The 1,089,451-nt window shown below is 41.8% G+C and overlaps 2 protein-coding genes across 4 annotated transcripts; both read left to right on the top strand.

The window, feature by feature from the left end:
- Positions 1-48,444: 48,444 nt before the first annotated feature.
- Positions 48,445-133,760, top strand: AACS (acetoacetyl-CoA synthetase). The gene is made up of 18 exons (XM_044004179.1): positions 48,445-48,882; positions 57,691-57,794; positions 58,572-58,692; positions 64,254-64,367; positions 71,522-71,619; positions 81,227-81,341; positions 85,842-85,923; positions 90,547-90,694; positions 94,384-94,464; positions 97,194-97,318; positions 106,203-106,267; positions 106,408-106,530; positions 113,268-113,381; positions 116,967-117,092; positions 123,337-123,406; positions 126,135-126,193; positions 127,607-127,809; positions 132,312-133,760. The coding sequence occupies exons 1-18, from the start codon at positions 48,750-48,752 to the stop codon at positions 132,447-132,449; spliced, it is 2,019 nt and encodes a 672-aa protein (XP_043860114.1). The 5' UTR covers positions 48,445-48,749; the 3' UTR covers positions 132,450-133,760.
- Positions 133,761-229,700: 95,940 nt separating this feature from the next.
- TMEM132B (transmembrane protein 132B) lies at positions 229,701-921,027 on the top strand. 3 transcript variants are annotated; one of them, XM_043976443.1, is made up of 9 exons: positions 229,701-229,996; positions 428,864-429,758; positions 509,457-509,603; positions 678,526-678,712; positions 784,295-784,438; positions 888,347-888,552; positions 908,079-908,352; positions 912,190-912,381; positions 914,729-921,027. In XM_043976443.1, the coding sequence occupies exons 1-9, from the start codon at positions 229,921-229,923 to the stop codon at positions 915,884-915,886; spliced, it is 3,279 nt and encodes a 1,092-aa protein (XP_043832378.1). In that variant the 5' UTR covers positions 229,701-229,920; the 3' UTR covers positions 915,887-921,027. The 3 variants fall into 3 exon arrangements, with proteins under 3 accessions (XP_043832378.1, XP_043832380.1, XP_043832379.1); XM_043976444.1 differs by lacking the exon at positions 229,701-229,996 and adding an exon at positions 428,723-428,759; XM_043976445.1 differs by lacking the exon at positions 912,190-912,381 and having other exon boundaries at positions 229,709-229,996.
- Positions 921,028-1,089,451: the final 168,424 nt, after the last annotated feature.

The following is a 1,089,451-nucleotide window of genomic DNA, read 5'->3' on the forward strand; positions in this document are numbered from 1 at the left end:
CCAACTCCCATCTGATTTCTACCCAAGCTGTCCACTCCCTGGCATTTCCATCCCCATTCCCTGATGCTTCAGCCACGTGCTCCATTCTTGTACATTGTTGGCATGGGGCTCACATGGTACAATCCATCTCTTGGGTATGAAAGGAAAACTCCTTTTTAGTAACAAAGAAAGGGGATGTTTTTGCTTCATAAGGAATACATGAACACAACCCAGGAGTCTTGCATACTTCATTCAAGTGGAAGGGATGGTTTGGCAATAATGATATTTAAAGCCCCCAAGCATCAGTTTTGACAGCCTTGAGTGAGGCTTCATCATGTCTTAGATGATTTCTTTTACTGGATGAGAAGAAAGAAGAGTGAAACGGGGTGAGTGGACATTTCCATCGATGTATTCTATCACTCCTATAGCTGTTTTTTTCCTTTTTTTTTTTTCCAATTCAGAATGAGTGCTTTATTTTTTAAATTCCCACAAAATAAACTCAAACTATCATTTACATCAGTTGAAATGGCAAAAAAATTGGAAATCAATCTGCTATAACTTGTAAACACTTTATGAGCACAAAATAAGGATTAAAAGAAATGAAATACCTCTTAAATTGAGGATAATCTGACTGTCGTATTACCCACCTGCAGGTGTATTTAAAGTAGTGCAAGATTTAACGAATTTAGGACAACACTCAAATCAGCCCTAACCCAGTTTTCAATTACTTGCTCCAGTTCATATATAAGAAAGCTGTTGTGTTTTTTTTCATAACTAGGGACAGGACATGAAAACCGAAAGATGAGGACAAGGGATTAGTCTCCAAGTGACTTGGAGAATCTGCCTTTCTTGCCTTAACTAGTTTGCTAATCAATCTCAAATTTCTGTGCTTCACTCTGCTTTCTTCTTTTAAGCACCTGAAAACACTGAAGTTGTATTGAATTGTATTGAACTGTTACTATGGCTTATAGTAGACTTTTGTAGACATTGTTATGGTTTATTCCATTTTCATCAGGGCCTACTCTTTCTTTTTTTTTTTTTTTTAGTGAGGCAATTGGGGTTAAGTGACTTGCCCAGGGTCACACAGCTAGTAAGTGTTAAGTGTCTGAGGCCGGATTTGAACTCAGGTACTCCTGACTCCAGGGCCGGTGCTTATCTACTGCACCACCTAGCTGCCCCTCTTTCTTTTTTTAAGAGCAATAAGGGTTAAGTGACTTGTCCAGGGTCACACAGCTAGTAAGTGTCCAGTGTCTGAAGCCAGATTTGAACTCAGGTCTTCCTAAATCCAGGGCTGTTGCTTTATCCACTGTGCCACCTAGCTGCCCCCCAGGGCCTATTTTTTTGGGGGGGGGCAGGGCAGTGAGGGTTAAGGGACTTGCCCAGGGTCACACAGCTAGTAAGTGTCAAGTGTCTGAGGCTGGATTTGAACTCAGGTCCTCCTAAATCCAGGGCTGGTGCTCTATCCACTGTGCCACCTAGCTGCCCCTCCCAGGGCCTAATCTTAAGCTTATCACCTCCCCACAAATTCTGATGCTTAAGATTTTTCTTCAAAAGTCAAGTTTGGAGGGCTTTTTTTTTTTCTTATAGTAGAAACGTATGCTAGGGTTGGGACATTTCAAGAACCACTGACAAAATCTCTAATGACTATAATAAATAAGCAGGTGGTAGCTATGCATGTACCTTTGGTTCAGTTTTGTTCTAGGCTGGCAGTGGAAACCCCTTTTTATTTTATTTATTTTATTTTTGTTTGTTTTTTGTTTTGGGTGGGGCAGTGAGGGTTAAGTGACTTGCCCAGGGTCACACAGCTAGTAAGTGTCAAGTGTCTGAGGTCGGATTTGAACTCAGGTCCTCCTGAATCCATGGCTGGTGCTGTATCCACTGCGCCACCTAGCTGCCCGAAACCCCTTTTTAAACTATTCTGTGGCAAAGCACTGCTCAAGCTCTCTGGGAAATAAATATTGAGACAAAAACCTGATCCCTGTCCTCAGGGAGCTTATGGTCTAGCAAAAGAACAGGACACCAAGACAGATGGGTATAAGGCAATTGTGGTAAAAAGTTTTAACAGTCGGTTAGATAATGGAGAGACGCCAGTTTTTGGGTTTTTTTAGGACCACCCTTTTGGGGAGGAGACCAACAGCATTGCCTGCTGAGCACTCGACTTCTGACTTCCGGGGTGCGAGCTTAAAAGGCAAGGAGAGAACGGAAGTGAGAGCTTTTTCCTGCTCCGCCGGTCTCCTGGCTGCGCTGCACAGACAGACGCGGACTGGAGTTTGACTCGGCCGGGCTCTCGGTTAACAGCACGCGCTTGACTCGGTCTCTCTCCCCAAAAGTGGCCTTGGGTTTTGGTGAGTTTTATACAGAATATAGACTAAGCCTAGACTTAAGACCATTTGTATTGTATTTCTACTTTCCTATCCTTCTAATCAACATCACCTTGTGAGTACCATATAATAAAGGCTCTATCTAGAAAACCAGAAGCTTCTTCCATTTACTAGTCTGGGAGATAAATTAAGGGAAAGGTTAAGTAGGGGAGATTTATGATCTAATATCCAATTTTAATCTCACACAATATTACACAAAATATTAGAAAACTATAAGACAAATGAGACTTGAAGGGGGCAAAGGTCATTACTGACTGGAATGATGTTTGTCCTTTGGTCTTTTTGTTTGTTTTTTGTTTTTGTTTTGCCGGGCAACGGGGGTTAAGTGACTTGCCCAGGGTCACACAGCTAGTAAATGTCTGAGGCTGGATTTGAACTCAGATACTCCAGAATCCAGGGCCAGTGCTTTATCCACTGAGCCACCTAGCTGCCCCCCTGTCCTTTGGTCTTAAAGACCACCATATCATCACATCACTTGCACTGAATTAGATTTAAGGGAGGGAAAGCTGTACAAGGTCACCAGCCTTACTCTCCTCCAGGGCCATCTGGGTCTAGTAGCAAGATATACATCAGGATGACTGGAGATGGCCCCAGATATTTGAGGCAATTGGAGTTAAGTGATTTGCCCCGGGTCACACAGCTTGTAAGTGTCTGAGGTGAGATTTGAACTCTCATGACTGAAATGATAAAGATAGACTGGAAACCAAGCACCAAAGTTAATTTTAAAACTGTAAGGATGGGGGCAGCTAGATGGCGCAGTGGTTAAAGCACTGACCCTGGATTCAGGAGGACCTGAGTTCAAATCCGGCCTCAGACACTTAACACTTACTAGCTGTGTGACCCTGGGCAAGTCACTTAACCCCAATTGCCCTGCAAAAAAAAAAAAAGAAAGAAAAAAAAATGTGGATTTTTATTTTACATATATCCAAATAGCTAACATCATCGTTTTCAAACTGCCGTAACTTTTTAGTCTTAGGTCTCTGCCCCCACCGCCTTCTCACCTCTCTAAAATTGTCATCTCCTTTGTTCTGGGAGTTTGAAGTTAGACTTCTTCTCCCATCCATACCTCTATGGCTGTCTGAGTAAACCTCCCTGGGAATTGAAGTTACACGTCTCCCATCCATACCTCTATGGCTGTCTTGATTAAGGAACATGCCATAAACCTGTACCTCCCCAGAAGTCAAAATCTAGGCTTCTTCTCCCAGTCATACCTCTGTGTGCCAAATAATAAAAACTTTTATTTAAATTTTGATTGTATTGTGTGGGTGAGTAATTCTTTGAAAGAGGAATGTTTTCAAGAACCCATCTAGCTGTAACAAAAAATGAAGGGGGAAAGGTGTTAAAACTAGAGGACGTAGACCTGAAAAGAATATTGGCTTCAGAATTGGAGGACCTGGATTAAAATCCTTCCTTGGAAGGCAGCTAGGTGGCGCAGTGGATAGAGCACCGGCCCTGGATTAAGGAGGACCTGAGTTCAAATGTGACCTCAGACGCTTGACACTTACTAGCTGTGGTGACCCTGGGCAAGTCACTTAACCCCAATTGCTTCACCAAAGAACCCCAAACCAAACCAAAACAAAAAAATCCTTTCTTGGACACTATCTGTGTGACACTGGGGCATGTAACTTGACCTCGCTCCTCACATAGAACAAGGAGGTTGGACTAGATGGCCTTTGACCTCCCTTCTGCCTCTAGATCTGACCCTCTAACCTTAAAAGATGAAAGTTGTTGAAATGGTGGCTCGGAGGTGGTGTTGGAGACTGTGGGGTCTATGGATGATCAGTTCTGTTGATCCTGAATCAGAGACATGGAGGAGTAGCTACAAATGAAGAGGGACATGTTCTGGGGGAGAGTCAGTTCTCCATTAAAATAAGGAGGTGAAAGGAAGGTTAATTTTAAAAGTGTGAGAATTTTGAGGGATTTGTTTAACAAATTTAACAAAATGGTTTGCTAGAATTCTATGGAAGAGATATAGAGATATAGACCTGTCAAAAGTTCTATCAAATGGATTTGGAGTTGGTTGAGAGAATTGAACTCAAGAAATTATCATGGCTTCCTTGTCAACTCTGAAGGTTTTTGGCTGATTGCCTGAGGGATTGGGGTTTCCTTTGGATATCATCATATCCTTTGCCAAAGGTAAAAAAAAATTACGACCACACCACCCCAATCCCTCAGGTAAGCTAGGTGGTACAGTGGGTAGAGTGCTGGGCCTGGAATCAGGAAGACCTCAGTTCAAATCTGGCCTCAGACATGTTGGTTTCCTCATCTGTCAAATGAGCTGGAAAAGAAAATAGTAAACCACTCCAGTATATTTGCCCAGAAAACCCCAACAGACCAAGAAGAGTCTGATTACAACAAATAATCAGGTTTGCAGATGACACAAAGCTTAATACACCGGACGGCAGAATTGGTATCTAAAAATCTTGGCAATCTAGAAAACAAGGCTAGATCAAAATGAAATAAGATAATGTTTAATAGAGATAAATGTAAAATCTTACATTTGGTTTACAAGTACAAGATGGGAGGGGCAGCTAGGTGGCGCAGTGGATAGAGCACCAGCCCTGGATTCAGGAGGACCTGAATTCAAATCAGACCTCAGACACTTGACACTTACTAGCTGTGTGACCTGGGGCAAGTCACTTAACCCTCATTGACCTGCCAAAAACAAAACAAAAACAAAACAACAAAAAAACCCAAGTATAAGATGGGAGAGGCATGATTATAGCAGTTTGAACAAAATCTGAGGGTTTGAGACCATCGATCAATCAATAAACATTTATTAAACACCTACTACATGCTTCTAAAATGCTAGGCATACAAAAAGAAGCAAATGATGATCTATGCCCTCAAGGAGTTTATAATCTAATGGGGGGGCAGCTAGGTGGCGCAGTGGATAGAGCACTGGCCCTGGAGTCAGGAGGACCTGAGTTCAAATCCGGCCTCAGACGCTTGACACTTACTAGCTGTGGTGACCCTGGGCAAGTCACTTAACCCCAATTGCCTCACTTAAAAAAAAAAAATCTAATGGGGGGGGTGGACAATATGCAAACAAATAGACCCAAAGCAAGCTAAGGATAAATAGGAATAATAAATAAGTTAATAGAGCGAAGATCCTGGAATTAAGAGAGGTTAAGGAAGACTTTGTATAGGAATTGTAGCTGGGCCTTAAGGGAAACCTAGGAGGTCAGTAGTTGGAGCAGAGGAGGGACAGCCTTCCAGGAATGGGGCAGACATGCCCAGAGCTGAGAGATGGAGATTCTTGTCATGGAACAGCCAGGAGGCTGGTGTTACTGGGCTTAACAGTACATGTTGGGGGCAGCTAGGTGGCGCAGTGGATAAAGCACTGGCCTTGGATTCAGGAGGACCTGAGTTCAAATCCAGCCTCAGACACTTGACACTTACTAACTGTGTGACCCTGGGCAATTCACTTAACCCTCACTGCCCTGCAAAAAAACAAAACAAAACAAAACAAAAACAGTACATGTTGGGGAAGAAGATGTAAGACTGGAAAGGTAAGAGGGGTCTGGGTTATGAAGGGCTTTCAATGCCAAACAGGATTTTGGTTTTGCTTTGGGGAACAATAGGAAGCCACTGGAATTTATTGAGTAGAAGGGGTAACATGGTTAGGCCTGAGCTTTAGAAAAATCACTTTAGTGGCTGAATAAAAGATGAATTACTATTGCAGTAATCTAGGGGTGAGGTGATGAGGGTCTGCTTCAGGGTAGGGCCAGTGTCAGAGGAAAGAAGGATGATACAAAGGTGAAGTGAACAGGTCTTGGCAACAGCTTAGAGAATGAGGATAACTCCTAGGTTGGCAAGCTGAGGTATCAGGAACCTCCTGTTGTCTTTGACAATAATAAGGAAGGGGGTGAAGGGTCAGGAGGCTTTGGGGAAAAATACTGAGTTCTGTTTTGGACATACTGAGTTTAAGATGTCTATTGCACATTGAGTTCAAGATGTCTGAAAGGCAGGAAAAGGTAGGTTTCAGAATCATCAGCATAGAGATTAAATCAATGGAAGCCAGTGAGATCAAGTGATAGTACAGAAGAAAAGAGGCCCAGGCTAACCTTTGGAGGGCACAATCTGGACCGGCATATAGCAAAGAAGACAGAGGAGTAGGAGGAGAAACAGGAGAGAGGGGTACCCAGAAAATGCAGAGAGGAGAGAGTATCATGGAAGAATGAGTGATCAGCAGTGTCCAAGGCTGCAGAGAGATCAAAGAGAATGAGGCTTGAGAAATGGCCACTGGATTTGGCAACTATGACCATTGGTAACTTTGGAGAGAGCAGTTTTGGTAGCATGATAAAAGTCAGAAGCCAGATTGTAAGAGGTTAGGAAGAGAGTGAGCCGAGAGAAAGTGGAGGCACCTACCATAGATGGTCTTCTCGAGGAGTTTAGCTACAAAGGGCATAAGAGAGTAGAACAGGGCACCTAGGTGGTGCAGCCGGATAGAGCACCAGCTCTGGATTCAGGAGGACCTGAGTTCAAATTTGGCCTCAGACACTTAACACTTACTAGCTGTGTGACCTTGGGCAAGTCACTTAACCCCAATTGCCTCACCAAAAAAAAAAAAGAAAAAAAAAGAGTAGAACAATAACAGGGATGGTAAGATGAAGTGAGGGTTGTTTTTTTTTTCAGGATTAGGGAGATGGGGGCATGTTTGAGGGCAGTAGGAAATGAGCCAGGAGATAAGGAGAGATTAAAAATAAGTGATACAGTGGGGATGAGAGAGGGGGCAATCTCCTGAAAGAGACAAGATGGAATGGGATCTCTTGACCAAGTAGAGGGGTTATCCTTGGTAAGGAATAAGGCCACTCTTCATGTGAAGCCAGGGGTCAAGGAGGAGAGGGGGGCTGAGCCTTCAATGATAGGAAATGAGGAAGAGGGAAGAAGAGGGCATTCACGGTAAATGGTGTCCATTTTTTTCTATAATATATCAGGCAAGGTTCTCAGATGAGAGAGTGTGGAGAGGGGGAGCCACGGGAGGTTTGTGGCTGGCAAACTCCATAAGTGGGATGCGGAAGATAAAAAGGCAGTGGAATACTGGGCTAAATTGAAAGGGCACAGCTTTCAGGAATGAGGTGGTTGTCTACTGTACATAGGTCAGATGACATCTGGGGTATCTAATCTAGGTGAATTCTTGTCCTTGGGAATATAGCCCATGTCCTTGCACCCCTCTACTAGAGTTTAGGGTAACCCAGTTTATTAAGGAGAAGGGTGACTCAGACTCCAGGGACAGAGCTGGGTCTCAGTTCCAGCTTCTATCTCAGATGGAAGCTGGCAGAAAAATAAAGGCAGGAATCCCAGACAAAAGGCAAACTTACGGTTTCACTCTGAGCCAGCAGATCATTCCAACTGGCTGATAATAGCTGAGACAAGTAGCAGTATATTATTGCTTAGGCTCAAAGGTAAGTCAGGAACTTGCAGAGCTCAGACCGGGGGAACTAGGAAAAAATAGAAGAAAATTTAAGGTTATCTCAGAGCAAAAACAACTGACCCAGAAAACAGATTGAGGAGAAAAAAGTTAATCATTGGACTGTCTGAATGCCATGACCAAACAAAAGCCCATACATCATATTTCTTTTTTTTAATAGTATTTTATTTTTTTCCAATTACATGTAAAGATAGTTTTCAACATTTATTTTTGTAAGATTTTTTGAGTTCCATATGCCCAAAGGGCTATAAAACTGTGTATACCCTTTGACCCAGCAATACCATTACCAGGTCTGTATCCTAAAGAGATCATAAAAAAGGGGAAAGGACCCAAATGTACAAAAATATTTCTAGCAGCTCTTTTTGTGGTGGCAAAGAATTGGAAATTGAGGGGACGCCCATCAATTGGGGAATGGCTGAACAAGTTGTGGTATATGAAGTGATGGGAGACTATTGTGCTATATAAAATGACGAGCAGGAGGATTTCAGAAAAACTTGGAAGGACTTACATGAACTGATGCTGAGTGAGATGAGCAGAACCAGGAGATCATTGCACACACCAACAGCAACAATGTAATGATGACCAACTGTGAAAGACAGCTCTTCTCAGCAAACAATGATCCAAGGCAATTCCAAAAGACTCACTTGGGGCAGAGACCTAAGCTGGTGAACCATGAATTGCCCAGTGTGGGAGGAGGCTAAGATGCTTTGAAATCTAGCCCTAAGGAAAACCGCCATCAGAGAGGAGAGAGTCAGAAAGTGAATACAGGGAAAAATAAGAGGACAAAACAGACTGAAATGAGTAAAGACTTCAGGAAGGAGAAAACTCAAAGACCTTGAACATAAATAGATAAATCAACAAAGAAGACATTGACAGCAGAAGGAAATGTGTCCTCTAGATCTAGTCAGCAAATTGAGGGTTCTATGAATAAGTACCGCAAAACAAAGGAAAATGATCCAGTACTTGAGACAGAGGACCTTCTGGAATTTGAGGAGAGCACGAAACCACATAGTTTAAAAGAAAATGGCTTGCATGACCAAAGAATGGGCAGAATAGAAAGGCTTGAATCTGTGATGGCCAGTCTCACCAAATAAATAAAAGAGAATAATTGATTGAGAATGCAAATATATAGATGTGAAGGACAATCTAGAAGAAGAGAAATAAAGAACAATTAATGTGAAAAGAAAATATGCTCACTCTGCAAGCAAAACATACTTATCTCAAAGCTAGGATGTGTAGAGACAGTGTAAGAATCATGTGTCTCCCAAAAGAATATGACGAGACAAAAAACTGGAGCACTATAATGCAGGAAATAATACAAGAGAACTTCCCAGAGCTTTGGAACACAGAAGATGAAATACCAGTTGAAATAATTCGTAGCTTATCTTCATAAATTAAAAAAAAAACCCTAAACATTACAAACTCCAAGACACATAGTGGTTAAATTTAACAATTCAATTCAAAAACAAGTTCTGCAAGCAATCAGGAGAAAGACCTTCAAACACAAAGAAAAGGAAATTCAATTAACACAAGATTATTCTGTATCCACCAGAAAATGTAGGAAGGAATGTGTCCTGAACAGCAATGGAACTCAGAATGCAACCCAGGGTGATGTACACTGCAAATCTTAGCTTAAATATAAATTTTTTAAAAGATGGATATGAAATAATAAAAAGACATTTGAAACCGTTTTTGTTTGTTTGTTTGTTTGTTTGGTTGGTTGGGCAATGAGGGTTAAGTGACGTGCCCAGGGTCACACAGCTGATAAGTGCCAAGTGTCTGAGGTCGGATTTGAACTCAGGTCCTCCTGAATCCAGGGCCAGTGCTTTATGCACTCTGCCACCTGGCTGCCCCCTTGAAACCTTCTTAGAAAGAAAATCAGACCTGAATAGATGAACTGCTTCTCAAGTACCTCCAGAGAATAGAAATGCAAGAGGGGTGAACAAATTTATCAGCCAAGGACAGTAAAGGCAACAGCAATTGAGAGATGGCAGAGAGAGCAGCAAGAGACTTCTTTCTAAATGTACACAAGGAGATAAGAATGAAGGTGGGGGGCAGCTAGGTGGCAGTGGCAGTGGTTAAAGCCATTGCCCTGCAAAAAAAAAAAATGAAGGTGGAAGTCAGGTGTAGGTAACAGTGAAGAGGCCTGGGGCATTATGGACAGAACTTGGTGATAGCCTGTCTAGAGGTGAGTCAATGTTTTGTTTGGTTGGTTTTTTTGTGGGACATAACAAAATGGGAGGGGGGATAGAGGGGAGCATGTGATGTACTCAGGTCAAATTGAGGGCTGGCAATAAGGGGAAAGTGATCCCTAGAGTCTCTCAGGAAGAGAAGAACCTACTGGGGAGTGGGTGAAGAGGAAAGTGGAAGGATTGAAAATGAAGGAGAGGGGGCAGCTAGATGGCACAGTGGATAAAGCACCGGCTCTGGATTCAGGAGTACCTGAGTTCAAATCCGGCCTCAGACACTTAACACGTACTAGCTGTGTGACCCTGGGCAAGTCACTTAACCCCAATTGCCTCACCAAAAAAAAAGAAAAAAAAGAAAAAAAAAAAGAAAATGAAGGAGAAAGGAGGGAAACCTTGGTTTTGTAATGGGGGGGTTTCCATTACCAATGCTCTTATTCATGAGGAGAGATGGTCTGTGAAGGGAGTGAGATGAGTGAAAAGGCCAAGACAGAGTTTCCGGGTAATTCATAATCAATTTATTAATTAGGCTAACCGATAATAAATCAATGGCCAGTGGTTTCTCTTGCTAACTAAAGGCAAAACAATAGAGATCCAAAGCAGGTACCCTGACGCGTGAAAACCAACCCTAACTGGTGAACGATTAACGGGGGTAGACATATTAATGAGGAGGTGGGCTAAGAGTCTTCAGCTCTTCCTGCTGAGATCGTTGGTTACTCAGTTGTCTCCAGCAATCTGGACAAAGGAATCCATGTCCATCCAGACCATTCCGGTTGGTTTTCTCCTTAATAAACTGGGTTACCCTAAACACTAGTAGAGGGGTGCAAGGACATGGGCTTAATTCCCAAGGGCAAGAATACACCTGGATTAGATTTTTTTTACACTCTAAACCAAAGCTTATTAAACGGGGGGTCATGGGGGCAGCTAGGTGGTACAGTGGATAGAGCACTGGCCCTGGAGTCTGGAGGATCTGAGTTCAAATCTGGCCTCAGACACTTGACACTTACTAGCTGTGTGACCCTGGGCAAGTCACTTAACCCCAATTGCCTCACTTAAAAAAAAGCAAAAAACAAAAAACTGGGTCACAACCATAACTGAATGTAGGGGTCTAGAAAAATTTGGCAGTAAATGTTTGATTTCTATACTTATTTTATATACCTATATACCCCAGGTTGTTTAAAAGTTTCTCAGGTGAAAAGGGGAAAACGTTTAAGAAACCCTGCTCTAAACAGAAGTAAGGTCTTCTAGTCTAGTTGGGTGGGGTCCTGCCCAACATCCCTGAGATCACAGAGCACGTTCTCAGAGAATTTGCGCAATCTCATTGATCAGTAATGTCCTTTGGAGACTGGTCGACAAGGGCTGGTCTCTGAATGAGGAAATAAGGGGGCAGCTAGGTGGCACAGTGGATAAAGCACTGGCCCTGGATTCAGGAGGACCTGAGTTCAAATCCAGCCTCACACACTTGACACTAGCTGTGTGGCCTTGGGCAAGTCGATTAACCCCCATTGCCCTGCAAAACAAACCAATAAATGGAAAAAAAAAAAAGAATGAGGAAATAAAAAGGAAAAACCTTTATCCTAATATAATAATTGGTTATTCATATAATAGAAAAATAATTCCGTCTTTCAGGAGATTGGAGACCTTCTGCTAGGTGTGGCCTGAAAGATTTGGTGTCTAAAGAGCACTCCTACCTGGGCTAGGGGGAGTTGGAATTCTTGGGGGCAATTGACACATAGGGGAGAGGGAGGGCATGGGCCAAGGAAGGATATTTTGGAGCGAGTGGGGAAAAGAAGGTAACCAAGGGGAGGGTATAGATGGGTAGTGGGCTGCATAGTTAGGTACATAGTGGGTGGGGGTTGTCCTACCAAGGTATGGTGTCCTCTCTGCCACCTGTAGGAATTGGCATTGTTCTGGAAGTGAAGCCCAATGGAAGAGGGGAACATGAGAGGCAAGCTCTGCTCAGAGGGGAGAGCCCAGGAGATACCTTGGAAGTTTTGATTCCATGAGGAATACAGAGAATGGAGAGGGACTAAAATCATCATACAGGTGTTGAATGAGACAATGAGAATCTAGAGTAAAGAGAAAGAGAGCAGGGATAACAAAGAGAATGAGAGAAATTCTGTCTGGAAAGGAATGCCAAAAAAAAGAATATATATATATATATATATATATATATATATATATATATATATATATATATATATATATATATATACATATTTTTTTTTTTTTGGTGAGGCAATTGGGGTTAAGTGACTTGCCCAGGGTCACACAGCTAGTATCAAGGGTGTGAGGCTGGATTTGACATCAGGTTCTCCTGAATCCAGGGCTGGTGCTCTATTCACTGTGCCACCTAGCTGCCCGAAAAAAGAAATTTTAAAGACAGAAATAAGACTAATTGGAAGGGAGGAGAAGAATGGGGGCATCTAGTCAATAAACATTTAAGCACCTACCATGTTCCAGGCCCTGTGCTAAGAGCTGGGGATGCAAATATGAAAGGAGAAAGATAGTGACTGCCTTCAAGGTGCTTATAATCTAATGGGGGAAGACAACCCAGGAAAAGAAGCTGGAAGGAGTGGGTGCAAAGTGCAGCCAGATGGATGAGGAGATGTCTGAGCTGGTCCCTCTCCTAAAAGGAGGTTTGGAGTTCATGGCCTCTCTCTCCAATCAGAGAGGCAGAGGGTAGAGATGAGGTGGAGAACTGAGGCAGATGAGAGGGGGGAAAAAAGAAGGGAAGAATTAAATAACCAGATAAAAGCAGGAAAGAAAAGGGATCTAACAAGCAAACCCCCCAAAGAGAAAGGGAAAATAAACAAGAAGTGGGGATCAGGATAAGGGAAAAAAGAATCAGTGGGAATAGAGCCACTTTTTTTTTTTAGCATTATCTTTGTTGTATTTTTATTAATTTTGTTAAAGACTTCCAAATTACATTTTCTTTCTTTTTTTTTTTTTTTTTCAGGGCAATGGGGGTAAAGTGACTTGCCCAGGGTCACACAGCTAGTAAGTGTCAAGTGTCTGAGATCAGATTTGAACTCAGGTACTCCTGAATCCAGGGCCGGTGCTTTATCCACTGCGCCACCTAGCTGCCCCCAAATTACATTTTAATCTGGTTCGGGTCACACTCAGGAGTTTTTTGGGCTGGAGTTTGATACCTTTCTCTTAAGGTGAGTTGGGGTGTGTAGAGGGAGACAGAGACTTTTCATTTTGCTTTTTATTCTTTTACATTCATGAACCACGATTTGTTTAATCATTTCCCCAAATTATGGGCACCTACTTTTGTTTCCAGTTTGTTGCTATCACAAAAAAAAGTGCTATGAATATGTATATGGAACCTTGAAAAAGAGTGCTTGCTCTCTACTAATACCTTCATTATTATTTTTTTTTTTTTTTTAGTAAGGCAGTTGGGGTTAAGTGACTTGCCCAGGGTCACACAGCCAGTAAGTGTTAAGTGTCGGAGGAGGCCGGATTTGAACTCAAGTACTCCTGAATCCAGGGCTGGTGCTTTATCCACTGCGCCACCTAGCTGCCCCTAATACCTTCATTAAAGATAACCTTGATTTATGTATAGATGATTCTCATAAAAATTTTGTATACATGAGAGTGGGCAGATTGATCAGTATTTGATGTATCTTTAGTTGCATTTTTCTGATTGCATTACTGATATTAGTAAGGTCTGAGGTTTTTTTGTTTTTGCAGACTTTTTCTATCTTCCAGTTCTTTAAATACCTTATATATCAATCTTTTATAACCCTCACAATTATCTTAAGCTCTAGTATGGATCATATGCACTTGGCCCAATCTGGCTGCTCTTCCCATCTTTGGAAAGTTTTCTTTCCTCCATTTCTATCTTCCTAGCACAGAGCTGTAATGCTTGAGATAGAACCACTTTTAAAAAGATTAAGTTAAAATAACTGAAGACAGTACTGTGTTTACAGCAGCAGAAGAAAAAATCATAACTTGAAAAAACAATATGAGAAACAAATGGAAAATAATTTTTTAAATATTTGGGATTTTTTTTCTATTTATTGACATGTGGATTTTAAACAATGCTGTTGTTTGTTGAGGGTTTATTTTGTAGTCTACAACTTTGCTGAAACTATATTTATATACTTTTTATATTTTATGTTATGTACTTTTTCCTCGTTTTTCCCTAGTTCCTCTTTATTGTTTTTGTGGGGCAATAAGGGTTAAGTGACTTGCCCAGGGTCACACAGCTAGTAAGTGTCAAGTGTCTGAGGTCACATTTGAACTCAGGTCCTCCTGAATCCAAGGCTGGTGCTTTAGCCACTGTGCCACCTAGCTGCTCCCCTCCAGTGCCTCTTTATTACAGACTTCCTTCCTTCCTTCTTTTCCTTTCTTTCTTCCTTTCCTTTTCTTCTTTCTTTTTTCTTTTCCTTCCTTCCTTCCTCCCTACCTCTCTTTCTTTCTTTCCTTCCTTCCTTCCTTCCTTCCTTCTTTCCTTCCTCTCACTCTTCTTTCCTCCCTACTCTCTTTCCTTCAACATTCTCTTCACAATCCCCTTCCTGCTTAGGGTTTGTTTATGTATGACTAAAACTTCCCAGAATCTACCCTCCCTCTTGTCCCTTACTTTCTTCTGTTCTAGTTTCTTCCTGTCTCCTTGTCATAGATCTATTTCTGCAACAAGCTCAGAGTGTTTGTAGTTGTGTGTGCACGTGTGTTCAGTCCTCATTTGACCAGTTCAAATGAAGTATTCAAGTGATGCTTCTCCTCCCACCCTTTCCACATTTGTATAGATTTCTGCTTGTATACCCCAGTTATGTGAGATAATATGTTTTTCCATCCTTTCTTTTCCTTTTTCTCAGGCATATCCTTCACCTCTCCTTTCTTTTTTCAACATCATTAAAGCAAAACAAGGGGCAGCTACGTGGCGCAGTGGATAGAGCACCGGCCCTGGAGTCAGGAGGACCTGAGTTCAAATCTGCCCTCAGACACTTAACACTTACTAGCTGTGTGACCCTGGGCAAGTCACTTAACCCCAATTGTCTCACCAAAAAAATAAATAAATAAATAAAAGCAAAAAAACCCTCTCCTGGGCCCTTGGTCTCCTCTGATTCCTTCTACAATTCTTGACATTAAGGTTCTGAAAGGAACATTGGTTGGCACCTTCCTTGCAGCTCCAAAATGTAAACAGTTCACTTGGTCGCTTTTTCTCTTTCGTTTGATTTCTCTGTATTTTAAAGTTCCTTTTCAGCTCTTGGTCTTTTCATTAGGAATGCTTAGAAATCTTCTGTTTCATTGAAGATTCATTTGTTCTCCTTATAGGATTTATCTCAGTTTTTCTGTGTAAAAGTTATCCTTGGTTATAGACCTATATCTAGTTTTTTTAGAATATCTCATTTCATAATGTCCACTCCTTTAAAGTGCTAGATGCTAAATCTTCTGTTATGCTAATCGTGGTTCCTTCATATTTTTTTTTTCTGGCTGATTGTATTATTTTGACTTGATCTGGAAGTTCGGAATTTTCTCAATGATGTTCCTGGGTGTTTTCTTTTGAGGATTTCTTTCAGGAGATAATTGGTGTATTCTTTTTTATTGTCACTTTCCCCTCAAGGTTTTAGTATTTCTAGGAAGTTTTCTTTCATGATTTAAAAAAATATTACATACAGGTTCTTTTTTGGTCATGGATTTCAGAGAGCATAATGATTCTTTTTGTTTTTTTTTTTTTTTGCAGGGCAATGGGGGTTAAGTGACTTGCCCAGGGTCACACAGCTAGTAAGCGTCAAGTGTCTGAGGCTGGATTTGAACTCAGGTACTCCTGAATCCAGGGCCTGTGCTTTATCCACTGCGCCACCTAGCCGCCCCCTGAGCATAATGATTCTTAAATTATCTCTGTTTCCCAGGTGAATTGTTTTTGACATTAGGCACCTTACATTTTCTTCTTTTTTTTTCACCCAATCTTTTGACTTTGTTTTAATATTTATTGTGTCCTGGAATCATTAACTTCTATTTGGGTCATTTCCATTTTGGGGGAGTCTGTTACTTGGGTAAGATTATTTATTTGTTTGTTTGTTTGTTTATTTGTAAATTTTTTTTTAGTGAGGCAATTGGGGTTAAGTGACTTGCCCAAGGTCACACAGCTAGTAAGTGGTAAGTGTCTGATGCCGGATTTGAACTCAGGTACTCCTGACTCCAGGGCCAGTGCTCTATCCACTGTGCCATCTAGCTGCCCCTCATTAATTTATTTTTGCAGGGGACTGAGGGTTAAGTGACTTGCCCAGGGTCACACAGCTAGTGTCAAGTGTCTGAGGTTGGTTTTAAATTCAGGTCCTCCTGAATCCAGGGCCAGTACTTCATCCACTGTACCACCTAGCTGTCCCCTTGGGTAAGATTTTGAACCTTGTGTTAAGCTGTTAATTGTCTTTTAAATTCTCTCTTCTATATCTCATTTATTCTTTCCCTTTTCTCTCTCATTTCATGTATAGTGTAATCTTCAAATTAATTTTAAAACTTTTTAAAAATTAAATTTTATTTTATTTTCAGATCTACACTTAATCTTTCTTACACATGCCACCATTAGTTGAGAAAGCAAAAACAAACAAAACACCAGATATAAACATGTATAAACAAGCAAAATAAATTGCTGCATTGGTTATGTTCCCCCAAAATGTCTCAGTTTGTACCCTGATTTCATCATCTCTCTGTAGGGAGGAGGATAACATGTTTTATCTTGAAACCTTTGGAATTGCAGTTGGTTATCGTGCTTGATTAGAGTTCCTAAGTCTTTCAACATTGTTTGCCTTTACAATATTGCTATTATTACATAGATTCTTCTCTGGGTTCTGCTCATTTCACTTTTTCTCAGTTCATATAAGTCTTTCCCAGAGGTGAAATTCATTTTCAAGGAATTTCTTGTTTAACAAGATAAATTTTTGTCCCTACCTTCATAATGGCTCCAGATGCAAAAGTGCTCACCCACCCCCATTCCCCAAGCAGAGTGCCAAAGCAGTTCTTTCTTGCAAAAGAGCTTGTGACTGGCATAGTCCCAGCCCCTCAGGGGGCATGTATACAAAGGCTAGTAAGTCCAGAGGTTGGGCCACCTCTTCTCCCTCCACCAAGCCTCTTGCTGAATGGCATTGCTAGAATTGTTTCCTCCATCCCTCCCATTCATTCCTTATGAGATAAATGATTATTTCTCTCATATTAATAACCAATTATTAATTGAGATTAAGATTTTCCCTTTTCTATTTCCTCATTCAGAAATAAACCCCTGTAGGTTATACAGACAGTCCTTTTGAAAGACACTGTTGATAGATAAGATTGTCCAAATCCTCTGGTCAGTGCTTCTCACCCCACCTGACTAAAAAACCTTACAAAGAGAATCTAGTCTAGGTGGAATTCTTAACCCACCATCCTTTGGTGTTCACTGACTGTGTTGAGAAATATCCTTTTGTATAGATTGCCCAAGGTGGGAGTAGTGGGCTTGAAATGAGTCTCTCTTTGTGAATGAGTGACATGATCAGTCACATATCCAGCTCCTCATTAGAATGAACCCACCTCTCATTATTTTTTTCTACCTCTCACAATATTCATTCTCATTCATTCATTGTTTTTTTGTTTTTGTTTTTGTTTTTTTTTAGTGAGGCAATTGGGGTTAAGTGACTTGCCCAGGGTCACACAGCTAGTAAGTGTTAAGTGTCTGAGTTCAAATTGGAACTCAGGTCCTCCTGACTCCAGGGCCGGTGCTCTATCCACTGCGCCACCTAGCTGCCCCTCTCTCATTCATTGTTAACCAATCAGAGTTGACTGCCACCTGTTGGGAACACCTACTTCTCCAAGGGTATATAAGCATCAAGAAGCTGCCATGAGGGGTCTTTGGTTTATGAGAGAAAGCCAAATGACCATCCTTTTATTAATTATTCACTAGCCATACTTAATCAAAATGATTGCTAATTACTCAGAAATTATGTCTCGCAAACTTTTCATTCATTACACTTGCATCCTTACACCTTATTATGTAATTTAGAAAGTATCCTTATTTCACTGGTCTTGACTCTACTATGGATGACAGGGACTTCTATTGGTTGAATTCTGGCTCTTTGTCTAAAATTCTATATAAATTTGAGCCTCAAGGGCCTCCTGACCTTTTTCCCCCCCAGGGCAATGAGGATTAAGTGATTTGCCCAGGGTCACACAGCTAGTAAGTGTCAAGTGTCTGAGGCCGCATTTCAACTCAGATACTCCTGAATCCGTGCTTTACCACTGCACCCTCTAGCTGCCCCCCTGGACCTTTTAATGGAGTGGGAAAACCATTGTTCATGGTTCCTTCTCAGAAAGACACTCTGCTTACTGTGGGCTTCCATTGCACTAAGGTCAAAGGCAGCCAGACATTGTCTCTGTTCCCTTCCTCCTTTTGTGAGGGATAATAAAGTTTTGTTAAATGCTATCCTGTGGTGCTGCTCCTCTTTATCTGAACTCTCCCTAATTAGAGTTCTGACCAATTCAGGGAAGAAAAGAGTAATACAGAGTTGTTGGAGTCTTCTGTATGTACACTTGGAATGGAGAGCTGGGTCCCTCCACTCCAAGTCATCATGACTTTTCAGAAGCACTACATGTCCATGCTCCCAGGATTGGGTTCCTCATTGGCCAGGTCCTTTTAGGCCAGGAATATAATTCAAATCTTCCAGGTGTACCCCTGAAAACAATCATAACAATACAAAATAAATCTTGTCCTCAAATGTTGCTAAACTATTTTAGAAATGACCCTGTGATTCTGATGAAAGAATCATGAGATTTAGAGCCATAGGGGACCTTAAGAGTTTATCTCCTTGGTCTTTTCTTAGGATTGTAGTTTTAGAGCAAGAAGAGACTTACTCAGAGGTTACTGAGAACAACTCTCTGCTGGAAAGCCACCCATGTCCCACCCTCTAACTATTGTTCTCCAAAGCTCTGTCCTGAACCCTCTTCCCTTTATACTTCCTCTCTTGGTGACTTTATCAGCTGCCATGAGTTCATTATGCAAATAGTTCCCAGATTTATATATCAAACCCACAAGAGAACATACAGGGACAAACTCTAATGTCTCAAAAGAAATGTTGTATTATGTCTCATTTTTGAAGTAATAATAATAAGTAGCATTTATATAGCACTTTAAGGTTTGCAGAATGTCTTATAAATAATATCTCATTTGATCCTCACAGCAACCATAAGAAGTAGGTGCTATTATCCAGAGTTCATAGATGAGGAAACTGAGGTAGAGGTCAATTGACTTGTCCAAAGTCATTCAGCTAGTAAGTTTCTGGGGTCAGATTTTACTTTGGGTCTTCCTGAGTTCTAGCACTTCCTTCCAGTTTCAGCACTCCATCTCTTTTGCCACCCAGGATTAACTATATTCAGGGTTAGTGAATCAATTGATTTTTTTTTTTTTTAGTGAGGTAATTGGGGTTAAGTGACTTGTCCAGGGTCACACAGCTAGTAAGTGATAAGGTCTGAGGCCGGATTTGAACTCAGGTAGTCCTGAATCCAGGGCCGGTGCTCTATCTACTGTGCCACCTAGCTGCCCCGAATCAATTGATTTTTGTTAACTGTATCTTTTTGTTACAAGGAAGGATTTCTTTTCCAGTGTATGTGTGTGTTTAAATCCAGAAATTACTGTGTTGTTTAAAAAAAAAAAAGCATCAAGGCAGCTAGATGGTACAGTAGATAAAACACCGGCCCTGAATTCAGGAGGACCTGAGTGCAAATCCAGCCTCAGACACTTGACACTTACTAGCTGTGTGACCCTGGGCAAGTCACTTAACCCTCATTGCCCTGCAAAAACAAACAAACAAAAACATCAATAGAACTTTTTTTTTTTAGTGAGGCAATTGGATCCAACCCTCCTATATACTAGGTGTTTAACGGTAGACTTCAACAAGCTTCTTCTACCCTGTTGGTTTGTTTTTGGTGAGGCACTTGGGGTTGACTTTCCCAGGGTCACACAGCTAGTAAGTGTTAAGTGTCTCAGGCCGGATTTGAACTCAGGTACTCCTGACTCCAGGGCCGGTGCTCTATCCACTGTGCTAGCTAGCTGCCTTTTTTTTTTTTAGTGCAACTTATTTTTTTAAGGAAAATAAAAAGGTAGGGATAGCTAGGTGACACAGTGGACAGAGTACCAGCCCTAGAGTTCAAATCCAGTCTCAGACACTTACCCTGGGCAAATCACTTAACTTTGATTATCTCTACCCTTTCCTCCCCATAAAAATTTTTTTTTAAAAAGAAATTCTGTTGGTTTTTCGTTTCTTTAGTTTGATGAATAAAATATTCTTCATGGTGAGTATTCAATAAATGTTAACCTTTGTGGGCCACAAAACTATCCAGTCTTCAAGAAAAACCACTGAGGCAGAGCTCTGAGCCAATAACTACTTGTTAAAAGGACATCACTCTAATGAATGGGACCTCAGATCTTCCTCACTATCTGAGATGCCCCCTTCCTCCAGGGCCTTAGTTTTATAGTTCTGAATACCCAGATGATACAGGAGAGCCAAAGTAAAAGACAGAGTCTCATTGGTTGATAGATCTATGTTTGACCGTCCAGAAGAAACTTCAGTTCATGCTTATGGTCAATGACCACTATAGGATGTCCTAATATGGACAAAGCTAATGGTCCTTTACCAGCCCCATCTTGGGCAATTGAGTCATAGGCAGCTCCAGCAATGTTAAGACAGGGTTACTCACTGGTCAAGTACTGTTGACCAAGTGCCAGTAGGTCCGTTTCCCTAGCAAAGGGACAGTAAGGGTGGAGGGATGATTAAAAATGGCTGGGGGACTTTCCATATAATCAAGTCATCTCCATTATGCTGGGTTTGGTCACTTACTCATTAGGAAAAAAGGGTGGAGGTCCTCTACTCATCACCTTATGGTTAAACAAGTGAGCACCATAACAAGCAAAGGAATTTATAATCTATATGTAAAATACATGTTAATATATGTAATTCCTATACTAATAATTGATGGACAGGCATAATTCTAATAGGGACCATTGCCGGTCATCTTAACTTATATCTTGCCACTGAACCCTGATCACTCTGGAGGAGAGAATGAGGCTGATGACTTTGCAGAGCCTTGCTTCACTTAAAGCCAATTCATGCAAGTCATGACATCATCCTTGTGATGTCATTGGTTCTCTTTCAGAATTGTGAGATTTAAAATTGGATATTAGATCATAAATCTCCCCTCTTTAACCTTTCCCTTAATTTATCTCCCAGACTAGTAAATGGAAGAAGCTTCTGGTTTTCTAGTTAGAGCTTTTATTGTATGGTAGTCACAAGGTGATGTTGATTAGAAGGATAGGAAAGTAGAAATACAATACAAATCGTCTTAAGTCTAAGCTTAGTCTATATTCCGTATAAAACTCACTAAAAGCCGAAGGCCACCTTTGGGGAGAGAGAGAGACCGTGTCAAGTGCGTGCTGCTGCTAACCGAGAGCCGGGCCCAGTCTAACTCTCATCAGCATCAGCCTGTGCAGCGCAGTCAGGAGACCAGCAGAGCAGGAAAAAGTCCCCACTTCCGTTCTCTCCTTGCCTTTTAAGCTCACACCCTGGAAGTCGAGTGCGTAGCAGGCAGTCTGACGTGCGCAGCAGGCGGACTGGCGTGTGTAGCTCATGCCGTTGGTCTCCTCCCCGAAAGGGTGGTCCTTAAAAAAAACTGGCGTCTTTCAGTTATCCTAACCGACTGTTAAAAAACTTTCATATTTTTTTACCACAGAATGAAGGACAAAAAACAATCTGTGAGTAGTAATAGCTGTCCTCGGGGACCTAACCGGCCAGCTCAAGTTGGAGAATACTGCTATTTCTCCTCCTCTTTCTCATGTTGTCTTTCTGTCCATGTGGGGAGACATACCTTTATATGTGAGTGCTCTGTCCAAAGCAATATAATTTTTGATCACTTATACTTTAAAAGGTATCTTGGGGTTTAGGGACTAGATTTTTTTTTTTTTTGGCAAGGCAATGAGGGTTAAGTGACTTGCCCAGGGTCACACAGCTAATAAGTGTCAAGTGTCTGAGGTCGGATTTGAACTCAGGTCCTCCTGAATCCAGGGCCAGTGCTTTAGCCACTGCGCCACCTAGCTGCCCCTCTTGTTTGTTTCAAAATGCAAATTTATTAGTTCAAACTTTCCCTCAATACTTCAAGCTTCCCTTTTGCACATACTGTTTGATGTTTTTGAACCAGGATGCTTAGATATGTTTGAGATGTTGAATGAGTGTTTTGTTTTACGTAGAAAAGTTCACAAATAGCGAACTACAGCCTTATAAAACACATATGGAGGGGCAGCTAGGATAAAACACCAGCCCTGGAGTCAGGAGGACCTGAGTTCAAATCCAGCCTCAGATACTTAACATTTACTAGCTGTGTGACCCTGGGCAAGTCACTTAACCCCAATTGCCTCACTAAAAAAAAATAAAACACATATGGAGAACTGATGCAACTAGTAGATGTTTGAGGTGTGTGCATGTGTGTATTTTGTGTATTCCTATGAGGCTCAGTTCAACTGGGTGAAATTTCTGCTTTTACCCAGTGTTTCTAATGCATACACAAAATTATGCATACACTAATGCAAAATTCATCTTGTGTTCAAATTGTTTCCTAATATATGAATGGCATTGGAACAAATTTGCATTTTCAAAACAAGTGTTATAGCAGTGTAAGGAAGTTTAAGTAAGTGTAAGGAAGGTTGATCAATTTCATGAGTTTCTTAGTCAACTCGATGAGATCACAGGATTGTAGACCTTGGTCTGAAAAGTACCCTCCACTCCCTCTGGGAGCAGGCATGTGCCCAGCACTTTACTAAGAGCACAGGGACCAATGGTATCATTTGTCCCTGGCAACTGAGACTGTCTTAGAATGACTGGCAACTGAGTCAAGACTAGATTTCTGTCAGAGCCTTACTTCCCCCACTGTCTATATAAAACAATCTAATTTTCCTTTTTCTTCTGCCTCCTCTGACTTCTAGACCGGAGTAAAGCAAAGATCCAGAAACAGGTGATGATGATTTGTATCATCTCAAAATGTAACCCAAGTCCAATGCTAGGAATAATGTTAACAAGATTAGTTTCTCTGTCTGACTGTTCCCACCCAGACTATTTTTGGAGAATCTTTTATACATACATACATACACATGTGAGGGCCAAAATTTGATATACTGAGCATTATTTGGGTGACTCGCTTTAATATTGGCATCCTGGAAATAAGGGGGACCTTTAAGGTTTAACCCTCCCCTCTGAACTGCTACTAGGTCTAAACGCCAAAGAGATTTTGAGAAGAAAAAAATAGATGAAAAAAGAATTCATATGTACAAAAATAATCATAGAAGCTCTTTTTGTGGTGGCTAAGAACTGGAAACTGAACAGATGTCCCTCAACTGGGGAATAGTGAAACAAGTTATGGTACATGAATGTGATGAATCACGATTGTGCTATAAGAAATGATGAAGAGGATGGTTTCAGAGAAACCTGAGAAGACTTCCATGAACTGATACAGAGTGAAAAGTATTCAGAGCAGAACACTTGATACAATAGCAAAAATATTGTAAAGATCAGGAACTTTGAAAGACAGGAATTCTGATAGACAATGACTAACCATAATTTCAAAGGATTCATGATGAAACAAGCTAATGGGGTGAGAATACAGAATAAAGTACATTTTCTTCCCTTTTTTTTTTCAACGTGGCTATGGGGGGTTTTGTTTTGTATGACTGTACATATATTTTTTTAAATTTAATGTTTTGTTGCCCCTCCAATTATATGTAAAAACACTTTTAAACTTTTTTTTCAAATTCTCTCCCTCTTCTCTATTGAGAAGACAAGCAACTTCACATAGGTTATATATGTGTAGTCATGGAAGACATATTTCCATGGATTGTTCATATTTGTAATGGGTTTTAGATTTTTTTTTTTTTTACCTTTTCAATGGTTGGGGAAGGGGAAATATTTGGAACTGTAATTTTTTTAATTGAGGAAATTCTTTTGTACCTGGGTGCCCAAAGTCTCATATTCAGGAACTTCCAAAATTAGAGTTATTCACAAACCGACTCTGCAAATTGATGCTGCCCAAGAAATCTTTTCTCTTTGGCTAGGAGTCTAGATTTGGGGATCACTCTGCTTAGATAATCAAGGTCTGCCTCTTTACCCAGGATATTGTAGTTTAACAATAGTCTTCCTTGGAGGGGCAGCTAGGTGGCACAGTGGATAAATCACTGGCCCTGGATTCAGGAGCACACCTGAGTTCAAATCCAGCCTCAGACACTTGACATTTACTAGCTGTGTGACTCTGGGCAAGTCACTTAACCTTCATTGCCTCACCAAAAAAAAAAAAAAAAAAGAATAGTCCTTGAGGACAGCTAGGTGGTGAAGTGAATAAAGCACTGGCCCTGGATTCAGGAGGACCTGAGTTCAAAGCCAGCCTCAGACACTTGACACCTGCTAGCTGTGTGACCCTGGGCAAGTCACTTAACCCCAATTGCCTCACCAAAAACCAAAAACAAGCAAAGAAAGATAATAAAATCACCACTGGGCCTTGGAACCTTGCTTCCATACAACTTTGATTTACATGTGACCGTGATTTTCCAAAATAACTGAAACTTACAAACAAACAAAAAAATCACCAACACGAACAAATTCATATAAACAGACAAGACACTAGGAGCTTTGAATTTCCTAGTTACTACATGTGCTCTCAAAGTTGGAGTCCACTTTCCCCTGGACTCTGATCATAGGAGTGTGTCAGATTTTTTAGGAGGATATTTTATACCAATGGTTGTTACTGGATCTCCTTGGGAACCATTTCCCTTTCTTATAAGCTAGTTTTAGCTGCCTGACTAAATTTATTCTCAATTGATAATCTTGGGAGAAAGCACATTGGTAGGGGCTCATGCCCAACCCTTCAGGAGTATCCCAGAACTCTGAGAGGGAGATATAGCTAACCAAGCTTTGGGGAACTGATTCATCCATGGGAGTAGGAATTGGGATAAGGGTCCTCAAAGTTGACATGGACTCCCTATATTAAAATGAACACGGTAGGGCTAACATTATGTGCCTTGTCAGTGTCCCTATCTGAGGTTCCTTATATTTTTTTCTGTGTATTTTTTGGGGGGGTGGGGCAATGAAGGTTAAGTGACTTGCCCAGGGTCACACAGCTTGTAAGTGTCAAGTGTCTGAGGACGGATTTGAACTCAGGTCCTCCTGACTCCAGGGCCAGTGCTCAGTGCAGTTAGGTGGCTCAGTGGATAAAGTACTGGCCTTGGATTCAGGAGGACCTGAGTTCAAATGCAGCCTCAGACACTTGACACTTACTAGCTGTGTGACCCTGGGCAAATCACTTAATCCTCATTGCCCAGCCAAAAAAAATTTTTTTAGTTGGCTCTCTTTTTCTTCCTTCTGTTTGCATTACTATCACTAACCTCCTCACTCTCCTGCCCCAATAAAAGCCCTTGCTTGGAACGAATCATACTCAAACCGAATAAAATTGTTGTTGTATTGTGGACATGAAGAAAATTCACATCTCTTTCTCTACCTTGAGGTGGAATGCATGCTCTATCATCATTTGCCTGGAGTCATGATTAGTCATTGAATTGATCAGAGGGCTTAAGTTTTTCAAAGTTGTTCTTTAGTCACGATCACTGTAAAAATAGATCTGCTGCTTCTCCTCACTGCTCTCTGCATTAATTTATAAAAGTCTTACCAAGTTTCTCTAAATCCATTCCCTTTGGTCATTTCATATAGCTCAACGATGTTCCATTACGTTAATATACCCTAATTTATGGTACTAATTGAGAGGTACCCCTTTGTTTATAGTTCTTTGCTACAAAAAGAGCTGCTTTAAATATTATTCTACTTTTTCCTCTGTCTTTGATCTCTTTATGTCTTCCTTTATTCTGTAAATAGTGTTGCCTCAAACAAACAGACCTGGGGAAAGACCTTAATTTAGAAAGGTTGAGGTCACCCACTGCATCGGGGCCATCTCTAGTCCTCCTGATCTATATCTTGCCATTGGACCCAGATGATCCTGGAGGAGAGAGTGAAGCTGATAACTTTTTTTTTTTTTTGGGTGAGGCAATTGGGGTTAAGTGACTTGCCCAGGGTCACACAGCTAGTGAGTGTTAAGTGTCTGAGGCCAGATTTGAACTCAGGTACTCCTGACTCCAGGGCCAATGCTTTATCCACTGAGCCACCTAGCTGCCCCTTGAAGCTGACAACTTTGCTCAGCTCTGCCTCACTTAAGTCCAATTCATTTGAAAGTCAAGATATCACCCTGTGATGCCATCAGTCCTCTTCAAGAATGAAGAATGACAACAAACATCTACCTACCATAATTTACAGTGACTTATTTTTTAAAAGGCATATGCATATAGGCTTACAGAATACTGTGCTATCATAACTTTTCCCCTCTGTAATATATTACAGAAAATGTTTAAATAATTAGGACAAAAAGAAAAAGGTTCTTTTAAAAAGGGCAATGGGTTACCATAGGGTAATAATAAATCTTCTACCCCAGAACTCTTAAATATAAGAATAGATTCATTAATTAGTTTAAAAAATATTTGGGCAGCTAGGTGGCGCAGTGGATAAAGCACTGGCCCTGGATTCAGGAGGACCTGAGTTCAAATTTGACTTCAAACTCTTCACACTTACTAGCTGTGTGACCCTGGGCAAATTACTTAACCCTCATTACCCCGCAAAAACAAAACAAAAATATTTAAGCACAGTCTTCAGAGGAACTAAAATTCTCCTTTTTTTCTTTGTTGTTCAACCTTAGTATCCCTTATGTTAATGCCCTAATTAAAAATGCTGGAGAAAAGTAATGTTTTTGCAATAGACAATCTACCATCACCCTCCTCCCATTTTTCCCAAGTCCCACTAGCATTAGCAGACTACATACCAGAAAGTAACTGACTCCATCTTCCCTCACTGTTTGAGGGGCAACTGAGGAAACGCAGCTTCCACAAGGGAACGAAGCCTTGGAGCTCATAAAAAAGCTACACCTAAGAAGGAACTTCATGAGAACTCCATGAAGGGAGAAAAGGACTTCTGCTCATCAGAAGCTATGTTACCATTCCAAAGAACTCATGATGGAAAATGTTCTCCACATCCAGAAAAAAAAAGAGCTGTGGATTCTGAATGCAGATTGAACCATACGGTTTCTATTTTGTTCTTGTCTTTTTCTTTTTTAGGTTTTTCCCTTTTGTTCTGATTCTTCTTTCACAACATGACAAATGGAAAAATATGTTTAATGTTTTTGTACATATATAACCTATATCACATTGCTTTCTGTCTTGGGGAGGGAGGAAGGAAGGGAGGGAGGGAGAAAAATTTGGAACTAGAAATCTTATAAAAAACAAATGTTGAAAACTCTCTACATGTAACTGAAAAATAAAATATTTTTATGATTAAAAAAAAAGAAGCTATGTTACCCCTTTTGCTATACAGGTTTTTACATGTACCCCATTACCATTTTACTTTTTAGTGTGAACTCACTCTCCCCAGGGTCCTTGTGTTTCTCCCATTTGGGGGAGATTGTTTCTGTCTTTGCTGTATATGTTTAGTAAATACCCATTTTAAAAGCCAGTTAAGTGTGGCTGATAGTAATTGAAGAAGCACACCAGGGGGGGCTCATGAGCAACAGTTCTAAAAACCTCAGCAATTTTTTTCAGGTTATTTGCTAGAAAGACCAGGGACAGTAGAAATCAGGGGCCACTAGGGATATGGCTGTGAAATTTGAGTGCCATTTTGGAAAGTACCACTGAAGGGGGTGCAAGACTTAGGCTAAAGTCCCTCCTCAGCTCAATCTTAGAATTCTTAGCTAATTCAAGGGAACCATCTCCTCTGTGAAACCTTCCTCCATCCCTCAACCTGGCCAAAATCGAAATCATCAGTAAAATAAGGAGATTGACTCCTGAGGTCCCTTCCAGATCTAAATTTATGATATTGTGACAACTCTGTACCTCAGTTTCCTCTCTAAAGTGAGTGGTTGGACTTTATAGCCTCTAAGATTCCTTCCAGCTTTAAATCTCTGATTCTCTCAGTTTACTCTTATTTATAGTGAGGGATTGAACTATAAGGCGTTGGTCCTCTTACAGCTCTAAATTAAATGATGTTGAGACCTCCCTGGGTCTAGGTTTCTTTTATAAAATGAAGGGGTTAAACCACATGGCTTCTAGGTACCTTCCAGTTTCAAATTTATGTCCCTAGGATTCCCCAACTCCCCTCCCTCCAAATAACTCCTCCAGTGTAAGCTTCTTCTTCTTCTTCTTTTTTTGGTGAAGCAATTGGGGTTAAGTGACTTGCCCAGGGTCACACAGCTAGTGAGTGTTAAGTGTCTGAGGCCAGATTTGAACTCAGGTCCTCCTGAATTCAGGGCCGGTGGTCTATCCACTGCGCCACCTAGCTGCCCCAAGTGTAAGCTTCTTAAGGGAAGGGATTGCTTCTTGATTGTATTTGTTATCCCAAAATGCTTAGCACGTGCTGTTTCATGTGTTTGCTTGATTTGGCTGGTTGGATAATGGCCCCTTGGAAGCTCTAAGGTCACAAATGTAAAAGGGGAAGGGGTGACTATTCAATCCAATCCAGTGTCTTTTAAAGGTCTCACAGGTCCCAGGCACCTATCTGGCTACAAAGAATAGACAAAAAGACCAATGATTCCTGTTCTCAAGAAGACTTCTTAAATGTGAAGTGAACACAGATAAATCATTGTAAGGTAGGAAAAGAACATTCATGCATTAGGTTATTCATTTATTAGGTGTCACAATGGTTAGAGCACTGGCCCTGAAGTCGGGAGGACCAGAGTTCAAATTTCACCTCAGACATTAGCTGTGTGACCATGGGCAAGTCACGTGACACCAATTGACTTAAACATCCCAGTCATCCAGGTATATATCTTGCCACTGGACCCAGATGGCTCTGGAGGAGAAAGTGAGGTTGGTGACCTTGCACAACCCTGCCTCACTTAAATCCGATTCACTGCAAGTCATGACATCACCTCCCGATGAACGAAGACAAGAATGAAGGACAAACAAGGACAAAAAACAAAAAGTGCTTCCTATGTACATGACACTTTATTAAGCACTGGGATTGGAAAGAAAAATTGAAACAGTCTCTCTGCTCCAAAGAGCAACATATTGACAGAAATTTTTTTTTAAAGTCCAAAGTTAGTAGAAAGTAATTTTTGATGATGGGGTGTGGGCACTAACAATTGGGAGGATCAAAGAACACCTGATGTGGGATCTTTGAAGGGAAGGGTTCCGAGAAGAGAGGGGACGGTCCAGGGATGGGGGGTGGCCCTCTGTGAAAGGCATAGAGATGGAAACATCAAGTACGGGGAACAAGTCTTCGGCTGGGTCATGGAGTGAGTGAGGCAGAGGAATGTTTAACCACCCGGCAAGTTAGGCTGGTGCCAAATTATGAAATGCTTCACTGTCAAACCCATGAGTTTATGTTTGATCTTAGAGGTCGTAGGAAGGCGTTTTAGTTTGTCGAGCACAGAATCGGAACAGTTAGACCTCTGATTTAGGAATATAATTTCGGCATCTGTGTGGAAGATAGATTGGAGAGAGGAGACCATTAGGAGGCTGTTGACATAGTATAAATAGGTGAGAGGGATTGAGGGCCAGAACTACGGTGGGGCTCTTGTGAATAGAGAGGTAGATCAGCTGTCTACAGGAGATGCCATCTACAAGACTTCGCAACTGATTAAGTATGGGAGATGGCCAGGAGGTGAGGGGTGGTGGGGGAAGGGAGAGTGAAGAGTTGAGGGAGACTCTGAAGTGGGTGCCTGGAAAGCAGGTGGTTCCTTCTGGAGAAAAACGACAAATGTCCATTTTGGCCATTTTGAGGGAATTATGGAAGACTTCACATAAAAGTGGCACCTTTTGGGAAGCTAAGGATTCTTCCCCCCCCCTTTTTTTTTGCGGGGCTATGGGAGGGGTTAAGTGACTTGCCCAGGGTCACACAGTTAGTAAGTGTCAAGTGTCTGAGGCCGGATTTGAACTCAGGTCCTCCTGAATTTAGGGCCGGTGCTTTATGCACAGCGCCACCTCGCTGCCCCCGAAGCTAAGGATTCTAAGACTGAGCTGAGAAGGGGAGGAGGGGGAGGGCGGAGGGCGGTGTACTGGTGTACTGGTGTACTTTTTCTTCCAGGATCACTTTTCTGATTTGGAGGGGGAGGTGTCTCACTATCCTTCTTTCCCCCTGTGTTTCCACAACTACTTTCAGGCCTGCTTATATAACATATATATAAGTTAATACTACAATTATATAGGGTTTTACAAATATCATCTCTTATTTTTTTTTAATCCTCCCAACAACCCAGTGAGGTAAGTGCTATTATTACCCCCGTTTTACTGATGAGGAAACTGAGGCACTTTACATATATTATCTCATTCGATCCTCCAACGAGCCCTGGGAGGTAGGCGCTGTTATTACACCGTGTTACAGATGAAGAAATTGAGGCAAGTGACTTGCCATGAGTCATACTGGCAAAAAGAATCTGAATCTGAACTCGGGTCTTCGTGGCTCCAGACACAGCGCTCTACCCGCTTAGCCAGTGAATAGCACCATGGAAAGTAAGCTCCTTGAGGGCAGGGACTGTCTTTTGCCTCTTTATGTAACCCCAACACTTAGCGCAGTGCCTGGCGCATAGTTGGAACTTAATAAATGTTATTAAATTGAATAGAGCAGTTATTAAGCGCCTACTATGTACCAGGGTCTGCGTTAATACTTCGGGCCCGCCTGCAGCCCCCCAAATCTCTGGGACAGCCGCCCCTAACTTTCCGCCCGCCAGCGGGAGAAGGAAGATGGGTCAGATACCCGGGTCTGGGCGTGCTCGGTGCAGAATAAGCTTTGGCGGCTGGGTTGTCAAGGCAACGCACCTCGGCTGATTCCGCCCCGCCTCCCCTCCTAGTTCTGCTTCCATTGGGCACTCCTCCCTCGAGCTCCCCTTCAGGATTGGCTGAGAGGCTCGGCCCTCTCACCCTCGCCTCCCTGCCCCCAGCGTGGCGGGATCTGGGCTGATATGAGGCCAGGCACCCAGCAGCCAATGGGAGCTTGGGATGGGGGGTGGAGGAGGCAGGCGCGGATCCCTCCGCCGTCAATGGGCATTCTCGGCAGCCCTCGGGAACTTGACAGAAGTAGCGCGTTTGGGGAGGAGACTCCGGTTGGCTCTGGGCTGCGTATGCCTCCTCCCCTCCCCTCCTCCGCCCCTTGACTCCAGGACACTGCAAGAATTTGCAAAGCAGGAATTGAAAAAATAAAACAAACCACCCGGGGCAAGGTCGCGGGGAGAATCGCCCCATCCCTAACTTCCCTTCCATCCCATTTCCCCTGTGCATGTGTCGGATTTTGCATCTTTGATTTTCAAATTAAAATCTCCCTTTCTAGACTGTAAACACTCATTAAATGCTTGCTGTATACCGAGCACATTGCAGGGAGAAAGCTAAGTAGAGAGACTCCTGGACCTCAAGAACACCTGAATTCAAATATGACCTCAGATACTTAACTAGCTGTACGACCCTGGGCAAGTCACTCCCCAGCCTCAGTTTCCCCACTAATAAAATGCGATAGTATCATCTACCTCCACAGAGCTGGTGCGAGGTTGAAATGAAACTTGGAATAGTGGAATTGGGGGGGGGGCACCCAAGAGTATAGTTACCAATGTGCGTTTTTGAGGTCAGGGTCGTATAATAGCCGGAAGGAGTCAAAAGGGAAGCAGGTAGCCTCGCAAACCTTAAAGCCCTGTATTATTAAATCTGCATTCAATTAATCAACAAGCATTTATTAACGGTCTATTTCTATGTGCCAGGTGTCCTCTGCTTGGTGCTGGGGTCACAGAGACAACAAATAAAATGATCCTTGCTCTTAGAAGGCTTAAAACCTTAAGGCAGAGACAACTTGTACATATGAAGTTATGTACAAAACATAGCTCTTAGATGATAGTTAAGATCTACATAGCCCTTGAACATTTGCAAATGCATTCAGTGGATTATTTTATTAGAGGCTCACAGGAGCCTGCTGTGAGAGTGGTACTGTTCTCCCGATTTCACTAAGGAGGAAATTTAGATGTTAAGATACTTATGTGAAAGTTTAAAGTAAACTTTGAATATGAGGAGTGACGGCAAGGAAGAATTATTATTGACCGGCTAGGGGTGGGGAAGGCGTAATTAAGCGATATAAAAATATTCAGGGATTCGTTTGAAAGTTATTGCAGCCAATTATACTTGTTAAAACGAAGTTTATCAGTTTATCACATGCTCAGAGCACAATCCCTTGGTCAATAAAGACCAACGGTCCCCAAAAGAATTTTCAACAACCATATAACCCAAGGCAGGACAAAGGGGAGGTAAAAGATCATATCGGGTAAATTTGTATATTGATCAATAAACATCAGGAAATCTGTTCTGAAACAGGAAGTGCTCATCACGAATAAATACAGCGGAACCGGATTTTTTTTTAAATCACTAACCAGTTAATCATATGGGTTAAATTTTTGGAGATCTCACTTAAATTCTCAAAATGAAAAAAAAAAAAGAAGAACAAAACCAGATTCGTTACATGACAGTGCAGTTTTATACTGCTAAAGCTTAAACTTTTTTTTGGTGGGCTTCTCAAGGCTAAAAATAAAGGGCATCCCAAAAGTCTTAGTGTACTTGCACTATGAAATGAAGGGGTTTTAAATATATATGCAATTTTTAATTTATGTAATAAAAACATTTCCATAACAAAATATAATAAAACAGATGATTACACATAGTATGACCCTGGGCAAGTCACTTAACCCCAATTGCCTTAAACATCTGGAGCCATCTCTAGTTGTCCTGATATATATCTTGCCATTGGACCCAGATGGCTCTGCAGGAGAGAGTTAGGCTGGTGACCTTGCACATACCTCCCGAAATTAAATCCAATTCAGTTCAATCATGACCTCATGTCATGGTCCTCTTAGAACCTTAGTCCTTTTCCAACGAAAGACAAACAACAACACATGAAACTGCAATTTTATTATGTACAACTTGCTGTTCCTTTTAAATATATAATAGTTAGCATGTAAATTTGTTTTTTTCTTCCCTTCCCCTTCCCCACCTAGAGATAGCTACCATTAGACACAAATGTGTGTGTGTGTGTGTATAAAATCATTCTATACATGTATTTATTGAAATGAAGTTTAAGCACCAGATCCTGGACATAATTCAAAGCTCTCCACAACCTGACTCCTGTCTGTGAGCCCAATCTAATCACTTTTAATCCCATAGAAAGCCTAATTCTGCTACCTTGCTCCTGGTTCTGCTCCCTGGGATCAAGCCAACTGAGGCCAATCCCCCTTCCTATATATCTGAACACAGCTCCTGGGGGATCCCTAAATATTCTCTCCTCCAGATTATCAAGTCCCTCTTTCTTTCTTCCTTCCTTCCTTTCTTCCTTTCTTTCTTTCTTCCTTCCTTTCTTCCTTTCTTCCTTTCTCTCTCTTTCTTTTTTCTTCCTTCCTTTTTATCTATTTATCCATCTATCTACCTACCTACCTACCTTCCTTTCTTTCTATATCTATATCTATCTATCTATCTATCTTCTAATATCTATCATTCCACCCATTTCTGTCTGTCTGTCTTTCCCCTTTGCTCCATATCACACTCCCCAGAGACCATAAGTATATTTGTGCATGTCACCTGCCCCCCTTGGACTAGAAGCTCCCTGAAGTCAAGGACTTCCATTTTTCAGCTTTGAATTGCCAGGATCCTGCTCATGGTAGGCACAATGTTTGTTGAATGGACTTGAACCTAGGTTTGTATAGCACTCACAAGTTGTGTGGAGGAGGGGAGGGAGTGGCTGGAACACAGACTTAGTTTCTATCACCAATTGCAAATGTTGAGTCTTTTCCATTGTTGTGGGAGGTAGTTCGGGCTCCTATCCCAGCTTGCCACTAAATCACTGCAAGACATTTAGCTAGTTCCTTCCCTTCTCTGGGGCTCATTTTCTACATCTATAAATTGAAGGTGGCTAGAATAGATGCTCTCTAAATTCTCTGAGGCAGCTGGTGTCACAGTAGATAGAACACTGGACCTGGAGTCAGAAAGACTTGAGTTCAAATTTGGTCTTAGACATTTAGTAGCTGTGTGACCCTGGGCAAGTCACTTAACCTCTGTTTGCCTCAGTTTTTTCAATAGTAAAATGGAGAAAATAATAGCACCTACCTCTCAGGGCTTTTGTGAGTATCAAAAGAGATGATATGTGTAAAAACAGCTTAGCACAAATAGTAGGTGCTTAATAAATGTTTATTGATTGATTGAATAGGATCAAGTGATTGATTAGAACTTCTTCCTCACTTTGGTTTCTTGGAATTCCTAGTTTCCTGCAAGACTCAGCTCTAATTCCACCCCTTACATGGAACCTTTCTTTTTTTCTTTTTTGCTGGGCAATGAAGGTTAAGTGACCTGCCCAGGGTCACACAGCTAGTTAAGTGTCAAGTGTCTGAGGTCAAATTTGAACTCAGGTCCTCCTGAATCCAAGGCTGGTGCTTTATCCACTGCACCATTTAGCTGCCCCATGCACATTTTTCTTAGATCAGATCTCTGGATGAGAGAACTTCCTCATTCACACACACCTACAGCTTTAGAAGAGAGTTTCCTGGAGCATTGAGAGGTTGAAGGACCGTAACCAGAATAGGGAAGAGGGAAAGTTTGAACTCAGGTCCTCCAGACTCTAAGGCTGCCTCTCTGTCCTCTACCCTAGACTATCTCTCACCAGGCACATGGATTGTGTGTGTGTGTGTGTGTGTGTATTCAGTTGTTTGAGTCACATTTGACTCTTAGTGACCCCATTTGGGCTTTTCTTGGCAAAGATACTGGAGTGCTTTGCCATTTCCTTTTCTGCAGGCACATGGATCAGGGAAAGCTTAATGCTTGTTTGTTGAATGAATAACATTCATGTAGTAAGTTTGCAAAATGCTTTCATCCAAGGACCCGTCTAGCTTATAACTGAAAAGTTGGCTTCCGGATGAGGAATTTTTTTTGGTCACAACAACTCATAAAGAGTATCCTAAATCCAGGGGTTGTTGCTACCTTTATCAGGAATGAGAGAACATACATGGAAGTCCCGGCTCTTTACAGAGTATCCCCTGATTAAATTTCAACATTACAGAGGGAACCTTGAGATATGGCACTAATAGGTTCATATTATAGAGGTGAATATGAAGGTTACAGGAGGAAAGAAAGTGTATGGTTACAGGGGGTGGGGAAGGTCAAGGCTGCATAGAATCTGACCTGGCAGCAGAGACTGGAATGACTTTCTCTGAATACATTTTGAGAGAAGGATCGTGCCTTCTCTGTAGCTAATAATAGCAGCTTTCATTTATATCTCAAGATGCATTAGCTTCATAATCTCATTTGATCACTTATAATAGTTAACAACAGGTGTGCACAGTACCCCGGGGAATTTAATTTTTGTTTGTTTTTTTTTAATGGCAAACACTTATGGAATGTTCAATCATTAAGGACATTTTTATTCATCAAATAAGCTGAGGGATTTAAAATTTAACTAAAGTTAATTTAAAAAAATAAGTTGGCAGTTAAACTTTCAAAAAAAATAAACTTTGTAGATGGGTTCCTTTTAGTTAGCCCCTTCCCTGTCCCCTAAAATACAGAAGAACCTTATCTTCTTGCCTAAAAATACATCTTTCTGACTAGACCTTGCTCCTCTTTCCCTGAATCTGGTTATGAAAGTCCAGTGGTTGAATTTCAGAATGAGTGACCATTGGCATAATATTTAAAAATTAAAAATTTAAACTTTTTTTTTGCCTTCTTTCCTTGTCCTGCCCAGATCCCTAGAGCCATGAACTAGTTGTTGGACCATGGAAATCGAAGTGTCCAGAGGGGACGAAAAGGAGAGTTTTAAAAGTCCACCAGTTGTTTTTTCCCCCTAATCCTGCTGCAGCTCAGTGGAGGGAGGTCTTGGACTATGAAAGAGGAGGGCAGACAGCCAGCCTTCCCCAGATGGGAAATGGAACCCGCCAAGCAGAAATCCCTTGAGAGCAGGAGAGGCAGTGCTGGCAAGGGAATCTGGAAGAGGGTCCTAGAGGGACCCTATGTTGTGGATCGACTGACTCGCTATACATGCCTCCTTCTTTCTCTTTCAACAGAGAGGGCTCCTTGGGGCATCAGCACATGCTTTCACACTCAACACACCTGTATACATGCCTAGGTATTTGTCTCTCTTGGGTGCGAGACCCTGTGCTGGGCATCCAGAATACAGAGACAAAAGCAGAGCCGCTCCATGCTTTGCATGGGAGATAGATCAATGTACACAATTAAATTAATACGGGGCGGGGCAGCGGCGCAGTGGATAAAGCCCCGGCCCTGGATTCAGGAGTACCTGAGTTCAAATCCGGCCTCAGACACTTGACACTTACTAGCTGTGTGACCCCGAGCAAGTCACTTAACCACCATTGTCCCGCAAAAACAAACAAACAAACAAAAGAAGTTAATATGGGGAAGGGCAAAGGAGACCTCAAAGAGTTCTGGGAATCTTCTTTCACCCCTGTTACAAGGAACCACAGTGCTTCATCATGTAAGGAAAGGGGTAGTTTCCAGGTCTGATTTTCTTTTGCCTTGAATCTACCAGGTGGCAGACTACTTCTGGACTCCCCAGGAAAAAGGTGGAGCGGGTATGGGTGACCCTTCCCTCCCCACTGCTTGAACATATAGCATGGAATCAACTGACCAAGGTTACATGTGGGCTGTTGGCTGCCTTTTCTATTTCCTTCTCTGAGTAGGTAATCATACATTATCCTCAGGGAAGGGTGGATGGAGACAAGAGGTCTGGAGGCACTGGTTTGCACTTGGTTGGAGTTGGCTGGGAAGGATCAAGGAACCACTGAGGGCTGGGGTCATTTCTGCATCAGAGAGGATGGTCACTGACCAAGCCTGGCCCTTTTACCAGAAGATATGTACTGGGAGTTGGTTAGACAGTTCTGAGGGTAGGTGAAATATAAAATATCTAATGATCTGTCCTGCAAGCTGCTTTATGTTCTCTTGAGGGTTAAGTATTAGTAGATTGTATCTGTAGCTATAACTTACCAAATCCTATCTAGGTTGATCTGTTAATGTTATATTTAGCATTTCCTTTTTTTTTTCCCTGAAGGAATCAATTATCTGATTCATATCGTGTTGTTTTTTTCTCTTTTGTTTTGAGTGCATTTCCTTCCCTTTTTTAGGAAAAACCCTTGACACAAGCCATAGCCCAAGCTAAAAATAAAACTTTCCCTGGGTTGCTGCCAAAGAGTGGGAGAACAGGTAGCCTCGCTTTCCTTCAGTAGAGGCGGAGCACCCCAGGACTGAATGCAGACACACCTGGGTAGAGAATGAGAAATGGCCCAGTAGCCCAGACCCTGTGGGCCCAGCAGGGGTTGCTCACTGTTAGGTGATTGGTATGGGACACATCTTGTCTAAAGTTGAGGAGGCAGTAGACAGAACATCAGAAGAATAGTAATCGGGGCAGCTAGGTGGTGCAGTGGGTAGAGCACTGGCCCTGGATTTAGGAGGACGGGAGTTCAAATCCAACCTCAGACACTTAACACTAGCTGTGTGACCCTTGGCAAGTCACTTAACTTAAGAAGAAGAAAGAAGGAAGAAGAAGGAGAAGGAAGAAGGGAGGAGGAAGAAGGGGGAGGAGGGAGGAGGGAGGAGGAGGAGGAGGAGGAGAAGAAGAAGGAGGAGAAGAAGGAGAAGAAGGAGAAGAAGAAGGAGAAGAAGAAGAAAAAGAAGAAGAGTAATCCAGAGAACAGCAGCTAGGTGGCTCAGTGGATAGAGCCCTGGACCTGGAGTCAGTAAGACCTGAGTTCAGGTATAAATCCCACCTGGTCATAGTGTATTATCCTGGTGATAAATTACTATAATCTCCTGCTAATGTTTTATTTTAAAAATTTGCCTCGATATTCATTAGGGAAATTGGTTTATAATTTATTTTCTCTGTTGTGGCTCTGCCTGGTTTAGGTATCGACACCATATTTGTGTCATAAAAGGAATTTGTTAGAACTCCTTCACCTATTTTTCTAAATAATTTATATCATATTGGAATTAATTGTTCTTTAAATGTTTGGTAGAATTCACTTGTGAACCTATCTGGCCCTGGAGATTTTTTTCTTGTGGAATTCATTGATAGTTTGTTCCATTTCTTTTTCTAAAATGGGGCTATTCAGGTCTTTTATTTCCTTTTCTATTAATCTGGGCAATTTATATTTTTGCAAATATTCATCTATTTCATTTAGGTTGTCAAATTTATTGGCATACAGTTGGGCAAAATAGCTCCTAATTAGTAGTAGGCCTCCGTCAGTTGTGGACGACCATGGATCAGCGCCTTGAAGAACCACAGGCCACAGTGTGGCTGTGCTGGAGTGTCTTCTCCAGGGCGCTGGCCTGGGCGGATCAATATGGAAAACAAGCTGTTGCCCATGCAGCAGGTTTTCCCTCTTCCAGACATTGGTGGATCTAAAGGAAAGGCAGAGCCAGTACAGTCTGGCACCAGTGCCACCGCAGGAGTTGCCAGAGGGATGTGATGTCCAACATCCAACTGCCTAAGGGACTCTGACTCCTGATTTTTTCTCGAGGTTAACTCCCAAAGCCTTTACCATATATGGGTATAGCTGTGTAAGAATATTTTGATGACTAGCCTAATTTGGGGGGCTAATCTGACTGGGGTGACTAATCTGGGGCCTTTAGATTGTTTGGCTATCTGACTGCTATTAATTTAATATGGGGGGCAGCTAGGTGGTACAGTGGATAAAGCACCCGCCCTGGAATCAGGAGGACCCGAGTTCAAATCTGGCCTCAGACACTTGACACTTACTAGCTGTGTGACCCTGGGCAAGTCACTTAACCCCCATTGCCCCCCCCCCCCACACACAAAAAATTTAATATGGGCCGTTTATAAAGTTCCACCACACTGCTCCACTCTCAAATTGATAAGCAAAAGATTAAGAAGCCTCTTAACTAAATAATCCAAGCAGAGTTTATTTATAAGATACTATTTAAAATTAAGAATACAGGGAAATAAAACGTACAACCTGATTGCGTTGCAGGCACTTCTCTTTCCACTGCATCTCTTTGGAACTTCTTGAGTACTATAAGGAACTTAGCCGCCACTTGCCTTAGGGCACTCAGGTCCTTTATTCTAACTCTGAGCCCCTTTCACTTTGTAAATCCCCCCTACTTCTAACTTTCCTCTCCTTACTGCCACCGCTGAATCCCTGTGTTTCTCTCTCACGGACCTTCTGTCTGTCTGCTCGGCAGTCTGCCCTTCAGCCTCTCTTTTCCCTTCTTCTAGTCCTTCTCGTCTTTTCCTGCGTCCTTGTAGTTCCCTGTCTGTCTTCTCCAACTTTTGCCGTCTCCTCAGCAGCCTCTTGACCTCTTCTTGTCTGTCTGAACCCCGGAAGTCTAACCCTCAGGTCTATATATACCTTTCTTTTCTCCACTCAAATCTCGGGGCTTTTTGCACTCACACAGACCAAGCTAATCCACCAGCCAGGGCTGTGGCTGGTCGGGGGTGGGGTGTACGCTCTAGCCTCATGTGCCTCAGCACAGGCTACCCCAGATCTTTCAGATAGCTCCGCTCAGGTTGGAGGGCGCTGGGGGCTTTTTTTCCCCCCGTCTGTCTGACCTGGCTTCTTGTACAGCCCATGGGGCTTTTTGGCTCAGCTGAAGCAGAGGGGGAGGGGCACCAGCACCTCCCACACAGAAGAGACCCTGAGGGCCTAAGGCTTTCTAATCTCAGCCCAAAGGTAGGGTCCCCAAATCAAAATAAATTTGCACAGCTGCAAGGCAGTGGAGGTTTAAAATCAGGGTTCCTTCCCTTAGGCGGGTTGCCTGCCAAGGCTAAGGAGCCCCACCTGCCCAAAATGACTGGTTTTAAGGTGCCAGTGACTGGCCTTCGCCCCTTCTTCTGTTAGTGGAAACAGTTCTGCCACGAGAAGGCCAGGAGTTGGGCTTCGGTTGTCAGAGGCTATTATTGCTTTAATTTCCACTTCATGGTGGTGAATTTACCCCTTTAATTTTTATATTGATAATTTGGTTTTCTTCTTTCTTTCTTTCTTTCTTTTTAAGTGAGGCAGTTGGGGTTAAGTGACTTGCCCAGGGTCACACAGCTAGTAAGTGTTAAGTGTCTGAGGCCAGATTTGAACTCAGGTACTCCTGACTCCAGGGCCTGTGCTCTATCCACTGCACCACCTAGCTGCCCCTTTCTTTCTTTTTTAAAAATCAAATTAGGGGGTGGCTAGGTGGCGCAGTGAATAAAGCACCGGCCCTGGATTCAGGAGTACCTGAGTTCAAATCCGGCCTCAGACACTTGACACTTACTAGCTGTGTGACCCTGGGCAAGTCACTTAACCCCCATTGCCCCGCAAAAAAAAAAAAATCAAATTAACCAAAGGTTGATTTATTTTATTAATTTATTCATAAAACCAGCTCTTAGTTTTACTTATTACTTCTATAGTTTTCTTGCTTTCAATTTTATTCATCTTTCTTTTGATTTTCAGAATTTCTAATTTAGTATTTAATTGGGGATTTTAAATTTAATCTTTTTTTAGCTTTTTTAGTTGCATGCTCAATTCATTGATCTCCTCTTTCTCTACTTTATTTATGTAAACATTTAGAGATATAAAATTTACCCCAAGAACTGCTTTGGCTACATCCCATAAGTTTTGGTATGTTGTCTCATTACTGCCATTCCCTTGGATGAAGTTATCAATTGTTTCTATGATTTGTTGTTATACCCACTCATTCTTTAGGATGAAATTATTTAGTTTCCAATTTTCACTCTATCTTTTCATGGCTCATTACATATAATTTTGATTGCATCATGGTCTGAAAAGGATATATTTACTATTTCTGCCTTTCTACATTTGACTGAGGATTTTGTGCCCTAATACATGGTCAATTTTTGTGTACATGCCATATACTGCTGAGAAAAATGTATATTCCTTTCTATCCCCATTCAATTTTCTCTAGAGGTCTATCATATATAACTTTTCTTTTTTTTTTTTCTTTTTCTTTTTTTTTTTTTTTAGTGAGGCAATTGGGGTTAAGTGACTTGCCCAGGGTCACACAGCTAGTAAGTGTTAAGTGTCTGAGGCCAGATTTGAACTCAGGTACTCCTGACTCCAAGGCTGATGCTCTATCCACTGCGCCACCTAGCTGCCCCATATCTAACTTTTCTAAAATTCTATTGACCTCTTTAACTTCTTTCTTATTTATTTTGTGGTTAGATTTATCTGGTTCTGAGAGGGGAAGGTTAAGATCCCCTCCTAGTATGGTTTTGCTGGAAGACCTGAGTCCAAATCCAGCCTCAGATACTCACTAGCTCTGTGACTCCAGACAAGTCACTTGACCTCTGTTTGCCTCATCTACTGGAGAAAGAAATGACAAACCACTCCAGTATCTTTACCAAGAAAATTCCATGGATAGTATGGTCCATGGCGTCATGAAGAGTCAGCCATGACTGACTGACAAAAACAATCCAGAGTATGTGAAGGAGAGTTATGGGTACTAAGGATGGAAAGGTTGGCCAGATACAGATCATGTAGGGCCTTAAATAAAAATCAGGCCAAGGAGTTTGATCATGGGATTTACCATAACGAGACCTTTGCTTTAGGAAGATGATCTATTTTGGTAGCTGTGTGAAGGATGGTTTGGAGAAGGGAACTGGAAGCAGGGGAGCTGGGTCTTCCAGGGCAGCTAGATGGGGCAGTAGATAAAGCACCAGCCCTGGATTCAGGAGGACCTGAGTTAAAATCCAACCTCAGACACTTGACACTTACTATCTGTGTGACCCTGGGCAAGTCACTTAACCCTCATTGCCCCGAAAAGAAAAAAAAAAGAGTCTTCTGCTGTTTGCTCTGTCCCTGGCCTCTTTCCTCTCACCTACAACAGGGAGTACCTAATATGCATTACCAGTTGTGCTAAGTGCTTCATAGATATGATCTCATTTGATCCTCCCAACAACAAAGGGAGGCAAGTGTTATTATTATCTCCATTTTACAGTTGAGGAAACTGAGGCAGACATAAGTTAAGTGACTTGCCCAGAGTCATACAGTTAGGAAGTGTCTGAGACTGGATTTGAACTCAGTTCTTCCTGACTCCAGGTCCAGAGCTCTATCCACTGCACCACTTAATAGAACTATTCAATAGCAGTGACAATACACCAAGGGTTCTTAACCCCAGGTCCATGAATTTGTCTTAAGGTTGTTTTTTTTAATAATTATTTCAATATTTTAGACCCTGATCTCCAGAGGCTATGCCCAGTCTCAACTCCCCCACGTCCCCAAGTTAATCCACTCAGCTTTGGGAGTCCACCCTGGGGCTGAACTCTCCTGATGGGTGGGCAAGTGAGTTAATGAAAGAAAATTCAACTCAACCCACAGCATCTAGACAACTTCAGACAGTGCTCTTCACATCCTGTCAGATGGCTTGACAATAATATTAAACATATTTCTGCATTAGTCATGTTATAAGAGAAGAATCAGAACAAAAAGGAAAAACCTCAAAAAAGAAAAACAACAGCACCCAAACCAAAAGAAATAGTATGGTTCAATCTGCATCTATATTCCACAGTTCTTTTTTTTTTCTTCTAAATTTGGAGAGCTTTTTCCATCATGAGTCCTTTGGAACTTTCTTGTACCATTGTACTGGTGAGAAGAATCTAGTCTATCAGTTGATGAACACATAATGTTGATGATACTATGTATAATGTTCTTCTGGCTCTACTCATCTCACTCATCATCAGTTCATGCAAGTCCTTCCAGGTTTCTCTGAACTCCTGCTCATTGTTTCTTACAGCATAATAGAATTCCATTACATTCATATACCACAACTTGTTCAGCCATTCCCCAATTCATTGGTAGCCCCTCAATTTCCAATTCCTTGCTACCACAAAAAGAGCAGCTATAAATATTTTCCCCTTTTTTATGATCTCTTTGGGAAAAAGACCTAAAAGTGGTATTGCTGGGTCAAAGGCTATGCACAGCTTTATAGCTCCTTGGTTATAATTCCAAATTGCTCTCCAGAATGGTTGGATCAGTTCACAGCTCCACCAACAATGCATTAGTACAGAACTAACAATTTTAAACACTGCTAGGACCAAGGGACTGGGATATTGCACCCTTTCCATGGAAAGACCCCTCTTCTCTGGGCTCATGCACATGGTTACTGAGTTTAGTTGTAGGGAACTTGACCTTCAAAGAGAGGGATCAGGCTCTTTTGTTTCACTATCTCTTTGACCCTTTAGACCCCTCACTCAGAAACTGGCGAAATTATTTAAAGCTTAGTTTGGGTGCACATCCAGTGCCTCCCCAAAAGGAAGAGTGAAAGGGATTCAGTGTACAATATGAATAGGGTAGAGGACAGCTATTTTTTTTCCTCCTCACAAAAGAAATGCTAACACAAAGACTCACGAACATCCATTGTCAGAGACTCAAAATAAGATTGAGTAACTTATAACCATTGTTATATTCTCCCAGGAGGTTGATACTGAAAACATTAAGATGTAATGCAGATTGCAGTACTGTTAAATAAGGCATTTTACATTTTCCTGTCCAAACAATTCTGTTTAAGTCCTTGTCTTCCCGAAAAGTCAGGACACAGGCTGAGATCTTCCCTCTCTGAGTGGTTAACCTCTCTGGTACAGAAACCCCATCTTTTTTTTGGGGGGGGGGTGAGGCAATTGGGGTTAAGTGACTTGCCCAAGGTCACACAGCTAGTAAGTGTGTAAAGTGTCAGAGGTTGGATTTGAACTCAGGTCCTCCTGAATCCAGGGCCAGTGCTCTATCCACTGTGCCACCTAGCTGCCCCCAGAAACCCCATCTTGGACCAAAGAACACTGAACTGAAATCCACAATGTTTCCTCCAAGGTTGAATAAGTCCATCTTGGGATTGCCATTCAGTCACCTATGTTCGTGGAAAGAAAGGAGAGGACAAGGCAGCCAGGGGCCTAGGGCTCAGGCTCAGGCTTAGGCTTGCCTCTACCCACACATAAGCTTCAGCAGCTGTGTGCTCAAAGTTCACCATTTCTCCAGTGGGTGGAGGAGAGAGAAGCACTCTTTCCCTCTGTCCTTTGTGGAAAGTATAGAGAGAAAGAGATACTCCCCACGTGGGAGATGATAAGAAACCGCGTGAGCCAGAACCAGTCTCTCCTTTCAAAAATGACCGGCCTCTGCCCCTCCCATCACCGGGTTAATGGGACTGCCTTTTTTCCGTAAAGTGCTGAAGACCTTCATAGTCTAGTCAGCAGTGTGGTCAGCCAGAAGCAGACAGGGCGATTCTGCACGTGGCCCCCGGGGTGAAGTCCCAATTACACAAAGATAATGTCGACCAAAACAACTAGATGTGGCTCCTCTGTTCAGCTATCCTATTTACATAGGGCTTTAACGTTTTCAAGACTTGCCTACCTTGTGATAGCGAGTTGTTTAAAAGATAGGGTGTGAGGGGGCAGCTAGGTGGTGCCCTGGATTCAGGAGGACCTGAGTTCAAATTCGGCCTCAGACACTCAACACTTAACTAGCTGTGTGACCCTGGGCAAGTCACTTAACCCCAATTGCCTCAAAAATAAAATAAAATAAAAAAACAAAAACAAAAACAAAAACAAAAGATAGGGTGTGAGCCTGGGGGCAAATGTAAAGATGGAGGGAAAGGCTAAGACGGGCCAGATGGGATCTCAGCGAGCCATTGAAAGCTGTCAGGCTTCGTGCTTTGCCTATCTCACACTTGTAACAAAGAATGACCACAGAATATGAACTATGAGGAGCAGTAGGTCCCCTCCCCCCATAACGGTTGTATGGGGGGTAGCTTTTATCTGTAATATAAAATACTAGTTATAAAGGAAGGTGCCAAGTGAGGGGACTGAGGGACACCGTCACTCTGCAGATATCTTCACCTACCTGTGAGTTGTTGCTGAAAGGGGAGGGGGAGTGTACATATAGGAGGAGGGAGGAGAAACAGAAGATCCTATGGTGATATCAAGTTAGGAAGCCTATATTAAGCACTTACTGGGTACTGGGCATACAAACAAAGGTTAAAGACAGTCCCTGCTCTCAAGGAGCTCACAGTCTAATGGAGGGACAAAACATGCAAATAACTAACTAATCAGCAGAGGAAAGGTACCTACCATTTAGTTGTTGTTGAGTCATTTCAGTCGTGTCTGACTCTCTGTGACCCTATCTGGGCTTTTCTTGGCAAAGATACTGGAGTGGTTTGCCATTTCCTTCTATAGCCGATGAGGAAACTGAGGCAAACAGGGTGAAGTGACTTGCCCAGGGTCACACAGCTTGGAAGTGTCTGAGGCCACATTTGAATTCAGAAGATGAGCCTTCCCGATTCCAAGCCCACTGCTCTACCCACGGCACCACCTAGCTGCCCCTACTAGCATTTAGGGGGATTGGGAAAGGCTTCTGGCAGAAGGGAGGGACTTTAGCTGAGACTTGAAGGAAGCCAAGAATGCCAGGAGATGGAGATGACGGAAGAGAGGAGTGTGTGTGTGTGTGTGTGTGTGTGTGTGTGTGTGTGTGTGTGTTTAGGAAGATCACTTTGGTGGATCCACCTAGTGATGTAGGAAGCAAAAAGGGGTTAACAGAAAAACCTAAGACCCAAGCTCTAATTAGATATGAGCTCTAAAAGGGATTCAGACCCCAGTTAATTGATGGACTTGAGTGGGAAGAGTCTTGAGGTAGGGAAACCAAGCAGCAGGCTAATGCAATAATCCAGCTATGGGGCAATAAATCGGCACTCTCTTCTATTGCTCTCCCTCTCCTCAGACTGCTGGAATCCCTTCTATATGCACAAGTCGCTTAACATGTATTACAACTATACCTGTCAAAGGCTTATTCCTTTTCTTTTCTTTTCTTTTTTTTTTTTTTGGTGAGGCAATTGGGGTTAAGTGACTTGCCTAGGGTCACACAGCTAGTACGTGTCAAATGTCTGAGGTGGGATTTGAACTCAGGTCCTCCTGACTCCAGTGCTAGTGCCACCTAGTTGCCCCGGCTTATTCCTTTTCTACCTTTTCCCTTCCAACCATTCCAAGTCCCACCCACTTACTTCCAGTCCAGCTTTGATCTGGGGAGTTAGGGACTTGGTTTTATCCCTAGGAGAGTGTTCAGAACACCTTAACAATGCGGAATTGAATAGTTGAATAGGAGGATAAGAGCTGAGGTTCTGTAGTGGGAAGGAACGAGATTTTGAGAGATCAAAGAGATTTAGAATGGGAAGAAACCCTCCGGGTTTTAACAGTTAAGGAAAATGAGCTTGGGAGAGGGTGTGCCCTGCCTAGGGTCACACAGGTAGTAAAAGCACTTTCCTCCAGTTTTCAAACACTTTCCTTACAACCCAATGAGGTAGGCACTCTGGGCTCGTGGGCTTGTTTCTTCTTCTGTAAAATGGGAACATAACCCCACATGTAAAGTAATGATTCACAACAATTCAAAGCTCCTTGACAGGGCAGGGCGGTAGTGATTTTATAAATTCTAGGGATAGGGCCCAGATCTGGGATTTCTACCAATACACCATTTCTGCACCTCAATAGATTTAAGACTGTAGGCCAGAGCACTGAGAGATTTTGTGAACAATGCTGCTAATAGCTAGCATTTCTTGTTGTTCACTAGTGTCTGACTCTTTCGTGACCCCATTTGGGGTTTTCTTGGCAAAGACGCTGGAATGGTTTGCCATTTGCTTCTCTGGCTCGTTTTCCAGATGAGGAAACTGAGGCAAACAGGCTAAGTTTGCCCAGGGTTGGGGGCAGCTAGGTGGTGTAGTGGATAAAGCACCGGCCCTGGATTCAGGACGACCTGAGTTCAAATCCGGTCTCAGATACTTGACACTAGCTGTGTGACCCTGGGCAAATCACTTAACCCTCATTGCCACGCAAAAAAACCCAAACCCAAACCAAGTTTTCCCAGGGTCACTCAGCTAATAAGTGTCTAAGGTTGGATTTGAAATCAGGGCTTCCTGATTCCAGGCCCAGCACTCTGTCCACTGTATTAGCTGTTTCTAGTTAACAGCTTTATGGCACTTTAAGGTTTGTAAAGAGCTTTACACATATTTTCTCATTTTATCATCACAACAACGATGGGAGGTAAATGGTGCTGTTATTATTCTTGCTAATAACAATAACTAGCATTCCCACAATACTTTAAGGTTTGCAGAGTGCTTTACACATTATTTTCTTGTTTCCTCTTTTAAAAAATAGTATTTTTTTCCAACTGCATGTAAAAACAATTTTTAACATTGATTTAAAACAATTTTTGAGTTCCACATTTTCTCCTTCCCCATTCCCTCCTTGAAATGGTAAGCAATTCGATATAGGTTTTATACACACATATGCAATCATGTAAAACCTATTTCCATATTAGTCATGTTGTGAAAGAAGAAAACCAAAAGAAAAAAATGAAAAGAACAATAAAGTGAACATAATATGCTTTGATCTACATTCAGAGTTCTTTCTCTGGATGTGGATAGCATTTTCCATCATGAGTCCTTAGCAATTGTCTTGGATCACTGCATCGCTGAAAAGAACAGTCATTCACAGTTGATCGTTGCACAATGTTGTTGCTACTGTGTACAATGTTCTCTCAATTCTGCACATTTCACTTTGCAACAGTTCATATAAGTCTTTCCAGGTTTTTCTGAAATCCTCCTGCTCATCATTTCTTATAGCATCACAATCATATGCCATAACTTATTCAGTCATTCCCCAGTTGATGGGCATACCCTCGATTTCCAATTTTTTTCCACCCAAAAGAGGTGCTATAAACATTTTTGCACATGTGGGTCCTTTTCCCTTGTTAATTCTTTGGGATACAGACTTAATAGTGGAATTGCTGGATCAAAGGGTATTCATAGTCTGGTTGCTCTTTGGGTCTAGTTACACATCTTACATATATTTTTCTCATTTTTTTCATCACAACAACCCTTGGATGTTATTTTTGAAATATTATCTCATTTGATCATCACAACACCCTTGGGAGGGAGGCACTATTATTATCCTCACTTTACAGATTAAGAAACAGACGGATGGAGGTTGTGATTTGGCTAAGGTTACATATTAGTATATTTCGGGGGGTATGCTTGCATAGATAGAATTTGTAGAGCGCTTTGTAAACCTTAAAGCACCATATAAACACTAGTTGTTGTTATTAATAAAGGAAGGAGCTCTAGATATGAGAATTAGTATTATTTCCTTCTGGGAAGCTAGGACACAGTAGGCCGAGGAAGGCTGCCAGGCCCCGGCAGGTTACAGGTGGACGTAAGTTCCTCGTCCGCCACCGGCGGGACCATTCATTAGGCTTCAGGGAGGGGTGGGGCACGACGTGTGGGGGCACTCTTTTTCCAGACGTGTGGCGGAAGGTTACGTTGCTCTTAAATTCTCTCAGAGAGTATAAAAGGGAGGGGCCCGGCATCCCCAGGGGGCGGAGCCAGTGGGCACAGCGTGCGGGGCGGGGCGGGGCGCAGCGGCAGCTTTGAGTGGGGCGGCGGAAGGACCCGGCTCATTCTGCTCTGGGACGTTCACCGGGGTCGTGCCGCTCTCGCAGCCGCCGCGGCAGCCTCCGAGAGATCCGGGAGAAGCCGGCGCGGGCTCCCGCCAGAGGCGCGCGCACGCATTTGCGCACGCGCGCACGTGGCGCACCCGACTTGGTGTGAAGGGGGCGTGCGTGAGGGAGCGAAGGCGCGCGACCTCGTGCGCGACCCCGGCCTCGGCCGCCCTCCTCCCGGCCCTCGCCGCCCCGGCCTCCGGGCCCGGCTTCGGCCCCAGAGCCGCAGCCATGTCGAAGGAGGCGCGGGCCGGGCACGAGGAGATCATGGAGGCGCAGGTGATGTGGGAGCCCGACGGCAAGAGGAACGCGCAGATGGACCGCTTCCGGGCGGCCGTGCGCTGCGGCCGCGGGCCCGCGCTGGGTGAGGGGCCGGGCCGGGGCGGGGCACCCACTCCGGGCCTCAGTTTACCCTGGTGTCAGCGAGGGGGAAAGGGGTGTAGATGGAGAATCTTCCCCCTCCGTGCCTCAGTTTACCCCGCTGTCAGTTGAGGGAGGGGCTGGGGAGGAGGAGGTGTGTGTGTGTGTGTGTGTGTGTGTGTGTGTGTGTGTGTGTGTGTGTGTGAGAGTGTGAGAAAATACTTCCTGGCCCAGTTGACCCTCTTGTCAGGGGGCGGGGGCGTGGGGGAGGAACCAGAGAAAGGGGGGATTGAAGAACACTGGCTCCATGCATCAGTTTCTCCTCCTCGAGTCTGCTCGAGGTGCCCGAGGCAGGGACGCTGGGGCACGAAGGCTTATGCCCCTTTGGCTCAGTGCCTCAGTTTCTCCCTCTGTTGGCCCATCTTGAATTGCAGTCGTGGAGGGAGGGAGCCTACCTGTGAACAAAGTGGCCTTGGGCTACTGTGTTTGTCTTCCTGTCACCTGCACGAAGTGACCGGGACAGAGTGCCTTCCTTTCCGCCCCCCCCCCCCCCCAGTATTTGGTCCTGGAAGCTTGTCCATACCTCAGTTTCCCTCCTTTGTCAGCACTGTCAGTGATGGAGACTGGTGGACTGGGAGTTTGTGTGGACTAGAGCTCCTCTCCTGTGGTTGGTGATGAATAAGTGAAGGGGGAGAGAGCATTCCTGGGGATGGAGCAGGAGGGGTGTGGCAGGTGTATGGGTGGAGAAGAGCCCCGACCTTCGTTCTCTCTTTCCCTCTCCCCTAACCCTTAGAGAGCAGAGGCCCCAGATTGAGGGAGGAGGAACTGAAAAGGGCCTGTTTCCCCCTCTTTAGAAAGGTGTAGCCTCCTCCAGGTCCTGCTCCCCACACCCCCTCAACTCGGTTTGTGAAGGCATTCCTTGGCAGGGAAGAGTGAGGGCTGATTGTATCTGTGTGATAGTGACTAGGCAACATCTCTGGGCTTTAGTCTTGTTCCGGCCATTAGAGGGACCATTTTCTGGGCGTGGGGGAATCTGTGTGACCCTTGCCTCCAGAGGGACTGGAGCCTAGGACTGGGTGACTGGACCTGAGAAAAAGGAGGGAGGGGGGCAGCTAGGTGTCGCAGTGGATAGAGCACCGGCCCTGGAGTCAGGAGGACCTGAGTTCAGATCCGGCCTCAGACACTTAACACTTACTAGCTGTGTGACCCTGGGCAAGTCACTTAACCCCGATTGCCTCACTAAAGAAAAAAAAAAGAAAAAGGAGGGAGGGAAGAAGGGGGGGGGAGAGGTGTCTCTGTATATGTGGGAGAAGCAATCAGCCTCAGTTTTCCTTCTCTGTCAGATGAAGTGGTAGGGCCCCAGGACCTCTTACATTCCTCTGACTTCTTATCCAGCCTTGGCTGTCACTTTGGACCTGGAATCCTTTAGAGTGATTGAATTTCAGAGCTTGAAATGACCTTAAGAATTAGAAACTATTCTAGTCCAGCTTCTTGTTTTATTCAGTTCTTTTCCCATTTTATTACATGTGGAATCCAGAGACATCATAGGATTTCTAGTTGAGAGAGAACCCCATCATTTTTTAGAGGAAGCCACTGTCCCTGAGAGGGGAAGAGAACTCCTCCAGAATCACCCAGAACCAGGATTCAAACATGGGTACCCAGACTCCAAATTCAGGGCTTTTCCATCATACCCTGTTGCCTCACACACGCCATTGACATAGTCATTCATGTTCCTGTTGGATTTGCCCATCGATTTCTGAGTGTGATTCAAGTTTCCCAAGTCCAAGAGAAGGGCTGGGGTACTTAGACAAAGTACTTTCCCAACCACCCTTTGTTTTTTGGTTTTTTTTTTTTAGTGAGGCAATTGGGGTTAAGTGACTTGCCCCGGGTCACACAGCTAGTAAGTGATAAGGTCTGAGGCCGGATTTGAACCCAGGTACTCCTGACTCCAGGGCCGGTGCTCTATCCACTGCGCCACCTAGCTGCCCCCCCAACCACCCTTTGGGATTGGGATAAGCTAAGCTCTGCTGCTGGTTTCTAGTTGGAACTTGTGACCTAGAATCCCAGACTTGGAAGGGATCTTTAAGGGCATCTTAGAGCATAGGGCTTAGTAGAGCAGAAATTTTCTCTACAACTAAGAGACCAAACTGGAATTGAGCCAATGTAAAGCCATCGAAACTACCAAGGACTGCCAGAACCAGATCAAAATGTTATTGGGAAATATCCATTAGCAAAACTGCAATACAAGGCAGATACCTAATTAACTTATGTTTTTCTGAGTTTCTTTAGGGCCTTGCCAGGATGACACTATTATTACCCATTATTTCCCACAAGGAGTCATCCCTCAAGCCTTTGCTTGAAGAGTTCCTGCAATCGAAACTCAGAACTTTAGAACCTGGAGTGGTGGTGTCAGACTTAGATAGGAAAGGGGGGGGACACTAATTTGTATGTACATAAGGATGCCTGTGGGCTGCTTATTGATTTAGGGGTTTTTTTTGGGTGTGGCAATTGGGGTTAAATGACTTGCCCAGGGTCACACAGCTAGTAAGTGTTAAGTGTCTGAGGCTGAATTTGAACTCAGGTCCTCCTGAATCCAGGGCCGGTGCTCTATCCACTGTGCCATCTAGCTGCCCCTGATTTAATTTTAACATGTAATATTAGCTATGTTTTATAATAATAATTATTATTATTTTTGTGTGTGGGGTGATTAGGGTTAAGTGACTTGCCCAGGGTCACACAGCCAGTGTCAAGTGTCTAAGTTCACATTTGAATTCAGGTCTTCCTGAATCCAGGACCAGTGCTTTATCCACTGTGCCACGTAGCTGCCCCCTGTTTATTTTGTTAAGAATTTCCCAGTTACAGTTTTTTTTTTTTGCGGGACAGTGGAGGTTAAGTGACTTGCCCAGGGTCACACAGCTAGTAAGTGTGTCAAGTGTCTGAGGCTGGATTTGAACTCAGGTCCTCCTGAATCCAGGGCCGGTGCTCTATCTACTGCGCCACCTAGCTGCCCCCCCCCAGTTACATTTTAATCTAGTTCTGGCCACACTCAGGAGTGGGGGCCAGGCTGCCTGTGTCCCTGGTGTTTGATACTTCTGATGCAGACCATTCTGGTTTCTGTATGATCCTCATTTTGAACAAGGACCCATCCTGTGTGTGGCCGGCTTTTCTGGCTGAAATGGCAAAGGAAATGATGCTTGGCTAAAACATCTCCTCACTGTTCATGCTAGAGGCCTTTTTTTTTTTAGGGACCCTCCTCCCCTTTTACTTCTCCTGCCTTCCTTTCCTGGTCAAGGGGGCAGGGAAGCCTTGCCCAAACCTATTTTGCTCTCAGCAGGGATCTTTGCCCTAAGCCATGGCGGCGGTGGCAGCTTCTTCTTCTTCAAAGGGCAGTGAGGGTTAAGTGACTTGTCACACAGCTAGTGTGAAGTGTCTGAGGTAAAATTTGAACTCAGGTCCTCCTGAATCCAGGGCTGGTGCTTTATCCACTGCGCCACCTAGCTGCCCTCTAAACCAGGGCTTCTTACGAAAATTTTATGTGACCTCAGCTAAATAGGTATATGAAATAGGTATACGTAACCTTTTTACCATTGCCAATTTTTTTGTGACCCCCCCCCCCCATGTTCAGTTACTGGACCTCACATGGGGTCCTGACCCACAGTTTAAGAAGCTTTGCCCTAAACCTTTTTCTCTAATTAGTACAGGAAGTTAGGGCTCAATGTGTTACCCCATCCAGGAGGCAATTTGCATTTTTTTAGTCCCAACTAATTATGTTGGTGGGAGGTTTGGGGGGGGGTGGTGGACCAGAGTGGGTCTTGCAACTCTAATGAAATTTGTTCTGTAACTTGAATTCAATACAGCAAGCATTTATTATTCACCAACTGCCAGTCAATCAAAAAGCATTTATTAAGTCCCAACTGTGTGCCAGGCCCTGTGCTATGAAGTCAAAAAGGAAAAAAAATCCCGACTTTCAAGGAGTTTGCATTCTGCTAAGAATGGATGCCGGTGGTCCCAGCCCTCCCTTCCTGGAGAGAGCTTTGGGCAAGACCTGGCTGTTTTTGCCTCTGGATGGGATACCTTAGTAAGATTTCCAAGAGCCATGGATTCTACCTTCTGTTGCTGATGCTTGTTTCAGTGACCTGCAGGAGAGGACTTGTCACATCCCATGCAGTCAGACAGCTTTTTCTTACATTTACCTAATCTAAGTCAGGTTTGCCGTCAGCGCATCATCTCAATATTTTTCCTCCCCAAAAACGTTTCAGCTCCCGATGGTGAGGATTCTTCCAAGGGGCTGTAGGGAAATCACTGTATAAACCTAGTACTCTGTATGTAATTGGGGAGGGTCATGCAATAAGACTAGCCTCAGGTTACTCTTTTCTTTGGAGATATGAGGCAGTCAGCAAATGTACATTGAACCCCTGCTGTGCAGGAGGCATTGTCAGGGAGGAAGCTGAAGTCTGTATTAGACAAAGCCATAGGGGCATCTTTAACTCAAGCAGACCATGTTCTGCCAGGCCAGATGGGAGCATACCTGCATGGGTATAGAGGGAAGGGTGTGATGGAGGCAAAGAAGAGATTCAGAGAAAAGAGGAATATTTAACGAGGTAGAGGAAATCAGGAGAGTCTTCGCAGGGCACTGGAGCCGACTTTTGAAGGAAGACAGGAATTTTAAAAGGTGGAGATGGATAGGACATACATTCTTGGCTCCGAGGGAGACCCCGGGGGGAATGCTTGGAGGTGGGAAACACCATGTCAGATTTTGGGAATGGCTAGTAGGATAGTTTGGCCGGAATCAAGTGTGTGAAGGGGAGTGATAAGAAGGCTAAATGGGTGGGTTAGAAGCAGATTTTGGAGGGCCGTACATAGACTTTGTAGATACAAACACATACATAAATAGAAGCATTCAGTAGTAAGTGCTACATGTTAAATGAGCAGTGTAGACAAGACAGATGATCAGAAGGAGAGAAGCTTGCATGCTGATGGGCGCTTTCATGGAATAGGACTGGAGGTGGACCTTAAGAGGTTTGGAGAGAGGATTTCACCAAGCTGCAGAGGAAGAGGAAGGCGTTCCCCAGCCGGGGTGTGCAGTGCATTGTCCAGAGGCTGCCCGGTGCCCCTTGGAGTTGAATAAGAATCCCTTCTACAACCTGCTTGCCAGCCTTTGATTGAAAACCTTTGGTGAATGAGGAGATGCTGTAATAGCTAGTATTTGCATAGTACTTTAGATTTGCAAAGCATTTTACAGACATGATCTCATATTACCCTCCCAACAGCCCTGTGAGACAGGCACTTTTATCACCTGCATTTTACAGGTGGGGAAACTGAGGCAGGCAGTGGTTCAGGAGGTTGTGCAAGGTCACATAGCTAGGAAATGTTTGAGGCTGCATTTGAATTCGGATCTTCCTGACTCCAAGTCCAGGACTCCATCTGTTGTGCTACCTTCATACTATCTTCTGCTTATAGAAAGCTCTAATTGTCAGAAAGTTTTGCCTCACATCAAGTTTAAATCTATCTCTCGGTGACTTCTACCCATTGTACCTAGTTTTACCCCTGGACCCAAGCTGAACTATTGCTATATGAGAGTTTTTTAAGTACTTGACATGAAGAGCTGTTATGTTCCCCTTAAAGTCTTTTCTTGGGTTAAATACTTTAAGTTCCTTCAACCAGTCCTCATATGACAAAATCGGAATATCCTTTAAAATCATAATTCCATTCTTTTGGACGCCCACCTGCATATCCATGGACTTGGGTAGCTTACTTATCGAAGATAGACTTTTGTTCAAGTTACAGAAGGTAGGCTCAGATCTTCTGAATCATTCCATAAAAGTAGAGCCTACAGTAACCCACTTTCCAAGGAACCGCTCTTCCCCAACCCTCCAAGAATCAATTGCAATCCCTAAACCTTGACCTGGGCACCAGCTCCAGGTTTCCCACTCCTCCCAATTTCTAGTTCTGCTTGACCCACTTAAGAACCCTATAAAAACTCCTGGGGCTGTATGGAGTTTAATTTATCTCATCAGGAATCCCGGCTACCTAATCTGTTTCCATTCTCTCTGACTGCCCCTTCTTATTGTGAGTATTTCCTCTCAACAACACTGGCTTGGTCCACTTTGTCTCTGCTGACTCCCTTCTTGTGCTGTGTTCTATGTTGGGCTGCCCTTGCACCTACTGCATCTTGGAATCTCTCGCCACATTCCAATTACATTAATGCCACAGGTCCTTCTCAAAATGGGCATCCAGAACTTAACACGGTCCTCTACTTGTTGGACCTAGTCATGGGATTTAGAGCTCGATGGAACCTTTGAGACCAGTTGAACCCACCCCTTCATTTTATAGATGAAGAAACAGAGGCCCAGAGAGGTGTGCCAGGAAGGAAGTAGCTAAGCTGGGATTCAAACCCAGGCCCTCAGTTTCCAATTTCTTTCTTTTTCTACTTCATTTGTATTGAACTTGTAGTCCAGTCTAAAACTTCTAGATGTTTTTAGGTTTAGTGGTGTCTAGCTATGTATCTCTTGTCTTTTACTTGTAGAGCTGTTTTTTAAAATTTCAAGTGTGAAATTTTACATGTATCACAATATTCTAGCCTGTTGAAATTTTTTTGAATCCTGGCTTTTAGATGCCCTACACGTGTTAGCCAAAAAAAGTAGGTATCCAAGTCATTGATAGACATTTAAATTTGTTTCTTCTTTCAAGCATCATCTTTCACACCCACTTCCCCCATTTAATAATAAAAATGATAAATAAATCCATCATAACAAATATGCGGTCAGTGAAATGAATTCCTCCATTGGCCATGTCCAAAGATGTATGTTTCATTGTGCATTTTAAGGCCATCACTTTTCTGGCAGGAGACGAGTTGTCTTTTCAGGCCTCTGAATTTGTGGTTTATTGTTACATCCATCAGTGTTCTAAAGTCTTTCAAAGTTGTTTTTCTCTTTAATATTCTTCTTGTACAAAGTATTCTCCTAGTTCTACTCACTTTCCTCTGCATCAGTTCATAATGGGTTTTACAGTTTTTGCTGAAACCATTATTGTGTCATTATTTCTTAGGACACAGTGATATTCTATTTCATTCATTTACTACAGTTCGTTTAGCTGTTCCCCATTAGGAGGGCACTCCCTTAGTTTCTAGTTTTTGGTTACTATGGAAAGAGCTGTTATACATTTTTCTTTTGTATATATGACCTTTTCTTCCTTTGATCTCTTTGGGGGATGTCTAGTAGTGGTACAGCTGTGTCAAAAGGTATGCAGAGTTTAGTAACTTTTGGAGTCTGGTTCCAAATTACTTTCCAGATTAGCTGGACTGATTCCAGCTGAACAAAAACAATGCAAGACCGAACTTGTTTTCCTCTAGCCCCTCCAACAATTGTCATTTTTCTCTTTTGCCATCTTTGCCAATCTTAGGAGTGTGAATTAGAGCCTCAGATTTGCTTTAGTTTACATTTTTGTAATTATGAATGGTTTGGAGTATTTTCATTTGGGTGTTGATAGCCTGTCAAGATCTTTTAAAATCCTGACCTCCAGAGCATTAGCTATCACTCCCAGTTTGGTGTCAAAGGCAGATTTAATAAGCAAGTCATTGGAGGGGTTGGTATCTAACTGGTGAAGAGATTACCTCCACCTATGAAATTGATGTAGTGAAGTCATATTTGCCTCCAAACCATGTGCTGCTTTATTGTTTCCTGCTTGTTCGGTTTTTTCTTCCCTGTTGGATTATAAGCAATCCAGAGCAGGATATACACATTCCTTTGTATTGCTCACAGGAACTCTCCAGCAGGAGGCTGAGCACACAGTATGGATTAAATAAGTACTTGATCGAAGGGACAGATGGGGTTGGCCTAAGTAGTTGCCCTTTCCCTTTTTTCCTTTCCTATGATTAATTGGGGATAAGAACTAGATCCCTTAGAGCACATTCCAATTTGGAACTCCTCTTGCCCTAGTTGGACCAAAGATACTGCAGACCTTTAAAGTACTTTATCTTGTCCTGATGTGTTTAAGGTCTTTCTTCATTCTCTAAGTACGGGTTGATCCAGTTCTGTCAGACCTCTTGGCCTTGAGTACCTTGGGAGCACATGAGCTTGTTCTTCACAGGGAAGGAGGGGGGATGAGTATGAGTAGTTGTATATACTTTACAGTTTTGAAAACTCTTTCATTTTATTTTTATGACAATTCTGGAAAGTGAAGCAGTTAATTAATTTTTGTAGATGGGGAAACGGAAGCCCAAGGAGTTTAAGGGCCTAAACATGTATTATAATTGTCAGAGCTGGACCTCACTCCAAAGTCTTGAGAATCTTAAGTTTGCTTTTCCCTATACCATGAACTTGGTACAGTGACTTGGTATATAGTGTAGCATTACCAGTGGCTTTCCTAGAAATGACATCAAAGCCAATGAAAGGCTTTTTCTTCCACTGCTATTGCCTTGCATGTAGTAGACCCTGAAGTGTTTGAATGGAACTGGTGTTCCGTTTATTTTCTGTTATATTTTATATTTTAACATTCCCTTCATCTTAGTCTAAATTCCACCAGCTTCTTTCTCCTTACACAGAATACTGTTATCCAAGTGCTAATTGTTGACCTATGAAATAATAGACTACTCTTGTAGTCACTTTTAGGTGACTATGAATAGTGACTTTCCATTATGGGTACCTTGATTTGGATTTTCTTTGTTCCTAAATATCTTTTTTATTGAATTAGTCCTCTTGAAAAGTGTAATTGCATGAACCACCTCCCAATAAAAATTAAGCACACTGTTGCACTGATGAGTTATTCTTACAAAATCTTACCTGTGTAGTGATTCCAATTTCTTTACTTTTAGCCAATTATGATGAATTGTATCAGTGGTCAGTGGAGTCATACTCAGATTTCTGGGCAGAATTCTGGAAATTCAGTGGAATTGTCTTCTCTCGTATGTATGATGAGGTGAGTTTTTTACCCTTCATGTAGATAACTTTACAAAGCTCTTTACACTGCAGAACATCAAGGATCTTTAGGAAAGGAGGCTTATTATTCACTGTTTATTCTGCCTGTCGTTGTGTGATATTGTAAATGGAGAGCTGGCTTTGGAGTCCAGTTTAAGTCTTCTTCTGACACATAATCACCGTATTATGGTAGCCAAGTCACTTAGTCTCCCAGGCAACTGTGTAAGACTCCTAAGGTGAAAAAAAGTTGCTGATCTCTACTGGTGGAGGGAATTCCCACACTGACAGTTTCAACCACCAGTAAAATCACAGGTTCAACCCCTGCCCAAATTTCCCCATCTGTTTTTTGTGGTAGAGATACAGTTAACAGTGGGCAAAACACTGAGAAAATTATGTCCTTGTATATTTTGGTAAAAACCCCCATGAAATCTGTGAGTTACTGAAGAAGCAACACTGAATAGAATTTCAGTGGAAATTGTACTGAGCTGTGCCATGGACATTGTAAACCATAGCTTTTAAGCTGGTTTTCCTAGGTTACCTTTGGTGTTTTCACTTGGGAAGTTGGCTTGTTTTCTCCAAAAGAAATGGAGAAAATCCATAATGCACGGCATTAGTATCTACTTTTAATTTCAAGGCTTTTTTGAAAGCTTTAACAAATTAAAAACCCTTTTAAAGAGTACTTTGGACCAGTGAGTTGGTGAGTTTTCTAGTTGGATAGCCTAGAAACCAACTGTCATGATTTTCTGGCCTCTTCATTTTTCACTATCATTTTCTCCAGGTTGTTGATACATCTAAGGGAATTGCTGATGTGCCCGAGTGGTTCAAAGGCAGTCGTCTGAATTATGCTGAAAACCTCCTGAAGCACAAGGAAAATGACAAGATCGCTCTGTATGCTGCACGTGAGTCTTCGTTCCTCATTTCAAGTTTGATTCTATGCATGTTGCAAGGGCCCACACTGCCATTTCAGTACCACAAACATTTATGAAGCATATGCTGCGTGCCGAGCACTAGAGGAGACCCTCAGGTGGTCCACATCTGGCTTTTAGCAAAAAGAAGACAGTATTTTAATTGAAAATTAATTCAATTTTATTTTTATTTTCACTTCCAAATTTTTTCCCTCCTTCTGTCTCCTCCCCTCCCTATTAAGAAGGCAAGAATTACAGTGCCCATTATACAAATGAAGTCATATCAAATATATTTCCACATTATTCATTTGCTGGAAAAAAAGGAAAAAGTTAAGAAAATATGCTTCAATTTATGCTTTGAAGTCCATCCACTCTTTCTCTGGAGGTGGATAGCTTTCATCATGAGAACTTTGGAATTGTTTTGGAGTTACTAAATCTTTCACAGTTAATTATTGTTACAATGTTGCTGTTATTGGGAAGATTATTCTCCTAGTTCTGCTCACTTCACTTTGCTTTAATTCATATGACTCTTCCCAGGTTTTTCTGAAACCATCCCTTTCATCATGTCTCAATAGTATTCCATCACATTCATATAACACAGTTCTTCATCCATCCCCCCAGTTGATGGGCATCCCCTCACTTTCCAATTCTTTGCCATCACGAAAAGAGCTGCTATAAATGTTTTTGGATATATGGGGCCTTTTCTTTTTTCTTTGATCTCTTTGGTGTATAGACCTAGCAGTGGCATTGCTGGGTCAAAGGGTATGAACAGGGGCAGCTAAGTGGCACAGTAGATAGAGCACTGGCCCTGGATTCAGGAGTACTTGAGTTCAAATTCGACCTCAGACACTTAACACTTACTAGCTGTGTGACCGTGGGCAAGTCACTTAACCCCAATTGCCTCCCTAAAAAAACCCCAAAAAACCAAAGGGTATGAACAACTTTAGAGCCCTGTGGGAATAGTTCCAAATTGTTACCCAGAATGGTTAGATCAGTTCACAACTCCTCCAACAAAAGCACAAATGTATCTATTTTCCCACATCCCCTCACTTGTAATTTTCTTTTTATGTTTTGTTAGCCAGTGAGATACATGTACCGTGTTAACTCAGAGTTGTTTTAATTGGCATTTTTCTTATCATTAGTGATTCAGAGCATTTTTTTGTCAAATGACTATAGATAGCTTTGATTTCTTCCTCTGAAAACTGCCTGTTCATATCCCTTCACCATTTATCAGTTGGGGAGAAGATTATGGGATTTGGATCCTCATTATCTTATATTTCACTTGGTAAAAGTATGTTCTCATGATCTCTGAGACACCAGTGGGGAGGTCAGCCCCCCTTTATAGATGAAGAGATAGCCACACATATCCCCTTGGTTGTGGAGGCAGAGCTAGAACTCATCAGCCATAACTTGGCTCAGGGATTTTCCCATCAGGTGATTTTTTTTTTCTCTTTTAGAAAATAGAATGTGCAGTTATGTGCCAGTTTATTTTAATAGTTATATTCCTGACAAATGGAGTAAATAAAATAATTTTCAAATATATTTTAAATGCACAAATAATTTTTAAATGCAATGTCATGTAAAAATATTGTGGTTACTCTTTTTGTGAAGGGACTAATGATTTCCTAGTTACTTATTTCCTTATTGTAAGGTTGGACTTTTACATACATTGAAATTTTATCTCTTGTCAGGGAATGTGTGTTATACTGGCGGGCTCCCTTCTCTGAATTAAACAGAAAATTTTTTTTTGGCTGGGCAATGAGGGTTAAGGGACTTGGCCAGGGTCACACAGCTATTAAGTGTCAAGTGTCTGAGGCCAGATTTGAACTGAAGTCCTCCTGAATCTAAGTGCTTTATCCACTGTACCACCTAGCTGCCCCAAGGGCTGCCTTCTCTGGAGAGCAGAAATTGGTGGTAGTTCAGTGGGTTTAATTCAGATAGATGGCACTTCCCAGGCTGGATTTAATCACACTTTTAATCTTCCATTTCTGGAGCAGTATGAATGGCAGCCCAAGGCCCCTACAGTGGTGACACAAGGGAGGAGCAATCCAGGAACTCTAGCCTGCTTCCCTGGGACTAAACTGGCCTCCCATAGGCTGATTTGATCAAGGATGAACTAGCTACTTTTCCATTATTTTTCTCCTTTTACAAAATGTGACGCCCACTCTAGCTGCTTTGGTGGCTCCAGGGCAGTCTTTTTTGCCCAATTCAAGGTACTTCTTAAGCTCTTTTCCCCTTGCCAGCTGGCACTGCCCGTTCTCTCTACTCTGAAAGCTGCACCAGAGGAAAGCTTACTCTGGCCTAAAGCAGTCCAGTCCACTTATGATGGCCCTGATGAGCTGCTCTCCAGCCTAAGTCTGCCAGTCTCTCTCCCTTCCCACTTTTGCTGCTACCTCTTCCTTCTGGATCAGGCAAGGCAAGTTTAATCCTTTGGACACAGTGTCCCTGTGAGTGAGTGAATAAAAAGAGAGGCTAAGAGGGCTGCAGCAGCCTCTGGGCACTGGGAGATTTACTGGAGACTGGGAGAACAAGAAGGTACCTTTCATCTCTCATAGCCCTGAAGGACTCCCATTTCAGGTATCTCTCCCCACCCCCTCTAGATCTTTGACGTGATTCCATTGTCCATCACAAAGTGCTCTTGAACCAGTGATACCAGGTTGCCAGCAGACCAAGCGTCATCCTGCCTGGGGACTGACTTTGGGCATTAGTAAAGTTCTCTTTAGAGTTGGGGATATGGTGTTCATACACCCTGGGCTTGTTGAATTTGTCTTTTGTTGGAAACACTGAACCCTATATGAATGCTCACGCACCGGACTTTGGCCATTTTAACTATGTTTTCTTTGGGTACAACTCTTGTCTGAGTTGCTTACTAATCGCCATTGCTCTGTTGTAGCCTTTGTGAGGTTCTATTCTGAGCTCTTATGGCTGTTTTAGAACTAATCCTTCCCATGTGTAAACATGGGTAATCTTGGGGAAGGACTGTGAGCCTCTGATACCTCCCAGTAAATTGAAATTACATGAACTGTTCATTACCTTTGCACTCCAGTGAGTGGTACAAAAATAATATGCAATGATACCCTTTGACCTGGTAATACCACTACTAGGTCTGTATCCCAAAGAAATCATAAAAAGGGGGAAAGGACCCAAATGTACAAAAATATTTCTAGCAGCTCTTTTTGTGGTGGCAAAGAATTGGAAATTGAGGGGAAGCCCATCAATTGGGGAATGGCTGAACAAGTTGTGGTATATGAATGTAATGGAATACTATTGTGTTATAAGAAATACTGAGCTGGCAGATTTCATAAAAACCTAAAAAGACTGGGGCAGTTAGGTGGCTCAGTGGATAGAGCACCAGCCCTGGATTCAGGAGGACCTGAGTTCAAATCCGGCCTCAGACACTTAACACTTACTAGCTGTGTGACCCTGGGCAAGTCACTTAACCCCAATTGCCTCACCAAAAAAACCAAACCAAACCAAACCAAACAAAAAACCCCAAACCTAAAAAGACTTAAGTGGACTGATGCTCAGTGAAGTAAGCCAGCCACACCAGCTGAACATTATACACAGTAATGGCAAAATTGTGTGATGATCAGCTATGATAGACTTGCTCTTCTCAGCAATACAATGATCCAAGACAATCCCAAAGGACTCATGATGGAAAATGCTCTCTATATCCAGAAAAAAGAAATGTGGAATCTGAATGCAGATTGAACCATATATTTTCACTTTTTTGTTGTTGTTTTTTCTTTTTTGAGCTTTTTCCCTTTTGTTCTGATTCTTCTTTCACAACACGACTAATATAGAAATCTGTTTAATGTGATTGTGTATATATGTGTATATGTATACACACACAAATATACATATAACCTATATCAGATTGCTTGCTGTCTTGGGAAGGGGGGAGGAATGGGAGAGAGGGAGAAAAATTTGGAACTCAAAATCTTAGTTCTTCATTTTTTGTTCTTTTTTTTAAAATTTAGAATTTTATTTTCCCAAATTACATTTAAAAACAAATTTTAACATCGATTTTTTTAAAACTTTGTGTTTCAAATTCTCTTCCTCTCTCCTTGACCACCTCCCTTTAGGAACTCAAGCAATTCAATATAGAGCTCAAAATCTTACAAAAAAGAATGTTGAAAATTATCTTTGCATGTAACTGGAAAAAAATACTATTAAGATTGAAAAAAATATGCCTCGTGATATCTTGGAGCTGTAGGATTCTAAGCCACTGACCATTTTTTACTCAATAGAAGGTGATCTATCTTGGTAATATGGAAGGAAATGTGGGGCCCAAATTTAATATATGGAGCATTAATTGGGTGACTCTCCGAAATATTGGGGTCCCAGAAATAATGAGGGACCTCTAGGTTCAAAGTTCCCTCCCCTCTGAACTGCCCTTTTAGATATTTCTCCCAGGCCAATAAGAAAGAAGCCTTATAACTTCTTTTCCACAAAAGGATCAGATTTTATTACTTGGGAATTAATTAAACAACCAGGGTGAAATTAATAAAAAATCAAAGATAAGGAAATAGGGAAAAAGAAATACAGATAAATTCTCCGAACTCTAACCTAAGTCTATACAATCCCCAGATTGTTTCCAATTAAGCCAATTCAAAGGAATGCAGGGTTTTTGTGTTCACTCACCACACCTGGGACATCTGCTAGTTTCTCACATCACAGGGAATAACGGAGCGTGCGTTCTGGAAGTGACTCTAGCCTCCCCTCAACTAGTGTTCAATCTCCCTACCCCAAAAGGGGAGATCATTCAAAAATTGCCTATGGAGAGTTGTCCTTCTGACCTCAGTAGCATATGTAACTTCAGGGTGGGCCAAGTGTGGCCCCTCCCAAATGAATCAGCTAAAACTCCAATAATTTTTACCACCGAAAGAAAGAAGGAGGGAAGGAAGAAGGAAGCAAGAATAAGTACCTGCCAAGTGCTAAGTGCATGCATTACTGAGAAGTGACTAACAGAAGATTTTCCTGATAAAGGAGGGGAAGACTTGTGTCCCTTAATTTAGGCAACTATACTCATTTACTTTAATCTCAGTGTACATCAGAGATAAATTAAAGGATAATTATTCGTTTAAAAAGAATGTTTGATTTGTTCTTGCTAAAGCATTTATTGCTGATTTAGATAGTGAGCTTCCCAAGTGTGCTTAAACCTTTTGATAGATAAACGTTTTCTTGTGGCTTACCTGAAACAGTTCTTATTTAAGATAAGGTTGTTTATTTTTTAATTTAAAAATTTTTTTTTTAGGGAGGCAATTGGGGTTGTGACTTGCCCAGGGTCACACAAGCTAGTAAGTGTTAAGTGTCTGAGGCCGGATTTGAACTCAGGTACTCCTGAATCCAGGGCCGGTGCTCTATCCATTGTGCCACCTGGCTGCCCCACAGAAGAACACTGGTGGCTGGAATCATATTATCATAACCTGTGCGAAGCAAGGACAGAATGTGCTGCTGCTTCTTCTACAGTTTGGGTGTCTATTCCATAGCTCTTTGGCAGATTTAAGCTTCTCTCTGGTCATCCATGAATAATTAACCTCTTCTCTTTTCAGGGGAAGGCAAAGAGGAAATTGTGAAGGTGACTTTTGGAGAGTTAAGACAGCGCGTAGCTTTGTACGCTGCAGCTATGAGGAAAATTGGAGTGAAAACAGGAGACAGGGTGGTTGGTGAGTATTCCATGTGCTTGAGGTCCAGGTGGGCATGTCCTGAGGATGAAGTGCGCTGGGCCTAGGGCAGGCACTTAGTAAACTGGCTTTCCGTCTTGGGCAGAAATGTACCTTTGTTTTGGAGAGAAGAGCAAAGCAGCCTTGGTTGATCAGCCTGTAGCTCACTGAATATTTGGCTTGTGTGGGACCTTGAAGATCATCTGGCACAGGAATTTGTGGTCCAGGTCAGGGAAGAAACTGCTTGAGTTTATGCAGTTAATCAGTGACAGCCCTGCTTCTTGGACCTATGTCTTCTGACCTTCAGTCCAATGCTTTTCTGTTGCACCACATTGCCTTTGCAGATGACAAAAGCCGATTTAGTTGAGGATGTTCCTGCTCATTAGACTCTGAGTTCTCTTCTTTGTCCTTTCAAAAGATGAGGGGACTAGTCCTGGCTTACCTACTAACTACCTACCCTACATTGTCCAAGTCTTTCCCCCACTTAGGTGCTTGGTTTCCTCACCTGTAAAAGGCAGGAATTAGATTATTTTTCTAATGACTGGGATTAGCCTCTAACAAGCCTATGGACATCGATCTAACAGTGTTAGGAAGAACTTTTGGGTTTGTGGCTCTTTGGAGCTTTTTTGAAGGCAGGAGCAATTAATTTTTCTCTATACTTGGTGCATACTAAGGCATCTTTTAGATCAGTGTCATGTGTATTGTAATAGTTAACAAATATTACTGAAGGATGATACCATTTAAGTTAGTCTGTATCCATGGATGTTAGTGGCTTGCTTTCTCCCTCCCACACAATCCTTCCTCTATCTTCTTTCTCTGTACCCTCCCACTGGTTGGCCCATATACCTCTGTGTATGCCTATCTTCCCTTTGCCTCTTAGAATCCCTCTCTTCCTTTAAGAGGCAGCACAAGCATTGTCTTCTGGGTGATGCTGTAACTTACTGTGCCCTCCATCCCAGGCTACCTTGTTTTTTTTTTTTTTTTTAAGTGAGGCAATTGGGGTTAAAGTGACTTGCCCAGGGTCACACAGCTAGTAAGTGTCAAATGTCTGAGGCCAGATTTGAACTCAGGTACTCCTGACTCCAGGGCCGGTGCTCTATCCACTTCGCCACCTAGCCGCCCCAGGCTACCTTGTTTTTAACTACCATTCTTCATGTAGCTGCAAAGGTAAATCTGATCATACGTACTTCCCTACTTAGTAAGTTATTACTTAACTCTTGCCATTAGAATCAGATAAATATCTTTCTGCCTTTTAAAACCCTTTCTAACCAGGCTCAGTTTACCTTTGGAGGCTCATTATACATCTCTGCTTGCTCTCTTCAGTTGTACCAACTCTCCTTCTTGCTGTTCTTTACCCAAGACACTCTGTTTCCTGTCTCTGTGTCTTTATACCGGCTGTCCCTCATTCCTGGAATGGGCTTATTCCTCCCTTCTGCTTCTTAGTTTCCCTGATTTCACTCAAGGTTTAACTCAAGGCCCACCTTTCCTGGTCTCTCCAACTGTTAGTGCCTTCCTTTCTGACATTGCCTTGTGTGTATCTCATATGTGTCTAGTTATTTTCTTGTCTCCCCAAAATTCTTTGGGGGCAGAGACTGTTTTTACGTTTCTTTGTTTCCTCAGTACCTGACATATAGTAAGTGCTTTATAAATGCTTGTTGCCTGCCTGACCGCCAGGACACTGATTTGAGGCTTAGAAAGTAGAAAAGCCAGCTGTGAAGAAGCTGTGTGAAGAGGCCAGAGGGAGAGTGCACTGATGGGAAAATCTCAGCTGCTTTTATGGGAACTTGCTGATTGGAAGAGAGGCTGTTGCTTTGCTGATTGTCTCAAGAAAAGGCTGGACAAGTTGTTTAGATGTTCTTTGGAAGAGAGTTGAATTCTTTTGCTGTTTGACTTCTATTGGCCTTCAGTGCCCGCTGCAACTTGAGAGAGAAGAAACCTCAGAGTTACCCAGTTGTTCTCTTCTCTCTCTAGTTTGGAAGGGAGATCCAGAGGGGAAAAGGCAAGATTTTGCTGTGAGAAGAGACTTGACTGGCTGAGAGCTGGTTAGACTAGGCAGAAACCTGTTTATTGAAGAGCTGGTTGGGCTTGTCTTCTTGATTGCTTCCCTAGTTTTACAGTTCTAGGCATTGTTCAGTCGTTTCAGGCGTGCCCAGCTACCCTTGGTGGCCCCATTTGGGATTTTTCCAGAAGAGCTACTAGAGCAGTTTGCCATCTCCTTCTCCAGCTCGTTTTACATGTGAGGAAATGGAGGCAAACAGGGTGAAGTGATTTTCCCAGGGTCACACAGCTAGTAAGTGTCTGAGGCTGGATTTGAACTCAGGTCTTCCCTGATTCCAGGCCCAGTCCTCTATTCACTGTGGCACCTAGTTTCTCTGGCATAAGGGAAATATATTCCCTTTTATATAAGCATAACAGTTCTTCAGCACCCTGTTAAGGGTAATTGTGAGTTAAAAGAACGTGTCACTTCTTTATCTGCTTGAGAGCAGAAGAGAAGTGGCTTTGCCCAGTTGGAGAGAAATTAGGAGCTGACAGGAAACGGCTAGTGGAGTGGCTTCATGTGATTTGGATTGTTCTTGAAGGGACTAAAGAAGGGAGAGCTTAAAGTCCAGTTGTGAGGTTCTCTAAGAAGTATGTTTCCCCATCCTGTGCCTCCCTTCTACATGTCTGTAATTGTGTGCCCACCCTTCCTCATGGACACTATGTGCATTGGTAGAAGAGTGTGACTCAGGTTTATGGTGAACTCTGTTGTACTGATTATTCATTTGCCTTATATTGAGTGACAATTTTGTAATGATTATTTTTCCTTTTGCCTTAAGTATATGTTTTATGTTTGAGTTAATGGTGTTGGGGGCAGCTAGGTGGTGCAGTGGATAAAGCACTGGCCTTGGATTCAGGAGGACCTGAGTTCAAATCCAGCCTCAGACACTTGACACTTAGTAGCTGTGTGACCCTGGGCAAGTCACTTAACCCTCATTGCCCCTCCAAAAAAAAAAAAAAGAGTTAATGGTGTCATTGGTGATCAAATTTGTGTAGATGGGAAACACACCAATGAGGATTTGGGAGCTACATGCTAAGTAGTAGGAGCGTATTCTCTCTCCATGACAGGGTTATTCCTAGAATCCTGAGAGAGTTTAAGCTGTAGTAAGTAATGTGGCATACCCTTCTTGGGAACCCCAGACCTACTGCTATGAGGGCAATTTGGGGAGAGCAAACCAGGCTAAAGAGAGTGAGAGTAGATTCAGTGCCATGCCCACGTACTATAATGTGTTAGCTCATTTGGAATTGGTTGGGGGTACTATTTACATTGCTAGGGGCCCATGGGTATCCACCTGTCACAGGGATCACTAAAGCAAAAACATTTTTTGGGAATTTTTTTGAACAGGTCATTTTTTTGGGTGTGTTTTCCATTACAAATCAGACTGTTTTCTGTGAGACAGTTTTGATTATTTGGATATTAAATATCAATCTTTATTGATTTCTCATACCTATATTAAGTATGGAAGTTAATGTGAGCAATCCAGATATAACATGTTTAGAGCACTGATACTTTAGCAATCCAGATAGAGCTACATAGAAGACTCTTAGCTAAGGGAGTAGCACCTGCCCTAATTGCTAAAGAAAGATATTGAAACTATTTTACAAGAGTATATTGAAAATGCAAGGAGATGCAAAATACCCAGACTCATAAGAAAGAATATCCTTTTGTTTTCTGTAAATTACTTGAAGATGTAGGCCCTTCTGAAATTCCTAGTGGGGCTCCCGAGACTGACTGGAATCTGATCTTAATTAATGAGATAAATTATTATTAAATATTAATTAATTACATTAAGCTTATTAAATAATGTATTATATTACATATTATCTGGTGATAAATCATTATAATTAACTTGGAAGAAAAAGCCATTTGAAGTACAGGATACAGTTAAAGATATTAATAGGTTTCCCTACACCATAGAATATAATATTCTATAACAGTGGAACCATAGGTCCGAGCTAGGATTTTTTTAATGGAAGGAGCCATGTCCCCCTGAGCAGTGCCACGGGACATTTGGATCACTAGCATTGTCAGTTATAAGAATGGTGACAAGTAGATATCCATGGTTTCCACAGTTAATTGCCTTTTTTCAAGTTTCATTTTATGCTTAGTTTTTAGAAGGCAGCATTTCTAATGGAATTATTAAATAGGCCCTTCTTGGTTTTCACCTCCAGTTTTAGCCTAAATCTGTGCCCTTCTAGAATCTGAGTTAGAACTGTCTTAAGGGATGATCTCGTACAACTCTTACCTGAAGAACAATCCCTTTTATAGCATTCCTGACAAGTGGGCATTTAGTCTCTGCTTGATGACCTTTAGTGGTGTGGAACTTGTTATTTCCTCAGGCGGCCTGTTCCACTTTTGGACAGTTCTAATTCTAAGGGAATTGCGCCTTGTAGCTTTCCATCCTGTGGTCTTGGATCTACTGTCTGGGCCCAAGTTTGTACAAATCTAATTTTTCTTCTACAAGACCACAACCTGTCTTGTTCTGTTGGAATCTTCTTTTTTGGCTAAACATCCTTACTTCCTTGTGCTGCATGTACTCTAGTTCCATTCTTCCTCTGCATATGCCCAAGGGCCAGTGAAGATAAATAAAGAATATCTGAAATTATAATTTATAAAGGTTCAGTTTAGGAAAAACCCCTCATCATCGCATTCACTTTCAGGAGCATGTTTTTGGTAAGTGGAAATGTCTTGTTTTCATGGACAGGTTTTCAAGATTTTGTACCTCCATCTTCTCAGATGCATTTATTATTTGTAAATAGGTACAGCCTTTACCTTGAAGGAGCTTCTCTTCAATTAGATATAAAGAAGGATACACATAAAAAACTCAGTAAATACAAAAATGCTTGCTTGTTTTCCTACTGTCTGTCTTTGGGAAATCCAGGTTTCTTTTTGCTTGACTTTCATCCTTACAATACTAGAGAAGAACAAGGAACCATTTTGGAGACTTGGAGGAAAGTCAGTAATCCTGGGACTTTTCCCTTTGGGCCTTTAAATATTGAATTTTTTTGTGGGTATCTAAAGAAATCATTTTAGGTAAAATTTGTGTTAGGAAAGATGGAAGGAGAAGGTATATCTGTGAGAGGCAAGAAGTTCCAAATTTAACAGGTAGCACAGAAGCAAGCATATAGTAGGTATAATAAGAAACATGTCTTGTTTTGTTGATTATTGGTTTCTGGAAGGAAATAGAGAATTGGGCTATTTCTCAGAGCAGGTCAGGTTTTTTTTCAGGCCCCCAAACCCTGCTTTTCTTAGGGCCATTCTAGTTAGTATCTTTTGTGTTTAAGACCCTGGTTTTCATAGAGCATTGTTATGCTAGAAGCAACTTCAAGGTGAGTGTGTTTGCAGTGGCTGTATTTAATTTGTTTCAGGGACTGAAAAGCATCCTATGAAGTAAAGTTAGTAGTATGGTGGGAAGGCAGGAGGACTGAGCTAGGTGGTCAGGAGACCTTGGTTTTAAAGTCACCTTTGCCACCGACTGACTCACTGTGTGCAAGTCACATCACTTCTCTAGGACTCACTTTACTTTTCCTTAAAGCTAGGAATTTGACTGACATCTTTATCAACTCTGGGGTTCTGTGGGTCTGAACTTTCCCAGTCCTTAAAATAATGAAGAAAAAAGGAATAAGAAAGAAAAATTCCTTCTTAACCGTTCATAGGGTCTGTATTACTTCTTTCTACCTTGCTCATGGAGAATTCTGGCATTTAAGTTAAGCATACCGTAGTTTTACTATTTGTTTTCTTTGGCTTCATTATAAATATGATCTTTCAGAACTGTGTGTTTTGGGTGAGGGGGAAGGTTTACAGGAAATGAATGATTCCTTGTGTTGGGAAATTTGCTTCATTTTACTCCCTTGCCAGAACAGGGAACCAGATGATTTAACAAAAAAAGTCAAAGGAAGGTATTTATTCTGTTTATCATTGAAATAGTATGAAATAGTTTGGGAAAACTTATTCCAGGTAGTGTTATTTAGGTCAATCATATAATCTACTTCATAAGGAAGGACAGACTCCTGCCATTTTTTAGTCACCAAGAAGCCAGGTAGGTCTTAGAAGACCTTCCCTGGACTGAATATTGAACAAGTATCTTGAGTAGCTGCTTCCTACTTGTGAGCTAAGTGAACTTTCACATTGGAAAAATGTAAACTTGTGGGTGGGTCCTAATTCACTTTCAACCAGTGGATTCTTTTTGGGGGTAAATAGGAGGAGTGTTAGTACACTGGTTTTCTTTGAAGTATACAATAAAATATGACAGTAAAAAATATAGGTGACTCCATTGATTAGGAAGTAGTTTAACAAATTGTGGCATATGAATGTAGTAGAATAATCCTATACCACAAGAAATAACAATTATGAAGAATTCAGAACAGCACGGGGAAGGTCTATAGAAATTGATGTAAAGTGAAATAAGCAGAACTAGGAAAATTATATCTCACTGTAAATGGAAGTATAATAAGAGAAAACTGAATACTTTATATTGACCAAGCTTAGTCTCAGGAAAGAAGGGAGAAAATGCACCTCTTTCCTCCCATTGTGTGTGTGTGTGTGTGTGTAGGGGATTGTGGGTAAGGACTATGGCACATAGACACAATTGATTTGTTGGTTTGGTTCTTCATCTTTATTATAAAGGATAGTTTTCTGGCCAGGGAAGGGGACAGATAGTATATATTTAGAAATGAACGTGATATAAAAACAAAAGGCATCAGTAACTTAAAAACAGGTGATTCAACTGGCATTGAAAAACAGGCCAAGGGGGCAGCTATGTGGCACAGTGGATAGAGCACTGGCCCTGGATATAGGAGGACTTGAGTTCAAATCCAGCCTCATTCACTTGACACTTAACTAGCTGTGTGACCTTGGGCAAGTCACTTAACCTCAATTGCCCCCCCCCCCCCAAAAGAAAGAAAGAAAGAAAAACAGGCCAAGTTTATCTCCAAGTAACACCTTTGTTTTATTGATTTGTATTCACTCCAGTTCTGACTGTGGAAATAGCATCTGAAATGATTCCTTAACTCTTTTTGGCCATAGCTCTCCATTTGTGGCTCCTTAGCAGACCTGTTTGCCAATGCAGCAGAGATGACTTTTGTGTAGTCTGTAGTCATGTGTCCTGTCTTTGTTTCAGGTTATTTACCAAACAGTGTTTATGCGGTGGAAGCAATGCTGGCTGCAGTGAGCATCGGGGCCATTTGGAGTTCTACATCCCCGGACTTTGGAGTGAATGTAAGCACCTTTCTCAGCTCTTTATTCTGGCAAGGAAGACGCCTGCTCAGTTCAAACCTATGTCTGTACTGACACCTTGTGGCCACTGAAGGGCAAGCAATTTAAAGTCATATAATTTATCTTCAGTTGATGGTTTATTCAGTTCCTCACAGGGAAGGAATCTAAAAATGATGTTGTGGGCAGGGGCAGGAACACGGACACTTGGTACTCACTTGTGGGTGTAATGGCTGAGCTATGGCTGAGCTATGGCTGGCTTGGCAGTAGGAGGACCACAGTAGATTCTTACCTTTCTTATTACTGGTTTTAGAATAGCTAGAGAGAACAAGCTAGAAGGATTTTTATTCTCAATTTTCCTCTTTTAAAAAAACATTATTTATTTTAAACATTCTTTTCTTTCTAAATTGTTGTGAGTTCCAAATTCTCTCCTGCCCTCTCCCTCTCCCTACCCACTGAGAAGGCAAACAATAGGATATCAAGTATATATATGAAATCATGCAGAATATATTATTAAAACAAGAAAAATAAAGTGGGGGAAATTATATTTCACTTTTACTTAGAGTTAATTAGTTCTCCCTCTGGAGCTAGATAGCATTTTTTTTCTTCATGAGCCCTATGGAATTTTCTATGATCACAGTAGCCAAGTCTAATGATGACAGGTGGTCATCATTACAATATTGCTATTCTTGTGCACAATGATCTCCCAGTTCTTCTCACTTCACTTTGCATCTGTTCATATAGGTCTTCTCAGGTTTTTCTGAACCCATCCCCCTCATCATTTCTTATAGCATGATAGTAGTCCATCATAATCATTACCATAGCTTGTTCAGCCATTCCCCAATTAAAGGGTATCCCCGTAGTTTCCAATTTCTTGTCACTACAAAAAGAGATGTTATAAATATTTTTATCCATATAAGTCCTTTTTTTTTCTTTGATCTTTGGAAGACAGAACTAGTAGTGGTATTGCTGCATCAAAGGGTATGCACAGTTTGATGGCCTTTTGACCACAGTTCCAAATTGCTTTCTGGAATGGGTGGTTCAGTTTACCATTCAATATCCCCTCTAACATTTATAATTTTCCTTTTCTGATTAGCCAATCTGATAGCTATGAAGTGATACCTTAGAATTGTTTTAATGTGCATTTCTCTAAGCATTAGTGCTTTAGAGCATTTTTTGATTTGACTATTGACAGCTTTGATTTCTTCCTCTGAAAATGTCTATATACTTTGACCATTTATCAGTTAATGAGTGGAATCATGTTATTTTTTTCTGCTCCCCCTTAATTTAGCCACTCTGAATATCAAAATTATATACATACTGGTTCTTTAAAAATGTTTTTACGGACCAGATTTAAAAATGAGTGGACCGGGCAGCTAAGTGGCGCAGTGGATAAAGCACTGGCCTTGGATTCAGGAGGACCTGAGTTCAAATCCAGCCTCAGACACTTGACACTTAACTAGCTGTGTGACCCTGGGCAAGTCACTTAACCCTCACTGCCCTACCAAAACAAAAAAAAAATGAGTGGACCTATCAAGGTTCCTTCCTGGCTTTCCTACACTATCTTCATCAGGAGCTTTACGGATAGGACTGATGTTAGATGAGGAAAGTGAAGCAAACAGCACTAGGTGACTTACCCAGGGTCACACAGCTAGTAAACATCTGAGGTCACATTTTAACTCAGGAGATGAGTCTTTCTAACTCTAGGTCTGGCACTCTATTTAGTGTGGCACCACTTAGATGCCCCACCCCTCAGTGACTTTGATATTTTTACATAGTTTATTTCTTCTATATAATGTAACATCCTCGAGCGGACCTTTCATATTTGTCTTCTTTTCCCCTGTGCCTAGCACAGTAGTCAGTTAATAAATAAATACTCACTCTTTGGTTGATTGATTGACAGGACAGTTGAAACTTGAGTTACTTTGAATTGTTCTGGTACCATCAATAGTTTTTCACCCAAGGGGGCAGCTAGGTGGTGCAGTGGATAAAGCATCGGCCCTGGATTCAGGAGGACCTGAATTCAAATCCGGCCTCAGACACTTGACACTTACTAGTTGTGTGACCCTGGGCAAGTCACTTAACCCTCATTGCCCCCCCCTCCCCCAATGTGATGTGTAGGTTCTTTGAGTCATGGCATTCAGATAGTTCAATGATTCTTAATTTTTTTCTCTTCAAATCTTTTTTCCAGGTCAGTTCTTTTTAATATATATGAGATATCTTACATTTAATTTTTTTTTTTTTTGGTGAGGCAATGGGGATTAAGTGACTTGCCCAGGGTCACACAGCTAGTAAGTGTTAAGTGTCCGAGGCCAGATTTGAACTCAGGTACTCCTGAATCCAGGGCCGGTGCTTTATCTGCTGCGCCACCTAGCTGCCCCTTACATTTAATTTTAAAAAATGTTTTGACTTTAACATTTCTAGTTGTCCTTTGGAGTCATTGCCTTCAAATTGGTTTATTCTAATTTTCTCGAAGTTTCTTGCTTGGGCAAGGTTTTGTGCCTCTTGTGCCAAGCTGTGAACCTTTCCAGTTCTTTCTTTCATAACTCATTTCTTTCACTTTTTTCTTCTAGTGCTCTAATTTCATTCATAAAAATATCATTAAACTTTTTTTTTTAAACTCTGGGTTCATATCTTCCAGGAATGCTACCCGAATTTGTGCCCAAGCCATGTTTCTCTTTGAGGTACTGTTTTTAATTTCCTTTTTGCAGTTGAGAAAACAGGCAGATAGAGGTTAAGTGACTTGTCCATGTCCACAACTAGCAAGTGTCTGAGGTTGGATTTGAACTCAGGCAGCTAGGTAGCACAGTGGAAGAGTGCTGGGCCTATAATCAGGGAGACCTGATTTCAAATCCAGCCTTAGACACTATCTGTGTGACCCATTTGCCTGTTTCCTCATCTGTAACATGAGCCGGAGAAGGAAATGGCAAACCATTCTAAGCAAAGTGGGGTCACAAAGAGTTGGACATGACTGAAACGACTGAAGAATGAACTTCCTGACTCCAGTGCTCCATCAGCTGCGCCACCTCGCTGCCTCTAACACCTTGAGGTAGTAGAGCATTGTGCTCTTCCAGGATCCTCAGGTCAGCTCAGGCTGGGACCTACCAGCTTGCATTGCTCCCTTGGCAAAGTCTGATTGCTGCCCCTTGGTGTAAGACTTGAGAGTCCCCACCACTGCCAGCCAGCTAGGGAGCCGGGCTGGATCTGAGGGACAGAACTACAGGCTCCCTTTGATCTGCGATTGCTGCCTTCCTCAGGCTTCAGACTGGGCTAGAAGCTGGAACCGAGATTCGGCTTCTTTTAGCCTAGAACCTACGGTAGCTCCTTACCTTGGAATGTCATCCCTCGGCCCAGATTCCCTTCTCTAGTCTGCCTGAATCTGTGACCTGGACTTGGGTAGTGGGTGATAGAGCTGCCGGTTGGCTCCTGTCTTTGGCGCAGAGCCCTAATAGGGGTCTGAGGCTGTTCCAGTATGGTACTGGAACCTCTACTTGCCCTGGTGCACCTCTTTCCCCTGTGCACTGGAGTGCTCCATAGGCCAAGCCCCATCCCCAATGTCTGCAGACCTTCCTGCTATCTGCCAATGCCTACCTGGATAGGAAAACTCACTCCCTGCGACTTTTTCTCTATCACCATTCAGTCTGATACATTTTCTAGATCTGTCTAGAGGGAGGGGCTTTGTGTGTGTGTGTGTGTGTGTGAGTGTGTGTGTGAGTGCTTAGCTCTACTGCTTCCTGTGACACCAGCATCTTGGCTTTGTCCTGGATTTATCTTTAATTTGAACAAGAGCTTTGCAGAGCATTGGGTTGCATCTCTTATTTTACTAAGTGACAATGTATGACCTTTTTCCTCCTCTACTAATTTCCATCCTGTGTGAACTTGGATGGCTCCCTTTACTCGTTTAGTAAAGTCATGAGTGACATTGACCCCTGGAATTCATAGGATTCCGTTTAGTTATGAAGGGAGTGAGTGTCTGCTGGGTCTGGAGACGGTGAGCAGGTGCAAATCATGTCTTTTTTATGGCCAGTCCTCACTTCTCCCCTCTTTGTCCCTTTCACCCAAGGTTCTCAGATCTGCCTGGGCCTGACCGTAGCTGCTCTTTTTTCAAGGTTTTCAGGGTGCGCCATATTCTCAGCCTTCCCGAGTGTGCGCTAGGTGGCAGCACTGCTTTACTGTATACAGAGCCCTAGTTTGGGGTAAGGACAGTCTGCCTGCCTGATGAAGACATTGTACAGCTTGCAGTGGCCAATTTGTCACTTCAGAATTTTCTCATTAGTCAGAAAATGACAGTGATGAGCACCTTCTTCCCAAGGTGATTTGCTCTTTCGTCTGGAGAAAGAGCTTTCATTTTGCTCGTATGAACCTGTGTCTGTCCTTGCTTAGAAGCCATTACTTTTACTGTCCAGCTCTATTAAGTTTTTATTTTTACATCTTTCTCAGTCAGATTTTACCATAGATGGCTCTTTCTTCTTGATCTTCATAGAGTCAAAGCCTAGGCAGCTGGGAATTCAAAACAGATTTCAACATTATCACAGTTTCTCTAAGATGCCTGTTCTTAACTCACGAGTTTGCTGAATTATTCCAAGAAATTAGGAGGAGAGGTCATTCATTTGGTCCCACAGAAAAGTATCTGTAGGTAGGGACAGGGTACATTAAGGGCCCTCTCCATGTTTGGGTACCCAGGTCTGTAGAGTGAGTATTCCTGTTTCCCTCTATTTCTTCTGTAGGGAGCCCAGAATTTCTCTGGAGCTGGTAGGGGTATCATTCCAAGGGTCCCTCCCAGCCCTCCAGTGACCCCAGTGAAAAAATGGCTGCTTCCTCGCCTGTGTCCAGGTGAGAGCAAGACACACCAATGGGGTCTCTTGTGGGAGGGGTGAAGCATTGGCAGCTCTTCCTTCCCAGACAGGCCTGATGTACTTTGGGATGTGAGGGGTGTGGAGTGGGGAATGGAGAAGCCATAGTACAGCTTTTCTTACTTCCTCAGTTGTTTGAGCTGCTTGGTGCAAATGACTGGGCATTTCTTTGATGGTGATGTCTCCGGGCATGTCTTGTTTTCCCCCAGGAGAAGATTTGGAGCTTCTAGAATCAGGGACTGTTTTCATTTTGTCTTTGAATAGGAGCACCTGGCACAGTGGCCGCCATGTAGGAGGCACTTAATTAAATGCCGATAGAATTGTGTGAGAAGTCATGTGTCTGACGATCATTGGGTAAATAACAAGGCTGAAAGAAATAACAGGAGTGCTTTAAGTTGTTGTTAAAACACTTGGATCCGCCTTCCCTGGTTATAGTCCAAAGTGGAGTAGAACCAAGAGGAAGGACATAGAAGGTGGCAAGATGGGGTGCGGATCCTTGGATGGATTGTCGGCAAGGAAAAGGGAGGCCTTTCAGGACACCCCCTGTCAGGCCAGCCCCCATTGGTGCAAAATCTGAGAACCACAAGTGAAAGGGATGGAGATGAGAAGAGAAGTGGAAGCATGGGAGAGAAGAGGGATGAGTGGAGGACAGCACCTGCAAAGAGGGGGGAAGGCGGGGTTGGAAGATGGGAGGAGCTGTTTGGGGGGGATTCCCTCTTGGCTCTTTTCCTGGCTGCTTCTGCTTGGAAACTTCTTATCCTGTTCCAGTTATTTGATGGCAAACTTCTGAGTGTTAGGTAACTGAGGAAAAAATACCCATTCCTATGTCTGTCCTCATCAAAAAGCATTTAAAAATAAATGGTAGTGTGAGTTCTGCTCAACTCCTGCTGCCAGACCTCCCTGTGCTGTGGAGGGCCCCTGGTTTTTAGAGGCTTGGTTTGTGGAAAGTAAGCTCTGGTAGGTCCTGGACAGGCTTCAGGTAGGGACGTGCATGTGCTGGACTGTGCCCATCATATGAGGCCCTACCTTCCTGGGTTTGCAGAGTCTCACCTCCAGGTGGGCAGTAAGTTGATACATTTTTTGGCCACAGCAACTCTAGAAAACCATTGTCAAGCTCTGTATAGTGGGGTGACAGGCTTCATTGGAGCTGCATTCCTTACATTGACAGGATCATGGATGGCATGTGCTATCATGCGAGGTGTGCACATAGGCCAGTAAGATTGAATGGATGCCTGCACCCCTCAGCTTAGCACTGTTCGGATTTAAACCAAACCAGTGTTACTGGGAACCCTGCTATACTTCTTAGGAGCTAGGGATGGTCGAACCAGGAGCAGAGCTCAGTTCATTTCAAGAAACATCAAGATATTAGGTCTCCTAAGATTCTTAAGGCACTCAGGTCTGAGGAATATTGGATGAAATGTGTATCATGAGAGAAGCAGCAATTTGAATACAATTCTAGCCATTAAAGATAAATCTAGTTGAGATTTCTACTTGTTCTAGTCCAAAAGGTTGTATCTGCTGATGTTTTAATAGTCTGCCTTCTCATGCTTTTAGCAATTTAGGAAAATCTGCTCCTCGTGTGGAACACAGCAGAACTCAATAAAGATGCACTCGCTGTAGTAAGGGCATCATAGACAAGGAAGAACAGGGAAAATACCTGATTTTTCAGTGAATTATGGGAGTGAGCTTTTTGACTCACTGGCATATTACAGTGCTGAATGTTTAAATAATTGAACTGAGGTGATAAAACTTCCTTTTTCCAGGATACTTTTAATACATTTTTTGTTTCTTGCTGTTGAATGCCTTGTTTGAATAGGAGTTGAATGCATTTTGAAGAAATTTATTAAAACACAGAAAGATTTGCTTTTGAAATAGACCGTCTCTGGAAACCATATTTCATCCTGTGGTAGCACATGGCAAATGAACACTAGAATTTGATGTAAGAAGACCCTTTACTTAGTAGCATACTGATTCAACTCTGGCAAATAAAGGATTCCATCTTCATGTAAAATGAGCTCAGGGAGCAGCCAAACACAGATGGCCTGTCTGTCTTTTACTAGGTGTCCCCTGCATAAGAAGATTATGGGGGACACCACCAAATGGGAGGTAAAGCCCCTGCCCTACAGGGCTTATCATGTATAGTGGAGGAGATCCGACTGCTATGGGAAAGCCTACTCATTCTTCCTGGCCCAGCTCCAGGAGGGCTGCCTTGGAGTTACGAAGCATTGACTGATTTCTTATCTTAGTTTTATTGGAAAGAATGTCCTTCAATTCACTTTAATTTGCAAACGTGCCATGTGCGGGGCATCTAAAGACGAACATGATACAGTCCCTGCTATCCACTCAGGTCATCAGGCCTTTAGGAAGTGCCTGCTATGTGCCAGACATTGCTAAGTGCTGGGGATACAGAGAGAGTTGACAACAACAACAGAAACCAGTTGCTGCTTCTTTGGGAGATCCCAGTCTAATGAAGAGCTAAGGAGCTGCTTCTTTTCCTTCAGCCTCATATTTGTGTAGTTCTCCTCTACAGTGCCTTTTGTGGTGTGAAAGTGATTCTGGGGGGCAGCTACGTGGCGCAGTGGATAGAGCACTGGCCCTGGATTCAGGAGGACCTGAGTTCAAATACAGCCTCAGACACTTGACACTCACTAGTTGTATGACCCTGGGCAAGTCACTTAACCCTCATTGCCCTGGGGAAAAAAAAAAAAGAAAGTGACTCTGGGTTCTTGAAGGCCAGGCCATTGGAGTGTAGGCTCTGGCAGATCCAGCCAAGCTGCAAAGACTTCATGCAGAGGCCCAGTAATGGACTGTGCCTCTCCCTGGGAGCCACCTTCCTCACCCTAGGAAGAGCCATGATTCAGGGGTTGAGGGATTTCTGTGGTGGCATCATTGTGTGTGCATATGTAAATGTTCATGTGACCATATGAAATCTTAGACTCTGAATGCTCCAGCTAAACTTATATGGACAGACCATCCGAGCGTTGGTTTAAAAGGAACAGAAGCAGGGAGGGAGAAGGGGAAATTGAATTGGTGATGTAGGCACCGGAGAAATAAATAGCAGGAATGAAAGGATCTCTACTCTCAAGGGGTCTGTATTCTAACAGGGGAATGACATACTCACATATATATACATGCACACAGACAGACATACACATATACACATGTATCTTTATAATATATAATAAAAGAATAAATACAAATAAATGAGGTAGGGAAATACAAGGTAGGAAGGAGGGTGGGCACTAACAGTTGAGGGATCAGTAAAGGTTTTATATAGATAGTGGTGATTGAGCTATGTGAAGAAATCAATAGGTATCAAGTGCCTCCTATGTGCCGGGCATTGTGCTGGGCTCTGGAGGTGTAAGTACAAAGAATGAAACAATCCCTACTGACGAAGCTTACATTCTAATGGGAGAACAAGAAGTACATATACAAATAGTTACAGTCTAAGCATGTAATGAATCAATGCAAATGCCAAATCTTCATGCTGTTTTATGCTTTTGTAGTGCAGCTGGGTGGCTCAGTGGATATGGGGCCTGGAGTCAGGAAGACTGTCTTCCCGAGTTCAAATCTAGCTTCAGACACTTAATAGCTGGGTGATCCAGGGCAAATTATTGAACCCTATTTGCCTCAGTTTTCTCATTTGTAAAATGAGCTGGAGAAGGAAATGGCAAACGACACTAGTATCTTTGCCAAGAAAACCCTAAATGGGGTCACAAAGAATTGGACAAGACTAAAATGACTGAACAACATGCATTTCCTTGTCTGTTTCTTTTTATTTTAGAGACAATGTTTTTGTCGTGCAAAAGTTTTATCATATTAAAAGCATCAGTTTTGTCTTGAATAATTTTCTTCTATTTAATAATATTTTTTCTCCTCTCTCCAATTGAAGTAGAGCATTCATTTTTCTTCCATTTAAATTTTTTTTCTATAACTCTTCCATTAGGACATTATTGTCATACGTGGTATGAGAGTTAGACATTGAACCCTGCTTTTGGTTGTGATGGTCATTCATTCCCTGGTTTCCCAGAAATTTACTGAATAATGTCTCCAGTCCTCAATGTTTTTATAATTTTGAGTTTTTTATACATAGATATTTTATGTTATCTAGGTTTTGTTTTTCACTATATTGTTCCATTGATCTATTTTAAAAAGTGTTTTCTGCCTTTTTTCCTCTCCTCTGTTTCTCCTTTTTATTTATTATTATTACTATTATCATTATTAATTATTGCCAGTCTGTGATTTCATTAGTGCAGGGAACTTCTGGGTGGGAAGACTTTTAACCCTATGCAGATCTGTAACTTTCTGATTTCAGAGAGTTCCCTGGGGCACTGAGAGGTTCGATGAGGCTTGCCCTGCCCTGTGGGTGGCCCAGGCAGGATTTGAATCCAGGGCTTCCTGATTCTGAGGCCAGTACTCTGTGTGCTATGCCAGTCTATCTCACGATCAATTTTGATAATTACTGGTTTATGTTACTCTTTAGCATTTACTTATTAACTTAGTGGCTTATGTGTTTTTCGTCTTCATATCTAAATAGTGCTTTGATTCTTTTTATAAGATCCTAGAATTTTTTTTTGTTTTGGTAAAGCCTTGTTCATACCTTTTAATCATCCTATCCTAGTTCTCTTTGTGTTCTATGGATATACAGGAATGCTGATTGTAACAGACCTAATTCTCCTCCTCCTCCAATCCTAAAATTAATGACTAGGGATTTTTCCCTTTTAAATGATTAATGGTGTCTTTCTTCTTTTCCATCTCAGGGTGTACTGGACAGGTTTTCTCAAATTCAGCCGAAACTCATCTTCTCTGTAGAAGCTGTTGTATATAATGGCAAAGAACACAATCACATGGAAAAGTTGTACCGGGTTGTTAAAGGTATCTGTTTTTCTTGGTTGTGAACTACTAGAGTGAAGTATTCCAGCACCTGTTTGAATGGGATTAGGGGAGTAATTGGGTTTTTCTCTTCTCAAAAGTCATGGAAGAGATGGGGTGGTGTATGATTGAGGCTCTAAATTATGTTGTTTTAAAAAATGGCAGTATGATGTATTATCTCCTGTCACGGAAATCACAGAATTTCAAGGGTGAAGGTACCTCTGTGGTTATCTTGTCCAATTTAGACTCCCAGAAGAATCTTATCTAAAACACATCTGACAAGGGGTCATTCAGCTTTTTCTTGGAGCCCTCTCATGAGAGGGAGCCTGCTACCTCCTGGGGTAGCTTTTAGATGGTTCTGATTGTCAGGAAATTTTTCCTTACCTCAAGTGAAATTTGTGTCTTTGTAGCTTCTCCCCACTGCTCCTCATTTTTCCCATTGGGATCCAACGAGTTTAATCCATCTTTGAAATGATAGCCATTGAATATTTGAGGATTGCTGCCATGACCCTACTCAGTCTTTTGTTCTCCGGACTAAACGTCTGTCCTCATATGTCGTGAGCTTGAGGCCCTTTACCATCCTGATCACCCTCTTCTGGATGCTAATACTAATTAATAATGATAATAATAATAAGGATACTAATGTTCCTTCCTAAAATATGGAGGCCATAACTATATAAAATGCTGCAAATGTCCCTGAAAAAGGCAAAGCACAACAGGACTTTCCTGCAAGTTTGCCTCTTAATAAAACTCAAGAGGTTGTGTAGTGGATAGAGCGAGCACTGGACTGGATAGATAGAGCCAGGAAGACCTGCCTCAGACATTTACTAAGTCATTTAACCACTTTCTTTCTCAGTTTTCCCCATTGCAAAATGGAGATAATAATAACATCTACCTTCTAGGGTTTTGAGGCTCAAATGAAATAACACATGAAGTGTTTCGCAAACCTTAAAGCTCTTATATAAATGCTAGCTGCTGCTGCTGCTGCTGCTGCTGCTGCTGCTGCTACTATCATTATTATTATGGTCTTTTGGGCTGCCCTGTTACACAAATCCATTCATTGGAAGCTTGTAGTCCCCCCAAAACTTCAGATCTTTTCCAGACTAACTTGTCTAACCTACTTTCTTCACCTGATTTTTAAAAAATCATTTAATACAAAAATCCAACCAAAATCTCCTCAAAAAAATATAATACAACATCCCCAAGAAACTTCACTGAAGAAGGTAATTTTCTTCTGTTTTCTGTTTCTTTGACAGAAGGGCTGGGATACCTAGATAGGAATAACTCAGGTTCCTTATGATCACTCCAACAACCTGAATGTCCATTGTTAGAGGCCTTAGTGGCTAACAGAAATACTGTATCATCACACCTGATACTTAAGTCACTTTTTTGAACCCAAGTATGAGATCTGAGGTTTATCCCTGTTACAAGCTTTCTGATTGGCTCCATCACAGCCTTCTAGCCTGGAATTAACTGACATGGCCATCCCTCTCTTATATCTCTTTAAGCTTAAGGTCAGCTGTATATTTGGCAAGGATGCCATCAACACCTTTATCCAGGTTGTTTATACAAATGTTAAACAGCCCATGACCAAGCAAGATCCATGGAACACTTGGAAATTGCCTTCCAAGCTGACCCAGAACCATTCATGATGACTTGTTGGGTCTGCCATCCAGCTGGTTGTGATTCTATCTTTTCTTGTCTAGCCCATGTCTCTCTGGCTTTACAACAGAATAGCAGGACAGACTGTCAAGTGCTTTGCTGAAACCTAGGTAAACTAAAGAGACAACATTCATCTGATTAAGAGGATTAGTAACCTCATCAGAAAGGAGATAGGAGAGTGGCATGAGCCATTCTCATGAAGCCAGCCTGGCACTTGGTGAGGACTTATTTTTGTAGCCACTTACTAACCATCACTTATAATACTTACTAGAATTTTTCAGGAATTGAAGTCTAGCCCATAGTTTGTAGCTTCCATCTTTACCTTTTAGCTGGCTAGTGAATGTGTACAACTTGGTTTCTTTCCATTCCTATGGTATCTCTTATTCTCCCTGATTTGTCATATGTCACTGTCAGTGGGTCAGCTGTCATACCTGCCAGTACTGTCATTATTTGAGGATATGATTAATCTGGGCTTAAATTCATCAGCGGTAGCTAGGTAAGCCTCATTTAGTTCCTTTACTGATCTTGGTTATCAGCTCTCTTATTAGCCATTTGTATTCTCTCCTATCTCTCCTGGTAGAGGAAAAACCAGACGATGATTTAGCAGCTCTGCTTTCTTTCTTTAGTCATTGTCCCATTCATCTCAAGCAGTTCTCCTTATCCCTTTTTTGATCTGCCTCCTTTATCCAGTATAGCTTTGTTTATTTTTAACATTTTTATATTTTATTTTTTCTAATTACATGTAATAACAATTTTTCACATTCATTTGAGTTCAAGGTTCTCTCCCTTCCTTCCCCCTGTCCTTGAGAAGGCAAGCAATTTGATATAGATTATACATGTGTAGTCATGGAAAACATTTACATATTAGCCATGTTGCAAAAGAAAACAAAGACCAAAAAAAAAAAAAACCACCAAGAAAAATAAATAAAGTTCACTCTGTATTCAGACTCCATCAGTTCTTTCTGGAGGCGGATAGATAGGATTTTCCACCGGAGTCCTTCGCAATTGTCTTGGTTCATACTGCTGAGAAGAGCTAAGGCATTCACAGCTGATCATCCTGCAATATCCAACACAGATTAAAAAACCCTTTTTTTGTCCTTTTCTTTTCTCACCAATGTTAGCTTTTGCTCCTCGTCAGTGTCCTTACAGGACTCTGCCATGCTTTTGTATTTGTCTTCTGATACCTGCTCTGGAGTCCATCTTCTTTTTAAAATCTAGTTGGTGGGTGACTTTCCTATTGCTTCAGGCAACTGCCCTTTTCCTTTTACATCAAGGTTCTTTCTCTCTGAGTCTTCACAATTTCTTTTGGCTCTTTCACTCTTGACTGACTTCTACCATGTGATTTTAGTTGCTAGAATTCTGTCAGTCTTTTCTCAGAACCCTTGAAGCTTCTCTCAAAATCTAGGGTAGATGTTACACTCTGCTTGACTTATTTGTTTTGCTGGCACAAATTTTAAGAGAAAATGGGCTTTCTTCCCCTGGAACTTAAAGGTTCCAACCATGACCACCAGAACTAATTCTTCCATTAGGTGAGAGTCGGATCCTGAATGTTATTTTCTCTTCTTGGTTCCTCTTTTATAAGGAGGGGATTACCCTTAAGACAAATTAATCAATTATTAGATGGTCTGCTTTTGGGAGAAATAGAGCCTTAAGAGATGCCCACTTTTAAGTTTAAATTTTAAAATTCAAATTCTCATCCACTGCTCAGTCCTATCTGGATGCCAGGCCTGGGATCTGTGTCTAGAACTGGTCTGTTTCCTCCTCAAGTCCAGGTGGTCAGTCTATACTACATATCCCAATGATCAGTCCCCTCTTCTTTGTCTATCCCTTAATCTTCACCCTACTGCTCTTCCCTAGACTCCCCTCGGGGCTTTCTGGACCTCTTCACATGATTGGATCTCCTTCATCTGCAGCCCTGCCTCAGCCTCCCTTTTGCCCTCCCTTGCCTCCTTGCACAGAGTTACCATTCACACCATGGGTATCGTACCTTATCTTGGTAGACTTGGGAGGTCAGATTTGCCTCTGGTGTTTGGGCCCAGCTTCACCATTTGGTGCTGTTTTCTGTACTTGGGTGTGGAGGTTTGTGGGTGCGGAGACCTTTCTTAGACTTGTCTCTTGTTGTCTTCTGGACGTTTCGCCTATAGTTCTTTAGTACTCTGTGGTGTTGAGCTTGGCAGGTCCCCAAGCACCTTCTTCTTTTCATTCTAAAGTCCTTTGGAAGTTCTTTGGCATTGTCCTGGTCCCATGTACTACGTTTCCGGGCAGGGTCCTCTCATTCCTGTGTTTTAGGCCATGGACCAGAAATCCAGATCCTATCCTTAGGCATCTTCTTAGCCAGCTCTTCATGGACCAAATCTGTTTTTTGCTTTTGCATCCCTTCCCTTGCATAGACAACAATGAGGGAATTGTGTACCCCTAATGGCATCAGGGTTTTGCCCCAGATTTTGTAATTCCTGCTGTTTGGTGAGAGAGCCTTTTCAGCATCATTTCATAACAGGACCCCTCAATCCAACATCTTTTTCCTTATCTCAGTAACCACTCACCTGTCAAATCTCCTTTTCCATCCCAATTACTGTTTCTCTGGTTTCTCTTCCTCCTTAGGGCCTTCTCTAGCTTTCTCTTCCTTTAGGTTAAGGAGTCCTCCATCTTGTCATCTTGTTCTCCCCACTTTCTCCTCATCAAATTCAAACTCGGGCTTTCTTTACAATTTCAAAGCTCTCCAAATCGTCTTCACAATTTCCTCTTTCACATTTAACAAAGTCCTTCTTCTCTAGCCCTTTTCACTTTTGAAACCAGAAACAGCAAAATATCATATTATTGTGTTTTTCCCACCTTTCTCAGGGCTTCCTGACTTGAAAAAAGTGGTGGTGATACCATATGTGGGCTCCAGTGAGAAGATTGACATTTCGAAGATTCCTCATAGGTATGCTGACCTAATGCTTTGATCTGCCCCAGTACAGTGGGATCGCCTTTTGCTCCCATCAGAAAAATAGTTCTCCATGAGAACAGAAGCTGATAGAGCTATGGAAGTCAGGTGTGGAAGAGACCTCGAGACTGGGCTTCCTAGCTAGGGTCCTTGTGTAGACCGATTTCAGCACACCCATGACCTTGGATGGGGATGCAGTTACACTTTTATTTTTACTAGTTTCTAACTGAAATTTAGGGGTTCCTTCAGTTATGAATTAAGTTCTAGATAGAAACTATTCTGAGAAGGATTTCATAGATTTCAGCAGGTTGCTAAGGGGGGTCTGTGATAAAAAAAAAAATCAAGTCATCACACATTTATTTAGAGCTAACTTTGTGCTAGACACTGCCAAGTCCTAGGGATACAAATACAAGCAAAAAGGAAGATGGTTCCTGCCCTCAAGGGCTTACATTCTAATGGGGGAAGGAGCAGAAAGGCAGGGGACCCGTGGCAGTGGAGGGGAGAGCATGTGTAGCATGTGGGAGAATAGGCACAGAGCAGTCTGGAGAGGAGGGGAAGTGGCTGGCTTGGGCCTTTCCTTCAAAGGGAAGGGGAAGGGGCCCCAAGGCTGCTGGGGAATGGATGCACACGAAGCCCCTAGAAGCAGGAGCGGGGCCCAGAGCACAGCAGAGACCATCTCTCCAGGCCCTTCTGAGCTGAGGTCCAGGGAAGGGAGGGGCCTAGCCCTCTTACATGGCTGGCGAGTGACAGAGCTGGGGCCCAGGTGTGCTGACCTCAAATCCAGTACTCCTCCCTCGTGCTCTGCAGCCTGTCTAGAACAATTATGGAATTGTCCCAGGGAGGAGGTAATGAGGCCTCTAGGAGTAATGCTGCAAGGGGAGTGATGTGGCCCTGGAAGGCTTCATGGAGGGAGAGGACCAGGACTGGGCGTCCTCTGAGCCCTGGCAAGGGTTTGTATAGAGTAGATGGAGCATATCTTGCAGCAGAAGTGAGGAGAGTGGGCGTGCCAAGGGACCAGTGCATTGGTTGGTCCACCTGCAGGTACTGAATGATTCCTCTAGTGGTGGTTGTAGTGAGGGTCAGCAGAGCCAGAGCCTGGTACTGGGCCATGCTAAGGAGCAGAAACATGAACCTCATCCATGGTGGAGAGCTGGAGCCAGAGGCAGGTGAACTCCCCAGAGAATGTGAGTTGTTAGCCTGATGCTTTCCTGTCCCTGAAGGTTCTCCCTTCTTTTTGGTTGGCAGATTGAAGCACTGGCAGTGTTGGTGTGAGAGATGTGATGGGGCGTGAGGATCTTGGGGTTCTAATCTTGGCTCTGCCACAAACTCCTTGTAACTGGCACGTTATTTTGTCTCTTTGGGTCTCAGCTTACTCATCTGTGAATTGGGCATGAGGGACAGGAAGTTAGGAAGTTAGAAATCATCTCCTCTCTGGTTCTTTGATAAGTGAAGAGTTTTCTGGCTCTGACATCCTATGGGATTTCCTGTTGGAATTGATGGTGTGATTGTGCCTTGTGGAAGCCATAGTATACAGCTTCTGAAGTGTCTGACCTAGAATTGGGCATCTCTTACATTCAGAATGTGTTTATCAGTAATGGAGAACGTTGGATAGGCTGCATTATCCCCTTCATTTAGCTTTGTACAATACAAGACGCTTCCCTCATTAAATCCTGCAGTGCACTTGCCAGGACTATTCATCTTTGAATTTCTGGATGCCCCAGATAAACTCAAAACATACCCATACACAGATATACCCACTGGGCTGGGCCAAAAAAAAAATCCTCTGATCTTTCCACTTGTAGTAAAGCAACACAAGTGGTAGCACTTTGGTTTGCTTTATCGCTCATTGGAAAGAAGAGGCTTTCTTTTTGTCAGGGATCCTGTGGGATTAAGCGTTTTATAGAAATGGAATTTCTACAGGAGTGGAGGTACAAGCATGCCTTTTGTTGGCCGTAAAGTCAGCCATGAATAACGTTATTGACACTTGTAAGTATCGTGTGGTGTTTATTTACTACAGAGATACCTTCTTTTCCACGCACTTTGTAAACCTTCAGCACTCCCCAGGGTCAGGCTCGCATATCCTTCCTTACAGATGCCCTCCAGACTGCCCCGAGCCCAGTGCCTGGCCCAGAGGAAGTGCTGGAGAAAGGCTTTGCTTTTATCCCAGCAGTGTCATCTTTAGTAAGTGTCTTTGGGCTGAACTGCTTTCCTTTTTTCTTTCAAGTGGCAGGTAGAAAATGGTCCTTGCCAGACAGAACGAGTTGGACTTTGTGTGAGCAGAGGGTGAAAGATGGCAAGCCAGCCTTTGGGATGGGCCATTTGGGGGTTTTGGAGGCTCTCGGCTCTCTTACCTCATAGTCATCTGCTCTGGAGGAATTCACTTCACCACTCTGGGCCTCAGCTGACCGACCTGTAAAATGAGGGAAGTGATTGGGCGATTGATCTTTACACTATTTTCCAGTTTGATTCCCTAGCCTAGGTTTCCATTAATACCGAGGTAGAAAGAAGTCACCTCCATGGACCTTGCCTTTTTCTGTGGCCCCATGACGTGTGGTCTGTCCTAACTGAGGGAGAAGGCCTGCAAGATGGACCCCTGCAAGCCTCCATGAGGTGTGGCCTGCTGGCCTTTCATTCTTGGGGAGTAGCCGGCAGCACTTGCTTCTTCCTGGGTGTAAGGCACATAGCAGCAAAAAGTATGCGTGGCCCCAGTGGAAGGCATTGAGTGGTTTTGAACTTGCCGACAGGTGGCATATTCTTTGTACTATAGGAAAGGCAAATCAATGTGAATCTCTCTTCATGGCACAGCCACTCAGAGGCAGTATGGCCTAGTGGATAGAGCTGCCCTCTGAGCTACAGAAACTGGGGTTCAAATCCCACCTCTGACGGGGTGACTCTGGGTAAGTCCCTGAACTTAGTGTTCTAGAGAACTCTCTTAAACTCTCTTAACCATGGACCTTATAGGCTGCCTTTGCCTGATCTTTTGGGGAAGGAGTTTGCAAACAATAACAATAATAAAATAATAACTGTATAATGCTCACTTAGCATCAAGCCTTCTACTAAACTTTTTACAATTATTATATCATTTGATTCAGGGGGAGCTAGGTAGCACAGTGGATAGAGTACTGGCCCTGAAGTTGGGAGAACCTGAGTGCAAATCTCACCTCAAATACTTACTAGCTGTGTGACCCTGGACAAGTCACTTATCCCCAATTGCCTTAAACATCTGGAGCCATCTCCAGTCATCCTGATATATATCTTGCTATTGGAGGAGAGAGTGAAGTTGGTGACCTTGCACAGCCCTCCCTTGCTTAAATCCAATTCAGTGCAAGTCATGACATCATCCTGATGTCATGATCCTCTTTGGGAATGAAGGACAAACAACGATTATTTGATATTCACAACAACCCTGGGAGTAGGTGCTATTATTATTTCCATTTTTTAGATGAGGAAATTGAGGTAAACAGAGGATAAGTGATTTGCTCAGGGTCACACAGCTAGTAAGTTTCTGAGGGTTGTATTTAAACTCAGGTCTACCTTATTCCAGGCCTTTCATTCTATCTACTGCACCACCTAGCTGCCAAATCAGATAATTAGTGAAAACAGGGAAAATTAGTCTTAAAAGGGAAAGTTAGCAAGCTTATTTGAAGAGCCCATTTAACAGCGATGGCATGAATGTAATAATGACAGATGATTTTTATTTTCTGAGTTTATGAAAGCATTTGTAAAATTCTTTTAACATCTCCCAAGGTCCAACTTCAGGGCTTTGCTTATAGTACTCAAGGGGAACTCTGGGAAAGCCCTCCCCTGCATTGGAAGATCTTCAGGGTCAAGCCCAGCAGCATCCCACTTAGCCTGGCTCAGGGCAAGAAGGCTCTTATCCAGGGAAGTGGCTGGTAGGCGATGGAGTTTTGGGGCTATAGCAAGTCTTGAAAACCTTAGGCAGAAAAAGATTGTAGGAAATTACCTGCAGTGCTGAAATAGCATAAACTTTGTTAAAGACTCTTGGCCCTGTATGTTAGCCCTGTGACTAGAAAGCAGTTACAACCCCATTCCTTTTGAACAGCTCCAAAATGAAAAGCTCTTACTAATTTAAATGAACTTTTTTTGGCGGGGCAGTGAGGGTTAAGTGACTTGCCCAGGGTCACACAGCTAGTAAGTGTCAAGTGTCTGAGGCTGGATCTGAACTCAGGTCCTCCTGAATCCAGGGCTGTTGCTTTATCCACTGTGCCACCCAGCTGCCCCCCTAAATGAACTTTTCTTTCTTTTTTTTTTTTTTTTTTGGTGAGGCAATTGGGGTTAAGTGACTTGTCCAGGGTCACACAGCTAGTAAGTGTTAAGTGTCTGAGGCCAGCTTTGAACTCTGGTACTTTTGAATCCAGGGCTAGTGCTCTATCTACTGCACCACCTAGCTGCCCCAATGAACTTTTCTTAATCAGGATGAAATTAGTGATGTTGAACTATGTATTTTCTCAACAGTATCCAGCCCTGTTTTGTTCCTCTGGAAAGATAGGATTCCATTGTAAATGGGGCCTACTTCTCAGACAGCCCCCAGGGTTACCGGCGTGTTTCAGAAAGCTCTGGATGATCTTTAACAACTTTGTTTCCTGCCTCTGCCTACAGCATATTTCTAGATGACTTCCTTGGAGCTGGGAAAGGAGACCAGGCACCCCAGCTGGAGTTTGAGCAGCTGCCTTTCAGCCACCCCCTCTTTATTATGTTTTCCTCTGGCACCACGGGTGCTCCGAAGTGCATGGTGCATTCTGCTGGGGTAGGTCATCCTTCCATGGCCTGGACTGGGTATTGGCTACAGCTTGTGTTCCTGAAAAGCCTTACTTTATAATGAAGAGATGGAAGATTGCAGTTGGAGGGGTGCTTCTAACAGCTTGGCAGTTTCCAGCATTAAAACTGTCATGAGTATTGGGCATTGTTGGCATTGGGAAAAATAATGCTGCAGTGGAAATCCAAGTGGTTTTTTAAAAATGCAAATTACTCTGCTACCAAAACCATTGGGGTGTATAGCCCATACAGTATTTAGACTTTGAATGAACTCCTCCTTTTTCCTGCATGTATATGTGACCCTGACAAATGACTTCAGGGGCCCAGAAATAATTTTTACCCTGGTGTAAAGCACACCGCTCCTTATTGTTTCCCCTTGAAGCATTGCTTTCCTAAAGAAGTGGGGAAAAAAACCATTTTCTAATCTTCATCACTATCATAATAGAGCTGGTATTGACTTGGTGCCTTCCAGGGTACAAGTGCTTTGCAGACAGAAGCTCTTTTGGACCTCGAGGTAGAGATTATGATCCTTATTTTACACACAAGGAACCCGAGTCACAGGTTCAGTAGCTTGCCAGTGGTTACACGGCTAATAGATATCAGAGGTAGGAGTCCAGTTGAAATCATCTGGATTCCAAGGTTTTCCTTACTCTTTTTTTTTTTTTTTTTTAGTAAGGCAATTGGGGTTAAGTGACTTGCCCAGGGTCACACAGCTAGTAAGTGTCAAGTGTCCGAGGCCGGATTTGAACTCAGGCACTCCTGAATCCAGGGTCGGTGCTCTATCCACTGTGCCATCTAGCTGCCCCTCTTACTCTTACTACTGTACTGTGTTGCCTATGCATTCCCCCAAATTTAGAAGACAGATAAGAAAATGAGGTAAATTTGGGAACACATGGAAATAAATACATTATCATGCTTCAGCACTGCTTGTGGTTCTAGAATCACTTTGTGATATATAAATATAAAACTATATTATATATAATTTAGCTTGATCATAAAATTACTAGACCTAGCATATTTTGAGCAAAAATATCAGGAGGTTTTAAAAAAAATTATAAATGTTCAAATTTCTAGGAAATGAGCCACCAGCTGACACATTCTAAAATGTAACCATTTAAACTAGATGGAAAAACAGCAGCAGAAGTAGACCCTGTTGGCCAAACAGCTTAAAATTCCCCTGGTTTATAGGGTGTTGTGTAGTTACTGAATCTTCTTTCACCTTCCTTTGCCTTTGAAAGATCTTAGCAATCTGCTTTGCCTGTCGTGTTTGAGACTTAATCTGATTCTCTGCCAGAGGCCTACAAAAACCAAGGTTCTTGTACCTCTTCACTGCAAGAAAGGCATTTAAATATAGACAGAAATATCTTAAAGCCTTTTATTTGAAATACTAAGTTTAAAACAGAGAATTGTCTATAGGAGAAACAAAGTCCTCTTATTTCAGCCTTTTTTCTCTGCTAGATGTATTCACCATTTTGTGGTAATGGAAAGAGACTGTGAGTTTACATGTGTGCCCCCCTTTAAGCAAAACTGACATAAGAAAAGCCGCAATTACAGAGAAGAGAAACAAAGGGTGATTGCTTATTTATCAAAATGATGGACCACTGAAATAATGCTTTAAAATCACATTTGTTTTACAAAAGGTAAAGGGCTTTAAAAGTTTGTGTGCACTGTGTTAACACCAGTTTTCTGTAATTTCTCCTTTCCCTCCAATTATCATCTGCCCTTTGTGGGGGTGCCTCTTATCCTTGGGCTTTGCTGTCTCTTTTAAATCTTCTTCCTTGAACCGAAGCTGTTCAGATCCAGGGAAGAGGGGAAGGGGTTGAGAGGGAGGGGAGAAATAAACTGTTTTTTTCTGTTCTACCGTGTTTTAGTGGAAACTGGTTCCACAGACCAGCTTTTTATCGACTTCAAAAATATTACTTGAATGTTAGTTTTTAATATCATGTTAAACAGAGAGAAGGGGCATGGTTACAGTCAGTAGGTAGACTTTTTTTTGCACATTTAATAATTTATTTTCCTCTTAGTAACTAGTTGATGGTTGGTTTTGTTTTTGTTTTGCTTTGTTTATTCTGTTGTCCCTACCTTCCCCTTCCCCTTCTTTGCTGTGAGGTTCCTTGAGACCTGTTGGTAAACCCTGAAGCATTGACTTCAGTAATGACGGGGACTGACAATCTCCTTCCTGACCTCTATCTGCTTCTTCTAGGAAAGGCAGTGTGGGGCAGTGGGAGGAGCATGGCTCATGAAGTTCAGTAGCTCCTCAGTGACTGGGAGCCTTGATTTCCGCATTGGGAAAGGTAGTAGCTGCCTCATGGGCTGTTATTGCAAGGATCGAAGGAGGCCATGCCAGCACAACCTAAATGCCAGCACTCCTTTTCCTTCTTGTTAGCTTGTCAGACACGTGGTCACCATCCACAAGTCTCTCCTCGGTGTCTGTACCTTGGTCCCCAGGGGATGAAGGGTTTTAGGACAAGGTCCTTTTGCTCCCTGGAGGTGCCGGAGATGGACTTGGCCCCAAAGTCTAGGGAGCTCTCAAGAGGCCTTGGTGACCCTTCCTTCCTTTCACAGTGCAGCTCTCTGCTTTTATGTCATTCTGCCTTTATCAGAACCAAGTGCTGATTACCCAGTTTTATAAAAACCCTGAGCCAGGCAGCTAGGTGGCGCAGTGGATAAAGCACCGGCCCTGGATTCAGGAGTACCTGAGTTCAAATCCGGCCTCAGACACTTGACACTTACTAGCTGTGTGACTCTGGGCAAGTCACTTAACCCCCATTGCCCCGCAAAAAAACAAAACAAAACAAAACAAAACAAAACAAAACAAAACAAAACCCTGAGCCAGATAATGGATGTTATTGGTAGAAGAGCAGGTCTCTTTGGCCCTTCAGAGTCCATTCTGTTTGTCTGAATCACTAAGCATTTATTAAGTGCCTGCTGCATGCCAGGCACTGTGCCAGGTTTTGGGGATACAAATCCAAAGAGTGAAATGATCCCTACTTACAAATAGTTATAGTCTATAAGAAACATGATACATCTGTCCTCCTCCCCCCGCCCCCCCCAAATCATGACATTTCATAGAAATGAGAGTTAGGATTCAGTAGAAGAGTGATTTGGCCTCAAATCATTCATTTTATGTTAGGCCCTTGGCTAAGAGTCTTAGTCTGCTAAGTATACAGATGATAGTAGGTAGCAGTGTTCTGCTACTCGTCACATTGGTGGCATTAACATATCCACGCTAGCCCCTCTGAGTTGGAAAGGGGATCCTGATTTGCACAGGGTTTCATTCGGCATTTGTTTCCAAAAGCATATGCTGTTTACACTGGGGGCTCCATCTTTATTGTAGAGTCTTATCTATCATTTTTATTTTCAGCCTGAAGTTGGCAGGTTCCACACAAGGCCCATTAGTCCATCCAGCACCAGAAAACATGGAGAGTTTTAAAGCCCCTTGGCATTTTCATGTCTAATTCATTAGCATTTCCCAGGTATCAGTGGCAGCAGGAAGACATGATGAAATTACTCATCACTTCACAAGGGCTCAGAAATCAAGTTTCTTGGAGTGGGAAAAAATGTATTTTTTTTTTCCTTGAGCAATGTGCCTGAGTTACCTAAATACATTTTGTACTAAGATGTCTTATCTTAAAAAGAAAACAGCTCTGCTGAATGTGTTTTTATTCCCCGTTTCTGTAGGGCACCCTAATCCAGCATCTCAAGGAACACATACTTCATGGAGACACAACCAGCAGTGACATTGTTATGTACTATACCACGGTACGTATTTGGGTTTTTATTCCAGATGCCTAGAAAGGATTGTATGCATTTAAATAAAATTCTTCTCTCCTCCTCCCCCCCCCATCTCTGACTTGGAAACACTTTCAGCAGTTTAGCATGTTGTTTTTGCTTGTCTTCTCTCTCTCCTCTACAATCATATACATTAATAGAATCCCTAGGTAGTATACAAAAAAATCAGATCCTTTTGGATCATTAGTCTATGAGGAAGATTCTTCTTCTGAATCCCAGCACATGCTTATTTGTCTTTATTGCTAGTGTGTCTTCTCCTGCAGTTGACCAAATCCCACCCTGTTCTTGCTATCCCCTGTGATGTCAGTATGTACAAACCTTGCTCCATGTGATGTGGCAATGTGTGGAAGGATAGTTTGCCTGGATCATAGGATAGAAATGCTTCCCTGGGAACATGTAGTGAAGGTTCCCAGTCTGGGAAGATCAGGACTCACAGGGGATTTGAGTGAGATTTAGTTCATGGACATGGATCTATAGAGCAGATAGGTTTGTTCACCCAATTCCAGACATTAGAATTCCCCCTGGCTTGCTCTTGTAGAAGCCTAAAAGAGGTAAGTTTAAGGGCAAATGAAAGAGAATACGACTTTATGTGCAGGGTAGTAATCATAAGGAACTTTTTCCCTGAAGGGTAATACAAGATGAAGAGTTCAGAAATGTAGAGGTTTAAAATGTTCTAGCAGAATATAAGGCTTTTGAGGGAAAACTGTTTCAATTTTGTGTTCTCAGAGGCTACCCTAGGACCATAACACAGAGACTCTTAATACTTTATTTAATTGAATTAGAAGAGATTCTAGAAAGCATTTTGTTTAGTCCCCTTCTTTAGAAATGGGAAAACTGAGTCCCAGGGATGTACTTAAAGTCAAGAAGCCAGTTAGTGGTAAAGGCAGAACTAGGATGTGTCTTGACTGTTAGTCCAGTACCTTTCTATTATACCATATTACCTCTGGGAGGAAAAAAAGATGAATTACTAGGTAACAAAATCCTAATGATTTATTTGAAATCCCATAGGTTTAGGGCATACCCTAACCTCAGTCTGGCATTGCTTCTGTTAGAGGACAGAATCTTGGGAGGAAGGATCTGTGTGGTTTACCTGGGTGTGGATCAGGGTGGCGAGAGGGACAGTTCTCTCCTAGACTAGGGCTGGGTTATGTGGTGGAAGGAAGGTAGAAGAGAGGAGAGAGCAGCGTGTACTCACTTGGGGAGCATGTGTTGCTCAAAGCTGTTGGGCAAAGGAATATCCATCCCTTTGAGGAGAGCTGGCATCTGGCATCTGCCCCTGGAACCAGGATTATAGTCAGCACTGGATGCCATTATCCATTCAGATTTCTTATTTGATATTCTTTCCTGAAGAGTTTTAAGGCTGAGTTTGATAAATCAACATTTTATGGACTCAGGGTTTTGAATTTTAAAAAGCCCCCATCCACTAAAGGGAGGAGACAGCTCATCTGTCCCATTTGGAGCCTGATGGCTTAAAACAATAGGGCCTTCCATCAGCTGATAGAAATGCTTGTGGATCTGGGACATTTGTTCAGAAGGCAAATTTAAATTGAGGATAGGCTGCCTCTTTTGGTTTGGAATGCTCTTATTTTTATGCAGACTATTTCCATCATAACCTATTTAGCAAATGAGATAATGGACTCCAAAGTGCCTTAAACTATAAAGGTCTATACACTTGTAAGGGATGATGATTGTCTACAGCATCACGGTGTTATCCTTTATTAAGTGGCTTCATCTGTATGTGCCGGGTACCAGTGGTATCAGGCTAGTGGTGACACCTCTTCCTGGTCCTTTTGCAGTCTTATTGGCTGCAAATAGAGGGGGAATGGTGCTATTTAGGACTTCCCTTTGTTGTAGTGCTATCAAGCTGGAGGGAGGGCTTATTTTTAAATTTTTTTTTAACAAAATAAGTTTCATGGTCTTTTAAAAAATTAGCAACATTTAAGTCTAAACCCAATTTCCTATTGCTCTTTCTGTAATATCGAATGAGAATGTTTAAATTGGCATTCTTTGGAAAACTGGGTTATGTCCCTGTCTGCCGATGCCAGAGATGGAGGGATTAAGGAGCTCTGCATTGTCGAATGCTCTAGTGATTTGTGGTTTTATGATTTTTGTGGTGCTCACCCATGTAGTGAATTCTCTGGGCAGCCAGATTGGGTGACATATAGCTTAAATTTCTTCAAACCTTCTTTTCCTTTGCCCTTTCAGGTCTGATTACATCATGGAGAGAGGTGTTAGAAGGAACCGATCTTCCTTATTAAAACTTTGTCATTTTGTCCTTCATTGAGGATTTGTGCCACAGAGAGAGTACAATGTTTTATTTCCTTGTTTGGAGAATTCCTAGAACTAAATGATGGGGAGGCTGGGGCCCTGCTTCTTGAAGTTCTGCTAAGTGAACTGTGGTGCTTGGAGTTGGTCTTCCAGTTGGCCTCTCTTATGTATGGAGAATAACCATATTCTCGATCTCTTCTCTTTCTTGACTCTTGCCCTGTTGCCTTTTAAAATTCCTTTGAGTTAGCCATGCTATTGTTCATGTGCCCTACACATCCTTTCATGCTGCACTGAATGTGTAAAATGTTGAATTGTGGGAGGCAATAGGCCTTTTTGACCCATCATAGATGGCTGCCATCCAAGTAAATAAGATGCTGAGTGAAAGGAGACGTTTCTCTTGGTGTAAACATTGGTCCTTTTGTCTCTTCCAGATTGGCTGGATGATGTGGAATTGGCTGGTGTCTGTGCTTGCAACAGGAGCTTCCGTGGTCTTGTATGATGGTTCTCCCTTGGTCCCAACGGCTAATGTGCTCTGGGATTTGGTGGACAGACTAGGGTAGGTAAATAAGATGTTAACCATCTGTTGGTCATCTGTGAAGAAAGGGATGTGGAAAGTAGTGACAACTGTTCTCAGTATGTGCCTGAAGGCAGCTAAATTCAGAGTTTCACTGGGAAGGGCATTTGGAACAAAACTGGAAATACTCTCATTCTGCCCTTTGACAAAATTGGAGTGGATTCTCCTTGGAATATTGTATGCAGGTCTGGTCCGAGGGAGGAGAATGTAAATGATCAAGGAAATGGAAGATTGTAGGGGCTGGCAGCAAGCAAAATGACTAGCCAAGCCCTCATTGGTCTGGGAAGATGAAGACTCAGAGGGAGAAACAGGACTTGAATCCAGACTTACTCATCAAACCATTGATATTAATGGATTTTAGAGGATCCTCCTTAGAGCTAGCTCAGCAGTAGCAAACTGGGGACAAAAGGCAATAGGAATACTCTTTTATACAGGAGGACAAACCAAGTAAAAGAACCAAAAGAAAGTTTCCAGTGGGTTGAGTGAATCCTCTGTGTAGATTTTAGGGAAAGAAATTGACAAAATTGTAGCCAGCGAGAGGGTGTGGAAGGGGTTTGGGACATCAGTAAAGGGGGACCCATGGCAGTAATATGAGATGTAGATTGACTGACACCTAAGTTAATGGGCGATAGGGTTGTAATGCATGATTAAAGTAGGGTAGTTAGGACTCTTTGGGCCAAATTGGGAGGTTAATCAGTCAACAGTCATTTATTAAGTACCTCGACACCAAGGCTAGGTTATTAAGAACAATCCTGCTTCCTCATAAATGACCGGTTGGCTCTCATCAGACTCAGAATCTTGGGTCGGTTGAATCATTGACTCTGATTCAGTTTGAGAGTTCTTAACTTCTTTTGTTAAAGAAACACTATTCTTTGAGCCAGCCCTAGAAATTGTTTGTGTTTTTCTGTAGTACTGTTGCAGGTATCCATCTGGTAATATCACATTAGTAGGTCCAATCTTCCTTCCCAGATTCAAAGGCAAAATGTTAGGATTTTAGGGAATGGACACAAGCCAGTATAAACTGAGATGCTGGCCGTTTCTTTGGTGCATGTGGATTATAGCAAGCAAGGAGGGGAAAATTGAAGTAGTCCTATATTTGCCTTCCTATTCTCTGTCAGAGAGTCATTGTTAGAACATAACTTCTTTGCTAGATAAAGTACTCAGAACTCTTTAGGATTTTATTTTGCTTGATACATTTCAGCAATGACGCTTCTTTTCTCTGTGGCCAAGGATGGTTTTTCAGTTTGTAAAGAGGTTAGGTACCTTCATGAAATGGGGAGTAAACCCCAGCCTGAAATGTAATAACTATTGATTTTTTTTGTTTGTTTTGTTTTTTGCGGGGCAATTTGGGTTAAGGACTTGCCCAGGGTCACACAGCTAGTAAGTGTTAAGTGTCCGAGGCCGGATTTGAACTCAGGTACTCCTGACTCCAGGGCCGGTGCTCTATCCACTGTGCCATCTAGCTGCCCAACTATTGAATTTTGAACTGTTCATGGTGGGAAATAGAAGATAAAAATGAATGTTTTTAAACTTTTGTCCATTTATCATTTGTTTTATTCCCCCCCATTTATCATTTAAATACAATTTTGCCTTGTTGATATGATATTTAAATCCTGACATTTGGCTCATTCTATTAGGATATTTCCTAATGAGGTTGTTTCCAGAGAAAGGTTAATAAAATCCCATGGAACTTAGATCGAAGGAAGATCTTTATTCTTTATACATATATAGCCTTTGAAACCAGGCTGCAGATAGAGAAATTATGTTGGTGTGTTTAGAGCAAAATGTTTCTCCTCAGGATATTTTAGTAACAAAGCTGAGGACAAGATCCCAAGGGAAGCTCATCTTTGCATTTGAGTATTTAAATGGTTATGTTTACGTGTGCCACAAATGGTAAGTTTGTGCATGACTACATGGTGAAGGTGAGGGACTAATTGGGAAGGAAGCAAAATGCACTCGGCTGACCATTCCATTAGTAGCTGAAGGCAGAGTTTGAAGGTGGGGGGCGGGGGGGGGGAGGAGAAGGACAGGTTCTCCATTTTAGCTTTGTCTCCCTTTTTCTAAGAGAAGCACTGACACTAAATTAAATGCAGTCGTTAAAACTGTTGTTTCCTCCTAAGATTAATGACAGAGTTCTTGAAATTTCTATGATATTTTAACTAATGTAGAGAAATTTAGGCATTAAACTTCACTGATCATTGATCACATCAAGAGAGGGCAGGTATTTTGAAGGAATGAAGAGGGTTTTTGGTTTTTGTTTTGGGTGAGGCAGTTGGGGTTAAAGTGACTTGCCCAGGGTCACACAGCTAGTAAGTGTCAAGTGTCTCAGGCTGGATTTGAACTCAGGTCCTCCTGAGTCCAGGGCTTGTGCTCTATCCACTGGGCCACCTAGCTGCCCCAAGAGTTTTTTTTTTACAGGAAAAAAAGCCATTGTTTTCTTTGTTGGGAAAATATCTAGAACACATTGTCTAAGGGGAATGGGGGTGATTTGGATGAATGGTTTGTGTTGGGTACAAAACTCTGGGCCCTGCTGGGTTTGGCTAGGAAATGGGTTGGCACTGGGTTGTGTGTGACTGGGCATTATCATAATGCTGTAGTAAGAGATGGCAAGATCCTGTAGGTTGAATCAGCTATTCTCTTAGTGAAAGTTAGTCGTTTGGGGAGTTACTCAGGGATCATTTAGTAAATGATTACTTCAGTAATTTACTAGAGTGTGATTAGTGCATTGAAGCAGTGATTTGTTGAGGACTCCCCTTGTGGTCTGAAAGAATTCATATATTTTCCAAGAGAGGCTGAACCATCTGTCGTGGGAAGGGCTTCTGAAGACATTTTCAGTTGTGACACTGGTTGGGTGATTGATTTAGTGTCACCTTTCCAGCCCCTGTTAAAAGTGCCGTGTAATATACATAAACACCATTCCATTCCATGCCAGTTTCCTCACTTGGCCTCTTCCTAATTTGGCAGAAGGGGGAAAAGCCATTCAGTGGCTGGTCTCCTGCCTTCTAGGGAGTGGGGAAGAAACTCCACTTCACTGGGCCCAGGTAGATACATTCCATCAGGCTTCTTCCTCCTGTAAGCTGGTCTGGCCTGGTCTAGTCTGCTCATAGGGAAGGAAGCTCCCTTTACAGGACTTCTCAGCTGCTTGTTGTTGTTGTTTGTCCTTCATTCTCAAAGAGGACCATGACATCAGGGTGATGTCATGACTTGAAGTGAATTGGATTTAAATGAGGCAGAGCTGTGCAAAGTCATCAGCCTCACTTTTTCCTCCAGAGTCACCTGGGTCCAGTGGCAAGATATACATCAGGACGACTGGAGATGACCCCAGATGTTTAAGGCAATTGTGACTAAGTGATTTGTCCTGAGTCACACAGCTAGTAAATATCTGATGTGAGATTTGAACTCAGATCTTCCCAACTTCGGGGCTAGTACTCTATCCACTGTGCCACCTAGCTGTCCCCGAGCTGCTTAAAGCCTTGAGAGAATGCCCCCTCCTCCACCCCGAGGCCAAACTCCCAGAGACTCAAATGAGATAATGGATGTAAAGCACTTTACAGACCTTAAATCTTACAACACATATCCATTATTATTATTGTTGTTGTTGTTGTTAGCCTTCAGTTACCAGGCCTCCAGTTTGATGATGACTTCCTTCCCTGGATCTTTGGCTACATTTATGCTCAGGCAGTGTAGATAGAAGAATATGGGAGAGTGCTGGTAAATGTTTAACAACCAGGCTTTCTGAAAAAAAAAATGTTTGCAACATGCATTTAAGTTTTATCTGCATTATTAACTTACAGACATCCTTAGGTCTAGATAATAAAATAAATAGATTGCTCTGAATTATAGCAATTTCTGTAGTGTATTGCTTATAGTAAAAATTTAATAATCTCTTAGCAAACCTGTTAGAGCTGATTCTACCACACCCTTGTGATAACCTACCTGAACTCATTCTTCAGTAATTAACAAACTTCTGTCTGGTTACATCCTTCTCATCTGAATGATTCTGAAGCCTTGACTGTTATTATTCAAACATGTTCTCTTGCCTGCTCCTTTATTTCTACCCCCTTAACACCACTCCCCCATTCTCCACCAAGGGTCCTACTCTAAATCCCTTCCACTGTGCTCTCTGAAACACATGCTCTATAGGTAACAAACTTGCTTTCGTCTTGAATCTTCTCTTTTCCCATTCCTTCCATATTCTGACTCTCACTGAAATTCGACTCTCTTCTGAGTTTCTCTGGCCTCCCTTTCTAGCACTAGCGGCACTTCCACACATTCCCCACCCCTTCCCACCCTCTCCACCTGCAATAGTTATAGCAAGGGTGGGAGTTAGAATACTGATCTCCATTGCTACTTCCAGATGCGCTTTCTACCATCATCATCCCTCAGTAACCTCCCCATATCTAGCACCCAATCAAAATTCTAATAGTTGTCTCCTGACCCTCAATATTCTTCTGGACATTCTTTCCTCAGTTTGGTGCCTGGCTTACAGTTTCTCTGTCCTCAACTCTTTTTTTTTTTAAAATTTATTTTATTTTATTTTTTTGTCCTCAACTCTTGCCCTCATACTAGGGGACTTCATCGTACACATGTATGTTTCCTCAAAAACCTTCACCTTCCTGTTCCTCAGCTTACTCATTTCCTATGGTCATGTCCTCCACTGCCTCTCAGCTACACCAGAGAAATGGTCATATTCTTGGTCTTGCCATCACCCACAGATGTACCACTTCATGAATACATGAACTCTGAAATTTCCTTATTTGATCACAATCTGTTGTCATTACCCTTCTCTCTCTATTTTGCAGCTCCAAGCCCCTGTTCTTTGTCCTCAGTGTGACCTTCAATCTCTCTGTTCCTCAGTTCTTTCCCAGGCCATCACCCCTTCCCTGGCTACACTCTCATCCCTTTCTCATCTTGATTCCTTAGTGAACCAGTTCAACTCTACACTAGTCTTCAATCCATTGTCCCCTTCTCCTAATGAAGATCTAGTCCTGCCAAGTTTCAGCTTTGGATCACTCCCACCATCTGCTACTTTTGTTCCTACTTGTGCTTCTGAGTCTCAATTTTACTCAACTAAATTGAGTCTGTGGAAAATGTTAATGGAAGTCAGAAGACATGCAATATTCCCAAATGTCTACTTCGCATGGGTGGGACTTAGAAGTCTACTGGGATTTGGCTTTAATTCTAAAGGCAACTTCAAAACTTTACAGTAAATAAAGGCTTAAAACATTTCCTGCCCTCAGTTTCTATGGACAAATGGATTTTTCCTTAAAATGATAAGAAGCATGTATATGAAACCATCAGCAAGTATTATTTGTAATGGGGATAAGTTAGAAGTGTTCTCAGATCAAGAGAAAAACAAGGATGCCCATTATTACCAGTATTATTCAATATTCTATTAGAAATGCGAGCAGTAGCAATAAGAGAAGAAAAAAGAAATGAAAGGAATCAGAATGGAGTCAATAAAACCATCTTTTTTTGCAGATGATATGATGATATATTTATAAAATCCTAGAGATTCAACTAAAAAGCTAGTTGAAATATTTAATAATTTTAGCAAAGTAGCAGGATATAAAATAAACCAACATAAATCATCAGTATTTCTATATATCAAAAACAAAACCCTGCAAGAAGAGATAGTAAGAGATACCCCATTTAAAATAGCCATAGAAGGGGGGCAGCTAGGTGGCGCAGTGGATAGAGCACTGGCCCTGGAGTCAGGAGGACCTGAGTTCAAATCCGGCCTCAGACACTTAACACTTACTAGCTGTGTGACCCTGGGCAAGTCACCTAACCCCAATTGCCTCACTAAAAAAAAAAAAAATAGCCATAGAAGGCATAAAATACCTGGGAGTATACCTGCCAAGAGAAAGCCAGGAACTACATGGACATAATTATACAACATTTTTTAATACAAATAAAGTCATATTTAAATAATTGGAGAAATAGCAGTTATTCATGAGTGGGCACAGCCAATATATTAAAAATGACTAATCTACTTATTGAATGCTATACCAATTAAGTTACCAAAAATTATTTTATTGGCCTAAATATAAAGGGAGCTATCGTAAGTAAATTAGAAGAACATGGGACATATTACCTATCAGACTTACAGATGGGAGAAGAATTTATGAATCAACAGGAGCTAGAGAGCATTGTGATGATTTCGGTTACATAAATTAAAAAGGCTTTGTAGAAATAAAACCAATGTAGCCAAGATTAGGGGAAAGCAGAACATTGGGAAAATTTTTTATAGACACTTTCTAAGATAAAGGTCTCATATCTCCAATATATAGGGAACTTTGCCAAATTTATAAGACTATGAGTCATTCCCCAGTTAATAAATGGTCAAAGGATATGAACAGGCAATTTTCAGAAAAAGAAATCAAAGCATATAGTCATGAAAAAATGTCCTAAATCTTTAATTAGAGAAATATAAATTAAAACATTGTTGAGATATTATTTCAAACCTATCAGATTATTTAAAATTATAGAAGGGGAAAATGACAAATGTTGGAGGGGATGTGAAAGAAATTGGGACACATTTCACTATTGGTGGAACTGAACTGATCCAACCATTGTGGAGAACAATCTGGAATTGTGCCCAAAGAATTATAAAACTGTATATGTGTATACCCTTTACCCCAAGCAATACAGTTATTAGGTCTGTTTCTCAAGGTGATCAGGGAAAAAGGAAAAGAATCTATATATTCTAAACTATAGCAGCTCTATTTGTGGTAGCAAAGAACTGGAAATTGAGGGAATGCCCATCAATTGGGGAATGGCTAAACAAGTTGTGGTGTATGATTATGATGGAATACTACTGTGCTGTAAAAAGTGATGAGCAGGTTGGTCTTAGAAAAACATGGAAAGACTTAAATGAAATAATGAAGAGTGAAATGAACAGAACCAAGAGAATGTTGTATACACTAACAGCAATAATGTTTGAAGATTAACTGTGAACGACTAAGTTATTCTGAGGATTATAAATACTCAAATCAACTACAAAGGACCTATGAAAGAAGATATCTGTGTCAAATGGTGGCCTTCTCTAGTGTGGGGTGGGATGGGAGGGAGGGAGACAGATTAGAACTTAAAATGTAACCCAACCCGTAGGGGCAGCTAGGTGGTGCAGTGGTTAGAGCACTGGCCCTGGATTCAGGAGTACCTGAGTTCAAATCCGGCCTCAGACACTTGATACTTACTAGCTGTGTGACCCTGGGCAAGTCACTTAACCCTCATTGCCCTGCAAAAAAAAAAAAAGTAACGCAACCCAAATAAATAAAAGATTGACAACTTGCATCCTTGGAGACTTGCCTAGCATACCAAAAAGGTAATTGATTTGCTCAAGGTTACACTGTCATCTATATCATAAGTAGTACTAGAACCTCAGGTCTTCCTGACTCCAAGGCTGGATACTTTCAATAAAATGAAGTCAAATAAAAAAAAAACAAAAAAAATTATGCAGGCATTTGAAAATAGTATTTTATTTTACTTTTTTCAATTACATGTAAAGATAGCTTTCTCCTTCCCTCCCTTCCCTCCCCACTCCTGAAACCAGCAAGCATTCTGATATAGATTATACAGTATAATAATGTTAAACATATTTCCTCATTAGTGTAGACAGATTTCTGTTACTTGCTTTGCAGAGTGCTGTGGGAAAGAGTAGTAATTGTAACTGAAAGGAAGGGTGGATTTGAGAGTCCTGAGGACAGCAAGAAAAACCCGACACTCAGCTTAGAGCATCAGTCACAAGGAGGCTGGAATACGGGCCAGCAGAGCCCTTCTGGCCCAGCAGCATTTGTTCCTGGTTGGGTTTCATTTGTTCCACTATTTCCCAACATTGGTGTGGATAATGGAGAGTGGACTGTATGAGTCCTTTCACACACATTCAGGTTATTGTTTATGTAATATGAGAAAAGGGGATGTCCATGTCCATATTTCTTTGGGTTATTCCTTTGGTGTGGGTAAAGTATTAGACAGAGGTGAATGGGTACTTAAACTGACTTCTCTTCTTTGATAGAGTAATGTTAAAATACTCTTTCAGCATAATCCATGTTTATCAGTAGCATTAGGTATTAATCACTGAGTGCAAATATTTTTAGAAGGTTAGGAACTAGGGACAGCTAGGTGGTGCAGTGGATAAAGCACCAGCCCTGGATTTAGGAGGACCTGAGTTCAAATCTGGCCTCAGACACTTGACACTTATTAGCTGTGTGGCCCTGGGCAAGTCACTTAACCCTCATTGCCCCACTAAATAAATGAATAAATGGAGTTAGGAACTCCAGCCATTTGAAGAAAAAAAACATGGCAAGAGCACAAATTTGTGTATAAGATTTTTTTGGGGGGGGAGAAATTGCTGGATTTTATCAGTTTTAATTAGTGACTATAGCTATGTAATTATAGGCAAGTAGACTTCTTTTCCTTTCCCCTACTGGTACTCAGGAATTTGGAAGTGTAGACTTATGATCCTCATCAGTTTATCACAAGAGGGAATGTTTAGTGTTTGTGGGCATTTCATTTTATAGTTCTTTCTTTTAAAACCAAATATTTAGTATTGCATAAAGTTGTGTATACTTATAACCTGTTGAAGTATAGATTATGGATTTGGATAAAACTAATTGCTATAGACTGAAAATAGCACAGATCCTTACTTAGAAATGGCAACATGTTTCCAAGGAGGAGGAAAGAATTTATAAGTTAATGTTAATGATTAATACAACTCAGGAAAGTGACACATTTTGAGTTAGGAAAGTTCAGTGGAAAGTTCTACCAACATTAAAAGTTTTAATATTTGAAATGTGCAAACTCGGTGAAAACTTTTCCCCCTTTGTTTTCTTTCCACTTCCACGCCTCTCCCTGCTGCTAGGATCACAATTCTTGGAACTGGGGCCAAGTGGCTTTCAGTACTTGAAGAGAGAAACTTGAAACCAGGTAAGTGGACATTCTCAAGCTTTTGTGACACACATTTCTGCCAGAGAAATGGACTACATTTAATTTTGTATTCCCTCTATGCAAATGATACTTTAAAAAATTGGTTTTAACTGTCATCTTTTAATTGTCCTTCATTTTAGTGGAAACCCACAATCTTCAGACTCTTCATACTATCCTGTCTACAGGGTCTCCTTTAAAAGCCCAGAGCTATGAGTATGTTTACAAATATATAAAGAAAAGCGTCCTCCTCGGATCTATCTCAGGTAATACTCAGGGTGCTGGGGGAGGGCTATATAGAGAAGAGGTGGAGGCTATGAATGGATCAAGGGAATACTTGGATTCCAGGTTGACATAGTCTTTGTTCATCTCTCAAATACTTTTAAACCCAAGTCAAAGATCAATGATTGATTCAGAGTTGATGATATCTCTGTTGTTAACTCTAGACTATTTCTCCTAGTCATCTGTGTGTCTGTGGTTGACCTACATTCTCACATTAGCCTTTGTAGTAGTACTTTTCATTTGTAAACATTTGTTGGTATCTTTGGTTTGGACATGGTAGTTACAGCCCAACAACTCACCAAACAAACCTCTTTACAAAGTACATTCACTGAGAAAAGAGTTAAAAACAGAAAGGCGGAATATGACCATTAACTTTGGAAATTTGCTGCTAATAGTGAATGTTTTATTTAACCCAAATGCTGTTTTCTTTCCATGTTTACTTTCCTTACATTATTATAGTCACTATATTTTTATATTCCTTTGGGTTTTCTTCACTTTGTATCACTTCCTATGTTTCTCTGAATTCTTCATACATGTCTTTCTTTATGGTATATTAAGGACATATGGTGCTGATAAACTTTCATTTGACAGTTGGTACTCTAAATGTGAGCTCCTTATCCAGTGACCACTGAGTGGATATAGTGACAGAGGAGCTGAATCATGTCAATCGACATTCTTTCTATAAGAGAAATCAAAAGATAGAAGGAAATTGCAGCCAAATGGAAGGATGACTCACAGCTACTTCTTGGACAGGCAAAGAAAGGAAGTGGTAGAGGGGGCTTTATTAAATGCCCAGAGGCAACAATAAATATTATTTTGTGACATCTGGTTACCATGTATTACAGAGCTCTAATGATAAATATTTACAAAGAGATATCCATGATAATAATTGCAGCTTGTTGACCAGTGTCCAGTGCTGAAGATGAAGTGATAGAGTTCTGTAAAGAACTTGATTATGAATGTTAACTGAGGAAAATATAAAATATTATTAAAAAGGAACTTGATTAAGACCCTCCAAATCAAATCAGCATATGCTCTGATACTTGGTGATTTCAGTACAAAGGTAGAAAAAGGTGAGGATGGGGAAAAATACATGAATAAGCTTGGTTCAGGAAGAAGGAATGAATGAAAGAAGCTGAACACATTTAATACTCAGAGGCCTCATGTGTCTGCATCATGAACATTTTCTTAAAAAAAAAAAAGAATTGGTAGGTGTTTGCCAGGGTGAACACCAAAAATAATGGCTAAAATGGATTCTGTTTCAACAGAAGACATGTTATTGGTGGGAGAGTTACCCCTGAATCAGCTCTCTCTGTCCAGTCAGAGCACTGACTCATAAGAGTTCAGGTCATCTTTATTTATTTATTTATTTATTTATTTATTTTTAAAAAGGTCAAGAAGAAAGAATAATAGCAAGAAGATACATGATTGAGAGGATTTAACCCTGAAGTATTTAAACAAGTAATTGAAAATTTACAAAACGAAAAATGGACAACATAATTGACATCAACACTGACTATAATAATTTCTTCCAGAAGTTTAGCCAAGGGCCTTAATCAGCAAACAACTGACTTATTTGCCAAATAGAGAGACAGTGCCAGTCAGGAAACATTTTTAAGCATTTCCTGTGTTTGCAGGTATATGCTGATAAGCATTGGGGATATAAAGAAAGACAGATGTGGTCCTTGCACTTAGGGAACTTCTGTCAGAATGGGAGCAACAACATGTAATTACATAGGGACATATAAGGTTAAGTGATTGGAAGATAAACTCAGAGTGGAAGGCACTCTGCACCAGCTTAGAGTATAAACTTGTTTGTAAAATCTTTTTTTATCATAAAATATTTTATTTTCCAGTTACATGTAAAGATAGTTTTCAACATTTGTTTTCATAAGATTTTTAGTTCCAAATTTTTCTCCCTCCTTCTCTTCCCTCCTCCCTCCCCAAGACAGAAAACAATCTGATATAGGTTATATATGTACAATCACATTAAACATTTCTGCATTAGTCATATTGTGAAAGAAGAATCAGAACACAAGGGAGAAACCTCAAAAAAGAAAAAAAAAACAGCCAAAAAGTAGAAATAGTATGGTTCAATCTGCATTTAGAATCCACAGTTCTTTTTTTCTGGATGTGGAGAGCATTTTCCATCATGTGTCCTTTGGAATTGTCTTGAATCATTGCACAAGTTGATCATTACACAATGTCGCTGTTACTGTGTACAGTGGTCTTCTGGTTCTGCTCACTTCACTCAGCATTGGTCCACTTAAGTCTTTCCAGGTTTTTCTGAAATCTGCCTGCTCATCATTTCTTATAGCACAATAGTATTCCATTACATTCATATACCACAACTTGTTCAGCCATTCCCCAATTGATGGGCATCCCCCATGATTTCCAGTTCTTTGCCACCACAAAGAGAGCTGCTATAAATATTTTTGTACATGTGGGTCCTTTTCCCTTTTCTTGTAAAATCTTAAGAAGAAGGATGATGAGCAGTTATAAACAGTGTCATATCTTGAAGCAGACAGAAGCATGGAGGATAAAATCAGTTAAAAGAAATCTTGGCTAGACACCCAACTAGGAAAAGTTATCCTTAGTGTTCAAGGATGAAAGTGGAAGGAGAACTACAGAAAGAAGAGAAATGCAAGGGATGTGCTACATCCCTTTGAACAAACCACTTTCCAAGATGTCCTTAAAGGCAATGTAGCAATGGCATTAACAAGGATAAATATGGGAAAAGTCACTAGACCGGGCTGAGTAAATGTAGAGGAGATCTGGGCTGGAGGCAGCACAGCTGTGAATATGGTAAGGGTATCTAAAGGAGGGGCAGATGTGAAGAGAATTTCAGACTTAATTAATAGAGAAAGAAGGGGATCATGAGGACATCAATAATTACAGAACTAGAACACCCATTCTCCCATTCGTTACCAAATTTTTATGAGTGTTTTCTGTGCATGAATTGAGGGCATTCTTGGTGAGGGTATTAGGAGGGAACAAGCCGACTTTCAGAAACAATATTCAGCAATGGACTACACTTACAGCATTTCACAACTAAAAATTTTAGATAGCTTATGATCTCTTTATATATTTATTACAAAAAAGCATTAGATTTAGTAGAACTCAACAGTCTTTTGTAGCCAAGTGCCTCTTATTCTTGCATAGAAATCGTTCAAGATCTCTTGGAAGGTATAACAGCAGAAATAACTGTTCACTGACATTCTGGTAATAATGAGGAATAAAACAGGGAGATGTATGCTCACTAATGGTATTTGTCACGTTGTGATCAAGAGCCAGAGCAGAGTCCAGGTGGAAGAGGGATTCCCTGTGGATGGTGAGATCCTCTGGTTTTGCAGAGACTTTCTGTTGATTTCATCAATAGACATAGCAGAACCTCCTGGAGGAAATCTGATTAGCACTCACTCAGGGTATTTCATATTGCTTATAAACACAGGGAAGAGAAAGTAATGGAAGGTCCATTGCCCAGGGTTCAGTCTGCTTTTCAATGGCCTTGTCCAAGAGTCTGAAAACCTTAGAAAGACAGTCTGGATGGACAATGTTTGGGGCTTGGAGTTGAACAGGAAGAGGAGAGTAGGCTGACTTGTTAGAATGAAACTCCTTGAGAATAGGGATAATGTCATTCTTTGTATTAGTATCCCTACTTTTTAGCGCAGTGCTTGGCACACAGTAGGAACATAATCAATGTTTGTTGCTTGATTTGCATTTAGAAAGACACAAGGCTCTTTTACAAAGGCCCATCTTTCCCATACTAACATTTTACTGGTGTTGAGTGATATGTGTAATACCATGGCTTCCAGGAACTAAAAATGAGGATCATGCAGACAGGAGGCAAGAGGTGCCTGGTGAGCATGAGAAGGCTGCATCAGGTCACCAGTGAGGAGCACCAAAGAACAGAAGGAAAGGAAATTACCGAGGAATGAGAGGAGAGGAAGAGAAAGCAGGCTGAGTAATTGTGTGGCAGGGAAAGAAATGGCAAAAGTGAGGGATGACAGGTGATGAGGAGGAAGAGAGGAAGGCGGCTGCATATTGGGTGGATGCCCTTTGGTGAACTTTTGGGAGGAGGTGGACAAGAATGGGAAGAATGTGGAGAGGTTGCTGTCTGCATGGCTGGAGGAAACACCCAAATCCTTGACATCGTGGACTGGTTTGACTAGTGAGTATGATGTAGTAATGATTCCATCACATTTGGATATTTTAGTTTGTAGAGCCATTTTCCCAGTTGTTGGTTGCATACTTTGTCTCTAGCCTTTTCTTATTGGAGATGGTGTTGCCATGAATGTTTTTGTTCATCTATATTTTTTTCTTGATTTCAGTAATCTCCTTCAGATATAGTCCCAGCAGTGGGATCTCTGGATCCAAGAGTATTAAAAAGTTAGTCATGTCTCTTATGTAACCCTAAATTATTTTCTAGAATAATTAAACAGCTTCATGGTTCCACCAGGAGTAAATTGACCTGCCTTTCTTCCCACAGTACACCCAACAAGGAGTTTTCCCATCAATTAGTGAACCCATATTAAGCTCCTAAATGCCAAGTGCTATGCTGGGTTCTTGGGACACAAAGACAAAATAGCACCTGCCTTCAAGGAGCAGATTTAGGGAAGACAACATTTACTCACACAGAATGTCCCAAAAATATTCATGCAGTTTTAAGAGTTAGCTTTTGGCTCCCTGATTCCCAAGCAGATACAGAATCTGTACACTATAGAGGCACCAGCTACTTGGAGTAACAAGAAAGGAGTTAGCATTTAGACTGAGCTTTGAAAGAAAGTTGGGATTTTAAGTCTGACATGAGCAAGGGAGCACATTCCTGGCCCAGGGGACAGTGTGGGCAGAAGTATGGAGGGGGCTGGGGGTAGATGTGTGTGAAGAACAGCAAGAAGCTCTGTTTGGCTGGACTCTAGCATGTCTAAAGGTGTGTGCTGTGTATCTCGCAGGGATGGGGAGGTGGCCAGGGGAGCCCAAGGACTGACACACGAGCTTGTTTGTGACTCTTGACCCGGGGAGTGACATGGTCAGAGCTGTATTCGAGGAAAGTGACTTTGGTAGTTGTGTGGAGGATGGATTGATGAAGGCAAAGAGGAGGCAGGGAGGTCAGTTGAGGCTACTGCAGGAGTCTAGGCAGGGGCTTGGGAGGTCTCACTTCACTAAGGAGGTGTCCTTGGTTTGCCTGTGGTTGAGTGAAGATGTATTTTACGTGAGTCTTGGCTGACTCAGCCAGGACCAAGACAAAGGCACCCTGGGCACCAGACTGAGAAGAAATAATAAGTAGATTTGTTTTCTGTCCTTGGCTTTACCACTCACCAGCTGGGTGATTTCTGGGAGAAGTCACTTGGCCAAACTCTCTGGAGCTCAGTTTCCTTTTCTGTAGAATGAATGTGGAGAGTTGATCTCTAAAGTCTCTTGCAGCTATAGCATTCTGAATCTGTGCTTTTTTTTTTTTAATCTGTGAAGTACAACTTTCATTGCAATTATGGCTTTTTCTTTATTTTGCAACAAAAATACCTAATGCACTTTAGCCTTAGGATAGACTGACATTTTAAAAACTCACCAATAAAAGATACTTTAATGAAATTAGCATTTCTCTTAGTAGCTGGGGGGAAATGGAATGATTCTCACCTAGTGTAATATCAGGGCAAGATAATTTCTTTCAGATATGCTTTGGAGTTAAAGGAAATGGGATTTTCACAGACTTGTTTAAATGAAATTTTTTGGCCTTCAAAAGAGAGGTGTAGTATTCATTTGGAAAAGATTTCAAGGAAAGCCTCATTTTCTTTACTTTCCTCTTCTCCCCATAGCTCTACGGCAGTGAATTATTTTAAGAATTTCATCTTTGTCCAAAGTGCAGGCAACACACCTTTAGTATTGAGCCACCTTTAGTGGCTCGGCCAGTCAGATCATCCAAAGCTCCATCCGTAATGTACTTAGGGACTTCTCTGAGATCCCACTTTCCTTTGGATCCCATGCCTGCCTCTGGTTGTTGAGATACTGGTATTCCTATTATTGGTCACTCATGCAGTGAAGGGAGGTCCAGCTGCAGGGAGGCCCTGACACGAATGCCCTCTGGGCAGAGATCACTTCCTTTTTTCCCTTTGGGTAGCTGATAGAGGGAGACCCTCAGAAATTCAAAGCATTGTATGGTCTACTGAGGTAACACACACACACACACACACACACACACACACACACACACACACACACACACACACACACACACACACACCCCTCTCTCTTCTCTCTCCGTGTGTTCTTCTCCCCCCACCCCAAACATTTGATTCTTCGGTTTTAGGGAGGGGCCTTGGATGGTGATTACCTGGAAGTCCCAACCAGTTGGAATCTACTCACCAAGCCTGAGGCAGAGAAGGGGACTTGAATTCATGTCCTCTGGCTCCTGTGAGGCAGGGTGAATAGTGGATGGTGGATAGTAGGTGGACTCCCAAGCGGGAAGACCTGGACTCAAATCTTGGCTCCCTCCCTCCGCCAGTCTCATCTCCAGACTCTCCATTTCCTCTCTTTCAAGCACCCCTAACATTTTTGAAAAGGAAATGCAATGCCACATTGATTCTCAGTATTTAGGCCTATATCGAAAGAAAGACTATTCAGTGTTGTTCTTTGGGGCCTTGGCCTCTGTGTGCTGCTTACAATGAAATCCACAGCTTTCCTCGGTTTTTTGAATTGTGAATCTTTCCTCTCTTTTGCATTGTAGGTGGCACTGACATCATTTCCTGTTTTATGGGTCAAAATGTTTCAATTCCAGTTTACAAAGGAGAAATTCAGGCCAGGAATCTGGGCATGGCAGTGGAAGCATGGAGCGAGGAAGGTAATTTGTTTGCATTATATCTTTCTTTCAATAAAACCCCATACTTTTTTTTTTTTTTTGGGTGAGGCAATTGGGGTTACGTGACTTGCCCAGGGTCACACAGCTAGTAAGTGTCAAGGGTCTGAGGCTGGATTTGAACTCAGGTCTTCCTGACTCCAGGGTTGGTGCTCTATCCAATGTGCCACCTAGCTGCCCCTAACTCATTTTACAGATGAAGCAAACAGGGTTAAGTGATTTGCCAATGGTCACACAGCTAGGAAGTGTCTGAGGCCACATTTGAACTCAGGTCCTCCTGAATCCAGGGCCGGTGCTCTATCCACTGCGCCACCTAGCTGCCCCTAAAATCCCATACTTTTGGAGCTAGAAGGCACCTTAGAAATCATCTGCTCCAACTCTTCCTTGATGAAGAATCCTCCCTGCCTCTTATCTAACAAGTAATCTTTCAGATTTTGCTTTGAGACCTCACCCTTTGGGGAAGAATAATCAACTAATTGTTAGGAAGCTTTTCATTACAACCAGTCTGCACTCAATCAAACCTTCCTACCTTTTAGCCAGTGTTCTTAGTTCTGCCCCAGGGGGCCAAGTAGAACAGATTTAATCCCCCTTTCATGTGACAGCCCATCAAATTTGGGGAAGGGGAAAGGGAATAAGCATTTATTACAGCATGGTGGTAAGTGCTCTTACAAATAGCTCATTTGATATGTGGCATTTAAAATTATATAGGGTTGCCCTATATCTGTCCCAAGTTTTAGGGAAAATTAGCTGGGGTTCTAATATATTGCCACTTAGAAATTAGAGGCGATGCACCAATTTGGGGGCATTAAGCATTTATTAAAGCATATTAAATACTAGTAAAGATAGAGCACATGACTTAGAAAGTTAAGAAGGAGAGCTTGTGGGGAGTGAATGTGGGCTGCATCTGCTCCCTCCAAATTCCAAAACCAGGAGAGAGAGGCGGCCCTTCTACACTGTTCAAAGCTAATTGGCTAGCATCATTCAAATCTGTTGGTTTGCTGGATTTGAGGGTGGTTCATGCAGTATGTGCTGATGTCAGTATGGAGAGGGGAAAAGCTTTCAGGTAGGCGTGTTTTTTTTTAACGGGGCAATGGGGTTAAGTGACTTGCCCAGGGTCACACAGCTAGCAAGTGTCAAGTGTCCAAGGCCGGATTTGAACTCAGGAACTCCTGAATCCAGGGCCGGTACTTTATCCACTGCGCCACCTAGCCGCCCCTAGGTGTGGTTTTGAATGAGGTTAACTTCCTGTAGGTAGTCAGCAAGGTCATTCTATATTTCCCTTGAAATTATCCTGATTCTGGCCTGGACTTAAGAAAGGTCAGCCAGGCTCTCTGGGTCATCATTTTCTCACAGATACTTGCAAACCTGGAAGATATGTGCTATTATGATCCTCATGAGGAACTGAGACAAACAAGCTTAACTGACTTACCAAGGGTCAAATGGCTAATAAGTGTCTGAGGCTGGATTTGAATTCTGGTCTTCCTGACTCCAGGCTCATCTACCTAGCTTCCTAGCCACCTGATCACCTTCAGGTCTTCCTTCAATTTTTAAAAATTGATATCTTTATGTTTTTTTACACCAACAATCATTTCCCAATGTATATTTGTGCTCCTAGAGCCACCCTTTGTAATAAAAGGAAAATAGTTAAGAAACTGACCAGTATAGCAACCAAGTTGGCCTATCTCTGTCACATTGAGCATCAAGATCGGTTATTGTATTTAATCTGAATTTTATTTATGTTATTGTAGTCATCATGCATCATGTAATCTTAGTTCTATAGTCTTGGCTCAGAATGTTTCTCTGAATTCTTTATATTCATCCCTTTCTTTGGGTATGATATTATTCCATTATTTTCATGTACCATGGTTTATTCAGCCATTTCCCAGTGGATAGAGAATTATTTGGTTTCTTTTTTTTTTAACTATCCTAAGATGAGATGTGTGAATGTTATTATTTATATAGAACATTTCTTTTTCTTTTTGCTTTCTTGGAATATATACCCAGTGACATAAGTTGGTCAAAGAGTTTCAGTAGTTGAGAAATTTTTTGAGCATAATTCAATTGTTTTCCAGAATAGTTGGCTGAGTACAGTGGGGCTTTCACTTTGCTCACCTGGGATCAGATGCCTTGGTTCACTTTTAAATGAGTGGGTCAGAAGAGTTGTCTAGACGTGCTCCGTAGTCTTTGGTCATGTGCCTCTGTTCTTCTCTGTAAAATGAAGATCACAAAACCTAAAACCTTTTGAAATTGAGTCGATCTCTCTTCCAGCTTGCAGAGCATTTCTTTCTTCTTGACATCCCTTCCCCAGCATAGTTTAACACATACTCTGCTTTTTGGAACCCTTTTGGGTTCTTCTTTTTTGAGTCCTTGTTCAGTGACTGATTGCAAGGTAAGTATGGTAGGACCAGCACTCAAACTTGCAATCTGTTTATTTACGACCGTCTGACAGGCTAGATGTTTAATGGTCTGCCTTTAGCTATTAGAACTGCCCTGTAGCCAGTCATCAAGCATTAAGTGTTTACTGTGTGCCAGGCATTATGAAAAGTACTGGAGATTCAAAGAAAGGTGAAAATATTTGTTCCTGTACTCAGGGAGCTTACACTCTGATGGGGAAACTACACAGAAATAACCAGATACATACGAGATACATATAAAGTAGATGGGAAGATAACTTGAAGGGGAAGACAGCAGCACCTGAAAGGCACCCACTCATCCATGATTTTCCAACAGTATTCCTGGTGTGTCTTGATTAGAGCAGAGCAGAGTGTGGAGACATTATTGCTTCTCTTCTTTTGGATACTCGTCTTTTAAGTTCAGCCCGGGTTGGGATGATCTTTTGTGGTTGATATATCCTACTGAGTTTTTAGTCAATCCAGAATCCCAGACCTTTCTCACTGGAATTTTGTTTAGCCAGGCTTTCCTTCCTGCTGTAGTTGCGAAGCTGATTTTTGGAATGGTGCTCTAGGCAGCCTGGGATAGTAGAGAAAACATTGGATATCCTGAACTGTGACCTCTCTGACTTTCTCTCTTCTGGGTCCTAATGTAAAATGAGAGTTGGACTAATTGACCGCAAAGGACCTTTCCAACTCTGTTGGAACAAGTCTGTGGTCTGAGTAATTCAGGTATAGAACTTTATGTTTATTCCTGTTAATTTCATCTTAGGCATTTTGGCTCATTGTTTTAGCCTGTCAAGCTCTTTCAGGATCCAGACTGTTATCCAAGGTGCTGGTTATCCATCTAGGCTTCATGTCATTTGCAGATTGGATAATCATGCCATCTCTGAAAGAGCTTGAAGTTAAATGTTAGGTGGTGGTGTTATTCCCCTTAATGCCCGGTCAGGACTCAATAAATGTGTGGTAACAGTCTCATTACTGTGCCCAGAGGTCAAGAGCATGCTGATCTCAAAAATCTGATGGGAGGAATAAAACTGTTCCCTCTTAGTAGATTGGCTTTGAGGTGTTTGATTTGTTAAGTAAATAGAAATAAAAAAGAACTTTGAAAAAATCTAAATTTTTGTGGGTTTTTATATTTAAATGTAATTCTTTTTCTTTCTTCATCCTTCAAATCTAGGAAAAGCAGTGTGGGGCGAGAGTGGTGAACTGGTATGCACCAAACCAGTACCGTGTCAACCTACGTACTTCTGGAATGATAAGAATGGTATCAAATATAGGAAGGCTTATTTCTCTAAGTTCCCAGGTAGGTCTGAATGACCAGACACAGGGCTAAGCTCCTGACTTGGTTGACCCTTCTGTGAGCCCTGATTACATTTTCCTGTCATTATTCTCTTCCCCAGTAGCCTAGTATTGCCTATGTGAACAGATGGACTTCTCATTCTGCCAGTGGGGTGGTGATGAATTTTTTGATAAATATCTTGCTATCTTATGCTTAAAACCTTGGGAGTAATCTGGGCTTAGTTTAATATCACCCCCTACTCTCCCAGAACCTATTCTTTCTTAGAACCACTGTGGTTGAACAGGTATGGCCTCGGCAGATGGCCAACATGGGCATCTTGGGGACAGCTTGCTCAGTCGTGGTGTGCACTTATCTTGGGAGAAATGAAATACGGGAAAGGTTATTTGGTTCTTATTTTTTAGATTTATCCACTTAACCATTATCTAGCCATTACAGAGATGGAAGCAAGGAGCCTGCTGTGGTGGGGGAGGGGGAAACTGGTGATTTATAGTCAGCACATACTCAGAGACATCCCCACCTTAATTTTTGAGGAGTGCCTTTGACAGAAGTGGAGGGGCCTCTTATTTAAAGCTCACCTTCCTAAATCTTCCTTATTTTATTTTATAACCAATGTCAAGTTACCACCGCTATTTAACTCGCGGTGAGGCAGCCGTCTGCTCTGGAGCTGTTTATACTGAGTGCTTATTCCCCAGAAAGATAACTTGGAGTCCTTGGAGCCACATTTTGAGAACTGAAAAGTTTCAAGTGACTTTGGGTGGTCAACTTTGGCTTTATTTCCCCTCGCCCTCCCAACCCTCCTCTGGGCTACATAGGATAATGTGAAAAATATCATTTGTAGAAGCCTTCGTGCCTAGCAGAGTCCCTTCGTATTTGCTCCAAAGTAACTGCTAAATAAATAATTGAATGAACTGAATAACAAATGACATCTAGTTTCTCTTTACTGAAGGAAAAGATTTTGCTTGAATTACTTTGACAGCTGATAACAGTGGCTATAGACCTTTATCTTTGCTTTTGATGTACAGACTTCATTGATCTGAAATGATTTGGAGTAATACTCATCTAAATTAGTGATGATTCTGAACTTTAGAATACTTTTAAAGAAAGGCAGTTTTCTTTCTTTCAGGTACATGCTGCTAACAAAGAATTTCCGAGGGAAGATCTGGCAGGGCCTGCATTAAGTGAATGCATGAGTTTCATATAATTAGCAGCAACCCCTTTATAACTACAGCTAGGTGGCCAGGTGGCCCAGTGGATGAAGTGCTAGGTTTAGAATCAGGAAGACTTGGGTTCAAATCCAGCCTCAGACACTTCCTAGCTGTGTGACACTGGGACAGTCACTTCACCCTGTTTGCCTCAGTGTCCTCATCTGTAAAATGAGCTGGAGACAGAAATGGCCAACCCTTCTGATATGACTGAAAAATGACTGAATGACAAAACTTACATAAAAGCAGGCCCTGTGTTTCAGAGCACTTAAAGACAGGTTTTTTTGAAAGTAAACATCTTTCTCTCTCCCTCACCCACTTCCATCTTATTTATATCACTCATTTTCCCAGAAAACCTTTTTAAGAAATGTTTGTTGTTCAGTTGGGTCTGACTCTTTTTGACCAAATTTGGGTTTTTCTGGGCAAAAACTTTGGAGTGGTTTTCCATTTCCTTCTCCAGCTCATTTTATTATTTTTTTTTTTGGGGGGGAGGCAATGAGGGTTAAGTGACTTGCCCAGGGTCACACAGCTAGTCAGTGTCAAGTGTTTGAGGCCAGATTTGAACTCAGGTCCTCCTGAATCCAGGGCCGGTGCTTTATCCATTGTACCACCTAGCTGCCCCCTCCAGCTCATTTTAAAGATGAGGACATGAGGCAAACAATGCAAAGCCTAGTAAGTGTCTGAGGCTGGATTTGAATCCAGGTCTCCCTGACACCAGGCCTGGGAACTTTATCCAGTGCACTGCCTTGCTGCCCCTTTTTAAATGATATAAAAACAAACCCCAGCACAGGTTGAATTTTTACAGGCTCAGAATGAGTAGATTCCAACAGTTGAACCACACTGGTTTTAGTCTGTGTCAGAAAAACTATGTCTCATTTAGACACTTTGAAATGAAGACCCCTCAGTATTGTCTATCACTGAGTGAAGGGAGCCATGGATGTCATAGAGTGGGAGCCACATGGCAGATTGCATTGAACTTGACTGGCACCAGAGGATGATCAACTGTCTGTAGGCCCCTGCCAGGTTTCAGCACAAGCTTTTGGCCGCACTGGCAAAGTCATGAGAGCAGATTGAACAGGAGAGCTTTGCATATACTGGTACCTGAGGTGGGAAAAATGGCCCTGGGGCTGGCCGCTCTGCTGTGTGTGACACATCTAAAAAGATGAAGACTTGAGCTAGACGGAGTTTGAGAAGGAGGTGGATAGAGCAGCCATGGGATAGCTATCTGTCTAGACGTACCTGGACTTGTTCCAAGTCCTAGAAGCAGTCAGCATGCCTCTCTGGCCTCTCGCTCGCCACGGCCTATGATGACAGATTAAAGACAAAGGGCCAGACTTGACAGAATGGAGAGTAACTTAGGGAAATCATTCTCCTCAAAGATTACAGTGATTGGAAATAGAAATAGGCTATAAAGGAGGAGTTCAACACTTTGGATTCTTCTGGATTGAGATTTCTGTTATAGATGATAGCTCTGCAAATTAGGAAGCCAGGAAAATTTACAAGCTTGACATCAAGGAGAACAGGATAGCCAGGCCTTCTATCCATTGTCCCTTGTTGCCCCTGCCAGAGACAGAGCCCTGGTTTAAAGGGTGATTGAAGATAAGGCAAACTGAGGCACAAAGCACATTCAGTTTTTGGTAAGGCTAGCAGCTACCAATAAAAGAGGTCCTTTCAGCTCCTCCACCAGCCAGAAGACCACAAGGTGAGACTTCCTAGCCTTCACATGGTTTGGGGAAGTACAAGAGAACAGTTGGAAAACAGTACGATTGGATGGAAATCCGGGATGCAGGGCTAGCACCAAGCTCCTTCCATCTTGTTGCTCTTGTGGTGTCCCACCCTGACAGCGATAACACACCAGACTTTCTCAAAGGACAACTAGTGTGGCAGAGAGAACAGACCAGAATCCCTGGCATCCACCGGCACCCTTCAAGGATAACGGATTTTTTTCTAACTATACAAGGGCAGCTAGGGGTAACAGAGATAGCCATTTTCTTTCAGTAAAGTAAAACTTAACTTTTAAACTTAACTCGGAGCTGAAAACTGAACTTATGGATTCATGAACTTCTTTATTGTTGTTAAGTCATTCACTGGTATCCGACCTTTTGTGTCCCCTTTTGGGGTTTTCTCAGCAAAGATGCTGGAGTGAGTTGCCATTTCCTTCTCCTCATTTTACAGATGAGGAAAATGAGGCAGAGTTAAATGATTTGCCCAGGGTCACACAGCTAGTAAGTGTCTGAGACTGCATTGGAACTCGGGTCTTCCTGACTCCAGGGCCAGAGCTCTGTCCAGTCACAATCTAGTTGAACTTAATTTAGAGACAAAGAAATATGGCACAGGAAGATATAGAATGGAATTAATTACAGAACAGAATCAAATCTAAAATGCTAAATTAGTATTTGATTTTCTCACCCCTATTTGACTATTTAGTTTCATTGTTTTTATGTTACATTCCCAGTAGATCATCAGCTCTTAGAGGGTCAGGACTCTTTTACATTTGTCTTTGTACCCTCTTTGCCTATCTCATAGGAGGCAATAATGCTTGTTACATTGAATTAGATTACGTTCTTGTATAATTATGTGGAGTTGCCAAAAACCTTGAAGTTGTCTTGCAGTTGCTGGCCTGGGTTCTAGAGACCCTGGAGCTCTGTTTTCTTGGAGCCTCTTTCTTTTTGATCACTTATTCTAGGAAAGTTACTGTGGCCTTCCTCCCAAAGATTCAGGGCCCTCTGTAATTAAAAGGGACCAATTAGGTGGGTTAGGCTTTGGTCATCCTTTTTTCCATGTGCATGAGTTCTGCCACTTAAATAAGAGAAGAGAGAAGGACAGTGCAAGTACAGCACATACACGTAGGCTGATAGAGGAGGAGTCCTGCCTTCACTTGCAAGGCTTTTTCTTTCCTTTGTTGATAATATGTCCCAGAGATGAAGCCAGAAGCAGCTCCACTCCAATAGCCCCTTGTCAAACATCAGTTTGATTTTGTAGGTGATACAAACTTCTTAGGGGAATATTTTCACAAGTGACAAGTTCTTTAGGCAGACTTTTTTTTTTTTTAGTGAGGCAATTGGGGTTAAGCGACTTGCCCAGGGTCACACAGCTAGTAAGTGTTAAGTGTCTGAGGCTGGATTTGAACTCAGGTACTCCTGAATCCAGGGCCGGTGCTCTATCCACTGCACCACCTAGCTGCCCCTAGGCAGACTTTTATCTATTTTTCTTTTACCTTTTTAATGCTTCAGTAATTAGAGGTATTGATATCTTTTAAATGGCAAAGAAAATAGACATCCCCCCCAATAAAAAAAAAACAAAACAGTTTTGAAAACTGACTACACACGACCTAGAATAGCTATGTGTAATGTTAGCCCAATTCTTAAATGAAAATGGATTCTTTAAAGCACTCAGGCCTGCCATAGCTCTCAGTCTCTCAGGGCCTTCTTTTAGAAGCTGCTAGCTTTTTCTTGATTTTACTGATTTGCTTCCGGCTCAGACTTGGCATATAATTTGTCAGCCTGGGAATGGATTTGGTTTTTAGCTTGTGCATGTGTGTAAATCTTTTAGTTAAGAGCCATATGAGAATGAGATGGTTTCATTTCTTTCACTTGGGAGAGAGGAAAAAAGCAAATTGCAGATGGCTCTGGGCATCATATGCGGCTTCCACTTTGAATAAGCACACATAGATGGGATAGCATGGGATAGTGGGTAGGGCCCTGGACTTTGTAGTGAGGAAGATGTCAATTCCAATCTTACCTTAAGACAGTAACTGTAGGGCCCAGGCAAGTTCCCTCTGCCTCAGTTCCTCAGTTCCCTCGTTTGCAAAATGGAAACAATAGTAGTACCTCTCTCACCTCTCAGGGTGGTTGTAGGAATCAAATGAGACCAAGGACGGACGGCACTTTGCAAATATTGAAGCTCTCTGCTTTTGTCATCATCATTATCATCATTGGGAGTGACTTTTCTGCTGTCCCTAAATCTTGACTTCCTGGTTCTCTAGGAGCTCATTTAACATTCAGATTTAGTAATACTTTCTTCAGAGGATGAAAACACAGAACTCTTTGGAGTAGAGAAGGGAGATGGCTTGTAGCCCGCACTCTACCTAAGATCGTACAGGGTGGAGCAGGAAGAATGGGACCATACAGACTCTCCAGTCCAGGCCTCTCATTTTTTTTTTTTAACAGTTGAGGAAACCAGCTCTAGGGAAGTTAAGGGACTTGCCCAGGGTCATACATGGAGTGAGTGGTGGAAGTGGGATTTTTGAATGTGGATTTCAAATTCCGTTTTCTTCCCATTGTATCCTGCTGCCCCTTAGAGTAATTCTGAAATGGCGCAGTTATTAGGTTTGTTTGATTTTCTGAGGCCACAGTGACTCCCTGAGACTTTTTGTATTTTGACTTTCTCACAGTAGTGCTGTAGCAACATTCATGGGAAACATGAGCAAAATAGGAACCGTTTTTGGATTGTTTGTATTCCACTCTGGTTTCTATTAGTGTGGAGAATTAAACATTCACCATATAGCCCAAGGCTCTGAGGAGGGATCAACTGTTCTCTCATGGTAGTTTCCTGTCAGGGACCGGACTTTCTTTAGGCTTTTTTTGGTGGGCTGAGGGAAGCACCTACCATCCAGCACTTGGGAGGAGGAGGAGTGGAGTGAGAGGTGTGGTTACAAGCAGGAACTTTATTTTCCTCCCCAAGTTTTGACAGTAGAGAGGTTCCCTCCTCGGTGGGCTAGAACACCAGGCTAGTGAGGGCATCTTCACGGGCCCTTGTCTAGACTCCTTGGTTTTTTCTCTTTACAATGGCCTAGCACCCATCTCAGCCTAACCCAGCCAGGCATCCTGGTCAGCAGGGTAACCATGGGGGAGATTTTAACAGGTTTACTGGGAAAACATCTCAGCACACATTCTTGGGAGAGTGGTCAGCCAGGAGCATCTTGTATAGAAATAGTGGTGTGTTATCACTGAAGTGCCGGCCTCAGAAGTCTACACAGGCTATTGTGTTTGCAGAACTTCTGCACCAGAGAACTGACCTTTTTTCTGCCTTTTGTCTGTGTGAAGGTGTTTGGGCACACGGTGACTACTGTAAAATAAATCCCAAGACTGGAGGCATCATCATGCTTGGTCGGAGGTAAGGTGCCATTATCTTGCTTTATAGCCACATTCAGGTGATATCCAGGCCAACCACTTCATTTTTATAGGGGGCAGGGCAGAGGAAAGCAAGTATGAGCAAGGGGTGATGAGTGGGCAGGGGGGCCAAGAAGGATGGGTCGTCAGACTAGCTCCTAAATCCTTTCTCAGTATCATCCTTAATGCCAGTGTTAGGGGGGAGGTCTGGGTATTCCATGGGACTCCTTCAACTCTTAGTTCCCCAGTCTGACACAGGAGACTGTTATTTCGAACAGAGCACAATGTGGTGGCTACAGCCTTCGGACTCCTACCTCTGACACTCAGTAGCTATGTGACTGTGAGCAAGTCTCTTAGCTTTTCTGAGCCTGCTAATGAGGGGATGAAAACACTTTGGGGCCTTAAAGGTGTGTCCCAAAACACTTGGTGCAGTTCAAAGTTTTAATAACTTCAGAATTATAAATGCTACAGACTTAGGAAAAGAACATTATAGAGATTAGTTATTGACATTTCTTACATTTTGATGTTTGTTATGAAAATTCATAACATTATGAAAAATTACACATTGCTCAAATCTATTTCTGAATAAATTTGCAAAAGCTTTCCTCAGCTCTTACTCAGTCCCTGAAAGGATTACATTTGTCATCCTGGCATAAAGATTATCTAGAGGATGATCTAGAGGATGGTGCATGCATGATAGTGGTGACATGACCCCACCAAAAAAAGTCTAATGGACATAGATCAGTTAACCAAGGTCGACCTCCAGACTGACGAGGTGTCATCCAGAACCTGTCTTGTTAAAATTAAAACAAAAACTTGGTTATTAAAAATTCACAAAACTAAATAAGCATTTAAAAATTAAATAATTAGGCTTTAAAAGTTGTTTTTAGCATTTAGACTTCCAAAGTTATTAAAGGTTACACCTGCACTAAGACTTTTGGGACATCTTATATGAATGTCAGTTCTTATTCATTCCCTGAACCATCTGGGCCTGGCCTGATGCCAGCCTTACCTTCCACTGCACCCCTCTCTAGTTCCCTTTGTTGACTCCTGGAAAGGCCTTATGCATTCCCGTTCACCTTTCTGGGCATTATTCTGTCTGCCTGGTTGCTCTTCAGGTATCCCCTTACCTGGGTTTTACCTAACTCAAGTTCTGTCCCTTCCAGGAAGCTGCTGGTCTTCAGTGAATGCTCCCTCCCCTAAACTTCTTTCTGCCATTGATCTGACCCTTAGCATAGACTCCTTAGTACTGATCTTGATTTTTTTTTGGTATTCATATTTTCTCCTTTACTCTCAAAGGCAGGAGTTGTATCTTACTCATCTTTTAGTCAGGAAGACCCAAGTTCAAATTTGGCACCAGACAGTCACTAACTGTGACCCTGGGCAAGTTTCCCAGTTTCTTAATCTCTGTCTCAATTTAATGAGTCTAATAATAGCACCTACTCCCAGGATTCTTGTGAGGATTAAATGAGCTAATATGTAAAGTACTTTGTAAACCTTAAAGTACTATATAAATGCTAGTTATTATTGTTATTACTATTACTGTTGTTCTAGTTCAGACCCTCATCACTTTTTATTTAGACCACTGCAGAAGCCTATTACGTATTAATTGGTTTCTTTACTTCCATCCCCCCCCCCTCCAATCTGTCTTTCAAATGGCTGCCCAGAAATTCTACCTAAAGCACATGTCTCATCGTGTCATTCCCTTTGTTAGAAAGCTTAGGGCTCCTTATTACTTAGAAAATAAAATAGAAACTTTTCTGTTGAGCATTTAAGGCCTTTCACAGTCTGGCTCCACCTCACTTTGCCTGATTTTTTTTCACCTAACTCCCCGTTTCCTGCTCTGTGTTCTAGCCAAACTGGTCTCCCTTGTGCTCCTCATCTCCTTCCTCTGTCTGCCTAGTAGGACTTCTCTGCCTGCAATGCAGTCCTTTTCCACCTCCTCCTTTAGAGGCTCTGGCTTCTGTCAGGCCTCAAACCAGTGCTACCTCCTACAAGGGACTGCCCTGTCCTCCTTCCTTCCCTCCTCAGTGGTGAAGTTGTCCTGAAGTTACTTTGTCTATCATTTTTATCTGTGTCTGTGTTGTATCCTCCCAGCAGAATGTAATAAGCTCCTTGAGGGCAGAGGCTGTTTTAGTAATAATTGGTGGTTGAATTGAGTTTTGAGTTCTTCCAGCTTGGCACACATGTATGTACTTGGGAGTGTTTGCTCAGGACACAGGGGGGTGTGTGAAGGACAGGTCAGTCTAGATGACTCCAAGGCAGCCTCTTGTTCCTTATGGGGAAGGGAGCTATTGGAGTGAGAACTCCTCACTAGATAGAATAAGAGTGTAATGGCCCAGTTATCTATTATGTTTTCAGAGTGCTTCACATACTTTGTTATTTGATCTTCACAACAACCCTGGGTGGTGTAGATATTACTAACTCCATTTCAGAGATGAAATAACTGAGGCCCACTTGCTAGGGCCACATGGCCAATCAGTGTTGGAGGAAGAATTCAAATCTACTTCTCTCCCTACTCTCCATTGGAGACACTGGATAATTTTTCACGAAGGTGGAAAGTTATTAACTAAGATCTCATTTGAAAGTCTTGATATTTGATTTTCAGTGTGTCTTTTAGCTATGTATTGGGTTATAAATGTAACAGTGGGTGATGCTTATGAGAAACGTCTCATTGCCTGCCACCTCTCTGATGAGCAGCTCTGGATTAATGTCTTTGTATTTATTTTCAGTGATGGGACGCTCAACCCTAATGGAGTCCGCTTTGGCAGCTCTGAAATTTATAATATTGGTATGGCTTCTTTTTCACTTACTACTTGGCCTCCACTAGCAAAGAGAAATATTGCGGGGACATTTGAGGTGCAGAACTAGGAATTTCCAAGTTCCAGGTTTTTATTTCTAAGCAGGCCACTTAATCATTTGCCTCTGTGTTGGAGACTTCTTCCCATTTCTAAGTGCTTTCAGGAATTATCTAGTCTTAGCCTCATAATATGTTAAAACGATAATCAGTGTTATCTGCAAGTGAAGGAGGACTGATCTCCCCTGAGTGCAAGGGCGTGGCCAGTTACACACCAGTTATTGTTAGAACATAAACTGGAGCCCAGATGTCCTGATGCTGATTTTTGTACTAGACTTAAACAGTTAAGGCTTAGGTAGACACATAGTTTCATGAAGCTGGAGTGGCCGTTAGAGATGATTGGGTTTAAACTCCTCATTTTACAAATGAAACTGAGGTCCCTAATAAGTGGCACAGCTGGAACAAGAGCTCAGGTTTTAGGCCTCCCAGGATCTCTTGCCTCCTGCTTCTTTAAAGAAAATTTGTTAAAAGGCAAGCTTTGCTGAAAATATAAATCAGTGGATGCTTATGCTTGAACTTCAGCCAGTGCCTTAGACATTTGTACACCCAACTGTTTGTACTTAAGTGTTTGACCATAACAAATACCGTTCAGTTAACAGTTTTGATTTTTTTAAGCTCCCGTTGTGTAAGAGGCTTTTTTGGGTCTCTGCCCCATCTTATTCAGGTGCTCTTCCCTCTCAGCTAAGTTCCTTTGGAGCAGCCAACAGGTGGAAAAATAGCTGCAGCCTAAATGTGGTTAACAGTGATAGCCATGTGAAGTTTCCTCTTAACAACAAAGCATCATAATGCTGTTGAAGAAAGGCCTAAGTTGTTATGCACTATTAACGAGTGCATCTTAGTTATACAAAGCATATTTTCAGTCTTCTTTTAAAAATCTCAAAGAATTGCTCCCATTCCTCTCCCCAAAGTCTCAGTGATCTGTAGGGGGCAGCATTAAGGAGTATTGTGGGTAGATAGGAGAATTTCAGGTCTATTACAGTTGTGATGGACTAAATAGGTTGCTGTTTATACCATAAAGGCCAAAGTATTAGCAAACATGGTTTCTGATACACCCTGTAGAGACTTAGGGGACTCTTTGCAGAAGAGCTCCTTTTTGTACCATTTACCTGGCTCCTTCTGGGACTCCAGATCCACAGAGAGAAGCAATATAGGAGGTCCTGAAGGCTTCCCATTGGGATTGTTGAGCATGTGTGTGTGTGTGTGTATATATATATATATATATATATATATATATAGGTAGAAAAAGAAGTGGGAGAAGAAGGGCGGGTAAATTGGGGAGACTTAGATTGGAGTAAAACCCAGACTGGAGAGTTGACAAGAGGTGGGGGTTGTTTTTTTATTCCACAGTGGAAGCCTTTGAGGAAGTCATGGACAGCCTGTGTATCCCCCAGTACAATAAAGATGGGGAAGAGAGAGTTATCCTGTTCCTGAAGATGGCTCCTGAGCATTCCTTCAGTCAGGACTTGGTGAAGAGGATGAAGGATGCCATCCGCCTTGGCTTGTCAGCCAGGCACGTCCCCAGCCTCATCCTGGAGACCAAGGACGTCCCGGTACGTTGAGGACCCTCTCCCAGGTGGCTTTCTTTTCTGTCGTTTTTGGAATAACCGTTAGGCAGTTATCATCTGCCTTGGAGCAGACGTGCAGGGAGACTCTGCAGCCAAGGGCTGTGCCCACAGTTTCTGCATGGTTTCTCAGCATTGTCTAGTGCCTTGTCTTCTTTTGCTTTCCTGCCTTCTACTTTCCCGAGATTGCATTGAAAACAGTCTTTGGTAAGCATATATGCCCATTGGATGTGAATAGAGCCCAATAGAAATCCTTGGTTTTTGTGCCTTCTTGGAAGTATTCCCCAGACGATGAATTGTGACTTTTTAGAGCTACTGAGGTGCTGTCTCTCCTCTTTAGGTTTCATATTAAACTATGAGGAAGAAGGAAAGTATAGATTGAGGTATCTTAGAAGCTTAGCTGGAGAAGGCTGGCCTCCCCTTTTTGGTTTCCATCTGCTGAGATTTTCATTTGAGGCAAGAGTAGGAATTCACCCAGATTGGAGAGCAGCTTTAGCTCTCATTTGCTTACAAAACGAGAGCCTTCTGTAAACCTAAAATACAAACTGCTGAGCATGTGTGTGCATACACGCCTGTGTGTACAAACAGTATTATGTATTTTAAGCTTACAAAATCTATGGCTCCCAGGGAAAGACCACAAGAAAACACCACCTGGTTAACATATTTTTTGAAATGGAATTGATCCACTATGAGAAAAGCAAAATAAAATGCTGCCCAGAAGTTGGTGTGAATGTGTAAGACACAATCTTAAACATCATTTAGGCATGGAAATGCATTATTAGGAAATATTGACCAATATAGGTCCATTCAAATGTTCAGATCATTAGAACTAGTTTCTTTGTCTGACAACCTTGAGTTTCTTTCTTTTGCTTAAAAAGGGAACAGACTATCTTGAACTGTTAGGATTTCTTCTTAATCATGTGTCAGGAAATCTGATAATTGCTATGGATTAGGAATGGGAATATGGAGAATGGATGAGGACAGTTCATCTGAAAATGCAGAAATGTACAAACTGGAGGTATATCAAATGAGTGTCTGCTGCTGTGTGTAAAACTGTGATGAGAGAGGCAGGCCCGGGCCCTTGGCCTGTCTTTGGGTGAATTCACTGGGTGACCTTGAGCAAGTCATTCTCCCTGTATGGGGCTTACCTGTTGTTTTGACCTCACTTTAGTTCTCAGACGTGTCCTTTCATTTCTCTCATCCAGTGGGTATTCCTTCTAACAGAGATTAAAAAAGAAGAAAAAGCCACTTTAGCGGAACAACTCACATATCAAGTGTGTCTGACATTTACCTTTCATACCCTCAGTTTCCCACCTCTCTGAGGAAGGGAGGAAAGTAGGGGAATCATCTGAACTCTTCTCCTGGACTGACCTTGTTCATTGTAATGATACAACACTCAGTTTCCATATTGCTTTTTCTTTTGACCTTGCTGGAGTTTTAGATACTGTTTCCCTACTTTTGCCTACTTTACTTTCCATCAGTTCTGTGTTTCTTTGAATTCTTCTTAGGTGTGTCACTTATCAAAGTGCAGTAATGATCCACTGCTCTGTCAGCAATGATTTCTCAGGTCCTGTGGTTACATAAAGAAAAACCGAACCACCCCTGCCCTAAAGGAGCTTATACTCTGCGGGGGAAAGCAGCATATAAAGATATAAATATGTGCAAAGCAAATACACTTCAGCTGCAGGGACACTTGTTTGTATCTAGTTTTGTTTTGTTTTGTTGCTATAATCGAGCTCTTTCTTTTTCTCTCTTTGATTTCCTTGGAGTTCTTGCCTGGTGGTGGAATCTCTGTCAAGGGGTATGGACATTTTAGTCATCTTTTTTTCCAGATTATTTTTCTAGGATGGCTGGACCAATTCACAGTTTCCTTAACAGTGTGATAGTATGCCTGTCTTCTTGAAGTGGGACTGAGTCTATCAAGTGAGGGGCTGGACTTAGATGATTTTTAAGGTCCCCTCCAACACTCTTGTTGTCTTCCTGAGACCTTTTGGATGGTTCCTTCTCATTTCCGCCTCTTTGCTCTTCCTAGAATCGCTCCTCTCCTGTTCATTTCTCCAAATATCTGTCCCTCTGGCCTGGCTCAAGATCTGTCTCTTCCATGAAGCCTTCTCCAGTGACTTCAGCACACACTTCACTTGTTCTGATCGAAATCCTGAAGTTGTGATTTTTTTTTTTTACCATTAGGCCTACATTGACTTTTTTGTTTGTTTGTTTGTTTGTTTTTTTAGTGAGGCAATTGGGGTTAAGTGACTTGCCCAGGGTCACACACCTAGTAAGTGTTAAGTGTCTGAGGTCATATTTGAACTCAGGTCCTCCTGAATCCAGGGCCGGTGCTCTATCCACTGCGCCACCTAGCTGCCCCCCTACATTGCCTTTATAAAAAATCTCTCCTTCTTCCCAACCACACATGATACTTTGTAACAGAGTGCTGAGCTCATAGTAGAAGCACACTAACTAGCTATAAAATTAGACTGAATTCATTCAGAGCTGGAGAAAACAATCTTGGCAAGAGGCCCCAAAGAACAAAATGATTTACTTTTGCCCCTTCCCATGGAGCCCATTGGGCTGGTGAGAACCTGAATTTACTATTTCAGTTTCTACATGCCCTCCCATCATATGCAGATACTTGAGTTAAGACATTTGGCAACTTTCCTGATCACTAACATATCCAAGAGCCAAGAGAGGCTGAGGCTTGGGGTTTTTCCACTAAAGGCAACAGCAGCACACTTTATCCTTAAATGATAGTCCATTTTCCTGACTGATGAGAGAGACATATTTTTGGTCCCTTGGGCCCTTTTGTCTAGAACTTATACAGCACAGGAGACATTTGACTTTTTTTTTGGTGAGGCAGTTGGGGTTTAAGTGACTTGCCCAGGGTCACACAGCTAGTAAGTGTCAAGTGTCTGAGGCCGGATTTGAACTCCAGGGCAGGTGCTCTGTCCTCTGCGCCACCTACCTGCCCTTTAAATCCAATTTTTGTTTCGTTTTGGTTTTTTGCTTGTTTTTTTGTTTTTGTTTTGTTTTGTTGTTTTTTGTGAGGGGCAATGGGGGTTAAATGACTTGCCCAGGGTCACACAGCTAGTTAAGTGTCAAGTGTCTGAGGCTGGATTTTGAACTCAGGGCCAGTACTTTATCCACTGCACCACCCGGCTGCCCCCCCTTAAATCCAATTTTGATGGAGAGTGTGGAGGGGGAAACAACACATTTCTAGAGAGAGAAATACAGAAAGAAATTTCCAACTAGAATTGTTAGCAGTCAGACCTGATGGCAAAAGAGAAAGTATTGAAGAATTACCTGGAAATTCATTGATCATGTTTCATTCCTTTGGTGACCCCATGGCCTCTTAGCAGCCTTATTTCTTGGAAGTTCTTTGACATCTCCGCTTTTAAGCCTTCCCTGACCGTACTCTTTGAAATGTTTCTTCCAGGAAGGCTTTCCTTGATTTTATAGGAATTGAGCATCTCACTTTGACAAAACATACTTAGTTTACCTTCTAGTCTCTGAGTCTGAACCCTGAGGAGTGGCCAAGAAGCAAGAATGAACTCTTGTACTGTCTGTGTTTGATTGTAAACTTTCTGAAGCCAAGGCCTCTGCCATGGTTTAGTTCTTCCCCATGTGTTACTGATGCTGAACAGAAGCCCTGTGCAGTGATGAAGACTGGATTCACTTGTAATATTGGAGTAATAGGCTTGGTCAAACTGACTTTGATGTTCTACAGTTTGGTGCTTTCATTTCTGTGAGGAGAAGAGAGCTGGCATGTCAAATAAGGCGCTCCCTTTTCTCCTCCACCTTTCGAATTTCTTCTCTTACTTCAGGGTTCAACTCAAGTGTCACCTCCATGTAGTTGTCCACAGTCCCCCTGATTTCAGTATTAGAAAGATACTTCTAGAGCCATTTATGCCATCTATCCTTTCCCTTCTTCCTGCTCTCTCTTAAGAGTGTTATGTTTAGGGGACAGCTAGGTGGAGCAGTGGATAAAGCACCAGCCCTAGATTCAGGAGGACCTGAGTTCAAATGCAGCCTCAGACACTTGACACTTAACTAGTTGTGTGACCCTGGGCAAGTCACTTAACCCTCATTGCCCCACCAAAAAAAAAAAGTGTTATGTTTATCTCTCTGTCCTATCATCCAGTAGAGAAAGTATGGAGACTCTGAAAATAGAATTGTGTCTCCAGTGTCTAAAACACAGTGCCTGGTACATGGCAGGTGTCTTACTAGTGCTCATGACATTGAGTGGTGCTTAAGTTCTGGACCAGGAGAGTGAGCTTTGGCAGGAGCAGGCATTCTTCCCAATGAAAGGAAAGCAGTTATGTTCGCCTGGTGCCCTGGAGGGCTCGAGGCCTTAGACGGAGGCATGTGGCACGTGGTCAGATACAGAAATCCTTGTCTGAGCAGGGCAAGTGATTGTCTTCAACAGGATGTGCATGTGGTGGGGAGGATTTTGATTGAGAATGTCTTGACACTTTCCCTTCTCTCTTCTCTTGCAGTATACAATTAATGGGAAGAAAGTGGAAGTTGCGGTGAAACACATCATTGCTGGGAAGTCGGTGGAGCAGCGTGGCTCATTCTCCAACCCCGAGTCCTTGGACTTGTACCAGAATATTCCCGAGCTTCAGAATTTCTAAATGTGATTCAGTTGTACATATCCCTGACACCCATTTGTACATAGAACTCTCCTATCTTCAAAAATTATTTAAATACTGAGAATTCTTTCAAAAAAAGAAACTTACACAAAGTGCTTTATAAAACTAGTGGGAGGAAATGATTCCCTCTTTAGCAGTTAAATCGACCTTGCATCCTGCATCTTTGACAGCCTGGAGAATAATCCTGATTTTTAGAGGGAAAGGTAGCTTTGGGGGTGGGGTTATTTATCTGTCTGTATATCTAGTTAAAGAGAGACTTTGTGTGTAGGGCTACACACGCAAACACACAGACACACATAAACTGTATATAGGAGTGCATGTGTATATGTTGTGGCCATGGATGTCCAAGAGGAAGGTGAAGGCCTGGCTAATGTTCTAGGTAAGCCGAAACCCTCTCAAATAGTTCCTTGTCCTGAGGGGTGAATGACCTTGTTCATTCCTCCAGGGGAAGCGGAGCCTCAGGACTTAAAAATGTAGTTTATGTTTTACTCTGGACCTTGGACAGCTCCTTGGGAGGTGCCAGTCTCTCACTGAGCACCAGCAGTTCCTTAGGTCTAGGTGTAGCTCTAGTCCCAGGGCTGTTCACAGCTGATTGCTACAAACTCTCCAACTGAGTGACTGTTAGACTGTGTTATATGTGCCTATGCTAGGATAGAACAGCTCATTGAACCAGATTTGTGAGAAGACTGCACTTTCATATTGACAAATGGATTTGACTATTTCATAGGACTTACCTTTTGAATTGATTTTAATTTTTAGTAGTTAAATTTTTTTTTTGATGTAATTGTGAAGTGTTGGGTTTGTGTGTTTTGGTGATAGACATTTGTACCATTGGGTGATGTTTCCTTTTCTGGAAGTACAAATGGGGACATTTCCCTGTGTAATGTGTTTAGCCTTGGCGTCCTTCTAGCACTGGGGCTGGCCCTGGGTTCTCAGCAAGATGGAGATGCCCAGTAGTGTGGCTGAGCCTGTTGTGCCCTCAGGAAAATACTCCTTCAGTTTCTGATATTATTGTACTTTCTGGATATGTTGATTTCTTTAGTTTCATCTTGAATTTTTGTTATTAGAGCTTCCCATGTTACAACGACATATTGTTGTGGTGAACTCTTTATTTTATCCTAGTATGAATTTTACAAACTCTGGTATTCTTTTTTTGTATTTTTTCAACAAAGCACAATGTTCCAAATGAGTTAATCTTTTAAGTTTTTTTTTCCTTCCAGGTTATACTACAAAGGGGAAAAGTGCTGTTGGGAATATGGTGCAACAAATAAATGGATATATCTATACATTATACATATGTATAAATGTCTGTCATTTTTTAAAAGGATGAATGTGCTAATTTCCACAGACATATTGCCATATTGTCATATTGATACATTTTTATACTGACACCTGCGTCTCCTCACCAGCAAGTTGTGCATTTGTAATCATTTTTCCAATAAGAGTGATTAGTGTTTTGAGCCATTGGGGGGTCTCAGCCAGAATTCTCGTGTCTACCTTCAGATTTACATGGGACATGGGAGTCAGAGTTTGGTCTGTGTTAGGGAACACAGTTTTTCTCTGTGTCACACTCATGATCCAGTAGGCATAGTCTTCTGACCTTTGAGGAAGTCAGGAGCTCTGTAGGTTTATAGCTGTGGTTTTCTAACCAGGCCATTGCAGGAATGGGGAGGACGTCGATTTGTGTGAGTTGTGTTTGAAGTCTTGGTTGTAGGTATCCTTGCAGGTGAGTATTAGGCTCTGATTAACAATCAACACAATGTCACTTTTCATATTCGCACATAGTGTCATGGGTTTAAAACTTGGAAACAGGGGGCAGCTAGATGGCGCAGTGGTTAAAGCACCAGCCCTGAATTCAGGAGTACCTGGGTTCAAATCCGGCCTCAGACACTTGACACTTAACTAGCTGTGTGACCCTGGGCAAGTCACTTAACCCCCATTGCCTACAAAAACCCAAAAAACCCAAAAAACTTGGAAATACTTTAGAGTCCAGCTCCCTCATTGTACAGTTTGGAAAAAACGAGGCGCTGAGGTGAGCTGATTTGCCCATGGTCCCCTAGGTTATGAGTTGCAGAGCCACGAATGGAAGCCCACCCCTCTGTCTCCAAATCCAGTGTCCTTTCCACCTTAGCAGGACACCTTCCAAGGAGCTCTGGGGGAATTAATGTAGGAGAAATACAAGACTCAGTCGCTGTGCTCCAAGACTTCACTTACAGTCTGCTCAGGGAGAACATATACACAGAACAATTTGACAAATAACACAAGGCACTATGTAATTAAATGCCAAGGGGAAAGAGACGGGAGATAGGTATGGTGTAAGTTTTGAGCATGGAGGCTTGCATGTGGACCGTTGAAGTCAGGGAAAGCTTTCATGGAGTAGTGCATACATGGATTTGGAGCCAGGCCTTGAAGGATAGACTGCATTTGGCGAGGTGGAGAGGTGGGGAGAAGACATTCCAGAGGGGGAACAATATGACCAAAGATTTAGAGTTGGAAGTATAACCCTTGTGTTAGAATATCCCTCTTTATACAGAGGGCCTATGTGCACTTGAGGAGGTCTCTGATTTCTCCGGTTTATTATTCCCCCTGGATAATCTGGGAATGCTAGTCTGCCGCTTTCCCTCCTCTAAGAGCAAACACTAGCTCCCCTTACCAAGCACCAGGATCACCAGAATCAAAAGATGCCTAGTTTTGTGTTGAAAAAGTAATGGAATCAGGACTTGCATCTGAGCCCATGAGAGAATGGGGGTAGCCACTGGTTAGCATCCTTCCCCTGTATTATTTTGGTTATGCCTCCAGTGGGGACAGGGAGAGAGGTTGTGGAAGTTTGCTCCCTGGGAATTAATGTTTCAATTATGAAACTTCTGTGTGTAGCATTGCTTGGTTCTGACCACCTCCCCTTCTCCCCTGTCTACAAAATCTGCCATTATAGGCAGTGTTTCACCCCCTTGTGTCTTCCACCTCTACAAGGAATTACACTTTTTACTCTTTTTAAAAAAAATAAATTTTTAAGGGACAGCCAGGTAGTGCAGTGGATAGAATACTAGTCCTGGAATCAGGAGGACCTGAGTTCAAATCCGGACTGAGACACTTGACGCTCACTAGCTGTGTGACCCTGTGCAAATCACTTAACCCCAGTTGCCTCACCAAAATAAATAAACAAATAAATACATTTTTGTTGATGTCTTTTTTTCTGACATCACCAAGATACCCCCCCTTCCAGAGAGCCATCCTATATAATGAGTCAGTCAACAAGTATTCATTAAGTGCCTTCAATGTGCCAATTCCAGTCTCCTTTACTGGATCATCATCTATGTCCCAATTCCTTGGCATGGCTGTAATCTGTAATCTACTGCTTTGTCTTGGGCCCTCTTCTCTCACTATTCTCTCTCTTGATGATCTGATCCGCTTTTGTGGGTTTGACTATTAACTCTGTAAATCCATATGTACGGCCCTAGTCTCTCCTGAACACTTGTCCTGCATCACCAACTGCCTATCGGACATCTCCAGTAGGGCATCCTATCGTCATTTCAAATACAAGACCAAAACAGGACTCATTATCCTTTCCTCCAGACCCTTTCACCTCTTGAGGTACTTCATCATTTTTCTGCTCACTTAGATCTGTAACTTAGGACTCAGCCGTAACTCTTCACTGATTCTACAGTCTCAGTATTTCTCACGTGTATCTCCTTTTCATTCATGTGGCCACCATCCTTGTTCAGCACCTCATCATCTCTTAGCTAGGCCAATAGCACTAGACTCCCAACTTGTCTTCCTGCTTTCATTTTCTCTCTCCAATCCATTTCCCACATAACTGCCACACTGATATTCTTAGAGTGCAAGCTTGACCGTGCCACTCCACTGGTTTGTTTTTGGCAGGGCAATGAGGGTTAAGTGACTTGCCCACGGTCACACAGTGTCAAGTATGAAGCCGAATTTGAACTCAGGTCCTCCCGAATCCAGGGCCGGTGCTTTATCCACTGCAGTGCCACCTAGCTGCCCCTCCACTCCACTGGTTAAGAAGCTCTAGTGATTCCTTCTTGCCTCTAGGCTAAAATATAAACGTTTGTTTGGCTTTTAACACTCTTCATAATCCAGTTTTATTTCACATCACTCCCCCTCACACTTTCATATTCCAGCTATACTGGCTTAATGGCTAGCAGTTCCCCATATGTGACAGTCCATTTTCCATTTCCTTGCTTTTGGACAGGCGGGTCTCCCTAAATCTAGAATGCCCTCCCTCCTCACCTTCATGCTCAAGCTTCTACCAAAGCTCAGGTTAAGTGACCTCTCCTTCCAGAAGCCAATCCTTATTGTCCGTTATACCCTTCTCTCCTGATCTAACTCTGTGTGTGTGTATATATAAATTTTTTTTATTACTTTTTTTTTTGGTGAGGTAATTGGGGTTAAGTGACTTGCCCAGGGTCACACAGTAAGTGTCAAGTGTCTGAGGCTGGATTTGAACTCAGGTCCTCCTGACTCCAGAGCCAGTGCCCTATCCACTGTGCCACCTAGCCTCCCCCCTGTATATATTTTTAATTTACTTCTCTCTGTATACATTATTTTCCCTGGTAGGGTATAAGCCTCTCGAGTCCAGGGAATGTTACATTTTTTTTCTCTTTTAAACAGTCCCTAACACAATGCTTAGCACATAGTAGGTGCTTAATAAATGCTTATTGAAAGCTGAATGAATGTCTCATTTCTTCTGACATGTGCCTCTTGTATGTTTGAGGAAAATGGAGGCAAACAGAGGTCCAGGGTTGCATAGCTAATAAGTTCCTAAAGTTGCGATTTAAACTCCAGTCCTGGCACTGTATCCACTGCACCACCAGCCGTCTCTGCCATATGACTTACGAATCATTGGCAAGGAAATAGAAATGAATCTTAAACAGGTTGACAGACAAGAGGTAATGTGTAGTGGAGAATCTGCTAAACTTGGGAGCTGAGGCCCAGGTTCAAGTTTTAGTTCCAGGATTTACTAGCCATGTGAATTTGAACAAATCATCTGTTCTCTATCATGCTCAGAGTCTCATCTGTCAAAAGGAGGCAATTTATATCCCATGAGCTACCTCAGAAAGTGATTGTGAAGAGAACACTGTAAACTTTAAAGTGCAAAACTTTAAAATGTAAATTATTGTTCTTAATTTCACTGATGGGTCTGTCATTCATATATCTGTCAACCCTTTTAAGATTTCATTTCTATTTCCTTGCCAGTGATTTTTTAGTGAAATGGTGGAGGAGGTTGGTGGTACAGTGAATATAGAAATTTTAATGCAGCTTTGGAGGCACTTACTAGCTCTGTGACCCTGGGAAAATTACTTAACCTCTGTTTTCCTCAGTTTTCCATAACTAAAATGGGGATAATAGTACTCATGCTGTGGGGTTGTGAGGATCAAATGAGAATTTTTTTTAAAGTGAGGCAATTGGGGTTAAGTGACTTGCCCAGGGTCACACAGCTAGTAAGTGTCAAGTGTTCTGATGCCTGATTTGAACTCAGGTCCTCCTGAATCCAGGGCCAGTGCTCTATCCACTGCGCCACCTACCTGCCCCGGGATAATATTTGTAAAAAGTTCTCAGCATAATACCTGGAATGTAGTGGTTGTCATATAAATGCTTCTTTCCTTCTACTCCCTTTCCTTCCCCATGGACCTTTCTGATAAGCTGTTATGACTTCATTAATTCGATGACTTAGGTTTGAAAGCTGGGGAGATGATTAATGTACCCTGTTTGTTCCTCATATTTTAGTAAGAAATGTTTTCTAAATGGATGCATAATACTTGTTTCACCAGGTTCTTGCATGGAGACTATGGATATTGTTACTTTCTCTTTAAGAACCAAATGGAATATTGTGGAAAAGGCAATTTGGCTGACAGTTTGGAGAGTTGTAATTATCACTCTGTGAGGTGTTTTGTCCTGTGGGGTCTGGGGAGTGTGTACAAACTTAATTTTGATCTCTGAGAGAAACTATGGAGAAGAGAGAGAAATAGTGAGGAGAAGCATCTTTTTTAAAACTGGCAGCTGTTATTTTATGAATAAACAGAATTATATGAGGAATAAGTCTGGAGAGATTATTAAAAGTAAGGGCTTGAGAGAACTAAAGATACTTTTTTTTAAACATAGTTGGAGAGAAGCTGGAGAAAAAGAAGGAAGATGCAGAGGCCTTTCTTTTCTTTCTTTCTTTTTTTTTTTTTGGTGAGGCAGTTGGGGTTAAGTGACTTGCCCAGGGTCACACAGCTAGTAAGTGTCAAGTGTCTGAGGCTGGATTTGAACTCAGGTCCTCCTGAATCCAGGGTCGGTGCTCTATCTACTGTGCCACCTACCTGCCCCAACTTTCTTTCTTCAGGTAGTTGTTTTAACTTTTATCTTGCCAAGAGATGAAGAGAATCCTTCTTGAGACATATTATGTGTTACTTTGGATAAGCTGAGTTGTGTGGGGTTGTGTCCTCAGAAATGAAGAGAACTTATCTGCTGTCAAACTGAGGTTTTGAGAAAATTCTGGTTGAAATAATTTTTACAACTAAATATTGTAAATAATTACATGTCTGTTATATTATTAATTTAATTATTAATTCATTATATATGTGGTAACTTTTTTTGGTTGTTTTTTTTTTTTTGGTGAGGCAATTGGGGTTAAGTGACTTGCCCAGGGTCACATAGCTAGTAAGTGTCAAGGGTCTGAGGCCGGATTTGAACTCAGGTACTCCTAAATCCAGGGCCGGTGCTCTATCCACTGCACCACCTAGCTGCTCCTATGCGGTAACTTTTGTATTTGCTTAATCAGAAGAGATTAAGGGAGTTGATATGTAGAGAGCTGTACTATTGAGAAAGAGGAATTGGTGGGGGCTCTGAGCTTAATCAATGAAAGATATTATATACAATTTTATTAATTAATAAGAAATTATCCAAATATAATTCTGGATATGGGAACCAGACAAATATTCTGCTGTGGGGTGACCTACAAGTGAGCATAATTAACTCAGATCTTGTGTTGCCTCATATTACACATCTTTTGCCCTTCTTAACCTTGATAGAAGTGGTTATATGTTACATATACCAGCATTCCAGAGAAATCACAAGAAACTCATGAACAAAATTCATGTATCCTTGCAAAATATATTGAAGGACATAAGTTACAGCCAATTGGGTCTGAGATGAAGAATCAAGAGCAAGATACTTTTCTCCTCGGCTCTCCTAGAGGGAGAATGAGTCTTTATCTTGGCTTGTAGATCAAGTTTCATGCCAACTCTCAGTACCATGTAAGCACTAGCTCAGTGTAGGAGATATAGCCGCACAAAAGGAGGAAGACCCTCCATAGAATCATAGATCTATCTAGAGCTGGAAGGGATTTCAGAGGCCATCGATCTCGACCCCTCATCTTGTAGTTGAGGAATTGGAGGTCCAGAAAGGATGTCTTATAAGGTCATACAGGCGGCAAGCATCGTGTGTGTGTATACGTGTTGTGAGAGTGTGTGTATGAGTGTATATGTGTGTGTGTGTCTCCCTCTCTTGGGGGTGGGTGGTGTGTTGTTGATGTGCCATAAGTTTCCCCAATTCTTGGTCTTGCTTCGATATAGGTCCTCCACAGCACAATCAATATTCATTTTTTATGAGCAGTATGGATTCATGAAAGCTTCCTTACATTGGGAATTAATTCTTGTGAAGTGTCCCTGGCACACTTAGTGTATACATACTTATTAATAAGCGAAGCTGGAATATTTCATTAATGGAAGACAGATGGTTTGGAACAACAGACAGTTGAAGACACACAGAGCAGAGACTTTCCTTGACGTGATTTGGCCCAAGCATAGTAAGAAGTCACTTAGTAAGAGAGATAGAAAATATAGTCACTTCTGGGCATTTTTAGTGTTTGATATGGCCATAAGGTATACCAGCTGGGCTGCTTTTAGTCTGTCCCTAAACCCTTTCCTCCTCTAATTTCCCAGTGTACCCAGTTAGCAAACATCCATGTTCTGAGACTCAGGACTTATTTTCTCAACCCACACATGCATAAGCAGGTTAGGTTCCCTGAGCAAAACTTGTTCCGTCTGAGATTCTAGGGGTATCTCCAGGTGGGAGTGGGGTTCTTGTAATGCTCTCAGCTCGAGGCCCCATTCCAATGTGTTTTCCCCATAGAAACTGCCACTGATAGCATATCCTATATCATTGGTTGACTCAGTAATTAGTACTCCAGTATCACTTTGATCTGAGTTCGAATACAGCCTCAGACACTAGCTGTGTGACCCTGGACAAGTCACTTAACTCCAATGGCCTTAAACATCCGGGGCCATCTCTAATCATCCTGTTGTATATCTTGCCACTGGACCCAGATGGCTCTGGAGGAGAGAGTGAAGTTGGTGACCTTGCACAGCCCTCCCTCACTTCAGTCCAATTCAGTGCAAGTCATGACATCACCCTGATGTCATGGTCCTCTTAGAGAAAGAAAGACCCCCCACCAACACCCTCTCCTATTCTCCAACGTTTATCATAGCTCATCTTACTGCATGTCATTTTTACATCACAACCAGAGGTCTGTCTGAGTCATTCTGAGTCGACTTGTCATTTGGAGACATTTTGGGGTTTATTTGAATGAAAGAAAATGTCTTACTGGGGCCGTGCTTAGGAGAGTGGACAGGAAACAGAACCTCACACTTGAAAGTGGCCTCAGAGGCCATTTAACAGACCTGTGCAGGCCTCCTAAAACATCCTAGACCCAGGTCATACTATCTTTATCTGAAAGACCTCTAAGTGATAGGGAAATGATGAGGTCCTGAGGCAACCCATTCTACTCCAAGATGGTGTTTATTGTTAAGTGGTTTTTGCCTCCATCTATCCAAGTTCCATCTGTCACTCATAGTTCCATCCTCTGGGGCCAAGAAGAATCAGTTTAATCCCCATTCCTCATGACAACTCTTCATATATTTGAAAACAGCTTTTCAGTCTTCTCTTAAGTAATTTCTTCTTCAGGCTAGGCATCCTTAATGGATTCTTTCAACCAATAAGTGGTTATTAAGTACTTCCTATGTGCCAAGCATTGTGCCAAACCCTGGGGATGCAAAGAAACTATGGTTTCAAGTCTTCTTATTTTCCTGGTAGCCTTCCTTTGAATATTGTCCAACTTGTCAGTGTCTTCCTAAAACGATGATGATGATGGAAATAGCACTCTGAATCTGCAAAGCGTTTTACAGATATTATTTCATTTGATTCTCACAACAACCCTGGGAGGTAGGTGGCATTGTTATCCCCATTTTACAAATAAGAAAACAGGCTGAGAAGTGAAATGACTTGCCCAGGGCCATACAGCTAGCAAATGCCTGGGGCAGGATTCAAACCCTGATCTTCCTAACTTCATATCCAGCACTCTATCCGCTACTGTATCACCAATTGCCCTCTAAAATGAGGTGCCCAGAACTGAACACAATGCTCTAGATGTGACCCGATGAGGGTAGTGTTCAATAAGATGATCACCTTTTGTGTTGAGACAGCTAGGTGGTGCAGTGGATAGAGCACTGGCCCTGGAGTCAGGAGAACCTGAGTTCAAATCTCTCCCCAGACACTAGCTGTGTGACCCTGGACAAGTCACTTAATCCCAGTTGCCTAAAACATCTGGGGCCATCTCTACTTGTTCAGATATATATATCTTGCCACTGGACCCAGATGTCTTTGGAGGAGAGAGTGAGGTTGATGACCTTGCACAGCCCTGCCTCACTTAAATCCAATTGGATGCAAGTAATGGTCCTCTTTGAGAACAAAGGACAAACAAGAACAACAATGCCTCTTGTGTGGTGGACACAAAATTTCTTTCTTAATGCAGTCTAACATCAAATTAGCTTTTTCATTGGCTATGTTGCACTATTTACTCATATTGAGTTTGTGAAAAAAAAATACCCAGGTGCTTTTTTCCCAATTCAATAAGCACATGTTAAATGCTTATTGTGTGTCAGTCACTATCTTGGGTATTTGGGACAACAGAAAGCCCAAAACAAAATAATCCTTGGCCTCAGGGAGTTTATATTCCGCTGGATCAAATAAACAGAAAGAGAAATATAAGATACATACAAAATAAAAACAAAATGATTTGGAGGACTAAGGGAGAGCCCTAACAATTAGGAGAATCAGGAAAAGGCCGGAGGTGGCATTTGAAGAGACCAAGTTGAAGATGTACATTTCAGACATCGGTGTCTGTGCAAAAGATGAGATGTCACGTAAGAGGAACATCAAATAGGCTGATTTTGGCTGGAACACAGAATATACGCATGAGAGAGTAGTGTGAATTTGGTCTAGAAAGGGATTGGAGTGGACTGTGAGGGGCTTTCAAAGGCATAGGAAGCTGCTGAAGCTTTCTGAGTAGGGAAGCAATGGCAGACCCACCCTCTAGCAATATTTGACATCTGTGTGTGAAGGATGGGATAGGAAAGGGCAAGACCAAAGGCACAGATTCCAGGTAACCCAGCAATCAGTGAGTGGTTAATAAGCACTATGTTTCTAGCTGCTCAGATGAAGATGAAATCATTGTTCTACTTCAACCCGGAAGAAGTTGACAAGATATGGGAGTGGTCACTGCAGGGGTGGGGAGGGTGTCGTAAGGAAGATGGACTGACTGGCACACTGATAGATTGGTGGAGCTGTGAATTGGTTCAACCATTCTGAAGGAAAGCAACTGGGAATTAGGTTAAGAAGGGGAAACTGCCTCTTCTCTGCCTCAGAGATTTTACTGGTAGGCATATATCCTAAGGAGGTCAAAGAAAGAAGGAAAGACCCTGGAAACACCAACATATTTATAGCAGCCCTTTTTGTATTAGCAAATAATTGGAAACAAAGCAGATGCCCATTTATTGGGGAATGGACAATCAAGTTATGGCGCACAAACCTAATGGAATAATACTGTAATATAAGAAACAATGGAGCAGCTAGGTGGCTAGGTAGATGGAGCCCTGGGCCTGGACTCAGGAAGACCTGAGTTCAAATTTGGCCTCAGACGCATACTGTGTAACCCTGAGCAAGTCACTTAACCTCTGTTTGCCTTAATCCACTGGAGAAGGAAATGGCAAACCATTCCAATATATTTGCCAGTGGGGGCAGCTAGATGGCGCAGTGGATAGACCACCAGCCCCAGAGTCAGGAGGACCTGAGTTCAAATCTGGCCTCAGACACTTGACACTTACTAGCTGTGTGACCCTGGGCAAGTTGCTTAACCCTCATTTCCCCTCCCCACCCAGATCCCCCCCCCCCCGTATATTTGCCAAGAAAATCCCAGTGACACTATGGTCCATGGAATCATGAAGAGTTGGACATGACTGAACAACCTAAGAAACAATGAATATGAGGGATGCAGAGAAGCTTGGGAGGACTTATATGTGTTGATGCAAAATGAAGCCACCAGAACCAGGGAAACAACATGCATAATGACTACAACAAAGTAAATGGCAACAACAACAACCACAATCAAAAAATGGAAATGGGATGCTGTAACACTCTGAAGGAAGAGATATGAGAAGGCATCTCCTTCCTTTCTTTACAGAGGTGGAGCATTATGGGTGTGGAATATTGTACATCATGTCACACTTTTTCAATGTGTTAGTTTTGCTAAACTGGTTTTTTTTTCTTTCTCTAATTCTTTGTAGAAAGGATAGCTCTCTGTTAGGGGATAGGAGAAAGGCTATATTGTGAAAAATGAGACTGATAAAAATTTATAGAAAATAACCAAAACTGTACCTGATCATAATGAGCGTACTTGCATTCTCTTTGGTAGACAACATGAAAAAATATGCAAAAGAAACAGCAGATAATTATTGAGAAGAAGCACTAGCGGGTGGGGAGAGGGGAACTGGGAAAGACCTCATGTGACATCTGAGCTGCACTTTGAAATAGACTAGGGATTCTAAGAGACAGAAATGAGGAGAGAAGGCATTCTAGGCATGAGGGACAGCCTGGGCAAAGGCATGGAGATAGGATACCAGGGAAGAAACACTCTGGCTTTCCATCTGTTATCCCTTGTCCTTGCCATGTGACAAGCCCATATCCCTGTCCTTTCTTATGATTCATAGATGATATATTTTGTTTCTTTTATTCTTCAAAGCTCTGAATTGGCCAGATGCTGAAGCCCCCCCCCCCATGTCTCTCTTTCTCTGTCTCTCACACACACACATACCATGGAACTTTCTATTTCCCTCTGTGTGATAGTCATTTCTAATTCTTGGGAGACTAGTGTATTTACATACAGATTTTGTTGCAATGCAGCAGCCCTGATATTAAAACGGTGCTCCTTTGCTTTCATGTGAAACTTGGAGATATTAAAAGAACTTTGGAATTTTCCAAAGGCAATTCTCTTCCTTCTCCTCTTGTTCAATTATGGGTCCAACTTGTATAGGTTGATCTGTGCTTTTGGAAAATCACTTTGACAGTTTTGTGGAGTATGGATAGGAGTAGAAGAGAGTCTTGAGGAAGGATAAGTAGATCAGAGAATATTATATTAGTCCAGGAGAGAAGAGATGATGTGTGAAGAGTGGAAGGCATGGATTTGAGAGATGTAGTGGAGATCAAATTGACAAGATGTGGCAGCCAGCGGATATAGGGATGATAGAGACAGAGGAGTAGTGTAGGTGATAATTTTGAGGTGTCTAAGATGCTGGGCTAGAAGGTTGGTGTTGCATACCAAAGGGCTTGTGAGTGAATCTATGGTCACACACTTCTCTGTCCAAATCTCCTGGATGAAGGTTCTGGTTTGATTCTCCTTGTATGAGTGATTGAGCTACCTGGCAGGTTTGTAGGTTGTCCACTTTCTGATTGCTCGCCCAAACCCAGGGCTAACCCAGAATCAGAATGCCTATGCTCATTGACGGTATGAGGGTCAGACTTGGTTCCATTAGCAGAGCCTCATTCTGGATGATCAAGCAAATAGGTGCTGAGTGTGCGAGAAAGTTGCATTCTGGGGTTCTACGATTAGGACTCTGAAAGCCTCAATAGCCATTTTGATGGACGGTGGCTTTTTTCTAAGTCATTACTACCTTTCACTCTAAGGAAAGAATTTCTAATAGCATCTTGCTTTTTGCTCACAAAACCTTCAAAACTGTCATAAGCTAATGGGCAAGAGGCTTGTTAGAAGGATATTTAAAATCCATTACTAGCTAAACGTTGCCTCTTTTGTCATGGTTTATCATGTCGGAGCTCCTGGCCACTGCTATAGTAAATGGATTATCTCATATTTTCATTAGCGTTTCTGAGAGACGGCTTCCAAGGGTGAGAAACAGTTGTTAGTCAATTCATTATCCTTGATAGCAATTTTCAAACTTGTTCATCTCATAACTCCCTCATTCTCTTCCACTCCCTCCCAGATAAAACCACCCACAAACATCCTCAAAGATGAGTTGGGTCTATAACATGGAGAAGAGATTGTGATGGTTTCTGACATGTTTATTGGGAATTTCATTAAAGAGTGGAGTGGGAAGGGGAGCCTACCAGTCCCCGGATGTTGCTCTGCATTTTGTACTCCCAAGAGAGATGAGGGCATAGTTCTGCTATCTCTCTTAGAGCAGCGTGATGCTGTTGGCACATGCCTGGGCTGAGCTGGGCAGGTTCAGCCATGTAGATTGAGGGCTAAGAAGGGACCTCAGAAGCCATCTGGTCTAACCCCCTCATTTTACAGATGAGGAAACTGAGGTGTGGAGAGGTTAACTGACTTTTCCCAGAGCCATATGTATAGTTCAAGGCAGAGGTGCCATTCAATTCCAAGTCTTCCCACTCTGATCCAATATTCTCTTTCCTCTGTGTCTTACTGTCTTCTCATTTCGTTTCTCACAGCATCTCACATCTACAAGGGACCTCTGAGGCCAGGTAGTCCAACCTGCATTTTAATGAGAATCGATTTCCTTGCAACAAACACAAGTGGCTATCTACCCTCTGCTTAAAGACTTCCAAGGTGGAGAGGGGGACCCCACTACCATCAGAGGCAGCCAATCCATACTACTTTCTATAGAGCTAATTAGGAGATTTTTCCTTATGACAAGCCTAACGTTTGCTTTGCAAATTCGATCCACTATCCCTAGTTCTGCCACTTAATATTTCTTCATCAAGCTAAATTTCCCCTGTTCCTTGAAATGGTCTTCACATGGTATCAACATGAAACCCTTTACCATCCCAGTTGAACAATCAGTGAATAAGCATTTATTAGGTGCCTACTATGGGGCAGCCTAGGTGGCACCATTGTGCATAGAGTGCCAGGCTTGGAGTTAGGAAAACTCACCTTCATGAGTTCAAATCTGGCCTCAGACACTTACAGGTTGTGTGACCGCGGACAAGTCACTTAACCCTATTTGCCTCAGTTTCCTCCTCTGTAAAATGAGAGAAGAAAATGATGAACCACTCCATTATCTGCCAAGAAAACCCCTAAATGGGGTCACAAAGAGTCAGACATACCTGAAAACAACTGAACAAGAAGAACACGTGCCAAGTACTGTGTTAAACACCAGGGATACAAAAAAAAGGGGCAAAAGACAATTCTTGCCCTCGAGGAGCGCACAATCTAATAGGGGAGACAAAATGCAAACAACAGTATACAAAAAACTATATATAGGATAAATAGTAAAGAATCAACACAGGGAAGGAACTCGAATTAAGAGGGATCAGGAAGAGCAGCTAGGTAGCACAGTGTATAAAGCACTGTACCTGGATTCAGGAGGACCTGAGTTCAAATCCAGCCTTAGACACTTGACACTTACTAGCTGTGTGACCCTGGGCAAGTCACTTAACCCCCGTTGACCCTCAAAAAAAAAAAGAGGGCTTGGAAAAGGGTTGCCGCAGAAGGTAGGGTTTTAGCTGGGACTTGAAGAAAGCAGGGAAGCCAAGTAGGAGGAGATGGGGAAGAGACCTCTGGACATTTTCCAAATTTTCAACGTCCTTCCTCAAATATGACACCCGAAAGCTTTTCAGAACATTAGGAATAGACCAGGCTCTAATTAGTCTCCTTTCAAGAGGGAGCTAATTATAGCCTGACCTGGGGTTAGAGGAATTGTTGGCTTTCCCCACAAAACCAAACTCTTCTCTAAGAGTGATGTCTCCAGTCAGCCCCCCCCACCCCGTTCCTGCCTCCCGCCAAGTGTGACAGGATTTTTTTTCATGTTCTGATTGGTTTTATATAATTTTGCCTTAGAATATAGTCTTATAGGCTGTCAAATTGAGAAAGGGCCTTGAAGATCATTTAGTGATGTCATTTCATGAGAGAGAGGAGTGATTAGAGGCTCCAAGTGGCTTACCCAAAGTTATGTAAACCTGTGAGTGGCAGAATCAAGATGTGAGCCTATGAATTCTGGCTCCCAGGTGGGCGCTCCATTCTCTGTCCTCCACAGCTTCACACCGTGCTGGGAGAGAGCTGGATCTTGGCTTGGCTCCCTCTCCCTTCTCCACCCTATTTCAGCCCATCCTCTATGAAGAGGAGAAGTAAGCTACCTTTCCCAGCAAACCTTGGGTGCTTTGGTACCCACCCAGCCTTTGGAGTCCAGAATGTTTGAACCAACAGTGGAGTTCTTACTCACTTAACTTTATATGTCTGGGGCCCAGTCTTGGTATGGATGGTTCTGGACTGGATGTGGGAGATGGATGGGAAAAAGGAAAAACAAGTATATTTTTCTTGTATCAGGTCAAAACCAAATTGGCTGGGACTCTTTTAACCCCCTTCAGTCAGTGGGATGTAAGGGATGATATGTTTTGGATGGGATGAAAACTTTGCTGTTCTCTCCTGCTGCCTCTTTTTCCTGGATGTGGATCATTCATTTGGCAAACATTTGTAAAATACCTATGATGTGCAAGAAAAAAATGAAATTATTCCTATTCTTAAGGAGTTTATATTCTTTCGGGATGTGGGTAGAGCTGAGACAGGTACACAGATGGGGGGGGGAAATGGCTTAACAAATTAAACTAGAACATAATGGAATCCTACTATGCTATAAGAAATGATGAATGTGATGAATTCAGAGAAGCATAGGAAGATCAACATGAACTGATTCAGAGTAAAGTAAACAGAGCCAAGAAAACAACACACACTGAGACGACTATCATTCAATCTGTAAACATTTGTTAAGTGCCAACTGTGTGCCAGGCACTATGCTAAGTAAGTGCTAGGGATACAAAAAGAGGCAAGACAATCTCTGCCCTCAAGGAGCTTATAGTCTAATGCAGGAGACAACATACAAACAAAAAGTAAGTTATATACAGAACAAAAGTAAGTAAATATATACAAAGAATGTTATATACAGAATAAAAGGGAAATCACTAAAAGAAGGAAGTTACTGGAATTGAGAAAGGCTGTGTGACAATTAAAAATATAAGAGGTAGTTTCTGGATAATTTAATCATTTTATTAATAAGGCCAGTGGGTTATCAGTAAAATGAGGTCTATGGATATCTCTCTCAGACCAAAGACCCTCTAATGGCAGAGGGATCACAGATTATATGCCCTATGAAGAAGAGGTGTTCCCGAAGGATGCCTAAATCACCTCTGATTAGTCAATGTAATTTGGAGGACAGGTATATTAAAATGAAGGACTGGTCGCAGACCACCCCCCAACCTACGGTTAACTAGTAATATTCACTCTAGTTCAAATTTTTATTGCCCTAACAAGAGTTTTTATTTTACCAAGATTCCTAAAAGTTTATAGCCAGGACCAGTACCTAGGAGAGATGACTTTATTTTATCAAGAAGGACCTTGGAACAGGGGGATGTCAGGATAATATCTCCAAAATATTAATCACAAAAATCATTTCTCACAGTTGGGAGATGCTTCCTGTAGAAAGTGGGATTTTAGTTGGGACTTAAAGGAAGCCAGGGAGGTGAGTAGTTGGAGATGAAGAGGGAGAGTATCCCAGGCATGGGGCACAGTGGAGAGATGGAGTGCCTTGTTCTTGGAATAGTCAGGAGGTCAGTGACACTGGATGGAGGGAACTAGGGTGTAAGAAGACTGGAAAGGTAGGAGGCAGCTAGGTTATGAAGGGCTTTGAATGTCAAATGGAACATTTTGTATTTGCTCCTAGAGGCAATAGGGAACTACTGGAGTTTATTGAGTAGGGGTTTGTGTGTGTGTGTGTGTGAGAGAGAGAGAGAGAGAGAGAGAGAGAGAGAGAGAGAGAGAGAGAGAGAGAGAGAGAGAGAGAGAGATGGATGTTCAGAACTGTGTTTTAGGAAAATCACCTTAGTGGTCGAATTGAGGATGGGTTGAAGGGGGGAGAACTTGAGGCAGGCAGACCCACCTGCAGCTATTGCAATAATCAAGGCCTGAGGTGATAGGGAACTGCAGCAGAGTGGTGGCAGTGTCAGAGGAGAGAAGGGGGGCATATTTGGGAGATGTGGCAAAGATGAAATTGACAGACATTGGCAATAGCTTGGATATGGTGGGGTGAGAACATGAGGAATCCGGGATGACTCCTAGGGTGAGAGTCTGGGGGGACTATGGTATTGCCTCCCCAGTAATAGGGAAGGGAAGAAAGGGGAAGTTATGGGGAACAGTAGTGAATTCTGTTTTAGACATAGTGGGTTTAGGATGTCTACGGGACATCCATTTGAGATGTCTGAAAGGCATCTGGAAGGGTGAGGCAGGAGGTCAGCTGAGAGTTTGAGATTCATCAGCACAGACACACCCTGTTTTATTGCGCTTACTTTATTGCACTGCATTCATATTGTGGTTTTCTTTTTTACAGATTGAAGGCATCCAACAAGTCTATCAGCATCATTTTCCCAACAGCCTGTGAGACGATGAGACTCCGTCTCATTTTGGTAATTCTTACAATATCAAACTTTTCCCATTTCTGTTAGATCCATTGTGGTGATGTGTGATCAGTGATCTTTGATATTATTATTCTAATTGTTTTGGGGTCCCACAAACCCAGCCATGTAAGAACCTAATTGATAAATTTGTGTGTTCTGACTGTTCTATGAGATTCAAAATTGGATATACAAGCATTAAACTCCCCCTTTTAACTTTTCCCATCTATATCTCTATATCTCTCTCTATATCTCCCAGACCACTAAGAAAAAGAAGCCTCTGAGCTTTTAATCTGTGAGGGATTAGTTTTTATTGCTTAGGGATTAATTAGACAACAAAAGGTGATACCAATTAGGGAAATAGGGAAGTGGAAATACAAATGAATAATCTTAGATCTAAGCTTAATCTATCTTCCTTTATAAAACTCACCGAATCCCAAACTGCCTGCCAGGCCGAGAACCAGCACACTCAAAGCCGAACACCAACCAGGTGTTTCCTCTCACAGGCATGCTGCCACAGCTAAGTTTAAAAGCCAGAGAGAGAGAACTTCCATTCCTCCCTCACTTTTAAGCTGGCGTGCTGGAAGATCATAAGATTGTCTGGTCTCCTCCCCAAAAGGGAGATCCTTCAAAAGCCACTTCAGTAGCATGCGCAATCTCTCAAATGATTCAGCTAAAACTTCCGATATATATCTTTACCACAAATAATTTTTTACCACAGTTCTCTTTTCCATCCCTCTCCTTGGGCCTCCCCATTCCCTGAGACACAACAATATTGAAATGAGGACAATTAATAACCTTACAATGGCCTCTAAGCGCTCAAGTGAAAGGAAGAGTCAATCTATGTGGCAACTTTCACTGTTGTCTTGTTTTTAAAAATTGCCGCAGCCTCCCCGCTGATCAGTCAGCAGTCATCAACATCCAGGCAAGACCCCACCAGCAAGAAAGCTTAGACTAAATGAAGACTGAGATGATGGTTAGCATTTTTTAGCAAGAAAGTTTTTTTTTTTTAATTAAAGTATATACATTGATTTTTTTAGACATAATACTATTTTTTTTTGGTGCGGCAATTGGGATTAAGTGACTTGCCCAGGGTCACACAGCTAGTAAGTGTTAAGTGTCTGAGGCTGGATTTGAACTCATGTCCTCCTGAATTCAGGGCCTCTGCTGTGCCATCTAGCTGCCCTGACATAATACTATTAATGTAATAAATGCATATAAAATATAAGTCTTAGACTACATATTAGTGTAAATATAATTTTTATGTGCACCGAGAAACCCAAAAAATTGTGCAACGCACTTCACTGTGATATTTGCTTTATTGCCATGGTCTGAAACCAAACCTGCAATATACTATAGAGGGAGAAAAGGGTCCAGGACAGAACACTGAGGAGTACCGATGGTTGGAGGGTGTGATTTGGAAGAGGATCTAGCAAAGGAAACTGAGAAGGAGTAGTCGGAGAGGTAGGAGGAGAACAAGAGTATGTATGTATGTATGTATGTATGTATGTGAGAGAGACAGAGAGAGAGGGGGATAGACAGAAGGAGGGAGGGAGAGAGAGGGAGAGAGGGAGGGAGGGAGAGGGTGAGAGAGAGAGAGAGACAGAAAGAGATAAGAGAGACAGAGAGAGATAAGAGAGACAGAGAGACAGAGAGGTAGACAGACAGACAGACAGACAGACAGACACACACACACACACACACACACACACAGAAACAGAGAGAGACCTGAAAACCTAGAGAAAAAAAAAATATCCAGGAGGAGAGAGTCCTTACCAGTGTCAAAGGCTTCAGGGAGGTCAAGGAGAGTGAGAATTGAGAAAAGGCTATTGGATTAGGCCACTAAGAGATATTGGATAGACATCAGGGGAGAGAGCAGATTGGTTGGAATGATGAAGTCAGAAGCCAGATTATAAGAGGTTAAGAAAAGAGTGAGTGGAGAGAGAAAGGCTTGGCTTGTAGACAGTCTTTTCCAGGAGTTTAGCTACAAAGAGCAGAAGAGATATAAGATGATGCTTAGCTGGGGTGGAAGGATCAAGTGGGGGTTGTTTTTGTTTTTGTTTTTAGCGTAGGAGAGACCTGGGCATGTTTGTAGGCAGTAGGAAAGGAGCCAGTAGACTGGGAGAGCTTGAAAATAACTGAAAGAGGGGGAATGACAGAGAGGGCAATCTGATGGAGGAAATGGGATGGAATGGAATCTCTTGAACAAGTAGAGTACAGTGATGTAAATGGAAAGAAAAACCACACATGCACAAAATCAAAAAAGTGCATCTTGCAAAATAATTAAGAACACACATGGCTCCAAAGGAGAGATATGTGAAGACACTCCCACCCCATTCCTTGGCAGAACTGGGAGGTCCACAAATGTTGCACATTGCAAATATTTTCAGACTTTTTAGATGTATAAATTTTTCTTCTTTTTTTTGTTTCTTTAAGAAAATACAATTTGTTATATGGCACGGTTCTCTGAGAGGCAGAGGGGAAGGGATAATGGGGGATACTATGGGGACATTAAAAAACAAAAGAGACCAACAATAATTTTTAATTTTAATTAATTTATTTTTTCAGGTCAATAAGGGTTAAGTGACTTGCCCAGGGTCACAAGCTAGTAAGTGTCAAGCGTCTGAGGTCGGATTTGAACTCAGGTGCTCCTAAATCCAGGGCCGTTGCTTTATCTACTGCACCACCTTAGCTGTTCCCAACAACTTCTTTTCTAAAAGAATATTAAAATCACCAGGCCTTGCTGTTTTAGAGAATGTATATAATGTTTGGTAACTCCAAATTCAATGAGGATTTTTTTTAAAAGAGCAGATATACAGATTAATAAATACAAGGTTTGTGTAAATATGAATAAAAACTTGTGGGGGACAGATATACAGGGAAAGACTTTCAGGTGCCAATGATCTCTGTGCTGAGACTGGAAGGGAGATAAGAATTCTGAGAGGTAGAAGTGATGATAGCATCATCCCCATCATTGGCGGTAACGGCAGCAACAGCATTTCTTTTTTTTTTTTTTCCATAGAAATATTTTATTATTTTCCAGTTACATATAGAGATAGTTTTCAACATTTGTTTTTATAAGATTTCTTGTTTCAAATTTTTCTCCCTCCCTCCCCGCCAGCAATAGTATTTCTAAATTGCTTTAAAGTTTGCAAAGCCTCTTAGGGATGGGCCAGGCTGACTGAGTGATACCGGAGAGGGGGCTTGAGGCAAAAGTGTAGAATTTTATATTCTACCACAAACAAAGAAGTCTCCCAGATGGTGGTCTATGTTCTATGGGCTTTCACAAGTCTGTAAAACTCTTATTTGGCCAATTCTTTTGTAGTTCTTTCCCTCTTTGACAAATTGTGCACAGAGCTAGAGTGGAGATGGGGGGTCATCTAATCCAGCACCTTCACTTCACGGAAGAGGAAACTGAGGCCTAGAGAAATTAAGTGACTTGCCCCAGATTGCATAATAATAAATGCAGACTTTTTTTGGCAGGGCAATTGGTGTTAAGTAATCTGGGGGGGGCAGCTAGGTGGCACAGTGGATAAAACACCGGCTCTGGATTCAGGAGGACCTGAGTTCAAATCCAGCCTCAGACACTTAACACTTACTAGCTGTGTGACCCTGGGCAAGTCACGAAACCCTCACTGCCCTGCAAAACCAAAACCAAACCAAAAAGTAATCTGGCTGTGTTTAGCACAAAGCCTCACACATTCTTCTTTGTGATCCTATTTGGGGTTTTCCTGGTAGAGATACTGAAGTGGTTTGCCATCTCCTTCTCCAGCTCATTTTATTGATGAGGAAACTGGGGCAAACAGGGTCACCCAGCTAGTAAGTATCTGAGGCTAGATTCGAACTCAGGTCTTTCTGACTAGTCCCAGTGCTCTATTCAACCTGTCCTGCCTAGCACATAGTAGACGCCAAATAAATATTGATTGATTTTCTCCCTGTTTAGTCAATAGTGGACCCACTGAGCCTCATGGATGGAGAAGGGCTGATCAATGCTTGGTGTTCTTTCCAGCTGGTCAGTGAGTATATGTGTTTGGTGATTACTTGGCACCACTTTGTACGTGATTTCCATTTGCTGACAAGAGTAGCATTTTTCTCTATTGTTAACATGCTGGGAAGCTTCCTGAAGGCAGGGATTATCCATTCATCTCCAGCACGGGGCACAAGGAGCTTGCTAAATGCTTGTTGACTGACAAATTAACTTGCCCATAGTGGATGGGGGCTTAATATATGTTTGTCATTTGAATTGAAAGGTGCCTTCTGGCTACTTCTCAGATATGAGTGTTAAATCTCTTACCCTTTACTGATAAGATCAATCAATCAATCAATCAGCATATATTAAACACTAAGGGCTAAATTCTACAGATATCAAGAAAAAGTCAAAGCAGTTTTTGCCCTCAAGGTGCCAGTTTCCTAAACTATAAAATAAGTGGAAGAAGGGGTTGGATTAAATGATTGGCAGGATTTTCTCCTGCTTGAACTATTATGATTCTATGAGAATGATGTGCTCTTGCACTCAAGTGTATATGTGCATACTTGTGCGTGTGTGTGTTTCTATGTCATGTCAAGACTCTCAGTCTGGTATGAGTATGTCAGGGAAAGTCATTATGATGGTGTAAACCAGAGTCTGATGTTACTGGGGATGAATGAAAAGGGTTTGCTGACTGTCAGTGTACTAATTCCCCGTGGGCTGGTGGGATTTTGCAGGGTTTTTATTTATATATTTGTTCATTTCTTTTAATTTCACACATAAGCAAGTAAAAGTTTTGCATGCAGGGCTATAAGAAGGAAGTCTCCCTCGAAGTGTGGGTATGAGCCTGTCTGCAGATTACTGGGGAAATACAAATTAATCTACTTTTTCCCTCCAAACCCAGGGCCCAGTGGGTGAGGAGTCATCTCAATAAAAATCTCCCTAGGACGTAGTGCCCTGTGGGATACAAACCAGCCCCTCTATAGAGACCCTGTTGGAGGGGAAGAAGGGGAGGTTATTTTCTTGGGGGGAGGGTTGGGTCTGTGGATGTGTGGGGGGGCCAGCTCTGTTATTTTATTGCAGCTCTGCAGTGACAAATCGATTTTAAAAAACTGTGCCCTGGCGAGATATATCGATCGCCATGCACAGTTTCAAAAACGATATTGACTCAGCTGCAATCTCTCGCATACACTAAACTTATAATTAGATTTGGAAGAAGAGTCAATTCATATGTCAAAATTTAAAAAAGATGGCATTTCGTGAACGGGATTTTTCATTATTCTGGCTTGATTGAAATGGTGAGGTTTTAAGAAAATGCTATTTATACTCCTCTCTCTCCTAAAGCCCCCCAGTCTTCATGTGGAGGTGACCCTGGGTTTCCTAAGTCTATACCAACAGAGTGCAAACTCTAGCAGGTCCTTCCAGTCAGATTCAATTCAATTCAACTCAACTCAATAGGCATTAATTAAGTACCTACTATGTGCTAGGCACTATGGTAAATACTGGTGATACAAAGATAAAAAAAAATAAACCCTGCCCTCAAGGAGTTTATATTTTTCTGGGTGGGTACAACACTTTAGATGGATAAGTAAATATGAGATGGATTCGAGTAAGTCCTTTTTGGCAAAAGAACCTAAGAACTTGGAGGGGCAATCAGGAGATGGCACCTGAACATAACCTTGAAGGACTCCTAGGATTTGAAGAGGTAATGGCGGTGAGGAGGGAGAACAGCCTAGGCACAGGGAGACTCCCTATTACAGGTATAGTCATGGGCTGCTGTGGGTCTTTTTTTCCTGAGGTCTAACAGCCTGGGCAGTAATATTTCTGACCACAACTATTCATGAAGTTACCTACTAAAGTGGCCAGTCCTTTTGACTTTTGTCTTGCCACTGTACTTCGATGACTTCAGGAGATGGTGAGGTTGATGACTTTGCACAGCCCTGCCTTTCTCAAATCCAATTCACTCAAAAGTCAAGACATCACGGGGCAACTAGGTGGTGCAGTGGATAGAGCACCGGCCCTGGAGTCAGGAGTACCTGAGTTCAAATCTGGCCTCAGACACTTAACACTTACTAGCTGTGTGACCCTGGGCAAGTCACTTAACCCCAATTGCCTCACTTAAAAAAAAAAGTCAAGACATCACCCTCATGATTCCATTGGTCCTCTTTGAGAACGAAGGATGAACAACAATACCTACTAAGCTGCAAAAGGCTTGCTATCAGCCTTATTAGAGGGAGTGGTCATATCAATGAACTCATAGTTTAGAAATATTAACAAAGTTATATTCCCTAAGTCAAAAAAGCTTTTCCCATTGAGAATATGTCTCCTGACTTTTATGTATCAGTACACCATTATTTCTAGGGAAGTGGAACTTTCTACACAATTAGCAAGCATTTATTAGGTGCCTACTCTGTGTCAAGCTGCTGTGTCAGGCTGATTTATGTGAATACAAAACAAAAAATGAAATGGTCTCCACTCTCAAAGAGTTTACCAGTTCTTTTGAATTAGGATGAATTGTATGTTTTTCTGATTTGGAAAGTCTTCTCCATTAGAGAAACCTTAAGTTCTTAACAATATATAGGTGTTACGTAATTATTTTTATGCATCAACTTGGTGAGAACACTTTCTAAACCATAGGAGACTCCACTGTAGTAATTCTCCTAAGCTTGGGGTGCCTGTATAATCAACCCTGCTAATTGGCATTATGGATAACACTATCTTATGGATAACTAGTTGGTGGAGTATCTGGAAAAGGTTTAAGTCTGAGGGATGGTATTTAATTTCTTTCTGCCTTCCTTCCTTTCTTTCTGCCTTTCTTTCTTTCTTTCTCTTTCTTTCTTTCTTTTTCTTCCTTCCTTCCTTCCTTCCTTCCTTCCTTCCTTCCTTCCTTCCTTCCTTCCTTCCTTCCTTCCTTCCTTCCTTCCTTCCTTCCTTCCTTCCTTCCTTCCTTCCTTCCTTCCTTTCTTTCTTTCTTTCTTTCTTTCTTTCTTTCTTTCTTTCTTTCTTTTGCGGGGCAATTGGGGTTAAGTGACTTGCCCAGGGTCACACAGCTAGTAAGTGTCAAATGTCTGAGGCTGGATTTGAACTCAGGTCCTCCTGACTCCAGGGTCAGTGCTCTATCCACTGTGCCATCTAGCTGCCCCAGATGGTATTTAATTTGAGAAAGCCTTCTGGATATCCCATAGTAGGCTCCATTTCAGGTGTACCATCCTTCTTATGAGTTCAGCAGATAGACTGTGGGAAGAGGATGGGTATCTTATCAATTCAACAAATATTCATTCATTCATTTATTTATTTTTTTGGTGGGGCAATGGGGGTTAAGTGACTTGCCCAGGGTCACACAGCCAGTAAGTGTGAAATGTCTGAGGTCAGATTCGAACTCAGGTACTCCTGAATCCAGGGCCGGTGCTTTATCCACTGCGCCACTTAGCTGCCCCTCAACGAATATTTATTAATCATGAATAATCAGAGAGATGCATCACACTAAGCAGAATGTAAAGATGACCAAAGGTAAAAATGATGAATGTTGGAGGCTCTTTAGAAGATGAACACATGATGGGTCCCCTGCCTTTCTAATTCATCCTTCTTTACCCAGCTGCCAAATTGACACTCCTCCAACTTATTCCCATATTGTCCTATTACCAGATTACTGCCCTGCTCCAGTAGCTCCTCTCTCTTGCTTCTTGGATCAAGTACAATAGCTTCTGCTTGGCTTGTAAAGCCACTCACAATGTGGCTTCTCTTTACCTTACCAGGCTTATTGGACATCACTGTCCTTCATTCTCCCATCCAGCCAAAATGGCTTGCTTGCTCTTCCCTGAACACCCTGTTCTAGCTCCCATTCCCATGCCTGTGCATAGGCTTTCTTTCCCTATGCCTGAAATAAATGTTCCCTTTCATTTCTCCCTTATAGGATCCCTAGCTTCCCTTGGAGCTCAGGTCATTTCCTTTTTTTTTTGGTGGGGCAATGAGGGTTAAGTGACTTGCCCAGGGTCACACAGCTAGTAAGTATCAAGTGTCTGAGGTCATATTTGAACTCAGGTCCTCCTGAATCCAGGGTTGGTGCTTTATCCACTGTGCCACCTAGATGCCCCGCTCAGGTCACTTCTTAAGGGAAGTCTGCTCTGGTCTCTCTAGTTAACTAGGGCCCTGCCTCTCCCAAAATGACTTTATGCGTATAGAAGCTTTGTATTCAATTTTCTTGGTTTATGTGGGCCCCTGCATTGCCTTCCCCATTCTCTTACCCAGCAATAAATTAGCTTTGTGAAGGCAGGGACTGTTCTGTCATACTGTATTCCCAGGGCCTAACACAGTGCCTGCCTTATTGGACATCCTTAATAAATTCGTATTAACTTGAATAGGAAAGAACATCAATAAAACAGAAAAAGCCAACTTCTCTTTATAGCATTTATTGCACATCTTCTACATACCCGGGGAAATCATTTAACCTCACAATGGCCCGGATCACTCTCCAAGACTACACATTGCAGAACGTTTGCTGTTCTGTATTGGGCGTTTCTTTCCTAGGAGCTGGGCAACACAAAATATACCAGGCACTGTAGTGGGTGTCGGGATAGATACAAAGAATAGAGCAAATACCATATTGGGGCAGCTGGGTGGTGTGATGGATAGGATGTCAGGCCTGGAGTCAGGAAGATTCATCTTTATGAGTTCAAATCTGGCCTCAGATACTTACTAGCTGTGTGACCTTGGACAAGTCACTTAACCCTGTTTGCCTCAGTTTCCTCATCTGTAAAATGAGCTGGAGAAGAAAATGATAAACTACTCCAGTATCTTTGTCAAGAAAACCCCAAATGGGGTCACGTGGATTTAGATACAACTGAAAATGACTGAACAAGCACATCTATATTTATGTCTCTATTATCTACATCAATATCTGTTTCTCTGTGTCTATAGCATCTCTATATCTCTGCACACACACATATATGTATATACACACATACACACAAAGTAAATTCAAAGTAATTTGGGAGTTGGGGGAGTATACTTGCAACTAGGAGGATTAGACTCCCATCTGCTTTTTATAAACTATTCTGTCAAGATATTATGTTTGTTCATTTCTCAGCTTCAGCTCCTCAGTATTGACCTTTTAGGTCAATAGTGATCTTGGCTCTAATGTATACTTATTGGATTGAATGGAATGAAAGAGAAAGTATTTCTTCCCAGTAGAATATAAATTACCTGAGGGCAGGGAATTTCTTTTTTTGTTTAGGTGTCTTCCTATCCTTTATGCCAAGTACTTGTTGAATTGAATGGTATTGAATTTAGTCAACTCTGATTAACTTTCAAATGTCGAGGGCCAGATAATTCCACAAATATTTATTGATCTCTACTGTTTTCCCAGCTCTTGGCTAGACTCATGGGTTCAGAGGATTTGAAGCCAGAAAGGATTATTGAAATAATCAAGTTCAGTCCCCTCATTTTACAGAGAAAGTTGATTTGGAAGGAGAAGGATGGAATTTGAGATGAAAATTCCACTCCTAACACTGGTTGTGTGGCCCTGGACTAATCTCTGAGCCTCAGTTTCTTCATCTATAAAGTGGGGATAATAACATCTATAGTATCTGTCTCACAGGTTGTGAGGCTCACAGGAGGTCATTGGCGTAAAGTACTTTGCAGACTTTAAAGGGATATATCGACATTTTTCATTATAACCACCATTGACAGCAGCAGTCAAGGTACTAAGTAGCAGAGTCAGGATTTGGAACCTGGTCCCTTGACCCCAAATCCTGTGTCTTTTCCACTCTACCATACACAGAGAGAAACACAGGGGTGCAGGGCTAGCCAGCCATACACATGCAAGGCCATTAGCAAGTAGCCACACAAGCCTATATACAGGGTACTGGTAGACCATGTGGTACTGAGCCTACCGCAAGTCCTTGCAAATAGTAAGCATTCAATACATGGGGAATGAATTAAGTGTCATAGGAGACCAAAAAAGGGCTAGGGGAAGTGGGATTTGAGATAAGGACCCTTGAGGGTAGGTTTTGTTGTTGTTCAGTTGTGTCTGACTCTTCATGACCCCACTTGGGGTTTTCTTGGCAGAGACACTGGAGTGGTTTATCATTTCCTTCTCTAGTTCATTTTACAGATGAGGGAACTGAGGCAAAAAGGTTCAAGTGACTTGCCCAGGGTCACACAGCCAGTAAGTGTCTGAGGTCACATTTGAACTGCCTCCAGTACTCTATGTGCTATGATGACACCCAGCTGCCCTGAAGGTAGGTTAGAATTCTTATTATTGTGAGATTTAAAATTGGATATTAGATCATAAATCTCCCCTACTTAACCCTTCCCTTAATTCATCTCCCAGACTAGTAAATGGAAGAAGCTTCTGGTTTTCTAGATAGAGCCTTTATTGTATATAAGGTGTTGTTGATTAGAAGGATAGGAAAACAGAAATACAGTACAAATCGTCTTAAATCTAGGCTGTCTATATTCCTTATAAAAACTCACCAAACCGATTTAGGCCACCTTTGGAGTGAGTCAGACCGTCTGTGCCGCGCCGCCCGGAGTCCCGCCAAGCCGGCAAAAAAAGGCTACTCCCGTTCTCTCCACCCCGGAAGTCAAAAAAAACCCGGCAGGCAGTCTGACATGCGCAGCAGGCGCACTGTACCTGGCAGGCAGTCTGACATGCGCAGCAGGCAGACTGTTCATCTCCTCCCCAAAAGGGTGGTCCTTGAAAAACTGGCGTCTTTCACTTATCCTAACCGACTGTTAAAAACTTTCATATTTTACCACATTTCCCCCCTTTGCTTCCTCAAGAAACGGAATGTTTCCTTGATGGAACAGTAAAAAGAATATAATAACTTTTGCTGACTAATAATATGCGAACAACAATACAGAAAAGGAAGAGAGGAAAGTTTTGTCCAGAGGGGCGATTTTTTTTTTTTTCCTCATGAACCGACGCTTTGACATTAGTCTTGCAAAGGGAGAGCCTCTGCAGAGAGTACATGTTACAGATAGTATATAACAGAAAGGAGATAGTAAAAGCTAATAAAGCAAAACAGTTCATATAAAGTCTCTGAGTTCTCTTGTCTTCTTGAAGTGGTAAGATGTCATCAGGAGGAAACTGGATTCTGGTCTGGAAAACTGGATTCTGGACTCTGGTCTGGAAAGCTGGATTATCTTCTTTAACTGTTTGAATTGCTGTATTTTTAAAACCTTAGCATAGCATTGTCAATGATCAAATTAATAAATTCCATTACATTCCCTCCTTTATATGGTTAGACTTGTAATAGAGGGTTGAGGTAGTTATGCAATGTGTAACACTTTTTACCACCATGTGTCTGGATCAAAGCCAAATTTAGTATGTGTTCATGACACCTGAAAATGTTATGGAAAGGTTATCATACCATATCTCATGGTTCTGAGACAGCCAGTGATTGTGCTAGGCCACAGGTGAATTCAACTGAGTGAGATAAAAAGATAAATAAGTTCAGTTAAATTAGGTTAAATTAGGAGGGAGAGAGGATGAATACTGGACTGTGCCTAGTAATTGTGCTCTACATAGTCACCATCATAAGCAAACCATGGACTTACGTATACCTGTCTCTCCTTTTGTTGCACATATATTCTCTCCAGGGCCTGCGTCAGAGTTCACAGCAAGTTAATCTCTGAAATGATAAGTTTCCATATTTCTGAAATCTCATTAATTTCACCAAAGACAATATGATGGTAAAAATGTGTGCTATGCTGCATAACTGAGAATATATTAGTGATATATACAATAATTCCAAACCATACCCAGAGTATAATGACATATAAATAATAAACGAATGTAAATAGCTGATTATATTAGACATTGTTACATAATCTTCTTTTAGACATTATTACATAATCTTCTTTTAGCAAGTAGACCACATCATCTTATACATGAATTCTCTGGTATAACAGTAGCAGATACTTAAAGTGGTGATTAATTCATCAAAAAGAAATAAGACTTCAATTAGCAAGATTCAATATTCAATGTTTTCAGTGAGGTATCAGGCAATTTCTGGTACTTTTTAGTTAAACAGAACAACATACAAGAGAAAGGAGAAAAATAAATAAATAAAACAAAACTCATTAGAACTCATGGTTCTCTCAAAAAGAAAGAGTAAATAAAAAAAAAGAAGAATTCTGGTAGCTTCTGAGGCCCGATAGCCTCACCCACAGCATATACTTAAAATGTCTTTGAATAATCACTTAGTTTACAAAATTTAGTTTTAAAGAAAAGCAAAAGAAACAAAAGTAAAAAAAAAAACCAAAGCAAAACCAAAAATAAAAAATAAAAAGCAAAAGATTCGCTAAGCACCCTTTTGTGCTCTTAAAGAACTTAAAGGTGCAGTCAATTCCAGGTCTTTTCAGTGCCTTTCAAAAGTCAAAACAAAAACAAAAAAACCCAAAAATTAATAAAAAAAAAAAATAGTTGAGGTAGGCCAGAAAACTAGGCCATGTACTTCAGTGCTTTTGCCTGTAGAAGGAAATGCTTGTTAAATTATAAGGTATTTAAGCTGCTAGAGTTTGGGGTATGCCACATTGTTTTAACTGGTTCCCCAATTCTCTGCATGCCAAAGTGGCAGGGGTTTCTGAATTGTCATTGATCTTTCTAATGCTGTCATAATGTTCTTTATGGTAGAAAATGTGGAGTTCTGTAGCATCAGTTTTGTCTGTGCCACTGATTTTCAATAAAGGCTGATTTAATTGATGAACCACAACATTCAGCTGATGCTGCTTAGCAAATGCTACAATTGTATCATTTCCTCCCCACTTTCCAAATTTCTTTAATTCATCAACATATTCTTCAAAAGGGGAGTCATTTACTATAAAAGACTCAAACTCTTGTCTATGGTTAATCATATAAGAGGCAGCTTCTTGTCTGTGTCTGAGATGATTTCTACAGTGACCTTCTAGCTGGTCTGCTAAAGCCCTAAAAAGGCAATTTCCGTCTCCTGATACTTTACGAAGACTGAGTCCCAAAGCATTTAACTGATCAGTGGGATTCTTAAATGGGAACTTCCTGTTTCCTCTGAACTTTCTTTGCTCTTTAACAGTTGCTATCGTTAGGGTTTTTACCTCTTTAGCGTCTACCTCAGGTCTATCTGAAATCTCTTCACCTATGAATGGTGCAGGCTTTATATGAGAGCAATGAATCCATGAGTCTTTTTCACCAATTTTAATGGCGGTAGGAGTTGTCAATAATACCTGAAAAGGTCCTTCCCAGGCAGGTTGAGTTCCACTGGTTCTCTGAAAATTCTTTACATATATTTTATCTCCTGGGTTGAAGTTATGCAATGAAAAGTCTAATGGTCCTGCCTGGACCACAGCTCCTGCCTCATGGAGTTCACGTAGCCTGGTCTGTAATTCCTGTATATAGGAAGCAACAGAAGTATCACCTCCCACCAGTGATGTATAAACTGGGGAAAAAGTTTTAGCTTGGATAGGAGGGTGACCAAAAAGCATTTCATAAGGAGATATATGAAGTTCTCCTCTTGGTCTACTTCGTAGATAGAATAATGCCAATGGTAGAACATCAGGCCATTTCAAATGGGTTTCAGTACATAATTTGCCAATCATACTCTTAAGCTCTTTATTCATACGTTCGACTTGGCCTGAACTTTGTGGATGGTAGGGCGTGTGGAATTTTGGAGTCACTCCCAAGAAAGAGTAGATTTGGGATAAAATCGAATCAGTGAAATGTGTGCCTTTGTCAGAATCGATGCGGGCTGGTGGGCCAAAACGAGGTACTATCTCTTTAAGAAGAATTTTGGCAACAAAGGCAGCTGTGGCTCGGGGGCTGGGAAAGGCCTCCACCCACCGAGTGAGCTGATCAACTATAACAAGGCAAAATTTATAATGTCCTGCTTTTGGCATAGTAATATAATCAATTTGTAAGTGCTCAAAAGGTGTATATGCTAGAGGACGCCCTCCATAAGCTTTGACCTTAAAAGCATACTGATTATAAGACTGACATGTGGAGCAGCCCGAGCAGATTCGAGATGCTGTATTAGTCACACCTGGTGCTATCCAGGTTCTCTTAATAGAGTCTACAATGCCTTGTGTACCAAAATGGCCTTTTCTGTGAACAGAGAGGCATACCTGGTGGTAGAATTTCCGGGGAAGAAATGGCTTACCTTCCGGAGACACCCAGATGCCATTGATCTGTTTCGCCTTAAATTTCTTTTTCCACTTTTCTACTTCAGAATCGTCATAGGTTAGGTTGGAAGGAATATCCTCAGAAGGTGAAAGGTTAAATACATGTTCAGGAGCTTCTAATGCAGCAAGCTTGGCTGCAGAATCGGCTCGTGCATTTCCCTTTGAAACAGGATCACTATTCCCTGTGTGGGCAGGGCAATGTACAACGGCTAGGGAAGAAGGCAGTTTTAGGGCATCTAAGAGGTCCTTGATAAGGTCCCCATTGGCAATAGCCTTGCCCGAGGATGTTAGAAAGCCTCGTTGACGCCAAATCATACCAATAAAGTGGCATATGCCAAAGCCATATTTCGAGTCAGTAAAAATGGTGGCACTCTTATCTTTAGCTATATTACAGGCCTGTGTAAGAGCCACAAGTTCAGCAGCCTGTGCACTAAAATGGCAAGGCAGAGAAGCTGCCCAGAGGGTGTCATAATCAGAAACTACAGCAGCTCCAGTAAAACGGGTTCCCTCTCTCATAAATGAGGAACCATCTGTATAGAGGACAAGATCAGGATTTTCTAAAGGTGTATCAAAAAGATCATCACGGGGTTTTTCAGCCATATCAACTAAAGAAGCACAGTCATGCAACGGTTCCCCCGAGAATGGTAAGTTAGGGAGTAGTGTTGCTGGATTAAGAACTGTGCAGCGTTTTAAAGTGATATTCTCATTACCTAACAGGGTTATTTCATACTTAGCCAGCCTTTGATCTGAAAAGGCTTGTGTCCTGTGACGTAGTAAGAGAGCCTCCACTTCGTGAGGGCATTGCACAGTTAGAGGGTTACCTAGGACCAAATCAGAGGCTTTTTCTACCAAAAGCGCTGTGGCCGCCACTGCTCTAAGGCAAGGTGGCGCTCCAGCCGCTACAGGGTCCAGCTGAATTGAATAGTAGGCTATAGGACGTTGGTTAGGCCCCAGTGACTGAGTCAGGACTCCAGAAGCCACCCCCCTTTGTTCATGCACAAAGAGAGTGAAAGGCTTACTATAATCTGGCAGTCCTAGGGCAGGTGCTGATAACAAGGCCCGTTTTAATTCTTTTATGGCTGAGAGATGCTGGGGATCCAACTGTAAACTGTCTGGAACAGAACTTTTTGTAAGAGCTATGAGGGGTTTAGTAATTTCACCAAAAGAGGGTATCCATTGTCTACAGTACCCAGCTGCTCCCAGAATGGCTCTCAACTGCCTCTTAGTAGTGGGGGCAGAGAGTTGTTGAATGGCCTGGACTCTCTTAGAAGAGACAGAGCGAGTTCCAGCAGCCAAAATAAATCCTAAATATTCTACCTGGGGCAAACACCATTGTACCTTTGTCTTGGAAACCTTGTGTCCTCTCTTGTGCAGCTCCAGCAGTAAGTGACGGCTATCTTCCTGACAAATTTCAGCATTAGGAGAGGCCAAAAGTAAGTCATCTACATATTGTACTAGTGTGGAGCCCTTAAAGGTAATAGAGGCCAGATCCTGCTGTAAAATTTGGGAAAATAATGTGGGACTGTCTACAAATCCCTGTGGGAGTCTAGTCCAGGTCCACTGTCTATTTTTCCAGGTAAAAGCAAATAAATATTGGAAGTCCTCATGTACTGGTATGGAGAAAAAGGCAGAGCAAAGGTCTACCACTGTGAAACATGTAGATTCATAGGGAATTGAGGAAATTATCATAGCCGGATTTGCGACTATAGAATGTCTAGGAATAACATAATTATTAATCGCTCTAAGATCTTGCACAAAGCGATAAACAGGTTTACCATCTGGCCCAGGCTTGGGTTTTTTAACTGGCAAAATGGGAGTATTGCATGGAGAGTGATGACATGGAATAATAATACCCTGGCTTTTCAAAGCCTCAATTATAGGGGTGATCCCTTCTATTGCTTCCCTAGACAATGGATACTGTGGAATGGAGGGGGGTGGTCCCCCCTTAACTTTAAAGGTAACAGGCATGGCAGACTTAAGGAGCCCCACCTCATTAGGGGATGAGGCCCATAAAGACTCAGGAATGTCAGAGGGGATTTTGGATACCTCCCCTGCTGTTCCTTGAGCTTCTGTAAGTAAAATTGGTAATAAATGAACAGTATCCTCTGGCAATTGTAAGGAGACAGCCCCATCTGGAGCACAAGATATGGTTGCTCTAAGCTTGCAAAGGAGATCACGACCTAATAAATTTACAGGGGCATCAGGCATGAGTAAAAATGAATGTTCCACTGTTAAGGGCCCCATAGATACCATGCGAGGATTCAATTTTGCCACTCTCTGGCTCTTTCCTGAGACTCCCACTACATTCAAAAATCCTACAGGTCTACACCCAGCATCTGGTTTGCTTACTAATACTGATTTAGAGGCTCCTGTGTCTAGCAGACAATCATAATAAGTCTCCCCCACTTTTAAGGTGACATGTGGTTCATTACTCTGGGGAGGTGAATGGACTGGCACAAGTGCATTCAAAAAATCTGGATCTGGGAATATATGGCTTTCATTATCTATGTTCCATTCCTCCCCAAGACACCATCATTCCTGTGTCCTCTTCTGAGGGGGGTCTTGGTTACCATTATTCTGGTACTGCCTTTCTGTATTCCTCCAAAAAGATCTATTTCTATTTTGATTTCGCCTGTAATTAGAATTAGAATTTCTTCTCCAAGTCCTACATTCTCTCAATTCATGCCCCTCCTTACGACAGTAACAACACACCTTAGTGTCCTTGTTCCGGTGTCCACATGGCTGACTAGGAATCGCTGGTGCCAGAATGCTCTGTTTAGGGTGATCTGGATCTTCCTCACGTGAGTCAAAGACATAATTTGCAAGTTCCTTAATTCTATCTACTGAGAGATTTCTCCAGTCTGGACATTGTTTCAGAAAGTATCTGCGTATTTCTGGCAGTGAATTATAAACAAATGTGTTGAGAATGATACAGGAATCTCTTAAATCTACTGGATCCAATCTGGTGTACTGTCTAGCGGCCTCACAAAGTCTATCATAAAATCTGTTTGGTCTTTCATTAGCCTCCTGAGGTAGGCTTAAAAATTTCTGCCAGTTTTCCGGTTTTCTAGAGCAAGATTCCATTCCCTTCAGAAGTGTTTCTCTAGCATCTTTTAATCTTTGGAAATCCCTATCATCATTATAATTCCACTCTGGATCCTTTAGAGGCCATTCCACATCGGCCTTACCTTTCGCAACAAGGGCATTTCCTGCTGAGATAATATCTGTAATCTCAGTTGGGGACAGTAAAGTTTCCAAAAGGCAAGTAACATCAGCCCAACTGGGTTGATATGCATTAAATATAGTCCTTAACTGTGAAATTACAGTGTTTGGATTTTTCTCAAAACTAGGGATGATTGATTTCCATGCGCTCAAGTCACTTGGTCTAAAGGGGCTATATTTTCTGACTTGAATTGGCACTCCCTTCTTACTATGTTCTATAGCTTCCTGCAGAGGGAGTAGTTTCTGCTGATCTGATTCTGAACTTGGATCATCTCTAGTAGAAACAGCCATTTTGAGGTCTCTCTCCATATGTGAGAGTTTCCCCCACATCATAACAATGATAATAACAAAAACAATGATAATAACAAAAACAAAAAAAAAACAACAAAAAAAAATAAAATCCTTAGTCGTATGAACTATGGATGTGGTATTAAAAGGTATTTCAATTGCAGGCATAAAATTTCTACTTATATTAAACGTATTTTCCCAAAGATTCTCACGTATACTATTATACAAAAAACTTTTTGCTGCCTGAATGAGGAAAAAACCAATAATGTTATGAAGGACCATTGAATAAACTATTCCTCTAAGTCGGGATGTTATGCTGTCCCAATACATTCCGATGAGAAAAATCAAAGGGATGGTAGAATATTCGAGCATCTTGCCCTTTAAACTGGGCTGGCTTTTCTGTTTAAAGCAAGACTTTTAGAGGCTTAAAGTCTTTAAGGGAGATTAGACAAAGGGAAAGTCCGCGGGGGGGGGGGGGGTATTTGGAAAAACCACCGAATTAGCCGGCTTATGGCCAAACTAGGGAGGGTGGGAGGGTCCTTAAGGTCCCTTCGGGGTCGCCAAACTGTGAGATTTAAAATTGGATATTAGATCATAAATCTCCCCTACTTAACCCTTCCCTTAATTCATCTCCCAGACTAGTAAATGGAAGAAGCTTCTGGTTTTCTAGATAGAGCCTTTATTGTATATAAGGTGTTGTTGATTAGAAGGATAGGAAAACAGAAATACAGTACAAATCGTCTTAAATCTAGGCTGTCTATATTCCTTATAAAAACTCACCAAACCGATTTAGGCCACCTTTGGAGTGAGTCAGACCGTCTGTGCCGCGCCGCCCGGAGTCCCACCAAGCCGGCAAAAAAAGGCTACTCCCGTTCTCTCCACCCCGGAAGTCAAAAAAACCCGGCAGGCAGTCTGACATGCGCAGCAGGCGCACTGTACCTGGCAGGCAGTCTGACATGCGCAGCAGGCAGACTGTTCATCTCCTCCCCAAAAGGGTGGTCCTTGAAAAACTGGCGTCTTTCACTTATCCTAACCGACTGTTAAAAACTTTCATATTTTACCACATTATAGAATATGGAGATGCTAGAGCAAAGGCCTGGAGGTGGGAGGTTGGCTTGTAGGGGATGCAATGAGAAGATTAACTTTGCTGGAAGAAGACATTGCTTTCTTAAAAATTTATTTTTATTTTTATTTTTTATTTTTTGTGAGGCAATTGGGGTTAAGTGACTTGCCCAGGATCACACAGCTAATAAATGTTAAGTGTCTGAGGCCGGATTTGAACTCAGGTCCTCCTGACTCCAGGGCCAGTGCTCTATCCACTGCACTACCTAGCTGCCCTGAAGCCATTGCTTTTTGAGGAAAGTGGGAGATAAGCTGAGGCTGGAAGAAGAGGGAAGGAGAAGGGATTTGAATGTGAGTTGACTATTACTTTTTTTTGGGGGGGGGTGGAGTTATAAGGGTTAAATGACTTGCCCAGGGTCACACAGCTAGTGTCGGGTGTCTGAGGCCAGATTTGAACTCAGGTCCTCCTGAATCCAGAGCTGGTGCTTTATCCACTGCAGCGCCACCTAGCTGCCCCCGTGACTATTACTTTTTCTTGAGGGCAGGGACTATTTTTGTATTTCTATCTCTGCCTGATGATAGGTGGGCAAGTTATTTAACTTTTCAATGAACTCACTTGCAGAATAAGGATAATAACCTCCATAGAAATACTTCCCTCACCCATTTTCTGTGAGGCTCAAATGAGATCATGTATATAAAGTGCTCTATGAACCTTATAGGTCCACAGAAATGCTGACTTTTTACTCTGGCCCGGCAGCTTGGTGGAGCAAATAGAATGAAGGACTCGGAGTCAGGGAGACCTGAATTCAGAATCCTGCCTCGGACACTTTCTAGCTGTGTCACCCCGAGCAAGTCTTTTAAGTTTCCCAAGCCTCAGTTTTTCCCATCTGTAGAGTGGGAATAATAACCGCAGCTACCTCCCAGGATTTTTGTTAAGCTCAAATGAGGTTATCTAAGTAAAGTGGTTCACAAACTTTAAAGTGTCATATAAATGTCCGCTATTATTATGGTGTATGATTAACCTTCGGGATGGAGCTGGGAAGGAGAAATCCTTTGAGATGAGTCAAGCTGAAACTCAGTCATGACTTAAAAAATTTTCTATTGATCTTTTTGTTTTTGCACTGCTTCTTGCAGAGAGCCAGTCCTTGCCACAAAAAAGTGGGTGAAGGGGCAGCTAGGTGGCGCAGTGGATAGAGCACTGACCCTGGACTCAGGAGTACCTGAGTTCAAATCTGGCCTCAGACACTTAACACTTACTAGCTGTGTGACCCTGGGCAAGTCACTTAACCCCAATTGCCTCACTAAAAAAAAAAAAAGTGGGTGAAGAAAAAAATTCTTTTTTTTTGCGGGGCAATGAGGTGTGAGAAAACAATGGGTTTTGGAGGGGTCCAGAGGGGGCCCCCCCCCACTCGAGGGAGGCCTCACTTTTTGGGGGGGGGTGAGGCAATTGGGGTTAAGTGACTTTCCCAGGGTCACACAGCTAGTAAGCCTTAATTGTCTGAGGTCGTATTTGAACTCAGGTCCTCCTGAATCCAGGGCCGGTGCTCTATCCACTGTGCCACCTAGCTGCCCCAGGCCTGACTTTTTTAAAGGCCAGCCCAGAGTCAGGAGAATTGCAAAGGAAATGTAGATTGACCTTCCTGACTACCTAAAGGAAGTTAACTCACCTAGGTGACCAACCTCGTCATGCCAATCAATGGACTTGAATGCTACTGGCCAATTAGTTTGGATCAATGTGCAGTGACCCACCTCTACCTGGGAGTGGATAAGAACCCTTGGAGAGGGGGGTCTTACTCTCTTGGCACTCTCTTCTCTCTCCCTCACTGCCCTCTGGCTCTTTCTCTCTCTATCCTAGGACTGTAGAGTTTCTAAACTTTTGGAGCCATGTGCTCTCTCTTTACTAACATTTAATATGCTTTAATAAATGTTTAATGCAAAGACTGGTGCTATAGCCTCTAATTTATAAGTATCAATATATTCAAAACCCCACATAAATTCCCTAAAACCTAGAACAGAGACAGGCGCCCCCATAAATTTTCAAATGACACAGAGAGTTTAAGTGACTTGCCCAGGATCACACAGCTAGTGAGTGCCAAGTGTCTGAGGCCAGATTTGAACTCAGGTCCTCTTGAATTCAGGGCCAGTGCTTTATCCATTGTGCCACCCAGCTGCTCCCATGAAGAAAAAATTCAACAGAGCCACCAACCATACCCACAAAATCTGACATTATAATTCAGTGTTCCACACCTGGAGTCCCTCTGCCTTTGCTAAGAAGCAGTGGGAGATGCCTTCTTTTGTATTTGTTTTGGGAGCCAAGCTTGGTTATTATAATTCTGCTACATTCATCTTCAGTCCTTCTTCTCTTGTTCCTTCCATCTGTCTTGTTGCAGTTATTGCATCTGTTGTTTTTCTGGTTCTGTATTTATCCCATCTATCATGCTTTTTTTTTTTTATACCACAGTAATATTCCATCACGTTCATGTACCACAATTTGTTTAGCCTTTCTCAGTGAATGGGTATGTACTTTGTTTCCAGTTCTTTGCTGCTTCAAAAAGTGGTGCAAATATTTCAGGATATATATGGCTTTTCTTTTTGTCATTGACCTCTTTTGGGTATATGCCTAGCAGAGGAACCTCTGGATCAAAGGGTAAGGATATTTTAGTCATTATTTTTTAATAATTCCACATTATTTTCCAGAATGACTGGACTAACTTACAACTCCACTGACAATGCATCAGTGTGCCTGTCTTCCTCTTTCACATTCCCTTTCACATTGGCTATTTCCATCATTGGTCATCTTTGTCAACTTGATGGGAGCGGGGTGAAACCTCAGAGTTGTTTTGATTTGTATTTCTGTTCTTATTATTGTTTTGAAGCATTCTTTCTTATGGTTAAGAGTTTGCAATTCTTCTTTTGAGAACTGTTCTTTGACCATGTAGGGTAATATTCACCCTATGCCCTCAGAATCCACCAAGCCTTGCCCTCTCTGAACCCTTACACCTGAAATATTTTCCCTATCAAGGTTTTCAAGAATCCAATTATAAATCTCATTCTGATTATTCATTAGTTTTATTTTGTTCAATTAGCTTAACAAATGGAGCCCAAAGATGGTAATTAACTGGCAATGTGTAATTGTAAGGGGCCTGCTTAAATTGGGCCACAGAACACGTTTGCTGAGAGCACTGGGCCAATCATAGAGTGATTAGGTAAATGTGGAGAGCCTCCTGGAACTCCCTCATACACCCAGAGAGAACACAATAGGCTGGGGCCTTACAAGTGGATTTTAATGCCTTAACCTGCTTGTTCAATCCAATTTCTTTCCTTTTTTTTTTTTTTTTGGGCGGGGCAATGAAGGTTAAGTGACTTTCCCAGGGTTACACGGCTAGTAAGTGTCAAGTATCTGAGGTCAGATTTGAACTCAGGTTCTCCTGAATTCAGGACCCATGCTTCATCCACTGCATCACCTAGCTGCCCCAGTTTAATCCAATTGCAACAAGTATTTTTTTTTTAATGTATGAGGTATTTTATTTTTTCCGTTACATGTAAAGATAGTTCTCAACTTTTGTTTATACATGCTTTACAATTTCAGATTTTTCTCCCTCCCTCCCCTCCCTCCCCCCTCCCCTAGACAGCAGGTAATCTGATATAGGTTATATCTATATATCTCTATACATATACATATAGATAGATAGATATACACACATATATAAATATACACATAATAACATTAATCCTATTTCTGCATTAATCCTGTTACAAGAGAAAGAATCAGAGCACTGATGCAAAACCTCAAAATAGAAAAAAAAAAAAACAACAGCACCCAAAACAAAAGAAATAATATGGTTCAATCAGCATCTATACTCCACAGTTCTTTCTTTCTTTTTTTTTTTTTCTTGGATTTGGAGATCCTTTTCTATCATGAGTTCCCTGGAACTCTTCTGTACCATTGCATTGGTGAGAAGAATATAGTCCATCCCAGTAGGTCAACACTCAATGTTGATGATACTGTGTACAATGTTCTTCTGGTTCTGCTCATCTCACTCATCATCAGCTCACGTAAGACCTTCCAGGCAACAAGTATTTTTAAAATTCAAGGAATTGGAGCTACACAGACCAAAATAAAAACACTTTTTGTCCTCAAGAAACTTAGTTCTGCTTGGAGGCAGGAGTACAACAACATGTACATAGATAAGTAAATGGAAAAAATAAATATATACACATAGTGGGAAGCCATTCTCACCCCACCCCTAGCATGCTCAATTGGCTATCTTGGTTCTAGGAGACCCCATGGGAACCATGTGTGACTCATCTCTCATGGGCTCACAATGTATATGCAAATGGTCCCCCAAAGGGCTGGAAAAGCTGATGTGTCGGTGGATCTTTGAAAGGAATAGAGCTTTTAGCTGGGCCCTCTGTGCCAGTCAGGCGACTCCATTAAAGGGTCGACTTCAGTACCATGATATTTCTGCCTCCACTCTCCACACGGAGCATGGTGTGGCCTGCCTGGGGTCCCTGGCTGTCCTTCCCCCTTCTGTGTTTGTTCTTTCATGATCTTAGGTGAGCGAGGACCCTGAGAGGTTTTTACCCACAGGACCCATTAGAGATTCCACTGGCCGTGGATTCGTAGTGGCAGAGAAGGTGGTCCCCGGAATGGTAGATGCAGGATTTTGGCAAGGAAAGCTAGTAAGCTTGAGCTTGGCTCTTTGACCGAACAGAGCTAAACCAAGGTGAAATGGCAACTGGCTAATTAGCAGCCTTTCAAACGGTTTTAGGGTCTGATGAGGCTTAAATATTAGCTTCCCAACTGATTGTAACTGTAGTTACAAGTCATGAGTCTTATTTAAATGGTTCTGTTAATGCACCCTGTGATTCTTTCTAAGTTTAGCATTTCCCTCAGGATAGGAATAAACTTCTTCTTCCATACCCAATTCACATTTGTACACACTGGGTATCTTTTTACTTCCTCCCTTATGGGGAACTTGTGGACTCATGAGCTATAAGTTTTACTGTAATTAGCACCATTTTCCTATTGTCAGGGTGGTGTGTACATATGTGTGTGTGTGCATGCACAAGTGTGTGTGCTTTCTCCTCTCCATCTCTAGGTCTTTAATTTTTTTCCAGTGAATAATATATAATATATAAATATATGCAATATATCTACATATCTATATTTATCCATTTATTCATGCATTTATTTATTTACTCATTTATTCATTCATTCATTTATCTATCTATCTATTAATTAATTAATTGATTCATTCATTCATCCATTTATTTATTTATTCATCCATTTATTTGTCTATCTATATATTTATCCATTAATTTATTCATTCATTTGTTCATTCATTCATCTATTGATTTTTTTATTCATTCATTCATGCATTCATTTATTTATCCATCTATCTATCTGTCTATCTATCTATTTATTTATTTGCAGGGCAATGAGGGTTAAGTGACTTGCCGAGGGTCACACAGCTAGTAAGTGTCAAGTGTCTGAGGTCGGATTTGAATTCAGGTTCTCTTGAATCCAGGGCTGGTGCTTTATCCACTGCACCACCAAGCTGCCCCTCCAGTGAATAAATATTAAGGGAAAAAACCTATCCCTTTAGCTTTTTCCCATTGAACAAACAAACAAAAAGCAAAACTCGAAAAATAAGTCCTTCAATTCATGACCATATAGTTCTACAAAACAAATTCCCAAATTAGACACATCTGAAAATGAATATCTTTCTGCATTTTCAGTTTATCAGGAGGTGAACCTAATGGGAGGTGAGTGGTGAGTATTTTTCATTTTCCTTTGTCTCTACTTAAGGTTTATCATCTCTACAATTGAGCTCTAAAGTGTTTTAAAGTTGTTTCTCTCTATAAGATGTTTATTGTTCAGTCATTTCTGACTCTTTGTGACCCCATTTGGAGTTTTCTTGGTAAAGATACTGGAGTGGTTTGCCATTTCCTTCTCTAGCTCATTTTATAAGATGAGGAAACTGATACAAACAGGGTTAAGTGACTTGCCCAGGGTCACACAGACCGTAAGTGTCTCAGCTCAGATTTGAACTCAGGTCCTCCTGCCTCCAGGCCCAGGGCTCTGTGCACTATGGCATCGCCTAGCACCCCATTGATTTCCACTCTTACAAATGCAACAACAGAGAATCATTTGTTTTGTGACTTCTGATGATCAGTACCAAATGACATAAAATGGAGAGATGTTTGTCCCTGAGGATGCCCATCCAAGGCAAAGTTCAAGGGCGAGGGAGAAATTTCCTGTAGTGGTCGAGGTCTTTCAAATGTTCTTGTTTGCTAGGGACATTGGTGTGGACTGCATCTAACCCCAGCATACTACATGCCACCTTACTGAGTCATAGTCACTCCAAATTAATTTTGGTCTAAACACCCTCACAGAAAAACCCTTGGAGACAAAGAATATGCAGCAGCCTGACTACCAGTGCTCTTTCTTTCTTTTTTTTTCTTTAGGGCACTTGAGGTTAAGTGACTTGCCCAGGGTCACACAGCCAGTAAGTGTTAAGTGTCTGAGGCCAGATTTGAACTCAGGTACTCCTGAATCCAGGGCTGGTGCTCTATCCACTGTGCCACCTAGCTGCCCCTACCAGTGCTCTTTCTTAATGATTTGGTATATCTAGCATTTTATTATGGGATTCCCAAAGGTTAACATTCTGGCTTTCTCCATTATGGTTGGCCTATTGGTTTGGTCTGTCAGAGGATCTCCCTTGGAGAGACAGTAACCATGGACAATGAACCAGGCTCAGAACTGAATAGGAAGAGAACCAGAGGGAGAAACTCTTTTATTTGGTATTTAAGGCCCTTTAGTGGGGGGCTCAGGTCTTTCCAACCTGATTCTACTTCACTCCCCTCATCAACCCTTTGGTCTAGCCAACCTCTCCTTCTTACATGCACACACACACACACACACACACACACACACACACACATACACACACACACACCCCAACCATGTCTCTCTGTGTGCCCTTGCACAGGATGCACCCCACTCCTAGAAGGCCTTCCCTCTTCCCTCTTCCCTCTTCCCTCTTGGCATCTCTATCAAACCTTAGCTTAAGCATCACCTTTACAGGAGTTCTTTCCCTATCTTCCTTAGCTGCTTGTGCCTCCACCTCCTCCAGAATTACCTTGTAACTTATTCTATATTCACTTTGTAAATTCTTATTTTGTATTTACTAATGTGTGTACATAGTTTCTCTTTCTATAAATATAATAAATATTATATAGAGAGTATATAATAGATTCTCTCTAGAGGTAAATTATATTTTATAATTATATATTATTGATATATATAATATATATAATTATATATTATTGATAGATATTGTATACTTTGATAGATATTGTATACTTTTCTAGAGAAAATTCATATATATAATATATTATAGTATAGAATTATATAACAATATATGATATCATAGTTATATATTACATACCACAATATATATCCTCTCTAGATATAAACTATGCATTATATATCTATATATTAGAACAGATATTATGTATAGAACATATATTTTTTCTAGATATAAATGACATATTGTATATCTATATGTTATAAGAGATATTATATATCTAATATATATATATATATTTTTTCTCTAGATATAAAGTATATCTATCCCCATCCCTATAGAATGGGAAGGGGATGGGAATAAACATTTATATCCTACCTATTATGTGCCAGGCACTGTATTAAGCATTTTACAAATATTATCTCATTTGATCCTCATAACAGTCCTGGAAGTCCTGGTGCTCTCATTCCCATTTTATAGTTGAAGAAACTGAGATAAAAAGAGGTTAAGTGAGAATGTATGTTCCTTGAAGGCAGAGACTGTTTCATTTTTCCCCCTTATATCCCAGGCACCTTGCATACTCCCTAGCATATAGCAGGAGCTTAATAAATGCTTATTTTTTATTGGAGAAGCATATGTGGCCCTTTCAGAGATCCCAAGCTATTACCAGAAATAATAATCCAATCAATGTGTTTCCAGTGATGCTGTATCATTCTAGGAATCTTAGAATATCACTGTCCCTGAAGAATTGAAGGTGATCAGGACGATCGTGGAGAGATATACAGTGGGTGTAAATAGAATTCATGTAATACTAATAATACTTTGTGTACCAAGAGTGGAGTAAAAGATGCAATCCTGGTGACCTAGGAGCAGAATAGGAGGTGGGCTGATCATCTAGCAAAAAGAAGGCCCACCAGGTGGACAGCCCAGGGACAAAGTGGTACCCAAGCTTCTGGCACATTGGATATCTGTGGAGGTTAACCTATGGAAGGAGGCCATGGACAAGGGTCACATAAGCCAACAAGTATGGATGTGTGGCAGGTTGGATCATCAGAGGGATCAGAGATTCCTTGAAGCGGGGATGTTTATTCTCCTTGCCTCACAGGATTATGGTGGAGAAAGTGTTTTGGAACCCATAGAGCACTCAAGAAATGTGAGTTATTGTTATTGAAACAGGAGAGGGTGGAGAATGATAGCAGCCGACATTGATATGAGTCTTAAGACTTATGAAGCACTCTGCTTGCATTATCTTATTTGGGGCTTGCTAGCTTGCAAAACTATCTCTCTCTCGGTGCGTGGGGCCTCCTTACTGGGGATATCCGTCCTCCCCTGTGACCTTCTCACCCTGGACCATTCATCCACCATGAGGCTCACCTTCTCTCATTGGTGGATTCCTCTTGGGACCACCATTTTAGGGGAGGGCCCACATTGGCCTCAGCACAGTGTCCAGCACATAGTCAGTACTTAATAAATGTGTGTTGCCTGAGTCTTATAACAATCTTGTGAGCTAGTCGCTGAGAATATTACTCTGCCTATCTTACAAAAGAGGAAACTGAGGTCCAGAGAGGGAAAATTGAATATAACTCTTTGTTAAAACATCAGAAATGGGCACACATACCAGTCATGGGTTTTGGTCCATGGATTATACCTGGAGGGGAAACCAGCGAGGATCCCATTTTACCTTCTGTCTATCAGCCTTGCCTGACACTCCCACCATTTTGAGAAGAAAACAGAAACATTTTGCTGACATTCCATCCTCTCCTGCCATCATCCCCCTCCATTTCCTTTTTTGTTTTGTTTTCTTTGTTTTTGGTGAGGCAACTGGGGTTACGTGACTTGCCCAGGGTCACACAGCTAGTAAGTGTTAAGTGTCTGAGGCTGGATTTGAACTCAGGTCCTCCTGATTCGAGGGCTGGTGCTCTATCCACTGCGCCACCTAGCTGCCCCCCACCCCCGTCCATTTCCAATGGCAACTCTGAGTGCTAGTGAGACATTTTCAGGCAGCCTAGAAAAAAGCACTGGCTTTGGATTCAGAAGAGCTGGTTTTGAATCCCGACTGTGTGACATTGGTTGAGTCAGTTCTCTTCTCCTAGCCCTCAGTTTCCTTATTTGCTTTTTGCAGACACAGGGGCCAGACCAGATGAACTCTAAGATACCTTCCTGTCCTACATCCTTTAATACTTTAAGTAAAAGAGTTAGCATCAAGAAACATTTATTAAGCACCTACTATGTGCAGAACCATGTGCCATGCATGGTCTACAGCCCTTAGAGGATGATTACTAAAAGTAGGAAAAAGAGGTGCAGCTAGGTGGCACAGTGGATAGAGCACCAGCTCTGGAATCAGGAGGACCTGAATTCAAATCCAGCCTCAGACAGTTGACAATTACTAGCTGTGTGACCCTGGGCAAGTCACTTAACCCCAATTGCCTCACCAGTTTGAATGGAGTCTCTTGATTTGAGTGGCCCCCAACCCATGACTATGGATGGTGAGATGCTCAAAAAACAAATGCCCTGCCCCATTTAACCGTAGAGGGCAGAAGGAGGAACAATGTGCATGGAAGCTGTAATGAAGCAGTTTAGACTTGATGTCAGGAAAAACTCTCATGATTAAAGCTGGTTCCCAGTGGAATGAGCTGTCTCAGGGGGCAGGGGGTTTCTCCTCCATAGGGGTCTTCAGGCAGAAGCTGGCTGCCCACTTTTGGAGGGTGGTATATGGGAGATTCATCTTCAGGTACAGGATGGACCAGCCGGCCTCCAAAGTACCTTAGGATTCTGAAATTCTGTGGGTCTGTGATTTTGGGATGAAAAGACAGTCAGTAGTATATTTGAGGATACCACCCTGATTGGTGAAGAGAACCTATGAATAAAGAGGGAGAAATGCTTCTCCACTTTCTGGTCCATTTCCAATATCAGTTACTTTTTTTTTGCTTTTGGCTCCAACGAGATAAAGTCTGTCACTAGCAATTTTCTGGCATCTCTTGGCAACTGAGAGGCATCCCTGATAGTTTCCTATTCCCAGGTCCATTGGATGGATTGGACACCACTCGGGCCAATTTGCTTTTCTATGTTACTGACTCTACCTAATCAATTTCTCCTGCAAAATTGTCTGTCCCCTGGACCTGGCCAAGGCCATTGGTGTGCTACTCTAATATACTGCTCCTGCAGTCCTCTCCAGAACTGCCTGACTGGCCAAAATCCAGGGAGGAGCTTCTTTTCCAAACCTGCGTGCTGGAATGTTCAGCCTCTCCGAGGGTTCTGGGCAGGTAGCTACACAATAAAACAGTGATCACTAAAAGCCAACATGGGTTCCTTAGGGGCATGTCATGGCAGCCTAAACTCATTTTCTTTTTTGATAAAGGAGCTGGATGTTGTTAGTCAGCCGGTCAACAGGCATTTATTAATCACCTACTATGTGCCAGTCACTGTGCTAAGCACTTTACAAACAGTATTTCATTTGATCCTCACAATTACCCTGAGAATTAGGTGCTATTATGATCTTTGTTTTAGGGTTGAGGAAACTGAGGCAGACAACAGCAAGTGACTTGATCTGGATCACACAGCTAGTAAGTGTCTGAGGCCCCAATTGAGCTCATGCCTTCCTGACTCCAGAGCCAGAACTCTGTGCACTATGTCTCTCTTAGCTGCCTCTGAATCAGAAAGAATTTGTCTATCTATTTATTTATTTAAAAAAATTCCCAGAAAGAATTTAGAGAAGCGTGGGAAGACTTGAATTCAGAGCAAGGAAAGAAGAGCCCAAAAGAGCAATAATTCACAATGACCATAACAAAGTAAATGATGTCAAATGTGTAGAAACAATGCTGCCTTAGTCAAATGCAATAGTTGATGTTAGCACCATTTTTTATACATTTGTAAAATGAGAAGAGGGTGGTCTCAGTGAGCTCTGAGGTTCTTTTCATGAACCTATCATTGAATGATCCATACTGCTGAAGTTTCTATGAATAACTGATCAACTTTTTTCCCTTGGGGAATATATTTTATAAAGAGTTTTGTTGAGAAGTATCTCTTGTGTCAAAACAAAATTCACCAATGAATTTATTTTAAAAACGATCTTAGCAGGTGGGCTGAAGTGAGCAAGATGAAATTTAATAGAGGAGCACTCCAAGTTATACGTTTGGGCTTAACCAATCAACTATGTTAAGTATAGGATGGGAAAATCAGTTTGTTTGAAAACAACCTGGGGTTTATAGTGGACCACAAGCTCAGTATGCATTAACAAAAAAGTTAATCTGACCTTAGGTTGAATGAAAAAGGGGAATAATATCCAGAATGAAGGATCTGATAAACTGACTGTGCTTTACCTTTGAACTATTTTGGAGAATTATATGCAGTTTCAGAGATTCCTTATTGAGAAATAAGAATACTAGCTAGCACCTACACACACACCTATACATACATAAATATGTTACATATAACACTTGAAGGCTCACAAAACATTTTACATTTTATCTCATTTGATCCTCATGACAACCCTGTGACGTCGATTATTATTATCTCCATTTTATAGATGAGGAAACTGAGGCTGAGTATAAGTGAATTGCCCAGGGTCACGCAGATGGGTGACTGGGATGGTAAAAGGACTATAGGTCATGTTCCTTGGAATTGATTGAAGGAACTGGGGGTGGATGAGTCTGGAGGAAAGAAGACTTGGAAGGGGGACATGTTTGCTGTCTCCATGTATTTGGGAGGCTCTTATGTGTAAGAGGCATTGACTTCTTTTGTTTGCCCCTAGTGGGAGGAAATTCTCACGGGAGAGGAAACATTCACTGTCCTGGGGTCCCCTTTCATTGCAGCTGGTCCCAAGCATGGCAGGACAGGCCCCAGGCCCAAGGCCCAAGGAGAGACATTTCATTGCTCTTTCTTTGGGATCCAGGCGACAGCCCCAACTGTGAAATACGACCACCATTTATCTGGCCTTTTGTCAGGTTGCAGAAACACGCAGAAGAGGAGATTGTTTGGTTGCTCTTAAATCAAAGACATGTAATCGTACCTGTTCCAAGGTATTAAGAATTTCTCTCTGGGGATTTTTGATAATGTAGTTGGGAGAAATTTCAGAGGCCTCTGCACACTTGCTTCCACCCAGACCAAATATTTTACTCTGAGTTTCGGTCCCATTAAAAAGTAAATGTTTTGGGGCAGCAAGTTAGTGCAATGGATTGAGTATAGGCCCTGGAGTCAGGTAGGACCTGAGTTCAAGTCCAGCCTCAGATACTTACTAGCTGTGTGACCCTGGGCAAGTCACAATTGCCCCCCAAAGGAAAAAAATGTTTTATTATTAACTTAATGTAGTACATCCATTCAATCAACCAAATTTATTAAGTTACTATGTACATTCAGATCCCTGTGAAGACCTTATGGGAAGAGATGGATGGGGATGGAGGGGAGGGGGCACAGGATGGGTTAGCACCGATGGTTTGGGAATCTGCTTCATGGGAGGGAAATCTGAAACCATGAGATCATAGATCCACTGGAATATTAGGAGAACACCAACACAAAATGTATTCTTTCTTTTCTTTTTTCTTTTTCCTTTTGCAGGGCAATGAGGGTTAAGTGACTTGCCCAGGGTCACACAGCTAGTAAGTGTCAAGTGTCTGAGGCTGAATTTGAACTCAGTTCCTCCTGAATCCAGGGCTAGTGCTTTATCCACTGTGCCACCTAGCTGCCCCTAACACAAAATGTATTATAATAGTTCTTCAGCCCCTCCCTCGAAGGGCATATTAGGCCAATCCAGGTCTACTATCCACCCTCACTCCTTTTTCCTCTTAGGAGATTGCTGTTTGTGGGTACTCCATTCTCCATTTTTTCTGGCTCTGCTTTTCTCACTTCATAAAAAAATCTGTCCAGATTTCTTTGTATTCCTCACACTTGTCAATCTTGATGGCTTTATAGCATTCCATTCCATTAATGTGCCACAACTTAACTGTCCCCTTCTTGTTGAAAAAACAAGATGCTTCTGTTTTTGTTTTTGCAACTATACACAGAGACATGCACACATAGAATGCTGCTCTCCTCTCCTTCTCCCCTCCCTCCACCCCTCCCTCTCTCCCTTCTTCCTCTCCCTCCCTTCTTCCTCTCTCTTCCTCCTTTCTCTCTCATTTACTTTTTCTTCTCCCTCCTTTCTCTTTTCCCTCCTCTCCCTCCCTCCTCTCTCTCATCTCTCTTTTTTCTTCCTTTCTCTTCCTCTCTCCTCTCTTTCTTCCCTTTCTTCCTCCTTCCCACTTCTCTCTTCCCCCCTCCTCTCTTTCTTCCTTTTTCTTTCTTTTCTTCTCTCTCCTTTCTTTTGTTGTGGGGCAATGAGGGGTAAGTGACTTGCCCAGGGTCACACAGCTAATGTGTCAAGTGTCTGAGGTTGGATTTGAACTCAGGTTCTCCTGAATCCAGGGCCAGTACTTTATCCACTGTGACACCTAGCTGCCCCCTCTCCTTTCTTTTCCTTCCCCCTTCCTCCTTTCTTTGTCTCCCTCCTTTCTTTCATTCTTTCTCTCCTTGCCTCTTTTCTATCTCTTTCCCTCTCTTCCTCCCTTCCCTCCTTCTCCTCTCTCCATGTCCTTCTCTCTGTAGTTGTGTCTCTCTGTCTCTGTCTGTTTCTCTCCTACTGTCTCCCCGTCTCCATTTTTAAAGCTCAGCACTATGGAAAGGTAAATAAATAGATTTTTAATTTACATTTTGGGTGCAAATGATTTTGGAGTGCAATTTTTTTGAGCAAATGAGTTTGGCTCCTGTGTACTAATGTTGCCCCTGGATAAGAAGGTGACTCAGGCAATGGGTTTGCATCAAGCCAACAGTGTGAACAGTTGCACTGAGAAAGCCCAGTGCTATAGAAAGTGAGCAGGGCTTGCATTCAGTAGATCTTGCGTGGCTCCAACACTAGCTGTGTCCCCACTCTGAACCTCGGTTTTCTCATCTGGAAAATGGAAATGACATAATAGCAAAGTTCACATTATGTCTATGACAAAGCTGCGGTGAGGCTCCAATGACAAGGGTCTATAATAATTATCTTCTGAACAAATCTGTGATTTCATCCATGGAGAGAATATCCAGTGAGGAATTTCCTCTGCTAGTGTAGATTGTAGAGACTGTTATAGAAAGTCTTAGACAGTTGCCTGGGGGATATTTGGAGGCTAATGACTTGTCCAGGGTGACACAGGCACTATGTGGGGGAGGGGAGACTTGAACCCTGGCCAGTTCTACCCATGACATCCCATTGTCTCTCATATCATCATCATCATAATAACAACAACAACAACATTGACAATAAACAATAAACAATAACAAAAAGAGACATTTATATGGTTGTTGGAAATGACTTGGGATCAGAGACTAGATTAGGAAAGAACTTTAAGCCTCACAGAGTTAGGGCTAGAAGGGACCTTAGCAATTTAGTTCAACCCTCTCATGTTAAACATGCGGAGGGTGAGGGTGAGAGATACAAAATGTCTTGTCCAAGGTTGCACAGCTAGTGAGCCAGAGCCGGGAGCCTCTCCCAGGGCGTCTGGCTCTGGATGCAGAGCCCTTCCCTGGTCACACTGTGCTGTGACCGCTAGGCTGAGCCCGAATTCTGGGGTGGGCAGAAGCGGAGTCCACGGTGGTCCACAGGGAGGGCCACGACTTTGTCAGGAGCAGACGCAGCCCATCCATCAGAGTCCGGGCGGATCACGAGCAGACACTTTCCAGCTATTTCTCAGCCAGTCTCTAGTTACGGCTCTCCTAACAGGCACCATCTGGTCCCCGTGCTGGGAGAGAGAACCCATTCCAGATGGCATTAAGGATTATCGTTGATAGCTTGGTGTGCTAATGACTCAGAGCTAATTCTTAATAATGATGAAGTTTGATGGGAAGAACATCTGGATCAGATCAAGGTGTCTCGTTAAAATTTCACTACCTGTACTGAGGACCAGGTCCTAGGCTGACACCAGGACAGCTGTGACTCTATAAGGACTGATCAACCTCCTCTAGTCCCAGCTCCTTCTTTTACATCTTTCCCTCCCAGGATATTGGAGCTTGGGAATCTGGACCTAACAGTGACTTTCTGGGGACTGTTGGTCTGAGCATATCTCTTGCAGACTCTCTCAAAGGTGGGGGAAGCCACTAACTTTGTATGTGCAAACTGCTTATGCCTGGGCCAAATCACAGAGAAGTTGGCCTTCACCTTCTAGACTTGACCCAAATGGCAAGAGAAGTCACCATGGTCCCATCAACTTAGATCTATGAGTTCAGTCATTTGCAACTATGTTTCTGTCTGAGATTCTCCTTCTTCTTATTGTTTTCCCTAAAGTATTCCTGAAGATTGGATTAGCCAATGATCTCTCCACAGATAAGTCCCATCTACCTTGAAAATTCTGGGAATCGGGGCAGCTAGGTGGCACAGTGGATAGAGCACTGGCCCTGGAGTCAGGAGGACCTGAGTTCAAATCTGCCTCAGACACTTAACAATTACTAGCTGTGTGACCCTGAGCAAATCACTTAACCCCAATTGCCTCACCAAAAACAAACAAACAAACAAACAAACAAACAAAAACCAAAACAAAACAAAGAAAAGAAAATTCCAGGAATCTAAGTATTCATTAAGGAAAGAAGGAAACAAGCATTTATTAAGCACCTAATGTGTACCAGGCACTTTACAAATACTATCTCATTTGATCTAATGCTGGGTATTGTAGAAGGATATAGACATGCCCCTGCCCTCAGGGAGCTTAAAGTATAGCTAGCCACACTAAATCTCTCTCCCCTCTTTCCAACTGAACAAATTAACAAACCCCCATCCCCCATAAAATAAAGCCCCCGATACATAGATTTACAATCTGGCAAGACAAATTCCCACATTGGATGTGTGTATGCTTCCTTCTGTGAGTGGCACAGCTCATTCTTTCCAACTCATGACTTATCACTGTATTGATCAGGGTTCTAAAGTCTTTCAAAGTCATTTTCCTCTTTAATATTGTTAACGTGGTGTAAATTGTTCTCCTAGTATTGCTCACTTTGTTTTGCATCAGTTCATGGAGGTCTTCTCTGAAACTGTCATTTTTGTCATTTTTTTTTTTTTTTTGGTGAGGCAATTGGGGTTAAGTGACTTGCCCAGGGTCACACAGCTAGTAAGTGTTAAGTGTCTGATGCCGGATTTGAACTCAGGTCCTCCTGAATCCAGGGCCGGTGCTCTATCCACTGCGCCACCTAGTGGCCCATTTTTGTCATTTCTTAAAGCACAATGATATTCTGCTATATTCATATCCCATTATTTGTTTAGCCACTCTCCAATAGGAGGATAGACTTTGGTTTCTGATTTTTGGTTACCAAGAGAGCTGCTATTAATAATTTTTGTACCAGTAGGTGCTTTTTATCTTCCTTTGATATCTTTAGGGGCATAGACCTAGTTGTGATTGTTGTTTGTACTTCGTTTTCAAAGAGAACCAATGGCATCACAGGGTGATGTCTTGGCTCCTGCATGAATTGGATTTAGGTGAGGCAGAGCTGAGCAAAGTCATCAGCCTCCCTCTCCCAAACTCATCAAAGTTCAAGGGCAAGACAAAAATCAAGATGGCTAGTGATATCCAGGGATGCAGTAGATGACCTTGGTGTCTATCATGTTTGACCAAGTCCTAAGTGCTCTGCAGAACCTGCTTTACCCACCTTCATGGCCATTGGAACAAATTGTTCACTTCCATCCATTCTGCTGAGGGAAGTCTTCCCGTGCATCTACCTCACCAATGGGTTTGAGGCCTATTGGTTACTCTCAACCTGGAAATGTCTGCAGAGACAGTTTGCTGAGGTGTGGCTGCTGTGCGTGCTACAGCTTCTTGGAGCTACAGGTGAGAGTTGTGTGAATCAGGGGGACACCTTGAAGTGGACTAGCAATTCCATTTATCTTGGGAAACTTTCCTTGACTGAATGAAAAGGAGGGTGATGTCAGCAGCATTCAGTGCTGGGGTCAATGGATTGTGAAAGAAAGAAAGACAATTTCTTGGGAGGTTGATTGTTGACCCCCCACCCCCCCTTTTTTTTTTTGGTGAGGCAATGAGGCTTAAGTGACTTGCCCAGGGTCACACAGCTAGTAAGTGTCAAATGTCTTGGACTGGATTTGAACTCAGGTGCTCCTGAATGCAGCACCGGTGCTTCATCCACTGCGCCACCTAGCTGCCCCGATTGTTGACTCTTGGGTCACTAAACTTGACTTAGATTTTTCTTTTGGCCTTAATTCAGTTCAGCAAATATTAAACACCTACAGAGCACAAGGCCCTGTGCTAGGTACTGCCCATAAAATAGGTAGGAGGTTCAGGATGAAATTAAATTAAACTAACTATTAAGCATCCTCTAGAGAGATACGGGGCAGCTAGGTGGCAAAGTAGATAGAGCCCTGACCCTAAAGTTGGGACTTCAAATCTCACCTCTCAAACTTACTAGCTGTGTGACCCTGGCCAAGTCACTTAACCCCAATTGCCTTCAACATCTGATCATCCTGATCTATATCTCGCCACTGGACCCAGATGACTCTGGGGGAGAAAGTGAGGCTAGTGACTTTGCATAGCCCTTCCTCACTTAAATCCAATTTACTGCAAGTCATGACAAAACCCCAGATGTCATGGTCCTCTTTGAGAACAAAGGACAAACAACAACAACAACAAAATGCCAGGAATACATGACAAAAAGTAGACTCAGTCCTGTCCTTAAGAGCCTATATTCTATTGGAAATGATGCCACTTATGGTATATCGGCAAGCCATCAGAGACGCTAAATCATGGTACTGTTTCCTGACCTTTCATTCTCTCTCTCTCTTTTTTTTTTTTGCAGGGCAATGAGGGTTAAGTGATTTGCCCAGGGTCACACAGCTAGTTAAGTGTCAAGTGTCTGAGGCTGGATTTGAACTCAGGTACTCCTGAATCCAAGGCCAGTGCTTTATCCACTGCGCCACCTAGCTGCCCCCCTGGTCTTTCATTCTATCTGAAGGAAAGAGGCAGCCTGAAATAGAAGGAATGATGAATTTAGAGTTCCTACACTTGGGCTCCCAAAGAATGTAAACTCCCTGAAGACAGGGACAATTTCATTTCTGTCTTTGTATCTCTGGGGTCTAGCACAGTGATTGGCTGATAGCAGGGGCTTAATAAGTACTTGTTGATTGACTGGGTTGTTCCTCCGGTAGACGATTAGCTCCTTAAAATCAGAAACTATCTTTGTATGCCTAGGACTGGCTTAGCACAGTACCTGGTGGTTGTTCAGTCGTTTCAGTCATGGCCGACTCTCCGTGACCCCATTTGGGGCTCCCTTGGCAGAGATGCTGGACTGATTTTCCATTTCCCTCTCCGGCTCATTTTATAGATGAGGAAACTGAGGCAAACAGGGTTAAGTGACTTGCCCAGGGTCACACGGCTAAGAGGTAGCTGAGTCTAGATTTGATCTCATGAAGAGGAGTCTTCCTGATTCTAAGTCCCGTGCTCTGTCCACTGTACCACCTAGCTACTGTCTGGCACAGAGTAGGTGCCTAATAAATGCTTGAATTGAACTAGGTTTCAGAAAACCTAAGTTTGAGTCACCTCTTACCCTGCTAAGTTATTAGCCTTAGCTGGTGTATATGCAAAGAGATGGATTGACACATAAGAGACTGACCTCGAGACTCAGTCCTCACAGTCAATTACCTTTAGATATCTCCATGTCCAATCCTTGATCTGCTGGACCAATCGAGGTACCTAGGTAAGACTTCACAGGGATGAGGGAAAAAATACGGGGGCTGTGTTCTCCACAACCTTCATCAGAGGAGAGGACACAAAAGCAGAAGAGATCTGAGCTATCTCCAGGCTACCAACGCCGTTCCCACCTTGGTCCTTATGTCAGGCAATCAGGTCAGAATCTCCCGTTTTAGGCTTGTGATTAAAACATCTACACCTGCCCTATTGATGGATCCCAAGAGTTTAAATATGGTAGTGGATTGCAGCAAGTCAAGAGTCTGGCAAGGACCAGAGATTTGGAGGACAACCAGTCTGACTCATTTTACAAATGAGGAAACTGAGGCACAGAGAGGTTGAATAATTTGCCCATAGTGATCCAGCTAGGATGCATCAGAGGTGAGAGATGATCAACAGCCTCTCTTGACTCCACCATTCTGTCTACTGCCTTTAACTGTCTCTCTCCTCTATTTTTATTCAGAGTCATACATTCCATCTTCATTTTTACAACTAATCATTGCCCCTTAAATTATTTAATTCAATGTTTACAAAATTTATATTAGAAAATGAGCTCTCTGGAATTATGCAAATAATCTTGTCTTTGTTTCCTACAATATAACTATTTATACTAAGGATTCCTTTTCTATTCATTGTTTTTCTTGGGCATGATGTTAGTGGCAGATGAGTAACCAGAGAAATCCTTATATTCACTTATTTATTAGGTAGCTCAGGCAGTGGATAGAGTTCTAGACCTGAGTTCAAACCCGGACTCAGACACATAATAGCTTTGTGACTTTGGGCAAGTAACTTACCCTCTCTTTGCCTCAGTTTCCTCAACTGCAAAATGGGATAATGCCAGCCCCTGTCTCTCAGGGTTGTTGTAAAGATCAAATGATGTGGGGCAGCTAGGTAGCGCAGTGGATAGAGCACTGGCCCTGGATTCAGGAATACCTGAGTTCAAATCCGACCTCCGACACTTGACACTTACTAGCTGTGTGACCCTGGGCAAGTCACTTAACCCCAATTGCCTCACTTAAAAAAAAAAAAAAAGATCAAATGATGTGATGCTCATAGAGCTACATATTACCACTCATAGAGCTATATATTACTACTCTTCATTGAAGGCTGACTGCTTGGTTGGGTGTGAAGGGTATTCCTGGCTCACAGATGGAATGCACCACCTTTTAGACTCACTAGGACATCTTTGAGCTCCTTTGAATTAAGCTCCCCAATCCTGCTGCCCACTAAACAAATTAGGCATGTTTTCATGCAGATAGCAAGTGTGGCTTTACTGTCCCCAAATGTCACATTTTCCAGCAAATATCTCATGTTTGCCAATTCCCAGACATTGGCATCCAAGCATTTGGAGACTGGTGTCATCATGCTAATTCTGCCTTCTGGGCTTCTGTCACATTCCCATTTCTCTTGGCCTCTGCTTTAAGCCTGGGGTGGAGAGGGGAGGAGAGCTCTCAGCTCTGGATCCCTGCCTTCCTGACTCCCAGGATCCTAACAAGGGATTTGCCATGCTTATCCTGCATTAGATCCACTGTCCAGTCACAAGAAGTTGTCAGACTTCGCTTTAACAAACCAAGTAAATTTAACAAATGTCCCAAGTAAATTTAATTCAACAAACATTAAGTTTTTATTATGTGCCAGGCACTGGGAAGACAAAGACAAAATAGCGCCTACCCTCAAGGAGTTTACATTCTGTTACTAATATTGTTGTTTCTTTTCTTTCTTTCTTTCTTTCTTCCTTTCTTCCTTCCTTCCTTCCTTCCTTCCTTCCTTCCTTCCTTCCTTCCTTCCTTCCTTCCTTCCTTCCTTCCTTCCTTCCTTCCTTCCTTTCTTTCTTTCTTTCTTCCTTTCTTTCTTTCTTTCTTTCTTTCTTGGGCAGGGCAATGAGGGTTAAGTGACTTGCCCAGGGTCACACAGCTAGTAAATATTAAGTGTCTGAGGCCGGATTTGAACTCAGGTCCTCCTGAATCCAGGGCCGGTGCTCTATCTACTGTGCCACCTAGCTGCCCACCCCCACCCCCACCATATTTTCTAGACAAAGATACTGGAGTGGTTCACCATTTTTCTCCCAGTAGATTAAGGTAAACAGAGGTTAAGTGACTTGCCCAGGGCCACACAGCTAGTAAATGTCTGAGGCCAAATTAGAATTCAGGTCTTTCTGATTCCAGGCTCATTAAATAGAATTCTACCTCTTCTATTACCAATTCTAATAGGTTTGTAAAGTACTTTATAAATGTTACCTTATTTTAGCTTCATTATTACTGTTATTTATTTATTTGCAGGGCAATGAGGGTTAAGTGACTTGCCCAGGGTCACACAGCTAGTAAGTGTCAAGTGTCTGAGGCTAGATTTGAACTGAGGTCCTCCTGAATCCAGGGCTGGTGCTTTATCCATTTATGCCACCTAGCTGCCCCTGGGCAGCTCCTCTCCTCTCCTCTCCTCTCCTCTCCTCTCCTCTCCTCTCCTCTCCTCTCCTCTCCTCTCCTCTCCTCTCCTCTCCTCTCCTCTCCTCTCCTCTCCTCTCCTCTCCTCTCCTCTCCTCTCCTCTCCTCTCCTCTCCTCTCCTCTCCTCTCCTCTCCTCTCCTCTCCTCTCCTCTCCTCTCCTCTCCTCTCCTCTCCTCTTTCCTCTCCTCTCCTCTCCTCTCCTCTCCTCTCCTCTCCTCTCCTCTCCTCTCCTCTCCTCTCCTCTCCTCTCCTCTCCTCTCCTCTCCTCTCCTCTCCTCTCCTCTCCTCTCCTCTCCTCTCCTCTCCTCTCCTCTCCTCTTTCCTCTCCTCTCCTCTCCTCTCCTCTCCTCTCCTCTCCTCTCCTCTCCTCTCCTCTCCTCTCCTCTCCTCTCCTCTCCTCTCCTCTCCTCTCCTCTCCTCTCCTCTCCTCTCCTCTCCTCTCCTCTCCTCTCCTCTCCTCTCCTCTCCTCTCCTCTCCTCTCCTCTTTCCTCTCCTCTCCTCTCCTCTCCTCTCCTCTCCTCTCCTCTCCTCTCCTCTCCTCTCCTCTCCTCTCCTCTCCTCTCCTCTCCTCTCCTCTCCTCTCCTCTCCTCTCCTCTCCTCTCCTCTCCTCTCCTCTCCTCTCCTCTTTCCTCTCCTCTCCTCTCCTCTCCTCTCCTCTCCTCTCCTCTCCTCTCCTCTCCTCTCCTCTCCTCTCCTCTCCTCTCCTCTCCTCTCCTCTCCTCTCCTCTCCTCTCCTCTCCTCTCCTCTCCTCTCCTCTCCTCTCCTCTCCCTACACTCTTTATTCCAGTCAACATGGCAGTTGGAGTAGCTCGATGTTGCCATAGTGCATGGAGCCCTGGGCCTGGAGTCAGGAAGATCCACAATTTGGCCTCAGACACTAGCTGTGTGACCCTGGGCAAATCACTTCACCCTCTTTGCCTCAATTTCCTCATCTGTAAAATGAGCTGGAGGAGGAAATGGCAAAACACTCTAGCATCTCTGTCCCAGAAAACCCCAAATGGGGTCACAGAGAGTCGGATACAACTGAACCGACTGAGCGACAACAAATACATGACTGTCCGTCTCTTGCCTCCCACAACAGCAATGGCTTATCTGGGTGTATGTTGCCCCCTTCCCTTCCTTTGTGGAATGTAAGCTTTCTGAGGCCTGCCACTGCTTTGTGTCTGTGTCTGTATCCCCAGAACCTAGCCCAGTTCCGGGCCCACGAGTGCTTAATGAATGCAGGTTGATGGTGAATTGTTTTTTTCTGTTTCTGCTTGGATCCTTCGATAGACTATAACCCCCTGATTTGGTTTTTGTCTCTATATTCACAAGCCCCTTGCTCAGGGTCTCAAAGAATAAGCATTTGTTGAATGAGAATGAATTGGGCTCAGCCAGAACAGAAGAAATGGAAACCAAGGGTTAGGCTGGGGAAGGGCCTGGGCAGCTACAGCCTCTTGGCAACTTAACAAAATACCAGGCACCTGCCATGTGCTAGAGACAGGAAAGGCAAATATGGAGCAGTCCCTGCCCCCGAGCAGCATATATTCTCCTGGAGTAAGGCAACAGGAATCCATCACAGGCCTGGAGAAGCACACTCAGCCCATACGTGATGAATAGGGATAACAACAATGAGAATAAAAATAATAATGACCATAGCACTAGCTAATATTTATGCAGTGTTGTAAGGTTTGCAAAAGTGCTTTACAAGTATTATCTCATTGGATCCTCACAACGACAACCCAGGGAGGTAGGGACTATTTTTTATGCCCATATTTCAGATGAAGAAACTGAGTCAGAGAGAGGTAAAGTGACTCATCCAGGGCCACCCAGCTGAGGCTGAGTTTGCACTCAGGTCTTCCTGACTTCAGTGATCTGTCTGCTGCACCCCCTGGCTGAAGTAAATACAACATCATAAGGAATTTTAAGAGGTAGAGAGTGCTAAAAATTATGGTCATGCTCAAAGGCCTCTCGGGGAGGAAGTGGCACCTCCTAAGGTGTGCTTTGGAGGAAGATGGGAATCCAAGGTGGCAGAGGTAAGGAGGGAGGGTGTTCTAGATAAGGTGGGATCGATTGTGCAAAAGCAGCAAATGAAATGTGTGCTGGGAATCACCGTCAGGCCGATCTGACTAGAGTGAAGACTATGTACAGTAGGGAGGAGTGTAATGGGAAGTATGATGGGGAAGGTAGGTGAGAACACTATCACAGGCTTTATATCTCAGGTTGAAGGGTTTATAGTTTATCTAGGGGTAATAGGGAGCCACTGGAGATTCTTGAGGGGAATGATATGGTTAGTTCTGTTTTTTAAGACTACCAGCATAGTAGTTGTCTGGAGGATGGACTGGCGTGGAGAGACTGGAGGCTGGGACACCATCTTGAAGCCTCTTAGGGCAGTCCAGGCAAGAATTGAGGGCTAGAAGTAGAATGGAGGTAGTGTGATTGGAGAGAGCAGGGGTGTGTATGGCGGTGATGCTGAGGAGGGAGGATGGATGGGTGAGATTAGGTAACTGATTGGAAAAGGAGATCCTGCTCAGATGGGAAGGAAGGAAAGTGCGAATCACCCTTGAAATTGGTAACTACCATGATGATCGATTGCCCTGAGGAGACAGAGAGGAAGCAGGGCAGGCTCCACAAACCCATGTTCCTCCCATCCCTGGTCTGCTTTTCGCTTCAGGGCATAATGCCTTGCACACTGAGGCTCTCAATAAATGTTGGTGGTGGGAATAATAAGTGTGGGTACCCAGACTTTTTCCTGCTAATCCATTTGTCCTGGAAACACCCTGGCGTCTGAAATGTTTCCACTTCTCTGGGAGGTTTGCATTAAGCAAGACTCCTATAGAGGGTAATGCCCCTCCCAAAGGAACGAGACTCTAATGATGGATTTTCCATTTTCTATGCAGAAGATATAGATACGTTGAGACTGGGGAGTCCTTCCTGGGGTCTCTGGGTCACACTACACAGGCAGCCCTCTGTTCTTATTGGATAGAATGGGCTCTGGGAGTCATCACATCTTGCTTGGGATGGGGGCCCGGGGTAAATTCTTCAAGGGCTGATTCTGGAAGAGAAAAGGTCAGTTGATAGGTTAGTTGAGTGGGAGGAGAGAGAAGTCATGATCTCGTTGGGTGGTCGGTGGAAAAAGGCTGAGGTCCTGGGTGTTCTGCCCCTTGCCTGGTGTTCTGAGGGCTGGGGGGAGGACTTGATCCCAAGAAGGCAGGCAGAACAGAGTCAGCCTTTCAGATCCCACAGGACACACGACTGAGAACAAAAGTCCGGGGTTGCAGCTGTGGTCTGGAGAGATGCAATAGTAACTTTGCCTTCCTTTGGGGTCCCCAAGAACTGAGGGGAAAAAGTCCAAACTCTCAGTCCCCTTGATGAAGTAAATACAAAGGGATAAAAAGGACATTTAGGAGGGAGAAAGTACCCTGGAAGGTATATTCTCTTGATCTGGGCTTATATTTCAAGCTGGTCATGCCATACAGGCTTTGGGATATTTAGGAGAGGTAGGTAGGAACCAGCTGTCTCAAGGGGTCATGTGGAAAGAGACGTAACTCAAGTGACTTGTCTAGGATCACACGAATATCAATCAACCAACATTTATTAAGCACCTACTATGTGCCAGACACTGTGCTAAGCACTAGGGATACTGAAAGAGGCAAAAGACAGTCCCTGCCCTCAAGGAGCTTACGATCTAATGGGGAGACAATATGCAAACAAATATGTACAAACTAAGTTATATACAAGATAAATAGGAAATAATTAACAGAGGGAAGGTGCTGGAACCAGAACTAGAAAGAACCAGGAATTAGAATTAGGAAGCATCTGGAGTAGGATTTGGACTCTGGTCTTGTTGTCTAGGGTTCAAGTCCTGTCTTTGAAATTTACTCAAATCCAGCCTTTGACACTTACTAGCCGTGTGACGCTGGGCAAGTCACTTAGTTTTTATGAGTCTTAATTTTCTCATCTGTAAAATGGAGATAATAATATAGCAGGGATGATAAATGAAGTATCTGTAAAGTACTTCATATCTAAAAGTGTTATATAAATGATATTATTATTATTAATTGCTTTGGAAAAATCATTTAGCCTCCCTTGGCCTCAGTTTCCTACTCTGTAAAATGAGGGAGTTGCACTAGGTCACTTCTGAGGTTCCTTCTAGTCCAGAGCCATGATTTTCTTTTGGTGGGGCAATGAGGGTTAAGTGACTTACCCAGGGTCACAGAGCTAGAAAGTGTCAAGTGTCTGAGGCTAGATTTGAACTCAGGTCCTCCTAAATCCAGGGCTAGTGCTTCATCCACTGTACTACCTAGCTGCCCTCCAGAGCCATGATCTTATAAGGCCGCCATCCTTATCATGTTTGCTGTGATGCCTCCCTTCGCTGGCTGCCCCCCATGCCTGGAGTGCTCTCTCTCTCCTCCTCAGTCAACTGTCAGCCTTGGCTTCCTTCAAGCCTCAGTTGGGATCCCTCTTCTGCAAGAGGCTTTCCTCAGTTCCCTGCCACCATTATCTTCCCTTTGAGCTTCTAGCAGCTGTTTATACTGTTCACATCTTGCACTCATGCAGTTGTTTGCTTGTTGTCTCTTGCATTAGATTGTAAGCTCTCTGAGGGCAGGGACTGTTTCTGCTTAGAACTTGGCACAGTGCCCGGCATATAGCAAGTGCTTGTTGTTAAGCTGTGTTATACTAAGCAACAGATAACAGTGGGCAAACCCTACTTCCTAAAGGAACTCTCCCTTATCTGACACAGGTGGAAGATGGTGCACTTCAGTATAGCACCCAAGAGCTATAGATGTTAGCACACGCCTGACACATATAAGTTCCTCCCTCTTTCTTTCCTTCCTTTCCTTCTTTCTCTCTTTCCCTCCCTCCCTCCCTCCGTCCCTTTCTTCCTTCTTTTCTTCTTTCCTTTCTTCATTCCTTTGTTCCTTCCTTCTTTTGTTCCTTTGTTCCTTCAGCAGGCTACCAATTTTTACAAAGCGTGAACACTCCAACATACATTTAACAACCAGGCCTAAATCCCACCAGGCACTTCTTCCTTTGGTGATATCCAAGTCCTAACTGGAGTTTCCCCACTTTTCTGGTATTTAGAGTATTGTATGCCCTCCAGTTATTTCTGGGATTCTCTTAGTAGAACACCTTACATAGGGTCCCCATTGGACACTAAAGTGAAATGGAATCAGGCAACTGTAATAGATTCAGAAGATACTTTAAGACACTGAAATCAATAAGTCAGTCACAAATGCTTATTAAGTTCCTTCTATGTGCCAAATACTAAGTGCTGAGAATAAAAAAAAAGCAAACAGTGCCTGCCTTTAAGGTGTTTACATTCTTAGGTGGAAGTCAGCATGAGTATATATATGTCTAGACAACACATACAAAACAGATAATGAGGTAACATTGGAAGGAAGGGCAGTGGCACCAGGAAGACCAAGAAGCCCAGGGTCACACAGTTACTATGTATCAGAGTCTGGATTTGAACTCACAACTTCCTGACTCTAGGCCCTAGAAACTTATATTCTTTTTTCTTTTGTGGGGCAATGAAGGTTAAGTGACTTGCCCAGGGTCACACAGCTAGTAAGTGTCAAGTGTCTGAGGCTGGATTTGAACTCAGGTCCTCCTGAATCCAGGGCAGGTGCTTTATCCACTGCACCACCTAGATGCCCCCACAACTTATATTCTAATGGGAGAAGACAACATATAAAAGGAGCTGAAAAGTGGTGGTGGTAAGAAGGTCCTTATGTGACGGCATGGTGATGGAGTCCTGGAGAGTTAGATGTACACCTAGTGAGGGTGGGAATTGGTGAGAGGATGAAGTAAGGTTGACTTGGATCTGTCCCTAAAATGGAGGCTCCAGGAAAGAACTCACTAAGGGGACAAGGGGTCCAACCTGGAAAAGGTCCCAGGAGTTAAGGGATATTCCAGGTAGGATGGATGGGGTCAGGTTGTGAAGAGCTTTAGATGCCAGCTAGGGGATTTTGTATTTGGCCCTTGAAGTAATAGGGAGCCACTGAAGTTTATTGAGTAGGGAAGTCACATGGCCAGACATACATTTTAGAAAAATCATTCTGGCAGCTGGGAGGAGCATAGAGAGGAGTGAGTGGAATAGAGTGCCAGGACTGGAGTCAGGAAGACTAGAGTTCAAATCCAGCCTCAGATACTTACTAGATGTATGACCCTGGGCAAATCACCTAACCCTGTTTGCTTCAGTTTCCTCACTTGTAAAATGAGCTGGAGAAGGAAATGGCCAATCACTCCAGTACCTTTACCAAGAAAACCTGAAATGGGGGTCACAAAGAGTCAGCCACTACTGAAAAATAACTGAACAACAATATTTTATAGATCTGGAGTTGTATAAATTACTGGATTGATTCAACTTAACAAGTGTTTATTGAGAGCCTACTGTGTGCTAGTCACTGGTCCAATCTATACCTGAAGACCAATCCTGAGCATCCCCAACAAGTGATCTTTGGGCTTCTGCTTGAACACCTTCAATGACAGGGAGTTCATTAGCTGTTGCAACAGCTCAGGACCCCTTGGTGGTTGGTCTCTTTTGGGACAGCTCTAATAGCCACCGAGTTCTTGTTGCTTTCTAGACAAAATCTGCCTTTCTGCACTTTCCACTCACTGGTCTAGTTCTGCCTTCTGGGGCCAAGGAGAACATTTTTCAAACCCCTTCCCCTTCCCAATGACAGAGCGCCCTTGACGACAGGTTTTAAGGTGTCCCTGAATCATCTTCTCTCTAGGATACACATCCCCTGCTCTTTTAGCCGATGGTCAGAGGTCACGAACTTTCACTGGTCACCTTCCTCTTGACTCTCTGAAGCTTGTGAACATCCTTTCTGATGCCCAGAATGGAGGATGATATTCTAGATCTGGCCTGGCTGGGATAGGCCGGTCATTCCCCCTTTCCTTTGTTTTAAGATGGAAGCTGGGAGCCGCCTGGGCATGGGGTTAAACTCAGTCCTATTGTGCAAACTGCAGGGAAAAAAAAAGATTCCACCCTGATTCAGTTTCCCAAAATAAAAACATCTAGTAAATAGTAAGCATTTAATAAATGCTTGTTTCCTTCCTTATCAATCAATAAGCATTTATTAAGCACCTAGGATATGCCAGTCACCGTGGATAAAAGCACAAAGAAGGAAACAATCTGTGTGACCCTGGGTGAGTCGTCTCCAGGCCTCAGTTTCCCCATCTGTAAAATAAGGGTTTAATAACTCCGATGCTATTTAGAGCCAAGTCCTTGCCCCTGCTTTGAGTGGGACGGGGCTCTCTATAGCTATTTCTGTTCCCATAGGAATCTAGGGTAGCGTGGCCCTGAGTGTTGACCTGGTGACCTCTGCCCTTGCTCTGGACCATTCCTGGAAGAATTCCATCTGGGCCCAGGAGGCTTGAGATAGTGGAGATTCCACAGGTCCAAGTGCCTGCTGCCTTCCAGGGCTCTCCTCTTCCATCCATGGCTCTGGCTGGGAGCTCTCCCCCTTGACCTCAAGCTCTTCTCAAGAGCCCCCTGCCCTCTCTCTTCCTGGGAAGGACCCGAGGCCAGGCACAGAACCCTTTGCCTCTTGGCAAAGTTCTGTTCGTTGCCTGCCAGGAAAAAGCTATTCTTTAGCCAAGGGCCGCCCCCTCAGTCCCCTCTTGCCCCCATTGTGGGAAACAAACACAGGCCAATTGTCTCTTTTGTCCCATTCTCAATGTGCCCCATGAAGGAGGGGAGGAGGAAAGGAGAGGAGAGGGGTGCAAATAAGATAGATTTTCCTTTTGAATTCCCTCTTGCAGGCTGTTGTATTATGTAACCAAGACTTTCACTCAGGGAGGAACTGTGGGTACAACTCTAAGCAGTTATATTTAGTCACTTATATATTATGGTATCTCCTTTTAGCTGCTAATTCTACCCCCCGCCCCTGCAGGCAGCTTTGGTGCTGAGATGGGGAGCCTGCCCCTACAGGGCTGTGATGGGGGGGCAGCTGGAGTCCCAGAGCCACCCCCTTTTCTCAACACCTCCTCCCTTCTATCCAAAGGAGGCCTCTGAGGAAAACCAAGTCTACACAGAGCTAGCTCTACATCGTGAATCTTAGCAATGTTTTTACATGGTTCCAGCCCAGTCAAATTGATCTGACAATGCCTCAGGGACAGAGGCCTGCTGAAGCCACCTGTATGACCGTGTGACTCACCAACACACCCCATGTGATAATAATCAGTGACATTTACACGGTACTTTAAGAGCCTCATAACGACACTGGGAGGTACGGGGGGGGGGGGACTGTTATCACCCCCATTTGGCAGATGAGCAAACTGAGGCACAGGGAAATGAAATGACTTGAAGGTTGTGTTCAGTTCTGGAGACCACAGTTTAGGAAGGAAGTTGACGGCCTTGAGAGTGTCCAGCAGAGGAAAACCAGAGGAGCAGAAGGCCTCGACTTCCTGCCATGTGAAGATCAAGGGGTGGGGGTGGGGTGGGGTTAAGGACTGATTGCCTATATCATGGTGACTAAGTCTCTGACAAACCCTCACTGGGCACCTGTTATGGGCAGGGCTTTGAGGATACAAAGACAGACATGAGGGGGGGGCGGCTAGATGGCGCAGTGGATAGAGCACCGGTCCTGGAGTCAGGAGTACCTGAGTTCGAATCCGGTGTAACGATTGGAATGACACCACCTGCTGGATACTTACTGTAGAAGAGTTCTGCCCATGAAGCGAAGGTCTTTGAGGGCAAGACCAGGAGTCTTTTCTTTGGCGGGAGGAAGTGACGCGGACTAGTGGGAGGAGGAAGGAAGAGACTGGTGCTGACTCTGGGGCTCTTTCCTGAGGACGCTGGCGGAGAAGGGAGCTAGAAATGTGCTCTCCCTTTAATAGATAGGAATCTAGGCCTTTCTCTCTCTCTTTACCAAATTCTTATTCTCCTTAATAAATGCTTAAAAGTCTAACTCTTGCTAAAGCTTGTAATTGATTGGCGACCACTCATTAGATATTTTAGACAGTTTAGCTAGAATTTTAACCCTTAACACCGGCCTCAGACACTTAACACTTACTGGCTGTGTGACCCTGGGCAAGTCACTTAACCCCCATTGCCCCGCAAAAAAAAAAAAAAAAGACAGACATGGAAGCTGTCCTTGCCCTCAGTGGGCTTACATTATTCTGTAACGTAATAAAAGATAGAAAGATTGGGATAGAAACTGGACAGGTGATTTCATTAGCATAGGGAACTCCCAAATGAGGGGTCTCCCTCTACCAAGGCAGGAGTTTCTTTATAATTATTATTATTATTATTTTGGTGAGGCAATTGGGGTTAAGTAACTTGCCCAGGGTCATACAGCTAGTAAGTGTTAAGTGTCTGAGGCTGGATTTGAACTCAGTCCTCCTGACTCCAGGGCCAGTGCTCTATCCGTTGTGCCACCTAGCTGCCTCCTATAATTTGTTTATTTATTTATTTATTTTTTAGTGAGGCAATTGGGGTTAAGTGACTCGCCCAGGGTCACACAGCTAGTAAGTGTTAAGTGTCTGAGGCCGGATTTGAACTCATGTACTCCTGACTCCAGGGCCGGTACTTTATCCACTGCACCACCTAGCCGCCCCGCCGCCTATAATTTGTAATCTTAGAAGGTAACCTGGGATACTGAGTTTATACACACACATATGGAGGCAATCAGGGTTAAGTGACTTGCCCAGGGTCACACAGCTAGGAAGTATCTGAGGCTGGATTTGAACTTAGGTCCTCCTGTGACCTCCCACAGGGCCAGTGCTCTATCCACTGCACCTTCTAGCTGCCCCTTAAATCTCTTTCTCAGGGTCACACATGTTTTAGAGCTAAGACTTGGACCTGGCCAGTTCTCTACCTGCAGCACCACATTGTGTCTCTAGACAGAAGTTCAGTCATTTCAGTCATGCCTGATGCTTCATGACCCCATGTGGGGTCTTCTCGGCAGAGATGCTGGAGTGGTTTGCCATTTCCTCGTCCAGCTCATTTTTTTTTTTTTTTTAGGCAATGGGGGTTAAGTGACTTGCCCAGGGTCACACAGCTAGTGTGTCAAGTGTCTGAGGTCGGATTTGAACTCAGGTACTCCTGAATCCAGAGCCGGTGCTTTAACCACTGCGCCATCTAGCTGCACCCAGCTCATTTTTAAGATGACAAAACTGAGGCAAACCAGAGTTAAGTGACTTGCCCAGGGACATCCACTAAGAAGTGTCTGAGACTGGATTTGAACCCAGGTCTTTTTTAACTCTAGGCCCATAAATACTAAACAATTTCCTTAACAGTTGGGGGAGGGTCTCCTCCTATAGGAAATAGTACTCCAGCTAGGCTCCGAAGGAAACTGTTCTAAGAGGGAAGGGTAAGTAAAAAAATGCACTCCAGGCAGGAGAGACAGCCTAGGCAAAGACCTGAAGGGATGATGATAGAAGGTGTAATAATAGAGTTTGGGCAATGCCTAGTTTGTCTAGAAATGATAACTATCCCCCCAAGTCCTTCTCTGATGCCTGGTCACAGCGTGAAAATGACCTTGGCTTATCTAAGGTTATTCCTGCAGAGTGATCCTACCAAGTTAGAAAGATTGTGAGTGGCCTTGGCAATGGACCATGTTTGGTCATCTGAGGACCTGTGTGGTTTAGTTCTGAGATGCTCGTTGCCTGATTGGCTACGGGGTGGTGGTGAATTTTTCAGCTGCAGGAATTCTTGAGGACTGTGTTGTAACGATTGGAATGATGCCACCTGCTGGAAAGCTATGGTAGGAAAGCTCTGCCATGAGGAGAAGGCGTCTGAGGGCAAGCCATGTGATCAGGTCCTTGGTGTCAGGAAGTGACGTTTGCTCGTGGGTATTGTCAATCAAAGCTATCAGCCAATTAGGTTGGATCTGTTTGTGTGGGGACAGGACATTTCCAGTTTTCACAGGAGGCTTGTGGGATTGAGGAAGGTGTGGTTTGTGCTCTTTTGTGAGGACTTGTGGAGAGTGGAGCTAAAATGTGCTCTCCCTTTGATAGATAGATGAATCTAGGCCTTTTTCTCTCTCTTCACCAAATTCTTATTCTCCTTAATAAATGCTTAAAAGTCTAACTCTTGCCAAAACTTATAATTTATTGGCAACCACTCATTAGATATTTTAGACAGACTAGCTAGAATTTTAGCCCCTTACAGTGTTAAATTATAAAGGGCAAATACATACTGATGAAATCACAAATTGAGATATACTAAAAATAATGTCTATGTTATCTATATATTCAATATTTAACAGATATCTGTATTAAATTTGGTGGTATAGTGGGTAGAACATCAGGCCTAGAGTCAGGAAGACCTGAGTTCAAATCTTGCCTCAGACACATACTAGCTATGTGTTCCTAGAAAAATCACTTATCCCTGTTTGTCTCAGTTTCTTCATCTGTAAAATGAGATAGAGAAGGAAATGGCAAACCATTCCAGTATCTTTCCCAAGAAAACCTCAAATGGGATCACAAGGAGTCAGGCATGACTGAACAACAACAACAAAATATTAAATTTAATATCTACATATTAAATATTTAATCTTAGATGCTTGGGCTACAGAGAGGTTAAATCTCTTACTCAGGGTCACACAGCCTGTATGTTTCAGAGGCAGCACTTGACCCTGGGTCTTCTTAGCTTCAAGGACAGCTCTTTACCTACTGAACCACATTGCCTCTAGAGACAGAGAAATAAATACAAAATAAAACAAAGTTTTAGGTTTGCTAAAAAAAAAAACCACAACAAAAAAGGGCTAAAAACGGAACTAAGATTTTTGGGACACCCCATATATACAATAGGGAATTTTTCTATAGGGCTTCAAGGTTTATGATGCATTTTCCTCATAGCAGACTTATAACAGCTTTCAGGCTAATCGAAATTTCTAAGTCAAGAGGAGGCTTGTCAAAATCTGCCCCAGACCATGCCAACCTCCTGTTGGGCTGAGACAGGGAAAGCAAGCTATGAACATAAAAAGCTGAAATGATGGGAAATCAATTGACTTGAAGAATGGTCAAACTCCCTTTGCTCTCTCCCTCTCTGTATCCTGTATTTTTTTTTCAAATTATTTTCCAAGATGTAAATTAATATATTTTTTTCTAAGAATGAAAATCCATTTTCTCTCCTTCCTACCTCCCCCTCTATGGAAAAAAAAAAGAAAGATAAGCAAAACCCTTACAGCCAATAAGCACAGGCAAGGAAGAGAAATTCTAGCATTGGCCATATCCACAAATGTGTGCCTTAGTCTGTAGCCTGAGTCCATCACCTCTGGGGCAGGAGGTAAGTTACATGTTTCATCTTCTGTCCTCTAGAGTTGTAACTGATTGGTGTGTGGGTCAGAGTTTTTAAGTCTTTCCATGTTGGTGCAATGTTACAAGTCTTTATAATGTCGTTGTTACTGTGTACATTGTTCTCCAGGTTCTGTTCACTTTACTCTACATCAGTTCATATAAGTCTTCCCAGGTTTCTCTGAAATCATCCCTTTAGTCAGCTAGATGGCACAGTGGATAGTTTGGAGTCAGGAAGACCTGAGTTCAAATTCAACCTTAGACACTTAATAGTTGTGCCACCTAACTTCTGTTCGCCTCAATCTCCTCATCTGTAAGATGGAGACAATAATAGCACTTCCTTCTCAAGTTTATTGTGAGGATCAAGTGAGATAATATTTGAGTTACTTATAATAATATTTGTAATACTACAGATATTTGTAATATTTGTAAAACCTAGCACAGTGCCTGGCACATAGTAAGCACTATATAAATGTTAGCTATTATTATTAGTCATTTCTGCATTCTGGCTTCTTCACTGAAGAGTGACTTCCCAGTCTCAAATTGCTTCTCTGGCAACAAAGCTTCACATTCATTGCCAACCCTTTGGATTGTGAGGTACAGCACACAACACGGTTACTATTCCATGCTGGTTTTTCTCCCTGCTTTTCCCCCCTCCCATCTCACAACCTGCCTCCTCAGCTTGGGTTGTGTGTGACTCTCTTCCTCACTGTCCCTGCCTCCCCTCCCCCCTCCTTCTTCCCACCTTTGCCTAAACACTGGCACAGAATGTAAGTCTGGCCCCCCATGATGGGTGACATGTGAGGTAGGTTGGTACTCCAAATAGTCTTATTCCCACCTTTACTCTTGAGGGAACCAGAGCCTAGAGAGGCAAATAGCTTTATTTAATAATCACCCACCAGAGATCTCTTGATTGACAAGGAGATTTGGCAAATGAGAATGTGTTTGCTGTCCCAGAAGCGAGCTTGCATTTCCCAAGTCATGCCTTTCATGCTATGGAGTCAGGCTTCCTTTTTAGATTTCATAGGATCACAGATTTGGAATTGGAAGGCACCCCAGAGCCCTTCTAACCTAACACTTTCATTTTATAGAGGAGAGAACTGTACTTTAGGGAAGTTAATTGATTTATCCAAAGTCACACAACAAGTAAGTCATAGCCAGAATTTGAATACAGATCCTGTGATTCAGAATTCTTGTGCTCTTTTCGCCATACCACAGCGGCCTCTTTTTTAATGTCTTAAACACTGAGAATTTGGTGGAAGGCATCAATTAAATAAGTAGTCCTGGAAATATGTGAGATAGTGGGTAAGTACTCTAGACATAGAGGATCTGAGTTCAAATCTTATTTCAGATACTAGTTGTGTAGCCCTCACTTAGCCTCTCCATTTCTTTACCCGTAAAATGGGGATAATAATAGTACTTATCTCCCAGGGCTCTAGGATCATGTCTGAATGTCAAATTTTTATTCAGCTCTTTTTTTAAAATCAGGTATGCTTGAAAATCCCTATTTCATTAAATATCCATTTTACCCCACCCCAGGATTATATTAAGTTTTACTGGATGGGTTATTCTTGGTTGAGCAGCTACTTGGCACAGTGGAAAGGGTACGGGGTCTGGAGTCAGGAAGACTTATCTTCCTGAGTTCAAATCCATCCTCAGATACTTACTAGCTGGGTGACCCTGGGCAAGTCACTTTACTCTGTTTCCCTCAGTTTCTTCATCAGTTAAATGAGCTGGAGAAGGAAATGGCAAGCCACTGCAGTATTTGCCAAGAAAACCCTAAATGGGGCCATGAAGAATTTGGACATGACTGAAAAATGACTGAACAACAATTCTAGCTCTTTTGTCTTCTAGAATATCATATTCTAAGCACTCTACTTCTTTATTGTGGTAGGATCTTGTGTGATCCTAACTGTGCTTTGAATGGTCCCTTTCTGACTGTTTTCAATATTTTCTCCTTGATCTGATAGCTCTGGATTTTGGCTATACTATTCCTGGGAGTTTTCATTTTTGGGATTTCTTTCATAGGGTGACTGGTGAATTCTTTCAATTTCTATCCTGTCCTCTGGTTCTAAGAGAATCAGGGCAGGTTTCTTTTATAATTTCTTGAAATATCATGTCTAGATTATTTTTCTTATCATGTAGTCCAATAGTTCTTAAATTATCTCTTCTCAATCGATTTTCTAGGTTCTGTTGTTTTTTCCTATGAGATATTCCATATTTTCTTCTATTTTTTCAGTCTTTTGACTTTGTTTTTTGTTTATTTCTTGAAGTCTCAGGGGGTAATAAGCTTCCCACTTGACCAAGTTGAATTTCTAAGGAGTTGTTTTCTTCAGTGAGGTTTTATACTTCTTTCATAATTTTTTGATCAATTCTGATTTCTATTTTCTTCAGTATATATTTTTGTGCCTCTCTTGCCATTTAGTTAATTCTAATTTTTAAAGAATTATTTTCTTTTGTATTTTTGTGACTTTTATAGTTCTCTTGTATCATTAATTTCTTTTCCCAATTTTCCTCTACCACTCTTTTTAAATTAAATTTTTTTTTTTTTAGTGAGGCAATTGGGGTTAAGTGACTTGTCCAGGGTCACACAGCTAGTAAGCGCTAAGTGTCTGAGGCTGGATTTGAACCCAGGTACTCCTGACTCCAGGGCCGGTGCTCTATCCACTGTGCCACCTAGCTGCCCCAAGCACTCTTTTTTGATTTTTAAATAAATTTATTGCTTCTTTAGCTTTCTTTAGCTCTTCTAGCTAGTTTGGCTTGTGCCCAATCTGCATTTTTTCTTTCCTTCCTTCCTTCCTTCCTTCCTTCCTTCCTTCCTTCCTTCCTTCCTTCCTTCCTTCCTTCCTTCCTTCCTTCCTTTCTTTCTTTCTTTCTTTCTTTCTTTCTTTCTTTCTTTCTTTCTTTCTTTCTTTCTTTCTTTCTTTCTTAGGCAATGAGGGTTAAGTGACTTGCCCAGGGTCACACAGCTAGTAAGTGTCAAATGTCTGGGGTCAGATTTGAACTCAGGTCCTCTTGAATCCAAGGCCGGTGCTTTATCCACTTCGCCACCTAGCTGCCTCAATCTGCATTTTTTTTCTTGAGAATTTACTTGTAGATATTTTCAAGTCATTATCTTCTTCTAAGTTTATGTCTTGAGTTTTCCTGTCACCATAGAAGCTTTTTATGGTCATGATTTTTGTTGTTTGTTCATTTTTCCAGTCTTTTGCTTGACTTTGGACTTAATATCAGGGTTGGAATATGCTCACTTCAAGCGGGAGATGATTGGTCTGAGCTTCAGTCTTTTGTATTCTCTTGCTGCTTTCATAGTTCAGTGGGGGCCTGTAAGTTTTCAAAGTGACCAGGTGATCCAGGGAGGGGTCTGGTCACTGCCCTCCTGGTATGTGATTTGTTCTTTACACAGATGGGGCCACTGCTCCCTCTTCACCATGACCACTCCTCTCTGCCCTGGAAGTGGGTAATGAGGGACAGGGTCGCCAGATGACACCTAATCCCGCACTCAGGGCTGGTATAGGGGTCCTCCTGGGTCTCTATGACCCTTAACTCTCCCCAGGTGCTGGGCTGCTGCTGCTACAGGCCAGTACTGCAGCCACTGCTTATGCTGCTTCTGCCCAGCTGTGCTCCTAGCCAGTTTCTACCCCAGTCACTGCAGACTTCTCTTTCTTTATTCCTAAGCTGCTCTGGGTTGGAAAAATGACTCACTGTGACCTTTTCTTGACTTTTCTGGCCAAAATTCAGTTTGGTGCATTTTGGGAGTAGTTTTAAAGGGGTTGTATTGGGAGCGCTCTACAGAAATGATGACTTCACTTTGCCACCAAGGCTCTTCCTCTCTGTTGTTAGGCTCAAATGACTTAATTACAGTGCTTTGCAAACTTCAATGTTCTATATAAATAACAGAAGCTATTTAATGAACTTGCAGTTAGTTCATTCCTTCTCTGGCCATTCTTTAGTTTGTTTTAAATTTCAATCATTATGTTTGCCACTCACATGGCCTGTTCCTGGATTTCTATGATTAAAGGCATCTTGTTGTCACCTCCATTATGGGGTTTTCATGGATTCCTCCAGTGCCCTCAAGGAGCTGACATGGGGGAGGTAACATGTACCTTTAAAACAATGTATAGAATGTTGGACTTGGAATCAGGAGTTCAAATCCTGCCCCAGATAGTTACTAGCTGTGTGACCCTGGATAAGTCACTTCACTTCCAGCTGCCTCAGTTTGATCATCTATAAAATAAAAATAATAATAAGACCACCTCCCTGTTGTTGTAAGGATCAAATGAGACAACATCTATAAAGTACATTGTATCCCTGACACCTAGAAAAGTGCTTGGCACACAGTAGGCACTTAATGAATGCTTATTGAAGTGAATTGAATTGAAGCAGGCTTCAGGGAATCACAAACAATAACTTTCTCCTGAGAAGCATTTAAAGACCTCACTGAGAATACATGTGACAAGGAAAGGAAGTGACAGTCATGGAGGGGCAGAATGAGGGGCAACATGGATAGTCCCAATATTGCACAGATAGCCAGGAAATATTCAAAGAAGCAGAGGAAGGAGGAAATTTAGTGCACTGGTTGGAACTTCTATGTGGTATTCACATAGTCCAATAAATGTAGTTGGGATTCATAAAGCACTTTAATGTCAGCAAAGCACTTTACCTTATTGTTTTTTGGTTGTTTAGTCATGTCTGATTCTTTGTGATCCCATAGCCCATAACACACCAAGCCCTTCTATCCTCCATTATCTCTTTTTTTTTTTAATTTTTTTTTTTTTTTTTTAGTGAGGCAATTGGGGTTAAGTGACTTGCCCAGGGTCACACAGCTAGTAAGTGTTAAGTGTCTGAGGCCGGATTTGAACTCAGGTACTCCTGACTCCACGGCCGGTGCTCTATCCACTGCGCCACCTAGCTGCCCCATCCATTATCTCTTAAAATCTGTCCAGGTTCATGTTCATTGCTTCCATGACACTATCTATCCATCTCATCCTCTGCCATCCCCTTTTCCTTTTTTGCCTTCAATCTTCCCCAACATCAGGGGCTTTTCCAGTGAGTCTCATCTCATTATGTGGCCAAAGTATGCAAGCTTCATCTTCAGTATTTGACCTTCCAGTGAAGAGCCTGAATTAATTTCTTTAAGCAGTGACTGATTTGATCTCTTTGCTGTCCAAGGGACTCTCAAAAGTCTTCTCTAGGACCACAATTCAAAAGTGTTGATTCTGTGGCACTCAGGTTTTTTCTTATAGTCCAACTGTCACAGCCACATATTGCTACTGGAAAAACTAGTTTTGACTATGTGGGTCTTTGTTGGCAAGGTAAAGCCTCTGCTTTTTAGTATCCTGTTCAGATTTGCCTTGGCTTTCCTTCCAAGGAGCAAGCTTCTTTTAATTTCATGGCTGCTGTTGTCATCTGCAGTGATATTTGAGCCCAAGAATATAAAACCTGACACTGCTTCCATTTCTTCTCTATCTATTTGCCAGAAAGTGATGGGACCAGTAGCCAAGGTCTCAGTTTTTTTTTGGTGTTAAGCTTCAAGTCGGCATTTATACTTGCCTCTTTCACCCTTATCAAGAGGCTTCTTATTTCCACTTTACTTTCTGCCATCAGAGTGGTACCATCTTCATATCTTAGATTGTTGATATTTCTCCAGGCAACCTTAATTCTAGTTTTTGATTCTCCAGTCTGGCATTTCACATGGCGTACTCTGCATATAAGTTAAATAGATAAGGTGACAATATACAAACTTGTCGTACTCCATTTCCAATCCCTTTTTTTTTCATTGCAACAAACATTTATTTTCTTTTTTTCCAGTTATATGTAAGGGTAGTTTTCAACATTCATTTTCATAAGATTTAGAGTTCCAAATATTTCTGCCTCCCTCCCTTTCCTATCCCCTCCACAAGACAGCAACCATTCTGATATAGGTTATATATGTACAATCCACAAGTGCTCTTTTTATCAGTTCTTTCTATGGGGGTGGATAGTATGCTTCATCCTTAGTCTCTTGGGATTGTCTTGGATCATTGTATTGCTGAGAGTAGTTAAGTCATTCACAATTGCTCATCGAACAATACTGCTGTCACTATGCACAATGTCCTCCCAGCTCTGCTCATTTCACTATATATCAGTTCATATGAGTCTTTCCAGGTTTTTCTGGGATCATCCTGTTTGTCATTCAGTTCAGGTCTTTTCATCATGAATACCTGAAAGTCCTCTTTTTCATTGAAGTCCCATTTTTTCCTCTGAAAGATTACAATCAGTTTTGCTGGATATGTGATTCTTGGTTGTAATCCCAATTCCTTTGCCCTCTGGAATATCATATTCCATGCTCTCTCGTCCTTTAATATGGAAACTGCTAGATCTTGTGCTATCCTGACTGGGGCTCCACAGTACTTGAATTCTTTCATTTTGGCAGCTTGTGATATTTTCTCCTTGACCTGGGAGCTCTGGAATTTGGTTATAATATTCCTGGGAGTTTTCCTTTTGGGATCTCTTTCAGGAGGTGATCAGTGGATTCTTTCAAGTTCTATTTTACCTTCTGTTTCTAGAATATCAGGGCAATTTTCCTGGATGATTTCTTGGAAGATTATGTCTAAACTCTTTCCTTGATCATGGTTTTCAGGTAGAACAATAATTTTCAGATTATCTCTCCTGGATCTATTTTCCAGGTCAGCAGTTTTTCCAAGAAGATATTTCACATTGCCCTCTATTTTTTTTTTATTCATTTGAATTTGCTTTATTGTGTCTTGGTTTCTCATAAAGTCGCTAGCTTCCATTTGTTCAATCCTAATTCTTAGGCAATTATTTTCATTAGAGAGTTTCCCATTTGGCTTTTCAAGCTGTTGACTTTTTTCTCATGTTTTTCCTGCATCACCCTCATTTCTCTTTCCAGTTTTCCTCTACCTTTATAACTTTATTTTAAAAATCCTTTTTGAGCACCTCTATGGCCTGAGACCAATTAATATTTTTCTTGGAAGCTTTAGATATGGGTGCCCTGACGTTGACATCTCCCTCTGAGGGTGCACCTCGATCTTCCTTGTCACTAAAGAAACTTTCTATGGTCCTCACCCTTCTCTGTCTGCTCATCTTGCCTTTCTTTTACTTGACTTTTAGCTCCTTAAAGTGGGGCACTGTTTCCAGGCTGCACTATCCAAAGCTTCAGGAAGTCCCACGTGGTATGATTTAAGGAGGAGTAGGTTCTTCACTAACATGGGCTGTTCCCTGGTTTATAGATGACCCCAGACCAACCTAATCAACCAGCTTTGTGTGCTGTGGGTGTCAGCTCCAACGAGTCCATGTCCCTCCCCCGACCTGGGCCACTGATACTCAAGCCTATATCCTGGTTCCCAGCAGGAGTGAAAAACCCAAGTTCTGCCTCAGCACCAGCAGAGACCCCTGTAATCTCCCCCCTGCCAAGGGCTCAACCCTCTCACTAGACTGTGAGCTTAGTTCTAGAAGACACTGGCACTGCAGCTGATTCAGCAGGCTCGTGGTGGAGGACTTGAGGAAGAACCAGACCAAGTTGGAACTCTAAGCTAGATAGTCATTTTCTTAACTTTCTGAACTCCATGTGCTCTCCTTTTACTAATACCTAGTATGCTTTAATAAATGCTTAATGCCCAAAGACTGGTGCTAAAGTTTCTAATTCAAGGCAACCACACATTTAGATTTTAAACATCACACAGCGAACTTTGCAATTTGGTCTCTAGTTCTTCTGCCTCTTTGAAAACCAATGTGCTCTTCTGGTAATTCTCCATTCACATATTACTGAAGCCCAGCTTGCAGAATCTTGATCATAACCTTGCTGGTGTGTGAAATGAGCACAACTGTTCAGTAATTTGAATACTCCTTGGCATTGTTGAGTTTTCCGGTTTTGCTGGCATATTGAATGTGGCACTTTAACAGCATCGTCTTTTAGGATTTTAAATAGCTCAGCAGGAATTCCATCACCTTCACTAGCCTTGTTGTTAGCAATGCATCCTAAGACCCACTTGACTTATTCTCCAGGGTCTAGTTCTAGATCAGTAATCATACCATGGTGGTTATTGGTGATGTTAAGATCTTTCTCATATAGTTCTTTTGTGTAGTCTTGCCACCTCTTCTTATTTCTTCTATTTCTGTTGTCCCTACCATTTTTGGGTTAAATCTTTATCACTTTACCTACAGTATCTCATATGTTCCTCACAACAACCTGGTGATGAAGATGCTACTATTATCACCCCCATTTTATAGATGAGGAAACTGAGGTTGAAAAAAGTTAAGGGATTAGAATATTACAATTAGCAGGTGTCTGAGGAAGGATTTGAACTCCACTCAGGCTTCCCTGGTTCCTAATTCAATACTCTATCCACTAAGCCACCCAACTGCCTTCAGATGGAAAGAATGCCAATGGAATCTCATCTGTGACTAACTACCTGTGTGATCTTGGAGTCACTTATGGAGTCATGACTTCCTCATCTTTTAACAGACCAGAAGATCTTTAAGGTCCCTTCCCAGCTATTCACAAGCTCATGCTGAAGGACATGGATGAGAAGGACATAGAGTGAAGAGGCATGCAGGGTTTGCTGTCTCCATCAGAGAAGGGGGTACCCATATCAGGGAGATAACTCCACCAAAGAATAAGGCCAGAGTATAGACTTTTACTTAAACATACCATTCATGTTGGGAGTAGACATACAAACAGAAATACAGTTCATGGATTCGATTATTTTTCTTTCCCACTGACACATTAGGAAGATCTTGAGTAGGACCAAAAAAATCAAAGCTGGCCTTATCTCTTTGCTCCCTACTGTGGTTCCAGATGAGAAGATGATCCTGGCTCATCATTGGCTCACATGAGTCATTTGACAAGGCAGCAGATTCTAAGTGTTAGCCTCCTACAAGGGGAATAGCTGCTGCCTAGCAAGGTGGATGAATGAATCATTGGGTCTTATTTATCTACTCCCATTTGCATAATTCACTGCTATTATGCTATATGTGGTGGGGACATAATTATTTATGTAGCTCTAAGGAGCTATAGGGCTTTGCAAACATTGAATAACTAATTAGCATCAATCCTGGTGAGGTACCCAATGCTATCTCATTTGCCCGCAGGAAGCTCCTTCGGCCCAAGACCAAAAAATAAATATACTTTATGAGAGAAATTCACAAGGGTTGAAAATGTGTGTGGGGAGATCGGAGAGGGGAAAAAACAGGGAAGAAAGGAAGAAGCCCAAGTGTACTACCCTCGCTGTGATACATTCAATTCAACATGCATTTATTAAATGCCTGTTTTGTGTTAAGCACGGACTGACTTTAAGACTCTGATCAATCATAAATCTCTTTAACTCTTGGTCCCCAGGCAACTCTTTAGGGCTAGAAGTTGCAGAAAAGGACCCGACCTGCATTGGTGGAGGAGATTTCCTCACCAGAGAGTTTCAAGTCCCTATCCTGATGCACCAGCAGAGTTTGTGGTGCAGCAGACAGAGAAGCAGCCTGGAAATGAGGAAGATCTGGGTTCAAATCTTTTCTCTGGCACAGAGTGGCTATGTGACTCTGGCCAAGTGACCTCACCTCTCAGTGCCCCAAGCAATGAATGAATGTATGTTTAGATGCTCTGTCTGTCTGTCCTCTATTTCCCTGCCCCCCTCTCTGTGTCTCTGTGTCTCTGTCTCTTTGTCTCTCTCATTAGAAGTTCACAAAAGGGGCTGACCAGCCTTTGTAGAGGAAGAATTCCCTATAATATCAGTGAAATCACACAGATCCAGTTTTTATCCCTATGTGCCATGCATTATATTAGGTGTTGGGGATACACAGACAAACCCCAACCTTCTTGTCTTCAAGGGACTTCCATTCTGTGAGGGAGGACAGAGGGGCAGGGAAGGTAAGGAGAGACAGAGGGCATCATATACAAAGATAAGTATAGTACCAGGAAAATTGAGGAGAGTGCCTACAAGGGAGAGAGAGACAGAGAGAGAGAGAGAGAGAGAGAGAGAGAGAGAGAGAGAGAGACAGAGAGACAGAGACACAGAGACACAGAGACACAGAGAGACACAGAGAGAAAGAGACACAGAGAGACAGAGACAGAGAGAGACACACACAGAGAGAGAGAGACAGACAGACAGAGACAGAGAGAAGAGACAGAGAGACAGACAGAGACAGACAGAATCAAGTCAGGCTTCTGAGAGGCAGAGATGAGAAAGGACACCATTCCGGACAAAGGGAATAGCTTAGTGTTAAACAGAGGGAGTTTGGGGACAGTTAGCAGTCCAGATTGGCTAGAATGCTGAGTGTAGGAAGGAGAGTAATGTCAAATAAGGAGGTTCTTTTGTTTTCAGGAGGCAGCCTGGGATAAGTGACTTGCCCAAGGTCATACAGCTAGTAAATGTCTGAGGGCATATTTGAACTCAGGTCCTTCTGATTCCAGGGCAGAGTGCTCAATCCACTGCACACTAGGAGGTTCTTTTATAGGGCCTAAGGAGTTTGCCTTTTTACCCTCTAGGCAATGGGCAGCCCAGGCAAGTTCCCTGTCTGGGGCTCAGTTTCTCAGTCTGTAAAATAAATGAGTTGGACTGGATGAGTAGGACCAAGAGAACACTGTACATAGTAACAACAATATTGTAATAATGATCACCCATGACTCAGCTACTCTAATCAATACAGTGATCTGGGACAATTCCAAAGCACTCAAGATTAAAGTGCAATCCATTCCCAGAGAGAGAACTAAAGGACTCTGAGTGAAGAATGAAGCAGGCTTTTCACTTTTTTTTCTTGCTTCCCCCCACCCCCCAACATGGCTAACATGGGGGGAAAAAGAAGTAATAGGAAAAAAATAAATGTAATGCTCTTTTGACACCAGCCTGTGTGCATGTGTCTCATATCACACAGATGTTCAAGATCAAAGATGTTGAATCTTGCAGCGCAGTTTTAATCAAAAAGATTAAAATGTAATTGAGAAATGTTTAGCAAAGCAAGTAAAATACAATGGAACATAGATAATGTTAGTATGTGGTTTTTGAAGTCAACAAACTATCCACAGGGATCCTTATGTATGACTTTGTTGCCCCTCTTTCTATTCAAGTTTAATGGAATCATGAAGAATCACTCAACATTGCCCCATGGCCAGGGTGGGAATTGATTTTGCTTGACTGTTTCAAGGGTTTCGTTTTAATTTTCTTTTATTTCTCAATGTGGGGGTGGTGGGAGGGAGTAGATGCATGCAACTGAAAAAAAATAGAAAAAAATGAGTCAGTCAACAAGTGTTTTAAGTGCTTAGGATGTGTCAGGCACTGTGCTAAGGGTTGGAGAAACAAACAGAAATGAAGATAGTCCCTGCCCTCAGGGATTTTCATTCCAAAGGCAGACAACATAGAAAAGGCACCTGAAAAGAAGGTTACCTGTGTGGGCTGGTAGAGAAAGCTTGCAGAATCAGGAGTGGTTTCTGGAGAGAAATGGGCAGGCCTGGGTGTTTCCCTTACAGTGGAACATCTGGGAGGAACCAGTCAAACAGAGGGAGGAGTGGGAATGGGAGTGGGGGGGGGCGCTGTTTCTAATGTGAGAAGTCCGGGGTGAAATGAACTTCCAGGGTGAAGGGGCTTGGGTGACATGAGATTGAAAGCCCAGGAGTGAAGACAAAAAATAAAGCAAAAAAGAAAAGGAAATGAAAGAGAAGGCAAAGGACAAGAAATCCCCAAACGGAATCCCAACCAATGTAGCTCATTCAAATGAAAACAACATTGTCCCAAGGGGAGTGGGTGCGGTGACTAGTGTTGGCTTAGAGTTAAAACAACCCCGGTTCAAATCTTTCATCTTTTATCCTGGCCAACCACTCTGTGTCTCATCTTCCTCATTTGGCAAATGGGATGAATAATAATAATAATAGCTAATATTTATAGAGCGATTACTATGTGTCAGGCACTGTGCTAAGTGCTTTACAATCATTATCTCATTTCATCCTTAACAACAGCCCTGGGAGGCAGGTGCTGTTATTATCCTCATGGTTGTTATTGCTGTTCAGTGGTTTTCAGTTGTGCCTGCCTCTTCGTGACTCCATCTAGAGTTTTCTTAGCAAAGATACTGGAGTGGTTTGTCATTTCCTTCTGCTGCTCATTTTACAGATGAGGAAACTGAGGCAAACAGGATGAAGTGACTTGCCCAAGGTCACACAGCTGAGGCCAGATTTGAACTCAGGTCCAGAGCTCTATTCACTGTACCCCCAGGGCTGTGAGGATCAAATGAGATATAAACTATGGCAAGTATTTTGCAAACAAAGGGCTACATAAATACTAGATATTATTTTTGTTCCAGGGCAATGGGGGTTAAGTGACTTGCCCAGGGTCACACAACTAGTAAGTTGTCAAGTGTCTGAGGCCAGATTTGAACTCAGGTCCTCCTGAATCCAGGGCTGATGTTTTATCCACCTAGCTGCTCCCTAAACATGGGCCTTTGAACCAAATTCTCTACCTCTTTACCACCTGGGCAGAGTAGGAGGTCAGAGTCTGAGGCAGGACATACCCTTGGTGAAACTGCAGTGTAAACCAAGTTTTCTGGTGCGCTCTCTCTTCGCTTTCTCAGTCCCTCTCTCAGGTTATGATTTCCCTTTGTTACTGCTCATAAATCAAAACCTGTGCAACTTCACTCCAGATATCCCCTTTCCTTGCGGAACTGATATTCGGAACCTTACCTTTCCTTATGGAATGTGAAGCTTTGACCCTGGTAAAAGGGATTTCCAGAGGCAGTGTAGCCTAAAAGACGGCGCTGGGGTCAGGAAGACCGAGGAGCCAGTCTGGCCTCTGACAGTTCCCACTGTGTGACCTGGGCAACTCACATACTTTCTTGGGGCGACCCTCTAAACCTTCTTAGATTGGACTCTGTAAGCTTGTTTACAAAACATTTTGAGGGCTGTATTTCAATATAACCAGTTTTCTTTGTGATGCTATGTCTTTTATGAATTTAAAAACATGTTTCTGAGAGGGGGTCCGTAGGTGTCCTCAGACTGCTGGAGGGATCAGGGACACAAATGAGCAGACTGTATGTTAACAGACAAGTTTCTGGTCTACTTCTATGAGAGCATGGTCTCTATTGGCAAAGTGGAAACCCCTCCCCCGGCCCCCTTCAAAAAAAGGGAGACTTGTCAGGTACCAAGAGGTTGTGGGGGTACTTTGAAGTGGGGGTTGGGAGGAAGGCCCCCATTTGTATAATTTTCTCTGCATTGTCCTTGGTGAGTTGGTATCATTCAGCAAAGGGATGGGTAGGGAAATGGCATCGTCTAGTATTTGGCACTCTTCACAATCTGGTTTGCAGCCTTATCTCTGTTTACTTCTTCATCCAGCCTATGGTCCAGCAAGAATGGATTGCCCCTAAATGTATCTTCCCACCTCTATGCCATGCCTGGAATGCACTCCCTCCCCCTCTGTTGAATTACACTCATCTTTTAAGGTCCAACTTGAAGGCCGCCTCTTCCCAGCAGCTTTTCCTGATTTCTCTGCTTGTAATTCCTCTCCTTCAGACACCCATCAGTTGTGGAATGGCTGAATGGTATATGAATGTGAGGAATAGCCATAGGAAATGATAAAGGGGATGGTTTCAGAGAAAACTGGGAAGACTTATATGAACTGATGCAAAGTGAAGTGAGCAGAATCAGGAGACTAATTTATATAGTAACAGGAATATTATGACCTAGTAACTCTGATGAACACAACTACCCACTACAACACTAAAGGACTCATGTTGAAACAGGTTATCCACCTCCACATAGAGAACTGATGGGCAGCTAGGTGGTGGACCTGAGTTCAAATCTTACCTCAGACACTTACTAGCTGCATGATCCTGGGCAAGTCACTTAACCCTAATTGCCTTAAAACGTCCAGGGGCCATCTCCAGTCATCCTCATATATATCTTGCCACTGGACTCAGGTGTCTCTGGAAGAGAGAGTGAGGTTGATGATCTTGCACAGCCCTCCCTCACTTAAAATCAAATTCAGAGCAAGTCATGACATCACCCTGATGTCATGGTCCTCTTCCAATGAAGGACAAACAACAACAGAACTGATGGATTCAGAACATAGTTTGAAGCACATGTATTTTTTCTTTTTTAGACATTGCTAACATGGGAATTTATTTTGTATGATTTAATATATTTTATTGGGTTTTGTTTTTCATGTCTTCTCAATGTGCGGGGGATAGGGTAGAGAGAGGAAGAGAATTCCAAGTTGAAAATAAAATAGAATTGGGGGCAGCTAGGTGGCGCAGTGGATAAAGCACTGGCCCTGGATTCAGGAGGACCTGAGTTCAAATCTGGCCTCTGACACTTAACACGTACTAGCTGTGTGACCCTGGGCAACTCACTTAATCCCCATTGCCCTGCAAAGAAAAGAAAAGAAAAGAAAATAGAATTAAAAACACAAACACCTCCCCTTTGACCCCAAAACACTTTATTCTGTCTCTTTCCGGTCCGTCAATAAACATTTACTAAGTACCTACTGTGTGCAAAGCACTATGTTAAGTACCTACTATGAGCCACACACTGTATTAAGCTAATGTACAATATTAGGCCTCAGATCTATGTTTAAATAAACAAATAAATCTTATTAATATAATTGCATTATTAGGTATTAGTCATGTTTTTCTTCTCCAAATAGACTGAGAACGCCAGTTGTATAAACTCTGTATCTATCTCAGCAATAAGCACAGCTTTAAGTGTACAAACAGTAGGTGATTAATAAATGTTTATTAAATAAATAAATGGTTATAGTTGGTGAATGGGGAGGAAATAGAGCTATCCAAAGTGGAGTGGAAGGCTTTAGGAGATGCTTACTGAGCTTTCCCTCAATAGTGGCCTTCAAGGGGGTTTTGAGGGAGATGGGGTAAGGAGCCCTGCATAATATGGCTGCTTGTCCTGTCTCTACTACTACCTGGCTAGGTGGCCTTGGTCACTCCACCCTTCTGGTTTCCTCCGCTATTGTATGGCAGAATCTCCGCGGTCTCTTTTGGCTTTGAACATCCCGGGGGGTCTTGGAAACAGCCCCCCCCCCCAATTTATTTTCCTGTGCTAGGATCTTAGGGATGGAAAACAAGAGGACTCCCTCCCATGCTCTTCCTCCCAGTCCCTTCAGCAGTGATGGGGCCAGGGCTGGGGTGGGAACCCTCTGGCATCCTCCCTGCCTGCAGTAACAGCCAAGGCCGCTAGAGGGGAGGCTTACTCTTCGCTTGGAAAGCAGCATCCTGGCATGTTGTCCAGGCCTTAGAGGGGACCGAGGGGGATTAGCTCAGACCAGAGGCAGAGGCTCAGGGCTGGTGCCAGCTAATGGCAGAGGGGCTCCTGGGTCTTCCCTACTCAGACGGGGCACAGAGCTGCAAGGGGTTCGACCAAATGACCTTGAGCCAGCCTCCCTGCCCTCCTACAACCACAGACTGTCACAGCTTTTGAGATCATCCAGGCCAGCCATTTCATTTTACAGAGGGGGAAACTGAGGCTCAGAGAGGGGAGGGATTTGTTTGTGCAGTTCCTGTCTCTTGGGGAGTTGGTGATTCTGTAGCCAGCCATGATGAAGGTCTAGAGAGGTCGTGTGTGTTTGTGTGTGTGTGTGTGTGTGTGTGTGTGTATGTGTGTGTGTGAGGCTGGTGGGTCAGTGGAGAATTTTTGGAGAAGAAGATGCCCCCTGACCCTCCCTAGTGCTGAATTTGGGCTCTTGGACCACTAATAATGTTAACCACAGCCATTTACATAGTGCTACAGGATTAACAAAGTGCTTTCCCAACAACCAGCCCATGATATAGGGCAATAAAGGTTCTTATCCCCATTTTAAAGATGAGAAGACTTGAGGACCAGGCAGATGAAGTGATTTGCACATGGTTACTCAGCTCATAGGCACCAGAGGTTGGATTTAAAGCCAGGTCTGGCACACCAGCCCCATAGAGCTGCCCTCTGGGTTCATACCCTGGGGCTGGTGGCTCTTCTTTGAGAAATGGGTCAGGAAGTACCGACAAGTTGGCGTCAAGATTTATGAAAGTCCAGAACTAGAAGTCTAATCCACACATTTTATAGATGGACAAACATATTTACTAAGAAGGCCAGTGTCTTCCTTGGGTTAGAAGTGGGAGCATGATAAGAACCCCTGGGTGCAGTGTTTTCTGGGTGACTTATCGTTTCTGTTGGTTCACTCTTTGCTGTGGTCAAGCTGGCCCTGCTAGCTGAGATTTCATCTCCTGCCCATGTGTCTCTATACAGATGGTTCCCCATGTCCAGAGTGGGTTCCCTACTCTTCCTGGCTTCCTGGGATCCCAGATCAGCCTAGGTACCACATCCTACATGAGGCCTTTTCTGATTCCCTCCCTTTCCCTCCTTCCCTTAGTGCTGTCTCCAAATAATGTGCCTGTTTATAGATTTTATTTACTTATCTGTGTCTATGTTGCATAAAAAAGCTAGGTGGAACAATGGATAGAGTGGAGTCAGAAGACCTCGGCTGAAATCTGGCCTCAGATACCTTCTAGCTGGGTGACCCTGGGCAAGACACCCCCATTTGCTTCAGTTTCTCCTTCTGTAAATGAGCTGGAGAAGGAAATGGCAAAACCACTCCACAGTGTCTTTTCTAAAAAACCCCAAATGGGGTCACAAAGAATCAGATGCGACTGAAAAACAACTGAACAACAGCAAACCATCTATGTTGTCTCCCTCAAGTATAATGTAAGCTCTTTGATGGCAGGGGCTGGTTTGTTTTTGTATGCCCAGAGCCCAGTGTAGGCCCTGGTCTGTATGAGCTACTTCATAAATACTTGTTGCATTGATTTGAAGAGCCAAGAAGTATATTTTTGAAGGCCTTTGAACAAGAGACATGAAGAGGCAGGGATGCAGTTAGAAATGGTGTTCTAGGGGCAGCTAGGTGGTACAGTGGATAAAGTACTGACCTTGGATTTTGGAGGACCTGAGTTCAAATTCAGCCTCAGACACTTGACACTTAACTAGCTGTGTGACCCTGGGAAAGTGACTTAACCCTCATTGCCCTGCAAAAAAAAGAAAGAAAAGAAAAGAAAAAAGAAAAAAAAAAGGTGTTCTAACCCCACCAAGTCCAGTAGACCACAGACAGATATTCTTGTTACCCAGTCCTTCCCCTAGCTCCAAGGTGAATTACCTGCTCCTGTTCCACCTGGGCCCCATCTATCCAAAGTCCCTGAATTGGGGCTAAAGGTTGTAGGGTGGTGGAGGAGGAGGGGGGCAGGGAACAGTGTACCCACCTGTACAGACACTCTTCTCCAGGACATCTGGGGTGGAAGGTATTGCAATAGAGTACACATTTATCAGGCACTTACTGTGTACAGAGAGCACTGGGGGAAATATGAATTTGAGAGAAAGTCTAGAAAAAGGATAAATAGTCTAGAAGGGGATAAACAGTTAAAAGAGGGTATAAATTATCTAGAAAGTGGGTAAATAGTCTAGAAGGGGGATGAGTAGCCTAGAAAGGGAATAACTAGTCTATAAGGGGAATGGGTAGTCTAGAAAAGGGATGGGTGATCTAAAAGGATCATAAATCTTCTAGAAGGTAGATAAGCTGCCCAGAAGGGGTATAAGCAGTCTAGAAGGAAGATGAGCAGTTTAGAAGGGGATAAGTAGTTTAGAAGGGGAATAGTCTAGAAGAGGGGAAACCGACTAAAAGTGCATAAATTATCTATAAGGGGTATGAGCAATCTAGAAGGGGGATGAGCAGTCTAGAAAGGGGTAAGTAGTCTAGAGTGGGGATAGATAATCTAGAAGGGAGATAAATAGTCTTGTGGGCCAGAAATAAATGTTTGTTGAGCAAATTGATGAGTAAGTCAATAAACATTTGTCAAACACCAAGAACTGTGCTATGTGCTGAATAAGATACCAAGAACTAAAACAGACTTATAGAAAAATCTAGATGTAGAACCATGACTTGACCAAGGTCATATAGCTAGTTAGGGACAAGGGTAGGATTTGAATACAAATCTTCCTGACTCCAAGCCCAATATTCTATCTGCTATGTGCCACGGATTCTCTGATGAATAAAATACAAAAGAAGCATAGATTTAGAACTGGAAGGGACTGTAAAGGTAAGTTAGTCTAATTGTCCCTTTTTACAGGGGAGGAAACTGAGGCTGAGAGAGGTAAAATGACTTGCTCAGGTAATGCAGGTAGAGAGTGCTAGAGTAAGGATTGGAACCAAGGTTTTCAGACTCCAAATGAGGAAAGCAAGGGAAGGCAATAAGTATTTGTAAAGCACCTACTATGTGCCAGGAACTGTGCTGAGTGCTTTACAATTATTACCTCATTTGGGCTGCACAACAACTCTGGGGAGTAGATGCTATTCTGATTCCCATTTCATAGATGAGGAAACCAAGGCAGATAGGCTAAGTGACTTGCCCAGGGTCACACAGCTAGTATGATTCTATGGCTGTATTTGAACTCAGGTCTTACTGACTGCAGGCCCGGTGTTCTGTACACTAGGGTGCCCCCTAGCGGCCTCAGCAATAATACTTTTTTCTGTTTTAAAAGCATGAATTCTTTCACATACCAAATGCATCAGAGGATGCAAAGTACTCTGAAGTTTAAGTGGAAAGCTTCTTACTCACCCCAGGGAGCAGAGATGGCTCCCTGGAGTAGGTGGGCTTTGAAAAATGGGTAGAATGGGAGAGGCTGACAGGGAGTTTATAAAGGCCTAGGAACAATAGGAGCAGCCCTCAGAGGGAGTAGAGCCCAGGTGTGTTCTTGGAGATGGAAAGAGGCAGAGAAATGCCCAGTTTGGCCGGAGCATGGAGGATGTGGAGAGAAGGCCGGAAAGCCCAGATAAGGGTTTGGATGAAGCCAGGAGCCTCACTCCTTGGGGTCCCTTCCTCCTCTCCTGTGTCCCTACCCCACTCCGGGTGCCCGTGGCCACCTGTAGAGATGATGACCTCCATTTATAGTAGGTGCTACCATACCAGAGGTATCTAAGTGGCAGAAGGAGCTACAGATCCAGGGTTGGGAGGCTTGGTCTCATCAAGAAAAGGGAAAGAGCAGGGACAGCTAGGTGGTGCAGTGGATAAAGCATTGGTCCTGGATTCAGGAGGACCCGAGTTCAAATCCAGTCTCAGACACTTTACACTTACTAGCTGTGTGACCCTGGGCAAGTCACTTAACTCTCATTGCCCCGCAAAAAAGACAAAAAGGAAAGAGTCAGAGTCAGGAAGACTTGGGTTAAAATCTCAGAATTTCTGATATTTATTAGCTGCATGACCCTAAGCAAGTCACTTAACCTCTGTTTGCCTCATCTGGGAAATGGGGATAATAATGCTTTTTGCAATTACCTCTCAGGGCAGCTAGGTGGTGCAGTGGATGGAGTGTAGGGCCTGGAGTCAGGAAGACCTGAGTTAAAAAATGGCCTCACTTCCTAGCTGTGTGACCCTGGGCAAGTCACTTCACCCTTTTTGCCTCAGTTTCCTCATCTGTAAAATGAGCTGGAGAAGGAAATGGCAAAACCACTCCAGTATCTTTGCCAAGAAAACCCCAAATGGGGTCTGAAGAACAACAGTTACCTCTGCTGTGAGGATCAAGTCAGAGAAAGTGTGTAAAGCACTTTGTAAACCTTAGCTCGTTATGCAAATGCTACTAATTCTTATCCCCTTTTCTATTTTTCATTGCTTTACAATCACCTTCCCTGTGAAGGTGGATGGCCCCTTTGTACAAAGGGAGGAAACTGAGTCAAGAACTTTGTGTGCTGGCCCTCTTGGCCCCGAGTCTTGGGTGTGAGTGGGTGAGTCAAAGAAGGCATGGAGGCAAAGAGCAAGAAAAAAAAATGAATAGAGGCCGCTGTGGTGGAGAGGATAAAGGGCTTGCTTTGGAATCAGGAAGACTTGAATGAAAAGTCTCCCTGTGGCATGTTCTGCTTTGGAGATCCTATCGGAGAAGCCCCAGGCTACTAACTCTCAAAGATGGAGAATGGCAGAGTGGCTGTCAGCATTGGCAGAGGGCATTCCCTCGCTGGGAGTTCTCTGTGAAAACAAAATCACAGATCTGTGCTCCCCCCTCCCCCTCCCTGCAACCTCCCCCAAGCTAACATCTGCACAGTGCTTTAGGGTTTGCAAAGAAGGCTTTTAGTTTTGGGTCCCAGAGCATTTCAAGCTTTCTGCGGTCTAGCCCATCTCTGTATCCCGGTCAAAACCAGCACTTTTGATTCTAGGGGTGAGAAGGACCAAGTGCACTTATTGTTGTTTTGTCCGTTGCCAAAGAGGACTGTGACATCCGGGTGATGCCATGACTTGTATTGACTTGGATTTAAGTGAGGGAGGGCTGTGCAAGGTCACCAACCTCACTCTCTCCTCCAGAGCTATCTGGGTCCAGGGGCAAGATCAATCAAATGGAGTATGCAGGAGTGATATTGGGGCATCACTTTGTGGCGAAAGATGGTACTTGGGGCATTTAACTAGAGGAATAGGGAATTTGGAAGTGATTTGGGAAAGAAGATATATCTTAGTACCCTGCAAAGCATCTAGCACAGGGCCTTGCAATATTAAGTTCATTCATTCATTCTTTTCTCTTTTCTTTTTTTTTTTTTGGGCAGGACAATGAGGGTTAAGTGACTTGCCCAGGGTCACACAGCTAGTAAATGTCACCTGTCTGAGGCTAGATTTGAATTCAGGTCCTCCTGAATCCAGGGCCAGTGCTTTATCCACTTTGCCACCTAGCTGCCCCTCATTCATTTATTCTTGCATGTGTGCAGGCATCCATCTCTCCATCCTTCCCCTACTCAATAAACTCCAGTGGATTCTTAGTGCCTTCAGAGGCAAATACAAGATGCTCTGGTTGGCATTCAAAACCCTTCACAAACTGACCCCCCCCACACACCTTTACCTTTCCAGTTTTCTTACACTTTATTCCCCAATGTATACTTTTTGATTCAGTGACACTGGCCTCCTGGCTGGTCCACCAATCAGACACTCCATCTCTCAGCTCCAGGGATTCTCCCTAGCTGTCTCTCATGTCTGGAAACACTCTCTGTCTTCAGTTTCACCTACTGACTTCCCTGGGTTCCTTTAAATCCCAAACTGAAATCCCACCTTCTACAGGAAATCTTTCCCAACTGCTCTTCATTCTAGTGTCTTCTCTCTTTTGCATATTTCCTCTTTGTCCTGTATATAGCTTGCTTTGTATTTGTCTGCATGTTGTCTCCGCCATTAGATTGTAAGCTCCTTGAAGGCAGGGATTGTCTTTTGCCTCTTCTTGTATCCTTGGCACTTAGCACAGTGCCTAGTGCAAAATAGGTACTTAATAAATGTTTATTACTCCATTGATCCATCCACTCAATAAACATTTACTGAGAATCTATGGGGCAGAACACTGTGCTAGGTATGAGTCTAGGTAGGAAGGAAGATACCTGGACCCTGCCTTCAAAGAGTATTATAGTCGGGAATCACCGAACAAAGGTCCCAGGGTGGGGAGACATTGGGCATTTAGGGGAGATGGTGAGTTGGCTTGTTTGCCTGGAGGGCAGGAAAAGGGAAGGGAATGAACAGAGTGAGATAAAGCTGGTTGGGGTCCGATTGTGGGGGACTTTGACTAAGCATTTGTTTTCAGGGGAGTGAACTGAATAGAGGTTTAGGTTTGGGAGCAAGAGGGCTGATGTGTGTGCTGGAGATAGAGATTAGAGAAGACAGAGATGTCCTACCCACACCCACAATCCTCTCCCGTCCTCATCTGAGGCTTCCTAGTGGTATGAAAAGACAGCTATTTCTTCTATATTTTGAATTTGTTTACCTGTGTATGTATGTTCCCTCTGCCCCCCAGAAGAATATAAGCTCTGTGAGGGCAGGGGCTAGTTCATTTTTTGAATATCCAGGGCCTAGTCCAGTAACTAGCACCTTCATTTTTTTTTTTTAGTGAGGCAATTGGGGTTAAGTGACTTGCCCAGGGTCACACAGCTACTAAGTATCAAGTGTCTGAAGCCAGATTTGAACTCAGGTCCTCCTGACTCCAGGGCTGGTGCTCTATCCACTGTGCCACCTAGCTGCTCCCTAGCACCTTCATTTTTGTTGTTGATGTTTGGTCACATCAGTCCTGTCTGACTCTTCATGACCCCATTTGAAGTTTTCTTGGCAAAGATATTGGGGTGGTTTACCATGTCCTTTTCCAGCTCATTTTACAGATGAGGAAACTGAGGAAAATGGGGCTAAGTGACTTGCCTTTATAGTAGACCCTTTAAAATGCTTGCTAAATGGAATTGGATAAACTTGAGCTAAAAGGGACCCTAGAGGTAATTGAGTCCAATTTCTTTTTTACAGATGAGCAAGCTGAGACTTTGAGGCTGGCTGACTTGCCAAGGTCGTATAGGTAGTAAGGAGCAGAAATGAGACAAGAGTCTAGGTCTGCTTGCCTCCAATCCAGGGCTCTCTCCAGAAAGATGCTGTGGGTCAGCTGTGGGCAAGCCTAGCTAAGTTCCAGGGAGACTCATGAACATGGGACGAATTTTTTGGTAGTAAATAATGAAAAGTATTTACTGAGGCGTGAATGGATGGCCGTCTGCTGATAGAACTGGGGAGCTTTGGAGGTACTATAGTGAGAAAATGGACTTTGATTTTATTGAGAGCTTTCTGCATTTGCTAAAGAGGTCCTTCCTTCCTTCCTTCCTTCCTTCCTTCCTTCCTTCCTTCCTTCCTTCCTTCCTTCCTTCCTTCCTTCCTTCCTTCCTCCCTCCCTCCCTCCCTCCCTCCCTCCTTCCCTTCCCTTCCCTTCCCTTCCCTTCCCTTCCCTTCCCTTCCCTTCCCTTCCCTTCCCTTCCCTTCCCTTCCCTTCCCTTCCCTTCCCTTCCCTTCCCTTCCCTTCCCTTCCCTTCCCTTCCCTTCCCTTCCCTTCCCTTCCCTTCCCTTCCCTTCCCTTCCCTTCCCTTCCCTTCCCTTCCCTTCCCTTCCCTTCCCTTCCCTTCCCTTCCCTTCCCTTCCCTTCCCTTCCCTTCCCTTCCCTTCCCTTCCCTTCCCTTCCCTTCCCTTCCCTTCCCTTCCCTTCCCTTCCCTTCCTTCCCTTCCCTTCCCTTCCCTTCCCTTCCCTTCCCTTCCCTTCCCTTCCCTTCCCTTCCCTTCCCTTCCCTTCCCTTCCCTTCCCTTCCCTTTCTTTTCCTTGTCTGTATAGAAGAGAAGATGCTGGACTTGGGAGTCAAGAAGACCTGAATTCACCAGCTTTGCAACTCTGGGCAAATAATTTCACCTTTCTCACTCTTGTTTTCCTCAGTTTAAAAATGGGGATAACAGCACCCGCTTAACATGTTAATTGTGAGGAACTAATGAGATAACATATGTAAAGGGCTTTGTAAACTTTAAAAAGCAACACAAATGCCAGCTCTTATTGTTATTTTCATCCATTCATCTATTGGACCAGCATTTGTGCAGCCAGTGCCATGGGCCAGGCACTGTGTTAAGTTGGGGGAATACAAAGGCAGGAGTGGTAGGGCTGGTGCCCTTTGGTCTCTTGGGGGGAATTTAAGCCTTTAGGATCCCCTTCCAGAGCTCTCTCCTCACTACCTCTTACGACTGTCCTCACTGGTACATTGCCACATGCTGAGCCTGCTCTGATGCCATTCCTTGATCCATAACCTCCTACTGATCCTTGCTCCAGCAGTAGAAGGAAACTTAACCCTGCCTGCAGACTGACCCATCCTTAATGTGAGAGCCAGTGATGGACTTGGAGTCAGGAAGAGCCGAGTTCAGACTCTGCTTCAGGCACTTATTAGCTGTGTGAGCCTGGGAAAATCACCTAACTGCTTGTAAAAATGACAGGGTTGGACTTCGTGGTCTCTAAAGTCCTCCCCAGCTATAAATCTGTGATTCTATGAATTCCTCCCCCATACTAAACCCTCATCGAAATCCAACCCCTTAATTCTGGTGATGGGAATAGGATTACAGATTCAGAACTGGAAGGGACTTTAGATATCATTAAGTCCGGCCCCATAACTTTTTTTGCGGGGGGGGGGGGGCGGGGCAATGAGGGTTAAGTGACTTGCCCAAGGTCACACAGCTAGTGTCAAGTGTCTGAGACTGGATTTGAACTCAGGTCTTCCTCAATCCAGGGCCGGTGTTTTATTCACTGCGCCACCTAGCTGCCTCCCGGCTCCATAGCTTTTGAGACGAAGAGACTGAAGTTCAAAGTTTGCCCACGGTCATATCACACAGCGATGTCTGTGGTGGGATTAGAACTCAGATCTGGTGGAAGCCAAGTGCGTTTGGAATCCCACCCCAACTTCATACTAATTCTTCCTTCTTAAGCCAATGACTGATTGCCCTCTGAGCTCAGGTGATCCAATCTCCTGCCTCTCTGGGGGTGGGGCCAGGGAGAGGGGGTGTGTGTGTGCAGTGAGAGGTAGCCCATCTCTATCAATGGAGAAACTCCAAAGCCCCAGCTCCCACCCCCTCTAGCTCCACCCCTCCCCCCTCCCCATCACCCCCATCCCTTCCAGCTTTCCAAGCCCATTTGTGACATGAAAGCTGTCGCAGTTGTTGGCAAGAACGGGCCAATTTTCATCAGAGACAAAAAAAGGTGTTTTGCATCAGGCTGGGCTGGGTTGAGAGGAGAACCTCATTAGCAGTGAGCTGCAGCCTGGACAATCCCCGAATTTCTCCTAATTAAGGGCCTCTGTACAAAGCTACCTGTGGCTCAGGCACTGCTCTCCTTGGTTTTTATGATTATTATGTACATGGGGGGAAAAAGGATTTGGGAACTGCCTCTTTTTATGTGTCTGTTCCAGCTAATGAGCTTCTGTCTGGACTAATGAACCAGGTGCGTGGGTCCCCCTTCTGGTTTGCTCTCAGCCTCAGCCCCCAGGTGGGAGGAGGTGAGGGAATGTTCTTCCGGAGAGAACTTAGCTGGTGGAGGGAGGGAGATCTGGTAACAATGCATGCTTTTTGTTCTCTGAGCTTCATGGTTTCAAAGGAGGGCTGTCTGGGCCTGTCACAACAGACTTGCGGGGGGTGGGGGTGTGTGTGTGGGGTGTGTGTGTGTCAAGGATTATCACACCTGTTACAGATGAGAAAACTGAGGCACAGTTAAGTGATTTAGGATGTCAGCGCTGGAAAGGTTGAGATCACCTTAGTTCAGCATAGACCCAGCTAGAGCTAGAAGAGACCTCAGACACCATCTAGCTCAAGAAGACTCATCTTCCTGAGTTCAAACCTGGCCTCAGACACTAGCTATGTGTCCTTAGAAAAGTTTCTTAACCCTGTTTGCCTCCGTTCCTTCATCTGTAAAATGAGCTGGAGAAGGAAATGGTAAACCACTCCAGTATCTTTACCAAGAAAACCCCAAATAGGGTCATGAAGAGTTAGACAGGACTGAAACAACTCAGTGCTCTCATTTTCTAGCCGTGGAATTGAGGTTCAGAGACATAGATATTGTGTTTGAAGCAGGATTCACACTCCAGTCTTCCCGACCTCCAAGTCTAGCACGTTGTACCATACTGCCTCTCTTATTGTGCAAATAGGGAAACTGAGGTGCAGGGAAAGGAAGGGATAGGACCCTGGGCTCAAAGGGATGTTAGAAGAAAAGGAAGGTTATAACTAGAAGGAAGCGTAGAACTCATCTAGCTCCCATTTCTCGTTTTACAAGGGGGCAGAATGGAATTGCAGAGCAGGGAAATGATTTGACTTCTAGGTAGTTTCAGATCTGGGATTTGGGATTAAACAGAGGTTTTTTGACTGGTAGTCCAGGCCTTTGCCTACGTCATCCCAGCCTGCCCTACCTAGAATCGGCGGGGAGTCAAGAATCTATCCCAGGGCTATCCATGTAGGTTACTCAGCCTCAGCCTGTTTTTGGATTGATCGACTCCATCCCCTTTGCACGAGACTTGGATTGGCTGCTCTGAGTCTAACGATGCTTTTACGGTGGGGAAGGGAAGGGAAAAAACAGGAATATTGGTAGAAATTGGCTAAACCGGTCTAAAGTTGATTCTTTAAAGGGCGGGGGAAGACAAGCTCGGGGCATGTTCTTGTAGCTTGGGGCTGATGGCTTCTACCAATAAAAAACGACTAGTCTTGGCAAGAATGGGTTTTCAAAGCAGAGGAGAGGTCTGTATGGTAGATAATCTGACCCGTCTGAGCCAGCCTTCCTTCTCTATTTCCCAGCCTGGTCAAGGGCAGCCTCCCAAACACCAAGTTGAACGGGCATTTGGATACCTTTAAGAGCCCCCTGCCCATGGGCAGACCCCAGGAGACGTGCCCTCATTCTCTATTCTGGGAGCGCTGTTTAGGTGAGGGGGCCGCGGGACGGCAGAGTGTGCCTTTGCTATGTCTTGCTCCAAGTCCAAGTGGAGAGGGTCTTCAGCCATAAACTGCGAGGCCTTCTGGGTCGCTGTACCCCGGATCCCTAGATTTAGAGAAGGGACAGTGGAGATGGGAGGGGGGAGTGGAGCTGCTCTTGGTACTGTTCTGGGGCGTAAGGGGCTGGCTTTTCACATTTCCCAGCTGCCCCTCAGGGACTTTCAGCCTCGGCTCCGGCTCCGGCTCCGGCTGGGGGCAAGCTAGGAAGTGAGAGAGGGACGCCGGGGCGGCCCTCGGGATGGCTCCTGGAGCTCCGCCCCCCGCGGAGCCGGGCTAGGCTGGGCTGGGCTCGGTCCGGCCCCTCCTCTCTTCGCCGCTGCCCCTCCCCTCTCCCCCTCCCCCTCCCTCCTTTTCCCTCCCTTCCCCCCTCCCCCGGCCGCTCGGGGTGGCTGGCTGGCTGGCTGGCTGCTCTGGCCGCCAGAGCGGCGGCGGCGGTGGCTGTGGTTGTGGCTGCGCGGAGCTCGGCGCAATCGGGCCGGGATGGGACGGCGTGGGACGGGCGCAGGGACGCCGGCGGGCGGGCTCCTCTCGGGCTCTGGCCGCGGCGCACCAACTCCGAAGTGCCGGGGAGGAGTCGGGGGCGCGGGGCACTGAGCGCTGAGCTCCGAGCCGGAGCCGGAGCCGGAGCCCGAACCCGGGCTGCCGCTGCCGCCGCCGCCACCCTCGCCACCCTCGCCACCCTCGCCACCCTCGCCACCCTCGCCACCCTTGCCACCCTCGCCCCCCTCGCTGCTGCTGCTGCGTCTGGGGAGGAGCCGCCGCCGCCGCCGAGGGAGCGCGCAGCCATGCCCGCTGGGGCTCGCTAAGCGCCTGGGGACTGTCACCGTGCCTGGGCGAGCCGCCGCGGGCACCGGCGAGGGGCGCGCGGCGGGGGCGCCAGGCCCCCCGCCTCTTCCTCAGCCCGTGCTTCTTTCCCCACCTCGCACCCCCAGTGATGCTCGATGAGATGAACATCCTCTGTTCCGAGGCTGCCCGTGCCCCAGTCGTCACCGCGTCGGCCTGGGGTCCAGCTGGGCACTGACCTATCGCCCCGGCCGCCCCCAGGCAGCCCCGCGCTCCGAGGACCATGCCTCCCCCGGCCCTGCCGGCGCTCCCGAACCTGCTCCGGCTCCTGCTGGCGCTCGCCGCGCTCTGGTGCCCAGGTAAAGGTGGTCCTTGGCTGGGCGCTTGTGGGTAGGAGAGGGGGTGATAGAGTTGGCTGTGTGCGTGTGGGTATGTGTGTACAGGCGCGCGCGCGCGCGTGTATGTATGTGCGGGGAGTGTCTGCCCCGCGCCCCGCGTGGCGCACAAAGTTCCATCCCGTGGAGAAGCTGGAGCCCCCCGTGTCTCCCCCTTATTCACACTCCACCCCCGCTCCGTTCCTGAGAGACTCGGCATTCAGGTCCCGCTGCGTTGTCCCCTCCCTCCCCCAGGCGAATGTTCTTTCTCACCCGAGGGGAGTTGGCCCCCCTCATTTTGGGGAGAAAACAAATTCGGCCCTTCTCCCCCAACAGCTGCGAACCTCCTTTACTTGGTGCGGCGGAGGGGGAGTAAGACAGAGCAGCTTCAGTCACCCTGTGCTTGGAGTGCAGAGGGTGGGGATGAACTTCTGTCATCATCCCCACAGACCAACCGGCCTCCACTCCCGTGGTCTGCCCCAGTCTCCTCCAATGCCATTAATGCGAAAAGGGGGTGAGGAAGGGGGAGGTCTTGGAGACCCTTCCCCCTCTTTCTCCTTTTCTGGTTTCTCTCGACTCCCTCCGGCTTTGGACGCCCTCTCTCTCCCCCAACAAGGGTTTCTGGCCAAGCAGGTCATACATAGGATCCCTCAGAGAAAGCCATCAGCCCAGGAGGCAACAGGAGAAGCCCAGGGCAGGGATGGCTGGATGAATAGATGGCTCGATGTTTCGAGCAGTGGGTGGCAGCAGCGTCTCTCCTTATCTCCCTGTGTTGGCCCTGCCACTAGGCTCACTCCCCTTGAGGACTTTCCCTAGAGGTTTGGGCTGGGGGTGATAAGAGAGAAACAAGGGATGAGGGCCTTGAGGCGAAGGGCATAGAGGCTTCCGGTTCGTTCCTGCCCTGACCTCACCTTCTCCCCACCTGTGTGTCTGCTTGGATCTCCACACCCCCACAGCTCAGAGGGGCTTCCAATTGAACTGTGTGCAAACCAATCTCTAAATGTTTTTCTTTCCCCGGTTTTATAATTCTCAAACCTGACCCCCTTCTGTTCCCCCCTCCCCATTTATATTCGGAAGGTAGCTTCTGACCTACATTTCTACTGGCTGGAATAGAGGTGATTTTAGTCTGTAAATGCAAACCCCATCCCCAGAAAGAGACTGCAGCCCACAGGGAAGATAGAAGGCAAAGATGATTCTGTCTCTGCTTTTAATGACGATAATAGTCCTAATGGGAAAATTCCCTTAGTCACTTAGAGAGCTGGCTTTGCTGGGGGCCAGAACCAATCTGAACACTTGCCAGTTCAGGGTGAAGACAGATTAGACCATTTTTCCCCTCTGTCTCTGCATTGGGGACTGATTTTCCCCCCTCCTCTTTAGACAGTACCCACCTTTGGGGAGTTATTTAGCAGGTTAGATTTGGAGACAGCTTATCCCAAAATGCCATCATCTTTCCTCCCCCCCCCCTTCCTCCTACACCCTCCCCCACCCTCCTACTTTCATAAGAAAGAGAATCTCAAGGCACAGATGGCTTGGGGAGGTTTCTTTTCGGGGATCCATGTGAATTTTCAGAGTCTGATTCTTCCCCTCTCTCCAGGGACACCTTGTCATCATCTGGGAGATGAGGATAGGGAAATGAACTCTTAGAAATCCTCACCCCATTTCTAGATGAGGGTGGAAAATCCCCCAAACGTGTAGTAAGCAAATAGGAAAAAAAAATAGACCCAACTTTTCTGCTGAATTTGGTGTGATTGCTTGGGAGGCCGGAACAAAAATCTTTATTTTGATGCGATGTGATATATCTGCAAGGAAAAAGTAAATCTTTTTTTCCCTTCCCTCCGGTGCTGCCCTTAAGTGATGGAGATTTTTTTCCCTCCTCCAACTAGGAGAGAATCTTCCCTCGCAGATGTTTATCAGCATTCATCTTTATCTCAGACTAGCTCACTGAGGTTCCACAGCTTAACAGGGATGATTCTCCCATCTGCTTTGCTAATAAGCAATAGAGAGATCTTTTTGGCTTTGGGCAAATCTTTCTTTATCTCTCCCCCCCCCATCCCCTTCCCCCATGCCTACCTCTCCATAGGGTGCAGGGAGGAGGTGGATGCTGGTGTTAAGGCTGCTGCTTCCTTTTTACCTGAAGTGAAGGACCTGTCCCTGAAACAGTGTAGTTTACAGTACAGTTGCTCTGACTCAAGCATCTTGATTTTCCTCTGTCTTTTCCATCGGGTTCAGATATTCCTGAGGCTTATGGGTGGAAGAGAGGAAGTCTTAGTGCCAAGAACTTCCTGAGAGAATAGGTTGCTTTTCCCTCTCCTCCTTCCCCAAGGGAAGAAGAGACTGTTCTTAGTGATCCTGGGCTAAAGTTTTAGTGATGGGCTTTTGGGGGGTGGGGTGGGACTGGGGAGGGTGCTTGTTGATCTGGCCACTTTCCCCAGAAGGCTCCCTCCCCCTCTCCCCCAAGCTGAGCCTCTCAGCGTCATGCCTGCCTTCTGTGGTGGAGCCCCAGACAGCCAACCTCGGTGCTCTTCTGTGCCTTGGCACTGCCTGCTAGCCTTGCACCAATCTCTACCAGGGACCTGATCAGCACACAGTTTGGTACCTCCTATATTTAGCTCAGCTGAGGAAATGCTTTTTACAGTTACTCTGTCGCTAGAGATGGGGAAACCAAGCAGGGCTCTGCGGGGCTGTGGGCAACACACGAGGGGCTTCCACGAAAAGCTTTCGCTTTTCAGTTTCAAGTTATCTCGTTTAGCTCCGCGGCTTTCTGGGCATCCTGGAAGCTGCAGCGCAGTGTCTGAGGGTGGCATTTGCCTTCAGCGGGGCCTCGCTCAGCTCAGCCCGTGGCAGGGGAATGCCTCCCGTTCCCGGCACATTGCACTCGTTGTCTCCGCTTTGTAATCTCTCCTGCGTGGGTAGCTGCCGTGGCAAGAGCAGGGTGGGTGTGTGCTGCCTTCAGCCCTGGGAGTGTCTCAGGCAGATGGAGCCTCACTCCCCCCCCCCCACTCCCCCGAACAGCCAGTGCAAAGCCGGTTGGGGTCTGCAACTTGAACGCGGCCAGCCACTTCTGTGCCTACCACCGGGGGTGCGGAGGCCCGCCTGCCAAGGACCTTGCTGGTGCAAACGGACCCAGCCTGGGCCCCCTTCTTTGGCCTATTATGCGGAGTCTCTATTAGATCCAGAGTGGGTGGCGCCCGATTGACAGAGGGGCTGTGTGTCCTTCGCTCCTGCCTGGAGCTCTAGGAAAGAGGCACTTCGAGGGAGAGGGGAAGACTTCCCTCGGCCTAGCCTGGTGAGCTGTCTTTTCTACAGCTGATGCAGTTGTTCTCCTCCCCTCCTTAATGTGCCAGGGGGTGGGTTAGAGTGGGGACGAAGGAGTCCTCGGTCTCATTTTCATCTGAGAGCTGAGCAGGCAGCCTGGATGGATGGCGTTGATTGGAAGTGGGAGGGACTCGAATTGGGGGGCCCTATACACTCCTGTGATTTAGTGTCTGGACCGGGAGGTTCCCAGGGTAAATCACTTCCCTTCCCATCAATAAGCTTGGGGACCCCAGCGAGCCAAGCTCTTTATGTGCTGAGATGCTTTGAGGGTAACAGTGGAGGTGCAGGATGTCATGATTGAAGGGGAATGAAAACCACTCCTCCTTGGCAGGGTGGTCAGGAAGGTGGTCCCTGTGCCAGTGAGGGCCTCCCATGTCCAAGCCCAGAATCACTGGATTGGAAAGGACCCCCAGTGGTCAGTTCAACTGGCACCTTAATAAGAATCAGAGAATCCGAGGTCAGCTGGTAGGGACTGGTTAGTCCAAACAACAACAACAACAACAACAATAAAATAAAAATAATAAAATAATTTTTGTGGGGCAATGAGTGTTAAGTGATTTGCCCAGGGTCATATAGCTTGTAAGTCAAGTGTCTGAAGCTGAATTTGAACTCAGGTCCTCTTGAATAAAGGGCCTGTGCTTTATCCACTGCGCCACCTAGCTGCCCTCCTAAGAATTCTTTTTTACAGGTCAGGAAATCGAATCCCAGGGCAAGTCATTTAGCTCTGTTGGCCTCAGTTTCCTCATCTGTAAAATGAGCTGGAGAAGGAAATGGCAAACCAGACCAGGATCTTTATTTACCAAGAAACCTCAAACTGGGTCATGTAGATTTGGACACATCTGAAAGGACTGAACAACAGCAACCTCTGATGCCAGCGCTTTTTCTATTGATAAATGGTAGAGTGATCATCAGACTATCTGCTCCCTGAAGCCAGGGCCTGTGTTTTCTTTAAATATCCCCAGAATTAAGTGCAGTGCTACGTACACAGCAAGCACTTACTATATGTCTGTTGTTATTGACTCAAGCAACCAGGGCCTTGGGGAATGGTTGGGGGTGGGAGGTGGGGTCGGGGGAAGGTTTAGAGCTGAATTTTTTTTTCTGAGATCACTTAGTGACTCTAATTTTACAGAGGAAACTGAAATTTAGCCCAAGGCCACAAATTTACTAAGTCTCAAGGTAGGATTTGAACCCAGGCTCTTCAGACAGTAGCACCCATGCCCTATCTGCTATACAATGACGAGGAAACTGAGGCATACAGGCTAATTGAATTGCCTATTTTCACTACGGCTAGTAAATATCTGAGGTCAGATTTGAATTCAGGTCTTTATGACTCCAGGGCCAGCACCCTATCCTTCCTTCCTTCCTTCCTTCCTTCCTTCCTTCCTTCCTTCCTTCCTTCCTTCCTTCCTTCCTTCCTTCCTTCCTTCCTTCCTTCCTTCCTTCCTTCCTTCCTTCCTTCCTTCCTTCTTTTTTTTTTCAGGGCAATGAGGACTAAGTGACTTGCCCAGGGTCACACAGCTAGTAAGTGTCAAGTGTCTGAGGCTGGATTTGAACTCAGGTCCTTCTGACTCCAGGGCTGGTGCTCTATCCACTGCGCCACCTAGCTGCCACCTAGCTGCCCCCTAACTCTTGGATTATTGCAATAGCCTGCTGGTTGGTATGCCTGCCTCATGCATGTCCTTCCCTGCTTCAAACCACCTTCTTCCATTCAACTACCAAAGAGATTCCCCAATACACTAACCATGTCTCCCTCCTACTCAGTAAACTCCAGTGGGATCACGCTCACCTCCAGCCTCAAATATAAAGCCCTCTGTTTGATGCTAAAACTCTTCCCAACCTGGCTCCTTCCCACGTCTCTAGTCTCTTTCTACTTCTCTGCCCACCCTCTCTCATCCAGCCACTCTGGCTAACTTGCTATTTCTTGAACATGACGCTATCTCCTTTGAGCTGGCTGTCTCCCATTCTGGAAGGCTCTCTCTCCTTACATCTGCTTCTTTATTTCCATGTTTTAAGTCATGGCTCTGACACATCCAGGCTGTGTGTGCACAGGACTCTCTAAAGAGTATAATGTATAGAGAAGCAGTCAGTCTGCAATGGTAGAGGACGTTTTCATGTGGAAATTCCCTACTCTGGTGAGTTCATAGGCTTGAACTTCCTCCCTCCCTGCCTATTCCTGATGTATAAGACACAGCTGGGCACTGGGGAAACAGGGGCGAAAAACACCGCAATCTTTCCCATTGGCTTACGATGAATGAATCAAAAAACATTTATTAAGCATTCATAAAGAGTAGCTAGATGGTGCAGGTGATAGAATGCTGACCCTGTAGTCAGGAGGACCTGAGTTCAAATGCGGCCTTAGACACTTATTAGCTTTGTGACTGTGGGCAAGTCTCTTCACCCTGTTTGTCTCAGTTTCCTCATCTGTAAAATGAACTGGAAAAGGAAATGGGAAACCACTCCAGTATCTTTGCAAAGAAAACCCCAAATGGGTCACGAAGAATCAGACAGCACTAATTGACCCCCCCCTCGCTCACCCCCCCATCCTCTCCTCCCCCACAAAAAAACCTACTCCTCCCCATTCCTTTGTATTTACTTAGATGTATACACACAATTGCTATCTTTCCAGGAAAGTGTAAGCTCCTGGAAGCCAGGAACTGATGTTTCTTTGGGGGTTTTATGTCCCCAGTTTATAAGTACCTTATAGGTGCTTAAGAAATGGTGGTGGTTGTATTGCTGGAGATAGGCGGACCAGTTGGGAAGCTATCACAAATAGTCCAGGTGAGCATGATGAGGGTCTAGATTAGGGATCAGAGCATCAGGGATCTTGACAGGGAAGAGACCTAGTTAACACTGGGTTCAAATCCTAGCTGGGTAATTATGGAAAGGACCTCTTTGAGGCTAGGGAAACTAGCTAAGACTTCTCCCTTCACCTCATAGGCTTAGAGCTGTAAGGGGGCACTTAAGCAAGTCCTCAGAAATTGTCTAGTCTAAAGATTCTTTTTTTTTTTTTTAGTGAGGCAATTGGGGTTAAGTAACTTGCCCAGGGTCACACAGCTAGTAAGTATTAAGTGTCTGAGGCTGGATTTGAACTCAGGTCCTCCTGACTCCAGGGCCGGTGCTCTATCCACTGCGCCACCTAGCTGCCCCTAGTCTAAAGATTCTTAACCTGGCATACATGTAAAAAATGATATTTTATAGTTTGATTAGTTTTCCTTTGCAATCCTTTTTTTTGTATGTAGTTTCTTTTATGTATTAAAAAACATGATTCTGGGGCAGCTAGGTGGCGCAGTGGATAGAGCACTGGCCCTGGAGTCAGGAGGACCTGAGTTCAAATCCGACCTCAGACACTTAATACTTACTAGCTGTGTGACCCTGGGCAAGTCACTTAACCCCAATTGCCTCACTAAAAAAACAAAAACAAAAACAAAAACAAAAACAAAAAAAAAACATGATTCTGAGAGGGGGTCCACAGGCTTCATCGAACTGATTGCTCAAGGGATCCATGGTACAACTAAGGTTAAGGACCCTTCCTCTAGTCCATTTCTCTCATTTGAACTGTTGAGGAAACCGAGACCCATAAAGGTTAAGTCACTCGCTCAAGATCACACAGGTAGAAAGTGGTGGAGCTGAAATTTGAACTCAGATCCTGAAACTTTAAGCTCGGTGCTTCTTCCATATCATCATGATGGTGGGTAAGTAGGCAGTGGTTGTGTATGTTAAGGAGGGGACATATGGGAGAGAGGTTTCAGGGGGTACAGTAGAAATAGCAGGCCTTGGAAACAGATTGGATGTGGGGAAAGGCGGGTGAGGATGACTGTCGGAGGTTTCAAGCCTAGGTGATTAGATGTCACCAGCAGAAATGAGGATGTTGAGACCCAAGGGTCTTGGCAGCTTTTTTTTTTTTTTTTTTTTGGTGAGGCAATTGGGGTTAAGTGACTTGCCCAGGGTCACACAGCTAGTAAGTGTCAAGTGTCTGAGGCTAGATTTGAACTCAGGTGCTCCTGAATCCAGGGCCGGTGCTCTATCCACTGTGCCACCTAGCTGCCCCAGCCTTGGTAGCTTTTTGCAGATGAAGAGGCTTCCGCCATGTGGGCTGGTTCTTTTGGTAGAGAGCATCATTTTGGGGTTGGGAGTAGACTGACTGCCTCCCCCAGGGATTGAGCCTCTGCCCTTATCACCAGGATGTTCCAGGCTTGTGAACTGATTGGCTCAGAGCCTGAGACCCTGGCCAGCCTAGGGGAGAAGACCATCCCTGACCCAGTGATGGAATAGCCTGCTGAGTGAGTGCTTTTGTTTCTAGACCTTCTCATAGGGCCAGTGGGAACCGCTGACTTTTTTCCCCCCAATTGTTAAATTTGCTTCTACAAACCACAGGATCAGAGGTTTCAAGCTGCAAGGGGCCTCAGAGGCCACTAAATCCAATTTCCTCATTTTACAGATAAGGAACCTAAGTCCAGAGAGAAGACATGCACCTAAAGTCCCATAGGTAGTAAGCATCTGAGGTAAGATTTGAACTCTGGTCTTCTCCTGCCAAATTCATTGCTCCGGCCACATGCTGCTTGCAAAAAGATGGGGCAGGATCCAGACCTATTTCATAGTCAGGGTAGGCAGGGGAAGTTTGAATTCTGTTCACTTCTGTAGATTGACTCAAGCATTCTTAGTCAATAATCTCAGACTTCCAAAATAGGAGAGAGAGAGAGAAGAATTTTTGTCAGGTGATTTGGAGAGGCTAGAGAAAAGCAAGGCCTGATGGATAGTGGTGAATGTGGAATCAAGAAGACTTGGGTTCAAATCCTGAACCAGACACTTATTAGCCATGTAATTCTGGGCAAATAATTTAATTTTCCTCACTTTCCTTATCTGTAGAATGGAGATAATAATGGTGTCGATCTAGGGTTGTTGCAGGGATGAAATGAGGTAACGTATATTGGGCTTTGTGAACCTTAAAGTTAGATTATGTATGTATTCAGCATCATTTTTTTTTTTTTAGTGAGGCAATTGGGGTTAAGTGACTTGCCCAGGGTCACACAGCTAGTAAGTGTTAAGTGTCTGAGGCCAGATTTGAATTCAGGTACTCCTGACTCCAGGGCTGGTGCTCTATCCACTGAGCCACCTAGCTGCCCCTCAGCATCATTATTGAGGCAGCAAGGTGGGGCAATGGATAGAATGTTGGACGTGGAAGAAAACAGTAGGAATGTGTGGGGGGGTGTCCTGAGTTCAAATCCAGCATCAGATATTTATTAGCTGTGTGATTCCAGATAAATCATTTAACCTAGGGCTCAGTTTCTGTATCTGCAAAATGGAGATAATAGCACTTGACTCCCAGCATCTTTGGCAGAAACAAAAGAGTCAATATGTTTGAATGCTTACTATTATTATCACCATTACTATCATTGACAATAAAGGACTTTTCGAATCATAAAGTGCTATGAGAATGTGAGTCATTATGAAGCAGATAAAAGGGTGTAGTGGATAGAGTGCTGGGCCTGGAGGCAGGAAGGCCTGAGTTCAAATCCAGGCTCAGACACTTAATAACTGTGTGACCCTGGGCAAGTCATTTACCTTCTGTTTGCCTCACTTTCCTCCTCCGTAAAATGGGGATAAGAGGAGAACCTACTGCTCAGGGTTGTTGGGAAGATCAAGTGAGATAATAATTGCAAAGTGGTTAGCACAGTGCCTGGTACAAAAATGTTATCTAATATTATTGTGGTTGTTGTTATGAGCGAGGCAATTTGTTAGGCATTGAGGATACAGAGACCAAAAAGGGGTAGTGTGGTATAGTGAGAAGAGTGCTCTCTGTGGAGTCAGAGGACCTGAGATCAGAGCCAGTCTTTGGTACTTAGGATCTGTGTGATCTTTGGTAATTTGCTTCCCTTCTCTCGGCCTCATGTTCCTCAACGTAAAATGAAGAAGTGGAACTACATGAACTCTAAGATCTCTTCTAGGTCACTGTCGATGGGGCTAGGATCCTGTCCTTAAGGAGCCCACATTTTACTGAGATGAATATGTCTCTTCCCTTTCACCCCTTTCAGGGAAGGAAGATATAAACATTTATATGGCACCTACTGTGTGCCAGGCATTGTGCTAAGTGCTTTACAAATATGATTTCATCTGATCCTCACAACAACCCTGCAAGCTAGGGGCTATTATTTCTCCCATTTTACAGTTGAAGAAACTGAGGCAAACAGAGGTTAAGTCTCTTGTCCAAGATCACACAACCAGTAAATGTGTAAGGTTGGATTTGAATTCAGGTCTTCCTGACTATCTTACTACCTTGCACCATCTACCTGTCTGTTAGGAGAGCTAAAACCTCTAGAGAGGTGATTGAGTAGTGAAAAGATTGTTCGTGTGTGTGTGTGTGTGTGTGTGTGTGTGTGTGTGTGTGCGTGCGCTCGAGCTCACCTACCATGTAACGATTGGAATGACACCACCTGCTGGAGACTTACTGTAGAAGAGTTCCGCCCATGAAGCGAAGGTCTTTGAGGGCAAGACCAGGAGTCTTTTCTTTGGCGTCAGGAAGTGACGTGGGCTAGTGGGAGGAAGAAGGGGGGAGCCTGGCGCTCAGTCTGACTCTCTTTCCTCTGGACTCTGGTGGAGAGCGGAGCTAGAAATGTGCTCTCCCTTTAATAGATAGGAATCTAGGCCTTTCTTTACCAAATTCTTATTCTCCTTAATAAATGCTTAAAAGTCTAACTCTTGCTAAAGCTTATAATTTATTGGCGAACACTCATTCGATATTTTAGACAGTTTAGCTAGAATTTTAGCCCTTAACAACCACCACCACCACCACCACTTTTACAACTACTACTGGTACAACTACAACTACCAATACTACTAATAGTATTACAACTACCACTACTACTACCACCACCACTTAGTACCACTACCACAACAACTGCTACTACCATCACTACCACTCCTAGTATTACAACTACTACTACTACTACCACTGCTATTTATTACTACTACCACAACTACTACCACCACCATCACTATTACAACAATTACTACCACTACTACTGCTACTACCGCTACCACCACTGCTATTACCACCGCTATTACTAGTACAACTATATGAACTACTACTACTACCATTACTACAACAATAACTACTAGTGCCACCACCACCACTACTAACATTATTACTACTACAGCTACTGCTACTACTGCTACCACCCATAATTCTTGCTAACAATGGTGGGGATAATACTTGCCAAACCTACCTCCTTGGGTTGTGCTTCAGGAAAGCACTTTAAAGTGCTATGGAAATTTACTCATTTGTCTGTAGTATTGTTATGTGTGTGTGTGTGTGTATGTTATAGAGTTTTGATACAAAGTAGTATGTGAGGAGACTAAAAGAGAGGAGAGGATTATTGATAGGATAGAGACAGTTCGAAGGAACCTGAGAAGTGAACTACTTTACCAGTTGCATGTTAGGGGGGAGGAAGATGAGGTTTAAGTTAAGTGACTTGACCAAGGTTATTTGGGTAGTAGTTGGCAGAATCAGGATTTGAACTCAGGTCCTCTGTCTCCAAACACAACCATTCCAGGCCTTAGTGTTTTTAGAGCCTTCTGAGTAGAGTCCAGGTAATCCATTTAGCTTTGGAACTCTGCCCTAGGGCTGAGCTGCCCTGACTGTCTAATGAGGGAGTGACAACTTACTTGGACCATCTTATCTAGCCCATCCAGAGGATGCCTTACCTTCCATTCAGTTATCCATCAGGGATGCAGAGATCCTGCCATCAGTCCACCCACCTCCTTCCCTCTCCTTGCATTGGACATAGTAATGAGAGCCACATCATCATTGCTTTTGGAGAAGGTTGGACAATGAACTGCTCCGTGGCTCCACTCACCCTCCATTCCTGGACAAAAACTGCCTTCCCTGGATACCTCTCTCCGATGTGTTGTTTCCTCCATTAGAGTGTAAACTCCTTGAGGGCAGGGACTATATCTCCAGGACTTATTACATGTTTTTTTTTTTTTCCTTTACACAAAGATTTTCAAAATTGTGAACTTGATCATTAAACCCATGAATATTTCAGTAGAGTCACAATAAGCAGAAAGACTTGGAGAAGGAGCGGTGAGTGTCCATTAGGGATTGTTTCATATAGATCTATTTTAACATATTTGTATATTTAACCCATGTATATGTTTTTTAAAAAAGGGACAGCTAGGTGGCGCCACAGTGCATAGAGCGCCAGGCCTGGAGTCAGGAAGCCTCATCTTTGTGAATTCAAATCTGGCCTCAGACACTTACTAGCTGTGTGACTACAGGCAAGTCACTTTACCCTATTTGCCTCAGTTTCCTCATCTGTAAAATGGGCTGGAGAAGGAAATGGCCAAACTACTCCAGTATCTTTGCCTAGGAAACTCAAATGGGGTTTGGAAGAGTCAGACACGATGAAACAACTGAAAAACAACAAATATGTTCAATATATACAACATGTAATTTAACAAGGTTATAAATTGCTGTACATTATTTGTGTCCCCTTCCATATTTCTCTTTGTTCTATGCATTTTTTTTTTTGAGGAGCGGGACAATGAGGGTTAAGTGACTTGCCCACAGTCATACAACTAGTAAGTGTCAAGCGTCTGAGGCTGGATTTGAACTCAGGTCCTCCTGAATCCAGGGTGTGTGCTTTATCCACTGTGCCACCTCGCTGCCTCCTGTTCTATGCATTAAAAAAACATTTTTATGTCCTTTTTCTATTCTATCATTTATTACTTCTCTGTCCCCACCTACAAAATAGAATCAATGCTTTTTTATATCCATCCATCCATCCATCCATCCATCCATCCATCCATCCATCCATCCATCCATCCATCCATCCATCCATCCCTTCATTCCTTCATTCCTTCATTCTGATGCTGAGCCTATAGTTAGGACGACCTGAGTTGACATACAGTCTCATAAATTTACTGGTTGTGAAATCTTGGACCAGTCACTTAACCTCCATCTTCCTCAGTTTCCTCAACTATAAAATGGGGATAATAATAGGCCCTACCTCGAAGGGTTAAGGATTGAATGAGATTCTATTTGTTAGCACAAAGTAAGAGATATATAAATGTTCTTTTACAATGCAAATTTATTAAAGATGAATTTATTATCACCGTCATCATCATGGAAAGCCGGGATTGGGGTAGGGGTTTGTCCTCTGGGTTGGCCAGATGAGGGAGGTCTGGACCATCCCCTCCTCCCTTTCTCTTTCCTTTCCTTTTCTCTTTTTATTATTTGGAAGCAGTGTGTTGCACGCGTCCCCTGGAGAGCCAGCGGGGCCGGCTGCGGGTGAGGTGCAGACTGAGACATCATCCTTCTGTCAGTCATGAGTTCCTCTGGGCCCCGGGGTGGCCGTGTCTCAGAGCCCTGGGGGGGGGGAGCGGTTTGGCAGCCCTGGGCCGCAGCTGCCAAGCTCTGCAATGTTGCGTTCTGGCACAGGGAGTGTTGTTGTTTCCTCATCTGCCACCTTGGCCGGCTTTTTGGCCGTCTCTGGCGGCTGCTGCTGCTGTCTCGAAGGCTGGGTCGGGGCTCAGCAGGATGGAAGGTTCGATTTTTTCTTGCTCTGCCTCGTTTCATTTCCTAAGCAAATAATCTGCTCTACTTGAGATATTTTTTGGTGGGGGGCTGGGGGGAGGGGGAAGAAGAGTTCGAGCAGCCCCTCCCATAGTCCTGACTGTGTTAGCTTAAACGACTCTGGCCCTCAGCTGTACCAGCCCTCCTGGGGGGGGGCACCTGAGAGAGGTGAGGGGCATTCTGGGGTGGTTGGTACTTGCTTGGGAGCATCTTCCCCACTAAACCCTGACCCCTCCTGCCTTCCCTATTACTGGGAGCATCACCAATCCCCCCCCCACTCCCCAGGCTCACAACCCAGGAGTCATCCTGCACTCCCCCCCTCACCCCCCGCCCACCCCCATCCAAACTATTGCAGAAATCTGCTGATTCTACCTTTACAACATCTCCTGAATATGTCTCCTTCTCTGACACTGCCATCCTCCTGGTGCAGACCCTCATCACCTCTCGCCTGAACCATTACAATACAATACAATACAAAATAGCTGCTGCGGGGGTCTGCCCTTCTCCAATCCATCCTTCATTCAACGGTCAACGTTCTGTTCCTTAATTTGAGGTCCAGCCATGAAACTCCCCTACTCAAAAAACTTCAGTGGCTCCCTATTACCCCCCACAATCAAATCCAAAATCCTCTGCTTGGCTTTCAAAGCCCTTCATGACCTTCGACCTCCTACCTTTATGGTCTTCTCATACCTTTCCTTCCCCCCACCCCCCATCACATACTCTTCCATCCAGTGACACTGGTCTCCTGGCTGTTCCACAAATAAGACTCTTTCCCAGAATTCCCTCTGCATATCCCCCCATCCCTGGAATGTTCTCTCTCTGCTCCAACTACTGACTTCCCTGGCTTTCTTTCAGTCCCAACTAAAATCCCACCTTCTATAGGAAGGCTTCCCTAACTCCCCTCCATTCTAGGGCCTTCCCTCTGTTAATCATTTCCTATTTATCCTGCACACAGCTTGCTTTGTATATATTTGTTTGCATGTTTCCCCATTTAGATTGTGAGTTGCTTGAAGATGGGCTTTCTCTTGCTTCTTTTTGTATTCCCAGTGACTGGTCCAGTGCCTGGCACATAGTAGGTGTTTAATAAATATGGAGTGACTGACTGAGGTCATAGAAGCCTAGGATCAGAAATGGAGAGCAGGGAGGGACCTTAGGTAGGGCAGGACCCCCGACCTCATCAGTCTAGGACCTCAGAGGCCATCGAGAGGTCATCCTCCTTGTATAGAGGAGTTATCTGAAGGTCACCAAGGTAAAGTGATCGCTCCAAGGTCACATAGAAGCAGGATTTGAATCTAGGGATTCAATGTTCTTTCCACTGGACTGTGGTCCACTGGCCCCTCTAGATCTTTTCTTTTTTTCTGACCACAAAAGTAGAGATAAAGAAAACAGTGGATCCAGAATGACAAGGGGGTCTGTGACCCGTGACCAAGGCCACTGGGCCCTGCATTAAAAGATAGAATGTCCTTTGTTAGAACGGAGTCAGATGGTGTCAGCTCCATTATCAGAGCTCTGAGCTCTGGGTTGGCTGGGAGAACTGGGACAGCCCTGCACAGGGTGATGTCCCCTGCATGTTTCTGTCAGGTGTAGCCCAGGGTCACAACTCCTGCATCCTCTGTGCTCAGCACAGTCAGGTTACCTACTCCCTTGCCTCCTCCTCTCTCCCTCCTCCCCCTTCCTCCCCCTCCTCCTCCTCCTCCCCTCCCTCTCTTCCTCCTCCCCCTCCTTTTCCCCTTCCTCCCTCTCCTCCTCTTCCTCTTCCTCTCCTTTCCTTCTCTCCCCTTCCTCCCCCTCCTCCTACCTCTCCTCCTCCTTGTCTTGTATCTTTGTTGACAGGGAGGAAGTCAATCAGATGGTGCTAAGACCTTCGAGTACTAATTGCATCAAACTCATCCCCCATTTATTAAAAGCCTGCCTTGCAGGGATGTGCTGGTAAATGTTTAATGTCCGGCTCTCCGAAAAGCAGGACACACCGTTTCATCAGCGTCGTTCACATTTTCTCCATCACTTTCTTAAGTCTGGACAACCAACAAAACAGCAAAGGGGGCCCTGCTTTGTAGCATTTGCCAGTTTCTGAGGGATAATTGATAATGTAACAGTTGGCTGGAGCTGGTGCTGTCGTACCCCTGCCGCCATGTTTGGGGCACCATGTTAGCTACTGGGCTTATATGGACAAAATGAAAGAAAACTGTCTTTGTCCCTACCAGGGGAATATAACATGCAAACACATAAATAAAAATAAGATGATTAGAGGAAGAAAAGACTGTTAAGAGCTATTAGGGAGAGGGGTATGGAAATCAGGAAATGCTTCCTGTAGGCAGTGGTCCCTAAGCTGGGCCTTGAAAGACACTAAGAATATTTTAAGAGGCAGAGATGAGAAAGGGGAGAATATTCCAATTATGGAAGAAAGCCTGTGAAGAGGCATGGAGAGAGGAGTTGGAATCCCATATACTAAGCATACCAAATGGGTACTTTGGCTGAGCTGTGAGGGTGAGTAATGGGAACTAAATCTGGAAAGGTGGGCTGGAGCTAGGTTATAAAGGATTTTCTAATACATCTGTGTTTATATCAAGTATGTATCAAGTTTCAAACCTTGATGTCACCAGTACAAGATGGGGGAGGTGTTTTTTGTTGTTGAGTGCCTTTAGTCATGCCCAACTCTTTGTGACCCCATTTGGGGTTTTCTTGGCAAAGATATTGGAGTGGTTAGCCATTTCCTTCTCCATCTCATTTTACAGATGTTAAGTGACTTGCCCAGGGTCACACAGCCAAGAAAGTATCTGAGGTCAGATTTGAACCCATGAAGATGAGTCTTCCTGATTCAAAGCCCAGTGCACCACCTAGTTGTGTGATTAGAGAGCATTAAAAAGATCTTGGGGTTTTAGCGGATCTCAAGCTCAGTATGAATTAATAATATTATATGGCAGTTAAAAAAGCTAATTCAACCATGGCTAGCATGGAGAGATATGGATACTAGGAATAACTTCTTGATCTCAAGAGCTGTCCCAAAGTGGAATGGGTTGTCTCAAGAGAGGTAGTGAGTCTCCCTTCCTTGGAGGTCTTCAGTGGGAGGCTGGACAGCCACTTATTGAGTGGGTTATAGTGGGAATTCCTTTTAATATCCCTCATGAAGTCTTTTTCCTGTTTATCTTTTTATGCTTCTCCGGGGTGTTGTATTTGAAAGTCAAATTTTCTATTCAGTTCAGGTCTTTTCATAACAAATGCCTGAAAGTCTTCTTTCTCCTTGAAGTTCCATGTTTGCCTCTGAAAGAGGATGCTTAGTTTTGCTGGGTACATGATTTTTGGCTGTAGTCCCAGTTCCTTTGCCCTCTGGAATATCATATTCCATGCCCTCCGGTCCTTTAATGTAGAAGCTGCTAGATCTTGCTTTATCCTTATTGGAGCTCCACAGTATTTAAATTCCTTTTTTCTAGCTGCTTGCAATATTTTCTCCTTGACCTGGGAGTTCTGGAATTTGGCTATAATATTCCTGGAGGTTTTCCTTTTGGGGTCTCTTTCAGGAGGTGATCGGTGGATTTTTTCAATTTCTATTTTAGCTTCTGCTTCAAGAATATCAGGGCAATTTTCCCCTCACAATCTCTTGGAGGATGGTGTCTAAACTCTTGTTTTGGTCATGGTTTTCAGGTAGTTCAATGATTTTCAAATTCTCTCTCCTAGATTTATTTTCTAGGTCAGCTGTTTTTCCAAGGAGATATTTCACATTGCCTTCTATTTTTTCATTCAATTGGATTTGCTTTACTGTGTCTTGGTTTCTCATAAGCTCACTAGCTTCCATTTGTTCAATCCTAATTCTTAGGCAATTATTTTCAGCAGACAGTTTTTTAATCTCCTTTTCCATTTGGCTTTTCAAACTGTTGACTTTTTTCTCATGACTCTCCTGCATTGCTCTCATTTCTCTTTCCATTCCTTCCTCTCTTTCTCTACATCTTTGTTCTATCTCTCCTACTTTCTCTTCAAAGTCCCTTTTGAGAGCTTCCATGGCCTGAGACCAGTTCATATTTTTCTTGGAAGCTTTGGATGTTGGAGCTTTGACCCTATTATTATCTTCTTCTTCTGAGGATGTATTGTGGTCTACCTTTCCCCCAAAGAAGTTTTCGATGGTCTTCTGCTTTCTCTGCCTACTCATCCTGGCTTACTGTTTCTTGGCTTTTTACTCCTTAAAGTGTAGCGCTGCTTCTAGGACACACTGTTCGTGCTACAGTGTGACCCAGGGGGTGATTGGGCTTCTTCTCAGCCTGCCTGGCTTGTGAGTAATCACAGCCGCTTTCTCTTTGACCCGGAAACACAAGTCTGATTGAGCTCTGATTCTCTATGGTCGGAAGCTTGGCGTGCTTTTACCCCTCCCCCACTGGGCCACCACCACTCGATTCAGCCCACTGGTTCAGACCCAGGGCGCTTTGCCCCAGCTCCAGCAGATACTGCCTCCACTTCTCCCTGGCCCACCGCCGAACCCCCTCACCAGTCTGTGATCGGAGCCTCAGAAGCTGCTGGTGCTGAAGACTCTGACGTGTTGGAAGCACTGTCCCTGGCTGGGTCCGGACGGCGCGCTGAGCTGTTCAGCCTGATCAATAGGTGATCAGAATCGCCCTCTTTTGCGGAGAAACAGTCTCACTCTGTTCTTATGTGCATTAGGCTGTTCTGGGTTTTGATTTTTACCGCATTATTTGGGCGTGAATGGACGGGTTTATCTGGAGCTTGTGGGAGTCACAGCCTCTCCTCCGCCATCTTGGCTCCGCCCGGGAATTCCTTTTGAGGGTAGGCTGAACTAGGTGGCCATGGAGGTCCCTACCATCTCTTATTCTGTGACTCTGTGATTATCCCACCACACCCTGCCCTGTTGAAGTCATAATGTGTTCAGTCCTGGATACATTTTAGCAATATGCTGAGCTAGAAATAAGCCTAGAGGATGGCAAATAACACAGTGAAACATCTCCTTTTGCAGCAGTTGAAGGACCTGGGGAATCTTTATCCTGGAGAAGAAAAGACTCAGAGAGGAAACAATAATGGTTTTCATGAATTCGAAGGGCCCGCGTTGGGCAGAAGGATCAGGCTTGTTCTGTTTGTAGTAGATAGAACTAGAAACAATGAAAAAGAGGAGACACCAGGCTTTAAGTACAGAAATATTTTCCAGGAATTAGAGCTAGCACCAGTGGGATGGTGGGGAGCTCTCCTCTGTTGCCATCTTCAAGCAGAATCTAGAGGACCATTTGTCATCTGTCAGACCCACTGTGGAATGAACTCATTTGGGGGTCGCATGTTGGATTGCATGACTGTGGACAGATTCCTTCCAGGGCTGAGAGTCTGCAGTTCTAGGTCTATATTGTACTCTAGAGGCAATAAGGAACTACTAACCCTTTAAATTAGGAAGGTGGTGTGGTAGGAAGGTTGATATTCTAGGATTTCAGGAGTTCCTACTCATTGAGAGTAGGGACTGGGCTTAGCACATAGTAGGTGCTTATTAAATGCTTGTTGATAGATAGATGCTTTAGTATTTACTTTCTTTTTAATTTTTTTTTTTAATTTTTAGTGAGGCAATTGGGGTTAAGTGACTTGCCCAGGGTCACACAGCTAGTAAGTGTTAAATGTCTGAGGCCGGATTTGAACTCAGGTACTCCTGACTCCAGGGCTGGTGCTCTATCCACTGCGCCACCTAGCTGTCCCCAGTATTTACTTTTGATACTAGGACTTTATTATCTTGCGGGAGACCCTTGATGCCTATAAGGAAACATCTGTATGAGTTATGGAATGTTAGTTAGAAAGGGACATCCTCTCTAGATGCAACCAGGCCAATTAGGGGTAGTCCCTGCTCCTTCTACCTACCCCACTCAGGCCCAGGAAAGGATAAGTAATGAGCTAGGAGGTGGTGCAGTGGAACACCAGGTTTAGAGGTTGGAAGGCATGAATTTAATCTGGCTTCATACACTCACTAGTTGTGAGATCCTGAGCAAGTCACTTAACCTCTATCTGCCTCAGTTTCCTCAATTGTAAAATGGGGATCTTAACAGCCCTCATCTGACGTGGCTCTTGTGAGAAGTAAAGGAGATTGTATGTATAAGGTACCTAGCACAGTGCCTGTCACTGCCTCTCCCTCTCTCCCCCAGGCACATGACCTTTGTTTTCTGAACTAGCTCCTTGCTAGATATTGCTTTGAAATGCTTTCATTATGAGTTTCATTTAGTGTGACAATCATGACTTATTCCATGTGTTTAGAGTCAGACTTTTTCAAGCCCTCTCATACATGTCAGTCTCCTTTAGGAGCATAAAACATTGGGGTGATAGTTACTGTTTGTCCTTCATTCTCAAAGAGGACTGTGACATCAGGGTGATGTCATGACTTGCAGTGAATTGGATTTAAGTGAGGGAGAACCATGTGGGTCCAGTGGCAAGATGTACGGTGCTTAAGGCAATTGGGGTTAAGTGACTTGCCCAGGGTCACACAGCTAGTAAGTGTCTGAGGTGAGATTTGAACTCAGGTCCTCTTGACTTCAGAGCCAATGTTCTAACTAAAGCGCCACCAACTGCCCCAGGGGTGATAGAATGTGGGTCTGGAATGTCCCTTCGAGATAATCCCTTTCATTTTCAGAGGAAGAAACCAAGGCCCAGAGAATGCCTAGATCACACAGACTAGAGAGTAACACAGTCAGGATTTGAACCCATGTTCTCTTTTCTGTCTCCAAGCCCTGTGATGTTTCTGTTATGGTCACTGACTTTTTAGAATGAGAAGAAATTGTTAAAAACATGTTTTTATGAATATCTTTTGATTTTACCATTGCCTCCATTTCCCACGATATCCTTTCCTTCTGAAATATCGTTATGATGAAGAATATAAAAGAGGGAATCAACACATTGAAAAAAAAAAGTACGACATTATATTCCATGTTCCAGAGCCATTGTCTCCCATCTCTGCAAAGAAATGAGGCAGGCACTCCCCCCCCCTTTTTTTTTTTGGTGAGGCAATTGGGGTTAAGTGACTTGCCTAGGGTCACACAGCTAGTAAGTATTAAGTGTCTGAGGCTGGATTTGAACTCAGGTTCTCCTGACTCCAGGGCCAGTGCTCTCTCCACTAAGCCACCTAGCTGCCCCTGAGGCAGGCACTTTTTGCCAAGCTTGGCCATTATAATTTCACAGCATATATTTTTGCCTTTTTTGTTGTTGTCAAACTTCTCATTTTCATTGTTGCAGTTATTGAGCATATTGTTTTCCTTCCCTTTGTATCAGTTCATGTAAGCCTTCTTATTCTTCTCCTTAGAAGGAGTCTTACAGACCATTTTACTTTAAAGGTGAGAAAGCCAAGGCTCAGAGGAGGAAGGGACTTTATTCAGGATCACATAGGAGGAACTGGGGACCAGATTCCAAGCCTTGTGACCCATGGTCTAATTTCTACTCTGTCACACTGCATTTAATTCTCACAGGGCTATTTTGAAGTACATGCATTCTATTTTCCATAAAGGCATTTTATTTTTTTCCAGTTACATGCAGAGATAGTTTGCAACATTTGTTTTTATAAGATTTCTAGTTTCAATTTTTTCTCCCTTCCCTTCCCCCTCCCCAAGACAGCAAGCAATCTGATATGGGTTATATATGTACAATCACATTAAACATATTTCTGCATTAGTCATGCTGTGCAAGAAGAATCAGAGCAAAAAGGAAAAACTTAAAAAAAGAAAAACAAAAAAAAATAGAAATAGTAAGGTTCAATCTGCATTTAGATTCCATAATTCTTTTTTTTTTTTCTTCTGGATTTGGAGAGCATTTTCCATCATGAGTCCTTTGGAATTATCTTGGACCATTGTATTGCTGAGAAGAGTCAAGTCTATCACAGTTGATCAATGCACAAGGTTGTTGATACTGTGTACAATGTTCTCCTGGCTCTGCTCATCTCACTCAGCATCAGTTCATGTAAGTCTTTCCAGGTTTCTCTGAAATCTGCCTGCTCATCATTTCTTACAGCACGATAGTATTCCATTACATTCATATACCACAACTTGTTCAGGCATTCCCCAATTGATGGGCATCCCCTCAATTTCCAGTTCCTTGCCACCACAAACAGAGCAGCTATAAATATTTTTGTACATGTGGGTCCTTTTCCCTTTTTAATGATCTCTTTGGGGAAAAAGAGCTAATAGTGGCATTGCTGGGTCAAAGGGTATGCACAGCTTTATAGCCCTTTGGGCATGCTTTCAAATTGCTCTCTAGAATGGTTGGATCAGCTCACAGCTCCACCAACAATGCATTAGTGATCCAATTTTCCCACAGCTTCTCCAACATTTATTATTTTCCTTTTTTTGTAACATTAGCCAATCTTATAGATGTGAGGTGGTACCTCAGAGTTGTTTTAATTTGCATTTCTCTAATCAATAGTGATTTAGAGCATTTTTTCATATGACAATAGATAGCTTTGATTTCTTCACCAGAAAACTGCCTATTCATATCCTTTGAACATTTCTCAATTGGGGAATGACTTGGATTCTTATAAATGTGATTTAGTTCCCTATATATTTTAGAAATGAGATGATGAGTGAGATGAGCAGAACCAGAAAAACATTATACACAGTATTATCAACATTATGTGTTGATCAACCATGATAGACTAGATTCTTCTCACTAATACAATGGTACAAGAAAGTTCCAGGGGACTCATGATGGAAAAGGCTCTCCAAATCCAGAAAAAAAAGAACTGTGGAATATGGATGCTGATTGAACCATACTATTTCTTTTGGTTTTGGTGCTGTTGTTTTTCTATTCTGAGGTTTTTCCTTATTGCTCTGATTCTTCTCTTATAGCATGACTGATGCAGAAATATATTTAATGTTGTTATGTATATGTGTATATATGTATATATATGTGTATATATATACACATATACATATACATACATACACACACTCACACACACACACATATATATATATATATATAAAACCTACATCGGATTGCCTGCTGTCTAGGGGAAGGGAGGAGGGGAGGGAGGGAGAAAAATTGGAAATTGGAAATCTTATGTAAACAAATGCTGAAAACTATCTCTACATGTAACTGGAAAATAATAAAATACTTTTATTTAAAAAAAAGAAAATAAACGAAAAAAAGAAATGAGGCCTTTGTCAGAAATACTGGCCATAAAAATAGTTTCCCAGCTTTCTGCCTCCCTTCTAATTTTGTATGCATTGCTTCTGTTTGTACAAAACCTTTTTAATTTAATGTAATCAAAATCACTTTGCATTTCATAATGAAGTACATGCATTCTTATCTACATTTTGCAGATGGGGAAACTGAGGCACAGAGTATTTAAGTAACTTGCTCACTGTTACTCAGCTTGTGGGAGAGCCTCATAGGTAGAGCTGGAACTCAGACCCAGATGTTTTGACTCATTTGCTTTCTTGTTGTGACCATACCGTTTCTATAACATCTTTATCCCAAATGTTTATATGGACCATTTGTAACTGACCTTTGGTGGAGCCTCCTGAGCTCATATTGGTCTGATCAGTTACAGTCAGACACACTGTACCTTGACCTTGGCATCCTGATGTCCTTTTGTTCCTCTTCAAGTACAAAGGACAATGAATGAATGAATGAATGAGCTGTTTTCTATGATGTAGTACTCTGCCGTTTGTTTGACTGTAACGTCCCCAGCCTGGGGAGGTGTTTCGTGGGAAATGTGCTCTGGGGATTGAAGAGGCTCAGATTTATAGGAGATGGGAGTTTTTCTTTATTTATTAGCTCTGATCTCGCTCTCCTGACACTTCACGCGACATGAATGTTGAGTGTTGAAAGAGCAGTGGGGGGAAAGTGGTCCCCATTCTTCTCAGGGTTTTAATTTCGGAGTCTGCTCTTCACCAAATTGCTTGGCAAAAACCTGCTTTCCAGAGCTTCGTTCTCTGACATCTGACTCCTTAGCTGATCAATACTGTCTCTTTAGGCCTCGACTCCAAAATAGTTACATAAAAAATCAATAGAGTCCAATTCGATTTGGTGTATTTTATTACAGAGGATGATATGGGCCCCAGGAGTGGGGCAGTCATTCAAAACCCTGTTGTTCTGGCGAGTTAACCTGGATTAACCCTCTCAAGGCCTCTTGACACTTGGGACTATGTACGCTGGAGGCATGGGCCAAAGAAGGGCTTGTCAGTGGTAAATTATGATCTATTATTATTCGTGTTCAGGGAAATGTAGGACCAATGAAGAAGATGGAGTAGCTAAGTGGTGAGGGGAAGAGATAACTTGTAGGTAGACTTTTGCTCCCCTGGGATCCTACTGATGTCAAGAGAAAGCAAGGATGACTCTTCAGCTCATTGGTTGGATCTTCAGTGGAAGGACAGGGACAGGATGCTCAGCCATGGATGGGTCATCAAATGCATCATTGGAGGGAATCTCTATATCATGAAATCAAAGACTCAGAATATTTAAGTAGTTGCTATTTCTGTTTAGAGTTAGCATGGCATAGTGGGTAGAGTCTTGGTCTGGGAGTCAGGAAGAAGGGGGTTTATATAATTTCAGAGCTGGGAGGGACCTCCATGGCCTGTACATGAAAGGAGAACCCACCATGCTATAGCCCAACAAGTGCTTGTCCGGTCTATGCTTGGAGACCTCTAGGGAGAAGGAGCCCATGACTTCCCAAGACAGCCCATTCCTCTTATTGACAGTTCTCAATGTAGGGTTGCCTATAACTTCTCTCCATTCCTACTAGTTCTGCCCCTGAGTTAAAACAGAAGTCAAGTCAAAAAGCATTTATTGGAGCAGCTGGGTGGCACAGTGGAGAGAGCATTGGCCCTGGATTCAGGAGGACCTGAGTTCAAATCCAGCCTCAGACATTTGACACTTACTAGCTATGTGACCCTGGGCAAGTCACTTAACCCCAATTGCCTCCCCTCCCCCCCCAAAAGCATTTATTAAGCACTGGCTATGCCCCAGGCACTGGGCCAAGTGCTGGGGATGTAAAGAAAGGCAAAAACCAGTCCCTGCTTTCAAGGTGCCCACATTTGAATAGGAGAGACAACATGCAAAGAACTGTGGATAAACAAGATATAGACAGGATAGACTGGGTGGGAGGAGTTGTCTTGGAGAGAAATGCATTCAGGGCAAGTCTAAATTCTCTTACACATGACAGTCCTTTGGATATTTGAAGATAGCTCTTATGTCTTCCCCAAGTCTTGGGCTCAAGGTCCCTCATCCTCCTAACTGCTCTCCTTTGGGTGGCCTTTCTTTCACCAATGTGCTTCCCAAACTAGGCTACTCAGAATCCAACAAAGTACTTCAGGTGTGATCTGTCGAGGGCAGAATACAGAGGGATTACCACCACCTTATTCTTGGAAGTTATACTGCTGTCCTTTACTATTTGTATGACCCTGGCCCAGTCACTTAACCTTTATGTATTTCAAAAAGTGACATAGGATTTATTTATGAAGGCATAGATTATGATCAATCAGTCAATCAACATGCGTTTATTAAGTGCTACTAAGTGCTAGGTCCTGGGTCTACAAAAGCAGAAACAAGACAGTCCCTGCCCTTAAGGTGCTTACATTCTGTGGAAGGAAATAATGTATATACATAAAGTCATATGGAACAAAGAAAAAGTAATTTTTGGGGAAACACTAGCAGCTGCTGTGGATATCTGGAAGTACCTCATGCAGGAGGTGGTATTTTATTTTACTTACTTACTTAATTTTTTTTTTTTGTGAGGCAATTGGGGTTAAGTGACTTGCCCAGGGTCACACAGCTAGTAAGTGTTAAGTGTCTGAGGTCTGATCTGAACTCAGGTCCTCCTGAGTCCAGGGCCAGTGCTCTATCCACTGCACTACCTACCTGCCCCAGGAGGTGGTATTTTAGCTGAGTCTTGAAATTTCCAAGAAGAGAAGGTGAGGAGGGAGTAGATCCTGGGCATAGGACACAGCTTATGCAAAGGCATGGAAGCGGGAGATGGAGTGTCTTGGGTAAAAAGAAGCATGAAGGCCAGTTGACTGTGATCTGTAATTGGGGGAAGGGGGATAATTCCAACACAGAGATCTCTCCACCTCAACAAAGTCATTGATCTTTTGAGTACCCATGTATTTTTTTTTCTGTTTTTTTTTTTTTTGTTTTTTTACAAGGCAATTGGGGTTAAGTGACTTGCCAAGGGTCACACAGCTAGTAAGTGTTAAGTGTCTGAGGCCGGATTTGAACTCAGGTGCTCCTGAATCCAGGGCTGGTGCTCTATCCACTGGGCCACCTAGCTGCCCTGAGTACTCATGTATTATATGTGTTTGGAATCTTTTCTACCGACTCAACCAATTCCATAGAGTAGAGAGACACTTAAAAAAGGGTTGGCAGTAGTAGGCAGCATGGCCCTGCATGGGCATCTGGGCAAGCCTGCTCTTTGTTTTTATTTGCAGACTGCTAATGTGACACAGAATGTATCCTGGCCACTTCGGCTCATTTTGTAGCTCCCGTATTATCTCCACTCATACTGGGTGACTGGGGATCACAGAATCCCACAATCTCAGAAGATTCTCAAAATGGTAGCAGAAGCCAATGGAAAGAAGCAGGGTGGGTGTCACTGGGCTATAGCAAGTTACTCCTAATGAGTGATACAACATTGTGAATGAGTATAGTCAGAAAAGGAGATGGGCTGCTCATTTACCCAGAGTGAGGGATGACAGATGGAAGGGCCAAAGGGTCACTTGTATCTATAAGACATTTTTTAAAAAATCTAATTTTTGTTGACATTTTTTACTCCCGACTTGGCCACAGACTGAATTCCTGACCCTAGCCAGAGACTAGCCCTTGAAGTCAGGCTGAGTCCTGACCTGGTGACAGTTCTACCCAGACTGGCCCCTAACTCAGACCCATATGGAGGCCTGGTCCTGCTCATAGGCCGATTTCTAACTCTGGTGATGGGCGGAACCTTAATGTAGCTATGTGGTAATCCTTAAACCTACTTAAAATTTTTTTTTTCATTTTTTTTTTCTGGAGGGCAATGAAGGTTAAGTGACTTGCTCAGGGTCACACAGATAGTAACTGTCAAGTGTCTGAGGCTGGATTTGAACTCAGGTCCTCCTGAATCCAAGGCCAGTGCTTTATCCACTGCGCCACCTAGCTGCCTGTAAAAATTTGATATTATATTTGTCTATACATACACATACACACAGAGAGACATATATATATATACACATATTTATGCTTATATAAATATATATGTATGTATTCACATATCTTTGCCATCCTCCTGGGAAGCATCCTCTTTGGAGATACCGTCTGGCAACTATTCCTACAGGGACCGTATCCACAGCTGCTGAAGACCCAGAAAGGAAAACTCTTGTCACCAAAGTCCTTGGTGCTGTTAAATGATTTTGATATCAGAAACTGAAGTCGTTTTATCGGTGGGAATTGCAATAAAGAAGAGGAATTACCATCTGCCTTGTCATTGAACCCTAAGGACCTCTGGATCTTTCCATCTGAGTTACCGCTGAAACCTTCCCTAATGTGTCATCTCCCCGATTAGAATGTGAGAGCTTATTGGTATTCCCAGTGCTTTGCACATAGAAAGTGTTAATGCCTAAATTATGACACTCAGAACCCAATGAAGTACACCCCGTGTGATCTGGTCAGGGCAGAATACAGAGGGATTGTTGTTGCTCAGTCGTTTCAGTCACGTCTAAAAGTCTTTGAGCTTTTCTTGGCAAAGATACTGGAGGGGTTTGCCATTTTCTTCTCCAACTCATTTTACAGATGAGGAAACTGAGGTAAATAGGGTGAAGTGACTTGCCTTGCCCAGCCAGAGTCACAGACTTATTAAGTGTCTGAGTCTGGATTTGAACTCAGGTCTTCCTGACTCCAGGCCCAGTGCTCTATCTGCTATGCTACCTAGCAGCCCCAGAGAGATTATTACGATCTTATCCTTGGAAGTTCTTTCCCTTACTAGTTGTAGGACCTGGCTGAGTGACTTAACCTTTTTTATGTTTCAAGCAGCTCCTTAGAACGTATTTATTAAGTCTCAGACAGATTGTGATCAATCAGTTAGCCAGAATTTATTAAAATAGTGCCTAGCATGTGCCAAGCACATAAATCATCTTTTATTCATTTGTTCACTCATATCTTTGTTTTTGTATCACTTTAATTTCTGGCTAAATCCCCTGCTGCCTTCCACTTTATCTACCCAGAAAGCCATCCCTCGTAACAAAGAAGAAAAACTCCACTCCAGCAAAACTAACCTATATACCAGTTGAGCCTGACCTTATCAGTGTTCTGCATCCAGAGTGCCCCCTCACCAAGTACAAAGAAGGGTTGGAGATATGTTTTCTCATCTTTTCTCCAGGGCTAAGTTTGGTTAGTATAACTACATTTTTCAGATTCATTTTGTTGTCTTTTCAGTTTAAATCATTGTACTCTGTGAGTATAATGTTTTCCTGGTTCTGCTGACCTCACTCTGCATCAGTTTGTATGTCTTTCCACACTTCTCTGACTTCTTTGTTGTCATTATTTCTTATGGTACAGGAACATCCCAGTAAATTCATGAACTACATCTCATTTAGGCATTCCTCCATCAATGGGTACATAATTTTGTTTCCTGCTGTTTACAACCATTAAGAGGTACTGCTCCAAATATTTTTGGAGTATCATATCCCCTCAAGAGGGGCAGCTAGGTGGTGTAGTGGATAAAGCACTGGCCCTGGATTCGGGAGGACCTGAGTTCAAATCTGACCTGAGACACTTGACACTTACTGGCTGTGTGACCCTGAGCAAGTCACTTAACCCTCATTGCCCCCTCACCCCCCAAAAAAAGACCTAAAGAAAGGGCTTGAATGTATCAGGTGTGTGGAGGCAGCTAGGTGGATAGACTCCTGGATATGGAGTCATAAGGTCTGATTTCAGCTCTTGCCTCAAATATGTATTCATTGGATGAGTCTCGGCAAGTTATTGAATTCCTCTGAGCTTAGTTTCCTCATCTGTAAAATGGGGGTGGGTGTTAGACTCAGTGACCCCTAAGGTCACTTTCAGCTCTACATCTATGATCCTATGATTTATGTTGAGAAGGAATTGGATAATAATAATAATAATAATAGAAGGCTCTATACTATGTGTTTTACAATTATTATCTCATTTGATCCTCACAAAAATCCTGGGAGGAAGGTACTATTATTAATCCCATTTTACAGTTGAAGAGATTGAGGCAAAACAGAGATTAAGCAATTAAGTGACTGGCCCAGGATCACACTACTACTAAGTGTCTGAGGCTGGATTTGCATGTGCCAATATATGCAGAAGCTGTATTATTATGGTTATCCCCTTCTCTCTTTTCCAGGTATTTTGCAATCACTTGCCACCACCATCCTTGTAAAACAGGTCTGGGAGAAGGGGAGGTGGCTCTTTTCTTTGTTCAAGGGTCTGTCTTGGGCGAATCTTGGGGGTGAATGGGTGTAATAAAGAGGCTTTAGAGGCTGAGAAAGAAGTCCAGATATCCTCCTCCTTTTCCTCCTGATTCCTCCTCTTCTTCTTTTTCTCCTCCTCCTCCTTTTCTTCCTCCTCTTCTTCACCTCCTCCTCCTCTTCCTCTCCTTCTTCTCCTCCTTTCTCCTCCTCCTTCTTTCATTATCATAATCATCAGAGAGACAGCCATAGTGGGTGGATAGAGAGCCAGCCTCAGAGTAAGGAAGACCTGGGTTCAAATCTCACCTCTGTCATTTACTGGCTATGTGACTCTGTGTAATAAGTCTCTTCACCTGTCAGAGCCTAAGGCTTCCTTCTAAGTCTGTCTGTGGCAGAGCAGAGACTGACATGCTTTCATGGAATCGTAAGGAGTTCTTTACCAGGGGCTCCTTATGCTGATGAAATCATAGGATCTCACAGGGTTCAACTCAAAAACAGAAAAAAGGCGTAGATCTGTTACATTCTGAACCAAGGAGGCAATTCTCTATATGGATGAGATAATGAGTCCATTAAAGTATGAAGCCCTTGAGCCCAAACTGAAGACCTTTGTGACACAGGCAATGTTCTAATAACTGCTGTCCTTGAAAGCTAAGAGATTCATAATGGAGAGGTACATTTGGAAAGCAAAGAGGTATCTAAGGAGATGTCAGTAAGATTTGTATTTGTATTCATTGTTCATTTGTTTCTGACTCTTTGTGACTCCATTTGGGATTTTCTTGGCAAAGATACTGGAGTTATTTACCATTTCCTTCTCCAGCTCATTTTACAGATGAAGAAACTGAGGCAAACAGGGTAAAGTGACTTATCCAGGGTCAAAAAGCTAGTAAGTACATGAGGGTGAATTTGAACTCACAAAGAAGTCTTCCTGACTCCAGGCCTGGTACTTGATCCACTACATCACCTAGCTGCCTTGGAGTTCTCCACTGACTTAAAGTATAGAAATTATGGGCAGAATATCCCTTAAAATGTTGTTTAAACATAGTGACTGGGACAGCTAGGTGGCACAGTGGATAAAGCACCAGCCCTGGATTCAGGAGGACCTGAGTTCAAATGTGGCCTGAGACACTTGACACTTACTAGCTGTGTGACCCTAAGCAAGTCACTTAACCCTCATTGCCCCGCAAAAAACAAGCAAAAAACCAAACCAAACAACAACACCAACAAAAAAACCCAACAACATAGCGACCTGGAGTCTTGGGAATTCATCTCCCTGAGTCTTTATTTCCTCCTCTGTAAAAGAAAGGGATTGGACCAAAGGGTCCCTTAGCTTTGTGAGCCTATGACCTTCTCTAGCCTCATTTTCCTTATTGGCTTCTCAGGTCCCTTCCAGTGCTAAATCTTTTCCTTTTCTTTTTCTTTCCTTTTCTTTTCTTTTTGCAGGGCAGTGAGGGTTAAGTGACTTGCCCAGGGTCACACAGCTAGTAAGTGTTAAGTGTCTGAGGCTGGATTTGAACTCAGGTCCTCCTGAATCCAGGACTGGTGCTTTATCCACTGTGCCACCTAGCTGCCCTCTGGGATGGGATTTCTAACTAGACAATGGCTCTGGAAGGGTGACCCATGTGTCTTCCAGCCCCCAGCTCTATGAATCCCAATTTCAGCAGATGTCTTTGCCTCCCACTTTCCTGAGGAAAAGCCAGGCCATCTGTTACAAGCTCCCTTATCTTTCATCTTCGCACCTCCAGACTCCTCTCTCTTTTCACCCATTCTCCCTTCCTTTGCTCCAGTCTCTGAGGAAGAGAGAGATAGACCTTCTTGCCAAGGCCACGCCTTCCACTGGGCCCTTGATCCCATCCCTTCCTGCCAGTTCACCTCATTCCTTCAACCTTCAATTATTTTTCTTTCTCTGGGCCTCAGCTTCCTCTTCTGTAAAAGGGACAGATGGACGAGATGACTTCTGAGGCCCTTCCCGGTTCTAGATCCATGAGCCTATGGTCTTCCCTTTCACAGCCAAATTCCCAGAACAATCTGCCTATATTCACCTCCATTTGCTCACCTCTCGCTTGTTGCTCATTTTCTCGCATTCTTGCTTCTGACCTTTCCCCCTGGACAGAGAGGGCTTCCTCCAAGGGCTCTCTACCAAAGATCTGAAACATTTCTTTTTGCTGCTATCTCTTGTTTTAATATCACCTCTATTTCTCACTATGCCTCCTCCCACAGATCACCAGCCCTCATAATAAAGAATAATAAAAGAGTGAGAAAGGTTAAATTTTTTTCTTTTACAAAACTTGCCAACATAGAAGCAGCAGTGTCGTGAAAAGAAAGCTGGATCTGTATTCACATGACCTGGGTTTGCCATTCTTCCCTTGTGTGTCCCCTTGGGCAAGTTACTTAATTTCACCGTGCCTCAGTTTCCTCATGTGTAAAATGAGGGCATTGGATTAGATGATCTCTAAGGTCTCTTCCCATGTAAAAAATCCCATGTAAAAAAAAAATCTGACAGGTGGTGCAGTGGATAAAGCACCAGCCCTGGATTCAGGAGGACCTGAATTCAAATCTGACCTCAGACACTTGACACTTACTAGCTGTGTGACCCTGGGCAAGTCACTTAACCCTCATTGCCCTGAAAAAAAAAAAGAAATCTGACATGTAGTATTCCCACTCGTGGACCTTCATTACTGCAAAGAAACAGGGCATTTTTTCATCTCCTATCTCTTCTTTGGGGCCAAATTTGGTCCTTGTATTCATGATTTTTTTTTTTTGTGGGGCAATGGGGGTTAATTGACTTGCCCAGGGTCACACAGCTAGTAAGTGTCAAGTGTCTGAGGCCAGATTTGAACTCAGGAACTCCTGAATCCAGGGCCGGTGCTTTATCCACTGCGTCATCTAGCTGCCCCTACCCCCATGATTTCTTAATGGCTATATCCTTTGGCCTTTTCCTCAGACTTCCTTGCACAGTTTAATGCAATTAAGTACCTCCTCTTCCTGGATAATTGCTTCTTCCTTAACTTGTGTGATGCTTTTGTTTCTTGGTGATCTTTTTACCGGTTGGTTGGATCTTTCCTGATTTATTCTGATAGATCTTCTTGTCCCTAAAGCATGGTTGTTCTCTGGGCTCTTGTGATTGGTTTTCTTCTCTTTACTCATTTCTCTGCTGGTTTCCTCTGCCCCTGTGGCACATGGGTAAATCCCAAATCTGTACACATTTAACTCTGATCTTCCCTCAAACTAGACTTTTGCGAGGTGTTAACTTTGCAAATATTTTGCCAAACTTTTGAAAATATCTTCCGTTTTTATTTCTTGTATTGTCAACCACCCGCTGGACATCTGTTCCCAGATGTCCCAGGCACTTTAGACTCAACACCTCCCAAATAGAACTGATGATCTCCCTCTCCCCCCACTCCTAACTTCAGTATTTTGAAGGAGGGTATCACCATCTGTCCTGGTCATGGACACACATCTGGTGCAATGGACCACTCAGAGCCAGGGAATTGGGATCTGACACTTTTGTTAATAAAAGCATTCAATAACCTCTAGGTGAAACCAGTACAAAGTAATTGAAGAAGTCTTTGACGGAAGTTCCCTGGGGTTGCAGGAGCTCCTCACCTGAGTCCTAGAGCTGACATTGTGTACCCCTGCCCAAAGGGCCCAGATCAGTCAACCTGGGGACAAAGTTAACTCAAAGTGACTCAGGTCTGTTCCATGGTATCTTGGCTCATTGTACCCCTGGTTGGTGGTGTGGGAGTGGGGAGGCCACCTTACACCTCCCTGATTCCACTAGAGCCCTGGCTCACAATATCATCAATGCCTAGAGGTAGGTAAGTAGCCCAGTGGGTAGAGCTTGAGGCTGGAGTCAGGAAGACCTGAGATCTAATCTGTCCTCAGACACTTACTAGCTATGTGACCTTGGGGTAAGACATGTCAACTTATGTTTTCTTCAGTTTCTTCAACTGTAAAATTGGGATAATAATAATAGCACCTACTTCCCATGATTTTTGGTCATAAAGTACTTCACGCAGTGCTTGGCACATAGTAGGCACATCATAAATGCTTATTACACTCCTCCCATCATCCCACTTTCCCAAGTCCATCACATTGGAGTCAACTTCCATTTTTTTGTCCTCTCTCCCCAATTGTAATCAGTTGACAAGTCTTGTTGACTTTTTCTCTACGACATTGCTTGCATTTGTTCTTTTCTCTCTACTCCAACACCTACCATCTTCCTTCAGTCCTGAATCACTTGGACTATTGCACTGGCCTCCTGTTTAGTCTTGTTGCTTCACTTCACACCCCTCTCAAAATCCACCCTTCCTGAGGCTACAGAAATAATCTTTCCATGGCAAAGGACTTAATATGTTAATCCTATGCTCAAATTTTTTCAGTGGGAATGGGATAAAATTGAAACTCCTCAGTTCTGAAGATCTCAAACTCAATGTTACATTCATTCAACAAACACTTATTAAATGCCTTTGGAATATAAACCTAATCTGGAAATGGAGAGAACACTAGCCATTCATTCATTCATTCATTCAATCAACAAACATTTGTTAAATGCATTTAGAGTATTAATTGGAGATGAAGAAAACACTGACCATTCATTCATTCAATCAAGAAGCATTTATTAAATACCTTTGGAATATCACCTTAATTTGGAGATGGGGAAAACATTGACAAGTAGGAGGACCAGAAAAGGCTTTCCATTGGGAAAGTCATGGGAGCTGAGTCTTAAAGGAAGTAGGAGATTCTTTTTCTTTTCTTTTTTTTTTTTTGTGGGGCAATGAGGGTTAAGTGACTTGTCCAGAGTCACACAGCTAGTAAGTGTCAAGTGTCTGAGGCCAGATTTGAGAAAGGAGTAGATTCTAAGAGGTAGAAGTGAGGAAGGAGTGCCTTTCAGACCTGGAGGGTATGGGAGTGGACAACCAGTACAAAGATATGGAGGCTGGAGATGGTGCACCAAGTTTGAAGAACAATAAGTCTAGGGTATAAAGGGGAATAACATACAATGAGCCATGAAAGTTAGACAGACTGTGAAGGGTTTTAAATGTTAAACTGTGCCAAAATTAGTATTTTGGCAGGGGAGTCATATGGTCGGACTCGTGCCTTAACAAGATTTGGGAAGTTCTGTGGAGGAGGGATTGGAGAGGGAGAGAAACAGGAAGCTGGCAGTCCAATTAAGTTGTTGCAATAGTCCAGGCAAGAGGTAAGGAGGGCCTAAACTGAGGGTGGTAACCATGTGAGTGGAGGAAAGGGAAAGGAAGCCTTTGCTTAAAGATGATTACTGAAAGGACCCACTGCTTCCCTGGCAGCCTTGAACACTGAGTTCAAGTCCCACCTTTGCTTTCCCTAGCTTCATGCACCTTCCCTAGCTTGGACACCTCTTGACTTCTCCTCTGGCCCTCAGATATCTTACCTATAAAAAGAACAGGTCAGACCAGATCAAGTGTTCTTAACCTTTGCTGTGATCATGGACAGTACCTGACACATTTTTCAAAAAAATCTGTTGGGGGCAGTTAGGTGGCGCAGTGGATAAAGCACTGGCCCTGGATTCAGGAGTACCTGAGTTCAAATCGGTCCTCAGACACTGGACACTTACTAGCTGTATAACCCTGGGCAAGTCACTTAACCCTAATTGCTACCCCCCAATCTGTCCTTAAATACTTACTATCTGTGTGACCCTGGGTAAGTCACTTTACTTTGTTTGCCTCAGTTTTCTCATCAATAAAATGAGCTGGAGAGGGAAATGGCAAACCACTTGAGTATCCCTGTCAAGAAAACCCCAAATGGGGTCATGAAGCGTCAAAAACAACTGAATGAAATACTTATTGACTAACTCAAACTTATGGGCCCCTTCCTAGAATTTATTTGTTGCCTACATCCACAATGGAAGGAAATGCTAAACTTCAGTCAGAGGTGACAGAAAATCAAGGTGTATGTATTTTTTCCTCATTCAATTTCCCAGACTTCCTAAAAGCTATCCATAGGCCCTGCTTAAGAACTCCCAGATTCCCTGGTTTCTTAGGTTCTTAAAGGTCTCGCATGAGTTGCTTCTGTGAAATCAGAAGAGAAATGATGATTCCCATAACACCTTGTCTGAACAATCCTCCAGACTTGCTTTCCCACAAATGCCCTTCCAAGGCTGTGCTGCTGCAGGTATAAATAGAATCTTCTCCCATTTGTCTAATGTTAGCATTTCAGGGGTAATTTCTGACAGCTTTTGGATGGTGGCAGGAGTCTGGGACTCGAAGGGAGCAGTACCTGGTGGTGGAGAGAGTTCCTGAGACCTGAGAGATGACCCAAATTCGAATCCTGCCTCAGACGCTTGCTCAACTAACTGTATGACCCAGGCTAAACTGACCTCTCTGAACCTCAGTTTCTTCTTCTGTAAAATGAGGAAATTGAACTCAATGACCTTCAGGCTCTAAATCTGATCCTATTAATCCCTTCTCTGTTGCTTTGTCGTGGGCCGGGCATGGCTCTTCTCTCCAGTGAGGGAAGATTTAAACCAGTGCCTGGGAATAATTACCCCCTCTGGTAGTGAGCAGACTTCAGAGACAGATGCATTCCAACATTTCACTGGATTTTCTGTCCCTCGATCCCCATTCTCTGCAGTTGGCAGAGAACAGTAGCTTGGAATCGATATTTTTCCTTTAGAGCTCAGTTTAAATGTCACTTCTTACATGAGGCCTTTCGGGATCCCCTTAATTGCTAATGCCTCCCCGCCCCCAAATGATCTCACATTAATTTTTCATATCTTTTGTCTCTTTTTTGTATAATATACGTAAGCTTTGTCTCCCCAGAATGTAAGCTCCTTGAGGGGCAGGAGCTAATTTTATCCTCTTTGTTTTCCCCAGCATTTAGCCCAGTGTCTGGCATACAGTAGGTGCTTCATAAATGTGTGCATGAGTTGAGACCTTGAGATAGTAATGTTTTTTCCTTCTTGAAATTACTTTGTATTAGGGAAGGGGAATAAGGGGGATGAGCATTTGTGAAATGCTTGCAATGTGCCAGACATTGTGCTAAGCACTTTGTAGATATAATCTCTTCTGATCTTCACAATAATCCTGGGAGGTAGGTGCTATTATCATCATCATCATCCCCATTTTACAGGTGAGGAAACTGAGGCAGGTAGAAGGGAAGTGACTTATCCAGGGTCACACAACTTGTAAGTTTCTGAGTCTGGATTGGGGCAAAGGTTCAGCTTTAGTGCTCTGTGCACTATGGTGCCCCTTAGTGCCCCACTGCTTTATTTATTTATTTGTTTGTTCACTTATTCATTCATTCATTTATTTGTTTGTTTGTTTTTATTTATGCAGGGCAATGAGGGTTAAGTGACTTGCCCAGGGTCACACAGCTAGTAAGTGTCAAGTGTTTGAGGCCGAATTTGAACTCAGGTCCTCTTGAATCCAGGACCGGTGCTCTATCCACTTCACCACCTAGCTGCCCCCTCCCCATTGCTTTATGCCAGTGTTACTTTCTATTTACTTATTTCAGTGTTGCCTTCTCCCACAAGAAAATGTAAACTCTACGAGGGCGGGATTTTTGTATCCACAGTGACTAGCACAGGACCTGGTGCTGGTAGATCCTGAAGAAATACTTGTTGGTTGTTTTCCCCTAGCTATTAACATTCTCTCCTTGAAATTACACAGTGTATAATTTGTCTTTATTTATTTTTATACCAATGTATTGTCTCCCATCCAATAAAAACTCCTTGATGGAGGGACCTTGTTTCCCAGAATCCTGCAGGAGACCCGGCACAGGGCCTGGGCACTTAGTAAATGATTGTCGATTGATTGGTTGGTTGGTAGATATGGGCAGTTTTTATAGGAGGCAACTTAGTGTATTGGAAGGAGAGACTTCCTATCTTGCCTCTGCTACTTATTAGCTGAGTGACTATAGCAGAGCCATCCTCTCTGAGCCTCCCTTTTCTTATCTGAAAAATGGAGATAAATCCTTTATTGTTGTGAGATAACGTGTGTGAAGTACTTTGCACACTTTAACCCCCTCCAGAAGTATCAACTTTTATCATTCATTTTATTATTCATTACTATGTGCCAGGCACTTTGCTAAGGGCTCCGGGGTGAACCAAGGGCATTGGGTGAGGCAATGTAAAGTTGAAGACAGTCCCGCCCTTCAAGAAGTTTATGTTCTAATTCAGGGGACATGACACATTGAGGGGAGTGGGATTAGGGGAGTTCCAGTGATTCCATACCTGTATAGCTTGGACATGCTGCCTCTCTCTCTCCCAAAGCCAAAGCAGCTAAATTTGCCACCTAATTCCTAATGTAGTTTGGGTGTCTCTTTTCTCAGCCATCAGTTTGAGTCTTCATGGATTCTGTGCCCCCATTGTTGGGGCCAATGACTAGTACCCCAATTCTGTTCAACCATCTGACATTGGGTAGCCCATGTGACCAAGGGATATTTACTTTGAGGATATGACAAAAACAAATTACAAACACTTCCTTCAGTGCCTCAGGGCCATACTCTTCCCTATATCACTTTGATCTCTGGGGCAGAGTAGGTTCAAATTGACTCATTTCCTACATACTATTGGTCCCTTAGTGCTCATGACCAAAGTTGGCATCGCTGTTGGATTAGTCCTTGCCTTAGCTACCCCAGACCTGGGGTCCCAAAGGTCATTGTCAAAGGTTACTCTTTGCTCTCTGGGGCATCAATGTTGTGTTGGCTTCTGGAATTCTGGGAAACTGAGAGAGGCTCCATATCCTTTATATCTCAAGGGCATCAGTGATGTGCTGGCTACAGACCTGAACTCTGGAATGCCATGATGCCAAGGTTCCCTCTCTGCCTTTCAAACTGAGCAAAGTTGTAGACTCTGCTCCCTTCACTGGTTGCTGAGAAGAAGTCACCAAGCTCCACTAAGGGCACTGAGTCAGAGATCTTGGATGATGCTGATTGACCTTTTTAAACACCTCTCTAGCCAAAGAGTCTTCTCTTCACCCTGTGTATGCTCCATGCATGTTCCACATATCTACATGTCATCATAACTCTCCCAGAAGCAGGTAGAAGGCTGTCCCGTGTCTCCACATGGGGAGATACCATTGCATGTGTGAGACCCTAGCTTCTTCTTTTTTAAATCATAAAAGTATTTGATTATTTTCCAGTTACATGTAGAGATAGTTTTCAACATTTGTTTTCATAAGATTTTGAGTTCCAAATTTTTCTCCTTCCCTCCCTTCCCTCTCCCCTCCCTGAGACAGAAAGCAATCTGATATAGGTTATACAATCACATTAAACATATTTCTGCATTAGTCATGTTGTGTAAGAAGAATCAGAACCAAAGGGAAAAACCTCAAAAAAAGAAAAAAAACCACAGAAAAAAGTAGAAACAGTATGGTTCAATCTGTATTCAGAATCCCCAGTTCTTTTTTTGTAGATGTGGAGAACATTTTCCATCATGAGTCCTTTGGAATTGTCTTGGATCATTGTATTGCTGACAAGAGCTAAGTCTATCACAGTTGATCATGGGGCAGTGTTGCTGTTACTGTGTACAATGTTCTCCCGGTTCTGCTCACTTCACTCAGCATCAATCCACTTAAGTCTTTCCAGGTTTTTCTGAAATCTGCCTGCCCATCATTTCTTATAGCACAATAGTATTCCATTGCCTTCATATACCACAACTTGTTCAATCATTCCCCAATTGATGGGTATTCCCTCGATTTCCAATTCTTTGTCACCAGAAAGAGAGCTGCTAGAAATATTTTTCTACATGTGAGTCCCTTTCCTTTTTTAATGATCTCTTTGGGATACAGACCTAGTATTGGTGAGACCCTAGCTTCTTAAACTTTGGCTTCTGACCCCAGATGGGGTTGGGTAACTGAATGTGGGGGTTGCGAAAAATTTGGCAACAGTAAAAGGTTATGTATACCTATGTTATATACCTATATACCTGGGGTTGTGTAAAAATTTCTCGGGCAAAAAGGGGTCATGAATGGAAAAAGTTTAAGAAGCCCTATGCTGGACCATCTTTACAACTATGAGGGGTAGTTATCTAGTTACCATACCTTTGGAAGCATCAAAATAACAAATCCCAAAGGAAAAGGGAAAACCACAAGGCTTTCAAATCAAGGATTAGGCTGGCTACAACAGGTCACTATTGATGATTTCTTCAAGAGATCATTCATGGGGGCAGCTAGGTGGCACAGTGGATAAAGCACTGGCCCTGGATTCAGGAGGACCTGAGTTCAAATCCAGTCTCAGACACTTGACCCTTACTAGCTGTGTGACCTTGGGCAAGTCACTTAACCCTCATTGCCCTGCAAAAAAAAAAAATAAAAAAAGAGATCATTTATGACACATTGATATTAATGGTCAGTAACTTTTCAGTCCCAGCTCTGTTTCTCCATCCCCTGGAATTTCCAATATTTATTGCTCTGTACACAGATTTACGGATATTAGGGCAATGGATATTGCAAGGCATTCCATCCTTTTGTAAGCCACAGAATGGCAGATGTGTGATGGAAGCAACGTGGCTCCAGAGACCTGACTTTTATTTCCTGACCATACAGTAATTAGTGGTGTGAACTTCACTTTAGTGAACCTCAGATTCTTCTGTAGAACTAGAGGGTTGGACGACATGATCTCTGAGGTCTCAGTCAGCTCTGATTTCAGGTGCTTCAGTGATATGAAAGATGGCCCTGGAATTTATCTGGAGAGTAAGTTAGGACCTCACAGGACCTGGAATTGCAGGTGATCCAAAAAGTGATGGAAACAAGTGTGGTGAGCAGCATTACAAAGGATGACACAAGTGAAAAGTCATCAAATATATCAAAGGGCTGGAATGGAATGGGAGGGAGATGATCAGGAAGAGAGAGTAAGAGAAGGACTTATGAATGGTTGTGTCCTGTCCTGCAAGTCATAAAGTATTACAGGAATGGGGTGAAGCCAGAGAGGAGAAGAATATGGAGAGGGAAGGGGGAAAGGAAGGAAAGAGAGGAATGGGGGAGGGAGAAGAGTGAGGAGAGGGGGAGAGGAAGTGAGAAAGAGGGAGAGGAAATGAGAAAGAAGGTGAGGAAGAAGGCGAGGGAGATGGAGAAAGTGATGGAGGAGAGGAGGGAGAGAAAGGGTGAGAGAGGAAAATATGAAGAGAGAGGATAGAAAGGATGGAATAGGGGGAGGGATTAGAGGGGGAGAGGGAGAAGAAGTGAGAAAGAGGGTGAGGAAGAAGGCAAGGGAGATGTAGGAGAGGATGAGAGACGAAGAGAGAGTCAGATGGAGAAAGTGAGGATGGAGAGAAGGAGGGAGAGAAAGGGTGAGAGAGGAGAATATGGAGAGAGGATAGAAAGAGAGAACTAGAAGGAGGGAGGAGAGAGAGGAGAGGGAGAGGAAGGAGAAAAACAGTGAGGGAGAAGGAGAGAGTAACAGAGGTCTTAGAGTGGGGACTTTTAACATGGGTTCTGTGAACTTTTTTTTTTAATTGATAACTTATTTTAACAGAATTGATTTCCTTTGGAATCCTATATATTTCATGCATTTAAAATGTTATTTTGAGAAGGGGTCAAAATAGGCTTCAGTAGCCTGCCAAAGGTGTGTACAACTCACAAAAAACCCATAACTGATTATAATATAACATATAAATAATAACATTACACAGAATATATTACACAACAATATAATATTATATAGAATATATTGTATAACAATAAAATATTATATAGAATATATGACATGATATATAATGTTATTAAAATAATATTTAACATTATTATATAACAACAAATAATTATATATTATACTTATAATTCATGAGTTGAATGAAGAACCCCTACCTTAGAGAGTTGCCCACAGCAATGAGAGGTTAAGTATTTTGACCATACTCACAGGACCAGTACCTCAAAGGCAGGACTTGAACTCAGGTCCTCCTGACTCCAAGGCTGACTTTCTATCTACCAAACTGTGCTTTGTATATTATCATAAATATAATAGCTGGCATTTCTATGGCACTTTAAGATTTGCAAAGCCCTTTACATACTTTACCTCCTATGAGCTTCACAACCACCTGGTGAAGTAGTTAAAATTATTGCTATTTTACAGACATGGAAACTAAGGCTTCAAGCGTTTACATAAAGCAGTAGGTGACATAGTAGATGGAGTACTGGCCTTGAATTGGGTATAACCTGATTAAAATTTCTGCCCCTGATACTTTAGCTGTGTGGTCCGGAGAAAGTAACTTAATCTCTGGGCCTCAGTATTATATTATATAATAATATGATATTATTATATAATATATTTGATATAATATGATATGATTGTAGAATATATTCTGTATAATAGTATTATTTTATATGTTATATTATAATCAGTTATGGTTTTTTGTGAGTTGTACACCCCTTTGGCAGGCTACTGAAGCCTATTTTGACCCCTTCTCAAAATAACATTTTAAATGCATGAAATACATAGGATTCCAAATTGGGATAATAACAGCCCCTACCTCTTGGGGTTGTTGGTAGGACCAAGTGAGTTAGTATAGGTAGGGTTTTTTTGTCAAATTTAAGACACTATATACATGTTGGCTATTAATAAGTATAATATATTATGCATTATTGATATATCAATATAATATAAAATAATTATTACATATGTGTTATTATGGGCTAGGTGGCACAATGGATAGAGTGCTGGGCTTGGAGTCAGGGAGACTTATCTTCTTGAGTTCAAGTCCAACCTCAGACACTTGCTAGTGTCTATGTGACCCTGGGAAAGTCACTTAATTCTTTTTGCCTCAGTTTCCCATCTGTAGGATGAAAGGGAGAAGGAAATGGCAAACCACTCCAGAAAACTCCAAATGGGGTCAGAAAGAGTGGGACGTGACTGAAAAAAAGTGACTGAACAACAACTGAATGTGCTATTATATACTATTAATTATTGTTATTCCCCAGGGGCTAGAGCTAGGATCTGTACTTAGGTTTTCTTAACTCCAAGGCTAGCTTTATTTATTTTTTTTAATTATGAAAGTATTTTATTATTTTCCAGTTACATGTAGAGATAGGTTTTTTTTGGTTTTGTTTTGTTTGCTTGTTTGTTTGTTTTGGTGAGGCAATTGGGGTTAAGTGACTTGCCCAGGGTCACACAGCTAGTAAGTGTCAAGGGTCTGAGGCTGGATTTGAACTCAGGTCCTCCTGAATCCAGGGCCAGTGCTCTATCCACTGCGCCACCCTTAGAGATAGTTTTTAACATTTGTTTTTATAAGATTACTAGTTTCAAATTTTTTCCCTCCCTCTCCTCCCTCCCCCCTCCCCAAGACAGCAAGTAATCTGATATAGGTTATATATGTACAATCACATTAAACATATTTCTGCATTAGTCAGAAGAATCAGAGCAAAAAGAAATAACTGCATAGAAGAAAACCAGCACCCAAAACAAAAGAAATAGTATGGTTCAATCTGCATCTATAGCAAGGCTAGCTTTCTATATACTATGTCATGGTGCCTAGCTAAAGCCTCTCATCATTCCCAGGAGGGTTGGCCACTGGGTAGATGTAGCCCTCAGGGGCTCTGGTCTGTTACTTGTCTCTCCTTCCTGGGAAAGACAGAGACAGCTGGGTTCCATTGCCTCTGTTTGCAGTCAAATCTCAGTGGAGATCATCCCAGGATGCTGCTGCCACCAGTCCCTTCCCTGATATCTTTTATAGGCTTTCAGTGCCTGAACCATTCCCAGAGGCCACTTGAAAATTTGACCCAGGGAATTGACAAAGATACTTTTCATTGTTCTGTTTGAAGAATTGAGAGATTATATGGATGAAATAATATTTAATAATAATAGCCGGAGCAGCTAGGTGGCTCAGAGGATAAATCACTGGCCCTGGATTCAGGAGGATGTGAGTTCAAATCTGGCCTCAGACAGTTGACACTTACTAGCTGTGTGACCCTGGGCAAGTCACTTAACCCTCGTTCCCCTGGCTCCCCAAATAAATAATATCTGACCTTTCTATAACACTCTTCTGCTTACAAAGACAATGCTTTGCATTCATCAGATCTCACTTAATTCTCACAACAACCCTATCATTATTCCCATTTTACAGATGAGGGAACTGAGGCTGAGAGTGCTGAAGTGACTTGCCTGTAGTCACATGGCTAGTTAAGTGCCTACCCAGGTTTTTTCTGATTCCAGATATAGCCCTCCTTTCTTCCCCACCAGGCAATAATGAGAAAAGAGAGTTTCCATCTTGTTTTCTGTCCTGTTTTGTTGTGCCTGATGTGGGAATAGACTTCTTGTTGTTTGTTATTCAATCATTCAGTTGTATCTGACTCTTTGTGACCCCATGAATCATAGCAGGCCAACACTGTCCATGGGCTTTTGTTGACAAAGCTATTGGAATGGTTTGCCATTGTTTGAAGGCAAACAGAGGTGAAATGACTTGCCTCGGGTCATACCGCTAGCAAGTGTCTAAGGCTGGATTTGAACTCAGGCCCTCCTGATTCCTGGCCCAACATTCCAAACACTGAGCCATCTAGCTGGCTGGGAATAGACTAGCAGAATGCTTTCTCCTGGGGACTATCCAGGTTTGCAGCCACCCTCAGAAACATCACATGTGCTTTAGACAGCTGGTGCTGGGGTGTCATAGTGGCACTGGACCAGGGGGACTTTCAGGCAGCTGATGTGTGCGTCATTGGGGTGAAGCCCTGGAATCATAGGTTCGTAGTTCAGAACCCATAGATCTGATGGCAGAACCCCAACGGATCCCCAGCTCTCCTTAGTCTGGCCTTCTCTGGTATTCTTTCTAATACAATTATTTCCTTATTATGCCAGAGATATATTGGACAACCTTGCTAGACTTCACAGCCAGGAGAAAGTTAATGTGAGTCTAAAGTCATTCTTGGCCCTTTTATTAGTGGAAGGAGTTCTGGAATTTGGAGTCAGAGGACCTGGGTTCGAATGTCTCCTCTGTTACCGTGTGACCTCGGGCAGGGAGCTTCTCTACCCTAGGCCTCATTCCTTCCTCCGTGAAATGAGATAGTTGGGTCAGATAATCTCTAGGGCCTCTCTTTCTAAATGCCATGATCCAGTTCTTCTCAGTTCTATCTCCTGGTATAATTCAGAGTGATTCTTCAGAGATGTGTGACATCTGTGTGGCTAATATTTGGGAATCTGACACACACAAACTGTGTGACCCTGGGCAAGTCACTTAACCTTGTTTGCCTCAGTTTCCCCATCTGTCAAGTGAGCTGGAGAAGGAAATGGCAAACCCCTGAAGTGTCTCTGCCAAGAAAACCCCAAATGGGGTCATGCAGAAACAGTCACAAATGAAACGAATGAACAACAACAAATTCTATCTGATACAGGGTCTCTTAATCCAGGTTGGGCCTGGATAGGGTTCAGAAGGCAGAAACCTTCTACATGAAGTCTTTAAGGGGCTACTGCCCTCCCTCCCCAAATTACTGTGTATTCATTTTTTGGGGGTGAGGCAATTGGGGTTAAGTGACTTGCCCAGGGTCACACAGCTAGTAAGTGTCAAGTGTCTCAGCCTGGATTTGAACTCAGGTCCTCCTGACTCCAGGGGCCGTGCTCTATCCACTGCGCCACCTATCTGCCCCTGTGTATTCATTTTTCATACGTTGTGCGCGTATTAATCAATATGTGTCTCAGTGTTCTTATCTGTAAAAAGGGAATAATGATAGCACCTACTTCATAGTGTTATTGTTAGGATCCAATGAATCAATATATATATAAAGGGATATATACACCTTGAAGTTCTATATAAATGCTAGCTATTATTATTATAATTATAATGTATATTCGGCTTGTCTCCTACCCTTCTTGAGGGGAGGGCATGTTTCATTTCTAGCTTTGTATTCCCAGCACTTAGGACAGTACCTAACACTTAGCAGGCACTTAATAAAAGTCTATTGATTGGCTTACTGATAGCTCATACCCAAGACAATATATTAAAAATGTCAGTACTGTGAATCTCCAAGGATCTGTTGAATCCTTGATGGTTGAGGCTGTTTCATTTTTTGCCTTTATATCCTTATCAACTAGAATAGTAGTTTACATAGTAGGCACTTACCAAATGCTTGTTGATTGACTGACTGTTAGCTCATGCACATGGCTAGGCCAATCCAATACATTTAAAAGTATCAGTACTGCAGTATTCTTTGGGACTTCTTGAGTGAAGGAACTGTTTGTCTATCTTTTAAAAAAAATTCTTATTTTCCAGTACTGTGCTTGGCATATAGTAGGTGGTTAATCAATGCTTATTGGACTGGATTAAATTGATTTAAGTCTCTTATTTAATACAGACAGACTCTCTTATTCTTCTACTAATACAGAGCTTTGACCTCTCTATGACCAACCTATAAATGAGCTTCTTGTAGCTTAGCTTAGCTTTGCAGTATGGTTAGAGTGCTGGACTCAGAATCACAAAGACCTGGGTTCAAATCCTACTTCACATTCTTACTAGCTGGGTGACTCTGGGTAAGTTACTTTTCTTTTCTGAGCCTCAGTTTTCTCATCTACAAAAAAATCAATAAACTGTACATACCTTTTGACCCAGCAATACCACTACTAGGCCTACAACCCTAAGGCGATCAAAGAGCAAAAGTATGCATTTTATAAATAAAACATTTATGCATCTTTTTTTGTGATGGTAAAGAATTGGAAACTAAGGGAATTTCCATCAATTGGGGAATGGTTGAATTGTGGTCCATAAATGTATTAGAACACTTTTGTGCTGTGAGAAATGACAAAAAGGCCTGGGGAGACTTATATGAACTGATGCAGAGTGGAGTGAGCAGAACCAGAACAGCTCCCACAATAAAAACAACATTGTAAAGAGAAACAACTTTGAAAGGCTTAAGCACTCTGATCAATGTATTAACCAACTATGATTTCAAGGGGCTGATGATGAAACAGGCTGCCCACCTCCTGAAAGAGAGGGGGTGGACTCAAGATGCAGGAGGAGATAGACATTTTTGGACACGGTCAACAAGGGAATTTATTCTATGCATATTTGTTCCAAGGGATTTGTTTTTCTTTTTTTTTTTTAATGGGTGGGGGTTGGAGGAGAGAAAATAAATGCTTGTTAATTGAAAATATTAACAAAAGCGAAAGAGTTGGAGTCCAAGGTCCCTTTGATCTTCTGGTCCTTGGACAACAGACTTATAGTCCATTACTAGGTCCCCATTTAGGGCAGCTAGGTGGTGCCACAGTGTACAGAGCACCAGGCCTGAGGTCAGAAAGACTCATCTTTCTGGTTCAAATCTGGTTTCAGACACTTAACAGCTGTGTGACCCTGGGCAAGTCATTTCACCCCGTTTGCCCCAGGTTCCTCATCTGTGAAATGAGCTGGAGAAGGAAAGGGCAAACCACTCCAGTATCTTTGCCAAGAAAACCCCAGGGGTAGCTAGGTGGCACAGTGGATAAAGCACTGGCCTTGGATTCAGGAGGACCTGAGTTCAAATCCAGCCTCAGACACTTGACCCTTAACTAGCTGTGTGACCCTGGGCAAGTCACTTAACCCTCATTGCCCTGCAAAAACAAAACAAAAAACCCAAACAAAAAAACCAAAACCAAAAGAAAGAAAACCCCCAAAGGGGTCACAAAGAGTCAGAAACAATTTAACAACAACAACAACAGGCCCCCACCTGAAGCTTTTCTAGCTTGATGTAGGACCTTGGGCAAATCTCAAGTTTTTCTTGTTAAATAGAGGAGTTGATTTAGATACCTTCTAGGTCCCTCCCAGCTTAATGTCTATGAGCATGGCCTTGGGGAACTCAGGGTTACCTCTGCACCATGAGGAGGCAGTGCTGGAAGACCGTAGTGGATGTCAATCGATACCCCAGGTTAATTTTGTGAATGTGGAATACAAGCAGGCCTGGCTCACTTTTGTCTTTGTAATCCCCAGAGGAGTGGCCTGGGGACACTTAGAGATAAAGTGAATAGCCCTTGGTCACTGGGCTATTTGGGGCCAGAGGCAGAATTTGAACTCAAGACTCAGGCCTCATTTGGAGGCAGAGGACCTGGGTTGAAATCCTAGCCCTGACATTTACTGCTCGTGTGATCTTGGAAAGTCAACTACATAACCCTTACTTGGCACAATTTTCAAATGAGGGGTTTCAACTAGATGACTTCAGTGGTCCTTTCCAGCTCCAGGCCTACGATACTGTGATTCAGTGACAATGAATTAGAAGAAAATTTCCATTGGAAAACAGACACTTATTCCTAAGGGGTTTCAGAGCCACTTGCTGGCTTGTATATGGGGGTCAGGACTTGATCCTCTGGTTCTGTAAATGGGTGGGTGGGGGAAATAGGGAGCCCCCCTCCACACTCAGCCTGTGTGGAGCTCCATGCCTTCTTTTTTTCCCCTTCTTTTTTTGGTTGGGCAATGAGGGTTAAGTGACTTGCCCAAGGTCACACAGCTAGTAAATGTCAAGTGTCTGAGGCTGGATTTGAACTCAGGTCCTCCTGACTCCAGGGCCGGTGCTCTATCGGCTATGCCACCTAGCTGCCCTGCTTGATGCCTTCTTGAAGGTTCTCTCCTCTGTGTGGCTTGGCAAAAACTGAGAGCACATTATCTGTAAGTGTTTAAATTAGAGTCCCATCTTTTAGCGTCAGTAAAATTAATACTCTGAGGTTTCCTTCTCCTGAACTCACAGCCCTGCCTGATGCATTTATTCATTCACGCTACTTCATTTAAAAGGGATCTGTGGAAAGCCATCGGCATTAGTGGGTTTTGGACATACGGCTCATCTCCATAAACACGAGTAATATAAATGAGAATGTTAATTTTACTTGAGTTTGGGCACGTAGATTCTGTGCTTAGCATATATTTAAAAGTTTAAAAAAATCGACCATCAAGTTTAGCAACTCTCTTCTGTCTGTGGGGCTTAGAGGGATCACCTTCACTTTCTTGTTGACCCCATGTCGACCCACTTGTGGGACAGAGCTGCCCCGTCAGGGATTCCTGATGACAGCCCTCCCTTCCCTGGCTATCTGCCTCCTCCTTGCTCACCTGACCTGTGACTCATTCCCAGCTCCCAGCTCTTGGCTCTTGGTCTTGGATGGTGAATCCCCACAGCTCCATCTGGGATGCACTCCACTTGGGAAGCTCCTCTGTAGCTAGGACAGATCATCCCTTTTCTCCACCAGGCCCTGGACCAGGGTGTGGACAGCTGCAACTACCGCTGGTAGACAACCGAGAAATATGTATTCTGTGCTCTCTGGTGAGGATTCCCCCAAGAACCTCTCCAGGTGTAGCAAAATGGTTAAGAGGTGTGTGGGCGTCTGATTTGCATGTCATTTGAATATCCCTACATAGCCTGAGCTGTCTATTCCTTGGTAATTTTCCAGTTTAATTATATACCCCCCCCCCCACTTTCAAGCTTATAATTTCTTAAATATTTGATTTCCTTTTGTGATTTGCCCATGAATGATAGTGGGACACATGCCCAAAGGAACCGAGAGCAGGGCAAGTCCTGTTGTGGGTGAGCAGCAGTGGCCTGAACTTCCACCCCTTCCCTGGGCTCATTACTTCAGGACCAGTGAGCGTCTGGGAAGCTCATTCCACCTGCTTTGTCCTACCTCATTTCCTGTTGGCACTCAACTCACTTAGCAGCAGCTATTTGGAGTAAAAATAATAATAGTTGACGTTCATAAAGGGATTTAAAGTTAGCAAAGCAGTTTATGTCTAAGGTTTCACAACGATATTTTGAGGTAGGTGCTATTTTTAATTCCCATGTTATAGGTGAGCAGAGAGGCCAAGATGGGTGAAATTATTTGCCCAAGGTCATGTAAGTAGTAAATGTCTGTGGTAGGATTTGAACTCAGGTCTTCCTGATTCTAACGCAGGCACTGTAGTGACCGGGTAAGAGTATTGGCCCACTAGGATGTAAGTTCTTTGAGGGAAAGATTCTTTTCTCTATTTCTATCTCTAGGCTCAGCAGAGTATTAGGCACATTGAGGTACTCAATATGTATATTTTGAAATGAATTGGCCCAGAATATGTGTGATCATGGACAAGTCATGTAACCTCTGAGCCTCAGTTTCTTTTTCAATAGAATGGGCTTCTTCTAGAACGCTGGCTTTACCTCCTTCATAGGGCAATTGCAAAGAAAATGCTTTATAAACTCTATCTCAAGGTTCTTACCCCTTTATTGTGTCCTGGTCCCCTCTGGCAATCTAGTGAAGCCCAAGGACCCCTTCTCAGAATCTTGTTTTTAAATCCATTAAATCCATAGATTTACATCAAGTCAGCAAACATATATTAAGGATCTACATTGTGCTGGGCATTGAGCTAAATGTTGGGGGATACAAAGAGAGGCAAAAGATAGTCCGTGACCTCAAGAAGCTCACAGTCTAATGGAGAAGACAACGTGCAAACATCTATATAGAAACAAGAAATATAGGCTATCTTGGGAGTAATCTCAGGTGGAAGGTGTTAACTTTAAAAGTGTTCTTAATAAAAATATTTTTTAAAAGTTCATGGACCTTGGGGCAGCTAGGTGGTGCAGTGGATAGGGCACCAGTCCTGGAGTCAGGAGTACCTGAGTTCAAATCCAGCCTCAGACACTTAACACTTACTAGCTGTGTGACCCTAGGCAAGTCACTTAACCCCCATTGCCCCGCAAAAAAATAAAATTAAAAAAAAAAGTTCATGGACCTCAGGTCAAGAATACCCTGCTAGAGCGGCGTGAGCTTATGTGAGGAGGGACCTCAGAAGCAGTCTAGTCCAATTTCTTCATTTTACAGATCAGGAAACTGAGGCCCAAGAAGGTGACTTGCCTAAAGCTACACAGAGAGGTAGTATCAGAAGTGAGATTTGAACTCAGGTCCTCTGAACCCAGTGTTTTTTCCACTGAATCATTTACCAACCGAATATTAAAATATTTGACACCTATTGTATGCATAAGCACTATGTGTATATGTGTATGTATATATATGTATATATGTATGCCAGAAGAAGAATATTATATATCCCTTACACCAGGTATGTACATGGTTGGTGAGACTTGGGAGATTCTTGAGAAAAACTTATGGAGGAATGGAAGGTCAACCACACTTAGCGAATTAGAGAATGGTAATGTCAAAACTAGGGCAGCTAGTTGACATCATAGTGCATAGAGCACTGGTCCTGGAATCAGGAAAACATTTTCCTGAGTTAAAGTTGTTCTCAGATACTTACGAGCTGTGTGACCCTGGGTAAGTCACTTAAATTCTGTTTGCCTCAGTTTTCTTATCTGTAAAAATGAACTGGAGAAGGAAATGATAAATCATTCCAGTATCTTTGCTAAATAAATTCCAAATGGGGTCACAAAGAGTCAGACTTGACTGAAAAATGACTGAATAACAATGTCAAAACTGCTTTTATGGCCAGTGGGTCCTCATCTAAAGTTTTAGGTTCTGGAAAGACTTATGTGGACTGAGTGAAGTGAGCAGAACCAGGAAAACACCGTACACGGTAACAGCAATGTTGTGTGATGATCAGCTATGATAGACTTAGCTCTTCTCAGCAATGCAATAATCCAAGACAATTCCAAAGGACTCAAAAATAATCTCCACATCCAGAAAAAGAATTGTGGAATCTGAATGCAGATTGAATCATACTATTTTCACTTTTGTTTGTTTTTTCTTTCCTAAAGTTTTTCCCTTTTGTTCTGATTCTTCTTTCACAACATGACAAATGTGGAAATATGTTTAATGTGATTGTGCATGTATATCCTTTATGGGACTCAAAATCTTATAAAGATGAATGTTGAAAATTATCTTTACATATAACTGGAAAAAATAAAGTTCTTAAGTTCTTTCTCCTGGTGTGCAGGTACCTGGGGTCCTTGAAGGTGATGCTGGCCAAGTGCCAAACTCAGCCTTCCGGTAAGGGATCTGGGCTGGGAGTAAATTTTCTTTCTCTTCTTCAAGGATCAACCTGGTTTTCTTTGGAGAGGGGGATCATCAGGCTGCTTCTAGGATAGATTCTTCTCTGCAAGACAACTATCAAAATTGTAAAGAAATTACCATCTAGGGGCAGCTAGGTGGCTCAATGTTTTTAACTTTTTTTTTTTTTTAAGTGAGGCAATTGGGGCTAAGTGACTTGCCCAGGGTCACACAGCTAGTAAGTGTTAAGTGTCTGAGGCCGGATTTGAACTCAGGTCCTCCTGACTCCAGGGCCGGTGCTCTATCCACTGCGCCACCTAGCTGCCCCATAGGTGGCGCAATTAATAAAGTACTGGCCCTGGAATCAGGAGGACCTGAGTTCAAATCTGGCCTCAGACACTTAACACTAGCTGTGTGACCCTGGGCAAGTCACTTAACCCTCATTGCCCTGCAAAAACCAAAACCAAAACCCAAACCCAAACTAAGAAATTACTATCTATAATTGGTAGACTATAATCTTCCAGAGGGCTGACTTTGTTGTTGGTTTGCTTAGCATTTAAGTGCTGGGGATACAAAAAAGAGGTAAAAGACAGTCCCTGGCTCCAAGGAGCTCACAGGACTTAGTGAAAATTTTTAGTTTTTAGTAGAATTATTAGTGGAAATTCTTCACTCCTTCTTGGGACCTCAGTCCTCCTTCTAGCTGATCTTCTGTAAAATGAAGGGGTTGGGCTGGTAGACCACAAAATCAAGGTTTCCATGTGCTCCCCTTTGTGGCTTCCTAGGAGAGCATCCCGCTAGAGCCTGAAGTGGATTAATTGTAGTAGAGGCGAAATTCTCAGGCCGGCAGGGTTGGGCTGCCTTGGCACTGCTGTGCCTTGTTTGAGGCTTGCAAAGGATGGCATGGGTCAGTGATTTACATTAGGCAAATTCTGCTTGAAAAATTGATTTGATTTGGAAAGGGAGATCCAAGGAGAATTTCTTGGTTCCTCCTTAGAGGTGACTCCCATCTCTGCAGCTGGTAGGATGAGGTTATGAGTCCTGGTGGTTTTAAAAGGAAAAAAAAAAAGCCCCGCCCCCTCCCCACCTCCCCCCAACAGCCTGAAGGCCAGAGGGAAGCAAGGAGATCACATCTCTTGAAATAGATGAATATTGAACGTCTGCTGAGTTGCTCTTTGTGTAAGTGGGGGGAAGGGTTCTTGAAGGAGGCCAGCCCAGTCCAGCCACTCCCAAGGAGACCACCGGGCTGGCTGTGGGCATGACAAAGCAGCCTCCTTTGAGCCTTGTATTTAGACTCTGAAGAAAGGCACAGAAAAGGCCTGGGCTCTGTGGGACAGCTCTCTACCACGTGGAGAGCTAGGGTGTGTGTGTGTGTGTGTGTGTGTGTGGCTGCTGCTGGCCCCCCAGCCTGTTTTCCCCATCAGCATCCTCTGAGCTTGGTGCCTGGGAGGCGTTGTGGTGGTGGGGGCACTTTGCATTTTCCTTGTCTGCTCTTCCTTCTCCAGTCCCCTCCCTTGCTGTTGGTTTTGGTCATGCTTGGGAAAGCCCAGACACTAATCCTTGTTTCTGAAGTGGGGTTGGGGCCCTGTTTGCCAGGAAGCTTATCTGAGAGACCTTAGTCCTCTCCTCCTGCCTGGAATTCGCCTTTCCCAAGCAGCCCTCCTTTCTGCCACTCCCCCCATCCTTGTCTCAAATGGAAAGAAAGTGCCCCTCTGTCTTGCGGTCCAGCAAAACAAATGGCCGAGGGGACCAGCTCTGTCTTCCTGTTTCTTCTTTTGAAGCTTTCCCAGCCTTGGAAAATGCTTTGACTCTGTCCCTCAGAATCCGGCAAATGAGGCGGGCCTAGTGTGGGCAACCAGTCCAGGCCTGGGAATGAATGAAATGAAGAAATGAATGAAAATTCGTTTCTTAAGTTATGTGCTGGGCAAAGTGCTGAGTACTGGGACACAGGGAAAGACAAAAAGACACTCCCTGATCTCAAGATGCTCATCGTTTAATGGGGAGATGATATTCAAACAACTGTGTACAAACCAGGCAATCTCAGAGAGGGGTGCGCTACTTTCCAGTGAGGGGGAATTCATCATCTTCTGAGACAATCCATTCCACTTTGGGACTGCCCTAATGATTAGGAATAATAATCTAGTAATTTTAATTAATGATAAATGTTAAGAAATAATTATTTATATTTTAATTATATATTTATTGTCATAATTATTAGAATTTATTACTATTATTTTGTTATTGGGGAGTTTTTAAGGAAGTTTTTCTTTTTTACCTCAAACCTAAGTTTTCTTCTTTTAAATTTCTATTTGCTGCCTCACCTTTAATGCCAACACTGAGTCAACAAGCATTTAATAATCACTTAAGTCCTGAGGATACAAGAAGGGAACAAAAAACCCCAACTCCCTCCCTGCCTAAAGGAGCTCTGCTTCCTTCCTTCCTTCCTTCCTTCCTTCCTTCCTTCCTTCCTTCCTTCCTTCCTTCCTTCCTTCCTTCCTTCCTTCCTTCCTTCCTTCCTTCCTTCCTTCCTTCCTTCCCTCCCTCCCTCCCTCCCTCCCTCCCTCCCTCTCTCCCTCCTTCTTTTCTTCTTCTTCTTCTTTTTTTTTTTGCAGGGCAATGAGGGTTAAGTGACTTGCCCAGGGTCACATAGCTAGTAAGTGTGAAGTGTCTGAGGCCAGATTTGAACTCAGGTCCTCCTGAATCCAGAGCCTGTGCTTTGTCCACTGTACCACCTAGCTGCCCCTGGAGCTCACTTTCTAATGGGGAGACATGTAAATCATTTATATATTTATATCATATAGACATACAGGATATAGAGAGTGTAGATGGAAGTTAAGCTTAGAGGGGACACTAGCAGGTGTGTGTGTGGGGAGCTGAGAAGAGCCTCTTGTATTGTAGAAGGTAGGATTTGAGCTGAACCTTGAAGGAAGTCAGAGGGAGCCAAGGAGCGGAGGGCAGGGAGCGGAGCCTTGCAGTCAGGACAAAGGCACAGACATGGGAGATGGTGTCATGTTCAAGGCACTGATTATTGGACAATGAGAGCTGATCCTTCCTTTTGCTTCCCACCCATATGGATGCTCTTTCCCTGGTGGGTTTTTTTTTGTATTGTGCTTACTTGTGGGCAGCTAGGTGGCACCATATTGCACAGAGCACCCAGGCCTGGAGTCAGGAAGACTCATTTTCCTGAATTCAAATCTCACCTCAGATACTTTTAGGCTGTGTGACCCTGGGCAAGTCACTTAACCCTGTTTGTCTCAGTTTCCTCATATATAAAATGAGCTGGAGAAGGAAATGGTGAACCACTCTATTATCTTTGCCAAGAAAACCTCAAATGGAGTCACAAAGAATCAGACACAACTGAAAAATGACTGAACACACTTATTTGTACTTTGAAAATCTTGAAGTGGTATAAAAATAATATTATTCTCATATATAAGATCATAAATTAAGAGCTAAAGGGACCTGAATGATCATTTAGTCCATTCCCTTATTTATTGGGCAGGTAGCTGGCACAATGAGTAGACTACCAGGCCTGGAGTTCAAATCCAGCTTCAAACACTTATTAGCTGTGTGACCCTGGGTAAATCACTTAACCCTGTTTGCCTCAGTTTCCTCATCTGTAACATGTGCTGAAGAAGGAAATAGCAAACCACTCCAGTATCTTTGCCAAGAAAAACCCCAAACTGGGTCACAAAGAGTTGGATCTATGACTGATATAACACCACCACAAACACTACCACCAAACAACAACCACCACCACCACCACCAACAAATTTTATTGAGGAAGAAACTGAGACCCAGAGAGATAAAGTGACTTGGGATCATCGATTTAGAATTAGAATGGGATCTCAAAGCCCCTCTAGTCCAAGTCTGTCATTTTACAGATAAGGAAACTGACAAGGAGCTTCAATGACTCGTCCAAAGTCACATAGGTACTAAATAAACAGGACTGTGATTTGAACTCAGGCCTTTGACTCAAAATCTACTTTATATCTTTCTAGGCTTTTAATATCCTACCACTCTCTGGTCTAACCCTATTGGCCTACTTGCTCTTCCTCATCCATGGGCCCCCATCTCCTGTCTTCATGTCTTTGTACTGGTTGTACCTGGATGCTCTCCCTCCATACCTCCACCTCTTAGATTCCCTGGATTCCTTTTCTTAATTCCTGCTTTAGATTCCCTGGTAGTTAAAATCCCACCTTTTGCAGAAAACTTTTCTTAGGTTTCCCCCACAAATCTCCCCACCAAAGCTAACCTTCTATCTTCTCTGAATGTATCTCATATGTACTGATTTGTATATGTGCTGTCCCCACCATTAGAATGTAAGCTCTTAGAGCAGCTAGGGGATAGAGGATAGTGGATAGAGCACCGGCCCTTGGAGTCAGGAGGACCTGAGTTCAAATGTGACCTCAGACACTTAATGCTTTCTAGCTGTGTGGCCCTGGGCAAGTCACTTAAGCCCAATTGCCTCACCCCCCCCCCCAAAAAAAGAAAGCTCTCTGAGGGGAGGAACACATTCAATTGTGTTGTTTTTCTTTTTGTCTTTGTATCTTCAGTACCTAGCTCAGTGACAAAAGCACAGTTTATCATTGTCCTTTGTGTTTTTGACTGATGGATATATTCGGAAGTAAAGATTCCTCTCATATAGTACCATCTTTTAGACCTGTAACCTGGAGGGCGTATACTATGTATAATAAGTTTCTTTCCTTCCACCCAAACTTGGGTTTGGAAGCCACTGGAAAGTTCAGTAGTGATCTATGATCTTCTCCTATTTCCTCCCATGGGTACTGAACTGCTGAGGGCAAGATTCTGAGTTATATCTTGGGGCTTTTAGACATGCACAAACACACACAAAGTATATTATAGTTACAACTATAATATTTTCTGTTAATATATTATATTTATAATATAACATGTATTTAAATAGATATGTATATATACACACATACTTTGGTTTTTTTTTTTTTTTTGGTGAGGCAATTGGGGTTAAGTGACTTGCTCAGGGTCACACAGCTAGTAAGTGTTAAGTGTCTGAGGCCTGATTTGAACTCAGGTACTCCTGACTCCAGGGCTGGTGCTCTATCCACTGCGCCACCTAGCTGCCCCTACACACATACTTTGAATTAAAAAAAAACCATTTAATTTGACCTCATTGGATTGTAAGCTCCTTGAGATCAGGGACTGTCTTTTGCCTCTTTTTGTATCCCCAGTGCTTAGCTAATAGTAGGCACTTAACAAATGTTCACTGATTGAAAAAAAATCATGCTTCTGGCTACAGTTCACATGACAGAGCTTGTGCCTGGGAGTGATTTTTTTTTTAAAGAACTCATCTTTGTTTCTTAAATGCATTTGCCAGGTCTTTGAGTTATCTGAGTTGCGATTTTTTTAACAGCACTTTCTTTTTTGTCCTTGAAGAACTCAGAGGCAATTTCTTTTTCTTTCATGTCTTGAAAAACAACAATGAAAGGAAAAATCTGTCCTTTGGGGAGAGGAAAGGGACAATAGGGAAGGGAGGGGGGACCCAGCCTATTAGGGAAGAGATGCCTGGGTCCTAGAGGACTGAGGGAGAATAGGAGCTGCCCCTTGGGTTGCTTTGCTTTGGGATGGGACTGGCTGGTCCAGAGTAGACAGGAACACAGGATTCTTTGAAGTCTTGCAAAGAGGCTTCAGATTCTGCATTTAGAGCAGCATTCATCGAAGTATGAGACCTCTTCATATTTTTTAGAGAGGAGAGACAATTTTCCCCAGACTCACACAGGTTACAGGCATCAGAGGTGGGATTTCCCAGACAAACGTTTTCAGAATCATAGCTCTTGAGATGGAAAGAGCCTCAGAAGCCATCCAGTCCCATCCCCATTGGATGAAACTGGATCCCATTGAGGTTGTGACTTGCGCAAGGTCACACAGATAGTACGTGGCAAAGGACGGGGTTCTGCATATAGACCTGTGTCTGCTGATAGAGAATTCACCAACACCTGAGGCAGCCCCTTCTGCTTTGGGCCAGATCTGAGGCAGCCCTTTCTCATTTTGGTCAGCTCTAGTGGTTGGACAGTTTTCCCCAGCTGAAATCTCCTTGCTTGTAACTTCCTCATTATTCCTGGTTGTGCCCTCAGGAGGCCAAGCAGAACAAGTCGTTTCCTTCTCAGAAGAGATGATAATCCCTCAGATATTTGAAGAGGCTGCTCATGCTTCTCCCAAAGTCTTCTTAAGACCCAACATGCCCATTTCTTTGAGCTGAGTGGGCACGGTTTCAGGTCCCCCTCTTCTGGATCAGCTCCAGCTTCTAAATGTACTTTCTGAAATGGGGCGTCCCCAAATGGACACAATACTCCACTTGTAGTCAAACCAGGACAGAGGACCCCAGAACTATCACCTCTTGTATTCTGTACATGATGTTTTTCTTAATGGAGTCTAAGAACAAATTGCTTTTTTGGCTGCTGAATCACACTTTAACTCATACTGAGCTTTCAGTCCGATAAAAATGGAAGGTATTTTTTTTTTTATTGTGAACTACTTCCAAGCTTCATCTCCCCGAACCCGTAATTGAACGTTTTGAAAAAAATTCACGAGGGCGTCTTTACACTTGTCTCTCTTAAATTTCATTTTGTTAGTATCTAGTTTTGCTTTCCAGCCTTTTGAGATGTTTCAGGATCCTGATTTGGACATCTCTTCCCTGTATCCTGTCACCTGTAAATGTGATAAGCCTTTATCCCAGGAATTGCTAAAAAAAAAGTTGACTAGAACAGGAAGAAGGGGTAGATCCCTGGGATATTTCCCTCCAAGTTGGTATTGATTCAAATCAACACTCTTTGCAAATTCATTTGCGATGCAAAAAAAGAGCATTTATTAAGTGCTGACTGAATGACAAACATTGTGCTAAGCTCTGGGGCTACAGATAACAACCGTAACAATTCTGACTCTCAGGGAACTCACATTTTATTTGCGAGAGACCTGTATGTTGGGCTCAGCTGCAAGGGAGAGGGAAGGGTCTTGGTGGTCCAGGGGCTATAGTTACAGTGTGGATGGCAAGGCACAGGGATGCCTTTGTTTGGGGTCTGATCAGCCAACCAGCTCTAGACTAACCTGCCTATAGTCAACAGTCAAGGAGCATTTATTTATTTGGGGCAGCTAGGTGGCACAGCGGATAGAGTGAAGGCCCTGGAGTCAGGAAGACTCATCTTCCTGAGTTCAAATCTGGCCTCAGACACTTACTAGGCATGTGACAAACTCTATTTGCCTCACTTTCCTTATCTGTCAAATGAGCTGGAGAAGGAAATGACAAACCACGGTAGTATCTCTGCCAAGAAAACACCAAAAGGTGTCATGAAGAGTCAGACACAACTGAAAATAACTAGAACAACAACAGCCAACCAGATTCAGACCAACCTGTCTATAGTCACCAGTCAACAAGCTTTAAGTGCCTACTGTGTGCCACCAGGTACTATGCTATTATGAGCTCCTTGAGGACAGGGTCTGTCTTTTGCCTCTTTCTGTATCTCTAGAACTTAGCACAGTGCCTGGAACATAGTAGGTATTCAATAAATGTTTAATGGATTGATTGATTGCTAAGCATGGGGATACAAAGAAAGGTAAAAGACAGTCCCCCCCTCTCAGAGAGCTTACTGTTTCCTGTGTAAATGACTGTAAACACTAGGAAATCCCATGTCATCCTCTAGTCTAAATGTTTCCATTGTTTCCACAAAGACAGCAGGAGAGCCTTTGTCAAATGCTTTGCTGAAATCCAGATATCCTGTGTCTAAAGGAACCTGTTCAAAAAAGAAAATGAAGTCAGCCTGGCATGACTTGTCCTTGGTGCTTAGTGATTATTTTCTCCCATGCCAAGTTCTCAGAAAACAGCCGTTTTTAATAACCCACCCTAGAATCTGATCAGGAGGGGTCAAGTTCACCAGACTATTTTTGTAGCATCTGCTTTCTTCCACTTTTTGAAAAGCAGAGCAGTTACCCATGTCCAGTAATGTGGTACTTCTTCTCTCTTCAAATCTCATCAATAATGGCTCAGGAATTAGATTAGCCATTTATTTCAGCATTATAGGATAGACTTCATCCTAACCCACTTGGATTTTCTTCACTTCAGCCAGGGGACTCAACTTCTTATTTATCTTGGGTTTCAACTCCCATTGCTGTTCAGTTCTTTTCAGTCCAAAGAGCATCCTTTGTGAAAGAGAAAAAAACCACACAGAAGCAAAGTATTTGGTGAGTAGAATCATGGGATTTAGAGTTGAATGGGATCTTTGTGATCATTTAGTCCAACCCCTTCATTTTACAGATGGAGAAACTGAGATCCAGAGATGGGAAGTTACTTGGCTAAGGTCAAGTAGAAATAATAGGATTTGAAACTACATTTTCTTTTTTTCTTTCTAAAGCTCTAAATCTATTGACCTATGACACCAATCACATCAACAGTAGGTATAGCATTCCACATCCAGAGTCCCCCACCTCTTCAAGGAATAATCCTGGGTAGCATATTGACTTAGAAAACCACAAATTAACATTATGTAATATTGCATTTTAATTTACTTTTAAAAAACATTTCCCAATTACATTTTAATCTGCTTTGGGCTAGTTTCGACTTTCCTCTAGACTCAAGCTTGACTTTTATGATTATATAGTGTTCAATTTTGATTTTTTTAGATCAATTTTTTCCTAAGAACTGTCTATATATATTCCAAGAGTCCCATGTCAGAGATGTCCAGGAGGTCATTGGATTTGGCGATGAGGAAGCCATAGGAAATATAGAAAATCATATATTGGGGGTAGGAGCCCTACTATACGGGCTATCAGGGAAATGGTGGCACTGATCTCTCTTTTTGTTTTTTTGGTGAGGCAATTGGGATTAAGTGACTTGCCCAGGGTCACACAGCTAGCAACTAATAAGTGTCTGAGGCTGGATTTGAACTCAGATCCTCCTGAATCCAGGGCCAGTGCTCTATCCACTGAGCTACCTAGCTGCCCTGGCACTGATCTCTTTTTTAAAGAAGTTTAGCACTGATGAAAAATAATAGAATTTGATTCTGAGAAAGGGACCTGAGAGGCCATCTGGTCCAAACAAATGATGAAAGGAATCTCCAGTATAACAAGAAAAACAGCCGGACTTCTTAACCTTTTGATGTCATGGACCCCTTTGGCCATCTGGTGATGCCTATGGACTCTTTTGGAGAAACATGGATGGATTCAAGTGCATAAAATGAAATACACAACCCCCCCAAACAACAAAAAAATGAAATACACAACCACCCTCCCCCAAACAAAAAAAAATGAAATACACAAAATGACAAAGGAAATGAAATTGAAATAAAGTTATCAAGTCATTAAAAAACCTCCAAATTTATGAATGCTAGGTTAAACCTCCTTCATCTAAACATCTAGCTAGGTAGCTGAGCTGGCGTCCTGACTTCTAGCCCAGCATTCTTTCCATGTAGCTATCATAGTGCTGGTCTCGTTAACTGATCCTCTGCCCTGTTACACCTACGACCTCTGCTTGTGGTTTCTTGGGATGGCAGAATGGCAAAAGCTTTACTTTTAGGAATAACAATAATAATGTAACAGACCTTGGATGTATCTCTAAAAAAGGAGGTAGGCATGGAGAAGGAAGGGTAAGCTACTGAGCTAGAGCCGCCAGAGGCAGATGCAAGGGAAGAAGAACAATATCATACAGTGGAAAGAAAACTGGATTTAGAGGCAGAAGGACCTGGGTTCAAGCCATTTTTTTCCATCCGTGTGATCTTGGTTAAGTCACTTCTCTTCAGACTTTAGTTTCCTCATCTGTTAAGATAAGGGAGTTGAGACTAAATGACTGATGAGGTCCTTTTTAGACACGGTTCTGAGATCTCTGTGTGACTTAGAAGTCACCTCTGATCATGCGGACTGGGCTGGATTTTGAATCTTCTTCCTTGTTAGCATTAGTTTAGGATCTTGGGGGTAGACAGAGTGAACTGAAAAAAAGTTATCAAGTCATTAAATCCACCCCCCCCAAATTTATGGATGCTAGGTTAAACCTCCTTGATCCAGACAAATGTGCCTATTTTATAGGTCAGTCAGTCAACCAATAGGCATTTATTGAGTACCTACTATGTACCAGACATTGTGTTAGGTGTTGGTGGGGCCGATGCAGAGCAGGGCAAGCGCTACACTTGGCTCTGATTTTGTTTGGGGACCCTTGGCCACTAAGCTGTATCTGATGTTTTTTTCTTCCTACTTGGGAACTCCTAATTGGAATGTAACTTGCTGCCTCTGATTAGATTAAGCAGCTAAATTCATCGAGAATATTGTTTTCATCTGCATCGGGTAATTAGTAACATGCGATGCTTGCATTAGCTCAATTAAAAGTTATAGTGATTAACTTAAATGGCAAAGCCAAACTATAAATCACTTGGTGGAAAAGACTTGGAATTCTGTCACCTGCAGGTCTAGAGGCCAGCCACAGAGAAGCAGGCCTTTGTTCAAACCTGGTGAGGCTCATCCCAGAACAGATCAGCCCCAGCCTACTCAGGGAGCTTCTGACCTACTTTGTTTCACTGTGGAATGCTGATGTTCGAGGCCTCCTCTCTTGTTTCCTGGTATAGAAATGATATCTAAAAGCTCTTCCAGGATGGTATTCGGAGTTGGGAAAGGAGGAGTGCTCACCTCAACATTTTCTCGGGAGTCAAAGACCGAAACTGATTCGGGGGAAAATGGAGTGTTGATCCGTGACCAGGGAAGGACCCGCTTTTGCTCTTACCGGCAGTCCTGGCTTCTGGAGGCCTCAGAAAGAAGTTTAAAGCCCTTGTGGGTTAAAAGAGAATACAAAATCTTTCAGTGGAGAAATGCTGGTGATGGGTAGGAGGAGGTGTTTCATTCTCGCAGTGGATGGGTTTTTAAATTAAAGATCTCAATATCCAGAGGTGTCCTGGGGTGTTAGTCTATTCCCTTCAGTTTTTTTAGGGGATGCTGGTGGAATGTGGTGATAAGTCAGGCCTTTCTTACTGTGGCCAAAAGGTATTTATAGAAAGAGGGGGAAATGGGTATAGAGAATTTGGGCAAAAATAGGTTTGTGACTATAACCTTTTTTGTTAATTTATTCTTTTATTGGGCCTGTGATTTCATCAATGGAGGAAGCTACCTCTATCAAATGTAACTTAATAGTCTCAGAGATGCCTAGAACATTGGTGTCAAACTCAAATAGAAAGAGATCCCTGGACAGCAGCATATTGACTTAGAAAATCACAAATTAACATTATCTATGCTGCATTGCATTTTATTAATCCATTTATTCATTTAGGAAAATTTCTGAATTACATTTTTTTTTTGGTTTTTTGGTTTTTTTTGCAGGGTAATGAGGGTTAAGTGACTTGCCCAGGGTCAAGTGTCTGAGGCTGGATTTGAACTCAGGTCCTCCTGAATCCAAGGCCAGTGCTTTATCCACTGCACCACCTAGCTGCTCCCTGAATTACATTTTAATCTGGTTTGGGCTAGTCTTAAATTTGACACCTCTGGTCCAGAACATGAGAGAGGTTAAGTGACTAATTACTCAAGGTCACACAGTCAGTATAGGTTGAAGTTGAGACTTGAGCTGGCTCTGAGGCTGGCTCTCTATCTACTGTGCCAAATTGCCCATCTATAGGAAGGTAGGTAGCATAGTGGAGAGAGTTCTGGACATTGACTCTGAAGACTTGAGTTCAAATTCAGACACTAATTAGCTATGTGACCCTGGGTAAATCACTTAACTATCTGCTTTAGTTCTCTTATCTGCAAAATGGAGATAATAGTGCTGTAAGGATAAAATGGGATCATATTTTTAAAGTGCTTCGCAAGCCTTAAAACACTAGGTAGATGCCAGTTTTTATGATTATAATTATACCATGTATAAATATATATTCAAATATTGAGACACTGTGCAGTGGCAAAGGCACTGGATTTAGGGAACTTGGGTTCAGATTCTGACTCTACAACTTAGTAGCCATGTGGACATAGATAAGACACTGTCTTCCTCTGGCCCTATTTCTTGAATTTTTTTGAATTTTTTTTTTTGGTGGGGCAATGAGGGTTAAGTAGCTTGCCCAGGGTCACACAGCTAGTGTCTGAGGCTGGATTTGAACTCAAGTCCTCTTGAATCCAGAGCCAGTGCTTTATCCACTGCACCACCTAGCTGCCCCATGGCCCTATTTCTTTACCTGCAAAATGAGAAACTTGGACTAAATGATACTGCTGCTACTAGTAACTGTATCTTACCTTGATAAGTTATATGTGTTTCATTTCTGGCTTTGTGCCTGTACAATGCTTCTGATAAGTGGTCATCTGGACATTGTTTGAAGACATCCAGCAAGGGAGAATCTGTTTTTTCTCAGGGCATTTCATTCAATGGTTGGACAACTGTCATTCTTAGGGAGATTTTTTTTTTGTACCTTAAGGCTTTATAAACCTTAAAGTGCTCCTATTACTGCTATATCAAACCTCAATCTGCCTTTCTTTGTAACTTCTACTTATTCCTTCAAGTTCTGTTCATTGAGGCCAAACAGAACAAGACTAGTCCCTCTACAACTTAATGGCCCTTTAAATGCTCAACAACTATTACATCTGTTCTAAGTTTTCTCTTCTGTGGCCTAAAGACCTCTAGTACCTTCAGCCAGTCCTAAATAGATCCATAGATGGACAAATAGATAGATAAAATAGATAGATGGACAAATAGATTGTTAGTCATTTTTCAGACAGATTCAAGTGCATAAAATGAAATACACCCCCCAAACAAAAAAAAATGAAATACACAAAATGACAAAGGAAACTAAATTGAAATAAAGTTATCAAGTCATTAAAAACCCTCCAAATTTATGAATGCTAGGTTAAACCTCTTTGATCTAAACATCTAGCTAGGTAGCTGAGCAGGTGTCCTGACTTCTAGCCCAGCATTCTTCCCATGTAGCTATCATAGTGCTGGTCTGGTTGTGTCCAACTTTTCATGATCCCATTTGGGGTTTTCTCCAGCTCATATGACAAATGAGGAAACTGAGGCAAACAGGATTAAGTGACTTGACTAGGGTCACACAGCTAGTAAGTGGCTGAGGCCAGATTTGAACTCAGGAAGATAAGTCTTCCTGATCCTCAACCCAGTGCTCTACCCACTGTGCCACCTAACTGCCCCAAATAAATAAAGTAGATAGATTGATAAGAAAAAATTAAGGAAAAGGAAAGGAAAAATTAAAGAAAAATAAAGAAAATATAGAAAAAAAGAAAAAGACGGAAAAAAGACATTTTAATCAGTGTCTCAAAAATATTAGTCCTTTATTTAATGTGTTATTTATTAATTTGCTATGTGCCAGGCATTGTGCTAAAGCATTAGCTTAAGAATTTCCACCATCCTGGCTGCCCTCCTAGATGATCTCCAATTCTTCGATGTCCTTCCTAACATGTGGCCCCAGAAGTGAACACTACCTTCCAGGTATAGTCTAACTGGGACTGAGTACAGCAGACCTATTACCTTCCTAGTTGTGACCAGACGCTCCCAGGACTGTTGTGGGCAAACACCCAGGAGACATTGTATATGAATGGGTTTGCTGTCCAAACATGGGGATGGTGATAATGTTGATCAGACCAAGTGAGGGTTGGAGACTGGCTCATGGATCCAAGCACAGTCCTGACATCCCCGAGGCAAGGAGCCAGAAACCCAGGTGTGATCTTGAATCTTCTTTGATCTGGCTATGTGATTAGACGTATGTGACTTGGGGACTTTGGATTAATAGGTTCAATAATCATGTGTAATGGTATTAAGTTGCCTCATAGGGTGCCCCACTAATCAGAATCCCGGGAAACACTTTGCCAAATAAAAAGTCAGGACTGGGGAAGCAAGCTTATTAAAAGTCCATTAGGATGTCTGTGACTCACCAACTTCTCATGGGTTGCTGGTATTCTGAGCTTTTTATTTTGAGACCCAGCTCCCTCCTTGGCTGTTTTTGTGGAAAGGGATTGACAGCCTCGGAGAAAGCTTAGCTGGAAAATGTTACAGTGCTGGAGAACTTCTGAAGAAGGAGTGATGTTGGGAACCTCCACTGGGTAGAGAGTCTTGAAAAGGCTCCTGGGAGCTTATTTTGGCCCAGACAACAGTAATGGTAATAAGAACTAATATTTTATAATACTTTAAAGTTTGCAAAGTCCTTTATATAAATTATCTCATTTGTTCCTCATAACAACCCTCTGAGATAGATGTTATTACTATCTGTTTTATTTTTTAATTTTAAAAAATTTTTGCAGGGCAATGAGGGTTAAGTGACTTGCCCAGGGTCACACAGCTAGTAAGTGTCAAGTGTCTGAGGTCGGATTTGAACTCAGGTCCTCCTGAATCCAGGGCTGGTGCCTTTTCCACTGCGCCATCTAGCTGCCCCCACTATCTCTGTTTTATAGACAAGAAAACAGACTGATGACTTGAATAACTTTCTCAGGGTCAACCAGCTAATAAGTGTTTGAAGCAAGATTGAGACTTGGAACTCCCTGATTTGGGGTCTAACATGCCACGCACTCTGCCACCTACACATTATTTCACACCCTGGTGTTGGATGGGGCCATTAGTACAAGTGCTGGTACTCTTAGCCAGACTTTGAAAGAGGGTAGCTCTTTAGCCTGCCAATCCTTAGAAATGCCCTCGGGGCAGCTAGGTGGTGCAGTGGATAGAGCACTGGCCCTGGATTCAAGAGGACCTGAGTTCAAATCCGGCCTCAGACACTTAACACTTACTAGTTGTGTGACCCTGGGCAAGTCACTTAACCCCCAATTGCCTCACTAAAAAAAAACAAAAAACCAAACAAACAAAACCAACCAAACAAACAAACAAAAAAAGAAATGCCCTCTTTTCCTTGCTCTTCCAAATTTGTAGGGGCTGCTTCCGTAGTAGCCATGCACTAGCCATGGTCCTGGGGTCACCCCTTGCCAAAATCATAAAGTTTGAGTTTGGTGTCCTATCTAGTACCTGGATTATAGAAGATTCTATGCACGTAGGAAATTAGATACAAAAGAGATACGAAGTAAAAAAGTATTCAAAATAGCACTGTCCTTTGTATGTGGTAAGCACTTAATAAATCAATCAATCAGACAATAAGCATATATTAAATACCTACTACATACCAGCCACTGTGCTAGGTTCTGAGGATAGAAATGTACAAAAGAAAATAAATACTCCTCTCAAGGAGTTTATTCTATCAGAGAAGACAACATGTATAAGTATACGCCTCTCCTTTCCCCCCAAAAAACCCCAAAAGAAAACAAATCCACATACATCTAAGGCAGTTAGGGAGTGTTCTAATGGTTGTAGGGGAGGGAATCAGGAAAGGTATCATGTAGAAGGCAGGGCTCAAGGTGCATCTAGAAGAAAGTGAGGGATTCTTGAGGCTGTGGTAAAGGAAGGAGAACATTCCAACATTGCAAAGGCATGGAGGTGGGAGGTAGAGGAATAGGGAGTCAGATTGGCTATAGAGTCTTGGAAGGGAAATAATGTATAATGAATCTGGAAAGATAGATTGGGGTTAAGTTGTAAGTGGGTTTAAAAGCCTGAGGAGAATATATTTGCTTCTATAGGTAATAGATTTTATTGAGTAGGGAAGTGACATGGACAGATTCCATGTTTCTGGAGAATTACTTTGGTCATGATGTAGAAAATGGAGAAGGGAGAAACTTGAGTCAGGGAGACCAATTTGGGTCATTGGAATAGACTGGGGTTGGGGAGGGATGAGAGGTTTAACTAAGATGGTGCCTCATGAGTAGAGAGAAGGGATTGGAGATGAGAAATGTTGTAGATTTGAAAATGAAAAGATTGGAGATGTGGGGTGATGGAGAGTGAAGAGACTAGGACAACATCCATGAGATAGAGAATGGTGGTGTTCTCAGCTGAAATAGACAGAATTTGAAAGAGGGATTTTTTTTTTTGGGGGGGAAGATAATGAACAACTTCCTGGGGGAGGGCACTAACAAATAGGTGTAGGTGTAGGGGTGTGTGTGTGTGTGTGTGTGTGTGTGCGGCGCGTGTGTGGGGGGGGCAGGGGAAGGATAAGGATGGACTTCCTGCAAGAGATGCCCTTCCTAAGTCTGTTTCCTCATCTGAAAAATCAGGGGCATTATAGAGTCTCAGAGCTAGAAGGTTTAGATCAGTGACTGAGAGCTGAATGGTACCTCAGAAGGGACATCAAAGATCATCTCGTTCCACTGAGGCAGACAGAGAGGCTATTTTGTTTTTCTCTTTGTAGTCTCAGTGCCTGTTATAGAGCCTGGTCCATGGTAGCCCCTTAATAACTATTTTTGGAATGAATGAACCAAAGTTACAAAGAGGTCAGGTTAGGCCCAAGGTAAGGAAAATATTCCTAACAATTTGAGCTGGCTCACTGGAAGTGGGACGGGTTACCTTTGGACACAGTGGGCTCCCCCTCCTTAGACATCTTTGGGCAGAGACTGAATGACCTCTTGTTGAGGATGTTGTAGAGAGCATCCTTTGTTCAGGGCGTAGATGGACTAGATGCTCCCCAAGGGCCCTTCTAACCCAGCACTACTGTGGGGACCAGCTCTGTGCTCTTTGCTCTTGGGAGGTTCAGCTTACACTTAAACAAGTGTGGATCTGATCAGTTTGTGTTCTACATTGATTGGCTCTGGGCATACTGCCAGTCTCCAGGTAGAGCAAAGATAGATATTCAGCCTCTGTTCTTCTCTCCTCTGGAAGCCTGCTGTCACCCTGGGACCTGGGGGCTTCCTATCCCCACATAATGGGCTCCATCCATTGGCTGCTGTCATTTGCTCTGTGACCCTGGGAAATGCTTACATGCTTTCTTGGTCCAGTCAATCAGTTTACAAGTATTTATTGAGCACCTGGTGGGTGTTCAGCGTTGTTGGGGGGGAATTTGAAAGATAAAATCTGTTGCCTGTCCTTTAGAAACTCGATAACCTAGTTGGGGAGACAAGATTCCTCCATGGAGTCAGATGGAATCACAGTAAGCCACACAGTCAGGAAACATAAAGGACACTGACCTTGGTGGCAAAGAAACTGGGTTTGAATACTTGCTTTAACGGTATGACTTTGGGCAAGTCATGTGACTTCTCATGCCTCAGTTTTCCAATCTGTCAAATGAGAAGGTTGGACAAGAAGGCCTCTGAGTTCCTGGCAGCTCCAGAGCTATGATCCTGAGACCAGATTCAGAGACAGCTCAGTATAGTATAAAGAGGCCTGGGGTTTGGAGTCACAGGACCTGGGTTCAAATCTAGCCTCAGACCCTTATTAGCTGTGTGACCCTGGGCCGGTCACTTCACCATGTTGGCCTTAGTTTCCTCATTTGTCAAATGAGCTGGAGAAGCAAATGGCAAGCCACTCCGGTATCTCTGCCAGGAAAACCCCAAAAAGGGTCATGAAGAGTTGGACGTGACTGGACAACATTTACACACATACACATTCATATAAACACACATACATACTACACACATTCATTTACACACACACACACACACACACACACACACACATATATATACATATGTATTTCATTGACCACAGGTTAGGAAGCCCTGCTCAAAGGTTTCTTTGATCTCTAAATCTGTCATCTCATGAGAAGCAGGTTGGGATAGTGGAAAAAGAATGGAAAAATACCAGTCATAATGCCTGGGCTCCTTGGGAATCTTACCAAGCTTCTCCTCTGCCCCAATTCCTAGTGCCCTGAGGCTATCCCCTAGCCTGGCCTTCCATAGTGCCTCATAATCAAAATTATTCTACCCTTTTCTCCATCAAAGGCCTCACCCCCTCACTGTCTTGTTCCCAGTTTTCTTTCTGGAAAAAATGTTTATTGGAAACTAATTTTCAGTCCCTGATGGTTTTTGTTATTAGTCCTTTACACCTTAGTGTGAATTAAGGGTCTTGTCCTGCCTTTCTACTGACTCATTGTGTGACCATGGACAAATTTGGTTGTTTTTCTAGATCTTATGCACAATGAAGAGGTTGAACTAGGTGATTTTCAAGGTCTCTTCAAAGTCTTGTATTCCTAATCTCTGGGGTATTTAGCTTTTAAAGGAGGGGCTTTTTTATTTTATTTTTTTTGGCAGGGCAATGTGGGTTAAGTGACTTGCCCAGGGTCACACAGCTAGTAAGTGTCAACTGTGTGAGCCTAGATTTGAACTCAAGTCCTCCTGAATCCAGGGCCAGTGCTCTATCCACTGCACTACCTAGCTGTCCCCAAAGGAGAGATTTCTTTATGATGATTCCTTAACCCTAATTAGTGAATCTTTAAGAGGAGGATTTCAGACATGATAATAATAACTTCCATTTATATTTTTAGGTGTGCAAAGTGCTTTACACACACACACTTCTCATTTTATAGTCAAAACAGCCCTGTGAGATGCATATTATATACAGACATTATAATTTTCTATTTTACAGTTGAGGAAACTGATACTCAGGAAGATGTGACACAGTGTAGTGGATAGAATCCTGAACTTGGGACTCTGGAAGACCTCAGGGTGTGCCTCATACCCCTTGGTCACCAAGGGCAAATAAATGAGCTTCTCTGGGCCTCTGTTTTCTCATTTGTAAGATGAATGGATAGGCGATGAGTCAATCAACATTTATTAAGCACCTACTGTATGTCAGGTGGTGCTAAAGGATTATAAGTAGTCAGGGATCATGGATATAGTTTTGGAAGGGATATCAAGGTAATCCGACCTCCCCCACCCATTTTACAGATGAGAGAACTGAGAACTAGAGATGAGTTGACTCGGTCAAGGTCACATGGGCAGTAAGTTGGGGAGGCCAAGTTCTCTCATCATAAGTTGAATATCTTTCCATTGCTAATGAGGGGCTTGCTTGGGAAGGGCAGAGTGCATTAGGGTGGGAGAGAAGGAAGAATGGGCTCTCGGAATTGGGCCAACATCTGGCGGCAGGCAGAGATTTGTAGACCGCCAAGAATGGATTTTGGTTGGTGATAAATAAGGGGAGAGGGCTGGTGGCTGCCCATAGGGTCTCTTTGGTATGTCTTGATCCTAATATCTGGCATGTCTAATAGGAACTCGTGAAATGAGGTAATGGATTGAAAGCACATTGCAAACTTTAAAGCCCTTTCTAAATGCTAGGTATTGTTACCATCGTTATTATTAACAATAAATCAGCAATTCTTCTAGGAATTTGTGACAGAGGGAAGCTTGAACAACCAAGCAGTGGTTTTGTCTCCTCATCCCAACACCCCAAGTGTTTAGTTGCACCACATTAGCATCTTTAAACTTCCCTATCAAAAACCCATTCCTGCCCATTCCTGCATCTTTAAATCCCAGGTGGCAGAATGAAAAACAGGGTGACAGGTGGATGGACCATTATTTCCTTTTCCTGATTTTTCCCATTCATTTATTCTATCCTGGCTCTGGAGACCAGAAAATGTGTGAGTGGAATCTTGCAGATGGTGAGCATTTCAGGAGGGAATTGATATCAGGATATTGATGAGTGGAGAGCTATGGATGTTGGCAGCTTGGGAGGTTGGGGGAAGAAAGCCTGGCCGGGCTGGAATCCTGACCTTGGGCAAGTCAAGAGGTCAACTTTTTCCCAACTTTGAGAAATTGAAAATGGATTCCCTATTTTATTTTATATTATTATTATTTTGGGCGGGGCAATGGGGGTTAATTGACTTGCCCAGAGTCACACAGCTAGTAAGTGTCAGGTGTCTGAGGCTGGATTTGAACTCAGGTCCTCCTGAATCCGGGGCCAGTGCTTTATCTATCCATTGTGCCACCTAGCTGCTCCCTATTTTATATTATTTTAATAAGGCTTAGCCAATTTATTATGTATTAATGATCAATCCGCTATGTATTGGCTGACACCCTCATTATCTGAGTTTGTGCTCCATGCAGTGGATAACCCTGGAGTTAGGGGGACCCGAATTCAAATCCAGCTTCAGATTCTTGACATTTACTAGTTGTGTGATCCTGAGCAAGTCAATTAACCCTGATTGCTTCAAAAATCCAGGACCATCTCCAGTTGTTCTGATATATATCTCACCACTGGACCCAGATAGCTCTGGAGAATAGACTGAGGTTGGTTCAATCTAATTCATTGCAAGTCATGACATCACCTCCTGATATCATGGTCCTCTTTGAGAACAAAGAACAAGCAACAATAATTAAGCCTGTATCTCGAATCTGTAAATTTGCTGACTATGGGGGGAGATGAGTCAACCTGGTTATAGTATGTTTGCCCACCAGGAGACTTTTCCAGGGGATGTGAATCAACTCTGTATTGATAGGAACTTTGTGCCTCAGTTTCTCTTTATCAGTTTTTTGTCATGAATATTTTAGCCCTTTTGATATTATTCTTTTTGTACCAGATCTAGTTATCATGGGGGAAGAAAATTTAGAAGCTATTTAAGTACAGAGTAGGGAGTAGTGTGGTATGAGTGAAGAGAATTGACCCTCAAGTCAGAAGATCAGGGTTCAAATTCCACTTCTGCCATTCATTCCCTGTGTGATTTTGGGCAAGTCACTTCTCTCCCCTCAGTTTCCTTATCTATAAAATGGAGGGGTTGAACTAGGTGGGCCCTGGGGCTACTTCCAGTTCTAAATCTATGGTCCTATATATAGGTGATTTATCTGGGGGTATTTAAGCTATCCCATAATTTTTTTTTTTTCCTGTGACATTCTTCTCTTGAATGGATTCAACTATAAGTTTCCCTAATTCTTCCTTCTCTCCATTTGTCTCCAGTATGCCTGGGCTAGAAGGAGTGGGGGGGATGGGGTGGTTCCTGCTCACTCCCTTCCTTCAACTCAATCATCTACCAAGAAACAACTCAAGATGCGTTGGGTTCTAAGTTGGCTTTAGAAGGAAATTTGTGACAGGCGTTTGTTCAAGCATCGACACCTGTTCTCCCGAGTCAGACGCTGACGTGCTGTAAATATTGGGACAGGGTTAAATGTGTGAAGTCACAGTGTGCATTTTCCTCACTCATAAATACACAAATAGCTCAGATGTTGTTTGCTAAAAAAGCAGGCTTGGCTTCTGTGGAAATTAATTAATTAATTGAAGCGCTTGCGGAGATTATTTTGTTCACTTTGCATTTCTTGTTCCAATGCTGGTGGTGTGATGGCATGCTCTGCGGGGATGAACAGTTCTTCATTTCATGCTGATTTTGGCCATGTCTTTACATGGAAGTGTTTTCACCTTTTTTGAATGTAAACTCCTTGAGGGGAGGTGCTAGATGAGTCTTTGTATCCCCAATTCCTTGGCAAATTGTCTGTGCTTGATAAATGTTTGTTAATTGATTGTTTGCTTCTTATGGAAGACCAGGGAGGGTGCAGGTCACTAAGGGTATTTGATGGGATGATGCCATGGGTATGTAGAGAGAAAAGCGCTCTCAGTATAGAGCCTGGGTTCAAATCCCACTTCTGGTTCATCATGTCCAGGGATCAGTTAGGTGACTTAGTGGATAAAGCACTGGACCTGGAGTCAGGAAGATCTGAGTTCAAATCTGGTCTCAGACACTTAGTAGTTGTGTGACTCTGGGTAAGTCACTTGACCGCTATCTGCCTCAGTTTCCCCATCTGTAAAATGGGATGCTGTGAGGATCAGAGGAGAGTATTTGTAAAGTGCTTAGCACAATGTCTGCTACACAGTAGACTTTCAACACATGCTTCTTCCTTTCCCTTTCCCCTTTCCCTCTCCCTTCCTCTTCCTCTCCCCCTTCCTTTTTGCCTAATTTCTGCACGTCAGTACCTTAAAACTGTACTGCAGTTCAGTAAAAAGTGGCCCCCAGGCCCTCAGGGTTTGGTCCATCAGACTCTGGACATTTAGGACATTTTCATCCGGTAAGTATTGTGGGGGATTCCACCTTGAATTAGTTCAGAAGATTATAGGATCCCAGACCTAGAGCTTGCCTTGAAGGGGACCTCAGGGGCCAGCTGTTCCTATTGCCTTGTTTTACAGATGAGGAAACTGAGGGCCAGGGAGGAGAAGTGACTTTCACAAGGTCACTGGGGTAGTAATTGTGAGAGGTGGGATTTGAATTTAGATCCTTTGATTGCGTGAGTCACTTTGCACTTCCCTTTGTCCCATGCCTTCCTTTTTTTTTTTTTTTTTTGGTGGGGCAATGAGGGCTAAGTGACTTGCCCAAGTTCACACAGCTAGTGTCAAGTGTCTGATGCTAGATTTGAACTCAGGGCCAGTTTTTTATCCACTGCACCACCTGGCTGTCTCTCCATGCCTTCCTTTTGAAGTATCTTGGAGGAAGGGAAAGTTGAGTCAGCCCTAGGCTGTGGAAAGTTCATAGATCATAGAGACTCTAGGCATTTACTCCAGAGCTATGAGAACAAAGATATAATTCAATTACATTCAATAAACATGCTACACTCAACAAACATGCATTAAGCACCTACTGTATGCAAGACATTTTATTTCATCCTCAAAATGGAGGTTCTGGGAAGAACCAGCCAATCAGAAGGGCAGAGGGCACTCCAATGTGAAAAGTAGTCCAGGGGGTGGAGTGCGCTTCTAAGAGGAAGGTCTGTGACAGAAAAAGTTCTTTGGAGATGAGTGAGGAGGGCAGCCTGGAGAGGAATGAAGAATGGATAGTCCAAATATACTAGGATCATAAATCATGAGCTGAAAGGGACCTAAGTGGACATCTAACTCATTCTACAGTTCTGGAAACTGAAGCCTAAGGAGTTTAAATGACTTCCTTAGCTCAAATCCCACCTATTAGATTGTTTTTGTTTTTGTTTTGTGGGGCAATGAGGGTTAAGTGACTTGCCCAGGGTCACACAGCTAGTAAGTGTCAAGTGTCTGAGGCCAGATTTGAACTCAGGTCCTCCTGAATCCAGGGCCGGTGCTTTATCCACTGGGCCACCTCGCTGCTCCAAATCCCACCTATTTGAGGAGGCCACTTCCAGCCCCCCATCCCCCACCCCATCTTCTACTAATGTCTGCCTTTGGGTTGCCTTCCATCCACTTTGAGCCTTCTGGGTTATTTACATTACATTATTTACATATTTTCTGCTCTAGATGGGGAGCTCCTTGAGGGGAGGGGTTTTGTTTTGGGCCTTTCTTTGTATCCCTGGTGCCAGGGCACAGTGCCTAGCACATAGTAAACACTTTAAGGCTGATCCATTTGACTTGATTTGTCCAAGATCACGTATGGAATGGGATTTGACTCTGGACCCCTTCCTCCTGATCCAGGGTTTTTTTTTTTTGTTTTTTTTGTTTTTTTTTTAGTGAGGCAATTGGGGTTAAGTGACTTGCCCAGGGTCACACAGCTAGTAAGTGTTAAGTGTCTGAGGCCGGATTTGAACTCAGGTACTCCTGACTCCAGGGCTGGTGCTCTATCCACTGCGCCACCTAGCTGCCCCCCAGGTTTTTTTTTTTTTTAAATGTTATATTCTGGGCAAATCCTCCTTCTATTTCCTTCTGCTGATTCAATACAAGAAGTGGGTCCCAGGTAGCCACTAGAGGATGGCAAGTACCTGGAGCCCTTCCCAAAATAAGATAGCTGGATGGCACTGTACAGTTTACCAGTAACTTTATATACAACATTTCATTTGAGCCTCGTAACTCAGGTGGGTATTTATTACATATATTGTCATCCCAATTTTACAGATGGGAAAACTGAGGCTCAGAGAGGTTCTGTGACCTGCCCATGGTCACCCAACAATTCAATATCAGAAATGGCTTTTGAAGCTACGGTTGCCTTCCGGTTCAACATTCTATACCTGAAGCTGGGAGCGGGGGGGGGCGGAATCTCCCCCAGAAATGTCCAGGAAAGAATAGACCTTCCTCAGTCCTCAGATGGCTGGCTGGATGTTGTGTCTTTCTCTCTACCTCTTCTCTTGCTAGGGGAAGACTTCCATGTGGGCCCCAGGCATTACTGTATGTATGTATGTATGTGCCTGGCTTAGAATACCCTTGGGGATCCAGCTTCTGGGAGAAAATAGAGGCAGTGTTCCAGTGTGGTAAAAGACAAAAGCCAAACAAGCAAAACTCCAAATGGATTGATCAGACATGCTTTTTATAAGGGGACTGACCCCTGAGAACCAAAACACCGGGGAACATAAGGAGACAATTACCCCACATTGTGGTTTCCTCTTCTTTTCAAAGCAGTCTCACATTTGGGCTTCACTTTCTCTGCTTTGCTCAATTTGATTTTCTCTCGGATCCTTCCTGGGAGCCTGGCGGCACTTCTGATGGACTAGAATTCCCTGGGCACATTAGGTCTTCATTTTTATATTTGTTCATTTATTACAGCGCATTCGAATCACTTTTTTTCCCCAGAATCCTGGGTAACAGGGTCTGTTGCATGGAAGCTTTTTGAGAAGACAAAAGACAGGAAGGAGGCTGGGAAGGGGATGGGACCACAGCCCAGGAGGGAATACTGTGAAAGGGACAAGATGAACAGAGAGAGAGGGCTTGCAGTTCTCTCTCTCTTTCTCTCTCTCTCCTTTTCCTCCTTCCTTCCTTCCTTCCCTCCCTCCTTCTCTTCTTTCTTTCTTTCTTTCTTTCTTTCTTTCTTTCTTTCTTTCTTTCTTTCTTTCTTTCTTTCTTTCTTTCTTTCTTTCTTTCTTTCTTTCTTTCTTTTTCTTTCTTTCTTCCTTCCTTCCTTCTTTCCCTCCCTCCTTCTCTCCTTCCTTCCTTCCTTCCTTCCTTCCTTCCTTCCTTCCTTCCTTCCTTCCTTCCTTCCTTCCTTCCTTCCTTCCTTCCTTTCTTTCTTTCTTTCTTTCTTTCTTTCTTTCTTTCTTTCTTTCTTTCTCGCTCTCTCTCTCTTTCTTTCTTTCTTCCTTTCTTTCTTTCTTTTTTTTTTTGGTAGGGCAATTGGGGTTAAGTGACTTGCTCAGGGTCACACAGCTAGTAAGTGTCAAATGTCTTCTCTCCTTTCTTTCTTTCTTTCTTTCTTTCTTTCTTTCTTTCTTTCTTTCTTTCTTTCTTTCTTTCTTTCTTTCTTTCTTTCTTTCTTTCTTCCTTCCTTCCTTCCTTCCTTCCTTCCTTCCTTCCTTCCTTCCTTCCTTCCTTCCTTCCTTCCCTCCCTCCTTCTCTCCTTCCTTCCTTCCTTCCTTCCTTCCTTCCTTCCTTCCTTCCTTCCTTCCTTCCTTCCTTCCTTCCTTCCTTCCTTCCTTCCTTCCTTCCTTCCTTCCTTCCTTTCCTGAATTCTAATTCTTCCTCTACTACTTACAAGTTGTATGGCTCTGGGAAGTCACTTTAATTCTCTCAACCTCAGTTTCATCATCTGTAAAATGGAGACAATAAAAGTATCCACCTTTCCCCTTCTCCACCCCCTCCCCCCAACAAGTCCTCACCCAGCCTCAGCCTGAAGTCCTCTAGAGAGGAGGAACTCCCTCCCTCCTGAGACATCTCATTTCACTTTATGACAGTTCTGAGTATTAGGAAGTCTTTCCTTCCATCTAGCCTTAACTCGCCTCTCCACAATTTCTTTTTATTGCTTCTAGCCCTGCTCTCTGGAGGTGAACAGAACAGTATTCCTAGCTGCTATCAAGGCTTGGTTCAAGGACCAGCTCCTATATCAGCTTCCCTGATCTCCCTCTCCCCTTTCCCTAGCTGCCAGGTCTTCCTCAAATCCCGCTATGACTTCACTTTTGCTTTGTATAGATTTCATATTTATTTTTGTAAGGCGTGTGCTGCTGATGTCAGTTATGTTATTCTACAAGGATTATCTCCATGTGCTTCATACAAAGGCATAGATAGATATCTCACGAATCTTGCCTCTCTCCCTCTCTAAGGGAGACTATAATGCTTACCTAGAGAGGAGCAGGAAAAGGCGACATGAGTCTGGCTATTCTGTGCTCTTCTCAGGGAGGGGGTATGAGACTAGAATTCTATCTATTTGCTCCCCTAAATATTGCTGGTCTAGGAGAATAACGATTAGGTTCAACGGTTACTAGTTTTTTTCTTTTAAAGGGGGAGCTAATAATAGCTTTAAGGACAGACAAGTCCTTCCTGCGAATGCAAGTTACACAAAACCCATCACAAATAGTGAGTTGGGTAAATCCATTTGTCCAAGCAGATAGCAAACTGGAATCTGTGTTCTCCAGATTTGAATATAGCAGAGAATGCACAAGAGTGAATTAATTCTTTCAACGAAAGTGAGATGAGCTCTTGCCCAACCAAGAGAGAAGCCCTGATCTCATCCAAGGGACAACTTCCTGAAGTCTCTAAGGATGAAGTCTAGAAATCCAGGACATACTCAGGAACTGACTTCTCCTACATGTTTGCATTTCAAAGCCTCTCTGTCTCTCTGTCTCTCTCTCTGTGTCTCTGTCTCTCTCTGTTTCTCTCTTTGTCTCTCTGTCTCTGTCTCTCCCTGCCTCTCTCTGTTTCTCTCTGTCTCTGTCGCTCTCTTCTTTCTGTCTGTCTCTCTCTGTTTCTCCTCTGTCTCTCTGTCTCTTCTCTGTCTCTCTGTATCTCTCTCCATATCTCAAATTGATTCCCAAGAGAGCTTAGAACTATACATGACTTCTCTTGAAGAAGGAGAGAAGACTGTATCTCTTCTCTGAAGCTCTTGTACCAACTGTACATCCTTCCACATTCCCTCCCCCAATCTGGAATCATGTTCCATGTAGTCTCAGGCTGTTCCTCCTGGACACAACTTACTCTGAAGTTGGGTTATATTCATGTGTATCCATATTGTCTCTCCCAATAGAAGAAAAGCTCTGTGAGGGTGGGGACTGTTTCATTCTTTGTGTCCAGGTACTATGTACCTGGCACATAGTAGGCACTTAGTTTCCCTTGGAAACTACTCATTTCCCTTGAGCCATCCTTTCTCTGAGCTACACATCTGCCCATCTCTTAAGGTTTTAAACATATATGTGCTCTCTGCACATACTTGTGTAGCTAGGTAGTGTAGTGGATAGATCACTGGCCTTGAAGTTGGGAGGACCTGAGTTCAAATCTCACCCCAGACACTTACTAGCTGTGTGATCCTGGGTAAGTCAATTAACCCCTATTGCCTCAAACATCCAGAGTCATCTCCAGTTATTCTAATGTGTATTTTACCATTGGACTCAGATGGCTCTGGAGGAGAGAGTGAGGTTGGTGCCCCTGCATAGCTCTCCCTCACTGAAATCCAATTCAGTGCAAGTCTTGACATCACCCCAATATCATGGTCCTCTTCAGGAACGAAGGACAAAGAACTACATCACCACCACCACCACCACCACCACCAACAACAACAACAAGCTCTCTGAAAGTAGGCCACCTCGCCAGTAAAAGATCTTACAGAAAAAAAATTTAAAAAAGATCTTACGGAAGGAAAGTAGATCCTGGTGTGAAAGCCGATAGCTATGAGGGATGGGGGTCATGGTATGGTTCAGCTTTAAAGGTTGTCACACCAAAGAAATCCATCTGAAGGCTTACAGATGACACATATATAATAGTTTCTTTTCTTTTCCTTTTTTTTTGGTGAGGCAATTGGGGTTAAGTGACTTGCCCAGGGTCACACAGCTAGTAAGTGTTAAGTATCTGAGGCTGGATTTGAACTCAGGTCCTCCTGACTACAGGGCCACCTAGCTGCCCCAAGAAATCCATCTGAAAAGAAAAACCAGGTCAGACACTCAGGTGATAGAATCAGCTCATTGTTTACTCATCTACATCTTTATAGAAAAAAAAATTAAACCTTTGCCACAGGTGTTTTCTTTCAAAGAGACACAGATAGACGAGAAACCATAATCATGCTTGTTCACATTTTGGGGCACTTTAAAATTATAATTTTGATCCAACACAAGAGGCATTAATTAAGTGCTGACTATGGTGCTCATCTCTGGGAACACAAAGACAAAAAATAAGCACAAAATCAGTCAGGAACGTACATTCTATGTATTGCATTGTGTTGTGTTGTGTTATGTTGTGTCGTGTTGTACAATATTTTATGAGGAGACAATTTGTACTATAAAGGTACATCCGGATTACTTTGAAAATTGAAAGGGCAGTAGGAACTAGTGAAATCCAGAAAGGCTTCCTGGAGGAAGTTGTTCATGACCTGAGACTTGAAGTAAGCAAAAGATTCTAGGAGAGACAGGCAAGGAAGGAGTGTATTCCAGGTATAAGGACCTGGGAAACTGAGAAAGTAATTTGGGGAATAGCAAATAGGCCAGTTTGGGATGGCTAGGTGGCGCCACATTGCACAGAGCACCGTGCCTGCAGTTAGACTCATGTTTATAAGTTCAAATCTAGCCTTAGACACTTACTAGCAGTGTTGATCCTTGACAAGTAATTTAAACCTGTTTGCCTCAGTTTCTTCATCTGTAAAATGAACTGGAGAAAGAAATGACAAACCACTATGGTATCTTTGCCAAGAAAACTGCAATTGGGGTCATGAAGAGTCAGACACAACTGAACAGCAAGAGCAACAGCAACAGCAGGAGCAGCAGCAGTGAACAGTGAACACTGTTTCTGAGTTTGATACCCCTGGACTGGATGATCTCTGAAGATCATTCTAGTTTGAGGTCTGTGATTCCATGATCCTAATCCCTGCTAGGCTTCGTGTAGATTCATGGGAAAATCTTTTCCCTTGAAGACTTGAGTAGAAAAATTTGAAAGGTGAAGGTCTCATTTCTTCTTTCTTTCTTTCTTTCTTTCTTTCTTTCTTTCTTTCTTTCTTTCTTTCTTTCTTTCTTTCTTTCTTTCTTTCTTTCTTTCTTTCTTTCTTTCTTTCTTTCTTTCTTTCTTTCTTCCTTCCTTCCTTCCTTCCTTCCTTCCTTCCTTCCTTCCTTCCTTCCTTCCTTCCTTCCTTCCTTCCTTCCTTCCTTCCTTTCTTTCTTTCTTTCTTTCTTTCTTCCTTTCTTCCTTTCTTCCTTTTTTCTTCTTCCCTTTCTCCTCCTTTTTTCTCTTTCTCTTCCTTTTCTCCTCTTCCTCCTCTTCCTTCTTCTTCCCAATTACATATAAAGATAATCTTTAACATTCATTTAAAAAATTTAGTTCCAAATTTTCTCCCTTACTTCTCTTCTCCCCTTCCCTAAGATGCTAAGCAATTTGACAGAGGTTATATATGTGCAATCATGAAAAACATATTTCTCATATCCTCTTCGGTTAAGCACAATTCTTAACCCGGTGAGTTATGGATGGGCTACAATACAGGAAAACCCCATATATAAAAGCCTTAGCCTTAATAAGCAGATTAAAGGGTAATAATTCCCATCCCCAAAGGACTCTCTGCCGGCCTTGAAGACAGAACCCTGGGCTTGGAATGTGAGCATCTGTAATTACTTGCTTAAATACCACTAACTACTTGACAGTGAAGCCAAAGGGAGAAACTTGACAGTGAGCATTCCATTCAGGACCTGTCAAAAATGACAAAGCATCTCCAAGATGGGAATTTAAATCAATGAGGACGTGTGAGCTGGTGTGCAAAAATACGATTTGGGGCTTTTTAGGAACCAGCTTAATGGGCAGAGGGAGGTAGACCTGTAGAGGCAGGCAGGTCTCATGGAAGGGAAGACAAACTGGGAGGCAGGAGAGCTGGGTTTGATTTGAGGCTCTGCCACTTTCTAGCCTGGGGACTTTGGGACATTCCCTTACCCTCTTTGAGCCTCGGTTTTCTTATCTATAAAATGGGGAGAATCATGCATTGTCTCTACTAGGAGTGTGGTGCTCTCATTCCAGCCAGATTCTGACAATTTGCTTTCCCCATGCCATGCCTTGCACCTTCCTTCCTGGGAGTGAAAAGCTGCATTTATTCCCTGGACCTAGAATACCTTTTTTGGTAACCTCCAGTTCTTCAGAGGCAGTATGGTACAATGGGTAAATTCTGGGCTTGGAGTCAGTAAGCCCTGGGTTTGAATCCTGTCTAATTTATATTCTAGCTATATGACCTTGGCCAATTCATTTCACCTTCTGTGGCTCTTGGTTCCTTTTTTATAAATGGGAGACTGGCCTTAATGACCTCTAATGTCCTTTTCAGCTCTAAATCTCTGATCCTATAAGAACTTAATTCCTATGCCAGCTTCCCTAATAGCCCCTGCTGGATAACCAACCTTTCTCCTCAGACTTCACCTGGCACTTTGTTTTGTGACTCTCTAATGCGCCAAAGGAGAATGGACGTGGACTAGATTGCTTTCAGGATGTTCAAAACATCGCATGCTAGCTGTGCGACCCTGCCTCAGTTTCCTCAACTGTCAAATGGGGATAATAACAGCACCTGCCTTCCAGGGTTGTTGTGAGCATCAAATGAAATAATACTGCATATGTGAAGTGCTAAGCATAATGACTGGTTTGTAGTAAGTGTTTAATGCATGCTTATTTCCTTCCTTTCTTTTACTGGTCTCAGGTTTCCCATAACAACAAAGGCCCATCTTTTCAGTACAAATATTTTACCCGTATTGCTCTATTGTAGAAAGACCTAGAACCCCACTCCATCTGAAGGACTAAAGATGAATGTCATGGAGGACAGTAGACAGGTGTATTCTGGGTGTGAGGTCACTGCCATGTATAATGAACCAGAGAGTCTGAAGAAGAACAGGTGTAAGAACAGGTTATCAAAGAATTGTGTAACAGGAAGAGAAGATGGGCTGGTTGCTTGGCCAGACTGAAGGATGAGCACTGGGTAATCAGAATGCCCTATGGGTACTCTGGTGATGTCAGGGAAAGTGATAAAGTCCCCCAGAGTGCTGGGTCAGCCCCCCACCCCCTGTGGTGAACTTTTAAGTGGGTTTCGATGAGGATTGCATAGGATGGTCAAGCCCATTTTTGTTGTTTTTTGTTTTTTGGGGTTTTTGCAGGCAATGGGGGTTAAGTGACTTGCTCAGGGTCACACAGCTAGTAAGTGTCAAGTGTCTGAGGCTGGATTTGAACTCAGGTACTCCTGAATTCAGGGCCGGTGCTTTAACCACTGTACCATCTAGCTGCCCCTGGTCAAGCCCATTTTTACAGATGAGGAATACTGTAAATTTCAGAGAAGGTGCCAACCTGCACTTGTGGCGGGAGTTTATTCACTTGGGAGTTCCTTTTACCAATGCTATCCTAGGTCCCAGCATTCTCCCTGTCCTATTACTGTGGTGTCTCTTCCCTGTTCTAGGGCGCAGGGAGGGCAGCTTTGTAGTGGGGTTTTGCCTGTGTGTTTTACACTGTTACAGATCCCAGAAGGTGGAGCACGTGTCAGAGAGGGACCAGAGGCAGGGGACTGGTTGCTTTCAGGCTCAGTGACGACTCTGATGTGGGAGCAGGGATTTGTCTTAGAGTCTGCCATCTGCTCCGATCCCTCAGCATCAGTCCCACCAATGTCGGGAGCCAGACTGGCAGCAGAGACGTCATGGTGCGTTTCCTTCTGTGGTTTTGCTGAGATAGAAGGAATGCTGCATTTGCAGGTGGCAGGCCCGGCCTCAGTGGAACCACAGAAAAGCAGGATTTCAGGATTCCTGGGGACCTCTGAGGCCCTCCTAGGTCACCTGTGCCCAGAGGAAATCCTCATTGCAACATACCCAGCATGTGGCCACTAGCCTCTGCTGGAAGACTTCTGAGGAGGGGGACTGGCCACCTCTTGAGGCCGAGCCTTCCACTTGTCAGCAGCACCAACATTATCTTCATCTTATTTATTCATCATCACCACTCACATTTTCACTTTTTCTTTTGCTTGGTACAGGGTTAATGCTTACTTAAGGCTTTAAAAAATTTTTTTTCCTTCCTTCCTCCCTTCTTCCTTCCTTCATTTATCCTCTTCTCCCTTATTCCATCCTTCCCTCCTTTCTCCCTCCCCTCCTTTCCTTCCTTCTTTCCATCCATCCCTCCTTCCTTCCTTCCTTCCTTCCTTCCTTCCTTCCTTTCTTCCTTCCCTCCCTCCTTCCCTTCTTCCCTCCCCCTCCTTCCTTCCCTTTCTTTCCTTCTTTCATAATAATTATATATAACACTCACATATACACACAGACATACACACATATAAAACCTTCCCCACAAGGTCATTATGACAAAAGTGCTTTGTAAACATTGAAATTCCATAGCAATGGGAACTTTTCTTCACCATCATTGTAGTTGGGGGGAAGAGTGGACTAGACCTGTCATTTCCTGGATATAGGGAAATCCTCATGAGGTAGGTCCCTCCACCATCTCCTCCAGGTAGTGGTCCTGCGCCTTATTGCCTTAAGGGAGTGGCCTGGGGCCCTTTGATGCTAAGTGACTCCCTTGGCACCCACAGCCAGGGTATGTCAGAGACAAGCCTTGCACCAGGGTCGTTCCAAGCAGGAGGCCAGCATCCCCAGGTCCTCCCAGCCTCAAGGATATTTCATTCCTTCCATCTTTTAAAGACACGAACCATATTCTTTTGTACACTTTCAAGCACCATCTAAATGTGAATCATTTGTCATGGTTTGATTGTTGGGGGGAGGAGTCTAAAGCTCTAAACAGGACTCCCAGGTATGAGAAAGCTATTCTTTCACAGCACTGACTGCGTCTAAGATGAAGGCAAAAGAGAAGAGAAGATCTCTTTGAATGGCAAAGATTTCTGGATCAAAATGAAGAAATGAGCCATTAGGGAGACCAGGCAGTGTGGTGTGGTGGAAAGAGCCTGAGGCAAGAGGAGCCAGGCGATCTGGGCTCAGACACCAATTCCCCAAATACCCCAGAATGATTCAGTCCACTGTCCTGGGACTCAGTTTCCTCACCTGTAAAATGGGAAAACTAGCATCTGTCTTGCCTCCCTCCCAGGACTGTCATGAGGATGAGATGAGATGTGATGGATGCTTTGTCGACTAGAGAGAACTATCCACATGAAAGATGGGATGATTGTCAGCAGTCTAATGAATAATTCCTTATCCATGACGTTTGAAGCTGACCAATCAGGAGACAAACATTTATTAAGTGCCTATTGTATGCCAGGCACCATGCTAAGTGCTAGGGGTGCCAAGAAAAAGAAACCCATTATGTTATAGTCTATGTATCACTTACACGATAAACACAGAGTAAATAGCCTTGGTGGGGGAAATAGAATTGTCATTTCATGTACTTGTGTGCTGTGTCACAAGTGGTGTGTTGGGCGATGGGTTATAGAAGCCTCCATATGGGCTGGTCCAAGATATGGTGGTAGTTAGGGCTGGATGCATTGTAGAGTGTATTATTATTATTATTATTATTAGTAGTAGTAGTAGTAGTAGTAGTAGTAGTAGTAGTGGTGGTGGTAGGGGGAGGAGGAAGAGGAGTGCTGTTGCTGCTGCTGCCCAGGAAACTGAGGCAAATAGGTTAAGTATATTGCCCAAGATCAGTAGTGTGATCTGAGGCCAGATTTGAATTTGGTATCAGGAAAGAGTTGGGGGTGGGGCACATGAGTGGCAATGAGCTATTTTTGAGGGGAAAGGAATTAGTCATGGGTGGATGCCCTTTGGTCTCTGCCTAATGGCTTGACAGTGATTTGGGGAGCATAGAAGGAGAGACCTTTGTTTAGTTGTCTTCTGGGTAGTCATCCTCAATAGACTGGGAGCTCCCTGAGGGCAGGGACTGTGTTTTGCCTTTCTTTGTATCCCCAGTTCTTAGCCGAGAGCCTGGCACATACTAGGTGCTTAATAAATACTTATTGACTGACTAACCACCCTGGGTGTTTTTATTCTGTTTTCACCAAAGAGCACTGAATTTAGAGCCCCTGAGAAAAGGTTTGGAATCCTGGGTTCAGCCTGCTTTGCTGCTAATCACCTCTAAGACTTTGGGTGGCTCACTTTCCCTCTTTCAACTTCAATTTCCTCTTCTTTCAAGTTGTGGGGTTGGATGGGGAAACTGTAACATCTCTTTGGGGTGTCTGGGTAGCACAGTGGATAGCACTGACCCTGAAGTCAGGAAGATCTGAGTTCAGATCTCATCTTAGACACTTACTAGCTGTGTGACTCTGATCAAGTCACTTCACCCCCATTGCCTCAAACATCCCGGGCCATTTCCAGTCATCCTGATGTATATCTTGCCACTGGACCCAGATAGCTTTGGAGGAGAGAGTGAGGTTGGTGACTTTGCACAGCCCTCCCTCACTTAAATCCAGTTCACCGCAAGTCATAACATCTCCTCTCAATGTCATGGTCCTCTTCGAGAACAAAGAACAAACAACAACAACCAACATCTCTTTGAACCTTAATTTGTATTAAATGTACTTAGTAAGTCTGTCATTGTAGGCAAGTCACTTCTCCTTTTATGCCTCAGTTTCCCTATCTATGAAATGAAGATAATGATGCTTAGACTGCCCACCTCCTTGGGCTGTTGTAGAGACTATAAATATTCTAGCCACCCTGATCTTGTCATTATTGTCATTGCTGTTCGAAAAAAATTTGGAATAAGAGTTGATTTCCATTTGTTTGAATAAAATGGGATTTAGCAAGGATGAATATAAAGACCTACTAGTATCTTGGAATAATGAAGCGATGGTCTTGCTGTGTTCTGCCCTGGTCCAGCCACATCTGGAAGACTGCACAGGAAGGAAGGCCTTGATAAGAGAAGGAAAAGGAAATAAACATTTATCAAGTGCTTATTAAGTGTCAGGTCCTGTGCTAATTATGCGTTACAGTTATTATCTCATCTGGTCCTCACTACAGCCCTGTGATATAGGTGCTATTACTGCCATTTTATAGTTGAAGAAACAAAGGCATACAGAGATTAAATGACTTGCCCAGGATCATAAAGCTGACAGGTATCAGAGAGTGGATTTGACTTCAGGTTTTCCTGAGTTCAGCACCAGTGCTTTATCCACTGGACCACCTAACACTCTCTGATAAACTGGTGAGCATTGAGACGAGGGTGACCAGGATGGTGAGCTAGGCAGATGCTGTGCTACAGGGATGAGGATTAGTTGAAGAAACTAGAGCTAAGTGGGCTGGAGAAGAGAGGACTTAGCATGTGATAATTATGCTTGAAGAGCAGTTACTTGGAAGGAGCATTAGATTTTTTCTGCTTGGTCCCAATGGGATCCAATCCATAAGTGGAAATGAATGTAAAATCAACTTTTCTAAGAATGAGAGGGTTCCAAAGTGGAACAGGATTCCTTAGGACATGGTGGCCTCCCCCTCACTAGGGATCTGAAGGTAGAGGCCAGATAACCCCTGGCCAGGTCTGGGTTGAATTAGATTGACCTGTGAGGTTCCTTCCAGATTTTGTGAGCTTGGATCTATTGAGGTCCAATTTGGGGAAGATTAGTTAACTTCATTCCCATCCATGATAAAAGACCAGTTTCCTTTAGCCCTGAATATTCATTCATCTCACTAATGTGGACTCTTGGTCATGAGGTAATCAGTCAAGAGAATACTTCCTTTCCATTTTTTTTTTTTTTGGTGAGGCAATTGGGGTTAAGTGACTTGCCCAGGGTCACACAGCTAGTAAGTGTTAAGTGTCTGAGGCCAGATTTGAACTCAGGTCCTCCTGACTCCAGAGCTGGTGCTCTATCTACTGCATCACCTAGCTGCCCTTCCTTTCCATTTTTGAAGGTAATGCTTTACCTCTTATTCAGATTTTTAGTTTTCTTTCACTTAACAAGACAACATGGTGTGGTGGGAAGAATACTGATAATATGGGTTTGGATTCTGGTTATATGCTACCTGTGTATGAGCCTATGTAAGTCATTTTACCCAATTGGGACTTAATTTCCCCATATATAAAATAAAGAGGTTGGACCAAATGACCTCTAAATGCCAGCCTTTCAGAAACTCAATTCCCAAGAGAAAGTCAGAAGCATTTTTTTCCCTTTTGGAAAAGGCAGGATGATCCAGTCTTGAAATTGAGTATGGATCCATATGTTGAAGGTTTGAAGGAAATAACCTTGGGTTTCAGAAATCGCCATCACCACAACCACTTATATTGTGCCTACTATGTGCCAAGCACTATGCTAAGCATTTTACAATTATTATCTCATTTGATCCTCACAATGACCCTGGGAGGTATGTGCTATTATACCTAATTTACAGAGAAGGAAACTGAGACAGACAGACGTTAGAAAGATCACAGGGGCAGCTAAGTGGCACTGCAGTGGATAAAACACTGGCCTTGGCTTCAGGAGGACCTGAGTTCGAATCCATCCTAAGACAATTGACACTAGCTGTGTGACCTTGGGCAAGTCACTTAACTACCATTGCCCCACAAAAAACCAAAAAAAAAAACCCAAAATTAAAGTAGATAGAGGAAAGTTAAAAAAAAAAGATGAATGAGAAAGATCACAGAATGCTAGATTTAGATCTGGAAGGGGCTTTCAAGGTCATCTAGCCCAACCCCCTTATTTTATAGATGGGGAAACTGAGACCTGGATGAAGTGACTTACCCAGGTTCATACATGAGTAGCAGGGCAAGAATTTATTCTTCCTGCCACACCATGTAGCTCATTTAGGCTGAAGGCAACTGAGATTTAGAATAAAAGTTAAAACATCTTCTTCTCGGGGCAGCTAGGTGGCGCAGTGGAAAAAGCACCGGCCCTGGATTCAGGAGGACCTGAGTTCAAATACGACCTCAGACACTTGACATTTACTAGCTGTGTGACCCTGGGCAAGTCACTTAACCTCAATTGCCTCACCAAAAAAAACCCCATCTGCTTCTAAGAGCCACTCGTCCCATCTCTGTAACAACAACATACACCCTGGTATGGACAGAAGAGGGGGTGACAACATATTGTAGACTAAATTTTAAAAAATCAACTGAACTTTCATGACTAAGATATTTTTCTCTTTGTCACCACTTATAAGCTGTATAACCCTGGGTGAGTTAGCTCATCTTTCTGGGATGCAGTTTCCCATTGTATAAAAGGAGGGTAAAAACCCTCTGCCCTACAAAGAAGGGCTCAAGAGTCAATGGCATCCTTCCAGGCAAATCCCTGGAATATGGATGAAACATCATTGTTAGGAACATAGAACCACCATACAGGGACATCTCCTCTTGTTTCCATTTAGTCCGTCCCTTCTGTTGGTGTCAGCTCTGGAAAGGGGCCTTGAAGAATGGGTAGTATATGGACAAGTGGAGAGTAGTGATAGGGACTAGACTGATGATTTCATTGGTATAGAGAATTCCCTTTATAAGGAAACTCCCTTGACTTGTACAATTAAGAACTTTTTTTTTAAACCACTTAGATCCTTGAGAATTTCCTGAAGCTCTGAGAGGTTAAATTGACTTGCCCAGAGTCACACAGGCAGTATTTGTCAGAAGTAGGACTTGAACCCAGATCTTCCTGGCACTGAAGCTGGCTCTGTCTATTGAAGATCACTGCTTCTCCAACTGGAGTATATCTATCTACCTGAATTCTTCCAATGCCACTTGACAGTTGATTTTTTTTTTTTGATGAGGCACTTGGGGTTAAGTGACTTGCCCAGGGTCACACAGCTAGTAAGTGTGTCAAGTGTCTGAGGCCAGATTTGAACTCAGCTCCTCCTGAATCCAGGGCTGGTGCTCTATCCACTGTGCCACCTAGCTGCCCCATGACAGTTGATTTAAAAAAAATCCTTTATATGAGAGGCATTGTTGAATAGTGGACTTCAGAGAATTGGGGAGATGATCTGGAAGGGCTCCTCAGCTTGGCAGGAAGGGCTACAGTGAGGGCCAAAATTCTAGTGAACACTCTTCTCTGGTGGGAAGAAGTGGCTCCTTCTTTGGAGCTGTCGAACCCCTCCCTACTTCTCCTCTTCCTCCCTCCCCATCCATCCCTATTTTTAGTGCTGAAAATCCTTGTCTGCTATCTAATTAAGTTCACTCCTGGAAATGTTAAGGAGCTGGATGGTTTTGAGAGAACGTGAGAGGTTTTTAATTTCCCTCTCTCTCTCCCCTAATCCTTTATTCTTAGGTCACTAATATACAGCTTTCTCTGGGTGATGTTGGCAGTTGTGTGTCTACATGTGCTCCCATTGCTAAACATCACCCTAACCAAGGGATATGGAGCCAGAGACTCGGGGATTTGAATCCTGACTCTGCTACTTATTACTTGTATGATAATGGACAACTCAAATCCAGTAAGCATGGTGCTAGGCACTGAGCTGAGTCCTGGGAATACAAAGACAAGCTTTGGCTTGTGGGAGTTGGAGGCATCATGAAGAAAACAAACAAGTATGTACTTGGCTTCTTCTGCATTTGTACCCTATGGACCAAATCTCAGAGACCATGGGTGTGCTATGTGTCACCAAGATGTCCTCCAACCCATCGTACTCAGTAGACCCCAAAGTGTGTTTCACATTCCTTCTACCTTGGACATTCTGCCATCTGCCTTGCCACTGCACGTGTAATCCCCTTCCTCATTTTCCACTTCCTTAACACTCTCCTTAGCAAGGCCATTACAGTTTCCTGCCTTATGGATCCAGTGCTCTGACTTCCCGGGCCAAAGGTCCCTTCCCTGACCTTCACTCTCCTTTATGTGTTGACTTTCTATGTTAGAATATAAGGTCTCAGAGGGCAGGGATTTCTGACTTTTGTCTTTAGATCCCTAGCTCCTAGCACAGTACCTGGTGCATAATGTCCTCCTTGATAAATTCTCTTCCTTCTCCCTTCCTTTCCATTCCATTCCTTTCTGTTCCGTTCTGTTCCATTCCATTTCGTTCCTTTCCCTTCTTCCCTTCCCTTCCCTTCCCCCATTTCCTTTCCTTTGTCTTCCTTTCCCCCCTTTCTCCCTCCCTCCCTTCATGTTAATTTGAGAAGGTAAAAAGTAGGGAACTAAGGAGATGAGGAAAAGCTTCCTGTAAGAGATGACTATAAGCTGAGCCTTGAAGGAAGTGAGAGAATGTTTTTTGGGGGGGCAGGGGGGGAGGGCTCAGTTTTGTCATCTGTTAATTAGGAAATTAGACCAGGTGATTTATCTATAAAGTTGCTTCCTGCTCCAATTCTCTGATCTCATGACCCTTATCCTGATCAGTTCCCTGATAGGTTTGCTGGCTCATTTTCCACAGGGCGTTTTTTTCTCTCAGACTTGAGATGGTCAAGGCCGGCCAATGCCATTGACTGCAGGAGACTTCATTGGCCAATCGGAGGAGCTGGATCGATTCTGCGGCTGGCTCTTGTGTCAGGATATTGGCATTCTGCTTTGTGTCTAGAGCTGTCTCCTGTTATTGATTGGAAATCACTTTGTGCTGAATGGATTGCCAATCCATTTAGATCATAAAACATGTGTGTCTGTCAATGGCCCACTCAAGACAACCTTTCATGCTTTAGCCCAGGAAACACAGAATAAAATGAGAAACACTTTGAGGGTCAGAGAGCAAGTCATTTTACGTAAATAATGTAGCGAGTGTTCGGTGGTGTACAGGATTCTTTAGAGTACATACGAAGCCTTCCAGAGTGTCTTCGTCCCCCTTCTTTATGGGATCATAGATTTAGAGGTGGAAGGGACCTTAATGTGTTTTCTCCTGCAAACTTCTCATTTTATAGATGAATAAACTGAGGCCCAGAGTAATAAAGTGATTGCCCAACCTCGCTCAGGTGGCGGAGCCGGGATCTGAACCTGTCCTCTGATTCCAAATGCCACGTTCTTTCCACTGTACCTCATTGCCACACCATCCTGATTTAAATGCCAGCTTGCCTAGGGAAAGTGGATGTTTGTATGGTGGCATTTGGAAACCATTATTAAGTAGATTTTATTTCCTTCAGCAACAAATGCCAATTATCGAAGGCTTTGGGGACAAGTAAAGTGTCCTAACTCCACACAGTGTAATTTCAAACAATTCTGGGAAGTCTGAGATTCTGTAGCTCCCACCCGATCTGGCCTCAGTGGACAAACAAACACTTTTCCAATTAATGGTTATTTTGGGAGACGTGAAAAGCTTTGATTCTTAAATCAGAGCCAGTTTGGAGGCACTTTTATTTCCTGTTTTGTTCCCATGAGTAAAAATCATGGAACTGTGCACATTGGGGGGTGAGGGAATTCACCAAATACCCCCAAATACCCTGAGTTCAGGTATCAAGTGGTAGAGCTGGAATTAGAAGCCAGATTTAATGACCCCAATTCCCATTTTTTTCTTCACTGGACCATATTTGCAGGTCATCCTCATCAAATGAGACCTAGCTGTTTGTTTCTGTTTTGGTTGGTTGGGACTGGCCAGATGCTTGGGGTCCTAGTTACTCATTCTTTTCTCAATGTCATGGGTGGGGGCAGCTAGGTGGCACAGTGGATAAAGCACCGGCCCTGGATTCAGAAAGACCTGAGTTCAAATCCGGCCTCAGACACTTGACACTTACTAGCTGTGTGACCCTAGGCAAGTCATTTAACCCTCTTGCCCTGCAAAAAAAATCATCTCAATGTCATGGGGGACATCAAGGCTCTTTTGTGTTTGGTCCCATGTATTACTACTGGGTTGGAGATTTCCTTTTCATTATAATGCCCTTTTCTAGTCCTAGAAAATGAAGAATAGGTAGCTACATTGGGTATGTCTTTAAAAAACGTTAATAACTTTTTAAAAAATCACCTTAATTTCCTAATATGCCCTTTTCCATCCCCTGCTCAAAGAGCCATCTTTTAAAACATTGAAGAAAAAAGAGTAAAACAATTTCAGCAAAACTAACCCAACACACTACGTCCTGTATTTAATACTTGACACTCATAGTCCCCCACCTCTGCAAAAATGAGAAGTAGTGCAATTCTCATATCTCTTCTTTGGAGCCAAGCTTACTCATTATAATTGTAGAATTCACTTTCAATTGTTTTTTTGTTCTTTCATTTACATTGTGGCTGTCATTTTGTATTTTGTTTTGCCTAATTCTGCTCAATTCACTTTGCATTAATTTGTATAGGACTTCAAATTGTTTTTTTAAAGAAATACACCTAATCATATCTTAAATGATTAGAACCTAGAGTTGAAAGGGACCCCTTAGTTGTGAATATTCTTTTTAATTATTGTATATGTAACATGACTTTTGACATCTTTTCTACAGAGACTATGGATGCTGTTACTGTATCTTTAAGATGCAAAGCTTATATCTATAGACATGTAGTGTCCCTCTAATAGAATGCAAGCTACTTGAGAGCAAAGACAATTTTTCATTTTGTACCTTGCACATAATAGATGCTTAATAAATGCTGGATGGGGGGCAGCTAGGTGGCACAGTGGATAAAGCACCAGCCCTAGGTTCAGGAGGACCTGAGTTCAAATCCAGCCTCAGACACTTGACACTTACTAGCTGTGTGACCCTGGGAAAGTCACTTAACCCCAATTGCCTCACAAAAAAGAAATAAATACTGGATGGATTGGACCTAGGAGATCATTGTGTCTAATCTCACACACAGTGAAGGAAACCCTTCAGCAGGATGCATGACAGGGAGTCATCTGGCTTCTGCTTGCTCATTCATGACATACTACTACTAGGTGTCAGTGGATAGAGCTCTGGGCCTGGAATCAGGAAGACTCATCTTCCTGAGTTCAAATCTGGCCTCATACACTTACTAGCTGTGTGACCCTGGGCAAGTCACTTTACCCTGTTTGTCTCAGTTTCCTTACCTGTAAAATGAGTTGGGGAAGGAAATAGTAAACTATTTCCCAAATGGGGCCATAAAGAATTGAACACGACTAAAAATAACTGAATAATAACTTCTGACTCTAAGATCAGACTACATACTATGGATTTCATCAGAGGATCATAGGAATGAATTTTAGGCTATTGTCTAATACAGTCTCCTTACTTTATAGCAGAGATGACTGGGTTCCAAGGAAGAGAAGTGAGTAGTTCAAGTTCATATAGTGAACTGCAGAGCTGAGTTTTAACCCTGGTATTTGGACAGTCAGCCTAGACCGTTTCATATTTTTATTTAACTGTTACCTCCCTAAGGGCAAAGATGGTGTCAGATTTAAACATTCCATCTCCCTTAGGTACAGGGCTTGGCATCCAGTAGGTGCTTAATATTGAGTTTGAAAGGATATGAAGGGTGATAGAGCTGAGCATGTGCTCAGACCAATTTTGGTGACCCAGGTACTCTCGCCTTTTGCCAAAGGGCATGGTTAACCAGAGGCTCCTGTTTACTTCTTGGGTCCCAAGATGGGAAATGAGGGTGGGGCTTTGCCCAAGAGGACTGGCCACTGAGGCAAGAGAAGCTGCCCATTTAGGAGACTTGGAAGAAGAAACTACTTTTATCCTCTTTCGCTGTCTTTGTTTCTCCCTCACTCCCTCTTCTCTTCTCTTCTCTTCTCTTCTCTTCTCTTCTCTTCTCTTCTCTTCTCTTCTCTTCTCTTCTCTTCTCTTCTCTTCTCTTCTCTTCTCTTCTCTTCTCTTCTCTTCTCTCCTCTCCTCTCCTCTCCTCTCCTCTCCTCTCCTCTCCTCTCCTCTCCTCTCCTCTCCTCTCCTCTCCTCTCCTCTCCTCTCCTCTCCTCTCCTCTCCTCTCCTCTCCTCTCCTCTCCTCTCCTCTCCTCTCCTCTCCTCTCCTCTCCTCTCCTCTCCTCTCCTCTCCTCTCCTCTCCTCTCCTCTCCTCTCCTCTCTCTGCCTCCCTTTCTCCTTTTCTCTGTTTTTCTCCCTCCCTTTCTCTCTCCTTTTCTTTCTGTCTCTCTGTTTGTCTCTCTGTGTCTCTCTCTGTTTCTCTATCTCTGTTCCCCCCTTGTCCCTCTCCTCAACCTTATCCTTTGACTTTCAGCAAGGGCGGGGGAGAAGCAAAGTTAGGAGATCTGTTTCCTCTCCCCTAACAGCAGCAAATGCAATTGCATGCATACATGTCGATGTGAGTACATGTTTGTGCCTGGATGAGTCTGGAGACTAAACCTCAAGTTCCTGGCTGCCACCTCTGCTTTGTGTTTTTTCACTTGACTATAGCTGCCTGAACAGTATATTTCTTGCCTTGGTGATAACCTTGTGAGTTTGAAAGGTTTGTGAGCTTCTGGGTTTGGGTGTTGGTTGTCCAGCAGGATATGGGCTTCACAACTTTTCATAGGTGATGACAACTATGGGGAGGATACTATAGAATGAAGGATTAAGAAGATTCAAGCTATGCCCTGGTTTATTGAGAATTCTGGACTTATGACTTACACAGATATCACAGGTCAGAGGTGAAAGTGAAACATTTCTTCAGCCACCCCCCCAAGTCTCCTGGAAGTCTGTTGGGATAGCATAATAAAAATGAATATGTTTTGTGTGTATTTTAAGCATTTCTTTTATGGTGGAGGAAATAAATAGCTGTCCTATACCTGAATGACTTTGTACATTGAGTATTGTGAGAAACTCATTATTAGTAATGGATTTCTTGGGAGACTCAGAGATCAGCTTCTCCCCACTCCAGAAAGTTCAGATCTTGTGTGGGACAAACCCAAGAGAACAAAAGAAATGAAGATTGATTCTTCTGTCTAATGGACTTTGCCTTAAGGAACTGAGTGAGGGTTTTTCCCTGATGTCATCTGTAGAGTTCATTTTAATTTAGACCACCTTCAAGTCATGTCAACCAATGAAATTTAATGATGCTAACCAATTAGCTTTGATCAATGTATAATGACCTGCTTCTATCAAAAGAGAATAAAACTCTGGGCCACACCAGGAGCTCTCTCTTGGCTGGTGACTGGCCTTGTCGATCTCTGGATGCGTTCTCTGCTCTTGGCTTTCCATCTTAGGACAGCATATGTTTTCTAGGTCTTCTGAACTCTCCTTGAGACCTTGTTCTGTCTGTCTTGTGGGGCTTATCTCCTGCTCCAGTTAACTGTCATGCTAAATCTCTCTCTGTACTTTCTCTACCACTCGGTCAATTCTTTACTGGCATATATAATAGTAATTAATAATAAATGCTTACTGCCAAAACTGGCATCAATAACCATAGCAATTAATTTAAAAAACACAGCTTTAGCTTAATTTTATAAAACACAGTATCTTTTTTTTTAGTGAGGCAATTGGGGTTAAGTGACTTGCCCAGGGTCACACAGCTAGTAAGTGTTAAGTGTCTGAGGCCAGATTTGAACTCAGGTACTCCTGACTCCAGGGCCAGTGCTCTATCCACTGTGTCACCTAGCTGCCCCTTACACAGTATCTTTTCTAGAAAGGACCCTGTCCATCTATTTTGGTGAGTTCCTAGACATGAGGCATTCCTAAGCTTTATATTATCGATTTCCCCCAGATTTCTACTCTAGCTCAGGGGCACAATGAGTTTGAGAATATGAGAAGAGGACAAAGAACTCCCAAGGCAGCTTGCCAGGCTTTCTGAAGTAAGTCTTCACTAGCCATCACCATTTTTAAAAAAATTAGGACAAGCAATGACAACAACAACAAAAAAGTGCTGATTTAAGCACCAAATCACGTATCCATAAATCAAGTTTGTGAAATAATAATAATGAGAAAATAGTACAAGTTGAACATGTGGAAAAATTAGTCCCATTCCTGCCCCGCTTCCAATTCCAAGAAGGTGGTGGCGAGGCCTAGGAGGGAATGTGCCATCTGCCAGCTTCCTATTTTGACTAATTATTCTTTCAAACTAGGTGATAAACTTAGTTATTTCTGTATTCCTGAAGAAATGTAAATGCAGTCAAAATATAAATGTAAAGCTTTTAAAATGACACAATCTTTTAAAAAAAATAATAAACGTTTTAATTTAAAGTTTTGACACAGTCTTTTAAAGATCATTATTTAAAATCATTATTTAAAACATTTTAACCCTCCATTATTTTAGTGCTCTGGGACAAAGCTCTGGTCACCTTGCCCTAGGTACAGATGTGCTGAAATCTCAGTGCAGTACTTTTAAGGTATTAGGTATTTAATACATATTTGCTGAATTGAAGGAATACCCAAGGACTTCTATTTCAGGGACTTTTTAGCTTAGAAATCAGTAGGGCATTCTTTCTTTGTAGGTAAGATAGACATTTTGACTTTAGAAGATCATTTTGTAGAAAAATCCCAATCATTATGATTTAGGGGAAATTCAGGGTAGCAGGTCTTCAGAAGCGGTAACAGAGAGGTGGGCTTGTATGATTCTCAGTGGATGCAATAATGACCTGAGGAAAGACGGGTCCCATTCATACTTCTGTAATCCTGGGGCTGTGATTTTTATAATTGTCTGAGGGGAAATGGGAGCTCACGGGAGACACCTCAAAAAAAAGTGGAGTTCTGAGCTCGCAGCACATTAATTCGATCTAGCCTGATTTGAATATTTTAAAGCTTAAATCAGGTTTATTTCACAGGAAGACAAGGGAACAAGATCTTTATAGATTCATGAGTTACTGTAATATTTTTAAATAGGTGACCAGAGAGTATCTATTGTCGTATTATCATCAGTTTTTGGTGACACTGACTTTATTACCTTTATCGGAATTTATATAGTCTTTGATCGTGTTTATTCAAAAACAAAACATTGGAATGTGCTGTAGCTTAGGCTCTTGAACCACCACACTGAGGTCCTAATAAATTAGGGGGCAATCTGTATTTCCCCCACACTTAAAGATATGACTTAGACAAGTGATACGTGGGAATATCATTGAGTGGAGTAGGGAATTTGACTTTGTGTCTGTGGAAACACATGGCTCTTTGATTATTGGAAAAGTGGTGCTGAAAATTAACCAATTATACCCAAATTAACTACAAAGGACATATGAAGAAATACACTATTTGTATCCAGAGAAAGAACTGATAAATAGACGTATGTATAGAACGATTTTGCATATATAAACCTATTTATGTCTAATGGTAGCCATCTATGGGGCGGGGTGGGGGGGAAGGAAGAAAAAAAAAAGAAATTTAATGATAATTTTGTTATATAAAATGTGGGGACCAATTTTTAATTGGGGAGTGCTAGCTAAGCGGCTCGCCACAATATTGGGGCAAGGAAGGAGACCGGCAGCCTCCCTCAAAACAGAACAAGATTTATTTTAACAAGAATGAACTTAAAAAAACAACAACACAAACAGGATCAGTAGGATCAAGGGAAAGGAAATAAAATGGGGAAAGGGAAATTATAATACCTGAAAAAATACCACCGCCTAGGAATCAGCTGAAAATACGCAGCAGAATGCCTGTCGCTCTCCAGCTTCCACTTAGAATGCCCAATTCTCCTCCCCCAAACCTAGAAACATCCCACACAGCCCCAGCCAAAGGGATGGCTGCTCTGACAGTCACATGACTGCCCTCACTAGGCTTCCAATCATTATAATTTTGCCAGGCTCATGTAGGTGTCGGGGAGTGGTGATGACGTAAGGTGCCAGAGCCCTGGCAACGGCTACAACCAGTGGGTGGAGCACCGTGTGGTTTGTGGAGCCCCAGGCCAGTGCTCGCTGAGGCATAAAAACCTCAAATAACAATTAATTCTTTACAAAAAGGAATAGCAAATTGTGCACGGTAGATTAGCAGTTTCATGCGCAATCATCTCTTTTAGTGTACTGTGTTATAAAAATGCTTGTTTTATTCCATAAATTAAAAATAAAATTTAATAATGAAAAAAGAAAAGAAAAAGGGTATAGGATAAGATTTATTGTGGGGAAATAAGAACAAGGTCCAGGAGAGATGTTGTTTGGTCATTTTTGACTCTTCATGACCCCATTTGGGATTTTCTTGGCAGAGATCCTGGAGTGGTTTGCCATTTCCTTCTATTTCCAGCACATTTGACAGATGAGGAAACTGAGGCAAACAGGGTGAAGTGACTTGGTCACTCAACCAGTAAGTGTTGGAGGCTGGATTTGAACTTAGGTCTTCTGACTCCAGGTCCAGCACACTATCTACTGAACCACCTAGGTGCCCATTGGTATTTATTAAGCACCTACTATGTGCCAGGCCTTGTGCTAAGTGCTTTACAATTATTTTCTCATTTGATCACTGTGCTACATAGCTGCCTCGGTGGGAATAGGCATATTCTGAGAAAGCAGTGTGGGGAAGTGGAAATGGGATGGGGTTTGGAGTTGGAAGATTGGGTTTGACTTTTGACTTTCTTAGTTACTTCCTGGCCATGTGTCCTTGAACAAGTCACTTTACAGTATTACAGAATTTCATAGACTTTCAGAGACAACCTAGTCCAGACCCATCGATAAAAAAGAATCCCCCTTCTATAAGAGGCCGAACAAATGATCACTTAGTTCTATGCTGAGATAGAACCTACGATTTCCCAAGACAGCCCATTCTGCTTTCGAGAGTTGTTTTCCCTTGTGGTAAACCTAAGATTGCCCTTCCTTCCCAGTGGCTCTGGTTCCCAGGAGAACAACCTGAATTCTTCTTTCCCATGATGACCCATCAAGTACTTGAAGACATCTCTCTCAGTCTTTTCTTTTCCAGCTTAAACATTGCTAGTTCTTTCAGCAGATTCCAATATTGCCTGAACTCAAGGCTTTTCACCACTCTGCTCTCCCTTTTCTTCTCTTATCAAGTTTATTCCTGAAATATGTTCAGAGCCTAACAACATACTCCAGGTCAGGTTATGATGGAGCCAGAAGACAGGGCGATGATCACCTTCTTAACCAATAATCAATAAACATTTATTAAGCACCTACTATGTGTCAGGCTCTGTCATAAGGGCTTATTCCTGGAGATTCTGAAACCTAAGATGATTATTTAAAATATTTTAGCCTTCTATATTTTAGTGCTCCAGGACAAAGTTCTGATCACCTTGTCCTAGGTATGGCTCTGCTGAAGCCTCAATGAAGTACTGTTTAGGTATTAGGTATTTGATTTTTGCTGAATTGAAGGAATACCCCAGGACTTCTATTTCCTTCTCTGCAAAGTGAAAGGGTTAGACAATATGGTCCAAGGGTTGCTTCCCTTTTCCAATCATAGGATCCTTTAATCACCAGGTAAATTCTTTTTTCTTCCTAGGAATTTGGGGGTTCTTGGACACAGGGGCAACAAGAAGAAGCCTCCCTTTTCTTAGATGCAATTTTGTATACACTTATATGTGTACATGTTGTCCTCTGGAGAGACTATAAACACTTGAAGACAGGGATTGCTTTTGTTTTGGTTTGTTTTGGTTTTTGTTTTTCGAGACAATGAGGGTTAAGTGACTTGCCCAGGGTCACACAGCTAGTAAGTGTCAAGTGTCTGAGGTCACATTTGAACTCAGGTCCTCCTGAATCCAGGGCTGGTGCTTTATTCACTGCAGTGCCACCTAGCTGCCACCAGGGATTGCCTTTCTTTTGTCTTATCCCCAGTGAATGGAAGATGGGAAGCACTTAACAAATACTTAGTGGATGGAAATTTACAGAAATTCTTTTAAATAGTTCCCTTCCCCCAAATATATAAGGGAATTTATTTTACCCAGTAAAATGTAAACTTCTTGAGGGCATAGGGATCATTTCCTTTCTTGTCACCAGCTCTTAACATGGTGTTTAGCACATAGTGAATCCCTGTTTCTTTTGTTGGCATTGGCATTCCCAGCAGCTTGTCCAAGTAGGAGCGCATTGCAGACATTTTATAAACTCCAAATTGTATTGATTGGATACAGAGAAGCTTGGAACTAGGGGTGAAGCAGACATCACTCCTTGCTTCTGATTGTGCCACTCACCTCCCCACCCAAAAGTCCCCACCTCCCCAGCCCAGCTCTGATAGGAAGGAGGCTCTGTGAATCCTTCCAAGTGACATTGTTGCCTGAGCGGTTTGGGGGGGTGGTGGGAATAATTGCTTCATAGGAATTGGGAAGGAATGTTCTTCCTCTTGCTTTCATTCTGTTCAAGGTGACTGTCAAAATTCCCAGGAAGACCTCCAAATAAAACAGAGGGCATGTGTGTAAATTTGTCTTCCGGTGTCCAGGGGCCTTTTCTTTTTATCTCCTGATAATTGTTCTCCCTAGGTTCAACTGCATGATATTAAAGATTCTTTTCTTGTTGTACAATTAGTTCAAAAACAGCTCCTTCCACGTGTAGACATCAATCTGCCTGTTGGTGGCAAGAGACTGAGGGCCAGGGAGACCTTGGAGTAAGTCTCTGACATTCTTTTCTCTTTTATCCTTGTAGGGAACATTTGAATGGAAGTGTCACCGATAAAATTAGGTCAGCTTGGGAGTGTGGACACCCCGAAGGAAAAGAAAAATCTTTAGACAAGGGTCATTGAAATAATGTTTCCTGAAGAACAGATTGGAGATGGGACTGCACAGCCCTAATCTAAACAGTAGCTGCTGTCCTGCAGCAGGGGGAACTGATTAGCAAATTCTTTAATTAGGCTTCCACTTCTGTAATCTTTAAAAAAAAAAAGTAAATGGATTTGTCTTCATTAAAGTCATTAGTGCATATGAGTAAATGAAAATGTTTGACTTTCTGCAAGTGTGTTTGAATTATCGCATGGCAGGAACTCATGTTCAGCCTTGGCTTTGGGATAGGGTGGAAGGGGAGGTACTGACAGGTGTGAGAAAATACATAGGGTCTTTTTTTTTTTCTTTTTGGTGAGGCAATTGGGGTTAAGTGACTTGCCCAGGGTCACACAGCTAGTAAGTGTTAAGTGTCTGAGGCCAGATTTGAACTCAGGTCCTCCTGAATCCAAGGCCAGTGCTCTATCTACTGCGCCACCTAGCTGCCCCCATAGGATCTTTTTAAGACAGCCTAGTGTAATGGAAACAAAGTTGAACTCAGCCCCTCCCAGCTCTGATGTTCTCTGTTCAAAGGCTCCTCCCAGCTCTGACATTCCCTTTTCTGAGGCCCCTCCCAGCTCTGACCTTTTAGGATCCTTTGACCCACATCCATGCCAGGACCAATCTCCCTCCATCCCTCCACATTAAAGAACCAGTTTCTGGTAAAGTCAGCAGAGGTAGATGCTCAGAATAAGATCCTGACCCAACACCAACAAACCCTGATGCATTTGGAAAAGGGTGAGCAGATGCCAGATTGGGCCTCAGAGGCTATCTAGTCTAACCTCTCCTTATTATCAGCCAGAAAACTGAGAACCAGAGTGTTGGAGTGACAAAGTCACACAGGTGACAAGAGGCATCATTACAGAGAGGGAGGAAGGAAGTCCGAAAGACCCAAGTTCAAATCTTTCTTCAGACACTTCCTAGCTGTGTGACCCTGGGCAAATCACGTCATCTCTCTGTGCCTTGGTTTCCTTATCTGTAAAAGCGTTTAATATGAGCACCTGCTTCCCAGGGTTTTCTTGAGAATCAAATGAATTAACATATGTAAAGTGCTTTGTAAACCTTAAGGCACCATATAAAAATACTATTATTTGTTATCATTACATTTATTATAATATCTCAGGTTCTCTGAGTCCTGGACTGTACAGCCTTGTCTCTCCAGATCCAGTACCTTTCCCACTGCATTACACAGAAGGAAGACCCTCCAATTCCAACTTCAAATCCATCTCACCCATAGCAGGAAGTCCTTTAGGGATTCTTAATCTTCCTTATGTTCTAGATTCCTCAGTCCCTCTGATGAAGTCTAGAACCCTTTCTCAGAGGAATATTGTTCGATGCGTAAGATAAAAATGCAGGGGATTACAAAGGAGACATAGAAATTAAGATTTAATCTTTTTTCCCATTCAAGATCACAGATCCCACCCAAATCCACCTGTGGTACCCAGGTTAAGCACTCCTGATGTAGAGATCAGCACAATACCTGGCGCACAGTAGGTGATTAAAATGTTTATTGACCGACTGATTGAGATTTTATTCAGACTTTTTGATGGCGTAAGGACAACCTCGGTACAGCCAAGGAATTAAATTGGCCTTGTTTATTGGAAGGAAGTGTGTTTCAAGGCGGGAAAGGAAGCTTGTCAGGGTAGGAGATCATAAAGGCATCAGGAGAAGGGAGATGGATGCTGAAGTCTGTGTATGTGTGTGGGGGGGGGCGGGGTTGGCCCCGGGCCAACAGTGAAAATGCTGAGCCTCCCCCCCCCCCATCCAGCCACCTCTATGGTGTGGGGTCCAAGTCTTCATTCCCTCATCATTCCAGCTGCCTCCTCGACTCAGGGACTTATAGCTCTGTGGTAACAGTCACCAAGGTGAAGGCGTTAAAAGAAAATCTAAAAACCTCATTCACCTCGCAGACACTTGTAATTTGTCGCCAAGCCAAGTCAGAGCCCAGTAATGATTGGGCGCACATGGACCATTGGTCTTTTAAATGAAATTTCATTCCCCGCTTTGAAAAAAAATGCTCAGCTTGTTTCTTTCTGCTTTTTTTCTGCCTTTTTTTTTTTTCTTTTTTTTTTTTTTTTGCCTTCAGTCTGGAGAGAACCAAGTGCGAGGATCCCTTTGTAAATGACTTCGGTAATTAATCCCCTGGGACTCGTCAGTGCTGGTGTTGTCTCCATTACTTACACACAGAAATAAAGATAAATGTGGCTGGCTAATAACCCTGGGAAGGTATAAATCTTGCTTGTTTATGGGGGAAGGGAACGCGGGAGAACGGAATGCTGTAGTTAAGGTTGGATTCGATTTATGGGGAAATACTCTTCTCTGGGGGCTGGGCTTTAGGTTCCGATGTAAAACAGCTAAAAAGAACCCTCCTTCTAAAACACTGGTGTTTACAGAAGACGGCGTGGCGGGCTGGTGGAAATGGCCTTGGACTTGGGCCGCGGTTGAGTTCTCTGCCCCCGAGTTTCCCTGGGCAAATCAGGTCACTTCCCTGATCCTCAGTGTCCTCATCTGTAGAGTGAGTTTTTTTTTTAAAAATTAATTAAAAAATTTAAATAATAAACATTTTTATTTATAGTCTCGAGTTCCAAATTTTATCCTTCCCTCCCTCCCTGAAGCAGTAAACAATCAGGTATAGGTTATACCTAATGTGCAATTATGTAAAACATTACCCTATTAGTCATTTTGTACAAGAAAACGTGAATAAAAGGAAAAAACGAAAGTGAACAATAGCCTGCTTCAGTCTGTGTTCCATCAATATCAATTCTTTCCTTGGAGGTGGAGAGTATGTTTCATCAATAGTCCTTTGGGATTGTCTTGGATCGTTGTATTGTTGAGAATAGTTAAGTCTTTCACAGTTCTTCATCAAACAATATGGCTGTCACTGTGCACAATGGTTCTGCTTGCTTCACAATACATCAGTTCATACAAGTCTTTCCAGGCCTTTCTGAAATCATCCTACTTGTCATTTCTTATAGCACAATAATATTCCATCACCATCATGTACCATAGCTTGTTTAGCCATCCCCTAATTAATGGTCATTCCTTCTTAGCCACCACAAAAAGAGCCTATTACATCATCATAAAAGCTAGCATTTATATAGTGCTTTCATTTTTTACAAATATCTCCTTTTATCCTCAAAATGATCCTATGACGTAGGTGGTATTATTAGCTTCATTTTACAGATGTGGGAACCGAGGTAGGCAGAGAGGTTAAGTGTCTTGCTCAGGGTCACTTAACTAGTTGACGTCAGATTTGAACTCAGCTCTTCCTGACTCTAGGTCCAGCACTCTATCCACTGGGCCACCTAGCAGCCTTCTTCCACTCTAAAAGAGGGATAATGATAGAACCTACCTCGTAGGGTTATTGTAAGGATCACATGAGCTAAAGTCCTTGGCAAATCTTTAAGAATGAAAGAAGTGGGGGCAGCTAGACAGCACAGTGGATAGATCACTGGCCCTGGAGTCAGGAGTACCTGAGTTCAAATCCAGCCTCAGACACTTAACACTAGCTGTGTGACCCTGGGCAAGTCACTTAACCCCAATTGCCTCACACAAAAAAAAAAAGAATGAAAGAAGTGTGAGCTAGTAGTTGGAAAAGGAGGAGGAGAAAACTCTGAAGTGGTCCAGTTGTGTGCTTGGTTTTGGAAGGAAGATTGGGATCAAAGGGATTATCAAGGCTTGAAGCCCCAGGGGATTATGAGAATGTAAACTCCCTGAAAGTAAGGGTTGTTTCATTCTTTGTATTTTTATCCCTAGCACTTAACACAGTGTTTGGCACACAGGCAAATGCTAGATTGGAGGAGCAGGGCAGCAGAGGACTATGGGACTGACATCGCTTCCAAGGGACTGAGGGCTGTCTAGGGGTGGGGGAAGCTTTGATGAGCATTGAAGATGAAGGCTAAATGAGGATGCTTTGGGGAAACTAAGAGAGATGGGGCCAGAGGATGGAAGATGCCAAAAAGGACCCTAAGAATGGGAGATAGTGTGCGGGGTGTGTGTGTGTGTGTGTGTGTGTGTGTATCTGTGGCAATAAAATGAAGAACATTGGTCACATAGTGGCATGGGGACAAGCTGGAATGGGAAGGGCATGTTACTGACTAGGGAGCTCCAATGATGCAGGTGACCTTGCAAAGGTCCATTCTGGAGGAACCCCATATGCTTCTTAGCATCCCATTTACCCATGGTTTTTCAGGGCCCCTGTGCTGAGTAGTCCCATTATTTCTGCAAACTTATTATTTGAGTGATAGAGGTGGATGGATGCAATTTATCTTCAAAAATCCTGAGGCTCGGTCATATTTTGGTGATAGCTCAATTGATACTTCTAATTCTAGGTAGCCGGAGACTTTCTCTTTCCTTTTGTCTATCATCATTTTGTCTCTGCCGCTTACTAACTGTGTGACCTTGGGCAACTCATTCAACTTCTGGGGGGTTCAGTTTCTTTATCTGTAAAATGAGGCAGTTGGACTAGATCCATCAATAATCAATCAATAAACTCATTCATTCATTCATTAGTTCATCCTTTTACCCATTCATTCACCTTTCCATTCATCCATCAATACATCCATCCACCCACCCACCCACCCATCCATCCATCCATCCATCTATCCTTTCATTAATTCACCCATTCATCCATCCATCCATCCATCCATCCATCCATCCATCCATCCATCCATCCATCCATCCATCCATTCATCCATCCATCCATCTATCCTTTCATTAATTCACCCATTCACCCATCCATCCATCCATTCACCCATCCATCCATCCATTCACCCATCCATCCATCCATCCATCCATCCATCCATCTATCCTTTCATTAATTCACCCATTCACCCATCCATCCATCCATCCATCCATCCATCCTTTCATTAATTCACCCATTCATCCATCCATCCATCCATCCATGTATCCATCCATCCATGCATCCATCCATCCATCCATGCATCCATCCATCCATCCATCCATCCATCCATCCATTCATCCATCCATCCATCTATCCTTTCATTAATTCACCCATCCATCCATCCATTCACCCATCCATCCATCCATTCACCCATCCATCCATCCATCCATCCATCCATCTATCCTTTCATTAATTCACCCATTCACCCATCCATCCATCCATCCATCCATCCATCCATCCATCCATCCATCCATCCATCCATCCATCCATCCATCCTTTCATTAATTCACCCATTCATCCATCCATCCATCCATCCATGTATCCATCCATCCATGCATCCATCCATATGTTCCTTCCAGCTCTAAATTTACGTTCCTGCCTGGTTAACGAAGCTTTACAGGATCAGATAGAATACAAAATTCGAAGAGATACTGAAGCTTCCATAATCCAACCCCTTCCTTTTTTTTACAGAGGACCAAATGGAGGCTCAGAGGACAAGTGACTTGCTCTAGGTCACAGGTAGCAGGCAGCAGAACTACAGCCAGATCCCCCATCTCCGGACACGCAGCCCAAGCTTCTATGTTTCTTCACCACACCTCACTTTCCCCACTTAGTGATTCTTAGAAAGTTAATCTTTTCTTTATTAACTAGCAAGTCGGCACATTTTAGGAGCCGACATAATTAATTTGGCTCTTTAGCGGGGCTGCTGTTTTACTGTGAGTGGGTAATAGCAGCTCTGGGGCAAAGCCTCCTGTGTGGCACCATCCACACTCGAGGTGCCTCTCTAATTATGTTTGCTGTTACATCACAGTTCAGCGTGGGGACCCGCAGGCCCATCTCACACTTTATTTTTCTGTATTTTCCTGCTTCCGGGATAAGGCAGAGCTCTGAGTACAGCCCGATTCTAAGAACACTCAGGGTCTCCATGTACGGAAGTGCCGTTGTCATCATTCCTGATGGAAATTAGTGCGTTGCCTGTCTCAGGGAGGTGGGATGCAAAACACTGGCCTTGAAGAAGTCAAGGAGCCGTTCATTTGTCTCTCTTCAGAAATTCTGGTTAATTGACATCTTCCTCAATGACTCGAGAGAGATGGGAAGCGGGGCATGGGGGTTCCAACTGTCGTCATTAGCCCTTTAGCCCCCTATTGATTCATCTGGCGCAGCCGAGCCCAGTTATTCACCGAGTGAACGCCGTCATGTCCCCTTTAGGAAACTGTTACCCCGGCACAGGGAAAATAAATGATATCATAACTCATGAAAAATAAGGTGGTGGAGAGAGAACATTGGTCTCACAGTCTAGTTAAAGCTGAACTATAAACCCACACGTTAGTTACGGTGTCACTGTGGCGAGTGATGCTGCTGGGACATCATTCTTATCATCTTACTGCTCCTCGATGCTGCTTATATCATTTGCCTCAGGAATGAGAAGGATAATGGGCCATTCATACAGCATCACCTCGCTTTTCCAGAGGTCATATATCTGGCAGGCTCACAGATTTCGACTCCCAGCATCTCAAGAGCTGGAAAGGACCTCAGAGATCGTTGAGCCTAACTTGTGTCTGAACAAGTGTTCCCTCTACAACACACCTGAGAAGTGGTCACACAGCCTCTGCCTGAGAAGCAGCTAGGTGGTGGAGTGGATAGAGCACTGAGCATGGAGTCAGGAAGACCTGAGTTCAAATCTGGAATTTACCTACTTAGTAGCTGTGTGATCCCAGGCACATTACTTAATCTCTATTTGCTTCAATTTTCTCAACTCTAAAATGGGGTTATAGTGGCACCTACCTAACAGAGTTATTGTGAGGACCAAATGTGATAATATTTGTGCTTAGCACAATGCCTGGCACATCTGTCCATCCTTCCTTCCTTCCTTCTTTCCTTCCTCCCTTCCTGTCTCTTTCTTTCTTTCTTCCTTTCTTTCTTTCTCTCACTTTCTTTTTCTCTCTCTCCTTCCTTTTTCTCTTTCTTCCTTTCTCTCTTCCTTCCTTTCTCTCTTTCTTTTTTCTCTCTCTCTTCCTTCTTTCCTGCCTTCTTTCCCTTCCTTTCTTCCTTCCCTTCCTTACTTCCTCTCTCTCTATTTCTTCCTTCCTTTCTTTTCTCTCTCCCATTCTTCCTTTTTCTCTTTCTTCCTTCCTTTTCTCTCTCTTTTTTCTTTCTCCCTCCATCCCTTCCTTCTTTCCTTCCTTCCTTTCTTTCTCTCACTTTCTTTTTTCTCTCTCCCTTTCTTCCTTCTTTCCTGTCTTTCTTCCTTCCTTCTTTCCCTTCCTTCCTTCCTCTCTTTCTTCTTTGTTTCTTTCTCTCACTTTCTTTCTTTTTCTCTCTCTCTCCTATCCTTCCTTTTTCTCTTTCTTCCTTCCTTCCTTCCCCCCTCCCTTCCTCCTTTCATTCCTTCCTCCCTTCCTTCTTTCTTTCCTTCCTTCCTTCTTTCCTCTCTTTCTTTCTTTCCCTCATCACCTCATCCCTAAAATCTTACAATTGCTTGCTGCTGGATCTGCCCGCCACTAGTCTCCCCCGACTCCAGACCCTTCTCCACTCAGTTGTCAAAATGATCTTAAAGTGTAGGTCTGCCCATGTCACTCCTTATTCAGTAAGCTCTAGGAGCTCTCTATTATGTCTAGGACCAAATATCAAATCCTCTGCTTGGTGTTCAAAGTCCCTCAACACCTCCCTACCGGTCATGCTACTCCCTATACTCTCCCATGTGATGTTGGTCTCTCGCCTGTTCCTGGAACAAGACTCTCCATCTCTCTCCAGGATTTCTCTCTGACTCTTCTCCCATTCCTAGAGTGCTCTCCCTCCTCATCTATGCTTTCTGGCTTCTCTGGCTTCCTTTGAGTCCCAGTTAAAATCCCACCTCCTAAAGGAAGCCTTTTCTGATCCTTCTTAAATCCTAATGCCTTCCCTCTGTTGATTATTTTCTATTTATCCTACATATAGTTTGTTTGGGCAGCTAGGTGACACAGTGGATAGAGTGCTGGGTCTGGACTCAGGAAGACTCATCTTTGTCAGTTCAAAACCGACCTTTGACACTTATTAGCTGGGTGACCCTGGGCAAGTCATTTTACCCTGTTTGCCTTAGTTTCCTCATCTGTAAAATGAGCTGGAGTAACATGAATGCTAGTATCTTAGCCAAGAAAACCCCAAATGGGGTCACAAAGAGTTGGCCACTACTGAAATGACTGAACAACATAGTTTGTTTATACGTAGATGTTTGCATGTTGTCTTCCAGGAACTGTCTTTGGGTTTTCCTTGTATCCCTAGCATTTTTCATATTGCCGGACACATAGTGAGTTTATTGACTTTTAAAAAATTTTAATTTTTAAAAATTTTTTGCAGAGCAATGAGGGTTAAGTGACTTGCCTAGGGTCACACAGCTAGTAAGTGTCAAGTGTCTGAGGTCAAATTTGAACTCAGGTCCTCCTGAATCCAGGGCCAGTGCTCTATCCACTGCGCCACCTAGCTGCCCTCTTTATTGATTTTTTTTTATTTGGAATCAGGGTGTATGAATTCTTTGTTAGATGCTTATTGGCTATGGGACTCTGGACAAGAAACTTAATCTCTTTCAGCAGGTTTCCTCATCTGTAAAATGGCGATAATAATAGTGTCAACTTCCCAAAGTAATTGTGAGAATTGAACAAGATAATATATATCAAGTGCTTTGTAAATTTCAAAGTAGCCTATGGATGTCAGCGATGATGGTGATGATGGTGGTGAAAGTGAATGAGTAAGCCTTAAAGTATGATATACAAATGAGTTGGTATCATTATAAGGAATAGTTATTTTTTTTAATTTTTAAATTTTTTTTTTTAGTGAGGCAATTGGGGCTAAGTGACTTGCCCAGGGTCACACAGCTAGTTAAGTGTTAAGTGTCTGAGGCCGGATTTGAACTCAGGTACTCCTGACTCCAGGGCCAGTGCTCCATCCACTGCGCCATCTAGCTGCCCCATAAGGAATAGTTATTGAGCTCCAGTTCCATGTGTGCTTAATACTTCTAGGTGCCATAGGGGAGGAAGAAAAGCTGATGATTTGGTTTTTACTTTCAAAGGTGCCTACAGTTCACATAGGGTGAAGAGACTCAAAGGTTGCTAACTGGCACCAAAAGACAGTTTAGGCTGAGTGCCCAATGACTGGCGAAGGTCAGTTCTCATTAGAGAATTATTTTTTCAAGTTCTGGAAAGTACCCTTTTGCTACTTTGAAAGGTATGGCATTCAATCTGTAAAATAATTTAGACAGCATCATTGTTTTTATTATATAGCATGGCCCAACCATGGACAATTCCTATCCCTCCAATTATTTAAACCTTCCTGTGTTTTCCAAACCATGCCTACAGAAGACACTGCCCTAGAGTGAAGAAGACTTGGGGTGGGGCAGGAACAAGATAATTAATTTCAAATTTTCACCTGCAAGTGAGATTAAATTTGTTTTTAGAGGGCGGAACTGAAAACAGAGGGTGGGTGTTGCAAAGTGGTAGATTTATCCATTTGATGTCAGGAAAAACTTACTATCATGTGGCCCAATTCCAGACCCTCAGGAAGAAATGGGTTTCCCCTCACTGGAGGTCTTTAGGAAGAGGCTGGACGACCGTTTGTCTAACATTTTGTAGAAAGACTTCCTATTCAGTTATAGACTGGACATGGATATGGATATGGATATGGATATGTTTATTTTAAATTTTTTTTCTTTCAGGTTTGCACGTTGACGCTCCAGATAGAATGTGAGCTCCTAGAGTGCAGGGACACTTTTGTCCTTACATCACCAATGGCTAGCATAATGTCTTATACCCAACAGGTGCTTAGTAAATGCTTATTGATGGATTGACTGATGGCAGGTTTTAATGAAGGAATTGGGCCTGAAAAGTTAGGTAGAAATTGTATCTGTGTAGAGAAAGTTGGGGAGAGCTTTTCAGTAGAGGGATTGGCATGAGGGAGATCATGGAGTGCGTTTGGGTTCACAGTGAACTGAAAAGGCAAATCAGAACCTTGAATGTTTGTCAAAAAACTATAGTGTGGGGGGCAGCTAGGTGATGCAGTGGATAGAGCACCAGCCTTGGATTCAGGAGGACCTGAGTTCAAATCCAGCCTCAGACACTTAACACTTACTAGCTGTGTGACCCTGGTCAAGTCACTTAACCCCAACTGCCTCACCAAAAAAAAAAAAAGACTATAGTGGGGGGAGGCAGCTAGGTGGCACAGTGGATAAAGCACTGGCCCTGGATTCAGGAGGACCTGAGTTCAAATCCAGCCTCAGACATTTGACACTTATTAGCTGTGTGACCCTGGGCAAGTCACTTAACTCTCATTGCCCCGCAAAAATAAGTGAAATGAAATGAAATAAAATAAAATAAAATAATGCCTTAAAAGACTATAGTGGGAAACCATCCCATGGAATTTTATGATAGTAATACTATTGTGTATAATGACACTATTTTAAAACATCTTATTTTGTCTTTTTGTTACAATTCCAATCTATCTTCCTCTATCCCACCATTTGACATATACACATACATATATACACAACACACACAACACACATGTACACATATATGTACACACATACATAAACACGCACACATGTATATGCACACATGCTATAATATGCTTATAAGTTCTTTCTCTGGAGGTGGATGGCATCTTCCTTCACAGGCCCTTTATAGTTGATTTGATATTTATAATACTCAGAATAGCTTAGTCGTTTACAATTATTCTTCAAACAATATTACTGTTACTGTATATGCAACCTTCTCTTGGTTCTGCTCATTTAATTTCTTTCTTCCTTCCCTCCCTCCTTTCCTCCCTCCTTCTCTTCTTTCTTTCTTTCTTTCTTTCTTTCTTTCTTTCTTTCTTTCTTTCTTTCTTTCTTTCTTTCTTTCTTTCTTTCTTTCTTTCTTTCTTTCTTTCTTTCTTTCTTTCTTCCTTCCTTCCTTCCTTCCTTCCTTCCTTCCTTCCTTCCTTCCTTCCTTCCTTCCTTCCTTCCTTCCTTCCTTCCTGTCTTTTTGTCTTTCTTTCTTTTTTTGCGGGGCAATGAGGGTTAATGACTTGCCCAGGGTCACACAGCTAGTAAGTGTCAAGTGTCTGAGGCCAGATTTGAACTCAGGTCCTCCTGAATCCAGGGCTGGTGCTTTATCCACTGTGTCACCTAACTGCCCCTCACTTCATTTTTTCATGCAAATATTTCCATTTAAAATCAACCTGCTCATCATTTCTAACAGCACAGTAGTATTCCATCACAATCATATACCACAACTTTTTTTTTAGCTATTCCCCAATTGATTGACATCCCCTCAATTTCCAGTTCTTTGCCACCACAAAGAGAGATGCTATAAATAGTTTAGAAAAGTTCTTTTCCCTTTTCCCTGATCACCTTGGGAAACAGACCTAACAGTGGTATTTCTGTGTCAAATGGCATGGACAGTTTTATAACCGGGCATAATTTCAGATCGCTCTCCAAAATGGTTGGATCAGTTCACAGTTCCACCAACAGTGTATTAGTGTCCTAATTCTTCCACATCCCTTCCAACATTTGTCATTCTCCACTTCTATCATTTTTGCTAATCTGATATGTATAAGATGATATCTCAAAGTTGCTTTAACTTTCATTTCTCTAATCAATAATGATTTAGAGCATTTTTCATGACTATATTTGTATACATTCATACACACACACACATACATACATATCTTCATCCCAAAAATTTCTGTTTTATCTTTTGACCATTTGTCAATTGGGGAATGACTCATGTTCTTGTAAATTTGATAAAGTTCTCTATATATCTAAGAAACTGTCTATGATTCCCCTCCCCCAATTTTTTGTTTTCCTTTTAATATTGACTACATTGACTGTATTTGTACAGCCCCTTTTAATTTAATGTAATCAAAATGATCTGTTTTATATCTCAAAATGCTATCTCTTGTTCATTCATAAATTCTTCTTCTTTTCATATATCTGATAGGTAATGTGTTCCATGTTCTAATTTACTTATGGTGTCTCCCTTTATGTCTAGGTCATGTATACATTTTGACCTTATCTTTGTAAATGCTGTAAGATATTGGTCCATACCTACTTTTTCCTGGACTTTTTCCAGTTTTCCCCAAAATTGTTACCAATTAGTAAATTCTTGTCCCAAAAGCTTAAATCTTTACTTTTGTCAAATATAAGGTTACTATAATCATCACTACTGTGTGTTGTGGGTCTTCTCTCTTCCACTGATCTACCTTTCTATTTCTCAACCAGTACCAGATAGTTTTGATAATTACCACCTTATTATGTAATTTAAGATCTGGTACTGCTAGACCTCCTTCTTTTACATTTTTCATTAATTCCTTTGATATTCTTGACCTTTTGTTCTTCCAAGTGAATTTTATTGTTTTTTCTAGCTCAATAAAATACTTTTTTTTGTAATTTAATTGTGACAATATTGAATAAACAGATTAATTTAAGTAGAATTATCATTCTTATTCTTTTGACTCTGCCCACCCATGAACAATTAATATTTCTCCAATTATTTAAGTTTGACTTTATTTGTATAAAAATATTTCATAATTATGTTCATCTAATTCCTGGATTTGTCTTGGCAGGTATAATGCCAGATATTTGATGCTGTGTATGGTTATTTTAATTTTTAAAAAACTTTTTTTGGGTGGAGCAATGAGAGTTAAGTGACTTGCTCAGGGTCACACAGCTAGTAAGTGTCAAGTGTCTGAGGTCAGATTTGAACTCAGGTCCTTCTGAATCCAGGGCCAGTACTTTATCCACTGTACCACCTAGCTGCCCCTATGGTTATTTTAAATGGGGTATCTCTTACTATCTCTTCTTGTAGGGTTTTCTTGGTGATATATAGATATGCTGATGATTTATGTGGGTTTATTTTATATCCTTCTACTTTGCTAAAATTATTAATTGTTTCAACTAGCTTTTTAGTGGAATCTCTAGGATATCATCAAGTCGTTTGCAAAACCAGATAGTTTTATTACCTCATTGTCCATTTTGATTCCTTCAATTTCTTTTTCTTTTCTTACTGTTATTGCTAGCATTTCTAATATAATATAAAATACATTTGGTGATAATGAGCATCTTTGCTTCACTCCTGATCTTTTTGAGATGGCTTCTAGCTTATCCCTATTACAAATAATGCTTGCTGATGGTTTTAAGTAGATGCTTTTTTATCATTTTAAGGAAAAATCTATTTATACCTATGCTTTCAAGTGTTTTTAACAGCAATGAGTGTTGTATTTTGTCAAGAGCTTTTTCTACATCTATTGATATAATCATACGATTTAAAAATATAATAACACTTTAAGGTAACCCTGTAAGGTAGTTACTGAAATATTATTATCTGCATTTTATGGATTTTGAAACTCAGCCTCAGAGAGACTCAATGACCTCCCTATGGTCATATAGTAAGGCTTAGGGGTAAGGCTTGGTGCTCACTGAGCACCGAGGTCAGTGCTATTATCGTACTCTGCCATACTCCTGCTCATCAGATTTTTAGTTGTAAAGGACCTTAGAGACCACATCGCCCACCCCTCTCGTTTTATAGATGAGGAAACTGAGGCCCAAACATGAAAAGAGGTGACAGGATTATAGCATCTAGGTGTTGGCTGGAGCCTACCAGGTTATTGACCTGGCCTTTGGCCATAAATCTCCTCATACCCCATCCCTAACAAAAGGTCATCCAGCCTCTGCCTGAAGTAGGAATGACTTGACACAGAGAAGTAACATAGAGTGCTAGACTTGGAGTAAGGGAGACTTGAATTCAAATCCTCCCTCAGATACTTAACTAGCTGCATGCCCCTGGGCAAGTCACTTCGGTCAGTTTCCTCATCTGTAAAATGGGATAATAATGCCATGTGCCTAACAGAGTTGTGAGGGTCAAACGAAATTCTGTGTGTGTGTGTGTCTGTAGGATTTTGCCAATGTTAGAGCAGTCCATACATATCAACTTTTATTATTAAGAAACACATGAGAAGGGGCAGCTAGGTGGTGCAGTGGATAGAGCACCAGCCCTGGAGTCAGGAGTACCTGAGTTCAAATCTGTCCTCAGACACTTGACACTTACTAGCTGTGTGACCCTGGGCAAGTCACTTAACCCCAATTGCCTCACCAAAAAAAAAAAAAAGAAAGAAACATATGAGTAAATTAAAATAAGCTTATTATATTTTGTAACATTCAATAGTATATACTGCATATATTACATATAACTAGAATAACTATATTATGATTTAAATATTTAAAATCCTTCTGAATGAGCTCAGGTCTCCCGATCTCCAATATTGTATTTCTTTCTAGTATTGCAAAGTGGTGATAAAGGGGTGTACCTGACCATGACTGAGTTCTCTTGAGTTCTCTAGAGAAAGCCAGGGAGCTCAGGAGACTTCTGCTAATGCCTCCGCAAAGAAGAATATCATCAGATCGCCAGGCTAGAGATGGAAGGGATCTCTGAGGCCTTTAATCCAAGTCTCTTTATTTTCTAGCTTAGAAAACCGGGGCCCCAGAAGGTACAGTGATTTGCCTAGGGCTAACACAGATAGGAAGCCTTAGAGGCGGGATCTGAACCCAGGTTCAAAGATTCCAAAGCCAGTGTTCTTTCCACTGTACCAAGTTGAAGCCTTTGGGCAGATCCACAGAAGTCTTTTTTGGTTCCCTGGAGGGGAAGGGTTTAGCAATCTGAAACGGAAAGTGGGCAACTGTTAAAACCCCATTTTTTTGGCTTGTCCATTTAAATCCAACCAGGCCCCTGTGCAAGAGGGCCTGATGGAGCCTATTTATCCAGTAAAGGAATTGTTGATTCTCTAGCTCCTGCAAGTTCCCGTCATTTTAGAACCTAGTTGGCAATACATCCAAGCAGCATGTGGTGCCAGGGAGTTGGAGTATTTTTATTTATGAAATATGATTCACAAGCATCTCCATGGCAACAAGCGAGGCGAGGGTATGGGGGGGGGAGGAGGAAGATGTGAGCTGCCGCATTATTAAATGACCCAAAGATGGGAGAAACTTGAAAACATGTTAAGGATTAATTGGACAGCGTGACAGGTCATCGCCCCCCATCACTGCTTGTGATGGTTGCCATCCCCAGTGCGCTCAAAGGAGCTCATCTCTTATACGTTTCTATTGGCTGGAGGCTTTGGGTGGCAATTCTCTGGATGTTAGAGGCCAGATATTCAGGGTCATTGCTAAAGGCCCATTTTGAAAATGAACTTAGTAATTGCAACGGCCAGAGGTGATGGACACAGGGTGCAGAAAGAGGCGTGCATTTTTGGACATCGCCACCGCATGGATTTATTTTATTTGACCATGCCTATTAGTAACAGGGTTTTTTGTTTGTGGTTTTCTCAGTTTTTAACTAAGGGGAGGAAGGGAGGAAGGATTAGCAATAATGATGACCAAAAAAGAGAGCCATTGTACTAGTTTAAAAAATTCACTGAGGTCAGCAGAAGGAAATTCAGAAGGAAGCACAGATAAACAGGATAGTTTTGAAAATAATGTGTGGAATTTATTACATACTTCAAAAACGGTATGAAATGGAGATTCACAGTTTAATATAGAATCCTCTTTTTTGGAGGGGATTCTGTGTATATGGAAATTCTCTTTACAGTGTTGAAGTTCAGAATAAACATTTTTTCTTTTTTCCAATCTTATTAGTATTTTATTTTTTCCAGTTACACATAAAGATAGTTTTCAACATTTATTTTTATAAGATTTTGAGCTCCAAATCTTTCTCCCTCCCTCCCTTCCCTTCCCTCTCCCCAAGACAGAAAGCAATCTGATATGGGTTATATTGTACAATCATATTAAACATATTTCCACATCAGTCATGTTGTGAAAGAAGAGTCAGAACAAAAGGAGAAGACCTCAAAAACCAAAAAAAAAAAAAAACCCCAAAACCCAAAAGAGTAGAATTAGTATGGTTCAATCTGCATTCACATTCGACAGTTCTATGTGGAGAGCATTTTCCTTCATGAGTCCTTTGGAATTGTCTTGGATCATTGTATTGCTGAGAAGGGCTAAGTCTGTCACAGTTGATCATCACACAATTTTGTTCTTACTGTGCATAATGTTCTCCTGGTTCTGCTCACTTCACTCAGCATCAGTCCACTTAAGTCTTTCCAGGTTTTTCTGAAATTTGACTGCTCATCATTTCTTATAGCATAATAGTATTCCATTAATTACATTCATATATCACAACTTGTTCAGCCATTCCCCAAGGGGCATTCCCTCGATTTCCAATTCTTTGCCACCAGAAAGAGAGCTACTAGAAATATTTTTGTACATATGGGTCCTTTCCTTGTTTTATGATCTCTTTGGGATACAGACCTAGTAGTGGTATTAATGGATCAAAGGGTACCCACAGTCTCATAGCCCTTTGGGCATAGTTTCAAATCAGAATAAACATTAAAAAATTGTTAACAACTACACTAATCGGCCCTAGAGATGAGAGAAGGAAAGTATCCCCCTACTTGCTGTATACGGAAGTGGTGGATTATGGGTAGAGAATATTGTAGATATGGTCAGACTCTGCTGTTGGATTATTGGGTTTTGGGTAATTTTTCATTTGTTACAGAGAGGTATCTTTGGGAAGAACAATGGGGTATCCATAAAACTTAGAGGCACAAGACCTGTGAGTTCCTTGACATATGAACCTCTCAGATGAAGAAACACCTTCCATTGCAGTTTGGCCTATTTTGTGCCGCTTATTTCATCTTAGCTAGTTGCCTAAAACACAAAGTTAAGTGACTTGCCTAGGGTCACACAGTCAGTAGGTGTTAGAGATGGGATTTGAACTTAAAAGTCTTTCTGGTTTTAGGATCAACAGCCTGTACCATAGCGCCTCTCCTGAAATGCAGTTTAAAATCAAACAAATAAAACTCAACACTGATCGCTGTGGTCTGTTGGCACACACAGCTGCATTGTATGGAGTTGTGAAAGTCTTTTATGTTTATGCTTTTAGACTTGTGCTGAGGTCTTCCTCTGATCATGGCATGGAGGTGACCCTGGGATCTTGGACGCTATATCAGTATGGTCCAAGTTATACCAGGTCATTGAATGTCAGATCTCAGAGGTAACCTAATGCCCCCCTTACTTGAACTAGAATTCCCTCTACAATGTCCCTAACAAGGAGTCAGCCAGCCTGGAGAGAAATGAGGGAGCTAAGTAATTGCTTGGCTTTACATTAAAACACTAGCCATTTCAGAATCATACTTGGTTGCTGCCAAAAATAACTTACTAAGGGGAAAAGGAATAAGCATTTATTAAGCACCAATTATATGCCAGGAACTGGGTACTTTACAATTATTATCTCATTTTTTCTTCACAACAAACTTGGAAGGTAGGTGCTATTATTTTCCCCATTTTCCAGTTGAGAAAATTGAGGCAAATAGAGATGAAGTGACATGCTCAGAGTCACACAGCTAATAAGTGTCTGAGGCTGAATTGAAACTCAGCTCTTCCTGATTCCAACTCCCTCTAACTGCCTCTAAGGCCAGCTAGCTGACCTCCCTAGGGCCTTTGGGAATGACTTTTTTGGTGAGGCAATTGGGGTTAAGTGACATGCCTAGGGTCACATAGCTAGTAAGTGTTAAATGTCTGAGGCTGGATTTGAACTTAGGTCCTCTTGACTCCAGGGTGGGTGCTCTATCTACTGTGCCATCTAGCTGCCCCAGGGAATGGCTTTTTTAAAAAAATAAGAGAAAAGGTGGAAAGTATTGAAATTTAAGAAAATCCCAGCTCAGTTGATAAATATCTCTCAAGTCCTTAGTAATGTGCCAAGGCTGGTGATACAAAGAAAGGCAAGAGATAACTCCTGCCCTCAAGGAGTGCGTAGTTTAAAGCTCTGTCTCTGAAACAGTTCTAACCTGGCCACTGCAGTGTGGAAACTCATGCAAGAATATTGGCAGAGATTTTCATTTCATTGGATTAAAAAACCAAACCATACCAAAAAACCCAATCCCACTTATATGGAAGACCGTGGTGACTTATCCAAGACTAAGGGGGTTTTGCTGGTGATGGCCTTAGAACAGGTATAGGTAGCAAGCCAGTGGTCATCAGCTTTTGGATCAGTCATCATCACCCTTGGTCATCTGCTTCAGTCAGCCTGGGTGTGATCCCAGCTGTCTAGATACTAGTGACCTTGGATATGTCACTTATTCTATATGCCTGGGGAAGAGAAGACTCTGGGGGACTAGGGTACTCTCTTTGAGTATTTGAAGAGATGAGGAGGAATTAGGGGAGGAGGAATTAGACTTTTGGTCCCAGAGGACTGAACTGGGAGCAGTGGATGGATGTTGCAGAGAAAGATTTAGGTTTGATGTTAGGAAGAACTTTTTTTTTTTTTTTTTGGTGGGACAATGGGGGTTAAGTGACTTGCCCAGGGTCACACAGCTAGTAAGTGTCAAGTGTCTGAGGCTGGATTTGAACTCAGGTACTCCTGAATCCAGGGCCGGTGCTTTATCCACTGCACCACCTAGCCTCCCCCTTTTTTTTTTAGTGAGGCAATTGGGGTTAAGTGACTTGCCCAGGGTCACACAGCTAGTAAGTGTTAAGTGTCTGAGGCCAGATTGGAACTCAGGTACTCCTGAATCCAGGGCCGGTGCTCTATCCACTGAGCCACCTAGCTGCCCTAGGAAGAACTTTTTAACCATGCCAGTTGTCCCAAGGTAGCATGGCCTGACTTGGGAGGTGGGTTGGTTCCTCCTCATTGGACCTCTGCAAGCAAAGACTGGGGGACCACTTGTTAGGCGACATGGCATCACAGAGGATGTAAGCACTTTATGAATTCTACCAAAAAGAGTCAGGTCATATTATACAACTACTATAAACATCATTTCAACCAATGTGCTGCCTTCTCCAAGAGACTTTTCCCGGTCCTCCCAACCTCTCTCCAGATTTATCCTGCACTTAACCAATTTATGAACAAGTTATCTCTCCCATTAGAATGTAAGCTCCTTGAGGGCAGGAACTCTCCCTTTGGTCTTAGTATCCCCAGTGCTCAGCAGAGTTGTGGCTGTTGTTGTTTGTCCTTCATTCTCAAAGAGGACCATGATATTGGGGTGATGTCATGACTTACAAGTGAATTGGATTTGAGGTAGGCAGGGCTGTGTAAAGTCATCAACTTCACTCTGTCCTCCAGAGCCATGTGGGTCCTGTGGCAAGAGTTTATGTATATATATGTATATGCATGTGTATGTGTCTATGTATATTTCTATATGTATATATACACATATATGCGGGCACACATGCATATGTATATATGCACGTGCATATATGCAATGCATATATACATATGCATATATACACATATGCATACACATATACACACATCTATCTATCTATCTATCTATCTATCTATCTATCTATCTATCTATCTATCTATCTATCTATCTATCTATCTATCTATCTATCTATCTATCTCAGGATGACCGGCCCCAGATACAGTGGGAGGCCCTGGCCTTTTTAAGCTAAGGTCTTTCCCAGGTCTCAGTTTGTCTGAGGTAACCCCCATTCAGTGATTAAGGGTAGGTAAAAATGAGGCAAAGAACCGTCTCTTTTACCTAGTCAAAAAAATAGAATCAGTCTGGGAGGGGGAGACCTTCAGGGGTTTCTGGCCAAAACAGCAAGAATTGGTATTTATGTTCACTTTGAGCCATCAGAATCCAAAATGAGGCTTGGGCTGGGACCTACGGTTGGCCATTCAGTGAGAGCCGGTGCTTAATAAACGATTACTTATTTGTTGATTGACTGAATGATAACGCCGATGGTGGGAGCGTGTCTCCCCCTTACTATCTCAGGCCTGTCTGGCACATTAGCTGTGGCCCCTGTGCCTGGGCTATACCTGGGGAGTTGTAGGGGATGCTTGGTCACGTGTCCATTGTGCTTTTGAGGGACAGCTGTCTATTAAGAAATGCGGTGTCCCTGGCTCTGGTCCTGGCCTGACTTTGACTGGCGCCCTTGGGTCACTCAGATAAATCAAGGAGCCGATGGCTCTCTTGACAGCTGGAACTTGCTGTCACCGTTGTCAGCATGCTGGAGTGGAAGGGGGGAGGGGACGCTTGCTTTTCAGAGAAGTCTGATAGGATAGCCAGGGAGGAGGGACCTCAGGAAAGGATATTTATAGAGCGTCTTAAGAGTGAGCTGCTAGGAATGTAGCCGCCGCGTATATGCTAACATCCTTCCAAAGCTCTCTAGGGCGTGGGGGCACCTCTGGATTCTGGAAGGATGGCATGATGTAGTGTATAGCAGGGTGGATTTGAATTTGGGCAGACCTGAGTTAAAATCTCACCTGTGACACTAACTGTGCGAATGTGAGCAATTCATTTAGGGCCTCTGAACCTCAGTTTCTCATCTGTAAAATGGGGGTAATGATGGTATCTATCTTAGGAGGATATTGTGAGACAAATGAAATGGAAAGTATTATATATGTAAAGACATATACACAAATATTATATAAACATATATACACATTATACATGTATGTATGTATCTATGTGTGTATACATACATTGATACATAATATATACATATAGCTTTGCAATCCTTAAACAGCAGCTATTACTGTTACAATTCTGACATTATTATTATGAAAGGCTCTGTCCTCGCAGCTAGGTGGCACCATAGTGCACAGGGAGCTGGGTCTGGAGGAGCTGAGTTCAAATTCGACTCAGACACTTACTAGATGTGTGACCCTGGGAAAATCACTTCACCCTGTTGGCCTCAGTTTCCTCACCTGTAAAATGAGTTGGAGGAGGAAATGGCAAATTGCTCCAGTGTCTCTGGCAAGAAAACCCCTGATCGGGTCACTAAGAGTCAGACACGGGCAGCTAGGTGGCGTAGTGGATAAAGCACTGGCCCTGGGGGCAGCTAGGTGGTGCAGTGGATAGAGCACTGACCCTGGATTCAGGAGGACCTGAGTTCAAATCTGGCCTCAGACACTTAACACTTACTAACTGTGTGACCCTGGGCAAGTCACTTAACCCCAATTGCCTCACCAAAAAAAAAGAAAGAAAGAAAGAAAGAAAGAAAGAAAGAAAGAAAGAAAGAAAGAAAGAAAGAAAGAAAGAAAGAAAGAAAGAAAGAAAGCACTGGCCCTGGATTCAGGAGGACCTGAGTTCAAATCCAGCCTCTGACACTTACTAGCTGTGTGACCCTGGGCAAGTCACTTAACCCTCATTGCCCTGCAAAAAAAAAAATAAATAAATAAGAATCAGACACAACTGATGATGACTGAACAACTACTATCCTGCCAGGCTGGAAAGGGTCACAGAACTAGGTTAGAAGGGACCTCGGTGGCCATTTAGTCTAATCTCTTCATTTTACAGCTGAGAAAACTGAGGCCCAGTGAGGTTCAACGACTTGCCCACATATGATCACAGGTTTAAAGCTAGAGGGGACCTCAAAGACCGCCTGGTCCAGCCCCTCTCTTAGGAGGGTTTTGACTGCAAGTCCAATGGTTCTTAGAGTGCTCCGGCAAAGCACGTGAGTGCACATCATGCATCTTATTTAATGTCATCCCTACTGATTCATGTCCATTTCTGGTGCTGAACCATTGACACTGCCAAGGACTTTGGTGGTGAGAGCTTTCTTTTCCACGTCTTCAGTGGCTGTGGCATCCCAGGAGTCAGAGGCAGAGTGTGGCCAGGTCGTATCTCCACAGGGTTAGAGTTGCTGGCTTCCCCAGATGATAACTGTGGGGGCAGGACTGGAGGTTGGGGACTCCCAGAGCCCTTGACCCTTATCTACCCATTGGTGACAGTCAATCAACAGTTAGTGTTATTAATGAACAGGAAACTGGGATCTTTATACCACAGTCATCTATCAGAAAATAGTGGGCTGACCCAATGACCTCCCAGTATCGCTTTCGGCTCTGGGGCTCTTCTCTTTGGTTGATCGGTAACTTGGGGGCACATGTTGAAGAGGCCAGGTCCCTGCTTCAATCCTTTTAGCCACTGTCTGTACTTCATCCATTTATGCTTTTGGAGAATATGGATGGTTGATTCCATGCAGAGCTGTCTCCACTCTAGGAAAATTGTCCAGGGTACATGCCCTGTCCACAGTAGCCTCACCTTTGTATGAGAAGGGCAGATGGTACCTCATTTGCTGAGTTAGAGTCATGAGAAATGAATGCCTAGCAGGCACGGTGCTTTGTTAGATGAGATCAGTGCCCATCTTTAAACCTTTTAAACCAGTGCAGCCCAATACTATTCCAATTGGTTTTGGTCTAAAGTGGGATGGGGGAGGCAGCAGGATTGGCAGAAAGAACATCAATAGAACTCGAAAGAAACAGCTGGGCTTTCTCCAGCTGGCGGAGGGGAGTCAGAGGAGGAGGAAGAAGAGGAGAAGGAGGAGGAGGAGGAGGAGAAAAGCAGTGGTTGGGGGGGGCTGATGGCTGTCAGAAGAAAGAAATGAGAAAACAGGGGGGCTGGTAGGCAAGCCTTTCAGAGAAAGGAAAAGTGATTTCCATGACAACAACTCAATTAGAAGGAGAAGCCTTCTTCCCTACAGGAGGGACAAAAGGATTTGTAGTGAATTCAGAGCTGCAGTGTGTCCTTGGGTCGGGAGGACCGGCCAAATACTTGGCTCAGCCGGTCACCTGCAGGCCCCACTAGAGAGCCCTAAATCTCACCCTGGTGCCTTGTTGGCTCTTTCCCCAGTGGTAGATCTCCAAGGGAGCATTGGATTGGAAAGAGAATCAATGGGAAGAGTGGGAAGAGAGTCACAGAACCACATGAAAGCATAGAATCTAAGAGCCACAAGGGATCTCAGGGGTCATCTGGTCATTATTGTTATGATTATTATTGACTTATATAGAACTTTCAATCTACTAAGAGTCCCAGAACTTTTTTAGATGCCTCCTCATCCCATATTTGTGAAGTTACTATTTTAAAAACTTAAGTACAGGAATGTGCCCAATTTGCAGACAGCTAAGTGGCACAGTGGATAGTGGGTTGGGCCTGACATCAGGAAGACTCATCTTCCTGAGTTCAAATCTGGCTTCATACACTTATTAGCTGTGTGACTGTGGGCAAGTCACTTAGGCCTTTTTGTCTTAGTTTCTTCATCTGTAAAATGAGCTGGAGAAGGAAATGGCAAACCACACCAGTATCTTTGCCAAGAAAACCCCAAAAAGGGGTCATGAAGAGACTGACAAGACTGAAACAACTGAACAACATAGATATTTGTATTCATTCCTATTAAATTTGATCTTACTCCATTTGGTTTATCTTTCTAGCCTGCCAAGATATTTTTGGAGTTGGACTGTCATCCAGTTAGTTAGCTGTCCCTCTAAATATCATGTCATCTTTAAATTTGGCAAGCATGTCATCCATGCCTTTATCTAATTCATTGACAAAAATATTGCCCAACATGGCCCCAATGACAGATCTCTGGTGCCCTCCACTAGAGACATTCATCTAAATCAACATTGACCCTTTTATAACTTCTCTGTTGTCTTTCAACCAGCACCAAGTTTGCCTACTTGTCCTATTAGAGACTTTGTCAAATGCTTTGTTGATATTCCAGTTTACTCTGTCTACAACTTTTCCTTCCTCTGCCAAATAATAACCCTGTCAAAAAAGAAAAGGTGGTTAATCTGGCACTAACAGAAGGTTAATGATCCCTCTTGATGGTTCTTTCATTTCTGAAGGATGCAATTTACCTGGATCTGGTGACTTGGCCTTATTGAGCACAGCTGTTCTATAATAAGGGTGGGACTTGAGGGGGGTACAAAACAAATCATTGCATCCTGGGAAATAAGGGACCTGATGTCTATTTCCCTCTCCATCGATAGTTTGCTTCTGGACTTGAAGCAAGTATTTCTCGGCGATGGAACCATATGTGTAATGAGGGGGGTTGGATTTGATGCCCTCAGAGGTCCTTCCAGCTCTGATGCTGTAAGTAAGATGCATGCCAACCTCCACATCTTTACTCATACTATAACTCAACCTGGATAATTCTTCCTCCTCTTGTTCTATCCAAATCTTCTGTATCCATCAAGGTTTGACAGTCTAGGACAGTGTAAAGAGTTAAAGGGCCTCAGATCACATTTCACCTCTAATGCTTGCCTACTTGTGTGACTTTAGGCATGTTACTGACCTTACCTGGGTCTCAGTTTCCTTATTTGTAAAATGAGAGAGCTGGACTACATGGATGGATGAACGAGTGAAAATATCTAGGTCATTCTACCTCTCGACCTATGCTCCATAATCCTATGAAATTCCTTTTCCTCCAGGAAGCTTTCCCTGACTGGCCCAGCTCATAATTATCTATCCTTTCCTGAAACTCCTGAATCATTCAAGAGGGTTTTTAGCCCTCATTTGGCACAGTATTTATTAATTTTTCTTGCCAGTTACTGTCTCAGGGATCCTGTCTCCTCAACTAGATTGTGAGTTCCTCTGGGAATGGACTTACTTTTAGATTTCAATATTCTGTATCCTCTCTCCTCCCCAATCCCCGGCTCAAATCTGGACTCAGAGTAGAGACTTAATTTAGATTGGTGTTATTTTATTATTCAGTGTGTAGGAATGTCTCTAGTTCTTTCCTTAATTTCTACCTTTGACCCTCTGTCTCTTCTTCATTTGTCTGTTCCACTCCCTTTGTGCCCCTATAGCCCACTGCTCCCTCTGTGGTCAGTGGGCTCTTCTGTGCCCCATCCATTATTCTGTCTGTACCAATCGAGGCCCCATAGTGTCTCCTCACAGACTCCCTCCTCACCCTTCTCTCTGCTTCTTTCCTGCTCATTCTCTCTTCCTGGTCATCTCCCCTGCTCTTTCCCTCTGTATTCTTCCCTCTCTGCCCCTTTTCCTTCTCCTCTCACTTCCTCTTTTGCTCTGTCTCCCTCCTTCCCCCTTTCCATTCCTCCCCCACCTTTTTTCTTGGTACCTTCCTTCACCTCAGCCTCCCCTCCTTTCTCTCTATTCTACTCTTCTCTTCCTCTCTGAGTTTCCCTCGGTCCCTACTCCCGTCTTTGTTTTCCTTTATGCCCCATACATCCCACTTAGATCTTCCTTTTCTCCCTCAGTGACTTCCCTCCTCTTTCTTTGTGCCTTTCTCTTCCCTCTGTCTTCTCTCTGTTCCCCCTTCTACCCCACTGTTCTTTCTCTCTCTGTGCCTCCCTCATCTCTCCTCTCCCCACCCCCTTCTCCCTCATGCTTCTCTCTCCTGTTCCCTGAAATTGAGCGAACTTGTCAGTTCTTCTTGCTCCCCCTACCTCCCCATTCTTCCTCTGGGTCCTCATCTTCCTGCTCTCCCTCCCTTCAGGCCAAGCAATTACCCACCTGCCTGTGCCCAGAACTACCCCGCTGAGCAAGGTGGGAAACAGAAGCCTGGGAAAAGACTTTGGCTCCGTCCCTGCAACCCCCAGGCTCCAGAAAAGCAATCTGCCCCCTGGGAGAGACTCCATTTTCTGCGGGGCTTTTTAGAGCCTGTTTAGACAGTTTCTCAAAAGTGGTTTTCTGTCTACAGAGGTGCTCTTGGTACAGTCTGCTTCTCTCCTATGGCTCATCCTGCTGTTCCTCCTTCCCAGACTTTGTCACCACCCCCTGCCCTTTGCTAGGGAGGGACCACGCATGCTTGGAGGCATCGGGGAGTCTTTATCTCTATTCTTTCAGGAAAGGGCAGTGTGGGGCAGTGGGAGGAACCTTAGCCAACGGTTGGAGTCTCAGTGCCAACTCGTAGCTGGGTGACCTCAGTCAAGTTACTGTGGCTCTCTGAGCCTGGAATTCCTCATCTGTAAAAGGTGGGAAAATGATAACAGTGGTAACTGCCATTTATAAAGTGAGGGTTAGGGTTGCATGTACGGGAAAGGGAGCCAGTCTTTGAGTCAGGAAGAGCAGAATTTGAGTCCAGCCTCCCCCATGACGTGACCATGTGGCCCTGGACAAGTCATGGAAGCTCTCAGACAGCTCTCTCACCTAGGGGCAGGGCTTCACTATTTTATTTTTTTTTAATTAAAAAAAATTTTTTTTTGGTGAGGCAATTGGGGTTAAGTGACTTGCCCAGGGTCACACAGCTAGTAAGTGTCAAGGGTCTGAGGCTGGATTTGAACTCAGGTCCTCCTGAATCCAGGGCCGGTGCTCTATCCACTGTGCCACCTAGCTGCCCCCGGCTTCACTATTTTTATGTTCTTGACCCCTTGGGCAGTCTGGAGGAGCCTTCTCAGAATCACATCTTTAAATAATTAAAGGAAATAATGACATTTCACTTAGACTGTAGTAAAAATAAAGATGTCTTTCCCCCACTTATCTGCGTTCATGGACCCCCTGAAGTCAATCTTTAGATCTCAGGTTAAAGACCCTTGTTCTGAAACCTTATGTTCCCAATTAGTTGTTTAATTATATTTAGTTTATTTTTAATAGTTGTTTATATTACAGATGAAATCATAAATATATGAATCTTTAAGGTTTGTTAAGAACTTTCTCTTTTTTTCTTTCTTTCTTGTGGGTTTTTTTGTTTTTGTTTTGCAGGACAATGAGAGTTAAGTGACTTGCCCAGGGTCACACAGCTAGGAAGTGTCAAGTGTCTGAAGTCAGATTTGAACTCAGGTCCTCCTGAATCCAGGGACAGTGCTTTATCCACTGTGCCACCTAGCTGCCCCTTATTTCTTTCTTCCTTCCTTCCTTCCTTCCTTCCTTCTTTCCTTCCTTTTTCTCTTTCCCTCTTTCCTTTTCTCTTTCCCCTTTTTCCTTTCCCTCTCTCCTTTACTCTCTTCCTTCTTCTCTCCTCCTTTCTTCCGCTCTCCTCTTTCCTTCCTTCCTTTTTCTCCTTTCCTTTTTTGTTCTTTGCCTCTTTCTTTTTCTCTTTTCCCCTTTTCCCCTTTTTCTCTTTCTCTCTTCCTTCCTTCCTTCCTTCCTCCCTCCCTCCCTCCCTCTTTCCTTCCTTCCTTCCTTCCTTCCTTCCTTCCTTCCTTCCTTCCTTCCTTCCTTCCTTCCTTCCTTCCTTCCTTCCTTCCTTCCTTCCTTCCTTCCTTCCTTCCTCCCTCCCTCTTTCCTTCCTTCCTTCTTCCCTCCCTCCCTTCCTCTCTCCTTCCTTTTTTCCTTTCTTCCTACCCACTAATCCCCCATCCCCCACTTCACTTCCAGCACCATATTGGCTTTTCTTTGTCACAACTAAGTATAGACAAACAAAAATTCTCTTTTCTCCTCCCAAGGGAACCCAGTAGAGCCAAATACAACACATTTAAAATTCTCTAGCAGAAAATGGTGAGAAGTTCCTGGGGGCAGGTTGTTTATTGGAGAGGGTAAAAAGGGTAATTAGCAGAGAGGTTTGGGGGCGGGGCATAATGAAGGGTAAGGATAGATGTGAGCGTTGCAATCCTGGCTCAGCCTCCCTCCTTGGGCATCTGGGGGCGGGGAGGCTCTAATTCTGTACAATGCAGAATCTCGGTGGGTAATAATAGCAGCCCACATTGATAGAATGCCTTGTAAATGTTGTATATACAGTCACGGAATCACAAGAAGTGTTGAAATTGGAAGAGATTTAAAAAAGCTTTCTAACTCAGCTCACCCTTAGAAAGAGTATTCTGGACGATACATTGGACTGGCGGTCATCTAGGCCGGAGCTCAGTTCTTCCTATCTTGCCCAGGCTGAAAGGTGCAGTGGCCACTCAGGGGCTTGACCCCATAGAGGATTGATTCGGGAACTTCAGTTTCTGACCTGGACTGATTCACCCCTCCTTAGGCCTTCCAACTTAGAGAAGATGCCCAATCAGCTTAGACGAACAGTGGCTCCAATGATCCATCAACCTCACCCTTGCTAGCAGTGCCATTAAACTCTGCTCATCCGGGCTTTGTGTGAAGAGAGGGGGCACCAGCTGCTGCCTCCCGGGGGAACCCATTCTGGTTCTTGGTTAGCCTTTCTTATGAGGCTTTTTCTTACAACAAACCTCAATCTGTCTCTTGGCACCCACTATTCTTACTTCTACCTTCTGGGGCTAATCAAGTAGTGGGTTTGAATCCCTCCTCCACGTGGCAATCCTTCAAATGCTTGAAGCAATTAATCAATCAACACGCATTTTCTTTTTGAGTACCTACTATATATGCCGGGAACCAGGCGCTGGGGACTGAAGATACAAACACAGAAATGAGAAGGCCCTGCCCTCAAGGAGTTTACCTTCTTATTTTTTTTTTTTCAGTGAGGCAATTGGGGTTAAGTGACTTGCCCAGGGTCACACAGCTAGTGTTAAGTGTCTGAGGCTGGATTTGAACTCAGGTACTCCTGACTCCAGGGCTGGTGCTCTATCCACTGCGCCACCTAGCTGCCCCAAGGAGTTTACCTTCTAATGAGTGAGTGTGTTAGTTCTTTTGATTGCCATAACATACTGTTGACTCAGTCCACTAACACGGCTGGATCCTTTTCAGAGAAGCTACCATCTTGTACTTGTGAAGCTTTTTTTTTTTTTAAACCTAAGTGTAAACAATTGTTTGCATGTGATCTTTACCATAGCCCAGTGAGATAGACAGGGTAGGAGTTATTAACCCCACTTTGGAGAACTTTATAAGGAAAGTGATCTGCTCCTGGTCATTCTGTTAGCGAGGGGGATAGTAGGGGTGACTAGAATTCACAGGAAAGTTTTTAGACTCCAAGTCCTGAGATCTTTCCACCAAAGAGCCCTGGATGATGAAAGTTCAGTGAGATAGACTCTTGTTTTGTTTGCTTTAGATTTGTGCCCATTATTGATCTCTGGCCTGGGGTGGGGTTATGGTACAGAAGAGAAGGTGGATAACTGGGTTGAACCTTTTGGGCCAATCTTTATTTTATTTTAGAGGCTCAGAGAGAGGCAGTGCCTCACCCCAAGTCACAGAGCTGATTGTGGCAGAGCCTGGACTCAAGGCCAGCTCGTGGGACTCCTGAGTGCAGCATCTTTTCATTCTGTCACTATCCCTCCATTAAGGGGCATCTCCAGTCATCCTGGTGTATATATTGCCACAGGACCCAGATGGCTCTGGAGGAGAGAGTGAAGCTGGTGACCTTGCACAGCCCTCCCTCAATTCAATCCAATTCAGTGCAAGTCATGACATCCCCTCCGGATGTCATGGTCCTTTTCAAGAATGAAGGACAAAAGGGGCAGCTAGGTGGTGCAGTGGATAGAGCACCAACCCTGGAGTCAGAAGTACCTGAGTTCAAATTCCACCTCAGACACTTAACACTTACTAGCTGTGTGACCCTGGGCAAGTCACTTTATCCCAATTGCCTCACTAAAAAAACCAAAAAAAGAATGAAGGACAAAAAACAACCACCACCACATCCCTTCATCACAGGTTTTGTTCTTCAGAAAAAGCCATCGTCTTTCCTCCCTCTCTTGCTTCCTTCTTCTTTGTTCTCATTTGCATCCATGAAAGTAGTCAGCACCCTTCATTATCTGCCTGAAATCATGGGGTTCTAGAGTTGGAAGGGATCTTACCAGCGTCCAACCCCCTCACCTTACAGAGGACGAAACTGAGACCCAGGGAAGTCAGGTGATTTGCCCCGATGTCTCACAGGTAGCAACTCTGGTGCTCTGGCTCAGAATCAAGTGCTTTCCCCACTGCATCCCTTATTGTGTTTCCTGCATCTCTTCTTCCTCCACACAGCTATCAAACCAATTTTGCTAAAGTATAGCCCTGTCAGTGTCACTCCCCAGCTCAAAAAGGTTGAGTGGCTCCCCATGGCCTCTGGAATTAAAATACAAACTCCTCTGTTTGGCCCTTCAAGCCTTTCCCAGGATGGTTCCGGCCCTTCTCTCTGGGCCGATTACATGTTACTCCCCCTCACACACTCTAGACTTCAGGCAAAATGGATTGTTTGTTATTTCCCTTACATAAGACTCCACCTTCTTGTCTCTCTGCCTCTGCCTGAACCATCCACCATAGAATGCCTTCTTTCCTCACCTCTGCCCACTGGAAAGACCCCTTTGGCTCTGTTCAGGGGTTACTTCCTTCAAGAGACCTTTTCCAATTTGCTCAGCTGTTAACACCCCTGATCCTGCACCTCTTTGGGCTCACTTTATACATCTTCTCTATCTCCTTCTTTCACCTTCTGCAAGAATCCTTTCCTATCTCTCTCGATGTTAGTGCTTTTCCACTGAGATTACCTCTAATTTATCATGTATAATTATATATAATGACATGATTATCATATACATATACATATACTCATATACACACATATACATATGCACATTATATACATGTATAGTTAGAGAATCCAACCGAGATGTTCACATGGACTGTTTGTGTCCGATCTGTGGTTAGTGCCTTCCAAGCTCATGTTGGTCTGGTCAGCTGCAAACAGACACACTGCATCTTGGCTCTAACATAGTGATGTCATCTTGGACAACAGACAACAACATGGATGTATGTGTATACATATGGATATGGAATTTGTACATAGTGGTTTTCAGACCTTCTCTCCCATTAGAATGTAAGCTCCTTGCAGGGACTGTTCTTGCTTTTCTTTGTATCCCTAGGTGGCGCAGTGGAGTGAGGAAGACTCATCTTGAGTTCAAATCTGACTTCACACACTTACTAGCTGTGTGACCCTGGAAAAGTCACTTGACCCTGTTTTTTTTTCCCCATTTATAAAATGAATTGAAGAAGGAAATGGCAAATCACTCCAGTATCTCTGCCAGGAAAACCCCAAATGGGGTCACGGAAAGTTGGACACAACTGAAATGACTGAACAATAACAAAGAACTTAGCACGGTGCTGGCACATAGTAGGCACTTAACAAATGCTTGCTGTTGACTTGACTGTAAACAAGTTTCATCCTCCCTGCCCCCCAAGAATGAAAACTTCCTTTGGGCACCAACTATCTCGCTCTTGCAGTTTCATTTCTAGGACAGAGGTCAGTGTCTGGTATATAACAAATGCTTAATAAATGCTCGAATAATCTCTCCCTTCCTTTTGCATCCTATCGGCACAGCTCTGGTACAGGTCTCATCACCAGCCTCTAAGACAACAGATACTGACTTCTTACATTCCCTTTCTCTAGTCTCTCCTCATTCATCCTTCATGGCTCACCAGATTTCATCTTCCTTATGCATAAGCTTGGTTACAGCCATTCCTCTGCTCAAAAATCTTTGGTAGCTCCCTATTGCCTGCTGAGTAAAATTCAAACTCTCTTGCCTGGCTTTCAAGACCTAGCTCCAGCACCATCTCTTCTTTATCTAGTCTCATCTAGGTGGCACAGTGGATAAGAGTTTGGAGTCTGGGCCTGGGGTTAGGAAGATCTGGGTCCAAATCTAGCCTCAGACACTATCTGTGTAACCCTGGGAAAGTCACTTAACATCGATTGCCTCATTTCTCATCCCCCCCTTAAAAAAAGAAGAAAAATGTACTACTCTTTCCCAGTTCTGTGTTCAAGCTATCTTTATTGTCTGGCATGCTCTCCATTCCTGCTTGCCTCTTTTAATCTTTAAAGTTCACTTCAAATCCTACATCCTCCAGGAAGCCTTTCCTGATAGGAGGCTGTTGTTGTCTGTCCTTCTTTCTTCAAGAGGACCATGACATTGAAAGATGATGTCATGACTTGCAGTGAATTGACTTTAAGCGATGGAGGGCTGTGCAAGGTCACCAGCCTCACTCTCTTGTTCAGTGACAAGATATAGATCAGGATGACTGGAGATGGCCCTGGATGTTTGCGGCAATCAGAGTTAAGTGACTTGCCCAAGGTCACACAGCTAGTAAGTGTCAAGTAACTGAGACCTGATTTGAACTCAAGTCCTCTTGACTCCAGGACCAGTGTGCCACCCAGCTGTCCTGTAGGAGGTAGTGTGCTGACAGGAGAAGGATCACTGACTTATCAACAGGCAATCACAACATCACGAGACTTATGTGAAAACCAGGTTTATTACAAGAGAAATGAATATGCATGGGAACCCAATGGGCTCAAAGTTTTTATAGAAGTTACACTTTTATAATAGCAAGACAAAGGGAGGAAGGGATACTGGGAAGGGGTATAACATGGAAGGCAGAATAGTATATCAAAGCCTTGGGATACCAAAACCACTCCCCATGGGGAGGAGCAGGGCCATGACAAAGGCACAATTGGGAACTGCTAAACTATGAAGGTAGCAGGGTCCCCTTATCCGCTGAAGACCCAGCTGCATGAGCATCATCTCAGCCTGGCACAGACTGGTTGGTGCCTGTCTTGCCTCCCAAAGACACACAGGAAGTCCAGCTTGGGGTATAACAACAAATTATGTCAGCTCAGGGGGAGCTTTGTCCTTGACACAACTCTGAAAAAAATGGTCACTCAAAAAGACAAGTTCAGGAGATCCCCTTAACACTCTCCAGTTAGGTGAACTGAGTTAAAATTCTACCTCTGCAAATTACTACCTGTGGAAATTTGGGCAAGTCACTTAACAGTCTTTAATTTCCTCTTTGGTCAAAGGAAGGGATGGGATTTAGACTAGCTATCTTCATAGATTCCTTCTTTTTTTTTTTTTTTACAGGGCAATGAGGGTTAAGTGACTTGCCCAGGGTCACACAGCTACTAAGTGTCAAGTGTCTGGGGTCAGATTTGAACTCAGGTCCTCCTGAATCCAGGGCCGGTGCTTTATCCACGGTGCCACCTAGCTGCCAGCATAGATTCCTTCTAACTCTACTTGAATGCTCCTCTTGTTAGTGTACCTCCCTAATGCACTTATATAGAGTTGTAGCTAGCTATGTTTGTGGGAAATATAGTAAGGTCTAAGAGATTGGGGGCCATGCGTTATCTCAATTTGGTATCTCTCCCCCAGGGCCCTTGGTTGAATGAATGCAAGAACTATATTTTTGTAAATCGAAGCTTCAATCACAAGATCTTAGGTCTAGAGTTGAAAGGGACCTCAGTAACATCTCGTCAACCCCCTCATTTGATACCGAATCCTCGGGGGAGGTTGAGCGATTTTGCCCAAGGTCACACTCAGAGCTGACTCACTTGAGTCTGTGTTCCTTCCATAACTACCTCCAGGAGAGCTTGCTATTTAAAGAATGCCTTTGATGAATTATTTTGCAAAGTGGAGATTCAAACTTGGGTCTGTTTTCTGAATTTGGATTTCTGTGTTTTCTTAAACTTGGGTCGGCCCAGTGTAGAAATCCTCCTTCCTGCAGTGCCCGTCCTCCCTCCCCTCCCCCCCATCACCTGTCAGCCAAGGCTTTGGGCTCCAGCATGTCCTGTGGAGATTTGTGCTTTTTGAATATGTATCAGGTTCTGTGAATATTTTTGCAACTCATGAAATTGCTGCAAATGAGATCAAGCGGGAAGTTGTTGTCTTCAGTTCCTCTTCTGGAACACAGTGGATCTGTGTGGGATTTTCAATTGGCAGATGCTTGGATGACCTTGATAAATGGACGCGAAGGGTAGAAATTTGGAGGCTTGGAAAGTGAATAATTTAGCCTAGAAAACATTTAATTATTAATAATGTCCACACCTCGGTCGTGGCCCATTATGAGATACACCCATGACTTTGGGAAGGGGTGAGATGGTAGGCTATTTGGATCCTTTGCCTTTGGAGAAGCTCAGAGCAGGAGCCATCTTGTACACTGTTCATCTAATATAGATGAACACAAGTTGGTTGAAGGAACAGGGAGTAAAATGTTTTTGACACGTTAGAATGATAGGCTAAATGGAAAAAGATGCGGTTTAAAAGAGAGGAAGTAAAGTTAGGAGTGACTTCAAAAAATCAGCTTCACTAAAGACAAGAAGGCATAAATATAGCTAAATGACAATTTGTATGAAAAAAAAATCTTGGGGTTTTAGTGGACTGTATGCTCAATATGAATTAAAAGTATTGTATAGCAGTCAACTCTCCCCCCCCCCCCCGCCAACCCCGCCCCAAACAACAACAAAACAGCAACAACCCTAATGCTATCTTTGTAGTTCAGTCATTTCAGTCGTGTCCCAACTCTCCATGACCCCTTTTGGGAGTTTTCTTGGTAAAGATACTGGAGTGGTTTGCCATTTCCTTCTCTAGATCATTTTACAGATGAGGAAACTGAGACAAACAAGGTTAAGTGGCTTGCTCAGGATCATGCAGCTAAGTGTCTGAGGCCAGATTTGAACTCTTGAAGATGAGTCTTCAAATCTCCAGGCCAGGTGCTTTATCCATTGTGCCATCTAGCTGCCCTAATGCTATCTTAGGCCACATGAACAGAGGCACAGTGTCCTGAATGAGGGAGGGGACAGTCTTGCTGTATTCTGCCTTTGTCACACAACATCTGGAATACGGTGTTTGGTTCTCAGCACCACATTTTGATGTAGAATGTAGCCCTCCTCATTCTGTCCCCTTCCCCCAGATATCTTGAAATAGACCAAAATTCCTTCCAAAACATGGCTCATGAGCCCCCACCTATATGTTTTTTTTAACTAGTCAACCAGATGACAAATATTTTATAACAAAGGCATTTTAATTAATTGACAATGTAAAATAACTACAGGGTATTCCTACCCATAAATCTTGAACATACTTTTCTTAAAATATGTGTACATTTAGTAGGAAGAGTGGATATTTCTAGGGATTATGTGTAGAGCACATGGAAGTCAATTTGTAAGGAAGTTCATATACTGGGAACACATGTGATCTGGGCAGAAACATGGATTGGCAGCTAACCTCTAGTAGTGTAATGCTGCCTGCGTACCTTATAGATGTTGTTATGTAGCTCTTTCCTTGACATTTTATGCAAGGTGCTGCCCCTCTCTCTTCCCCATCAGATATTACTTGCTGGCTAGCTATCAATTCCAGCTATTTTCGGGGTCACTTAAAACCTGGTCATAACATTCACAATGGATACTGTGGTTTTTCACCAGCTCTTTCAGATACTTTCCATTATCCATTGGTGGAACTGATCAGACAGGTTGGTCTGGTGGATAGAGTGTTGGGCCTGGAGTCAGAAAGGACCCAAATCAAATGTGGCCTCAGACACTTACTAGCTATGTGACCCCGAGAAAATCACTTAACCTCTGTCTGCCTCAGTTTCCTCTACTGTCAAAAGGGGATGATAGTAATACCTATCTTCTAAGGTTTCTGTGAGGATTAAATGAGACAATATTTGTAAAGTACTGAGCACAGTGACTGGCACATAGTAGGTGCTTAATAAATGCTTGTTCCCTCTATGCTTCATTCTGCACCCCTGGTCCACCACTTCTCTACTGAGAAACATGCGTATTTTATCACCAGTCTTTAAAAGTCATGAATAATCTATGCATTGATCAGATTATTTTCTTGTATAGTCCTGTGGTCACCATGTAAATTGTTGTCTAGGTTCTGCTTACCTCTCTCTGTGTCAGTTCATACAAGTCTTCCTTCATTTTTCTGAGAGCTTCATGGGCATTAATTCTTAGGATACAATAACATTCCATTACATGCACATGCCACAATTTGTCTAGCCATTCCGCAATTGACAGGCATCATTGTTGTTTCCAGTTCTTTGCTGCTACAAAAAAGTGTTGCTATAAAATATGGTCAGAGCAGCTAGGTGGTGCAATGGATAGAGTACCAGGCCTGGAGTCAGGAAGATTCATCTTTCTGAGTTCAAATCCAGCCTCAGACACTTACTAGCTGTGTGACCCTGGACAAGTCACTTAACCCTGTTTACCTCAGTTTCCTCATCTGTAAAATGGCCTGGAGAAGGAAATCACAAACCACTCCAGTATTCTCTGTCAAGAAAACACCAAATGGGGTCATGAAGAGCTGGACACAACTGAAAAATGACTTAATGACAACAAAATAAATATGATCATAGATAGGGAAGTTTTCCCTCTGTCTTTGACTTAATTGGGGTATATGCCTTGTCCTGGTTATTGTTGGATAAAAGGTTATGTATAGCTTAGTGGCTTTTTGGATATCATTCCAAATTATTTCCAAGTCTGTTTGGACCAGTTTATAGCTTCCCCAAGGGTATAGTAATGTGAGGCAGTGGTGCCTTTGGCCTCCTTTAGCTCATTATGCCTAATTGGTCCCATACCCCAGATGAGTCTTCACCATCACACCCTATCTAGGCTATATTGTCATCTGCCTGCCCACCCCTGCTCAGTTATTCTCTGCTTCTGGACCAGGACCCTGGACCTGGACCTCCAGATTCCCTGCCCCTGCTCTGAGGGGAAGCGAATCCACTCATTTCTGGGGCTCCAGTCATGGGGCCCAGACACATCAATTGGTAGCCGAGCGAATGCAAACCAGCTAGCCCCAGCTCCTAGACCATATTTCATCTTCCTATCCCACTCAACTCTTCACCCAGGGCATCTGGCCATCTGCCTTGTGCTGCTGACATATCCCTTCCCAGCCCCTCCCCACTTTCTATTTCATGCTCTGGGCATGATAATCACATCAATATTACCGTTGCTTCTGGAAAAGATGGGTCAGTTGGCCGACTACCCTCCTGGCCAATTTACCATTCCCGTGATGCCCTAAACCAGCAGTTCTTAAACTGGGGTCTATGAATATATATTTAGAAATAATTATACATATAGAATATATTTATATATGTGTGTATATATGTTTATATACATGCATACATATACACACATATAAATAATTGCATTTTGATATATTTGGCTTCCTTTATAATCCCAAGTACTTTGTATTTTATTCTGAGAAGAATCTTATATGATCATATATATATATATATTAATATAAATATCTATATGTGTTTTTTCCTTCTTAAAATGCAAGATCCTAGAGGGATAGAGATTACCTCTTTTTGTCTTCCATTTAGCATAGTGCCTGGAACATATTAAATGTTTTATTCCTCCCCTCCCCTTCCCTTCCCTTTCCTTTTCTTCTCCTTTCCTCATTTAGGATCTTGAGCTCAGATGCTATCTTGCATCATACATTACACAGAATCTTAGAATATCAGAACTGGATATGACTGTAGAGATGATCCAATCTAATCTTCCCATTTTTTATGTGGGGAAACTAAGACCCTGAGAGGGGAAGTAATTTGCCCAAGTTCACACAGCCATGACTAGTGCTTAATCTCTATGGTCCTCAGTTTCCCAACCTGTAAAATTAAAGGGCATAACTGATGGCCTCTGAGTCTCCTTCCAGCCCTAGACCTATGGTCTTATGATACTGTAAGTTAATATTTGTAGGAGGTGATGAGGACAGAGGAGAGCTTTGAACAAAATGCTCTAGGAATATTTGAGGAGAGGGAAAAGACCTCAACAGTGATATGGTAGATATTAACTTAGCCCTGATCCCAATGGTTCATTCATTCATTCATTCAACAATTATTCCACCACTGTGTGCCAGGTGGCACCATAGTGTACAGAACATCAGCCCTAGAGGCAGGAAATCTCAGGACGGTGAGTTCAAATGTGACCTTGGCCACTTACTAAGTAGGTGTATGACTGTGGGCAAGTTACTCACCCTGTTTGCCTCAGTTTCCTCATCTGTAAAATGAGCTGGAGAAGCAAATGACAAATCATTCTAGTATCTCTGCCAAGAAAAACCCAAATGGGGCCACAAAGAGTCAGACACGATGGAACAACTAAAACATCAGCACTGTGTGCCAGGTATATGCCAGGTACTGGGGCTATCTATATAAGGACATAAGTGGTATTACCTCTGCCTTTGAAGAGCTTACCTTCCATAGGAGAGGGGTGGAGAACCATGCTCCCAGACAAGCCAATACAGAATACTTTGGTGTGGGGAGAGACGATGTTGGCCCCTGGGGGGACTGGGAAAGGTCTGACATAGGAGGTGTGCTCTGAAGGTAACATGATCCCATGCTTTGAATGAGAAGGTGTCCTGTGTGGTCTTAGGGAGTCTTCCTAGAGTTCCTGGATGATTGCAATGGAAGAATAAGCTTGATTGACCTTGGTGGAGTTCCCATGCTATAGGATGGGCCTTTTGCCCAATGTCATCATCCCTTGGTTTCACAGAATAGCTCAGATTCGAAGTTAGCCCTTGCTTACCTTTTCTGTTTCTTCTGGTTTGCATGAACCCCCAGAATACCCTGGAGAGTGTTTCTCACCTTCTGCAAAGCTTTGATATTTTAAGTTGCTTAAAATAGGGAGGAATAGAATTCTTAAATTAGCATCAGATTGCCCAGAAAAAATCAGCTTCTCCATATGTGATTGGAAGCAAAACTTCAACCAACAGGTTTTCAAGTAAAAAGTTTCTTTACCGGAAGAAAAATAAATCCTTAAGGAGATGCTTTGCAGTCTGTGAATTATTTAGTTCAATTCAGCAAGCATTTATGAAGCACCTGCTGTATGTACAAGATTCTGTGGTAGGTGCTGGCGATATGAAGGCAAAAATGAAACATTCCCTGCCTTCAACAAATTTGGGGCAGGGCATTGTGGGAATATAGAGGCATCGCCTGCCTGCAAGGAGTTTAAAGTCTAGAGGGGGTGATGTGTGCTTATAAAAACATGGAAGAAGGTCTGAGATAATATAGTGAGAAATGGGTAGGTCATTTTCTTTGGTGGCCAGAAGGAAGGATCAGTGAGGGCTGGAGTGGTCAGGGAAGGCTTCCTGGAATAGGTGGGTCTTGAATTAGGGTCTTGATGGGTGGCAAGGCATTGGTATGACAAATATATGAGGGGTGGCATTCCCAACTAAGGGCACTATGCCTTTTTTTGTTTTTGTGTCCCTAGTGCCTGATACATAGTAGGCAATTAATAAATGATTGACTGAAAGGAAGGTCTGAGTTCAAATCCTGCCTCAGATAGTTACTAGGTTTGTGACCCTGACCAGTCATTTAGCCTCTGTTTGTCTCAGTTTCATCACCTGTAAAATGGGGACAATTCTAACATCCGCCTCCCAGGGTTGTTGTAGTATCAAATGAGATAATGTTTATAAAAGTATTTAGCACAGTGCCTGGCACTTGGTAGGTGTTGCATAAATGTGGTAATGTAGAGAGAGTACTGGATGTGGAGTGAGTCTTGAGGTCTGGGTTCACATCCTTTCTTTACTGTTTACCCTTTATATAATCTTGGGTCATTTCCTTCTTAGGGCCTCAGTTTCCTCATCTGTAAAATGAGGGATCAGACTAGATCATTGGAGAGGTATTGTATTGAAGTGCAAAAGAAAACTATTGGGATCAAATCTTGGCTCTGCTATTTACCAGCTGTGTGGCCTTGGCTGGGTCACCTACTGTCTTTTATCTGTAAATTAAATTATTTGGATGGGATAGTTCCTAATGTTCAAACTTGGAGATCCCAGCTCTAAACCTGAAGGTGCTATGATTGAATAGCAGCATAACATCATGGGTAAGGGACAGACTTTGAGTCAAGAAGACCTGGGGTCAAATCCTGTCCTAGGCACTAGCTGTGAGACCCTGGGCAAGTCACTTAACCTTCATAGGAATCAGTTTTGTTATCTTTAAACTGAAGGGGTTTCACTTGATGGCTTTTAACATCGCTTGAAACTCTAGATTCATGATCCTCTAATCTTATTATCTTTTTTTTTTTGTGGGGCAATGAGGGTTAAATGACTTGCCCAGGGTCACACAGCTAGTGTCAAGTGTCTGAGGCCAGATTTGAACTCAGGTCCTCCTGAATCCAGAGCCAGTGCTTTATCCACTCTGCCATCTAGCTGCCCCATCCTATTATCTTTTGATTCTCTAGTACAGGCTGAAATTTCTCCCATACTCCCTTCTGGGAACTGTTGGGGGAAATCAATTTGGGAATACAAGAACTGGAGGCTTTGCGCTGCAGAGTTCTGTTGTTCTTATGCCAGTAAACCAATCAATCAATAAATAATGTTCAGCTTGGTTCCTAAAAACAACAACAACAACAAAACCCCAAACTCTCCAGGGTTCAAGATGCAGGCTCAGAACTTGCAAGTAGCCCTACTGAAACACGTGCGTGTGGGGCTCTGGGACTGAGGCCAGAGGCTGGCTCCAGTTAGCAAGAGTGGGAATTAGCACCACTGAGAACATGATGGGGAGATTTGAAAGCACCTTCTGGTGTTGCTCTGGCTCTCCAAGTCCAGAGAAGTCAGCTTCAAATGTTCACCACGGAGCGCCTGGCAATGCCGAGGGCTTTGGAAATCACGCTGTTGATTCGCGTTGGCTGTTTTTCCCCAACTCCCTGCCCTTTCTGCCAACGCGCCCATCTCTAATCAGATTGTATTCCTTCCCAGGTCTGACTGCGGATCGGTCAGCGGGAACGCTGGAGAGCTGGTGCTGGTTCAGCTTGTCCGCTCTATGAGTGGCCTTGCCTGGGGCTTCCCCAAAGGGTGGTAGTGTGACCCTCTTCCATGTTGGCATTCACCCATGCCTACTGACCCGGAAGGACTCAGGAAGGGGAGCGTTAGCAGAATCCAAGGGAAGAAAAATAGCACACTAGGAAAGAATCCTAGAATCACAGAAGCTCAGGCCTGGAGATGGGCAACAGTAGGAAGAGCTCTGCATTTGCAGGCAGAGACCCTGGGTTCAAATCCCTGCTCTGGCACTTGCTATGTTGTCTGACCTTGTGCAAGTCACTTTCTGGGTCTAAGTTTCCTCATTTATAAAATAAAGTAACTAGCTAGGAATATAGGTTTATTATTAATATTAAAATTTATGGGCAGCTAGGTGGCACAGTGGATAAAGCATAGGCCCTGGATTCAGGAGGACCTGAGTTCAAATTCGGCCTCAGACACTTGACACTTACTAGCTGTGTGACCCTGGACAAGTCATGTAACTCCAATTGCCCCACAAAAAACAAAAACAAAATTTATTCTAATATTGATACAATATTATGTAATATTTATGACCATATTTATTATTGTTAATAATAATAGCTATCACTTATACAGTGCTTCCTATGTGTCAGACCCTGTGATAAGTGCTTTAAAATTATTATCTCATCTGATCTTCACAACAGCCCTGTGAGGTAGGTGCTGTTATTATCCCCATTTAATAAAATAGAAAACTGAGGCAGAAAGAGGTTAAATGCCTTGCCCAGAGTCACCCAGCTAGTAAGTGCCTGAGGCTGGATCTGAAGCCGGGTCTTCCTGACTCCAGGCCCCAGAATCAATCCATTTTACCACCTGGAAATACCCCCCCAAAGAATCTGAGTGACTTGCTCATAGTGACATAGGAAGTATCCGCTTCAAGATTTGAACCCAGGCAGGACCTCTAACTCAGGAGCCACTGCTCTTTTCTCTGTGCTATGCTGTTGATTCTGTCTTGATAATATATGATCCTTTGATTTTGTGTAGAGAATGTGTATTCATTTCCTACCCTGTGTCAGGCACTGTACTAAGTGGGGTGAGTACGCACACGGATATATGCATGTTTGTTTGTGAGTGTGTATATTCAGATGTGTGCATGTATGTGTGTGTGTGTGTGTGTGTGTTTGTTGAGGGGATTCTCAGTCAAGAAGAGGTTGAACGAATTGGCCTTTGAGGTCCCTTTCACCCTTGAAATTCTGTTATTCTGTGAAACAGCTGGATCTTGGAGCTTATTCTGAAAATGTTTTGCCCTTAACACCAAAGAACTCAATATTCCAGTTTCTGAAGACACTCTTGTTTGGTTTCATAAGAGTGTTTATATGAAATAATGTTAAGTGGGAAGTCCCTGCCCAAGACAGCACGGCCATGTAGATTACAGATATATAATGGGCAAGCGCAATCAGCAAAGATGCAAAGATAATCTGGAGACAGAGCTTGATGTTTTATTAGGCTGGCTTTTTAGAAAGTTTTTAAAATCTTTGATCCCTTTGGGGTAATATGGGATAGCTGGGTCAAAGCATATGATTAGTGATTTTCCTCACATTATTACAAATGCGTCTCCCTAATTCCCACCAACCTCTTCTTCTCTCTTCTCTCTCTCTTTCTCTCTCTCTCTCTCTTTCTCTCTCTCTCTCTCTCTCCCTTCCTTCCTCCCTCCCTCCCCCTTCTCTCTGTCTCTTTCATTCCATCTGTCCTTCTACCCACTCATCCACCCCAACCACTCATTCACCCATTCAACCCCCATCTACCCATCCATTTAACCATCCATCTCTCATCTATCCATCTATCTCTATTATTTCTCTCTATCTGTCTATATCTATCTCTATTATCTATTTCTATTATCTATCTATCTATCTATCTATCTATCATCTATCTATCTATCTATCTATCTATCTATCTATCTATCTATCTATCTATCTATCTATCATCTATCTATCTATCTATCTATGAAACTGTAGTTCAGAGAGGTTAATTGGTTTATCCAAGATTTTTTAGGTAGTGAGTAATTGGCAGAGCCCGGATTTGAACCCAAATCCTTTGACTCCTAGTCCCGAGTTCTTCCCACTGCTATGCATCTCACTTTAATCCCCCAGGGTTGCCATGCAGGTCAGATGACACACTAGATAGTAAAGGCCTGTAGAAATTTATTATTTTTATTATTTTAAGGCACAGTGAACATGTACAGGATAGTGATGTCCCTGGACCCTGGAGGTAGCCATTATGTCCTGGGAACAGCTGGGGGAAAGTCAGTGAAGCTCAGGTATCCCTTTGGGACCATTCCAGGGCAGCCCAAGTGTAGGGACATCTTGAGAGAGGAGCTATGTTGCAGGATTGGATACCTCACTGCCTTGGGATTCTTTCCCTTTTGGGGTAGGGAGGGTGAATATGGCTAATTTCTAATGCCTTGCCTGTGTCAGAGAAATCCCATGTCTAATCCTTTGCTCTCTACATCACTACATTTCCCTGCTGCCCCAGATTCCTTAAAGCTCCTTCCTCACTTCTTCATCCCTTCCTTGATCAATTGAGTCCCTCATTTTCTGGTTCTATTTTGCTTCCCTTTAAGACTATTTTTTTTTTCAGAACCTTAGTAACCCTTTAAGAATGGATCTGGGGGGAGCAGCTAGGTGGCGCAGTGGATAGAGCACTGGCCCTAGAGTCAGGATGACCTGAGTTCAAATCTGGCCTCAGACACTTAACACTTACTAGCTGTGTGACCCTGGGCAAGTCACTTAACCCCAACTGCCTCACTTAAAAAAAAAAAAAAGAATGGATCTGGGGGAGAGAGTATCTTTTTTTAACCTTCCAAAGATAAAGGTGGTAGCAGCATAAGCCATAAAGGCAGGAGCTTACTCCTTTAAAGCTGGCTAGTAGGTAGGTGGTGTCGTTGACACATAATCAGGAAGACCTGAGTTCAAATCCTGCCTCAGACACCTACGAGTTGTGTGACCCTGGGCAAGTCACTTCACCTCCATTTGCCTCAATTACCTCATCTGTGAAATGAGGATAATAGCACTTACCTCATAGGGTTGCTGGGAGGATCAAATATGACAAAATATATAAAATACTTTGCAAATCTTAAAGTGCTTATATAAATGCTTTTGTTATTGCTACCATTGTCATCGTTATTATTGCTGAATGGCAAAGTCTGATGAATGAAAAGCCATATTTTCCCACCTCGGCTCAGGACAAATGAAACTTGGGCTTTTCAGAGTCTTGTACTTCAGGGGCAAAATAGTTTAGTAGAAAGTAACTGGATTTGGAGTGAGAGGACCTGGGTTCAGGTTCCACAACTCACTTATTGGCTGTGTGACCTTAGGCAAAATAGTTAACTTCTCTGAGTCTCTTCTATAAAAATGAGGGGCTTGGTCCCTTCTAGCCCTCCATCTGTGTTCTTCTGTGTCACAGTCTTAGGAAAGTCCTCAAAGCCCCAGGAGATTCTATCTAACCCATTGTGGGATCGACACATCCCTTTGGGGGTCCTAGCATTCACCAATGATCATCCATCAGGCTGCTTTCCCCCCCATAACTCAAAGTTACTGCCACGTCAGGGAAACCAGCTCTGTACCATGTTTCTGCCAGTCCTCCAAGGATGCTTCTTCATTAGTAACCAACCACCAGTTCGTTTTGTATGCATATGCATGTATCTAAGAGAAGACCACAGAATAAAACTGTGCTCCATCAATCTGAGGAGTATGGAGTAATGGCTGGTTCTGGGAAGGAGCCCCATCCCATAATTCACCGGAGGAGCTCATTATGAATGGAAGAATGGGGCTGCTGGAGGTAAATGCCAGGTAATTCTAGAACTGTGAGTTTTTCCCCTCACATCTCTATTGATTAATGTATCCAGATTTTCAAAGGAGAGACATCAATTGCTCCATGTCTCTTCCTTCATCTGCATACCCGGAACCTCCCCAGCTCTCATCCTTCCGGGGGAGAACGAAAATAGCTCCTATGTCCCTTTATTCTCCTGCAAAGATTGGATGTAGGTAGCAACCCATGGAAGAAATGGAAATAGTACCTAATTAGATTAAATGCTCTTGTTCACTCCCCCTTCCCCAGCCCCCACCTTGTTGAGCGTCTCATTTGTTCCCTGGAAACCTGTTTTTCTGTCTTTTCATCCGGTGCCCATATATAGGATCACGGGACCGCAGATTTAGAACTAAAAGAGACCTTAGGAACCCTCTCATTTGTTTACATTTGAGGAGACTGAGGCCCAGAGAGGGGAAGTAGCTTGGCCAAGGTCACTTAGGAATGAAGTATCAGAGAATGGATTTGAATAGTGGTCCTCTTAGCCCAGTTTCCTTTATTATGAACATTGACAGTTCCGAGTCCCAGCAAGGGACCACAAAAACCACCAAGGCTTCTCTTGTCCTGTTTTACAAATTGGGAAACCGGGGACCAGAGTGGTTAAGTGATTGCTCAACTGGTGGAGGTGGAATTGGAACCCCCTAAATCCAAAGCCAGTATCGAGGTGCTGCAGTAGATAGAACACTGGACCTGGAGTCAGCAGGAAGACTCACTTTCATGAGTTCAAATCCAGCCTCAGACACTTACTAGCTGTGTGACCATGGGCAGGTCACTTAACCCTATTTGCCTCAGTTTCCCCATCTGTAAAATGAGCTGCTTGTGAAGGAGATGGCAGACCACTCCCGTATCTTTGCCAAGAAGACCTCAAAAGGGGTCACAAAGAATTGCTCATGATTGAAATGACTGAACAACAAGGACTCCAAAGACAACTTTCCATTGTACCATGCAGGCTTATCCAGATGGATAGGAGGTGTTTACTAGAAAGGGGTGAAGATGAATATGGACCCAGTAGGACTCCTCAGTGCATTCCCCTGTTGTGAGTGTGTGGATTCTCTTCTCTCTGTTGATGTTGGATTCCAGTTCTTGTCCCTGCCAATCTCAGTTGGGGAAGAGTGGCTCATGGGGGCTCTCCTTGGCTGCTGGATGGGCCCGACGCTCCCAGGGACTATCAGCTTTGCTGAAACAGATCCTGATCAGTGGTAGGATGGCTCAGAACTCAAGGCAAAGTGCTTCTGGGCAGCTCATTATGGATAATGTCAAATACCGCACAATCTACAAGGTGGAGCCCGCTAAATCAGAAATAGGCGTTGGGGGTGGGGGAGGTAAATGGCCCCTCCCATTCCTCTTGGTACAGCCAATGATCAAAGGGAAGCAAGCAGTCTGCTAATTTCTTAAACGGCAGCCCAGTGCACAGAGATAAGCAAAGGTATGGTGAGTGAGGGCTCTCAGTACTTGGTTTGTGAGTGGGTTTTTGTTAATGAGTTTATTTAGGAAGAACCAGAAAAAGCCTGCGAGGAACTTCTGGGAGAGGCTTTGTTTTTGGGGAGGTGGAGGCAGGAATGTGGAATTGGGTCAGTTCTTCCGGGAAGGACATCTGTCATTGATGGCGGTGCCTAAAGCGTCCCTGCAGACCAGGGCCATCGGATGCTCCTGCCTCACAGCTCCTGTAGCCGGCAGTGGTCTTCAGAGCCCTTTGGGATACCATTAGAGCCTCACTGAATTCTGTCATCTCGGAAGGGCAGGAAGAGGAGAAGGAAGGATGCCTTCTTCGTATCAGCCGATAATTATCTTCTATCCCCAGGCAGGAGGGCTGGCAGACCCTGCCCCTGCATCCTTCCACAGGCAATTGCAGATGTTGAGAAACCCGGCAGGGGTTTGTGTCCTTGGGCATCCATTCCTTGCCCAGGAATGTTTCTCTGCATTGACTTGGGTATCCACCTCCCTGATGGGGCGTGGCCCATCAGGGAACTCCAGATTTTGATAACTGATGGTAACGATGATCCACTAGCATTTGTGCTACATGCTGCTAGGCTCCAGGGATGGATGGATACAAAGGCAAAGGTGGATTGGAGCCTGCCCTCAAAGGGCTTACAGTCTAGCCAGGGGAGACAACATGAGCCCTGCTTTGAGACCTGCTCTGGATCTATTATGCTACACTGCCTTTCTGTCTTTTATATTAAATTGCAACTGACCTTGAAATCTCAAGGTATGGGCATTTTGATTCAATCTGTGATCTGTGACTTTGCCGGATTAGTAATTCATTGATCAACAAATATCTGTTAAGTGCCTATCAAGTGCCAGGTAGATTCTCAGGATACAGAAACAGAAGGAAAGCTGTCCCCACCTTCAAAGAGTTTAGATTCTATAGAAGGGACAATAGGTACATGAGTAAATTCAAATTATATTCAGAATAAATACAAGTTTATTTGGGGGATGGAGTGGAAAGGCACTAGGAGATGGAGGGATGAGAACTGCTATGTATAGAGGCTGGATCTAGGATTTATTAACACTTATTAACAATAGAATGACCAGGTATATCAACTGATGCAACATTTTTATTATAAATTTGCTCTGAAATACACATTTTTGTTATATCTCCATTTTCTTTGCATTATGAATTCTTAAAATGCACTACATCAATTTGTGCAGGGTACTCTTTTGAGGTGTTTTAAAATTCCACTCCTTATAGTGTGTTAAGTACCAACCACGTGCCTGTCTCTGAGGCAGTTCTGGGCATACAAAATCTAAACAATACCTACCATCCATGATTGATAGCGAGTTCTTTATCACTGGAGGGCTTCTAATGGAAACTCTGACTCTGTGTTCTTATGTGACTGATTCTTAGGGATATTGTAGGAAGGGTTTCTATTTAGAAATGGGTTAGACTAGATGGTGTCTGAGGTTGCCTCTAGCTTGGAGAGTGTGGGCTTCTTGTCCAGAAGGCAGCTCCCATTCTGAGACCAATGGGCTGGGGTGAGGGGGCAGGGGTCCATGGGGTTGCTATGGAGAAGAAGCTGATCATATTCTCTCCTCCTCCCTTTCCCACCCTCTCACTCTTAGCTTGGCTCTGCTCCTCACCCAGGCTCAGACGCTAATCAAACTCTGGTTGTAATTAGGGGCCCAATATGTTTCATTAGCAATGTGTAAATAATACATGTGTCCAGTCCTAGGATGAGTCAGTCAGGGTGGGCTGTTGCTTAGTTGTGCTATGTATTTGCCTCATCTCTGAGTGTTCTGCATTGGGTGCAACCCTGGCATGAAAGTGGCCCACCAAACATGATTGCTGTTTGTCCTTCATTCTGGAAGAGGACCATGACATCAGAGTGATGTCATGACTTGCAGTGAATTGGATTTAAGTGAGGGAGGGCTGTGCAAAATCACTAACCTCAATCTTTCCTCCAGAGCCATCTGGGTCCAGTGGCAAGATATACATCAGGATGACAGAGCTGGCCCTGGATGTTTGAGGCAATAGGGGTTAAATGACTTGCCCAGGCTCACTCAGCTAGTAAGTGAAAGCCTCTAGTATAGGAAACTGTGGGGTCTGAAGTGGAGTGGATGAATTTTTCTGGGATGACCCCTAGGGTTGGTTCTCTCCATCTTGGAAAAAATGGATGGAGATATTCCTAGAGCCTTAAAATCCCAGGCTCAAACACTAGGAAGACAGCAACCACATCCCCACTGAATCTTCACTTTTTCAAGATAAACATGCCTACTTCTTCCTCTAGAGCTCGAAGGGACCTCAGAGGCCATCTAGTCCAACTCCCCTATTTTTCAGATGAGGAAACTGAGGCCCAGGGGGCTTAAATCATAAGATCAACAGGTCTCCTTGGATGGACATCGAGTCCAATCTGCTCATTTTGTAGATTAGGTTCAAGGATGTAAACTTTTGAGGGCAGGGACAGTTTTGCCTCTTTTTGTATCCCCATCACTTAGCCTAGAAAACAGTAGGTGCTTAATAAATGTTTGTTGATTGATTGGTTGACATTAAGTGACTTTTCCAAGGCTACACAGGTGTTCTACATTAGAAGTAGAATTTGAATCTAGATCTTCAGACTTAAGAGGGTTCTTTCCATCATATCATTATGCCTGAGTGTGACATCAGTAATGAGACAGGTACCTTTGCATTTGCCTCAGAATGGGTTTTTGGAGGGGACTTGGGTCCTCCACTGGGTTTATGGCTGGATGTGTCAGACACTTGCCTTTTAGGACCATGTAGTGCTTGAATTGAGGAGGTTTTCCATGTAGTCTGCCTGCATGGTTTACCCTGGAGTTTCCGTCTGTGACACCTGTGGGTGGAGGAAAGGGACATTAGAAGGAAATTCTGATTCCAATCAAAGCACGGTTTTGCATGTACATGTTGTCTCCCTGATAGACTATAAACTCATTGAGGACAGGGACCGATTTGTTTTTTGTCTTTGTACCCTAAGCACCTAAGACAGTGCCTAGCACATAGTAGGTCTTTGCTAAATGTTTATAGAACTATGTGAACATTGTATTTTCTAATGGAATATAAGCTAGTTGAGAACAGGGACTCACTGCTTCATTTTTTTCTTTGTATCCCAAGAACCTAATAGAGTTCCTGGAATATAGTAGGTGCTTACTAAATTCTTGTAGAATTGAGTGAACATTGCATTTCCTCATGGAATGTTTACTCCAGACCCAGCTGCCTCTGTAAAGAGCTGGATACCAAACCTGTTTCAATATCGAAGAGCTTTGGGACCTCAGACACTTATCTGAGTCTCAGTTTTCTCTATAAAATGGGGATAATAGCATCTGTGCCCCGAGGTTGTTGTGAGGCTCAAATTAATAGTGTTTATGAAAGAGTAGGATCCCTTGAGTCAATCAATTAATCTCCTCACTCCAGTTAAAGTAACTAATGTAATACTCTAGCCCTGATAACTTTATTAGGGGAAAATATCTCAGTTGGATCAATTACTCTACAAAACTATTGAAACACTTAATCAATGAAGGGTATCAGATTCAGTTTGAGAAGTCCTTGAAAGCCATTTGATGAAATGGAATGATGCTGCAGAGGAGATGTGTCTGTGTTGACCCAAGAATTTTGGTCATGGCTCATGACTTTCATATAAAGCAGCAAGCCAGCATGGATTCCAATATTCTAATATTTTGCCAGTGAGTGGTGGAAGGAGTCCTAGCCAAGCCCCTGCGAAGGAACCACTTGATGAGGCCAGTAGAGATTCTGTCTTCCTTCCCTCCTTACTCTATCAGAGCATGACCTAGAGAACTAAGGGGGATTAGAGGATTTGGACTTATCAGGGTCCTAGCAGTGTGTCATGAACAGCAGTGATTGGCAGCTGCATCTGCGTTGGGAGCTGAGGACAAAGTAGACATACTGAGGATAGGCAGCTTTTTGGACTCTACAAGAAGCCTTGAGGAAAGTTGTACCATCCCAAAGGGGAACTTCATGAGTACCTCCAGGAAGGAAGAAAAGCAATTCAGAAGCAACAGATTCTGAGTTATTCCTTCTAAGCTTGGGTCCACTTTCTCCTTGTTTCTATATGTGTGGGTGGGAGAGTGTGTCGCAGTCTTTTGGCAGGGTTTTATACCAACTATCCCACTGATAGTAAGTATCTGTTCTTGAAAGCTACTTAACTTCTCTGATTGGCTTATGAAGCCTCTTATATCCTGGCTTCTTTTTGCCATTCCAGTCTTCTTACATCTGATACCTCAATAACCCTCCCCTGCAACACTCTTTCTCTGTCTCTGTCTCTCTGTCTCTGTCTCTCTCTATCCCTCTCCCCTCTGCTTTCCCTCCCTCCCCTCCCGAGCCTTCCTTCTCTTTCTTTATCCCCTTTCTCTTTCTCTCCCTCTCCTCCTTTCTCCCCTCTCCCCCTCCCTTCTTCCTTTCTCTTGTCCCCTCCCTTCCAGTGAAAATGACCTCCTTCATATTCCTCACACCATATTCTGTCTCCCGACTCTGAGTATTTTCCCTTGCTGTCCTCCATCCCTGGATCTCTTTTCCTTCTGATCTCTGCCTCTTGGCTTCCTTCAGGTTTCAGCTAAGACCCCACCTTCTACAGGAAGCTTTTCCCCTTTAATGCTAGTACCTTCCCTCTGTTGATTATCTCCAATTTATCTTATCTGTACCAAGTTGCCCGTGTGTTGTCTCCCCAATCAGACTGTGGGCTTCCTGTGATTAGGGATTATATCTTGCCTTTCCCCAGTACCCAGCACAGTGTTTGGCACATAGTAGGTGCTTGATAAATTCCAGATGACTGACTAAATCTGATGGGCTAAATGATGTCAATTGATAATGGTGGGGTTGGGAAGTACAAAATGGGGGCTTGTGCAGCATAGTATTGGAAAAGAAACCCCATAACCATTGGAGACCCCCAAGGTCCCTTAGGGGAGAAGTAGTCAATTGACCCCTGGGGAACCGGTCTGCTGAAGTGAGTGGGAGCTAGAAGAGTGGCTATAAAGCACATACCACATATAATTTTATAAAGTGCTTTGTAGACCTTGGAGTGCTATATAAATGTTATCTTGTTATGCTATTTATATTCATAATGGTGGTGGTGGTGATGGTGACAATAGTGATGATGATGGAGATGGCTATGACAATGATGACAATGATGATGGGCATGTGATAGTGATAGGGGCTGGCCTTCAAGTCAAAAAATCTGAATTTATATCCTCCCTCTCAATGATGGATTTTGAGTGGAGACTAATGGGTATTGGCTTTCCTAGACATAGAGGCTGGGGTCAAATCTCATTGCCTTTCATCTGCTTTGTATGTCTTTAAAATTTCCCCTTTTTATTCATATGAATTTAACAAACATTGACAAACATTAACAATTTTCTATATGAGCAGAAAAAGAGGAATGCCAATGGGCAGGAAGCTAGCTTCATCACTGGGCTTCTGGAATCAGGATTGGTTATTGTGTTGATCAAAGTTTTTAAGATCTTGACAGTTGTCTTACTTTACAATGTGTTTGTTTTTCAGTTGTTTCAGTCATGTCTGACTCTTTGTGACCCCATTTGAGGTTTTCTTGGCAAGATTACTGGAGTGGTTTGCCATTTCCTTCTCCAGCTCATTTTGCAGATGAGGAAACTGAGGCAAACAGGGTTAAGTGACTTGCCCAGGGTCACACGGCTAAGTGTCTGAGGCTAAATTTGAACTCAGGTCTTCCTGACTCCAGGCCTGGTGCTCTATCCACTGCACCACCTAGCTGACCCCCTTACAATGTAGTTTCTGTATAAATTGTTCTCTCATGCATTGGATAGAACTCAGGACTTGGAATCTGGAAGACTTGAATTCAAATCTTACCTCAGACACTTGCTAGCTTGTATGAACCTGGGCAAATCATTTAACCTCTGTTTGCCTCAATTTCCTCATTTGTAAAATGGGGATAATAACAGCACCTACCCAAGAGTTGTTGTGAGGATCAAATGAGATCATATTTGTAAGGTTCTATGCAAAACTTAACATGTTACATAAATGCAAGCTATTTATTATTATTATTTCTCATTTCACTTTGTATGAACTTCTACAAATCCTCTTTTTTGGTCATTTCTTTCTTTCTTTCTTTTTTTGGTAGGGCAATGAGGGTTAAGTGACTTTCCCAAGGTTTCACAGCTAGTGTGGGGACCAATTTTTAATCGGGGAGTGTTAGCTAAGCGGCTCACTGCAACATTGGGGCAAGGAAGGAGACCGGCAGTCTCCCTCAAAACAGAACAGGATTTATTTTAACAAGAATGAACTTAAACACACACACACACACACACACACACACACACACACACACACACACAAATAGGATCAGTAGGATCAAGGGAAAGGAAATAAAATAGGAAAAGGGAAATTATACAACCTGAAAAAATACTACCGCCCAGGAATCAATTGAGAATACACAGCAGAGCTCTTGTCACCTTCCAGCTTCTAGCTAGAATGCCCGATTCTCCTCCCCCAATCCCAGAAAAAACCCACACAGCCCCGGCCAATGGGATGGCCGCTCTGACAGTCACATGACTGCCCTCACTAGGCTCCCAATCATTATAATTTTGCTAGGCCCATGTAGGTGTCCACAATGGTGATGGCGTGAGGTACCAGCGCCATGGCAATGGCTACAACCAGTGGGTGGAGCACCAGTTTGCAGAGCCCCAGGCCAGTGCAAAACAAGACATAAAAACCTCAAATAACAATTCTTTACAGCTAGTAAGTTTCAACTGTCTGAGACCAGATTTGAACTCATGTCGCCAGGGCCAGTGCTTTATCCACTTCGCCACCTAGCAGCTCTCAGTCATTTCTTATAGTGTAGTAACACTCCGTTATATCAATATGCCAAAATGTGTTCAATCATTCAATCAATTAACATTTATTAGGTACCTACTATGTTCCAGTAACTGTGCTAAGCAGTGTTTAGACATTCCCCAATTGATGGCACCTACTCTGTTGCTATTTTTTTTTACTTCGTTTTGTGTGTTATTTACTATATACTGTTTATAGTGAGTATTGTTTACAGCACAAATATACGCATATACTTGGGTTGATTGTACTTATATGTACATGCTGTTACTTCCTTGTGGAATGTAAGCCCCTTGAGGGCAGACATTGGGACATTTTCTTTCTGTATCCTCAATGCCTGGCCATTGTTGGCACAGGTGCTACTGCACATAACAAATGTCTGTGGAATTGAATCGAATCCAGGCAAATGAGCTTCGCTCGGGTGCAGGTTCTTGGTTCCTAGGGAGATGCCAGGACATCACTCTTGGTGGGTTGAACAACTGCCCTGGGCTGTTTTTTGACAGCTCATGTTCTACCTGTCAGAATTTGTCAGTGAGCTGTGGGCAAGGGCCATGTAAACACAGAACTCTAGCCTTGGGAACTGGGATCCAAATTGCTCTGGGAACGGGTTACTCATCACTGTAAGTCTTGTCTTAGCCATAAATTAGTGTGTTTAAGTTCCCTACCTACTTTTGCCTCTCAGAGGACCATGCAAGTGAGTGAATGCCTGCACATTTACACTCCCCGACTCAGCCCACAGCACAGAGACAATCATGGAAGGGAGACATAGGATCACAGAATTGAAAATGACCTGAAAGACCACTGGATCCCAACCTCTCATTTTCCAGGAAAACCCAGGTTTGAGTCCCAGCCTATGAAACTTCCACAGGCAAATCACTAAACCTTTTTGAGTAGCTTATTCCAGTTGAAAGAGACTTGACTCTGGAGTCATAGGGCATAAATTCAGATCCCACCTCTGACACTTATCTGAATGACCTTGTTTGAGTCTACTTCCTCTCCCTGGGCCTCAGTTTCTCCATCTGTAAAATGAAGGGGTTGAAGTAAGTGGCCTCTGAGGTCCCTAGCTCTTCAAGCCTATACTAAAGACTTTGAATGTCTTCTCATGGTCGTGTCTTCCCAAGCTCTTAGCCCTGGGCATATGGGCGGCCTAGTCCAATATCGCTGAATTATTGTCACCCAGGTGAGCTTGCTGCCAGATACCCCAAAGCCAGGGGAAGCCTGTCTGTTAAAAATTAATGGAGTACGACATCCTAACATAAAGAAAAGCTGTGAGACTCCATGGCTTCATGGATTGTTAATTCTTTATTAGGTTTTTGTAAGACTGAGATAAAAGGCATTTTATCTTTTTTAAGGGTTGCATTAACATGTCATTGTGTTTTATGGATACATTGATCTTCGTTTGGCTAATCTGGGAGGGGTAATAGAAACGTATGCTACATACCATAGCAAAGACAACTCCATAATGCCAAGAATTTTGGCTTATGGGTGTTTTAGACAAGGATCTGCATGCTGAAAACATGACATCGGGCTGATTTAGACACACCAGAGTCCAGAGGGACTGGTTTCCAATGGACAATATCTGGTCCGTGTAGATTTCATTCCTGATTTCTGTGTTTTTCAACTCTTCTGCTTCCCAGCAAAGTTGGGAACAAAGATGAGCTGGACACTCTCTTCTTCTTCTTCTTCTTCTTCTTCTTCTTCTTCTTCTTCTCCTTCTTCTTCTCCTCTTCCTCCTCTTCCTCCTCTTTCTCCTTCTCCTTCTCCTTCTTCACCTTCTCCTTCTCCTTCTTCTTTTTTTGTTTGCAGGGCAACGAGGGTTAAGTGACTTGCCACGGACCACACAGCTAGTAACTGTCAAGTGTCTGAGGCCAGATTTGAACTCAGGTCTTCCTGACTACAAGGCCCATGCTTTATCCACTGTGCCACCTAGCTGCCCTCTGGACACTCTCTTCTGAAGAATGTCAATAATGAGCTTTTGGGATAGAGAGAGAAAAAGATGCTGAATTCTGTTTTCAGTGGATGAAAGTAAACAGACTTGTCTGAGCAAGATCACGTCCCTTAGATTGAGTTAGGCATAGGAAGAAGTTATTTAGTGGTGGCCACATTGGTGTAATGGAAAGAGAGTTTGTTGTTATTCTTTACTCATTTTTCAGTTGTGTCTGACTCTTTGTGACCCCATTTTGGGGGGTTGTCTTGGTAAAGGTACGAGAGTGGTTTGTCATTTTCTTCTCCAATTCGTTTTACAGAGGGGGAAATGGAGGCAAACAAGGTTAAGTAACTTTCTCAGGGTCACAGAGCTAGTAAGTTTCTGAGGCTGAATCTGAACTCAGATCTTCTTAACTTCACCGTGGCACTCTATCCACTGCTCAATATAGCTTCCCTAATGGAAAGAGAAGTGACCCCTAAGTCAGAGGAACTGGGTTCAAATCCTACCTCCAGAGTTTACTACTTATGCGACTTTAGGCAAGGCTCCCTGTGTTTCAGTTTCCTCACCCGTAAAAGAAAGGGAATAAGAAGGTTGAATTATGAGGGCAGCTAGGTGGCACAATGGATAAAGCACTGGCCCTGGATTCAGGAGGACCTGAATTCAAATCTGGTCTCAGACATTTGACACTTACTAGCTGTGTGACCCTGGGCAAGTCACTACTTAACCCTCATTGCCCCACAAAAAAAAAATTGAATTATATAGGACACTTCTGGAGTTGTTTCTAGCCCTATGAACTGCAATCTTTTCTTGGATTTAGCTTCAACCTTGATTTTTAATACTGGCAGTAAGGGATGAAACAGACATTTACTTTGGATTACCATGTAGAGTATAAGCTCTTTGAGGGCAGGGCTGCATTTCTTTCTGTTGTTGTTTTATCTTTTTGTCCCCAACATTGAGCACAGTGCCTGGCACATTTGTAGGCACTGAATAAGTAATTATTGGATTGGGTTGTACTGGTTTGTAGGTAGGCTTCCTGGGATGGAGTGAAAGATGCTGTATACCTCACTGGGAAGGTGGGTGTAGGGTGGGGTTGTGTTAATCCATTGTAGTAATTCCCAGTGATTATTTTTTGTTTTTTGCAGGACAATGAGGGTTAAGTGACTTGCCCAGGGTCACACAGCTAGTAAGTGTCAAGTGTCTGAGGTCGGATTTGAACTCAGGTCCTCCTGAATCCAGGGCCAGTGCTTTATCCACTGCGCCACCTAGCTGCCCCAATTCCCAGTGATTTTTGTCCCATGAGATACTTTCAACAACAACAAGATATATTGTGACCCCCCCCATAACATAATGTACTACGAGTATGCATGTTACATATATATTATATTTTACATATAAATAATTTACAATAATTTACTGATTTAGGCAATATCAAATAATTTTTATCACGGACCCTTTGGACCACCACCATGAACCCCTAAGGGGCTTGTGAATCCCAAAATGAGATCCACTGATCCCGTCTTAGCAAATTTGGGCTCTAATGGGATACCTTATAAAATGACTATTGTGATTCCATTGTACATGATTACTTCTCCCCCTCCCATTATTAGCGTTTTCCTTTGAAATCACTTTGTATATATACAAAGTAACATAATATATATATGTATATATATATATATATATACATATATATATGAAACTTCTTCATGTTTGTGACTTGTTCCCTTCCAGTAGAATGTTTAGTTGTTGGACTGGTTTAGATTTCATTGGATTTAAAAAATGTTGCCTATTCCATTCTTTTGACAGAAATTCTAATAAAGATTCCCTTTTTGTGAGGTCCTGGTAATTTACAAGGTGTCCGCTATGGAACTAGCCTGGGAAAAATTAGTATAAGTATAATTTCTCCCATTTTACAGATGAACAAATTAAGGCTCAAAGAAATGAAACAAATTGCCCAAAGTCACAAAGTCAGAATGCAAAGATAACTCCAAGTTCTGCCTGCTCTCAGCGGAGCATAACTGGAATTTACATGGTGTTTTAATGTTTACATACTGCAGTTAAAAATTAATGGTCTTAACTATAGTTTTAAAAAATCCACCAATTTTAGCCCAACATGCATTTATTAAGCACCATGATTTGGGCTCTAATGGGATACCTTATAAAATGACTATTGTGATTCCATTGTACATGATTACTTCCAGGCCTTGTGCTAGGTGGTGGGATACAAGGAAAAAGATGAAACCAATGTCCCAGTCATCATTTGGGGAGGTGGCTCCTGTGGTGAAGGGGCCAGCTATCTTCACCAACTATCAACCATCTGCCACTCAAAGGACAGGCAAGCCAGCCTCACTGGACCAGCAAGGCATGCTCGGGGAGAGACAGGAGGTAGCATGGGCCAAGCAGGTTAGATCACTACCACAACCTTGACCATCACCTCCCCTAAGACCTCTGTGGAGACAGCCCAGGACTCTGAACCCAAGAGCCTTGGGAATAACAATGCTTTCAGTCCAATGCCGTCAGATATCATCCTGGGAATTAGCCCCTGAGGAGATGCAGGGTCTGCCAACTGCTCTTCAATGTGCCACATCTATTGAAGATTCAGAAAAGAAAGTGTTTGTCATTGAAGTCCTTGGCCCTGACAATTGGTGATCAGAAACTGAAAATATTTTATCAGTGGAAATGACATAAAAGAAGAGGCACTTTACCACCTGCTTTGCTATTGAATTCTAAGGACCACAAGACCTTTCTATCTGATTTGTAGCTGACACCTTCCATATGTGTTGTTTCTCAGGTACAGTGCCTGATACACAGTAAGCACTAAATAAATACTTGGTTTTTTTCCTTCCTGTGTTGTTTCCCCCATTAGAATGTGAGCTCTTTGAGAGCAGGGACTGTTCTTTTTCCTTAGCACAGTTCTTTGTATATATTAGGTGCTTAATAAATGTTTTATTCATCCATCCATCATCCATCCATCCATGTATGTTTCCACCAATCCATCTATCCATCGATCTATCCATCTGCCCACCAATCCATCTGTCCATCCATCCATCCATCCATCCATTCATCCATCCATCCATCCATCCACTTATCCATGCATCCACCAATCCATCTGTCCACCCAACTATCTCCATCCATCCATCCATCTCGACAGAAGATGAAATGTCATATAAGGAAAATCAGAAAATGGGCTGAGCAAAGTATGTGAGGAAAAGCAATGTGGAATCAGTCTTGGAAGATGAGTTGGAGGCAGCATGTGAAGGATTTTTACTACCAAACAGAAGTTTTGTATTGACCTAGAAACAGACTATGAGCAAGAGAAGGAAATGGTCAGATCTGTGCTTTAGAAATATCAATTTGCCTTCTGTGTGGAGGCCGGGTTGGAAGTAGCTAATTGGAGGAATCCTGGCAAAGTATTCTGGTCTCTTTACCTTGATGAATTCTTGATGCCCTTGACCAAGGCAGATCTTGATCTGGCTCTGCCTTCTTATGGCTCGTTGTTCATTCTCATTCATGTCTCACTACAAATCTTCTATGAGATATCCACACAATCTGCTGGGTGCCTTCCTCCGGGCACCCATGTCTTTTGTCTTCTTAGTCTTCTGTTCCTAGTGTAACCTTTGGGCTCTTATATCTTATCTCCCTTATTCTTACCATATGTGGCTGGCCCCATTCCTTTTCTGGTTCTACACATCCCTAATGATGTCTCTTGTACCACTTCCTGTGCATAAGGCATTATTGGCAACACATTCCAGTCTTCTTACACCCACCATATGTCTTTCCATTGCCCTCTGGCTCACCTGCTATTGTGACATTTCTGAGCTCGTGGAATTCAATGATTCACAGCCTGAAAGCTCTATCAGGAGAAGGCTGGTGCTAAGCGATGGTCTTTTGCAGCAGAAAGCTGTGTGGTATCTTTCCCAGAGCTCCATGGCTTCCCAAAGGTGATCCAGCCCAACCTCTCCTCTGATTCTGTTCAGACGACTGCTTGCTGGCCATCATCGTTGTGTATGGAGGGATCATAAGATCATTGATCTAGACCCTGGAGGCCATCTACTTTAGCCCCTTCCTTTTACAGCTGAGGAAACTGAGACTCAGAGAGGCTAAGTGTCTTGCCCCTTGACACACACACAGCTCTGGCAGAAAAGGGATGTAAAACTCAGCTCTTCTAGCTCCAGAGTTCTTTCCATTGGGTGGCCCACCCAACTTTGACACTGTGATTTTTATTGCTATGGGAAGCCGTTCTACCACAAATAATGTTCCTCACATAAATTGTAGAATGTAAGCTTGTTGAGGGTGGGGCAGTTTCATCCCCCAGCTCTTAGTGGAGTGCCTGGCACACAGTTGGTGCTTAATAAATGCTTCTTGAAGTGGGTTGGGTTGGATCCCGACAAGCTTATACTACAGCAGATGGTTTCATGCTTTATTTTGGCCAGAGAAGATGAATATTCATAATGCTTTACTAGGGTCCTCTTCAGTTGGGCCCAGACACTGAGGATTCCAGAGTCACCTTCACACCACAATGAGGAAGGAGCGAGGGTTATCAACAGAAGACTGCTGTGGGGCAGCTAGGTGGCACCAGGCCCAGAGTCAGGAAGACTCATCTTCTTGAGTACAAATCCAGCCTTGGACACTTACTAACTGTGTGACCCTGGGCAAGTCACTTAACTCCATTTGCTTCAGTTTCCTCATCCGTAAAATGAGCTGAAGAAGGAAATGGCAAATCATTCCAGTATCTGTCAATAAGATCCCAAATAGGATCATGAAGAGTTGGACATGTTTGAAAAATGACTGAACAACAATAAAGATTACTATATAATTGAAAGAAAGGAAGGCTTTTGTTTTTGTTTTTGTTTTTGGGGGCAGGGCAATGAGGGTTAAGTGACTTGCCCTGGGTCACACAGGCTATGTCGAGTGTCTGAGGCTGGAATTGTACTCAGGTCCTCCTGAATTCAGGGCTGGTGCTTTATCCACTGCGCCACCTAGCTGCCCCTAGGAAGGCTTTTTTTTTTTTAAAGGGAAAAACTGTACTAATGTATTTCACTTCTTATAATACCTCCACTTCCAAATATATCTTTTACTCCTCCCCTCCCCAGAGAGCCATCTCTTCTAACAAAGATTAAAAAAAGAAAGGAAAGGGGGAAAAAAGAGTTCAGTAAAACTCATCAACACATCCCCTGAGACTGACAATCTTTCCTGTTTTCCATACCCATAGAGCTCCCCCCCCCCCTCTACAAAGAAGGGATGAGGAACATTATCTCATTTCTTCTTTGAGACTAAACTTGATCGGTATAATTATATACCCTTCAGTATCTTTTTCTTCTTGTTATTTTTTGTTCCATTGACGCAGTCATTGTCTATATTATTTTCTGGTTCCTGTCACTTTGATCAATTCATGTCTCTGAATTTAAGGGAAAACTTCTCGATTATTAGAACTGTTTAAATATAGTATCATAAGATCAGAGGTGGTGCAGTGGATAGAGCAGTGGACCTGGAGTCGGGAAGATCTGAGTTCAAATGTGACCTCAGACACTTGACCCTGGGCAAGTCACTTTAGTACCCTCTGCCTTAGTTTCCTCAGCTATAAAATAGTAGCATCTATCTAGGATAAAATGTGAAAATATTCATAAAGCAACTTGCAAACTTTAATAGTAGCTATTATTATAAATGAGATAATATTTTGAAAGCACTTTGCAAACCTTAAAGCACTATTTAAATGCTAGTTATTATTGTTGTTGTTATTATTATTATTATTATTATTATTATTATAGTGAGATAACATTTGTAAAGTGAATTGATAAAGGTGGAATTTGAAGCCAGGTTCTCTGACCAAAATCTGATGGTCTTTCCACCTTAGCACACTCTCTTATTCTTTTTAAAAAATTTTTTTAGTGAGGCAATTGGGGTTAAGTGACTTGCCCAGGGTCACATGGCTAGTAAGTGTTATGAGTCTGAGGCCGGATTTGAACTCAGGTACTCCTGACTCCAGGGCCGGTGCTCTATCCACTGTGCCACCTAGCTGCCCCTTGCTCTCTTATTCTTATGAAATGAGCTTCCTTGTAAGGCAGGGGGGTGCCTCTCTCTGGAGGTGTTGCACCAGATACTGTTTGGTCAGGGATGCAATAGATGGTAAAAGCCTGGAGTTTTTGGCCTCTAAGGTCCCTTTCAATTTCAAAACTTTGGAATTCTTTGTGGAGTATTGTGACTGTGTAAGCTGATGGAGATGATTTTTTGGTCCTTAATACTTTGGTCCCACAAAAATAAAATACTATTCCTTGAAAGATGTAGTAATAGAATTTTAATTGTAAGGGGCAGCTAGGTGGCACAATGGATAAAGCACCATACCTGCATTCAGAAGGACCTGAGTTCAAATCCAGCCCCAGACACTTGACACTTACTAGTTGTGTGACCCTGGGCAAGTCACTTAACCCTCATTGCCCCACAAGAAAAAGAAAAAAGAAAAAAAAAAGAATTTTAACTGTAACACTCTCTGGTTGTTAATATTCAGCAATTCATCATATGAGATATAGATATAAAGCACTTTGCCAGCTTAAAATACTATATAAATGATAGCTATTTAATAATAATAAGACAGGATTCAATTTAATTTGAGTAGCCTACTCTTTAACCCCTCACAACCCTGCTTCCAACCTTATCATTCCACTGAAACTTCTCTCTCCAAAGTTACCAATGGTCTCTTTTTTTTTTTTGGTGGGGCAATAGGGGTTAAGTGACTTGCCCAGGGTCACACAGCTAGTAAGTGTCAAGTTGTCTGAGGCCGGATTTGAACTCAGGTACTCCTGAATCCAGGGCTGGTGCTTTATCCACTGCTCCACCTAGCTGCCCCCACAATGGTCTCTTAATTGCCACATCCCATGGTCATTTCTCAGCTTTCTTTCTCCTTGACCTCTCTGTAGCCTTTGACACTGCTGATCACTCTTCCCCTGGATCCTCTCTTCTCTCTAGGTTTTCAGGACACCCAGCTCTCCTGGTTTTCCTCCTACCTCTCTAACTGCTCCTTCTCTGTCTCCTTCGCTGGATCCTCCAGATTACACCCTCTAACCATAGGTGTCCCACAGAGTTCTGTCCTAGACTCTCTTCTCTTTTCCTTCTATACTATTTCACTTGGTAACTTCATCAACTCTCATGAATTTAATTATTACCTCTATGCTAATGGTCCTCAAATCTACCTCTCCTTCCCTAGAAGAAGCCATCCAATGAGAAGGCTGGGGCAGAGGGTACTTCAGAGGTGTGAATTCCAGGACTAGAGTGAGAGTTCAAGATCAAGATCTGGAGTATGACAGAGGAAGTCTGGAGGGATTCCTATAGAGGATGTATGCTGTACTCTCCAAATGGAAGTGGGCTTCCCTTTAAGAGGATGAGGTTCTCTACATGCTATTGCCTATAGATACTATTTTTCTGTTTGCATCAAGGCCCAGAACACTTCAGAGTCTTCTTTTTTTTTGTGGGGCAATGGGGGTTAAGTGACTTGCCCAGGGTCACACAGCTAGTAAATGTCAAGTGTTTGAGGCTGGATTTGAACTCAGGTACTCCTGAATCTAGGACCGGTGCTTTATCCACTGCGCCACCTAGCCTCCAACTTCAGAGTCTTCTAAGTGAGATCCAGAAGCTTTTGTAATCACCATCTATAAGGGAAAAATGAAGTCGATGAAGCCATGGAATAGCATGTTGGATTGACAACCCAAAGGACTGGTCTATAAGTAAATATAGGCAGCTAGGTGGTACATTGGGTAGAGGCTGGGCCTGGAGTCAGGAAGGTTCATTTTTCTGAATTGAAATCTAACTTCAGACAATGTGACCCTGGTCAAGTCACTTAACTCTGTTTGTCTCAGTGAACGTCACCTGTAGAATGAACTGGAGAAGGAAATAGCAAGCTATTCCAGTATCTTTTCCAAGAAAATTCCAAACGGGGTCTTCAAGAGTTGGACACAACTGAAGTGACTGAACAGCAACAAAAAAATAAATATATTTTGGACAGATATTAGACAGATGGATAAGGCACTGAGCCCAGCACTGATTAGGAAGAACGTGAGCTGGCTTACCTTTATGAATTTATGCAGTACTTTTAATGACCCCAAAGTCCATCTCTTGAACACTAATTTTTTCCAGAGATATTATAGGATTTCGAGGAATGAAATGCCACATTCTCTGAGGCATTAAAGTCAATGGGAAGGCATATGGTACAGTGCTTGCCACATAGTAGGTGCTAAATAAATATTTTATTTACTGACCGACTGACTGAATGATGTATGTGAGTAATCTATAGCACAGAGGCAATGAAGACCTAAAAGAAGTGGTTTTAGGGATATTATTCAGAGTCATATAACTGGAAAAGGAGACAAAGCAGTATTATAGCAAGAGGGACCATTGATAAACAAGCATTTTGAAATGCCTACTATATGCCAGACATTGTGCTGGAATTGAAGATATGAAGACAAACCCCCTCAATATATACCCTGCCCTTGGGAAGCCTACAGTCTACATGCTCTACTGGAATCCATGAGACCTTGTGGGATCTAGAGGAAGGCTGTCAATATGTTGAGCCAGCCCCGTGGTGGTATATTTCCAAGAGATCATAGATAAGAATTGCACAATATGATCACTAATGGATGAGATAGGATGTGAACCATTGGACAGAGTACTCACATCAATGATACCACAGATCCATCTGGGTGTCAGGATAATACCTGGGTTATATTGACACTGTTAAGATCATTTTTTACAATATCAGATATTCATGGACATGCACATTAATATATTGTCTTCCTTTATCTTGATGCCTCTCAGAGTCGGGTAGTAGAAAGCACTAGAGACACATAATGTAGGTTTGAGTTCAGCTTTACCGCTATGAAGCTAGGCGATTGAAAGAAGTTACTTAAATCTTTGTGGCTTGGGTTTGCCCCATTGCAAAATGGGAATGGGGGGGGCAGCTAAATGGCACAGTGGTAAAGCACCGGCCCTGGATTCAGGAGTACCTGAGTTCAAATCCAGCCTCAGACACTTGACACTTATTAGCTGTGTGACCCTGGGCAAGTCACTTAACCCTCATTGCCCTGCAAAAAACAAAAACAAAAAAACAAAAGCAAAATGGGAATGGCTCCATCTGTCCTGCTTTATCTCCCATGGTGGGGCATAATGTGACAGTGGGCATGAGAATTCCAATATGGCATCCAAACCCAAAGGGATGGTATTGTCGTTTTCCATGTGCAGAGACTGTGGAGTGCTTAATGTGTTCTTAGGTCTTGCATTGAGCCCCAGAATCTCAGAATGGGAAGTGACCCGAGAGGACAGCTAGCCCAAGCCACAGCTGACCAGGAATCTCCTCCCTATCTCTGTATGCCAAGCGGTCCTCTGCTTGAAAGCCTCTGGCAAGAGGGAAATCCATGACCTTCCAAGGAAGGCGGCCCATTCCTCTGCTGGACAGCTCTCATTGTTAGGAGGTTTTCTTTCTGGCGCATCCAAATATTTCACCCATTGCTCCCATTTCTACCCTGTGGGCTCAAGCAGAAAAAGTTAAAAAAAAAAAAGTCAAATCCCTCTTTCACATAACAGCCCTGCGGGTACTTGGAGACAGTTGTCCTGTCTTAAACCTTCTCCAAGTTAAACGTCGTAGAGCCTTAGGCAGTCAGGAGAGATCTGTTCCACAGGTGGCTAATCCCTTTCTCCATTGCTGGAAGCCAAGATATTTATAGGTAATTATCCTGATAACTTTGGCTGCTGTCACCAAAGAAAACCAGGGAGATGTGGTTCCCCACCTGCAGCTCTTCCGGGTTTGGCTCAGTTGACTTTGCTGTGGAAGTATTATTAATATCAAACTGATATAAAATATAAATCTGATTGCTCAATGTATATATATATATATATACATAAATACACACATGCACATACACATACATATATCTATATCTATCTGAGAGGTGGCATAGGGGATAGAGCACTGGGCTTGGAATCAGGAAGACTCATCTTCTTGAACTCAAATCCAGCCTTAGACACTTAGTAGCTGTGTGATCCTAAGCAGGTCACTCAACCCTGTTTGCCTCAGTTTCTTCATCTGTCATCTGTGGCAAACCACTCCAGTATCTTTGCCAAGAAAACCCCAAATGGGGTCACAGAGAGTCAAACATGACTGAAAAACAACTGAACTGATTTGTATGTGCACACACACATATACATGTATTTGAATATGCACATACACATGCATGTGCATTTGTATATGCATAGACACATGCATATATGTATGTACACATGTATATGTGTATATATAAAGTAAACATATTTTAATATATATGAAGTTATGTAAACATGTTTCCATATTATCCATGTTTTGAGACCACAAAAAACACAAAAAAAAACAAGGAAAGAAAAATGCTTCAGGTTGCACTTGAGTCCATTGGTTCTGTATCTGGGGGTGGGCACCATTTTTTGAAGCTAGAGATTCTAAGAGGTGGAGCTGAGGTTGGGGGTGGGGTGTATTGCAGGCATGGGGCAGGGGCAGCCTCTGCAAAGGCATCTGAAGGTGGGAGACATGTTATCCAAGAATCTCAGTTTCCTCACCTATAAAATGGGAACAGAAATTTTAGTACAATCTCCTTCATTGTTCTCAGAAAGAGACTCTGCAGACCTTAAAGGCCTATAGAAATGGGAGAGGTGGGTAACAGTTGCAAGGTTTCTCATTGTTTGTAGATGGGTGTTGAGCTGTTAAAAAAAATATGCTTTGAAATATCCTGTCCTGTCACCAGAGCCTTTGCCGCCCTCATGTGCTGCTGTTCGCTTTGTGTTCTCTTTCCTTAAGGAGGGCCTCCTTTTTCCCCCCTCTCCAACAAAAGACCTTTCCGGAGGGAATTTTCCTCCCTCGCTGTTCTTTACTATTTTGGGAAGGTTGGGTAAAGCACTGCTCTCATATTTTCAGCCTTAATGGTGCCTACCCACAGGGAAGTGTGTGTTAGTTTTTTCTGGGTGGTCAGTCAGTGAACTAGCATTTATTAAGGGACTACCATGGGCTAGGCATTGTGCTAAGATCCAGGGATACAAAAAGGGGGAAAACCCTGGTCCTTGCTCTCAAGGAGCTCACAATCTAATGGGGTGGGATGTGGGGTGTGGGGAACAACATGAAAATAACAATGTACATATTGTTGTTCAGTCATTTTTCAGTCTTGTCTGACTGTTTGGGTTTTTCTTGGCAAAGATACTCGAGTGGTTTGCCATTTCCTTCTCCAACTCATTTGACAGATGAAGAAACTGAAGCAAAAAGGATTAAGTGCCTTGCCCAGAGTCATACAGCTAGTAAGTGTGTAAGGCTGAATTTGAACTCAGATCTTCCTGGCTCCAGGACTGGCTCTCTATCCACTATGCCACCTAGTTGCATACAAGATATGCATATGTACTTAAAAGATGTATATGGAGTAGGTGGAAGGTAATTTTAGAAAGAAAGGACTAGGGCAGCTAGGTGGTGTAGTGGATAAAGCACTGGCTCTGGATTCAGGAGTACCTGAGTTCAAATCTGGCCTTAGACGCTTGACACTTACTAGCTGTGTGATCCTGGGCAAGTCACTTAACCCTCATTGCCCTGCAAAAGAAAGAAAGAAAGAAAGAAAGAAAGAAAGAAAGAAAGAAAGAAAGAAAGAAAGAAAGAAAGAAAGAAAGAAAGAAGGAAAGAAAGAAAGAAAGAAAGAAAGAAAGAAAGAAAGAAAGAAAGAAAGAAAGAAAGAAAGAAAGAAAGAAAGAAAGAAAGAAGGAAAGAAGGAAAGAAGGAAAGAAAGAAAGAAAGAAAGAAAGAAAGAAAGAAAGAAAGAAAGAAAGAAAGAAAGAAAGAAAGGAGGGAGGGAGGGAGGGAGGGAGGGAGGGAGGGAAGGAAGGAAGGAAGGAAGGAAGGAAGGAAGGAAGGAAGGAAGGAAGGAAGGAAGGAAGAAAGAAAGAAAGAAAGAAAGAAAGAAAGAAAGAAAGAAAGAAAGAAAGAAAGAAAGAAAGAAAGAAAGAAAGAAAGAAAGGACTAGCAGTGGGGGATAAGGAGGAGTAGGACTCAGAAAGACTTCTTCCTTCCCCCCCCCACCCCTGCTTCCCCAGTAAGCATTTCATTTAAAGTTTTGTGTTTCAGATTCTAGCCCACCCTTCCTCCCAAGGCAGTAAGCAATCAGATATAGGTTATATACTTGCAATTTTATAAAACATTACCATATTAGTCATTTTGTGTAAGAAGACTCAAATAAGGGGCAGCTAGGTGGCACAGTAGGTAAAGCACTGGCCCTGGATTTGGGAAGACCTGAGTTCAAATCTGGCCTCAGACACTTGACACTTAACTAGCTGTGTGACCCTGGGCAAGTCACTTAACCCTCATTGCCCCACCAAAAAAAAAAAAGACTCAAATAAAAGGAAAAAATGAAAGAAAGTGAAAAAGTAGCATGCTTCACTCTGTGTCTAATCGATATCAGTTCTTTCTTTGGAGATGGATAGTATGCTTCATCGTTAGTCCTTTGGGATTGTCTTCAATTATTGTATTGCTGAAAGTAGTTAAGCCATTCAGAACTCTTCATTAAACAATATTGCCGTTACTGTGTATAATGTCCTCATGATTCTGTTCACTTCACTTTGCATCAATTCATGTAAGTCTTTCCAGGTTTTTCTGAAATCATCATGCTTGTCAATTCTTATTGCACAATAATATTCCATTACCATCATATACCACAGCTTGTTTATCCCCAATTGATGGGCATCCCTTTGATTTCCAATTCTTAGCCACCACAAAAAGAGCAGCTATAAATATTTTTGTACAAATCGGTTCTTTTCTCTTTTTTGGGGATGTCTTTGGGATATAAACCTAGCAGTGGTTATTGCTGGATCAAAGGATATGCACAGTTTTATATCCCTTTGGGTATAGTTCCAAATTGCTCTTCAGAATGGTTAGATCTGTTCACAATTCCTCCAACAAAGGATTAGTGTCCCAGTTTTCCCACATCTCCAACATCCAACATTTTCCTTTTTTGTCATATTAGCCATGCTGAAAGGTGTCAGGTGGTACCTTAGAGTTGTTTTAATTTGTATTTCTCTGATCAATAGGGAGTTAGAGCAGTTTTTTATATGACTATAGATAGCTTTGATTTCTTTGTCTGAAAACTACCTGTTCATACCCTTTGACCACTTATCAGTTGGGCAGTGATATTGTATCAGTTGGGCAGTTCTCTATATAGTTGAGAAATAAGCCTTTATCAGAGATACTTGTTGCAAAGATTCTTTCCCAGTTTTCTGCTTTCCTTATAATTTTTGTTGCATCTATTTTATTTGTACAAAAGCTTTTTAATTTTATATGATCAAAATAATCTACTTTATATTTTGTAATGCTCTCTGTATCTTCTTTGGTCCTAAATTCTTCCCCTGTCCACAAATCTGACAGATAAACTATTCTGTGCTTTCTTAATTTGCTTATGATATCACCCTTTATGTGTAAATCATGTACCCATTTTGACCTTATTTTGGTATACAGTGTGAGATGTTGGTCTATACTTAGTTTTTGCCATATTGTTTTGCAGTTTTCCCAGCAGTTTTTGTCAAATAACGAGGTTTTGTTCCAAAAGCTTGGATCTTTGGATTTATCAGACACTAGATTACTATGGTAATTCACTATAGTGTAATTTGTACCTATTCTATTACATGATCCACCACTCTGTTTCTTGGCCAGTACCAGATTATTTTGATAATTACCACTTTATAATACAGTTTGAGAGCTGGTATGGCTAGCTCACTGTCTTTTGAATTCTTTTTCATTGATTCCCTTGATATATTTGAGCTTTTGTTCTTCCAGGTGAATCTTGTTATTCTTTTTTTTCTAGATCTATAAAATATTTTTTAATAGTTTTATTGGTATGGCAGTGAATAAATAGATTAATTTAGGTAGGATTGTCATTTTTATTATATTGACTCAACCTACCCATGAGCAATTAATATTTCTTCAATTATTTAGATTTGACTTTATTTGTGTGAGAAATGTTTTATACTTGTGTTCATATGTTTCCTGGGTTTATCTTGGCAGGTACACTCCCAAAGATTTTATATTGTCTACAATTATTTTAAATGAAATTTCTCTTTCTATCTCTTGCTGCTGGACTTTGTTGGTAATATACAGAAATGCTGATGATTTATGTGGGTTTATTTTGTATTCTACTACTTTGCTAAAGTTGTTAATAATGTCAAGTAGTTTTTTTAGTTGATTCTCTAGGATTTTCTAATTATAACATCATATCATCTGCAAAGAGTGCTAATTTGCTTCCTCATTGCCTTTTCAAATTCCGTTAATTTCTTTTTTTCTCTTATTGCTATAGCTAACATTTCTAGTATAATATTAAATAGCAGGTGATAATGGACATCCTTGATTCACCCCTGAGTATATAGAAAGCTTCTAGCTTATCCCCATTACAGATAATGCTTGCTGATGGTTTGAGATAAATATTGCTTATCATTTTAAGGTAATCTCCATTTATTCCTATGCTCTCTAGTGTTTTTAATAGGAATGGGTACTGTACATTGTCAAAGGCTTTTTCTGCATCTATTGAGATAATCATATGATTTGTGTTGGTTTTGATATTGATATGGTCAGTTATGCTAATAGTTTTCCTAATATTGAATCAGCCCTCAATTCCTCGTATAAATCCCACCTAGTCATAGTGTGTGATCCTTGTAATACATTGCTATAAGGTCTTTGCTAGTATTTTATTTAAAATTTTTGCATTAATATCCATCACAGAAATTGGTCTATAATTTTCTTTCTCTATTTTGGCTTTTCCTGGTTTGGGTATCAGCACTATATTTGTGTTATAAACAAATTTGGTAGGACTCCTTCTTCACCTATTTCTGCAAATAGTTTATATAGTATTGGAATTAATTGTTCTTTAAATGTGTGGTAGAATTTGCTTATGAATCCATCTGATCCTGGAGATTTTTTCTTAGGAAGTTCATTGATGGCTTATTAAATTTATTTTACTAAGGTTGGATTATTTAAGCATTTTGTTTCTTCTGTTAATCTGGGGTAATTTATATTTTTGTAAATATTCATCCATTTCATTTAGATTGTCAAATTTATTGGCATATAATTAGGCAAAATAGCTCCTAATGCTTACTTTAATTTCTTCTTCATTGGTGATGCCTTTCATTTTTGATGCCATTAATTTGGTTTTCTTCTTTCCTTTTAAAAATCAAATTAACCAATGCTTTTTCTATTTTTTTCCCATAAAACTAGTTTCTAGTTTCATTTATCAGTTCAATTGTTTTCTTGCTTTCAATTTTATTAATCTCTCCTTTGATTTTCAGGATTCCAATTTGGTGTTTATTTGAGGATTTTAAATTTGTTCATTTTCTAGTTTTTTTTTTAGTTGCATGCTCAATTCATTGATCTATTTTTTTCTTTATTTTATTGATGTAAGCAATTAGAGATATAATTTCCCCCCAAGTACCACTTTGACTGCATCCCATAAATTTTGATATGTTGTTTCATTTGTTGTCATTTTCATTAATGAAATTATCAGTTGTTTCTATGATTTGTTCTTTGACCTCAGAAAGGCTTCTCACAAAACCTGAGATTTTAGCTGGGTCTTGAAGAAAGCCAGGCAAGTCAAGAGGTGGAGATGAGGAAGGAGAGCATTCCAGGCATGGGGGATGGTCAATGAAAACTCCTGCAGTCTCAAGACTCCTCTTGTTGGAGGAACAGCAAAGAGGCCAGCATAACTAGACAGGAAAGCTGAGAAGGGGCCAGATTATGAAGGGCTTAAAAAGTCAAATGGAACATTTTTTATTTTATCCTGGAGGCAAGAGGGAGCCAGTGAAGATTACAGAGTAAGGGGGGATAAGTAAGGTACATGGTCAGACCTGCACTTTAGGAAGATTACTTGGGCAGCTGTGTGGAGGATGTGGCAGGTTTGAAATGTGGAAACTCAGGACTAGAAGAGTGATTGCTTTCTTCATTTCAAATGTGCTATCTCCACACTGCCTCCTAGAGCTGCAGGTCCCAGTGGGAACTGGGGTATAGGACTTCTGGAATGATGGTAGTAGAAGGTTCAGCTGGATCCTGGGTGTGGACATTACTGCTACCCAAGGAAGGATCTTTATATGTCTAATCAGAGGATGTTAGGCTCCTTGAGCTAGAAGAGACATCAGGATTCATCTATGGCTTGGCCAAACCCTTTATTTTACTGAGAAGGAAACTGAGGACCCGAGAGAGGGAGTCGTCCAAAGTCCCACAGAAGTGTAATAGCTGATTTGGGATCATCATCCCATCAGCACTACCATTATCCCCTTCCCTCCCCCCTTTCTCCCCCACTATCACCACCACCACCATCATCAACAACAATGAATACTGATATTTATATAGCACCCAGCTCTTTAGTAGGCAGAGTAGGAATTTATTAGATAATGTTCCAAACAGGGCTGGTACCTGAGCCATCCTTTGAAAGGATCTGAGGATTCTAAGCAGAAGTTATGGATCATCTCATTGAGGAGAATCAAAGGTATATTTTAAACTCATTTAATGGTGAAACAGTGTGAGTTTTAGATTTCTTCAGTGTGGTTCCTCCTTCTCCTGAGCATGACCCATCCATATCTCAATAGGTGTTTTTTTTGAGAGTTGCTTTCCATTCATGAGTCTCTCTGAATTTGGCTAGGTCAGTCTTTGGACAATGAACATACAACACATGAGTCCTTTGCCAGGCCAATAGCTGAAGACTTACCATCTTGGTAAGATCTGCCATTGCTTACATTCCCGTTGAAAACCCAGTCATCTCCATGGAGTGATGATGCAACAGACAATGATGTCAGGGGAAGATAAATAATTAAATAGTTGTAGAAATGTTGCAGTAAAATCGCAGGGTCAGCGCCTATCCCTTTCCCTATATCATGTGTGGTATGGGAGTTCTAAGGAAGGAGAGATCACTGGGGGCTGGTCCAGCAGAAACCTACCCAGTTCTGCTGCCTCAGAGGGAAGGCCCCTGAGATCTGCCATCTCTTGTGGGGCAGGCTCTGAGATCTCCTGTCTCTCAACTAACTCTGCAGGTGGACTGTGCTCCAGTGGATGATGCCATGTGCTTCTGCTGCAAGAGGCCATTATGAGGAGGGCAGACAAATCCCTTTGCTGCTTTCCGGACTCTCCAAGGAGAGGAAAAGATGAGAATAAATCCACAGGAGCTTCCTCAAGAGCAGAGTTCTCCCATAGTTGACTCTCTTCTCAAATGATTCTGCTGGGGTCTGTTTCCCCATGTTAGCCCACTTAATTGTACGGACAGAGAAGAGGCACTGAGACACTTCCAAACAAGAGCTCAGCCAAATTCCTGACCTTTTCATATGTAAATGTGGCCACTCTGCGTCTGAAAGGGCTCTTTGCCCCATACCCTTACAGACTGTAAATTAGTCACTCCATGGGGGCAAATCCTTACATTCCCATTGTTTATGTCCTCGGTCCCTAATATCCTACAAATGAGCTATGAAAGATTTAACCCTTTAATTTCATCTAGTCAATTCGGGGACTCAGTTGACCAGAGGTTCCAGTCTCCATTCCAAATCCCACCCCTCACTGGCTTTAGGAAAATGAGGCCCAAAGTGATGCATGGATGGATAGCAGGGCTAAAACCTAAATGTCCAAACTCTCAGACCGGAGCTCTTTCTATCATCCTGGTTGTGTAAATTGAACCCCTGAAGAATGGGTCATATTTTGCTAGATATAGATGGGGAAGGGAGAACATGGTGGGGATATGTGGGAAGACTAGAAGCAAGGGCATGGAGGTGGTATATGTAGGGGCATGATAGGGAGGCTGCTTGTCTAACTGAATTGGGAAAAAAGGTTGGAGAGGGTGAGAGGAAGTGAGATGGGGCCAATCTTTCCTGCTCATTCTTGGGCCTCTGATCACATAGCTTCAGAAAATTGTCCAGAAATTCATCTCTAGGTGGGAGAAGTGAAGGGGGAAGCATTCAGTACTATTTTTTAACTCCCATAACTGAAGAGGGTCAGGGTAGGGAGCATTTTAAATTTCCCTTTCTCAGATGACCAATATTTATGTGCCAACTATAATTTCCCTGGCTAGAGAACCATCCCACCTGTGAGCTGGGTCTTGGTACAAGGAGGATGAATAGCATTTGCTTTGTAACTGGGAAATAGCCAATCCAGTCTGAGGGCAGCCAACCAAGAAATCTGGAAAGATTTTCTTTTCTAAGAACTCTTAGAGAATTCATTTTGCAGAAATCTGCCAAAGGTCAGGTACTGCTTCAGATAATGCCCACATCTTTCCTCCCTCTCCTTGGCACAACTCAGGCTTATTCAGCTCTGTTATGCACACCCTAAATTTCTATCATCTCAGTAGTTGTTACTTTTTCCCCCTTCTTTGTATAAGTAGGGCTAGATAGGACTAATTTTTTATTTTATTTATTTATTTATTTATTTATTTTTAGTGAGGCAATTGGGGTTAAGTGACTTGCCCAGGGTCACACAGCTAATAAGTGTTAAGTGTCTGAGGCCAGATTTGAACTCAGGTACTCCTGACTTCAGGGCCAGTGATCTATCCACTGCGCCACCTACCTGCCCCAGGACTAATCTTTTAAATTTATTTTTGTTTAAAATAAAAAAAAATTAGAAAAATTCAATTCAATAAACATTAGGCACCTACTATGTGCTAGGCACTGTGTTCAGCTCTGAATCTACAAAAAAGAAGCAAAAGACAGTCCCTGCCCTTGTGGAGTTAACAATCTAACAAGGGAGGAGAAAACATGCAAACAAGTAAGCTATCTACAGGATAAATAGGAAATCATTGACAGATGGAAGTCACTGGAATTAAGCAGGGTTGGGAAAGGCTTCCTGTAGTAGGTGGGATTTTGTTGTTGTTGATTCATTTCAGTCATGTCCAACTCTTCATGATCCCATTTGGGGTTTTCTTGGCAAGGATACTGGTTTGCCACTTTCTTCTCCAACTCATTTGACAGATGAAGAAATTGAGGCAAACATGGTAAAATGACTTGCCCAGTGTCACACAGCTAGGAAGTGTCTAAAGATTTGAATTCATGAAGATGAGTCTTCCTTATTCCAAGCCCAGTGCTCTATCCAATGTGCCATCTAGTTAGTTAAGGACAGAAAAGGAGCCAGGAAGGGTCAGTATTTGGAATGGAGGAGGGAGGTAGTAGGGACAGCCAGAAAAGATGGAAAAAGTACCTAGAGAGGCCAAAAGGAAGATGAGGAAAGAAGGAGGAATTGAAGGGGCAGTTGTTGTTCACTGTTGTTTTTAATCCTAGGGGCATAGAATATCAGAGGTGGAAGGGGTTTGAGCATTTTGGGGATAATCTAGCTAATTCTACTCCTAGAACTCAAGAGAAGGAGCTATCCATGCTTATTGCCTCCACCTTCTCTTCCCTTACTTCTAGACCCCTTGGAATCTAGAATTGAATCAGAACCTAAGTTCCTTGAGAAAGGGACTGTCTCACTTTCATCTATATCTCTAGTACCAAACCCAGTGCTTTGCATAGAGTAGGTGAATAGTAGTAAATACATGTTGATTCACTGATTGTTATTGGGCATTTAGCCTTGTCACTCACCAGAAATCTCTCCAAGATTACCAGCATTTTCCAATGGCTAAATCTGATGGTCTCTTTTCAATCCACATCCTTTTTGACCTCTCTGCCACATTGACACTGCTGATCACCTTTTCCTTCTGGATCCCCTCTTTTCCTCCTGACACTGATCTCTACTGGTTCTCACTCTGCCTCTCATCTAACCATCTTCATCTCCTTTGCTGGGGTCATTGTCCTTGTTCCCCTGTGTGGGTACAGACCACTCTTCAGTTGGCCTTTTTCTTGTCCCACTATAGTATATTCTCTCTCTCTCTCTCTCTCTCTCTCTTTCTCTCTCTCTCTCTCTCTCTCTCTCTCTCTCTCTCTCTCTCTCTCTCTCTCTCCCTCTGTCTCTGTCTCTGTCTCTGTCTCTGTCTCTGTCTCTCTGTCTCTCTTTGTCTCTGTCTCTGTCTCTGTCTCTCTCTTTCCCTCTCCTCTCTTTCATTGATCTCATCAGCTTCCATGGATCTACTTATCATTTCCATGCAGGCAATTCCCAGATCTGTATATCTGGTCCTGGTTCTAGTTAGTTTTCCAATAGATATTTCCAACTGGTTGTCCCATATCCAACTTCAACTCAACATGTCCAAAGCTTGCCCCAAATGTCTTTCCTCCCAAGCCCTCCCCTTTTAAAACTCTTTCCACTTGCCACCCCTTTTTGCCTGAGAAATATTTATGCTACTCTGGGTGTATAGGTATATAAAATGGATATGTATAACTTTTTACTGTTGCTCAATTTTTTGCAATTCCCACATTCAGTTACATGACCCCATATGGAGTTTGACCCACAGTTTAAGAAGCTTTGGTATAGGGAACTATCAATAACCCAGTCAGTCACCCAGTTTTGAACACATGGACTCTTTTTCCTCCCTTGCCTTCATATACAATCACTTGCCCAGTCTTGGCAATCTTCCCCTGAAACATCTCTTAAAGCCAGCCCCTTCTCTCCAGTCACATAGTCATCATCCTAGATAAGACCTTCTTCTTCTCTCCCCAGGACGATTGCAATAGCTTCTTAGTTGGTCTCCCTACCCCCAGGCTCTTTCCACTTGAATCTTTCCTCTACATGAGGTAGCACAATGGATAGAATGCTCACTTGGGGTCAAGGAAGATTTAGGTTCAAATCCTAACATACATACACTTACTAGCTATGTGTTACAAGCAAGTCATTTAACCTTCCTCACCCTCAATTTCCTCACTGTAAAATGGGAATCATGACATCTGCTATTGAGATAACACATCAAATGCTTTGTGAACCTTAAAATGCTAGATAAATGGCCGTTGTTATTTCTGATTATAGCCACCAAATAGTTCTGTCTATTTCGCTTCCTTGCTCAAGAATCTCCAGTGGCTCTCATTTACTTTTAGGAGAAAACACAAACCTGTTTTGGTGTCTAAGGGCCCACATAATCTTGTTTCATTGCTTTCTCCAGCCAATTATATATCACTCCCTTTTCTTCATGTGGTAGACTCAGAGTCCATAGTCCTCAGTACTGAATTCAGAATGAGGAAGACCTGGATTCTAGAACCACCTTTGGTATAGACTATGTGGCCTTATGCAACTCACTGAGCCCTGGTTTCCTTATCTGTAGAATGGGGAAAATAATACCAGTAGCTCTTGTCCCACAGGATTGTTTTGAGGGTCAGTGAAAATAACATATACAAAGTGTGTTGCAAACTTTAAAGGGCAGTCGAAATGCCAGCGATTAAATCAGCCAGTCATCTACCATTTATTAAGCTCTTACTATGTGTCAGGCACTCTGCCAAGTGCTGGGAATAAAAAAAAAAACCAGAAACAAATTCTTGCTCTCTAGGAGCTCACACTCTAAAGGGGGAGACAGCATGCAAACAATTACATTAAAAACAAGATATAGACAGGATAAATTGGGGGTAGTTTCAGGAGGAAGGCACTAAGATTAGGGAGGACTGGGAATACTTTTTGCAGAAAGTGGGATTTCAGAGGGAAGTGTGGGAAGGTATGATGTGGAGTTGAGGAGGGAGAGCATTCCAGGCATGAGAGAAATGCTGGGAGGAGATGGGGTGTCTTATGGGAGGAACAGCAAGGAACCCAGTGTCACTGGATTATAGAGTATGTGGAGGGGAGTAAAGTGTAAGAATATGGGGAAGGTAGGAAGGGATGTAGGTATCAAGTACTTAATTTTATTTATTTATTTGCTGGTGAGGCAATTAGGATTAAGTGACTTGCCTAGGGTCACACAGCTAGTAAATGTCAAGTATTTGAGGCTGGATTTGAACTCAGGTCCTCCTGAATCCAGGGCCAGTGCTCTATCCACTGTACCACCTAGCTGCCCCTAGGTATCAAGTACTTTAAAAGTCAGAGGATTTTATATTTCATTCTTGAAGTGATAGGAAGCCATGGGAGTTTATTGATTGGGGGGTGATGTGATCAGACCTATGCTTTAGGCAGATCAATTTGACAGCTGAGTGGAGGATGGATTGGAATGATGACAGGCTTGAGGCAGGAAGACCATCCAGCACGCTGTAGTAGAAGTCCAAGGGTGAGATGATGAATGCCTGCAGTAGGATGATGGCAGTACCAGAAGACAGAGAGGGGGTGTATATAAGAGGTGTTGCTAATGCCTCGGACTTGACAAATAATTAGATGGGGGTGGGTGGGAAAGAGTGAGGGGTTGGGAATGATACCTAAGTCATGAGCCTGGGTGACTGGATGGTAGTACCCTCAACAGTTAGAGGGAAATCAGGGAGGGGGAGGGTTTCAGCAGGGGAGGGGGAAGATAATGAGCTCAATTTTGGACCTGTTGAGTCTATATGTCTATTTCCAAATATCTAGTGGACAATTAGAGGTGTGCGATTAGGAGTGAAGGGGGTGCTTATCCAAAAGACATGAAAGCATATGTTATAGACTGATCTTGCACAATTCTAAATTATGCCACAGAATGGTTGGACCAATTTACCATTCCATCAAGAGTGCATAAGTGTGCCCGTCTTCCTCCAGCCCCATCAGCCTTGACTGTCTTCTGATTTTGATTCAGTTTAACAATTTGATAGGAGTGAGATGGTCTGAGTTATTTTAATTTACACCTCCCATTAATAGTGATGTGGAACATTCTTTCATTGGGTTCGTTCTTTTAACAATCAATCACTCAATCAAAAGAATTCAATAAGTGCCTACTACAGTATCTGCCAGATTCAGCTAAGTTGCAAAGTGGATAGAGTGTTGGCACTGGAGTCAGAAAGATTCATCTTCCTGAGTTCAAATATAGCCTCAGTCACTTACCATGTGAATTTAGGCAAGCCACTTAACTCTGTTTACCTTAGTTTCCTCATCTGTAAAATGAGATGGAGAAGGGAAATGGCAAACTACTCCAGTATCTCTGCCAAGAACCCCCCCCCAAATGGGGTTATAAAGAATTGGACATGACTAAAAACGACAGAACAACAACAGTATCTGGTAGGCACTATGTTAAGTATGGGGGCTACAAAGAAAAAAAATGAAACAATTGCTCCCTTCAAGGAGTTAATGTTATCTTGGGAAGAAATATCATGTAGGTGATTCATACAAAGTAATTTTCAAGGGAGACAGCACTAGCAACAGGTTAGGGGAGAACCAAGTTAGTGTAGGCTGGCAGTTGAGACAGGGAAAGTACAAACAACTGGGGAAATTAGGAAAGTCCTCTTGTAAGAAATTGTGCTTAATCTGCACCTTAAAGGGGTTCCAAAAATGGAGATGAGCAGGGAGAGCATCCTAAGGCAAGAGGACAGCCATTGAAAAGGTATAGAAACAAGAGAGGGATTTTTGTGTATAGGTAATTTCAAATAGGACGGGTTAGTGGGAAGGTATCATATGTAGAGGGTTGGTGATTATTTGCATTTCTTCTTCTGAAAACTCTTTGTTCCTATCCTTTGACAGTTTATCTGTTGGGAAATGACTTTTGGTCTTTTCTACTTGTGTCAATTCCCTCTATATATCAGATTTCAGGCTTTTATCAGAGATATTGATGTAAACATTTTCCCCAATCGATAGCATCTCTCTTTATCTTAGTTGCATTGATTTTGTTCCTGCAATAGTTTTTCAAATTTATGTCATTGAAGTCACACGTTTTCTTTTTTGTGGTCCCCTCTCTGCCTTACTTGGGATGCAGTGAGAGCATGTGTCCTAAGCAGGCAACTCATGCTCACACGTGTGTGTCCCAAAAGCTTTGGCCAAGTGCCTGAAATGAAATACAACAAATGTCTTTATTCCTCCAGAAATTGGGCTTACCCACCATAGGGCTGGTCCACAAGCAATTCCATCCATGACTTGGTATCTAATTGGCTTGAATACAGAACCATATTAATGTGGTTTATTTAGAATTCTCTTTAAGTTACATGATCTGAGCCAGTGACCCAAATAAGTGGCTCTCAGCCTCCCTGGCATTAGACATGGTGTCTGGCCATCTTTATTCCTTTGTCCCACATCCTTCAGAGTTGATAAATACAGAGGCTTACAAGACAATCACCCTTCACTGTGTTGGTGGGAAAACTGCTGTGAGGCCTGGTCTGCGGAGGGCTGGTTCAGCTACAGCTTGCTTGTCAGCCCTTCATACTTCTTTTTTTCAGACGCCCTTGATCACTCAGTTCAGCCCTGCACCAGTATGGCACGTGAATCAGCCTGGGAAAGTTGTGAGAAGGGCCCAAGTCCATTGGGCGCTGGGGCTTTGACATGTGCCAACTGACAGGATGCTTCAGTGGCATTTGGGGCTTCTGTGGAGGTTTAGATAAGGCGCTGCAGCCAGTGTAGGGCAGAAAGTCTCGTTGGCAAAGAGGAGATGCTTCTTTCCCGCCCCAGAGGAGGGGCTGGTCTGGGGGAATGAATGACACACTTGGGCTTTGATGGGCAAAGATAGAGACAAGTGGCCCCGGGGGGGAGAGCTGTTTGGGCCATCCCCAAAGGCATCTCGCCATGAATCTGGTGAGCATGTCAGATGCATATGTTAGCTGTAAACCCTGGCATTTCTGCGAGGAGAAATTGGGCCAGGGAGGGTTGGAAATAGGGCAATTTCTCTGAGCTGGGAACTTGAGGAGGGGGTCGTGAACCCTTGTAAGAGAGGGACAAAGATCTTTTCTTCTGGCCCAAATTAGTGAGATTGCCAGAGGCTGTTGTCATCTTTCAGTGGAGACTGAGGCGTTAGGAGTTGGGATGAGAAATTTCTGTCTTCAGCGCTAATGAACATCCAGGCAGCCTGGTCTTTCTTTCAAAGATTAAAAAAAAAAAATCCGCCTAACTGAGAAATGCCTTCCTTTTGAAAGTACATCTCGTTTGTCTTTCTACTGTCTGGGAGTGTGGCTGTGTATATCAGTAGAATGGGAAGTGACTATGGGGAGACTCAGGAAAGTTAATAGGGTCTTAAGCTGTGTTCAGAGAAGAAGAGTTTTGAGGGCTCCAGGAGGGATAGCCCTTCTGTGCCCCGAATTGGTCGGAAGGAACACATCAAGAGGCAGCTGGGTGGCCCAGTGGATAGTGGACTCGAGTTTGAATTTGACCTCAGCCATTCAATAGCTGTTTGACCCGTGGCAAGTCACTGTACTTCCCTCTGCCTCTGTTTTCTCATCTGCAAAATGGGAATAAAAATGGCACCGAGCTCACTGGGTTCGTGTGAGGATCAAATGAGATAACACATGTAAAGAATTTAACAAATCCTCAGATGGTTATGAATGCTATGTATTATTTACTAGTGCCGTATTCAGTTCTGGGTGTTACATTTTAGGGTTTAGCTGGAAGGATGGCCTGGAATGGGGAAGGGCCTTGAGACCACACCCCCTGAGGAAGTGGGGCTATTTAGCTTGGAGGAAACAAGGGGGCAGTGAGATACAGTAGAAAGAATGTGGGCCGGCGGCTAGGTGGTGCAGTGGATAGAGCACCGGCCCTGGAGTCAGGAGTACCTGAGTTCAAATCCGGCCTCAGACACTTAACACTTACTAGCTGTGTGACCCTGGGCAAGTCACTTAATCCCAACTGCCTCACTAAAAACAAAAACAAAAAACAAAACGAAAGTGAATGACATTTGGGAGCAGCTAGGTGGCTCGGTGGCTAGAGCACTGGCCCTAGAGTCAGGAGTACCTGAATTCAAATCAGACACTTAACACTTACTATCTGTGTGACCCTGGGCAAGTCACTTAACCCCAATTGCCTCACTTAAAAAAAAAAAAAAGAAAGAAAAAGACTTTCCCAAAGGTTTACAAAATTCAGACCCAGGTCCTCCGACATCAAAATCAGTGCTTTTCATCACCATACAATACTTCCTGTTCCTGATTCATCCAGCCAACTAATCAGCAAGCATTTATTAAGTGCCTCCTGTGTGCCAGGCTTGGTGCCAGCATCTGGGGTTACAAGGACAGGAATGCAACAGCCCCTGCCCTCTGGGAGCCGAAACTCCCTCTAGTTCCAGAGCCACTCATCACCTCCCCGGCTGCCTTGTGGGATGCCCAGATTTCTGGCTCTATGAGGAATGGGGTCTCTAAGCTCATTCAGTCTTGTTCTTCAGATCAGTATCTGTAGAGGGAGAGTGATGTTAGTCAAAGGACGGTCCCTGATTGCCCCTCTCTGGGATGGGGAGACCAGCCCTCAGCTACGTCTCTGATTCTTCTTGGCTTTAGCTGAGTTCCTGGGGCTCAGAGTAGTCTTGGTGCCCTAGGATGTCTTTCGGGGTCATCTGGTCTTGTCAGGATTGGACCCTGCTGGTCATTCTCATCTTGCTCTGTGCTATGCTTTGTCCTGGCTCTAGGATTTCAAACGTCTTTTGTTGTTTCTGGTCTCTGCTCTGTCTATGACCAAGGAGAACTGCTTGTGGGTCATAGAAGGAGCATCAGGGGGACTTTGGGGTTCTTGTCCCATCTGGACACTAGCCGTGTGATCTTGGACAAGTACTTTTCTCATTTCAGTCATGGGTTTCCTTCTTTAGGGTGTAAGTTTAAGGGCAGGAAAGGATGATTTTACTTTGTATTTTCAGTGTTTAGTACATTTTGTTGTCATTTGGTTAATACAGCTGTGTCTGATTCTTCATGATCCCATTTAGGGTTTTCTCAGTAAAGATACTGGAGTGTTTTGCCAATTTCCTTCTCCAGTTCCTTTTACAGATGAAAAAACAGAGGCAAACAGGGTTAAATGACTTGCGCAGGGTAACACAGCTAATGCATGTCTGAGGCTGGTTTTGAACTCAGTTTTCCTGACTCTGGGCCAATGCTTTATCCTCTGTGCCACCTAGCTGCCCCTCTTTAGCATATAGTAGGTACTTTAAAAAGTCTTTCACCTATTTATCTGGCTGTCCATTTATCTATCTATCTATTCATGTATTTATTAATTCATTCACTTATTTATCCATTTATTAATTCATTCATTTATCTATTCATCCATCATCCATCATCCATTCATCCATCCATCTATCTATCTATCTATCTATCTATCTATCTATCTATCTATCTATCTATCATCTATCTATCTATCTATCTATCTATCTATCTATCTATCTATCTATCTATCTATCTATCTATCTATCTATCTATCATCTAGTTGTTTATCAAATGGCCCTTTGAAAGCGAAACCCTGACATATTTTGACTTTTAGCCAACAGTTTCTTAGGAAGGTTGGCCTGTGGTAAAATGGTACCTGAAATTAATTTCTTTTTCTTTTTCTCTTTTGTTGATAGAGAATTGAAAACCTGGGTTTCTTGGCACCAGCTTTGGCACTAGCCACCTGGATGACCTCAACCTTTCTCCAGGGTCCTTTTCAGCCTCGTTGCTCTATGATATTATAATCCTTCCTTTCTTTGGTGACCCTTTGACATGCCCATTCTCCCAGAAAAACATCCTGCATGTCCTTGCATTGTCCTAGAAACTCCAGGTGGATTCTCTAACAAAGCTGCTTTGAGAGAATTTTACTCTATTCCCATTTGAAGTGCAGATTCTTAGATTTAGAAATGGAAAGGGACCTTAGATGAAAGAGACATTGGAGATCATCTGGTCCCACCCTTCTCATTTTATGGATTGTAGGATTACATGTCTCATGCTGGAAGGGATGGACCTCCAAGGCCATCTCGTTCAGTCTCTCCCTCTTCTATCCCTTTTACAGATGATGAAACTGAGACCAAGAGAGGTGAAGTAACCGACCCAAAGTCATACAGGAAGTAAATAGCAGAGATGGGATTTGAACTCAGGTCCTCCTGACTCTAGGCTCAGTGCTCTAGCCACTGAGCCAACTAGCTGCCTTGGAGTAAGGAAGACCTGAATTCAAATGTGGCCTTGGACCAGTTGTGTGACACTGGGCCAGCCACTTCACCCCAATTTCCTCTCCGCCAAAACAAAACAACTCATTCTGCAGCCTCAGAAAGTAGAATAGGTAATTAATAAATGTTAATTGACTTACTAACTGAGCTATGTGACCATGGGCTGGTTACTTAACCCTGTTTGCCTCAGTTTCCTCACCTGTAAAGTGAGCTGGAGAAGGAAATGGCAAACCACCCCAGTATCTCTGCCAAGAAAACATCAAATCCAGCCTCAGACCCTTACTAGCTGTATGACCCTGGGCAAGCCATTTCCCCCTGTTTGCCTCAGTTTCCTCACCTGTAAAGTGAGCTGGAGAAGGAAATGGCAAACCACCCCAGTATCTCTGCCAAGAAAAAGTCAAGAAGAGTCCTATGTGACTGACCAATAACAGCAACAACAAAGAAATAGTTTTGCAAATAGCTCATTTTCTCCTCACAACCCTGGGAGGTAGGTGCAGTTATTAACCCCATTTTTACAGATGAGAAAACTGAGGGGCAGCTGGGTGGCGCAGTGGATAAAGCACCGGCCCTCGAGTCAGGAGGACCTGAGTTCAAATCCAGCCTCAGACACTTAACACTTACTAGCTGTGTGACCCTGGGCAAGTCACTTAACCCCAATTGCCTCACTAAAAAAAAGAGAGAGAGAGAGAGAGAGAGAAAACTGAGGCAGACAGAGGTCAATTGACTTGCGTAGGGTCATCCAGCTAGTGAGCGTCCCAGGCTAGATTTAAACTCAGGTCTTTCTGATTCCAGGTCCAGGGCTCTATCCACTGCGCAACCCAGCTGGTTCTTACTGATTGTAAGTTGCTTAGTACAATGCTTGGTGCATAATTAATGCTATATAAATGTTAGCTAATAATGATCATCGAATATTTGCTCAGCTTTTAGAATTTAGGACAACCCAGTGAGGTGGATTGCTTATCATATGCATTTTAAAGACAAGGGAATTGAGGATTAAGCCACTAGATCTAGGGTCTGTGGCTAGTAATTGGCAGGGTGGGGGAGAGATTTGACCAAAATTCTCCTTCCGTTGCCGGGCAGCTTCTGTACCATGAACTACACAGTTTGGTGTAGTAGAAGGAGAATAGAATTCAAATCTGATTTCTCTTATGTACAAGTCCCGTGACCACGGGCAGTTCATTTACCCTGGCTCAGACTCAGTTTCCTCATCTATGAAATAGTTAGCATCTTCCTCTGCAGGCAGAGGCAAGGATAAGACACTGTATTGTTACTCTTGTGACTGGAGACATTTTTCCAAGAACTGATTTAGTTAGGCCCCTTGGAACTCCCTCTGTCTTGGTTTCCTTCTAATTTTGGAGAACTTTCATTATCCTGTGAATCCTGAACTAATCCTCTGGCCTTCAGGGGATTGGATTAAAACTTGGCCTTGCTTCTCCTCCGTCTTCCTTCCAACAATGGGCCAAGTGTCCTGGGACTCTAATCCAGTTGGGGCCCATTCAGGCAGGCGAGAGAAAAATATCAGAAAACACATTTCTGGGCCAAGTTAAATTTAGATTTATTCAGCTGGAGCTAATTGTAATCTTTATTTGCTCCCAAGTGAAACCTTCTTATCGTTCTTATTATAGCTGAGAAAATTAATTTTTATTCTGCCATAAAGGTGGCCATAATAATCTGGGTTCAGGGAGGGAGATTACTTTAATAAGATTTATAGGCAGCATTTAAAAGCAGTTGGCTCTTCTTAGCCCGTGGCAGTGGTGGGATGGGCCCAGGAGAGGGTGGGTGATTGGAGGTGGGGGGAGTTGCAGGGAGGGTGTGATTGGGGGCCAAGCCCACCCTATTGACCTGCATTTGGAAGTCTACAAAGGCTCTCTTCCATTCCTGTCTTGCAGAGACTACCTGGAGTAGAGGCACAGTGCCTGGACTATAACAAGTATTTGTTTATTTACTTACACGAGAGTGTGTGTGCTCAAGAGTGCGCAGGCAAGCGCGCACACACACACACACATATATTTATTATTATTTATTTTTTATTTTTTTGTGGGGCAATGAGGGTTAAGTGACTTGCCCAGAGTCACACAGCTAGTGTCAAGTGTCTGAGGCCAGATTTGAACTCAGGTCCTCCTGAATCATGGGCCGGTGCTTTATCCACTGTGCCACCTAGCTGTCCCCCTCTGTAGCAAGTATTTAATTAATGCCTTTTCATTCTTTCATAAGGTGGTTGTCTTTCCCAATTAGAATGGAAGCTCCTTGAGGGCAGGGGCTGTCTAGTTGGCTTCTATTTGTATCCCAGGTGGTTAGCATAGTGCCTAGCATATAGTAAGTGCTTAATAAATATCTGTTCATTCATTCACAGATTGTCGTTCTCCTTTCCTTCTCTAAGAGGGCCAATGGCATCATGAGGATGATGTCTTGACTTGTGAATGAACTGGGTTTAAGTGAAGAATTGCTATGCAGAGTCATCGGCCTCACTCTCTCCTCCAGAGTCATCAGAATCCAGTGGCAAGACACGTCAAAAACACTGGTGATGGCCCAGATTTGTTCATTAATTCATTCATTTAAAACCTGGGGTGTTCAGAGGCACCTCTTGGTGTGAGGGCTTGCTGAGCTCTTTCCAAGGCTGCTCATTTACCTTTGGTGTCTACCTGTCACCCAATTCTCATCTGGGACTCCAAGGAGCTTCTGTAGCATGTGCAATGGTCACACCCTGGTAAAATCATCTGGGCAGATGGGCTAAGCCAGATTGAAGGTAACCAACAGGATTCATCAGTGAGTTAGGGGGGTATCTACCCTGAGCATATGAAGACTTTTCTCAGCAGAATGGGCAGATGAGAACGATTTGTCCCAATAGCCATGAAGGCAACTGAAGCAGGCGCTGTGGAGTGCTTAGAGCTTGGTCAGGCATAGAAGTTACCAAAAGACATCCACTTTATCTCTGGCCATCACCAGTCATCCTGACTTTGTCCTGCCACTGGACTTTAATGACTCTGGAAGAGAGGGTGGAGGCTGATGACTTTGTGCAACTCTGTCTCACTTCAATCCAATTTCCACCCAAGTCAAGACATCACCTGTGATGTCACTGGTCCTCTTTGAACAATAACAACTTTCAAAATCACTGTATTTGGGGCAGCTAGGTGGCGCAGTGGATAGAGCACCAGCCCTGGAGTCAGGAGTACCTGAGTTTAAATCTGGCCTCAGACACTTAACACTTACTAGCTGTGTGACCCTGGGCAAGTCACTTAACCCCAATTGCCTCACTAAAAAAAAAAAAAACAAAAAAAACCACATACACAAAAATCACTGTATTTTAAATCAGGAAGACCTGGTTTGTGGGTAGGGATGTTGAGCAATCAGTTCTTATGTTCATGGAGAATAGAACAAGAGACAATGACATGAATGACAGGAGGTGCATAGGTTAGACATAAGGAAGAACTCTCTGATAGGATGTTTGGTGAGATATTTTAGAAGAATGTTAGATACTCGGTTCCTTGAACACAGATAGTAAACTCAGAGCTGGATGGGACCCTAGTAATCTTCTCATCATAGAAGCTTAAGCTTAGAGTTAAAAGGCAATTTTCTTTTTTCTTTCTTTCTTTCTTTTTTTTTTTTTTGGTGGGGTTAAGTTGGGGTTAAGTGACTTGCCCAGGGTCACACAGCTAGTAAGTGTCAAATGTCTGAGGCCGGATTTGAACTCAGGTCTTCCTGACTCCAGGGCCAATGCTTTATCCACTTGCCACCTAGTTGTCCTTGTATAGCCCCTTCATTTTTTTGATGAGGAAAATGAGACCCTGAGATATGAAGTGACTTCTCCAAACTCACACAGGAAGAGGCAAAGTCAGGATTTGAACCCAGGTCTTCAGAGCAGCACTGAACTACATACAAAGAGAAGGGCTTCCCATAGATAGCCTAGATCAAGTGTCTAATCCTTTTTTTTCCCTGCTGGTCCCTAGTAATTGGGAAGCCACAGGTGTACGGGCTACATGCTTCTAATGATACTATTTATTGCTTTCATTTCCAATTAGCTGTTCCTCAAACTCAATATTCCATCTCCACCTCCAGTCATTCATCCAGACCAGCCCCCTTGCCTGGAATGCCCTCTTTCCTCATCTCTGCCTCTCTGAATCTCTCTCTTCCTTGGCAGTTGAGCTCTGGTGGAAATAGGAAGCCTTTACAGTGGAGAATGCTCTCACACCTGGGTTCTGATCCTACCTTTGATATTTACCATCCATGACCTTGGGCAAGTCACTTAACTTTTTTTGGGTTTCAACTGTCAAATGAGGGGACTAGACAAGATAACCTCTGAGGCCCCTTCCAGGACTGGATAGAGGAGCCTATGACCATCCGTCCCTCTTCAATTTACCTTATATTGACTTATCTGTATGCATATAGCACCTTTCGAGGTTCTCTTTGATTTTGTATCTTGTACTTTCCATGTTATAGGAGCTTAATAAATATCCACTGAGATGGAATAAAATGAAGGAAAAGTCATAGAGTAGAACAGCTAAAGAGAGTAAGAAGACTGGAAAAGCAGGGAGGAGTAATATAGAGACCTGGATTTGATGACAGAAGACTTAAGTTTGAATATTGGCTCTACCACAGATTTCCTTATTTGCAAAACAAGGGGCTTATCTGGAGTTGAAAGTGAGTGGGAAGGGGACGGAGCCCGGCAGAGGAGGAGTTTAACTCAACCCTCCATCTGATAATTTCCTATTTTAACTAATTATTCTTGCTAACTACTTGCTAAGCTCCATTGTTTTTATGATATCATTGGAATTCAAGGTCTGCCATTGCCCTCTAAATTCAGCCTCCAGGGGCCATCTCCAACTGCCCTATCCTAGTTAAAGCTTCAGTGTTCTTAATAGGTGTTTTTTCCTTGGATTAAATTGGGTAGAATCACACTCTTTTTTTGGAGTCCTTTCCAGACACCTCAGAATTGTCCCAGTAGGGTTCTGTCCAGGGCTCTGACTATGAGCTGGTCGATGATGTGTTTATTGCCTTTGGGGCTGGCTTTTAAGATCTCTCACCCTGCCCCAGGACCCTTATGAAAGGGAAGATTGAGGAGACTTTATCTTCTGGGAGCTGGAGGCACTTTCTCCTGCAATGAGTGCATCGACAAAGGGAAAAACGTACTTTCATAAAAACTACAGATTGTCACAGGTGGGAACATGACAGATACAGGTGAAAATGAGTTTCTCTTCCTTTTATGATTTCTCAGGGTGAACACAGAAGACAAAAGGAAAGGAGGGAAAGAGGATTTCAGACATATACAGTGCTTGCTGCTCCCAGGGGGCTGTCAGCTCTTGGTCCTTAGAGCCTAACTGCCCATGTGCATTCTGGGAGGAGGCAGTAAAAAAAAAAAAGCTCTGGAGATGCAGGGCCTAGATTCAAATCACCTTCTGGTGCTTAATGCCTGTGTGACCTTGGGCAAGTTGTTTTGTTTTCATGAGAAATTTCCTGTAAAATAAAAATATTAATACCTAGCGTTTTTATAGTGCTTTAAGATTCTCAAAGTGATTTGCAAGCATTTGATCCTCATGACAATCCCAGGAGGTAAAAGTGCTGAGGTAGACAGAGAGCAGGTGAGTGAGGAGTCCAGAGTAACACAGCTAGCAAGGGTCTGAAGCAGGATTTGAATTTGGGTTTCCCGACTCCAGGTAGTCTAACCTAACATAGAGTCTACTATGCACTGAGCTGCCTCCTTTAGAGAGTAGTATTTAGACCTGGGAAGAGACTTAAGTCATGCCTGAGTCCAAGACCCTCATTTTACAGAGGAGCAAATGGAAACACAGAGAGGGGATGTGATTTAGCTAAGATCACACAGGCAGAATAACTGATATTTGAACTCAGGTTTTCTGATGCTCCATACAGGTCTCTTTCGGACTTGGTCCTTGCCCTCGGGGGAGGGGGGCATGTATAGTTTAGTACAAAGTTCCTTAATCTGTGGGTCATGTAACTGAATGTGGGGGTCATGAAAAATTTGGCAGTTAATGTTTGATTTGTAGACTGATTTTATATACCTGTATACCCAAGGTCGTGTAAAAATTTCCCTGGTGAAAAGGGGGGGAGGGTGATTAGAAAAAGTTCAAGAAGCCCTTCCTTAGTAGGAAGATGAAACACTTAAACAGGTCATTGTAATTTAGGATTTTTTTTTTTTTTAGTATTGGATTTGGGATTTCATCAGTGATGGGGAGTTCCTTGTGAGGAAACTCCTTTTACCAGAGCAAATTGCCACCTGCTTTAAAATTCAGACTTTTCTCTGTATTACATCGCTTTTTAAATTAGGTTTTACAGAGTACACCAGCAGGTAAGACATGCAATAAGAGAATCGTTGAATCTTTTGGCTGCAAGCAGGAGTATGATGGAACCAGCTGAGCCGATGGTTAAAATTTTCAGTATGAGCATTTACTTATCAGAAGTCAGTAACTACAAACCCAGACTTGATTTATTATTTCATTGATTGTCTAGACTTAAGAAAGTGATGAAGAATTTCCTCATTAGAAGTTCCCACACCCATGAAATCACATGTCCTGACCACACTTAAAAGTGTGTGGAATGTTTTCAGAGAACCAGTTGTTAAACATTTACCAGCACACTCCCCTGGCTTTGAGGGACTGAGCAATCCTCTAATTCAACATTCTGTGCTTTACAGCAGGTCAGATATTGCAGTTTCTTCCTGAATACACCCAGTGACAGGGAACTTACTACTACATAAAATAATCCCTTTTGTTCTTGGACAACTCTCATCATTCTTCATTGTGTGTGTGTGTGTGAGAGAGAGAGAGAGAGAGAGATAGAGAGTGAGAGTGAGAGAGAGAGAGAGACAGAGAGAGAGAGAGACACACAGAGAGAGATATTTGAGAGGCAGTGTTGCATAGTAAATATCTAGCTGGTTTTGAAGCTAGAAAGACCTGAATTTAAGTTCTGGTTCTGCAACAAACTGACAGTGTGACCGTGGACAAGTCAAGTTAACCCCTTTGTGCTCTAGAGCAGGGCTTCTTAAACTTTTTCCACCCTCGACTCCTTTTCACCCGAGACATTTTTATGCAACCATGGGTATATAGTTATAGAAAACAGATATACGTAACCTTTCACCGTTGTCAAATTTTTTGAGCCCCCCACATTCAGTTGCGAGACCTCACAGTTTAAGAAACTTTGCTCTAGGCAGCTCTTTAAGACTTCGTCTTGAAGAGAAGGTGCTGACCAGCTTTGGTGGCTGGAGATTCCCCACCCAGAAAGAAGTTCCCTATACCAGGGAAAACACAGGTCCAGTTTTCAAATCATTAGCAAGCATTCATTAAGTACTTACTAAGTGCCATGCACTGTGCTAAGTCCTGCCCCCAAGGAGTTTACAATCCAATGGAGGAGTTTTGGTGTCTCTCTTTTATTGTGTTAAAAGATTCCTCTCTTTCATTCTCACTGATTGCTCTTAATTCTACCCTTTTGGAGTCTGAAGAATCAATTTAATGCCCCTTCCCGTGACAACCCTTCAGAGAGTTTCTCTTTTCCAAATGAAATCTCCTTAGTATAAATAAGATTTCAGCAGGCTGGTTAAAGTACTCAAAACCAAGCAGTTTTAAAACACAGTTGAGAGGATAATTACTGGCCTTATCTATTCATCAAAACAGGTCCTCTAGAGATTATTACTTGGCAGTACTTTGTTAGCCTGGTTCTAGTTACTCTTTGTGCTTAAAATAATAGCCTTTATGCCTTTCAAGAGATGTTGCATTTCTGACTAATTCAGACTGCTTTCCCCTAATGAGTCTGAATTAGTGAAGTTTTCTGTATACAAAGGGAAGGGAAACTAGTACAATTCTGACTAGCTGAGCTCTGAGGGACAGTGGTGTGGTTGGTTGAGCCCTGGTAGGTATTTCCTAGCTAATTATGTAATTACTAAAGGCTCTTTCTTAGAGCAAGGCAGTTCTGTAGTGAGCCAATCTTGATGTCAGGAAGACCCTGGCACATATTGGTTGAATGACCCTGGGCAAGTCATTTGATTTGGTTGTGTCTCTGGGGAAAACTCCAAGATTATAAGGTGCAGAGTAGGTGCTGATGTAGAAAGAATTTCCTCATCAGAAACCAGTGAAATTTCAGGGCCTGACTCCCATTTAAAAACAAACAAACAAAAAACAACAACAAAACAAACCTCTGTCTGCCTCAGTTTCCTTATTTGTAAAATGGAGTTGGTGATAGCCCCAGCCTCCTTCATTCTTTTTTTTTTTTTTTTTTTTTTTTTGGTGGGGCAATGAGGGTTAAGTGACTTGCCCAGGGTCACACAGCTAGTTGAGGCTGGATTTGAACTGAGGTCTTCCTGAATCCAGGGCCGGTGCTTTATCCACTGCGCCACCTAGCTGCTCTGATCCTTCATTCTTAAAATGAGAACACAGGACTGGATGATGTCTAAAGGCTTCTTCCAAATCTATTCCTGTGATTCTGATCCTGTGACCAGTGTGGGTTTCTATTAACAACTTTCTTGTTCAAATATAGCCTTTTTATTCTTCCAAATGAATTTTTTTCTAATTCAGTAAAATATATTTTTGGTAATTTAATTGGGACGGCATTGAATATCCCAATTAAATTACCAAAAATATTATTTTACTGAATTAGAAAAAAACAACAATAACAAAATTGATTTGGAAGAACAAAAAGGCTATATTTGAACAAGAGAGCCGTTAATAGAAGCCCACACTGCTGAGGGAACATTAAAACTGCCGAGTTTGCAATGACCACTTTATGGGAAGGTCAGTCTGAATCAGCAACAAGTCCGAAGTATGAAATCAGCATGGAGCCGCTTTTAATGAAATTCATTGAGAAACATTCAGATGCGTACTTTACCAAACTCGCCCTCTTTTTCTATACAACGAACACCGCTAACAGACAGGGGAGAGAGGATATCTCTATTCGATAGAAGGGGAAACTAAGTTTCAGAGTGATTAAATGATTTGTCTCAGGACGTCGTAAAGGGTGCTGGTGACGGGCCGGAATCCCCACCTAGGCCTCCTCCTTGACCTCCTCGCGTTAGCGTAAGTCACCGCCCAATCAGACAATGAGATAATTGCTAGAAGCGGCACGATGTTTTTTCCACCGCCAATTTAAACAACCTCTTACGTGTCCAATTTAGAATAGATATAAATGGAAGATGGGACAAGGTCATCATAATTTCCCGCTGCTTAACAGCTGATGGTGCCTATAGGAGATCAGAATTACTGTCAGGAAGATGTATATAATCCGTTTAATAATGTTCCCTTTCCATCTGGTGCCCCGTGGAAGTCTCCTATGTTGGCTAACAAGATCTGCCTTTCTCTTCCTCTCTCATCCCCTTAATCTTTTCCTTTCCAGTTAAAATCAAAGGGGAGCTGTCTGGATGAGATGTGATCTGTTTGAGCTTTGTAGTGGTTGGGGGGCTGGAACTTTCCAACTCGCAAAGAACCGTGGGACACCGCAGTCCCTTGTCCAGGTTTTGGGCTGATTTGATGTTAAACCACGGCTCTCTTCCTTGAGCTGCTCTCGCTGGCCTGGGTTTCAGACATAGCTGTAGAAATTCTTTTGGCCCATAGTGTGAAATAAGAAGAAAAAGGCTTTGACTCGTTTTTCTTGAAGCTGTTGAAGGAATCCTGGATGTGCTGCCTTTTAAGTTCATGACGTTTGTTCAACGAACCATAAGAAAACCTCTTTGGGGTTTGGGTGGAGCTCAGTGAAAAGAGCATGAATTTGTGCTCACCCAGAACTCAGAACCCAGAAGATCTGAGTTCAAATCCAGACCCTATAGCTTCCTAACTGTGTGCCTCATAGTAAATAGCTTTCTATCTTTGAACCTTGGCCTCCCTAATCAATAAACCATGTGGTTGGACTAGATGACTCCTTTAAGGTCTCTTTCACCTCTGATGATCTGAGACACTCCTGTGGGAATTCAGAGAATGGGGAGGTAGATGTGGGTTGACTGGTTAAGGAAGGCTTCATGGAAGAGGTGAAATTAAAAAATTTCTTATATAAGCAGAAATCCTAGGTAGTACTCTTTTTTTTTTTATGAGGCAATTGGGGTTTAGTGACTTGCCCAGGGTGTCACACAGCTAGTAATTGTTAAGTGTCTGAGGTCAGATTTGAACTCAGGTCCTCCTGACTCCAGGGCTGGTGCTCTATCCACTGTGCCACCTAGCTGCCCCCTAGGTAGTACTCTTATTCTTTGGCTGGGGCAGCTAGGTGGGTGGACCTGGAATCAGGAAGACTTGAGTTCAAATCCAGACTCAGATACTAGCTGTGTGACCCTGGGTGAGTCACTTCACCCTGTTGATTTCAGATTCCTCATTTGTAAAATGAGAGGGTTGGACTCATTGGCCTCTTAGGTTCCTTCCAGCTCTAAAACCATGTTGTTATGATCCTGTAAGTCTTTTATTCTCATGGGCCTCAGTTTCCTCATCTGAGAAATGGAGCCGTTGAGTGAGATTAGCTCCAAGCCCTCTACCAGCTCTGATAGTCTGATTCTGTCACAGGTCTTCAGATACAACCATGAGGCAGAGATTGCCTCATTGTATGGTGGTGGGATGGTACAGTGGGAGGCATTTACACTTTAAAAACCAGAAATGGCTTTAAATCAGGGTTTGATTGGTTATTTCCTTGATGAAGTGATGGAGAAAATGTTAATGATGCTGATTAAACTTAAAAGTGTGTCCTGCTTTTTTTTTGGAGACCCAGTTGTTAAACATTTACCAGCACACCTTTATGCAGTACCACAGTCTTAGACCTTAGGACTTTTGAAGTTATCTCATCCAACCACTGGATTTTATTGATGAAGACACTGAAGACCAGAAAAGTTTAATAAAATGCCAGAGATCATTCAGTACTAAGAGGCAGAGCTAAGGTTTGAACGTGATCTCATTTGATCCTCATACCAATCCTGTGAGGTAGGTAGTATTATTATCACTCCCATTTTACAGTTGAGGAAACTGAGGCACAGAGAGAAGTAAAGTGATTTCCCCAGGGTCACACAGCTAGGAAGTGTCTGAGGTATGATTTGAACCCAGGACTTCTTGACTCCAAGTCTAGCACTTTATCCAGTCACCACACCAATTCCTATGTCTTTGAGCATCTATACTTTTTAATTCCTTCCATTTGTGACATCCTTGCTAGGCCTCCTGATGGCTTTTGAATTTCCCTCTTGATCTGCATTTGTTCACTGGGTGCTTGGAAGCCAGAACAGAGGAGTGAATGGTGGTTAGCTTCCAAACAGACACAGGTCCTGGGGAGCCCTTCTCCCTGCCCTTTTGAGACTGGGCATCAGACCAGGTTTAAAAGCATAGCACCTCCCCCCCCCCCAACTTTACAAGGCTTCCACAGTGGATCGCGGATCTCTCTCTACACATTCCGTGGGCTTCGTAAAATGCAGCTAAATTCAGATATCATATTTGCTTACAATCTGGTTCTGGGACAGAATGGGACCCTGTCAGCCAATGTTTACGGCTTTCCATTGGGGCTTTCAGACAAAATTTGTATCGCCTTCCCTCTGAATTACAGGGGACCGGAGCGCCGGCAGCCGCCTGCTGCTATTTCCGGGGATGGGGAGAATGAAAGGGAAGAAAATGCTGCCTTAAAGTCCCCCTAAATCACTCTTTGAGAGATGTCAAATATCTGCATAAAAGATAAAGAAGATAATAAACCTCTCCGAGATGAAAAAGCAAGTGTGTTTAAGAATTGCATTGCCTATGATCTTGCTTTCAGTCCCTGGAAGGCTGCCAGGGTGTAAATTGCTCCTCGTTGGGGAGATGGATAAGTTTGTACATCTCATCCTTCCAACACTCTCCTGCCCCCCATTTGAGAACCTATCTCCTCTTCTCTGTTCTCCTCTCCTCTCCTCTGTCTGTCTCTGTCTCCCCCCCCTCTCCTCTCTCTCTTCTCCCCTCTCTTTCTCTCTCTCCTCCCTCCTCTCCTCTCTTTTCTTCTTCTCTCCCCTCCCTCTCCTCTCTCTGTTTCTCTTCCTCCTTCCCCCTTCCTGCTGTCCCTCCTAAGTCTTCTCTTCCCCAGGCTGAACATCCCCAGTTCTGCATCTGATTTCCCTATGGCCTTAATCCTGGTCACCGTTCTGGAAGCTCTTTCTTTCATCAATGTCTTTCCTAAAATGTGATACCCACAACTGACCCCAACATTCTGAATGAGGTGTAGATGGACTACAATAAGTACAGTGGGACTCTCTCTTTCCTCATCCTAGCCTCTGGATTTCTTTTTGCTTTTTTGGCAGTCATATGGTACTGTTGATTCCCAATGGGCTGGTGGTCTACTAAGACCTCCTGATCTTTTCCAAATAAACCTAGTGCCCAGCCACACCTCCCCCATCTTATAATTACACAGGCCCATCTCTGCTTGAACTCTCTTTCTCCTCCTGTGCCTTTTCTTTTTTTGGTGAGGCAATTGGGGTTAAGTGACTTGCCCAGGGTCACGCAGCTAGTAAGTGTTAAGTGTCTGAGGCCGGATTTGAACTCAGGTCCTCCTGAATCCAGGGCCAGTGCTCTATTCACTGTACCACCTAGCTGTCCCCCTGTGCCTTCTTTCTACCTGCCCCTGCCCCTACCCCCAAACATAAAACTAGCACAGAAATAGGTATGTAGGAGGTGCCTCATCAATACTTGATACCCATGTAAGAAAGAGAACAGTGGATGGTGTCACAGTGGGAAGAGCACTGGGCCTGGGGTCAGGAAAATGTGAGTCAGACACTTACTAGCCATAGGACCCTGGACAAGTCACTTAACCTCTCCTTGCTTAAGTTTCCTCAATTATGAAATGGGACTAATAAGAGCTTCTCCCTTGAAGGGGCATTAGAAGGATCCAATGAGATAATTTTTATTAAAGTTAGCAGAGTGCCTACTGCCCACATAAAAGGTGATTAATAAATGCTTATTCTCTTCCCCTTCCTCCTATATGAGAATAACATCCTGGCTGCTTTGGCATTACAAGGCAGAGATTCTGACCCCCCCACCCCATTTCCTCTTTCCCCCACTAGGGAATCAGTTTTGCTGAAGACTGATATCTGGAGGGAGATTGAAATAAACACAAAATTATACCTTGCAGAAGTTTTTTTTTAATGTAGGACAAATATCACTGAGTGTCAGAGTCAACAGACTGAGATTTGTCTTCCTTTCCATCTTCAAATCATACTACAGTTAAAAAAAAAAAAACAACCTACCTCAGGGCTTTACATGTTTTCATCCTGGTAAATATGGGTTTAGTTGTGTTTTAGAAGAGTGTGAGAGACAGTGTGGTGCAGCAAGGAGGATGCTGGACTTGGGGTCAACAGGACCTGGCTTAGAATCCTCTTATAGACTCTTTTTTTTTTTTGGTGAGGCAATTGGGGTTAAGTGACTTGCCCAGGGTCACACAGGTAGTAAGTGTTAAGTGTCTGAGGCCGGATTTGAGTTCAGGTCCTCCTGAATCCAGGGCCAGTGCTCTATTCACTGCAGCGTCACCTAGCTGCCCCAGACTCTTTTAAATTGTGTGATCCCCAACACGTCCTCACTTCTCTGGACCTCAGTTTTCTTACCTGTAAAAAGGTGGTTTGGAATGAGTGATCTCCAAGTCCTCTTCCAGGTCTAGATCTATGATCTATGAGGTTACAATCTTGACCTCATCTCTCGTAGTGGAAAGAACTCTGGGTACCTGCTTGAGGTCTTAGCTCCAGAGCTGAAAAGACTCTTAGAAGTAATGCAGCTTAGCCCCTCCCCTCAAATTTTAGAGATGAAGAGACTCAGAGAATCGAAGAGATTTGTCCAAGGTCACACAGATAGTAAGTAACATGCCAAGTCCCTCTGATTCCATATCCCAAACTCTTGTAAAAAAAAAGGGGCAAACAGCAGCATCTATCTCCTGGTTATTGTGAGGATCAAATGAGGTAATATTTGTAAGGCAATTTGCAGAGTTCCTGGCACATAGTAGGTGTCTAATAAATGTTTGTTCCCTTGTCTCTTCTATTGTGCTAAATAATAAGACATGGGTTCAAATCTCAACTTTACCACAGTGTTACCTTGGGCAATGACTACATTTTTCTGTGCCTTATTTTCTTTTCCTCTAAAATGATGGAATTGGATTGGATGATTTCTCATGTCTCTTTGAACTCTAAATTGCTGATCCTGGGACTTATTATCTCATGTGATGTGGCAGTGAAGAAAGCTAATGAGAACTTGGATTGCATTATCAAATGAGACAGCTTTACATTTGTAAAGACTCTTAGCACAATGCCTGGCACATAGTAGGTGCTACATAGATGCTTGTGTCCTTCCCCTAATCTTCTCCAGTAAGAGAGGCATAGCTTCAAGGAACACGGAGGTGAGCAAACCTACACTCTGCCGCAATTGCTCCACACCTAGAGTGCTGTATTCAGTTCATAGTTTCACAGATTTGGGAAGAATATCGAGTCCAGAGGAAGGCAACCCAGATGGTTAATGGCCTTGAGTTCAGGCCATCTGAGGATAGGATGAAGGTACCAGAGCAGAAAACACTTGGAAGGTGAATGATGGCTATTTTCCAATATTAGAAGGACTACTCGGTGGCAGAGGGATAGAATTAAGCAGAATTAGAAGCAATCAGTAGAAGTTGTAAAGAGGCAAAATTTGGTTTGAGGTCAGGGAATAGCTTCTAAGCTGTCCAAAAATGAACTGGCTGCCTTGGGGAGGTTGCTGGAGGCCTTCAAGCCAAGTGTCTAGTCATTCATTGGATATGATGTAAAGGAGATTCTTCTTTAGCCTGTGTTGGATCATATGACCTCCAGGGTCCTTTCTAACTGACATCCCTTCATCCAGAGTTGGTACTTGACATTGGGGAAGAGACAGATGCATCTCCTTTGGTTCAATTTGACACCCGGGACCTTGCTTCATTGTCATCTCTTCATTGATAAAGCCCATCTGGGTCCCTGTCCTCATTTTAATTTTAATTATAAAAGATTCCTCAATGACCCACTTGACAGAAGCCATATGTTTATATAACATATAGGGGTAATGAAAAATAAGTGTAAATGTCGAAGTGATCAAATATTAACAGGCCATATGTAGCAGTCGCAGGGGCTGACTGATTGGCAATGTGTATTTGATGCTCTCCCAATAGTGGAATTACTAAGGCTGTGTGACAAGTAAAACTATATGTGGTTGCCTTATTTCTGCCCCAAGTTTTGGGAAAAATTAGTTAGGGTTTCTAATATATTTGTTACTTATAAATTAGAAGCTTTAGCACCAGTTTTGGGGTATTAAGCATTTATTAAAGTATATTAGATATTAGTAAAAAGAGAACAAGTGGAGTTCAGAAAGTTCAGAAGCCCTGCATAGCTAAGACAGAAGAGTCAGAACAAGGCTCCCTCACTACCTCCAAGTCTCAGGCCAAAAAGAAGAAGTTCCTGTGCCTGTGAGAGCTGAAGCTACCTCTGGGTCTGGATGAGAGGTGGCCCCTACACACTGCTCCAAGCTAATTGGCTAGCATCACCCAAATCCATTGGTTCACTGGACTTGAGGGCGGTCCATGAACAGAACATGCCCAGGTCAGAGAACCCACCCCCTGAGGGTCAGGCTCTCAGGTGGGTGTGGTTTCAATCAAGTTAACTTCAAGTGAGTCAATCAGCAAAGTCAATCCAATCAATCTTTTTTTTTTTTTTTTGCAGGGCAATGAGGGTTAAGTGACTTGCCCAGGGTCACACAGCTAGTACGTGTCAAGTGTCTGAGGCTGGATTTGAACTCAGGTCCTGCTGAATCCAGGGCCGGTGCTTTATCTACTGTGCCACCTAGCTGCCCCTATCCAATCAATCTTAATATAATTCCCTTGACCAGGGCGGGGGTGGGGGTGGCTCTGGGCAGTCCACAACACATTATTTTCTCACAGCTGATAATGGCCCTTCTCTGGATTGGGGATTGGAGGCCAAAGTTGAGAGGGTTGGTGGTATTCCACCATCATCTTTCATGGAGGGTGGCTGTCCATGGCTAAGATGCCTTTCTCTTTCCATAAATATTTGTTCATTGCCCTCTGATCAGGATTGACTGAGTTCCTCTCCTTTGAGACCTTTTCAGAGTTTATCTAGGCCTTGAAGAGAGTGCTTAATGTCATCCTGCTCTTAATTGTTTAAAGACTTTCTGGTATTAGCAGAAGGGGTTATATTGGAAGGGGGGTGGTCTCTTGGAGTTGGCTAGAGTTCTTCATTGACTTCCTGTGTGTCCTTGGGCAGTCTCCTTTAGTGGCTCTCTGTGTGTTTTTGGGCAGCCTCTATCAATGGCTCCCTGCTATTTCCTGTCAGTAAAATTAAGGTTTTTTTTCTGGCATTCAAGGCCTCTCACAGTCTGGTGCCAGCTTACTTTTCTATACCCCTCTCATACTAACATACTCTGGCCAGTTCTTTTTTCTCCTGCTTGAGATGTTCTCCTTCATCCTCTTCACCAAATGAATTCCTTCCTAGCTTTGGAAACACATCTTCAATGCTAGTGCCTCTTACATAAGGCCTTCTCTGATTCCCCTGGATGACAACCATATTTCCTCTGGAGCTCGGTCCTTCTGCTTTGCTAATCAGAGGAACTGGACAAAAAACCCCAGTTTTGTTGCATGTCCCATATGTGACCTCTGGCAGTTGCTTCATCTCATCTCCCTAAGCCTCAGTTTCTTCTGCTGCAGAATGGGGGTGGGGCTGGACTAAATGATCTATAATTTTCCTACCCCTATTACTCTTGAGGTCACCACCTTCCTCTCAGTTATATCTCTTCTCTATACCCCTATCAAAATCATCTTCCTAAATCACACTACTCCCCTGCTCAATAGCCAACAATGACTCTCTATTACCTCCAGGATCAAATACAAACCCTGGCATTTAAAGCACTTCACATTCGGGCTCTGGCCTACTTTTTCAGGCTTCTTACAACATGCTCAACTTTTTTTTTTTTTTGCTAGGAGTTCTCAATCTGGGGGTTGGTTCATGAACTTGTTTTATTAAATATTTTGGTGACTATTTCATTATGATTGATTTCCTTTACAATTCCATGCATTTTATTTTGTATAGTTAAAAACATGATTCTGAGGAAGGGTTTATAGAGTTCTCCAGCCTGCCTGAGGGGTCCAGGGCACAAAAAAGGTTAAGAACCCCTATTTTAAGTACTGTTATATTCCTGAGAATGTAAGCTCTTTGAGGGCAGGCACTGTTTCATTTCTGTCTTTGTGTCCAACACTCCTAGCACCGCTTGAGAAACAGCAGGTACTTAATAAATGCTTGTTTATTGATTTTCAATCATTAATGCATTTTTCATGTGATAGGGCATATTATTATGAGGAAGTATGGTGAATGGTGTCAATAGGGAGCTGGCCTTAGAGTCAGGAAGACCTGGCCTTAAATATCACCTGTGACATATAATGGCTTGTCCAGTGTGATACTGGGCAAATTGCTTAGCCTTTTTTCTTTCTTTTCTTTTTTTTTTTTTTTTTTGTGAGGAAATTTGGGTTAAGTGACTTGCCCAGGGTCACACAGCTAGTAAGTGTTAAGTGTCTGAGACCAGATTTGAACTCAGGTCCTCCTGACTCCAGAGCCGGTGCTCTATCCACTGTGCCACCTAGCTGCCCCCTGCTTAGACTTTTGGTGATCTTTTAACTTGTATTGTTAGAGAGAACTTTCTCAGTCCAAGTCCAGTACCTCTCCTTATTGTGTATTATAGTTATCTGTGGGGTTTTTAAATGACCCTACTAGACTCTAAGCTTCCTGAGGGCAGGAATTCCATCTTATCTAAACTTTGTATCTTCTCCCTTGTACTCTGTAAATAGTAGGTGCCTAGTATATGATATGTATGTTTGTTGTTCAGTCATACAGTTATTCTTTGTGACAGGATGGTCCATGGGATTTTCTTGGCAAAGATGCTGGAGTGTTTTGTCATTTCCTTCTTCAATGTACATAAGAGATGTTTCACAAATATTTGTTTTTGTTAAGCCTTTGAAGAAGTCATAATATTCCAAGCCTCTCCATGTTTACTGAGGGCATAATGTTTAGAAGATGGAGCTGGGGGTGATTGCCTTAAATATATCAGGTGGGTTGTCATGGGTTGGTCCCAGCTCATGCTGGGAAGATGAAGAATGCTTACACAATGAAACTTTGAAATTGTTTTTTCATTTCTTTCTTTTGGTTGTGTAGTGATGGAGAGCCGGGGAATCATGGACAGTCTCCAGAGATTTTCCTCCTTGCCTGCCTATCTGCCCATGAGCTACCACATCTGCAATGCTGAGGTCTCCTTCTTTCTGAAAGAGGCCAACCAGGACCTCATGAAGAACTCCAGTCTGCAGTCCAGGGTGGAGTCCTTCTTCATCTATCGAGCCAAGGAGCCCCCCACGGTGAATGCCAGTTATGGCCCCTTTTCTGTGGAGCGGGCGATCCCCCGAGACCTCCTGCTGACCTTGGCACCCTTTGATCACTCAGAGAAATTTACTTTTAATTGGAAACTAAAGTCACACATCCTTGACAGCTCCATCTATTCCAACAGACCAAAAGTACAGACATTGTTTTATGTCACAGGAATGGATTGGGAGGAGAACAACCCAGTGGAAGACTTGCCCTGTGTTAAGATGTTTGCCATTCTAGAGTCCAGGGAAGTGGTGGCCAGCTGTAGGCTACAGGGAGACCTGGGACTTTGTGTTGCAGAGCTGGAGCTGTTGCCTGACTGGTTTGACCCTGTCCCAATCCTGGATCCTGAGGCAGAGGCTGAGGCTGAGTTAGCAGCAGGAGGCACCCCTGTGGAGCTATTTTACAAACTGTGCCCCGCTGATGAGTGGGGCAGATGTTCTCCAGAGGATGGCAAATGGGAGAACAATATCCATTCGGGCCAAGAAAATACTCATAAAGGGTTTTCGCCCATGGAAAGGATTGGCAGCGTAGTTGTCTACCCAACTCAGGACCAGACGAAGCGGTCCCTTGTGAGGCTAGATGAGAACCTGGTGATCTCTCTGCCGCTCAACCCTGTCCGGGAAGGGGATACTGTCACCTTCTTTGTGTCCCTGGCTGGAGGCTCTACTGCAAACCACTTTACTCTCAGGTAAGAAGCTTGGCCCAGTTTGGCAATGTAGAAATCGATTCTTGATTGTCAGTCAGATACGTACCAAACACCGACTTCTGTGCCCAACCTCCGTACTAGGCACTTTGGGGAGGAAAAAGAAGCATAGCTCATATTCTGACTTTCAGAGTGCTTATAGTCTAAGTCTACCTGGGGAGAAAAGATATGCACATGTGAAACATTTTGAGGATAATCCAGGCCACCAAAGTGTATGTTACCACAGTTAGATAAGTTTTACAAGGAGGAGGGATCAGTTCGGGCTAAAGCAGGCAGAGATGATTTTATGATGAGCCTTAAAGAATGGGGAATATTTGGAATTTAAAGCTCTTCATTAGCTTCCTTTCATAAGATTCCCCTTCACTCACCCTCTATTCCAATCAAACTGCTCCATTAGGTATTCCCTAAGCATGACCTTCCAACTCCTGTGTGCCGCTGTCCTTGGTACCCGGAATGTACTTCCTTCTCTGCTTTAGAAGCCCTAAATTCCTTTAAAGCACAGCTCTTGGCTGCTATCATCTAAATCAGGCCTTTCTTTATTCCTCTCCCTCCCTCCCCCCCTAAGTTTTTAGTGTTCTCTATCTCTTTAAATTAGTATTATTTTGTCTTTGCTTCTTCATGTATATGTTCTATCATTCTCCCCAGTAGAACATAAGCTTTTAGAGGGCAGGGATTCCTTGATTTTGGCTTTGAATCCCCAGCACATAACCTACTGTTTTGCATATAGTAGTTGCTTAATAAATGTTCATTGGGTTGACTTGAATCAATTCTAAAAAGAGAAGCAGGAAGGGTATTCCAGATCAGAGGAACAGCCTGAACCAGGGAACAGAAGTTAGAATATGCAAGATGTCATTACTTAGCGTGGGGCCTTTGCATATATTAGTTGCTGCATACATTTTTAGTTGAGTTGAATTGATCCTGAGGGAGATTGGTTTGATTGGAGTGGAGGGAACATGCAGGGGAGTAGCTGTTTTCACAGTCAGGGAGGGAGGATAATTATGGAACTATGTGAACAGGAAGGTGGAGACTGCTGCCTTAGCCCCGACGAATATTGGTTATGTTCTGAAGCTGCCTGTGGGAAACTTCTAACAGTGGGGATGGCCTAGGCCTCTGGGATAATGTTCCTAAAACTAGTACTTAACTAGAAAAGTGGCTATATTGATTAGGGAACAAGAAAGACTAATGATGCCCTTTCGTGGCAGAGCAGTGTCTGGGAGGGTATGTGTGTGATTTTTCCTGTGTGTCTGCATTCATGTTTCCCTTAGTTATGTATCTTCTCATGCATTGGCCCATGCTGTAAAATACTTGAGGTCGTTCAGAATATACCAAATGGCTAGGCAATGGTAAGTCTTCTCTTGACACCACATGCTAGTCCTTCCTTTATTCTTTTGGGCATGCCTACAATAGACCTTAGATGATGATAATAATGATGGTGGTGGTGGTGGTGGTGGTGGTGGTGAAGAGGAAGGTGATAATAGCTAACATTTATATAGCACCTACTATGTGCCAAGCATTGTACTGCATACTTTAAAAATGTAATCTTGTTGGATCCTCACAACAACCCCAGGAGGTAGGTGCTATTATCCCCATTTGACAAATGAGGAAACTGAGGCAAAGGTTAAATGACTTGCCCAGGGTCACACAACTAGTGCATGTCTGAGGTCAGATATGAGGTCTTCCTGACTGCAAGTCCAGTATTCTAGCCACTGCAGTATCCTGATTTACAATTGCTCTGTGATGCTGACAGTAGTGGAAACCAAGACTGGAAAGGCAGAAAGGGCCCCCAGATTGAGGAGGGCTTTGAATGCATGGTGAAAGGGGCAGACTTTATCTTGTAGGCACTGGGGAACCATTGAAGGTTTCAGAGCAGGGGAATGACGTAGAATCTGAGAATTTTAAAACTGGGAGGGAATTTTGATATGGCTTGTGTCCATTTGTTTTGATTAAACTTAAAATCCCAGATTCCTGAGAACATATTTTTAGGTAGGACTTTCTCCCCTTTGGCAAATGGCCAAAGAAGTGGCTCTTCAGTGAGAGATGGGCCCCCTTCCTTTGTGAGTCCCTCTTCACTACAAAGACTGTTGTAACAGGATTTACACATGGAATTCATTGGCATGCTAACTAGAGTTGAGGGTGGTGAGATGATGGGAGAGTGGGAATCACAGGATAATTGTGGGATTTAGAGCTACAAGGGCCCTTGGAAGTTGCCTTGTCCAACCCTCTCATTTTATAGCTGAGCCTTCTGGGTCTCTGAAAGGGAACAGTGACTTGCACTAAAACATTTAGGTAATAAGGATCTGAGCCAGGATCCAAATTCCCTTTGTGTGAAACTAAACCTCATGCTTTGTCCATGGAGAGGGAGAGCAAGAGGGAGCACTGTGACAGAAGAGAGGGCTTTTCCCATAATTCTCTTTACTTTTGTTTTGGGTATGGAGACAGAGGTGCTCTCATTGTCAGTCATCAATCATCATTCCTGGGACCCGGGGCACAATAGAGGATGAAGCCTGGAACAGTGGAATGTGTGTGGATCTGGGTCAGTCAAAAGACCTGGGTTCATATCTTAGCACTGTCATTTACTGGTCCAGGACCTTAGGTAAGGTCTTCTTTCCTTATCAGGGACTCAGTTTCCTCATGGGAGTTTGAATGAGGTGTCCTCTGAGGTCCCCTCCTGCTCCAAGTCTATGATCTACTCCTAGAGTTAGCTTAAAGATGCCTGCAGTGAATTTGTAGAGGATAAGTTTGTAACATGACACTGTCATGCATTCAGTGACAAATATCCTTTATTTTAGTCATCAGCTCAATAAATGTTACTCATAAAAGAATAGTAGCAGGATATCAACTTGTCCCAGAACTCTTTGCCTCGACCTCCTTCATGCATGAAAAACGAGGACAAAATAATAACAATGATAAGAGAGATACTAATGATTGCTGATCTTTGTAAAGTACTCTTTGAGTTGCCAAATGTTTTATGTGGATTATTTCATTTTTGTCTCTTAAAAACCCTGTAAGGCTGGTGCAATTAATATTATCTTCATGTTGTAGGTGAGTAAACTGAGACTCATAGAAAAAATGACTTGCTAATTGTCCCAAAATTAGTCAGCATCAGAAGTGGGACTCATTCATTCATTTATTCACTCATTCAACAAGCATTTATTAAGTGTTCACTCAATACGAATGCTTAAGTTCTATAACCCTGTGCTAGAAGTTGGGGATATAAATATAAGCAAAGAGAAAGATAGTCCCTGCCCTCAAGGAGCTGACATTCTATTGGGGAAAGATTACATATAAAAGGGGAATTAAAAAGGGGTGGAAGAGTAAGGGGAGGGTACTTGGGGTAGAGCTTTACAGAGAATAAAGGATCACTGGTTTGGGGCCCTTCTCCAAAGTGAAAGTTTCTGAGATAAACTGCAGTGGGAGAAGGGGCCAGCATTCTCTCTAGTACACGCCACTGCTTTTCTTTTCTTTCTTTTCTTTTTTTTTTTTTTTGGTGAAGCAATTGGGGTTAAGTGACTTTCCCAGGGTCACACAGCTTTTCCAAGAGCAGCTTGGTGGTGCAGTGGATAGAGCACCAGCCCCAGAGTCAGGAGAACCTGAGTTAAAATCCAGCCTCAGACACTTGACACTAGCTGTGTGACCCTGGGCAAGTCACTTAACCTCTATTGCCTTGCGCCCCCCCCCCCCAAATCACCTAGATCTTTTATATCTGACAGTTTGGAAACTGAGGCAGAGGAAGGTTTAGTGCCTACAATGTCACCACTAGTCAGTGGCAGAACTAGACAAGAGGACCCAGGTAGGTCTCATGGATTCCATGACTCTATTTCCCCGGTAATGTAACACTGTCTTTGCTTTAGAAGGTTCTAGAAGACAGGAGGATGATTTGGAGAATATCAGAACTTCAAGGGACTTCTGGGAGCCTCTAGTCCTCCCTGGCTTGGTTAAAAACCTTTCTTGAGCCTTGTGAGGGAAAATCAATCCTCTTCTCAATAATTCTCAGGAACTCAGCATTGAAGTGACAAAGGCTCTTTTATTTCTTTCTCATGAGAAGGAGGCACCCTAGTATGCAGCTAGTGGGTGTCCAGAATGGAGGCTCGCAGGCCCTATTTTATCCCCTAGTCCCTAGCACGAATAGACCCTCCCCTTTTTCATCACTAATTGATTACTCAAGGGTTACAATCTACCAGCAAAGACTAGCAAATAGGAATGCAGTATTCCCAACCCTAATTATTGACCTAATTGAGACCAGTTGGACCTAATTGAGTCCAGCTCGGGCTCCTAGAACCATGTGATTTTGTTTGCCGGAGTGCGAGGAAAGGATCTGAGACCTTTGTTCTACAAGCAGGTCAGGAGGGGTATGATTGACTTTTATATCTTCATTGAGAGGAGACAACTACCCATTTTCTCACAAGCCTCCATACCACAGCAGTGCCCACAAATGCCCAGTGGAAACTGAATCTGGAGAATGCACAGCAAAAGTTCTTCGTTTTATTGCTGGTGGAAAGCGTATCGAAGTAAATATTTTTGCCTTGGGAAATCTGTTGTTTCCCACCATAAATGATTGTCTGTTTTAATCACGTCCTTCATAAATGGAAGGGGGGTACGCTCGGCTCTGGCTCTGAGGAGACACTGTGTCTGAATGCAAGATAATCGCAGATCCCTATTTCTGAGCTTAAGTTGTGTTGAGAGGGAATAGAGATGTGTGGCGTTCATGTGTCATATTGCTATTTCTGACAGCGTGTGTTGGTGTGTTGTGAGAAGCCAGTTTGGGGCAGAGACAGCATTTGTTATTCGGAGAGCACAGAGTTAGACACAGGTTAAATATGAACGCCCAAAGAACACCGGGTAGCTAATTGGCTCCTCTGAAGGCGAGACAAAGGGAGGTGTGAAGTGCAGGGAGGGAGGAGACAGAAATCAGCTCTGACTCCTCTGGAGTCTGTCACATTTTGGAGAAAACTTGAAACCTGAACCTTCCCAGGGAGCTGAGGCAGGATTGTGGAGGGGAGAGAGTGCTGCTGCATGTGGAGTCAGGAGACCTGGCTGAGAAGCTCAGCCCTCTGTTTTCTTACCTGTATTACCTTGGACAAGTCATTTATCTGCTTTGGGACTCAGAATATTCATCTGCAAAATTCCATTTAAATGTAAGAGGACAGAGATAGTTTCATTTTTATTTTTGTATTCCCAGCAAAATGCCTGACACATTTTTTTGGGGGGCGGTGGTGGGAACCAAAGCTATGATTTAGCCTGTGGAGGGAACTCCCAGGCAAGATTCTCAGATCAGCACATTCTCTGTAGCTTAAAGCCTTTGAGAGTGGTTAATTGATTTGCTCAAGGTCACACAGCCAGAATATAGCAGAGATGGGACTCAAACTCATATCTTCCTGACTCTGAGACTTATTATCTGTGACACCACACTGCCTTTCTGCCCAGAATATCATAGGTGTGTAATAAACACTTTTTAATTGAATCGAATAGGTCTCAATCTATGATTCTATGACCCTGGGAAAATTCACTTCGGGAAGTCTAAATATTCCCTCATAGCCCCTATATGGGGCCGGCCAAGTGGTACAGTGGAGAGAGCACCAGGCTTGGAGTCAAGAAGATGCATCTTGGGCAGCTAGGTGGCTCAGTGGATAAAGCACCCGACCCTGGATTCAGGAGTACCTGAGTTCAAATCCAGCCTCAGACACTTGATGCTTACTAGCTGTGTGACCCTGGGCAAGTCACTTAACCCCCATTGTCCCGCAAAAAACAAAACAAAACCAAAAAACAAAACAAAACAAAAAAAAGAAGACGCATCTTTCTGAGTTCAAATCTGGCCTCAGACACTTACTAGCTGTGTAACCCTGGGCGAGTCACTTCTCCCTCTTTGCCTCAGTTTCTTCATCTGTCAAATGAATTGAAGAAGGAAATGGCAAACCACTCTAGTATCTTTGCCAAGGAAACCCCAAATAGGGTCATGAAGAGTTTGATGTGGCTGGGAAAAAACAAAAAAACAAAAACAACTCCACGTGCCCCTATATACACACACAAAAATCTTTGGGTTCAGCCACATTCTCTGAGAAGCCTTTTCCTATTCTCGGGTTTATGATTGTATTTCTTTGGCCAAATCACTCAATCTTTGTCCAGGGATCTGTTTCCTCATCTTTGAAATGAGGGGATTGGATTTGATACCCCCTAAGGTTACTTCCATCTATAAATCTATTATTTTAGAGCATTTTAATCTAATCTCTCATTTGGCCCCATTTTCTCCCTACTTATGTTGCTTCCCCTCAGTAAAATGTATGCCTCCTGAGGGTAGGAGCTTTTCTACTTTTGTCATTATGTCTTTAGGATGCTAAATAAATCCTAGTTGAATGAATGAATGAATGAATGTGCTCATGGTTTTTAAAACTGATTTTAGCTTCTGGGTCTGGAACATTTATGGTTTTTTGTCCATTCTTCTTTCACCTCAGGAATTGTTAGTCCTTGAAGAACTCTTTGTGTTGCCCCAAGCAATCAACTGACTAATGTTTATTCCAATGTTCCAAGCAGATGAATAGTCGTTAAACCCTAGTCTTGCTCAGTGGGGGGATACTGAGTAAGAAACAAAACAATCCCTGCCCTCAAGGATCTTACTTATTCTGTGTTCAGCCTGGGGCTAAGTGCTGAGAAGGAAATGGAAGTGTAAGTCAAATTCCCAGCACAAAATGGATAAAAAGAATGAGAATTCAAGCAATGAAGATGGCTTCTGAGGTAAATGCCATATTCTACAAGAGGCTTTTTCTTCATCTGTTTTCTTGTTCCCCCTCCCAACTAGCTGCTAGTGTTTTCCCCTTTAAGGCTTTCTTCCACGGACTCTGTGTATCTTCTGTGCACCTATTTTTTTTTCTATGTTTCCTATTAGAATGTAAACTCCTTGAGGGCAGAGACTGGGTTTGCCTTTCTTTGAGTCCCCATTGCTTAGCACAGTGTCTAACACATACTAAGGGCTCAATAGATACTTGTTTATTAATTGCTTCTAGGAATGTAATGAAGACTGGAGGCTAGATTGATTTACTAGAGTTGACCCCTTCCACTCTACTTAGAATACTAATTGGAATTGTCTCATCCTTCAGGAATCACCTGATGGGTTTTGGTGATTGTTAACACATTAAGGATTCATTATTTGTTCAGTGTGGGGAACATAATTGAGAAGGGGGGAACTTTCTACAAATGCTGGTCACAACCTCTCTATCACTTAGTAAATATAAGTCTTAGGGAGTTTGAGAATTGAATGAGTTGCCCAGGGTCACACAACTTATGTCAGAGGTAATATTTGAATTTGGGACTTCCTGACTCTAAGCCTAGCACTTTATCCTTTACACGAGGCTGCCTCCATGATATTAAAATAATCTTCTGTAAAAATTAAGATATATTTTAAAAATAGATTTAAAAATAGATTTTTTAATGCCATAATTTCCAAACTATGTGGAAGGAAAAATGTTTGAAACATAGAGACCTAGAAGAAGAAATCAAAACCATGTACTAACAAGATGAAAATCATACCTGTTGTCCATGTCCTGAAGTTCTACTGAGGATCCCTTCAGTGAACTAGAGAAGATGAAATTACATCTCAGTATTTTTATTCAGGTCAAAATTACAGTAATTTTCTCTACCTATAATTATCCACAGGACATTTAGCTATAAGGAAATAATAGCAGGATATTGACTTATCCCAGCACCAGATAGTTAAACTTTTTTGAAAACTTTGAGGATGAAATGATAATGATGATGTTAATAGTTTATAATTAAAGAATGCATTTTATGAGAGGCAGCATGATATAGGAGAGAGGGGATGGGGAAGAGAGAAAATGAAAGAGAAAAAGAAAGTGAAAGAGAAAAAGTAAAAGTAAAAGAGAAAGTGAGAAAAAGAAAGAAAACATGAAAGAGAGAAAGGGAGGAAGGGAGAAGGGAGAGAGAAACAGGAGAAAGAAGAAATTGGCTTACATTTCACCTCTGACACCAATTGTGTGACTCTGGACAGGTCACTTAAATTTTTAGTATTCTAGGCTCAAAGACTCTAGATTTCAGAGAAGCTGTTGATCTGCATTGGTAGGAGTTTCCTCACTTGGGAGTGTCCTATACCAATGAAATCACTGGTCCAGCTTCTCCTCCTTATATTAGACCAAGTACTTTCAATTGCACCCGGGAAGTGTGGCTAAGTGGATATGGAACATTGTACTTGGAATCAGAAAGACCTGGGTTCAGAAACCATTTCTGGAAGTATGTGACCCCGGGCCATATCACTTAATCTCTCTGTGCTTGAGCTAATTCTCTAGGATTTATCTCTTTAAGTCATAGGAGAGTTACAATGGGCATGGATGAAATCACGGATGGTCCCTATAGTTTAATTTTGAGTGTACCCTCTTCCCTTCCCTCTTCCCCTCCCTCTCCTCCTCTGTTTCTCTCTTTCTTTCCCTCTCTGTCCCCCTCAGTCTTCCATGTGATCTCCCTCTATTCTCTTCTATATTTTGCATGGGTTTCTTATTTTTCTCCAGCAATCCGTGTCTTTCCTTCTCTGAAGAGAGACCAACCCCTGAGCCTATTCTGGTCTACTACTCTTCTCTTTCTCCTCACCCTCTTTTCTTTAGGAGCACTTTTCTTCTTCTTCCAGGTGGACTATTTCCACTGTGAAGAGGAGAGAACCTGACTTAATGTGACAGTCCTGCCTTTACATATCAGGGAGGGGTTCTAGTCTTTGCCTGATGCTGATTCTCTATGATCTCTGGTAAATTTCTCTTTCATCTTGGGCTTCAGTTTCCCCTTCTGTGAAGTGAGTAGGTTGAGCCTAATGGTCCCTATGGCCTCTCTAACATTCCCTGTTCTAAGGGCCCTCCCAACTCTGAAACACTGTTCTAAAGGTCCTCCAACTTCTGACATTCTCTGTTCTAAGCACCTTCCAACTCTGACAGTCTTTGCTTTGAGACTCTTCTCAGCTCTGACTTTTTCTCTTCAGGGGCCCTTTCCCCTTAGACATTCAGCATTTTAAGGTCCTTCGAAGTCTGATATACTTTGTTCTGAGGGCCCTCCCAGATCTGACATTTTCTGTTTTATGACCCATGCCAGCTCTAATCTTCTGCTCTCTCCTGGTATTCCTTGGTCTGTGAGATTGACCACATCTTCCACTATTCTTGGTTGAACAAAGCTTCTTTCTTGCCTCATTTCCCAGTTGTTGCCTGCCATATAACTGACATACATCAGGGAAATAAACAATCCCTCCTCTCTCCAGGGTATATCTCAGGTTGGGGTTTTTTAAAATGAGTTACAGGGATAGTAAGTAAGACTACCCAGGTAGGTTGCTGGACAGATGGCACTGGGTGCTGTGTTGCCCACTGGGGTTCATGTGAAGCCAATGCATCTCTATTTTTAATGTTGGTTGCCTGTCAATCAAAATGCTTCTAATTGATGGAGACATCTGCTACAATCCCTGCTGTTCTGACAAATCGTGCTGCTTGTTCCTTGAGTTTCTGGAAGATTGACAGCCTCCTGTAATCTGGGCAAGGCAGTCCTTTCTTTTGGTAGCTAATCAGAACATCAGAGAATCATAGACTTTTAAAGGATGGTATGTTCTTAGAAGTCATCCAGTCCCATCTTCAATCCCATGCTGATCTCAATTATTGATCTTTGCCATTGGGCCCCAGAGTCTGGAATTAAATGAAACCCATTTGTTACTAGTTTTTACAACCACAAGTGATTGGGGGCAGTCATCCTGACCCCCTGGGGAAGCCTTTTTCATAATACAATCTGTAGGATAGATTTTCTTTCATCACCTACTTTAACACAGTATTCAAAGCTACCAGAATTAGAACCTCTTGCAAATATATAGGTATCTTTTTAACATCTAGAACAGACATATACCTAGCATGGGATATATGGGGTTCTGCCCCAGGCACTGACATCCAAGGGTTCTTCATCTTTGGGAAGGTCTATTTCCTGCGAGATGTGACTGAGAGCTTTCACCCTTGCCTTAGGGGGCTGCTTCCATTGGGACACCCCTCTGCCTCAGGGTCCTCTTCCATCTTTCTCCCTGGCCATCTTTCCATTAGCCACCTTGCTGCCCAGACCAGAGACCATGCTTTGGAGAACTTAACTCTTTCAGTACAAGAGGTCTTACTTTGGGAACCAGATTTCCTGATTAGTAAGACCCTGAAGAGTGCACTATATGTTTTTTTTTTTTCAGGGCAGTGAGGGTTAAGTGACTTGCCCAGGGTCACACAACTAGTAAGTGTCAAGTATCTGAGGCTGGAACTGAACTCACAGTTGGTAAGGCAAGCCCTGGTCTTTTAGGTCGCAAAAACAACTCTTTTGGTACAAACCCTAAGGAGATTATGTGTACATGCTAATAACTAATCAATCATCCATCAGTCAATAAGCACTTAAATACCTATGATATGTCTACAAAGACAAAGAGTGAAGCAATCCCTACTCTTGAGCTTATAACTACTGTCCTCTAGTCCCAGAATGCCCTTCAAAAGCTCAGTCCAGATGCTTCGTCCTGACAGGCTTTCCCCAATTCTCTCAGTTATTAGCATGTCCCCCACAAAATAACTCTATATTATTGTTTGCCTGTAAACTTTTTGAAGGCAGGGATGGTTTTTATCTCTATATCTCCAGTGAATAGTATAGCAACGGGCACATAGTAGGTGCTTTATAAATGCTTGATAAATTGAATTGCATTGAAATGTCCAAGCTGGAAGAAAAACCTGAGACCACCTGGGCCATCCTTCTCATTTTACAGAGACTGAGGCTTTAACTGGAAGGTGACTTGTCTAGTTGGTGGCACAAAGTAGCAGAGTTGAGGTTTAAATTAAACTGAAAATTTCCTTACAGTATATAATCTTGTTTGAGCCAGTGAGGTAGGAAACTCATTTACTTCTATGGGCCTCAGTTTCCTCCTCTGGAAATTTGTACTAGATGGCCTTTGAGGTTCTTTTAGTTCTAAATCTATGATTCTTTGATCTAAGCCACCCTCCTCTTTTCCTTTGTCTTCAATGAAGACCACATCATGGTATAGCCAAAAGATGCCTGGTTTGGGATCCAAGAAGACCTGGCATTTAGCTCTGGCTTCAACACCAGCTATGTGGCCTTGGGTGAGTCTCAAGGCTGGTGCAATGGAGAAAACACTGGTTTGGAGTCAGGAGACTCATCCTTTCTATTTGTATGACCTTGAGCAAGTCATTAAATCTCCCTATATGCAAGTTTTCTCATCTGTAAAATTTGGGGGTTGCAGGAAATGGCCTCTGATAAGTCTATAATTTCTCTCTGGGCCTCCATTTCCTCCTTTGTTCAACAACAGTGTTTTACTAGATAGTCTTTGAGGTCCCTTTTAGTTGGAGTTGTGGAGTTGTAGGGCTGACCTACACACCATCACCAGGAAATGACCGCGTCCTTTTTTTGTGTGTTACAGAATGGTGGTGTATATAAAGCTCATTGGGTATGCCAAAGGGGAAGACTCGGAGCATTCATTGGATGTGTGCCTACTGAGCCCCATTTTCCAGGGGTGGGAAATAATTCTTATCATGAGTATTTGTAGATTTATAAGAAACCAGTGGGCAGACTCTATTTGGGGTTTCTTTTAAATACCCTTTTAGAGAGCTTTATTTGAAAATGGAATTGTGTGCAAAATAGGCTTGCTGTAATTGGTTTGTGGAGAGCTGGTTCAATTTGCCTCTTCAGCGATAACAGATGTCTACCCTAGGTGTACATCATCAGTAATTTTAAACAGATTCAAATAGGATGGGCCAATCTGGAGCACAGGGTACATTGTGTGATCATTTTATTTCAAGTGGGGGGAGGAGCGTCATTTCTTAACAGTTTTGTCAGATTTCCCTTGAGCTCAGGTGGCAGTTCCCATTTATTCTCCCATTGTTTGTATTTCTCTTTTAGATTGATAGATGATAAATAGTTAGATGATATATATGAAGAGGTAGATAGAGAGAAGATAGATAGACATATGAAAGCTATAGAGACATAGATAGGTAGAGAGATAGCTGATAGCTAGATGGTATTCCAAAGACTAGAGTAACAGAGAAACCTGGATTGATACAGTAATGTGTTAGGCTAAAAATGGCGAGTGTCCAATTCTGTATTAGTGCTCAGATCTTGACTTCATCATGCTGCCTCTCAATTAAGAGCACAAACAGTGAAGTAGGGCAGCTGGGTGGCACTACAGCACATAGAGTGCTGGGCCTGGAGTCATTTTCCTGAGTTCAAATTCAGCCTCAGACACTTCCTAGCTGTGTGACCCTAGGTATGTCACTTAACCCTGTTTGTCTCAGTTTTCTCATTTGTAAAATGAGCTGGAGAAGGAAATGGCAAACCACTCCAGTATCTTTGCCAAGAAAACCCCAAATGGGGTCATGAAGACTTGGATATGCCTGAAACTACTGAACAAAACCAACAATGAACAATGAAAAAGTATGAATCTTATTACCCTCAGCCCCCTTTCCCACTTCACTCACTGTCACTAGAGACTTAGAAAAGGGTCACATGGGACTGGGGGCCATTTTTTTGGGGGGCATTTTAAAATTTTTCTTTGTTTCATGGGTTGCTGTGGCCCAAGAGAAAAAAATTATTGAGTGGCTGGCCTACTGATGATGGCTCTTCCCATGCATGGATGGCTAGATTGCCTCTCAGCCAAAAGACCTAATTTGCTACTGGGGTCATGCAGGAAGTCTTTCTAGTCTGGAGGTAAGTAGAAGGACTTATGCTCTGCTTCAATTACCTTTGAGAACTCATGGTCACCTCAATATCATCTCCAGTAAAGCATTGGGCTAGAACTATATAGAGGAATAATAATAGTTAATATTTATATATAATAATAGTTAGCATTTATGTACTGCTTTAGTGTTGGCAAAACACTTCACAAACATTATCTAATTTTTTGTATACGACAATGCTGGGAGGTAGGTGCTATTATTATCAACCCTGTTTTACAGATAAGGAAAACAAGGCAGGTAGATGTTAAATGACTTGCTCAGTGTCACCCAGTTGGTAAATGTCTGAGGCTAGATTTGAACTCAGGTCTTCTAGACTCCAGGTTCAGTGCTCTATCCACTGGGCTACCTAACTTTCAGCACTTTATAGATTATCTCAGTTTATCTTCACAAAATCCTTTTGAGGTATTACAGATATAACTATTTAAAAATTCTTCAGATGAAGAAATTGAGACACAGAGAGGTGAACTCTCTCAGGGTCTCAAACATCTGCTTCTTAGTATCCCCAGCTTCCTTCAAAGCTTAGTTTGTAGTTCAGACAAGAGTCTGAACTCTGAACTCTAAGTCTGAAAAGCATAAGGCTTTTCCCTTCTCCTAGTTAATAGTGCCTTCTCCTCCAAATTACATTGTATTTACTTTGTACATATTATTTTCTTATAGTCATGTATCTTTTTTTCCTTCTAATAGAATGTAATCTTCTAGAGGCCAGGAACTTTCATTTTTGTCTCTCTGTCTCTATCACTTAGCACAGTGCTTGGCACATAGCAGGTGCTGAATAAATACTTGTTCAGTTTGGATTGAGTAGAACATTAAATGTCTAAGGTAGGATTTGAATGCAGGTCAGGTCACAATACAGTTTTAAAAGTACCTCCTGTATATTTGCTTATGGATTGAGTTTTCTTTCTAAAAAAATAACCAATATTTGGTTCTGGATGGGTGCTCCCCATCTCCCTCCACCTCTAAGCAAGAAGACAAGAAGCAAACAACTCCAACTTGGACTCCCTGGAAGCAGAATTCTGACTATTCTAAGACGACTAGATGTATAATCATGCTTGAGGGACAAGTTCCCCATCCATTTTCCCATGGACCATTTGGCAGGCTTGTGAATAAGTCACATGCTACTGAAGTGAAGGATGTGTTCAATATTACTCTCATTGTGCATCTAGCAATGTACCTGTGGGGTGAAGGATGAGGTCTGTCCTTGTGACAACAGCACACAGGTCCTCTGTGAAAGATAATTGAACAGATGACTCCTTCAGGGAAAAACATCTCATTTTATATTATTTTGTATTTTTTTTTTGGGGGGGTGACTGGTGGGGGTTTAGATCATTCCAATTCAATCAAATAAACATTTAAAAAAGCACCTACTATGCACCACGTGCTGTGCTAAGCACTGGTGATACAATTAACTAAAAGAGAGACTTTAAGGAGCTTACAATCCAAAGAGGAAAGACAACATGCAAAAGGAGGCAGAAAAGGAGGGATGGGGCAGGACACCAGAAGATGCCCATTATGCGCAAGCAACAACACATAGGTGCTTATCTTATTTTTGAAAACAATAACTTACTTTGAACCGCTCAGTCACAAAATAGAGGCTTAGTACAAAATGGAATCAGTTATGATAAGTTGACAAACTTATTCCTACTATCTTTTTAAGATACCCAAACTTATTCTCACCACAGTCTATATAAATAAGCTATGTTTATTGTTGTGTTGTTGTTCAGTCGTTTCAGTCGTGTTCGATTCCTTATGACCCCATTTGGGATCTTCTTGGCAGAGATACTGCAGCGACTTGCCATTTCCTTTTCCAGCTCATTTTATAGACCAACAGGGTAAGTGACTTGCCCAGGATCACACAGTCACTAAGTGTCTGAGGCTGGATTTGAACTCAGGTCTTCCTGACTCCACTGCAACACCTAGCTGCTCCCAAACAATCTATGGATAGGACAAATAGGAGATAATCACCAGAGGGAAAGGCACTAACATTAAGAGGGATTATGAAATACTTCTTCTAGAATGTGGCCCTTAACTGAGATATGAAGGAAGTCAGGAGGCAGAGAAGAGAATGGAGAAAGTTGCAGGTATGGGAAACAGCTGGTGAAACTTCCCAAGAGTCGGGGTGTGGAATGTAATGTGGGAAAAACCATAAAAAGGCTAATGTCAGTGGGTTAAAGAGTCCATGGGGGGGGGGGCGAATAAGCTGCAAAAAGACCAGAAAGAGAGGAGGAAGAGGTAAATTTATGAAGTGACTTGCCCAAGGTCATATAGCTATTAAGTGTCTGAAGCAGAATTTGAACTGTACCTTGAACCCAGAAATTCTGTCTATTGTACCACTCTGCCTCTAGTCAGAAATGTATTGAGTGAATGTATTTGTTCAAAGGATGATGGAATTCTGGATTTAGAACTCCTTCACAGAAGGGACCATCTCACTTAAATGGATTAATAAAAACACAATCCAGCTTTCCCAGCACTGTGCTTGGCACATGAGAGGCCATTGTAGTCCAACCATCTCATTTTATGGAAGAGGAAACCGAGGACCAGAGAGATTGAGAAATTTGCCTGGGGTCACAAAGCTATCAACCGTGGAAGGCAGAAGTCAAATACAGGTCTTTGACTTTTGAGCTCGGCATTAGCCACTATGCCACGCTCCCTCTCTTTCTTCATCAATAGATGGGTTTGTTCAGAGGATCATGAGATTATAGCAGTAGAGCTGGAAGGGAGCTTTGAGACCATCTAATTCAATTGTTAATTGATTCAAGATTTAAAACCTAGCACACGTTAACTGAGCTCCGTTTGCTTATGAGTGCCCATTTGTACAGCGGTCTATAATGTGCATGGTACTTGAGGGTAACATAGCGTCAAATGAGATAATGCATGTAAAGTGCTTTGTAAACCGCCAAGTGCTATATGGATGTCAGTTTCTATAAAAATATTCAGTAATTTACTAGCTGTGACTCACTCTCTGTTTCTGCCAGATCGTTCCTGACCTCAACATTCCATCTGGATCATCCCTAAACTTAGAATCCCTTCCCTTCTCTTCTCTGCCTTTTAGAATCCTTCTCCTGCTCTGGAGTTCAGCTCAGGGACCACCTCCCTGGGGGACTTTCCAGGACACCCCCAGGTCCCTCATTCCCTCAGTTCATCAATTGATCAATCAATGAGCATTTATTAAGCACCTTCTGTTTATCAGGCACTCTGCTGAGAGCTGAGGATACAAATACAAGCAAAACCACTTCCTGCCCTCAAAGAGCTTACAGTCTATTGGAGGAGACAACATTTATGTGATTTGATATGTACAATATACAAAGAGAGTAGATGGAGGAAAGACACTAGTGGGGAGAGGGGGACTGGAAAAGGTCTCTTGCAGAAGGTGGCAATAAAATCAAGACTTGAAGGAGGCTGGGAACGCTAAGAAGTGGTGTTTGAAAGGAAGACTTTCAGACCTGGGGGACCTTCAGACTTATAAATTGCAGAGAAGGTACCAACCTGCATTGACAGAGGAAGCTGACTCTTCCAGGAATTCCTGATGTCAATGAAATTACAGGGCTGGTCCTTCTCCCTATCTCATTTTATGGATAAGGAAACTAAGGCTCAGAAAAATTTAGGTTATTTCTGGGGGGAAGGCTCATCTTTCTCTCTCTCTCTCTCAGCAGTGAGGATACCACAGTGCAAGGGCACAGTGGGAGACCTGGCTTTAGGAATTGCCCTAAATAGAGTATCTCCATTGAGAACAGAATTTCATATTAAGCACCAGGGACTGGGTGTCTAGAGTGAATTCTCAGCACCAAGGAAAGGGCCAGGGCTGCAGAGTTGTGTTCTGTGGATGGTTGGCTTCTTGCTTCCTGGAACATTTCTCTTCAGAAGCCCTTCCCTGATTCCAAGATGCTTTGGATGACTGGCCTATCCCACTGCCCCAGAGAAAGCTGGCCATTGTCCAGGCTTGGAGTTCTTGTGAGCCTTTCCATAGTATGGGTATAAGCAGGGCTGAGCTTACTTCAAAGTATGGGTTTTTCCTTGCCTGGAAACCTAGTGCAGACTGTTTCTGTGTCACTGGGTAACTTGACATTCTTTCATGTCTCTGGCATTTTGTGTTTTCACCAGAGCTAGAAGGCAGCAGTCAGAGGCCTTGACGGAGGTGGTGGGGAGAAGGACTGAGTTTTATAGCTCTAGAGCTAAAAGGGACCTCACAAGATCATCTCTTCCAACCTTCTATTTTACAACAAAGGATACTGAGGCCAAGGGAGGTTGAGTGACTTACTCAAGGTCACACAGGATCATAGTATCATAGTTTTAGAGTTGGAAGGACCTTAGGGACCATCAACTCCTAATTTGACCAAAAAAGGCCACTGAGGACAAAAATAGTAAATTTACTTGTCCAGGATCCTACCTGTAGCAAGTGGCAAAATTGGGACTTGATTACAAGAGCAGTTCTCTAGCCATTACACCACACTACTTTTAATTAATGAGTAATAATAGCAATTAATATTATTAATAATAAAAAACTTAAAAAAAAGTGGTAGAGCTTCCATTAAAACCTAGGTTTTTTTTTTGTTTTTTTTTTGTTTGTTTTTTGGATGGGGCAATGAGGGTTAAGTGACTTGCCCGGGGTCACATGGCTAGTAAGTGTCAAGTGTCTGAGGCCAGATTTGAACTCAGGTTCTCCTGAATCCAGGGCTGCTGCTTTATCCATGGTGCCACCTAGCTGCCCCGAAACCCAGGTCTTTTTTGATGCTAAGTCTCATGTTCTTTCCAATGCCTGTGGGGGCCTTGTCCTGCCAGGTCTTTCTAAATGAAGTCTTTGATATCTATCCTCTCTTTCCCATCCTTTTCCTTGTCATCACCCCAGTTCATCATGCTTTCTATTTGGTCTCTTATCCCAGATAAGAGCCTTGGGCTCTTCCTTTTTTATTCCCTTCCTACCTAATTGACTTGGATGGATCAGGGAGCTCAGCAGAGACAGCCATGGGGGATATGGGAAATATCGCTAACTTTGTAGTTAGGAGACCTGAGTTTGAATGAGGGCTCTGATACTGAATCGACTGCACGATAATAGTAATATTAGAAGGGGCAGTGTAGCAGTTATGAATGTAAGGTTGAGGGACATAAGTTCAAATCTCAGCTTTGCTAATGTCCGATTTTAGCTTGTTGAATAAATCAATCTCTCTGTGCCTCAGCTTCCTCACAGGGAGTTGGACTAGATAATAATTTGCTGTTATTGGGTTGTTTCAGTCATGTCTGACTCTCTGTGACCCCAATTGGGGTTTTCTTGGCAGAAGTACTGGAGTGGTTTGCCATTTTTTCTCCACTTCATTTGATAGACGAAGAAACTGAGGCAAACAGGTTAAGTGACTCACCCAGGGTCACACAGCTGGTAAGTGTCTGAGGCTAAGTTTGAAATCAGATCTTTCTGAATCCATGCCAGGCATTCTATCCACTGGGCCACTTAGCTGTCCCTAGATAATAATAGTCAATAGTCAGTAAGCATTTATTAAGCACCTACTGTGCGTCAGACACTACCCTAAGCACCAGGGACACAAAGAAAGGTGAATGGCAGTCCCTTCTCTCAAGGAGCTCTCAATCTAATGGGGAGACAACACACAAAGAAAGCTGAAAAGTGGGGTGGGAGGTGGGCATAATACCACCGCCACCACCAACAGCTGACAACATTTATTTAGCCCTTTAGGGTTTGCAGAGTGCTTTATGAATATCATTTCATTTGAGCCTCATAGACACCTTGGGAGGTGGGGACTATTATTATCACCATTTTACAGATAAGAAAACTGAAGAAGACAAAGGATAAGGGACTTGCCCTGGGTCACACAGCCAGTAGGTGTCTGAGGCAGGATTGGAACCGGGATCTTCCTGGATCCAGGTTTGATTCTCTATCTCATGGGTCACTTAGCTGCCTCTAGATAACATCTAATGACCCTTTCAGTTCTCCATCTGTGGTTCTACAAACATTTGGAGGGGCAGCATGGAAAGTGAGCTGACCTTGGAGGCAGGAAGGTTGGGATTCAAGTCTTCCCTCAGACACAGTGACCTTGGGCGAGTCACTACACTCCTTAGTGTGTCAGACAAGTGTCCAACTGTAGCTCGAAGAGGGATTGCTGCCAGCATTGATCTAAGGGAGTTTTCTCACCAGGGAATTCCCAAACTGAGGAAATGAGAGGCCTGGGTGAGAAAGAACACCAGTCCTCCCTCGTGCTTGAAGTTGGCAAAGCATCCCCATAAATTCTCCATTTAAGCCTCACAATCAACCGGACGATCTCTAGGCTATGTGTCAAAGGATCATAGATCTGTAGAGCTGGGAGAGCCCTACAATGCTGTTGGCCATTCCCATTTTGTAAATGGGAACCTGAGCCTTAAAGAAATAAAGTGACTCATCCAGGGTCACATAGCTGGTAAGTGCCCAAAGCAGGATTTGAACTCATGTCTTTTAAAAAGCCCGTCCCTCTAACTTCTAGGTTCTGCTGCTTCAGTAGTCAATTAGTAGTCATTATTATGTTCCACAACAGACCAAAGAGCAGTGGAGTTTGGGGCTAGCAGGAGCAAGGAAATTGGTAGACATCTTGACTTTCTGGGAAAGAATAGACTCAATGGAAGGTGGAAAAGCACAGGGTTAAATTCCATTCCCCAGGAGAGCTGGTTGGTTTTTCGTGGCTAAGAGCCATAAGATCAGATATAAAATTTCCCCTACCAACTAGGTTAATGAGACACCTAATAGGATTTGCTGACCATGAGCACCGCAGACCAAACCCTGAAAGGTTTTATTTATTCGCCATCTGTATGTAAATTCTAGTTATTATGGAAATTGTAACAGAAATGGCATTACAGCTAGACAGCTATGTGCTATGTCCTGTGATATTGGAGGCAATATACAAAAAAAAAGGGGGGGGAGCGGGGGCAGCATATGTGTGTGTGTGCGCCTGAATAATTGGCTTCTTTGTGCTTTCTCTGAGATGCTAAATCTCAAACTCCCAGCTGATCTGTGATCACCATCGGCATGCATGTTTAAGTGTGTGTGTGTGTGGGGTGGCTCATAAGTCAGAGTAGTGGGAGGCCCTCCTCAGTGGAGCTTCCACTCACACTTCCCTGGGATCGTAACTTCTTTCAGCTTCAGAAAGGACCTCAAGAGGGCATTTGAAGGGAGTGAGGCTGAGAGAATGAGGAAACTGAGGCAAACAGGGTTTCCCTAAGTGATTTGCCCAAAGTCCCATAGAGGAGGCATTTAATACATGCTTTATGGAATTGAATGGTGGCAGGGGCTAGGTTTTAGGGGGAGAATAGCTTGTTCATCATGCATATTTAGGGTTCAGCACATAGTTCAAGCTCTATTTCCTTAGTAATTCCTTGAGATCCCATAGACTGACTGAATGAATATCTGAATGAATGAATGAATGAATGAAGAAAAAAAGTATTTATTAAACACTTGTTAGTGGCAAGCACTGTGCTAGGAATACAAAGATAAAAGCAAGAGGGACAGGGAGAGGGGAATAGGGGGAGAGAGGGAGGGAGGGAGGGAGGGAGGGAGAGAGAGAGAGAGAGAGAGAGAGAGAGAGAGAGAGAGAGAGAGAGAGAGAGAGAGAGAGAGAGAGAGAAATTGAGCAGGGAGAAGTGTTTTGGTGTGGTGTGGGAAGCCGCAGTAAATGGAAAAATAGGGAAGTTGATTGTCAAACTCTTTCTGAAACCAATGGCAGTATAAGTTTGAATACTGTTCCCAGAGGAAGAGATGAAAGTTGGTGGGCCTAGCAAGAGAACTGGACAGCTGGGTTGTCAGTGAAATACTGTTGGGGCTGGGCAGTTAGAACAGGCTTTGTTACTTTGTGCTCCATCTACCAGCTAGGGCCTTGAGGGTCCCTCAAAACCAAGCAGATTACATCCCTCAGAGCATGACCTAGGGAGGTCCAGTGGTTGTGAGGATTCAGAATCAAGTCAAAAGTCAGAAACATGGTTTGGGTAGATGGCTGGGCAGGGTGTGGAGGATGGCTGGGAGAATCCCCACTTCGTTGGGCAGGGCAAAGCTATGGGCAAGTTGATCTCCCTGTGGAGACCCTGAAATGACCCCAGGCTACTAAAAAAAACCCCTTTCTTAGAGCTCGGGCTGAGAATGGCAGTTATTGATAAGAGAACATGGATTTTGAGCTAGAAGTAGTAGCCTTTGAGGTCATCCAGCACACTCCTCCTTTCCCCATGACTCTCAGTTTTTACTAGTGAGGTAGCTAGGTATTGAAGTAGATAGAGTGCTGGGCTCAGTCAGCAAGGACTTGAGTTCGAATCCTGCCTCAGACACTTACTAGCCATGTGACTCTGGGCAAATCTCTTGACCACCCTCAGCCTCAGTTTCCTCACCTGTAAAATGGGGATAACAATGGCACGTACCTCCCAGGGTTGTTGTATCAAACAAGATGATATTTGTAAGTAAACCTTAAAGCACCATGTGAATGCTAACGATTATTATTGTTGTTATCAATATGAGAAAATGGAGGCTCGGAGAGGTCAACTAATATGCTCAAGGCCATACAGGTAATGAATACACCCGTCCAAATTGATGCCTCTAAAATCCAGGTCTGATCATGTCACTCCTCTCCTCAAGAAGCTTGCTGGCTCCCCTTTACCTCCTTGGATGTTCAGCATTTAAAGCCATTCACGATCTGACTCCCACGCCACCTTTCTAGGCATATTTCATATTACTCCTCCTCCTGGACTCAACATTCCAGACAAAATTGTGCCCTCTTGTTCCTGTCCTTTGCCGCTGTGACTTTGCACAAGTGCTGTGCCTGGAATGTTCTCCTTTTTCCACTCTGCCTATTCAAGGCTCAGCTTGGGTATATATAGCTTCCTATACAAGCTGTTTTCTAATCTCTTATCCACTCCCCTTAACATTGTTGATCTGTCACCCCAAATTACTATATTTTGTATTTCCTTTTTGTGTACATCCCAGTAGAATGTAAGCACCTTGAGGTGAGGGATTGTTTTGTTTCTTTATGTCCGGATGCTTGCCACACTGCTTGGCTCATAGCCTATTGATTGGTCTTTGGGCCACAGGTCTCTTTTCTTTCTTTCTTTTTCTTTTGGTGAGGCAATTGGGGTTAAGTGACTTGCCCAGGATCACACAGCTAGTGTCAGGTGTCTGAGGCCCGATTTGGACTCAGGTCCTCTTGAATTCAGGGCCGGTGCCACCTAGCTGCCCCCTACAGGTCTCTTTTCATGCCTGTCTGTCCTCCCCTCAGCTGTCAGGACCACTCTCCAAAAGCACAGTTCTGACCCTGTCACCCTCCATATAACACCTGGAATCAAATATAAAATAACCTATTTGGATCAAAGCCCTTCATAACCTGCCCCTCCCCCATCTTTTTAGTTTTCTTACATTTTACTTCTCCCACACTACCATATACTCTGAGCCAGTGACATTGGCCTCCTGGCTGCTTGTTTTCTCAAACAAGATGCTCCATTTTCTGATTCTGCTCATTTTCACTACTTGTCCCCCTTGCCTGGATTTCTCTTCCTCCTCCTCTCCCCCTCCTTGGCTTCCTTCAAATCCTAGCTAAAATCCCACCTTCTACAGGAAGTCTTTCCCAATCCCTCCCCATTGAGATTACCTCCACTTTATCCTGTCTGTATCTTGGTTGTGCATAATCATTTGCATGTTCTCTCCCCTATTAGACTGTGAGCTTCTTGAGATTAGGGACTGTCTTTTATCTTTCTTTGTGTCCCTAGTTCTTAGCACAGCACTGGACACATAATAGATTCTTAATAACTGTTTATTGATTGATCATGTAATGCAAACTTGTTGAAGGCATGAATAAGGAGGGCAGAGTTTGAATTTGAACCCAGGTCCACCCACTTCAGTTTTAGTGCCCTTTCTATCACACCGTGCTCCTGTTGCAGGCTGGGGGAATGGCCTAAAGTGAGGGGAAGGTTGCCCATTCCTTTCAAAAGTATACAACCCGCTCCTTAACAGGGGGCCAGCTCTAGAAGATGTCTGTTGACATTGCTACCTGTATCCATAGTAACCTGGTTGTAATCCAGGGAAAGTGGTAGACTTTGAGCTTTTGTGAGACTTGGGCTTAAATGACAGCTCTGTTAGCATTGCTTTAAGTCCCAGTCTTGCCTCTGGTCCCCTGCCCCCATAACTTAGGATGCCTTCTGCCTTCTCTGGATTCTTTTCATTTTACAGGTAAGTCCTGCCTTGGTTAAGATTTTTGGTGCCATAAGAGGGAGCAGTTTGTGCTTTAAGAGTATAAAATAATAATAATAATAACTATTCAGATATAACATTGATTCATAAAAATGGAAGAACAAAGTCTTTAATAGATACTGCCATTCTGAATATTCATAAACTCCTTGCTCATGTTGAATGGGAAGTTTTCAAAGTATGGAGGTATTGTAGAAGAACCAGAACTATGTGGGAGCAAGATGAGGTACATATCATTTCCATCATCCTGTCTGCTACTGCACTTGTGTTGGGAGTGTTCTCAGGAAGCCTATAGAGGATTGTCATGGTTCAGTCATGTCTGACTCTTCATGACCCCATTTGGGGTTTTCTTGGCAAAGATACTACTGGAGTGCTTTGCTATTTTCTTTCCCAGTTCATTTTAAGATGAGGAAACCAAGGCAAACAGGTTAAGTGACTTGCCCATGGTAACCCAGCTAGTAAGTGTTTGAGGCTGGATTTGAACTCAGATCTTCCTGACTCCAGTCCAGGCATTCTATCCATTGAGCCGCTGAGGAAATTTCTATAGCGGTTGAGCTTGCATCTAATATTCTTATTCAATCACAAAAGCGGTCATTTAAGTCATTGGCATAATACTTTGAAGAATATTGATTTGCCCTTGGCTCTTTTCAATTTGAACTCCATCAAAAAGGCAAATGATATAATGAGAATAATGTCAATATTAATACTAATAATACTACTACTACTATTGATGATGATGTCAATAATAATATTAATACTACTACTGATGATTATGTCAATAATAATACCACCACTATCACTACTCCTACTCCTACTTCTCCTCCTTTTCCTCCTCCTCCTCCTACTGGTAATGATGTCCATACTACTGCTGCTGCTACTACTACTATTACCACTAGCAATTGACATTTATATAGCACTTCAAAGTTGGCAAAGGACTTTATAAACATTTGAGTCTTGCAGAAACTCAACACCCCCATTTTCAAGATGAGGATATAAGCTCATCTGGGACAAGTGCAGTTTTATTTCTGTGTTGTATCCCTAGCACTGAGCACTATTCTTTACTCATTGTTGGCTTTAATTAAATATATTGAGAAACTGGTAGTAAACTAGAGGTCTACCATCATGTGAACTCAATTTTTGTCTCCATAGTGTGCCCAAGTCTAGCCAAATTGTTTCAAAGCATAGATAAACCAAAAATTCCAGGTCCACAAGGTTAATGATGTTGGGGGATTGAATTAGGGGCCACTTGGACTATGTTCTTTTTTGAATCAGAGTCACAGCAACACTGAGCCATCATAGTGAAAGAGACTCAGATCAAATTTACCTCTTTGAATTTCCTCCAGCAATAATACTGTTATTCTTACCTTCTTTTTGGGTTACAATAAATGTACTTCCTGAAATTCCCATCATGCCTCTGGATTGTAGTGCTAGAGCCATGCAAATTACCCTTGACCTTCACTTGAATGGATATGATGGATCTGGTGACTTTTGTCCTACATTTTTGTAGGCTTTCAATCTTTCCTCTTTCTACAATTTTGTGGGAATCTCCTCCTCCCTTTCCTCTTTGCATCCCACAAATCTCTCATCAGTTAATAGGAAGGTAGGTGACACAATGGACATAATGCTGGGCCTTAGACTTCAAATTCTTCTTTATGTAGCCTAGGTCAGTATGGGACCCTGGCAAGTCACTTAACTACTACTACCCTCAGTTTTCTTATTTGGACTTGATGGATTCTAAGTTCTCTTTGAGTTCTAAATCAGAGATTTTTAGACTGAGATCATGAACTTTTAAAACTGCTTTGATAACTCTATTTTGATAAAATTAATTTTCTTAGTAATCCTATGCATTTTATTTTATATACTTTAAAACATGATTCCAACAAGGGGTTAATGAGCATCATCAGATGGCCAGAGGAGGCTAAGAACCGCCATTCTAAATTTGTTATCTATGATCTATGAAACTGTTTGTTATTGTGAAGACAGCTTAAAGGTATCGACTGAGAAGAGAAATTCGCATGTGACTTGGTTAGAAATGGTCATATTAGTGTTTTATCGGGGGAGTTTGTCGACTTTTTGTAGGCAACAAACTGAAATGGCTGATTCCCTTAGTATGATATTAATATTGTGGTCTCTAAGTAAGTTAAAGGTATATTTCATAAACAGCCATCTGGCAGGCTGAAAATCTGATGGGATGCGGCAGTGGTCCAGCAGTTTGGACAAAGATAGAAATAGCAAGAGTGAGAATGTCGATTTTTGTATTTGTTGCTATTAAACTTGAATGCTGATAAACAAGGATGTAGAGAAATAGGAGTGAATTGGGGGGGACCAGAAAAAGGTTGGTGGGGAAAAAAGACATGTTCCAGATGAAAGAAACTATTTTCCTTTTGCCTTCCTGTTTTGCTGTTTGGGTTGGTTTGGGAAATGGTAGGATTACTTTCAGAATAGAGGGGCTGCACACACTCAGTCAAAGTGAAGAGAGCTCCTTAGACCTGAAAAGCCGGTTCTCTTTCTGCAAGGCTGGTGTCCTGTCTTGGATAAAAGGGTTTTGTGAGATAAAGAGTTGAGCAATGCGAGGAGCTGGTAGCAGGGACAGAAGATGACAGCAAACCATTGAAAGGAATCAAAGAAAGGAGGAGTGTCATGGAACAATTGTGTCCACTCTTTGGGAAACAAATAGGAAAAAAAGATGAAAACACAGAATGCTGAGAGATTTCTGACTCCATTTCCCAATTCCCTCAGCTAGGCGATATGTCTGTGGTACAATCTGGGCCTTTGTTGGGCAAAGCAAGGTATCATTTTCGCTTGACCACATGGCTTTGTCTGTTTGCTCCAAGGTATCTTTCAAAGGAGGCCTTGATGAATTTTGGGAGGCAGTTACTGAGGATCAATATATACATAAGTGATTCTACCTGTCATCTAGAAACAAGATGGTAGCCAAGAATTAGAAGATGAATGTACTTGGTTTGTTTTTTTCTTTTGGACTTATGATTCCACTGTTGTAGAAAAGCTTAGAAGTAGAAAATCCTTCTCTCAGTGGAGATTGTTATCTTTCCTACAATTAATAGTCTTCTAAAATAATTTTTTTGGGTATTTAAAAAAAAACAACACACATGCCTTACATTTCCCAGTGCATCTCTTCCCCTAGCTTAGGGGATAGGGATTTCAATGGACCTGTGAAATCACACTGTACTTGTGATTTCAGTGGTAGGGGGGAACGACACCTTTTCTATGATTTCTAGTCTTAGAAATTTGTCTGGGGGCCCGAGAGGTCAAGTGATCTGCCCAGGGTCACACAGCCAGTATGGATCAGAGGCAAGGCTCGAACCTTGGTCTTCTTGCCTCAAAGGCCCACCTTGCATCTGCTTCATCACAGTATTTCTCTTGGCAGAGTGGGAAAGAAGAATAATGGTGACAGAACAGTAGAAGTACCCAGATAAGCAGGAAACATAAGTAGACACTGAGTAAGTCAGATCCTATTTTGTTCACTTATACAGTGTGGTATAATAGATAAGAATCAGCTTTAAAAGCTGACCTGGGTTCAAATCCTGCTTGTGTCCACATCTCAACATCTGCAGCCAGGTGTTACTGCAGTATGTTTTCATGATGTCTAGCAAGCCCCCTGTAATGTGGTAAAAATACAGAAGGAAGGAAAAGAGCATTTAAGCACTTGCTATATGTCAGGAGCTGTGTGAAACACTTTGTAAATATGATCTCATAGATCCTCAAAATAACCCTGAGAGATAGGAGCTATTACTATCCCCATTTTCCTGTTGAGGAAATACAGGCACATAGAGGTTAAGTGATTTGACCAAGGTCACACATCTAGTAAGTGGATTTGAACTCAGGTTTTCTTGACTCCAGGCCCAGAGTTCCAAGCACTGTACCAGGAACTAGGCTACCACACTAACTAATCATGTGCTAAATATACTTTTACATGTGTCACAATCCTAAGAAATGTATTGAATTGGGGGCAGCTAGGTGGCACAGTGGATAAAACACTGGCCCTGGATTCAGGAGGACCTGAGTTCAAATCTGGTCTCAGACACTTGATACTTACTAGCTGTGTGACCCTGGGCAAGTCACTTAACCCTCATTGCCTTGGGGGGGAAAAAAGAAATGTATTGAATTGGATGTCAGAGGTAGTGGTTGTTATTGTTCAGTCATTTCTGTCATTTCCTTTGCAACCCTATTTGGGATTTGCTGTTGCCTTCTCTAGGCCATTTTACAGATGAGGAACTGAGCTGAACAGGGTTAAGTGACTTGCTGGGGTCACACAGCTAGTAAGTGTCTGAGACTGGATTTGAACTCATAAAGATGAGTCTTCCTGACTGTGGCACCTAGGGACTTAAGGATCTGGGTTCAAATCTCTGTCAAAACCAATATTTGCCACTTATTTCCTGTATGACCTTGGCTAATTCTCAGTTTCCTCATCTGTGAATGGAGGGATTGGAGTAGATAGCATTGCCAATCCCTTCCCTCTCAAGATCTTCTATGTTTAAATAAGGTCCTACTAAGGAGAAAGGGAGAAATTTATAGTATCATAGATTTAGGGCTAGAAAAGACCTTAGCATTCAGATAGTCCAATGTCCTCATTTGACATTTTAGGAAACTCAGATATAGACAGAGGAATCAATGTTCTCAAAATCACATGGATTGTAATGGCAGAGCTGGTCATAGGACCAAATATCCCACACAAGCATCTGGGCTAACTGAATTTTCAGCTTACGGCAATAAATTGATGATCCTGTGAATTTTCTCCACTTTTCCTGGCTGGCACCTTGTTTAAACATAGCATCAGAAAACATAGAGAGAACAGAGATTGAAAAGGCCATTTAGCCCACTTTGCAGATGAGGAAAATGGGGCCCAGAGAATTAGCCAAGGTCACACAGAAAATAACTAGTAAATTTCTAGAGCAGGAGGAAATCTTAGAGACCATCGAACCCAAGCTCTTCATTTTACAGATGAGTAAAGTGAGTACCAGATCAGTTAAGGGACTTTCTCCACTTTACACTGAAAGTAAGCGGCAGAGTCCAAATTCAGTGCTCTTTACGCTACTCCACGAAGTCCTCTGGCTCTGTCACTGTCATTCTTTCCTCAATGAAAATGACCTTGAGGCTGATAGGGCTTCACTCAAGAAATGAGCGGTGCTCCCAGCCCCCCTCAACTCCAGAATTTTACTCCTTTGTCTGTGGGTTTGTAATGAAGCCAGTGAAAAGGCTTCTGGAAATAGCTCTAGCCATGACCTTTTTCATTTTGCAGGTATGCATCTCTCACATCTAGCCTAGACTTTATATGAGCAAAGGAGAGACCTGGCCTGACTCTGCCTCCACACCTTTGTCCATCAGCAGGAAAATGAATGAAGAGGGGGCCTGGGGAAAGGAGGGGTTTGGAGGAATGTGGGAAATAGTACATTAACTTAGCCTTTTGAGGGAATTGCAGATTCTGGGCTTCATGGGGCTTTCAGAAAATTGCTGGGGTAGAGGGGATGTTACTTCCCCCCACAGAAGAGAAGTAGGACCCTTTTTTTGGAGGGGCAATGAAGGTTAAGTGACTTGCCCAGGGTCACACAGCTAGTGTCAAGTGTCTGTGGCCGAATTTGAACTCAGGTCCTCCTGAATACAGGTATGGTGTTTTATCCACTGGGCCACCTAACTGTCCCCAGAAGTAGGTTCTTCTGCTGCTGATTGAGAAAGGAGGTTGTTGGAATATAGAGAACATCTCAGAATCTCCAGTGGCTCATAGTCCTTCCATTAGGAACCTGTTCTGTTTACTTGTATTGAGCATTTTCTCCATGCTGGGCCCTGGAGTGGAAATGGGTCACTGGTGAGCAGATGAGAATGGAAGCAGCTGGGGGCTGACAGGCTGAACTTAGAAACTCTGGCAAGGTTTGAATCCCAGATGTACTCAGCCAGGTGGAGAGATGAGTGGCCAGAAAATGGGAGGAAGCTCTAAACATGGGTACTATAAGAGGCAGATTTTTGGCTCAAATGGGGAAGGACTCTTCAACCGTAGTATTGTCTGCCTTGGAATGTAGTGAGCTCCCTGTTATTGGAGGTGTTCAAGAAGAGACTGGATATATAAATATGTGAATGAAAAGATTTAATAAGCATCTATGTTCCAGACACTGTGCTAGCTACTAGGGATACAAAGACAAAAGTAAGACAGTTCCTGTCCCCAAGTAGCTTGCATTCTTTTAAAAAAATATTTTAATTTATTTCATTAAATTTCCCACAATTACATTACAAAATAAAATTAAAAAAATAAAAATAAATAAACAAACATTTTTAACATTCATTTTTTTTGGGGGGGGGGTGAGGCAATTGGGGTTAAGTGACTTGCCTAGGGTCACACAGCTAGTGTTAAGTGTCTGAGACCAGATTTGAACTCAGGTCCCCCTGACTCTAGGGCCGGTGCTCTATCTACTGTGCAACCTAGCCACCCCTTTAAGATTCATTTTAAAAAATTTTGAATTCTAAGTTCTCTCTTCCCCTACCTTTCCCCCAATGCTTGAGAAGGCAAGCAATTATACATGTAAAATCATGCAAACAACACTTCTACATTAGCCATGTTGCAAAAGAAAACATAAAAAGCAAAAAAGATAAAGAAAGTGAAAGAAGTTTCTTTCATTCTGCACTCAGAGTTCATCACTTCTCTCTCTGAATATAGAGACAATTTTCCATCATGTGATCTTTGGAATTGCCTTGAATAATTACATTGCTGAGAATGGCTGTCAGTCACAGTTGATCATCATACAATAGTGCTGTTACTATGTATACTGTTCTCCTGTTTCTCTTCACTTTGCATCAGTTCATATGAGCCTTCCCAGGTTTTTCTGAAACCACCTTCAGGCAGCTTACATTTTCTTTTAGACAGCTTACATTCTAATAGGGGATGAAACCTGTATAGGGGAGTGGTGTCCAAGGAAAGTTTCTGTGGTCTAGGGTATCATGGGGATGATGAATGGAACCTGAGAACAATCAATTGTTGTATCTCTTCCAGAAGCAATGATAGTATTTGACTATCATAGTACTGACTGAAGTATTGTGCCCAAAGTCAGAGGCAGTGATGGTGGCATTAACCTCCTCACTCTGAAAGTTTGGGGCACCCCTAGACCTACTATGTACACAAGGTTCTGTCCAAGGTACTATCAAAACAATTAATTGAACAGTCTCTGCCCTCAAGGAGCTCACATGAATTTATGATGCCATCTTCAATTTTTTTTCCCAGCACGTAAGCTCTTTCTACCTTTTCCAGATTGAAGGTCATTTTCATTAATGCAGAAGCAAACCAAGGGTGATGGATTTGAAGCAGGAGCTCATGGGATTACTGGTATAGAACTAGAAGGGACCTGTATACATTTAATAAATGCTTGTTGAGTGAGTAGAGGTCACCTAGTCCAAATTCCTCATTTTATAGATGAGAAAACAGAGACCCAGGAGGTTATGTGACTTGTCCAAGGTCACACAGGGAAGAAGCATCCAAGAAAGAAATTGATCCTAGTTCCTCTGACTCAAAAGCTTGTTTTTTTCCTACTATACCAATACTTTCTCCAAACCTAAAATTATACATATGTCTTGGTCCTGGGAAAGTCAGAGAAATGTTACTGCCTTCAGTTCAATTCAAAAGGCATCTTAGGTAATATTTAATTTACATGCTTGTGTAATGTCTTGATCAAAGCAATAAATGTCTCTCTGGTTTCAGCCTTCCCTACCACTGATAGTGGGCTCCACTGAGTGCCAAAGATGTCTGTCTAGCTTCCAAGTTCAATTGTCCTGGGCTGGAAATTTGGTTTTCAAATCTAGATTGTGAGGGCCTTGAAGGCTTTAATTCATCTGTGATGAATGATGCATTTCAATCTACAGAGGGGTCTTGGGAGGACAGATGTTTTGCTACTAGAAAGAATAGGGGGGTGTCAAAGTCTAGGAGACTTCATTTTATAGTGGAGAAAGTACTGGGTCTGAAGTCAGGGGAGACCTTTGTTCAAATCTCACTTCTGAAACTTATTCATTGTGTGACTGGGGGCAAATGACTTTGTCTCTCAGCTTCAGTTTCCTTATCAGTAAAATGATGATAATACAACTTGTACCCTAACATTTCCTTGTGCTCTAACCAATTTCCTCATAAGGAAATCGAAGCTTCCCAAAATTTCCAAAGTAAATTAACTGGTGACAAAGCTGGGATTTAAACCCAGGTTTCTTTATGCCTCAAGCCAATATTTTCCCCATTACTCTACCTTTACATGTCTTTGTGTATTTCACCACGCACTGGTCCTAGTTTCACCCTGGATTTTTGTTTTCACGTGCCTCATTTTACTTTGATTTTCTGCCTCCATAATGTTTGACTGGTTTTCTATTTCCACATCTTTTTTTCTCCCACATGTCTTTTTTCCCACCCTGGTTTTCTGTCTTTATATACGTCAGTGCTCTGCAAGCTGTTAGCATAGAGGTGAAGACAGAGGATGATGTAGGCTGGGCAAACGTGGATGTGCATTTCAGAGAAAGGCACTTTTGACAACTGAAGAACAAACCCAGGGGTTCTCTCTTGGCTGCTTGTCACTCCCTCCCTATAGCTGGTTTCTCTTCTTCTCTCATCTCAGTGGAGGATCAAACTCAGCCTGGGGGTCGGGATCCTCAGAGACGCTCCTGTTTTCTTTGCTTGCAGCTGCTGCTTCCTGGGTTGGCAGCATCTGAGTCCAGTTGAGTTGGACAAGGAGACCACCTCTTGTTGGAAAGAATGGCTCTTTGATTCGTCACTCAAAGGCTCCCCTGGTGCAGCTGTAGGGAGAATGAGGCCAGCAATGTAGGAGGATGCCAGACCATGCTGTCTTCTCTTAGTACCTGCTGGCTCCAGAGAGATGAACAATTCTATGCCTTCCCCACTGCGCCCAGTGGGCATTCTCTTCCTATACACATGGAGAATAGGGCAAACCATTCATTTGTCATCACTATTGACAAAAACAAGTCACCCCATGTAAATAGTCATACTTCCTGATCACGTCAACAGATGTTGACTGGGCACCGGCCATGTGTTCGGGATTGGGAATGGGACGAGTCAGTCATGTGTTATCACTATTGGCAAAACCAAGTCACCATAGAAAGAATTAAGCTTCTTGTTCACATCAACAGGTGTTGACTGGGCACCTGCCACGTGTTTGCTCCTAGAAATGGGACATCTTACTCATGTGTTGTCACTGTTGGCAAAACCAAGTCACCATGTAAAGAATCAAGCTTTCTGTTCATGTCATCAGAGATCATATGCTTGACCATAGGCTTGGTGTTACAGAAAAGAAGTTCAAAGACAATCAGTTCCTATCTGTTAGAAGAGTACAACCTAGCTGGTGTCTGAGTACCACCACTCATCAGGATGGTCCAGGCAACAGGAAGTAGCTTCACTTAAATGGGACCATGCAAGGAATCTTCTTTAGTTATGATGAGACATTAGAAAGCTAGGTGGCACAGTGTATAGACTGCAGGACCCAAATTCAACTCTTTCCTCAGGTACGCCCTAGCTGTGTGACACTGGGATTCCTTAAGGATTTCTTAACCCTTCTGTGCCATACTTTCTTCATATGTACAATGAGGATAATAATAACAACCTCACCGGACTGTTGTGAGGATCAAATGATCAAATAAATTACCATATGTAAAGTACTTTGTAAACCCTAAAGTGCTGCATAAATTCTAGCTATAATTACTAGCTATAACTCATTTAATGCATGGAATGTACTCCCTTCTCAACTATGACTCTTAGAATTTCTAAGCTCAAAAGTCCACCTAAGCACCACTTTCTACATCAAACCTTTATTGATTCCCTTAGATGTTAGTACTCTTGCTTCTAAAATTGTCATGTATTCAGATAGTGTGGCTTAGTGGATAGAGAGCCAACCTTGGAATCAGGAAGATGTGGGTTCAAATCCTGCTTCTGACACATGTATCCTATATGACCCTGGGCAAGCAAGTACCCAAACCTCATAGTGTGCTAGTCAACACTCTAAGCACCTTCATTGGTAGAGGGTATTTTGTTTCCTGGGATCTCTCTACACCAAGGCTATCACAGGTTCAGCTCACTCCATTTATCCATTTTGTATGCTTATTTTTTACATGTCTTCCCTTGATAGACTGTAAGCTTCTTGAGGACAGGGATTGGTTCACTTTTGTCTTTGTATCCCCAGCTCCTAGTCCATTCCATACAACATAGTGGATAATTGATAAATGCTTATTCGTTGATGGATTGAATGATATAAGCCTAATGAATGAAAAAAAATATCTGAGAAGTAGCTTGAGATCAGATAAAATGCTGATTTTCCCAATTCCTACCTAATTACCTTAGCTTTAAACTTCAATGGGCTATCAATCTGTCCTCAACCCCAATAGTCTCTCTAGCATAAATCAACTTGGTTTTTGGATTATGTCTTTTCTCTTCCATTCTTTGGCATTGTCTTTCTCTGCTCCTGGAGAGGATTACTTTCTCCCTACTCAGTCTGAGGACCTTGAAGTAAAGGGTGCATGAACTCATAGTAGTGGGAGAGGGCAAGGCAAAATTGAAGAGCAGTCAGTGTTCTAGTTTGGGACTTGAGCTGGAACTTAAACAACAGATTAGGTTTGGATCCAACTTTCATTCTGGTTAATAGTAAAGGAAAGGGTTTATTTCCTTAAGCTTAAGCTCTTTCCCTAGGCACCCCTTCCTCCTTACTCATATCCAACTTTCCTTCTCATGCTCCTATCCTGATATATTACTCTACCCCAGCCTTCCATTGTGCCCTATGGAATCCCTTTTCTATTGTCAACAAGCTTCCCTTCATATTAGACATTTGACTGCCCATTAGAAATAAATATTACTTTGTATTTGATTTTTGTACACGTATCATGTCCCCCACTGTTCTCCCCAAATGTAAGCTTCTCAAGGACAGGGATTTTTATTTTGTTTTTGCTTTTATGTCCTTCAGCTCCTCACTCAGTGACTGGTTATGTAGTAGTTGCATAATAAATACAAGAGAAATTGAATTGAGTCATAATAAACATTTCTACTGAGTCCAGTGGTATTGGCACATCCTGATGGAGCAAACACAGCATTCTGAGGTTTAACAGCAACTCTGGGGAGGCGGTACTTAAAAATTTGACCATTAGATAAATTGGAGCCCAGCTGACATCCTGGCAAATGGCAAAATGCCTGAAGGTTCTGCCCTGTCTTCTCTTTAAGGTTGTGTAAACCTGAAAGTGCTGTATAAATGAGTCTTTGGATTTTTCTTTTATGTGATAGTTGCCTAGCTATGAAATGTAGCTGCGATAACTCACACATAATGTTATAGACATGAGAGCTGAGAAGGCCCTTAGAGATCATCTAGCCTAACCCTCTCACTTTAAAGATAGACAAGACTGAGTGTGAGGGAGAAGTGACTTTCCTAATGTTACACAAGTAGTGACAGAGCCTGGTGGGAGTGGGGTGGGGGTGTAGTGGTGGTTCACAGAACATAGATTTGGGTCTGGAAGGGACCTTAGGAGTGACCTCATCTTACCAAATTTCCTGATTCCCAGGCCAGAGTATATTATCTGATTCCTGAGTCATAGTTGAAATTCATTTCAGCATTTATTAAACACCTATTGTATTCCAGGCACCAAGATAGGCACTGGGACTCAAAGGCAAAAATGAAACCATCCTTTCCTTTAAGGAAACTTTGGGAAGTCCAAAATGGATTTTTTTTTTTTGCAGGGCAATGAGGGTTAAGTGACTTGTCCAGGGTCACACAGCTAGTATTAAGTGTATGAGACCGAATTTGAACTCAGGTCCTCCTGAATCCAGGGCCAGTGCTTTATCCACTGTGCCACCTAGCTGTCCCCTCAAAATGGATTTTGGACTAGTTTCTAATATTTCTGGGGGCTTTTCAAGAAGGGGGATTACTGGATCCATTGATGAGTCCCTTGAAGGTAGGGACTTTTGCCCCTTTTTGTAACTCCAACACTTAGCACAGTGCCTGGCACATAGTAGGTGATTAATAAATGGATTTTGACCAACTAAAAGAATTCTGGATTTAGAGATAGAAAGAGAACATAGATTTATAGCTGGGAGGGACATTAGAGGTCTTCTAGCCCAACTACTATATTTTACACATGAGGAAACTGAGTCCTAGATGTGATTTGCTCCAGATCACTCAAGTAGCAAGTGGCTCATAGGTAGGATGGGAAGCTAGGTCTTGTGACTTAGACTTTAGCAATCTTGGTACTGTCCCTTGGGGACCTAGAGGTCATCCAATTTTGTTTTTGCTTTGTTTTTTTTGTGAGGCAATTGGGGTCAAGTGACTTGCCCAGGGTCACACAACTAGTAAGTGTCAAGGGTCTGAGGTCAGATTTGAACTCAGGTCCTCCTGGATCCAGGGCCGGTGCTCTATCCACTGCACCACCTAGCTGCCCCGAGGTCATCCAATTTTACAAATGAGGAAACTGAGGCCTAGAGAAGTTAAGCCTTGAACCTGGGGCCAGTGACTCCCAATGTGGCTTTCTTTCCATTATCTCAGACTGCTTCCAGGTGGTGGCATTTAGAGACTGTGGTAACCAGCACATAGTTGGCTTCCTTTTGATTGTGGGGGAAGGATGGCAGACTGAGCTTTTCTTAACGAATGTATTAATTCTTTTTTTTGGTGCTAAACTGAGAAAAAGATGAACTTCCAGGGAACATGTGTAGCAGCTGTGTTTGATTCTAGATGTTCAACTACAAAAGAGAAGCTGGGCAGCGGGTGTGAAAACAGCTCACTTCAGCATCCCTCAAGCACCTGCCAATGCAGGGGAAGGAGATTCCATGAATCTGGGGCCTGAGGACCTGGGGTCAAGTTAGAGACAATTGGGTGGTACAGTGGATAGAGCACTACACCTGGAGTCAAGAAGACCAGAGTTCAAATCCAACCTCAGACACTTACTAGCTGTGTGACTCTGGGCTAGTCACTTAGTAACCTCTATCTGCCTCAATTTCCTCATCTGCAAAATGGGTGTAATAATAGCCTCTATCTCCCAGAGTTGTTGTGAGGGTAAAATGAAATGTTATTTATAAAGTGCTTTCCAAACTTTAAAGCACTGTGTGAGTGTGGGTTATTATTGTTTTTGTTATCATCATTATTAAGATTGTTATCTGGTTCTGCTACTCTACCCTGGTATCTTAGACAAGTTACTAACTTAATCTTGCTGAGCCTCAGTTTCCTCCTTTGTAAATAAGGGAGATGGATTTGATGCCCTCCCAGGTCTCCTCTAGATCTAGGCGTGACCCTGTGACCCTGCTTCATGCAGAGCACCGATTGATAAGCCAGGCTAAGATCCAAAAGGAGGTACAATATTCAGATTAGTCAGCCAGTTAACAAGCCTTACTGTGCTAGGCACTGAATACAAATACAAGTACAAATAGAAAGGCAGTTCCTGCTCTCAAGGATATTACATTTTAATGGAAGAAGACAACTCACAAGAGAAAGATGAAAAACGGGCGAGAGAAGGTGGGGGAGAAATGAGAAGGGAAGGTATGCAATGTGAGGACATGATGGGGAAGTCCAGAAAAATCCAAAAGCAGTGTATTTGATGGGAAATGGGGAAATGGGGTCAAATCTACTGGCCCACCATCTGGATAGAAGAGGGAGGGAGAGGGAAGAGTTGAAGGTGATCCCAAGGGATCAAATATAGAATTTCAAACTCACCACCTAGAAGGACATTAATGAACTGGAAAGTGTCCAGAGAAGGGTGGTGAAAGGTCTTGATTAAATGCCATATGAAAACTGGCTGAAGGAATTGGGTGTTTAGTCTGGGGAAGAGAAGTATGAGTATGGGGTAGGATGAGATAATTGTATTTAGGTGATTGAAGGCTCCAACCTTTAGGCCAGGGATTGTTTTTTCTTTTTGCAGGGCAAAGTGACTTGCCCAGGGTCACACAGCTAGTAAGTGTCAAGTGTCTGAGGCCAAATTTGAACTCAGGTCCTCCTGAATCCAGGGTCAGTGCTTTATCCACTGCACCACCTAGCTGCCCTAAGGCCAGGGATTCTTAATCTTCATTGTGTTATGGAGCTCTTTGGCAATCTGGTTCAACCGAGGGACCCCTTTTCAGAAATTTTAGATAATTGAAAGAAATGCTAGATATCACTTAGAGGTCAGTGAAAATAAGGAATTTCCCCCCTTCCAAGTTCATAGACCCCCTACAATCTATGATCTGGGGGCTTCAGATTAAACACCCCTTGGCTATGTCTTTATACAGGTTTTTCCTCTGACTTGGAATTCACTCTTTCCTCAAATTCCATATTTTCTGTCAAGGTTCATCTCTAGTGCCATTTCCTACAATAAGCCTTTCTTGATCCCACTAGTTACTAGTATTCTTTCCCTCCTTAAAGTTCATTATATTATTTTATCTGTTAAATGTAATATCTCCTTCCAGGAGACTGTAAGTTCCCTGAAGGCTGGGACTGGTTCATCTTTGCTTTTCTATTTCAGTACCTTGAACAGCACCTGGGACTTGGTAGGCACTTAACAAATACTTGTTCCTTCTAACTCGAAATCTTCTGATTCTATGGATGTTTGCAACTGATGATGATTCCTTTTCCGGTAGGGTCAGAAGATTTAGAATTGGCAAGGCAGCTAGGTGGAGCAATGGATAGATCATGGGACTTCAGGTCAGGAAGATCCGAGTTCAAATTTAGCCTCAGACACTTGCTAGCTCTGTGACCCCGGGACAAGTCACTTCACCTCTGTCTGCTTCAGTTTCTTCATCTGTAAATGGGAATATTTGCTTCTCAGCCTATTAAAGGCTAAGATCAGGTATAAAATGGGGGCCATAATAGCACCTGCCCCCCAGGGCTGTTGACAAGATCAAATGAGATGATTGTAAAGTGCTTTGCAAACCTTTAAGTGCTAGAGAAATGTTAACTGTTATCCTTTAGTCCAACACCCTCATTTTACAAATGAGGAACAGAAGCCTAGAGAAGAGAGACAGAGGGGGGGAGGGAAGGAGAGACAGAGAGAGGGAGGGAGAGACTGAGAGAGACAGACAGACAGACAGACAGACAGACAGACAGGGAGACAGAGACAGAGAGACAGAGTTATACACAAACACACACACACACACACACACAGAATTTAGAGCTAGGAGTCTTGGAGTAGATTTAATCCAAACCCCTCAATTTGTATTTTAAGAAACAGATCCTTAGAAAGATGAAGGGATTCGACTGTGGTCAGATAGGACACAGATATGAAGTAATCGAGTCTAGATTTGAACCCAAGTTCTCTTACAACAAATCCAGATGGCCTAATGGATAGAACATTAGACCTGGAGTCAGGAAGACCAGAGTTCAAATCTGTCCTCAGATACTTACTTAGCGGTGTGTACTTGGGCAAGTCGCTTAACCTCTGTTTCAGTTTCCTCATCTGTAAAATGGGGATAATAATAGCACCTACTTCCCAGGGTTGTCGTGAGGATGAAATGAGATAATATCTGTAAAGTGCTTTGTAAACCTTAAAATACTATATAACTGTTAGCTATTAATATTATTATTTCCATTACATCACAACCTACTTTGTGCAAAGTAACATTCTGATAACTTTATTTTTCTTTCTTTTTTTTTGGTGAGGCAATTGGGGTTAAGTGACTTGCCCAGGGTCACACAGCTAGTATGTGTTAAGTGTCTGAGGCCAGATTTGAACTCAGGTCCTCCTGAATCCAGGGTCGGTGCTCTATCCACTGTACCACCTAGCTGCCCCCCTGATAACTTTCTAGAAATTAAGAAAGTCAGTAAACAGTAAATTGCCATAACTCTCCCATATTTACCTCCAAACAACTATAAAATAGCACTCCAAAACAAATCCTGGAACAGCAGAACCAGCAAAAAGATGGGATGACACAATCTCTTAGGCAAAGAAACTTGGAAGATTGGCAAGAAAGTTCTGTCTCACTTGGGGAAAAGGGGACCTCAGTTCAGGACAGAAAGCATTCCAGTAAGCCAATAGCAAGCCCACCTCAGCAAACCAGTGGGAGATCCTCAGCCCCAGTGCAGTGGAGCAGGCAAATGTCAACACCAGCTACACCCCGCCCTCCACATAGCCAGGGGAACAGGCAAAGTCCAGGACTAAAAACTGCCAAGTGTTTCAGTATAGCTCCAGGCAAACAGGTAGATGTCAACTCTACAAGTGCCTAAGCAAACAGGAGGCCTGCAGTGGTCAGACTCCAAGTGTTTCAGTATAGCTCCAGGCAAACAGGTAGATGTCAACTCTACAAGTGCCTAAGCAAACAGGAGGCCTGCAGTGGTCAGACTCCAAGTGTTTCAGTATATCCCCAGGCAAACAGGCAGCTGTCAGAGGCCAGGCCACCATGTGCTTCAGTGTAGCCCTGGGGAAATACAGAAATACACCACTGGCCTCAGCACATGCCAGACACCAGCATCAGGACCCTGGCTCAGCACCAGGTAAGCTGTCAAACACCTTATGGCCTCCAGCAGCACCAGTCACTCTCTTAGCACTCCCATGAGCCTCAGTACAGCACCCCCCCCCCCATGGGCCTCAGGGCAACATCAGTGAAGCACCAGGTAGACAAATGAGGGCCATAGCCTGTGGCACAAGAAGCCTAAGAAGCCCATTTTACCCTGGGAGCAGAGCTCAAATTTAAAAGAAAAGAGAGGGGGCAGCTAGGTGGTGCAGTGGATAAAGCACTGGCCCTGGATTCAGGAGGACCTGAGTTCAAATCAGACCTCAGACACCTGACACTTACTAGCTGTGTGACCCTGGGCAAGTCACTGAATCCTCATTTCCCTCCAAAAAACAAGAAAAAGAAAAAAAGAAAAGAAAGGAGAAAGGGCCAACAAAGATGAGCAATCAATGATGATGACAACCTTGACAACAAAAAAATCTGACTATAGAAAGTTATTATGGTGACAGGGAAGATCAGGACACAAACTCAGGGGAGGACAATAATGTCAAAACATCTATGAGCACCCCGCCCCAAATGAGAAGTGGTCTCAAGCCCAGAAAGAACTCATGGAAAAGCTCAAAAGGGAGCTTAAAAATCATATAAGAAAAGTAGAAGAAAAATTGGGAAAAGAAATGAGAGTGATGTAAGAGAATTATGAAAAAAGAGTCAACAGCTTGGAAAAAGAAAACAACTGCTTAAGAAGTGGAATTGACCAAGTGGAAAATGAAATACAAAAACTAACTGAGGAAAACAACTCCTTAAAAGTTAGAATCGGGCAAGTGGAAGCTAATGACCCTATGAGATATTAAGAATCAATCAAACAGATTCAAAAGACTGAGAAAATAGATGAAAGTGTAAAAATATCTCATTGGAAAAACTGACCTGGAAAATAGGTCCAGGAGAGACAATTTCAGAATCATTGGACTACCTGAAAACCATAGTCCAGCATTTTTTCAAGAAATTATCAAGGAAAACTGCCCTGACATCCTGGAACCAGAGTGCAAAATAGGCATTGAAAAAATCCATTCAGCTCAGGAAAAAGATCCCAAAACAAAAACTCCCAAGGAATGCCAAAGTATAGAACTATGAGGTCAAGGAAAAAATACCCCAAGTGCTCAGAAAGAAACATTTCAAATATTGGGTAATCATAATTCGGATTATGTAGGATTTAGCATCTGTAACATTAAAGGATTAGAGGTCATGGAACATGATATTTTGGAAGGCAAAGGAGCTAGGACTACAACCCATAATCACCTACTCCATGAAATTAAGCATAATACTTCAATGGAAAAAATGGCCATTCAATGAAATAGAAGGATTTCAGGCTTCATAAGGAGAAGATTAGAATTGAACAAAAAATTTGATCTCGAATATCAAGACCCAAGAGAAGCCTAAAAAGGGAAAAAGGGAAAAGGAAAGATAAGGGATTCAATGGAATTGAGCTGTTTACATCCCTACATGAGAAGATGATACTTATTCTTTTTATTTCTTTTTTATTTTTGCAGTGCAGTGAGGGTTAAGTGACTTGCCCAGGATCACACAGCTAGTAAGTGTCAAGGTCTGAGGCTGGATTTGAACTCAGGTTCTCTCGAATCCAGGGCTGGTGCTTTATCCACTGTGCCACCTAGCTGCCCCCGTTACTTATAATTCTTAAAAATTGTACTACTACTAATACAGCTAGAAGGAATATACATAAATAGAGGGTATGCATATAAGGTGAATTTTAGGGAATGAAATAAAAATAAGGGATGAGAAAGAGGAATACACTGGGTGCAGAAAGAAAGAAGTATGCAAAATGGGGTAAATTATTTCACATGAAAAGGTGCAAAAACCTATTACAGTGGAGGGGAAGATGGGAGGGTGGGTAATGGGCATCATTTGAACCTTGCTCTCATAAGTATTGGCTCAAAGAGGGAATTAAATACATATTCAGCTGAATACAGTAATCTATCTTACTGGAGAGGAAAGTAGGAGGGGAAGAGATTAAGTAAAGGGTGGGGGACTGACAGAAGAGAGGGCAGACCAGGCAAGGCAGTAGACAGAAACAAAATACTGTTGAGAAGGGAAAGGGTGAAAGGGGAGAGTGGACAAATGTGAATGGGATGAACTCTCCCATAAAAAAAAAAAGTGGATAGCAGAGTGGACCCAAAACCAGGATCCAATGATGTTGTTTATAAGAAACACACTTGAAGCAGAGAGATGCAAAGAGAGTAAAGGTAAGAGGCTGGAGCAGAATCTATTATACTTCAGCTGAAGTAAAAAAAGCAGGGGTAGCAATCCTGATCTCAGACAAAGCAAAAGCAAAGGTAGACCTAATTAAAAGAATTAAGGAAGGAAACTACATCTTGCTAAAAGGTACCATAGACAATGAAGTAATATCAATACTGAACATATATGCACCAAATGGTATAGCATCCAATTTCTTAAAGGAGAAGTTAATTACAAATTCATGACAAAATGAGAGAGAGAGAGAGAGAACATTACACAATGTGAAGTAGATAATTTTGATTATATTAAATTAAAAAGCTTTTGCACAAACAAAACCAATGCAATCAAGATCAGAAAGAAAGCAGAAAGCTGGGAAACTATTTACAACAAATATCTCTTATAAAGACCCCATTTCTCAAATATATAGGGAACTGAGTAAAATTTATAAGAATACAAACCATTCTCAAAGGATCAAAGGATGAAGAAATCAAAGTTATCCATAGGTATATGAAGAAGTGATATAAATCACTTTTGATTAGAGAAATGCAAATTAAAATAATTCTGAGGTATCATCTCACACCTATCAGATTGGCTAATATGAAAAAAAGGAAAATTATTAATGTTGAAGAGGAGGTGGGAAAATTGGGACACTGATGCACTATTAGTGGAGTTGTAAACTGATCCAACTATTCTGGAGAACAATTTGGAGCTATGTACAAAGGGCAACCAAACTGATCCAGCAGTACCTCAACTAGGTCTGTACCCCAAAGATATCATAAAAAGGGAGAAAGGACCTACATTTGCAAAAATATTTATAGCAGCCCTTTTATTGGTGGCAAAATATTGGAAATTGAGGGGGTGCCCATCAATTGGGGAATGGCTGAACAAGCTATGGTATATGAATGTAATGTAATAATGTTGCTGGAAACACTGCTGCAAAGTGACATGAGCAGAACCAGGAAAACATTGTACACAGCACTGGCAACATTGTGTAATGATCAAGTCTGAATGACACGGCTCTTCTCAGGAACACAATGATCCAAGACAAGTACAAAGGATTCATGAACGAAAATGCTATCAGCATCTAGATAAAGAACTGATGGATTCTGAATGCAGATGGAAGCATATTTTTTCACCTACTTTATTCTTTTTTGTGTTTTTTTCATTTTGATCTGTATCTTCTTTCACAACTATGACTGATATGGAAATATGTTTTATATGATAGCACATGTATAACCTATATAAAATTGCCTACCGTTTTTAGAAGAGGGGAGGTGGAGGGAGAACAGTTTGGAACTCGCAATCTTGTAAAAGTGAATTAAAAATTATCTTGACATGTAATTGGAAAAAATACTATTAAAAAAAGAAATGAAGGGGGTAGCTAGGTGGCACAGTGGATAAAGCACCGGCCCTGGATTCAGGAGTACCTGAGTTCAAATCCGGCCTCAGACACTTGACACTTACTAGCTGTGTGACCCTGGGCAAGTCACTTAACTTGATCATTACACAATGTTGCCAGTGCTGTGTACAATGTTTTCCTGGTTCTGCTCACGTCACTTTGCATCAGTGTTTCCAGCAACATTATTACATTACATTCATATACCATAGCTTGTTCAGCCATTGCCCTGCAAAAACAAACAAACAAACAAAAAACCCCAAAACAAACAAACAAACAAAAAAGAAATGAAGAAAGCCAAATGCTATCTTCTTCCCTTTCCATACATTTTAAGTTTGTTTTTGGCCAGTCTCTAGTTTTAGAAGTTATTAAATGCCATCCCTAGAACCACAGAATTAGAGCTGGCAGGGACCTTGGAGACCATCTAGTTCAACCCCTTAATTTTACAGATGTGGAAACTGAGGCCCACGATGTGGCTAAGGTCAAACAGACAGTGAGTGGCAGCCCTGGGATTTGAACCCTGGCCCTCTGCATCCAAATTCAATGCTCTTCCTACTATACCAGTCAGCCTTAGGATCATAGTATCCCAGATCTAGGGCTGGAAGGGATCTCATAGGCCATCTCATCTACCCCCCCCCCCATTTTACAGAGGAGGAAACCAAGGCTGGAGAAGGTAAAATGACTTACTCATGGTCACAGGGGTTAGTAGGTGTCAGAGGTGTGATTTGCACTAAGGTAATTTGACTCCTGAGATCTTTTCTCCCTCTTTATTTGGTAATTGTCTCATCTCAGATACAGCTGCCTCATGTATCTGTAGCTGTTGCCACTTGCTGAGCTGTGAGAACACCCCTTGGGTGGGAAGGTAGGACCTCAGTGACACATCTCATCTATCCTCTTCTCTTTATTCCTACCACCCAACCCCCAGAATAGACTCTCATTGCCTCAATGGTAATTGAGATCATAGTCTATGGTTCTACATCTAATAAATGATAGAGGAATAACTTAAAGCCAAGTCTTCCTGACTCCAGGTCCTCGGGCACTCTATCCAAGAGGCTAGAGAGCATCTCAAACGTTAGAAGGGCCATAGCTGAGCCCATCAGGAAACAGTGGAGAGACACAAAGGAGGGATATTTTTTCATGATTTTTTTTCCTAAAAAAGGGGGAAATTTAACAATTATTTTGCTTCCAAATTATGGGAACAAGTCATGTTAATAAGCCTGAGTCCTATAATTACACCCCAGTCCTTAGATTACATACTCTGCAAAATGTGGCAACAAATTGGTGGTGACATATCTCTAGTCCCCACCGTATCATTAGTCACTGCTGTGGGTTCATGCAGAGCCATGGGAGTATGATAGAATGTGCGGCTTGTGCTGGGGAGGAGAGGTTAGCTTTGAGAGCCAGCAAGATGCAACTTGCAGGCATGCCTGAGACTAGGAGCAAGAAAGAGGAGAGGGCAAGAGGGTTTATTGTGTGCCTGGAGGGAAGCCTGGGCCAGAAGGATGAGTGAGTAGAACCTGGATGCAATAGGACTGACTTTGAGGAAGAGGAGTAGGAGGAAAGGGCCGCTAGATGATTCAGTGGATAGATTGCTGGACCTGGAGTCAGGAAGACCCAAGTTCAAATCTAGACTCAGACACTTATCGGCTGTGTGACCCTGGGCAGGTCACTTCACCCTGTTTGCCTCAGTTTCATCATCTGTAAAAGAGTCAGAGAAGGAAAGAGAAAATCACTCTAGTATCTTTGCCAAGAAAACTCCAAATGGGGCCATGAAGATCCTGACACAACTGAAAATGACCAAAGAATAAAGTAGGCAGGAAAGAGACTCCAACCTTGAGCCAGGAAGCCTGGGATTGAATCTCCCTCTCTTAATCTGACTTTAGAGAAGTTGGATTAGGTTTATTCTGAAGTCAAAACTTGGAAAATGAGTAGAACCGATAAAGGGACAAACTGAGGCTACATGTAAGAAAGAACTGTTGATCAATCACGGCTGTCCCTGAATGGGATTGGCTGCCTTGGGGAAGCCTGGCTTCCCTCTCTAGGGCTTTATAAAGAGGCTGAATGACTCTTTACTGAAGATGTAGAGGAAAGTTCCATGTAGCTGCTGGTCTGACTAAATGACCTTTTTAGTCCCTTCTACCACTGAGATTTACCAGATAAAGATGAGCTATTACTATATTTTTTTGTCAGTGGAGGGGTGAACCTGTGATTTCGGACTTCTCTCTAAAAGCTGTTTTATTTGTCTACTCATTCATTTTTCAATCTACTTCTTTTTTTACCCGACTTGTGATTTCACAGCTTTCCCTAAAAGCTGTTTTATTTGACCATTCATTCATTCATCCATTTATTTATCCATCCATCCATCATCTATCCATCTATCTATCTATCTATCTATCTATCTATCTATCTATCTATCTATCTATCTATCTATCTATCTATCTATCTATCGTCTATTTATTTATTTTTGTCCTGACCTGAGATTTCCTCAGTGGAGGGAGTCCTAGTAAGGAAACTCTCTACTAACATAGACCCAATTATTCTCTGTAATTTAGTTAGAGTAGCAGTTTTCAGAGTGTGCTCTGGGGAACCTCTGGGGGGTCCCGGTGACCCCAGAGGTCTGTGAAGTGAAGACTATTTTTATAATAATACTAAGACTTTTAAAAATACAGTAAATATGAGTAGACATAAGTAGGGGCGTGCTGGTAAATGTTTGACAACTGGCTTGCTGGGAAAAAATGCCCACAGGACACTTTTTTTTTTGTTGTGGGGTAATGAGGGTTAAGTGACTTGCCCAGGGTCACACAGCTAGTAAGTGTCAAGTATCTGAGTCCGGATTTGAATTCAGGTCCTCTTGAATGTAGGGCCAATGCTTTATCCACTATGCCACCTAGCTGCCCTTGGGACACACTTTTAAGTTTATTCTGCATTATTAAATTTTTCTCTATCACTTCCTAAGTCTAGACAATCAGCAAAACAAGACCTCAAGCCCTAATTTGTAGTGTTGCTAATTTCTGAGGTGGAAATGCTCATGATAAAAATTTGACAAATCTTTCTGGAGCCTCCAGCATTCCCCTGGATATAATCCACATGAACAAAAAGCTCTTTGTGGGGTCCTCAATCATTTGAGGATTATAAAGGGGTTCTGAGACCAAAAATTTTCAGAATTGCTGTTTCAGAGAGTTGCTTGGGACATCTGAGAGAGGAAGTGACTTGCAACATCCACATCCACAGTAGGTCAGAGACAAGATTTTGAACACAGGTTTCCTGATTCTGAGACTGGCCCCCTTTCCTTCTAGTGAAGGTAATTACATTTTTTTTTCAGTAGCAAGGTGGTTCAGTGGAGAGAATACTGGTCCTGCAGTCAGAAAGACCTGACCTCAGGCATTTACCAGCTTTGTGACCTTAGCCAAGTAACTTAACCTTTGTTTATCTCAGTTTCCCCACCTGCAAAATGGGAATAGTAATAACCCCTACCTCCCATGCTTGTTTCGAGGATCAAATGAGAAATAATTGTTAAGCAATTTAGCACAGTGCCTGGCACATAGTAGGTGCTATTTAAATGTTTATTCCCTTTCCTTCCTCTTTCAAGTGGAAGTAAAAGAAAACCCAGCAATCATTGGACCTCCACCCCTAATCTATTAAATTTTCAAAATGGTAAATTGTTTCTGGTTATCAGAACCATGAAGTTGAACCCTAGTTTCTATTATTTGTGCGCATTTTATTAAGGATCTCCTTTCTTTCTCAATTGGATCTACCCTTTACAAAGGTCCATTTTCCCTGAAATGGATTTGTATTTTTTGTGCTTATATTTTTGGGTATACTTTTCTGCATACATGTTGTTTCCAGTAGAATGTTAGCTCTGTCAGGGCAGGACCACTCGGTTTTATTATTATTATTATTATTATTATTATTATTATTATTATTTTGCAGGGCAATGAGGGTTAAGTGACTTGCCCAGGGTCACACAGCTAGTAAGTGTCACGTGTCTGAGGTTAGATTTGAAGTCAGGTCCTCCTGAATCCAGGGCCAATGCTCTATCCACTGCACCACCTAGCTGCCTGACCACTCAGTTTTAATGTTTGTCTCCTCAGAACCTAGAACAAGACTTGGCTCACAACAGGCAATTAACATGGGATTAATTAAGGTGGGACTTCACATGGTTAGATAACTCTATCAGAGCATCATTAGAGGAAGGAAGGAAAGAAACAAATGCCTACTATATGTGAGGCACTGTGCTTAGCCCCTTATAAATAGTATCTCATTTGATCTTCTCAACAACCCTGAGAAGTAGGTACTGTTATGATCTCCATTTTACAGATGGGGAAACTGAGGCAAACAGAAGTTAAGTGCCTTGCCTAGGGTCATATGGGTCTGAATCCAGATTTGAATTTAGGTCTTCTGGATTTCAGGACTAGTGCTCTATCCACTGTGCTGAGAACTTGAGTTCAAATCCCACCTGAGACACCTACTAGCTATTATAAAATGAAGATAGCTATTAGCTTCTGGGGGGAGGTGTTTAGGGGATCAAATGAGATAATATCTGTAAAGTGCTTCACAACTTTAAAACAAAATCTCTATGCTAGCAAATATTATTGACAAACCAATCTTATTGACTGTTGATTGAATGATCAACTGTGGAGGTGAAGGTCTGTTGAAATTTCAGGGATCCTTTCACACCCTTATGGTAGGGTCCTCTATGGGTTTGGGAGATCCTCTGGTGCAGTCTGAACTTTTTCTGGTTTCCTTCAAAGCTCAGCTCAAACTTCACCTTCTTCAGGCTGCCTTTCCTAGTCCCTCTAGCTTCAAGTGCCATTCCTTTTGAGACTGCCTTCCATCTACCCTGTATGTATTTGTATATGTCTAGTAATTTGTACATCATCTTCACATTTGTTCTTCAAGAAGAGATCCTCGAGGAAAGAGACACTGTGTCTTTCTTTGTAGCCCCATTGTTTACATAGGTCCTGGCTCATAATAATTGCTTAATAAATGTTTGTGCCTGTCTGATTGACTGGACCTGGCAAGAAGTATGGGAAACCTTTAAAACAAACGAAGGAGACATATGGCTTCCATTGGCATCTCTGAAGGTTTGGGAGATGGAGTGGAGTCCTAGTTGTTGTCCTCTTTGGTGGGGATTATGCCTTTCTTCAAGCTGATTACATCTTTTGCCAAGCTTTGGTGGCTGCAACTCAACCTTAGGATGCTTGGTGGTTCACAGAGACCAACAGGCCCAGCAGCCAGAAGCAGCTTCCAGAAACTCCATGGTCTAGAGATGAATGACGGATCGGCTGGGGGCCTCCTGGCAGAGAGATACCATTCCTAGGAAGAGGGAGCAGCTGTCCAGGGTGCTTACAGGCCAGATGCGAGTTCATCTTGGCCTGACTCTGAAACCAGGGCTGAAATAATTCTCTCTAATCCTTCCTAGGAGCCAGTGACTGATAGCTATGTCTTTTATGCAAGAAAAATGACTTTGTATGGTAAGAAAACCGTCTCTATCAGAGGAATACCGAGTTTCCTCAGCATGCTTTGCAAAGTGGGTTCAGAAGCACAGTCCAGTAGGGTTAGTTTGTCTCAAAAATGTTATTATGGTCGGCTGTGGTGTTTCTTCTTTTGATCTGCCCTTGTTAATTCATTAGATGCAGGCAATACCAGTGAAGAAACTCTTTACCAATGCAGCTGCTCTGCAACCGCTAGTCTCAGCTGTCCAGGGCACCAAGGACTTAACACACGACCACATTGTATCTTAGATGAGGAGGGACTTGAACCCAGATCTTCCTGAATACAAGACCAACTCTCTGTTGATTACATTACATTGTATTTCATTTATTCAGAGTTCCATAATCTCCAAGTAGGAGTGGACTTCAGTATTCATACAGCTCAATCTCCCTCTAAAACAGGATCCCTAACAAAATGTCTGGTCTATTAGCCTAGTTAACAGAGATCTCACCTGGAAGGATGGAAGCAAGCAAGCACTTATTAAATACCTGCAGTCTGCCAGGCCCTATGTTAATTATTTTTACAAATATTATCTATCTCATTTGGTCCTCACAACAAGTTTGAGCGATTGGTGCTATTCCACTTTGCAGTGGAGGAAACTAAGGCAGACAGAGGTTAAGGAATAATAGCAGCATCAACAACAATAATAATAGCTAACATTTGTATGGTATCTACTATATGCCAGGCATTGTGCTAAACACTTTACCTATACTGGATTATTTGTCTTTTTTTTTTTTTTTGCAGGGCAATGAGGGTTAAGTGACTTGCCCAGGGTCACACAGCCAGTAAGTGTCAAGTATCTGAGGCCAGATTTGAACTCAGGAACTCCTGAATTCAGGGCTGGTGCTTTATCCACTGTGCCACCTAGCTGTCCCCTATATTAGCTTATTTGATCTTCATACTAACTCTGAGAGGCAGGTTCTATTATTATCCCCATTTTACATGTGAGAAAATTGAGGCACAGAGAGGCTAAGTAATTTCCCCATGGTCACACAGCTAGTAAATATCTGAGGCAAGATTTGAACTTAGATCTTCCTGACTCCAGGCCCAGTGCTCTATTCATCAAGTTACTTAACTCCTTCTGGCTTGGAGACAGTTCATCACCTGGAAACAATATGTCCCTATCATGAAGCCTTTCCTGGTCCCCTCAATTTCCAGCTCCTCCTCCAATTATTTTATATTTCTTTGTAAATATTTTGTATTCATTTATATGTCTATTTGTCTTCTCCCCTCTTTGAGGGCAGGGATTATTTAAATTTTTTTCTTTGTATTTCCACTGCATAGCATAATGTCTGGTACATAGCAAGAGCTTTATAAATGTTTGTTGATAGATAGATAGATAGATAGATAGATAGATAGATAGATAGATAGATAGATAGATAGATAGATGGATAGATGAATGGATTAATAAAGGAATGAATGGGTAGATGAATAGATGGCTACATATAGATACACATATATAGATAGATGGATGGACAGATAGATGGTACATATACATACATACAAATAGATAAATATACACACATACAGATAAATAAATGGATGGATAGATGGATACGTGGATAGATATATGGATAGAAGGATATATAGATGGATGGATAGATGGGTGAACACACATATGTGGATGAATAGAGAGAAAGGATGGCTAGATATACAGATAGATGGATGGCTAGATAGATACTTGGATGGCTAGATAGATGGATGGATGGATAGATAAATAATAGATTGACTGGTAGGCAGAGATAGAAGTTTTGAGGAGCATCATGGGGAAACCTCAGAATCACAAATGATTTTTGTAAGTTTGGGCCACAATAGAACATGTTGGAATCCTAAAGAAGGTCTTGGGAGCAACGGGAAACAAAGTTGTGCCAATAATGGGAGGCCAGACCATTCAAGGCCTTTGTTGCCAGACTGATGAGTTTGAACTTTAAAACTGGAAGGTAGAAGGGCACCACTGAAGATTTTAGAGCAGGAGAGTGATATGAACTCATGATTAAAAAATTATGGCTTGGGGGGCAGTTAGGTGGCACAGTGGTTAAAGTACCAGCCCTGGATTCAGGAGGATCAGAGTTCAAATCCAGCCTTAGACATTTGACATTTACTAGTTGTGTGACCCTGGGCAAGTCACTTAACCCTCATTGCCCTGCAAAAAAAAAAAAGGAACAACAACAAAAAATTGGGGCTTAGCCAGTCTGTGCTAACAGCTGAGATCTATTAGGAAACATATCACTCTATCAATCCAATAGTCATTAGGAGATTCTACTCTTGTTGACACTTCTTTTTATTCCCAGTCAAATGATAAGGATTAGGGCTAGGGGATGCTGGGTAGAGTAGGGACTTAGAGTCAGGAAGACCTGAGTTTGAATTCTGTCTTGGATACTTATATCTTTGTGACACAGAGCAAGTTATTTAACCTTTCTGTGTCTCAGTTTCTTCATCTGGAAAATGGGTATAATAATAGCATTTTACCTCTTAGGGTTGTTGTAAGGATCTAATGAGATAACTATATGTAAAGTGCTTTGCATACCTTAGGGTGCTATGTAAATGCTAGCTATGATGATGCTGATTAAAAACAAATGATAATTTCTGTCCTCTTTAGGAGTTCTTAGTACATCAAAATGAATGGTGTTCAAACGAGGTGACAAATTGTGCATATATTTACTCTTTTGTTCCCAAGACTAATGATTCGTTAAACAACTTGTTGAAGCCCCAGTAATTCCTAACTAATGTCTATTGTCTGTCTTCAAAGGCTCAAGATTTTCTAGGTGATTAAAAATGTTAGTAGGCTAGAAGGAAGAAAGCCCTATCAGTGGGAGGGGCTGCATTAACTCCCACCCCACTTGGTTCTTTCAGGGGCATAGGGGATGTTAAAGCTGGGCATCCTATATTTTAAACAGCTACCTTTTACCCCTCGGGGTTCAGCTATAGTTTGCAGCCAAGGTGGGTCCCTTAGCCTGGCCCAGAGAGGTCTTGCTGCATTCTCTAGTTCCTTCTTCAGGTTTAGAGCATATCCCCAAAGTGTAGCCAGAAATACTGGCTCCTTCCTTCTAATACTTTGCTTGTGGATCTGTTTACATTCATATACCAAACATTTTCTAAGCACCTAATAGCCAAATAGAAAACTTTAGGCCTTGTGCTGTGTTCTGGGAATTCATGCCACCTTTCTTATTTTCTTCTTCCTTTCTTTCCTTCTTTCCTCTCTCCCCCTCTCTCCCTTCCTTCTTCCCTTTCTTCTATCCTCTCTTCTTCCCTCCCTCTCTTTCTCTTTCTCTTTCTTTTTCTTTCCCTTCTTCCCTCCCTCCCTCTCTTCCTCCCTCCCTCTCTCCCTCTCCTTCCTTCCTTCCTTGTTTTATTGCTGTCTTTTGTGTTTATGTTACATAGATTTCCACCCGTATCTCTATTGTTCCCCTATCTATTGTAACACAGATCTTTTAAAAAAAGAAAACAAAACAAAATTAAGCAGAACTGATAATGTAGAAAAGAATATGTTTGCTGCAGTGTTCCACATCTGTGTACCTTCACCTCTGCAAAGGACCAGGGGACGATGTCTTCCTAAAGCTTGTCCTTTTGAGCTTGGTTGCAGCTGTTTCTCTTCTGACCATTGGGTATAGTTTGTCTGTGATGGGGAGTTTAATCTATCAGCAGTGCCTGGATGATCTATTACCATCTCCTTTGGATCACAAGAGGATAAATGTAGAACTAGAATGAATGAAAAAAAAAACATTTATTAAGCACCTACCATGTGCCAGGCAGAGGGCTAGATAGATAGGTAAAGCATTTAGCAAGCCCTTACTCTGTGCTACACAGACAGAACATTTATTATATGCTTACTATATGCCAGGCAATGAACTAAGCACTAGAGGCAAACATAAGCAAAACAAGACAATCCCTGCCCTCAAGGAATTTATAGTCTAATAGAGGAAAACAAGACTTTCAGGGCATTGGTGGCCTGGGATGGGAAGTTGGGAAGAATGGTGAATGGGGGATAATCAGAGAATTGAATGACATTCTTATAGGGAATGGTTGATTACAATTTTCAGAGTTAGAGTAGGAAAGGGCTATGCATGTGAATGGCATAGAGATAGCTAGGAATTGGGAAGATCTTGAAAGTGGGCAAGATAAAGTAGACATGCTCCCCAATAAGACCCCAAGGTTACAGGGGTAGAACCTTTAGTTCCTGATGTAGTTTGGAGTTGGAGAACATGTGGCATGGAGATGGCTGGGAAGGGACCTTAGAGACCATATTGTCCAATGGCTTCATTTTTAGATGAGGGAACTGAGGTCAAGTGATTTGTTGCCGGTCACCCAAGTGGTAAATGGTAGAATTTACTTTTGTCAGGTTTCAAACTACTATTAACCATTTTTTATTCCAACCCAACAAGGATTTATTTATTCAGGAGTTAGTAGGTATGAGGGAGAGTGCTAGGTTCTCCAGATACAAAGACAAACTCCAACCCAGTCCTTCCAAATAGATTCTTTTCTATTGGAAAGGGACATATGTTAATGATAATTTAAGGGAAACTCTAGTGCGAATAGCCAAGGGATCAGGATAGGTTTCTTACAGGGAGCTAGACATTTCAAGAGTTGATGACCAAGAGGAACTGCATTCTAGAAATTCAGGATAGGTTATGCAAAGCCTCTTAATAATCACTGCTTCCCTTTCTAGAGTCTACTAAGCATCCCTTTAACATTACATTTTAGAATTTTCCAGGAATGGAAATCATACATGCTGGTTTATGTTTTGAAGATTCCACTTCTCTCTCTTCTCCCTTTAAAAATAAGTTTTTATTGGTACCTTTAAAAAAAAAAGCATCACCACAGTTTCCTTCAGTATCTTTCTCCTCCCTTCCCTCAGAGACTCATCTCATATAATAAATAGTATTTTTGTGTGTGGGACATTTGCTCTTCTTCAGTCCTTTAGCAAGTGGCACAGTGGATAGAGCACTGGGTCTGGAGTCAAGAATACCTGAGTTCAAATCTAGCCTCAGACACTAACCAGCTAGGTGACCCTGAGCAAATCATTTAACTCTCTTTGTCTTAGTTTCCTCACATGAAAAATGAGCTGGAGGAGGTAATGGCAAACCACTATAGTATCTTTGCCAAGGAAACCATAAAAGGAGTCACAAAGAATTGGAAATAACTGAAAGTGACTGAACAACAAGAACAAGAACAACAACAATAACAACAACAATCCATCAGCATCTCCCCTATTCTTCATGGTATTGCAGAAATCATGGGTAGTGGCTGACCAGTCACTCTGGTAATTTGTTCCCTTTCCTTGTAATAGACCCTCTTCATTTAGGTCATAGTCATAATATTTAGAGCAAGAAGGGAATTTGGAGTGGCCACATCTCTGTCTCTTGAAATCCATCTTTATCTTCAAGCTGTTGCTTCATTTGTAAAACTTTCCTAGTCCTTCCCCTCTCTCTGCTGTTGCCCCCCCCAGGTAGAACCTTTGCCTAATGTCTAATTCATCTTTTCTTGGACTGTCTTTATTGTATCTTTTTTCTGTGACTCCATCTCTCAGCTATGGGCATTCTCTCTGGCTGTCCCTCATGTCTGGAATACTCTCTCTCTTCTCCCTCCCTCCAACTATTGACCTCCCCAATTTCCTTTAAATGCCAGCTAAAATCTCACTTTCTTCAGGAAGTCTTCCCCACCTCTCAATTTCCAGTGCCTTCCCTCTGTTAATTATTTCCTACTTATCCTGTATATAGCTTGCTTTGTGTATATTTATTTGCTTGTTGTCTCCCCCATTAGACTGTAAGCTCCTTGAGGGCAGGGACTGTCTTTTGCCCTTGTTTGTATCTCCAGCCCTAAGCACATTGCCTGACACATAGTAGGTGATTGAGAAATATTTGTTGATTAATTCATCATTATAGGGATCTGCAACTCTCTTTACCAGTGCAGGATGACATTTCTCAGCAATTCTATTGTCTTAGAGAGATGCCTGGGGGCTACTGAGAGGCCAGATGGCTTGCCTAGGGTCTCCACCAGTATATGTTAGATGTGGGACTTCAACCCAAGTCTTTACGGTTCCAAGATTCACTCTCTTGCCACTACTGTTTTATCTTTCACATATCACATATTATTTTGACTCATGCTTATTTATACAGTGTCCCCAAAGTCTGAGTGCATGCAGTTTAAAGCTATACAATCAATCACTCAATAAATATTTATTAAGCACCTACTATGTTCCAGACATTGCACTCAATGCTGGGGATACAAAAAGAGACAAAAGACAGTCCCTGCCCTCAGGGCACTTACAATCTAATAGGGTGGGTTAGGGGACAACATGCAAACAAATATATACAAAGCAAGTATATACAGGGTAAATAGGAAATGATTAACAGAAGGAAGGCATTGGAATGAAGAGGGGTTAGGAAAAACTTCCTGTAGAAGGTGAGATTTTAGCTGGCACTTAAAGGAAACCAGAGAGGTCAGTGATTGGAAAAGCTTAAACTTTAAAGCTATCCCCAAAGTCTGAATATAGTTGTAAAATTGCAGTCAGATGTTTGGACACCCTTGTATTTATATTGTAGTCCCCTTGAGGGTTGGGACTTGCGTATTTTTTCTTTCTGGAATACCTAGTATCTTGCAAATGTGTGTTAAAGTGAATTGAGACTTAACAAGACTGGTCTGCAGTGAGATTTCTGGGCATCCACAAGGTGGCAGGATGGAGCAAGCTGGCCAGTCTACTGAGCAGTCATTTTTAGCCAAGGGAAACATAACGTAGGAATGAGAGCCCTCTGGAGGAGAAAAGAATCCTGAGCAGAGGTCCCCTGTTGAGGGGGAAGGGGGCATTTGAAAAGGGTTTGCTTAGTATTGAATAGGAGCTAATGCCTCACCAAAGCATTAGTGAACAGCTTGTCATGTGGAAGAGAGGGTAGACTTCTTCTGCTTGTCCACAGAGGGCAGAACTGGGAGGATGGGGTGGGTGGGGGGGGTGGGGCGATACAGAAAGGCAGATTGAAGCTCTGTACAGGGGAAAACTACCTGATGATGAGGGATGTCCCACAGTGAAATGGGCTGCATCCAGAGGTGGTGGGTTCTGTCTCCTTGGACATCTTGGAGCAGAGATGACTGGATGATCACTGGGGGATGTGCTGTAGGGATTCCTTTTGGGGATTAGATGGCAGCAGCGACCCCTCCCTGCTCTGAGATCCTGTGATTTGGGGATGATTGGGACAGGGTGTCTACTTGGGTTGGCAACTTGGACTAGATGACTAGGAGTCATATAGACTTACATCTAGAAGGGGCTTTGGAGAGCATTTGGTTCTACTCTTTCATTTTACAGAGAAGGAAACTGAGAATGAATGAGGGAAGGTAGCTTACCTAAGGCCACACAGTAAGTTGGGAAGGAGCAAGTACTAAAAGCCAGGTCTTCTGACTCCTAGACCAAGGGTTCTTTCTGCCATGCCATTATGTTCCTGGATTGGACTTGATGGCCACCGAGGTCCCATTCAAACTCTACAATTCTATGATGCCTCAGAGTGTCCTAGATCACAGTTAGGAGCCCTGGGTTCTATTCTTCTAGTCCTGGTTCTGTTACTAAGATGCTAGATTTTTTTTTTTGGCAAATGATGAGTCTGTGTTCAGCACATCATAAGTAAAATGGGCAAAATATTTACTTTTTTTTAACTTTATTTTAATTTTTTTGCGGGGCAATGGGGGTTAAGTGACTTGCCCAGGGTCACACAGCTAGTAAGTGTCAAGTGTCTGAGGCCGGATTTGAACTCAGGTCCTCCTGAATCCAGGGCCAGTGCTTTATCCACTGAGTCACCTAGCTGCCCTGGCATAATATTTACATTACCTATACTACAGGGTTGTTGGGAGGATCAGCTGAGGAAAACAAAGTATGAACATGCTTTGAAGAATGCTATGAATATGAGGTTGTATCAGTTTTCTCCCTTCTACTTCTTTCCTTCTTTCTTCCCATGATGGTATTATGGATAGAGAGATGGTGTCAGATGATGTTGATGGAGGTGGTGGCATTGACTATGTGGCAGGTGCTGTGCTATACACTTTGCAAATGCTATCTAATTTATCCTCATAACAACACTGGGAAGTAAGTACTATTTTTAACCTAATTTTATAGTTGAGGACACTGAGGCAGGAAGACGTTAAGTGTCCTGCCCAAGACCACACAGCTAGTAAGTGTCTAAGGACAGATTTGAATTCAGATCTTCCTGACTCCAGATCCAGTGCTCTACCTACTGTGCCACCTAATTGCCTTAAGTTAGTAAGACTTGGGTTCAAGTCTTTCTTCTGACAAATATAGGCTTTATGAATCACTTTATGTTTTAGGATCCTAGGTAACCCTCTAAAGTTACAGATAAGGAGCTAACCTGCAGTGATAGAATTAGCTCATCTAGGAGTTCTTTATATATTGAAATCACAGATCTGGTCACTATCTTATATTTCACACACACATAGAATATTTATTTTATATACATATACATACACACGCACATATACACTTCTTTGTCTACATGCTATTTCTCTCCAGTAGAATATAAGCATATTGAGGGCAGGCAACATTGCAGTTTTGTCTCTGTAACACTAACACTTTGCATGATGTCTGGCACATAATAGGGTACAAGGTGGGGCAGTGGATAGAGTTATCGACCTGGAGTCAGGAACACTTGGGTTTAAGTCCTGCCTTAGGCATTTACTTGCTTTGTGACCTTGGGTAAAGTCACTTACTCTCTGTCTGTCTCAATTTCCTCACCTGTAAAATGGGGATAATAATAGCACACACCTCTAAGGGATTGTTGCGAGGATCAAATGAGATAATATTAGCAAAGTGCTTTGCAATCCTTAAAGTGCTAATTCAATGCTACATATTGTTATTGTTATTGAATGAATGATAGTTATTGACATATTTCCTATAGACACAGGGGATGGGCCAGCTAGAATTTTAGAGTCTTGAAGGGTAGTGGTTTGCATAGTGGAAAGAACTCTAGACTTAGAGTCAAGAGCTTGCGGTCCAAACCCTTGTCTCTGTGTGATCCTGGACAATTCCCTTCACCTCTGTGAGCTTCAGTTTCCTCATGTGTAAAATAGGGGATGACGATACCGGTTGCTCTGTCTACCTAATTTGCTGTGAACAAAGTGCTTTGTAAAACCTAGCATGCTACTGAAATGTGAATAGTAGCTATTAGCATGATCAGGGCCCATTCTAGTACCCTACTGCCTCCCTACCCCCTGGTTCCATGACCTAGTTCCCAAATCTGCCATTTAAACTCAGTTCAACAAACACCTGTAAATTCTCTAGCACATGTAAGAAGAGAATGGGAATACATCCTTACTTACTTTATCTAATCCCCATTATCTCAAAGTCCTTCACCATTCTGGGGGAAGTCAGTGAATAAGCATGCATTAAACTCTTCTTGTGTGCCAAGTACAACAGGGGATAGAAAAGCAAGAGTCTCTGCTCTCAAGAAGTTTATATTCTATTGGAGGAGACAGTACATATAGGGAGGGGAAGGAGCATCCAGGGAAGGGCTTCATACCCTGGGGAGTCATAGGGATTGTGAGTGGTGCCCCCATTGAATCCCATTGACTCTAAGCCAGAGGCAATGATAGTCAGCATCTGATTACATTACTTGAGGAAGAGGTGATGAGGGGGTGGGGTGGGGGTCAGGGCATCAGAACCGAAAATGGCACGATGAAGAAGAGGCTAAGTGGGAGAATCCCCTGTCTATGTCAGGGGAATCCCAGCTGTATTCACGGGCAGGGAATGAGAAGGGAGGAGGAGCCGTCGATTTTGATCAGGGCCATTCGAAAATTACATTAAATTGCTGAGATAAATGATTGTTAGTCATTGGAAAGTTCATATCATCTGATTTTCCAAGAACAGCTGGCATGAACAAAAGTGTGTTTGATTCCATAAAAGGTCAAATTATTCTTGACTTAGGAACTGGATTTTTATACCTAGCATTGTGTGTCAATGTTTATTACAGAAATTTCTTCCACGTAGAACAGAGACGACCTGGGATTTCTAGGCTCCCTGCCTTTAATATTAGCACTCTAGAGTAATAACACTTCATATTTATATAGAATTTAAGGTTTGCAAAGCACTTTACATACATCACTTCATTTGTAGCTGAAGAGGGTAAATGTATGAGGCAAGATTTGAACCCAGGTCTTCCTTGCTCTATGTGGCATGCTTGCTACCTCTGTACTCACTGGGCCTACTTAAATGCCCAGTGAAAGGAATGACAAATTTCTATTCTAGAATGTATTCTAGGAGCAGAATGGAGAACCTCAGTTCAGTAACTTGCATGGAATATAGAAAGGTCTTGGGTGGGGTGGGGGGGATGGGGAATAATCTGGGTTCAAATTCCTCTCTGTTAAAAACTACCTATATAAGCTTGGGCAACCTACTTCTTGCCTCTGGGCCCAGATTTCCCTTTGTCTAAAATGAGGAGTTTGTCTTAGATCAGCAGTGTCAAACTCAAGTAGAAATTGTGGGCCTCCATCCCATAATAAGGATCAGTATGGTGACTTAGAAAACCACATATTAATATCATCTATATTCTGTTGTATTTTTATTTATTTTTGTTAACTATTTCCCAATTACACTTTAATCTGTTCACACTCAGGGGTGTTATGGGCCATTCCAGGTGGCACGTTTGACACCCCTGGCTTAGATCATCTCTGAGGTCTCTCTGGTGTCTAAAGCCACAGTGATGCCATGAGCTTTTAGACTGGGCAGATTTCTCTCTCCCTCTCTGCCCCCCCTCTCTTTTTGTGGGGCAATCAGAGTTAAGTGACTTGTCCAGAGTCCCACAACTAGTAAGTGTCAAGTGTCTGAGGCCGGACTTGAACTCAGGTCCTCCTGAATCCAGGGCTGGTGCTTTATCCACTGCGCCACCTAGCTGCTGTCTTCAGAGAATCATCATCTCTCATTCCACATATCCTGGCTCTGTGAGTACTGGGTTGTCTGTGCTATCATTCTAAGCAAATCAGGACAGTTGAACTGCAGGGACAGGAAGGAAGCTTTGGGTGGGACCCTTGAAGACTATCCCCTTTCCCATTCTGACACTGTCGGCAGCAAGCAGATAAAAGCATGAAGTAGGTCCTTTGGGCTGGTGTTTGTAGGCTGAAGCTCTCCACTATGGTTGCAGAGGTGCTTATGTTTGAGGGAAGAAGAGGGCTGGAGCCAGGAGAGACTTCACTGTGGCAGATTGTTGTGGCTCTAGTGAATTCTTTGTTTCCAGGTAGGTCTCCCTGTGTTTCTCTGTGTTATTGTGTTGTGTATGTCCATGGTGAGGTCTTGTATGATGCGCTATCCTGTACGGAGATCACCAAGTGACAGCTGTGTCCTTCAGCACATAATCTAAGCCCTTAACCCTTCTCTTGGGTGACCCCATGCCACAGGTCACAAACCCCTGGCATTCAGGATTGGGGACATGATGGGTGGATTGGAAGTGCTACTGCATAGTAGAATCAGCACTGAGCATCTCTGGACCTCAGTTTCTTTCTCTGTAAAATGAGGGAGATGCCTTATTGGGGGGGGGGTGTTTCCATCTCATTGGAGAGCTTCAAGCCAAGGTTGAATGAAGTCTTATTGAATACATTCTTCATTCATTCAACATTTATTAAATGCCTACTTCTTGCCAGGAACTATTCTAAGTTCTTTTTCAGGTGCATATTGGACTAGATGTCAACAGATGTCCCTTCCAACTCTGAAATTATTCTCGTTGATTACAGTTCTGTGATTCTATGACCTATTATTTTGGAAAGCCTGTTGGAACATCTGGTCTCCAATCCTGGCTCTTCCACTTACTACCTGAGTGTTGTCCTTGATCGTTACCCTCATTGGGCCCCAGTTTCCTTGTCTGGTTTTTTTTTTTAATAGCATTTGGCTTAGATGACCTCTGAGGTCACTTTAAGCTTCAAATCCAGAATTCTCTCTTCTTTTAAAGTCCCTTGAATTCCTGTACCCCTATGAATGCTGCTATCTTTAGGAAAGATTTCATAACCTTCTCTTTCCCAACCCTCCATGTCATTCCTGCCCACTTGTGCTACCTTTACCTTAGGATCAGTCTCTTAAGCCGTACGGCCAATTTTGAACCCTTCCTAATTCCATTTCCCTCATCAGTAGCCTAAGCTCTTAAATTACTTTAGGTCTGGTAATCCCATTCTCACACAAAACCAATATTATGTTGCTAACTGAATCCAAGGAAAACAGTTTGCTTTTCTGCGCCCCCTCTTACTCCATTTTTCTCCCCTTCCCCACCCCTGACCCTGCCTTCCTCCTCTCCCACCAAGCTGACTATAATTCATGACTTGGAAAACAAAATGGCTTCATCAGGTGGCAAGAACTCTGGGAAGTTGGCATTGTTGCTAATATCATCATTGGTACCATGACAATCCCAGGCCACTGTTCTGGATTGTAAAGGGAGCTGCTTCCGTATTTCAGGAAGCCAATTCAGATATTTAAATTTCATCTGAAGATGGATGGGCTTCATCCTGGGGAGCCCTGGGCTGGCATTATACAGGAAATGAAGTAGATGCATGGCCCAGGAACCTGCCTTACTGATGGCTGAGTGATAATTAACTTTTAATTGCAAGCCATATTGATTTCATGACAGTGACTTACAATACCCATGGAGCATGGAGCCTGTAGGTGAATGGCTTCTCACACCACTCCTCAGCCTCTCCAAATGAGCATATCTGCTAACTAAGAGGGCTGAGATGAGATAGGCACTCGACCGACTCTGCTCAATGTATGGCTTCCCTTTGTGGAAATGGCTTCACTGCAGAGCTACAGGCTGAGGCTCTTGGCTCTTCAGACCCAGGAGAGTCGAAGCTCCCAGAGGGCAGGAATGGTTTTGTATTTTTTGTCTTTGTATCCCCAGAATTTGGCTTGTCAACCAATGAGCATTTATTAAACACCTACTATGTACCAGGTGCTAAGGATACAAAAGAAAAAAAACGAAATGGTTTCCCATTTCAAGGAGTTTACATTTTTGTGGGTGAGATAATGAGGAGAAGAATGGCATTATGGGTGGAAAAGCAAGGAAGACCTGGATTCCAAGTCCTGCCTTTGACCCATAGAGATGTATGAGCTTGGGTACTTACCCTTACCCTTTTGGTGCTTTGGGCAATGTTTTCAAATGAGGAGTTGAAGAGAAGGTGGCAACCTCCATTGGTAGGGTGTGTGTGTGTGTGTGTGGGTTTTCTCTCTACTCTTACTTTCCTATACCAATAAAATCACAGGTCAAGTCCCTAAAACCTATGGAATAAATATTAAATACAGATTAAATAACAAATATGTACATAATACACAAGAAAGCAAGTGCTTGGTAGGCAAGTCAAGTCAACAAGCACTAATTAAGCACCTACTGTGTATGGTCCAGGCACTTCACTAAGTGTTGGGGATACAAAGAAAGTAAAAAAACGAAAAAAATAAAACAAAATTAAAACCCCCCCTAACAAATCTTTCCTTCCTCCCAAAACAAACCCAGTCTCTACTCTCAAGGAACTCACAGTCCGGTGGTGGTGGGAAACAGCATGGAAAAAACCATGTGCGAACAAGAAATCTCCAGGTTAAACTGGAGGTAATTTCTGAAGGAAGGCAATAGCATTGCAGGGGATGAGGAAGGGCTTTTTAGAGAGGGTGGGACTTTCCATGGGATTTGAAGGAAGGCGGGAGGCAGAGAGGAAGAGAGAGGGGATTCTAGACATGGGAACAGTCAAGGTAAATGTTTGGATTTGGGAGATAAAGGTCTTGTGCGAGGAACAGCCAGGAAGCCAGGCACTGGATCTCAGAGTACATTATAGGCTGTCAGGTATAAGGAGACTGGAAAGGCAGGAGGGGACGAGGTTATGGAGGGCTTTAAAACCAAAGAGAGGATTTTATATTTCATCCTGCAGGCAATAGAGGGCTATTCGGGTTTATTGAATAGGGAGATGACTCGGTCAGACCTGTGCTTTAGGAAGATCGTTTTGATAACTGAATAGACGATATCCTGGAATGGAGAGAGACTGGAAGCAGGCAGAGCCACTAGAAGGTGTGGGGTGATGGGGGCCTGAGCCAAGGTCAAGGTGGTGTCAGAAGAGAGAAGGGGGGTGGATTCGAGAGATGCTGCAAGGGTGAAATGGACAGGCCTTGGCAACAGATTGGAAATGGGGGGGTGAGAGTAGTGGGGATGCAAGGGTGACATCGAGTCATGAGCCTGGTGGGCTGGGAGGAGGGTGGTGCCCTCTCTAATAAGCAGGGGATTAGAAAGAGGGTGTACTTAGGCTGGGCTGAGAGTCTCCTCTCCCTCTCAGAAATCTTATTCATTCTTTAAGGCCCAGCTCCAGTGTTGGAGGTTTTAGGAAGCCTTCCTTGATCCCGAGCTGGAAGAAGACCACCCTTCTCCGAATCCTAGAGGAACCTTGGAGCTCCTTTGTAGTGCCTATCATGCCAAGATCTGGTGACTGTTAATAGGCTCATGGTAAAAGTAGGACATGAATTTTAGAGCAGGAGGGAATGGCTCCTAGGCCCTGGAATAGCAGTGTACCACAGCCCCCCAAGCAAGTGAATGAGAGAGCTGGCAGATAGATATATGCACACAGGCATACATGCACGCATATGCGCATACACACACATGCACACATGTACATATGCATACACACTCACGCACATATACATACACACATGTACATATACATACATGCACACACATATATGTATACATATGTGTGTATATAGATATACATGGTCAGAGAGACAGAGACAGAGAGAGACATAGATATAGGAGAGAGAGAGACAGAAAAAGGAGAGAAAGACAGAAGCAGAAAGAGAGGGGGGGAAACAGACAGAAAAGAGAGACAGAGGGATAAAGAGAGATAGAAAGAGATAGAGAAGAAGAGAGGAGGGGGGAGAGAGAGACAGAGACAGAGACAGAGAGACAGACAGAGGGATAAGCAGAGAGACACTCAGATTGAGAGAGACAGAGACAGAGAGATAGACAGAGACAGAGACAGAGATAGAGAGAGACAGAGAGACAGAGACAGAGAGAGAACACTGAGCAGAAGATCTGTCTGAGCCTCCTCTCAGTGCCTCCATGCTCATTGGCTCCCCGGCAGCTTCCTTTGGCCCAAGTGGCGCCGCCGATGACATTCTACAAGGAATCGCCAGGGTAGCTTGTCACTGGGGGCCCCTCTGCCCTGAAGCATCTCAAGCGCTCCCCCTACCTCCCGCTGACTTGCCCACGACTCCCTCCCAGAGTCAGAGAAGCACAGCAGCTGTTTGAGGCTGTTCAGAGACTGAAATGCATTTTTTTTCTTCCCTGGTAAAAATGTCAGACTTCTATGTTGGGAAGGGGTGTGCGTTATTAAAGGGCAGGTTTGCTTGGAATTTAGCATCCTTAGGGGGAGAAAGGTAAAGAAAAAAGGAAGGGGAAGGACAAGAGCTTGCCCTCCTCCCCGCGCTTCCCTCTCCCCCAATTTTACTACTCTGCAGTATGTTCCTTTGGAAAAGTTCACACTTGCATAAAATCAATTACAGAAGCTCCATATTCTTAGCTAAAAGAAGTTCCCCAGGCCTTGGTGATGTATCCTCCTCCTGTGCCTCCCGTCCCCCAGACTATTGCAGACCTGAGGTGGGGACAGCCCGTGGCCTGCCCAGTGGGGCACTGGTGCAAGTGGGAGTGTAGGTTTGTGGGTGTTAGGTCCATGTAAGAACCTGTATCTGGAGCTGGGAGAGGCTAGGGTTAACCCCACAAGCTGTAGCACTTAGTGTTTGATCTTGGGCAGGCCCCTCTGAGCCTTACTTTCTTCCTATTCACACTGCATAGATCTTGCCTGTATGTTGTCCCCCTTGTTAGACTGTAAGCTCCTCTTGAGCAGGGACTGTTTTTACCTCTATTTGTATCCCCAGAACTTAGCACAATGCCTGGCACACAGCAGGTGTTTAATAAATGCTTGTTGGCTGATTGCATGACATATTTGTAAAATGGGGTTAATAATTTGAGATATTCCTTTCCATCCTCTTCTTCCTTCCTTCCTTTGTTACTTCCTTCCTTCCTTTGTTACTTCCTTCCTTCCTTTGTTTGTTTCTTTCTTGGGCAGGGCAATGAAGGTTAAGTGACTTGTCCAGGGTCACACAGCTAGTAAGTGTCAAGTATTTGAGGCCAGATTTGAATTTAGGTCCTCCTGAATCCAGGGCCAGTGCTTTATCCACTGCGCCACCTAGCTGCCCCCCATCCTCTTTTGAGTATGTACAATACTGGCCTTGGAATCAGGATGACCTAGGATTGAATTCTGCATGAGACATTGAATAGCTGGCTGTGTGACTCCCAGAAACACCATTTACTGTTTCTAAGTCTCACTTTCCTTATCTCCAAAAGGGGGATAATACCACCTACCTTACATGGTTGTTGAGAATCAAATGAGATAATGTATGTGCAGCCTTCAGATCCCATAGACATACCAACTTCTTTGTACACCCCCTGATGACAGATCTGGGCAGTGACAGGATTGTGTATTTTTTCATTCATTCATTCATTTATTTGTTCATCCATCCATCCATCCATCCATCCATCCATCCATCCATCCATCCATCCATCCATCCATCCATCCATGCATGCATCCATTCATCAACCGATCAATTCATTCATTCATTCAAGGATCATTTATTGAGAGCTCACTATGTGCTGGGCACTCTGCTAGGTGAAGCTGGTGATATTCCTACCACCAACATAGATTTTCCATCAGCCCGAAGGCTGGAAATTCTCTTTGTGTCTTATTCTGGAGCTCAAAAACTGGGGCTAGCTAGGCACAGCATCAGCAGGCTGTGTCTCCTCTGTTTCCCCTGTTCTTCTCTTCCTGACTGCTCCATCATTTGGAGTTTAAATATCATTTTTGGACCAGAATTGCTGTAGATCCAGACTCCCTAGTGGGTCCAGCTTCTGGTAGGTCCCCCTCTTCACCAGGGGGACTGGTATGCATTTCTCTCTTCTAGTAGCTAATTTATCACATAGAAAGTAATTTTCTTGGAGAGTCCAAATTAAAAGCCTCTTTACTCTTTTCATTAATCATACCTTGAAATGGTCCGAGTCCATATCTCCCCAAAGGTCTGCTGAACACCAGGTGCCTTCATTCCTATTTGGTTTCCTTTCTCCACTAGTCTGGTGCCTCATTCTTCACAATTCAGTTCCTAGTCACAGTTTCTGCAAAGATCTTTGCCCGCAGAACCTCAGTTGCTTTCTTTTGTCACTGGCCGCTGTGGTTAGGGAGTGTTTTACTTTGGGCTGTGGCTTTGACTGTTGGAGTCTTTGGCCTTTAGCATCTCAGAGTTGAGAAGGGACCTCAGAGGGCATGTGGTAGGATCTATATTTGAGCAGGGAATCCCTTCTCCTACACCCCCAAACAAGAGGTCATCCAGCCTCTGTTGGAATCTCTGTTAAGGGCAAAGCTGCCATGTCGGAAGGCAGCTGGTTCCATCCTGGGACAGCTGTAATTATCAGGAAGTTTACTCTGACATCATCTCTTATTTGCATCTTTGTAACTTCCCCCACTGCTCCTTGTTCTGCCCTTTGGGGCCAAGCAGAAAGGCTCATCCCTTTCCCAGAAGGGTTTTCTGTTCCCTCAACCACACATCATACAGAATGGCTTTGGTATCTTTCAGTGTCCTAGGTTCCCTTCTCCTGAATTCCCTTAATTCCTTTCCTGCACCATCTTAATTCTAGTGCCTGCCAATTAGTTCCAATCTATCCTGTATGACTTTTCTTGTACATCGTTATTGACATGTTCTCTCCCCCATTAAACTGGGAGTTTCTGGAGGGCAGGGACTGTCTTTTGCCTTTGTCTGTATCCTAAGCACTTAGAACAATGCTTGACACACAGTAGCCAGTAGCCAGTAAGCACACAGTGGCTTAATTAATAACTTGCAATCTTGAAAGGCTTGTTGATGCTCTAGGACACTGCCTTTCTTGCTTCATGCTTTTGTTTTAAAATTGCTACCTCCATTTGGCCAGTATCATGAAAAAACTATTCAATTTGGAGTCAAAGGACATGAGTTTGAATTCTGGCTTGGCTCTATTATGTACTGTCTGTGCCACTATGGGCAAGTCATTTCATAGAAAACATCTCTCCTTTTTCCCCCTCTTTCTTTCTGTATTCACTCTCCTCTTTTCCCCCTTCTCCCTCTCTGTCCCTCTTTCCCCTTTCTCTCTCCCCCTCTCTTTTCTCTTCTCTCCCTCCCCTCTCTCCTTTTCCCTCTCTGCCCTCTTTCTTCTCCTCCTCCCCCTCTTCTTCTTCCTCCTTTTCTTTCTCCTCTTTCTCCTCTTCCCCCTCTTCCTCTTTCTCTTCTTCCTCCTTCCTTCCTTTCTCTCTGACTCTGTCTCTGTCTGTCTGATTTCCATCTATGTGGCATCTGAGAGCAATGCCATAGTGCACAGAGGGCTGGGCCTGGAGTTAGGAAGATCTGGGGTCAAAACTCTCCTCAGACTAGTTGTGTGACCCTGGGCAAGTCACTTCACCTCTGTCTGCATTGGTTTTCTCATCTGTAAAACGGTGACAGTAATAGCATCTACCTCCCAGGTTTGGTGTGAGGATCAAATGAGATAATATTTGTAAAGTGCTTAGCACAGTACTTGGCACATAGTAGATGCTTAATAGATGCTCATTTCCTTCCATCTATATCTGTATTTACATATATATATGCATGTAACATGCATGTAGGCACACATACATATGTAGACACACATGGGGGAGAGAGAGAGAGAATTCATTGTAAATAGTGGCATAATGGATAGAAGACTGTCCTTGAAGCCAAGAAAATGTGGATTCAAGTTCTTTCTCTGACACATTCTGTCTGTGTGACTGAGCATGTTACTTAGCATCTCAGTCTGGGCAGAGGCTGCACTAGAAACTCTCCCCTCCATTGCCCTCCCCTCTGTGTCATTCCTATCCATCGGGATCTTCTCTACTTCTGTTGCTCCCGTGTAGTGATGCCTTCAGATATCACTTAGTTCTTCTGCATCATCATGTGGGTCTTTGCTGCTCCCCTACAAGGTGAGGGGCTGGGGAGGGAAAGGGGTTTGTGGTGGTGGTGGTGGTCCATCTTGCTCAGACTCTTCTTCCCACTCCCTTTGTATCTATAGCAGTTGTTTCTCTGCAGGCTCATTTGGATCTCTGAGTTGGGCACAGCAAACTCAAGACACAGGCTTGAACAAAATGCTCTGGGCTTGTCCCACCACCCGTCTAGCAGCCTTTTGGCTAAATATTTAATTCACCTTCTTCTCTTAGTGGCTTTTAGGTCTTTTGACTTTGTATGAGCCTCTGCTCTTCACTCTGGTTACATCCATTTCCCTGACTTCTCTTTCCTCCTCTCTACCTCTTTTCTAGTTCTGGAGCCACAATAATATCAGTACTACCACTGAACCTGGAAAGCATGTGCCGGTCTGCCCCCTGTAGTTCTATTTCCCATCCCTGTAACATTTTTTTTCAGGGCAATGAGAGTTAAGTGACTTGCCCAGGGTCACACAGCTAGTAAGTGTCAAGTGTCTGAGGCTGGATTTGAACTCAGGTCCTCCTGAATCCAAAGCCAGTGCTTTATTCACCCTGTAACTTTCTACACCAAAATACCCGTCCTGGCCATTACCCCTTCAAGTCTATATGGTAGCTCCCCAACCCGTTTTTTAAAGTCCCACACACCTTCTTTCATTTTGTCAAATAAACCAATAATTATAAGGGGTCTATAGATCTATTTATAGACTTAGAGCTAAAGGGACCTCTATTATCCCTGTACACTATTTCTCTATACATTGTTTCCCTCTTCAGAATATAAGTTTCTTCGGGGCAGGGATTGTCTTTACTTTGTTTTTGTTTTTGGTGAGGCAATTGGGGTTAAGTGACTTGCCCAGGGTCACACAGCTAGTAAGTGTTAAGCGTCTGAAGCCGGATTTGAACTCAGGTACTCCTGAATTCAGGGCTGTTGCTTTAGCCACTGCGCCACCTAGCTGCCCCCTTGTCTTTACTTTGTATTTTTATCTCTAGTACTTCATTTCCTGGAACAATAAACACTGAATGAATGTTTTGTCATTCATTCATTCATTCATTCATTCATTCATTCATTCATTCATTCATTCAGTTATTCATTCAGTCAGTCATTGAGTCAATCATACTATTTCCACATGGGGATATTTATAGGAGAATTGGAATAAAAATCCTGGGATTATATGACTGTCAAGGAACTTTATCTATATGATTGGCCTAGATCAGAAGATTTTAACCTTTTTAAAAAAATCATAGACCCTTTTGGCAGTGGTGACATATGTAGATCTTTAGAATAATGTTTTTAAATGTGTAAAATATATAGGCTTACAAAGGAAACCAATTATATTGAAATGAAGATATATCTTTTTTCCCTATTCAAGTTTGCGCACCCCCTGAAATCTATTGAACAACCTTTGAATCCTGGCTTAGATGGTCTGAGGGCTCAGCTGGCTCTCTGACAAGAGAAGGACCCTTTTTAGCTCTGGCATTCTCTATTCTCTGGGCCCTCAGAGCTCTCCCATTCTCTGTTCTAAGGCCTCTCTCCTTTCTGATATCCTATGCTGTAAGATCCTTCTAAATTCTGACATCTGGGTTCTAAGGTCCTCTGGGTCTGACATTCTCCATTCTAAGGTTACATGCACAGGTGACATTCTGTGTTCTATGGCTCCTCCCTCCCAGTTTTGACATTCTTTGCTTGAAGGTCTCTCCCCACCTCTGATAATCTCTTTTCTAAGCTCCTTCCAATCTCTGACAGTCTCTCTTCTAAAGATTTTTTCTAGCTTGAACCTTCTATGCTCTAAGGTTCATCCCAGCCCTGTCATTCTGTTCTACCACTCCTCTGAGCTTTGACACTATCTGTTCCATGACCCTTCCATCGCCCTTCTGAGCTCTGACAGTATCTTTTCTAAAGACCCTTTCCAGGTAGGACCTTCTACGTTCTAAGGCTCATCCCAGCTCTGACACCGTTTCTTCTAAGGTCACTTCTGGTTCTATCATCCTGTGATTCTGTGTTTCTGTGGCAGTGGGTGGAATCTTAGCACACAAAAATCTATGAGGCCAACAACCTTGAACTGATGGACAGTGGATGAGAGGTGCCGGGGTTGATGTAATTGGGTGGGCAGCAGAGGAGAGCTGATGGAAGATATGGCACCCAGAGGGAAGGGGAGCTAGTCATGGCCGCACCACATTTCCATCTTTCTATGTCCCTGACACATATGGAGACAGTTAATGTGTGACTGCTGCACTGACAGTTGCTTTATAAAGCATATGTAAGGGTCTGGCTGCCTTTATTAAGCTTTGCAGCAAGTAATATTTCAGTGCGTGCAAAGTATTTCACAGCAAAGCTTCAGTCTCTCGGGTGGATTCTGTCTAGGGATGGCTGCCGGAGCCCCAGAAATAAAAATTGGAACTCACATTCCTAGAACACTTTCTTTATAACTCTCCTTTAAGGTTGGAGTAGCTTAAACAGCCCGATCTTCATTTTCCAGATGCTGGAACTGAGGCTTAGGAAGTAAGAAGCTAATGAGAGGCAGTGTGCCATAATGGGTAGGGAGCTGGCCTCTGAACCAGGAGCTGGCTTCAGGTCCTGCCTCTGAAACATCCTGAGTGTGTGATGCTCAGCAAGCAGGTCACGTCAACCTGGACAAATAGCTAAGCCTTTAAGTTTCAGATCTACATTGGTAAAAGAGAGTTTCCAGCCTACACCAATTAAACTAGAAATTCAAGTCTTGCCCTGCCCTGCCCCCTAGTAGGTGACTTATATAGTATTTTAAGTTTTTCTTTCTTTCTTTCTTTCTTTCTTTCTTTCTTTCTTTCTTTCTTTCTTTCTTTCTTTCTTTCTTTCTTTCTTTCTTTCTTTCTTTCTTTCTTTCTTTCTTTCTTTCTTTCTTTCTTTCTTTCTTTCTTTCTTTCTTTCTTTCTTTCTTTTCTTTCTTTCTTTCTTTCTTTCTTTCTTTCTTCCTTCCTTCCTTCCTTCCTTCCTTCCTTTCTTCCTTCCTTCCTTCCTTCCTTCCTTCCTTCCTTCCTTCCTTCTTCCTTCCTTCCTTCCTTCCTTCCTTCCTTCCTTCCTTCCTTCCTTCCTTCCTTCCTTCCTTCCTTCCTTCCTTCCTTCTTTCTTTCTTTCTTTCTTTCTTTCTTTCTTTCTTTCTTTTATATTTTAAGTTTTTCAAAGCAATTTCCATTCTTTCTCTCGTTTGATCTTTGCACAAGCCTGTGGAGGTGGGAGTGATTATTATCTCCATTTTACAGATTGAGAAACTGATCCTCAGAGAGGTTGAATGTCTTACCTTACACATTGGGCAAATTGTAGATTTGGGATTTGGATACAGGTTTCCTTGAACCCCAAATCAGCATACCTTGTTGCCTCTAAAAACAAAAACCATCAAGGCAATTTTTGTGATCCAATGAGAAGAACTGTTAGAGTCAGAGGACCCGAGTTCAGATTACTTTCTGAGAAAACCTGGCCAAGTCATTTACGTCTTGGTTTTTTACTTGGTTGAATGTGGGGTGAAGGAGTGGGTGGGAAATTGAACTAGATGACCTTAAAGGTGCCTTCTAGCTTTAAAGTCTATGATGTTTGGGTTAAGAAGATACTGGCTCTAGTCAGTCTGTCCACGGGCTCCTAGAAATAAATTTTGCTGAAGTAAAAATTGTGTTGGGATTTTGCTAATTAAGACCCTGGTATATCATAATGAAGAGCACTCCCCCTGCCCTGCTTCACTTTGCATTTATTATATATTTAACAATGCCAGGCATGGTGCTAAGTGTTGTAGATAAAAATATAAGCAAAAATAAAGACAGTTCCTGCCTTCAGGGGGTTTATATTCTAAAAGGGGAATGTGGCACAAAAGCTGGAGAGTAGGGGCAAGGGGAGGGATTTTGCCAAAGTCCAGAGTCTCAGAGGTAGAAGAACAGAGAATGGCCGACCTGGACCCTTCCTCAAAGTGGAGGAACTCGCCAATGGGAGAAGGGGGCTGTAGGGCAGAGGACACTTCCAGGGGGAGAAGTAGGTCCTAGAAGTATCAGGCACTGGCCCTGTGATTTCATTGATGTGGGCATAGACCCCTGGCCTCAGTTTTCTCTTGTGTTGAATGAGAGGAGCTGCATCAGATGTTCTCTGGGGTCCCTTCCAGCTCTCGATCCAGGATCTTCCAAATGGTCCCATGAACACTCTGATGAGGAAGCTCCCTCTATTGATGTAGGCTGGTATTGTTTATACAACTTAAGGCCTTAGAGGATTTCCTAAAATCACTGAGAAGGTCAAACAGAAGCTTTAGGCCATTTTCAAACTATGCCACCTCTACTGATCTTCTAGCCTTCAAATCCTAGTGAAATTGGGCCTCTGGGGCCTTGGGCTCTGACTGGTGAGCTCTCACCTTCTCTAGTCTGCTACCTAGTGCACTACACACACCCTTTTTGGGCATTCCAAATGATGCTACTGTACTTAAAGGCTCCTCTTATGTGTTCTCTTTCCCTATTAGAACATAAGCTGTTTGAGGGCAGGGACTGTCTTGCTAGCTTTCTTCTATATTCCCAGTGCTTTGCACATGACTTGGCATGTTAACAAAGTTTTTTTCATTCATTCATTCATTCATTCATTCATTCATTCATTCATTCATCCATCCATCCATCCATCTATCCATCCATCCACCCAATCATCTATTCATCCATCCATCCATTCTTCATTCACAGCCCTTATGTGTGAGTCAAGACAGAAAACACTATCCCCATTTCACAGATGAGAAGACTGGCTCACAGGTAGTAGAGAGCCACCTGCTCCCAAGCTGAATGAACACTTTTCATGAATTTGTTAAAAGGAGTTCTTATTCAGATACAAGTTGGTCTAGCTAGCCTTGGAGGTTCTTTCTGGCACTGACATTCTGTGATTCTGTGAAAGCAGGGAGGGAAGGAGAGAGACAGACAGACAGACAGACAGACAGAGAGACAGACAGACAGACAGAAAATACACAATGAATCCCTGTTGTAAAGTGATTGAGGTAGAAAGCTGGCAAGCAGGCAGACTTCAAGAAAAAAACTAGCTGAGCTTTGTAGTGCCTGGAAGGGGAATGGTAGGAGATCACTCCCCCAAAGGGAGGGAAACAAATGTTGAGTCAAACAGAAGGGTCCCCTGAAGGGCTTCATCTGTGCCCATCATAGCCAAGGACGAATACAGGAGCTAGGTTCACATGAGCATCATTGTACGTCATGGAGTTAGGAGCTGGAAGGGACCTCAGAAATCATCTAGCTCAATCTTCTCATTTTACAGATAAGGAAACTGAGGCTCAGAGAAATTGTGACCTCACAGGTGATAAATGGCAAAGCCTAGATTTAAAAAAAATTTATTTGTTTCATTAAATATTTCCCAATTATATGTAATTTTTTAAACATTTATTTAAGAAATTGAGTTCCAAATCCCTTCCCTCCCTCCACACCCCTTGAGAAGGCAAACAATATATTGATTATACACATGAAGTCATACAAAACAGTTCTATAATAGCTGTGTTGCAAAGGAAAATATACATACACAAAAGCAAGAAAAATAAAGTTAAAAAATGTATGCTTCAGTCTGCACTTAGAGTTAATCAGTTCTCTCTCTTTTTTTGATGGGGCAATGAGGGCTAAGTGACTTGCCCAGGGTCACACGGCTAGTAAGTGTCAAGTGTCTTAGGCCAGATTTGAACTCGGGTCCTTCTGAATCCAGGGCTGGTGTTTTACCAATTGTACTACCTAGCTGCCCCAATCAGTTGTCTCCTGATAGCATTTTCATCATGAGTCCTTTGGAATTGTCTTGGATCCTAAATCAGGAAGAGAAAAACAGATAAGGAAAATTATAGATCAATTTCAATAATGAATACGGATGCAAAAATTCTAAATAAAACACAGGAGATTACAGCAATATATCACAAACATTATACATGATGGCCATGTGGGATTTATACCAGGAATGCAGGGATGGTTTAACATAAGGAAAACTATTAACATAATTGATTACATAAATAACAAAAGTAACAAAAATCATGATTATATCAATAGATACAGAAAAAAGCTTTTGACAAAATACAACACTCATTCCTACTAAAAAGACTTGAAAGTATAAGATGTAAATGGATTTTTCCTTAAAATGATAAGAAGCATCTACCTAAAACCAACAGCAAACATTATTTATCATGGGGATAAGGTAGAAGCCTTCCCAATAACAGCAAGAGTGAAACAAGGTTGCCTGTTATTATCTATATAATTCAATATTGTTTTAGAAATGCTAGCAACAGCAATAACAGAAGAAAAAGAAATGGAAGTACTCAGAATGGGCAATGAGGTAATAAAACCATCTCTCTTTGCAGATGATATGATAATGTACTTGGAAAATCCTAGCATTTCAACTAAAAAGCTATTTGAAACAATTAAAAAATTAAGCAAAGTAGCAAGATATAAAATAAACCCAAATAAACTATCAACATTTCTATATATCACCAACAAAACTCTGCAAGAAGAGATAATAAGAGGGGGGAAGCTAGGTGGCACAGTGGATAAAGCACTGGCTCTGGATTCAGGAGGACTTGAATTCAAATCTGGCCTCAGACACTTGACACTTACTAGCTGTGTGACCTTGGGCAAGTCACTTAATCCTCATTGTCCCACAAAAAAAGAGAGATAATAAGAGATATTCCATTTAAAATGACCATAGATTGTATAAAATACCTGGGGCAATACCTATTAAGGCAAACCCAGGAACTACAAGAACATAATTATAAACTACTTTTTATACAAATAAAGTCAGATTTAAGTAACTAGAGAAATACTGGTTGTTCATGGGTGGGCAGAGCCAATATAATAAAAATGACAATTCTACCTGAGTTAATCTACATATTCAATGCCATCCAAATTAAACTAACAAAAATTATTTTGTAAAACTAGAAAAAGTAATAATAAAACTCATTTGGAAGAACAAAAGGTCAAGAATATCAAAGAATTTAATGAAAAATGTAAAGGAAGGAAGTTTAGCACCACCAGATCTTAAACTACATTTTAAGACAGTAATTATCAGGGGCAGCTAGGTGGTGCAGTGGATAGAGCACCAGCCCTGGAGTCAGGAGTACCTGAATTCAAAACACTTCAGATACTTAACACTTACTAGCTGTGTGATCCTGGGCAAGTCATTTAACCCCAATTGCCTCACTAAAAAAAAAAAAACAGTAATTATCAAAACTATGGGGTACTGGTTAAGAAATAGAAGGGTGGATCAGTGGAACAGAACAGACATACAATACATAGTAGTAAATGACTATACTAATCTTGTGTTGGATAAATGTAAAGATATAAGTTTTGAGGATAAAAAATACACTGGTAAAAATTGCTGGGAAAACTAGAAAGCAGTCTTTCAAAAATTGAGTATAGATAAATATCTTATACCATTTGCCAAGATAAGGTCAAAATGGATACACTTCCTAGATATAAAGAGAGATATAAGAAAACTAGAAGAACATGGAACACATTACCTATTAGACTTACAGATAGGAGAAGAATTTATAAATAAAAAAGATATAGAGAACATTGTGATATATAAAATAGATAATTTTGGTTACATTAAATTAATGTTTTTGTACAAATAAAACCAATGTAGCCAATATTAGAAGGAAAGAAGAAAACTGGGGAAAAATTTTTAGTTTCTTGGATAAAGGTCTCATATTTCAAATATATAGAGAACTTTGTCAAATTTATAAGAATATGAAGCATTCCCCAATTGATAAATAGTTAAAGAATATGAATAGACAGTTTTTTGATGAAGAAATCAAAACTATATACAATCATATGAAAAATGCTCTAAACATTTATTTATTTTTTTTGTGGGGCCATAGGAGTTAAGTGACTTGCACAGGGTCACACAGCTAGTAAGTGTCAAGTGTCTGAGGCAGGATTTGAACTCAGGTCCTCTTGAATCCAGGTCTGGCACTTTATCCATTCCGCCACCTAGCTGCTCCCTCTAAATCATTATTGATTGGGAAATGCAAATAAAACATCTTTGAGTTGTTATCTTGCACCTATCAGATTGGCTAAAATCATGGAAGGGAGAAATGACAAATGTTGGAAGGGATGTGGAAAAATCAGGACATTAATACACTGTTGGTAGAACTGTGAATTGATCCAACCATTTTGGAGAGCAATCTGGAATTATGTCCAAAGAGTTATGAAACTGTGTATACCTTTTGACCCAACAATACCACTATTAGGTCTGTTTCCCAAGGTGATCAGGGGAAAAGGAAAAGAACCTACATGTTCTAAAATATTTATAGCACCTCTCTTTGTGGTGGCAAAGAACTGGAAACTGAAGGGATGTCCATCAACTGGGGCATGGCTAAACAAGTTGTGGTATATGGTTGTGACAGAATACTATTGTGCTGTAAGGAATGACGAGCAGGTTGATTTTAGAAAAAACATGGAAATACTCGCATGAAATAATGAAAAATGAAGGGAGCAGAATCAAGAGAATAATATAGTATATATTGTTCAAAGAATAATTGTGATCAACCAAGTGATTCTTAGTACTATAAATACTCAGATTAATGATAAAGGACACATGAAGGAAAATGCTATCCACATCCAGAGAAAGAACTAATAAATAAAAGTACACATAATAAATATAGTTTTACATATATTTACAAATCTGCATTAAATGGTGGCCTTTTCTAGTGCAGGTTGAGGAGGGAGGAAGGGAGAGGGTTTGGAACTTAAAATGTAACAAAAATAAAATAAATTACATTTAATTTTTTAAAAAGTAATTATCTTGGATCATTGTCTTGGTCAGAGTAACTAAGTCTTTCATAGTTGATCATCATACAATATTGCTGTTACTGTTTGAAATGTTCTGGTTCTGCTCACTTTGCATCAGTTCATTTAAATCTTTCCACGTTTTTCTGAAACCACACTGTTCGTCATTTCTTATTACACAATAGTATTCTACCACAATCATATACCATAACTTGTTCAGCCATTCCTCAGTTAATGAGCAGCCCTTAATTTCCAATTCTTTGACACCACAAAGAGAGCTCTAAAGCCTAGATTTTAACCTATGTCTTCTTGTCAGCTGCCTTTCCATTTGTACCAAGAAGTTATGTCCTGGAGAACTGGATTCTTTCAACTCCAAAATGCCCATCCTGGAGTCCCCTACTGCCCTGACCTCATGATATCCAGGCCAACTCTAGCCATTCTTCTTTATCTTTCCAACATCCCCCTAGTTCCATTTTCCAGTTCTGGAACCATAATTGATACTTTCACTGCTACTAGACAGGGTGTATCCATTTCTTTCCGTTACTCCACTCACCATCTTAATGATATCCCAGACCAAAATACTCCTTCCTAGGCCTCACTCTCCCATATAGGTTGTCTCCTCATTAGACTATAAGCTCCTTGAAGAGAGGAATTATCATTGTTCCTGTCCATCCATCCATCCATCCATCCATCCATCCATCCATCCATCCATCCATCCATCTACCACTCATGCATCCATCCATCCATCTGTTCATCCATCTGACTGTCTATCCATCTATCTATCTTTCTATTCATGTGTCTGTTTATTCATCTTTCCATCTGTCTTTCTGTCCATCCATCTGTATATCTCTCTGGCTATATACCTGTTCATTCATTTGTCTGTCCTTTTGTCTGTCTGTTACTCACCCTTTCTATGTCTCTTTCTCTCCTTTCTCCTTCCCCCTCCCCTCTCCTATTTTCTCTTTCTCCTCCCTTCTTCCTTACCTCTCATTAATTCATACCTATATTAACTAAGAACAATTAGTGAATCAGTCCATTTGTATTTTGTCAAGATTAACCACAAGGCTTTAGAGCCAGAAGAGACCTTAGAGATTGTTGGGTTTGTTAAAAAGATATTTCATGAAAGCAATTGAATTCATTCAAATGGGCTTAAAATAACAACAATAATAGCATTTATATAGCCAAGGAAACTGAGGCAGACAGGTTAAGTGACCTGTCTAGGTCATCTAGCTAGTAAGTGTCTGAGGTCAGATTTGAATCCAGATCTTGCTGACTCCAATCTCAGAATTCTCCTTCCCTGTGCCTTTCACATTTCATAGTGATGATCTCAGTTCAGCAAACATTTACCTTTCTGCCTGATGTAGAGTGGAGGTGTGAGTGGATGCTAAGTAAATGAGGTGTAAATGAGCCCACGCATACAGTTGTAACATTTTACTCTCTTTATTGATATCTTTTGTTTTTACATCATTTTAATTTCTGAATCTGTTCCTCCCCTCTCCTTGACCCAGCAAACCATCTCTTTTAACAAAAGATCAAAGGAAAAAAATGAGAAAAAACAAACCAAACAGTTCGAGGAAATGAACCAAAGTATTAGAATATGATTAGATTAGAACAACACTATCTGCAATAGGTACTACCATTTCTATAACGTTTTAAGGTTGCAGAGAGCTTTGCATACATTATTTCATTTGATCCTCATGACAGCATCATGAGGTAGGTGTTATTATTACTCCCAGTTTACAGAAGAGGATACTGAGGCTAGAGAGGCTAAGTGACTCACCTAGGGTCACAGAGGAAAGGCTCTGGGTAGGATTCAAATTCAAGTCTTCTAGACTCCAACTCCACCACTCCATCCATTGCACCCCTGTTGTATACCCATCATCCCCCACCTCCACAAAGAAGGCAAAGACGATACAGCAGGAATTTACTGATTGCTTTCTTCTGCATCCTTTACATTCAACAGACATTTAGCAAATGCCTACTGCATGCAGAACGCTTTACTAGGTGTTGGGAGAAATACATAAAGATGTAGTCCTTGCTTACAGTCTAACTGGGGGCACAAGAAAGTGATACCCAATACTATCTGAGAAATACCAAAGAGAAGGAGCCACCCAGGTTTCAGCCAGGGAAGGATTTTTAATGCATGGGGTGGAGGGGGGGAGGAGAAGCAAGGAAAGAAATCATTTACCTGGCATCCTCCTACCTATGCATAGACTGTTTTCCCAGAGGTAGCATCTCCCTTGGCATTGTGTAAAAAGTGATGCAGGGGAAGCATCCATCATTTGCTAAGTTATGAAGCTCCTTGAGCACTAGCTCCCATTGGCCCCTGGAGAGCCGAGGGAAAGCCAATCACAATTCCCTGCTAAGTAGACTAGCTAAACCTCAGGACTGTGGTTTCATTTTGAAAGAAGTCTAAGCAGTCCCTCTTGGCTTTACTTAAAAGTAATTAAGTCATGGAAACAGTGGTGGTGGGGGTGGGGGTGGGGGAAACCACAGTAGGTAAGCTTTCGTTCTAATTCTACACCAGATGGAAGTCCCAAGATCCCGTTCGGACAACTTGAGCACTAAAAATGAAGACCTCACCATGATAATGGGGACCAATTCCTGTTTCTGTAGCAGCTTGGGGGCCATTCTGGGAATAATGAAAAAGAGGCAGGTTGGGGCTAACCTGCCAGTGAGGCCATTGAACTCCATGTGTCCTTTTTCTCAGTGGCAGACTCAACTTCCTTTCTTTTCTTCGGGAAATAAGTTCTGCACATGCCATAAATCTTCAGTGGCTTATTTGGGCTTCTTATGTCTGATCTAGATTTATTGGGACAACTATAGTTACTTGACAGTGACAAGAGATCTCAGCCTTCTCTTGCTGGTTGGTCAGCAAACATTCATTTTGTTAATAGCTTGCTATGTACTAAGGGCAAAACCACAATCCCTATCTTCAAAGAGCTTCCATTTAGGTGGGGGAGAAAACACGTAAATAATTAAATACATAAAAGACATGTACAGAATTTGAGCCTGGCAGCTTGTCTGCCTCCTTCTCAACATCTTGGTTATGCAAAGCCACGTTACTTGGGTGAGGTGACCCTGCGTGCACCTATTTATGGTACTTGGTGACGGACACATCCCTATCTCCAGCTGGAGGATAAGACATTGCAAATGAAATTCATTTTTACCTAGGCACATCTGTTCCATTTACATCAACCTGCTGCCCCAGAAGCGAAGAGTGTTCAGGTTTCCAATGTATTGTTTAAGGAGGAAATTAACCTGAATCTCATGTCAGGCGACCTGTGCTTCAGTTGTGTGTAATGCAAATGAATCCCCTGGCTATTATGGGACCGGTCATTTTCTGCCTTCTTTTCCCATGTGTCTTTAAGGGAAGGGTGGCTGTGGAAGCACAGTTTTCTTCAGTGGGCCCTAGTCCCGTCGTTCACCTTATATTTGCCACTCATTAAAGTGGTTTGTTTTGTCTTAACAGCATAAAAGCTGCTCCTGGACTCAAGATCATGGCTGTGAGAGTCAGCGATGAAGACGAGTGGGAGATCCAAGAGGAAATTGACAATGGAGAGATGCAGACCACTGCAACCCTTGTGTGTGTGGGCCACATTCCTGACACCGAGAACAGGTAAGAAAGGGCTGGATGCTCCTGTGCCAGGAGGCCTGCAGTAGCTGATAGAGAAGTAATGCATTCATTTTTCTGATGGGTCTCCTTTATGGCTAATAGAATTGCTATCCTTTTAGCTCATCAGCATAGTGGAGGCCATATAGCTCCTGAATGGCTACATTACGTGGATATGTTATTGCACCAAGCTTTCTTCTTTGGGCTTTTTATTCATAAATGACCTAATTACAGATGTGGCATGGGACAGAAATTACCCAGCTTAGAGTTGCTGGGGGTGAGTAGTTGGATAACGCTGTGGCTACAGAAATGACGGTAAGGGGTCATGGATTAAAATGGGAGAAATAGAAATGATTTAAGAGTACTGAGGGAGATGGGCTTTTAGATTGCAATAGCTGTTGGGTGATTTTTTTTTGCTAGCACTTTGTGCAATATGTCCCACAGACATCATTTTGGCTTATTGCCATGTTGCAATGATTGGGGGAAAAAAAGCCAAGACCCATTAGATTCCTGAGGAAGCTAGACCATCCCTAATGGGCTGCCATGCTTTGTTAGAATGCCAAAAGGTTTTTCCTTTCCCTAATCATCGAGGCCCTCTTGTGGTCATTATCTTTGTCCCCTCCCCCTCTTCTCCCTTGCTTAAATGTAACAACAAACAAACCATGTTGATGAGCCAGTGGAGGGACAATAGGATGGTGAAGGACCTTGGATCCTCAACGTGATGAGATTGGCTGAAGGAACTAGGTACATTTAGCCTGGGAAAGGGAAGATTCAGAGGGGCACCCAACTATGTGTTTTCAGGTATTTGAGGGCCTGTTATGTGAGGCGGTGCTCACACTTGTTATCTTGGTCCCAGAGGGCAGAACCATGATCAGTGGGTAGAAGTTGCGAAAACGTCCATTTCATATTAATGCCAGGAAAAGCTTTCTAACAATTAAGTCTGCTCCAAAGTAGAATGGGCTGCTTCAAGAGACAGTGGGTTTCCCTTCCTTGGGGTTCTTCAAGCACAGGCTAGGCCAGCACCTGTCTGGTATGGTGTAATGGGAGATTCCTGTGAGCTATGGTCTGTTTTCTATAGCCATTGAGGTAATTTACCATGAGACATTCTATGATTCTGGGATAATGAGCCTGGCACTAGGCCTGGGCCTGAGGATACACAGACAAAATGGAAAGAAGTCCCTGTCCTCAGAGAGCTTATATTCTGATAGACTAATGCATCCTTGGCTCATCCTCTGGCAAATGTGTGGGGCTTGGCTTTAGGGCAAATTTTTCTTTTTTAGCTTTTAACACAGGGCCTGGTCCTTCCTTCCTTCTGTGATGTTTAAAATCTAAGTGAGTGGTTGCTTTAAATTAGAAGTTTTAGCACCAGTCTTTGGGCATTAAGCATTTATTAAAGCATACTAAGTATTAGAAAAAAAGAACACATGGAGTTAAGAAAAGGCCTGTCTAGCCTAGAGTTCCAGCCTGGTCTGGTTCTTCCTCAAGTCCTCCACCACAAGCCTGCTTCAACCACGAACTGCCCCTCAAACTGAGTGTGGAAGCTTTTTGTAGGTCTGGAGTAGAGGTGGTCTTTACACACTGCTTCAAGCTGATTGGTGGGTGTCATCCAAATCCATTTATTCACTGGGCTTGAAGGTGGTCTCCAGTTGAGTTCAAAGTCCTTAGCTTCTTAGAACAATACCTCCTTAAGGGCCAGCCAGGTGTGATTACAATCTAATTAACTTGAAGTAGGCTAATCAGCAAAGTTAATCATTCTCACTTAATTCAATCAGTTTAGATTAATCTCCATGTGAGCCTTTGAATATCTGCCAAATCCCATTATTTTCTCACACTTCCTTCCTTCCTTCCTTCCTTCCTTCCTTCCTTCCTTCCTTCCTTCCTTCCTTCCTTCCTTCCTTCCTTCCTTCCTTCCTTCCTTCCTTCCTTCCTTCCTTCCTTCCTTCCTTCCTTCTTTCTTTCTTTTCTCTAGCCACTTGTCTGTCTGTCTATCTACTTTCCTCTGCTGTGGTATGTGTGATGAAGTCCCTAGTTTCTCTGGGTCTAATAATTACCTCATCACTTTTCCCCACATGGTCCTATTCACATGCCACTCCCATTCATTTGGTCATTTTGCATTTGTCTCCTTAAAGATCTTCTAATATCCTTTGAAGTGAAAATGAATCCCTTCTGTTGAAAGCCCCAAATTCCATTCCTATTCGACATGAAAATACTGTTTTCTATTTAGCTCCCATTGGCTACCTGGAGTGGGAAAGAAAAAGTTTTACTTCCTTGGAAAAAAACCATATTTTTTTTTAAAGGAAAGGAAACATACCTCAGGTGGTTTAATAAATTCTGTTCCTATTCATCCTTGGCATTTCCCTTCCCCTCAAATTCTCTCCCTTCAGCAGGGGATAATGGAAAGAGCATTGACTCAGTCAGAGGACTTGGGTTCCAATTTCTCTTCTGATGCTTGTTCCTTGTGTGACCTTGGACAAACCACTCATCCTCCCTGGGCCTCAGTTTCTCTAACCATCAAAAGAAAGGATTGGATAGATGACCTCTAAGGACCCTTCTGACTCTAGAGTTAGGATCCTTGTCCCTCACACTGTTTTGTGGTTCTGTGTTAGTCCCAGGTCAGTGTTATTCCACTGCTGGAAATAGCAAGGGATATGAATTGTGGGGAATTGAGTTCTCCAATTGTACTAAATCCTTTCTTACACATTTGCTAGCTGCATGGTGATAGAGCAGGAATTGTACCTCCTCTGAACCTCAGTTTCTTCATCTGTGAAGTGGGCATAATAATAGCTCCTCCTTCAAGGTGTGAGGCTCAAAGGAGATAACATATGTAAAGTACTTTTCGATCCTTAAAGTGTTACATATGCTAACTATTAGTAGTTATGCTAGTAATATGATCAATTTATTAAATACCTACTACAAGGAAGGTATACTACTGGATGCTGTTGACCCAAAGGAAAAAATGAAATTCTTTTGTTTCAAAGAGCTTCCAGTATTCTGAGAGCAGACATAAGGATGCTGGTAGGAAAGATAACAACACAGACACAAATAATTATGGGCGAAGGAACATTGAAGAGGGAGAAAACACTAATAGCTAGGGAGGAATCAAGGAAGGCTTAATGAAAGAAGTGTAATCTTAGGGTCACCTTAAGCCTTTTTTTGCATGGCAATGAGAGTTAAGTGATTTGCCCAGGGTCACCCAGCTAGTAAGTGTCAAGTGTCTGAGGATTTGAACTCAGTTCCTCATGAATCCAGGGCTGGTGCTTTATCTACTGCACCACCTAGTTGCCCTATCATAAGCCTTTTTGATGGAAGATAAAAACACTGAGAGGCTGAGATGAGAAGGGAGGCAAAATAGGTATGGGGTTGTGGCTTGTGCAAATGCAGGGAGGTGGGAGAAAAATGAAAGTAAGACAGCAGGTCCAATAGTAGTAAAATCAGGCAGTGAGATAGTCATTTAGTCATTGAACAAACATGGATGGAGCACCTAGATGCTCCAGTGGATAGAATGCTAGACCTGGAATCAGAAAGACTAGACTTCAAATCCAGCTTCATGTACTTACCACCTGTGTGACTCTTGGCAAGTCACTAACCCTCTGTCAATTCTAGTTTCCTCATCTATCAAAGGGGAAAGAAACAACACCTATCTCCGAGGGTTACTGTGAGGATCAAATTGGATAATGGTTATAAAGTTCTTAGAACAGTACCTGGCACATAACAGACCTAGAGTATGCTGGCCATAAACCTGGTCAGTTCTGAAGATTGATAAAAGGAATTTTCTCACAATTATGCATCTCATGCAACTCATAGGTCTTGTCTGAAAACTGGCCCTATGGTGGTCAATCAGTTATTTTTCCATATCATTTTGATCGAATATGGATACTTGGGGGGAATGGGGCATTTCTTTTTCTGATTTCAGGGAATTTCACCTGTTTATTATCCTCCTCCCAACTTGCAAAATCTCTAATCTTTTATCCAATTAGAAATCAGATTATCCAATTTTGTAACCTGGTCAATTGTTTTCTTTTAATTAATTGGCCTTATTTGATTAATTGGTTTTTTTGGCCAGGCAATGAGGGTTAAGTGACTTGCCCAGGGTCACACAGCTAGTAAGTGTCAAGTGTCTGAGGTTGGATTTGAACTCAGGTCCTCCTGAATCCAGGGCCAGTGCTTTATCCACTGTGCCACCTAGCTGCCCTCAATTACTTATTTTTAATGTATAAAAGTCTGCCTCCCCTTTATTTGGGACCCAGCACCAAAGACTGGTCGTGATTTGTTATGCAGTGGCATACATTGTTTAATAAATCAATATGCTAGGAAGCTCAAACTTTTGTTTCCTCAGTGGTTTCTTCTTTCACCCACCATATAAATAACTACTGTATGTACATATAACATATGTGCAGAGCCAATAGAAGGTAACCTCAGAGTGGAAGGAGAAAGGAGAAAGGAGGACAAAAACAGACCCCCTATAGAAGGTAGGATCTGAGCTGAGTCTTTAGATGAGCCAGAGCAACCAAGAGGTGAAAATATATAGATGGAGAGCATTCCAGGCATGGAGAATAGCAAGAGCAAATGTGTGGAGATGGGAGAGGATGTGTCATGTGCAGGGAAAAAGAAGGCCAATGTCATTGGAGTGTGTAGACTGAAAAGTATGAAAAAACTGGAAAGATAGGAAGGGGTTAGATAATAAAGGCTTTAAATACTGAACATCCAGTTGATGGTGGAGACAATAGGGAGGTACTGGAGTTTATTGAATGAGGGATGGGTGGGTAACACGATCAGATTTGCACATTGGGAAAAAATTTTGACAGTTGGGTGTAGGATGGATTGGAGTAGGGAGGGATTTGGGGTATGAAGACCAATCAGAAGACTAAGAGGTGAGGAGGATTCAAAAGGATTGCGACTGGGCAAGTGGAAAGAAGGGGACACATATGAGAAATGTTGTAAAGGTAGAAACAATAAGATTTGGTAACTGATTGGACCAAGGATAAGTGAACTTCTCTCAATCTATTCCTGTTAGTTACCTTTTCAAGGACATCTTCACGTGGATAAGTGTAGGTCTCTAAGGCTGTGTCTACACATGCAACCAGGGTATTGGTGCTGAAGAACAGCTCCAAACAGCTGTGTGCATAGACACATTTGAGGCAGTGTGCTGATTCAGCTACTGATGCAGCAGGCAAATTCTCCCAGCTTAGCAAGATAAGCAGGAGAGGTAGGTTTGGGAAATAATGCTCTTTTTGTGGCTTGATGATTTTGGGAAAGGATTTACATGGTTGAGTAGCAGTGCAGAAGCTGATGAAGAGTCAGTTACTGCTGACAATGGAGTGTAAACTATATTCTACCTTCAGTAAGCTCTTAATACGACTTCAAGTCGGTGACAATTAGGTTAAGGTCGCAGGTTTGATTTACACATGGAACTGTTAGTTTCCCAGCTGAGGAAGGCCACAGACTACATTCCAAGCCTGAGCTAGTTCTCTTAGCAAATGTAGGCCACTGATCAGCAAGGATAAGTCTAAACTTAATTGAGTAAGAGCAATTTTAATGGGGATAGGTCTGAAGTTCAACACTTGCTCTCAAAAAAATCAATTTTACTGTTAAGGGATGAGAGACATGGCTAGACTACAGTTCTCAGGAAGGAGACCTGGAGATATTAGTGGACCACAAGCCCAATGAGACAGAAATGTGTCATGACAGCCAAAAAAGCTAATATCAGTTTAAGTTGCAGGAATAAAAACATAGTTGGATCAGTAGACAGAGAGCTGGGCATGGAATCAGGAAGACCCGAGTTCAAATGTGGCCTCAGATATTTACTAGCTGTGTGATCCTGGGCAAGCCACTTAACCTTGTTTGCCTTAGTTTCTTCATCTGTCAAATGAGCTGGAGAAAGAAATGGCAAAATGCTCTAGTATCTTTGCCAAGAAAACTCCTAGTGGGGTCATAGAGAGCTGGGCATGATTGAAATGATTCAACAAAACCACAACAAAACATTGGATCATTTAAAAAATAAAATGACATTCCCTAAGGAAACATTCCTCTTCATTCTGTACAAATGAAACTCGTGGTCGTTTTAATAGAGATCATAGATGATGTCATAGATTTAGAATCAGAAGGGACCAAAATGGTCCCCTGGCTATTTTGCTTATGAGAAAACAGATCCAGAGAGGGGTTGCAATTTACCCAAGGTCACCCAGGAAGTGGCAGACCCAAGATCCAGTGTTCTTTCCTGGACGGCACATTGTATCAAGGCGAATGTTACCAGTAAATTAGATTCTAGTTTTCTCCCTGTGGGAGAGTTCCTCTCTTTCCACCAACAGTTTTCTTTCTTTTTCTTTTTTGCCCACCAACATTTTTCTGCTTTTTATTCACTTCCATGGAGAATGTCCTAATACCCTCTTCTCCTTTACTCTCTTCCTTTGCATTTCTAATTTGACCTCCCTTTAGCTGTCCAAAATGCCAGGCATCTCTACCTGGGACAGACAATTTATGCCTATTCAATAACCCTGTAAAATACATTTCACAATATAAATAAATAGTCGGCCCTTTTTATACTTTTTGTTGAACTGTGTTATCAAATGAGATTTGAAAAACTGGCTCCTGGAATGTGCCGGGCTGCTAACAAGGTGAATTTATGAATATATTGCTAACAAACCCTGCTGCCGAGAGCCGTAATCTCCAAATTGTGACAAGGCTGGATGGAATGGAGTTTTAATAGAATATAATGTACAAACTGCCTGAAACACCATGATAAGAATTTAAAAAGTGGTGTAAAGAAAGGAGCCAGTGCACTCTGTGAGGACAGCGGAAAGGTCTTAATTTAAAATGTTTTAATGAGCCCTCATTGTGAGGAAATGGTGAGTAATGAAGATGAATAAGCATGTGATAAAGGGGTCAGACTGCAGAAGGGAGGAGAGGAAAGATTAGAAAAATAAACCCAATGTGGAAAGCATGGCTAGGGATGACGCCCGGGAACAACTATAGGACAGACTTGACGTGGGGAGCAGCGCTCAGTGACTTGAAGGCAGGAGGGAATGGATTTGTGTTTTTGTTACTGGAACCTAGCCCATTCTGTCAACTTTGGACATGATCAGAAGCCACAGTAACCCTATGATGGCTCTGAATGGAAGGTACGAGTTAAGCTGCAAAGCTTCAAATGGGTCTCCTGGGAGAAGACATAGAATGCTGGGGCTTGGAGTTAGCAAAATCCTGCCACTACCATTTATTAGTCAGGTGATCCAGGGAAAGTCGTTTCACTTCTCTAGCTGAAGTTTGCTTATGTGTAAAATGAGAACCATAATGCCTATAGAACCTACTTCAAAGGGTGGTAATAAGGTTTAAAAGATAGCATCTCCATGTATATAAAAATAACCTATATCAGATTGCTTTCTGTCTTGGGGAGGGGGCAGGGAAGGGAGCGAGGGAGGAAAAATTTGGAACTAGAAATCTTATAAAACTAAATGTTGAAAACTATCCCTACATGTAACTAGAAAAAATACTTTTATGATAAAAAGATAGAATCTTCCGAAAGGTTTTTGTAACCTTAAGTAGTATATAAATGGCAATTGTCTTTGGAATAATTTTTCCTTCTACTTTTGATGACAGAAAGTGAGATTGCAGTAGAAACTTCTTCAAAGAAATATATGTACAGTCCTGTTCTTACCCCCAGAGCAAATTAAAATAAAGATCAAAGGCAAATATTTACCTTAAGTGCTACAATATTTGAAAATCTGGAACCGATCTTTCAGGAGTTTCCATTTGCATACTTTAATTAATCCCAAAATATTAAACCTAATCTCACAAAGGAAAAGGTCACAGTGTTAATTAACTTGGGACCTACAGCTTTTGTGAAATTCAACAGTTCAACACAAAGCAAAAAAAATGGTATTAATAAAACTAAATTACTGTGACAGGTATAATTTCATGGATTAGTGAAACATGAACGAAGCAGATTCTTTCATTGTTTTTCCTATTCCTTGTTCAAGTTACAGGAAAAAGTAGTAACTTCAGAGTTGAAATGGATTCACTTGGTTCTATGAGGTAGACTAAGTGTCTTCTGTCTAACTTGGTCTGCTTAACTTTCCCTCCCTTCCTTTCTTCTTCCCTTCCCCATTCCCTCTCCTTCTCTCTCTCCCTCCTCCTGTCTCTGTCTCTGTCACTGTCTGTCTCTCTCTGTCTCTCTCTGTATCTCTCTTGATTTCATTACCCTTTCACTTCTCTCAAAAGACTTTCCTGATAATGAAAAAATAGGATTTGTAGAGCATCCTTTTGAAAATCTTTGGGGTCACACACACATTCTGATACTCCAGCTTTCCTCCCAAGTATATTCATTGATTGAACACTGATAGTCACTTTCTCCCTTTGATCCCACTTGGCAATTAGAATTCTCAGATAATACAGGTGCAACCTACACTATGCAAAACCATTTGAAAATGTGAATGTGAAAATCTATTAATAAGATGAGTCTTGTTTTAACAAAGTTATTCACCTTAGATTCCTACAAGTCATTGAGCAGCCTTAGTACATTCATTCATTTATTCATTCATGCATCCTTCTACCCCAAACCATTTGAAAACTTTATATGTAATACATATGAATCAATTTATAAAAATTATGGAGTACACATTCATCTTTGGAAAAACCTCATGTCTATTAAGTAAATGTGGGTTCATGAACTTTTCTGCCTCACAGTGGGAAGATGTAGAGGGAGCTAACCTGTGAAAAAATGGAAAAGTAGTCATTTAACCCTGTCTAGTTTAGCATGCTTTTCACTCTCAATTCAGAGTTGGTAACTTTAGTTTTGCTTCTTTCTTTGGGGGAGGGGTGGGGATGTGCTTTATCCCTCAAAAGGTCTTCTGATTGGGTCTGTGCTTGTGACCCAGCTAATCTGCCTTCTCAATTTCTAAATTCAATGAGAAGGATCAGTCAAAGACTCCAAATACACTCATAGATGATGGAGATTGGAAATGGTTTTCTGTGAATTTATGGGAGGACATGGACAAGAGTCATAATGAATGGGCAGGCATGGATAGGCTGCCATCTGCATCTTCGGAAGGAGTACCCAACAGTGATGAAATCACAGAGTTCTAGAGAGTATCATAATGGGATGTGTGTGTGTGTGTGTGTGTGTGTGTGTGTGTACAAATGCTCTTAGTTGGACCACTATGGTCCAGGATTTCAAAGAACAGAGACAGAATCCCATCCTCAGCTGATCTCACCGTGGGATTTATTGATTTTATCCAAACTGACCTGGTGGACAGAGGATACTGACAATGCACATGCCCCGGCCACATAGGTTTCAGATGGTTTAACTTGGATCCTGAGAGGCAAGGTAGGATAGTGTTTCAGGAGAACCCCAGTTTTCTCAGAACTGAAGGCTGCATCCAAGTGTTTGGAGTTGTTAGGTCTTGCATTGTTTTAGACTCAGGAAGATGAAAGGAGACTTTTTGCAAATGCACTGCCTCATAGAAGCCACCCTTGAGTCATGAGTAAACCAGATAAGGACAAACATTGGTGAAATTGGTGAAATTCCTTTGGTCTTCAGGTCTTCAAAAATTCCTTTGATTTTCATGAACTCATTAGTCATCCTAGCTGTTTTCATCTACATATGCCTCCTTTCTAGATTGGGGGAATTTGACTGGATATATCAGTTACAGGGCTGTGTGATCTCTCTCTCTCTCTCTCTCTCTCTCTCTCTCTCTCTCTCTGTACTTAACTATCTTCTCTGTCCCTTGTATCAAGGATTGGAAAGAGCTCTGGACTTGGAGTCACAAGACTTGGGTTTGAATCCAGGCACTTCTATGTCCTGGATCTGTCAACTTGGCCAAATCACTTAATTTCTTTGATCCTCACTGTCAAATGGGAAGAGTAATACTTATGTTGTCTATCTCACGGGGCTGTTGTAAGGGTCAGTAGGAATAATACCTCATGCTGCATTTTGAAAGGTTTGCAAAATACATTTTTTCACAACTTCTCTATGAGTTTGGTCATTCAGGGATATTATTCCCATTTTACAGAGGAGTAAACTGAGCCTCAGAGCAATAAATTGACTTTCCTATGGATACTCAGCTAGCAAGTATTGGGGCCACGGTTCAAACCCAAGTTGCCTGGCTATAAGCCATGGTCATCTCGCTTTACCATACTATACAATCAACCTACTCCTCGATGAGGCAGGTAGGTGGCCCAGTGGATAGCATGCTTGACATTATCAGGAAGGTCCGAATTCAGATCCTGCCTCAGGTTCTCACTAGCAGTGTGAGCCTGGGCAAGTTGTTGACCCCTGCTCATCTGTAAAAAGGGTCTAATAGTAGCACCTAATTCCCAGGGTGATTATGAAGATCAATTGAGATGATGTTTGTAAAGTGCCATGCAAATACTACTTATTGTTATTAAAGAAAAGGAGATACCAGTTTGTCAAAGAGGAATTTTGCTCTGGCATCCTAATGTCACTAAATGGCTCTCCCAATATGTTTACCACATTCCCCTCCCTCAGAGCACATTGTCTGGAACTAGAGATTTTAGTTCTGTTCTACTGTGCCCTAGTCAGACCACATCTGGAGTGTTTTGTTCAGGTATGGGTACCATGTTTTTGGAAGGACATTGGTAACCTATAGAGTGTCCAGAGGAGGGCAGCTCAGATGGTAGAAGGCCTGGAGACCATGCTATATGTTGCTCAGGTGGAGAAACTAGGGAGATTTTGCCTTGGGAAGAGAGGACTGGGCTGATAGCCATGTTCAAGTAGTAGAAGGGACGTGATGGGGAAGGGAGATTAGCCTCTTCTGTTTGACCCCAGAGGGCAGAGCTAGGAGCAATGAATGGAAGCTTCAAGGAAAGTGATTTGAGCTTGATGGAAATAAAAAGTCCCTGACAATTAGGGCTTTGTAAAAGTGGAATGGGTTGCCACAGATGGTGCTGTCTCTCTCCTGAGATATTCAAGCAAAAGCATGATGACCCCTTGTTGAGGGGATTCTTGTCTAGGTATGGGTTCTAGATTGTCTCTGAGGTCCCTTTTAACTCTGAGGTTCTGGGACACTGTGAAATCTTCATGATGAGAATTGACAATACATGTCTCTCTAACTTAAGGTTGAAGTAACAAATACTAAGGGTGTGGGGCAGGTAGGTGGCTCAGTGGATAAAGCACTGGCCCTGGATTTAGGAAGACCTGAGTTGAAATCCGGCATCACACACTTGACACTTACTAGTTGTGTGACCCTGGGCAAGTCACTTAACCCTCATTGTCCCACAAAACAAAACAAAACAACAACAAAACAAGTACTAAGGGTGATTCCCAATATCATAGTTTCTCTTTGGCACTATCTATCTGGGGTGGACTGCATGTGTCCCTGGGGAAAATGAGACTCACCAGGGAAAGATGAGAATTTATTGATTGTTTATGGATTTTTTTGGTATTGTTTATATTTTTCATAGGCTTCCTTCAGTCCTTTGCAATTTTTTGTGTATATACTATTTCCCTGAAGACTTGTACAGGATCAGGAGACCCTGCTCCATGCATGTGAAGACAAGGCTATGAATTACAAGAAAGTTGTCCTTGGAGAATTTGAAGTATAATCTGGGAGGAGGGCAGTGCATAACAAACCAAATATTCGAAATCTTTTGTTCGTAGCCTTGAAATTCGAACCTTGTCATTGTAAACCCAGAACTTTGAGGTGCTTGACCACAGGTTGCATACTTGTATAGCCCATCATGGTTATATAGCACTTTAATGGCGATATCTCATTTGTTTATTAAGTACTGAATGTATGCCAGGCATTATGTTAGAGGATGGGGATACAAAGCAAGCTCTCTCAATGTCATCTGTCTGTCTGTCTGTCTCTCAGTATTTGTGTGTGTATTTACCATTCTGGCATGTCAATCTTTTTTTTTAAGGCAAGGCAATGAGGATTAAGTAAGTTGCCCAAGATCACACAGCTAGTAAGTGTCAAGTGTCAGAGTTCAGATTTGAACTCAGGATCTCCTGAATCCAGGGCTGGTGCTTTATCCACTGTGCCACCTAGCTGCCCCTCAATCTTTTTTTGGGGGGGGGCAATGAGGGTTAAGTCACTTGCCCAGGGTCACACAGCTAGTTAAGTTTCAAGTGTCTGAATCCAGATTTGAACTCAGGTCCTCCTGAATCTAGGGCCAGTGCTTTATTCACTGTGCCATCTAGCTGCCCCCTGTCATGTCAATCTTTTAACACAATACTCTCTTTCACATACTCTGGGGCCTATTTGGCATTCCTCTTACAGCACTCTCCATTTCCCTCCTCTGAGTCTTTGCCCTGGCTGTTCCTCATGCCTGGAATGCTCTCCTTCCTTGCCTCCAACTTGCTGAATCTCTGTCTCCCTTTAAGGACTAGCTCAAGGATGACCTTCTGCACAGGGCCATATGCGAAGCTATGCATTCTCCCTGTGCAGTGCACCAATTTTCCAAGCACTCAGTCATGAACAACAATTGATTCATAAAATGATTTGGTCTTTTCAATATCAGAAACATCATCACTGTGGCAAAGTCAAGGGGCCCCCAGGAGTTCCCTATTTCTTCTTGGGACCAGGGGGAGAGTCCCTACCTTTTCTTTGCTTCCTCTTGCCTCAATGCAAGGTTAGGCAGAAAAGGAAAGTGATGTGGTTTAACCATATACTAAATGCTTCCTGCCGAAACTGACTCCCAGAGCATGAAGAGATGCCCTTTATTAGCCAGTGAGTCGCTGGTCAAGTGGACCCATTCAGGATCAACGTCAGTCAATTAATCAGCAAGCATTTAATTAGTGAACTAGGGGGAGAAATTCAAAAGTAAGGCCTTCTCTGCCTTCAAGGAGTTTAGCCAGGGTGCATAACAGCAGAGCCACCAGAACAAGATTAGGATTCCATACAGAGCAATATTTCTATGGTAGAATCTCAGGGCTAGAAGAGGACTCGGAGGCCATCTAGGTCAACCTGTACATGATGTAAGAATCACCCTTACACCACAGCTAATACATGACTCCCAAGTCATTGCTTGGAGACCTCCAGTGGGGTGGGGGTGGGGTGACCAGTAACTTCTGGGACATCCCAGGCCATCTCTGGGCAGGTGGAATTGTTAGGATGTTTTTCTTTCAAGCCTCAAGTCTTCTACCTGCATGAAGGTAGAAAGACAATGCATTGACAAGTGGTTGGATGTGTAGGGTGAGAGTGAGAAGTGGGGATAAGTAACACTAATGTCACCGGTCTGGGTATGTGGGAGGCTGGTGCTGCCCTCAACAATAATAAGGAAATTTGGAAGAGGGAAGTTTTATTTTTGGGGGGTAGGGGTAAGTCTTCTTATTGCCATTTACTTCAACTGATCATTTAGTAATGAACTTGAGGGTGACCCGTGAGTCATTTAGAACAGGCTATTTGAGGGGTGTTCAGCTACAGGAGGGAGAAAGTCGTGATGGATTTGTCTCTCTAAGCTTAGATTAAGTTGTGGGATGCCATTGGATGTAGAATGCCATGGCAGACTTAATGAGCCCACAGAAATGAGGAATGGGGTCCGCTCTTCATCTTTATAGTAGTTTCCATTTGGGCTCTCACTCAGCATCTTGGTGTGCTCCCTCTTAAGTCTTTTTATGCTCCTCATTCATTGTACAAACATTTACTCCTCCCTCATGAGGTTGAGCCAATTAGCCATCCCCCAGCAGCATTGGCAAGTGCAAGGGCACTTGAACTGAGGCCCTAATTCTCTGTGGGATTTTAGATGAGTCAGTTAGTCAATAAATAATCAATAAATAACATTTGGGCAGTGAGGTGGCATAGTGTACTGGAGTCAGGAAGACCTGAGTTCAAATAAGGCCTCAGATACGTCCCATCTGGGTGACTCTGGGCAAGTCACTTAACCTCTACCTGCCTCAGTTTCCTTATCTGTCAAATGAGCTGGAGAAGGAAATGGCAAATCACTCCAGTTCTTTGCCAAGAAAACCACAAATGGGGTCACAAAGAGTCAGACATGACTGAATAACAAATACGTATTTATTAACTATTATATAATAATATAATTATTATAGTAATTATATGCAAGGCACTGTACTAATTGTAGGAGAAACAAACATGAAAGACAGTCTCTTCCTCCAAGGAGTTTACATATTTTTTAAAAAACTTTTTTTTTCACGGAGCTTACATCTAATGGGGGATGACACCACCCACAAAGTAGCTGAAAGTGAATAATTTAATCTCTCTGTGTTGTCTCAGGTTATTTCTTTGTAGCACAAGGGAATTGGACTAGCTGATGCCAAGGCCCCTTTCAATTCCTGCTTCCTATGATTCTATGAGAAAAGAACATTAGGCTTAGAGTCAGGAGACCTGGGATCAAATTTTAGCTGTTCTGCTTAACCTTGGACAGATAATTTTCTCTGTCTTTTCATCAGTTTCTTCATCTGTAAAATACAGGGTTGAGTGAAATGATTAAGGGCATGAGCACCTACAAATCTGTGATCCTGTGAAAAATGGATGTATCCAACTATTAAATTCTATAAGCATTTATTAAATGCCTACTACCTGCTTGGTGCCAGGGACAGAAAGAAGCCAATGAAATAATCCTTGGCCTTAAACACCTCACAGTCCACTGGAGGATAGAACACATACACCGATAAGTAAATCAAAATATCTACAAAGTAGAGGTGGGAAGAGGCATCTAGGTGATTCTGTGGATAGTTCAATAGACCTGGTATCAGAAGACCCGAGTTCAAATCTGTAATCTGGCGTCACACACACACTATCCTTGTGATCTTAGGCAAGTCACTTAACCTCTGTTTGCCTCAGTTTCCTCATCTGTAAAATGGGGATAATAATAGCACCCACCTTCCAGAATTATGAGGATAAAATGAGATGATATTTGTAAAGTGTCTGTAAACCTTAAAGTGGCATATAAATGTTGTTGTTATTATTGTTATGCAGTTGAGGGGAAGGAGAATGAGGAAAAGCTTCGTGGAGGCAGCTTCATGTAAGTTGATCCTTGAAAGAAGTTAAAGATAGGAGGAGGTGGGGGAGGAGAACATTCTAGGCATGGAGGCTACCTGTGCAAAGGCATGACTGTGGCAGATGGAGTGCTTCAGTATGTAGGCCACTTTGGATAGAACGTGGACTGCACGAAGAGGAGAAATTTGCAAAAAGTCTGGGAAGGTGGGCTGTGTTTGGCACACAATAAGCACTTATGAAGTAGCTGATAATGACGGTGGAAATCATGCCTTCTGAGGACTCTGGCAGCAAAAGTGAAACATGCCTTCCCCCTCTTGGTTCAGTCAGGAGGTGGTAGACTATAGGTGTGGAATGAGACATACTCTATCAGAAGTGGCCAGTGGGTTAATTTGTGTGTACTTGTTTGCAGAGCAGCTAAGTGGCCCAATGGATAGAGTGCCAGACCTGAAGTCAGGAAGACTCATCTTTCTGAGTTCAAATCTAGCCATAGACATTTATTAGCTGTGTGACCCTGGGGAAGTCACTTAACCCTGTTTGCCTCAGTTTCCTTGTTTGTAAAATGAGCTGGAGAAAGGGTAAACACTCCAGTATCTTTGCCAAGAAAACCCCAAACGGGGTCACAGAGAGTTGGATGCAACTGATTGACTAAACAACAGAAATCTTTGTATATCCCTTGGTTCTCTGTTACACACCCAGTGTTTAATAAATGTCTGTCAGTGACTATGACTGGTTGGACAGAGTATCAAGTATCCAGGATGTTTACTAGAGACAGTGTGGTGCAATGGGTTGGTATGGATATGGAGTGAGGAAGACCCGGCCTCCAATCCTACCTCATTCACTTACTGCCTGTGTGACTCACATGCTGCCTCCTACATGAAGCCTTCTTGGATTACTTTGCATTTATTTTATTTTATTTTTATTTTTGAGAGACAATTGGGGTTAAGTGACTTGCCCAGGGTCACACAGCTAGTAATTGTCAAGTGTCTGTGGCTGGATTTGAACTCAGGTCCTCCTGAATCCAGGGCCAGTGCTCTATCTACTGCGCCACCTAGCTGCCCCGAGGATCACATATTCTACTGGTAGAAAACTACATGTGTAAAGAGAAGTACCTATAAAATACATATAAAATAGGGCAGCTAGGTGGCGCAGTAGATAGAGCACTGGCCCTGAATTCAGGAGGACCTGAGTTCAAATCCAGCCACAGACACTTGACAATTACTAGCTGTGTGACCCTGGGCAAGTCACTTAACCCCAATTGCCTCACCAAAAAAGAAAAAAAAAGAAAGAATATGTGATTCTTCAAGACTGGGACTGTTTTCATTTTTGTCATTGTATCCTCAGAGCTTTTAGCTCAGTGCCTTGCATGTAATAGGTGTTTAATAAATGCTTATCTACCTGTGTGTCCTTGAGCTCTTAACCTCTCTTGGCCTTAGTTTCTTCATTTGTAAAATTAGGGGGTAGGAATCCAACTTTTTGTCTTAGGATCCTTAAAAATTGAATATTCTCCCCCCAAAGCTTTTGTTTTTGTGTTATATCTATTGATTTTTTCTGTTTTAGAAATGAAAAGAGCTTAATATTATTATAAAATTAGTTTTGTGCTTAAGATCTCCCTGATAGGGTCTCAAGGACCTTCAGAGTTCTCCAGCCCACACTTTGGAAACCACTGGATCAAATGAACTGGAATGTTCTTACCAACTTTAAAGTTATATGCCTATGAATTTATGAACTGAACCGAATCCGGAACCTTGGTTTCCAGTGTTGGCTCAGTCTTTAATCCCCTCTGGAATCTTGGGTCTTTTGTAGGGCTCAGTTTCCTCATCTGTAAATGAGGGAAGTAATGGTTGCCCTCACTTGGCACAGGGAGTGTGTGGGAGTGTAAAGACCACACCCCAGGGAGCCAATGCAGGAGAAGTGCTTTGTGAGCTTTACTGGAAGGAGGACTCGGTGATCCAATGGTCTTAAGATCTCTTTGTTCTTAGAGACTGGCTCACTGTGGTGAGGTAGCTGGCAGTTAAGACTGGGTGGCTTTCTGTGCAGGGACTCTCTATTGACAAACAGTACACAGGCTGTGCCTGGGGGGAAAATGTGCTTCTGATGGAAAGGGCACCATCCTTGACTGGGCTAATTGGGTATTGGGATATAATATACATTATGTGGCATAATCAGCATTAACTCATGCCTCAATCAAGCAGCCACTGTAAGCATTAGCCAAAATGGGCAGCAGCGGAAGCAGCATTTTATGTGAATCCGCTCAAATTACTGCCCCCGAAATCTGCAACTGTGGAATGAAATATTCAGAGTGGTGAGGTCTCCTACCTACACTGGGTCGGGGAGAGGGGGTCTGGATGGTAGGCTCACAGAGCTAGAGATAGAGGGAAGGAGCCTCAGAGGTGACTGAGTCCAACCCCCTCACTTTATAGATGAGGGAATTGACACCCGGAGAGATCCAATGACTCAGAATCATTGGATCATAGAACTATAGCTGGAAGGCACCTCTGAAATCATTGAGTCCAATCTCCTCATTTTAGCCTTCTCAGTGAGTGCTATTGTCCCATGGCTCACTCTGGGTTAAGCAGTTTTAAGGCCCATGATAATGGTGCCCTCCAGTCAGGAATGACCTTCTTCCTCAGACCTCATATGGCACTTAGTTCAATGGGATGATATATTTAGAGCTAGAAGGATTCTTAGTGGTTACATAGGCCACCTCTTTCATTTTATAGGTCAATGAATAAGTATTTATTAAGGACTTACTGTGTCCAGGAATGGGGAACAGATCTGGGCCAAGGCATTGAGATGGGGGATAGAGGATTGTCTCTCTGTAAGAAACAGTGAGGAGGCCACCATGGCTAGACACTGATGACCCAAAGGGGTGATTTGACTTTCCCAGTAAGTGGCAGGGTTTGGATTTATTGAGGTTGGAATGAAGACAAGGTCATCAGAGACTGGGAAGCGCCATGATTTTTTTCAAAGTGGAAATTGGCATAAGCCTCAAGGCATGAATACAAATTAGAGAAAGGATAGGGATACAAAGAAAGGCAAAAACAGTTCCTTCCCTCTGGGAGGGCATCCCATGCTATTGGGGAAGACAATATGTGCATAAATTGCTACATACCAGACACATATAGAGTAGGAGAAAAGTAACCTCATAGTAGAAGGCTGTGGCACCTGAGGAAGGGCATGGAGAAAGGCTCTCCTGCAGAAGGTCATATTTGAATTGAGTCTTGAAAGCCAGGATATTCCAAGCTGGGGAAATAACCAGGGAAAGGATAGGAAAATGCAGCAAGATGAGATGAAAAGAACATGAGATTTGGAGACAGAATTTGAGTTTGAATTCTGCTTTTGCTGTTTACTCACTGTGTCACCTTGGATGAGTCACTCCTTTCTTGGCCCCAGTTTCTCCATGTGTAAAATTACTCTTTTTTTTTTTTGGTGGGGCAGTGGGGGTTAAGTGACTTGCCCAGGGTCACACAGCTAGTAAGTGTCAAGTGTCTGAGGCTGGATTTGAACTCAGGTACTCCTGAATCCAGGGCCGGTGCTTTATCCACTGCGCCACCTAGCTGCCCCCTCCATGTGTAAAATTAGAGGGTTGGACAACATGAGTTTAAAGATCCATTTTAGTCCTAAATCTTCTGGGAGATAATGTGGTCTTGTGGGTAGAATGAAGGCAACCTGTCACAGTGGAAAGAGCAGAGGCCCTGAGACTCTGTCACCTACTATACCTGTGATTTGAATGGTAATAATACTAATAATATTAGCTAACCTTCACATAGTGCTCTAAAGTTTGCAAAAGCTCTTTACATTTATTGATCATCACAATAACCCTGAGAAGTATTACCATCTATATTTTATAGTTGAGGAAACTGAAGCAGTCAGAGGTTAAGTGAGTTCCCCAGGGTCACACAGCTAGTAAGTGTCAAGTATCTGAGGCTGGATTTGAACTCAGGTCCTCCTGAATCCAAGGCTAGATCTTTATCCACTGCGCCACCTAGCTGCCCCCATGAAGCAGGATTTGAAAGGAAGTCTTTCTGATTCTAAACCCTTTTACTTTAATAATAGCAAACATTCATAGAATGCTTTGAAAATTACAAAACACTTTAGATATGTCAACTCATTTTTTAAAATCCCTCTGGGTCTTAGTTTCCTCATCTGTAAAATGTAGGAGTCGGGTCAGATGATATTTAAGGTCCCTGCTATTTCTAAATCTGTTTTCTGTGCTCCTGTGACTTAGAGTCAGGAAGACCTCATATCAAATCCTGCCTCTGAAACTTACTAGCAGTGAGATGATGGGCAAGCCACCTAAACTGCTCTCAGCCTCCATTTCTTCATCTGCAAAATGGGTATAATGATAGCACCTTCCTCTCAAAGCTGTCATGAATATCAAATGAATTAATATGCGCAAAGTTCTTTGCTGACTTTAAAGTTAAATATTAAAATTTCCTGTTAGCTGCTATTATGAGGATAGTTGTTGTCATTATTATTACCCAAAGTCACACTTGTAATCAGTGGCGGTCTTGAGGAGAGATGAAAAGATTTGGAACAGCCACTGTGGAGAGGGCAGCATCGAGCTGAGTGTATCGTTGTTGTGTGTCCTTCATTTTTGAAGAGGGTCAGTGACATCACAGGGTGATGATTTGACTTTTGCATGAATTGGATTTAAGTGAGGCAAAGATGCACAGAGGGGTTGAAGTATTTTCCTGCTGCTGTGAGGGCTCAGGTGAGATCAGATAACATGAATTTGTAGCAGACCCAATCAATTTGGTTTTGGGATTTCCTACAGCTGTGTTGTGCACGTGAATAAGATCAAAGCAAGTGGATGAGACCCTAGATCTGGAAGGAACCTAAGAAATTATCCTACTCATCTCTTCTAACTGTGGGCTATTTGTTGTTGTTTTGCTTCACATTTTTGATTTCATCACATAGGGAACTTTCATGTGGAAAGGTGCCTCCACCCACGTAACCTATCAGTTACTTTTTATGCTTGAGAGGCTATGGGACTTGGCCAGAGTTATACAGCTAGTATGTGTCAGAGGTTAGATTTGAACCCAGATCTTCCTAGCTTTGAAGCCACCTCTCTACTGTGCCAAGCTACTTCTCACCCTCATTTTGCTGGTGAGAAGGAAAAGGAACTGTCCAAGGTCACCTCACTGCCCACAGTTCTGAGGCCCCTAGCTCTTCATTTAAACTACTCTCAGACTCTGCCTACTCTCTCCTCCCTCACATTGCCATCATCCCCACCTCCTCCTAATTGCTCCCCTTTGAATTGGCACAGAGACCACAAACTGTTGCCTCCAGCAAACAACCCCCGACACGGTTTCCCATGGCAACTGAACAATAACTCAGAGAAGAAGGCGGTAGAGTCTGATTCAGCTCATTGCTTAATTTCCTCAGCATGGCCTGGATTTCTTTTAGCCAGTCAAGCCTGCATGTATGGGACAGTTCTTGGGTGGAGGACCCTGCCTATGATGCTTTGGCTCTGCCTTCTTTGCTTTTAGAGGGAAAGTTGTGGTTCCTGTGGGTGATGGTGGGGCTTAAAGGGAGAAGAAATAGCAATTAGTGATCCAGGACGTTATTGAGGATGAACTTAGAAAGAGTAAGATGAGAGAATGATAGATTTAGAGGTCTCTTCTATATTTCATGTGGAAGAGAGGCTTAATTTGATTGGTCCCAGAAGGCTGAACTAGAAGGAATAGGTGGAAGATACAGAGAGGTAAAATTTAGGTTTGGTGTAAGGAAAAATCTTCTACTACTTGGAGCAATCTAGCCCAGAGAGGGTGAGGGACTTGTCCTGGGTCACACAGGAGCTTTTAGTCTGGAATACTAAAGGCTTTTTTTTTTTTTTTGCAGGCAATGGGGGTTAAGTGACTTGCCCAGAGTCACACAGCTAGTAAATGTCAAGTGTCTGAGGCCGGATTTGAACTCAGGTACTCCTGAATCCAGGGCCGGTGCTTTAACCTCTGTGCCATCTAGCTGCCCCAAGGCTTTTGTTACAAGGGAGAGTCCTATTTGGGGTATATGCCATTTCACAATGACAGTTATGTTTAAAAAGTGAATCAACAAAACATGTATTTGAAAGAGCTGAGCACTTCAAGAGGGCATCATTACAGTCTATAGAATAAGGGAGAGATTGAAAAAGAAGGAAATGAAAATTGTTCCCTAGTTTAGGACGCAGCTTGTGGAATTAGGAAAGGAGTCGGGCATCTTGGGGTCTCTCTGTCACCAACGCGATGCATGATTGTTGGCAAATTCACCACCCTGAGCCTCAGTTTTCTTATCTGACAAGGAATGGGTTTTAGCCATTGTCTCTTGGCTGGGAGGATCAGATGAGCTCATGAGTGTGAAAAGTGCTCCACAGAGGGCAAGTGGTGTGAAGGATTGACATGCTTACTCAAAATCCTGGATTCCTAGAAGAGAATAAATCCAGGATGTAGGCAGACAAATAAAAGGAAGACTTATTTTACATGGTGTGGGATGAGCCCTAGAGACTTGTTATCCTGAGAATTGGAACAAGCAGGAAATACAAATAGGTTAAAAAAGGGTTTAGGCACATCCTTGGCTGCTTGATCTGAGCAAGTTATTAACCAAACCTGGGGAATCTTGGGAGAATAATAGTCAGTGTGGATAATGGACAAAGTTATGGAATCAGGTTTGGAATTTTAGGATCTCCGAGTGTGAAGGAACTGCAGAGGATCTGGGTTGGGATCCTTGCTCTGTCACTTGGGTGACTTTGATTTTGGGGGCAGGGCTAACATCAGCACCTCATTAATTCAGGTTCAGTGTTAGGACTTGGTCTTTGTGGGCCAGTCTCTCCATTACACTTACACCAAGTTTAAATATACCTCTCTTTGACTTCCAGCCATTGTTCCCAGTTCTGTATTAGGAGGCTAACTTGATCAAATCTTTCTGCATGCCAGCCCTTCAAATACTAGAAGACAGTTATTGTGTTCCCTCTAAGTCTTCTCTTTTCCAGGAAAAAATATTCCTTAGTTCCTGCTACTCATATATCATGTTTAGGGTCAGGGAATGCTCTCTAGTGTTGGGGGCACCAGATCCTCTCTCATTTATCAATGTTTTCCCTAAAATGTGCAGTCCTTAACTGAATACAATATTCCAAGTATAATCTGACCAGAGTGGAGTAAAGTGGGGCTACCTCATCCCTATTCAATCCAATCCAATCCAATCCAATCCACATTTATTAAGTACCTATGTTGTGCCAGGCACTGTGCTAAGCTTTGGGGACACAAGGAATAAAAAGACCTCTTTCCTCTCCTCAATAAGCTTATAATCTAAAGTGGGAGACAACACACAAAAGGATACAGGAAGATGGGAAGGGAGAGGGATGGAATACCAAGAGATACCCAGTACAGGGACATCTTGTTCCATGGAGTTGAAACCAGGAGGGCAACTGTATGAGGTGGAGTGAAATGAGTCCACCCAATTTCTTCCCCTTGTAAAGGAAGGCATTGGGAAGAGTTTAGCATTCCACCCTGCAGCTCTCCAAACAAAGGGTAGGGTCAATCAAGGCTTGAATTAGCAGCATAGTGGTGAGTTTAGAAGTGATGAGCTTATTCCAGAAGGGGCATCTTGTTCTCCAAACCTAAATATAATGCTTTTCTTAATGCAACTCATGGTTTCATTGGTTTTGGGGGCTGTGAAGCTAGAGAAAAATAGTCTGGGTTCCCTGTGTATGGGAGGGGAACCTATGTATCTTCATGGCCCCACTTGGGAGTCATTTGGCCCCAGGCATGACCTGGGTAGCAATGGAATGACAAGGAGGGTTCCTGGGAGGTAAGTGGGCAAAGCAGAATATCTATTGTGGGGGAGGGGGAACATAGGGTTTGTTTTGTTTTGTTTTGTTTTGTTTTGTTGTTTTTTAGTTTTTTTAGTGAGGCAATTGGGGTTAAGTGACTTGCCCAGGGTCACACAGCTAGTAAGTGTTAAGTGTCTGAGGCCGGATTTGAACTCAGGTACTCCTGACTCCAGGGCCGGTGCTCTATCCACTGTGCCACCTAGTTGCCCGGGGAACGTAGTTTTGAATAATGGTCTGCAGGATGTCTTTCTTTGTGTTACCTTACGTATATCACAGTTTCCCTGAGCCCGTTTCCTCTGTTAAATGGACAATATAGTACTTATAAAGAGGCATGAAAGAGCTTTTATAGTGCAGGGGATGGATAGGGGTGGTTTATGTTGTGATGAGGATACTTGTAGAGCCATGGAATAGATTAACTGCCTTCCGAGGTCCCTTCCAGCTCTGAGATTCCGGTATTCAGTGCCAGGGACTACTAGTTAAGGCCCGAATTCTCCATTCCCAATTTCATGTCTCTGATGACCCATAATGTAGAAAAAGACAGAATGGTTTGGATTTGTCCCTTTTATGTTTCTCCAGGATGCTTCAGTAACTCAATGAGGCTAACATATTATTAAGACAGGACCTTCATTTATTAGTGGAACTTTCATCTCAACAGAACCTTCTCTTCTTACGTGGCTGTTGTTCTTTATTTGTTCATGAGTCCTCTGGAGTGTATCCATCCAATGTATAGGCAGCCTTCCTGTTTCTAGAAATGTTCTACAAATACTGGTGCAATATTCAGGACACCCATCATCTTTTGGGGGTAAAATTTAATTTATTTTTTTCAATGAAGAAAAATCTATTTTTTCTCTTCCCCCTTCTCTCCCCCCACATTGAAAAATAAAGGAAAAATACCCTTTTTAAAACAAATATGTATAATGAAACAAAACTAATTCCCACATTGACCATCTCTCTTTCTCTATCTCCCTATCTGCCTAATTATCTATGTTCCTATCTATCAATCTATCATCTATCTATCTATCTATCTATCTATCTATCTATCTATCTATCTATCTATCTATCTATCTATCTATCCATCCATCCATCCATCCATCCATCCATCCATCCATCCATCTATCTATCTATCATCCATATCTATCTACCTATCCATCTAAATTTTCACTGAGTCCATCATCTCTCTGTCAGGAGATGGTTAGCATGCTTTCTCATTCTGTTGATCAGAGTTCTTTAGTCTTGAAAAGTTTTTTTTTTGTCTCTATAATGTTATTATTATTCTGAAATAAATTGTTCTGGTCCTGCTTACTTTACTCTGTATCAATTCAAACAAGTCTTCCAAGTTTCTCTGAAATTGAACCCTTGGGCATTTCTTATGGCACATTACATTCATATGCCATAATTTGTTCAGTTGATGGGTGCTAATTTCTCTGAAGATCATAGATTTTTCTGAAGATCAAAGCACTAGAAGAGACCTCAGAGAAATCTAGTTCAACTTTCTCTTTACACAGCTGAGGAAATTTAGACCCAGAGAGGGTGAAAAAGATGCATAAGATCATACGATCTCAGACGTAGATCTGGTAGGGACTAGTCCACCTTGTCCACCCTCACCATTTTACAGCTGAAGAAACTGAGGACCAGTCCCGAAGAGAGTAAGTGGCAGAACAGGGATTCAAACTCAGGGTATGTGACTCCAAGTTCAATTTGTAAGCTTTCCCTCAAGTCTTGGTACATTTTTAGTCTTCCTCCTGTTCCAATTGTACTTGTATTTATATTGCTAGTTTTGCTACTTTCTGTGATCAAGTCCTTGCTGCTAAAATATCATCTAATACACCTACTTTGCCTCTTTCCATTGTCTTTTGGGTCACCATACAAATTATGATTCTTGAGATCATGATTTGCAGTCATATAGTATCACTGAGAGATGATAATGATACAACTAATGTTTATGGAACACTCTAAGGTTTATAAAGTACTTTACACATATCTACTTTGGTCCTCACAACAATCCTGTGAGATAAGTGCTATTGTTATTCTCATTTTACAAATGAGAAAGCTGAAGCTGAGACAGGTTACGTGACTTATCATGGCCATGCATTTATTCAATATCAGAGGTAGAATTAGAACTCAGGTCTTCCTGACTCCAACTCTGCCATGCTATTTACTCCAGATGTGCTCTGGAGCTGCCCATTTCCCAAAAGCAAGTCTTGTCCTATCTGATTCTGGGTCCAGTTCATTGTGCATTCCCATTGTCTACCAAGATAAAGAGTTGCTCAAGCACAATGCCTTGTGCACAGTAGGTGCTTAATGGATTTTTATGGGTTTGAATGGGCTGCCCATCCAATGACACATGATTTCCATTCCATGATAGTTTAAGTGGGAAAAGACTGTTGAGGTGAAATCTGAGACTTACAACTCTTATGAACTTTGGCAAGAGGTCAAATATATCCCTTGAGACTTTCTGAAGGATTGGCTTAATTATTTCCAAGTGATTCTCCTTTTAATTTGACCTAATTAGCTTCATTTTCTACTCATCGTTTCTATGTGTGAATCTTAATGTTGGCGTAACAGTTGGCAAAGTTTAATTTCAGGGAAGGGTAATCTGTATAATGAGGCCTGGAAGAATATTTCAGAGGTGTGGGGTATAGTGTGGATCTGAAATGCCTTATGGAGGCTGCACACCAATGTACTCATGGAGCTCTGGGTCCTGTCTATATTCGCTGGATGGAGATAAAGGCAGCATCTACACCTTGACTTACTCATCAAGGTTACCAGAGATAACCTTGGGACTCAGGAGATTATTATTTTTTTTTTTTTTTGGTGAAGCAATTGGGGTTAAGTGGCTTGCCCAGGGTCACACAGCTAGTAAGTGTTAAGTGTCTGAGGCTGGATTTGAACTCAGGTCCCCCTGAATCCAGGGCCAGTGCTCTATCCACTGTACCACCTAGCTGCCCTAGGGACTCAGGAGATTCTAAAGGAATAGGAGGGTATGCAGTATAGGTCCTTTATAGACAATCTATGGTGCATCACAGATGGAAATCTCACCAGCTGCAAATATGTGGGAGGGCTACTTACCATCTAAGTCTACAGAAAGTGAATTACAGGGAGATTGTGGTTCCATCTGAACATGATGGAAAACAGAGAGAGCCCAATGGTATAGTGGATAGAGAGCTGGCCTTAAAGCCAGGGAAACCTAAATTCAAGTCCCACCTTTGACACATACTGGCTGTGGCACCCTGGGCAAGTCACTAATCTTCCTTAATGTCCCTTAGGCAACTTTCTAAGATTCTAATTTGTAGGAAGGGCAATGACCTGCACTGGTAGAGTGAGTTTCCTCATCTGGAAGTCTATTAAACCAATGAAATCATAGTTTCATTCCCTGTCCCATCTTGGTATAAAGAGAAGTCTAGTCCAGGAATTAGGTTCAAGTACAGCCTCTGAAATAAAATGGCAGTATGGTAACACTTAATTTCTTAGTGTCATCTATCTATCTATCTATCTATCTATCTATCTATCTATCTATCTATCTATCTATCTATCTATCTATCTATCTCTAAGAATGTAGTTGTAGATGAGCTGCTGATCTGCATCAGAAGAGGAAGGGAGCTTTCATTCCAGGAAACTTCCACATTAAAGAAATTACACATTCATTCCCATGAACTTCCAGAGACTACAAAGTATTTTAACATCTATGCTATATTTTGATTTTCACACCTTCTCTCTTTTCTCCCTTTCCCCCTAACTTGTTCCCTAACTTTGTTTTTCAGTTGTTCAATCATGTCTGACTTTGTTACCCCCTAGACTATAGCACACCAGGTCCTTCTACCCTCTACTATCTCTCAAAGTCTGTTCAAATTCATATTTGCTGTTTCTGTGATACTATCTGTCCATCCCATCCTCTGCCACCCCCTTTTCTTTTGCCTTCAGTCTTTTCCAGCATAAGGGGAATATAGCTTCCTATATAGTCACAATCAATTTACATATAGTTCTGGTTCTAGTAATTCATCTCTTCATGTTGGTCTTCCCATATATCCTCATGTGCTTCATATTCATCCTCCTTTGACCTTGATCAGTTATTGTCTAATTGCTGGACACCTAGTTGTTTCCAATTTTTTGTCGTTACAAATAGAGTAGTGACACCAGCCCTGGATTCAGGAGGACCTGAGTTCAAATCCAGCCTCAGATACTTGACACTTACTGGTTGTGTGACCCTGGGCAAGTCACTTAACCCTCATTGCCCCTCAAAACAAAACAAAACAAAAACCTAACTACAAATAGAGTAGTGAGGAATCTGAGGGCAGTTAGGTGGCACAGTAAATGTAGCACTGGGCTCATCCTCAAACATAGCCTCAGACACTTACTAGCTGTGTGACCCTGGGAAAGTCACTTAATTCTGTTTGCCTCAGTTTCTTCAACTGGAAAATAAACTGTTGAAGGAGATGACAGACTGCTCCAGTATCTTTGCCAAGAAAATCCCAAATGGGATCACAAAGAGTAGGACATAACTGAAATGACTCAACAACAAAAGACTCTTTTTGTACAGATAATTTCTTTCCCTTCTTTTATGAAGTTTTGAGATAAAGTCCTAGCAATGTCATTTCTTGGTTGAAAGGAACGATGACTTTTTTTGTGAATAATAATGCTTATTTAGCATTTTATTGATACTTTGAATTAAGGCATAGCTTAGATTCCTAGATGGCCCAAATATGGGAGCGATATTTTACATTTAGGAAGATAGAATAAGGATTCCAAAAGATTTCAGCTAGCTGGAATGATAGATTGATTCTAATAAGATAGTTATAAGAGGGATCAATGTAAAATCCTATGCTTGGATTTAAAAAAAATCATGTGTGCAAAAATTGATTGGGGGAGTTGTGGCTAAGCACTGTCTTTGGAGTATGAAGTGTGGGAGGTGATAATCCTGCTATTATCCATCCAAGGTTAGACCACACACAGTATACTCAGCACAGCTCTCAGCATTATATTTTAGCAAAGACATTGACAAACTGGAGCATGCCCAGTGGGCAAAGACCTTTGGGAATACTGAAGGAATTGGAAACCATGCTATTCAGTTCAATTCAACAAGGTTTATTAATTGCATATTATGGGCCTGGTGCTGTGGTAGATCCAGTGGGGATACAGAGACAAAAATGAAACTGTTCCTGGCTTCAAGTATCTTATGTTGTATTGGAAGAAGAAAACATTTACATCCAGTCAAGAAAATACACACAAGTCAGTCAATAAGCATCCATTAGCCACTTCCTTTGGGCTAGGCATTATGCTAAGGGCTGAGGATACAAGGAAAGGTAAGAAATAGAAATCAACCAGTCTCTGTTTTCAAAGGAGTTCATGCTCTAATGGAGGAGAAAACATAGATATCTAGTTGCAAAGTTATGAGAGAAACACTGGGGCTTAGTAGATACAGAGCTGCCTTTGGAAGCAGAAAGACTTGGTTTCAAATCCTACTTCTGATACATACCGTGTGACACTGGACAAATCAGGCCTTTAGGCAACTCCCTAAGTTGCTCAAGTGCTAACCCATATTGGTAGAGGGAGTTTTCTCACCTGGAAATATTAGCACTGTACCTAGTACTAGTGAAGTCATAAGTCAAGCTCCTTTCCTTATAAAAAGTAGTTTGAACGTGTGTGTGTGTGTGTGTGTGTGTGTGTGTTCTATGCGTGTCCCTGACAACTGAGGGTGGAGGAACAGGAAAGGACTTGGATAGGAGGTGGGCCTTGAAGGGAAATGGGAGTTCCAAGAGGCTGGGGTAAGCAGGTTTGATGGAATGTTTAGTGTGCACACTTTGTGTAGAACATAGAGCCCACGAGGGGGAGATGTGTAAAATCAGCTTAATAATAGTAATAATTATAGCTAGCATTTATATAGTACTTTAAGATCTGCAAAGTGCCTCATGTCTTTTATCTTATTTGATGTTCACAACAACCTTATGAGCTAGGTTCTATTGTTTTCCTCTCTTTAGGGAGGAAAGGGAAGTGCCAAATGCTGTGCTAAATATTTCACAAATATACCATTTGATTCTCACGACAACCCTATTGGGGGCATTGACCCTGGATTCAGGAGGACCTGAGTTCAAATTTGGCCTCAGACACTTGACACTTACTAGCTGTGTGACCTTGGGCAAGTCACTTAACCCTCATTGGCCTGTAAAACAACAACAACAACAACAACCATATGAGGCAAAGTGCCATTGTTATCCTTATTTTACAGATAAAGAAACTGAGGCCGACAAAGGTTAAATGACTTGTCCAAGGTCACATAGCTAGTAAGTATCTGAGGTTGGATTTGGACTCCAGTCTTCCCAACTCTGGGTTATTGCCTTGTAGATGCCTCTAGTCTCTAGCTTGAGGAATCTCTCTCTTAGGGAATTGCCCAGAGCTCTGAGAGGTTATATGCCTTTTCTAGGGTTATAGTAGCCAGTCTATGTCAAGGATGAGACAAGTCCAGTTTTTCCTGCCTCTGAGGCCAGAATTCTATCTATTGTACCACACTTCTTGGTCTCTAACAGGTGGTTCCAAGGCCATATCTGTGCAACTGTGATTTGAGGCATTATTGGTCTCTGTTCTCTTGCTTGTCAGGGTCAGAACTGAGGCTGGGTTCCAGGGGCTGAGCCAGGGGTTTCTTTGCTATGTTCCCTTAGTGGGAGAGGTTGGGCAGCCTCCCTGGGGACTCACATTGGATTTACACAGCTAGATCATTTAATCAGCCACACCTGCAGCCTTAATTTTAATCAGAACAGAACCACTCTATTAACAGGAGCTCATGAATAAATGGAGCCTTGGCTACAGTTCTGGGTGGCTGATGGCAACAGGTGAACAGGCTGGGAACTGCTTGCATTAGAATGTGGAGTCAAAGATGACACAGCAAGGAAAGGGAAGGTCAGTCTTGGGTTCATGGCATCAGAGGACCATAGAGATCATGTAATACAACTCTCTTCATTTTAAAAATGAGGAAACTGAGACCCAGGCTGTCGAAGTTAGTTGTTTAAGGTAAATAGCAGAGCTCTTATTCTAAGTCAGTTAATTTCACCAAGCATTTGTTGCGTGCCTATTGTGTGCTACATGAAGATGAAAAATCAGTCGTCTAGGCAACTCTCTAAGTTCTTAAGGTGCTAACCTGTATTGGTAGATGGAGTTTCCTCACATGGGAGTTCCTAGTACCAGTGAAATCCTAAGTCAACCCCCCAAACACTTTCCAAAGTAATACAAAGTAGTTTGAAGTGGGGGAGAGCACTGGAAATGGGGAAAGGGGATAAGGAAAGTCCTTGAACAGGAGGTGCCACCTGAGCTGTCAGAGACAACCCCCTGCATAGTCTTTGTATCTTCAGAACCTAGAACAGCTCCCAGCACAGATTATCTCTTATTATCTTTATTCATTGATTGATTCCATGGGAGGGCTATATAGTATGAACAAAGATAAGCATAAGTAAAGTTAGACAAAGCAATTTCAAGAGGGTGAAAATACCTCTAACTGGGGGAGAGGGAAGGATTTGGAAAGACCTCCCAGAGGAGCTGGCCCCTTTAGCTGTGCTTTGAAGAAGAAGGCTAGGGGATCAAATGAACTGGAACGGAGGAGGGATCGCATCCTGTACATAGGGTACCACCTGTCCAAAGTGACACAAGAGGGAGATGGAATGGCTTGTATGGAGATCAGCCACAAGGCCATTTGGACTGGAGTGGAGGATGCATGAAGGGCAGTCATTTGAAATAAGCCTGGAAAGTTATGCAGGAGCCACACTGTAAAAGGCTTTGAAACCTGAGCTGAGATTTTATGTTTTATTTTGACTTCTGACCCCAAATCCAGTACTTTTTCTACCAGACCCCACTCATTTTTGTTTTTGTTTTTTGCTTTATTCCCCAGGCCAATGGATTTATGCTCTATAGCTTTGCCAGGTGGGAGCTCCAAGAAACACTTCGAATTTCTGTACTGATGGGTTGACTTGTTTACTTAGCAATTAATGAGTTAGGGTCCAAAAGCTGAGAGCCGATTTTACCAGGCTTTTGGCCAAAAAACTACTCATTTGTGGTGATCAGGGCATATGCTTGCTGTGGATGAGCCTGTGCTTCTGAGATCCTGGATACCTGATACCTCCCTCCCTCATTAGTGGTCTCAACAGCAGCTTCCAAGGGACCAAGTTTTATTTTAATGACAATAATTTTCCTGTCTCCATTGTTTGCTTTGCCAGGAGCACATTTCTTAGCCTCACTACATTCATCTTTGTGGGATGTCAGGATCATATTTTAAGGTTGGAAAGGACTTCAAAGACCATGTAATATAACCTTCTTATTTTTACAGAAGAGGAAACTGAGGCAAGGGGAGGTAAAGTGACTTGCCCATAGGCACTTTAGTTAATAGCAGAACCAGAATTCAGACTCAGCTCATAGCATTATAGATTGAGAGACACGAGGAAGCGTAAAGTATATCTAATCAACTCCCTTATTTTATAGGTGAGGAAACAATCCCAGAGAGGTTAAGTAATTTGCCCAGGGTCACATAGCTAGCAAGTGGGAAGAAGTGGGATTCAAACTCAGGTCCTCTGAATCCAAATCTGGTCTCTTTCCACTACTGGTCTGTTCAAAAGTCCTAAGTCAATAAAAATGTTGAAACTTCTGATCATGGGCAGGGCTCTGTGTTGGGTGCTAGCAATGCAAAGGTAGAACCTCCATATGTCCTTTTCATGAGGAGTTTGCACAGGGAGAGGTGGTAGCTAGTGTTTACCTGACTTTCAATGATAGGGAAAGGCCAAGTTGTGATCAAAGGTGCAAGATGAGGGAGAGGGAAGCCCAAGAATGGGGTTTTGTAGGGGCAGCTAGGTAGTGCAGTGGATAAAGCACTAGCCCTGGATTCAGGAGGACCTGAGTTCAAATCTGAACTCTGACACTTGACACTAGCTGTGTGACCCTCGGCAAGTCACTTAATCCCAGTTGCCTCACTAAAAAAAAAAAGAATGGTGTTTGAGGAAACTATCGTTTTGCAAGAGGCACTAAGTACTTGAAGGTGAGTAGGAGGGCACATAAGATGTCCGGATCCAGACCATGAATGACCTTGACTTCTGGGGTCATATGTTTGAAGTTTATTCCATTAGCAATGGGTTGCCACTGTTGGGTTTTGGCGTAGAGGCATGCCATGATTGGGATGGGCTTTTATGGAGTTGACGTGGGCTGTAGTTTTGAGCCTGGATAGGATTGGGGAGGAGGGGAGGGTGACTAAAGGGAGGGAGATCAGGTAGCATCTATTACAGTAATCCAGGCAGAGAGAGATGGTTTTGAAAGCTGTCCAGCCACACACTTCAAAGTGAACAGTCCATTTGTCCAAGGGAAGAAGGAATAAGAAGGAAAATCATTCCCTTTAATGTTGCCATCATATATTAAGAAAGCGATAGGAAGGGATTTCTCTTTCTTGCTCAAGGCCTCGTGCTTTCTCTTGGGTGAGAAGCTTGGGCCTGTCACCTCTGTGATTCAGCCCCCTACTGTCTAGCTCCTCTGTGATTTTTTTTTGCTCTTTATTTTATAATAATTGCAGGTTTACACAATTCAGACTCTGCTCCAAAAATTGTCTTCCTCCTTCATTATTTTTAAATGACTGAGTCGACTGGGGCTTTTCCCAGGATACTTGTTAAGGTATTGGCTGTGAAATATCACAGTCATTAAGGCAAAGCTGCCACAGCCTTTAGCCAGGAAGCTTCCTCCTCTTTTCTGAGTTGGAAATGACTTTATTTCAAGAATGACACTTCTGCCGTCTTGGCTACTCAGGGCTACCCCTTCAGCTGGGATTCTCTGGTCTCATTTCCACTACAGTCTATTCCCAAAGGACTCTTTAAGTCCCTATTATGTGTACTAGACACTATGGCCAATGCTGGGGGGATTCTGCCCTCAAGGAGCTTCTATTCCTTTGGGGGAAAACAACATATCCATGGAGAGATCAATACAGGATATGTACAATTATTGGGGGAGGGGAAAGGAGGAGAACACAAAGAACTCTCTCTTTCTCTGTGTGTGTGAGTGTGTGTGGGGTGAAGGGAGCAAGAGATTACAAGAAGTAGAGGTGAGGAGGAAGAGCATTCTGGGCATGCAAGGAGAGCCCAGGCAAAGATTTTCTACTTCTGGTTGGGGTGGGACTGAATTTCTGGTCCTCTACTTGGAACAAGAAGGGACTTCTGTGGTGATCAGCTCGACCTCCCTGTACCCTATTTTTAACAAATGAGGAAACTGAGGCATAGAAGAGGTGAAGAGACTTACCCAGGATCATACAGCTAGCCATTGTCTGAGGTGGGATTTGAACTCAGGTCTTCCTGACTCCAAGTCCAATTCTCTATAAGCTACGCGACCTACTCTTTTTAAAAAAAATTAAATTTAACAAGCAACTCCACACACATTTTTAAGCACCTTCTAGGTGCCAGATACCACCCTAGGTTCTAGGGATACAATAAGTGGGCAAGTCTATGAATAAATTGTTTTTTTAAAAGAACAACAAACTATAAATGATTACTTGAAAACTTGCTCCAAATCACTAACTGTAAATTAAATGCAAAAGAAAGCAACTCTGAGGTTTCATCTCACACTCTGCAAATCTGCAGCGATGACCCAAAACAGGAGCAGTCAATGCTGGAGGGGCTGGGGGAAGATAGACACACTAATACTCTGTTCAAGCCATGAATTCATCTAATTGTTTCGGCTATCAATTTGGAATTATGCAAGAAAAGAAAATTGTCCATAGCCATTGACCCAGTGATCCCATTTCTGGGCATATACCCCAAAGAAGTCAAAGGCAGAAACAAAAGCCCCCATATATAGCCAAATATTCTTAATAGCACTCTTCGTTGGTAGCAAAGAATTGGAAATAAAATGGGTTTCTGTCCCTTGGGGAATGGGTGAAAAAAACAACTAGTTTGTGATTATAATGGAATATTATTGGGCCATCAGCAGTGCTGACTCTGAGGGATTCAGAGAATCATGGAAAGGCTTGTAGGAACTCATGCAGAATGAAACAGGCAGAACCAAAAGAACAATATAATAAGAGCTAGCATTTCTGTAACACTTTACAGTTTTCAAAGTGCTTTACAAATGTTTTCTCATCTTAATAACAGTTAGCATTTAGATAGCATTTTCTTTTTTCTCTCTTTTTTTGTGTGTGAGGCAGTTGGGGTTAAGTGACTTGCCCAGGGTCACACAGCTAGTAAGTGTCAAGCATCTGAGGGCAGCTTTGAACTCAGGTCCTCCCGAATCCAGGGCTGGTGCTTTATCCACTACTCTACCTAGCTGCCCACATTTGATAAACTCTTGTTGATTGATTGCTATACATTATTTGTTCCATGCTCTCTTATGTACTTTATAAACTGCTCTACTCACCTGACTATTCTATCTCCAGCTTCCATGCCTTTGTCTAGGCTGTGCCTAGTTCCTGGAACGCATTCCCTCCTGTCCTCTTGGACTCACTTAGATTAATTTTTTTTCTACCTCCCACAGGATGTCTTGCTGGATCTCCCACCACTATCCCTCCAGAAGTTACCTTGTAGTTATGTTCATAAGATTACCGAGTTAGAGGATCATTTAGTTCGACCTCTTCTTTTTTACAGAGGAGAAAACTGAGGCCTCAAGAGGTAAAATGACTTGACCATGGTCACACAGGGACGCAGGGGCAGAGCAGTGTTTTCAATGCAGCTCTTCCTACCCCACAGACCCAGCATTCTTTCCCTGCCCGTGCGGCGCCAATACTGTCAATTCTGACAGAAGCTAATAATCCTTGATCTGTAGGTTTTCCATGGGTGTCCCATCAGTTAAATAGGCAGAAACTCCTATAGTTCTGTATAAGCAGGCCCAGAGGCTTCCTAATCAAACCCCAGGTGAGCAGTTCTTTAAAAGAAAGACTTGGGGCAGCTAGGTGGCACAGTGGATAAAGCACCAGCCCTGGATTCAGGAGTACCTGAGTTCAAATCCGGCCTCAGACACTTAACACTTACTAGCTGTGTGACCCTGGGCAAGTCACTTAACCCCAATTGCCTCACTAAAAAAAAAAAAAAAAAAAAAGAAAGACTTAAGGAAATAGACAGAAAATTCTAGCTGCCAGGAAGGACTGAAGGATACATTATTTTCTTTTTAAAGAATAGAGTAAGTCTTCAAATCCACTCCAGAAGCTATCTTTTCTCTTCTTTGGGTAAATGTCTTGACTTTCAAGGATGAAGGAATCCTCTGAGTGCTTGGTCTCATAGGCCTATTTTGGGGGTGGGGGCGGATGGATGAGAAAAGGGAGAACACGGCGTCATCCATCCAACTTGATTTTCTGTCTACGTGCTTGGTATTCTGTCTTGATGGAGAAGCACTCCTCTTAATGGTGCCCTGTCTAATTTCTCCAGTGTCAAGAGGCAGAAATAAGTTCTTCCCTCTTTTTAGAGAGTGATTTAAGTAGGGAATAATGAATGCAAAATGCTGTAGTTAAAAATCAGCCGATAAACTGATGGATCATCTGTCACTCTTGAGCTTTGCTATGAGGGGAAAGGAGATGCTATCTAATCATTTTTTAAATAAAAGTGGCAATGACAAATTTAGTGTATGTTGGCTGCGAGCGACTCATTAGCGCAAAGTGTTATTTCTCAATTAATCGAGGGAAAAGCACCTTGCAATTCCCCCCTGACCAAACAGTGAGATGGAAAAGGGAGTAATTGTTTTCCAACACAACTTTCTATCTCCTGAATATGTTGAGCCTAGGAAATTTCTCAAGGTGAAATTGCCAGTTCAAATTGGCACTTACTCTTAGGATATTTTAAGTGGAGTGGATCAAAAAAGGGAGACGACTTACTCAGGGTGACGCAGCTAAGCAAAGACAAAATTTGAACCAGGGATAATTCCAGAATTAGTATTCTTTTCACTGTACTCCTTAGCTATGGCGACTGGCTATGATGATACCAATGGAACTCACCCTAGGAACAAAGATCTAGAATTTGAAGGAACCTCAATGGCCATATAGTATTCCTTCCCCCACCTTTTTTTTTTGGTGGGGCAATGAGGGTTAAGTGACTTGCCCAAGGTCACACAGCTAATAAGTGTCTCAAGTCATATTTGAACTCAGGTCCTCCTGAATCCAGGACCGGTGCTTTACCCATTGTGCCACCTAGCTGCTCCCCCTTTTTTAAACAGATGAGAGACACAGGCCCAGGAGGCTATAATCAATTCCATACAAAATAGAAAATCATATTTAGGATAAAAAGTTTAGATCTGGAAGGGAGTTCAGAGACCCTTTGGTAAATCCATTCACATTACAGATGAGGAAACTGAGGCTCAGGGTATTATTATTTCCCTAAATTACTTGAAGATAACCATCAGAGGTAAAATGTGAACCCAAATTCTCTGACTCCAGGACCACTGTTCTTTCCAGTGGGTTCCACCATGTCTCTGTCCTAAGGAAGTCACTCAGAAGTTCTGGACACTATTAGATTGATGAAGATTTCTCTTTGGTTTGGGTATACTATTCTTCACCCTCTTCATTCCCTAAGTTTGAAACTATTAATCAAACTTAACTTGTTCTCTAGCTTTGGAAACTAATGCTCCAACATCGTCTCGTACTAAAAATATATAAGGGAAAAAAGATGACTTAGGGTGGAACGTGATGGTTGTCTTCAAGTATCTGAAGGATTGTCAAAAGAATGAAGGATGAGGCTTGTTCTTTCTGGCCCCAGAGGGCAGAACTAGGAAGAATGCAGGGGAGCAGTGGAGGCAGAGTCCTTCTTGATGGAGGGAAATGCTTCCTATTAATTCGAGCCATCCTGAAATAGAATGGGCTACCTCTGGAGGTTGGAGGTGTCCCCTCTCTGGATGTTGCTTGTTGGGGACATCACAGAGTTGATGCTTGTTCAGCAATGGATGGTATTGGTGGTCATTGAGGTCTCTTCTAACTCTGAGATTCTGTCATTCTGCAGCTACCCCCAGGAGGTGAATCAGGACAGATAGAAATTAAGCCAAACGCTGTTCTCAGGAAAAGAGCGAGAGCTATTCTTCAGAAAATAAAACAACATTCTTCCTGGAGGAAGAATTCTCAGCCTTCCATAAGCTCTCGCTAGCAAGACACGCCATCCTGACGGATGTGAGAAATGGTTGTTGGACAAGAAGGTCAGAGAGGCTTCTCACGTTGGTCCATGATGTCATTTCCCAGTGTAATGCAGAGGTTGGAAGTCTTACATGTTGTTAATAACTCTGACCTCCTTCATTCTGTTGTTTCCAGAGCAGAACCAGCCAGGTCTAAGAGAAGTTGTTTTCTCCCGCTTTCTCCCGGCCAATCCTGACCTCAGTTTCTTATATATAATTACACTTGTCGTACATGTTTGTTATCATGTCAAGTTGAGTGAAGATGAGCCCTTGCTAAGAGGACCACTGTGCAGAGCATGGTGTGAATCCTGGACTAGTGTCCTGAGCTGTGTTTCCCCTAACTCAAGCCTGCTGATAACTCCTCTCCTTTTTCCCTCTCCTATCTCAGTTTGTTACCCTTTTAATTAACCATAACTAACAGGAGACCAGATTGGGTTGGTGGCACATATTTTCACCAAAGCTGTTCTAGTGGCCATCCTAATTGATCACCCGTGGAGAGGAAGAAGAAGACAACTGTAATTCCATGGCCTATGATTTAGTGCCTTCCTGAGGTTTTTCCGATGGGCAGTAAATTGTATTTATTTGGGAGAAAGCGAGGGATTGTTGGGCTACCTCTTTCCCTAAGAACTCCAGCAGAGAGCGGGAGAACTTCTGTAAAGATGTGAACTGTAATTCTCTCTCCGCCGTGATTATATGTCAGTCTACTGGAAGGCTCCAAGTACCACTTAGGGGGGGTTCCTGCTGAGCGGCCCTGATTAAATTCTGTTGGCTTTTTGTTTGTGTGTTGGGAGTTTCAGCGAGCTCTGTAACATGGGGAATTTTTTTCTCCCCCCCCACCTCTGTTTTCTTGGTAATAACTCTTGCTTAACATAGAAAGTGAATTTATCTTAAATCGAAATTGGAAACATCGTATAATTAAACATTTGCAACCAAAGCATTTTTATAGCAATGATGATTCCATCTTTCGCTGTCAACAGATGCCACCCCAGCTAAATATTGGAGCGAAACGGGAAGAAAACAGTCTTTTATCTGTTAATAATAGCAGTCTTTCTCCCATTTGTTTCCTCTAGTGTGTTGGTGACAGCCCAACGGAGGACAATAACATAGCCTAAAATTGAGATAAATTGGGTTAGGGCAAGGTTCATGAAAAACCTACTGATTGCTGTTTAGTTTCTTGAAAGTTATTTTTGTGGGGTTAAAAGAAGTTTAATCTGATGGGGGAATAGGGGAATGGTAGATAGGATCATAGATTTAGAGCTCTAAGGGACCTTCAAGTTAACCTTGGCCAACTCCTTCATATTATGGATAGGGAAACTAAGACCAAGAAAGATTAAGTGGGGGCAGCTAGGTGGTGCAGTGGATAAAGCACTGGCTTCAGATTCAGGAGGACCTGAGTTCAAATCCTGCCTCAGACACTTGACACTAGCTATGTGACCCTGGGCAAGTTACTTAACCCTCATTGCCCCATAAAACAAAACAAAACAAAAAATCCCCCAAACCACAGCCCGAAAAACAACAAAAAAAGAAAGATTAAGTGGCTTTCCCAAGGTCATATAATTAATAAATGATAGGTAGGAACTGAACCCAGGTCCTCTGATCATAAATCCATTGTTTTTTTCACTGAACCACACTGGGTTCAGACATCTCTAGCATCTCTTTTCTTCTGGTGTTATATACCTAAAGGTGATCTATCATCACTTAAAAAACAAACAATTATTTTATTAGTGGGGAAGTGATCTGGGCTTGTGTTTTCATCCATATAAGGATTCTGGGTATGAGAATTCCTTCCATGGATGCAGTTGTCAACTGCTTTTTAATTTATAGTATTATAGCATTCCCTGGGGAAAATTAAGTGACTTTTCTAGGGTCACAGAGCCAGTAAGTGTCAGAGGTTATCAATTTGTGTCTGAGAGGGTGGCTTGGTTTCCTCAGCATAGAAACCCTTCCTCCTGTTTCTTGTTCCCAATCAGTGGATGGTAATGAGCCAACATGTAATGGCATTGGCATGGCCCATTTTTCAACAGTCTGAGATACTTGTTATCTCATTGATGTCTCTATTGATGTTGATTGCGATCCATCCATGTTCACCCACTTTGTCATACATGTCCTCTGATAAAGTCACCAAAGGGGCTTCACCCCGTGTGCTTAACTTATGTTCTCTTGACATTGTAAGACAGATACTGGCTTCCTCAAACAAGACTCTGCACCTTTTGGCTTGAGTATGTGTTCCCTCCTCATCCTTGCCTTTTATCTCAGGCTTCCCTGGCTTTCTTCAAGTCTCAATTAAAAATCCCAATCCCACTTTCTCCTGGAAGCCTTTCCCAATCCCTCTTAGTGCTAATGCTTTCCCTCAGTGATTATCTCATTTATCTTGTACATGGCTTGTTGTTCATAGGTATTTGTATGTTGTACCACCCATTAGATTAGGAGCTCCTTCTTTTGCCTTTCTTTGTATCCTCAGTGCTTAGCATAATACCTGACACATTAGTAGATGCTTGATAAAAGCTTATTGACTGATTGACTGAGAATGCAATGGAAGATCTCCATTAGTTTATTTCTCATCACGTGATGTGACTCTTTTTCTCTTTGGATCATGCATTTCTTTGCTGATATCTTTTGTATGGTCCTTTTAAAGGAGATGAAAGCATGGTGGCCTGGATTTACATTCAAAGAACCTGGGTTCAAATCCTGGCTTGGCTATTTACTATCTTTGTGACCTTTTCTTCTGACGAGTTTCCATTTTTGTCACCTGGAAAATTGAGGGAGTTGGATTAGATGACCTTCAAATGTCCCTTCCCTTTTAAATCTGTGACACTTTCCTATAGCTAAAAGTTCCTCTGTTTCTTCTCCCTTACAACTGGGAGGATGCATAGCAGGGATCAGAGAAGACAGTCATTTTCCTAAAGCCACACAGCTGGTAAGCTGAGTCTTGAATCCAGGTTTCCTAACTCTGAGGGCATATTCCATGCTGTTTCTCTGACTAAGGATGCTTTGCTTCTGTTTCTGGGACTTTAAAAAAAAAGTGTTTTTTAAATTCAGTCGTGTCCTGTTTTCATCCATCTTTCATTTCCAAGAAAGACTTTTCTACCCAGATGCAAATTCTGTTCTTTCCCTTTTGGGGAAGTTGTGTCCTGGATGACTGGTTCCTATTGCATCATCCAGAACAACCCCTTTCCCCCAAACCCTTCCCCGCAGCACATCATATTTTGAAAACAGCCATAGCCAGCTGCCACAGTGAGAGGTGTCCAGTTGGGAGGGGGAGGATAGGCACCCTTGCCAAATCACCTCAGGTGCAGACACTCATTGGAGATTGTGTGTGCCCGCGCGCTCTTGTGTGTGTGTGTGTGTGTGTGTGTGTGTGTGTGTGTGTGTGTGTATGGGGGGAGGGGGCTACTTGTTAACACACCAATAGCAGTTCCACTACCCACTTGGAGGCTCCCTGCTCTGTTAATGACTATTTCTGTGATTTCTCCTAATCACTTGCCCTGGGAATGAGGCCAGATGTAGCAGAAGACTTTGCTTGTACGGCTGCATTTACGTTTTGTTCGCCTTTGCCCGAGCTCTGTGGGACTGAATGAAGCTTTCAAGGAGAATCCGTTTTTCAGGATTAGAGAAAAAAAATCACATTTCAGAACCCTGGCTCGGGTGCCATTTCTTTTGATGCCTATGCAGATGCCCCATTATCCAGAATGCAGGGTCTCTGAAAACGGGCAGCATTGTGGTCATTGTGAGTGGTTGGGAAGAAAGCCGGGGAGGCGAATTTTTGTCTTCTTGGACCATCAGCTGCTGGCACCACACAAACAAAAAAATTAATGTTGAAGTGTATGAGTCACCCCCTCCTCTGAAGTCCCCTCCCCCATTTCATTGTGAACCGGCAGATGGCAGCAGTTGTGTGGGGATGCTGCCAAGCACAGCCCCTAACCAGAACAGAGAGGGTGGCAGTGCATAGACTTTAGACCATTCCTTGGGATTTTTTGGGGGTGGGGGTGGGGATTGAAACATGTTCTTTCTTTATGTCAGTACAAAGCTCCAGCAGTTGGTTACCTTGGCTTTCCAGCCACAGAAAGCCTTACCATAGAGACATTTTTGAGACAGATATGTGTCAGGCAACATCTTGTTTAAGGCATAGAAGATAAAACATTGCTGGCATGCAGAAATCTGCTTATTTATCTCTTAGGAAAACACAAGGATCACTCCAGGGAGATGGAAATTGTCATGGTCTCATGGGATCTTTGGGTACTTCTCGATGTGTTGACTTTCTACTTTTGCCTTCTTCCATCTCCATTTCTATATTTGTATTTTAAAAAAAAATTGTCCTTTCCCCATATTGCCAGTGGATATGATCTCTCTTTGCTGGTTATTTGCAAGAATGAGATAGCACGTTGAAGTATTTCTGGGTTAACAACTGAATTTTTCAACACGACAATTTGGTTCCTTGTGTTTATGTGGTTAATAAAGCTCAGGGAACTTAAAAGGGAGATGTCTTGAATTGGACTCATTAAAAACTTAAAATATTTTATCTTGCGATCCAAGGCCCTTGAGCAACTTGGACAGAAGGTGCTCTGTGTATTTAAAAGAAGGGGAAAAAAGCAACATCGTTGGGTGAAAAAGATGAAGAAAGTCAGCCTGTGTGTGATTCAGCAGAATTCTGGAGTGTTTCAGAGCCATCATTGTTGGTGATCAAGGAGGGAGAAAGGGAAGGAGGAGAGTGAAGAGAGACAGACCCAGGCAGGGAGAGTGATGGCCATGTATGGGGATGGTGTCTTTTATTTAAAGTGGAGATTTATTTAAGGAAAGTAGAGATGGAGGAAAAGAGAGGAAGAAAGAAGGCAGATGGGCATGAGGAAGAGGGGAGATGAGGTGGGAGGGGAAGAGCAGTATGTGGAGATGGAGAATGGATGAAAGTGGAGATGGAGACCATTGAGGTCTCCTTCCATCGTCTTCCCTTTCACGTACTGGACGATGGATATTGGCTGTCCCTCATACAAGATTCCCTGTTTCCCAGCCTTTGCACTGGCTGCATCCTCTGACTGGAATGCTCTTCAATCACACAATTTTTACCTCTTGCTTTCCTTTAAGATAGAGGTCAGGCACTACCTCTTACGAGAGACCTTTCCTAGGTTCCCCAGGGGAAACAACTCCAATCTTACGTTAGAGTTTATTTGTCTGTCTTTTATATATCAAACATGTTTATGTTGTTTCTCCCAGTAGAGGATAAGCTTCCTGAAAACAGGGGCTCCCCCTTATATCCTCATTTCCAAATATTGCATTGGGCATGGGAGATGCTTAATACACACTTGGTGATTGATTGTGAAGAAAGCGACAGAGACATATATGTACAGGGAATGAAGAAAGTGGAAAGAGAGAGAGAAAGAGAGAGAGCGAGACAGAGACAGAGACAGGGAGACAGAGACAGACAGTGAGAGAGAGAAAGAGAGAAACAGAGAGAGTGAGAGAGACAGAGAGAGAGAAAGAGAGAGTAAGAAGGAGAGATAGAGACAGAGGGACAGAAGGAGACAGAGAGACAGAGAGTGAGAAAGAGAGACAGAGACAAACAGAGGGAGTAAGAGAGACAGAGACACAGAGACACAGAGACAGGAGATAGAGTGAAAGAGAGACAGACAGAGAGACAGAGAGAGAGAGAGAGAGAGAGAGAGAGAGAGAGAGAGAGAGAGAGAGAGAGAGAGAGAGAGAAGGCACTATGCATAACAATGGAGCAAAATAGAGAGAGACAGATCTTCATGGGGAAGGTGAAAAGCCATAGTAGACGGAAGGAGGGGGAGAAATAGAGACAGAGAGACAAACAGACATATATGGAGAAGAAAATGAGAGAAATGAAGCATCTAGAGATACTTCTAACTCACAACTCCCCCCCACCCCCATTCAAAGTACTTTGTTGATCTTGATCAGCTCAAAACTATAGTTCATGACCCCCCCCACCAATATGTTATTTATACTAGTCAGGCAGAAAGCACCTAGCAGAAAGCTAGTTGGCGCAGTGGATAGATCACTGGCCCGGGAGTCAGGAGGACAAGAGTTCAAATCTGACCTCAGACACTTAACACTTACTAGCTGTGTGACCCTGGGCAAGTCACTTAACCCCAATTGCCTCACCCCCCCCCAAATAGCATGGTTCATTCAATGCAAAGACATTTAATGAAATAGCACTATAAAAATAATAATATGTCATTTCCTCCTATAAACCTGGTGCATAATCTCTTACCACATATACACAACATTAGTGGAAGAGTAGAAATGCATAGGGATCTCTTATGAAGGCAGAGGCATCTTCAAGCTCGAAACATCAGAAGGCAGCATGGTCCTATGGAAAACTACTGGATTTGGAGATCTGAACCTGGGTTCAAATTCTACCTCTGACAGATACTGATTATTTGGCCTTGGGTGAGTCATTTCCTTTCCCTTGGGCTCAGATTTCTCTAAAGTAAAATGAGACGGTTGGCCTGGGTGACCTCTAAGTAGCCTTTTACCTCTAAATCTATGATCCTGTATCCTACCAAACTTGAAAGGCTTTAAGGATGCTCTGACTAAGTGCCACCTTCAGAGGCACCAGAGAGGTAATTAAGTGGCACAGTGCATAGAGCACTGGACCTAGAGGCATCAAGACATGAATTCAAATAAAATCTCAGACATTTGCTAGCTGTGTGACCTTGGGCAAATCATTTAACTTTTGTTTGCCTCATTTTCCTTGACAGTATAATGGTTATAATAATACCTACCTCACAGGGTTGTCTGTGAGGATCAAATGAGATAATTGTAAAGTGCTTAGCACAGTGCTTGGCACACATAGTAGGTGTTTAATATATGCCTTTCTCCTTTCTTTCTGTCCCTCCCTCCCCTTTTTTTTGGAGGGGGGGTGTCAGGCAATGAGGGTTAAGTGACTTGCCTAGGGTCACACAGCTAGTATCAAGTGTCTGAGTTCAGATTTGAACTCAGGTCCTCCTGAATCCAAGGCCAGTGCTCTATCCACTGCGCCACCTAGCTGCCCCAGATCATATATTCTTAAACTGGAGCCTGCAGCCCTTTTATTTGGAGGGGAGAAATAAATAAATGAATAAATAAAATATACATATACACATACATATGCATATATCTATACACAAATATATACATATTTATGTCAATACACACACATATAAATACACATACACAAATACAAATATATTTGTGTATTGATCTATTTTCATTTAAAAACTCCAGGGGTAATGGGATCTAGGTTAATGGCCGGTGATGGAGATCAAGGTCATGGAATACAATTGCACAGATATGTTGAGGAGGGTGTGGGAAGGTGAATTTCAGAGCTAGAGCCCTTCAGAAGAGGTATCATGGGCAGACTACTGGCTAAGAGCAGTGCTGACATTTTCGATTGGATGCAAGAAGGTGTTGACAAGGATAAAGGCTGTCACTTAAGGGAATGCATGGGAATAAGAGACAACACTTAGTGGGGAAAATAAATCAGGTTTGAAAAGTCTACCTTCTACAGGGAGGTACAGAGGGACCTCATCAAAGGGGGATGAGGGGAATGCAGAGATATGGAAGAGGCATTTGGAGGACAAAACAGAAAAAGACTAATCGAAGGAAGGTTGGAGGCAAAGGAAGGACACTTTTGCCCAAATTCTCTCCCTCGGCTTTTGCCTCTGGTTTCATTCAACTCAACCAAGTAATACACCAGGTCCATTTCCCATCTGGTTCTCTTGTGGGGTGGGAGGGATCTCCCTTCTAGGTGCCACTGCACACTTGGTGGATAATCTGGAAGGAATCCTAGAGGATATTGAGTCCAGCCCTCTCTTTTACAGAGGAAAAAAAAGTTAAGACCTGTGAAGCTTCAATAACTTACCCAGAGTCACATAGTCAACAAAGAAGTAGAAGTAAAATTCAAATCCAGGTCCTGGGACCATCTAATCTAGTCCCTCCCCTCACTAGGTCATAGGACTTCCCTAAAGATTCCCATTCTTTAGATGTCCAGTATGTATTGGGAAATGATCTTTGCCTGGTTTGAGAAATAGAGAAACTGAGGCAGGGAGAATCCAAGGGTGTGCTAACTCAAAAGCAAGCATTCTATCTACTATTTGTAAGGCCTCGTCAGCAAGGACTGAGAGTCAAACAAAATGTTAGAGAATGGGAGGATCTCAGGGGTCATTTAGTCTAAAATTCCTCACCTTTATTTTTACAGATAAAGAAACTGACCCAGAAAGGGGGAGAGATTTTGCTTTAGGTCATACAATGAACTAGTGAGATAGGCAGGGCATTGTAGATGGAGCACTGGATATGAAACAGGGAGATCTGAGTTCAAATCCAGCCTCGGACACTTAGTACTGTGTAATTTAAGATTCTAAATGTGGATTCTAATGTGTTCCCCCAGTTTGGGGGAAACTGACTAAAAATCACTGATAAAACGAGTTTAGGTTTTTAAAATAGAAAGAAAAAGATTGAGAACAGAATTCTAACAGTCTGGCATTCCTATCTTTCCTCAAATCTCCTATGAAGTCCTCTGCCGCCACCACCATCAAGTCCGGAAGCCAAAAAGGGCCCGCGCTCTCTGCGCAGGCTCCCTTTCCTCCTTCCTGTCTCCTCCCAGACCATAGGAGGCTCCTCCAGTTGATTGGCTGGTAGACTTGATAGACAGCACCCATGAGCAAGCGTCATTTCCTGACGCCAAGGAAAAGCCACAATGCCTCTGAGGCATTTTCCTCATGGTGGAGCTCTCCACAGCAAGTCTCCAGTAGGTGGCGTCATTCCAATCATTACAGTACTATGTGATCCTGGGTAAGTCATTTGGCCTCCCTGTGCCTCGGTTTCTATATACATATAATGAAGGAGGGTTGGACTCATTCCTTCCAGGTAGAAATCCATGTTTGTATAATTCATTCAAATAAGGAAATTGAAAATCAGAGCAGTTGAATGACTTTACCAAGGTCACACAGCTCATATTTGTTTGAGATTAGATTTTTTTTTTTGTGGGGCAATGAGGGTTAAGTGACTTGCCCAGGGTCATGCAGCTAGTAAGTGTCAAGTTTCTGAGGTTGAATTTGGACCCAAGTCCTCCTGAATCCAGGGCAGGTGCTTTATCCACTGTGCCACCTAGCTGCCCCTGTCAGATTTGTTTGAGATTGGATTCAAGTCCACATTTCTTCTGACTCCAAGTCTAATTTTCTTCCCTCTGCATCATAGCGGATTAAGCTCAGTGTGTGTGTGAGTGTGTATGTTTGTGAATGTGTGTTTGTGCATGTGAATATGTGTGTGTGTGTGTGTGTGTGTGTGTGTGTGTATGTGTGTGTGTGTATACTATCTGCTCCCATCTCTGCAGGAGGGTCTGCTTTCCACACTCCCAGAGGAAGACAGAGCTAAAGATTTCTTTATGAAATGAAAATAGCCCTTTTGTTGACTGGTCATTCTTCATACAGTGACATCGCCCTTTTGATTTCTTATTTGTAGCTCGCGCAGTAAAAAATAAATTTCCAGATGATTTCGGCTTTTTTGGTGAGAGCTTAGCTTGTAGCTCAGCCTTGGCACGGCTCCCTGTAGCTCCTGGGCTTTTCCTTACCCCTCTGCGTTTATTTTTTCCCCTCAGAGATACACAAACCATCTGTGCTTCTGCTACCAAGGTTTTAAATAGCCCACAGGCAAGGGCCTCTGCTAGAGAAGATGTTCTCCCTTCACTTTCTCCTGTTGTTGGACTGAAGTTCATCTAAATCCTCTTACTTGTGGAAGATTTTTTGGGGGGGACTACTTTAATGAATCTGCTTGTACCGAGAGGTACAAGAACCCGCTAAGTGTTGGGATGGCAAAGGGCAGGTGTCTGCTGGGCCTGATTCCTACATGCCAAGTTGTACTTAGAGGTTTGTTTTGTCCATCCCCACAGACAAGTTTTTTCTCCTGACTTGGTGGAACTTGTTTCTGCAGGTTAAATCCCAGTGTTGAGCCCCTTCTCCTTGCATCTGGCTCCATGAAACAGCCCCTAGAAGACCAAATAGGGAAAGAAAGAGGAAGCCAAGTGTCTTCATTTAGATGCCTCTTATTCCTTAGAGTCCACAACCTGATTTCTTTGGTTCTTCTTTCCTTTTCCCCTCTCCCCCAATCAATTGGCAAATGTTTAGCAAGCATTTACTGTGTTTTACATTTTGAGCTATTCATTGGGACCCCTTTGGAGTTAGAAGATCCCCGAGCAATGCTTTAATCCAATTCCTTTTACAGGAAAAAAGAATAGGGCCTAGAGAAGAAGAATGGCTTGTATAATGTCCAAACATCTGTAGGAGGAGACAATAGATGTGGTTGTGCTAGAGACAGGTTGACCCTGAAGATGGGAAACTATCACTTCAACTTCCCTCAAGGTGCCAGAGTGTATCAGGTTCCAAAATGAAATCGACTTTTTAAAACCTATATTTGTGTTTTCCATTGAAATTCGGTCTTTCAAAAGACTCTTACTAAATCAGTTAAAAATAGAAGGAAGAAAATCCCAATAAAAAGCAAGCTTCTTGAGGGTATTATTGTTGTTGTTGTTGTTATTATCATTGTTATTAGTCCAGCCCAATGCTTTTTGTACTGGAGCAGGCCTTAATTTGGGTATTTAATGAATTTCAAGAATAATCTTTTTTTTTTTTTCCTGGAGGCCAGTTCCTTAGGAGACAGCATAGAAAAGTGGGTTTGTAGTAAGAAGACTTGAGCTTAGTCATTCCCCAATTGAGAAATGGTCAAAGGATATGAACAGGCAGTTTTCAGATGAAGAAATCAAAGCTATCTATTGCCATATGAAGAAATGCTCTAAATTACTATTGATTAGAGAAATGCAAATTAAAACAACTCTGAGGTATCACCTCACACCTCTCAGATTGGCTAACAGGACAAAAAAGGAAAATAATAAATGTTGGAGAAGCTATTGAGAAATTGGAACACTAATATATTATTGGTGGAGTTATGAATTGATCCAACCATTCTGGAGAGCAGTTTGGAACTATGCCCAGAAGGCTATGGGACTGTGCATACCCTTTGACTCAGTAATACCACTCTTAAGTCTGTATCCCAAAGGGATCATAAAAAAGGGGAAAGGACCCACATGTACAAAAATATTTCTAGCAGCTCTCTTTGTGGTGACAAAGAATTGAAAATTGGGGGAATGCCCATCAATTGGGGAATGGCTGAACAAGTTGTGGTATATGAATGTAATGGAATACTATTGTGCTGTAAGAAACGATGAGCAGGCAGATTTCAGAAAAACCTGGAAAGACTTAAGTGGACTGATGCTGAGTGAAGTGAGCAGAACCAGGAGAACATTGTACATAATAACAACAACATGGTGTGATTGATCAACTGCGATAGACTTAGCTCTTCTCAGCAATACAATGATCCAAGACACTTCCAAAGGACTCATGATGGAAAATGCTCTCCACATCCAGAAAAAAGAACTGTGGATTCTGAATGCAGATTGAATCATGCTGTTTCTACTTTTTTGGTTTGTTTGTTTTTCTTTCTTGAGGTTTTTCCCTTTTGTTCTGATTCTTTTTTTTCACAACATGGCTAATGCAGAAGACTCGAGCTTGAATTTGGGCTCTTATATGGTCTTGAACAAGTCAATACCTTCTGTCAAATGAAAGAGTTCGGCTAGAACCAGGTTTTCTTGACCTGGTTAAGAAATGTTTTACTAATTATATTCTAGTATATTTCCTTTCCTTTGTAACAATTTTATTCCTTTAAAAAACATGATTCTGAGAAGAGATCCATAGCCTTAATCAGACTAACTGTCCAAGGTGTGTGTGTGTGTGTGTGTGTGTGTGTGTGTGCGTGCGTGCGTGTGTGTGTGTGTGTGTGTGTGTGTGTGTGTGTGTGTGTGTGTGTGTGTGTATGATCCACAGCACACAAAAGATTAAGAACCGAACCACATAGATCCTTAAGGTTTTCTTCAAGTTCTAAATCACCGATCATAGTGATTCTCATTCTTTGCCCAAGTGAACTGGAGTATAGTGGAAAGAATGCTGGAGTTGCTATGGGAAAACCTGGGTTCAACTATTGGCTCTGCCTCCTCCTTCTACTTGCGTGACTTTGGGAAAGTAATTTCCTCTCTTACTTATCCATTAAGTAAGAGGTTTGGCATGGATGACTTCAGAAAGGCCTTCCAGCTCTCTATGTCTTGCTCCTTTTGCCAAGGAGGTGACCTGACCATATTGTCCTTCTCTGAGTCAAGCTGATTGACTTGGAAAGATGGGAATGGGAGTGGGGATGATGCTTCTTCACTCCTTTCCTTTGCATGTTCTTTTGTACCTTTGTCTGCCTCTGGCACCTGGCCCTTCCCTGAGGAAATTCTATCTGTCTCCTTCAGTGGGTACAGTGGTATTTGGATGCCCGACTCATTTGGGTGGTTTTAAATGGCATGAAGTAGCATGGTATATCCTTGATAGTGGAAAACAAAAAGGATACTTCCTCACATGTTTACTGTACTTTGAGTTCTTCAGAGGAGTTTCCTTCCTGGCATCTCATTCAGGGGTAATTTAACAATCAGCTCTTGTTTGTTAGTAGCTAGTGCCAAAACATCCCTGAATTTTATCACCATCTTATTTCAGGGAAAATATCATTGTTTCCCTGTGGCAGCTAAACACACAAACAAACCCTGAGGATTAGAGAAGTTAATTGACTTCCCCAATGTCTCCCAGCCAATAGAAGAGACTAGAACTTGAGCTAGGTTCTAACACTCTACCCTCAACAATCAATTAGTCAATCAACAGACACTCAGCAAGTGTGTCAGGCACAGCCCTTGGTACCAAAGATATAAAGACAGAAAGAAACAGACTGTGTAGGGAGTCTACATTCTTTCAAGGAGAAATGACTCAAACATGTTTAAAGTAATGCTACAAAGTAAACACAAAATAATTTAGATGGATAGCTGGGTGGTACAATGGATAGAATGTGAGACTTACAGTCAAGCAGATCTGAATTTAAATCCTACTTCAGACACTTACTACCTGTATGACCCTGGGCAAGTCGCTTAACCCCTTTTGCCTCAGTTTTCTCACCTATAAAATGAGCCAGAGAAGGAAATGGCAAAACACTCCAGTATCTCTGCCAAGAAAACCCCAAATGGGGTCCCAAAGAGTCAGACATGACTGTAAAAAGACTGAACAAGAACAACAACAACTATTTAGAGGGGGTGCCAAAGAAGTCGAGCTCCTTCTCCTGCTTCCTTCCCCAGGTCTTAGTGTGAGTCCTCCTCTTGCTGGCCAGCAGGATGGTAGGATGGGCATGGGGGATTATGGGATCAAAAATTGAGAGTCAGGAGGGACCTTAGAGATCATTGAGTTCAAAGCTCTCCCTTTATAGGGGAGGGAAGTCCAGGGTTTTATGGGTTGTTTGTGGTATAGCTGGGCAGTGAACCCATGCCTCTGACCACAAATGCCATCATCTTTTCACTGTCCCATATTTTGCATGGCAAATCGCCAGCCAGAGGAGGGTTTTCCCCCTGGCCATGGAGGGAGGGGGCAGAAGGTAATCAGGTAGGGTTTGTATAGATTTTCACCTGGAGTTTGGAGGAATGTAGATTTAGAACTCGAAAGGACTTTAAAGATCATTTAGTCCAACACCCTTATTCTACAAATGAGAAAACTGACACCCAGAAAAGTCATCCTTACCTTTTAGGATGTCAGATCTCTCCTGAACTGTCAGTTGTGTCTAACAACAGTAGCTTTGGGATGTGATGTCAGATGCTGTCACGTATACTTACAAGGTGTATGACCACGAACAGGTCATATTACTTCTCTGAACCTCAGTTTTCTCATCTTTAAGATGGGAATAGGGAGAGCTCTGACCTTGCAAGGGTATTATGAATATGTAAGGAGACATTGTATGTAAATTGTCTCATAAACCTTAGGATAAATGTGAAATAACAACAATAAAAATAATTATTGGTGGTGGTGTTTTGGTTCTTTGCTTCACCATCTTCACAGAGACCGAGCCGCTTTCCATATTGGGATTTGATAGGACCACACTTGGCTTCATTAAACAGCATTGCAGATTGCCACTCTTGGCATGTTGCAGATCTGGATTCTTGCAGCAGGGCCGGAGGCAGGGGGCGAGCGGGGGTAGAATAAGCATTTTACAAGACAAATCCAGCATAAAGTCTTACTGCCTCATTCTGAAGGCTTGAACTCTTTCCCCCTTGTGAAATTACTTTAAATCTCCCATTAAAAAAATTACAAAATCCTGCTTAGTTTTCGGCTTGAATGTTATTTTAAAAATACAGTGTCCTGTGGTAAGAGATTGGGGTGGGGGGGAAAGCTGTAAAGGCTGTTGCTAAGGAAACCAGTAGAGCGGTGCCTATATATAAACCTTCTTATTGTACTTAAATACACCTAAGCAGAGAAGGAGAGCCTGGGTTCTAGTTTGAGTTCCATCAGTAAAGAGAGCAGGGGCTCTGGATTGTGTGTGTGTGTGTGTGTGTGTGTGTGTGTGTGTGTGTGATGGATGTCTTTGGCATGTTAGTGAAATTTATGAAGCTCTGTTCAGAATCAAGGCTTTAAATGCCTAAAATACATAGGATTTTAAAAGGAACCAAATATATTGAAATTCAGTTTGTCAAAATATTTTTAAAAAATAAGTTCAAGAACCCCAGGTTAAGAACCCTTGAACTATGGGGGCAGCTAGGTGGCGCAGTGGATAAAGCACTGGCTTCAGATTCAGGAGGACCTGAGTTCAAATCCAGCCTCGGACACTTGACACTAGCTGTGTGACCCTGGGCAAGTCACTTAACCCTCATTGCCCCACAAAAAAAAAGAACCCTTGAACTAGATGATTTCTAAGATACCGTTTAGTTGTAAGTCCTATAAATTTGTCCAGAAGTCTAACATTCTGTGTTCTAAGGTCCCTTCCAGCTCTGACCTTCCCTGTTCTAAGGCCCCTCCCAGCTCTGACCTTCCCTGTTCTAAGGCCCTTCCCAGCTTTGATATCCTCTGTTCTAAGGGCCCTCCTGGCTCTGACATTCTGTGTTCTAAGGGCTCTTCCAGTTCTGACATTCTGTGTTTTAAGGCCCCTTCTAGCTCTTACATTCCCTGTTTTAAGGCCCTTCCCAGCTCTGACATTCCAGGTTCTAAGGGCCATCTCATCTCCGACAATCCCTGTTCTAAGGGCCCTCCCAGCTCTAACATCATTCTCAGGCTCTTCCCAACTCTGATACTCTGTGTTCGAAAGCTCCTCCAAGCTCTGCCATTCCAGAACATAGTGTAGAAAACTGAGGCAAATCTCAGAATCTGCTCTGGCACTGGGTCCTCTGACCAAATACTCTGTGTCTCAAGAGAGCCCCCACCCAGCGCATGGAAGGCAGCGTCATTCCAAGCAGCAAGCCCGCTGTCCTGGCTCTTGTCACCATCAAGGTACGCAATACCCAAATTGTAATAGGTTTGAACACTCGGCACATACAGTGTAAATTGGAAAAGACAGGGGGAGGGATTCCGCAGGCCTCTAACGCCAACTTTCATCCCAGGGGAAAAATTATTTCTCAGTGATAAATCCCTCTTGTCTTCCTCTCAGAGCCCGTGAGTTTTATAACACTCTCTAGCACAAAGGATTTATACTCTTCAGAGAAAAGTTCTTCTGGGTGGGTGTGTACATGTACATGTGTGTGCGCATGTGTTTGGCTATGTGTCTGCTCATCTATGTGTCCTTTCATCCCTGTGTTTGTGCCTACCATTCTGGTTGGACTATTATGTATGCCTCTGTGTGTCCGTTTATGTCCGTCTACACAATGTCATCATGTTGGCATATATGTCCATGGTAGTATGCATGTCTATTTGGGTCTTCATGACTGTCAGCTATCCGTTTGCATATCTATCCAGGATTGTCAGCCAACCAATCGATTAATTTGACTAACTGACCTCCAATTGACCTTGGGTACATCATGAATGGACATAGTCCTTTGCATTGGACTGGCAATTCCTTGAGTAGAAGGGCTTTGTTTTTGCTTTTCTTCATACCCTTGGTGCTTTAGCAAATGATGCTTGTTGACTGACAACCACGTTAGATGTTGGCTGAGTATTTCTGTTTATCTATTTAGGAATGTATGTAGGTCTGCATGTTTCTCTGTGTATTTGTAAGATCGTAGAATTGCAGATCTAGAGTTTGGAGCAATTATGGTGATGATGACAGCTAACTTTATAGAGTACTGTCTATGTGCCAAGGACTGTGCTAAGCATTTTATGGTTGTTATCTCCTTTGATCCTCACAACAACCCTGGGAGGGAGGTGCTGTTATTATTATCCTCCTTTTTTTTTTAGATGAAGAAACTAAGGCAGACAGCAGTTAAGTGACTTGCCCATGGTCACACAACCAGTAAGTGTCTGAGGTTGGATTTGAATTCAGGTTTTCCTGACTCTGGACCTGAAGGGCAATCCACCTGTAGAGGGATAACAGGGGCTGTCTAGTTCATTGACAGAGGAGGAAAATGAGGACCAAGGAAGTGAAATGTCTTGGCTGTGGCCACACAACAAATAAAGGGGATTTTGAAATCTAACTCAGGTCCTACTTCTTGCTGTGAAACCTTCCTTCAATATTCCAGCCTGTAGTGGTTGTTGTTGGGCCTTCATTCTCAAAGAGGACTATGACACGGTGGTGATGTTATTATTTACACTGAATTGGATTTAAGTGAGAGGGCTGTGCAAGGTCACCAACCTCACTCTCTCCTCCAGAGCCATCTGGGTCCAGTGGCAAGATACACATCAGGACAAGTGGAGATGGCCCCGAATGTTTAAGGCAATTGGGGTTAAGTGACTTGTCCAAAGTCACATGGCTAGTAAGTGTCTGAGGTGAGATTTGAACTCAGGTCCTTCCAACTTCAGAGCTAGTGCTCTACTCACTGTGCTACTCCGGCCTGTAAAAGACCTGCCTTATCTCTGAGCTACTGCCCTTACTATAAGTCCACCAGGCTTACTTAACACAATTATAGATACTACCGTGGCATCACTCACCAATGGTTTCAGGTATCTGAGTCGTTTGGGGAAGCTAGGTGGCACAGTGGGTAGAGCAGTAGGCCTGGAATCAGAAAGACCTGGGTTCAAACCTGAACTCAGAGACTTCCCGTCTATGTGACCCTGGGCAAGTCATTTGACTTCTATTAGCCTCAGTTCCCTCATCTTTAAAATAGGACCAATAATAGCACCAACTTCACAGGACTGTTGGGAAGCTCAAATGAGATAATATTTGTAAAGCACTTTATAATACTAACTAGTTATTAATTATTGTGTTCTCCCAACAAGATTGGATGTTTCTGGAGGATGGGAATGACGACACTTCATTCTTCTTTTGCCTCCCTCGTCATGCCCAGCATGCGGAAATTAGACTTATAGTTAGAAGTTCCATAAATGCTTGTATGTTAATGAATTGATTTGTGTAGCGTGTTCACTGTTTTTCTTTATGGGAGCCAAGTTTCTTTTCTCATATCTGGCCAACGGCCTGCTTCCGCAGGAAGAATCAAGCAGAGGAAGCTAGTTTTAGGGGGGAAAAATGACATAACAACTTGATTCAACAAACATTTCTTAAATAACTTCTGTGTGATCTGAACTGGGGACATACAACTAGAGGAAGGACAAGGGCTGTGTCCAGAGGGAGCTAATCGTTTATAGCAGTTGGGAGCTAAGGCATAAACAGAGACCACTAGAAAATACAATGAGGACTTTGTTTTTTTTGTTTTTGTTTTTTGCAGGGCAATGGGGTTTAAGTGACTTGCCCAGGGTCACACAGCTAGTAAGTGTCTGAGGCTGGGTTTGAACTCAGGTCCTCCTGAATCCAAGGCTAGTGCCTTATCCATTGCGCCACCTAGCTGCCCCCAGGACTTTGTTTTTTAATTATTATCATTCATGGAATCACAGAATGGGAGATGTGAAAGGGGCCACAGAAACCATCTGCTTCAATATGAAAGGAATCCCCACTGCATCCTATTGGCCAAGTGGTCTTCCAGCATCATTGATATCTTTTGGTTTTAACCACAGTCATTTCCTAGTATGGCACAGTGGATAGAATGCCAGGCCTGGAGTCAGGAAGATCTGAGTTCAATTATTTAGGTCTGTATTTCTACAAAGACTACTTTATAATTAGATTCATTGAGTTCCTATTTCATAGTTTTTTTGTTTTTGTTTTTGTTTTTGTTTTGTTTTTTGGCAGGACAATGAGGGTTAAGTGACTTGCCCAGGGTCACACAGCTAGTAAGTGTCAAATATCTGATGCTGGATTTGAACTGAGGTGCTCCTGAATCTAGGGCCTGGTGCTTTATCCACTGCACCACCTAGTTGCCTGAAGATCTGAGTTCAAATCTGCCCTCAGACACTTCCTGGCCATGTGACCCTGGCCAAGTCACTTAATCCTGCTTGCCTCAGTTTCCTTCTCTGTAAAATGAGCTGGAGAAGGAAATGGCAAACTATTCCAGTATCTTTGCCAAAGAAAACCCCAAATGGGGTCATGGAGAGTTGGACACAACTGAAACAAATAAACAAATACACTTTCTAGTGTATCTGATTTTCCCTCTGAGCCTTGTCTTATTACTTCTGACACTTCATGACACATTCCATTCCCACAGTCCACAATTCTCCTGGCAGGAAGGTGTACTTCATCACCTTAATATACAGTAGACTATAAAAAGTGTATTTGTGTTAAGTCTCTGGCCTTCTGTCATTCTCTGTTCCAAGGCCCCCCTCTCTCCCAATCTCCCCCCCCCCAACTTAGACAATTTTGGTGTTCTTTTTTTCTAAGGTCTCTACAACTTTGATAATCTTATGTTCTAAGGCCTCTCCCATCTCTGATGGTTCTGATATTCTTTGTTCCAAGGCCCCTTCCAGTTTTGATACTCTTATGTTCTAAGGCTCCACCTGGCTCTTGAATTTCCCTGTTCTCAAGTCCCTTCTAGAACATTCTTTGTTCTAGGGCTCCTTCTAGCTCCCTGCAGTGTTACCAGTCTATGTTCTAAGACTCTTCCCAGCTCTGACCTTCTGTGATTGTAAGATTCTAGAATATGGGGCAGCTAGGTGGTGCAGTGGATAAAGCACTGGCTTTGGATTCAGGACCTGAGTTCAAATCCAGCCTCAGACACTTGACACTTACTAGCTGTGTGATCCTGGGCAAGTCACTTAACCCTCATTGCCCCGCCAATATATATATTCTAGAATATGTAGAAGAGGTACAAATAATGAGGTCTGAAGCGGGGAGTTCACTATCTTCTACTGGGGATCAGAGGAAGCTAGAGTGAGAACACCCAACAACCTCCATGGTGGGGGCCACTGGGAGTTGGTTTGCTGGAAATAGCCTCTGGAGTCCTGGGCCTCCCACAGGGATGCGGGTGGAAGCAACAAGGAAATGTTTCCTTTTCTTCACTGAATGTGGCCACTGAGTGGGTCTTTCCAAGCCTGTCCTTTCTGAAGACTTAAAAAAAGCTGATTGCAGTTCCCTTCAAGAAGTTATCAAGATAATAGATGGCTGGCTATAAAGTGTAAGCAGACAGATTCCCCCTCACCTACCCTACCTTTCATTAATGATGCCCAAGCAAGGAACGGCAGTTTTGTCCTAATGGGGAGGCCTGATTTATAGGAATGTATAATGCAAAGGACATCTTTAAGTATTTGGATAATAAAGTTCGAGGTTTGACTTAAAGGATGGTATCTCATGAAGGGAAAGCAGGCAGAGAATTTCAGGTCACTGGGTGATGGAGCTAGCCCGATGCCCTTTGCTATGGCAAACATTGGCGGGATGTTGGCAGGGTAATTGGAGGTTCAACAAATTCAAATTCAGCAAACTTTTAAAAGTACCTACTGCCTAAAAGGCCTTGGGCCCTTTGCACCCTGTGCTTCCATATCTTTGTGGAGCTGATGGTCTAATGGGAGAGGCACACAAATACCAAGTGGAATAGAATAGCTTAAGGTCCAGGGGGGGTTTCTGGTTACATTTTTCTCTGATGCCTTGTTCTACTGCTGCTGCTACATTATACTATACTACTACAACTACTACAACAGCTACTACACCACTAATACAATACCACTACTACAACACTACTATGAATACAACTATGAATATACTTCTACACTACTACTACTAAAGCACTATACCACCACCACCATTACTGCTACTACACCACTACTATGAATACAACTACACCAGTACTACTATACTACTATACCACTCCCACCACCATCACTACTACTACTACTACTACTATTACTACTCCTACCTCTCCTACTGCTACTGCTACTACTACTACTACTACCACTACCACTGCTGCTGCTGCTGCTATAACTACTACTATTGCTGCTGCTACTGCTACTACTACTGCTACTTCTACTTCTACTACTAAGAGTACTACAACTACTACTACAACAACTACTACTACTACTTCTACCTCTCCTACTGCTGCTACTACTACTACCACTGCTGCTGCTACTCCTCCTCCTTCTCCTTCTCCTTCTACTACTACTACTACTACTTCTACTACTCCTTCTACTTCTACTACTACTACTGCTGCTGCTGCTACTACTACTTCTACTTCTACTACTCCTTCTACTACTACTACTGCTGCTGCTGCTGCTGCTACTACTTCTACTTCTACTACTACTACTACTACTGCTGCTACTACTACTTCTACTTCTACTACTCCTTCTACTTCTACTTCTACTACTACTACTGCTGCTGCTGCTACTACTACTTCTACTTCTACTACTACTGCTGCTGCTGCTACTACTACTTCTACTTCTACTTCTACTACTCCTTCTACTTCTACTTCTACTTCTACTTCTACTTCTACTTCTACTTCTACTTCTACTTCTACTACTGCTGCTGCTGCTACTACTACTACTACTACTCCTTCTACTTCTACTTCTACTACTACTACTACTGCTGCTGCTGCTACTACTATTACTACTACTGCTACTGCTGCTGCTACTCTTCCTCCTTATCCTTCTACTTCTACTACTACTACTGCTGCTGCTGCTGATACTACTACTACTACTACTACTACTACCACCACAGCTAGGTGGATAGAGGGCTGGTTCTGACTCATCTTCCTGAGTTCAAATAAGGCCTCAGACACTTACCAGCTTGGGCAAATCAATTAATTCTGTTTGCCTCAGTTCCTCAAGTATACAATGAGCAGGAGAAGGAAATGGCAACCTGCTCCAGTATCTTTGCCAAGAAAACCCCAAAAGGGGTCATGAAGAGTCAGACACAACTGAAGTGATTGAGCATAGACCCCTTTTCAGAATAATAACACTTCTGCTGCTGCTACTATTACTGTTTTTGTTACTGTTGCTGCTCCCTCTATTATTGCAACTGTTGTTACTGTTACTCTTAGTACCATCACCACTATGACCACTACCTAGCATTTATAGGTATTGATTTCCTGTTTCAGAGTACTTTATACACATTTTCGAATTTGATTCTCCCCATAGCCTTTGTGGCAGATAGTTGGGAAAAGGGGGAGGTGGTAGATAGAGTGCTGATTCATTCCTCTCATGCTCCTTTCATCAGGCCCAGCATGTAGTAGTTGAGAATACAGTAGGTGATCCATAAATGCTTGTTAGTTAATGGATTTATTTAAGGAGCTTTTCTTTTTCTCTCTTAGAGCCAGGAGCTCTTCCTCATTTTTGGCCAATTGCCTGCTGCTTACCACAGGAAGAAACAGGAAGAGGAAACTAATTTTAGGGAAAAAATATCCCACATCAGCTCAGTTCAACAAACATTTATTTAATAACTTCCACGTGATCTGTGCTGAGAAGGTACAGATAAGGCACCCACAAATGGCTATCATGTAAACCTTACAACAGCCTAGGAAGAGGTTCATATTATTGTCCCTATTAGACAGGTGAGGTCATTGAGGTTCAGAAAATGGAAGTAAGCTGAACATCTAGTCTAGCCCCTGATTTTACAGGTGAAGAAATTGAATCCCACAGAGGTAAAGAGACTTATCCAAGGGGGCAGCTAGGTGGCGCTGTGGATAAAGCACCAGCCCTGGATTCAGGGGGACCTGAGTTCAAATCCAGACTCAGACACTTGACACTCACTAGCAGTGTGACCCTGGGCAAGTCACTTAACCCTCGTTTCCCTGCCAAAAAAAGAGACTTATCCAAGGTCATAAAGGCAGCAAAAGTCAGAGTGAGAATTCAGGTAAGGGAGAGACAGAACTTCATCAATCTTCCATGTGGGATGAGAATCAGAGTGGTTGTAAAATCAGGACCGAGTCTCCCTGGAGGAGGTAGTTTTGTAGCCGGGCCTTCAAGGGTGAATAGGATTTTAGCAGGTGGAGATTGTTAGGTAGTTTTGACAGATGGGGGAATGAGGGGGATTTGAATTTATTTGAAGCCTATACTATGTGAGGAAGGATGTTAATGATGGTACTGGTGTGTAAGTAGTTTAGAAAACTGATTTTGTCAACACGGCCCAATATCGCATCTCTCCCTCTTAGACTGTGAATCCCTTGAAAGCAGGGACCATCTTGTTTTTCTATTTCCATTTCTAGTGCTTAGCACAGAGCTTGGCACATAGTGAGTGCTTATTAAATGTTTTTTAGTTCATTCATTCATTCATTCATTCACATCATTTGTTCACTTGCACATTCTCCTATCAACAGATATTGTTTAGTACTTTTCAGTTGTGTCTGACTCTGACTCCATTTTTTTTTTTTTGGCAGAGATACTGGAATGGTTTGTCATTTCCTTCTCCAACTCCTTTGATAGATGAGGAAATTGAGGCAAATAGGGTTAAGTGACTTGCCCAGAGTCACTCAGCTAGTAAATATCTGAGGCCAGATTTGAACTCAGGAAGATGCATCTTCCTTACTCCAGGCCTGGCTCTCTATCCACTGTGCCCCTAAGCTGCCCAGACAGAGATGACAGCCCTCATAATCATAGATGATCTTGGAAAATTGCTGTTGACACATCCTTATCTCAAGTCTAATGATGAGCTTCTCTGATCCCAGGCTGCTTCCTCACTGATTCTCCATTGGAAGCCTTCCTGTCTCAGTGGGGACCTACCAGCCTATAGTCCACATATATAATAAAGCTTTTTGAGGACCCAGGGGTTGTCTTCACACTAGCATGGTACCTTGGAGAGGGACTTGTTTTCAATAGTGGAAGTTTATTATAATTATTATTCACATCTCCATCTACATAGCTCTCCAGTTAATGAAACTATTTCCTCACAACAGCTCTATGAGGTATGGCCTCGCAAGGATTTTGAAGGTGAGAAAACAGTAGCAGAAAAGGGGAAAATGATTTGTTCGTGTGACTAGTAGATCAGATGGTTGTAGCCCCGAGGGACCTCAGGAGGCATCTAATGCTTTGCCAAGGTGCTTGGAAATCTTTCAGTATTATAAAAATGGGAATGATTATTACTATTTCATTTCCAAACCCCTCATTTCACCTTGGGAAACCAAGGTTAAGTGACATATCCAGGTCACAGATACACCAAGTACCATGGTTGGTATCTGAACAAGGCTTGGGAATTGAACCATGGTCTTCTTCTCTATGTTAACCACCACCACCACCACCACAACAAGAATTTATATACTGCTTTAAGGTTTGCAAAGCACGTTAGGAATATCTCCTTTTATCCTCATAATGATCCTATAGGGTAGGTGCTATTATTATCCCTATTTCATAGATGAAGAAACTGAGGCAGATGGAAGTTAAGTGACTTGCCCAGGGTCCTACAACTAGTAAGTATCTGAATCTGGATTTGAACTCAGATCTTCCTGATGCCAGGATGAGTGCTCTATTTACTTCAGAGAGGAAAAGAGAAAGGGAGGAGAAGAAGAGAGAGAGGGATTGGATCTGCATTTGTATAGCGAACTCCCAGGTGAAGAAATCCACTGTAGCAATGCCTAGAACACTGAGAATTTACATGACTTCCCCAGGGTCAGACAGCCCAAGTGTGTCAGAAGACAGGCTTGAACCCAGCTCTTCCACTCTAGCCACTGGGCTGTGCCATCCAGTAGGTGCCTAATTAAGGCTCGTTCAGTGGAATTGGACAGAACTGATCCTATATGATGTAGGCTGGTAAGGTCAGGGTCTTTCACCTAGAGAATAGAGGTGCCTCTGACTTTTGCTTAGCCTTAACCTCTCCCCCAATCACTGGTGCATTCTTCATTGGCTCTGGCTCCCTTTGTTGACCTAGGCACAGAATCCCAAAGCTCCTACCATTGGTGGTCCATCCAGAATCAGCTGGCTACCAGGACTAAGCTGGGAACCCTTCAACAAGCCAAAGCAGAGACCCCAGGGAAGAGTGAGGAGTGAGATGGAGAACACATGTGTCTTTTAACATTTTTCCATTAAGGACTATGTTCATGAAGGGAATTTATAATCATAGTAACCACAACAGTAATCATGAAAACAACATAAAAATTTATGTTTCCTCTCCTTCCCTGTCTCCCTCCTCCCATTTCTCTTCCTCTCCCTTTCCCTTCCCATTTTCCTAATAATTGGAGATGCACTGGAGATGGAATTACAATAATAACAATAACAATTATTATAATAATACATATTTATTATTTCTATAGTGCTTTAAGGTTTGCAAACCACTTTACAAAGATTCTCTCTCTCTCTCTCTCTCTCTCTCTCTCTCTCTCTTTCTCTCATGGGGCAATGAGGGTTAAGTGACTTGCCAAGGGTCACACAACTAGTAAGTGTCAAGTGTCTGAAGCTGGATTTGAACTCAGGTGCTCCTGAATCCAGGACTGCTGCTTTATCCACTGTGCCACCTAGCTGCCTCTGATTGTCTCATTTTATCAGGTACTATAAAATCACCATTTTACAGATAAGGAAACTGAGGCAGCCAGCGGTTAAGTGAACTTTGAACTCAGGTCTTCCTCACTCCAGGTTCATCTATCTACCACACCACCTAGCTACTTTCAAACACGGAGCAGTTGATGGCCCGAAAAGGAACTTGCACTGAGATGCTTAATTTTAGACCTCTAATGTCTGGTCAAGTCATTAGGTCTTGGGTGCAGAATAGGGTTTGGCAGCCAATTTAGCTATTGGCTGAATTCCCTTTTGTAAAAAAGTGTGCATGGATGTGCCGAGAGGGGCACTAGAGACAGTGCCCATCCAAGTCAGTCACAGTGGAGACAGTACTTGTATGAACCCACTGCTCTTGATGATCAGTAGCCCGCTGGGGCAGAATGTCATTATTTACTTTGCTAATGAACGCAAAGTCGCTGTGTCTTAATTACAGTAGTTTTGCTATGAAATAGAATTCTGGTGATTTTCACGTTCATGTATCTCATTAATGAGCCTGTGCTAACAGTTATTGGCAATATTGTAAAATGCCGCTTGATTTTAAATCATCTTCTAAATGGCTCACGTCATTGGCAGAGGGGGAACATTTCTCCAAAGTATCTTTTGGAAGCGAATTTTTGTTTTTGTTTTTGGGAAGAGACCGTCTTCCATAACAGAAATTTTTCCCAGGGTGATTCCTGTCCTCCATTGGTCCTGTGATGTCATCTATGTGGCTTTGCCCTTCCATGATGCCAAGTGCACCTCAGCCATGCCTTTGAGACTTTTGCCTAGATCCTTCCCTAAGTTCACCACAAGGAGTCTGCCCTTGCATTCCCCTTGGCATTGCATGTGGGTTATCTGTAACTTCACTCTTCCTGTGTGACAGGCCCATTGTCTTTTAGGGACCTTCCCTACATCTTCAGTTTCCTTTCACTTTTTGCCCTTCCACGTACTCCATGAACTAGCAGTGCTGCCTTACTTTTTTTTTTTTTTTTTTTTTGGTGGGGCAATGAGGGTTAAGTGACTTGCCCAGGGTCACACAGCTAGTAAGTGTCAAGTGTCTGAGGCTGGATTTGAACTCAGGTCTTCCTGAATCCAGGGCCAATGCTCTATCCACTGCACCACCTAGCTGCCCCAAGGCTGCCTTACTTTCAATTCCTCTGGCGAGATGCGCCATCTCTGATTTCCAAGCCTTGACACTAAGCCTTCAATGCTCTCCCTCTTCATCTCCATATCTTAGAATCTCTGACTTCCTTCACATCTCCACTAATCTTCTGCAAGTTCCCTCCCCCTGCCACTCCCAGCTGCTATTTATTGACTTCCCCTCTGAGCTTGCCCTCCGTTTATGGGCATCTAGATGGCACAGTGGATAGAGCACTGGCCCTGAAGCTGAGAGCACCTGAGTTCAAATCTCACCTCAGATACTTACTCGCTGTGTAACCTGGGGCAAGTCACTTCACCCCGATTGCCTTAAACATCCAGGTCCATCTCCAGTCCTGATAGCATATCTAGCCACTGGACCCAGATGGCTCTGGAGGAGAAAGTGACGTTGGTGGTTTTGCACAGCCCTGCCTCACTTAAATCCAATTCAGTGCAAGTCATGATATCTGTCATGGTCCTCTTCAAGAAGGTAGGACAAACAACAAGCCTTCCATCTACTTTGTGTGTATCTTTTATGTACCTTGTTATTTACATGTTGTCTCCCTATTAAACTGTGAGCTCCTTGAGGTCAGGGACTCTTTTTGCCTTTTCTTGTATCTTTAGTGCTTAGCATATGCCTGGCACATAGTAGGAGATTAATAAATGATTATTAACTGACTTCAATGACATCCTTCCGAGGATCACAGAGGGTCCTCAGAGATTGTCTAGTTGAACTTGCATTGAACATGAATTCACTTTACTACATTACTTCTTCTTCTTTTTTTTGGTGAGGCAATTGGGGTTAAGTGACTTGCCCAGGGTCATACAGCTAGTAAGTGTCAAGTGTCTGAGGCCGGATTTGAACTCAGGTCCTCCTGAATCCAGGGCCGGTGCTCTATCCACTGTGCCACTAAGCTGCCCCTACTACATTACTTCTTCTTCTTCTTCTTTTTGACAGATGACTTTACAAGTTTATTGACCACCAACTGACTTAAGTATTATTTTGTGTGCAGTTCAATCTAGCCTTTAAAATGATCTAATAATAAAATGGTTGGTCTAGCTTATCCAACCATGCTGACACATTAGTCAGGTGACTAACTCCCAAACCATTCTACCATTTCTGGGATTGATTCGGTCCACGTTTCACTAGAAAGAACCCAAGCAAACCACAACACATTAACATCAGTAACAATTCAATAAGACCGCCCCGATGTGCCATCTTTCTAAGTCTAACTTAACGTTAGGCCAGTAGAAAATGAAACAAAGTAGATAGAATGAATTCCAAATCCTACCTTCGTTATTGTGCCATCCCTTATGAAAATATACATGAAAAGGAAAACATCCTGCTGGTAAGAAAAGGGTAAATCCCCAAATCTTGAACTAACAGCATCTAAACACTCTACTGCCATTCATCTTAGCAGGAGGGGGGTAAGGGGCAGGGTAGAATCTGCCAGGGAGAACTTGTTTTGCAACAGGGATATTTGAGATAGACACGGGGCTGGACAACATCGTCTGAAAATGAAGGAGGCCTGATGACTGATATTTAGTCATACACTTGTTATTTCTATTCCTGAAAAGGAAAGGAAGATACTCTGCCCAGTGTCATCTACATGTTCTTTTGACATTCTGAGAACTCACCAACTCTAGGAAGTTCACTCCTGAAAAGTGGACAAGGGACCAAACTAGACTCCTTTTCACTGCCTACCCTCAGTTTTACCAAACTTTAAGGAGGTTTCTCTTGCTACATTTTCCTCTAAAAGTCCTGAGACTGAGCACTCTCTGCAGGATGGAGGTTTGTGCGGAGTTTGTACATGTGATTTAGGGCTTGTGTGAGGAATTCTCCAGTAGTGTTGATTTCCATTAAGGTTAGGTTGTCCAGCTTGGCATGTGCTTCCTGCTGTTTGACAAAACTGTCTGTAGATACCTGGAGTTTATCTATTCGAGTATCCCACATATCCTTAATCAGGGTCCGGATCTCATCTGCCTTGGGGATGTTATCCGAAGCATGATTTAACAACAATTTGATGAGTTCCATGTACTATATTACTTCTTAACCTGGCTCCACAAATAGATTTCAGGTCATAGATTAATTATGGATGGGAAAAATTATGTATTTGTTTCAGTCTTATTGGTTTCTTTCATGATCCTACATGTTTTATGCAGTTAAAAAATATGATTCTGAGAAGAGATGCATAGGTTTCTCCAGATTGCCCAGGGGCACTAAAATGCTGAAGAACCCATTCTCTACTTAGCTTACAAGAAGTCACTCATTGATTGCTTGAAGATCATCAGTGATGGAGAAGCCATCATGTTCTAAGGCCCCCACCCCATTCCACTGTGGGATCCCTCAGATTGTTAGGAAGGCATAGGCATTCCTGACATCAAGCTGGAATATGTTCCTCGGTGGCTTCTTGCCTTTTCTCCTGGTTCTTTCTTTCTTTCTTTCTTTCTTTCTTTCTTTCTTTCTTTCTTTCTTTCTTTCTTTCTTTCTTTCTTTCTTTCTTTCTTTCTTTCTCTCTCTCTCTCTCTCTCTCTCTCTCTCTCTCTCTCTCTCTCTCTCTCTCTCTCTCGGGCAGGGCAATAAGGGTTAAGTGACTTGCCCAGGGTCACACAGCTAGTAAGTGTCAAGTGTCTGAGGTCAAATTTGAACTCAGGTCCTCCTGAATCCAGGGTTGGTGCTTTATCCACAGCAGCGCCACCTAGCTGTCCTATCCTGGTTCTATTCTCTAGCCAAGCAGAATGACTTTAAACCCTCTTAGGCATTATGGCCCTTTATAATCTCGAATAAGGCCATTATGTTCTCGAGCCTTCTGCTCTTCAGACAGAACATTCCCATTTCCTTCACCAGGCCCTCATATGAAATGGCTTCTCATCTTCTCACTATCCTGGAGAGTCTTATGATTTCCCCTTAGTGAAAAATGTATTTTCTTTCCTATGTTTCACACCCCTGGGTCCTCAGCATTGGTATTTCCCCTAAGCTGCCATAATGTGTTAACAAAACTCACTCATCCTGGTACGGGGGTGGGGTGGGGGTGGGGAGTTTGCATGACATTTTCTTCTACCACTTAATGCTAGTCTTTTCAAGGAAGTAGAGCACCATATGATGGGAAGGATATGGGTTCTAGAGTCAGAGGGCCTTTTCTATTATTTTTTTCTGCTTTTTACCTTTGTGACTTTCATTTATTTATTCATATACTCATTTATTTATTTATTCATTCATCCATTCATCTATTTATTTATTCACTCACTCACTCATTCATTCATTTACTTATCTATTCATTCATTAGTTTGTTCATTCTTTCATTTGTTTGTTTTTTGCCTGGCAATGGGGGTTAAGTGACTTGCCTAGGGTCACACAGCTAGTAAGTGTCAAGTGTTTGAGGCTGGATTTGAATTTTGGTCCTTCTGAATCCAGGGCCAGTGCTTTATCCTCTGTGCCTCAGTTTATTCTTCTGTAAAATGAAGAGGGGCTTCCAGCTCTATATCCCATGATTTGAACAATATCTCATCCTGCATAGATGAAATGTTACTCATTCATTCACTTATTCATTCATCAGTAAGTCAATCAGTTAGTCAATAAGCATTTATTCAGTGTTTGCTATATCTGAGGGGCTATGCTAAACTCTTGTGATACAAAAAAAGGCAAAGTCTCTGCCCTCAGGGAGCTTATATCCTAATACCTCCCAGCAGGGGGCATTATTCCAACTCTCACATAGGGGAGGCAAAAGGGAAGTCATTAGGTTCATGCAAGCTCTGTACAGAGTAGACAAAAAGTAATGTAAGATGGGAAGTCATTGAGATAGAGGGATGGGAAAAGGCCTCTTGTAGATGGTGGGATTTGAGCTGGTTCTTGAAGGAAGCCAAGGAGACAGAGCATCTCAGGCATGGGAGGCAGCCAGTGCAAGTGTTGGAGACAGGAGATGGACAGTTATATGCACAGGACAATAAGTTGATCACTGTGGTGGGATCATAGGATGTGTGGAGGGCAGTAAAGTGAAGACTACAAAAATGGGAAAGAGCTTTAAATTACAAACAGAGTTTATATTTGATCCAGGAGGCAACAGACATTGGACTTTATTGAGTGTGTGTGTGTGTGTGTGTGTGTGTGTGTGAGAGAGAGAGAGAGAGAGAGAGAGAGAGAGACACACACACACACACACACAGAGTAACACAGAGACACAGAGACAGAGACAGAGAGACACATAGAGAGAGACAGAGACAGATAGAGACAGAGAAGAGACAGGGAGAGAGAGAAAGAGACAGAGGCATAATCAGATGTGCTTTAGGAAAAATAAAAAATTGGTGATGAATGAAGAATCAAGGAGGATACTAAGGTTGCAAGCTTAGGGGACTGGGTGGATAGTATTGCTCTGCAAAGGAAGAGGAAAATTTGGTAGCGGCTGGGAGGGTTGGGAGGAAAGATAAGGAGTTCTGTGTTGGACATGTTGTGTTTGAGATTCTGATGAGACGTCCAGTTCCAGATGTCAAAAAGGTCATTGATGGGGCAGCTAGATGGCCCAGTGGATAGAGCACCGGCCCTGGAATCAGGAGTACCTGAGTTCAAATCCGGCCTCAGACACTTAACACTTACTAGCTGTGTGACCCTGGGCAAGTCACTTAACCCCAATTGCCTCACTAAAACAAAAACAACAACAACAAAAAACAAAACAAAACAAAACAAAAAAAGGCCATCAATGAAGTGGAACTGTGGCTCATGAGAGAGGTAAGGGCTAGATATGTAGCTCTTGAAATCATTTTCATTGAGATGCTAATTGAACCTTTGGGAGTTGATGAGATCACCAAATGAGTAAGAGTGGAAAAGAGAAGGCCCAGGGTAGAGACTTGGTGCAGGTCCATTAGGTAAGACCTGTTTGAAGAGCTGGCAAAGAAGACAAAAAGAGCAGTCTCTCTGAGGAGGAGACCAAGGCACAAAAGGGTCACAAACCTCATTGATGAAGGCAAATCCAGGAGGAGAGAGATTGACCCCTTCTAACTTTGGAGAGAGCAGTTTCATTGGAATGATGAAGACAGAAGCAATAATGCAGAGGGAGGGAGAAGGCAAGGTGAAGATAAATATGAATACAGTCCTTCACTATCAACTGTCATGGATTTAGGGTTCAGAGTTTCTGATATTTTGCTTGAAGAAAAGACTTGGGAGTCCATGAGGTTTTTGGAAGGGCTTTAATGTGTCAGAGGAGATAGGCTTGTTCTCCTTGACTCCAGGGAAAATAACTACTGGAGGGGAAATGGGGTGGAGTTAGGAGGAGACCGATTAAGCTTGGCATAAGGAAACAATTCCTAATAATTTTTGTTTATTCATATCTGCCTCTTTGCGACTCCATGGACCATAGCACACCAAAACTGTCCATGAGGTTTGCTTGGCAAAGATACTGCCATTTCCTTCTCTTGTGGATTAATGCAAATAGAGGTTAAATGACTTACCCAGGGTCACACAGATGGTATATATCTGAGCCTAGATTTGAACTCAGGTTTTCCTGACTCCAGGTCCAATGCACTATCCACTGAACCGCCAAATGCTTTAGCTGCAGAAAATTGCAATGGGCTTCCTCAGAATGTACTAAGTTTTCCAACACTAGCAGCATCAGACTTAAATAGAAATGGATCCATGTGGCCACAGGGATATTGACTTAGAAAACCACAAATGTTAATTTGTGTATTTGTGTTCATTTTGTTAAACATTTACCAAGTATATTTTAATCAATTTCTGTCCAGTAGGTCAGCAAGTCAGGAGATTTACACTCTTCTGCCCTACATTACAGGTTTGAAAGCAGAGGGTGGATAACCAGGTATCAGGTATTTAATAAAGTGGATTCTTTAATTCAGGTAGTGGTTAGACTAGAGGACCATTGTGGCTCCTTCCAACTCTTGAGATTTGGTGGTTTTCTGAATATAGGTTAACGGATGGACTATGGCCATAATGAGGGTTCCAAGTATGGTATCCTTCTCTCTTTGTAGTTTCTCCAGGAGTATTTGTGACACTTACAACATGTGTTTTAGGGCTCAACTCTAGTTGAGAGTGATTATCAGGGACTGAATAATCAGACAAAAGAGGGACATGTTCTTGGTAAAATAGGATTTAGAGACAGAAGAGACAGAGATAACCCAGTGTGATGCCTTCATTTTCTTTTGTTCTTGTTGTTTGGTCATTTTAGTTGCGTTCAATTTTTCATGACCCCATTTGGGGTTTTCTTGGCAAAGATACTAGAGTGGTTTTGCCATTTCCTTCTCCAGATCATTTTACAGATAAGAAAACTGAGGCAAATAGGGTGAAGTGACTTGCCCAGGGTCACGCAGCTAGTAAGTGTCAAGTGTCTGAGGCCAGATTTGAACTCAGGAAGACTTGTCCTGGGCCTGCGCTCTACCCACTGTGACACCTAGGTTCCCCCTTCATTTTCTAGAGGACTGCAACATTCCATCTCCCACCTTAGCCTGGAGGTGGGAGATCCACCATGATGCAATGCAGTGCTTCTTCATATCTGCCTCTTAGAAAACCAGGCTTCCTTTGTAGCATAGCTCAGGTCCTACCTACTCTGTGTGGCCTTTTCTGATCCTGGAGGCGAGAAGTGGCTAGGTGGCACAGTGGATAAAGTGTTGGGCCTGGAGCCACATTCTGCCCCAGATATTCACCAGCTGGGTGACCCTGGGCAAGTCACTTCACCTCTATCTGCCTCAACTGTAAAATGAAGTTACTGATAACATCCACTTCCTAGGGTTGTTGTGAAAATCAAATGAAATACTATTTGTAAATATTCGCATAGCGCGTGGCACATTGTAGGCGCTCAATAAATGCTTGTCTCCTCCTCTCTCCCCCTCTTGAAATTACACTGTTTTCTAATAAGGATCATAGAGCTAGAAGGGATCTTAAAGGGCATCTGAGTCCAACTCCTTGGAGGAAACTGAGGCAAAGTGACTTGTCCAAGGTCTCACAGCCGGTAAATTTCTGATGAGAGAATTCCAACCCAGCTCTTCCTAAGCACAAGCACACCACTTTATCCTATATTTGGTAAATATGTGGTAATTCCTCATCTGTGCATATGTTCCTCCTCCTTTCCCTCCAAGTAGAATGTAAATTTCCTGAGGACAAAAGGCATTTCATTTTTCCAGTTGTACCCACAGTACCTAGTACTGTAATATGTATCTGTCACACACATACACACACACATAGCAGGTGCTTAATAAGTGCTGACTGAAAAGAACTGAGCTGTGTTCTCCCCATTCATTGAATTTGCTCTCATTTGGTTCCCCCCACTGTATTTGTTCTTGGTGAGATCTGCAGTCTGGCAAAAAAACCCATCTGCAACAAGGCATTCTCACAGTCTGTCCAGCCAGTTATAGCCCTTGCCGGTGGCTAATGAGCAAGCCATGCTGTGGACACCTGCCTGCGCAATCCGGCTTCTCCTGACCCCATCAGCTAGAAAGGGGCTATCTAAAACTACCCGGTGCATCTCTGAAAGGTTCTAGTTCAGCCATTACTTATTGTGAGAGCTGAAGAGGAACAATTCTATGCCACTTGTGCCTATGTGGGCATAATTGAAATTGATAGAGACAATTAGGAGAACCAGTTCGCTAATAAATATTTCATATCCTGAGCAGGAACAGTCCTGACTTTCACCAGGAATGTGTTCTTCCTTTGTCTGTTTATTTAATCTTCGATGATCAGTCTAAGCTTTGTTTCAGCATAGTTAAATAATAATAGACATTTATTGAATTCTCATTATGGTAGAATATACATTTACTCCTTCCTTCCATCCCCCATTTTGCTAATTACACAGAATGGATTTTCATTGATGGCTTTCCTCAAATGGGGTTTAGGGTGTTTGAATTTAGAAACATGATATGCATCATTGTTTCTATCAATGGTATAATTTTTTTTTTGGCAGGCAATGGGGGTTAAGTGACCTGCCTAGGGTCACACAGCTAGTAAGTGTCAAGTGTCTGAAGCCAGATTTGAACTCAGTTCCTCCTGAATCCAGGGCCGGTGCTTTATCCACTGCGCCACCTAGCTGCCCCCCAATGGTATAATCTTTAATCACCTTTCCATGGCACTCAATATCCTTTAGGATCTGGGGCCACTGTACCTTTCCAGCCTTTTCAGGGGAAGTTAGGTGGTACTAGTGGATAGAGTGCTGAGCTTGGAGACAGAAAGACCTGAGTTCAAATGTGTCCTTAGATAGGTACTAGCATTGTGCCCTCGGGCAAGTCACTTAACCTCTATCTGCCTCAGTTTTCTCATCTGTAAAGTGGGAACAATAATAGCACCCACCTACCTACCTACCTTCTCAGATGGTTATGAGGATCAGATGATATAATAATTGTAGAACTTAGTGTGATCCCTGACATATTGTAAGCATCATATGCATGTTAGCTATTATAATAATTATTTTTATCCCTTTTATCTCCTCCATACCCTCTGCAGCCAGACTGGTTCACTCTCTCTATTAGGTTTTGTATTGCATTTTTCTGCCTCCTTGCATTTACCTGATGCTGTTCTACATGCTTAGAACCATATCCTTTCTTCCTTTTTACCTATTAATCTCCCACCCAGCCTTTAAAGTGGGGGTTCTTATTCTGGGAGCAAACAACCTGTTTTGGTTTTTAATTTTGATCATTTATATTTCAATGGAATGAGTTTTCTTTGTAATTTCATGTATTTGAAAACATTGCTCTGAGAAGCAGTTTGTAGGTTTCACCAGACTGATGAAAGGGTCTGGGACACAAAAAAGCTTGTGATCCCTTGCTTTAAAGTCAGTAAACATTTATGAAGCACCTACTATGTGCTAGGCACTATGCTAACCATGGGGGATACAAAGACAAGCAAAAGACAGCCCCCTGCCCTCACAGAGCTTACTATCTGATGGGGGAAAGAGAACATATAAAAGGCAGCAGAAAAGAAAGAGGGGGTGATAGAGAAATCCAGAGGCACCTAGTTGGGTGGGAAATGAGGAGATACCTGACCTGGGCCTCTTTCTTAAGTGGAGGTTCTCAGGGAAGGAGACTCTGCCCTCTAATCAGAGGGAGAGAGGGAGGGCCCCCAGAAACAGAGGATACTGATGATATGGGAATTCCCAGGGCTTAAGTGATCTCATAGGATGAAGAGGTTCCTGGGGCATAATGGGGAAATTTAGGAGTTCAGCCAGGTCAAATTAAAATGTTCCTTCCTCCATGAAACCTTCCTTGATCACTTTCCTTAGCAATGACCTCCCCCTCAAATAGCATTTGGCTTTGAACCTCTCCATAAGCAACTTATTGTATTATAGTGTATATTTTAGTTTTCTGTATTTTGTATCTTATCTCCCATCGGGCGACTTCCTCCAGGAAGGGGGTGGGCAGAGACTACCACCTCCAAAAGGGCAGAGGCAGTGTGTTGCCTAAACTTTGTAGTGTCTTTGAGGTCTAGCTCAGTGGGTGTTTATGGAATATTTTTGGAATGGAATCTATGTTATGTTTAATGTTTTATGGTTTAAAAAGGGTCTTTTTTATCCTGAGCATCAATTCCCATATTTGCAAAATTAAAAGGTGATGTGGTGGATTGGGTAGAAGTTTGGGCCTGAAGTCAAGGAGACCTGGGTTCTAATCCAACCTTAGACACTAGCTGTGTGACCTTGCGCAAGTCAGTTCATCTCTTTGTTGGGGGGAGGGCTTCAGCTTTCTTATCTGTAAAATGAAAGGGTTGCTTTTGATAGTTTCCAGGGTCCCTTCTGGGTCTAAATCCATGATCCTTTGAAAATGGGGACAATAACCATTGACTGCCAAGATCATAGGTAAGATGGGGCTCAAGCTACCTAAAGTACCTGCCTCACGAGTTACAGGGTTGTTTGTGAGGCCAGAATGAGATAACGTCTGCAAGGTGCTTGGCTGGCTTTCTATCCAGCCCCCCAAAGGACCTGTGATTTCATGTGTGTGGGGAGCTCCCAGGGAGGGCCCCCTCTACCATTGCAGGTCATCAACTGTACTGATACATTCATTGTTAGAAAATTATCTGGGGCACTGATAGGCCAGTGACTTGCCCAGGGTCACACAGACAATATATTTTACAGGTAAGACTTCAATTCAAACTCTTTCCCCCTCCCTAGTTCAGACCCTCTTCACTCCTCACCTGAATATTGCCACAGAGTTCTAATTGATCCCCCTGCCCCAAGTGTCTGCGTTCTATCCAATTACAGGACACAGTTATGGTATCCAATCTATCTTCCCAGCAGTTGGAAAAGTGATTTTCCTAAAGTGTGTGACTATTTCACCATGTCACCCCTGACTCATGAAACTCTAGTGCCTCTCTATTACCTCCAGGTTCAAATATAAACTTCTCTGCTGTGCATTTCAAGCTCTTGGGAATCTGGCCCCTTCCTCACATTCCGGTTCTTACATTTTTTGCTCCCTCCCAACCATTATGCAACCCAGCTACCCGGGTCCACTTTTCCTGTCTCCATGCCTTTCCTCTGGCTGCCCCCAGGCTGAGATGTTTTCTCTCCTCTCCTCCTCCTCCTGGTTTCCCAGGCTTTCTTCAAGACTCAGCTCAAACCTGACCTTCTTCTTCAGATCTTCCTTGGGTCCCCCACTGCTGGTGCTGTCTCTCTAAAGTTTCTTCCAATTCACCCTGCCTTTATCTTGTATGGACAGTTATTTGCATGCTGTCTCCCTTATTCAACTGTGAGCTCTTGGAGGGCAGGGACTGGTTTTTGTGTATTCTTTTTTTTTGCAGGGCAATGGGGGTTAAGTGACTTGCCCAGGGTCACACAGCTAGTAAGTGTCAAGTGTCTGAGGCCAGATTTGAACTCAGGTACTCCTGAATCCAGGGCTGGTGCTTTATCCACTGCGCCACCTAGCCGCCCCCTTGTGTATTTTTTTAACCTTTTTTGGGTTCTCTAGCACTTAGTGCCTGCCACATAGTCATTGATTGATGTCACCTCTCCCATTATAACTGGGGTCCTTGACTCTTTGTGTCCTGGATTCCCTTGGTAGTCATGTGAAGCCTTTGGACTCCTTAGATGTTTTTAAATGCATCAAATTAAATACGTAGATAAGATCACAATGGAAACCAAAGACTACTGAATAAAGTTGTAATTTTTTTTCCTATCCAAGTTTATGGTATTCCTGTTATCTATCCATGGATCCTGGGTTAAGAACCCCAGCATTAGAATGTAAGCTACTGGACGAAAGGGACTGTTTTTGTGTTTTTACCTTTCTTTGTATCTCTAGCACTTAACACCAGACCTAGCACACAGTAGGTGCTCAATAAATGATTATCGACTGATTGGTAGGATCTACTGGAACTTGCATTCTGTTGGCTTAGTTATCTAGAACCCAGGGTCATGTCCAAACCATGGGGAGGCATTGGAAGAAGTCTTTATTGACATATGTGGAAATGTATGATATTACTATTGTTATTATTATTAGTATTTCTTCTATGATGCCAAATCTCAGTGGTTAGCTATACACCATGAAGTCCCTTAATAATTTCCCATGGATTTATCACCACCACCACAACTACCATCATCATTGCTAATATTTATATGGTACTCCCTAAGTGCTTTACAATTATTATCTCATTTGATCCTCACAACAGCCTGGGGGCAAGTGTTACTATTATCCCCATTTTATATTTGAGGAAACTGAAGCAAAGAGAGGTTTAGTGATTTCCCCAGGGGTCACACAACTAGTAAGTGTCTGAAGTGGGATTTGAACTCAGGTTTCCCTGACTCCAGGCCCAACACTCAATCCATTGTACCCCCATAATGAGTATATCTAATCCCTTTCTGAACCTCTTTTGTTTTTTTAAAACTAGTTCACCTCTGGGCAGCTAGGTGGCGCGGTGCATAAAGCACCGGCCCTGGATTCAGGAGGACCCGAGTTCAAAGCTGGCCTCAGACACTTGACACTTACTAGCTGTGTGACCCTGGGCAAGTCACTTAACCCTCATTGCCCTGCAAAAAACCATAAAAAACCCCCACAAAAAACCCCAACAAAACAAAACCAAAACCAAAAAAAAAAAACCAAACTAGTTCACCTCTAAGGGTAAGGATTCCTTCCATTTCCTCTCCAAAGTTTAAACCAATTTCCCCATCCCTGGATTGTTTTCTCTTTCTCTCTCTCTCTCCTTGTTTCTTCATTCCCTTCAAAGCCCTGCTCAAGGGCCAACTTCCATGTAAGGCCTTTCCTGATTGCCCCAGTTGTTACTGGCCCACTCATAGAGTCACTTAGTCTTTATTTGTCCAACTACTTCCCCCCAGTTTAGTTACTACACCCCCCCCACCCCAGGATCTAGAAAATCTCTGAAGCATTGGGGGTATCTTTTTTTTTGCTGGGCAATGGGGTTAAGTGACTTGCCCAGGGTCACACAGCTAGTAAGTGTCAAGTGTCAGAGGCTGGATTTGAAATCAGGTCCTCCTGCATCCAGGGCTGCTGCTTTATCTACTTTTCCACCTAGCTGCTCCTGGGGTATCTTTTTAATACTGATTCCTAAGCCTCTACCACCAGTGTGCTTCCCTCCATGAATAACCAATTAGTCAGCCAGACTTCGTTCAGAGGCATTTACTAAGGTAATATAGTAAAAAACAGTTGGTACAAAATATTTATTCCTCCCCCTGAGGTCCTTGACACACTCTCCCACAAGTTCATACAGAGTCAAGGGCAAATCCCTCAAGCTTAGGGAGCCCTTGTAACAAAAGGGGTAACTTACAGCTCCTGAAAATCCTTATTTTTAGAGTCCTCAAGATGTTTCTCTCATGCATAGTATGGCTTTCCTTCAAGGCTCCTTGGAGAACCTTTACTTTGTCTTTTCTCATCTTGTTTATTCTGCCCTCAGTTCCCAATGTAGATACTGCTATCAGACATTACTGTCCCCAGGAGGAAACTAGAGTGGCAATGACAAAAGTCCATATTATCTGGTTCTTCCAAGTTCAAGATTTCCTCTTCCAACTGAAATAGGGTTGGGGGAAGACTGAAACTGAGGCTCAGGTTGAGACTGGGGCCCGTGTTCCCCGATCCTCCAAATGATTCCTCCTTAGGGACTTGACTTTGAGGCCTCCATTCTATAATACCAGACACTTAATCTTTGGGTTCATAACTTGCTTGCTACTCAACCATATCCCCCTCCTTACTTTCCCCTATTGCTCACTTTCTGACCCTCTCCTCTCTGATAGTGATTTCCTCAGGGGCTGGATCTCAGAACATGTCCATTTTGGGCAACTTATAGTTCACCAGCCTAGGTCTCTGTCCCAAGTGTCTTCAGTGGGAGACAGACTTGTCACTAGCTAGATACTGAACTCTTTCCCTCAGGCTTAGTGGAGTGGGCACAGCTGGCATGCCCCACTCCCTCCTGCCCAACACACAGTGTTCTATACTGGTATCATGTCCCACTCCCTCTTTATCTCAGTCCTCTGTCTTGATGATGGAGACAATGGGTTTTCCAACAGGGCATTTGCTCTGTCATGGCTCAGAGTAAGCTTCTGCTCCTGAAGGTCTGCCAAGGTTCTGGCTGTCTGTTGTGGCCCAAGCAAACTTCTGCATCCTAAAGATGAGGTCTCTGCAGCAGCTAGGGCAGCCTTGTTGCTTGTGGTATAGGAGGTAGAGGAGGGGTATACTGAGTGAGCTTAGGGTAGAAGTCAGCTCATAATTTTTGAATTTTTTTTAACCTTTTGGATCCTGGATGTGCTTGTCCATGGAGACAGCTGAAGTTGCTTTTTCCTTTGGTGTTGAATTTCTGTTTTGAAGAGGTTTTAGAGATTGTGAGGATCAGAGAAAAATGTCAAGTTCACCATCTTGTTGCTCATGTGGCTTATTATTTTATAGATGACCCACAGGCATTACCAATTTTTATCAATCATTCTGAACACACCTACTTCCTGTGAAGTGTCACTGGCTTTCAACCATGTCAAAACTGATCAAGGATTTTTTTCCCCCAAACTTAGTTTAAGGCCTCTAATTGCTTGACTCTCTCTAAACCTTGTTTAAATCTACTTCATACCTCGGATTGAGGATTCTCACCTGACAAAGTATCAGGGCAGTTAGTTTTTTTCCATTTTCTGTAAGTGGCCTGCAGAAACTGACTGACTGACTCAATAGAACCCCTTTCCCCAGCTTGTACATGTCTTATTTTTATTTGCCTGTGCTTATGTCATTTCCCTCCAGGAGACCCTAAGCTACTTGAAGGCAGGGGTTGTTTTGTTTTTGTCTTTGTAGCACCTAACACAGTGCCTGGTGCTTGATGGAGGCTAAGCCAATGCTAGTTGAATTCAATTGAATTGAGCTTTGATTTCCAGTCCCCAGTGGTCTATATCCTGTCACGATCTGGTTGGAGGTGGTAGGGGTGAGGTATGTGGATGGACAGATGGCTATATGGGATGCATATAATTTTGCTGGCCACATTGCTCATAGTGGTATTTCCTAGAATGCTCACAGGAGCATCATGGAATCAAAATATTGGGGAGCACAGATATATCAATATGTCAAATCATGGGGGCTTGCACCACATTTTAGCCTTTTCAAAAATCCCAGTCATTGGTTAAATGCCACATGCATATATTTATCACCCTTCCAACCAAGGCAGTCTTTCCCCTGCATATATAGTGGAAAATGTCTGAAAGATCACAGGCTTTCTTTCTCCCTTTCTCCTTCCCCCACCCCATCAAGACGATAGAAATCTCTTTTAAATTCACAGTGGGAAAATGTCCAAAGCATTAGGAGACTGCGGTGACTTGGAGCAGGATTTCTAGACAGAGAGAGTCAGTCTCCCTCATTTTTATCAGTAATTCCTGGTAAGGGTCGTCAGCTTCTTATTAATGTGGAGAATTAAGTGAGAATCTGACCTTATGTTCCAAAGCAAGGCAGTCTAGTCTGATGGAGTGCTGGACTGGAAATCTGGAAGGCCTGGGGTAAAATCTTTCCTTGGATAGTTATTTATCGTATGACCCTGGGCTAGTAAGTCTCTTCTCTTCTCTGAAACTCAGGTTCCTCATCTGGAAACTTGGAACTGTACAAGAGGTAGCACATTAGGCTTGCAAAAGCACTTTACATATATTATGGCATTTGGTCCTCATAAGAATCATGTGAGGTAGGTGCTATTATTTTCCCCATTTTACAGATGGGGAAACTGAGGTTGGGAGAGGTAATATGGTTGCTATTATTTTTCCTATTTTAAGTAAGGAGGAACTAAGACTGAGAGAGGTAAAGTGTGGGGGGGTAGGTACTATTTTTGTTTTGTTTTGTGGGACAATGAGGGTTAAGTGACTTGCCCAGGGTCACACAGCTAGTGTCAAGTGTCTGAGGCTGGATTTGAACTCAGGTCCTCCTGAATCCAAGGCCAGTGCTTTATCCACTGCGCCACCTAGCTGCCCCATAGGCACTATTTTTATACCCATTTTTGCAGATTAAGAAAGTTCATGTAACTGGCCCAGGGTTATGGCTAGTAAAGGACAGAGCCAGGATTTGAACTTAATTCTTTCTGACTTTAGCAGTTTATCTACTGTGCCACCTACCTGCTAATACATGTTAGTACCTATATCCCAAGATGGTTGTGGGGATCAGATGACAATGTACAGAAAGAGCTTCCCCAACCCTAAAGGGCTTTATAAATATGACCTATTATTACCTTTATCCTAATGCCTACTGAATTGAGGCAGAGAGAGTAGGAAGGATAATAGATACATGCATGTGATAGTTAATGAGGTCCTGGAATTTTTGAAAAGGCTAACGCATGATCATGTCTGAAGGATTTGAGTGTGTAGCTCACTTGTTACCAAGAAACATGGCACTTGGGATTGGGAGTATGACAATGGACGCCAAAGGTTGGAAACCAAGGCAGGATCCTGGATAAGGGGAGGTGGGCAAGGACTATGGGGAGAGAGAAGTCAGCATAGGCAGAATCATCTGAGTCCCATATCCTCAGTGATGCTGAAAATGACTGAGGCCTGAATGGAAGAAGATAATAGAACTCCTTCTAGGCTATTGAGGGGTAGGAGCCATCTGGTGAAGGTAGATCTTGACCATGACTGAGTGTGGAATGGGTATTGTGCAGGAGAGGCTTGGAGAGAGTCTGGGAGGCAGAAGGCATGACAGGCCATAGATCTATAGCCAAAGGGGACCTCAGAGGCCTTCTAGTCTAATCGTCCCATTTTATACTTGAGAAAACTGAGGACTACAGTGGTGAAGTGACTTGTTCCAAATCAAACAAGTAATAATTGAAAGAGCAGCTTGGGTTTGCCTCTAGTTCTTTATTTTTGTTGCTGCTGCTGCTGCTGTTGTTGTTGTGTGTGTGTGTGTGTATTTGAGTGAACACCCAGATCATAAGATCGTAAGATTCAGATGTAAGAAGGAATCTTGGAAATAATCTAGTCTAACTCCCCCTTATTTTATAGAAAAAAGAAAGTGAGACTCCTAGAAGTCTGTTAATAGCAGAGCCAGGAGTGCTTGGCTTATATTGTTGTCATTCAGATACTAACGTGATTTGCCATTTCCTTCTCTAGTTCACTTTATAGATGAGGAAACTGAGGCAAACGGGGTTCAAGCGACTAGCCCAAGATCATACAGCTGACTCAGGAAGATAAGTCTTACTGACTTCAGTTCCAACACTCTAGCCACTATACTATTTATCTGCCCTTCAGGCATGTAGTAGGTGCTTAATAAGTTGCTCATTGATTAATAGGTTGATTGATTCAAGTCCTCTAAATCCACCAAGCCATTCTGACTCATGGGACTCTTTGTTGTTCAGTGTTTGTGGGAAAGCTAGTGATGGAAAGAGTTGAGGTCATTTCCAGTCTCATGCTGTTTGTCTGGATCCTGTCCACTGACTTTGCTTCCAAGTTTCTTCCCAAGAAAAGAGTTCTTGGTGGGAGGAGGAGGGAGGCAGGGAGAGTAACAGTGCTTGATCTTCTGGCCACATACTTTCCTATAATAGCAAAACCCACTTAGCATTGCCCTAGTCAAGTCCATTTCTTTTTTTTTTATTACATTTTACTTTTATTGATGCCTTTTGTAATTTCACATTCATTTCCGAGTATATCCCACCCCTTTCCTTTCTTCCCCTGCCCAACAAGCCATCCCTTGTTAAAAATGAATAAAAAAGAAAGAGAAAAAAAGTAGTTTAGTAAAACTAATCAACACATCAATTTTGTCAGATGGTATATAGAGCATTTTGTACCAGCAGTCTCCTTCCCTCTGCAGTGATCATAGGATCAATCAACCAATAAACATTTATTAAGCACCTACTATGTGCCCGGCACTGTGCTCAGCTCTGGGAATACAAAAAGAGGCGAAAGACAGTCCCTGCCTTTAAGAAGCTTACAATCTAATAAAGGGAGACTACATGTAAGAAAAAAAAATATATATATAGAAAGTAAGTTCTATACAGAACATATAGAGAATAATGAACAAAGGCACTGAAATTAAGAAGGGTTGGGGAAGACTTCCTACAGAAGACAGAATTTTAATTGGAGCTTTAAGGAAGCCAGGGAGGTCAGTAGTCAGAGCAGGGAGAATGGATAGCGTGGGGGATGGAGAGAGTGCCCAGAGCTGGGAGATGGAGTGCCTTGTTCATGGAACAGCGGGGAACTTAGTGCCATTGGATGGAAGAGTATGTGTTGGGGAGAAAGACGTAAGGAGATTGGAAAGTTAGGAAGGGGCTGCACATCTTGAAAGGCTTTGAGCATTTTATATTTATATTTGTTCTTAAAGGTAATAGGAAACCATGGGATCAGAGATTTAGAACTGAGGACTGTAGAGTCCCCTCATGTTATAAATGAGGAATCAAGGTCCTGAGAACTGATATGTTTGCCCAAGGTCACCAGGGACTACCCTGTATGTAGCAGGGTTAGGATTTGAACCAGGGTTCTTTGACTCCATAGTTAAGGTTCTTTCTTCAGAGTCCTTCCCATTCCTGAAAAGGCCAGCCAATGCTATTTCAGGCTACTTCAACAATTCTGAGCTGTCTTATTTGGAAAGCAGTTACCAATGTAGATAAAGACCCATATAGAATTTGGTAGCTAGTCTTTCAGAGTTATTGGGACTGGAAAATTTTTTAACCTGTAGCTAACCTGGGGATAATTCTACCTGAATTTAGTGAGGCTGGGCTTGGGTAGACAGACATGTATACTTCCTCACCAGTCTTTACTTGAAATCTGTGTGGCTTAGTAGGACCTCAAATAAAACTCAGACCAAATAAAATCAAGAGATATTGATTATGAGGCCTTTATAGTCCTGGTTTCCCCTATCCATGTTTATTAGTCTCCCTATCTTTTACACTCCTCCATGCACTCTGTGATCCAGTAACAATGTCTTTCCTTCTTGCAGCTTAGGTGGCTGGGATAGAACCCTGGGTGTGGGGTCAGAAAGACCAGGGTTCAAATCTGGCCTCAGACACTAACTAGCTGTGTGACCCTGAGAAGGTCACTTAATCTCTGTCTGTTTCAGTTTCCTGAACTAGAGAAAATGGGATGAAAACAGCAACTACCTCCCAGGGTGATTTTGAAGACCAAATGAGATAATTGTAGAGTACTTAGCACAATACTTCATGCATGGTTGGTGCAAAGTAAATTCTTTTTTGTCTTAGATCCCTTGGGAAGTCTCGTCAATCCCATGGACCCTTTTTTAGAATCATAGTTTTTAAAGAAAACCCAATCTCATAATTGAAGGAAATGATACAGTTCGTCTAGAATGGGGTAAAATAATGATGTCATTTTTGGGGGTCCATCCAAGTTCACAGACGCCCCCCCCAGAAGTCAGACTTCAGATTAAGAACCAACAGTCAGTTGTAGTTAAATGACTTCCTGGGAGTACATATGGATTATTTTCATAGCATCAAAGAGGTTGGGTGAGCTCCACCCACAGTGCATTCCATGATCAAGAGAATGTCATGGCTCAGCCTCATAAAGGCAAATCTCTGATAAATGGGCTTATTAAAAAGAACCATAAAAATAAATAGGTGGAATGGTTTCATCTTAGAGGGAAGAAGAAAATTAAGAGCATTTTCTTCTGGGGACACCCAGAAAGAGTCTGCTCTGCCATATTCTCACTTATTTATTTCTCTTATGTAAATGAAGAGCAGGAAATGAGGAGCGGGATGCTCCCTTGACAGAGTAATGAATGTGAGCCAGTTTTTTTTTTTTAATGGAAAACTGATATAATTAGAAGACTATTAACTTTTTCCCCCAGCAGCATGAAATGAACAAGCCACAGGAGACCTGTCCTTCACAATAATTAAAGTTCAGAATTAGCCTTTTGGCTTCATAAGCATCTTATTTAGTAATTCTTAAATTGATAGTAAATATCAGGGCATATTGGGGCTAAGGAACTTCTTCCCTTCTTTCTATTCCTTCATGAGGAGATATTTGTGGTAGATTGAGTTTTTTTAATTCCCTTGCCTTCCCTTGTATCCCCCCTTCCCTTGCATTCTCTTCCCTTTCTTTACCTTCTCTTCTTTTCCTTTTTTGGGGGTAAATTTCACAGGGCAATGTCTTTTGCCATGATTTGTCCCTATATAGGGTATTGCCTTCAGTTCTAGAGGATATTATATGTGTGATCCTGGGCAAGTCACCTAACCCCTGTTGGCATCAACAATTGCAACAATAGCAGCTAGTGCTAGCCTTTGTATAGCATTTCAGAGTTTATAACATGCTTTATACATATTTGATTCTCAAAACAACCCTGGAAGGTAGATGTTATTATTTTCCCCACTTTACAAGACAAAGAAACTGAGGCAGGGGGTCATTAAGTCACAAAACGACTAAATGTCTGAAAGAGGATTTCCCTGTATCTTGCTCCATTCTCTCCCTGCACAATGCCTTGTTTTATATTAATTCTGCCCCAGAGGTGAGGGGGAATGGGTCTGTCCTCTTTGTTACAGCACTGCCAAATGGGCATCTGGTGGCACAGTGGATAGAATGCTAAGCTTGGAATCAGGAAGACGAGTTGGAATCTTGCTTCCGAAGCTGTCTACCTGTGTGACTCTGAGCAAGTTGCTTAAGTTCTCTCAGCCTCAGTTTCTTCATCATAAAATGGGGAGAATAATAGCATCTACTCACCCCTCCAAGGTAGGGGGACCAAATGAGATAATGTGTGTAAAATGCATTGAAGATATCATATTATATAAAGATTAGCTATTACTATTCTTATGATTTGCCAATGATTCAACAAACATTTCACAAGTACCTGCTACGTTCAAGGTACTGTGGAAGGCATTGATGATATAAAGGCAAAAATTAATGAGTTCCTGGTATTAAGAGACCTAAATTCTATTGGGGAAGCATGTACAGATAAGTAAATGCAGAATATGTACAAAATAAAATCATTTTCCTGGGGGGGGAGAATAGCAGCAGGGGATGATTAGGGAAGGCCTGCAGTTGCAAGTGATGCTTAAACTGAGCATTTAAGAAACCCAAGGGTTCCAAGACCATCCCAAAGGCCTAGTGATGAAACATGCTCTCCACCTCCAGAGAATGAACTGATATTGATAGAACACAGACCGGAGCATATTGTTTGTCACTTTCTTTCTTTCATTTTTTTTCAGTTTTCTTATACAAAGTGACCAATATGGTAATGTTTTACATAATTGCACACGTATAACTCATATCTGATTGCTTACTGCCTCAGGGAGGAGGAGGGGAGGTATAGAATTTGGAACTCAAAACTTTAAATAAAAGTGTTTATTAAAAAAAAAAGAAAGCTAAGGATTCTAAGAAGCAGAGGGAAGAAGGGAGGGTATTCCAGGCATAGGGTACAGCCCGGGTAAAGGCATGGTAAGTGAAATATAATATATGGGGAACAGTAAAGGCTACTTTAGCTGGGGTGTAGAATGTATTAAGGATAGTTATGTGTAATATGCCTTTAGTAAGTTAGGGGCAGCTAGGTGGTATAGTGGATAGGGACCTGAGTTCATATTCAACCTCAGACACTTGCTAGCTTTGTGACCCTGGGCAAGTCACTTAACCCAGTTTTCATCAGTCCTCATCTGTCAAATGAGCTGGAGGAGGAAATGGAAGAACCACTCCGGTATCTCTGCCAAGAAAACCCCAAATGGGATCATGCAGAGTCAGACATGACTGAAATAACTGAATAATAACAAGTTGGAGGCAAATTGTGAAAAGCTTTAAAAGTTAAACAGAGTTTTTGTTTTATCTTAGAGGAAAGGGAGCCACTGGGGCTTCCTAATTTGGTTTCTCTGTACACCTCCCCCCCCCCCCAGGTCTTATCTCTTCTAAGCTTTCAGTATTCCCAAAGCTCCAAACTTTGGCATTTTCTTTAGTTAATCTTCACGTGATTTGGATTATCCGGGAATTTTTCCTTCAATTGAGTCTAGCCCTATCTTCAGTACTCTCTCACCAGCCTGATCACTTTCCTCTGTATGCACTCCTGTTTATGAGTTTCTTTCTCAAAATATAACATGGAGCTCTGAACAGACTGTTTAAGATGTTCCAATTGAGACTGTCCCTCTCTTGTTCTGGAGGGGACTCTGATCCTTGGTTTGGAGACAAGGTAACTCTTTGGCTAAAGAATGAAATCCTCAAAAGTCTGTCTTTTGTCTTTGGTAGATAATGCCATCCTATTGGGCTTCCATTCCAACTTCTTGTAACTCTCTCCTTTCTCCATCCAGTAGTCTTTGATAGCCCCTGGAAAGTGATCTGATCAGCACTCATCCTAGAACTTAATAGGTTCCTTTTTTCAGAGGGATTTCTATTTTAATCGAAGCCTTCAAGAAAAGGGTAGTTTTCTACCTCAAAGAATGCATCGCTAATGGTAGAATTAACAGCTTAAGCAACAGGAGTTTGGGGTAGGGATGGGAGGTGGAATGGACATATTTTTGGTCAGAGAATATGGATTTTCCAAATTCCCTCAGATTACACTATATGCTGACTCATGTGTTAAATTATATGTACTCTGACTAGATAGGGAAAGCATTTATTAAGTGTTTCTTATATTCCAGTCACCATGCTAAACCCTAGAAATACAAATACAAGCAAACAAGGCATTCTATATTCTCAATGAGCTTACATTTTAATGGGGGATGATGAAATATAAAGGAAAGATGTAAAGAGGAAATGGGGGGGGGCAGCTAGGTGGCATAGTAGATAAAGCACCAGTCCTGGATTCAGGAGGACCTGAGTTCAAATCTGACCTCAGACACTTGACACTTACTAGCTGTGTGACCCTGGGCAAGTTACTTAACCCTCATTGCCATGCAAAAAAAGAGGAAATGGGAAAGGGAGGTGGTACAGCTTGGAGAGACAGGAGTGAATGAAGTGAGAGGAAAGGGCATAGATTGCCTGGCTTCTTCATGAGATGGTGGTTCTGGGCAGGAAATCACTAATCACTGGAGGGGTCTCAGGAGTGGAGACATCTTCAGAACAAGAAGGCTGTTGGTCCATAAATGGAAAAGTCTGGAGAGAGAAGTAAAAAGCTAGGAGAGAAGGGATCATGGGTGACTTGAGCTCTTTCAGGAAATGATAGTTTTGGACAGGGGCTAGCCAGTTGGGGTCCACACACTCGGACAAGTGCAGAGAGCTAATGAGGCCATGCTCAGGGTGAGACTGGAGAAGAGAGCCAGTTCATGATTTCTGCTTGCTTCCAACTGAATAAACTTGTCGATTCTTCCTCCCCTCCCCTTAGTGTTTAGTGTCAGTTGGCTCTCATTAAATCAGAAAAAATAATACTGACATTTAAAGAGCACTCTTAGGTTTGCAGAATGCTTGATACACATTTTCATCACTTGAGTACACCAATAACCTTGTGAGGCAGACCTTATTATTATCCCCCATTTTGCAGAGATGCATATTGAAGCTCAGACAACTAGAAAATTTACGAAGTGAGATTCGAACCCAGGTCTTTTTGACTTCAAGACCAGTGCCCTGTGCATTATGGTAGGCTGCCTCTGGAATGAAACATGTAGTGATAGCATCTGTCTATCATTTTAGTACTTGGTCCTCCTTACTAGTAATAGTTGTGTTTTTTGTGTGTTTGATTTAACTGAGCTGTGGAGCCTATGAGCTTTGATTTTATTTTCTAATTAAGGTGACACATTAATGGTTAAGAAATGATAGCTGGGTAAGGAAAAAGCCCCGCATTTCATAAATTTATAGCGATTTAACACTGTTATTTACATAATGTCACCCTTCCCACAAGTCAAAGCTGGAACATTGGCTTTAATAAAGGGAGGAGATATTATCTGGGATTTATTACTGTCCAGACAGATTCATGTTCAAGTGTGGTGTCTCCTCACATGGACTTGTGATTGGATAGAGTCATTGCTTCCCACAGTCTCGGAAACCTTCCTTAATCAAATGTCAAGAAAACAGACAAACCAATAAACGAACATGAGATGAAAAAGTCTAAAATGAAATAAAGTGTCAGGTGTTTCTATGTCCAAGTCGAAGTATTCACCCTACAAGCTGAGGAAGGGGGACTTTCTTGGATATAGGAAGTTAAAGTTACGAGAATAAACAATCTTTTTTGTGTGTGTGTGTGTGGCAATGGGGGTTAAGTGACTTGCCCAGGATTACACAGCTACTGTCAAGTGTCTGAGGCTGGATTTGAACTCAGGTCCTCCTGAATCCAGGGCCTGTGCTTTATCCACTGCACCACCTAGCTGCCCCAATAAACAATCTTTTAAAATAGATTCATCTGGTTCCTTGTACAGGATGGACCAATCAGTAAACATTTATTAAGCACCTTCTATCTACCAGGCATGGTGCTAAATGCTAGGGATACAAAAAGAGGCAAGACAGCACCTTCTCTTAAGGAGCTTATAGTCTACTGAAGGAGATCGCATTCAGACAAATCTATTTGAACTATATATAGGATAAATAAGAAATAGCAGAGAGAAGGCACTAGACTTGGAAGGGACTTTGTATATATTCATCATCAACATAATCACTAGTATTTATATAGTAGTCTAAGATTCGCAAAGTGCTTTACAAATATTCGTTTGTTTTATCCTTACATCAACCCTAGGAGGTAGGTGTGATTATCATGCCCATTTTAGAGATGAGGAAACTGAGACAGGCAGAGGTTAAGTGACTTGCCCAGGGTCACATGGCTAATGTCTAAAGCAGTCATTAAATTCAGGTCTTTTTGACTCTGAGTCAAGCACTTTATTCACTGCCCCACTTGGTGTGTATTTATCATCTCATCCAACTCCTTCACTGTTTAGTTGAGGAATCAATACCCATAGTGGTTATATGACTTGTCTAGGGTCACACAGTTATGGAAAAGTAGAGTCAGGATTTCTGTCCAAGTTGTAGATTCTCAGAACTTGAAGGGACCTTCCCCTAGTAGAATATAAACTCCTTGAGGGCAAGGCTGTTTCATTTTTTGTCTGTATATCCCAGAACTTAGCACAGTGCCTGGCACAAAGGAGGTGCTTAATACATGCTCATTAAGCTGAACTGTTCTCAGAGACCAATTAGTCCAACTCTTACCTGACCAAGGGGCTCCTCTACCATGTTCCCCAAAGTAATTATCTCGCTTCTAGAAAATATCTAACAGGAGGATTCCACCCCCAGAAGCAACCTGTTTGATTTTTATCTTTCACTTATTTACTTATTTATTCATTCATTTATCTATATATCTATCATCTATCAATTCATTCTTTCATTCATTCATTTATCCATTTATTCACTTATTTATTCATATATTTATATTTATTCATCTATCTATCTATCTATCTATCTATCTATCTATCTATCTATCTATCTATCTATCTATCTATCTATCCATCCATCGGTCTGCCTATCTATCTATCTATCTATCTATCTATCTATCTATCTATCTATCTATCTATCTATCTATCTATCTAACTATCTGTCTGTGTATCTATCTATCTGCTGTCTGTTTTGGCAGGGCAATGAGGATTAAATGACTTGCTCAGAGTCACACAGCAAGTAAGTGTCTGAGGTCAGATTTGAACTCAGGTACTACTGAATCCAAGGCCGGTGCTTTATCCACTGTACCACCTAGCTGCCCAGCCTGTTTGATTTTTGTTTAGTTTAAATCCTCAGGAAATTTTCCCTCATGTTGAGCCTAAATTGACCTGTCTACTTCCCACTGTTGTAGTTTTTTAGTTATGTCTGACTTTTCATGACTCCATTTAGGGTTTTCTTGGCAAAGATGCTGGAGTTGTTTGCCACTTTCTTCTCCAGTCCACTTCAATTTTTTTTTTTTTTGGTGAGGCACTTGGGGTTAAGTGATTTGCTCAGGGTCACACAGCTAGTAAGTGTTAAGTGTCTGAGGCTGGATTTGAACTCAGGTCCTCCTGACTCCAGGGCCAGTGCTCTATCCACTGTGCCACCTAGCTGCCCCTCCAGTCCACTTTATAGATGAGCAAACTGAGGCAAACAGGATGAAGTGACTAACTCAGGGTCACAGAGCTAGTGAGGGTCTGAGGTCAGATTTGAACTCAGGAAGATGAATCTTCCTGTCTCCAGAACTAGCACTATGGTGACATCTAGCTGCCCTCATTTGAATCTGGCTGTTTGGGACCATATCAGCTTTTCAGATATTCGACAACTTTTCTGTTCTTCCTGGGCCCAAGTCATCTTTTTTCTGGGCTAAATATTCCCATTTCCTATAACCAGTCCTCTGACTCCCCAAAGCCACAGTTCTCTGTATTATTGTATACTGTCTCCATCATCAATTAAGCTTTATTTTCATAAGAATCTGGGTCCCTGATCAACATTCAGTGAATAGTAATCAATGATAGAAATGGTCTTTCCATGCATACAGTTTTATAATTTCCAGTGCTCTTTCTCACCCCTTTTATTTTTTGATTTACACAATAACACTGAGATTGGACAGCTAGGTGACACAGTAGATAGATTCAACCTGGAGTCAGGAGGACCCGAGTTCAAATCCTGCCTCAGTTATTTATTGGCCATGTGACCCTGGACAAGTCACTTAATCTCTTTCTGCCTCAGTTTCCTCATCAATAAAATGGGGATAATCATAGCACCTACCTCTTAGGGTTGTTGTGAGTATGAAATGAGATAATAATTGAAAAGAACTTAGCACAGTGCCTGGTATACATATTAGCTATCATTAGTGCTATTATTATTATCTAGGGTAGCTATTGTCCTCATTGTACAGATGAAGAAACTGAAGCCAAGAGAGGGGAAATGAACTGTCTGAGGCCCCCCAGTGAGTAGAGCAGGACTCCTGATCCCAGGGTTCTTTTCACTTTGGGCGTAGCCAATGCTTAGGTCTCTTTGCTTGTAATTTCTGAGCCATGAATTACTCAGAGGATGGTTCTCTTATAATGAAACAGCTGTCTTGTAGTTGGGGAGAGTATTCAGTTGTGAAGCAATTCCACCTCTCATTTCATTGAAGCATTGTGAGCCATTGTGCTGGAATGAAGGCTTCAGTGTAATTTGCCACCATTCCCAATAATTGCTCCCCATCCACCACATTCTCATTAAGATAGATGTAAGTAAGTGGAGTTCCTGGCTTTGGAAGGCACTTCAGACTTTCTATGGAGAGGACTTTGTAGTGTTTTTGTAGCAGGCATATCTCTCTAGTTCATAGAAACTGTTCTTCTTGTTCTTCACATTCAATACTTCTCTCTCCTTTAGTGTCCTACCTCCCTGTCTTTGTACAGGCTGTTGCCCATGTCCAGCATGAACTTTTTCACTCCTTCCTTTCAGAAGCTTGAGCTTATTGTTAAGGCTCAGCCTTACATGAGGTCTTTCCTGATGTCCCTAGTTGCTCACACCTCTTTCCTCCATTATCTTATTATTTAAGTCTTTTTCTGTATTTCCTTAACTTTTTTACTGATAAGTCCCTTGAGAGAAGAGAAATTCTTTAGGGTCAGAGACCTTCCTCCTTCCCTTCCCTTAGTGCTCAATAAATGGTTGCTTGCTAATGGGCAAATTGATTGATTTACTATTATTCTCCTCCATGTACTCTGTGTTCTAGCTAAACTTATTTCCTCTTATCCAAAATTATCATTCCATCTCCCATCTTTGTAGAATCTTCCCACTTTGCCTGGAAAGCCCTTTTTCCTTAGCTCAGCCTCTCACAATCTTCATCATCCTTCAAGGCTCAATTCAAGTGCCACTTCCTACAAAAAGTCTTCCCTGATTCTTTTTTCCTCTAAGTTGCTCATATTCTTCCCCTCCTTAAATGACCAATTTGCACATCTGTTTTTTAATGACACATTTCCCCAGTAGAATACAAATTCCTTGCCTGCAGGGGTTCTCAGACCAGTACCTTGCATATAGTAGATGTTATGAGCTATGGAAGCGTGAAAACATCCTTCAGTTCTACTATTAGTTTCACCTCTTTTAATTCCTTGTTTCTTTTAAGATTCAACCCAAGGGCTACTTTTTGAATGGGGTCTTTTCTGCTACCATGATCTCTCCAGCTGCTAGGACCTCTATCCCTCCAGCTAGCTTGAATATATATATATATATATATATATATATATATATATATATATATATTTCATATACTTAGAATCACATGAATATAGATTTTCAAATGGAACCATCTTTCAAATTCCTTCATTTTACAATTGAGGAAACTGTCCATGTCAAGTGACTTGTCCAAGGTCACACAGCTAATAAATATCAGAGCTGGGATTCAACTTTGAATTCAAGTGCAATATACTTTCGCCTGTACTACACTGCCTAATTGTCTAACTAACTAACTAACTAACTAACTAACTAACTAACTAACTAACTAACTACATGAACAGTTAGGTGGTGCAGTGGATAGATTTCTAAGCCTGGAGTCAGGAAGACTAATTTTTCTGAGTTCAAATCTGGCTTCAGATACTTTCTAGTTTTGTGACCCTGGGCAAGTCACTTAACTCTGCCGCAGTTAAATCTGTAAAATGAGAAGAAATGAGAGATGAGAAGAAATGGCAAACTACTCGAGTATCTTTGTTAAGAAAACTCCAAATGGCATCATGAAGAGTCAGACATGACTGAAAATGACTGAATAAAACTATATATATCCACATACCCACATACCCACACACCCACACATACACACAAATACATACATATATATACACATACATACACATATGCATATGACATCTCGCCCAATAGAATGGAATCTCCTTGAGGTCAGGTGTCTGATTTACTTTTGTCTTTGTGTCCCTAGAACCTAGGACAGCTCCTGACACAAAGTAGGTGATTAAGAATTGCTTTTTGATGGATTGAGTCATTGGATGATTCTGCCCTCGGGCAGTCTGCCTGTGACTGACCACAATAACTGGGGGAAGGAAAGAGATCAGAAGTGTGGTTGTTCTTTAGGCCTGTTATACTTTCTGGCCTTGAGCTCTTGGCCCCCGTCTGAACTATTGTTTTGTAGCTCCTTTAGCCAGTATTTCAGATCACAAAGTGAGGAATAGCAGAAATAGGCTAGAAACAAGAGACTTGAGTTGGGGTCATTTGGAAATAAGCAGAGAATTTAGGATTAGGGTATAAATCTTATTGGTGAGAAGCCTAGGGTGGGGGAGGAGACCAGGGCCTTATCTACATTTTCTGATTTTTTTTTTTTTATGGGTAAGATCCAGCATAAGACTTGGCCCTATTGACACTTTGGAAGCTTCCAATTTCCTTCTCCACTCCCCCTCTTCCCATTTCGTTTTTTAGCTTCTAAAATACAATCTCTTCTCATACAATCAAGAATTTCTGCATTTCTCTGGGCTGATTGTCACAGAGACATGATCAGAAAAAGGATGCTTTCAAGGGGAAAGCTGGACCCAGGAAAACAAATCAAGACAGAAAATTGGGTTCATTTCCTGGATCTGCTGCTTACTACATGTAGTGACCCCAGGCACATTTATGCCTCAGTTTCCTCATCTGTGAAGGCAAAGGATTTGATTATACCAAAAGTTCTTAACCTGAAATTCATGAACTTATTTTAAACATTTTGGTCACTGTATTTCAATCTAATCATCTTGATTTGTATTCAATGTATTTTATTTTATTCATTTAAAAACTTGACTCTGAGGAGTCCATAGGCTTCATTGGACTGCCCAAAGGGTCCAGGCATAAACAAGGGTAAGAACCCTGGGCTTAGATCATCCTGAGACTCCTTTCAATTCAAAATCCTCTGGTGCTATGATGTATATATACACACACCTGCATATGTATATATGTATATGTACATATGTGTGTATATACATATATATATATATATATAAGATATATTGAAATTGGAGTAAGGAAAATATGAGTCTGCTACTTTTTTTTTTGCTGTGTTTTGTTTTTACATTAAAAATAGTTATAGATTAACTCCTCCCTCCCCCACCCAGTTCATGAGTGGTTTCTTGGTACAAAGTAAAATAATTAGGTAGAATTAATAATATAGTGAACTTCTCTGACAGTGCATGCAACATTCCACATCTGTAAACCTCCATCATGTTAAAAAAAGGAACAGAAATCTTATTTTCTCTCCTTCCTACTCCTATTCCATTGAAAAAACTGAAAAGTGATAAACAGATTTCATTTAAGAAATATGCATAGTCAAGCAAAACAAATTGCCCCAGTGACTGCAAACCAAAATTTATGTCTCCTTCTGCACCATAAATGCATCATCTCAGTGTCATGGATGGTATGTTTTATCATCAGTCCTCATCATGGATGGTCACTATATTGATCATAATTCTTACAGCTTTCAGAATTGTTGTTTTTCTTGTGTCGTCATTGTAAAAATCATTCTCCTGGTTCTGCTCTTTTCATTCTTCATTGATTTATGGAAGTTCTCAAAAGGGCTCATTTTTCTAATATTGATATCACTGTATAAATTGTTCTGGTTCTGCTCACTGCTTTAATTTGCATATTTCTAATTAGTAGAGAATTGGAGCATTTTTCCATGCAGCTATCAATAAATAGTCTGGGTTTTTCCTTTGAAAACTATTCATATCTTTAGACTGATTATCAACTGGGGAATGGCTCTCTTTCTTTTAAATTTGAGTCTGTTCCTTATATATCTTGGAAATAAGACCTTTATTAGAAAAACTTGCTGCAAAGATTCCTCCTCCCAGTTAATTGTTCCCTTTTAAATCTGAGCTTTATTAGATTTGTTTGTACAAAACCTTTTTAATTTTATGTAATCAGAATCACCCATTTTATCTTTTATGATCCTCTCTTGTTACTGTATAAATTGTTCTCATTTAATTCTTTAGCAGATTATTAACAGTTCTCAATATTGTTCATTTATTATAATATTGATGTTATCATAGGAATTGTTCCTTGGTGCTGCTGACTTTACTCTGTATCAGTTTTTATAAGTCTTTGAAATCATCTCTTTATTTCTTAAAACAACAACAACAGAATTTCATCACATTCATATACCACAAATTAGACAGCTATTCCTCAATTGTTGGGTATTTTATTAGTTTCTGGGTTTTTCCCCCCACTACAAAAATAGTTGCTATAAATATTTTTGTACATAAAAGACTTTCCTTTTTCTTTGTTTGTTAGGTACATAAAAGGTACATACACTACCAACTCTAAAATTTGGTGATCAAGTGTGTTTTGCTAGCTCAATTCACTTAAATTGAGTTTCAAGGTGATCTTGGAGGGGGTGGAAAGAATAGGAAGGCTTTTCCCCCCTGAAAATAATCCTGTCCTGGGGACAATCTAGTAGCTCCCTCCTTCCTTCTTTCCTTCCTTCCTTCCTTCTTTCTTTCCTTCCTTCCTTTTTCCATCCTTCCTTCCTTCCTTCCTTCCTTCCTTCCTTCCTTCCTTCCTTCCTTCCTTCCTTCCTTCCTTCCTTCCTTCCTTCCTTCCTTCCTTCCTTCCTTCTTTCCTTCCTTTCCCAACTCCTAGAACAGTACCTGGCATGTCATTAATACTTAATAGTTATTTGTGGAATGAATGAATGGAAGAACAAATAAATAAAGTAAGCTATATCCACTTCAATTGAGGTCTGAAGTCCTTACCTTTCCTGAAGACTGTTGTCTTCAACAGACATTGGGGAGCCTGTATTTCAGCACACACCACCTAATGGAATACATTTCTCTATAAACAGTGAATTGGAGACTGCCTTCTAGAATCTAACAGAATTTTGGACTCCATTAAAGATGGTTGAGGGTCCAGGAATAAGGAGGTGACATTCCCACCATACTCCTCCCAGTTGGACCACATCTAGAGTTTTGTTTTGGCTGCCATATTTTATGAAGGATATTAACAAGTTGGAAGACATCCAGAAGGCTGCAAGTAGGATGATGGAGGGCCTTGAGATCTTGACCTATGAAGATAGGTTGGAGGAATGAGGGGTGCTTAGCCTGCAGAAGAGAAGACTTAGCAGGAGCATAATAGCTGTCTTTATCCACATGAAGGGTTATCTTGTGGAAGAGGGATTAGCTTTGATCTGCTTGGCCCCAGAGGTCAGAACTAGGAGATAAGTGCTGAAGTTGCAAAGAGGCAGATTTTGACAGGATGTCAGGGAAAACTTCTTACCAGTGAGAGTTGTCCCAAAGTAGAATGCTCTGCCTGGAGAGGTAGTGAGCTTCCTGTCACTGGAAGCTGAATGACTCCTCTTCAGGTAGATTTGTAGAAGGGATTCTCATTTCAGGCACAGGCTTCTGAGATTTCTTCCATCTCTGAGATTCTATGATGATACATACTTGGCAAGCTCAATGAATGATGTTAATATCTGTCATTTATGTAGTCCTTTAAAGTTTGCAAAGCCTTTTACAAACATTATCTCATTTCATCCTCACAACAACCCTGGAAAGTAGGTGCCCTGATCTTCCTTTAACAGATGGCAGAATAAACCTGAGCCAGAGCTTTAGTGACTCTCTTAGGGTCACACAACCAGTGGGTATCTGAAGAAGGATTCAAACTCAGGTCTTCCTTGCCTCGGGAGTGCAGTGGTCTGCTCCGCTGTGTCACCTGACTGCCCTGGCTCACTGGTATGCCTACATGCTTAACTGTTGGATGGATTTAAACCTAAGGACAATGTAGAAGAGTGTTGTCATTGGAGTCAGGGATTCTACTATGGTAGGTTACCACCAATATGGCCCTAGGGCAAGTCATTTAACCTCTTGGGGCTTACTTTCCTCCTCTATGAAGTGAGAGGGCTTAGACTAGATAGTGTCTGAATTCTCTCCCAGCTCAATGGACCTTTGATTCTATAAAGGAGATTGTCTGGGGTTACTTGGGGGAGAGCTCTAACCTTTTGCAGATATAATTCATTATGTGTGGTATCAGGAAAATTTTCAGCACAGCTAACCAGTGATTCATTCCCTGACATTGTGCAGGAAGCCATTCATGGGGCTGGAGAGCCCAGTGCTAATACTCCAGATAGGACACTGTGTAGCTTGAGACAAAGAACACAAGCTATTTCAATGAAGGGACTGTTTTGTGTCACTCTCTAGTGTCTGTCACACAGTAGGTGCTTAATAAATGCTTGTTGAATTGAATAGAAGATGATTTCAGATTTTTAGCTGCCTTTGTTTTCTCACTGAGGTCGTGTCCCTGTCATGGTAGGATGAAAAGAGAGAGACACTGAAGCTGGACTTGGAATGGGAGAGAGAAGGTTCAGATCTTGCCTTATACATTCACTAGCTATGTGACCCTGGGCAAGTCACTTTACTTCTAGTTGCCTCAGTTTGCTTATCTATAAAATGAGGAGGCTGGATGGACTAGATGGTCTCTAAAATCCCCTTCTGGCTCCAAATCTATGTTGCTATGAGCTTTTTTTGACTTTTGTTTGTTTTTGCAGGGCAATGAGGGTTAAGTGACTTGCCCAGGGTCACACAGCTAGTAAATGTCAAGTGTCTGAGGCTGGATTTGAACTCAGGTCCTCCTGAATCCTGGACTGGTGCTTTATCCACTGCACCACCTAGCTGCGCGGCCCCCCCCACCTCAATGAGCTGTTGATTTGTTGTCAGAGACCTTCAGTTGAAATTCTGGCTTTGCTACCTACCAGCTCTGTGACTTGGGGTGAAATCAGTTTACCTTCTTGGTTCTCAATGATCTCATCTGTAAAATAAGGAAGTTGGGCTACGTGACCTTAAAGCTCCCTTCTAGTCTTAAGTCTTTTGGTAGGCAGCTAGATGGTGCAGTGAATAGTGGACTGGGTCTGGAGTCAGCAAGATCTGAGTTCAAATTGGGCATCGGACACCTACCAGCTATGTGATCCTGTGCAAGTCACTTCACCTCTGCCTGCCTCAGTTCCCTCATCTGTAAAATAGGGATAATAATAATATCTACCTCCCTGGGGGCAGCTAGGTGGCACAGTGGTTAGAATACTGGTCCTGGATTCAGGAGGACCTGAGTTCAAATCCAGCCTTAGACACTTGACACTTACCAGCTGTGTGACCCTGGGCAAGTCATTTAACCCTCATTACCCCACAAAAAAACACAAACAAGCAAAAAAAAAAACCCAACAACAAAAAACCCCCCAAAAACTACCGCCCAGGGTTGTTGTGAGGATCAAATGAATTTGTAAAGCTTAGTGTAGTGCCTGGTGCTTAATAAATGCTTGTTTTCTCCCTTCCTTCCTATGATACTGTGTACTTCAGGCAGCCTCTCTTAATGCCAGATGGCACTGGGCCAGTCCTTGAAGATGGTGACTTATCTCTTTGGGTACAAAGCTTTGTGAGAGCATCAGGATAGATGGCTTAAAACAAGATCTCTCAGCCAATTAGCATTTTAATGAACCAAGGGCTCAGGCTTCCCATAGCAGTCTTATGGGCTAAGTCCGTGGAGTGAGAGGGGAGTTGGGATGATGACCCCAGTCATCCTTTGGCCAGAAATTATATTAATGCTCTACATTTGTATCCTATGATCTCATGAGCTCCTCTTGCCAGAGGAGGCCTACGGAGAAATCCTTTTGTTCTGCCCAATCTTGCTGAAGGTCAGCATCCTGGTTCACAGAATTCTAGAATCTTGGACTTCAAAGGGACCTCAGAGGTCAGGCAGTCTAACCCCAACCTAAGCAAGGGACCATCCAGCCTTTGCTTGAAGATCCCCAGTGAGGGAGATAGTCCTTATTGCTGGGAAACTTGTCTTTGCCTGCTCTGTTGGTCTGCTAGTGATATTCCTCGGCTTTAGGTTATAAACTATAACCCATTATTTAGTCTTAGACTAAGGCAGTGACTCTGGTCATAACGTACAAAGAGAGACAATCATGAGCGAGTGATAGCCTTGAGCATCTGAAGCTATCTCTGTATCCTCAGCATTTAGCACTGTATCTGACCATGTCTCCTGAACCTGTCATCTCATAAACTCCACTGACTAATCATTGCTTCAAGGATTGAGTACAAAATCCTTTGACATTTAGAATTCGGCAACTTCCTGACCTCCTTATATTTCCAGCCTTACACTTCACTCCCCTATACACAAGCTATGATTCAGTTATTCCTCTTCCTTGTTTCATCTCCCATCTCTGCTTTTTTATAGGCCGAATCCCAATTCCTGGGACGCTCTCCTTCTTACCTCACACCTCTAAAATACCCATAGATCCCTTCAAATCTAGCTCAGACGCCATTTTCTACAGGAGACCTTCGATTTGCTGTTTGTATTGTGTATATACCTACTTATTTACGTGTTCTCTCCCCCATTAGAATTGTGATTAGAATCATTAGAATCGCTGCCTGGCAAAGTGCCTGACACATAGGGAGAGGGATGGGGATAGGAATTGAACCTCTTGTTTCAATGATTTGATGTAACTCCTTTTACCAACTCTGGCAGGTTTCCTCCCCTCTCCCTTCTTCCCCTCCTCCCCTCCCCCTTCCTCTTCACTCCCATCTCCTCCCCCTCCTCCTTGCCCTCCCCCTCCCTTTTCTCTTCTCCCCTCCTTTCCTCTCCCTTCCCCTCTTCTTCCTTCTCTTTTTCCTTCACCTCTTTCACTATATCTTGTTGTAATATACTGTACTCAAGATTTAAATCTGGAAAGGACCTTAGCAATTATCTAATCCAGTTCCCTAGTTTTACAAATGAGGAAACTGAGATCCAGAAAAGTTAAACAGCTCACTCAGTGTCACACAGAAAGTAGCATTGCTGGGGTTTGCACCTCTCACTAAGACTCCAGCAATCCACACTAAGCCTCTGTCCAGTTACTCCTCTGGTGCGAGACTTCTATAACCAGTTTCTATGTGTAGCCTTGGTGTAGGATGTTTCTGTGCCCATGAATTATCGTTAAGGTCTTCCTGATCCCAAGGTTGTCTCCGCACTCTGATGAGGCATTGGAAAGGATTCTGGTTAATACCTTCCTTTGAAGTTCAGTTTCTAAGGGGTTCCTCTGGTACCAGACCTGCTTGGCTAACACATACACTGGCTTATTGGAACCATTTTTATTCCTTGGAACTCTCTGGGACTGGGACCAAAATGGTGAGCAGTAACTTGTGTGCTGTATCATAAAAACCAATCTTCCTCTCCCCACTGAGTTGTAGCAGTTGGCAGATGAGACAGGAACTCATCCTCCATGAAGTGTTCGGTGTGTCTGAGAAGATGCCTGCTTCCCTGTGATCAGCCCACAAGAAGAATTGCTATAATTCTGATTTAATACCTGCTGTATTAGACCCAGATTCTCATCAGCCGCATGCAAATGAGAATTTACGTCCTAATGGCCTGAACATTTTACTTCCCACGGGGCTCTGAATTATATCCCCATTTTTTTAGAGTACCGTGTATTTTACTTCAGTTAGAGGGGGATGAACAGATTATGAAAAGATTCAAACTCAGAACTGATCTTGGCCTAATTTTTAAAATTTATCAGTTGAGACTTGAGCCAACCAGATAGGCGAGTAATACAATTATTCTGATTTACGGTGGACAGTCTCTCTGTTTGAGCCTTCTCACTCCTCCCTCTATTCAGAACAACTCCTCAGAGTAATTTAGCTAAGGTATTGAACTATTCTTTCCTAGGAATTTTCTTTCTCAAGAAAAATCCACTTCTTTTTTTTTTTTTTGAAGTAGGGCATTGTGGGGATGGGGGAGGGAGGCGTGGAAGAAAAGGGAATTTATCTTTTTGCCTGTGAAGCCTTAAATTCCTTTAAGTTCAAGTTTCATTCATCAATTACTAAAGTTTGTAGAAAAAGTTCAGATGCACTTTTGAAACTCCCCTGTTACAAGCTATAAAAGAAGCATCTTGCTAGTAGATCCTAGCATCTGTTGGAATTACTCCAATGTGTTAGCTCAGGTGTGTTTGGTCAAGGGTTAGGGTAATCTAATTTTATTTACTTAGCAACAACAACAATAATAACAGTTAACATTTATATAAAATGCCCAGATGTCAAGGTACATTATCTCATCAATCCTTGAACCAAGTGTTATTATTATCTGTTTTTACGGATGAGGGAACTGAGGCCAAGAGAGGTTAAATGACTTGACCTACTGGTGTGTTTGAGGAAGAATTTGAACTCATGTCCTTGACTCCCAGGCTAGCTCTGTATCTATAATGCCCCCTGGCTACAGCCACCATTTAAGGCCTTGGCATTGTGCCAGGGACTGTGCTAGGTTTTGCAGGACATTCTCATGGTGGGAAGTAAATACAAATTATTTGAAAGGCAAATACAAGTAATTTGGAAAGGAGAGCACTAACAATAGAAGGAATGAGGAAAGGCTTCCTTTAGTAGGTGGCACTTGAGCTGGGCAGTTAGGTAGTGTTAAGGGCTAAAATTCTAGCTAAACTGTCTAAAATATCTAATGAGTGGTCGCCAATAAATTATAAGCTTTATCAAGAGTTAGACTTTTAAGCATTTATTAAGGAGAATAAGAATTTGGTAAAAAGAGAGAAAAGCCTAGATTCCTATCTATTAAAGGGAGAGCACATTTCTAGCTCTGCTCTCCACCAGAGTCCAAAGGCAAGAGAATGTGAGAGTGAGCGCCAGTCTCTTCCTTCCTCCTCCCACTAGCCCACGTCATTTCCTGACGCCAAAGAAGAGACTCCTGGTCTTGCCCTCAAAGACCTTCGCTTCATGGGTGGAACTCTTCTACAGTAAGTCTCCAGCAGGTGGTGTTATTCCAATCGTTACAGTAGCATAGTAGATAGTGTGCCCCCTGTAGTCAGGAATTCTGAGTTCACATTCTCCCTCAGATACTCACTAGCTATGTGACCCTGCAAAGTCACTTTACCCTGTCTGCCTCAGCTTCCCCATTTATCAAATGAGCTGGAGAAGGAAACCACTCCAGTATCTCTGATAAGAATACTCCAGATGGGGTCACGAGAGTCAGTCATGACTGAATGACAACAACTTGAGCTGAGCCTTAAAGGGAGCAAGGGATTGGAAGAGGTGACAGTGAGGAGGGAGTGTATTTTAGGGGTGGGGTTTAGGGACAGGCTGAGCAAAGATTCAGTGAACAGAGATGAACTGTCATGGATAAGGGATAAGAGATAGGCCTGTTTGATTGAAATTGAGAACAGCTGAAGGGAGTCATGGGAAATCCATCTGGAAAGGTAGTCCAGAACCAGTTTGCAAAGGGCTTTGGATGCAAAACCAAGGTATTTGCTTCTTATCCTAGAGGCAACAGGGAGCCGATGGAGACTTCTTTTTTTTTGGGGGGGGGCAATTGGGGTTAAGTGACTTACCCAGGGTCACACAAGTAAGTGTTAAATGTCTGAGGCCAGATTTGAACTCAGGTACTCCTGAATCCAGGGCCGGTGCCCTATCCACTGCACCATCTAGCTGCCACCCATGGAGACTTCTTGAGCAGAAGAGTAACTTGGTCTGATGTGTGCATTGGGAATGTCAATTTGCCTTCTAATTGGAGAAGGGAGAGAGAATTGGAGATTGGAAATCTCCATTGGAACATGGAGCTGAGGATGGTGGAAAGGAGAGCCTGGAGCCAGTGAGACCAATTAGGAGAGACTAATTGTGATAGATCAGGTGAGAAGTGATGAGGGACTGAACTAGAGTCATAGCTGTGAAACTAGAGGGAAGAGGACAGAGGATAAAAGAGTCATGGAGGTAGAAGAGGGAGTATTTGGCATTGGATTGGATGTGGCAGATGAGAGAGATTAAAGACCTAAGCATGATTCTGAGATTAGGAACCTGTAGGTGACTGGTAGGATACTGGTACCCTCAGTAGATAAGGAAGTTAGAAGAAACAGAAGTCCTGGTCAGGTACTGTGACCTTCATCATTGACATTGACATTGGGGAGCTGCCCCCAAGTACAGGAGGATTTCCTTAGTAAGATGTGCTCAATCTCATTTATATTCACTCTCTCCTTTCTCCTCCTCCTCCTTCTTCTTTTCCTTCCTCCTCTTCCTCCTCTCCTCTCTTTCTCTGTATCTATCTCTTTTTGTATATTTCTTTCCATGTCTGTCTCCCTTTGTTTCTGTTGCACATTCTATTTTTATTCTAAACTTAATAAATATCAAACAAAACAAGCATTTTATATACCAAGCAGAATAGAAAAAAGAGAATTGCACATAAAACAGAATCTCTATTATGTACAGCTTGCTTCTCCTTTTAAATATATAATAATCAATTCAACATGTAATTTTCAAAGCTGTTCTTCTTGTCTGTGATTCCATTGGACCTTCCTTCTGTTCTATGTTGTGCATTTAGAAAATGTGCCTTGATGACCTTTAAAATTTTTTTTTATGGTGGCCTTATTGCTATCGCTTCGCTTCCTCCCCTAACTCTTAACTGAAAAAGAAGTAAAACAAAGTTCTTGCAACAAATATGCATAGTCAAGCAAAGTTCCTGCATTGGCCACATCTGAAAATGTCTGTCTCATTCTGCACCTTGAGTCCATCACTCCTTTCTTAGGAGGTCATTGTAAGCTACATCGTCAGTCTTCTGGAATTGTGGTTGGTCATTACAATCATCCAAGTTCTTAAGTTTTTCAAGGGTTGTCTGTACTGCTTTGGTGTTACGGTATAAGATGTTTTGGTTTTTCACTCTGCATCAGTTCATGCAATTCTTCCTGGATTTATCTAAAATATTCCTTATGGAAAAATAAGATTATATTACATTCATATACCATTATTTATCCAGTAATTCCTAGGTGATGAGCATTGTCTAGGTTTCCAGTTCTTTGATATAACAAAAAGAGCTGCTATAAATATTTTTGTGCATATAGATCCTTGCCCTCTTTCTTTAATCTCATTGGGGTCTAGGCTTACTAATGGCATAACTAGGTCAATTTAGCGACTTTTTGGGATCAGATCCAAATTACAAAATAGCTGGACCAGGGTTGTCGTGAGGATCAGATGTGATAATTATATATCATAAGGCATATAAATTATAAAGATAATAATAAAGCAAATAATTGTAAACCATTTAGCACAGTGCCTGGCACATATCAAACCCTAAATAAATATTCATTATTATTATTATTATTTATTATAGAATTATCATAGACAGGATTTGAACCCAAGAGTTCTTGATTTCTCAAGTCCAGGACTCTTACCCACTCCCCCCCAGCACCTCTCTAGAATTTACTGCAGGCTCATTTAGACATTGGCTGAATTGGGGGTTATAGCTTCCAAGAGATAATGTGTTTGGGAAGGACAGGCAGGAAGCAATAGCCTGTCTTGCTGGAACCTGTGCCGAACCTGACAAAGTCTTGACAGGTGTCGCTCACTGTAAGTGGAATGACCCTTAAGTTGCAAACCACTTCCCATTTTCCCCAATCTCAAATTCTAATAAGTATCAATTATAGTTGGGCTTTACCTAACCTGACCATCAACTTATTACTCATCATTTTCAACTGCAGGGTTCATCTGATGTGTAATTTAGGTGTTGGCAAGAAAAGGGAAGTTGTCTTGGATGGAAGAGGAGTCATTTCTATAGTTTAAATGAGAGAGAGAGAGAGAGAGAGAGAGAGAGAGAGAGAGAGAGAGAGAGAGAGAGAGAGAGAGAGAGAGAGAAAAGACCCTTGGGAAGACCTTATTGCATTGTCAGGAGGACAATGTGTTAATCCAGGTCCTGAAGTGCTGCCCAGATAAATAGCTTGGAAGACAAAGAATCCATGAAAACCCCCACTCTGCTCCTGAAAGTGATTTCTTAATTGGATATGACTTTAGAAGGTGGTTTGCCCCTTGGTTCCAAGAAAGGCTGTGCTCCTTAAAGATGTTGCTAGATTTGGCAATTCATTGATGTCACACACAGCTGGGCAAATGCATATACACATGCAATGGAACCTGAACAAGCATCCTTGGTTGGGGTTCAATGCTGAAGTTCCATCCCAGAAATGTCAGAAACTAGAGATTTAAGGGTGGGTGCAAAAGCGAGCATCTGTGCTTGTTCTTTGTATCAGTGATTTGGCTAGAGGTACCATTAGTTTTTAGATGACATCAAGGTGACAGAGTCAGAATCCCAAAAGATCTTGACCAGATAAAATACTGGGATCAATCAAATAAAAAGAAATTTCAGAGAGGGGTAGGGAGTGGACTTGTGATTTCATTGATACAAGATATTCCCAAGAGAGAGAACTCCATCTACTAATGCAGGTTAGTACCTTCTCCACAATTTCTCTGGCTTCCTTCTTTCCCTGGATACCTTCTCTGATTTCCGGGATAGTTTTCTATTAGTGATAATATACTGTGGTGAGATCAATGTAAAGTCTTACATTTAGGTTCAAAAACTCAACTCTCTAAGTATAAAATGGGGTGAAGGATTGCCCAGTGAGCAGTCTGCATGCCCATGATCTGGGTATTTTGATGGACTGTGAACTCAATATGACTTAAATGTGTGATACAGAACAAGCAGGCAACAAACATTAAGCACTTACTATGTTCCAGGCACTGTGTGAGCTCTGAGAAAGTTGATTTTTCTGGGTAGCATTAAGAGGAACAGACATTTTTTTTTTTCAGGAACAGGGATGTGATGGTTTCACTCTACTCCATCCTGGTTGAACCACATCAGGGGTATTATGTTCAGTTATGGATACAACATTTTAGGAAGGATATTGATAAGCTAGAGTGTCTAGAAGGGAGCACCCAGGCCAATAAAGGGTCTGGAATCTGTGCAATATCAAAAGCAGTTGACAGAAAAGGGGATTTGTAGCACAAAGAAGAGAAGACTTAGGGGAGACTGTTTGGCTGCCTTCAAATATTGGATAACTAACAGATTTGTTGTATTTGTCACCCATGAGGTAAAATTAGGAGCAATGGGTAGAAGTTTTGAAGAGGTTTGATGTTAGGATGAGCTTCCTGACAAAACTATCTCAAAGTAGAATGGGCTGCTTCTGGAGGTGTTCAGTTTCTGCTATCTGGAGATCTTCAAAAAGAGGTTGGATGGTCATCTATTCAATATGGTGAAAAAGGGATTCTTGTTCAAGTATGGATCAGAATAGATGACCTCTGCATTCCTTTCCAACTCCGACATTCTATGTTTCTTTTCCAAAGGGCAAAACTAGGAGGAAGAATAATGAGGGGGAGTAAGGAGAGGGCATAAGGAGAGGCATGGGGTTTTGGAAAGCTTAAAATAAACATTGCTTAAGAATTAGAAGTATCCAAAGGTAGAATGGGTTGCTTCAAGAAATAGTGGGTTTCCTGTCCCTGGAGATATTCAAGCAGTGACTGAATGGCCTATTGTCTGGGATGTTGTTAGAGAGCACTCTTAGCCAGGCATGTTGGTGCATGCCTGGAATACCAGATACCAGGGAAGCTGAGTCTGGTGAATTTCTTAAAATTGGGAGTCCTGAGCTGCGGTAAACTAGGTGGATCTGATATCTACACTAAGTTTGATATCAACATAATGAGCCCCCTGGGATTAGGGAAGCCATCAGGTTTCCTAAGGAGGGACAAACTGCACTTATCAAAGTCCCTGACACAGAGCAGGCATTTAATTAATTGTTCCATTGCTCTTTTTCCCCTGAACCAGCCCACAATGGAAATGGAGCAGGGCAAGACCATGAGTAGCCCCTACATTTTAAGCCTGGGAAAAGAAGAGAAAATGAGTCTTTGAGGGGGGAGGGAGAGAGAGACAGACAGACAGACAGACAGAGACAGAGAGACAGAGACAGAGAGACAGAGACATAGAGACAGAAGGAGAGACAGAGAGAGGAGGCAGGGAGAGGGGAGGGAAGGAAAGAAAGACAGAACTCATAACTTGGACTAGATGGCTTCTGAGGTCCCTTCTCGCTTAAGGGCTCTAATCTCCCAAGGGATTCTTGCCCAGATCAAAAACCTTTAGCTCCACTTGGGATGCTCAAGGCATCCAAATATTTTTAGTTTCATGTTAGAGCAGGATATTAAGTCTTCTACCTTCCTATTTCAGAATTTAGAAGTCCTGGGCTTGAACATATTCCTAGACTAGTGTTGTCCTTGAAAAAGTGAGGGCGGGAGGCACTGAGGCAGAGGGGCTATGGAAATTATTTCTGAAACATAGTAATCAAACATTATTTTGCCCTTGAATTATATTGCTTTCTCAGTATAGAGCTTTGGGGAGATGTAAAAGCCCCTTGGGGGGCCACTATTTGTCACTTTTCTTGTTCTTCATTCTAGGAGGCTAATGACTGATCATGGCAAGCTGACCTAATTTCTTCCTTCCCTTTCTCCCTTTTAATATCTTCATTGTTTATAATTACCACATTGTTTTGCCCTGGGGCTAGTGTGGACATCTCATAAACTTTAGCCAGTCTCCTCATTCCAGTTATGGGTGCATAGAGGTAGGTAAATAATCTGAAATCCCTGAGAAGACTATCTTAATCTTGAGCAAAGTTTCCTCCCTCCTTTTCATACCTATCATTAGTATTTTAAAATTTTAATTAAAATACATTTTATTGATTCCCTTTGTCTTTATGTCATGATCATTTCTCAGCTAGATTGAACTCTTCCATGTGAAAATAAAATTAAGCAAATAATATTCATTGCTGTGACCCTTGACCGTGTCTACAATATTCTGCCTTCTCAGCCCACCACCTCTCTGCCTTGAAGGAGGACCTCACTTTCATTCTCCAGGAATTTCTCATTTTTTTTAATTTCTCAAAATTGGACTTTCTTTCAGTGATCTTTTCATGTATAGTGTGGTAGTGATATGCATTGTTCTTCTGATTCTGCGCCCTTTGTTCTGCATCAGTTTGTTCAAATCTTCTCATGCTTCTCTGAATCATCCTATCTATATCTCATCTTGTAGTATTCTTGCCTATGTCTTTCCATAGGTACTTTATATAATATTCATATGTCATGGCAGAGTTCTTCCTCTTAGCCTTTGCTTATCTTGTGAATACCCACATTACACTTGCCCTGTCCATTTGTTACCTTTCTTCCTATGTGACTGGCCTCCCTCTCTTCCTGATAGTACATATCCTTGATGACGACTTTTGAACACATGCTCCGGTCTGTTTGGGATTAGTAGAATGTAAACTCTTTGAGGGCAGGGAATATTATGATTTTGTCTTTGCATGCTCAGTACCTAGCACCTAGCACATTGCCCCCTCCCTTTGGGACTGAATCTGTGATTTCATCACTACAGGAAACTCTTTCACCAATGCAGATTCATATCTGCTCTTCCATTCAGATATTAGAGAATTTTCTGGAGAATTGAGAGATTAAACTCTCTGGGGTTACACAGCCCAAATGTGTCAGAGTTGGGGATTGAACCCAGTTCTTCTGCACTCATGAGACAGCTGGGTGGTGCAGTGGATGGAGTGCTGGAACCTTAACTTAGGAAGACTTGAATTCAAATATGGTCTCAGACACTTTCTAGTTGTGTGGCCCTGGGTAGTCTCTGTCTTCCTCAGTTTCCTTTCCTGTAAAATGGGGGTAATCAATAGCACATACTTCCCAGGATTGATTTTTGTGAGTATAAAATGGTTTAATATTTGTAAAGTGTTTTGTAAACTTTAAAGTGCTGTGTAAATGCTATCATCATCACCACCACTCCACACTACATGATAGCTGCTTCTCACATAATAGATGGGTTCTGAGGTCCCTCCAGCTTTACATCTATGACTCTATGTTTTCTTTAGTTGCTTAATCTGTTTGCTTCAGGAGAATTTGACCAGTCCTTCTACTCTGAAAGCAATAGGCATTTATTTGGCTTTGCAGTTCAGCTGGAGCTACTCAGGATTAGGAGCTTAGAGGGAGAAGCAGGAGAACAAAGACTTATAGTAGGGAAGCGGTCTCCTTCCTCTCCCAACTAAAACAGGGAAGGGATACAACCAAGAAGATGTCCAGAGCCTCAAGAAAGATAGTCTTCAGCCTATGGCAGGAAGTGAAAGTTCATGAGATCATAGTATTGGTCTAGAGCTAGAAGGGACCGCAGAGGCCCATCTGGTCCAAACCCTTGCTTTTATAGATGAAGAAACTGGGGCTCAGGAAGTATAAATGAATTGCTCAGTATCTCATGTCACAGGCTGCTATTTCATCAAGATCTCCTGATCTGCCATGGTCCTGTGGGTGGGATTCCTGGATTCATCATCACTCTATAAACCAGGACTGCTCAAATATTCTGAATTGTACCCAATGCCTTCTAGGCATGGATGGTATCTCACTCAGAGCTATCTGATTGTATTTCATTCTCTGTCTTGCCACATAAAAGGATTTGAACATTAGTAAGGTCTCATAGAAGAAGAAAACTTCTTTCATGGAAGGTTGTATACAGAGAAGATTCTAGAAAATTGCTATACAGACAGGACATGAGTCTTTTTTAGAGCAAGATGGATTATCTCAAGAAAGGCCTGTCCCAGAAAACCAAAAGTTTTCCTGGACTTCCACAAATTGAATATACTTAAGATAACATTTCCTAGAGAACTGGTTCTCAACTTGGGGTCTGAGAAGATTTAAAAAAAAATGAGAGCTCTATTTCTATCAAATTGGTTTAATTGGTAATCTTGTGCATTTTATGCATTTAAAACTAAGATTCTGAGAAGTGTTCCATAGGCTTTACCAGATGGCTAACAGGTCCAATGCATAAATAGGTAAAAAAAAATAATCCCTATTTTAGAGGGTCAGTGGATTGTATTAAATGGCCTTTGAATCTGTTTCCTTCAAAGTACCTCTATGCTGAGACAGCTAGGTGGCACAGTGGATAAAACACCAGCTCTGGATTCAGGAAGACCTGAGTTAAAATTCGGCATCAGACACTCAACATTTACTAGCTGTGTGATCCTGGGTAAATCACTTAACCCTCATTGCCCTGCAAAAAACAAAATACCTCTATGCTTTCCTCACTTGGGAACATCTTCCTTACCTACCTGCCTATCTACCTACCTATTCTTCATTTAGGAAAGGCATCATTTACCTCTTTCCTGGCTCCCTTCCTCATTTATCCAGCCTGTGTAGATATCTCTTATTGAATTTCTGAAGAACTTACTAAAATTGCTAATAATAGTATTCCTGTTACTATTATTCCTGTCTTATTTAGACACCCACGCACACACTACATTTTTCAATTGTTGTTTTCATGTTTCTTACTCTAGTCTTTTTCATAATACTATTGTTATTAATATTACATTGGACATGAATGAATCATATTCATACAGTATTTTTATGTTTACCAAACACTTTCCTAACAGCCCTATGAAGATTTGATTTGATTTGATTTATGAAGTAATAGGCTTAGAGAAGTTTAAATTACTTTTCTTCAATCACATAGGTAAGAAGTGTCAGAGGTGGAACTCAAAGCCTGGCCTTCTGACTTTATTTTGTAAGGTCCTTGAGGTCAGGGGATTGTATAATATATTATTTTATATCCACACAATCTTTAGAATAGACCTAGATACTTAGGAAATAAAGCCTAAGGAGAGTTTATTCAGCTTTGGTACTTTCAGAACCATGGAAAGCACCTCCGACCAGCCCCAACAAATCCTTTCTAGACTGCAATGGTCAAATCTCATGGAATGTCAGAGTTGGAAGGGTTCTTAGGCACTTAATAGGTTCATAAGTCTAAATTGGTCATCTATTTCAACTCTAATTTTAGGGATGAAGAAAACGAGGCCCAGGGGGATTAAGTGACTTGCCCAAGGTTATAGAGTATGTATCAGAAGTTAGACTTGAACTGAGGTCTTTTGCCCCTTAGACTCACTGCTTTGCTCCCTATAATAAATGCTCATTGAATTAAATTGATTCGACTTTTATTCAGTCCCCTCATTTTAGAGATGGAGAAACTTAAGCCTTTGGAGGTCAAGTCACTTGATTAGGGGATCATAGATCTAAAGCTAGAAGGGAACTCAGAGGCCCTCTTCTTAAACTTTTTTCCACTCCCAATCCCTTTTCACCCAAGTAATTTTTATGCAACTCCATGTATATAGATATATAACAAAGCTTCTTAACCTTTTACTGTTGCCAAGTTTTTTGCAATCCCCACATTCCATTACACGACTCCATATGGGATTGTGACCCACAGTTTAAGAAGTTTTTCTCTAGTCTAACCCCTTTTTCTACAGATGAAGAAACTGAGGCCAGGTGGTTTTCCTTGGGTTCCACCAAGTACCATGGGAAGGATCTGAATCTGTATCCTTGGACTCTTACCCCTTTGCCCTTTTTGCCATGTCACATTGTCTCCTTCCTAATTCCTTTCCCATGGAAAAAGGCAGTGCTTCTCTATTTGTTACTCACAGGGTATCTGGTATCCTAAAAAGACTTTAGTTTCCTTTGATGATGGAGAGTTGTACTTGGATGTGGTCAAAGACACATGCCTTCTTTGACAATCAGATCCAACTCTAAGTGGATAGAGTCTGGCCTGGTGTCAGGAAAATATGAATTCAAATGTGATCTCGGTCACTTACTAGTTTGTGACTTTGGGCAAGTTGTTTAAACCTTTGCCCTCAGTTTCTTCAACTGCAAAATGGGGATAATAATAACACCTACCTCCCAGCATTCCTAGCCAAATGCCTGGCCCATAGAAGGTGCTTAGCATGTGCTTGTTCCCTCCCCTTGGTGAGATAACTGACTAGGTTTATGCTCCTGTTAGACAGCATGCTATAGTAGCTAGAAAGCTAGCTTTGGATACAGGAAGTCATGGGTTTAAGTCTCCTGTCTGACTCAGTGGATGTGTGTTCCTGGGTAAGTTACTTAACTTCTCAGTGCTAGTCATCACTCTGAGTATAAATTACAGAGAAGATGCCAACCTGCAATGAAAGAGGGAAGCTCCTTATTTAGAGGAAAGAACTAGGAGCAATGAGTGGAAGTTGGAGAGAGATAAATTAAGACTTTATGTTAAGGGGGCAGCTAGGTGGCACTGCAGTAGATAAAGCACTGGCCCTGGAGTCAGGAGGACCTGAGTTTAAATTTGGTCTCAGACATTTGACACTTCCTAGCTGTGTGACCCTGGGCAAGTCACTTAACCCTCATTGCTCCACAAAACCAAAACAAAACCAAAATAAAACCAAAACCAAAACCAAACAACAACAACAAAACAAAACCAAACAGAACAAAAAAACCCCAAACAAAACCAACCAAACAAACAAAAACCACACTTTATGTTAGGACAAACTTTCTCAAAACTGGAACTGTCCAGCAGTGTAATGGGCTACCTTAGCAGAAAATGGTTTTCTCCTCACTGAAGGTCCTCAAGGAGTCTATATGATTCATTTGTCAAGTATGTTGTTTTGGAGATTTCTTTTCAGGCATGGGCTGGCTCGATGACCTCTAAAGATGCTTCTAGCTCTGAGATCTGTAATTCTGTATTTGTTGGTGATACTGACCCTAACGTCTTTTTGGTGAAGAGGAAGAGCATTCCTAAATTAGCACCTTTCTTCCCTTTCAGGACTGTTCCAGTGTCCAAGGATATAACATTAGCAAAAGTCTGCAAAGTAGTTCATCCAGTGGAAATTAGATCATGCTAATAAATCAGATTATCAGAAAACTACAAGCAAAGGGGTGTGGGGTAGTTGAGCAGGTGGGTAGGATTTGATCTCAGAAGAGTAAACATCCTTTGGACTAGAAGTAGCTCCTTAAATTTCTAACTTTGGGGAATCTCTAGTTTTGTGAAAGCTTTTTTCTGCTTTCCTCTTGCTGTGGGAGCAGGCCATAGAATGGTTTCCCCAACACATTTGTCAAAACTGTGATCTGACCAATTAAAATGGAGTGATCACAAAGCTTGCTTTTCATCTGTCTCCTGACAGTCCCATCAGTGGTGCCGGAGGCACAGTGGCTGTGACTGTTGGAGATTTTCATTAGCGCAGGATTTCCAGCCTTCCCTAAATATTGTTTTATGCCTTTTTGACAACTAATTAGACATGTTGGATGCCTGGCAGTGCTATATGTGGAGCCATTTCCTCAGGTCTGTCTTCTCTCTTGTGATGTGGTCCCAGGATTGAGATGAAGGCCGAGCGAGATGTTCTGTGCTTCTTTGCCTTACGTTGGTCCCTGGCAATCATTCCTCTGTTACTGAATCCTAATGTGATCATTATGTTCAGCAAGGTTTGCCAAATGGGCATGCCAGCTCCCACTTCTGGGCTCTTGCCCTTTCATTGTCATGCTTGGAGATGAAAACCAATGAGCCACATCCATCCCCCAGATGCTCAGTTAACCAGTGGGAGGTGCATCAGCTCCACGGGGAACATGAAGTGCAGCCAAGCAAGGCATGGCGATTTTCAGAATGGGGTCCCTTGTTCTCAGACTCTGGACATGTTCATCTTTGAGACCTTCCCTAGGTGGATCCCGGAGAAGAGAAGAACCTCTTTAAAGGGGTGGATCAAAGGCTTCTGCCTCTGCTTTCTGAGCCTGTGGCCATTCATTCTGATCCTTCATTGGGGAATAACTTGAGGATGAGAATGGGCTTTAACCTCCCAATCAAATGCAAACAAGTATAGACTTCCTTAAGCAGCATCCATACAGTCTTCTATATGAGACTTTCCAGATGTCCTGGTTTTTTTATTACTTTCTCTCCTCCATGAATTAATTTTAGTTTTCTTTCTCTGCCAGGGTTGTATTCTCTCCACCCATTTTATTTCCCTCCCTGGTAGAATATAAGGGCAGTGAGGGAAGGGAATTTTTTTTGTCTTTGTAGCTACAGTACCACATGGCAATCCTATACCCTTAATGGACAATTGTTGAATTGAATTGCATTAATAGAAAAATAGAACCCTAAATCTAGAACTAAAATGAACCCAAGAGGCAATCTAGTCCAACCTCTTTATTTTGTGGAGGAAAAAACTGAAGCCCAGAGATGTTAAATGACTAATCCAAAGTCACATAGGTAACAAGTGACTGAGGAAGGATTTGAACTTAAGTTCTCTGATCCAAAACCAGTGTTACTATTTCACTGTACCAAGAATTGAATCCTGCCATTTGAGGACCATTTTCATTTTCATCATTGTGTCCCAGAAACCTCTCAAGACTCAAAGGCAGGAATGTTGTAGTACAAGAGGGAGAATATTATATTTGGAGTTAATGGGCGTGGGTTTGAATTCCAGTCCTGCCATTTACTATTTTTTTTTTTGCAGGGCAATGGGGGTTAAGTGACTTGCCCAGGGTTACACAGCTAGTAAGTGTCAAGCGTCTGGGGCTGGATTTGAACTTAGGTACTTCTGAATCCAGGGCCAGCGCTCTATCCACTGTGCCACCTAGCTACGCCCTACCATTTACTATTTATTTGTTTGACCTTGGCCAAGTTACTTTACCATGAGATGCCTCAGTTTCCTTATTTATAAAATGAGAGGTCCCCAAAGTCTAAATCTCTGCTCTTAGGGTCTTCTGACTTGGGTTTGAATTCCTAGTTGTGTGACAATGGTCAAATCCCTTTACCTCTTAGAAACATAGTTTCCTCATCTGTAAAATGGGTTCTGGAAGTACTCACCTTAAAGGATGGTTGTTATAAAGCACTTTGTAAGCCTTAGGGTGCTATAGAAATGAGGAGTTGCTATTATTATTTTTATCATTATTTATATCTACCATAGTGATCTCCTGGTTCTCATAGTATTTAGAGCAGGAAGGGAACTCATAGGTCATCTAATCCAAGTCTCATCTTACAATTGATGGAATTGAGGCCCAGAGAAGTCATCGGGTCATAGATTTAGAGCTGGATGGGCCTTAGAATTCATCTAGGCCTAGTCTAAACTTACAGATAAGGAAACTGAGGCCAAAAGAGAGGAAGTGAATTCCTTAAGATCCCACAGACAGGGGCAGCTAGGTGGCAGAGTGGATAGAACACTGGCCCTGGATCCAGGAAGACCTGAGTTCATATCTGACCTCAGACACTTAATATTTACTGCTCTATGACCCTGGGAAAGTCACTTAACCCCATTTGCATCACCAAAAAAAGATCCCACAGACAGGAGAAATATGGCAGAAGTGAGATTCCAACCCAGGCCTTTGCCTCTGACTCTGACACTCTTCCTATTGCTGTTCTCCTTGAGTCTGTTCCACACACATATCTCTAGGTCTCCTTTTGCACTTGATTCTGTTATGTTCCTGCACCTGGTAACACCCTATAAATAATTGAGGGATTATTTATAGCTGATAATTAGTGACTGTTTTGCTTAGGCTGGAATCGATCCACAGATGATGAATATTATCTAATGGTTACATAAGGAAGAAAATGGCCTAGAATGAGAGTAGAATAAAGCATAAGATGTACGGACGCCAGGGCCGCTCATTCTAATCCTCCTCGCTGCCAAGAGGAGATTGTTTCACATGAGTTCCCTTAGCACGGACCCCTGCTGTACTGGGGAGGGGCAGGATAACATGGATGGAAATAACCTTTGAGGAGGTTGTTTCTACCACTGCTGCTATATTCATCTGGCACAGGACATCCTCTGCCTCCTGGAAATCTCGTTTCTATAACGACTGCCTCTCATGGAATCACAGGATGTCAGAGTTGGGTGGTATCTCAGAATCCATCTGGTCCAATCCCTACCAGAAGCAGGTGCCTCTACCACATACCTGACCAATGGTCAGCCAGCTTCTGCTTCAGTGAGGGGGGACCCACCAGCTCCTGAGGGAGCCCCTTCCACTGCTTCCATGATTAGAAGTTTCCCTTATGTCAAGTTAAATATATCCTCTTTGTAACTTTCCCTACTGCCTCTAGCAGTTCCCTATTGCCTTCTGGCCATCCAAGGGTTGCTTAATCTGATTGGGTTTCTACCCTTTATTAGGACAATTATGCTATGGGAGCCTGCCCCACCACGGATGATCCATACCCCATCCCAAGAGTTTCAGACAAGGGAAGAATGACTTATTTTACCTCGATGACTTTCTAGATTGTTCAGACAAGGCAGACGTGAGAGACATAAGAGCGAGAGGTGGGAAACCAGGTTGAGAGAATTTTTGTTGCCTTCGAATGATCAGAGTATTTGGTCTATGAAATGGGGATAATGATAGAACCTACCTCACGGAGTTGCTATGAAAATCAATTGAGATAACATATGTAAAGCACTTTGTAAGCCTTATAGTGTTTGATCGATTCTAGCTATCAAGATCAGGTTGGTTCATGTCCTAGTTTGAAAACAGCTTTTGGAGATGTTACTAGGAATTCTGCTGCCTGGAACAAATGGGGGTTAGTGGAGATCTCTCGGAGAGAGCTCATTTAGATGCCTCCTTGGGACACAATGCCCCATGGAGGGAAGAGACTGTAGAACACCACTCAATGACATAAAAAACTTATATAACCTTGAAAATGGGACTTTGGGGAGGCTATTTCCAGAGGAGGGAGCAGGGAGAATTGGAGAAGGAAGAGACACCTGTGGCAAAGCCCAGTGATTTAGCCCTCGTTGCCCCTCTGGAAATTTCCAAGGAAACTTTCTCCCAGAGAAGACAGTTTCTTCAGCAGCATCCTCATTGGTAAGTGTTATTGAAGATGTGTTTCCATGACAGGAGAGTCACAGGAGAGGGCAGAACAAAGGTAATATATTTTTCCTATTGATCCATGATACATATACATTTTTGACGAGTCCTTTGCTCCCTGCTTTCCTCCATACTCCCTCCCTGTCTCTCTCTCCCCAGTGCTCCTTTAAATTCCATTGGATTTAGAAGTTGGAATCTTTTCCAGCACCAGAGACATGTTCCAAGAGATGAGCTATGCAAGGGAAAGAATGTGGGATTTAAAGTTAGAGCATCTGGGCTTAAAACATGACTCAGGTATTTGCTGCCTGTGTGACTTTGGGCAAGGCATCGACCTCACTTTCCTCACCTGAAAATGAGGGGGCTTGAACTCCATGACCTCCAGCTCTAAACGCCATGATCCGATGGATGACTGAATAGAGAAGCATTTATTAGGCAACTACTGTGTGCCAGACACTGCTCTAAGTTTGGGGACTACAGATGGAAAAAATTGAGACAGTACTTGCTCTCAGAGAGCTGGGGGCCAGGAGGGGTAGCCAGGGCAGACAGATTTGATCTGGGGATTTCAGGTATAGTGAGTGGAGCCATGGGGCAGTAATTTGTTACATGGTAGTGATAGTAGTATCTGGTAATAGCCAGCATTTATATTCATATAAAGCACTTTACATTTGGTCCTCACGACCCCCAGAGATAGGTGCTATTATTGGCCTCACTTTATAGATGAGAAAACTGTGGTTGAGAGTGGTTAAGTGACTTGCCCAAGGTCACACAGCTAATAAGTGTCTGAGGCAGGATTTGAACTCAGATCACCTTGACTCCAAGTCCAGCACTCCGTCCATGGTACCACCTAGTTGCCTCTGTTATTTATTGGATTACTGTTCACAGAGTAAAGAAAGACAGCTTGGCAGACTGGATAGATGGTTGGCCTTGGAGTCAGGAAGACCTCTGACCCACCCTCTCCCTGGGCAAATCATTTAATCTCTCAAGGCTCTAGGCAGCTCTCAACAGCTATAAATTGCTGAGAAAGTGCCAACCTGCGTTGCTAGGGGGAGGCTCTTCTTCTGAGAGTTCTTTACACTATTAAAATCACAAGTCCAGTCTTCATTCCTAATCCAGGGCCAGAACTGGAACTGGAAAGAACTGGAATGCTGGGGGAGGGGTGTTTTGGGGGTGGGACAGATGGCAAGTCATCCAGAGGGCATGGAAGTGAATCCTTCATGATCTGGGGCTCTTAGGTGAGTTTCTGTTAAGTCATTCACCAATCTGGGCAACTGAACCTCAGGGAAAAATTCCAAAGCCAGAGGATGATTTCTCCCAGGTTGGTCTTTGATGCCATGGTAGAGAAGGCATTGGTGCAAGTTGTAAGAGGGACAGAGACAAGGGAGACAGCAAGATGTCTGGGGTGGATGGCAGGTCTTAGGCCATTGTCCTGTACTCCCTGTCCAATTCTTTCCCCTCTGATTTCACAGGCTACAGCGCTTGTTTCCATCCCTTTTCAATGTGCTGTCTTGCACTATATTTCTCTACTCATTTCTTATCCATAGGAGGATGTGGCCTTTGGCAAGAGAACATGGACTTTATCTTTTTCAAATTGAGGAATTTCTCCCAGGGCCTGGCGAAGTAGTCTGAAAAGAGCAGACATTTAATAAATGGTAGTTGGCGGTGGCATTGCCTTCATCCTCATCATTAGAACCCCTAAAGAGTTGATGGAGAAGGGCATGACACTACATACAAGTCCACTAGGTAGCACAGCCTGACGGTGGGAAGACCTGAGATCAAATCCCAACTCAGACACTTACTAGCTGTGTGACTCCTAGCAAGTCACTCAACCTCTGTCTGCCTCAATTTCCTCAATGGAATCAATAATAGTATCAATCTACTGGGGTTGTGATGATCAAATGAGATATTTGTAAAGTGCTTAGCACAGGCTTGATAAATACTTATTCTACCATGCCCCTGTTGTACGCCTTCCCCATCTCTCTCCCATTTGGACATTATTTATCATTGATCGTGGCTGATTACTAGGTTCCCAAAGCATTTTCTTCACAACCCCTCTGTGGGCTACGGAGTGGAAATACCTGTTGTCTCCATTTTCAGATTGAGGTAGGCTTTGAAAATTTAAATCCTAGGGTCTTGTGGCTAGTTAGTGGCACAGCTGGGTCTTGAACCCAGGTCTCCTAAGATGTTTGCTCTTTCTTTTATGCTCTATAACCTTTCTATAGGAATAGCCTTTCTGTCAGACCTGGGGAAGGACTAATACAAGTTTTATGTGGGAAAAATAATACTGGTTACATAACAGCAACTGGCCATCTTGCTCAGGTCCAAAAGAGTGGGTGTGGTGCTGGTGGGAGCGGGGATGGAGAGACTTCATCCAGTGATAAGAACACTTGCTTTGGGAGTCAGGGACCTGGATTTGAATTCTGATTTCAATAATCAATCAACAAACATTTATTAAGCACCTACTATGTGCCAAACACTATGGTAAGTGCTAGGAATGCAAAATGAGGTAAAAGACAGTCCCTGCCTTCAAGGAACTTGCAATCTAATGGGGGAGACAACATGTAAACAGATCTATACAAGGCAAGCTATATTCAGGATAAGCAGAAATAACAAGCTGTGGGAAGACACAGGAACTAAGAGGGGCTGGGGAAAGCTTCTTGTAGAAGGTGGGATTTTAGTTGGGACTTAAAGGAAGCCAGGAAGGTGAGTAGTTTCTCACTGTGTTTGGCTTTGGGCATATCTCTTCCCTTCACTTGGCCTCAGTTTCCTTTTCTGTAAAGTGAGAGGGGTTAAATGACATCCAATAAGCAACATGGTATAATGTTAAAGGCCCTGGATCTGGAGTCAAATTTGCACCTGAATTTAAATCCGGGCTATACTGACTTCCTGTGAGACTCTGGGTATTTTATTTTTCCTCTCCAGGCTCCAATTTACTTGTCTGTACAATGAGGTGGGCTTAGGAGTTGTGAAGCTCCTTCCATTTCTAAGCCTACAATCCTATAATTAGATTCTTTCAAGGTCCAAGCCCCATGAACCTATGCTAGAGGGAGGGGGGTGTTGGGGAGAGATGCTCAGAAAAGGTCTCTGTCTTCTAAGCTTAGTCCCCTCCATGTGTGATGCAGAGGACAGGACCAAAAATGACTCGTTAAACCCACCTTATACAATGGCGACACTGGCTCGGAAAAATATGATGTGTGCGCTGCTGTTAATCCATTTTGAATGATGTTGGGCCTAAAAGACTATCAAACACCCTTCCATGGAAGCTCGTGAATGTGTCTTAGTCTTTTAATATAAAGGCTTTTACATTTAATATGTTCCTGTGGTTGCTTCAAGGAATTTCTATGAACATTTAATGTGCAATATTGTTGAGAAGCTGTTAAAGGGGCCTAATTCATTTAGATTCATTTAAGTTGTAACACATTTGAACATTCTTGCCTGCCTGCCTAAAATTTGGTTACCGTTCATGCTGATGATTCTGGACTTTCATGAGAAGGGGTGAAATGCCTGCTGTTTACCTCTAATCTTTTGAATTGTGGAGGATGGGAAGATAGCCCTCCTATACTTAAGAAGGGCGACCTCAGTTAGCAGGTCCATAGCCCCCTGTGTTTAAGAGTCTGGACCTGACAGCACACTTATCACCTCCTATATTTAAGGTCTGTGGCTTTATGAAGTACAACATATCCAGGACTCCACTGTATTAAAAAATGCTGGTTTGACTAGTATACTCCTAGCTAGTTGACACAATGGATAGAACTCTGGGCTTGGAGTCAGGAGGACTCATCTTCCTGGGTTCAAATCTGGCCTCAGAGACTTACTAGCTTTGTGACCTTGGGCAAGTCACTTAACCCTGTTTGCCTCATTTTCCTCATCTGTAAAATTATCTGGAGAAGAAAGGGCAAACAATTCCAGTATCTTTGCCAAGAAAACCCCAAATAGTGTCATGAAGAATCAAACACATCTGAAAAACAACAAAATTTTTGCAGGTCTTAAGATTCTATAGAAATGCTAGTCATTGCTAACACTTACCTCCCAGGGTTTCTCTGGGGATCAAAGGTGATAACATATGTCAAGTCCTTGGCAAACCTCAAAACAGTGCATAAATGCTATTATTATTAGTGATAGCATCAATAATATTATAATATAATAACATCAATATTAATAATAATTGTTATATTACAGAATAATATAACACCATATTATTATATAATATTAATATTAGTAATGATATTAATATCATGGTAACATTAATAATAACAATAAAGAGTGCTAGTCTTTGTTACAACCTCTCAGTCTCGGGGCAGCTAGGTGGCACAGTGGATAAAGCACTGGCCCTGGATTCATGAGGACCTGAGTTCAAATCTAGCCTCAGACACTTGACACTTACTAGTTGTGTGACCCTGGGCAAGTCATTTAACCCTCATTGCCCCTAAATAGCAACAACAACAACAACAAAACAAAACAAACAAAAAAACCCCCAAACAAAACAACCTCTCAGTCTCAGTTTCTTTATCTATAAGATGGGTATAATTATAGCACCTGCTTCCCAGGATGGTTGTAAAGATCAAATGAGATAATGTATGTCAAGCCATTTGCAGATCTTAAAGTGTTATGTAAATGCTATTAATAATAATAATAATAATAATAAAAACTAGTGAACAATAATATTAATAAATAGCCTAGATCTACAGTCGCCTAGTCTCTTGTCTTTAAGAGCACTGGTTTGACTAATTAATGGCCCATGTTTTAAAGAGTGCTAGCCTGATGTAGCATGCTCATGGGCTTATAGGTTTATAGCTAGAAGGGACCTCAAATGCTATTGACATCCAAACCCTTCATTTTACGGATGAACAGAGACTGGGAGAAGTTAAGAAGTGATTTTCCCAGGGGCAGCTAGGTGGCGCAGTGGATAGAGCACCGGCCCTGGAGTCAGGAGTACCTGAGTTCAAATCCGGCCTCAGACACTTAACACTTACTAGCTGTGTGACCCTGGGCAAGTCACTTAACCCCAATTGCCTCACTAAAAAAAAAAAAAGAAGTGATTTTCCCAATGCTGATGAAGTTAGTAAGTCTTTAAGGCAGTAATCTAACTTAGATCTTCTTGACTCCAAGACCAGCTCTCTATCCACTATATTACCTAGTTGTTTATACCTATAACCTTTGGTCACCAAGAGCACTGGCCTGGCTTGCTACTTTTCTGTGCCCTGTAAATTGGTATTGAATATGTACCATGGAGTTTTTAATGCTTTTGGACCTATGAAGACCTATGATTACACTTGGATAGGGAGCTTTTAGTGAGTAAATTCTCTTTACCAATGCAGTTCAGCAACTATTTTGCAACTTACAGCCTTAGAACAAAGTTCTTAACTTTTCTTATGTCCTAGACTGATTTGGCAGATGAAGCCTACTGGTACGTTTTCTGAATAATGTTTTTAAATGTATAAATGTTTAAATGTATAAAATGTATAATAGTTATTTTTAAAAACCCAAACTAGTTCACAGACCCCAGGTAAGGACCCCTTTGTTAAGGGAGTGGCTTCAGGTACTAAAAAGTTAACTTTGGATCATAATTTCTGGAACCACAAATAGAGAGTTGGAAGGGAGCTCAGAGTCTGGTCTTGAGCCCAAATCTTGTTGATTCTGAGACCTACTCTCTATCTACTAATGCACATAGCCTCTTTACTTGTAGCTATTAGATGGTTCAGTGGTTAGAGCGCTGGATCTAGGGTCATGAAGACCTGACATCAGATCCTCTAGCATTTACCAGCTGTGTGACCCTGAGTAAGTAATTTAATCTCTTTCTGACTCAGTTTCCTCAACTGTAAAGTGGGGATAATGACTACTTACTTCCCAGAATTCCTGTAAGGCTCAAATGAGAGAATATTTGAAAAGTGCTGTTCCATAAATGTTCATTCCCTTCTTCCTCCCATAGTGCTTGGTATATAGTAGGTACTTAAGAAATGCTTGTTTCTTTCCTTCCTGGCACTTAGTAAATTCATTCAGTTGGATTGGATCTTAGACTCTCTCTCTGTTGCCTCTTAATCTACGGTAATCATGAATCACCAGCTAGCTTAGCAGCACTCCCTATATTTAAGGGTATTCATCTAACTGATTTTTCATAACTGGTCCTATGTGTGTCCACATGGTTCCAACTCTCACATAGCTTACAATCTATCTAGGGCACAAGATACTTAAGTATATACAGTCTATACAATATGTTTACGGCTATAGAGTTCATAGTCATAAGATTCATCCATTTATATATAATACTGTTGACTGTTGGAGAATTGGAGGGAAACGTATAAGGTCAACTAGCCAAACCATCCCATTTTGCAGCTGAGGAAACTGAGTCCCAGACAGAAGAAGTCACTTGCCCAAGGTCACATGGGTAGCAAATAGCAGAGTCAGGATTTGAATCATACCTTTAGACTCATAATCTAGTGTGTATGTGTGTGTTTTTTAAACCATGCTATACAGCCTTTTCCCTCCCATGGCTTCTGCAATGACAGATGGATAGCCTGTCTTCTGGCCTGGGCTCGAAGCCTTCCCAGATTGGGAGAACCTGCAAGAGCTTTCAACCCATGAAAAATAGTCTTTGAGAACCTAGGATCAGCCTTATAGTAAGATCAGGCATGGGAGGAGGATGTTCATGCAGACAAATGCCACACCAACCCACCCCCCACCCTCCCATTTTATTTGTCATGTAATATGGCTTTAAAACAATGCTAAATGTGGGAGCCATGGAACTTTCTTGCAGACCTTGTGGTTTTCACAATCAAAAGCTGACATCTCCCTCGAAAATTGCTAGTCTTGTTATCCAGAGGAGATTTGGTAGATGCGTTCTCAGTTATTGATAATCCATACCCTTGGTTTGTGCTGAGGCAGCAGAAACCTTTCTTCCTGCCCAGTGACCTGGAGGGTATAAATCACAAGGAGGGCTATGTTTTATGGCTGCCATATGCTTTTTTATAGTGTCTGGCCTCATGTTTTTGTCCTGTCGCTGTGTGTTGGTAATGTCTTTATGTTTTGTTTTCTTTAAAATTACAGCCTTGCACCATGGGACATGAGGGCAGAGGACTCCATCAGAGAGCTCTCTAATGAGCAAATAAATAAACATGAGAGAGTGCTGTGCTACTGTAAATCTCTCTTCCAAAGGGCTGGAAGCCCTTTGCTATCTTGGGTGGATGTGTCCGTAAATAAGGCAGAGATGCCAAGCCCCTTGCCTTTCCAAAATGACTTGTCTCTGCTGTCTTGTAAGTCTGGCAGGAGAGATGCTACTCAATTTGGGGGCCACATCACCATCATCCACTCACCATGGAGTGGAATAAAAGGGTTTCTGAGGTCAATATCATGGTAATGAAGGTCCCTATGGATAAGAAGTCTGAGAGGACCACAGATCACCACCTATGGACTGGAGCTGGAAGAGACCTTTGAGATCATTTTGTTCACAGACTTTAAGCCTGGAAGGGGGGGAGTCTGTGATTTTTTAAAAACTTTGTTACCCATGTTCCAATATAATGGCTTTCCTTTGTCATCCTACATATTTTATTCAATGCATTTAGAAACATGATTTTGAGAAGGGTCCATAGATTTCATCTGACGCTGCCCAAGACATCCAGGACACAAACAAAATGAAGAATGCTTAATCTAGTCCAACTCCTTTCTACCCATTTTAATCCCCATTTAAGAAAACTGAGGTCCAGAGAGGTAAAACAAATAGTGAGGGGCAGCTAGGTGGCGCAGTGGATAGAGCACCGGCCCTGGATTCAGAAGGACCTGAGTTCAAATCTGGTCTCAGACACTTGACACTTACTAGCTGTGTGACCCTGGGCAAGTCACTTAACCCCAATTGCTTCACCAAAAAACAAAACCAAACAAAAAAAACCCCAACAAATAGTGAGTGGCAGAGATTATAGTTTTAAAATTAGGAAGGGACCTTATGCATCATCCAGTCCAATCCTCTCATTTTAAAGCTGAGGAGAAAGTTGAGTGACTTACCCCATCACACAGTAAGTGAAAGAGACTGGATTTGAACCCATCTCCTCTGACTCTGTAGGGTAGCTAGGTGGCACAGTGGTTAGAACACCAGACCTGGAGTCAGGAAGACTCAAATTCCTGAGTTCAAATCTGGATTCAGACATTTACTAGCTGTGTGACCCTGGGCAAATCACTTAACCCCGTTTTCTTCAGTTTCCATATCTAGAAAGTGAGCTGGAAAAGGCAATGGCAAACCATTCCAGTAACTTTGCCAAGAAAGGCCCCAAATGGGGTCACAAATAGTTGGACACAATTGGGGAAAAAAAGACTGACCCTTAAGTCTCTAGCCAGTATTTTTTCCACTGCGCCATATTGCCTCCTTGAGAGGGAATAGACATCTTTGAAATTTGATCACCGGATGGAGAAGAAAGAAATAGATTTCTTTTTAAAAGTTGCCTGTTTGTTATAGGTCCTGGGAGTCTCTTGGGGAGAAGGGCATAGAAGGAAAAGATGAGAAGAAAGTCTGATTTGGCAGAGGTTCTGAAGTAGAGTTTTCCAAAGTTCCCCAGCTCAATTGTATTTGGGAGATGGATAAACAGGGAGACCAGAGCCAGATCTTGGTGACCTTGGGATGGCTATAGTCTTCTCCCTTGGAGTCAAGTCAAGTCAATTCAATTTAATAAGCCCTAATTAGAGGTCTCCTTTTTATCAGCTCCTGTGCTGGGGGCATAAAGACAAATCAACCCATCCCTTCCCACAAGGAGCTTAAATGCTATAGGGGAATTGAGGATGGAAGAATGACCTTGAACAGTCCCCTAACTCCCAGGTCTCTATTATCCTCATCCGTAAAATGAGGTGGTTGGATTTGATGTACTGTCTCTAAGGTACCTACCAGTTTTAGACCCGCAATCTTATAATAACTGTATCCCAATCTGATTTCCTTTGTAGACCTTGGGAATCTATTTTGTTCACTTGAAGACATGGTTCTGAGAAAGGGGTCTGTAGATTTCCCCAGATTGCCCAAGAGGACTGAGGCACAAAAAAGGTTAAGGACCCCATATACCATATGCTTTTGTGAACCATGTATACGCTACCTCTCTTTTATGGAGAAGAAAGTGATGGTTTCAAGTCCTGAAATTTCTTTACTGCATGGCAATGGGTAAGTTAGGGCAGCTAGGTGGCACAGTGGATAGAGTGCCAGCCCTGAAACCAAGAAGACCTAAATTAAAAAATTTGGCCCGAGACACTTACTAGCTGTATGACCTTGGGCAAGTCATTTGACCCCGTTTGCCTCAGTTTCCTCATCTATAAAATGAGCTGGAGAAGGAAATGGCAAACCACTCTAGTATCTCTGCCAAGAAATCCCCAAATGGGGTCACGAAGAGCTGGACACCCTTGAAAATGACTGAATAGCAACAACAACAATGGGCAAGTTACTTCCCAGAAACCCAGGATTTCAGAATTGGAAAGACCTTCAGGGATCATCTAATCCAATTTATAACCCAACAAATCTACAGCCTGTAAAGCAGGGGTGTGGGGTCCCCAAACTTGCCCCATTTCTTTTTTCCCAACCTTGACAACTGCTACAGTCTGGGGAAGTCAATAAAACCAGAGGGTAGCCATTTTTGCATGTCCATAAATAATCTACCAAGTGAGATTTATTCCTTTTTTCTTGGTAGGCGGCTGTACATTTCGGGGTGTTGTACATGAGTCAGAGCCATTTCAAGATACTCTATAAGTAGCAAAATCTGTTTGGCAGCGGGTGCGAATGACGGCAGGCTTCAACTTCTCCAAAATATTTAATTCCAGGGAGTGATAATATGTTCATGAAAATGTTCCATTAATCAGGTTATAAATATATTTTCCATAAAGTGATTATTGAGCTTGGCAATTAGTGTTGTTTTCCATTCTCTTTCATATGGACAAACAGTTCTTTGGAACATTCAGCTGGACTTGGAATATCACAGCGGAAGATTTTGCCTTGCAAAGTGCCAAGGAAATGGAATCTTTCACAGAAGCACTTTGGGCAGCTCTGGAAGCTGGCTTGCTTCTCTCCTCCCCTCTCGTTTTGGCCTGCACTAAATCAGAATCCAAGTCCCCATGCCCCTGGATTCCTTCTGATCAGGGGCTCCAAAGCTGGGTGGGAAACTACAGTCCTTCTTCCTGAAGAGCCAGACTAATAGGAAAGTTCAGAGGCATGATGGAACCCATTGGGTTAGAAAACCTAGAACACCAGAGCTGGGAGGGATCTGAGAGCAAATGGTGTTATTGGTGGGAGGGACCTTAGAACAGGGAATGTCAGAAGTGAGAGGGGCACAGAGCACAGAATGTCAGAGCTGGGAGAGGCCTTAGAACAGAGAAGGGCAAAGCTGAGAGAGAACTTAGAATAGAGATTGTCAGAGGTGGGAGGGGCCTTAGAACAGGGAATGTCAGAGTTGGGAGGGGCCTTAGAACAGAGAATGCTAGAGCTGGGAGGGGCCTTAGAACAGGGAATATCAGAGCTGGGAGGAACCTGAGAGCAAAGGGTGTTAGAGGTAGGAGGGGGCCTTAGAACAGGAAATGTCAGAACTGGAAGGGGCCTTAGAACAGAGAATGTCAGAGCTGGGAGGGCCCTTAGAACTGGGATTGTCAGAACTGGGAGGGGCTTCAGGACAAAGAAAGGCAGAGATGGCAAAATCCCGAGGCTACAGAATGTAAGGGCTAAAGGTGGTCCTAGAAAATAGACACAAACTGTCAAAGCTGGCAGATCCCTCAGAACAATCGATGTCAGAGATGGGACCGAGGGGGAGGGGGGGGGAGTCAAGAACCTAGAATGCTGAAGCCCAGAAGAAGATCCAGAGAACCTACGACATCAGTGCTCTAATCAATCATTTAACAATTATTGAGCTCTTATTGTATGCTGGGCACTGTGCTAAGCTCTGGGGATACAAAAGAGAGGCAAACTGTATTCCCAGCACTTACCACAGGTCCTGGCACATAGTTGGTGCTTAATGTTGACTGAGATATCTATATCTATCTATGTATATGTGTGTATATATACACACATGCTAGGGGATGCAGTGGATAGAATGCAGGGACTGACTCTAACTACCGTGCTGCCTAGCTGTCCATATTTCTGTTTGACCCCTGCCATTTTAAATATTTAATAATTCTAATAATGACATCTAGTATTTTACTAGTGAATTAAAATTTGCCAATAATTTTACATATATAATCTCAATGGATCCTTACAACCACTTTGTGAGGTAGGGACTATTATTATGCCCATTTTTACAGAGGAGGAAACTGAGGCTGCAAGGGGTGAGGTTATACTTGGTCCAGATTTGTTATTTCATTGTTAATAGGGAGTAGATGAAGTGCTGGTCTCAGAGTCAGGAAGTCCTGAGTTCAAGTGATACCTCTGATACATCCTGGCCAGTCCCTTAACCTTATTGTTCCCCCCAGGGAGCTCTCAAAGGCCATAAATTGCTGCATGATTGTAGAGTATATTTGCAATGATAGAAGATGTTTCCTTACCAGTAGTTCCCATCATTTGATGACTCATATTGGTATCAATTTTGTTGTTGTTTTTTAGTCTTTTCAGTTGTGTCTGACTCTCCTTTATCCCATGTGGGGTTTTCTTGGCAAAAATACCTGTGACTTGACATTTCCTTCTCCAGCTCATTTTACAGATGAGGAAACTGAGGCAAAAAGGGTTAAATGACTTGGCCAGGGTCACACAGCTAGTAAGTGTCTAAGGCCAGATTTGAACTGAGAAAGCTGAGTCCTGTGCTCTATCCAGTATGGTGCCACCTCACTGCCCATTTAAACTTTTTTTTTTTTATTAATGTATGTGACTTATTCCTGTTCCCCCCCACCACCTTTAGATTGTAAGTTCCTTGAGGTCAGGGACTGTTTTATTTTTTGTCTTTGTCTTCCCATCACCACACACACACAGCCTTCAACATGGGTGACCCTTAATAAATATTTGTCAAATTAAGTTGAATGAAACTGAAGGAAAGGTTGTGCATTTAAAAATGAAACCGTATTCTGAATTTGTTGGGTGGAGAGTGAGGACGATTCCTGCCTCTGAGCTGGCAGAGGGCCCCGGGGCCTCCCTGCCTCTCTGACTGGAGGGCAGGACAGGCCTGATATTTTCTTGGCAGTGGAGACACAGTTAAGGCAAGAACAGACTGAATCTTAGGTTTTCCTCTCCTCTCTTTTGTTTTAATAAAGTCTGTACCTTTAGTCTCAGGATGCTTGTCACCATGGTAACGCGAAGCTTCCGAGAGAGCCAGCCGCAGGGAGGGCAGCCAGCTGCCGGCTGGGCTGAGTGGGCAGCTTGTGGGGTGACCTGTCTCTGTTGGCCCTCTGGGAAGCCTAGCCCAGGTTCAGGCTGGGGCCAGCCTAGCACGGGCTTACATGCCTCATCCATTCTTCTTATGCTCTGGACAGTCAGCCTTCAAACATGCACACAACACCTCATCTGGGCCTGGCCCTGTGCCCAGCCATGCCGCGGGCAGGGAAGGAGGAGGTGCAGACTAGGCCTCCATCCTTGGGGAGGTCACAGCCTGGTGAGGACAGAAGATTCACACTCGGGGAGTTAGAGCAAGACAGTGATCACCTTGACCGTTCTTCCTTCTCAAGTTAATATAACTGTAGTACAAAGAGTGCTGAGCATGGAGTCACAGGAGCTGAGTTTGATTCTCTCGTCTCTGCTAGTTACTGCTGTGTGCTTTGGGGCAAATCACTTAACTTTTCTGAGACTGTTTCCTCATCTGTATGATGAAAGTCTAGGACTGAATTTCCAAGATCTCTTCCCCTTCTGACATTTCCTATTCTAAGGGCCCTCCCAGCTCTGACTTTCTGTGTTCTAAGCCTTCTCCCAGCCCTGACATCCCCTGTTCTAAGGGTCCTCCCAGCTCTGACTTTCTGTATTCTAAGCCCTCTCCCAGACCTGACATCCCCTGTTCTAAGGGTCCTCCCAGCTCTGACTTTCTGTATTCTAAGCCCTCTCCCAGCCCCGACATCCCCTGTTCTAAGGGTCCTCCCAGCTCTGACTTTCTGTATTCTAAGCCCTCTCCCAGACCTGACATCCCCTGTTCTAAGGGTCCTCCCAGCTCTGACTTTCTGTATTCTAAGCCCTCTCCCAGACCTGACATCCCCTGTTCTAAGGCCCTTCCCAGCCCAGACATCCCCTGTGCTAAGGGCCCTCCCAGCTCTGAATTTTTGTGTTCTAAGCCTTCTCTCAGCCCTGACATCCCCTGTTCTAAGGGCCTTCCCAACTCTGACTTTCTGTATTCTAAGCCCTCTCCCAGCCCTGACATCCCCTGTTCTAAGGCCCTTCCCAGCCCAGACATCCCCTGTTCTAAGGGTCCTCCCAGCTCTGACTTTCTGTGATCTAAGGCCCCACTTAACCATGATGTTCTTTATTGTCAGGGCCCTCCCATCTCTGTCTGTATTCTAAGCTCTCTCCCAGCCCTGACATTCCTTGTTCTGTAGGCCCTCTCAGCTCTAATAGTCTAGATAATTCCTTTCCCAATCAGACATTCCACGCTGCTGTTTGTTTGGACCTATAGGTTTGTTTTTTGTTTTTTTCAGTTTCTCTTCCTTTCAGCTTTTGGGCTGAGACCCTAGGTTGGGTGACTGGGGCAGCTGGCCACTCAACTTATTGAGACTCCAACCCTGATGATGGGTGTATCAAGCCCTTATAGTCCCTGTTCTGTGAGTGTAGGCCTTGGTGCAGGCTTCTTGGTGTCTCTCCCCCACAGCAACTGTGGAAGGGCAGCAGCAGGGCTGCTTTGGAAACCCTGCTCAGGGATTTGAGCACAAATGGGGTTTAGAACAGAGTGAAAACAGATGCTAATTGTTCTTGTTAGCTTTTTAAAATCTGTAGATTTCCTGCGCACATTTTGCATACAGTGCAATTTAAGATAGCAGTAATCCCTGTGGGTTTTAGGATGGCAATGGGAACTGCCCAGGGAGACATTTGGGGGAGTAGGATTTAGCCAATTGCCCTGATACATTTTCCTGCTGGATGGGAAAGAGCTGTGGCTTTAATAGTGTTGGATGGGGGCAGCTAGGTGGCTCAGTGGATAGAGCACTGGCCCTGGATTCAGGAGAACCTGAGTTCAAATCCGGCCTCAGACTCTTAACACTTACTAGTTGTGTGACCCTGGGCAAGTCACTTAACCTCAATTGCTTCGCCAAAAAAAAATAGTGTTGGGTGACAGACCCCAACCTCAACCAGACCCCAAGCCCCAAGGAGGGAACTATTTTGGATTCAACATAGTAGGTGTCTTCACACCTTATTTTTCCTTGTAGAGGCACAGGGAGCCCATCCTGGAGCCAAGCACCATTGGGGGTGTGGCCTTGTGTGATGGGATGTAGACTTTAGAACTGGAAGATATCTAGTCTGGGCCTCTCATTTGTCACCCAGTCAGCCAACAAGTGTTAAGGCTAAGGCCTTATGTGATTTAGCTACTGTCTCACCGAAGAAACAAGAACTGGCCCCAGCAATTAGGGCCTCCTCACTTTGGAACATCCCTCTGGTGGGCTAGTCCCCTTCTCCCATTGGTGCATTCTTTCAGGGGCTTCCATTTTGGGGAATTCCAAGCTGGACAACCTTCATTCCTTGCCTGGTTCTGTGTCTGACTTTCCTGACTGATACTGTGTTGCCACGTGGGTACCTTGCCTCTCTCCCTCACCCTTTTTCAGATTACCTTTGTGTCTTGTCTTCCCCAATTATCACATAAGCAGGGTACCTGGTACCCGTGGTGTGTCCCCCCTCATTCATCTTCCTTTTGTGTGTTGCTACCCCCCCCCATTAGATTGCCCTTGAGGGCAGGGAATGTCTTTTTCTTACTTACATCCCCATCACTTAACACAGTTCCTGAAACACAGTAGTACTTGTATTGTTTTTCAGTCATGTCTGACTCTTCCTGATCCCATTTGGGGTTTTCTTATGTTTTTTGTTTTTGTTTTTGTTTTTGCAGGGCAATGAAGGTTAAGTGACTTGCCCAGGGTCACACAGCTAGTAAAGCTCTGAGGCCAGATATGAAATAGGTCTTTTTGACTCCAGGCTGGGCACTGTATTCACTATGGCATCACCACGTTGCCCTCTATGAGGAGACTGGACTTAGTCCATTTGGGGCAGAATCAGGAGCCTTGAGTAAAAGTTGAAGAGGAAAGTTTAAGCTCCATTTATTAAGCATTTAGAAGGGTCCCAAATTGCCATGGGCTACATTCCAGAGGGAGCGCCTCCCTAGAGGTCTTCAAGCAGAGGTTGGTTGACCACCTGTCAGATATATTATAATGGGGATTTCTTTTTGAGAATGGGGATGGACTAGATGGCAACCAAGTTCTCTTTAACTCTCAAATTCTGTGATTCTATGATTGTTGGTTGGGGTTTTTTGTGGGCAGTGAGGATTAAGTGACTTGCCCAGGGTCACACAGCTAGTAAGTGTCAAATGTCTGAGGCTGGATTTGAACTCAGGTCTTCCTGAATCCAGGGCCAGTGCTTTATCCACTGCACCAACTAGCTGCCCCCTGTGATTCTATGATACTTGGAAAGACATATTCTTGTTGGAGGAGCCAAACTTCTGGACCAGTCTACCAAGAGGAACCTACAAAGCACTCTTGTCCTTGTGCTTGTCCTTTTCCACCTCCTCATGTTTTCTCTCTTCATAGGGCAGACAAGAGGGTGGTAGAGCAAATCTAAGTTCTAGTAGGAGACCATGGATGCTTATATTCTCCACCACCCTCCAGACCTTGAACTATGAATGACTTCCTTGGGATAGATATGGGACATTCATGCGCTCACCCATTCCCTTCTTGCTTTCTTTACCCAAGAGGAGAGTTCCTGCTAGTGGAGTTTCCCAGAAAAAGTGATAACAATAGTTAGGCAATGATAGAGTATCTAGCAGAGAGGTACATGGAATTCCTAGTGGACAAGGTTCCTGGACCCTAACTTTTTGTATTTTGAGTAGATTTTCTTTTCTTTTCTTTTTTGGTGAGGCAATGGGGGTTAAGTGACTAGCCCAGGATCACACAGCTAGTATCAAGTGCCTGAGGCCAGATTTGAACTCAGGTCCTCCCGAATCTAGGACTGGTACTCTATTCACTGCACCACCTAGCTGCCCCTTCTTTTCTTTTTTAATATTTTTAGGATAGAGCACCGGCCCTGGATTCAGGAGGACCTGGGTTCAAATCTGGCCTTAGACCCTTGACACTTACTAGCTATGTGACCCTGGGCAAGTCATTTAACCCCAATTGCCTCACCAAAACAAACAAACAAACAAATATTTTTAAATTTTTTTCTCAATTACATGTAAAAATATTTTTTGATTTCCAAATTTTCCTCCCACCTTCTCTGTCCTCCCCTCTTCTGAGGCCAGCAAGTAATTAGATATAGGTTATATATTACTATCATGCTAAAATATTTCTGCATTAATCAGAACAAAAGGAAAAAATGCAAGGGAGAATAAACAAGAACAACATCAAAAAAGCAACAACAAAAGTGGAAATAACATGCTTCAGTCTGCCTTCAGACTCCATAGTTCTTTTTCTGAATGTGGAGAGCATTTTCCACCTCAAGTCTTTTGGCATTGTCTTGGATCATTGTATTGCTGAGAAGAGTTAAGTCTATCACAGTTGATCATCACAAAATGTTGTTGATGCTGTGTACAATGTTCTCTTGGTTCTGCTCATTTCACTCAGCATCAATTCATGTAAGTCTTTCCAGGTTTTTTCTGAATTCCATCTGCTTATCATTTATTGCAGTACAATAGCATTCCATTACATTCATATACCACAACTTGTTTAACCATCTTCCAATTGATGGACATCCCCTCAATTTCCAATTCTTTGCTACCACAAAAAGAGGAGCTATGAATATTTTTGTACATGTGGGTCCTTTTTTCCTTTTTTATGATCTCTTTGGGATATAGACCTAGTAGTGGTATTGCTGGGTCAGAAGGTATGCACCGTTTTAAAGCCTTTTGGGCAAGGTTCCAAATTGTTCTCCAGAATTGTTGGATAAGTTCACAGCTCCACCAACAGTTCATCAGTGTCCCAATTTTCCCACATCTTCTCCAACGTTTATAATTTTTCTTTTTTGTCATATTAGCCAATTGGATAGGTGCGAGGTGGTACTTGAGTGGGTTTTCTTGCACAGAGGAGGGAAGGACCTTGAATCTTTTAGGCAGTGTTAAACTTTAGCCTTCTAGACTGCAAAAGGAGATTTCCTGAGGAGTGCTAGCCTTGGGGTTTATTCAATTAGTAATAATAATTTTAAAAGCTTGGGGACCTAGCTATCTGGAGAAATAAGGGAAGTTCATGAGAAATGTGCCTTTTGAACATAGAAGAGAATCACCCACATGACTATGAATGAAAGGCAACATAGAGACCAGACTGTGGGGGAGAGAGGGATCAGCATTTGCCTCTCTTTGATATTACTGTGAACAGTGCAGGATTGTTGGGATGAAGGTTGTCTGTCCAGCAGCCCCAAAGTCTGTTTGTCTTCTGGAGAGAGTTAGTCCAAAGCATAAAGTGGCATTGTGAACTTGGAGAGACTGTGTAAGACCCAGTGAGTGAGAGAGAGCCACCTAGAACGCGGGGTATTTCTTCCCCGGCATCCCCAATTTCAGTTCCCTGAACTACTCCGTGAATTCTTTGCATTTTCTGTATTTGTCTCCGGCTTCCTTTCAATCTTCTGTGCCTTCTGAATTTTCTGTGAGACTGAAATAAAGGCTGTCCTTTAGCTGATATATATTTGTTTCCCTAACTGCTTGAATGGGAGCCAACAACACTGTTACCTACGTTTATGGAAATCTAGACACATACAGATTTTTCAGTTTCCGAGAGTAAAGTTTGAGTCAGTGCATAATGAGCTAAAGAGACACAAGAAAAAAGGTCTGACCTTTTTGGGTCAGCCCTAAATTAGGGTTAATCATGACAGCGATTTGGAATAAGGATTTTCTGTGTGAGTTTGAGTAATATTAAAATGAGAAGGGCGCTTGATTGTTTTCTCCTTTCCATTTTAATTCCTATATTTGGCAGCAAATACCTCACATAATGAGTGAGTAAATGGTAGCCCTTTGTCCACACTGATATGGGAGGAAGAAAGCCCACATATTCCTTAAGTATCCAAAAGAGATTTATTATGGGAGTATATGTTTTTTATGGCTGGAGGAGAGACAGGAGCGGGGCAATGGTGACTTATAGTGAGCAAGTTATCTATTACTTTTGTCTCCAGATTTATGCTTTGAGACCTTTGAGCACAGTAAGTGGTTGAGAGGTTTGAGTATACAAGATGGGATATTTCCTCATTTACTTGAGGTCAACAAAGAAAGGGGGATACTGAGGGTCTTATTTATGATTGTAGATGCTATTGGCTGTTGGACCCAGATGGATCCTTAGCTTTAAAGTCATATTTGGGGAAGCGAGGAGAAATTTTCTCAGCTGGCTTCAGGGGTGAAAGCTAGAAAAAGCATCAAGCAATTAAAACTGTAAAAGTAGGGGGCAGCTAGGTGGCTCAGGGGATAAAGCACCCACCCTGGATTCAGGAGGACCTGAGTTCAAATCTGGACAAAGACACTTAACACTTACTAGCTGTGTGACCCTGGGCAAGTCACTTAACCCTTATTGCCCCTCAAAACAACAACAACAACAAAACAAACAAACAAAAAACTGTAAAAGTATTTGGATAGTAGCCAATTCTAAAATATGCGGCTGGTGTCACTAGAATGGATATTCATTCTCCTCTCCAGACAAGATCAAAGGCCAAAGGCTTCTAACTTTTTGCTTTGGGATTCTATTTATGAATACTAACTTAGATTGTATATAAGTGGGAGGAATGAACTTCTAATACACAAAGATCCACACAAGGATAAAAAAGGTCTTAATGATTAATATGGCAATATATAATGCGTATGTGCATATATCTGTTCTCTAGCAAAAAATATCAATTCATTTACATTCTCCAGAGGAGAGATCACACTTACAGGGAGAGAATTCTAAGAAGCAAAGCGTATCCTTTTAAATATAATAAGAAGGGTCATAGAAACCACCAGTTAGACACTCTGAGATGATTTGCAAGAGCGATAATTTCATGGTTCCCACAACCAACCCCCAGGATTGAACCTAAGCTATTTGAGCTCAGGGCCCCTGGCCACAGGTTATGGAGGTAAACTGCTTTTGAAAACCTTAAAGCTCCTTGTAAACACTTACCATTGCTATTATTATTCTCAAAGATCCTAGGCATTTAAAACTCCAACTGTATTGTGGAAATGGCAGTCCCACAGTGGTGCTGGGGGAGCGAAGTGGTCAGATGGCTGGAGGAGCAATTAGAAAGCCAATAAACGAGGCTTAATTTAGATGAGAATATTAAGAGTTGAAGGCTTGATCTCTCCATTAGCCATTCCCGGTTAGGAATTGCATGGCCTAAGTAAGTATAACAAACCATTGCATTAAAAAAAAAAAAAGTGGACCCATAAAACAGTCAGCATCATTTAAAAGCCGCCAATTTCCTGGGAGTACAGTTTGAGACTCCACCACTTGCTAATCAGTCTGTTAAGCATAATAGTCCCTCCTGTCTGGCTGCCGTCAGTCATGTTGTGCCCGAGCTTATCAGCATGCATTAGAAACACAATCCATGGCTTTCCAGCAGAGGGATGGCTGCAATTATTGCAATCAGTATGCTGTGCTTTGTCGAGCTGTATTTTTTAAAACCCAGCCGAGCTGATACGGGGCTTTTTGTCCTTAGTAAATATAGAAGGGCATGGTTGGAAGCTCTGATAAGGAAGAGAGAGCACTGGCCACGGGGTGTGCTCCTGTATCTCTCAAGACACGGCAGCTCCCGTTTGCCGGGCAATATGTAAGATTCATTGGGCACGAGAAGCCAACTGCCCTGGGCAAGGGGCCTTTGCTGGGAACATTCTTTTCTCTGAACTTGTATGACTTACTCATCTACAGAATGGGGATGGTGCATGAGGGAGTTTGTTTTGAGGGTAAAATGAGTAAACCTTAAATGGGCTTATGTAAATGTCAATTCTTGTTCAGTATCTGAGTGACACAGTGGATAGAGCAGAGCACTGGGCCTCTAGTCAGGAAGACCTGAATTCAAATCTACCCTCTGATCCTTACTGGCTGGATGATCCTAGGCAAGTCATTTAACTTCTCTCTGGCTTAATTTCCCCAACCGAGAAATGGGTGTTGGAATATTGTTCTTTTTTACCTCTTCCTTCTCTTCCTCCTCTTCCTCTTCCTTAACTCAATATAGTAGACAAAATTAATGCTTCTTTTATTCCTTTGTAACTTATTATAATTAATTTTTAAATTAATTATAATAATTAAGGCACCTTTGTATCTCAATATTATAATTAATTTTTTGTCTCGTTCTTATTTCTTCTGTGTAGGGACTTCTACTGTGAAAATCTCTTCGGGGGGCAACTAGGTGGTACAGTGGATAGAGCACAGGCCTTGGATTCAGGAGGATCTGAGTTCAAATCTGGCCTCAGACACTTGACTCTTACTAGCTGTGTGACCCTGGGCAAGTCACTTAACCCTCATTGCCCTGGCCGCCCCCCATCTCTTCCAGTGCAGGTCAGTGACTCATCTGTTAACATATAGGCTTAGCAAGTTGTGTGAGACGCTCAGAGGTTAAATGACTTGTCCAGGGTCACATAGCTTACATTTTAAAAAGGCAGAATTTGAACTCAGGTCTCCTTAATTCCAAGGTCTACCATGGATTCATTATACATTGCCACCTCTCCACTTCTCCCCCTTCTGCTTTGTTGGAAGCTATGTGCTAGTGCTTGGCCCATAGTAGGCATTTAATAAATGAATCATAGAATCACAGAATTGATTTGTAAGTACCTGTAGCAACTTTCCAGTCCAACTCCTGAGATAAAGGAATCTCTACTCTAATATACCTGACGAGTGGTCATCTGGCCTCTTTTTGAAGCCCCCCAAGGAGTGGGAAGCCATCTTGAATTCTTGTTGATAGACTAAGTAAGTGAATGAATGACTGATTGAGCCAGCCCTAGAAAAGAAAACTATTGTATTTGGCCCTGTGGGGCAGAACTAGGACACACACGGTTTTACTTTTGGTTATTTATCCTAGCACCATGCTCAGTACACAGGGGACTCTTAAAAGTACATTGTTTGCTTGCTTGAATTTGCAAAGGGGCAGATTTCAGTTTGATGTAAGGGGACAACTTCCCAACTAAATTCCAGCTTGGCTCTGGGTTCCCCACTTGTGGTGGGGAGGGGAGGGCCTTTAGGCAAAGGCTGGATGACCACTTGTTGGCTTGGCCTAGGCGGTAATTGTCCCTATGAAGAGAAGAGGATTTTTAGTGTTACAGATCCATCCCTAGTCTCTCTCCGATCTCCCATCTTTTAGCACCAATCTCCCATTGGACATCTTGTTTTTTGTTGTTGTTGTTGTTTTTTTTTTTTGTGGGGCAATGGGGGTTAAGTGACTTGCCCAGGGTCACACAGCTAGTAAGTGTCAAGTGTCTGAGGCCAGATTTGAACTCAGGTCCTCCTGAATCCAGGGCGGGTGCTTTATCCACTGTGCCACCTAGCTGCCCCTGGACATCTTGAACTGAATATCTGTTATGCATCTCCTACTCAACATGTCCAAATAGAACTCATTATTTTCTTCTTCCTTCCAGTTCACCCCTCTTCCTGATTTCCTTATTGCTGTCGAGAGCACCATTATCCTTCTACTTGGTCACGCAGGGATGCAACCTTGGTTTCAGCTTCTATTCTTCATGTTCGTTTCCCCTCCAGATCCAAACAGTTGCCAAATATTGTCATTTCTACCTTAGTAGTATTTTTCTCTGGTAGTTAGGTGGCACAGACACTTACTGCCTGTGTGACCCTGGGCAAGTCACTTAACCCTGATTGCCTCTCCGGGGCCATCTCTAGTCATTCAGATGTATATCTTGCCACTGGCCCCAGATAGCTCTAGAGGAGAGAGTGAGGTTGGTGACCTTGTACAGCCCCCTCTCACCTACATCCAATTCACTTCAAGATATGACATCACCCTGATGTCATAGTCCTCTTCAATATTAAGGACATTCACATACACATACACACATACATATATGTATATACATATATATATACACATATACACATAAACATACATACATACATACACAGACACACAGACACCCCGCCCCATACACATACACAGGGCCTAGAATCAGGAAGACTCATCTTCCTGAATTCAAATCTGTCCTCAGATACTTACTAGCTGTGTGACCCTTGATAAATCACTTCACCCCATTTCCCTCAGTTTCTTTACTTGTAAAAATGAGTTGGAGAAGGAAATAGCAAACGAATCCTCTATCTTATCCCCAAAATAGAATCACAAAGAGTTGGACACAACTGAAAAATAGCTGAACAACAACAGATACCTCCCTTTTCTCCATGCACACAGCCTCCACCATGCGCAGACCCTTACCACCTCTCATCTGGATTATTTCAGTAGTCTCCTAATCACTCTCTCTGTCTCAAGTCTCTCTACACTTCAGGCTTTCCTCCAATAAGCTGCTGAATCAATTTTCCTGAAGAGTGAGTCTGAACATGTCACTGCTCCCCAGGTCGGGAATGCACCCCTTTTCACCTCTGCCTCATGGAATCTCTCTTTTCCCTCAACATGTAGCTCAGTTGCCTCATTTTTTTCTTTTTTGTTTGTTTTTTTTCTGGTGTTTTTTTTTTCCTCGGGGCAATGGGGGTTAAATGACTCGTCCAGGGTCACACAGCTAGTAAATGTCAAGTGTCTGAGGCTGGATTTGAACTCAGGTACTCCTGAATCCAGGGCTGGTACTTTATCCACTGTGCCACCTAGATGCCCCAGTTGCCTCATTTTTAAATAAAGCCTTTCCTGATCCACTCAACACCTCCTGAAAAAGTCTTACAATCATTGACCTTGAGCTAGAGGGCACCTCGGTGGCCATTTTTCAGAGGTGAAAACTGAGAACCAAAGAGGTTCAGTGACTTGTGTAAGATCACACAGGGAGTAAGCAGAAGAGGTGGGAAGCTGCTCTTCCTTCTCATTTTTATCCATTGTGTATATACTGATACATATATCTATTTTCTCCTCCATTAGAATGTAAGCTTCTTGAGGACAGGGATTGTTTCAGTTTTATTCTCAGTGCTCAAAAGAGCTCCCCAGCACACGATAGGCATTTGATAAATGTTTGCTGACTGACTGATTCATGGCCAAACTTGATAAATGCTTGTTTATTGGCTGATTGATGGCCTTGGAGGTTTCTTACTGAGATACTCTTAACTACCTGCTTCATATCAAAAGTTTTGGAAGGGGAATTGTTGATGCATCCCAAATCTCTTCCTTTGTCTTCCCCATCTCTCTCCCTGTTCTTGGTTAAGGGCCAGTGGGAGAGCTGCTCACTGGCAAGCACTTAGCCATCATGAATTCTGCATGAGCAAAGGCAAGTGTGTTATGGTAGGCAGTAAGTGTCCATTAGACTTAGCTCTTCTGGGTTTTGATTTTTCTCCCTTGGCCCAATGCCTGAAAAAGAAGTGAGGGCTTGGGGATGGGGACTAGACTTGGACAGAGCCAGTGCCCCTAAACTATAGATGAGCTTCCTTCCTTGCCCCCATCTCTTAGAATCCCTGGATTCCTGAAAGACTTGGATCGAGCTTCACTTTCTACATGAAGCCTCTGCTGACCCATTGAGGAAACCCCCACCCAAATCTTAGGTCATCTTTCCTGATCCACTCACTACCTCCCGAAAAAGTCTTACAATCATTGACCTTGAGCTAGGGGGGTATCTCAGTGGCTATGTAGTGTGATCCCCTCATTTTTGGGGGGTGAGGCAATTGGGGTTAAGTGACTTGCCCAGGGTCACACAGCTAGTAAGTATTAAGTGTCTGAGGCCGGATTTGAACTCAGGTCCTGAATCTAGTGCCACTGCTCTATCCACTGGGCCACCTAGCTGCTCCGATCCCCTCATTTTTTTTAGAGGTGAAAACTGAGGCTGGGAGGGTAAGTGACTTGTCCAAGGTTGCACAGGTAGGAAGTGGAAGAAGTAGGATTTGAATTCCTGTCCTCTGATTCTCTTTGGGGCAGCTAAGTGGATAGAGCACTCATCTTTTGTCGGTTCAAATCTGGCCTCAGACACTTACTAGCTGCGTAAGTTACTTTACTTTGTTTGCCTCAGTTTCCTTATCTGTAAAATGAGCGGGAGAAGGAAATGGGCAAACTGCTCCATTATCTCTGCCAAGAGAATCCCAAATGGGGCCTGGAAGAGTCAGACATGCCTGAGAAACAACCGAATAACAACAATGACCTCTGACTCTACAGCAAGGATGTGCTCTGTTTTACCAGGCTACTTTCCTTTCCTTGTGTTTATTCTGTATTTATCTACATATGTGCATGTTATTTCTTCCTGTAAAATGTATGATCCTGGTGTGCAGAGATTCTGCATGTCCTGGGATTGGATTTTCAGGCTGATCTTGTCTCAGAAGGGGGTGGGGGTAGGGCGGCAGGTACTTCACGGGGGTGGGTAGGTACCGTCAATGTGGGTGATTCCTCCACTGGTGTCACTGACAGGTCATCCCAACCTTCTCAGTCTCTCCTCGTGGAATATTTCAGGCAGGTTTTTTTCCCCTCATTGCTTCATCGTCTTTTCTGGCCAGCTCCTCTTGCTACCATTGAAGCTCTCCTACTCTGCATGGAATTTTCGAACAGTCAGGCAGAGTGGTCAACAAGACCTACTTGTTGGCAGAGGACAGTGCTTAGCTTCACAGTTACCTAAAGAGTACTTGTGAATTAATTATGGAAATTAATTTTGCTTTAAATTTGAGCGAAAAGCCAACCGTCTGTCATCAGCTCTCCAATGCCAGAGTAGGGCCCACAATCCACGCTGGTCTCTTTCCAATTCAGTCCATACTTCCTGTTGTCTTTTTATTTTTTTGGACTAACTATGTTATTGTAGGGGAATGAACACTCAATTAGGAGTTGGAGGGACCTGTTTCCAAATCCTGACCCTATTACTTACTCTCTCTAAGACTATAGGCCATAGTCTTTTGTAATATGGCTCTAGTCAGTCTTTTCAGACTGACTGTGTGCTCTGCATTTCATATCATCCCTCCCACATCATTGTCTTGGCCCCAGCTCTTTCCCATGTCTGGAATGCTCCTCCTTACCTTGGTTTTGTAGACTCCTGAATTCTTTTCAAAATAAAAATGAGGGGGAAGCTAGGTGGTGCAGTGGATAGAGCACCGGCCCTGGAGTCAGGAGGACCTGAGTTTAAATCTAGCCTCAGACACTTGACACTTACTAGCTGTGTGACCCTGGGCAAGTCACTTAACCCCAATTGCCTCACTAAAAACAAACAAACAAACAAATAAATAATAAAATAAATGTGAGGCCCAGACTTCCACACAAGGCCTTTTCTTAACTGACCCATTACTTGTTTTTTGTTGGGTTTTTTTTAACCCATTAATTGCTAATACTCTCTCCTTGAAATGACTTTGTGGGTATTTTGTGTTTATTTATCTAGGTTTCTGTTGTTTTACCCCAGGAGAATGTAAGCTCCTTGAAGGCAAAACCTCTCATTTTTGGTTTGGCGTCCCCAGTGATTCAAATTGTGTTGCGCACATCGTAGGTATTCATTAAATTCTTGTTGAATTTCATTTAATTTAGACCATTTACCTCTTGTAAGATCTTAGTTTCCTCATCTATCAAATGTCTTTATGTCTTTTCTGGCTATACATCCTCACTCCTCTTTCCAATCTCCCTCTGTCAATGGAATGTGATAGATGAGATTTGGCAGATACTCAGGAGCCCCCCTGAGTCGATTACTGGCTGATTTGACTGGATTACTGGCTGATTTATAGTTGACTAGATTCTAAGTACATCTGGCAGGTACTTGAGAGTACTTAAGAAAGCATGGTTCTTAGAAGCTAAAAAACTTTGAACTTCCGGCCCAGTCAACCAACCAGCTTGAAGAACCTCCCCATTTTGGGAGGGGACAGGAAGGAGGAAGGAGAACCTGTGCAGAAAGCTCTGTCTCTTTGGGTTCCTGACTTCACAGTGATGGAGCAGAGAGAGGACTTCACAGGGAAATTGAGGAAAGATAGGATTGACAGGCTGTAGGAATTCTGTTCTCAATATTTTTCTTTCTATCTTTCAATAAACCCTTAAAAACCTAAAGTCGTTTTATCAGTGGTTTTAGTCAGTTTTCCCCAAAACAGATTAGAACCCACATTTAGAATTTTAAATTACACACCTCTCTCTGACCCTTTTCTTTTTCTCTCCCCTTTCTCTCTCCATTTCTCTTTCTCCCTCCGTCTCTCCCTCCTCTCTCTCTCTTCCCCATTTCTTCCTCTCTGTCTCTGTCTTTCTCTTCTATCTCTCTGCCTTTGGTGGGGTGGTGGATGGTGGTATCCTAGGCTTTTTTCTCTCTCCTGTGCTGTCAGCTCTTCTTCCTCAGCTAGATTAAAATAACCTCTCCCCATCCTGATATGGTTGGTGTCGATAGTCACACAATCCCCTTGTAGTATTTCCTGAGTATTTTAATAACAATAATGGCTCACATTTATATAATAATTTGAGGTTTGCAGAGTGCTTTACTAATATTTTCTCATTTTATCCTCACAATAGTCTTGGGTGGTCATGTTATTCCCATTTTACAGATGAGGAAACTGAAGCAAACAGGTTAAGTGATTTCTACAGGGTCACACCTCTAGGAAGTACCTAAGGCCAGATTTGAGTTCAAGTCATTTTGATTCTGATTCCAGGCCCTTTGTTCTATCCATTGTATTACCAAACTGCCCTGTAATAAATATAATCAGTAAAGGAAAAATAGGGAAGTTTCACTGCCCACACAATGATCCACCCAAAACTATAGTTAGTTGACTTAAGATTTAATTACATTAGAGTAATTGGTCTCTATGAAAGGTTCTTAGGCTGCTCTCATTAATAAGCTCTGCCAAGGAAGGGATGGGACCAAAAGCACTGGTCCTTAATTAGTTGGAGAAGGGCAAATTTATGCTTCCTGAAGGAAATTTCGTGCCTTGTTTGGGGATATTTACACATTTTCATGACTCCAAGGACATCCAAGTCACCACTGTTGACTTTTCGTATGGAAGAGAAGTGCTGGAGAGTTTCTGGGGGAAGGGAGGATTCTGAAATCTCAGCTCAGATTTCAAAGGAATTCAGGATGCCCTCCTTAGCTGGCTGTGTTCTCAGAAGGAGGTGGTTGGCTAGCCAGCTCTGGACCACTTTCACTTGGATAAGGCAGAGTTGCCTTTTTTTGGGGGGGGGGGTTATGTTGGGCCTTCAAGATTATGGGCCTGCTGGTATTTGTAAGGGTCTGCAAATTCCAGGCTACTTGGTTTATGATAGGAATATTGGGAGGGGGGCAGCTAGGTGGCACAGTGTATAGAGCACTGGCCCTGGACCCAAGTTCAAATCTGACCTCAGACACTTAACAATTACTAGCTGTGTGACCCTGGGCAAGTCACTTAACCCCAATTGCCTCACCAAAAAAAAAAAAAAAAAGGAATATTGGGAGGGGTTGATTTGGTGAGATGAACTACCAGCTGATACTTCAAAACTTCAGTGGATCTGTTATCCCAACAATTTCATTGACTGCAGTGGAGCAGAGCCCTCTCCCTCTCCTTTTTTTTTTTCCCCCTGTGTGTGTGTGTGTGTGTGTGTGTGTGTGTGTGTGTTTCGGGGCAATGAGGGTTAAATAACTTGCCCAGGGTCACACAGCTAGTGTTAAGTGTCTGAGGCCGAATTTGATCTCAAGTCCTCCAGAATCCAAGGCCAGTACTTTATCCACTACACTACCTAGCTGCCCCCTCCCTCTCTGTTTCTATCTTCCTTCCCTTTCCCCTTTCTAAAATTTTATTAAGCCTCTATTCTACCAGTAAGTGGCAGAGCTAGTATTTCAATAGAGATATCCTGATTCCAAATACAGGGCTTTGTTCAGCTCTAGCAAAGGTGCTGAAATTGACATCCAGAGACATGAGGGGACTTGAACAAAGTCATACAGGTAGTGCAAAGCACAGGACGAGAACCCAAGTCTTCTGATGTCAAACCTGGTAAGGTCAGAGAGGCAGCTTGGTTGAGTGAAAAGAGAGCTGGATTTGGTGAAAGATGTGATTTCAAATTTTAGCTCCAACACTCATTGGTTTTACCACCATGAACAATTTACTTAATCACAATCAGCCTTGGTTTTCTCATATGTAAAATGGGTTTAATAATACTTCAAAGAACTCATGATAGAAAATGTTCTCTACATCCAGAAAAAAAGAACCGTGGATTCTGAATGCAGATTGAACCATACTGTTTTTACTTTTTGGCTGGTTTCTTTTTTGAGTTTTTTCTCTTGTGTTCTGATTCTTCTTTCACAATATGAGTAATGTAGAAATATATTTATTGTGATTTTACATATATAACCTATATCAGATTGCTTTCTGTCTTGGGGAGGAGGAAGGGAAAGGAGGGTGGGAGAAAAATTTGGAACTAAAAATCCTATGAAAACAAATGTTGAAAACTACTTTTACATATGACTGGAAAATAAAATACTTTTATGATTAAAAAATAAAATAAAAAGATACCTCATTTAAAAATAATACTTGAAGCAGCACAGAGAAGTAGAAAGAATGGTTAGGAGACAGAGGACTTGGATTAAAATCCTCCTCCTCTTTCTTCTTCCTTTTCCTTTGCTACTGTAGAAGCATCTGCCCCAAGGTCCTCTTTTCCTGGATTGGTGACTCTTTCCCTGGGACCACCATTGCTCAGCCATGTTTCACATTAGTCACTTCTGGACTCATTCTCCAGATTTCATCTCCTGCTTCTCACCTGCCACCTTGCCCTTCTGCCTCCTTTCCCCCTCGCTCTCTTTCTAGGTCCTGAATATATGTAATTTCCTCCCATTAGGATGGAGGCTCCTTGAGGGTAATAATGGCTGTTTTGTTTGCTTATATTTGTGTTCATCATGCTTTGAGCTTGGGACATAGCAACTACTGAATAAATGCCCTGTCTATCATTCCTATATCTGTCTGTCCATCCATACATTCATCCACCCATCCATCCATCCATCCGTCTGTCCGTCTGTCCGTCTGTCTGTCTGTCTGTCTGATACAATTGATAGAGCACTGGGTTTGGAATCAGGAAAACTCATCTTCATGAGTTTGAATCCAGCCTCAGGCACTTCCTATCTGACCAAGTCACTTAACCCTGTTTGCCTCAGTTCCTCATCAATAAAATGAGCTGGAGAAAGAAATGACAAACTACTCCGATATTTTTTGCCAAGAAAATCCCCAAATGGGGTCACAATGAGTCAGACAGCACCAAATCTACTGAACAACTTTATCTATCTATCTCTTTGTCTGTCCATCTGTCCATCCGTCTGTCTATCTATATTTCTATCATCTATCTATCTATCTATCTATCTATCTATCTATCTATCTATCTATCTATCTATCTGTCTGTCTGTCTGTCTGTCTGTCTGTCTGTCTGTCTGTCTGTCTGTCTGTCTATCTATCTATCTATCTATCTATCTGTCTGTCTGTCTATGTATCTGTCCATTTGTCTGTCTGTCTATCTATCTATCTATCTATCTATCTATCTATCTATCTATCTATCTATCTATCTATCTATCTATCATCTATCTATCTATCTATCTATCTATCTATCTATCTATCTATCTATCTATCTATCTATCTGTCTGTCTGTCTGTCTATGTATCTGTCCATTTGTCTATCTATATGTCTATTTGTCTGTCTGTCTGTCTATCTATCTATCTATCTATCTATCTATCTATCTATCTATCTGTCTGTCTGTCTGTCTGTCTGTCTATGTATCTGTCCATTTGTCTATCTATATGTCTATTTGTCTGTCTGTCTATCTATCTATCTATATGTCTATTTGTCTGTCTGTCTATCTATCTATCTATCTGTCTATGTATCTGTCCATTTGTCTGTCTATCTATCTATCTATCTATCTATCTATCTATCTATCTATCTATCTATCTATCTATCTATCTATCATCTATCTATCTATCTATCTATCTATCTATCTATCTATCTATCTATCTATCTATCTGTCTGTCTGTCTGTCTATGTATCTGTCCATTTGTCTATCTATATGTCTATTTGTCTGTCTGTCTGTCTGTCTGTCTGTCTGTCTATCTATCTATCTATCTATCTATCTATCTATCTATCTATCTATCTATCTATCTATCTATCTATCTCTATCTATCTATCTATCATCTATCTATCTATCTATCTATCTATCTATCTATCTATCTATCTATCTATCTATCTATCTATCTATCTATCATCTATCTATCTATCTATCTATCTATCTATCTATCTATCTATCTATCTATCATCTGTCTGTGTATCCATCCATTTGTCTATCTATATGTCCATTTGTCTGTCTATCTATCTATCTATCTATCTATCTATCTATCTATCTATCTATCTATCTATCTATCTATCTATCTGTCTGTCAGTCTATGTATCTGTCCATTTGTCTGTCTGTCTGTCTATCTATCTATCTATCTATCTATCTATCTATCTATCTATCTATCTATCTATCTATCTGTCTGTCTGTCTGTCTATGTATCTGTCCATTTGTCTATCTATATGTCTATTTGTCTGTCTGTCTATCTATCTATCTATCTGTCTATGTATCTGTCCATTTGTCTGTCTATCTATCTATCTATCTATCTATCTATCTATCTATCTATCTATCTATCTATCTATCTATCTATCTATCTATCATCTATCTATCTGTCTGTCTGTCTGTCTGTCTGTCTGTCTGTCTGTCTGTCTGTCTATCTATCTATCTATCTATCTATCTATCTATCTATCTATCTATCTATCTATCTGTCTGTCTGTCTATGTATCTGTCCATTTGTCTGTCTGTCTATCTATCTATCTATCTATCTATCTATCTATCTATCTATCTATCTATCTATCTATCTATCTATCTATCTATCTATCTATCATCTATATCTATCTATCTATCTATCTATCTATCTATCTATCTATCTATCTATCTATCTATCTATCTATCTATCATCTGTCTGTGTATCCATCCATTTGTCTATCTATATGTCCATTTGTCTATCTATCTATCTATCTATCTATCTATCTATCTATCTATCTATCTATCTATCTATCTATCTATCTGTCTGTCTGTCTGTCTGTCTATGTATCTGTCCATTTGTCTGTCTGTCTATCTATCTATCTATCTATCTATCTATCTATCTATCTATCTATCTATCTATCTATCTATCTGTCTGTCTGTCTATGTATCTGTCCATTTGTCTATCTATATGTCTATTTGTCTGTCTGTCTATCTATCTATCTATATGTCTATTTGTCTGTCTGTCTATCTATCTATCTATCTGTCTATGTATCTGTCCATTTGTCTGTCTATCTATCTATCTATCTATCTATCTATCTATCTATCTATCTATCTATCTATCTATCTATCTATCTATCTATCTATCTATCTATCATCTATCTATCTGTCTGTCTGTCTGTCTGTCTGTCTGTCTGTCTGTCTGTCTGTCTATCTATCTATCTATCTATCTATCTGTCTGTCTGTCTATGTATCTGTCCATTTGTCTGTCTGTCTATCTATCTATCTATCTATCTATCTATCTATCTATCTATCTATCTATCTATCTATCTATCTATCTATCTATCATCTATCTATCTATCTATCTATCTATCTATCTATCTATCTATCTATCTATCTATCTATCTATCTATCTGTCTGTCTGTCTGTCTGTCTGTCTATGTATCTGTCCATTTGTCTATCTATATGTCTATTTGTCTGTCTGTCTGTCTATCTATCTATCTATCTATCTATCTATCTATCTATCTATCTATCTATCTATCTGTCTGTCTGTCTATGTATCTGTCCATTTGTCTATCTATATGTCTATTTGTCTGTCTGTCTATCTATCTATCTATATGTCTATTTGTCTGTCTGTCTATCTATCTATCTATCTGTCTATGTATCTGTCCATTTGTCTGTCTATCTATCTATCTATCTATCTATCTATCTATCTATCTATCTATCTATCATCTATCTATCTGTCTGTCTGTCTGTCTGTCTGTCTGTCTGTCTATCTATCTATCTATCTATCTATCTATCTATCTATCTGTCTGTCTGTCTATGTATCTGTCCATTTGTCTGTCTGTCTATCTATCTATCTATCTATCTATCATCTATCTATCTATCTATCTATCTATCTATCTATCTATCTATCTATCTATCTATCTATCTGTCTGTCTGTCTGTCTATGTATCTGTCCATTTGTCTATCTATATGTCTATTTGTCTGTCTGTCTATCTATCTATCTATCTATCTATCTATCTATCTATCTATCTATCTATCTATCTATCTGTCTGTCTGTCTGTCTGTCTGTCTATGTATCTGTCCATTTGTCTATCTATATGTCTATTTGTCTGTCTGTCTATCTATCTATCTATATGTCTATTTGTCTGTCTGTCTATCTATCTATCTATATGTCTATTTGTCTGTCTGTCTATCTATCTATCTATCTGTCTATGTATCTGTCCATTTGTCTGTCTATCTATCTATCTATCTATCTATCTATCTATCTATCTATCTATCTATCATCTATCATCTATCTATCTATCTATCTATCTATCTATCTATCTATCTATCTATCTATCTATCTGTCTGTCTGTCTGTCTGTCTATGTATCTGTCCATTTGTCTATCTATATGTCTATTTGTCTGTCTGTCTGTCTGTCTATCTATCTATCTATCTATCTATCTCTATCTATCTATCATCTATCTATCTATCTATCTATCTATCTATCTATCTATCTATCTATCTATCATCTATCTATCTATCTATCTATCTATCTATCTATCTATCTATCTATCTATCTATCATCTGTCTGTGTATCCATCCATTTGTCTATCTATATGTCCATTTGTCTATCTATCTATCTATCTATCTATCTATCTATCTATCTATCTATCTATCTATCTATCTATCTATCTATCTATCTGTCTGTCTGTCTATGTATCTGTCCATTTGTCTGTCTGTCTATCTATCTATCTATCTATCTATCTATCTATCTATCTATCTATCTATCTATCTATCTATCTATCTATCTGTCTGTCTGTCTGTCTATGTATCTGTCCATTTGTCTATCTATATGTCTATTTGTCTGTCTGTCTATCTATCTATCTATATGTCTATTTGTCTGTCTGTCTATCTATCTATCTATCTGTCTATGTATCTGTCCATTTGTCTGTCTATCTATCTATCTATCTATCTATCTATCTATCTATCTGTCTGTCTGTCTGTCTGTCTGTCTGTCTGTCTATGTATCTGTCCATTTGTCTATGTATCTGTCCATTTGTCTATCTATCTGTCCATTTGTCTATCTATATGTCTATCTGTCTGTCTGTCTATCTATCTATCTATCTATCTATCTATCTATCTATCTATCTATCTATCTATCTATCTATCATCTATATCTATCTATCTATCTATCTATCTATCTATCTATCTATCTATCTATCTATCTATCTATCATCTGTCTGTGTATCCATCCATTTGTCTATCTATATGTCCATTTGTCTATCTATCTATCTATCTATCTATCTATCTATCTATCTGTCTGTCTGTCTGTCTATGTATCTGTCCATTTGTCTGTCTGTCTATCTATCTATCTATCTATCTATCTATCTATCTATCTATCTATCTATCTATCTATCTATCTGTCTGTCTGTCTATGTATCTGTCCATTTGTCTATCTATATGTCTATTTGTCTGTCTGTCTATCTATCTATCTATATGTCTATTTGTCTGTCTGTCTATCTATCTATCTATCTGTCTATGTATCTGTCCATTTGTCTGTCTATCTATCTATCTATCTATCTATCTATCTATCTATCTATCTATCTATCTATCTATCTATCATCTATCTATCTATCTATCTATCTATCTATCTATCTATCTATCTATCTATCTATCTATCTATCTGTCTGTCTGTCTGTCTGTCTATGTATCTGTCCATTTGTCTATCTATATGTCTATTTGTCTGTCTATCTATCTATCTATCTATCTATCTATCTATCTATCTATCTATCTATCTATCTATCTATCTATCTATCTATCTATCTATCTATCATCTATGTCCTTCTCTATTTCCTTCTCCCCCTTTTCTTTCACTTTCTATCCCACCTCTCTCCCTTCCTCTCTCACCTTCCTTTCTCTATCCATCTATATCAATCTGCCTCTTATACTTCCTGCCTTTGTAATCTCAGACAAATAGCCTCATATTCTTGGATGACAGTTTACTCATTGCAAAATGAGAGCATTGTACCAGAATATCTCATATCCCTATGATCCAGTGTGCTACATGGAAGTGTGAAGTCCTGCCATCTTAAGCAGAGGGCAGGATTGAGTAAGGAAAGAAACTGTGTCAATGGGGTCCTCTTTTAGGTGGGGATTGGACAACATTGCCTCCGTAGTCCTTAGGGTCATCGTGAGTACATGGCTTTGTGCCGGAGAGTCAGGCACAATTTTCCATATTGGATCTCCAATGCTGTCTTTATATATTAAGAGGATAATGAAAATTTCTCTTGATGTTGTGCTCTAGTTTTGTAAAGAGCTTTTCCTTGTAACACCCCCATAAGGTGTTTGGTGATAGTTTTATCATTCTCATTTTACAGATGAGTAAATTGATGCTTTGACCATGTAAGGAACTGGCCCTTCTTCACATAGCTAGTAGTTGTCTAAGGTGGAATTAAAACCCAGGTCTTTGGACTATGTCCAGTGTTCTTTTCACTGAGCCCCAGGTCCTCTGAAATGTGAAAATATTTGTACCCTGCATTGTTCTTCCATTCTATGGATGGGGTTTTATTGATCTTAACCATACCAGCTTCCCTTGGTCCCCATGGGGATGGCAGCCAGTAAGGTCATTGGGGGAGGGTGAGACACAAGAGAGAACAACTAGTTGACACATTATGTGTGTGTGTGTGTGTGTGTGTGTGTGTGTGTGTGGTCACACCCGTGACCTTGAACTAATTAGTGCCAGACTCTCCCCAGAGTAGGTAATTCACTTTTTTTTTTTTAGTGAGGCAATTGGGGTTAAGTGACTTGCCCAGGGTCACACAGCTAGTAAGTTTTAAGTGTCTGAGGCCGGATTTGAACTCAGGTCCTCCTGACTCCAGGGATGGTGCTCTATCCACTTTGCCACCTAGCTGCCCCAGGTAATTCACTTTTTATGTAGCTGCAGAGAGGCCCTAGGCCAGGCCTATGTGATGTCATCTCCTGTGGAAACAAAAGTTTCTTTGACTATGTGGATGCTTGAGGAAGCCCAGCCCTTCTCTGAGGAGGCATTGTTCCCTCATTCTCCCATCTTGTACTTGGTGTCTCATCAAACAAAGCCATTTGGGTCATTGAAGTCCAAGGAATATGGGGGATTTACAGGAATCCAGGGCTTCTTCTACCATACCACACAACCTTTCATTTATATGTAGGTGACTTATGAATCAGATAGAAGAGCAGAGGTTAGTATGTCAAATTTGGAGATGAGAAGGCTCTGTGTTCAAATCCAGCCTAAAATACTCTATGTCTGTGTGACACTGGGCAAGTCACTTAACTTCTCTCACTCTTTGTTTCCTCATCTGTAAATAGGGAAATAGAACTTAATGAAGCTAGGTAGTGCTATGGATAGAAAGCCAGACCTGGAGTCAGAAAGACCTGAGTTGTGTGGGGACCAATTTTTAATTGGGAAGTGTTAGCTAAGCGGCTCGCTGCAATATTGGGGCAAGTAAGGAGACCACAGCCTCCCTCAAAACAGAACAGGATTTATTTTAACAAGAACGAACTTAGCCCCACCCCCCCCACCCCCACACACAAACAGGATCAGTAGGATTAAGGGAAAGGAAATAAAATGGGGAAAGGGAAATTATACAACCTTAAAAGATACCATCACCCAGGAATCAGCTGAGAATATGCAGCAGACCTCCTGTCATTCCAGTGTCCTGTAGAATGCCCAATTCTCCTCCCCCAATCCCAGAAAAACCCCACACAGCCCCAGCCAATGGGATGGCCGCTCTGACAGTCACATGACTGCCTTCACTAGGCTTCCAATCATTATAATTTTGCCAGGCCCATGTAGGCATCGATGAGTGGTGATGAGGTGAGGTGCCAGCGCCATGTCAACGGCTACAACCAGTGGGTGGAGCACTGTGAGGTTTGCGGAGCCCCAGGCCAGTGCCCCCGAGGCAAAGAAACCTCAAATAACAATTCTTTACATTTCAAATCTGCACTCAGAAACTTACTAACTGGGTGACCCTGGGAAAATTACTTTAACCCTCTTTGCCTCAGTTCCCTCATCTGTAAAGTGAACTAGAGAAGGAAATGACATAACCCTCCAAGTACCTTTGTCAAGAAAACTCCAGATGAGAACATGCAGCATCGGACTTGACTGAAACAATTCAACAACAACAGCACCTACCTCCTGGAGTTTTGTTGAGGATCGAATTGTATAGTGCCTTGCAAGCCTGAAAGTACCACATACATGATGCTGATGTTCTAATTATTCTATTTCCACTCATATTTCAAGGCCTGGCTCAAATGCTGCCTCTTTCCTGGAGTATTCCCTAATCTACCCACCCAGATGGTGATGTATAACTGCATCCTTGAAATTTAATCCAAACTAATTCAGTGTGCAGTTCTTAATTGCCTCCTATATACAAGGCACTGTGATAGCTACTGAGGATATGGAATCAATAATGAAAAATGTTTTTCCTTAAAGAGCTTCCATTCTACTGGGGAAAATAATGTGTGAACAAATAAGTAAATATCAGGTACTTTGGGGGAGATAGAGGGTACTAAAATTAGGCAGAATAGGGGATACTTTCCATAGGGAGTGACACTTCTTGAGGGAAGGCACCAACAGTTGTGGGGATCAGGAAAAGCCACCTCAGAAGGTGACATTTGTTTGAATCTTGATAGAAGAGATTCTAAAAGGGGGAAATGGGGAGAAGGGAGTGTTTTCCAGGAAGGGTGGACAGTCAGTGAAAAGGCTAAATTCAAGAAATAGCAATAGGCTCATTATGATGGAAGATATAGTGTGTGAAAGAGTAATATGGGGGCAGCTAGGTGGTACAGTGGATAAAGCACTGGCCCTGGATTCAGGAGTACCTGAGTTCAAATCCGGCCTCTCAGACACTTGACACTTACCAGCGGTGTGACCCTGGGCAAGTCACTTAACCCCCATTGCCCCACAAAAAAGAGAAATATGAAATAAAACAGGAATAATAGGCTGGAAAGGACTTTAAATGCAAGCTAGGTATCTGTATTTTTAACCTCAATAGGGAGGTGTGGAAGATTCTTGGGCAAGGGAGTCAGATGTAGTCAAACTTCGACTTTAATAAGGTGGTTTTGGCAACAGTGCAGAGGACAGATCAGAGAGAGGGAGGGAGTGACAGCAGTGTCAAACTCAAATAAAAATGGTGGACACTAATCTGTGATCCCTGTAGGCGGCTGCTTGACTTAGTTTAAAATGTAATTATTATCTATGTTTTGTTGTATTTTTATTTATTTTGTTAAATATTTCCCAATTCTATTTGATCTGGTTCAGGAATCATTTGGGAACATTGTGGGCTGCATATAGGCCGAGGGCTAAGTTGGACACCTCTCCTGTAGGAGGAGATTGCAATGGCCAAGGCAGGAGAGAAGGAGGGATTCCACAAAGGTCATGGCTCTGAGAATGAAGAGAAGGGCATGGATTCAGAGGATGTTGTGGAGATAAAATTGGTAGGATTTCACAATCTATAAATTATCTTTTACACTGAAATCATCCTCCCCAGAACAGTTCTGTTTAGGAGTCTTCAGCTGGTAAATGTTTAACAAAAGGTTTTCCCTTCTCTCTCCCACCCCCCACCCCCAAGTATGGAGGACATATTTTTTTTTTTTTTTGGTGAGGCAATTGGGGTTAAGTGACTTGCCCAGGGTCACACAGCTAGTAAGTTGTCAAGTTTCTGAGGCTGTATTTGAACTCAGATCCTCCTGACTCCAGGGCTGGTGCTCTATCCACTGTGCCACCTAGCTGCCCCTGGACATAATTTTAAGTGTAATCTGTGTCATTAATATTTCCCTATCATTTTCTTAAGTCTAGACAAGCAATAAAACAATAAATCAAGGCCTGATTTGTGGCATTTGCAGATTTCCAAGGTGTAAATGCTCACTTTGAAAATTTAACAACGGGCTCAGGTTCCAGTACACTCCTGCTTCAGTTCCTCCCTTTTGTCTCTGAAAAAAAAAAACAACAACCCAAACACAGGGCAGCTAGGTGGTGCAGTGGATAAAGCACCAGCCCTGGATTCAGGAAGACCTGAGTTCAAATTTGGCCTCAGACATTTGACACTAGCTGTGTGACCCTGGGCAAGTCACTTAACCTTCATTGCCCTGCAAAAAAACAAAAACAAAACAAACAACCCTCCCCCCCAAAACAAAAAACACCACACAAAATAAACCAAAAACTAACTCCTCAGCCTGATCTTTAAAGGCTTCATAATTTTGCTTACTACTCAGTAATTCTACATTTTGGGAAGCCATTAATCAGTTAGTAAGTAGACTTGTTCTGTGCATTAACCTCTCATCCTTTACCTGAAAAGGAATCTATTTCAAAATGTCCCTGACCAGTGCCCATGCAACTACCCCTTGAAAATCTCCATTGATGGAGCATCTAAGTTCTGCATCCCACTTTTGGACCATTCTGATTCTTAGAAAGTTCTTCCTTTTTACAACGAGTCAAAACCCGCTTCTGCAAAACCTCTTTCCTCCTGGTCCTGGTTCTGCCCTCTGGGACCAAGCAAAGGGCTGATCCTTCCTTCCGATGACAGCCCTTCAAATATTTGAAAACATCTAGGATGTTCCTCCTGAGTCTTTTCTTCTCCAGTACAGAAACTCAGTTCCTTTGCTTCATCCTTGTATGGGTAAATCTTAGGTCTATGCCATGTTGCCCCGTAAAGATAGTGGACCTGGATTGGGATGAGGGGCTGGAGGAAGAGTGGTGAACAAGAATCAGACAGGGCTTTCCAAGTCATAGACTCAGATAAGCCAAGAGTTTGGCTTGGTTGAAGCTCAGACACCAAGATTGGTAGCAGGAAGTCTACTAACCTTTGCACTCTCAGCACTTCATTTTCTTCTGGCTTAAATCTGTAAATACCCCTTCATCTTTGACCCTGAGGAGAATGAATATATGCTCTCTGAAGGCAGGACTATTTAATTTTTTTGTATCTGCTGCACCTGGCACAGCACCTTGTACTTAGCAATGGGACTTCTTGGTTTTGTATTGATATTTTTCAAAATGGCATCCACCTTGGCATTTTTCTAAATGCTAAGTGTTCTCACCCAATGCTGGAATAAGAAATAGGGAAATGGAAGCCTTGTGCGAATTGTATTTGGTGAAGGCATCACAGAATGTCAGAGTTGGGAAGAATCTCAGAGGACATCTTGTCCCAACACCACTGTCCTCCAAATCCCTTTTAAACCATCAGTCAGCTGCCCAACAAGCATTTACTAAGTGCCTACAATGTTCCAGGCTCTGTGCTAAGATCTGGGGATGCAAAGTAAAGCAAACAGCAGTTCCTGCCCTCAAGTAGTTCACAGTCTAATGGGAAGAAAACATGCAAATGACTAGGTAGCTATCTCCAAAATTTGGCCATCATTTAGCCTTTTCTTGAATACTTTCAAGGGCGAGGGAACCCCTAGCCTCCAGAGGAAGCCCTTTCTAATTTGGGATAACTATAATTATTGAGAGGCAGCCATGGCATAGTAGCCTCCAAATCAAGAAGATCTGTCCCATACTAGCAGTATTGCCTTGGACAAATCACTTACCCTCTTACTGTTCTAGAAACACTCTAAGACTAAAAATTGCAGAGAAGGTGCCAGATTTTAATTGGTGGGGGGAATTTTCTGTCCTGGATTTCCTTGGACAAATGAAATCATAAGCCCAGTTCCTTTTCCTATCAATAATTGGGCAATTTTTTCTTGATATCAAGCATAAATGTCTCTCCATGTTTCCCACTCATTTCTTTTCCTGGTTCTGCCCCCTGAAAGACCAAGGAGAATAAGGCTAATCCCTCTTCTTTGTGACAGCTCTGCAAATGCTCAAAGACAGCTCTCATATTCTACCTGAGTCTTCTTTTCTCCAGGTGAAACATCCCTTATTCCTTCAACTGATTCTCTAATGACATGAGATTGAAGTCTATCTCCAATACTGTGTCTCTGGGAAGAACAGGATGCCTTCTAATTCTAAGGCAACCACAGTGAGAGATCTCTCTATACCTGACCTCATTCTTCCCCCCACCTCCCCACCTTGAATATGAGAAAGCTGATTCCCAAGCCTCTGTTTCCGGAAAGGTTTTCTGAACAGTTGTCAGGCAGACAGAAGCAAATAAAAATAATTGAGGTCATTGTCTCAGCTGTCTCCGGACTTGTCACAATGATGTTGATAAAATCAAATAAGCTAGAAGTTTGGGTGAGCTGTTAACGGTGAGAAACAGTTTAGGGCTGTGGCAGCCGGGAGAGTGGAGATGCTGCAAGTGTTTACTCGTTATGGGGATTTATTGTTTTCCATGATGGGGAGATGGTGGCGATGCAGAAAATAAGGTCACTCGCTTGCACCAGGTGGGAAGGTGATTTTGGTGTTTTTTATATATATATATATATATAAAAGAACCACAGATTCATCAAATCTCAGAGTTGGAAGGGTCCTCAAAGGCCAACTAGACTGACCCATCTTCTGTATGAAATAGCCTATAAGCAGTCATCTAGCTTGCCTTGAAGAAATGCCTTGACCTGAAGTTGTTTTTGATGTTGTTGGTGGTGGTCATTGGGTTCCAATCTCCTGCTGCCACTTCCTACTAGGACAAATCACTTAACTTCTCTGAGTCCCAGTTTCCCTTCTCCAAATCATCCTTCTCAGAGCCATCGATGAGGTTTTCCTAAAGCTTAGTCTTCCATTCCTCCCGCCCCTCTACTCAAAACACTTGAAATGCATGGGTTCTTAACCTTTCTTGTGTCTTGGATCCCTTTGGTAGTCTGCTGAGCTAACGTTTATAATGAATTGAAGGAAATGCTAAATATCAGTTAGAGGTTAGTAAAAATAAAAATGTAATTTTTCCCCCCATTCAAGTTCATGCAGCTCCTAGAATCTATTCAGGGACTCTGGGTCCCAAGTTAAGAACCTGACTGCTTAGAATCAAATATAACCCCTTCCGTTGAGCATTTAAAACTCTTCAAGATTCGAGCCCTGCCTAAAATGCTAATGTTCCCTTCCACCCAATTGTTCCACTCCATTGTTCAACTTGCTGTTCCTCATCTACTGGCTCCCATGCTGAGCCTCCTTACCTCTCCTTCCTCCTTTCATTGGCTCAAATCTAGCTTTCTACAGGAAGACCTTCCCTGGATCTCCTGTCTGCTATTGCCTTCCCATCCATATACTCTGTTAGGAGTATATGGATCTTCTCCCTTAGGATGTAACCTTCTTGAGAGTAGTCTTTCAACCCCAGTGCTTGGCACAGTTCCTAGATTAATTGATTAAATCCACACATCAACAATATTTATGAAGCATCTACTGTGTACCAGGCACAGGGCTAAGTGCAAGGGATACAAAGGAAGGCAAAATAAAGTGCCTGCCCTCAAACAGCTCACATTCTAATGGGAGAAAACATGCAAATGACTATATATATATATATATATATATATATATATACACACACACACACACACACACACACACACATATATATGAGATACATAGTTATTGGCATGATCTACATATATTTCAGAATCATCACTTAGTCATTAGTTTTCTTAAGCACCAACTGTGTACTAGGCGCTGTGCTAAGAAAATCAAAAACATTGCCTCTGCCCTCAAGGAACTCACAGTCTAATGATGGAGGCAACAACTATATATAAACAGACTGTGAGGTCCTTGAGGGCAGAGACTGCCCTTTGCCTCTTTTTGCATCTCTAGGGCTTAACACAGTACATGGTACAGAGTAGGCACTTCATAAATGTTTGTTGATGGATCGAAACAGATGCATCTGCTCTCAAAGAGCTTACTTATATTTGGGGTTGGGGGTGAGGCAGCTCTAACTCTAGGTCTGAGAACAGTAAGATAGTGAACATTACCTTTCCTGGAAAGGATTTCACTTCCCATACCCTATCTCCCTCCCTGGATGCTACTCTCGGATATGATTTCCTCTATTAGAGTATAAGAATCTTGGGAGCAGCTAGGTGGTGCAGTGGATAAAGCATCAGCCCTGGATTCAGGAAGACCTGAGTTCAAATCTGGATTTAGACACTTGACACATACTAGCTGTGTGACCCTGGGCAAGTCACTTAACCCTCATTGCCCTGCAAAAAATAACAACAAAAAGGAGTAAATAAATGAATATAAAAATCTCGAGGACACGTGTTATCTGGCTTGTATTTGTATTAGTATTTAGGACAGTGCTTGGCACATAGTAAGCCTCAATGGACTCCTCCCTCCCTGCCTGCCTTCCTTCTTTCTCTCTCTTTTTTCCCTTCCTTCCTCCCTTCTTCCCTTCCTCCCTTCCTCTCTCCCTCCTTGGTTTTCTTTCTTTCTCTCTCTCTCTCTTTCTTTCTTTCTTTCCTTCCTTCCTTCTTTCTTTCCAACCATCCATTAATCCATTCCTTTATTAAGCAGGTATTATGTACCAGACACTGTGTTAGGTGCTGGGTATAAAAAAAAAAAACAACCAAAAAGTGGGAAAATACCTGTCCTTGAAATAAAACACACATATATTAAATTCAAAATCTTTCTTTCTTTCTTTCCTTCTTTCCTTCCTTCTTTCTTTCTTTCTTTCTTTCTTTCTTTCTTTCTTTCTTTCTTTCCTTCTTTCCTTCCTTCTTTCTTTCTTTCTTTCTTTCTTTCTTTCTTTCTTTCTTTCTTTCTTTCTTTCTTTCTTTCTTTCTTTCTTTCTTTCTTTCTTCTTCTTCCTTCCTTCCTTCCTTCCTTCCTTCCTTCCTTCCTTCCTTCCTTCCTTCCTTCCTTCCTTCCTTCCTTCCTTCCTTCCTTCCTTCCTTCCTTCTCTCTTTCTTTCTCTTTTTCTCTCCCTCTCTCTTCCTTCCTCCCTCCCTCCCTTCCTTCCTTCTTTCCTTTTTTCCTTTCTTTGAAAGGGGCATTCATTAGCAGCTGGATAGATGAGGAAAAGCCTCATGTAGGAGATGGCAATTGAGCTAAACTTTGAAGAAAACTAGGAATTATAAGAGGCAAAGATGAGGAGGCGCCTTGAAGCCAAGAGAGGCAAAGAGGTCATGAGTGATCATGGTCAAGGAAGGACCTGATTATGCCGAGAAAGGGTAGGACAAGACTCCATGACAAAAATGTCCAGTTTCTCTTCCCTTCCCCAAATCCTTTTCCTTTCTCCTTTCCTGCCATGACTGACTCATAAGTGAAGTCTGTTCAAGCCCCACTCTCCCACCAACCTCCATTCCAAGCACAGGCTCCATGTGGTGTTGGTGAGAGAGACATGGCATTGATTGAAATTCAGGTGTCCACATGAAATAAGTCTTTCTCTTTGGACAAAGGCTGGCCACTCTAGCTTGTGGGGCAAGTAGAAAGCTGAGCTGCTCCCCACTGCTCATCCCCCTATCTCCGGCCCCAAAGAAATATGTCTAATGAATATCTCATGTCTGAAACATTGGGCTGGATTCATCAAAGGGAGCTGGTAATTACCAAATTGAGAGAATCATGAAGCGCTTTTCTAAATTTGAAAGGCTCATCAAGAATAGATCAGGAACCGGGCAAAATTAATAGTTATGAACTCATTTCCATAGAAATGGACTTATTAGCAAGCATGCCAGCTGCCGAAAATTATAAGATCTCCTTCCTCTGGCTTGTAGGAAATAACCTCGTGTATGTGTGTGTGTGTGTGTGTGTGTTTATAAAAGTAATTCTAGCTTTATTTTTATTAACTCTCCAACCCCAGACTTTCATGGTGTTTTAGCCAGCCAGTGTGGCAGGGAGGGAGCCTTGGAGAGGAGGCAGGGTGGAACCTCCCAGACAACCTTCCTTGCCCCTGGCCAGGGACTCATTCTCCTCTCCTCACTAAGTAGCTCTGTTCCTACAAGAATGATCTCCAGACCTTTGTAAGATTGTAGTGGGGCTTTGATGAGATTAAAGGGCTGCTAACAGAGTGAGGGAAGGCTTCATTTCTTTCCCAGTTGAATTTTCACTTTTCTGGTATTATCTTCACCCTACGCCCACAGAACACCCACGATCCAGAAGGGATTAGAAGCAGCTCCCAGCTCTGGTCACAGAGTCTGGTGGAGTCCAGAGAGAAATTAGAGATTTCTTCTGACAGAACAGACTTTCTCTTAAAGGAGTTTTAGCAGATGGGTATGTAGAGAATTCTTAAGACTGGAGACTATTTTTTTTCTTGGTGGGGTGGTGCTGGAGTATTACGACTGGGATATGGCATTGAATTTCTATGTACTGAAACTCTTAAATTTGAGCAGTGCAAATTTTCCAAGTGAAATTACTGTAAGGGAAGATACTGGGATCTCTCTAGTTTCCATGTGCTATCTTCCCTTAAACCTGTAGTTCTGCAGGAGGTCCCGTAGCCATCTTGGGTCCATCACATTCCCATTGGAAAGCCTTAGGCAAACAAACAGAAATAGCATATCATGAGCACCAGCAGAAGGTTTGCTGAGCATGATGCAGACATTGGGTTTAAAAAGTAGTTTTGGGGTTTATTTGTACATTTTGTTTTGACATGACAGATACTTCCCAACATATGCCCAAGCAGATCCCCTTTACAAAGTACATCACTCAGGTACACAAATGATCAGTTATTAATGGAAAGGAAGAATGTGTTCCCTGCATTTAACATGGGCAATACAGTACTGAAACTGACCAGATCTCTATTGCTTCTCCATGTTGACCCTCTGGGCACTGTTGAAATCATTGTGTTATGTTAAAGACTGACAGAATTTGAGAGTTTAGAAGGGTCTCAGGCACCATTTAGTCTACTGAATACTTGAAAAGGAAACCCTATTATAGGGTTCTTGAAAAGTGATTATGTATTCTCTGCTTGAAGACTGCCAGAGGGGAAACTCACCATTCCACTTTGGGACAACCTAATTGTTGGGAGTTTCTCTTTGCATCAAGACTAAATTTGCCTCTTTGCACTTTTCACCCACTGCTTCTGTTCTGCCCTCTGGGACCAAGAAAACAAGTCTTAGATGTCTTCTACATGACAACCTTTAAAATTCATGAAGGCAGCTTCCGTGGCCTCCCCAAGCCTTTCTCTTCTCCAGGCTATCAGTCACTTCTCATGTGTCATGGACTCAAGGTTACCCCTTTCTGGGTCCTCTTTAGCCCTTCTTAAACCATGACAGCCAAACCAGAAGAGCTAAAACCTTGAGATGTAGTCCTATTAGTGAAATCTTCAGCTTAAAGATTTGGAACAATTTAGTGCATCTTCTTGAATATTTTAAAATAGTTTTACAGAGCGTTTTTAACCAATTCATGGCTCCATCAGGGAATTAGCATCATGCTTTGGCTTTGCAGCATTTTTGTAGATGTACTATGAGCCCTATTCATTCATCCATTCATTCATGCAATAGACAGAGTGCTTGGCTTAGAATGAGCTTGAATTTCACCTCAAACACTTACTCAATTAACCAGTTGAAACCTCAGTTTCCTTATCTTTAATTTGAGGACAATGATAACAAGATGGTTGTGAGGCGTAACTGATAGAGTGTATATAAAGTGTTTTTCCAGCCTTAAAGTGCTATATAAATGTCAAGTATAATTAATTAGTAAATCCATTCATTTAATAACCCTTTATAGAGTTTCTGCTATTTATTGGGTGCAGGAGATCTAAGAAGGGAAGGTCCAAAGGTTGTGATTACTGACAGGGGTATATTTTATTTTTATTTCCCCTCCTCAATCTTTTGTCCTATACAATAGCAATTCTTAACCTTTTTGGAATTTTTTTGTGTTTTGTGTTTTTTGTTTTTTGTGAGGCAATTGGGGTTAAGTGACTTGCCAAGGGTCACACAGCTAATAAGTGTTAAGTATCTGAGATCGGATTTGAACTCAAGTCCTCCCGACTCCAGGGCCAGTGCTCTATCCACTGCGCCACCTAGCTGCCCCCCCCTTTTTGGAATTTTTAACCATCCAGTTGGAATTTGTGATGTTCCTCTCATGGTTTTCAGAGAGTACATAATAACCCATAAGCATGTATTTTTTTGGGGGGAGGGCATGGCAATGAGGGTTAAGGGACTTGCCCAGGGTCATACAGCTAGTAAGTGTCAAGTGTCTGAGGTCAGATTTGAACTCAGGTCCTCCTGAATCCAGGGCCGGTGCTTTATCCATTGCACCACCCAGCTGCCCCCCATAGGCATGTTTAATAAAAATGTATATACCTCTGAATGACAAATGAGATAACCCATATTAAATGACTTGTGTTCCTTAAAATACTACTTAAATATTAGCTATTAGCATTACTATGTACAACCATGCAAAGGTTTATTTCTTCAGTGTGGGAAACGTCTGCTTCCAAGCCTAGTGGATTATCACTGAGGCAGAAGTGGAAGGCACTTTATTTACTTTAACCTCTTTATTTTATAGATGAGGAAACTAAGTCATGGGGAGGATTACTGACATACACAACGTCCCCAAGGTAGTAAGCACTGGAGATGGAATTTGAACCCAGATCTTCTTAATCTCAAGTCATGGCTCTTCTGTTGTACCATCATTCCCAGGGGATTGTCTCTTAGAAGTGGCTGGCCAAGGGTCACATGGATATTAAGACTTCTGTCTCCAAACCAAGTATTCTTTGTACTCTGTATTACCTTCCGTATATCTATCAACGATCTCTTGTTTCCTGTATGTCTACAGACACAGATTGTGACCCCTTCCTGCCTGAGTAGACTATGCTTCATGAGTTGTGGATGGAAAATTTCATCACTTCATTCCCAGCCCACTAGTGATAACCTTGAATAATGATAATGATAGTAATAATGATAATAGCCAGAACTTTTTATTAGTGCTTGAAGGTTTGCTAAGAGCTTTATAAATATGATCTAATTTGATCCTCACAACAACCCTGGGAGGCAGGTGCTTTTGTTATCCCCATTTTCCAGATGAGGAGAAACCAAGTTATATAATGGTTAAATGACTTGCTCAGGGTCACACAGCTAGTTAGGTTTGAACTCGGGTCCTCCTAAGCCCAGGCTTCCATAGTCTATCCTCTGTGCTAGCCAACAACAACAAAAATAATAACTTGCACTTATATAGAGTTTCAATGTTTGCTTGGATCTTTATAAATCCCTCATCTGATTCTTATAACAAGCCGGGCAGTTGGATAGTGTTATCTCCATTTTACAGATGAACAGTAAAGGCACATCAAAGTTAGGTGACTTGCTCAGGATCATATGGCCAGCATGTATCAAAGGGAGGAATTGAACTCAGGTCTTCTTGACTCTACAGCTGGCTCTTTATATACTACTCCATGTTGATCACAGCACCTCTATAACTGTGTAGATAGTTTTAAGAGTTTCTGTGGCTTCAAACTGATTACCACCAAGACAGTGATGACTTTCTCTGACTTTACACAGCTTACTACTTGGACGAATGACTCACTATTTGTCACTGGGTCTCCTGTAGTTAGGAAGATCTGGGTTCAGTTTCAGCCTTTGACTCTCCCTTGTTGTAGTCCCCTGATCACCCTCACCTTGCTTCTTAGTGCCCCATGACAACTATATACAACTCTTAGTTGTAGAACAGGTATAGATCTAGAAGAACAACCAGACAGTGCGTGGATAGAGTACTGGGCCTGGAGTCAGGAGAACCTGAGTTTAAATCCAGCCTCAGACACTTACTAGCTGTGTGACCTTGGGCAAGTCACTTAACATCTATTTACCTCAGTTTCCTCATTTGTAAAATGAGCTTAAAAAGGGAATGTCAAAGCACTCCAGTATCTTTGCCAAGAAAATCCCAAATGGGGTCATGAAGAGTCAGATATATCAAAAATGACTGAACAATGACATGATGTAATAGAGAAGGCACTGGACCTGGAATCAGAAAGACCTGGGTATAGATTGTCCCATCAGACACTTACTAGCTGTGTGGCTCAGGGTGAGTGCCTTGCCTTCTCTGTACAACCAGTTTCCTAATCTTTAAAATGAGGGAGTTGGAGATGATGACATCTAAGGTCCTAGCAGCTCTAAAATCTTTGATACTATCTTTTCTCTTCTGTGTGTGTGTGTCTCTTTGTGTCTCTGTGTCTGTCTTTCTCTGTCTCTCTGCATCTCTCTCTTGCTCTCTGTATATATCTATATATATATCTAGATATATGTATGTGGGTATGTGTATGTATAGATAGATAGATAGATAGATAGATAGATAGATAGATAGATAGATAGATAGATAGATAGATAGATAGATAGTAATGACTGGACCTGAGATTTCATTGGCATAAGGAACTCTTGTATGGAGAAACTCCCTCTTCCAATGCAGGTCAATATATTCTCTGAAATGTATATCCTTAGAGAGTTTTGTGTGTTGAGAGGGGAAACAGCTGGCACAGGGTGCCATGCCTAGTATTTGTCAGTAGTAACACTCAAACCGAAGTCTTCCAGGCTTCTAAGATGGGTTCTCTATCTGTTATGCCATGCAATGTTTCTCTCTGCATTTCTCTCTGTCTCTGTCTCTTTTCCCTCCTTCCCTCTTTCCCCTCCTTCTTCTCTTTCTCTTCTCTTTCTTTTTCTCTCTTTCTCTCTTCCTCTCTGTCTCTGTCTCTCCCCTTTCCGTCTCTTTCTCTCCCCCTCTCTGTTTTTCCCTTTTCTGTCTTTCTCTCTTCCCTCTCCCCTCCCCTTCACCTTCCTCCTCTTTTCCTCTCCCTTCTCTCCTCTCTTCTCTTCTCTTTTTTCTATCTCCTCTCTCCTCTCTTCCCTCTCTGTGTCTCTCTTACATAATCTTCTGCTTCCTCCTCCTCCTTCCCCATTCACATACATAGACACAAATGAACATGTGTAGGTACTTTTATGTTTTCTAAACCAGAGGGAAGAAAATATGAATTTTCATTTTGAACATTCAGGGACACCTTCACAGAACCTGCTAAAATAATTGGAGACAACCTGGGGTTCAAGAACTGAGCTGGTGGTGATCAAGACATGACTTGGCATTATTTCATAAGAGTTTCTCTATTGCCTTGATGACCAAGGAAGAAATAGAGACTCCTGCTTTGGGGAAATCAGCTATATGCTGGGAGAAGCCGATTTGTGGATTTGGGATTTTTCTTTTCTTTTAGGGGGGGTGGATGGGGAAAGGAGCTTCAGAGGTAAAAGCTGCATGCTGGGTGAAAATGCTTAAAATGCAACCTAATTAGAAAACAGTCAGTCTGACACATAAGGGGAGTCCTTTTAGCCATCTGAAATACCCCAAGTGCCTGATTGTGGAAGGATGACAGCTTACACTGAGCACTTAAATTGCTTACCCAGTGTTTAAATGACTTCAGAGACAAGGAAAGAAGTGTGCCATGGTTTGGAGAGCAGGACGCTGTCTGGCTGCCTCAGATCCTAGATTCGGTGGCAGGACCGCCTCTTTGGTTCTTTGCAGCCCTAGACACATCCCAGCATGCACCTCTCTCTGTCAATAACACGGAACCCAGAGGAGGCTTGGCCGGCCGAATGAACCTCACCTTTGTCAAACCTTCCTCCAGGCCTGGTGGAGTTTGAGATTTCTGCTGCAATATTGGAAGATTTCACTGCTCACTTTCTCCAGTCTGCTCTTTCCTCAGTGAGGATTCGTCTTAAATCTCCTTGTTTCTTTTCCAGATAGGAATTAATACTATTGCTTCTGGCAATGAAAATGGCAATGTTGACTGACTGCCTTATATGTCAACTCATCATCTCTGTGATCCCCGTCCCGCCCCTTCCAAACCAAAATTCCTTTCCCTGGCTACTACTCCTCTGTAGAGCATCTGTGGTATTCTCCTATTAGAGTGTAAGCTTCATGAGGGGAGGGACAGTCTCTCTTTTTGTGCTTTTGTGCTTAGCATAGTGCCTATCACTAAGTTAAGGGCTTAATAAATATTTTTTTCATTTACTCATCTCTTAGAGTAAGGGTCTTAACCTGGGTTCCATGAACTTGTTTTATAAATATTTTGATTGGGGCAACTAAATGGTGCAGTGGATAAAGCACTGGCCCTGGATTCAGGAGGACCTGAGTTCAAATCCAGCCTCAGGCACTTAACACTTACTAGCTGTGTGACCCTGGGCAAGTCACTTAACCCTCATTGTCCTGCCAAAACAAAAATGATAGCCTTATCTCAATATAGTTATTTCTCCTCCTAATCCTATGTATTTTATTTGCAGCATTAAAAAATAATTAATTCTGAGAAGGGATCCATGGGTTTCAGCAGACTGTCAGAGGTCTCTCTGGCATAAAAAAGTTAAGGACTTCCCCCCCACCCCGGCCCCCATTAGACTATGGCTCTATGATATGTTGCTCTATCATTAGCAATAATAATAATTATTAATTAATGACATTGATCCCAAAAAGCTAAGAACAATATTTTAAATAGCTGACATTATGGATATTTATAATCAGAAAGCTACATGGAATAAAAAAAAAAGATTTCAAAACAGAAAGACGTAACAGAATGAGATACGTATCAATCCCCATCATCCTGTCTGCTAAGGAGTCATTCCGAAGATGCTTACCAAAGATGATGTTACATCCTAATGCTTTCATTCAGCTACAAAAAGTAGTTATTATATCCCACTCTGCAGTAGTCCAAAGAACATTAAATAGTGTTTTTTTAAACGTTGAATAAGTAGGAAAAATGAGGAAAGGTGAATTCTGGATAAGCCACAAGACTGCTCTTTTTGGGGCAGAATCTTGCTTTGAGTGGGTCAGGGCAATTTGGTTCTGTCAGTTCTACTAACACATTTAAATGATATGTTGAGCACAGGACAGATTTCTATTTCCTTTGCCCAGATTACAGGGTGCTGTGAGCAAGGGATGAAAGGAGGCTTCTTATATTTTCCCCTATTTTTAAGTAAACCTCAAGGCAAAGCCAAAAATTTAGACCTGAAAGGAGCACAGGGGGAGGTCTAGTCCAACCATGTCATTTTGCAGATGAAGAAATGGAGGCTCACAGAGCCAGCGTGACTTGTGTAAGAATTCCCAGTTAGGAAGAGGAAGAAGCCAGAATTTAAGCCAAGCCCCTGACTCCCAATGCAGTATTCTTTCATATGTACTGTAGTGTCTCCCTGGGATCATGTTTGGGCTGCATCAGGTGCATTCAAGGGGTCTGGAATCTTCTTTCTTTGAGGGTCATCTCAGTGCCTCCTCATCCATGAAAGCTTCCCTGGCTCTTCCTGCACTGTTCCAACCCCCTTCCCTCTAGCTGTTTTCTCAAGCATTTGCCTTCTCAAATGTTTCTTGTTCTATATCTGACAATATAGATTCAAAATGGCTCTAGATGGTAGAACTAGGAACACCAAGAAGGAGCTGCAAAGAAATCAATTTAAGCTTGAGGTTAAAAAAAAAAGAACTTCCTAACTATGAGAGATGTCCCAGAGTGGTATTAATTGACTATATTGAAAGGCGAAGAATAGGGTCTCTCTTATTAGACATCTCTATCTCTATCTCTATCATCTCTATCTCGCTATATTTTTTCAGATATATACATACATATACACACGTGTCAATAGATATATGTAGATATAGCTATATCTATCCATATAGTTCTATCTTTAGATATCTGTCTATAGATATAAGTTGGAAATAACATCCGAAGGAAAACACTAAAATGAAGATAGAATGGGAAAGACTTCTTGTAGAAGTTTAGCTGAGACATGAAAGATACCAGAAAGCAGGGATGACAATGCAGAGAGATCCAAGCATGGAGGACAGCCAGTGGGAGCATGTGGAATCAGGAGATACAGTGTTGTTTGTGAGGCCCTGTAAGGAGGCCAGTGTCACTAGATGAAAGAATATACACAGGTGTAAGAAGACTGGAACAAAAACCTTGTGAGGGAGGCTTGTTCTCAGAAATCCAAGAAGCAGTTAGAGGAAGTTGAGGCACAAGGGAAGGAACTCATAGACTCTCTTTGCCACTAAATGCCACCTTGGGCACTTGTATGACTTTATTTTACCTTTTGTAGGAACATGGGCATCTTGTGGGCACCTTCTCCCTTGCCCCCTTCCCTTACCAGTTCACATTCCTCAAAGTTAATGAGAAGCAAGGATTCTGGGTAACATCTTCACAAACATAAAGTTGACTGACTTTTTCTTTTCTCAGAGTTTTCTTTTTCCTTTACAAGGTTGTCATTAGCTGGTGAATGGAATAGATGCTACACAATCTGTAGGTTGTATCAGTTACAAGGGGAATCTTCCCTGTAATAAAAATGTTGAAATCCTAATAGTACTATTTAAAGGTATTGTCTTTTTCATAAGACAACCCCCCCACCCCTTTCCTTCCCATCTCCTTGGGATAAAGGCAAGTGGAAGCCTGCTCATTCAGCAGACATAGCTGTGTACCAAGTGCTTTCTATTTGTACTGAGGCTTATTATTTGAAAAGCATAGTGCAAGGGACTGGGGGAGGGATGGAGATAAAAAAAAGGCAGAGTCCCTGAGTCTGTGGAGCTCATGACCACCTTGATGATAATATTCTTCTTCAAGAGGTAGACTAAGAAGAAAGGAATTATGATTTTTCCAGTTCCAATTCAATTCAATTCAGCGTGATTCAACAAATATTTATTAAGCAATGGGGAAGCCAAGAGAGAGCAGCCTTGTATCTTCCCTGTCCTGCCATGAATTAGTTACTCCATCATTGAACTAGGCTCCATTGCAGGGTAAAATGAACAGTCATAGCTACTCCTCTGGGTTAATGTTCCTGCCCCTCCCCACGTCCTCTTCTATACTAGACATAAAACAAAACAAAAATGCTTTGCTGTGCTCTGCTGAGGCCAGTGACAAATTGGTGCATCTCTGCTTCACTTCCAAGGTCAACTGCTCACCCAGACTGATTTCCCTCCAGGCATGCATGCATGCATGTGTGTATGCGTGCATAAAACACACATGGACACATATGTGTGGATATGTAGGAAGTTGTCTATAGAACTCTCTTAATTGACAGAGAAATATTGCCAATTAACTAATCACTTTCCTCCATGGTTTCTAATAAGAATAAGGCTTCTCAATCAGTTCTGTGTGTGCATGTACACACAAACACATCCTCATATGCATATATATGTATGTATGCACATGAACATATATGCATATGTGAGAGATTATATAGAGAGGTCTTTTTTTCTAATATCATCAAAGCTTCTCAATCAGTTCTGTACCCCACATCTGTGAACTCTGATCCTCTTACCCGACATTGCCTGCTATGTGACAGGAATTCTAGGTATACAAGAAACAAAGAAATGAACTAGCCTCTGCCTTCAAGGAGCCTCAGTTTCTCTAACCCTCCTTCTATCAGAAGCACAAAGCAATGGAAATTAACTACAAGAGGGAAAGAGTGTCAATGACTTGGGGGATTAGGCAAGGTCACGTAGAAGGTGGCACTTGAATTATGCCTGGAAGGAAGCTAGAATTCCCATGAGGCAGAGGTTATGTGATAGTGCATTCCAAATGGGGGGGACTAGTTATGCCAAGGCACAGTGATTAAAGAAGGCACTTTGGACATGGTGACCCCCGACCAGGGTAGTTTTTACTGGATTTCTGACCTACAAGGACAGACCTGCTGCCAGAGGAGAAATGATTACAACGTTGGGAAGTTCTAAGTGATTGATGCTTCTGTCTACAAAGTTCCTTCTAATCATTACTCCCCTATATGTATTGTCTCCCACTATTAGAATGTAAGCGTCTTAAGGACTATCTTTTGTACTTATATCCCTAAGCTGCAGTGCAGTGCCTGACATGTAGTAAGTGCTTAGCAATTGCTTATTTATTCATTTGTTAATGAATGTAATGGCCACTGTAGAAGACAAGTCTTCATTAATAATAATATCAATAATGGGTTCTTGACTCAACCTTGAGTTGGGATCCAGTGATTCCCAGAACAGCAGAGGCAGGAAAGCTTGGGCCACAACACTGATGCAATGGAAGGTGGCCCAGTTTGACAGAAGGATAAGGCATATGAAGGGGGAGTTACCTGAGATCTGCCTGGAAGGAGAAGGTTGGACCTTCCATTAGAAACATACAGTTCGGCCTGAGGCAGAGAACTGAAAGGACAAGACAGTCCCCCCAATTCAGATGAGGGCAATTACATAATTTTGCAACATCTGTGGTTTTGTATGGCTCCCAGGGCTGGTGGACAGGGGGATAATTTAACACCCTGAGCTAATATGTCATCTGAATGCCCCATTTAATCGGCAATGGATCTCCTTCTCACAAAGCCCTAAAACCAGGCTGTTAGTTTCTCTCCGAGCCCAGGCCATCAGAGGAAATCCTGTGATTTAGTTTTTTATCGATGTAGCTGGTCTCCTTGTTGAACTTGACGGTAATTCCTGGGCTTCGGGAGGCAAAAAGAGGCCGTTTATTACATTCTTGACGCTTTGCTGATGTTCGGTTTTAAATTGTGCTTCAATGCACTTTTTTCTCCCCTCCCTCCCCCCAGAGTAAACACCTCCTTCTACGAGATCCTGCAGATGGACTTTGAAATTGACAACAGCAGCGGGTTGGCGGGGGCTCAGCAAGTGACCTGGCAGATCGAGTACCCCGACGAAGACTCGGCGGGCGAGCTGGTGGTCTCTGAGATCTTCGTCAGCCAGACGACGTTCGCCGGCATCGTTCCTCTGGCAATGGTAAGAAATCGCTTCTCGTAACAAAAACGTTTTCTTTGCGTCCTCTTAGTATTCTAGCACACATGAAACATTCGATAATTCGCCACTTCCCATGCACCTGCTGCAAGTTGTTTAAACAGGAAAAATACATTTCAATAACATTTTATTTACCCAATATACCATAACAGCTCCTTGGAAACCATTAGAGTCTATTGTGTGAATCCTTTTTCGTTTGTGGATTATTGGCCTGATATGCTGAAATGGTTCCTCTGGAGCACTTGTTTTCTATTGCTGTCATCTGATTGCCATGCGTGTTCACTAGGGCTAAGTGTTACAATTAGTTAAGGCGTCCTTATTGAAATGGGTTAGGGCTGGGAATCTTGCAATAAAACCATCTCTGAAGAAGCAAGACTGAGGATGACCCAGAGGTCAGTGGAGAGATGCCGGTGGATACAAGGAGGCTGAGCTGCATCTTTTCTGATAACCTATAAGATAATCATGCCACTGCCCCTATTCAGTAAACTTCAGTGAATCCCTGTTACCTCCGGGATCAAATATCAGATCCTCTGTCTGGCTTTTAAAGCTCTTCAAACCTGGTATGATCCTACCCTTCAAATCTTATACTTTTGTTGTTGTTCACTTGTTTCAGTTGTATCTGATTCTTTGTGACCATATATGGGGTTTTCGGGGCAGAGATACTGAAGTAGTTTTCCATTTCCTTCTCTAGCTCATTTTATAGATGAGGAAACTGAGGCTAAGAGGGTTAAGTGATCTGCCCAGGGTCACACAGCTACTGTGTCTGAGGCAAGATCTGAATTCAGGTCCACCTGACTCCAAGCCCAGTGCTCTATCTAATGTACTGCCTAGCTGTCCTTATTATACATTACTCCTGATCCATATATTCTACTGGACTTCCCATCCTCGAACACAACAGGAACACTCTGTTTCCTGACTGAGCTTTTCCATGGCTGTCCCTCATACCTGGAAGGGTCTCTCTCCCTACCTTTTCCTCTTGACTTCCCTGGTTTCTTTTTAAGACTCTGATAGGTGATGCAATAGATAGAGCACTAGCCCTGATGTTGGGAGGACCTGAGTTCAAATCTCATCTCAGACACTTACTAGCTGTGTGACCCTGGGCAAGTCATTTAACCCTGATTCCCTCAAAATTCTGGAGCCATCTGCTGTTGTCCTGATATCTTTATCTATATCTATATCTATTTTTTTGTTTTGTTTTTTTGGCGGGGCAATGAGGGTTAAGTGACACATAGCTAGTAAGTGTCAAGTATCTGAGGTCGGATTTGAACTCAGGTCCTCCTGAATCCAGGGCTGGTGCTTTATCCACTACAGTGCCACCTAGCTGCCCCCCCATCTCTCTCTCTCTCTCTCTCTCTCTGTCTCTTGCCACTGGATCTAGATGGCTCTGGAGAAGGTGAGGCTGGTGACTTTGCACAGCCCTCCCTCACTTAAATCCAATTCAGCGCAAATCATGCTATCACCCTGATGTCATGGCCATCTTTGAGAAGGAAGGATCAACAGCTACAACAAGACTCTGCTCAATTATTTCATATGTATAATTGATATAATATTACTAGCCTTTGCAGTGGATGGGGGAGGGGCAGGAGGGAAGAGAGAATTTAGCACTCAAAATGAAAAAAAAAGCTTAAAATAAATAAATAATAATTTTTTTTTGAAAAGGACTCTGCTCATATCTCATTTACTGCAGGACACTTTTCCCAGGCCTTTCTGCCTCCCTTGCCCACTGCTAGTCCATTACCTCTGAGACTACCTCCTATGTCTTATATAATAATAGCATTTATGGAACTCTTTAATATTTTAAAGGTGCTTTACAAATAATATCTCATTTGATCCTCATACCAACCCAGGAAAAGTAGGTACTTTTATTATCCCCGTTCTGCGGATGAAGAAACTGAGGCAGACAGAGGTTTAAATGGCTTGCCCAGGGTCACACAGCTAGGAAGTGTATAGTAAGTGACTTCTTGACTCTAAGTCCTATGCCCACTAACTGCTCAGGTGAAGTAGCAGAATGAGTAATGACCCATGGTGGGATTCCATCCCAGAACTCTGGTCTCCATCCATTGTGCTTTCTAGCTGCCTAACATGTATAAGTAGTTGTTTGTATATTGTCTTCCTCATTTGAATATAAGGTCCTTGAAGGTAAGAACCCCGTTTCCACCTTTCTTTGCATCTCCAGTCTGAACACGACACCTGGCATGTAGTATGTGGTTAATAAATACTTCTTGAACTGTGAATGACTTGGCTATTCTCAGCAATATAATGATCCAAGATAATCCCAAAGGACTCATGATGAAAAATGCTATCTGCCTCCAGAGAAAGAACTGATGTTGCCTGAATACAAACTGAATCACACTATTCAATCTTTCTTTTTTCTTTTTCTCTTTCTTTTTCTTCCTTCCTTCCTTCCTTCCTCCCTTCCTCCTTCCCTTCTTTCTCTTCCTTCCTTCCTTCCTTCCTTCCTTCCTTCCTTCCTTCCTTCCTTCCTTCCTTTCTTCTTGTGCAAAATGACTATTATAGAAATGTTTTATATGATTGCATATGTATAATATATATCAGATTGCTTACCATCTCAGGGAGTGGAGGGGAGAGAAGGAGGGATAGAATTTGCAACTTCAAACTTAAAAAACAAACAAACAGTGATTGAAATGGTTTTTGCATGTAATTGGAGAAAATTAAATATTATGTAAAAAATAAAAACCATTGATATAGTCTATGTGCAACTGAAAAAATGTAATTGGGAAATGTTTAACAATATTTAAAAAAATTCAACATAAAAATGCTTCTTGATGGTGATGATGATGTAAGAGTTGGAAGAGAGGAGATAACCTGGGAAACAGGATGGGAGAAGGAGGTGGTCTCCTCTTACAGTAAGGGTGAAAGTGAGGGAAGCAGCCTGAAGACTTAGCTTGTCTTCACAGCCTCTGGCCCGTTGGGCAGATCCGTGGTGGAAGATGTAGGGATGAGCACAGATTCACAGATAAATGCATACAGAAAGGATCTATGGGAGAATATAGATATGGATTCTTCAGGATAAGATGTCCATAGATCACAGCATCCTAGATCTAAGCTGGAAGAAAACTCAAAAGGTCAATTGGTCCAACTCCCTCATTTTCCACGTAGTTAGGTGGCAAGAGGCCGCTAGGTGGCATAGTGGAGCGAGCGCTGGGCTTGGAGTCAAGAAGACCTGATTTCGAATATAAACTCAGATGTTTAGTAGCTGTTTGACCCTGGGCAAGAAGCTTCACCTCTTTCTGTCTTGATTTCCTTAACTGTGAAATTAGGTTAATAATAGGACATAACTTGTAGGGTTGTTGTGGGAATCAAATGAGATTATGTTTATAAAGTACTTAGCACAGTGCCTAGCACATAGTAGGCACTTAAATGCTTGTTCCCTTCTTTTCCTCGCCTCCTTATAGGGCAAGAGACTCTCTGTCTTGGCGGGGGGGGGGGGGGGTAAATAACTTAGAGCTGGAAAGGGACCTCAGAGGTCATCTAGTCCAACCCCATCCTTTCCCAGATAAGGGAACTCTGGTGAATAGAGGACATTGAGTCCAGTGCCCCCATTCCCTATGGTGGGGAAGTTCTTCCTGACATCAAGCCTAAATTGGATACTTTGTCTCTCTCTGTCTCTTTGTGCGTCTCTCTGTCTCTGTCCCTTTCTCTCTGACTTTGTCTATTGTAATACATTGTGGACTCTGAGCTATTGGTTCACTCTGACCCCCAGATCTTTTTCAGCCGAATTCCTCCCTAATCATGCCTCCTCCATCTTAGGATGTAATGTCAGTTTTTGGCATCCATTGCATTTGTCCTTATTAAAATTTGGTCTAATAGGACATCATCCTCTTTTTTTTTTTTTGGTCTTTATATCAGTTTTAATTCTTTGGTGATTCTCAGGAATACAGCTTGGGTATAACTCAGAGAGGAAGAGGGAGCATGGTGGGTGTGAGGAGGCCGCCGCACATAGAAAACAAGGAACTATGAAGAATTGAAGTCAAGTATATCTTTAAGGAAATCAGTGACTGAAAAGGAAGATGGGTTGGCTAGATGGCAAGAGTTCCGGATAAGTGAGTGGAGAGTCTGAAGTCTCTATCACTTTGGTTGGACCCCCTCTCAGAAATATATCCGAAGATATGGAGAAGAGTCATGTTGGATGGACAAACATGACATACTGATATGTGAAACGCTCCAGCATACACCTATATACAATGCATACATACAGACATGTCATTGTGGGAATTTGTTGTGATTTGGGGACCCTGCCTTTGGGCTGAGATTAAAAAGCCTTAGGCCCTCAGGTGTTTTTTTTTTTTTTTGTGTAAGAGGGGCTGGTGCTCCTCCCCCTCCGCTTCAGCTGAGCCAAAAAGCCCTGTGGGCTTTACAGGACACCAGGTCATAGGGCTGGGAGAAAAAGCCCCAGCTCCCTACACCCTGAGTGGAGCTCCCCCAAAGATCCCAGCCTTGTCCTGCCAGGCTCTAACGCAGCCCATGCAGAGGTCCCAGGTGTGTAGCATGGGGCACAGGCCCCTGGAGCCCTGGGTGTGGTACACATGGGACATTTGAGCCCCTGCCCGGCTGCAGCCCTAGCGCAGCCAGTGGATTGACTTGGCATATGCAGTGGTGCAGGGAGCCCAAGGTTTGAGGGGAGAGAAAGAAGATATAAACTGGGGGGCAGTCAGAACGCTGAGGTTGGAGAAAGCGAAGTTGGAGAAACAGGAGGTTGGAGAAGACAGTGATGGAGAAGGCTGACTGATGGAGGGGGGGGCAGAGAAAAATCTAAGTGCAGAGAGGACAGATGGAGGGTGGATGGACAGAAGTGGGGCTACTACAAGGACGCTAAGGAGACTGAGGCTATGTAAAGAGAGGGGCTGACAGAGATGGAGAAAAAGCTAAGAGCCAGGAAGAAGGACATCAGAGGACTAGGAGAATGCACAGAGGTGGGTGAGAGAGAAGGGATGCTGGGGCGGGGGGTGTGGCATGCCAGAAAGCAGTCAGGTTGTACATTTTATTGCCCTGTATTCTTATTTTTAAATTGTATCTCATAAATAAATTCTGCTTTGATTACTTAATTAAGAGGCTTCTTAATCTTTTGCTTATCAATTTCGGAGTGGAACAGTGTGGAGAAATTTTTAAATGGCCCATATTAAATTAATAGCAGTCAGATAGCCAGTCAGTCAAAAGTCCTCAGATTAGGTCCCCCAGACAAATTAGGCCCCAATTAGTTTAAAATATTTTTACATCATGTATGTATGTATTTATTTGTGTATATAAAAAATTTGTGTGTTCACATGCAATGTAGTGTAGGCAATATAGTGCAGTGGAAGGAACCCTGCCTCTGGAGTCAGAGACCCTGAGTTCAAATCCTTCCCTTATCACTTACCACCTGTGTGACCTTGAGCAAAAAAGTCACTCAGTATCCCAGGCCTCAGTTTACTCATCTGTAAAATGAAAGGAAAGGACTAGATACCCTTTGAAGTCCTTCCCAGCCCTGGATCATAATTCCTGTAAGTAGGAGCAGCTAGGTAGCACAGTGGATAGAGCACTGGTCCTGGAGTCAGGAGGACTTGAGTTCAAATCTGAACTCAGTCACTTACTAGCTGTGTGACCCTGGGCAAGTCACAACCCCAATAGCCTCAAAAAAATTCCTGTATGCAATGCTATCTATATCAGCAGAAGGAATAGCCTCACACTAAGACAGTCCTAGTCCATTTGAGCTTTGTTTATTTATTTAAACTTTAATTTATTTTTCTTACATTTTGAGTTTCAAACTGTTTCCCTCACTCCCTCCTTACCCTGCACTAGAGTAGGCCATCAGTTGACACAGATTTATAAATATATATAAAACCAGACTATGCATGCTTCTATTTATCAGTTCTTTCTCTGGAGGTTGATGGAGCATCTTCACTCATGGGTCCTTTATAGTTGATTTGGAACATTTGAGTTTTAAATTTCTCCAGAAGACCAATGAGCCATTGAGGTATTGTAGAAGATATCAGAGGACACTTTTAATAAATATGTTCATTCATTCATTCATTCATTCATTCACTCACACACTTACCCACCCACCCACCCACCCACCCATCCATCCATCCATCCATCCATCCATCCATCCATCCATCCATCCATCCATCCATCCATCCATCCATCCATCCATCCCCTATCTACAGGGGGCTATCTATGAAGCCTGAGTCTGTTGGGCATTTGAGGTTTTCAGCTCTGCTGCCTGGAGTGAAAACTTCTTCACTAGGATATCCCAGCATAGCCCTCTGGAGTCCTCTGGCAGGAAATGGTTAATCTTGACCTATGTCTTGCTCTGATTTCTCTGGAGGAGAAAGTGCGGCTAATGACTTTGCACAGCCCTGCCTCACTCAAATTCAATTCACTGCAAGTCAAGGCATCATCCTTGTGATGTCATTGGTCCTCTTTGAGAATCAAGGACAAACAACAACAACAACAACAACTGCTGTCATTTGCTGGCTCCTGTGGGCAGGACTGATACTGTAGCCTGGAAAATTCCTATCCATCTTGCCCTCTCAGCATTGTTATGTTGTTTCTATTCCTTAAAACCAGAGTGGGGGCAGCTAGATGGCACAGTGGATAAAGCACCGGCCCTGGATTCAGGAGGACCTGAGTTCAAATCTGGCCTCAGGCACTTGACACTTACTAGCTGTGTGACCCTGGGCAAGTCACTTAATTCCTCATTGCCAAGCAAAAAGACCCCACAAAAACAAAAACAAACAAAAAAACCAGGGTGGCCTCCCATGTATAAAATTCACCCTGTATCTCTGTTCCTTTCATTATTCCCTTCCCCAATCCCATCAGACTAATTTGTACAGAATTGGGTTTTTGCCAGTGTGTTGGATTGCAGGTAGTCATGATTACAGGTTCTTGGGGCATGAGATGGCAGCATTTATTTCAGGATACCTCTGGGTTTGCCATAGAAATTGGCTCTGAAATGTCTTCAGGCTACATGAGGACCTTGACTAGATGTAGAAATTCAACTGGTGATCCATAAGACATCTTTCCATCAGTTGCCATTTACACTGTTCTAAGCCCTTTTGGTTGGTGAATGGCACCAAGGGAGACTTTTCTGCTTCCTGTTCCTGGAGAAAGATGGTACCTGCTCTCTCAGGTCCATCCTTCTCTTCTTTCTCTATGATTGTTGCATTTCTGCAATGAGTTGGATTTTTTTTCCCTTCCCTCAACATGGAGGGAAGGTGGCAGATTTTTGCCCCATAGAATAAAAAAAAATCCCCCCACCCTAGTTTCATAGTAACAATGGTAATATGATATATTTTGTATATATAATATATATTTTACATGTGTATTTGTATATATTTGTATACATGATATAATATGTTTTGCATAGAGAGGCAGGGCAACAATATAGCTAGAACGCTGGCTTCAGAGTCAGGAAGACTTGGGTTCAAGTCTTACCTGTAACAACATCATCATCGTTGTCATCACTAGCATTTATATGGCACTTTAAGGTTTACAAAGTACTTTACACATATTAACTCACTTGATCCCCACAAACCTAAAAAATAGTTGCTATTATTATGCTCATTTTACTATTGAAGAAACTGAGGTTAGGTGACTTGCCTAAGGTTATATAGCTAGTAAATGTCTGAAGTCAAATTTGAACTCAGGTCTTCATGACTCCAAGTCCCGAACTCTATTCACTCCACCACCTACCTGCCTGGCATGCCTGAGCTGTGTGACCACAGGCAAGTCACTAACCAATTCAGTGCCCTAGACAACCCTTTAAGACACTTTGCCATGGATCAGTTCCTGATCTGCCTCAGACATTTCTACTTGGAAACTTGGAGGGGGATCCCACCCTGGGAGTTCTCAAGAGATCACTTCTCTGTACAAACGAGAAAAGCCAAACGACTGTGCAATCAGTCCTTTCTTTCAATCATTTCCAACTACAACTTCATCATTAAATCTCCAGGACATGAAGTAGATAGAGGTAGGGGCTATGATTGTGCCCAGTTTATAGGTGGGAAGACCAGAGAGATTATGTGCTAAAGTGCGGAGAACACTGCATTGAAAGCTAGGTTCTTAATCCGGGGTCCATAGGCATCTTGGTTTATGGGTAGATTTCAGGAGGTTCATGAACTTACATGGGGAAAAATTACATCTTTATTTCAATACAATTGTTTTCCTTGGTAGCCCAATGTATTTTATGTTATGCATTTTTTTTTAGTGAGGCAATTGGGGTTAAGTGACTTGCCCAGGGTCACATAGCTAGTAAGTGTTAAGTGTCTGAGGCCGGATTTGAACTCAGGTACTCCTGATTCCAGGGCCGGTGCTCTATCCACTGTGCCATCTAGCTGCCCCTATGTTATGCATTTTAAAACAATTCTGAGAAGAGGTCAATAGGCTTCACCTGCCTACCAAAGGTTAATAAGCCCTGATTTAGTCAGTGGACCTAAGTTAGAAGCTTCCTCTACAGCTTAGTACCTGTGTGACCTTGAACAAGTTACTTAACCTCTTCAGCCCCAGTTTCCTGATTAAAAAGAGGGTTGCATACTTGTTGATTTCTACGGTCTCCTCCAGCTTTATATGTATGATGATTCCATAATCCATTAACCTTTCTGTGCCTCAGTTTCTTCATCTGTAAAATGTGGTGATTTTAAAAGTTCCTTCTAGCTAAGGTCACAAAGGGAGTTATGGAAGAGCTGGTTTCCTGGTTGCCAGTCCAGGAGTTTTCCTCTGGCCCATGATCTTCTTGGTTTAAGGATTCAACCTGTGTTTGCAGAAAGCCTGGGGATATTAGGCACTATCATTTTATCTTCCTTAGAAGCCCCAGCAGTTAGCACAGTGCCAGGCACCTTCTCCGTTGTAATGCTTGTTGACTGCCTGTGAGTCGTTCATAAATAGAGGTGGCTTGAAGGTATGCAGCCTTCTTAGAATGAATGGATTGTGATGCATCTGTGCCCTTGGTAGATAAGAACAAAAGCTTGCTTTAAAATCAGGAGTGAATCAGTGACAGATGCTTCAGGGCTCTGCCCACGTGAAGACCTTGGTCGATCTAATTGCTGTGTCTCTCATCAGGGAATGTGCTAGCAAGCTAGAGGGATGTTCTGATTCATGGGTGAGGACTCTGCAATCACAGGATCACTGAGTTATGAGAGATCTGAGCTGGGCATCACCTCAGTACCCACCAAGTGGGCTCAATGCCAGAAAACATAAATTATAACTGACATCATAACTGACAAGTATATATGCAGTCTCTGATTGAAGACCTCCAGTAAGAAGGAATTTGCCACCTCCTGAGGCAGCTCAGGTGTTTTTTTTTTTTTTTTTTTGCTAAGGTCAAAAATAAAACAGAAAGATGTTATTCAGTCATGTCCAGCTCTTCATGATCCCATTTGGGGTTTTCTGGGTACAGATACTGAAGTGGTTTGCAATTTCCTTCTCTGGCTCATTTTACAGATAAGGAAATTGAGGCAAACAGGGTTAAGTGACTTGCCCAGGATCATATAGCTAGGAAAGGTCTAAGGTTGGATTTGAACTTAGGTCCTTTCAACTCCTGGCCCCAGACTCTATCTACTACACCACCTATATCCCCTTGCCCCCTGCCAAATAGGAATATAACTCTAATTGAAAGGAAAATCTGGGGAAAGAGGATTTGTTCTTCTTGCCCAAAGGCCTGGCCCAGGTAGGAGAATTGCTGGAAAGGTAAGATACAATGTAGAATACAAGCTTTTGAGTCAGGGGAACTAGGTTCAAATCTTGTCTTAGCCAGTTTGACCTGGGTGACCTTGAACAAGTTGGCACACCTTTTTCAGCCTTAGTTTCCTCATCTGTAAAATGAAGGAATGGTATTGGATAATCTCTAAGGTCACTTTCAGCTCAAAATCTGTGATCCTTTAACTTGGGAGGAGCACGTTGGCACTGAAGTGTGAAGGATGAAGAACAGAGGTTCCTGAAGCACAGCCCACTGGTTTTTTGGGAGGATATATTGCATAGGAGAATAAATAAATCATAGTTATTCATCATCTGACTTGAGTGGTATTTCTACTAGGAGGTGGCTAGAATTCAGTTGATCTGGGTTCTAACTTTCTTTCTTTTCTTTTCTTTTCTTTTCTTTTCTTTTCTTTCTTTCTTTCTTTCTTTCTTTCTTTCTTTCTTTCTTTCTTTCTTTCTTTCTTTCTTTCTTTCTTTCTTTCTTTCTTTCTTTCTTTCTTTCTTTCTTTCTTTCTTTCTTTCTTTCTTTCTTTCTTTCTTTCTTTCTTCTTTTCAGGGCAATGAGGGTTAAGTGACTTGCCCTGGCTCAAACACTCAGTAAGTTCCAAGTGTCTGAGGCCAGATTTGAACTCAGTTCCTCCCGAATCCAGGGCTGGTGCTTTATCCACTGTGGCAACTGGTTTCCCCCTGGGTTCAAACTTTAGCCCCATATATAATCAACTGTCTGATTTTAGAAAAGTTGCTTTTCTTCTTTGGGCATCAGTTTTATCATTTGTAAAATGAGGGCTTTGGACCACATGACCTTTAAGGCACCTTACATCCCTAAATTTATTATTCTGTGGCCTCTTAGAAAATCATCTTTGTAGCTATGTGACCCTGGGCAAGTCACTTAACCCTTATTGCCCCACCAAAAAAAAAATCATCTTTCACAACTTTGGAATTCCTACTCTGGGGCAGAGATGTTTGATTTAGTGAGTGTATAGTGTAAACTTACCTTACTATTTGTAGTCAGCCTCAAAACCAAGCTACGTTTCCATCCATCCATCCATCCATCCATCCATCCATCCATCCATCCATCCATCCATCCATCCATCCATCCATCCATCAATCCATCCATCCATCCATCCATCCGTCCATCCACCTGTCCATCCATCTGTCCATCCAACCAACTATCCAACCAACCAACCAACCAACCAACCAACCAACCAACCAACCAACCAACCAACCAACCAACCAACCAACCTGGTCATTGACATTCTTCCTGCTGATGTATATGCATACTTATTGATACCACCTTCCTCCCTCCCAGCTTTCCACCTCTTGCTCAGACAATAGTAATTAATCAAATCAACGCTCTTATTATTTCTGGAAAGCATATGTCAACTCACATCCCTTTGGCTCTACTCACCATCCTTCTGACTCACCACATCTCCCTTCTTTGGCCAGCACTCTCCTAAATAGCTTGTCTTTCCCTATTAGTCAATGAAGCATCTACTATGCACCTGTCACAGTATTACATTTTATGAAGCACCTACTATGTGCCAGGTACTGTGCTAAGATACATATATGAGGAAAGTAAGACATTCCTTGACCTCAAGGAGCCAACAATCCAATAGGGGAAGACAATACACAAAAGGGATGGAGTTTGGAAGGTACCTGATGTAGAGCCATGGTGGAGAATATATTCTATTCTATTCTATTCTATTCTATTCTATTCTATTCTATTCTATTCTATTCTATTCTATTCTATTCTATTCTATTCTATTCTATTCTATTCCATTCTATTCCATTCCATTCCATTCCATTCCATTCCATTCCATTCCATTCCATTCCATTCCATTCCATTCCATTCCATTCCATTCCATTCCATTCCATTCCATTCTATTCTATTCTATTCTATTCTATTCTATTCTATTCTATTCTATTCTATTCTATTCTAATATATATTAGAATATAGGTTCCTTGAGGGCAAGAACTGTCTCACTTAAAACCATAGGTATTTAATGCATTTTCATTCATTTATTCAAGTCTCAGAGAAGGATATTTATGTAGTCTGCGGTTAGGAAATTGCTGACTACCTAGACTCTCACTTTCTTTCTCCAAACTTTTCCAGGTATGGCTTCTTTTCATAATCTTTCTTCCAGTCATTGAGCTCTGAATTTGTAGATTTCTTCCTCTTCTAATGGGCCTAGTGGGAAGTGGCAAGAGCTCCCAATGACCATTTTCATCCAGGCCTTGAAAATGAAGAATTCCACTGTGCACAAGCAACACAAGCCACTCAAGCCGTACAATCTCTCTAACGATTGGAATTTAAAAACCAACATGCTCCCTGGATTCCTAGGCAACCAGTAGGTTTGCTGTGGTAGAGAGTCAAGATCTGGAGGCCTGATCTCTCGAAACATTGTTCCCCCTGAAATATTTCTACATGGCCTTGGACCATAGCTACACTGATATCTCATGAATACCTCAAAGATGATGATTTCTTTGGTAGCAGCTCTCACTCCAGTGATGGGGATGGTAATTTCTCTAGCACTAATGGATAGCCAGTTGTCAGGGAAATTGAAAGCAACTCCCTTTTTTTAGATTATATGGTTAACTTTGATGGTCACTGGGGTCTGTTCCAATACTCAGGTCCTGTGACTCACTTGGTCTTGGCATATTGCTATGGCCAAAAAATGCATCATCCTGTAGTCATTTAATTAACAAGAATGTATTGATTACTATGTGCTAGGCACTGTGCTGGGCCCTAAGGATATGAAGAAAAAGCAAAACAGAACCAAAAAACCCCCAATCTCTTCCCTCAAGAAGCTTATATTTCTTTTGTAAACAATACTTGATTTTCCCCCAATTACATATAAAATGCTTACATTCTTTTAAAAAATGTATTTTGTGGGCATCTTTTCTTTTTACATCACCTAGATTTCCCTGTGTTTTTGTCCCTTTCTCTTCTCAGGGAGCCATCTTGTATTAAAAAGATAATTAAAGAGAAAATAGAAAAACAAGAAGAAAAACAAATTCAATAATGTATTGAAAAAAACTGATGGGAAGGGAAAGGAATAAGCATTTGCTAAGCACCTACTATGTGCCAGGCACTGCACTTCATAAATATTATCTCATTTGATCCTAACAATAGCCCTGGGAGGTGGTACTATTATTACCCCCATTTTAGAGTTGAGGAAACTGAGGCAAACAGGTTAAGTGACTTTCTCAGGATCACACAACTGATAAGTGACTGAGGTCTGATTTGAACTTGGGGCTTCCTGACTCTAGTCTATCTACTGTGCCATCTAGCAATGTTCTACATCTGTGGACCCCGTGGTTTTCCCCTCCCTGCCTTTGGAAAGGAATCAGGGAGAAGTCTAATCATATGTCTTCTTTGGGGCCAAGAAGACCTTGCATTCTAATGGGGTGGAGAGGGTGGGAAGACAGCATCATTTCAAAAGAGAAGTCTGTAAGATACATACATGGAGTAGGTGATAAAAGATAGCCTTACAGGGTAAGACACTAGAGGCTGAGGAGTTTCAGGGCAGGGAATGAGACTGGGAGAAGCTTCCTGCAGGAGTTTGAGCAGAGTCCAGAAGGAAGTCAGGGGTTCTAGGAGGTGGAGGGGAGGGGCCAGGGGAGCTGGAGCCTCCTCGGATATAGCTAGGTGGGCCCTCTGGCATCTGGTATGGACTTTTAACCTTTCACCTTCTCAGAAAGTTTGTGTTTCATGGCAAAATCCTTAAGGGACCAGGGTCATACCGGAGGATCCTAGCAGGGCTTACCCTGAGTCAGGGACTGTGAGAAGCTCTGGAATTACCAAAAAAGAACAATACATGGTCCCTGGTTTCAATATGCTAATGGAGGAGATGATATGGAGATAACTCTACAAACAAGATATTTACTTGTTCTTCTGTTGTGTCCGACTGTCCGTGACCCCATTGGGGGTTTTCTTGGCAGAGATACTGGAGTGCTTGGCCATTTCCTTCTCCAGCTCATTTGACAGATGAGGAAACTGAGGCAAACAGGGACAAGTGACTTGCCCAGGGTCACACAGCTAGTAAGCATCCGAAGCCAGATTTGAATTCAGGAAGATGATATTGGCAGGATAAATTGGAGATAATTAAGAGAGGGAGGGCACACACATTAAGGGGGAATCAAGAAAGGCTTATTATAGTAGATGGAGCTTTAACTGAGGCTTAAAGGAATCCAGGGGAGCCAGGAGGTGGAGATGAGGAGGGAGAGCCAGTGGGAATGCCTGGAGGTGGGAGATGAGTGTCTTTTGGGAAGACAGCAAGTAGGGCAGAGTCACTAACCAGGGAGTTAGCTGTAGGTGACTGAAAATGTAGGAAGTGGGGCAACTGGGTGGTGCAGTGGATAAAGGCCCTGGATTCAGGAGGACCTGAGTTCAAATTTGGCCTCAGACACTTGATACTAGCTGTGTGACCCTGGGCAAGTCACTTAACCCTCATTGTCTTGTAAAACAAACAAAACAACAAAACAAAAAAGAAAAAAAATAGGAAGAGACTAGACTATGAAGGGCTTTAAACCAAACAGAAGATTTTCTATTTTATTCTGAAGGTAAGAGGGAAGCACTGGATTTTACTGAATAGTGAGGTATTGTGGTTAGACCTGTACTTCAGGAAGATCATTGTCAGTTGAGTGGATGGACTAGCTTGGGGAGAGTCTTGAAGCAGGGAGACCAACCAGTAGGCCATTGTAATAGTTCTGGCATGAGGTGATGAGGGCACATTTCATAAGGTGGGAAATTATATATATGTAATTATAGATTAATATATTATTAGCAAAAATCAATTATTGAATAATTATTAATTATATAGGGCAACTAGGTGGTGTAGTACAATAGAGCACTGGGCTTGGAATCAGTAAGACTCATCTTCATGAATTCAAATCAGGCCTCAGACACTTACTAACTGTGTGACCCTGGGCAAGTCACTTAACCTTATTGGCCTCAGTTTCCTCATCTGTCAAATGAGCTGGAGAAGAATATGGCCAACCACTCCACTATCTTTGCCAAGAAAACCCCCAAATGGTATTACAAAGAGTCAAACATGATTGAAAACAACTAAACGGGGGCAGCTTGGTGGCACAGTGGATAAATCACCAGCCCTGGATTCAGGAGGATCTGAGTTCAAATCTAGTCTCAGACACTTGACACTTACTAGCTATGTGACCCTGGGCAAGTCACTTAACCCTCATTGTCCTTAAAAAAATAAAAAAATAAAAAAAAAACACAACTGAACAACAACAAATAACGATTGATATATGACATACAGATTTTATACATATAAATGTGTATTTCCTTCTTTGATGCCCTCATCACCTCATGCCAGAACTATTACAATGCCCTGCTGGTGGGTCTCCCTGCTTCAAATCTCTCCTCATACAAATCCATCCACACACATTCCTCATCACTGGATGTCTTTAAGTGGGTGACTTTTTCAGGTTGGAATTGAACTCATTGTTCTAGGAGATTCTGTCTCTAAAATTCTAGTATTTTTGATAAGGAAATTGTAGAAAGGAATGAGGGTGCAGGCTCTGAATGATCTCAGTGGCTTTGTAGATTTAAACACACACACACACACACACACACACACAGACACACACACACATGTCCTGTCTATATGTAAACTAAATGGTATAATAATAGGAGCCCAGTTCCCAGAAGACCATCATCTCAAAAACCATTTTCCAACATAACAATCTTTTGGCAGATATTGTGATCCTATAGGCCTGACATTTGAGGAGTGAGTGAATGTGTGTGTGTGTGCATGTGCACACGTGTGTATTAGTCTCTTTATAAGAACTTAATCTATAAGTCCTGAAATTTTATTTTCTTCCTGAAAATGTGAGCGACTGACTGAATGGTGGCTGAATAATGCTGTGAGTCACTGAGACCCACAGATGGTCACATCCTTGCTAGTTAGGCCCCCCTGGAAGGAAAGGCTGAATAATAGCATTTCCCATTGCTATTGGCAAAAAAACTCTGACAGAGACAACCAAGATAAATGTCCCTTAAAGAATCTGTTTCTGTAACTTAAGCGATGAGGAAATTGTTGAGCAAAAGACTGTATTTACTTGTTTCTGGATGTGCCTTTGGAAGAAGGTTCTTTGTGACTGGTAAGGGCCCCAAGGGAGGGAATGACTTCTTTGGAACCAAACTGGACAGATAGCTCCAATTTTTTTATTGGGTTATTTGATTTCTTTAAAATATTTTTTTCACAAACATCAACAAACATGAATACTTTCAATCAGTTAATAAGCATTTATTAAGTGTGTGTATATATATATGTATATATGTGTATATATGTGTATATATGTGTGTGTATATATATATATATATATATATATATATATATATGCCAAACTGGGATACAAAGAAGGCAAAAACAGATGTACATATGCAACCATGTTGTGTGTATGTGTGTATATGTATATGCATATATATACATTCATGTATGTATGTATATACCCTTAGGGAGCTCATACTGTAATAGGAGAGACAATTTGTAAATGACTCCCAAATCCAAGTAAGGACAATAAAAAGAGCATTGGAAATGAGAAAAAAACTTCATTGTGCACAACTTGCTTTTTTTTTTCCTTTTTTTTTTTTTTTTGTGGGGCAATGGGGGTTAAGTGATTTGCTCAGGGTCACACAGCTAGTAAGTGTCAAGTGTCTGAGGCCAGATTTGAACTCAGGTACTCCTGACTCCAGGGCCGGTGCTTTATCCACTGCGCCACCTAGCCACCCCTCACAACTTCCTTTTTATTATATGATTTATTATATAATAAATTAAACAGATTAGCTTGAATGCTGTCTTGGGATGTGCTTTGGGCCAAATTGTCATAGGAAGAGCACAATATTTGTCATCAAGAAATCTGACTAGGTTCATAACCCAGTGCTGATGATAGATTCTTTTATTTAATATTTTATTCTCCCCTATGTACCCAATCACATGTCAAAACAATTTTTTCTTTTTTGGTGAGGCAATTGGGGTTAAGTGACTTGCCCAGGGTCACACAGCTAGTAAGTGTTAAGTGTCTGAGGCTGGATTTGTACTCATGTCCTCATGAATCCAGGGCCAGTGGTCTATCCACTGCACCACCTAGCTGCCCCCAAAACAATTTTTAACATTAAAAAATTTTGAGTTCCAAATTCTGTCCCTCTCTTCCTTCCTCCCCTCCCCCCCAAAGATGGTAAGCAATCTGATATAAGTTATACATATGAAATCATGTAAAAATTGCCATGTTAGTAATTTTATACAAGAAGACATGAATTTTTTTAAAAAGAAGGAAAGAGGGGTCAGGTAGGTGATGCAGTGGATAAAGCACCAGCCCTGGATTCAAGAGGATCTGAGTTCAAATTCGGCCTCAGACACTTAACACTTATTAGCTGTGTGGCCCTGGGCAAGCCACTTAACCCTCATTGCCCCACCAAAACACACACACAGACACACAGACACACAGACACACACACACACACACACACAAAGAAGGAAAGAAAGTGAAAAATAACATGCTTCACTCTGTATTCAGACAATATCAGTTCTTTCTCTGGAGGTGGATAGCATGTTTCATCATTGGCCCTTTGGGATTGTCTTGGATTATTGTATTGCTGAGAATAGCTAAATCATTTACAATTCTTCATTGAACAATAGTGCTGTTACTGTATACAGTGTTCTCTTGGTTTTGTTCACTTCACTTTGCATTAGTTCATGGAAGTCTTTCCAGGTTTTTTCTGAAATAACCCTGTTCATCATTTCATATATGGTGCTGACTTCTTCAACCTTTGCCAAATTCCTTAGTCATACTGAGCCTTGGTTTCCATATCTGTAAATGGGGATCATTAAAAAAAAATGTATGACCTGCCTTACAGTGTCGTTGTGAGTGAAGTGTTATTTTATTTCTTTTTTTTTTTTGTGAAGTGTTATTTTCATGTGATTTAATGTGTCTGAGCCACCAGCAACTGGTGAAGACTTATGCAGGAGAAGTTGTGAGAAGGATATTATCAGGGAGATGATCAGAAAAGGATGTGGTTTGGGTCAAAGACTGTGAGTGGAAGATAAACCATGCATAACTTGAGTGCTCCAATGGTGTCTGTGTGTAGGACCTGTCCATCTCTATGTGGTGCTGAGGTCCTCTGATTGCTGTTTTCTTTGAGATTAGCTCATTGGGATCTTTTGATGCCAACACAGTCTGGCGTGATTGTCTGGGCTGAGGACAGATGAAGCTATGAGAAGAAACAGGAATTGTGGGAGGTAGAAGAAAGAACTGAAAGAGGTTAATGGCAACAGCTAAGTGGTGCAGTGGATAGTGTCAGGTCTGGAGTCAGGAAGATCTGAGTTCAAATACAACCCCAGACACTAATTAGCCAAGTAACCCTGGGAAAGTAACAACCATGTTCACTTCAGTTATATAAGAAAATAATGGGCTTTTGCCAATGCCCAAAGGCCCCAGATTGATTTAAACTGATTGGATTGACCGAGAGTGATTGACTTCATTGATTAACCCACTTAAAGTTAATTCAATTGAAGTCACATCTGCCTGACTCTGAAGAAGGTATTGTTCTCAGCTAACCTCAACACAAGACCACCCTCAAGTCCAATGAACCAATGGGTTTGGGTGATGATAGCCAATTATCTTGAAGCAGTGTGTAAGGACTGCCTCTTTTGGGGACGCAGGAAGATCTTCCTCTCTCAGTTGGTCTCTCAACCTCGTGGTGGAGGACTTGGGAGAAGAACTGGGCCAGGCTGAATTCTTATCTCTCCTCTAGGGTAGATAGGTTTCTTGACTTTCTGAATGCCACGTGTTTTCTCTTTACTCTTTTTTCTCATAAATACTTAATGCCCCAAAACTGGTGCTAAAGCTTCTAATTTATAAGTAAACCCTAGCTAGCTTTCCTTACACTTGGGACAGGAATAAGGTGACCACATATTTAGTTTTACTCATCACAGTTAGGTGGTGCAGTGCAGAGAGCATTGGGTTGGGAATTAGGAAGACTCATCTTCCTGAGTTCAAATCCTGCCTCAGACACTTACTAGCTGTGTGACCCTGGGTAAGTCACTTAACCCTGTTGCCTCAGTTTCCTTGTCTGTAAAATGAGCTGGAGAAGGAGACAGCAAGCTACTCTAGTATCTTTGCTAAGAAAACCCCAAATGGGCTCATAAAGAGTTGGACACAACTGAATGAATGAACACCAACAGTGGCAATGTGAGGCTAGTGGATTCCTGCTAACCATCAGATCCTATCTCTAGCACTGGAAGGGGCCTTCAAGGCCATTCCAATCCTCTCATTTTACAGAGGAGGGAACTTAGGTACCTACCCAAGTTTGCACAGGTAGTAAGTAGCAGTGTTAGGATACAAACCCTAATTCCAGTTTAGCACACTGCACAACACCGGGCAGTCTCCCTGACTGTCTTGGCCCCTCATCTTCATGGACTTTCCTCCTCCCTCTACACTGTGGTTTTGCCCTTCTACCCCAGGAAGGCTCAAACTGGGGCATAGTGTCAAGATAGAGCATTTCAGCAAATCCTATAGGAAGAGCCAGAGAGAGTCAGTCATGGTTTCTTGGCCCAGGAGTGGTGTCCAAGAGACTCTTCCAAGTTTCCTTTGATGATTTGGTGAATCATCAATCATCCCAATTCCCATGCTGCTACCCTGTTGTGAGTCATTTTCCCCATCCTGTGTTGGGAGACAGAATGTTTAAGTCATTGCACCTCCTGATTTTGTCTCTTTCAATTCCTACGAGCAAAAAGAGAGATTGGACTCTTCTTTGGGGTAGGGGGAGGAGAGGATTGAAATATATGGTTAATATGAAAATGAGAGAGGAGGGAAATTATGAAAGAAGAAATGAACTGTATGTGTATATGGATAGGTATACATATATGACTACTTATATCTATATATAGATCTATATAATATATTGTTATATATGTTACTATATGCAATATAATATGCTGATGTATATTGTGTAATTTAAGATTCTAAATGTAGATTCTAATCTGTTCCCCCAGTTTTGGGGGAAACTGACTAAAATCACTGAGAAAACGAGTTTAGGTTTGTTTTTTTTTTTTTGCAGGGCAATGGGGGTTAAGTGACTTGCTCAGGGTCACACAGCTAGTAAGTGTCTGAGGCCGGATTTGAACTCAGGTACTCCTGAATCCAGGGCCAGTGCTTTATCCACTGTGCCACCTAGCCGCCCCCACGAGTTTAGGTTTTTAAGGGTTTATTGAAAAATAGAAAGAAAAAGATTGAGAACAGAATTCCAACAGCCTGGCATTCCTATCTTTCCTCAAATTTCCTGTGAAGTCCTCTGCCGCCACCACCACCATCAAGTCAGGAAGCCCAAAAAAGCCAGCGCTCTCTGCGCAGGCCCTCTTTCCTCCTTCCTGTCTCCTCCCAGAAAATAGGAGGCTCCTCAAGTTGATTGGCTGGTAGCCTTGATAGACAGCACCCATGAGCAAACGTCACTTCCTGACGCCAAGGAAAAGCCACATGGCCTTGCCCTCTGAGGCATTTTCCTCATGGCGGAGCTTTCCCACAGCAAGTCTCCAGTAGGTGGCACCATTCCAATCATTCCAATATATACAATTATATAAACACATCTATGTCTATGTCTATGCCTATGTAAATGTCTATGTCTTTGTCTATGTGTATTTCTATGTCTTTGTCTATGTCTATGTCTATGTCTATGTCTTTGTCTTTGTCTATGTGTATTTCTATGTCTATGTCTATGTCTATGTCTTTGTCTATGTGTATTTCTATGTCTATGTCTATGTCTATGTCTTTGTCTATGTGTATTTCTATGTCTATGTCTATGTCTATGTCTTTGTCTATGTGTATTTCTATGTCTATGTCTATGTCTATGTCTTTGTCTATGTGTATTTCTATGTCTATGTCTATGTCTATGTCTATGTCTTTGTCTATGTGTATTTCTATGTCTATGTCTATGTCTATGCCTATGTAAATGTCTATGTCTTTGTCTATTTCTATGTCTATGTCTATGTCTATGTTTGTCTCTGTCAGCCAGCCCTTCTGTGGCAACCTTAGCCTTGGGAAAAGGACTCTGTTGTGGTTTACATTTTCCATGCCTGCTGGTGCTGCTTGGTGTTGTTATGATTTCCCTCAACAACCTGTTTCTCTTTTCTACAATTTAAGGTCTAAGTGATTTGTTAACAGCTGGATCTATAATAGGAAAGGTTTCAAGAATTGGGGGCCAAACCAAGAGTGAACTAGGAAGGTAGTACTGAGACCTTGGCATTCCCCAAGACATTGGCATTGGACTGTTGTATATATAATGTCAAGAGGTCTTGAGGAAGATCCAAATGCTTGGTTTATGGGAGGAAATCATACAGAATGAGAGAGTATGGCTAGGTTGGCATTGATGGGAGGATTATTATTTACTCTTATTGTTGTTTTTTATTATTATTGTTGGCTAAATGGAGTCCCCATAATTATGTAGTTACATTCACTTGGGATATTCTCCAAAGACATTTCTGACACAGTTACAACTAAGTCTCTGGACTCCAAATAGATGGTGAACTCCAAAGACAGAGGAAATGCCATGCTTTATTGCATTACCCACAGTACATAGCACAAGGTCTTACACCAAGCAGGGATCTAGAAATTTGTTTAATTTATTATTGTTGATTTTTAATCATCAGATTTCCCCCTTCATGTTGTTCCCTTTACCTGAAATGTTTCCCCTTGTATTTAGCCCTCCTCTATACACCTCTGTCATCCCCTCTCCTGTCCTCCCCTCCACTTTTCCTTCTTATCCCTTCCCCTTCTCTTCCCAATACAATTGCCACTTTTCTCATTCCCATTCAACATGCATTAAACTCATGCCCCACTGAATTCTTATATTCCTTTATAGATTGCATAGTTTCTACTTTAATTATATGCTGTCTTATTTCCAGTTGATTCACAGAATCATATTTTCATAGAAAGTGGTACATTGTAAAAGAACAGCAGGTCTGGAGTTAAAAGACCCAGATGCACATATTCACATTTGGGCCTTTCTCAAATTCTCTTGACATTGCATATGTAACAGTCCTATGCCAGGGTCTTAGGGAGTACTATTTCTCCAATATTGCCTTTCTAGTTGACTCTTGGCTAAGCCCCAGTGCCTGAAACTTTTCCCCTTATAAATTTTTTTTGGGAGGCAATCAGAGTTAAGTGACTTGCCCAGGGTCACATAGCTAGTAAGTGTCTGAATCTGGATTTGAATTCAGGTCCTCCTGATTCCAGGGCCTGTGCTCTATCCATTGCACCATCCAGCTGCCCTTTCCCTTATAGATTTAATTGGTAACAAATCACTTGGACTTCGAGCTGTAGAAAAGAGAAACAGTTTAATTAGGGAAAGCTTATCAATCCCAAGGTGTAAGCAGCAGAAGTACCATGCCATCCGACTATTGGATGCTAGCCCTGACATTACCTGTGTGGCCCTGAGCAAATCCTTTAACCTCTCTGGGGCTCAGTTTCTGCTTTTATCAAATTATGGGTAATAATCTTACAGAACATCAGGGTTGGCAGGGACCTCAGTGACTGTTTAGTTCAGGCTTTCTGTGAATGAAAGTAACATCTATGCTTTACTTAAAGATTTCTAGTGAGAGGAAACTTTCCATATCTTCCTATACTACTTCATTTTTGTTTGTTTTAGACATTTTTCAGTCTCATCCAACTCTTCATGACCTCATTTGGGTTTTTTAAAATTTTATTTTCCCAATTACATGTAAAGACAAATTTTGACAGCAATTTTTTAAAACTCTGTGTTCCAACTTCTCTTCCTCCCTCCCTTCCCACCCCCACCCCCAAGAACTCAAGCAATTCAACATAAGTTATATATGAGTAGTCATGGAAAACATCTCCACATTAGCTAAGTTGTGAGAGAAAACGGATAAAAACAAAACTTCAGATTAAGGAACTGTCAAAGAATTATGTTTCAATCTGTTCTTAGATACCATCAGTTCTTTCTCTGTAGATGGATGGCAATTTTCATAAGTCCTTCAGAATTATATTGGATCATTGCATTGCTGAAAATAACTATGTGCTTCCCAGCAGATCATCTTACACTATTGCTGTTATTTTGTATACAGTACATTTCACTCTGCTTCAGTTCATGTAAGTCTTTCCAGGTTTTTCTGATAGCATCCTTTTCATCATAACTTTTATATAGTACCTTAAACTTGACAAAGAATTTTCTTCACAATAGCCCAGCAAAGTAGTTACCATATGTTTTGCCATTATAATCAATCATCATAACTATTTCCCTCCATCCTATTCCATTACTATGATATTTACTCTATTTTTATCTTCTTTTACCCTATTCCTCCTCGAAAGTGTTTTGCTTCTGACTGCCCCCTCCTCGTCTCTGCCCTCCCTTCTTTCACCCTCTTTATCCTCTTCCCCTCTTACTTTCCTGTAGGGTTAGATAGATTACTCCTCCTAATTGTGTGTATGTTATTCCCTCCTTGAGCAGACTGATGAGATTAAGGTCTTTGAGCTAATTCTCTCTTCTAAATTTTCTTCCTCCCTCCTTCCTCAACCCTCCCTATGAAATCAAGCAATTAGATATATCATACATGTGCAGTTATGCAGAACATCTTCACCTTCCTTGAAAGTGTTTTGCTTTTTGCTGCTCCACCCCCCAATTTTCCCTTCCTTCCCTTTTTCTCCCCCCCCCTTATCTCCTTCCCCTCTCACTTTCCCTCAGGCAAAACATATTACTATACCCCCTTGAGTATGTATGTTATTCCCTCTTTGAGCCAGTTCTGATGATAGTAAGGTTCACTCACTCCCCACTCCTTTCCCCTCTTCCCCTCCCCTCCATAAACTTTTTCTTGTTTCCTTCATGTGAGCTACCTCTCCCCAGTCCACCTCTCCCTTTCCCCCTCCCCCAGTGCATTCCTCCTACCCTTCAACCCCCTATCATGGGTTAGCTAGGCAGCACAGTGGACAAAGTACCAGCCCTAGACCCAGGAGGCCCCAAGCCCATCATTTGGGGTTTTCTTGACAAAGATCCTGGAGTAGTTGCCATTATGGCTCATTTTACAGGTGAGGAAACTGAGGCCAACAAGGTTAAATGATTAGCTCAAGGTCACACAGCTGGTAAATGTCTGAGGTCAGATTTGAGGTCTTCCTGACTCTAGCTAGGCCCAGTGCTCTATCCACTGCACCATCCAGCTTCCCTATGTGATGAAATAATGAGATTTAGCAGATACTCAAAGACCCACTGGGAGATTAATCTAGACTGATTGAATCAAGTGAGAGTGATTAACTGCTGGTTAGCCTACTTGAAGTTAACTGGATTGTAATCACACCTTGAGAACACCTTCAGAACCAATGGATTTGGATGATGCCAACCAATAAGCTTGAAGCAGTGTATAAGGACTGCCTCTGTTCCAGACCTATAAAAAGCTTCCACAATCAGTTTGCTGGAGAGAGTTCATGATTGAAGCAGGCTTGTGGCAGAGGACTTGAGGAAGAACCAGACCAGACCAGGCTGGAACTCTAGGCTAAATAGGCTTTTTCCTTAACTCTCTGAACTCCATGGGAATATCTGTATGCTTTAATAAATGTTTAATGCCCAAGGACTGGTGCTAAAGCTTCTAATTTAAGGCGACCACAGTTTAGATTTTAAACATCATACCTATTCAATATGGTAGCAAAGCAGACTCTAATGAATTGGTCAAAGTTTTATACTCAAGCATTGAAATAAGCAGGATTTTCTGTTAACAAGAAGAATGAGTGAGAGCTCATTCTCTGACCTCTTGGTTATCCCAGGCTTGACTATGCAGGGCAAATAAGAGAATAAATAGAACATTTCTATTTTAACCTACAACCATGAGACCAGCCCTCAGTTCTCTCCTGAGCTTCCTTCCCACTTCCCCAGCCAAATCCCCAACGTGACTGAAATTCATCACATCTAGAACAGAATTCATGATCTTTCCCTCTAAAGTCATCCCTTTTAGGAACTTCCCTGTGTCTTCTTAAGGATGCTACCATTTTTTCAGTCATTCAAGTAACCAACTTCCAAGTCACCCTTGCCTCTTCACTCTCTCACCCTTCACATCTAATCGATTGTTAAAATTGGGTTGATTTTACTTTTTCATCATCTCTCTCATTCAACCCCTCATCTCTACTCATGTGGCCAGCTTGGTTCAGGACTTCTTTACCTCTTACCTGGACTCTTGCAAGAACCTCTTACATCAAAGATATTAAACACAAGTCCCCTCATTTTACCACAACTCCCCCAATGATGCCTGAAACATATTAAAATGTAATCGGGAAACATTTAATTTAATAACTAAAAATTCAATAGAACATAGATGATATTAATATGTGTTTTTTTTAAGTCAATATGTAGCTTGCAGGGATCTTTATGTAGGGATTAGCAGACCCTGTTTCTGTTTGAGTTTTACACTGCTGACCTACATGTATCTCTTGCCTCTGATCTCCTATCTTTCTAATTCATCCTCCTCACAACTGCAGAAGTAATATTATTATTGGTTTTTTTGGTGACAATACAGGTTAAATGACTTGCCCAGGGTCACACAGCTTACTAGTGTTGGGGGCCAGATTTGAATTCAGATTTTCCTCACTCTAGGGCCAGCTATTTGTCTGCTGAACCATCCAGCTGTCCCAGAAGTAATATTTATTTATTTATTTGTTTGCTTTTTGGTGAGTCAATTGGGGTTAAGTGACTTGCCCAGGGTCACACAGCTAGTGTCAAGCATCTGAGGTCGGATTTGAACTCAGGTACCCCTGACTCCAGGGCTGGTACTTTATCCACTGCGCCACTTAGCTGCCATGAGAAGTAATATTCTTTTTTTTTTTGGCAGGGCAATGAGGGTTAAGTGACTTCCCCAGGGTCACACAGCTAGTAAGTGTTAAATTGTCTGAGGCCAGATTTGAACTCAGGTACTTCTGACTCCAGGACTGGTACTTTATCCACTGCACCACCTAGCTGCCCCCAGAAGTAATATTCTTTTTTTTTTCTTTGAGGGAATTGGGGTTAAGTGACTTGCCCAGGGTCACACTGCTAATAAATGTCTGAGGCCAGATTTGAACTCAGGTTTTCCTGAGTTTCCAGACCCAATGTTCTATCCACTGAGCCGTCTAGTTGTGTAGCCAGGCACACAATAGATACTTAATAAATGATTATTCCCTTTCCCCATCTCCCCACCTTCTCAGACCTCCATTTTGAGGAAGGAACCTGAATAGCCAACCTTTCATTTCTGGACTTTGCTACCATGCTCTATGGGTATCCCACTCCCTACTTTTTAGCTCCATCTAGTAGTAAACTCCTTGAGGAAAGGGGATGTCATTGTCATCATCTTTGTCTCCTCCTTTTCCTTCTCCTCCTCCTCTTCCTCTTCCTCTTCCTTTTTCTTTTTCTTGCTGGTATTTGTAGCCTTAGTGCTTAACACAGTGCCTGACATATAGTAAGTGCTTAATAAATGCTTGTTGACTATTGACTGACTAATTTCTCAATACTCCCAATTCATGTACATGTATTACAGCCAAACTGGCCTATTATCATTTTCTACATGGAACATTCCATCTCCAGCCTCTATGATTTGTGGAGGCTCTTCCCCATATCAGAAACATTCTCTCCTCAGCTTCACCTCTTGGAATTCCTAGCTTACTTCAAGACTTAACTCAAGAACCACCTCTTTTAAGAAGCCTTCCCTCATTTCCCAGTTGTGAGTGGTTTTCTGACCCCACTCTGAAAAATACTTTCCATTTGCTTTATTTTTGTAATATATTTATTTGACTCTCTAGTTCATCCCTTGTTTCCCCCCACCCCGGGGGGGGGGGGGGGAGGCAAGCCTTTGTATTCCCAGGGAACAGCACATAGTAGGCACTTAGCAAATGTTTACTTAATTGAACTGAACTGAGACAGCTGTTTTTGAGACAAAATTTCAGATATTTCTCACCTAGTGGTGTCCACCAGCCTGGACAAAGTACCACCAGTTAGGTTCTGATTTATATTAAGATAGTTTCACCTGGTTATTCCTACCTTCCCCATAGTGGAAAGGGGCTTTTATTATATGGAAGGAGAAAAAAAACACCCAAAATCTCTCTGGGGAGCAGAAGGTACAAATGGCGACAAATAAGTACTTCTGTTTCAAGAGAGTCAATTGCTGGTCCTTTGTAAATATGATTTTATTTGCCAAAGCTAGGTGGCCTTGGGGGCTTTCAGAATAACTGATGTGATCTGTGCTGTGTACAGTTAAGTATGATTACCGTATATGAGCACTGATGATTATATTCTGTAAACCTATTACAGCAATGGTCATAACAGGGCTTATATGTTATGACATTTCCTGGTGTGAATGCAAAAATGTGTGTGTGTGTGTGTGTGTGTGTGTGTGTATACATATACACACATTTATATATACACATATATACATATATACATTTATATAGAGATATTTACACACATTTATATATACATATACACACATTTATATATACATATACACATATTTATATAGACATATATACATTTATATAGACATATACACATTTATATAGACATATATACACACATACATTTATATAGACATATACACACACACATTTATATATATATTTATATAGACATATATACACACATTTATATATACACATGTATACATTTATATATACACATATATACATTTATATAGACATATATACACACACATACACACATTTATATAGACACATACACACATTTATATATACTTATATAGACATATATACACACATATAAACACATTTATGTATACACATATACACATTTATATAGACATATGTATATATACACATGCACACACACACATACATATATAACATCCAAAAATTTCTCCCAGAGAGCTCAAGTGTAGCCTACCAAGTGGGAAAGTCAATGATCAAGGGGAGCTTCTCAGTCATTGATGTGTAATGTTCAGGTTTGGAAAGTCTTTCTGGGTCTTTTATTTTTTCAAGGGGGAATGAATATCCCTCTCCCCAACACCCTGCCTCCCACCAATTAAATGAGGTAGAAAAGGAAATTGGTAGCAGGTCCTCAGTGGGAGGGACAAACATGATTGAATTCCAAGGGTTTCCCTGGCAGGCATGTGACAGGACAAATTTTTAAAGGCTCTATCAACACCATTAATATTTATGATGTTCTTCAAAATTGAGCCCTGGTGTGTGTGTGGCCCATCCATCAAAGATTAGTTCAGAAGCATGGTGTTCCATTGTTGTACTTTGTTGGGTGATGAACTGGCAGAAATGACAATAGCTGGAGATTAGGGGAAGGATTTCATGCTCCAATTTTTACACCTCCTTAAAGGTGGGGGAATGGTGGGGATGTTGTGCTCAGAGACAATAGCTTTCTTTGAAAAAAAGGCACATTGATGGCTGATAGGTACTAAAGGGTTCTTTTTTTAATCACAGCTTAGGTTCATGAATATGTAGATGTCTGGGAGAGCAGAGAGACAGACTGAAAGTCCTCAGAAACTGTTACAGGAGCAGAGCTTTCCTCTTGGTGTTGAAGGGCCACCATTCTTCCTGTCATCCTGTTTTATAACTAACTGTGGAGTTGTTCTTCCCAATTCCCTCTCCCACCCTCACCCCGCCTCCCACCTCTCCAATATCACCAACTGTCACCTGGATATTTCTCCCATTTGGATGTCCCATAGGCATCTTATACTCAACATATGCAAAACAGAGGTCAATTGCTGCCCCACCTTAAGCCCTCCCCTTTTCCAACTGGTCCTTGTCCTTAAGGATCTAACATTCTTTTGGGAGAAAAGAACATATACATGACACATGTATGTACCTAGACACACATATGCACACAAATGTTTAGACACATATTCATATAGTGTGCACAATATGTACATATATACACACAAACAATACATACACAGACACACACGCACTCAGTTATATAACTCAGTCTTTAAAAAAAACACTGTATCTTGTATAAACCTATATATGTATCATATATCCTTTTAAAAAGTATCTTGTAGGGGCAGCTAGGTGGCGCAGTGGATAGAGCACCAGCCCTGGAGTCAGGAGTACCTGAGTTCAAATCTGGCCTCAGACACTTAACATTTACTAGCTGTGTGACCCTGGGCAAGTCACTTAACCCCAATTGCCTCACTAAAAAAAAAAAAAAAGAAAAAAGTATCTTGTATATACCTATCTATATAGAAATATATATCTAGATGTGTATCCCAATATATAAATGCATGTGTGTGTATGTGTTAAAATTGTATCTCATTCTAGTTCCCCTGACTACCCCTCCCCAACTTCTAGTTAGTAACCAGCATAAAAGGGCAATAGCAGGAAGCAAGATTGCAACCTAGAAGTCACATATAGACCCCTTGCCAAAGATCGAAGGAGCATAATTTGCATCCTATATCATATGCTATATAATTATGTAATATACTAATATATTTTATAATAAATCATATAATATATTAATACATTAAATTAACTTTAAATATATGAATTGATATATTTCTATATCATACAAATATAATATATAATTTATATGATATATTAACAAAAATCACATTCTGGTAATATGTGCTGAATCAGGGGAAGCCATCTAGGCTTTGCTGTCAGGGTATCAGGGTCCTATGACATGTAAATATCAGATGGGTTCCAGATATACACAAGTTAAGACTAGCAGAACACCAAATGAGGCTGATAACTTTGAATGAGATGTCAACTTTAAATTTTTACTGACAACTTTATTTGGATATATTGATGAACCCAGCCCAAGGTGGCACGGATAAAAGTTAGTCTGCCACAAAAACTTGATAAAAATGAGACCTTAAACTCCTGCCTCCTGAGCCTCTTCTATCTTCATTGGGTCCATGCTGCTGAGTGCCCCCCAATCTAATCCATGGCTCCGTATGTGATTCTCTGTGCCTCTCCCCCTTCCCATCCTCTTCCTCACTATTGTCCATCTTCATCCCTGGCTCCATGCCTGTCCCTATACCATCCATCCCTGTACCCCTTTCACTACTTGTCTCTCTTTTTCTGGGCCTGTTTGCCCAACATCCTCTGTGCCAATTATTAAAGTGTTACAGCTTCACTTCCTGCTGCCATCATGGTCTTTCCTGGCAAATATCTAACCTGAAGAACCAGGCATGCCTGCCCCACTTCATAATTTCATCAATTAATTCAATATACAAGATACTTAGAAAAAGAATAAGTTTCTTAATCTTACCCAGTTTAGAAATCTAGGGATTATTCGTAGGTATTGTCCCACTCTGATCAGAACAGGAACTTGGATCTGCTCTATTTCCAACTTGGACCAGTTCATCCTTCCCAAGGCAGCCTGGTAGCACCTCCATCCCCCTCCTGGAGTAGCCGTGTAGACACTCAATGGATAGAGCCTACTGCAACCCAGAACTCCAGAACTCCAGAAATCCACCAGCCTCCGTACCTTGGAGTACAGGCATGGGCCACCATGACCCACTGGGAGGTACTTTCAAAGTAGATGCAAGGTTGTCTTAGAAGGAAAGTTCTTCCTCCCACTTTGTCTGGGTCTAGGGATTTCGAGAGGCACAAGGGGAGGAAAGAATGCATTTCAGACATGGAAGATAGTCTGAGCAAAAGCATGGAGCATTATCTATGAAGAATGGCAAGTAGTCCAATATCAGTGAACCATAGAGTGCACAAAAGAGAAAGGTATGAAGGGGCCGGACTGTGACAGGCTTTAAATACCAAACAGAGAAGTTGAGATTTCAACTTGGAAGTATAGGGAGCCGTTGGAGTTGTCCCAATGAAGTTCTCTTTGAGTCCAGAAAATGACTTTACATCTTAACCACCCATAGGCAGCTGGGTGGTAAAGTGACTAGAATACCAGGACTGGAATCAGGAAGACCTGAGTTCAAATCTGGATTCAGACACTTACTAGCTGTGTGACCCCGGGCAAGTCACTTAACCTTTCTTTGCCTTAGTGTCCTCAACTGTAAAATGGATATAATAATAACACTTACCTCCCAGATGTTATTGTGAGGATCAAATTAATGACATTTTAAAAAACTCTATATGCCAGTACCTGGTACAAAGTAGGCACTTGATAAATACTTGTTTCCTTTCTCTTTTTTCAACTATAAAATACAGTCATTTTATTTATTTTATTTCATATTCACAGAACAGTAAATATAAAAGAATTCTAGAAGAATAACAACTTGTCCCTAATCTGTTTTTATCTGAATTCAATCAAACTGTGAAGAATGAGATAATAAAGATAGTATAATATATTATGCATAATAATCAGAATGTTGTTCAGTCATGTCCAACTCTTTGTGACCCCATTTGGCATTTTCTTGGCAAAGATACTAGAGTGGTTTGCCATTTCCTTTTCCAGCTCATTTTACAAATGAGGAAACTGAGATAAACAAGGTTAAGTCACTTGCCTGGGGTCACACTGTTAGTAAGTGTATGAGGCCAGATTTGAACACAGAAGGATATATCTTCCTGACTTTAGGCCTGGCACTCTATCCACTGTGCCACCTAGCTGCCCTTATGATAATAAAAATACATGTATAGGTTTTATATATATATATAAATATATATATATAGTGCTGAGTCAGGATCACTTATCTTAAGTTCAAATTTGGCTTGAAACATTTACAAGACTGTGTGATCCTGAACAAGTCACTTAACCCTATTTACCTCAGTTTCCTTATCTGTAAAATGAGCTGGAGAAGGAACTGGTGAACCACTCCAGTATCTTTACCAAGATCACTCCCCAAATTAAGGGGTCACAAAAAGTTGGACACAGCTGAAACAATAACAGAATTATCAAATATATTATCTCATTTGATCTTATAAGGATCCTGTGGAGAGACATCATGAGATATGGATAGGGGACAGTGGTCTGGTCATGAAGACTTGGGTTCAAGACCTTCCACTAATGTAGATGATTTATGTTGTTTTTGTTTTTTTTGTTTTTGCGGGGCAATGAGGGTTAAGTGACTTGCCCAAGGTCACATAGTTAGTACATGTCAAGTGTCTGAGGTCAGATTTGAACTCAGGGTCCTCCTGAATCCAGGGCCAGTGCTTTATCCACTGTGCCACCTAGCTGCCTCCCCAATGTAGATGACTTATGTGACTATAACGAAGTCTCTCAAGCTTAGAATGCTTCCAAGTGACTAATTCTATTAAGTTTCACAAAAGTTGCCTATATGAGTTGGTAGAGGGAATTGCCACATCATGTGTCTCTCTCCTTGCTAATTTCACAGGTCCAGAACCCCTCACTCCCCGCAAAATAAAGTCTCAGGAAATTGAGACTCATAGATGTGTGAAGTGACTCGTCCATGATCACAGAGTTGCTGAATCCAGACTTAGGATCCAGATTCTGGGCCAAGTCTCTTCTGATTCAGTTTAACCCCCGCCTCCCCACCCCTGCCTTCATTATGCAGTGGTTCACAGAGGTTTTGTACCTTTCTGAAGCCTTCAAGAATCAGGCATCCCCAGCTTCCTGGTATCACTGTCCTCGGGATTCCAAACAAGCTTACCTTGGGAAATATAAGCTGTCTTTCCCTCAGCCGAGTAGGTACTAGGGGGGTGATAACAGAGCATCAGAATAAAAATAAAAACAAAACTCTTATTCAAAATTTGCTAACTGTATATCTCGGTTTGGACCTGAAATCCCTTTGGGGGGAGGGAATAAGCATTTATTAGGCATCTACTGCATGCCAGGCACTATGCGAAGTGTTTTGCAAATATGATCTCATTCAATCCTCACAACAACCCTGGAAGGTAAGTTCTATTGTTCCTCCCATTTTACAGTTGAGGAAACTGATGCAGGCAGAGGTTTGGTGATTTGCTTAAGGACACACAGCTAGTATCTGAGGTCAGGTTTGAACTCAGATCTTCTTGACTCAGAACCTAGTGGTGTGTCCACAGCACTACCTAGCTGCCTTTAACACAAGGAATAAAGAGGAGTGGAGAGTTCTGGAGGAGTAGAACTTCTCCTTCTTTGGTTAGAGATCAGACTTAGAATACAGATATTATGGGGAGACTGAACAAGAGATTAGCTCTTTCACAGTGGGAGAGAAAAGATTGACAAAAGCATGATGTTGTGGAACGAATCCTGAACTTAAAACCCAGGAGTCAGGAGTTCAAACCTGGACTCCAGTTGACATTTAAAGCCACTCTGATACCAGCCTATCTTACTTGGCTGATTTCACATGGTTCCCCCTCATATGCTCTGAATTCTTAGCACCATACCGATTGTGTGTGACCTTGAGCAAATTATAACCTCTCTGAACCTCCATTGGAGTAGACGATCTCTTAGACCCTTCCCATCTCTAAATCTTTCAAACCTATGCGCTTTCCCGAGGCCACGTTTTGTTTGTTAGAGGAGAGAGATACAGAAAGACAAAGAGAAATAGAGAGACAGACAGAGACAGAGAGCTAGAGAGAAAGATACAGAGACAGAGACATTAAGAGAGACAGACAGAGACAGAGACAGACAGAGAGAAAAAAGGCAGAGAGAAATAGAGTGACAGAGACAGAGAGACAGAAACATAAATAGAGAGATAGTGACAGAGACAGAGAAAGAGACACAGAGAGACAGATAAGCACACACAGAGAGACAGAGAAACAGAGAGACAGAGACAGAGGCACAGATAAACAGACAGACAGACAGACAGACAGACAGAGAAACAGAGAGAGACAGAGAAAGAGAGAGTGAGCAAGGACCCTGGGAGAAATTATCCCAACTTCATAAGTTTGCCGGTCTATCTTTTCCAGAGCTTTGTCCTTGGGTGGGGACCCAAAGGGAACCTGATGATGATTCATTTAAAGATGATTATTAGAAGGTCTTTTCTCTCTCTGGAGGGAGGGGGAGTTGCAGGAGCAGTACATTAACAGGATGAAGTGCCAAGGTCTGAAGAAATCTAATGTAATAAAATGCTGATGGATCTGTAAAGAAATAGATTCTCATCAGGTCTGAAATCCATTGAAAAGTTTTCCATCCTTCCATGGTTTTTAAGAGCTATAAAAAAACTCATTATTTTTAAAAACTTGGATTCTGTGGATTTTTTTTGGGGGGGGCAAGGGAACTCCCTCCCTCCCCCTTGCTCCCTTCTGACCTGCTCTTCAATCGTTGGATATCAGACTTTGTTGTTCTTCTGAAACATGGTTTGGGGAGGTTTGTCCAACATGGTGTTGCTCAGGGCCATAGATCATCTGTCCAAGGTACTGATGAATGGATGCCTCTTGTGGTGAGCTGTCAAAGAGAAAACGAGGCCCTCACTAATTCAAAGGGATCACTGCCTAGGAAGAGATGGCTTCATCAGTTTGAATTTTCAAATGAGGAGACGAGACAACTACTATAGCAGAGAAAAAAAAAACACTTCAGTTTGAGGTTCCACAGGTCTTTCCCATGCATTCTTTTCCTCTCTCAAAATAGATTATAAGGTCTTTGCAAGATTCCTGGTCTTAATGTTTTTGTAATGTATCCCCCATGGTACCCAGATAAGAGGACTATAGGATCATATTTTTAGAAAGGGAAGGAATCTTACAGGTCATTTAGCCCAGTTCTTTCATTTTCATTTTCATTTAAAATGTTTTATTGATGCTTTGTGTGTTTACAAAATGGGCATTTCTGATTTCTCCCTCAATAAATCCTTTCTTGTAACAAAGGAAAAGAATTAAGCAAAACCAATTTAAGAGCTAATCAATAAGGTGCCTACTAAGGTTCATAAACAGTGCTAGGTACTGCGGTTACAAAGACAAAAATATAATTTATTCTATTGTAAGATAGTCTGGACATATATATGACATAAGAAATATTTGGGATTAATAAAAGGTAATTTTGGTGGGGTGGGGCATCGGCAGCTGGGGTGATAGAAGGATGGTGCTTGGGCTGAGGATTGAAGAACACAAGAGAGGAAAGGAAAGGAGAGAAGAAGAGAAGAGAGGGGACAAGAGGGGAGGAGAGGGGAGGAAAGGAGAAAGTGCATTCCAGGCAGCTAGCACAGGCAGTACAAAAGCAAGGGTGGTAATCACATGCACCAGTGTCATCCACCAGAATGTAGTAAATGCATTCTTAAACATCGATAGCCGCTCCCCCCCACCCTTCTACCAAAAGGAAAGAAATATATTTCATCATTTGTTGTTTGAAGGCCAACAACTTATAATTTACTCAAAATTAGGCTTTTAAAGTGCTCCTTATATTTGCTTTATAGCAGTCATTGTGAGTAAAGTCCCCTTGGTCTGTTTAGATCACCATATCAGTTCATAATAATATTAAGGTAATTGATTCAACACTGGAAAAGATCTTAGAGGTATTTTAGTCTAACCCTCTCTCTTTATTGATGAGCTAACTAAGGTCCAGAGAAGTCAAGGGACTTAAGCCATCTAGCATTACTCTGAGTGCCTCATATTTGTTATTTCTTATGCTCACCCCAATTGAGGTAATTGCAAAATTCTTGGACATCTCTACTAAATCAATCAACCATTAAAAACTACAAACTAGGTGTGAACAAATTTCTCTAAGTTTGAGAGGAGTAATTTGGTCATTTAGGTCTAGAAATCTGTCTGATTCTTACAACCATTTCCAATGCATTTCCTAGATGACTTAATCTGATTTTATCTAATGAAATAATATCAATATCTATATCACATCTATATTCATCCACCCATCTGTCCATCTACACATCCATCCATCCACCTACCCACCCACCCACTCACCCATCCATCCATCCATCTATCCATCCATCCATCCATCCATCCATCCATCCATCCATCCATCCATCCATCCATCCATCCATCCATCCATCCATCCATCCATCCATCCATTATCTCTGAAAGTAAGTCAGTTCAGAATTGAATATTCTAGCAAGAATTTCTAGCAACAGTGCAATCTACTGGTGGTCAAGGGAATTGACCCTGGAAGAATGCTTCATTTAAGATGGTTTCTGGACCCTTGGCATTTGCAAGAACCCACTGTGGAGAATCTCCATCTGGGACTCATTTTTGAATACACTAGAGAAATGCCCCCTTTTAGGCTCACTGTCACTACTCCCACTCTTTTTGGAGGCCTGGGTCCCCAAAAGGTGACTGACTAGTCAAGTCAATAAATATATATATTTTTTGCTGGGCAATTGGGGTTAAGTGACTTGCCCAGGGTCACACAGCTAATAAGTGTTAAGTGTCTGAGGCCAGATTTGAACTCAGGTCCTCCTGAATCCAGGGCCAGTGCTCTATCCACTGTGCCATCTAGCTACCCCCAATAAACATTTAGTAGTCACTTAATATGTACAGACACTTTTCAGGCCCTTCCTGTTCTCAAAGAGCTTGCGTTCTTATGTGGGAAGATAATAGATAAAAGGGGATTGTAAAGGATACAGGTATAAAGTATATCTTGTTCTGGTAGACAAAGTCCTGTAGAAAGTCAAGAGCATAACCTGAAAAGAAATGAAGATGTGATTGGCCTCCTTAAAATGAAGGATCTGGAAATAACTAGCCAATCAGAGAGAGAGGTCAAAGGGTAGAACTTCCAACATGAGTAGTCTAGGGGTGGAATAAATTTACAGGGTTAAAAGGTTTCTGTGGTATGGTGGGCAAAGTCCTTTGGAAAGTCATGAGTGCATTCTTGAGAAGAATGACTACTACATACTTCAGGGATTTAGGGTGTCACCTTAAGGGAATGAGGTATCTAATTGCTATTATTATTACTATTGCTATTAATAACACTGCCTATGAGCCCCAACCCAGTGTATTCCCCACTGATTATCACCCAGACTTAATTACCTTTTAGAAAGGGATATTTACTAAGAAGGTATAGCAGGGACAGGTGGTACAAAAACAATCTCTCCAAAAGTCTGGGGACACACTTTTCCCCAATGATAAACAAGCCTTACGAGGAAAGTGGGCTAAAACTTAGGGGATACATATGGCAAAGAGATAACCAACAGATCCCAGTTCTTGGGAGGGCCTTTTTTCTTTTGTGGAATCCCCTTGAAGTTCTCCTTAAATGCAGTTGTTATTGGACAGTGAAGGTTGTTGCCCTGATAAATTTCCGAGGCTGCCTTCCTTGAGTTTATCCATTTTATCCTCTGTTTGTCTTTTAGCTCTCAATATAGACATCAATTTCTCTTGCTTGGGGGAAGTCCAGATTTTCCAACCTTTGGAAATTCACAAGGTTGTCCTTTAATCAAGGGGTAGACAAGAACTTCTGCCTGAAAGAACCAATCCCTCAATAGTATGTTGCTAGAATTTTCTCTTGGAGTACTCAGTTTTGAACTTGGTGCTTTGAGAGACACAGGCTCATCAAAATATGTGATTCTTTCAATCAGTCCTACCCAACTTGATTAAATACTGGTTTATACCTCTTTTGCATTGATTGATTAAGTAGAGATGTCTAAGCCTTCTGTAATTATATTAATTGGGATGGGAATATGCAACATCACCCTTATCTATTCATATAGCACAATTTATCCAGTCATTTCCCAGCAACTACTTTATTTTATATACAGGGAAACTGAGACACAGAGAGATGAATTAACCTGACCAATATCACAGAGGTAGCAAAAAACTGAAAGGGATTTGAATACAAGTCCTCTGATTAAAATTCCAGCCGTTTTTATCTTATGCTATGCAGGCTAGTATGGAAATGCTCATGCAGTAATTGCTTATTCATTTATTAATATGAAAAAGGAGAAAATAATCATGCTCATAGTTGACATTTACATAATGCTTTTCATTTTATAAATTGCTTAACATACATCCTTTCATTTCATGCTCACAGTAGCTGTGTGAAGCAGGTACTGTCTATTTTATTAGGTGATTTTTTCTAGATGAAATAGAATAATCATAAATAGCTACTAATAGCCAGCCTTTAAATTCTTCAGGTATAATCTCCTTTGATCTTACCAACAATGTTGTGATGTGAGTGTTGTCATTATCTCCATTTTACAGATGAGGAAACTGAGATGGAGAGCAGTTAAGTGGTATAGGGGAAAGAGATCTAGGTTTCGTTTTAGAGGACCAGGATTCATATTCTGCCTCTCCTACTAACTACCTATATGACCTTGGGCAAGTTATTGAAACTTCTTTGGGCCTTGGTTTTCTCATCTCTAGAATGAGGGGGTTAAACTCAGTGCCCTCTAAGTTCCCTTCTAGCATTAGGACTTGCTGGAGGGGAGAGAGGAAGGTCACACAGCTAGGAGACAGGATTTAAACCCAGATTTTTCCTGATTGCAAGTCCAGTGATCTATCCACTACTCCATCTAGCTGCCTCAATAGATTCAGAGAAGTTACATTCTACTTGACTTGAGGTCATATACCTAGTAGGTTGCAGCACCAGCCCCAAGGCTTTTGACTTAGTGGTCAGTGCTTTTTTTCCATCACCCCACCATGAAAACAGTAACTCATTAGGTGATTGATCATTCATTCATTGAACATTTATTAACACCATCTCTTTGCATAGCACAATACTGGGTGGTGGGAGAAATAGAAAGTTAATCATAATATGGACCTTACCCTCACCAACTAGCTAAGAATGGGAACATATGAAACATATGCAATCACATGCATGTTTATAGGTCAGAATAGATTAAAACAAGGGTATATGAGTGGGACAAAGCGGCAGTATGGCATAGTGGGAGAGCTGGCTTCAGGGTCACAAAGATCTACATTTGAGTACTGCTTTTGACACACCCTGGCTGTGTGACCCTGGTCAAGTCCTCTAACCTCTCACTGCTTTAGGTATCACTCTAAGACTATAAATTACAGGAAAGTGCCAACCCATATAGGTAGAAGGAATTTTCTCATTGGAATTTCTTCATACCAATGAAATCACAGGTCTGGGACCTCCAAAAAATAAAAAATAAAAACCAGAGACAGGGAGAGGTACAAAATACTTCACAGATAGCTAACTTAGAGATCATCTAGTTCATTTCCTTCATTTTAGAGGCAGTAAAATGAATGAAGTACTGCACCTGGAATCAGGAAAATCTGAGTTCAAATCCAGCCTCAGATAATTACTAGCTGTGTGACCCTGGGCAAGTCACTTAATTTCTGTCTGCCTTAGTTTCTTTACCTGTAAAATGAGGATAATAATAGCTCCTACCTCCAAGTATTTTTGAGAGAATAAACTAAGGTAATACTTATAAAGTGCTTTGTAAACCTTAAAGCTCTATGTAAATGCTACCTATTATAATAATATAGCATATTATTATACATTATATATACATCACATATTATGTATACTATAATAATAATTATTATTTTTAAAATCTAAGGAAAAAAGATTTCTTACATGGGAGGAATCATGGGAGACTTCATGGGGGATGTGACATTTAGCCTAAACCTTTAAGGATAGTTGGCATTTTCAAAGGTAGAGATAGAGTAGACAAGAGGCATCAGGAATGGTGTGATTAAAGATACAGCGGTGGAAAAGTCCTACTTAATTACATATTTTGTCATTTATACTTTCTGTCACCTCATTTATAACTCCTCATTTCTGGCTTGTTGCCAAGTTCTGTTGATTTCCCTTCCTATGATGCCCACATCATGCCCTATGCTATGTGCTATGCTAGGTCCTGTTGTGGCTCTGTAGTTTTTCAGTCATGTCCAATTCTCTGTAACCCTGTTTGGGGGTTCTCTTGACAAAGATACTGGAGGAGGTAGCTAGGTGGCTCAGTGGATAAAGGACCTGCCCTGGATTCAGGAGGACCTGAGTTCAAATGCGACCTCAGACACTTGACACTTACTAGCTGTGTGACCTTGGGCAAGTCACTCAAACCTCATTGCCCAACCAAAAAAAAAAAAGCAGAATCAAAAAAAATTGTCCTGGGGCAGCTAGGTGGCACAGTGGATAGAGCACCGGCCCTGGATTCAGGAGGACCTGAGTTCAAATCCAGCCTCAGACACTTAACACTTACTAGCTGTGGGACCCTAGGCAAGTCACTTAACCCCAATTGCCTCACCAAAAAAAAAAAAAAAATTGTCCTGAGGACAAAGAGAGGTTTCCCATTTCCTTCTCCAGGTCATTTTACAAATGAGGAAACTGAATCAAACTGGGTTAAATAACTTTCCCAGGATCACACAGCTAGTAAGTATCTGAGGTCATATTCGAACTCACAAAGATGAGTCTTCCTGACTCCAGGCCTTGCACTCTATCACTATGGAGCCACTTAGTTGCCCCACTAGGTCCTGTAGTGGTACACAAAGAAGAGAGAAGAGCATTTCTTCCCTCAAGGTGTTTATACTCTGACTGGAAAGATAAGATTTACAATACGAAGCAATCGGGGGACAATTTCCATGACCCACTGTGACATCTTTGGCTTCTTTAGGGCTGAGTGGGGATTTAATAAAGAGGAGATGACTGGTAGCTGGAGCTCATTTCTCTAAACTATTTCCTTTCTTTCAAAGAATGGAAATGTGTCCACACGCCCACAGCTACATGAGGAGAATTTTGGTTTGTCGTCTTCTGCCCTACCTTCCAGGTGGTTATGAAAACACACTATGATATTGTTATGGGAGGGGGGTTTTTCAACCTGCCAAGATGGATTCTTGACACCTCTCTCTTCAAGAAGGATGGAAAGAAAGATTGCATAGGGTCTTGAGTCTGCTCTATTGGTTGAGGGATAAGGGCTGGTATGGTTCAGTGGAAAGAGCAGTGCATTTAGAGGGAGAGGGCCCAGGTTCAACTCTTAGCTCTTCCTTTATTGCCTGGGTCAAGGCTTCTTCTTCTTTTTTTTATTTGGTGAGACAATTGGGGTTAAGTGACTTGCCCAGGGTCACACAGCTAGTAAGTGTCAAGTGACTAAGGCCAGATTTGAACTCAGGTCCTCCTGAATCCAGGGCCAGTGCTTTATCCACTGTGCCACCTAATTGCCTCTGGGTCAAGGCTTCTTAAACTGTGGGTCTCTACCCCATAGTGGGTCACATAAGTGAATGTGGGGGCGGTGAAAAATTTGGCAACAGGAAAAGGTTATGCATACCTATTTCATATACCCCGGGTCCTATAAAAATTTCTTGGGCAAAAAGGGGTCGTGAGTGTTCAAAGTTTAAAAAGTCCTGGGCAGATTATCTGATCTCATGGCTTATATCTCCTCATCTAGAAACTGACAGGGTTTGATAGGATGGCCTGCAAGGTCCCTTAAAACTCTAAATCCCAGATCTTATCTTGAACACGAAAAAGGGAAGACTTTAGGGGGAGAGACATCACATCGGGTAATGGAAATTGTATGTGTATACGTCTTAGCTCTCTGGTGATGCTTCAAAATGTCCACCATTCCACTTTTCTCCCAGAGGCCATTGCTATTAACATGCTACATGTTGGTTGTGACCACCATATTTTCTCCTTGCCTTTTAGGTCATTTGGAATTCGGGTTCTTCTGAGATTCTGATAGCTTTCCAAGAAAACAAATGCAGTTTTTGGCTTCACTGAGGAAGATTAAGGAGGCAAGAGTCCCATCGTTGTCTGCCCTAGTCCGTGCATATCTGAGATATTGTCTTAGGTTTGATATTTTAGGAAGGATGTTGAAGGATATTGAATGTCTAGAGGAAGGTAACCAAGATGGTGAGAGACCAGCTATATGAACACTGGTTGAAAAAAAGTGAGACTACACAGCCAGAGAAAAGGATACTTAGGTGGAACATAGATGCTTGTCCTTGAGTATTTATTTGAAGGTTGGCTGAAGGAAGAGGGAGTAGACTGATTCTACATGGTCCCACAGTAAAGAGCTTAGAGCAATGGGTAGAAGTTATTAAAAAATTAAGGCTTGATATTGGGAAAAATTTCCTACCAATGAAATGGAATAGGCTACCTTGGGAGGTAATGAATTCCTCCTCATTGGAGGTCTTTAATTCAAGGTTGAATGACTCTTTCAGGTATTTTGAAGGAGAAATTCTCATATAGGTTGGATAAAATATCCAGTGTCTTTTGGACTTTTTTTGGAACTCCCCATCATGACCCTGTACCAAATATCTTCCCCCTTTTCCTTTCTCCCTTTCAGCCACCTTTTGTGTGGTCTTCCCCCATTAGATTGTAAGCCCCTTGAGGGCAGGGACTGATTTTGCTTTTTTTTTTATCCCCAGTGCCAAGCACACTGCTTGGCACATAGTAGGTACTTAATAAATGTTTAATGATTGAAATGTCCTCCTCAGTGTGTTCCTTCAACCTCCAGGTTTCTGGAGTCATGGTTTTGTAAAATGACTACTTGTGACAAGTAGCCTTTCCTCCAGCTTTCTTGAGAAGTGTGTGTTTGTATGTGTGGGGAGGGGGGCTGGAGTGGAGTGGGAGGATGGAGATTCTCTACCTGGGAAATTTCGAGAGCAGCAGTCCCATCAATGAATATGGAAGATTACCTCCTCAGTCTCATTTGGTTTGTTTTGAACCAGCTAGCTGTGTTTCAATTGAATGTGATTTCTGTATGTAGCACATCGACGTATACAAACCCAAACAGAGATGTCTGTAGGAAAAACAACAGCTTCTACTTAATGTTCAAGCAGGAGTGTTACCCAAATGAGCTTCTCTCTCCGAAGAAACTGATGCTTCATCTCTGGCTCTCACTCTCTTGCTACAGGTAGAAGGAGACAGAAGGAAGTAAGGCGGAGTCATTGCTACTTGTAGTGATAATTTGTCAATCAATTAACCCGTTTTTTCCCAAGGGTTCCTTTCTTCTTCTTCTTCTTCTTCTTCTTCTTCTTCTTCTTCTTCTTCTTCTTCTTCTTCTTCTTCTTCTTCTTCTTCTTCTTCTTCTTCTTCTTCTTCTTCTTCTTCTTTTTTTTTTTTTTAGTGAGGCAATTGGGGTTAAGTGACTTGCCCAGGGTCACACAGCTAGTAAGTGTTAAGTGTCTAAGGCCGGATTTGAACTCAGGTAGTCCTGACTCCAGGGCCGGTGCTCTATCCACTGCGCCACCTAGCTGCCCCGATCCTTTCTTCTTACCTGTATCTTTTAGAAGCCCTAGGAGGGGATGTGCTGGGGCCAGGTCATACCTTCTTGGAGCCTAAATTTTCAGTGTGAGTATTTATGCTTTGGAAATCAGCAAATGCTTTAAATCATGCCTTGACTTAATCCTTTGTTGATTATCTAGAGCCAAGAAAGAGATGGAGAAAATATTAATAATGCAGATTAGACTTTAAAAGTGTGTCCATTAGACATCTTATTTTTCTGAGAGGCAGTTATTAAGATTTACCAACATAACCTGGCCTCAGTGCCTTATCACAGCTTAGTATATGCTCCACTTCATGCACAAAGCCTTTCCATTCTTCGCTGGATATTCATTCTCCTTTTCCCCAGTCATCTGCATTTATTTGGTAGCTGTGTTGTATTTAGTTATTGGTAAACTTGGATTTCTCCAGTGGAATATAAGCTCTTTGAGGGGAGGGAAGGTTTCAAATTTGTTTTTGTGTCTCCAGTGCCTAGCACACAGTAGTCCCAGCCAGGTACATAGTAGTCACACAAAAAATGTTTGTTGATGGACCGCATTTGTCTTGTATGTATGTGTATATATATACATATATACATACATACATATATATACATGCATACACACACACACACACATATATATATTAGGAATAGATTTAACCTCCATTCAATGTATGACATTGTCATAGAGTCTGACCCCCCACTCAACTCTGCTCTTCCCTATTTGAACACTGCTCCCCAAAATCTGAGAGGCCTTTCTGCCTTGGTAAGGTCATTTCCTCATGGATCAACAGACTCAATCCAACATTTTCAAATTGTAGATGAGAAAATGGCGGCTCAGAGAATGGAAGTAACCCCATCCCCAACCTGTATTTGAAGTATTTTTTTGTGTCTAATACTCTTTCTGCTATACCTTGCTGTTTCAATTATTCTTATTCCCATTTTATAGATGAGGAAACTGAGCCAGGAGATCAGGTTAAGTAACCTGTCCGAAGTCACATAGCTAGTCAAATTCTTTTACACAAAGACGTTTTCTAGCAATCATGACTCTTCACGGTCTATATGACTCTTCAGGTTAAGCTTCCTTGTGTGTAGGCAAAGACAAATGCTGCTTGAGTGCACAATGATCTCCTGTCCTTGTTCATCTGGGTTCACACTGAAGATCACCTCTCCCACTTCTCCCCCATCATGAGTTGTTGAGAAAGATTTTGGGGGGGAGCAGGGCAATGAGGGTTAAGTGACTTACCCAGGGTAACACAGCTAGTAAGTGTCAAGTGTCGAAGGCTGGATTTGAACTCAGGTCTTGCTGAATCCAGGGCCAGCCGTTGCTTTATCCACTGCGCCACCTAGCTGCCCCCAAGAAAGATTTTTATTGTAAATTGTAAGGCAGCATATAAATGGGAGCCCCCCACTACTAGGAAACTGGAGCTTAGAGAGACAAAGATGTTTTTACCCACTTTGAGATCTGCATGGGAAAGAACATTGCCTTTGGCAACAAGAGAGTCTGAATTTGAATTTTACCTCTACTATTGACTACTATGTGACCTAGGTTAATTCATTTCACCTTTTGGGTCTTTTCCTGTAAAATAAGGGAGCTGGAGATGATCTCAAAGGCCCCTTCTACATCTAAGTCCTGGGATCTATAACCTCAAAGTTCTCTTTTTTTCTAGCCCTCTGAATTTAGGTGCACAGATAAAGTCAAGTATCTATAGGCAGAAGTTAACATTATTACCATTTTATAGATAGCTAGCATATAAATGCATTCAGCATCTCTCTCTATGTGTATATATGTATATATGTGTATATATATATATATATATGTTAGCTTTATCAAATTCATCCATCTATCTTTCTTTTGTTGTTTAGTTCTTTTTCTGTCACGCCCAACTTTTTGTGACCCTATTTACTATTTTTTGAGCAGATACTGGAGTGGTTTGTCATTTCCTCCTCCAGTTCATTTTACAGGTGAGGAAAGTGAGACAAACAGGGTTAAGTGACTTGTCCAGGGTTACACAGCTAGTTAGTGTCTGAGGTTGGATTTGAATTTGGGAAGATGAGTCTTCCTGATTCCAGGCTTGGCTTTCTATCCATTGCCTGATCTAGCTGCATGTGTCTGTCTATGTGTGTGTGTGTGTGTGTCTGTCTATCTGTGCATTTGTCTATCATCTCTCTTCCGTATATGCATATGTATATGTATATGTATGTGCATATGTATATGTATACGCATGTGTATATGTATATGTGTGTATATGTGTATATGTATGTGTATATGTGTATATGTGTATATGTGTGTATATATACATATACATATACATATGTATAGCTTATTATGTTCCAGACACTGTGCTAAGTGCTTTACAAATATTATCTCATTTGTTCCTCATAGCAATCCTATAAGGTGGGTACTATAATTATCCCCATTTCACAGCTGAAGAAACTGAGGGAAACAGATTAATTGACTTGGCCAAGGTCATACATCTTATAAGTGTATAAATCACAATTGGGAGTTGGGTCTTCCTAACTCTAAGCCCAGGACTCTAACCATTGCACCATCTACCTTGCTCTCTGTTCCTTATTTCATTTCATATATGCTATTCCTATGTGACAGAGAGGGAAACTGAGCTGCGGGGAGATGAGTGGTTCTACCCAAGGTCATACAGGAAATCTAAGCCTGGGCAACAGAGGGCCCAGGAATCCAGACTGCCGGCTCTTTCTTCCAAATTGAATTGCCCTGCCTTCAGTGGCTGGGGACCTCATTTTCCGAGCTACTCATTCAGATGGGTAGCAGCCAGGATACCCATTGAGGACACACAGCCCATCATTAGCGACAGATCAGCAAGTTTCTCTAAAGTGATTAACCATTGGGAAGTGATTTGGCTGGAAGCCCTTCCTATTTTCACCAGCAGGCACATTCCCATTTTCTTGCCAATTGATTTAGCATCCCCCTCCCAGGCTGGGGATTAGTCAGTCGTTCGGAGGAGAGTTCTAGTTCAAAGGGCACCATTTGTGAAACGGAGAACAAAGCCTAATAGAGTGAAATTCCACTTCATTAGAACTGCATGGCAGATCAGTGGGAATCAGCGAGCAAAGTGCTGTTTATTTTATTATATTTCATTTTATTTTTGGTCGAGTTTCTCTTTTGCTTGGAAAGAAATCTATTTTGTAAAGAGGATATGAAATAGGAGAGATCATAGGCTAGAGAGCTGGGAGCACAGAATGCCAGGCCTGGGAGGGGCCTGAGAACAGGGAATGTGAGAGCTGGGAGGGGCATCAGAACAGGGGATGTCAAGGCTGGGCGGGGCCTCAGAACAGGGAAAGTCTGAGCTGGGCGGGGCCTGAAAACAGCTAGAATTTCAACATAGGTCTTTGACTCCAAATTCAGTATGCCTTTCTTTACAAAAAGCTGATTTCTTCATTGAGGAATTATATTATGAATTATTTTCTGTCTTAGAAACACAATAACAAGAGGCACCCTGCTAGAGGAGGTAGATAGAGAGTCAGTCTCAGAGTGAGGAAGACTTGGGTTCAGTTCTAGCCCCTGACCCATATAGGATGTATGACCCTTGCCATGTGGCTTAACCTCACAGGGCCCGTGGCAACTCACTAAAACAGTGATTCTTCAACTCTGTGTGTGTGTGTGTGTGTGTGTGTGTGTGTGTGTGTGTGTGTGCCTGGTGAAGTCTGGTGAAGCCTATTAACCCCCTTTTGGGGGGGGCGGGGCAATGAGGGTTAAGTGACTTGCCCAGGGTCACACAGCTAGTAAGTGTCAAGTGTCTGAGGCTGGATTTGAACTCAGGTCCTCCTGAATCCAGGGCCAGTGCTTTATCCACTGTGCCACCTAGCTGTCCCTATTGACCCCTTTTGAGAATGTTTTTAAAGTCACTAAATTAAATACATAGATGACAAAAGAAACCAGTTATTTGAAATCAATCCTTGAACCCCTTGAGGATCCATGAACCCCAGGGTAAGAACCTTTATGCCCTAAGCATAAAGTTTCAGAGAAGGTGCTGTCATGTATGGGTAGAGAGTTCTCAATGAAAGTTCCATATAGCAATGAAATCCTAGGTCTGGTCTGGGGTAAAGGAATAAGTCATGTGCTGGGCACTGTGCTAAGTGCTTCACCAAAATCACCTCATTTGATCCTTACAACTACCCTGGGAAAGTCGAGATGCTATGGTTATTTCCATTTTACGGTTGAGGAAATAGAGGCAGACCGAGATTAAGTGACTTGCCCAGGGTCACGCAGTTAGGAAGTGTCTGAAGTGGGATCTGAATTCAGGTCTTGTTGGTTCCAGGACCAGAGCTCTATCCATTCCATCACCAACTACCCCTGGGAGGGCTTGTGGGATTTATCCCAAGCAGCTCGAGGACTGTTTTGCTTCCGCCGGACCTCAGCCCGATCTTGGGAGCTGACCTTTACTGTACCCTTTCCCATCTATCTTCTCAAGCCAGTGCACCCACTATGCCCAATATCTCTTACTTGACCTGCTGAGTCATTTTTCTAGAGGAGCTGAGGAAGCAGTTCATCATCAGAGGAGCAGAGTGTCATAGGGTAATCACCTTGTGGATTCTTGGCATCTCTGCCCATATTCTTGTGTCCTGGTGACTTTGTGTTTTCTGTGTTCTCATTGCCAAGGTTGGGAACAAGCCCCTCAGTGCTGCAGAGGAGTGCAAAGCCAGAGCCCATATTAAGAAAGCAGGATGACAATTCTCTGGCTTCTTGATTCACTTTCAGGGGCAAGTGGATGGGATCTGACTTCTAGGGGAATAGGGGCTTGACCTGGGATTTTTTTTAAATAGGGAACTTCTGTATGAGGAAACTCCCTCTACTAATGCAGGTTGGCACTTCCTCTGCAACTTATATAGTATTAGAGTTGGCACTGAGGGTTCATGTGACTTGTCCAAGGTAACACAGTCAGCATGTGTCAGAGGCAAGACTTCCTGGTCTGCAGGCTGGCTTTCTATGCACTACACCAAGCTGCCTCACTTTTCTAATAGTATTAAATTCATTGCAATTTATTTTTTAAAGGCATAACTTTCCCTTTCCCTCCTAAAACTGTAACCGAATAGTAAAGAGAACACTGGATTTCTTATAAAAATTCCTGGGTTATATTTCTCATAACATTGATTAGCTCAGTAACTCAGGGGCAAATGATTCCATCCCTCAGTTTACCCTCATGTCAAATGCAGGTACAATACTTGCACAATATCCTTTACTAGTTGTGAAATTAATAGGATGGGTCTAAGGGAGTGCGGTATAATGGGAGAAGCAGAGTTCCATGCAGTGACCCTGGGTTTAAATCCCACCTGAAGCATGTCATCCAGCTTCCTTGGGCTTTGTGTCTTCTCATGATGACATGGATAGAGCTGCTCGTCTTGCAGTCAGGATGACTTCTTAGGAACTCAAGTCCTCCTGACTCCGATAGCATTCCCTATTATTATCGTTGCAATAGCCTGCGCTTTGGTCTCCCTGTCTCAAGTCTTTCCCTATTCCAACCCATCTTCTCCTCACCTGTCAAGCCAGTCTTCCTACAACGCCAGTGTGACTACATTTCTCCCTCCCCTAATTCAGTCAATTCCAGTGATTCTCTATAATTCCTAGGACCAAATATACAATTCTCTGGCTTTTATAACACTTTACAACTGCCCTGTTGTACATTTCCGGTCTCCTTACACCTTACTGTCCCTTCATGCACTCTGTGATCCTGTGGCCCTGGCCTCCTGTCTTGTTTCCTTGAATAAGATGATCCATGTCTCAACCCCATGCCTTCCCTCCCACCCCCAACTGCCCTCTGTCCCCAGTGCCTAGAATGTTTCAAGTCTCAGCCAAAGCCCCACCCACCTTCTACAGGAAGACTTTCCTGATCTTTGATGATTCTAGTACCTTCCCTTTGCTAATGATTTCCTAGTTGTACATAATGTTAACATGTTGTCTCCCTCATTAGACTGTGAGCTCTTTGAGGGCAGGAACTGTCTTTTGCCTTTCTTTGTATCCCCAGCAGAGTGCTTGGCACATAGTAGGTACTTAATATATGTTTACTGACTGATTATTCTGTATATATTTTATTTTTAATATAGTCTTTTACACATTTTTCTCCCCCATTAGATCACATGCTCCTTGAGGGCAGGGATTGTTTCTTGCTTACATATATACATATATATATATATATATATGTAAGCAAGAAACACATATACATATACATCTATGTATATATGTATATGTGTATATATATATATTTTAAAATTTTGAGTTCCAAATTTTATCCCTCCCTTCTTCCCTCTTCTTCCCTCCCCACTTCCCTCCCACTCCCCTCCCCACTTCCCATTCAGATATAGGTTATACATATGCAATTATGTAAAACAGTTCCATATTATTCCATATTTCATTTTGTATAAGGAGATTTGAAGAAAAGAAAAAAAAAGAAGTTGAAAAATAGCATACTTCAGTCTGTGTTCAATCAATATCAGTTTTTTCTTTGCAGGTGGATAGTATGCTTCATCATTAGTCCTTTGGGATTGTCCTGGATCATTGTATTGCTGAGAATAGTTAAGTCATTCACAGTTCTTCATAGAACAATATTGCTGTCTCTGTGCACAACACTCTCCTGGTTCTCCTCATTTCACTATATATTAGTTCACATGAGTCTTTCCAGGTTTTTCTGAAAAAATCCTGCTTGTCATTTCTTATAGCATAATAATATACTAATACAATTCATTACAACCAGAAGCTTGTTTAACCATTTCCCTACTGATGGGCATCGTTTCAATGTCCAGTTCTTAGCCACAACAAAAAAAGATGCTATAAATATTTTTCTGCAAATAGATCCTTTCCCTTTTTTTGGATGTCTTTGGGATATAAATCTAGTAGTAACATTGCTGGATCAAAGGTTATACACAGTTTTTATAGCCCTTTGGGCATAGTTCCAAATTGTTCTTCAGAATGGTTGGATCAGTTCATAACGCCACCAACAGTGGATTTGTATCTCGGTTCCCCCCCCAATATCCAATATTTTCCTTCTTTGCCATATTAGCCATTCTTATATGTGTGAGATGGTACCTCATAGTTGTTTTAACTTACATTTCTCTGATTGATAGTGTTTTAAAGCATTTTTCATGTGACTATAGATAGCATTGGTTTCTTTGTCTGAAAACTGTTCATATCCTTTGATCATTTATCAAATTGGGGAATGACTTGTATTTTTACAAATTTGACTCAGTTCCCTCTATATCTGAGAAATGAAGTCTTTATCAGAGATACTTATCTTGCCTTTCTTTCTATCTCCCTCACTCAGTACATTGTCTGACATATATAGCTACCATTTATTTATTTATTTATTCATTTATTCATTCATTCATTCATTCATTCATTCATTCATTCATTCATTCATTCATTTATTTATTTATTTATGGTGAGGCAATTGGGATTAAGTGACTTGCCCAAGGTCACACAGCTAGTAAGTGTCAAGTGTCTGAAGCTGGATTTGAACTCAGGTCCTCCTGACTCTAGGGCTGGTGCTCTATCCACTGTGGCACCTAGCTGCCCCTAGCTAACATTTATATACCATTTACTATGTGCCAGGCACTGTGCTAAATGCTTTAAAATATTATTTCATTTGATTCTCACAACAACCTTGGGAGGTGGGTTCTATTGTTATCCCCATTTTGCCGTTGGGGAAACCAGGGCAAATAGAGGTGAAATAACTCACCCAACTAGGATCACATAGCTAGGAAGTATCTGGGGCTGCATTTGAACTCAGGTCTTCCTGATATGTGCCCTGGGGCTCTATCCACTGCAGCAACCAGCTGCCCTCAAAAGTATGTGCTTAATAGATATTTTTTGTTGTTGTTTGTCCTTCATTCTCAAAGAGGACCATGATGTCATGACTTGCACTGAATTGGTTTCTCACTTTAAATGAGGAAAGGCTGTGCAAAGTCACCAGCCTTACTTTCTCCTCCAGAGCCATCTGGGTCAAGTGGCAAGAAATGTTATCAGGATGACTGGAGATAGTCCCAGATGTCCCCCCCCCAACTTTTTATGACCCCATTTGGGGTTTTCTTTTTCTTTTTCCTTTTTCTTTTTTTTTTTTTTTTTTTGCAGGGCAATGAGGGTTAAGTGACTTGCTCGGGGTCACACAGCTAGTAAGTGTCAGGTGTCTGAGGCTGGATTTGAACTCAGGTCCTCCTGAATCCAGGGTCAATGCTTTATCCACTGCCCCACCTAGCTGCCCCCCAGATGTTTTTTTTAAGGCAATTGGCTTTAAGTGACTTACCCAAGGTCATGCAGCTAGTAAATGTCTGAGGTGAGATTTGAACTCAGGTCCTCCCAACTTTAGGGCCAGTTGTCTATCCACTGTGCCACCTAACTGCCCTAAAAGATATTTATTGACTGACTATATAGCTTGTTTGTACATAGTTGTTTGTGTGTTGTTTCCTTCTTTAGACTGTAAGCCCCTAGTTGGCAGGGATTGGGTTGTTTTTCTCTTTTGGCTTTGCTTAACACAGTGACTGGCACATAACAGTGAGCTATTTGACTTAATAAATAAATAATCTTATATGCTTAAAAAGTAACAAGAAAATGAATGAGCTCCCCCCTCCAATCCTCCCTCTCCCAGCCAAAAAGCTGGATTCCTTTCTTGTTATTCCTTTGATTAATAACAACAAGAATGTAGTTACCCAGCTATTCAAACAGCGAAACCTGACAGCATCGAGGGGAGATATATAGGGAGGAACCCTTAGCCTGGGTATTATCAATGTCCCATTATAGTAACCTCTGTTCAGAGCTCATTTGGCTTCCCATTGTGATGCAGGAAAGGTACTTGCAACTCAAATTTTATGTTAAAGGAAATTATCCATGGTCTTTGAAGAGAGAGACTATCTCTCTAAATAGCTACACCAATGTTGTCTCAGGAAGCCAGGTGTGACTCAGCTCACATATCACTGTAATTCTTAGTGTGAATTTTCAGAACAGAACGGTCAGCTGCTTGTATCTTAATTTCCTTCCTCCTAATGGCTTTCATATAATTGAATATGCTCCCAGACCAGGGGTTCTTATCCTTTTTTTGTGTGTCTTTCACCCCTTGGGAAGTTTTATGGTGCTTATGGACTCCCTAGAATCTTGTTTTTAAATATATAAAATAAAATGCATAGGATAACAAAGGCACCAAATTATATTTGAATAAGGTGATCCAAATATCAAATAATAAGTTTAGCAAATCAGGTCAAGAAGCCCTGGCCTAGAGGGTTTATCCCAGTTTATAATTTTCTTACATAGAAGCATTTAAGTGGCCCAGCAGATAAGTGTGCTGGACCTAGAATCAGGGAGATAGGAACTTAAACATGGCCTTAGACACTGGATGACCCTGGGTAAACCACTTAAACACTGCCTACCTCAGTTTCTCCAACTGTAAAGTCGAGCTAATAATAGCAACTACCTCCCAGGAAGTTTGTGAGGATCAAATAAGATAATATTTGTGAAGTTTTCAGCACAGTCCTGGGCACATTGTTATTTGTTTGTTGTCCTTTGTTCTTTTTTTTTTTTTGGTGAGGCAATTGGGGTTAAGTGACTTACCCAGGGTTACACAGCTTGTAAGTGTTAAGTGTCTGAGGCTGGATTTGAACTCAGGTCCTCCTGAATCCAGGGCCAGTGCTCTATCCACTGCACCACCTAGCTGCCTTTATTGTTGTCCTTTGTTCTTGAAGAGGACCAAAATGAGTTCATTATGTTGGAGTCAAAACTTCCTGTGGCTAATCAAATCAATAAAAGGTCTAATATGGTAGTGCCCGAAGACGCTACCAGAGGTCGGGCACAAATAGCCCACATGAACATTTGGAGGGGAGATGGCTCTAAATGTGTGCATCTTGTGTTTCTTTTGAGCTACTGCAATTTTGCTTTGCTCGTAGAGCAGAATACCTTCTTCGATGCCGGCAAGCCGTGTTGGCTGGTCCTATGCCAGTGTCTCCCATGTCATATAACTGAGTCCAAATTCCCTCAGAGAGACCTTGAGAGCATGGCACATGGTTAAGCACTTAAACTCTTGTTCCTTCCTTCTTATGTGAGTATGCATCTACAGGGAGGAACAAAATACAAGATGAGAATTGTGATCTCAAATAAAGCCAGAAGAGACAGAGAATTTTCAGGATGGGCCTATTCAAGTGCTCCTTAAAGGAACAGTCTGGAGACATAGTGGAGAGGTGAACGAGGAAATGGTTCCATTGAAGGTTGGACTTTTGAATCCACTAAGAAAACTTTGGAGATTTATTCCATTTTAGGCAGCAGATGAATTTCATGTCATCTCTGCCTAAAAACAACCATGTTGAGGAAAAGAAAAAAAAAATCTTTCCACAACTTTAAGCATCCAGATATCTGTATGTTTTTTTTTTTTTTCCAGGGCAATAAGGATTAAGTGACTTGCCCAGGGTCACACAGCTAGTAAGTGTCAAGTGTTTGAGGTCAGATTTGAACTCAGGTCCTCCTGAATCCAGGGCCAGTGCTTTATCCACTGTGCCACCTAGCTGCCCCTGTATAAGTTTTACATCGACTAATCCCGCCCCCGCTTTTCCATATATAGATTTTATAGTGTAGAATCTCAGCGTCAGATTAAGTCCTTTCTACTAGGTCTCCCAGGCCATAGTGAAACAAAATTGAGATCATTATGGAGGGGTTGGGGTAGCCTCAATATGGAGCAAAGAGTGAGTAAGAGAATACCTTGCTGCTCTTGCTAAGTTCAAGTTCTCAAACCCAGATAGATTTCATCCAAGTGTCAGTAATAAGGATAATAATAATTATTATTTACATAATGCTTTACAGATATTATCTCCTTTGATCCATACAACAACAGCCCTTGGAGGGAGGTGCTATTATTATCCTCATTTTACAGATAAGCAAACCAAGGTTAAACAATTGCTCAAGGTCACATTGCTAGTAGGTGTTTGAGGTTGGATTGGAACTCCAGTCTTTCCGACTCCAAATCCAGTACTATTTGCACTATTCCACCGATCCGTCCTCCCTGCCAAAAAAGAAACAAAAACTAAAAACAGTCAATGTGTTTGCTGATCTTGTGTCGAAAATAGATGAAAATTTGTGGAAAATAAGAAGGATACCGAGGAACGGGAGCAGGGCAAGTGTCCCTTTTTTTTTTTTTAATGAAAGAGAAAAGAGCTTACAATTTTAAGGTGAGTGTACTTGATTTTAATTCTTGGCAAAATTCTAGAACCTATTTTTATTTATTTTTTTAGAACCTTTTTTGTTTTTGTTTTTGTTTTTTGCGGGGCAATTGGGGTTAAGTGACTTGCCCAGGGTCACACAGCTAGTAAGTGTCAAGTGTCTGAGGCCGGATTTGAACTCAGGTACTCCTGAATCCAGGGCCGGTGCTTTATCCACTGCGCCACCTAGCTGCCCCTAGAACCTATTTTTTAAAGGGTTAGTTAGGGAATATCTTGAGGAGGAAGCAGTGATCATTAGACTGGGAGTTCCTTGAGATCAGGGACTGTCTTCTACCTCTCTTTGTATCCCCAGTGCTTAGCATAGTGCCTGACTCTAATAAGAGTTTAACAAATGTTTACTGACTGGCTGATTGATATAAAGAGCCTTCATGGATTTATCAAGCACGGGTCATGCCAGACTAACCATATTTCCTCTTTTTGACAACTCCTGAACTGATGGATCAGAGTGTTACAGATATAATTTATTGATAATTATTGATATGGACATTATGGAGGAATTTAAAAGGTTCCAAACCAGTTGGTCAGACAGACTAGGAATAGTCGTTAGTGGTTTGAGGTTTGTTTCCTTGGGAAGATGTTCCTAAAGGAGTTCCTCAGAAATCTGTCCTTGGTCCTTTTTTGTTTAAGAATAAATTCCTAGGGGCAGCTAGGTGGTGCAGTAGATAGAGCACCGGCCCTGGATTCAGGAGGACCTGAGTTCAAATTTGGCCTCAGACACTTGACACTTACTAGCTATGTGACCTTGGGCAAGTCACTTAACCCCAATTGCTTCACAAACAAAAACCAAAAAACAACACAAAAACAAAAAAGAATAAATTCCTAGAGGGCATTCTTATCAAATCCATTGATAACACAAAGTAAGGAGAGTACCTAACCTGTTGAAAAGCACAATCAGAACCCCCAGAATTAAAAAAAAAAGTCTAACAGCCTAGAGTACTGGGCTGACTCAAGCAAAATGAAATTTAATAGGGACAAATGTGTTACATATAGCTTCAAAAAAATTAACCTCATGAGGAGGATATGAGGGAGAACAAGTTAGATAGCAGACCAAAAAGAATCTGGGAACTTTGAGTGGATTGCAAAGCTCAATCAATCTACCATTCTGTAGTTGCCCAAAATGGATGTGTTCTTAGGCTGCATTAAGGGAGGTATAGTGTGGGGCAGCTAGGTGGCACAGTGGATAAAGCACCGGCCCTGGAGTCAGGAGTACCTGAGTTCAAATTCGGCCTCAGACACTTAACACTTACTAGCTTTGTGACCCTGGGCAAGTCACTTAACACCAATTGCCTTGTCAAAAAAAAAAAAAAAAGAGGTATAGTGTCCAGGACCAAGGGAAGGAGAGTAAATGTCTTAACACCAGGTCAGACTCCATCTCTACTACTGTATTCAATCCTGACTGCTGCCTCTGAGGAGGAATATTGATGAGCTGGAGTGTTCAGAGGAGGGTAACTATACTTTTGAACTGCCTCAAGATCATCTCACCTGAAGACCTATTAAAGGAACTGGCTATAGAAGAGAAGATTTAGGGGTGGGCCACAGGAGCTGTCTTCTAGTATTTGAAAAATAGTTTCATCTACAAAAAGATTACACTTGTGGGGCAGCCAGGTGGAGCAGTGGATAAAGCACCGGCCCTGGAGTCAGGAGGACCTGAGTTCAAATGCGGCCTCAGACCCTTGACACTTACTAGCTGTGTGACCCTGGGCAAGTCACTTAACCCCCATTGCACCCCCCCCCAAAAAAAACCTCACTTATTTAAAAATAAAAGATTACACTTGCTCTCCTTGGTCCTAGAAGACAGAACTAGAGACAGTGGGTGGAAGTTGCCCAAAATCCAAGTTATGGATGGAATGTAAAGGTGGGGAGGGGGGAATCTTCCTTATAATTAAAGCGATTCCCAAGTGGAATGAGTTGCCATAGGAGGTAGTGCCTTCCTTCCTCACTTGAGGTCTTCAAGTAAAGTCTGGATGACCACTTGTTGTGATTCTTATTCCAATTATATGAGACGGCCTCTGAACTCCCTCCCCACTCAAGATTTTCTGATTTCCTTCCTCTGCAAATTCATACCCTCCTGACTGTGCTTTGATTTCATCACAAAAGGAACTGGGTTCTTCTGGCTCAGATTTCAGGGGAGGTAATGGGTCAACACTGTGCCCTGAACAGGTTCTGCCTGGAAACATACACCTTAGAAATACAGGTGATGGGAGGTAGAAGAACCCTAAGAGATGAATTAGTTCACCTCCTCCTATTATAGAAGGAGAATTGAATGCAGAGTGTTGCAGTGATTTACCCAAGGACACACAGCAGGTATGAACCAGAGTTGGGTCTTGGACCCAGGTCATCTGATTCCCAGGCCAGTGCCCTTTCCCCTATACCACATAATGTATTAACTAAAGAGGGATTTATTCCAGGACCTTTTTAGATGTACAAAATCCCCAACTTCCTTTCTGCTCCAACCAAAGTTCTGGTCTATGGTATGTTCTTCCTCACCTTAGGAACTTTGGGTCTGACCCTGGTAGAAAAAAAGGAATCAACGGCATGATATGCATTTTTAAATGTATGATTACATTTTAATGTATAGTAAATTGTAGAGTAAATAATGTAAATAAAAGTATAATACATTTAAAAATGCACGATTCTGCTTTAATATGTTTTAGAAGAGTCTAATGTGTTTAGACATCCATAATTAATTTCCATTAACCAGACCACATCTGAGACTGGCATAGCTTTGGATGTGCTGGTTTGGGAGAGACACAAGGCATCAGTAACATGTGTAAGTCAATCATTTGGCAGATTTCACAAGGAAATTATATTGGATTTCTCTTTGGGAGTTGCACAAAGTACTGGGTAAACACGGAGCTTAATTACTTAATTTTTCACCAAATGGAGAGGCTAGGCATGTGGAATACAACAGTACTTAGACTGGAGGGGGGGTGGGGGAACAAGAGCTTAGGAGCCTTTATTCTTAACTTTTCATTGAAGTTTTTCTGAAGTGTAAAGACCTCACAGAAGGTAGTGAAAAAACAACGTAGCTCCAGGATATCAGAGATGATTTCTGGCTCCACCAGGCGTGTGCTTTGTTTACTCTGCTTTCTCTTGTCCTATGACAATTTTGCTCAAGGATGATAAGGTACAGTCTTAGGGCTTGAAGGGAATTGAGAGGCCACCTAGTCTACCTCCACTCCCATTTTATAGATGGGAAAATTGAGTCTCAATGAAGAGAATTGACTTGTCCAAGGATGTACAGGTACAAATGACACAGCTGGGATTTGATGCTACTTTCTAAGACTACAAATCTAGTCCTTCAAGTCCTGAAGCGTCTTCATTCTAGAATATTCTGCCATCCCATGATGTGCTCAACATAGAATATTTCTCCATAAGACTTGCTCCATTTTCTTCCATTGGTGAGTTCTTCCTTTAGGCTTTATTTTATGAAAGCCTGTCTTCACTCTCCTCCAAGTTCTGTTCCTGATTTTCTGGTCTTCAAAATCATGCCCTTGAGGAGAGGATCTTCATTTCCCCTCCCCACTTTCAGCTTTTGTGTGGTATCATCTTTCTCTATTAGGATGTAAACTCTGTGAGGGCAGGGACTATATATTTTTTTTTGGCTCATGTTGACACAGTGCCTGCTACATGTTGTTGTTCAGTTGTGTTTGACTCGTCATCACCCCATTTTCAGGTTTTCTTGGCAAAGATACTGGAGTGATCTGCTATTTCCTTTGCCAGCTCATTTTACAGATGAAGAAACTGTGCACTTCCCTTCCCTTCCCTTCCCTTTTTTCCCCTTCCCTTCCCTTCCCTTTCTCTTTCCAGCACCTTCATGGACGTTGGGTTGACACCTCAGTGGGTGGTGGGTGATGAGTGGTGATATACACAGGATGACCCAGCTGTTAGTCCATTTACAGTATGTCAAGGTATGTAAAATTGCCTTTTGGATCCTCAGAGTTTCTGTTACATCAGCGTGCAGTAAGGGCCTTGACTGGTTTGCAGCTCATGTCCTTGCTCTTGCTCTCTACAACAGTGGGATAGATTCATGAGAGCAGAGCACTATGGATTGTTAGGGCACAAATTAAGGAATCACAGGGTCACAGAATCAGAGACAGAAGGAATCTTTGGGGTCATCTAGTCCCGTCACCTTATTTTGTTCTTGAAGAAATTGAGGCACTCTAGAGTTGGAAGAGCCCTCAGAACTGTTTCATTTTTACAAGGTAACAAAAGTAGTGATGTCATTTATAGCTTTTGAACCAAAGTCCACTGACTCCAGGCTAAATGACACAATGGCTAGAACACCAGGCCTGGAAAACTCATCTTTGTTAGTTCAAATGTGACCTCAGAAACTGACTAGCTGGGTGACCCTGGACAAGTCACTTCACCTTGTTTGCCTCAGTTTCCTCATCTGTAAAATAAGCTGGAGAAATAAATGACAAACCATTCTGGTATTTTGGGCAAGAAAATTCCAAATGGGGCATGAAGAGTTGGACACATGTGGGACAACTGAACAATAGCAACAACCTCTGACTCCAAATGCAGCACTCTTTTCATTGTGATGCTGTCTAGGCACTGTGACCAATTGCATACTTGCATAAAATTGCAGTATCTAAGCTCAAAGGGACTTTTATGATCATTGGCTTGAACCCCCTTGATTTATTAGGGAATGCATTGAGACACAGCAAGGAGAGGTGACACAGCTCATTAATAATTGAAGCACAACAAGAACAAATAGATTCACATCATCTAAGAGTTGGAAAGGCATCTGTTCCAACCCATTTTTCAACAAGTATCTCAAAATATTCCAAATTTTGCTTGAAGATTTCTACTGAGATAGATTATATTTTCTACCAGGCCTGTCCATTCCATTTTTCTATAGCTTCATTAAAAAAAAAGGTTTTGCTGACATCAAGTCTTGGTCTCCCTTTTACAACTTCTACCCATTGCTCATAGTTCTGCCTCATGGGGCCAAGCAAGATTAAGTTTGATCCATCTTTCAAGTGACAGCCAGTCCTGTAAATAACTGAGAATGGCTATCATGCCTGCCTTCTTGGGAGGCAATTAGGTGGTACAGTAAATAGATTGCTGGGCCTGAAGTCAGCAAGACTCAACTTCATGCATTCAAATCTGGTCTCAGACACTAGCGGTTTGACCCTGGGAAAGTCACTTACTCTTGTTTGCCTCAGTTCTTTATCTACAGAATGAACTGGAGAAGGAAATGGCAAAACCACTCCAGTAGTTTTGCCCAGAAAACCTCAAATGGGGTCACAGAGAGTTGGACGTGACTGAAAAATGACTAAACAACAACAAATCATGCTTTCTTAAGTTTTCTTTTCTCCAAGTCAACATTCCCTGGTTCCATCAATAAATCCTCCTATGGCCAGAGCCCAGCAGTGTGACCATGAGTCTCACAGAGAATGTAAACTACCTTGAATAAATGTAAACAGCAAAAGAAATTCCAACTATCCCATGGGAACACTTGCATGTGACCCTGGGCCATCCCTGGCACTGTGCCTTCTTTGTTCTGTTTCTATAGAATACCTGACCCGGCCTAAGGTTACTGTGGGCATCCATCTATCCTCCTGCTGCCAAGGAATGAGTCTCATGAGTAAACTCCCACAAACAACTCAATTAGCCTAACAAACTCGAATAAACCCACATATATTTACTACCAAGCTGTCATGGGCCCCACTTTCTTCAGTATCTCAGTATTGTCCTGGAGAGTCTGTGTCTCTACAGTTGGTATATCATGGCAGAACAGATCGACCCCTTTATATTTGGCCTTACAATAGGCATGGCTGGCAGGATAGTCTTCCCCCTATGAATCGTGTGTCTTTACAACTGGATACCATCCTCTAGTTGTTCTGTACTTGTAGGAAGGGCACTGGATCCTCATAAATGTGTTGCCCAGAACTGAACACTCAGTACCCTAGATGTGATGTCATTAGGGCAGAATGCAATGGAATTCTAACTTCTCAAGTCCTAAAGTGTATCTACTAGTCTCTGTCTCAACTATTGTGTTTCTCTTAATGCATCCCAAGGTCCCATTCACTTTTTTTTTTGGATAAATAGTTGTTGACTCATTGAGTTTGTAGCCCACTAATCCCCACCCTAAGTTCTTTTCCAGATGAAAAACTCTTTAGTGATACTTCATCAACTTGGATTAAAATTGCGTTTTTGAACCCCAAAGCAAGACTTTACATTTATCCCCATAAAATTCCATTGTATTTGCTTCAGCCCATGTCTGGTGATCTTCCTTCCTGCTCCATCACTAAGGACAACGTCTTTTATTATTGTCTTTTTTTTTCTTATGGAAATGACATTTTTTACTCTCCAACCTCACATGGCTCAAGTTAGCAAATCAACCTGGATGGCCGGTTCTGATTACTGCTCTTCCTCATCAGTTTCCACTTTTGCTTATAGCCTCCAGGCTATTCCTAAATAATAAATCCTATGTCATTAGCCACACATGGAAACATGACTATGGAAGACGGAAAGCCTCTGACAGCTGTTTTGACATACTGTTTATCATCACAGAGATAAACAATATGTGGAAACAGCTGCCAAGTATTTTTAAGGTTAATCTCTTTTATTAATGGAGACTAATGCTCATCAGAGCTTCTTTTTTCGTTCTTTGTCTCGGTGCTTTTGAGTCGGGATGATTCAAATGGGCTTATTGACACATGCTCAGAGGGAAAAACGTGAAGCTTCATCTTCAGAACCCAGGGAGCCCTGTGGGAATTAGATGCTTTTTACAGCCAGAGCCTGTGTGTGTGTGTGTGTGTGTATTTCTGTGGGCTGCCTGCCTCCTTGATCTATTTTTTTTAACAAAAGGAATTTTGATCTTTCTTTTACCACAATGAAGAGAAGGCAACACCCCTCCCTCCCCCCCAAAAAATCAAGTTATGTTAGGAAAGTCTTTGGGGTATCTCTGTGATACATCACTCCTGTGGAAACCTCTTGGTGTCTTTCTGCCATATTTGAATTCACTTCTGTTTCCTTCCCCCAAAGAACTTGGGGACTAGAAAAGATGCCTTGGTGGAAGAATTATGCCTTGGACTAATAGATGGGGGTGAGGGGCAGAGTTTAGAAGTGTTTAGATAGAAGGCCTCACAGTCTAAAAGAGCTGGGTTCAAATATTGCCTCTGAAGCTCATGAACCTTGTGATCCTCAGGAAATCATTTTAGTTTCTTTTGCCCCTCGGTTTCTTTATCTATAAAATGGTGATAATCCTATCTGTAGCACCTACCTCAAAGGGTTGTTGTGAGGCTCAAAGGTTGTTGTGACCTCCTCCTTCCCCCTTACTCAGACTGAACTAGCTCTTCCTTCAGCCCTTCTCTGATACACTGGTCACATTTTTTTAATGTTGAGTTTCAGAATTACCATTGTGGCAGTCAGTTCTGTACTTTCTGGCTTAGGGACAAAGGATAGCATTGGAAAAGGGAAGTGAGGGGGAGATTCTAACATCTAAGAGATGTAGGAATGAAAAAGAAGATGGGTTAGTCATGAGACAATGGTGAAAGAAAACAAATTCTTTATGGGACAATGAGGGTTAAGTGACTTGCCCAGGGTCACACAGCTAGTAAGTGTCAAGTGTCTGATGCCAGATTTGAACTCAGGTCCTCCTGAATCCAGGGCTGGTGCTTTATCCATTGTTCCACCTAGCTGTCCCCAGGAAAATAACCTCTTATGTGACATTCTTATCCTCATGATGTCAAGAGAACTCAAGAGGGGACTCCTCATGGGAAACCTCCAATGAGGAGATTTTAGGATTCTGGATTTAGGGCTGGAATGGGATGTCAAAGGACATCTAGTCCCACCCCTCATTTTGCAGATAAGGATTGCTTTAGAGTTGGGAGGGATCTTAGAGACCATCTAATCCAACCCCCACCCCATTTTACAGATGGGGACAGTGAGGTCTAGGGAAGTTAAGTGACTTGTCTATGGTCACATAAGATAGGATCCTAGAATTATAGATTCAGGGAGGGGCAGCTAGGTGGTGCAGTGGATAAAGCACCAGCCCTGGATTCAGGAGGACCTGAGTTCAAATCTGACCTCAGACACTTAACACTTACTAGCTGTGTGACCCTGGGCAAGTCACTTAACTCTCATTGCCCTGCCAAAATAAGATAAAATAAAAATTAAAATTAAAAAATAAAAAGAATTATAGGTTGAGTTGAAAAAGACTTTGGAGGCCACGTTTTGTAGAAGAGGAAGCAGAAGTTCAGGGAGAGCCTTATCTAAGGTCACACCTAAGTAGAGATGGAATTTTAGCTCAGGCCCTCAGATTCTAGAGACATCTGCACTAATTGGAGTCTTTGTGACAGTATTATTTCCCAGGATAAGCTCATCACTTCTGATCTCTAGGGGAAGTTATGTGGTTTAGCCGATAGAGTGCTGGGCCCAGAGTCAGGAAGATTCATTTTCGTGAGTTCAAATCTGGCCTCAGACGCTTACTAGCTGTGTGACCCTGGGCAAGTCATATAACCCTGTTGCCTCGATTTTCTCATCAGCTATAGAAGGAAATGGCAGGAAAAGCCCAAATGGGGTCATGGAGAGTTGGACATGACTGAAAAATGACTGAACAACAACTCAAGCTTTGGATACTCAACACCTTCCTTCCTCTCTTAGCCTCTTTTCTTTTTTGAGGATGGCATGCAACACTCTTTCCAAAGTCATCCTTTATAGAGCACAGAAATTGGACTTTTAGGTCACCCCACTTTGCACCTGTAGCTCTGCTTGGTTTCAGCTTCACAGAACAAGATGATCCTGAGCTGGGTTCTCCTCCCCCACCTCCCACCCCACCTTGCTCCTTCCTTTTATATGATGTCTTTCTCTATTAGATTGTAAGCTCCTGGAGGTTAGGGACTGTCTTTAAATTTGTATCTCCCAGCACCTAGCATGATGCCTGGAACATAGTAGGTGCTTTATGGATATTTATCAAATTGAATGTGTCTTGTCTCCATATCCAAGTCTAAGTTTAATGAGAAGAGTGACCATGTATTATCGCAACTTTAAATCTTCACCCCGCCCCCACAACCTAACACAATGTTCTGCACAGAGTAGGCACTTGATGTGTTTGTTGAGTTGACTTTCTGCTATCATCACCGAAGTTGCCCTGTGATGTTGGATATATCACTTAACGGGTTTTTCATTTCATTCTTTTTAAAAATAGAAACAATCTCTATGAATTCGGATTCTGTGGATTCCGGCTTTCTGACAACTCAGACAGACCTAGACTGAAATATTATCTTTGCTTAGCAAATCCTTTTTTTTTAATAGAGAGCTCAAATTCATCTGAACAGAATTGCCGAGGAATGTTTAAAATATATGAGAATAAATCTTTCAAAAGTGTCTTCAGCTACTTTGAAAGTATATATTTACATGCCAACATCTGATAGCTGTATTCTAATTAGAAATTCTTCTTATCTGTTTGCTGTAATAGAACAAGTTACCTAAGGATTTTTTTCCCCAAGATATAATCTGAATGAATGAATCAATGACCTTCATTAACCTTGTGTTCTAGTATAAGATAATAATAGCAGGTAATTATAATGATAAGGACCACGTGATATAGCAGAAAGTCTCCTAGTCTTGCAGTCAGAAAAGTCCTGGGTTCAAATCCTTCCCCAACACTTACTAGCTTTCTGACTGTAAGCAAGTTATGTTACCTTTGACAGTTTGTGGCCATATGGCCATGGGTAAGTCACTTAACCTTTCTGTGCCCCAGGTGACTCTTTTCTAGTCCAAGTCACAGGTGATTTACTGATCTTCATTGGTGGGGATTTTTCTACACTGGGAGTTCTTGATCCTGGTAAAAGCACAGATCCTGATGAAAGTACAAGTCAGCATAATTTCTAATGTTCAAGGCCACTCTGGAAATTCAGAGTCATGGTATGAAATGACATTTTTAGAAAGCATTCTTTTTTTTTTTTTTTGCAGGGCAATGAGGGTTAAGTGACTTGCCCAGGGTCACACAGCTAGTAAGTGTCAAGTATCTGAGGCTGGATTTGAACTCAGGTACTCCTGAATCCAAGGCCAGTGCTTTATCTACTGCTCCACCTAGCTGCCCCCATGAAAGCATTCTTTTTTTTTTTTTATTTTTTAGTGAGGCAATTGGGGTTAAGTGACTTGCCCAGGGTCACACAGCTAGTAAGTGTTAAGTGTCTGAGGCCGGATTTGAACTCAGGTCCTCCTGACTCCAGGGCCGGTGCTCTATCCACTGTGCCACCTAGCTGCCCCGAAAGCATTCTTAAAGAAGGGAAATTTGGGGTTCACTGTAGAAGATGAATTTCTGGAGAGCAGGGTATATTTCGTTTTAGAGTTTGTGTTCCAGGAGCTAGCAGAGTTGACTAGCACATAGTAGGTATTTAAGAAGTGCGTTTTGAACTGAATTCCAATGCCTTGAATTTCTTGGCAATTTCAGAGTGGTTGGGCGTTTTCCTAAACTACAGATCTCTGTGGACAACTCCTAGATTGGGGAAGCTTTGGGTCCATTTGACCTAATGAGTACCAATGGATATTCACTTTCTGTCTCATCCCTTCCAGGCACCTTCAGGGCCTTGGAAGAAATAACCTCCCAATTTTCTCCTGAGATCCCCTGTAATCATTGTTGTCAGTTTGTATTTTATATGTATATCAGAGCTCATTTAAAATACCATCTGATAGAATAACCTGTATCATTTTCCTCACAGATGGAAATGAAGGGAAAAAAAAATGATGACAATATTAGATAATAGCCCTCTGCTTGTAACCGGATATAACCGCCTGGTAGAGAGTCGAATAGTGTTATGTTCAGAAGAAAAGAGCAGCCCAGACGGGAAAACTTGTTTGAATTTTTCTCTCCTAGCGCTAAGGGGGTTTATTAGTTCATAGAAAGGTTGGTCAGTCTCTGGGGATTCCTGTGCTAGTTCAAATTATGAGGCATGAATATAGAAAATCAGAGCTGGAAAGGATCTTAGATTTTTTTTTTATATTCCTAACTGGCAATGAGGTGAATCTGGGCTTAGCAAAAGGAAAAAAAAAAAACAAACCACCTGTCTTCCAGTGAGACTTACCCTGAAGTGAAATGAACTGTGGGTTTCTGCTCATTGGAATACTTTAAGCAAAGGTTGGATAACCATTTATTCAGTATGCTATACTGAGGAGTCTTATAGGATATGGTGTAGACTAAATGGCTTCTGAGATTGCTTTTAACTGAGATTCTGTTAACAGAAGTTTGATTTTCCCTTGAAAAATTCCTTAAGTGTGGGGTATAAAACTTGGAGGTGGGGGTGCAAGGTAGGCAGCGTGGTAAAGTAGATGGATAACTGGATTTGCAGTGAGATGTTTTTGTTTAGTTGTTTTCAGTCCTGTCCAACTCTTTGTGACCCCGTTTGGGGTTTTCTTGGCAAAGATGCTGGAGTGGTTTGCCATTTCCTTCTTGAGCTCATTTCACAGATGAAGAAATAGGCAAACAGGGTTAAAGTGACCTGCCCAGGGTCACACAGCTAGTAAGTGTCTGAGACCAGATTTGAACTTGTGAAAAGTAGTTCCTGACTCCAGGACCAGGTGCATTATGCAACATTTTGATATGCATGACCCTCAGACTGGACTTTAAGCTGGGAGAGGAACAGGGGTAGGAAATCCAGAGGTACGATGATGTTTGCCTCCTTAAGGGGCCCTGTTGGATGGATAGCCAATTTGTAGCTATAATAGAGACAAAATGGTGTCCCCGAGGCCCAGAGAATGCTAACATGATGCCATGCAAAAGAAAAGCCCAAATCACCCATCCTCAACAACGCCATCGTCTCCCAAGCTACCTCAGTCTGGGCAAAGAGCCCTGGCTGGAGTATTTTTTCTTTTTCTTTCCTTCTTAGTTCATATGCCAACAAGATCACAGGTGAATTTCCTCAGGAGATTTAGATTCTGTATTAATATTTTTTCTATAATGGTATGGCTGCACAGTGTTGATTAACTTATCCCAATATCTTGAGTTTTTCCCCTTAAGGGTTTTTAAACCCATGTCTCAATCTCCATTATATTATTGGATAGAAGCCAATGAGGTGGCAGCAACCAATCACCCTTTCTACAAAGTGGTACTCTTCACATTGAAGAGTGTCTGTTGCTAGGTTCAAATTGGGCCTCCAACATTTATTTACTGTCTGTGTGACCATGTCCACAAGTGACTTAGGCTCTAATGCTGCCTTCCCTCCTGCAGGCAATAATAACAACACAGGTTACCCCCCAAGGTTGTTGTGAAGATCAAATGAGATATTTTCAAAGTGCTTCAGAGACCTTAAAACACTGTATGAATACTAGCTATTTTTATTATTACCAGGCAACTAGGTGGTGCAGTGGATAGAGTGTCAGGGCCCTTGGGCCAGGAAAACCTGAATTCAAATCCAACCTCAGACACAAGCTGGGTGACCCTGGGAAAGTCACTTAACTCTGTTTGCCTCAGTTTCCTCATCTGTCAAATGAGCTGGAGAAGGAAATGGTAAACCATTCCAGTATCTTTGCCAAGAAAACCCCAAATGGGGTCATGAAGAGTTGGATAAGACTGAACAACAGCAAAATGATCATTATCATGATTATATGTCAGTTATATTCTTACCAGAGCAAAGAACAGCGATCCCACTACCACCTAGTCCTGAGTACTTTGTCCCTCTTAGTATAATCTATAATTGGCTGCTATTTTACCTCATCTATTTTATTTGTTGTTTTCACCTGTTTATTTATTTTATTTTTGGCTAATTATTTGTACACATGCTTTTCCACCCTATAGTAGAATGTCAGTTTCTTGTGGTCAGGGACTTGCTTTTTTTCCCCCCCCATAGTGCACAGCAGTGGGTTCAGGCCCCAACTCTGACCTCCTGGCACAATGCCTGACACACAGCAGGCCCTTATTGTTTATTGAATTGGATAGAGCGATAAATGACACCCAAAGTGGAGTCCAGCTCTTATCTGCCTTTAGCAGGAATAAAACTCATACTTATAAAGGTTAGAGGGGGGAAAATTGCTTGTTTCTTGTTGAAAGTGTGTTCTTTCAATCTTAGAGAAAAGGGGCAAGCCAGAGATTAGCTCGGCCCTTTGAAGATGTGAAGTTTACAGGAGCCATAGGAGTGGATGTAAAAAACAGAGAGAGGTTTTTCCACAGAAGTCGTTTCAGTCCGAGGATTCAGTGAGGCTCGAGAGCATGATAATTGAGAAAGTAGAAGAAGAAACAGCTTTTCTTTTGATAAATAACTTTTTCTTTTTTTAAAGAAGGAACAGGACTACAGAAGAAAGCAAATACCCCAGTTGGGATGGCCAGGAAGGGGCCCCAAATAGCTCATTGGCATGCCATGGTATGGGCCCAACTCTGCCAAGCAGAAAGATTTAGACTCCTCTTCTGCTACAGATAAGAAAAATAGATTTCAGTTTTCCAGTTTCTGCCACAGAAAGGGTGCCTGGATCTTGGGAGAAGGGAGCCGGCTATATTTCATGTGCCTCGAAGTCTATTCTGAACTGTTTGAAATGCAGAGGTTTTACAGGAGGTTTTTTTTTATTATTTTTTATTATTATTTTTATCAGGAGTGACAAATTCAGCAGGCTGCAATATCTCCCTGTTTCCACCCGTTTTGCCCGTGAAGTTTCTTTCAGCTGCCTCCTTATTTCTAATGCTCCTTATCTTTTCCCCAGAGTCGCAGACACTTAGACCTGTTCTGGGGCCTCCTGTACTTTTTGAACATCTTCTGATGACGGAAAGCTCTGCTGATAAAAGTTTGACTCTCTGGCTTTGGGAAAGGCAGTTTGAATGGTCACAGAGCACAGTAGGACATCTGCTTCTCCTTTTCTCTGCCAACCCCAGGACGGTCCCTTGCTCCCATCATCCACCTGGGATATTTTAATGTGGCCGATTTCAGGGACAGAAAGGGGACGCTGAAGAGGATTTAGATGGACCAGTGATGCAAAGCTATAGGGCATCTATCTCACAGTCGGCTTCCAGTCTGTCTGGTTTCTCTTCCTCAGTCATCCCACATAACTGGCCCCTGTCTGCATGACATTCTATCTCCCACCTTGTATTCTCTGCTGTGGCCATCCCTTGCATTTGGAAGGCTCTCCCCATTTTTACTTCTGCCTCTAGGAACCCCTCATACCACTGATGCTTGGTTCAAGGACCATGGATGATGGGACCACAGACAGAGCTGCACATGACCCAGGAGCTCAGTCTCTGTGTCCTAGCGCCCTTGGGTGGCCTGGTGCGACACCTATGGACCCCTTCTCAGGATTGTGTTTTTAAATTTTTAAAATAAAATATGAAAGATTACAAAGGAAACCAAATATATTGAAATAAATAGATATAAACATAGCCCTTCAACTCAAGTCTTAGAGGCCATTGAGCCTGCTGCTGCTGCTGTTCTTCATTCATTTCAGTTGTGTCCAATTCTTCATGACCCCATCTGGGGTTTTCTTGGCAAAGATACTAGAGTGGTTCTGACATTTTCTTCTCCAGCTCATTTTACAGATGAGGAAACTGAGGCAAATGGCTATAAGTGACTTGCCCCTAGGGTCACCCAGCTGGTAAGTGTCTAAGTCCGGATTTGAACTCGAGAGGATGTCTTCCTGACTCAAGTCTGGACACTCTGTCTAGCTGCCCCTGACCCACCCTTTATTTTACATATGAAGATCCTAACAGTGTCTGAATGGTTAAATGTCTTCGTTGCCTAGGCTCATGTACCTAGGAGTGCCTGAGGCAGGACCGGAATTCGGATCTTCTTGACTCCAAGCCCAGGGCACTAACAGTTATGCGATACCACCTCCTTCCCAATTCCCCTAAGTTGTCAATGTGCCTCCACTCTTGAAATGACTGTGTATTTATTTTCCATTTCCTTGTCTGAATAGGAGTTATTTTCTGAACCCCACCTTCCAGATGAATATAAAATGTTCTCTGAGGGCAGGGACTTTTCATTTTTTGTCTTGGTATCAGCAGTGCCTAGCACATTAATAAATGCTTATTGAATTGACAAAGTTGACAAAGCAGGACCATGCGGTTTTTCACTAGAGATGTATGAGGTAATGAGAAGGTGTTTTTATGCCTGGATGGGGGAGAGTAGGGTTGGGGGATGGTAGGGATACTACCGAGATGGGGAGGGGAGTGGGTATACTTGCTACTCAGGGCCAGCCCACAGTCACTGGCAGGGAAAGGATATAGGCAGAGAGGCCCTTCCTAAGAGCCTACAGAGCACACAGGGTCAGGCATGTGGCTGAGATCTTCCAGCTTCAGCAGGAAGAGAAAGGGGGTTCACAAGCCTCATTCTTGTGACAAATGGTGAGGTCTCAGTCTCTTACACTGGGACATTGACACCCAACATACTTCAGAGGCTGCTTCTGGGTTCGAATCCGACATTAGACATTTACTTGTTGTGTGGTCTTGGGCAGGTTACTGTTTAGTGACTCCCTAAATCTCCTCATCTGTAAAATGAATTTGGTGGCATTAGATCGTCTTTGCAATTTATCAGCTCTGAATCGAAGATCATTGGATCCTACTGACTTTGGGCCTGCGAGCTAACTGCTGGTCTGCCATACATGATCACAGAGACAGAGCTGGAGCGGACCTCAGAGGCCTAATTTTGCAGATGGTGAAACTGAAGTTCAGTCAAGCAATCAGTCAATCAATCAAACAATATGCTAGTCACTAGTTTGGAGGAGAAAGAATGAAACTAGAGAGGAGAAGTAACCCACCCAAGGTCACATCAGATTTTATAGCTTTTAGACCTAGAAAGGACTTCATAGGTCATCTGGCCCAACCTCTTCATGTTACATAAGAGTAGATAAGGAAATCTGAGGTCTAGAGAGACGGATTGATGTACCCAAGATGATGAAGGCATAAATAGGTTTTGAATCCAGACCTTCCACCATCCCATACTGCTTCCAACTTATTAGGGCCAGCCCACATACTAGGAAAGCACCAGTCTATGGGGGACAAGCTGGGATTGCACACTTTCTGGAGCAAGTTGGAAAGAGGCACATCCAGTCAGGGGGTTTATAACCAAGAGTGGGTTTGGCCCAGGCATGATCTGATTGGTTCCTCCCTTGTTAGGTCATAGAAAGGGAGGTGCCAGTCAGTGAGGCTGCTTGGGAAATAGACAAAGAGCTAGCCTTGGCTAGAAAGAACTGGGCTCCATTCCAGCCTCTGACACATGCTGTCTTTTAGGACCCTGAGTGAGTCACCTAAATCTCTTGGTAAACCAAGACTTCTAAGTTACAGAACAGTTGCTTAATTGCATTGGAAGAAGGAGTTTCCTTAGTAGGAGATTCTTATACCTATGAAATAAGCACATCTGGATTTAACAACAAGAAAAACAACAATCCTTAAGGAGCCCGGAATTACCCAATGGTGTAGATTTTGCAGGGAAATGGTACAGACAGTGCAATTCACATTGCCGAGGCTGTTAAAATTTAGCACCTACAGAGTACTAAGCAAGACATGACCTGGAGGCTAGAATTATACATCCCAAGCTCACTACTTTTCATGGTCTGACAGATGACAAATCCACACTCTACAAAAACAGACCTCAAAAAGCCAATAAACCATACTGGGATTGGATCACGTTAGCTCACATTACCCATAGTTGCCTAGACAGAACACTGATCTATTGCAACAACAACAACAACTACAACAACAGCAATAACTTAAGTATTACATTTTAAAACAGATATAATCATATCACATTCTCACAATTTCTAAATGGAATGAAAAATGCTTTCAAAGAATAGACACTTGGCTGAGGAGATCAAACAGTTGCCTCGTTTGGGATAAAGAGGGGGCAGATAGGTGATCCAGTAGATAGAGTACCAGACCAGGAGCCAGGAAGATCTAAGTTCAAATCTGAGCTCAGATACTTACTAGTGGTGTGACCCTGGGCAAGTCACTTGACCCTGTTTGCCTCTATAAAATGAGCTGGAGAAGGAAATGGCAAACCACCCCAGTCTCTTTTCCAAGAAAACCCCAAATAGAGTTATGAAGAGTCAGACAGGACTGAAATGACTGAACAATAACAATATGGAACAAGATATTTCTGTTCTCCAACCTCTCCTTGGATTTGTACCAAGGATGCTGTCAGTGAACCACAGAAGATGAGCTAATATATCTTCTAGAATATACACACGCATATATACACACATACATACACATGCACACAATGTATATTTGTATATATCTATACATATACATACATATACACACATACATGCATGTATGCACACCTATATAATTCAACTCCAAAAGCCTATTGTTTTCTCTACCCGTGCGGTAGTTTGTAGCACATGGCTTATAAGGAATAATAGAAGAACAGTGAAAAATGTTCCAGGGCTATTTCTATATGAACTCCAATGAATGAATGAATGAATGAAAATTGCAGTGCTTACTCTATGCCAGTTACTGTGATAAGCATTGGGAATACAAATATTTTAAAAGAGACAGTCTCTGGCCTCAAGGAAAAGATCAAAAGCATGAGGTACTACTAATAATAGCCACATTAATAATAACACTATTTTCTGTATACATCTCCACTCCATCTTCAGCTTTATAGCTATCTTTTGGGTTACCTAATAACTTGTCCAGTATAATATAGTACAATACAATGTAAAATAATGTAGCATGATACAAGACAATATAGAATATGGTACAGTATATAATATGCAATAGATGATAGAGTACAATATAATATACAATAAGATGGGGGCAGTTAGATGGAGTAGTGGATAGAATGTTGGGCCTGGAGTAGGCGAGACCTGAGTTCAAATTCAGTCTCAGACAACTTACTACCTGGGTGACCCTGGGAAAGTCACAAGTCTGTTTGCCTCAGTTTCCTTTTCTGCAAAAGGATACGGAGTTGTACTGGGTAACCTTGAATGTCCCTTGGATTTGCCCAAATTCACACTTGTCATCAAGTGTTTATTCCAGCCCAGGTTCCACCCGTCCTCATGTTTCTTCTTGCCGCCCACTGTGTTTTGGTTTTCTTTCTCAATGCCTGTCACAGTACTGGCCACATGGTTAGCATTTGACAAATGCTTGCTGAGTTCAATGGAATTGAAACATATACTGCAGGAAGGGAAGTCATGACATTATCCGATGTCACGGTCCTCTTTGAGAATGAAGGACAAACAGCAGAAGCAACAACAACAAATTGGATTGAATCATACACTGCCAGAAGGGAAGTAATGAGGAATAATCCTGGGGCCAGATTTTAAGTTTTTATTTTTATTATAAAATGCCATTTCATCCCATCTTTGTGCTTCTGGAGAAGAGAACACGGGAAGGCAGGCCGGCATCATTTCAGGCTTCCCTTGAGTAAGGAGGGCTAATGGAGAGGGAGAGGATCACTGGTAAAAAGCCTTTATCAAAGGAGTGTGGATTGTCTCTATAATCTACTCTCTGCTTACAGAGAGAACTGGGGACTGTACAAGAGCAGAATTTAAGTTTCCGTACAATTGATTTTATGTGTTATCGGGCTCCCATCATCCCTCCTTTAGCTAGGACACATTATCAGCCTGTCTTCGCTTGCCTTTCTCACCTCTTTGGAGTTGACATCAGAAGCCATCAGAGAAGGCACCCACCTGTTAGATGTTCTCGGGTATCGACTTTGATCTTTTCTTTTCTCGCTCTTCGGTTCCCATCTGAAGCACAGCAGTCAGCACTGTTTTCTTTTTTCCCTTCAGAAAAGCGACAGATGACTCGGGATTGGAAGAGTTAGAGGTTTCTTTTTTGAAGCCTGTGATGTTGACAGACAGGCATGAGAAAGTTTACTTCCCATGGAATTGAGGTCTTCCCACCTTCTCTCTCTTTGGCTCCCACCCAGCCATCCTTTCCACAGCTGTCAGTCAGCATTGTATGTAAGTCTTGTCACATCACGCCTCTGCCTAGAAATCTTCAGTGGTTCCCCTGCTAGCCTGAAATCCAAAGCCCTCTACAAATTTGGGTCTCCCTACCTTTAGAGTCATAGATGATTCTTTTTCTCTTGCTCTCTGCTGCGTGAGACCCGGCAGGGCTCAGTGCCCTGGACACATTCTGTACTTTGCTAGGTGATTTTTTAAAATGAATTACAGTTTATACCTTACCCATATGTTTATATATTTCTTATACCCCTGAAATATCCCTCTTTCCTCTCTTTGTTCAAGCAATTCCGACCATTCTTTTTTTAATAGTATTTCATTTACTTATTTATTCTTTATTTATTTACTCATTTATTTATTTATTTTTGTGGAGCAATGGGGTTCAAGTGACTTGCCCAGGGTCACAAAGCAAGTGTCAAGTGTCTGAGACTGGATCTGAACTCAGGTCCTCTCAAATCCAGGGCCGGTGCCTTGTCGACTATGCCCCCTAGTTGCCCCAATTCCTACCATTCTTCAAAGAAGTAAGGGCGATATAGTGGAAAAAGTCGTGGATTGGGAGATAGAGGATCTGGGTCTGAATCCCAGATATGGCAACTTAGGTTACCTTAAGTGGCCTCTATGGCCCTGTACAGTATGATCCTATGAGCCAATGAAATGCCACCTCCTCAAGGTAGCCCCCCTCTCCACTTTCCCCTTCTCAAGTGATATCAACTTTCTCTCTTGGACCATATATAGTATTTGCTTTATATCTAGTGTATTTCCTATGTAACAGTGCATATTAGATCTCTTTATCTGTCTGTCTTATCTTCCTCTTTGGCTATAGGCTTCATGAGGGAAGGGACCTTGCACTATCTAGATTTTCTAACTCTCTCCCACTCTAAATACTTAGTTCAGCCCCCTGAATAGGTACCTAGTAAGTGTTTGCTGAATAAATTGAAGTGGTTTAGAGAGTGTGGAAAATTAAATGTAGTTTCTATTGCCTGTCTCCTACAAAAATTAATAAACAGATCAGAGAAATTAATCTTATCATATCTCCTACAATTTGTTTCTAAACCTGTCCTCCTACCAAAAAAACAGATCAGAGAACATAAGTCTCTTACCAAAAAAACAGATCAGAAAACATGACTAAAAACCAGATCAGAGACCAACAGGAAAAACATAATACCAATTTATTTTGTCCCAAGAAGAAATATAATGTGATAATGCCGGAGACCCTTCCAAAGAAGGGAGCTCAAAGACTCCTTCTTTCTAAGGGATTTTAAGGTTTTTTTGTTCAGTGGTTACAGAATAACTTCATTGGCTTGATACCAACTAACCTAAAGCAAATACTATAGCAGGCAGCTTAAAGACACAAGAAGGGTTTACCAAAGACAAGATATTTGCTAAGGAGAACAATAAGAACAATAAGATCTATTTACTCTCTTGAGGAAAAAAGATAGTGAATGGGGACTTATTAGTTGAAGATTAGTAAAACAGGGCATTTTCCAAGGTCTCATAAAATCCATTTGGATAATAAGCTAGCTCCATCAAATCCAAGTGATCCATACATTTATATTAACAAGAGGTACCAATCTGGTCAAATCCAAGCTTGTTTGTTTACAAATTGGAATTGGTTGTTTTTGTTGTAGTTGTTCAGTCATGTCCAATGCTTCATTATCCCATGTGGGATTTTCTTGGTGAAGATGCTGGAGTGGTTTGCCATTTACTTCTCCAGCTCATTTTACAGATGAGGAAACTGAGGCAAACGGGATGAAGTGACTTAACCAGGGTCACACAGCTAGCATAAGGCTGGATTTAAAAACTCAGGTCTTCCTAACTCCAGGGCTGGAACTCTATCCATTGTATCATCTATCTATAAGAATGGCGCATCAGACAACTGGGTTAACATTGTCTTCCCCAAATCCCAGTGTCTGGCATTCGCATGGAGATTTGATTGATTTAAGGGATTTACTTTTGTATGATTATTGTAAAGGATCTATCATTTTTTATTGTCAATATACATGTCCTATCTAGTAGACTATAAGCTTCTTGAGGGCAGGGGCTATGTAATTTTTGTCATATTCCCAGCACCTAGCATAGACCCTTGCCCAGAATGATGGAACCTTTCACCAGAAGGGACCTCAGAGGCCATCTGATCCAATCTATACCTGAAAAAAGAATCCCCCCATAAAACAGCTGATAAATGGTTATCCACTTTTGCATGAAGGCCAACAGTTAGGTTGGGCCAACATCTTCCGAAGGCAGCTTTCCTTTCTCTCCAGGCTTTGGACCTAACTCCTCCACCTTCTTTCTCCAGCTCCCACCAACCTTCTCATCCTGGGAGCCTCCTTTCTTGTTCCTGACCCTCCTCCTCTGATTGGTCAGTTTCTCCCAGAATCTCCATTTTTAGGAAGCTCCAGAATCAACTATGTTCATTACCTCATTCGTCTTCTGGATTCTTCCACTCCTGTCTCCCTCCCTGTAGCCTTCTCATCTGAGAAAATGCAGATGATGCCAGTGAGGCTTAGGGGGATAAATATTTTCTCCAAGGTCAGAGTGGGGACTTAAATACAACTATCTTGACCCAAACCATAATTGACTAATTTTGCAACTGAGACAAGAATATCGACTTTTATCTCCCTATGATAATGGCATATATGGATTAGTAGATGCTTGTTAAATATTTTAATAACCTTAATTCAGCATTGCATACCCTAGTTAAGAACCTGATTTCCTTTGCCCTTATAGAACCATAAGCATTTAAATGGTGCAATGCATAGAGCACTGGGTCTGAAGTTAGGAAGATCTGAATTCAAATCCAGACTCAGATACTTACTAGCTGTGTGACCCTGGGCAAGTCACTCAAACCTCCATATGCCTCAGTTTCCTCATCTGTAAGGAGGAGATAATAATAACATCCATCTCCCAGGGTTGTTGTGAAGACAAAATGAGATGATATATGTATAGTGCTTTACAAACCTTAAGGCACTACACAAATTATTGTTGTTACTATTATTATATCATAGATTTAGAGCTTGAAGTACCTTATAGAGTCTAACCTCTTAACTTTACAGATGAGGAAACTGAGTGACTCACCCACGATCATACAGGTAGCCAGGGCAGAGGGGGGATTTGAATTAGGTCTAATATAAGCTTTGCGACAGCTTCAAACCTGATGCTCATGTCCAGTACTCCTTGTACTATGTCAGGGTTTGGAATTCTTTTCTTCTATAAAAACAAAAACAAAACAAAACAAAACAAAAACAAACTTCCTTTACCCTTTGTAAATCCTGAACAGCTTAGCTAGAGTACTAAATTTGGAGTAAGAAGACTTGTGTTTGAAACCCAGCTTTGATACTTATGAATTTGTGTGACCTTGAACAAGTCTATGAGCCTCAGTTTCTTTCTCTGTAAAATGGGAAAGGCTGGACCTAAGTTTCCTTCTAGCTCTAATACTTCAATCCCACAAGAGAATGGCTATTAGTATGGTGGACAGAACATTAGCCCTGGAATCACTGGGCCTGGATTCAAAACCTACCTCTGATGCTTCCTACCTGTATGAACTTGGGCAAGTCAATCTACATCCCAGGGTTTCTGTTTCCCTGTCTGAAAAATGAAGAAGTTGATAGGATGGCTTCTGAGGTTCCTTCTAGCTCTGGATCTGTGATCTTATAGTGTTACTTGTCTCATTGAACTGAAAATTGCTGAAAAAAGTTACTAACAAACCTCGTGTTTTATTAGTGCTTTGAGATTTACAAAACACTTTCCTCATAACAGTCCTGAGAGGTAAGCCATAGATGCGATCCCACCCTCCTGTATTTTAGGCTTTTTATTTCATCAGCATAAGAAACCATCGTGGTGTAAACTCTTTCCACCAATGTAGGTCAGCATCTCATCGGTAATCCATCATTTTAGTGAGTTGCCTTGGGACAATGAGAAATTGAATGACTTGGCTGGGGTTATTCAGACTTTTTGTGCTGGAGGGAACACTTGAATTGAGACCTTCCTTATTTCAGGGATGTCCTGCTTTCTATGATGTGACACTCCCTGTCTGCAAATGCAAATATATTTATGTATTTTTTCTTAACAGAACCTGTGATTTCATTTCATTTAGAGCTCCCAATTCAGAAGCTCCCTCTACAAATGAAAATTGGCACTTGTTACGTGGCAGAGTGGATAGAGTGCCTGGCCTAGAGTCAGGAAGACTCATCTTCCTGAGTTTAACTCACTTATTAGACACTTACTAGTTGTGTGGTTCTGGGTAAGTCACTTAACCTTGCTTGCCTCAGTTTCTTATCTGTAAAATGAGCCAGAGAAGGAATTGGCAAACTGCTTCAGTATCTTTGCCAAGAAAACCCCAAGTGGGGTCACAAGGATTTGGACATGACTGAAAAATGACAGAACAATAACAAACAAAAAATACAATTTCTAGCTTAGAGCAGAAATGTTTAACTTAGGGGTCATGGACTTGTTTCAATATAAGTATTTACTTTTTAATCATATGGATTTTGTTTTATACATTTTCAAACTTTATTGGAGTAGCTAGGCAGTACAGTGGATAGAGTGCCAGGCCTGGAATCAGGATGATAAAAATCTGGCCTCAGACATTTATTAGCTGTGTGACCCTGGGCAAGTCACTTCACCATGTTTGCCTCAGCTCCTCATCTGTAAAATGAGCTGGAGAAGGAAATGACAAACCACTCAAGTATTCTTGCCAAGAAAACCCCACATAGAGTCACAAAAAGTTGAACGCAACTGAATAAACGACTGAACAATGACAAAGTTTTATCTGGAGAACAGGATCTGTAGGCTTCACCAGACCAATGAAGACATAAACCAGGGGCTCTATAGCTCAACAAAAGGTAACAAATTACTTATTTAGAGAGTTATTTGTTGTGTTCAGAAGTTGTGTGACTTGCCCACAGTCACAGAGCTAGGATGTGTTGCAGGTGGGCCATTTCTCTATCAATTTTCCCACACTGCCTTTCAATGCTCCAAGTTACTCTCTCCATTTTACAGGTGAGGGGGTTTGTAGTTCAGAGAAGTGAGGTGATTTTCCCAGAATCACACAGCCAATACACATTGGAGCTGGTCTTCCAATGGCAGAACCAGTGTTCTTTCTGGGGAACCACACAGCTCCTTTGCTTGTGTGTCTGACTACAGAGCAGGCTTTGAAGAGGACACGCACTGGCACTGGATGGCGTGGATCAGCAACTGAGTTACACACCCATCAATCCATAGTGGCTTGATTCAGTATCATGGATGATGAGTGTGCCATTTTCCTCATCAGAATCCTTGCTGTGGTGTACAACCCAGCAGATGTGATCAGATGGCAATCCCTCCACCTGGAGCAGCGGGCAAGAGAGACGAAGGCATCCGCTTCACAGCAAATGGGTCAAGCTTGCTGCCGGATGCCCTTGCCAGGAGGAAGAGGCATCTGAGAGGTCCAAAAGAGTCTTCTGTACTCAACTCAATGAGGCCCTTTAGTATCTCCGTTACATTAAAGGTGCATCTTTCTGGGAAAGAACATTAGTGTTGCCACTGTGTTATATGGTCAAATAGGTCTCTGTGGAGAGGGCTGTAATTCCTCTCTAAGTACACCACTGAGTTGCATTTAGCAGTGAGAGCATTATTGTTATGGCTCTACCATCAAACAGGTGGAAGGAACTGGGGCCATTTTAGTTGTTAGAGAAACAAGGCAGGACCCTACTGGGACAATCTGCCCTCATCACAGGAATGAGGCTACAGCCGGCAAAACAAAGCTTTTGAAGGACTGTCAAGTCTGAGGCTCGGGTATCAGAAGCTGCTATTGGAAAGGCTACTTTGTTTTTGTAAGATAGTAGGTATTTATTAAGTGCTTCCTTGGTGTAAGGAGCGTGAGCAGCTCTGGGGGGCATGGAAGAAGGCAAAAGCAGTCCCTGCCTCTATGGAGTTGTACTCAGGAGGACCACATTTAAATTACTAGGCACGTAGGGGATTTATACACAGTAGATGGAAAGTAATCTTAAAAAAAGGAAGGCAGTAGCCACTGGGAGGATCAAGAAAGACCTTCTGTAGAAGGTGGCAATTAAGATAGATTTTGAAAGGAGCCTGGGAAACTAAAGTGGAAGTAAGGGGCAGAGGATTCCAAGAATAAGGTACAGTTGGTGCAAAAGCATGGAGATGGGAGATGTAGTGTCTGTGTTTGAGGGACTTCAAGTAAGTGATTACTGCTTTATTATTGGAGGAGGAAATGCCAAAGCACTCCAGAGAAAACCCCAACTGGGGTCACAGAGAGTCAGATGTGACTGAAATGACTGAATAAGAACAACAACAACAACAAACAACAAGCAGCTATATCATAGAGTGCTTGAATGGGAGTAAAGTATAGCCCTTCCCCCCCAAACAACAACTACCACCACCACCACCACTGGGAAGATAGGAAGGAGACAGCTTGTGAAGAGGTTTGAAGATCATACAGAAGATTTGCACCCCGCTTTTTCCCCCATTGCCTAGCATAGTGTCTGTCTCACAGTAGGCAAAGACTCAATGCTTGCTTGATAATAATCACTGCCCAGACCTGGTTACCAGGGTTTTGGGGGAAGATGAAGGATAATAATGAAAAGCAAGGTGGGTTAATAATTACGACTGGCATTTTCGTAACATTTTAAGGTTTGATTGCTTGAACAACCCTTCAGATGAAATATTATTATTTTCTTCTCTTCATTTTATGGTGGAGGAAGCTGTTCCTAGACTCCTTAGATCATAGATCCAAGGTTCTAGAGCAGAGCCTATACCCTCAAAGGCCATCTAGTACAAACCCTTCATGAGAAATGAGGAAACTGAGGCCCAGGGAGACTGTGACTTATCCAAGGTCACACAAATAGTCAACATCAGAGGGGGGATTTAAGCCTAGGTTCTCTGAGTTCAGAAACAATGTTTGGTCCACTGAGGCTCAGAATAATGATAGCACATACCTCCCAGAGATATCATGAGTATCAAATGAGGTCATATTTGTTAAGTGCTTTGCAAAACTTTAAGTGCTACATAAATGCTAGCTATGGGGCAGTTAGGTAGTGCATCAGATAGACTACTGGGTCTGAAGTCAGGAAGACTCATCTTTTTATGTTCAAATCTGGCCTCAGACATTTACTAGCTGGATGACCCTGGGCAAGTCACTTAAATCTGCCTCAGTTTCCTTATCTGTCAAATGAGCTGGAGAAGGAAATGGCAAACCACTCCAGTATCTTTGCCAAGGAAACCCCAAATGGGGTCACAAAGAGTCAGACACAATTGAAAATGACCCAACCTCAACAACATTATAATCATGGTGTCTCTCAAAGAATCATTATACTCTCCACTTCTCCTACTTTTTCTTCAAAGCACAGCTCAGATAGCACATTCTTCTTCACAAAACCTCTCTTGATCTGTCCACTTACTAGGGCTTTCATGGTACAATTGATAGAAGGTCAGCTTTGGATTTAGGAAGACCTGGGATCAAGCCATGTCTCTGACATCTGTTGTTGATGTGACCACTGGAGAGTCACTTAGTCCTTCACATACCCCAGACCAGGGGTCTCTAAAGTGGGGTATTTGTAAGACAATCCATTGGGGCATGGGGAGAAAATATCACAACTTCTATTTATATCATTTATATCTATTTTCCTGTAAAAGAATAAGAAAGACACTTGTCTTTCCATATGTAGTAGCACCACAGACATGGTTTGTATGGTCCCATGACACGTATGAGCCGTGATTTATCCTGAAGGAAGAATAGGAGTTTCACACCAAGGAGGGGTTGACAGCAATGCCATAGCTTGTTTACTTTTTTTTTTTAGTGAGGCAATTGGGGTTAAGTGACTTGCCCAGGGTCACACAGCTAGTAAGTGTTAAGTGTCTGAGGTGGGATTTGAACTCAGATACTCCTGAATCCAGGGCCAGTGCTCTATCCACTGCGCCACCTAGCTGCCCCTAGCTTGTTTACTTTTAGCCTCATCTGGGGACATGTCATATCTCCCAAGTAAGCTCCTTAAGTGGATTTATGGATGACATTATCAAGTTTCAAAAGAGTGTTGCATGATGAATATAGAAATGGCCATGGATTCAAAAAATGCCTTTGTAAACTTCATTAGGGTGGGGACAGCCTTTTGCCTCTTTTTTTGTATCCCCATAGCTTAGCACACTGCCTGACATATAGTAAGTGATTAATAAATGTTAAAAGACCTGGATCAGTTCATGAGTTCAAATCTGGCCTCAGACACTTACTTGCTGTGTGAACCTGGGCAAGTTACCTCACTCCACCTCAGTTTCCTCATCTGTAAAATGAGCTGAAGAAGGAAATGGCAAGCCACTCCAGTATATTTGCCAAAAACACCAAACACCCAAACCCAAATGGGTCACAAAGAGTCTGATGTGATTGAAAAAATATTGAACAACCAATGTGCCAGGCACTGTCCTGAGCACTTGGGGTACAAATAAAGACAAAAGACAGTCCCACTTCTCAAGGAACTCACAGTTTAGTGGGGGAGCCAATATGCAAACATCTATGCGCAAATGAGATATAGAAGGATAAATTAGAGGTAATCAACAAAGGGAAGGCATTATGATCAAGAAGGACTGGGAAAGGCTTCTTCTTTTTTTTTTTTTTTTTTGGTGAGGCAATTGGGGTTAAGTGACTTGCCCAGGGTCACACAGCTAGTGAGTGTTAAGTGTCTGAGGCCAGATTTGAACTCAGGTCCTCCTGACCCCAGGGCCGGTGCGCTATCCACTGCACCACCTAGCTGCCCCATGGGAAAGGCTTCTTGAAGGGGGGGAATCTAGGTAAGACTTGAAGGAAGTCAGGGAAGCCAGGAGGGGGAGATGAGAGAGAAGAAAATTTCAGGTAGAAGGACCAGCTAGGGAAAACGCCCGGAGGTGGGAGATATAGTGCTGTCTGTGAGGAACAGCTAAGGAACCAGTGTCACTGAATCTCAGAGTACATGGCAGGGAATAAGGTGCAAGAAGACTGGAAAAGTAGGAAGAGCTTAGGTTAGGAAGGGTTTTGAAAGCCCCACAGGGGATTTTCTATTTGATCCTGGAGGTTGGAAGGAGTTACTGGAGTTCAGTCATGGGTTCAAGGAGGGCTTCTGATACTTATTGGCTATGTGATTCTGGTCAAATTGGTTAACTTTCCAGTGTTCTGGTCAACCAACTCTAAGATTATAAATCGCAAAGAAGGTTCCAATTTCCATTGGTAGAAGGATACTAGTACTCCTTATATCAATGAAATCCCAGGTCAAGACCCTATCCTTACTATTATTGAACTTTAATTCAACTAAGAGAATCATAAAATAGACAAGTGGCTTCCAATTCATTGGGTCATTTCATTTGTGTTCAACTCTTCCTAACCCCATTTTGGAGTTTTCTTGGCAGAGATGCTGGAAGTTTTGCCATCTCCTTTCCCGGTTCATTTTACAAATGAGGAAACTGAGGCAAACAGGGTCAAGTGATTTGCCCAGGGTCACGCAGCTAGTACGTACAATGCTAATAAGTATCTGAAGCTGGATTTGAACTCAGGAAGATGAGTCTTCCTCATTCCAAGCCTAATGCACTATCCACCGTACCATCTAGCTGCCCTGGCTGCCAAAGTGTCCTGCAAAGGCACCACAAATTAAAGATAATGCTAATGATTTGAAGTCAAGGGGAAAACAAGAAAATGGCATTCTTCAAAGGAGCCCTTCATGGGGCAGCTAGATGGCGCAATGGATAGAGCACCGGCCCTGGAGTCAGGAGTACCTGAGTTCAAATCCGGCCTCAGACACTTAACACTTACTAGCTGTGTGACCCTGGGCAAGTCACTTAACCCCAATTGCCTCACTAAAAAAACAAAAAACAAAAAGAAAACAAAGGAGCCCTTCATGAGCAACATTACCAGGCACACACGATGAGGATCTAATCTGATCCGACACCAAAAAAAATTAGAAATGACCCAGGAGATTATTTGGAATATGGATTTACATCCATTCTCATTGTGCAAGCACCTGGCCCTGAGGATATGTGGTACCTTGAGATAGTTGCTAATGATGGCATAAAGCCACCATGATGAGCAAAGACATTTAAAAACTGAGCTTTTGTTGCCAAAAATGATGTGTCACTTACAGAATAGGCATATCTGCACACTTTAAAATACTGAAAACAATTTTCTAACCTTTTAAAAAATCTTTCAAACAAAGACTTTGAGTGGGTTTTGTGCTCGTTTGTTAGATATGTAAAAATGCAGCACCTTCAAATTAGTTTGCAAGAACAACTGATTGATATCAGGGAAGATGGAAATTTACATCTTGGCTTTGAACAGAAACTTCTGCATAATTGGTGGATCAGATTGAAAATTGAGTATCATGATAAAAGAAGTACAGCTAACAATGTCCCTTTTGCCACCTGGGTCTCTGTGTCTTTGTGAAGGGATCTTTTTCAGCTCTGGTAGTTATTAAAGCTAAATTTCCAAATAAACAACTTCAAACCAGACCTTTGAATCCCTGCATCACAATAGGTTAAGCCAAGATTTTAAAATATAATGAAAGAAATTCAATTAAATTGCTCTCAGAAATGTTTGATAATTATAATTATAGTGAAGTTTTATTAAAATATGTTTTTAAGATGCTTGATCATTAATGTTTAATTCAGTGATTCTAGTCAATTAATATGTTTAATTAAATTAACGTGTGCTTAATAATAGTGTTTATTAGAAGAGAAAAATGGGACAGAGAGAATGACAGACAAGTAGGATAGTTACAAATGTTACTTGTTGAATTTATTATGCAGCATATCTCCAAAATCTTAGTACAGTTTTAAGCTTTAGGACCTTAAAGAAGTCACCAAGACTTAATTTTGCCAGCTGTGTGACCCTGAACAGGTCATTTAACCTCTGTCTGCCTCAGTTTTCCTCAACTGTAAAATGGGGTTTATAATAGTTCCTACCTCCCAGGTTTGTTATGAAGATCAAATGAGATCATTTTGTAAAACACTGATCTTGGTGCCTTGCACACAGCAGGTGCTGAATAAATGTTAGCTATTATTTGTTTGGGGGCACCCAATATATTTAAAAAGAAAAGCAAACTATATGTAATAGAGATTGGACTTTTCATGTATAGCCCTCATTTTCTGATCCATCGTGGAGAGGAAAGTGCTCCTTTGAGTTTTGTGAAGTTCCAAATTTCAGAAAGAAAAAAAAATTAACTTTGTACACTTAAAATGCCATTTATTTTATCTTTAATTCTTTTTATTTTTGTTTGGTGTGTTCTCTAATGTATGCATACATATAATTTAAACTATAATGTAACAAATAAATACACATACACCAATCAATCTACAGGGACTTAAATAATTACTATGTGCCAGGCATTGTGCCAGATGAAGGAAATAATAGTAGTAATAGTAGCTAACATGTATATAGTGCTTACTATGTGCCAGGCACTATATTAAATGCTTTGCAATTATTTTCTCATTTGAGCCTCACAAGCACCAGAGGAAGTGAGTCTAATTATGATCCTTATTTTACAGTTGAGGAAACTGAGGCAGACAAAGATTAAGTGATTCATCCAGGCTCACATGGCTACCAAGTGTCTGAGGCTGGATTTGAATTCCTGGCTTGACTCCAGGCCTGGCATTCTATCCATATAGCTGCCCCAAAGATTTGGTATCTATGAGCTACCAAAGAAACAATTCCCATCTATTTATGTGTCCATCATCTACTTTTCTTTCTTTCTTTCTTTCCTTCCTTCCTTCCTTCCTTCCCTCTTTCCTTTCCTTTCTTTCTTTCCTTCTTTCTTTCTTCTTTTCTTTTTTCTCTTTCTTTCTTTCTTTTTCTTTCTTTCTTTCTTTCTTCCTCTCTTTCTCTTTCCTTCATCAATCTATCTATCTATCTATCTATCTATCTATCTATCTATCTATCTATCTATCTATCTATCTATCTATCTATCATCTGTCTGCCTTCCTGCCTGTCTGTCTATCCATCTATCATTATAATCAAACACATTTAGAGACTACTGACCTGCATGCTTTCTGAGACTCAATTATAGATGAATTGCTGATCTAATCAATAGAGGCATTCTTGGGGCTTCTCTCTACTCTTGATATTCACAGGTCTGAACTCATCCCCCGATAAAAGGTGTTGTGAGCCAACGACATCTTCATTTCTATTGACTGGGACCTATATTTATCCTATGCAGTACCTTTTGCTTTCATCTCTGCTTCTTTGAATCACCAGGCCTGAAAATCTTGAACAGAAATAGTAATCTCAGCTAGCACTTTTCCAGTTCTGCCTGTTGCTGGCCTTGGCTTCTCCCCCCCTCCCCCCCCACCCCAGCCCTGCATGATCCAGCTGCCCTGCATGAGGCTGGTTATTGGCAAATCCCTACAGAATTTCTGCTGCCTTCCCTGCTTGAGATACTTACATGCTAACTCATCAAACAACATGTTGGCTTCCTTTGCTAGTTCTATTGCTTTGGATCCCTACTGTGTGCTGAGTGTTCTTCTGGGGAAGCTGGGATCCAAGTAGAAAAAAAAATCAGTTGCAAAGTGCTTACATTCATGAGTCCTTCCAAATGAGCTGTACAACAACACAGTAAAGTGGCTAACATAGGACCAGGGAGGCATGAACAAACATGAGGCAAACACTGTGCCAGGCACCATTGACCACAGTCAAGAGTAAGGCTGTCTTTGCTTTCAAGGAGTTTCCATTCTTTAAGGGATGAGAATACATATTTGGGATTGGTGGCCAGGGAAGGGGATCTTGGTCTTGGATGGTGAGTGGAGCCATAAGCATTGTCATACCTTCTCCATTAACAATGGGAGTCTTGGTATGGTTACTTCAAGTGGCAGAAGGCTTGGGGTGAGGGTAGAGAATAAAGGTGGCATGTGAGTCCATCTAGTCCCACCCACACTTGAATGGAAAATCCCTCTGATTTTATATATATATATATATATATATATATATATATATATATATATATATATATATATTTTTTTTTTTTTTTTAAGTGAGGCACTTGGGGTTAAGTGACTTGCCCAGGGTCACACAGCTAGTAAGTGTCAAGTGTCTGAGACCAGATTTGAACTCAGGTCCTCCTGAATCCAGGGCCGGTGCTTTATCCACTGCGCCACCTAGCTGCCCCCCCCCAATAATATTTTGAAAAGGGATCATCTGGGTTCTGCTTGAAAACCATGGACAGGGAACCAAGTATCTCCTATCAGCATAGTAAATGTTTGTTGACTGACTGACTTTTGTCAAGAAGAAATCTACCCCCTTCTGCTTTCACTCATATCTCCCGATTCTGTCTTTGGTGCCAAGTAGAGCATCTCATCATTCTGCTACCCAATGGCCTCCATCCTAGTCGAGTCATATCCAGAATATGTTCAGTTATGGGTGCCCTATTTTTGTATAGCGCAGTCTCTGGGATTATTCTCCCTATCTATGCTCTCACTGGCAAGTTGGGTCCCCAGGGCATGGCTTAATGCTGTCTTCAGGCTGGCAGTAGCTTGAAGGAACATGACCTCTTACAGTTGAGGAAACTGAGGCAGACAGTGGTTAAGTGACTTGTTCAGCATCACACAGCTTGTAAGTGTCCGAGGTCAGATTTGAATTCGGGTCTTCCTGACTCCTGGTAGCAGAGAAGGGAGCTGGCTATGAATTTAAGAGAGAGATAGCACTGGCAACTAGGAGTTGAGATTTTCTAATACTTTGTAATACAGAAAAGACTTTAAGACCTGATAGTACTTCTGATAGTACTCAGAAGAGCCCAGGCCACTTGTTTCCTACATATGTGCCTTACTTCCATCGTTCTATAAGTTTGTGCCAATTGTTCACTGTGGATGCAGTGCATATTTGTGTAAGTGTACTGCAGATTTTTGGGGAGTGATGCTTTTACTATATCTCAGTAAAAGTGGATAGAGCACTGGCCCTGGAGTCAGGAGGACCTGAGTTTGAGTCCGGCCTCAGACACTTAAAACTTACTAGCTGTGTGACCTTGGGCAAGTCACTTAACCCCAATTGCCTCACCCCCCAAAAAAATCATATCTCAGTAAATACCTTTGCTAAAAGCTAGTTGTTTTCTACTGACTGCCCGTTAAAGAAGACCACTCTGGTGGGGGCTTGTGAACTATGATTTTTAGGAGTACAACCCTAAGCTATGCTCTGAAGCCCAAAGTAGCAGCTGTACTCTGTTCAAGAACACTCTTGTGGATTCAATCTAAGTTGTACAAGTTGGGCCCAGAAAAAGGTGCTCCATAAAGAAACAAATTGAGGTTTGATAAGGTATGGATCCCTTGTCTAAAGGCACCAGGTATAGGGACTAGAATGGACATAGAATATAAGGTCTTAGGAGGCAGAGAATGGTTTGTTTCTGACTTTGTATCCCTGGGATTATGTATGATGCTTAACACTATTGTTGGTTAGTAAATGTTCAGCAAATTGACTCAAATTGAGCCAGATCCTGAATTATCCATCTTTGATAAGTTCAATATGCTTTCCCCAGTGGTCTGAGTCACATGCCTAAAAATAAGGGAAGAAAGGTTAGGTTGGAAGTGGAAGGCAGTGGATAGGAAGAATTATGGTTGTAGTAGTGGTGACGGGACCTCACTATCTGAAAAAGAGGGGCATATATTGCAGATATTGGAGGCAGGGAGGCTGCTGATGAGTAGGTTAAGAATTTGACTTTAAGTCCCCATCACTGAATAAATAAAAGGTGAACACTGAACATGGGAGGCAGCAAATCCTTAGAATTTTAGCATTTTCACTGCTGTGGTTGAGTCGTTTTAGAATTCCATCATATATCTAAATATAGAAATTAGATTAACCATGGATGTCAGGGGATCCCTGAACATTATGAAATCTAAATTACTAGGTCTATTAGTGGTTTCTCCACCCCTCTGTCATGCTTCAATTAGCTTTCCAAAGAAGAAAAGTTCTTCCATTGAGGCAACAAGTAAAGATGTGCCCAGCCTCCCCCTCCTCTTTGTCTCCCCTCCCCCACTAACGTTTTACTCTTCCAGAACAAGAGAGCTAGAATCAGGCATCGAATGCCAAGTCTGGGGCCCCTTCTGAGTGAAGTTGGGAAGATTTAATATCCACAGGACTTGAATCTGATAGGAAAGCTCCTCATTACCTGTTGCTGGGTAACTATACATCTTTCAATTTTCCTTCTCTCAAGGAGGGTCTGGCAGATACCTCTCTAGGTGGGCGAGCCTATTACGCACCAGAATCATCAAATGAAGTTTAAGAAGTGCCTACCCATGGAGAGACACACTGAGCTCAGTTACACAAAGATGTGGGAAACCTTCAATACCTTGGCACACCACCCTGGGCCTTGCCAGATGGCACCAATTAGAAATAATGAGTGTGCCACTAGCAGCATGGGATAAAAGCAGCATAACTACATGTGAACAGGTCCCATGCTAGAACTAGACTTCATTTTGGTGGCTATAAGAAAAAGAGCATTTTGGGGGGTGCAGAGAGACAGCAGGATCAGATAGAACATGAGACACCCCCCTTACTCATTTTATAGACAAAGAAACTGAGTGTGTGTGTGTGTGTGTGTGTGTGTGTGTGTGTGTGTGTGTGTGTGTTTAAAGTGACTTGTTTGGGACTGCACAGTATCTGAAGGCAAGATTTGAACTCAGCTCTTCCAGATGGCAATTCAATACTCTATCTACTGCATCATCATAATACCAGTTAGCAGGCATCTGGGTTTGAATTCATTCATTCATTCATTCATCCATTCATCCATCCATCCATCCAATAAATTTTAGGAATTAATTATGTGCCAAAGTAAAAACAAAGTAACTTTATATTTTGGGAAGGCTCAAGTAACTGAGTACTGTCACAAACTACGTATGTGACCTCTGTAAAATGGTAATAATGATATTTGCAATATGAAGGAACATAGTGGTTATCTGATTGGCTGGGAAGGGAGGGAGGGAAGAAGAAAAGTAAAAGGAAGAAAGAGAAGGAAGGAGGAAGGAAGGAAGGAAGGAAGAAAAAGGGGAGAGAGGAATAACAAGAAACATAAGCATATGCTTTTAGCTGTGAACTCTGCTATATGTTCAGAATACAAAGAACAAAGTAAGACAGTCTCTGGATTCACTTCCTGTCTCTCTCTCTCTTTCTCTTGGGGCAATGAAGGTTAAGTGACTTGCCCAGGGTCACACAGCTAATAAGTGTCAAGTGTCTTAAGTCCGGATTTGAACTCAGGTCCTCCTGAATCCAGGGCCAGTGCTTTATCCACTGTACCATCTAGCTGCTCCACTTTGTTTAGTCTCTTAAACCACCCACACCTCAGTCAACTCTTTATGGTGCTGAGTTTCTTCTCCATACAAAGTCACTTCCTCTATCCTACGTATTTCTCTTGGTATCATTTAGTAATTTAAGCATCAGGTACCAAACACAAGTCTGATCATATCATTCCCCTATTTAATATACTTCAATTGCTCCCTATTTCCCTAAGATCCAACAAAAACTATTCTGGCATTCAAAGCCTTTTACAACCTGTCTTCAGCCTACCTTTAAGGCTTTATTGGACACAACTCACGTCCAAAGACTATATGGTAGAGTTAGACTGCCTTCAACTCCAGCTTCCATATTATGATATTTAAAAAGTTTGAGAGACATAGTTTTGGGGCAATTTATCATGTTATTATTAAGGCTAGCATGTTATTAATAAAATAAAAGAGTTCAGGGGGCAGTTAAGTGGCACAGTGGATAAAGCACCAGTCCTGGATTCAGAAGGACCTGAGTTCAAATCCAGCCTCAGACACTTGACACACTAGCTGTGTGACCCTGGGCAAGTCACTTAACCCTCATTGCCCTGAAAAAAAATAAATAAAAGAGTTCAGTACCACTCTTAAATGCCAAATACCCCTCATGGTGGTGGGCTCATAGAAAAGCAGGAAATCCTAAGGGTAGCAATCAACTCTTGACTGGTTATCAAATAAGGAGAGCATGAATATTACAATGAGAAGTGGGTTATATTCCAATGAGGGTCCTGAGTCTTCTTGACTTGATCGCCCAAGCCTTGGTCAAAAAGACATCAATTTTGGGGCAGCTAGGTGGCACAGTGGATAGAGCACCGGCCCTGGAGTCAGGAGGACCTGAGTTCAAATCTGGCCTCAGACACTTGACACTTCCTAGCTGTATGACCCTGGGCAAGTCACTTAACCCCAATTGGCTCACCCCCCCCCAAAAAAAGACATCAATTTCCATATTGCCTGTCTGACAAAAGGGAGAAGGCACATGTCCCCAGATCTGTTGGAATAAACACAATGAGCAGGAATTAGCCTAAACTTAAAATTTCTTTTCCTGTCTGACTAGATCCTAGCCTGGGTAAGTCTTTGCCAAAGATTTCCCACACTGGCTAATTTCTGGATGAAGAAGTAAAAAGGGGGAAAAACCTTGGTCCTAATTCAATAATTAGTTATTAATATGAGAGAAATAATCATTTCTCTCAATACCTTTGTCTAGGCAATCTCCTATGTGTAGAATGCTCTCTCTCCTCTTAGAATTCCAGCTCAAGGGCTCCCTTCTACATATAAGACCTTTCCTGATCCCCTCAGGCTCCCTCACTCAGTCACTTTGCAATCACTTTATATCTATTTTCATATGTATACTTGTTCTCTCCCTCTTCCCCCAAGGACAAATTAATCTCCCCCTACCCCCTTAATATTCCTAGTGCCTGGCACTGTGCAGCAAGCCATAGTGAACACAGGCGTGATCTTGGAGCCAGGAAAGCATGGGTTCAAGTCTCACCTTTGAACCAGACAGACTATATGACTTTAGGAAAATCAGTTAACCTTTCAATGTTCTGGGCATCTGAGCATCTCAGATGCAGATAAAATGCTGAGACCTCTATTGAAAGAACATTTCTTCATCTGAAAGTGTCCTATGTTAATGAAATCAGCTCTCCAGTTGCCATCTCTGTTCCCAGTGCCTAGCCATAGAACGAGGCACATAGTAGGCACTTAATAAATGTTTTTTGATGGACTGTTTTGGCTTTTTACAGATGATACAGAATCCTGGTGCTTGGTTATCAGGCAGATAAAGAAATGATCAACTCCAATTCGATGCAGTAGAGGAAAATAAAAATAGCTCTGTACCCAGCAGTTTCATTAATATGTATTCCAGTCCTAAAAGGCTCTTCAGAAATGCTGGGAAAGCACATTGGAATTGCTTTGGATTATAATAATTTAGCAAAGCATCTAATTTATATATTAAGTTGGCTTAATAGACTTATATTGCCTTGCTCTTTGATCTGAAGAGAAAGTTGGTGAATAATTTATCAATTTTTTTAAAGTGTCATAATCTGTGCTATAAATTTACATTTTTTGAAAAAAAGAGTCCATTTTTGCAAAGGGCCTCCATCAAGTTGTTTCCAAAATCGTACCGATTCATAGGGAAGGTACAAAAATAGAATGAGATGTGAGTCTGCAAAGAATTCATCTTCCCCCTCCCTCTGTGGAAAAGACAGTCCTTTCAAGTGTATCGCCAAAAGGCACTTCACTGTCGGATTTGCCGACAGGGACACATGATCATTCTTTTCTCCCAGATTTACCATTATGCTTCTCTTGATGTTCTCTGTGGAGAAGTTTTTTTTTTTTCTTTTTTCCTCCCATTAGCATCTCTAGCAAAGATGCCATGTAGCTAGCTCTCCCAGTCTAGTGCTTGCTTGGTGGGTTTATGACTTCTCTCAAGACTGAAGATTACACAGCTGCATCAAGGGGATGTGCAAGGCATCCACATGATGGTGCGGCTGCCGGCAGGATGGCTCTGCCGAGATGCCTCTTTATATCTGTCGGCCAAATGTTTTATGTTTGCTGAAGTTCATCTGTTATACCCGAAGTGAAATCAGATTTCACCTGTGTCCTTGGTCTCAGCTGTCTCTACTCCCCATACTCCTCCCCCCCCCCAGCCTTCCCCCACCCTTCTCTTCTTTAGGATTTTTTTTTTTTTGCAGGGCAATGAGGGTTAAGTGACTTGCCCAGGGTCACACAGCTAGTAAGTGTCAAGTGTCTGAGGCTGGATTTGAACTCAGGTCCTCCTGAATCCAGGGCCAGCCGTTGCTTTATCCACTGCCTTTATCCACCTAGCTGCCCCAGGACTTTCTTTCATTAGACAGTTCCTCTCTCTTATCACAAAACCAGATATTCATTGGGGTTGAAGGGGACCTAAGCAAACATCTAATCTAAGCTGAATCAGAAGCAGGAATCCCCTCTATGGCATTCTTAATTAAGAGTGATGTAGTCATGGGGCAGCTAGGTGGTGCAGTGAATAGAGCAACAGCCCTGGAGTCAGGAGGACCTGAGTTCAAATCTGGACTCAGACACATGACACTTACTAGCTGTGTGACCCTGGGCAATTCACTTAACCCCAATTGCCTCATAAAAAAAGCTAAGAGTAATGCAGTCATGAAGATATGTTTTGTATATGCTTAATTTTGTTCAGTCAGCTGGAAGGCATTTATCAGGCATCAACTATGTGTCAGACTCTTGCGTGTTACACTGCTGACACAAAGAAAATACAAATGAAACATCTCTACTTGAAGAAGCTTACAGTATATGAAATGCATTGATGTGGGTGTTACTTTTCCTCCCTTCCTCTCCCTTCTTTTCCTTTCCCCTCCTTTCTCCTCTCTTGTACTTCTTTTTCTCCTTCCTCTTCCTCTTCTCTTTCCTTTCTCTTCTTTCTCCTTCCCTCCCCCTTTCCCCCTTCCCCTTCCCTTTCTTTTCTCTTCCTCTCTGCTCCTTCCCTTCCCCTTTCTTTTTTTCTTTTTTCCTTTTTTGTTTCCTTTTTTTTTTTGGTCCCATAGCATAGCATAGTTTCTGAAACACAGTAGTCACTCAATAAATGCTCGTTGATTAATTATGATAGTGAATATTCTTCTTCCCAAGTTAGACTGAGCATTTTCCTTTTGTACAGCTCAGATGATTGAGATGATGCCTTTTTATATGTTGGGCTGAAATCTACCTTTCTACAATCCTGAATTCTGGGCTCTCAGTACAAGAAAAATCACTTAATAGAATCCTTTTCCTTCTAGCCAATATTGAATAAACCTTAAATCTTTTCTTCTCCAGATTAAATATTCTTAGTTCCTTTGAATAATCTTTTCAAGGGACTATTTTATGTTTCTGTCCCATTGCTGAATGGGTGAGAACTTAATACTCGTGCATCCTAAAATGTGAGGCCAAGAACCAGACACAATATGTGTATGACTGGGTGTCGAAGAGAGTGGTTCTATCACATCTGTTGGTTCAGACATTATACCTCTCAATTCAATTCAAGAAGTGTTTATTATGAATTTACTATGTGGAAGGCACATGGCCTTCTGGTAATACTTGCAATAAAAATGGAATAGCTCCTGCCCTGAAGGAGCTTATATCAATGGAGCCAAAGTCCCCATTAGAATCTTTGGCTACCATGCCACATGGATGATTCATACTGAGCTTGCAGTCCACTAAGACCCTCCAAGTCTTTTATATGAATGGCTGCCTTGCCATATTGCCAGTCACTTTCTTCTCTCTTCCACCTTCCACAAATGTTGGGGGTGTATGATAAGGCTGGAAATGTAGGATGGAGGCAGAGTATGATAGGCATTAAATGCTAGACTAAGAACTTGATATTTTATTCATATGGAAATGTTGTTCAGTTGTGTCTGACTCTTTTTGACTGCATTTTGGGATTTTTTGGGTAAAGATACTGGAGTGGTTTGCCATTTCCCTTTCTAGCTCATTTTACAGATGGGGAAACTGAGACAAAAGGGGTTAAGTGATTTACTCAGAGTCCCACAACTGGTAAGTGTCTGAGGCTGGATTTGAACTCAGGTCTTCCTGACTCTATCTACTGCACCTAGATGGAAATAGGCAACCACTTAAGGTTTGTGACTAGGGAAGTAAAAATGGCCAAGGTCTCCCATTGTGTCCAGGGGCCATCACCAGTCATCCTAACATATGTCTTGCCACTGGACTAATGAATCTGAAGGTGAGAGCATGAGGCTGATGACTTTGCACAGCCCTGCCTCCCTTAAATCCAATTCACTTGCAAGTCAAGACAACACCCTCAATCCTCTCTGAGAGCAAAGGACAAACAACAACAACAACAATGTTATTATTCTTCAAACTTGTCAAATTTCAGTTCCTGGGGCCACAAGCACCAGCAAAATTCAGTGTAGTCTGAATCACATTAAAATGTCATTAGGAAATGTTCCACAAAATAAAGAAAAATGTAATACAACACAGCTAATGCAAATCTGTGGCTTTCTAAGCCAATGTGTAGCCACATGGATAGGCTTCTAGTTGAGTTGGATCCCTTTCTCTTCTTCACACAGTCTACATTCCAGACAAGCTGGCCAACTTGTCATTCTCCAGGCTGTCTCTTAACTCTGTGCTTTTGCACAGAATTCCCTCCATGCTTGGAATTTTAGAAATCTTAGTTTTCAGGGCAGTGACGTGGCTCGGTGGTTAGAGCACTGCTCTTGGAGTCAGGATGACCTGAGTCCAAATCCAGCCTCAAACACTAACTAGCTTTGTGACCCCAAGCAAGTCACTTAATCCCTGTTTACCTCAGTTTCCTCATCTTTCAAATGAGCTGGAGAAGGAGGAAATGACAAACTACTTCAGTATCTCTGCCAAGAAAACCCCAAATGGGGTCATGATGAGTCGTACAAGATAGGAAATAACTGAACAACAATAACAAAAAGTGGAATGGGCTTCCTACTTTCTTAGATAACTTGCTAAGGGTTGTGCAGCTAATTAACTGTCTGAGGCAAGAGTTGAACCTAGGTCATCATGACTCCAAGTTCAGCATTCTATCCCCTACATCATCCTGATTCTCCAGTAATAATAAATTCCTATTTCTATAGTACTTTAAAATATATACATATATTAAAATTAACTTAAATCTTTTAATCTAAATATACATTTGTGTTAATAAATGTAAAATTAATTTAAATTTAGATAATTTAAAGTTAACTAAAAGTTAAAGTTAATCTATTTTTTTCTTCTTATTTCCCTCCTTCCTGGGGAAAAACAAAAGAAAAACAAAACTTTGTTAACAAATAGTGTAGTAAAAGAAATCCCTAAGTTGGACAGCTCTAAAAATTATTTCTCAGTCTACACCCTGAGTCCATTAGCTCTCTGTCAGAGCATAGATAGCATGTTTCATCATGGGTCCTCAAGAATAGTCCTTGATTAGAATTCTTAAGTCTTTCAAAGTTGTTTATCTTTACAATATCATTGCTACTGTATAAACTGTTCACTTGGTTCTGTTCATTTAATTCTTCATCAGTTCATAAAAATCTTCTGGAGTTTCTCTGAAACCATCCTCCTTCATTATTTCTTATAGCCAATGGGTATGCTGGGAAGTGTTAGCTCTCCAAAACAAAACAAAACAAAACAAAATGTACAGGTGACATACTTTTAAGTTTAATTTGCATTATTAACATTTTCTCCATGACTTTGTTAAGTCTAAACAATCAATGAAATAATAAATCGAGCCTGGATTTGTAGTGTTTATTTTTGAGGCATAAATGCTCCTGCTAATAATCAGCTATTGAGAGCGTCTGATACTCCATCTACTCTATCTATTATGCCTTACTGCTTGAAAAATGGAAATTTTTTTGAGTGTACAGGTTGGGCTCTATGGCCTGGGAGGTTTCTTCCAACTGGGAGATTCCCAGAGTCTTTGTTTCTAGTAGGGAACTGGCCCTACATAGACTTCTACAGAGGGTTATTCATATTTAAATAAAGCCATTCTTGTGGACTTGAGTTTGAATAGTTTCATCCTCTTCCTCTAGAGTATTTCTCTCAGCAGGGCCATCTAATCAGGTTTAGGTTTTAATTAAACAGCTGTCATTTGCTTGCTAGTTCTGTTTGGCAACCCGATGTTGTATTAAATTTTAATTCAGCCTGAGCTGGATAAGAAGATTCCTTCAGACAACAAAGAAACACTATTAGCAGGTTACAGTTGTAATTAAGGAGAGCTCTGGTGAGGTGCTAATGCATTCAGGAATGGAGAAGGAATTAGAGATAAACACTTATGTAATTATTATGCAGTGATAGAGCTGGCCATGTGAATAACCAGGACCCACCTGAATTGGTGGAAGCATAAGACGGCATAATAGCTGCTGCTTTGGAACCCCAGACTCCAAGCCTGCCTTTCAAAGGTTTTCTGAGTGGGAGGGGGCTTTGGAGACCATCTAGCTTACTTGTGCCTAACCAAGAATTGTTCCCCCCCCCCCCAACATTCCACACAGCTGGTCAGCCAGCCAGCAAGTGTCTGAGGTCAAATTTGAACTCGGGAAGATGAGTCTTCCTGACTCCAGACCTGACACTCTCCCCATGGGCCACCTAGCTACTCTATTACACAGTATAGATCTTGTACCCAACTGTTTCCATGTTGTCTCCCCATTAGACTGTGAGCTCCTTGAGGGCAGGGACTGTGTTTTTTGCCTTTCTTTGTCTCCCCTGTAGTTAGCACAGTGCTTGGCACATTGAAAGCACTTAATGTTTGTTGATGATGGTGACTTACCCTCTCTGAGACTCTACTTCCCCATCTGTAAAATTGAGATAATAGTGGGGGCAGCTAGGTGGCGCAGTGGATAAAGAACCGGCCCTGGATTCAGGACGACCTGAGTTCAAATTCAGCCTCAGACACTTGACACTTACTAGCTATGTGACCCTGGGCAAGTCACTTAACCCCCATTGCCCTGAAAAATAAACAAACAAACAAACAAATAAATAAATAAAAATTGAGATAATAGCACCTATTTCATGGGGTTGCTGTGAGGATGAAACAAGATGGGCTAATGTGGGGAAAGGGTTTTCCAAATACTAAAGCACAATAGAAAAGTGACCTGCCATCATCACAATTATGGTGGTGTTAGCCCAGGATTTTAGGCTGCTGATTTCTCTGCATCATCCTTTGACTGGAGAGCTGAGGTTTTTTGAGGGTAAGAAAGCTGGCTGGGTTATCAGTGTGGCAGGACAGTGCATTTTGGGGGAACCACCCCATATATCCTGGTGTGTGTGGTAAATGTTGTGTTCATTTGGAGAGTATGGTGCATTAGGGTCTTCTCTAGGTTGCCTGGGGACTTTGGCCCTGTCCACATCCAAAGGATTGGTAATGAAATTTCTATGTCACAAAGTCAGTGGTAGCTGGGTCCTTAATGACCCATGGTCAGTCCTTCCTCTTTCTCATAGAGTAGCGGGATTCGATAAGTCAATGGACCTTGACACCAGCCCTGCCACCTAAACCCCAAGTGTCTCCAACCCACATAGTCCTAGATGGGCATGTCATAAGTTGTCTTCAGACTGGGTGCATAGATATGTGAACAAAAGGAGAGATTTCTTGGTTTGGAGCACACTCTGAGTACCCCACACAAGGAACTTTGGTGGTTCCATCAGTGGCTCAGTTTGTAATCACATTGCTCTGCCCAGTCCTGCCATTGTTACCCTGAGTATTTCCTGGTGCATGTCCTCCCTATCACCACCAGTGAAAATCCTCTTCAAGGTTCAGTCCAGGAATCAACTCCTCTGTGAAGCCTTCAGTAAGTCACCTCCTCCTAGTTGTTAGGCCTCTCCTCTCTTGTCCTCTCCTGTCCTATCCTGTCCTGTCCTCTCCAGTCTCCTTTCTTCTCCTGTCCTCTCCTTTCTAATCCCTTTTCCTCTCCTCCCCTCTCCAATCTCCTCTCCTCTTCACCCTTCCCCAATCTCCTCTCCTCTCCTCTCCTCTCCTCTCCTCTCCTCTCCTCTCCTCTCCTCTCCTCTCCTCTCCTCTCCTCTCCTCTCCTCTCCTCTCCTCTCCTCTCCTCTCCTCTCCTCTCCTCCTTCCCCTCCCTCCTCCTTCCTCTCCCCCCCTCCCCAAATGATCTTGTATTTACTTCTCTGTGCACAAGTCACATACCATCCTGCCCCTAGTAGAATGTTAACTTCTGGTTGGCAGAGGCTGGGTTTTGTTTCATTGTATTTTTGTATCATCAGTGCCTTGCATATGGTAGGCACACAATCATAAATATTTGATGCACTAATATATAGGGTTTTAGTGTTACATAATGATTTACAATCATTGTCCTATCTTGTCCTCACAACATGCCTGTGGGCAATCATTCTACCCATTTTACAGATGGGGAAGTATTGTGACTTGCTTAGGTTACCCAGGAAGGATCTTCTGACTGCAAGTGCAGATGTCTTTCCATTGTGACAGATGCCTTCAAGGTATCAGGATATGACATTCCTTTTTCTTGTGATAAAAAGAAGTACATACTTTAAAAAAGTATGAACAACAAAGGTGTGTATATATAGAGATGTCTCTGTTCCACTGTGAAGTACCACGTTCAGATGAGAATTCAAGAAAGAAGATGAAGCTCTGCTCCCTCCCCCTCCTCCCCAAGGATATTAACTATAAAGGGCATATTTCATGTTTTTCATTTGCTCTGCTTACCTTAAAATAGACAATGGCCATATCTTTGTTGGTAGTGGCCATCTGTTGGAGGGTCACTGCCAACAGAGAGGCTTGGTACCTACTTTCTCCCTACCTTCTCTCTGCTAGTGACATCAGTACGCTTGACCCAGAAAAGCTCTGAGACCTACCTTGGTATACACTGGCTAGCATCTTTGTTTAAGCAGGTAGATGGCTTGTGCCTGCTGGCCACCTTCAGACCTTGTTAGGGGACTCGATATGTAGACTGTTTGAATAGCCCTTGAGGATTCTCTACAATAATTAAAAAAAAAAAAAAACCCAAACCAACCAAACAAACAAACAAACAAAAAAACCAACCAGAGTCTCAGAGTTAGAATGGGCCCATAAATTATGAAATCCACCAACTTGAACTGTCAGCATTGCTGACACCCTCCCCCTTGTCCTTGAATATATCTCCTAAGGGAAGACCAACCAACTTCCCAAGCAGCACATTTCATGTTGGGGTTACTCTGTTGATTCCAAACCTTTTTTTTTTGCCTAATATCTACCTCTCCATTTAACTTCTTTCCATTATTCTTGACTTTGCCCTCCTGGGCCAAGCAGAATAATCCTACTCCCTCCACAGTAGAGGCAGTTAGATAATACAGTGCCCAGAGAGCAAGGTCTGGAGTCAGGAAAATTTTAATTCAAATTTAGCCTCAGAGATACTTACTAACTGTGTGACCCTGGGCAAGTCACTTCACCTTTGTCTGCCCCAGTTCCCTTAACTATAAAATTAGAATAATAAGCAATCCCTACCTTTCAGGGTTGTTGTGAGGATCAGATGAGATAATATTTGTAAAAAAGCACTTAGTACAGTGCCTAGTGCATAGTAGATGCTATGGAAATGCTTATTCCTGTCCCCTTCCCTCCTCTATGTGGCACCTCCCTCAGATACTTGAAGACAGCCATCACAGAGGTCTCTCTCATTCTTCTTTCCCTAGGATGAATAACTAATTTTTTTCAGTAATCTGCTTACAGGAGTCTCATGAATCCTTTTCCCATCCTAAGTGTCCTCTTCTGGATATGTTCCATCCTGTCTATTTCCTTCCTAAAATGTGGTATACTTACTGATCATGCTTGGCCCCAAAGTGGAGATGAAACCAATGCCCTTCTTCCTCCTTTCTTTTCAGAGGTGGGGGACTATAGGTGTGGAAAATGGACTGGTTAGCTTTCCTGAACTCTTTTTTCTTTGCTTTGTTTTTAAATGCTTTGTTATAGGGATGATTCTCTGAGTAGAGGAAGAAGAAGGGTAGATTTCAAAATGAAGGTCATGATAAGATAAGAATTTTTTAAAAATTTAAATATGCTTTCCAGGATTGAACAGAGTCCTCTAGAGATGATCTGATGAGAGCAAAGTACAGTGAGACTCACATCCCTCATTAAATTAATCAGGGTCATTTTATACTGTTGATAGTCAAGCAACTTGCATTTGATTAATTCCCTATTCCCTTTTTTGCATGGTCTGCTATTTAGTCACACCTCCCATCCGATCATAATGGTGTTGATTTTTTGAACCCAAGCTCAGGACTTTGCATTTTTCTCTATTAAATTGTATCTACTCTAAAACCCAGAGACATGACTGAGATGAAAAAAGATACTGCCTTGAGTCAAGCTGAATTTTTATTGACTTTCTCCAAAGGCTTCCCTATTTAAAATGACTTTCCTTTGCATTCTAGAGGGACAAGTGGGTGGGTAACTGAACTTTGAAATTACATACTGCCCTTCAGATAACATATTATCAGAATCCAAAAATAATCTTTAAAGTGGGGCCCATGCAGACTTTGATAGTTATATAATATGGGGTGTTAGAATTGAAAGTCATCATTTAAATTGTAATACATGCCCTCATTTTTTTTTGTTTTCTCCCTGAAGAGAAGTTTACTTCTGACTTATAGTCTTAGAAATCTGAATTTGAGGTATCTATGGGCAAGGGGAGAAAAAGATGGAATTTGAGCAAAATTAGAGTAATTCTGAAAGGTTGGAAAGAAATTACCAGGGTGTACTGGTGTGCTCAAGGCTTATTTCTTCTTCTTTTTTTTTTTTTTCTAAGCTTCCCAGGACCCACGGGAAGCTGAAATTGAACAGAGCCCATCATCATTGCGATGTTACATGGCTTTGAGATTACTCTGTTATTTCAAATAATGGTAAAGCCTTAAAGTTATGGAACAGTCCATGATTTTTTATCAGTGTTGCTTTTGCAATTTGTATTTTACCCTCAACACATTCCTGTGAGGTCAGTAGGGCAAGAGATTAGTTAGAGAATCACAGACATTTCCAGGTGGGGATGACAACGATGACGACGACGATGATGATAACTATCATAGCACCTACTATGCGCCAAGGACTTTACAAATATTATCTCCTTTGATCTTTACAATAGGTAATATTATCATCTCCATTTGACAGATTAGGAAATTGAGGCCGACAGAAGTTAAATCACTTGTCCAGGGTCATACAGCGAGTGTTTGAGGCCAGATTTGAATTATGTCAGTCTGACTTTGGAGCTCTATCCACTGAGCCACATAGTTAGTTGCTTTAGTCATTAGAAAGAACCTCAGTGGCCATTTAGTCCAACTCATACCTGAGCAGAAATCTATTCTACAATCTTATCAATGAGTGGTCATCCATAATTTATCCCACGTTTGCATAACACATACTAGGGAATTCTTTCATATATGAAACCCCTCATTGAAACTAGTTCTTCCCTCTGGGGCCAAGCAGAAGAAAGCTAATCCCTCTTCTGAACAACAGTCTTTTAAATACTTGAAGATGACTTTCATAACTCCTTAACCCCTTTCTCTTCCGGGCTAAACATGGATTTAGAGAGAGAAAGGAAGTTAGGGCTTAGTAGTTCAACCCCCTTAATTTGCAAATGTGGTATCTGAGCCCCAGTGTGTTAAGTGATTTGTTCAAGGTCACATAGGTAGTATATACAAACAGATGGGGATTATAACCCAGGTTCCCTATTTCCAAATCCAGTGTTCTTTCCATTAATGCACAGGCCCTTCAATTAATCCTTTTATGTATAATCTCAAGGCTTCCCACCATCTTGGTGATCCTTCTGTGGATACTGTCCAGCTATTAGGGGCCACCTCCAGTCATCCTGATGTGTATCTTGCCCCTGTAACCAGATGGCTCTGGAGGAGAGAGTGAGGCTGGTGACTTTGCACAGCCCTCCCTCACTTAAATCCAATTCACTGCAAGTCATGATGTCAACATCCTTTTCGAGAATGAAGGACAAGCAATAACAACAAGAACAAATATCTATTAAGCCCATACTCTTGAGGTGGAGTCACAGGAACTGGGTTCAGATCTCACCTTCTGATATCATTGCTCCTCTTTGAGACAAAAAGCAACAACAACAACAACAAACTCTTTCACGATTAGGAAAATGGTGTCCAGGGATGCTTAACCCGGGGCCACTTGAACTTGTCAGGAAAATGTTGGTATCCTGTGTTCCTTAACCAGGGGCTGGTGATCTTGTTAGGAAAATGTTGGTGACCAGGGATTCTTAACCCTGGGGCAGGTGAACTTGTAGGTAATGTATTGCTGGCCAAGGGTTCTTAACCAAGGGCTAATTGAACTTGTAGGGAAAATGTTTGTGTCCAGGGGACCTTAACCTGGGGCTGGTGGACTTATTTTAATATTTTGGCAACTCTTTCGTTAAAATTAGTTTCCTTTGAAATCTTATGTACTTTTTATGCATTTAAAATGTAATCCAGGGGCAGCTAGATGGAGCAGTGGATAGAGCACAGGCCCTGGAGTCAGGAGTACCTGAGTTCAAATCCGGCCTCAGACACTTAACACTTACTAGCTGTTTGACCCTGGGCAAGTCACTTAACCCCAACTGCCTCACTAAAAAACAAAAAACAAAAACAAAAATGTAATCCAGAGGTGTCCATAGGGTTTACCAGATGGCCAAAAGAGTCCAGAACACAAAAATAGGCTAAAAACCCTTGGGTTTCACTATCTTTACATGTGACCATTTTTTCTTGGTCTTTAAACCACTGGACTCACTGCCAGTGATGAAGCTTGAGCTTAGCTGATTGCCAAGATTTATTTTGTTTCCTCATTCAGAATCATAGACAGTTTTGAGTGAAACTGATCACCATAAATCAGGGTAAAATAGGTTTTGGAGGCATAGAACATCTGGTTTGCATAAAACCATGTGCACACACATACACGTGTCCATACACACCAGCCTGTCTTTTGATGGATGGTTCATCTCTTTCCCCATGAAGCAGTTTAATGATGTGGAAATGCAGGGTTGATTTGGATACCTTGGTCCAAATCCCTACTTGAACACTTTATAGCTGTGTGATTTTGAACCAATTATTTAACCTCCCTGAGCCTCAGTTCTTTCCTCTATGGAAATGGGTACAAAAATTCCTGTGGTATCTATCTCCGCGTGGCATAATGGAGAGAGAGCTGGCCTCAGTGTCCTGACTCTGACCCATAATTGTGCGACCCTGGGTAAGTCACTTAACTTCTCAGTGGTTTAGGTAACACTGAATCTATACGTGGTAGAGGAGGTGCCAACCTGTGCTGGTAGAGGGAGTTCCTCATTTGGGAGTTCTTTATACAAGTGAAATCACAGATGTAAGTCTGACTCCCTGTCTCTGGCTCTCTTACCAGGTTGTTGTGAGGACCAAAGGATCCTTTGCAAATCTGAAAGTGTTACAGAAGCGACCACTCTTGTTAGTTTAGTAGAGTTGGCAGAGACTGGAACTATGACTTTGGAGACACTTGTGGCGAAGGCTAGAAAGACTGAAAGACGTGGTGGCTAGGTGGCGCAGTGGATAGAGCACCGGCCCTGGATTCAGGAGGACCTGAGTTCAAATCCATCCTCGGACACTTGACACTTACTAGCTGTGTGACCCTGGGCAAGTCACTTAACCCCCCTTGCCCTGCAAAAACAAAACAAAAACAAAAAAACAGATCTAGCAACAGTGGGATGGAACAGGGGGAGGGAGGGGTCACCTTTTGTAAGTGGGCTCCCAGAATAAACATCTCAAGTACAAGAGAAGCTAATGGGGACCTCAGAAGCCATTTAGCCATTCCCTTCTTTGTACAGATGGGGAAACTGAGGCAAGAGCTGTGAAGCAACTTGCCCAAAGTCTCACAAGTAGTTAGTGACAGAGGCATCCTTTGATTTAAAATCTAATCCTCTTGTCCACTCTTACAAAACTACAGTTGGTTGGCCCAAGTGGCACAGTGGATAGAGAACTTGTCCTGGAGTTGGGAAGACCGGAGTTCAAGTTCTTTTCCAGATGATTACCGGCTATGTGACCCTGGACAAAGTCGCTTAATCTCTGCTTGCCTCAGTTTCCTGAACTGTAAAATGGAATTAACTCCTGGGGTTGGGATCATCAAATGAGATAATATTTGTAAAATATTTTGCAAGCTTTCAGATGCTATATAACTGCTTCTTAATAAGAATGATAATTCTTGCACTGTTTTTTGTACATTTTGTAGAAAAAGACCTGGAGGTTTTTGAGGATTATGAGTTGACAGTGTGACATGATAGACAAAAAAAATCATTGAGATCTTAGCCTCCATTAAGGAGGCAATGTGAGAGGGGCAGCTAGGTGGAGCAGTGGATAGAGCACCGGCCCTGGATTCAGAAGGACCTGTGTTCAAATCCAGACTCAGACACTTGACACTTACTAGCTGTGTGACCCTGGGCAAGTCACTTAACCTTCATTGCCCCACCAAAAAAAAAAAAACCCACAAAAAAAGAAAGAAAGAAAAGAAAAAGAAAAAAAGAAAGAAAGAATAGGAAATGCTAATTTATTCCAGAGGAGACAAGCTTGGGGGGAGGAGGGGAGAGGAAAGGGGATGTGTAGACTGTCTTCAAATATTTGAAGGGTGTCATACAGAAGAGGTATTAGTCTTGTTCTGATTTGTACTTAGTTGTTCAGTCATTTTCAGTCATGTCTGACTTTTATTTGGGGTCTTCTTGGCAAAGATACTGGGGTGATTTGTCATTTCCTTCCCCAGCTCATTTTACAGATAAGGAAACTGAGGCAAGCAAGGTGAAGTCACACAGCTAGTAAATGTCTGAGGCCAGATTTGAACTCAGGAAGATGAGCCTTCTTGACTTCAGACTCAGCACTCTGTGCACTACGGAGCGAGTCCATTTTGTACTCAAACCAGTCAGTAAAAATATCAAAGCAATAGCCTCAGCCTCAGCTGCTTGGGCCTTCCCTCTGAATGACCTTCCATCTCATTTGGATAGATCTTGTATAAAACCAGTAATTTACATGACTCTCCACCATTAAAATGTGAGGGATTGCTTTTTTTTTTTGTATCCTCAGAGAGAAGCACAATTTCTGGCATATAATAAACACTTAGTAAATGTTTGTTGACTGACAACATAAGGATGGGTTCCCTGCCCCCCCACCACTGGAGAGCTTGAGGTAAAGATGGGGTATGCAGCCGGTTATCCATTGATTGACCACTTGTCAGGGATGTCACAGAGTGCATTCTCCTTCAGTGATGGGGTAGGGAGGCAGTGTAGCACAGTGCAAGGAACACTGATTCTGGAGTCAAGAGGAACCAAATTCAAATCCCACATCTGATGCTTATTCCGTGTGTGAACTTGAGCAAGTCATTTGTAAGCTCCTACTGAGATCCTTTTCTATCTCAGATGCTCTCAAGGAGCAGATACTGAAACATTTGATCAATTCTCATGATTTGGACCCCAGTAACGGTTCATCTGAGATAATTTGTAAAACTTCATCCTCACAGAGGTATAGATGAAGGCTCAGCTAATGGGATCATTAGAGGGATGGCTCTCTGGAGGAGGAGACTGAATGAAGCTTAATGCCCAGCCAAATGTCTCCAGGTGGTCGGTGTGGGTGGCCATCAGTGAAGGGGCTGATGGGAAAGAAAGTTTCAGATTTGCATTCGGCATTCTGCTGGTTCATTGTGCTATGGTGTTTTCTAATTCAACATTGAAATGAAGGCTTCACTCACCATGTAATTAAGCCTTGAAAAGCAGGAAATCACTTCCCCAAACACGTCTTTACCAGCAATTTGGAAAACATCGACAATCACTTTTATCCTGGTACTTGTGATGTCTAGCATGCCTGGGTCGGGAGGCGGAGGGTGGGGGGGAGAAGGCAGAGTTTGAGTCGGGAATCTAGACAGTGTGACAAATGACCTCACCAGGAGGGAGGAATGGAGAAGATGCCAGAGGAACTGTGCTTGCTTATCTAATTCTAGGAATGAAAACTATCGACTAGTTGGTAATTTTCTATTTGGAATAAGCAAATGACTTTCCCCATCCATATAATTTTTTTTTAAATTGCAAGGCAGGGATAAAGGTCAGGGAACTCCTCGGCTAAGAGCCAGTCCTGCCCCTCATTTAGCATCTGTGCTTACTAATCTATGGTCTTCGTCTTCTTTTTCTTTTTCTTTTTTTTTTTTTTTTGATGTGTGTGTATACGCGTGTGTGTCTGTGCTTAGGACACAGAAGTATTGAACACAGCTATTCTGACGGGGAAGGCTGTCTCAGTTCCGGTCAAAGTGGTCGCTGTTGGAGAGGATGGATCTGTGGTCGACGTTTCAGACGCAGTGGAGTGTAAGTCCACAGATGAAGATGTCATCAAGGTATGTTGGCAGGTGGGTGGGAGAGATCGCTTTGGCTACTCTTAGCTTCAGCTTACTTCCATTGCTTCTGCAATGAATCGTCTCTTCTGGGTTCTGAATCTCAGAGTATAAACTGGTGTCCTAAATGGAAAGAGGCAGTGTGGGGGATAGTGTTTAGAGGGCCAGCTGTGGAGTCAGGATGAGAGGAACACGGGTCTGCAGCTCAAAGTAGACCTTTAAGGTCATCACAGACCACTCCCTCCTTTTACTGGAGAGGAAATGAGTTCAGATGTGTCCTCTGCTACCTATAACCCCTGTGACATTGGGCAACTCACTTGATATTTCTCATCTTCAGTTTCTGCATCTGTAAATTGGAGGATTGGCCTAGACTGGTCTCTAAGGTCTCTACGACCCCATGTGCTTGGACAAGTCATTAGCTCCCTGGACCTTGATTTCCTCATCAATAAAATGAAATGGTGGAAGTAGATGGCTTCCTGAGGCCCTGCTAGCTGAAAATGGACTCTTTGTCTCCTGGTCCTGGTCCTGGCTTTTAGAATTAATTTATGACTTGACCACTGGTTGATCCTAGAAATTCCCTCTGCATCTGGGGCTTACTGGCCCTGGAATATATGGCCATCTCTACAGCCTTTTCAACTTGGGATATACCTTTGTAAGACTTTTTTCTCCGTTGGTAAGTTCTTCCTGGGACCTCCATTTTTGTGGAGGGATCCAAGCCGGCCTTCACCCCCTTCTTGGTCCTGTTTCTGATTTCCAGACTACAAAATAATCACTTCCCCCTCCCCCACTGCAAGTTCTACTTTTAAGCTCTGTTTTGGGTGTTGTCTTATCCCCGTTAGAATATATACTCCATGAGGGCAGGAACTTTCTTTACCCTTTTATTTGTATCTCTAGCACTTCTTAACCCAGCGCCTCCACATAGTTCCCTTCTCCCTTCTCCCTTCCCTTCCTTTCCCTGTCTTCCCAAATAGTTCCTTTTCTGGGATGCATACCCAAGGGTAGCATCACCAAGACTCCTCTTTCCATGCATTATTTTACATCATTTAAAAATAGGTAAATGAAAAACAAGCAAGGGCATATACTAGGTATTTAAACGTATACTGATGTTTCCGACATTTTAATGATGGTAGCCCGACTGCAAGACTTCTGTTGTATGTAATTATATTGGGGAACATAGTTTTGACCTGCCCATGTAGTTAATTACAAGGGGTGTGTTATGAAACGAAATTTCCCAAATTTCCTAATTTGACAAATAGCCCCTTTGCAACTATAAGTATTTAAAAATATGTGAGCCTGGAGCAGCTAGGTAGCACAGTGTATCAAACACTGGCCATGTATTCAGGAGGACCTGAGTTCAAATCCGGCCTCAGACACTTGACACTTACTAGCTGTGTGACCCTGGGCAAGTCACTTAACCCCCATTTCCCAGCCAAAAAAAAATAATAATACGTGAGCCTGTAATAATATACTGATAATCACACAGATTATCCTGAGGCTGCAGCGAATGGAGGCTGAGCCTTGGAGTGAGGAAGACCTAGATTCACATTCTGTCTCTGCCAATAACCTGGAGGAACCAATGCCAGACCCAAAGGGCTCAGGGTACAGAGCGACTCCAAGTTCTGTACCTAGGCATGTGGTTGGGTTGGGTTCAATCTTGGGGGAATCCAGCTTCTAATGAAAGGAATCAGCCTCCCTTTTCTCCTACTTGTTAGTTTGTTTTGACCCTCACTTTTGGGAAGATTGCTTAGGGCTTAGGTCATGTCAAAGTCTCCCCAAGGTAGAGAGTAAACAGTACCAATGTACCATAGGAACCAGGTATGGGCCAATTGGTAATTTATAACTACACACAATAGGAATGCTAAACATTAAATCCTCCCATTAACCAAAACAAATTTAAAATAGAATTCAATGCCTTAACTTAGGTCCACTGATAGAGATTGCTGGGAGAGGTACCATCTAAGCCTCAAGACTACATAAAACAGTTTGTCATACGGCTAATTGGGCATTTTACATTTCACCTCAGCTTGTCCCTAGGCTTACAACTCTGCTGGTAAAATGTCTAAGCTCCACCCAGTCCTTTTGCTGGTGTCCATTCTCAGATGTTACAACTATTGGCCATCTCCAATTCAGTAGGACCCAAGGCCTCCAGAGCTCTTGAATTCCCAATGTTGCTCCCAACCTGGATACCACCATCTTCGGGTGGGGGTGTGTGTGTTGTATCCATTAGCCTAAGATCAGGAGAGATCAACCAAAGTAAGTAAAGGCAGCCAGGAAACAGGAATGAGCTTTCTTTAGGCGCGACATATAGTCATGACCCCATGGAGGTTGGGCAAAAGATTTCCCTTTTTCCCTTTTTCATTCTGCTAGGTGGCAGGCACTGTGCCAAGTGTTTTACAAATATTATCTCATTTCATCTTCACAACAGCCTATGATATTTTGGTGCTATTGTTATCTCCATTTTACAGATGAGGAAACTGAGGCAAACAGATGTTGAGGTGACTTGCCCAGGGTCACACAGCTAATAAGTGTCAGAGGCTGGATTTTAGCTCAGGTCTTCCTGACTCCAGGCCCAATGCTCTATCCACTGTGCCACTATATTCTTATTATTCTCATCATTATCAATACATATTGTTGTAGAGTAAGGCATTGGCAGAGTCCAGTGCTCTCTTATATGTCCCCCAGACCATATGGACCATTCAACCCCGTCTAGCTCTAGACTTGTGCTCTTAATATCTGGATTCCAAGGCTATCCCACTATCCACCCTACCATGCCTGTCTCACTCAGTCTCCAATAGGAGGTTTGAACATCCTGCTTTGGACTCAGGAAACAAAAACTACAAGAGCCCCACATCTTGCTAATTCATGTCTTAGTAAAACCTTGTATTTGAGAGTCAGGAAGACCTCTGTTCAAATCCTGCCACTGAGCTTAAATAATTGAAGCCTCAGTTTTCTCATCTGTAAAGTTGAATTAATGGTACCCATTTGAACCATAATGTTGTCTGCCCCTTGTTGTTCAGTTGTTTCAGTCATGTCCGACTCTTCATGACCCCATTTGGGGTTTTCTTGGCAGAGATCCTGGAGTGGTTTGCCATTTCCTTCTCCAGCTCATTTTACAGATGATGAAACTGAGGCAAACAAGGTGAAGTGACTTGCCCAGGTTCATACAGGTAGTAAGTGTCTGAGGCTAGATTTGATCTCAAAACATGCTTGGGATAAATAATCCAAAATACACTCTAAAATCAATTTTAAAAACCAATGGGGAAGGGCTGTTTCAGGAAGTAGGCCCCCTAATAGCTTTCATTTTGAAATTATTTTCTTTTTCTGACTAGAGACCAAGCTCTGTTGTTTCTGTGTTGCTTGAGGAGTGCTTTCAGCATCCTCTAAATCTTGTGCCTGGGTGCAAAGCTCTGATTGCCTCACCTTAGTTACCACTCTGATACCCGAAGCATCAACTGTACGGTGTTGCTGTCAGGTCCAGATGATAAACTTTTTGTAAAACTTTTTCTGAACCTTAAAACCTTATGTAAATGTCAGCAATTATTATCATCATCATTATTTCCCCCAAATAAGCACATGGTTTTGTGTAATATTAACTCATTCTAAGCATTTACCTTAGCATGTTTCTCTGTCTCCTCTGCATTAATGGCCAGGTTTCTGAGCCCATCCAAGTGCAGGAGGTTGCTCTTAGATGTTCTTGGTGGGTTGCTGTTTGAACCAACAGAGTGAATATCTCTGCGTGTGCCCAGTTTTTCTTTAGCTCATCCGTTGACTTTATCTTTTGTAGTGGAGATCCCAGAGATCCAGGCTGGGGGCATCTGTGTCTTCAGAACCATTCCTCTCAGATCTTGACTATTATTCATTTTAAAAAATAAATGCTGAAAAAAAATGCTGAGTTCTCATCATCCTGAGACTTTGAGACTTTAACTGCTCCTCTAGAAAGATTTGGCACCAAAAACGAAAACAAAAACAAAAAACTGCCTTCAGAGCTTCCAAGTAGGCTGGGAATAGGAATCCCTTTAGGGTTGTTGTTGTTGTGGATCCAAAGAGAGGAGAGGTCTGGAAGGAGTTGGACATCTCTTATTTCTTTCCACTTTGCAAGACTTAGTGGGAGATGGCCTGAAGGAGGCAGTTGCTAAAACCCGGACCCTTTTTGATTGAAGTAAGAGTTTTTCTACCAGAAAGTATTTATGTGATCCCTAATTATAAATAATCCTTTGCAGGGGAAAAAAACAAGCTTTGGCACAGCAGGCTTTCTAAGTTTGGAAAATGCACTTTTTTCAGAGATAAAAGGGAAAAGATCTTGAGACCTGGGACAATGCCTCAGCTTGGAGGTGTGCTGCAAGGTGTTTTTGTTTTGTTTTGTTTTTCATGAATCACATCTTAAGTGGTTTAAATCTTAAAGTGTTAGAGAGAGCTGAATGAAATCACTCCTCCTTCTCAGGTCAGAACCCAAAATATTGGTCGTTTGTTGCACTTCATGGTATTGATAATAATATTGATATGGCACTTTTGGCTTACAAATTACTCAACAGTGACCTTTTGAGGTGAGCAGCACAAATATTATTTTCTCTGTTTGACACACGAGGAAACTGAGCCTCAAGGATATGATTGTTGTTCTTGTTTGTCCTTCAGTCTTGAAGAGGACCATGACTTCAGGGTGATGTCATGATTTGCAGTCAACTGTATTTAAGTGAGAAAGGGCTGTACAAAGTCACTGATCCTCATTCTCTCCTCCAGAGCAATCTGGGTCCAGTGGCAAGATATTTATCAGAATGACTAGAGAAGGCTCTGGATGTTTAAGACAATGGGGTTAAGTGACTTGCCCAGGGTCACACAGCTAGTAAGTGAGGTGAGATTTGAACTCAGTTCCTCCCAACATCAGGGCCAGTGCTCTATCCACTGCACAATCTAGCTGCCCCCACAGAGACATGAAGTGACAGAGACAGAGGACACTAGATTGCTAGGCTTGGTTTCAGGAGAGACCTGGGGGCCTGCAGGGAGCAGTCATGCTCAGCTGCTCCAGGCTCTGCCTTGTTGGGGGCTTCTCAATGGAATCACTTCCCATCATGTGACCCTGGATCTCAAATGCTGTTGTACCATGTGTCCTGTTAGTCCACATGAGGCCTTGTGGCTTTAGGCTTGGGCCTGGAGCCCGTGTGACCCACAGCAGTTCCATTGGAATAAAACCCAGTTATCTGTGGGGAAAAAAACAAAAGAGAGAGTTCAAATACTCCCTTGGATACTTAATACTCTGGGCAAATCACTTAACTTTTCTAATCCTCAGTGTCCTTATCTTCAAAATGGGGATAATAATAGAACCTACCTGCTGGGACTATTGTGAAGATTTGGGGAGGTGATGTTTGCAAACCACTTTGTAAATCTTAATGTGTTATAAAATGGTAGGTATTATTATGTGAAGTACTTTATATACATCACTTCATTTGATCCACATAATGATGGTGGTGGTGGTGATGATGATCTTCTTCTTCTTCTTCTTCTTCTTCTTCTTCTTCTTCTTCTTCTTCTTCTTCTTCTTCTTCTTCTTCTTCTTCTTCTTCTTCTTCTTCTTCTCCTCTTCCTCCTCCTCCTCCTCCTCCTCCTTTTCCTCCTTTTCCTCCTTCTCCTCTTCTTCTTTCCCCTCCTCTCCCTCTTCTTCTTTATAACTCCTTGAGAGCAGGGACTGTCTTTTGTCTTTCTTTGCATCTCCAGCACTTAGCACAATGCCTGGAACATAGAAGGTACTTAATAGATTCTTATTCAATTATTATAATTATTATTTTATTAGTAGTATTTTGTAAGCTTCTTGAGAACAGGGGCTGTCTTTTGTCTTTCTTTGTATCCCTAACACTTAGCTCAGTATCTGGTACACAGGTTCTTTATAAATGTTTATTTCACGATCATCATCCTCATCTCATCCATCATAAATCATTATCACCACCACCACCAACAACAACCTTTATCTGCCTTAAGCAACTCCTTAGGATCATTGTGAGGGGGAGAGAGTAAGGAATTTTGGAAGCCCTCCAGGCAACCCTCTTAATGACTTAGTCTCGGATTGGTGTAAATCACTAATGGGTTTTGAGTGACCCATCAGTGACCCTTGCCCAGGGTCACACAGGTACTAATTATCAAAGGTGGGGATTTAAATTCTGATCTTCTAGACTTCAAACCTATCACTGTGTTAAACTGGCAGGGTAAGTTAAAAAAAGTGTACATTGGACCCATCCAGATCCAGAGGTAATTAATTTACTTTCCACAGAAACTTCCAGACAGGCAGTTCCACATTAATCTTCATAAGGAGGCATATCAGTGATTTCCCCCCCTTCTTATTAAAGCTATGTTCTGGCAATGTAGAGGGCCATAGTTTTATTTTCTCCCAAATCTGATTAGTAATTGTGTTGTTTATCAATAAATTGCCCAGCTCTCCCAGGTTCCCAGATCATCAGCTTTTCAGCCCAGCTCTCTCATTCTTTCCAGAGAAACACAAAGACCCTAGATACAGATCTCAAAGCTAGTCATCTTCAACTTAACTCTGCACTAATTAAGTTTCAGTGCTCCTGGAATTATACCGATTGGAAGAAAGATAAGATAGTGAAAGGTCAGGGAAAGGACATTAAAACAAGACTCCTGGATTTTTGTGGGCTCGGGGGTCACTTTCCTTTGCAAAATTGGCCTGTGAGGGGTGAAAGGGTTGAGGGAGATAATAATAACACCCTCCTTCCTGGGTTGTTGTGAGGATTAAATGAGATAATAATGGTAAAGCCCCTAGCACAATGACCAGCACAATTCGTGCAATATGAATGTGGTGAGGCCTCTTGATGGACATAGTGGTTCTTCTCCCTGGGTTATCTTGACCTAGTTCAATTTAACAAGCATCTGTTAAATGCCTATTATGAAAGGGAAAGGCCTCCTGTATAAAGTGGTTCTTGTCAAGGAATCTGGGAAATACAAAAGATAGTGAAGTGAGAACATTCCAGGTGTAAGGGACATCCAATCAATCAGTCAACCATCCACAAACATTTATTAAGCACCTACTATGTGCCAGGCACTGTGCTAAGCACTGGGGATACAAAAAGAGACAAAAGGCAGTGCCTGCCCTGAAGGAGCTTATAATCTAACCGAGGAGACAACATGCCAACAAATATATACAAACTAGCTATATATAGGAATAATAGGAAATAATTGAAAGAGGGAAGATACTGGAATTAAGAAAGATTAGTGAAGATTCCTGTAGAAAGCACCATGTTAGTTGTCAGGGAGGTTAGTAGTCAGAGTGAAAGAGGGAGAGAGTTCTAGCCAGAGAAACATCCAGAGCTGAGAAATGAACTATTTTCTTCAGGAGGTCGCTGTCACTGGGTCGAAAGGTATGTACTGGGGAGTAAGGTTCGAGAAGCCTGGAGAAGTAGCAGGGGACTAGGTTATGAAGGGCTTTGAATGACAAACAGATCATTTTATATTTGATCCTGGAAGCAACAGGGAGCCACTGGAGTTTATTGAGTAGGGGGTGATATGGTCAAACCTGAATGGAAGATGGATTAGAGTGGGGAGAGACTTGAGGCAGGCAGACCCACCTGTAACTACTACAATAATGAATGGAAAGGTCTGGAGACAGGAGATGGAGTCTCATATACATGGAATATTATTACTTATAATTGAAGTTGCATTTATGGGGTTAATACACAGGAGATCATGAAATCTCTGACTCTTCCTTGAGTAACAGGATTTGGGTAGAGGAGAAGATGGTCACTGGGTGCTTTTTTGTGGAGATACACATTTGACCTGTGTTTTCTTTATCACAATAATTTGAATATTTATTTTGCCCTCCCCTCTTTGAGACAGAAAACAAACAACTAGAAAAAGATCCCTTTATCACAGTTGACACATATTCTATGGGTGTGTGCCGCTTTCCACACCCAGAATTCCCCACCCCCGGGGCCAAAAGCAGGAGCTACATTTTCTCATCTCTTCTTTGGGGCCAAGCTTATCATTTAATAGCATTCCATCCCCCTTCCTGTCCCCATTTCTTCTCTCTCTCTCTTTTTTGGTGAGGCAATTGGGGTCAAGTGACTTGTCCAGGGTCACACAGCTAGTAAATGTTAAGTGTCTGAGGTTAGATTTGAACTCAGGTCATCCTGAATCCAGGGCCGGTGCTTTATCCACTGCACCACCTAGCTGCCCTCCCCCGCCCCCATTTCTATAGTTGTAGTCATTACACCAATTTTATATTCTTTACTCTGGATCAATTCATCTAAGCCTTCCCATGTTCCTTTGAATTTTTCACAGTCTTGATTACTTTGGGTTTCTCTATGTCCCATTATATTCATGTACTACAATTCAAAGCTATTCCCTACTTGTATCTACCTGGTTTTCAATTTTTTGATATGACAAAAGGTGATGTTATGAATACTTTGGTATGTATAGGTCTTTTATTTCTTCCTTTGATTTCTTTAGGGCAAAAGCTTAGCAGTGGAATTTCTGGGTCAATTGGGAATAGATGTTTTAGCCCCTATTTTTCTAATAATTCCAAATAGTTTTCCATAATAGTTGTTCTGCTACACAGGTCCACCAACAGTGTTAGTGTTCCTGTCTTCCCACAGTCCTTTCATCATTGATTATAAGAATACCGTCTTGGCAGCTATGTGGAGGATAAAATGGAATTAATTGACACATTTATTGAATTTTTATTATTCAAACTAACAAAGATTTATTAAGTATCTACTTTACTTTTTGGCATTGTGCTAGGCACTGGGAATACAAAATTAAAAAAAAAAATGCCAAACCCTATCTCAAGAAGTTTACCTTCCACTCATTGGGTAGGACATGAATACAGAAAAGTATAATATATGGTAAGTAGTAAAAGGGGTTGTGAGAAAATAATGGGGTTTTGGGTTTTCCAGAGGCCCCGGCTAGAGGGCCTAACCCAGAGAGCTTTGCCTGACCTTTCTTGGGGCCAGCCAAGAGTCAGGAGAGTTTCAAAGGAAATGTAGACTGACCTTCCTGACTACCTAAAAGAAGTTGGCTCATGGACCACCCTCCTCAAGTCCAGTAAACCAATGGATTTGAATGATGCTAGCCAATTAGCTTGAAGCAGTGTGGAAGGGCCACATTTCTTCCTGACCTCACCAAGCTTACACTCAAGTACTCTCTCTCTTGGGCTGGAACTCTGAAGGAGCAGCCACGCAGCCCACTATCTTTTTCCCCTCTGAACTTTTGGAGCCATGTGTGCTCTCTTTACTAATATTTAATATGCTTTAATTAATGCTTAATGCCCCAAACTGATGCTAGGCCTCTAATTTCTAAGTATCAATATATTAGAAACCCCAGCTAAGTTTCCCTAAAACCTGGGAGATATAGGCACTCCCATAACATTTTAAATGCCAGAAGGGCAAAGGAGAAATCAGACAAAGTGCTCTAAGAATAATTGGGGAGGGAGAGAGAAGTAATAATTGGGCATGGAGGGTGTCAGTGAAGGCTTCATGGAGGAAGAGCTGAACCTTGAAAGAAGAGCAGAATTCTGAAAGGCAAATATGAGAATAGAACATTCCAGGTACATTAATACCCAGAGATAGGAAAAGGCATGTGATCAGTACTGTGTTGGACATTGAGTCAAAGCATTATTATGGGACATGGTCTGTCCATTTCTAGAAAATGTTATTTCTTTTCTCATCTTTGCCTATGCCTGGAACGCACTTGTAATGCCAGTCATGTCAATGTGGATGCGGTGTCCCTTGATATGAACCCCTCTCCATAATATCACCCAATATATCCCTTCAGATGGAGCATGTAGATGCCCTATGAGTTAGAAATAGCCACCTACTTATTCTCTGGATTGGCACCTACCAACTTGCCCTCACCTTGGAAGGTCTCATTTCCCAGAGAAAGACCACCACCACATGGTTACACTGCAACTCTCCCAGAGTACTAGGGATAACCCTCGATGGGAAATAACAGTTTACTTAGTCACCACTCCAGCTCTTGAATTCCCATCCATTTTCACAGCCATTCACTCATACTTTAATGCACCCATCACACAGTGTGTGATATTTACACAACCAGCTATTCACAATAATGCAGATTGGGGGTGGCTAGGTGGCACAGTGGATAAAGCACCAGCCCTGGATTCAGGAGGACCTAAGTTCAAATCCGGCCTCAGACACTTGAAACTTACTAGCTGTGTGACCCTGGGCAAGTCACTTAACCCCCATTGCCCCGCAAAAAACCCCAAAATACCAAAAAAACAAAAACACAATAATGCAGCTTTAGATTTTAAGCATAACTGTTTTTTACTTGGCAATTAAACAAAAGGAATAATAATAAACAACAGAAACTCATATTAAAGCAAATGCACAAAAATAGACAAAATCGATCAACACGCAAACCTAGATCATACTCTTCCATCAACACACCCAGTAGGTGTGCGGAAGAGTGGGCACACACTCAAAGGAACCTAGCAGGGAAGTACATTAGGGAGGAAACTTGTGTACTTGGGATAACACGACTCTGGACTGCAGGCTTTGATATCACCATTTGGGAATATCTACACCACAGGAAACTGCTTCTCTGTTCACTGATTGCCTGTTGGCCATCACTGCTCTTCAGCTGGGCAAATTTCCCTCTCCTCTCTGTTCTACTCTAGTATTTACAAGGTATTTCAACTTAAAATCACTTTAGATGGTTATTTAGAATGTGATAACTGGTAACGTGAATAGCAGTTCTTTTTAAGCCAGAGAACTGTGAAGCTCAGAATCCTGGAAGGTAGTAATCATGCCCTTTCTTATCCTTCCCAAGTCTTCAATTCTCTAGGCTTAAAATTCCCATACCCTTCATCCGGTCTTCAAGTATGATCTAGAGGGTCTTCCTTCACCATCTTGGCTGCCCACTTTTGGGATACTCGCTGGGCTGCCTTTGACTATACCAGCTCAGTCAGTTGCTTACCGAGAATCAATCTCATAGCAACACAGATAAAGTCAACTTTTTAAGTCTGGCAGATAAACCTGCCAACTCACCGGGATACAAAGCACCTGCATATACCTCCTGTGCTTTTCCTTCTGTCACCAGAGCTGTCCTCCTGCATGTAACACGGTGGGGAAATGAGGGGGGGTATTGTGTGATTCAAAGAGAGGTAGAATAGACATCTCTATCCTCCTCCCTCCCTCCTCTTCCCCAAGAGGGACTTGATTTCCTTCAAGGAGGGGAAGTAGAACGTTAGGGACATTTTCTTCTCCTCAGAGAGATGAGGTATAGGGATAGAATTATATCTATCTGCTCCCTTAAAAATAATTAGTGTTGGGGGCAGCTAGGTGGCGCAGTGGTTAAAGCACCAGCCCTGGATTCAGGAGGACCTGAGTTCAAATCTGGCCTCAGACACTTGACACTAGCTGTATGACTGTGGGCAAGTCACTTAACCCCCATTGCCTAAAAAAAAAAATAAATAATAATAATAATTAGTCTTGGGGATGTGATTTTCAGGTTCACTGTAACTTCTGATTACTGTTTTATTAATTGGGGAAAAGCAGGAGGACCCCAGCTTTAGATCCAAGGCTTGACCCCTTTCCTACCAAATACCAATTCTGCAATGAACACACATATAGCAATTATCAGGGAAACCAATTTATCCAATTTGATAGCAATGAACACACATATAGCAACTGTCAAAGAAACCCATTTATCCAGTTTGATAGAAATCTGATGAGGTATATATATGATAATAATATATCAGACAATACAGAGTGTAGGAGTTCTCCCATTGGGACTGAGGTAACTCTGCTCCACTCAACCAAGGAATAGAGTGTCAGATCTAACCCAAAGGGAAGTGCCCTGAAATCTCTAGTGTAGCAAACTCTAGTGTAGGGACATGGCAGAGGTTGCCAGAGCTTCTTGGGTCAGCTTCTTCCCAGAACCTTTTCCTTTAGCCACATGAAGGCATCTTCCATTTTCTCTCTCAAAACTAGTATATAGAAATACCCCAGATGGCTGCAGAGCCCAGAGCTACTCATAGAAAATCAGAGTTTTCCTTTCTCTTGAGCTCACCTCTCCTGATTCACCACCCCTTAAACAGGTGTAGGACATTCATTTCCACCAGTGAGGAGAGAGTCCCATAACAATGAGCTTTGGAATTGGGTTACATTTGTCAAACCAGAAGTGACAGTAGAGGGCAATGGACACCTATGAGAAGCTTCACCTCTCTCCACCTCTTAATGCCATTGATGGGCAATGGCAATCATTGAACCTCTTGGTCAATGAAATCAATTTTCTCTCCTGCCAATCAGAAATCAATCAGGTGTCACTTAGCTGAAGGTTCCAAAAGACAGGAGTGTGCTGGAGATAGTTCAAACCTACTTATGACAGGTTTAACATGCTTATTTACTTTAGGTTAAATGTTTGGTGTGGCCATTTACACTTTGAAAATCAGAAAATCAAGGCTTGATTCATTGTTTTGTTGACTGTCTACACTTAAGAAAGTAATGGAGAAGATGTCAATAATGCAGATTAAATTTGTGTGTGGGGGGCAGCTAGATGGTGCAGTGGATAGAGCACGGGCCCTGGAGTGGGGAGGACCTGAGCTCAAATCTGGCCTCAGACACTTAACACTTACTAGCTGTGTGACCCTGGGCAAGTCACTTAACCCCAATTGTCTCACTAAAAAAAAAAAAATGTGTGTTGGGGTGCAGCTAGGTGGTGTAGTGGATAAAGCACCAGCCCTGGATTCAGGAGGACCTCAGTTCAAATCTGGCCTCAGGGCAAGTCACTTAACCCTCATTGCCCCACAAAAACAAACAAACAAACAAAAAATTCATGTGTTACCTGTGAATATATGTATTCATACATACATACATACATACATACATACATATATATATATATATATACACATACACACACACACATACAGAGGAGATGCAAGGTGTTAAATATTTATCAGCACACTGATGCCAACAGGACAGAGTATATCCTGGGCCTTCGGTTTTTCTCATCAGTTTTGTCTCTATGTCTCCTCTTAGTGACTTTTACTCCAAAGGTAAAAATTCTCCAAAATTTCTGACATGAAATCAATAATACTTTAAAAAGCATGCCTTGGTCTCCGAATGTTTATGATTTTTTTTCATTTTTTAAACTTTTGCCCTTTTTAATCACAAAAAAGTTATGTGGAAATTAAATCATGTTCTTTAATTCCTTTTGTGTCCTTGAAACTGGTTCTCTTGTTGCTCAGTTTCAGTTGCATCTGACTCTTCATAAGCCTATTTGGGGTTTTCTTGGCAAAGATACTGGAGTGGTTTGCCATTTCCTTCTTCAGTTCATTTGCAGATGAGGAAACTAAGACAAACAGGTTAAGTGACTTGCCCAAGGTCACACAGCTATTAAGTGTCTGAGGCCAGATTTTTGTCTTCCTGATTCCAGGCATGACACTCTATCTACTGTGTCACATAGCTGCCTTTATATTTCTCTAATTTTTCATAAACAAAAGTTCTTTATCTCTTTAAAATTCACACTGGTCACACAGAAGTACATTCTACATCTTTCACAAGATGATTTGCATCTTTACATTTACACCACAGTTACTGAAATACTCTCTGAACACTGTTTCTTCATATGTATATATTAGCAATTTTTATTAAAAACAAAGTTATTTTCCTACTCTTTTTAGACATCAAAATGTTTATTTGTAGAAGTGGAAATATATGATACCTGTAACAATTGATATTACTCTTTTCCTTCATGTAAAAAAAAGTCTCTTTCTCTACTTAACTACTTATCTTAAAGGGACAGCACATCTTACACTCTCCCTCCTCATCGCTGCCTCTTAGAATCTCTAGCTTTCTTGAACCCTGAATAAAAGCTATTCAATGGTGAGCACCCTTTATGGGATGGCTTCTCTGATCCCTATATCATTAATTCTCCCCACTGTCCTCAAATTATCATATATTTCTCTGTTTACATGTGTATTCTACCATGCCCCCTGCATCCTGCCCCCACCCCCAGATAATGTAGTGTAAACTTCTTGAGAGAAAGGATTGTTTTTCAATTTGTTTTTATTTACCCAAGACCCATTACACAGAGCCTTGTATATAGTTGTCCCTTTAAAATGTCTGTTGGATGAGATGTAACCAAATTTAACATACAGAATCACAAGATTTCAGAATTTTAAGGGACCTCAGTGGCCTTATAAAGTTCAACCCATGACTTTCTCAATATACCCAAGGGTTGTAAAGTTGCTATCTGTAAGGGGTTAAAATTCTAGCCAGACTGTCTAAAAATCTAATGAGTGGTGGCCATAAATTATAAGCTTTAGCAGGAGTTTAGACTTTTAAGTATTTTTAATAATGCAGGAGGATAAGAATTTGGTGAGCTGAGAGAAAGAGGTCAAGATTCCTTCATCTATCTATCTCAGGGAGCCAGCACTTCTGCTCCAGCCAAGCCGAGGTCCCTTGAAAAAGAGCTCCTCGCTCCTTCTTCATCCCAGAAGCCTCCCCTGAAAACAGAAACAGGGCTGTCCAAACACACACAGCTCCAAGCTAATTGGCTAGTAGCTCTGATCAACAGTACCCATGAGCAAACGTCACTTCCTGATGCCAAGGCCACATGGCTTGTCTTCAGGCCAGAGCTCACAAAATGTTCCTCCCAGCAGGGGTCATTATTCCAACTCTCACAGTGTCATCCATCCTTTGCTAGAAGACACCTATTACATCAGAAACCTACCACCTCCCAAGGTATCCCATTCCACATTGGGGTAACTCTAGTTGTTAGGAAGCTATATGAAGATTAAATTTGAATGTAACCAAGATCAGAAGGGAAGCAAAAAAACTGTGGAAAATTTTTATAGACAGTTCCTCAGATAAAAATCTCATATCTCAAATACATAAAGAACTTTGTCAAATCTATAAGAATGTGAGTCATTCCCCAACTGATAAATGGTCAAAGGATATGAACAGGCAGTTTTCCAATGAAGAAATCAAAACAATTTATTATCATATGAAAAAGTGCTCTAAATCATTAGTGATTAGAGGAATGCAAATGAAAACAACTTGAGATATCATTTTACACCCATCAGATTGGCTAAAATGATATAAAAGGAAAGTAACAAATATTGGAGGCAATGCATAAAAATTGTGATCTTAATTCATTGTTGGTGGATCTGTGCGCTGATCCAGCCATTTTGGAGAAAGATTTGGAACTATGCCCAAAGAATTATTAAATCGCCTATACCTTTTGACTCAGTGATACCACTGTTAGGTCTGTTTCCCAATATAATTAGGGAAAAAGGAAAAGGACTTACATGGTTTAAAATATTTATAGCAGCTCTCTTTTGGTGGCAAAGAACTGGAAATCATGGGGATGCTCATCAATTGGGGAATGGCTAAACAAGTTGTGGTATAGGTTCATGATGGAATATTACTCTGCTATATAAGAGATGGTGAGTGCAATGATTTTCGAAAGGCATGGAGAGACGTCTATGAAATAATGAAGAGTGAAATGAGCAGAACCAAGAGAACGTGGTATATAGTAACAGCAGTATTCTTTTAAGAACAACTTTGAGCGACCAAGTCAATCTGACTAGTATAAATATCCAGATTTACCGCCAAGATCCTCTGAAGGATGGGACAGCTAGATGTCACAGTAGATAAAGCACTTGCCCTGGATTCAGGAGGACCTGAGTTCAAATCTGGCCTCAGACACTTGACACTTACTAGCTGTGTGACCTGGTGTAAGTCACTTCACTCTCATTGCCTTGAAAAAGAAAAGATCCTCTGAAGGAAGAAGCTGTTTGAATCCAGTAAAAGAACTGACATGTATATGTATATCTGTGTATGTGTACATGTATGTTTATATGTGCAGGTACACTTATGTATATATACACACACGTACATGCATGCATACATATACACACTTGTACAGTAGCCATCTTGAAGTCTGGGGAGGAGGAGAAGGGAAAAAAAGAAAGTTACACATTAAGTTTGTTGTATATTTGATAGGAATAGCAAGTTGTATGTAATGGACCTACAATGTCAAGTGTAATCCTCCATTTTTTATCCCACTTTATTATTGATATGCTTGTTTTATTTCTCAAATTCAGAATGAATAAATACAATTTTAAAGAAGATTAAATTGGCTACAATACACCTTCCACTCAGTGATCCTACTTCAGACCTTGATGGGGCAAGAATAGATCTAACCCCTCCTCCAGGGGATAGTACCTTTAGAATCTCTGATATTTTGATCATGACCATACTCATCCTAGTGATAAAACTCAGAGATACTTGGAGGCAGTTAATTATGTGGCCCGAAGTCTTCTCCAGGCTCAATACCCCCAGTTCCTTCACCCAGGCCTCAAGTGATGTGGTCCACTGTTCTCTCTCTGTGGGTGTCTTCTGGCACATATAGAAGTCAGCATCATTCCACCACCAGGAATGGCTTGTATTCTCGTTCTCCTACAGTAAGGAGCCAGACCTGTGAATTCCTGTTGTCAGGCAGTTTGGATGCTTCTGCTTAATTTTGTCCCTCTTTATCCTGGCAATTTAGACTTTTATTGTTCCTTTCTAATTGGAGATATGTCATACATTTCCTCTTGGCCAGAATATGGAACTCTGTATTCTCAACCTTTTGTTACTGTTCGGGAGATTATGATTTCAATATTAATTAGACGGTTAGTTTGTTCACTTCTGTCTTTGGCATCTCCAATTAAGAACTAACATTCTGGTATTGTTCCTGCATAATGCAGTGAATTCTTTAAATGTGCCAGCTCTGGGCTGCAAAGACCCTCAGATTTTCTCTTCATCCAAGACATATTGCCATGTTCGTTTTCTCCCTGATCCATCCTCTCTTCCTCAACTGACCACCTCCATCTAGAGACCATTGGATCATGGGTTCAAAGACCTGGCAGGGACTTCTGAGGCCATATGGTCGAACTTCCAAATTTTATAGATGAAGAAACTGAGGTCCAAAGAGGTGGTGACTTGTGGTAGAAACAGGATTCAAACTCAAGTCCTCTGCCTCTAAATTCAGTGCTTTTCTCCCATTGGACCACATCACCTCCCTCTGTAGTTCATCAGTATTTACTGTTTGTCATTATTGTGCAGAGTACTGTGCTGCCTGCTGCAGGGTTAGAACAGAAGTATCAAACAGTGCGTCCCTTTCCTCCATGTCACCCAACACTCCCAAGTGCCCCAAACAAGATTAAAACATAATTGTGGGGGCAGCTATGTGGCACAGTGGATAGAGCACCAGCCCTGAATTCAGGAGGACCTGAGTTCAAATCCGGATTCAGACACCCAACACTTACTAGCTGTGTGATCCTGGGCAAGTCACTTAACCCCAATTGCTTCAACAAATAAACCCCAAACCAAACCAAAACAAAAACTCCATAATTGGGAAATATCTTTTTAACATTAAAAATAAAACAAAACATGGATAACATTAATATGTGGTTTTCTAACTCAACATGTCAGGAGGGACTCATGCATAGCTTAGTGACTTTGGGTCTTTTTGAGTTTGACCCCACTGACTTAGAGTCAAAGATCAGGTAATTCAGATCTGTGACTTCTGAGAGCTAACCAATCCCACCTCTATCTCATTGATAATCCAGAGATGATGGCATAAATACCCTTCTTCCTATCTTCTGAAACCCTCCCGCTTTGATCTATTTTATTGGCCCTAAAATCATGAAACAGGTGCCAGATTCCTCCCTATATCAGTTCATTGGGTCTCTTGTGGGAAGACACTATGTTGTGGCATCATTGTGGCTTCGTGGAGAGAGCAGTGAAGTCAGAAGTTTCAAGTGAGAGAATGAGAACCAGAAGGAAACTCTTGTGGAAGGGACTCTTTGTCCACACCCCCATCCAGCCTCCTCCTCTTGCCCCTTCGTTTTAAAAATGAGGAAACCATGGTGTCTCAATATATATTCCTTTACAGCAGGGATTAGATTTTGAGGGGTTTTTTTTTGTTGTTGTTTCATTGCTTGTTTCTTTGAGACTGGGCTTCCCTATCTCCCCTGGGCTGAAGATACAACAAATCTGATCCCATACTTATACTTATTGGTGCTGGGATTTGGCATTCCCCATTTTTCTGCCTCTCCTTTGGCAGCGTGGTGGTCTCCTGGGTCCCAAGGACTCGCCACATTGGTGCTAGACTTAGTGCTGACCCCCAATCAGGAGTTTACATTCTATTGGGGGGAATCAAAATGTACATATATAAATACATACAACACATATAAACAATAAATACAAGGGGAGAGCTCAAAAAGCTAGAGTTGCCAGGAAAGGCCTTTGAACTGATCTTTGAAGAAAACGAGAGTGAATTCCAAGGATAAGGAATGCAGCCATGGAAAAGGATCCAGGGTGAGACAATGGAAGGTTATGTGTATGGATCAGTAGGAAGCATAGTTTGGCTGAACCCATCCAGTGCTTGGAGGGGAGCAATATGTAATAAGTCTGGGAAGGAAGGGCTTCGAATGCCAAGTTTTTTTTTTTTTTTTAAGTGAGGCAATTGGGGTTAAGTGACTTGCCCAGGGTCACACAGCTAGTAAGTGTTAAGTGTCTGAGGTCGGATTTGAACTCAGGTACTCCTGACTCCAAGGCCAGTGCTCTATCCACTGCGCCATCTAGCTGCCCCCGAATGCCAAGTTTAATAGAGGAGTTTATACTTGATTGAGGAGGTAATAGAGAGCTCCTGGTGTTTACTGAGCAGGGCATGGTTGGAAGCATCATGGCTCAGTGGAAAGGATGTTGGATGGTAACATATATGTCAAATAAGCTGGAGAAGGAAATGACAAGCCACTCCAGCATCTCTGCCAAGAAAACCCCAAATGGGGTCACGGAGAGTTGGACACAACTGAAAAACATCAACAACAACATGCTAGATTTGGAATCTCAGGACTTGGGTTCAAATCCTGTCAATTGCTATTTGTGTGACCTTGGGCAAGTCACTGAGTCTTTTTCCTTATGGATGAACTGAGGAGGTTAGACTAGATGACCTCTGAGTACTGTTGTACCTTTAGACAGTTTGTGATCTGTGACAAGGTTAACATTGTGTTTTTGATTGAATCACTCTGTTAGCTTGGTGGGGGATGGATTGTTGAGGGCAGAGAATGAGACAAGGCCAGTGAGGAGCCTGTGGCTATTGTTCGGACAGGAGGTGACAAGGGTTTGAGCTTGGCCTCTGCGTCTCATCTACACTGTCCTCTGGGGATCATCTACATAGCTGCCCAAATGACCTTTGTCCTAAGAAGGTCTGCTTTTGTTCCTTATCAAAAACTTGTACTGAGTCCCTCTTACCTCTAAAGTAAAATGCAGACTGCTCATCTTGACCTTTAAAGCTCCACATAAGGTAGCTCTGGCCTGCCTTTCCCTTCACACACTCCACATACCAGCCATGTGGGTCTACTGGCTCTTCCTTGAACTGGACAGGCCATTTCCTCCCCAGAGTCATCTTGAGCTTCCTTCGAGATTCAACTCAGATGCCACCTTCCCTGATCTCAGTTGTTCTCTCCTTCCTCAAATGACCTTGCTTTTTATCTGTTTACATGTTTTATCAAGGCTGCTAGGGGGCAAAGTGGATGGATCTTGGGACTTGGCCTCAGGAAGACCTCAGTTTGAATCCTGCCTCAGACACTTACTAGCTGTATGACCCTGGGCAAGTCATTTAATCACTCAGTGCCTCTATCCTCACAGAGATGTTGCATCAAATGAGTTAATGTATAGCAAGTACTTTGTAAACCTTAAAGTGCTATATAAATGCGTGTCGTTATTATTGTTAGAGATCTCTTTAAGAGAATGTAAAGTCTTTGAAGTAAAGGATTATTTCATCTTTACATTTGTATATTCCCAGCACCCCACACAGAGTAGTTGGTTAATAAACATAGTGAGGATACAACGTGAAAATAATTAGTTACAAACATGGTAGCTTCAGAAAAGATGGAAAACAATCTTTGAAGGGAAGGAATTAGCAACTGGGGCTACCAGGAAAAAACAACAACCCAGCATACTAGCAAAACAAACCTCTTGTGGAAGATGCAACTTGAGCTGAGGCTTGAAGGAAGCTTGGGAAATCAGGAGGTAGAGGTAAGAAGGGAGAGCATTGTAGGTGAGGTTGGCAGCCACTGCCAGGACAAAGGCTCAGAGGTTGGAAATGGAATATTGTGTTTAAGGAATAGCAGATTGGCCAGTGTGTTTAAATCATGGTGTGCTGGAGGAGGAATCAAATAGAAGAAGACTGGAAAGGTGGAAGAGCTCATGAAAAGTTCCCGGGGCCAAACAGAAGAGATTGTATTTGATCCTGGAGGTAATAGGGAGCCAGGGTTTTCTACACTGTACAGAATTGACTTTACTTGGTATGTGGTTGGAATAGACTTATGGGCAAACCCTTTGTTTCGCCAATAAAATTTAAGCTTCCTGAAGGCAAGCCTTGCTTTGCTTTCATCTTTGTTCTTCTGTGGGGTGTCAGTTGATTAATCAATGCTTGTTGAATGAAAGAATAAATGAATCCAGGAAATACATTCCAAGAAAAAGCTGCTATGAATTGAGTTAACACTTGTAACTGAATTTGCATTCTGTTAATCACAACAGCATCTACATACATTTGAAAAATAGTAACGCACATATGTGTGAGACATATTATTTATTCAGTCTACAGAAGGTGTACGCTTGTTTATTTATCACCGTTGGAGCCATTTAATGAGTTGGCGATGCTGTCGTTTCCTTCAGAGTTGGGAAGTCTGGTGCACATATGGATTTGGGGACCCCTCGCCATCAATCACTCCTGCTCCCCTGCACATTGGACTCTAGCGATTTAGACCCTGTGAAAATTTGCAAAGTGACTTTCAGATGGTGGGTTCTTCCTTTCCCCTCAGGGTTCTCAACTAGGGCCCTTGGCTTTGCTTGTCTCCAGCTCTTCTTGAGCTATTTGCTCTACATTTTATAAGGTGTTATTAGTCACAGCCATTGAAACTGTCAAAGGCTCTCTCCCCTGACCATTGTCTTAACTTAAAGCGACACTTGGACAATTCTGAAACAAGGCAGGCCAACAATCATTGATTGATGAATTACATTGTGACTACAGATGGGGGTGATAATGGATTCTGCTTCTCATGTTGGATACTGGGAAAGCTTGGTTGATTTCTCCTCCTCTGATTATGCATTGTCACTGAAAGAGGATTATTTTTTTCCAGCCAGGAAAATGACTTTGAAAGAAGTTACCTTATGAAAGGGGAGATCGTGGCCAATTTAAAGGGATGCTCTAAGGGCAAAAAATTCTTCTTACTGAAGAATTCCCTGAGAAGCACTTGGCATAAGTAGGTAGAGGGTCAACCTTGGAATCAGAAAGATTTGGGTTTAGGACTATATAGGTAAAGGTTTAACAACCAGCTCTTGGGAAAAACAAAACAAAACAAAATCAACAACACACAACTCACTTTTTTGGGGGGAGGCAATCAGGGTTAAGTGACTTGCCCAGGGTCACACAGCTGGTAAATGTCTGAGGCCGGATTTGAACTTGGGTCCTCCTGACTCCAGGGCTAGTGTTCCATTCACTGTGCCACCTAGTTGCCCCATATTTTATAACATGACACACTTTTTAGCTTAATCTACATTCCTATATTTTTCTCATCACTTTAAAAAGGCTAGACAATCAAATAAGCAATAAATGAAACACTTATTTGTAGCGTTTGTTAATATCTGAGGTATAAATGCTCACACTGAAAATTTAATACTTAGCTCCTGATTTGTTTGACTCCAAACACACCTGTCTGAGTTCTAGTTCAGCCTCTGATGGGTCATCTTGGTTGCCTGTTTCTGGGAGGGGGGTGTTGCTTATGATCTTAGTGCCTGAGACACTCTCTTAGACTTTGAATTTCAGAGGTTGTCTACCAGTGAAAGGAGATCTCATACTAGTGCACGATTAAACAAAAAGGAAGCATTCTCTGAACTGACAGTCACTGTCCTTACACACTCAGTGGTCCTCATGCCTCAGTCAGACCCCGATAGAGAGTTGAAGTGTTTGCATTGATGGATGTGATTGTAACTTGGCATGGTGGGTATAATGGGGAGAGGGATTTGAAATCACTAGAGTGCTTTCTCCAGAACCCACTTGCTATGTGACCTTGAGACCTTGACCTTAATGCCTCTTAGCTGCAGTTTGCTCAACTATAAATCAGGGCTCATCGGGCCTGAAGTGTGTTCCCTTCCATCACAGGCTAGTTGTAATGCACCATTGAAATAATGCATATCAAAGCATTTTGTAAATTTAGCAGGGCTATATAAATGTCAACTCTTTTTATTGTCTTTTGAAAAAATTTCTCAGGGGTGAGGAAGAAGGATCCACACTTATTTTTAACCCAGCTACCTTACATCTAATGTTTAAACTTCCCACAGCATTGACTCATCATGGAGAACAGGTGGGTTGACCCAATTCCTTCTCTGTGGGTTTTTTTTTTTTTGGTGGGGCAATAAGGGTTAAGTGACTTGCCCAGGGTCACACAGCTAGTAAGTGTCAAGTGTCTGAGGTTGGATTTGAACTCAGGTCCTCCTGAATTCAGGGCCAGTGCTCTATCCACTGCGCCACCTAACTGCCCTCTTTGTGGGGTTTTGAACCTATTGCACCATCATCCCTTCTGTTGGCAAATTTGTCCACCCTTGCTTTGGTCCATGTCTATCTGTCAACTCTTGTCTCTGCCTTCAGAGTCCATTGCCCTATTCATTGCTTTACTTTGTCTTTTTGGAAAGTCTAGTACTGATCTCTCCCTTTCCCTCTTCCCCCCCCCCCCCCCCCGTCCCTTTCTCTCTGGTATATGGCCCCGTTTTTCCCCTCTTGCTTTTTATGGATTTTTGATTGATTTTCACAGAAGGGGACATGGAACATTGTCCTTGATGTACAAGGCAAGAGGCAATAAGTAAAGTGCCCAATCAATCTTCTTAAATTTAGGCAGTCAGGCTCAAACATTTATTAAGCATTTACTATGTGCCAAGCACTGTGCTAAGCACTAGAGAGACAAAAGCAAAAGTACTCCCTATTTAGAAGGAGCTCACATGTAGTGAGGGAGGTGATATGAAATAACTAGGTACATGCAAGATATATGCAAAATTGAAGGGAGAAAATCTCAGTGAGGAAGGCACTAGCAATGAGCAGGACAGAAAAAGGTCTCCTGTGACCAGAAGAACAATTTATATAATAATAACAACATTGTAAAGACAAACAACTTCGGAAGACTTAGGACCTCTGGTCAAAGCAATGAATCATCATGATTCCAGATGCCTGATGATGAAGAACAACGCTATCCTCCTCTTGAGAGAAAGATGGTAGCCTCCAGATGAGGAATGAGGCACACTTAATTGGCCATGGCCAATGTGGGGATTTGTTTTGCTTAACTATGCATATTTGTTAAGGGTTTGGTTTTTCTTGGGGAAAGGGAGAAGGAGAAAGGAGAGAAAATAAATGTTTGTTGATTGAAAACAATAAAATTTAATTAAAGTAAGGTCCCCTCTTTAGTTTAGTAGCTCTTTAGGCATCTTGAAGAAGCTGGAATAGCCAAGAGTTGGGAATGAGTGGACAGAACATTCTAGGAGTGGGAATTAGCCAGTATAGGGGTATAAAGATGGAATATGACATGTGGAATTCTAGGAACTGCAAATAGGTCAGTGTTTATCATGAGGCATATAGAGGGGAATAAAGGAGAATTAGAATGGAAGAGGAGTAAGGGGCTTGGTCCTGAGTATATGCTCCATTTGGAGTGTGGAAACTATTGACTTGGTACAACACATAGCCAAGAAACGTGATGCCTTCTAATGCCTACATTTGGAATCCTGAGATTTTGGGGAAGGATATTTCTAAGCTTGAGGGCAATGTCAAAGGACCTTGAGTAATTCCATGTGAAGATTGGTTGAAAGAACTTAGCTAGTTTAGCCTGGGGAAAAGAAGACTCAGGGGTATGCAATAGTCATCTTCAAACATTCATACCACCATTGTATGGAAGATGGGTTCCATTTCTTTTGCTTGATTCTAGAGGCCCATAAACAGGAGTAATGGGTATGATTTGGAAAGAGGCAAGTGTGTCAAGGTAGAATTAAGGCTGCATGAGAGGTAGTGAGCTCTCCATTATTAGAAGGATTCAAACAAGGGCCAGATGATTGCTTGTCAGTCTTTCAAAAAATTATTTATTTATTTGTTTATTTATTTTTTTGTCAGTCTTTTAAGGTACAAGTTGACTTAGGTGTCATTTGTGGTCCCTTCCAATCATGGGATTATGTAGTTCTTGTTTTCCTTCCTAAATCTGAGACTCAGCACATATTCTAAGCCCTACTTCCATGCTTTTATAACTTATCTGCTTCACACACACACACACACACACACACACACACACACACACACACGCACACAATATGAATAGAATTTGAAGTACTTGATTCATTTTTCTCTAGTGTCCTTAATGGTGTATTTTAAATAATTGCTAATTTAGAGACGGACCACTCCACTCCTTCCCCTACCTTCTGAATGATGAGTATCCTTTGTTAGTCATCTCCAAAGAAGATGGAGAAATCAGCTTAAAAGTAGAGCAAGAGAGCTTTAGCATCAATCAGATCATCAGCAAGCATTTGTTATCCATGTGCTGTGTGTCAGACACTGTGTTGGCTGTTGGGGATTCAGAGCAACGAGTAAAACTGTCCCCACACCTACAAAACCCACATTCTATTGGGGAGCTTCTGGTTCCAAGGTAAGCAAATACAAACTCTAGGGATGTAGGACATAGGATAAGAAATGGACTTGTGATTTAAATGGCATGAGGAAACTCCCCCTCTTCTGTATCCTAAAGAGATGTCTAGAGTACTTAGTGATTAAGTGACTTACCTAATAACAATGATGATAATATTCATAGTGACAATTTTGTGCCAGGTACTTTGCTCATCACTTTTACAAATATGATCTCATTTTTTCTTTACAGCAATTCTGGGAAGTAGGTGCTATTATTACCTCCATTTTACAGAGGAAGAAACTGAGGCAAGGTCAAAGGGCCACATAGCTAGTAAGTGTCTGAGACCAGGTTTGAACTCAGGTCTTTCTGATTGAAAGACTGGTACTTTATCTACTACACTACCCAAATGCCTCCAAGCTTCAGGATGATACAGTATGTAGTAGAGAAAAGACTTGAACCGGGTCTTCCTAGCTTTGAGGTCAGTTACCCATCCACTATGCCATTCTGCTTCTCAAAAAGACAATATACATAAAAACAAATATAAAGTGATTTTTGGATCATAGGGAGGAAGGATTCACAACTGGGGAAATCAAGAAAGGCTTCTTGTAGGAGGTGGCACTTAAGATGAGGCTTGAAAGGATCTAGGAAGTCCAAGGGAACAAAGATAAGGTGGGGGAGGGCATCCTTGACATGGAGGTAAGAGGTGATAAATAATGCCATGGATGGGGTATTCTTGGACATGGACAAGGACCATATTAGCAGGGCAAAGCTTTCCCTTGTACATAAAACAAAGGAAATTATATTCTCTAGTTGCCTGTGTGGCAAAGGTTAATGTTAAGGAACATCCTCTGATTTCCACCTCTGCACCACAGTTTAGGGACTTTCCCTTTAAATTCTATTTATGGTATAGGGCCTACTTAAAATCCGGTATTGAGCAGAGGCTTGGCTGCAGCTTGTTTTACTCTTTATGTTTTACTGTTTCAGGAAATACCTTTGCTTTGAGATAATCATTTCTATTGGCTGACTCTTAAAGGTGAGCATATTGTTGGGGACTCAAACTCAGGTTTAAGAAGTTTCCATCAATCTGCTCACTTTTAATAGTCAGTCATTAGAAAGAATTAGTTCAAAGTTTGTCCTTCGTTTAGGCATGAGTTTGGCCATACAGAATATCATGAATTTGGGTTATTCATCCTCTGGGGAACTTAATTTTCAAGTGCAAGCTGGAGCATAGCGGAATCCTAGATGGGAGTTACATGTCCTTTAGGAATATCACTTTAGTAGCTTTGTGGAATATAGATTAGAGAGAGGAAAGGGAAGATATACAGACACCAATTAGCAAGCTTTTGCAGTGAGCCATATAAGAAATTAGACCTGAAATAGCTAGACCTCATTGTGATGTGAGTGAGAAGAGAGAAGATATATTGTGGAAATACAATCAATGGGACTTTATAAGTGATCGAAAATGAGAGTGAGGAAGAGTGCAAACTTAAGAATGACTCATATCATGAACCTGGGTTACAGGAAAAATGGTAGTATTTTTGGTCATCTTGATTTTGAGATACTTATGGGATATCCAGGTACAAATATCCTCCAGGCAGTTGGAGATGTGACCGAAGGCCAACAGAGAGTTCAGGGCTGGAAATGTAGATTTGATAGTTAAGATAAATTATTAAGATAATCTTATGAGAGAGAGAGAGAGAAAGAGAAAATGGGAAGAGGAGAGAGGAGACGCCAGGGACAAGATCTTGGGTTATCCTCATAAATAGGAAGTGGGACATAGATGGTCTTGAAAAAAGGAGGTTTTTAGGAGCAATGCCCTAAAACTCAGAGAAAAGAATAGTATCTAGAAGTGGAGGGGATCAACAGCATCAAACATTGCAGAGAAGTCAAGAAGGACAGGCATTGAGAAAAAGCCACCATATTTAGCAATAAAGACATCACTGGTGATCTCAAAGAGAACAGTTTCAGTTGATTGATACAATTGGAAGCCCGATAACAAGGCTAGACACAAATAAATACTTGACAGTAGGAACTGGAACTGGTTATTGGAATAACTGATTGAATCTCTCTGTGTAGTAATTCTCAATACCAGGATTACTGTGTGCCACAGTCCTTTAAAAACAATGTCGGGAGTTCCAAAGCTCAGAATGACAGGAGCCTGGAAGAGGAAGCTGAGGTCAACTTGATTTCCTTTCTTCTCCTGATGTTGGGACTTTGAAGGAACTGCAAATATTTATCCCAGAGAAGAATAGACTTAGGAGGAGAGATGATACGTGTCCTTTCTTCAAGTCTGTGAAGAGATGCCATATGGGAGAGGTTGTGTTTGGCCCCAGAGGGCATTTGTATGTTGTGCTGACCACTCAAATATAACTGCTTCGAAGTGAAAGGAACTCCACCCATCCCAGACCTCACTCTCCTTCCATTTCTAGGCTCAGAGATATTAAGCTACGAATCTTAGAGGTACAACCTCCTCTTTTAACAGACAAGTTAAGTGATTTGCCCAATAAAGGTATAGGTGTGAGAATCCAGGGCTCTTTCCATTGTACCTTGGAATCCCCATCCTCAGTCATCTCAGCAATATTCTTCACCCTTCTCAACTCTTTCTTCTCCCTCACCTCTCTATCCAATAAGTAGCCAAATGTTCCTTTTTTCTAGCTCTGTGTTATCTTTTTAAAAATAAGTTTTATTGATAACTTTTTTTAAAAAACAGTCATAGATCGGGGAGAAGGACATATTTGGAAGCGACGGTGATGTCAGAACTAAAGTCATCAATAAAAATGAAGAAGACAATGAGTTATTTTTGGAATTGGAATTATGCATGACTTAGAAACAAAAGAGAGAGGCTACATAGCACATTGGATAGAGTGCCTGACTTGGACTCAGGAAGATCTGAGTTCCAATCTACCCTTGGACACTTACTAGCTATGTTATCCTGGACAAGTCACTTAATCCTGCTTGCCTCAGTTTCCTCACCTGTAAAATGAGCTGGAGAAGGAGATGGTAAACCTCTCCAATATCTTGCCAAGAAAACTCCAAATGGGGTCATGAGGAAGAGTAGAACATGTCTGAGCAACAACCACAACCACAACCACAACAACAAAAAACAATAAACAAAAGGTAACAAAAACATCTAATTCTATCTGACAACATATATAAAATTCTACACTTTTGGTCCCCCACCTACCTGTCAAGAGGAGGAAGGTATGTTTCTTTATGACTTTTCTAGTACCATTATTGGTTTTTAATTACTTACCATCTGGCTGCCTTTTAGTTATCTTTTCATTGAAATTGTTGTAGTCACTGTGCATCGCTGGGCTTTGGGGTTCTTATTTTACTTACTTGACACAAATCTTATCTATGATAGGTGGCACACTAGATCGAGATCTACATTGGGAGTTTGGAGTTCCAATCTGGTCTCAGACACTTCCTGGGCAAGCCACTTTATATCTATCTGCCTCAGTTTCCTCATCTATAAAGTGGGAATAATAATAGCCCATACTATTCATCATTGTTAGGATCAAATGACATAATATTTGTAAAGCACTTTGTAAACCTTAAAGTTCTACAGAAATGTTGGCTATGCTTATTTCCTGTAATCATCTCCTTCCATTTTCATTGCTGTTGTGCTAGTTCTGACAACCTTTTATCATTCCAGTCTCCTAACTGGTTTCACTGTCTCTAGTTCCAAGAGACAGCAAAACTTGAAACCTACCTGGTTGTGACTGTTTCTAGTCTCTAGAATTAGGGAAATCCCCGAAATCCAAGACAATGATACCAGCCAGGAGGCTATGGAGTGATCAAAGGAGGTCAGTGCTGTCTAGTGAAACCTACCTGGCTTCACCGTTTACTCTCTTCCTCTCTGCCATCCATCCTATTCACTGCTGGGAAAGTAACTCAAATGATCTAAATACATCATTTCCTTGCTCAGAAAACCTTTACTGGTTCTCCTTTACCTATGGATAAAAATACAGACTACTTAATATGCTGATTAGTGCCTCTGACAGTCCAGCCCCAATTTACCTCTTCAGTCTGATTTCATGCTATTCCTTGCCACCCACTGTGTTGTGGCTGAATGTATCTGGAATCAGATAAGCTGGGTTCAAATCCACTTCTAGCCACTGTTACCTGTGCCCCATTGGGCAGTCTATTCCCCTCCTGGGGCCTCGGTTTCCTCATTTGTAAAATAAAGTGGTCTGACTAAATGACCTCTCAGGTCCCTTACAATTTTAGTTCTATGATTCTATGAACCACACATTTCTCCTTGGTTTTATCCTGGTCTCTCCTGACTTATCCATTTAGCAGCATCTGTGCTTAGGGTTTGAATGCTGGCCCAGGTGCTTCCTTGTTTTGTCTTTATTGACAGAGTTAATTGACCTCCATGATCCTTGATTTCTTTCTCTTTTAAGTGGGAATGAAAAGCCTTTTTCTTCAGTACTCTAAGAGCTTTCTTTTGCAAGTTCCTTGCGTGAAGGTGGGGTTGATCCACCCTACCCTATTTTAGCTTTGAAATAACCGGGTGAGAACCAGTTTAAGAACCAGGTGAGAACACATCTTGATAACTGAATCCCTCAGGGCTTAGACTAAGGGCTAAAGGGATTTCAGACTGGAATGATGTTACACAAGAATCAAGTTTATGTTGGACCAGACATGAAACTTGGTTGCCACACAGGGGATCTTCTCTAAATGATCAAATGAGTCATGTGGCAGGCGAAAGATGAAATGACTGAGGAAACAAAGGTGCATTCTTCCAAATGTAGCAGATAGGGGTGATCCAGCTTCCCAGCCACACAGGGCTAGGTCCAAACAATATAATAAGGTTTTCTCCCATTCCCACAATTGAACGAAGTTTTCTCACAACACAGAAATTGAACCAGACCCATAATTGAATAGAAACTAAGGCAGCTCCAGAATCGAGTCACAAGATGGAGTCAGTGTGGTTTACTCAATTTCAACAATTAACCACTTGCTATCCTCATCCCCCCAATTCCCTTAGTTGAGAAAGGATTGAGTGCCAGAAAGTAGGGCAAGTAGTAGCCTTTTTCCCCTTGGGGGAAAGCTTGGCTTTGGCCTTGATGGGGATCTCTTTCTATAATGCCCCTTCCCTTGCCCAGAGCACATGTTTCTACAAGGAGCCTAGGCATGAAATGGCACTGTGCCTAAGGGGAACTCTTTTAGAACCTCTCAAATGAGAGCCAAGAACTTCCAACAACCAGGAGTTGTGAGTTACCCTTTTGTCTTATGCTGTCTACACCTGAGCCCACTTCCCCTCAGATTCCATATGTATTTGCAGGAGAGTATGTCTCAGACATTTGAGGGAGATGTTTATACTACCCGTTCTTATGTCCGATTAAGTTGATTCTCAACTGATTGACTGGGGGGAAAGCACTCCAGTGGGGTCTCAAAGCAATGGAATTTGGAATCATCTCTGACTCTTCAGGGATATCCTTGGAACTCTGAGGGGCTGATATAGCTAGCCAAGCTCTGGGGACCCAACTCATCTGTGAGAGTGGGAGTTGGCACAAGGCTCCTCAAAGCATATACGAGTAACAATTATTACTGGAGAAGTGGGAGACATTCGTATAATTGCATGCAGAGCACCTCTAATTGATGCCCTCCACGCCTCAGGGAATTGTGACTCATGCTCTCTTTTGGTGGGTCTTCAGGTTTAAAATTCCTCCTTGATGCTAACTGGAATGCAACTCTGATTTACACACACCTGGGCTTGGTGAAACATAAACTGTTCTCCCCAGGGGAACCTTAATTGGAGGAGAAGACAGTGACAAGACCGTCGACATGTCACTGTCATTTGGAAGTACATTCCCTTAACTTATTTGACATAAAAGCACCTGCTTTTGACAGATAGCTGACTTCTTTTCTCCCTGGGGAGGAGATTGTCTCCTTTGAATTTCTACCATATTGAATAGAAATTACAAAGAGAAAAGATTATGGCTTCTCATTCAAAGGAAGATGTAGTGGGAACTTTCATATGCCTATGGAATTTGAAATCTGGGGTCCCTAGCAGGTACAGAGAAAGGCTAGCTAAGCAGAGAAGAGTAAGGATTATGAATGTGTTTCTTCTGTTTTCTAAAGGCTTGGAGTCATAAAAAACTGAGTTCAAATCTGGCCTCAGACACTTACTAGCTTTGTGACCCTGGGCAAGTCACTTAACCCTGTTTACCTCAGTTTCCTCATCTGCAGAATGAGCTAGAGAAGGACATGGCAAACCACTCCAGTATCTTTGCCAAGGAAGCCCCAAATGGGGTCATGAATAATCAGACATGACTGAAATGACCAAACAATGACAACAAAGTGACAAAAGTATTCATCTGCATTAGTATAGAGTTTTCTCCCTGGGACTTAGAAATCACAGGTTACTTACTTTCCTATGGTAACCACTATAGATATCTCACTAGGACATTGTATTTTTTCTATATGGGTGATTTTTGTGGGACAATGGGGGTTGTGACTTGTCCAGGGCCACACAGCTAGTAAGTGTCAAGTGTCTGAGGCCAGATTTGAACTCAGGTCCTTCTGAATCCAGGGCTGGTGCTTTATCTACTGGGCCAACTAGCTGCCCCTGTGATGGGTGATTTTTGCCATTTCAAGGAATTCCCAGTGTCAAAACACCTTCCATTGATATAGATCAATGTGTTGCTTAGGGCACTAGGGGGTTAAGGGACTACCAAGGCTCCACAGTCAAAAGGCAGCATAAGTGATACTTGAATTGAGTCAGGTTCCAAAATGTGCTCTTTCTCCACCAATCCATGTTGTCTCTAAATGCAAGTTTAAGCTATGTTAAATGGATGTTTAGAAATGAGGAGGAGAAGGAGGAGAAGTGGTAGTAGTCATCACTTCCATGGCACCTTTTCCTCATCAACCCACTTCAGGTGTGTTGTGTTCAGCTCTGGATGCCACAGTTTAGGAAGGGCATTGAGAAGTAGAAAGCATCCCTTCCCAAGGATCTTGGATCTACAATGTGAAGAAGATAGGAGAGACGCTTGGCTTGTAGTACAGAAGACTCAGAGGGAAAGCTAACGCCTGTCTTCAGTTATTTGAAGGGCTGTCCTTTGGAGAAACAGTTTAACCTGGTTCTATTTGACCCTAGTGGAAGAAGAGGAGCGATGGGTGGGAGGTGTATAAATAAGGAAATGGAGGCTTGATGCCAGGGAAACACTTAGACTTCCTCCTAATGGGCCACCATGGAAGGCAGTGAGTTCCATTTCCCAGGATGTCTTCAAGCAGAGATTCTATGACCAGTTGATGGGAATACTATAAGCAGTTCTTGTTCAGTTATGGGTTAGTCTAGATCAGGAATTCTTAACCTTGTGTGTGTCATGTCCTCCTTTGGCAGCCTGGTGAAACCTCCGACCCCTTCTAAGAAAAATGTTTTATTGCCTATATTCATCATTGAAGGTGTGGAAATTTATTTTGATTTGGGGACCCTACCTTTAGGCTGAGATTAGAAAGCCTTAGGCCCTCAGGGTCTCTCCCCCTCCTCCTCAGCTTCAGCTGAGCCAAAAAGCCCCATGGGCTATACAAGACACCAGGTCAGACAGCTGGGGGTGAAAAAAAGCTCAGCTCCCTCCGACCTGAGCAAAGCTACCTGAAAGATCCTGGATAGCCTGTGCTGAGGCATGAGGCTCGAGAGCACACCCCCCCCCCAGCTGCAGCTCTGGCTGGCGGATTAGCTTGGTCTTTGGGGGCTAAGGAAGCCCCAAGATTTGAGTGGAGAGAAGAAAAGGTATATATAGACCTGGGAGTGAGACAGGAGAAGAAAGAAGGAGCGAGGATGGACTAGATAGAGAGACAAGATTAAGGAGAGGGGTTGACTAGAGGGGAGTGCGGACAAGGACGGAGGAGAGTTCAGTTTGGAAAAGGAGAGACGGGGCTGACAAGGTTACAGGCCTTAATACAAACCAGGGAAAGTGTAACGTGCCCTGAGGCCGGAGGCAGCTAAGGCCCTTATTGTATTCAAGAAGTTCCAATCATGGCAGGTGGGAAAGAGACAGTGGAAAAGAGACCGCAGGAAAGCAGTCAGGTTGTACACTTTATTTCCCTGTATTCTTAATTTTAAATAGTATCTCATAAATAAACTCTGCTTTGATTATTTAGTTAAGAGGCTTCTTAATCCTGTGCTTATCAATTTGGGAGTGGAGCAGTGTGGTGGAACTTCATAAACGGCCCATATTAAATTAAATGCAGTCAGATAGCCAAATAGTCACAAGTCCCAGATTAGTCCTCCAGTCATCCATAGATCAGTTCCCCCCAAATCAGGCCCAATCATCAAAAATATTCTACAAAGGAAATGTTAGATCTCAGGTAGAGATGAGTGAAAATAAACATGTAATTATTGCCCATCCAAGTTCAAAGACCCCTTGCAATCTATCTCCTGTACACTCTTTGGTGTCTGTGGACTTCAGGCTAGGAATTTCCTTCCTGCCTTCATGCCTGCCTGCCTGCCTGCCTGCAATTGGGGTTAAGTGACTTGCCCAGGGTCACACAGCTAGTAAGTGTCAAGTGTCTGAGAGGCCGGATTTGAACTCAGATCCTCCTGAATCCAGGGCCAGTGCTCTATCCACTGTGCCACCTAGCTGCCCCCAGGCTAGGAATTTCTAATCTTGATGATGTTTGTGGTTCTTTCCAACTGTGAATCATCATGATCTCCATAATGTTGTAACCAACATAATTAAGCCCACCATAAACTTTCACAGAAAATCATTGGGAAGGGGCAGATAGGTGCGGCAGTAGATGGCTCTGGAGTCAGGAAGACCTGAGTTCAAATTCCACTTTAGATGCTTTCCACCTTTGAGATCTTGGGCAAGTGGCTTCACTTTCCTTGGGAAATCAATTCCCTTGAAGAAATCAGACTCTTCCATGGAAAGGGAAGGATGACCTTGAAGGTCCCTTCCAATCCTGGATCTGGGATCCTTTTATGTTCTGGAAAATGGACCTTTGCACCACATGTAAGACCTGTGAGACAAAGACCATTGTGGTAAATAGAAAATGACCTCTTCCCTCCACATTTCCAGTGATTGAACACAGTGTGTGATGAAATATGGAAGAAAATGCAACCCTTCCTTCTAACCAACGGGATGATTTGCACAGATAAAAATAAATAGAGCTGAGGAAGCTCTTTTGATTGTCTGATAAATGTTGCCTCAAGAAGATGCAATGAAAGGAAGATTATTTAATGGTTCATTAGGATTTTCTATAGAATACATACATAGATAAATGTATAATATACAAATATACATGTCTACACATATATACATTCATATATGCACAGCACACACATATACATATGTGAATATATGTAAGCACATATATCAGTAGCTAAGCTGACAGAGGGAGGGGAAGAGAGTAAGATAGAGGGGGGGTGGAGAGACATAAAGACAGATGGAGACAGAGATGGATGGACAGATAGAAAGAGGGGAGAGAGAGAGCTCCAAGAAGTGTGGACACTTGGAATAGAATGCATCCTGCATTAATGAGGACAAATATGTATCCCAGCTGAGCTGCAGAGAACTGGAACAAGATTATACAGGGAGCTGGGAAGGCAGATTGCTCATCACTGCCGTAAGCAATCGGGGAATCTCTCTATGTAGCGCCATTGTCAAGTGGGATGTACAGAGAGCGGAAAATGACAGTTTCCATTCATGTACTTTATTTATTCATTCTTTGCTGGTTACATCTTCTAAATGGCCATTTAGATTTAATTTGCTGTTGGGGGAAAAAAAAATCCATCGCTTAAGATCTCACTTGAAGCACTAAGTGAAAATCTTTGAGATGAATAGCACTTGTCTTCTGGATGGCATTTCTTAGGGTTGAATTAGCCTTTTTGGAGGGCTTTTCCTGAACAAGGAGATTTCCCCAAGTTATTGTCCCCAGGCAAATGCCAGTTTTCCAAGAATTTGAGGAAACTAGCCTGAGCTCTGAGGCTCTGAGGTGGATATAATTGGGAAGACCTGAGTTCTAATCTTGCCTCAGGTATTTACTAGGCAGGTAGATGGCACAGCGGATAGAATCCTATACCTGAAGTTAGGAAGATTTGTGTTTAAAACTGCCCCTAGACACTTCTAGCTGTGTGACCCTGGGTAAGTCACACCCTCATTATACCTCAGTTTCCTCATCTGTAAAATGAGGATAATAACAGCATCTATTTTTCAGGGCTATTGTGAAGATAAAATGAGATAATAATTGTAAAGGGTTGTGCAAATCTTAAAGCACTAGAGAAATGCTATTACTAATTATTATTAAATTTTTATTACTAGCTATGTGACCCTGGGCAAATCACTTGACCTTGCTCACCCTGAGTTTCCTCCTCTCTAAAATGAAGGCATTGTACTAGATGACTTCCAAGCTTTAAATCTTTGGTCCTATGACTAAATGGCTTTGGTGGTTTTTTCAGGCTCTTGAACTATCCCATAAAGAACATTTTTAATACATTTTGCTGAAAGTCTTGCTGGGTAAATGCAAGGTAATTTGAAAAGGGATGGAGGAAGGGGCAGCTAGGTGGCACAGTAGATAGAGTATTGGCCCTGGAGTTAGGAGGACTTGAGTTCAAATCCGGCCTCAGACACTTGACACTTACTAGCTGTGTGACCCTGGGCAAGTCACTTAGCCCCGATTGCCTCACAAAGAAAAAAGAAGAAGAAAAGAGGTGGAGCAGCAATATCTGGGGTTGAGGGGGTGGTCCTCAGAGAAGGCTTCATGAAAGTATACCCTGAGTTTACCTGATTTTACCCTTGAAAGAATCTAAGGATCCTTAGAGATGTGAATGAAGAGGTTGTGCTTCTAGGGTGGGGATGCAGCTTTTGTGAATCCATGGAGGCAGGACATCGGGTGTGAGAAGGGAGATTATTGAAATTCCAATAGGTGATCTCTACTGTTCTGTTCAACTCTTAAAAATTATATGAATCAATTGCACATGTATAACCTGTACTGATTGCTTGCAACCTTGGGGAGCAGGGAGAGTAGGGAGGGAAGGAGGGAATGAGAGTGGGATGGAATTTGGAACTCAAAATTTTAAATAAATAAAAATTATATGAATCAACATAACGTTTCCATATGCTGAAGGCTGAATATCGCAAATATCGCCCAGCCATCTTTTGTGTATTTCAAACAGTAAATATTTGGTTGGCAGTCTAGATTTTATTTCCCTATTGACTACAGTTGTGCAAATGTAGTAGACAACCATTTGCTAAGACCTTCTGTTTCCCCCAAAGCCCCCTCCTCTCCCTGGGGGTTGTACAATCACCATATGTTATCGTTGTTATTTCCATTTAGTGACAATAGCTGTTCTAAAGAATGCTAGCACACAGCTGCTGGCTTTCTTTGGTCCTTTGGAGATGGGGATGACTGAGGAAGAAGGATGATACAGAAAGTGTTGATATTATTCACTGTGTTAGGTGTGCCACCAATGGCATCATTTAGGCTGTGTGATTTAATACTATTTTGTTAAGGCCCTTAGAACAGAGAGTGTCCAAGCTGTCAGGGGTCTTAGAATAGGGAATGTCAGAGCTGGGAAGGATATGAAAGCAGAAATGATGATAGAACTAGAAGGGATCTTAGAGATGATCTTGTACTAGTCTTTTATTTAGAGGTGTGGACACTGAATCCCAGCAAAAAGTGGCTTATTCTTGATCATATAGATAAATAACAGGGATGGAATTAGAATCCCATTCTCTGACTCTAAATTCAGGGTTATTTTCACTAGACCACTTAATTGAATTTTGCCTTGTAGACTACTCAAATAGTATCATTTGAGGGTCTTCTCTTCCTAACTAGATTTTCAGCCCTTTATACTTCTCCTATATTCCTTATCAAATGCAGAGCAAGCCTGGGCTTATAGTGGGTACTTGGTGAATACTTGGTAAGTTGAATTGAGTTGAATACTTTTCAAAGAACTTTCCTGAATTGGGGGGAAATGAGAATTCTTTACTGCTTTCCAGAAATGGTTTGCTAAGAACACTTAATTTCTCTCAAGCTTTTCAGATTTTTCTTTCTTTCATACACCCTTGAATTCATCGAGGGCTTAATGGATTCTTCCATTTCTAAAAAGCATGCTCTCAAGGATTCAGAAAAGTAAGGATAAAAATCCAATAAAAAGTTTGTAGTCAAGGTTAGTAGATTGTGCAAGAAAAAACATTCTTTCATTTCAAAAATTGAGACTTTTGTTACTGGTAAAACTCTTTGGCACAGTAGGCAATAAGAATCAACTCAAAATGATTTAGGCTATTCAAGTTATTCTTTTTAAATGTTGAGTTTTGTTCTAAGGTTTTTTAAACCTTAGTTCAAATACTTCCACCCACATGAAGCCTTTCCTGATAGGCCTAGGTAGTAATGACCTTTCTTTCTCTTACACTTTACATAACACTTTGCTTACACATGTAGTGTATTCTCCCTTCCCCTTCCCCTTCCCCTTCCCTGTTTCCTTATGGATGAACACCCAATATGCAAACTCTACCAGTTCATATATTTAACTCTTCCACAATTCATAGACTTAGGGAACTGCTGAATTATTAGGAGATGAAAGGACTTACCTAGGGTCACAGATGAGACTTGAATCTTGTCCTTTCTAAATCTAAGACTAGCCCTTTATCCACTAGGACATACAGCCTATCTCGTACAATGCTTTTACCATGTATTATTTTGTGTGCATCCTATATCCCTATTGGGATGTCAACTCTGTGGAGCCAGGGACTCTGTCAGTGAATTTTTGTCTCTCCAGGTATGCATAGCACTGTGTTCTACATAGAGGTGATGCTTATTGGAAGTTTAATTAAATCTATATTGTAAGGGCCAAATTTAATATGGGGGAATTAATTGGGCAGCTCACTGTAATATTGGGGTAAAGAAGGAGATTAACAGCCTCTTTCAGTAAAAAACAAAACAGGGTTTATTGATAGGAACAAATTTAAAATACAAGTAAGGTAAATAAAAATAGGGACAAAGAAAAAAGGAATAGGAGAAGGAAAATTATACAACCTGCAATCACACCACTGCCTGGACTCAGCAGTTACCAAAGAGCACACAGCTGTGTCCCATCTCTCTCCCTCTCTCATGCCAGAATCAATCTCTCTTCCTTTCTCTCTCCCAAAAGCCCCCCTCTCACAGGAAACAGGGCAGCCACACACACACACACACACACACACACAGTCCCAAGCGAATTGGCTGGCAGCCCTGATTAACAGAATTAACAGGTGGCTGTAGAACTGCCAGCCTCCTCAGCTTCTGCACCATGAAGGTCACCTGACTGCCCTCACCACGCTCCTAGTCATGGTAATTTGGCTAGGCCCATGTAGGCCTTGGTGCGTGGTGATGACGTGAGCTGCAGCGCCATGGTGATGGCCACAGGTGGTGGATGCAGCATCGTGCCGGCACAGAGGCCAGCCGGGGCTTCTAATTTTAGCCAAAGATGGGGTCATAGAAACCTCAAATCACAATTAATTCTTTACAATATGACATATGAGACACTGAGGTGGGAGGAACAGTGGATGGAGTCAGGAAGCCTCAGACAAAATGGAAGCATTAAATTTTGGAGGGGGAGAAAGACTTGGATCTGTGCTTTCATTGGTATAGGGAAGTCCTGGTGGTAAACTCTCTTCATCAAAGCCGATCAGGATATATTCACTAATATATAGTCTTATAGAGTTGCCTGTGCCACTAAGAGGTTAAGTGACTTATTTAGGATCACAAAGATACTGCATATTACAGCAAGACTTGAATTCAGGCCTTCCTAACTCTGAGGCTGGCTCCATAGTCACTATGCAGCACTGGCTGTCATTTATTAAACTGTAACATGCAATATGGGCAGCTAGGTGCATAGAGGGCTGGATCTGGAGTCAGGAAGGCTCATCTTCCTGAGTTCAAATCTGGCATCAGACACTTACTAGCTGGGTGACCCTGGGTAAGTCACTTAACCCTCTTTGCCTCAGTTTCCTCATCTGTCAAATGAGCTGGAGAAGGAAATGGCAAACCATTCCAGTATTTTTGCTAAGAAAACCCCAAATGGGGTCATGAAGAGTTGTCCATGATCGAAACAAATGGAACAACAGCAACAACAACAACACCACGTAGAATAAAACTAAATACCGTTTAGTGCCTTAAAGGTTGCTGAGCACTCTAAGTATCTTATCTCATTTGGTCCTCTCAGATAAGAAAGCCACACCACAAGTAAGTGTTTGAGTCAGGATTTGAACTCAGGTCTTTTTGATTTGAAGTCCAATGTACCACTTGCCATACCGTCTAGCTGCTTTTTTATACTAAATTAAAAGGAAAAGTCTAAATAATTCCTAAGGTCCTGAAACAATATGATTGCAGCCAGCATATTGCATCATCTTGCAAGAAAACAAAAACAAAAACAATACAACAACAACAACAACAAACCCAAACAACTAAGCAGGAAACACCACGGAGAGGGAGGAAACTTTTTTTTCCTTACTAAAGAAGACATTCTTTCTGGTCGAATCAATAAGGCCGAACGCGTGCTCTGCATTGTACATTAGTGCTCTGAAAAATTGGTGACCCTTACCAATCTATAGGTCCTGCAGGGACGAAGGGATATTATACAACAAAAAGGCAGCAAATTGCAGAAAAAAACCAATCTCTCACTCTCCCCCCGAAAGTGCTCTTTCAAGTTAAATCAATAGGCCCCCATTTCTAGGCTGCATAAAACATGAGTGGCTAATAGAGTTGTTTCAGCAAGTGATACCTAATGGGCCTGGCACTCACCAGTTTTAACTTCAAAGATGGGGCTGAGGATGGAGAAAAAATAGGAATGGGGGAAGAGGCAAGCTTCGTATCCTACTGCAAACAAATGGAGATAGCATGAAAACGAAAATCGATCCTCAGGAAATGAAGCCTTCTCCTTTTCCCAGGGCTGTGTGCTGTGTTGAGGTTGAGGTTGTTTGCTGTTCATGTCCACCAGACCTGCTACAATTTATCATTGAGGAGCAAAGGAACCAGAGGGTCAGGGAGTGACCTTGGGAAATTTTAAGGGCCAGTTTAAAGTAGTGTCTTCTAGATGGTAACCAATATGAGGGCAGAGGCAAAGTGTGGTGTTGTGGATAGATAGATGGCTGGCTGGCTGAATGGATGGATAGTTGGAGGGCTGGATGGCTGGATGGTTAGATGGATGGATTGGTGGATGGATGGATGGATGGATGGGTGGGTGGATGGATGGATGGATGGGTGGGTGGATGGATGGATGAATGGGCGGATGGGTGGATGGATGGATGGTTAGATGGATGGTTAGATGGATGGATGGATGGCCATATAGATAGATAGATTGTAGGTACGTAGCAAGATAATTTATTAAGTGCTTACTAAGTGCCAGGTAGGGAGGCAATGAATAGAGCAGTGTCGCTGGAGTTGGTAAGACCTGAGGTCATATCTGGCCTCACATACTTCCTATCTGTATGACCCTGGGCAAGTCAATTACCCTTGTTTGCCTCAGTTTCCTCATTTGTCAAATGAGCTGAAGAAGGAGATGGCAATCTTCAATATATTTGCAAAGAAATCCCCATATAGGGTCATGTAGAGTTGGACATGACTGAAATGACTAAACAACAACATGTGCCAGGCACTGTACTAAGTCATGTGGATAGAAATACAATTAATTAGGATGGTCCCTAACCTCAAGGAACTTACGATCTAATAGGGGAAGGTGATGCATAAAGAGAAGCTGGAACTAAAGCAAAAAGTATTGAAATGACTTGCCTGAGATCGCAAAAGATTAGTGTTTGAAGGTGGATTTGAACTTTAGTCTTCTTGACTCCCGGTCAAGCACTACCCATGTGCTACCTCATTTCTTCTAGAGTGGATTCTTATTCAGATAGGTTGGCAGATTAGATAGCCTCTGAGGTTCTTTCTGCCTCTTTAATGTCATTAGTCTGTGAGTCATTCTGAAATTTCTATATTCCTCCCGAAGTCTGAGGCACGTCTGGTGTTGGGATAATTGGGACAAGTCTTTTGTCTAGAATCACTCCCATTTAGGAGTCTTGGGATTTTTTTTTGTCAGTGTCCACGTGGGAAAGGAGTAGTCTTATAGTACCATCTAATCTTAGGGTCAGAGGAGACCTTTTTAGGTCATTTAGCCTAATCTCCTTTTACTTACAATGGGATCTCCAGTCAGAGCGTCTGGGCTCAAATATTCACTTTGCTACTCACTCCACTTGGAGAAGGACTCCAGGTCAGTCTTGTAGCATCTCTGGTCTTTACATTCCTCACCTGTCTAATGAGGAGATTGGACTAGATATTCTCTAAGTTTCATTCTGATTCTAAATCTGCATCCTCCAATGAGATAGAACTTTGGAAACCTTAAGGAGAACTAGGATTCAAACTCAGGTCTTTGGGTTCCAAGTCTACCACTATGTCCACTATATTTTGAGAACCTCTATATTTAGCTCCACCACCCACCCTGAATTGATATAATCACAGGGGGCCCAAAAACAAAGTTAATTAATTATTAACATACTAATGAGGTTGAGAGACTGCCATGCTTTTATGAAATGTGTGAAAGTTCCATTAAATTAAAAGGAGAACATGAATATTGGCAGAGGAAAGGCTGGCCATGCCCCAGGTAGTCTTTATAATACTAGTTTGCCAGCCATAAGCAATAGCTGGATATATTTAGAGACTGAGCGTGTGGGTCAAGGAGTGGTTTGATGGTGTGGGACCCCTGAGCCTCTACTGAATAGAGGCAGTAAAGGGAGGCTTTTGCCATTTGCCTGGGAGTCGGTCCTAGGATCCTCTTCTGCTATAGTGGCAACGCTTTACAACACCTTCTTGTATGAGGGAGGATTGTAGCTGATCTTGCAGGAAGCCAGGAAAGCCACAGTATTCCAGGATAGGGAGTAGTCAGTGAAGATGACTGGAGCTGGGAAATGGAATGTCTTGTGTGAGGACTAGTAAGGTGGCCAGTATCACTGAATAAAAGAGTACACAGGCTTGATCAGTAAAGTGTAAGAAACCTGGAAAGGTAAGAATGAGCTGGGTGGCTTTAAATGCCAATCGGAAGATTTTATATTTGATCCTGGAGGCAATAGGGAGCCATGGGAACTTACTGAGTGGGAGAAGGGGCATTACATAGTTAGACCTATACTGATTTTTTTTCATTTTTGCTTATTACTTCACTTCTTCTATGTCTTTACATTATTTTTGTAAGAGATAGCTCTCTGGGAGGGAAGGAATAGGAGAGATATGAGGCGGGTATTCAAATGATATAAAAACAAAGAATATAAATAAAATTATTTAGAAAATATTTATAATCAATTAATCAATAAACATTTATTCAGTACCTACTATGTGCCAGGCACCATGGTAGGCGCTATGGATATAAAGAAATGAGTGAAAGAATTCCTATCCTGCATGAGACTACAGTGTATCTAGAATACATAATTATATACAAAGTAGGTACAAAATATATGCAAAGTTGTGGGATAGGGAGGACAATTGCATTTGGGGGCTTTGATCATGGGAGGCTTCATATGGAAGGGGTACTTCAGTGGAGTCTTGAAGGAAACTAGGATTTTGGTTGGTTAGTGGTGACTGCATTTGAAGCATGTATATGCAAAGGCAAGGAGGGAGAGATGGAGGGTTTGTAGTAGCAAGACAGTAGCAAGCCCAATTTGGCTGGATCATTGTATTTGTGAAAGGGAATATGTGCTGTGAACCTGGATACATAGGGTAGGACCAAATTTATTCATGAAGGGTTTTAAATGGAGAATCCAGGAGTTTATTATATTTTATCCCAGAGGTTATAGGAAGCCACTAGAATTCATTGATTAGAGAGGTGGCATAATCAGATTGTTGATTTAGGAAAGTCACTTGGGAAACTGTGTAATGAATGGGCTGTAAGTCTTGAGACAAGGAGACCAATGGAGAGGCTATTGAAAGGAAAGAGATGATAGAGGCCTGAGTGAGGGTGGCAGCTCTGGGAGGGGGAGAAGAGGATGAATGCAAGCAGTGTTATAACAATTGTTTCTCCAAAAAAAGTATGCACACCACACTTAAGTTTAATCTGTATTAACATTTTTTCCATCACTTTTAAAAAATTTAGACAACCAACCAAAAATAAATCAAGCCCTCATTTGTAGGTGTGCAAATTCCCAAGGTGTAAATGCTCACACAGAAAATTTAATGGTTGACTCTCAAGAGCCTGTCTCCAGCAAACTCTTGGATGTGAGGCATGTTGTAGAGGTAGAAATTATAAGATTTGATAACTGAATGGAAATGTGTGCTGAAGAAGTCAAGAGTTGAAGATGACAGTGAGGTTGTCATTGAGTGACTGGAAGGATGATGGCACCTTCATTAAAAACAGGAAAGTTCAGAAATGGAGCAGATTTTGGTGAAAAAAAATAATGAGTTCAGTTTTGTACATATTGAGTTTTGGATAGCTTCAGGATATCTAGTTTGAAATATATAGTAGACAGTTGGTGATGTAAGATTGGTGTTCAAGAAAAGATAAGTTAAGAATCAGCAGGGAACTTGAAAATCATGACTCTCCTTCCCCACAAAAAGCCTGGATGCCATTTCCCAAGAAATTATAAATGAAAACAGGCCAGGTTTATTAAAATCAGAAGTCAGAGTGAAAATAGAATATACTAATGACCTCTTGAAAGAAACTACAAAATGAAAATGCCCAGCAATATGACAGTCAAATGTAGAGCTTCCAGGTCAAATTTTAAAAATATATCAGCAACCAAAAATAAAGAATTAAATAAAAAAGGAACAACACTCAGGATCACACAAGACTTGGCAGCTGCCACATAAAGAAGAGAAAAGCTTGGAATACAAAATTCCAAAATAAAATTCGAAATTTAAATGAAGGAGTCAAGAGAAACATAGAAAGGTAATTATATTTGATCATTTAGATGGGACTATACTATAATGAATTATTTATATTCTGGTGAGGGAGAAGAAATATGTGCTCCTCAGAACCCTGTCTTTAAAAGTTATGGAAAAAGTTAAATAAGATAGGCAAAGGATATGGGGGTAGTTTTGTTCTGTTTTGATAGTCATAGGAGAAGAAAGAAGTGGGAAGTGGAAATGCACTGGAGAAGAAAACAAGGTGATGGAGAAGGAACTATGTCAAGTAATAGAATTCCGTGAGACGATTTATATGCAAACATGGAGATAGAGGATAAATGGAATAAGCATCTCAAAAATGTCACTTTCATCCTAACCATACAAAGAAAGGTTGAGCATATACATATGGACACACACACACATATACAAATGACTTAGTGTAGAAATTTATTAAGCTCGTGAGTAAATAGCCATGGACCGGAAGAGAGGACAAGAGGCTTTGTGGGAGTAATCATATGCAATGAGGGAGTAATCATAAGCAAAACAAACTCCCAAATCAGATGGTAGATATATGAATGAGATGAAAAGGAATGAAAAAGTAAAAACTTGTGATGAGAGTGGGACAAGGGGAAGCAAGAAGCAACAGAAGAAAAATAGATTGCTTCAATTGTACATCACCATTGGAAAGCAAACTACTCTTTAAGCAGTTTCTTCTTTATAAAGAGGGATAGAGAGGATCACAGAAAAAAAAATACCAACTTTGATTATATAAAATTAGAAAGTTTTTTGCAGAAACAAAGCAAATACAGTTAAAATGAGAAAGGAAGAGATTAATTAGGAAACATCTGCAGATTTCTCTCATTAGATAATAAAAGGAATTTAAAAAATTAAATTAAAATTAAATTAAAAAAACAAAACAAAACAAGATTCATTTCCCAATATCTAAGTGGTCAAAGATTTGAAGTCAGTTTTTGAAGAAATAAATCTAGTCTATGAGAAACCATATGAAAAAATGCTCAAAATCATTAAAAACTAGAGAAATTCAAGTTAAAGCAACTCTGGGTGTTTGCCTCATAACCACAAAATTGGTAAGGATAACAGAAAAAGGAGATTATTGGATAGTCTTAAGGATGGCAGACAGATTGATGCACTGTTAGCATAACTATGAATTGTTCCATCTATTCTAGAAAGCAATTTGGAACAATGACTCTCAGAGTAACTAAACTATACATATTTCTTGATCTAGCAATATCACTATTAGGCATATATCCTAAAGAGATCAGAGCATTTTTTTAAAAAGAGGCTCATATGTGAAAAAAAATAGTTATTAAAACTCTCTTTGTTATGTCAAAACTGAAAATTAAGGGAGTAGTTATCAATTGTGGAATGGATGAACAAATAATGATATATGGATGTAATAGAATATGACTGTACCAGAAGAAATGGTGAAAGGCATGATTATTAGAAATATGGAAAGACTCATGTGAACTGATGAGGAATGAAATAAGAAGCAGGAAAACAATTTGCACAATAAAAACTACATGGTAAAGAAAAGCAACTGTGAAAGATGTTAAGAACTCTGATCATATGCATTGTACATTATAAATGCTTAATAAATGTATGTTGTTGAATAAGCAATAGACTAGATGCAGAATCATACAGCTTTGAAAGTTATGTGCTGAGTGTATTATATATTTAAAAAAGAAAAGCAAGCAACACATAATAGTCTTGGTTTCATTTCAAATATCCTTTTTGGGGGCAGCTAGGTGGCGCAGTGGATAGAGCACCGGCACTGGAGTCAGGAGGACCTGAGTTCAAATCCGGCCTCAGACACTTAACACTTACTAGCTGTGTGACCCTGGGCAAGTCACTTAACCCCAATTGCCTCACTAAAAAAAAAAAAAAACAACAACCAAAAAAACCAAAACCAAAAACAAAAAAAATATCCTTTTTTGTTTTATTAGGTATATGAAAATACTCATTTTCTTTTTTGTTTAAATTCAGAATAAAAAATACATTTATAGATTAAAAAATCTAGATTGATTAGGAACATCTAAAATCATGGAATTTAATAGGGAAAAATATGAAGTTTTACACCTGGTTCAAATTAGTTTTTACCAATTTAGGATCGAAGCGGGATAGGATATGCTTAGGCAATAGTTCATATAAAAATATCTGAAGCTTCTAATGGACCACAAACTCAATGAGTCAACTATGTCATATAGCATTTAGAGAAAGTGAATACAGTCTTGTGCTGTATTGAGAAGCATAACATCCGGGAATACGTAGGGGACAATTTTATTGTACTCTGCCCTGGTCAGACCCTATCTGGAGTAATATCACTACACTTTAGGGAAGATAAAACATAGGAGAGCACATCTGGAAGAGGGTGATCAGGACATCGAGAGGACTGGAGAATCTACTATTGGTTTGAGGATCTAAGGGGTTAAGCTGGAATAGAGAAGACTTCCAAGGGATAGAGAGGTGGGGAGAGGGTGAGACATCATAATGGCTTTCAGGTCTTTGAAGGCCTATCATAGGGAAGAAGGATTTCACTTCTTCTTGGCCCTAGAAGGGAGCACAGGGATCAATGGATGGAATTTACTGGAAATAATTTCTGACAATGAGGAGACTTAAATGGAATGGGTTGCTTCTTGATATGGTGAGCCCTCTGGCAGTGGAGTTTTTTGAGGCTAGATGAATATTTATTGGGCTTCTTTCAACTCTAAGAGTCTGTGATATTGTGAAATTTTAACAATAACTCCATAAACATTGTTCTATGCTGGAGATAAAAATACAAATGTGAAAACTGACCCTAAACCCAAAGAACTTACAATCTAACTAAGGAAGGCTCTCCCTTCCTCCTTCTTTCCCTCTCTCTCTCCCTCCCTCTCTCCTTCTTTCCCCTATGCCTCCCTCTCTCTCTTTCTCTCTCTCTCTCAATCTCACTCACTCACTTTGTCCCCCTACTCCCTCTCTCTCCACACACAATACAAGTATATATAAAATTGATATATAGAGATTTCAGGGAGAAGGCACTAGCCTCTGAGGGGGTGGGGAATCAGGATAAACCCAATCTAGAAGCTGTTACTTAAACTAAATATTGAAACTACATATTCTGAGAGACAGATTTAGGGAGGGAGCACATTCTAGGCATTCAGAAGAGCCAGGACAGAGGTTTGGAGGTGGGTGACATTGCCAGGTTTGAGCAACAGCAAGGAGGTCACTCTGGCTGTACTGAGTTATATGTTGACGGGAATATTGTGTGGCCAAATTGTGAAGAGCTTTAGTGCTAAACTGAGGGGTTTATATTTGATCTTGGAGGTAATTGCGAGCAGCTGGAATTTATTGAGCAAAGGTGTGACATGGTTATATTTTCATTTTAGAAAAATCAGTTGGACAGCCATGTGGAAGATAGATTGGAAACGGGAGAGACTAGACTGAGAATAGGGATAAAAAGATGACTGTAACCACAATAAAGAAGTGTAGGGGATTTGCTCTGGTGTGTCTTACCTTGTGACTGGTAAATCCTTCTCAGAGTTTTGTTTTTAAATGCATAAAATAAAACTATATAAGGAAGCCATATTTGAAATACAGTTATCAAGCTATTTTAAAAAAAAATAGCTCATGGATCTCAGGTTAAGAACTCTTGAAAATAAATTAATGTAGCTGAAGATAAAATTGTGCCAGCATTTAGAAGATAGGAAGTAGGAGGAGAGATGAATTGTAGCAAAAAAAAATGAGAAGAGAAAGCACCTATAGTAGTAAAAGGATTTTCGAAAGAGGCACCCTTCAATACTTCAATGGGTCTGTGATTTCATCGTTGTGGGAAGAGAGAGAGTAAATAAAACTATACATTTCCTGTGCTCAAAGGATGATACTGACAAAAGTAAATAGGAACATTTGGGGATGAAACAGGAAATTAAACCAGAGAGAACAAGAGTTAAAATGTCACAGGCTCTGAATTATGTCGACAGCAACGAGTGGGAAAGAGAAAAAGGGCCTTTGGTGGCAACCAGAACATCCCCTCTGTGAAGAATTGGAGGTCAGTGGATCGTTGTGCAGACAAATTTGTAAAGAAGATAGTGTTGTCATTATCGCTGAGAACCTCACCATTCCTGAACAAGACACCCCAAATCCAGAAGCCTGGAGGCAGATGAGAAGGAGGAAAAGAACACATGGGGTAGAATGGGTGATATTGGCAGAGCTGACATTTTCAAAGAGCCTCAGGATGTGAAACTGACTATGACAAATGACCCCTCCCCCTTTCTTCCTCCCTTCTTCCTCTTCCCTCCCCACTGGTATATTTATCCAGCATATAAATATGATGCCCTGATCAATGAGGTGGCTATGAAGCCTCTGCACCCTGGAACATGTAGTTTCAGGATCTTCATCTGACAACCGATAAGCAGTGTATATTTGATGAGGAAAGATACTTATCAGGTTTTGTTATTTCTCCTGAGTGCATTTGCTTTTAAGGCATTTCTTTTGTCCCAAGCTTTATCTGGTCAGGAAATAAACTGGCATTACAGGAAGGCACAAAGGTAGGTTTCACAAAGACTGGCATTTTGATCATAATGTATCTATCCATTTCTAGAATTTTCCAGTGGCTAGATGAAAATAGTAATAATGTATGTGCTTCAGATTCACAGATAGTCGTTGAGTGGTTACTAGGTAACAGACAAAAACAAAACATTCCCTGCCCTCTGGGAGTTTATGTTTAATTTGGGGAAGAAAATAAGTACATGAATAAATATATACAAAGTAATTTCCATAAGGTATAGAAAATTACAAAGATGACAAAAGACTGTGTGTAAGATGGGCACCTGAACCAGACTTTGAAGAAAACAAGGATTTATATGGCCAGAGGTCAGGAATAAGCCTAGTTCAGGTACTTGTATCAAGGCCTGGAGTTGGGAAATGGAATATAATGCATGGGCAAAATAGCTAATTCAAATTGGAAAGCGAGAAGACGAATTGTGTCAACATGGGGATTGACACAGATACTGGATCAAGGCAATTTTTTACTCCTTTTGTATTTTTTGTGTCACCCTAGTAAAATGTAATATGTTCATGTATCTGCTAAATCCTTTTGTATTTAACCCTTTTCGTTAGCTATCATGTATTTATACTATATTGTGTTTTTTTAATTATTGGGTCTAAACTGTGCTTTATAAATTATTTGTTACTTATATAGTAATGTCTATTTATATAATAATGGCTATTACACACATTTTGACAGTAAACATTTATTTTTAATTAATATTGAATATCAGTGAAGAATTGACTGTGTGGTAGTTAACACAAGCAGAAAATCCTCAGCTCCATGTTGTCTTTCAGAGAGCACATGGCCTACCAACCTATCCTGTCCAAAGAGGAGAGTGCGCACCAACTGAGAGCCTTCCGAGCCAAGAGTGTGAGCCAAGATGGTGACAACCTCGAGCCTCATGTGGTCGAGGTTTTTGTCCTCTTTTGATAGAGGCAGGTCACTATACATTGATCAAAATTAATTGGCTAGCATCATTCAATTCCATTGATTGACATGACTTGAGGGTGATCCATATTAAAATGATCTCTAGAGATGACATCATGGCCTAATGGGAGAGACCCCCCAAGGGACAAAGGCAAAGTCCAGATAGGTGTAGTATCACTCAGTTCACTGAGTTAGACAAAAGCTAGACAAAAGAATAAATCTCCATCTCTATTGTACCCCTGGGCTGGCTCTGAACAGGATTAGAATTTCCTCCTAATTACTGAACTTTTAGGGGTCAGGGGGAAAAAAGAAGTAAGCTAATCTCTGGGTTCCCCCAAGAAATCCATTATTAATAATTATTTTATCACTATTTATATATATATTATATATATATATATACACACACCTATATGTTATATATGTGTACATATATATGTATATGTGGGGGGAGAGAGAGAGAAAAAGAAGTGGCAAACCACTCTAGTATCTTTGCCAAGAAAATGCCAAATGTTGTCACAAAGAGTCAGTTGTGACTGAAAAGACTGAAAACCAATGATTGATAAACCTCTTATCTATCTATCTATCTATCTATCTATCTATCTATCTATCTATCTATCTGTCTGTCTGTCTGTCTGTCTGTCTGTCTGTCTGTCTGTCTGCCTGTCTGTCTGCCTGTCTGTCTGTCTGTCTGCCTGCTCTCCCGTCTATCTATCTATTTATCTATCTATCCATCCATCCATCCATCCATCCATCCATCTATCTATCCTCCCCTTCAAGGCTTCCTTGAGAAGGCCAACTGCAATTGGTACTTTCACTTTTTTTCTCTCTCTCCTTAACTGTGCAATCTGCCTCAGTATTCAATTGAAACTGATCTCTCTAGAGATCAGTTTCCTCTTAATTTCCTCTTAATTATCGAATCTAATGGCCTTTTTTCCAGTTCTCCTTTCTCTTGACCAGTTTGAAGCTTTTGATCTATCAAATACCATCTTCTCTTGGATATTCTCTTTTCTCTAAGTAACATTGTTCTCTCCTGATCCTTTGCCTAGTATTCTGACTTCTCACTTTTCTTTGTTGGATCTTTATCCAGGTTGTCTTGGAGGGTTTGTCCTCAGCCCTTTTCTCTTCTTCCTCTACATTATTTCACTTGGTAACTTCATCAGCTCTCAAGGATTCAATTATCATCTCCATGCAGATGATTCTCAGGTCTATTTATCCATCCCTAATTCTCTTCTGACTTGTAGATTAACATCTCCTCCTAGTTATTCCATAGACGTTATAAACTCAACATGCCCCAAACAGAATTCATTATCTTTTCTCTCCAAACTCTTACCTTTTCCTGAATTTTTCCATTCTTATTGAGGGCAATGCCATACTCCCAGTCAGTCAAGTTCACAATGTTGATCTCCTCCTCCAATCTCCACTTTCCCTTACCTCACAAATCCAATTTATTGCCAAGCCCCTTCTTCCACAAGCTGCCACCCTAGTACCCACCTCACTCCAAGACTATTTCAATGGAGTACAAGTTGTTCTTCCTGCCTCAAATGTCAATTCACTCCAGATGCCATAGCAAGCCCGCGATAAATGCATGTTGGCACTTAATAAATCCTTACTGAATCCAGGTACCTCCAGGTGTCCAGTAGTGGAGTTTCCTGGGGGATTTTCCATCTACTATTTATTGAATCTGCTAAATGTTATTTTCAGTGAATGAATGGAAACCTGGTCAGTTTGGGAGGCACATTAGATGTGTAAAAATCCTGAGAGTACCAGAAATATCTCAATCTCTCTTTCCCTCTCTCCCTCTCTCCCTCTCTCTCTCGCCATCTCTCCATCTCCTCCCTCCACCTCCCCTCTTCCTTCCTCTTTCCCCTCTCTCCTCTCTCTCCTCTCTCTCCTCCCTTCCCCCTCCTTTGAATTTCTACATGTGAAATGATTCAGGCTGGTATCCCTGCTGTGGTATTTAATCATGGATGTGGCCTCTTTTGTTCTAGGTTGTATTTAGTAGTTACTCCAAAGAAAAGACCCAAGGGCCTCTGGGAAGGGGAGTCCATATATTATAAATGATTATCCTGGTTCTATTTTGGGTCTTGCTGTGAAAGAGGGGAAGGCCAGGTAACTAATTCTATTTGTTAAGACACCAAAGGCGGTTCTTGTACTCTGCAGGCTGGTTAGAATAAATAGATCACATAGAATTATGGGTTAGCATTTTGGAGAGAGGATTATGTGTCAACCCCTGTGTTTTATTTGTGCTTACTCATTTACTGTAGAACTTTGAACTACAGCAGAGTTGGCAGAGAACCCTGAACCATGGCAACTTTCTGGACTTCTTTTATCCATCTGTAAAATGGGGATATTGGAACCATTGGCACCAGCTCTCTGACCTACATACAATGATTTGCTGAGTCTTGTTGATTCTACGTCCACAACCTCTCTCACATCTGCCCCCTTCTTGCCATCCATTATCTGAGTTCAAGCTTTGATCAGTCCTTGCCTAAATTGCTGCAATAGATTCCTAATAAAACCCTTGGCTTCTAAGTTTCTCCCTTCTCTAGTCCACATTCCACACAACCAATTTATATTCTTAAAGCACAGGGATTGGAGCAGCTAGGTGGTGCAGTGGATAGAGCACCGGCCCTGCAGTCAGGAAGACCTGAGTTCAAATCCGGCCTCAGACACAACAATTACTAGCTGTGTGGTCCTGGGCAAGTCACATAACCCCAATTGCCTCACTAAAAAAAAAAAAAAAAAAAAAAAAAAGTACAGGGATGATCATTGCATTCCCCTGTTCAATAAGACTCCATGACTCCTAATTACCTCTGGGATAAACTACAATTTAGCATTTAAAACTCTTTATAATCTATCTTCATGTTACTTTTCCAGGCGCATGTCTTTCCTTCAACACATGTGCACACACACACACACACACACCACTGGTCTACTTTCTATATTCCATGAACTTGGAACTCCATATCTCACCTTTCCATAGACTTCCACCTATACCCAGAATGCTCTCTGCTTACCCTTCCCTCTTAGGATCCCTGGCTTCCCTTAAAAGAATAGTTCAGGTGCTTCTTCCTATACAAGACCTTTCCTGATTCTCCATGTTAGTGTTTTCTCTCTCATCCTCAAATGATCCCTAGCTCTGTTCTTCTTTTCACATGCTGTACCCTCCCCAGCAGAATGCAATCTCCTTGAGGGCAGGACACTGTTTTTCCTTTTGTCTTTTTATTCTGACTGTCTAGCATATAGTAGGTGCGAAATAACTGTGATTTTTTAAAAATTGGGCTATATCAGAATCTCTCTGTATATGGTTGAGAAGGGGAACAACTAATTTTTTGCAGTCTAGAGACTCAACTCCTCCAAGATATTAAAAAAAAAAGAAACCCACTATAATAGCATTTAGAGCTAGAAGACACATTGCTCATTTTACAAAGGAGGAAACTCAGTTGAGGACCAGAGATGGTAAACAATGTGCCTGAGTCACAGAGTATCAGAACTAGTATTTGAACCCAGATCACATTAATTTAGAGCTAGAAAGCTCATCCAGTGTAATTCATTTGACAGATGAGGAAACTGAGACCTGGAGAGGTGAAATGATGTGTTCAGAGTGGCCCAGGTGATAATTGACAAAGCTGGGATTTGAGCCCACATCCTTTGACTTCAAATTTAGTGTTCTTTCCACTGGTCCATACTGCCTCCCATTGACTTGAATCAATTGACTCAGCCTAGAACAAAGAATCATCTATAGTAGACTCTATAGGCAGCTAGAGGGTGCCATAGTGCAGAGAGTGCAGGGCCTGGAGTCAGGAAGACAGAAGTTCAAATTCAGCCTCAGATATTTATTAGCTCGTGGGACCTTGGACAAGTCACTTAACCTCTGTCTACCTAAGTTTCTTCAGCTGTAAAATGAGGGTAATAATAGTACCTATCTCTCAGAGTTATTGTGAGGATCAAATGAGATATTTGTAAAGTGCTTTGTGAAGCTTAAAGCACTATATAAATGATGACTGTGGTGATAATGATGATGAAGATGAAGAAAGAAGAAGAAGAAGATGAAGAAAGAAGAAGAAGAAGGAGAAGAAGAAGAAGAAGAAGAAGAAGAAGAAGAAGAAGAAGAAGAAGAAGAAGAAGAAGAAGAAAACTGTAGCTCTGTAGTGAGAGTGTTTTTAATATGCCCTTCACAGTTTCATTTCCCAGGTGGACCAGTAAGATTCCTGTAAAGGCAAGGGAAAGGCAGGCAAAACTTAGCTCCCAAATTCTGCTGATCATCTGATTGTAATAAAGAGGAGAGAAAGAGCTAGATTAACTTTCTCAGAAATGGAGTGAAATCGAACCTTCAAACAAAAACATCATTACAACATCTGTCTCCAAAGTCTCCAATCCACCTCCAGCCTTCATTTCTAAAATTTTTGATTTTCATGATGTAACATCAAACAGTTGATCAGGGAAGAAGTGATTGATATATTTACAAGTCCCCTCCCTCTTTAAGACTTTACTTTCTTTCTTTCTTTTTTTTTTTTGGTGAGGCAATTGAGGTTAAGTGACTTGCTCAGGGTCACACAGCTAGTAAGTGTCAAGTATCTGAGGCTGGATTTGAACCCAGGTCCTCCCGACTCCAGGGCCGGTGCTCTATCCACTATGCCACCTAGCTGCCCCAAGCCTTTACTTTCAAAAGTAGGGGAGGGAGGTAAAAAGGAATGGCCTCTAAGTTGTGTGGGATCAGAGAGTGTCTGATTCACAAAGGAATTTAGAAATGACCTAATCCAGAATGCCTCAATCTAAGTGAATGTTAACTTCTAGAAGGCAGGATTTGTTTTTGTTTTGTTTAATATTCCCAGTGCTGGCACATAGTAGGCCCTCAATAAATATTTGTTGAACTGAATTCTTGAATTTCCCGGACATTGACAAATCCTGTTTTCATTGTTGTCATTCAGTCATTTGAGTCGTGCCCAACCTTTCGTGATCCCATTTAGGATTTTCTTGGCAACGATATTTGAGTGGTTTGCCATTACCTTCTCTAGCTCACTTTACAGATAAGGAAACTGAGGCAAACAGGGTGAAGTGACTCACTCAGCATCACACACCTAGTAAGTGTCAGGTTTGAACTCAGGTCTTTCTGATTTCAGGCCTGGAACTCTATCTACTGTACCACCTAACTGCCTGCTATGCTAGAATCTCTAATTAGATTAATGATGGCTTAGAAATAAAAATGTTTTAAAATTATTTTATGTAATAGATATGTTCATTTAATGGAATTTTACTAGTTCACAAAATATATTGAGTGTCTTCTATGGGAAAGACCTGTATCTTGGCACTCTGAGGGATACAGAGATGTATAGACATCAGAGGGCTTACAGTCTGCTTAAGGAAAGAAGGCAATCACAAATAGCTGTAATACAAGGCAAGATAAGAGAGAATGGGATTTAAACCTGGAAGGGCCCTTAGCAATCCCTAGGCCTAGGGATTCTTAATCTTTCTTAGGTCCTGGACCCACTGGGTGGTCTGCCAAGTCCTATGAAGCCCTTCTCAGAATCACATTTTATAAACCCATAAAATAAGATATATGGGATTACCAAATAAATCAATTATATTGTATTTTTTTTTTTTGCGGGGCAATTGGGGTTAAGTGACTTGCCCAGGGTCACACAGCTAGTAAGTGTTAAGTGTCTGAGGTCGGATTTGAACTCAGGTACTCCTGAATTCAGGGCTGGTGCTCTATCCACTGTACCATCTAGCTGCCCCAATTATATTGTATTTAAAATATGGATATATTGGGCTAGTCACTTAACTTCTGCTGGCCTCAGTTTCCTCATCTGTAAAATGGGGATAATAATAGCACCTGTCTCCCAGGGTGGTTGGGAGGATCCAGTGAGATGATAACTTGTACAGTGCTGCACAAAACTGAAATGCTCTGTACGTAGTAATGACTATGATAATATCGATAGGCTGATCCACAGCATCATAGAAGGGATACCGAGGAAAATGTGATATAATAAAAGATAGTATCAAAAATTTATTTAAAATGATTCAGAGCTGCAAAGGACCCTAGAAATCATCTAGTCCAATCAATTTATTTTATACTTGAGGAAACAGATCAATAGGTTAATTGACCAGTCCACGGTCACACAAGGCACTATATAACTTGGGCAGAATTTGAACTGGGTACTCTCCAAAATCTTTTCCAATGTACCACACTGTCCCTCCAATGTCTCTGTGTGGGTATTTCTTTATGTCATTATAAACACTCACACACACACACACACACACACACAAAGAAATAGTAATAGGGGCATCTAGGTGGTGCAGTGGATGAAGCATGGCCCTAGATTCAGGAGGACCTGAATTCAAATCCAGCCTCAGACACTTGACACTTACTAGCTGTGTGACCCTGGGCAAGTCACTTAACCCCCATTGCCCAGCAAAACAAAAACAAAAACAAACAAAAGAAATAGTGATAGCTACATGGATAGATGGATATGTATACATACATATGTGTGTACATATAAGGACATGTTTTTACTGATACAATGTAAGCTCAGTTTCTTCCTCTGTAAAATGAGCTAAAGAAGTAAATAAATGGCAAACCACTCTGGTATCTTTGCCAAGAAAACCACGTTTGGGGGTCACGGATTATGGAACATGACTGAAACAATTGAACTACAACAAAGACTGATTAGGAGACAGTGGGTTCCCCCTCATCGTAGATTTTTAAGGCAAGACCAGATAACCAGCTTTTATTTGGGTGTAAGCTGATTCGGATAGCCCTATGAGGTTTTGTGATTCTTGGAACATGATTTTTTAGAGTGTTGCTCCAGAACCATGGAAAAGTAAATTTGGAAGCTCAGTATGCCGTTTTGTGTTCCTATGATCATAGCATCTCCGGATCTCAGTTTCTTCTGTTTTAAAAAGAAGAGGTTGGACTATGAGGGCCCTTCTAGCTCTAAAGTTATGATTTGCCCATCAGTTCCTAGGGAAATTTGAAAACTCTAAGCTCTTTAGAACACTTATGTAGCATCAGTACTTATACTTCTCCTGCCAACCCCCGCTCCCCTTTTATGTGATTAATTTCTGTGCAAAGGCCCTGCCCCCCCCCCCCTCCAAGCTTGTCACAGCAGCCTTGGTGCCCGTGACACCCACAAGCAGGTTCAGTGTTCTCACCTAGGACTTATGTGAGAAACTGCCTGGCACCATATGCTGGGTGGTTTTTTGTTGTTGTTTGTTACCAGATAAACAAGCCCTAATCCCTTCTGGGGCAGCATTTGATGAATATAAAATGCTTGACTTTTTTCATAAGCTAACAAGTGTCGGTAGTGCTTTTCTTAATCCCTGAAAGTTTAGCAATAAAGTATAAAAATTAAATTGATGTATATTCAACTTGACATTCTCCATGCCATACTCTTAGGCCTGGGTCCTGGCTTTCATGTGATAAGGAGCAAAGCACTGAGATACTATATTGATCGAGAAATCAGATTTATATATTTTTGAATGTTTTCCTTAAAAAAATCAAATCGGTTAAGAATTTTAGAGCAAGAATCTGTCATTAAGACTATAACATCCTAGAATCCAATTGATAAATGGTGAAAGGATATGAATAGGCAGTTTTCAGAAGAAGAAAAAGAAGCTATAAATAGTCATATGAAAAATTGCTCTGAATAACTAATAATTAGAGAAATATAAATGAAAGCAACTTGGAGGTACCACCTCACACCCATTAGATTGGCTAGCATGAGAGAAAAAAGTGACATATGCTAGAGGGGATGTGGCAAAGCAGGAAAACTAATGTGTTGCTGGTGGAGCTTTGAACTGGTCCAATGATTCTGGAGGGTCCTAGAGCCAGAAGGAACTATCTGTACCAATACACTCTACAAATCAAGGAATGGAGTCCTGGGGAGGTTAGATGACTTGCCCAAGCTCATGTAGATAGTAAAATGTTAAAGGTAGAATTTGAACCCAGATCTTTTGCCCCCATAGTTGGTCCTCCATCCACTGGAAAATTTCTTTGAAAAGAATGGGAACAAAAACTAGGTCTCCTTTATCCCTGTCTGGGAAGCTTACTACAACATCAGTGCTGCTTCCTCTAAGAGGAGAACAAAATTTTCCTTTTTATTTTTTATTGAATCACAGAACTCAGAGATGAAAGTGACATTAGGGGACTTCTAGTCTTACCTATACCTGAACAAGAACCCCTGATGTATGATACCTGCCAGGTGGTCACCTAGCCATTGTTTAAAGACCTCTAAGAAGGGGGAGGGAGGGAAGGAAGGAAAGAAGGAAGGAAGGAAAAGTGGAAGGAAGGAGGTAGAGAAAAAGGAAGGGAAAGAAGAGAGGAAGACAAAGGAAGGAGGAAGGGGAAAATAGGGAGAAAGGGAAAGAGGGAAGGGAAGGATGGAGGGAGGATGAATGGAGGGAGAGAAGGAAGGAAAGAAGGGAAGAAGAAATGAAGGAGGGAGGGAAAGATAGAGAGGGAAGAAAAAGAAGAAAAAAGGAAAAAAGAAGAGAAGGAAAAAGGGATAGAGGAAGGGGAAAGAAGGGAGAAAGGGAGGGAGGGAGAAAAGAAAGGGAGGGAAAAAGGAAGAAAAGAAAGATAGAAGAAAGGAGAGGGAGAAAGGAATCAAGTATTTATTATATACCTACTCTTTTTTGGGCACTATACTAAGTACTTTACAGATATAATCTCACTTGATCCTGAGAAGTAGGTTATTATCCCCATTTTACTATTGAAGAAACTGAGGCAGATTGTGGTTAAGTGACTTGCCCAGGGTCACATAGTAGGAATTTGAGGCTGAATTTGAACTCAGGTCTTCCTGATCCCAGGCTCAGTGCTTTCTTCACTGCATCACTTAAGATATAGCCCATGATATTTGTAATTTGTGAGGACATTTTTTCCTTAGATCTATCTTGCTTCAACTTCCATCCATTGCTTTATTGTTCTGCTCCCTAAGGATATGTAGAAAAATCTCTCTTGTGTGACTTGCTCAAGGTCACAGCAGCTAGCAAAGGGCAGAAGTGGGATTTGAACCCAGGTCCCCTGCCTCCCAAATCCAACACTCTTGCCACTGCACCATCACTTGCTCCATACAAATGCAGATCAGCGGAGAGGCACCAGAATGTAGTGGATAGACAGCCCTTCCTCAGAGTCAAGAAGATCTGGCTGTAAGACTTGCCTCTGGCATCTACCACTTAGGTAATCCTGGGCGATCCCATAAACTCTCAGGGCCCCAAGCAACTCGTTAAAACTATAAAGTTACAGAATAGGTTAGAAGGCATGTTCTTCCTAGGAATTTCCTGTACCATTGAAATCACAGATTTGATATGGGGGGAGAGAGAGGGAGAGAGAGCGCGAGAGCGAGCGAGCATACACGCTATTTATCTAGTGATCCTAAGCTCATAGTTTAGAGACAGAAAGGACATTGTTCAGTCATTTTCAGTTGTGTCCAACTCTTTGTGACCCATTTTTGGGTTTTCTTGGTAAAGATATTGGAATGGTTTTCCATTTCATTCTCCAGCTCGTTTTACAAATAAGGAAACTGAGGCAAGCAGGGTTAAGTGACTTGGTCAGGGTCACACAGCTAGTAGGTATCTAAGGCTGGATTTGAACTCATGAAGATGAGTCTTCCTGACTCCAGGCCAGGCACTTTATCTACTTCATCACCTAGCTGCCTTTGGAAAGGGACCTTAGTGTTTACCTTATCCAATCTCTTCTTTTGTAGATTAGAAAACCGAGGCTCTGGGAGATTATGTGATTTAGAGCCTCATAGGACAATAAGATCATAGACCTAGAGCTGGTAGGTACCTTGCCAGTCATCTAGTCCAAACTCATTTTACAGATGGGTAAAGTGAATCCCAAGGTGTTGAAGTTATTTGTTCAATCATAAGATGATAAAGATGCTACTAGCTGTGTGACCTTGGACAAGCCACTTAACCCTCATTGCCCCCCACTCCCCAAAAAAGTCATCTTTGACAGAGTGGCAGAGTAGCTAGGTGGCAAAGTGGATAAAATACTGGCCCTGGATTTAGGAAGATATGAGTTCAAATCTGGTTTCAGACCTTTGACACTTACTAGCTGTGTGGTCCTGGGCAAGTCACTTAACCCTCATTACCCCACAAAAAAGGATGATAATGATACAGTGTCTTTTGCCTCTTTTTTTATCCCTATCACTTAGCACATTGCCTGGCATAGTTGGTGTTTAATAAATGCTTATTGACTTAAAGTCCACCTAGTCCAATCCTATTTATTTTACAGATGAGCAAACTGAGGCTCTGGGAAACAAAATAACTTGCCCAAGGACATACCTGTATTAAGTAGTACTACATAGGGTTCAGTATGGAAAGCTACTAGGAGGAGGTGATTTTCTGAGTTGAGATTTGCATGAAAGAAAGGGTTGTTCATTCTGAAAATGCTTCTCCTGCATTGATTTTTTGCAGGAACTTGAAAGGGAGAGCTGGGTGGTCGTGGTGGGTGGGCTACAGCTGCTGTTCCTTCCTCCCACTTGGGCCACTCTAACACAGGTAAAGTGAGGCAGGTCTCTGAGATTGCAGCCCTGACAGATTAAGCTGGGATTAACAAGGACCTATAAAGCCAAGGAGACTTCTTGATGAGAACATTTGGAGCCCATTCATCAGGGTGGCGTGTTATTGTTTTGTTTTGTTTTTGCTGGGCAATGAGGGTTAAATGACTTGCCCAAGGTCACACAGCTAGTAAATGTCTGAGGCCGGATTTGAACTCAGGTCCTCCTGACTCCAGGGCCTGTACTCTATCCACTGCACAACCTAGCTGCCCCAAGGGTGGCATGTTCTAAGAGTCATGTTGCATTTGGCCAACAAGGAGCACTGCTCCTGGTTTAGGTGCTGCGATTCCTTATTTTAAAAAAAGGACGAAAGCAGTGACTGATGATACCATCGACCTGGGCTCTGTTGAAAGTTTCCTGTGCTATTAACTGCATGCATTCTGTAGCTCTTTGCAGGAAAGAGAGGGAATGTGGGCTAGTGGTTAAAGTGCTAGAATCAGAGAGATGTGGGTTCGGATGAGGTTTCTAAAGCTTTCTAACTGTGAGACCCTGAGCAAGTCAGGCTACTTGTAAGCCTCGGCTTGATTTTATTTTTCATCTGTAAAGTGATGAGGGTCATCAATAAATAAATTCAAAACCATTTAAAGGCACCTACTATTTGCTGAGCATTTGTGCTGGAACTGGATATAGAGAGATAAAAGCAAAACAGTTCCTGTTCTGAAGTGATGAATGCTTTATTGGGGAGATATGTACATATTGTATGTCTAGGCAAAATAGATGCAGATGATCTGTGCAGAAGGAGAAGGGAATGAGCATTTATTAAGCTTAATGAAGCTCAAGAGATTAATAATAATATTAAGAAATCAAGCTTATTAACACTTGAGCTTATTAATTGTATTAACATTAGCTTATTGACATTATATCAATGTCTATATTAATTAGAATAATGTATAAGCATATTAATTATATTATACATAAGCTTATTAATTAATAAAACTTATTCTCTTCCCCTTCCCTAATCTCCTACTACAAGCCAGGCACTGTGCTAAGTGCTTTACAAATATCATCTCATTTAATCTTCACAACAACCCTGGAAGTTAGATGCTATTATTTTCACAGTTTTATAATTGAGGAAACTAAGGCAGACAGAGTTTAAGTGACTTGCCCAGGGTCATCTGGATAGTAATTCTGAAATAGAATTGAACTCAGGTCTTCATGACTCCAAACCCAGCACTCTACTCTCTATCTACTTTTTTTTTTTTTTTAGTGAGGCAATTGGGGTTAAGTGACTTGCCCAGGGTCACACAGCTAGTAAGTGTTAAGTGCCTGAAGCTGGATTTGAACTCAGGTACTCATGACTCCAGGGCTGGTGCTCTATCCACTGCGCCACCTAGCTGCCCCTCTCTATCTACTCTTTCTCTCTCTGTGTCTGTCTGTCTCTCCTCCCTCCGGCCCCCCATTCTCTCTTCTCTCTCTCTCTCTCTCTCTCTCTCTCTCTCTCTCTCTCTCTCTCTCTCTCTCTCTCTCTCTCTCATATTATCTGTGAATAGTCTGCATAAAGATAATGAACAAACTCATGGAAGTAACAATACTTAAGACACCAATCTCCTATCATTGTCAGGAGGCTCAATGAGTTCAAGTATGTAAAATATGGGAATTTTTTATTTCCTTTTATTCTTCCTGCAAATTTTGGTTAGCATTAACCTCACCTGACTCAAAGCTGTCCCATGGGATGTAAAATTTACTTAGATCCTTAAACATTCCTTAGATAAGAAGCCTATGGAAGAAACTCCATTGTCCCTGACTCCTTGATAATATGTAAACTGTCTTCCTTAATCTGCCTATTTGGGAATCTTCTAAATGTCATTTAATCTGTTACCTGACTTAGTTTCCCTATAGAGTTTGATGAGTTTTGCTTCCTTAGGGGAGGTAGGAGATAATGACTATTTAGCTAAATTTGTCCACCTTTTATGACATTGAAAGAAGAAGGGGATTAGGCACCCATCTTCTCTTTAACTTTTATGGCTGAAGAGGAATGTGCAAGATTGTGATATATAAAAGAATGATTTCTCTGTCACTCTGATGTAATTTTTCTTCTAAGAAGTCTTGTTAGAATCCTAATGATGGTTCAGGTTTTCTCTGAGGCCTGAACCTATGCTTGAGCATAATAATAAAACCTAGCTTTTTCCCTCTATAATTTCGGCATTGTGGTAAATATATATTTGGCAGCCGTTACCCACCATGTGAATCAGAAAGGAGATATTTCTGCCCTAACAAACAAGTGTTTTACAAACCTTAGAATGCTGCCGAAATGTCACAGCACTGTAATCATAATAATTATCATAGGTAATCTAATCGATGATGAAGACATATCATTTTTATTGATAATTATTAATAATTAGGAATTATATATAATTAACAACAACAACAACAATAATGATAGTGGTACTTTTTATTTTGCACCCACGGCAGCCCTTTCTGTGGAAGGCAGCATGGGGCTGGTGGGGAAAACACTGAATTTAGAATCAGAGAATTTGAATCTGAATTCTGTTTAGATCACTTAATACCTCTACAACCTTGGACAAGTCACTGCAACTGTCTAGAAGGACCTGGGGCTGACCCGTATATCCTCTGAGAGAAGGTCCTTCCAGCTCTCATCCAGAAGGGATGATGTCTATGGCCACGGGGTCCACACAGCAGTGGACACAGTAGGTGTGACCACAGTGAGTTGGAGGAAATGGTTGGCTTTCCTCCCATCAGCCCTCAAGAAGTTAGGGATTTAGCTCAAAGTTTACCTTAACAGCCAGTCTTCCATGAATTTAGCTAATCCCTTCTTGGACAGCTTTGGATTTTGAGCCTGTAACACTTCTTGCTTTGATTTCCTTTAGGATTTCAAGGACCTGTTGTTTTATCCCACACCTCAGGGAGACAAGTCTTTGAGAGTACTTTGGCTCAAAAATCTCCCCCGCCCTTCTTGGCTGATCTGTAGATGAGTCTCCACTAAGACACCTAGCTGTATTCTTAGACAACAGATATACAGATATATGCTTTCAGCTTTTTTCCAGTTTGATTATACTTGCTCACAATTTTAGAAAAGACCCAGGGTCTTTTCTACTCAACTCAGGCATCAGATTATAAGGCTTTAGTGGAAGTCTGGATTACAAGTGTTTCAGCAAAGAATCTCTCCATCTCTCTGACTCTCTGTTCCTTTCTTCCTCTCTATCTGTCTGTCTGTCCATCTGTCTGTCTCTGTCTCTGTGTCTGTCTCTATATCTGTGTCTCTTTCTCTCTGTAAACAATGTGATTTTCTGCATAGATTCAAAATTGATCCCATTCACTTGGGTTTCTAGTTTTCCTGGGGTTCCTGATTTTGGCAGAGTTGGCCCTTTTCCTATTGGGTTTTTCTCTTTTAGGTCTATGTTTTATTAATCTTTTATACTTTTCCTGATTCCCCCAGGTGCCATTTGGTTATTTGTGTATATTTTTTGCTATTTATTCTAAATATAAGTTAAAAATCTCCAATTAAACACCAAATTGGAAATCCTGAAAAATCTATTTATTCTAAACACATTTATATATGGACTTGTCTCCCCCATTAGAATGAAAACTCCTTTTGAGTAGGGATAATTTTATTCTTTCTTTTTTTATCCCCAGATTTTAGCACAATGCCTGATACATAGTAGGTGCTCAATAAATGATCCTTGAATAATTGATTGACTGATTGATTCAGAATACCCCAGTAGTGGTTAACAGGAAGAGTGAAGACCTGGGGTAAGGGGAATGTGATTACAATGTTGAGAGAGGCTGCATGGACATGGATTTAGGGACACCTGGGCTCAAATTATGCCTCTGATGTAGGCTGTTTGACCCTGGACAAGTTCCTTTACCTTGCTGAGCCCCAGTCTCTTCATCTGTAAAATGGGAATGAAAATTTCTGTAGTACCTTGTTCATGGAAGTGTTTAAGAGGCAAATGACCTAATGCATGTTTAGTGTTTTATAATCTTTAAAGTATATTAATGTTAACTACATTTCTCTGAGAGACTATCATGTGAAGGGGGATGCTTCTTTATAAATGTGGTTCCCAAGGGACAAAATTCTATAAAAATAGTTCAATTCAACAAATATTTATTAAGCACCTACTATTTGCCAGACTCTGTGCTAGGTGCTGGTGATACAAATAATAATAAAAAAGACAGCCCCCTGCCCTCAAGGAGCTTACAATCTGATTAGAAAAGGCAACACACAAAAGCAAACTGAAAAAGGAAGGGGGAAGGGAGGAGGGCCACTAGAGATTACCCATGGAGTTGAAACTAAGCAGAGCTACTGATGGAAAGTGGAGAGTTACCCAAATCTAATCAATGAGTAGAAATTAAAAAGAGGCAAATTCAGGCTCAACTTAATTTCCTTATAAGCCATCTTTTTGATAATTAGAGGCCAGGACAGGCTCCTTCAGGTAGAACTTGGATCTACTTGGATCTTTTCAGTCAGAGACTTAATACTCCCATCATCCACCACATCTAGCCAAAGAATGCATTGGACTAGATGACTTCAAAGTCCCTTTTTCAACTCAGGCACTGGCATTCTTTTATGGAAATTAGGTTTGAATTCATAAGATTCTCAGAAGAGAGCTCCTAGGGACCATCTAGTTCAATTCCTCCATTTGACAGTTGAGGAAATGGTGGTCCAGAAAGTGAAGGGATTTGTCCCAAACAATACAACTGGCAGAGCCAGATTTTGACATGAAAGTCTTCCTATCCTTAGCTCTTCTTCTGGACCAGACTTCCTCCAGTCTCCATTTCTCATTACTCCCCCTTCTCTCATTCCATGTTGTATTTACTCTTCCCTGGACTTGGCCATTCCATCTCTAGCCTTTGCCCACACTGTCCCTGGAAATGTTGTCCCTTCTGGATCTGTCCTCTCTGTATCATTAGAACTTCTTGGGGACCACCTCTTAACGAAGTCTTTGCTGGCTCCCCAGAATCTAAGTGTTCTGCCTGGTCCCCAAGGTTACTTTGTCTTGACTCTATAGAGTTTGTTGGCAGCATAGTCATGCGACTGAAGAGCTCCCCTTAAGGCCAGGAACACCTGAGTTTAAGTCTGGCCTCTGACACATCCTGGCTGTGAGATTCTGGCCTAATCATTTAATTTCTCCCTATTCTATTCATCTCTCTAAGACTATAAATTACAGTGAAGTTGCCTACCTGCATTGGTATTTGTTGTTGTTCCATTATTTTTCAATTGTGTCTGACTCTTCACAACCCCATTTGGAGTTTTCTTGGCAAAGATCCTATAGTGGTTTTCCATTTCATTCTCCAGCTCATTTTACAAATGAGGAAACAAGATGAAGTGACTTGCCCAGGGTCACACAGCTAGTAAATGTCTGAAGCCAGATTTGAACTCATGAAGATGAGTCTTCTGGATTCCAAGTCCAATGCTCTATCCACTATGCTACCTATCTGCCCACCTGCATTAGTAGAGATTTTCATATAAAAGAGATCCTTAAACCTATGAAATCCATAGGCCTAGTCCCTAGCCCTATGCTCTATATATACTTATATATATATATATATATATATATATATATATATATATATATATATATATATATATATATATATATATATATATATATATATATATACACACATACGTATTTATGTATGTATGATATTGTTGTTGGTTGTCCTTTGTTCCTGAAGAGGACCATGACATCTGGGTGATGTCATGACTTGAAGTGAATTGTATTTAAGTGAAGGAGGGCTGTGCAAGGTCACCAACCTCACTCTGTCCTCCAGTGCCAATTGGGTCTAGTGACAAGATATAGATCACAATGACGACTGGAGATGCCCCCAGATGTTTTTGTTTTTATTTTATTTTTGCGGGGCATTGAGGGTTAAGTGACTTGCCCAGGGTCACACAGCTAGTAAGTGCCAAGTGTCTGAGGCCAGATTTGAACTCAGGTCCTCCTGAATCCACTGTGCCACCTAGATGCCCCCCCATGTTTTTTTAAGGTAGTTTGGGTTAACTGCATAAATATATGTGTGTGTGTGTGTGTGTGTGTGTGTGTGTGTGTAATTTCCTCAAATAAAAGGTAAACTCCTTGAAGGCTGGGATTTTTTTTGTTTTTGTTTTTGTCTGTTTTTTGCCTAATATAGAGCCTGGCACATAGTAGGTGTTCAACAGATGTCTGTTGATTTGAATCGATTCCATTATTTCATTTCTCATTTGGACTACTCTGCATTTTGTTAATTTCCAGGCACAGGGACTCCATCTTTCTGCTCACATTGGTAATCACAGACATTATACCTAACAATAACCTTAGAGTTACCGTGTAGATTTGCCCTGCAGAGGAAGAGTAAGGAAATAAAGGCAAAGGCCTGAGATATTTCATGTTTCATTAACTGTGTTAATCACTTAAGGGCTGATCTGTGGTAAGAACCGTAATCCAAAGAGATGGGTTTTGACATTCACAGTCACTCTTTTTTTTCCTGGAATTTGGGAGGCAGAGAAAACATGATATAAAGCCTTCAAATATAGGCTCACATTGCCTATGGCAATGTCGTGGATAGCTCTTCAGAGATATTTGAATAGAATTATACTTTGAAGCTCACTTCTGAGGCAGAGCTCAATTCTGGAATAAACAGAGAACAGGGGGTGAAATTATTGTCATTTGGAAAATATTCGTAATTTGTTTAAGGGGGAAGCCACTCTTAGAAAGAATGAAATCATCTGAGCCTTGGGTAATGAGTTCTAGAGGGCTGTAAGGACCCTTGCATCTCTGACTTGCTGCAATTCTGTGATTGACAAAGTGGGGCAGTAGATAAGACATTTGACTTGGTATTAGGAAGATCTGGGTTCAAATCTGGGCTCAGACACTTTTTAGGTGTGTGGCCTTGGACAAGTCACTTGGACTCTCTCATCTTCAGTTTCCTCATCTGGGAAATGAGGGGTCAGAATTTGTTGGCTTCTAAGGTCCTTTCCAGGTCTAACTCTATCATCCTGTGCAACATAGGAAAGCATATGACATAAGGTATAACAAGAGACTGGCTGATAAGGCCTCTTGAACCTGCACAGAGTGAGTGCACAAGCTTGCTCGGCTGATGCAATTCCCCGTAGGTGATGACATGTAATAAAAGTGCCTTGGAGAGACTGGAATATGAAAAGACATTCTGTAAGTAGGTGAATTAAAGTCTTTTTGATTGACGACAGGACTGGGGAGAGGGGGAAGAGAAGAGACATCTTCCAAAGGTCCCGGTTGTTCTTGGTCTCTCTATTGGTTGGATCTTCTCTTGGGTTCAGTCCTTTGAAGATGGTATCTGGTGAGAGACAAGGCTGCAAGCACAGGAACCTTAGAGCTTCTGCCTCTGAGGCTGACTTGTGAATCTGTTACTAAGGGTCTCAGTTCTTTTACCCTTTGCTTTTAGGTAAAGAAAGTTGGAGGCTATGACCTTGTGAGGTTAGAAAGGTCAGAGTGAGTTGCCATATCTGCCTATGTAGGCCTGGGTTATTTTACAAGGCCCGCTTCAAATGGTACCTAGAAGGGGATGAGAAAGAGCATTGAATTTGGAGGCAGGGAACCTGGGAAGGGTCATATAATGCTGTGTCCCTTACTACTAATCAGAGCAGCTAGGTGGCATAGTGGATAAAGCACTGGGCCTGGAGTCAGGAAGACCTGAATTCAAATCTCACCTCAGTCACTTACACTATATGACCCTGGGCAAGTCACTTAAACCCTATGGCCTTAAATACCCTGGGCCATCTCCAGTCATTCTGCTATATATCTTGCCACTGGACCCAGGTGGCTCTGAAGGAGAGAGTGAGAATTGTGACCTTGAACAGACCTCCCTCACTGAAATTCAGTTCAGGGCAAGTCATGACATCACTCTGATGTCATGGTCCTCTTTGAGATCACAGGATAAACAACAACTACTAATCACTCTCTCTGAGGTTCAGTTTCTTCATCTGTAAAATGAGGGGCTTTATCTAGGTAGCCTTTAATGTCCTTTTTTTTTTTTTAGTGTGGCAATGAGGGTTAAGTGACTTGTCCAGGGTCACACAGCTAGTAAGTGTCAAGTGTCTGAGGCCAGATTGAATTCAGGTCCTGATTCGAGGGCTGGTGCTTTATCTACTGAACCACCTAGCTGCCCCCTAATATCCCTTCTAATTCTGAATCCATGGTACTATGTGAAAGGGACAGAGGAAAAATGGATCATCAATCAATTTGAGTACCTATTGAACAAGGGATGGGGAACAAACATTTATATAGCACTGACTACAGTCAGGCACTGTGTTAAGCACTTAAAAATCACATTTGATCTTCATAACAATTCTGTGAATGTGGTGCTGTTATCACCCTCATTTTACAGTTGAGGAAACTGAGGCAAGCCGAGGACTTGTCCAAGATCACACACCTAGTAAGTGTCGGATTTGCGCTCAGGTTTTCCCGACTCCAAGCCCAGCACTCATCCATTGCACCACCAGCTGCTTCTTTTTTTTTTTTTTTTTTTTTTTTTGCGAGGCAGTGGGGGTTAAGTGACTTGCCCAAGGTCACACAGCTAGTAAGTGTCAAGTATCTGAGGCCGGATTTGAACTCAGGAACTCCTGAATCCAGGGCCGGTGCTTTATCCACTGTGCCCCCTAGCTGCCCCCTCACCAGCTGCTTCTTAATGAGAGAAGACCACTGGGGATTGGACTGAGGGTTTTGGGGATGGTTATTCACAAGAGGCCACTGTCTGAGGGGCTGACCAAGGACATCTTGGGTCATGTGCTCATCCCTATTGAGTGACATCATCATTTGAGGAACATGGTACTGAATCCCTAGCAGATGCTAGGGATCATTCTGAGCCCCAGTATTCTCTGTAGGGGAGAGAAGACTTGTCTGTGGTTGTAATTTAGATACAAGTATGTAGGTTGGTGATGGCCAATATTAGAGATGGGATTCAGACCCAGGTCCTCTGAGCCCTGGGTTATACATGACTGCTTGATTCATAATACTGTGAGCTACTCTTTCCCATCATAGTTTGTGTTGAATTTATGTATAAGCTGCTAGGGGGCACGGCAAAGAGAGCACTGGACCTGGAGTTGGGAAGATATGAGTTCAAATCCTACCTACCCCTTCCCTCTTTCCCTGTTATTTGTAGGATAAAAATGAGATAATATTTGTTAAGCACTTTGCAAACCTTAAAGTTCTATACAAATGCTAGCTATTATTAAATACCAAAAGCCTGTTTAAGATTTGCTCTTGTGTTTTACTGAAGTCAGGAGGTGATTGAGTTATTAGAAACCAGGGCTGTGGACTAGAATAGTGTGATGTACTTGATCTTGCGAGAGGCCGGCCGCCTCAGACACTTTCTAGGTACGTGACCCTAGACAAGTCATTTAGTCCCTTTGACTGCTTCAGTTTCCTTATCTGTTAAATGGGAATCATGAGAGATATTCATTTGACAGATGAAGAAACAGACCTGCCCAAGATTACCCAGATAATAATTGACAAAGGTGGAACCGGAATCCAGTCTCCAATTTCAAACTTAGCCATACATCCTCTCATTTATTTTAATCTATTGACTCTGACACTCTCTCTCTCTCTCTCTTTTTGCTGGGCAATGAGGGCTAAGTGACTTGCCCAGAGTCACAACAGCTAGTAAGGGTCAAGTGTCCAAGGCTGGATTTGAACTCAGCTCCTTCTGAATCTAGGGCCAGTGCTTTGTCCACTACACCATCTAACTGCCCCCCTAATCTATTGATTCTCAAAGTAGATGCATCAATAATAGATGGGAGGCAGCTACATGGTTCATTGAATAGAACAGTAGGCCTAGAGTCAAGAAAACCTGAGTTCAAATCCAGCCTCGGGCACTTGCTAACTAGGTGATCCTGGATAAGGCACCTAAAGAATGCCTGCCTCAGTTTCCCCATCTGTTAAATGGGGATATTTGCATTGTAAGAAAAGCTGAATGCTGCAGAATCAGTGTCTTTGAATTGTGGCGCTGGAGAAGACTTTGGAGAGTCCCCCAGATAGCAGGTAGATCAAATCAGTCAATACGTAAAGAAATTAATTCGGGCTATTGACCGACCAGAAGGTCAAATACTGAAATTGAAGCCCACATAATGAGAAGACAGGACTCATTGGAAAAGACCCTGAAGTCTGGAAGATTGAAGGGCAAAGGACAAGGGGATGGCAGAGCTTGAGATGGATAGATAGTGTCACAGAACAATGAAGGTGTTTGGATAGACTTTGATGTTGGATAGATTGATGGTCAATCATTCAGCTATACACACAGACACACACAGACGTACACACACAAACACACGCACATATATGTTCTTTGCAAGATTTGAAGTGTTATATAAATGCTAGGCATTATAATTAAATCTTGGAAGGCCTCAGCAAATTGAAATGGCTTCGAGTAGGAATTCACTGATGGGTTGTGTGTCCACTGCCTGAGGGCACAATTAACTAAGCTTGAAGAGGCTCAATCATCACATTAACTGGCTAGTGATGAAGTTTTCATGTCATCAAAACTCTCAAGAATATTTCTACCAAGTTAGAGATGATCTGTGTGAGTGAGGGAGCCCCATACACTGACAGAATCACCAATACTTGCAGTTTTAAAGAAAGAGAAGAAATGGCACACTAGCTGCCTTTTGGTGTTTGACTTCTGGTTATATGGAGGAAGGCTTGGACTTTTTCTGCTTGGCCTCAGAAGGAACAACAAGGATCATTGGGTGGAGGATGCAAAGAGGCAGATTTAGGTTTGATGCAAGGGAAATTTTACCATTAATTAAATCTATCCCAAAGTGAGCTGGCACTTTTGATGTTTGTGATAAGTTTTTCCTCCCTGGAGGAGGATGCGGATGATCATCCCATGAGTGTATCACTGGTGGGATCCTTGTTCAGGGCTTTCAGGCTTATACAAAGCTTTGTGTTTCCTGTCCAGTCAGTATGTCATTGGATTGTCACAACCCCTTTAGGAATATAGATACAGATACTGTGTAGGTATAGTCGTTACAGGAATTATTATCTCTGTTTTACAAATGAGGAAACTGAAGTTAAGAAATGTTAACTTAATTGTTAAAGATGACACCGATAGCTAGTAAGTATCAAAATGGAGAATGAAACCAGAGTCTCTCCTGACCCAAGTATAGGACTTTCAACCACACTGTTGTAGACTAAAAACCATTCTCAGATTGGCAGGTCAGAGCATTCAAAGTTTTTATTAGACAAACTGGCCAGTTGGAAGATAGTTTCTTTGAAAGACTGTCCCATCATGAGGTCAGAGAAGTAAATTTTTATATATTAGTTGTAAGAGGAAAATTTCAGGTCTCTAGAAGTGGAGATAGGGGTATGAAGTTGTCGGGTGGGGGGAAAGAGATAATATGTAGCAAGATGTCTGGAGGGACCCTGTTTGCCTGAGTACCAAAATTGGACATCTTTTGGTTCCTGAAGCAAGAGAAAGCAAATAGGTAGGTGCTAAGGCAAGGATGGGTGCTTAAGGTCATTAAAAGGTCATCACTATTTAATAATACTAGCTAGCATTTATATAGCATTTTACAGTTTGCAAAGCATTTTACATATATTACAGTTGCTATATAATTTACAAGGTTTACAAAGCACTTTACATACATATTACAATTCTTTATAATTTATAAGGTTTGCAAAGTATTTAAGTATGTTATAATTGCATTATAATTTATTAGGTTTACAAAGCACTTTACATATATGTTATCATTATTTATAATTTATAAGTTTTGCAAAGTACTTTACATGTAATGTTACATTTACATTATAATTTATAAGGTTTACAAAATGCTTTACATATATATTGCAATTATTTATAATTTACAAGTTTTGCAAAGCACTTTACGTGTCATAATTAAATCATCATTTATAAGGTTTACAAAACTACATATATATTAAAATTATTTACTACTTATAAGGTTTGCTAAGCACTTTACATATGTTAAAATTACATCACAATTTATGAGGTTTAGAAAACATTTTACATATATTATAATTTATAAGGTTTGCTAAATAATTTACATATGTTATAATTACATTAGAATTTACAAGGTTTGCAAAGCACTTTACATATGTTAAAATTACATTATAATTTATAAGGTTTGCAAAGTTCTTTATATACATGACAATTAATTTATATTACAAATGTTATCTAATATAGCCTTACAATAATTCTGGGAGGTAGGTACTGTCATCCTCATTTTATAGATGAGGAAACTCAGACAGACTGAGATTAAGTGACTTGTTAAGTGTCATACAGTAAATGTCTGAGGATGGATTTGAACTCCGCACTTTCTTGAGTGAGGATCCAATGCTCTGTCCACTGAGCCACCTAGTTGCCATTGGCTGTTGAATAACAATTTGAACATGCTTCCCCAACACCACCAGTCTGGCTCGTGTCAGAGTTTTTCCTATAAAGTATATATACTCAATCTGTCATCCTAAGATCTTTGAAGGCAGGGCTCACAGAGGGTTATAATTGTTATCGTTTTGATTACTACTAATATTAGCCGATATCTACATAGCACTTTATCTTTTGCACTGGAATCAATGAATTTATTAGCATGGGACACATCCAATGAGGAATCCTCCCACCCCGACTCTGCCCATGGAGAACAGCATAAGTTCTGCTGCTTCTGGTCTTAGGAAATTGCTGAGGGTCCAGTGGAGAGGTTCACCCAGGGTCCTACATCCAGGTATATCAGTCAAGGCTAGAAGTTGGGTTAGCCTGACTCAGGCAGCCTGACTCTCAGGCAGCCCACCTCCAGGCGCCATCCCAAAGCTGCCTCTCCTATCACTTTATAATTTGTCAATTGCTTTACATATATTGTATTATTTGATTCCAACAGCAATCCTTTCCTGTGGGTACCTTGGGCATTATCACCACCATGTGGAAAGTGAAATTTAGAAAAATTCAGTGACTTGCCCATTTTACATAGTTAGTAAGTGACTAAGGCAGGATTAGAAACCAGATTTTCCTGACTCCAAGTCCAGTCCCCTGGACAATGCACAGTTGCCTCTTGTCCTTTTACTGCCCTCCATCCCACCCCATTGTGGATTTTACATCTTCTTCCTCCTCCCGTAATAGGAACTCTGCAAATATTTGCTATCAATGCCAAGACTGGTCCATCAACCCATCGGATAGGTTTTTATTTTCCTTTCTATATTTAGCTTTGGAGTTTTCTCCAAAGTAGGATTTGGGAAACATGCTCCATGAGTGGAACTGTCTGCCACAAACAGCAATAGCCCAGCTCTGCTGGGCAGGGAGGGAGGGGAAAGGTAAGGGGAAGATTATAATGCGTGGTCAGGTTTCCTTTGGCGCAGACAGACAAATCAATATTCTGCCAAACCCAGTGGGTGGCTAATACCCAGAATTGGATTCTTGCTCCTTTTCTAAATAGAAAACAAGAGCAAGGATCTATCTTCTGAGTTTCCCCAGAGGAAATACACTTGTTTTTTAAGAGCCCCTTGTTCTTTTGATTACTCTGGAGTAATGTAGCTGAAAGTGTGTTAATTTGCCTGTAAAAATATTAACCTCCCTAAAAAGATGCTGTTCAAATGACATTTGCAAGGTAGTTGCATATGTGTTCAAAAATTAAAATGAGATAAACCTGAATTTTTTTATTCCCTTTTCTGGGTTCTCATCAACTCTGTTCTCAAGCCGGGCCTTATGTCACTGGGCCTGGCAAAATTGTTGCTTTTGTGCTCTTCCTCAGTCCGTGAGGGCCTCGTTGGACCCTGATGGAGCTCTGACATGCCCCCTTTTACCCATTCTGTGACCAATCTATCCTTATCCTCTCTGACTTTTCAGGTCCCATGTGTGGGAGAGACTCCCATCTCTTAGGTTGTGACAATTGACCCAAACTGAATTTGAACTCGGAGAATGGGAAGCATTGTGGATGTAATGAAAAGAGTGCTATCTTTGGAATTAGAAGAGCCTAGGTTTAAGTCCCAGCTCTGTCCATTAGTTCCTTTTGACCTTGGACAAGGACAAGTCTTCCTGATTCCAAGCCTAGGATTCTATCTGCTGTTCCACCTAGAATGAACCGCCAAGGGGCAGCTAGGTGGTGCAGTGGATAGAGCACCAGCCCTGGAGTCAGGAGTACCTGAGTTCAAATCCAGCCTCAGACACTTAACACTTGCTAGCTGTGTGACCCTGGGCAAGTCACTTAACCCCAATTGCCTCACTAAAAAAAAAACAAAAAAACAAAAAAATAGAATGAACCACCAACCAACAAGCACTTATTAAGGTTGTACTATATGCCAGGCATTGTGTTCCTCTTTTGGGGCCTATGTCTCCTCCTTTATCAAATCAGGGGGACAGATTAGCTGACCTCTAGTTGTTGCTGTTGAGTCATGTCCAACTCATCGCTGACCCTATTTGGGGTTTTCTTGGCAAAGGTGCCAAGAGTGTTTTGCCATTTCCTTCTCTAGCTCATTTTACAAATGAGGAAACTAAGGCAAACAGGGTTGTGTGACTTGCCCAGGTTCACACAGCTAGAAAGAGTCTGAGGCTGCGTTTGATCTCTGGTCCTCCTGACTCCAGGCCTGGAGCTCTGTCGACTGAGATACTTAGCTGCCCCTAGATGGCCTCTGTGTTGTCTCTGTTTCTTCCCAAAGGCTATGTGCTCTGCCTCCCAAGCTGTATGGAACTTATGTAGTTGGATACAGTTGCATTTGTTCACTTTATAATTATACTGCCTATAATTATATATCTCCTTATCTCCCTCATTAGAATGTAAGCTTCCTGCATATGGGGATTATTTAATTCTTTGAATTTATATCCCCTACTGCTTAACACAATGTCGGGCACATAGTACGCTCTTTTTTTGTTTTTGATTTTTGTTTGTTGTTGTTGTTGTTGTTGTTTTTGCAGGGTAATGAGGGTTAAGTGACTTGCTCAGGGTAACACAGCTAGTAAGTATCAAGTGAGGCCATATTTGAACTCAGGTCCTCCTGAATCCGGGGCCAGTACTTTATCCACTGTGCCACCTAGCTGCCCCTCATAGTATGTTCTTAACAAATGCTTGTTGATTGATTAGTGGATAGAATGCTAGACTTGGAATTAGGAAGACTTGAATCTGAATCTCTTCTCAGACACCTAAAAGCTGTGTGATCCTGGGCAAGTCACTTACCTTTCTCAGCCTCAATTTCCTCATCTGTAAATGGGGACAATAATAACCTACTTCACAGGTGGTTGTGAGGATTTGTAAAGTGCTATTTAAATGTTCTTAGTAGTAGTAGTAGTAGTAATAACAATAATTTCTAAACTCATAGAACGGTGCTTGGCACATAATAAATGTGTGTTAATTGATTTATTGATTGATCACTGAAACTATAGTGGAATGAAGACTAACTGGGGATTCAAGAGACATGGTTCTTGGTTCCAACTCTTATTTCTCATGCCAGCTTTTAGCACAGTTCCTGGCACATGGTATTGGGTACTTAATAATATTGACTGTATGTGTGACAATGGGATGGTCACTAGCCCTCTCTGGGTCCTCACCTGTAAAGTGATGGGGGTTGGGCTGGATGATTGCTAAAGAATTTTGCAGTCCTCACATTCCAAGAGTCTATTTGTCAGCTGTTTGACTTTGGCCTTTTTCCGGATTGTTTTCCCTTTCTCAATCTATCTCCTTTCACTTTATCCACTGGGCTTCATTCTTCTCAGAGACATTGACAAAACAACCCTGTTTAAATACCTTTCTTTGCCTCTTATAACTCATCGCTTCCATTGGGGTTTCTTAGAATGAACCGGTTTTGTAATTAACAAAAGAAAAGGATGGAAGTCAGTGATCCGGGTTGGAAATCAGCTCTCAACTTCTGCATATCAACTGCATAGCCAGAAAATCCTCATTGCCCTTGTTCCTCAACAACACCCCTCCCCCCCCAATCTTCAGTTGAGTTCAATCCGATAAGCATTTATTAAGACAGCACCTGCTGTGTTCAAAGCACCAAACATACAGACAAGAGCAAAACCTGTCCTTACCTTTAACTACCCTCAAGTGGCTTATGTTCTGTGTGGGCAAGGGGGAGGAAAAGGAGGAAGACAGATGCATGTATCTGGTCCAGTGATTCCTCATCGTAGAGAGCTCTAGGAAGAGAAAACTCCCTCCTTCCCCATATCCCTGTGTCTCCGAGTCCCCGCCGATTGAGATCGGCTTCTGGTCTTTGAGAGAACTGAGGGGGCACTGAGAGATTTAAGTGACAGAATAACACAGTCAGGCAGCCAATAACAGTGGTGGGATTTGAACCACAGGTGGGATTTTGACTCTCTATCTCTAGTCACTTGGACTCAATTCAGGATACTGCAGCATACCCCAAGAAGGCAGAGCCTGAGGCAGGCAGGGCTGAAGGGGGGCTGCCACTTCAGAACCAGCAGGACCATGTTGGGAGGCTGTGACTTCTGATGCTTGACCCTGGCTTTCCTTCAATAAACACTGCTGGCCTAATGTTCTATGCCTCTCCCTAATAGAACCATTCCGAGCACCTTGCAAGATGAAGAATTGCCCCGTTTTATTGTTTTACTATTTTAGTGTGCTTTTTACTATATATCTCTCTTCTCTTCCCCACCATTCTATGCAGTTCAATTTCTATTTAGTTTTTTGTTTCTCTACTTCTTTTATGCCCTCTTCCCCCCCTGCCCCTGCTCAAACTATTACTTTAAAAAATCTTCCCTTTTGTTCCTTCCCTCCAACCTCTTATTTTTATTAAATTTTTGCTATGCCTTTTAAAAAGAGGTTTTTTCTTTGTCTGCTACCTTCATTAATTCTCTTCTCACCCAGTCAATTCTGAGTCTTATTTTCTGCTATCTCTTCTATAATCTCATTTGTTTCTCTTTTATTCTCTCTGCATGCCTCATGGAGCTAAAATATCTAGAGTACCAGATTTAAGTACCTTCTTTTAACCAATTACTATGATATTTAACCTTGTAGATCTTGCTCCATCCTCCTTTTCCCCCTCCTGCTGCATCAAATTAATAAAAATATCAAATCAGGAATGAAGCAATATTAGACATTGGAATCCTGTGGCCCACCCCCACCTCCTGCCCTCAACATAATTAGTTTCTTTTCTAAAAGCCATGCCACCTCATGCTCTATCTCCTCACCCTCTTGACCATCATCACAGTTGCCAACTGTCCCTAGAAAATCACATATCACTTATCTAGAGGTAGGGTTTTGCCCATTGAAACACAACAATCTTTCATCAAAGGTGCCCTTCCAATGCACAAAGCCCTCTCAGATAAATCCTTGACCTAATTGAGGTGTCAAGGCAAACTGCTTCCCACTATAGGCACACACCTCTTCCTTGTTAAGAATTCACTGGACCTGAGACCCTCCTTTTTAGAAATGCAGAGACTATAGGAATCTTGGTCACCCGTGGATATTGTGAGGGAGCAGCATCTCCTCTTCTCTGTTCCCCACCTTTCCTCTCTCTATTTATACAACATCCTAATCTGCAACTCCTTCCCTTGGAAGTCCTTGGTTCTCTATCAGGGGCTTAATCTTTGGCGCCTCGCTGTAGCTTTTCCAACCTACCCTTCCTAAACTCTGTTTCAATCTTTAGCCCTTTGTGTTTTGTTTTCAATCCCTTGCCTCTTTGTTCTTTCTTTTATATTCATAGATTACTTATTTTCTTTTTAAAAACAATAACCTTTAAGCATAATATATCTCATTTTATAATATATTATTATAAAATTACTCTCCTTCCTTCCTTCCTGTTTTTCCATTCTTATTTCCTGTTCTTATGAACTGTATTTATTTACCTTTCTCATGTTTTTGTGGTTTGAGATATTTTCATGTTTAATATTCTGCTTGTATCATGTTCCCCCCAATAATAATGCCTTCAATGCCCCTCTTTTTTGAATATACATCTTTTTTACATTGATGATATGTATCAGGTTTACAGAGTATACGAATTTTCAGTTGTAGATTGAGCTTTTTTGCTTTTTGTAATACATTATTCCATTACTTTCTGTAATTTCTTTTAACTACAGGATAATCTTGTGTTATTTGAATTTTATTTCCTTCATATTTGAAGGTCTTTCTCCTATAGGATACTGCGGGAAATGTAACATAAAAAAAGAAAATGCATCAATAAAAACTTATTACAAAATAAATTATTAAATTCAATAACTATGTCTTGAAGTTTGAAGTATACGTTTATTTTTGTTATGGACATCTATGAAATCTCTCAGTGGGTACATTGCTTTCTGTATTCAGAGTTCTGGGCAATTTTCTTGTATTATCTCCTGCATTATGGGATTCAGGCTTTTTGACTTATCATGTTCTGGAAGACCTATGATCCTTAGGCTATCAGTATACATTCTGACTTTAATTAAGTTCAGTCATCTTGGTTTGTATAAAATATCCATGTTCTTTTAACATTGTTGCCTTTTCTGTGCATACCCTTTGACCCAGCAATACCACTTTTGGGTCTTTTGCCCAAAGAAATCATAGAAAGGGGAAAGGGACCCACATGTACAAAAATATTTATAGCTGCTCTTTATGTGGTGGCAAGGAATTGGAAGTTGAGGGGATGCCCATCCACTGGGGAATGGCTGGACAAGTTGTGGTATATGAATACAATGGAATACTATTGTGCTGTAAGAAACGATGAGCAGGAGGAGTTCAGAGAAACCTGGAGGGTCTTGCATGGGCTGATGATGAGTGAGATGAGCAGAACCAGAAGAACACTGTACACAGTATCATCAACATTGAGTGTTGATCTACTGTGATGGACTATATTCTTCTCACCAACGTAATGGTACAGAAGAATTCCAGGGAACTCATGATAGAAGAGGATCTCGAAATCCAGGGGGAAAAAAAGAACTGTGGAGTAGATACTGAATGAACCATACTAATTCTTGTTTTTGGTGCTGATGATTTTCTATTTTGAGGGTTTTCGTCACTGCTCTGATTTTTCTCTTATAACATGACTAATGCAGAAATAGGATTAATATTATTATGTATGTGTATATAACCTATGTGTGTGTGTGTGTGTGTGTGTGTGTGTGTGTGTGTGTGTGTGTGTGTATATCCTATATCAGATTACCTGCTGCCTAGGGGAGGGGGGAGGGAGGGAGAAAAATCTGAAATTGTAAAGTTTGTATAAACAAAAGTTGAGAACTCTCTTTACATGTAACGGGAAAAAATAAAATACGTTATTAATTAAAAAAGAAGAAATCCTACTCATCGTTTAAGGCTTAGCCAAAATGCCAATTTGTCCACTTGAGTCTTCTCTGATCCCTTCAGCCTTACAGCTGGTTTATAAAGTATTTCTCTCACGCAAACAAACAAACAAAAAACATTGTTGCCTTTTGTTTCTTAAAGGTTTTTTCGTGTTTTTGGTTTTTGGTTGTTGCAAGTCTCTTATTTTCTCTTTCACCTCTTTAGAGAGATTCTACATAATGAAGAATCTACTAATTGTTATTCTTAATTCTACATTGAGAACTTTACTTTCTGACTTCTATCTACTCCCAACTTCTTAATTTGTGAATTTTATATCTTGAGACATTGTAGAATTTCCATGCTTTCTGGGAAGTCTATAGGAGATTGTCTTTCATTAGGCACTATAAGGTCACATTCCTTCATATTTTACTAATTTCTAAGAGAGTGTTGTACTTTATTTTATTTGAAATTGTACTTATTCTTCCTCCTATTTTTTTGTTCTTCTCCATCCATTTATCTTCTTGTGTCCTAGGATTTTATTGAGTTTTATTTTATTTTTTCTCTTGACATCTTAGATTTTTTTCAGCTTTTCCCTTGTACCCTCCATCACTCATTTTCTGGCTTTTTCCTCTTTGCTGGTGAGAAAACCAACCTCTGAGGTTAGGGTGCAAGGCTGCTTCAGCCAGCACAAGTTGGGGAATATACTGATCACCTGTGTGAGTCTCTGAATAACCTCTGGAAGAAAGAACTGACCCTGTAGACCTGATGTAACCACCTGGGCTGGTACCTCATCCAATAACTCCCTCTGCACTCTGCCTTCTTTCAGACAGAAACATGAGAGCAAAACCCAGTGCCTTCAAAGGAAACAACTGAGCAGGAGAGACAAACAATCTAATGGACAAAAATGAATGATATAGAAGAGAAAACAGAAGGAGAGGGGGAGGGAAAGGATACCAGTATGTATATTGTTCTAGGGAGTTCACATCAAGCAGATGTGGTGAAAAAGCCGGTTTCTCTGGTGTTAATTCACAGATTTACCTTATCTGGAGTTCTGACTTCTCCTAAGAATTTGGTTTTTTTGTTTGTTTGTTTGTTTGGTTTTTTGAGGGGGGCAATGAGGGTTAAGTGACTTGCCCAGGGTCACGCAGCTAGTAAGTGTCAAGTGTCTGGGGCTGGATTTGAACTCAGGTCCTCTTGAATCCAGGACTAGTGCTTTATCCACTTTGCCACTTAGCTGCCCCTCTCCTATGAATTTAACTGTAATTCCTGTGTGGGGAGGCAGGGCTTTAAGGGTTGAAGAAATTTGTAGATTGGAATGAATCCGCCATCTTGCTGGACATATCAACCAACTCACCATTTATTAAGAAAATATCATATGACACAGAAGCAATGTAGCAAAATAATAATAACTCACTCTTAGAGAGGTCTTGAGGTTTGCAAAGTTTATTGTTTCTAAAGAAGTATCTTCTGGGGTTACTTCCCCAGCTTAACATACACAGTTTATAGATTGGGTCCCTGATGGTGACTTTTTCAGGTTCAAGTTACTCTGTACTCCTAAAACTATAGCTGATCATTTATTTCTCATGCTATTCAAGTGAAATAGGTTATTATATCATCTCTGTTTTATAGGTGGGAATATTGAGGGTCATAGTGGTCAAATGATTAGTCATACAGAAAGATATTCCTAATTTCTGGGGCAGTATTTGAACCCAGATTTTCCCAGCTCCAAGTGTAGCCCTCTCCTCAGGATTCCAGGCTTCCTGTGGGACCACGGGCAGGTCAAATGACCTCTGAAATGTGCCTCTGAAAGATGTGAAGGTTATTCATAAGCTGAAACATTCACATATATCTCCTTTATATACGTTTGCCATTGCCCTGGGTGCCGGGAATACAAAGATGAATGAAAAGAAAGAACAGTGATAAAGTCATTCCTTGGGGCAGCTAGGTGACACAGTGGATAAAGCACTGACCCTGGATTCAGGAGGACCTGAGTTCAAATCTGGCCTCAGACACTTGACCCTTACCAGCTGTGTGACCCTGGGCAAGTCACTTAACCCTTATTGCCTTGCAAAAAAAAAAAATCCAAAACAAAAAATCAAACCGAAAAGAACCCCAAAACAACAACAACAACAACAAAAACAAAAACAAAAGATATTCCTTAGCCTCACGGGTTTGACATGCTATGGGCTGTGGGGGTAAGGATTGGGAGGTGCGGTGCAGAGATGTGTGTGGTTACCAGATGAACACAGAGAATTACAATATAAAATGTGGTACAATATAAGCAGAGGGAAAAATCCAGAACCCAGGATTCTTTACCTCTTTTGTGTCCTGGACACCTTCTGCAGGCTAGTAAAACCTAGAGATTCTCAGAAGGATCTTCCCAGATGCATGAAACAAAATACTTAGGATTACAAAGGGAACAAACCAATCATATTAAAATAAAGGTATAATTTTTTTTCCCCATCCAAGTTCACAGACCCACTGGTTTGCCCAAGGACCACCATATCTAGACAGAGTACTATAAGAGAATTTGAGGAAAAAGGGAATATTTTCATTTTTGGAGAGCCAGGAAAGTTTGTTTCAAAGAGAAGGTGCCACCTGAACTGATCCTTGAGCAAAAAGGACCCTGGGAGGTAGAAATGAGAAGGGAGGGCATAGACACAGAATTACAATTTTGAACTGGAAAGGACCTTAGAAGCTCTATTTTCTAACTCTCTCATTTTACAGGTGAAAAAACTGAGTCCAAGAGAGGTTGAGTGACTGCTCAAGGTCACACAGCTATTATGTATCTTAGGATGAGAACACAGGTTTTCCTGACTGCAAGTCAGGCATTGTCCTTGATGCTACCCAGCTGCCTAGCTAAGGAGACAACTTTTGCAGTAGTGGGAAGTAGCCTCTTGACATCAAAGAGTCGCTAAAAACCTAGTGAGGCAGGAACATAGAGCATATTTTAGGTTGGACCAGTGATGTGGTCAAGTTTGAACATTAGGGCAATTATTTTGGTAACTGAGTAAAGGATAGATTATGGAGGGAAAAGGCTGTAGGCAAAAATTAGGAGATTTAAAAAAATAGCCCACATGAAAGGAGATGAGGGATGAACTTAGGTAGTGGACTAACATGGAAACAAAACATGGGATAATGCTATTATAGAGGACTGGCACAGCTTGGTCAGAAATTGGATATGAGGCTGAGGTGAGAAAGGGAGAGGGTCAAAGATGACTCTGAAGCATCAAGCTTGGCTGGATGATTGGAGGGGTGATGGTGTTCCCAGCAGAAATAGGAAAGTAAGAAGGAGATGAAGCTTTCAGAGGAAAGGTGATGAGTTCGCTTCTGGACATGTTGAATTTGAGGTGCCAGAGGGTCGGCGTCAAGACACATACCTGTCACGGGTGACAATTTCTTAAGTTTGAATTATTTTTGCATAGAAAAGTTTCCCTGATTCTCAAAAACATTCCTCAGGCAGATTGTGATGTGTGACAGAAAGACATTCACAGTTAGTTTTAGAGAGAGAGAAAAAAGTCAGTAGCCAAGGGATATGTATGGGCCAAACAGAAGCAAAATATTAATGAAGGAAAAAAAGAGCAAATAGATCAGTATATTAGTGTAAAGGGCAGTGGGTGTGGATCAGGATTCGCAGTTGATTTAGTGAATCCTCTATTCATCTTGAATGGGATTACAGGACAGACATGGGCCTTTGTTGGAAGGGCACCTCCCATCAGGGAAGCCATTCCTTCTGGCCCCTCACTGAGAGAATGCAGGGAACCTCCCTGATTGGTTCCTAGTGTCTGGGGCTGCCTTCAAGATGATTGATTGATCCCCTCAACTGCTATTCCCTTCCTTGGAGAAAGCTGACTGGTGCAGTGAATAGAAAGCTGGGCCTGGAGTCAGGAAGACCTGAATTCAAATCCAGACTTAGACACTTAGTAGCTATGTGACCTTGGGCAAGTCACTTAACCAATGTCTGCCTCAATTTCCTTATCTGTAAAAAAGTTATAATAATATCTACTGTGCAGACTTGTTGAGAGGATCAAATAAAATAATATTTCTATAGCACTTAGCACAGTACCTGGCACATAATGCTATGTAAATGCTCATTCCTTTTCCTCCTAAAATGATTTTGTATCCATTTTGTTTATATTCTGCATATATTTGAGCATACACACACATATACACATAGATAGATATATAGCAGGTAGATAGAAATGTAGGTAGATAGTAGATAGATAGTAGATAGATAGATAGTAGGTAGATAGATAGATAGATAGATAGATAGATAGATAGATAGATAGATAGTAGGTAGATATATAGATAGTAGATAGATAGTAGATGGATATGAGGGTGGAGCCAAGATGGCAGAGGAGAGGCTATGACTCCCACAAGCTCCAGATAAACCCGTCCACTCACGCCCAAATAATGCGGTAAAAAAACAAAACCCAGAACAGCCTAATGCACATAAGAACAGAGTGAGACTATTTCTCCGCAAAAGAGGGCAATTCTGATCACCTACTGATCAGGCTGAACAGCTCAGCGTGCAGTCTAGACCCAGCCAGGGACACTGCTTCCAGCGCATGTCAGAGTCTTCAGCACCAGCAGCTTCTGAGGCTCCAATCATGGATAGTAGATGGATAGATAGGTAGGTAGATAGTAAATGGATAGATAGGTAGGTAGATAGATAGATAGACAGACAGACATATACACACATATGTACATGCCTTCCTTATTAGAAGGCAGGTAATGTCTTTGTCTATCTGGCACAGAATAAGCACCTGTAAATACTTGTTGATTCAGTGATTGGTGACTAAGGGGAGATGAGATGGTGACTAATTGAGGACTAAGAGGGGAGATGAGAAGGCCCTCTTCCTTGGTCTATAAAAGCAAGCTCTGAAATGGCTGTTTAAATGAAATCACTCTGCCTTGGACTTTCCTACTAGAGTATAGCAGGTGTGAAGAAGGATCTTCCTCTCCTCACCCCCATTCCTTTCCCTCAATGCTTGGGAGCAGTAATAGTGACTTTCTACTAGATTGTAAGCTCCTTGAGGGCAGGGACTGTCTTTTTCTTCTTTTTGTAACCGCAGCACTTGGCACAGTGCCTGGCACATAGTAGGCATTTAACAAATGTTTGTTGATTGAGCACATGGAAAGCTAGCTCAGGTGACCAGACCTAAATTATTGGCTGCCTTTGGCCTTTTTGTTTCTTTTTCTGAGCACAGGTCAGAGACTAGTATTTCTAGGAATGGGATTCCCAAGCCCAAGATGTGCTGCTGTCTGAGCACTGATAGAGTTCTTCAGAGGTATGGTAGTGGTAGGTAGACATATGCTTACACATGGGCTGAGAGTAAAGATCCTAAGAGGGGTCTTGCTAAGCCTTGGGAGTTGCCATGCCAGTAATCTCAAGTCAGAGTGTAGACAAAGTTGGGAGTGTCCAAGGGATTGAGAGTTCTTGAGTCCATTTACTTGGGCACCAGTCTCCTACAGGGAAAAGATATCATATCCTGGAGAAAGAAGAGGACAGGTACTATTTTGAGCCTGAAGGACTAAAGCCATGCATTGGAGACTGGGACAGGAAGAGATGTGGTCCTTGCCCACTCTTCCCTGTTATTAGTGCAAATTATTCAGACTGTGCAGGTCTAATGTAGGCAAGGCAATTGTTTGTTCAGCAGCTCTGTAAAGTGTGCTGACCTTCCAAGGAATATCTACTGTGTCTAATGGACTATTTGAAAGCTCGATGTTTCTGAATTTGTTCTGGGCTTCCTGTGAATTTTTTGCATGTTCTGTGGTGGGTGGAATAAAGATTAGCTCATACCTTGACATATATTGTACATCTAGTACTTGTATGGGAGTTGGGCATCCTGTTAATCACATTTTGAGAAACCTAGACATAAATCATCCTCAAGCTTTATTTTGGAGATTTCCTTAGGATAAAGTTCTTAGTTCAGGGTTGTGGGTCAAAGATATAGAAAATGTCCCTTTTTTGGCTCAGCCTCGGCATTTGAACCCTCGTCCAGGTGAGCCCAGAGCCTTTTGGAGGCCCTGGGCCATAGATAGTAGCAGCAAAGAGATAAAAACAAGAAATACATTATAGGATCATAGATTTGGAGCCCAAAGGAAGCCTGGAAATCATTTATGGTTGTCCCTCCCACATCACAATGTTTGCCCCATCCTGGTTTCGATATATTGTGAGTTGGCATAAGATATTAAATGGGAATTTGGGGGGTATCTTTGCAGAAGCTGCAGATGACACACAAAGGTCAGCAGATGACACAGAGTCTATGACCAAATACTTAACTTGAATTTTATAATATGAAAATGAAAATGAAAAAAATCAGATTACTTCTCTGGTAAGAAGGGAGGGCCAAAAAATTTTTATGTGGATTTTCCAGATCGCGGAGGTGCTGCACCCCTAACCCTCATGATGTGGAAAGGATAACTGTATTCCTGCTTATTCATTTCACACATAAGCAAACTGAGGCCCAAAGAGATGAAGTGAATTGTGTATAGAATACAAGTTCCTAGAGGAGGAGGACTGTTTGATTTTTATCTTTCTATCCCCAGTGACTAACACATGATAGGTACTTGATGAATATTTGTTGGTTAATTGATGGATTGACTGATCATAAGAAATCAGAAATGTATTAATTGGAAAGGCCAGAATTCGAATCCAGGTCCTCTGACTCAAAATCCAACATTCTAGTCTCTTTCTTTCTCTCTTTCTTTCTCTTTCTTTCTTTCTTTCTTTCTTTCTTTCTTTCTTTCTTTCTTTCTTTCTTTCTTTCTTTCTTTCTTTCGTGAAACAATTGGGGTTAAGTGACTTGCCCAGGGTCACACAGCTAGTAAGTGTCAAGTGTCTGAGGCTGGATTTGAACTAGGGACCTCCTGAATCCAGGGCCAGTGCTCTATCCACTGTGCCACCTAGCTGCCCCCAAATCCAGCATTCTATACTGAACCACACGGCCTCCTCATAAAAGAGATGGGCCAGGGAGCAGAAAAAAAGTAGAATTGCTGGGACCTGTATTTCAATATTATTAATCCACTTCATTTATTTTTCTATGTCAATGTTTATATTACAGTCAGTCAACAAAGAATTTACAAGTTCCTACTATGCGTCAGACACTGTATTAACCACTGGCAGTACAAAGAAAGGCAAAAGACACTCCCTGCTCTCAAGAAGCATGCGATCTAATGTACAGGTTAGAGACTGGTCTGGTGCAGTGAATTTGGCTTCAAACAAGTGAATTCTGTCTCTGTTTCTCCCTACCTTAGTGACCTTAGGCCAAGTACTTAACTTCCAGGGGACCTCCATTTCCACTTCTGTAAAATGAGAGGGTTGGACTCAAAGAGGCCCCTTCTAGCCCTAGTTTTCTGATCCTATCGCCCTCCTTCTCCAGGGGCTGTTCTGGCCTGGAGCAGTGTACCTGTGGGACCTCTCTCATCAATTACACAAATCGAGGTCTCCTGAAAAAAAAAAAAGGCCACAGGTTTTGCGAACGTGGTTGGCCACGTTCTGATCTACACCAAAGAGAAAGAAATCGGGTTTGGGAACAAGAAAGCATCTCCAGAATTACGGTTTTTAAGTTAACTAGGAAATGGTCATCCGTTCTACTCTCCGCCCTCGTTAAAATCCTGTTCCGATTGTTCTCTTTACAATCCCAGACACAATAATGAGGTTTTAAATCCCTCCAACATGCTCGAAGAGACAGCTACACGCTGTGTGAGCGTGACCTTTACGGCGGGCTGTAATTTGCTTGGATGGTCATTTCTCTCCTCCCTTTTAAAAATCACAACAGCCTGGGAGAGGATGGGAGAAGCCGGCTGCTTTACAGAATATCGCAAAGGTTAAAGCAACGCCACATCTCTCGCTCGCCCAGAAACTGTCTGATTTCGAAACGACTGCTACAGGTTTTGGTGGGGGATGCTCTGGGGGAGATGGATAGAGACAGAAGAGGCAAAAGGATGACAAATCAAGCTCCTCATTAAGTGGTTTATCTGGCTGTTTTACCATTATTTACCAAGCCCTTTTTTTTTTTTTTTTTTTTTGCAGGGCAATGAGGGTTAAGTGACTTGCCCAGGGTCACACAGCTAGTAAGTGTCAAGTGTCTGAGGCCGGATTTAAACTCAGGTCCTCTGGAATCCAGGGTCGGTGCTTTATCCACTGCACCACCTAGCTGCGGGGGACCAAGTCCTTTTTTTTTTTTTTTTTTTTTTTTTTGTGAGGCAATTGGGGTTAAGTGACTTGCCCAGGGTCACACAGCTAGTAAGTATTAAGTGTCTGAGGCTCAGGTACTCCTGAATCCAGGGCCAGTGCTCTATCCACTGCCCCATCTAGCTGCCCCAGGACCAAGTCCTTTTAACACAAGGATAGAATCCTCCTTGGAGGACCCATTCTCTGTGCCTGTTGGCAGAAAACAGTCTTTTCCCTTGTTAGGCGTTTTGAGCCCTTCACTGGGCTCTCTGATGACCTTTCCATATTTTTAGGCATTAGTCCCCTTCATGCACTAGTGAAACTGGCCTCTTTACTGTGCTTGATTGATGGTGCTCCATCTGCCCACTCTACTGTGCCCTGTACCTAGAATATACTTTCTATCCTCCTTGATCTCTTATACTCTAGTTTCTTTCAAGGATGAGCTCAAATGCTACCTTGTCAAAAGCCCTTCCTATTCCTGTCAACTGTCAATACTCTCCTCCAAATTATCTTGTGAGTATTTTGTATATAATAATTTTTGGTGGCTAGGTGGTGCAGTGGATAGAGCATTGACCCAGGAGTCAGGACAACCTGAGTTCAATTCCGACCTCAAATACTCACTAGCTGTGTGACCCTGGGAAAGTCACTTAACTGGGTTTGCCTCAGTTTCTTCACTTGTGAAATGAGCTGGAGAAGGAAATGGCAAACCCCTCTAGTATCTCTTCCCAAATGGAGTCATGAATATTTGGGACACAACTGAACAACCTAAGCAACAACAACAATAATAATTATAGTAGCACTTTAAGGTTTGCGAAACTCTTTGCATACGTTGTATCCCTAGGTTAGATTGTAAGCTCCTTGAGGACAGGCACTGTTCCACTTTTGACATTGTATCTCTGGCACCTAGCACAGTACTCAACGGATAGCAGGAACTTGCTAAATGCTTGTTGATGTGAATCGATTGATTCTTTGGGCATTTATAAGCTTCTCATTTCTAGGCCAGAGAATACAAATTCCTATTTAAAAACCAAACCCCTTAGTGAATTAAATTGAATGACAGCTTGTGGAATATTTACCTGTAAAATCGATTGACAACCTGATCAATGTTTCAGTTTTAATTAAAGAGTGTTAGAAGTAACTAAATAGACTTTGAGAGGAGTGATGTCAAACTTGAATAGAAACAGGGACCACTAATTTGTACATGGAGCCGCAACTTGACTTGGAAAAATATATTAGTATCATTTATATTCTACTCGATTTTTATTTATTTTGTTAAATGTTTCCCAATTACATTTTTTTTTTGGTGAGGCAATTGGGGTTAAGTGACTTGCCCGGGGTCACACAGCTAGTAAGTGTCAAGTGTGTGAGGCCGGATTTGAAATCAGGTCCTCCTGACTCCAGGGCCGGTGCTCTATCCACTGCACCACCTAGCTGCCCCTTCCCAATTACATTTTAATCTAGTTGAGGCCCAACTGGCAAGCATTATAGATCATTTTTTTGACACCTCTATTTTGCAGCTAGAAGGGAGTTCAGAGGCCATTAAAATCTCCCTCTACCTCATTTTACAGAGGGGGAAACTGAGGCCTAGGGAGGCTGAGCAGCTTGCCCAGGGTCATACAAGTAGTAAATGATGGGGTGAAAACTTGAATCTGGGTCATCTGAGTCCAAATCAGGTGCTGTTTGCATTCTGAGGAGTCTGTGATTCTGAAATCAGAGGCTCTGCATTCAAATCCTCCCCCTGATGCTTACTACCTAGGTGACTTTGGGCAAGACTCTTAATCTCCCTGGGCCTCAGTTTGCCTATCTGTAAAATGAGAGGGTTCGACTAGAAGACCTCAGAGGACCCTTCCTGGTCTTGACCTAAGATCCTATGATAAATTCTGCCTTTCCATGACATATAGATTACCTCCAATTGCCTCACTAAAAAAAAAAAAACAAAAAAAACAGATGGTTAGTGCTTGGCTAAGGTTATAGAGTGAAGAGAGTGATCAATTAATAATAATAATAATAATAATAATAATAATAATAATAATAATAATGTTCTGGAGCTGACATTGACCGATAGTCCTCTCATTAGTGGTTCGGTGCTGGTTCAAGGCTAGTAGTTTAAACCACTTAATATCACCCCAGACACTCGATTCATAATTATTGGGGTCAAGGTAGGGCAGGTTGATTGATATACAACTGGAAATGAAAAGCAGTAGACTGGGGCACTACCCCAAGGGGCTAAGTGACTCCAGGTCTCTCCTCAAGGGAAACATTTTTATACTTCAGGGACTAAGTAGAAAAAATGGCAGAAGTCTGGATCAGGAAGTTCCCACAGGGTGGTTAAATAGAGACAAGCCTTCTGATTGGCTGAGGGACTTCATGATCATCTCAAGGAAATGCCCTGCTAGCTTGGCCTTGCATAGTGTCTCATAAAGGAGGAGGCAGGAGAAGAGATCTAAGGAGGAATTTCTGAAGCCTGGGCAAGTACCAAGAACTCCATTATGGGAAACTGGCATGAAGGGTATCATCCATACAATTCTGGACGAATAGTAAAAAGCCCAAAGGAGTTTTAAGAGACTCCCTTATTGTCTTTTATTTGATAAGTAAGCCTGGGATCCCTCTATTTCTTGTTATTTTTGTTTGTTTTTGTTTTTGTTTTTTGGTGAGGCAATTTGGGTTAAATGACTTGCCTAGGGTCACAAAGTTAGTAAGTGTTAAGTGTCTGAGGCCGGATTTGAACTCAGGTCCTCCTGACTCCAGGGCCAGTGCTCTATCCACTGCGACACCTTTCCCTCTATTTCTGAGAACTCCCCATTGCTCTTACTACTTCTGAGTAATACAACTGAATGAAAGATCTTGTGGCTTAGTGGATAGAGACCTGTCTTCCAGACCAAGAAAACCTAGCTTCAAGTCCAGTCTTGCCTTGGACATGTGCTAAGTGTTTGACCCTGGTCAAGTCCCTAAACCTGCTATTGCTTTCAGTTGCTCTCTAAGAATGTAAGTTGCAGAAAAGGTGCCAACCTGCATTGGGAGAAGGAATTTTCTCCCCTGGGAGTTTCCTATATTATGTGAAATCACAGGTCTTGTCCCCACCCCCACCTCTAATGTGGCTAACAATGTGTTAATTTGGCCATAAAAAATGTATTATTCTCCCCCCCCCAAAGATGCTGTTTACAGGATATTTGCAGGCACTCCCAATAAGCTTGCTAATACAGGAAGAGTCCCATACATATTGACCATAGACTCACAAGATATCACAGTTGGCCTCAGAGGTCATCTAGACTGACACATAGCTTAACAGCAAGCTCCTCTATAGCATCTCCACAAAATGGGCATCTGGCTTTCAGTGGGAGACCTCTAGTGAGGGGGACCCCACTGTACCCCCAAGTAGTCATCGTATTTTGGATTGTTTAGAAGTTCCCCCCTTATCCTCTCACCTGTTGTGTAGCGAAGTGATGATTGAGTGCTAGGTGCCAGAGATAACAATGCCAAAAGTAAAACAGTGCCTGCTCTCAAGGACTGATTGAGTGACTGATTTTGCTATTCTGAGGGCATAGGTATATTGGTGTCATGTTGCTCAAAAATATTCTTAGTGCCTTTTAAAAAGGCTTATTTGTGGAAATTGGCACTAACCAACTGTTCTAAAGCCATAAAAGGTTAATTACAACTCACTTATATTTAATGTAAATATCAAAGTGCTTAACTCTGTCTGATTGCAGGAATGGCAGCTTGGACTGGGTGGCCGCTGAGGCCCCTTCTGAGTCTGACATTTTGTGATTTTCTGACTCTGTAAAGGCACATGAATGGTACCAAGTGATGAGGACAGACCTTAATAAGCAAGTTAGGAGTTCAGAGCTTGGTGTAAGAACAATAAAGACAAACTTAGAATCATGGGAACTGTCCAAAAGGGAGTGCCAGTGAGGTCAGGGTATTGTAGATTTGTGAGATGGACATGATCTTAGATGTCATGGGATCATGGAACTAGGTTGTGTTGTAAGGTCACCCAGTCCAACTCTCTTCTTTTTGCAGGGGAGAAAAGTGAGGCCCCATTAGCTTCACTATCTCTTCTAGCGTCAAATACATTACTCTAGCATTTAAAGCCCTTCACAACTTAAAAAAAAATTATTATTTTTTATTTATGGAATGAAACAAGCATTTTCATAACATAGTCCAACAACAACAGCAAAAAAAAAAAGATGATTGCATGTGAAACTGCAGATTCACTATGTATTATTACTATGTACTATTCCTTTTTTTAAAAAACAAAAGTATTTCATTATTTTCCAGTTACATGTAGAAATAGTTTTCAACATTTGTTTATATTATTCCTTTTAAATATACTTGTCCCCTTCCTACTATTCCAGTCTTCTTACATTTTACTCACCTCTTATTGTTCAATTGTTTCAGTTGTGTCCGACTCCTTGTTATTCCATTTGGGATTTTCTTGGCAAAGATGCTGGAGTCACTTGCCACTTCCTTCTCCAGACTGATATAAACTCATTGCTTAATAAATGTCTGTTGATTGACTGACTAAAGTGACTTGCCCCAGAGTCACATAGGTAGTAAGCATCCGAGGTAGGATTTGAACCCAGTCATTGCTTTTTCTTCTGTTTCTCCTCACTAGAGGTCTTGAAGGCAAGGCTGACTGATGGTTTGGGAAGATGTTGTAAAAAGGATCCTTTTTCAGGTCTGGGTTGGATTTAATAGTCTCTGAGGTCCCTTTCAACTTGGAAATTCTGACAATGTGAAGGTGGATGGTGGGAAGGGCTCAGTAAAAACAGATCAGTAAACCTATAGGAACCCAGAGGAACGAGTGATCTTGTGCTGTTGGCTTCATGGAGAAGGCAGAACCTTGAAGGCAGATTATGCCCTGGCCAGTCAGAGGTTGGCATTACGTGGCATTGGGAACAAGGCAGGTAAGTGGGAATGCACGTGCTGTGTTTGAGGGACTCCATTTTATTTGGAATCTCCCTGGTGTACTGGAACAAGGAGAGGAGAGGTCAACCCCACAATGATAAGGGCCTTGCTTCTGAGGCAAGCTTCATCTGACCTTTGGTTGGGAGTTATTAAATACATTTGAGGAGCTGTTAGTGGTGGCACAAAAGTGTCCAGAATAATTCTTTTAGAATGAAAAGTCAAAGCACGAGAACTTGAGTTCCTTTATTCTCAATCCATGTTCCAGCTACTGGTAATAAATTTGAATCATCCTCCACCAAAGTACAACTCGAATGCCTCATAGACTCATACACTTAGGCTGCTAGAAGGGCCCTACAGAGTCCAGGAGTTCTTAATTGTGCATCTGTGAACTTTTAAAAAAATTATTAACATTTTGATAATTTTACTTCAATAGAATTAGCTTCTTTTGTGAGCCTATGCGTTTTATTTTATACAGGGTGGGCCAAAAGTCATGAAGGGGTTTTGATATTTAGTAACTGTATTATTATTATTATTATTATTATTATTATTATTATTATTATTATTATTATTGTTGTTGTTGTTGTTGTTGTTGTTGTTGTGGGGGCAATGAGGGTTAAATGACTTGCCCAGGGTCACACAGCTAGTAAGTGTCAAGTGTCTGAGGCCTGATTTGAACTCAGGTCCTCCTGATTCCAGGGCCAGTGCTTTATCCACTGCACCACTTAGCTGCCCCCTACTCCTTAATTTTTTGTTTTTAATTTACAATACCATAGCATCACACACAGTATATATAGCCAATGAATTTACATCATGTGTGAAAAATTAAATCTTCTAAATAGCAAAAAAAGATAAATGAAAAGTAATTTTCAAAAAGTTATTAAAGCATCATGACTTTGGGCCCTCTTTGTACATTTAAAATTTTAAAATATGATTCTGAAAAGACCTGAGTGGTTTCATCAGACCACCAAAGGGCTCCATGACAAATAAGAGGTTAAGAATTTTTTCATCTAGCAGGCGAGGAAAACTTATATGAACAAAGGAAATTGAAGTAAGCCTAGGTTCTTGAACACCCTAACCAATTGAGCAGAATCTTTGGCAGGACCTACCAAGTGAGAAACCAACACACATTTATTATGTATCTACTGTATGCTATGCTCTAGTGATAGAGATAGCAACTGGACTGTTATTTCACTGCTGTAAAAAACAACAACAACTGGGGGGCAGCTAGGTGGCACAGTGGATAGAACACTGGCCCTGGAGTTGGGTGTATCTGAGTTCAAATCCGGCCTCAGACACTTGACACTTACTAGATTTGTGACCCTGGGCAAGTCACTTAACCCCAATTGCCTCACTAAAACAAACAAACAAACAAAAAACTGTCAGATAAAGTATTTCCTTCTCCCAACATAGTTCAGCATCATTTTAGTTTGTTTGTTTTTTTGCGGGGCAATGAGGGTTAAGTGACTTACCCAGGCTCACACAACTAGTAAGTGTCAAATGTTTGAGGCCAGATTTGAATTTGGGTCTTCCTGAATCCAGGGCTGGTGCTTTATCCACTGTGCCACCTAGCTGCCCCCTAAGCATCATTTTAGTTGTAAAGAGTTTCCAAGACATTGAAAGGTTAAGGATGAAGTGACTTGCCCAAGGTCATACAGCCAGTATGTGTCAGAAGATGTACACAGATAAAAGCCAGAGAAATCCCTGAGCTGAAGAAGCATATGTGCTATTGGAATTCCCTTCAGGGCCTAAGTAGGGAAGGAGAGAGGAAGGTGAGTTCTGGACTGGACCCTTTATAGCCCCAAGGATGGAATGTATGATAGTCACCTTAGAATCAGCTGGACTAAGCATGGAGAGATTCTTCCCCCTGGAACATAGGTGATGATTTTTTTTTTGTCTTGACCATAATAACTCCGGGGTGGGGGGGGCAGCTAGGTGGCACAGTGGATAGAGCACTGGCCCTGGATTCAGGAGGACCTGAGTTCAAATCCGACCTCAGACACTTAACACTTACTAGCTGTGTGACCTTGGGCAAGTCACTTAACCCCAATTGCCTTGCAAACAAACAAACAAACAAAAAAACAAAACAAAACAAAAACAAAAACCCCAAAACCCAAAAAACAAAAAAACCTTGGTGGGTTGTGATTTGGGTTGGTGGAGGGAGCACACACCCTGATGGAATGTATTATAGATCTTTTAGCTAAACAGGGAGCTTAGAGAGCCAGGTTATGAGGCTAATGGGGGGTTGGTTGTCTCCAGCAACCCCTTGGGATTCTAAGCCTGAGAGGCTGTGGGGCTTACAAGGGAGCTACAACTACAGAGGGATAGAGCCCCCTGAGAGTCTCTAGGTCCCTGCTATCAAGAAGAGCTTTGGGGCTGCCTCCCTGGCTGGGGCCTGAATATTCACAGTAATAAGAAAAGGTGGAGGGGTGGAGGTGGAAATCATTCCTAAAGCTTTTCTACCTTTGCCTCCAGCACATTCTGAACTTTTCCTGATCTCCATCAAATCTCTCTTTTCTGCCAAGGCGGAGCTGTGACCCGAAGCTCTACCTGTTTTATAGGTCGCTCAGAGAAGCCCAAGGCTGGGTTTCACCCTTGATCTTGGCTCTTGCTTTCCAAGTGAAGGTCAGAGATTACTGAGCTAGTCAGACATTGAACAAATACTGGGATGGCATAGAGCCCAACCAGCGGCCGCCTTCTGGTTTACTTTGTGTAAAGGGCAGTCAGAATGACCCTGTAACATTTCAAAAATCCCACAGGAAAGTCTTAAGATATTTAGCGGAAACCTGGTGCAGAGGCAAGCCCTGATGAGAGAGGATTACGTGGTTGGGGATTATTGAGCTTGGCTTTAGTTTTGTCCTAAAGCATCGGTCTTGTGCTTCAGGATTTCAAGCAGCCATAACTTCCTTGGAATGCCTACTCTCTCCACCTTTGCAGATCACCACTCCCTCTGCTACTTGGTAATAATGAAAAATAACCCCTTACATTTATATGCAAAGGGATATGTATTATACATATGTATGTCACATCAATACATGGAGGGGGAGGGAGAAAGAAAGGAGGGAGAGAGAGAAGGAGAGGGGGAAGGAAGGGAGAAAAGGAAGAAGAGAGATGGAGAGAGGCTAGAGAAGAGTGGGGTAGACAGGAAAGTGAGAGGGAAATGAAGGGAGAGGGAGACAGAGACAGACAGATGGACAGAGACAGAAAAACAGAGAGGGAGAGAAAGAGACAGAGAAACAGAGACCTTGAGGAGAGAGACAGAGACAGAAAATCAGAGAGACCAAAACACAGAGAGACAGAGAGACCAAGACAGAGAGACAGAGACAGAGACAGACAGACAGACAGACAGACACACACACACACACACACACACACACACACACACACACACACAGAGTGCACTCTGGAAGTGGAGTCAAAGGATCTGGGTTTAGAGCGGCAATTTGGAACAATGGAAAGACCTTTCAAAGCTTGCCTGCCCTGGCATTGGAAACCCCAGGGTCATCTTCACACCATGATCAGATATATGAGAATAGGGCTTTAATAGAGGTGACACAGACTCACAGAATTGTAGAGGTTAGAGATCATTTCAGTCCAACACAGTTCCTCAGATGCAGCCAACCACAAACATTTTATGAAGTTCCTACTGTGCACTACTGGCTAAATGCAGAGTTTAGACAAGACATTATCCTTCCCCTCCTAATGATTACTTTCTCATAGGGGGAATATGCGGTATACACAATAATTATAATAGAAAATAGTACATGATTAAGTGAACAAGAGAGGGGCAAAAAAGTGCTGTGGGAGGTTAGACAGAGTGAAGGAAAAGATCGGTGGGGAAGGCTTCTTGGAAGAAGAGGTGTGTGAATTGAATAGTGCCCCAGTCAGAGCCAGGAAGACTTGGTTTCAGGCCCTGTCTCTGATCTGTCATGGATGTGTGCTCCAGGATAAGCCATTTTGCATCTTTGTGGATGGAATGAATGATGACATTGAAAAGTCCTGAGGGCTGAGAGAATGAAGGGATCTCCTAGATTTCTGTCCTCATTCTCTAATTTTCTAAGTGCAATAGGAGGATAGTTTATCACTTTTAACCTTGGTTTATCCAAAATTGTGGGAAATAAAAAAGGAAATCAGTAGAGCAGTGTAGAATTGCCAAGTAGTGGTCGTATAGCCATATGAGTTTATAGTGGGTGTAGTTAACTTGATTTCATGAATTTCTCTTGTGATGGTCAGTAGATTTGGAATAGATGAAGAGAAGTCACATGGCAGAGGATGCTCAGAGATGATTAGGTTGGGGATAATGGAAGGACCTGGGGCTTCTAAGGTGGAACTCTCATAGATCATACAAGTGATAAATCATAGTATTAGTGTTAGTTGTGGAGCCAATTGAAGAGAATGTGCATTTATTAAATGCCTACTAAATGCCGGGCACTGTGCTAAATACTTTACAAAAATTACATCATTTGATCCCTGTGAGGTAGGTGGTATTAAGATTCTCTTTTTATAGTTAAGGTAGATAGAAGTTAAGTGACTTACTCAGGGTTACACAGCTTGTAACTGTTTGAGACTGCATTTGAACTCAGACCTTCCTGATTCCAGGCCCCAATAGGGAGGACTCAAAGGAATGGTTATGATAAAGACAAAAAACAAGTTGAACATAAGGTAAGGGGTAAGAAAGGTAGAATGATAACAGATTATAAGCTAAGGTTATTATTATATGGAAGTATTAGAAGGTTGTTCTATGGTAGAGAGGTAGAATTTGTTTTTACTTGGCTTTGGCAAGCAGAATTAGGATCAAATAATAAAAGTTGAAAAGATATAATTTTAGGTTTATTTAGGTTTAATTTCAGGGGAAAACCCCAATTTCATGATGATGATGATGAAGAAGAAGAAGAAAATAAAAAGAATGGGCTGCCTTGGGAGGTAGTGAGTTCTCCCTCATCAGAGGTATTCAAGCTAAAACTGAAGTCTTCAAGAAGTCTTCAAAGTCTGGATGACCACTCAAAAAGGATCCTTTTTTTTTCTTTTTGGTGAGGCAATTGGGGTTAAGTGACTTGCCCAGGGTTACCCCGCTAGTAAGTGTCAAGTATCTGAGGCCAGATTTGAACTCAGGTCTTTCTGAGTCCAGGGTCAGTGCTCTATCCACTGCACCACCTAGCTGTCCCACAGAAAGGATTCTTGTTCATGCCTACATCTAGTTGGCCTTTGAGGTTATTTCTGATTCTGACATTCTAGGAGACAACAGACATTCAGGATACTGAAGTCTGTAAGACTAAGAATATACTTATAAGGTGTGACTTTCCCAGGATGTAGCTAAAGTCAGGACAACAAGAACATAGAATGTCTGAGTTTAGAAGGACCCCAGAAGCCATCTAGTTCAACCGATAATCAATGTCTGACCAAGAATTCCCCAAGACACACACCTTACAGATGGTTATCCACTTTAACTGAATAACCTCTAATGAGAGTTGAAGGCAGAGCAGTCATTGTACTCTAAGGTTGTTTTTCACCATTTTGGAGTTTTTCCTTACATCAAGGCAAATTTTGCCTTTATCACTTATTGCTTTTGCTCTCAGATTTAACATATCTCTACCATCTTTGTTGAGGATTCTGAGGCCTAGAGGGGAGGAAGTGACTTGTCACAAGGTTAGTAACACAGCCAAGGACTAAAATCCAAATCTCCTAACTCCAAGTCTAATATTCTTTTCATGGTAGGATGAAGAAGATGGAAAGTAGCAATAACTTCACTTATGTAACCTTTTAAGGTTTAAAAAGTGTTTTACATAATTAACTGGTGTCATTAGCATTATAACTTTACCAGTAGCTCATCTGGTTCAGACCTCAGTTTTTAGAGGTGCAAAAATGCAGAGTTATTCTTTCTCCGATGAGTTACCAGAGAGCAAAGCCTTGAAGATCGAGATATTAGATTGGTATTTTTTTAAATTTCTGAGTAACATTCTCTTCTTTATACCTCCCCTCCTTCAACTACCTTCATTATAAAGATAAAACAGTTAAGCAAAACAGGAGGACATAGCGACCTTATGTGAGGTCTTAAACACCGTTCTGTAGCCGTAGTTTTCCACATGAGAACATTATAGTATCGTGGAAAGAGCCCTATTTCTGGTGGCAGAGGACCTGATTGCAAATCCCTCCAATGATGCTTACAACTAGTGTGACTTTGGGTAAGTCATTTAACCACCCAGTCCTCAGTTTCCCTGTCTATAAAAGGTAGGAGTTGGACTAGCTGTTTCATGAGGTCCCTCCCAGCTTTAAATCAAGTGGATAATCCTGTGATGTCTTCAGGTGAAGAAGGGAGAAGGTTTTCCTCATCTCAGTTCCCCTTCCTTCACACACTTCCTGCCTCTGTTCCTAGATGTCCTCCCTCCTTTCTTCTAACCTCTTGGTACCAGAGAGAGGGAAGAATCTCTGAAGACAATCTCTCCATCTTTAATGTTCTGCCTCAGGCTGCCTGGATTGATTTCTGTGGATTCCTGAGATAGGGCTCTTGTAATATATCATTGCAGCTGTTCTTGCTATTAATGAACAGCCTTGATTAATGTGCCCCAAGATTCCTAAAGACATTCAATGGTACATTGTGAAGTGGGGATGACAACGTTTTTTAAATATTCCTCCTCATTTGTGATATTGGTGGCACTGAGGACTCAGGGTCAGTCTCAAGTTTCCTGTTAATTATCTTTTCCTTTGTCTTTCTTTCCATCCCCTGGTGAACTGCTGATATGAAAGCTGGTTGGCGGGTGATATTATTTTTTGCCCTCATCTGTGCCTGTTAATACCAGAACATTTTCCTCTGGGAAATCATAGTTCATTTTTCCCTGTTGATCATGATGTAGGAGGGCAGCTCCAGCTTAGAATTTGGAAGGTCATAGAGTCATACAATCTAATGGACTGTCTTGGACAGCCCTAATTTGTATGATTCTCATTGTTAGGAAACTTTCCCTTACTTCATGCTTCAATTTGCTTCTGTAATTTGCACTCATCGCTCCTGTTACTGGCCAGTGAGGCCAAGAAAATAAGGACTAATCCTTTCACATCCAGGTATTCTGATACTGGAAGCCAGCTCTCATATTTTGTCTCCTCTTCTTCTCATCCCAGCTGAACATCCCCATTTCACAGAATCACCGATTCTTACTTAGTATTGAAAAGCATGGGGGGGGGGTGGCTAGGTGGCACAGTGGATAAAGCACTGGCCTTGGATTCAGGAGAACCTGAGTTCAAATCCAGCCTCAGATGCTTGACACTTAACTAGCTGTGTGACGCTGGACAAGTCACTTAACCCTCATTGCCCTGTAAAAACAAAACAAAAGAAAAGAAAAACAAAAAAGAAAAGCATATGGAAGACAGTCTAGTCTGTCCCTTACCTGAACAAAATGCTGCTCTATGGAATTCCAAAGTGGTCATCCAGACTTTGTTTCAATATCTTTAGGGAGGGCAAACTCATTACCACCTTGCCCCCACAGGTAGTTTATTCTGCTTTTGATGAGCTATAATTAGAAACATTTCTGCCATACCTAAATCTGCCTCTTCTGACCTTTAGCCTCTTGTTCCTAATTCTGCTCATAAGTCTGATCCTTCTTAGGAGGAGCTGGGTAGCACAGTGGATGGAGTCTTCAGCCTAGAATCAGGAAAACCTGAGTTCAAATCCAGCTTCAGATGCTTACTTGCTTTGGGAGCCTGGGCAAATCACTTAACCTCTGTTTGCTTCAGTCTCCTCAGCTATAAAAATGGTATAATAATAATAATAATAATAATAATAATAATAATAATAATAATAATAATAATAATAATACCTACCTAAGCATTATTGTGAGGAACAAATGAAATTAAATTTGTAAAGCACTTTACACAGTGCCTGGCACATAATAGTTGTTCTTAAAATGCTAGCTATGGTTATTATTATGGTTATACAAGGCACCCCTTCAAATACTCGAAGCCATCTAGCCTGTACCCCTTAAATATTCTCTTTTTCCAGGCCAAATACTTCACAACATGACAGGATATCATATTTAGAAGGGACCTCAGAGACTGTTTAACTCAAAAGAATGGAAAGAACTTGGTTTTGTTTTCATGCCTTTTGACATTTAAAATTGGATTAGTCTGGTACCTCTTAATTCTTGTGCCTTACCTCTATTGATTATTTCAAATTTATCTTGTTTCTAGCTTGTTTTAAGAACAAACTGCATGCTGTCTTCCCCATCAGACTGTGAGCCCCTCAAGAACAGGGACTGTCATTTGCTTTTCTTTGTATCTGAACTTAGCACAGTGTCTGGCAGAGTAGGCATTTAATATGCTCATTGACTGATACTCAGATTCTTCTCTACTTGGGGTGAGTAGCCAAAGATGTCTTTGGAGTTTAGAACCTGGTTGACCAGTGGTGTCAACAGCAGAAAGAGGGATATTGAGAAAAGAGTTTGGGGTTCAAGGAAAAAGGTGAGATGCTGAGTCAAGTTTGTACCCGTTGAGTTTACTTTCTGCTAGAGATGGTCCTGCCACCAACCTGTTCTCTATCTGTACTCAGTGGGAGTAGAGGACCCAGGATGAACCAGGAGGAATCTGGATTTTGCTTGTGTTCTCCTCCTGTGGGTAGAGGGGAGAAGTTAGCTCAAGTCTGAAGTAGAGGTACCTGCTAGGGACTGCCCGACACTTTGTAGTCACCATGGTGAAAGTGGGACCCTTAAGGAAGTTCTGGGTTTGGTTTTTTTTTTTGAGTTAAGGAAAATTTTTTGCTGTTGCTGTTTTTAGAGATGTCTTTTGTCCCTTTAATATGCACGTGACAGTGATGTCCTCTGTACCATTGACATGCATGGGGAAATGTCTTTATTTCTCTGCAAATACACAGTGCTCAAATATGCTCAAAAATTTTGATTATTTGTTTTATATGTTATCTTTGTCAATGTTTAATTCCACTTGTAATTCTTCCCATTTTACCAGTCTATTTCTGGCCCTTCTTTTCCTTTACTCAGTGGGTATAGATCTGGGAATGCAGCTATCTCATTTAAATGTTCCCCTGGGCAAAGAAAAAAAATGATAAATTCACTAAAGAGGTAATTCCACAATTTATCTGCAAACTAAACATGATACAAAATTAATTCAAATGAATGTTTGCTGAGTTTTGACCTTGTCCAAGGTCTTGTACTTTAGGTACCAAGGGATATGAGAAGATAAATAAGATGTGTTCTTTGCCCTCAAAGAGTCTAGAGTCTAATTGGGGAACTGAGATATGTATAGAAATAAAATGTGTACATGGCTTTTCTTGGATGCAAGGAAAAGTTTCCTAGCCATTGGAGTGGCCTTGAAATGGAATGATTTGCTTTGGAAAGTAGTAGAAACCCTATTATTGTTGTTCAGTCATTTTAGTCATGTCTGATTCTTTATGACCTCATTTGAGGTTTTCTTGGCAAAAATACTGGAGTGATTTGTAATTTCCTTCTGCAGCTCCTTTTACAGATAAGGAAACTGAGGCAAATAGGGTTAAGTGATTTGTCCAAGGTCAGACAGATAGTAAATGTCTGAAGCCAGATTTCAACTTAACAAGATGAGTATTCCTAAGTCCTGGCCTGGCACTCTATCCATTGTGCCACCTAGCAGCCCAACCCTATCATTTGGAGATTTGAAAACTATCAATCAATAAACATTTATTAAGCACCAACTATGTGTTCATGCACTGTGCTAGGAACACTTGTTAGCAGTGCTATAGAAGAGATTCTTGTAGTTCTGGACTTAGAAACAGGAAGGCCTGATTTCAAATCCAGCCTCAGACCCTTACTTAGCCATGTGATCTCTGGGAAAGTAATTTAACTTCACTCAGGCTCAAGTTCCTCAGATATAAAAGGAAGATCATAATAGCATCTACATCCCAGGATTTTTGTGAGATCCAATGAAATGAGATATGTGTGAGAAACGGGTAAATCAAGGCATGACTCCCGGTCTGGTGCAAAGAAGGAAAGCCATTTATTCTTGGTCTTGCAAGAATGGACAAGCACCCCAAAGGAGTACAGCAACTTGTCCCAGTGAAGTCCTCCTTTTTATCCTAGATCCAACACAAGGTCCCTCCCCAATCTGGGTTCACATTCTTCTTGACAAATCTAAACATGTAGACCACTCCCCCCAGATGTGGTGCCACTGCTGACCCCACCCCGTGGGACAACTACACCCTGAGATTTTACAATCCTTTGTTCTCTAACTTTAGAAAACCTCTGTTGACTCATCAGGGAAAAGGAAAGAATGATGGAGGTAGTGGGGGGAGAGGAGCTCCTAGGACTTGGATAATGTATCTTGCCTGCTGAGGAGGACACATCTTTCCTATCAATATGTAAAGCCCTTTGTAAAACTTAAAACTCTATGTAAATGCTAACATCATAATAATAATAATTACTACTACTACTATTATTATTATTATCAGTAGTAGTAGTAGTAGTAGTAGTAGTAGTAGTAGTAGTGGTAGTAGTCGTAGTAGTAGTAGTAGTAGTAGTAGTAGTAGTAGTGGTAGTAGTAGTAGTAGTAGTAGTAGTAGTAGTAGTAGTAGTAGTAGTAGTAGTAGTGGTAGTAGTAGTAGTGGTAGTAGTAGTAGTAGCAGCAGCAGCAGTAGTGGTGGTGGTTGTATGTCATATAATTCCTTTTAGCCTCAAGTTCTTCATCTGTAAAATGGGGATAATAATAGCAACCACCTCCCAGGATTGTTGTGAAGATCAAATAAGATAATGTCTATAAAGTGCTCAGAAAACCTTTAAGTGCTATGGAAATGCTAGTTGTGATGACAATGATGATGACAATGACTATGACATAATGATATAATCACTTAGCCTCAGGTGTTGTTTTTTTTTAATCTGACAAATGGGGACAATAAAAGCATTTACCTCCTAGGGTTATTGTGGGGATACAATGAGACACTGTATGTAAAGTGCTTGGCAAATGTTAAACATTATCAATGCGAACCATTATTTTAAGTAAAATTCTTTGATTTTAAAAACTACAAAGAGTATGGAAACCCAGGAGAGAGACAATAACAAATTGTAAGAAGAATTCATAGCCACTGGCTGCAGGAGCCAGTGAGGATGCATAGAACTTCCGGGACACTCACCAAGATCTGGCATGGTGGCTTCATCCAGAATGGATCATGCTGGCCTTTTGTGATAGGAATTAGTGGTAAATCAAGGGAACATTGTACATATAGTTTACTTAAATTTTAGCAAAACATTTGACAAAGTCTTCCATGCTATTATTGTGGGGGAAATGGAGAGCTGTGGGCTGGAATGTGGTATTTCACCATCCCACTTGCTGTCTTCTGGACACCCTTTAGCAAAAATCATAGGGTCATAGGCTTAGAGGGGAACCACCTCCTCATTTTACCTATGCAGAAACTGAGACTCAAAGAAATGAAGTCATTTGTCCAAGGTCACACAGGGAGGTAATGTCAGAGCCAGAATTCCAACCCAGGTCCTTTGATTTCCAATTCGCCCATTCTTGCCACGCTGCCTCCTGGAGCTAAAGCTAGTGGCCCTAACAGAAGAATTACTTCCTCACTTCTGTGCTATCAGATTGCAGTTTAAATGTCTGAAAATAATTATGCCTAAGCTTGGTATTTATCTCTTAAGTACTTTACTTACAAAGATTCTAATTTATCACAAACCTCCACAGTTCCTGGATCTGTCCCTCTATTTCCACTCCCCCCTCCCCATCCTGTTTATGGCTGAGAACAAAGTAATTTGTTTGTAACATATGGCCATCTTTTATGCATTATTTTTTAAAAATTGTTACAAGCATAGAAATTGATGTACCTGAAGTTTGATTCATGTGAGGTTGAATACATCTGGCATTTGGGTAGTGAAGGAGAGTTGGGAAGGAGGGAGGGAAGAGGTGCTGAAAACCCAGTAGTAGTTATGTAACGCTGTTCAATTATTTTTTGTAGTTTTCCTCATCTGGATTGAGCAGCACAGAATGGTTTCCCTGGGGCCCATTTATCACTGTTTGCTACTAATTAGAACACACAAATTACTGTGTGTACAATTCATATTATTAGTGTTGTCTTGGAGGCTAATAAATGAGAGTTGGCTCTCTGGCGTGAACTTGAGCATCTCCCCATCTCCCCCATCCCTGCCCTGCTCTGCCCTGCCACCCATAATGCATCTTGAGATTTCTCTCTCTCTCCCCCCCCCCCCACAGGTCTCTGACAGCTGTGACTCCATCTTTGTGAATGGAAAGGAGATGAAGAGCAAAGTGGACACCATCGTGAACTTCACTTACCAGCATTTCACCACTCAGCTCGAAGTGACTGTCTGGGTCCCAAGGCTGCCTTTGCAGATTGAGATCTCAGACACAGAGCTGAGCCAGATCAAGGGATGGAGAATCCCCGTTGCTGCCAACAAAAGGTAGGAGAGGAGAAATTGGGGTGACCAAGAAGAGCTGTTAGAAGGGAGGGTTGCTATGAAATCTTTGGTGGTACCATGGACAGAGCACTGGTCCTGGAGTCAGGAACTCCAGAATACAAAACTGGCCTTAGACACTTACTAGCTGTGTGACCATAGGCAAGTCACTTCACCTCTGTCTGACTCAGTTTTCTCATCTATCAAATGGAGGTCATAATAGCACTTACCCCCAAGGGTTGTTGTGAGAATAAAAGTGCTTCACAACATGCTTCACAAATATTGTTGTTATTACCTTTCTCTGAATATAAAGCCCTTTGAATCCAGGTCTATATGAAAAGAACATTTGGCCTAGGAGAGAAGAAACCTGACCCCACCCACAGGGAGTTTTGTGACCTTGACTAGCTCCCTACCTCAGTTTCCCTATTTGTACAAAGTGGATGGATAATTACATTTGCCTTCCCTCCTACATGTGAGAAAAGATCATGTCATCATAGATTTAGCATTGCAAGGTACTCAGAGGTCCATCTAGTTGAACTCCTCTACTTTACAGAGGAGAAAACTGAGGTTCAGATGAGGGGACTTGCCCAACCAGGACAATAACTATTGGTTTGTGCTTTGAATGGAAGAATGCCCCACACACTTGTCAGTTATGGTTTTCAGTAGACAGATGCCTTAGTCTGTGCATTCAGTTCCACAAATATTTATTAAATACTTATACAGGGTAAAGTTTTATACTTAGTCATGGTCATTCTAGAATGCAGAAAATAGGAGAGCTTTTGCCCACAAAGTGCTTCCATTCAACATCAATTTACACAGATAAGTAGAATACATTGTAGGGCATGAAGGGGGAAGGGAACAAAGGAGATGTCACTATTAAATACTGTGGGGAAATTTAAGGAGAGGGAAACTCCTTCAGTTTGGGCATCGGGGAAAATTTCATGAAGAAGTAGTACCTGACTAAACTGGGCCTTGAAGGAATAGGTGAATTCTGAAAGGCAAAAAAGAAGGAGCCCACTCTGGAAATGAATAATGACCTTTATGAATGTTTAGAAATGGGTGAATTCAGGGAACACCTAATGGTCTAGGAATGTTGAGGTCATGAAGGAGAATAATAGGAAACAAGTCTTGGAAATGCAGGCTAGAAACAGTACAAGTCCTTGAGTGACAGGTTTGTTGTTTGACTGGGGAGCCACTGAAGTTTGTAGAGTAGAGGAGTAACATGAACAGACTTGATGCTGGAATGAGATTAGAGAAATTCTTCTTATACTTTCATGTATCTGAGATTTCATTGCTATGGGTACTCCCTACATTAATCTACATCCCAATCCATCTACTATTTAAAAATTTTACTTAGTACTGTGAGGGCTGAAATTTAATATACAGAGTGTTAATTGGGTGGCTCACCAAACTATTGGGGTCCCGGAAATAATGAGGGACCTTTAGATTCAAAGCTCCCTCCCCTCTTAACTGCCCTTTTAGATATTTCTCCCAGGCCAATAAGAAAGGAGCCTTGCAGCTTCTTTTCCATAAAAGGATCAGATTTTATTACTTGGGAATTAATTAAACAACAAAGGTGAAATTAATAAAAATCAAAGATAAGGAAGTAGGAAAAGGAAAATACAGATAAATTCTCTTAACTCTAAACTTAGCCTATGCAATCCCCAGATTGTTTCCAATTAAGCTAATTCAAAGGAATTTGCATTCACTTACCACATGTAGGATGTCTACAGTTGCTCAAGCCACCACAAAGGCAGAAGCAGCCTCCCCTCAGGGAACATTCAATCTTCCTCCCCCAAAAGGGAGGTCCTTCAAAAACTGCCTATGGAGAGTTCTCCTTCTGACCTCAGTAGCAAACGTAACTTCAGGGTGGGCAAGGTGTGGCCCCTCCCAAATGAGTCAGCTAAAATTCCAATAATTTTTTTACCACAAATAATTTTTACCACAGTACTCTGTGAATTTCTCTTCTTTAGCCTAAGTATTGTCCTTTATTCTTATAGCAGTGGTGGTCAGTGGTTAACAACCAGTTCTCCAGCAAAACAAAGTGTCTGTGACACACTTTTAAGTTTAATCTTAATTATTAAACATTTTCTCCATCACTTTCTTAAGCAGTCAATTAAATAATAAACTGAGTCCTGATTTGTAGGTTTTGTTGATTTCTGAGGTGTAATTTCTCAGGCTAAAATTTGAACATTCAGCTCTTGCGAGTTTGAGAAGAAGTAGGCTGTAGTACACATTAATGGAGGCCATAGCCAAGTGTTCCATCTGAACTGAGTAATCCTGAATGAATCAATATACTGATGCCATAGCATTTGTTAAGTAGCTACTTTATGTTGTTTGGGACACTGGGAATGAAATAGATTAAACAATCCCTTTCTCAGGGACCTTACATTTGAGCAATTTATAGTCTTTTTCTTCTGGTTTCACAAGGAAAAGAAAAGAAAATGAGATGACATAGGTAAATTAGTTTAGTACAGAATCAAAAGGGGCAGGTAGGTGGTACCATGGATAGAGCACCAGGCCTGGAGTCAGGAAGACTTGTGTTCAAATCCAACCTCAAACTCTTACTATCTAGGAGACCCTGGGCAAGTCATTTAACTCTGTTTGCCTATATTTCTTCAAATGTAAAATAAGCTGGAGAAGGAGATGGCAAACCATTCCTGTATCTTTACCAAGAAAACCTCAAATAGGGTCATGGAGAGTCAGATACAACTGAAAAACAACTGAACAACAACAAGAACACAGAGTTGGAAGATAAGTCTGTCATTTAGTCAATCAATAAACATTCATTAAGTGACAACTGATAGAAGTACAGAATGGAATTAGCAGGTACAGTGACCAAGATGTGGTTAGAACATTCTGGAAACAAGTAACATATTGATGAATAGGCTATGGTTTCATCAAACAGCAGGAGCAAAGGGAATTTCTCATAGTCCTTCAAGTCTAACCTACCCATAGCACTTTGGAGTAATGTCAATACCTCTCTTGAAACACAACAGATTACTGGGAGACTTCCTCCAGCTCTCTTGACATTGTAGTGGAGAACTTGGGCTGACCCTTGGTGGGAGACATAGCCTTTGCTATTACATGATTAACTATCTTTTAAAAATTTTTTCTGTCCCTGTGTATTTCTTTATTCTTTACTCTCCCACATGCTTCATCAGTGGTACTACAGGGTAATCTGTCCTTGCCCATCTCAGGCTCTGGAACAATGTCTAGCAGTCCTTTTCTTGCAGGGCCTAGTAGATCAAAGCTGAGTGAAAAGCTGGGTAGCTGAACAGAAATGCAAGGCCTTCCCTCCCCAGCAGCAGTAGGGAGAGTATATCAGCATGTGTAAGCAGCAAGCAATTTCAGGAGTGTGGTGGGGGGGAACGGGTGCATCGAAGAAGGAAGGAGGAATGAAGATAAGATAAAACATAAATTAGGGGATGATATACTCTCCCTGCTAAACAAACCTTGAATTATTCAGCATTCTGAGAGCTCCAAGTGGTATATTAATAACACACCTAAGGAAATCTCATCTGGGGCAGAGAGCAGATATTTCCTCCTGGAAGGGGGAAGCTTTTGAAGATTACATTAGATTAACACAACCCAGGAATCTTGACATTCACACCAGAAAAAGGAAGGACTTTAATGGGGTCTGATTACAGAGAGTGTGGGAAAGTAGCCCATCCTATTGGAACACATGCTGCTTCCTGGCCCTACCCTGGTCTAATAAGAAGCTGTCTCTGTTCAGGCAGAGGGAATCTGCAAGCCTGGTGGTATTGAGTCCTGAGTTTTCCAAGAATGGGTAAGGTTATCGTAAAGAGCTGATATTTTCTATTGAATGCCATCCATCTGAGGTTTTCTCTAATTTTTCCTGCATGTATATATGTACATCCTTATTTGCATGTTAACAGTCCCATTAGACTGTACACTCTGTTAGAACAGGGATTGTTTTTGTCTTTTAAAAAAGTCCTCAGCATTTAGCTCAGTGCTCAGCACATAGTGGGAGTTTAATAAATGTTTCTTGGAGAAGGTGGGATTTTAATTGGGACTTGAAGGAATCCAGAGAAGAAGGAAGGAGAAATAAGGAGGAAGCGTATTCCAGGGATAAGAGACAGCCAGAAAAAAATGCCCAGAGTTGGGACATGGAGTGTCCTATTTGACAAACAACAAGAAGCCAGTGTTGCTGTCTCACAAAGTACATGGAGGATGGGAACAGGGTATAAGGAGATTGCAAAGGGAGAGATATGAAGAGGCCCAGTTATGAAGAGTTTAAAAAGCTAAATAGAAGATTTTGCAATTGATGCTGGAGGTGATAGGAGTTTATTGAGCAGCATGGTGACATGGATGGACCTGTGCTTTAGGGCAATGGATTAGAGAGATGAGTGGTGGAAGGGTGGGGTGGGAAGAGACCCAAGGGAGGTAGACTCACCAGCCAGCTATTGCAATAGTCCAGGTGTGAGGTGATGAGGGCCTGCAGCAAGTTTTGGTAGTAACAGAAGAGGGCACCTAGGAGAGAGGTTACAAAGGTAGATCAGACAGGACTTGGTTACAGGTTACAATAGGGCATGACATATTGAGGTACTGAGGGACATCCAGGTTGTAAGCCCGAGGGATTGGGAGGATGGTGGTACCCCTGACAGTAACAGGGAAATTAAGAACAGAGAATTTGAAAGGAAAGACAATGAGTTAAGCTTTGGATATATTGCACTTCAGATGTCTATGGGGCATCCAGTTTGAGACATCCCATAGACTCCAATCTGTCCAATGGAAAACTAATTTATTTTTCCTCCATCTAACAGGAGACTAATGTTTTTTTCCCCCTTCATCCAATAGGAGACTATTTTTTTTCTCCATCCAAGAGGAGATACTTTTTTTCCCCCTCATTTTGTAAATTCATAAACTGTTAGATGTGGAAAGAACCTTGGAGAGCAACTCTTCCAACCATTTCATATTGTAAAGGAGAATTCCCCGAAGCACAGCATCCTGGCATTTCACAGATGGATGGACCTCAGTGGCCCATCCCTTTAAGGAACAACTTTCTATCAGTGAGAGCTGCATAGTAGTGGAACAGACTGCTTCCAGAAATAGTGAGTTTCTAGTTTTGCCCTCTAAGGCCAGACAGAACAAGCCTGATGGCTCTTCAACATGACAGCCCTTCAAATGCTGAGTCCCAGAGGGTGTAAGTGACAGGTCAACATCCCTCAGCTAGCTGGAGAGCTGGAATTAGGACCCAACCCTTCTGACTCCCAGTCCAGTCTTCAGCCATGCTGCCTCAGAATTCCTCCCCATTCTTTTTTTAATTTTGGGGTGGGGCAATGAGGGTTAAGTGACTTGTCCAGGGTCACATAGCTAGTAAGTATTAATTGTCTGAGGTTGGATTTGAACTCAGGTCCTTCTGAATCCCAGGCTGGTGCTTTATCCACTGTGCCACTTTGCTGCCCTCCATATTCTTAAGAGGGTCATTGAATGCTGATTTTCAATTTCACAGTCATAAATTTGACAATCTGATTTGAAAGCTCCAGAAACAAGATTCACTAATTCCTTCCCATAGACCTTTTATTAAGCACCAATCATGCACAAGGCATTTTTTTCTGAGCTAAGGATGAAGCATTTCGTCCTCACAGGGCACAGAGGGGAGATGGATCAAGTAAATATAAAGCATGTGCAGAATGCTATAAAGTGATTTCAAGAGTGAGGAGGTACTCATATAAATCCCAAAAGGATTGGAAGAGAGGGGAGAGATCAGGGAAGACTTGCACTGGCTATTGTTGCCAAACAGAAGATCCATTGTCCACCACCCCTCCCAGCCCCCTGCCCCAAGGGGCATTAGTTACTATAGTGCCCCAAGAACTCCTTTTGAATGCTTCTTATCCCTAAGTTTGTCCCACTCTGTGGAATACTAGAAGAGCATTATGGGAAGGTTCTATTGTGCAGAAAACACTCACTCTTTTTATATTACAGGGAAGAATAATAGACTTCTCATTCTCCTATTCCTAGGAAAGCTCTGGATATTAAGTCAGAAGACATTTACTACCTGTGTGACAACGGGCAAATCATTTGTCCTTGCCAGGCTTCAGTTTGCTTATTTGTAAAGTAATGGGGCAAGACTAGGTGACCTTTCTGGCTCTGAATCTATAGTCCTGTATGACTTGCCTTAGCAGGAGAATGAGTTGCTGAGCTTGATTCAAAGGCACCCCACCCCCCCTCCTCTCCTCTCCAACATTTGCGTCTTCTGGTGATTTGCATGTTGCCTAAAACCTCCATATTGCTCACCCCTATGGGTTAAGGCATGGACAACACCTTAAAAAATGAAAAATTCTCTCTGGCCCGGGAACTAGATGAACTCTTTCCCATGCACTCCTTTACAGAGCTGACAATGAAATTATCTTATGGTCACGTAATGGGGGGATCAGCTGATCTTGGGGTCAGGAAGTCTTGGTTCAAGTCCCAATTCTGAAGCAGATTTGTTGTGACTCAGGGAAAGTCACTTAACCTCTAAGTGGCCTTGGAGCTCCTTTCTAAGATTATAACTTGCTGACCTGCATTGGTAGAGTGACTTTTCTTACCTGGGAGTTCCCTATGGTTTCCTTACCATAGGTCAAATTTCCTATCTCTGTAATATTGACTAGGGGTATGACAAGGCTAACTGTAAAGACAGAAAAAGTTGGCCTACTGGCTAGTTGGAATACTTAGAGCAAGGCTCTGAGGGAATAGAAGAAGGTGAGTAAATCTTGGTGGGGAAAGGATTAGGGAAAAGCCCAGATTCTTGTCCATCTAGGAACACTAGAGAGTTCAGCTGGGCACCTCACAGACAGTCTGCTTCCTGCTGAAGGAGAGAGGAGTAAGGTTGAAAGGAGAGGGCAAAGGAGAAGAGAACAAGCATTTATTAAATACCTACTATGTGCCAGGTGCTGTGCTAAGCACTTTGCAAATATTATTTCATTTCACCATCACAATAACCCTGGCAGGTTGATGCTGTTCTTATTCCCATTTCACAGTTGAGGAAACTGAGGCAGAGGGACATTAAGCGACTTAGTCTCACAGGATCATAGTTTTAGAAAGGTTATCAAGGTCAATCTTTGCATTTTACAAATAATAAAACAGAGAGTAGTGACATGGCCAGAACTACAAAGATCATGAAACAGCCAGATAAAGTATTCTTTCTTTTTTATTTAATATTTTGTTTTTCCCCAGTTACATGTAAAAACAATTTTTACTTTTTTTCCTTCAAATTTTGAGTTCCAAATTCTCTTACTCACTCCCCTCTCTGCCTCATTAGAGAATATTTTTCCTGCTATACCATACTGCCTGAGGGTATCATTCCCATTCTACAGATGAGAAAAATGGACACTCCAGGAAGCTGGAAGGATTTGGCCACACAATTAGAATTTCCTTACAGATGGAAAAGACAAAAGGTGTATTTTAGTAACCTTTAGGGGACAGAGATTTACAAGGATTCAATTGATGAAGAGACAAGATTTTAAAAGTCTCTGAGGTAAAGGATGTCTGGAGGTGAGCAAAGAAAAGAAAGCCCTCGGAAGTGTTATTTCACATTAAGGAAAACGTGTATTCCACCAAAAGCAAGCACATCGCCTCAAGGAAGGATTTTTAAGCCCACTCCAAAGGCCTTAATAAGATGTTAAGGGTCCAAGGGGACCATGTAATTTAATGGAGTTTGAATGATTTGTGGAAACCAGGGAAATGTGGAGCTGAACCACTGTGTCTTACTAACCAAGTAAGAGCTTCGGCCCTGAAGAGGAAATGCATGTCATTTATAACAACCTTGACTTCAAAAGGACCACCTCAAGTTGGCCTCAATTACTGCCATCGGGTGCTCTCTAAAAATGGGTGCTCTTCTCCTCTCCCTCCCCTGAGCATCCAGATGAGGAAACTGTAAGAGAACCTCCATGCCTTGGCCAGACATCCACTTCTATTTGAGAAGTATTCTAGTGCTTTTCATGGGCTCGACATGCTATGCTAGGTGCTGGGGAGAAAAAGATAGAAGTGAAACAGGGCTTGCCCTCAAAGGGCTTCCTTTTTGCTTGAGAAAACATTTATTTCCATTTGGTGAGCATGTATTTGAATGCCTGCTATGTGCCAGATATGTTAGCAAGTTTGTGGACCCCCAAAGATAAAACCACCACCTCAGACACTTACTTGTTGTGTGACCCTGGGTAAGTCACTTGGACTCTATTTGCCTTGGTTTCTTCAACTGTAAAATGGGGATCATACCAGTATTTTCCTCCCGGGGTTGTTGTGAGGATCAAATGAGATAACATTTGTAAAGAGCTTAGCACAGTAGCTAGCACACCCTTTACTTTCTGCCCACAAGAAGCTTACATCTGTTGGGGGTGGGGGAGATGTACCCAGGTATGCAGGTAAGTAATTAATAAAAATATATTCAAGGGAATATACCAAGTACATAGCAAAGACATTCTGAGAGAGAAAGAGTGCTATAAACTAAGACATTCGAAAAAGACTGATACAGGATGTGACATCTGATTTAGGCTAGTTGGTATAATGGTAGCTTGGTGGCATGTGGATAGAGCTCCTGCCCTGGAGACAGGAGGAGCTGAGTTCAAATGTGGCCTCAGACACTTAGTAGCTGTGTGACCCTGGGTAAGTTGTTTGACCCTGCTTGCCTCAGTTTATTCATCTGTCAAATGAGCTAGAGAAGAAAATGGGAAACCATTCCAGCATCTTTGCCAAGAAAAGTCCAAAGGGGGACTGACACAACTGAAATGACTCAACAAGAATGACATCTGATCTATGCTTTAAGTGAAATTAGGGATTGTAAGAGGGTAGGGAAGTGAGGAAGGAGGGCATTCAAATTTGGAATACTGTTTGTTAAAAGTAAATATTATACTCTCTCTACCATTACAAGGAGGTTTGAACTGGAGTTTAAATAACTAGCTTAAGTAACTCACCTACAGCTACATGCTCGGAGTAAGCCCCTAAAGAAGGATCTGAACCCAGGTCTTGCTGTCTCCCAATCCAGCACTTTATCCAAATTTCCCAAAGAATAGTGGGATAGATTGGGGAAATAATAAGTAATTATATTGATTGAATCATGAGACAGGGATTGGTGCAAGGTGCAGTGGAAAGAGTCAGAGGTCCTGGGGTCAAGTGCTGATTCTAATTCTACCTGGATGACTTTAGGGAAGGCCCTTCTCTTCTGCAAAATGAGATGGTTTTAATGGCCCCTTCCCCTTCTAGATGTGTTATCCATCCTTCATGGGAAGGGGACTAAGTATGGAACTAGATGATGTCAGGTTTTGAGTGCTCACAGGATCAAAGATTTCCATTCCTTACCTTCTCATCCCCTCTGTCTAATCTGCTTCCATTTTGCCTTTATAATATCTCTTGTCTATTCCCCCATCTCTCCTCTAACAAGGCCCCCACCCCAGTTCAGGCCCTCATCACCTCATGCTTGGACTATTAAAATAGCTGCTGCTGAGTCTGTTGCTTCTAGTCTCTCCCCACCCCGGTCCATCCTACACCTAGAAGTTAAATTGATCTTAAAATACAGATTTGACCACAGTGCCCTCCTACTCATTAAACTTGCTCCCTATTACCTCCAGGATCAAATGTGGGGTCTTCTGTTTGGCTTTTAATACCTTTTATAAGCCACCCACCCCAACTTTCTAGTCTTCTTACCCCTTACTCCCCACTCTATCTGATCCAGTGACGCTGGGCTCCTTTCCCTTCTTGCATGAGATATTCCACCTCCCATCTGCATGCATTTTCTCTGGCCATGCCCCATGCCTGGGATTCCCTCCCCCCTCTGCTCTGCCTTCTGGATTCCCTGGATTGCTACTTTTCAGAGCTGATGAGCTCTGTCCTCCCTCCTACAAGAAACGTTGTAAAAGTCCTACCTTCTACAAGAAGCCTTTCCTGATCCCCTTTTAATGCTAGTGCCTTCCCTCCATGGTTTATTTCCAATTAATCCTGCCTACAGCCTGTTTGTACATTGCTCATTGCATGTTGTCTCCCCATTGGATTGGGGACTACTTGAGGGCAGGGAATGTCTTTTGCCTTTCTTTGTTTCTCTAGTGCTTAGCACAGTGCCTGGTGTATAGAACATGCTTAATAAATGCTTGTTCGTTTGACTTAGGAGATTCCTTTACCACTTTTATCCTTCCCTTGTTCCAGTCACTACTTTTATACTTGTTATACTTCTCTACTTGGCACATTCTCCTGGGAGAAGGAGAGCTTTTTGAGGGCAGTCTATAGTTTTTATCTGTATCATCCTAGAGACTAGAGCAATGCCTTAGGTATGTTTCTGAGACTTCACCAGTGTGGGGAACTCTGGAGTGCTGGCTGTGTGTGTGTGTGTGTGTGTGTGTGTGTGTGTGTGTGTGTGTGTGTGTGTAGAAGGAGACCTCTGTGAGAGATGTGGGGGCAGCCGATGTCCGGCCATCATAGTTTTTCATTGTCATAGGGGCTCTAGGTCTAAACAGATTGTGTTCAAATGTGGCCCCAGTAGAAGGAAGGGATCAAAATTGAGAAGCCACAGAGTTTTCTGTCAACCTGAGCTGGAAGTAGGTGGCTTCAGAATGAGAAATACCCATCTGGAAACTGAACTTTGGAAAGATCATTTTCTTTAATCTAAGATATATCTGGGAAGGTTTAATGAAGGTATAAAAGGAGAGGGGATTGCTTTCTTATAGAAATAATGAATTCATTTTTGCCATTTCCAAGAGGGTTGGAGACATTTTTTTTCTTTCCTCTGAAGGGACAAGAAATGCATAAAGTGTCTTCTCTGCCTCATCTCAAACCACTGTTGAAACCCAGAAAACCCAATTTTCACTCTCTCTATGCTATTGACCACCCAGGAATAACAAAATAATATAATTTTAGGGTTGGAAGTGTCTTCAGAGGCTGGGCAGCACAACCCATATGTTAAAAAAGAAACCTCAGATAATATGCCTGATGAGTCGTCATCTAGCCTTTATTAATACCCTCCAGTGCATGGGGACCCTACTTCTTCCCAAGGCTGCTCATTCTACTTATGGGCAGCTGTGATGCCCAAGTAGTTGTTCCCGATGATGAGCCTAACTCTGCCACTCTGCCCCTTCCTCCCTTTGCTTCTCATTCTGCCCACTGGGGTTGAACAGAATAATTCTAATCTCTTTTCTGTCTGACAGCTGTTCAAATGAATGGAGACCATTGTCATCTTCTCCCTGGAGTCTTCTCTGCTCTAAGCTAAATATCCCTGAATAGAGCATAGACTCAAAGCCATTCCACCATTCTGATTTCTTTCCCTTCTAAGCTCTCTACTTTTTCTTTAGAAATGTTGTACGCAGGGGCAGCTAGGTAGCACAGTGGATAAAAGCACCGGCCCTGGATTCAGGAGGACCTGAGTTCAAATCCAGCCTTAGACACTTGACACGTACTAGCTGTGTGACCCTGGGCAAGTCACTTAACTCCCATGCCCCTCACCCCCCCCAAAAAGGAATGTTGCACCCAGAAAAATGAAGTCTAACTAGGGCAGAGTGAAGTGGCATTATCACTTAGCTCTTGAAGTTATGGTCTTTTTAACCAAGGCCATGGTTGCTTGAGAATTTTTGGCTGATATCCACTGGGGACTCATATTGATATCATAGACCACTAAAACTCCTGGATCTTTTATTTTGTTTGTAAGATCATTAGGTACTTTTCATCAATGCTTCTCCCACCCTTTATACTCCTGAAATCATTTTCTTGAGCCCAAAGTAAATACATTTATTTTTATCTCAATTATACCATATCTTATTTATTTAAGCCCAGTTTTCTAACCTGCTGAGGTATTTTCTGGATCTCTGTTTGTTCATATAAAATGGGTTAGCTGTTAGTTTGTGAATGAATGAATGAGTTAAGTACTTATATAGACATATACAATTTGTTAAGTATGTAAATACAAAACGTGCTGAACACTGAGTAGAAATAGAAAAGTAAGACTGCTCTCAAAGGTTTACATTCTTATATGGGAACATCTTCAACTCATATAGAACGTCTCCATTGTCCTTGGGGTGCAAAGCAAAATAGATGATCATGCCAATTCTTTAGTAATTTTCATTGCTGATATCTTATCACTTCCTGGTGTTGAACCTACTTGGCTATGCCAAAAACTTTGGTGTCAAGACCTTTTTCTTCTCATTCTTCAGTGGCTGTGGTGGTGGCAGCACCAATAGTAATGATTGAGTCAGCCACAGATGGGATAAGTATACTCTCTATGTATTTATCTAAGTCATTGATTTAAAGATGCTAACCAGCAAAGGGTCAAGCATAGATCCTTGGGGCACTCTGCTAGAGACCTCCTGCCGAGGTGTCAAGAAACCCTTCATGTATTCTCACCTATTTCAGAATCTATCTAATGAAATTTTGGTCTAGCCTAGGTATCTCCATCTTTCTTCTTTCCCCATGAGAATATTGTGACATACCATATCAAACGTGTTGTTAAAATCTCTATAAACCATGTTTATATGTGGCTTACCCCTTGCCCCTCTCCAAATGCCTACGACTCTATTCCTTATCACTTTTGCTTCTTTCCTTCAGGTCACAGATAAAATCTCACCTTCTAAAAGAAGCCTTTCTTGGTTCCTCTTAATGTCAGTTCTCTCTGAGACCACTCCCAATTTGTCCTGTCTTTAGCTTGTTTATAGCTAATTTTTGCATGTTGTCTCTCCTCTTATACTTTGAGCTCCTTGGGAGCTGTTTTTTTGTCTTTCTTTGTATCTCCCAAACTTAGCACAGTGCCTTGTACCTTTTAGGGGTGTAAATAAAGTAAACTAAATCCAATTATAGAATGCTCAACTTGGAAAGGGATGATTTAGATCACATAATTAAATTCCCTTATTTTGCACATGGGGAAACTGATCCCCAGGGAAGTCACCCAAGTTCATACATATCTATTTAGCTGCACATATGGAATGGGGAAGAAATAGTTAAACAACATGGCATCAGAAAAAAGAGCTGATGGTGGTAGTGGACTGCAAATTACATAGGAATGCATAGTGAGGTGTGGTAGCCAAGGAAGTTAATACAACCTCAGGGTAAATTGGAGATGCATGGTGTCCTACTAAGTATACTGGACTCTGCTGTGATCAGACCACATTTGGAGATTTATGTTCAGTTCTGCTTGCCCCACTGGAGGAAGGACATTCATAAGATACAGTGTCCAGGAGAGGGTGAAGAGCATAGTTGAGTTCAGGTCATATGAGGATTAACGTAAGGAGTTGGGGATAGTTTACTTGAATGAATAGTCAGGTATGAAGAAAAGACATAGTTGGTGCCATAATAACTGCCTTCAGGTTTTTGAGGGATGGTCATGTGAAAGAGAAATTGGACTTATTCTCCTTGGCCCAAGAGGATCAAATCAGGAGTCATGGGTATGCCACATACTCTGTGATCCAATGACACTGGCTTCCTTGCTGTTCCTCACACAAGACACCCCATCTCCCAACTCCATGAATTTTCATTGGCTGTCCTCCATGCCTGGGACTCTTTGCTTCCTCATCTCTACCTCTTGGGTCCCCTGGATTCCTTTATCTTTATTTTATTTTATTATATTTTTTGCGAGGCAATGAGGGTTAAGTGACTTGCCCAGGGTCACACAGCTAGTAAGTGTCAAGTGTCTGAGGCTGGATTTGAACTCAGGTCCTCCTGAATCCAGGGCTGGTGCTTTATCCACTGTGTCACCTAGCTGACCCCCCTTTCCCCGCCTCCTTCCTTTAAATCTCAACTAAAATCCTACCTTCAACAACAGCTGCAAAAAAGCCTTTGGCAACTCTTAATTCTAGAGCCTTACTTCTGTTGATTATTTCCTATTTATCCCATACTTAGCTTATTTGTGCATAGTGTTGTCTTTCCCCACCCCACTTCAATAGATTGTGAGCTCCTTAAAGGCAGGGATTGTCTTTTTCCTTTCTCTCTATTTCCAGCCCTTGGCACAGAGCCTGGCATGTGGTAGGTGCTTAAAAATTGCTTGTGGATTTTAATTGCAAAGAGACAAATTCTACTTGGACCTCAGGGAAAATTTCTTAATGGTGAGAGCTAGGCAGAAGGGAAATGCACTTTGAAAGGGGATGGATCCCTTCTCCTACTACCTCCCATGGAAGTCTTCAAATAAAGACTGGAAGATGACCACTTAGCAGGTATGTTGTGATAGGGATTCTTGCTCAGGTCCATGGTGGTCTGTTTGACCTGTGAGATTCTTTGATTAGAATCTTAGAGGTCATACAGATGTCCAAGGTCTACAGACCTCTGAGTCTCCTGAGATGGAGAGGAGAGAAGGGAAGAAAAGTGGAATGGAGGGCATATGGGCTTTCTTTCAGATGCATGCCAGCCGTGTGATTTATAATAGTAATTGATTGGGGGAAAATGATCACTCTTGGATCCATGCTAAATTACATAACAGTACATCGGCTTACATAACAGAGTTTGTTTAATGCTTTGATGGTGTATGGATCTAAGAAATGCCTTTCCCAGCTTCTTGGTTGCTAACTTTGTCATAAAACAATTTAAAGCAATGCCATTCACTTTCATAATGATTCTCCCATAACTAGTGTTTCAAAGAATGTATAAAAGAGCAGAACATTATAAGCACTTCAAAAAAAAAAAAGAAAGAAAGAAAGAAAGAAGAAAATCTTGCTTGAATACCATCAAAATAAATGATTCTCTGCCCCTTCCCCACATTCACTTTAGAAATGCTTATCATCTCAAGAAATGAAGCATTTGAAGTTCATGAATTCCCCAGCATGGGGGCCTAATGAGGGAAACCAGGACCACCTGGTGTTTAAAACCTGATTTTCAGGACAGAATAAAAGCCAAATAAGTGGACGCTGGAGCCCGCCCTGCAGTGTAAACAGAAAATGAATTAGAAGATGGGAAGAAATTGTTTGGGCCAAATGAAATCTTCTCTCCACTCGTGGGAATGGTATTATTTTCAAAGGCCTCATTCTCTGCTAAAGGCTGATTCTGTTCCTATTAGAATTCTCTGACAGTGGCTTAGGAATGAGAAGGGACAAGAAAAGAATAAAGACAACTGGTCATCAGAAATCTGCCCCCTTGGAACTGGACAATGACCAGCCCCAGGAGGTGATCAGGGTAGGCTGGGAGTTGTTTGTGTAAGAATGATTTTGTTGGTATATTCAGGGTAGTTGGAAAGCAGGGGAAGGGCTTACCATCATTGGATTATGGGATACATGGTACCAGGGAGAATATCAATGTCTTTAAGCTATTCTGGGGTTTCATGGATTGCAGGGAAGTCCATCATTTTGTGCCATCTGAGCTCCTTCTGCCCACTCTAGGATCTCTTGAATTGGTTCCAACATAGCTTCCAGGATCAAGGATTTTCAGTTGGAAAGGAGCTTAATGGTCACCTAGTCAAATCCGCTCATTTAACAGATGGAGAAGCTGAGGATAGCAGGGCAAGTGACTTTCCTGATCTCACTGAGAGGACAGAATGAGGATTCCAACTTGGGTTCAAATCTAGTACTCTAACCATTGCACCTGAAATATTTATTAATTTATATCATTTTCAGCTTTCACTGAAGTTTTCTTTTCTCCTCCAGTGGTGGGCTCTGAGGAACTACCTAGCACAGTGTGTTCTCTGTCTCTGTTTCTCTCTGTTTCTGTCTCTCTCTTTCTGTGTGTGTGTGTGTGTATGTGTTTGTGTGTATGGTATGTATGTGTATGTGTATGGTGTTTTTGGCTAGATTTATGATTTTCTTGGGAAAGGGGAATGAATGGGAAATTTGTGTCAAGCAGACATATGTGAGAGCCATGACCTGAATAGGTCTTCCTGGATCTAAGGCTGGCTATTTTTCCATTTGAACACTCTGCTTCTTGTCTTTGACATGATAGGCACTTAATAAAATTTGTCAATGATGATGATTTGAATTGAATTGACATGAAGGAGAACATAGTTGATAGCTTGCTTACCCAGATGATATTAATCTTCTTAAGCCTTTCTCTCCCCTTATATGCTGGATAAAAATCTGTCTCCTGAATATTTCAAAATGTGAGCTTGCAAGGAAAACCACATTTTATCTACAAATATGTATGGGTGACATATTGGATTTATTCAACTTCAGCAACTAATATATGCTAGCTATATGACCCTGGACAAGTTACTTAACCACTCTGAGATATTTTTTCCTCATATCTAATATGGGAATAATAATAACACCACCTACCTCACAGGCTTGCTGTGGTTGGGGATCAGGGGTTCAAATGAGATAGCAGGTATAAAGTACCTTGGGCCCTTTAAAGCATTATGTAAATAAGATCAATTTATTATTATTTTTGTCATTATTATTGACAGAATTGTAGCTGGGATACTTATTTTTTTTTTTAGTGAGGCAATTGGGGTTAAGTGACTTGCCCAGGGTCACACAGCTAGTAAGTGTTAAATGTCTGAGGCCGGATTTGAACTCAGGTACTCCTGACTCCAGGGCCGGTGCTCTATCCACTGCGCCACCTAGCTGCCCCGCTGGGATACTTATTAATGAATTTTCTAAATATTCTTAGGATGATCAATTGTGATTCAGGATAATTCAATCAGAAAAGACTTAAAGAAAAAAGAATAACAGCAAAGAACTTGGTTAATAACAGGAGCTTACAAATATTCAATTAACTAATTAGATAATTAATTAACATGTTTTTCAGTTAATCCTTACAAGACTAGAAACTCTATTTTCTTGTACAATTTTCTCCCTTTTCTCTTTTTCACAATTACTATTGTTAACTGTTTCCCTCCATCCTATTCCTTTCACCATATTTACCCTATTATCTATCTTCTTTCACCCTATCTCTCTTCAAAAGAGATTTGCTTCTTACTGTTTCTTTCCCCAATCTGCCCTCCCTTCTTTTGCCCCTCCCTCTTTATCCCCTTCCCCTCCTATTTTCTGGGAGGGTTAGCTAGATTACTTCCCCCAATTGGGTGTGTGCTAATCCCTCCTTGAACCAATTTTGATGAGATTAAGGACTTTGAGCCTAATATGATGAGTGTAAAGTTCATTTACTGTCCTGCTCCTCCCCCATCTCTTCTTCCACTCCATAAGCTCTTTCCTGTTTTTTTCAAGTGGGATTTCACCCCATGCTATCTCTCTCCTTCCCCCTCCCCCTGGTCTGTTCCTCTCATCCCTCAATTTTACCCTAAAGATGTCATCATGGGGCAGCTAGGTGACACAGTGGACAAAGCATCCACCCTGGACCCAGGAAGACCCCAGCTCCAATCCAGCCTCAGACATAAGACACTCACCCACTGCATGACCCCAGGCATGTCACCTAGATCCAACTTTTTATGGTTCTCTAGGGTCTTGTATTTAAAAGTCAGTTCAGTTGTATTTAAAAGTCTATTCAGTTCAGGTCTTTTCATCACAAATGCCTGAAAGTCCTCCTTTTCATTATAGTTCCATTTTTCCCCTGAAAAATTATAATTTGCTGGGTAGGTGATTTTTGGCTGTAGTACCAGTTCCTTTGCCCTATAGAATATCATATCCTGTGCCCTCTGCTCCTTTAATGTAGGTGCTGCTAGATCTTGTTTCATCCTTACTGTAGCTTCACGGTATTTTAATTCCTTTTTTTCTAGCTGCTAGAAAAAAATTATCTCCTTTACCTGAGAGCTCTGGAATTTGGCTATAATATTCCTGGAGGTTTTGCTTTTGGGATCTTTTTCAAGCGGTGGTCTGTGGATTCTTTCAATGTCTATTTTACCTTCTCCTTCTGGAATATCAGGGCAATTTTCCCTGACAATTTCTTGGAAGATGCTGTCTAAAATCTTAAGTTGGTCATAGTTTTCAGATAGTCCAGTGATTTTCAAATTACCTCTCCTGGATCTATTGTCCAGGTCAGCTGTTTTTCCAAGGAGATATTTCATATTGCCCTTTATTTATTTTTTTTTATTCATTTGTATTTGCTTTATTGTGTCTTGGTTTCTCACTAGCTTCCATTTGTTCAATCCTAATTATTAGGCAATTATTTTCTTCTGAGAGATTTTGTATCTCCTTTTCCATTTGGCTTTTCAAGCTGTTGACTTTTTTCTCATGTTTTCCTGCATTACCCTCATTTCTCATTCCATTTTTCCCTCTATCATTCTAAGTTTATCTTCAAAGTCCTTTTTGCATGCCTCTATGGTCTGAGACAAATTTCTATTTTTCTTGGAAGCTTTGGATATAGGGGCCTTGAAGTTGCCATCCTCCTCTGAGGGTGCACCTCGATCTTCCTTGTCACTAAAGAAACTTTCTATCATCCTCAAGTTTCTCTGTCTGCTCATCTTTCCTTTATTTTACTTGAATTTTAGCTCCTTAAAGTAGGGCACTATTTCCAGGCTGCACTGTCCCAAACTTCAGGGGGTCCCAGGTGGTATGATTTAAGGAGGGTTCTTCACTTGTCTAGCCTGTTCTCTGGTCTGTAGATAACCCCAGGAAAACTTGCTAATCAACCAGACAGCAAAACTTTGTGTGCTGTGGTTATCAGCTTTGATGAGCCTATGCCCTTCCCCCACCTGGGCCACTGCTACTCAAGCCTACCTCCTGGTTCCCAGCAGGGGTGAAAAACCCAAGTTCCACCTCAGAACCAGCAGAGACTCCTGTCATCTCCCTGCTGCCAAGGGCTCAGCCCTCTCACCAGACCATGAGCTTAGTTCCAGATAACACTGGCGCTTCAGCTGATTCAGAGGCTCTGGGGGTCTCTTTCTCTGGCAAGGCCTTCCTGGGACTGGATCTGTATCAACATGACCGTGAGATTGGGTTCCACTCCTATCTTGGCACAGCAGCTTCCTCCTTCCGACCTTCCAAGCCATCCTTGGTTGGAAAATGATCTCAGCTCATTCTTCTGTGGATTTTGCTGCTCCAGGAATTGTTCTATGGGATTATGTGGAGGTTCTTTGGAGTGATCATGCCGTGAGTTCAAGAGTTCACTCAAGCAATTTCTTTTCAAGAGAGGTTGTCTTTTCTCTCTGCTATGAGACACTCAAATCTTTCTATTTTCTTTAAAAGAAGAAAATTATCAACACATTGTGTTTTGACACGACACAACCTAATGAACACCTAAACTCTATGAAAAGATATTTCCAGTTCATCCATTGTTAACAAAAAGGAGGGAGGTATTCTTTCACTTTAACAGCCATGGTACCAACATTGTCCATGGTAATTGACTAATTGACTACAGGGTTTTTGCTTCTCAATGATAATTTTATTTATATCATTTTATTATTGTAGTTGTATATATTGTCCTGTTGTTCCCACTTTCCTTTCTCTGCATCAATTCATACAAGTATTCTAGTTTTCTATGTATTCTTCATGTTCCTCATTCCCTGAAGGAGTGTAATATTCTATTACATTCATATGACCACAGTTGGCTCAGCCATTCCCCAATGACTGGGCATATATTGTGTTTCTAGCTTTTTATTAATATAAAGAATGCTGTTATTGAGTATTTCTGTATCTAGAGGTCTTTTTATGCTGCCAATAACTTAAACTCACTTTCTACTATTCTTTCTATAGGATCATGCTCATGTGGCTGCTTAACTCATGTTTTCCCATGATGCTAATTTCCAGGCCTACTCGAGACAGTGATGATGATGAGGATGATGAAAAGAAAGGACGAGGCTGTACCCTTCAGTACCAGCATGCCATGGTGCGTGTGCTGACGCAGTTTGTGGCTGAGTCATTGGATTTAGGAGGCCAGCTGACCTATATGTTGGGCTCTGATTGGCAGTTTGACATCACCGATCTAGTGACAGATTTCATGAAGGTGGAAGAACCAAGAATTGCCACATTACAAGATGGCAGAACACTGGTTGGTCGTGAACAGGGAATAACAACAGTGCAGGTATAAGAAACAAACAAATGCATGCACATACATAGGCATAGATTGATGAGTTAAGTGATCCAAATTTATGAATTTAAATGATTTGAATATCTTCGAGATTCATTGTTATTTAAGTAGCATGAGACAAGGTTGAAAGTAGCAGTGGAAAGAAAAAAATCTCTTGAAATTCTTATCCATGAAATCATGACTAAAATGGACAATGAATGGAATCTTGCACCAAACCCACCCCCTTTCCCCCCCACCAATAATAATAGCTGGTATTTATATAGGTCTTACTCGGTGCCAGGTACTGTGCTGAGTGCTTTGAAATTATTATATCAATTAATCCTCACAAGAACTTTGGGAGGTAGATTTATCTTCATTTTACAGATGAGGAAACTGAGGCAAACAAGGCTAAGTGACTTGCCCAGGGTCACACAGCTAGTCAGTGTCTGAGACTGAGTTTGAACTCAGGTTTTCCTGATTCCAGACTTGGTTCTCTATCCATTGAGCCACCTAGCACATAGTACATGCTTAGTAAATGTTTTTCTACTTGCCATGTCCATTTGATTATGTCCAGCAGTGGGGATATCTGCCTACTATCCACCACATTCTTGTGCTACCTTTTTTCTCTGCTTATTATTATTGACTGAAAATCACGAACTTCATGAAGCTTGCTATCCTTTTCCAAGTTATACTTATTCAGAAATCAAGTACAAGTTGGCCAGCTATGTGTGGGTGTGAACAGTGCAAGGTATCTTTAAATCAAGAAGGAAAAACCCATTCATTTGAGCTAAAACAAATTCCTTATATTCAGTACTGTGAGTGAGAATGCCATTTGAGTAATTGTGAAAGGGCCTGAACTTTAAAAATGACTCCCATCATTGCCACTTATGACACTATGTTTTGCTGAAAGTGGTGCTCTCAGAATTGCTTGATCTGGTATAGTGGTTTCCTGCTTGGTGTGTCATACATAGTGGTCAACTAGAGGCTCACTGAGATAGAAAGACTTTAGAGCACAGAATCAGAGAAGCACAGAATTTCTACATTGGAAGGGGTCTCGGAGCCTATCTTGTCCAACTTGTATTTGAAAAATAGCCCCCCAGTGATAGAACTGACAAGTGATTATCCAATCCAGCCTTTTCTTGAAGATATTTAGTGAGGGATCCTTCCTTAGATTGCTTATTACCCTCTTAGTTAACTCTTCTTTCTTTTTCTTTCATTCTTTTTTTTTTTTTAGTGAGGCAATTGGGGTTAAGTGACTTGCCCAGGGTGACACAGCTAGTAAGTGTTAAGTGTCTGAGGCCAGATTTGAACTCAGGTACTCCTGACTCCAGGGCTGGTGCTCTATCCACTGCGCCACCTAGCTGCCCCTCAATTAACTCTTAATTGTGAAGAGAACTGTGAGAAGTATTTGGAGGTGGGGTATAGCAAGTGATCAATGAATATTTATTAACTGGGTGACCTGACAGGAAACCTGAATTTTCTTTTTTTTGACAATTTCCAGCCTTTGTGACTCATCTTGCTCCCTGGAACTAAAGTGGGGTAAATCCAATTGGCTTTCAAAAACTTCAAGATAGCTATCATGGCGTCCCCTGAATTTTCTCCAAATTAAACATTCTCAGTTTCTTCATTTGATCTTCATATGTCATGGTCTCAAGGACATTCACCTTTCTCTGGACACCATTAGGTTTACTCTAAAAATCTTGTGCCCCCAGGGTGTTCCAAGAAGCATATGCAATTACTTTTCCTACTTTTTATAGCCTACTTCTTTTCCAGAACGTTGACTAGCAATTTACTTATGATTGTGCCACTGGGTGAGCAAGAGGGACATTTATTGAGAAAATAGTTTCTTTAAAGTCCCAGTTCCAAGATCAGTATTATGATTGGTAGAGATAAGAATAGGGACTAGAACTGTGCTTTGATATGAGGAAACTCTCAATTGAAAAAACTCCTACTGAACTAGAGTGATACCTTCCTTAGAATGTATTGTTTTGGGACAGCTAGGTGGTGCAGTGGATAAAGCACTGATATAATAATTTCAAAGCACTCAGCACTTCCTAGCTGTGTGACCCTGGGCAAGTCATGTAACCCTCATTACTGCACCAAAAACAAAACAAAACAATATTGTCTCAGAGCAAGGGTCTTTACTTTTTTGTATCAAAGGAATCTTTTGGCAGTCTGGGGAAGCCTATGAGACCCTTCTCAGAATTATATTTTAAGTAATTGAAGGAAATGATAACTTTCAGTTAGGTGTTAGCAAAAATAAAGATGCAGCGGGCAGCTAGGTGGCACAGTGGCTAAAGTACTGGCCCTGATTCAGAAGGATCTGAGTTCAAATCTAGCCTCAGACACTTGACACTTACTAGCTGGTCTGACCCTGGGCAAGTAACTTAACCCTCATTGCCTCAAAAAACCAAAACCAAACAAACAAACAAAAACATAAAGATGCAATTATTGGTCCAAGTTCATGGACCCTCTGAAATCTATCAGTGATCCCTAGGTTAGGAATCCCTGCTTTAGCAAATTACCCAGAATGCTGAGAGAGGCTATGTTCTAGCCTACAATTATGCAATTACTTTGCCTCAGAGTTGAGACTTGAACCTAGGTCTTTCTGGCTTTGAAGGTGGCTCTTTCTACATTGTGTCATGCTGCCTTTGTATTATTTTCATCATCACCATGATTATTTATTACATGTTATTACTGTTATTATTATCTTCATTATTACAGCTTAGAGAGATAAGCCTGTAAGACTAAAGGTTGAAAGAAAAAGTGCTGAATTTCATTGGGAGAGGGAATTTCTTCATCTGAGAGTTCTCTTTGCAGAGAAATCCTGAGTCCAATCCCTACCCTTATGCTATTAATGCTGCTACTGTTATTATTTATGAGCTATAGATACTTGTCATCCATTTAAATCCAACTGTTATTATAGAAGGGAGCTCTGTGCTTGCTGTTACAGAGATCAAAGGAAGGAAATGGCTTGTACTGATATCTTTAGGGTGCTGTCGTCTTCTATTGGCGAAAGTAATTGAACAATTAGGAAAAGCTTTTACAGATTATTTTGGCAAGTGCGTTCATTTAGCCGCAAATTGGGAGAACATTTTGGTGGAAACATCAATTATGGGGTTTAAAATGATTGTGACAAAGTTATGATTGAAAAGAAAAAGAAAACATCAGTGATTATTGAGGTCTATTTTTCTCTCTTTGAAAGGCAGCATTGAGACAGTGGATAAGAGGGTCAGTCTTGGAGCTGGATTTACAAGAACTGGATTCAAATCCTGCCTCAGACACACACTAGTTCTGTGATCCTGGGGGAAATGTTTAACCTTTCAGTGGCCACAGCCTAGTCTTTAAAACTACAGGTTACGGGGCAGCTAGGTGACGCAGTGGATAGAGCACCGGCCCCTGGATTCAGGAAGACCTGAGTTCAAATTTGGCCTCAGACACTTAACAAGTACTAGCTGTGTGACTCTGGACAAGTCACTTAACCCCAATTGCCTCACTAAAAACAAAACAAAACAAAACAACAACAACAACAAAAAAAACTATAGGTTACAGAATGAGTTGCCAATCTGGGTCAGTGGAAATTTCTATTCCTGAGGTTCTCATGCCAGTGAAATTAGTGGTCCAGAACCACCCCGCCTTTTCCTAAAAAACACAACTCTATAGAATTTGCCTTTGTTTTTTAACTGTCTGCATGGAGAAGAACTCATTTCTACAATAATTTATAAAGTCCCTAGCATGTGCCAGGATCTGTGCTCCGTGCTGGGAAAGCAAAGACAAAGACAAAGACAAAGACAAAGACAAAGACAAAGACAAAGACAAAGAAATACATGTTTTGGTGCTTATTTTTTTCAGGTCCTCTCGCCTCTCTCTGATTCCATCTTGGCTGAGAAGACAGTCATAGTACTAGATGACAGGGTCACCATCACAGACCTAGGGGTCCAACTCGTGGCTGGCTTGTCACTTTCCTTGCAAGCCAGCAAAGGAAACAAAAGAGCCATTGTCTCAACATCATCTGCTCATGATATTCTTCGTGCCCCACAACAGGTAGGATTTCCTTCCCCAGGAATGCTTGGGGCCATGGTAAATTCAAGATGGCATTCTGGAAAATCATGAAATCCCATTGGAGATCTCCCATAGATAGTCCTGGGAGAGGAGGCTGTTTTCCAGTGGAAAGAACACTGGGAGACTTATGTGACATCAGAGGATGTAGGTTCAAATCCTGACTCTGTAACTGACTCCTTATATGATCTTGGGAAAGTCACTTAGCTCTGTTTGGTCTCAGTTTCCTTATCTACAAAATGAGGATATTGGATGAGTTGGCTTTTGAGGTTTATTTCCTAGCTTTAAATCTGCGATCTTAAAATCCTAAATCACTTTAATCACTCTAGGCTTTAGTGTCTTCCTCTGCAAAATGAAAGGACTAGTTGACCTTTAAAGACCTTTCCAGTTCTAAATCCATGATCCTAGAATCCTAAATCTCCTTAATTCTCCTAGGCCTCACTACCTTTATCCACAAAATGAAGGAGTTGGACTCACTGGACTCCATAGTCCCTTCCAGCTTTGATTCCATGGGGCTAGTTCCAGAATCAGAAATTACATCAGAGAGGCCAAAGACTCCACCCCATACGTACCCATGAAACCCTTCTACAACACTCCTGATAAGGGCTCATCCAGCCTTTGAGGGAGGGGCGCCATCTTTCCCTCCAAGCATCCAGCTCCTTACACTTGGGCAGAGCACTGCTCCCTGTACCTTAGAGAAACCTTCTTCTGTAAATTTACATATTTACCCCTAGTCCAAATGCAGTCAGCCTGACTACCTGTTTATCTTCTCCACTGAAAGTCTCCAGCTACAAGATGACAGAAAGATTACATTTCTCTACTTTTGCCAAAGCAGTGGGCTTTTTTTTTCCTCTTTCAGTTTTTTATTCTTTCAGATTTCCTTTCAGGTCCTTTTGCAAGCATGGCTCATGTGTGCCAATTTGCTGTTGGTTTACACTATAATTATCTCAGGTCTAAAACACTCCTCTCATTTTCAGACTTTAAAACAGAAATACTTTGAAAAGGGAACCGTGAAAGAATCTTGGCTTTCAAGTACCTTAAACTCATAATGCATCCTTTTCTAAGTACCTCAAGTGAGCACCTACATTCCTTTTCCGACACTGACTTCCTAATAAAGTCTGTTTAAAGTGGTATTTTCTAGAGGCGTGGGCTGATTAGTTGCACCTGGAAATGATTCTGATGCTTTGCCTGATATTTCAAAATGGGCTTTGCAAAGGTCAGAGCTAAATTCACTTGTATGTCATGCTATAAATTAATGTAATTTTTTAAAAAAGTATCCATTAAACAAAATTACTGGGTCTTTACACCCATGGAAATATGCTTTTATTACTAACATTAGTTCAATACAATGCCAAAAAAAATTTAAAAAATGTCCTGAACCAGTAACAACCCAACAACCTCTAAAACTTACACCAAATACAACAAATTTATATTGTGATTATTTTTCTAATCTTGTAAATTAAAAAAATTCAGATGCTTTACCAGCAATCATTAGTTCTTGAATTATATTCAGTGATGGCTTGGTGATAACTTGGACTTTTATGATTCCAAGTATTTGGCAGTAATGTCACTTCATTAGACAAAATTATGCTGTCCACTCAGCCAAGTCTTCAATCCAAGTGGTCCATTAATCAATCAATTGATCAATCAATAAGTATTTAATAAGTGTGCCATCTTACATGCAGGTGATAGGGGATAGAAAGACAGAAATCAATCAATTAACATGCACACATCAAGCTTCTCATGTGCTGGGTACCCCACAAAAGAATGGGGATACACATACTATGAAGAAAGAAATAGTCTTCGTCCCTGAAAAGCTTATACAATATCAGGGGGGATACCATGTCCACACATAAGTATAAACAGTATAAATGCAAGATAATTTGAGGGAGAGTATGTACATTGTGCAAGCATGCTAGAGGCGATATGGCATAATGGAAAGAGGGTAAGGAATTTAATTTTACAAGTATTTATTAAGTGTTTACTCTGTGCCAGGAACTGTGTTCTCTGTTAAGAATAGAAAGGCAAAAGTGATAACAGTTCCTGCCTTCAGGAAGCTTATATTCTAGAGGTTTCAAGTCTTACCTCTGATGTATATGATCTGTGTGATCTTGGGCTTTCTACTTAATCTCTAAGTGTCCCTCTAAGACAATAAGCTGCATACACGTTTCCAATCTACGTTGCTAGAGATGATTCTCATACCTGGAGTTTCCTATGCCAATGAAATCATAGATTGGGTCCAAAATGACTAAGTACATGAATGTATGAGTCATTTCCTCTTACTCTGATTATAATGCCATACTCTTGTCCTTTTTCTTTTCCTTTTCCTTAGGAAGCAATAGTCAGTTCTTGGCTTTTGTTCAGCGATGGTGCGGTGACTCCTTTAGATATTTATGATCCTAAGGATTTCGCTGTTGCCGTCACATCACTGGATGAGATGGTGGTGTCTGCCCAGCCAAGCCTTCAGTCCAAGTGGCCTGTTGTGGTTGCTGAGGGGGAAGGGCAAGGACCCTTGATCAAGTTAGAAATGATGATCAGTGAACCTTGTCAGAAGACCAAGAGAAAGAGTGTCCTTGCAGTTGGGAAAGGAAGTGTCAGGGTCAAATTTGGACAAAAAGAGGATGACAACCAAGGAAGTACCAATGATATTGAAGGCATCAGTCGGGAATATAAAGAACACCTCAGCAATTCCATAGAGAGGGAAGGAGACCAAGAGAGGGCCATACAGGAATGGTCCAAACATGGAGCTTCTGCTGGCCATGGAGAGAATGGCAATAAAACTACAACCCCACAGTCATCTCTGGAGAGAAGGGGGAACAAGTACCTTGAGAATGGCCAACTCCAGAATAATCCAGATGCCTTCACAAGTTTCCCTACCCAAGTGGAGTTACCAGAGCCAAATAATCCCAATGATCTCTCACTGACCTCTAGGGGGTTAACAGACTTAGAGATCGGCATGTATGCCCTCCTCTGTGTCTTCTGCCTGGCCATTTTAGTCTTCTTAATCAACTGTGTGGCATTCGCTTGGAAGTATAGGCACAAAAGGTTTTCAGTGAGTGAACAAGGAAACATCCCCCACTCTCATGACTGGGTTTGGCTCGGAAATGAAGTAGAACTCTTGGAGAACCCCGTGGACATCTCCCTTCCATCAGAGGAGTGCACCACCATGCTGGACCGTGGGATGCAGTTCGAGGAGAGCAACTTCCTTCTAAATGGCAGCTCTCAGACAGCACTGCACAGCCAACTCCTTAGACCTTCTGATTATGTCTATGAAAAAGAAATAAAAAGCGAACCTCTCAATCCTGGCCCCAAAAGGAAACGAGTCAAGTTCACTTCATATACCACTATTCTTCCAGAGGATGGAGGCCCATACACCAACTCTATCCTCTATGACAGTGACGATAACATCAAGTGGGTTTGCCCAGATATGAGTCTTGGGGACTCCCAAGAGTTTAGAGACTATATGGAAAGACTGCAAGACCACATGTAAACTACTTTATTATGTTTGTATTCACCTTTATGCCTTCTGTTTTGGAATGGTGGAGCAGGAAGTCCTGTCAGCAATAGGGGAGGATGAAGCTGAGCTCAAGATGTGGAGGTCTGGATGGACCACTTCCCACTCGGGTAGCAGAGCTAAAATGGTTTCATTCAAAGCCAGGGCGTGCCCCTCTCAAAAACCATGTGGTGGATGCTGCAACGGTTTGGGGGGAAGGGGTCTAAGACAGCCATTTTTTGATACTGCCTGGTACTAGCACAGCGCTAATACAAATAAACTTCCGACCCATGGGACACAGCGAAAGATTCATGACATCTCATGATGGACAGTCGTTTGGAATTAGAGAGGACCTGGGGGTTGATTTTTTTTCTATTCCTAGTCCTTTGTAAAGCACAGTGGACATTTCCTTGCCCTTGGCCTGAGAATAGACATCTTTGAAAGATAATTGAATGTAGCCATTTCATTTTATTTGTGATGAGCCGTGCTCATGGTTTTTTATATACATTTATACCGACCCCCTTGTTCACGTGGCCTCTGGATTTCTTTTAGACAATGGAAGAGAAGAAATCTCAAACTTTCCTTTTGGGGATCTTTTTGATTTGTATAAAAATATTTAGTTTGTTGTCTTTGCCATGCTGTTTAGACGTGTCCATTTGGATGCCTGATTTCTCTCCACATTGGCATCTTTTTAGCTTTTAGGGATGGTCCCTAAGAATCGCATCTTCATCTTCTCCTTTTCTTCTTCCACACTGGAATCCTTGGTAGCAGGCTGGCGGGGTGGGGAGGATGTCCTTTGGCATCTTTCGATCTCCAGCTTGAAAAGTTTGGAGAGAGGGGGATATTAATGGGGCATTAGTCACTTTATTTTTATCCTGGGCAACTGGAAAATTAATGGGAAACTCTGGGGCCCCTTTTCATAGAGGGAAAAATGTCTCAATTAAAACAGCTGTATTTATATAAGCACGCTGTGGTCAACACATTTTATTATCCAAATGGAGATTTAAAATTAGAACTAACATATGCAGAAAGAAAAATGCCTAGGAAATAGCAGATTAAACTCTCTGTGTTCCTCCTCCCCACCCCAGACTATTATTATTATTATTAAAATGATATTCCAATTTAGCAATATGTAGAAATCCATCTATACAGTGATTTGGAAACAATATCCATTATCATAATTCTGGAAGAGACAAAACCTTTGTGGGATGTGCACTGAAGGAGAAAAGGGATGGATATTGTCCCAAAAAATCATCAGAGAGAAATGACTGTTCCCCAGTTGATGGAACAGTTTAATGGAAAAAAAAACCCACAACTAACGAATACAAGGGCTGGGAATAGAAAGTGGCAAAAGAAAAAGGAGACAGCAGGTCATCTTTGTATAACTTTTAAACAGAAAAAATATATTATTGGAAGAACAGAACAGTTGATCTTCAGTGAAATGGAAATTTATTTGACAGCAGACAAAAACAGTCAAAGTCTGCTGGCACAGGTCAGAAATTGGGCCAGAGTGATCTCTTGGTGGGCTCTATTGACATAAGGTGAACAGCAGAGAGCTGGGCGCCTCATCTAGTCCACTTGCCTCTTTCTAGGTAGGCTGATGGCTGATTGAATCACCCAAGAAAGACCTATGATTCATAGTCTTATTTTTATAGATTTCCAGGGACAGAGACTCCACCAAGCTCTCCCCACCCCAAAGTATCTTCCAAGGTTTAATCATGTCTGCTGTCAAGAAGGTCTTCCTTAATTTCGTGCTTCCAGCATTATGGGATTTGGTTATACATTGTACTAGGTAGCAGGTGGAACACAGAAGACCACCCCACTGAAGCCATCTCTCTGTGGCTGTTGCATTTGTGGTCAGGGTCAGAGGTTTGGTCAAATTTCAAAGTCCCTTCCTTTTGACCAAAGGATGAAATTTTGTGACCCCAAGAAGCATTTTCTATGAAAAGAATTCTCAATGAGAAAGAAATAAACCAAGTGTGTAGAGGATGGGTTGGGATGGGGGACTCTTGAATTAGCCAATGGATGCCTATGTACTTATTTGAACTAGAATCTAAGGTATTTCCTGAGCCTATGATCCCTGCCCAATCAAGGTTGTCAGTTACAGTGGGCAGACATCATGGTAAAGTGGAAAGATTGCTGTATTTGGAGTCAGAGGGTTCAAATCCTGGCCCTGCTATGTACTATCTATATGATCTGGGGCAAGTAATTTACCTGCTCTTGGCCTTAGAGTCTTCATCTGTAAAAAGAAGGGCATGGATCAGCTGATTGCTCAATTTCCTCCTAGTTTTAATTCTATGGTGGGCCTAGGAGATTCTTAGACAATTTTAAAATAGATTCTTCCAATGAGAACAGGGACATTTTCTTTTCTTCTATGTTGAGTCTCTTTGCTTGCCCTAAATACAAAGAAGGTAAATTAATGAAACTGAGGGGGCTAAACTAATTCAGGAGTGAGCCAGGCCATCTATTTCCTGCTGATAACAACAGGATTTGGACAAATAAATTAATTTAAAAATTAATTAAATTAAAAGGGAGCTCAATTTTGCACTGAGAATTGTAGTTAAAGCAGTTTGCAAATTAAGAGCTTTTCCTAAGGGTGGGTGGGGCAATGGGAAGACAAGCACAAAGGCCTTTAGAATTCTGCAGCTAGAATAGGAGACTGCCAGAGGTTGGCCTCTGTAACAGACTATTATTGGTCATTGTGAGAAACCTGAGTCCATTAGAATAGACTACTCTACCACCCCAAAGTCAGATGGAATCTGTGGGCTCCCACTGGCTAACATATCTTTTCATTCCCTTAGTTTGATTTGATTTGATTTAAAACAAATCTCCCTATCTTGCCGAGGCTGGGTGTGCAAGGATGAGTCATAGGCTTGGTCCACTCTGAGCACAACAGAATCTTTAGCCTCCTCTGTTTCTGACCTGTGCTGGTTCATCCCACCTTAGGCAAGCTAGTGACCCACTGCTCTTGGAGCCTCACAGTAATAATGCTGAGCTTATCAATAATGTTGAAGCAGCTAAGTCCATTGCAACTCGGCATTCCCAGGCCCAAGAAGCTTCTCAGACTGATTCTTAGCATCCCAGGTAGCTGGGATGACAGGTGTGTGCCATCGCACCCCACGCAAGATATCATTTAAGCAAGAAAGCAAGAGAATGTCCAGTTGTCTGTGGATGGGCAGTTGTTTTTGAATACTGTGTACCTTTAAATAAACTGGTATCAGTTTATATATCAGTTATATACAAAGTACGACTGTGGTTTGATCTGCCATCCTTGCTGATTTCTAAAGACAACAGGAGAAAAAATCCTGATCTATTTATGGCCTCCTTAATTTAGATAATTGTAGAGGGAGAAAAAAAACAACAACAACAAGAAACTGTGGACTGAATGATAAATGCTTTTATGAGTTGAAATATCCCAGGGAAGGTAGAACTATATAGACCTGGCTGGAGAAAGTCCTTAGATCAGAAACAATTGGAAATAATGGCTGCTTCTTTCTTTTGATAATAAAAGCTTAAATTTGCCCTCATGTAACTTATATTTCACTCCACAAGTCACTGAGCTCCTAAATTCATAGAATCTCAGAGTTTGAGGAGGGAGTGTAAACAAACAAAAAAAAAATAACTCACTGAATCCCCAAATCACAAAATCTCAGATTTGGAAGAGATCTCAGCAGCCACATCTAGACCAACCCAGCCTGGAAAGGAATCCCTACTAAAGCATACCCTAAAGTATTCATCCCTCTTCCATTTGAAGACACCTCCAGTGGAGAGATTGGAAGGGCCACCATCTCATGAGGCTGCCCATTCCCATTTGGGATGGTTCTCATTGTTAGGAAGTTTTTCCTGACCCCAACTGTAAAGTTGCTGCTTCATAACTTTCCCACATTGCTCCTGGTTCTGCCTTCTTGACCCAAGCAGAACAGATTCTAATCCTCTTCCATATGAGAGCCCTTCCCATATTTGGAAACAGCTATCATGACCCTCCCTCACCCCAGTCTTCTTTTCTTCCAATCTCTTAAACTTCTTCTCATCCTCAGTCCCTTCAAATATTCCTTATTTGATATGAACTCAACGTTCTTCAATGTCCTGGTTGGCGTCCTCTGGACACTCTCCAGCTATGAAGGTCCTTCTTAAATTATGGGACTGTTGAGCCCAGAGGTCAACCCAATCCTTCAGATGAGATTGGATCATATCAGAGATCAGAGGGACTATGCCCTCCTTTTTCTTTGTCATGCTTCTTTTAATAGATCTTCAAGACACACTGACCTTTTTGGCCACCAATAAACTAACTGCAGAGTCCATAGACCATAGGTTTAGAACTAGAAGGACCTTAGAAATCATTTCAACCAAACCCCTTATTTTAACAGATGAAGAAACTGAGACTCAGAGAGATCAAGTGATTGTCCAAGATCACGAAGGCAATAAATAAGTAGGAGAGACTGTATTAGAACCTACAGCATCTGATCTTAATTTCCATGCTCTTCCCACTACACCATGGTGCCTCCTTATGATCTAACCCATCCTTCCACAAGAATCTCATGTACTCCATTGTATTTTTAATTTGACAAATCAATTAGACACCTAATATGTGCCAGACATTGTCCTGGATACTATGGATATAAACTCCAAATTAAACAGTCCTTCCCTTCAGGAACTTCCATTCTTCAGCATCACCAACAAGTGCCCATCCTGTGTGGAAAAATCGACTATTCAATTTTTACAAAGCATTTATTTAGTACCTGTTGTCTACAAGGCACTGTGCTAGGTTGTGGGCATACAAAGACAAGAATGCAGCAATCCATTCTCAAGAGGAGTTTAGGTTCCACTTACATTTTATAGTTTTTTATCTATACAATTAGGAGGATGAACCAGATGGTCACTGTAGTCCCTTCCCACTCTTGATCTATGATCCTGTCAGTCTTCTTGACTTCCCAAGATAGTCTGTCAATCAATCATTCAATTAAGAAGCATTTGTTTAGCACCTATTATGTGATAAGAACGGAGCTAGGTGCTAGGTATGTTGTTGTTGTTGTTGTTGAGTTGTTTCAATTGTGTCCGACTCTTTGTGACCCCATTTGGGGTTTTCTTGGCAAAGATACTGGATTAATTTGTCCTTTTCTTCTCCAGCTCATTTTACACATGAGGAAACTGAGGCACACAGGGTGAAGTGACTTTTCTAGGGTCACACAGCTAGTAAGGGTCTGAGGCTGGATTTGAACTCAGGAATATGAGTCTTCCTGACTTCAGACCCAGTTCTCTATCTATTGTGCCACCTAGCTGCCTAGGTACACAAACACACACAAAAAATGAAGCAGTCCCTCCTCTTGTAGGAATTTATCATTCCAAAGGCTCATCACACTTTTGGATACCTCTAATTGTCCATAGACCTGCCTCTCTGAAACTTCCACCCCTCACTTCCAGGGCCATACATAATAAAAAGACACACCCTATAACAAATGTGGACACTGAAATGAGAAGCAAGAGGAAGTGAACTCCTGGCTCTTCTAGGGAGAGGACAGTCATCTCATTAGACTATAAGCAACTAGAGGTCAGGCACTAGTTTTGTCTTTGTACTCCCAGGGCTCAGCACAGTGCCTTCTGCGGAATGATTAACAAATGCTGCCCTATGATTAGTTGATCTTAGTGGTCAAAAGCTACAAACTAAAAAACAGTCTTTGGTGTGATATATTCCCCCTAGAGACTAGGTTTCGCTATCACCCCCAGGCAGGAACTACAGCTACTCATGGCCACTAAGAGGGTGATCCCACTGCTAATCTCTGATTTGGACCTGGGTGGTTTTGTCTCTTCTTAGGTACCCTGGTGCCCCCTCTCCTTCCTGGGGTTTACCACATTGGTGTTGGACCTAGTGTGGAAGCCTGAGAACTCCTGAACTTAAGCAATCCACCACCTTCAACTGCCCTAGGTCAGGGCCCTTAGGGTCTATTGGCATTTAACACCATACCCGGCTTGGCATGATTTTCCAACAATGAGAGATGGGAGGGGAGGGTGGCAAGCAAATTGTCAAAACTAGAAGCCTGAAATTCCTACAAACTTAGGGATTTGAGGGTAAATTGATCACTTCATTAGATAGCACGGTGAGAGGACGCTAAATCACTCCCCCTTTTCCTTTTTTTTTTTTTAGTTTTAGGGCATACATGGCATCTCTTCCACTTGTGTGTAGAATCAGAAAAAGGTAAACTGTGTTTGTAAGGATTTTTTTTTGCATATTGCCCAAGCTAGCATAGTCTAAAGCAGAGCACCTATCCCATTGCCACACCTGTTTAATAATCATTTTTCATCTTCTCTTTCCTTTCATCCCCTTTGGTTGCAATTTATGCTTAACATTTTTGCTAAGGTAGTCATAGGAACATGGATTTAGAACTAAGAAAGGCCTTAAAGGATCATCTAGTTCAATGGTGTCAACACAAATGGAAACAGATCCCTAAGGCTTAAAAAAAAACCACAAATCAACATCATCTATGTCATATTGTATGATTTATCTTGTTAAATACTTCTCGGTTACATTTTAAATCTTATTCTGCCTGCACTGGGAAGTTTTGAGGGCCTCAAGCTTGACACCTCTAATCTAGTCCAACTCTTTTATTTTCCTAAAAATCAGAGAGGTTTAGTGACTTTTCCAAAGTCACATAACTGGTTTGTAGGTGTGTATACACACCTACATGTGTATATGTATTATGTCACATGTGACATACATATACACACATATGTAGGGGGAAAGACTTGAACCCAGGTCCGTGAACCCCACTGCAGAGCCAGCACTTCTTGCACTGTCTCCTACAGACCTCCCGCTTCTGATATCCAGTGGTGGAGTCAAAGGATCATACTACTTGACAACTGAAAAGGAACTTTGACAGCAACTGTTCAAATCCCTCCTACAGATGAGAAAAACTGAGGTCCAGAAAGGCTCAGAGACTAACCTGGTCTCTGTGGCATGCCCAGCAAATGGCATAACTAGGACTAGACAGGGATCTCCTTAATAAGTGCCCACTGTCCACTCACTACCCTTTATACAACAGTGTGTTGTCTAACTATCCAATAGGACCATTCAGATCAAACAAAGAGGCCCTTAACCTGAACTAGTTATGTAATTGAGATAAAAAATAACGAGTTATCTCTATGCTTGGCTCATTTCTCTACTCCACTGGGTATGTGTGGCTATAGACATAGCTTAAATGGTAAGTATGCAGAGAAATGGATCTCCTAGCTTGAAGCCAAGCACCATTTGATGTAACATATAGAGAGGAAGTGTGACATTATGGGTAGAGTGCTAGACTTGGGATCAGGAAGATATGTGTTCAAATTCCCTCTGCAATACTTAGTAACTTTGTGATCCTGGGCAAGACACTCTACAGGCTCTACAAGCCTCAGACATTTATCTGCTAAGTCATAGGGGTAGTTCATATGCATCAAGGGAGGGACTTTCCCCTGTAAGGAGTCTACCATGCAGTTGGTTGGAGATCTACATCCTTCCTGTATAGTACATTATATGAATAAATACATAACCTACAAGGTATTTTAAATGGACAATGGTAAAGTTATGCTAAAAAGCATACAGTGAATTTTTCTTTTATTCTTTTTTAAAAACTTAATTCACACAACATGGAAAGGATGCTAAAGGGTATATTGGAATGAAAGGATTTGGAGAGAGTAATGTGCAAGGTAGCTGGTTGACAGTGTACATACATCACCCCTGGAAATATTGAAGTGGAAGAGGCAAACTGACAAGTTCCACCCTCTTGAAATGCAAGGAATTCAACAATTCTGACCTGGAAAGAAAAAAGCTTTTTTTTTTTTTTTTTAAATTTTGGTTGGGGGTTATTGGTAGTGAAGCTGAGGTCTTTAAACCTCATTTTTCATTGTTCTCTGGAATTTGTTTTTGCTTCCTTTCCCTCCTCCCCTTGAAATATTTCAGAAATAAAGTTTTCCAATATAAAGGTGTCTTCTAACCACAGGGTAAGTCATCATTTTTAACATGGAAATAAACATTTAAACATTCTTCAATTCTGTTTCATTATTTTAACCATAAAAACGTTACCCTTTTATTCCAGCCATTTGTAAGGATGACAGGATGCAGCCCATAATGAGAAGAGACAGTTTTTTTTTTTCCCCTAAAGCTGGTGTGAAGGTCTCTTCACCACCAGCCCCCATCCTTCTGCCAATGGGAATAAATAGAGAAATAGCCAGTGACCATTTCAAGAGCCAGGATGGAAAGGGATAGTTAATCCTAGGATTTAACTGTGCATCCACTCATTGGAATTCATCCTCTCATATCTGTGCTCCATTGTACATGTTGGGGGGGAAGGAGCCAACTGAGGGCAGGGTTCCATTAGGATTTTCAGAGAATAAAAGTAATAGAGAAAGAGCATGACCTAGTACAGAGATGCTGAGGGTTGGAGTCAAGGAGACTTGTGTTCAAGTCTTAACACTGACACATGCTAGCTGCAGGCTGATACATGCCATTGAAATTTTCAGCCTCCCCCTCCCCTGGCAGTTCTCTAAGACTGTGAATTAGAGATGAATTTGGGCAAATCTGCATCACCAGAGGTAATTTCTACACTGGGGGCCAGTCTCTTCCACAGATTAAATATCTAACATTCATATGGTCTCTAATGTCTGCAAAATCATTTACACATTTTCATTTCACTGGATCTTCATGATAGCTCTGTGTGGTCAGTGCTGTTTTTATCCCGATTTCATAAATGAGGAAACTGAGACAGAGAGGATACGTGACTTGTCCAGGACCACACACTTAATAAATATCTAAGGTGGGATTTGAATTCAAATCATCCTGTTTTTATGTCTGGCACTCTATCCACTATGCCAGTTTGCTGCCAATCAGTGGTAATCATTGGGATTTAAATAGGTTTTATTTAGGAGGCAAAAAATGACAATTCATTTATTAATTTTTGTTTGTTTATTTTTTGTCTCTTCTCAACCCTTAGGGATGAGAGCTGACTTCCTTTGCTTCCTTTTTGTTTACAGAGAGACTAAGAGGTTAAGAGACAGAGAGGTGAAGGTATTTCCCCAGCCTCCTGTGGCAGAACTGGGTTTTCCCAGTAGCCCCTTCTCCAGACCAACCAATCTCCTCAAAGACCCTATGGCTAAATGGGACAATCTGCCCCTTCTCCATCTTCTTTTTTGGCTCCATTCCTAAAAGGTTAATGGGTCTTTTGTGAGGCCAGTGGGACAGAATGATTTGGGAGGCCTTCAGGCCCCAGAGAAGGATGAGTTCACTTATTTATTCTACATACTTTCATTCAGCACCTATTAGATGCTTATTAGATGATCCAGTGGATAGAATGCCAGGACTGGAGTCAGGAAGAACTGAGCTCAGATCTAGCCTCAGACACTAAATAGCTGTGTGATCCTGGGCAAGTCACTTAACTCCTGTCTTCTATTTGTAAAATGGGGACCATGATAAAATCTAACTCCTAAGGTTGTTCTGAGAATCAAAGGAGGTGATATTTGTAAAAACACTCAGCACATAGTAGGCTTTATAAGATTTTCAGCTATTATTATTACCCGAGCTGCCTGCAACAAAAAAGGGAGAGAGCAACAAAAAGGGAAAGAAAATAGCCCCTGCCTTCCAGGAGGTTACATTCTGCTTACATTCTAAAGACTGTCATAAAAAGCACACCTGGCACCCCCTCCCCACTCTAGTGTCTGAGAATTGTTCATAAAGCAGAATCCATTGTTACATTGACGGCTTAACTTAGAGCAGATTCTTTACAAAAATCGCCACAGAATAAGATGCTTTCTCTCCGGGCCTAGCGCGTGCATCCTAAAACTGCCACCGTCCTCCTCCTCAGAGGAGTTTGGGCAAATGATGCACCTAAGTTTTCACTCTGAGAAGAGAAATGTCCCTGGCAGGCTTTGAATGGTTGGCTATGTCTTAATAGCTCCCCAAAGCTCAGTCTGTTGTTTTCTCCTATAGTACAAGTACTGAGCAAAGAAATGGACGTCGAGACAAAAAAATTGTCTCCGTGAAATTCAGGCAGCTGAACAAAACACTCTAATGCTTCTGAAAATTTGGCAGGAGAATGAGTCAAAATGCTTTCCGACGTTTACAACCCCACTACTATGATCAGCGTTATTATTTCAAAGCACCTTCAATCATTGGGTTTTCCACTTATGGGCATTGTTGTTTTCCTTTCTCCATGGAATGAAGGGGAACGGAGTTGATGACCTATCAAGGTGTCTCACAGATGCGGAATGAGGTGATTTAATGTCATCTCTTTTGGAAACTGAAGAGGAAAAAAAGAGAAAGAAAATCCACCTTGAGACTCGGGGAAGAGTGAATTTTCCTTGTGGTGAATTTCCAAGTATATTTGTCTTTTGATTTTTATATTGACTTAAGGCTGGTGAGTACTTTTTCCATGGGCATACATTTTGTTGCGTAAAGTTGCATACAATGCTCGCAAATCATAAAGTCGCTTGAGATGGGAACAGAATTGCTTTCCCTTCCCCTCTGAAGCCACCTTCTCTTTGCTCTTTATCTTGTATGTACAAAGTAACTGACATGTGGGCTTCCTATTCTCATGAATATATGCTTCTTGAGGGCAGTCTGTTTCTTCTTTTCTTGTATCCACCACACTTAACACAGTGCCCAGCACATAGAAAGCACTTAATGAATGTTTGTTGACTGACTTTCTAGTCAGCAAAAGGTTCTTAACCTTTTGTGTGTATGTGTCATGACAGTCAGGTGAAACTTGTGGATCCATTCTCAGATTTGTGTTTTTATTTTATTTTTTGTAAGTAGTATTTTATTTTTTCCAATGACATGTAAAGATAGTTTTCAGCATTTGTTTTTGGTAAGTTTTGAGTTACAAATTTTTCTCCCTTTCTTTCCCCCTCCCCAAGAAGGCAAGCAAGAATTATGTTTTTAAATGCATAAAATAAAATCCAGAGGACTACAAAGGAAATCAATTATATTGAAATCCAGTTCTTTCTCTCTCCCTCTCTCCCTGTGTATGTATGTGTGTGTATACACACACACACACACACACACACACACACGCACGCACACACATATTTATACATATGGGAGTGGGTAGGTGGGGGTGGGGGTATGCTATATCTATCCAGACTTAAATGTAGATTGAGTATCTATGAATCATCTATCTCTATCTCTATCTTTATCTCTTTCTATCTATCATCTATCTATCCACCCACCCATCTATCTGTTTATCTATGTGTCTATGTATCTATCCATCTATCACCTCTTTCTCTCTCTTTTTCTGTTTGCCTGCCCATCTTTCTGTCTGTCTCTCATCTGTCTATCTAAGTTCACAGACCCCCAGCTAAAGATCCCCTGTTTTAGCTTGGGGGGGAAAAACCCAGAGAGCATTAGGCTATAGTAACATCTTCTGTAAATACTCATCTCTGTTTTAGGGGCAGTCATTTTTTAATCATCAGTCACATTAGACCTTCCTCATCTTTTCTTTGCCCTCTTTCAAAAGTGCAATGGGTTTCAGTTGCTGGGCTCTTTTTCCTTTTCTGGACTACATCTTTGTACTATAGATTACAGGCTCTTCTGTCTCTTTCTTTGCCCAGCTCCCGACCCGTAGCTGAGTCTGAGGAGAAAAAAAAAAGGACAGCCATCTGACACATCGTTGCTGTCCATTAGAAATAAAGTACTTTAGATACAGGAAGAGATGACTGTTGCTATGGGAATTGAGACTGCATGACACTGGTTTTCCTCTTCCCCTTGCAAATATTTCACTTGGCTGAGAAATGCTAGCTTGGTTTACATGATGGCCGACCTGAAATGTCTTTTCCCCTCCCTTTGGCTGGAATGCACTTTTGAAGGAAAGCCGTTGTCACCTCTCCAGTTTTAATGACAAAGTTTGAACTACAGAAACTCATTGCTTGACTGTCAGTCTATTTGTGACTTGATCATACTCCATGGAGCCAGTGAGCAGAATGCTAGGAGAGTCAGCACCAAGATAATGCAGTTAATTCACTCAGTGTGAATGTCCTTGAATAGGGGGAATGTGTGCCAATCCCTTGCATTTTCCTTTCCTCTGTCACAATCATTTGAAAATTTCCGGTTTTTTTCCTCTTGGTTTTGTGCCGGTTTCCATCTACTTGTCATATTTTCCAGTTGTGTAAATATTGCCAACTGATCCAGGAGGGCACACAGCTGACATTCTCAAGAATAATATGCAGGTTATTCAGTGCAATGAAAGGATCTTTGGATCATAGCTGTCATCCAGTCCAACCCCTTCTTTACATATGTGGAAACTGAGGCCAAGAGAGGTAAAAGGGGCTGGTTTCAAATCATCCAGATAGTAAGTGGCAAAGCTGGGACTGTGGTTTCTTTTTCCTTTGAACCACATTGCCCTCCTTAATTCAAGTCAACATGCATTTATTAAGCATCTACGTCCAGTTAGACACTGGAGATGCAATAATAAAAATTACAGAGCCCTGCTGTCAACCTCCTCCCCAGACCTTACATTCTACTTGGGGAGGAGGCATTCAATTCAATTCAACAAGGATTGATTCATTATTTATTAAATACCTACTATGTGCCAGGCCTTTTGCTAGTGTCTAGGAATTCATATATACAGTAATGCTCTTAAGATGCTTATGTTCTCTTGGGAAGAAAAGTCATTCAAATCAATCCATTTTGATTCAATTCAATTCAAATTGCCAAGTCAACAAGCATTTATTAAGCACCTACTATGTGTAGGGTACTTTAGATACAAAGATAAAATGAAAAATGATCCCTGCCCTCAAATAGCTTATGTTCTGGGGTTTTGTTTTTGTTTTAGTGGGGCAATGAGTGATTTGCCCAGGGTCACACAGCTAGTAAGTGTCAAGTGTCTCGGTCCAGATTTGAACTCAGGTCCTCCTGAATCCAGGGCTGCTGGTGCTTTGGTGCTTTATCCACTGTGCCACATAGCTGCCCCAAGAGCTTATGGTTTGTTTTTTTTTAAGTGAGGATATTTGGGGTTAAGTGACTTGCCCAGGGTCACACAGCTAGTAAGTGTTAAGTGTCTGAAGCCAGATTTGAACTCAAGTACTCCTGACTCCAGGGCCGGTACTCTATCCACTGCACCACCTAGCTGCCCCAAGAGCTTATGTTCTAATGGAGAGAATCATAATCAAGTCAGTCCATTTAAAATCGATTCAATTCAAGTTGTCACATCAACAAGCATTTAGTAAGGATCTATTATATATCTATGACTCTGCTGTGTAGAGAACATGTACTCAAAGCCAAAGTAACAAGCACCTCTCTAAAACTATGTGTCTTCAAGATCTGCACCATTCCAATCTTGCCTATCCATGTGATGAATTGTATAATGATAAACTTAGAAAATCTGTACTCTTCAAGATCCCAGGAATACTGGGACATTAAAGAGTCAAAATGCATACATTTTACACATATCCCCGAAAATCAGATCCAAGCTTTCACTTATCATGGTACAGAAACACTTTGTACAAGTCCTTTGCAGAACTCACTTTGTAGAACTCCATCTTCTATAGATAGTTCTATTTATCACATTGAGAAACATACTACACATTTACATTCAGCACTGAACATTAGAACTGCTCCATTGCAGAAATGCCCAACATGAGGGTTATTCCACGCATGTTTGATCTCCTCATTGCACTTTTAGGTAAGCCCCAAAGTGTTTGAAGGACAAGAGTTGAGATTGAAGTAGGAACTAAAAAAAGGAAAGATCAAACTCACGGGAAAAGAAGGTCATATGAAACACAGTGCAAGGTACATAATCCAGCATTCTTAGGTATTGTATTGTATAACACAGATCAGTGGTCTTTGAGAGAAAAGGCGAGCGGGGCCTCTCCAGTGGCAAATTAAATTTGACAACATTGTGGATAATGCAGGTTTAAACAGCATGCTGTCTTCTGACAACTTAATTTGGTTTTTAGCCTTCTTCATAGTAACTTGTGTAATTCTCGAGGTCCTGGTGGGCTAGGGTCTCTGGAATGAATGAGCCCTCCCTCCCAGAAGAGTGCAAAGGGTCACACACATGGAAACTCAGCCTGTAGGACACAGAAATCTCCTTCAGGTGCTTTCAAGTCAAACCTACAAACTGTGAATGCATTTTGTCTTCCCTTTGAGAAGATCTCACCATCTCATCCACTTCATCTTTCTCTCCTTCCCCCCTGTGAATTGCATCTTTGTTCTCTGATGAATGCCATGTATTGTAAAAAAATGGAACATGTTTCTTTAAAAATCATGCTTCTCTATGCTTTTGGGGTTGTGTGATGTATTCTCTTCACCCACAGATTCAGTACCGCTTTAGGTAACACGTGGATTTTACCTTGTTATCAATGTCTCTCTGACTGTGACCTCTCCAAACCCGAACATGAAAAAATAAAAAAAAAAGACTGGATGGTTTCTTGCGATATTACAGTTACTTATGTAGATGATGGGGAGTTGTCTCATCTTAAAATAGGGTTTCGTGACAAGGCATGGGAGGCATTAGCCACTGGCTCTGACCTTTGGTAGGAGGTAATTTGGTGGAGAGAACACTAGACATGGAGTCAGTGATTCACAAATTTAGAGGCACAGAGACCTCAGAGGTCATCTAACCCAATGCTTTCATCTTACATAGGAGGAAACTGAGGCTTAGGAAACTAGGTCACATAAGTGAGTGGCAGAGCTTGGATTCCAACCCAAGTCATCATACTTCAAACCCATCACTCTTCCCACTATCTTAAGCTACCTGTCAAAGATCATATAGATCATAGGGTCCAGAATTAGAATATTACCGAAAAGAAGTATAATCTACAATGAAATTAGATGGGGGAGAGGAACACTTTTTGTCTGGCAGTTGGGAAAAGCTTCTTGGAAGAGGTGGAATAAGAGCTGGGTACATTGTCCATCATAGGCACTTGATAAGAACTGACTTGAAGCTAAGGGGAAGTTTAACTGCTGGGCTTTGGAAAATGGACAAAGAGAGGCTCAAATCTGTCTCTTACCAGATATTTCTCAGCCTCATTTTCCTCATCTGCAAAGTGAGGGGATTAGATTAGATTATCTATAAGGTTCCTTTCCAGCTCAAACCATCTCTGAGTGAACAGGGACCTGAAATCTCTAGGCCCCTATGACATAGTAAAAATAAATGGAATGGTCTTTGACAATACAGCCTCAACAATATCAGTTCCCAGGGTTCCAGGAAAGCCCCTGATTGTGGCATGCTTTGAAAGATGCTTGCTATTAAAGCCACTGTGGCGTATTTTGCTAAAGGACTGAGTTTTGGAATGAATACCTCTATCATTTGACTTATAATATTTGGGGCAAATCAATCATTCAGTCAACCAACCAGCAAGCATTTATTAAGCATCTTCTAGGTGCTCTGCTAGGCACTGAGGAAAGAAAAAAGTGTAATAATCCCTTCCCTCAAGAATCTTACATTCTACCAATCAATCAACAAGCATTTATTAATCATCTCCTCTGGGCCAGGCAGAGTTAGTGTGCTATAGTGAGACATCTCAGAGTTAGGAAGATGTCTATTGTCTCACCTCTTTTACATCTTGGCTTTGTGACCCTAGGTAAGCCTCTTTGTGCCTCAAGTAACTCTCTAGAAATATAGATTTCAGAGAAGGTACAGACCTGCTTTGATAGAGGACATTGTTCACCAGAAACTCTTTTTTATTTTGGTGGGGGAATGAGGGTTAAGTGACTTACCCAAGGTCACACAGCTAGTAAGCAGAAACTCTTTATACTGATGAAAACACATATTTAGAGAGAAAAAAAATGGGGTAGGCACTGAGGATGCATTCTTGGGTTAGTCTATGTGTCAAGATAATGGAATGTGGTAGATGAGATTTAGCAGATACTCAGGGGCCCACCTGGAGATTGATCTAAACTGATTGGATTGGGGAAGAGCAACTGACTGCTGACTGGCTTACAAGATTGTAAGCACATCTAGCTGGTACTTAAGAGGGTTCTTAAGAAGGTATTATTCTCAGAAGCTAAAAACTTTGAAGTTTACATCAAGACCACCTTTGGGTCCAGTGAACCATGAATTTGAATGGCGCTAGCTAATCAGCTTGAAGAACCTCCCATTTCTGGGAGGGGAACATGAAGGAGGAAGCAGAAGCTGGCGAGAGGGTTCTTCCTCTTTTGATGCAAGAAATTGGGGTGGTGGCAGAGGACTTCAGAAGGGGGAGGTTTAGGAAGGCTAGGATTGCCAGGTTATAGGAAATCTGTTCTCAATCTTTCTCTTTCTTTCACTATCTTAAAGAATGTAAACTCATTTATCAGTGATTTTAGTCAGTTTCCCCCCAAAACTGGGGGGACATATTAGAACCCACATTTAGAATTTTAAATCACACATCTATAAAACCTCTACTGTGTTGTAAAAACCAGGGATGTTAGGCCAGAGCTGAGCAGAGCAAATACTATTCTGAGAGATGAAAGGGATTTTAGGGGAGTGAGTTTTCTCCATTGGTTGAGGGTTTAGAATGCTACTAGACCTCACAATAGGGTTAGCATCCTCCCAATCCCAGCTCCAATGGATGCTAGTCACGTGCAAGTCCTGCAAGAGGCTTCCATTAATGAATGACAAGGGGTTGAATTGGAAATGTGCATCCCTTGGCTCCACTCCACTTTAAGGAGGTAGGTGATATGAGTCTCAAAAGGCAACGCTTCATCTTGGAGGCTGTCAGATTTACTCTGAAGTTGGATGGAACAAGATGAGTAATGTTACTGGACTGTATTTCTAAGACAGATAATGGTGAAAGCCTTTTCTTGGATTGAATAGGGTGGACATGAGCCAATGCATGAGTCAAATGCTCATCTGCATTGGTCCATTTCTTCTAGCCCAATGGATTTCATTAGACTCTTGCAAATTTTACTTTTATCTTAAACATGCCTTCCTAATTTGAATGATCAAAACAGATCTTAGGTTGGAAAGGAACTCAGAAGTCATCTGGGTCAAACCCTTCATTTAATGAGGTATAAACTGAGGTCCAGGGAGTCTTTAAGATCATAGACTTAGAGATAGAAGGGACCCCACAGGCCATTTTGCCCAACCTCTTTATTTTACAATCAGTGAAACTGATGCCCAGCAAAGTGAAGTGACACTCTAGAATAATAGATCTCAAGATAGAAGGGAACTCTGAAACCAGGTAGTCCAACCCCCTCAATTTGTAGGTGAGGAAACTGAAACCAGGGAGGCATAGAATCACAGATTTTGTTGTTGTTGTTCATCCTTTTTTATTTTTGTTTGTTTGTTTGTTTGTTTTTTGCCGGGCAATGAGGGTTAAGTGACTTGCCCAGGGTCACAGATTTAGCAAGTGTCAAATGTCTGAGGTCAGATTTGAACTCAGGTCCACTTGAATCCAGGGCTGGTGCTTTATCCACTGTTCCACTTTGCCGACCCCTTCATCCTTTGTTCTTGAAGAGGATCAAAGACATTATGAGAGAATCATTGATTTAGAGCCAGAAAAAAGGCACAGATACTATCTTCTCCAACCCCTTCACTTTATTTATTTATTTATTTATTTTTTTAGTGAGGCAATTGGGGTTAAGTGACTTGCCCAGGGTCACACAGCTAGTAAGTGTTAAGTGTCTGAGGCCGGATTTGAACTCAGGTACTCCTGACTCCAGGGCAGGTGCTCTATCCACTGAACCACCTAACTGCCCCCAACCCCTTCACTTTAAAGATGAGGAAACTCAGGCCCAAAGAGGCAAAATGACTTATCCAAGGGCACACAAATAGCAAGAAACACAGGGAGGACCTAAACTTGGGTTCTTTCCACTGAACCACACTGCCTCTGAATGTAAGCTTGTCTTAAAATATAGAAGCGATCATCTCATAAAGCTGTTGGGTTAAGGGACAGGCACCATGTTACATGTAAGATGTCATAAAATGTATGTGTATAGTTTAGTTGTAGTTCTTTTCACTTAAGATCTTGGAATTGCAAGACTTTTCCTGTCCATGGGGCCTTCAAATGCCCTTTTCGGAATGAATCAAAATATACATTTATCTTTTTATAGGTTATAGTGTCTATTAAATGGGAAAATAGAACCTATTCTCTGCAGGTTGGGAAGGTGAGGATGTAAAACCATTCAGGTACAAAAGGTGAGAGCTGAGGATCAAGGCTCAGCCAGAGAGCACCTCATTCTTTGTTATGATTACTTAACTGCTAAGTGGACCAGATATTTCCAAATGAGTGAACAGCTCTTCCTAAGAAATGTTTGAATTCTAAGGCTCTATAGGTCAGCAGGAAGCTGCTGGGTGAATGGAATGATCGAGACCTGAGAAGACAGCAACAGCCATGGGATATGTGTTCTCAGGTTAAGAAAGAAGCAGTGTAGCTCAGTGGAAAGAACCTTGAATATGGAGTCTGAGCACTCAGGTTTGATTCCTGGCCCTGCCACGTACTATGTGGGCAATCATGGGCAAGCCACTCTGGCACTCAATTATCTCATCTGTAAAATGAGGAGGTTGGACTAGATTGATGGTCACCAAAGCGGGAGCCATTGCATAATCTCACCAATGGGTGCATGAACAACTGGCCAGAGTATGCTTCTAATCCAACGCCACCAACCAACACAATTCTTCCATTATAGTCAGAACTCTGATATTCCATTCCCTTCAGTCATAGTGTAAGGTCTTTACTTCTGCCTATTATAGTCCCCCTTCTCTATCCAGGGTAATTATACTTTACCTGAAATCCAGGCATCTGAAATAGCATGTTTGCAGGTCCCATTGGAAAAATCACTTCTATGCACTCTGGTGCACCAGGACTCTGCTCTCCAAAACTTGATGTGGCTGTCATTGGTGTTCCTTGGCTGGCTCCGTGCCTTCACAGATGATTTAAGGATAGCTCCTTCCCCTATACCATTTCACTTTTGGTGATGTAGAGTGAGTGAAGGAACTGATAGGTTGCAGCCTACATTGCAGCTCTGATTACATTGTCTTCCCCTTCAAATCACACCCCTCAACCAACCCTTCCCATTAACAACAAATGTAAAAAAAAAAACTGTAAAAAAATAAGAAAACAAACAAACAGAAAAACAACAAATGGACCCCGAGCCTTCCACCAGTCACTCATGTTGGGTCCATCTTTGACACCTCAGTCTCACTTACCCCATACATCCAATCAGCTGCCAAATACAGAGTGTCCCAAAAGCCTTTAGTACAGTTTTAAACTTTAGGAGATATCAGAACTGTACTCCTTACAAAACCTTTAATACTCGGTCACACTATTTACACCTCCACTAAGTCCTTCACCTCTGGTCTCTTCTCTCCGTCACCCTGGTACAGAGTCTCAGAGCTTCTCACTTGGATTATTACAATAGCCACTTCATTGTCCTGCCTTCCTGAAGTCTCTCTCTCCTCTCCAATCCACCCTCCACACAGCTCCCCAAAGGGATTATTCTCAAGGGCAGGTCTGACCATGTGACTCCCCTACTGAATAAATTTCAGTAGTTCCCTATTGACACCAGAATGAAATATGTCATCTACAGCTCATCCTTTCAAAGTTCCTGCTTTTGAATAAATTTCATAATATACATAAATTTCATAATATACATAAATTTTATACTATACATAATTTTATAATATACATAAATGTATTATGTATACATTAATGCATGAGTCTAACTTATAAATAAATGAATATATGCATGCTAGGTTGTGGACGCTCAAAAATTTTACTGATAAGGTACATGATTTGAAAGATTAGACACCACTGGACTTTTAAATTTTCTTCTGGCTCTTAATCTTCAGTCCTATGATTCTAAATATTTGAAAAGCTGTCATATGCTAGGTAGTTCAGTGGGTAGAGTACCAGGCCTGGAGTCAGGAAGATTCATCTTTCTGAGTTCAAATTTGGCCTCAGACACTTACTAGTTGTTTGACCCTGGGCAAGTCATTTCACCCCATTTGCCTCAGTTTTCTCATCTGTCAAATGAGCTGGAGAAGGAAATGGCCAACCACTCCAGGATCTTTGCCAAGAAAATCCAAAATGGGGTCCTGAAGAGTTGTACACAACTGAAATGATTCAACAACAACCACCACAACCACAACATATGGAAAATGGATTGGATTTATTCTCTTTGGTCCTGGGGTAGTTTTGGGAATGATGGATAGAAGTTGAAAAGAGAGAAATTAAGGTTTGATATTATTTAAAAAGCACCCAACTTCCTAAGAATTGCAATTAGCCCCAAATGGATTGGGTAAAGGTCATGGTTTGCCTTTCATTGAGGTCTTCAAACACAGGCTGAATGACCATTTGTCCATTTGTCATGGAGGTTATAGAGGAGGATTCTTTACGAAATCCTACCCATAGGGGGTGGGGGGAGAGATGCCTGGTAAGAGGTACTTATCAATATGGGTCTAGCATTCTCTTATGTTGTAGGAGAGAGAGAGAGAGAGTGACAGGCCCTCCTAGAACATATTTTGAGAGATTGCCTGGCATAGTGGAATGTACCCTTGCTTCAGAGTCAATGAATCTGGTATCAAATTCCAATGCTTAAACTTCCTAAAGTGGTGACCTTGGAGTTCCTTGACCTCTGTGGTACTCACTTGCCTTATCTGTAAAACTAATTGGACACGATCATTTTTAAGGGAATTGTTTTGTAAATCTTAAAGCAATATAGCTGTTAAGAGTATAAGGCCATGGGGTTAGGACCAAAAGAGACATCAGAAGTCATTTAGTCCACTGTCTTTATTTTATAGAGGAGATAACATGCCAAGAGAGCTTAAATGACTAAGCTTAGGGCTTACTGAGAGTATGCAGCAAACCTGAACCCAGATTTCCTTGGTTCCATGACTGGTTCTCTAGCTACAGGGCAATGCTGTCTCTCATTATTACCATTATTGGCCATCAAATTTTCTAAAAATGGAGAACACTTTTGTTCCTAGTAGGATGAGGAAATCAGAAGCCCAAGAGATGGTTGGGCTTGAAGGTCTCTTTCAAATGTCACTATTTCTACCCAAAGTTCTTCCAGTAGAAACAATACAGAAGGGACAGCTAGGTGGTGCAGTGGATAGAGCACTGGCCCTGGACTCAGGAGGACCTGAGTTCGAATCCAGCCTCAGTCACTTAACACTTACTAGCTGTATGACCCTGGGCAAGTCACTTAACCCCAATTGCCTCACCAAAAAAACAAAGAAAGAAAAAAAAAGAAACAATACAGAAGAAAAGTTTATCTTTCAGGTAGGCATTTCCATAGTTCAAAAACTGATAGCTAATATGTACCTCCAAGGGAGAATTCTGGCCTTTAAATATTTATAGGTAAGGTGACATGTTTATTTCATGTTGTTCTAGAGAATCCTCCCTCCCCCTCCCACAAAGTACATGTATAGGATTGACGATAACTAGAAAGACGTGATTAATTGCCATACCTGCACTAATATTTTAGCACATGAAGGTTGGTAGTGAAATTTTTCTAGGAATTAGATGTGGGTATGTTGTGATTTGGAGATAGTAATAATCATAATAGTTGAAATTTATATGCTGTTTTGAAGTTTGCAATATACTTTATATAGCATCCCCTGAGGAGTTACTCTCCCAGCTCCCATTTGTGTTGGCAGGTTGGATTTCCAGAATGTCCCTGATTACTCCTGCTTAAGGGGTCTGGGAGAAACCTTGATGGTTTCTAATACTATTGCTCACAAGTTCCCATTCAGTATTCTTCCTTCAATTAACCATATTAAATCAATTAGCTTTTATGGTGGAATAATACTAAGAGGGTCATAACAATACAGAAGTTAAAAAACATCCCCCCAAATTAGGGGTGCTCACCCTTCTGCCTTTTGTATCACCTGGTCCTTGGGGGAGAGTGGGCTCAAAACTTGAGGCACAAAAAGTTCTGAGGTACATAAGGTGAGAGGGACTCCTGGTTCTGGGAGGTACTTGTATAACCTTTGAGCTTTCTTCTCCTTTAAATAGTCCCCCCAAGCCTCACTTCTGGGTATATCATAACTGATACATACATTGCCTCCCTGCTGCCTTCTCACAAGATTCAGTGCTAAGGCAACAACTGGCTCTTGGTGTTATTTGTAACAACTTTGTAGGTTGGACCTTTCTCTAAGTCTCAGTGGTCACCAAGGTACTCCCACCTCGAGATATTTATTCCTTTAATGTCACGAAAGAAAACACAATAGGAATGGAGGTGCCATGCATTCACAGATGTGTAGCCAGATGGAAGATGGTTCCAGCTACTTCATGTTCATGCTCCTAGCAGTCCTTGAAAGCCAACTGGAAAGAGCTTGAGAAATTGTACTTGAACCTTCCCATCTCTTTAAGCAATTAGAAGACAGGTCAGAAGCTGGCTCTCCCAGGTCCCATGTGTTGTATTTGCTATAGGCAAAGATTATTGTACTTAGTTTGAATAACCCAGAAAGGGTGAATCCCCCATATTTTCTAATGACTGGGTCCTTATTGGCCAGTTCTCCCATTATATGCAAAATATGTTTTAATTCATTTATTTCTTAGTTCTCAAGGCTCTATGTTGTTGATCCATTCATTTTCTCTTCTTTTTTCCTTATCTCCCTTCTCTCCTCTCCTTTCTTTTCCCTTTCCCTTCTTCCTACTCTGTCTTCTTTCCTTTCCCTCAAACTTTTCCCCTCTTCTTCCATTCTACTCATCCCTCTTCTTTCCTTTCCCCTTCCCTTTTCTTCCCCATTTTTTTCTGTCTTGGTGATCTCATCTGACCTCATTAGCTCCAAGGGTCCAATCGTCATTTCTATGCAGGTGACCTAATCCCACTCTTCTCACCAACTTCCTGCTGGACCTCAGCCCACAGGTATGTCACAAAGGTATCTCGAATTTACAATGTCTGAAATTATTATATTCTCTCTTAATCCAACCTTCTTCTGATTCTCCTTTCTGTTTGCTTAGGTTCTCAACCCTTAGATTCATCCTTGTCTCTTCAGCTGCCCTCACCTCTCTTTGTGAATTCTTCCTTCACAGCCTTAGTTCACTCCCCACCTCCTCTTCTATCCCATCTGTTCCTCTGAAGGATCACATCACTACAGATCCTTTTGCCCCACACTCTATCAACAAGCTGCACCTAATGAATTACTGGTTTCCATTTATTCTCAATTAGCAGGGATCCTATCTGATCCATCCTCCATACAGCCATCTCAATCATTTTCTTAAAGTCCAAGCAGGATCTGTAGTCAAAACCCTCCAGTGGTTCCCTATTGTTTCTAGGATAAAGTGAAAACTCTTAAGCTTGCTATGTAAAGTCCTCCATAATCTGTCTTCAGGTGGACCTTTCCAGTCATTTTTCACAAGTATCTCCTTATATAAAATGTGGTCAGCCAAGCTGGCGTGGTATGCTTTTAATTCAAACAAATCAACTTCCAGTTCCAAGCCTGGATTGCATTGTCTTCTTACTCCAGATCTTAGAATCAATCCCGACCTTCCTTCATGTCTCCACTCATGTGCTAACTACTGATCACTGGCTGAAAATACTGTAGAGGGAATTTTCATCATAGAGTCATAGATTTAGGGCAGGGCTTCTTAACTTTTTTTTTTAAGTCCTGGTGAAGCCTTTGAACCTCTTCTTAGAACAATGTTTTTAAGGGGCAGCTAGATGGTGCAGTGGTTAAAGCACCGGCCCTGGAGTCAGGAGTACCTGAGTTTAAATCCGGCCTCAGGCACTCGACACTTACTAGGTGTATGACCCTGGGCAAGTCATTTAACCCCCATTGCCTACAAAAAAGCAACCACAACAAAAAACAGAACAATGTTTTTAAATGCATAGGAAACCCACTAAATTGAAATATAATTATCAAAATATTTTTTTTAAATGCGACTTCACAGATATCAAGTCAAGGATGGCTGTCCTTCAGGAAGGCTTTCCTGATTTCCCCTAGATTTGGGGCTGGGGAGATCTTAGGAGGCATGAAGTCCAGCTGCTTCATTTGATTTGATTTGATTTCATTTATTTATTCATTTCATCTATGTATGTATATATGCATGTATGCATGTACTCATCTCTTCTCTTCTCTTCTCTATCTGTCCATCCTTCCATCCATCTACCCACTCATCTATTCTTTCTATTTCTCTCTCTCTCTCTCTCTCTCTCTCTCTCTCTCTCTCTCTCTCTATCTAATCTATCCATCATCTTACCTATGGAAATCAGAGTTAAGTGACTTGCCCAGGGTCACACAGCTAGTAAGTATCTGAGGTTGGATTTGAACATTTGAACTCAGGTCCTCCTGACTGCAGAGACAGAGCTCTATACACTATAGCACCACCTAGCTGCCCCTCTTTTCATTTTATGGATGAGTAAATTGAGACTGAAAAGTTAAGTGACTTGCCCATGGCTACACAGCAATTTCGTGTTTGAGATAGAATCTGAACCCAGGTGTTCTTGACTTTATCCACCCTCACCCTGTTTATATTCTCTTGTACAGTTTTTTTCTGTCTTCATGTTGACTTCTACTCCTAATAGAATGTAGGATCTTTAAAAGCAGAAGTGATTTTCATTTTGGGTTGTTTGTCCCCTGTTTATAACACATTACTTGAATGCAGTGGTGATTAATAAAAAATTTGTCACATTAGCATAGATTAGACACACATTTAATAGATGAAGATAACTGTGGCCCATAGAGGTGATCTGATTTGCTCAGGATGACCCAGTTAGAAGGTCTCCTTTCCATTGCTAAATAACTCTAATGTTATAATACATGATACTTTCTGGTTGTTAGCTTGAGTGGCTAATTTGGAAAAGAAAGAAAAGAAACATCACAATTTGAGAGTGGAAGGGACTTTAGTGGCTCGTCTAACAAGGGCCTGGAGGAGGAGGAAGGGGAAAGGAGAGTCATGGGTGACTTGCCATGAACTCCTTTCTTTAGAAGATACTGTAAAATATCTATAATAAGGCAAGGCTTTTTAGTGTATTTCTTCTGCATAATTTTTGTTAGCATTTCATTACACTAACAGAATCTTGTGAAGGAAATACATTTGATAGGGGGATAGTTACTGGGATTTTGAAAGCATTCTTTTCCCTTTGGAGTCTATTGTATCCCTGGTGTGTGGCTGACCTGGAACCTTTATGGGGAAGGAGAGATCAATACACCCTCAATAAAAATCCCTCAGCCTGGTTAAACCCTGGCACACAAAGTAAGGAGGTTTTATGGAAATCTTATTTGTAGGAAATGAGCTCGCTTGCAGGGACCCCAGAACTTCAGTGGCCAAGCTTGTATTAGAAAGTAGTGATAATCATGGCATTTATATAGGGACTTTGAGGTTTGTAAAAACACTTTATAAATACCATCTCATTTTGTTCTCACAACAACCTTCATAGTAGATGCGATTCTTATCCCCATTTTTACAGATGAGGAAACCGACAGAGTTTAAGTGACTTGCCCAGGGTTGTTGTTGTTCATACTTCGTTCTTTCTTTTTTTAAATTTAATTAATGTAATTATTCTTTTTTTAGGGAAATGAGGGTTTAAGTGACTCGGCTGGTGCTTTATCCACTGTGCCACCTAGCTGCCCCCTCATCCCTTTGTTCTTTTTTTGTTTTTGTTTTTTTGTTTTGTTTGTTTTTTTTGTTTTTGTTTTTAGTTTTTTTTTTGCGGGGCAATGGGGGTTAAGGACTTGCCCAGGGTCACACAGCTAGTAAGTGTCAAGTGTCTGAGGCCGGATTTGAACTCAGTTCTCCTCCTGAATCCAGGGCCGGTGCTTTATCCACTGCGCAACCTAGCCGCCCCCATCCTTTGTTCTTGAAGAGGAACAGTGACACATGGGTGATGTCTTGATTTTCATGTGAATTGGATTTAAGTGAGGTCGAGCTGCATGAAGTCATCAGCCCCACTCTCTCTTCCAGAGCATTCCAGCTCTGGGCAGGACAAAGACCAAGCTCTAAGTGATCCCCCATTCAATGGGGAAGTCTTCCCCGCTTTGGGTCAGACATCCTCTTAACCACTGACAGAAATGACGCCTTCTGGATGACCTCACCCTAGTTTAGCCCTGGTTTAGGATTTTAGTTTTCCTCAGACTCAGCTACAGGACAGGAGCTGGGCAGAGAAAGAGAAAGAAGATCCTGTGATTTATAGTACAAAGCTAGGGAGCTGAAGTAGAGCAGAATTTGAACTCAGGTCTTCCTCCTGACTCAAAGTCTGTCATTTTATCCACTGCACTACATAGCTGCTAGACTGGCCCTCATTTCATAAGCTCTTCATGTTTTGGCCCTCTGCTGGTAGGAAACCTGCAGAGCCGATTGTGGATAGCTGTCATTATGCATTGACTCAGTATAATGATAAGGGAGTCTAGGGTTGCTGCTTATCACAGATAAGATTCTGAGGTGCAAGAGCACAGGTACCTATTTTAGGAAGTACATTAATAGCTTGGAGAAAGTCTGCAGAAGGTGCATTTATCTTATATGTAGTTCTTTTATCTGTGCTATACTGACAATTGACTGATGCTGGTCCGGGAAGGTTGACGATGGCTTCCCCTATAAAGCGCCCTAAATCTACAGTGCAAGCAGGCCCAGATTTGGTCCCCGGGGAGTCTGGCCTCCAAAGGGAAGTGATCAGTCTCTTTTCTTAGCATCTATGGCTCTTTATGGCCCTTCTCCCATAGTTCTGGAGAAAGTCACTTAAATCTGAGGGTTAGTTCCTGTCTAGGGACTCCCCAAAAGGGAGCGAGGAAGCAATTCAATGTACAATGTAGAGACTGCTCCCACACAAAAGGAAAGCTTAATGCACAAAAGACTCAGAAATGCACACTGACAAAGACTTCTAACTATGAAATGGTAATCTGTGACTCATGGTATGTACCCCTGGGAGGCTGATACCTAAAACATGAAATATTTGAGCAGATTGGGGGATGGCGGATCAACCATTTCACCTTCAGCTGAGTTCTGCACTATGGGATTAACTCCCTCAAAGTCACTATTTTCTGCATCTAGAACACACTGGGTGCTCTCTGAGGCTAGAAGTATCGATCTTGGGGTTGTTGGGCAGTCACCTAGGCGGGGCAGGGCCTAAAGTCTAGGTGTTACGCTTGTCTAGGGAGCACATGTGCCAGAGAGACAAAGGACAGAGTCATTCTTTTTAACCATCACTGGGTATGTTCATGGTCTAGTGGCCAGGCCTCAATGATAGAGCATTCTTTTTTTTTTTTTTTTTTTTTTTACGGCGGCAATGGGTTTAAGTGACTTGTCAGGGTCACACAGCTAGTAAGTGTCAAGTGTCTGAGGCTGGGTTTGAACTCAGGTACTCCTGAATCCAGGACAGTGCTTTATCCACTGCACCACCTAGCTGCCCCAATGATAAAGCATTCTTGCAGGAGGTGGGAGAGGCTCACAGGGCTTTCCCTATCTTTGGCAAGGCCAGAAGTCCTGCTTCCATCATGGAGACCAAGGAAATGTATCATTCCAGATTCATTCAGCACTAGACATGTATGTTCCTGCAAATAGCTGTGGTGGAACTCAGCTTAGCTCTACAGCCCATGTTCCATGGGGGTACTCTCAAGCCAAAGGCAAGATTGGTGTGTGTGTGGGTGTGTGTGTGTGTGTGTGTGTCTGGCACATAATTATGATCATTATGTGATGTTTAAAATCTAATGTGGTCCTTACCTGCCCTGCCCCCAGTTTGGGCGGGGTGGGGGTAGAACTAGCTAAGATTTACTCATAAATTCAGCAACAGTTTATGCTTTCTAAGTATTTATTAAAGTATATAGAAGTTAGTGAAGAGAGAGACAGAGAGACAGAGAAGAGAGGACAGAGACAGAGACACAGAAAGAGCGACAGAGAGTGAGCACAGGTCTCTGAAAGAATGGAAAAATCCAGCTCAGATCCTATGCGGGATAGATAGAAAGAAAATCTGCCTTCACCTAGCAGCTCATGCTTCAAAGAGAGCGAGTCCCAGCTGCTTCTCCCAGAAGCCCCCTGTGGAACCAGAAGAGGGGTGGTGCCCACATACAGCTCCAAGTTAACTGGCTGGTCCATTGATTGACATTGACTTACAGGTGGTTCTATGAATAGAGGTAACTTTCAGATGCCATGCACTTTTGGGAGAAAGTCACATGCTTTTTTGTCGGGGGAGGCGCCCTGGTTCTCACATTATACTTATAAGGATACATGTTGTTTTCCTTTATAGAAGTAAACCCCTTGAGGGCAGGTTACATTATTAATGTCTTTGTATTTCCTATGAACATTGTCTGGACCATTTTGGGCCTTTCATAAATGCTTGATGCTTGATGAATTGATAATGATGAAAGTTACTGTCATACCATTTAATTTGTTGAAGGAATGCAGTTTGTTTAGCCTGGGGAAGAGAAAAATGAGGGAGAAGGGACAAATAGCTCTCTTCTTGTGTACTGAAGTGGATAGGATAGAGTGCTGGGCTTGGAGTCAAATCAGGTCTCAAATCAATTCTAACTGGTTAACCCTAGGCAAGTCACTCAGCCTATGTTGGCCTCAATTTCCTCAACTATAAAATGAGGATAATAAAGCATTTAAATCCCAGGGCTGTGATGGGGAATAAATGAGATGAATTTGTAAAGTGCCTGGCACATAGTAGGTGCTTAATAAAGTTCATTTATTTCTTTTTTTCCTGTCATGTGAGAGTGGGATTTGACCTTTTCTACTTGGTCCCCAAAAGATTAAGGGACCGAATTTGCTAAGAGGTGGGTGTAAGGAAAAGCTTTCTAGAAACTAGTGCAGTTATGAAGCAGAATGGGCTACTTCAGGAGCTAGGGGGTGCCCTCTTTCTGGACAAAGGGAGTATTACGCTCTGCAGAGAATGTTGCCAAATCCTTCGGTGCAGAGATTATTTCCTTTTTAGCCCTCTCTGAAATGCCTGTCCTGGAGCCTGTGCTGTCCTGGGTGTTGAGGGCACACACGACAATCCCACTACTATCTAGCTGGTGACAGGTGATGCTCCCTATTCCACCATGGCCCTCTTCTTGCCATCCACTCTGTATGACCCTGCACCTTCCAGACCACTAGGTCCTTAGCATTCACCCTAATGTAGAACCTTCTTGGCCTAGTCCTTCAGAGACCATCCCCTGGGGACTTAACTCTCACCTCTGGGTCCTTCCTTCCTGCCTTCCACTCCTCCTTCCTTCCCTCCCTTTCTTTCCTTCCTTCCCTCCCTTTCTTTCCTCCCCCTCCTTTCCTTCCTTCCTTCCTCTTCCTTCCTTCCTTTCTTCTTCCTTCCTTCCTCTCCTTCCTTCCTTCCTTTCCTTCCTTCCTTCCCTTCCTTTCTTCCTTCCTTCTTTCCTTCCTTCCTTCCTTCCTCCCTCCCACCGTCCTTTGGATTCCCTTTCTCCACTCAGAGATTCTGAAGTCCCTTCTCATCTTCAAAGATGGTGGCACTTAAGCCACGTCACCATTAACCACCAAATATTTATTAAGCAATATACTTTGTGTAGAGAGAATGCAAAGGGTTCAGAAAGACACCAAGTTTAGAAACTACATCAGTCGGGGAAGCTAGGTGGCATAGTGGATAAAACACTGGCCCCTGGATTCAGGAGTAGCTGAGTTCAAATCTGACCTCAGACACTAATACTTACTAGCTGTGTGACCCTGGCCAAGTCACTTAACCTCCTTGCCCTAAAAAAAAAATCAGAAAACACACGTCCTTCTCCAAGGAGCATAAAGTATAGTAACATCCTGAAAAAAGTTGTTTGTTTGTTTGTTTCTTTTTTAGGGGGAGAGGGAAGGAGGGAGGCAAGATCTTTGAGGTTCATCAGTATAGGAGTTCCTAACTAAGGAATCTCTCTCAATTGCACCTGCCTCTACTAATTTACAGCCATAGAGAGTTGCCTGGGGGGTACCAAGAGGTTAAAAGGGCTTTTCTCAGGGTCACACAGCTGCTGCATGTTAAAGGAAGAGCTTGAACTCAGGACTTCCTGAATCTGATCAGCACTCTATCCACTACCTCAAATTAGGTTAGTAATTATAATAACATAGTAACAAAGCACTTTAAAGGAAGGAAAGAAGCATTTATTAAGTGACTACTATGGGCTAGATTTACAAATATTATCTCATTTCCATCTTTACAACAATCCTGTGAGGGAGGTGCTCTTATTATCCTCCTGAGATTAAGTGACTTGCCCAAGGTCACTCAGCTAGTAAGTGCCTGAGGCAAGATTTGAAGTGAGGTCTCCTTCATTTGCTCAGAATTCTAACCATTGAACCATCTAGCTCTATATCTTCTAGTCCCATCATAAACTCTGTACCACCTAGCCGCCTCATTCATATCACCAGGATATTCTCAGCTGCCTCATTCTATCACAAAGATAGAACTTGCCTTGTTAGACATGATCTCATTGGATCTTCACGACAAATCTGAGATGTATGTGTGCTGCTACCCATTTTATGGGGGAGCAAACCAATGCTACATAATAATGCATGAAATTTGTCCGGCATCACAGATCTCTTAAATGGGCAGAATTTGAACCCAGTTCCGGTCCTATGATCCACTGCTGCCACACTGTCAGAAGCTAGATTCACCCAATGTGAATCCAGAATCTGCCTGTGATGGGGACATACTAGACACTTAACCAACCATTCAAAGTTTCTTTGAGGTGGTGCTGGCACTGGGTACCTGCTTGGCTCATTCCAGGTCACTTGACTTCTCACTGTTCAGGCTCACTGTTCTGTTGTCAAACAGCAACATGAGAGATAACTTGTCCCATGGCTGTCTCATTCCTTTGGGAAATGATGCCCTTTTACTGGCTCATACTGTTTGTTTGCATCTGGCTTCAGTAGCTCTTCTATGTCTATTGTGGATACAAATTATTTCCTCTTTATTAAGCGTGGCTCTTGAAGAGGGGGGGGCATTGAAACCAGAGCATTGTATTTCTACTGCAGAAAATGCAATACTATTGTCTTCCAAGGGACATACATTAAAAAAATGGAAAAATCATTCGATCCCCAAGGGAATATTCAGGCCTAAATTCCTACCACTGATTACATCTTGTTTTTTACATCTACCATTATGGGAGTGAGTCTTCTCTAATGAATTTTCTCTGTATCGGTCTCAACACTTCCTATGCCTCTTTTCTGGGACTTAAGAAAATTCATATCAGGTGTTAGTAAGCCAGAAACCTTTGGGTAAGATTATATTTCTACTGGGAACTTTCCTTCAGGATGTGGTCCTAGTAGCGGGCCAACCTGACGCAACAGTTTTTAGCTCAGGGAATACTGTATCAGGTTCGATATTACACTGGGGTTTAACACTGAACTTTATGATATATCCGGCCCCCCCATTCTTGGGAAGAAACTTCCTGTACCAAGGTGGGTTGGCAACAGTCTACAATTGATTGACTTAGAGAGCTGCCCTTGAGGGAATGAGAGATTAGATGACTTGCCCAGGATCACACAACCAGGCTTTTAATTTTTTTTAATTTAGAATCAGATTTTGAACCACAGATTCTTCCTTGAAAACTGGCTACCTCAGATATGACATGACGATGAAAATGGTGGTGGGGGTGATGATGAAGACGACTATGACAATGACAACAGTGATGGCGATGATGAGGACAATAATAAAAAATGACATTTATCCAACACTAACTTTTGCCAAGTGCTTTAAATTCATTATCTAATCTAATCCTCATTTTCATGGCACTGCTCTATTGAGTATGACCCCAGGCAAGGGTCATACTTAGCCTCTGTCTGCCTCAGTTTCCTCAACTATAATGTGGGGATAATAATAACACCTGCCTCCCAGAGTTTTCAAGAAGATCAAATGAGATAATATTTGAAAAGCTGTTAGCACAGTAGCTGGTACATTGTAGGTACTTAATAAATGATTATTTTTTCCTTCTCCCTGTACCTTCTCCTAAAACTATTCTCTATCCTCATTGTAACCTCTAGTAACTTCATCCCTCTTTGCATTTCCAAGATATTACCTCTCCTCACTTTCAAAATCTTAACTCTTTTGTGGACCAGTTTGACTTTATATCATCCTCTCTCTTCCTTGAAATTCCTTGTCAAAGTATAACCTTATATGTTCTCATTATCTTCTTTCTCCATTCCTGATGCAGAATGCCATTGGAGAAAGGGATATTTTTTATTAAGTACTTGTTATGTGGCAGGGAATGTGCTAAGGACTAGTGATACAAAACAAAAATAAAAATAATCAACCCCAAGGAGCTTATCCAGTGGAAGAGACTGCACAGCTAATTAGCCACATTAAAAATATGTAAAGAAGAGGTGGTACAACCAGCCTTGGAGTCAGGAAGACCATAAGTTCAAAGGACATTATTGTCTTCAGCTTCAGATACTTACCAGCTATGTGACCCTGGGCAAGTCACTTAACCCTGATTGCCTCCAAAACAAAAAGATACACAAGAGGTGAAGGAAAGTAATCCGAGAAGGGGAGGCATTAGTAGCTTGTGGAACTGGTAAACGCCCTCTGTAAAAGGTGGGATTTGGCTGGATTCATGAGGAAGTCCAGAGGTCTAAGAGGTAGAGGGGAGGAAGGAAAACATTCAATAGAAATGGGAGATAGAGCATCACATGTGAAGAACGAAAGTTGGTCTACATGTCTGGATTGTAGAGTTCATGGAAGGGAGTAGATAGGGAGGAGACTAAAAAGATAGGATGCAGCCATGTTGAGAGAGCTTTAAAAATAGCTTTAGGGGGCAGCTAGGTGGAACAGTGGATAAAGCACTGGCTTGGATCAGAAGGAGCTGAGGTCAAATCCAACCTCAGACACTTGACACTTACTAGCTGTGTGGCCCTGGGTAAGTCACTTAACCTTCATGGCCCCTCCCCCCAAAATAGCTTTGAAAACTCCAAATAGAGGCATTCATAGTCACTGGAGTTTCCTCAGTAGGGGGATGACTACACTTTTGGAAAATCATATGGGCCATTGAGTAGAAGATAGACTGGAGAGAGAGTGGCTTGAGGCAGGTAGACCAATTAGATGGTTTTTACTTCTCCAAGAGAAGAGGCTGAGGGCCAGAACTATATGGTATAAACGGAGGGAAAGAATCCTCTTTAAATATTTTCTTCAAATTCAACTGGCCCACACCCCTGCCATCATCCTTTAGTCTTCCCCAAATTTACTCTCTAGACCACACTCCACAGTGGCTATTTTAATTCTTCTCTCCCTTTTCCCCCCTTTTCTATTCTTGCTCATGACCCCACTCTCTCCCTCCTTTGCTTTTGTCTTAGAGGAAAGGTGCCCCTTTTCCATGCCAACACTATCCTCTCTTGTATCCTTGATCTGATCTCATTCTATCTCATCCAGGAGCTGATCCCGTCAACCAATTCTTTCTCTTTCTCTAATTTTCAACCTTTTCTTTTCCCCTCACTGGCTCATTTTCTGCTGCCTATAAACAGGGCCAATCAATAAATCAATCATCTATTTAATGTCACTGTGTGCCAGGTACTGTGTTAAGTCCTGAGACAGAAGCTGAACAGCTGCTGTTTGGTTCTGTGAACACATTACTCTCCTCCCTGATTTCTGTGGTTCAGATATAATAGCCTATTTGCTATTCTTCACACGTGATGATCTATCTTCTATCTCCCTGCCATGCCTGGCTTGCTTTCCTTCCTCTCCTACACCTTGTAGAATCTTTGGCTTCCTTCAAGACTCAGTTCAAATGTCACCTTCTGCCTACATGTATATGTGGGACATATGCAAATCAACATGGCACAGTGGATAAAGAGTCAACCTCTGAACCAGAAAGACTTGGGTTCAAATCCTGTCTCTAGCACATGCTGATAATGTGATCCTGGGCAAGTCATTTAACTTTTCATTGCTCCAGGCAACTCTCTAAGATTAATTAGTTGCAGAAAAGTGGCTGATCAAAATTGGTAGAGGGAATTTCCTCATTTGGAAGTTTCCTATATCAATGAAATTTCCTAGGTCTAGTACTCATCCACTATCAAATATAAGGTAACCTCAGAGAGGAAGGCACCAACATCAGAAGAGATTCTAGGGAACAAGGAAAGGCCAATCACAGTACGACTCTTGGATGCCCAGAACTCCCTAGTCCTTAAACACACACACACCACACACACACACACACACACACACACACATCTCATCATCATCATCATCATCATCATTTAACTTTACCATTGGGCTAACATGATCTTCTCTCCTCCATTTCACAGCCAAAGTCCCAGAAAAAGCTGGAGATATTTCTCACCTCCACATACTCACTCTCCATCCCTTGAAATTCGGCTTCCATTTCCATTGACTAAAACTGGTCTCTGCAAGGTCAAACATGGTATGTTTATTGCTATATCTAGTGTACCTTTCCTGGGGCTTATCTGTCTTGACCTCTGTAGCATTTGACACTGTGGACCCCTCTTTCTAAATGGTTTCTTTTCCCTTGGTATTCATGACACTGTTGTGTCCTGATTATTCCTCTATTTGACTGACATCCAACTTGAGTGCCTTTGTAGTATTATTATTGATGTCCCATCACCATGCACGACTGTGCCCCATAACTCTATGCTAAGACCTTGCTTCTTTTTTTAACATAAAAGTATTTATCATTTTCCCAGTTGCACGTAAAGATAGTTTTCCACATTTCCACATAAGATTTTGAGTTCCAAATCTTTCTCCCTCCCTCTCTCCCTCCCCCCTCCCCAAGACAGAAAGTAATCCGATTTAGGTTATATATGTACCATCATGTTAAACATATTTCTGCATTAGTGATGTTGTGAAAGAAGGATCAGAACAAAAGGGAAAACCCCTCAAAACAAAAGTAGAAACAGTATGGTTCCATCTGCATTCAGAATCCACAGTTCTTTGTTCTGCTTGTGGAGAACATTTTTCATCATGAGTCCTCTGGAATTGTCTTGGATCATTGTATTGCTGAGAAGAGCTAAGTCTATCACAGTTGATCATTGCACTATTTCTGTTACTGTAAGACCTCTCTTCTTAACCATCTTTACTCCCAATTGTTTCCTCAGCTCCTATGGACTCAATTATGGACTCTATATATGACTTCTAAATCTGTTTGCCTAGCTTTCATACCTCTCCTGAACACCACCTCCACATCACCAGTTTCCTTTTGGCATTCCTTGTGAGGATGTCCCATAGGCATCTTGAATTCGACATGTCCAAAACAGACATTATTATCCACCTTTCCCTTCTTCCACTACCCTGAAAACCTCCCCTCCCCCTGACTTTTCCTATTTCTATCAAGGCCATCACCATCCTTTTTTAGTCTCCCAGATTTATAACTCAGTAGTAATTTTTGACTTCAACTTCACTCACAGTCGGTTACCAAATCTCAGCAATGACACCTCCTCAATTCTCCTTGCAGCTCTTCCCTTCTTGTTATTCATTCTATAAACCACCCAAGTACAAACTTTCATCACCTCTTGCTTGGAAGATTTTAATAGCCTCCTAAATGGCCTCCCTTTATCCAGCCTCTTCTCTCTCTATTTAATACTTCCTCCATACAGCTGTTGAAAATAGAGGATATAAAAAAAGAAATAAAGAAAATAGAGGATAGACCTGACTGTTTATATTACTCCCCTATTCAAGAATTTTTTTTTTTTTTGGTGGGGCAATGAGGGTTAAGGGACTTGCCCAGGGTCACATAGCTAGTACGTGTCGCGTGTCTGAGGCTGTATTTGAACCCAGGTCCTCCTGAATCTAGGGCTGGTATTCTATCCACTGTTCCACCTAGCTGCTCCTATTCAAGAATTCTTAATGGAAAATGTACATACATCTCTGTTTCCTATTTTAAGATCTTCACAATCTGGCTCCAGTCTATCTTTCCATGTTGGTTACATATTACTGCCCCCAAATAGACTGTGTGCTCTAACCAAACTTACAAACCTCCCCTTTTTTATAGATGAGAAAACTTAGGTGCAGAGAGAAGGAGTATTACCCAAGGTTGCCTAGATAAATTGAAGAGCTGGGATTTGAAACAGGATGCTTCACTCAAAATCCATCCCATTATACTAGAATATTGGGTTTCAAGCCAATGTATATCTAGACTGGAACACCTGGGTACAAGGCAAAATTCCTTTTCTGAGCCTCAGTTTCCTTTTTCCAAAATGAAGGAAATGGACTGCATGAATCAACAAAAACATTTATTGAGCCCCTACTGTGTGATACGCAGTGGGCTGAGTACATTCGACCCTAGGGTTCATTGTGTAATATATATAGCGTTGGAATGAGCCTTAGAGGCCTCTGAGTCTAATACTCTAATTTTGCAGATGAGCAAACTCATGATTTACCTTTTATTACCCAGCTAGTGTTAGAGGCAGGATTAAAACTCAGGTATCCCTAACTCCAAGTCCATCACTCTATCTACTATGCCATACTTCCTCAATTAGTGTCTTTGGAACACAATTTCCTCACCTGAAAAATAAGAATTTGATTAGATTATCTCTGTGGTTCCTTCCAGTTTGAGTTTCATGATTCTATGATATTGGCAAAGTCACTTAACCTCTATCAGACTTAGTTCCCTTATCAATAAAATGAGGGGCTTAGACTCCCTTCAGGAAGGTACTTAGAGGTCTCTTCAATCTCCAAGTCTATGGCTCTATTTTCCAGAAAAGGAAACAGAATCAGAAAGGGGAAAGGTTTGCATAACTGATTAGTAGCAGAGATAAGATGAGGACCCAAGTCTCCTAGCATCCAGCCCTGTGTTCTCTCCATCACACAAAATTGCTTCTCAGAGTTGTGAGCTGAAACCATTGGGTAGGACTAGACATGCACAAGGAGTAAAATCCTAGGTCATCCCAAATGAGGCTACTTTCTAAAGACCCGAAGCAACCATTGTATTATGAATTTCTACTTCCCCTAATGACCATGGCCTGGAGAAGATAATACAGTGGGCTTTTGTCCCAGGCTGTCAGCACCTGCTTCACTGAGTTTGTTTATTGGCTTCCCAGGAGGACACGCCTGTTAGAGGGAGGAGATGTTTATTCTTATTTATTCTCTCTATGGGAGTGGCAGTTTGGCAATAATTAATTCCTCTTTTAAAGCATTCCAAATAAATTATGAAAGAGAGGAAATATGGATTATCAAGTGAGAGCCTGCCTCAGACATCAGAATGGTATATGGGGAAGTCACTGAAAGTCATTTTTCAAGGGATGGAGAAGAGAAAATATAACCAGTGGGAAATGCAGGGAATATTGAGTTTGTGGTGTGACGTAAAGACGGCTGGTGGGGCTGGTAAGGCTTGGAGAGGCTGGAGAATCAAAAAGGCATTTACTGGAGGATAACCACTAACAATGATACCTAATACAGCAAAGCTTCCCCATAATGCATTTCAAGCAGAAAGGACATCCACATAAGGACATATTTGTCTAAGTGTCTTACTTCTTCTGCCTTGCCCACTTCCTTCCATACCCTCATGGCTAAATTGTAAACCTTGTGAGTGTGGGAACTACTACCTTCTTAGTCCTCTCATCCCTGAGTGTTTTGTGCACAGTGGGCTCTTAGGATCTACTTATTTAATGAATAACCTACATTTTCCAATCCTTCCCCTCCCCCAGTTGTTAGTGCTCCTCTTGAAATCACTTTCCACATACTTTGCATTCACTATTCTGTAGATGTGTGGATTTACACTTGGATACTCAGACTCTAAATCAGGGCTCTTTCCACTATACTACATTGCTATAAATAGATAGAGAGACGTTAAGACAGATACATAGACATGAAGACACACAGCCAGACACCCAGATAGATAGGTAGATAGATAGATAGATAGATAGATAGATAGATAGATAGATAGATAGATAGATAGATAGATGAGTAGATAGAAAGGAAGAAAGAAAAAAGAAGGAAGGAAGAAAAGAAGAAAGGAAGAAACAAAGAAAGAAATAAAGGAACCAAGGAAGAAAGGAGGGAGTAAGGAAAGGAAGAAAAATGAACAAATTGATAGGTGGATGAATGGATAGGTAGATAGATAGATAGAAAGAAAGATAGATATAAGTATAGATAGATAGAGAGACAGACAGATACTTATGTACTTAGTCTATCCTGCCCATGCTAGTCATTTTTATGTTAAGTTCCAAGATAGAAGTACACACAGGCAATAGAGTTCCTGCTGGCAAGGATCTTACACTCTAAGGGGGAAACAGCATATAAAGAACCCAGTGCATACATGATATATACAGAATAATTTCAGAGAGAAGGCAAAAGCAGCTGGGCCCAGCTTCGTGATTTCTATCCCCTGGTCTGAGTATTGTCTAATACATAGAAGGGGGCAGCTAGGTGGCACAGTGGATAGAGCATTGGTCCTGAAGTTGGGAGGACTTGAATTCAAATCTCACCTCAGATACTTACTGTGTGACCCTGTGCAAGTCACTTAACCCCAATTGCCTTAAACATCCAAGGATATCTCTAGTCATCCTAATCTATATCTTGCCACTGGACCCAGATGGCTCTGGAGGAGAGAGTGCCTCCTTCACTTAAAATCCATTTACTGCAAATCATGACATCACCTGCTGATGTCATGGTCCTCTTCGAGCACGAAGGACAAACAACAACAACAATACATAGAAGGGAGCTGGAAAGAGAGTGAGAGTGTGTCTGTGTGTGGTGGTAGCAATAGTGTGTGGAGATGGTTAGAAGTGGAATTGAGACCTGGTTTTGGGCAAGATGAGGTGGAAGTTCACCTATTGGAGCCTGGCATCCCAGGGGCAGAGTTTAAGCTTCTGGGTAGACAATGGGATCTTGACTCTTCCTGGTCTGACACTATGCCTCTTTCAGTGTAGCCTCAGATTTTATTAGCTTTCTTGGCTTAATTAGGGTGTGCTCAAAGTCTAGTGTTAAGCTTAAGTAGCTTAAAACCAAGACAATTGATCTATACCCTTTATATTATTGTGCTGTTGACTGATACAGACTTTATAATCCATTAAAACCCCAGGTCTTTTGCTATCTAGTCATATCTGCCCCATTTTGTGCCTGTAATGTTGATTTTTTGAGTCCAAATATAAAACTTTATATATATATATATACATATATATATATTTCTATTAAATTCAATTTTTATTCACAAAATGTATTCAAGGTGGAGTGTTGGACCCTGAAAGAGGCAGAGAGATTTAAAGAAGGCAGGACATTGCCTTTAAGGCAGTGAAATCTATTTGGGGAGATAAGACTTGAACAGCAGAGTTCACAGAATGGAGATATCACTTTGGCCTGGGTGGGGAGGAGGATTTTATATTGAGTAGATGGCATTTGAGGTGAAGGAGTATGCATGGTGACCCTGGCAGCTAGAGCTAAGGCTATCAATAAGCCTGGAGCTTGTTAGTGTGCTCTTGGTAGCAATCACAACATCAACAAAGAAAAATGATGGAGGATGATGATGCTGAAGGAGGAGGAGGAGGAGGAAGAGGTGGTGGTGATGGTGGTGATGATGGTGGTTGATTTATTCCATGTGATTCTCACAACAACCCTGGCCAGTTAGTGCTATTATCACCCTCATTTTACAGATGAGGACACAAAGGCTGAGAGAGTGACTTACTCAGGGGCACATAGCTAGTACCTGAGGCAGGATTTGAATTTAGCCTAGCCCCATGGAACTAGTGATCTTTTCTCTTTATCCCTGCCATTACACCTAGGTCACTGTCATAATTCCATAAGCAATAATAAATGTCATACTTCTAGTTCTAAATTTATTTTTTGTGGTCTTTGGTTGCTTTCTCAAAGAAGTCTCAGGAAGGTTTGGAATACCAAGATTCAGTACAAGGAGACATGGAACTCACAATAAGATGGGAAAGCAAGCCAGCTTCCTTGAGGGGCAGATATTCACATCATACACGGAGGTCAAGAAGAATGATGGGAATAGATCAGTTTCTCTGGACCTCTGGAGGGAGTGAGGCATCCTTTTCCCAACCAGTAATATCTGGTGTCTGTTTATAGGGTTCTTAGCTGGATCTAGCAGCACTAGACATTGGGGGAAGGGAAGAAAGATCTTGGATCTGAGACCCAGTGCTGATTCATGCTAGTGGCAAGGCCTGGGGAATTGGTGGTTACTTGATATTCACACTCAAAGTGGGTTTTGGCCATTACGGCAAGTCTTACACTGACTGGGTCACTCATGGATTTTTGAGTTTCCCTGGGGCTTTTTCCTCTGTTTGGGGAAGTTGCTGTATTCCTTACTGACTGGATTCCAGGGAAAAGATACTAGAAGAAAATTTTAGTGGCTTGTGGAAAACTCCTAGTGAGAGATAATGAGGGTACTAAGTATGAAAAGGAGAGTCTTGATGGAAAGAGGTTGTGGGATTGGGCAAATGCCAATATATTTATACATTTAGATATCTGTGAGTGGGAACAGTTAGGTTTTCTATAGACTGGTGCCTGTCACTCATTCTCTGTAGTCATGTCTTCTTCAATGAAAATCAGGACTCCTGCTGACTAAATTTTAAGACTCAATCAATAATGGAAGTGGGATCATTAAATAGAGTCATCAATACCCTGATTAAGCTATCACTCTTTCTTGGTATACGATTAATTTCTTTTATGATAAATTGCAACTATCAAATGCCCCAAGCCAATTTCCCCAGCTCAGATAGTTCTCTGTTTTTATTTATTTTGTCTTATTTCCAAGCATTTTGGTCCCTAGCCCCATCATTAGGCCTTTTCCAATATACTATTTTAAATAAGACCTACAGGAATCTCCACTTTATAGATAAGGAACTGGAGGCTAAAGGGAGTTATTGGTTGATGGTTGCCCATGGTTTGTAAATGTCCAAAGGCAGGATTTGAATCCATATCTTCCCAATTCTAAATCTAATATTCTATTAAACCAGTAGTTCTTCAACTTTTTGGTCCCAGGACTCCTTTACATTCTTGAAAATTAATTATTTCCCCCAAAGATTTTGTTCATGAAGATGATATCTATCAATATTGATCATATTAGAAATTAAAATATCTTAGCCTTATTATAAAAATAATTTTGGCCTCAAGGGTTCCCTGAAAGGGTCTTAGGGTCCCCCAGGAATTCCATTGCTGGCTACACGTTGAGAACAGCTATACTACATAACACTGTTTTTTTTTTTAATTAAAATGATTATCTCATTTTATTGCTTTGATTTCTTGGTGCCGGACAACCAATGTCTCATTCTTCTATCTGGGTCCCATTTTCTTTGTTTATAAAATGAGGGGGTCAAACAAAATGACTGGGCATGTCTCTTCCAATTCAAAATCTGGGGCCTTATGATTATTATTACCAACTGACAAAACAAACAAGCAAAACTCTTTCTGGGACTTCAGGAAAAACTAGGTAGGTAGAAGAGATATGAGCAAAATCCCAGCTTTTTGTGTCTAGTTTTTTCCCTGATCACTAATCTACACGGAAGAAGTTCAAGACTGAGGAATTCTAAACCCAGAGTTATTTGGGAGTTATTGAACAAATAATTGTCATCAATATATTTCTTGCAGTATCATAATCTTGGATTTTCCCTCCACATATGCTCTGACCACATGTTCCTTGCATATATGCCCTTTCCTTTGCATTTCTTGTGTATACTAGTCACTTCTACTCTCTGGATCACAGGGTTTTTTTAAACACAGAATAGGGACAGTAATAACTATAGACTAGTGGCAACTAGGTGGCTCAGTGGATAAAGCACTGGCCCTGGATTCAGGAGTACCTGAGTTCAAATCTGGCTTCAGACTCTTGACACTAACTGGCTGTGTGACCCTTGGCAAGTCACTTAACCTCCCCATAGCCCCGCCAAAAAAAAAAAGTATAGACTGACCTCATAAGGGTTGTGAGGAGAGTCAAATAAGATAATACATGAAAAGTGCTTTGAAAACCTTAAAACATTATATAAATTAATATTATTAATATCATCATTGCCACCATCATCACTCTCCATCCATCCATCCATTCACCCATCTCTCCACCCATCCATCTTTGTTTCTTTCTTTGTGTCTGTCTATCTATCTATCTATCCATCCATACCATCTATCTATCTATCCATCCATTTATTGATCCATCCATCAATTCACTCAATCATTCATATTGAATCAGAGATGGGGAGGATGAGAAATCCAAGCATGAAGAACAGCCAGGACAAGGCTTAGACCTATAGGATGGTATATTTTCTAAAGGTAAGGTAGAGTGTAATGAACTAAGTCGGGTAAAGCAAGCTGACACCAGATATAAAGGGCTTTGAGGGATAATTTATGGAGTTTCTATTTTATCATAGGAGCAAGTGAGAGTCCCCGAAGGCTCTTTAGCAGAGGAAAAGCATGGTCAAATCTATTCAATTCAGTTCAATTTAATTCACTAAACACTTATTGTTTTTGTTTTTGTGGGGCAATGAGGGTTAAGCGACTTGCCCAGGGTCACATAGCTAGTAAGTGTCAGGTGTCTGAGGCTGGATTTGAACTCAGGTCCTCCTGAATCCAGGGCCAGTGCCTAGCTGCCCCACTAAACATTTATTAAGTGCCACTAACTAAACACTGGATATACAAATAAGAAAAAAGGAAGACAGTCCCTGCCCTCAAAGAGCCTACAATCTAAAGGAAGGAGAAACTTGTGCTTTAAGAAGATTTTTTGGGGGAGGGCAGCTGTGTAGAGTGTGTACTGAGGAGGTCTCTAAGATTCTTTGATTCTGTGCTTTTGGATAACATTGTAGAAATCATGACTCACAGTCATGTGGTACTTTATAGTTTAAAAAGTGCATTCCTTACTGCCTTGTGACTTAGGTAACCAAAGCAACGGTACCCCTGTTATTGGTAGGGATCATATTTGAGCCTTGTAACAAGCTTGTGAGGCAGGTTCTACACTTAGGACCCACATTTTGCGGAGGAGGAAATGGAATCTTAGTAAGGTAAAGTGACTTGCTCACTCAGCTACTAAGTTTGTGAGGCAGCATTTGAACCTGGCCCTTCCCAACTTAAAGTCTAGTACTCTATCCTTTATACTAGAACTTTTTAACCTGTGTGTGTGTGTGTGTGCACACGCATGTGCGCATGCAAGTGCTTACATGTGTTTATTGTCCTGGCTCTCTTGTGCAGTCTGATGAAGCCTCTAGACCTCTCCTCAGTATAATATTTTAAATGCATAAAATAAAATACACAGGATTACAAAAGAAATCAAGTAAACTTAAATAAAGACATATTTTTTTCTTTCCCCATTCAAGTTCACAGACCCCTACAATCTCTGGAGCTTCTGTGGACTCTAGTTTAATAACCCCTACATTACATCATATTTTTTTTCTAGTATTACTGAAATTATTATTTCTATGTAACATCCCCCCTGCCTGAAGACCAAGTATGTTACATCTCACCCCTTTCCCTAGTTCTTCAGTACCCTTAAAAGTGTTTGGGGATGTCTAGGCTCTCTGCAACTGACCCAGTCCTTACCAATGGTGCTCCTCCAATTGTAGGAGGGCTTTTGCACCCTAATTCCATTTAACCACTTTTTTTTTGGTGGGGCAATGAGGGTTAAATGACTTGCCCAGGGTCACACAGCTAGTAAGTGTCAAGGGTCTGAGGTCGGATTTGAACTCAGGTCCTCTGAAATCCAGGGCCATTGCTTTATCCACTGCACTACCTAGGTGCCCTAAACTTAAATGTTTTAACAAAAGAATATTTACTTGAAAGGTAGAATAACAGATATACAAACTTACTCCCCAAATATGTGGGGCATAATCTCTCCTCCTCCTTCTCCCTCTACATTATACTCTGGGGATGGGAAGGGGATTAGGTTGTTGGTTTAGCACAACTCCAATATAGCACAGACACAAGTTCTGAGTCCAGATCCCCCCTTGGACTGGAGTACCACACTTGAATTCTCAGGGCTTCCCTGATGGATTGACTGACTGCAAGATCCAACATGGAATTCTGCCTCCAAGGTCTTGGCTCAAGGCTTCAGAGTTTAGTAGAAATTAATGCCTGCCCCTAGGATCTAAAAGGACATTGAAACAAAGCAAAGCACAGTCTCCACCTGGAATCTTGAGGTCCCAGGATAAAAGTGGGGATCAGGGGAAGTTAGCCCTTCCCCCCTCACTGGCCCAGTTCCTCGTTTCTGTGTTGTAGTTGAACCCCTTCCTCTCAATCTGGACATGCCCCAAAGCCTCCATAACACTCATTTTAAAGATGAGAAAACAGGCTCAGGTACATAAGTGACCAATGCCCTAAGTCAACACCAGAATCATGGCTGCAACTCTGGACTCATGTCTCTGGCCTGATGATTATTCCTTTCCATCATATGACATATCTCTGTAGCTTGAGGGGTTCATCTGGAGTAAAGGAAACAATAAGTGGCATTTATATAGGATTATAATATTTACCAAGTTCTCTGTGTATACATGATCTCATTTATCTTCTCTACAATCTCATGAAGTAGGTAGTTATTCCCATTTTTTCAGATGATGAATCTAAGTCTCAGAGATGGTGGAGGGTGGGTACGATGCATCTGGTAAATATCAGAGATAGGATTTGAACCTAGGACTTATTGACTCATTTCAGCACACTATCAACAGCAACAATAGCAACAATAATAATTAATTAATAATTATATAGAAGATTATATATACATATATACATACATATCTATATCTATATCCATTCCTTTAATGTTTACAACATGCTTTACACACATTACTCCTTTGATCCTTACCGAAATCTTGAGGTAGGAGCTAACATTGCCTTTATTTAACAGGTGAATAAACTGAATTTCAGAGATTAATCCATCTGTAGAGGGTTATAGAGCTAGTATGTGTCCAAAGAGGGATTTGAACCCAGGTATTTCTAACCCTAAGTCCAGTACTCTATTCACAATTATAATTGTTGTTATTATCATTACTAAATTCAGCACCTGACATTTATATTGTACATTAAGTTTATAAAGTACTTTATATACATTATCTCATTTGATCTTCATAACACTCCTATAAGGTTTTTGTTGTTGAGCTGTTTCAGTCCTCTTCATGACCCCATTTTAGGGTTTTTTTTTGGCAAAGATACTAGAGTCACTTGCCATTTTCTTCTCCAGCTAATTTTACACATGAGGAAACTGAGGCAAATGGGATTAAGTGACTTGCCCAGGGTCATGCAGCTAGTAAGTGTCTGTAGCCAGATTTGAACTCATGAAGATGAGGATTCCTGATTCTAAGCTCAGTGTTCTATCCACTATGGTACCACCTGGCAAACCTATGAGGTAGGATTTATTATTATTCTCCTTTAGCATATAAGGACATGAAAGCTCAGGGAATTTCAGTGACTAGCCCAGGGTCACTAGACAGAATTGGAACCAATTTCCATGCATGTCACTTACTCAAAACTACAAACCTGGGAACAGCAGCAGCTGGGATCTCTCATCTTTCATGAGTCTCCTGTGCCTAATTTGACACTGCTTAACTCATAGACATGGATGGAGTATTGTGCATAAAGGCTCCCTGGAAACTATTCTAACCACTTTGGTCCATGTGGACCAAAAAGCTTCTGAGTAATTCAATGTTGCAGTCTGAGAGACATCTTGAACGTTAATGATGCTTCAGAAAGGTGGATTGATTGAGGTTTCTGGGCATGTACCTGACTCAAGGGGTTTCTTTCTTCTCGGGTCCAATTATTCACGTATTTAATTACCAAGTCATTATTCCATATTATTATAGACCGATTGCCTGGGAAATATCATGGAAAGTCAGCTGGGCCTCCACACTGAACTAACCTCCCGTGGCTGGTTCCACCGTTCTAACTATATAACACCCTGCCAAGGTGGCTAGGCACCATATTTGTGAGTGTCTCTCTCTTCCAGAAATACCTCCTACCATCTTCTTGCCCCCTGAGGCTAGAAGCTTAGAGCTCTGACTTGTGCATTGTATTTGGGCAAAACTATTATGGGAAAGTGTGATTCTCATTTCAAAAGCCCAATCACTTGGCAGTAAACCAGTACCCAGCCGTATCTCCTCTTTCCCTCGGTGAACTCACTGGAAACAAGGAAAGATAATGAAGGTTGTAATATCCCTTGGCTCATCTGTGGAATCAAGGTCAGTCTGAACTCTATGGGGCAACTGAACAGTATGATGTTATTGGTTCTTATCCAGAGAACCAGGAGGGGACTGAGGAATAAGCTCACGACTTTCGCTTCCTTGATATGGCTGCCATCCTCAGGTTCACCTGGTCATTGAATGGAGATTGGGCAAATGAGACATGCTTCTCCTTAATGGAACAAAATTAGTAAAGAAACAAGCAGGACTGTATGTATTTTCAGGAGATAATGGGGTCAGAGGTTTAGAGGTGAAGGGTACCTTAAAGGTCATCTGGGTTAGAGATGAGGAAACTGAGTCCCAGAAAGGTCAATCAATTAATAACTATGTATTTGTTAAGGATCTACTCAGTGTTAGGCACTGTCCTGGGCACTGGAGATAGAAAGGAAAAAATGGAGTTAGTTTTTTTTTTTCCTTTTTATTCTATATTATTATGGGTGGCTCTTTTGGAAAGCAGATAGGGGTAAGTTATAGTGGGAAATGTAAGTGATGTAAAAACAAAAGAAATTGATAAAAACTATTTTAAAAAAGTTAAGTCACTGTCCTCAAGGAATTTATATTGCTCTTGGATAGTCAATATAAAAATATAAATGTATCTGTATGTGCAAAATCTCAACAAAATCTGTCCAAGGTAAATTTGGTTATACAGGGTACTAGTGGTTGAAGGATCAGGGAGGGCCTCCTCACATAAAACAAGGTGATGTCTTAATGGAGTTTGGAAGGAAATTGGGGATTCTAAATGGCAGAGATAAGGGATGCCAGGAAAGGAGAGTGACCATACATGGACATGAGAAATAGCATGTGTGAGGAGCAGCAAAACAAAAAGGCAGCTGGGGACATAGTGGAGTCAGGAAGACTTGGATTCAAATCCAGCCTTAGACAACTGTGTGACCCTGGCAAGTCACTTCATATCTGCTTGCCTCAGTTTTCCCAACTGTAAAATGGGGATAAAAATAGCATCTACCTCATGGGGTTGTTGTGAGGATCCAATGAGACACTATTTATAAAGAGTGCTCAGTGAAGTCTGGCATATATTAGCCCCTTAATAAATGCTTATTTCTTTGCTTCCTTGCTTCCTTCCCTTCACTTGTTCCTTCCCTTCTTTCTTTTTCCTTTTTCTTTCCTTTCCTTTCATCTTTCCTTCCTTTCTTCCTTCCTTCTTGTTGATAATCTCCAATTTATTTTCTTTATATCTTTCCTGTACCTTGTTGTTTGGGGTTGTCTTCCCCTTTCTGCTTGACTTTCTCTGGAGCCTAATGAGTAGGGGAGCTAATCATGGAAGCAATCAACGCATAAGCATTTATTTAGCCCCAATTGTGCACCAGGCACTGTGCACTATTGAGACAAACACATGAGTAAACAGAATAAAACATTTAGATAAGTAGAGAGTTCATGTCCATTTTGGGTAGACACTTTCAATTACTGGAATGGGTTTGAGAGTACAATCACCCAAATTCCACCCCCTCCTTTTTAAAAAAAAAAAAACTTTTTTTTTTGCCTAGAAACAGATCTTCAGTAGTTCTGGGAATCACTGATGTGGAATTCCCTCCTCTAATACAAATTGGCAACTAAAAGTCTTATAAAACTGCCTTGGGCCCTGAGCAGCTTGGTTCTCATATACTCAGAGTCCCATGGGTAGTGGGGACCTCAGCAAGAACTTAAGAGAGCCCCTCCTGATTCCAAGGTTAATTAACCCTCTTACTACACTCCACCACACTGCTTCTCCCTGAAAATGGCTGAGAAAGTTGGTTCTATTACCCATTGAGTCATTCAGTTATTACTTACTTTTTCTGTTCCCTTTGAAAATCTACCATCCAGTGACACTGGCCTCCTTGGCATTTCTCACACAACACACTCCATCTTGACTCCTGGAGTTTTCATTGACTATCCTCCTCTCATGGATTTCTCTCCCTCCTCATCTTTGCCTCTTGTCTTCCCTGGCTTCTTTGAAGTCTCTGCTAAAATCTACAAGGAAGCCTTTTCTTTCCTTTTTTTTTTTACAATAGTATTTTATTTTATTTTTTCCAATTACATGTATTTGTTTTTGCAGGACAATGGAGGTTAAGTGACTTGCCCAGGGTCACACAGCTAGTAAATGTCAAGTGTCTGAGGCCACATTGGAACTCAGGTCCTCCTGAATCCAGGGCAGGTGCTTTATCCACTGCACCACCTAGCCGTCCCCAATTACATGTAAAGATAGTTTTCAACATTCATTTTTGTAAGATTTCGAGTTCCAAATTTTTCTCCCTCCTTCCCTTCCCTCCTTCTCCCCAAGAGAGAAAGCAATCCGATATAGGTTATACATTACAATCATGTCAAACACATTTCTGCATTAGTCAGTCATGTTGTGAGAGAAGAATCAGAACAAAAGGGGAAAACCAGAAGAAAGCAGAAGCAAATAAACAAACAAAAAAAACCCTAACAACAACAAAAGTGAAAATGGTATGCTTTGATCTGCATTCAGACACCAGAGTTCTTTTTCTCCATGTGGAGAGCATTTTCAATCATGAGTCTTTTGGAATTGTCTTTGAATCATTGTATTGCTGAGAAGAGTTAAGTCTATCACAGTTGATCATCACACAAAGTTTCTGTTATTGTGTACAATGTTCTCTTGGTTCTACTTACTTTACTCAGCATCAATCCACTTAAATCTTTTCAGGTCTTTCTGAAATTTGTCTGCCCATATTTCTTATAGCACTCATTACATTCATTATACATTGTAGCATTCTATTACATCCATATACTGCATTTTGTTTAGCCATTCCTCAATTCATGGGCATCTCCTTAATTCCCAATTCTTTGCCACCACAAAAAAATCAGCTATAAATATTTTTTGCACATATGGCTCCTTTTCGTTTTTATGGTCTCTTTAGGATATAGACCTAGTATTGCTGGGTCAAAGGGTATGCACAGTTTTATAGTCTTTTGGGCATAGTCATGAAGCCTTTTTCTGATACCCTTACATTCCTTCTGTTGATAATCTTCAATATATCTTGTCTATATCTTCTCTGTACCTTGTTTTGGGGGGGATGTCTTCCCCATTAAACTGTAAGCTCCTTGAGCACAGGGGTTGTCTTTTGTCTTTATATCCCTAGCAATTAACACAATACCTGGCATATAACAGGTACAAAATAAATGTTTATTGACCAACTGCCTGGTTGCCTAACACTATGTATAGCTCCCCTTGAGGGTCTATGGACCCCTAGGCTAAAAACTTCTGATTTAGAACACAGTGGATCACATAAATAATTTTAAATTATACCAAATAATAATAATTATTTATTTGGAATAATAAAAAATATTGATGTGAACCTCTATAGCCCTTTAAAGTTTACCAATTTTTATCTGAGATATCCCAAAACCAAAAGAGTTTGGTACAATAGGCATTATTATTCCCCTTTATTTCAAATGAGAATTTGAGGGTCAGAATGGTGAAGCACTTTGCCCAAGGTCACACAGTATCAAAAGTGGTGTTTGAGCTTCATTCTTCTTGGCTTTTATCCAACCAGTTACTGACTAAAACAAACTGGTATTTCTTTCCTAGTGTTTTCCTGTTACCTTTGAGGTTGTTTGCCTGATGATGAGATTGGGAGAGAATCATCAGGCTAAATTACTAGGACCCTTTACCAAATGGACATTCATTAGAAATGGACATACATCTGCTCTTCATACACCTCCATGGGAAAATGGGATTTGATTTTTGAAAATTCCATTTCCACTCCACTTTCCCAAATACAACAGTTCTGTTGACTAAGGTCTCTATTGCATGTTTTTAGGAGGGTGTTTGCCATCTTGTAACACAAAACTACTTCCTGTCCATCCTTTAAGCATCCACCCCCAACCCAGTGAAACCCTGTGGCTCCATGGGGCTTTTGTCTTCTCGGTGCAATAACTCGTCCTTGTACAAATCAGGAGAACAAAACAGGAAAAATGTGTGAATAAAAATCCACCAACATAAATAGCCCATGAGGGTTAAAGACAGTCAGATCTGTTTCCCTTTGAAACAAGGACAGTTTGCTATAAATTACTGAGCAATTTTGGAGATAGAGAAGATAATTATTACCCCTGGAATATTAGGATACAAACAGCATTAGAAAATAGGCTGAGTTTGGTTAATTCTGTCGATTGAACATTCTGGCTCTAAAATGGTTGGATCCAAGGGGATTTTCACAGCTTACCATTACCGGCAACATCATAGATGTGGAGACCATGCTTTATTTTTCAGGTAATATCCTGTATGAAGAAATGTATCTTACAAAAAAACCACATACATTCTTAGCTTATCACATTTTTTGTTGTTAAGTCATTTTTCAGTTGTGTCTGGCTCTCTGGGACACCATTTGGGGTTTTCTTGGCAAAGATATTGGAGTGGTTTGCATTTCCTTCTCCAGCTTATTTTTACAGATGAGAAAACTGAGGCAAACAGGGTTAAGTGACTCGCCCAGGATCATATAGCTAGTAAGGGTCTCAGACCAGATTTAAACTCATTGAGATGAGTCTTCCTGACTCCAGGTCTGACACTATCCACAGTACCACCTAACTGCCACTTGTCACATTATTATGTTTCTTTATATCAAGCAAGCAAACAAAGGAAGCACTTAAATACTTACTATGTGTCAACCACTGTACTAATTATTGGTATACTAAGAAAAAGGAAAATACACGCCTTGCCCTCAATGGACTTACATTCTAATAATGGAAATCACATATGCAGGTGGCTCTTCACAGTCTTTCTGGTTGCTAGAGCCTTCTCCTCTCAGATTATATTACCTCTATACTATTGTAAGGGTGGGATAAAAATCATCTCACCCCATTTAGTGTTGACACATTTATTAAAGAAGAATACATCTTGATTGTTTACTAGCTATGAAAAAGTTCTAAATAGATCCATATGTATGATAGACTGGTCAAAGGACTCTCCCTTCAGCCTGCCCCCTTACACACTGATGCCTTGATCCCTGGAATGACTCCACCCTGAGGTCAGTCTTTCCTGGAGGTAGCAAGATAATACAGTGGATAATGTGTAGGACATGGGGTCAGGAAGATCTAAGCTCAAATTCTACTTCAGACACTTTTACCAGTTTGTGACTCTGGGCAATTCACTTAAACCTTTGTTTGCTTCCGTTTCCTCATCTACCAAAAGAGGAAATAATAGTACCTATCTCCTAGGATTGATGTGGGGATTGCTTAAGTGAGATAATGACCGGTATGCTCTGCAAACTTTAAAGTACTTGTCATATAAATGTTAGCTATTATTGATATATATATATATATGTATATATATATATGTGTGTGTGTATATGTATATGTATATACATATATGTGTGTGTATCCATGTGTATATATACATATACAGATATAGATATAGGTATAGGTAGATAGAGAGAGGGATAGAGAGAGAGATAGAGATAGAGATAGATATGAGAAGGCTTAGCCATGCTGTTCATTTTCTTTTTTTAATTATAAAAGTCTTTTATTTTTTTTCCAGTTACATGTAGAGAGATAGTTTTCAACATTTTTTTAAGTGAGGCAATTGGGGTTAAGTGACTTGCCCAGGGTCACACAGCTAGTAAGTGTTTAGTGTCTGAGGCTGGCTTTGAACTCAGGTACTCCTGAATCCAGGGCCAGTGCTCTATCCACTATGCCACCTAGCTGCCCCACAACATTTGTTTTTATAAGATTTCTAATCTCAAATTTTTCTCCCTCCCTCTCCTCCCTCCCCCCCATCTGCAAGACATCAGGTAATCTGATATAGGTTATATATGTACAATAACATTAAACATATTTCTGCATTAGTCATGTTATAAGAAAAGAATCAAAGAAAAAAGGAAAAGCCTCAAAAAAGAAAAACAACAGCACCAGAACCAAAAAAATAGTATGGTTCAATCAGCATCCATATTCGACAGTTTTTTTTTTCTGGATTTGGAGAGCCTTTTCCATTATGAGTCCTTTGGAACTATCTTGTACCATTGTATTGCTGAGAAGAATCAAGTCTATCAGAGTTGATCAACACATAATGTTGATACTGTGTACAATGTTCTCCTGGTTCTGCTCATCTCACTCAGTATCAGTTCATGTAAGTCCTTCCAGGTTTCTCTGAACTCCTCCTGTTCATTGTTTCTTACAGTACAATAGAATTCTATTACATTAATATACCACAACTTGTTCAGCCATTCCCCAATTGATGGGCAGCCCCTCAATTTCCAATTCCTTGCCACCACAAAAAGAGCAACTATAAATATTTTTGTACATGTGGGTACTTTTCCCTTTTTATGATCTCTTTGGAAAAAAGACCCAAAAGTGGTATTGCTGGGTCAAAAGTTATGCTCAGCTTTATAGCCATTTGGACATAATTTCAAATTGTTCTCCAGAATGGTTGGATCAGTTCACAGCTCCACCAACAATGCATTAGTGTTCCAATTTTTCCACAGCTTCTCCAACATTTATTATTTTCCTTTTTTGTCATATTAGCCATTCTGATAGGTGTCAGGTGGTACCTCAGAGTTGTTTTAATGTGCATTTCTCTAATCAATAGTGATTTAGAGCATTTTTTCATATGGCAACAGATAGCTTTTATTTCTTCATCTGAAAACTGCTTGTTCATATCCTTTGACCATTTCTCAATTGGGGAATGACTTGGATTCTTACAAATGTGATTTACTTCCTAATATATTTTAGAAATGAGGCCTTTATCAGAAGTACTGGCCATAAAACTTGTTTCCCAGCTTTCTGCCTCCCTTCTAATTTTGGATGCATTGCTTCTGTTTGTACAAAACCTTTTTAATTCAATGTAATCAAAATCATCCATTTCGCATTTCACAATATTCTCTATCTCTTGTTTGGTCATAAACTGTTTTCCTTTCCAAAGATCTGGAAGGTAGACTATTCCTTCCTCTCCTAATTTACCTATGATATCACCTTTTATGTCTAAATCATGTACCCATTTTGACCTTATTTTAGTATAAGGTATAAGATGTTGGTCTATGCCTAATTTATGCCATACTATCTTCCAGTTTTCCCAGCAGTTTTTTATCAAATACTGAGTTCCTATCCCAGAAGCTGGAGTCTTTGGGTTTATCAAACAGTACATTACTAAAGTAATTTACTACTGTGTCTCTTGTGCCTAGTCTATTGCATTGATCCTCCACTCTATTTCTTAGCCTGTCCCAAATAGTTTTGATGACTGCTGCTTTATAGTAGAGCTTAAGATTTGGCACAGCTAACCCAGCTTCCTGCGCGTTTTTTTTCCATTATTTCCCATGCTGTTCACTTTCAACACTGGTTTATTCTCTGGCCTGCTCCATCCTCACATTGGCTACCTGGCCTCCTGAATATCACCCACCTCCCTTTCAATTTTCCATTTATGTTTTGTCTTCTCCCATTAGACTGGAGGTTCCTTGAGAGCCCATTTTGCTTTTCCTTACACTTTGTAACAATTGGAATGATGCCACCTGCTGGAGAGCTACTGTAGGAAAGCTCCACCATGAGAAGAAGGCATCTGAGGGCAAGCCATGTGGTCAGTTCCTTGGCATCAGGAAGTGACATTTGCTCGTGGGTACTGTCTATCAAAGCTACTAGCCAATCAACTTGAGGAGCCTCCCATTTCTGGGAGGAGGACACAAAGTAGGAAGTGGATGCTGGTGGAGGGGTTCTTCCTCTTTTGGTTCCTGACCTTTCCATGGTGGGTTGGATGATAGGGTATCTTAGAAATAGTTAGATTTTTACCTTTCTCTCTGATCCTAATGCTCTTTAATAAATACTTAAATACTCTTGCTAAAGCTTATAATTTATTTGCAACCCCTCATTAGATTTTAGATGGTATAGCTAGAATTTTAGTTCCTTACAACTTAACATAGTGCTTGGAATATAGTAAGTGTTTAACCAATACTTTGTCATTTATCCATCCATCCATCTATCCATCCATCCATCTATCTATTATCTGTCTAGTTTTTTACACTGTCTCCCCCATTAGAATGTGAATTCCTTGAAGGTAAAGACTAACTTTTGCTTTTCTTTATATCCCTAGCATTTAACACCATGCCTGGTACATAGTAGGTGCTTAATAAATGCTTGTTGACTGCCTGATTGACTTTCTGATGTATGCAGATAGGTACATAGAAGATTCATACAGAGTAGATGGAAGATATCTTTAGTGGAGAAGTCTCTAGCATCTGGGAAAGGGAGATTGAGATGTTTATTTGCTTTTCCATCTCTGTGTGTATCCACATGTATACTGGATTACAGAACCTCAGAGCGTAAAAGGACCCACAATGGCTACTATTGGCAGAGAATCTTTTGTAGAAAATAATAATGATAATAATAGTATAATAACAACATTCATATAGAATTTTAAGGTTTGCAAAGTACTTTACAAATGTTATCTCATTTAATCCTTGCAACAACCCTGGGAGGTAGGTCATGTTATTATACCCATCTTATAGATGAGGAAAATGAGGCTAAGAAGTTGTGATTTGTCTAGGGTCACATGGTTAGTAAATAACAGAGGCAGGATTTAAATATAGGTCTTCTTGACTCCAAGTCCAGGATTTATTGGTATCTACTCTGTCACATAGCTGCCCCATCTCTACCCAACAAGTGGTCATCCAATATTTCTTTGAATAATAATAATAATAATAATAATAATAATAATAATAGCATTTATATAGTGCTTTTTTGCAGGGCAATGAGGGTTGAGTGACTTGCCCAGGGTCACGCAGCTAGTAAGTGTCAAGTGTCTGAGGCCAAATTTGAACTCAGGTCCTCCTGAATCCAGGGCTGGTGCTTTATCTACTGTGCCACCCAGCTGCCCCCTATAGTGCTATAAGGTTTACAAGTTTCTTTAAAAATATTATTTCATTTTATCCTCACAACAATCCTGAGTAGTCTATTTTACAGTTGGAGAAACTGAGGCAGATAGGAGTTATAGTATTTCCCCAGGATCACATGACGAATAAATGTCAGATTTGAATTCACATCCACTTTGCTGCTTCCAGAACCCATTATCTCTAAAGGCAGGTTTTTAAAAATTGTTACAAAGTTATTTTTTAAAAGTTGATATTAAGTGTCTATCTACATTTTTCCCAGTTTTCTGCCTTCCTGCCAGTTCTGCCTTCTGTGGCCAAGCAGTACAAATTTTATCCTTTTTAAACATGCTTTCTCTTCAGATGCTTAATGACTTCTATCATGCTCCTTCCTTACAGGTTCTCCCTAAGTCCTGTCTCCTCCAGGATAAACATGCCCAGTTTCTTCAACCAATCTTCAAATAACATGATTTCAAGGGTCCTTCCACAGTGAGACTGACATTCCCTTCCCCAAGACCTCCAGGAAAGGGAACTTGATGTGTGCACCTCATCCCAAGTCCTGCTTTAGTCATGATGACTCAGTTTAACTTTGTTCATTCAATTCAACCAACACTCATGAAGGACCTTTTGTATGTCAGACATTCTGCTAGGTGCTGGGCATAAAAACACAGGAAGAAAACTTGTCTCTGCCCTCAGGAGCTTACATTCTATTGGTGGGATACAATATGTACACTGATCAATGAACGCCAAGTAAATCAAGGAGATCAATGAAGGCTTTATGGAGGGAGGACACCTTGAGCTAAGCCTCGAAGTAAGGAAAGCATTCAGAGAGCTGGAGATAAAGAGGGAGAGCATCCCAGGCATGGAAGCAGGAGATGGAATGTTTAGTTTTTTATTTAAAGTAACAAAACTTCACATTTATAAAGCATCCAGGCAGGTAGGTATGGCTGTAGAAAGAGCCCTGGGCTTGGAGTCAAGGAAGATCTGAATTAAAATTCAGTCTCAGATGCTCACTAGCTAGGTGATCCTGGGCAAGCCACTTGGTCTGTGTTGGCTTTGGTTTCCTGATTTGTAAAATGGGATAATTATAGTGTCCACTACCTTCCCTAATAGCTGGAATTAGTCCGAAGTGAAATGGACTTTCTTTGAATGCAATGGGTTCCCCCTCACTGGAGGTCTTCAAACAGAGGTTGAATGTCTTTTTTGGGGGGATGCTGAAGAAGAGATTCCTATTCAGAGTTAGGTTGGAGAAGGACATGTTTGAAGTCCTTTCTAACTCTGAAGTCCTAGGATTCTGTGACTATAGATTTCACACCTATTCCAGATGTGACTGTGAGAGCCTGGATTCTATCTCAATAATAGCAGAGCTCCTCTCTTATGACATTCTTCCACTTAAGAAATAAATGATTTTCATTCCATTTGCTAAAAGAACAACAAATTCTCCCAGTTTTGAAAACATCTAGGATCTCAGCTTGATAACGATTCTTCCCCACCAACCCCCATCTTGGTAAAGATTGATTTGTATTCAGAAAAGAGATGAAATGGAATGAAATGAAATTGAAAACACATTAAAGGTGGATTTAGGGGAAAAAACCCCTGCCATATGAAATCATTCACCATTTGGTGGGCTTATCATCATATTTCACTATGTCTCTTACAGATTTGGAAAGGGATCTTTATGGATTCAACTGACACTAGACTTGATTTATTACAGAATTGAGACATGTACTCGCATATCATTAAGTAGTCTGGTGTGGCTGATTGATGGCTGGAGCTGGAAGGAAGATCTGGGTTTGAATCCTGCTTCTGACTATGACTAGCTGTGTAATCCTAAACAAGTCACTTCATCTCTCTGAGTCTCAATCTCCACATCTGGAAAACATAACAGCACCCACTTCACAGAGTTGTTGCGAGGACCATGTGTATAGGTATTCACATGGATCTGCGGTCACATCAGCTTGGAAGTTTTCTCCAATGGTGTAGATTGCAACTGGTCTGTGTTTCATGCCCATTCATCATGTGGGACTCATCCATGGCTCTCCTTAAGTTTTCAAAGGGGGTTCACCTAATATGCTGGAGGTCATCTTGTACTTCTTTTGATAATTTATGGATATTCATGAAACTCATTGACTGTCTTCTGGTTATCTCTCCCTCTCACCACAGAACCAGGCCATTATAATTTTGATTTGTAGGTTGTTTTTTTTATCGAAGCTTTTCCTTTGGTTCTTTGAAGTTGTTTATTAACTATGCATTATAACCTGCTCACACCCATTGTATACCCTTACATTGCTTCCTGTGGGATCCTTATTTTAAGTCTTTCAGAAACTGTTATATTCCATGACTCACAGTGGTGACCAAATACCAGTACTGTATTGGTATCAAAAGATGGCCCTTGTAGGCATTTGAGGTTATTAAAGGAAATGTGTAATTTAATCACACCTGTCCAGTCTATTCTCTGCCTATTTAATTCTGGGTTAAACACTCTGTTGAGTATATAGAGTGATAAACACTAAAGGTTTTATTTATCATTTTTTAATCTATCTGTATGTCACATTCTGGACATTAGACATTCTGCAGTGGATAGAATTCTGGGCCCAGAGTCAGGAAGACCTGAATTCAAATCCAGCCCCAGACACTTAGTTATTGTATGACCCTGGTTGAGTCACTTAAACCTCTGTTAGTTTCAGTGTCCTTAGGTATAAAATGTGGATAATGATGGCATCTATTTTGCAGGGTTTTGTGAGGAACAAATAAGACAATATTTGTTAAAAGAACATTATATATTTATATAACACTTATTCATTAATTAAATATATAGACATATATATTTAGATGTTTATTCCCTTCACTCTCCCCAATCCCCTTTCCCTTTCTCTTGCCCTTCCACCTTCTCCCTTTCCCTTTCTCCCTTTTGCCTTTTCCCCTTTCCTCTTCTCTTTCCCCTATTCCCCTTTTCCCCTTCACCCTTTCCCCTGTTCTCCTTTCCCCTTTTTCTTTACTATTTCCTCTTCCCTTCCCTTCATCCACTTGATTTTTCCTACATGGATGGTTAAGCCAAACTCTTCTCCTCTTTAAAAAAAATTGTTGCTATCTTTTATTTTTCTATCCCAGCATTTTGTTTCCCCTGCCCCTCCCAGAGAGTTGGATCAAATAATAAAGATTTTATTAGAAAGAGAAGAAAACCACTTCTTTTAATGGTTTTGGATCTCTTATAGGAGGTCTGTAATGTGGTGCTCAATGGAGCTAATGGGATGTCATCAGCAAGCTGTAGAACCTCACTATCTATAAGAAGAATCACCTTTCAAGTAGGGCTTTGAGCTGAATCTCTTGCCTGCCTGTGTCAAGCACAGGTTTCTCTGTTTATGTCTCATCTCTTATTAATGATCAGAACTAGGTGTTCCCACTCTGAGTTCCTTCAATTCATCCTCATACATTTTATTTATCAGGTCTCTCTTTTCAGGATATGCTCCTTTGTGTGTGTGTGTGTGTGTGTGTGTGTGTGTGTGTGTGTGTGTGTGTGTGAGAGAGACAATGAGGGTTAAATGACTTTCTCGTGGTCATAGTGCTAGTAACTGTCAAGTATCTGAGGACAGATTTAAACTCAGGTCCTCATGAAACCAGGGCCAGTGCTTTATTCACTGTACCACCTAGCTGCCCTGATATGTTCCTTTTTGCTTGGACCTGAGACCTCATTTGTGTGGAAGAGTTTCCAATATAGATACTCCCACCACCAATGCAAATCAGAAATTCTTGTTCAATTTAGTTTTAGAGAGTTGCCTGAGATATTGAGAAGTAATATGCCCAGGGTCACACAGTCAGCATGTGTCATAGGAAGGATTGGAACCCAGGTCTTTCAGACTTCCAGGTTTTATACCCTCTACAAAACACTTCCTGCCAATTCTCTTTTAAAAATACAATGGCCAGAAATGAACATAATCTTTAAAATCAAGGCAATGTTTTTGGATCTGGTCTCTGGTCCAACACTAACTAGCTGTGTGACCTGTGGTAAGGGACTCTTTCCTGTACTTCATTCATATAATGGGGACTGAGAACCTTTGAGCCATCCAGCTATCTACCTTTGAGGGATATTGTGAGAACATGGCTGTCTGCCAGTCAGGCTTGGAGATTCGAAGGAAGATGGCAGCGCATCAATTCCAGGTGGCGGTATGTGTTTAGCCAAGTAATAACAATTTCGGCTTAAAAATTTCTGAAGCTGCTAATGTTGATTTCATTGATATTCTGAGGCTCCTTTTGAATGGGTTGGCAAGGAAGAGGGGTTTGCTTCTGCAAAACGCTGTCCCAGCCTCTTTCTGTATCTTTTTTCTTCTGTTACTTTATTTCCCAGGTATCCAGAAGACTGTCACGACTACTAAGCATCTCATGGAATTCTCCTCCTTGTTTCTTGATGCTCAGGTTCACAAGACAAATCAACACGCATTTCTGCCACCGAGGGGGAAAAATAATGAAGGATTCTTTACACATGCAAATATATTCCTAGTGATATTTTAGATTTATAATTATAAGATTCCAGAAGATAATGAATTTAATATTTTAAATAACATGCCATATTTAAATGACAATTATGCCTTTCTGTGGTTCAGGAATCAACACACTGTTTCGTTCTGTTGGGTAAATACTCATCAGTGCTGTGATGACATACTGTAATTATTTAGGCCCGGGTGTAAAATGGATTTCCACTGCTACCTGTAGCTTAGGAGCCTGGGGCCTTGGGGACTCTGTCTTTGCAAGCCCAATGGCCCTGCTGTGGGAGTCCCCTGTCTGTCACTCCCTAGCTCTCAGCGGGATTCAGCGAAGCAGAGAGTGACTATTGACTTCTGTGGTTAGAACCCAATTCTCCAACCAGATAATTAGATCGACATGAAGATCTAATTAGGAGCAAATAATTGGATAAGGTATAGAAGTGATTAGACATGGGAGGCTTTTATTTGCTGTACTGGAAATGGTACCTTTTCATGCTCCAGCAGAAGTTAGCCCCATTAGGCATTGGAAAGTATGTCTCTGCGTAGGTACCCTGTGATGCTGTCCAGGCTGATGCGGTTACACACATGCCACTATGTTGGTGGAGGTGTCAGAAGCAGCTAGGTGGTAGGGAAGATAGAGCACTGGTCCTGAAGTCAGGAGGACATGAATTCAAATATGACCTTATACAACTCACTAGCTGGGTGATTCTGGGCAAGTCACTTTACCGCTGTTTGCTTCAGTTTCCTTATCTATAAAATGGGCACAAGAGCACCTACCTCCCAGGGCTTGCTATTAGACAATATTTGTAAAATGCTTAGGACAGTGCCTGGCATACAGTAGTGACTTAATAAGTGATTGTTTCCTTCCTTCTTCCATGTGGGAATGCCTGCCACCAAAGCATCTCACAGAAGAGAACAATTTGGCCTGGATATAACTAAAAACAAACAAATAAATAAACAAAAACCTTCCTAACAATTAGAGCTTCCCAAGAATGCAATGGGTTGCCTTGGCAGGACACAGGATGCTGGATCTACAGACATCAAAAGTCAACTACTCAATCCCCATTTTACAGAGAAATAAACTGAGGATCATGGCAGTTAAATGACTTACACAGGTTATGCAGGTAGTAAATCACAGAGTAAGGATTTGAACTCTGGTCTTCAGGTTCCAGTGCCAATATTCTTTCCATTGTTCTCCCCAGAGGAAGGAATAAGCAATTATTAGTCACCTACTGTATGCCAAGTGCTTGATGGAGATTATTTCATTTTATCCACACAATGATCCTGAGAAGTAGATACTAATATTACTCCAGTTTTACAGTTGAGGAAACTGAGGCAGACAAGTTACATGCATGATTTGTCCATAGTCATACAACTAGGAAATGTCTGAGGGTGTACATGTGAACTAAGTTCTTCCTGACTCCAGACCTAGTGCTCTATCTACTGTGTCATCTACTAACATGAAGCCTTGGAAGTTTTCAAAGATATATGACCAGTTAGTAGGAATTTTATAGGGTGATTCTCTTTGAAGGGCATATGTTGGATTACACGGACTGTGAGATTCCTTCTAATTCTGAAATATTCTGAGCCTATGATAGAAACAATACATGGACTATATTGAGGCAGCTAGATAGTATAGGGGATAGAGTGCTGAATTTGGAATCAGGAAGAACTAAGTTTGAGTCTTGTCTGAATTAAGAAGAACAACTGACATATAGCATTGTTTTGCAAAATACTTTAAATACACTATTTCATTATGACCCTTTTGAGAAGTAGGTACCATTGTCCCCCCTTTTGTACATATGAAGAAACTGAGGATCAGAAAGATAAAATGACTTCTACATAGTCACATGGCTAGTATGTATTAGAGAAGGGATCTAGCTCTCTTCCACCTTCCTATTTGTCTAGGAATCCCTGTGATACTGCTAGGGGGGTTTAGTAGAAGGTAAGGATAAAATGGTAGATTGGGATTTGTGATCCTTGTATATCCATGTAGTCTAGAGAGAGGTCTGCTGGCATGGGCTCTGTCACCTGGAGGGCATGGTCATGACACCATCAAGACGCCAGCAACTCCCTTCTCTCCCATCTCCATGCTTCTCTCTTTCTAGGAAGACTTAATTAGTCCTAACTTGGTATCATGCTTGAAAGATCTGGAGGTATTTCCCAGACTGAGGAGTAGGGGGCAGGGACAAGGGAACTGGCCACAGCTATGCCCAATTGACTACTACTCATACTCTCAGTACTAGGGTAACCATGGTATTAAGAGGATAGATTACTACTACTTGCACTTATATCTCTTGAGCCCCCATTAGTGTGTGTCCCATTTATACAAACTCAATCATCATGATGTGACATGACCTATTAAACATGAAAATTTACTAAACCAGAAGGCAAAAGGAATAATAATCATAACATTTACTGAGTAGAAGGTAAAAGCAGGAGTGATCAAATTAACACAATCTACCTATATACCTGGATCATACTTTCCAACCATTTATGTCCAGTCCATGGGTGGAGAGTAGACATACATTTATAGAAACCTAGGAGGGAGGCATGTGGATGGGGAAACCCATGAACCATGGGAAATCAGAGCTCTAGGTTGCAGATTTTGATCTCTTAGTCCCTACAGAAGCTACTCTGCTAATTGCTCTCCTTCTGGGCCTCACCACTCTTCTAGACAAAGCTTCTCTTTTTCTACCCTCAAGCTTATGTAGCAGTGACAGGCTCATTTAGCTCAGAACCACATGTAACAGGGCTCTGAGAAGCTGTTATGCAAAATTTTTGAGCAAAATTATGTCAACATTGCAATGTTCAGTTATAACTACTTCCCTGAAACCATAAAACTTCAAATTTCCTTAGGTTTAGGCTGAGCAGTGAAGACAAGCTCAGTCAGCTCTTCACTCAATAGGATTCTGTTTTCTTCAAATAGTTTCTAACAGAAAAAAGGCCCTTTTCCAATAAGCATAACTCACAACAAAACAAATGCAAGACTTATTTTCCCCTTCTGCTTCTCCCTCTCAAACCAGACAGGGTTGTAGAAGGCAACCAGGCATTCTTGAGATGTTTTCTCTCTCTTAGGATGTAGGTATCAAGAGAGAGCAGTAAACCCAGACAAATCCATGTACAGTAAGTAGCAGGATTCAGCTCTCCTCTAATCAGCACAGCAGCTGAAGAGTTTTCTCAGATGACCCAGACTTTCTTTAGCCAATCAGCAAAGCCATAACTCTCAGTCAGTAGGCTCCCATCAAAGCCCCTAAAGAATTAGCTGTCTCACCTGGAAGCCTTCTATAACGTCTGTCTCTGCTTCTTATGGTACTTCTCACAGTTTATTCTCCTACTTCTTTTCAAAGCTTATTCCCTGGCTTCTTATTTCTCTCAGTGTCTCAAATCAGAAACTTATGAGTGAGTCATCTTTACCTGATGAGGTAAAATTCAAGAAATCCACCTTTTTGTCAGGTCTGACCAAAGTGGGACTTAAAATTTTTTTTTTAATTTTTAATTTTTTTCTTAATTTTTATTTTTTTAAATGTCTTTAATTTTTTTCTTTTTTCTTTTCTTTTCTTTTCTTTTCTTTCCTTTTTTCTTTTCTTTTCTTTTCCTTTCTTTTCTTTTCTTTTCTTTTCTTTTCTTTTCTTTTCTTTTCTTTTCTTTTCTTTTCTTTTCTTTTCTTTTCTTTTCTTTTCTTTTCTTTTCTTTTCTTTTCTTTTCTTTCCTTTTCTAAGTGCGACATTCATAATCATCCCATAGTCCCCAAGCAGTTACTTGTTATAATTTTGCATACATTTGAGGCAGTTGGTGATAGTGTGCTGGGCCTAGAGTCAGAAAGACCTGAGTTCACATCTGTCTTCAGATACTTTCTAGCTCTGTGACTCTGGGAAAGTCACTTAACTCATTTGCTTCAGTTTCCTTAATTATAAAATGGGGATAATAATAGCACCTACTTCCCGGGGTTGTTGTAAGGATCCAATGAGATAAAATTTGTAAAAAGTGCTTGGAATAGTGCTTGGCACACAGTAGGGGCTATTTAAATGCTTATTCTCTTTTTCCCTTTCAAGAAGATGGAACTATGGTCCATTATGCTTATTGCCCTTATAAGTGTGTCAGTTATAATCTCCAAAATTTGAAGCAGTCATATGTAAATGAGCTTATGGACCTAAATGCCCTGGAGCTGTTGTTACCTCCATTATTGCTCTGTCTTCAAATATTCCCTTTCAGCACATTTATCTGAGGAGTTGTTGTTATTGTTGTTTGTTATTTGTTCTTGAAGAGGGCCATGACATCTGGAGGTGATGTCATGACTTGCACTGAATTTGATTTAAGTGAGGGAGGACTGCTCAAGATCACCAAAACTGTGCAAGGGCCCAGAGCCTTATGGGTACAGTGGCAAGACATACATCAGGACAACTGGAGATGGCCTGGATGTTTAAGGCAACTGGGGTTAAGTGATTTAGTGCCCAATGTCACACAGATAGTAAGTTTCTGAGGTGAGATTTGAACTCAGATCCTCCCAACTTCAGGACCCCTGCTCTATCTACTGTGCCACCTAGCTGCCCATCTGAATAATAATTTTAGGTCCACAGAACAGTATTTCTTCTCAAGCTGATTTTTATCAGTTTTCCTCACATGTCAATTCTTTCTACTGTTCCTTTCGGCAACCAATATGTTTGTATACAAAATGGGCACTACCTTACATATGTATATTTTATGTTCAGTTATCTGTGTACATGTCGTATTCCCCAGTAGATTTTAAGTCGCTTCAAGTCAGTGTCTTCTTCATCTGGTCTTTGTATTCATGAAGCACTCAAATTGAAAGGAAACACACACAGCAGCTATCTAGTTAACCCCCTCCTCACACTATTATATACCTAATAAGTGAGTGGTCACCTGGACTTTGCTGAAAGACTTCCAGTGAAGAAGAACCTACTCCTTCCTAAAACAGCCTATTCTACTTGAGCCTTGCTAATTATTTTTACTAATGTTTAGTCAAGATCTGCCTTTTCTACCTTTCACCCATGGCTGTGCTTGAGCCAGCTCATACTTATGAGAGTGGATTGTAGAATGTTGACTATGAACATTTACTCTTCGGAAATTAGCAAATGCTTCAAAAAAGGGCCTTGGTGTCTTCTTTTGCTGATTGTCTAGATTTAAGAAAGGGATAGAAAATATAAATAATGCAGGTTAAACTTTAAAATGTATAGTGTACACTTTTTGGAGGGGGTGGGGGAGGAAGAACTAGTTATTAAACATTTACCAGTACAGCACTACTTTCACCCAACAGAATTTTGGTATTCTCGTGGGTTTATAGGATCTAATTTATCTGCTAATCCTGGTTAAGGAAATATTTTTAATTCCTTTGTTTTTATGTAACTTTCCCAATATAGCCTTTCCTCTTTCTTTCTTTCTGGGCAATGAGGGTCAAGTGACTTGCCCAGGGCCATACAGCTAATAAGTGTCAAGTGTATGAGGCAGGATTTGAACTCAGGTCCTCCTGAATCCAGGGCCAGTGCTTTATCCACTGCACCACCTAGCTTCCTTGAGCCTTTCCCTTTTCTAACTAAAGATTCATTCCTTATAACAAAGTATCAAAAAAAGTATTCTTTAATGAAATTCACCATGAGTCAAATCCTACAGTGTATGATGTGTTCTATTTCCATACCTTCCCCCCGCCCCACATGAGCAAAGAAGGGAGGGAGGTGGATTTTCAAATCTCCTCTAAGGGGCCAAACTTGATTTTTATTATTACAATGTATTTAGTTTTCAATTTTTGTTGTTGTTCTTTCCATTTCCATTGTTGTACTCATTATGTATCTTGCTTCCCTGGTTCTGCTTACTCTATTCTGTATCAATTCATGTAAGTCTTTCCAGGCTTCTCTGTTGTCAGTACTTTCATCATGTCATACAATACATTAATATTTCATTATATTTATGCACAATGATAATTTATTTGAGTAACCATTCCATTAAAAAGTGCTGTAAGGGGGCAGCTAGGTGCTGCAGTGGATAGAGCACCAGTCCTGGAGTCAGGAGTACCTGAGTTCAAATTTGGCTTCAGACACTTAACACTTACTAGCTGTGTGACCCTGGGCAAGTCACTTAACCCCAATTGCCTCACTAAAAAAAAGTGCTGCAAGAGATACAGGCTCTCCCAAAAATTTTAGTGAAGGTTTAAATTTTAATAGCTATTAAAGAATGATAATAATGATTAAAAACAACAACAGCAATAATTATTTTAAGCTATTAAAGTTTAAAACTGCACAAAAACTTTTGGAATATCTGTATTTTGCTATCTTGTCCCTTACTGGTTTTGCTTGGGAGATTGGAGAGGGGGCATTGGGAACCATCTGATCCCATTCCAGAGTTCAGGTATGTCAAGAAGATTTCTGTCAGGCCCTTAGGAAGCAGCAAGAACTACAAATGCCATAAGTGGGTCAAGTGAATAGATTCATTCAGTGCATACTCATGGTTGGACACAATTTGGCCATAGGAAGGGATGCCACAGGGATGGATTGTCTTTATATGGAAACTGGAACCAGAGTTTTGGCTATGACTTCGGGAAAGGGGCTTATATAGAGGCTGGGAATGGGTCTGTGTGCTCTCCTCTTTCCCTGACTTTTGGCTTTGGGGTTAGGCAAGGCCAAGGCCTGATACTAAGTCAGCTACAGCAAATCAGGTTGGAAGGAGTACCCTTGGTTGATGATAAGGGTTAGTTATACCAATTGTGCAACCCTAAGGTATCAAGGAAAGATGCTGACAATGAAGGGTTTGGGGCTGCAAACATAGTGCACCCCAAAGTAGGTGGGCCAAAGATCATCGTATTTCATTGAAATTCATTTTGGGAGAGTCACTTCATTTATTTTCCTCTATGCTAGGATTCCATTTATCCTTTCCATCCATTAGCAGGGTAGGCTGGTCTGAGAGTTTTAACCACCCTGTAGGTCAGCCTGGTCTCTGATGGGAAAAAACAACAGACCAAGAAAGAAAAAAGACCAAGAAAGAAAAAAAATTCAATGGCAACAACAAGAACAAGAGCAACAATAAAAAATAACAAAACCTTTCTCCTGAGAGACATCTTCCAGTAACTAAGGACCCACCCTAGATTGGCTAGAAGGGACCTTAGAGACAGGTCATTGAGTCCAACCCCTCCATTTGACAATTGAGGAAACCGAGGCTTGGAAAGATTAAATAACCACTCTTGGCTTACATGACTAGTAAGTATTTGAGGCAGGATTGGAAGTCAAGTCTTCCTGACTCCAAGTCTAGCTCTCTGTCCATTGCCTGACAGAAGCTAAACCTTTTTTTTTCAATTCTATAGGGAGGAAAAATGCCTTTGTCCTTCAGAAGACAAGCTCACTAATCCCCTTTAAGGGAAATCATGCTCCTGGCCTGTTTGTCTAAGATACATGATAAGTACTTGGCTCTTTCCTAACATCTGCCATATTCTATGAATTGCTGCCAAAGCTCGTGAATTTGTCTTATACCTAAGACACAGGAAGAACACCAAGGAGGGGAATCTGGGGCTTTTCTCTGCCTGCTGCTGCCTCACAAATATGTTTCAATCAGATCTACCCTCATGATCATTTATTCAGAGGCATCTGAGGCAGTCTGCATGGCCTGCTTCTCTTCTCAGCTTGCCTCGGTTATTTCAACTATTTGCTATCTTTTAAACAAATGTCCCAGGAACACCTGGGACAACAGTGTCTTCTGATACAAACCAGTTCTGTAGCAATAGGAAAGTTACTTAACATGTCAGTGACTTAAACAATTCTCCAATCAGGTTCTTATTGAACACTTGCTTTGTGCTGGACAATGTGCAAACCATAGAGACAAAAAGAAATTAAAAACAAGACAAAACACTATCCCTGCTCTCAAAGATCTACCATTCCAAAGGGAAGAGAATATATAAATAACTAGAAGCAGTACATGGAAGACAAATAATAAATATATGGTAGGGAACCTCAGAGAAGGGCAATGAGGTGGTGCAGTGGAGAGAGCACTGGGCCTGGAGTCAGGAAGACCTGGGTTCAAATCTGTCCCCAGACACTTACTAGCTGTGTGACCCTGGGTAAGTCATTTCACCCTGTTCACATCAGTTTCCTCATCTGTAAAATAATCTGGAGAAAGAAATGGAAGACCACCCCAGTATCATTGCCAAGAAAACCCCAAACAGGCTCATGAACAGCTGGACACAACTGTAAAACAACTAAATGACTAAAAATCTCAGAGGGAGGGCAGTAACATCACAGCCTATAGGATCAGATGCTAATCTGCATTGGTGGATGCAGTTTTCACACCAGGAGTTCCTTGTATCAAGGCAATCATTGAGCCTGGGCATTGGAACCATGGAAGATATGAATTCAAACATGGGGTGCAGTACAGAATACTGCCCTGAAATCCATTTGGATTGTTAGCATGGTGTTTCCAAAAGAGTGATGGGTTTGGAGCCAGTGAAGACCTAGCTGTGCATTATACCTCTTCTGCTTCCTACCTAAGTGACTACCAGCAAGTGACTTGATCTCTCTGAGCTCCAGTTTTCCTTCCTTCCTTCCTTCCTTCCTTCCTTCCTTCCTTCCTTCCTTCCTTCCTTCCTTCCTTCCTTCCTTCCTTCCTTCCTTCCTTCCTTCCTTCCTTCCTTCCTTCCTTCCTTCCTTCCTTCCTTCCTTCCTTCCTTCCTTCCTTCCTTCCTTTCTTTCTTCCTTCCTTTCTTTCTTTCTTTCTTTCTTTCTTTCTTTCTTTCTTTCTTTCTTTCTTTCTTTCTTTCTTTCTTTCTTTCTTTCTTTCTTTCTTTCTTTCTTTCTTTCTTTCTTTCTTTCTGTCTGTCTTTCTTTCTTTCTGTCTTTCTTTCTTTCTGTCTTTCTTTCTTTCTGTCTTTCTTTCTTTCTCTCCCTCCTTCTTTCCTTCCTTCCATGTGCATTCATCACTTTCTATGACCCAGGTGAGAGGTAGCATGGCAAAGTAGAAGGAGAGCCAGCCTTCGAACTAGAAAGACCTGGGTGCAAGCTCTATCTCTGACATGTCCTGATTGTATGACTCTGGACATGTCACTTAATTTTTCAGTTCTCTAAGCAAATCTCTAAAACTATAAATCTCAGAGAATGTGCCAACTTGCACTGGTAGAGTTTTCTCATTTGGGAGTTTCTTATACCTATGACATCAGAAACTCTTCCCTACCCCTACAAGCAAGGCATTGTTTTAAAGGTACAGGGACAAAATTAAAACAAAAAAAAGTTATGGCTTTCAGAGAGTTTACTTCGAGGGGATGTCCTCCCTCTATCCCCCACCTATGAGCATTCAACTCAATTAAATCTAATAGGCATTTATTAAATACCTCTTATGTGTCAAGTCTTAGATTCTGGGGACACATATGCAAAAAAGAAAAATGTCCTCCCCTCAGGGAGCTCATACTCTACCTGGGGAAAACAATCTATGCACAAGTAAGTAAATGTGAAGTGTATGTACAAAAGAATAGGGAGAGGAGAAACATGTAAGACCAGTAGCATCAGGAGAGACCTCCTGAAAAAGGGAACACCCAATTTGAGCATAGACAGTTGATAAAGGTTTTAGGAGGAAGAAGTAAGAATGGAGCACATTCTAAGTACAGAAGACAGCTTGCACAAAAACATGAAGGAGAGATGGATTTCAAAGAAGCTGAGGATTCTGCTATGTATACAGAGAGAAGCCAATTTAAGAAAACTTGAGAACTTGGAGGATAGTAACAGAGGGCTCAGAAAAGAGTTTTCTGTAGGAAGTTGCATCCAATTTGAGTACTGAATGAACCTAACAATTCTATGAGGGGGAGGCAGGGAGGGCATTCTAGGCATGGGGAAGAGCATAGGCAAAGACACTGGGGTAGGAGATGGATTGTTCATCTAAAAAAGTCAGGGACTATTTAAAAAAAATTTGACTTTATTTATATCTCCAGAACTTATCATGTAACTGAATCTGGTAATCAATGAATAGAGAAATAGATAGATAGATAGAGATATAGATATGGATAGATATGTGTGTTATATATAATAATAATAATTATTATTATTATTTTGCAGGGCAATGCAGGTTAAGTGACTTGCCCAGGGTCACACAGTTAGTAAGTGTCATTTGTATGAGGTCGGATTTGAGTTCAAGTCCTCCTGAATCCAGGGCTGATGCTTTATCCACTACAGTGCCACCTAGCTGCCACATAAATATGTGTTGATAGATTCATTGATCGATTAATATGGTAGCAGCAACACCTGTAGGTTGCCATGAGGCTCAAATGAGGTGCTGAAGATGAAGGGCATTGCCAACTTTGAAGGCTCTTTGTAAAGGCCAGCTGTTGCAATGATTGGCTCGCTGTCCTCCCTGTGCTGGCACACCTGTCACAGGCATTGGAGTAGCCTGTCAACTTCAGAATCAAAGAGGCCATTTCAGGAAGCCAGGGACACCTCATCCAAAGCAATCATAAACAATAGCATTCAGAATCAAATGTAGCCAGCAAAGATAGATTACCCATGGACCACCAGCATTGTGTCAAATAAAAAAAGGAAAGTGAAAGGACAGTCTAGGAAATTTAGGTGGATGCAATGCTTTTAGAGGCATTTTGTTTCACTGCCCAGGCTGATCCCTTCCTTTTCCCTTCTGTTCATAGACCTCCCCAACTCTCCCTGCCCAAACCTGTCTCCCTCCTTCCCTCTCCCCAGCCTACTGAACTAACTCCATCTCACCATTTGTTTTTCTCTCCAAGGCACCCTATTTATAGCTCTCACATGTTGGCATGTCTTCTGTAATTAAGACAAGCACTACCATTGGGCTCTGCGGGCTCCTAAACCCCATGGCTCAGCAATCAGCAAGAGGGTGGGAGCCAAGCAGGCATGGCATTTGGAGAGCAGCGTGTCTGTGTTTTAGCACCATCTAGCCAGTTTTTGAGGTAAGGCGTGCAGGGGCTGGGACACGTTCTGGCTCTCTGCAGCTGGTCTTGGCTGTATGGAGATGTTCTTGTTTGCTGGTGGCTAGCTTGTGTGCCCTCAATTAAAAATACTCCTCTTTTCTCTTCCTCCTCCCCTTTTCCTTTATTCCCTCCCCTTTTCCTTTTCTTCTCTCTCTCCCTCTCTCCCCTCCCTTTCTTCTCCTCTTCTTCCCTCCTTTCCCCTCCCCTTCTCTCTCTCTCTCTCTCTCTCTCTCTCTCTCTCTCTCTCTCTCTCTCTCTCTCTCTCTCTCTCTCTCTCTCTCTCTCCCCGTCTCTCCCTCCATCCCTCCCTCCCTCTCTCCCTCTCCCTCTTCCTCTCTCCTTCCCTTTCCCCTCTCTCTCCCTCTCCCTCTATCCTGCAGCCTTGCTTTGATCAGGGACATGGCTGAAAGAGCTCTAGGTTTACATTTGGAATTCTTTTGTTCAAATACCATTTCTGTTACTTGTTACCTATGTGAATTTAGACAAGTCACTTTGTTTCTGCGGCCCTCAGTCCCCTTATTTGTAAAATGAAGGGGTTAAATCAGATGGCCACTAAGGTCCCTTTCCAACTCGAAATTTATGCTCTTTTGAGTGTGTGTGTGTGTGTGTGTGTGTGAGAGAGAGAGAGAGAGAGAGAGAGAGAGAGAGAGAGAGAGAGAGAGAGAGAGAGAGATCCTTAGCCCCACTTGTGGCATCCTGGGTCTAGTTACTGACCTCAAGCATTTATTGTGTTTACTGTGTTCCAAGCACCCAAGCACCGTGATAAGAACTGGGAGATATAAAGAAAAGGCAAAAACAGTGCCTGCCCTCAAAGAGTTTACATTCTAATGGAGGAGGGGGGCACAGCATAAACATGTTAGGATATTAAGACGTAAACAGATTGGATGGAAGGTAAGCTTAAAGATGGGCCAGCTAGATGCTGCAGTGGATAGAGCACCAATCCTGGCACCAGAAGTTAGATTTTCTTGAGTTTGAATCTGGCTCCAGACACTTACTAGCTATGTGACCCTGGGCAAGTCACTTAACCCTGTTTGCCTCATTTTCTTCATCTATAGAATGACCTAGCCAAACCACTCTAGTCTTTTTGCCAAGAAAACCTCAAATGGTATCAAGAAGAGTCAAACATGAGTAAAAAACCTCTTGAACAAAAGCTTAAAGATAATGGCAGCCTTTAATTAAGACTATATAAGGCTGGTCACAAACAGGAATCTGGTGATGGAGACACAGTAATAGTTATGGAGTAGATGAAAAACATAGATAGCTCTGTCTGCCCCAGTTTTCTCAACTGTGAAATGGGGATAATAATAGTACTTACCTATTGTGAAGACCAAATGATGTATTTGTAAGGTGCTCTTCAAACCTTAAAGCACTATATAAATGCTACTCATTATTATTTATTATCATATTAATATGCCATACTAACATATTAAAGTGATATATTAATATTAACAGCAACAATATTTATAACACTAATTATGAACAGCATTAATATTAATAGAAATAATAAAAAATTTAAAAACAGAATTTGGCTCAAGGTATATAGGAAGGGATGGTACCCTGATCTCTAGAATCACATGGAGAAGTTGGAAGGGGCTTCAAAAGTTACCTAGTACAGCTTGTAACAACTCCTGGTAAAGAATAAGCTTTATAGCATACCTGGTGAGTGTGTTGCCCAACCTTTGCTTGAAGACCTTCAGGCAGCTAGGGGGCATGATGGATGGAGCACTAAATGGGTAGTTCAGGAGACCTGAAATCAAATCCTACTGCAGACACTTATTAGCCAGGTACCCTTGTGCAAATTGCCCAGTCTCTCTCTTTTACCTGTAATTTTTTTTTTGGTGGGGCAATGAGGATTAAGTGACTTGTCCAGGGTCACACAGCTAGTAAATATCAAGAACTCAGGTCCTCCTGAAACCAGGGCTTGGTGCTTTATCTACTGCACCAACTAGCTGCCCCTGCTCAGTCTCTTTCAACCTCAGTTTCCTTATATGGAAAATGGGGGCTAATATTATCACCTACCTCCCAGAGTTGCTGTGAGGATCAAATGAAATCGTACTTGTAAGATACTTTGCAGAACTTAAAGTACCATAATAATATATTATATATTATTATAATACTATTATTTATTAATATGATATAGCAATATATTAGTAATGTTATTCTTTGCTATTGTTTATTAATATGATATGCTAATATACTCTATTAATTTATTATATTGAAATAATCATAATCATAATAATTTAAGGTAGATATTAACCTAGTGCCTCCTGAATCATTCCATTTTACCTCTGGCCAACTGTAATTGTTGGAAAGTTTTTCTTTATATCAGGTGGGAATTCCTACCTCTTGTTCTGGGGTCTGCCCTCTGGGGCCAAGCAGAACAAGTCAAATCCCTACCTCTTATGCCAGCCTTTCAAATACAAGATGGTACCTATTATGACCTCTCCAACCCTTCTCTTCTTTTTTGTTTGTTTGTTTTTTGGTTTTGTGGGGCAATGGGGGTTAAGTGACTTGCCCAGGATCACACAGCTAGTAAGTGTCAAGTGTCTAAGGCCAGATTTGAACTCATGTCCAACTGAATCCAGAGCCGGTGCTTTATCCACTGCCCCACCTAGCTGCCTCCTTCTCTTTGTTTCTTTCTTTGTTTCTTTTTTTTAAGCCTTCTCTTCTTTAGACTAAACAGTCCCCTCCCCAGTTTCTTAAAATGATTCTCATAACGCATATTTTTGAGGACTTCCAACCTCCTCTAGACCCATTCCAGCTTATCAATATTCATCTTAAACCATGCAATCCATACCTGAAGAGAGGTCTCCCAATGTGCCCTGACTATAACAGAGCACAGAGTAACTCACTCTATCTCCTGAATCCTAGGCTTAATGGCTTTCTTAATGCAATCTAAAATTGCATTAGGTTCTTTTCTTTTCTTTTCTTTTCTTTTCTTTTCTTTTCTTTTCTTTTCTTTTCTTTTCTTTTCTTTTCTTTTCTTTTCTTTTCTTTTCTTTTCTTTTCTTTTCTTTTCTTTTCTTTTCTTTTCTTTTCTTTTTTCCTTCCTTCCTTCCTTCCTTCCTTCCTTCCTTCCTTCCTTCCTTCCTTCCTTCCTTCCTTCCTTCCTTCCTTCCTTCCTTCCTTCCTTCCTTTCTTTCTTTCTTTCTTCTTCTTCTTCTTCTTTTTCTTCTTCTTCTTCTTCTTCTTCTTCTTCTTCTTCTTCTTCGAAGCCATCTCATACTCTTAAATCAGGTTATTTTCAGCAAAAGGCTATCTAAGAAGATGTCTCCTATCATGTACTTATGAAAGTCAATGTTTGTACCCAAGTGTAAATAGATTCCCTATTTAATTTTATCCTATTCTCTTTGACCCCATGTTCTAGACTGTTGAGTTCTTTTTGGATCCTAGTTGTCATGCTGTGTGTTAGCTTTCTCTCTTAGTTTTGTGTTCATCCGCAAATTTAACAAGCACATCATCAATACTTTTATCCAAGCCCATGATGCAATCTTAAAAACAAACAACAAGGGGCAGCTAAGTGACACAGTGGATAGAGCACCAGCCATGGAGTCAGGAAGACCTGAGTTCAAATCCGGCCTCAGACACTTAACACTTACTAGCTGTGTGACTCTAGGCAAGTCACTTAACACCAATTGCCTCACCAAAACAAACAAATAAACAAAAAACCCAAAACAAAACAAAACAAACAAACAAAAAAACCCAATAACACAGGGCCAAGTTTAGATCCCTGGGGCACTCCACTAGAGACCTCTCACCAAGCTGTCTCTGAATGATTAATGTCTACTATTGTAGTCTATTGCAGTTGCTTTTGAGGGAACTGAGAATTGTCCATAGAAGAGTCATGCCAGCCACTTATACTAAAACTAATAGATGGTTATATTTTGTCTTGCTCAAGGTAAGGCACTTAATTTTAGGTATCCAGGACTGTAGGGATGAATTAAGGGGTGACAGGGAGGGAGGGTCAAAGATATGTCAAGATTTTTGTCACCTAAAAGTCAAAGATAAAAGCAGATTCTCAGAGGGTCAAGGGGCGACCCTTTCTAATGAGGAGAGTTGCATGGGAGATGGGAATTTCCCAAAATGAATATTCTAAATGTCTCCCAAAGGTTTTGAAGTTGTAATATCAAAGATCCAGAGCCAGAAAGGACCTTAGAGACAAACGAACCCACTTCATCTCTTATGTTACAGATGAGAAAATTGAGGCCCAGAGAGGCTAAGAAGTGAATTTCCCAGGGTTGTACAGTTAGTGTTTAATTTGAAATTTGAATCCAGATGTTCCCGACTCCAAGTCTAGTGCCCTATCAAAGTGGATTTCAATCCTGCCTTATCACTTACTAACTCGTGTATCCTAGGCAGTTCAACAGTTTTCTCATCTGTAAAATGTGTGGGTTGGGCTATGTGGTTCCTTTTGGCTAGAAATGCATGGTCATAGAATCCCAGAATTCCCGGGCATTTGGAAGGTAGCCATCTGGTCCATCCATGAATAGAATTTCCACTATAATCTACCCTATGATTATATATGATCTAAGTATGGGAGGTTCTAGAGAAGGGGCAGAGTGGGTCTAATAGGCAGGAGGACGACCATCTCTAGCACAAACAGGCTATTAGAAAAAGAGTAGTCTTGATTATCCCATTAATTTCCCATCTTTAATCTTACTCCCTCTCCCTAGTCTCCACCCTACACACAGTTCTGAGCCAAAAAATCCATAATTCAACAAATACTTATTAATCACCTGATATTTGCCATAATTATACCAATCACCCTACGCCACCCTCATCACTTCTCTCTGTACAATCTTTTCTCATCTTAACCAAGGTGACTTATGGGGAATAGAATGGTAGGTGAAAGAATTGAGTTCAGAATCTTAAGGGTATTCAAACAATAATTCTGGTTCTTTTTCTTTTCCAACTAGTCATTTTTTAACATTTAAATTTGGGTTATGCCTTTGGGGGGGCAGGGCAATGAGGATTAAGTGACTTGCCCAAGGTCACACAGCTAGTGTCAAGTGTCTGAGGCTGAATTTGAACTCATGTCCTCCCTGAATCCAGGGCCAGTGCTTTATCCACTGCGCCACCTAGCTGCCACATATGCCTTTTAAAAAAAATCACATCATTCCCCTTGTATATCCTCCTCCCTAAAAATCACTACCCAACTCTTTTTTTATTTTTAGTAAAGAAAAACAATTTGACCAAAACAGTAATTAGGTGCTCCAAAACTGCCACCATCAGAGTCTATAGTCATCTGGTCTCTGGATTAGCCATTGAAGTTATTCTTAGTTCAGTTGTTATTTTTATTGCTTCTATTTATGTTATTGAATTTATTGTGCATGTCAGTTTTATTTTCTTGTTCTGCATCAGTTCACATAAATCTCCCTGTGTTTCTCTGAATTTCTCATTTTCATTGTTTCTTACTTTTATATTCAGTTTTAGCTGAGTAGAGATGTTGTTTAATGAAAAGGGAGTGCCCTTTGACTTTGACTTGGGGGTCAAAGGACCTGGGTTCAAGAGCTGGCCCAGCTGATCCTCACTTTTTCTTGTCTGTAGAATGAGAAGTAGGATTTGCTGATCTCCAAGGATGTTTTTGCTCTAAATTCTATCATATATGAATCTTGCTAAGTGGGGCTTTAAAACAGGGACGTCTTGTTACATGAAAAACCTGCTCAGACTTGAAGGAAGGGGAAGCTAGGTAACTTTAGATTACTGGACCTGAAAAGGACATTGACAATCATAGAATTTCAACCCCTTCGCTTGGGGAAATTAAGACTCAAAGGGGGAAGATGAGTTATTCTTGATAAGTGGCTATCCTTTATGCCTGGAATTATCTACCTCCTCATCTCCCTTTTCTGGTTTTCTTAGTCTCCTTTAAGTCCCAGCTCATATCCCAACTTCTACAGGAAACTTTCCCCCATGCTCCTTAATTCTAGTGCCTTTCCTATGTTGATTATTTCTAATTTATCCCATGTATAGCTTGTTTGCATATTGCATTGAGTTCCTTGAGACAGGGACTGTCTTTTACCTTTCTTTGTATTCCCAGCACTTAGCACACTGCTTGGCACTTAGTAGGTGATTGGGCAACCCAAAGTCACCCACAGCTAAGTCAATGGCAAAATGGGGAAGAGGGACTTTGTCCAGGTTCCTTGACTCCCAGGTACTTCTCTTTCAACCATCAAGAAACAATAAAATGAAAGGATTTGAGTTACATTGTATTCCTTACTGGTTTTCTCCTCTAGTGAGAAAGCTTTTTTGTTGATTAGTTTGGTTTTGTCTAGACCTCTGGTTTCATCAGAGTAGGCAGCTGCCAGGGAGAAAACCTTCTCCCAAGGCAAATCTTCCACTGTTAAGTAATTGATCTTAGAGAGCATTGCTTAGGAAATTGAGGTGAAGTAACTTCTACAGAGTGACACAAGCATTGAAGGTCAGAGGCAGAAATTGAACCCATGTGTTCTTGACTCCAAAGCCGGATCTCTGTACACTATGAAACTTCACCTCTATGAGAAATAGTAGAGAACACAATAAGTTTTCTTTCTTTCTTTCTTTCTTTCTATCTATCTATCTATCTATCTATCTATCTATCTATCTATCTATCTATCTATCTATCTATCACTTGTCTATCATCTATCTATCAATCAATCTATCATCTATCTGTGTGTATGTATGTATGTATGTATACAGGGCTTTAACATTTGAAAAGTACTTTACATATATATTATCTCCTGAGTTCCTCACAGTAATATTATAAAGTCAGTTCGTTAGGAGTTTATTATTCCCATTTTTCAGGTAAGAAAACTGAGGCCCAGTAAGTGGCAGAGTCAGGATTCAAACTCAAGTCCTCTGATTCCAAATCCCTTTCCACCATACTTTGTTGTCTCCCATGCTCAAAGAGATTTAGTTCACACCACTGAAGGCATAACTGAGACATCTGGGGACTTAGTGAAAGAACACTGATTTCACCTTCAAAAGGCCTGAATTTAAATCCTGCTTCTGACACTTTCTGCCCATGTGAGCTCATTCAAATGGCCTCATCTCCCCAGGAGCTTCTGTTTCCTCATTTGCAAATTGAGAAGGTTGGATTAGAGGACTTCATATGCCTTTTCCATCCCTAAATCTATGATCATACACAGAGGCATACAGAGATTAATAATAATAATAATAATAATAATATCAGTAATACTAAATCTCATATTTAGAGACATATTTATAATTTGTATTTTATTTGTTCCTCATTAGAATAGAAAAACCTCAAGCATATAGTGTCATGAAAATACAAATTAGATTACATAATGGATGTAAAGCACTTGGCAGAACTTAAAGTGATGAATAAATGCCACCTATTAGTGTCATTAGCATCATCATTGTCACCACCACCATCACGATTGTTATCATTGACACTGTTGTCGTGGTCGTCATCATCACCATCAGATTTGAGGTAGCCGGTCTTAAAGTCACGGACATCTGTGTTCAAGTCCTGCCTCTGAAAAATACTGACTGTGTGACTCTGGGTAAGTTATGTAACCTCTCATTCTCCCAGGTAGCTCTCGAAGCCTGTAAGTTGCAGACTAGATCCCAAACTACAGTGGTATAGGGAGTTTCCTCTCAGGAGTTCCTTAAACACCCATGAAATCAAATGATCTAGAAAGAACAATGAAATCATCTCATCTCATAGAAAAGAAAACTGAGGTCTAGAAAGGGGAGGCTAATTTGCTAAAGATCACACAGCATGTAGCTAGCAGACCAGAATTCAAACCCTGCACTACCTCCCCTACGTACAATCCAACCTAAACAGAAATCTCTTGCTAACTCTGTTGCTTCAGATTGGCTCCTTGCCTCCTACATCCCGAAGGGTCATTCATCATCTCACCCAATTTTCTGAACTTACTAACATGCCAGTATGTGTGTGGTTTTTTAAAAAGCTCCTTGGGGGTTAGCACCATGATTTATCTTTGCATCCCCAGTCCCTTGAATGCACAGGTGCCTGTTGGTTTTTCATATTTAATGTTTCCCTTGTTTTTGGTTTGTTTTATTTGATCTGCATGAAAATCTTGTGAGGGAGGTGCTATTATCATCCCCATTTTCCAGATAAAGAAAATGTGCCTAAAGATCAAGTGACTTTCCTAGAGTCACACGGCTAGTAAGTTTCTAGGACAGAATTTGAACCAGGCTCAATTCGACTCACAGACTAGAATTCTGTCGATTGTGTCTCCAATATGTCTGGACAAAGATACAACAAGATTTCTGCAGTGGATAGGATATACTTGAAACAGCCCAGGGAAGGGCAATCTAGGGGAAAAGGACCAGCGGAATAAGGCGAGAGGAGGAATGAAAGAGAGTGTCATGCACGAATCACCCATCTGATCTATTACCCAAATTGTGCCACCCATACAAGACAGAGGCAATGGAACAGTTAGAAGGCTTGGGGTTCAGAGGAGAAGAGGGTTGATTTTGGAATCAGAGGTCCTTTAAGATTTTCAGAGTGCTTCAAAAAGATTATGTGCTTTGATCCTCATTACAACCCTGAGAGATAGGTGCTAGTATTCTCCTCACTTTATGGATGAGGAAAATGAGGTAAAACTCAAGTGATTCATACAGCTAGTAAGTGTTTGAGGCAGGACTTGTACTCTGGTCTTCCTGACCCCACTGTGCCACCCAGATGCCATGTTCCAACAAACCCAGGATGATCAGAAGTCCTGGCTGGGACTCTTAACCCATCTTTTAGGCACTTGTTCATATGCAATGCTGGAAAATTTGCTTGCTTGCGATTTCCATTGGGTGATTCACCAAGTCTCATAGCTCATTTTCCCCCCTGATTCATCTGCATTTATTTGAAAGAGAGGCAAAAAAAAGAGAGAAACTCATTGAAATGTATATTCTCTGCCCCCATTTCTGAGCAGACACCTGCAGAAAGCAGGCCATTCTAAAGTATTCCTTCTCTTCCCTGCTGCCTTTCCTCTTTGCTTCTTCTCTTTCTCCACATATATACACAGTATGGATTATATCTCTTTCCACCCTTCCTTTTAGTGTGATTTTAATAACTGTCTGCTCAATAGGACTTGCCTGGCTAATAATGGATATATATATATATATATATATATATATATATATATATATATATATATATATATATATTCTGTCTGGAAACTCAGTGGAGAGAAGCAGTATTATGGGAGATAGAGCTTGAGGTCTGGAAGACCCAGGTTTTCTAATCTTAGGCATTTGAAACTTACTAGAAGTGTGACCCTGTGTAAATTTAAGCTCTCTGAGCCTCACTTTTCTCATCTGTAAAAATGGATGATTGATCCATTGATGAAACATACTATCTACCTCCAAAGAAAGAAGTGATATTGATGGAACACAGACTGAAGCATGCTATTTTCTCACTTTCTTTCATTTTTTCTTTTATTTGTTTTCTTGTACAAAATGACTAATATGGTAATGTTTTACAGAATTACACATGTATAACACATATCTAATTGCTTACTGCCTCAGGGAGGGGGTAGAGGAGGGAGGGAAGGAGGAATAAAATTTGGAACTCAAAACTATAAATAAAAATGCTGATTATTTTAAAAAATACAGATGTTTGCAGTGACCTCACGGGGTTGTTGTAAGGATCATATGAAGTACCATAAAAACAAAAAAAATAATAAAAATAGCATTTATATAGTGCTTTAAAATTTGCAAGGTGCTTGATAAATATAATCTAGCTTTATCTTCACAACCCCTCTGGGAGGTCCGTGTTATTATTATCTTTTTATATATGAGGAAAATGAGTTTGAAAGAAGTTAAGTGACTTTTCTTAGGTTATCTTCTGTACCAAACAATTCTGATCATGAATGGAGTTTTGGCTTAAAGGGTTTCTGTATTTAATTTAACCTTTTTTTTTATTTGGGAGACACAAGCAGTGGCCACTGAGGCAGGATTGGAACCTAGTTCCCTGGGCATGTCATATCCCTTCTCTTGGCCTCAGTTTCTTCAACTGTAAAAGGGGAAGTTTGGAACTGATGGTTTCTAAGATCTCTTCTAGAAAAAAATATAGGAGTATGATCTTAGTGGGGAAGAAATTCTCCTTTACTGGTTTTCCCCTTCTATAAAAGAGATTGGCTAGTTATGTAAGATGAAAGGATAACTGCTGAGCAGCTAGTGTTCTATATTAGGACTCATATAATGTTAGTAGACCTCAAGGAAGCCCCTCCTCCCCACCATACAGTCCACTGAGTTGACACCCTGTAAAGACTTTGTAAGAGGACATAATCCTTTGCTAATTCTCTATTTTCTAGTTTCTGTTGAAGATATACCCATCCTTCTAGTCACCCAGATTGATTTCAGAGTCATTAACTCTTCTCTATTCTTAACATCTACCCATTTACTAAATCTGTTCATTTTACTTAAGAATAATCTTCTCAGGCTCTACCCTTCTCTCCACATTCATTGCCAGCACCTTCATTTAGTCCCTTATTGGCTTTCTCCCATCATTACTATAATAGCTTCAGTCAATTAGTCAGTCAATAAGCATATATTAAGTACCTACTATGTGCCAGGCACTGTGCACACACTCATTTTTTGCACTTGGCTCAAGATGGTGGCATGACTTTCAGCTTTACCTGGAATGGGGATAAAGAAACCATGACATGTTTCCAATGGATGTTCCCTGTTGTGGTAAAAATTAATGGAGTTTAGATGATTCATTCAGGAGGGGCTGCACCTGGCACACCCTGAAGTTATGTATGCTACTGAGGTCAGAAGGAGAAACCTCTCCATAGACAGTTTTTGAAGGATCTCCCCTTTTTGGGGAGGAAGATTGAACGCTTGGTGAGGGGAGGCTGTCTCTTCTTTCTTTCTTCCTCCTCTCCTTTTGCAGTGGCGTGAGCAAGTAGCAGATGTCCCAGGTGTGGTGAGTGAACACAAAAGCCCTGCATTCCTTTGAATTAGCTTAATTGGAAATGATCTGGGGATTGTATAGACTTAGGTTAGAGCTAGGAGAATTTATCAGTTTTTCTTTTCCCCTATTTCCTTATCTTTGATCTTTATTAATTTCACCTTTGTTGTTTAATTAATTCCCAAGTAATAAAATCTGATCCTTTTGTGGAAAAGAAGCTGTAAGGCTCCTTTCTAATTGCCCTGGGAGAAATATCTAAAAGGGCAGTTCAAAGGTGAAGGAGCTTTGAACCTAGTGGTCCCTCATTATTTCCAGGACCCCAATATTTTGGTGAGTCACCCAATTAACTCTCCATATATTAAATTTGGGCCCTACACTGTGAACCACCCCCCTCTAACCAAGGTGTGAATACTGATCCTGTGAGTTACCTTTTTTCATCCCTTTTACTCACCTGACACCCTGTGAGGTAGGTGATTAGTCACATTTTACAGACGGGTAAATGGAGACAGTGAGAAATAAAATTGCTTGCCTGTGGTGTTCCTAACCTTGCACTATGGATACAAAGAAAGGAAAAAGATGTTCATGTTGTTAAGGAGCCCACTATTTAATGGGGGAGACAACATGAGAACAACTATGAATGAACAGATGTATTCAGGATAATCTGGAGGTAATCAATGGAGGGGAGACACTAGAATTTAGAGAGATCTGCAAAGTCCCACCTCTTATGTAATCTCCCTAAAACACAGTTCTGATTATGTCAGTATCTTGCTCAAAGATCCCAATGGTTTATAGGATAAAATACCATCTGAGTCTGATATTATACTTCCCCCCTTAATCGAATTATCTAGCCTACTTTATATAATTCTTACAATTCCTCCCCCACCCCACATTTAACCCCTAGGGTCTTCTCTCTCTCTCTCTCTCTCTCTCTCTCTCTCTCTCTCTCTCTCTCTCTCTCTCTCTCTCTCTCTCTCTCTCTTTTTGGTGAGGCAATTGGGGTTAAGTGACTTGTCCAGGGTCACATAGCTAGTAAGTGTCAAGGGTCTGAGGCTGGATTTGAACTCAGGTCCTCCTGAATCCAGGGCCAATGCCTTATCCACTGTGCCACCTAGCTGCCCCCCTAGGTATTCTCTTACAGTGACAATCACCCATCAATTTATTCAAGTTGTCCTTCGTACCTGGGATGCACTCATCCCTTCTTTTTATGTCTCTGAATACCCAACTGTTTTCATATCCCAGGTAGGTCACCACCTCTCCTGATTCAAATAGTTCTTTGTCTCTCCTCAATTTGCCTTGCACAGTATTCGTCCCTTCCATAGGCAATGTCAGTTCCCTGAAAGTAAGAATTATCTGATTCTCTAAACTTCAGTTGTCTTATCTGCAAAATGAGGAGCTTGGACTAAATGACAACTAATTTCTCTTCCACCTTTAAATATATAATCCCATGATCCCCTTTTGTCTTTGAATCCCTAGCATCTAGAAGAAGGCATCACATATAGTTTATATCTAGTTCATGTTTGTTGAATTGAATTGAACCCTCAGAGCATGAGAAGATAGAGATAGGTTATTCATTATCCTAGGGGAAGTGAGTAAGAGATCAAGATCATGAGACATGGAATGGTTTTTTTTGTTGTTGTTGTTTTTGTTTTTTTTTGCGGGGCAATGGCAGTTAAGTGACTTGCCCAGGGTCACATGGCTAGCAAGTGTCAGGTGTCTGAGGCTGGATTAGAACTCGGGTCCTCCTGAATCCAGGGCCAGTGCTTTATCCACTGCACCATCTAGCTGCCCCAACATGGAATGTTAAATAAGAGAAGAGATGAGAGGCAGTATGGAAGCCTTGGAGTCCACAAGACTTGAGTTTAGGAAATACCTCTGACACATGCTGACTCTGGGACTCTGGGAAAATTACTTTAACTGCTCTGTGCCTTGGTTTTCTCATCTGTAAAATGAGGGGGTTGGACGTGATGACCTCTAAGGATCCTTCTAACATTAAATCTATGATCTTATCTAACCTCTCAATGTCCCCAAGAAATTCTCCAAGACTGTAAATTACAGAGAAGGAGACAGGTGCCAATTCTCCTTTAGTACTGCTTCTCACCAGGTGCTTCCTACACTTATAAAATCATAAGTCTGCTTACTTCTTGTGGAAAAAAAATATTAACTGGACCCTAATCTGTGAATTACTGGCTGACTGGCCATTCATGTAAAAAAAAAACTGTCTTGCTAATCTGTAAGCTTTTATCTTAAATTAGCTGCCTATCTGACTGCTATTAATTTAATAGGGGAAGAACCAATTGGGAGGTTCCCCCCCCACCCACTGCCTCCCAGGCTGATAAGAAACAAGCCTTTTTTCAATGTCACAAAACAGGATTTATTGATAAGGAACAAACTTAGAAATAAAAGCAAGAAATATACAGCCTGTGAAGTTGGGTACACTGGACTCACTCTCTCTGTTAACCGTCTCTCCTGCCGCTGTCCCAGGCAAGCCTCACTCGGACCGGTTCACCTCCCTCTCTCTACACTCTCCTCTTAGCTGAAAGCCGCCCTCGTTCAACTCACTGGAAACCCCTTCTTCTTTTCTCATCAGCAGCTTCTTTCCTTCTCTGCTCCCCTGCTTCAGTCTTCCTCCTAGTCCTCTTTCTCAGTCCCCTCCTTTCACTGCTCTGCTCCTTTCGTCTCTGTAGCCTCCCCCTTTTACTTTTCTCCTCTGCTGCCCCTCCTCTCTTCTCCACTCCCCTGTGCTTCTCCCATGGACCAACTGACCCGGCTAGAGTCTCTAACCCCCAGGCTATATATCCCTTCTCTTCCCTCAAACCTCTGGCTGGCGGCCCAGGCTCGCCAAGCTAATTCTCTGGTGCCCCCAGGGCCATGCTCAAGGCTGACTGGCACACCAGGTTTCCCTGAGAACCCTGCCCTGCTGGACAGAGGGAACCTGGGGCATGAGGTTTTTCTTGCTTATCCCCGGCTGAGCAGGGCTTGGGAGCTAGAGGCTTACTTGCCTGGGGTGGTTTCCGGGAGAGCAGTTGTGCTGGGGGAGGAGTGACTTTTTGGGGCGACCTAGGCTAATTTGAGCTGCTTACATTCCTCAAAGTTCAGCACCCCAATGAATCTATGATCTCATCAATGAGCAGAATATGTCCAATGAAGCATTGTAAATCATCCATTTATTGTCCATGCTCTTCTCCAAGTTGTCAGAAGAGGACCATGCATCATGTTAGTTGTCTTTTTATGAATATAGAAATGGTAGAATGGAGAACATGGATCATCCATTACCATGACCAGGCCAACTTCATTTTAAATTCAGATTTCTTTGATGCCACGCTTTATACCTGTTCTGAGTAATGTCAAGTTGTTTTTTTTTGTTGTTGTTGTTTGTTTTTTACTGGGTTGTAGCCTGCTCATATCTGCCTTCTGGGTATTCCTCAATTACAATTCTTCCAAGGTGGTAGCATTCAGTGACTTGTAGCCACTTAGCCACATTGTTGATGTTGCCACATAGTTGGCTTTTGGTATTATAAAGGCAAGATTTTATTTCAAGGAAAAGTTGGAGGGGGTGGTAAAAGTAAAAGAACTTGGCAATTTCCCCAATGCAATCCACTCTCCTCTCCTCATCCTCTCTAATTCTAGACTCAATTCATTGTACATTTGCAATGTCTGTCTAAGATACACACACACACACACACACACACACACACACACACACACACACCAGTGCCCCAACACTTAAAGCATTTTTGAGGTCCTAACCTAAACCCCATTGGCACTCTCAAATTGGGCATTGCCACGAGTGGTAGTGTTAACCGTCCAGATATATGGAATGGTTAGATGTGCTTTATGACACCATGCATACAGAATGTAAAAACCCAAATCTGCCATTTTTGTCATTAAGCTTCTTTTCATTGCTCCAACTTTTTCAAAGTCCATTATAAGTATAAAAAGCACAAGCAGTCTGTACCTTCTTTTAAAGTTAAGGAATCTGACATAGATGTGAAATGGAGTGTCTGAGGGCATAAACAGAATTTCTGTGCCTGGGGCCCATGATGGGGGTTGTGGACTCCCTTGGGATATAGCCAAGTCAGGAGGTAAGTCTTCCTAGGAATTCCATAGGTTTTCAAAGGGGGAAACACCTTTGGAAAGAATCTTTTTCTGCCTGCCTATACCAGTGCTACTGCTGACTTAGAGACAGAATAAGAATGGGGATGAAACACCTTTCTTTTGGTGCTATAATTTTTTTTCTAATTATTCTGTCCAAATGCAAAACTCCATCTGCCCTACCCTAGTCGGGCTCACAGGAAGTCATGGGCAGTGTTGCCACTAGAACCCAGGGGATATTATTGCTGAAAATCTAGAGCACTGGATTTGGAGAAAGGAAGATCTAGGTTCAAATCTCAGCTCAGACAATAATTAGTTATGTTGTCATGGGAAAATCACTTTAACTTCTCTCACCTTCAGTTTATTCATCTGTAAAATGGACAAAAATAGTTATAGCAATTACTTCATACAGTGCAACCAGTTTGTGAGGAGGAAATAAGATCATGTCATGTAAGCAAAATGTTTTGCAAATCTTTAGGTGGTATAAGAGTGTCAATCATTTTAATCCCATTGTCATTGTTATTATCTGTGAAATTGGAGGGACTCCCAGTCTTCTTGTTAATTGAGCTCAGATCTGTGATATGGTACCCATGCCCATGTGGTTTTTCTGTTGATGGCATTCCAACATAATTACTGCTGGAAACATCTGTTTAAAAAAAGACATCATTTATGTACACACTAGTGTGATGATTGGTTTCTGTCAATTCCATTCATAAATTATGTATTACAAAGGATACAAAGAGTAGATACGAATGTAACATGAGCTGTTGAATAATGAATTTGTTAGTTCTTCCTCAGAGTGCTAAAACCTTCTCCATTCTCAGGCTTGGGTCACCAATACAGCCGCCTTCAGTTCCCATTCCTTTTTTTCCAAGTATTTTCCTTTCAGATACTTGGTTTTACAAATTCAAAGAAAACTAACGATCCATTGAAAGGCAGATAAAAGCATGGATTTGACAGAGATTTCTCTAATAGGCAACTTCAACTGCTCAATGGATAGCATATATGGGATGGAAATCAGTGCAATTGGAAGGGAAATCAGACCTTAGCTAATTCAGCCCAGAGTTTAAGAAGAATCTCTTCCAAAGTATGCCCAGCCAATGTTCACCCAAGCTTAGCTCAAAGACTTCGAGTGAGGGGGAGCTCACTTTCTCCTGCTGTACCGATTCTATTTTTTTGCATAGCTTTAATCATTAGCAAGTTCTTCCTTACATCAAACTGAAACCCACTACTTTGTAATATCTACCCTTTTCCCTTAGCTTTGTCTTCTGGGGGCCAAGGAGCCTGAATTTAACCCCTCTTCTAGAATCACCTCTCCAACATCTCTGACTGACTAGTCAGCTTTAATTTAATAATCTCAAGTGAGGGGTAACCCACCCACATATGATCACTTTCTTACTCTAGGTTTAACAAAGCATATGGTTTAAATCTGTTTTTTATTTTCCACTTGAAGACTGTAAGCTCCTTGAGAGCAGGAACTATGTCTTGATCATTTTGGTCTCCCTCATAGTACTTAAGGCATTGTACTATGCAGTTAACTTTTTGGTAAATATTCATTGAATGATAACCTATTCTATTCTTCCACATTCATGAATTTGCTTCATAATCAATTTCTTGACAGTCACCTGAAGAAACTCAGAATGCTTAGACTTGTGAAGAAAAGACATAGTAGGGACCTGTTAGCCTCTAATCTTCTAAAGGTTGTCAGGTAGAAAAGGTATTTATCAGATTTGTTCTACTTGGCCCCAAGAGGCAGAACTAAGATTAATGGATGGGAGTCCAGAGAGGCAAAAATAGACTTGAGGTAGAGAAAAATAAACAAACAAACAAAAACATTCTAGCGATTAGAACTTTCCAAAAGTATAGTAGTTTGTTTCATGAAATGGTGTGTTGATCTTCAGTGGATATGATATGTTATCCAGGAAACTTTTATTTAGGTATGGATGGTGCGAGATGTTCTCCAAGGTCCCTTTGAGTTCTGAGATTCTGTTATTTTCAGATCTAGCATTTACTGTTTCCTTCTGCCACCACCTTCAACTTTAACCACAGATCAGTCAAAGTCAGAGACCTTTTCAAATTCTTTTGTATGGTACTGGAGGGCCTAGGACCAACCTGCCCATCAAGTGGCATTCCTTGATGTAGAGCTTGTTCTGACATCAGGCCACCTGTTCAAAGGTGACAACACATAAGACATATGACTCTGTTTTCACTGTCAGTAAGAGTGGTGGAAATTCAATGCAGAGAACATGTTTTGGACATAATTTACATGGAATCACGGGTTTTCAGAGTTGGAAGGTATTACAGCAGTTAGTGAGTGCAACTAATCCTCTAGTAATCCTCAAAGTGGGATCCATTCTTTCTGCAGATCCAAGAGGACAAAAAAATTTTGATAATTATACAAAGACATCATTTGCTATTAAAACACTCCTCCCTTTTTCAACCACATCTTTGTGTGAGGTCAGATTTCACTATCCCCACAATTTACTTTTTTGCTTTGGAAAATATAATTATTTTTCATAAAAAATGTTATTTCTGTCGACATGAATTGAGTTTATTATTGTTACCTTCAATGAATGCATTAATACAAAATTTTAAGTATATCAGCTCCAATTTATAATTTGGTAATTATTGATAGACATAACCTACATAAACAAAAGCTCTTTGGGATCCTCAATAATCTTTAAGAGGGGAAAGGCATTTTGAGATCAAAAAGATTGAAAATCACTGCTCTAGTACAACAAAATCAAAATAATGTCTCATTTCCCTGCTATAGAAGTGAACATCTATGTAGTGTTTTAAGGTTTATGAAGTACTTTATGTGCATTATCTCTTTTAATCCTCATTGCCACTCTGCAAGGCATAGCCTATTAGTATGTCCATTTTAAAGATGAATCCGTTGAGGCTGGCAGAGTTTAAGTGACTTGCCCAGGGGAGTCACACAACTTGTACCTGTCTGGGGATTTGAGCTCAGGTCTTCCTGCCTTCAAGTCTAACACTCTTTCCATTATGCTGCCTATCTATTATACACTCCACAAATATTTATTGAGCTTGTAGCTGAAGGAAAGGGGAAGCCACTACTCTTGAGATAGCTCATTCCATTTAGGAGCAGCTCTAACTCTGAGGAAGTCTTTCTTGAAAACGAGTACAAGTTTGTCTCTATTTAACTTCTCCCCCACTCCCCATAATTCCTGATTCTACTCTTTGGGGCCAAGCAGAACAAGGCTAATCTCCCTTCCATATAAGAGCCCTTCACATATTTGAAGAACTGTTATCATATACCTTGGGAGGGGTAGGGGCAGGACATTGGTTAAGGAATTCCCCCAAAGAAAACTCTCTTTGCTACTGCAGATTGACATCTTCTCTGCAACTTAGTCTTTTGAGTCATGGTGGTAGTGGTAGTGGTGGTGGGGATAAAAGGTTAAGTGACTTACACAGGGTTATACAGCCAGGATGTGTATGAGGTAAAGACCTAGATTGAAATACTAGCTTTGCCACTTACTAGCTTCGTGACCTTGGGAAAGTCCTATGATCATAGCTTTAGAGTTGGAAGGGACTTTGGAGGTTAAGTCCTACCTCTTCATTTTGAAGGTTTACAAGTTGAGTCATGGGGAGTGATTTTGTTCAAGAGGTGGTAGAGGTAGTGGTAGCAGCTGGAATTTGTGTAGGACTTTATAATTTGCAAAACACTCCAAATGCACGATCTTGTTTAATCCTTCCAACAACTTAGTGATCAGGTACTATTATCTCCATTCTAGAAATGAGGAAACAGACTCAGATAGGTTAAATAACTTGTCAGGATTGTACAGCAAGTTGGTGTCACAGGTGAGATTCAACACCAGTGCTCTTCTGAATACAAATCCTATGCTTTCCCCACTACTCTAGGCTGCCTCTTGAAGCAATTAGAGTAAAGTTAAGTGGTAAACTGTATGCTGCAATAGCCACTCAGAGAAGGGAGAAAAACTTAAGATGATTATTGTTGTTATTCATCCTTTGTTTCTGAAGAGGAGCAATGACATCATGGGATGATGTCTTGACTTGCTCATGAATTGAAGCGAGAGAGAGAGTTGCACAAAGTCATGGGCCTCATTCTCTCTTGCAGAGTCATTGAAGTCCAGTGGCAAGACAAAAGTCAGGATGACTAGCAATGGCCCAGGATGCAGTGGGTGACCTTGGCATCTTTCATGTATGACCAAGCTTTAAATGTTCCACAGAACCTTCTTTAGTCTCCTTCATGGCCATTGGAACGAATTGTTCTCATCTCCCTAATATGTTAGAGAAAGTCTTCCCATGGTTGGGGTAGACATTCCCTCCCTACCCCCTCAACTCACCAACAGATTTGAAGCTTGTCAGTTACCCTCAACCAGGCTTAGCTGATCTGCTGAGATGGTTTTTTGCGGTGTGGCTAATGTGTGTGCTACAGATTCATGTAGCCAGAGGTGACAGTTGGGTGAATCAGGTAGACATAGAAAATGGATGAGAAGCCCTGAAAAGCCCTCACAACAGAGGTGCTAGTCCTCCCTGAACACCCCCTATGCTCCAATGTTTAAGATAGTCTTCCTTTTAATAACCAGGAAGTAATGTGGATTAGCAGATAGGTACTTGACTTGGAATCAGGAAGACTGAGGTCCAATTCTGTCAGACACTTATGACCTGTATGACCTTGGATCTTAACCCCTTTGATCTTCATTTTCCTCATTTCTAAAATGAGAATAACAGTCCCCAACTCAGGGTATTGTTGTGAAGATCAAATGAGATCATATAAGTTTGCTTTGTAACCTTTAAAGCACTTTCTACATAGTGAGCTTTTACTAGTAGAGATGATAAGTTCATAGATCTGGAGCTAGAAGGGACCTTAGAAATTGACAAAGTTCAGTTTTACAAATGAAGAAAATGAGACTCAGAAAAATTAAGTGCTTTGCCCAGGATCATAGAGCTAGAAAGTGTCCGATGTGGGATTTGAATACACTTCTTCATGATACCAAGTCCCATATTCTATCTGCTTCTCTCTCTCTCTCTCTCTCTCTCTCTCTCTCTCTCTCTCTCTCTTTCTCTCTCGTCTATCTATTCACCTATTTTTATGATTTCACTTATTTATATATCTTTTTGTACATTCATTCATTCATTTGTTTGTTTGTTTATTTTGTAGGGCAATGAGGGTTATGTGACTTGCCCAGGGTCACACAGGTAGTAAGTGTCAAGTATCTGAGGCTGGATTTGAACTCAGGTCCTCCTGAATCCAGAGCCAGTGTTTTATCTACTGTGTTACCTAGCTGCCCCCAGAGCTAGGGTTTAAATCCATGTCCTCTGATTGCAAATACAGTCCTACTCTCTACCTTCTCTTGCTTGGCCTCAGTTTTCTCATTTGTAAAATGAGGGAATTGGATTTAAGGATTTTCTGGCTCTAGGCTATGAGTCAGTTCATGGAGACTTCTAGGAAAGAACTGGTTACTTGAATATAAATTGTTAGGAGGCTCCTTTTCTTAATACCTGGCTTGGTTTTATTAATAACGTGCTAATTGCATGCAAAGAATCCAGGTTTCTTCTGTGTAATTAAAAAAATTGTTATATAAATATTGTTCTGTTAAGCACGCCTACTCCAGACCTTCAGGGACTTGGATGCATCAGAAAGAGGATTTTTTTTCTTAAGTGCAAACATTATAAGGCTTGGGAGGGCTTGCCAAAAACTTTAATTAATTTGATGTCTCTGGCGGGTGAGGATGTTGTAATTGGCATCAGATTTTCATGGGATTCATGTGGGCCTTTGATGGGAACAATGGCGACTTGGAGCTTGCTGATGTAATTCATTTCCCTTGATTCCTTTGAATTCACAGCTTGTGTGTACAGCGATTTGTAGCTCTGGGTCTCTATGTTTCCTTTAGGGAAAACATTCCCCTGTGAGTCAACTCGTACTGTTCCAAATGAGGAAGAAAAGATGGGGATGGTTATGCTTCAATGGATGGGGGAGGACAGAACTCTAAGGAATGACAACTTGGTTTCCATGAGTGACCCGGGTGCAAACTACATTTGACTTTCTGGTTGGAACCACCTCATACCCACCTGTGAACTAAGGAAGGAGGTGAGTGCCTACCCTTGGGGAGCCTAGGTTATCATCAATTGTTGGATCCAGGCCCCTTATTAGCATTAGTAAGCCTAACATAGATAGGGCTGGATTTGCAATGACCAAATTTTACAAAAGTATAACTTTGAAGAGTACAATTTTTAATCAGTCAATCAATAAGCAATGATTAAGAACCTATTATATGGGGGCAGCTGGGTGGCACAGTGTATAAAGCACCGGCCCTGGATTCAGGAGGACCTGAGTTCAAATCCAGTCTCAGACACTTGACCCTTACTAGCTATGTGAATCTGGGCAAGTCACTTAACCCTCATTGCCCTGAAAAAAAAAAGAACCTATTATGTGCTGGGAACTTGGGAAACCTCACTCCCATACTTCTAAGACTTTCAGGGTCTTCATATTATATGTTGGTTAAAATATAAATTCCTCAGACTGCCATTTAAAGTCCTGGCCAGCCTGGTTGAGATAAAATGCTGGCCCCGGTGTTAGAAAGATCTGAGTTCCAATTTAGCCTTAGACACTCTCTAGCTATATGACCCCAGGCAAGCCACTTAGCCTCTGTCTGCATCAGTTTCCCCAACTGGAAAGATGGGGTATTAAGAGCACCTCCTTCCCAGGTTGTTGGGAGTATCAAATGAGATCAAATTTGTAAAGCAGTCTGAAAACCTAAGCATGCCAGTTATGATGATGATGATGATTATTGCTATTGTGGTAGTGGTGGTTATCATTACCTTTCCAGCCTTATTGTTCACTAGTTCACTCCATATTTAGCACAATCCAGCCACACTGGCCTTCTCACGGCTCTTTAGACACAGTACCCTTCTTCTACTTCTATATCATACAACAATTATCTCACATGCCTGCTAGGTGCCCCCTCCACCTCCATCTCTCAGATTTCCTCTTTTCCTTAAAGGTGCAGCTCAAATGATTCTTTCTACAGGAGGCATTTCCTTATCCTTTCAGATGCTAGTGCCTCCTCTTCCTCCCTCCCCCATCGCCTTATATCTATTTTGTATTTATTTTGTTGGTGCCTATAGTTATACATATTGTCTCCTCTGATTAGACTGTATGCATCTGCATCCTGATCATCGCTAATATATAGGTGTGTGTGTGTGTGTGTGTGTGTGTGTGTGCACGCATGCCATTTTCTCCATTAAATTGTAAGCTCCCTGAGGTCAGGGACTGTATTTCTTTTTTGTATGCATTCAACATAGTGATTGGCACATAGTAGTTACTTAAAAGTGTTTATAGATTGACTTTAAGGTTCACAAAGCACGTTATAAATATTATCTCATTTTATTATCACAATAACATTGGGAGGTGCTGTTCTTATTATCCTCTATTTAATCATCTATGAAACTAAGGCAGACATAGTCGGAGTGACTTGCCTAGGGTCATCAAACTAGCAAGTGTCTGAGGCTGGATTTTATCTCAGGTATTCCTTACTGTGGGTTTAATGCTCTAACCACTGTGTTCATGAGGATAGGGGTTATTATATTGGCAACACCTAACACAGTGCCTAGTACATAGTGGGGACTTGATAAATGCCTGAGGATTGAGTCAGTGATGCAGGAGAAGCAATATAAATGATATAATCATAGAAATGTATGACCAGAAAATAGGAGGAAAATGTAGAAAGTGCAAGGACTTACAGGATAAGATGGCTGTGAAATGTCTCCATAAAGGAAGATGTTAGGCTAACCCTATGGTAATCTCATGGGAAAACACAGGATGGGCAGGATTGAATGGGTTGTGTTTGAAGAATGGGAGGAAATAGCCTACTTGGTGAGAATCACAGACCCCTGGGAGGACTGGGTCATAGCCAGCACTTAGCCCCTAGGCCCTTAATTAATGTTTGGCGAAAAATAGTGTCTTGCTATTATGCTTAAGGGAGAAACTGCTGACCTATAAACTGTCTCTTTATCAAATTTGGGATGCATTCAATCAACACTTCAGTAGGACAAATAACTTGATTTGATCCAATTGCCAAATCAGGTGTTTGTGTTTTTTCAACATCCTTATTTGCCTTGACCTATCTGCAGCTTTGGACACTCCACCATCTCCTTGTGAACATTCTTTCCTCTCTAGGTTTTCTGGACCTTGTGCTTGCTTGTTTCTTCTTCTACCTGGCTGACAAGCTGTTCTCAGTTTTCTTTTCTGAACCATTTTCCTCCTCTCCCTCCCACCTATATAATCCTGATCTCTCTCCTGATCATCTTCTTTCTCTCTCTCTCTCCTCTCCTTGTGTGATTTCATAAGATGCAGTGGGCCCAACTATCACCTCCATGAAGATCAGTGGTGTCAAACAGAAACAGCAGTCACTCAACTGTACATAAGGATCCCTTCAGTCTGCATATTGACTTAGAAAACCACTTATTAACATTATCTATATTCTATTCTATTTTTACTTATTTAAAAAGTAATTCCCAATTATATTTTGTTTTTGTGGGGCAATGAGGGTTAAGTGACCTGTCCAGGGTCACACAGCTAGTAAGTGTCAAGCATCTGAAGCCAGATTTGAACTCAGGTCCTCCTGAATCCAGGGCCCGTGCTGTATCCACTGTACCACCTAGCTGCCCTTCTCAATTATATTTTAATCTGCTTCAGGCAAGACATTACTAACTGGTAGTATCTTTGATATCTCTAATGTAAATGACTCATAAGTCTTTATAATAACCTTGTATCTTTCCTGAACTCTCTCTCTCTCTCTCTCTCTCTCTCTCTCTCTCTATATATATATATATATATATATATATATATATATATGCATATATATATATATACACATATATGCATGTGTGTGTATTCTACAGATATTTATATATTTATTCTACAGATAGATAGTACATAGGCAACTCAAATTCAATACATCCAGAAGATAATTCTTAATTTTTCCTTCAAACCCTTCACCTCTGCCTAACTTTCCCATTTCTCTTGAGAGAATCACCATCCTAGGTTCATAATCTTTGCATATGTTTTTTACTATTTCATTTTTATTTTTAATTTTTCTTGATTACATGTAAAGATACTTTTTGAGTTCCAAATTTTTCTCTCACCCTCCCTTCTCTCGCCCATCCCGCGGCCAGCAAAAAACTTGATATAGGTTATACATTACAATCATGCTAAACAAACTTTCACATTAATCAGGACAAAAGGAAAAAACACACAAGAAAAAATAAACAAGAATAATAACAACAAAGCAACAACAAAAGTGGAAATATTATGCTTTACTCTGTATCCAGACTCCATAGTTCTTTTTCTGAATATGGAGAGAATTTTCCACCATAAGACTTTTGGCATTGCCTTGTATCATTGTATTGCTGGGAAGAGCAAAGTCCATCACAGTTGGTAATTACAAAATGTCATTGATGCTATGTACAATGTTCTCTTGGTTCTGCTCATTTCACTCATCATCAATTCATGTAAGTTGTTTCAGGTTTTTCTGAAATCTGCCTGCTTATCTAGGCTCATAATCTTAGAGTCATTACCAAGTATTGTGGATACTGCCTCCACAAAACATCTTTTATTTGTGCCCTTCTCCACTTATAGAGTCAATTCCTAATTCATGCCCTCTACACCTTGCACCCGGAGAATTGCAATAGCCGCATAATTAGCATCTCTTCCTCTGGCCTCTCCCCTCTCCAAACATTGTCTGAATAGCTGCTGAAGTGACTTTCCTAAAGGACTATTCTGACCTTCTCACTATCTTACTCAACAGACTCTGGTGGCTTCCAAATACCCCTAAAATAAACACATGTTTTTTAACTAGACATTTCACTCTCCATAATCTGGTTCTAGGTTACTGTTGTATCTTATTTGGTTTCCCACACTGTGGCTTTTCCAGCCCAAATGGCCTGCTTTTCCATCATCCAAGTGTTTCTCCAATGTCTAGAAAGTGCTCCCTCCTAATTCTATTTCCTTCCAAGCTTAGTACAAATGTGACCTGCCACTGAATGCCACTCCCCATCACTATAGTTGCTAATGCCCTCTTCCTGGAAATTACTTTGAATATATTTCCCATTTAAGTTTCTATGCACATATTATTTTACCCAATAGAATGAAAGCTCCCCAGGGATAGAGATTACTTCAATTTTGTGTTTTTGTTCCCAGCATTAACACAATGCTTGGTACATCATACGTGCTTAATAGATGTATGTTGAACAGTGAAAATCCACAGAATCACAGAATTTGAGAGGTAGAATAGAATTCTGCCTCCATCTAGTCCAACCTATACACAAAACAATCCCCACACCCAATAAGTGATCATCCAGCTGCTGCTTGGAGAACCCCACGAAAGGGAAACCCACCACATTTTGAGTCAGGTTATTCCACTTTGGCGCAGCTTGGATTGTTAGAAAGTCTTTCCTAACATCAAGACTAAAATTTCCACTCTGATGCTTTAGTAATAAATATCTCATTGCTTCACCCCCCTCCCCTGAATTGCTCTTGGTTTTGACCTCTGGGACCAAAGAGAACTGATCTAGTCTTACCTCCACATGAAAGTTCTTCAAAGATTTGAAGGCACCTACCTTGACCTCCATGAGCCTATTTTTCTCCAGGCTAGACATGCCCTGTGCCCTCAACTGATTCTTGTATCTCATAGGACCAAGTCCTTCAACATCCTATTTGGCTCCTGCTGGACACTCTCCAGCCTATCAGAGTCCTCAGACTGGTGCCTAGAACTGAACACACCACATTTCAGATGAATTCTGATAGGGCAGAGTGGATTGGAATTGTCACCTCCTTTTTCTTGGAAGCCATGCCTCTCTTAGAGCAGCCCAAGATCACATTAGCACATTGCAAGTATTTAATGAATATAGGTTGAATGAGTGAGTGAGTGAGTGAGTGAGTGAGTGAATGAATGAATGAATGAATGAATGAATGAATGGATTTAACATATTTGTAATGCATCTTCTGTCTAAGAAGCACTGTCCTAGGTGCTGACTGGGGACTAGAGGAGGAGAAACATACAAGATTTAGGTAAGCCATATTCTACTCTCACGGAGCTCATGGTACAAGAATGAAAGGATGTTAGCCTCAAGATTTTTTATTGCCCATCTACCACAATGTCTGATTTCACTCTTTGCCCATCATTAGGGTCTTAGTTTGAGACCTCCCTTGGGAGCTCTGGAGGGAAGGGAACAAGCATTTATCAAGCACCTACTTTACATCATCGACTGTGCTACATGCTTTACAATTATTATCTCAGTTGATCCTCACAACAACTTGAAAGGTTGATCTTGTTATTTCCCACATTTCACAGATGAGGAAACTGAAGTAGAGATTAAATGACTTGCCCAGGGTCACATAGCTAGTAAAAGTCTGAGGCTAGATTTGAACAAACATGCTCTATCAACTGCTCTCTCTGTCTCTCTGTCTTGCTCTTTCTCTGTCTCTATGTCTCTCTGTCTCTGTCTGTCAGTCTCTCTCTCTCTATATTAATTTGTAAAATGGCAGAGAATACGGAGACAATAGAATTTCCCATATCTCCCTTCCATGTCTACATTTTACAGTATATGAACAGTTTGTAATTTAAGTGATATCACTTTCCTCTGTGAATTTCATTCAATCAAATTTACAAAACCTTTATTAAATACCTGCAATCTATGAAGTGCTGTGTTAGGCAATAAGGATGCAGAGATAAAGTCAAAGTTTACATTCTCCTGGAGGCTGCATCATGTGCACAAAAAGGAGAATGCAAAGTATATTAAACAATAACACAAAGTCATTTCAAGAGGGAGAATGAAAAGCTGTAGAGGAACAGGAAAGGCCTCACGTTGGATATGGTACCTGAGTGTGCTTTGAAAGAAGGTGAAAATGATGCAAGATGTAAGTAAGGATGGAGTGCATCAGTGTTTGGGAGCAGCTGGGAATTAAGAATCTCATAACAGAGCCAGGAAAACCTAAGTTCAAATGCCACCTCAGACCCTTACTAGCTGAGTGACCCTAACCAAGTCATATAACCTCTACCTCAGTTTCCTCATCTGTAAAAAGGGAATTATAATAACATCACTAACCTCCTACAAATGTTGTGACAATCAAATGAGCTAAGACATGTAAAGTGCTTTGTAAACCTTAAAATGCTATTAAAATGTTGGCTGCTATTAGTTTTTATTGTCAATCGTACCATTTCAAAATCTCAGAAGGATCCAATCCACACATGCCTGAAGCATGAATACCATTTATATAGCATCCCTGAAAATCCCAACCTCTGCTGGTAGAAGTCTTGTGATGAAAAACTTGCTACTTCCCGAGGCATTCTCTTCTGCTTCTGCTGCTCTAATTGTTTGGGAGTTTCTTCCTTATTTTGAGTTGAATTCTGTATTCCTGAAATTTCTACTTATCACTTCAAGTTTTGCCCTGTGGGACTGAGCAGAAATCTGACCCTTTGTCTGTCCCTTCATGTTGTGATGTGCGTCAGAAGCCTCTTGTGTCCGTATCTCAGGGAGCATCCCATCTCAAGGCCTGAGAGGAGAATGCTCAGGGAAAAGTAAGCAGTAAGATTAGACAACAAATTTATGAAAGCAGAAAATATATGTTTTATTACTGAAAATTATATATAGGATTTCCTTAGCCTGTGACAGGGTAATAGTCTGCAGAATATTAAACTCACAATGTAATTACTCTAAAACAGTGATTAACTGGCCCTTGGTATACATGCATCTACATTAGCCTCATTCCTTATCATAATACATTTTCTCTCTACCTATGTTCTTTTCTTCCAGAGTTGAGCCGGCTGACAGGAGTGCACAAATGATGAGCAAGGGGATTTCCTTTTTGACACTTTAATAATGAGGCACAGCCATATCCTCCGAGGGAAATTTGATCTATAACATGCAGGTTAATTTATATACCTATGCACAAATTATTCATTTGTTTGCTAATTGTTAATTAAAATCTTAGCCTCAAGATAGAAAGTTTTTTATTGCTGGTCTGCCACGATGTCTGATTTCACTCTTTGCCCATCATTAGGGTCTTAGCTTGAGACCTTCCTTGGGAGCCCTGGATGAATAGACAGAACTGGTGTGACTTTGGGCGAGCCACCCACACTGTGCCTGGCTCACAGTATGGATGGCTCCTTGACATTCTCTTTTTTTTTTTTTTTTGGTGAGGCAATTGGGGTTAAGTGACTTGCCCAGGGTCACACAGATAGAAAGTTGGCAAGTGTCTGAGGCCAGATTTGAACTCAGGTCCTCCTGACTCCAGGGCCGGTGCTCTATCCACTGTGCCACCTAGCTGCCCCAACATTCTCAACCATGACATTAAGCCATTGCAAGAAGAAACAATCCTAGAGAAAACAGAACAAAAAACTCTAAACCAACCAAAAACCAGAACAAAAAACTTCTCACACATATTGATTCTTTTTTTTTTTTTTTTGGCAGGGCAATGGGGGTTAAGTGACTTGCCCAAGGTCACACAGCTAGTAAGTGTCAAGTGTCTGAGGCCGGATTTGAACTCAGGAACTCCTGAATCCAGGGCTGGTGCTTTATCCACTATGCCACCTAGCCACCCCCTATATTGATTCTTAAAGGGTAGAAAATGGGAGAGATGGGGAAATCCTGGAGATGGAAAAGAGAGAAAAAGGAAATTGGGACTGGATGAAAAATGAGAGACAGTGTCTCCTGCAGCTGTTTCTTGTAAGTTACCATGACACCATTTTGAGATAAACGTAACCTTGTTCAATTAGTTCAAGAGTGAGGCACAGAGTGAAGGCAGTAGGCACCCAATACATATTTAATGAAACAAGTCAAATCCCTCTTTCATGTGGCAGCCTTTGAAATGCTTAAAGACAGCTCTCACCTCCCCACCCCAAGTATTCTTTGCTACAGGCTAAACCTCTCCATTTCTTCCATCAAATTCCCATTTGACATGATGTCCAAGCTCTCACCATCTTGGCTGCCTATATAAGACTATAGGTTTAGATCTGAGACCTTAAGTGTCCTCTCCTCCAACTCCCTTATTTTCCAGAGGCAGCTAGGTGGTGCAGTGGGATAGAATGCTGGCCCTGGAGTGAGGAAGATGTGAGTTCAAATATGATTCCAGATACTGGAGTAAAATTATGTCATCTCTTTGTCTCGGTTTCCTCAACTGTAAAATGGGGATCACAACAGTACCTACCTCTCGGGGTTGTTGTGAGGACCAAATGAGATAATATTTGTAAAGCACTTAAAAAGTTAAAGCAAAGCATTTGGTACAGTGCCTGGCATATTGAATAAATAAATGTTTAATAAATGCTTATTTTCTTTCTTCCTCACAGATAAGGAAACTGAGACCCAGGTAGGTAAGGTGACTTGCCCAAGGTTGTATGTAAATGACGTGAAAGTATTAAGTAAATAAGTGAAACTATTTATTTCATTCCTGTACCTATAATTATGGCATCTAGAACTAAGCATTGTGGCCCAATTATGATCTTCACAGGACAGAATACAGGAGTATCTACCTCTTTCATCCAGGAAACTGATTCTTTTAATGTACCCCATCATCACAGTAGTTCTATTTCATGGACCAGTGCTATGTGGAAAGTGCTTTGTATCACCCACAGTACTATATAACTGTATGTTCTTATATTTTTATAATTATTAATCTTTTTTAGTTATCACTTTGTGCTTTTGACTCATGTTGAGCTTCTGGTCGATTGAAATCCCCAGTTACTGTTCCCATGAATGATTGTCCAGCCCTGTCCTCCCACATTCTGTAGCTGTGGTGGTGATTTCAGGAACATCAATCTGGGGGTGACATAGGGGAGGGGGATGTGCTGGGTAGATTAGAGTGAGGTGAGGCTGGAGATAGATGAATTAGGAAGCATTTGCAATAAGCCAGGCATGAGGTGATGAAGGCCAGGGCTGGCTCTGTAGCATGAGAATGGAAAGGGAGGAATGATCAGGAGAGACAAGATGAAGAATGATATGGAAGGACTTGGTAACTAACTGAAAATGACTGATGTTTTGAGCTTACATGACTGGAATCAATGGGGAATACAGAAATAGGAAATTCAAAAGGAGAACTAGATTTCTTTTGGGGGGGGTTATTTAATTCTAGGCAGACTGTGTATGACACTATGGTGAGAGAATCAGGTGGAAATGCCGTATTGGCATCTATAGGGGTAGAATTAGAATTCATGAGAGAAGATAGGATTAGTGACAAAAACAGAGGGAACCATCATTACAAGAGATGATGGCTGTGGCTAAGAGAATAGATGTAACCTTCCTTATAAGTAATCTAACTCATTCCTCTTTTCAAGTATGGCTAATTTCTCTTTTTCAGGCTAATTTCTAGATAGGATACATTTGCCCACATTTTTTGGTAATTAGTGTAGCAAGCCCTAGACTCTCAGTTAAGGGACCTGGGTTTGATTTCCAGCTGTGGCATTTACTCTCTGTATTAAGTCTGGGCAAATCACTTAATTTTGTTTGCATCAGTTTCCTCATCTGTAAAATGGACATAGTAAGAGGACGATAACACCTTCCTCCTGGAGTTGTTGTGATGGTTAAAATAGATAATATTTGTAAAGTGCTTAGCATAGAGTCTGGCACGTAATAAATGCTATATAAATGTTAGTTATTATTATTAACCTTTCTGTAACTCACTTTCCTTATCTGTAAAATGGGGATAATAAGGCTTCACTTCTAATGCATAGAGTGCTGGACTTGGAGTCAGGAAAACTCATCTTCCTGAGTTCAAATCTGGCCTCAGACTCTTACTAGCTGTGTGACCCTGGGCAAGTCACTTCACCCTGTTCACCTCAGTTTGTGAAATGAGCTGGAGAAGTAACTCTGCCAAGAAAAGCCCAAATGGGGTCATGAGAAGCTGGACATGACTGAAAATGACTGAACAACAATAACAACATAACTGTAGCTATAAGGCAGTGCTTTGCAATTCTGAAAGTACTATACACATGTCAGTTTGACGATGATGATGACGATGGTGGCGATGACGTAGTTTTGTAGTGGCCTTGGGCTCGGATGCTTCCTCTTCTACTTACTAGCTGTGTGGTCTTGGTCAAGTCAAGTGACTTATCTGAGACTTTGCTGTTTTGGTTTGTCCTTCATTCTTAAAGAGGACCATGACATCAGGTGATGTCGTGACTTGTAGAGAATTGGATTTCTGTGAGGGAAGGCTATGCAAAGTCATCAGCCTCATTCTTTTCTCCAGAGTCATCTGAGACCAGTAGCAAGATATACATCGCGGGGGCAGCTAGGTGATGCAGTGGATAAAGCACTGGCCTTGGATTCAGGAAGACCTGTGTTCAAATCCATCCTTAGACACTTGACGCTTAACTAGCTTTGTGACCCTGGGAAAGCCACTTAACCCTCATTGCCCTGCAAAAAAATAAAAAAATAATTTCTAAAAAAAAAAAAAAGATATACATCAGGATGACTAGAGATGACCCCACATGTCTGAGGGAATTGGGGTCAAGTGACTTGCCCAGGGTCACACAGTTATCTCTGAGACCTAGATACCTCTCTAAGACTCAGATAGACAAAATTATCAGTCCTTGATGCATGTATTCCTTAACAAAGAGAGGCAACATGGAATAGAATATAGAAAGCCCATTTTGGAGACATGAATACCTGGGATCTAGTCCCCTTTGATGCATCTTCATTGTGTAACCCTGAGCAAGTAATTTTATTTCTCAGTATCCCAGGAAACTTTCTAAGACTCTAAGTATCAAAGCTGGTGCTGACCTGCATGGGTGGAGGCAGTTTCCTATATTTTTTTTTTTTTTGGTGAGGCAATTGGGGTTAAGTGACTTGCTCAAGGTCACATAGCTATTAAGTGTTAAGTGTCTGAGGCTGGCTTTGAACTCAGGTCCTCCTGACTGCAGGGCCAGTGCTCTTTCCACTGCGCCACCTAGCTGCCCCCAGGTAGTTTCCTATATTAATGAAATAACAAGTTAAATTAAAAAGAAGGGAAAAAATAATTCAAAAACAAAACTGTAAACAAAGCAATTTTGGAGGACATGGTAGGTCCCTGGAGACTTCAGAGGGAAATTTCCTCTTTTCTGTTTTTTCTCTTGTGCAAGAGGTTTCAGTAGCAGCACCCTTAATTTTCTTTGTCATTCAGCTATTTCAGTTGTACCTGACCCTTTATGACCCCATTTGGGGTTTTCTTGGCAAAGATACTGGATTGGTTTGCCATTTTCTTTTCCAGCTCATTTTCCAGATGAAGAAACTGAAGCAAACAGGGTTAAATGACTTGCCCAGGGTTACACAGCTAGCAATTGTCTAAGGCCAGATTTGAACTCAGGAAGATGAGTCTTCCTGAGTGTAGGTCCAGTGCTCTATTTATTTTTCCACCTCACTGTTCCTAGAGCTTCTGTTGGCAAACAAACAAACAAAAACCATGAGAAATTATCAGACTTATTTCTGTAGAGCTTGAAGGAACTATAAGAGACATCTAGTTCAACCTCCTCAATTTTCTAGATGAGGAAACAGAGGTCAGGAGAGGATGTTACTTGGCCACCATTTGTAGTACAGCAAGGTAACATAGGCTCTGGATTTAAAATGAGTGCCATGGTTCAAATCCCAGCTTTGTCACATTTGATCTGTGTGACTCTGGGCAAGCCACTTGCCCTCTGAGTCTCATTTTCTTCACCTGTAAAATGAAGCAGTTGTTTTTGTGACTTTTAACATCTCTTCAAGCTCTGATTTATAATCCTAGGAACTGGAGGTTGGCAGATGTCCAAGCCAGGATTTGAACTCAGGACCTCCAACTTCACATCCAGCACTAGTTCCACAATGCCACCCTGGTTGAGCCTCTTGTGATTTTGCCCCAAGAATCCCCAGTCCAGACTTGGGAATTCAGGATCCCAGATCACAGGAGTTGGACTACAGAGTGCCAGTTAGAATCTCATCTCACCTCACAAGCTCTTCATTTTAGCTCATGGGTGATCAAGCCGAGACTGATCTAAAATCATTAATCTTATTTTTATTTCAAGATGCCTCCTGACACATTATACAATAGGTCCTGTACCATTAATTGAATTCCTACAAGCAGAGGTAGCAGAGGGCTCAGCCAGCATGCCAGACAAGGAAATAGGCTGTCTCACCTGCTTCAAGATAATGGCAGTGATGGCGACATGGGCTGCTCATCAGAAGCTTCTGTTGGTGCAACAGGATGCTTCGTTTTGCTTTTCTTCTCCCTAAGTATATGCATCGAGCAGAGAGATGCTTTAGGCCTAGCCTGATGCTCCCCCAAAGTTATTGCTTATAGGGTACAGTCATCAGCATCATTTTTATACCCATTATTTACTTTCATGCCTATCATCCCCAGACATCTAGATCATCCAATTAGAACTGTTCGTGGTTCTCAAACCTTTGGTAAGCCATTGATTTAGTCTACCTGGGACACTGCAGTTATAATTAGATGTACGCTCCCTTTTTTATGAAGAGAGGGCCAGATGGTCAAGTAATATTATGGAACGAGATAGAGGAACATGGCTTATACAGGACTCGCATCTTTAACTTGAAAGAGATCATTGGGGAGGGTTAATGGAAAGTGTCCTGGATACACAGGCAGAGGACTTGAATGTGAATCATAGCTCTGCTCTGATATTACTAATAAGACCTTGGGGCATCTGGGTGGTGCAGTAGATAGAGTTCTGGGCCTTGAGTCAGGAAGACTCATCTACTAGCTGTGTGACCTCGGGCAAGTCATTTCACCCTGTTTCCTCATCTATAAAATGAGCTGGAGAAAGAAATGGCCAACCACTCCAGTATCTCTCCCAAGAAAACTCCAAATGGGGTCACGGAGTGTCTGAAATGACTGAAGAAAAAAATCAATTCAAATTTGAGCTGCAATTTTAGTTTACTTCTAAATGGGGAGAGGATTAGATTTGGACTAGCTGTAAACTCTATAATCAAATAGGCTTTATTATGTTCTCAAACATAACAATTGGTCTTCCATCTCTCTAGCTTTCTGCTGGTTGTCTCCGATGCCTGGAATGCTCTCTCTCTACACTTCTGGGAATCCCTGGGTTCCTCTAGCTCCTAGAGCACAGGGACTGTCTTTTGCCTCTTTTTGTACTCCCAGTGCATGGCACATAGTAGGTGTTTAATGCTTATTGATTGTTTGGTTGAACTTAAACTCAGACTTTTGCAAGAGGTCTCTCTGCTCTTGCAGCACCTAGCACCTTGCTCTGTTGTTATTATTCAGCAATTTTTTCTCTATTGTCTGACTTTTTGACCCCATTTGGGGTTTTCTTGGCAAAGATGCTGGAGTGGTTTGCTATTTCCTTCTCCAGCTCGTCTGACAGATGAGGAAACTGAGGTAAACAGGGTCTCACAGTTAGTAAGTGTCTTGAGGCCAGATTTGAACTCAGGTAGATGAGTCTTCCTGATCTAAGCCCAGTACTCTAAGCGCTGTGGTGCCACCTAGCCATCTTAGTGCCTTGCCCTACTCCTCAGATGATATGTTCTACATATATTTTGCACACTCTTCGAAGGCTGTGACTATTTGCTTTTTTGTAAATCTAGTGCTTAACTCAGTGCTTGGCATGTAGTAGGGAGTGAATAAATGCTGTTGGTTTGATTGATTGTATACTTCCCTCTGTGAGGCTTTCTTCTCTATGGGCAGAAAGCTGGTCTTGGAGTCAAGAACTGGGTTCAGGTCCTACCTTACAGACATATGAACTGTGTGATTCAAAGCAAGTCACTTAACCCCTCAATGCTTCAGACAATTCTCTAAAATTGGAAATTGTTGGCAAGTCACTGATAGGAATTAGTGGAGGGACTATTGACATGAGGAGTTTCCCACACTTATAAAATCACAAGTTCCAGTTCTCCTCTCTGCACCCCCCTTCCATGTCATTAAAAATGTGAGGAAGAGAATAAAAATGTATTAAATGCCTACTATGTGCTAAGGACTATGCTTTTCAAATATTAGCTCATTTGATCCTTACAACAATCCTGCAAGGGAGGTGTTGTTCTTATCTTCATTTCATAGTGGTGGATCCTGAAGAAACCAGAGGTTAAGTGACCTGCCCCTGGTCACATAGCTCAGGGTTATACACTGGATTTGAACTCAGGTCTTCCTTACTCTAGGCCCAGAAATCTGTTCATAGTTGGGAGCATGCATGCATGTATATGTGTGTATATGTATGTGTGCACACATACATGTGTATTTATGTATACATATACACACATGTATGTTTGTGTGTAGGTATACATATATATATATATATACAGATATAAGAGCACTATAAAGTTTGCAAAATGCTTTACATATGTTATCTCATTTGATCTTCACAACAGCTTTGTAAGGTAGGTGCTATTTTTACTCCCATTTTTAAGATGAGGAAATTAAGGTTGAGAAAGAAAAATATAAAAGTGACTTGCCCAGTGTTATGGAACTACTGTTTGAAGCAGAATTTAAATTCAGCTCCTCTCACTTTGAAGTCCAGGACACTCTATGCCCTCTGGCACCATCAAGCTACCTTGATGACTATTTAAATCAACAGTCTATTTGATTACCAATAGACCATATGCTTTCAGGTGAGGAAACTACTCCTGAATGTAGGAGCATGGAAAGAAGAAGGGAATAAGCATTTATTAAGCACCTACTATGTTCCAGGAACTGTGCTAGGTGCTGTACAAATATTATCCCATTTGATTCCCACAACAGCCCTGGGAGGTAGGTGCTATTATGATCCCCACTTTCTAGTTGAAGAAACTGAGGCAGGCAGAGGTTACGTGATTTGTTCAGGATCAAACAGCTAAGTGTTCTAGTAAAATTTTAGCCCAAGACTTCTTCTTTTTTTTTTTTTTTTTTTGGTGAGGCAATGGGGGTTAAGTGACTTGCCCAGGGTCACACAGCTAGTAAGTGTCAAGTGTCTGAGCCAGGATTTGAACTCAGGTCTTCCTGAATCCAGGGCTGGTGCTCTATCCACTGCAGCGCCACCTAGCTGAAGCCTTCTTGATTATAGTCCCAGTGTTCTAGCTGTATGACTCAATGAAGTCACAACACTCTGCACTTAATAAGAGCTTAATAAATGTTTGTTGGTTGATTGATACGTACTATCTCTTTGATGTGTTATTCTATCCAAACGTTATTAACCCTTTAGTATAAAATACTCCCTTGTTTTCACTAATTGTGTATTTCCCAGAGATTCCTTCAGTAGAAAAGAACCTTTCTAGATACTTCTTGGTAATTCTCTATAAGCCTCTTTTCATTTGACTCATGTTAATATTCTCCACTCATATTCTCTCATTCAATTAAGAATGAGTTTAAGACTCAGGGAAAACAACCTGCAGCTTATTTTTTTCAGGACGATCTAGGAGATATAAGAGATCTCTTCCAGGATTTGAGAGGCTCTTATGTGGGAGAAGAGGGATTAGTCTTTGTTGGCTTGGCTCCAGAGAGCAGAAATAGGAACAGCATATAGATGTTGCACAGAGGCAGATTTGGGCTTGACATCCCACTATGTATGGTGCCTCATCATGGATTGGAGGTCACCTTGGTTCATTTACTTGAAAGTTGTTCCCAGCAGAAGCTCCAGAAGGTTTTCCTACATTGGAAAGCCTGAGTATGGTCTCAGGAACAAACTACATCTGCCTCCTGAGGACCAATCCAGCTAAATGGAGATGCAGCAATAATTTGGCCTTGTGGCATTGAATTCTTTGGGCATAGCAACCCACAACATTGAGAAAAATATAAAATAGCTGTCCAGCTTCGCCTGGCTCTCACTCACTTGTGCAATGGGTGCAGGGTAGAGGAAAAGGAAGACAGAAGGTGCCAAGAATCTCAGTTTTTAGGCTGTTTGCAAACATGGTCTTGACTCGTGGTGCTCTAAATGCTCACATTTAAGCCTTGTCTAATAGCTAATGAAGGTCATACTCTGAGAGCAAGACTTTGTATTCTTGGTTCTGCTAATATCAGTCTGCATCAGTTTATATAAATTTTCCTATACTTACACGTCTTCATAATATTTGTTGAGTCTTTAACATATTTGTTGTTTTTCACAGCAAAATAACATTCCATTGCATTCATGTACTATAATTTGTTTATTCATTCCCTAATCAATGGGGTCCTACTCTACTTACAGTTATTTGTTCCTGAAAGAAAAAGGCTTAAAGTAAGGTTTCTTAGTGCAGCTGGTGGTACAGTGGATAAAGTGGCAGGCCAGGACTCAGAAAGAACTGAGTTCAAATCCAGCCTCTGAAACTTACTAGCTCTGTGACTCTGGACAAGTCACTTAACCCCATTTACCTCAGTTTCCTCCACTATAATGAATTAAAGAAGGAAATGGCAAAATACTCCAGTATATTTGCCAACAAAACCCCAAATGGGGTCACAAAGAGTTGGCTAGTTGAAAATGACTATATACACACTCAATGTTTCTTAACCAATTTTGTTCCATGGGCTCCTTTAGCCCCTGATAAAGCCTATGCTTCCCTTCTCAGAATCATATCTGAAAGTTAATAAACTAAACTACATAAGACAACAAAAGGAAATAGTTATTTTGAGCTACATTTTTCAACATATTAAAAAAAAAACAAGTTCTTTGACCCTACATAACAAATTCCTGTCTAAGAAGAACTTATTCTTATCAGTTATAATATTCTTGCTTCAATTCAAGCTAGAAAACAGAAGGGAGTTGTTGCTAAATGGAAGGTGGCCTCACTGGTTCTCCTTGGAGGGGTGAAGATGGGAGTTGTTGGAGTGTGTTTTATTGTGCATCCAAAGGCAACAAGAAGCATCATTTCATGGGACATTGAGTCATCTTGTATTGGAGTGTTCAGGATAAGCATTTACAAAAAGATCACTCTAGCAATAATTACAGCTTAAGCACCAGCATCTGTTAGGGAGGATGAAGAAGTTGAAAAATTCTATGAAGAACTTAAGAAGCTCCAAAAGAAGGAAACCATCATATCTTTAGTGTCTTTGCTGAAATAGTAAGTGTGACCAGGAATGGTAAAAAAAATATGCTGGACGTGGATAAAAGGGAAATGTAGTTTGCGTGAATTTGCATGTATAATTGACATCATATGGCTTAAAATGGGTGGGAGAGAGGGATAGAATTAGGACTTCAAAATTAAAAAAAGAATGTTGCAAAATAAATAGATTGTTTATTGTTTAGTTATATCAGTTGTGTCCAACTCTTTGTGACCCCTCATTTTTTGGGGGAGGATTCTTAGCAAAGATACTGGAATTCACTAAAAAAAACCCCCAAAAAAAAACAAAAAACAAAAAAGGGCAGCTAGGTGGCGCAGTGGATAGAGCACTGGCCCTGGAGTCAGGAGTATCTGAGTTCAAATCCGGCCTCAGACACTTAACACTTACTAGCTGTGTGACCCTGGGCAAGTCACTTAACCCCAATTGCCTCACTAAAAAAAAAAAAAAGATAGTGGAATGTTTTGCCAATACCTTTTCTAGCTCATTCTCTAGATGAGGAAACTGGGGGAAAACAGGATTAAGTGACTTGCCCAGGGTCACAAAGATAATAAGTGTCTGAGGCCAAATTTAAACTCAGGTCTTCCTGACTCCAGGCCTGGCACTCTATCCACTTTTCCACCTTGCTCCCACTATACAAATAGATAGGTGAATAAGTAAATAGGTAAATAAACAAAAAAGAAAAATACATTAGAAATACAGTTCAGGAGTAGGAATGAATTCAGACAAAGACATGTGGATGATAAGAAGCCTTGTACTTATATGTCAGGAATACTTTGCTTGAGGAAAAAAAAGGAGGGTTCTGCTAATATATAGCACCAAATAAAATCACAAAGATAAAAGTGTATATGTATCAGTAGACTAGAAATGACTAATTACTGGTGTGGGAGTCATTTCTGTATTAGTTGTCCATGTGCAAGCAGGCCTCTGACTTGTTAAACAAAGATACAAATTAATTAAAAGATAGGGAAAAAAGAACAAAAATAAGAGAAAAGTTATCATGTGGAATCAAAACAACGCTATCCTGGTCTGTTTAGACATCTTATTGATGGTGGAAAAATGGGAAATGGATGGAAGAAAAGCCATTGACATGGATTACAAAGATTTTCTGCAGAATAATCAATGTGAATCTGTTAACACAAAAATGCTAAAGGAACCTAAGAAGCACCCCAAATTCTTGATTTACTTGCCATACCAAGAGAAATGGCAGCCAAAGGCATAGCTGGTTTAGAATAAAAATTTTAAAAAGTCTTTTAGGGAAACATGTTGGACGATCTTTAGCGGTTCTACTTCACTACACAATAAAAAGCAGTATAGGGAGAAATCAGTTAAAAGAAACTCAGTTGTCCAACTAATCGAAAGCACAGCATTTGAAGATAGCTCTGGGGAAAGGAGAACAAATGCAAGAAAGAGGGAAAAGATCTGCAAAGTTTTATTTTGTTTTGTTTTTGTTTTTTAATAAGAAACTGTTTTCACCATCAGTGGGTAGGTGATTCAGCACATTGAATCTCTAAGATCAGAGTCTTGGAAGTGCTTATAGAGTTAGTAGCAATAGTACAGAAAGAAACAAAGATGAGAAGAATAGCTGCACTACCCAATTCAACTGAAATTGCTTTCCCAAAGTGACCAATAATTCCTTAACTGTCAAATCTAATGGCCTTCTCTCTCTCTCTCTGTCTCTGTCTCTCTGTCTTTCTCTCTCTCTCTGGGGCAATGAGGGCTAAGTGACTTGCCCAGGGTCACACAGCTAGTAAGTGTCAAGTGTCTGAGGCCGGATTTGAACTCGGGTCCTCCTGATTCTAGGGCTGGTGCTTTATCCAGTATACCACCTAGCTGCCCCTAATGGCCTTTTCTCAATCTGCATCCTTTGTTCTTTCTCTCCAGCATTCACCATTGTTGATTACCTTCTCTTCCTAGATATGCTCTTCTCCTTGGGTTTTCAAGACAATAATCTTTCTTGTTCCTCCTCTTACCTGACTGACAACCCCTCTAAAAACTCCTTTGTGGTATCTTCATACAGATAACATCCACTTTCAGAGAGGACCTCTGGGATGAGGGCTTGCTGAGCCCTTTTCAGAACTGCTCATACCTTTGAAGTCCACCTTTACCTAACTATCACCTGTGGCTCCAAGAAGTGGTAGTACCCTGGTAAAACTATCTCCACAGATAAGTTAAATCAGGGTAAGGTTAACTGATGGGCCAGAAACCCATCAGTGAATTAAGGGAATGTCTACACTAATTATGTGAAGACTTCCCCTGGCAGAATGGGTAGATGAGAGCAATTTGTTGCAATAGCCAGGGAGGTGGCTGAAACAGGCACTGTGGAGACCTTAGAGACTGGTCATCCGTCAAAGACATCCGGGTTATCTACTGCATCCTGAACCATTGCCAGTCATCCTGCCATTTGTCTTGCTACTTGACTTCGGTGACTCTGGAAGAGAGAGTGAGGCTGAAGACTGTTTAACTATGCCTCACTTAAGTCCAATTCAAGCATGAATTAAGACACCACCCCCATGATGTTATTGGTCCTCTTTGAAAATGAAGGACGGACAACAACAACACACACTCCCTGTGGATTCTCTTCTTTTCTGCCTCTGTACCAGAAGTGTCAAACAAGTGGCTGACAATACTCCTGACTGGAGCCCAAAGTAGAGGAAAATGTAGTTCCATCTGATTTTAATGTGTTGATGTATTAATAAAAATGTGAACATAATGTTGTTGGTTTTTTTTTGTGAGGCAATTGGGGTTAAGTGACTTGCCCAGGGTCACACAGCTAGTAAGTGGCAAGTATCTGAGGCCTGATTTGAACTCAGGTCCTCCTGACTAAAGGCCTGGTGCTCTATCCATTGTGCCACCTAGCTCCCCCCATAATGTTTTTATATGTCAATATGTGATCTTTATATGTGGCTTAGTAGCTGACATTTCTATTTGAGTCTGACAATGCTCTATATTATCTTATTTAGTAATCCTATCAAATTAAATTAATAATTATAGATGTGTGTATGTAGGCATGTAATTATTACTTTCACACATAATTAATTTAATATTAATAATTTAATATAATTTACACATGTACATATACATACATACATCCTCACCTCCAAATAATGTCATCAGATTAAATTATTATCTCTGTAGATATAATTTTCAGATGTTTATATCCAGCCCCAGTCTCTTTCCTGAGATATATTCCTATAGCATCAACTAACCATTGGAGATTTTGATATAGATATGACATAGGTATTTCACAGGGCAGCTAGGTGGCACAGTAGATAGAACATTGGGTGGGTTTGGAATCAGCAAGACTCTTTTTCCTGAGTTTAAATCTGGCCTCAGACATTAGCTGTGTGACCCTGGGTAAATCACTTCATCTTTATTTCTAAAATGAGTGGGATCAGGAAATGGAAGACCACTTCAGGATCTTTGCCAAGAAAACACCAAATAGGGTCACAAAGAGTTAGACATGATGGGAAAACCCCAGGAAACCCAATTCCAATCCATTCCCCACAATGGTATCAGTTATTTCCCTAATGTTCAGGTTTGACCAGATCATTCCCCTAATCGACAAACCCCAGTGGTTCTCTATTACCCCCAATATAAAATATAAATCCTGACACTTAAAGCTCTTCATAATATAATTCTTTCTTTGCTTTCCATTCTTATACTTTACTCTCACCTATACACTGCAACAATTTTGGCCTGCTTCCTACTGTTTCTCTCACATGAAACACCATCTTCCATCACTGGGCCTTCACACTATTCCTGGAATGCTTTGCCTCTTCCCTTCCACTCATAAGAATCCATGACTTCCTTCCACATTCTGATAAATATCCTCTTCTGCAATCAGCTGTTACTAGACTCCTTGCCTTTAAAGTTACCTTTCATCTAATTTATATGGGTCTTTTACATACCTAATTATTTACATCTTGTTTTCTCCCTAACAATATAAACTACCAGAGAGCAGTGATTGTTATTACTTATTTTGCTATTCCCAGTGCTTAGCCTAGGACCTGAAACATAGTGTTTAATAGATTCTTATTAATTGATTGAATAGACCAAGTTTAGACAATAGAAGTTTGTGCTGGAGGTGATATGGTTAAGATGGTATTGAATGATCTGTTGTATCATAAGAACGGGAGGCTACTAAACGTGTGAGGAAAATCTTTGATTTCCTTATTACTAAAAAACAAAGGTGACTGAGAGAAAATCAATAAATCCCCATCAATATGTCTTCTATCCAATCTATACATTTTTATGGATAATACTGTGCATATGCATAGAGGGCATTCTTGATTAGGGTGTTTTTTTAGGAAACAATTGTGTTTTCAGGCTTTTACAAATGATGTTTCACTGAAGATCACATATTCACCACCATGTAATTCATTGAAAAATGCAGAGATTACAAGACTCCATTTTGCTCACAGATTATTGATTATTATAAAAAAGGCATAACCTGGCAACTGGGTGGTGAAGTGGATAGAGCGCAGGCCCTGGATTCAGGAGGACCTGAGTTCAAATCTGACCTCAGACACTTTACACATTTACTAGCTGTGTGACCCTGGGCAAGTCACTTAACCCCAATTGCCTCACCAAAAACAAACAAACAAACAAACAAAAGGTATAACAAAAGGGAGAACTTTGTTGGATGAGCCACTGATCATTAATTACCATCAAAGTGTAAATAAGATATATTATGCTTACCGATAGTATTTGAGATACATGGAGAAGGTCTAACTCGGTGCCATGGGCGAGGAAGGATTTTCTAAGGACAGTGAAATCCTCCAGAGGCTTGTCTTTGGAGATGACATTGTGCTGATCCCATAAATCCCTGAAGCATGATGGTGTTTCCTAAATGAGCTCCAGTCACTTTAGAGAATTTGGCCTTGATATCTACTCAGGAAAAAAACCAAATGGATAATCAATTATTGTCTATATGCAGCTGAGTGGCCAACCCACAGAGCTTGTCAATATCTCCATCTATGTTGGGCAGATGCTGTAAATGGCTAATGATTTGGACCAAGAATTGAGCAGCAGGAAGAGAAGAGTGAGCTTAGATTGCTTTCAAGAAACTGTAGATTTCCTTTAATCATTACCACCCCCCCCCATTTATTAGTAAAGGAAAACATCCTAATAACCAGAGCTGTCCCAAATTGGAATGGGATGCTTAGGCCACTGTCTTTATCATGATTTTGAGAGTCACCTTTTCATTCTTTATCCATCACAATCTCCACTGCCTTACACTTTAATAGGAGTCTTCCAACAAAAGCAAATGACTATATTCATTAGCTATAATCATCATTGTCATCATATCATCCTGCCCTCCTTGAAGGCTAGAACTTGTAATTTTTATATCTATATCTGTAGTACTGAAGAGACTGTTTGGCACAGAGTAGGCACCCAATCATTATTTAGTGAATTAAAGTGAATTCCTTTCTGACTCTGAGTCCATAAGGGCTGATCGCATAAATAAACCTTTCAGAAATTATGATATTCTCCCCCACACACACAATCCTATATCCACTTCATGAGCAAATAGCTTTCTTATTAGACCAAAATGACTAATTTAAAATTTCAATGAATCAGAGAATCAGAGTCTCAATTTCTGAGTGGGAATTAACCTTAGTGACCACTTTGTCTAAACCCTACCCAAACAGGAATCTTTTTGGTATGGTAGATAGATCCCACAGCCTAGAGACAGGAAGGCACCCTAGGCAAATCACTTAACCTTTGCTGCCTCAGTTTTCTCACCTTTATTGTTGTTGAGTTGTTTCAGTTGTGTCTAACCTCTGACCCCATTTGGGGTTTTCTTGGCAGAGATTCTGGAGTGGTTTGTCATTTCTTGCTCCAGCTCATTTTACAGATGAGGAAACTGAGGTAAACAGGGTTAAGTGACTTGCCCAGAGTCACACAGTGTCTGGGGCTGGATTTGAACTCATGAAAAAGTCTTCCTGATTCCTAACACAGTAATCTATTCGCTATGGCACCACCTAGCCGTACTCTTCAACTCTAAAAGCGGGATATTATTAGCACTTACCTTGCAGGGTCCTTGTAAGGATCAAATAAAAGAATGATTGTAAAGCACTTAGAGTACCTGGATGTTATAGCATAGAAGTACATTTTTTTTTTTTGGTGAGGCAATTGGGGTTAAGTGACTTGCCCAGGGTCACACAGCTAGTAAGTGTTAAGTGTCTGAGGCCGGATTTGAACTCAGGCACTCCTGAATCCAGGGCCGATGCTCTATCCACTGCGCCACCTAGCTGCCCCAGAAGTACATTTTTAAACTCTAAGAGACCCTAGAAACCATTGAGTCTAACCATTCCTCATTATACTGATGAAGGAACTCAAACTTCAAGAATTAAACTACTTACCAAGGCTCACACAGTAAGTGAGTGTCAGAGTTGGGATTTGAACTCAGGTCTTTCTAACTCCAAGTGAGGCCACTAAGTGGCATAGTGGAAAGAATGGAGGACTTCAAGTCAAGCAAAACCTGGGTTCAAATTCCACTGCATACATTTACTAGTTGTGTAACACTCAGCAAGTCACTTTACTGTTCTTAGCCTGTTTCCTCATTTGTACAATTTGGATACTACTACTACTACTGATAATTTACATGGCACTTTAAAGTTTGGGAAGTGCTTTACACACATTATCTCATTTTAGTCTAACAACTCTGGGACATAGGTGTTATTATTATTTCCATTTTACATATGGGGAAACAGAAATAGGGTAAGTGACTACTAGCTCAGGGTCACACAGATAATACATGTCTGAAGCTGGATTTAAACTCAGGTCTTTCTGGGTTCATATCCAGGGATTTACTCACTGTGCCACCTAACCAACTATAATAATACCTTTCTCACAGTGGTTCTTGTACGGATCAATGAGATGACATATGTAAAGTACTCTGCAAAATAGAAAATGCTCTATATAAGTTAACTGTATAAGAAGCTAATTACAAAGTCAGGTTACAGCAACAAGTAATCCTTGCTCATCCAGAAAGTTCAGTTGTGCTACACTGCTTCTCAAAGCATATTTAGGTTTGCAAAGACCATTCCTCACAATAACTCTGGGACTGTTTTTTGTTTGTTTGTTTTGTTTTTTTGGCAGGGCAATGAGGGTTAAGTGACTTGTCCAGGGTCACACAGCTAGTAAGTGTCATGTGTCTCAGGCCAGGTTTGAACTCAGGTCCTTCTGATTCCAGGGCTGGTGCTTTATCCACTGCACCTCCTAGTTGCCCCCTCTGGGAGGCCTTTAGTGCAAGGTTTCATTATCCCTATTTTAAAGGTGAGGAAACTGAGGCCCAGATGAAATAACTTGCCCAAGGTTACAACTGCTAGCATGTCCAAAATGGGATTTGGTCTCAGTTTTTCTAATCCCAATTCTGGTGCCCTTTCCACAATACTGCTCTCCGTTTCTGAGCTCAGAGTTCCTGTGGAAGTATTTAATGAAGAATTATCATGGAAAAAGCTATGGACGATGATGGTGGTGGTGGTGGTGGTGGTGATGACGATACAGTCAGCTAATAAATAGGAATATTTTCCTACCACTTGTCAGCATCTAAATTGCATCTAGCTGCTGACATGTGATTGGAATTTATCAGGGGAGAAACATTTCACATTGAACCTTTGGATCTGGGAGCTATTTTCCATCCTCACCTCCCAACCCCTTCCCCCTGTGCTAAGAAATTCAGCCTTACCATGATAAAAATACACTTTTCATTATTTAATTTCCATTCTCCCAGCCCTGTTTTTAGCTTGCAAGATGGAATGCTGTGTGCATTGTCATTCCTGCCGCTGAGTGTACATTTCTGAAACATTTTGCTGTAATGAGACGTTTACTGATAGCCATGAAAAAAAAAAATCCCAGCATTTTTCCCCCATGAGGTTGGTGGTTTCCAGTGAATAACTGGACAGATAATAGTAGCCAATTTACTTCAGCAAGCCCCAGGTTCCACAGTGACAGGAAGAGTTATTTTATATCCACTGGTGAATTTTCAAATGGACTCTTCTCTTCCATGTTCCTTTTCTATTGCTTGAGATGCTTTTAATCACAGGGGATTAGGATTGATGTATTTTATTTAATGTAGATTAGATGGCGTCATAACTGTTCATTTCTGCACCTGGGAAAGGTAGAGTGCATTAAGGGATGTAGTGAGATGGAGGCAGATTCCCCTGAGGTGTGACTGCTGGGAATGGGGCAAGGAAACACATCCTAGGAAACCATGAGCTTTCAAAGTTGCTTTAGGATTCCCCACCCTGGGACACAGCCCTAATTGCCCTGCCTAGTTACGGCTTCAAGATTTGACCATATTTTAATAGATACCTGTGGCACACTAGGGGCTAAGAAAAATAAAAGCCTCCATTTTTGCCTTGTGGAGACCCAGTCTCAGTCAATTGTCCTGGTTCTGGAGTTTCTAATGCTCGTGCTAGGTCCCTGTATTGTTACCATGGAAACCAGAGTCAAACCACCCTTTTGTTCCTTGCTCATCACTCATGCTGTAGTATGATGACTGAGGGTTGATTCGTTGGGCACAGGGAGTGAACTTCATTGTTTTGCACTTTGAAAATCCTTAGGAAATATATCCCAGTTTTGCTTCCACTAGGGGTGTGTTATTGTCAAGGACGTTTCTTTAAAATTAGAACAGATGATCAGGAATGGTTGGGTCATCCTGTCTTCTAGAGCCCTTTAGAATTAGGAATTGATGGAGGAAGGTTTTCAGCTAGCATGAGCCTAAAGACTGAGGGACAGAGGAAACCTACTTTTAAATCTCTTGTTCAAACAGGGACTTTCTATGTAATTTACATTTGTCCAAAATAAAAGTACTAAGTACTCAACATTTCTGTTTCTTTTCTGGGGAACAGTTGGAATTTCAGAATCAGATAGACTTAGAACTGGAAAGGACATCACATATTATCTAGGTGAACCACCTGTGTAATTTAAGATTCTAAATGTGGATTCTAATCTGTTCCCCCAGTTTTGGGGGAAACTGACTAAAATCACTGATAAAACGAGTTTAGGTTTTTAAGGGTTTATTGGAAAATAGAAAGAAAAAGATTGAGAACAGAATTCCAACAGCCTGGCATTCCTATCTTTCCTCAAATTTCCTGTGAAGTCCTCTGCCACCACCACCATCAAGTCAGGAACCCAAAAAGCCCCAGAGCTCTCTGCGCAGGCTCTCTTTCCTCCTTCCTGTCTCCTCCCAGACCATAGGAGGCTCCTCAAGTTGATTGGCTGGTAGCCTTGATAGACAGCCCCCATGAGAAAACGTCATTTCCTGACACCAAGGAAAAGCCACAATGACTCTGAGGCATTTTCCTCATGGTGGAGCTTTCCCACAGCAAGTCTCCAGTAGGTGGCATCATTCCAATCATTACAGTCCCCCCTTTTGTTCCTCAAGAAACAAAATGTTTCCTTGACGGAACAGTAAAAAGAATATAATAACTATTGCTAACTAATAATATGTGAACAACAATATAGAAAAGGAAGAGAGGAAAGTTTTGTCCAGAGGGGCGATTTTTTTTTTTTTCCTCATGAACCGACGCTTTGACATTAGTCTTGCAAAGGGAGAGCCTCTGCAGAGGGTACATGTTATAGATGATGTATATTATAACAGAAAGGAGATAGTAAAAACTAACAAAACAAAGCAGTTCATATCGAGTCTCTGATTTCTCTTGTCTTCTTGAAGTGATAAGATGTCATCAGGAGGAAGCTGGATTCTGGTCTGGAAAACTGGATTCTGGACTCTGATCTGGAAAGCTGGATTCTGGACTCTGGTCTGGAAAGCTGGATTATCTTCTTTAACTGTTTGAATTGCTGTATTTTTACTAAACCTTAGCATAGCATTGTCAATGATCAAATTAATAAATTCTATTACATTTCCTTCTTTATATCCTTAGACTTTTAATAAAGGGTTGAGGTAGTTATGCAATCGGTAACACTTTTTACCACCATGTGTCTGGATCAAAGTCAAATTTAGTATGTGTTCATGACACCTGAAAATGTTATGGAAAGGTTATCATATCATATCTCATGGTTCCGAGACAGCCAGTGATTGTGCTAGGCCACAGGTGAGTTTTCAACTGAGTGAGATAAAAAGATAAATAAGTTCAGTTAAATTAGGTTAAATTAGGAGGGAGAGAGGATGAATACTGGACTGTGCCTAGTAATTGTGCTCTACATAGTCACCATCATAAGCAAACCATGGACTTACGTATACCTGTCTCTCCTTTTGTTGCACATATATTCTCTCCAGGGCCTGCATCTCTGATTAGTGAAGGTAAAGCTAGAAAAGGGGTACTTAGGATGTTTAAAAGATCCATTTGAAATTTAAAACAGTCTATACTTGATAGTACTTTCCAATTTAAAGGGACAGGGGAGGGGAAATCTTACCCAATCAGAAGATCAGAAGATGAACGTTCGGTTTTCCTCTTCGTGGTCAGCCAAACTGTGTAATTTAAGATTCTAAATGTGGATTCTAATCTGTTCCCCCAGTTTTGGGGGAAACTGACTAAAATCACTGATAAAACGAGTTTAGGTTTTTAAGGGTTTATTGGAAAATAGAAAGAAAAAGATTGAGAACAGAATTCCAACAGCCTGGCATTCCTATCTTTCCTCAAATTTCCTGTGAAGTCCTCTGCCACCACCACCATCAAGTCAGGAACCCAAAAAGCCCCAGAGCTCTCTGTGCAGGCTCCCTTTCCTCCTTCCTGTCTCCTCCCAGACCATAGGAGTCTCCTCAAGTTTATTGGCTGGTAGCCTTGATAGACAGCCCCCATGAGCAAATGTCATTTCCTGACACCAAGGAAAAGCCACAATGCCTCTGAGGCATTTTCCTCATGGTGGAGCTTTCCCACAGCAAGTCTCCAGTAGGTGGCATCATTCCAATCATTACACACCTCATTTTCCAGATGAAGAAACTGAGGCTCAGAAAGGGGAAAAAGATTTGTCCATGATCACAAAGATGGTAAAATATCAGAACTAGGATGTGAAGGCAAGTCTCTTGACTTCTGCCACAACACTCCTTCCACTGTCTGATGGTGAGGATAGAATCATTTACAACCTCAGAGGTTTTGGTCAATGATGTTAGGACAATGAAAGATGTTAGGTGAATGTGAGTTGAAAGTAAATCAAAGATTAGAAATGTGAGGGACCTTAGATATAATGTACAAGCCCCTAATTTTACAGACAAGGAAACTGAGGTCCCATGAAGGGAAGTCACTTGCCCAAGATCACACTGCTAATAAGAAGTGACAGGACTGGGATTTGAACCTAGGTTCTCTGACTCCAGATCCACCCCACTTTACACTAAACCATGCAGAGGGTGGTAGGGACATATGTTGTCCTTTCTTATTACAGTAAAGCTTTAGGTGATGGAACCAGTGGTGGATGGCAGAAGCTAAGTAGCATGAAAGAAGAGGAAATGTCTATTGGCATCTCCTCATTCCCTTGCTTTCATGCCCTGTGCTTTAATGAACAGAGAGAGTGCAATGTAAAAGGGAAATGTGAAGCCCCTACTTGGAGCTTGAATATATAGGACAAATTTCTCATTTATGAATTTCCCTTTGAGTGGTGATGACAATAGCGATGATAATAATGATATACTAAGCAATCAGAACTTTCAAACTCCATGAAACGGATTATAGGGTTATAGATTTGGAACTATACGGGACCCCAGAGGGCCTATAATCACACCATAGAAAGATCAGTTGAGGGAATTGGGGATGCTTGTTCTGAAGAAGAGAAGGTTTAAGAGAGACATATGAGAGAAATGATTATTTATCCTTTGTATTAATAATCAATTATTGAATTGGAACTGGGATTTTTTCAGAGACCTGCAGGTTATTCAGTCTCTGAAGGACATTGCTGAGAATGAAACTGGAATAACTTTCTTAACAATCTTGCTCAAGATGCCAGCCAGGTGAGGAAGCTCACTATGCTTTACTCAGTTCTGGGTGCAGGTAAGTTCTTTGATTAAATTGGTCAAGGCTGGGGGTAGTTTGGAAGTAATTGACAAGAGTAAATGTCCTTTGTTAGAATGGGTCTACCTCTCGTTATAACACTCTCTCCCTCTCCCCCTCCCTCTCCCCCTCCCCCTCCCCCTCCCCCTCCCCCTCCCCCTCCCCTCTCCCCCCTCCCCCTCTCCCCCTCCCCCTCTCCCCCTCCCCCCCTCCCCCTCCCCCCCCTCCCCCCCTCCCCCCCTCCCCCTCTCCCCCTCCCCCCTCCCCTCTCCCCCTCCCTCTCCCTCTCTCCCTCTCTCTCCCTCCCTTTCTCTTTCTCTTTTTTGTTTCTTTCTTTTTCTCTCTCATTACCTGTTAACCAATCAGAGTTGATTGCCACCCTCAAGAACACTCATGATTCCAAAGGCTATATATAAGCCTTGAATGTGTTCCATGAGTATCTTTGTTACTCAAAATTGTCGCTGACCCTTTTATTAATAATGTACTGAATAGGATTATGAATAACATGACTAATTACCCAGAAACTAGGTCAAACTTTTTCAACCTCCCACAATAGCTATTTTGAAGTTCTGGAAGCCTGTCTGTCACCTGAAAAAACAACCAAAAACAAAAGAACTTTAAACATTTTTTTATTTTTCCACAGAGGGCAGAACCAGGAACAAAGCATGGAATTAGAATAGGGGCAAATTGGTACTTCATATGAAAGAAGAGAAATCCTAACCATTAAAGCTATCTATGAGATGAAGCATCTGCTCTATGATATTGTAGTCTCTCCCTCACCTGGAGGTCTTGAGGCAAGTTATGGATGACGACTCATTGGGCATATTGTCAAGTGGATTCTTTTTGAAGGTAAGTTTGAGCCAGGTGGTTACAGAGATCCCTTTGACCCCTTTAATTTAGTGATGTACTTAGCCTGGGATTGTTAGTCAGTTACTATTATGTGGCTAGAGCACTGGGCCTAGAGTCAAGTCTGGCATCAGACATTAATAGCTCTTTGACTCTGGGGAAGTCACTTACCCCTATCTGCCTCAGTTTCCTCACCTGTAAAACAAACTGGAGAAAGACATGACAAACCACTCCAGTATCTTTGCCAAGAAAACCCCGAAGGGGGTCACAAAGAATTGGACACAAATGAAACAACTGAACAACTTTATTCACATTTAATACCTAGGGAAACTAAGGTGGATCCATTTCAGATGGCTTGTTCAAGTCAACTTTTCAAGTTTTTAGTTTGAGCCAGAGCAGTCTCTTGGTGTTCTTTCTGTCTTTGCATGGTGTAGATCAATACCTAATGGCATGCTAATAATGGGCTATTATGTCGGTGGGAATAGAAGAAATTATTACATTGATTAGTCCAACAGTACAGGTGCTATTTATGTCTGCCGCAAAAAAGCATCAGGCCTGGTTTTGTGGCCACAGGCTGTAGAAAATCCAATAGCCAAGACTGATGGCATAGTGGGAAAGAGATATATGTGCATTCAGAAGACTTGGGGTCAAATCTCTGACTCTCCATTTGCAATCTAAGTGACCTTGTATAAAGCATCCTAGGAAAGATGAAAATTTCTCATGGGCAAAATGCTGGAGATACAAATTATTCCAGCCACTCAGCAAACCCTTATTAAGAGGATCAGATGTGACAAGCATTGTAGATGCAAAACCAAAAAAACCTGAAAATGCCCCTGCCCTCAGGGAGTTTACATTCCAATGTGTAGAGAAAAAAAGGTAATTCTATCTGCAAGAACTAAAGTGAATAGAAAGGGGACTCACCAAGTAGCTTAGGTCCTTTGGCATTTAAAACTCTTCATAGCCTGTGCCCTTTCTACCTTTCCAATCTTGTTATACTGTCCTCTCCTCTTCATGTTCCACAATCCAGCCATATTTGCCAACCTTGTTCTTTACACGAATCAAACATTTCATGCCCCATTTCCATTCTTTGACCATGTTTCCCATGCCTGGAATACCAGACTCTGCCTAAGCATCACCTCCTCCCAGAGGTCCTTCTTGATTCCCTCAACTGCTAGCACTGTCCCCTCAAGGGCTGTCAGGCAACCACTTTTACATTCCTCATGTATGTATTAATGTATATGTGTTGTATATCCCATTAGAATGTAAGCTTTCTGAGGACAGGGACTGTTTTTGTTTTTACCTTTTCTTTGCATCTCCAGTGCTTAGTATAGTACTTGAAATATAGGTAAGTGCTTCATAAATGCTTATTGACTAATATAGACACGTATAAAAGATGAAAAGAAGGATGGGAACAAGAAGATGCATAAAAATCACTTAGCAGTCCTAAAACCACTTCAAATCAACAAGCATTTAAAGGAAGCTAAATGCTGTAGAAGGTGAAGAAAGAGGTCTGGAGAGTTGGGAGTTGATCCAGAACTCAGAGAGGAGTGAAAGAGTGAATGTCATTGGGGGCAGTTTGGTGGCGCAGTGCATAGAGCACCAGCCTCAGAGTCAGGAGGACCTGAGTTCAAATGAGGCTCAGACACTTGCTAACTTTGTGACCCTGGACAAGTCACTTAACCCTTACTGCTCTGGGGGGAAAAAAGAGTGAACATGGTTGGCATGGACTTTAATAAGAGGACGGAACTATAGGGATAAAAGCATTTTTCAGAGTAAAAGTTTGGCTACATAAAGAGTATTAAGGGCAAGATCATGAGATACTTGCATTCCTCCCAGGACTGAGCCTAGAAAGGATCAGTGCTAATCTCAGACAGGTCTATCTATTGTGTATGTGTGTAGGGGTATCCAGGCCTGCACCAATAGGAGAGGTGTGGGTTTATGGGAAGGCATGTTTTGAATAGAAAGTGATTACCTCTGGGGACAGCTAGGTGGCACAGTGGATAAAACACTGGCCTTAGATTTAGGAGGACCTGAGTTCAAATCCAGCCTCAGACACTTGACACTTACTAGCTGTGTGACCCTAGGCAAGTTACTTAACCCTTATTGTCCTGCCCAGAAAACAAAACAAAACAGAAAAACAAAAACAAAACAAGAAAGTGATTACCTCATTTGCCAACACAAATTTGACTTGATGTGCATACACACATACCTGTATATACATATATATATACACATATATATATACACATATATACACACACATACGCATATAGGTATATACCTATATGTGTATATATATATGCACATATACACATATATGGTTCATATATGCATAGAATGAGATAAAATTATCAAGAAAGCAATAAAGTCCCTTTCTCTGGGGCTCAGTTTCCCTATTTGTAAAAGGAAGAGGTTGGACTAGATGCCCTTTGATATCTTTTCTAACTCTTTCTGTGACTTCTCAGTTAGGCTACTTTCCCCTGGAAATGAGAGCTTTTTATGTATATCCACTTCAAGTCTTTGGAAACACAACCCTCTCCACCATCAACAAGGAGGGGTGGAGAAAATGAGATGTTTCAGCATCTCTAGGAAAGTCACATTAGCAAATGAGCTTTGACTCAAATAAATTCTCAGCCCAGGAACATTTTCTTGCTTCAGCCCATTCAGCATGACATTGCAAGCTGTAGGAAAACAAGCCGGGGGAGTTCATTATCATGAGCCGGCTTGGAAATGTTTGGAACAAGTTCTGAAATAATTAAGATTGAATTTGAATAATGTGAGCACATTTATTTATTTTATTGCTGAGCTTCTCCAAAATAACAAACAAGTCTCATCTTCCTGCAGAAAATGCCTTGGCATCGTTGGATCTGTCAATCACCAACCATAACTATGAAAAATTAAAAGTCTTGCTTTCCGTCACCTGCTATTAAAGGGAATGTATACATCTGCAATATGGAACAGTAAAGTTTATCTGCCTTGCCAGTGACACAGTGCCTCCCATGAACCACAGAGTCACAGACTTGCTGAATTGAAAGAGGAGTCTCAGAGGCACCCTAGTATAGCCTATATCTGAACAGGAGGCAACGTGATGAAGGGAAGGGGTTCTGAACCCTTTGGACCCCTCTTGTGGTCTGGTGAAGCTTGTGGACTCTTTCTCAGCCTCATTTTTTATATAAACTGATTATATTGAAATGTAGTTACATATATACCTATGTATGAATGAAGTAGATAAATACATAGCAAATAAAGATATAAAATATATTATTGCATAATATATCAAAACAAATATATATGTAATATATACTACATAGCAGTATAATATATGAATACATGTATATGAAAGCATATTCATTTGTATATCTCTATATATGCTCATATGTATGAAAATTTTCACAGGCCCTAAGTTAATAACCCCCAACAGTAGTGGAAAGAATATTTGACTGGAGTCAGGAAAACCCTGATTCAACTATTACCTTCGATACTTATGAGTCGTGTGACTTTGGCCAAGTTATTTACCCTCTTTTCCTCTCAGTTCCTCGTATATAAATTGAGGGCATTAGACTACATGGTCTCTCAGATTCCTCCTATTTTTCAATTTACGATTCTATACTAAGAATATCCTTTCTATTAGCTTCATCCCCTCAATTTCCCTCTTTTATAGACTAACCCTTTCATAGTTCTGTTATCTGATCCTTATATAGCAGGGACTTGAGGCCTTTTATTGACCCTGGTGGCCTCCTCTATTCACTGTTTCAACATTCTTCCTGTTAGAATATAAGCTCCTTGAGGGCAGGGACTGTAGCACTTTTGTCCTTGTATCCTTAGCTTTTAGCAGGTACACCTAACAAATGCTTGTTGATTGACTGATTTCAGCTTCCATCTTTTTCCTTGGTGTCTGTTAATCAAGCACTCAATCAACAAGGATCTACCAAGTGCTTGCTATGGGCCAGGTACCATGCTAAACCCTGGAGAGACAAAGGAAAAGGAAAACTGAGACCAGTACCTGTCCTCAAAGGGCTTACATTCTTATGAGGAAGTTTTAAAGGCCCAAGCCCAAGATAATTCTGTACTAAGAAATATAGGAATGTTGGGGGCAGCTAGGTGGTACAGTGGTTAAAGCTCTGGTCCTGGATTGAGGTGGACCTGAGTTCAAATCCAGTATCAGACACTTGACACTTACTAGCTGTGTGACTTAACCCTCATTGCCCTGCAAAAATTAAAAAATGTAGGAATGCTTTCTGATTATGCCATTATTTATAGAAAATTCTTGAACAATGGGCTGGGAAGTGGGGTGGGGTGGGATCCAAGCATCTAGACCCTTAGCATCTAATTCAGTGACTATTGAATAAATGCTTTCTGACTGACTGTGTGACTCCGACAGCCTTCCCATGCCTTCATGCCTTGAAGGACATGAAAAGGACATCATTGACCATGGATGGTTATGAGACGTGATTTGATCAGTGAAATTTGATCTTTAACACGATTTTTAAAAAGTGTTTAGAAATGGATGCCACTTACACCTGATGAAAATAAAGTTGGGGGAAGAGATAAGAACTGCTGTGGTTTTTTTCCCATTTTTAAAATCTTTAATTCTTCAGCTATGTAAGAGATTGCCCTTGTCTTATACTTTGCCTCTAGTTTCCTAGTTATTTTACTAAGTGACCTCATTAGCTCCCATGGATTAAATTATCATCTCTTTAGATATAATTTTAAGATCTTTATATCCAGTCTGAATCTCTCTCCTGAGATAAATTCTTATATCATCAACTACCCATTGGACATTTTGATCTAGATATGACATAGGTATGTTATATGGCAGCTATATGGTGCAGTGGTTAGAATATTGGGCACAGAGTCAGGAAGACTCATATGCCTGAATTCAAATCTGGCCTCAAATGTACTAATTTTGGCCCAGGGCATCTCACTGACTTTCCCCAAATTTAGAACTGGTTATTATTATTATTTTTAAATACAACAGTAAAGGTTGATATTAACTGTCCCACCATTATTATTTTGGAGGTAGGGGTGGGGCCGGCAATGGGGGTTAAGTGACTTGCCCAGGGTCACACAACTAATAAGTATCAGTCTTTGAGGCCGGATTTGAACTCAGGTTCTCCTGAATCCAGGGCCAGTGCTTTATCCACTGATCCACCTGGCTGCTCTGGTTATTGTTTCTTTTAAAGTGATTAGCATCTTGAATCCAGCCCATTGGTCCACTCCTGTGCAGAACTTATTTTTCATCTGGAGAAATATTATTTTCACAGAGCTTGCACACCCAAGCCAGATAGCCTCCAGTTGGCTATCTCAAGGCTACTAAAGATGGAGTCGAGCAGAATTCTAAGGAATAATACTGGGTATGATTTGAATAAAATTAGGGGAGCATTTCTTGTCCTGCTTTACTTCAAGGAAGGCTGAACTGGAAACTAATGACTTTTGGCGGGCATACTCTCCTAGAAACTTGGGTTTTGTTGTTTATGATGATTTAAAAAAAACCCAAGGCCATTTACTATGCTGAGAGAGAAAAAGTATTTCTTTCATAGCTTTCAGATGAAATGAAGCAAGAGATTGTGTTACTGGCTCATGATTCTACCTGTCTCAGGGGATGGAAGGGAATCAAGGGGTGCCACTCAGTTCTATTGCTCAGCTCTACACATCAGTACTTTGGCTAGTGGGAGCAGACTTCCCTCATTGTGTCTGTCTGTCTCTCAATTTCATGACTGAAGTTTTACACAGGAACACTGGAGCTGAAGTTGACTTAATGGAGGGCTACTTTAACAGGTTAATAGTTTCTGTAAAGAGACTTGCAGAAAAGTGAGTGGGATTTGCACTTACAAAAGGAAATGTAGATAAAGTACAAAAGGAGTGGAAGCTCAGCCTCCTAAGAGAAGAGGACTCAGAAAGTTTCAAGAACACACAGCACGAAGGGTTGTTTGGAAGGAGGTGGAACTAGACTGGAGGTACAGGTTGGTTGAAAAGTGCTAATGTTAGAAAAAAAATCAGAAGAAGGCCTGTGGATTCTGGGCTAGAGAAAGTGATAGATACAAATTCCCTCTCCCTAAAGTCTACTCCCCCACCTTCCCTACCCTCCTATCTCCTCCCCTCTCCTCTCCTCTCTCCTCTTTTCCTCTCCTCTCCTTTCTTCTCCTCTCCCTCTTCCTTCTCTCTCTCCTCTCCTCTCCTCTCCTCCCCTCTCCTCCCCTGTCCCTTCCTCTTCTCTTTTTTGTGTAAGCAATGTTGCATTCCTTTGAATTAAAGCCTAATAGATATGACAATTTCTCCTTAGGAGGATTGCAGGGTATCATATAGTACAGAGGCATGATATACATTAAACCAGAACAGATATGAATTCAGATCCTGGCAGCAATGCTTGGTAACTGGAAATTGGCAATGGGCCAATTGATTGACCTTCCCAAGTCTTTGTTTGTTCAACTGTGGAGTGGGGATAATGATCCCTGTAATACTTTATACGTTGTTGTGATCAGCTGTGATATAATGTAATATATTCACTTTGCAAAATCCTGACTGCTCTATTTACAGGTCAGCTCTTATAGTGTCTCCAGGTAGTAGAGTTTTAGTGATGAGAGCTGTTTGCTCAGCAAGATGGGTGGCTTAAGAGAGCCAGGTGCTCAGGTGCTGATGAGTACAAGAAAGTTTTTGTTCTGCCCTGAGAAAATGGAAAGAACTGCTTCATTAGGATCTGACACAAAATCCATCTAATGACTGGACCTTCGGTGCTTTATTTGAAAACAAAAGGTAGAAAACTCTTATTCTGTGACAACTGATTTGAAACTGGTGGGTGGAGGATGGGAATCCAGACTTATAATATCATTTATGTGGGGGAGTTCCCATTGTGGAAACTCCTTCCACCAATGCAAATAGACAACTCCTCTACCTTATTTTAGAGAGTAGCCAGTGGTATTGAGAGTTTAGATCAAGTTAGGTCAAGTCAATACCATTTATTTTCATACGTGTTAGGCAGTGTGCTAAGTGCTATGGCTATGCAATTCTGGGAGCTTAAGTCTAATGAAGAAGAACTGATTTGGGATGAGGTGACTTAAACATCATCATGCAGACAGTTTGTGTTGAGTCAGGACTCAGACCCTCAGGTTTTCATGACTCTAAGTGGGGCTAGCCCCTTTATCCATAATATCACAATTCCTTTTAGCAAATTTCCTAAAAGTTTCTTGGTGAATAAGAAAACCTTAATTTGTATTTCAACAGTTTAGAGTCAATTTTGAGTAGAAATTGATAAAGAAAGGATTTGTTTAAGCAAAGAGAGAAATGCAAATTAATTGTCTAAACAAGATTGAAGGTGGGATTAAGAGTGCAAACATGCATTGATATTAAATATTTATATGCTAATTACAAATATTTTTTATTCATAATAAACAAGTGGTCTGAGACCATCTTCAAGAAAATACCTCAGTTTTGAGTTACTAGGCATACTAAAAGATTAAAATAGTACATTTTAAAAATATCTTATTTTTAAACAATCATCTTCATCTCCAAATATATTCTCCTCCACACTTCAGTGAATTATATTTTATGATGAAGGATAAAAACAAGAAAAAACAAAAATTCAGGAAAACTAACCTGGTCTGATGGCATATCAGTGTTTTATATCCAGAGTCCCCTACCTCTACAAGGAAATAAGGAAGGTGTTTTTTTAATTACTCTAGTGTTAAGTTATTAAAATTGCAGTTTTTAATTTTTATGCTTTTTAATTAAAATTACAGTGATTAATTTCATTATGCATTTTTGTTCTTTCCATTTTTATTGTTGTAGTTGTGTTTATTGTGATCCTGGTACTGCTGGTTTCACTGCATCAGTTCATGTGAGTTTTCCCATGCTTTCCTGTATTCATCATAGCAACCATTTCTTATGATACAATAATATTTATCACATTCATGTACCACAACTTGTTTAGCTATTTACTAATTGGTGGTCATCTGATGAATTTCCCATTCTTTGCTATGACAAAATGTATTGCTAAGAATATTTGCGTATATGTTGGATCTTTTTGTTTTTGAATTCCTTGGGGTATATAGGGTATATGCCTATTAGTGAGAATTAAACTCTTCTATAATTCAGACTTGCCATTAATTTAGACCAATCTTCCTTTCAACAAGCCCAAATGATGGGAATTGTCCCCTATTTCTTATCTGAACCCTGAGTCAATGAGCTCATAGTTGTCAAAGAAAACGTGTTGTGGGAGAAAGAGAAAAGTCTGATTATGTCAAAAGCAGATCTGGCCAGGGAAGATGGTCAGTCACTGTCACAGACTGGCATTTCACTGCCCTTTGTCTAGCCTGGGCACCTGTCTAGGTTAGAATGTCACTCATTTCTCTGGTTGTTCCACCTAACATCAGAGATGACAAAAATGAGAATAAAAACAAGAAAAAAGAGAAGGGGGCAGAATTGTGCATCCACGGGGAGCAGTTCTGGTCCAGAACACCTGTGTTCATTAAAATTTGGATAATGACTGAGTGGGATCTCTTAGGCAGTGTTAATTATGGTGGCAGACACAGCGGGCATTCTTCAGGAAGGTGGCAAGAATCGAGAGCTCTAAAGACCATTATAGTAACCCACACTGACATTTTGAAAAAGCACAGCAGGCAGGTTACCACCACAGTTATAGGTACAAGAGTTAGCCAGGAGAGCTACCAGGAAGAGGGAAAAATACTTGCATGCATACACACATGCATATACATATACACACAGAATCACACACATATATACATACACACATGCACATATGTGCATATATAGATATATACACATAGATACATGTATGTATGCATAGATAGATGAATGGATGATTGAATGGATGGATGGATGGATGGATGGATGGAGTAAGGGCCTACTTTCTGGCAAGGATGGAGTATAAGTGGAATTTTTTAGTGATGTACTAAAAGTATTCTATGTAGTACAAAAAAGAACTCAACATTGAGCCAGGAAACCTGCAGAGGAGCAGCATGGGTCAGGACCTAGATTCAGACTCTGACTCTGCTCTTTACTGCCTATTTGAGCTTGGGCAAATAATTTCACATTTTGGGGCCCCATTTTCTTATTTTTATTTTTTCGGGGCAATGTGGGTTAAGTGACTTGCCCAGGGTCACACAGCTAGTAAGTATTAAGTGTTTGAGGCTGGATTTGAACTCAGGTACTCCTGAATCCAGGGCCAGTGCTTTATCCACTGTGCCACCTAGCTGCCCCCCATTTTCTTATTTGTAAAATGAGAAAGTTGTGCTAGAAACCTCTGAAGTCCCTTCCCATTCAAAATCTGTGAGCCTATGAGTCTTCTTCAGAAAGCTGCTAGCTGTGGGGCCATGAGCTGGTCACTTAATTCATCTGTGCCTTAGTTTCTTCATTTATAAAATTGGCATAAAACACCCATTCTCTTTTTCTCCTCCTTCCATATTATTACTATTATTATTTTTTGTTAAAATAGGATCAATGTAAGGAAAACCAGTATGATATTGCAGCCAAATCACAGTACTGGAATTTTAAGAGTTATTAAGAGAGACACACTACCCAGATCCAGGGGACTATTTGTACTGCTGTACTTTGCCTTGGTTAGACCCTATGAAATATTGTGTTTAGCTCTGGAAACCACATTTTAGGAAGGACAATGTTGAGCTATATGTTCTCTCTTCTTCTATCTTTCACATTCCTGCTCTGTTCTCACTTCCTACCCTTAAAAATCTAGAGGCAGTGAACCAGTTCAATTTTATGTTGTCCATTTTCCTTTTGACTTTCCAAACCTCAACTCTGGATTACCCCCACCATCATCCTTCTCTGATCTTGGTTTCACATTAACTTTTCCAGAGCAAGACACATCACAATTCTGCCTTGGTTCATGACAAATTGATGCTATGTATATTATCATAAATAGATTCTCACTACTCCATGATGATGTTTTGGCTCTTCTACCCTTTTTGATTCCCTATCATATTTTTAAAAATATTATACTCTTTACAGTTTGTTACAAACTGCCTTCTCTCTTCAAACTACCTTCATTACCACCCTGTTGTAAGCTATTTTCTTTTCCCTAATTCTACATCTAAAATCTAAGTGATATGCCCCATTCTCTACTCCTTTGGTCTAGTTGCCACAGAGGTGGTGTTAGCCACTCTCCCTGCCAAAGTCAAATCCTTCCCTGTTCTACCCTGATGTCAGCAGGGTATAGCACCTACTCCAGTTTTCATCATGAGTTTTAGGTTTTGCAAACTTAAAGTACTCTTTAATTGTTAGCAGGGTTCTTTCCACTGTTCTACTCTTTAAAGTTGATGTTAGGTGGTTTGAGTTGAATAGTAGATCACAAATCCTCATATTAAAAATAAATAAGTTGTTGGAGAGAGTCTGAGTGGTTTGGTGAATGCAAAGCTACTCTCTGACACATTATGGCTGTGTGACTCTGGGTAAGTCACTTAACCACTCAGGGACTCAGTCAGTTCTCTCAGAATGCAAGTTGCACAGTAGTTGCCAATCTGCTTTGATAGAAGGCAGTTCCTTAACAGAAATTCCTTTGTTCTTGATGAGTAGTTTCATTCATATCCGATTCTTCATGACCCAATTTGGGGTGTTTTTGGCAAAGGTGCCAGAGTGTTTTGCCATTTCCTTCTCCGGCTCATTTTACAGATGAGGAAACTGAAGCAAACACAGTTAAATGACTTGTCCAAGATAACACAGTTAGGGAGTGTCTGAGGTGAGATTTTTACTGAGGAAGATAAAACTTTCTGATCCCAAGCCCAGTGCTCTATCCACCATGCCACCTAGATACCTGAGAAGTTCCCTATATCATTTATTATACATATAACTGACATTTACATAGCACTTACTATGTGCCAGACACTTTGCTAAGTGCTTTCCAATCATTCTCTCATTTGATCATTACAACAACTCTGTGAGATAGGTGTTGTTATTATTATTATTATTATTATTCCCATTTTACAGATGAGGAAACTGATGCAAACAGATGTGAAGTGATTTTCCCAGGGTCACATGGCTAGTAAGTGTTTGAGGCCAGAGTTGAACTCAGGACTTTCTGACTTTAAGATAGGTGCTCTGTAACACCTGTTGTTTGTCCTTTGTTTTCAAAGAGGACCATGGAATCGGGATGATGGCATGACTTGCAATGAATTGGATTTAAGTGAGGGTGGATTGTGCAAAGTCACCAGACTCATTCTTTCCTCTAGAGCCATCTGGATCCAGTGGTAAGATGTATATCAGGATGGCTGGAGATGGTCCTCAATGTTTAAAGCAATTGGGGTTGAGTGACTTGTCTGGGGTCACATAGCTACTAAGTGTCTGAGGGCCAGTGCCCTATCCACTGCACCACCCACCCAGTTCCCCTGCAATGATGTAATAATGATATTTTAACATTGTGATATCATAGATCCAGTCCAAAAACATAAATCAAGAACATTTGAAAAAAGGTGTTGGAGAATGGAGTGTCATTAAGTTTGAGTTTTTCTTTGTGTGTGAATACATTGCTGTATATATTTGTCAGACTCCACTATTAATGACCAGGCAAACCCCAGCAGGCTGGCTACGTACAGAGAGCCTACCTCAAGTGTTTAAATGACTCTTTACTGGAAGTCAAAACTTTCTCTGATTTGCAAATGGAGCGGTGGGAGGTGATTTTATCTCTGATGTTGGGAATAAGCATTTCTCTGAGTTTGTAAAAGAAGGTGAAAACAAACCTGGGTTACTTTTTTTTTCCACTGGGTTTGACTATTTTACAGTTTCAGCTTAAAGACTCCTGCAGCAAAGACCTGTATTTATGTTTGGATTAAATTGACATAGGAGTTGCTGTGAGAACCAGTTATTTTTGCTCTATAAACGGTGCTGGATCATAATGAATTTTTGGTTCCTGAAGGTTTTTTTTTTTTTTTTTACTTTGGTAGATTCATGACATAAAGAAATGAAAAAAAATACAATGAAGAAGGAACGCATCTCAAATGAAAATTGCCGAGGAATGGAAGCTTCTGTCATTTATTGGATTAGTTATGGAACTTAACTCGAGCCTGTAATATTTGCTTTGCTGCTATGCTATGATGGATGAAATGAAAAGGCATGTCAAGGGAGAGCTCCGTAGACATCCCCCTCATTTCTCCCATCTTCTTATGGTGCTGGAAGGATCCTGCCACTCAGAGCTAGAAATTAATATTGCGCACATATAATAAGAGAGACAAAAGCTGAGATATGAGATGGAGACATTCTGGCCTCAGAACAATAACTTGGCTGATTGAGTTAAATGTGTTTGACTCGGGCAGAAGGGCACTCTATTTGCACCAGATAATCATAGCTCACAGCACAAAATAGGAGCCCATGGAATGTTGGAGGCAGCTACTATCACTGGGAAACAAGACTCGCCAGTCTGGCATTGGCTTTTTAAAGATCCCAGGCCCATGTTTGGCTCTTGAAAGATTTAAATGAATTGAAATCTCAAGTGCATGGAGAGTGGAAGCTTTCCTAAGTCCCTGAGTTAATTTATAACACAGAGTTAGGATTTCAGTCACTGACTTTTCTTGTTGGCATGCTTGCTACAGAATCGATACACAGTCCCAGGGGCCATTTTTAGGGCATTTGTTGAGCATTACAAATACTACCGGTAATGTTTCTCTCCAAAGCCACAATACCGATTAAAGGAGACGCCTGGGAGTGAGCCATCTCACATCTGTCTAACCATATTCACTCAAATGCAATGGGCCCAATTTGGCCTTCAGATGTGATCATAGGACTGTAGATGAATTTCAATCAGAATTTTGCCTATGAGAGGGACAAATAGTAAAAAGATGAATCAACATACACATACACACTTTTGCTTGTAAATTACAAGTTATTATAATGAATTCCCTACCTCCCGGACAATGGTAATAGTTTTCTGACTGGTCTCCCTGCCTCAAGTCTTTCCCACTCTAGTCCATTTTCTGCTCAGTTGTCTTCCTAAAGCACAACTCTCATTCAGTAAGTTCTAATGGCTTCCTATTACCTCCATCATTAAATATGAAATGCTCATTTGGCTTCTAAAGACTTTTACAACATGGCTCCTTCCTACTTTTCTAGCCAGTCTTCTTACATCATACTTTCCTCTGCAATCCAGTGACACTACCCTCTTTGCCATTCCTCGAAGACACTCAATTGCCAGATATGGTACATTTTCACTGGTTGTCCCATGTGCCTGGAATTCTTTCTCTACTCATCCTCATCTCCTGGCTTCTCTGGACTTCTTCAAAGTGTCAGATAAATTCCTACCTGCCCCAAGATGTTTTTTCTGATCTCCTTAATACTAGTTTATTCTCTTCATGAATAATCTCCAATTTATCTTCTTGATCTCTTGTTTATACATAGTTGTTTCCCCCATTAGTCTGTGAAATCTTTAAGAGCAGGGACAGTATTTTTGCTCTCCTGTGTATTCCTAGAGCTTAGCACAGTGCCTGATATTTATTAGGAGCTTAATAAATGTGTGTTGACTGCTTATTGGTTGACAGGGTTTGATCAGTTGGAAAAGCAAAGAAATACAGATTTTTAAACACGGTACTTTCTTCCCCGGGATCACTAAAACATGCTGCTTTGCTTGTGCCCTCTTGTTTTCCTTTATGCATTGTCTTACCCTATAAGAATATAATCTCCTTAAGGATAGGGACTATCTTGCTTGCCTGTTTGACTCAGTGCTTTGCAGTGTCTGGATATAGCCAGTGCTTAATCAATGCTATTCATTTTCTCATTCATCCATTTATTCATTCACTCATTCATTTAAAAAAAAAGGTAAGGTAAATCCGTGAAGCCAAACCTTGGGTCACAGCATCATGAAATGTGGAGTTGGAAAAGAGCTCAGAGGCCATCTCATCTTAAATGTGTTTGAACAAGGTCTAGTCTTAGCTTAAAGACTTCTAGTAAAAGATACTCATGACTTCCTGAGGCAGTCATTCCTTTGTATCAGTATCTCTAATTGTTAGATAGTGCTTCTTTTCATCAAGCTCAAATTTGCCTGTTTAGAGTTTCTTCCCATTGTTTTTCACTGTGTTCCTTGGGGTCAAGAGGATCAAGTGTGACAGTTATTCAGATTCATCAAGATAGCCGCCATCTTTTTTCTAAATTTTCTCTTTTCCTGGATACTTGTTATTTTAACTGGTTCTCATAGGACATGGTCTCAGGGGTCTTCGTCTTTCTGGTTGTTTTTCTCTAGGACATCCATTTATAGCTCAGTTATGCCAGAGGTCCTATGCCCCCTTTACTGATGTTCACTTTGAACCTATTCTGTATTTTTCCATATCAGCAAGAAAAAAGATTGAGAAACAGAGGATTGATATTAGAATCTCAGCTCTAGGGATAGCTAGATGGTGCAGTGGTAAAGCACAGGCCCTGGATTCAGGAGTACCTGAATTCAAATCTGGCCTCAAAAACTTGACACTTACTAGCCGTGTGATCCTGGGCAAGTCACTTAACCCTCAATTCCCTGTAAAAAAAAAAAAAAAAAGAATCTCAGCTCTACTAACAGCAGGTCACTAAAGTTCTCTGGGCCTCAGCTTCATCCTCTGGAAAGTCAGTGGGTTTGACTACATGATCTTTAAATGTCTAAATATATGCTCCCATCAGTTTATTTCCTACTCCTTTTTTGTAGAGTATTTGATACGGATTCAAATCTATGGTGACTTGATCTTTAAAGTTGAATGTTTTCCTTGGTAATAGCTGCTGAGAGAAACAGAAGGGTGTTATGGAAGTCTATGAAAAAGAAAAAGAAAGGGTTTAACATGGGGACATAATAGATATTTTGGGGAATCATTCAAAAGTAAAAATAAGTATAATAGAACTAGCTTCTTCTATGTTGGTCTGTTCTCCTGAGGTCTTACAAATTTCTTCTCTTCACATTCATCAAGCCAAGGCCTAGTGTAGAGAGCATGGCTAATGTCAATCTCACATATATGGGCACCATTCTTTTCTTTTTAAGTTGGAGGGAATGTCTTGCTGTCCTTGTAAGATATCTGGTAGTTTTTGCTTATCTCAGAGACCAGCGTTCAGGTCCAAAATTCCAGAAATAATTAATGCCTGTTAGATTGAATTGAATTGAACTTTTGGAACTTGGAGTTGTAATTTGTCTTCCTGACTGCAAGTCCAGCTTTCTTTATGCTAACCCAAAATTACTTCTTCTCTACTATCACTACTAGAGAATAGAATTAGGACGGGAATGAGAATAATGGGTACAAGTTGAAAAGAGGCAAATTTATTTTGTATAACAGGAGAACCTTTCTAATGATTAGAATTGTCCAAAACTGAAATGTAATACCTTTAGGATAATGAGTTCCTCCATCACTGGACACCTTCCACCCAAGGCTAGGTGACTACTTGGCAGGTATCTTGGAGAAAATATTCTACTTTTAGATCCACGTTGAACTCAGTCCCTTTCACCTTTACAAATTTTGTGATTTTATGTTCTGATTGGCCACTCCAGAAAGTCAAACAGTGGCACTTTTCCAATTCTTTTTTTTTTAATTAAAATTTTTCCCTTCACTTTCTTTTTTTAATTTTTAATTTTAATTTTAATTTTATTTAGAATTTTCCCCAAGTTACATGTAAAACAATTAAAAAATAAAAAAATAAAAACAAAATTTTTTCACATTGATTTTTTAAAAACTGTGTTCTAAATTTTCTTCCTCCCTCCCTTCTCAACCATTCCAATGAAATCCAGCAATTCAATATAAGTCATACATGTGCAGCTATGCAAAACATCTTCACAATAGTCAGGTTGTAGAAGAAAATAGACAAAATAACTTTAGAAGGATGAGCACTTTTCCAATTCTACTTTTTTAAAAAAGTTGAAAAGCAGTGTAGTTCAGTAAAAAGAACGTGAAATTTGAGCAAGAAACTTGGGTTCCATCCTAGCTTCATCATTCAATATGTGTGCTTTCAAGCAAGTTGCTTCACCTCACTTGACTTCACTTTCCTAATCATATCAAATAAAGATGCTGGACTGTCTTGGAGCTCCCTTATACCTCTAATCTATTATCCTCAGCAGTCCTGCTATTTGTCCAATTTATCAAAGGCAAATCTCCTTGGGGATCCTCTGAAATTGTCCTTCTTGCAAAAAGAAACCAGCATTATGTCGCCCTTATTTCGTTTTCACCAACTGGTGCCTGAGTTTCTATTTAAATGAAGATGACAGTGTGAAACACCTTCTGAGAAAGCTATTAGCTCTTTTACTTGAAAGAGACCTCTAAGATCAACTGGAATCAACTCTTGGGACAAGTATATGTGTGTCTGGAATATTTCCTCACTCATTGATAATACCTTAATAGCACTTTTTAAATAGTCTGTTTCCTATAAGCCTCATACCATGCTTTGAGGTGAGTTCTACAGGTCTTCTTATCCCCATTTTGTTGATGAAGAAACTGAAGCTAGAAAGGTCAAGCGCTTTGCACATGATGATATAGTTAGTAAGTATCACCTATGGGATTCAAACCCAGGTCTCTTCTGGGTGGTAGGCCAGATTTCTTTCCATTGCATTACACTGGAGCTCACTTAAGTAGAGCAAATGTTAAAACTTCTTTAAAAACCTCAAAACAACACAAAGTGACATTAGTGAATTATGTTGCTACTAACATTATTTGGTAGGCTGTGGAAAGGGAGTTCTGATGAAATGAAATGACTTAATGGTCTTTGAGGTCTGTAGTCTTCTGTACCGCTTGAGCCTCACTAGCAAGGTGGAAAGATCCCTAGTTTGAAGCTCAGGACCTGACACTTATTAGCTATATGGTCTTGAGAAAAATCCTACAGCCTCATTTTTCTCATCCATAAAATAAGGACAATAATATTTTCATTATCTTCCCATAAATGCTTATGTGGAGGAAATGTCCAATAACCATAAACACTATAGAAATGGGAACTATCATTAGCATTTTCATGTTTCACAGTTGAAAGAGAAGCCAGTGGCTAAGTAGTCCAGCCAATATGTGAACAAGAATCCCTTCTACATACCCAACACGTGGTCATCCACCCTATGCTTGAAACCCCCAAGAAGGTGGAATAATTCTCCTTCTATGGCAACCCATTTCACTTTTGCATAATTCTCATTGTTGAGATTTTTTTCTTAAATCAAACTTCCTTTTCTCTTTGCAACTTCCACCTAGTGTTTCCATTTTTACACCTAGGATACAAATAGATCATGTCTAAATCCTCTTCCACATGCCAATCCTTTGCATACTTAGATCAATCATTTCTGCTCTTGACTTTTACCTTCTCCAGGATAAACATTTCTATTTCTTTTCATTGATGCTCACATGATACAATGTTAAAGTCCTTCATCATTATAGTTATACTTGTCTGGATCTTCTCCAGCTTATCAATGTGCTCCCTAAATAGTGGTTTCCTAAACTCAGCTCAATTCTCAGGAAGTGGTTAACTGTCTTCATTTCTGGTGCCGCTTTAATGTCTGAGAAGCTTGTTGCCAGCCACTTACACATAATAAAGATAGGCATGCCTTCCAGGTGGTGGGTAGATAATGTTCTTCTTCTTAGCTTTTTTTGTTCAAGCTCATATTCATTTGCATGTCAAGCTGGAGAAGATGTGAATTTCTAGCCTACAGTCAGATAACTGGTTGGGGCAGACTGTGTTCCAAGTTCTGACAGAAAAAGCTCAAAAGTCACAGCATTTTACATTTTTTTTATGGGGCAATGGGGGTTAAGTGACTTGCCCAGGGTCACACAGCTAGTAAGTGTCAAGTGTCTGAGGCTGGATTTGAACTCAGGTACTCCTGAATCCAGGGCCTGTGCTTTATCCACTGTGCCACCTAGCTGCCCCCCAAGTCACAGCATTTCAGATGAGTCTTGATCATAATTAAAAAGAGAACAGCAAGCTATTATTAGGGAGAGGCTTTCTAGTCACTACAAACTCTTGTAAAGGAGGTAGAGGTCAGAAAACACCCTGAAGAGATATGTAGCTCCAAAACTGGTAGCATAGAGAAATTCCACAACCCTAAGACTAGTGAAGGCATTTTATTATGGGATCAAAAGAACATAATCTAGCAGCAACCACGGGAGGCCAGTAGGAAGTAATACTTGGCAGAAATTACGTGAGAACAAGATGAAGCATGCCTAGAAGGGATAGTATATCAGAAGAATACAATGGCACCTTCAGCCTTGCTTTGTCAGAGTTATGCACATGACCCAGCCATACATGCTTCTTATATTTTATACCCTGCCCCACATGTGCCCATATCACAAATGTTCTCTATATGTGCAGGGAAGAAAGGAAGTAGTAGCATTAGGATTATGTGTAAGCCTCTCCACATGTGTTCTGTACATGTGTCCATCCTTATCACTATATCTATTTATGGGAGAATATATACCAGGTTTAAGAGAAAATTCTTCTATTCTTACATTTTTATTATGTTATTTCATTAAAGGTCTTTACTTTGAAGTGATTCTGTCTTCTGATTTGCTAGTAAAAGTACACACCTCCATGTTACATTCTACTGAGCAATAAAACGTGTACAGTAAATACAATAAGTTTGAAGAAGGAAAGACCTCTAGAAGTTATAGTAATCAGAAAAGGCTTCCTTTAGGAGGTGGTACATGAACTGAACACTGAAGGAAGTTAGGGATTATAAGAGATGAAGGTGAAGAAATAAGAAGGTAGGGGGCAGTTTGTGTGATGAGCATAAGAGAGGAGATGCAATGGAGAATTCAGGGAGCAGAAAGTAGGCCAATTTGACTGAATGAAGAGTGGATGAAGAGAATCATATTTAACTAATTGGCATTTATTTCCTTTACATTTATTCTATATTCATACACACATATATACATGTGTATATGTATATATATGTATATTAATATATAAATATACATATATACATATGTTTTTTTGTATTACAATCTAAACTCTTCAATACTAAGGATTATTTTCATTCATTGTCTTTATATTCCCAATACCTAATACAATTCCAGCCACATAGTGCTTAAAGAAAGACAAAAATCATTTATTGAGTAACCTACTATACTAGGCACAAGTACTAAATGCTAAGAACTTAAAAAATATTATCTCATTTGAGATATGCAACAACTCTGGGAGGTAGGTTTTATTATTGTCAAGACTAATGACAAAAGAGCAATCATTGGGGTCCACAAATCTATAACTTAGACAGTGTACATGGGTGGAGGGCTACCACAGATTCTGTCTCATCTCTGCTATCAGGGATACTATGGTTAGCTCTCACACATAATGAGTATAGAACATGTTTCATTTCAAATGAATATACAACCTCCCCACCTCCAGGAATTATTGTCGAACTAGCAACACCATAACTTTAAATCCTCTTTATTCCCCCCAAGAACCCTGACGAGACCCTTTTAAACTGGTCAGAATAAAATCTCGCCTTGGGATCCCTTTGCGGATCTTGGTGTGTGTCTTGGTGTCCCATTTGATGCTACCCGTGGAATGCACATTTGGTTTTTAAATCACCTATAAATGCTTTCTGAAAATGGGAGTTCTCTATAAAAGTGAAACCAATGTTCTAAAGCTGGGGCCAAGGTGTCTCACATGCCTTTTATACAGCCTTGTTATGGGCCTAGAGTGTCAGGTGCACAGTCAGAATTGGGCATCCTGCGCTTTGCAGCTGCACTCGCCTGACAAATGCTGTCATAACAGAAATAGGTACATTGTTAAATTCCCCGGATCTCACATAAAATGAAAAGTCAATAATGTTAATTGGAACCTTGATCTTTCTGTCTTTTTTTTTTAATTTGCTTTCCCCTTGCAAGAGCCTTTGGAACCATCTTTGGACATTAGAGGGATTACCATTGGAAGGCAAGTTTCTTTCTTTAAGTTAAGCTCTTCTCAGTTTACTCTTGCCAAAAAAAAATAATAAAAAATTCTTGCTAAAACAGCATGTGATTCACCTAATTGCTTCTCTCCACTTTGTTCCCAAGCTCAAGGGGATCTTTCCCTTTTGGGAGGACTCTTTTATCTATTAGGTTGAGATCTGATAATAGGATGAGGAATTTCAAGGTCTAATTTTTAACTTAAGTTAGTAGGGCTCAGAAAATAGTAGCGAGGGTTTTTTTTTTTCCTCCCTTTTAAGTGAGGAAAATCATTGATGTGTTGAAAAAATCATATCTTCTCAAAAATCAAATAATAGCTCATTGGTTCAGGCTCACTAATAGTAATACTAATCTCTGACTTTTATATAGGATTTTAAAGTTTACAAAGCACTCTACATAAATTGAGAGATAAGTAGGAGACTCTTATAAGTAATTTGTTGTTGGAGAAGCAGGACAGAGGTCACCAGTTTTGGAAATCTTCTACAACCAGTTCATCTCTTCTGATTAGCATATGTGCATGTATACATATATGTATATGAATATATACATATACATATGTACACTTCCTTATTGTTTTCTTATGAGAATGTAAGGTCTTCATTAGTAGAGGAGGAATTGGGGGTCAAAAGCAGTGTCCTCACTTCAGTTTCAATCAGCTCTTTTTTCTGTTTGAGGAAGTAGGGCCCTGGGTATACTTCCCCCATTGGAGGGGGTGGGATATGAGAAAAAAATTGGAACTAAAATGGGTTTATGAAGCTTAGTTCAAATGAAAAAGTCAAAGGAGAGAGTAAAGGTGAGACAAGGTAAAAGAGCATTAACCTGGGTATCTGCCAAACTTCTTTGATTCAGCCTGGCTGAGGGGAAGGGATTTATGAACAACTGGTTGAAAGCTGACTTGGGAAAGCTATACTCTTCTATTAAAGAAGATGGGCTTACTAACCACAGCACTTCCCTCCCACCCCATGGTCAATGATGGGCAGAGTAGCAAATAGTCCTGAAAATAAGCCTTGCTTAATTGAATCAATCAATCAAATAAACAACATTTATTGTCAATTATGTGCCAGGTATCTTGCTAAGTTCTAGGAGTATAAGGACAAACATTAATTAGTCCCAGCACCCAAGAAGCTTATATTATTTTTTATATTATTTTTTAACAATAAGTTTTTAGGGGCAGCTAGGTGGTACAGTGGATAAAACACCAGGCTTGGATTCAGAAAGACATGAGTTCAAATCCAGCCTCAGACATTTGACACTTAATAACTGTATGACCCTGGGAAAGTCACTTAACCCTCATTGTCCCTTCTCCTGCCAAAAAAAAAGTTTTAAGATTTTGTCTTCTGGTTTTTACATAATCACAGGTATTCTCAATAGCCTACTCCCCTTCCTTCCAGAGAGCCATCACAAATAACAAATAGTATTATTTATTTTTTAAAAAGTTATTACAGTATTTATTTGTTTTTACCATTTAGTTTTTTAAAAAGTTTGAGTTTCTAATTCTTTCCCTCCCACCCCTCTCCCACTTATTTTGAAGGTGACAAATATGATATCAATTATATATTTGAAATCATGAAAACATTTCCATATTAGGTATGTTATAAAAACACAAGAAAAAGTTTAAAAAAATATGTTTCTGTCTGCATTTAGACTACATCAGTTTTTTCTTTATAAGTGGATAGCATTTTTCATCATAAGTCCTTTGGGATTGTCTTGGATAATTGTATTGACCAGAATAGCTAAGTCATTCACAGTTGTTCGTTATACAATATTGCTGTTCCTGTGTAGAATGTTCTACTGGTTCTGCTCAGTTCACTTTACTTCAGTCCATATAAGTCTTCCCATTTTTCTGAAACCATCCTGCTCATCATTTCTTATAGCACAATAATATTCTATCACAATTATATGCCACACATTGTTCAGCCATTTTCGAATTGATGGATATCCTTTCAATTTCCAATTCTTTGCTACCACAAAAAGAGCTGCTATAAATATTTTGTACACATGGGTTCTTTTCTTTTTCCTTTGATCTCTTTGGGGTACAGAGATAGTAGTGTTAAAGGGTTAGAGAGTATGCATGGTTTTATAGCCCTTTGGGCATAGTTCTAAATTGCTCTCTAGAATGGTTGGATCATTTCAAAACTCCACCAATGGTGTAGTAGTGTCCCAATTTTTCTACATTCCCTCCAACATTTGTTATTTTCCTTTCTTGTCAGCCAACCTATTGGGTGTGAGGTGTTACCTCAGAATTGTTTTAATTTTTTTTTCTTTAATTATTAGTGATTTAGAGTATTTTATGTGACTACTGATAGCTTTGATTTCCAAAATAGGTGTAGTGTTGCCCTTCGGGGAAGCACTTGCCCCAACATTCCCTAGTAGTTGAATGAGAGAATATTAGATGGATCTAAAGAAAGCATAAAACTATTTGGGAGTACTACAGAAACAACATTTAGTAAATAGCAAGGAAGGAAAATGAAAAAGGAAGTGAAGCTCTGTGGAAAATCAACTCAACAGATATCATTTACAGGTCATGATCAGTTCTTCAATGACAGGTAAAAGTTATCTTGCCTATGTATCTTGGACACACAAGCCCCTTGTGTGTTCACCCTTCCCCTCTGATGTCCTGGATACAGAATTCTTTCTTGTGTCCCCCATTGTAATCTCTTTGCACTTTCAGTCTTACTATTTTCTCTCTATTGGTGAAAAAAATGAGCTCTAAGTCTTGGAAGAGAGTTTCGTTACTTTATCACTGTCGTGTTTCATCAAATGTCTTTGATTTGAATTGAGTGTGTGCTCTAGCTGATTAGTAAAAGGTAACACATTGGTGGAGTTCATGAAGTATGATTTAGACAGAATTCATAACTACAAAATAACAAGAAACTGGATTAAATTTTAGGGAGACAATGAATTCAGGGAAATTCTGGATTTACATATACACATACATAATACATACATGCATGCATACATGCACATTTTTTCAAATGTTATATGATGCTATACAACACATAGATGCAAGTCTTAGCTAAAATCCTACCTCATGCAAAAAGCCTCTTCCAATCCATCTTTTTTTTTTTTTTTGTGCGGGGCAATGGGGGTTAAGTGACTTGCCCAGGGTCACACAGCTAGTAAGTATCAAGTGTCTGAGGTCAGATTTGAACTCAGGTCTTCCTGACTCCAGGGCTGGTGCTTTATCCACTGCACCACCTAGCTGCCCCAATAGTAAATTTTTTTTTTGCTTTGTTTTTGTTTTTGTTTTTGCAGGGCAATGAGGGTTAAGTGACTTGCCCAGGGTAACATAGCTAGTTAAGTGTCTGAGGCTGGATTTGAACTCAGGTCCTCCTGAATCCAAGGCCAGTGTTTTATCCACTGTGCCACCTAGGTGCCCCCCCCCAATCCATCTTAATGCTAATGTTTTACCTGTTATCTACAATTCATCTTCTCCCCTCCTTTATCACTCTGTCTCTCTATTTCTCTGTGTCTCTCCCTAGTTTGTACTGTTGACAATTAAAATATGTTCAATGTCTGTCTCCTAAAAAAATAATAATCAGATCAGAAAAAATAATTTTATATCTCCTACAACATACCTAACATACCTAATAATAAACAGAGAAATGTCTTCCACAGAACAAAGCCCAAACCAGAGAACATAATATCTCCTACGGGATAACCCAGATCAGAGACAGACAGGAAAAACATAATACCGATTTATTTTGTCCCAAGAAAAAAGAAACCATGATCATGTGGAGACCCTTCTCAAAAGAGCTCATCGACTCCCTCTTTCTGAGGGTATATAAAGTGTTGTGTTTTTTGTTTTTGTTTTTGTTTTTTGTCCACTGGTTATAGGGCGTTGTCAGTTTCAATAGTATGATATCAACCCAGAAGCAAAAGCAGTTCAACAATTTCAGTGATAACAAGTATGGAGGAAATACAGAAGCATCATGATAAGATGAAAGGATTCCTAGAAAGGGTTTGGCAAGGATGAGGATGCCTAGATTTCCCAATAAGATAGGGAGTCACTATCCAGAGGAAAGAAGTCACCAGGTAGGGACTTTTATCTGCCAGCTATCTGGGTTCAGTTTGGAGTTCAGTTGAAGGACATTTTGCTCCTATTAACCTAGGGTTTCATTAAAATTACTTTTGGAACATAAGACACCTCCATCAAATCCAGGTGATCTATATATTTATATTGACAGTGCATAGTTGTCTGCATGTTGTCTCCTCCATTGCAGTGTTCATTCCCTGTGGACAGGGAGTATTTTTGTCAATCCCTGGGGTCTAGCACAATGCCTGACAAACAGTAGGTGCTTAATAAATGTTGTTTGACTTGGGATCATCATACAATTGATAACAACCCTTTGAAGTGGGTACTTTGGGTATCATTGTCCCCATTTTACAAATAAATGACAAATGTTGGAGGGAATGTGGAAAATTGAAGCTCAGACGGTTGAAACATTTTGATCCAGATCACACACATAGGAAATATCAGAAATAGAATTTGAACCCAGGTGTTCCCGACTCCAAGCACGCTAACCACCATACACACTGCCTCCTACAACAATGGATTATCTTTATGTTTGCAACATAAAGCCCTCCAGTATTTCGTTTTTTAAAATGGCAATCTGTGATCAGAGGGCAGGAGGGGCATTTTTTTCATTCCCATCCCAGGCGTTTATGCCTAGTGATTACTGTCAGTGTTTCAGAAAGGTTTAAATAAAAACAAGCACTATTCTGCGGCCCAAACCTGGATTAAATTGAAGTGACCTAGTTTTGAACTTTCAATTCAGCAATTCTCTTTTGGATTTTTTGCCCTCCTGCTCACATCTCCCATTAATTCTCTGTCTTGGCAGGTACTAAAAGAGGGGAGGGGGAGTTGAATGGGAGGTACACAAACACTTCACAGAAGGCTGTTTTGATGGTATTTTTGACCTAAGAAGATAGCAGTGTCGTACATGAAAACAATTCTTGCGTGGGGTGCCATAGTAGGGTTCCAGACTAGTGGTCTGTGTGCTTTGGGACAGTCACTTAACCTCTAGGTTAAGTTGGACCCTTCATCTATAAAATGAGGAATTTGACCATAATAATATAATAGAAAAGAGCTCTGAAAGACTCTAGAATTCTGATCACTGCAATGATCGACCACCGGTTTTTGTGCCACCATTCTACTATATTACTGTACTACTATCTGACCACTCCTCAGTCCAACTCTAGCCCCCTCTCAATACTAAATTTGATACCACAGGGCACGGGTTCTGCTAGAATTTCCTACTTCAGAGCCTTAGGAATCTCCTACTTGGGGCTCTGGTGGTATAGCTTCTAGAACTAATAAGGAATTTGCATTTTGATCGTGGAATACAACATATAAAAGAAATTTCAGCTGCAGGGTGGATGGCAAGTCCCAGAGGTCTTTAAGCTACATGGATAGCTAACATAACAGGACTGAGGGATGTCAGGGCATAGACACAGGGTAGATGGGAGAGTCTGGGGGTCCTCTGTCTCATCAGAAGGAATGGGGTCAATGACTCCCATCAACACAGTCCCTCCTCCAATCAACCAGCTGACTTCCCTGGCTTCCTTTAAGTCCCAACTAAAATCCTGTCTTTTTTATTTTTATTTTTAATTTAATTTAATTTTTTTGTGGGGCAATGAGGGTTAAGTGACTTGCCCAGGGTCACACAGTAAGTGTCAAGCGTCTGAGGTCGGATTTAAACTCAGGTGCTCCTGAATCCAGGGCTGGTGCTCTATTCACTGCACCACCTTGCTGCCCCCATAAAATCCTGTCTTTTAATGGTGGCCTTCACAAACGCTTCTGAATTTTAGCACCTTTCTGTTAATTATTTCTTATTTATCCTATACATAGCTTGCTTTGTATATATTTGTTGGCATGTTCTACACCCCATTAGATTGTAAGCTCCTAGAAGGCAGGAACTGTCTTTTGCCTCTTTTTGTATCTCCAGTACTTAGCACAGTTTGTCACTAGTAGAAATTTAATAAATCTTCACTGATTGATTGATCTATGCCCTGCAAATAAACAGCCAGAGTGAAAGGTAAAGGTGAAAGGGATAGGGCACACCCACAGTGTGGTTCTTCCCATTGTCCAAAAGTCTTCTTCTTTTGCTACTAATCTCAGATTCCTATTTTTACTGCCTTAGAAAAATGGAGTGGCAAGAGTAAGCAGTTGAATCCCAGAAAACCAGCTTCTGGGAAGTGGTTCTGGCTGGACCACATCAGTTAGAGAATGCAGGATTTTGTAGTAAGGTATACAAGAGGAGCTGGGCCCTGTTGGAAATGCACCAGTCATTGTAGATAAGGCTAAGCACAGGGGTTGGCAGAATTCACAAAATCACAGAATTTGAGAGTTGAAAGGGACATCAGAGCCCATCCATTCTAACTCATAGATGAAAGGAGTCCCCAGTATAACACACATGACTATTGGTTATCTGGTCTCTGCTTGAAGATCAAGGAGTGAGCTGGGCCTGTCAACATTTTGCCCCCCATCCTTAGTGCAAAAGGGACTTGATTTATCTGGCCATGTGCAGCTTTAGAAAAAGTGTTGGCAGCTCAGAATGTTGCAAAGGTACACATATCCAAGGCCGATGAGCAGTGGCTCTCTCTCTATTTCAGGGAAATGTGAGGGACTGTGCCCTTTTAGAGAGGGGAAACTATTCCACCTCAAATCTCTTTCTCCTTTCCAGTGACTGGAAACTTGTGAAATTGAATTATTTGGATGAAGTCTTTATTTCATAGGATTTACCGATGAACATCAAAAAGGAAAATAAAATTAAATTTGTGTAAAAGATTAAAGCCCTCTTGTGCTAATGAGAGCCATCTGTTTGTTCATTTCTTTGTAAATGTGCATTCGCTCAATAGGCAGAACAAAAAAAAAAGAGAAAAAAATAGAACAACTACAACAAAAAACTCACTACAAAACTCCAATTTCAGACAAGCTGCCTAGCCTTGACTTTGCGAAATTGTCAGGAGTAGCAACTTTGCTTAGGAAAACTGCAATTAGGAGATACTCTAACAGGCGCTGTTTTAAAGGCAGCTCTTGATGAATTAAGTTGCATTCTCTCTCTACAAATAAGCCTTAGTAATTCTAGCTAGAGTTGTCAAAAGATTTCATCTTTACAAAGAGTTTATCCTCTTAAGATCTCTAAGTACCTAGGTGACATAAATGCTTTTAGGATATCTGCTTTTCTCTAAGGAAAAGGGCACAAAGAAGTAAGTGGAATGGTGCTTTCTGGTGGAAAAAATGGCATGTTGCAAAATTTGGACTAATTGGAGGAGAGTCCAGAGTCTGAATTGTAGAATTCAGCAGGGCGTGATCCTGGTGTGAGAGCTCCCTTCATGTCTTGCAATCTGCTTCCTATCTGTGATTTAGTAGAAAGTCTTTGGGAGCTGTCTGAGGTGCTGAGAGGTGAGGGCAGCATTTTAATCCAGATCTTTCTGCCTCCCATACTAGGAGGCCAGGTTTCCTATGAACTGCAGGCTTATTTTGGGGGTTCAGTACTATAATTTCTTCACTGTGGGGAACTGCTGATGTGGAAACTCTCTTATGCAGATGGGCATCTCCTCTGTAACATATTCCTACAGTTACCTATTGATGTAGCTAATATGTATCAGAAGCAGGTTCTGAATTCTAGGTCTTCCTGCCTCCAAGTCCATCTCTGTATTCAAATTCGGCCTCAGTGACTACTCTTACCTCTGGAACCCTGTACACATCCCTTTACTTATGACAGCCCAAGTTCCATTATCTGAAAACTGTGGATGATAATAGCACCCACCACACAGGGTTATTGTGAGAGCAAGTAAGATAAGGTTTGTAAGGTACTTAATAAGTCTTAAAGAGCTATATTCATGTTGGTTATGATCCTCTCTTACACCAGGTCTATTGTCAATTATAGGCAATATTTATGAAAGAATTCAGGATTATTTGTTGTTGTTCAGTCATTTCTGACTCTTTGTTGTGGCCCCATTTGGTGTTTTCCTGGCTAAGATCCTAGGGTGGTTTACCAATTCTTTCTCTAGCTTATTTTACAGATGAGGAAACTGAAGCAAACAGGGTTCAATGACTTGCCCAAGGGCACACAGCTAGTTAGTATCTGAGGCCAGATTTGAACTCAGGTTGATGAATCTTCCTGACTCTAGGCCCAGCACTTTATGCACCATAGTGCCACCTAGCTATCCCCTCAGGTTTATTAAATGTGTATATATATATATATATATATACACACACACACACATATATATACACACACACACGTGTGTGTATATGTATGTGTATATTATAAATGTATGTGCATGTGCATATATGTATATGCATAGGTATACACACTATATATACTTATATAATGTAATATATAATAATATGTTTGTATAAAATACAGCCATATAGATATTAGGTATATGTATACTATATATTTATGTGTACATATATATGTATACACACATGTATACATACAAAGAGACAGACAGAGAGGCAAAGAGGAGGGGCATATGGGATTTTTTGGTATGAGTTCTCCAATCACTTCTATGATAATTCATGACCCTCTACAACTAGATGATTTTTAAGACCTGTTGTATTCAAAGAATTGATTTCTTTTCAGTCATCTAGGTGATGTCCTTTCCCCTCTTTGCCTCAGCCGGACCTTGGACATATATGCAGACATAGAAGCTGTCCTCACACCTGTATTTTGAATTATTTCTAGCTTGCTAGATCTGGCACAGCTTGTGTTCCACAGACTTTAACAACACAGGGTTAACTCAGCCCCCCAAGAAAGGATCAGATGAGGATTGGGTGGAGTGCACAGTAGCCAAAAGACACATCCAAGTAGATGTCTTGATGGTCCTGCCCTATTTTAATGAATTAGCAATTAGGAAGGAGCTATTCCATGGCATAGATAGAGGGGATTTCTCCTCAGGTAGTTCCATATAGAAATTAAATCAGAGGACTTCTCACAAGAGATACTTCTTCTCTTCTCTTCTCCCCACCCAAATCATTATAATTTGTATTCCAAAGAAAAATTTGAAGTTCATAAACATTTACTAAATACTTACTTATGTGGCAGAAACTTAGATTTGGGAAGGGCCTCAGAAGCCCTTAAGGTCAACTGGAATTGTTCTACAATATCCCTTACAAGAAGTCATTCAACCTCTGCTTGAAGACCTTTATGACATAATTAAGTGGATAGCAGTGTAGCCTGGTGTTTAGAGAGCTGGCTTTCAAGTTAGGGAATTGATTATAGTTTTATCTCTGGTACATACTGGCTGTGTGACCTTAGACAAGTCACCTAACTGCTTTAGGTAACTATCTACAATAAAAAGTTGCAGTATAGGTTCTGATCCATTTTGGTAGAGGAACTTGTCTCATCTAGGAGTTCTCAATATCAGTGAAATCATAGGTCCTATTCTTATTTGCCCAGTTCTCTGAGGATCTTAAAGGTCATCTGGTATAAATCTCTCATTTTACAGATGAGGAAAGTGAGGCCTTGAGAATTTTAGCAACTTCATGAGATCATGCAGGGACTAAGTACCAAAGAAGTAAGGGGTAACCATTACCTAGTGAGTCAGCTCATTCCAATTTTGACACGTCCTGTTAGTTAGGTAGTTCCTTCTTACAGTAAGAAAGTTAAAAATAAGTTACTGGTTCAGCAAGTCTTTCTTTCATGGATCTTCCCATGGAACTAATTCCCAGGGTAGGCTGACCCATGTAAATTCTAAATGAATGAACTTGAATTTAATAAAGTTGTACTTCATTTTCATTAATCATATTATATAGAAACTGAATACATGGGCATAATAGATTTTTAGAAATTTCAAAGGCGTTACATAAAGAGTTTCATAGAGTCCAGGAGAGAGGAGCTGGTAGACCCATTTTCTCTAACCTGGTTAGTTCTCATTTGGTGTATTCTATTCACTTCTGGGCACCACAGCTTAGGAAGAACATGGACAAGATATATGAAAGCCCAGAGAAGAACAGACAGGAAATTAGTTAAAGGATGCTCAGCCTGAAGCAGCAAAGGCTGGGGTGGGGTGGAGTGCTTTTCATGTATTTGATGAGCTATTATGCGAATGATCATAGGATTGTGGGATCACAGATTTAGGACTAGAAGGGACCTCTGGAGCCATTCATCCCAACCCCCTTCATTTGACAGTTGAGAACCCAGAGACACAGTGTATTAAGTGACTTGCCCAAAGTCACCGAAGTTGGCAAGTGGCAGAGGCAAGATTCCATTTCAGGTGTTATGACTTCAGATTCAATGTTCTTTTTTTTAATTATAAAAGTATTTTATTATTTTCCAGTTACATGTAGAGATAGTTTTCAACATTTGTTTTCATAAGATTTCTAGTTTGAAATTTTTCTCCCTCCCTCCCCCCTCCCCAAGACAGCAAGTAATCTGATATAGGTTATATATATATATATGTACAATCACATTAAACATATTTCTGCATTTGTCATGCTGGGAAAGAAGAATCAGAGCAAAAAGGAAAAACCTCAAAAAAGAAAAACAACAGCACCAAAACCAAAAGAAATAGTATTGTTCAATCTGCATCTATATTCCACAGTTCTTTTTTTTTCTGAATTTGGAGAGCATTTTCCATGGTGAGTCCTTTGGAACTATCTTGTACCGTTGTATTGCTGAGAAGAGTCAAGTCGATCACAGATGATCAACACATAATGTTGATGATCCTGTGTACAATGTTCTCCTGGATCTGTTCATCTCACTTAGCATTAGTTCATGTAAGTCCTTCCAAGTTTCTCTGAAATCTGTGTGCTCCCATTTGGGGGAGGGAGATAAAGGTAGAAAAGTGGACCCCAGCAGGAAGTAACACACACTCTAGGTCTCTCTCTGGCCTTGGAGGAGCATTCAGAGTGGAATACAGGCTGAACAGCTGACTCCCATAGAAATTACAGACCCCTGGTGGTGAGTTAAATCCAGCCCTTTGAATTTGCTGAGCTGAAATTGAGTTTTGATTATCCATTTTCCTTTTCCCCTATTCCTTTGTCTTTGACTTTATTAATTTCATCTTTGCTGTGTATTTTATCCCCATTAAATAAAACCTGATTTGTTTGTGGAAAAGAGGCTGTTAAGCTCCTTTCTTATTGGCCTGGGAGAAATAACTAAAAAAGGCAGTTTGGAAGGGAGGAGGAAGCTTTGGACCTAGAGGTCCCTCATTATTTTCTGAACCCCAATATTATGGTGAGCCACCCAATTAACTCTCCCCATATTGAATTTGGCCCCTACACACTTTTCTTTCTTTAAAAAATATTTTTGTTATCTGAGATGGTTCTTTCAGAGTGGGGAGGGGAAAGATATGAGGGAAATTTAATCAATGTAATAAAATATAACAATAAAGTGAATTTTTAAAAGTCATATATAAGAGAAATCACCTAAAAATTATGGTTCCACAATTATGGAATGAGCCGCCTTAAGTAGTAGAGGGCTACCCATCTTTAGAAAACTTCATGGAAAGGCTGAAAGATGACTTGCTAAGTGTGCTGTAGAGTGAATTCTTGTTCAGGTAAAGTCTGAACTACATAGCCTCAGAGTTCCCTTCCAACTCTGAAATTCTATGATTTTGTGTGGCCATTTCCCTTTTTAATGGAAATAATCTTTCAGTTTTCTTAATGAATCTATACTGGGACGGCTGATAGAGCCAGGGATCCAATTTGTGTCCTCCTTAGTTGCTTTTGGCTCATAGAAAATATGGCCCTTTTCCCAATTTTGCCTTTCCTTTGAGAAAGCTACTGTCATCAGAAATATCCTTTAGTTGTTTCCCTTATCAGATGGTGATTCTGTAGATTCCTTGAGGTAGGTGTCAACTTTGAACCAAATCACAGTCTGGAGGAATCCCAGAGTAGGAAGCAACTTCAGTCGCCATTTCGTTCCATCTTTCTTTCATCAAATCCACAGATCTAGAGTTGGAAGGGATTATAGAGTGGTCATCTTGATCAATCAAGAAGCCCCTCCACATCCTATTTGGCAACCTACCCATATTTTATTAATGACCTTCCTAAATTGTGGTACAGAGATTTGAATGCAATACTTCAAATGTAGTCTGACTAGAAAATAATAGGGAATGGAAGGGTTATAAGAATTTATATAGCACCTACTATGTATTGGGCACATTAAGTGTTTTTTTAAACAAATACCTCACTTATTATTATCTCCTTTCTACAATTGAGGAAAATGAGGAAAACCAAATTTAAGCAATTTGCCCAGTGTCAGAATAAAAGCATTGCTGGCTGGCCAAGCCAAGGTGAATACTTGGGGAATATATCTAGGCTCTTGATAATGCATACAGTCCATCACTGGATAGGCACTCAAAACCTGGGAGGGATCTACCTTGAGGCAGCTAGGTGGCACAGTAGATAGAATGCTAGGCATGCAGTCCCCAGAGAACAGAGAAAGGACTAATAGATTCAGTCCTCAGAGATTAGGGACGGAGAGAAAACTGTGTTCCACATAGAACAGGCTTTCAATCCTTGGAAAAAATGATTAAGCCACTGTAACCATCCTGACTCCTCTATTATTGAGGTTAAACCATCTCAGACTCTTCAGATGATTCTTGTGAGCCATGTACTGAAGGCCCTTCAGCATCCTGGTTGTCCTTTCACTGGACACTCTCCAGCTTACCAATATACTGCCTAAAAGGTACTTTCAAGAACAATTCACAATACTCCAAATGTGGCCTGACTAGAGAAGAGGAAAGTGCCTAGTGTAGGCACTGAACATCTAACAGAGTTCCAAATTCCACTAGCTTTTTTGATCGTCATTTTGGGGGGGGGATTATTGACTCAATTCAATAATTTTAGGACCAAGTATTCTGTTCATTTAAGGAAATATAAATAAAAAAGATGAAATAGTTTCTGCCCCCAAGAAGTACACTTGGGGGGGGGCAGGGCAAAGAGGCTGAAGTGACTTGCCCAAGGTCACACAGCTAGTAAATGTCAAGTGTCTGAGGCAGGATCTGAACTCAGGTCCTCCTGAATTGAAGGCCAGTGCTTTATCTACTACACCACCTAGCTACCCCCAATTAGAATTAAATGACTTGCCCAGGGTCACACAGCTAGTAAGTGTCAAATGTCTGAGGCTGGATTTGAACTCAGGTCCTTCTAACTCCAGGGTTGGTGCTTTATCCACTGCACCACCTAGCTGCCCCCCAAGAAACACATATCAAATTTTGGGGAAACAATGTGCTCATAGATAATTGAATGTGAAGTGTAGATTTATAAACTTCTTGGGTGGTGGGCACTAATGGACTTTTTTGGTATGTGACGAAATAATGAAATTTAGCAGATACTCAAAGACCCACCTGGAGATTAATCTAGCCTGATTGAATCAAGTGAGAGTGATTGACTGCTGATTAGCCTACTTCAAGTTAACTGGATTGTAATCACACCTTGAAAACACCTTCAGAACCAATGGATTTGGATGACACCAACCAATCAGCTTGAAGCAGTGTGTAAGGACCGCCTCTGTTCCAGACCTATAAAAAGCTTCCACAATCAGCTTGCTAGAGAGAGTTCCTGATTAAAGCAGGCTCGTGGAGGAGGACTTCAGGAAGAACCCAACCAGGCTGGAACTCTAGGCTACATAGGACTTCTTTTTCTTAACTTTCTGAACTCCTTGTGAATACCTCTATGCTTTAATAAATGTTTAATGCCCAAAGACTGGTGCTGAAGCTTCTAATTTAAGGCGACCATAATTTAGATTTTAAACATCACAGGTAGAAGGTGATATTTGAACAGAATTTTAAGTGAAGCAAGGGTTTCAATGACAGGAAAGTGAGAAGAGAGTGCCTTCCCAGCATGGGGTACAGACAGTACTAAGGCAAGGAGACTGCAAGAAGAATATCATGTTAAGGAAAACAGTAAGCATGCCATTTTGACTAGAACATAAATTATATGATGGAGATTCATGAGGGATACGTTTCAAAAGGTAAAATGGAGCCAGAATATAAAGGGTTTTAAAAGACAGATGAATTAGTATTTCATTCTTGAGGCAAGAGAGAGCCACAGGAGTTTCATGAGTCCTGTAAGATGGTCAATTTTGTAAGTAAAATGGTCAAATTTGTGTTTTGGGAAAATGTGTATAAGTAAGATGGCTTAGAGGGGGAAGAAACTAGAGGTAGAGAGGCAAATTAGGAGGCAGTTATTATGGTCCAGGCTATAGGTGATGAGGACCCTGATGAGAGGATGATAGCTATGGTAGGGAGGAGATAGAAGGGAGATGCATAGTCAAGGTAGAAAAGATAACACTTGGCGATTGGTTGGAAATGGGAGGTAAGGGAAATGGGGAAAAAAATCAAAGATGAGTCTAAGATTCTAAATGCCACTGGTTAACTTCAGAAGGCTAACATTTCATTTTATTTCATTTTTGTCTAAATATCTCCAGAGACTAGCATGGTGCTTGGCCTTGGTAAGTGATTCCTCAATGCTTATTGATGGATTGATTGGTGTCCTTGATAAAAATAGAGAGGCTAGGAAAAGGGGAAGGTTTGGGAGAAAAGAAGGAGCTCTGATTTGCATATATTGATACCTAAGGAATCCAATCTCAAATTTCCAATAGACATTTAGCAATGTGGTACCTGAGTTTAGGAGGGAGACAAAGACTGGTTATGTAAATATGAAAACCCCCGATCTTTTAAAGACAAACTGCTGCATAACCTTGCATTTCCTATCTTGTATTAGGAAGTGGAGGTTTTGAACTCAAGGGTAAGACTTCAAATTTTTCAATTAAATTCCATGTCTCTTAATCCAGACCTGTATCTAGTCTGTCAAGTCTGTCAAGGACAGGAACATAGGAACACAGTCTAAGATCAGATATGGGGTTCTCCATCTTCTCCTGCTCCCCTTGCCAATCCATCTTTCAGCCTTGGCCCTTGCCCTAGCTAATCAGCATCTGTCCTTATGGTATCTCAGTTTAATCATTCACTTCCCTACTCCTATGGAATAGAGGGTAGCATGCCAAATAGGAAATCACTTGGACTGAATATTCAAGACCCGCATGTGATCTACCACCCCTCCCCCCTTCCTGGGGGAATCTAACATTGCCAATGAGCACAAATATGAATGTCAACTTCTTGCACAAAGTTCATGCACAGAAATTCACATGGAGCAGTCCCGGCAAACTGCCAATGAACTTGGCTTTAAAGTATGAATTTTATGGTTCAAGGAAGAGCAGATCTTTTTATTGCTTAGAACAAGGGACCCAGGGTTAGCAAGAGTCAAGACTATTACTGACTCACAGTAGGAGGTTGGGGAACCACTTAATCTCCCAGTTTACATCTTTGTATACAGTGAAGATAATAATTCCAGCCTCTTAGGGCACTAAGGGGCTAAATAGAGTGTTTGTAAATGATCCATTGAGCTTCATAGGTGAAAGGACAACTACATTCCATCAGAGTGCATTTATTTCTCCTTAATATATTCTGCATGCTTTAATGAAGAAACATACTTAATTCCTTAGAGCCAGGGAATGCCCTCTGCTACTTCTGCTGGCATGTGAGAACTCACTGGGCTGATGAAAGACCACTTGATTGACTGCCATGACAGGCACTGCGAATCTGTTCAATTCATCATCATTACACAAGCATCTGTGCTCAATCAGTGTGTGCTGAGGAACTGGGAAAATGGGCAATGTCTTTGAAGGGCCCTATTTTTGGTTTCCATCTATACTTCCCATTGTGAGATAGCATGGAGTGGTGGGACAAAGGCTGGGATAGAAATCATCAGAGTTCGGTTCTCTCCTGTCCTCTCTCCCCAAACCCACACATGCCAATTACTAGCTGTGTGACCTTGGGCAGATAAGGTACTTTCTGCCAAAGCCTTCACATTATTTGGAAGGGGAAGGTAGGAATTCTTATCTTGCCTCTTTCATTTAAGGCTTAAAGAAGATGATGCATGCAAGGTTTGGTAAACTTGCAAAAGGCTATAAAAATGGAAGGCATTGGTTACATTTTTTTTTTACCATAAGTTGAGAATATAAGTATCAGTATTCTACAGCTCTTTATGTAATACCTGAAGGAAGTGTGATGAGTAGAGTGTGCTGAATTTGGAGACAGATTATATGGGTCTGAATTTTTATTTCGACTTCTACCTGTGTGACCTTGTGTAAGTCACTGTCCCTCTCTGAGCCTCAATTTCTTCATCTGTAAAATGAGACGATTGAACTATATGGCTTCTAAAGTCTCATTCAATTCATACATTTTATGATCTTTTGATAAGTTAATGTAGCTTTCATTCAACCTGGTCTGAAAGGGCTGGTGCTTAGATTTCTGTATTTGAATGAATCTGTGATATCACTATTTCCCCATCTTCAATCTTATGTCTCTCTCTACCTATTGTTTCCTTTCTGGTTGTCTAAGAACACACCCAAGTTTTCCCCTATCCTCAAATAATACTCAGTAGACCTCACTATCTCTGATAGCTATCATCCTAAATCTCCCCTTCCCTTCTCAGGTGAACTCCTTAGGTAAACCATCTACATTCAGTATCTCTTGTTTAAACATTGTGCAAACTGGCTTCCAATCTCAGCACTTAGTTGAAACTATTCTTTTACTCCTCATCCTTCTTGACCTATCCCTCATAATGAACTGCCTATTGGACTCAACATGTTCAGAACAGAGTTCATTATCTTTTACCCTCAAACCTTCACTTTCCCCCAAACTTCCTTATTATTGTTGTAGGCATTGCTACCTTCCTATTCATCCACATTCGTAAGGTTGGTATTCTATTTGATACTTGGGCATCTAGGTGGCACAGTGGAAAGAGTGCCAGGCTTGGAGTCAAGAAGACTTATTGAGTTCAAATCTAGCTTCAGATACTTACTAGCTAGGATAGGAGATCCTGGGCAAGTTATTTAACCCTGTTTACCTCAGTTTCATCATCTGTAAAATGAACTGGAAAATGAAATGACCAACCATTACAGCATCTTTGCCAAGAAAACCCCAAATGGGATTATGGAGAATCAGATACCACTGAAAAGTGACTGAACTGAATATCATACATTACTCTTCACACTCACTCACCCCACATATCCAATTTGTTGCTAAACCTTTTCATTTCTTTCTCCGTAGCATCTGTTAAATATATTTCCCTCTTTCCACTCACTCAGCCACCACCTTAGTTCAGAACTTCATCACCTCTTGCCTGGATGATTGCAGTATTCTCCTAATTAGTCTCCTTGCCTCAAAATTCTCCCTCACCTCAACGAATCTCTCCCATAGCTGTCAAAGTAATTTTCCTAAAGTGCAGGTCTAACTACATCACCCTCCCCCTTCCTACTCAATGGATTATAGGGGCTTTCTCTTACCTCCAGGAGAAAATAAAAGCCCTTTGTTATTTAAAATTTTGCAATTCCAGATCATAGCTTCCATTTCTAGGCTTATTACACATTACTCCTCTCCACAAAATAAAGCAATTGCCTTCCAGGGTTGTTGTGTGGATCAAATGAGATAATGTATGTCAAGTGCTTTGAAAACTTTAAAGTATTATAGAAATGTTAGCTGCCAAATGTCCTTCTTAATTGTTTCTCACACATACCATTCAACCTCATGTCTCTGAGTCTTTTTTTTTTTTTGGTCTCTTCTTCGTGCCTAAAATGCTCTCCTGCTTCATATCTGCCCCCTTGGAATCTCTGGCTTCCTTAAAGACTCCCCTTCATGAGCACTTTTCCCTCTCTCCCAACCCTACACCCCCCCCCCCAGCTTACAGTGCTTCTGTCTTCTAAGCCTACCTTGTATTGACTCTGAATGTATCTTATCAATTCCTATATATGTACATATTGTCTTTCTTATTAGAATATAAATGCCTTAAGGGAGATTTTCTTTTTTCTTTTCTTTGTATGCCCAGGGTTTTGCATAGTTCCTGGTTCACCAGAGGTATTTAATGAAGGCCTATTAACTGGTTGATGAGTTTTACATGATGGGTGCTGGGACTACAAAGGCAAAACAGTAAAACAGTTCCTGGCCTTAAGAAGCTTACATTCTCCTTGGGTAATATAACAGGTTCAAAGGTAAATAAATCCATGATAGACATAATTTCCCCAAAGTCTTTGTCCAGCTCTAAGCTATGAAATCTATTCATTTAAGCTCTTAAAGCTTGCACCTTGAGATACCCTGTGTACCAAATAGATAGGAAGAAATTTGGGGTTGGGAAACACTAAAACCTGGGAGCATTAAGGAAGACCTCTTAAAGGAGGTGACCTTTGAGTTATGGTGGTCAAAGAGTTCCAAGAGGTGGAGGTCAAGGCAGATAGCTTGGGAACCTCTAGCAGAGGTAAGAGAAGGAATGCTGGCCACAAGGGAACAACAAATAAGGCAGTTTGGCTAAAGCATGGTTTGTAACCATCCAGGAAATGTCCATTTGTTTTTCTCTGGAATCAGCCTCAACTAGCTCCTGGCTTGTCCTTGAAGATTCCCTGTACAAGGACATGCAAGAGAAGATGTTACCTTGTAGAGATAAAATCCCTAGGCTAAATCTCAAGGCTTGGCTATATTTTTCCATGCCATGGCAACTTCTCTATCACATGAGCCCTAGGCTAAAAATACCCACTATGCTGTGTTTTTGTTATATATTCTTTCTTGTGTTTTTTTTCCTTTTGTTCTGATTCTTCTTTTACAACATGACTAATGTGAAAATATGTTTAACATGATTGTAATGTATAATCTATATAAAATTCCTTGCTGGCTTTGGGAAGGGGGAGAGAAGGGAGAGGGAGAGAAAAATTTGGAATTCAAAAAATGTCTTTACATGTAACTAGAAATTTAAAAAAATCAAAAAACAAACAAAAAAAGAAACACACTGCATTGGTAGACTTGTCTTTGTATGTGGCTTGAGAGGAGGGATCTTGGAAAGGGGATTGCTTAAATGCCTGTTTAGCAGTCCCCAAAGACTATTTATCTCCCTCTGGTGGTGGTGGGGGAGCAGGGAATGCAAATCATAAGGTAACACTACAAGGGAATGTGTATGAATTTGTAGGAACAAAAGATTGCAGTATAATTTAGGCTTTTGCTCTAATAGCAATATTAGGTTTAGTTTTCCTTGTTGAAGGGGCATAGAACTGATGGCCAGTTGAGTGATCTGTGTATTTCTGGATCACTTTGGGACCTCTACACATACCTTTCCTCTTTTGCATTTTTTGGTAGGGTCAGAAAAAAAAAAAGAAAGCTGTCCTATATCTGATAACTATGTTATACCTTAAGTGCTTGTACTGACCCTAGAGACTCTTTTACACACATTTGGGGAAACCAAGATAGAGCTCTTTTGATGTTCTCTAATGGGCTCTTCTCCATTATGGAACACACTCCTTTCTCATCTCTGCCTCTTAGAACCTCATTTCTTTCAAATCTCAACTCAAAGGCTCTTTCCTACATGAGTTCTTTCCTGATCTTTCCCCATGTACGAGTGCCCTCCCTGAATTGTTTTGTACTTATTTTGAATATACTCATCTGGATCTGTGTTGTTTCCCTGTATAAACTCCAGGGTCTTTGAGGGCAAAAGCTTTTATTCCTTTCTCTCTTTGCATTTCTAGTTCCTCACACAGTACATGACACATAGTAGGTCTTTTTCATATATTTATCTATCTATCTATCTATATCTATCTATTATCTATCTAGCTATTTGTTTATTTATTTACTTATTCGTTCATTCATTTAATTATTTGTTTGTTTAAAGTTTTGAGTTCCAAATTCTATTTTTCTCTCATTCCCTCCCTCCCTACCCTCTCCCCTCCCTGAGGTGGTAAGCAATCATATATAGGTTATACATATACAATTATGTAAGACATTAACATATTAGTCATTTTATATAAAAAAAACTCAAGTAAAAAACAAAAGAAAATGCAAGGTAGCATGCTTCAGTCTGCGTTCATTCCATATCAGTCCTTTCTCTGGAGGTAGATAGTATCCTTTTATCATTAGTCCTTTGAGATTGTCTTGAATCATTGTATTGCTGAGAGTAGTTAATTCATTCACAATTGCTCATAGAACACTAATGCTGTCACTGTGCACAATGTTCTCCTGGTTCTGCTCTCTTCACTATACATCGGTTCATATAAGTCTTTCCAGGTTTTTCTGAAATCATGCTGCTTGTCATTTCCCACATCACAATAATATTCCACCACAATAACACACCACAACCTTTTCAGTCATTCCCCAACTGATAGGCATTCCCTCTGTCTCCAGTTCTTCTTAGCTACCACAAACAGTTGCCATAAATATTTTTTGTACAATTTTTTTTCCTTTTATCTTTTTCACCATTACTGTTGTTAACTATTTCCCTCCATCCTATTCCCTTCCCCAAGATATTTACTCAATCATCTATCTTCTTCCACCCTATTCCTCTTCAAAAGGGATGTGAGGGCAATCTGGCTGTGACATCTGTCACCCCATTAATTGTCAGGGTTGATTTGGCTGATCTGGTTGGCTAGGCAGGTGTCACCTCCCTCCCTCACCACTTCATGTGTGTCCTTCCCAAAGCCATGTGCTCCATTAAAGAGGATGGCCTTCTCCATTAGAACTGGTACCGTTCCTTGGTCAAGGGTATACAAGTAGCTGCACTCCCCTGCTATAGCATAGTAGGTCTTTAATAAATGCTTAGTGATTGATGAATATATAAAAGATTTTTTTTCTTAGAGCAATTCCAGTTAGGTGGCAGTGAATAGAGTATCAGACCTGGAGTCTGGAAGGTTCATCTTCCTGATTCCAAATCTGGCCTCAGACACTGACTAGCTGTGTGCCTCTGGGAAAGTCACTTCACCCTGTTTGCCTCAGTTTCCTCATCTGTCAAATGAACTGGAGAAAAGAAGAGACAAAACCACTCGAGTACCCTTGCCAAGAAAATGAGATGACAGAGTCAGACATGACTGAAAAATGACTGAACAACAAAATCCAGTAGGGACAATGGGCTAGAGAAAAACTGACCCTTCTTAGATCAGAGCCCTAGGATCCAACCCAGTGTGTATGAACTCAAAGCTCTGGAGGTGCTCTGGACCAGGAGTTACAAAAATATAATACTAACTGTTATTTGCATAATACTTTAAAATTTGCAAAGTGCTTTGTGTACATCATCTCATTTGAGCTGCATAAAAAATCTAGTGAGGTAGGGACTACTGGTATCTTCATCCTCATTTTAAGGGAGAAAATTTTAGAACAATTAATGAATATTAAGTAGCTTGCTTGACTACAGTCACATAGATTAGCAAGTGTTAGAAGCAGGATTTGAATCAAAGTCTTCCTGACTCCAAATGGAGAAGGATTAGATGATATTTAAGGTCCCTTCTAGCTGTTAATCCTATCATTTTGTAGAAAAGAAAGAAAAATCCCCCAAAGGATTTCAACTCTATCTCCAGGGATCAGCAAATTCAGGTAGGGAAAGGGAATCCTTCCACAATGCAATGGATAATGATTGTTGTCATGTCTGACTCTCCCTCTCCAGGATGCTATTTAGGGTTTTCTTGGCACAGATACTGGAGTGGTTTGTAATTTCCTTCTCCAGCTCATTTTACAGATGAGGAAACTGAGGCAAAGAGGGTTAAGTGATTTGCCCAGGGTCACACATCTAGGAAATGTCTGAGGCCAGATTTGAACTCAGATCCTCCTGGCTCCAGGCCTGACATTCTATCTGCTGCACCACCTAGCATTCAGCAGTACTGCAGATAAACTGAAGGTATGTGAAATGATGTCTATTTAGCTTGTAAGGGACAGACCTGACCCCTGAGATGGTCATCCAGAGATAAGCTCCAGCTTTTGCCACAGGACCTCTAAAAAGGCAGTTTTGGATTATCAGGATGGATGCAAGGAAATGTTCTATCTCAGCAAGTCTGCATGATAATATGGTGGGAAACAGAGAGAGAGAGACAGAGACAGAGACAGAGACAGAGACAGATAGAGAGAGACAGAGAGAGACAGAGAGGCTGGAAGAGGGAGAGAGAGACACAGAAAGACAGAGAGATGGAGACAGAAACAGAGAACAGATACTGATATTAATTCAGCTATGGGCTTTTTGGCAGGTACACTTCAGTTCATGTAGCTGGTCTCTCAGACTAGGTGATTCTAGGGGTATTCACCAAAGATCTAAGAATGGGCACCATTTTTTGCATTTACTTATCTATGCACTTTTGTTCCCTCCTTTTATCTCCCCTCCCCCAGTAGAATGGATGGAGACTGCTTTATTTTTGCCTTTGTAACCCCAGAGCTTAGCACAGTGCCTGACTCATAATGGGCACTTAATAAATTTGCTGATTAATTAAATGGAAAGAGGCTAATAATTAATAAAAAAACAATAATAATTTACATAGCCCGTTAAGGTTTGCAAAGTGCTTTACAGATATCCTATTCTATTATCACAACAACTCTGAGAGGTAGGTGCTATTATTATTCCCATTTTACAAATGAAGAAGCTGATGCAGACCTGGATGAAGTATAGTGGTCACCTTATTTCTGTCCCAAGTTTAGGGAAAATTAGCTGGGGTTTCTAATATATTTGTTAGTTATAAAGTAGAAGCTTTAGCACCAGTTTTGGGCATAAAGCATTTATTAAAGCATACCAAATATTAGTAAAGAGAGAATACTTGGCTCAGAAAATTAACAAGCCTATCCAGCTATCACGAGCACATTGGAGAGCCTGTCTTGAGTGTGGAAGCTTCCTCTGAGTTCAGAGGAGAGGTGGCCCTCCTATACTCCTCAAAGCCAATTGGCTACCATCACCCAAATCCATTGGTTCACTGGACTTGAGGGCAGTCCATGAGTAGACCATGCTGAGGTCAGAGTTCAGAGAACACACCCCCTGAGGGCCAGGCTCTCAGGTAGGTATGGTTTCAATCAAGTCAGCTTTAAGCCAGTTAATCAGCAAAGTCAATCCAATCAATCTCAATATTATCCTCTTGAGTGGGGGCCCTCTGGGTTTCCCTAAACCCATTATTTTCTCACAGAAGTGACTTGCCCAGGGTCACACAGTTAGCAAGTTGTGTGATTGAATTTGAATTCTGGTCTTTACTGACTTTAGGCCCAATGCTTTATCCATTGATGCACCAAGAGGACTTGTTTTCCCTTATAAATACTACTCCAAAGCTATGAGATGATTAAACATGATTATTTATAGCCCACATGAGTGTTTATTTTGTGTGTGTGTGTGTGTGTGTGTGTGTGTGTGTGTGTGTGTGTGTGAAAAAACAAACAAACCAAAACAACAACCTTGAAAAAATAAACCCCAAGAAATGGGGAATGAGGAACATGGGCTTTAAGAGAATGACCTTCTGGAGTGGTACCAGGCCTAGCAGCCCTAAGATCCAGGCCCAGTCCAACACTCTGTACTACTAGCCCAGCATGTCTAGCCTGTTGTCCTTGATTGCCCTTCCTGTAGTCACCGTGGAAGAAGAAGAGGAAGAACAGGGGCGGCAGCCATAGTAGAGAGAGCAGAAGTATCTACAACATCAGGCAGGGTCTTTCCCAAGACCTAGATCCAGCCTAGCACCACTGCCCACCATCATCTGCTGGCCTGCAGGATATGACTGAACTAATACCACCTTTCAAATGCCATTCTTCCCCCTCTCCATTCCCCTTCCTGCAATCGAATCCCATAGAAGCAGCAACAATAGCTTGAGCTGATCTAGTACCTGTGTCATCAGCTAGTCCTGCCATAGTACCTTACCCTACGCTAGGACAAGCTGGTGACAGTGACTAAGAGTATACTCCTGGTCTTTGTTCAACAAAACACCATTTGGAGACCGTGAATTTTATTTTATAACTGTCACCCACCACTACATCTATGGCACATAGTAGGCGTTTAATAAATTATATTTATTAAATATTTATATTGAACATTTTAAATATATGGATTAAATATTTATACAAATAAACAAACAATTCTTCACCACTCACTTCTCTCCCTTAATCTTATATTAATCAAATACTGGCCATGTAGGAGACAACTATCCCAGCTCTTACTGCCTGTTCTCTCAACTCTATTGTCTTCAAGCCTACCTGATCCATGGCCATCACTTCTGTTGTGCCCCCTTGAATTCCTGTTCCATAGTGAACACATTTTCTTCAACCTGGATCATTTTCAGTCATTCAACAAAATGCTCTCTTCATCTACTATGTGCCGGGCATCATGCTAAATATTGGGGATACAAAGAAAAGCAAAAGACAGATCATAGCCTCAAGGATCTTCCACTCTAATAGGGGAGAGAATATATAAAAATTTGAAAAGGGGGATGTAGGGTGAGAGTGATGGTACTTATAAAGGCATGATGAAATCTAGAGGAGTGCTCTGGTTGAGAAATGATAAGGGTAAGAAATTTTGCAATATCTGCCCTGTATGCCCTTCTAAAATAGTGGAGGTTCTGGGGAAAATGTTTTTCTTTCATACTCATTTGGTCTATTAGCCTCACTGAGACCTTGCTGCTCCCTGACTATCCTATATCGCTGGTGCCCCTTTCTACCCATGTCTGTACCTTCCCTAAAATTGACACAATGTCTCTATAAAAAGAGTTCGAATAGTCCTTGCTCACAACTGCCATTCCCAGACTCTCTCTTGGCTGCCATTATTCAGAAACATTATCTTTGATGTCCATAGTGTCAAAATTGTCATTATGTTGTTTTATGTGTAATTGTGTTGTCATTGTGGTTGTTTTATATGGGGGCCTCACATTATCGTCCCTCCTTTCTCAAGGATTTCAGCACCCTCCTCACCATCTTCTTCTCTTCCTCAACTCCTGCTATTATACTACAGGACAATTCAATATCCACACTGATACTCCCTCAAGCTTCCTAGCCACCTAATTCCTCAAAAGTCCTTAAATCCCGTGATCTATTCTTTCACTGAACCTCAGCAACAAACAGGGATGGTTGGTCACAGGCTGGATCTCACCATTACCCATACGTGTTTCATTTTCCTGGTTAAAAACTCTGACATTCCTCTATCTGACCCAAACCTCCTACCATACTATTTCTATGCCCCCACTCTATGCCCTATGCCTTCACCCACTTAAAACCATTCTTTTCCTCTGGTGTTTAAAACCTTTTACAACCATGTCCTATGGTATCTTTCCAGCCTCATTACAGTATCTTTGCAATCCATCCAATATGGCCTTCTCTCTGTTTCTTACACATCTCTATCTCCATACATTTTTCCTAGCTGTCCCTCATGCTTAGAATATATTCTCTTCACATCGCTATTTTGTAGACTTCCCTTCTTCCTTCAAAATGCAACATAAGCACCATCTTCTACATGAAGACTTTTTCTGAACTCACTTACCTGATAGTGTCCTTCTTCTTCAACTATTATGCATTTAATTACCTGCATGAATTATATTTACATTTTTCTGTCTATACTTATATAGATACTTGTCATCTTATTAAAATCTATGAACACAGGGGCAGCTAGATGGCGCAGTAGATAAGCACCGGCCCTGGATTCAGGAGTACCTGAGTTCAAATCCGGCCTCAGACAGTTACTCGCTGTGTGACCCTGGGCAAGTCACTTAACCCCAATTGCCTCACCAAAAAATAAAAAAAATCTATGAACACTATACACGGGAGTGTGAGACAGCATGATTTAGAGGATTGGAAATATTGTAGAGATCTGGATTTAGATCTTGATTCAAAAATTCACTTGCTAGGTGACTGTAGGCAAGTCACCCTACCCTTCACGTAGGGTAATAAGGTTGGAAAGATACGATAGTACATGGTTGTAGATTGCAGCATAAGCACTAATTTCTACATGAACATTCAGCTAGATGGTGCAGTGGATAGAGCACTGGGCTTAGAATCAGGAAGGCATCCTAATGAGTTCAAATTTGGCCCCACTTACTAGCTTTGTGAACCTGGGCAAGTCACATAACCCTGTTTGCCTCAGATTCCTCTTCTGTCCAATTATCTGCAGAAAGAAATGGCAAACTGCTCGAGTATCTTTGCCAAGAAAATCCCAAATGGTGTCACAAAGAGTTGGACACAACTGAAATGACTGAACAACACCACCATACATTTAACTACCATGTCTGAGTTCTATTTACATTTTTTCTGTCCATCCTTATATAGGTACTTGTCATCATTGTCTTTGTATCCCTAGCACCTATCACAGTACTTTGTACATAGAAGGCACTTAATAAATGCTCCTTGATTGACCAATTTATTTAAAGAGAATGAAGTTAGACTTTATAGAGATGCAGCACTTTATTGGTATTGAAATGATCCAAAATCTTCAGTACCACCCACCAATATCTGATATCATATACTTATTGACTCATGACCAATTGTGTTATGAATTTCCTTAATTCAGTTCAACTTCCATTTACTTAGAACCTACTATGTGTTAGGTATTATTATAGGTACTTGAGGTAAAGAAAGCACTTTGAAGATCAAAATGTGATCAATTATTTTGAAGCCAAAGACTGATGGAAAGTAGAAAGAATGAGTGCTGGGGAGTCAGAAAACCTTACTCTAAATCCCATGTCTACTGGCTTACTCCCTATGTGATCTTGGACGATTCACTTTAATTCTCTATGGTTTCAACCTCCTCATTTATAAAAGGAGGGATCAGAGATTTAAATTTGGAAGCAACATTAGACATCACCTAGTCCAATGCCCTTTGTTTTCCAGTGCAATTGTTTTTCTGTCATGTCCAACTCTTCATGACCCCTTTTGGGATTTTCTTGGCAAAGATACTAGAATCACTTTTCCATTTCCTTCTCCAGCTCATTTGACATATGAGGCAAACAGGGTTAAGTGACTTATCCAAGGTCACACAGGAAGATGAGCCTTTCTCACTCCAGGCCCTGTGCTCTGTGCACTAGGGTGCCACCTGGCTGCCTCCCTGGGTTTTTTGTTTTGTTTTGTTTTGTTTTGTTTTGTTTTGTTTTCTGGGGCAATGGGGGTTAAGTGACTTGCCCAGGGTCACACAGCTAGTAAGTGTCAAGTGTCCGAGGCCGGATTTGAACTCAGATCCTTCTGAATCCAGGGCTGGTGCTTTATCCCCTGCACCACCTAGCTGCCCCCAGCCTCCCTGTTTTATAGATGAAGAAATTGAAATCCAGGAAAGTGATTTCACTTACCCAAAGTCCCTTAGGTAGTATTAGAATGTTAGCTTCTTGTGAGCTTGTTTTTTATTCTTCTTTGCACTTCTAGTACTTAGCATAGTGTCTTATACTGAGCATGTGCCTAATCAACCGACTGTTGGTTGATTGCTGTTCATCCTTTGTTCCTGAAGAGGACCCTGACATTGGGGCATTGTTGTGACTTTCACTGAATTGGCTTTAAATGAGGGAGGGCTGTGCAAGGTCACCAGTCTCACCTCTTCTCCAGAACCATCTGGATCAAGTGACAAGACATATAGCAGGATGACTGGAGATGGCTCTGGATGATTAAGGCAATTGGGGTTAAATGACTTGCACAGGGTCACATAGCTAGTAAGTGTCTGAGGTGAGATTTGAACTTAGGTCCTCCCAACTTCAGGGCTAGTGCTCTATCCACTGTGAGACAGAGGAGAGATGTCCCCTCAGGACTGACTCCAAAGCCAGGCCTACACTTTACAGCCCTTCTACTCTAGAGCATGAATCAATGGCCAGAACAGACCTTCAAGGCCACTGAATAAAGTCCCTTCATTTTACAAATGAGGACACTGAAGCTCAGAGAACTAAGTAGCTTGCCCGAAATCCCACAGTGAGTAAGTATTGGAGGCAGTATTTAATCTCATTTTCCTTATTCCAAGTCCTGAAGTCTATCCTTTGCCTGCCAGACCTATGAGACATATTGGAGGTGCTTAAACTACTTCTCCACCCCCCAAATGACGAATTTCTTTTGAAGGCATGCCATAACCATTGAATTAGGACCCAGTTTGAGTTGCTCATGCCATTTATCAGGGGTGGCTACTATGGCTGCCATTTTTGGAAGTCATTTCAGATTTTTTATTTGGTACTTCAAGCGAGCTAGTGGGAATCTAGGCTTCAAGTAGGGGTTGGGAGAGTCGTTTTGTCTAAGTAGGATATTTTAAATAGATAACAAGCAGCAAGGAGATCACTCTGCATTGGCTGCCATTTTAATCCCAGGCTCCATGTGGACTCAGCAGGGAGTCGTAGTGTTCCACCAGACTCCCAGCCCCAGGAACACTGCCTCTGTTTTAGTGTAATTGCACAATAGGAGATGGGCATTATTTTTTACACCCCTTTTATGCTGAGCTTCAAGTTATATAAATGAAAGCCACGTGCCCATTACCAGAGTGGAGCACCCGAACAGCCGGTGACAATTCTGGGTGGTGTTTCCATTCAAAGCAAAGTTCTCAAAATGTGAAACAGAGCCCAGTCAGTGTGTCCATCTGTCATGGCCCTTGTCACTGGGGTGTAGGTGGAACTAACAAACATACAGCGGCAGAGCTTGTGGTGTAGTAGAAGGCTAGAGAAGCATGGGATCAAGGGATTATAACTGGAAGGGATGTAAGAGACCGTGAAATTTATCATCTTCATTTTTTAAACCAGGAAACTAAGGTTGAGGTAGGTTCAGTGACCTGCCCAGTAGCAAAGGGCTGATAAGTGTTTGATATAGGATTTGAGCCTCTCCATTTCCTCATCTGGTTTCAATTGCCTAGTTTCCACTCCACAGAACAAAGTCCCTTCCAGGCTAAACTCATCACCTCTAATCTCATCATCATACTGACAACTCAAGCCTTGGCTGACATCCCTTCCTGAAGGAATTTCCCCTCACATTGGATGATTGGAGGGAAGAATACCAAATTCCTCTTAATTTCTTCCTTTATAGAGGATAGGCACTGGACTGCCCTCTGCATCTGTTGCTCTGCTTGTTTTCCGGGCCACAGAGTGAGATGCCCCTGCATACTGCATACCCCTTGGTGTCCTCTGTACTCCTTTCCTGTCTCCTTTTGTGTGTTGTTTCCCTCCATTAGATCGTAAGCTCCTTGAGGGCAGGGCCCGTATTTCTTGTTATTAATTGTATCCCTAGAGCTTAGCACAGTTCTTGATACATGGTAAGTACTTAATAAATGTTTATTGGGTATTATATCTGTACAATGTACAAAATTCGATTCAATTAACTCTAAGATCCCTTCTAACTATGAATATATTATCTTTTGATCTATGAAATTAGTGGTACCCTTGAAGTGATCATTGGCTTTGCTAAAAGGAATGTTTTAGGAAAAAAACAGTTTGAGGTACAATTTTTATTTGTTTGTTTTGATGTCCAGTCTTGGAATTAAAGATGTACTTCATTTTAAAACCTGTTTCCGGGCAGCTAGGTGGCGCAGTGGATAGAGCACTGGCCCTGGATTCAGGAGTACCTTAGTTCAAATCCGGCCTCAGACACTTGCCACTTACTGGCTGTGTGACTATTGGCAAGTCACTTAACCCCATTGCACCCCCCCAAAAAACAAAAACAAAACACAACAACAACAAAAACCTGTTTCAAAATTTTCTTAGGAGGCTAAAAATTGCTATCATGATTATTTCATAATGAACAAAACAAAACATTTTCTCTTTCCTTGTCAGTAAAATGTGGGCTATCAGGTTTTTTTCCCCCTGGCATTAAGTATGGGTTACATGGAATTATCAAAACCTTTTCACTAAGATGCCTTGTCATATGGTTACAGAGTTTGTTAGGAGAGTGGAAGGGTAGAGTCCTGGGAGTCAGGAAGACTCATTTTCCTCAGTTCAAATCTCAGACACTTACTAGCTAGCTGTATGATCCTGGGCAAGTCACTTAAGCTGTTTGCCTCAGTTTTCTGATCGGGAAAATGAGATGGAGAAGGAAATAACAAACCATCCTGGTATCTTTGCCCCAAATCCCCAAATGGGGTCACAGAAAATTCGATACAACTGAAACAACTGAACAACAAAAAGATTTTGGTACTGTGAAACAACATGTTTCTCTCAAGGATGGATTAGCACTTTGGTCTTTTGCCAACTGAATGAAATACATATTGTAATCTTCTTTTCAAAGATATGGGGGAAATGCTAAGGAGGAAATAACATGGGATTCGGGATTGGGAGATGGAGGTTCAACTCTGCTATTTGCTTGGTGGGTAGCTTTGGGTGAATTACTTTCTTAAGTAGCTTTCTAGAATAGAGAAGACCCCCCAACCTCCATCATCCATCAACACTATAGTTACCTCCCCCCCAATAAATCCATCATGAATCAGAAATCCTTGGATCTTTAGTTTTTGGTCCCATTTGCTTACAAAGCTAAACCCAACAAAATAATTACACCTATTTTTTTTCCTTGAGAACCTTCATAGAGACCATCAGAGTATATGGTCACATATGACTGTACAAGTGGTCAGAAGAAGGGGAACAAGGACACTCTTAAGGTGTCTTTAAAGAATTTTGGAATCGATTGTGTGACATGAGAGACACTGGAAAAGGACCACCCAGTGTGGCATGCCCGCATCAAAGAAGGGACTGGGCTTTATGAGTGAAGCAGAATTGCAGTAGCTCAAAAGAAACATGAGATGAACAAATTTAAAGACAGCTCCACTGCAAATGTTCACAAATAATTCACAACTATTTGTGCCTGAACTGTGGTGGAGCCTTCTGAGCCCATATTGGTCTGATCAGCCACAGTCGAACACACTGTACCTTGACTCCAATATAGTGATGCCATTTTGGTCCTCTTTGAGAACAAAGGACAACAACCCACCAACCAATGAAGATCTTAGCTCAGTAACAATTTTCACCAATTTAATTTAATTTGAACTAGGAAGCACATGGACTATGACCAATTTTATTTTTATTTATTTTTTGTGGGGCAATGAGGGTTAAGTGACTTGCCCAAGGTCACATAACTAGTAAGTGTCAAGTGTCTGAGGCCAGATTTGAACTCTACGACCAATTTAACAAAACATTTCTGAATTTTTCAAATATGACTTCTATGTAATGAAAATAATGTGAGGAATAATCTCAAATGTGAAAAAACAATTATTTCTGAAAAGAAGATAACCTGGAAATGAATTGATATCTCTCACCAGTCAATTGGAGACTGAACATGGGGCCATATGAACTTCTCAAGTTTTTGCAGAGAGAGAAAAAGAATAAGCAAACATTCCAAAAGCACTTGCAGTCTTATCTAATGCCTTTGGTCATACTAGATCTCATAGTTACAGTCATATGGGCTCTTCTCCTCTAAGGATAAGACAATGCTTATCTAGCTTAGAAATTCTGTCAGTAGATGGATTCAGTTAGGAATGAGGAGAGCTTACCTTCTGTTAAAAGCACAGAAACTCAATTCAGTCCACATGACTTCAAGGACCATGCACCAAGAGGGCTTTATCCCATTTTAAAATGAAAAATTGCTCTACTTAATCTCATGACCCATTTGGGAATCAACCATTCATCTACTCTCAAGATAGGTGAATATGGGTGTGAGGGACATGCTTTTTCAATATTCTCTAGTTTCCTTTAGAGTTCATCTCAGATTCACCTTCTGTATCATCTTATTCCTGTGCCCCACCCCCAACCCCATGTGCTAGTGCCTCTCCTTCCAAAACTATCTGGTATATATGTATTTATTGATAATATATTTATATATTTATTTTATATATTTTTATTTATTTATAATCTATATACTTATTATATATTTGTATTTATTTATGATCGATATATGCTTGTATTTATTTATAATATATTTATATATTATTATACATGTATGTATATGTAATTAATTTCCAAATATGTACATTTTCTCTATTCAAATAGAATGTAAGCTTCTTGAAGGAAGAGATTTTTTTTTCAGTGCCTAGCCCTGTGTCTAGCACAAAATAGATACTTAATACCTGTTTGTGGATTGATTCTTTTCACATGCTCATCCACACAGCCAGAGAATGTCAATTGTCAAATCTGACATTTTAAGGGATAATGAGAAGCTAAGGAAACCTCATAGAAACTTTACCTCCATGGGTTTCAGTAGTATCATCTATCAGATTAGGGTCTTTGGGCTCAATGATATCTATGGTCCCTCTCAGTTTGAGATTAAACACACACAGACACAGACACACAGACACACAGACACACAGACACACCCTCATCCCTGATTGCAAACTATAGATAAAAAGATTTCCCATTTACCTAATGTTCTCAGTCACAGTAATTTAGCCAAAGTCTTAAGGGGAAAATATGTAATTTGGAGATTATGAGTATGACATCTATGAAAAATCTTCATAATTTTCATGGCTCATTGTCATGTCTAGGTTATCATGGGCAATAGATTTGGTGGGGGGTGGGGTGGGGTGGGGCAATGAGGATTAAATGACTTGCCCAGAGTCACAAAGCTAGTAAGTGTCTGAGGCCGGATTTAAAATCAGGTCCTCCTGAATCCAGGCTTGGTACCTAGCTGCCCCCAATAGATTTCTTAAAAATCTCTGACTATATACTGTTTTTAACACAGTTAATTCATTGAGCAATCAAGATTAGTTTGAGTATCCACTTGTAGAATGGAGATTTATTATAAGGATAAGCAAGGGTTATTTCTTATTTTGTTTTAGTCCATCCAGCACCTACTCTAGGGCTACAAAGATGAATGGTAAACACACACATTATCTATCACTCTCTAGGAAATGTATTATCTTAGAGAATTACTTTGAGCACTGAGAGGAAGGCTTGCCTAGAGTCACAAAGTCAATATGTTTCAGAGGCTGGACTTGAACCCAGGGCTTCCTGATTCTGCAGCCAGCTCAATAATCCACTACACCATGCCTGCTTCTAAAGCACTAACTATAAAACGATAAGAGCAGGGTTTGTCCCAAGGCTGTTTAGATCTGAATATCATCAAAAAAGATGAACAGAATGAGATCATACTCATACTAATTATTATGTATATGTGCATAAATATATATGTATATCTTCTATCTTTAAAGTTTATGAAAAGTTTTATATTATCTCCTTTTAACCTCACAAACCCTTCTATGAAAATGGGAAATGTAGGAGTTATTATCCCCATTTTT

Source organism: Dromiciops gliroides, chromosome 1 (genome assembly GCF_019393635.1).
Source record: "Dromiciops gliroides isolate mDroGli1 chromosome 1, mDroGli1.pri, whole genome shotgun sequence".
Classification (NCBI taxonomy): Eukaryota; Metazoa; Chordata; class Mammalia; order Microbiotheria; family Microbiotheriidae; genus Dromiciops; species Dromiciops gliroides.

What these genes read in the sequence shown, in the direction of transcription:
- AACS (XM_044004179.1), top strand. Translation starts at nt 48,750, where the DNA reads ATGTCGAAGGAGGCGCGGGCCGGGCACGAGGAGATCATGGAGGCGCAG. An exon ending in GATCGCTCTGTATGCTGCAC is followed by an intron (nt 58,693 to 64,253) that starts GTGAGTCTTCGT and finishes TTCTCTTTTCAG; the next exon opens with GGGAAGGCAAAGAGGAAATT. An exon ending in CCCCGGACTTTGGAGTGAAT is followed by an intron (nt 71,620 to 81,226) that starts GTAAGCACCTTT and finishes TTTCCATCTCAG; the next exon opens with GGTGTACTGGACAGGTTTTC.
- TMEM132B (XM_043976443.1), top strand. Translation starts at nt 229,921, where the DNA reads ATGCCTCCCCCGGCCCTGCCGGCGCTCCCGAACCTGCTCCGGCTCCTG. An exon ending in AGGGAATAACAACAGTGCAG is followed by an intron (nt 908,353 to 912,189) that starts GTATAAGAAACA and finishes TATTTTTTTCAG; the next exon opens with GTCCTCTCGCCTCTCTCTGA. An exon ending in TTCTTCGTGCCCCACAACAG is followed by an intron (nt 912,382 to 914,728) that starts GTAGGATTTCCT and finishes CCTTTTCCTTAG; the next exon opens with GAAGCAATAGTCAGTTCTTG.